A 1,153,433-nucleotide genomic window follows, 5' to 3' on the forward strand; every position below is an offset into this window, starting at 1 on the left:
AATGAATACAATGTCTATGAATTTGCCTATTAATAAGTGTAAAGGTATATTAGAAACAAATTGATAATTCTTGATTTGCTTCTTTTTTAACTCCAAAATTTTTTTCTGATGTAATGATTTCTTTTTTAAAATAAATACTTAATTTTAGAGTACTTTTAGGTTTATGGAAATATGGAGAAAATGGTGAAGAGTTTCTTTTTCTTCACAATTATTAACATTTTGTTTTAGTATTATACATTGGTTATAATTTATTAATCAATACTAATATATGACTCTATTATAACTAAAGGTCATTGTTTACATTAGAGTTCACTTTTCATGTTGTACTCTTTTATGGATTTTTACAAATGTGTATTATTATGTATTCACTATTACATTATGATACAACATAGTTTAACTGTACTAAAAATCCCCTGTGCTCTTTCTGTTTATCCTTTCTCCTCTTCTTTTTCCTGGCAACCACTGATCTTTTCATTGTCTCTGTAGATGTGCCTTTTCCAAAATGTCACATAGTTGAAAGCATATAGTATGTAGCATTTCATACTGGCTTCTTTCACTTAGCAATACACATTTAAGTTTCTTCAATGTCTTCTGTGGCTTGATGGCTCATTTTTATTTTTAATCATGGAGTAATATTCTATTGGATGAATGTACTACAGTATGTTTATCTATCTATTAAAGGATGTCTTGGTTGTTCTAAACTTTGGGAATCATAAATAAAGCTACTATAACCACTTATATACAAGATTTTGGGTAGATGTGTTTTTCACTTATTTAATTACCTAGAAGTGCAATTGCCTGATTTCATGGTAAGTCTGTCTAACTTTATAAGAAACTACTTAATTGTCTTTCTAAGTGCCTGTATCGTTTCACATTCCCACGAACAATGAATGAGAATTCCATTTGCCCCACATCTTTGCCAGGGTTGGGTGCTGTCAGTTTTTGGTGTTTTAGACCTTCTCATAGATGTATAAAGGTTATTTCACTTATTGTTTTAATTTACAATTTCCTAATGACAGAGATGTTGAACATATTTTCAAACCCTTGTTTACCATCTATATGTTTTTTTGGGGGAAGCTATCTGTTCAGATCTTTTGCGCATTCTTAACTGCATTGTTGGTTTTCTTACTGTTAAAATTTGAGTTCTTTGTTTTGGATACAAGTCCTTTATCAGATGGATACATGCTTTGCAAATATTTTCTCTGAGTCTACGTCTTGTCTTTTCATTCTCATATTGTCTTTTGTAGCCCAGAAGATTTTAATTTGAATGAAGTTTAACATCAATATTTTTCTTTCATGAATCATGCTTTTGTTACTCATTGCCAAATCCAAGATAATATTGATTTTCTTATATGTTATCTCCAGAAGTTTTATAATTTTGCATTTAACAGATCATAGGTCTATGATCTGTTTTTAGTTAATTTTTATAAATGTGTAGGGTCAGTGTATAGATTTATTACCTTTGTCCTTTTCCAAAGATCTGCTGCCTACATTTTTTAAGTCTATTTCTAAGTTTTTTATTCTTTTCCATTTTGGCACATTTGTCTATCATTTTACTAATATTAAATTTCAATTGTATAAGACACTGTTATAAACTATAGCCAATATGTCATATATTAAGTCAGCTGAAAGGTTTTTCCTTTTTATAATCCTCTGCCCATTTCCCATATTTTCACACCACACAGTTCCTGGCAGCCACCATTCTACTCTCTGTTTTTATGAGTTTGATTTTTTTTTTTTTTTTTTTTTAGTTTCCACATATAAATGATACCATGCAGTATGTGTTTTCTTCTATCTGGCTTATTTCACTTAACATAATATCCTTCAGGTTCATCCCTGTTATCCAAATATACGGTAGATTTTCTTCTTTTTAAGGTTGAATAATATCCTATTGTATTATAGGTTGTTTCCCTATCTTGGCTATTGTGAATATTGCTGTAATAAACATGGGAATACAGATGTCCCTTTAAGATAATAATTTTGTTTCTTTTGGATATATATCTAGTAATTAGATTGTTGGACCATATGGTAGTTCTATTTTTTATTTTTCCAGGAACGTCCATATCATTTTTCATAGTGGCTATGCCTGTTTACATTTCTACCAATAGTGCACTAGGGTTCCCTTTTATCTTCACCCTTGCTAGCATTTGTTATCTTTGTGTCTTAATAGTAGATATCCTAATGGATATGAGATAATTTTAATTTGGATTTCCCCGATAATTAGTGATATTGAGCATTTCTTCATGTACCCATTGGTCATTTGAATGTCTTCTTTGAAAAAGTGTCTATTCAGTTTCTCAGGCCATTTTTAAAATTAGGTTATTTATTATTATTACTTTTTTTTGCTATTGAACTATATGGCTTCCTCATATATTTTGGATATTAATTCCCTATTAAATGTGTGATTTGTAAGTATTTTCTCCCATCCCATAGGTTCCCTTTTCATTATGTTGATGGTTTTTTTTGCTATGTAGAAACTTTTTAGTTTGATGTAGTTCCAACTATTTCTTTTTGCTTTTATTGCCTTTGCTTGAAGTGTCAAATCCAAAAAAATGGTTTCTAAAGAACATGTTAAGGAGTCTAGCCTTTATGTTTTCTTCTAGGAATTTTACAGTCCAGGTCTCACACTCATGTCTTTAATTCAATTTGAGTTGAATTTAGGGTATAGTGTAAGGTAGGGGTCCATTTGTATTCTTTTGCAAGTGGCTATTAAGTTTTTCCTATACTATTTATTGTAGAGACTATCTTTCCCATATTGTGTATTTTTGGTGCCTTATTAAAAATTAATTGACCATAGATTTATTTCTGCTCTCCCTTATCTGGTTCCCTTGATCTATGTTTCTTTTATAAAGTCAATATCATACTCTTAATTATTGCACCTTTGTAATATAGTTTGAAATCAGAAAGTACGATGTCTTCAGCTTCGTTCTTTCTCAAGATAGCTTTGGCTATTTGAGGATTTTTGTGGTTTCATACAAATTTCAGAGACTTTTTTTTCTATTGCAGTGAAATATGCCATTGGTTTTTAATAGGAATTGTATTGACTCTGTACATCACTTTGGGTAGTATGAACATTTTAACAATATTAATTCTTCTAATTCATTAACATGGAATAATATTTTTCCACTTTATTTGCGTATTCTTCATTTTCTTTCACCAATGTCTTATAGTTTTCAGAGTACATATATTTCATCTCTTTGGTGATGCAATTGTAAATGAGATTGTTTTCTTAACTTCTCTTTCTGGTAGTTTATTACTAGTGCATAAAAATGCAACTTATTTTTGCGTATTAATTTTGTATCTTACCACTTTACTGAATTAATTTATTACTTCTAACAGTTTTTAGTAGTGCTTTTAGGGTTTTCTATATATAAAATTATGGCATTTGCAAATAGAGACAATTTTACTTCTTTCCAATTTGGATTCCTTCAGTTTATTTTTTAGTGTTATAGATTATCATATAATATGTGTCAATATATTATATATGCCATATTTTATATTTACATATATATTCATTTAACTCTTTATAATATATCTCTTTAACTATGTCCTATATCCCATTCTTTTCTTGAGGTTCATTTACTCTTCAGGTTGTTAAGCCATGGCTGTACACAGGGTGAGGACAAAATATTTTGGTGACCTTTTGCATTTGTACATAGCTTTGTGAATCTGCTGACTTTGGCAGTGTACTCTTATGTAGGGGATTAAAATCAATAGTAGGTATGCTGATAATGTTTAGCTCCCTCCATACTGTGGTTCAAACATCTTTTCTCTCTAAAAAAATATATTTATATTACATTTATATTTATATCTCATTCTCATACTATCAACCAACATTCTTCTTCCTTGATATGTTTACTTATAATACAGTTTTGCTAAATCAGTACTTGGTGTTCATATTATTTATACTGTATTTTTATAACTGAGCTACAAAGTATGTTGGGAGTACATTGTCTTTCTTGAACAGTTCCTTTTTCTGCACCAAAACTTAATAAATTTCTAGGCTATAACTTTCCAAAATAACAACAATAAAAAAGCAAAACAAAACAAAAATCTAAAACATTTTGTTATGATCAAACACACCAGGTCCTTTATATTCATCCCTAACCTACTCCATATTCACAGATATCATTCCTAGAGTCTTTCTTATGTCTACTTTAAAATAATTAATGTCTGTAATAGAAATTTGGCCTCATCTAAAGAGAAGTCTAGATTTGTCCCAGCTCCTGGGAGTAGGGGACAAATCCTTAAAATTTGCTAAGTAAATAAGAATGTCTTTGTAATTCATGGCGGGCTCCCGTGGACCACACCTGATAGTCTATGATAATAAAGTAATTTGGAATGGGCTAGACACATTGATAGTCCGGGGGAGGTGGGGAAGGAGATGATCATGCCAGAAAGACCAAACATGTGATTAGAGGTTTGAGACATGAGTCATAAAATATCAGTCTGATCTCCAGAGACAGAAGGGAGCTAGAACTCAAGTTCAACCACATATGTAATGATTCAGTCAATCATGACTAGGTAATAAGACCCTAAGAAAAATGATGAACAAGGTGACCCAGATGAAGTTCTCTGATTGGCTTGACAATACTCTTTCCATATTGCCACACATTGACACCGAGAGAGTAAGACATTCATGACAATGTTGGAAGTTCACATTTAGAACCCTCTCAGAATCCATTTTGTGCATCTCTTCCTTTGGCTGGTTCTAATTTGTATCCTTTCTGCTGTAATAAACTGTAATGGTTAAATATAGCACTTTTCTGAGCTCTGCGAGTCATTCTAACAAATTATGGAAACTGAGGGAATCTATGGGGACCACTAAATTTGTAGCCAGTTGGTCCAAAGTAAGAATGTCCCTGGGAACCTAATTTGTAGGTGGTGTGTGAAGTGAGGGCAGTCTTTTGAGGACTATTCCCTTCGACTAATCAGTTTTGCCAAACTTATTGTATTTGGAGTCAGGCAGTTTGGGCAGACTTGGCAGTATGAACAATCATGCCTTTCACTCGGTAGTATCTAAGTTGTAGTACTAAGTTTTCCAATGGCATCCTGATAATTTTCTTTCCTTCTTTACTATGTAAATGTCCTCTCTGTGGACACCATGTTTTTATTTCCAATTTATTTTCAGAGAAAGAGTAAATGGGATGTATATATTTTGAGATCTTGAATGTCTGAAAATTACTTAATTCTGTTCACATGTAATGGCTATTTTAGTTCATACCAACATCTAAATTAGAAAGTATTTTTTCTCATAATTCTAAAAGGGTTGCTTGCTCTATTGACTTCTTGCTACAGCTGTCCCATGGTATGCTGTTTCCTCCTCTTCAGAAACTTTTAGTTAACTGTATTTTGGGTGTTTTGAAAATTTTACTATTATGTTTTTAAGTAGGATCTTTTTTCATTAAATGTATAAGGTCACAGGTGAGTCTTTCGATCTAGAAACTCATGTTCTTCAATTACAGCAAAGTTTCCAGCACTTCATTTTTCGATAATTTTTTCCCTCAGTCTTCTCTATTCTCTCCTTTTGGAACAACTATTAATCAAATATCATCATCCAATATTTGTCATCTAACTTTTTTATGTTGTATTTCTTTGTCTTTCTGTACTTTTTTCTGAAATAGTTATTGGTTTGTGAAATTGTTTTCTGTTGGTATGTATGTTTTTCTCCCCTGTATTTAACTAGAAATACTGAGTCATTGTTTTGTTTTGACTTTTTTTGTTGTTTCGTTGTAATTTTTTACTTTATGTTTTGGGAATTTTAATCCATTTTACTTGTGATAACTGGGATAATATTTAAAATATTTAACAAATAATACAAGACAGAAATCAACTTTTCAGAATGGACCTTAGGGATGTATTATACTTTGAGTACTGGCTGAATATTAAGCATGGAATTGTGTTATTCTATGAGTTTTCTCACTTTATGTTTTTTACTTATTTTTTACTTATTTTACTTTTAAAAACATAGATATTTCAATTATTATTTTTATTTCAATTGTGCTGGCTCTAAGCTTCTACATTAAAAGTAAAAAAGTAAAATATACATATTTCTGAAATTATTAACATCTATTTAAAATAATATTTATTGACTTGGTTATATTTAAAATAAAGAATGAGCTCAATTTAAATTTTTTTTCTGAATTTTTTTTATAGCTCTATGAGTTTTGTTAGTATGATAATGTGTGAAAATGATGATTTTGTTTTCCCATTTTATATGATTATTTAAAAACATATCTTTAATATTTCAAAATTAAGAACATTGATTTATAAATATATTTTAAATAATTGTTAGGCTTAGTTTTAATTTTTGTGTGGAATTAAAGTAAATGAGTCTGAAGTATATTTGTGTCCTGCAATAATTTATTTTCAAAATTATGTTTATCTTCTACCTCCTGAGAGTTATATTTATTTATCTTTATCTTATGAATATTTTTATGTATGTTTCTCTCATCTATGAACTATGAGATTCCTTTCCACATTTTTTATTTGTCCCTAAAATTTACATATTTCATTCTTAAATGATTTTTGCACTCTCCACTTTGATGTGACTAGAACCATTGGAACTTAAGCTGTGTGGCTGATAAACATTTACTAAAGCAAACTGATGGGCAACATGTCCAGGAAGACAAACAATTCCATTTTATATTGCCTTCTCTGTATGGTTTCTTTTTTGTTCTTGATGACACCATCTTGCTTTGCTCAGGACTGTGTGCTTAAAATTAGAATTTTGGAACATGGAATTTATAATTAGGTAGATGTGGAGATTTTTTGAAACCCAGAAATTCATCTTCAATCATATTCCAATTGTATAAAAGCTTCACTTCAATCAAATTCACTTTTCTTATAAATAAAATCAAGATAATGATACAAATTTACAGGTTGATTGGATTGAAATGAGACACCACACACATATAAACATCTCTATCAACATATTTACTAAATCTATATTATAGCTATAACTATTTCTCTATGTCTCCATCTCTTATTCTTTTTATCTATATTTATATCTATTCCCAGTATCTTGTCATGCAATAAATAGGTGATATCTCAGTAAATAATGCAACTATAAAAAGCAGAAAAAAGGAAAAAGTATCTTCCTATCTTTTGAGGTTTAGCAACCTAGACCCAGAACAGAATTGAAAGAACTCATGGCAGACTACATTTGGTATAAGGGAATGCAAAACTTCTATAACTGATCACTTTTGTGTGTATTACATGCCACCGAGTGAGCTCCAATGACTGGCGACTTTGTAAATGAACCATGTCCAAAATGTCCTGTTCTCAACATCCCTGCTCAGCTCCTGTAGGCTCAGTGCCTTTGACTTCCGTTATAAAGTCAATCCATCTCCTATTTGGTCTTCCCCTTTCACTGTTGCCTTCTATTTTTCCCAGTTCTTTGTTTTTTTCCAAAGAACCTTGCCTTCTCATGATGTGCTTGAAGTAGGAGAACTTTAGTTTTGTCATTTTTGCCTCCAGTGATATTTCAGGATTAATTTACTCTGGGAGCCACTTGGTCATTTTCTGAAAATCCAAGGTATCTATACGACTCTACTTAAATACCACTTACCAAAGAATCATTTTTACCCCCTGTCCAACTTTTGCATCTGCACATAGTAATTGGGAATAGGAAGGGTGTGCATGATTATAGCCTTGGTCTCTAGTGACACATCTTTGCTCTTTGTGATCCTTCCTAATTCTTCCATTGCTGCTCTTCTCAGTACCAGCCTTTTCTTGATTTTTTGGCTGCAATCTTTACTTGAACTGATGACTGAGCCAAGGTAAGCGCAAATTTTAACAATTGCAATGTCTTCATTGTCAATATTTAGGTATTCCATTTTTTGCTGTACCCTTTCCAGTTGACCTTGGTTCATGCTGGGAAACCTGGGAGTCTTGTCTTTCCACACTATCTCACCGTTCAGTTTGGCCTGTCTCATTATAAGGTTTTCAAGGTAAAAGAAAAAAAAAAAAAGATAATAAGAACAGAAAATGAAGCAGTGGTGTATTTGAGTCCAAACCACATGTGTTTGGGTTAAGTGGTATTGCAACTACCAAATGTCTATAAAATGTAAGTACCCCTATAGGTGACCATCTTTAACTACCCTCAAAATAGAAAATGATTCCCAAGGTTATGAAGAGAGACAACATCAAAGATATGAGGAAAATCTGAGTCCTTCAAAGGAGTCCTTGAATCCTGCTTCCTGGGTCAAGCCCTGTGGAGATGGCAAGGCTAAGTTGATGAAAATAGAACACAGAGGGAATCTAGGCTTCTATCTCAGGTTGATTACTAATCAGCATCTTAGCCAAGTCTGCTATAATAAAATACCATAGACCTAGTGGCTTAAACAAAAGACATTTATTTTTTCACACTCTAGACACCAGAAATCTAAGATCAGAGTGACAGCATGGCTGATTTCTGGACGGAACTTGCTTCCTGGCTTACAGATGGCTACCTTCTTGCTATTTCTTCAGTTGGTGAAGATGAAGCAAGCACTCTGGTGTATTTTATAAGAGCACTAATCTCATCATGAAGGCCCTTGCCCTCAGGAACTCATCTAAAATAAATTACCAACCAGAGTCCCCATCTCCAAATAAAATCACAATCGTAGTTAGGATTTCAATATTTGAATTGGGGATGAGAGCACAATTTAGTTCATAAAAGAATAAAGTCCCCAGAAAATAAATAATTTTATCAAGTGGTCATAGAAGAGAGGGTTTTAAAGAGTTTAATAATATTGTATGGTACAGGAGCAACAGACTGAACTTTATGTGTCTAACAATGGCACAGAATTTATAGTAATTGTACCTGAAGCTGAATTGTAGACCAGAGTATATGGGAAATTCTGTGATTGACCTGTGTGCGTCTAAACAAAATATTGGAGTTGGGAGGGGGCCACCTATGCCAATAGATGCCAATTGGAATGTGACATCAAAAATCTGATGACCCTACCCTCAATAGTTTGGCTTTATCCCAGCACCTCAATTTGTGGGCATTATATAAAACTCTGTGGGAATTTGACTTAATATTGGAAAGAAGGAGGAGGCAGGACAAACTGGCTTAAACGAAGTCTTTGTCATCTCTTAAAAATAGATATTTGAAATTAGGTTAAATCTGACATAAACAAGCAAGTGAAATAAAAATCTCTGCATATTTGAGTTTGCAGACTGTTTTAAATTAAAGTTTCATTAATGATTGTTAATCAGATGCTATATTGAATCATTTCTGATTGTTAACACTTTCGATACATTTGCCTTCTATTTTTAAAATAATATACTTTCATGGAACTGTCCCATTGATTCCTTTATCAATTACAAACAAAAAGAAAGCAAAAAAAAAAAAAAAAAAAAGTGTGCCATGTTTTACAGTCAATGTATTTTTAAACCACCTTCAAATAGGGGGTGGTAATATATGCTTTAAAGGCAACTTTCCTCCCTCTTTTTATTATATTAGTATCATTTTCTTTATTGAATATTTCATAGAGGAGTTCTATTGTAGCAGCCACTCCTGTTTGTCAGTTAGTGCTATCAAAGGTGTTGTAGGAGTAGTGTAATTACCAAGTAGTTCTAGCCTGGTGAAGTGGATAATGAGAAGTGCAGTAAATGTAGATGTGTGTGCGTGTGTGTGCGCATGTGTGCCTACGCGCATGCTTGTGAATCGGCATTTCAATTCTCTTTTATTATTTTTATGTTTCACACATGAGTGTATACTTTTAAGGGTACTGCAGAACAAAGCTCTGATTTTAACTCAGTGGAGAGGAGGATTCTGCCTGAACTGAATAGTGTGAGAGCCTCTCAAAATAAGTATAAGTCATGTAGATATTAAATAGGTTTTAAAAATCAATTTTATCAAGTACCTAAGGGATAGTCGCTATTTTTTTTACATCATAAGGACATTGGATTTCAAATCTTTGCACCCCAACAGAGAGTTCTAATTCTAAAAGAGAAACCTGATTCTGTATTTTACATATGCACTTCTGGTAAAATCAATTTCATTTTGTCTGTTATCAATTTATACCTTTCGGCAGAAGAAATAAAAGCGAAAAAGCACAGAATCTTGTTTAACTGAATGACATAAATAATGTGTTACATTGTCTCCTCTGGGTCATGTAAAAGTTCTAAGTATTTAACAAATTGAGAAGTTGAAATATTCCAAAAGGATTTGAGAGAATTCATTCACACTAGCTTGCCTTATTGATAATAGTTTTTAGCTACTTATTTGGAATAGTTAAACTTTATTTTATATAGAATGATGAGATTATTGAAAAGTTTACCTGATCAGTGACCCATCTCTACATTTCCCAATTCAGAGGTGAAAATCGGGTTTTACAGAAAACCCTGAAAATGATGGTGAGTGTTAGTTGGGATAAGCTGGGATGAGTAAACTGCTCATCCCATCACACACGCAGGATAAGCCTTCTCATACAGCAAATATGTGCCTATGATACTTCTAGTTCCGTGAATTTGATACCCATCCATAAAGATCGCATGTCGTAGGTGGCTGAGCTTTCTTATGCCTAAGGTTCTTTTATACTGTTCAGTCACACTGCCCCAATTTGGTAATTGGAAAAATTGACAGCAGGACGTGCATACTATAGATGTCGGTAACTAGAAACACAACCAATGTACTTTGACATCTATAAATTCTCTTTCCTCTATTTAGAATTATCCAAGAAGTTTGAATATACATTTCCTGACAATATTTAAAGATTTTAAATGGCTTTTTTTCAGTGTACGTTGTATCTCTGAATTTTATATACAAATGTTTCTTGTGACTGTGAGTTCTAAGGAAGGGTGAGGGGAACTTCCTTTAAGCCAAATAGAAATAGGAAATAAAAAAAATGTGCCAAAAGAAGGTGGAAATGATTAACAGTGGCAAGATAGCAGAAAAGGCTAACAATGTTTTACAAAGATGTATTAACTAAGGTTTCTTAAAAGACAGCTAAATTCCACAGCTCAATTGCATGTCTCCAAGGAGATGAAGCCTCTGATGGGCTCCACTAATTGTAATTAAATCACAATAAAAGATAATGAAGTTAATAGTAATCTGAGGTAGCATAAGATGCAATCAAGACTCTACTGTAAACACGGTTAAGATTGAATTTATGCTTTTTGCTGAACGTAGTTCTAATGTCTTGATGTGAATCAACTCAAAACCTCACACCAACCATTTACATGAGTGCTTTCATAATATTTATTTCACAGATGCTATAACCAAGTCAGAAAATGATTGTCCGAAGTTATGTAACAAATAAGGGGTGAAGAAGGGATTGGAACTCAGATATCTTTTCCCAGAGTCTATCACTCATAACCTATACAAGGTAAAAATTGTTACTTCTGTGTGACTCTATCCTGATATCAGGAAGAATACAGGCTGATTTATAAGCCATAGTCTTAGAGTTGAACACCATTTGGTGCTAGTCAATAAGGGCCTTTATAGAGGATACACTACTTGACTCTGGATCACCAACCTGGATGAAAATCAGGACCAAGTTAACAACATCTTTCTTTCAGTAGTAAATCAAACTCAAATAGATCCACTCCAATTTCAGGCTCCTTATATATTTTTAACAACTAAATTCTGGCTAACGTATATAACTGACCTCTCTCCTATAGTCTAGCTTTTGTATTGAACAGTGAATTATGAACCAATCTAAAATACAATGTGTATTTTTCAGTATGTGCTGCTATTAGGTGTTATTTTTTCCTTCATCTAGGAATAGATTATATTTATCCCCCCAAGACACTATCTTGTTAGAATCAGCATGAGCTTATTCAAGAGTATGTGCAGATGTCCACACATACACACAGTAGTGGGAGAAGGATGGAGATATTGGTCTGCTTCGTTTACAGAGATACATTGAAAATTCAAGCAGGGACTACTTAGCACTCCAGTTGTCAGAGGTCTTATAACACTAGATAGTCTATATCAGTTTTTCACATTTTTGATTATAGATAAGGCTGAATTTAAGGCAGTTTACCAGACCCAAGTTTGAGCCAGAATATTACCTTAGCATTGTAATCTCTATAGTCCTCAAACTTCTCAATTAAGGCAAACAAACAAAAAAATTATCCTGAAGTTAATGAAACATGTCTCAAGTTTCCTCACTCACAAGGCTCCTTTCAGTATCCTTTACTGGGTAGACTAAATCTGTTCAAATGCTCTTTTCCACTCGGACTTTTCCTACATAATATACCCTCTCTTGTCATATAGTACAGAGCGGTGTAGAAAGTTTGGGGATCAGGCTAATAGGAAATTGACTTAGAGGTACATGTCTAATGGGGAAGTTTATTATTGGTTTATTAGGACATATTTATATGGTCTGCATATGCAGTTAAGTCATCACTCATTGTCTTTACACAAGAATGGTTTTCAGGAATACTCATATTACCCTCAGGACCAACTCTTCTTCAATATGTGACATGAGGAAAGCAGTGACAGATTGGTAATGAAGACAGTCAATTCAAAGAGTGTTTAAGTTTAGTCACTCATAGATTTAAAAAAAACCTCGATAGAGTTTTTCTAAATTTGACAGCAATTCTAAAATTTGCATTGTATTAGCACAATGAGTATGAAGCTGAAATAAACATTTTTATATTATTAGATTTTGATCAATCACGTTAGAAGACTTATTTCTTTCTATTCTCTTCATTAAAAAAATGTGAAATTATTGTCATATGGAAAGGTAGATGATGATGATAGACCAAGAAGCCAAAAAAAGTAAGAAAAAATTATAGAAATAAAATTACCTTTATTTGGGGGGGGGAGAGTGTGGTGAATTTGATGAGGTTTGTCATATTTTTACACATTTATTATCTTTCTTTTTCCCTCATTCTAAATAAATAACCACTTAGGCACCCAACATTTTATTTATATACTTGTACTTTTTTTCTTAAATGAGGTGCCCTCAAAAAATATATACATATATATTTGAGTAAGTCTAGGCCACAAAAACTTGGATCTATTTCTACACACAGCATATGACCAAACCAAATTCAGAAAAAAATGGAATAATAAAATTAACAATATGTCAGGATAATAAAAAGTACACAAAACATGCATTTCAAAGTCGTGCTTTGTCAAAACACAATAAAAGACAAATGTGAGTAGTCTTACGTGTATTTTGATTTATTTATTTTGTACTAAAATAAATTATATTTTATCATCATTTCTGTTGATTTTATCTTTCCTTCTCCCTGCAAAACCTGAATGTCAATAATTTAATTGAAATAATCAGCCGCAGATATCCCACTGCTGGGGCAACAGATACGGCGTTATCCTGAACAAACAAAGCAGTATTTTGAGCACAACAGGAATTTATCAGATTAGGTTTTCAGGCAAGGTGAAATGAGGTGCCTTGCTCGAAGTAAAAAAAGATAATTTTTGTCTTCTCTTGTCCTATTTTTAAACAGCATTGCTTTATGTGGTGAATCAGATAGTGTTGTACATATTACAGCTTTTATTTTTATCAAGTCATTAGAATAAATCAAAAGCCTCGAGCAGCAAAGATTCTATTTTCATGCAAATCTTCTTAGTAATAAACAATGAGCAAAGAGAAATTTTTTAAAAAAATTGTATCCGTAAGGAGTTACCTCCAAATTAAATAGCATTTAAACAATTCTCATCAACTCTAAAATCTCTTTTGCATTTGTTCTTAATTGTTCAAAACAAGGAATTTTCTGAAATACATGTGGGTGCTCTTTCTTTCAGCTGTTTTTCCTCTTTTTGGGTCTTATATCATATCTGAAGTCAAAGAAATATATTAAAATTGCACACAAAGTTGTTTTTTAATTAGGATGTTGGCAATTAGCTCACTCATTTATGTCTCATTTCCTATTTTCCCTAACTTTAAGTTGTGTATGTCTTTAAGTTACTTTTCTAAGTAAAAAATTGCATCCTTTCCTACTCCATTACACTATTATCTCTCACATAATTATGTTAGTGCAGTGGAATAATTTTAATTATAATTAAAAAGAAATCTTAGTCATATCACAGAAGGAGAACTCAATTTTTAGTTGTGAAGATCACTGAATAAATCATTACCAAAGACTGGTTTTATGTGCTCAATTGGCAAAAATTAATATTTACTTCTGCTTCTATTTGTCAGAGTACTAGAACATTGTAATGGTTACTTTAACCTCCTATTATGAGAAAAGTACAGTATAGCAACTTGATTATTTAAATTAGGTAATTTTATAGAGAATAAAATTATACTTTTAAAAAGAAATATCTTTTCTAGTTCAGTCACCAAGTAGCCTAGTAATAGGAGCAGTAGCAGCATGCCATTTGCTCACCAGGATCTCCCAGGGTCCTGCTACTGGTGTCTGACACCTCTCTATAGAGAGTAGCTAGCTCCAGGTCCTTCCATAAGAGACTATCAGAGTAAACTTGGAATATCTTGATAATGTAAGCAAAAATAATTATGAGATTTGGGGCGGGGTGTCAGTGCCAAGGAATGAAGGATCAGGTTGGCCTCATGGCCATGTTCTGACAATTGTAGCAAAAATATGAGCAAACAATTTAAATCCCTGAAAGACCTTAATGATACTCCAAAAAGAGGAGTTAAAATAAAATATATAAAACATTAAATTATATTGCTGTAGCATTCCCCACCTACACTCTCATCAAGTATTTCTTCCAAACATGTACAATGTTCAACCACAAAGGTGTCTGTTTGGGGTTTTTCCTGTGCTTGCTGATCACACTTCCAGGGATATTTTGCTTCCCTGGACTCATTTCAACAATCTTATAGAAAGGCTGCCCAGACAACTGTCTTATTAGCTTTATCTTCTTTTCTATTCTGCTTCTCAAATTATATATTACATTAAAGAAATATTATTAGATGAAACATATATCGAGGCACAGCCATACAACATGCACCTTAAACTTGAATCACTGCCCATGTCATCACATCAGGTAACATGCAAAAATGTCCCTCAGTTTCATCATTTTCATGGTATAGTTTCCAAAACATTTCTACATGTATCACAGGGTCTGATTTTACAAGAATCTGGAAAAGAGATTAGAAATTATAGTCTAATTTTCCCTACTTTAGCTAAGTAAAATAAAAATCAGTGGGTTTAAACATTAAATCTCAGGAGGTTATATAATTCAAGAATGTTAAAACAGAGATTTAAATTTAGATATATGGATGCCAAAAGCCTCTTCCCACTACACAAATGGAACATACTAAATGATTTTCTCACAAGACCTTTTTTTTTTTTTTTTTTTTTTGTGTGTGTGTCATTGAGAGACTTGAGATTAAAAACAGTCAGGATTCCTGAATCCTGAAGAAACTGTCAGCATGGTTTTCTAAACAACAACCTGGTACCAAATGATTGCTAAACCTTGAGCTAATCTGTTTAACCTCTCCTTTTTTGTCTCTACTAGCCTATTATATGGGTAAAACCAGTTACATGGATGTGAATATCCAATTCTAAAACAAATTCTATCTCTCGAAGTAATTTGTGTACCAGACCAGTGATTCTCAAGGCCATTCATTCTATGCCACATAGAACAGTGATGAGACTAGCTAGGGAAATGGAACAAGGAAGTATAGAATGAGCTCTTCATAAAATGAGGGCAGGTGTGGAGCTGAAGACATTCCAACAGGCCCAAAAATATGAGCGTATCTTTAAAAAGGTCACCTCCATCCTCTCCCCTCCAAATAGACCATAACTCTCATGTCTATGCTAACCCCTGCCCCTACATATAAAAGTAAAATTTTTCAGCAGGGATTTAAGGAACCCTAAGGCAACAATGTGGAATTTTGTATTTAAATTTAAATTTTGAATTTAAACTTCGTGTTTAAATAAAATTGGCTGGGGAGTTGTTGGCAAGCAAACATGCAAACCTGTAATGTGGAGATTTTGAAGTTGACGGTCGTGATAGGGGAAGCAATTCTAAAACAGCATAACATGAACCCAAGGTAGAAAATACTTGTCTCAGTCCATCCTTGTAGAAACAATTCTGAGAAGCTCAATGTACGTTTTTCAAAAGGTTCTAGGAGGGGTCATGCTCCAATTGCCCTTGTTCTTCTAAAATGTACTCTGAATTGGCTTTTTCTCTTCATACCCTCCCATGTCCTGCACTCCTGTTTTCTTAAACTATTCTCAATTATAGTATCTTTGTACATATTCTTATATTAACCTCTCATTTTAGGAGGTAACTCAAGCTAACTCAGTCTGGCCCTGACTTTGTAGGCTAGCTATAAAAATTTGTACTTCGGATCTATTCACAAGACCATACCTAGCATGACTTTATGAAATAGAACTCTTAGTCCCTATGAACCATCTCCTATGAATTAACAAGTTCTTTATTTCTCAGACTCTCTAAGGCTGGATTTGCTCTAATAATCTATTTTCCAAAGAATAGATTTCTTACTCTAAACTCCAGCATTTTGGCTGAAGTCCTGCTGGCCACTGCTTGTAGGTCTACATTATCTTGAATTTAGCCTAATTCTGGATTTCCTGTGACTGTATCAGATTGGAACAGATCTACCACTTCGGGTTAGACTATTTGTCTCAGACTGTTGCTTGAGTCAAACTACTGCCCTAGATCAAGTTGCTACCCAGCATGAAGTTCTTCTAAGTACCTTTTAAACTAAACTCCTTGTGCCTCCTCCGCCACAGTAAATAGGTATAGTTCCAAGTTTTAGCCTTTCCTGTTATAGTTCATCCCAGAGGAGTGACAGTGAAAATATAACCCTACCTGGCTGCATACTAAATTTGGATATAGGCAGAGGTGAATAATCCTTTCAACAACTATAAAGCCACTGCCTCCAAATTTCATCCTTTAAGATTTTTTTCTTTTTTTAGCTTCTTTAGACAGGAAAAAATAGGATGTATGTTCTGTAGTATTGGAAAATCCTTTATTTGGCATAAGTTTTATTGACTTATAGGATTACTGACATTTTTGTCTAGCATTATACCTTCACTGGACAAATTGTGTCTCAAACTTTAAGATATTTCTCGGCAGACTTGAGGCAGTATACCTTCAGGAGGCCTGCACTTTCTTAGATTCGGGGTCATTTTTGAAGGTGGGTCTGGAGATGTAAATACGTAATATCATAATCTACTTCATTTCTTATCTAGAAAGCCAAATAAGGATCACTTGGAAGCATAAAAATGCATCTTGACTATTGCACTAATTGAAAAATAGTTTAGCCACCAACGATCTCAACTGCCTCCCCTGACCCCACCAGTTTATGGAGAATAATAAACTCTTTCTCTTCTACACTCTAAACTTGATAGGAGTGGCTCTCTTTACAAGGGTTACCTTAACATGGAAACATAAGGTTAATGGGCTTCTGGGAAATATAGTACTAGACTTCTCTGCCGTGATTGAGAAGAGAATTCAAGTGGAGACAGGAATGATACCGAGTTGAAAACAAATAATCTAGCATATGTGTATTTTTGAAAGCATCTAGAATTTTTCTTTAGGTTCACTTGGATTAGTGCCAAATTTCCTCTATATAGTACAAAATATTGACCCTCTCTAATTCGGTCATGGTGTAATTTCTTTTATCGTTTCTTCTGATGTGTTTGGCTGCAAACATTACTACAGAATCTTTGCTGTAAGGAGGGAGTTGTGAGAATCTTTTCTGATGTTACAGGGATGCAAAAATCATATTGTCCACCTCCAGTACACCACTGATTTTTCCTTATTGATCCAAAAGGGCACTGGCACTCTTTCAGTTATCTAACTACTTATTGGCTTTTTAATTTTTCCTATAGTGTATAAAACATATTCCATATATTTAATAAGACATGATCACATAAAACACGATGCAGTAACACTTTCACAAAATGAAAGCTCTGCAAACCTGTTTGGAACATAAATCACCTATCAGACGAGAAATGCTCTTGCCCAAAATGATTCATTCTCTGATGAATCCAGACAACAGAGGATGCTTGTATGATTAAATTATTTACAGAAGGAAATAATTAAGAATTCAATAGATATGTGGCCCATATTCAGAAAGTTCTTTTGTCTGTGAAGTGAGGGTGAGTTACTAAATAATAACACCCAAGGTCACTGTCTACAATGTGAAGCCTATGACTCCAATAAACATATATCTACTATTGTTGTGTCCTATTTTTAAAATAAAAATAAATGATATTGGCTCATGCCCACATACCATTCATTAATCACTTAGCTACTGGATTATATTCCTCATCTTCTTCTTGTTTTATATTATCATCTTAATTTTATACATGCGGTGTTTAAGGCAAAAGGGGAACTTAGGGAAATTACTCTGGGTCCACAATTAACACAGTGCTAACAAGTTCAAAATTGTGTCTGCGTCGACATATGTGGTTTCTGCTGCACTAACTTTTTCTTCTGAGGGAGTCAAAACATCTTCTTATCTCCCATCTCTACCTTCACTTTGCTCTCAAGGTTGGGATAGAGCCAGTTGAAAGATAAATAATGGACTTTTACTTGTGATTTTCTTTTTATTATTCACTCATAAAGGTGATATGTCAAAAGTGGATGAAGGTTTCTGTGTGCCTGAGCATCACTTCACCACAGGAAGGCTCTAAGGGGGTGCTGCAGTCCATCTATGCTCTGAGCTTTGTAAGAGATTTTTTTCTTTTGTTGCTTTCAGATTCACCTTTTCTTATCAATGACAAAATCTAGAGCTATGCTGCTCAATATGGTAGCTACTGGTCGCATGTGGCTACTAAGCATTTTCAGTTGGCCCCTCCAAATTGATATGTCCTTTAAGTCTAACATGCATACCAGTTTTAAAGAAATATGTAAAGTAAATATATTGAATATATTGGGTTACATAAATATAATTTTATATATTTCTTTTTTTTAGTGACTATAAAAACATTTTAAATTATACACACACACATATATACATATATGTATATATATGTGTATGCATGTGTGTATATACACACATATATAATTGGCATTATATTTCTATTATGCAGGCCTAATCCAAAAGCATGACATTAAGGTACTGTCTTAGAAGAAAAGAGGCAGGGTGCAGTTAAGTCTGCTTTTATTTTTGGCACCAGGCCCACTAGTAGTAGCCTATAAAACACATTGACATTCTATAGTATACCAGCTTATCTAAACGAAAGACTAACTTAAGGTTGTGGAGTAAAACTGTAGGATAACACAAGATAACATGGCCCTGAAGAATCCCATCAATAACTATCCCTCATGAGCAACAAAAAAATCTGAACAGCAGAGTCCGTAATTTACTCAGAGAATTACAGTCCTGGGTAGATTGTAGGAAGTCTCTGATGACATTTCATAGGAAACCATGAACTGCTGGTTGGGCAGCAAATTTTTATAGGCCAGCATCAAGTGTTGAGGGTGTAGCTTTTCTCTGAGTCAGCAGATTGGGAGGAAGTGAATCCATCACTATAAGCAGGACACCATTGTGTTGAGTATTTTGGCTCTTAGTATGAGTTCTCTTTTCTTCTTTACCCTATATCATACATAAGGCTGAAAGATTGGTAAGGGGCTGCATATTTATAACAGTCATGAATTTGGAAAATGTAGAACCTTGTTTTAACGACAGTGGGTTTTTGAACAGAAAAATAAATAGAAATAAAACCACCTCTTTTTCAGTGCAATGGTGGAGAAATGAGCTTTCTCTTCTTGGATTGCATAAGAAATAAATCTCAATGCAAGTGAAGCATTCCAAGACTAAGAAAAAACCATTTGGAAACATTCAGGTGTTAGGAATTATGGAATATCTGGGTAAGAAACAGCGAAACAATTATAATAAAAAGTTAAGAAAGTTTCTCAATTAGGCATGTTATTACAATTTTTCCTTTGGTTTTACATATCAGAAACACAAAGATAAATAAAGTTGGAGGAAGATGGATTTCAATGCTAAAATTCAAACAAGATTCGCGAGACATAGGAAAAGAGAAGAAACAATTAAATTGAGCAAAGGGAATAGCTTATATATTGTAGGAAAGCAATGGGATCGATTTGAAAAAGTTTGAAAGAAATTGGGGACATTAAAGAGAAATGAAAATAGACCCCAATAAAATGAGGGGCAGAAAGAGAGAGCCTTTCATGGCCTTAGGAATTCAAAATTTGTTGAAAGATGCAGTTTAGGAAAGAAGCACATGACTCATGATACAGTACTTTTTAGGAGCTCCTTGAGGATGCAATTCCCACTAGTACCAGAAATTCCTATCTGGTCACGTATTGAGAGAGATTTTCTAAAAGGAATAATTCAGAGAATAAGGTGACAATCTGCCTAGAGGCAGGATTCTCAGACTGAGGGAATTTCAGAGTAGAAAGCAAAAGCAGTAGCCTCCAAGGCTGAAACATGGCAGTGCAAGGCTCAGAAAATCTTAGAATATTTTGGGGATTGGAAAAACATCAAGAAAGGGCAAAAAACAGGGACTGTAGGACATTTAATATCATGACTTTTTTTTTTTTTTTTTTGAGAATTGCCTATCATTAACATGAATAACCCTGTATGCATAGAGATTAAATATTGTATCTCTAGTCAAGGTTCATTACAAACTATTAAGGTACAAGAAACACAGGAGTCAATTAAAATATTAAAAGGAAATGGAAGTTTTAAATGTTTGGAACAGACACTGAAAGGAAGTAGGTAATCTCCATAAAGATTTAAGAAATGACCAAGAAAGCCATTTTAATTTTTAAATTTTACCAAAAACAAAATGCTGGTGTTTTTGACATGTTCTCTTAGAAAAAACATTCTAAGTGGTGTGGTTTTTTTCATTAGAATTTTGAAAGAACATTTTGATAGAACATTTCTCCCAATCGAGTGTAAAATTCTTAGGTATCAATTTCTGTCTAAACCATTTGGTCAAATAAAAAATTTGTTTAATAAACAATTTTTTTTCTGTCCCTCATGTTTTTGCTGTCTACCATCTGAGTCTCCAAGAACACCATCTACATTAGTCTTTAATCTTAGTGTACCTCTAGATTTTACAATTTTTTATCTTGGGAGCATAAATGGTGTTTAGGGAACAGAGGAAAAATGGTGTTCCAGAGCTAGATACTTGGAATGCTTTCTGTTAGTACTCTGGAACTTTAGAAAACTGGAATGACTCTTAAAGATATACATCAGCTGTGAAGAGGGAAGCCCTGGAGAGCAGTTCACATCCCCTGTGATCTGAGTAAGATTCCTATAAGTGGGACTAAGTCTAATTAGAAAATGATGAAGAAATGAGATGGTTTGTCAATATTCCATTTCTAAATTTATTTCTGGGGAGAAAAGAGAACAGTTCATTTTGTTTTGAATTTAATTCTTTGAGAGAACTGTGTTGATGGGAAAAATTTTATTGTACATTTTCAGCACTTTTTTTTTAAATCAAGGTTTTTACTCTTAGCTGGTACAATGTGTATAACCCTGTCTTCAGAGCTTGATTGGATAGCAAAGCTGTTATAATTTGGGCAGGGCTCTCTCTGTGGAATAGAGTATGTGCTTTTGGTAAACCTAATAATGTATCGTGATAAATGTCAGAGGATTTGTGTGCAAAACAACAACAACAAAAAAGATATTCATAAAAAGTTCTAAAGGATCTGGGAGTTTATATCTTTTTTCTATGTTCTTAGAGCAAATGAAAATGGCCACAAAAATTTAACTTTTTTTACACTTTGCTGATGTTCTCCATAGATGGTAAGACCTATACCACCAAGTGACTAATATACCTATACTTCTGCTTCATTGTTCCAAGGGATGTTCAATGTTTCTTTACCTCATCCACCACCCCATGGGTAAGTCTGGATAGAGAATGGTGATATCTAGTTAGCTAAAATGATAGAAAGTGATGTTTGGTATTCATTCAGTCTTTGTTTATTCCCCCAGTTCTTTTTGGCAGGAAGTATAGCCATGTGTGTCCATAGTTGCTTCTTACTTAGGAGTTAAGATGTAGAGTTTCATTTTGCTTTACTCTATAGATTTGACAGACTTAACTAATAAACATACTGAACACAGATAAAGCAGATGTATTTTTTCTTATTCCTCCATTAAGTACAACTAGATTATATATCACATATTAAACAAACATAAAAATATGCCGAAAGAGAGAAGAAGGGATCTTGGGCACCAAAGGATGGCATAATGATGCCATAATGATGAATTCCCTGATATTATTTTTGTTTCATATATTTCAGCTTATAGCTGAAGAAGATGGCAACCTGGAATTGCTGATGGGTTCAGACGAAAAAAAAATCCCCAACAAAAACCTGCAATCTTAAGCTAAATGAGCAGAGAAATGAAAATCTAGCAAGACAGAAAGCTTTTAGACAATATGGCTCCACTTGAGTCAAACACCACAGAAAACACTGTGCCCCATACCAGCAAAGGCTGAGTAGGGAAACTAGACTTTCATCCTCATGAGGTTGTAATGAAGCATCCTAACATTTCCATTAGAGTGGTGTCAGAGAAGGCAAGTAGGGATTCAGGACTGTCCTTCTTGCCATCTTTGAGGAGGCTTCCCAGTTGTGTGGTGTCAGTGAAGATCACGTGGGGATCCTAGACTCCGACCTCCACAGGATAATAACAAGATGTCCATTCCACTCCCTGCTAGTGCAGTGTCAAAGGAAGCCTAGTGGACAGTCAAAGTTTTCACCGTTTCCAAGGAGTAATAAGGCCCCTTTCTTATGGTGTTACATTGTTGTCAAAGGAGACCACACAGGGGGCTGGAACTCTTATCCTTGCTCAGCATCAGTGCACTACTATCCAGCAGTCATGAGGAAGCATTAAATTGTGGTATCAAAGGATGTCAAGTCTGGAAGCTTGACTTCTACCTCCACTTGGAAATGCATAGAAAATGTCAAGGAATTTACAAAAACAAAACAAAACAAAACAAAAACAAAAAACCTCTCACTATTCCTGAATTTAGCAACATTACTGGATAGAATATAAAGATAAAAAAATAAATTATAGATCTATATGCTAGTAATAAACATGTGAACAGTAAAATTAAAAATAATACAATCATTCACCATTTGACTATCTTCATTCAATTCTTCCACCCTCACCTCTGGTAACCACAAATCCACACTCTTTTACTCTTTTTCTTAGTTTTTTTTTTGTTGTTGTTGCATTTTACATACAAGTGAGATAATACAGTATTTGTCTTTCTCTGTGTGGCTTATTTTGCATAGCACAACGTTTTCAAGGTCCACCCATATGGTAACAAATAGCAGGATTTCCTTCATTTTTATGGTCGAATAGTATTATTTAAAAAAAATTTTTTTAATTAAATTCGTTGGGGTGACATTGGTTAATAACATTATATGAGTTTCAAGTGTACAATTCCATAATACATCATCTGTATATTGTGTTGTATGCCAACCATCCAAAGTCTAGTCTCCTTTTATTACCATGTATTTGACTCCTTATACCGTCTTCAACTTCTCCTCACTCTCGTATTTTCTGACAATCACCCTACTGTTATCTGTGTCTATGAGTTTGTTTTGTTTGTCCTTTTGTTGCTTTCTGTTTTATATCCTACATATGAGTAAAATCATTATATAGTTCTTGTTCTTTTCCATCTGACTTATTTTGCTTAGCATGATACTCTCAAGATCCATCTATGTTGTTGCAAATGGCAGTATTTCATGCTTTCTTATAGCTGAGTAATATTCCATTGGACATATGTACCACATCTTTTTTATTCAATTGTCCATTGAAGGACACTTAGGTTGCTTCCATGTCTTGACCACCATGAATAATGCTGCAATGAACATCGGGATGCATATATCTTTATGAATACATGTGTTCTATTTTATGAAGCAGTGGATACCCAGAAGAAGGATTGCTGGGTCATAAAATAGCTCTGTTCTTAATTTTTTGAGGAATCTCCATACTGTTTTCCATAGCGGCTATACCAGATTACACACCCATCAGCAGTGTATGAGGGTTCCTTTTTCTACATATCTACACAAGAAATAACACGTGTTATTTCTTGTCTTATTGATAATAGTCATTTTACAGGTGTGAGGTGGTATCTCATTGAAGTTTTGATTTGCATTTTTCTTATAGCTAGTAAAGCTGAATATCTTTTCTTATATCTGTTGGCCATTTGTATGTCCTCTGCCCATTTTTTAATTGGGTCATTTTTGTTGTTGTTGTTCAGTTGTAGGAGTTCTTTATATATTTTGGATATTAGCTCTGTATCAGAGGTATTGTTTGCAAATGCCTTTTTTTTATTCAGTGATTACCTTTTTGTTTTGTTGATGGTTTATTCTGCTGTGCAGAAACTTTTTAGTTTGAAGTAGTTCTTTCCATTCATTTATTTTTGCTTTTACTTTCCTTGCCTTTGGGGTCAAGTTCATAAAAGCCTCTCTGAGTCCAAGGTCAATAAATTTAGTACTTATGTATTCTTCTATGTGTTTTATTGTTTGAGGTCTTATATTTAAGTATTTAATCCATTTTTAGTTAATTTCTGTGTATAGTGTCAAATAGCAGTTTGGTTTGAAATACAATATTTCTTTATCAATTCATCTGTCGATAGACATTGCAGTTGTTTCCATGTCTTGGCCATTGCAAATGATACTGCAATGGAAATGGCGATAAATATATATCTTTGACATAATGACTTTCTTTCCTTCAGATATACACCCAGAAATGGAATTACTGGATATTATGGTAGTTTTATTTTTAATTCTTTGAAGAACTTTCATACTGTTTTCCATAGTGGCTATATGAATTTACATTCACACTAAGAGTTCACAAAGTTTCCTTTTCTCTACATCCTTGCCAACATTTTTTATTTTTTGTATTTTTTTTTAGAATACATGTCTTAACAGGTGTGAAGTGATAACTCATCATGGTTTTGACTTGCAGTTCCCTTATGATTAATGATGTTGAACATTTTTTCACGTACTCACTGGACCTTTGAATATCTATTTGGAAAAATGTCTATTCAGGTCCTTTGCCCATTTTTTAATTTGATTATTTAAGTGTTTTTGTTTGTTTGTTTTTGCTATTAAATTATATGATTTTTAAATATATTTTGTATATCAACTCCTTATCAGATATATGGTTTGCAAATATTTCTATTCCATTTCAATGGTTGCCATTTAATTTTGTTGATTGCTTCTTTTGCTGTGCAGAAGCTTCTATTATATGATCTATCTATTCCACTTCTGAGCATATATTTGAGGAAAACAGAATCGCTATGTTCAAAAAATATCTACACTTCCATGTTTACTATAGCATTATTTATAATAGCCAAGACATGAAAACAACCTGAGTGTCTATCAACAGATACATGGAATAATGAGAAAGAAGGCAAAACTCAAATCATGATAGCTCACATGATAGAAATGATTCAGAGAGTTTTTCTCATTAAAGGCCATAAGACTTGACTGTCTTCCATTTGCCTGCCCATCCCTTTTAGGAGAAATTTGGCCTCAACTCACATCCAATGATTATGGTATTGTTCCATTCCCAATGGTCCACTGGCTTAACAAGATGACAGTTATATTAAGACACCCTAGGAATTAGACTTCCTAGTAGTGTAAGGCCACACATCCCAACCAAAAATTTGGTCATCGATGTATCCTTCCTATTAATTTATGACCAAAAGTGTGGAAATTGTGAATAAAAAATGGATGCAGTAATAAATCATAAATTCCTAAATGAACAGGTCATGGTGGGTAGCCATGTCCGAGGCCTATAATATTTTTAGTGAAAGGTTTTTAAGCCAGCCCTCTCTATTATTCTTATGCATCTAAGTTAACACACCTTTGAAACACCAGAAGTAATACCCCTTAAAGGCATAATCACCCTCAATACAGCACATCATCTTAACTATCTCCATCTTGCTTTCTCTCACCTTCATATAAACTTATATTCCCTCCTCAATTTCAAATGCATAAAAAATCCTGCAAAATTGTCATTCTCTGAACAATTTGAGATCTTGCTTCCTGGCAATTGTCATCAGTTTTAACTCAAATAAGCTCTTATAAAAGTTTTTTTTTATGGTTTTGACTTTCTTATGTTGACAAGTATATCTCTGGTTAAAAAATGTAGTGGGGAATGCCATGAAGAAATAGGAAAGCTTTTTGAGAGGTGTGATACAAAAATTGAGAAACACTGTTCTATAGGAATAAACAAAATGAATTAACTCTTTTTCATATTTCCCTCTGAATATGTTTAAGCAATAGGTGGTTGCTTAAGGATTTGTAAATGCAATATATAGACCTAATAAAATTTCATACAATCTTAGATAACAACTCCCCTAATATTTGAAAAAAAATTGTACAGTGAATGACGACTAACATGGGACCAAATAACGTTTCCAAATCCATGGTCATAGTGATAAACTTCACGATTATAATAGGTCTTAGGGTCTTAGATAAGAAGACGGGAGGTAGAAAGGGAGGTAGAGAATGGAAAAAAGAGAGAACGTTGAGAGAGAGAGAAGAGAAGAGAAGAGAAGAGAAGAGGAGAGGAGAGGAGAGGAGAGGAGAGGAGAGGAGAGGAGAGGAGAGGAGAGGAGAGGAGAGGAGAGAAGTGAAGAGAAGAGAAGAGAAGTGAAGTGAAAGAAAGTAGATTGAAAGGCAAGGAGAAAATTTATTACTTTTCCAAATTTGGAAATCTAAATATTTACATGGATACAGAACTATAAGGGAAACTTTCAGATTTTAATACCCAGTCAACCAGTAAAAAGACTGTTCTGTGCCTTTGCTTAAATCACATATACAGAAACCAGAAACCAAAAGTCTTTGTGAATGGAGTATAGAAAAGCAGACAACCCACATAAAAAACTACTTTTGTGTGTGTGTGTGTGTGTGTGTGTGTGTGTGTGTGTGTGTGGAGGGGAAGTAAAGGAGGAAATGATATCATGTAATTTTCTTTAATGTTCAATATTTTTTCTCCACCACACATTTAATAATAGTCCTTCCTTAGAAAGCACTGTTTGTTTTTGTTAGATTTTGTTGTTATTCTATTATCAGAATTCTGTTTTAATAGATAATTCCAAACAGATAAGAGGAGTCTGAGATAAAAACTCAGTGGCAAGCTCAGTAGGAAGGCACACTCTTTAATGAAGGGAGCAAACTAACAATGTCAAGTAGACGAGCACTCTGGATTATACAGGTGAGGTACCTGAACCACAGTGGATGTCACTGACTAATGATTGATGATAATTATGGAATCGTACTACATTTTTCCTCTTGGCAAGCTCTTAAGGAATACTTATGTAACTCATTATTAGAATACTAACATCGCAGAATTTAATTGCTTTAATACTAACTTTAAAAAAAGTGAAAAAGTCCTAATCTCAATATAAATGGGCATGAATACTATAGAATGCAAATGACTGTATTTTCATGTAAGAAACACTAAGTATGCCATCTAAATAATCTGTAACTCATTACAAGTGGTAGCATATTTCACACAGAAAGTATTTATATACCAGGCTATTAGGCAATCAAGGCTTTGAGAGAAATAGATATCAATGTGCAATGGAACAAATTCAAGAAACCCTAATTATATTTACATTAAACAATCAAGTAAAACAAATCCCAGCAGAGTTGCAAAAACACAGGGACAGCCTCACAGACATACCATATGCATAATAAATTATTTCAAAAAGTAAAGGAGGCTCTCAAAATGGCCTCTGATTACATTTTTGATATTGTGATTTATAATAAAAAATATATATATTTAGTCTTTGTCTTCTTCCTGGCACAGAACTCCTAAAACCACTGGAGTTTCCTAAATGATAAAACCAACATAGATGTCTTATTATTCATAACAAGCCCTTTTTGACCACGCCTGAGTTTATGTTAATAAAGAGAATTTTGAAAAGCTTCTAGATAACCACAAAGTCAGTGCTGGTTGCCAGGAAAACTACAGTGTGATTAGAATCTTGGACCTTTCAGCTCCAAATATTAGGGACTGGAGGTTGACTTAATCACCAATAGCCAACAATTTAATCAATTCTGCTTAACATAAGGAAGCTTCATAAAAATTTCTAAGACACAGGTTTGGAGAACTTCCTGGTTGGTCAGCAGGGGAGATGCTGAGAGGAGAGGAGGCATCTGAAAGTGAAAAAAAAAAAAAAAAAAGATGCAAAGGAAAGGGCCTGCAGAAATAACCAACTCGGCTGGTTAAAACTGGTTTCTCTTACCCCATTCTGCCCTATGCTCTTCAGTTAACATGTTTTTCACAGCTATATCCCCCACTCAAGGATTCTCCAGCCCCTTTCCTATCTTCGTAGCTGTGTATGAATGTCAAGACTGTGTGGAAATGATTGTTCTGTTACAGTGAGAGCTCGGCCTTTGGATAAGGAAGCTGCTGAGCGGGCACGACATCAATGAGTGCTACTCCCTGTCTGTAAGCTAGGAGTCCTGTCTCTCTGTTCAAGAATCCGATAATAGTGCTAATAAGCCCAAGGTCTCAGACTCTGCAAAACAAATGATCTGTAAGACCTAGGGTCTAGAAATTCCTTCCCTGCAGCCCTCCCACCTGAAGCTCCCCCTACCCACTCTAAGTAAGGAGGGACATGTAAAACCTCAAACAAAGGAATCACGCACCCTTTGTATGGACACTGTGAGGGTATATAAACTGTTAGAAATCTAACCAAGGAGAGATTGTGCTTTGGGCCTGTTGACTGCCCCACACTCTCCGCCAGCAAGAAATTCTCCTTTCTCCAAACAAAGTTGTCTAAGGATCTGAATTCCTCTGTCAGGTGTCGCTTCCTGCAACAATGCCAGGAGGGTGGCACATCCAGAGGTAGCATAGAGGCCACATACCACTTCCTGCATACCTTGTTCTATGCATCTCCTCAATCTAGCTGTTCCTAAGTTATAGCCTTTATAATAAATCAGTAATCTAGAAAGTAAACTTGTCCTCAGTTTTCTGAGTCATTCTAGTAAATGTTAGAACCCAAGAGGGAATCCTGGAAATCTTAGATTTATAGTCAATTAGTCAGAAATCCAGGTGACAATCTGGATTTGCAATTAGTTTCTGAAATAGCACAGTTTTGTGGGACTGAGCCCTTAACTTGTGATATCTGAAGCTATCTCCAGTTACATAGTCTCAGAGTTGAGTTAAATCGTAGGACACTCAGCTGGTGTCAGAGAACTGCTTAATGTGAAAACCCTTCCGCAGATCTGGCGTCAAATGTAAAGTGTTGAGAGTAGAGGAGAAACAAGTTTTTCGTTTCGGTGTTGAACTTAAAAGGACTGTAAATTGTGCAGGCTTTGAAGAAGACAAATAGATATCAAAACATGGTATACTAGTCACAGGGAGTAATTATAACCTAGATTTCAAAAGTGGAATGAAAGACTAGCAGGAAAAATAGCCTGATGCAAAATCACTGAATGTTCAACCAGAGTTTAATTTAACAAATATTTTTGACTGCCAGACTTTAGGAACTTACTCTACAGACAGTGAAAAGTATGACATGTGACATAATGCAATGTAATAATAGCACAAAGTTTTGGTTAATGATCAAGGACCTGTACCTTGTAGTCAAAATAGCCTGCATTCAGAGCCCAGTATAACTACTTATAAGCTTTGTGGTCTAAGGAAAGGTGTGCAAACTTTTACTATAAAGAACTAGATGGTAAATATTTTAGGCTTTGTAAACCACATATGCCCTCTGATGCAAATTCTTTGTGTGTGTGTATGTGTATATTTTCAATCCTTTAAATTCATCAACTATATAACAATAGGTTGTGTGGTATTTTAGATCTATGACAGTTGCTTTCCAATCCCTGATCTAGGACAAGTTCTTATCCTTACTATGTCTCAGTTTTCTCATTTTATATTGGAATAATACCTCTATTGCAAAATTGCATTAAATATTAAATAAGAAATTGCTGGCAGAGGCATTTAAAATGTGGTATCTGCTCAATGAATGGTAGTAGCTGAAGTTATTATTCTAGTTGTCATAACTGAGTAGTTTAGTTTCTACATCATCATCGTCATCATCATCATCATTATTATTATAAGGCTGCTATTACCTTTATTTTTAAAAAACATTATTTTACAATAAAATTATAAAATTTCTATTATTTTATTCTCCAGAGTTCTGTGATTGTTCCTATGTCCATTTTGGGGGAGAGAAAAGTCTATGAGAAGAAAATGCTTCACTCCTTCTCAGAGGCATAATAAGTAGCCACACAAAGAGAAGTAGCAGATGTAACAGCAAGAGCAAAGCATGAGTTCAGTCCATAAAGTGCTTAGGAAAGGTGCAGTATGTTATTTCTAGCATACACATTGAGTGTGAGATTACATGTTATTTGACACTCTAAGTGCACACACTCAATAAAATGTGACAGAGTCTTTCCTTGACCAAACTTTAGTCAGGGTCTTCTGAATCCTCTTCCCAATCAGGCCTTGACTTTTGTAGTTCCGTGTCCTATAGTGCATGATCTAATTTTAGCAAGCATCCTACCAGGCTGACTTAGGCGCAGTCCCCAACCTCCATATCTGATTAGGTTTCCCATCTTCTTCCACCCCCTAGGTGATGTCTTATCAGCTTGGTAGGCCTTCAGCAAAAATTCCATTAGATCAGTTCAGCCCAAATCTCTCCTTACCTCTCTTGTTTCTCTGAGTAATTTTCTATGCACCGACCTTCTCGCTACCCTCTTCCATCTCTCATTCTCTGCTCCTTGGCTATGAATCGCCGCTTTTCCTTGTTGTATTTAGAATTGAGCCCGGTCTCTCTCTCCCGCTGCAAAACCCCATTATAGTAGGCCCCCTGAATAAAGTCTGCCTTCTTGTTCTTTAACAAATGTCATGAACGAATTTTTCCTTAACTAGTATCACATGTAGGGATAGGTAGGACTAGGTCGCAGAGCAATTTTTCAACATAATGGAGCAGAGGGTGTTATCCTTTACGGAAAGACTAAATAAGATTGGACAAAGGATTTGGAGTATGGGAGTTACTTGGGCCTGAATCTTTTAATATTGGGCAAATAGACAAGCACATCATTTAATGAAGATTAAAAGGTCACTGGCTGGAAAGCAGAGAATAAGTTAAACAATTTTAGACTAAAACCAGTGAAATCAGTTAGGAACTATTCAGATCGAATATTATGAGTGTATGAAATGAAAAGAGGTATGGAGGGTATAGAACTGTGAATAAGATTTTAAAATATTTTAAAGAAATAGTGCTCGTTTTTACCTAGTACATGCTAGAGAGGTAGTTAAGATGTCGAGAGTTTATGGCTCAGGTGCTACGTGGATGGAAGTACATCAATAGGAATTTCGATGATAGGTAAGTAGCAGATTGGGCAGAGAAGATACACTCAGTCCCCCTCCAAAAAATGACTAATTTTGCAGTTGTGGTTGACATAACCTATGCTAGGGGGGGAAAATGGTTGGAAAATAAAGAATAATGTTGAAATTGACAGATTAACCTGTTAAAAGTTCCTGAAAATATTGCAATTTTAAAAAATCAATATATTGCATAATTTCCCAAAACGCAGTTTCGACATGCATTAAAGTTAATTCGGTACAAGTCTTGTACTTATAACTCATATAAAAACATGACCCAAGAGAAAATTAGACAGCTTAGTATGGCAGGTGCAATTTCTATTCTGTGAGGTGGTAAGTAAGGCTGTCCTTTCTTTATCTACTCATTATCTCACATTGTTTAAACAATTAGGCCAAATAAATGCAGACCTTTCTGCTAAAGCAAATGCAGATCTTTCTGCTTCCTGTTTTTTTACTGATTACATGAGCTTACCAGTCTTTAAACTGACAAGGAAAAATGAGGCTTTGGGATCAATATCAATTACATCAGAATCAGAAAGGCTGCATTCACCATTAGAAACTGGTTCTTCTTAAATAATCTACATAGTAGGACAGTACGGTCAAAATGATATTCTATAAACCAAAGGCAGCTTTTTCAATATACACAGAAGCTGTCTTCACATTCCTTTATTTCTTTAATTCTTATAACAATTCTATGGTTTAGATAAGATTATTATTAGCACTTCTGAAGATGAGGCTATATAGAAAGTGTAAGTAATTGGCCCAAATACTTGTCCAATATCAAACAGCTAATAAATAGCAAGGGTGGGTTTTATATGTAGGCGGCATGTTTCTATAGTCTGTGGTTTTAAACACTGCCTTTCACTCCAACATAAAAACTTCCCAAAAGTATAGAATCAGGGGCTGGGAACACCAGACTTCAAATATAGCAGACGCAGAAGAATTTGTTAGACCAGCAAGGATTAGGTTAGAACATTACAAGATCTTCATCGACCTGAGGAAAGGAATTAGCTTCCTCATCTTTTTTGGGGGGGTAGGGCGGGGTGGTATTCATAATCAAGAAAATGGAGACAATTCACTTAATTCTTGCCTTTGGATAAGGAGGCAAAATTCATTGGAATAATGAAATTTCAATCATGGCCATCTCAAAAGCCTCTGAATAATGCTGATGGGCATTTTGGGGCAGATGAGCTTAGCAATTATATGTCTCAGAACTATAAGGAAAATCATGTAATCTTTAAGTAGTAATACTTCCAGTTTTCCATAACTTTCTCTAGGCTAAAAACAAGTATTATAAGTTGCCAATTTATCTAGAGACGTGGAACTTAGTGATTGTTTATGCACATGTGGAAATAAATGAAACCCATGTAAATAAGTACAAACAGAAGCTGTTTTATTCAGAGATAACAAGGGAGTCAGCCATCAACGCTTGCATTTGGCAGAGACTCAGAAGCACGCAGGAGTGGGGAAGCTTTATAGTGGAAATAAAGGAAGATATCAGCAGTTATGATTAAGCTCTGATTGGAAGTTGTTGACATGAGGAAGCTGGAACCCTGTTAACTAGAAGTAGAACTTCATATCATTGGTTTAGAAAACATATTTGCCTTTCTCTGGTTGATTCTGAGTTGGGAACTGGATGTTATGGGCTGATTCTTTCAGAAGTTGTGAGTCAGAGTTCTATTAACATATTTGGTCTTGCCATTGTTTGGACATTCAGTCTCACAAATAAACTTAAGCAAAAATAGGACAATTTTCAGAATTGTGCAGAAAAATTCTTCAGAGGTAAGAATGGCTACAGTGAAGATATAATGTGTGTATGAAAAAAAAAGATATGGAAGTCAGGGCCTGCATGGAGCTGCCATGTCACCTGCTGCCACCAAATCTCCCTTCTTGGGGCACTGATAGGAATGTCACCTACATATAAAAACCACCTTTGCTATTTACTAGTCATTTGATATTGGGCAAATATTTGGACCAATTACTTATACTTTCCATACATCCTCATTTTCAGAAATGGTAATAATAATCTTATCTAAACCATAGGATTGTTGTGAGAATTAAATGAGTAAATTCATGTGAAAACTAGAGAAGACTACTTACCATAATTAAATTTTCACTAGTGCTTATGGTAATGATGGTGATGTTTTTCATCAACAACAATTCCTGATTGTTCTAAACAGTATTATTTTATTCCCTTCTATGTGAGGTATATCATGCATATAAGTTTATTCAGAGGAGGATTTAAAGGATGATAATACAGTACAATGGTAGGAATGACACTTAACAGAATTTCTATGAAACCAAAGATTAAATTGGGATTGAAAAAGTTGAAGGTGCACTGATTAGTAAAAAAAAAAAAAAAAAAAAAAAAAAAAAAAAAAAAAAAAAAAAAAAAAAAAAAAAAAAAGGATGCTAAGCAAGCAAAAGTGGTGGTTTGGGGCGGATTTGTGTTGGGTGGTAGTAGACTTGACAGTTAGGGGCTCAGAAAACTATAATAAGCCAAGTAGATGGTAGATAGTAAGGAATTTTGGAGAAAATGGCTAGGGTTCCCATTAGCTCTTTAAGAACCCATAGATTTCCCTTGCATATAAATGAGAAGGACATTTAAAGGAGCAAAAAAACAGTATCACTTGTTGATAAATATAAAGGTATTGTTATAATTATTTTCAACAGACCGTTATGAAAACCCCAGGCAAAGACAGTCACATAGTTATTATCTTTTTCTTCTAAGAAGCTGGGGAGCTATACATTTGTGCTTATTGAATGTATAATAAATAATAAGAACACTGATCATTCACTCAACCACATTCACCAGTAAAGTAAGATACTAATAGTATCTACTTCATAGGGTTGTTGTGACCTTTCAATAAATTATTAATGTGAATTTCTGAAAAATGTCTAACAGAAAAAAATGCTGTAAAAGTACTTGCTATTATTATTATTGTTGCTACTATTCAACAGTTTTGAGAACTATACAAAAGACAAAAAAAAAAAAAAAAAAAGACAAATAACACATAGGCCCAACCAAAGAAGTTCAAAACTGAGAAAGGGAATAAGAGTTGTATCAAATAATTACAATACAAACTAAGTGCCATGATTAAGATTACACACAATGCACCATACAAACAGAGAGGAGACAGAACTGAAATACTAACCCTAGAGCTGGGATTCCAGATTGGTACAATTCCATTAACACTAAAATCACAAGGTTGCTTTCTGTTATAATATAAGCATCCCAGATGGCAACTGATTAAACTTGACCTGCATGAACTTTCTAAAGGATTAATTCTAATATAAGAGATGAGTGAAGGGTTTGCCTTTTAAATTTCTAATTTAGAAGCTCTTTAATTTCACACTAATTTAAGTCAAACTACTTTAAATTGAGACATGTCTCAGTAGGGCTAGCCTGTATTAATTGAGTATTTGCATTTGTAGTTCACATTTGCTGCCAAGAGTTTAAAGTTATTTATCTCAGTTATTGCTCCTGGAGATGAAGTGAAGGAAAGACAAAATGTTACTACTATTTAATAAACACAAACATAACATTTTACCCTCAAAATACTCGTATCGTAAAGGTATTAGTAATTCAGTTTAATTAAAGAAGACATTTTGTATCAAGGGGTTGAGTAACTGTCCCAAAAATGTTTGACAATAATTTATGTCAACTCAGGTATATCTAACTTTGAGGACAAAAATTTTGCATTGTTCTTAAAATCCATACTGCTTCCTATGACATAACCGTGAGTAATTATTGTCTAATTTAATACAAATGAATAATGATCAGGTTCTTATATATGGTCTTTAGTCATAGTTTCATGATACAGATTATATCTCCAAGTTAACAAATATTTAAGAAAATATATTCAAAACCATAATCGATATTATTACATCACTGATTTGAGGGAAAAAAACACATTGTTACTTTTGCTTTAAATGGATTAAAGTTACCTGTCTGCAAGCATCTCTTACTTTTGTTAACCAAAATATTGGCAAAACAAATATACCATTAGATTAAAAATACAAGGTATCATGACTACATTGAGTGAATGCAAGAGAGGATGGTAATATCAGAAATCTTCATACCAAAGAAGAAAAACAAAATTGATTATCTTAATGATGTAGAAAAATACTTTTTGATAAAACAAAATGCTAATTCTTGATAAAAATATAAACGACTAAGAATAGAACAGAACTCAGGCAGACCCTGAGAACAGGCAGGTGCCGCAGGCTTCGTGGCCTGCCAGCGGTGGCCTCCTCGTGCCTCCATCCAGTGCTCCACCTTGCACCCCTCACCCTGCACCTGCATCTGACAGCATGAGGGAGGTGTCTCTCATTTCAGTGCGAGGTTTGTGCCAGGTAAAGAAGATGACAGTGTCAGGAAGGTATAGCATCTGCCCACCTGGCAACATGGCTGTATCTGGGTGCTAGGCGGGTCAGGAGTGCTGTGCCGGGTGGGCTCTTGTGCCTGTCATTGCCTCTCCTGTCACAAGACTGTGATGCTGGACTTTGAGGATCGGAGCTTTGTAAATGTGGCACCATGGCGCCTGCAGCTGTGGACAGCTCCGGCGCTCCGAGTTCTGGGGCATTCTCTCACAAGTGTCAGGATCATTTCCCTGGGCATCAGCAAACCCTGGGCCATGAAGGGCCCTTTCACAGTGTGGTTCCTCCACTGCCCTAGTAATCTGCATAGCCTTAAGTCAGCTCCACTCACAGTCCTCCTGGGACAGCAAGGTAGCAGGTGCACCACAAACATGATGGCGCCACCAACTTCCCCACAGGCTGTCAGGAGGGTTTAATGAGATATTGTGTGGTAAGTGCCTCAGATGGTGCCTGGCCCACAGGGCGTGCTCCACTGTCATTTCCATACCCTTACCCTGTGGCCTTACCTTCTGCCCCTGTGATGCAATTCCTCATCCACACAGTACTTCAGCAAACCTGAGAATCATCCTGAGTCTGTTACCTGGGGAATTGTCCTGGAAGCAACTGGGCAGCTGTGTGTCCTACCGTGTTGCTCCAAGTTCTCTCAGTCTCATCCCTGCAAAGGGGTTCTGGACCTTTACTGGGCAGCCGCATCACTAAGCACCTTCCCTCTGGCTTCTGTAGCTCCTTCAAAGACTCAGGTACCCATACCTGGCCAGCACTAAATTCAGAGTACCAGAGCTGGACCCCTGTGGGTCCCAGCATGCCATACCCATGTTCTCCACTCATCTGGAGGGTGAACCCTGCGCTTGAGCTAGGGGTGGTGGGCCTGGCCCCTCTGCATGGGGTCTCTGATCCTGCCAAATGGGTCCTTTCTGCCCTGGGGAGTTGGAAGGGCCCACCTCTGGGCCAAGTAATGAAATGACACCACATTCATGTACTTTAATGAGCTTCAAAAATATGATGATGTGTAAAAGAAGAAGTCGCAGAAGGATATACACACACACACACACACACACACACACATACATACACACACATACATACACATACACATATATATGTTATAATTTCACTTACATTAAGTTCAAATTGTCAATGTAGTATTAAGGATGATACACACATAGTACAACTATGGGAAAAGCAGAGAAATATAAACAAAAATTCAGGACTTCTTTGGTTTCTCTTCTGGAGGAGAATGGAGATGCGTCATGAGATATGCAATCAAAGAAGGAAACTCAGAGAATTTCAGTTTTGTTAATAATGGTCAATTTCTTAGGCTGCATAATAGATCTGAGGTATTTATTTTATTAATCTTTGTATCTTTATAATGTGTCTTTTTTTTCTTTTAATGAATTAAATATTTTATAATAAATGAGGAAATTCTTTAAGCATTTATAGGAAATGCTCTCAGAGGTATGATAAGTGCAAAATTAAGACAAAAACAGAAACAAGTTAAGGCCAGATATATAAAATTCTATCATTTTAATGACATATGAAACTATATAGGCATATTTCTTCATATATTAAAGTAAATTAGCTCTAGAAGTAATAGGCAAAAATGTATTCCTGTGTCTCTTGAGATTATCAAATGCATGAGAGATTTAGAACTAGAAAAGTGAAAAATATTTTCTCAGTCACAAAGCAGTGGCAGAGCCAGGCCCAGATTCATTCTTTCCTTTAGCAAATAATTACTGAGCACCAGCTATATGTCAGGAAATGGTCAGGGATTTTGGAAGGACCAAAGAAGAAAATGAAGAACTTTGCTTTCATAGACTAAAATTCTAGCTGGGGGAAGTAAGATTAAAAAATAAACATTATAGATTGATAAACACATCCTATATCATGTTAGAATGTGATAAACACTTAGGATATGATGACAGGCTAGAACAGGGTTGGGGTAGCGAAGACTGGCAGGGTCAGGTTGCAGGGTTAAATAGAATAGTCAGGGATGGCTTTATTAAGAGGGTGAGGATTGAGCAAAGGCTCAATGAAGGAGAAGAATGAGTGAGTCAAGCATGTATCTAGAGAAAGGTAGCTAAAGCAGATCCTGAGAAGCAAGGGCAACATTCAGGTTGGAAAAGTCAAGTCTACTGATTTAGTTTCGTTACTGTCATCACCACACTCCACCATTTACTCCATCTGAGAATGTTGCTGTCTCACACCCTAGGATGGACTGTTAGATGCAAATTGTGTGCACAGAAACAATTTTTTTCCTTTTACCTATATCAATTAATTTGTAATTTAGTATTTTATATCAGTTGTGTTTGGTCCTAAAATAAGGTTAAATTGAGATCGCATTGTCAACCTAAAGAAATGCCATGAAAGACACGAACAAGGATGACATGAAGAGTTTGAAGCCTTTCCCATCTTTCCAGTCATTCACATCTTTAATGTAGTCTAAGTTCATGGGACACATATGAAATTCATTTGTTTCCAAAGATTGAATGCATTTATTTCATAATAAAAGAAATAGAAAAAAAATCTCTTGCTTAAATCTTTTTTTCCTAGCATATTTTTAAAACAATGGCAGAAAGCTTTCTCTGACGTCTTCTCTTTCAAGGAGAGTTGCTCAAAGAAAAGCATGATTTCTGGTTTAAAAAAAAAATGTAATGGCATACGCAGAGAAAATAAGGCCATCAATATTAAAAATGTAAGTTGATGTTAAAGAAGAAAAATCAACCCACAATCTACCTGGGAGGATCTGTAGAGGAAAAAAGGAAAAAAGAACACTTACAGCTTTTATCCTCACAAATTATGCTGCTGTAAGGTCTTAAATTGTTTTAATCTTCTCTCTACATAATGCTGGTTTTCTTGACCTTGCAAAAGTTATTCGGTATCTGTTCATATATCTGTGAAAACAAGGGCAATGATCTCTTCTCTCTTCTCTCTCTGTGGATCCTTTGGGATAATTTAGTGACTTTAATATCTAATTCCAGCTACTATTATGTCCATTGCCTTTGTTCTCAAAACTCACACCACTGACCTAATAATGGACAAAATGACAGCCATGTCTATAGCCACTAACAAAAGACTCTCCATAGCCTCATATTGCAATATAATGAAGAGAAATTACAAGTGGGTAGTCAGCAGCAACTACCCAGAGAGAATTTGAGAATGGAATAAAAGGAACAGTCTTGACGATGTCCTCATAAATGTGCTACTGACCTGATGGGAGAGAAAGCATGCTTCCTAGTTAATTTTCTATATTAGTATAATGAGAAGAAATAGACAAACTGCCAGTGGGTTCATTTGGCTAATGTTTCAGCCAGCAGACACGGCACAGCTCCCACTAAAAGGGGTTAAAGGTGGACAAAAATATATATAATTCTAAGCTGCTTCTTTTGGCCTTACAAAATAACAGCATAGGGTCACTATAGATAGTGATTTGAGGATGGAACCAATAATTTATAGTTCATTTCTTCTACCGGATTCTGATTTTTGCAAAATATTTTATTTTAATAAACCTCTGCTGGCTGAATTATATTGAAAGCATCAAGTCTAGCCTTATATTTTCTATTGTTATGAATAGCTCCCCGGGTAGTCGAATAAATATTTGTTTTTGTGGATGCTCATTCTGCCCGTTTTCAAAATGTAATATTGAGTATTCATTGTTCAAACTAAATGGCAACTATTCAACCTAAAGACCAACTTCTCTTAAAATTTTGACAAGGAACAAGTGAATATAATATAAATATGTAGTGAATATATGACTTTGCTTATAGACTGGAAAAGCTGCTGACTCCTAGCACAAACACCCCACATCATAGCTGTAGAATGACTGATTAAAGGACTGTACTTATTAGGTCTAACATTATAGATCCACTGGGAATACAAGAATGGTTGTAAAGTATTTATATGGCATATTTTTCTAAAATGCTCTGCAATCAGCTGTTCCTATGAAAATTGTGAGGTGGGTTACTATCTACTCAGAGTGCTATATTGAGAAGTCAGATATGGAAAATATCTGTCAGGAGATTACCCGGGGTGATCATTTATGGTAGGAATTGGACTAAGATAAAGATATACTCTTACTATATCACGGTCAATTTATTGACTGAGCTCCCCATTTGAGAATAAACTTATTGCTTCTTGCTCTTTTTGTTCCTTTAAACCACTGAAATCCCAATACTATTTCAGGCAACTCTCTTTGTATAATAATTATAAACATTTAAAGATATCGATTATCTATAAATTGGTTTTCTTTAACTGATTCTCCAGAATGACCATGAGTAATAAGCATGTAAAGGACATGATTGGAGTCAAGCCTAGTTCTTACATTAATACAGAGATTTGGGCAAGTAACTCCACTTCTTAGTGCTCATCTGAAAATAAAGAGACTTTGAACAACTGATTTATCTTGTGTTTTCCAGCCTAAAAAGTCAGTACTTTTATTTCCTTCATGTTTATATAATGGCAAATTCAATAATTACACCTTTTTTTTCTCCTTGATTATCTTCTGGAAAAAAGTTTTAGATTATCTAATACTTAAATCTACATTCCAGTGACTGCTTTTCTGGCAACATGATCATGTGTAGGCTGATAAAGTTGCTATGTCACCAGGTTACTAAAACAAATTCGTATCAATGGGAGAGAAAAAGATGGAGATACAGGGAACTGACAAGGAACTCTGAGTAAATTTATGATGCATTGTGCATGTTATTTAAATCTATCAAATATATCTTCAGTGGAAGATAACTAAAGAAATGCTCTTATACTAATCATATTTCAAAACCATATGTTAAATAGTCCAAAATTGTTTTCAGTTCACTTCATAAATTATTAAAATGGGGTCACACTTAAACATCCTATTTCCTGAGATAGCTAACAACCTTGAAATAATTCACACTAATTTGATGCTGTGGGCTTGTTGCTAAGCTTTCAGCAAGATAGGGTAAAATCCTTGACCAAGATATTAGAAGTTTTAGTTGGTCATTAACACTTGAGCGAAAACTAATTTCTGTGACTTATTAATCCAACTGTAAAAAAAAAAAATGAGACATAAACATGACAATGTTGGGGACAATATAATAAGAGATTTATATCTACAGCCTCATTTTTGTAGAGCAGGTATGAATAACAAGCAAGAACAGGTGCTGCTAGTGAGAAAGTAATTCTAGCATCTTAGGATTGATGCCAAAGGAAGAAAGAAGCGAAGAAAAATAGAGTAACACTCAATATCCTAAAATACTTTTTGATATTATCTCTAGTTGATCTTGGCCTCATCAAATGTTCTGTGGGGAATTGAATTATTGGTAACAATTAATTTAAAATGGATCAAAGACCTAAATATGTAAGACATGAAACAATAAATTACATAGAAGAAAATTTAAGCAGTAAACTTATTAGAGAATCATTTATGAATTTGGCCTCAAACGCAAGAGAAGTTAAAACAAAAAATGAATGGGATTATATCAAACTAAAAAAGATACATAGCAAAAGAAACCATCTACAAAACAAAGAAGCAACTAAATGGGAGGAGATATTTGTAAACAATGCCTCTATAAGGGGCTAATATCCAAATATATATAAAGAAGTCATACAACTCAACAATGACAATGACAAAAACAATCCAATTAAAAAATGTGCAGAGGACTTGAACAGACCCTTCTTCCAAGAAGACATACAAATGGTCAATAGACATGTAAAAGGATGCTCAACTTCACTAGCTATTAGGGGAACTTAAATCAAAACCACAATGAGATATTACCTTACATCTGTTAGAAGGGCTATCATCAAAAAGACAAGTAATAACAAGTGTTGCAGAGGTCGTGGGTACACTGCTGGTGAGTATGTAAATCAGTACAGCCACTATGGAAAATAGTATGGAGTTTCCTCAAAAAATTAGGAACAGAATTACCATATGACCTAACAATTCCGTTTCTGGGTATCTACCCAAAATGTGTGAAAATATTTAACCTCCTAGTTATACACTGATGGAAATAATGCTAATTGTGAAGAGCACCATTTTTTGAAGTGTTACTATGTGTCAAGGAGTGTGATGAGCGTTCTATACAAATTATTTCATTTAATTATTATAGCAACACTTCAAATTGGCTCTATTAATATTCCCATTTTACAGTTGAGAAGGTTTAGGCAAAATTCTATTTTTTAAAATTTGTCAGGCCACATTGAAGCAAAAATATTCTGGTGTCTGCTATCAACATATGTAAAATAATGGTCTATTGAAAAACAGCTAATTTTCATAAATGACTGCTGCTTTATGTAAAGACCACCATTAAATAAGGTGGTCACCACTGACACTATGTTAAAGACTTTCCAAATATCTGTCAACACATCTAATAAGTAGAGCCTCTGCCACATTTTTCCTTGTTTGTTAATGATTGATGGTGTTAAATGGAACAGCATTAAAATCTTAACATCAAAATATATTTAATCTATTGCTTCTCTCTGATCTCCTAAAATACTCTGACATATATGGAAATCAGATTAATCTGACATGATTCATTCCTTATATATCCTTGTTTATAACTCCCCAGTACAAGGTACCTGGTGTTCATCTAGCTGTCGTCAATTGATTTTTGATGATAAATTCTATCTTTCTTTTTTTTTTTGCACTGAAATTTAGATAAAATATATCATTACTTTGAGGGTCGAGAAAAGATATAAATATATTTAATCATGTAGATCTGTTTTATTAAAAATATTCAAATTTAATTTCTTGATTCTCTAAGTTTAGAAACTTAAAAATTGATATATATTATGATTCAGTTAATATCTTCATTATCGGAGAGTGTTAGTCACCAGGAACAGAATATTTGAACAGTAAAATTCAATTCAAATTTTTAACTCATTTAAATTTACCATCTTCTATTTTGCCACAAGTGTAGCAATTTCTTTCCCTTTCTTTCCTTTTCCTTTCCTTTCCTTTTTTGTTCCAAGATTACTATTGGAACGGTAAACATAAAAATGAAGACAAAAATAACTTATTAAAAATTTTGCATTTTGAATATTCTTGCTATGCATAAATACTTCATTTTGATAATTTAGCCAACTATTTAAGATTCCTCTTTGAGAATTTACCACATTGTTCTTTGACCTATAGTTTTGGGGATGGAAGCAAGAAAATGCATAATGTATTATCTCTGCAGAGTTTACAATATTATTAGTCAAAATTAACCAAGTAATTAAAGGATAGATTGTTACATAATTAAACAGTATAAGGTTATCAAAGGTACATAGGTCTGAAAACTTTGCTGGAAAGCTTAGTTCCTCTGGTGCCCCATGTTCTTGTCTTCTTATTTGACAGACAGGGACCCAGCCAATTCTAAGGAGTGGCAGAATAGGTGTCGAATTCTTGCGAACTTTTAAAATCTGATCATTTAAAAAGCGTGAATAAAACAAAGAATGTTGCTGCTTAGGGCAGGGTCCTGACATTTATGGCCGGCCCTAGTAGTCATTCCTTTACCTTACTATTAATTGGTTGGATTTCTAGCCACTTGGTCAACAGTGTACATCATCTTTTCCATGCAGCCATTTTCATGATATCACTTATATTTCATAGGAGAAGTCTCCTAACCAGGCTTTCAAAATTTCAAAGGTCAAGCATTCTTGGGAAGAAGAGAAAATTAACTAAGATATAGTAAAACAACATTTAGGTATTCAAAAACAAGAAAGCAGACCAGAGGATAACCGTGTCTCAGAAGAGTAGACTAGGGATTTGGGAAAGGGATATGAGCATGAACAGAGAGGCACCCAAAGGTTCTGCCATCCTTCCCGCAACCTTCCAGAAATGCACAAGCAGAATTTTGTTTCCCAGTTGCTTCTAGATGATCCCTATTAATCTGTTCTGCAGGCAGCATCCTTTCAGTCAGTACTTTCAGTTTCACATTTCCCAATTTGGCAGCACATAAAAAAGTATTAAATTAAATGAAGTCGAAAGTGTTTGGCATAATATTTGTTGAATGTAAATATAGTATTTCTCACTTTATTTCAAAAAAATTCTCTCATTCCTTGTTTATAATTTCTGATTGTATCCTAGTGTAGATATTTTTTTCATTCTTTCATCTTTTTAGGAAAAAAAAGCCCTTTTGTGTCTGTTTAGTTATACACTACTTCCTACACGTCCTATGTTTCTATTTCTAAGAGCTGGAATGTTTTCTCATCCAGCAAGTGGTAGTTTTTAAAGGTTGTCCTAGAATCTTTGAAACTTAAACTATAATTCCATAGACCATCTCCTGTGATCTCCATTAGCTTCTGAAATTCACTTTCTACCACAGCATATTGAAAATGTCTAATAGTCTGAAAAGTGCACAGAATGATATCAAGTTAAGCAGCAGAAAGAGAAGCTCCACAATGAAAAACCCTGCTTCAAGGGTTCAAAGCCCTTTTATGCATTCAGCTGACTATTAATAGAGATCCTTTCTTCTACTAGGGTGTTGGAAGCAGATTCTGAAGAATGTGCAGAGGTAGTCTCATTATATCTAGCAAAAGGAGCTAGGCACATTGAAAACATACACAAAGTGTTTTTATTACATGTTACATTTTGTGCTCCACAATATTAACTATTGAAGAAAACATATATCAAAATCTTTGAGATTAGTGAAATCTTGATGGTTAAAAAGATGAGATACATACAACTATACAAATATCCTGAATATTTTCTTTTTTGTCACTGTGAAAGTAGCTTAGAGATATTAAATTTATTTTCTAACACACACACACGAAAGGACACTTCAAAAATACCACTGATATGTACGGTTTTTGAGAAAAAGAGAACAATCTTTCCTATTAATTTTTCTAGATCTTACAGCTGTTATATTTGCTACTTAAACTTGTTTCCTGTATTTTCAGTAATTTGTATGTTTATTGTTATAATATCTCTTTATTGGAATTATTATAATTTTAATCAATTTTATATTTCATTTTTCTGGATTTCTTAGTGATAATCAGCAATTTAACTTGCATGAAATTTCAAGAGTTTGAGCCTAGTGAGCTCTAACCAAGCTAATATTAAATTTAATTACATATTTCTATTTATGTCTCATTCAATTTTTTTTAATCAGAGTCATACAATTTTCAGTGTACAGGTCTTCACCTTTTTGGTTAAGCTTATTGGTAGGTATTTTATTCATTTTGATGCAATTATAAATGTGATTATTTTCTGAATTTCTCTTTCTACCAGTTCATTGATGGTATATACAATACACAAGATTTTTGTATATTGATTTTGTACCCTGCAAATTTACTTGATTTGTTTATTAGTTGTAACAGATTTTGTGTGTGTGTGTTGTCTTTAGGGTTTTCCGTATATAAAATTATGACATCTGCAAATAGTGACAATTTTACTTCTTTTTTTCCATTTTGAGTTTTTTAAAATTCTTTTTCCCATCTAATTGCTCTGAATAAAATTCCAATTCTATGTTGAATAAAAGTGGTATGATTGAACACCCTTGTCTTATTCCTGATCTTAAGGGAAAAGCTTTCGGATTTTCATTGTTGAGTATGACGTTAGCTGTGGGCTTGTCATATATGGCCTTTACTATGTTGAAATACATTCTATCTGTACTCATTTTGTAAATTTTCATCATAAATGAGTGTTGAATTTTGTCAGATGTTTTTCCTACATCTATTGAGATGATTATATATTTTTTTATTCTTTATTTCGTTAGCGTGGTATATATCATATTGATTGTTTTGCAGATGTGGAACCATCCTTGAATCCCTGGAATAAGTCCCACTTGATCGTGGTGTATGATTCTTTTAATATAGTGTTGAATTCAGTCTCCTAATTTTTTGAAGCTTTTTGCATTCGCGTTCATCAGGAAGGTTTTTTAAAGTATGATTTTCATAGTTTTAGGGCTTTACTTTGTCATTTAAGTGATTCATTTTCACTTTTTCTGTCCTCCATTGCAGCTTTTATAATTTGGTATCTGAATCTGTCACACACAAAAAATTCTCAATAAGTACTTTATTTCCCCTTTTCCTTCCTATCAATAAAACAAAGTGATTTATTTCATTACAGATTACCTTTCTTTTCTTCTATTTTTTAAGCTAAGCATTACTTTTCCGATGATTTCTCTCTGAGTCAGTACTACAGATTAAAAAGATTGTTGTTGGCATTTGTATCTCTCCAAATATATTGTGATGAATCAGTATAATTCTTTTTTCTTTGTGTCACATGCAGGATTTGGATGCACAACAAAAGCACAAATCATTACTATATATTTGTTACTCATCTAAAATGCTTTCCAAAGGGAGGGGGAGAAGAATCTAAATTGAGGTGATTTAAAAGAGAGTTCGCTTCCCAGGCAACATACCAGAAAGATTATTTCACTACAGCATAAAAATAACTGATAGTCTTACAGGAATATATGATCTAAACTATTTTCATCTTTGCAAGATCCATATTAATATGATTAGTAAACATTTGGAATTTATATTATGTTTGATAAACTAAAGCATCATAAAAATAAAAAAAAAACATTGCTGATTTTCATTTTGGAAATGAATAAAAGTAATAAAATAATGAAATATAGAAGATTCTAGATGACATATTCTTGCATAGTTTAGAATAATTTAATTTCAGAGCAATAATTTTGCAAGAGGAATTTCATCTACAGAGAAGGGACACTCCTTTTAATAATTATTATACCTCTCAATTACTATTTTAGTAACATCAATAATAAGAAAGACTAGAAACATATATTTTTATTGCTTTCATCTTTTAAGAGCACACAGACTTCAAATAATTGTGATTTTACCAAGTGTGATGTTGTTCTTTGCAATAACTGCACAAAGCAGTAAGTGGTAGGAATTAGAATCATAATGATCTCAATTTTATTTTTTCAAAAAGACCAAATATAAACTTCCAGAATAATTTATGACATATTCTAAGATTGTTATTTCTAGTTCAAGATGCAGAAGCATAGGGAAGAAGCAAATTAAAAATAAAACTCATAGGAAAATGAAAGCTAAAACACACTTATACACACATACTTGCAGTCATGCACACCAAGGGTGTTTTAGGTTTTCATCTATAACTAGAAATATTATGTATATATTTTCCTAATATTTCTTAATTTAAGTATGTCTAGCATAATACTAACAAGTACATCACAATATATTTTACATATTAAAACTATCAAACAGTCTTAGACATAAAGATATTTAGCAATAATTATACTACTCTGTTACAAACTATTAACTGCTCATTCTTGGAAAATTTTAGTATTTTTGATTCTTTCAAAATTTTTGACATTCTACATTTCCGCTATTATTTTTATAAATGTCGTTTTCTGATACTTCCCTTTGTGAAAAAAGATATGATATTACCTAAATTTACAATGATAGCCACATTTGTTTTATTAAATGCTTAGCATTCTTTGTGCATTCATGAAATGAAAAAAAATGTATGCATATAGAAATAGTTTATAACTAAATAATAAATTATATTGAAGAAGTCTGTGAAAAATATGTTTAAAATTTCAATTATGATTATATAACTATGTTTAGGTTGGAAACTTGAAAACCCCTACTTTGGATATTTTCTGAACAAATACGACTTTTCTGGCTTTTAAAACAGAAGAAATAATATAATGATATGTTTATCTTTTAGAAAATAAACTGGTAGAAAATATATTCTTTTCTAAGATAATTTCATGCTTGTTAGCTTAATATAAATATTAAAATCTTTGAATCCCTAGTATTGCCAAAACTTGCCTCTCTATATCTAAGTCAGTGAGCCAAGCCTCTCCCTGGTCAAACTGGATATTAGGAGAAATAGTTATTCAATAAAAAATAAATAAATAAATAAATAAATAAATAAATAAATAAAAACCTCCAGGGAAGGGGAAGATGGAGGACTAGGTAAAAGTAGGGTACGTCTCCTCCCAGGACCGCACTCAAATTACAACCAAATTAAAAAATAATCAACGTGGAGAATCACAGGAAGTCCAGCTGATCATAACACCTACATCTGATAATATAAAGGAGCAACATCGAAGCAAGCAACCAGTGCTGTGAGCCATACTTCATCGGTTGGGAAAGGCAGATCACTGCTGCATCGTGAACTTGGGCAGATATCGAGGGCCTGTGGGCCAGTCTCAGACAGCAGCTAGTCCTGCTGTGACCTGGGTCTTCTGCAGGAACTCACAACAGTTACCAAATTAGCAAGCAAGAATGAGGCTGTATTGATCTGACTGCCACTGTCTCTCTGAGATCCCGCTGCACCCAACCTGCAGACTGCTCGGGGCACTGTTATGGGCTTGCTGCCAAGCTCAGCTCTGAGTGATTCAGGACCAAGTGTTCACAGCTGGGCGGTCATCATGAGTGGCCTTTCCAATGGCAGCAAAAGCGACTAGCCCTGTAAGCTACATTTCAATTCCCAGCGGGTAACCAGTGCTATGAACCATATTTCAAAACATGGCGGAGTGAGAAATGTCCCCAGATCTCTCCCCTTGAAACAACAATAAGCTAAACATCTAAAACTCAACAAAAAACACCCAAACTGCACGCCAGCATGTCTTAGCGTGAGATCTGCACATAAGAGCTACCACAGGTACTTTAAGGCATTATATAAAGCAGGGAACCAAGAGGCTTAGATGCCACCTACTGAAAACCAAAAGAAAAGTGCCTTCTTTGCAACAGACTACAGTCAGACCTTTATATAATAAACCTTCTTCCTGGAACACAGCATAATACACTTCTATTAATGTCCAGGTGGAGAAATAGTCCATTAAACACCACAAACAAGCAAGGTGACAAGGCATCTCAGAAAAAAAAAGAGAAAAACCTTCAGAAAATAAGCTGACAGACGTAGAAATATGCAACTTAAATGACAGAAAATTTAGGATGGTACTTCTGAAAAAACTCAATGAGATCGAAAACAAATCATATCGACAATTCAGGAACTGAAAAAAAAAAAACAACTAGGTGAGCAGAGCAAGGATATTGAAACCCTCAAAAAAACCCCAAATAGAACTTCTAGAGATGAATAACACACTGCAAGGGTCGAAAAATGAAATAGCAAGCTTGGGAAATAGAGTTGGCCAAATGGAGGAAAGGATCAGTGATATCGAAGACAGAAATCTAGAAATGCATCAGAAAGAAGAATAAAGAAATCAAAGAATGAAAAATAATGAAAGAGAAATACAAGAACTAGCTGATACCATTAGAAGAGGAAACATAAGAATAATAGACATTATTGAAGGTGAGGACAAGGAGCTTGGACTAGAAAGCATTTTCAGACAAATAGTGAACAAGAATTTCCCAAATCTAAAAAATGAGCTGGAGCTTGGAATTCAAGAAGTCAACAGAACACCTAATTATTTCAACCCATAAAGGTCTTCACGTTGTATTAATGACAAAGATAGAATTCTCAAAGCAGCCAGTAACCACTCACCAAAGATTCAGAGCTAAACTATATAACATAAAACAATTAGAACCAGAGGCAAAACCCACAAAAGCCACCAAAATAAAGAAAACAGAAACAGAAGGACAAGGGAACAATGGAAACACCGAGCTACCAGGAAGCAAAAGATAAAATGGCTATAAGAAGACCTCATAGTTCAATAATCATCCTAAATGTAAATGGACTGAACTCACCAATAAAAAGCACAGAATTGCAGAATGGATCAAAAAACAAAACCCAACTATACGCTGCCTCCAGGAGACACATCTCAGCTCCAAAGACAAATATAGACTCAAAGTGAAAGGGTCGAAAGCGATGTTTCAAGAAAATGGCATTCAGAGAAAAGCGGGAGTAGCGGTACTAATATCGGATGAAATAGACTTCAAAATAAAAAAAGGTAAAGAAAGATACTGAGGGACACTTCACAATGATTAAAGTAATCATGCACCAAGAAGACATAACAATTATTAATATCTATGCTCCAAATCAGGGAGCCCTGAAATATGTAAAGCAATTACTAACAGAAATAAAGGGAGAAACAGACCAAAACACTATCGTAGTAGGAGATCTAAATGCTTCATTGTCAGATATGGACAAATCATCCAAACAGAAAATCAAAAAGGAAATAACATTCTCAAATGACACATTAGACCAACTGAACATAAGTGACATTTACAGAGCCGACTATCCCAAAACAGCTGCTCATATATTCTTCTCTAATGCACATGAAACATTCTAAAGAATTGACCACATACTGGGACACAGAGATAGCCTCAACAAATATAAGAGGGTTGAAATCATACCAATCATATTCTCCGATCATAATGCTTTGAAACTAGAGATCAACTGCAGAAAGAAAGCAGGAAGAACCACAAATACATGGAGATTAAACAACATGCTACTGAAGAATAACTGGGTCAGAGAAGAAATACAAAGAGAGATCAAGAGAAACATAGAAACGAATGATAATGATAGTACAACATATCAAAACTTTTGGGACGTGGCAAAAGCAGTCATAAGAGGAAAGTTCATATCATTACGGACCTATCTCCAAAAACAAGAACAAGCCTAAATAAACAACCTAATGCTTCATCTTAAAAAACTAGAAAAGGAAGAACAAATGAAGCCCAAAGTTAGCAGAAGGAAAGAAATAATCAAAACTAGAGCAGAAATAAATGAAATTGAAAACAAACAAACAAACAAAAACAATAAAAAAAAATAAATGCAACAAAGAGCTGGTTCTTTGAGAAGGTTAATAAAATTGACAAACCCCTGGCTAGACTCACTAAAGAAAAGAGAAAGGACACAAATAAACACAATCAGGGATCAAAGAGGAGAAATGACGACTGATATCACAGAAATACAAAGGATAATACAAGAATACTATAAAAAAGTATATAACACCAAATATAATAACCTAGAAGAAATGGACCAGTACTTAGAAAAATACAACCTTCTTAGACTGAATCAAGAAGAACTGGAAAATTAAATGGACCAATAAGCAGTATGGAAATTGAAACAATCATCAGAAACCTACCAAAAAATAAAAGTCCAGGACCAGATGGCTTCACCAGTGAATTCTTCCAAACATTCAAAGAAGATTTAATACCTAATACCTATTCTCCTCAAGCACTGCCAAATAGTCAAAGAGGAGGAAATACTTCCCAACTTATTTTATAAGGCCAATATTACTCCGGTACCGAAACCTGGTAAAGATAACACAAAAAAAGAAAACCACAGACCAATATCTCTCATGAATGCAGATGCAAAAATCATAAATAAGATACTAACGAACTGAAAACAGCAACATATTAAAAAGATTATATACCATGATCAAGTGGGCTTCATCCCAGAAGCACAGGGATGGTTCAACATATGCAAATCAATTTATTTGATACAGCACATAAACAAATTAAAAAATAAGAATCACATGATCATATCAATAGATGCAGAAAAAGCCTTCAACAAGATACAACATCCATTTATGATCCAAACAATTCACAAAATTGGTATAGAAGGAAAGTACCTTAACATAATAAAGGCTATCTATGCCAAACCCTCAGCCAGCATTATACTTAATGGTGAAAAACTGAAAACCTTCCCTCTAAGATCAGGAACAAGACAAGGCTGTCCACTATCGCCGCTGTTATTCAATATAACATTGGAGGTCCTAGTGAGTGCAATTAGACAAGAGAACAATATAAAAGGCATCCAAATAGGAAACAAAGAAGTCACTATTTGAGGATGACATGATTCTCTAGATAGAAAACCCTAAAGACTCCACAAGAACACTACTAGAAACAATAAGCAAATATAATAAAGTTTCTGGTTACGAAATCAACATTCAAAAATTCATAGCGTTCCTATACTCTAACAATGAAGTGTTAGAAAAAGAAGTGCAAAAAATAATTCTTTTTACAACTGCAACAAAAAGAATAAAAAACCTAGGAATAAATTTAATGAAACATGTGAAAGACCTGTATAATGAAAACTACAAGACCTTATTAAAAGAAATTGAAGCAGATACAAAGAAATGGAAATATATTTCGTGTTCTTGGACTGGAAGAATCAACATAGTTAAAATGACCATATTACCTAAAGCATTTTACAGATTGAATGCAATCCCCATCAAAATCCCATTGCCATTTTTTAAAGAAATAGAACAAAAAATCATCAGATATGTATGGAAGCACAAAAGACCCCAAATTGCCAAAGCCATCCTGGGAAAAAAGAACAAGGCTGGAGGCATCACTCTGCCTAACTTCAAATTATATTACAAAGTGACAGTAATCAAAACGGCATGGTATTGGCAGCAAAGCAAACATACAGACCGGTGGAACAGTATCGAGAGTCCAGAAGTAAACCCGAATTTATATGGGCAAATAATATTTGTCAAAAAAAGCAAAAAAAAACATACAGTGGAGAAAGGAGATCCTCTTCAATAAATGATGCTGGGAAAACTGGAAAGCCTCCTGCAAAAGAATGAAACTAGACTGTTGTCTATCACCACATACCGAAATTAACTCAAAATGGATTAAGGACCTGAATATAAACCTGAAACAATAAAATGCATAGAAGAACACATAGAAATGAAACTCAAGGATTTTGAACTTAAAGAGGATTTTCTGAATTTGACCTCAAAGACAAAGGAAGTAAAAGCAAAAATAAATGAATGGGACTACATCAAACTAAAAAGCTTCTGTTCTTTACCTGTAAAGAGACAACCATCAGAGACAACCATCAGAATGGAAAAGAGACATCCATCAGAATGGAAAAATATATTTGCAAGCAATGCCTCCAATAAGGGCCTAATATCCAAAATATACAAAGAAATCATATGACTCAATAACAACAAAAAACAAACGATCCAATCAAAAAATGTGCAGAGGATCTGAACAGACACTTCTCCTCAGAGGACATGCAAATGGCCAACAAACATATGAAAAGATACTCAACATCGCTAGCTTTTAGAGAAATGCAAACCAAAACCACAATGAGATACCATCTCACGTCTTTTAGAATTGTTATAATCAAGAGGACAAGTAATAACAAATGCTGGAGAGGATGTGGAGAAAAAGGGACCTTCATACACTGCTGGTGGGACTGCAAATTGGTACAGTCACTATAGAGAACAGTATCGAGTTTCCTCAAAAAAATAAAAGAATCGATCTACCATATGATCCAGCAATCCCTCTACTGGGTATTTACCCCAAAGACTTGAAAATCTATGTCCGAAAAGATATTTTCAAACTGATGTTCATAGCAGAATTATTCACAGTGGCCAGGACATGGAAGCAACCAAAGTGTCCTACGACAGATGATTGGCTAAAGAAGCTGTGGTACAATGAAATATTACTCAGCCATAAGAAGAGATGAAATACAGGGATTTGCGACAACATGGATGGACCTTGAGAGAATCATGCTAAGAAATAAGCCAGACAGAAAAAGTTGAAAACTACACGATGTCATTTATGTGTGGGCTATAAACCTAAAAAGCAACAAAGGAACAGGACAAACAACACAGAGACTCATGGACATGGACTATAGACTAGTAGTTGCCAGAGAGTAGGGAGTCAGGGAGGAGGAAAGAGGTAGATGGGGTAAAGAGGATCAAATATAGGGGAGTAGGGGGAGGGCGAGTGGGTAAAAGGGATCAAATATATGGTAGCTGAAGGAAACTGGACTTTGGGTGGTAAACACACAATAGAATATACAGATGTTAAATTAAAATGTACACCTGAAAATTATATAATTAATTGTAATAACCAATGTTACCCCCAATAAACTTAAATTAAAAAAACAAAACAAACAAACAAAAAAACCATTTGTAATGTGATAGCCTTGAGTCTAAGCGCAGGGAGTTCTGACAGAAGCTACTGTCCGTCACAGGCTGGTAATGCTATAGAGCACATTTCCTTCTGTGAAAGACGGTTTGAAACCACCAGGAATCCTTGGCATTTTCCTCACAAAAATAGGCCAAGTAACAAACAGTGGAAGCCCAGAATAGTCAAGGCCATAGAATTGTCACTTATTTGTGACGGAGAAAGAACATCTAATTTATGAGACTCTTTAACTTTGATTAATTGTGTGAGTAATTAGTGCCACTTTTATTATTTCATTTTCCCCTCATAGTTCCTATAAAATGCCTATTTTGTTTTGTTTGTTTGTTTGTTTGTTTGTTTGTTTGTTTGTTTTAAAGAGATGTATATATCATAAACTGTGAGGTGAGTGTTGTTAAATTAAGCTCACCTAGAAATCATTCTTTAATCAAGACCACATTCAGGAGTTATCAGTTACAAATATCAACATATCGTTTTGAGTAGGCAGCAGTCCTTTGTTTGAAATATAAAATGTCTGAAATGCACTAATAAGATTTCAAATGTACTTGTATTAACCAATGTATCTGTAAGTTCCAACAAACAATTAACCTTGATATTACAATTATAACCAATTTGATCTTACTTGCTGCAAATATAAACTAACATTTTATCTTTGGCCATCAAATGTAGACATTAGGGTGAATTCCCTGTGAGTGTTTACATGTCAAGAAAACATACTGAAGACAGTTTTTCTTATTTCATACCATTTTACTTTTCTTATCCAAACACTTGATTTTGCAGTCTCTTCCCCCTGTGTTTTCAAAGCACCTTATAAAACATTGTGGTTTCCATTTTTCTATTCTAGCTATATGCTTTAATGCTTGATTTTACATTATTGCCCCAGTTCCTAGAGTCCTGGCTTTCTTTGTTTGTTTGCTTTTTTCTTATTCATTGTCAAATGAATCTCTGAAGCTTCTATAATACATAGCTAATATTGGCTTTCAAACATATTTGAGGAATAGATAAATTAATTAGTCTACCAAGATCATGAAATGTCTAGCTCATACTTAAATAAGGCACGTTCAAGCCAACATTGACAAGCAAAAAACGTACTTAACTAATTACTGAAGTTGGGGCATAGGACTAATTTATGTACCTTCAGTGATTTTTCTTTAGCAACAGTTATAAAAATCATTTTCTATGTCATTTTTCTGAGATTCCGTCAAATATAAATCTCTGAAATAGAGGAATAGGCATAAAGATGCAACACACAGATGAACATTTGTTAGAGCTTCAGACTAGTAAACATGCTTGCTCATAATTAATACATCCATTTTATATTTTATCTTACCGGTCTCTCCAAAATCCAAGACTCAAATTTTTGTTTTGCTTTTATAAAATATCTTCTAAAGGGAGGGGATCATATCTTATTTTTGTACTTTTTTTTTTCTTACATAACAAAGTTACATGTGATTATTGGCATGATTTTTCCCCCCCAAGGTGAATAATTGAAAATGGTAAAAACATGTTAGACCAGGAAGCAGGTGCAGTTTTTCAGTAGTGTTCTTTATATCTGTCCGAGTTTTTGAGTTCAGCTTGACAGGAATTAAATACACTTTACTTCTCATGAGGAATAAGGTTCTCCTGACAATCATCCCCAACCAGAGGAAGAAACACAACTAATGAAAGTCAGGATTTTACTTTCAATTTCTCTGGAAATCTTGTTTCCCGAAGGGTGAAACACATTTCTCAGGAAACATCAAGGAGAATAATGTTTTACTTGGTGCCATGAACTCAAAGTAGATGTATGTTGATTTTCAGTATTTGTTTACACATACCGTCTTTAAATATAAGGAGAAATATAGACTCTCTCTGTTCTAAAATATTTCACTGCCTGCCAAGAGGAAATTTACTTAGATTTATTACTGCCAAAAGTTAAATATTTTCAAGAGGTTGTTATTTTGATTTGGCATTTAATTTTTTCTATCTATGAAATGGGTTAATAATACTTCCCACATAAAATATTCATGTAGGCTAGATGAGGTAATAAATATCAATTGAATGTGATATCTAGATTTAGAAATGCCTAGAACAGTTCTTCAAAATAAGAAATTGGCCCACAAATATCAATCTCATTTTGTCATTTTTCAATTTTAATTTAATTCGTCTTCATTTTTAATTTTTATTTTATTTTTTTTTTAATTTTGTTTTTGTTTTTTTCTATCTTCCCTTCAGAAAATGAAGAAAATGACAGTCCTCATCTATAAATAAGAAAGATGGGGAAATGAAAACACCTACTAGTGTTGAGCTACCAGGTGACCAGGTGGGCACTTAAGACGGTAAACCAAACTGAAAGTAACAAAGCCTTTCTTCACTTACTGTGGTAGTGTAATCAAGAGGCAAACTAAGTTCCAGCTCCCTCATGTTTTCTTTTCCTCATGAAGCAGCACGCAGTGCAGGTGCAGAAAAATCATCCCACTCCTCAGATGCATTAAACAAAAGTGTCCTATCTTTTTATGGGCCCAGGGTACCAGGAGTGGGGAAGAGAGGCAAGGGAAAGAGCAGGAATGGAAAAGTCATAGTGGCCTAAAGTGCTTCGGCCGAGGATCCCAGATAAGGAGGTCTAGGGCTTGAACTAGGAATGCAGAGCTGCCTGAGAGCATGAAGGTGGGGTTAGGGGCTGGGCCCTCAACCGCAACACCCTCTAGGAGGGTTTAACGCACAGGCTGTGCACCAAGTCTGATATGGAGAGAGTGGCTTTTTCTATGAGATCTGCCAGTCAAAACTGTGTAACGACCTATGGGCAGGCCTGAAAAATCACACATAGGCTTTTTGCCTGGAGTCAGAAACTCCATAGTTACTCTGGCAGATGTAAAATTAGAAAGCAAATCACTCACATTAGAGAGAAAATTATATACTAGAGAAAAGGTCCTGGCAATTCTAAATTACAAACTAGACATAAATGACATCAGGGAAAAATGAACGTGTCCAGTGTTGGAGCAATAACTAAACAGACTATAGTCTACATGATGATATATTAGGTAGCAGCTGTAAATTGTGTTTTCAAGAAATAGTTTATGGTGTGAGAAAATATTTGCAGTATAACTTGAAAAGAATGTGGAGAACCACACTTTATATAAGTGAGGGACCCCAATTTATAGCTTTATCTATTCGTGTGTTTGTGTGTGACCTTGAGAAAGCATATCCAATATTAGAAGTAGAATTCCTACATAATTGGATTATGAAAAAGAACTTTGTACCTTTATAGGAGTTAACAAATTATAATTATTAAATATATAGTCGCACAGGCAGGTAAAAAAAACTTTGAAGATATGCTGTCTGAGCAAAGGCGAAGGAGCTGTGAGAAGCCTGCTCAGGTGCACCTGTCACTCCTCTCAGCATCAGAAGATGCTGCGGATGAAAGGAAACGAGATCCCAGAGGGGAAAGAAAAATTCACTGGAAACTGCCTCTCTGTGAAACTTAAATTTGCTTCTTTGTTTGGCTTCTAGCTTGCTGGTCTTTTGTGTGTGTGAAAAAAATCATGCATATGAATAGTAATTTAGTAAATCTAGCATTAATTAATGGATACCAAACAAGCAGTGATGTTTGTAAGGACCTGGGAGGAAAAACACATTTTTTGAAATAAGAAGTGGGTTATGACCATTAGTGAGAAACCACTTCATTACCTCCTTCTCACTTTCTCCTGGGTCCCCACACTACCTTTATTTTTCAGCTGTGAATGCCCAGCTGAGTATCGTCTTGTTTCTCTGGATGCACACCTGAGGTGCTTGCTCACATTGTCTCTCTGCAAATGTCACCTCTGCCATTTCAGTTGTGATACATGCTATTGACTAGCTGCACTTTTTCTATTTTACATCATCTTGACAACTTAAAACTTCCCCAAACAGCACAATCTTTTCAGAATTCTCAGTTACTCTTTTGATTTTATAAGGATTTGTTTTAGAGGATTAAGGGCTCTTCACCTTGACTTCACCTCTTCCTAATCACTGGTCTTAATCCTTACCTCCAAACTTTATTTTCCCTGAGAAATTCAAAGGCTAAATTACTGCCATTTAGCAAAGTAAGAGAAGCAAACCCCAAAATAACAGAGGAGGACACAGCAGATTGTCCCTGAAATATTGATGTAGAACTGATGCCATTAATCATTTCTTTCCAGAATGATTCTTTGTATCAGGACTGTTTTCTTCCTGTTCAAAATAATCCAAAACAGAAGTCAATTTCAGGCTTAGTAGAAAGCTCAGCCTGTAATCACAAAGCAAGTGAATCAAGAGAACACATTTATATCAATATAGATATGAATTTTTAACAATTTTTTTGTGTAATGAATATAGACAACTATGTACTCATTGACAAAGGCCAGAAAGTTGAATATTTTATTTTCTTATTTTTTAAATTGCCTTTAACCTTACTAGCCATTGTTTTCTTATTTCACAAGGTACACAATGGATACACAGCAATGGAACTTTTAATATTTTAATTGCTCTGATGACATGTCTTATTTCACTCAGCCAAGGGGAGAAATTGATGCCTACCTCCAAGGTATTTTAAAGAATAAGCCAAGCCATCTCATAGATATGAAGAATTAGGTGGAGTCTCAGGATGCGAAGATAGGTATAAGTGGAGTGTAATGTTTTCAGTGAAAGGAATAAAGTGTTTATGCACAAATGAAATAAGCAATCTGTGTTTCTTTGTTTCTCTGATTTATCTCAAACCACATTACCTCCTGTAGGCTGTGGTGGGTCTTATTTGGAACACTCCTCTACTATGGTTGAGGTACCCCTGTCTTTGGAAGGCCCACAGGAGCCAGGTTGGAGACTGATGGAGAAAAGAATCTGCCTATCTGTCCCAACTCTAAGCCAAGAGGGAAGAGCATTTCTTTGACCCTTTGGTATGTGAGTAAGCCACTTTACTTAGAAGATTAAGTGGAATCTAGATGGCAAACGCCACCTATCAAATGACCAATTTCTTATTTTTCTAACTCATTTTAGCTAGAGGATGAATGAGTTCACATCCTGGCTCTGTCACTCAATAGTGATGTGATGTGGGTAAGTTTTTAAACACTCTGGTCATCAGTGTACTCACCTGTAAAATGAGGCTGCTACTTTGGATTTCTCTCTCCTAGGGGTGTTGAGAAGATTAAATGAGTTGTTGCCTGCAAAGTGGGGCCTGACACACACTGAACACTAGATATGTGTTTTTCTTTTATAATTCCCTTTGTCTCCTTAGTTGGTTAAATAATCTGAGTTCTGACCATTTTTTTTAAATAGGAGAAATGATAAATAATTTCAAAATACTTAGCTAATTGTATCATCCAAATCACTGCTAATTTCTACTAAACTTGGACTTAGAAATGATATGATATCATGGACATACTGTGGCTTTATCAAAATGCAGAGCAGCAGTTTCTTCTCTAATCTCCCACAGATCAAATTTAAAACAAATAAGCCTTACAGCAGATTGGTTAATTTAAAAACTTTTACTTTTATTATATGATTTTTTTTATCCCATTAATGTTATTTTTATTATTTTTAATAATATTATTTCGATACAGTTTATCTCAGGTATACAAAGGCGCTTAGTTCATGGTGCACTGGTAGTGTTGGTTTCCATAAGGCTTATCTCTCATTTTATTATTTATTATTGCAGCCTCCACGTCATCTTCTTTGTTTCCCTCTCCTATAGAGGTCCTGTGCGAATTAAGTGCCGGTGGGCCCTCAAATCCAACTGATTTGCTTCTCCCCATGCCCTTTCCTGATTTGCTTCTCCCCATGCCCTTTTCTGATTTGCTTTTAATGCATCCTCCATAAAATAAATGTCTGTGCTCTTACTCCCCAACATCAGTTAGGCTGGGTCAATAGGAGGTACTCATGGGAGAATGGAAGAAAGGAAGGGAGGGAAAAAGCCAGATGATTCTCCTTTTGTTTCTTCACTTTCAGTACAGCGTTGGCTGTGGCTCCAAGCTCCTGCTAAGCCCATCTTCCATGGTGTTAGCTCCCAACAGGTACCCTCATTTTCTCCAGCGGCTCAGCTTGGGCCAGCTTTGTGGGCTCAAGACCTGTTCATTTGTACAGGGCCTTGCACATAGAAGGGACCGTGTTCTATTTAATGCCTTCTTTGCTATCTTGAAATTCTTAATTTTTAACAAGGGGCCACATATTTTCTTTTTGCACCTAACCCTGTAAGTTATAGCCAGTCTGGGTTCCATCATCACCAGAGGAATACCCTCCACATTTAGAGCTCCCAGCTCCATGGGCTTTAGGAGAATGCCTTTGAGTGCCTCTTCTCAAGTTCCAGCTTTCCGGTGGCCTGCCTCCTTGGCTCTGTAACACCAGTATCTGCCATCTTAGGAGCAGCATTAGCTTTTGCAGTCATTACATTTTCTGTAATTTTTAGTCCCTTCCACTGATCATTATATTACTAATTTTTTGTATATTTCCTGTATTAAATTACCTTACATGGATTCCATTTTCTCATCTGGAGTCTGGCTTTACAGATACCAAACCTAGAATATTTAAAATACATTCTAAGTTATGCATGTATTTTTGAAAAGTATATTTGTGTTTTTTAAAATTCATATTTATGGTGTTTTAGAACTTTGTCAGTTGTGTACTTTAAACTTATTGCTGTTTTTAAAATCTAATCATGGTGCTGAATAAATTGTACTTCTTTACTTTTGACTTCTTTATAGTATTCTGTCCTATATGAAGACAAAATTTATATTATCTTATTTGCTAGTAACAGATACTTAAGTTTTCTTCAACTCCCAGCTACTCTCATCCTGATAGCAGAAAATTTCCTGTTCCTCATTGTAAGATAATGCATCAAAAGTTTTGCTAATAATTTTCGTAGTTGGGACTGGCTTTTGCTTTTTCAGAAAAGGATGTTCCCTTTTTCTCCTTATTTTCTGGGATTGGTAGAAGAGATTAGTACTGAATTTATCAGATGCATTTTTGGAATCTATTAAAATAATCATGCTGTTGGATAATCAGTCGTCAGGGTTTGGATGACAAGATTTGATCTGAAAAGTTTTCTACATGTACTCATCTCTTGAGCTAGAATATGGCGAATATGGGTAGCATGAGTTTGGAGAGTAAAATATACCTCGTTTTATTTAGAGTTTTCACATTTATCCATAAATAACAAGGCATATAATTTTATATTCTGCTACTATAACATTAGTCTATTAATTTGACAAAATGAGATGAACAGCTATCTTTCCTTTTCTATTTTCTTAAGCAATTTATATAAAAAAGAATGATATGTTCCTTGAAAAGGCATAGGTAAAATAACATTTAACTATAATACTCTCTGGCTTTGAATTGGATTTTTAGGGAGTGAATTAGGGAAGAGTGTTTCTGATTGCTATTTTAATTTGTTTAAGGGTTATTGATTTTATTTTTTGATTTTTTCTTCTGTCACTTCTAGCATTTTATATTTTTCAAAAAAAATGCCCATCTTTTCAAAATTTTCAAAGCCATTTGTGTTTATATTCTTTTTCCTTCATATTATAATAATATATCAGAATTTTCTTATTTTATTCTTTTAACCTGTATTTTAAATAAATATTCAGTTATAATAAATATTTTCACTTTTCATTCTATATTGTGCATTTCTATAAACCTTTCTAAAAATCTGTTTTGCTAGAATTCTTTTTACTTTTATTAGCATTTATTTGATGCTAAATTTACTCCTGGGCTATAAATTTTCATTTCTTCAATTTCTTCTGGGCCATCTTTTTCTGGTCTAGGAGCAATCTGCTCTTCTTTAGTGAGGATCATCTCAGTGCAGCAGGGGGAGCTCAGGTAGGGTTAATCTACCCACAAGCTCTGTACAACATCTTGGGAGCTTTATTCACCTGGATGTGCTCAAGGCCCTGAGAATCTACATCTAAACCCTTAAGTTCAGCACTACTCACCACATATTTAAGTATGTGCAGCAAAAATTTAGCCCTCTTTTTGGGCCACCGACCCTATGCCCAACCCCACTGTTTGGTCTGGACACACCTACCAACTCCACCATTGTAACGAAGGAATAGCATACTTTGCTTCCATAAAATGACTACATACTTCGGATACTTGCTGGCTTTTCAGATATGCATTGGCCTGGACAGTTTCATGAGTTCTTAAAATGAACACGAAGATTTGAACCTCTTGTTTTGAATGATTTTGTCTGGTTTTCTGGGTCATGTGAATAGCGAACAATTTTGGAGGTCACCTCAGGCCGCTTATGGGAAGTGCTTTGCTAGAAATTTAAAAAAGGACTTAGTTTTCTCATATAAACACCTTTATTGTCACTTCCATTTTTCTTTAAATCTTGATTTTCTACTCTTGCCCTTATTAATTGTTCCTTGTTATTTCTATACTTCTTGATTCTTTGCACTTAATTTTGTTGCTCTACTACCTTCGTAAGTTACACAGGTATTTTTCTCAAACCCTTAGCTGTATACTACACTTAAAAAATTACTTCATTTTATTCATTATTTCATTAAATATTTCTTCTTCAATAAAGAATTATTTAATATAATTTACACTATGTGGAATTTTTTGGCTACATATTTTCATTTTATATTTGATAATTTATAACATTACTGCATTATGGTAAATATATACATCTAGACTATATGTGATATATTTTGAGGTCCTGAACAGATTCAATTTTTGAAAATGTTCTACCTTGATTTTATATCTTATATAGTTTCCTTAATTTTTATTTTATATATATATAAGCTTCCAGGTATTGAGGGTATTAAAATCTCTGAAATTTAACAAATATTGATTTATTTATGATTTTATTGTTAGGTTTACATGCATTCAGATTTTTGATAAACTCTTTGCTATTATTTCTTTACTCAGCATAACACTTCTTTCATTTTGTTTTGATACTTATCACCTAAAATTACATGTATTTTTTAATATAAAAATTGTCATAGCACAGGCTGCTCGTATATGCTTTATACAATCGGAGGCTATACCTTTATATTTCATAGTTTAACTCTTACATTTATTATAATTACTGTTACTTTAGAACTTACTTCCACCTTTGTCTATAAGGTTTCCTATATATTTATATCAGCCTCTCTAGTCACTACATGTTCTTTCTTCTTTCCTAACTATATTGAATAAGTTAAATTTTCTTCCTCTAATTTAAAACTTTGTTCATTTTATTTTTACTCTTGGTGATTCATACACATCTATTTTTATGTATAAGTATGCATATTTTTCCCATTTCTTTCTTAAGGACATCAACGTCCATTTCTTTCTTCTTTCTGTTCTCTGTCTGCTGATTCACTAACCCCACCAATATTCTTCCTTGCTCTTTTCTCACTTTGGTGACATTGTTTATCTAGACCACTATAAAGCTTTGCCAAACTGTTTATTCCATCTTATCTCCTCTACCTTGTTTGTTTCTAAATTCATTTTTATCTGAGCACTTTCTCTAAGAGTATTTTCAAGTGAAATTTTGCAGAGAAAATTTTATGAAGTCTCATACGCCTGAGAATAATATTTTGCCCTTACATGTAAATGATAGCTTTACTGGATAAAAAAAAAAAATGTTAAAATTTCTCTTCTGTCAACACATAAATATAATTCCATTACTTTCTGGCATGTAGTGTAGATGTTGAAAAACCTGGTTTTAATCTGACACTTGTACTTTTGTAGGCTAATTTCATTTTTCTTCTTGGAAGCTTTTAGAATGTTTTCTGTATTGAGTAATCTCAAATATTATAATAATACATACAGGTGTGGGCTCTTACCTTTCTGTTCAATACTATGTGTGCATTTTTCATCTTTTAAAGACTTTTTAATTGTAGTTTCTAATATTTCTTTAGATATATTTATTTATAGATATTTCTCTCTGTTTAATGCATGCTGCTATGGGTCATAATACTTCTATTTTTATATTCTATATCTCCATGGTTATCCCTTATTTTGCCACCTTTTTAGTCCTTTTGTGTGCCTTCTGTAAAATATTACTTGACCTCATCCTTGTTATTTATATTTTTCTTTGTTCTATTTTTAGTTCTTACTTTTATATTATCTACACCAGTATCTCAAATTGATTCCTTTTTATATAGCGTATGTATTTGCTACCAATTCTATCCCTTACCTGTAATAATATTCATGCTGTACCTGGTTTAAGTTCAAACTTTGTGTGGTCCATTATTATTTTCTTTTTTCTGACAAATTGTTCATTCTCTTATTTTCTTTTATAGTTCTCAAGCTCCCAAATGTCTTGACATTTTCCCCTGTGATTTCTTAATCTCTTGGGGTGTCAACTATATCAACTTTATTATAAACCTATAGAAAGAGTTAAAGCCACAGTCCCGCACTATGTTCATCCAGGTAAATTTAAGAGTCTTTGGGATAAGACCAAAAAGTCAAGTACTTCTTATGTTTTCATGGGGTCTCAATGCCATTTCTGTCAGGTGTCTTGCCTGTCAAAGAACAGAAGAATCATAGTCAGATTTCCCAAGTGCTTCCTTAGGTTGACATCATGTGACTCTGGAGGATAAGCTATGGTGGAGGCAGGAACACCGTGAGCTGTGTGCCTTGTTCTCTCATCCCAGCTCGACTGAATTAGTTTATACTGTCATTTCCAGTTTGTGTTCAGTTGGTGTTGATGTTTTTCTGCCACACAGGCCACAGGTAAACAAGTATCCACTCTGCTTGTATAGAAGAAAGAGACAGTGGGCACACAAGAAAGCTCTTCCACAGCCCATTCTCTCACCTGGCTTTTGTCCCTCCTCCGTCTTGGGTCACCGTTTTCTTCCCTCATAAGGGCTCTAGCACTTCTAGTTCCCCTCAGGTCTTACACAGTTTTGTCTTATGTCCTAGATTTGGTCAACTGACTTCTATCTTCTGTGGCAGATTCATTTGCAGTTTAACAAAGCTGTGATCTTTTTTCCTAATTTATTTAAAGATGCAAAAATTGTGTCCAAGGCACGTATTGATAATACTTGGTAAGGTGCCACATTTGCTCCTTAGCAAACAGAACATGTATTAATGCAAATCAGAGCTCTGAAATTTAAGTGACAACCAATTTGTTTTTATACGAGACCCAGATTTGTATCTAATGCTGAATGATTCTGCGATATCATTCAATGTTTCTCTCTGTTTTCTTTCTCCTCCTCCTCCTCCTGCTCCTTCTCCTCCTCTTCTTCTCCTCCTCCTCCTCCTCCTCCTCCTCCTCCTCCTCCTCCTCCTCCTCCTCCTCCTCCTCTCTCTCCCTCTCTCTCATTCTGAATGTCCTATAATTTGGAAGCTATTCAGGTGACACTTAAGAGCTGTGTTGAATTATTGTTAGTAACTTATTAATAATAGTTCAGTGGTTGTTCCTGGTAGCAGATAATACACTAAGATACTCTGACATCCTAAAAATAACTAATATTTGTTTAGCATTTTGTAAAACATTATTTTAGTAGCTGATAAAACAAAACCGTAAAACAAGCCTTTTTGTAATTCTCATTTTATGGATAAGGAAACTAAGGTTAAGAAAGACTCTGACTTTTTCAAAATCACTCGACTAATGAAAGTTGAATAAATATATAAAGAATATTACAAATCTTATGATGCTCCAAATGCAGGAATAAGCAGGTAAAAATATCAACTATTCCAGCAGAAAGCCAAGCCAGCAGAAAGGAGACATATGAAGAATAAATGTCTACTTATGGACAGAAAACCTGAAATAACTAATGTCATCTGGTTCCAGAATTTAGCCCCTGCTATATTTCTATTAAATATAAGAAAAATAACTAGGAAATGTAAGACAAAAGAACAAATGCTTAGTTTAAAATTGTCTTAACAGTGGTTTATCAGGTGGCCAGAGGGAGTGGGGAACAGTTCAGGTGCTTTCCCCACAACTTTCTAGAGAGAAAAATGTTTTTGTTACTACACTTATAAAACAATTATGTCACAATTGGATATTTGTATTCATTTGACATTTCTGTTTTTATTTCCAATATATAAATATTTGATTACTTTCTAAATATCATTTAATATCTTGGAGATTCCTTGAAAGAAAGTGATGAAAGTGAGAATCTTAGTCTTCTCCCTGAATTTAATGAAACTGGTATTTAATAGTTCTTCTGGGTTCATATAAATAAATAACTAAAAATTAGGCATTGCCTTTCTAGCTTTATCTTAATGTCTTTTGAATTTTATTTTGCTTTTAAATCAGAAACAAATGTTTAAAATGATAAAAAAAATTCTTATCTTTAAGATAACCATCTTTTTAAAAAATTTAATCCTCAGCATAGTAAGTGATGATAAACAATTGTTTCATTCTTGAAACAGATAATATTTGAAAGTATCATATTTAAAAGTTTAGCTTCTATGTTTATAATTTAGATTGACCTATGGATTTTTTTAATGTGGACTACTTGTTCCGATTTGATTTTAGGTTTTCTTTAGCTTTCAGAAATAAGTTGAGAATTTTTTTTTATTTTCTGTTTTCCTTTACTTTGTTTCTAACACCAGTACTATTTCTTTCTTGAAGTTTTGGTAAAACTCATCTGCAAACTCTCTAGAACTAACGTCCATTTTAAACATAATTCTTTTATGTATTTTTTTTAATTCTATGATTATTATTTAGGTATTTTATTTTCCTTGGATTTTAATCACTTTGTTAATGTGTATTATCTAAAAATATTAATTTAATTGAAATTTAGTGGCATAATTTTGCCTATGGCAATCTCTTATTTCCTATAACTATTTTAATTTTTTAACTACAATATTCTGTTTCTGTACTTATACCTTTTTTCCTTATTTCCAATTTTGTTGTTGTTTGTTTGTTATAGTTGTCTTCCATTTTTCTTCATCATATTTCCTCAAGGTTTATCTATTCTATTGATCTTATAAAATAACTTTGTGTTAACCAAATTAACGTTTTTTCTGTTATATTGTTTTTTGTTTTTATAATTATTATTGTCTTCCTATTTTAAAATTTATTTTGCTTTTGCCTAACTTCTTATTTCAGACTTCGGTTGATTTATTTTCAAACTTTCTTGTTTTTTATTATTTATATATAAATGTATATATATATAAATACGTATAAAAATATAAATGTGTGTTTATATATGTATGCATATATATGTGTGTATATATAATGTGTATGTATGTATGGTGTGTGTGTGTGTGTGTGTGTGTATACACATCTTTTCATTGTATTACAACAATTTTTTTTCAGCCTAGAGAGACTTATCATTACTATGTATCTTGATAAATTGAAATTTTAGTGAACACTAAGTAATATCTAACATTTATCGAGCTTCCTAGACAGATGCAATGTCTAAGTACTTTTCATCTCTACTAGGTCAATAATATCATTGTTGCTATTATTATTCCAATTTTACAGAAGAGACACTTGAAATAAAGAATGAATACCTAAAGTTACTCTAGGTTAGCAAATATAGAAACTGCCTTGGACCCCAAACCTTCAAAGTCAGGCTTGCTAACTACCACACTTTGTGACTCATTAAAATCATTCAGTGAGAACTTCATCAAAGAGATAGAAAACACTAAAATGGAGATAGAAAACATAAAGAAGAACCATTCAGAAATTAAAAATACAATAACTGAAATAGAAAATACATTAGAGGGAATCAACAATAGATTAAATGAAGCACAGAAATGAATCAGCAATTTATAAGATAAAGTATCAGAAAACACCTGATCAGAACAGAAAAAAAAAAAAAAAGGATAATTTAAGGGGCATTTGGGACATAATCAAGCATACCAAAATTTACAGTATGGGGTATAAGAAGGAGGAAAGAGAGAGCAAGGCATTGAAAACTTACTTGAGGAAATAATGACAGGAAACTTTCATAATCTGACAAAGAAAATAAACATACAAGCCGTGGAAGTACAGAATCCCAAATAAGATGAACCCAAAGAGCTCTGCACTGAGAAACATTATAATTAAAATGCCAAATTTTAAAAACAAAGAGAGAATCTTAAAGCAGCAAGAGAAAAGTAGTTAGTTACCTACGAGGGAGCTCCCATAAGACTATCAGCTGATTTCTAACAGAAACTTTGCAGGCCAGAAGGGTTTAGCATTAAATACTCAAAGTGGTGAAAAGCAGGGACCTACACTCAAGATTACTTTACCCAGCAAAGCTACTATTTAGAATCAAAGGACAGATAAAGAGCTTCCCAGACAAGAAAAAGCTAAAGGAGTTTATCATCACCAAGCCAGTATTATAAGAAATGTTAAAGAGCCTTCTTTAAGAAGAATAAAAAGAAGCAAGAAGACTAAAAATATGAATAATAAAATGGCAATAACTACATATTTATAAATAATTACTTTAAATGTAAATGATTAAATGTTCCAATCAAAGGACATAAGTTGGCTGAATGGATAAGAAAACAAGACCCTTACATATGTTGCCTACAAGAGATTCACTTCAGATCAAAAGACACACACAGACTGAAAATAAAGGGATAAAAATATATATTTCATAAAACTGGAAATAAAAAAAAACCTGAGATATCAATACTTATACCAGACAGAACAAACTTTAAAATAAAAGCTGTAACAAGAGACAAAGAAGGACCCAGTAATCTAACTTCTAGATATTTTTTTCAAAGAAACCCAAAACACAAATTCCAAAAGACATATGCATTCATGTGTTCATTGCAGAATTATTTACTATAGCCAAGATATGTAAAAAATCTACATGTTCATCAGTGAATTAATGGACAAAGAAGAGGTAATACATATGCGATGAAATATTACTTAGACATAAAAAAAAATGAAATCTTGCCATCTGCAACAACAAGGATGGACCTAGAGGGTATTGTGCTGAGTGGAGTAAATCAGACAGAGAAAGATAAATACCATATGATTTCACTTACATGTGGAATATAGAGAACAAAACAAACAAACAAACAAACAAAACAGAAACAAACTCGTAGATACAGAGAACATTTTGATGATTGCCAGATGAGAAGGGCATTGGGAGAATGGATAAAAAAGGGGTAAGGGGTTAAAAAGTATAGATTGATAGTTATAAAATGTTCATGGGGTTGTAAAGTATAGTATAAGAAATATAGTCAGTAATATTTTAATAACTATGTATAGTGTCAGATGGGTTTTAAATTTATCAGAGTGATCACTTCATAAATTATATAAATGTCTAATCACTATGTTGTACACCTGAAACATATAATATTGTCAGCTGTAATTGGCAATAAAATAATTATTAAAAATATTTATAAAGACTACAATGTCCAATATAATAACTTCTTCAGAAAGATAAAATTTATTCTCGTCATTTGTTTGATTAATCTTTCTTTTCTATCTGTTCTGTTCTGGGATTTCTATTACAGAAATACCAGATTTTTTTAGTTAGTTGTCTAAGTCTCTCATATTAAGACATTTATTTTCTTTTTCTTATTGAATTCTTTTTTATTGAGTTGATCATATAATATCTACATGCCAAATTGTTTCTTACTTTCTCCATGGCACTTTTAATTTGTCTTTAATCTTCAAACAATCCATTTGTTGTTTCATGGCTTATGGCTCTAGATCATAGATGAATCTTTTTTATATTATAGAGACCTTCTAAATTTGCATTTCTATTCTTTGAATAAGTCTTATTTTAAGGGAATCATTCTTCCAAGGAACTTCTTCTAACGATATATTTTTTATATGTTCAGTGGGTTATTTTTTGCTTGCTTTCATTTTATATTTTCTTCTATATATTGTGTGTACATATATGTGTATATATATATATATATATAAAATTTTGTGATTATGAAGACTGAGTTGACTCTTCTAGGTAGTGTGAGCTTTTGATTCTTTCATGTCCAGATCACACACATGTTCTGAAAAAGCGAGATCCTTTGTTGATGACTGAGAATGTGAGCTGAAGAATGATGAGAAAGGGAAAGAATTCTAAAGTACTCTGCATATAATGAGAAGATGCTGTTTTGCACTCCAGGAAAATGGTGGTAATGTCTAGAAACATTTTGGTTGCCACAGCTGGGGTGAGCTACTGGCCAGAGATGCTGCTAAACCATCTGCAACACCTAAAACAGATCTTCACGCAAAGAATTATTTAGTCTAAAATGTAAATAGTGTGGAACTTGAGAAACTCTGCTTCATAGAAATGAAAAGGAACTCATGGTTGAGGAAAGGCAAGTAACCATGTCATCTAAGAAGCATCGATTAAAGGAAACAGAAGGAAGATCATTACCACAAGAATAATATTGGGAATAACAGGTACAGGCTATTTTAAAATTCTCCAATATAAAGTAAATTATGTTCCTCTTTTCTTCTCCCCAAGAACATTTAGCAAAAAAAAATCTGTGTGACTCAACTTACTTGGAGTGTTGCATTTCTGATATCTGAGTATTTGGTTTTTCAACAACGTGCTAAGAATAATTTCCCAGCAGGTGAAGCAGAAACTATCAAGGAGGCCCTATAGTATCATCACTACATTTAGGATTACTTTAGTTTAAGTCACATCAGAAGTTCCTAGTTTCTGAGAAATAGCTGGGAAGCAACAGCTAGATGATATGGCAAATGAACTAAATTTCTCTGTCTTAACACAAATAAGTTAATTTTTATCTATGGCTAATACGAGTGTTACTGGGCAGCAAGAGGCTTTCCTTCCATGATAATTTAGGAGATTGGGATCCATTTATTTTTGGTCAGGCCAGCCAGAGTCTTCTGCATCTAATGAGAAGATGGAAGATGGAAGAATGAAAAAACAAACAGACCTTTCTCAAATACTTTCATGCAAAAAAAAAAATACATTATTTTGCATTTCGCTGGAGTGTAACAGTCATATGATTCCACCTGGATATAATAAACATGGAGACATAATTCTTGGCTGGGAAGCCTCTTACCAGCAAAACACTCTACATACTAAATAAAGAGCATGCATTTTGGTGAAAAATTAGCTATCTTTGATATACATCATAAAGAGATTTTTCTGTCTTTGAGTTGATTTTCTTCATTTTTTTAAAAATTTATTTATTTATTTTAATTAGTCTCAAATATACAGTACATTGGTTAGACATTTACAAGTTATAAAATGATCCCCCTAATTGCTCCTTCCCTCCTCTGGTTTTCCATTTAGCCAATAAATTAATGATAACTGCATTCCCTATGCCATGCTTTTCTTTCCCGTGACCATCTATCAACTACTAATTTGTACTTCTTTAATCTTTCACTTCATTCTCCCAGCTCCCCATTTCTCCCACTCCTTTATCTATCACCAAATCATCCACTATATTTATGAGTCTGTTTTTTATTAGTCTGTTCTTTTTGTTCCTTAGATTCCACATATAAGTGAAATCATATGGTATTTATCTTTCTCTGTCTTACTTATTTCACTTAGCATAATAAACTCTTGGTTTATCCATGTCATTGCAAATGATAAGATTTCACTAAAACAATAATTCATAAAGATCTATGCACCCCAATATTCATGACAGCACAATTTACAATAGCCAAGATATGGAAGCAACTTAAATGCACATCAACAGATGATTTGATAAAGAAGTTATGGTTCACATATATAATGGAATATTACTCAGCCATTAAAAAAAATGAAATCCTACTATTTGTAACAGGGATGGACCTAGAGTTGATTTTTTTTAATTAGCAGTGATAGTTGTAAACTTAACTGGAAAAATTCAGTTGTTCTCTTATTGACATAATCTTTCCTGATTAGGAGAAAAATATGTCAATATTTTTTTCTTAACATTCTTTATTCCTGTCAATAAGAGTTTGGTCCAGGTGCTGAAAAGGCGTATCTCTTGTATCGGTCCTGTTTTGCCAAGTTCCCCTCTGAGTGCAGGAAGCCTGAGAATTTCTGCTTTTAGAGGAATTGTTTTTATTCACTGTACAAGTACGCAATATATTTATATGTGTGTAAGTTGTGAGATTTTGGATCCCTGACTCAATTTTTTCTTGTTTACATTATAATATGTAGAAACTGGAACATATTTGGAATAGGTTTCATTTTTCCCTGGTTTCCATAAAATATAAACTTAAAAAAATATATTTGTTATTTTAATGAGGATTTGGAGGAAAGTAGCGTAAATGAATGCACTCAAAGTGTGTATTGATCACTAAGAATACCACCTCCTCCAGTGCCCAACTCTTGTCAGCCTTGAAGATGAAAATACTTAAAGTGTCAGCCATTACTGCATGTGTAAATATGCAGTAATTATAAAGTAAAACCTGGAAAGTTCTTAATCACATTAAGATATGTGTTGATTTCCTCACAGTTTCTACTGGAAATAGAGTAAATTTAGTTGTAACATTTATGAAAGGTCATGTTCAATTGTGGGCATCAGTTTTAAGTTGTGAGAATAGCAGTAGTGGTTTGTGATGAGCAAAATATTTAATGCAATCTGATTGTTTTGTAATTGCTGCTGTATGCATTCCAATAAAAGTGTTTTGCATAGAAAGAGCATGAAAAAAATATGTGTACATGGCACTTTCACAAAGAAGAATTGCCCAGTCTTTTTAGAAAAGTAGAGCATTCTTTTGAATTAAAAGCATTTTATTTAGAAATCATTAGATCATGCAGAAAACTGTAAGAAAAGTGCTTCAGATTTCACGAATAGTATTTTACATCTATCTACCAGGCATCACATCAAATCACAGAGCATGAAGGGCCTAGGGCTGCTCAGGCCTAGAAGTCCAGCTAAGCACAATTCTGGGGTTTTACTGGTCTTAACAAATATGTGTTAGGTTTAAGGTAAGTAACAGAAATAGAAGAATAAGTAAAAGTGTAATTTTAGGGAGGGCACAGTCTGAGAGATCACAAAGTTGGGAAACATCATGTTAAGCAAAATTGACCCATTGAATACAGTGAGGTTTCCTCTGGGTTATATTCTCTTCTATCTTTGACTGCTTTGGGCTCAAAGGTAATGACTACAGATAAACAGAATTTAGAGTAACCTTACCCATGGTTAAGTTAAGGAAAAATATATCAATTTGATTTCACATGAACAAATATTAATAAAATCATAAGATTTAATGAGGAGATTGGATTTAGATTCTATTCATAGAAAGTATGTTCATTCAACACCTTTTATGATCAAGACCATGGAAAGGAAACAAAAATCTATAAGACTATGCAAATGTTCAGAAATGTATAGACTAGAGCACATATGACATCTATCCCAATAACTATGCTTTAAGGTGAAAATGAATGCCTACCACAATATAATGTGAAGACAAATACTTTTAGAAATTCAGAAAGCAAGATACAGCTTGCATATGTTGTGGGGGTATCAAAAGCATCATGGAAAAGGGCATATTTGAAGAAATCTTTACATAAGGGTAGGATGTAGACATGTTGTGGTTGTATAAGGACATTTTAGGTAGTGTTTTTTTTAATAAGATATGATAATTGGAAAGTATACAGATATCTTTGTATTTAGAGTAAGTAAAGGAAAAATAAGTTTGGAGGACTATACTCAGGGTATATTAATAGAGACTTACACATCAGACTAATGTTCTAAGAAGAGGAGTATGGAGATCTGCATTAGGGAGGTGCATTTAACATCACTATAATATAACTAGAAGAAAAGAGACAGAAATTGTGAAGGGGTGTTAGTAGGCTATTCTAGTAGTTATGGTGGTGGCTACAGTAGCTGTGGGAGAACGGATACAAGAAGTGAGTGGTAATGATGTACCAGACACTCAGCAGAATGTGCTCATCATCGTGGGTGAGTACCAGAGAATGATAGCTCTGTTTCAAATCTAGTTCCCTAGAAGGATGGGAATATCTTTAATCTGAAAAAGGAATATACAAAAAATATGATTAGAAGCCAGTTTAAATACTAAATAAGCACTGTCAATATTAAACACTTACTTTGATATTTTCACAAAAAATAAATAAAGTGTTGAACAACTTTCTAAGCATTAAAACAATATAGCAATGACCAACTCATATTTCCAAAGGAAAATAAAGACTGACTGATTGATAAAACTTCAAATTTATCCATTATCTATTTCAGCACCTGCTAATGTGTAGATTAATCATTCCTTGCTCTGTTCTGCATTTTACTTGATTGGGAAGACTTCTCCTTAAGGTCAAAGGACTCTAGTTATGTGAATATTAATGGCTAAGTTGGCTTGTTAAATTATTTTTTCAACATTACCTTTGGCTTTTACTAACCATTAACAGTATAAAACAATGGTCACGCACTTTGCAGATTATATATAGAGATTTTTGTGACTTTCTCCTGGGGAATAAGAAAAAAAATGAACTGAGAGAAAACTAGTATATATAATTAGAAGAACTGGAGTACAAAGGAAGGAAGTCATATTTTCTATATCAGTTTAAGAACTTATGTAGAAAATATTCATTTTAGGATACGGTTCCATAGTGTAGCGGTTAGCACATCTGCTTTACATGCAGAAGTCCTGGATCTGTGCCCCAGTGGGGGCACAGTCTGTGGTCTATGGCTATGTTATTCTGAACAAGCCTGATGTCTGAACTTGAAGCTAAGCAGGGTCAGGCCTGGTTAGTACTTGGATGGGAGACAACCTAGGAAGACCAGGGTCTGTAGGCATAAATAATAAGAAATAATTTTTTTTTTAAATCCAGTTTAGAATGCATGTCTATTTCAGTGAGGTTTAACCTCTACTTCATTGAATTCAACCTGGAACCAGATAGCTGGCTAGTTTGCCCAGTGCTGTACCAGGAATAGCTGGTTTCTACTGTTGACATATTCAGTATTTAGCGGTAGTTTTAGCAAGGTCATCCTTGGTGAGGAGAAGACTCTGTTGTTGAGCTGATTGCATAGATTCTAACCTTGTCAGTAGGGCCACTTTATGGATCCATTGGGCAAACAGTGAGGTGACTAGGGAATAAGTTGATTAATACGTACAGAGGGTAAATGTCATTTTTTTCTACCTGACTAGTAAGAGTATCTTATGCAGTGGATGCCCTTTGATGGGCATTCACATGGGATACAAATATCCTCACAGTCCATGACATTCTGAGAGGTCCATGCATATGCCTCTTTGCCAAACTTCATTGAGGCACACTGGTATTTTGAGATTTTGGTTATTAGCATCAATTCAAAGCCAATAATGCTGGAAAAGTCTGGGTATTTCGTTTTTCCCAATATACAGTCATTCTAGTACATAGACTTTTTTAGAAAAAGTTTGGAGGAAGATTTATTATGGTGGATACGTTGGGCAATAATTCCTCAAAGGTCTCCAACCTTCAATAAAGGGTCTGTGAATTGACTTTGCACAGGAAAATGGATGAGAGACTGGGACTCTCCGTTGTGATTACTCAAGTCAGCTTTTTGGCTACTAGACTTACAGCTTCTCCTGTTATATTGATCAAGCAATACTCCAGTGGGCTGCCCAAATATTTTATAGCTAGAGACTTTGTGATCAAATAGCCACTGCCAAATATCTCTGCAGGTCAATTCTTTCTGATTACTGGTATACCTCTTCTGCCTTTTTCAGCTGATGTCCTCTTTCTATCTTTGGTTAAGTGCTGCCAGGTGGCCTCTGCTCCACTGATATTTCATCATCCTATTTGAAATCATGGAGCCCACCTCAATGGTGGGACCCTATGATCCTACCTGAACTGCTAGAAATTCAGTTTAAGGTGCCTGGTAAGCTGTCGGCCACTGGACACTTCCAGCTAGAGTACATTGCAAGAGTCTAGCCACAGAAGCAAATGGCACCTGGAAAAAAGTCTCCTTCCTCTAATGTCCCTCTAGTGCCTTCTACTGACTCAGTTCTAACATTGTGCAGAATAACAGGGAAGAAATATTTACAGAATCCAAATCCTTTATCACAGAAGAGTGAATTTAAATCTAAGGGACAATACATTGAAAATAGCACACCTTCTACTGTAACGGTTCAAGAATGAGAATTTGGGGGTTGATCTGTAAGCTCCACAGTTAGAAAATAAGAATCTCTCTTTTGTTTTGCCCTCCAACTTGTTAAAGATATCTTAAGACCATACCCAAATACCAGGAAGCAAGATGGAGGAAGAAAACAAAAAGTGCCCTTTTTAAAAAGCAGTGATTTGGAACTTGCACACATCACTTCCACATGCATACCAATGTCCAGAACTTAGTTACAGGGACGCAAGCAATTACAAGGTAGGCTGTACTATGCAGTCTTTAGCTGGGCAGCCTGTAGCCAGATAAAATTCAAGAGTTCAATTCTTATAGGAAGAAAAGAGAAAGAATATTGTAAGCTAACTCCTTTACTACCATTTAGAGGAGGTCATCTAGAGGGCTTGACTGCTAGTTAACCTGTGAGCTAGACCTAGAAAATCAGGGGCTCTTTATTCCCTTCCTTGTCCTTAGAATGTATGTTCTGACCCTTGTTCTCATATTAGGTGCCCTTTCAAGAATATAACCTTGAGGGAGAAAGGTGTTATTAAGACTATCTGGACTAAATGTGTGACTGAACCCAGTTAAGGCCTTTATGTAAACTTTTAAGATACTGGCAGATGGGTGTGGAGATCTGCTCATCTTGTGTCACTCAAGATAAGCCTTACACATAAGTCCACTTGTTTATTAAAACTGCCGCCTGTCAATCTAGAGTGGTCTGTCTCTTTTCTTGGTCCCTCCTTGCCCTCTATGTACAGGTGTCAGTTTCAGATTTTATCCTGGCAACTCTCAAGGTTATAAACATTGCCTCAGTTACATTAAAATTTGAAAGCCTGTTAGACTTTCAAATATCTGCCTCATGTACCATCTCTGACCTGAAATCACATAGTACCTGTTTTGTAATCTAATTTTCCCACTTAAAGTGTGTCATCATATTTTCATAGAAATCAGCATTTTACTACATCCTGAGATCTAATGTTACATCATGTTTTGTGTTATTAAAACTCTATAATGCACTTGATCTGTCTCTTAATTCTAGACATTTTTGCTACTTAACAATCAATTCTCAATAGTAAAAATAAATCTCCATGTAGATAAGACCCTGAAAGCATTTTTTTTTAGCTTAAAATGCACTCTATGAGGCTCTATTATGCAGTCAATAACTACATGAATTTTTTTTTTAATTTTATGTGTTTACAAACTACTCTTTGCAGGAATATAAACCACCCAAAATGGTGTATGAGAATGCCCATTTCGACTCACCCTCATGACACTATTTTTATTTTGTTTTTATTACTTGTCCATTTGTTTTAGTCGTTTGTAATTTTATTTATATCTTCTTAAAGTACTTAATAAAATATATTCTGGTGTATCTTGGTCAAAGATTTAGAGATATAATTATAGTAGGTCTCCATTATAATTTTGAATAGGCTACTTCAGTATATGGAATATACTGATTTTTATAAATTCGCTTTTTTTCTAGATAAATTATTTTCCTGGTTATAATTCTCTTTGATTTTCCAGTTATAAACTCATATCGACTAAATATAATAATAATCAAATTGCAATCACGGACATACTTTAATCGCTTTTTTCTCTTTCCTCAGCTAAAACTTCTAAAACACAATTAATGGAAGTAGCGATACCACTTTATTTTCTCTAGTTTCCCAATTTAATTAGAATGCCCATATTATTTCACCACTAAGCATGATAATGTTATTGGTTAAAACTGTTACTGTACATCATAGTTGAGAAGCATCTTTTTATTACTAATCTTTCAAAATTCTACTGGCCAAACTTATATGTAGTTACGCCTAATCAGAGCAGTGGTGTAAGCAGTGCTCTAGTTGATTATGCTGCATATATAATAAAGTTTCTATTAATGGTGAGTGGAAGAATTACAAGTAATTCATTATCTGGCTATTTGTTCTTTTCAGGTTAGAATCATTGACCTGCCACAGACATAACCTGAACTGATAGGGCTGCTGACAAGAAAAAAAGTAGCTGGGAATTAAAAGTTCAAAGAAAGCCAATTGCAATCGCATGAACAATTCAAGAAACTTAACTTTCCATAATCCTAATATATGTTCTTACACATCTATTTTAACTCATATCTAAATGAGAGTTTTGCATGTAGTAGAGACTCGATACACTTGGCTGACTAAATTTGGAGATTATGTTCTATAATATACAGCACAAAACTCATTTGCAACATTTATTAGGGAGTTGAGGCAAAGAATCCTTCTTAGATTAAGCACCGTTAGTAAAAAAATCAAGTCTTCAAAACTAACACAGAATAGAAATAAAGAGCAAAACACTCAAGAAAAAAAAAAAAACTCAAGAGAACACTTTAGAGCCTGTTTATTTTTTTCTGACTTAGCTCTTTGACCCTTTAATTTTTGTTGTGGTGACTAAATCTCTGAATGCTTTTCTATGCCATAATTTCACCTTTTTTTTTTTTTTTTTTTTTTTTTTTTTTACGAATTAGAATGTTTTATCTTCAGCAACTTTGGAGAAGGTAAAATTCATATTTCTTAATAAATGTCTCTGAAACATGAGTGGTGTTCTCTATTTCAAAGCCATAAGTGCTGACACTTACAAGTAAGTGACCTGACCCATTTCATGGCAGTAATTCAGATATAATGTTAAAAAATATATATTGTCTACCTTGAAGCTTTCAGCAGTCCCCTGCCTGACAGAGTAGTCTCCTGTGAAAGACAGCCTTTTTGAGCATTGATTTAAAATATTCAGTGTATCACAGGCATTTTGCTATCCCCACAATGTGGCACCGCACAGAAAGTCTATGTCCTCTAATAATCTTCTGACATTAATGACTATAACTAAAGAGAAACAGACTTCATACGCAAGCCACATATTAACTGAGCTTAAATTAGCTGAGCTAAGTTTAGGCACCTTAACATAAACCTGATGGACCCAGTAAGCGATAATAAGTGGCTTCTGTGGCGCTGGGTGAGCAGATGAAGCTTGATGTCTGAACTACACTTGTATAAATTTCAGATACTATAAAAGTGTAAATGATTTCAGCTGTGATCATGATCCAGAACACAGTATGAGAGTAACCCAGAGAATATTAACACTGATTATATATATATATATATATATATATATATATATATATATATATATAAAATATTCAGCAAGAGAAACTTTTCTGGCAATATTGTGAATTATTTCTTTTATAAAAAGTATATAAAAATGAATTCCTGTTATATTATTACTAGCCTCAAATTTAAGTAGCTTATAACTTTATTTTATTTGAATAGTACATGGGTTTCAATATGAATGGTAAAAAAAAGAAAACAACCAGGAAAAATGATTAATAGTATTTATGGAAGACAATGAATTAATATTCTTGTCACACAGAATAAATTTTCAAATAAAAAAAAAAGAACATCACAATAGGAAATAAAGACAAGTCTGGAATGTTGACTCACACAAAAAAAGAAATATAAATGGTTAAAGGCTATTTGGGAGATATAAAACTTAAACAGAAGAAATGAAGTTTTTAAGATACCATTTTATTTCAACTTTTATAATAGCAGATTTTTTTAAAAAATGATGACCTTTAATGAACTGAGAACTCTCATACAATGCAGATAATTGAAATAATATTCTGGAAGACAATTAAGATACATATTCATTTCAATATTTAGCATAGTAATTTTCTTTCCAAAATTAACAATAAGTTATATATATATATATATATCTCACTATCTAGAAAGATAACCATAGAAGTTTTGAGTTATCATTAAATTGAAAATATCATATGTAAATGCCTAATAATAGAAAAATAATTTATTCAGTTTATTTATTTATTTAACAGATATTTAATTTGACAATATATCCAGACAATGTGTTGGAATTCTGAGAAAGTATTTAGTAATTATTCTATGCTCCAGATGTGCTGAGTTATATATATTTTTATATTTCTCTTTTCTTCTTTAATTCTCACCAAATGATATGTGTTAGATACTATTGTTTTGATTTTACTGATAAGAAAACTAAGATATAAGAATTTAAGTAACTTGTCCAAAAGTTTATAACAAGTACATGGACGAATCTGGAAGTGAGTCTAAGAGCTCAAGTTCATGCATTTAAGCTACAAACTTTCATAACAGTAACAAAGTTAGTATGCCTTGCTATATGCCAACACTCTTCTGAGACCTTTACACATATCATTTTATTTATGGCAATAGCTTAATAAGATAGATACTGGCATTATGCTAATTTATCAGATGAGGAAAAAGCAGTACTGAATGATAAGGTAACTCACCCAAGTTCTTTACCTAGAAGATGAAAACCAGGATTACAAATAGATAGTCTGATTCCAAAATATAAACACTTAAGTTCAGAAGCAATGCTTAATTAAAATAGCATTCTTGAAAATGATTTAAAACTTTATTCAATTATTTCCAATTGATGAATTGTATTATTCAAAATATGTGATCGATGACATAATATAGTCTTTTATCACCAAATTACATACACCAAATAATTACACAAACTGTTATAAAAAATACAGAAAATACAAAGGAGAAATAATGAAATAAATATGTTAAAAGACAGCTTCTTTGGAAAATTCAGTTCTTTAACTTTAAACAGCCCCTCAAATACTCAATAAAATTAATTAAAAGATACATTGACCTAGATAAAATGTAAAATATAAGTAACACACAAATATAAAAAATATATATTCAAGTTTTATTTTCCCAAATACTAAATGTTGAAAGACATTTTAGCATAAAAAATTTAGTATAAATTTATACTCAAATCATAGTCCATGTGTAAACTTTACAGAAAGATATTATGAGTTATTTGTTGAATCAAAAAGTTGGCTACAAAATAAACTACCTTTTCTGAAGTGTAAATTGTTGAGGAAATATTTCACCTAATGAAGAAATTAGAACACACACACAAACAAAAAATAAAAAAGATGTGATATAAAATTAAGAGCTGAGACAAATGAAAATAATAAAGATTTACATCTAAGAATTACTAATAACTTTTTACTAAACAATTAAATATATAGAAGTTTTCAAAATAGTATATATATCATGCTGTATAAAACAATAAGTTGGGTCTGAAATTATAGGTTATTTTATTGGATTCAGAGTTCAGGATTGATGAGGAAAATTGAACACTTTCTAAATTTCTTAACGAACTTAGAGAGATTTTAGAGAACCTTTGTATCTTTCATATTAATAGAGAATCGTATTCTCTTAAAATTCAACAGGATAAAAAGTAAAAAATAAAAATTCATGAAAATAAAGACAAATTTATTTTTCAAAGTAACAAGAATTTGCAACATTTAGAAAGCATAACACAGAAAAACAGTTTTAAATGGATAGAGACATATTCATAAACAAATTAATTGGAAATATAGAGGAAGTAAAGATATTAGACAAAATGTATTTTAAAAGAAATAATATCTAATTATGACTATTATAATATACTTATTTGTCATATATTTATGTATTTATAAATATTTATATCAAATATATAATATTTATAGACTATTTATATTCATAAAATATAAAACTCACAATAAAGTTATAAAACTCGTGAATAAATATGTAAATGTATATTTTAATATTGGTCTACAAAACATTGAAATAAAACAAAACAGTTGCAATTCAAAAGACCATTTGATATGCCATTGCATCAATGGGGGATATAAGCATATATTTAAAGGCTTTGGCCACCGATCCAAGCAAACACACACAAACACACACACACACATATACACACACTTACACACAGGTACAGACTGATAGATACATATCTATTGACTTCTTGGAAATTTTTTTCAGATAATCAAAAGATTTAATGACATTCACAAATAATATACAAAGACATTTATTATTTCTATCACATGTATAACCCTATTTAGAGCAAACATTTTCTCTAAAAATAATGAATATGCTTTTGCTTTACATATGTTGGAAGAAGACTAAACCTTTATAATATATTAAGCACTTAGAAAATTGTAGAACAGTCTCAATTTGGAAATTCTATCAACTATATTCTCCCATCAGTAAAAGTTTACCTTACCTGCAATAATTATTTATTAAGCATATATTATCTTCAAAGCAATGCAGTTACACAGAAACTGGTAGACTTTTTCAATATAAAATAAGTGAGTAAGAGAAGTTTTGAAGTTAATAAAATATGTCTTCTTGGATCGAAGAATTAATCAAACTGCAAAGTACATTTCAAAATAATTACCGGTTATTATCAATGAGAATAACGTTTAGCAAAACTAACGAGATATTGGTATATAGCTCTACTGACAGAAATATCTAATAGACTTAAATTTTTAAATAAGAATTAAAAGAAGTAAGTACAATAAGATAAACAGAATAGACGAAAGTGAAAGTAATTAATAATCATGATAAGTTAAAATCAGCATATAATTTATTTAATAACAGAAAAACAGAATCGACAAAGCAAAGACCTAATTTCGATAAATTACATCAATAAAATAGGCAAATTCAGATAAGATCAATCATGAAAGAATGAAGGAAAAATTTCAATGTATTATTTATGAGAAAAAGAATATATTAACACTAGTATGGAAGTGATTTTAAAATATAATCATAAAATGCTAATTTAAAATTATAATTATATAAACTATTTTAAAGAAATTTATAACTTAAAAATATTCAATATCAAATGGAATTACTTAATAATTAATAATAATAGCTAAATAATGTGAAAACTGTAAGAGCTATCAAAAAACTAAGCAGAAAAGAGGTGTAAATGATTTTATACTAGGTTTCATGAAAATTCATTTCTCTTCTAATTGTTCAGGGCATTTAAAAAATCTTGTGAAAAAGAACATACACATCTGTTAGTCCTATAAAGTTTAATATTCTTCAAAGTCGATATTGCCAAAATAGTTATGCAAATTTATCCTTCTTCTGGAAAAGTGTTATAGCTCTGTTATTCCTACCAATACTTAGTTTCCCATCCTGAAAGTTGTGTAATGTCTCACATTTACATTGTATCTCCCTGTGTTGAAATAATTTATGTAGACCAAAATGGAGCTGGTCCTGCCAGGGTGACATGTCAGCAAACAAACTTACATAACTTTTGTGTCCCTGTAAATGTTCTGCTTGACCAGAAACACAGTATATCCTGTCAGCCAATCCCAAACACCAAGCCAAGTCTTAGCTCTATACTTACTTCTTGGTTCCTTATTCATTTTTTATTTTTCTCTTCCTTGTTCCTTATGCTTTATCCTACAAAACCGTCTGCCTTCTGCCCCATTTTGCAGTTCTCTGAACCCTTGAACAGAAACTGCCAGCTTTGTGAAGTGTTAAATAAAATTTATTTATGTTATTGAATGCCAATATTTGAGTTCATCCCCTTGCATTCACAGTCAGAGAGAAATCCATGAGCAAGAATTTTGAGTAAAGAAAGGAAGTAGTTTATTATAAATAGGCCAATAGGAGAATGGCAAGCTCACGATCTGAAAGACCTGACCTTCAATAGTGTGTAACTTACAGATCGTATAGGGCAAAGTCACAAGACCCTGTGGATTAGGGGTTCAGGGTCATATTATGAGCTGATTGTTCATAAGAGAGGTCAGGTTAGTAAATCATTTTTTCAGGTCTTGATGACAGACGACAGCTCTGAGGTCTGCTCTGGGTGTCCTTCTGTCTGTTTTCATGGAAAAGGAGCCAGAGTGTCCTTCCCCCTTACTGTTCAGGAGCTAAAACATAACTTAGGTCAAGATGTTATCTTTAGCCTACCAGTAGTTCAGACCTTTTGACTATTAGTCAGCTCAGGGCTATTGCCTTTTGCCTCAAGGTTAATGGGTTTGGGGGGTTGGGGGATGGGGTGTTGGTTGTATGTAGAAGGAGAGAGGAAGAAATGATTTCTAAAACTATAGTCACAAATCAAATGAAAATCATGAGAACTCTTGACTTCATTTATACCACCTGAATTAACTCCTTTAGTCATTTTTAACACCTGAGATGATTTCTAGACAGCAAAACACACTCATTTTGAACATACTGTTTAATGAGTTTTGACAATCATAGTAGACAAGTGTTTGTTATTCCATAAAATTCCCTGTATCACTTCTCCCCACCTCCAGGCTATTACTGTAGGTTTATATCTGACAACTTTTGGTCCTTGTAGCTAATTTCTTTTTTCTATAGTTGCTTTTATGCTTATTCTTTATAGAAATGGTTATGTATTATGTTGGGATACATTTTAAATTACTCTGCTTAAAAATTATTTTTCTTGAAACTTTCACTGAATTCAGAGAATTTTGTCATTATCAATTCTGTTGTGTTCTTTCTCCAACATTTTAATTATCTTTTCCTCTAAATCCTATCATTCACATGTAGTAGCTTCTCACTATATTCTTATATCTTATATTTTATAGAATGTTTACCACTTCATTCTATATAATTTACTCAGAACTAGCTTGGAATTGATTAGTTTTATATCTGCATTGCTCCAACCTATTACATAATCTATTCATAGGGTTTTAAAATTCATTTATAATATATATTTTTTAATTAGACATTCTGTTTAGCTTTTTCAAATCCTTTTTGTGAATTGTGATTTAATAATTTAGATAATTAATCATAGTGTGAAAAACAATTGATATTCTCTTTCTGATAATTTTCTCATTATTTAAAATTCATGCTTTCTAGTATTGCTATTATTTCTATCTATATTTGCTATTATTGGTACTTATATTTACTCTGTTTATTATTTCCTTGTGCATCTTGTAATTTCTGCTAGTTAATTTGTATTTGCCTTCCATTTCTTTTCAAATGCTTTATGCCTTGTGTTGTCAAAGTGTCATTCCAAAATGATTTTTATGGGCTTCCACCAGGAACAACTTGCATATAATTGGCACAATATCACCATCCATATTAATTTTTCAGATTGAAAATTCTAGGGTCTACAGCCACGTTACCCTGAACAAGCCCGATTTCTCTGATCTGGATTCCTCTGATCTCGGAAGCTAAGCAGGGTCCGACCTGGTTAGTACTTGGACGGGAGACCACCTAAGAAGACCAGGTACCTTAGGCATAAAAAATAAAGGATTGTAAATTGACAAGGTCCTTGCAATCTGAGAGGTCAACTAAGTGTTGCCTTGCCTAAAAAATTTTAAGAATAATAAATAAATAAACGACTGGGACTGCTCAGGAAGCATAAACTGAAATACAAACTTGTACAAATTGTATACTAGTGGTTTTAAATTCTTAGAGCATACTTTTCCATTTCCTGACCTCAAGCAAATATACACAACATTTTTGTCATCTCTGATGAGTTTTAATATTGATATTTAATTATGAAAATGAACAGAATTCATGAATCAAGGCAAATTATCATTATTACAGAAGTAGCATCAGTTTCCCTTTTCTTTTGTTATTCTTCCTTCTGAAGGTAGACAGTATAGGAGTAGGACATTGAAGCAGGATTTTGGGAGTTTTTATATAACAGCTTGCAAAGGAGCTTCTTTTCCCCTCTTACACACAGGGAAATAATACTTTGTTTTAAGTGTAAACAGATCCTTTGTAATGTAAATGATAGCCCCAGATATAATCCTTCTTTGAAATGTAAACACATACCTCACAGGAGGTGAATTTCTGCTCCAGAGAGAACTAAATCATTTTTCACTTCCAAGACCTGTCCTTTAATCCAGATTTCAGGTTTCTTTGTTTAGAAAGCCCAAACTATGCAGAAACATCAAAAATACTTTCTCAACTGTCCCACAGTTAGGGAGGGTAAGTGAATGTTTTGAATATTGCTTTTTCACAAAAGGCACATGCAAACTTTTGAGTAGCTCTGACCAAATATGAGGCCTTCATTCTGTTAGGTAGTTAGGTAGACAGGAGCAACTGAGGAATTAAAAGCCCACCCAAAGACCTCCCTTAGGACCTCCCTGAGATACCCATTTTATGGTTAGAAATTACCTTTATATCCTAAGGCACAAAGGAGTAAAAAGTCATAAAACAGCTGCTGGTTTGGTCCAGCCACAAGCTCTTGCTCAGTTAGTACTGCACTAACCTTCCCATAACCTTAACCTTATTATACCATCATTATGCTATTATGCATATGCCCAGAAGTTAATGAATCTGATTAGGCTGAATTCTGGGTAACTGCATGTTCCGTAAGCAAAGGGTTGTATCACAGCCAAATGTCAATTAAAATGACCTCACATGCCAATCATCTAGCACCATTCCACTCCTGTAAACACACATCCAGAAGTCAATATAAGACTCAAACTCCAAGTTCCACAATGCGGCAGACTTTTTTGGCATAGTTCATTTCTGTTTTGAAACTTTCAATAAGTCTTATTTTTCCTAAATCTCGCTGATCTGTATGTTTTTATTGTGTTGGCAGAAATAACCAAAGACTCCTCAGTGCCACCAGGGCTACGACGAATATTAGATAACCTCGATGGTAATAATTCTAACTCCACAACTTACTCAGTATGAAGGCGTCATTTGCTGTACCTACATGGGCAGTAAAATTCAGGCCTTATGTTGCCAAAATGAATAATCCCCTTAAATTCTACTCTAATATAATTATAGTAATTTTTAATTCGTTATTTGTAGCATCTGAGGATTTTTGTTTCTTGCAAGTTCTATGCATTATTTATTTAAAAATATCTCACACAGTATTTCTAAGTGTTTCTATCTGAAAGATATTCAGGCTATATTTTGTCACATTGTTGGAAATGAGCAACTGATGATTGTATTTTGTAATCATAATAGTAACAGGTCAATGAGGTGTCTGGATAAAACATAAATTCAACAGATGTTCTATATACCCGCAAAAATTAGATAAACAATAGTGTGATGAAATCTCATTGAAATAGTAGAAAACATATGCCTGAGTTTATCCAGTGTTTTATAGGAAAAGAAAAAGAAAGTGGGGAAAGAAGCATTCCTGATAGGAAAGCAAATTTGGCATGTCCTTTTAGCAATTTGCCAATGGTCATTACATATTCTGGCTATCTTTATACTTTCTGCTTTATTAATTCATACTCTAGAAATTTACTCAAAAAATTATGAAGGATGTGTGCCAAGATGTCTGTGAAAAGATGTTCATAAAAATGTTTCAAATAGATAAATACATATGATTGAGGAAGTGGAAAAAATCTAAATGCTGAACAATAAGATACTAGATAAATTATAGTATGTAATATTTAGTAATATGCAGGATTTAAAATGATATTGTAAAGAATATTAATATAATATTCATAATATCTATTTAAAAAGCAAGGCGCTGAAGTGTACGTAGAGTTCAACATGATTTTTGATAAAATGTATACGAATGCTGAGAAAATTTAGTGCATACACGTACAAAAATGTTAAGTAGTATTTATCTCTGGGTGATGGATTCCTACTGAATATTTTACATTTATAAGTATTTTTTCTTTTATTCTGATGTTATTTTTATAGTTAAACATTAATTTTAATAGCCCAATAATTCAGCTTTTAAGAATATATCAAAACAATATTTGTAATAGTAAATCATCACCAACTACCTACATGTCCAACTCTTATCATGTGGTTAAATAAATTATGATCCCTCCAGTAATGAAATAATGTGGAACCATTAACAGAACGTTATTACTGCATAAAGATTTGAGAAAAATGCAAACAGCAAACAGCATAGGGTTAGATTAAAAAAAATACATGATTGAAGATCATAATATAATATTAATTTATGTTTATTTTCTTAGATGAAAGTCTATAAGTAGTCTTTAAGATATTAAATAATAGCTTAGGTTATTGTAAAATATACTTCTCGTTGTATAAAATACTTATGTATATTCCGTGATATTTCATAGGACTATAATATCCTAGAAGCAATCACTGTAATCTTATGGTTCTTTAGAAGCTATTTAGGCTGCTTGATGAACATACTCTTGTAAGTCTTTGAAATTTAATCACCTGGTCAACTGCATAGCTCAAGCTATAAATATTGTTATCACTAGCCACGTGTGGCTGTTTAAGTTAATTAAAATTAAATAAAATTAAAATTTATGTTTCTTAGTCATACTAGCCACATTTCAAGTGGACAATAGCCACATGTGACTAATGGTTATAATAATAGCAGTCAGCATATATACAGTTATAGAATATTTCTATCATCACAGCAAGTCTGAGTGCAGAGTATTACATAGAGTTCTTAAGAATAATTCCCAAATTTTTAGCAAAATATACAAAACAATTTGTGCTTTACATCTAAGGTAGCAAAATTGTTTTCTATGTTTGTTTTTTACAATACTGGTTATACACTGACTCAATTAGAAAAGGAGAACACAAACCACCCTAGACATTTCAGTGAGAAGAGGTTTCAAACAAGAAATTGGCAGATAGACGTTAAAAGTTTAAATGAACAAAAAAGGAACCAGATACTCATTATTGCAAGCAGATATTATCCATTAGACTATGGTCACCCAGGTAATAGGAAATGAGGAAGCCGATGGGTGGAAGAGATAACATTACCTGAACTTAGTAGCTCCCAGGAAGGGTTCCTGATTGCTCCCTTTTGGACTTCTGAGAGATACACTGCATGATTGGTACATGGATCTCTGAGCGAAGCATGGGCTGCTGGAGCTGGTATTTCTTGGCCTGGAAGTACCATAATGAGAGGAAGGATAAAATGCAACTGTCATCAGAAGCTGAAGTGATACTGACATGAGCAGTTACCAGAGGAAATTATTCTTCCTTGACTCTGCTTTTGTATCTTCCTCTAACAAAACTTCTAATAAAGCTAAGGGAACCTCAGTGGTAAAAGGACTGAAAATTGTAGTTTACAGATTTCTATGAGCATCTTAGAGGCATGTATGGAAAAGAAGACTTGGAACTGAAATATAATAGGTAAACTGCCTGTACACACACAAAAATAAACCTAAAATCACTTCGTTAGGTGTGGTCTTCCAAAGATAATAACTACACTTAAATAAAATACACATATGCATAGCTATAAGTATTTATCTGTATATAATATACAATTATATATATACACATGTATACTATATATCTCATTATAGTATATATACACTATGTATAATATATTGACAATATTTAGAATTTTTAATTTCTATATAACATTTAGAATTTTATATTTAAATAAAGTGTTAAAAACAATAAAAGTAGCTATTAATTATTAATAGTCACATCTATGTGCCAGGTACTCTTTACATGCATTATCATATTCAATTGTGACAAAATCCTATAGTATATTATTTTACTTATTTAATACATGTGAAACTTGGTAACATGCCCAAGTTCTCATATTCAAAGAGTCGAAGGCTGACACAATACAAAGCAATTAGCCTCCAGTGGACACCTGGAAACAAGGGAATAATCTATGGAATACATGTTTCTGTCACTCTTTTCATATATGTTATTTTGACTAAGTATTGCTTAATAAATAAAATCAAACAATAAATATAATCATTAAAGTAGTAGCACAGTTTTCCCATAGTCCTTTGAACAGAAATTCATTTAATGACATACTAATGTTAACTTTTTTACATAAGTCCTTAGAACATTTTAGGTTACTCTAGTCGATCTTTGAATATTGCACTTAAAGTATTTCCCTTGTCATTTTTATTTCTCATGATTTACCTTTCATTTTATTTATTTATAATTTATCCATAATGTTAGAGCCTTCCCATGAGTCATTCAAGGAAATCATCATTTTGGAGATCATTAAATGATTCTCTGTTATTTTTATTCTGGCTAGAGATTATGCATGTGTCATCAAGGATAAAGGAGCATGTATTAAAACATAAAACAAGTTTTATACTATCATTGCATCTAGAAATGTACATATTTTAGGACCATGAATTTACATGTAGAAGTTCAGAATCTAAAAGACAGAAAAAGGAATTACATTTTACTGCATTATAACTCTCTGCCAAATGTTCTGAGTACGTGTTTTCAATTAATCATCAAAGTAAGCCTTTGAAAAAATGCTATTTTATCTTTGGTGAAAAAACTGAGGTTCAGAAGGTGGGGTGGGTCCTTCTGACGAAGATAAGCCAGCTATTCAGGCCAGTCTGGTCCAAGGAACAGTGTGCAGTCCTCAAGATTGGGTAGGATAGTGTCTATTCATCTGGTGCACTCATTCACCCATTGAACACAGTTTTAAGAACCTAATATATTTGCTAGTCACTCTACCAGTAACTAGAAATGCTGAAAGTTTTGAGACAGTGTCCTCAACAGAGAAGAGCTCTGAGCCAGAGGACAGAGACCAGACATGCAATCAGACATTCGCATCCTAGTGAGATAATTACTGACAAGAGGATGTCCTGAGTCCCTTAGAAGAAATGGGGGAAGCCTAACTTTGCTTCACATTTCCGAAGGCTTTCTTAAGGAGACGGTAGAGATTTAAAGCATAACAGAAAGTTGACTACTGGTAGATGTGGAAGGAAGGCTTCCTGCCTGGTAGGTTACTAACAGCAGTTGCAAATTCTAACCATACTCCTCTTAGCAGGCTCTTTTAAGGCTCAGGGATTCCCACATGGGAATAATGCAAACTGAAAGTATTTTATTTGATTTTCAGAATCTCAATCTCCCCAAAAGATTTCACAATTATTATTATTGTTGGTAATATCCAAGATTTGGAGAAATAGAAAATATGATCAGAATCAAAACCCTGTTAATAACACTCTTGTTTTGCCTTGATTCTTTTTTCAATACTCAAAAATTAAAAACTAGATAAGCACTGATGTAAATGTATATGTGTTACAGTTTTCACTTAGGTGCTAAGGAAGAAAATATGAAAGTAGAACACTTCTCAAATGTCTTTTTAAGCTTTTTAGAATATCCTAGAATAAGCTAATTTATAGCATAATCAGCTTGTGTATGTTATTTAATCTCAAATACATGTTTCCAAATAAGACCTGTTTTTTACATCCAAACTCATATATATACAAAATCAAATTAACTGTGCTATATGCATCAACATGTACTCAAGCTGTAAACATGAAGGACTGCTAGATACCTTCCTCTACCACAGCCAACGGATCACCTCATCCAGTCAATTGTACTTCTTCCTCTGCATTCCTATAGTCATTACCATCATTTGAGTCCTCATTATTTATTTATATGTACTCACTAATGAGTCACTAAGATTAATTCTGTCAGTATCTTAGCTTAAGTCCTCATCATTTCCCATCTAAATTATTATTACTCCACAGTCGGGGTCCAAGTTTAATCCTACCTTGTTACAAATGTAAATCTAATTACATGATTTATCCACCAAAATGGCCTTATATATGGTCCTTATTTATAAAATTGGTTATGTTACTTTGTACAAGTTCCCTGTAATTTTTCCCATTTCCAACCTTTCCCAATACATTTTCATTTCATGAACATCATCCTCGTGCTTCCAAATTCCAACCCGTATTGAATCTCTCATTTCTGAATGAGCCCTCCTCTCTTAGGTCTCTATGTCTTTTCCTTGTCACCTACAATTTCTCTGCTGGGAATTCTCTTCCCAGTTCTTAACTCTTTAGCACTTCAAATGTTATCCACAGTGTTTTCTTCTCTGGTCAAAGCCTTCTACTTCCCCAGGTAAAATAACGTATTTCTTATTTTTTGAGGTGAGCTTTCTGTACTTACTTGTTTGTGTGATTGCCAATTAATTTTTTTCCAACAGCTCAACATTTTAAAGAGCCACATTAACAACGGTGCCTACTATTTTTTGTTGTTGTTGTTTTCAACTTCTATTTCAGGAACTTCATCCTATTCTGATCTCTTATTATTTTGGTTTTCTTTGTTATGTCATATTGGCCTTGAGAAATAAAGCTGTTCAGCTAAAATATACTTAAAAGGTAACAAACTTTTATGACTTGTGTGATTTATTGAGATTAATAGCAGAGGCAAGATTATTTTCAGCCATTCCTTCTATTTTTACACAGCTAGATCCACTGATGATTTTCATTCCAGGTTAGTACTACCTCAGTTTCCAAGTCTTTACCCAAGTGGCTAGCATGAAAACACATGGAGGGGAGCTTAACAATAAACTCGCCAACCAGATGGGGCTTTAGATTTCCTAGTATGAATGTCACATTCTTTCATTGCTTCCAAGCGCTCCCTTGCTTTATAGTTAAACTTTAGATACTGTGTACCCAGGAAAATCTTCAGGCCCACAGTCATTAAAGGAATATCTATGGATATTCCTTTAAATAAAGACACGATCTACAACTATGGATCTACAAGTTGTAGGTTTCCTTTTTCCCAATTTAATCTTTTTTGTTGCAAGTATAAGCCAGTAAATGCTCGTTAAAATATAAATTAAGAATATATCGATCTGTTTGGGATGAGTAGGCTGTCTAGTCACATCAATTAGATTAGCTTCAGATTAGCTTCACTTTTCTGACTTTTCATCTATGACCAACTTGCCTGATGCCCAGGTTTTTATCTTCTCTTGTCACCTGTTCTCAGCTGTGTTCTATACTCAGATTCCTGGCATCTCTCATTAACTTCTGGATAATTAAACTTGAGGACTATCAACCTCTACTTCCAGAATCACAAACTGAACCCATCATCTTCTTGCTATCAGCTGATACTGAGCATTAACCTTCCTTTAATTTTCACTCTCAGCCTTTTGACTGTATTTCAAATTACAGTAAACTTGGAGATAGATGAGTACTGATAAGGAAGTCCTAAATAGATTGTTTTGTTAGTGGCAGACATGGTTTGCCATCACAAAAGAATAGAGAGTTTATAGTTCATCTATCCTAATCTTAATTCATTACAACCAAACTATTCAACCCTGTTTTTGAAACTGCCTAGAAGTTATGAAATTCAGAGTGGAAAAAAAAAAAAGAAAAACAACATATTAAAGCTAACTTTTAGTTTATTTTTATTAGTATATTTATTTATATTATAAAGCATTTTTTAGTTTAGTTTTAGTATTTTTGATTCATACATAAAGGCAAATGTTTATTTCATTAAAAAAAATAATTTGGTACCTCATATAATTAAGAACCTGTAAACCTAAATACAGTTTAGAAATTATCTCTCTACTGATATCTAGTAGTTTACATATTGCCATATATTCATATTATGATATATAATGTTTCATGTTTGCAGTTAATGAAAATTAGCACTATATTCAAAATACAGTTGACCTTTTAACAACACAGGTTTAAAATATGTAGGTCCATTTAAATGCAGATTCTTTCAATAAATACTATAAATGAATTTTCTCTTTCTTATGACTTTCTTAATAACATTTTCTTATCTCTAGCTTACTCAATTGTAAGACTACAGTATATAATACATGTAGCAAACAAAATGTATTAGTTGACTGTTTATGTTATCAGTAAGACTTCAGGTCAACAGTTGGCTATTAGTAGTTAAGTTTTTGAGAATGCAAAAGTTATATGCATATTTCCAACTGTGTGGGGGGTCTGTACCCCTAACCCCTAAGTTGCTCAAGGATCAACTGTGTATATGGAAATTAAACTCCACATGCAGAGAAATTTCTTAAAATTGGTCATTACTCTCAGATCACTTCCCTTGTAAGCCACCAATTTGACATTCAGATCCTGGGATATCTCAAGAGAGATATCTCAAGTGACCTCAAAAGAGCTTGAAATACTACTGAAGACACTAAATGTACTTTTTAGAACAACATGGTTTTCTTTCGTTTTTGGAAGACCTATAGATATAAATTTCCAGCAAAAAGCAAACTACTTGTCTTAATACTAAATATTCCCTTTAGCACAAGATTTTTTTTCTTTTTTCTTTAACTAGTCTCCTGAAAGAGATTTTTACTTTAAGAGTGAACTATAGCATCTAAAGCAAAGCCAGAAAAAATATTTCACTTAGCTATTGCCATTGCTACTTGGCTCTCTTGTCAGCTACTTATTTTAAATATGGGGATTTTATCAGTTAACTACCCAGTCTATCTCTATTTATCAAGCTGTGCTTGGTAAGATGTGAGAGAAGCTTGTCAGTTCATCAAATTTCCATGACATATTTAATGCCTAATAGTTACATTAAATTAAAACTAATTATTTGATGGCTTACAAAACATCTGATAAGATATAAATAGGTTGATTTGATTTTACTAACACATGATCTTTAATTCAATTTCCAAGTTTACTTGTATACTAAACATATATTTTAGATTTACTAGAGATCTGCAAAATTAATTTCAAATTTGACTCTTGTGCATCAAACCAAGGGAATTTTGGATTTTCACACTGCACTATGTTTTATTAGACACAGAAACATGATTGTATCAAAAAGTCATAATCATTTCCTTTCAAAGTGTTATTAGAATAAAGAATACAGAAAAGAGTGTCTTTATTAGCTAATTTTTTCATTTAGAATCTGTAAAAATTTATTTCAGTTACTGTATTCTTTATTTCTGATTGTTCTTCTTTTTATTTTTATTTGTTCATGTTTCCTATCCCTTGTTGAAATTCTCACTGAGATCATTGAGCATCTTATAACCAGTATTTTGAACTCGGTATCTGGTAGATTGCTTGTCTCCATTTTATCTGGTTCTTTTTCTGAAGCTTTAATCTGTTTCTTTATTTAAGACATGTTTGGTTCCCCATTTTGGCTGCCTCCTTCTGTTTCTTTCTGTGGATTAAGTTTTAATGTTTCCTGATCTTAGTAGAGTGGCCTTATGTAGTAGGTGTCTCGTAGGGCCCAGTGATGCAGTCTCTTTGGTCACCTGAACTGGGTGCTCCAACTGTGTCCCTTGTGTAGGTTGTGTGTACCCTCCTGTTGTAGTTAAGCCTTGGTTACTATTTGCATATCAGTGGGAGTGATTGACCCACAGGCTGATTGGCTGTGAGGACTGGCCATGACTACAGTGGAGGAGCTGTTGTGCAGGGACTGAACCTATAGAACAGGATTTGCATTAGCAGAACTCTTGTGCCTGCCCAGTTTGCCCTTTGGATATGCTGTTTGTAGAAGTGGTCGAGTGGTGCTCTGACATAATCTGAAGCTGCCTACTGGGTGTGTTGGTTTTGAAGCCTCTTGGGAGGGACTCTGGTATAAACTAAGGACAGCCACTGTCTACACCCTTCCCAGGGCCATTTGGTATGAGCTATAAAACAATCTGCAGATGGTTGCTACTTGTGCTGGGCTTGGAAGTAACTGGGAAAGGCTAAGCTGTGAACTGAGGCCAGTTGCCATTAGTTCCAGCTGGGGGATATTTAGCAAGAAGTATGTGACATGTGGCGGTCCAGTGCTGCTTATTTGGGGTTTGTGAACCCTTGAGAGATTTTTAGGAATGTCCACAGCATTAGCCAAGACAGGCCCTTTGTGTGGAAAAAACTCTGGAAGTAGCTTAGGTAGGCCCACAATTTGAGTAGGGTAGGATCTCAGGGAATCATTATGGCAGAACAAATAGTATTAGCCAGGATGGAGACTTAGTGGCACCCTCCTGCAAGTGCAGGCCGGGGTGAGGGGAGGGCTCAACGAAGAAATAAGGGATTCTGTCAGCACTTCTGTCCAGAAGAGAGCTGACCCTCCAGCCCTTGCCCTGAAGCCAGACCATTTAGTTCCTTTCTGTATATCCCTGACCCCCCTGGAGCTGCTCACCCAGTGCTGGAGCTCAGAGTTAGTGAGTCCACCAGCGAGTTAAGTCCATGTGCAGACTCTTAAAGAGAATAGCTTGTTATTTCAGAGGCCCTCCATTGCACTCAGACACAGTCAGTCTCTATTTGTTTTCACAGGAGAAGTTATGGCGTCTTCTCTCCCTGGAACTAGAACCCTGGGCTGGGGAGCTTTGTGTGAGGCTGGGACCCCTCACTCCTCAGGCGGGACATCTGCCACTGAAATAACCCTCATAATTTGTAACCACTTTATGTGTGTGTAAGACCATCTTGTTCTGTATCTCAGCATCTCCTACAAGGCTCAACGTGTTTTGTTTTTGTTTTTGTTTTTTTTCTGTGTATCCTTAGTCATATGACATCTGTTCAGCTAGACTTCAGGCATTTTTAATAATGGTTGTTCTATAGTTTCATTGTAATTTTGATATGGTCATGAGTGAAGGCAAGCACAGAGTTTACCTACTCTGCACTCTTGACCAGAAGCCTCTCAACATTGTTGATGATCGAGAGGAAGTATAAGGTATGACCCTTGTCCTCAGTGAGCTCCACATCTAAATAAAAATAAAAACCAAGTCTTGAAAACTTAATAAGTAGTTGAAGCTGTGGACTAAATTAAGGTGGAAGGGTGTTGGCAAGTGAAATTTTTAGAAATACAGATTAGAGAGAGGTAATACGTCAAGGGAAGTTTTCTTGGAAATTTTAGAACTTAAAGAAAGCTATGAAGAACAAATGAAAAGGAAAGCTTATTCAATGGCAACACCGTAGGTGATTCCTATTCTTAAAGTCGAACAGGCTCTCAGAACTTCTCAAGTCTTCGTTATATCATTATTATGTCAGTTCAATGCACTGTGCTATGTATTCAACTATGAGAGAATTGAACTCTCATTATTGCTACCTGTATGAACATGTGTCTTTACTAGAGTTTTAATAATGTAAATAAAAATATTTGTTTTTATATGTGACTTTTTATTACACAAAACACACACATATATATAATTTAAAAATATATACCCTTATCATTCCCTTTCATTTTCTGTCATTTGCTATTCAGATTTTATTTCTTTGATTATTGTATAAAGTTATTTGATTAGGGAGGCTCCAGGAGTAATCCGGTTACAGATGCGTTTTCTTTGTCCATTGATGTTTTTAGATATTAGGTTTAATCCCTGTAGATAGAACATCCTCTCTGTAGTTAGCAAAGTCTCTAGTAGATCCTATTATTTTACAGCAGCCACTTTGTCTGCTGAAGACTTTATTCTCTTGATACAAGTATTTTTCAATTCCAACAAAAAATTAATTTTAAGGGTTTAAAATATCATGGGCTTTATATTATCTAATTTGAAAATTAAGAATGAAATAATCATTTAGCAAATCATTCCTCTGATAGATGACTAAACAAAATGTTTTCATCCCATTCCCCTAATCTCTACCTGTAGGCTTTTTTTTTTTTTTATAACACTGAATCTTTGACCTAATGTATTGTTAACTTTTTACATAAAATATGTTGCAGGCATAAGTATATGCATTCCCTAACATCCATATTTATAAGTGATTTAGTCTACACTAGATTTAAGAATTTAGTGCCCAACTTTTCTTTTAATGGATCATTTACTTTTCTTTAGTCTACTGGTTAAGCAGATGTGTAGTTGTTTACTTCTGTTTCTGTTGCCATTGTCTCTTCTTAAGAATCACCATCTTCAAAATATTTAATGTCCATTGTTCATTCCTCTTGTCTATAGTATTTTGATGGTCCTTTTTTTCTTTACTTTTTTTCCTTTTCCACTATCTCTTGGTAGAGAGTCTATAATTTGTTCTCCCTGTTCCTGATTCAGTTTGGTTGTTATTGTTGTTGTTGTTGTTGTTAGTTACATTTACTGCTTCAAATTAAAAAAAAAAGCTTGATTTTTTTAAACTTAGCTTTAGTTCACTTAAAATATTTTTTTACTACACACAGTTTTATCTTTCTCCCCTACTTTTTCTTTATTGCTTTTATCTTATCATGTTTATCCATCTTTTATCTCACATTTTTTCTATTGTTTCATAGACTATATGTTTTATTAAATTTTATTGTGAGTAAAAAAAATTTTTTTCTCTCTCTCTCTCAGGTGTTATATTTACTTTTCTTTTGGTTTGGGTGGCAAAATATTTCATAGGCTTGGGTTTTGGTTTGTTTTTAGGTTCCAGAGATTTTATTCTTCTTAGGAGGGAGATCAATAATGGCTTGTTTTGTGCTATAAAAGAGAATACAGTGTATTCTCCTTGATTTGTCCAGGTGATAATAGAACTCTCCCTATATATACTTAACCAGAGGGATGGTCCATAGATCAATTGAGAATAAGAAAAATAAAATATTTTATTTGACTCTCATTTATTTTTTTTTATAATGCTCTCCCTTTCTTTACATAGATTTGAGTTCTTGACTTTCATCATTTTCCTTCTCTATAAAAAATTTATTTTAACATTTCTTGCAAAGTAGGTCTAGTGGTGACAAATTCCCTCAAATGTTTTTCCAAGCAAGATTTTATTTCTTCTTTGCTTTTTAAGGGCAATTTTATTTGATACAGAATTGCTGGGGTTTTTTCTCTCAACATTTAAAATATTTCAATTCCCTCTTCTTGATTGCAGTTTCTGAAAAGAATTCTTAATGTAATTTTTATCTATGCTGCTTCTCTATAGGTAACTTTTTCTTCTCTAACTTCTTTGAAAAATTCTTTGTCTTTTATTTTCTGCAGTTTGAATATGATATGCCCAGATTTAGATTTTTTTTTCATATTTATCATATTTAGTATTTTCTGAGCTTCCTGAATTTGTTTGTTTTTTGAAATATATCATTAAATTTAGGAAATTCTCAGCTATTACTGCTTAAATGCTTATGCTCTTTTCTTTTTCTTCCTTGTGACATTCTCATTATTTATATGTTAGATGTTTAGTAGCTCTCCCATAGTTCTTGGATACTTTGGAGTTTTTTTAGTCTTTTTTTCTCAGTATTTTTCAGTTTTTAAAGTTTCTATTGACATAAGCACACTGATTTTTTTCAGCTGTATCCAATCTATTAATTAGCCCAGCCAAGACATTTTTTTTGTTTGTTTCTATTACTGTGTTTTTGATTTCTCGTATTTCCTTTAGATTCTTTCTAGAGTTTCCATCTGTCTGCTTATATTATCCATTTCTTCTTGCATGCTATCCACTTTTTCCATTAGAGCCATTAGCATATAGTTGTTTTAAATTTCTGTTCTGATAATTTCAACATCTCTGCCATATCTTTGTCAGGTCCTGATGCTTGCCTTGCCTCTTCAAACTGAGTTTGTTTGTTCGTTTGTTTGTTTTTCAATTTGCTTCGACAATTTTTTGGTAAAAGATGGACATGATGTACATGTACTATATAAAAGGATCTGAGGTAAGTAGACCTTTAGCAAGAGGTTTTATGTTTATTTGGCTAAAGATTTACCTGTGTTTACTATTGTTATGGCTGTAGGTATCAAAGTTTAAATTTCCTCTAGCGACTTTGTTCAACTAATTTTCTCAGTGCATTCTGGGGACTCCTAGTCTGCTATTTAATGCTGTGGAAAAATTTCCTCTTGTGACTCCCCTGTTGTCATTGGGGTTTCATAGAGACTTATTCTTAAATAAAGTCTTATATGTGTAGTTTTTTCAGTTGTATTCCGCCGTTATTATATAGGAGCCTTATTGATGGGTAGTAAGCAGAAGGAAGGACCTCATTATATAGTCCTATGAATAATTTCAGTCTTTTAGTGAGCCTGAACCCTTGGACATGACTTTTACAAGTTTTTGTCATCTCTCCATCCTCCAGTTGTGGCATGAAGACTAAAGGGGACTGGACTGGAGTTGGGTATTTCACTACCCCCACATGAAAGGCTAATGAGAGCTGGAGATGGTTATTTTTCTTTCTCCATATTCAAGACTAGAGCAGGATATAGGTGAGTTATTTCCCTTACCCTAGGCTGGAGAGGCTTGGGTAAAATCCTGACCATTTAGGATCTAATAAATAAATAAATGACAAGGATTTATAAAACAAAATATGTGTGTGTGTGTGTACACACACACACACACACACACACACACACACACACACACACATATAGTATACCTTGTTAAGAAGAACAAAATTTTGTCCTTTGCCAGAAGCAGGAAAAAATCTTTTCTTTCTTTTTTCTTTCTTTCTTTCTTTTTTTTCTTTTTTTAAATCTTCACTGTGAAAATCTGGTAGGCTTCCTGGAGATAAAACTCGTAAAAGCATGAGGACCTCCCTAAGAATGCTCATCCCTCCCCTTGGAGTTTTAAACTTTTAAAGTTGTTCACATTTAACCTCCAGCAATTTTCCAAGTACAATTCAAGTTTTCTTACCTTGGTACTGGTTCCTGTGGGGGCATCTGCACCTGTTAGGTATCATTACTGTATCTACCTATCTGTCTACAATATTTGAGGTAGCAGTTGGACCTGTGACTTCAATTAAAAATTATATCAGGGAAAACCATCCCAGTGGAGCCATTTTTGTTTATTGGTATTCTTTTGCATGTCTTTTAGCATCTTAGGTCATCTGTTTCTGAATAATATTTAATTTCAGCCAACCTGGTGATAAATTGGGTACTCCCTTTGTGTTCCCTTGGGCAACAATCTAAAGTGTATGAGTAGTATTCTACCAGGATTTTCTCTAATTATTTTCTTTAATTCTGTACAGTTATCTTGATTAGAGATTTGTAAATCAACTTTCATATTCCCTCAATATCACCATACTACATGTCAGTAAAACTATTTTATTTTTGCCATCCAATTCTTTCTGAGTTGCCATTGCTATGAAAAACTCAGCTTATCAATATGAACTATAAACACAAATATGTATAAGTATATTAATATCTGCATATACATAGGTATACACATATGCATATATATATTTCCATACATTTCAGTTATTTAATGAAAAGAAGGAATGCCAGGGTAAACACCTGTGCTCAAGCCAGCATTTTTCCTAGATGTCCTCAAGTCTTTTCTACAGAATTAAGTATCAGACTGAGAGTCCCCAGAATACCCTCAGAAAATTAGTTGTACAAAATAGAACTCCCAATTTGGCAGCATTTACTAGAAACAGCCTAGTCCCATTGGGTCATGCCTTAGGGAAATTCAGAGAATGATGCACATTTAGAGTTATGATGCCTCTACCAAGATATAGGACAAAAAGCACTGTCAAACAGATTTTTTGTGAGTCACCTAAGGGCACTTGTCCATAGCACAATATGGCACATATTGGTAAAAATTATTGTGGTAAATATTGACATGGGCAGAAATTAGTATGGTAAGTTGTGTTATTTTTACTGATATAAAGGAAGCATTGTTCAGAGCCAAGTAGTTTTAAATAATAATTTCATATATAAAAGAAAAAAATATGTAATGTTTCCTTGGGATGTGATGGTAACCAGTAAGCTCAAACCCAAGAATAAAAGAAAAATCACACAGACTCTAAATGTAGGCCTGTAATCACTTTTATTACCATAATCTCCCAAGAGACTCAAAACTAAAATAACAGGTTACAAACAGATTCTTTTCATCTGTCGTGAACATAGGCCCGTAATCATAAATGGTGTAACACTTTTTCAAACAGGTTGAAATAAGGCTTAACAGACATTCATTAGCAGCTCAAACTCCTAAACAATGAAAAAAAAATATAGAGAATTATGGGCAATACTCTCAGTGAGCACTTGAGTCTGTGTTGCATTTATTAGACTGCTCCTGAAGACTTTAGCTGTGCACATTTGGTTGATTACATAAATACTTGCTGCTATTCTGAGTAAAACCAGATTTAATGTTTATAAGTCTTTATTAAATATTATGGTCATTGGGTCTGGTGAAACAATAGGTGGTGGTATATGGTTCTAACACTTACTGACCCATCGGAATGAAGAAATGTATGGGTTAAGTTCTACAATGAGATACATATTCTTACTAATTATTTGAACCAAGTAGTTAAGATATAAGGAATTTGTTAGAAATTAAAAAAAAAAAAAGTTAGTCTGAGAGAGAAGTTCTGTAACTCTACTTCAACCTCTAATTATAAAACTCTAGTTAGTTGGGTCTCAAGTTTCCATTTGAAAGTAAGAAGTTGTGTTTTATAGCCAGTTCAAAATATTTTTCATTGATATCTCATAAAAATATATACCAAGCTTTTGATGAATCTAGGGATATTTAGTTCCCATCTAGAGAAACAGAAACAGACTATTTACCCAGTAATTAATTATTTCATGTGTGTGCGTATATATATTTTTTCCCTCATTTTCTTTCTTTAATTTTCCTTTTCTTTTTATTCTGTAAGTGATTCTCATGCATGATCAACATTTAGACCCTCTCCTGTAAGTGCACTCTAAGTCCTAAATGGATTAATATCCAATAGGGCATTAGAACTCACTGAGTTTCCTAGCCATATGACACATCTTAAGAAAATAAAAACTAATAGAAAAAAACTTGAAGCAACTACCCAGGGCAAACAAAGATGGTGGCAAAGAGCAACAATGAAAACTTCAGTAGGAGAATGGGTGTGGAAAATTTAAGGCAATTTCAGATATCCTAAATGCCCTATAGCATTTAGGGCATTTAGGGTGCATGCTAGAGTGTTGAATTAGGTCTCTTCAAGGTCTGATGCAATCCAAGTAATAAATCAAGATAATTAATTTATGGAAGACAATGGCATGTATAGAACTCTGGAAGAGAGCTGGAAGGTCCTAAAATATAAGACAGGTTCTAATGAGATGGCTGATTGACCAGGTTTTACGTTCCTGAACAGTAGATAGTAACGCTCATTCCTGAACAGTAGGTAGTAAGGCTCCATTAGAGTTTCTCCACAATGAAACCATTGTAGTTGGAAAACTGTGTTAGGGGGAGGGCGGTGAGGAGGAGGAAGTGTTACATTTAGGAAAACATTGTTTAAATTAATTCTAAAATGCCAGAGGGAGGACCTTAATTAGGTTTTAGCGTTTCAGCCACAGAGAAAGAAAGTTTCTAAATTCTATTACTTAACACAACAACAATTCATTTCTTTTTAACTGCGCATATGAAGAAATCTAGTTAACTATTTCCCAATTATCTTCTATCATCTCAAATCTTTAGTTGCTCTCCAGTTCAAATCCTTGTTATGTAAAGCCTGAATCATTTTTCCAGTTTTTACTGGGTCCCCTCTGTCCATCTCTACTTGCAGTCCAGTTCATTTTCCATACTCATTAGGGTATATTTTTAATTCAAATATGAGATATGGCTTGAAACTTTCATTATCTACCTGTCACTGACAAGACAAACATCCTCTGCAATGTGTGGCTGGACCTTCATCATGTGCCTGCTTCTTAAGACTTGCCTGCATACTTTATAATGGCTCAGTTCCAATCAGGCACATCCACTTGACTATTTCCTCTGAACAATCCATGTTGACATGGCAAATGGAAGCTGAAAAAAAGATAATTCCCCAAATTAGAATGAGGAAAACAAGTCTTCCGGGAATTAAAAATAGAGATGCTAGGAGTAATTGCGTCAGCCATTCCCTTCAGTCACAGAAGGCCCACCCCAGTTATTCATGACTCCCTTCAGGCCTGAGAAGCCAGTTGCCTTTCAGGGTCCTGTTTGGTTGGGTGTTAATGAATAAGTGATTCAGAGGGGGTATTGTTGAGTTTACCAAGACTAGTAGGGATATGAGATAAAAGAGAAGTAAAAATTAACTCCATTTTTGTGTGTGTGTGAGATGCTCAAAATATGTAGTTTACATTAAGTGAATGGAGAATAATGTAGGTAGAAAAATTTTGTAAAAGATGATTAGAATTTTAGGCTTATGCGTGTTCTGTTAGAATTAATTTGGGAAATCTAATATTAAGTAGTCAATTGTCTATGTAAACTTAGAGTTTATAGGAGAGGTCCAAGTGGAAAATACGTTTAAGGGTCATATGTGCTTTGGTTTTTTTTTTCTCTGAAGAACTTTCTCTGCTCTTCCATTCAAAGATGGTACTAGGCACTTTTTCTACTTAAAAGGCAGCCTAGACAGCATAAAATTATTTTGTCCCAATTCCAAGTTTTTTAAGAGAAACCTGATTGGCCCTGTGTCAATCAGGAGTCTGCTGAATGGAATTGTGAGACAGAAATATGGCCTAGCCCCGCAAGAGTGATAAGTTTTTGGACAAGAGTTAAATAGGTGACTCTTTAGGTGATCATAATATACAACCAAAAGTTGTTTATAGGCGGGAACTTAATATATTTCCGTGGTAGAAGAAACTTGAATGCAACCAACTTTGACATGGTAGAGAGGAATATCTATTAAAGGACTCTAAAGAGTACAGACATGTATATTGATACTTAATATAAAATAAATCAAGAAATGCAAGAAAAATTATAGAGAAAATTTAATCAACCGTCACTAATAATGACACAGGAAAACAGTATTCTGATAGAAGATGCTTTGTTGTATTCAAATTTGACAACCAAATTCAAATTCAGATTTGATCTAGTGAAAATATTGAGACTCATAAATAGCTTCTATATACAAATTTAATAGTTGAATAATGAGTTTCAATATTATTACCAGATCACTAAATTCTCATTAAATTTTATTTATGATCAATATCTGGTATACTCATTATAATAAATTATATTTTTCCCTTACTTCTCCCATACTCTGTACTTTTTTCTTGATTTCATTTGTGATTTATAGAAAAAATGCAGTTAACATTCTTAAAATTTTAAAATCAATTACTGTGTGAAAAATTATTAAAATACTTTATTTCCTTATTAAAAGGACAAATATTCACTCCATGTTAATGATGACCGAGGCTATTATTGACATGAACCCAACAACTATTTAAGACAGACCATCGGAGAGCTGGTGCCATAATTGATTAATAAAACTGCCGAATGGTGTTGGTAATCATCAAAGATCTAGTTGGTTTAATGATAAGATTTAAGCTAAAGCTACTATGAATATAAAGATAATGTACTTTATTGGAACAAACAGTACAATGTGTTGTTATTAATACCCCCATCCTTTTTCAAAAATTATTGCAAATATTTCTCTATAACATCTTTTCTCATAGTGGGACCCCATCGATATACATGTACTAGAAGTGCACATTTCTTTGTCTCACCCCAGATCTCTGAAGTGAGGCTTGGCTAGAAATTTGTATTTTTAATAAGCTCCCCAAGGTGACTTTTATGTGTACCATAGTTTAAAAGTCATTTGTTGAGAGTCAATATAACTGAATTTATTTACAAGTTCAGTATAAGCCAAAAAAATAAATAAATAAAGGAGAATGAGTTGATAGGTTGTGTTTCACAAACTTAAATGTTAGTGGGGAAGGAAGGACACACATTATAATAGAAGTGGGCAAAAAGCCATGCTCATTAAAATTCTGACTGGCTCCCTGCCTGATTTTCCAGTGACCTGGTCATATTTTAAGCAATTCATCAATCAAGAATAAATATTTAGTGAGAATGTACGGCATGCTCAAGGTGTGGTGTGATTTCTTCTGGTCCCTGGACATATGGACATATGTTATATTTGCATGATTGATTATGCACAATCGCTCAGTATTGCTCCACTCCTTTGGCAGGGCAAAACCACTGCTACACCCAAATTACCCTCAACAGGCTACTTAAGAAGGAAGGAAAAAAAGCAAATTAAATAAATGAGTCGGTTTACATATTAGGCAAATCCAACAGGACTATATTGAATGTGGCTGAGATTTCAAATCATTGCTGCGATGAACACAGAAAGCCTGGACTTTGTCAACATTATCTGAGTATTTTTATCACATTGATTAAACTATCTATTAGAAACTATACTGATTTTTAAAATATTTACTATATAAGCCAGTTGAAACTTAAAAAGCTAAGGATTTAGAATCCAATTATCTGGGTTCAAGTTTGACTGAGCTTTCCTAACATGTCTTCTTTATTATGTAGATAATAATGGATTCCTTTTAGGATAATAAAGAATTAATGTGTTATTGTATCAAATATTGAAAATATCTTGACACTGTAAAGGGCTATACAGATATTATTTGAAAAAATCAAATTTCAGGTAGACCCTTTAAAGCTTGTCACTTGGTCTAGGGTTTCAATAACATGCCATGTGAAAACCATGGGAAGTCAGAAATTGGCAGGCTTTTTGGCTCAATGTGTAGGAATTTTCTGAAGTGAGGATAGGACTGAGATTTAATTGAGGTAGAAAACACCCCACAAACAACAGGCGAGTGTGATGCCAGAAATAACTTGTGGAGTTTCACCATCCTTGGCTGAAATATGTCCGTGATCATTTATTATAGTGATTTCATTTGTCATTCGTGAGGTATTCTCTTGATTTCTTTGAATGATATTTTATTCACCACCAGGTACTACTGTGCTGAGTGATATACCAGTAATAGCTTATTAATCATTATAGCACTGACATGAGAAAAACACTAAACTGGCCTTATTTTCATTTGTGAAGAAAGTAAACTCCAATAACAAGAAGCACCTTGCCCATATTACACAGAAAGGAAAAAATAAAACTTAAATTTAAAATAAGACCATCTTTTCTCTAGAACTCACACTATGGAGTACTTCATTATAATTCTTCCCAGGGTTTTAAATTCTTTTAAATGACATATTAAATGACATATTAATTATGACCTTTGTTTACACTTTTATAATTGTCATGTATTTAAACTTTTTTCTAATGAAATACTATTAACAATTTTAATCAGATTCCTTACATATTGAGTTATAAGCCCTAAATTTGGTTCTCAGGAATAATTTATTTTGTCTTTAATATAAAATAAATGAATAATACAGTTTATATTTAATAATATTGATATTTTTAACATTTTTAAAATGTTAATAATATGTTTTCATCTACTTCGTGGTTAAAGATTCCAGCGGTAACCCTCCCTCTGAGCCTTACTCCCGAAATAGCCATATATAAGGGATAAAGTTGCAAAAAGTTTGCTAATCTGGCAAGTCAAAGGACACTAGTGATCCAAGGTGAGAAAATAACCAGGCAGAGAGGGACAAGGAAACAACTAGTGAGCCCTATTTATCACAACTGTATAGACTCCAAGGATTAGTAGGCCAGAGGTAGGCCCAGTCTCTTAGAAGTAATCATGCATGCTCAGCCACTCCCTTACTGCAAGTGGATAGGATGGCCAAATATGAGCCAATGTGTTGGGGAAGAAATGATGTAATTGTCTAAATAAATCACAGATTATGTTCTAAATATTCTTTTTGTAGTATGACTTAAGTCCTGGTTCTATCATTTACTTATTAAATGATCTTAAGAAAAATACTTAAATTATCTATACCTAAGTTTCTTCAGGAGTAAAATGCAGGATCATAATAATGCCTACCTCATTAGGTTATTGAGAAGAGCAAATGAGTTAATACATGCAAGATACATAAATAAACAGAACGATTCCTGGTCCATAGCAAGCACTTGGTAATTGTTAGCTGTTGTTTTTATTACCTATTTTTGTCTATTACAGTACAGAACATATTGCAGGGAAAAATGAACTTAGCACAATGCTTGGCACAAAGATGGTGCTCAGCAAATGTCATTGAATTAAATAATTTATTTAAATTTGTGAAATTATTTAACTACTCATAAAAATATTAAATTATTTATATTATAAGAAATTCATATACACTTAAATAGAATTCACGTATAATCCCATCCTTATTGGATACTGCTAGAAATGTTTCTTTTGTTAAAGTCAAAGCTAAAGCTATTATATTTTTTCAGGAAACTACCACATCTGATGGTCTTCAAGATCTATGAATCTTTAGATTTTCAATAAAAGAGCTTGATGAAAAGGAGAGATTTGGCTCCGAACTGCTCTCTTCTAAAAGAATTCTGAGCTACTTGTCTGACAAGTCATTACTAAAGAAGTGCTTGGCTAAGACATGATTTGTTGTCAATAATAGGACTGTCTTTCAAAGAGGGTCTTATAGATTTTAAACCACCAAATCAAACTCTAGAAAAACTTTATGCCTAATTATACTCTCTCTCTCTCTCTCTCAATCATATAAATTATATCTTCCTACATTATTGTATCAAAGAGACACAAAACAAAATCTTTAAGAATTAAGAGTATAAGCAACCTCGGTCTCATAATATCCATTCCATTTTTTTTTTTTTTTCGGACATTTAGCCCAAAGTGATAAGTTTGGAGTAGTCCCTATCTCACACTCCAAACCTTGATAAAGGACACCCAGCACTCTTTTTGTTATATAAATATCCTCCCCCTCTACCTGAAAGAGACAGCTTGAGTTTACTTGAATCCATCAGCTCTTCTCCAAGTGATAAGGAACAGTGCAAAGCTTGCATATGCTCAGTGCCATTCACTAGAGCTGCGAACACTGACAACCTTCCCAACCCCCTCCTCCTCCTCAGTTGCCAGCAGAGTTGCTGCTGCCAGTGTCTGTTGCTGTTTCACAAGTCTTCCTTATGCTTGTTCTTTTTCCAGAAAGACATTACATTTCATTAAAAAAAGCCTGGTCTGGCAGCAAGGAACAAGAAAGTAGAAGAAAATACAGTATTCCCTCTTTATTAGAAATAAACTAATAAGAGCAGATGTGCAACAGTTTTGGTGGAAGCGTTCCCTAGTCCAGGACTGAATTATGCAACTTCCTCTGCTATCAAATTTACAGTCCTGTGGGCAAAGGAGAGACCTCATCTATTAGTTAGGATATTCAATTAGGTGACTCCATAGGTCTTTGTTTTCATTCAAAATAATGCTAATTTAGAAATTAAGCCAAACATTGGTGTTTTCAGCAAGAAAAGGAGTCTGATATGTCCATAGGTCTACATGAAATTTACTATACTAGCATATGAACAATTTAGTCAAATAATTTTGTTTTACTAAGAATAAAACTAAAATCCAAAAAAGTTAAGTGGAATAGACTCAAGATTAGAATTTGTATTATCTAATTTCCAATCTAGTGTTCTTTTTATAAAACATTATCTAAATTTCAGTGGACTATATTTAGGCACCATCTGGTAGCTTGTGGATGGGGTAATTTAATATTTTTTTGTTAAAAAAAAAAAAAGACCTTTTAGAAGTCACTGAAATCAGTTTATATTGACTTCTTCTTTGTGAAACTCATTATGTATTCAGGTCTTAAAACACCCAGTTGGTGTAGCCTTTTATACAGCTGGCTTATTCTACCCTACATGGGAATGTTTATATGAGAAGGAGTAGAGCGGAGAGGTCCAATCCCATAGGTTACAAGTTTATAATGCGCCAGTTAAGATAAAGTCTGGGTAAATTTTACTTCTGGATAGTATTTTAAGTAAATGTAATCAGATGAGAATTATATTTTGAAACTTCTCTTGTCATTTTGCCTCTAAATTTTTAAGAACCTGTTCAAGATATTTATTCTACGTGATTTTATTCCACATTCTATTCACTTATACAGCTTTAACTCTCAGAGATTTTTCTCTAGTGTCTCAAATTTAGTAAATGTAGAATGAAAGTTTCTTTCCAAATTTCTATTCTAGGCATCTACACTGAAATATAATCCCTGATATAAATGAAATCATTGGAGATAATCATTGTAGTGTCTCAGAGAAGTCGAGATATCCTTGTCCAAGTTTTTCCATGTGTAGATCATTAAGTTTAGATAGAGAGTCAGTCTTTATGAATTGTACACAGTTTAAAGCACGAGATCATTAATAGGCAGGGTATTTTATTCTTAGCTGTGCATATATGCAGGATGATATGAGATACATAATTAAAATAAGTGGGATCGAGAGTAGTGAAATATCAGGTGAAAAGGAGATAAGGCCAAACAAAATTTTTAAAAATTTTCAAAGAAAGGCTAATACTCAAACTCGGCTTTATTCTCCCAGAATGGGGTAAATCATTGTCTGAGCCTAACTTTCTTTGGCAATTTAGTTTAAGTTACAGTGCTGTAACAAAAACAAATAAACAAAAACAAACAAACAAAACAAAACAAAACAAAAAAACCTACCCAAATCTCAGAGACTCATAACAGAGATGTTGCCTTCTTCCTTCTCTGATATTATGTATCTATCATGAGTTGCCTCTGATTCTGTTTTGTGTTGTCTTACTCTAGTATTCAAGCTTACAGAGAAATCCTTATCAAAGCTATTACCAATCTCATGTAGAAAATGTAGGTTGGAGCTAATACAGAAAGAATTTGCAAGAAATCAGAGTCAACATTTTCTCTTAAGTCTCATTAGTAATTGATAGGCCAAAATAAGCTTTGCATTTATATTTGAGGCCAAGAGAGCTGGAATTATACTCCAAAAGGAAGGCCACCACAAAGAGGGACATTCAAGAAGCAACAAGTATGTTGGGTCATAATTTGAATTAGCACACTGATCTATATGTCAGAAGAGGGATGACTTAGATTTGAAAATGTCACGCAGCCTCATTTTCTCTCCCAACAACAACAACAACAACAACTGTGAAAGTAACCCTCCCCCCCTCCCAACACACACACCACCAAATAAATCAAAACTGACTGTCAACTGAATTCCAAACTTTTAATTGATGGAGATAGATTGAGAAAATAGATAACTAACTAACAGTTCATGTGTAGCATGACCATTTGTCCCGGTTTGCCACAGAAAATCTTTTACTTTCAAAAGTGTCCTGAGGTTGAATGTTTACTTTTTTTTTTTTTTTTTAATTATTAGATGTTAGCCAAAAATGTCTTTCAGATTTATGGTAAATTATATGGTCACTCCTAGGGCTATGTAATGCCTCTCTCTCTACACGTTGATGTCTCAGAAATATAGGTTCTAAAACCATTAGACGTTAGAGCCACCAGCTTACCCTTGGGTGATATCTATGAGGGTCTGAAAGAGCTCTTTCCCTGCACATCCATGCTCTAGTATCTTCTGCATTTGTGTGGAAACAACTAAACAGAACTGACCTGTCATTGTTAAACCAAGTGGAAGTTGGAGAGAAGTGGTCTAAAATGATATTGTAAGTCTGAGTGAATACAGAAAGAATCTGTGGAAATTGTCATTTTTTTTTATGTCCTCCCTCAAGTGTGAGTACAACAGAGCAGAAAATAAGACCTTTCCACAAAAGATGAGGAAAGTGGAGCAACCCTTCAAAGCAGAATTTGTAGGTATTAATTCAAATTCTAAGCAATGTACATATATTTATTTCAGCAATTTTTCTTTTAGAAACGTGCTCAGGAAATAATCAAGCTATAAACCAAGACATATTGAGACTATTACTTTCTATACCAATTTTAGAACACTTAACACGCACTAAACACAGTACTAAGCACTTTGCATACATTTTTTATTTAATATTGACAACAATGTTAAGGAGTCTGAATGATCATCCCCTTTTTTCAGAAAAAAAAGACTGTAGTTTAAATAGTTTTAGTAACTTATCCCATAAGAAGTGGGAGAGTAAACATTTCCATCTGGTTAAGTCAATCTGAATACATTAGAATACCTTCCTTATGCTGTTCTCAAAAAATTAGATACTACTTAAATAGGGAAAAATAACCATCCAGTAACTACATTATAGTTCGAATATTCTGCAGATAATTGCGGTTATTAAAAAAGAATATTTTAGAAGAGGATATTGGCAAAAATGTCAGAGTAAGTAGCTCTAAGATTCACATCCATCCACAGGAACAATAAAAAATCCATTTGAATTGACTGTGTCAGAACCCTTGAAAAATAGCCAAAGGTTTATAGCAATCAAGTCAACACTGAATCAAGAAAAGAGTAACTTGAAAACAGCAGAGAAACCTTGTGGCGTTTTTGCTTGCCTTTGCCCCAACCCCATCTTGGTTTGATTGCAGTCTTGAAGTTGGCAGCCTGTGTCCCAGCATGGAATCCTTGTCTCACAGAATAGACATTATTCTCAAAGAACTGTTTTTATCTGTTCTAACATGCCTGGGGGCTACCAAAAGACCAACTTAAGATGCTTGCTTCCATTTTACCCAACATAGAATTTACACTGTGTGGAAAAGTGGTAGGCATTCCAAAAAAAAAAAAAGGGGGGGGGGGTAGATGAACAACTTAGGCTTCTGTGGCTGAAGATTACAGTTATGGAAAACAAAATATTCAAATCCTAGGAGTAAAAGGTAGAGAAAGTTTTGTTTTGTTTTGTTTTTTAATTATAAAGTGCCCATGTATACTAGAAAATGTAGAAAGTTCTGTGTTTTCCCAGGGCAGGGCACATGCACATGAAAAACTTGAGCTTTCACATTTCACTGATTAGAGGTGAGACAGTGTGAATACAGATTTTACAACAATATTGTAGAAGAGTCACTAAATATACAAGAAAAGTAACAACAGAGTATGGCCTATTCACAGAATTATTGGAAGCTACCCCTGAAAAAACATAGGCATTGCATTTACTAGGGAAAAGCTTTAAATCACGTGTCTTAAATATGCTCAAAGAATTTAAAGAGTACAATAAAACAACTATATCTAATAGACACATGCAGAATAATCCGCCCCAAACAACAGCGTACACATGCTTCTCAAATGCACATAGTATATTTCCCAGGAGAGACTATAGTAGGTAAGGCCACAAATTAAGTCTCTACAGATTTTTTTTTTAAATGTATATTATGAAAGCATCTTCTCTGACCATAACAGGTTAAAGTGGAAAAATCAATAACAGAAATATAACTGGAAAATTTGCAAAACTGTGAAATTAAAAAATATATATATTCTTAAATAACCAATGGATCAAAAATAAATTGCAAAAGAAATTAGAAAATACTTAGAAATAAGTGAAAATAATACAGCATACCAAAACTATGGGATGCAGCAAACACAGTGTACTAAAACAAGGATGATCTCAAATTAGCAACCTAATTTTACAATTTAAAGAACCTGAGAAAAAGAAAAATCTAAAACCCAAATCTAGTAGAAGGAAAGAAATAAAGATTAGAGAAGAAATTAACAAAATAGGAAAATAATAGAGAAAATCAATAAAACTAAAAGTTGGTCCTTTGCAGAGATGACAGAACTGTCAAACAAGCCTGACAATCTAAGAAACAAAAAAAAAAAAAAAAAGAGGGAAGAATTAAATTACTAAAATCAGAAATGAAAGTGAGGACATTACCAATTCTACAGAAATAAAAAGGATTATTAAAAAGTACTATCGATAATTTTATGGCAACAAATTGAAAACCTAAATGAAATGGGCAAATTCTTAGAACAAGAAAATCAAACAAGACAAAATGACAAAAAAATCTGAATGCACCTAATTTAGTAAGAAGATTGAATCAGTAATCAAAAATCTCCCAACAGAGAAAAACCTATGACCTAATGGTTTTACTGATGAATTCTACCAAACATTTTACAAAGAACTAACACTAATGCTTGTCAAATTTTTCCAAAAAACTGAAGAAAAATAAACGTGTGCTAATTCATTCTATTAGGCCAGTATTACTATGATAGCAAAGCAATATATAGATGCGAAGTGGTACATGCAGAAATCTTCAACCAAATACTAGTAAACCAAATTCAGAAGCATATTAAAAGGATTATACACCATGGTCAAGTGACATTTATTTCTTCAATACAAGGATGTTTCAACATATAAATATCAATCAATATAATACACCACGTTGACAGAATGAAGAAAAAAAACGATCATCTCAGTTGATGACAAAATTTGACAGCATTTAACAATAAAAATACTTGACAAGTTAGAAATAAGAGAAAACTACCTCAACATAATAAAATACATATACAAAAAAAGACTTACAATGAACATCATACTCAATGATGAAAGACCGAAAACTTTTCCTCAAAGCAAGGATGCCCTCTTTCATCACTTTATTCAACATAGTAATAGAAATTCTAGCCAGAATGTTTAGGCAACAAACAAACAAATAAATAAATAATGAATAAACAAATAAATAAAACCCAAATTAGAATGGAAGACGTAATATTATTTGTTTTCAGATTATATGATCTTATATATAGAAAGCCTTATAGATTCCAGAAAAAAAAAACCCTGTAGAACTAATTAAAACATTTCAGCAAAATAGCAGGATATAGTCAACACACACTCAAAATTTTAGCTATATTCTAAAAATGAACACTCTGAAAAGGAAATTATGGAAATAATTTCATTTACAATCGTATAAAAAATACAAATAAATACTTAGGATTAACCTAACCAAGAAAGTGAAATACTTGTACAATGACAGCTATAAAACATTGCTGAGAAAAATTGGACATAAATAAATGGGAATATATCACATGTTCATGTGTTGTAAGACAATATTATTAACATGTTAATATTACACAGCAATTTATAGATTCAATGCAATCGCTATCAAAATCTTAACAACGTTTTTTTTTTTTAAATAGAAAATCTATTCTAAAATCCATGTGGAATCTTAAAGGATCTTGAACAGCCAAAACAATCTTAAAATGAAAGAACAAAGCCTGAGAACTCACTTTCTGATTTCAAAACTTACTACAAAGATGTCCTTAATAAGATGAACAGTCAATTTCTCATCATAAGTCATTGACACAAGGAGAAAATGAAATGGCAGCTTTAAATTGCTGAAAGAATAAACTGTTAACCAAGATTTCTATATGCAGCAAAACTCAGAAACAAAGGAGATGATAAGACTTTGAAAGACAAATGAGAATAAAGTTGGATTCCTGTCTTACACCATATACAAAAATTTCTTTTCAAGTGGGTCAGATACCTCAATAGAAGAGCTGAAACTAAAAAAATTATTAAAAGAGAACATAGGGGTAAATCTTCATGTGCTTGGATCTGGAAATGAATTCTTAGATACCACACTCAAAACATGAACAACAACAAAATAAGTAAATTGGACTTCATTGAAATTAAAAATTTTTATGCACCAAAAGATATTATCTAGAGAGTAAAAATTCAACCTATAGAATAGGAGGAAATATTTACAAATCACATATATGATAAGTGTTTAGTATCTGGAATATATAAAGAACTCATAACTCAACAACAGGAAACACGCAACTCAAATAATGGACGAAGGACTTAAATAGTCATTTTCCCAAAGACGATATACAAACAGCCAGTAGCAAATGAAAAAATATTTAATGTTAGTCAATATGGGAATGCAAAGCAAAACCATAATGAGGTATTGCTTTCTGTCCACTATATTTGTACATAATAAGTGTTCACAAAAATACAGAGAAATTAAAACCTTAGTATATTGCTTGTAGGTATGTAAAATAGTGCAGCCACTAACAAGAAGTTCGGTAGTTCCTCAAAAAGTTAAGTATGGAATTACTATATGACCCAGCAATTCTACTCTTAGATATCCCTGAAGATTTAGAATAGATACTCAGACAATTACTTGCACATGAATGTTTATAGCAGCATTATATTCACAATAACTAAAAGGTGGAAACAAACCAAATTTCCATCATTTGTTGAATATATAAACAAAATGTGATATGATATATGTATACAATGGAATATTTTCAGCCATAAAAAGAATGAAGTAATAATATATGTAATACATGGATATACCTCAAAAAACATTATATTAAGTGAAAAATAAGTCAGACACAAAATTTCATATATTATATAATTCCATTTATATAAAATATAAATATTAAGAAATAGAGCCAGAAAACAGATTGGTGTTATCCAGGGGCAAAAGGGTGGGAGAATAGGAAGTGATTGCTTAACTAATATGAGTGATTTTTTTTTTTTTGAGATGAAAAAGATTTGAAACTAGATAGCGATGATGGTTGTAAAACAATGTAAATGTACCAAGTCAAACTAAATTGTACACTTTTGAATGGCTGATTTTATGCTACTTGTATTTCACTTCATTGTTTTAACACAATATTTAAAAAATTTTATGACACAACAATGCTTAACATGCACGTTTTTAAGATGTTGTGCGTGTGTATATTTGTGTCTCTGGGTCTCATTTAGATTATATATCCTATATATAAAATATCTGTTTTGTTCACTACTATATTACCAGAGTTTTAAAATATCTGTTTTGTTCACTACTATATTACCAGAACCTGAACTTGGCATTAGTAACCTTCCCCCAAATATTATTTATTGTATGAATGAATAAATCTATGAATAAATGCAGAATAGAGAGACAAACTGTATAGGTAAACACCATAATGTTACCTCTTGCTGTCACTCAGAGAATTACAGATGATTTTTATTTGCTTATTTACAATTTTCTAAGATTTAGCTCTTTTAGATAAACATGTAATTTTGTAATGAAAAATAATGACAACAAAAGTCCTTTAAAATAAGTGAGATGGTTTTTAAATTAGGGATCCACAAAATTGACCCCTTTCTTATTTCAGTTAAAAAAAAAAAAACCCAGCAGATTCTAGATCAATATCAGAGCATGGTACTAAACCAGCCACTAAGTCTTTGAGGAAAGACATTGAAAATAAATATCTTAGTGCTTCAAATATGAAGCAGTCATTTATTTTTAGAAAAATGGGGGAAAATATCTAGTAATGAATAGCAAACATTTTCTAGCAAAGATGTCTCTAATATGAAGATGATAATGGAATCTGATGACCACGTCATCATTGTGGGTGCAAATTGGTAAAAATATATGAGAGGAAAAGCAAGGTCAATAGAAATTAACATATAATTTTCAGAGCCTTAAGAAGGCAGATTAATGGGATACTAAATAAAGTGAAAGCCTTTGAAGGTGGCTCTTTAACGAACAATTATAGCACCTTAGATGCTAGAGAAAGAGTTGAAGACAGAATAGTATTTTGGAACTCATATGACTCTGGATGTAATGAAATCTCCTTTAATAATGAGACAACAATAAACCTGAAACATGAATCTCTGAAGCAGTGATGAGTTAATCCTTAAAAATCATTGTGAGATCTAGTTAAGGGAAAGAAATGAAAACTAGGAGTCTTTAATCTCATTAATCGAAAACTTTCACTGCACACACTGAAAATCAGATTCATTATAACTAGAGGCCTCAACTATATAGAAATAAAGATTGCTTTCACCAGGATATTATCTGAAACAAAATTAGGGAATTTAAATTAAGGGGGAAAGAACCTTAAATGTTTTGTGGCCACTGGGAAAAATATAAAATAAAGCAACAGTCTGGACTGGTTTCTTTCTATCAGAATTGACTTTTCAACTTTAGCTAGAGGCGGACATATTTCTCTAGAGAATTCATTAATGATGTATTTGGAGTTCCAATAAAAATTCCAAGTGAGAAATGACAGGAGCGCCCTCTCCGTAATGAAAATCAGTCTCTATGGACTTAATATGGCATCATCTTGCCAGATTTGTGCTGAAATAATCAAATATAATATGAACATCCATCCCATGCACGCATCATCTAAAGTTTTTAATGCAAGCAATTGAAAAGCCAGGGATCTACTGAAGGGTTATTAAGTCATCAGAGAATCACCAAGTATTCTTGAGATTTTATGTGGAAAACAGAATCAAAGACAACTATCCAAGCTAGAACTGGATCCTCTAGCTTATTCCATAGATGCTGGTATACAGAATATAGGATGTCACTACATATACTGCTATATGAGGAGACTTGATATTGCTGCCACCACCATCACCATCATCAAAATTGCATCTACAGTGTTTTGATTTCTCTGTATCACTAAGTTTCAATTCAAGGTCAGACTGTGTGTCTAAATACTAAGGCTTAAACCCTTTGCCTGCCCTTTGCTGCAAAGGAAGCTGTTCCCTGAGTATGGAACCTGAGTATGACTGTTCCCATACTCAGGGAACAGAAGATTCTGGTGCTGACGAAGACTTAAACACAGAGGAATTTTCCAAACATACAAGGATATTCCAATGATAAACCGGCATAATTGATTAATATTACCTTCAACCTCAAACTTTGGGTGTTCGGCATTAATACATACATAGTTCTTACACTTCAAAACATTGGTCTTGCTTACCACAATGAAACTATTCCATCTTGCAAGAAAAATATCTCACCTTGTCACCAAAAGGAAACATACAAAGTCACGTTATGTACCGTGTCCTCATGATCTATGGGTATCAATACTCCTTTACTTCTGCCTAGATACCAACTCCATACAAACTACTAAGTCATTAAGTTAGCAAAACCATTATAGTCAACAATTGGTACAATAAGAGAAAATAAAAAGAAACATTCTCTCTGTCCCCTAATATACACATACACGTTTATATGTTCATACACACATGCCTGGTAAGGAAGAAAATACATATATATAGTTTATTAATTCTGAGACTAGTAACTAATGATTACTTTATATAAAAGGTTACTTTTATCTTAACCCAGAACCTCAGCTGGTCAGTGATCTGTCCATAGAGGGATGGTTCAGCTTCCAGTCCTAATACATCTGAATTCTTACTGGTTCTGCCTGTTGGAGATTGCCATAGTCTTATATTGCTTGCCCCTTGATATTTAAGATCTATTATCTGGACAACATTATATCATTTTTTTGGGTGGTGGGGGAGGAGCTTATTAACTGACATTAGAAGAACTAAGTATCCTGGTAACAGACATACTCAGGTTCCGATTCAGGAAAAATCATGCTTGGCCCTTAGTGGAAATATTTCTCTAGTAAGCACTAAAATCTTTAAACAGAGTTCAGAATGGAAGCAAATATTTTGTCACTAGACATTGAGGGCTAATCATGAAATGTTCTACCCTGTAGATATCAGCCTTCCCTACCCCTTCCTAAATCCAATAGATTTCAGGGTGACAAAAATATTTTGTTTTTTCTTTTATCTCAAATGAAAAATATATATATATATACATTGTACCAAAGGTATCCGCATAACTTTTAACACCAGAAAACCACAAAGCCACAGTTGAGAACACAAGCATTCAAATTAGACATTCCTGAGTTCATTTTAGACATGTCAGTTACTGGCAGTGTGATCTTAGGCAAATCACTTACTGTTCTCATAGCTTCCATTTCCCCATCTTTCAAATAAAGATAACACCAACTATACAAGGCCATTGATTTTTTTCCTTGTGATAAGTTAATGTAGTTAAAGTATTTAGTACATTGCCTACTAATGTTAGTGTTTGATTCATAGAAGCAAGAATGATATTTAAAATATTTTGCAACTAGCACATCTTAGTTGCTGATAAGTCAGAGCAGATTCAGGCTTTGATGTTAAAGCAATGTATTGGGAGCTGGGCATCAGACCTTGTGAGGTCTGATATCGAGGAGGTTCAGAGGAGGGGCTGGGGCATCAGGAGCCAAGTGGAGGAGCTTCAGGACAGCCATATTGTACCATGTGAGAGTATTTTGTGGTACAACAACTAGCATAGCTAGGGTGTAGTAACTGATTACCAACTCATCACAGAAACAAGCAGTAGTAGTGGGGATGGTGAGGGTCCTGAGGGAGTTGCGATAAAACATTCCCTTGGTAAGGATAATCAGAAAGAGGCAAATCATTCAACATATGAAAAGACTTATGCTATGAAAATTTTTTTTTTAAATCTCAGTTCATAGTGAGAGTAGGGTTAAAAAAAAGAAAAGTCATAAATTGAATGCAAATGATGATCCTGAAATTTCAAAACACTAGAGCTGTTCAATTGCTTTTAATGGAATAAAAATGTGACTCATTATTCTTGGAAATAGGAACTCTCCATAATGTTTGGGTTTTCCTTTATAAAACAATTAACTTTTAAGGGAAATTTAATTTTGTTTGTCACTGTTTTCTTCTAACCAAATGGAAAATTCTTATCGAGAGTTAATTATATTTCATTTTCTAGAATTTGTGAGAAAAGAAAAGAAAAAAAAAAGTCAGCTTCTGAGCCATATGTTTTACTACTCAAGAGAAAATAATACTTGTAATTGGCTTCCATTTTTAGTTTTTGTATGCTGATATTTTAAAACAATAGATATAATTAAAGATGAATTCTCTTCTAGAGAGACTATATTTATTTCAAGTCACGATTATTGAGCATTTACTACCTATTAGGTAGAAATAGAATATTGTGATTGATAGAGCATGGTACTTGTCAGGAAAATCCAACATTTAAGCTTAATGCTATTTTATGTAATAGACAAGACCCTGGCTATCTCTCTGAGCTCATGTCAGTTCCTCCCTGTTCACTATGCTCCAGAAAAACAAGTTTCTTTTCCACTCCTTGGAGGAGGCCAAGCTTAGGTCTGCCTTAGGTTCTTCTCATTTGTTTATGCTGTCCTCTTTCTGGAATACTCTTGGCATGACTCTTCTTCTCAACATTTACCCTAAAAGCCACCTTCTCAGAAAGGTCTCTCATGACAATCTGAGATAAAGTAGCAACAAGGCCCTACCCATCACTTTCTAACTCATTACCTTGTTTTATTCTTTTAGAGACACGTCATTATCCAAAATATTTTTATATTTATATACTTATGATCAACTCTCCAAATATAAACTCCTCTAGGCCAAGGTTTTGGGGTGATCAGCACAATTTTCTTAGTAATGTGAACAGTTCTTAGCTCATAGAAAAGACTCAAAAATAATTTTATAAGTAGTGACCCACTACTTTATAAGTAGTGACACAAAGCAAAACTAAAGCACTTGATTTTTGAAATTACTAGAATTTTACATAACATTTAAAAAAGGCTTACTGTTACTGTATATATCACATATGTGAAAAAACAGACAAACATGAAGCTGTCCGTGGAATGGTCTGTCGGGCCTATTCTATATGAGTTCTCTGACTACAGTATTATATGTCAGTAGCAGACAGGGCTTCTATGAATACAATAAAATTTAAGTCTCAATTATGTTTCTTAAAATTTTTAACATTTCAGACTCTTATTCCAGAGGCCTTGAACTAATTTATACTCATCTATTAAATATGGTGTTAGTCCATCCAGTCTCATGCTGTGAGGTTGTGCTAATAATGGTTTATCTAATTTTTAAATCCAGTGTTCAAAGAGAAAACGAGAATATTTTCTCTGGCTCCTTGTGGAGACATAAAATGGCTCTAGGGATGAAAGAATAATAGATCAAATGTGAAACCACACATCTAAAGCTAGAGGAAAATGGCAGAAAAGGAGATAGACGATACTGACTTTTAAGGGAAAAGATGTTCATATCGGAGAAAGATTAAAAAAAGAAAAGAAGGATAAATTGTTCTGCTATGTAAACTTTTCCAGAGCTTATAAAAAATATGAAAAATATACTCATTTTGATATTTGGCTAGCACGTCCTGATATAATTTAAAGGATCACGCACACAACAAAACATTTACATAATAGATAAACTGATAGAAGGTAAATATTCCAAGCACAACAAGAAATTTAAAACACATAAATGTAAAAGACATGAGGTATATATGAAAAGAATAACTACCTTATTAATTTTAATATATTAGATGGATATTGTTTAATTTTACTATCGAATAGAAAAATTAAGTGATACTATTTAAAAATAATTAGCAAATTAGTTGAGATTAGTCCAATTGAAGTCAAAAATCCTAATTATGCATTTTTAAGAAAATTTTACAAAATTATTCTAAAATTCCTCCAAATTCAATATAAAAATATAGGTCAATTCTTTCTCAAATATTATTTATGTAATATTATTTCATAAAAAAATTCATGCTTGAATTTGAAAAAAAATAATTAAAAAGTTTAAAATGGGAGAGAAATATAAATACAATGAGGTTAATGTTAAAAAGTTAAAATTATTTTTACAGTCAAGATAATTTAAATAATATGATACTGTTCACTGATTGGACAAATAGATGAGCAAATCAAACAGAATTCAAAGAAATAAACCAGAGAACGTATCTGTTTAGTATATGAGTAAGATAACATTTTATTAAATAGCATTAAATACTCAAGTTACTCTAAAAATGGTGTTAAAATAATTGACCAACTCTTTGGAGGAAAGAAAAAAGATGCTTACCTTCCTTTATGTATCAAAATACATGCCAAAATGATTAAATAATTAATAATAGTAAAACATGATACCAAAATATTACTAGAATATAAATGTTAATACAGTATTTAGACTGGAGAAATCCTTTATATACATGACACCAAATGTAGAAATTACAAAGGAATGTATTGCTAAATTAAAATTTTTCATCATCATAAATATAACTAACAAATAAAAATAATTAGGAAAACTTTTATTAAAAATTATTTAACCTTTATTATCTTATAGAACTCACTATAAAATAGGCTCACTATAAAATATTATTAAAGGCTCACTATAAAATACTAAAACAGTTCATAAATGTATAAAGAATTAAATAAAAATGACCCTAAACTCTCTGTACAGATTATTATATAGCTAGTGTTTTGATGAATTTCTTTGCAAATATTTTCTTTGCATTGATACACATAAAATTGCAAGAATATAATTTTACTTTTTGTATGTGTTGCCCCTATAACCTTCTTTTCTCCAAACAATATATTTTGGCAATGTTCTTATTACAAAAATGATAGGTGTACATTGTGTATATAATAATAACTATATAATATACAATAATTTTATGTTATTCTATGAGATACCAAAATTCAGTTAATCAGTCTCTTTTTTCTATTAGCAATTGTATAATAATGTGTTCAGTTATTTGTGTGTGTGTGTGTATGTGTAACATTTTTCTCTCTTGCTATGTAGTGAGCGCTTTGACAGCAGAGATGGTCTCTGCCATTTTTCCTGCAGGGATCCCAGCACTCAGCTTGGGACCTAGTTATTGCTGTGTTCTCCACAACTCATTACTAGGTAAAAGCCATAGGTGGACTTGATGCTTAATGATATCTAATTATGATAACAAAATGGGGACTATATATAGCTTGTGGGTCCTGGGTCCAGTAGAAAGATTTGAAATGTTAACAATCTGAGTGGTAAAGATAATAGGGGATACAGAAATGATGAGAACTGGTTCTCATTAAATCATGTGACCATGAACCCAACATCATTACACCCTTGATGAAACTAAGAGCCGCCTAAGATTTGTGAATTACTATTATTATAAGAGAAATTACATGTTGGTTTTTCAACTGGCATCAACTATGTAAGTTAGAAAACTTACACAAAAATTTCCACATTTTTGATAGATTAGTCTTCTTTTTGAATTCCTCAGAATGGAACTACTTAGGAAGAAGGGGCTCACATCGAAGTCATTGGTTGACCCAAATACCCTTTGTCTACAGACATTTCAAGTCACCACAACATTAATGTATAAATATTATAGAATAGAGTTACTAAAAGTAGAAAAATGAAGGACAAATCCTCCATGAATAGTGATAAAGGAATGGTTAAAACAAATCTGTGATCAATCAAGTATGTCAAATGAGAGGAGGAAGTAGTGACTCAAGTTCCATCTCTAGACTAGGTCTTCCTTAAATTATGGTGGAAAGATTTGTTTTTAATTTCCAATCTGCTTCAGACTGATATTTTATAAAATATAATAAAATTTTTTCAGCAATTTCAAATTGCGGTAAATTTTCTAAGCACATCCCTTGATTTTCTCTACTTATCTCTTGTGGACCAATTAAAAACAGTACAGAAACTGGCATCAGCCCATGGGCCATACTTTGTGCAGCATAGTTTTGTACTTTGGTACACAGTCTCATTAATTCAAAATTGAAATGTCTTTAAAAGACTTAAAATCCCAAATGTACCAAATATTCTTCTCAAAGTAAAATGTCTATGTGAATACTGACTTCACTGCAGAATATGGGAGTTATTTGTCATCAAGTGCTTTTGTGCCACAAATATTAGAATTGGACATGTTGTTGTTACTCTGGATTTTATACAGTAAAAGCTCAATTGATAACACACTTCATAATATACCAACTACTCTTCTGCAGATGAAATATCTTGACTTTAACTACTTTTATCTGACCATTTCTCCTCTATAAACAAAACTATCATTCAAGTTCATTCTTGGAAGATGTTAGCTAGCGTTCATGTATATCAGGAAACAAATAACTAATAATCCCAGCCAGGAATCCTTTCCAAAGAGCTAATTAGCTCCAAGAATTTGAAGCCGACAGAATTTCCCACCCTCACCCTAGAGAGGGCAAACAGGCCTTATTTCCCTGTAAAACACTCACAGGCTCTGCTAATAGTTAAAGTCTGGCGGTAGAAACCCAGAGGTTGAGTTTTTAGTGCTGTTAGATTGTTCCAGTGCAGCATCAATTTCTGGCAGTGATAAGACATGCAATGGCTTTCCGGCAGGACACGGCCACCGGGTTCCTGGCAGAGCCACCGAGCAAGGTTTTGTAAGCAGATCCATATCATTTTTGACAGGACTAACATATGGCTTTGAATTTCTGGCCAAAATCTCTTTCGTGGTTCCTATCAGAAGAGACCCTACACGCTCTCTGGCAACACTGCCATGTGATGTAAAGGATTTAATTCCTGGAAGTACATTGCCACAATGATTTGCTACAGAACAAATTTCAAAGTTGGTTTCCAGCCAACATAAAATTCTATAGGTCATGTCAAGGCCAACACTGCAGTGAGTTTTCAGCCAGAAGATATCGAACTGATCTTTTAATAGCCTTTATACTTACACTTTGCCATATTGTTAAGTGTTTCCATGTACACTGAGTATGAATGAAATATTTTCTACTTAAAGGAATACTGCAGTCATGTCATGTGTTTTGTGCATGTGCATATACAATCATTTTCCAATACCTCTCACTTGCCTAATGAACTGCAATTATTTTAAAATTTCACTTTAATTTATAAGAGTCATTAAATGTCCCTGCTATCATTAAGGATGAAAAGAACAATAATATCTCACTGTTCAAATTGCAATTTAATTCTTTCTTTTTCTTTTCCTTTTTTTTTTTTTTTATTCTGATCACAGACGAATGCAGTATTTAACTAAGTGCAAATATCTGAAGAAAAGAAGCCCTGGCCTTGAAAGGTGATTAAAGTTCAGTATTTTGGACAGAAAGTAGCAATATATCTTTCAGTGTGGGTGACGCATCATTGCATTTTCCTAAAACAGCACTATGCACAGTGCATATATTTAAAATATTATTCTAATACTACTCTTGTGACACTGAAAATGACAATGTCACATCACATTTTCTTAATACTTCCATCACAAGTGGGGTCATCCTACCCAGGATTAACTCGGTAAGAACTGATTCAGATAAGAGATCTCTAAATTAAAGATCTCAGAATCACTACATTTTATTTGATTTATGTAAAATATTAAACCCATAAGAGAAAACAAGCATCCTTCAGCTCAAAATAAAACAAAATGTTTTTTAAAATGGTTATTATTCAACAGAAGCAAACAAAAATTATTGTAGGTCACTTATTGTCTGTTTTATGGTGCCCCTGGGATCTGATTATAACAATTTATTCAGTAAAGCTTCTTAAATTTGTTTATTGTTATCCTTATAAAAACACTGTCCCCAGACTGAAGCTATTCACACTTAAGTAACCCTTGAGATATATGCAAATTAACTGTAATGTGTAAAATGATTTGGGGAAAACGTCTAAATAAAATGCAAAGCCACAAAACTTACTGGAAACTAAAAATTATATGTGTGAGAATTGTTTCTTTGTTGTTTATGTTAGTATGCCTAAGAAAAAGTAAAATAAAGGTTAGAAACAGTAAGTAAGAACATGTTCCAAATTCCCCCTTGAGATTAGAGCCCTATATTGATGGGTGTACTATTTTTATAATTTCAAATCGGCTTTTACCTCACTAGAGTCCCTTCTCCAAAGCCTGAAAAGGAGCCTTAAGCTGATTTCTGTACTTTTTTTTTTTTAGCAGCCACAAAGTCATCCTGAACTAGTAGAACTCTAGTTGTTCTTCCATAACCATTGCAATAATTTTGAAATTGTTTTACTATATCTAATGCAAAGTTTAAGACATGATTGTCACAGACCTCTAATACATTCATTTATTTGTCCAATCAAATAATAGTAATTGAGTAGCAAATATGTGCCAGGTACCTAGATGTAGTGTTTGAGTATGGAGCATCCTTAAACAGTTTGAAAACCCTCAATCTCATTTTACAGTTCAATGAAGCTGAAAGATTTCAAAAATTTTTAGTTAATAATGGTTTAATTTGAAAAACAGCATGTCATACTATTCTACTAAATGCATATATAATGTAATTTAGAACAAATAAGATACAAGAATATAGCACCAGGAAAAAAACAATAACTTACAGTTTAACTAACCAACACTGTTTCACAGTTTTGTGTTAATGTAGAACCATCTCCCACTAACTTACTAAGAGCCAACATTTCGAGCCAAAGAGTTTGGGAATCATTGATCTGGCTGATCCAGACAACCAATGGCTCAAACCAAAGAGACAGCTAAAATGCAGAGAAGAAATAATCCTGGTTTGGTAGAATCCCTGAGAATGACACCCCCTCTCAGATGATAGGAAAATACTCCTGGTTCTTGGCTTTCCTTTGACTTTGTATACTGTATTTTGGGATGCCTAGCTTTCTTGTTGGGTGAATATAGTAGAAATAGGTCAATACAGGAAGGATATCAACAGAGAAGTCAGGCTTTCTTCCAATTTAGGGCAACAACAGGAAGAGACCACCAAGTAAATTGATCAGAGTTAAGTAAACTAACTACTCCAAGAATGATGAATATGTTTCTAAACAAGAGCAACGAAAGAGCTTTGAAGTATCAAATGGAAATATACCTTCTTTTCCCCTGAGAAAAGGCAGTCACTACAATTTTCAAAGCATATTAGGCACTAGACACACTTTTCTCATAATATTGTTATCCTATCAAAGAACAAGAAAATGGTCCATAGAAGTTAAGAAAATAGCTCAAGAATGCAGAGCCAACACCAGGCAGAGGCAGGGCAGGCTGGTCTCCCCTACAGTCAGCTGCACACCAGGCTGGTCTCCCCTACAGTCAGCTGCATACCGATGCCCACCCACGAGACTCTCCCTGAGCCAGTGATTCCTTTTACCACTTGGAATAAATGACAAAGGCATCATTTTCACTCATTTTAGAGCACAGATTTTGCTAACTACATCTCTCATTTCCACTCTCACAAAGCACCCGTCTTAATATAAGAACAGAAATATCAGATTTCAATCTGAAGTAAATTCCGGGTTCTTAAACCCATGAAAATTTTCTCCTTTTTGCATAATTTAAAAAAAAATGGTCATTGGAGAAAAAAAATATTAGCAAGTTCATAATTAGGGCATTTTTCCTCCCTAGAAAAATAATTTTAGATCAACTGTTCAGCCTTCATTAAAGCCATTAGCATTCTATAGAATAGAAAATATATTTGAGCTTCCCATTACTGTGTTTACAGTTGAATTGTCTCCTACTTCACATTTTATCAACCTATGGTATAATCAAGGTACTGGTTAAGGTAACATATTATTAAGCTTTAAAGAGAAGTGTAAATAAGCCCTGACATAAATTGGCTAATTATTTTTTTGTGCTACATCATTAGCTATAGAAAGTCTTCAGATTTCAATGTATTATTGATTAAAAAAAATTCAAGCCTACCATTTATGAAAAGCACAATAACATTATTCAAGGACATGTCATAGCTGAGCCATGAAAAAAAATTTCCTCAACTCCTTATTTTATTATTTTCTGATTATAAATGTAATTACTGTTCATTGTAGAAAATTTAGGGTGATGTAAAAAAGAACACAATGGAAAAAAATTGTCTGAATCCCACGACCAAGAGATAAATATTATTAACATATCTAGTCTTTAAACATAAACAAATGTGCAAATATATTTATATGTTCACAATATTGGGACAGTAGGGTATGTATTTATAGCCTAATATTTTTCCAATTCACAATAAAGCAAGAGTAGATCTTTGTTATTAAAATATTTTATATACTTATATGTATATATATGAATATAGAATTCATAATGTACCAATATTTATTTAGTCAATACTCTATTATCATTTTTTGTTGTTGTTATTTCAAGTTTTTAAACTATTGTAAACAATCTCAGCAGGAATATACTTACAGAAAAAATGATATCAATTTCTATTATGATTTCTGAAGAATAAATAAATGAAAAGAGTGAAAGAACACGTATTTTAAATGATCTTTCCTAAAATGTTATACCAATTAATACCTACCAGTAGTGAGATAAAATTGTTTATGACTTTATGATTGCTAAGAGCGGCTATTATGAAGACTTTTAAACACATACCTATTTAATAAAGATTTTATCTCATTTTTATTTAACTAAAAGTCTTTAATTATTACTTAAGTGGAAAAATATTTATATACCTATTGGTCATTTGTAATGAGTTATAATTTACTTTGCTTGTATTTATTTATTCATTCAACCATTCTTTTATTTATTAAGTATTTACTGTGCCACAGGCAAATTCTTTGAAATCACTGGAAATACATTAGTGAAGAAGACAAACTTCTGCTGTCATGTGGTACACATGCTCTTGAAAGGAGACAGATAATAAGAACATCAAGAATAAACAAGTTCATTTCAGATCATGTGTGTTAATTTATTAGGTCTGCTGTAACAAATTACTGCAAATTGGGTGGCACAAACCATAGAAATTTACTCTGTCACAGTTCTGAAAGGTAGAAGTTTGAAATCAAGGCATCAATAGGGCCATGCTCTCTCTAAGGTTCTAGGGGAGAAACTTTCCTTGCCTCTTTCACTTTTAGTGGCCCCAGATATTTCCTGACTTGTGGCCTTATCACTTCAATCTCTATCTCCATCTTCTCTCTATATGTGTCTTCTATGTCTCTGTGCCCAAATCTCTCTCCTCTTTCTCTTATAAACACATTAGTTATTGGATTTAGAGCCCACCCTAGTCCAGTATGACCCTACCTTAACTTGATTACATTGGCAAAGACCCTATTTTCAAATAAAGTTACATTCACAGGTACTAGAGTTTAGGACCTGAACATATCTTCCCCCAACCCACTCCCTGCAGTGTGGTGGGGGCCATGCACAATTCAACCCACCACACTGTGAAAACTATAGGAGGAAAATGAAGACTACTCATGAAGAGTCTCAGGGTGGAGTGTTACAGGGTAGATAGTGGCTGGGTAGTATAGGACTTTATAGTCCATAGTAAAGAGATTATAATTAATCAGATTATAAAATAATCTTTTAAAATAACTATTATTGGATGATTACTATATACCAGAAATGACCACCCTCATGACCTTATCTAAAACTAATTACCTCCCCAAAGTCCTCATCTCTAAATGGCATCATAATGAGGATTAGGGTTTCAACATAGGAATTTGGAGGAGGGGTGCAAACATTCATTCCGCAGCAAATCTCTAGTTCCTGATTTTCCAAATCACAGAGCATTAATGTGACTTTGTAATAATCTCTACTAGCTTCCTGCCATACTGTAATATTTTCCCAGAAGGAAAGTTATGAGTCACTTTTTCATATTCCCTTCTGTTTATATTTTGTCCCAAGATTATCCTATGTATCATGTTTACTTTAAATCAAATTATTTTTTGCCTGGATTCCAAAAGTGATTCAGGCCCTTTTTCTTTATTCGTTTGGTCATTTCAATAAGATTCAAGAAGAGGAGAGGGGAAGTTACATTCTTGTACTGATTTTGTTAGATGATTAAAATTTTAAAATATTTCAATACTTGAGAATACATAAAACATAGTTTCTAAGGTACTTCTGATTTTCATTACAATAATAATTTCACAGAATTTTCACAGTTAAACTTTTACCGTGGATGCCACTGGCTTTAATAAAGTGTCTTGTTTTCCAACGCAGTCATCCACTACAGGTCTACAACTGTCAGATCAGATCTTTTTGTCGTTAGTTCTTGGTTATATTTCTAGACCTTCTAACAGAATCAAATACCAGATAACATTAGAGAGAATGACCAGTAGCTTAATTGGTTTGGTGGTTGATTTGGCAAAAATCAAACATCTAGATGCTATAAATTATATTAAATTATCTGATGATATGTAAATTGTTCATGGAAAATGGTAAAACACATAATAGTGGGTCAATGAGAATATTAAGAAGCACAGAACTTTAAAACAGAAAAAGGCATGTTCTTTTCAGATAACTTATTCTTAGTCACATATATGTGACAAAGCAGCTATATCTCAGTTTGGTAGATTTCAAGCACTGTATCAACTCCAGTCCCAAAAGAAAAAAGGAAGATGTGATTATTGGTATGAAACTCAATATGAAATTATACATAGAAACAAGAAATCCTACCAATTTTCTCACAGTGAAGCAACTCTATTTAAGCAGTTACAACAGATCCATTTATATAATTGTAAAATATGGATGGTTCACTTTAAGTTAGAGATTATGAAAACTATGCTCAGAATTTTATAAGATCTCAATTATTTATTTTATGCTGTTGTGATTCTATTTTTTCTTTAAATAGTAACCACACATACAAACATGATAAATAACATGATAAATAAAATTAGAACCACCCTATTTATTCAAGATGTAAACAAAGAGGTTAAATGATTTGTTCTTGTGTGGGTTATTCCTATTCTTTTTCTCGATTAGACTACTTTAGAAGCTAGAACTGTTTTTTTTTTTCTTTTTTCTTTTTTTCCCCTTCTTCTATGCCATCTGGGTAGGCAAACCCAATTAGTACATGTTGAAAGCTAGCAACACCTTTCCAACATTTCAAAGTTTTGGCAAGCTTTAAAAGTTACTGTGTCATATAAAAGCTCATTTGGCACATTACAAGGCTTTGCAGTATGAATTTATCATATGGAATGATCATTTTCCAAGTGCACTGAGAACATATAGCACAATTAGATTTGGAAAGATCAGTTGAAATAAACTTCATCATTGTGGTTCTAGGATCCATCCACTCAATTTCTTTAATGCAGTCCTTCCCCTTCCTTACCTATAAGAAAGAGAAAAGACTATGGTCCAGAAAAGCCCTGGCCTAGATGTGAGACAGTCTTACTTCTGGCAGTACATCAACTCACCAAAGGAATCTTAGAAAGGATGGAGATGAAAGCTCCAAGTTTATACTACAGTTTTTATAAAACTCCCCCAACTCTATGTCTTTCTCATTATGTTAATGCTTTCCAAGGCTGCACAAAGCTCAGTAATCATTGCTTTCTTCAATAATTACATACCTGAAAGTGGCTGCCAAATGCCCAACAGTCTTCTCCCTTCTACTTCAGTAACATGCATCACAGAAATTCTCTGGTATATTATGCTCATCTTTTGTGGTGTATGTGCTATATTGTCTTGTTCATCATTTGTTCCAAACTCCTTAAGGGTGTTTTTTTTTTTGTTTTTTTTTTTTAATACAAGAGACTAGACAACAAACTATCACATTTCCCAGACTCCTTTTCACCTAGAATTCCAGACATAATTTAGGACCCACCATTTAGATACAGTTGCCTGAGTGTTGAGTGTAATTAAGTTAACTTGGGAGACAGGCAATAACCCTTAAAACATTCATTTCACCATTGCACATCAAGCAGTCATAACAGGGCCCAGAGCCAACAGTTCTGACAGCAGCTCTCTATCCCCAGATCAGGACTCAAGCAGCTGAGTCAGCACTACCTCATTTTCAAGATTCTGTATTGTGGCAGAATAGGCACTTCTTTTGGTGGGCCAGTTCTACGGACTTTTATGTGGCATCATTCTATGACTGCCAGCCCAGACCTTGCTCCACCAGCCTTTGTGGTGACTTCTACTTCTCAGGATTAAATACCTTCATTTTCAAAAGTATTTGTTTTCATCTGAATTGAATTCTGACTCATTCAATGAGACTGTACTACAATGAAATTACTATGTCCTTGATATCAAACTACATTTATCAAATTACTTAAGCTATACCATATTCTCTTTTATCTCCTTGCTCGCAGAGATAAGAATATGAGGAATTATTTTGGAATTAAAAATATCACAATAGTTCAAGAAGACAGTTTATCTAAAACTCTTGGAATCAGAGCAGATCGATCTAAAACTATTATAAAGAACTATATTAACAGCATGCAACACAACTCCATATACACATGCCCGCATTTTAACTGCCCAATACATCCATCTGCTTGAATGCTCCATTGTAAATGAAAACAAAATTAACACTTGAAAATAGTACCATTAGTCTAGTTATGGTCATATATTATTCTTATATCTAAATAGACTCTGTCATATCTATTCTTCTATCACAACCATATTTCATCAAGGGAAGCACAATGCAGTGGGGAAAAAAAACCAAACAAGTCCTACTCTGCCACATTCTAGCTCTCTGTGACTTCTCTCATTGTCCTTGGTTTCCTCCTTAAAAGTGTGCACAGTAATATCTACTCTATGATGTTGGTAGGTAATTAAATGAGAACATATATTTATGAGTGGTGACTGGCATAGTAGATGCTCAATAAATTGTTGCTTCCTGTCTACCATTATTCTCATTCCAGCTACTGTTATTTCATACCCGTGGATTGTAATGACTTCTGAATGTTTCTGGCTGGGGCAGAAGATATTTAGATTGAGACCATCATATAAGTTGCTGAAGACCAAGATGTCTTACAGGATACATTTAATCATAGATATTCTCCATAATCTCCTCCTATGATGGCATCAAAGCAGTTTTAAGCCTTTACTGATAAGACAGCCATTGGCAATTTCTTCCTCTATCAAATATTTATAATATTTAACTCTATGCAATTTCTATACTTTACATTTATTTTTTTCTAATTACATTATAAGATGTGCCTAGGGTTTATGCCAGGGCCCCAGAGCTTATTCTCTATCCATTGCTATTTATCACACCATAGGTACCTAAAAAAGTTTTGGGTAGGCGTAACTTCATATCTAGAGTTTTAAAATAAATCGCATTCTTAAATTACTATAATGTTTTAAAATTCCAAAGTAATTCTTCATATCCATATATCTGTCTCTCTATCTTATTTTATTTTTCAGTACATTCAAAATATGACTTTTTTTAAAGACAAATTACAAATACGTAACTTGTTACTCTGACCTTTTGGTACCAGAATTAAAATCTGTCTAGTCTTACAAAAATAGTTATTTCTAAAATTATACTCAGTCTTAGAAATTCTGATATATTGGTGCTAAAAAGCCACTCAAACTTATCACCTTGTCAGAGGTGACCCAAAGCCATACCAAATGGAATCAACTTATTATGAGCACATATCAGACTGTCCCAAAATGATCTTTTAAGGGGCTGACACATCTAAAGTGTTGTAATAACATTTAAAATAAATAAATAAATAAATGAGATGAAGATCCTTAAAAGCATAGTGTTTGCGTTAGAGAAAAATGTATGTTCTTTAAAAATAGATTAGAACTAATGATGGTTCAATATTTGTTAAGCGAATATCATTTCTCATAATTTTAGTGAGTTATCTTAAAAGGTTATTCATAAATATTATTATTTACTATTAGAGCTTAATAAAATACTATAGGTTCACATTTTCTACATTGCTCTGAAATGGCACATATGTAGGCAATTCTGATATATAAAAGTTGAATTAACGAGTGATTTGCTGAAATGACAAATTACCAGCTCACACTAGTGGCCTGAGTAGTTTAGCATGTCAACAAGTCTATTGTCTTAAAAAGAATTCATATTTTCTTACACATCTCATAAATACTTTTGTAACGTAGACCCTGTTCAAAAGGCTCCTTCCTACAGGATAAAGAAGAAAGCCAAAATTTGAGTTCCTAAACTAAACGAAAATGTGTTCATTCCTCCCACTTTGTGGAGGTGTCAAAAAAGACTGTCAGATTCAAAATTATGCCTCCTGAGCAGATGGGCGGTAAGACATTCTGTGACATTTGAGAAGAAAATAATTTTAAAACCCTAAAAATAATAATAAAGGAACTTCTAAATAAAGCGATGCTCCAACACACAAGTAAAATATCTTAAAATAGTAATGGGGTTTTTAAAACTACTAGAGACCCATTTGTTAGCCAGACCTTTCTATGTTTACAGTACACACACCATCAGGTTTTACAGCAGGTCATAATAAAAGACAACCCTGCTGAATGTTTGGGAATAGCTACAGGAGTTTAGAGCAGATGAATTTATGTAGTATGAATCCACAGTTTGCTCCTGCTTTGATTCATCCATGGGAAATGGAAATAGCTGATGCAGTGAAGAAGGTTAAAATTACAATATGAAGTGGGGCTTGGGGGAGGGGTGGTTTAATTCTCAGTTTTTGTTCCATTCATTCGTTCAAAAAGAGCAAGTAAAACAACACAGAGAGAAAACTCACAGCTCAAATCCTATCATAACCTGAACTCTACCTGGCTCTATGAACTGCCAGACTATTTATAGAAGATGAAGATTTCCACTCTCTGAATCATCATACCCTTTCTGAACGCTGTGTTTTCCTGACAGTGTTTCTCTTGGTCCACTGGGTAGATAAACAATTGCAGCGTTAGATATGAAGAGGTTATCTGAAAAAGCGTGAAAAAAAATATTGACATGTCATTTGTTCTTTCTGTCTCTTGTGTCAGATTCAGAAATCAAGGAAGATAGAAAAAAGAAAAAAGAAAGAACGAAAAAACAAAAACCCCCAAAAGCCAACAAGATTTCAAAGCCCACATCAAATTTTGGTTGAGTTAGCAACGCTGCCACATGGGGCCTGCAACTACCAGGGCTGTTCAAATAAGCATATGGCCCTCAATTTTTAGTGCATGCTTATTGAAGAACAAATAGAAAATAAAGATAAGCAAAAAATAATAATAATATTAAAAATTATCCATAATTCCACTACCTATAGGTTAGTGCTATAAATATCAGGCGCTCGTTCTACCTGGTATTTTTCTATACACCCATAACTATATTTGCAAAAATGACATCATGTTTTACTTAACTCTTTTATAGGCTGCTTTCCATATATATTTGTTGACAACTTTCAGTGTCATTAGACTCCTGAAATTTTAATGGCTGCATATTGCTTATATGCATATATAACGTAAAGACAGATATAGGTATAGATAGCTCCTACTACATTATGTATACCTATAATAAGTGTTCTTACTACTTTCCAGATAGCATTAGGTATTTTACTTGGGTTCCTTCTAATGTTTTGATATAAACACTTCTGTGATAAATTTTCTGATATATATAATTTTTTAAATAAATTTTCTGAATAGTGAACTTGTTTCCTTAGAATTCTTAGAGGTAGAGTTGTTTGATCAAAGAGAATATATAGTTACATTTTTTAAAGATTTTGATATATATTACCAGTTTTCTTGCAGAAAAGCAATGCCAATTTAAGCTACCCCTAGCAATTGTTAGAATGCTCAGTTCTCTATACCTCGTCAAACCTGAACTTTATCTTTTCTAACCTGTCCTAATAATATAGAGAAAATGTCATTCATCAGTTTTCTTCTAATTTACACTATTTGGTTACCAGTGAGGCCATACAACTAATAATAATTTTCTTGGCAAGTTCTATTGCTTATTTCATAAATCCTTGTCCATGACTTTCTTAATTAGGATTAAGTTGCATATAGCAAGAACCACTATAGCTCTTTCAAGTGGTTAAAATATAATACAGGTTATTACATGCTTATAAAATCATTGGAAGATCTCGAAACACAGACTAGAAGTGGAACACATACATGAGAGTAAATGGTGTTGTTGACCCACCATATACTTCTTTCCAGCCAGGGCACCATGCCACACTTGCACTGTGTGTTGGCTCACAGCTCCCCATTTCTCTCTAGGATTTTCTTTGGCTGAATGGGAACCACCTCACCCTGGAAGTTAGGCCACCCTCCTTCCCAGAAGAAGCTGGTAGCCAGTAGCTGACTGACAGAAATTACAAAAGGTCAGGTGCCTTGCCTTAAGGTGGTGCATTTAATGTCCCAGAGTTCTCTCCAAAGCTAAAGTTGCACACGGGCACAGGCTGCTACCCTGCTGAATCTCTCCTTGCCTCATCATGCTTCCCTAAGTTCCTTTTTTTCCTAAAAGTATTCCATCAATAAATCACTCACTAAAAAATTCCCATCTTGGCTCTGCTTCTAGGGATCCTAACTAAACACGATGACTGTGAGAACAGTATTATAGCAAAACTGACCCTCCATGGAATTTGGTGGACCTATCTGAAAGCTTGGGTGTTAAGAAGTCTGCTTCCCCAGTGCTACTAAAGTTCCAATACATATGCATGTAACAGACACCCCGAATACTGCATCTTAATGTCTATAAAGCTTTGAGCGTCCACTGGGGCCATCACTACTATTGCAGCCATAAAACCAGTCACCTCCACAACTGAACTTGCCCTGCAGATCAACAAGAACAGCAAAAACCTGACTTCTACCTTACTGGTCTCTTTTACTTTTTGTACTATTCTGTCTTCTTCATGGGAACTTGGACTCCAAGCACTAAGGGAATCTGACAAAGGTGGTCTCTGACTTCCCAGCCCCTATCGAGCTTTAAGGCTAGCTGCAAGGTGTTAAAATATTTGAGTGGTACATATGCCTTATTTATCACAAGGACCTTTGCTTATTTTCTGTGATGGATTTCTCCCTTACCCCCCACCTGCTCCCCATAATTCTCAGCTTGCCATTTTTGTCTTAATATTGCTTATGATGATGTTTAGCATTCAGAATACATATATTAAAACCTGACTTCTTGTAGTTTGCCTCCAATATTATGCTTAGAATGGCTATCCCCAGGAAGGTTAGTAATAATAATATTTCCTGTATTCTATTCTAGTGGTTTCATGGTTTTATTATGTACATTTCAACACACTTTGAAATTAGATTGGCATATGAGGTGAGGTAAAGATTCTATTTGATATTTTTTCCAATGTACGCAGCTAAATATATGAGCATAGATTATGCACCCAGGTTCATTGCTTGCCCATCTGTCTGGTGGTACCAATGCTGCTTGGTTTAGAATGCTGTCCCTACAGATTGCATTGGAATAGCTTGTAGATAGTATAAACAGCCTCGATTACTCTTTTTTCAAAGTTTATTACAGTATTCCTCAAGATGAACTCAAGAACCGCTTTATCAAGTCCTACAACAAATCATTTGGGCATTTTAAGTGCAATTGCACTAAATTTATACATTAAATAGAAGTAACACACTTATGATATTGGATCTTGCTATTCAAGATGATTGTATATCTCTTCAGTTGGTTTTTGTTGTTGTTTTCCCAGTGCAGTGGTTAGCTTTTGAATTTTTTTTCACATAGGTGCAAACCCTTTTTGGTTTTTATAAACTTTTGCAGAATAAATTGTGTGTTTTTTTTTTTTTTTTTGGTCATTCTTTAGGATAGAATATTTAGTTCCCCATTTATTTTAGTAAACAGATATTCTGGAAATGGAGAAAAGCTTTCAAATTTTACATATCTGTCTATCATGTTTTTTAGTCTATCAAAGATCTAGAAATCTATATTTAGAACTTTCTGTCCGTTTTCCATGCACGGTTCTTGAAAGCTTTGCTTTTATATTTCAGCAGGTGTTTTTCTTTTTTAGTTAAGCTTTATGTTAGTTCTGTCACATGTAGATTATAAATCGTATAAGAGAGTTTGCTTTTTTCTTTCAAATATTGATTTTAAACTTCAATTCTATTTTTATTTTAATATTTTACTTGCTTCTTTGACTATGCTTGCATATGCCTTTTGGCTTTTTAAAGTTTTTTTTTTTTAACATTTTATTGAGATATGATTGTATATACTCAATGTATACAACTCATGAGTTTGCAGATAAGATTACATTCATGAAACCATGACCACAATCTATGGCACAAGCATATCCATCACCTCCAAAATTTTTGTATTTTGGTACAGCCTTTCATTCTTTGATTTTTAACCTTTGTCAGTTACATCATTTAAAATGATAGCATAAAGGGTTTTTTTTTTAAAACATAATCTGAGATGCATAGAAAAGTGCTAGTGCAGTCAAGTAACACGAACAAATGAAAAAGGAGGGAGGAACAAGGAGAGAAATGTTTGATAGCTGTGGGACAAAATCCTCATTTTCCATAGGAGGAAGTCCATAGATGGATTGTGACTAAAGTTACAGCATTAATGACAGTATAGAATCACAAAATCTAGAAACTCAGTAATGGATTACCAGAAAAATCAGGTAAACTATTTTAAAGTTTTGAAAGTGAGTACCTCTGGAATAAACAAGGACAGTATACTGATGCTTTTCATTATAAACTATGTAAATAATTTGACTTGAAGTATGTAAATGCATTACTTTGATAAAAATAAGTATAAAATAAACAAAAAATAAATTGATTAAAAGATTAATAATAAAGTTATCATATTATGTAAGATCATAATGGAGACTTGAAGACTGAAAGACACAAATTATTAACGGTGCTTGCCTCTGAGAAAAGACGTTAGGAGAGGGGGCAGAAAATTTTGTATTTTACAACTTCTTCAATTATTTGATTTTTTTACACTATGCACACACATTCCTTCCAAAGCAAAGATGTTAGATATTTGGTTTTTAACCATTTAAAAAAATACAGGCTATATTTGCAAATAGAATAAAAGAATTTTATTGAACTAGAGTAAATAAGCCTATTAGTGTTGTACTTCAGTTTATGTTGTGAATGTATGACTAAAATTTGTTCAGGAATTGAAGTTAAGCAAATTAAGAGAGCTAAATACTTTTAAAAAATCCTATGATAAAATCAAATAGAAAATACATATTTTCTAATTTGTATGATAAACTGCGACTAGACTTATGAATGAAAACTGTATTAGCTGTATATATGCATACATACACATATACAATACACATATATAATTCATCCTAGTATAAAGAGATCTAAATCTTAATGCTAGTTGAGACATTATTTCTCTTTCCTTGGAATCTTGGGCTGGGGACACCTGGATAATCCAGGTAAACCTCTTTGTATTGAGACCCCTGAATTATTGCATCTGCAAAATCCCTTTTGTCATGTAAACTAATATATACACAGGTTTCAGGGATTAGGATGTTGACAAGCATAAAATTCTGCAAATAACTTCAAAGGAAGAACACATATCTCTTGATCAATCTGTCATTAGACCTTAGTATGAATGGATTTCAGATTACTTTGAGACAAAGTTTTAACTTGGAGTTCATGGAATGTCATCATCACCCCAGCAGGAGAGGGTGAGGCCTTTGGTCATTGATAACTTGTTGCCCAGGAAGCCTATAGTAATATTCTAGGGTCATTTTGTAAGTAATTCTGCTTCTTGACAAAGCCCTCCAAATTTATCGATGTTTAAAGTTGATGTGAGAAACACTGATATTTAGAATTCCACATCAGTGTTCGCTCCATCATACAACATAAGACCTCGGCCACATCGTGTGGACTCTGCTGGGATGGAGCATGGCATGGTTCTCCAGACTTACTCTCTTAGGCAAAGGAAGCCTGGGAGCTTTGCCAGCTCCCGTGTTGAATGCAGTGCTTTCTACACATATGATGATCAACTGACTGTCGTCTGCTCTCGTGTTTCAGCCACTGTGTTTCAGCTACGCAGGAGCCTTTACATTTGGTAACCAGATGGAGAGTTCTTCCTATATTAAAGTGCCCTCTGAAAGATTAACCCTTCTTCAATTCCTCCCTCCAAAGCTCTGGGGAACTCTGTAGGAAGCACATGCCCCCCAAGCCCTTCCTTATTATGCCTTTATCTTCTTGGCTGCTCCCTTCCGGAAACCTCACTGCACATGCTGAACCAAGGGCAGATGTGCTCATTCTGCTGCCTGCTTATTTTCCTGAAGTGGTTTGCACATCAGATGTTCCAGTAAGTGTTTTCTCCTTCATCTCTTTACAATTCACCTACAAAATAGGAACTGTACGTGTGCTATTGCCCTTCAGATTCTCAAAGAGAAAAAATCTTCACAGCCCGCTTTCTACCTCAGTGGAAACTGCCTCCTCCCACCCTCGCCACCTCTCCCCGACAACTTTGCACAGATGTAATTTATTAGGAGAGTGTGTCCCATTGTTCTTTCTCCATCAGCTTCTTTCTCCACTTCCAGGTGCCTATCTTTACAGCCTGATTACTGCAGTTCTTTTTTTAATTTCAGATTTTTCTGCTGCTTCTAACCCATCAGCATGGCTAACAGAACAGTCTTATCATACCTGTCCTTTGCATCCCACTACTGTTCTTAGTCCTAGAAGCTTATCACCCAGCTTTTGAAAGTGGTATTACAAGGTCAGATATCATGGGAAAAGAAAAGCTCATTACATTAAGTGAACATCCCTGTTAATTATATTATAGTAATATCTGCAATAATTGTGGTTTAAATGATTATGCATGTGCATTTTATAAACCTAATGCATTATTTTAGTAGTATCGAATCCATTAAATGTGAAGTTATTGGAATGCATTTACTCATCCATTTTACCAATATTTCATGAACACCTAATACATGCCAATTTCACGCTAGGCGTGGAGGGCAGGAGCCATCCACCAAGTCATATGCATCTTGTCTTCACAGAATTTAATACCCTGTCCAGCATACAAACAACTTTCGTTAAAGGGTATGGAATATTCTTAGATGACCAAAGCAGCAGCTAAGTATCATAGCTCTTCTTTTCACTGAAGGGCAAAACGCTGCAGCGGTGTACATCATGGTTCCTGATTTCAGACAAAACCGAAATCACATCGAAACTCTAACACTTAATGGCTTGCTGCATGCCCAAGGGGGAAATTATTTAACATTTCCAAGCCTTGGTTTACTCATCTATCAGTTTTTGTAAGGTCAAATGAGACAATATCAAATGCCTGGCATATATGTTCTACATCTCAAGCTGCTAGTTTTGATAGCCATGTGATAGGCACCGGTCTAGAGTGCCGTGGGCCAGCAGAGGCAGGTTGCTTAGCACAGGGAAGGAATAATTACTCAAGCTTTGCATAATGAAAATTCAGAAAACAACCCTCAGAAAATTCAGAAAATGATCCTTTCTTACAAAAAGTGGGTAAAGTTCTCAAAATGAAGACTCAGAGAAAGCTGAACGTGTAATGTTTTCATCAAGCGTGGTTCATATTGTTACTGTCAAGTGGGGTCCTCTCTTGACACGTTGTCCAGGTTCTTGATGTCTCGAACAAATAACTGAGCAAGACACCAAAATACAGTAGGAAAGAAATGTTTGATTTGAAAGGAAAGTACACTTCCACACGTGGAAGTGGGCCTGAGGAAGAGAAGCGTGGCTCAAAAGGCCTGGTAACAAAGCCTTTAGGGTTTTTATCCCTTTTTCGCTGTGGGTGGTTACTTTTCTTAGAAAAGTGGGCATCCTTGATTGACAACTAAGATTGACAGGACTCAGTGATTCATCATTTCGCTTTCTGTGCATGTTTGTTCCCAGAATTCGGTCTATTATAATGATATTAATGAACTTTCGTACATATGCATCATATTATAATGATGGTATAATGAGGCTCCAATGAGTTGAATCTTTGGGGTCTTCATTGCACAGGTATGAGTGACTGGCTTAAACTGGTACCTAAATCTCTACCTACTGGTTTCTTTGTGTGAGTTCAAAAAGAAATGCCTTCTGGCTTGCTTAATTGTGAGAGGATTAGGGTGGATTCCTTCTAAGATAAAATGACCTCAGTGTCTTTGCAGGCAGACCCAAAACCCCCTAACTAACTTTCCTGCCTACCTCTTTTCTAAGAGTCATGAACCCCCTTATTATTAGTATAGATGTTGAGGGTTCTGTATCTGCTTCCTGCTGAGAATGGCCATAGTCCCTGCTTACAGGGGTTTCATGGAGCTCTTTCCCTTTCTGCCTCAGTCAGGGTGAGGTCTTGGATTTCCTGCTGAAATGCCACCTCAGTCCCTAGACAAGAAAAAGATACAAACTCGTTATTTAAATCATACATCTATTAATGTCTATTTGATTTGTTTATTAAGTGAGTAAAGGGAAATAGGCTTGGTTAATATATTTCTCAAAGAGTAAAAAGAAAGACCTTTGCCTTAAAGCTCCCTTCCCCCGCCTCCTCACCCGGACTCTAAGGGCCCTGCCTTGCTTAACACCATTTCTGCTTAACAATGGGCTGATGACCCTTATCTATTGAGGATCTGAGTCCCCAGGGCAATTATCAAGATTTGAGGGGGAGGGCCTTTTTTCCAAAGAAAGGGGGAAAGAAAACTTAACTAGGTTTACTAAAAAGATTAACTCTGCAAGAGATGTCCCATTTCACTTCCTGCTAAAAGATTAAGAATTTACAAGTGATGTCCTGTCTCAATATTAGAGGTAGGCAGAGCTGTATATTAAAGTTATGTAAGACATTGAGGTCAATCAGCCAATGGAACAAACGAAGGAAGCCTTTGCTATTATGTCTGTTCTTTTGTGTAGCACCATCTGTCTTTTGGGGAGATGGTTTATGGAAACTTCTGTGGCTGGGTTGCTGTGTTCAGGGTCAGGGCTGGTTTGGATGCTGGGTACCACCAATACTTTTAATTAAACTTCTTTTGACTCATAAGGTTTTTAAATAGAGAAAATCAGCAATTACTTTAATCTAACGTTAGTGGTAACTCACTTACTGAGCTGGACATATCAGACTCTTTTTCTCAAATGCTGTCTTTTCATACATAGAGGTGAGGCTTGTCCCATAAAATACAGGACTTGGGTAAATTTGTATTTTATTTAAATAGTAAATAATGTTTTAATAGTTCCAAATTTATCTCAAATATTGCATAGAACACATTTATTGTTTATCTGAAATTAAAATGTAATTGGATATCTAATTTTTTGTTTTGTAACCCTAAATGAGGGGTATTTTTCTTTGGTTATTTGCTTCTCACCACTGTAAAAGGCATTAGAGAAATCCCTTTTAAACCATGCCCACTAACAGAAAGCAAGGATCTGGATCAGTATGGCCTTTAAAATGCCTCATGAAAACCATTTGGTTCATCTGTAAGTTTTAAAAAGAAAATTCCAGAAGTGATTCTCGTGCCCACAAACTTTGGAAAATTATTTTTCATATTAATGAGTTAATATTTTAAAATGCATTATCTCTGTTAAATAAACTTGTTATTCCCACTTGACAAATGAGAAAATTGAGGTGGAGATATTTCAAATCACTTGATTTCCTGAGAACTGGGATTCAAGCCCAGGTTTTACTAATTGGAGTATATACTCATAAACACCATGTAATTCTGTCTTTAATTAATATAACTTAAGATAAACTATTCAAAATTAATTCAAAGACAGAAAATCACACCTCCTTCCCTGATCTCAAAAAATACTGGCCTAAATTATCTAAGCTCATCAACCAATATGAGCCAGATGACGTGATAATCCCAAATATTATAATAAACGCACTAGAAAATGCTCCAAATTGGCCTTTATTTTGTCCATCAAATCTTTTGTTTCCATAGATAAATTAAGGATAATACATGTCCAGATTAACTCTCTACCCTCATTCCTTCTCATATTACCAATTCCCATGCAGGGAGACCTACACTCAGTCTTCTTTGGGCTGAGCAACCATTGTTGCTCCTTCAGTAATGAGCGATCACTCTAATACAAAATTATTCCTGTTGCTTTTACATTTCTGAAGTTCCAGTGAACCAACTGGACACATATTATGTACAAATATCAGAGCATCAGCCCTGTGCTCATAGGAATTCTAAAATACCATCAAATTTCAGATTAGTTTCCTAACGACTCTCTGGAGAATCTATCATTCATTATCCTTATTTATCCTTATTCATCTCTCTTATTTAAAAGCTTTTATTTCCCCTTGAGTTCTTTCTTTCTGGCATTTCGGTGCTGGATTGATGTGGGCTCTGTACAAAGGAAACAGTCTCAACTCTTTTATTATCAGAGATCCCAATAATTTGACTAGACAACCTCTCTGCCCTCATATTCTATCCTGAAATGGTCCTTAAGACTTTTGTATCCCAGGGCTGTTTATGATAGTTTTTCCTCAAGTTCTGCCCTTTAACCAAGTGCTTTTCTAAAAACCATGCTTATCCTTGGCTTTTGAAATTTGCTATGCCAAAAACAGTGCAAGTATATTATTACTATTTCATTTTTCTACTGTAGCATATCTACCTTTTTTTTTTTTTTTTCTGGATTAATCTGCCAGTCATTCATTTCAAGGAGAAAAGAAAACTTTGAATTCTAACCACAGTGCCATCCACTGGTGCCTGAACTCTCTAAGCCAGATCTATACAGTGAAGTTCTGCAGGGAACACATCTCTGTTCCAGGAAATAAAGCCCTAGCTCTATCAAGGCTTTCTCTCCATGGAGTACTCCGACTAAATGAGTTCAGCTGCCTTGCAATTTGAGACCCTATGTAAGTCTGTCTCAAATCCTAAAATTAATTTTCTTTCCACCCAGTCTAGATTCTATCTTCTAATTTTTTGCAATCTATATAAGATTGTGTCAGCAAGAAATACAGTTAGTTGCAGTAGCAGTTTGAATTCTAGGAGAAACTTTCCCAGCTTCAAAGTGAATATCTCATCCTCACCAAAGTAAGATCCTCTTAGAAACGTATAGGAGGACATTTCCCTAGGGAAATGCTATATCAGCAAATAGAGATGTTATTACCACTCGTTCAGGTAGGATTTAGCCCCCCGCCCATTCATTGCATGTATTCTTAATCTGAGGAGCCATGCAAGAGATAATTGTATTACAAGTGAAGCTGAAAATACAATTACTGATAATATTATAGCCAATTATATTTTAATACTATTAATATTCCATTATGGAATGGGGACTTTATGAAAATTATTATGAACTTATGAAGAATTTTTATACTTGTTTATAAAATAATAGGTAAAACACTAATATTAACTTTGAGTTTTTCCCTGAATCCCCACATAATGTCAATAAAGGGATTTTTTTTTTTTAAGACATGATGTCACAAAGGAAAAGGAAATGAATTAGCAGCAACATTTGGGAAGTTAAAAACAGTGAGTATCTGACTTAGCATATATAGCCAAAGTGGAAAAAGCTTAGAAATCACCAAAAAACCTCAGAAATCGTTAGCGACACGTTCTCTAAAATTTAGATACTGCCTCATATCTGTTAGAATAGCTATAATCAATGAGAAAAGTAATAACAAATGCTGGAGAGGATGCAGAGAAATAGGAACCCTCATACACTGCTGGTGGACTGCAAATTGGTACAGCCACTATGGAAAACAGTATGGAGGTTCCTCAGAATTAAGAATTGATCTACCATATGATCCAGCAATCCTTCTACTGGATTGCTGGATCATATGGTAGACTTGAAAACCCATATCTGAAAAGATATAAAAAGATATACACACCGATGTTCATAGCAGCATTATTCACAGTGGCCAGGCCATGGAAGCAACCGAAGTGTCCTATGATACATGATTGGATAAGGAAGCTGTAGTACATATATATAATGGAAAATTACTCAGCCACAAGAAAGGATGAAATACTGCCATTTGCGACATGGATGGACCTTGAGATAATCATGCTAAGTGAAGTAACTCAGACAGAAAAAGTTGCAAATCACATGACATCACTTATATGTGGAATATAAACCTAAAAGCTACAAATGAAGAGAACAAACAGAGACTCAAGGACATAGACAATAGACTAGTGATTACCAGAACGGGGTCAAATATGTGGTGACAGAAAGAAATCTAATTATGGGAGATGAACACACAATGTAAATATATATATATATATATATATATATATATATATATATATATATATATTTACACACCTTACTGTTAAAGCTTACAGCTGAAACTTATTGGATTTCGTTAACCAATGTCATCATAAACAATTAATCAGTTAATTAATTATTTTTAAAAAAAGAGTGAAGATGGGGCTAAAAGCAGAAAGCTCCTAATCTGAACCACAACTGGAAAAAAAAAAACCCCAAGATATTAGTGCAGATAACAGACGTGGATATTATAAACATGGGGTGCTGTGACAATAAGATTCCCGGCCCATCTCTGTGCAGCTGGGGGACTGCCCCCTTGTCATTCAGGCAGAATATGGTACACTGGAGCATGGTTACAGAAGGCATGACTGACAGTAGGTTCACATACATAAAAGAAAGGAAGTAAATGAGTAAATACCCAATGGTGAAACCACAGGCCCTCTTCTCCCTCTTACGTTCACAGGATTCTCAGCCAGGTGACACCCTTCTATGAGGATATTGTAGGATCCTCTCTGAAGTATCTGACTAGCCCCAGAGACCTAAGGCAACTGATGTCTGAAAGGCCTCAGCAAAACAGTTCAGAGAGATAATCTTTCAAAGAACTTTGTATCTCAATCCATATTTATAGCACCTCAATGAGCTTTCTAGATAGAAACATAGCAACCAAGGATCAAAAAGCATATGAAAAAATCTCTAACCTGAAATTTGGAGGCCAAAATGGTCAAAAAGGAAATAATAAATTCATATCGATATTCCTGTATATCTAGTATAACTATATAAAACTAAATGTGTGAAATGTTTTCATAAAAGAAGAAAGATTGGCGAATGCACGGAGGAGGCAAGAGAAATAAATCAAGCTACATTCAGAGACAGCAATATGCTGATCAGCCTTGCAGCCAAGCTAAGAGGACACCTGCAGAACAAAGGAAGATCTCTGCTGGGGTTGCTAACAAGTCATTTCCCACACTTGTGAAGGGGAAACAGGAAAACAGTCTTTAAATGGCTGCCCTACACAAAAATAAAATCACTCATTCCCTATGGCTAAAACCATAGGGAATCCATGGATCAAAGTCTGGGAACTGCCAGCAGGCCTTTCACACTCCATATTCTTGCCTCTTCACCCTACATACTCTTCCCCTTCCTCACTGTATGACCATATCAAAGGATATGGGTAAACAAGGACTTTAAATTGTAAATCACAGGAACTAAAGAATGATGTAAAAACTAAATTCCCCACACCAGGTCCCTCTCACTGCCTTTACTCTCAGTGTCTTTACTCTGTCTCTCTCTTGTCCTCATCTCCATTGTCTCTGTCCCTGTTAGGCTCTCTCACTCTGCACCTCTGAGAGGAGACCACATTTTGCTATGTGGTTACCCCTTTTCTAATAAACTTTGGTGTGTTTATTGAATTCTTTCTACACTCTCTGCCAAAGAATCTTCTCTCAGTGCAGGGCTTCATCTCCCCCAACTTGGATGAATTTGCCCTGTCCTGAGTCAAGTAGAAAATCACTATATAGAACTCAAATTCAGAGTTTAAGACTATTACAGGGCCTTTTTACAAGCATGCAGTTCGACTTCCTTCTCTTAATAGTTGTTTGAAATTGGGAAAGTTAATTTATTCCTTTAGGTTCCTCATTTGTAACATAGTGATAATGGAATACATCTCTTTTCATTGTTTTGTAAATTAGTTTAGAAATAAATATAAAGTTCTGAGTATAGCTTTCATTATTTATGAGGTATTCATTATTTGTAGCTATTATTATTAGTAGTAGTAATATTACCATTTCCTATGTAAAACAAAAGTAAAATTAATCTACTTATCATTACCAGCATAAAAATCCATGCCGTTTACACATACATGTATATTTCTGACCTCAAATGAAAAATCATCGACTCTCTTAGGATAGAGGTGCGTGCCTTCTATCCGAGACTACCAGAGGTCATAGTCACTGCCAACTCTCCATTGCTCAATGAATGGTGTTGGACTGAATTCATAAATCTTCAAAGCAGGAGAGACTGGAGAACATAAAGAATATAAGTGCAAGGTCTAAACCCCCATAGAGAATGTAGGAGGACTCAGTCACACTGCAGAGTGCCCCAGTTTGTCCTCACTGACCTGGCTTTTACTCTACACTCATCTTCAGAGCACAGTGGACTTATGAAAGTGTGCGTTCACAGGATATTCAGATTCTACTGGAATCTATTCCACCAAGCCTTTCTCCAGTGCTTTGAGGCACAGTCACAGGTATACCTAATGAGATGATACAAATAAAGCACAACAGATCTCATCAGTATTGCATATAAAAACAAAACACACAAACAAAAAATAAAACTCAAGGGAAACATCCCTATGCAGCAGAATCAGAAATTACTACCTAAAGCACAGCTATAGCTATAGCCAAGTGAATTCTCCTTGAGTTGAGATGTTTTTTTCTTTTTTTCCTGCTGGTATTGTTATCAGGTTTGGCTGACCCTGCGCTTATCCCATGCTGTTTGGTGCATTAGCCTGCTGCTACTGTCTCCTACATACCAGAGGTAGCAGATTTTGAAAAGTAAAACTACTTGACACAATTTGATAATACAGAGCAAACTGTTCCCTTTCTTAATGTTTCGGGATGTGAATCCAGGCATTTTTTAAACAGGCTGGTCTGTTCTTCTCTTTTCTACTCTTTCTTTCCATATTGCAAAAGATCGATGTATACATCACTCGAATGTTTCCAGAAGTACACTCATATCAATAAAAATATACATTTATATCTATTCAAACACAGGAAAGCATCCTTGTTAAAGAATAGTTAAAATAGATGCAAGTTCTCAAGTTCTGTTGCAAAGAAAGAAATAGAATTAGGAGGTGGGTGTTTAACATTTCAAACATAAGCAAGAGGTTTTTTTTTTTTTTTTTTTTCTTTTCTTTTCTCAAATAGATGTGTCCACAATAAGATCCGTTTTTTGTTAAATGACAAGCTTTCATCACTGTTGGTAAAGACAGAGCTATTATAGAGGAAAAAAGTGAGTCAGAAGAGTTTAGACACTATATTGTTTTTTCAATACTAAGATCCTTGTTCTGTAAAGAAGCCCCAATTTGAGAAATAAAAGGTACATTGTAATTTTAAATATAATTGATATTCATGTTAGGAAACCATCCACAGTACTTTTATAATTTGTTCTCAAGGTGAATTATATTTTAAGCTTACATAATTCCATCTTCCACTGCTCTGAGTAGAAATGTAATTCTACATTCTGAATTCCAAAGAAGAAAAAACACTGGACTTTATTCCCTCTAGATTGCCACTTCATTCTTCCCAAGGCATTGATTTGATCTTGTTCTCAGAATTAAAATAATAGTTCCAAGCTCTTTAGCCACGGGTACTTTCGACTACCTGTTCATGTCTTCTCATCCACACACGTCTGCCCCTCTTTCCACTCCCATACACTGTCTCTTTATTTTGTCTTGTCTCTGTATGTTTTAACCATCGACCGACATATTTTACAAAAATTATTATAATACAAAGTCTTACAAAGTACACATTAAATTTCAACTCAGGTATTTCCAAATTTTTGTATGTATTATAGTTTGCCTCTCTTATAATTCACAATTTGTAAGATATCCTGACAATTTTATATTTTCTACTTTTAAGTGGTTAGCACATAGGGTAGGGATATTAAAAATAAAAAAAAATTATAGAAAATCATAGTCATTGTAGTAATTGGAAACATTTAATACAATAGATGTTCATACAGAAAATAAAGAAGAAAATGCACAAAATAATTTAAAGACTATTAGTAATCTGGTCCCAGATGACATCACCTACAGTCACATGGCAGCCCCTAATGATAAAGATTTTTAAAAGTTCTTCGTTAGGCATTTATATGTCACACAACATCCCAGAACCAAGGCAGTCAAAGTTTTATATTAATGGACAAGTGCAATTCAGAGTTAAGATAAAGTTAGAGCTGTTGAAGCTAATGGAGTATTTTCAGGAATAAACCTGTAAAAGCCTTGGTCATACATCTTTGCATTGCTCCAGGGTCTGCACAGAGAGATAGAAAAACAACCGGGCTGCAGGCCCAGACGCATTCTACAGTTATGCCCATTAACTCTTGGAGAGAATACAGACGTGCCACCTAATGATAGCAATTTCCAGTCAATCTAGCAAAAGACATGACCTGTTCTGGGTTTCCTGGAGGTTATAAGAACACTGACTAATTTACTGAGCCACTATAATAAGATAACCAGATGGAGAAGCTAATGGGCTGAGACAATGACAGTTAAACATTATTTGCTAACACTAGTATAGTGGAGAGTGGAGTATATTATAGGCCAGTACCTACCTTTTAATTAAAATAATACTGTTTTCAGCATTATTTTAATATAGCAGTTAGGTTGCTTTGATTCAGACTACCAGCCTTATTACATTATTATTATTATTATCATTATTATTAGCTTCTTTTGGGATGACTACTTGAGCAAAATCAGAAAGCTTGAATATCACAGTATTTTGATCCAGATGTTTACAGGCTATTTGATTGCTTGTTTGACCCTACCAAGCTAATATTTAAAACAATACAAAACAGAATAGCAGTAGTCACAAAAATTAAAACACAAACACAGAATTGAAAAGAAAATCTTTAAGGATCATTCAGTACAATCTCTATACTTGGTCTTTAAATACCTTCTGAGGGTTATTCTATAGATCATTAAAATTTAAAATATCCTCTCCAAGTTTCTGTTTTAAGTTATTTTAAGTTGTTTATTATAGGAAAACATGAAGACAATGCCTGAACAAATCCATTTCAGTAGTCAACACTCTTCTATGCCTAATTCTATGGTGAATATTAAAAATAATCTTGAATAAAATGTCCTTATCATCTTACATCCAGAGTCTGATCAAATATCACCAACCATATGTGTCTTTGGAATTTTCCTGTTCCACAAAGCCTTGAGGGTATCTGTGTATCTCTCCTCTTTATACAGCTTTTCTTTCATCTTTACTTATGATCTGGTTTCAAACTTTTAATTTTAAAATGAAAGACAGATTTTCCAAATTTTCCTTTTGCTCACTTATTCTAGCCACCATTAATTTTCCTCTGTGTACTCCCTTCATACTTATTTTAACTCATTTTGTCTCTCTGCCCCTACTTTGACCACTTTCTCCTTTCTACGCCTCAATTATCCCTTTATTTCTCTCGTCTTATCTTTTTCTCTTTTATTTTTTTTTTCCTTTCAATCTTCTGTATTTACAGTTTGCTCACTCTTATTTTAGTACTTCTGCATGTTTCGAGTCATAATATTGATTTTATTTTTACTTTTCTGGCTTTAAGCTTTAAGAGACATAAATACGTACTAGCAAACCTGTGGCGATAAACATATACACGCAAACACATACACACATAAATACGTAAAATTTTTTTTATAAAAACATTTCTCCTTCCTACTCTTCTTCACAAAAGTATATAGAAAGTGGTGAAAACTAGACTGAATTAACTAAAAGTTTGGCTCGCCAAATAGTATTTGTAAGAATAAAATTATATTTGAAGAAAAGTGCTTTTAGAAATTTTTTTAATGAACTATTTTCTTTGTTTATTCTGCCAATGTGGGAGATAATATTCCACTACAGGTAGTTTAAGTAATAAAGCTATATTCACTTCTTGTCTGTGGTCTCTGCCCATTTGTTAGAATATATGATAAGACTATGTTTAGCTTTGTTAGAAACTGTGAAATTGTCTTGCAAAGTACCTGTACCATTTTGCATTTCCACCAGCAATTATCTGTATTCTTGACAAAATTGGTATTTATCAGGTTTTGGATTTTAGCCACTCTAGTAAGTGTGTAGTGGTATCTTGTTTTAGTTTTTCAATTCCCTGATATATATAATGGTAAGCATGTTTTTTATATGCCTATTTGCCATCAGTATTTGTTTGATAGGATGTCTGTGGTGATAGGGTGTCTTTTGATCATTTATTAGTTAGATAATTCATTTTTTAATTGTTCAGTTTTAAGAGTTCTTTGGATATTTTAGATATAAATTGTTTATCAGATGTATGTCTTGAAAATATTTTCTCCCACTGTGTTACTTATCTATTTATCCTCTTAAATGTCTTTTACAGAAAGGAAGTTTTTAATTTTAATGAAATTCAATTAATCAATTTTTTTATGGGTCACGTTTGGTGTTTTATGTAAAACTCATTGCTAAACCAGTTACTTAGATTTTCTTCTACAATTTCTTTTAGAATTTTTATAGTTTTACATGTTACATTTAGGTATATGATTCATTTTAGTTAATTTTTATAAAAGGTGTAAGATCAGCATCTAGGTTTCTGTTTGTTTGTTTATACAGACATTACGTTTTTCTGGCACCATTTATGAAAAAGATAATTCTTTTTACATTGTCAGAGATCAACTGACTATATTATTTGAGTCTATTCTGGGCATTTTATTTTGTCTCATGATTCTGGTCTGTATGTCTATTATTTGCCAATACTACTCTGTCTTAACTATTGTATCTTTCTAGTAAGTTGGGAAATTGGGGAGCATATGTGCTCCGGCTTTGTTCTTATTCAGTATTATGTTGGCTATTCTAGGTTGTTTGACTTTTTAAATAAACTTTAGAATCAATTTGTCAATATCTAAAAAAAAATAATAATTTATTAAGATCGAATTATATTAAGTCTATAGATTCAGTTGTGAAGAATTGACATTTTAATAAGATCTCTCCTTTTATTTAGATTCCTTTTGAATTCTTTCACTATTTATAATAGATCCTGTACATATTTTTCTATATTTATATCTAAATATATAATTTATGTGTTAACATAAATGATACTGTTTTTAATCTCAAATTCCAATTGTTCATTGTTGGCATGTAATAAAGCAATTGAATTTTTTATATTAACCTGTATCCTGCAATCTTGCTATACTAGCTTATCAATTCTAGAAGTTATTTGTTGATTCTCTGAGATCATCTACATAGCAACCATATCTTCTATGAATCAAAGCATTATAGCAGCTTATTAATTAGTTTGTTTTAAAATACCAATGTACTACTGTCCCAATGGGTGAAACAGCTATAATTTCTGTGTTCTTTATTTTATTTCAAGTTTCTTCTTGCACTGAAAAGACTTTGCACTTTTTGTTTTTAAAAACTAAAAGAGATTAACAAGAATTTTGAAAAAAGATTAAGTAAATCAAAGCCATTGAAATGAGAACAAACTATTTCTCTGTCTATAAGGGGTTTAACATTTGCATAAATAAATAAATAAGACTTTTATTAACAAACCTTTATTTGTCAAGTTTTTGGTTGCTCTTAATAATTGTTTAGAATGTAGGAATAAAACTGCCTTTTGCTGTAGAAGAGTCAGACTTGAGCCCTTCCATTTAAAGTGGTATCTAACCTGGACTCTTCCTGCTTACGCTCCCAACCTTCTCATTAAATTACCCATAGGCAAAGGAGTCCGGGCAGCAACAACACCAAGAACTAAGACTAGCAGGCATTCCAATTTTAACTTCTGAGAAGAAAGTAGCAATGATTATAAAACTGATAAATTTGCATTGCTATTATATTTACCGGAATGACATATACTGAATCTTTTCATGAAACACAGAGACAGGCATTTGTCATCTTCCTCACCATCCGCTGTCAGTCTCAGAGATACAGAGTTTCTAACATGCAAAAAAACCCAGACAGTTGTCTCTCTGCTTGATTTTTTAAAAATTCTTTTGCTCAGATGTTTTGTGATGAAGAAGTCAGAATGTTATTTCTACATACAGAGTCTTAATCCTGCTTCTTTTTATCTATCCATAAACCAGCAGGAACATAAAATTCCAGAAAACATTGATAGGACATTGGATAATGCAAGGGTGGAGTTAAGACTGTAGTCTGTAAGATAAAGTATTATAGACTGGATAGCAATAAAAGTATCTGCTTTAGCAATGCATCCTAGTATTAAGATTGTTAAGATATAAATTCATTTAGGATATTAAACAATAAGGCAGTATATAGAAAGAATATTTGATCAGTGTGCAGAAAATATATATAGTGAGGGCTGAATGTGTTAGAAACCAGAATTTGAAAGCAAAATTATGAATCCCCTATCATAAATTCCATCAATGAGACAAAGAAACATATACTGATTTTATCTGTAAATTCAGAAGAAAAGTTCAAGTAAGCAATGTCCTCAAAAGAATTTAAGAATTAATGTTCTTCAAATTAAAAAAAAAGAAATATGATTAGCTTTTCTTGAAACATGGCAAATATAATTATAAAATTTATTTTGAAGAATAGTGATTCCCAGAATAGTATTATTAGCATCACTGGTACCTGTTAGAAATGAAAATTCTCTGCTTATGGCTGAATAATAAGAAGAGAGTTTACATTTTTAACACTGCCATTTGCAACAACATGGATGGATCCTGAGATTATCATGCTAAATGAAATAGGTCAGACAGAAAAAGGTGAGAATCGTATCATTTCACTCATACGTGGAATATAATACTGAAAGCAACAAAGGAAAAGACAAACAAAAACTCACAGACGGATGGCAGTTTAGTAGTTACCAGAAGGAAAGGGGAGGTGGAAAAGTAGAAGAGGGTAAAGGAGGTCAAATATATGGTGAAAGAAGGAGATTTGACTTTGCGTGGTGAATACACAATGCAATATATAGATGATATATTATTGAATTGTATGCTTGAAGCCTATGTATTTTATTAACCAATGTCACCCCAATAAATTTAATAAAAAATAAAATAAAAAGTAAATAAAGAAGACCAAAAAAACCTGTAAATTCTCAGGCCCCATACCAGACTTACTGAATCAAAAACTTGGAGGTTGAAGTCCAGCATTATTCACTACCGTCACCAAGAAAACATTATTTATCATATGGTATAAAAAATTTTACTCCCTGCTTGTTTGAATAAAGTAATATCTCCAATTTGATCTCATTTCATAATAAATTTTAGATGTATTCAAGAGTAAAAGGTGAAAAAAGGTGAAACTTTAAGTGCTAGCAGAAAATTTTATGAATATTTGTATAATATTTGAGTAAGGTAGATTTTTAAAAACCTAATAATAAAAGAACCTACAAAGCAAAACAAAGCAAAACAATGTCTGACTAAACAAATAACATTAAAAAAAATTAGGAAAAGATAAGTGCCCTCTCCCTGGGAGTCCAGTAGCTCTGTGTGGACTCTCCTTCAGGATGCTAAGGTACCAGCCCTTCATCTGCAGTGACCCTCCTAGAAATTAGACTCCCAATTCCATGGAATACCTTCTCTAACCTTCTAGGATCTGATAACCCCAAGGTCTTCCTTTCGTTCCCCCCTGCCCAATGGGCAGGAGCTACTTCCTGCAATTATTAGCTCTATTAATTTACTATCCCTTCTCTCTCTTTCTTGCTTTTTTTTTTTTTATTTCTCCAAAATCTGCCTTACCAACTCCTTATATTATCTGTTAAAATACTCGATGAGTTTTTATTTTACTTCATGGATACGCATCTGAAATATTTTTTTTATATTTATAAAGCTCTTTATAATAATTGTGTATTATAAATTAAATAGTAAAATGATGTCTATTAAAATTTAAATCTACGTGAAAGGAAGAAAATATTTGATATGCAAGAAAAATCCTTTTGTAATTGTCATCTCTTGTGCACTAAGACTTGGGACAATTTCCACAAATCATATGGAGTGAGTTAAGAAGCAAACGTTGTTCAAAAATCTTATAAATTTGGGGTTAACAAGAAGAGAAGGCAATAGTTCCACAAAGCCTCCATTTTCTACAGAGGGAAGCATGCCAGGACTAGAACATTCTGTGGGACATGCACAATGGGTTTGAATTTCCCTATTCCTTTCCCTTTTTAAGACAAACGTGAAAACACTTCTCCAAAAAAGACATACAAACAGCCAACAGACATATAAAAAAGATGCTTAACTTCATTAGCTGTTAGGAAAATACAAATCAAAACCACAATGAGATACCATCTCACACATGTTAGAATGATGATCAACAGGACAAGTAATAACAAGTGTTGGAGAGGTTGTGGGGAAAAAGAAATCCTTATACACTGTTGGTGGAAATGTTAAATGCTACGGCTACTATGGAAAACAATATGATGTTTCTCAAAATTATCATATGATCCAGCAATCTTTCTTCTGGGTATCTACCCCTAAAATTTGAAAACATTTATCTGTAAAGATATGTGTACCACGATGTTCATTGAAGCACTATTCATAGTGGCCAAGACATAGAAACAACTGAAATGCCCTTTGAGACATGATTGAATAAAGAAGACGTGGTATGTATATACACAATGGAATATTACTCAGCCATAAGAAAAGGTGAAATTCTGCTATTTGTGACCACATGTTTGGATGGGGAGATCATCATGCTAAGTAAAATAAGTCAGGCAGAAAAAACTGTGAACTGTATGATTTCGCTCATATGTGGGATATAAAACTGAAAGCAACAAACCAACCAGACTACTGAACAAAACTCCTAGACACGGATAACAGTTTAGTGGTTACCAGAGGGAAAGAAGGGAGCAGGGAGGTAGATAAGGGTGTCACATATACGGTGATGGAAGGAGATTTAACTTTGGGTGGTAAACACATAATGCAATATACAGATAATATACTATTGAACTGTGTACGTGAAACCTATATAATTTTATCAACCAATGTCATCCCAATAGGTTTAATCAAAAATAAATACACACAAAAAGAAAACGATTGAGTCATCGGGGCATATGCCAATTACTGGGTTGTCAGGCAGACATATCTAGAAGTCTGCTTTACAGAAGTTGTCTGATAAAGCCAGTTTCCCAGCACCTGTAGACTTCGAGAACTTTGGGATTTGTAGACCCTCCTCTGAGAAAAGAAGGGCCTCTGAGAAGCTGGATTTAGTTACAGTCATTCCTGCAGGAAGAATAGGAAGAGTCTAGTCCAAGCTGCCCTGTTGTCCAGGCAGCCCAGAATAAGTTTATTTGTCACTCCAGAATCCCTTATTCTTTTCTACATTTCTTTTTTGGTTTTCTCATAGATTTGTTTTTCCTGTTAATATACTTTATAATTTGCTTACTTATTATGTCTTTTGTTTTCTGTTGCTTTGCATTAGAATGTAAAGTACATGAAGTCACACTTTTGGTTTGTTTAGTGGTATTTTCAAGTGTTTAGATCCAGTTTGCATCCTAGCAGATAGTCAATAGACATTTGTTGAATGAATGAATAAACAAAAGCTGGAGTTTCTTTCTTCCAAGTCTAGCTGCTTTTGTCATTTTCCTCTCCTGCTCACTGTCTTATCTAGACCATGAGCCCCAAACCTCAGTTCTGTGAAGCATTTTCAAGATCTACTCTCTAAATCACGGTTCAGCGTTTTATATCGAGCACCATCATCTTTTCAATGTTCCTCTCCACTAGTTTCTCTTTTAAATTTATTTAAAGAGGAGTGAGTCAAATAAAAATAAATAAAATGGCAAGTAGCAGTATAAAGAAAAGTTTAAATATATAATTAGAATGATCCAAGTGTTTATAAAAACAATAAAATGAAAATAAAAGGGAACAGAAAAGAATGGTATTCTCAATGAGTCTCAAAGCACAAACTGGAGAGAGCAAGGAAGTTAGAAATCTGGTAAATTGGGAAATAGTATTCAGAATTATAGGTTCAAATAAGAAAGTTTTGAAAAGGACAGAAAACCAAAAGATGACAAAATTTATGCTGATTCCATAGGTGTGGGGCTACAGTGAGGAGAAGATAAAAGTTTCTGTGGGAAAAATAAAAGTTTCTGAGGATCTCCGAGGCCAGCGTGTTGAATAGGCCACAAACTCATAGGTTTAAGTCGCAAATATGATCTTAAAGGGGAAGGTTGTAGCTAACAGCTCAGAATAATAACTAAGCAGTATTAAAAGAGAAGTCATTTTCACTCTTTTCTTTCTTTCCTTTCTTGAGTGGGGGGAGGGGGGGAGGGAGGCCGGACAGGAAGGAAGAAGAAGGACTAACGTCTTCCTTACTTCTTCCTTCCTTCTTCGTCATTTTCTTTCTTTCTTTTCTTTCTTTCTTCTTTCTTTTTCTTTCTTTCTTTCTTTCTTCTTTTCTTAATTAAAGTTTAAAGACAGCTGTAGAGAAGCTGCAGAGAGAAGCCAAGAGTGAGCTTTCTCCTTTCTCATGTCTCTGAGAGAGAAAAGAAAAACGTTTCGGCCAGGGAAATCAAGGAGACCATACCAACCCAATTCTATTAATAGAAACTTCAGGAAAAATCTGAGGTAGAGGAAGTGTCTGTCCACCTGCTCCTCATGGTCAATGCTTCATTAATTTTAGAATTCATTGTGTGCCACAGACAAATCGAGTTGTTTCTATAGCTCAGGATTTGGCTCAAAATAAGATTTTGAGGGGTGCTGTTTGAATATAATGTCCATTTATAGATATTTCATTTGTGTAATGAGAAACATATCCTCACAAAGGAGATAATATCTATAAACACATCAGTACAGTGCTCAATCCTTAGGATGCCTTTGTCAATTTAGGCAAAATTTGAAGTTGAATGTCACTATGCTTCCCATTTTAATTTTCTTACTGAATCTTGATACGCTTGTTTTCAAAATTCAGAATCAAACTAATTTTATTAATTATTTGACCTAATTATTTTGTCACAGTCATGTTTTACCTGCAACGTATTAAAATATTTTCTACATTTCTTTTGTCTATTAATTGGCCATAACTTTTAAACTTAGGAAATGTCGAGGTTAAGTCCCTCACCTAGATATAGAAATAAAATAAAAAAGTATGACAGCAGGAATTGTATATGATATGCCCTTCTACTCAATCATGTGTAGCATGTCACTTCTCGTCCAACTTATCATGAGAGCCATTGAATGTATCTGACAGGACATATATTTGACTGCTGGAATGATGGACGTCTCTGAATGTGTAGACCCAGCTTGATGGGAGAAGATTATGAATGTGTGGCATTGAGGGCAGGTTCCCAGCAGTGAAAACTAAATTTTTACCTGATGCTGCATCAAGGTTCTGGGATATTTGCCCTATTATGATGGCTGACAGTTTGCATGTGTTTTAACTCTGGCAATCAGTCAACCTGCTCTTGATGGGTAATTGCCAGCAGGAACCTTATTTTTCCACATCAACTGTCACACATGTCTCTAATATTCTTACTCACCATTAACTAGACTGATGATGTTGTTTCAGACAAGAATGGGAGAAGGAAGGAAAAGTTTTGTTTTATTCCTAGAAAGACACAACAGTTTAGCTAGATTATATAAGAAAAAGCTAATAAATCTTCGGAGCATATACTTAAGATTAAAATAAATGACAATTTGAAATTTCATATTCATGCATCGGTCAGTATAAAATTGCTAGTAACATATTACATTGCTGTACAGGAAGTAAGCCAAGTATTTTAGTTTATGGAAGAGAGAGACATCAACGCATTTTGAAAGTGGAAATTTCAGTAACCACTTGAGCTTTATTTAAATTTTAAATACATTTTAAACTAAAATAAATTACTTATTTTCATAATTATAAAAGTAATATTTAAGTAATTTTAAAAAATTGGAAACAAGATGAAAAGTGTATAATAAAAAATATAATACAATTAATTCTATCACAAAATAGCAAATTTTGATATATACATTTTCAGATATATACATACACATATATATTATTATGTTAGCACTCTAATAGATGTTTAATAGTCATTTAAATAATTCTCTATTGAACATTTGTTTTTTGTGATTTTTAACTTTTATAAATTATATTTGATAAAACATGATTATTGGGCAGTTTTATTTCTTGTGCATGTATTTGTGTGTAAATGTGCATATAAATTTTTTTTACTGAATCTTGACCATTTTCCTCATATTTTTCTATGTAATCTACTTTTTAATGTTTTTATTTTGAGATAGTTATAGGTTCATGGGAACTTGCAAAACAATGTAGCTTTCTTATATAAACTTCACCTTCTTTTCCCAATATTTACATCTTGCATAACTATAACACAAAATCACAATCAAGATATTGACATTGATATAATGTGTGTTTATATTTATGTGCCATTTTCATCATTTTGTATAACTATCATTAAAATCAAGGTACAGAACTATTTTATCACCACCAAGATTTCTCTTGTGCTTTCCGCTTATAATCGTAGTCCACCTCTCTCTTCCGAACATTACTGACCCCTATACTCTATCAATCTTTTCTCTATCCCTATAATTTTGCCATTTCAATAACGTTACAAAAATAGAATCACTAATTTATCTTTTTAGTATTCTTTGTATATTAAAGATATTATACACTTGGAATTGATTCTTTATGTTGCAAATTCTTTTAAAAGAATTTTTTTACTTTCAATTTTGTATGAGATATTCTTTTTATAGAGTTTTATAGTTTACTTTTTAAATATATCATTTTTAATTGTTCCTGCCTTTAGTGTTTTCCTAATGTCATCCATTTAGTCTATATTATTTTCGTACATTTAATGTTTATTTTTTTACATTTTAAATTATTTCAAATTTTACATGTAAATATGTTCACTTTGGTTTTATTTTGAGGCATGTTGTAAAGTAAAACCTTATCTTTTTGTTATTGTTAAAGCAATTTCCCAATATAAGTAGTTGAAATATGTATCTATATTTTTCCAATTTGAAAAAGCCAACTTTATAGAATTTTAAATTATGCACATACACACATGTACACTTATATATACTTATATTCTGGTAGGTTTGTTTCTGGAACTTTAAATTTTATGTGAACTGTTTTTGTTGTATTCTATCAACAATGTAGTCTTTTCTGAACTATTGTTGCTTAATTATATTTTTAATTCCTGAAGATGTAATTTTTCCTTCATTATGCCTTTTCTCAATATTATTGTTATGTTCAGAATTTTGCATCCTTATGTGATGTTAAAAAATTGCAAAGCTCCATTGGGGTTGTACAGACAATTATATTAAATTTACAACCTGGCTTGGGGAGAATTGACACCAACACAGTATTAATTCCTCTCACTTACTAACCTCCAATCCTTCTCTTTTTATTCATTCTCCTGTTTGGCAAGATATGCATGGACTAGTGTTTGTACAAGTCTTACCAGGTAGTTCCACTTGAAGGTTCCCTGATCACTTGCACTAAATCATTTCTGACTCCGAAGAGTATCTCCCAGTCATCCCTTGAGGGTATCAGACGGCTGTCCCCAGGCAGCAAGTATTAGAGGAACTCACAGAGCTCCTCTTGCTGCCCCTGTAGGGCTCCAGGCTTTCAGGGAACTTTACCAGGAGTAAGTTGGCAAGGACAATGGTACAGTGGGAAATTTGGCTCTTAGACTACCCAGGAGTGCTGTCCCCTGCTTCTGCTGTCACTGTCTAGCGATTGGATGGTGCTTCTCTAAGGAGGCCTTGATCCAAACTGTTCACGATGACTATTTATAACCTGCATCTCTATTCTCAAACCTCCCAACTTGAAAATTCCACTCTCACTTTCAGCAAATGACCTGTTAACTACTTCACATGCACAAAAAGAGCAACTCATTTATCCTCAACTCCCTCAACCTCCTACCTCCTCATCTACCACCTGCCAACCTATCTGAATCTGTACCCACTGACTTTTTCTTTCTGTTATAATGCAAATGTTGTCTATCTTTCTTACAGCTTATTTTTCTACCTGTGCTTCTGCCTTTTCGGAGACTTTGCCCTACTAATTTCCCTTCTTGTATTTCTTCAATACATTTCTACCTACTGCCCCCTTTCCCTCAAATTTCAATCTTCTACCATCTTTAAAAAAAATTAATTTTCACATTATCTCAGATTGCAGTTTTCTTTGGTTATATAACATTTCTAATTATTCATTAATGTTATCTGACTAGCATTGTCAGAAGATTGTCTATTATTTCAATCTTTTCAAATAACCAGTGCCAGTGTTCCTTCAACTCTTACATTGTTATATTTCCCAATTTATTAATTTGTTTTTGTTTTTCTTCCTATTTTAAAAATGTTTTTCTTCACTCTTTAGGAATATAGATCTTATTGTTTTTTTCTTCTTACTCATTTAATAGAATGCGCAATTCGTTAGTTATTGCTTCTTTTTTCATAATGAAAGTATTTGTTTTTACTATTATTCATCTGATTTTACCTTTAATTACATTTCATATGCTTTGATATATAGTCTTGTCATTTTCATTTTTTTCTTTGAAGCCTATAATTGGAGTTTTGATTTCTCTTTGACCTAAAGTCATTAAGGATAGTGCTTTTGGTTTCCAAGTAGTTTGATTATTTTTGGTTTATTTAATTATTACTTTCTGGAATCATCCAGTGGAAGCCAAATAGTATGATCTCTGTAAGTTATTTTTTGTTACCTTACTTTTTAAAAACATTCATGGACATTTAAAAACAATATGTATTCTCTGTAGGGTACAACATTTAATATGAAATTGTTAAAATAACATTATTATTAAAGATAATATGTTACCCCTGGTTTTTCATATTTACTATTTCTCTTTTTAATTTGTTAAGTCCAGCAGAGCTAAGTCAAAAATTTCCATAGAAAAATTGGGTTTGGGCAATATTTTCATGTTATGTAACTAATTATATAAATGCTTACGGCAAAACATCTTCACTCTGGAGTGAAATTTTAATCAATATAATATAATCCTTTTTATCTAATTTCTTCACCTGGATTACTACCTTGTCCATTAATATTGATTTGCTAATATGGTTTTCCTGATATGATTTTGTTAATCTCTTTATGATTATTTTTTATGGATTTTCTTATAATTACCATACAGATGCATTGTGTATTCTGACCATTTTTCTGAGAATTGTGTTTTAACAAAAATTTACTTACATATGTATTTATTAAATAGCTAACCCTTTGGGAATGTTGCAAAATTCAAAAGGTACACAATGGTATGTCTGAGAAAATAAATCTGTCTTTCTCCCCTGTATCCCAGGTACCCATTTACTGTTCTTGGTGGTGACAATTACCTCATAACTATGTGTCAGATCTGAAATGGTTTACGCATTTATACACATTGTTGTTGCCAATGTGTTTTGCCAAATTGTAGCATAATTTCACACTTTTTTTTTTGCCTGATGTATTTTAATAATTGTATGACTATATATAATCCCTGTCCATTCCTATACAACTAGGCCATTCTTTTCAGTGATGACAAAATATACCATCGGTTTCCTGAGTCGTAATATCTTCTAGTCTTTTCTTTTAGTGCACACATCTAGCTTCCACTAAAATTCTTCTTTTTCACTGTAGATGAATTTTGGTATGATTCATAAATCTGAAGATAATAATTAAAATTAGTCTAAAACTGACATGTGCACAGGAATAATCCAAATGTATTTTTAAATTGCTACTCTGTTGTATTGAGCTATATAATTATGTAATTAGATTACTCTTGTTGCAGAAGCAAGACCGACGAGAAACCAAATACCAGCCAGAGAGTTGGAGAACTCAGGTTTATTACCACGGCAATCCCAGAAGAGCTAGTGCTCTGAAGATCTGAGCTTCAAGTTCAGGGTGTAACCTTACTTTTATAGGACTTAACAAGCAAAGGTAATACATCTGTTATCTAGACAACAATCAAAGGGGAGGGTGAGACTTTAGTTGATTTCGAGATCACTCTGCCCTTCGGCTTATGCAGCAAGCATATCCATAGAAGTAGAACAAAAAGCTGATTACATGGTAGCCATTTGAGTGGAAAATTTCTTTTCACTCTTATACTACACACATTCACTGTATTGAGTTATTGGTGAATGAGCATACAGATTTCTCACAGCAACGTGTTTCTTCAGGCTCTTCTGCTACACACGTGGAACCCTAGCATTCATCAGATCAAGATGCGTGAGAGATGTAATTTAACACTATTTACATACAAAAACATTCATCTCCACACTTAAACACACTCACTATTTCTATTACTGCTATACAATTGTGCTCCATAGATTAAAAAAAAAAATTGTAATCAATTTTATTTTGGTTAATTCCCATACAGGAGAAATGAAAGTTTATCTACAATTGTAGATACTGCATTTTCAAGTACATTCTGATGGAAGAAAACTTCTGTTTTAATTATGTTCCATGAGATCTGAATCCTGATGATTTGAAGAATTTTGCATAGATTAGCATCTGTTTCCATATATTTCAAAACTTAATTCTCCACTACTACCCATATGTTTCTAACACTTGTTCACTTTGTGATTTGACCGCTGGCTACACCTTCATCAGTGAATGAGTCAGCAGATGAGTGGGTGGCAGGTGTTTTCCTGAAAATAATTCCTATTTTGAGGCAAGGCGTTATAACTCAGTTATACACGGATGTGACTGATAAATACATACATATCCCTCTAAACCTAAACTGTGAGTATTCAAAATTTTCACTTTGCTTAAAAATTCTTAACCTTTTTGACAATCCGAATTAGTGGACCTCTCAGAATAATGTGCATAAGATAATCTAATAATATTATTAAATAAATGAATTATATTAAAACATATATAAAATAATAAAGTTGTAATATGTTAATATGTGTGTTTATTGTTACATTAAATAATACGATCTAACGCCTATGGTTTCAAAATAGTGAAAAAAAATGATATCTGAGTCAGCTATTATAATTTTATAATGATATAAAATATATGTAATGTCAATTAGGGAAAAATAATTACAGATATTTTTAATTTACTATGGTTTAATGCCTCGATTCATAAGTAAAGGAAATGCCAAGTCATTGAACATAAATGTTTATTTTAATCACCCAAGTTCACATACACACATCCTGAGTTCTGTTCATTGAACTGTATATTAAGACCCTACAACAGATCCAAACTGCCCATGCCACTCCAATGTCACTGGCAGGCAAGAGAAGGTAATATTTCATTAAACGTTCATCAAGTGAAAACAACATATAACCATCAACAGTGATGAAAGCTCTGAGATTTTATTCTACTTGCAAGCTAATGATTTTAACCTGGTACTGTTTTAGAGACGAAGGCTCAATGAGACTCTTGCGTCAGAGAAAAACAAATTATTACTCACAGCCTTGGCAAGCAGTATAAGCATGTCAGTTCACTTTGGCCTCCAGTCTCATGGAAATGACGTGGAGGAGATTGGTTCTTAGAGCACATGTATGGGAACCTTGAGTTAGGGAGCTCAAATCTTTAATAATGGATTGAAACAAACCTGCACTACCTTTGCCCTGGTGGGAGAAATTTCCTTTAGTATAAAAGACAGTAAACAAGCCCTTTGTTTACTTCAGAGGGAATATTATCTCTATTTTCCTCGGTTATTCACTATACAAACTTCTCTAAAAATAGTCCATCCAGAGCGAAGTGCAGAGGAACTGCTGCTCATGAGATGTTCATAAATATGAGAGAACCATGGAAAATTGTCTCTCAAAAGAACCCTGTATTGAAAACTGCACTGAACTTACATAGCATGAGCTAGAAATAAACTTTTAGTGTCGGAAATCACTGTGATTTGGGCTACTCATCCCCTTTACTGGAAATTGTATGACTTCTTACTCTTGGTCCATTTAGCAAATTGTCACCAGCTAACTAATTCCCACAAATTTATGATCCTTCTATGTCCCAAATTTATAACAGTTGCACTGTCTTCAACAGGAAAATGAAAGAAGATCTTTAAAGGGGATTCCCTCATACTCTTTTAAGATATATTTGTATCGAGCTGTAAAACTTCATCTGCCTGGATGACAACGAACTTATAAATCACTTACCAATTACTTGAAGTAATGAATAGACTAATTAATATTAGTGCAACTGATACATTGTAAATATTTTACAAAGGATTTATTTGTTACCTATCATAATTTTACGTATTCTGTTACATGATAAATCAGTTCAATACATTAGTGTGCCTTGTGAATAGTTTTTTAAATATTTGCAAACAATTTATCTCATATAATGACCTATAAATAATTTGTGATTTATACATTACCACATATTTATAATGTTTTATTTACCATAAGTATTTGAATTTCTGAAAATTTATTTAAAGATACTGAGCTTTAAAATGATCTGTTATAGTTTGCTGTGGGGTTTTCTTTGTTTTCCTTTTAGCAATCCTATACATATTTATGCCACCAAGTAAATAGATGATGTGATTATTAATGGTGAGATACTTAATTTTTGACAGTAATGAATAGTTTACCAACCTAAATAAATATGTTTTCAAAATGTTTTTGGAGACCTACATACATTATCAAAAATTTTCCTGTTTTAAAAATCGCTTCTGAAATCTCTTTTGGAATTGTCTTCTTCATGAACTTGAACTTTTCCTGGATTTAGTCTATAAACTACAGTTTATTTATAAACAGAAAGCAAAAATTTCTCTAATTTTCTCTCCATGTGTTATCCCCTTCTCTTTCAACTTTGTTATTACAATATTTGTTGTTAAACCCACTAAGACCTGTGTTTCCTTTCAGTCTTCCATCAGAAACAGTTCTCTTTAATGATAGCAAGATTCCATATGTGCGTTATTCGTGATTAGAGAAGTAACACAGATTCTCTATAGAATTTTTAAACAGTACAGAAAAAAAAATAAGCAAATATTGCCATCGGAAATGTGTACCATTATTATTTAGATGGGCAGCCTATGTTCTTATAGTTTTTCTGCTTTTTCTAATCATAAATATATATTCTTTAAAAAATTTGCCGATGGCATCAAATTTTATATTTACTTACATGCTATAAACACTAGGTCTTTGACTGAGGACAAATATTGATTTATAAACTGGGATGCTGAGGAAACTAATAAATCTCTAACTGTGTTTTTAAGCATTTTTAGCTGTGATCCATATTAAGAAATATATTTTTATTGTTATCAATTATATAAGCATATTTTTTGAAGTCTCATAAAACAATTCCCATAGTATGACATCATTTTTAATATTGTCTACTCTTTACTATTTTATTTATTTATTTTTTTAGTGTGACAAATGGGTTCCTTAGTGGGTCACAGACAATAGGTCATGATCTCAAGTTTGGAAAACCATGATCTATGAAGTGCCTTTATTGCCAGATCTGATAACAGATCCCTAAAATCTAATTCGGTTATCTCTGAGAGCTCAAGGCTTCCTTCAGTTTATTTGCTATAAGAGTTGCCAGACCTCTCTGGCCACCTGGAGTGAATTACCACTGATTCAATCTCTGTCCCAGAGCAGAGTTCCTCAGTATTTGTTTCAGTTTTAATCAGTTTATGTACTGACCTCGCTAATCCATGGGTGTTTGATCGAATCAAAACACTATATATTAAAGTTTCTCAATAGTGGCACTACTGACACTTTGAGGGGAATAATTCTCTGTTATGGAGGGCTGTCCTGTGCAGTGTAAAATGTCTAGCAGAATCCTTGACCTCTACTTACTAGAAGTCTGTAATAACCCTCTATGTAGATCATGTACGACAATAAAAAATGTTCCCTAGTGGAGTACAGGACAAAATCATTCCAGCCTGAGAACCACATTTTTATATGATTAGGCATTTAATTTGAAAAAACGTATAGGGAGACAAAAAATGAAATTCAATATGACCCATAGAAGGTCATTCTGTCATCCCACCCACTGTAAACCCTACTGCCTATTGCTGAGGTCACCAGTGCCAAGAAATAATATGGCCACCATGGTCTATATCATATACTTCTAATATAGAAGAAAATAAAAATAATTTGCAGTTATTCTGTACAGCTCCTACTCTAAGTGCTTTAGATCAGTGGTCCCCAACCTTTTTTGGCACGAAGGACCAGTGCTCTGATGAGAATCTAATGCCTGCTGATCTGAGGTGAAGCTGAGGCCCTGGGGAGCAGTTGCAAATACAGAGGAAGGTTCGCTTGCTTCCCCGCCACTCACCTCCTGCTGTGCTGCCAGGTTCCTAACAAGCCATGGACTGGTACCAATTTGCAACCCTGGGAACTGGGGAGCCCTGCTTTAGATAACAACCCCATCTGTGGCTTGGAAAGGTAGAAAACAGTTAAATGTTTGCTTGGTAAAGCCACAGAATTCTATTAAGAAATGAAGCCTCAATTTGAACATGAGTGTGGATGAAGAGTTCACACATTTAGCCAATTTTCCATAATTATTCTCAAGAATGAAAACCTTTAATTTGACATTTAACAGACTGTTTCCCATACATCTATTCTCTCAAAGCAACAATCTCTGCTGAAGAAGACTCCTGCAGAAGGGAGACACAATTCTTCCAGTATTATCTGCTACATGCTGGATTGTTTCTTTACCACAATTCTTTAAGCCTTAGGGAGTAGTTAATTTAAGGCATTCTACCTATACTTAAGACTGCCTTTAGAGGACCTGGTTCTCCAAAGAATATGTGCAATGTTAAATTAGGCCCTGGGATGGAATTTACTTTGCTTGTCATCAGTATGGGCTCATATTCAAATCACTGATTGTTTGTGATCTGTGATCTTAAGAGAAATGTCAGATGGATTCTTGGCTAATGAGTGAACTGGTTCATCTAGGGTGATGGTATTTTATGTTTTATCAATTAAGCCTGGGGTGGGGGACAGGTTGGTGTGAGAGGGTTCAAATGAACTGTAATACATCTTGTCCAACGTCTCTGAGCAAGGCAGTTATATTGAAAAGAACTGGAGCTGTTTGGAAAATTGATTGTCATGTGCAATTCAGACATCCATCCCTTTTGCCCCAGTGTCCGTATTTTCTGTGCTTCCTTCTGAATTACATTAAGATCTAATCTCTTGGATCTAAGTTAATTTCTTTAGCCTTAGAGAAAAATATAGTCATAGTTTGGCTAGAAGGCAAACATGTTTGAGCATCTATGCTGCAATCTATTCCGTTTCCCTTGACTCTAGGACATATTCAAACTGCTTTCACCTTCACAGACATGTCTCTTACCTATAGAACTGCACTTTTCTTTTTCTCAGTGTAATGAGTATACAACTCTATTTTAGAGTCTTTTATTTTACAGGTATTCCAAAAACAGACCTATCCTCAAGCATTGAGAATTTCTTATATTTTAGATTTGTACATATCTTATAGTATAGTTTTCAAAAAGATAAATTGTGACTGTAAAGTAAACATCAAATAAATGAAAATATGTTACTTAACTCATTAATGAGGAAGCCAGCAAGATGTTATAGCCAGTTTGAAAAGCAGGTTATTTATAATCAACTTGACAAAGTGTCAAATTAACCTGCAAGTTAATAGGTAACTTTATTAAGTCAGGGCCTTTAATCACGAATAAACAATGGGATGAACTAGATCTATTTCCCTCAGTCAATTTTCAGTGACCTTTTCTCCCATATAGTATTGACAGATTGTGTCAACCACATTATCCACCTTATTTCCAATATTTGGATAATTTTTGATAATGTGAAAGTCTTCTCTATCATGAAATTTCCTGTTGAATTCCAAACTTTTAGAAATAAAGTGCAAACACTTCAAGATTCCATTCTAAGATACAGAAACAAAGAGCTGATTATAATTCATTTCCCTTCTTCTCATTTGCCCTTTGCAACACTTATAAGAATTCTTTCATGAAGTGTGTATTTTCCCTTAAGCATATGCCTTGCCTTTGAGTGTGTTACCGGTCTCATCATCGTTTCCCTTATCACAACCAGTCTCTGAAATGCCATTTTTATTTAATATTTTGTCCAGAAAAAAGACCCAAAAGCAAATTGTACATGACAATTATTAAAGTTAGACCTGATACCGCAAGGGAATATTTGGAGTGTTTGTGAGTGTGTGTGTATGTGTGTGGTGTGTGTGTTTGAATTACTTAATCACTGGAAGAAAATATCAGATAAAGTTGAAGTGCGGTATGTAACACTGCATCCTTTAATCCTGGGTCAGAGAGTTTTACATCGCATTAGAAGCTGATGCCAAAAGGATATGAGGCTGTTAAGGATTCAATGGATAGCCAGGTCTTGGCCATTTCATTTGTATTGGCAGAGATGATCAAAAGACCACTTGTAACTAATTCTTCTGTAGTAGCATGTCTATAAATGTACACGCTACAAAATTGGAAATATGGTTAAATGTGAGTTTCAGGGCCAAAAGCAGTAAATCTGCCGTAACACTTCATTTTGAGAGTCATGATGCCACGCTGATGAATGTGTGATAAACAAGACTTGGAAGCATAATACTATATTGAGTTTCTGTAGACACTTATACATGTTGAACAGAAGGTTGCTTAGAGCTGTACTCCAAGAAGAAAGGCAGGCACGTTATTTGCTCCAAGAGCTCTATTCACAGGGAGAGCTGCTATTTCATACTTAGGACTCTCTTGATCACCTTCTTTTCAAGGGAGTTACTGAAGAGTTTGGATTTTAGTTTTGGCAAACAAACTACACCAGAGATGGTGTTTGCTCCCATACCATGGATCTTACTTATTTTCTAAGGATTAGCCCCCTGCCAGCCATCAATGAGCATGTAGCATAAATAAGAAAGAAATCTGTGCTATTTTAAGTGGTTGATATTTGAGGATTATTTGTTATTATAGCATAATCTAGCCTCTCCTAAGATAATATAAGCTGACTTTAATATTAAGTGTGATGGTGAATGAATAAATATGTAGAAAATATCCCAAACAAACAGAAATATAGCCTAAAGCTTTGCTTCTTATGCCCGAGCAAGTATCAGAATCACCCGGAGGGCTTGTCAAATCAGATTGCTAGGTCCCACTCCCAGAATATCTGATTCAGCAGGTTTGAAGGATGAGACTCAGTCATTTGTCTTCCCAGCACATTCCCAGGTGATGCTGATATTGCTGATATGGGAAACACACTCTGAGGACCTCCAGCCTGAAAAATGTTTCAAAAAATTTTTAATGATGGTGGGAATGCACATATTTTATCATATAATAAAACTGCAATAATTCAAGTAGGCTGGTTCTATGATTCTAATGAAGACATAATTTAATGAAATTAACTACAAGGGCTAGGAGCAGATATAGTAATATATATATAGATATAGATATAGATATAGATATAGATAGATATAGATATAGATATGTTTTCCTATGGCAGTTTAAACACGAAATGATTTCAATTTTCCCAAACTGCTAACAACTGTAATCATGCTTCCTCTTGAGCAATTGACTCTTTTACTGATATTTTGGTCTTTTTGCATAATTACATAATAATTATTAAAAGAAAGTCCAGTTCATTAAAAAAAATAATTTCACATATAATTCACATTTTCCCTCTTCCTTACAACCTTCTCATCCCCAAACTCATGCTGAACATGGGGAAGGAGATCAGGAAAGTAGTACCATCTCCTCCATCGGCAGTCACCAGCCTGCTTCCTGGTGTCTACTTCCCAAGAGTTAGATGGGGTGGGAAAATGGGGTACATTTTTTGTGATTGCTGAGAGTGTCTACTAACCCCTTCAAGATGGTTATCTGTAAGGCTTTATGTTTTGAATATTGGTGGGGGGCCCACGAGCGGTGATTATTGATGCGGGATTTAATTCCACGCTGCTCAGCTGCCATTTGTGGCCGTTGTAGAATTCAGGCATGTTCAGGTTCACACAATCGTTCCTTTGAAGTGCGCTCCTCTTCGTCCATGCTGTGCTTACAAGCCCACAAGGCCTGCAGGGCCAGTTTCCACTGCACTGTGCTTTCTCAGCTGATAGCAAGGTAACTTTGGGGGTCCACTTTGATGTTTTCTTAGGGTCCAAGTGAAGAGAAGTCTTATGAAATAACGTAGGAAAAAGCAGCAATTTTGTCCTGATTGGTACTCCAGGGAGACACTCCATGGAGCTTTGTGCCTTCAGAAATACTCAGACCAGAAAAAAGCACTAACTTCTATGTTTAAATCTAGCCAACACTCAGTGAATGTACATTCAACATAGATGTTTATCACTCTGATTTGGAGAGGAGTGGGGTTCTGTGAAGGGGAAAAAAGCTACACTCTGTATGAAACTTCTAGGCTTGTAGAATGTTCTTCCTGGTTTTGCCCTTTTTTCTCAATGTCTCCCTTTGACTTTCCCTAAGGCCTTGTACTAAGCTTAAGATGTTCGGGAGTCATTTGCCAAGAATAAGACATACTTTGAACTCGGCCTTAGAAAATTTGATAATTTTAATTTTCAACAGGCTGATTTTCTCTAGAATGAGCCCTATTGTATTTTGTAAACTCCCTAGGCAAGAAAGAATTTAGTCAGTACTTTATACTACCATGTTGCATAACTGTGCATTACATGGTAAATATGGTACTTTTAATCAGTGAGGAAATAATCACTCATTTCTTATTGGGTCCTAGGATAATCGATTAATACTTTGGGGGGAAAAATATATATATATATGTATATATAGCATAGCTAATGTTTTTCGAATGTTTATTCAGCTCTGTGCTAAATCTATACCTTCAATATCTCATTTATTCCTCATGGTAACTCTAAGAGGTGACTCATAATCATCCCTGCTTTGTAAATGGGGAAAATGAGGTTTGTAGAGGCTAAGAGAATAATCAAACTTCTAGCTCTCTCTCTGATTGCAGAGGCAGAGTTTTTAAATAGGTAGTTATAAGTCAAAGAAAGTTCTAGATGAATTTTAGTCATAAAAAATGAAACCCTAATAAACACAGATGTAATTATATACAAAGATGGTCATATTGTTTAGATAGATAAACCATAAACCATGCCAAATTAACTACATAAAAATTAAACATTAACAGAAAACAAGAGCATTACTGCATTTCTGTTTTGGCTTAGATCTGGCTACATCTGAAATATATGATAAGCCGCTACTCCTCAACAAACAAACTTTTTTTGATTTCAGGTTTTTATCAGCATCTGTGGAGCTATGAAATGGTCATTCATGACATGTGGGCTTTAAAACAGTGATCAGAATGGTGAGGTATGAAATCTCCCTGTGATGACCTGTAACTATAAAAGAACATTATGGATGATTATTCTTGACATTGTAAAACATTAATAATATATTAGAAATAAGCCAAAGTCAGTATGCAGCAATGGAGAATTGAAAACCAATTTGTATTATACTATTTATATTTATATTTATATTTACATATAGTAGTTGTTTTTAGTAGTAGTTGTTTTTTGGACTTTCAATATTATAATAATTTTTTTCTTCATATTTTCTTTTTTACTCAAGTATTCTACATATCAATTATATAGTAATTAGAAAAAGTGTTTTATTTTATTATGTTTTTTAAGATTACTTTTTTAAAAGCCTACAGCACCTGGTATTCCTAGTGGTCTCCCATCCAAGTACTAACCAGGCCCAACTCTGCTTAACGTCCGAGATGAGATGAGATTGGGCATGTTCAGGGTGGCATTGCCATTGACTCGAAAAAGTATTTTAAAACATTGGACTTCAATTGCTCCACAGTGTGCTATTTAACCTTTGGTAGGGGGAGTCTTAAACGATAATGTGGCTAGAAATTATGATACGTGTGAGGGGGAAGATATGAGGATGATAGATCATGCACTGCATACTTCCTATGCTTCTGCTTTTCTGACACTAATTCTTGGGCACCAACTGGGTTTCCTACCATTCAATTCAATTCAATTCAATTTAATTCTGACACTAACTTCCTGGAGTTAGTACAGACCCCAAAGGTTAAGGGCTAAGTTCTCCTAATTTAGATGCTAGCCACAAGATGGGGGAGTCCCCAGGTTACTTATGCTTCTGTATGACTCAGTTACTATTTGGAGGATTCCCACAACTCCTCTCAGGTTAAATAATTCATTAGAATGACTCATAAAACTCAGAAAAGCACTATAGTTACCATTATAGCTTTATTATAAAGTACACAACTCACAAATAGCCAGATGGAAGAGGTATATAGGACAAAGTATAGGGAGCATAGGGATGATACGAAGCTTCCATTCCTTTTCCGAGTGCTCTGACCCCCAGGAGCACTGAGGTGTTCTTCAAATGAGATGCTCCCTGAACAACATCGTTCAAGGGTTTTTTATAGAGGCTTTATTGTGCAGGTATAGTTGATTAAATGATTGCCTTTGGTGATTGAACTCGACCTCTAGCCCCTCTCCTCAGCTCAGAGGTCATCAGGAAGTAGGACTGAAAGTCATTGGCTTTTATGACAACCAGCCCCCATCCTGAAGCTATTTAGCTCCACTCGACATACACATGCACTGGCCAGGAGTCACTATAAGTGTATACTACACTTATAGTTAAAATCTGTTAAGTATTTGGTTAAAAAAACAAAAAAACAAAAAAAAACATCTAGTCATTTCTAGAAGAAAACAAGAAAACTCTTGATAAGTAAAAAAAAAAAAAATCAAAGTCTGTTACTTGAAAGGCAATGAAATTTATGTTATCTCAGATGTGAAATTTGTAAAGCTGTTCTTCCTAAATGCTAATCAACCAGTCAATCACTTGTAGGACAAAAAGAACAACTTCGTCATAGGTACCATGGAAAATTGTGTTTTTCTCATTAAGATATTTACCATTTTACCAGCCAACTGATAGTTAATGGACCATTGCAGGTTACTGATCCTCTTTTCTCAGACTCTGTGAACCAAAGATATAGGATAAGATAGCCTACTCGCTTCTGTGGACAGGTTCTCCTGAAATAATTTCTATCTCAGCCATCTCAGCCTGCTTCTGCATTTACAAAAATTCTTAAAACCCATTAAATAAATTGATGTTTAAATATTTAGATATTTTTTGCATCATTGAAATAAGAGATAGCTTTAAATGCTGCCATTATTGTCTGCCTTTGTCCAATAAATTCTAAGATTTTAGATAATATTTTTGGCATCACAACTTAACTGTGATCAATATGTATGTGGGCATGTGGGTATGTACATTCAGGGTGCTCCATACATACTGGGTGCAAGCATTTATTTAGGTTTGTAAAACTATATAAAGTAGAGGAATATTACTAACTATATATTTTATGAGATAATTTTTAGGGACATTTTGCTATGCAACATGGTCTATATGGTATAGCATTCCTGTTCTCTAAGAGTTTAAACTTTAGGAAATCAAGAGTCACTAATTAATAATGATAAATAACAATATAGAATTAATAAAAATCTAAGATGATAATAAAAAGACCTATAATTGTTTTTTGATTAAGTATCAAATAAACAGTAAAAATAAATAGCAGAAGTTTAGAAGAAAAGATCATTTAATATACATTTATTTTTGTACTCAGAATCTCAGCTTAAAGTATAAAGTTGATCAACAGAAAGACTATAACTAATTTGTGATTCAATCTAAAAAGTATAGAAGTCATATGGTTAAAAATTACTTCCAGATATTCAATATCCAAATGTATCTGTTTCAACAAATACCAAAATTTATAAATCATTCATAATTCTAGTGTCTAAAAGGTAATGATTTACAATCAAATTAAAGACGATTTAAACAACTACCATGTATAACTTAACAGAACATTATATATTTCATTATTTGCTCGTTCATACCTTGAAGAAGTCACATTAATATTTGGTTGCTATTTCAAATTTTTTGATGTATTTGTATAGTTCTCTGTTAAAAAAAAGACTGAAATTTGAGGGTTATAAAAGCCTAACAACGTATTTTAAAAAATAAAAGAAAAATTACTTCACCTATGCAGCAGCTAGTCAATAATTCCCAAATTTCTACACAGAAACTAAGATAGAGCCACAGTTAGTGGGTAAGAGTATTTTAAATCCTGAGGGATCTGACAGCACTGACTGTAAGAAGTAATGATTTCCAAATAGCTAGTTCATTAGCATACATGCAGGCAATTTACCTTGCTCTTTGAAATAAGTAATAAGATCTTGAGAATAGACATATACAAATTAAAGACATACTCCAGGCAAAGTAATTTATCTTGCTTTTGAGGATACATTATTAAACAAGTTCTGTGATTGCTCTGGGGACAATTTCTAATGCCATGACAAAGGTACCAGTGTCCTGCCCCTTTTGATGTATTCACATTAAGAAAGTAGGTTCCAAAAGGCAAGGTTTTCTTTGAAAAGATAACTTGGAAGATAAATCAAAAAAGCAAAGAATTTTAAAAGAACTGGAAAATTGAGAAAAATAAGTGTGACTTTGGGATAGATGAGAGTAATCAAGAGATTTGAAGGTAGAAAATCAAAAAGGATTGCTTTAAAAAAGTTTTAAAATATTACACTAGTATATGCAAAGAATTAGGATCTTGCCTCATTTGATACTGAAGGAATTGTCTAAAGACATTTTAGAGTCATAGTGACATCTTTGTATTTACTTGAAAAAGAATTGTTGTTTATGGATATTTTGGTATTGTATAAGTCATAATAAGCTAAACTGCAGCAGTCACAGAACCTATGAAACTTCAGTGGCTTCACACAAAATTACCAGCATTATTAGTCTTGTTTAGAACCTTTTTGGTAAAGGTAACTCAGAGAGCCAGGATCTTTTCACCAGGTACATGATCGGGAAAGAAAGAGGATAGAGAATTCCCATCTGTTCTTAATTGACTCAGGCTGCAAGTAACAGATCACTTCCACTCACTTTTATACTGACCAGAAGCCAGTCATTGGGTCACATTTAACCATCAGGAGTATGGGTAACTGCAGTCTTTCAGGATTCTGTAGGAAATGAAAATGATATAGGGAACATATGATATAGTCTCTACCACAGTACTTTGGGGAACATATGAAGAGCTAGATGAGTGACCAAGGGATTTTAATAAAGTATACTTGAAAAGAAAAATTTTTTTATCTATGAAGCAGCTAGTCAACATTTCACAAATTTCTATACCGAGAATAGAATATTTTGTTTGGTTAGTTGATAGACTTGATAGAACAGAAAGTGAACTCTAGGATGCGTTTATTTTTTTTAATCTCAAGTACTGAAAGTCATCACACAGTTTTGGGCTCTGGGAACATACAGCATTTTACCTATTATAGGAAAATGTTTACATTTTTTTCATAAGATTCGATAGTTAGTATGAACCACGGTACCATACAGTTAAAGCCCCCAACTAGCGCAAACCACTTTGTACACATTGCAGATTTGCAAAGTCGGGCTTCTTTGGTCCACGTATATGTCTATTAATTTCTTTTACCTACCAGGAAAAAAGAGAACTTGATCATATTAGTTGAGGTACAGAAGTATACTAATGAGGAATCAAGTGGGAGAGGCAGATAAGAATCATTCTTCTGAAAGAAGAAAAATATTGATTATATAATATGCTGTAAAAAAAGGGCATGACCATTATTGTTGTCATAAAAATGTCTGCTGTTGTCATAGAAATTTGCGATAAATATTAGTCAGATAATGCATGGGCCCCAGGAGGGTCCCAGAAGTCTTAGTAATCTACAGACAGTGCTCATTCTGTTTGGATTTTTGCTTTGCTTGGACATTGAGACCGATGACACTTCACATGCAACACGAGGGTCTAAAAATGTGTATTACATGATAAAGCTTTCTGGAGAGAATAGGGCAGGGCTCCCAAGTTGGTTAAAATATGATCTCGAGAGCTGGGAAAGGGAACTAGCTTGAGGTTTATGGTAGTTGGGGCTAGAGTGTGGGTTCCTGTGCAAGGCTGAGACTTATAGAGTTTAAACTTCCTATTAGTTCCCAGGTGGGAAGTACTCAGGCGTTCTTATCAGCCCTCTCAGAGGTGTGGTACAGAAGGGGAAAGGTGAGTAATGGGACTTCAGTCATTAACGGTCAAACATCAGAATGAAGTCAGTCTTTATGATAGTTTTTCTGAAGCTGTTATAGATTGTTTCAGTCTCATTATGTAAACAACACAGTTCATCTTATTCTTTCTCAACATGTTAAAGTGTATGTGTATGAGAGGAGGGAGATTGTGAATATTAATAAGTTAATGGACAATTTAATTTCTATGACCTGAGAAGTCTCTTTAAGCAAGCTTTAGAACTTGTTAGACACATACGTATTTAATATTAAAAGGTAAAAATTATGAGGCTACTCAAAAAATAATTTTCTAGCAAGGTCCTTGATTTTCTTTGGGATAAAAACTTTCCATGGAATAAATATTAATATGTATTGTGCACCTAGAAACATTTTTAAAAATCTATATTCAGAAACAGTATTCTCACACTAGTTTTAAACATTTACAAAAGTAAACCATGAATTTGTTTCATTCATTCATTTTTTTTAAAAAAATAAATGTTAATTATTTACCTATCTTATATATGCCAAACTCCAGAATCTTGGCAAGTTTGAAAACATTCTAGTGTTTTAAATTCATAGACAATTTAAAATAAGTACTATTAGAGTTCTCCAGTAATTCAGTATTCAATTTAGAGATTGAAAAGTTTGGCAAATAATATTTGTTTTATTATATCTATCCCACCTACTATACCTGCACACAAAATTAAAAATTAGTAGAAATGGAAAAAGAGAAAATGAACTCCAGAATATGTTTTTCATCTCAAGTTCTGAAAGTCATCACACAATGTGAGGCTCTGGAAATGTATATCATTTCACCTATAATGGAAAAATGTATAGATAGAATCATAAGATCTTAAAGTTAGAAGGAATCGAGATGTCATCTATTTCAAACTTCTAACCAATACAAACCAGTTTGATGACCCTGAAGTTGGACATCAAATATTCATGTTAATACTTCCAGTAACAAGTTTCCAACATTTGCCAAGACAGGCCTTTCTGTTGCTTGTCAAAGTTGGAAAATTCTCTCTTCCTTAGATTCAATGAAATCTGTAATTCTTGTTTTCCTGATAATTTTGGGGTAATCCTTTTGATTCTCCATGGATGTTACTTTTTCTATTCAAGGGTTCTGATATGTGCTCCCTTCCCTTCTCAATCTGTACGCAGTCCATGATTAATTTCTTTAATTCCCATGAATTTGACATCAAATTCTAATTACACAGTCCTATTAGTATTCTTAATTTTGTATATACTTATATCATTGGCCTCTAAATGACACCGTTTGAAGTTCTCAAAAGTTCATGTGTCCATAAAAGAATTCATGATTTTCTACCACATAACACGTTATCCCTCTTGTGGCTGCTATCTTGTATAATAATAGCAACAAGGTCTCTCTTTTGATCAAATGAAAAATATGGGCACTATCCTCAGTACCTTCCATTTCCTCAATCCTTTCCTGCTTCCAGTTGCATAGTCCTGCTGCTTTTACATTTCACATAGCTCTCACATGAAGTCTTAAGATGACATAGAGCATAGGTTCAAAGAGATCACCTCTCTTGAGAAGTCTCCCTGGCTTTGAATCATGGTTCTATGACTTATAAGACCTCTTCATTTCTTGCATTGCCATCTGAACAATGAAGCTATCAACTTTATGTGTACTTACTTCAAGGATTGTTGTGGGTTATCAAATATAAAATTATTGGAACCATGCATGGTACATAATAAGCACCTATAAATCTCAACTATCCTTTTAATTATGTTTTACTATTAATTCCATTGGTATTTTTCTAGATAAGCCCTACATCATTTCTTGAGTGTTATATTGTAGTAGACTCCTAATTGATCTCCAGGATTCTGATCTGTCTCCCTTCACACAGTCTTCATGACAACGCCAAATGATATGTTTAGTACTTTTATTAACATTTCATCTATGACCCCCTAGTTGTTGGAAGTATAAATTCTAAACTCTTTTAAGTTAAAGCCTAAACTCAGTGTAGCTGCCTTCAGATTGTATGGTCTGGCCTCTGACTACCTCTCCACTAAACTTTATACCATCTCTTTCCTTAATTGCTGTATTCTGGTTTCTTGAACCATTCATGTTCTTTTTATGTTTGGGTTGATTTTTGCACTCCTTGGAATACTCTGCTCATCTTACTGACCCTCAGTGCAGTACTTCCACTCTTGCCAATTATATCACTCAAGTATGTGCTTCAATTCTACGCAGTTTTTCCTTGTAACACTTTTGGCATAGAATACAGCAGTTAATCTTGTCTGAAAAATAGTCTTTGAGATACTATAGATTTCTAATGGAGCAACATGATTGGCTGCAGCATAATAATGTACGTTAAATACTTATTAAATGAATGAATTTAACTAAAAGCTGTCATCTTGTACTACATATCTTAATTTTTTTTTTTTTTTTTGCATCTGGAAAAGGGAGTTAGTACCCTCCCACTTTTTATGTTATAATTGTCTCAATCATTGAATACAGAAGTATTTTGTCCTACCTGAATCTCTTCTTTATTCTAAAGTTATTTAGTTTATTCCCCAATTTTGTTATGATTTCTAACTTTTCAATACTCTATTCATCACACTCTTGGTGAATTTTAAAGTGTAAGTGAATACAGTATCCTAGTTTTGTTCAAGTCATGATAACATTGAGAACCGAGATACTCAGTTTATGTAATAACTGGTGCTCTTTACTTTTATAAAAAGTAAATATTTAGAACTTTTAATCAAATTAATTGTTTTTTATAAAAAAGTAAATACATTATTAGAGTGGAATATCACCCAGAAAGTAACATTTATAGGTATTAGAACTCTACAACCACACTAAACATTTCTATTTCTCTTCCCTAGATGACCTCTTCATCAGATATTCTTTCCTTAGACGTACAATGTGTTCCTAAATGTATTCTGTGAAAAACTAACTTAGTTGCTGTGATTTCAATAAAGAATATCCCATAATTCAATAACATTGAAAAATGCTGAATTCAAACAGCTTCTTTACTACAGGACTTTGGAAAGCTTTTAATATATTAATGAGCACTGAGACTATCTGAAAGGGTAGATAAAATATTCAGCTTTCCCTTAGGATTACTTGACCTTGGAACCCTTTTGTGCAAAAGGCGAAATGTTTTTTTCTAAGTAATAGGTCTCCTTAAAAACACTAAAATGATGTATAAAACTTATTTAATTAACTTCCTCGATGACCTTATTAAGAGATGGTTTAAAGTGACTCGAGTGACTAAAAAATGGTAAACCATGTCATCTCTGTTTATAAATTTTTAGAGTTTAGCCACACTCAGAATCCAAACTAATCTGTCTTTCCCTCAAGCATTTTCTGCTAGAATAAACTGGCTCTTTCCTTACGTTTTTGTTTGTTTGTTTGTTAGTGTGTGTGTTTCTATAAAATCAGTTGGGTCACTCTAGCAGGTATCCTGCAACTGTTTTGTTTGTTTGTTTGTTTTGTTTTCTGTCTCTTACAGACTCAGTTGTGGTTCCCCAAAATTCGGTGAACCCTTAACCCCCAGTGCAACTGTATTTGAAGGCTGGGCCTATAAAGAGGTAATTAAGACTAAATGAGATCATAAGGGTGGGGCCCCGATTACATAGGATCAGTGTCTTTATAAGAGGAGATGCTGAAAAGCCCATTCTCTCTCTTTCTCTGGTATGTGAGAATATAGAGAGATGGCCATCTTCAAGCCAGAAAGAGAGCTCTCACCAGAAACCAAACAAACCCTGCTAGAACCGAGATCTTGAACTTTGCAACCTCCAGAACTGTGAGAAAAAAAATTTCTGTTGTTTAAACCACCCACTTTATGGTGAGCCAAGGTCCATATTTGGTCCTTGTATCCTGTCCTTCCCACTGGCTTTTTTATTACCTGGCTGAGGGGAACCTCGGGCCCAGAAAATATAAAAGAATGAATGACGTCACCTGAGGCCAGTCACTGATCAGGAACTTGTCAACTCAGATTATAAAGGCTGTCCATATTTCTGTGTTCTTTGATGACTTATGATTTTTGCAGTGCCCTATGCAGTAGAAACAATGAGTCTAATCTTCTTCAAGAGATAAGAAATGTCATATGTGGAGAGATCTCTTTTCTATTCTTGATATCAGGTTGTTATCACTTTAATTATTCATTCTCATTTAATTCAGACAAATTTGACGTTTGCTTTATTATTAGAAAGATTAAAATATATTAAGTCCTCGATTTTAAAAAAAAGTTTCCATGCATCTCAGAAGTAAGAGTACATTATGTTATTTTGCCATTTTGCAAAAGCAGATGCTTTTCTTGATAGTCAAACAAAGAGTATTCTTGAAATCAACATTTCCCAAGTTCTATAGGATATGAGTTCTGTAGGAGTTTGTTAGATATTAAACTGAGGAAGAGTATTATGTGTGAATATATTTAGAAAACCTAAGGTTAATTGGGTTTCTTGACTACAATATTTCTGATACCCTTTAAATGTTAAAGTATCCTGTAAATTTCCAAAAGGAACATGTCTTATGCAACATTTTGCAAATTAATTAGATCATAGAAACTTCTTTTGTTGTTGTTGTTGGGGCTGGTGTTTATGTTTTGCTTCTTTTCTTTCATAGAAAGTAGCTTCTGTTATTATTATGAAGAACATTTTAGAAAATATTCTTTACATAAAGTCGTGAGCCTCTCATGTTGCATGATTGTATAATGCTGCTTGTCTTTAATCAATTATTATTTTAAAGCTTTGTTTAACATTAAATCCTAAGTCAATATGAAATACAAACTGAGTTCCCATTGCAAGGTCATCAACCCACAAGGATATAAATAACTATACTTTATGACAATGTTTCTCAAAATGTGGTCCACATAGCAGCAGCGGCAGTATCTGGGGACCTATTAGAATTGAATATTCTCAGACCCCAGCCCAAATCTGAGACATCTAGGAGTGGCCCCCACACGTAGTTTTAAAAAGTCTTTCAGGTAAGTGTCATACATGCTAACATTTGAGAGCTGAAGAACCAAAGCACTGATCTTGTGTATTAGAATTATAATGGAAATTCAGATCTTACTGCGTGTGTAGAACAGGCACTTTTTTGAAACTGGATTGCATTCCTGGAGTAATGTGAGCTCAATAATAGAAGATAGGAAGATGTGTGCCTAGCTAGCAGAACAACATATCAAGAGAACAGAGCACAAAAGGTACTATAAGTAAAATCAAGGCTGACCTAGCAGGGCACACTGGGCATTTGAGGAGTAGAGGTCATTTAGAGATAAGCACAGCATGTTTGTTAACAACTGACTGGGCTTCATGCAAAGAAATCAGGTGCTTGGCAAAAGAAAGATGGTGTTCAGCCTTGGAGAAACCAGGATCCTAGAGATGCATTGAGGCTGGAAGAACTCAGATGTCCAGGGAACAAAACAGGAGGTGCTTACAGAATTTTGTTATAGGAACAATGCCAAACTATGTCACTACGGGTGTACACTTGGACTGAGTAAAATTAAAACTTAGTTTCAGTGATAGATAACCTGAGTTTCTGAACTTGGGCTGGTTATGATCTTCAGAATAAAAGGCAATTAAAGGTTACATATCATGGAGTATGGCAAATATGCCCTTATGAGGCCATGAGGCTTCAGAAATCAGAAAGGCACAGCGATGAGGAGCTTGGCAAGAACCTAGACAGATTATTGCCACATGAGCCTTGAAATCCTCAGTTGAATAATCAATTACCAACACTGTGTGGCTGTCATAGGCCTGTAGAGCAGAGTGACTCTGTTTCTCTTCCCTGATTTATTATCTGTAATGGCTTAATAGCTTCACTCAATAAATGATCTAGACTTCAATTCTTCATTAAACAAAGATATATGCCACTGTCTGATTAACTTTTAATACTCTGGTTGCTATTCTTATAGGTGTCCCCTTGTAGGTGTGACACTGCTACTGAATTCCAGGTGTGTTTTGACCAGTGAAGTTTAGATTCTAACAATAACATTCTTTATTTCGGACATTTCTATGTATATATATCTTTTTCTTTGGCGGTCTTGTTATATTATTGTGTAATGATAAACTGTCAACTAAAATTCCCTAATTTAATTCACATGTACTGATTGCTCATGAAATGAAAAGGTTTACAGATTGAGACATTACATTTTCTCCTCTTTCTCAGTTTCATGACATGGATCATTTTGTACTGTACCTCTGCCATATCTGTACTCAGGCTACCCAATAAAATGTGGATTGAAGGCTAATAACATGCCAGGGGCATCCTGCTAGAGCCCTCCTTCCCCTCACACTATTTTGTTATTGAGTAAAATTATTTGAAATATAACTTAGTTTACTTTTGATTTTAGAAAGTACTTGGATTTTTGGCATTCTGTAAGTGGTGATATTATTTATATCCTAAATCTCAGATGGTCATACATGAAATGTTGTAAGTAGAGCTACAATAGGATGAAAATTTAAAGCAGTTACATTTATATATGTAGCAATCTTTATTTCATGATACAATAAGTAAAAGCAAACTCAGCATTACTAAGAATATTTATGAAAAAAATTAATAAGTATGTTTGGATAATTGACTGTTTTGAAGAAGGGCCTGGTTGGGATTCCCATAGTTGAGGTCTCACAGTGTCCCAGGCCTCCCCTTTCCTTGTCTTATAGCCTAACAATGGATTGTTTCCTGCAGCTTGATCCAGAGCTTGGAACGTCCCCTGCCATACAAAGTTGCTCTGAAATTTAGGATTAATGCCCTTATGCTTGCTGATCATATACTTTATGGTCTAGAATTATTTCCGGACTACTTCTATCTTTGTTTCTGGGTCACTAATGCCACTGGAGGACCATGTGGCCAGAGGGAAGGCTCCATGAAGCACAGCAGAATCCCTACGCCTGGAACCATCATGCAGCCTTTGAAATAGTGTCCAGATTTTCCCTTAAATACTATAAACTGAACTGAGAAAGGAAGGCAGGTTTTGAAGGTGTTAACCTGCTGTCGTCTCAGATCATTGGTGCTTCGACAATAAATGCTTATTCTAAATATCCCAACTCCTGTGTGGGTCTACTGGCTGAATGGCACAGGTAGCAAAAGTCTTGGACTCGGTTGCCCTCTGGTTTCAGTTCCAATCTGTGTTTCACATTCACAGTTCCTTTTAGGCATACTTTTAATGTCCTTGCTCTATAAATACTCCATGATACTCCTCAACCCACAGAGCCTTCAGAAGTTCAATAAATATTATGGTATAAAGTCAAATTACTAATTAGGATAGTCTTGGAATGAAGCATAACTTTCTTTGAGAGGACTCATTAACATTTCAACATAAAAAATAAGTAGGATCAAATTAATTCCTGACTTTTAGAAGACAGTGAAAAATATTTATCTTAGACCCAGAGTAAACAAAAATTCAAAATGCATGTAGAGGTGTAACATACTCTTCCCCCTGCACACAGAGACAATACCATGCCTGCCATTTGCCTCACTAGATAGCACATTCTAATAATGTCACAATTCAAAATTACAAACACTCTTTCTAGTGGAGGGACTGAAGGAGGAGGGGAAGAGGACACTAGGTAATCATTTTGCATAGCAAAAGCACTTTAATTACTCAGAAAAGGTGAAGCAAATGACTTGCATGAACAAATTTACACATTAGCTCCCTATTGTTGAGGAGCCCCAGACAATAATTTAGCCTGGGGACGACTAACAGAAGTCTTGTATTCTTGGTTATACCAGGCTGTCAGCATAGATGTGATTGACTTTTGGGTGCAAGTGATCAATAATCCAATATTTGGTTCTTAAGTCCTCTCTTGAAATATCACTATCTTTTTTTCAAGACACTATTTTCTCTAAAAACCCACCTGACTCCTTGCACAATATCAAGCCTGAATTTTCCAATTAAGGGCTTTTCCAAGCCTAATCAAGCAATGTTGTTTGGGGAGTTTTGTTTGTTTTATTTTTTGTTTAATCATCAATAGCTTTCCAAAGATCAATGTAAATTCCTTCTGGCATATGCAAATGATACCTTTTTAAAAAACTCTTTGAAAGTTTTCATATTCAGAGGGCATAGCATTTTCATAATGTTGCCTGTTTTGCCAGCAGTTCATTATGTCTCCTTAGATTTGAGGTGACTGTTGGCTAAATACAGCAGTTTTAAATAACATGAAGAACATTGTTGATTTAGGACTCTTTCGCTTATAAGAAACAGAAATAAACAAAATAAATAGTTGACTTAAGCCAATTTTCATCAAGCGTTTTCAGGTATGGCTTCTAGTGCAGAGGTAGGGTGGTGGGTGAAATACATGGATGATGCCGGATAGATGCAGAAGGTAGGATAGGTTAAGAGAAGAATCCTTATAATTTGGGAAGACACTCAAAAATGTTCTGCTACAACTGTATTAAATAGTTTTTAAAAGAAAAATCACAATGACAAGAAATTAACTTTTAAATTCATAGTCAATTCGTTCTACTTAAATGGTTAGGAGACATAGCCAGGTATAATAATCTAGTTTGTAAATGTTAATAGGAAAGTTACCAGAGTTTGATAGCAGTAGCTCTGTGTTCAAATGTGAAAAACTCCCTACGATAGAATTTTCCTTATTATGACATAGTATTTTTGTCAAGATAGAATTCAACTTCAAGTATAATTTAAAATTGTAATAAAATTTTGAGAGAAAAATAAACATGCTCAGTACTCTATGCTAGTTTACTTTGATGCAAAAATATACGCAAGTCTCTTTTATTACTATTTTAGTGGAATTTGGAATTAAATGGAGGGCAGCTATCAACTTATTTCTGTAAAAAATCCACTGACACCACTATATGCTAGCACCTTTCAGAATGCAAAAACTGACCTAACAAAGGACGATATAATTCTATAATTTTATTTTGTTTTAAAACTAGAACTAGGCAAATCAGACCAGTGGCTAGGTTAAGATAATATCCATAGCGAAACGAAGAATTATTGAGACATTGCTAAAGAAGCACTAAGGAAGTCAAGCGAAAATGACTCAGCCTATGTGCGCAGATTTATATCTTTGGTTAAAAATGTGGGCGATCACTATGGTTCTTTCAGATAATAATCAATTTCCACACAGTTCTTTCTCTCCTAAATTTTCATACAACTTCCAACTTCCACGGATACTTACTTTTATTTTTTTTAATATTGTTATATAATTTTGAGTTACATCATATATCTTAAAAATAATTGTGAAATGAGTTAATGCATGAGATACATCTCATACTTCTTTCTAGGCCTTCTAAGACCTCTCTACCTGATGGTAAAACACACAGGCAATTGATAGATATCGACTGATTCTTATTGAATTGCCCTGATATAGACTAGAAGGATTTTACAATATGAAGATAAAGCACTCAACATTAGATGGGTTGTGGTTTACCAACCACAAAATAATATATTTATTTTTCAAACATTTTTTTCTTTTATTGATAAAAACTACACAAAAACTAGTTGATAATTGAAAAGCAATGTTACACATAATCTTGTGTTTAGAAATGTGTCAGCTTGGTAGTTTCATTCATTGACCACAATACCACCGTTCTTCCTATACTCCTAGTCCAGGTAAGAGTGTTTCTGTTGGTCATTTCAAATGCGGGTCTTCACAGGTCCCTTTTCCAGACTTCTTACACTGTGAAAAGGAGCAGCTAGGACTGCCTATAGGAGAAAATCAAAATTCTTCACATTGTATACATCGTGTGTCTGGAAGGATCATTTATCCAGATCTTATTGGATTTTCATTCCAGTAGTTCTTTTGTGGTCAACTCTGTTTCTTTGCAGTCTTGTCGTAAAGCAAATTTTCTTTTGGTACAATATAAACTCGAATGCCCATGTTTAGAACTGGAAATGGAATCACTTGACCAAGAAAAAGATAAAAATAAAACAAAACAAACCAGGAGAGACAGCATTTTAAAAGGAAAAATGAAATAAAGCAACTGAAGTAAAGTCTGAGAGTTACACACATCTAACAAGGAAAACCATACCATTTCCCCAACTTCCCACCCACCCCAGGTTTTTTCCCCCCGCGCTCTGGTTCTCCAGCCCAGCAACCATGCAGTGTAGAAAAAGCAAATATACAAACAAACCTATGTATAGCTAGGGTGAAATCTATTTTTATAAGAACTCAACACTTTTACTATGTACATCCAGGAGCAATTTTTGTTTGTTCGTTGTATGTTTTAAAGCCAAGAAAGGTCTGTAGTCCTCCCGTTTATGCTGCAGGTGCGCCTACCCTCTTTACGCAGTTCTGGTTTTCTTTCCTCTGTGTCATAAATGTTTTGACAGGAACGATGAACCGGCTCGATTGAGCGATGTTGGACACCCATTCTCCTTTAAGACGAAAGCCCGCCGGTCCCCCACATCGAGACTCCAGTGAGGAGTTGCTTTCTCATTAGTTTGTTAATCTCTCAAGGTAAATGGCCGGTGCTGCTGACCTGGCAATGGTGGCGATGAAACTGTGGTCACGCCCGAGCTCCAGGCTGGGGGCTTCGTCCTGCTCTGGGGACACTGCTTCGTAGCCCTTGTTGACATGGAGCGGCTGGTGAGCCTGGCAGTACCCGATCACCGGCTGGTCGTAGCTGTAATATGGCAAGGGCTTCACGTGGTGTGGTATCTGGATATGATAAAGAGAAGGACCGATTATAAAAATACTTTGGAAAGATAAGAGGATGATACTCAGATTGTATTTTGTTCCCTTTCCTGCAGTTTTAAGTCATCAACTGCTGATTCACTCTTAATAAGTATTAAACAAAATAACAATTGTTAGTATTTAACTGATAGTTTTATGTCTATATATCTATCCATCTTTAGATGTGTATATATACACTTTGCATATAAAAATCATTTATAAAGATTTTCAATGTTCCTTCTATCTATCATTATCTATCTATCTATCTATCTATCATCTATCTATCATCTATCATCTATCTTTCACAACAGAGTTATAAAAACCCTAAATTACTATCAACAAGGAAATTTAAAACATATTATGTACATTCATACCTTTGGATACAGATAATATAAAGCTTGGGGAGTAGTAATCTGTTGTAATGTGTCAAGATACATTAAGTGAAAAAAAGATGGTGAAAGAATGTGTAGTATGATCTATTTTGTGTAAATACACGTGTAAACATATATAGTTTTTCACTTAGAAAGATCTTTATATACGATTGAAATCTTTATGGGCATATATAACTTTTATTTAAAATTTTAAGAATGAGTCACGATTTCCTATAGATTATTTCTATCAATTCTACAAAATCTGGCCCAAAGAACTCTATAATCATGAAAGTGGGTACATCTATATGTTCATAATATGTAATAGTACTGATTTTAAGCAAAAAGCCAAATACATGTCTAGTTTTAGAATTATAGCCCTGAATAATGGTTTACAGAAATCCATTAATAGGAAAAGCTGAAAGTATTCAAATTACAGTATACTTGATTCTCTTTTGCAGCTTTTGATTAAATCATAAATTCTGATAAAAAATAGTGTCTCCCAAGCTTAGAAAAAGGAAAATGATGACTGCTTAATTCTTGATATCATGCTAGAGCATTTCTCATAACCCATTAGATCCAATCTGATACTCTCAATTGACAGTCCGCAGATGATAAATTGGCAAACATTTCACTGTCCTGTAAGGTTAGAGGCTGTGACAGTTTAAACTGTTGTCTCTAGGCTCCAACCCCACTTCTCTAGCTGGCTTTATGATGCTAGGCTGGGGCTTTGCAAATTCCATTTCTGTTTGATCTGCTGCTCCTTGTTAGACTTTGCCTGTGGGGACCACTGGAAGGAGATGCAAGGCTACAAGAGATAGAGGAAACTGCTCCCATGGTGGGCTTCCTCTCTGCTTCTTCTGCTCTCAATAACGCTTCGGTCTGGCTGTAGCAGGTCCTCCCATAATAGCAGGCACTTCCAGTTTGTGGTCTTTCCAACGTGTGCAGTGTTTTCAGCATTTTATCTCATCCTGTCTTCCTCAGAGACTCCAGAACGAGGTAAGTCAGGTTTATCTCCACAAAGCTCCTTCTCTAAACTTTTGAGTTTAATGATTCCAATATATTTATTTAGTCCCTTAGTCCTACAGATGTAGGGGTGATAGTTATTTCCTGAAGCTGCTGTCTCTGTTATACTATGGCTCTATATTTTAGCCTTTGCATGAATTTAATAACCATATTTAGTTAGTACTTCTTTATATAGTTATTTAAAAATAACTAATAGACTATCTGTCTTTTGAGTGGGCTAGATCTAACTCTTCCTCTAGGTTAAACTGTGGGAATTGATAAATTGTTTTAATTTTATAATTTGGTAGAGAAGTTAACCTGGAAAGCCTTATGGCTTAATTGGTCTGTAGGAAGTAAACCCATCTTATATTTAACTTACAAACTTATTTGCAGAATACATTCCTCCTATTACTATATACATACATCCATGAAATGCTCTTCAAACTAGGTCTAGTGTTTTATTCCTGGTAACTTTATTAATATGTGAAATAAAATCGTGACACAAATTCACTATCTGTTTGTATGAGAATTATATTTTTAACACCTCCATACTTTCTATGATAAAAGTTACCTCCTCACATTTTAAAAGGTATAGATTAAAGAAATATTTTCTATGGCAGATCACAACTCATTAGCAGGTCATAAAATTAATTTAGTGAATCCAGATAAACATGTTTGAAATTAAATTAATTAGAATAGAAAGTATCAGAGTATATCATATGGTTAAGTTGTTTCATAAAAATTTTGTTTCAAATGTGTGTATGTGTGCATATGAGTGTGTGTCTACTGAGTCATACTGTGATTTTTTTTAAACTAGGAATCACCGTACAGATGCTTTAAAAAAATACTCAATCCAAGCACATATTCAGATTACAGTTTATTTTCATGAGATCAGCAATAGCCTGGATAAATTCTCATCTTGCTTTTACTATTCTTTTTTCTTAACTCATATTTCACTGTTTTTCTTAATGAATGAGAAATTTAAATATATATTGCTCTGTGTTTAGGAAGAGGCACATTGACTTCTAATGAAATTCAAACACTATTTTCAGTAAATCTTTATGAAATAATAAAAAAAGTTAATTCCTTATCAAACATAATGTTGTTATAACCTCGCCTATATAATTCTGTTCTCAAAAAAATCTGAAAAAAACACATACTAAGTCAAAATTGTGATTGATACAGAGATGTTTTACACATTAGACACTAGTTTCTGTGCTGACAATGAGAGCAAGGCACTAATTATAAGACAATGTGGCTGAATTAACAAATACCAAATTTCCAGTCAGGTCAACCTCAAATAGTTGTTTTTTTTTCTTACCCATATAGATCTCTTTCTGTAAATCAGTATAGGTCAAGACATGAAATATTTGTCAGCAAGTACTATTTTAGGAAACCTCATAGGATTTTGCAGTGTGTCAGATAGGTAGAGGTATCTGTGATTAGTGTCATAAGTCACCAAAACTCTGAAAAAGCATAGAAATGAGACCGCTTAGTTCTGATAGTTCGACAGAATTTTATGAAGACCTTCCTAAGAGTTACAAATTCCACTCTTTCTTTACTTACAGGTATAACTCAAAAATATAAAAGAAATCACCAAATTACTTCCAATAATAGCAATATTCACTGTGTATAGAACATCTGTTAAACACTTTCATTTAAGAGAATGACTCATTGTCTCCAAATTAATCAAATAATAAAAAGACATCAAAGTAACCATTAAGCATGGGTTCTGTTTCTGTCCAGCCTCTCACAGTACCATGGATAGTCTTTCACCAGTCACTGCAATAAGCAAATAATTGAATCTATAGACATATGTGAACAGTGAATACAAGAGTGAGATGGGTCTTACAGACGGTTCAGCCCAAACTGGTTAATCTACAGATGAAAAACAGTAGCTAATTTGGGAATATGATTGAATTGTCAATGTAAAATAAAGTCCTTAAAGTGGAACTATAATGGGAATGAACAATTTCATATTTCAAAAAACATGATATTTGTCTTCAGATTAAGTTGATTCAAATGTCAAAGGCCCTGCACTAACTGCAGAGCTTTAGTTTTATATATTACATCATTTCTGAACTCAGAGAATTTACTTTGCTATTACAGTTGGACCAGTTTACTTTTTGTTTTAATGAACAAGGGCCCCTGCTCTTTTCTCCATTGTATTTGAGATGGCCTTAGTACCTATAGCGGAGTTAAAACAAATGTAAAGTTTCCTCCTGCACAATAGCCCAATAACAAGAATTCAAAAACCAAGTGAATTGGCAAGCTCTGAAAGCATATCTGATATGTTTGCTCATTTACTGTTAAAACCTATTCCACAGGGCACTATGTAATCAACTGACTTTGTGGTTTTTGAGGACCTAGGAGACTGAGGTCTTGTACTTTATAGTAATAATATACAGTACATTAACCACCTGGGTCCCTGTGTGTATCATTGTTTCCTTTCCAAGAGTCAAAACAAAGTATCCTTAAGTTCCACTTAATGTGGATTTGGTATTTTTGTAAATGCATTCTTAAGAGCTTTCGCAAATGGTCCCTGGATTCCATCAGCTCTCTGATGGACTTCGTTCTGTAACACAGCACAACAACAGTACTTAAAGATGGCTTCATTCACATGCTTGACTGTTCACTGATTGCCTTGGAAGCTGAACTTTACTTACAGGTAATGGACATGGTACAAGGAATGAAGGGATCTCATTGGGAGAATACATCATACTGTATTAAAATTCTGACATTTGCTTCACATAGGAATATAAACATTTTAACTCAAATTGAAATTTTTATAGAGGCATATAAAGTTCTACAGAGGCATATTTCATAACCCAATCTAAGGTAGGATACAAAGGAATAAACCATTATTGTCCCTAATTATAGTCATTTTAATTCTTCTGAGCTTCCTGTGAATCCTCTGAATATAGGGATAATAATGACATTTCATTTACCTCTATAAACTTCAGATAACTCTGAAAGTACTCCCTGGTTTTCAAGAAAGAAGGAATATACCGAAAAGACATATTCACACTCTAGTTTACTCAACATTGAGTTTCTTCTCTGGAAATGTGCTCTGTCTTTTGTCTTATAGTTTCCATTCAGAAACGCAAGGACATAAAGGGTCACAGAGTGGCTCATTATCCAAAGCTTCAGTCCTACTTTGTGCACCCAGAAGTTTAAAAACTTTGGTGTATGTTCTGATTTTCTGAAAACATCATTTGCCTTTTGACTGGAATATGTTTTTCTTCCAACATGCTGGAGGGAGTATAAAAGGACATACTCCTTTTAATTTCAGTGGCTTGTAGTGTTAGGGATTCAAAGAGGAAGCACATAGAGAAATAGAGAAATATGTGGAGTTTGAAAGTCTGCAAATCGATTCAGATCCCATAATTTTACACCCATAATAATTACATTTAAAATGAGAAATGTGTCTATATAGTAAATGTGAGAGCAATGCAAAATGGGCTCTTGATATATGAGATCATGAAAGGCTTTTGAAGTTTAGGGTTTTTTTTTTTTTTTTTTATGAGCATGAAATTCTAATATTGTTACCTTCTTTCCTCAAAGGTATTAGCATTAGTTATAAGTAGCTTAATAGCCTGATCATTCTAAAATTACCATGCACTATCATTAGTCTTATTTATTAACTTTTCATGAACATTGTTCACATTTCAGTATGAGTTCTTTCAATTGATGTCATAAAAAGTTGATTTTCAATTTCCTAAATGACATTTGGTCTCTAATTTTCCAAATTAAAGGATAGTGTCAGACTACTCGGACCACTTAAAAAAATATCATCCTACAAATCCGTATGAGGTATTTAATATAGTTAAATTGCTTAATGAAGATGGACACTTGGTTTATTGGAAATAAAATTGATTAAAAAATGAAGGGCAATAGCTAAATGAATATGTAACTTAGGCTTTATTCTACTCACTGTATTAATAGGTGACAACAATGGATAGGGAATAAGAAAATGTAAATGAGTTTGAATAAAGATTTTTTTTCAGAAGTTTTGATTAAAGTTGATGGAACCTCAGATCATTTATGTTAATTGATTAAGAGGGAGACTTAATTGACTCACAGACACAAGAAAGGATTTAATAGCTAGCTACACTGGGGAAGAACAATGATACCACTGGGTCTTAGGAACAAGTGAAACCAGGAACTGGGTCCTCTCAATCAATTATGCTGATGATCTCTGCAAGTTATTTTCATTTCCTGATAGCCATACAGCTCCTTCCACCTGATTCGATGCATGACTGCGACAGCGCCAAAGTTTTACATGGTCCAGCCATAGCAGATTGCATAAGTGACCACGAGTCTTTCCAGGTCCTCTCATCAAGAAGTAGAGTCTATTTCTCCTTGCTTGAATACTAGCTGACCTTGTAACTGTCTCTAGCCAATAGAACACAGTGTCAGTGACATTTCTTGAGTTCCAAAGCTCTTAGGATTCTGTCCAGGCTAGCCCGCTGGGGGATGGAAGACCTGGTGGAGCCACTGAGGCATCTTAGACCAGCCAGCACTCCCTAGGACCCACAGAGGCTCATCATTGGCACATGAGCCTCAGAGCAAAAACTCTACTCAACTGGCTCCAGAGAAGCAGAATAACTCAGCCACTTCATCTCCTTTCAAAAAGCATTGAGACATTGGACTGAGCTGCAAAACTGACAGTTCTTACAAACCTGATTTCATTCCTCACTCCTCAATTGAGATAATTAAAATAACAATTGCTTTTCATAAATTTTGCCTTCCTGAGTTTTGAATATCTGAAGGCATTTATAATATAAAAAAGATACAAAAGTTAAGTAATGAATCTAAATCAATTTATCCAATTATATTATTTAATCCCATTCTACAATGAAACATTCTTTTTTTTTTTTTTTGGTACAGGCTTTCTTCTTAAAGAAACACAATTATCTAAGCCTTAGTTTCTGTTAATTAAAAAGTAAAACTTTCAACATCACGTGACATTATCTATAAAACATTTGTTATAAAGCTAATTTTAAAACACAATTTTGAAAAAGTACCTTGAACTCAAAGTTAATAACTGCTCTTCTGTATCAAGATGGAAATTTGAGCCCTGATTATTACCTTTTCAATCCTCCATTCAAATGAATTGTTTTTTTTTTTTTTAAAAAAGAGATTTCGCTTGTTTGTTTTTCTATCATCAAATTAAAAAAAAAAAAAACGAAACCTCTTAGAAATTCCTACAATATACATTAAAGAAGAGAACAAATTAAAAAAATATATGTATTTGTATATAATTCAATGTAACTGAAGAAAAAGCTGGTTTAGGCTGAGTAAATGTCTTTTGCAGAACTATGAAACACTCACTAGCTTTGAGTTTCCAGGATTGGTTGAGGTAAAAAGAAAAAGCAGGGTTTTTCTTTTACTGGCCATGAGTAAAATCAGGGAGCGTGTCAGAAGTGGAAGAGGAAGAGAATAAGCCTCACTTCCAGGGTGCATGCACATTGTAGGACACTAAATAAACCAGAAAACTCACCTTCTAGTTAAGAAAATAGTGAGTTCTTCAAGCAACATAAGTGAAATAAACTTTTCTCCCTATGATTTTATTTCTTCTTCTTCAGTGGCCTTCACCAGTGGCTGCTCTCTTTCTCCATAACCACCACTGTTACCTGGTTTCTTAAATAAAAAAAAATCTATATCTTTCAAAAAAAAAAAAAAGAGCCCCATGCAATCTCTGACATTCTCACACTTTATACAGACACAAAAACCTTCCTCCCTAAGTAGTAACTGTAATAGAGAAGTAGCTCCAGAAAAAAAGAAAAATACAAAAATTCAAGAAAAGATGATAAATTCAAAGGACTAGAGCAAAGGACAAGATTTATGAAAAATGAATAAGAAATAAGATAATTTAAAATGCATTCTCATTGATCCTCATCCTCTAGACATTGCTTGAGTACATAATAAGTATTCACATATTTGTTGATTGAAAGAACAATAAAAATCTTATCTTTCCTCCAGTTTGTTTTGAAAATCAAATGAATAATAAATGTAAAAAATATAAAATAATCTATTAAGGTTTGTTAAATACACTCATTAAATCTATTGACCTTTGTTTTAGAAAATCTTTAAAGGAAAACAAGAAGATAATGTTGTACACTGATAACTGTCCCACTTACGATTTTTTTTTTTATGGGCTAAAGTATGGACAGAGATCCAGCATGCAAAATGAACAATACTAAATGAACTAGATGTTGTCTTTCTATTGACTAACTTGTTCAAACGGTTTTAAACTGAAGTTCTTATAAAAACTGCACAGTAGCACTTGTTTTTCTTGTTCTGTTCTTATTTAAAGGTGGCAGTGTGTACTATTTGTGCACTCATGGTTGTCCAAATTTTAACTTTTAAGTCACTGATGGGATAAGAGAACAGAACACCCACTTAAATCTTTATTGCTCTCCTACCAGGACGCCTTGTCTGTGAGATGTCTAGAGAGTTGATTAAGTTAATGAATGAGGTACTAGCCATTCTTTGAAGTTAGCTTTGACTCCATTAACTGGGAAGTTTATTACATTAGCAGCACTCTTAGCATTCAGTGAGATTTTGGGCTAATGAGCTGGATTAATTAGTGAGTATTAACTTCCAAAGACTTTCCTTCCATGGCTTTGGTCCCTAACTTTGAAGAGTAAGGTCTCCCTAATAGTGCATTGCAAGCAAACACCCTATTTAAGAAAAGTCTACATAAATTTGCTTCCAAAATACTTAACAAATAGAGACACAAAAATTTCAGAACCCATATCTTTTCTCTCTAAAAAATATTGTGGAAGTTTCAATGATATATAATGATCCATAGAAGACAAGTCTTTTCTGAAAAAGAAGACAATGATTATTACTTGACCCCCGATTCGGAAACTTAAAAACAAAACCATTCAGAAGAAAACAAATAACCAAACCCCAAACTTCTTAGCACATGTAATAGATTAAATTAAGATTTATTTTATCATCTCTCCTCAGAAATTTGGAAACGGAAATAGATAGAAAGCAGCAGGAATGCCAATAGGGCGACAGGCATCACAGACCTTTTCCTTCCAGGTTCACTTTTGATTTCTCCACAGTGTTCACAGTAGCTTATTTCTAGTTTCCACATTCGTCTGTGGAGCATTCTGTATAGCTTAGTGTTAAATAGTCCATAGTGTTCATGATGTGTTTTACGCAAGAGCATGCATCTTGTCTAATCCAAATGTAACTAATTTGTTCAGTTTTCTGAAGATGTACTCACTTTGTAATCTCTCAAATCATCCAATTCTACAGTGCAGTGGTCATCAGTAAAAACTAGATTTTTAAAAATGTAAATGTGAAAGTCACATATAAGGAAAGCTATTAAGTTTCTTACATTCCTGTACCTTTTTAAAGTTGAATTGCAAATCCCAGGGTAAAAAAAGTTTAGGACCAAATGAAAAACATAGAAGTAAAACACACACACACACACAGAAAGACATATATATAAATGCTTGATAGAATGAGATTTGCAACCTGATTCTAAATAAAACTTCTTGGTGGACTGGCTGATACTAATGAAAAGAAGCATGATGGTATATATTTAATTACAAAAATAGAAGCACATTTAGAAAGCACAATTAAAGTTTTTATTTTGATTGACTAGATTTTAGAACAGCATGGCAGAGTAATGCATAAATAGTATTGGTCTTGTATTTTTAACAAAATATGCTAAGATCTAGGTTATTGCCTGGATCTCTGCCATGAAGTGTAAACTATTAACAAGTGATTATGTAAAAATAAATTTACCATAATAGTTCATTTGTTTGGGCATTCATTCACATGGAAAATATTTATCACAGAGGTCGACAAACTTTTTTCATAAAGGACCAGTAGTAAATATTTTAGGCTTGCAGCCATAAAATCTCTGTCCCAACTAGTGAACTCAATTCTGCATTAAAGTGTAAAAGTAGGCTTAGAAAAAAAATGTAAATGAGTGGGATGAGTGTGGCTTTGTTTCAAAAAGAATTGATTTTGAATGCTACAGTTTGAATTTCATGTAATTTTCAGGTGTCAAAATATTTATCATCTTTTGATTTTTTTGAACTGTTACAAATAAAATTATTTAGCTTGAGGCTAATTTACTGTGAGTTAGGTATTGTGGTAGGTGCTAGGTATATGAAGAAAAATAAAATAAAGCTTCTTTACTCCAGGGGCTTCCTCGGAACTGATAGAAGGGCAGACATCTGATTGTAATTCCCTGTATTAAAATAGTTCGAACAATTTTGTCAATACAAAGACAATATCTAATGCGTTTAGTATTGTGCATTTTGCACGCTAGATCTACTGTCTACCTTTTAGCCCATGAAAAAATGGAATAATCAAGTCGGTAAAGCAGAGGGAGAAAAGTGCTCTCAGCCGGTGTGCATTGCATGTTGCCTTGTGAAGATCCAGGTCTTCCATTCTAGCATAAAGCTCTCAGACAAAGAGCTGGACTCACATGACCTCAGAACTTAGAAGTCAGACTTAAACCTTCAAGTGGGAGTTCTGAAGTCTGAAGTTCAGGTCATTTAGCTCAAACAAGCTCTCACAGAATAAACGCCCAATGACCTTTTAGTGAAGATCTGAAGCAACGTTCAGGCCAGTGAACATGCCCCTGAGAGCATGGCGGTGGCCAACACAAAGCTTGCAGAACTTTGGCGATGTTGTAAAAGAGGTTAGGTTCACAGGCCATCTAATCATAAATAGGTTTGGTTTTGTTTTGTTTTGTGGAGAAGTTAAAAAGTCTTCTTTCTATTTTTCAGTCTCACCAAGGCTCTTCCCATATCTGAGCCTTTGAACTTGAATTCCCTTTGTCTGGGATATTCTTTTTCCAACTCTTCTCAGTGGGGGTTATGGTGATCTTTAGAGTCATAACTTAAATATCATGTTTTCCTAATCATCTTGTCTAAAATACCACCCTATGCTTATACACATATGCAAGCCATTTCCTGTTTCAATTCTTGGTTTATTTTCCTCACAGCATCTATCAAAATGTTAAACATTCGTGATTATGTATATCTTTGCTCCATTACTGTCTGTTTTCCCTCAGTGTAAGCTCTATGCTGTCAGAGAGCTTTTCTGGCTGTCTGGCTAGAATATTTAATAAATGTATTCTAAAAGAATGTGTGAATTTATGAGATATTTGTTAGAGAATTGGGTTTTATTTGGAAGTTTGCCTCAAAAACTGTGAACATCTCCCTTTGCTTTGTCTTTTTCTATGTCTCTCATCCATTCTCAGCTTTGAATTTAAACAGGGGATCTAGGATGGCACACGTCTTCTACAGATATTTGCATGCCTGGTATTGTTTTGAGAGCTAAAGATATTAGAATGACTAAAGATGTGCATGACCTTAAGGAACCCATAGCCTAAAATGAAACACAAATGTGAGCATATTTTTACAAGGTGACATTATTTATGGTATAATGCAATACTGGAGATGTATGAAAAATTACAAGAAAGGAAGAAGAGGGAGTAAGCTTACCACGTGGTTTTTGATCCAAAGAATGATACTTATAACTTATAAAGTCACCAAGAGAAATCTTGGTGCCACATGCAGCTTCTATATATAGTCAACATGTCTGCTACTATAGCCATGGCACATGGCTTCCTATGAACTTATTTATTTCTTTATTTACTTACTTACATATTTTATTTATTTATTTATTTATTTATTTATTTATTTATTTATTTATTTATTCTCTTTGATCCCACCCCCCTGACCTAGGGATATAGCCATCTCCCTTTAAGAACTGGATCTTTGAAGGCGGACATCTCCCCTGATGCGCTCGCAGCGTGCATCAGGGCCTGGTCCACCTGGGGTGGGAACCCAAGGCTTTCCGCATGTAAAACAGACGTACTAACCATTACATTATGGAGCCACCTCCTCCTATGGATTCTTTTTAAAATTTTAACAATCTACCCAATTCATCCACAACTTTCCCATGTAAAGAATGGATTCTGCACCCCGATTTTTTCGGTTGTTATCCTCGCCTCTCAGCCCAGACCTCGGCCTTAGTCTCTCACAAATAAAGCATCCTAAAGTTATGATAAGCCATGGAGACTGACCGTACTTCCCAGATATGGAGGGGTGAGGATACTGCTACAGCTACTTTCTCAGTTTCTGCTGAGAAACAAAACAATCAAGCCATGCCGTCCTTAATGGAGGCCAAGAAATGGAGTGCCTCGTGTCTTTTCACGTGTCATTTGAGATTTCATCAACCACACAAATTGCCCTGAAAGCAGTGGTTCTCAGGCCCAGCTGTCACTTTGACACATCTGAGGTGATTTTTAAAATACTTATGTTGGGTCCCTATCCAAGATCATTTAAATCAGAATTTCTGGGGTATGGCCCAGGCCACATTATTTTAAAATAGGACCCCAGGTGATTCAAATGTGCGACCAAAGCTGAGAACACTGATCCTTGTTAAATTTAGATTGCTTTCCCTTAAAGATATAGGCACCACAGGGAGTACGCAGTATAATTTACCTAATTCCCTGCACCTGCCTGGAGACTGCCTGGCTCAAAACAGAGCCCATTACTTCCCAGTCAGAAGTCACCAAACATGGTGCACATATGTGCGTTTTTTACTCTCCGATTAAATTGTCCTTTCTCTTAAGTTCAGTTCATTACTCCTAATTATTCTGTCTCACCAGTCTGATCTTCTTCGGTTGGCCCCATTCATATTCTTGTCAGTGATTATTCTGCTGTCTTTTTTAGTTATCATCAATTTGATTATGTATGCATTCTACTCTTTTGTCTAAAGTTAGGTGTAATTCAGTTGGGTAAGTTTAACAACTGTCATTATACACATGTTTTTTAAATAGCTACTTGTAGGTGGATTTACCTTGCCTTGATGGCGAAGTGCCCATAAACATTCAGTCAGCTGGAGAACTCCTTTGGCTAAACATTTTCGCAATCTATTTCTTTTATTTATTTATTTTTTAAGTAATTTAATTTACTGGGATGGTAGTAATAGCCCATTCCATTTTGCACTGTGGGGAAGAAAGGATATTTTTATCTACTTAAAAGCTAATAAAGACTCCTACTGTTGAAAAATATTCGAACCTCCCAATTATTTTCATCAAGTGATAAATTTAAAAGGAAAAAAAAAAAAGAATTAAACCCCCAAGTGTTAGCAAGTACACAATAATGACTAGGAGAAACTTAGGGAAGGGTCATTAAATTCATCTCTGCTTTAAAGCAACTGGCACACATATACACAGGGTGCTGTAAAGGGGTGTCTGTCCTCTGCCACCGGGGAAGTAAGAGTTGACAAATAATTCATGAAATCGGCCATTTGTGGAAGTAAATCATAGGAGGAAATTATCTCTGTGTGAGAGACTACAGAGAACAGCTTAAAGGAGCTATGTGCCCACCTTCCACCCATCACCCTGAATTTCAGCTGCCACACACCCCAAAGATCACAGGGCTTACTTACTTCTCTCTTGCTACCATGCTCCACCACGGGCCACAATGTCTACATGCTTATAGTTCCCCAGCACTGCAAGTATCAACTTTACATTGGCCCCCAATTCAGAATGAAGCTAAATTAAGCAGCCAGATTAGTTGACATACTCCAGGGGAGCTGGGTCAATCCACCATGCTGTGCTTCATTGTTTCCTTTGGCCAATACCCAAAACCTAAGGTCTTCTCAATAACTACTCTCTCTACACTGTTTCTTTAATATTGTGTTTCTTTTTCCCTGCCCAAATTTCTTCTCTCTATTTTCTATCAAAAATTCCACCTTGCCCTCTTGTATTCTAATTCCATCATTACCTACCGTTTATGCCAAATCACTTCAATGAATTCACATTGCTTCTTCGGCTATGTAAATTTATTATGATTCAGAGACTCTTTCTTTCTATCTAAGCAGGTCACTTCTAATCTACTGCTATGTTTCAGTTGTACATGATTCCCTTAGATCCTGACCTTTCTGAGTTCTTGACCCTAATCATGGTATTTAGCCTAGATTCTTAATTTCGCACTTCTGTTACCAGTTTGATTTGGAAGTTCTTATTTCTGACCTGCATCTTAATGCAGAAAAACCATTACCTTTTAGCAAGAAGGCTGACACTTATTGAATATTACCAGGAATGCTCAATGAAATGACTAATTTTTTTTTACAATTCCAAATGAATCGTGGTTTGCTGGTTTATCACTAGAAAGAAAATCCAACTTATTCTTTATAATAGTAAGTTATAAATAAGTTTATTATTTCATCATGAACTTATACCCTCGGGGAAGTCCTAGATTCTTGGAATTGAGTCTAGTATTGAGGAATATGATAGAAAAAGGGCCCAATAGTCTTTGGCTAGATTGAATTTTATGTGGCTCCCACATGGCCACTGAGAGCACCATTTTCTAGGATGGCAGGTAATTTGTATTCGACTAAGTGAAAACATAAAAAGGACTTATTAACTTTTTAGCTAACCTAAGGTCAACATGCTGCTAGTATATATATATAGGTGATACAGTTTCCCACCTCTACCTCTGCTATAGAGTAGGAAGCCTGTGTAATGACTGATGGTAGAGGGAGAACTTGTGTAAGCAGGGATTGGGAAAATTGAGAAGAGTAAAAGAGAAAATTGGACAACATCCCATTTCTGTCCATTGCCTAGGGTCAATAGGTGGTGGAAGTCAGAAGTTGATGAAAAGCTTCATGAAAGATTTTGTGACACACTGAATACTAAAGAAGGCATATACTAATGTTCTGGACTCAATGTTTGTGTCCTCCCCACCCTGCCCCAACACATTCAAATTTATCTGCTGAAGCCTTAACCCCCAGTGTGGCTACCTTTGGAGATGGAGCTTCGAAGGACATAACTAAAGTCAAGTGAGGCCGTAAAGTTGGGGTCTTGCTTCCACAGGATCAGTGTCCTTATGAGAAGAAACAGCAGAAAATTTCCTCTCTCTCTCCATGTGCCTATAAAGAAGAGGCTGTGGGAGGACCAGTAAGATGGTGCCACCTACAAACCAAGGGAAGGAGCCTGAGCATAAAACCTACCATACCAGCACGTTGATCTTGGACTTATGAGCCTCCAGAATTGTTGTTTATGTCACCCAGCCTGTGGCAACCATCACTGTGAGATTTTGCATGGGTGGATGTTGTCACATGATGGAAGGCATGTGGTTGTAGCTTATACTTTTGAGAAAGTACTGTTGATTCTTCTATAAACCTCTACAAATAATTTCCTGAGAGACATGGGTGAAATTGTGGTATTTCATAGCAGAATCTATGGACTTTAGTGGTATTTATCTATAACAATATTGGACTGAGGGAAAGATTGCAAGGATCAGTACACTGGCTGTCACAAGATGCCAAGATCTCCCTCCTGGGAAACTATCCCCGAGTTTATGGAAAAGTTTACAGGAGCATGATCATTTACACTCTTCTTTCTTGAACATCTTCTTGTACCCTCCATTATATAATGTTAATCTTTATACTATGTAAATAAGGCTAGAGCTGAGAGGGGGTTATACACGAGGGTATTTTTTCCCTTCTTTGTGCTTTATTTTAATGACCATTTGAAAGCCAAGCTGAAGACATTTATAGCTCTCATGGTGTCCAACTGGGGTCCAATGCATTAACGCAGTTTCTTAACATGCTAGGGTATTTGTTTTTTTGTTACCCCAGAAGATTGTAACAACCAAAAAGGGGTCCAGGTAACTCTAACTTACTGCATGTTTTCGGAAGGCATATTGGTCTTTTGTCCCCTCAGCCCCTTTCCCACCCTTTTATGTCCTGCCTTCTGCCCAAGACAGCTCATCCTATGAGTAGATTCCTTTACCAAGCTCCCTTGCTATGTGGCTTTGATTAATTTCAGTAATGAGAGGTACCCAGTGGTGGTAGGAGAGGGAGGTCAGAGCATTTATTCTTTGCTACGCCTTCTGGCCTGGCTACAGTTCTAGAGTGGCTGCTTCTTCCACAGCAGTTGTTCTTTTGACTCCCAGGGAACATTTAGCAATATCCAGAGGCAATTCTATTGTCAAGACTGAGTTTGTCAAGAAAAGAGGTTGTCAAGACTGAGATATTCCTGGAAACTAGTGGGTAGAGGACAAGGATGCTAATAAACATCTTACAATGCTCAAGACATACAACAACAACAACAACAACAAAGAATTATCTGATCTAAATTTGTCAAAGTGCCACTGTGAAGCAAGCCTCTGCTACGGTCATAGTTCCTTTTAGACGTGCCCTATTTCACAACAACTGGTCCTACTTGGATCTGATAACACTATCTTCCCTCTTCCCCTTCAGGCCAAGGGAGTGCGTGTGTGTGTATGTATGTGTGTTTTTGTGTGTGTTTGGGGGGGGGGTGGGTCACTGTGCCCTGATTGTCCTATTTGAATTATTCACCATCCTTGGTATGTCTCAGCTTTCCTGTCTATAAAATTTCCTCCATTAAACTCTCTTTGATTAAAATTTTTGATTGTATGTCTCTTTCTAGGACTCTAACATGTTTTAGGCTCACATATAGCAACTTGTACAGGCATTTAACATCATATTCATTTTGTTTAAATTAAATGTAGAATAATAAATTTTCACCGGTACTAATTGCTAACATTTATTGAGTGACGTCTCTGTGTCGCCATCTTTATAAGCGTTTTATGTGAAAAACTCATGCATTGGTCACAAGAATCCTACGAGTTAGTTGCTAATATAATTCTCATATAAAATATGGTAAAACTGAGGCACATGGGTCAGGTAATGAAAATGGCTCTTGAGCCTCATTGCCTAACTACTGCCTCAAGCAAACACGCTGCCTTTGGAAATAAACTACTTCATAATATCTGCAACTCAAAAAGTCAGAGCTGGCTCTAGTGAATCATTTAAAAGTAAATAAAAAAGGAATTTTCAGAGTGACATCCAAGCCAACTTTTTTCTTGCCTTTATTTATTTATTTATTTATTTATTTAGGAAATAGGACCAATCAATTTTATTAATCAACGCAAGGAACAGTTAAAGGACTCAGTTACTGGAGCTGGAACATCATCTGGAGACATAAAGATTCAGCCAGCTGCCTTTTTGCAATCTGTGTGCTCCACTGGTCCTCAGTGACAGGAATTGGAGGTACACTAACATGGTCTGGCCTTCTAGGTAGCAGTTACATGTTTTGCTGCTCTTGGGAACTTGATGGGTACTCTCATCAAGGCTCCCCAAGGGACCTCTTAATGTCATTCTACACTCTCACTCTTCATGTATTTTTAAAAACTCTTTCCTTTACTTCTCTGTCCTCACTGTCTTTTTTGTTCCTGTCTCTCTTTTCTTTTTCTTTTTGTTCCTCTTTTCCTTTTATTCTTCCATGCTTCTTTACTTCCACTCTTATCTTTCTTTGCCTTGCCTACTTTTGCAAAACTTAGGTCTACTTCTGGCACCTTAATGTTAAAATAAACCAGGTTTAGTTTTGAGTCAAAATGGCGTTAAAAACCATCAGGAACAGAAAGAATGTATGAAATGTTGGTTAAATCTATTCCTGAGATTTAATAAAAAGTTAAGCACAAAATCATTTAAGTGTTAGTTTTTCAAGTGCCAGTCTTGAAACAATATAGACAATTTCATAAGGATTTGTGATATATAACCAATTAAATCTTAAAATCTATACTTTAGAAACACAGAAAAAGTGGGTTTTAATTTATATGCATATTATATAGCGATATGAAGCTTTTTAAAAGACAAAGCTCATTTATGTAAGGGCTTTGGTTTAACAATATGAAATGCTGATATTTGAAAGCAATAGTTTCCCTGAAAATACTTTTCAAAATTGGGCAAATTTGTTCATTCCCTAAAGAATTAGGACTGTAAGGGAAAAAAGTATAATTGCTTTTTTACATGCAAAAATTTTAAGGATGGTAACTTCTTCTATCAATTTTTCACAACAAATATGTATAATACTTAATATCAAAAGCTGAGTCTGCCTGACACTATGATGAATGGATGCATTGGTGAATGAGTGAAATAAGACTTTTGTCTTAGAGAAAATATTGGCTTTTCATTAGGTCAGCTGAAATTTATAGCTCACAAAAGCACTACCTAAGAATCAATGGTTTCTTTCACTCTTTCTAAAAGCATACAAGTTATCTTTTCCTAGGGAAAAAGTCATTTTTAATTTCTATGACTAATTGAGAGCAATGCACAGTATCCTCATCTTAAACTTGTATATGAAGAAACTTAAGACTGGAAGTTTATGCTTGTCAATTCAAAGTGCTTTTCTATTGTGTTCTCTAATGGACAAAAGTAAATCCTCAGCAAATAAGAAAACAAAAACTCTCTGTTTTTCATGGTAGATTTATTCTATAAATATCCCTTTCACAGGGCAAGAACAAAGCCATTCTCTTGGCATTTCGGAAATTTTACTGAAATCAGGAAAACTGTTTATGATAACTGAAGGATTGGGAGATATCAATTGTCTTGTTCATTGTAGGGAATAGAAAGTGCTGAGGACACACTCTATTGAAATCTACATGAAACTGACACCCGGAATTGTCTTCTTTTGATGTGTACATCACTCTAATTCGTATTATGAAGAGGTTTGAACAAAGACACCAAATGCAGCATCTTGTGGCACTGCTTAAGAAATGACTCATGTTTCTTTGAGGGCCTGCTCCTAATTACCAACTAGGTTCAGGAAGAGTGGGGCTATAAAGTAGGTGTTTCATTTCATAGCTATGGAAAGAGGCAGATGAAAGCCACTGACATCTTCATAGGACTAGAAGGATCATTCTGCTACCTAGGTTTCATAAACTGCCACTGCTACTTAATAAACTTCAATTTTTTTAGACTTAAGCTGTCTTGAAAAGTACAAAAAAAAAGAGGTCTTAAATGACTATACCATGTTCTTTTTATTCCCAATCATATGTAGGACTAGAAAAATGTCTTGGTAAGCAAAATGAAGGAATTCATTTGGAGGATATTTAAGGTACACTTTGCTTTATTGTGTGTGTTTCTGTGAATAAAAAGGTCTTTTTCTATTGGGAATAGTTGACAGTCATAAGATAACTGAAAATGTGAAATTAATTAGGAAAGTTTGGGATATGAGGTGTCCCCAATACAAGCTCATGTGCAACTAAAAATCACTAAGATAGTTATTACGGTGCTATGCCCAATGTTCTTTAGCACGTTGCTCCTCCTAATGCATTCTGCATCACCTAGGAGCTTGTCAGCAACGCAAAGTCCCTGCCTGGTCTCACCCCAGACTTACTGAATCTGAATCAGCATTTTAACAAGGCCTCTAGGTGATTCACATGCATATTAAAGTTTGTGATACATAGTTTTAACAAATCAGTTGTTTTAGAGTAATCATCTACCAGCATGAGGATAGTATTCACACTGGAACAGCCCTCTGTTTCCACCATGCTAAGGTTGAAAATGAATTAAAGAAAAAGTAATTCTTTTAGAACCCATTGAAGTGGTCTTCTAGACCAGCAGCAACGGCATCACCTGACAACTTGTTAGAAATGGAAATGATCATACCCCACTCCAGACCTATTGAATCACACTTCTGTGTTTATGGCCCTGGAGTCTCTGTTCGAATAGTTTAGACAGATGATTCTGATATACAGTGTGATTTTAAGAGTGAGAGTTGAAGAGTCAGCAGGTGTAGGTAATTAGGCTGAGAGGCAATGACAGGAATTACCAAGAAGGAAACAAAAATTCCAAAAAAAGAGTCTTAGAAGGAAAATAAGTATATTCCCATAAACAAAGCCATGTTTTTAAAGGGTTACTAACATAATATATGCAGACTGGACTATGGTTATATTTTCTCCAACTCCATAAATACTTGCCCTTCAAAACTCATGAAATGCCGGCTCCCTCAGATAACCCATTCCCCAACAAGAAAAACTTTGCTGTTTTGAATTCCCATCTCATTATCTGTATTGACCATGTGGTGGTTGTCACTTTCCAATAATTGTCACCAGAGCACCACTAAGGGATTACTTTATATAGAAAGTGTCCAGAGGGTAGAGATAGGTTGCTGTTAATCAAATATACACACACACACACACACGCGTGCGCGCGCGCGCACACACACACACACACACATACATATATGTTATTTTTCATATCTTTCTTAATGTTACTGTTTGGGGGATGAAAAGATCTATTTGTTTCCTGGTTTGAGGTCATTCTATTTTTTTAAAGATGAATAACTACCTGTAAAATATTGAGATCTTCTGATTAAAATAAGCTATGTTAAGAACATAGCCTTTTATACATGAAGCATTAAAAAATCTGCCAACAAAGTCATAGAAGGTCTTTTACCCCCCAGTAGTACAATTGAAACATTTGACATAACATAAAATATGTCTCCATTTTCATGCATTTAAATTTCTAATTGTTCTCAGTCCCTTGGAGAGATTTTCTAGGTCAACTAAGTACTCACATTGTGCGACATGTTCCAAGAGTCCGAGTTAGTCTCATCCCTGTAATCCTTGAAAAATAGAATGCTAGCAAATGCCCCTCATTTATACAATAGCTAGAAAAGATCTAAATTGAAAATTGACTCTTCGTCAAATACAAGCCTTTGCAGCTGTTAGATTCCTGTTTCACAATGTTATTGCTAAGCTCCTTAATATTTCCCCTTCTCTCAGGTTAGCTTCTATACAGGTTTAATCCTGAGAAATGAAATGAAACAAAAATCAACAACAACCAAAAAATAAATGGCAAAACATTGTTGAAAATATAGTGATGTGATCATCTCATCTCACTTTCTACTCAAAGAAATGGTTAAAGGATGAAAAGATGGTGTGTGTGTGTGTGTGTGTGTGTGTGTGTGTGTGTGTGCACACGCACAGTGGTTGGAATTGCTGTATCAGCTATTTGGAAACAGCATAAAAGATCATCTATTTGTCATGACCTTAGAATTTTGTGGGATTTAATGCAGCAGGAACCAGATAGAAGAAAGACAACAGTGGCTGACTCAGAACTACTCAATCTGATTTAGATGCAATTCAGACAAAATTCCACTAAAGCGGCTTTATGTGTATGAATAGGGAATGGAGGTGAAATGGGACAGCAGCGATGGCTCCACACAGAATCTCCGTAACAACTGTGCTTCCTAAGCGGTCCTAAATAGCCGCTTGGGAGATCTGAGGCCCAGTGCCATAGTTTCTGACAGCTTTGCTTAGAACAGTTCCCTGAAACATCAAGAAGGCTGTGTGTTGCCTCTCCAGTCATTGCTGACTGACTGAACTGAAAAAACAGTTCAGTGTAAGGCAGGCCTGGAATGCACCTCCTGACAAATGCAGATTGGTGAGCCCAATCCAGTGTCTAATGCTGTAGGATCCTGAATTCAGGGTCTGTTTTCACCAACAACCCCTTCAACCTAATATCCCAAAGGACTCTAATGTTCTCCATGTGAGCAATGAGGGAACTGTGGAAAAGCACACAGGTAATGTTGAGGGAAGTTACAATTCAGGGTTCCCCTTGTCTCCGCAAAGAAAGAGAAAAGAAGAGCAAAATAAACATCAATACATAGAGGCCAGATATGAGAGGCATGCAAACATTTACAGAAAATTACTTAAGAGAAAGAAGTTGTGGATAAAGAGAATAGGACACTCAGTAATGTCTAAATAAATGTTGATAGTGTTAAATACCAAAATAATGGAAAATAATTATTTAAAAAAAACAAATATTTCAAAGAAACAATAAACTAGCCATAAAACTGATCAAGACAGCCTCTGCTTTCTCTGCAGCTGGACTAAACTTCAGATAAGTTTCTTCATGACAACATGCCGCAGACATCCATTTATTAAAGAATTTAATTTAGAAAACTTGCAATTAAAAGTATTTTTCTGCTCCCGTGAGAGCTAAATCTTCTTCCATCCTCTTGCTAGTTTTACAACTCAAGAATGTCTTTCTTAAGGACCTGAGAACCATCCCTTTGAAATGTAATCATCAAAAAAAGATAGTACTCCTATCTCTCAGTCTCTGTAGGGTGGTAGTAGCATAACTTTAATAAGTACCAACTAGTGAACACATGGCCTAATCATATAAATCAACTTGTCCCCTAACAACCTCCAGAACTTTCCACTAGCTCATTCCAGGGTTTAAAAACTGGCCATTTGTTTCAGCATAGTTCAGTTCAATCTCTATTTCTAATTGTAATAGTTTAAAATAAAATCTTTCTTGCCTATTTAACTCTGTCTAGTGCACTTTTTCTTTGACAAAACCCATATTATTTCAATAAAATCTGATATATAATATAGAACATCTGCAAACCAGTAAAATGGTCATTTTTGCATCATTTCATACAGAGCTGTAATTTCATTCTAGAAGTTGAATTGAGGCAAAAAATGTTAATTCCAAAGTGGAGTCAAAGCAAAGAAACAACTAAATGTGAAAAAGAAAATGTTAAAGTAAAGCTCCCAAACATGTAATCTTTACATAGACTGACAAGTCAAAGAAATATGTAAACCAAAAAATATTTTAGGAAAATAGAAATCCAAAGAGAAATTGAACAATATCAGTTTTTGACATACCAGGTGGACAGATTAATAGTGATATAGGGATATAGGGTTATAGAAGGTTTAATCTTAGAGTTAAGTTTTATTTACTAGGCATAACATATTTTCAGAATTTTAAAATTCCATCAATGCCAAAGACATCTTAAATTTAATATAACGATATCTTTTTTGTAAGAAAAATTAATATAATAAATGTAACCACATTGCACTGATATTAAATTATTTACCGATTTCAAAAACTTTAAATTGTTGTCAGGAAAACAATTTAAATTGCGAGAGGAGTGTATCTTAGAATTAAAGACATACCAAATATATAACAATTGTTTAAGCCTTTATTAGAATGTTATAGATTCCTTTAAAATACCTTTTAATTTTTAATCTTTTTTATTCTTTAAATATATATGATTTATTTATATGTGTATATACATATCTTTATATATAGCATAGAGATATGCATGCTTAGATGTGGGAAGTTACAAGTATGGTCAGAGAAGCATTGTTTACAAAATAAAGTACTAATATTGAGAAGAAATCTCACCAATATAAAATTAATAAATAAACTGCATTTTTTTATTTAGAGGAAAATGTAGAACCTTATTTTTTTGTATTAAAAAGAAACTAAAACAATTGAAAAAATATAATGAAGTACATCTGTGGCAGAGAAGGATGTCTCAAGAAGGATTTTAACAAATTACTGAACAAAATGAAAGAAAAAATATTAGCCATATTTTTAACTAAATGATTTAACATTTTCTTTAAAAATAGCTTTACGATATGACAGATTTTTTTTCTTTCAACCTATATATTTTATTTTTCTTCGTAGACTACATATTATTTATCAAATATTTAATTGCACTTGACACTAAGTCAGACCCTGTGGGATAATCATACAGTAGACAAATCCAACCAGTTCCCTGCCTTAGCTCATGGTCTGTTGGAGAAAAAGGACAGACATAATTACACTAGGAAGTGATAGAGAAAGTGATGAGAAGGCAGACAGAATACTCTTTACCCTAGATTTGTAATGTCACATATCGAAGTAAAAAGGTTGGGTCGGCGAGGATGACAATTTTGGCAGCGTCCAAGCTGTGTGTGAGTGCGCGCGCGCGCGCGTGTGTGCACGCGCACACGTACGCCTGTGTCATGCATTTTAACTGCAATGTTCAATTATGAGTATTTTAAGATGAGATGGGAGAAGAATTTGTACAAGCTTACACTGTAGAGGACTCATAACCACGATGCTTAGTTAATGTCTAGATTATTCAGTAGGAAAAATGCAGAACTGGAGAGTTAACAAAATGTCTGAATTTTAAACAGAGTTGCTATTTGCATATTTTTTATTTTATTGTGAAAGTGAGAAAATGTGAAAAATTATTTTCAGATATTAATTTTCAAATAAACATTTATATTTCAAACTAAAATATCCCCAAAGTTCATGATATATACATATTTATCTGATTTAATGTTCAGTTACGGTTATAGGTGTATCACACAAAAAGATGCATAGGAACCACTAGATTAATGTATCCTAGTTTCTTCAGTTGATACATTATTTAGATATATAATTTATGCCACATTAACGCATACGTTGTAATCTTGTGAAAACTGAAAATTATTATGGAAAATGAATGTCATAAAAAACTTCATATATATGGTTAAATGGCAAATGTAGATCAGAAATTATTATACTTTTATTAAAATAAATCTAACACATATACACATATATATTTATATAAGTGCTGTGTTTTTCACTGGGTGAAGAGATTAATATGAATAAATGTCATATTTTAAAAATTAGGTATTCTATGTAATTTTATTCATTTAAATTGTATTTATTATTGAGCATCACTTATTCTGAAATGAAGAATGTAATAGTCTCTTTACTTCATGCATGAATAGCTTCTTATAATATTATTATCATTATTCTACATTTGATCAGCTTTTTAAAATACTAGTAGCTGTGTTGGCTAGTAGTTTGGTCAAGAATGAATTTCTTTTTGTGTGATTTATTTATTTATTTATTTATTTTTACAAAAACAATATACCAAAAGGTTTATAAATATTCTTTAAAGAAAACTGTTCAGCTCAGCATGTAGTGAAATGCTTTAATTGTAAAATCAGTTATTTTGTAGAAAGCTAATTTAATTCAAATAGAGGTTCGCAATAACTAAGTGGCAGACTACACTCTGGGATGCACTGTAGCAATTTGGGACTTTACATTTTATTGTATCCTATTCTGATATCCTATAGGCAACATTCTCTAGTTGTCATTTTTATAATATGGCTATATAAACATTCGATTTATTCTGCAGTAGGAAATAAACTATTTAAAATATCAATTCTCCAAAGATATCTTGCTACATGCATTTTTAAAGAAGGAAGTAGAAAGTAATAATTAAAAATTCTGATCTTGTGTTACACTGGCATTTATGTTTTGAACATCTTGCATAAAATTTAGGAATGAGAACTTTAATAATTGATTTGTAGTATCTGTAATGAGAGGAATCTTTTCTCACATGTGAGACTGTAATTTTCCTTCTGAGGTTAAGCATGAAGAATAAGTGGTCTGATAAAATAAATATTTAGAAAAATGAAGCAAAATAGACCACCAATTTATAGTGATGTACTTTATAATGTCAATAGTATATTTATTAAGGTGGCTCAGGTTAACTTCCAATAAAGATATATTTCATGAGAGTGAACATTGGTTGTGAAATCAAATAGTTCATATCGTATTTTAGAAGATCATTACTAATCTCCTTTTGTGTGGTAATCCAGGAAGAATCCTTTTCTATTTAATTTAGAATGTGTTTCTAGCATTTATATTTTCTACCAATAATTTAATTTGAACACATATTAGTAATGGACTTCTTCATAAAAGGCCAAAAGTAGGGGAAATGATAAGATGTTACATATTAAGATATCGAGTAAGAAAATAATTGTTTACCCTTCTCGTATTTATATTATTGAGATGTCGCAAATACCTAGTGGAAAATTAAATTGATTTTGATGTACCAGAAGAGTAACAAATCCATATTTAAACTGATAGGATAGCTTTCATTCATTATATTCTTGAATTTATTTATAAGGATAAGTATTAAAAGACAGAGAAACAACCAGGTAGAATTTACATACTTGCCCAAGGAAGCAAAAGCCTTGCTTATGGGTCAACCAGAAATAAATGAAACATGAGCAGAAATATCTGCAGCAAAAGTTAATCAGTGACAGTGCACTTGACTGATTTCAGAACAATATGTACTTTAGCTGAGTGATACCTAGCTGCTTCTATCTTTTTAATAGTTTGTGAGTCCAGAAAACATAAGCCTTATGAATATCTTGGCAAGCTACACCTTCAACCCTCACCTCAAATTCAACTTCATCTGGGAAACCTGCCATAATTGATTGGAAAAGAAATACAATATTTTTTCCTATTCATAGAGTAATAAAAAACGTTTCTACCCTATCTTCCCAAAAGAACCATGAACTATTAAAAAAAAAAAATACTTAAGACAATCTTTTCCAAGTGATCGATATCCCTTAGATTAAAAGTTTGAAAATGGCAGAGATTGCATTGGATGAGAATATTTATAAGCTATGAAAAAATGTCAAGAAAATACAAATGATAAATTAGTAAATTGATTGTTTGGTTCACTAACATTTCTATCCCTTGTTTAGTTGTATTTGCATAATATGCCCAATTCTGTCATGGATTTATTGTTATAATTTTTTAAAATAAAGTAGTTAAATTAAAGTGAATGAAAACTTTGAAAATTTGTTGTGTAGTTATTTTAGTCCTTAAGGGAGTTGTCTAATTCAATTTCCCTTTATCATTTCTCCACTTTAAACTACAGCGGAACAAAATAGCAGGAGAGCTAAGAGCAGAGAAGTAATTGATTGTAAAAATATCTGGGGGAGGTGCAGAATTCAGAGTTTCTCCCACTTCTTTGAGTCTTGTTCTCTAAGTGGCCTCTCTTTCAATTTCTTTATCTCATGTCAACAGGCTATACAATTTCTGCAAAGAAATACATTATTTTCTTGGCTGACAAACTAAAAATAGTTTGCATAAAGAATGCAGAGGGAACAGGATTTTCATACTGCTTCCCATGCTGTTTCTTTTCTTCATGCCGATGGCATCAAAGTCAAACCCATTTCAGTCAGCAAATTCCTGAGCCCCTGATTGGCTGAACACAATGAAAACTTGTTGGGGAGCTAATTTAACTATTGCTTTTGTCTTTCTGCTTCCGTCCATGACCAGGTGACTTGGTGAACCCAAAGGCATATCTAAAGTAAGTTCATAGGCATGCTCTGGGAAAAATTTCCACCTTGTTAACCATAGCTGGAAAAAGACAATATATGGCAAGAGAAATGGAATGGCAGTATCCATGTTATCAAGGAAGCAGTAATCTGTCAGACAGCAAAAGATATCTCTAATAGAAATGAGATAAAGAATGTAAAAAAATAATAATTTGGGATACATGATGGTTGGGTGGAGAAAAAATCACTCCAGAGATAAAAGAATGAACAATTGATAGAAGAGATTTGAATGTGCACAAAAATTATAAGTAATTTCCAGACTATAGTGATCTTTGTTTTTCCTTTTTTCTGTTGATAGATACAACCTGTTCTGCATATTCTCATATATTACTTTCCATCATTTTATACATTTCCTGAGTTCAAAATTAATAGGTAAGAAGTCCATTGTCTATTGAAGTCAATACAAAATCTTTAATGATTTGGCGTTGAATTGAAAATGGAGAGTTGGAGTTAAAAACAGAAGAAAGAAAAGTAAGCTTCTATGGAGTTAATAAGAAAATTTAATGCTTTGGTTAAATTTAATGAATATTGCTTATTTTGTGAGTATTTAAAGAATTCTAGGAAAAACTCTGTGTTTCAGTGGAAAACTATGCATTTTCTAGGGCACACTTTTTGAGGTTATCTGATTCTGACCCCATGAGCATTATTTGACAGCAATATGAAGTAATTCGTATCTATAGATAACAAATATATTCTGTCATATGGAGGTTCCTTCCTCTCCATGGTAAAAGCCAGTTTCTGTCTATTTGAAAAATTCATTTCACCAGTTCTTTATATAAATTTGAGCTTTTTTGACTTCTTCTTTGAATGAGTTATAACATCCGCCTGGTACCTTCATTATGAATTAACTAAAATCTTTGACATAGTTATTTATGTCTGAAGATTTGTGATATTATCACTTTTTAAATTGTCTTTTTAACAGAGGTAACATGTATAAAAATAACTAGAGCTTTTCCTGTAATGAGGAGAGATGAATGAATGTTAAGTTGTTGTTATTCTTATGAGCCAACATTCTTGATTCTGAGTGGTAGAACACATTCATGATTAAAACCGAAGGCGGTCAGAGTGTAGTGGGAGTATTAAGTAAATAAATAGTTCCAGTACACTGTGGTAAGAAATCTAATTGAGGTAAGTACAAGGTCCTATAGAAATGTGGGTAGAGCAACAACTGACTCTGTTTGAGTCAAGAGAAAAATGGATGGGTGGAGGGAGGGCAACCTTTGAGATTCAGATTAGAAAAGGAATTAGCCGATCACATTATTGTCTCTCCCTATTCCTGATGAATAACTGTAATCAGACATTGTAATAATAAAAACAGAATCAGGACCAAGGCAATGAGTGAATCAGCTTTCTTTTACTAAATCAGAACCAAAATGAGCTTGAACACAAGGTCACATTTACTAGCACTAGGAAGTCAGAAAAGATACAAAGTGTAATGTTCTTTACTTAACCTATGTAGATTTAGAGTGGCGGAGATTAATGATAGCCAGAAAAAAGGAAAAAAAAAAAAGATAGTGTCAAAATAAGTGAAAGGAAGCTAATAAAACAAAGTTAAGTTTAAATAAAAATTTAATGCTATCTTTTTTAAGGTAATCACATGGGAGGAATATCATATAAGAAGGAAAAGTAATAACACAAATTTGGAGCGTCGTGTCTCTGTTCAGGGTCCTTTAATATCCATTCTATCAATATAATCTCAGAAGACGCTATAAATTTGTTCCAGGAAAAGAATATTAACACTGTTTCACAGTTAAGCATTCTTAAACATAGAGTTGTTTTTTTCTTTTTAATTAAGATCTGTGTTAATAATGATAAATGCTTTTATGTCTGTAGAGTTTATAATTGCAAAAATAATTTCTTTATACAGCATTTCCTTTAATGCCCTAACCACTATTGAAAATTAAGTTTTATTTTTCACACTATACAGATGAGAAAGCTGAGTCAGAGAAATAAATTTTCTTATGCCAGGTTGAACCCTTAATACATAGCACTCTGGTTTCTGGTTCTGTATCACATGTTTTTTTTCTCCACGAAAAGGTGCTTCTCAGAAAAATGCCACCTTATGCTTTAAAAATGCTAGGGGTCATAGAGTTCAGGGGTGAAGACCAATTATACCTAAGGATAGAATTTGAGATTAGAATCAGGTGCTGGAGCTCCGTCTCTAATCTCCTGTATTTTTAATGCCAAAAGAATGTGGAGAGATGGCAGAAGAGCCATTTAGGCCACCCCCTACTTCCTGTCCCACCTTCATACTGTGATATGTAGAGATAATGAAGAAGAATGTTATAATAGTTTATATGTTATCATAGTTTACCCCAGTACTGTCATACTTAGTTCTGAAAAATAAATGCACCTTAACTTTTAGAAAATGACATAAAATTTTTATTTAGATTACAGAAAACATATAGAGATCAAGGAAAGTCCTAACAATCCCCACACAACCATATTAGTTTCAATAACGTTATATTAAACAAAGAAACCCATGTAGTATAAGCCTAGATAAATCTTTCCTGTTTATCTTCATTCTGAGGACTCAGAATTCCAATTTATTCTTGAATTCATTGCTAATAAATGAAGTGACTTTTTTTGTAGGCCATTGTTATATGTTGTATGCCCAGAGTATTGACTAATTTATCAATAATTGCAAAACTGATACTTAGAGTTTGTCAGGTTCTGCCTTTCAGAAGTTGCCCAGCCAAATGAAGGAGGAAGCTCAATTCCAGCCCACATTTCACTCACACTTTCTTTCTCAAGAGGAGCACCTGAAATCAGGCTGCAGTCATCTGGAGGAGATGTTCAGCCTTTTAAAAATCACACCAATGCACTGTGTGTGCTAGTAGAGATAGTGATGAAAGTGAACACAAACAGCAGGAAGGATACTGAAAAAGGTAGGCAAGTAGATAAGGTTCACCTTTCGAAACCTCCACTTTTGTTTTCTATACCCTTTCTGTTGCTCAGCAGCCACTTATCCTCAGCACTCACCTCCATTTTAATCCTCTCTCCCTCTTCCAAGAAAATTCATCTTTAAAGGGTAACTGGAAGGGCTTTTACCTTGCTATGCTAACACGAAATAGGAAAAAAAAAAAAAAAGTTTCCTGGTTAGTAGGTAACTGGGACTCGTTTGCTTTAGAGTAAGTCCAAACTTTTTTTTTTTTTTTTTTTTTTTTTTTTATCTTTAGGCTTTCATCTATTTCACTTACAGATGATTTGGTTCTTCCTCACAGCTTCCAGGACCAAGGGCTTCTTCCATAGATAAGTAGTCTAAGGTGGGTGATCTAGAACCACCCTGCTGGGGAAAGTTGGATATATGCTCTCTCTCGCTTGTTCATTCTCCTAGACTTCCTTCATCATATTACTCCTGCGTGAGAGATTTCCTTGCATCAGAGACTCTAGTTTACTCTTAGAAGTACCAAAGCAGTACTACTAATTCTACACTTAGTGAAGGAGACACCACAAAGTTGATTTGGGCAATAATGTTTTCTGATTACCAATAACCCAAAGAGGATCGTGTTAATCAATGAATACTGAGCAGCTACATGTTTCCGTATCTTACTTTAAATATGGAAAAACACACACTTCACTTGTCTCTTCTCAGCTGCTTGATAAGCCAATTTGATGTTAAAATGACAAACAGATCATTAACTGGGGGCATAACTTATTGGTTGTTACTCTGTTGGCCTCACAGAACCCAGAATTAATATTCCCTTAAATTTCCCAAGTTCCCTGATGTGTTTAAGGGTTACTTCTTTTTAAGTCAAAATTGGAACCAGAAAATGATAGAATCACGGTTTATTAGAGCTACAAGTGACCTAAAGAGGTAGCTTGCTGAAACCCTGACACAACTAAAGGACAAGGAGAGAGCCTCACAGAGTGCCTTCCCAACCACTGCTGTGGTCATTTCTGGGAGACGATTTCGGGAAGCATCATCTATTTGAAGAAATTAAGTTCCTTGATTATCTATCTACTGGTGTTCATTAGTAGCTTTGAAACCCAACAGAAGCATTTTAACTACAAAATTGGAATATAATAGCTAATTATTAGGTAATTTATCAGATAATTTAGAATAAAGTAAACGAGGATATCACATGGATACCAAGATACCATAAGGAAGACACAGGGTTCGGGGACCTAGGGCCTCTACTTCAGCATAAATATTCATAGAGCATTAAATTCTATCCCGACAGATATAGTGTAGGAAACATAATAGGACAAGAGAAAAACACAGTGGATGCTTCTGGACTGTGTACAAAGATTTCTTAAACTCTGAGGACAAGGTAAAGATACAATTTCAATGCCTATTAGGTTCTCATATGGAGAAATGCCATAATGCAAATTGGTGACAGAATCAACTATGTAGAGTACACATTCCACAGATACACAGCAGATAGGCACTGAAAGTTTCAGAGCTTTACTTATTTTGCCAACAATATTTGTCATAGGAAATCAAGTCAAAAAATTGTAATAAGCTAGTTTCCAATATGAAATAGACTTTAAAACCCCAGAGAATTCTTAGAGAGAAGCAAAAAAGAAAAACCAAACAAAAAAATCTTAACTAGCTTAGCCTATCAACCACTCATGTTTCTGTATCAGATCTGGGTCATAAATTTCATTACATTCCAGTTTCCTCTATTATTCTGTTCTATTTCAAAAAGAAAGTCAGCTCTTGTTTATCTAAGCACACAAACCTGAAGGCAGGCAGAATACTTAAAAAACAAATACCCATAGTTAGAAAAATGGAGGTTTTTTACTTATTAAGAAAAGAGCTTTCAGAGTAAGAAAAGATTATGTGTATGGCTTTTGGCACAATACTTACCTATAGTATTATTAAGACCCAGCATTAAATTAAGATAAGTTAAATCAGTTTTGAAACAAATAAACAAATAAAAATAATAACAATGCCCTCTCATTGTGCAAGAAGAAAGAGATAGAAGACTATCATTTTACACATTAAATTAAATACTAACTCCCAGAGATCAGGAATATGGAGAAATTGGTCCAAGTTGTAATAGAATGCTAATGTTCAACTCTAGGAAACATTCATTTGGCATATGCTCTGTACAAAACACTGCTAGGAACTAAGGATGATTCAAAGGTGGAAAGACGTGTATCCATCCTTTAAGAGCTTATAGGATACGTGCGCGTGTGCGTGTGCACTATAGAGGGAGAGGGAAGAAAGAGAGAGAGAAAGAGAGAAAGATTCAATCATATATCTAAATTGTGCTCTGTGTCTTCTAGTAGCTATCAGAGAGCACATTCTAAGCAAGAGAAACTGCTTTACGGTAGCAATGCTGTTGCTTGCTTACTCCTTTGCTGAATTCTTGATGGAGATCCTCTACAGATCTCTGGAATTCTCTTTGTGTTCCTCTCTCTAGTACTTTTTTTTCTTTAAATGTTAGCAGCTAAGGACTCAGTTCTGTTGCTGCTCAACTCAGGGAGTCAGCTGGGTCTGCTTGGGTTCTCCCTTGCACTGTGGCCTGGAAACTCATTTAAGGTAGTAAGCTGGAGCGATTATAGGGTCCACTGTATTTGTTTCCTGTCTCTCCGGGATCACTGTCCTGCACAGCTTGATATCCAGTGTCTCAACCTATCTCTGTTATTCCATTTTGATAAAAAGTGGAAGTCTTTATTGATTCTTTACTATTTTTAGAAGAAATTATTATTTGCTAGTGAAGAAACTGAGGCTTTAACAGTATTAAGTAACTTTCTGAATTTCAAACAGAATATAGACATATGAGTTAGTATCCACAGTCCAGTTTTTAGACAAGTGGGCTCCACGGGCCCCTGGAATCAGGTGAATGGCTATACCATTTATATTAGGTTTTAGGAAATTCACTCTCCCATTGATATACTTCATATTTGTCCATCTTTCCTTGGCCCTTCTCACTATCAGAGTGATTAGATATAAACAATGTTTTGTTTTAAACATCTGATTTCTTCCAGAGAAGGTGCTTACATAACCAGCTCCCAGTAAGAAGCACGGACATTGAGTCTCTAATGAGCATTTCTCCTAGACAACATTTCACATGTGTTGTCACAACTCATTGCTTGAGGAAATAAGCATGTCCTATGTGACTCCACTGGGAGGGGAGACTTAGAAGCTTGCATTTGGTTACCTGGACTTCCTCATTTTTTTTTTTTTTCATTTTCTGATTTTACTTTGTATAATTTTGTTTAATAAATTATAGCTGGGAGAAACAGTACACACTGAGTCCTCAAAGTCCTCTTAGGGAGACTGGAGGTAGTCTTAGGCACTCCTGACACAGAGTGATAATACCTTTTAGTGATGATATTATGTAGAGCCAGGAACCCTATTGTGAGAATTTTAATTGGTTCATTATTTCTGGAAAATCATTTGGAAACATGTAACAAAATTTATTATGTGTATACCCTTTGATTTATGGTTTGCATTATTTGAAATTTTACCTAAGAAAAAGAACACGAGAGCATACACACGCACACAACCACATGACTAATATTATTTATAAATTTGAAATGGAGACTATTTATGAATATAGGATGAGCTAAATAAATTGTGACATATGAGTGTATTTAGCAATGCTCTGTTTCTATTTGTGAGGAATCTATTCTGATTGGTTAAAGCATTTTTTGATGTCTTGTTAAATTATTTGATTATTTCCACTGCATATATCAATATAAGACTATATCAAATGTTTAGATAGACAAGCACTTCCAAAACTGCTCATAAACTGGTGTTTTAAAACAGACTTTTAAGCTACCCCCAGGTAATCCGGGCAATTGCAGAAAATCAATTCACCAAGGAGTAGAACTTTGATAATTTCCTAAATATTTGCATGGCCTGTCATTTATATTAACAAAAGTGAATAAGCACTGATTGTCATAGGGAAGGGTTTACCATGACTTTTTTTTCGCCCCCCTGACAAAGCCTGTCCTCAAAACTTCCCTAAAGAACTAGGTAGCTTTAAAGAAGATAAGGAATTAAGTCCTCAGGCCTTTCCTTTTGAGGTTCAATGCTTTGCAATCTTGCTGGATAGAGATTATCTTCACCAAATTCTACTGGTGAAAAAGAGGCCTAAGAAGACTAATTAAAATTACCACTCAATTAGACATAGGTTTTGTTTCCATTGGTAGAGAAGGAGCTTAATGAATTTTAATTAGTTTGATTTACATAATCTATGTCTTAAACTTATGATCTTACTAAATCTTTTTGCTACTTAGAGTAAATCTTCAATATGTTTAAATACATGCTATCTGAGTCCTTGCATATTTTAGAACATCTTTTGTCACCTTTAAGAGCTTATGTGTGTAAAATGCTTTTCTTTAAAAGCCAAAGGTTTTATTCCATTATCTTTTATTCCCTCTGGTTGTGGCAGAGAAATTAAAGCCAACATGATTTTGGTTTCATCCTAAGTAAATTTATCTTTCCTCTGTCCCTCTCCATCCGAATGTTTGTAGGCATTTTTCATTACATCTGCAACTCAAAAATTGATTCTAGGATCTATAGAAAGGAAGGGTATATCTTTCAATTTTACATAAAGCATAATGTGGCCTTTTGGCATTAATCTGTAGGTCTTTTCCAGTTTGAAAACATTTTCTATTATTATATTTTAAATACTGGTGTTGTTTTTGTTTTTGTTTTTAATTCTGGTTCTTACTTCATTTATGTTGATCATCCACATGAATATTCCCAGATCTCTTTTCTATATTTACATTCTTTTCATGTATTTTTGGTTCACCATCTACACAACTGAGTTGCATTTCTATTGTATCAATTTTTGTTGCCTCCAAATGAATTTATTGTAGGAAAATAGAAAGTTGGTTATCAAAAAGCTCAAAACTCATACTAGCCCTTTCTGTGGCTATAGCATTCTTCTTTTCTGCTAGTTTCCAAATAGAGTGGGATAGAAAACTGCCTAAACCAAAAGTAATTCTTTGGCCTGTTTCTATGTATATTATCAATAAAAACTATTTTAAAATATTAGAATAAATTCAACAAGAAATATTAACTAAATCAATAAAAAGAAAGAAAAATGCAATTTCAACTAAGAACAGATAATAAGACTTGCATAAAGTGGAAATTCCTGAATAGGAAAAATATTTTAATATTCCTATGATCCCTATGAATTAATAAGTTATTCCAAATGTTTAATACAGCTTATTAAAAATACCACAAGTACTCTTCCCCCCCTAGAATTTAATAAATTATTATCAAGATTTTCTAGAAAAATATATTATGAGTCGTCGCTGGCCATACAGTAGACACTCAACAAATGGTTATGGAAAAAATAAGAATGGTTATGAAAATTAACAAAACAAGTCCCAAATGGGTCTTGAATTATTGGATAATTAATTATATAACAGTGCTTCGGTGTTAGTTTCCTGTGGCTACTGTAACAAATCACCAAAAATTTGACTTAAAACAACAAAAATGTTTTTTTTTTGTTTTTTGTTTTTGTTTTTTTACAGTTTTGGAGGCTGGAAGTTCAAAATCAGTATCACTGGGCCAAATCAAGGTGTCTACAGTACAATGCACTTATGGATACCTTAGGGGAGATTTTTTTTCTTCGTTTCCTCCAGCTTTTTGTGGCTGTCAATATTTCTCAATTTATGGCCACATCACTCCTATCTTCTAGGTGGGTATCTTCAAATCTCTGTGCTCTGCCTTCACATTACCTTCTCCTGTGTGCATGTCTAATCTTCCTCTGCCTCCCTCATAAGGACACTTGCAATTGCATGTAGGGCCCACCCAGAAAATCCAGGATAATATCTTCATCTTAAGATCCTCAATTTAATCCCATATGCAAAGGCTATTTTTACATATAAGATGCTATTTACAGATTATAAGGAGAGAAATCTGATATCTTTGTGGGTCATTATTTCACTTATGGGTCACTGCAGCTACAATAAATGAAGCTGAGATGCTGGGTACAAGACACAGCAGACTGCAAAAAATGGGATACAAAGTCTTAAAACAAATTTAAATATATTTAAGAATATAGCATTCAATGAGTAGGAAAAGGCATCATTCAATAGCTCAACCGGATAGGTACTTGGAGAAAAAAAAAAAAAAGTAGAAACTACCTCAAATTATAAAAGAAGGAGAAAAAAGCCTTACTTTAAACATCTTATACTAGGTGCATATGTGAAAAATGAAACCATATTAAAAGACACCATCATTGAACGTTTGGATAAATCTTGAAGAAAGAAGAATTTCCTAAAGTGACTCTAAAGAGAGAGGATAGAAAGTAGAATATGTGAATAAATTTTGAAATAGAAATTTTTGGATGGTGATAAAATACTAAAAGAATTCAAAGGAAAAAAATAACTTAGCAATCTGCTAACATATTTGTATTATTTTGATGTATAACATATTTATAACTTTAAGATATAATAGTCTTTAGAAAAAATAAAAATTTTAATAGAAAAATGAGCAAAGAACCTAAAAATGCATTTTACAAATTAAGAAATGCAAATAGTTTAAAACATGACACTATACAAATTCACTGGTATGTAGAGAAATGTAAATCTAAAAATATAATGGGACCAGAAATTATCAATGGAGAAATGTTTTTGAATATATTAATAAAATTCATTATAAATGAAGTATGGACAAACATATTGCTTCTATACTTGTGGGAGTGTAGTGTGCAAACTTTCTTGCAATATCTTTCTACGTGGTCCTTTAGCAATTCTACTTTTAGGAATTGACCCAAAGGAAATAATCGGCACTGCTTGGTTATAGAAATACTCACTGATATGTTACTTATTATAATAAACAATAAATTTTCAACTATAAGGACAGTTAAATGAATTGTTTTATACCCATCTGGTTTAATATTGTGCACATATTAAACATTTTAGAGTTAAAGAATAGACAATTATGGGTAAATATGTTTCCAGAATATTTGTTATGAACTTTTTTATAGGCCTATATATATACCAAACTATAAAATAAAAACTTGATCATGGTGGATTTCTTCTGTGTGTCATAACGTTGATTTTCTAAATATTTATATTTTTATTTGTATATTTGTCTTTGTTTTTTTCTTTTATACTTTTCTCGATTATCTTTAATTCTCATTTACTGTATTTTTACAGTAAAATATTTTTTGACTATATCAATTATATATATATATACACATATGTATACACATTATTTATATGTATGTGTGTGTGTGTATACATATATACACACACATTATTCTTGGGAAAAAAAATATGTAAACTCATAGAGAGAAAAGAATGACCTAAAATCCAATCTCCCTGAAACAAACATCATTACCATTTTGTGGGGTGTCCTATCCTTTATCTCTTGATGCCTACATATAATTTATGCTATTTTTACATTTGAAAAATTACTACTGACATTGTTTTGGCATACTTTTTTCATTTTCCTGGGAAGTAAAACCAATATTCTGAAGGCCATTTCAAATTTCCTGGAATTGGTGCAGAATGATTTTGGAATATGCCATCACATGTCCCAGTGATGAAGAATGTTGCATGGCCAATATACTTTTTTGCAACACATTTTGTCAGGAAACTCAAAAATTCTATGGATTGCTGAGAATTTTCTGTTAGGATTCTTTTTCTTAGTTCAACTTAGAAAAAAGATGACAATCTTATTTTAAAGGGACGTTTTCCTCCATTTCTTTCCCATTTTAGCGAAGACAGTAAAGAATTCAAATTATATAATATCTCTGTTTTCCATGCCAGCTGTGTTTTGTGTTTGTCAGATGCTTCAAGTGATTTTCAAACAGCTGGGCTTTCTCAACCATATTTTACCCCAATTATCTTTCTCCATGATCTTCAAAGCTATTTCAAATGATTTTTCTCCTGATTCAATACACATGTTTATAGTAAAAAAAAAAAAAAAAAAAAAAAAAAATTGTAAATAGAGAATGAAATGATGAAGAAAATCAGAATCAGCTGTAATCGCGCTAACCAGTGATAGTGTTCACATCTTTTTATTATTAGTCATTTTTCTACATATACACAATAGTCCTATTGTACATATAGTTTTGTACTATTTATAACTCATAGCTTTAAAAGTTTCTGATTGTATTAAATATTCTTCTCAAAGATGAATGTTTTCAATTCACTAATACTATCTCACCACCACCTGCTCCTTCCGTGTCCCTCAGTCAGCTATGCTAATTCCATTCTCGATTGTTCAGGCCCGAGACCATAGATTTCTCCGTAACTCTTTATTTCATGACTCATATCAAATCATCAACAAATTCTAGCAACTTTACTTCAAAAACAAACAAACAAACAAACAAACAAACATAATCTGCAGACTTCCCACCCTTCCACTGCCAACTCCTCAGCCGAGCAAACATTTTCTTTCTTCTAGTTTACAACAGAAGTCTCCTGTCTTCCACTTCGCTATCTCTACCATTGATTAATGTAAGTCAGACTCTGTACTCCTCTGCTTAGAACTCACCAATACCCTCCCATCACACTGAAAATAAAATGGTGACCTACAAGAGCCACTGGCTTGTGGCTGCCTCTTTGACCTGTTCTTTGTCCTTCGCCTCTCTCTTTCGCTTGACTCCAACCATAGTTGCTCCTTAATGATCCTTGAACCTGCCATGCTTGCTTCTGAAAGTCTTTGAACTTTCTTTTTGCTCTGGATGTAAAACATTTTCCCAGACACAGTCATGGCTCCTTCTCTTGCTTCATACAGTTCCTATTTAAATGTCACCACCTCAGAGTCTCCCTCTCTGACCAAGCCAAAATAAAAATCACCAATGACCTGCTTTATATTTCTTTATATATTTCATCACCAGCTGAGATTATATTACATATTTATGTACTCATTTTACTTATTTTTGGTCTTGCCCACTAAGTCGTATACTGAATGAAAATAGGGACATTGTCAGTTTTTATTAATTACTGTATTACCACAGTGAGTGACATATAATAGTCATTTAATTGATTAACTCTTTTCCTTTAACTAGATAGGCTTTATTTTCTCCTATGAAGAATGATTCTCCTCCTTGATAATAACTTGAGTAAATTCTAAGTAGCAAATAATATCATTTAAAAGAAGTAATTCTGCAAAATGATTCTCAGTAACAATTATGCTTCTATTAACAGTATTAGAAGATCTATTTCCTATACTCTTATGAATACTAAGTTATATACTTATTTTTCTCTTACATTTTCCATTTACTTGTGAGGTAAGGTGCTTGTTTTCACATTTTAGATACTACCAATAAACCTTTGAGATCATTTATGTAAACAGCCTGCTACATAGTGAGCTATCAACACAGGTTAGTAATTTTTAAAAAGAGCAACGTGTTGTTTTTCTAGGTTTTATAATCTATAGACAATATAAAAGACTGGTTTTTATCCTGCTGTAGCTTAATTTACTTATTGGATTTCTTCACTAAAATATTCAAGTCCCTGCATCAGTAAGATTCTTGGTCTCTTAATGAAAATGATGCTTTGACATCAGTGGATATACCACATTACAAAAGCATGCTGATTAGACATGAATGTGTTTTCTCAATGAAATAAAATTCAGAAGGTTTAGTTCTAGGTATTATTCAATATTACAAATTGCCTTTTACTATTAACACATATTTTGGGCTATTTTGAGAAAACCACACTATTCATGAGTGTGGTGATATTGTAAGTATTGATAAAAAATATTAGAAACTAAATCCACTAAAAACAAATCAGGAGACATTTGTAGGTGACTCATTTGAAAGGAATATAGAAATGGGAAGTCCTTCCTATCTGGACAAACTTCGTCATCACCCCATCCCCACCTTAGCTCCATCCTTATCTATGTTAAGGGAAGGCAGCAGTCCACCTGAATGCTCAGAGGATGCATTCAAGCCATTGACTCCCTCTACATTGTGAGTTTACCTCAGATCTTCCATCTGAGGAGAAAACCCATTCCTTTTTGGATATCATTGTAGTTAGGGTTGCCTGTCTTTGTTTCCGCAATGGTTATATCTAGTAGGTAAGTGTGTCTGGGTTATATGTTTATGCAAAAGTCATAAGAAAACTATGAACGCTAACAGGACTGACTTTATGTGTGCCTCACCCATGCATTCCACCCTTAAAAGAACACCACGCTTGCTCTTCTAAATAATTTTTCAGCAAAGGCCTCACATTTTCAGTTTAACTGTCCTGAACACCAAGGAGGTAGCTAATTAGAATCTAATTGTTCAATGGTTGAAAGTCAGCCTTCAGTGGTTTGGAAAGTAATAAGTTTCAGGGATGCAATGTGTGAAACCACATATCTCTCTTCCTTGGTCTCATTCACTGTTTTTATTATATAACTTTATACATTTACTTTTCTTATGTTAATCTATCATTTTCCTTACTCCCATTTATACTAAATAAGTTTGTTAAGAATCATATTTCAAATCCAGAGCATTTTTTTTTCTGTAGCAATAAAACATTAAACTAACTTATACTCTTTTTAATACATAGAGTTATTTGAACTTCATACAGCACTAAGAAAAAAATTATAGTGTAACTGAATAATAAACACAGCTCACGGAAGACTTTGAGGTCTGGAAGAAGGAACAAAACAACATGTGCTTCCTCCCGTGTCATATATCTAATCCAATTGTCAGTTCTTGGATCCCTTCTAGTCACTTAAACACCATATAAACTTCTTTGACATTAAATTATATTATGTATATGCTCTATACTATAGAAGAACTGCCAGAATGGAAACGTCATTGAGTGTTTTCCTGGCTGCTAACCAATGAAATGTTCTGTGAGAAAGGATAGTGGTTAACAAATGCTTGGCCTAGTGCTACATTCTGCAGTCTTAAGAGACTATTAGGAAAGCCTGAGAGTGGCAGCTTGCTAAACTGTGGTCTAAATTGATTGGGGATACTTGTTAGGATTGAAATGAGATTTAATAGGCTCAGCACAAGCTTCATAAGAGCCTGCATCACCAAGAGACACTTAATTCAGTGTAATTATTGGCTTTTGATAATAGATGGGTCTCCTCCTGCCCCAATGCTTTCCTGTGGAAGAGACTGTCACGAAGAAGCTGTTTTGAAAGAAGGCAGCCATTTTCTGTATTAAAACAGGCTTTCTCTAATGTCAGACTTAGAGAAGGTTTGCATATGTTTCTGCTAAACGACAACAACAATAACAACAAACTACAGACCCACTAAAGGGGGAATACGTACACATATTTCATCTGGAAAGGTGTGCTCAGGAAATCATCCCTTGAGGAATTGTTTGTAGAAATTATTTTTCTTTACTTAAATCGTCATGAGAGGTATAATCCTGCTTCCATCAGACAGGGACCATCTCATTGAATACTCATTGAATATTTCATCAGATATCTTTCATCAACCCTGGTCTTTCTTGACTTTGTCTTATGTCAGAGAAATACAAAAGCCCTGGATCTATAGTCTCGAGATAAGAAATTCCCAAGATGCAGAGTATGAAAATATTTATAACTACCTTTTCTTTGTAATGTCTCATATTTTTCCATTTAAATATATGTATTTATGTAAGTACATATATATGTATTTCACATATCTTAGATGTAAACTACTCATTTATGTCAGCATTGCAAGAAATAATCCCAGGCAGCAAGAAATAAGTGGTCCAAATTAGCTGTTGGCACATATGGTGCATTTGGTACATTTCTTCCCTTGTGAAGCTTAGATTGAGGCTTGTTGAATAAGCTTTAGATTTTATTATGTCTACAGACGTGGGATGGGGCAGATGAGGAGAACAGAAGGGGTGTTATTTTTTTAATAAACATTTTTTTTAGAATAGTTGTAGGTTTATGAAAAAAAATTAGAAGAGTTTTTGCCAAAAAGATAACACAGAAGGTTCCCATATACTGTAAACTCAGTTTCCCCTATGCTTACCTTCTTACATTAGTAAACATTAGTATTACATTGTCACAATTAATGTACCAAATTGACACACTGTTATTAACTAAAGTCCATTGAGATTTCCTTAATTTTACTTACTGTCCTTTTTCTGTCCAAGATCCTGCATTACATGCAGTCTTCATGTTTCCTTAGCCAACTAGCCAATAACAATGTCTTAGACTTGGCTTAATTTCAGTGACCTTGATAATTTTGAGCAGTCATGGTCAGGTATTTTGTAGCATGCCATAATTTGGAATTTGTCTGATGTTTTACTCATAATTAGACTGGGATTTATATGTTTTGGGAAGGAAGATCGCAGAGGGAAAGTACCATTCTCATCAAATTTATCAAGGATACATACTATTGACATAATTTGTCACTGATAACATTGCCCCTGATCACCTGTTTGAGGCGATATTTGTCAGATTTATCCATCGTAAAGTTACTCTTTGATCCCACCCTTCTCCATATTGTACTCTTTGGAAGGCAATCACGTGTATGGCCAACACTTAAGAAATAGGGAGTTAGGATTCTTCTTCTTAAGGAGAAATATTTATGTAAATAGTTTAAATACTTTGCTGGACATTTTTCTATTCTCCTTCCTTTCTTTATCCAATCATGTATTAATATTAATGTGACTCACAGATATTTATTCTATACTTCGGGTTATAATCTATATTTAATTTGTTGTTCATATTGTTCCACCTTTGGCCATTCTGAGCTTTTCATTTGGTTTTTGCATCCTTTTGACATGAATATCTATTTTGTAACAGAATTACAATAATATATTAATAATAAATTTAGAAATACTGAAAAGCTTTTAAAGTACAAATAAATGCAACTCTATCAGTCCTCTGGTCAAAAGTCAAGCAGGAGTTTTGGTGAATAGGATCGGTCTCAAGTCCTACTTGCTCTTTACATTAATTGTCCTAAAATTATATCCAAGTAATGATCAAAGTAGGTAACACCTCCACTTAGTACCCAATTATTTCATATATGTTTCTCCATAGCTAATAAAAATACTGTGAGAGAATATGCTCTCATCAGAGAGAATACTAACAAATTCCAGTAACTATTCATAGGTCGCAGATTGAAAAAAAAAAAAAGTACAGCAGTTCTCCATTATATTCATGGAATATGTTCCAAGATTCCCAGTGGGTGCCTGAAACTGAAGATACTGTCAAACTCCATATATATTATGTTTTTTATTATGGTGTATACCTACGATAAAGTTTAATTCCTAAATTAGGTACAATAAGAAATTAAGAACAATGACTAATAATACAATAGAACAATTAAGTTGAAAGCTCTCACCTTTTTACATAAAGGAAGCACATTAAGGCTTTTTGTTGGCATGTTTGAACTGCCAGCATCACTACTCTTATGCTTTGGGGCCTTTGTTAAGTAACAAAAGGGTTAATTGAACACAAGCACTGAGCTAGTCAATCTAATCACCAAGATGTCTACTAAAAAAAAAAAAGAGCTAATGGGAGAAAAGAGTAGACAATGTGAATACACTGAATGAAGTGATGATTCATGTCTTGGACAAGAGGGAACAGGACAGTGAGAGATTTCATCACACTACTCAGAACAGCATATAATCTAAAACTCATGAATTGTTTATTTCTGGAATTTTTTATTTAATATTTCTGAACCAAGTTAACCACAAAAAACTGAAACCATGGAAAATAAAACCATGGGTAAGGGGGCACTACTGTATTTACCATGTGAAAAAGAAAGCACAGATGAGAAATAAGCCATCCCTACAATGTACACTGCCTCTGAGTCAGATGTAGAAAACTTCTGGCCTTGACATCACCAGGTGGATTTTATGGCATGAGTTAGTGGCAGTTAGAATTGCAAAGAGGATCAAGGATATCTTTGTAGGCACCTTTTCCCTCTTTTTCTTTACTATTTATTTCTCCTATTTCAGCAGAATTCTCACCCCAGGGCACTGGATGATTTCTGGCTGCCGATTTGACCCTACCTATTATAGAGAAAAGCATCTCATAAACCAAATAACAGAGCACACAGTAAATCACCTACTTAATGCAATTCCATTTGCCAAGCATTTATGCAGTAGCAATTCTATGCTAACACAGGCATTGTGCAAACAAGCACAGTCTAGAAGGTAAGGCAGAGACATACATAATTACTATTCATTGTGATTAGAGAAGCATTGTAGATATGGGATATATACGTATACGTGTATACATATCTCTATACACATACATACATATATATAATATATATATACATACACTGATACAAAAAGAAAAATGCTTATTTCAAATGAATCATTAATTATATTTTTAGTCATTAGTTAGAAGGTACGATGATATGAAGTTAAAAAAGAGCTTTCCCTTTATTACACGAATGAAACCTAGAAAACCGATCACAGGTATTGTTTTAGTTCCATAGGGTTAACATTTTAACAGCCTCTTCACATTGTCACATGTACATACATATTTGCCATTGTGTGCCTGATACTCATCACAGGACCTAATAATATAGCATGTGCACAATAAATATTTCTTGTTCATATACCTTATTTTATTTTATTTTTCAATAAAAAATAGATGTTCTTTTTAGGGCAATGTTAAATTCACAGTAAATTCAAGTGAAAAGTGCAGAGATTCCCCCTACATGCCCCATATATGCATAGATAGCCCCTATATATGCACAGCTATTCCCGCTATCAAAATTCATATACCTTTTCACTCAGTAATTTTGCTTTTAGGAATCAACATTCTATAGAAATATTAATAGTGTAGAAATATGATCATGTGCAAAATAACAAATATATAGGATTTTTCACTGTAGCAATTTTTATATTAGCAAAAGATTTGAAACAAAATAAATATTCATAAGAGGAGTTGGGCTAAGTAAATTATGATACATCTATAAAATGGATTAAAATAAAGAAATTTATTAAACTAGGAAGCTACCAACTAATAAGAAAAAATATTCATGATATAATGCTAAGTGAAAAAAAATCAAAACGAGGTGCAAATGGATGGGTTCATTTTGCTGCTTTTGTATAAGAAAATTGGAAAAATAAAAATGTATACATTTAGATTATATATATAAATATATATATATATATGAACATATACTTTTGGTAGAGTTCCTACCCAGGACAGAGGAAACGGTGGAGGGGTGAGGACTTGGGGGAAAGAGGACATAAATAAAAAAGAACCTCACTGTGTGTCTTTCTTTTTTACTTTCTGCTTTTTAAAGCATTTGACAATATTATCTATTTTTAAAAAATGTAATAAATAAAATTAGTTAGAAAATCCTTTTTTGAATGAATAGATGACTCTGCATACAGAAATACTACAGCTGATATGCCTGACGGAAATTTAAAGTCGGACTAATTCTGTGAATTAGATTGACATGTCTTGCTTACAAGTGACAGAAAACTAACTAGAAGATCTTAAGTAATAGGACGACAGTGTTGCTCATTTATAGAGAGGGGCTTGGCTCTAGGTCTGCCATAAGCAAGGGTTTCAAGTTGAATTAAAATGCCCTGCCTCAGTCTCTCAGCTACGCTGCTCTTTGCAAGTCCACATGGCTAGAAATACAACTGATGCCAGATGAAAGAGATGATTAAATTATTTAATATTTATCAATTTAAATGATTTAAAGCAGGATCTGGCAAATAGTACTATGTAAATTTAGTTTTCATAATAGAAAGAGTAGAAGTAATTATAGTAGCAATAATAATAATAGCTATTATTTGTAATGGATATGTATAACTGGATTCTTTTGAAAAATTACAAAAATTGGGGAATCCAGATTAGAATTGGGCAAAATCACAGACTGCTACTGAATCTAAGCATTAGAGGTAGCAGGGAAAACTGATTTTGTAGGTACAAGTAAAGTAAATATGCATCAGAGATGAAAGGGAATGATGTGGAAGGAAGCATAATAGAATAGAATGTAGAGGAATAAATTCCTTTATTTTGGATATTTTAGCAGACACTAACAACTGGTGGCTGTCTTCTGCAAACTGTTACATCCCTGTCATTGTTTTCCCCTGCATTTGCTCTAATAATTTATTTTCCAGTTTTTATTTTTGTTTCTTGCTTATTATCATAATCACTATTATTTTATGAATTTTGAAGTGGGGGTTAGAATTCCTTAGACCGTTTATGTTTAATCCTTCCAGAATAACAGATACAATGTAAAGAGGATCAAGGTGACAAATCTGCACTGTTTCCTTCCTGCTTTCCTCTGTCTGCCTGGAGAAAGTGACCTTGCTGGTATCAGACAGAATCTGATACAAAAGAAGATTGTTTATCAAAGGACACTTTGGTTGTTTCCATGTCTTGGCCTCCGTGAATAATACTGTGATGAACATAGGGGTGCGTATATCTTTATGGATAAATGATTTCAAATTAAGGATGAACAAGACAAACAAACAAAAACTCATAGACACAGACAACAGTTTAGTGGTTACCAGAGGGAAAGGAGGAGGCAGACAGATAGAAAAGGGTAAAGGTTGTCAAATCTATAGAGATGGAAGATTTGATTTGGGTGGTGAACACACAATGCAATATACAGATGATGTATTACAGAATTTTATACTTGAAATCTTTATGATCTTATTAACCAATGTCACCCCAATACATTTAATAAAAAGAAAAAGAGATTGTTTGTATGCAAAGGGGTTAGTTAGACTTGGTGACAGGAGCTATTCTTGCATGGATTGTTAGCAGATAGTCCCCCACAAGGTGCAGGCAGCCTTCAGAATTGTCGTCACCAAGTGTTTACTGGCTGCTTTGACTATGGACCCCACAGAGATCAGTGTAACACTTGACTCTTTCCCCGGAACACAGTGTTCTTGAGCTGGTTGCTCATCAAAAGTATGTGAGCATTTAAAGAAAGCAGATTCCTAAATCTATTATGATGAATTCTAATCAGTAGAAGTGGAGCCCAGGAATCTGTAATATTTTAAAAAAGACTCCAATATAATTTTTATGATCATCCATTGTTGTATACTTTCTTAATAATTAGCTACCAGCTAACTCTATGTTTCATAAACTAGACCAACCCTATTAGGTCTTGTAAATTTCAGCTGGTGACATTGATCAGAAAGGCCCTGGAGTTCACCTTATTTATTTCCTCTTCCTTCCCCTTCCTTGTCACCTGCCTCAGATTTGCAGGGAGTTATCTGAACATCGTTTTTTTGTTTTTTTTTTTTTTTTTTTTTTTTTTTACTTGAGGTGAAGTTTGCTGGTGCTCGAGGACCATTGATGCTCTTATAAAAACCAAATAAGAAACAGAAATAGCTTTGCATGTTTGGGGGAAGGGCACTACAGTAAGTCGCAGTGAACAGAAGCAAGGACACAGTCCTGTAAATTGCCCTGTGTGTCCAGGTTAAGCCAGATAGCTCTATGAAATCTGGAAAATGGTATTAACAATAGATGAATTTGCAGGGGTCAGAGGAATCTTAAAAATGAAGTGAGACTTACTCTCAAGAATGCTTGGATTCGAACTGTGAAGAGGAGAAAGGAAGAAAATTTCAGAGGACAGCAACAGCCTGCAAGCAATGGTGGGTGCCACGAGTGTCATGGTCGTTTCTAGTATCATTGAGCAAGCAGTTTCGATGGCTTGATAGTTCATTGTGATGTATAGCAGGCAATGATACTTCATAGATAGCATGAGATTAGACTGAAAATTCAGTTGAAGTTGTTGCTGAGTCTAAGATTTTACTGTTGTACTACCGTTGACGTAATTACTATAGAGAAGTAAAAACCAAGAGGATTGAGGCTATCCAGAATGAAGTAAAGGTTGGGATGTAAGAAATAGAGCCATTAACTAACATTAATCAATTATGCTGGAAATGGAATGAGTATACCTTGTTTAATCCTCACAGCGATATTAGTTACTTTTAAATGACAAAGAATGTCCTCCAAAAGGTTAAGGAACTTATCCAAGGTTACACAGCTAGTCAGTTAGTGAGATCACATTCTGTTACTTCATTCTTGGCAGTAGAAGTTCTGGGGCACAGTCAGAATTGCATCCAGAGAGTAAGGCTACACCTATAACATATCTGCTGAAGCCCTCTGCAATAGCCTTAGAAAACCTCCTTTAGTATCATTTTAAGTGAAAAGTGCTTTAAAATATGCTTAAATTCTCTTCAAACAAGAGATATTTTTAATGATCTTATCAAATTTATCATAACGAATCTGGGCTGCTGAGTGACATCATCTTGCTTCAGATAGGCCAGATTTAAATGTTTCATGTGAAAAAGCTGGCTTTCCTCTCCAGGGAACAGGAGCTGTGGTATTTAGCATAGAGTATATTACCACTCATATAAAGTAACCATGTTGGACGCAACATTGAGCGGCTTCATACTCAAACTCTGAATGAATGAAAATACAGAGAAATTTTGTTCAAAAGCCAATGAGGATACAGATAGCACTAGAAGCATGGAAATTGTAGTTTTGTAGCCTTTGGTCAAAAAAAGTGGGGATAAAAGCTTCAATCCATTATTCTTCGTAAGTGTATTTAAGATGGTGATAAATTTCATCTCCCCTAAAGGACTATTTTTTATTTAAAAAATAACAAGATAAAGAGTAAATTAAACTTCATTAACTTAAATGTTTTCTTTAAGTTTATTTTAAAAACATAATGTTTTATTGGTTTGTGTTGTGTTCCTTTACTTGTAGGACATGTCTCTCAAAATATCAAATTTCTACTTTAAGAAATTGAAAAAAAAACCATGGAAACTATGCTTTCCTCACAGTTATGACTCATTGCATTACTGAACATGCAGTCTAAACTCTAACAGTCTCTCAAACTCAGCTAGAGCGAGTAAATGTTATGATGAAAAAGTATTATAAAGTGAAAAGAATGTGGTAACTGGTCTTCCCTTTCTCAATTCTTCAGAAAGAAAATACTGATGCTTTCTAAATTCTCACTCTATGTATCCAAACCAGTTAATATTTAAAGTCATTAGGGAGACAGCCCTGAACATGAAAATTCACCCATATATCACACCTGTACATGCAGACACCCAAGTACATAGATATAAAATTGTCCACATGTTTCTTGAGAATATTGTTTAAAAAAAAAAACAGGTTAGTCTTAAAAAAAAAAAAAGACAAAGTAAAAATGTCACATATACCATTTAAAATAAAAGGGCAAGAAGTCATGGAAGAATTATTAAATATTAAATATTAGTGAAATTAATAAAATAATGTTCTAAGTAATTGTTGACATGATTATGAAACAAAGCAAATGCCAGAACAATTCTTGAAATTCAAATAATGTAATAAATAACATTCTGTGACTAAAATCTCATATTATTTTACTAAAAACTGATAAAATAAAATGACTAAAATAAAACTAAACATATCTATAATTTGGAGATAAGGTAAAAGTAAACAATAACAATAGCTTATTATTGTTTCTTATGTGTGCATTGCATTATTTAATTTTCTTTCAAAAAAGTGTCTGAAGTAGATACTAAAATTTTCTTTTTTTATACAAATAAGGAAACTTAATCACAGAAAAGTTATCTTATTTGCTTAAGGTCATAACAATAGTATGCATACCTCTTAAATCAAAAGACATAAATAGGAAGCCAATTGTGATTAATGTAGCGAAACAATGCAAAAGAATATAAGAAAGAACAACGAAGCGTTCTGTATTTAAAACAACTGAGACTGACCGGTTGGTCCTGGAAAACAAACCAATAAACAAATGGTATTTTATCATTCTGTTGCTAGGTGAGGTACTTAATCATTGATAGATTTCATTTTATAACATTAAAAAAATTCTATTTCAAGAAAGTTATAAACCAAATTGGAAATCACAGACTTTGCCTAACCAACTTTTTTTCCAGTCTTAAAACTGTGATTCTTCTGTTAGATTGTTACTTCCAGCCAACCACTATGATCAAACTTTCAATTGAAAAAATAGATAATATCAGTTGGAATTTGCTCAAATTCCAACTATTCTACCTAAAATTCAACTTTCATGTACCACCATCTTTCCTTTCTTCCTCTAATTTTAATAACCTTCCTGCAAAAGGCCCTTTTACCTACTTTAAGCTTTTTCAGGAATGCCAACCTATCAATATACCCACTCAGGGATCTAAATTTTCATCTTCAATATCTCCTTGGCATGCTGTAATGTCCTAGTAGTGCTCAATGTAGCAAAATGGTGGGAAAAAAAACAAGAAAACTTTCTGGATTCCACTTGTTTCTCCAGATGTCCATCTTCCAGCTCTCTTATCCTTTAGTAAAATTCCTTAAGCAGAAGACAAAATAAACAAAATATACTATTTCTTTAATTCTCTTTTTGACATGGGTTTTTGCTCATGCTACAATGAGAAGCTATTTAAGTGTTATTCAATTTAATTGATGCCTCTAAAATTCTCATTTTATATGGCCTCTCTGTCTGTGTTTGACAGTCCATCTCCTGCGTGGCCTCTTGATACCAGCATTCCTCAGGTCTCCATCTTGGACTTGCTTTCTTCTCCTATAACGTTCTGCCCCTATGCTCTCTAACTTCCTGCTGTATCAAATTAGAAAAGACGAAACAAAGCCAGATTAGGGCCAGGGCTATAGTAATATCAGTGGTACTGGAGAAGAACAGAGAATTTAAAATTGCTCCAGGCTGCCAGGCGAGTAAGAGTGAAGACAAAATAGGAATCTAGACTAAATCATGGCTTTGTTTTAACCTTAATCTCTGAGATGCAGAATCACAAGAAGAAATTTACCATAAAAATAATGGACTCTGTTTTAGATATGTTAATCTTGAAGAAATTAGATATCACTACCCAACTATATATGATTTTTAGTAGTTTTTGCCTGTAGAAAATTACTTGTACTATATCATCAATTACCACAAAATTAGTCAAGAGACTAAAAGTCTCTATTAAAAGTAATAATAAAAAAGTAAGTTTAAGTATCAAGTTGGTAATACTGATAATGTACATTTATAATTTAATATTATATGAAACTGTGAATGCTGCTATAACACTAATAAAATCGAAAATCATTGAGGCAAAAAAGAGCTGGAAGCAATTGTAATATCTGAACTCTTCATTACATATATTGTCTGGAGACTGAAAATTAGGACATATAGGTAAGACACCACCTAACACACCTGACATCTATTTTTTGAACTAAAAATTAGGTGATTAGATATACATTTTGATCTAAAATCATGGATTATGTCAGCATACTGAGCAAGGCATTCTATCTCTCTCAGATTATGAATATAAAAAATAAATAGGAGATGTTGATAACTATAAGAAATAAATGGGAGACTGATTTTGAGCAGTCTGTGCTAAGAAAAAATGAGTTGCTCCCACAGCATAATGCGTCATGTAATTGCGTAGAAAAATAAAGCCAAATATTTATGGAATCACACATTTAAGAAGGGATGATTGTACTTTGTTTAAATATATTCCAAAAACAACTTGAAAAAATTGTAAAAAAGTGAGTAAGATAATTTAGATGCCTGGGCCCCTCTGCTCCAGGTGAAATTAAATTAAAATGGAAGAAAGATTGAGCTCATCCAAGGGTATTATGTATAAATGAGGATAAAATTCTATCTCTATTCCGAAGTTTTAATATAATTGCTATATTTTTTTTAAAAAAGAGAAAAGCCTTCATTTCTGAAATATCTTGGAAAATTTAAAGATATTCTTCAATGTATAAAACTTACAGAACCAGATTGAAAGAGACCCAGGGACCAATCCATTTTGAAGGAAACAGGGAAGTAGGTAAAATAAAAACAACTAATGGGTATTGACACTGTTTTGCATTCCTGGCATGGCTCATTTCTTTTGATTTCTCAGGCCTTTTGGTATTAACTGCTTTGAAAAGAGATACACTAGGAGATGATGTGCCAACACATCCAGCAAATGCCCACCCCAGTAGAGAAGATTAGAGAGGTGGGCTTTCTCTCTGAAATGGCAACATTTTACCTTATTAAAGTGGTCTATGAAGAAAATAGTAAACTTTTACCAGACATGAGGGCAAAAAAGAAAAAATGTACCAGAGAGTTCACTCCTTGGTCATCCTCATAGTACATCACCCACTGTGTTTTGGAGCAGAATCTAATAACTTTTTGAGATAATCCCAAGCAAATTAATATATCCTGATTTTAGAAAATAGTAGAACTGGATAAACCCTTAAAACTGAACGAGTAAAAATAGAAAACCAAATTTGTTTTTCTATTTCATGAAAATATTCAGTAAAATTTTGATAGCAGGAAAGTATAATATTCTAGAGTCAAACAAAACCATATTTTCAAAAAAAAATGCTCTAGAGAATTTAAATAGCATGTGCTTGGTGTTCTCAAAAACAATTGCAATATAACATAAACTTTATGAAATTAGAGCTGAAAATAAAAGTTTCTAAAACCTGAAAAATAATAGGAAAAATGAGTTTTCTAAGAAAAAGGCAGAAATAAAGAGAGCTATGTAAAAGAGGAATATAAGTATATTAAAATGTTACATAGAATTAAAAATGACATTAGGATACTGAAAATAGAAATTATCAAAAATAGAATATAGTTACTTGAAAATATATGTATGTATTACTGTATATTACATACTGCTGCATGTAAACTAATTAATAATTCATTAGCCACCAAAAAGAGAACAAGGGCTTAAAATGGATAAAATTATGTTTCTTAAAGAAGAACTTAATAATATAATAGTAGATCCCAATAAAAGAAATACTTAAAAACAAACAAGAGATAAACAAATTTAACTTAGATGAAGAAAACTTTGAACCTTCGGAAGCAAACAGTTCATTATATTCCAAGTGAGTTAAATCAACAAGTAAAGAAAAACTACCATCAATCAAAGAATAAAAAATAAAATAGCACTAACCATAACTGGCTTCACAAATATAGAAAATCATAGTTAAAGGAGAAATTAGTCAATACTTTGCAGAAAACATGAGCAAGTCCCTCTGAAGTGAAAAACAAATAACAGGTATTAAGCATGAAGGGAGAATGTGCCCCTAAGTCATGAATAACTTTAGAGATTAAGTTCTAACAAATGCACACCTGCTCATTGGCTTAAGGGGATTTGAAAGAAAATGTTCAATACCACTGACTTTTTATCTAGCTAAGATTTCACTCATATGAAAATAATAAAATTCTTTCAGTTACTCATGAAGCAATGAAAAACAAAACCCACAAAGCCTTTTAAAGTATTGGAAAGAGTGCATATCTTAAAAATAATTTAAAAATAAATAAATTAAGCCAAAAAGCTACAAGTGAAATTAACAAAATGGAGTAATAGAAAGGCGGAAATGGGACAAAATAAAAATAATTAAGTTCATTATTTTACATTGAATAGAATGAAAGATTACATATCAATTTTAATGCAATGATTACAAAATAATACTATTAGGTAAAAAAGCAAAGGTTACTGTGGTAGAATTATAAATAGATTGCAAAACATACAAATCATAAAAGAAAATCAAAGAAGTATACCTTGTCCTTATGGCAAAAGATGGGAGAAAAACACATCCAAATAGAAGAGAACAAAGAAATGAATAAACCAGAAACAATTAAGATGAAAAAGACCAATCTTTAATTAAATGGGTTAATGGAAACAAAAAACTTTCAAATTTTGTAAGTGTGGTAGTTTCAAGATGTATTCACAGATTCTCTGATGCTCCTCTCTTCAAAAGGTGAAGTTTAATTTCTCTCCTCTTACGATTTGGCTAGACTTTATATCTATCTTCTAATAGAATTTGTCTGGATTAAAATGTGTGACTTCAAACACTAAGTCATAAAAAGTACTACTACTTCCTTATTATTTGCATTCTCTTGGAAGATTAGGAAAATTGATGGCCCTGATATGAAAATATTAGAGCAGTCTTGGAGAGGCTCACAAAGCAAAAACTAAGTCTGTCAACAGCCATGTGAACAAGCCATTTAAGAAGTGAATCCTCCAGCCCCAGTTAAGCTTTTAGACAACTGCCACCCCTCATGACACTCTGACCATACCGTATAAGAAACCATGAGCCAGAACTACCCAGCTTAGCAGCTACTGAATTCCTAACCCAGAAAAACTGAGATAATAGATGTTTGTTGTTGTAAAGCACTAAATCTTGGAATAATTTGTTATGCAGCAGTATGTAACAAATACAGTAAAATATACATACATACATTTTGAAGTAATTATATTCTATTTTTGATAAACCAGCTTAATACAAAGGAAAAGAGTGAAATTCAACATAAGAACTTTGGCAAATGCTAGCATAAGGATGTAGTCATATAAATCAAGCAGGTGTTAAAATTCAACTTCATTTTGCATTAAAATTGAAGATTACCTTCTTACTATTACAAAGAATAAAAAAATAAAGGTGTACCTTATATCCTAGTATTATTTTAAAAAATTCTTAAAAACAAATTTGTATGGAAAATAAACAGCTATGAATATATAATCAAATAGAAATCATGAAAACATGCAATGATGAGGCAAATTTTTGTTGCTCATTATTCATACTTAGTACACACAAATGCACAAATACCCTAAAACGGTGAGCTATTCCTATAAGTATGTATGCAATGTTTCATGTTTATTAATGTAGCAAGGATAAACTAAGTAACATGTTGGAAAGTATATAGTTAGCTATTAAGAAAATATATAACTAGATCTCTACATCATTTTTTATATCAAAATAACTTCCAAGTGAATTGCAGCATCATATGTAATAAAACTTTTAAAATTAACAAACTAAAATATTTGTAAATGTTCTGTTCATTGAGAATGGAAGTCAAGTGCTTTGAAAACGTAATAACACACACAATAAAAGCATACAAAGGAGATTAATTGATTTAATTAACTGAATTAAATTAGATTAATTAATACAGATTAAAACTTCTAGATATCAAAAACAAACAAAACTAAAAATCAAAGAGAATACTGGAAAATATTTGCAATATGTGTCCAGGAATGTTAAATTTAAATAAAATAGTACTTAGAAAAGTAAACAAAACATATGAACATATATGTTTTACTTTCTAATTATAAGGTGATACATGATACATTTCTTGTTGCTTTAATAAATATGTTATAAACTATTCACTTTTCATCCACTTAATCTTTACAGAAAGGCCTGAGTTCAATAAGAGAGAAAAATGTATGCTTCAGTGGAAAGCTATGAATTGTCTACAGGACATTCTCTTGGGTTACCTGATTCTTATCTTTCCTTGTCTTTGAGCTATTTTACAACTCTGTGAGTTAGAGATATAGTACAGTAATAAAAAAATTAATTTTCATCTGTAGACATGCAAATTCTGTCTTGTCTGATAGAGATTCAATTGCCTTTCTGAATGTCTCCAATGAAAAACCAGTTTTGTTTCTACTTGCACACTCGAAATTCCTGATCTATAAATGTGTGTGTTCTTTGCATTCTCTTTTGACAGTTATAACCTGCCTGATTCCCTCATAAGTTAATGAGTAGAAAAAATTAGAATGGGTCTATTTTACATCTATGCTATTGCTATAATTTTATAATTTTGAATTTTTTAACAATATCATTTATTTCAGAAAAAAAAGCCATTTGCTTTTAATTGATATTCATAGATTACATATAAAAATCATGTCTTCAGGTTCTTTTGACATATCTTCATGTTCAATCAATAAATTATAAACCATTTGATAAATTCTTATTCCAAGTAGTATCAGTACACTCACTTTGTTAAATTAATTATCAGACTGCTTTAAACTGAGTATATCTTATGTTTCTAACATTAATGTAAAAGTAGACAGACACAAACAAGACATAATTCTTGTCCATGGAGAATTAGAATATAATGGGAGACTTACATATTAATTTTTATTTGTATATATTAGTTTGTCAACATTTGCTGAATGAATGAGCGGTTAATAATGATTCAAAAAGTATCAAAGGAGAGTTAACATTGTTTTCGGGCATTTCAGAGGCAGATAAAGGTGATTGGTCACAGGAAGATTCTAACAACAAGGCAGATGTTTGTGATTGGATTTTTTGGACTGTTAAGAACTGATAGAGTTTGAATGGATGGAGAGGGTGATGGTGAGTTTTCTAAATAGGGAAACAATGTGAACAAAGAAATTGGGAAGATTTCACAGACAATATCTAGTGTACATCACATGACACTTTAAATACATCTAATTCTTTGATTAAGAGTATTATTTATTCATTTGTTTAGTTACTTTATGTAGAAATATTTGCTAAGCATTATATTGTTCTAGGTAACTAGAACTAGACATGCCACAACTCTCATCCTTTAAGTTGTAGTAAGACAGCTAAAGAGTAAACTTTAAAAATAAATGTATCAGATATTTTTAGAATGGTATGTGTTATTATTTTTTTTTAAATATAGTAATAACGCAGAGAAAGACTAGAGGCTATGATTATATTAGATGTCCAGGAAGTTTTAGAAGTTTTCTAAAAAAGTGGGCATTTTACTTGAGACTTGAATAATGAACAATAATCAAGAATGATTAGAAACTGAACAGTCAAAGACTCAATGGGGGATGAGCATGACCAGAATATAAACAAAGGAGTGTTGTTAGTACATTTGAGCAATATGAAGGAATGCAAAATTGAGTGGGGGAAATCCTTATCACAGAGAAGAAAGTAAGGATTTGTAAGGAGTCTGAATAATGGACCCCCAAAGAGGTCCCCATCCTAATCCCTGAACCTCTGAATATGTTACCTTAAATGGCAAAAGAGATTTTGAAAATGTGATTAAAGGGAGGATTATGAGAACTAGAGATTATCCTGGATTATATGGGTGGGCCCAGTGCAATCATAAGTGTTCTTATAAAAGGCAGGCAAGAGGTCAGGCAGGATTTGATAATTTACAATCTTTGAGACATGGATAAAAATCGTGCTTTTAATATTAAATGTGATAAAAAAGAGAATGTAAGAAAATGGAGAGGATGAAGGAGGAAAAAAACATGATCTGCTTTACTTTTTAAAAGGTAATTCTCAATGTTGGGTGGAGAATTGGATTGAAGGGGCTAAGTGTTAAAGAAAAGAGAATAGTTAAGAGGCTATTATAACAGCCTAAACTACAGCTAATGGCTGGTCGAGCTATTCTGACAGTAATAGGGATATAGAGAAACAAGTGGGTAACAATAGAAATACAGAGAAATGATTTGATTCAGGGTATGTAGAGTGAATTGATATATCAAAGCATTGGATGTGATGGAGAGAGGTATTACTGATGACTTCTAGCTTTTTGAAGCAGTGTGATAACATTTAATGGGACGGAAAAGACTAAAAGAGACACGGGAGTGAAGTTTTTGGAGTGATGGCTATGAAAGCAAGTTAAAAAGTCCATTTTGTACATATTAAGTATAAAATGAAGGATAGACCTCAGTTATTGAATACACTGTCTGGTGTACTGGGGAGAAGTCTGAGCTTGAAGGACCAATGTGTGCAATTCAATGGTGTATGAGTTCATGAGGCTAAATGAGGTTACCTAGGGGAAGAGTATAGAAGTTGAGATAAAGATGGCCTGAAACTGAGCCTGGACCATTAAAACATTAAGAGGTTAAGTCAAAGAGAAAATGCCCCAAAATGAGAATGAGAAAATGTAGGAAGTAAAATGTGAGGAAAAAAGAAATTATGGAGTTGTAGTCTCCAAAAGCAGAAATTATTTTATGAAAGAAGCATTTACTTTTTATGACTATGTTAAAACAAATCAGAGACGTGAATGCTGGCTTTGCTAACATAGAGTAATTGATGACCTTGATAAAAGTAAGTTTTATTGGAGTTGAATAGATAGACGGTTGTTCACTGAGACAGTTGAGGAGACAATGAAAAAGAGAAAAAAGTGGTTGCATATGAACAGGTGTTATTCATAAGTTTGCTATGGAAAGGACCAGAGAAATGCTGTGATATATATACTGAAACATTTTTTTTTCTTAATATTGAAGATGCTAGGCCATTATCAAATGCAATTGTTAATGACACAAAGAACTTGGAAAATCTAACAGAAAAAGATTACAAGAAAACCACCAAGTAGTTTAATATAGTGACAAAGAATTTAGAATTATAAGGGAGAAAAGGCTGGTTTTGAATCTAATTATTATTACACACCACATATGTAATTTTAAACAAGTAAGTAAACTCTTTTAAATATTATCTAATCATTCATAAAATGGAAAATAATAAAGTTGACAATATTAAGGACTATACAATATACTCTTTAAGAATTAGGTAGATATAAAAATGGATTACCTTTGAAACATAAACTGCTACATAGAAAAAATAAATACATTTTTATGTGTAATTTATATATTATATAAATAATGGATTATATATACAATGGATTTTTAAATTCACCTGTAGGAGATAGAATAGCTACAAAGCCAAAAGATTTAGCAATACTTCAAACGAACTGCATTAAACTCCTTAAAAAATCTTGTCATTCAGAAGAAAGATTTGGCCAGCCACAAAAGTAGAGATAAAAGGAAAGTCACCAGGGAAGATGTTCATCACACTAATTGAAGTACAATGTAGCAACAAGTGTGCATTAACCATCCTCTGAAAACATCTCTGTCTTCTATGGAAAATCCATCTCTAGGATAGAAATTACTGTAAAGTTCTGTAGCCAAGGGGATGTGTATTTCCATTCTTGAAGGGAAACTCATCACAATCATGAGAGTGGCTTCTAGGTTCTCAAGTACTTTAAGCTTTGATTCGTTCAGCTACTTTGTTTTGTTTCCATGTTCACCAAGCCATCAGCAGACTCTTGTGGACATTTATCTCATGGAGAGAATGTGCCGATGCAATGGACTTTTGAGTATTTCTCTTTTCAGACAATAAGTTCTTTTGGTAAATCAATAAAGCTGTCTCTGATTTTGATTTGCCTTCCTCCAATGTTGGATGGCAGAGGAGAAAATGTACTGATTACACTGACATTAAGTATTTCCGGGCCCTGTGACATTATTTTCCATTGTAAAAATAGTAAACCCAAAAGTTGGTGCATGTTTTAACCCTAGGCATTTTAAATAGCCTAGAGACTAATCTCAGGACTTGATTATTCTCAAGCGCTTGAAGGGAAAGTTCTGGGAGCTTAACTGAGAATCATCAAATTCCAGCGCTCCGCCCTTATGATTCTTCTGCCGTAATGGTTATTAATAGTGAGTCTCCATTAAAACAAAAACACATACTTCTGCACTGTTTCCTCTGAATGCTGCTTTTAAATAGTTTAAGATCATGGTGATGCTAGAAACCACACAGTGTGATGACTTTATCTTGATGGATTGGCATGTGTTTGACAGTGTTAAGAAATTTTCTCATTTGATTCTGAAAATGTGTTACTTAAATTGACCACTTTTCAGATTCATGTACAAAAAGTTATATATGTGAAGATAATGATATCAGCCAATTTATTAATTAGACTGTATATTTAAGATCAATATATTGAGTATTGATAAAATTACAAATATATTGCTTTAGTTTGAGGTGACATCAATGTCTCTTGAGATACCACATGCTTATGATTATTTTTTCTCTCCCCTCATGTGTGTTTTTTAAGCTATTACTTCATGAGAACTCAATAGTTATAATAATATTACTGTTATTAGTCCTCCCCCCACCCCCTCGGGAATCAGAATTTCCATTTTCCACCATTACTGATCCTAAATATAACAGTCTAGTTTGGGAACACAAGAGAACAAATAAAATGCTATTTTCAGAGTACACAGGAAAATGCCATTTGCTTCTACTCTTGGAAAATACTAAGAGAATAAAAGATTTGTTATCCTTTCTATTTAGGAAAGTCTTGCTTAAGCTTAACTGTTTACATACTAATTTTGGATTTAATGAAAAGAAAAATCATTTCTTTTATCATTTCTTTATTACCACCAATTTTTGGAATGGAATAATCTTTTACGAATTTCTCTTTGGAATAGAATTATCTCCTGTGAGTTTCTTTTTAACATTGAATGATCTGATGGTGATTGCCTGATTGCCTAAGCATGTCATTTAGGACACTACTGAGTTCTAAAGAGTTGCTGCTCCCTCACAAATTGCAAGAAAGTAGGAAAGCTCTTAAAACTTCAAGAGGCAAAGGCCATCTCCATTTTAACTCTTCCATAATTGCCTCTTATTTGGACTCAAATGCTATATGCGTAGTGTTTAAAATTGGAGCAGTGATATGAAGTGGAAGTGATATCATTATAATGCACATTTCAAAGAGACTTAGTGCTAGTTCTCTTGACTTCGTATGCTTTGAAGTGCTCAGAGAATGAAATGATGACACAAAGAATCTGAAAAATTTCTTCTCAAGTGTTACTGTAATGCTGCCCTTTGAAAGAGAACAGGAGAAGAGTGTATAGATCCATTAGAGAGTTAACAACTTCTCACTACAGCTATTAAGTTGTAGGTGACATAAATGCTAGGTTCAACTGAATTTTCCTTTGCATTTTCAAAAATAGTTAGAACTTTGCTTCTTTATTTGCAAGAGATAACTTAACCAATTTAAGCTCGCATAAACACAGTAGCTAGGGCCTCCTTATAGGAACTAAAAGCAAATTCATCTTCCAGTGCCCATCTTCTCCTCATTTTGTAGTTGCAGAAGAATGGAATGAATTTAATATACCTAGCACTAAACTACCCCAATGCACCTTTGGAGTCTTCCTTAGTTATTCTCACCTTCAATTCTACCTCTTGCTTTATAATCTCAAATTTGCTGTAAATTTCTCTTTAACCCCTGGTGTCTAATATCTAATCAGTCATTAGGCTTTGAGGTTCTTTTGTAATTCCTTACCACAAAATATACTTATCATATTTTATCCTAGATCCTTTGCTCTGAAAAATCTATCTGTCTTTATTCCAGCTGTGACCCTCCGCATGTGACTGAGACCTATGGAGCCAAGGGAATGAACCCATTTAAAACCTTCAAGTACTGTCGTTCAAGTCCACAGTTTTAGAACCTAGATCTTTAATATTTTGCTCAAATTACCCCAAAGCCCACTGGAGATTGGTCACGCAGACCTAAAGTATAGTCAAAGAGTCACTGTTGGCTGGGTATTGAGATAGTTACAGAAAGAACTTCAATCTGAGGTTGAGGTGTCCATACACATGTGTATGAAACTCCTCGGGTTCAGAAAGACCTAGAGGTAGGAAAAGAAAAGGAATAGGATGTAAGCTAGGTGTGTCTATTTGTGTTCTTTCTCCAGTCTCACATATATTAGGGGCTTTCCCACGTTTAATCCTACTGTTACCTACCTTCACTGATTACTTTGTTTTATAAAAAAGCTGCTCACCTATGACCTCATGTAATCTGTGTCACAATCTGGTCCTTGGCCATAGACTAACATCTAATTGTTTTCTGATGAGTTAAGGCCTCCTCTCACCCCTGTAATAATATGTTAACTGGATTTTTTTTCTTTTTACTCCTTAATACTAGTTCAATGTTATGCATAAATTAATTACTCAGTTCATTTTTGTTATAGACGTGTATAAGAAGAACAATTATATTTCAATTAATCCGATTCCGTCTTCCATTTTTCTTTGGGTTGTTGATGTTATTGATGTATCCTCAGAAAGTATAAACAATGTATTCTAGTGTTTTAGTAGCTACTTGTCGTTGACTCCCTTACAGTATCTGACCTCTGTCTTACAGTTTAACATATTAAGATTATAGGCTTCATGGCTTTCATTTATACATTTTGACCAAACTTATTTTTAGAACAATAGAATTATGGAATTTTTTTAAAAAAACAACAACTTGGAATGGTCATTTAGTTTAATCTGCCTGCTTTGGCTGGAATCTACAATATCCTTGACAAATGACCAAAGACTAATTGCCCATCCAATTAATCTTAGACTACTAAGAACATGAATTGTAGGACTCTGAGCAGTTTTAATTTGACCAATGTAAAATAAAAACCTCCCACAATAGAAACAAATTTTATTATTTTACATCTCAGATGTCAGTGCCGAGCTGACTGAGAAGGGAAAGTTCGATGGTGAGACGTCCAGTTGAAAGAGTGCTTAAGAGGCAGAATGAGAATGAGACAGTAGGCACCAACTTTATTGCGAGGAGCTCACTTCTGTTGGGAAGTGCTGTCTATTGTGGGGAGGAGCATGGTATTGCGTGCACTTCTTCTGCTTCCCTTCTTGTGCTCCCCTTCTGTTCTCCAGGGGACCTCATGGCTCCACACATAGCAGAGTACAATACTAGAATTCAGCCAGACATGCGTGATGCAATAAGCTGAAGTATGTTTACATATTTTAAGCACAGGTGTGCTACTACGCTAATGTAGCATTCTAAATCCAGGGTCCTAGTCCTACCCATGAGCCTGGATCACAGCCAAATCTTGGATTCAGCTAAGCCTGACATCCACATCAGAAGTAATAATAACTTAATTATTGTTTCATGGAGGAATTTTAGAGACCCAAAATTCTTCCATACCTACTCTGCAAGACAGTACATTGTCTTTACCATCATCGAAGTGTTCAAATTTCTATAAACTTATATTAGCTTACATTTAAACCAGCTTGTCTAGTCTACTTTTATGCTTAGTAGCTGTATGCCTTTTGTTTTGTTTTATTTTAATCTACATCTTTTCTTTTCAGTTATTAGCAACAATAGAACATTTTTTAACTTTTAACTTCCACCTTCTGGGATTTTATTTTTTAATTCTTGCAAGGTAATAGGAAAGAAAAAGCAAGACCGAACAAAGATTTTAGCCCTGCTTGCCTTTTTATTGCCTATCTTTTAAAGTAAGTTTTCTACATGTAGTTGTGTCTGCTTTTGAGAGAAGAGAAGACAGAGAGAGGCGAAGAGAAAGAGACAGAAAGAAAGACAGAAAGTTTGTTCATACATGTACATACAAGTATACTAGTGTTCCAGACAGAGACAAAGTTTGTTCATATGTGTGTATACAAATGTACAAGTGTTCCAGACAGAAAGTTTATTTTTACATGCGTGTACAACATAGTACTGGAATGGAATGAAAATATTTGTATCTTTTGAATTCTGTAATTGTTTTAAGGTTTTGTGCTCATAAAATTAGAAACCTGTCTCAAAACTTCAAATTAATCTTTACATTATCCAAATGTCTTTAAAATGTTATGAACTAGCATTACAAAAATACTAGAGATGTGCTTTTATAAAGGTAAACAATTTGTATTAAACAATTTATATTTAAGAAAAAGCAAGTGAGACAAATTTATTGAAATATACTCAATGTTAATTCCAGTTTGTCTGATTTTTATATCACAAATATAGCTGCTACTATTAATCTCTGATCCAATAGATAAAATAAAAAAATATAAACAATGACATAGTTCTAATTATGGTCATCTTTAAAAATAAAGTCTAATGTGGTTATAATTTAGCATAATTAGACTTGAATTACTAGCCAATTACTTTTAAGAATTTCATTTGCTTTTATAAAGTTGGCAATATTCCACCTCCCATCTTGTTTAAAGGTGATTTTACTAGTGGAGATTTTTTTCTTTTAATTCTAGTTTGTAATTGCAAAAAACTAAGTCATAGTTTTCAACAAATAAATTTTGTGAGCCTCTCTATTAATACATATATAAAATATATAATGAATATATATATATATATAATGAACACACATATAACACATATATAATCAATATATATTGAGAATTTCTGGTGATTTGCAACTACTGAATATATTTGCAAATTTGATAATTCTGCCTATGTGCTTTCATTGTTTTGTGAGTTTGTATGTGTATGTATGTGTATATGCTTGTGTGTGAGTGTGCGAATATCCTGTAAAAATACCCTCTCTCCATTGTCTCTGCATCTCTGCACTATGGTACTACACAAACCCAGGAACACTTTAACCTTTCTTTGGCACCCACTTTAATGGCTCTCTCTAACCAATTTCCTGTTTACAAGAAATTTGCTGTTGACCCTCATCTATTCAAATCCTTCTATAGCATATACAATCCCAAACACATGATTTTGCAGCTAATAAAAAGGTGTATTTCTTGATCTGATCATTCAGTACCTCAGCCTTTGCTATAATGAATGGCAAAATTGTTTAACCCAAATCCATGAATCAAATTGTAACACTGCTTTAATGAACATGTTCATACCTTGGTGAAGATGTTGACCTCTGAGAGAAAGAATATTAGAATGCTAACATCTCAGTCCAACCCTGCTTATGAGATCTCATTGTTGTCACTAACTATTTCCTTATCCTTCCTGAGAATTTAGCCCTTGAGGGCCCCCGGTGCTGCATCTGCGAAGCACGTTCAGACGTTATCAACCTGGGTGCAATTCAGATATCATCTTCAGTATCTTTATTGTGTTTCTACTATTTTTTTTTTTTAGAATTTTATATGGTGGTTTGTGTTTCCCTATTTTCAGTGCAGAAATAAAATGCAAACTATATCTGACAAAGGATATAAATATATTTGTATTCCATCTATAAACAATTTGGGGGGGGGGTTTAAAATTAAGTAATTTGATAACTGGTATCTTTAAACCATTCAATTATGCAGAAATACTCAGTGGATTGTAATATTGGTGGTTAAAAACACTTTAGCAATTTACAGGAAGATGTTTGCGAGTTTGGATACACTAGCAACCCATTCTTTTACCTGAGTTTAAAATAAGGTAACATAGGCTCCCACTTTCTGAAAATTTGTTCTACAACACATCAGCAGACACAAATTAGGTTTTTATATTTAAAGATGTCTGTATTCTACTTTGTCTTATTTGCTTTTATTTAGCTTGTCTGAGTTCCCTAACACCAATTTGACTGTAAACCATTTGGAAGTTTGCCTTAGCCTTTTTTGCATCTGTAGTGAGCCTAAAATATGCTGAATGTAAAGCAGATATTTTACTTGCATTCAGATTAATTAAAGCTACACACACACACACACACACACACACACACACAACACACACACACAGTGTTTTCATGACCATCACCTGGACTGCATATCTCACAACTTCCTGTAGTCCATTTCTTAATATGTTCTTTTAGTGTGTCTTTAAAATAATTCTCTTCTCTATGCTGATTAATAGTGTGGAGAAGACCAGAAATCTCTTAAGTTCTGGATAAAACTTGGTTGAAAGGTTAATGAATATTTTTACCTTTTTTAAAAATTTTTTGAGGTTTCAATTTTCTCAGTGTATATCCATTTTATTGTAACAAAGATATGTTAGAATGAGTTCATTTCAATATGTCCAGACTGAATTTAAATAACGACATTCTAATTTCCAAGTCTTGCTATTTTAAGTTAACTATAGCTCCTGAATGGGGCAGTGAGATTGATTAAAAGCCAGCTATATGTCCAAGACAAAGAGAGCTGCCAGTCTCTAGTTATATGATGAAGGCTAGATGAGAGTGCAAGTGGTTGTGGTAAAAAGCTATGGAGGGTTAAAAAAAGAGTCAATAGAGCTCACTGATTGATCTAACCCAAGAGCTAAAGGGCCCAGAAGAATTCAGACACTAACAAGTTGTTAATACTGAGAGAATGGGGAGGGGATGGTACACTAGGCACATTTTAATGCTATTAGCAAAATTGGAAAGTTAGAAAATAGAACAGTTTATTGGGTGAAGAGAGTTATGGCAGGTTATTTTGAGTTTGCAGTGACTGTTAGAAATCTAAGTGGAAATGCGTATGAAATATGAATTAAGAACTGGGGTGAGTGATCATGGTTGGAAATACAGATTTGGGAGTTGTTTGACATGGAAATAATGGTTGAAACTATAAAAGTAAATGAGCTCTGCAAGGGAGTGATCATAAAGGGTGAGGAGTTTTATTTTAAAGCTCCTATTTTCCTTTAAAAGAATCCTCTGTGACTTACCCATCCATATCTGTGCAGCAAACTCTGATTGTAAATATGCCATTTGTTCTCCAACTTTGTATGGATGTTCTAAGTGGGTCAGAGTAGTTGGATCCATAAATTTATCTATACCCAACATATTTTATCTCAGCACTAGAGAGAATAAATTTTTAAAAAAGAAAAAAAAATTAAAAAAAAATCTCAGCTGTCCTTATATATGATGCACTTTTCAAATATATGATAGTTTAATGATTATAAAACCCAGTAAAAGAAGGCTCGTGGCTGATTTTCTCAGTTTAACTAAATATGTAGTGTTGGAATATTCATTTATAAATTCTTTTTAGTAAATACAATATCAATAAATATAACATGTGATTGAGAGTCTTTATAGTTATTTAACTTTATCACACTTACTTTTCTAAAGTAAGTGTTATGACTATAAAATATTAAACATGTTAACCATAAAACATTTCAAAAATAGATGCAATTTTCAATTATAAAAATTTAAATATTTTTTCTTAGAAAAAACAGAAAAATAATATTTCAATATTTCTTTGCCATGATATATACCATAGTATTGAAACATAAATAACAAACACATTTTCACACTTTTCTATCTTTTTTTTCTCTTTTCTCCAATGCTATTAAATATTCTTTAGATAAGTAATTTTTAAAGAATGTGTATTTCTCCATTGAATAGACAACCCTGATTTAGTTGAATGAGTCTTTATTTTTGGAATTAAAAGTAATTTCCAAATATCTGTTATATAGATAATTCAATGAGAAACTATGCATAAAATTCGATTAGTCTTCTTTTTGTATATGTTCCTAAAATTAAAATAGTGAATCAAGGTTTTCAGGTGAACTTGAGGCTCTTGGTCTACATTATTGAAATCATGTAAGATAATTCCATGTTCTAGAAATGTTTGTAAAATCGTTACACATCATTTTTTAAATCATGGCCTTAAAAAGCAGACTACTTTAATACCTGTAAAAAGTAGATTTAAGATCTAATACAATTAAGAGTGTTTTCATACTATTTCTATTTCTGCTTGCTTTTTTTGAGCAATATATCATCCTATCATAATTATATTCATCATCTTTCAGATAATAACTCATTTGGGATGGGTATGCTTTCTCCATGTTCAGTGGCTTAAATTTCTATTCAAAGATTAACTCTGAGCAAGGATTTGTGAGGATATCAAAATATTTAGCATGTTAGCTTATACTCTATTTAGATAGCTGATACATGTATTAAATTATAATAAATACATAGCTCCCTTTGGAAAGATGATTCACATAAAATTCACTAAATAAAAATAGAAGAAACATTATACATTATATTAGAAGGCAGTAATTGGTAAATGACAAATGAGTGATTTCGGAGAAGGCTGAGGTCACTGTGCTTGTAGACCATGACCAATAAAAGCTTTTTTTGAAAAAGCCACAAACCTCTGATCTTTCCTTCATATGCATAAAAGTTAATAATAGGAAGAAGATACATTAGATAAGTGACTAGGAATGATATTGTGAATTAAAAGAAATGTATTATCAGTCATTCAGAAGACCACAGTTCCTGGCTCACAGCTCCCAAACTCGGGATTTCCCGATGGATAAGAGCAATGGGAGCATCTTTTGTCATAATATTTGGTTCTCAGATCCTGAAATTGCTTCAGACCCCTAAAGTTTGTCAAAAGTTCAACAATAACAAAAATCACTGAAATAATAGCAAAAATTTAATGTGTACACACTAAAAGGACAGTTTGCAAACTGAGAGATCTCAAATGAAACAGGGAATGAGGCTCAGGGGTATATAAAGCAGCTTATATTGTGAGAAAGCAGTGACTTTTTATTCTTCACAGTGGTTGGTTATAATATTAGAATTTTCATGGTTATCTCATATTAACCTTGGAACAGTTCAACTTTTGCTTATGATTTCCAGAGGTATAAGCAGGAAATGACCCAAGTCAAACTAGTCTTGCAAAATAAGCTTTGTTTTTATGACTAAACAGTTTTCGTCTGCTCAAGGAATTTTTAAGGCAGGTCTCCCTTTGTTTTTGTTTTAAACAAGATGAAATGGAGTGTCCTGTTATTCATAACAAGCTCCTTTCTATCATAACTGGGTTTCTTTAATGAGGAAATTTTTGGAAAGCACCAAAAGATAAGGGCTGGTTTCCAGGGTACCAATCAGGACTAAGTGGCTGGAACTTTTAGTCTTACCTCCTAACCTTCTGGGAAGGGAGAGGAGCCAGAAATTGAGTTCAATCACCAAGGGCCACTGATTTAATTGATCATGTTTTTGTAATGAAGCCTCAATAAAAACTCAAAAGGTCAGGATTTAGAGTTTCCAGGTTGGTGAACATATGAGGGTCCCAGGAGAGTGGCAAACTCAGAGATCATGGAAGCTCCATCTGCACCCTTTCTCCATACCTTGTCTCCTCCATCTTTTTTATTTGGTTATTCCTGAGTTCTATCTTTTTATAATAAACCAATAATCTAGTAAGTAAAATGTTTCTCTGAGTTCTGCGAATTGCTCTAGCAAATTAATTAAATGCAAAGAGGGGGTCATTCGGAACCTCCAATCTTTGAGTCAGATTCCAGTTTTATGGAATTTGACACTACCTCCATGTAGAAAGTGTCAGATTTGAGTTGACTCATAAGAATCCCAGCTGGAGCATTGCTTGTCCATGTGAGGAGAAATCTCTGGCCCCACATTGAAATTGGGTGACCAGAAATTTCACCTACTTATTCCCATAGTTAGTAAACTAGATGGTTTTCGGGAGCCAATAACATTAGGATCCTTAGAGCCTAGCTCTGGTCTCAAGATAAATCATTCCCTTGGTAATATCATGAGCAGGATGTAAGAGAACAATAATGCTCTAATTTAGCTTAAAGGAATCATTCGTTTCTCATTTATTCTTTGTCCATGGTAATATATTTTCAAATACAGAACTTTATGTGTATTGGACAAATCACCTAAGTTCCTAGACTAATTTTATTCTTTAAAATATAATGAAACAAGTGATCACATTGCACATTTTAAATATGTATGTGCCAGTTATACTCAATAAAGTTGGAAAAAATAGCCCCAAGAAGAAAAACAATGAAAAAAAAAAATGTGGATGGTTACATGTCTCCTAGCATGGGCATAGATTTATGAAGTGAGAAATGCTATGCCTCTGTTAAAAAAGAAAAAAAAAAACTTTAGATTATCTTAAATTCTAAATTCAATGATAAATCATCATACACACAGAATATGACTTAAATTGCAAAAATATTTAATTTCTTTATGATCACATAAAAAAGTTGGGAAGAAGCTGAGAAATAAGTCAAAGAGCCCTCTACTTTGCTCAAGTTTTGCAGTTTTAAATGGAAAAGAGGAAAATTATTAGAGGAATGAAGTTGTTAGATGGCATATTTTGAGGAAGTTTTTCCAGCCTTGAGATACAGTGAATGATGTGTGGTAAAATGAAAAAAAAAAAAAAAAAAAACCAAACAAATAAAATAAAACTATTTGAATATTAATTCTTTCTTATTGGTAACATATAAGACTTTGGTCCTACTGCACAACTTTTCTGAGCTTCAATTTCATTCTAAACTGAAAGATATTGTAATACTTATGATGTAAGTTTGAAATGATTTAAAAGTATGTTTCAAAGGCTCTTGGCATATTGTCATTACTCAATTAATAATAGCTTCCTTCTTTCTTATTTTCTAATGTCTGAGATTATGCCCATGCCAACATTTGTTTAGCGTCTATTCCAGGGCATTCTCTGTACCTTCCTGTCTTCTTTCTCATCTTCATTTTCTTCCACACATCTTTCTATCAGCTTGTCCTCATCTTGTCTTTTTGTTACATCTTGAGTTGTAAAGACAAAGATGATGATATTGAGAGATAATAATTAGTATTCACTAGCTACTGTTCCAAAAGCTTTGTATGCATGCCACTTAATTCTGATAACAATCCCATATGGTAAGGTTTATCGTTCCCTAAGCTTGTATATGTTAAGTATTTTCTCCAAGGTCAAGTGAGCAGCATAAGTGGGAATCAAATCTATGTGTTTAGAATCCAAGATCTTGCTCAATTCAGTATGCAATGTATTTCCCAACGTCTAAGAAGACTGAAAGAAGATTGGAAATAGGGGCTGAGGTTTATGTTTGATCATGAGCTGTTAACACTGATCTGAGAGAAATTGTTTTAATTTGTTTTTTACTTTCTGTTCCAAGAACATTTTAATGTAAGTTCTGTTACTATAGTTAATCAAAATAGTTTACAATATTATGGAATCAGAGGGTTTTTCCCATGTTGTGTGGAAGAGATGAAATGGTAAGACAGGATCATTCTGTCACTTTCCAAAATTAAGCATTTGTAAGAATGGAGGCAGAAGCAATAATTTAGGAATGTTCAAATTATTTTAACAGTTTTTAATTTAGAGTCTCAAAAGTGTCACAAAAGTCAACTAATTAATATACAAGAGATGCCTATTCACATTTGTCAATTAATTTATACCACTGTAAGAAACAGTTTTTGCTGAGTTATCCAAAAGCATATTTTCAATTTGTTTACTCTGCATAATATTAATAGTAGTAGTTTTCCAACTTCTGAGATTATAATTAGTTTATATAAGAAGGTTTTCTGTAATAGTTAATGTATACCCCTAAATCAAGAAGGATAATTAATTGAGTAAGAAAAAATAATATAAAAAAATTCAGGTCCTACCCTACTATTCTTTATGACAGTGTAAAAGAATTTTGGCTAATTATAATTTTGTTACCTTAATTGTACTTGCAAATTAGTTTTGGAATCCATTGCTCATTCTTCTACTCAACCTCTATTGAAAAGTAAACTGCCACTCTCTCTTTGAAGCTGCTATTAACACATATTGAGTTTTGAAGTGTTACAGTTTCTTCTCTGTATCAAACCTGGAATAATATCCAGAAATATATAAAAATAAATTTTTAAGAAATTGATGTTATTGAATGAAATGATATTCTTAAATTTGTCAATAACATGAGTGCTGTTAATCAGAGCTCATCAATAGACTTAAAGAGACATATAATCCAAATACCATTTTTGAAGTGGATATGGGGAAATATCAGTAATTTATTCTGAATTTTATAATCAATTATTTCAGGATAATTTTTTTGTTGCTGTTTTTTTTAGAAAACAGGTCCACTTATTAAATTTGTTTTAGTTTACATAATTATTTTGTTTATGGACAACAATACTTGCAATGAAATGCATAACATCTATTCTTCAATAAAAAGAAAGGGAATTTGGATACCATTATGGGAGTCAGATTACCTCAAGTCTTCTATAATGTAAATATTTTGCACTGAAATGTTTTCGTAGCATTTTTCTCAAGGATATTTACCACAATATAGTGTTAATTATAAAACTGTTAAAAAAAGAAAAAAGAAATTAAGAGACAGTGTGAAGAAAATAAGAAATGTTCTCGAATGACTGTTGACAACAGATGGGGAGTCGATGAAGTAGAGAGATACAGACATTTTATCCTCAAATGACAACAATTTCTGAAAGAGAAGTTCTCAAAGCACAAATATAAGATTTCATTAACAGTTCTAGTCAGGTGTCAGAGAAGACAAGACTCACAGAAGAAAGGAAAAAATGCTCAATTAAATTTTATATAACTGAACTGAAAACATTACTGCCCCTAAATCCTCAATTGGTAATCTTAAAATAATAAGACATCAGTGGACTATTTTTACTATACAATCACTTGATAATTTACAAACAATATCCATTTTCTTTATAATTAAGTAATTATATTTTCAAATCTATTAGCCTCAATTGCATATCAAGCCATCCCAATAGATCATTTTGATCCTGTCATTTCTAATTAATCTTTCTTGTTTTCCAGAGATGGTAATTCTGGAAAACTGTCATGAAAATATTATTTTAATAAAACATTCCACACAGCGGAATAGTTTATCTTATTTGAAAGCATATATTTGCATGTATTGTATGACTAAATTATTTAATAATACTTTGTCTATGCTTATACACATCTTTGAATATTTTAAGTAATCTCTAAATACAATTTTATTTTTGCAAATGTTGAATATTATAAATGTGCACAAAGGAGGTATTTGTTCCTCAGATATGAGGAGTAATCTCAATGTCAGTGTTACATTAGGAAATATTTTCTTTATCCAATGACTCTGGAATGATGAAATCTTTTATTCATTTATTCAGTGAGAATTATTGAGTGTCACCATATGCCAGCCACTGAGGTTGGCCATGAGGGTAGAAATCATAAGTAAGGGAGACTCACCTGCTGTCCAAATATTGCTTTTTTTCTGGAAGGACCTTTTATCTTTGTTTTTGGGGTTCTGATCATTGTATTCTTTTGAATATCATCAAGAGTGACAAAGCATTGTTTCCCCTTTGAAAACAATTTTTTTAGTAAGAGTATATGGAGTGAAGACAAGGTACATTAATAGGCATTTGTTATTTTTAATTAAGTTTAGTGAAATGCATAATGTTCAACTTGTCATAATTATTCCTTCTTTCAACATCATTGTTTAAAGAAAATATAATGGAGCACAAACAGATTCTGAAGATAATTGCAAAAGTAACTCCAAAATTGTTTGGGCAAAGGCATCCTCAAGCAGTTGTCATCTAGAAACCCATACTTTTGAGGATAATGACAGAGTTTTTCCTTCTCATTTATTCTATCTCCCAGAACTCAGTTCTAGTCATCCAGGAAGTGCTTAACTGTACTTGATGAAATGCTCTTCATCACCATACAAGGTCACACAGTCATGTCAGTGAATATCAAACCTTACCTGATAGCCCTCACATATAAAATTCATGATCATAAAACAAACAAATAACGACAATAACAACAAAAAGAAAACAAAAACAAAAACAAAACAAAAACCTAACTGATTGTGTTTTCACAGATGCCCTGATTGGATGTAATTTTCTATTTCTTATGAAAACAGTTAAGATTCTTGTTTCTGATCATAAATTTGTCATCTCTCTGACCATATATCAGTAGAATGTTACTTTCAATTTACTGTCTTCAAAAGGCCTTTGAAACACTGAGGTGGGATGGGAATTTATTACTATAAAATACTTTGAAACCCTCAACTTTTAAATGCCATGCGATTCCAGTGATTATTAGTATTCAAGACATACCATGCCAGTTAAAAGTATAGGTAGTTCAGAGTCAGTTTGGCAACCTGGAAAAAGGGAAGATAAAAACTGTGCTGTGTACATATGATAAAAATATTCAATATGGAAAAGACAAATGCTCCACTAGAAACATGTAAGAAATATGTAAGCAGTCACAAAAGACACATGAAAATAGCCAATAAAAAGTCACATCTTAAACCATACTAGAAACCAATGAAGTGCAATTTAAAACAAAGAGATATTTTTCATACAGCAAATGGGCAAAAAATTAAAAAATATGTTAGTGAGACTGTGGAAAAATGAGCTCACACATACACTGCTCAAGGGAGGCAAAATTTTGATATTTGTTATTAGCAATCAAGCATTATTTATCATTAAAAACACATTTGGACTTTAGCTTCAATTTAGTAATTTATGTCAATAGTTTTAACACTTTCCCTCGCATATTTCATTTCAAATAATATCAAAATAAGAGAAATTTTGCTTTAATGACAAATTAAAATAGGAGAAAGAAATACCCTTTTTACATGAGGGACAAGTGGTTAAGATAAATCTTAATGAGATCTGTCTACATCAGGGGAAACTCACTACTTTTTATAAATACATGGAGTTGGCTTTTCCTTCTATGGATTTAGACACACAGATACATTTCTGCTGCTTAAAAATTTCTCAAAGTTATGTTTTAAAATAAACGAGAACTTTTACACATTGTTACCCTTTTTTTTCTTTTCCATATTAACTTCAACATCATAATGTGGTTGTGCTTGTTACTATTTCCAAGTCACAAACAGGTAATAGAGCACAAATAGGTAAATTCGAGTGAGAAAGGAGTAAGAGCAATAGGTCTGGTTGGAACCACACTTGAAAAAAGCAGAAACACAATTTACAGAAGCCAGAGAAGGGAGAAGAAAAGAAACCAGGGAGGAATAGGAAGATGGTCAATTTTTTTAGACTAGACCTTGAAAACATTTTGATGACTTAAATTTAAAATATATTCCAAAAATATCTAAAATTTTATTATAAAAATATCTTTTAAATATATTGAGTGAGTTGTAAGACCTACACTCATTTTTATATATCATCTCATTTAATTCTCATAATACACCTTTTAGGTGGAAATTTTAGCTTCGTTTTACAGATAAGGAGAGTGAGGCCATACAAAAGTAAGTGGAAAAGTAGAGACTAAAACCCAGTTCTTATTAATGAACAAGTGGAACTAGCAATGCTGACTAGATATTTAATGATAATAATAATAGTAATTATTATTATTTATTTTTAAATTTTATATCTGATAGAAATAATTGGTTGTTAGTAAAATGAATTCTTATTTGTACTATTACATACAGAAATATTAACAGATGAAATTATATGATTTCTGAGATACGGTCAAATCATTTGGAAGAGGAAGTTTGAATGCGGGTGAGGCTGGGCTGGGATTGGCCATGATTGATTATAGCTGAGTTCGGATGGAAGGTACAAGGGAGTTTATCATACACCACTACTTATGTGTATATTCCAATTCCCCATTATAAAAAGTTAAAACAACATCAATACAAAATCTTTCTCCAAAGTCCATGATTTAAAACACTCAGGTCATTCCTTTCATAATATTTACTTGAAAAACAGTGACTATTTTTGTTTTGTGGGAGCTGAATCATGTCTTGTTCTTTTATTGTTCCTATGTCTATGTCAGGTAAAGTGAAACTAAACCCATTTCCTTCATTTCCTATTATATAATTTAGTTTGAACTGAAGTTCAATAAACAAGCAAAAAAGCAAACAATATACCATTTCTAATAACGTGGCTTAGAACCACTGAGTCCCAGGCTTTCTGTTGACAAGGAGAGTTATAATATTTTAGAAAAAAATGACTATTTGATTATAATGTCTTTTAATCCCCACTTTTAGAGTCATTGAACATCTAATTTAGTGATGGATTAGTGGTTAATAGAAGTTTTAATGAAGAAAGGTGGTTCAATGCTGCCAGACCTACACATATTGTGTAGTTAGATTTTCGCTTAGAGGTTGATTTGTCAATTTTAAACATTTGCCAATTTTGGAACATATCCAAAAATGGATATGTTCACTTTCATTTGAGAAATGACAATGGGATTATTTTGTTACCAATTGGGAGGTCATGGTAAAGTGAAGAGAAAGGCATGTTGGCAGGGCTGGTTTTAGGCAGAGGTATGGCATGGTTGCAAACATTAATTCATTTAATGATACGAGTGAATCCCACTGCTAAAATCTAAAGCTTCCTTTACCCCATTTCAGTCTGCTTTGATGATAGAATTAATGTTTTGTGATTTATTAAAAAAAAAAAAAGCGTGAACGTGGAAAAACTTGACTACAATCTAGGTAACAAAACCAATGCATATAACACAATTGAAAAAATAACAATAAATAAACTCAAAGTATAAGGAACAAACTAAAAACGGGGCAGGGTCTGGTGTGGACTGCAGTACGAGTGGCAGCTCCCTGTCGACATCTGAGGAAGAATGTCCCCAGGAGGCTGGCTTCGGCTGGAGGCTGCAGATGAACAGAAAGGTGGGCATGCAAGCAAGGCTCCTTGGTGGAGGGGAAGTATTAGGACACTAAAAATATATGCCTTAGTATTCAGGTATTTTTCTCTGAACTGCAAGTACTACCTGGGGAGCTAATATCAAATGTTTTTCAGTCTTCTTTTATCTAAAAAATAAAATTGCTATTTATAAAATAGTCTATGTGACAGAGTTTTCCCTATCACTTAGGTACAGGGACAACTGGAGCTTTGATAGGGAAATAGGAGAGAGCAGCTCCTAAATATGATTGAGGTTTAGAGCTATAGTGAAAGGGGACATCTCAGAAGTTAGGCATCAAGGGAAGAGACTGGTAGTCTGGAGGAAAAGTGAAAAAAAGGCGAGATAGATCCAAAAAGGACAGTTGCAGAGATAAGGTGATGTGAATGAAGCACCTACAGGGCACAATTTAAGGTGACACTCTCAGGTGCTGACCCAACTGGATGAGACCTTCTTAAAATGTGTGTCCTAGGCAACTTATTCCCTTCTGCTTATCCTGGTTTAGATACCATTATAAAACAAGCAAACAAACAACAACAACGAAACCTCAACTAAAGTAACATTTTGCTATGTATTTTGGATAATTGCAAATGTAAAATTTGTTCAGTTAATATTCTTTCTTCTCTCTCTCTCTCTCTTTCTCTCTCTCATACACACACACACACACACGAAGAGAAACACGTTTAGTTACAAATATTTCTGTATTATTAGAAATTTGACTAGTTTGCTTGCCTTATATTATCAGATACAAATATAAATATTCACATGTTTTTCCTATTCTATATTAAGAACATATTTGTATTTTGAAAATATAAAGTTCATTCTCTCTAGAAACTTTTTTTTAATGTAAATGTAACCTCAAATGTAACCATCTGGTGAGTGAAAGTTAAAAATGTGCACAAATAATTGTAAATAAAATTAAAAACTAAAAATTTCCCATGTAAAATACAAATAATGAGTTATTAGAGTCTCACAATTTAAAAAAAAATCTTCCAACTGAGCAGTATAGGGAAGATTTTGTGAATAAAATAGAATTTTAGCTAGGTTTTGAAAGACGAATGGGCAACGGCTTATTAGATGAATGCTCTCCAGATAGACCAAATTTCAAAAACCAACTAAGGTTGTTCCATTTTAAGTGGAGTTCTTCAAAAAGTATAAAGAAATAAATATGTATTTTCATGTCAGGAGTCAAGGAAAGAATATAAGTTTTGTAAAATAATATGTTTTAGTTATCCATCCTTCTATCACCATATCTCTAATATATTCTCTTCACAACACAAATATATCATATTGAAAAGTCTACTGCACTTAATATGCTTTACTAGGAATAGGCTGTCTAACAAAAAATGTTGTTTTCTGTAACAATGGTCACAGATTTAATATTAGTAAGATTTTGAAAAAAGTTTTAAAAATTCCCAAATAAATCCTGTTTTCATTTTTCTATTGAGATATAATTGGTATATAACATTATATTAACTTCAGGTATACAACATAATGAAAAGATATTGTATAAATTGCCAAATAATCATCAGAAGTCTAGTTAACATCCCTCTCTACACATAGTTACAATTTCTTTTCTTGTGATGAGACTTTTAAAATTTACTCTTTCAGCAACTTTCAAATATATAATACAGTATTAACTATAGTCACCATGCTGTACCTTACATCCCCAGGACTTAGTTTATAATTGGAAGTTTGCATTTATCATTTGTACATGGGCAACTAACTTTTCTGTTCATTATCTCTTTCCCATTCCCCTGCCCATTTTTAATATAGATGTGTTCCATTTGTTTACCAAAGTATTTTTCTGTGTTTATGAAAGGCATGCTGCCAGTAGGATATACTGAGTTCATTTAAAGACATATAATTTTACAGTACAATTAAGATTTTTATTAAAACCTTATAAAGACATTCACCTATCGAGTTGCACATCCATTTAATAAATATTTTTTGAATGCTCCCTATGGAGCACTCAATGCAAGGACATGGTGATTCAATAATTAATGAGTTGGTTGCCAGTCTCAAATAGCTCATGAAGAGACAGACATGTAAATAAGTAATAACGATAAACAGTGCCTCATAAGTACAATATGGCTGTGTAACAGGTATGCTATAGTGGTGGTCCTGGATATTAAAAATGCTATTTGATTGGGCTGTGAAGATTTTATGTGGTAGAATATGATTGAATTTATGAGCGAGGCCGATTCTTGGAGGCTGGGGTCAAGGGTGAACCCAGTGGGTGATAAAGCATGAAGAAGGAATCTCCATTGCTAAATCACAAATTCATGAAATAACATGTAGCATTCAGGGATGTGGTCAGAGATTACGGTACAAGTATGCCATTCTGGATAATAAGGTTAGAAAGGGAAACAACAATCTATTCATGGAGAATTTTTATAAAATTTTTGGATAATATAAGGATCACTCTGGTAACACATGGATGTTCTATAACCTGTGAAAAAGCGTAGCAAGAATCAAGGTATAGCTGAATCTTGGTAATTTTTAGGAAAAATTAATTTTGTCAGTTTTCCATAGAATTCATTCACATTTTTCCAAAGAGTTTTTCTTTTGATTCTTTTTCTTTGTCATTTTCTTTTTGAGAAGATATGTGTGTGACTTTTTCTCCGACTGTATTTGACTTCTTATTACTGTATATGATGTTTTATGAGTATAATACTTATTTATACCTTTTTTACCGTTTTTTGCTATGCTTCTGAATTCTGATATTAATTCTAATAATTTTCTCAAGTTAAATTTCTTGAATTATTATAAAAACATGAATAATGTCTAGAAACAATAACTTTATCTAACATTTATTTACAAATAATGCTATCTTTTACTTATTTCTGGTTCCTTCTTTTTTTCTTTTTTCTCTTCTGTTTTTTTCATTTATTTTTCCGCATTGCCTAAATACCCCAGAATTATAGATTTTTCACAAATTTTAATTCCTCTATCTACTAACCTTTTTAAGCCAATTGCCATTTTAGAAACTATTCTGACAATTAATTTTATTCTATTTAAAATACATGAAGTATTTATTTATAATTTATGCTGAGGATTTCTAAACTGTGTTCTAACGTGAAAGTTAATAAGTAATTACAGAAAAGAAAAAAAAATACCAGAGCAACACGTTTAGGGAACACATGTTTATACCAAGTGTACATGTTCATTTCCTATAGAATAGTTGGAATAATAGAGAATTTACATATTAATAGGTAGTATTTTTATTGTAGGAGTTAGAAAGTGTATGCAAAATTTGTATTTCATCAGAAACTTATTTCATGAAAACACCTTCCTTGATGGCCATACTTTATGCCAAACATTTTGAGGAATCCTAATTACTCAATGTCCACTTGTAACAGGTCACACAAACCAGAATTATATTCTCTGTCATACCAGAGCTCGCTATTTGTTTTCCAGGTACTATTCTTTACCAAAGCGTTCCTTCAAACAGAATGGAAATAAGATTTTTTATTTTTCTTGAGTTAAATTAGTTTTAAATAAGAGGTGAAATTTTCCATGGTTTGTGAAAATTGTGTAAGGATAAGTAGGTTGAATCAAGGAAAAGCAATCAGATGAAGGACCATTTGTCTTCTAACAAGTTTCTGGCCTTTGTGCTCAATACATGCTTTATAAATATGATTCTCCTCTACCTCTTTTTGGGACATCATGATTCTTCTTAGAAGAATAAAAATTTCTCTGCTGTGATGTAATATATTTATAGAAGTACACAGAGCTGAAATATTACCCAGGAGTATTGTGAAAAAATATATAACATGTTCCCACAGAACAAATTGTACAAAATAAATTCTATGGATTTCCAAGAATAATAATAGGAACAGACTTTACAAAATGAATATATTGCTAACTATATTTCTATAGAAGAAGACTTTTTAAAAGGAATCATTTGTATAAATAAAAGCATCCATGTTGGTCAGTGATCTCTATTAAATTCTTTAGCAAATAAGTTCCAAAATAAAAACTTGCTTACTTAATTTTAACATCAACCCAAAATGCCTTATTAATAAATGCTTGCAACTAGATTATAATCTCCTTGTATTTGAGTCTGTATTTTATAATTTTGGTTCTTTCACTGCACCCAAACTAATGTTCAGCAATCCCTTAGGAGTTCAAAGCAATTTTCCCAAAAGAAAAAAAAAATTAAAATGTTAATAATATGTTCTTTTCATTAGAAGAACTGATTTAAATTCTATGTATCCTTATCTACATGAAGAGGGAGGCGATTGGCAGTTCATTGGTGGAAGATAGTGAAAGGAGTTGACTCTTGGACCACAGCTGCAAATCACAGCGGAAAGAATGTGCCCTCACACTCACAGCGGCAATCTTTTGATACTAATGAATAATTATTAGTTCTTGAACTCAAAACTTTCTAGCATTTTAGATATTTCTCAATATAATTTCAATTTTCTAATTTTCTGACTCACAAGGCTTTAAGTTTAACATATTATTTTGGCCAAATATTATTATTTTTTGTTTTGGTGCATGTGCCACTCACTTTTTGTTCATTTGCACTTTCATGTGATATCTTTTTTCTCCTTTACAGTCATTCATATCTTATACATCTTTCAAAACTTATCCAAAGTTTAATATGCTCCATAAAAAGATGCATGTACTAGAAACTTCGTGAAAACCAAGAGGTTGTACAGTAGACACACAGATCAGAACATGACATTATAGATAAACCATAGATTAGAACTAAGAAGAGTAGATACTAATCGTGGTTACATTAATAATTCAGTGATGGTAAGCAAACTAATGAATAGTTCTAATCCCTAATTTTGTCATTTGATAGTCAAGGATGAAAATAACTGAGATTCGCAATTACTGCAATGATTAAATCTCACGTTTAAGCAAGAAATTTAAGAGAGTAGGAAATAGTAGTTATTCATATTTCTCTATTGTATGCTAAGTACTCTGCATACAGTAGCCCCTTAACAAGTGTCACTCTCTTCTCCCCACCTCTACTCATCTGAAGAGCAGGGGACATGTCATTGAATACGTGTGTGTGTGTGTGTGTGTGTGTGTGTGTGTGTGTGTGTATGCATGCACCCATGCTTTGTAGCACCTAGTCCAGTATTATATGCATAATTTTCTCAATAAATATTCTGTTAATGTTTGACTGCTTCTAAAAATTACATTTTTCAATCCTTAATAGTAATAGGAAAAATGGAAAAACCAGAGATAGCTGGAAATGGATCAAATATCACAACCAAGGTATATGGCATATCAATTTATGTCCCCACATGTCTTCTTGTAGACTTAGAACATCTAAAAGATTGACACTGTTTCTAAATATATTTGATTCCCAAAGCTCCGACTGATTTTGACTATAGAGAAACAGCCAGTTTGGGTAAATTTGGAACCCCACTTAGGCTGAGGGCACAGTTGTGCTAACAGTGTACATTCAGGGAACACTGTGAGCAATTTTATTTATCAAAGAGTTTAGCCTCGTGCTTGGGTTTGCAGGTGCAGCTGTAAATTTCAGGTGATTTACAGAGTGGGAAGCACACCAAATCTGAAATTATAATGGAGCTCAAGGCTCACAGCACCTTTTGTTAGATGCTCTGGTTTTATGATTTTGGGTGGGTGCCACTACATATTTCTTCCAAAAGCAATAAAAAAAATGATGCCATTCAAGCTGAAAAGCTTAACAACCACTTTACCTTTATTGAATCTGTAGCTAATGTACTGAAATAGCAAGGGTTTGCTGCAAATGTAATTTGAGTTTTTGTCTGGGCATCTCTTCATGTCTTATAAATGGATTTGCATTGAGCACAAAGGAATTACTTAAAGGATCTAAAGATAAAGATGCAGAGCCCTATTTTACTATCGTTGACAGATGCCCACCTAGGCACAATGATAAGGACTTACTGGTTTCGAGATCATGGAGATCACGAAGCCATGTTCTAGAAGCTTTCTTGCTAGCATGACCATGGCCTTAGGTTGCTGCTTATACTCCCTGGAACTCAATTATTTTTATCAACAATTTAACAGAGTTGAGGTTGATGACCTTTTGATCCCTTCAAAGTCCAGAAATGTACTCTTCTAAGGAAACTTTCATACTTAATTGTTTTCTTTATTTGATTGTTTGACAATTTGTATTTTCCTGAGTCTTTCTCCAAAGTGATGCTATCCTCCTGGAACATGGTAAATTAAACATGGAGTTTTGATTATGTTTTATCCTATAATTTTGACTTTATTTGCTAATCACATAGGAAATAATCTCTATGATTACAAGCAGAGGAGAGAAAGAAAAGGCCTACTTTTATAATTGTAAAGTTTTAATATAACTCATGCTTACCTAAGGTTGAATTATACTGTATGTGCATTAAAGTTTCAAAGAAACTTTATTTCCTCTAATCCTATTCACATTTATCTGTTTGGAACCCTTACTATTTACCAAAAATTATGCTAGAGAATTTCACTTGCATTATTGAATGTTATCATTCCGACAACCTTACTGAAAGTCACACATGAGTAAGCAGGACTTGGATTCAAACTTCAATCTGCTAATTCTAAACTTAGCAGCCTTTCATAAACTCATTCTATTAAATCATGCTACTTATTACAACTCAGCACAAACTGAAGACACCAGTCAACTTAACGCTCACCATAATCACAGACAGCTTCATTACTTCCTCAAAGTCATCCTTGCTTTTTGGCATTGTTTGTGGTCCTTTCATTCTAGGCTATGTTAAGGTCCAAATGATGTCCCAACCCTCATCAAAACTCTTAATAATAATTACATCAGATTTTATATATACTCTTTTCTAAATATTTTTCATGAATTTTGTTTGTATGATACGTATATGTAATTTTGTGTTCTGTTATGTTTTTATTTGTTAAATTAATATTTGCTTATAAGCTCCATTTTGAAAATAAAAGGATATTTTCTGGTCATGCAGAAGAATAATAATTATTGTTTAATCCAACTTTCTTTGCCCTAAAACATGAAAATATGATAAAGTACTCTTAAACCTTTGAAAATTCAAAGAGTGAGATGGGGACTACAGCATCCAAACAAATTTTAAAAAATAAGCAATACAATTCATGATTAAACTTGCCTTAAGTTTTGTTATAAGAACCTATGTGATAAAAAGCTTTGTGGAAGGGATAGGTTTGAGAACATATCAATGAGTAAATTAGTGAAAAATGTGTGTGTATTTTTTTCCCGACAGGAGAGAATTTTCATGTTAGAGGAAATGGTATATGCAAAAGCAAGCACAAGTGTGGTTTATTCTTAAAAAAAGATGACATTCTGTATACTAGAGCAAGTTGAATAGTGAGAGATGACACAGGGTTCATAAATTGGTACCTGTGTTTTGAAAGCTTTATGTTGCGTTGAAAAATCTAGGCTTTATCTTGGGAGACACTAAAGATTTTTCAGTTTTGTTTTGTGTTTAGCGGAGCTTTGCTGTGATAAGATTTGGTGCTGGAGAAATAAGGCTGACTACAATGTGGAGGATAGACTGGGGAGGGGCCATTGCCACTAATATAGTTGTGGTGAAGGAGAGGTAAAAAATTGATTCAAGAGATGTTCAAGAAATATAATCAACAGAACTGATTGAATTGAAATAGGCTCTCAGTCCCTCTAGATTGTATTTTTTTTTTTTAATATAAGTCTGCCTTTATTTCAACATCCAAATTGTTGAGAGCACCTGTCACCATCTAAATAGAACTCAATTGCTTTCTGGCTGATATTTTTTTCTAGCATAAACCAAACACTGGTCCTTGCCCTTTGGATGTTAAAGCTGTCTTTAAATGGAAACACTGTTCAGTTGTGGATTATTTGTCTAAGAAATGCTACCCAGAACGTGTACTTAAACATGACCTCTCTATAGTACTACTTAAAATAAGGTGTCAAATACTTCTTCACACAGAAAAATAAATTGTTAATTCTAAAGATCTTGAAATTAGTACTTTAAACTCTTTTCTACAGTGACTATCAGACATATAATACATCAAAAAAGTATTAAAATAAATCAAAGATCAAGTCATTTTCCAAAAGGCAAATAATTACAGAAGAATTGGTATTCTTTGAGGACAAATGAAATTGCAGTACTGCAGCTGATCCTACATGATACTAACCTACTATATGGGGTATCTAAGGAAATGTATTTTCTCAATGCCACATATCAGTCGCCTTTCTCTCTTAGTTGTGAATATTGTTGAAAATTCATATACATCTACATCTACTTCCTCTCAAAATTCCAAGTGCTCATTTGTATACTTCTTAAAGAATTCAATACTCATTATTATTATTATTTTTCATTATGGTCTGCATTTACTAGTAACCACGCTGAGTTGTCAGTCTTATAGCCTTCATACTCCACTTCTTTCCTAGCAATTAATTCTTGATTTTGTTTAGGGATGAAAGCACATTCCCAGTAGGCAAGTTATGATTACTCTAAGACAATACAATATTTCTCATTGCTGGTCATTTATGCAAGTAACAAATGGTCTTGTGATAAATATGGGCCAAAGAGAGGTTAGCACTAATTCTTTAGGAAGCTTCTAAGAGAACTTTGGTTATCTGATAAAAAAGCTAGTCATGCTGTGAATTTGTTTTCACTTTCCCTCAACAAACACATAAATATTTAAAATGAGTCAAGATACCACTGAAGTGACAGTCATCTTTCAATCATGAATTAAGAAGCCCAAAGACCAAAATCCAAATCAATGAGGTCTGGTAGAATTAAAGGAATGAAAGACCTGGGTCCAGAGGTGTGCTGATAACCCATTCTCTGAGGGAAAAAAGAAAAGTTCTGATTTATATTGTTTGCCAATTTTAATGGTATAAATATTCCCACTATATCTGAATAAAACTAGCAATCAATGAACATCCAGCATGCCACTACCTGGTATTTGATAACAAAAATTGAACTGCTGAGCCTATTCTAGACTATTTACCTTAAGATCTCTTTCTTGATTTAAAAATGTTTTTATTGAGCACCTACTATTTTCCAGGAGCTATTCAAAAAATTTGAGGTACAGCAGCATGCAAAATAGAGAAAAAGATCTCTGTCTTGATGGAATATTCTAGAAAAAAGAAAAAAAATATGATCAACAAAAAATATAACATGTAACTGATTTGTATAATATTTTATAACTTGATCAGTAGTATAAAACAGAAAGAAAGAAATAGCACAGGGTAAGAAAGACAGGAGTCTGTTGGTCAGAGGAAGCAAATTATAGCAATAGATAAGATGGTCCAGATAGGATGCATTAGATGGTGACATATGACCAAACTGTTGAACAAAAAGAGAGATTTAGCCAAGTAGATATCTGGAAGAAGAGCATTCCAGGCAAAGAGAATTGTTAGAGCAAAGACCGTTCATTGGTCAGGAACCTAGAAGGGCTAATGGAGGAGACTTCAGGAGCAAAGTGAATAAGGGGGGAAGAGGTAACAAGCATAGAATCAGAGATCCCTTATAGGTCATTCATTGTTAAGGCAGTCAACATCATTGCTGAAGTCACTGAAAAAACTAACTGATGCCTATCTAGGACAATGATAGTTATTTATGAATGCCTTATCTCATAGTTTTTGACAATCCTTTAATGCTAACTTCTGCTCTAAGAGATCAGTTTCCCCTTAGGACTTCATATATTCCACAAGAAAACATTCTCTTCTTTGAATGACAGTTACAGCTAAATCTATTAAATTTTTATAAATTTTCCACTTTATTATGAAAGGAAATATACACTTGAAATTTTTCTCGTTTGACAAATGGTAGAATCCCACCAAATACTTTATAAGGTTTCCTTTAAAATCAAACAAAATTACAAAACACATTCTTGGAACAGATTATTGTTAGGGAAAATATATTTCACTTATGTCAGCCTCTTTTGCCCTCTACATTCTGTTTAAAGAAACCACCAGAAACATATGTCAGATGATTTTTAATCACATTAAAATAAAAACTAGCAAATAACATTAGCGTGCTGAAATGTAAACAGCATTTTCTTAAAAAGGTGTAATGCAAATGAATCTAAATAGTGAATCTAAGGGTATCAACTTGGAGGAAGAGAAATCATCTTCATGTTGCCACATTTGGGTTCTATGATCTTGATCACATGCCTCCCAATAGGGATGCAGAGATTGAAGAGAAAGTGCAAATAAACTTACTGTTGAAGGGTGAGAAACAATAGTGTAACTCCAATACCACCTAGTCTGGAAATTTTTAAAGTGAGAAATTGAAATAAACAATTCATGAAAGATCTATGACCATGCTACACTGAACAAGCTCAATCTCGTCTGATTTCGGAAGCTAAGCAGGGTCAGGCCTGGTTAGTACTTGGATGGGAGACCACCTAGGAAGACAGATTCTGTAGGTGTAAACGATAAAAAAAAAATAAGGGATTGTAAGCAGACAGGTCTGTGAGGTCAACCAAGGGTTGCCTCGCCTAAAAAAAAAAAGAAAAACAATTCACGAAAGAACTATAAATGCTCGCTCTGGTAATCATTCAATCAATGCTATAGGATATAATTTCTAATATGGTTGAAGTGCAATTTAAGAGGTATATGTAAATGTAAATATTGAAATAGACACATGTTACTAAAAAATATTAGGCCATGTGCATCAAAAACATCAATATTTCTACACTTTATCTCAGAAATTTGATTTCTAGGACTTTCTATTAAAGGGTTCATCTTACTGTGTATAATTTGTCCATGAGTGTTTTTTTAATATGAAAAAAACTGAAAATAAGCTGTTTAATATAATTTTTAAATTATTGCTTATTTATCAGTAAAATATTACACACCATTACAAATAATATATATCAAATTATTTGGAAATATATTCCTGCATATCATTAAGCTAAATGTGTGTTATAAACTTACACTGTTTGATAAAATTTGTATTAAATATATAAAATAAAATATTAAATATATATGGCTAAAAACAAATACATAAAATGATTCAACAAAGTTTAGAATTGGCTATTGCTTGATTTTTGCTTATTTGCTTTCTTGCTTCTCTATTTCTCCTCCCAAGTTTTCAAAAATAATATACATTTTTTCTATTATAAAAAAATTGTTAAAACAAAAGAAAAATAAATTTTAAGCAAAGAATTTTCAAATTTTTAACAAAATAAATTTCTCTTACTCTTCTGGTGGATAAATATTTTCATAACCATTTTTGTTTGAAACTTATCTATTTAACAATATTATCAATATATGTTTAAATGTAAACATATTATATATTCATATTCATATATACATAGCAAAATATTTGTATCTAGTAAGCAGCTTTTGAGAATTCAAAAACTCCAGGCAAAAGCTTAGAATTATCAGTTTTCAATGGCAGAAAACATGACATCTACACATACAATTATGCATATTGTCCATTTCCATATAACTTTTTATTGTCTATATATTTTGTGCTTAATTGCACATTGTCATATATTAGGGAAATGCTAAGGATAATGGCACAGGACTCAAAAGAGAGTGACCTAAATCCAAATTTGCCACTAATCATGTCTTTTGTGTTTTTTTGCACATTATTTGAACTTCCCTGTGATCATGTTTCCATTTGAAAGCAATACTGTTAATATAAATAACAGTTAACAATTACCGAGTGTATAATACATACTGGACAGTAATTAATATGTTTAACAGATGTTATATATTGCTCAAAACAACCCTATGAGTAGGTGGTAACATTATTTCTATTTTATAACAGGAGAATTTAAGGAAGAGAGAATAACTAACATTAAGAAAAAACCTTAATAAGTATAAAGCTGGGATTCAGGCTCAGTCTTTTGACTCCAGTGTCCTTGCATTCAATCCATATCTTTATTCCCTTATTAAGTTAAAGATGATACTTTTCAGTCGTTCTTGCTTTCTGTTTTTATCAAGTATAACTAAGATGATACTATGGAAATCACTTTAGAAAATATAAACGCTGTGTTTTAAATACAAATTCACTAGCAGTTACTTTTCTTTGTGTTGGTTTTGAAAGACCCTCATAATGCGGTCTTTTGCCAGAAAAGGGCTTCAGATTGGCTCTTAAGACACCTGTATGAAGACAGTTTCTTGGTGAATGCACATGAGTTTTGAAGTTCCAGAAATAGAAACTATTCAGTGTCCTAGGGATTTGGAGACTTAAAATATCAGCTCATAAATTAAATGACAAAAATTTTAAGGTCTAAACAAGTCAAGAAATATTTATAAAATTCCAATAATCAATCATCTTTAAGGCGGTAGACATCTATATTTTCTGAATAGTACAATTTCCCTATACTTTGAAATTTCCAAGAAAAACCAGTTGACAGTCTATAGTTTACAAAGCAAAATGTTACTATATAACTTGATACTTATCACTAAAGGAATAATCGGACTACAATAATTATGCTGTTTTACCTAATAAAGACTAATACAGAACCCTTCAGAATCATAAGGACGTCAGTTGGCCACTTACTTTTTCATTCAGATGAGTCGTTATTATTCTTTTGGTGGTTATGTAAAAGGTGTACTTGATAACAATTTAGGACATGATAATTGTGCCAAGAATTATCTGAGGCTGCACTCTGGTGCCTTGTTAGAGGAAACTTCCCAATTGCTCATTGACATTTTGTACATTCATGCTTTTATTCTGAAAAGTCATCTGTTTCTTCACTATTGGGACATTTGGTTAGTTTGTTTTTGTAATGCCTAAAATGTATGTTTATTTGGATATTAAATATTAATATAATATTGTTGAATTTAATGGAATCGATTAAAACATTTGTTTTCATAAAAGCCAAAGAAAGAGGTAGAACTACTGATATGAAAATTTGTTATGAAAAACAGTTAGCTTTCATATTAATATAGAGCAGAACATATGAATATATGAAGGTCGGTCCATCATAAACATGTGTCCTACAGGTTTTAATGAGAACTCCTTTTTTATTAAAAAAAGAAAAAAAACCTTTTTCAAATTTAAGCTACCTGTGATTTTGATCTGGACTTCTTTGCTTTTATTGGGCATGCATATTACAGTATTATATAGTGTTTATCTCTGAATATAAATTAATATTTGGTCTCCTCATTTGTAAATTGGCTGGCAAGTGTAAGTTGTTAAAGATGTTCAATTCTATAACAAAGTCATAGACCCTAGAATGCAAATATGTGGCATAATAAGTGTTCTTTCCACGATGAGATATCCATTATAATCCACAGAACTTTCCTTTTAGCACAGAAGAGCCTGAAAATCCATTTTGACCCAATGCTTTAAGAAGATAAACCTGGCAAATAGAAGAATGTCCAAGAGTTGAAAAGTATTTGCCCATGTATACTATATTCTAATGATACACAAAGATATAATACTCTGAGACTTATCTTGAAATAGTCGGCTGGCCTAAACTATCATCTTGCTACAGGTCTCATGATGTAGGGAGGACTGCAAGGACTTTACTTAGGTTTACTTTCAGAAGATATTTAGAGTTTTGTTGGGCAGCCAGGAGCAGTCATAGGAGTCTAAGCTGTTCACCTGATAAAAAATAATATCTAAGGGTCACCAAAGAGCACAAATTTGTGAGTTCACATGTGGGGCAGATCCAGATAGTTGGAAGCAAATCCAGATAGTACCATGAAACAGTGAAGATTACTTTAGAAAATATCCCTCTGGGCTAGTTATAGACACCATGATATTTCACTCTTTGTACCATAAGTTAAATTAAAGCGAGCCCTTCATTTAAAGAATATCTGTGTGTACGTATATATATGTGTGCATATGTGTAAATGTATGTGAGCATGTGTATATGTCTATAGTAATGCTTAGAAAGCCTCTATGAGAGTAGAACTTAGCTCTAGATTTCAATTCTATTCTATTTGTCCTTCCCAATTTTTATAAAAAAGAAACCAGGTTGTATTGATAAAAGAGAGATTTAAAACCTCTTTTTATAAGCTCCTGAAACATAAACACTTTTCCTCAGATTTAAAATATTGTGATTAAAAAAAAAATGAATTAGAGACCAGCAGGAAAGAAATATCAAGTTGCTAATGAATGTAGATCAAATACGAGATTTATATAAAATGTAATAAGATTAAGAAAAGAAAGCAGGTTATAAGAGAAAAGCCTCATTACAATATCACTTAGTATAGAAATACTAAGATGAAGTGAAAGAAAAATAAATCAAAGCATTTTCTCTTTGCTTGTTTTTGAGAGTTCTGACTCAGTATTTAAATGATAGATAGTTTGTAGCAAATCGTTTTGTCTCTTTAGGTACCGATTTCCATGTCTTATTCAGACAAGTTGTATTATTTGGTGAGTAAGGTCGATTACAATGCAACCATACCATCATTAATAATTAAATGATTTGATCAAATTTGTGACCTGTATTGTCTCAGTCTAAAATTTCAAGAATGTAGGAGACTATGAGGTACGTGAAGCATCAGCCTAAAATCGCACTTTTAAAAAAGGTTTTAAGGTCACTCAAACCTTTCCGTATACTAACTACTGATTTGCTTTCCCTGCTCCTTCCGCCCCTCCCCTGTCCCTCACCCCCGCCCCCTTTTCTACCCTATACATCACTTACCTCCAAAGGGCCTGGAGCTACAATTCACTTCTCCATCAAAGTTGTCTGGTTCATTTACAGTTTCATTTTCTTCCTGACGGTCTATTGGGGGTAGTACTTTGCTTTCTCGGCTCGAGTGTCAACATAATCTTTTCAAAAACCACAATCCCTGTCCTTTCCTAGGAAATTTGTGTTGATTTTGCGGCTCCTTAATTCTGATTTAGACATTGAAATCTGCCAGGCAGATAGAGTACTTACTTGCTTATTTGAGAAAAGTATTTTCTTACTTTCACTTCCCTCTTCTTAAGAATCATAATATAATACAATGATCCAGATTAATCGGTGCTAATAAAGACATTTAGTGTTTATAATTTCAAACTAGTACATGGGATGAGGATTAAAGAAGTATTATGCTAGCTTTGAATTTCTTATGAGACAAAAGAAAGTCTGCTCTATCCTTAAATATATAGTGACATTTATCTGAAGTAATACTGACAGATATGAAATAACATCAACAAATCCTGTGATCTTGCTATGGTTGGTCTAAAGCAGCTAAAGTGATGTGTGTCAAATAAGGCATTCTTCAGTTGGAATATTCTTTGTGAAAATTCTCAGGCTGTTTCTATGCTTAATATAAGCACATTCATAGTGAGCTACAGATACAGATACTTGCTCACTTGGGCAACACATACAGACATTGTATGTAATAACTTGTACTTGGCCCATTATTTCAACTAAGTTAAGATTTTTTTAAAAAACTGGGACTACAGCGTCCAAATCTCTGCACATTGGTACCATTTGGTGCCTCCACTTATGGGGCTGGTAAGGCCCAGTGGTAGCGGGTGTTTGTACTTCTGAAGCAAAGTCTTTCTCAGGTGAGAGTATGTCTTTGGGAGATGAGGAAGCTTGGCTTAAATGGCAGTTCACAGCCGTGCTTATAAAATGCTTTCTTCGGGATCTAACAGTCTCTTGTTATTTGTTGTTTCTATCTGAAATTGCTGTGAAGCTTGTTCTTTATTCAGGGAAGTGCATGGAAAGGGTGATAAAGCCAACTGTCACTTCTCAGGTGAGAAACAAATGCTGAGAAATGCTATTGTCCTGAAAAGATTATCCTGAAGGTTACTGCTCTGGACCAGACACAGTAACAATAGATAGTAGCAGCATGACCTTCCTGGCTGAAAGAAATAGAAGATTGAACTTGGAGGAGAGGGGAGGGAAAGTATTATTTTATAAATTATATATATGTGTGTGTGTGTGTGTGTTTATGTATTTTATAAAAAATATATAAAAGCAATGATAACATCAAAGGATTCTCTATAAGTGCACTTTCTCTGTTACACTGAATTCTGTTGACTTCTCTTTGAACAATCTGAGAACTGAAAATGAGATTCTTACTCACATATATTTGTTGACTTAGAAGGTGAATTGGAGCTAAGACAGAGAGATATAACTTTAATAAATAAAGACTCCTAGCTGGCAACATGAATTATATTTGCAGAAAATCTCTTTGTTAATGATGCTATCATCTGTATATTTATTTTTGGTATGTGAGGCATACCCCACTTCCAGAAGATTTCTCTACCCTCCAATTATCTACTTTAGCCAGTGAATACTTTAAAGTCATATATCAGTACTCAAAATTAGAAGCATTTAGCTGGTGACTTTAACACATCCAACTCTAGCCACTTCTACCTCCCAAGTACCCACCACTTTCACTCAAACCCTTCTATTATTTGTAGACCAGTCTCCCCAAAGCTATTAAAACTTCTATGGAGAGAGAAAATCTAACTTCCAAGAGCCAGATTCTTACATATAATAACAATTCAATCCTCACAATGTCTTGTCAAGGCAGATGTGTGTGTTACCGTGTGCATGTTCCTATGTCAGAGTATCAACATTCAGGGTTAGTGATGTCCTCTAGGTCACACAGCAAGTGTAGCAAATATGGAACTGCCTGGTACTAAATTTAACATTGTTCTCACTATTTTTTGCAGGTAGAAGGGCTTTATATTTATTTATTTATCTTTGATCCCTCCCTTTTCTTGCCTAAAGTCTACATGTTTCAAACAATTATGTTCAACAAATGTTAGTTAGATACAAATAACTGAAATGTTCCTCAATAAATTTATAGAAAGCAGAGGGAATGAGAAAGTCATTTTTCTTTTATATATATATATAACCAGTTTGATTTTTAATAATTCTTCTGATGATGTAGAAGATCAATTAATCACATTACACAAATTATGAACACTCAGGGACCTGGAATACACTGAGAAACTAAGTGAGATCCAAAAGTTCCCCCCTAGTTAAAATATCAGGTAACACTTAATTAGATAAAATTCAATAATAATAAGTGTTAAATTCTGCACTCTTATTTTAAAAAATTTGCAAGCCAAAATGATTTCAACATTAACTAGCTCACCACATTTTACTGTGGAAAACCAAATGAATTATATCCAACTTAAAAAATGATGATCATGATGATTAAATAGATTAAAAATATTCCATCAAAGGAATTTTGCTGAAAATAAAAGTCTTGGGGAAAGTATAAAACCCTCCTTGCAGTATTTAAATATGGTCATATGGAATAAAAATTGAATAATTACTATTTATTTTTAAAGTGGTAGAATTCAGATCAAAAAGCAAAATATGGAACAGAAAAATTTACTTTCATTATGTAACCAAGTTGGCCAAAGATGGAATAAAATACCCAGAAGGTATTTTTGAGTAGTTGCATATGTAGAGATTTAAAAAACATTAGTTGAGGATTTTTAAGAAGTGATTTTGGTATCAGATGATGATTAAAATCTCATATAAATCTTGATTCTTACTTACTTATGTTTTTATATTCTTATGGGAGAAAATTGTTACCGAGATTCTGACAACACTCTCCATCCTCATTCTTGGTTAGATTAGGTTGCCCTATCACATTCTCCCATAGTTCAAGGGAGTTTTTTTTTTTTTTAATTATTTAGTATTTTATGCTTAACTCTTTTCTTTTTTCTTTGTACTGTAAACCCCATGAGTACAGGAGTTGTATCTATCTTGATATCCATGGTCTATCCAACTTCATAGGAGAAGGAGCCAATAAATATTAATTGATTAAATAATCACACACTAGGAACCTCTTTTCAGAAGCCATCTTTGGATCTTCTCAGATAGTAAGAGTAAAAGGCCAATATAAAATTGACGTTAGCAACACTATGGGACCTAGAGGATGGGCATGGCTCACCTAGCTCAATAGTCATTTTGCATATCATTTATAAAATTAAAGTAAGTCCTTCCGATACATTTTATATTTCTTATCCAGTTTTTGTTCATCCTCATCATTTTATTAAAGAAGGACTTACCCTTTCATCAAACTCTTATAGGAATATTTTGAAGACATTTGTTTGCATAGGTTTTTCCCTAACTGTTCATTGAACATCTGGACGCACATAATTTTGAGCTCTCTTCCATAATCACAAAAAGTCAAATTTTAAATGATATTTTAGACTCCAGGGAATTTCTAATATACTTCATATCTCAAAGGAATAAATCAGACAGAAATACATATGTTTAGAACATTGATATTGACTAAAAAAGACAAAGACTATACATATAAACAAAAAGAGTTATTATCATCTGATGATCCTGTGTAATATATAAAATAAAGATGTATTGACTGTCACAATACATATTCCTGGAGAGTAAGAAACTATAGCATATTAATTTCTAGATCTCTGAAGATTAAGGAGAGTCTGAAAAACTACTTCTTATCATGACAAATGTTTTGTATCTCAAAATTCTCGTGTTTAAATCATTTAAATTATTCTGAAGAAGACACATGTTACTATCAGGGTGATCAATAAAAACTCCGCATGTGATTTCACTTAGTAACTGAAGTGAAAGAAGCAGATGGAGAGGGGTCTTGGTTCTACTCTGCATCCCATCCCTGAATGTAAATGAAATAGAGTAGCTTGGTTCTATTCCTTCCAGAGCAGATGATACTCTTGCCAAAGAAGAATCCCAATTACCTACCTCCTTGCAAAATCTAACCTAAGTTAAAGTATTAAATCCGTTTGAGGGCCACTGAACATTTCTGAAGTAATTTAAACCTATTTGTATGCACTTTCATTGAGGTACAATCACAGTTCCTACCACCCTTCTCTTTGAAGTCTTGATGAGCTCACCAACATGAAAAGATTATGACGCAGTGATCTCATTCAGAACATTTTCCTCAGGGTTTCCATCAGCTTTTCTGGTTACCTTTCTTTCCTTAGAGCCTTTTCAATTTCTTTATGACTCAGCAAGCAGCATTTGGATCGATACTATTTTTTTCTCTTTTAGTTTTGAATTAGCCCTTCCTCTTTTTTTTCTAAGACAAATTTAAAACCTTTTTCTTCCAAAAGACAAAACTTTTAAAGCTAAACCGTATCCTTTTTCAAACAATCCTTGATTGATGTGTCTTGTGGTGTCACATCACTTTAGGTAACTCTCGTATCCTTGTACTGTACCAGTCAATGAGTGAGTGAGAATGATGGATTCTGAACTGAACAAGACAGATACTGTGTGTTGCTTATTCAATAGGTTTCTTCAAGCCTTTACAACAAATTCTGTCAATGAATACAAATATGAAAGCCTTTATATCACGTCTGAAAATCAAATTGGACACAGACAAATCAAAGTATAAAAGATTTAAAGATAAAATACCTGGGATGTGGCCAAAACCCTGGAAATGCCTCTGTAATTGATTTCCTCTGGGTATCTTTGGTGTGGATGCTAAGTGTGTTTGTTTAAACTTTTCATTAGTTTCATTTTGTGAATATTATAGCATTAGCTGCTATATTAAATCTTTCAGAATTTTTTTAAAAATGGAAGAGATATTAGCCATTAGCTTAATGCGCAACTGATGATACAGTGATCCTGAAACCACAAACAATATACTCCAATCACTGCTCATAGAGTTCCCCTTTTTGATGATGCCACTTTAATAGGTAATCACTGGCATAAATTTGTGAAAAAGGTTGCCCTTTAAAAAAAAAAAAAACAGGCTCAGTTCACATTATTTTTCTTGTATAAAATTATGTGATGGCCACAGCTGGAGCCTGGGTTGCTCTTATTGACATAGTTTTTAGCACTAAGAAGCATATGTTGTCTGGAATAGAATATATTTTTTATCAGGCATATCTATGCCCTATAATACACCGATCTACATATATACCTTCTTATTCCAATTAGAAATAGAAATTCTACTTAAGTCCCAGGATAGACAGGATTGAGGTTTTATTGGCTTAAATGGCTTTTAGAATTTTCTGGAAATACCAACTCCTTGAAAACTTCTTATTGATTCTACCAAGTTAACTGAAAAAGCCCTACTGAATCAATTCAGTCACGAGACATTTCCTATGTTCTGTCTTATGTGGGGTTTTAGGATTCTGGCTAATGTATCATAGGCTGTCAAGAAAAATATATCAAGTCATCTCATGAAGTTAAGGATTTTTAAAAATCACCTGAACTTAGTCAATCTATAGTAAGATTTTAGAAGGAGATACTTATCCAAAAATCTCAAAACAAAAACAGATTTTTCCGACACTATTTTTGCCAAGTTGTTTAATTTATAGCTCATAGAGGTCTTAGATTTAGGACCTGGTCTATACTCCTACACGAATCTGAATCATAGTCATTAAAATGTTAATCTCTTCTATCTATAGACATGCCATGGTCAGTTTTCAACATTTTTTTTTTCTGAGTTTGAACAGAATAAGAAAAAATATCCCTCATTTATATAGCACTTTTCAATCAGAATGTTCTTTGTACACTGTACATGGTTAATTTTTCCCTTTAAATACACATGTTAAACTCCCACGAGTCCATCCAAAATTTCTTGGGCCTATTTTAGGATTATATTAGAGAAAGGCTTTAGGAGAATAAAAAAGCCTGGTGTACCCTTCACTCAATTTAAGAAAGTTCAAGTTATTTTTATATTGTCTGGTTCTATGAGGAAATGTTACTAAGAATATAATAAGAATATCCAGTGGATTTGCAATAGGTGTGTAAGAGGGAGCCTGGTCACTTAAATATAGAGAAGTGTAAAAACTTAAACTGAATCAGATCCAAATGAAAGAGGATGGAGTAGATCTCTGATCATTCTAGGGACTTTTCTAAGCATCTTTTTTTGCTCCTATTAAATTACATTTTGTCTTTTCCTATTCTCAAGTTTCTGTATTCTCATTAAAACTTCCTTGCCACCCTATTAAAACTGCTTCCAGAAAAAAGAAATTTACTTAACCCTATAGCATGCCTAATGGTTAACAGTTTTATTTCAGCTTTCTGGGGTTCTATATTTCAAATGCTAATAAAATCTTAAAGTAGGGAAAACAATTTCAAGTAGCAGGTTGAAGAGAATCAGCCTCCTGTTTTTCAGATTGCTTAATAGAATGGTCACTGGTTTTATATATTTTCTATATCAGGCTTATCTGAAACTTAGAAATGCAGACTGGCAAAGCTAAGAAATCTCATGGAATACTGTTTGGCTTCTTGGGGATCGATTTAAAAAGTAAATGAATGATGGGAAAGAGTACTTGATTTTTTTAGAAAGGTCAGACCTTTTGGAGAATTTTTAAAAAATGTTTGCCAATTCCAGATATACTTAAAACGTGGCTCTTACTAGGTGTGATATAAGTAAACTTATGCTACTAAACTAAAATACTATATAACCAAAGGTAAAATGAATTCATTTAATTTAGGAAATGGGACTGAGTTATTATAAGATTCGAAGAATAGTTAAACAAAGCCACAAACTAAGACAATATCCCCAAACAACAAAATACTCTAGGAGAGAATTACACATAAATTAGTGATAGTAGTAATACGGATAATATAGTATTACAAACTTTATTTGAACAATTTAGACACAAATTTGCATTTGCTTTCTTATAATATGCCCTTATAGGTGTTGAAAGAGTAATCCATTAAGGACAGAAAGTTAGATGCTTTCAATATAAATGATAAGGGAAAGAGATTTAGGGAGGGGTAAAACAATTACCTGAGTTGAAATATCTTCAGAACACATAGCTTAACGATCTTATCTTGGGAGAAGTGTCCTGGGGATCTTAAGTGCTCACTAGTAGCGAGAATCTTTCTTTTGATTCTCACCGGAAAGATATGATCATTTGCCCTGCTGGAGTCCTTCAGTATTTCCTGCTTACTCAGCATTTTTGTATACCAATGCCTTTTACTGCCTTCTCCAGGAAGAATATATAGTTTGCATTTGGATCTATGGAGTTGCTGAGTATTCTGTCAAGGTCTTTTGAAAAAGATCATGTGCCGTGTCTTAGAATAAAAAACACTATAACCCTCCCTGGAATTTCTTGCCAAGTTCTGTATTGGTGAATAATGATTAAATAAGCATGGTCAGAACACCCCTGACTCCATTCTTTGGGTCTCCCCCCCCCCCAAATAACTATAATCTTTTGGATAAAACATTTTTTTTTGGGGGGGGAAGAGGAACTATTACACAGCAAACTCAGGTACACAGCTGGCTGAATACATTTTTTTCTGGTATCTGATTCTATTAGAGTTTTTATTTTTCTCTATTTGAGCACATATCAAACTTACAAAAATTAAACCTCTCTCTTTTCTTTCTTCAGCAGAAAAAATTAAGAGAATTTTTTGGCAACAGAGTGGGTCAACATGTCTTGCAATGCCAAGAAAACTGCATCTTGTGGCAGGACGCTATGTTGAGTATATAAATGTGATCACCGTACACAAGGGTTATGTGAAAGCAGATAGTTAAATAGTGAGATCTCGGCAAACCACTCATGGAAATGCCTTAACTCAGCTGATCTCCAGTAATAATACACAATTTAATCATCCCACTTTTTCACTGAACTTTGTTTTCTAAATGAATCCAGGGACACTGCTCCTGATTATGTTTGCACAGTTCTACATCTTATAGACTACACAATTAGGTTGCAACACAATGTAGATTGCAAATCAATACAGTTTCAGTATGGTCACCCATATTTTAAAATGGCACATTCTGTACAGTAGAGAACAAACCCAACTTTCATATCATATAGACTTGCTAAAGTAGAAAAAAAAAAAAAAGTTCCACTTAAATAAAATATATTTTAAAAAACTTTTTTGTTAGACTTACCTTAAAACTTCAAATTACTGAGTGTAATTCACAGAACTAAAATATTAACATTAAAATTATTTCTAGTCCAATCTCTAGATATTATAGATAATTGAAGCAGGTATTAGTGGAGTTGAATATTATATAGTAATTAGTGGAGCATCTAGAGTTTATCATCTAGGTCAATTAGAAACTAACAATCTAGTTTTACCACATGTAGCCAAGGATATCTTTAGTAATCACATGTATTAAATTTAAAGTCCCGCATTTCTGTGCCTTCACTTATACATATAAAACATGTCAATTTGTGTGGTAGGAAGGTTTTGAGGTGACTCCCCCTTCAATAATCTCTGCCTCCTGGTACTCATGACCTTGTATAATTCCTTCCCAATGAATGGGCAGGAACTGTGACTTGCTTCTAATTAATAGAATACAGAAATTGATGGTATATCACTTCCATGATTACATTACATATAATTACAAATTTTGGTTTGGTAACAGACCAGTTCCCTTTCTGGCTTCAATAAAGTTAGCTGCCATGTTATGAGCTGCCTCACAGGAAGCCTGGGCGGCAAGCGACTGAAGGTTACCTGTGACTGCTAGCAAGGAATTTAGTCACTCAGTCACACAGCCCACAAGGAATTTAATCCTGTCATCAGCAATGCAAGTAAACTTGCAAGAGTTTTCTTTCTCAGTCAGATTTTCGGATGAGACCACTGCATAGGCCAACACCTTGGTTGAAACCTTGTGAGAGACCCTAAAGCAGAGGACCCAGCCAAGCCAAGCCTGGACTCCAGACTCACAGAAACTCAGGCAATAAATATGTGATGTTTTAAGTTGCTAAGTTTGAGATTATTTGTTGTGCAGCAATAGATAACTAATACAATTTGCTTCTGAATAAAATAGCAATATATAATATTTAAAGGATATATACTTTGTCTACAATTAAAGAAATATAACTGTGATGTAAAAATCAGTTTTTTTTGATCTTCAGGATAGATTAAAATCAGAGTCATGAAACCTCCATTATAATAAAACACTTGTGCAACCATGAACCAGTAAGAGCAATCATGAAAGTAGAATTAATAACAGAAGATTACAATTACTTCCCAAAATATCTTTATTCACAGCAAAATGGTTCTCTGAATGTACAACGGAGAACAATGTCATTTTTCCTTGCCTATATTTTCCCTTTCTGAAGTGCTCAAGTGACACCTCCAGGAATCTCGCTCTGACTTCCTGGGCCCATTCTGTCTTACTAATAGACTATTCCCATCCTGGCTTGGATGAAGCATGTTTTGAGCTTCCAGGGTGGCAAAGAACTGAGGGCTGCTGCTCTTAAATGAATTTTGCCCTCCCTAAGAACTTACCGTTTGTGTGACTTAATGTGGCACTTACAATATATTGTAGATCCTGCTGGTGGATGCAATGGCATTTCTTGTCAGGAAATGCCATTGCACCCACCAGGCCCTTCTAAGTGAGTAAAACTTCCCAAGGGCAGAAAAAATGCCTTTTATTCCTCTAATACCAGCATATTTCATCATAATTTATGACAGAGAAGACATTAAAAAGTCTATCCTTGTAGATGATGATTCTGATGTGGACAATAGGAATAATTCATGATTTTTCTATTTATGGAGAAATTTCAAATATCAGAAGTTTTAAAAACACAAGGAAACCCATTTGAGTCATAGTGGTAGAAAATTAGATAGTTTGGTTACTACTTTCAGACCCAGAGACCTCCTTGAAACAGGTACACTTCCCATCACCACAGTCATCTATATATGCACAGCTTAGTTGTGAAACTAGTTCAAACAAAAAAAAAAGAAAAGAAAAAAATCTAGATCCTCTGAGTAATTATTGATTTTTCTTATGGTATTAGGGTAGGTAATTATACAAATACTTTGCTCCTGTCTTTAAGTTATGTGATAGACTTGTGACCCTGGTATATGTGAGATAAATATGTGTTGCTGAGTAATATTTTACCATATGACCTTATTGTTAAAAAAGAAGATATACTGCTTGAAGTTCCAAATTTTAATAGGTGAAGCATGTGAAATGGGTTGATAGATTGATATCCTGATCCTGATGTTAAAGTATTTAAACATGGGAGACCTCTTGACGAGTGTGCAGAATAAATTCAAGTATTGATTATTTCTTTTGAAGTTCAGGCTCTTCTAACCATTTAAATCTCTTGAAAATTTATGATTATTTTTTCCTAGTTTAATAGCAAACCATGTTTATGGCAAATAAGATCTAATAAAAAGTTTAAATTGAGGAAAAATTGTAGCTATCAACCCAAACTCTACCTCCTGCAGAGCTCATTCTTGGTATATTAAAGTACTTCACAAAAATTATATCATACTTTACAGGAAATACTTGTTTTTTTTTTCCTTTGCATATTGGCATACAAATTTTCTTTGGCCTGAAAAATTCTTCCAAACATTCTTTATCTGCATAAATCCTGTTCATCCTTCTTGTCTCATCATAGATAGCAATTAAGGAAGTCTCAACAAGTCAAAGTTGACTGACTCAACACACTTTGCTTTGCCAAATTTTTCTTATGTTTTCCTAGTACTTTGCTCTTCTATCTCAACACACATACACCCAGTATCACCTACAAATTGTCTGATTCTTTGTTTAATTCCATAGCTAGACTCTAATCCTCATGAGGGCAAGGACAAGGTCTTGTACACCACTATGCTTCTCAAATAGACACAGAGCTATCTATACAGTAAAATAGCCATAAATGTTTGGTAAATGAATGACTAGATGAATAAATGGCCTCAGTTAATACACAAATTAAATTACAAATATATTTTATTATAACCAAATATTGAGAATAAAATTCTAAATAGCTGGATAATATTTCATAGCATAAATGGACCATCATTTATTTAGAAAGTTATTTTATTTTTGATTTTTGGTCATTGATGTTATTTATAATGCTTTGCTATTTTAGATAATAATTCAGTAGTTAACTTTACAATGGAATTCTAACCTCTATCTCTGATTATTTCTTTAAAATAAATTCCTAGAAGTAGTTTTTGTTTTCGAGATACTGATAGATTGCTTTTTAAAAATATTAATAACTAATAATATTAGCAGTAGATATAGTTTATTTTTTTAAATTTACTTATTTTATGGATGAGAGCCTCAATTCTCATGTTATTGTAATGTGATGGTCAATGATTCTGTTCCTGTATTTATCATATATCTATTATAATTCATATCTCTTTGTTATAATTATTTTCATTCCTCATGTATAGATTGTTTTCCAATATCCCTGGTACATTTTTTTATTGGAGTGATATTTGATTTGTGGAATCATTTTTATATCCATATAGTCTGCTGTACAATGGCAGAAACTGTAAGATTCTATATGAGCCCAATAGCATATAGGTAAAAATAGTCACATGTTCATTTAATGATACAAGTTTGTTTGTTTGTTTGTTTTAATGATACACAGATGTATGCATATAGGGCAGTATTTGCCTGAAATAAGGTAGATAACAAATCCTATGGTAAAACTTAAGAGATAGTAAAAGATATATCTTCTGTAGTTACCAGCTAATATCCATCACATTCCGACTTCCTCCAGGACCTTTAAGAGAAATAATACTCCCTTTTTAATACTTCTCAGTGATTTCTCCTTCCTTAATATTTCTGTATGATTTACATATACTTCTTATATTCACTCATCATATTACTTTTAAACTGTACTGTAATTTATTTTTAGGCCTCTAAATGTCCTGAGGCCACTTTTGCTGTCTCATGTCTGGCCCATATATGACACATTTTGTCAGAATACATTGTTGAAAATGAATGAATTACAAGTAAATGAGTGAATCAATAAATCAGTTAAGTAATTAAGACACATTTTTATCTATTTTTTCATTGCAGAGAGTTGGGATATAAGGAAATAGGAGAGTTAAATTTTGATGAGTAACAAATGTTAGGGAAAAAAATAATCTGGCTTTTGCCTGTTTCTCTATATTTACTAAAACTATTCTTTAACCTAATTAACCCTTGCTATCAAGTAATCATTCATAATATGGAAAAGTTTGATATGTTTATATAGGCTAAAATTTTTTCCTTCTGTGACCTGCCAGTTCTTGCTGGTCACTATCTACAGTCAATTCAAACTATTCTTCCAAAGGCGACAGTACATTTTGAGACATTCTGTGGGGATTCTAGGCAATTGCCACAGCAAACTCTTACTTCAGCTGAATTTGTCATAGTGCGTGATTAAAAATGAGTGTTTCATTAAAGGAGTGCCAACATGGGAACACACACAGTGAGAATGTTTACTGACTCAGAATACCAGTTATAGGAAAAAACTCATCTTTTATCTTGTTGCCATTTTTATAATTAAATTTAATGAGCTTTTCTATAGCTATCTCCGAGGAATCTACTCTCTAATCGAGTCTAATTGGTATTTTTCCTTAAGGTAAGAATTATACACACACTGTAAAGAACATAGTATACCTAAAGATTTTAGAGTATAAAGGAGATATTTTATTCAAGAAATGAGTAAGATTCAGATTGATATAAGTTAAATCCTGATATACTTACAATTTGTTTTAAAATAATGTTTATTTATAACATCTCTTAATTCAAAAGACATTTATAAAAGCTAATGAAGTTTCAGAAGTAATGCTGGGATCCAGTGGCATAAACTTCCTCAGACTTTGGATTGTTGCATTAAGATAAAAATTGTTACATAATTTTTGCTAGTTTAAAGGCATGGGAAATGTATTGGAATTAATATTTACTTTACTAAATATCTCTGCTAGGTATTATACTATAAGAAAATTTTAATTTTTATTCTTAGATAAAAATATAAAAATAAATAATATAATGAATATTTATATATCTGATAGTCAAAATTAATATATAATGTCCATTATTTTCATATTTCCCTCAGGTTTTTTTGTTAAATTCTTACACATAAAATTGAACATCATTCTTCATGCTCTTTCTCTCTTTCTCTGTTCCTCCTATTCTACTATCCTCTTTTATAAGATGCACTTTATCATGAATGTTTTGTATATTTGGATTATGCTTTTATATATTAAATACTTATTGTGACTCTAAAAACAATATATAGTATTTTTATTTGTCCACTTTAACTCTGATCTATCTTTCTATCTGTATATATATATACATATATATTTTTTTTTCCCTTAGAAATAGGAAAATCACTCTGGAAGTTGGTGAACAATAACAGATTGGCAGTTGCCAGAGGCAGGAACTGGAGGAAAGTAAAATGGGTGAAGGTAGTCAAAAAATACAGCTGTCCAGTTATAAAATAGATAAGTTAGGAGGATGTAAGGTACAGCATGGTTACTGTAGTTAATAATATTGCATCATATATTTGAAAGTTACTAAGAGAGTAGATCTTAAAAGTTCTCATCACAAGAGAAAAACATAATTATGTGTGGTGAACAATGTTAACTTAGCTATTGTGATCATTTCACCATACATATATGTATAAATACTATGTTGTATATCTAAAACTAATATAACATTATATGTCAATATCTCTATAAAATAAAAAATGACAAATATAAACTAATAAGCCATGCAATAGAAAAGAGACAATGGTGCAGGGAGGGTCACTTGATAAACTGATTAAAATAAAATCTTTAAATAAAATGTTTAGGTTTCCAAATGTTAAAATTATCAGTGTCTCATAATTTGTACACTGTAGAGTGTACTTTAAATTTGAATGATTTTATGAATTTGGAAATTTTTGATCTAGAATTTATCATAGCTTTTGGTAAATATAGAATGGTCTTGCAATATTTAGCACTTTAACACTTTTAAAAGAGCTGCAAGTAAATTTCATTTTAGTTTGAGTCTATCTGCTCTGCTTCTTTAGTCAGGTTTTTCTCATTATTTCATTTATTTCTTTCAATTTTAAGTGAATAATATCCTGAAGACAAGTTGGTTGGAAAATGATTTTTATTAGCTAATGTATCTATAATTTTTGTACAATTTTAAAATGGAAGAGTTTATACACTTTTAAAACTATTAGTCCTCTTTCAAATTTCTTCACTGCTTAAAATTCTAAAAGTTTTTGTTCAGAAATTAATGACTATTTTTCTTTTCTAAACAATTGAACAATGGTTAATCAACTAAAGAATCAGAACTTCGTTATTAAATGTTATTTAGTGTTACTTAGGGTGAAGTGCAAGATAATACTTATGATTACTGAAATTTTTAAATCAAAGTAAAAAGGTCAAATTAAAAATGTCTTTCCTCTATGTTTTATGTTCTAATATTAAATTAGGTTTCATTATTTTTATTCATTTTAGGAATATAAATCCAGAAAATTCCCTATTATTTTATTTCCTTTAGCAATTTTATTTTCTTCATAATAAAATGTTTATCAAAGTCACTTAAATATAAATTGAATATAAGGTATAAGTAATAAAAAGGAAATAGTTGAGGTTTGAGAGTTGAAGTCAAGAACACTTTCCATAATGTAGAGCCATACAGGGATAGAAAAGACAAGAGAAAACCATTAAAATACATGAAGAATCAGTGAAGCAACCACAATATCTGTTTAGAGGTATTCTAGAAAGAGAGCCTCCACCTAGAAAAGGAAAGGAAATAACCCCAAAAATGTCAAAAGAAAACTATTTGGGGCCATATGAAGACAAATGGCTTCAAGCTGATTAAAATCTTGGGATCTGGAGACTGGTGAATGAACACAAGCCTATGACTAGAGATAATCGAATTAATATTTCCCAGAGTAAAACAATGGTCAAGAGCACAGCTACCACAATGCTAGTAGCCATAGCCTGCTAAAAAGTGAACGAGTTCCCAGTTGCTATTTAAATTTTTATTGGTGACCATTAAGACATAAAGACCATTTTTATCATCCTTAAAAGAACCAGTTTGAAACCAAAATTTTGTAGTCTAATTAGAAATCAAATGTGAGGGCAAAAATAAAACATTTTCAAACATGTCCCAATTCAGAGAATTTACTATTCACAAATCGTCTATAAAGTTATCTTTCTTTTAGTAGTAGGGCATTGTTTTCACTTGTGTGTATAATGACAATATATGTTTGGTATTACTGTTATTATCTGAGGTTATTATTTTTGAGGTAAAAGTTTTGCTTTGTTTTTTTCTTTTAAATGTATCCTTTCTGTCTCTTTTTTTAATGTTTCCTTTTTTATTGCCATTGATATTGAATTTACGTTAATTTTATAGTTTTAGTAATCTGAAGAGTCTATTTTAAATTCTACTAGTGTTACCTTTTTGGGAAAAAATAGAACTAATTTTTTTCTAATGATCATCATCAATGTCTTAAATTCTGTCATCTAAAACAAACAAACAAAAAGATAGTCAATATTTCCATTTTTTTACCACCCTTTTCCCTGTTTGGCCTCTGATTTTTTGTTTCAATATACAGTGCTAAATTATATTTGTCATGTTCTGACATCTTTAAAATATTATAATATTTGAATTATATACTCTTTTCTATTCTAATACTGCTATTTACATGCAATTCCAATTGCAAATATTTGAAAGGCTTACCAATTGTACTTTCATACTAAAAGGATGTTGCAAATCCTTTTATTAATACCCTAGTTGGTGAAAATGGTCTTCTGTTAAATTCATATTTACTCATTGTTTATCTTTGATACATTACTCATAAACAGCAACTTAGTTTAAAATTGTATTTCTAGTGAAAAATTTTTTCTCCACAACACTTAACACATGATGCTTTGCCTCCACTGTGCATTGTAATTATTTTGTGCTACGACTTCCAAACTTGGTTGTGAATACCTGGAAATGAGAGGCTGAGTCCTAATTATATTTGCATCCCTACTATTTGGCAATGTATCTAGCAAAGAGTGAGTATCCCATAAATATTTATTGGCCAAATGATACATTAATTGGGTATCTGGTGCAATCTTTCATCTTCAGCATACTCTCAATCCATAAGCCCTCCTTCAGACCCCAGAGAAATTTCTCCCAGCACATTTCTACCACATTGCAACATCCTGAAATACCAAGGAGGCCTAGCCCTGCAATGCAGCGTTGACACATTTTAGTAGCAACCCTATACATTAATTTAAAAGAAAGAAATGTGTTGCTAAATTTCCAAGAGAATTTTTGTAGCCAGACCAAGCTTTAGTTTGAGGGTCAGATTCATATAATCCCAATCAAAATATTGATCAATCAACTCCAACAGGATGCGCATGTTTGGGACAGGGAAACTGTGATAAGAGGAGATCCCTATTAGAAAAAAAAAAAATTAAAACCTTCTCAGTATACCCCATTCTTCCCTCTGTGCATCCCAGGTGTGGCTGTGATCCAGGCTTACAGCTATGAATAAGACCCTAGATTTAGAAAGTTACATTAGTGTAGCATGTGCCTGCACCTAAAATATGTAAACATAATTCAGCTTATTGTAGCACACATGTATGGCTGAATGCCACGATTGTACTCTGAAATGTGTGGAGCCATGTGGTCCCCTGGGAAGCAGAAGGTTGCAGAAGAGGAGCACAAGAAAGGAGAACAGAAGAAGAGCAGAAGCAGAAATCCGCTCCCTGAAATAGACTGCACTTCCTGTGACAGATGTGCATTCCCCACAATAAAGTTGATGCCGCCATTTCATTCTCATGTCAGTCTCTTATGCATTCTTCCAACTGGGTATCTCACCACGGAAACCTTCCCTTCTCAATCAGCTTGGTGCTCACCCCTCAATTCCACTTTTCCTCACACATCTTTACCTCAGGAATTGAGTGACTTTGATCACAGTTTCTAAAATTTTTGCTCAAAATTATATGTCAGCTATTTTAGCTTCAGGAATTTAGGAGCTCTGAAGTTGAGCACAGCAGACAGAATCTAAATGAGTATGAGTTAACCAGAAGTGTCATTTATACTGATCTTAACCTAATCAAGATTTAGGTGTTTTATTGGTAACTAATTTAAACTTAGCAAGCCAACTAAAGAACACATGATGGTAAAAAAAAACTTCGAATCTTATTTTTTTGTTGAGCACTCAATTTTGTGACAGGCACTTTGCTAGACTCATTGTTATATTATTCACTAAATTATAACAACAATCTTATGAAGCAGATATTTTGAAAACTATAAGCTTTTTTTAGGGAAGAATAAAAAAGCTTCAAGAAGTAAAGTAACTTGCTCAAGGCATAAGTTAATTAGAAGTGAGGGAGAATTTAAAGCCAGCTTTCAAAAATCAGATCATAAGGTCTGTTTGAATACACAAAAATTACATTATGCATAATGTTGGATATTGGAAAAACACTAAATTCCAACGACAGACAAATATTTAAGCAAACAATAATTATATCCAAAAGTTATTATGTGCCTATTAAAAGATTTACATATAATGTGAAATAGTACATTAAAAAGTTTTTGCTAAGCCAAAGAAGTAGAATGTAAAATTATATATAAATACAATTACAAATACATATGTATGTGCATATATATATATACACATGTGTGTGTGTGTGTGTGTGTATAATCTCAGACTTTAAAAAGAATCAAAAACCAAACAAAATCTGGGCATGAGAGTGAGAGGAAAAGAACAAAAACAGTACCACTTTTCTATTCTTTGGCAATATGTACTAAAAGCTTGAAATAAGTTGAGACTTTTAACCCAGTAATCCTATTTCTTATTAAAGAAGTATTCTCAAAAGTAAATAAATACTTATGAATAAAGATGTTCATGAAAGTAGAAAAAGGTAAACAACTGGAATGTCCAAGTGGGCACTTTTAAGAAAATTATTATGTACATGTAACATATAATTTTATGTAGCCATTATGCTTTTAAAACCTTTTTAATGGCAAGGTAAAACGCTTGCATTATAATTGTAAGCAGAATTACAGTATACAAAGTTGTATGTATGGTATGATCATAAAATATAACACAGATAAGACTGTAAAAAAAATGCCAAAATGCTAAAATGTCTGGATAGTAGGATTATGATTGATTTTCTTCTTTATAACTTTCTGTAATTTATAATTTTTTCCACGATCAGCATATATTTTATTTTTATTTAAAGTAAAAGTCACTGTAACTTCCTAACTCTTTCTATTAAGTATGAATATTTTTAAAAAGAAATAAACACATTTATAAGAGATTAAATGGTGACTTGTAAGATCCTTCTGTATTAGACTATAAAACTGTAAAAGGCAGCAACATTATCTTAATCATATGTAAATCTCCTTTGCCTATCACTATGTGCTCAATAACTGCTAATTGAATCAACAACAAAAGGTATGGATGATTGGAGCTGACCAATAAACAGGAAAGAGCTTTTGATCAGGGAAAAAAACAAACAAACAAACAAACAAAAAACAAAAAAAAAAAAAAAAGAAAAGAGAAAAAAGAAAAGAAAAAGTACTAGATTTTGGCAGTTTTATGGAAATTACAAATGAACTTTCACTAATGAAGAATAATTTTGTCTATAAACTTTTCCATGAGATAGAAATCTTATCAGTTTATTTGGAAAAGCTAGCAACAGGTTAGATGAATAAATCTAATAAAAATAGTTTCCTCCAAAAAAAGTAAAAGATAGAGTACATTATAATGAATAGGATCTACTTCTAAATCTAAAATTGTTCAACATAATTTATCAAACCACTTAAAGGTATTTGAGAAAAGTCAATATCCTGAGGTAAAAAATCAAAGCAAAGTAAAACAAAACTAAAAGTAAGAGAAAAAGTATTAGGAAATAAAAAAAAATCATAATATGTTTCCTTTACTGTGTTAAAAGATACTTATCTTAAACAAACAGTAATATTTCATTTATTAATGAGCAATAGTCTGAACATTTGAGTTAAATATTTTTGAGACTTCAGCATTCATGATAATTAGACAACCTAAGTTTGCACACATTTTTATGTAGTATCTGGGGATACATGGATTAGCTTAAATCTCCATTGAATGTGGGTTAGACATAGAATAATTATACTTCATACATATATATGCATATAATGTATAAAGATAATATATATCTTATACCTGTGCACACACACACATCTGAAAGGGTATATTTCAAAGTTTAACAATTATTCTCCAGGAATGGCAAGATTTATATTTTTAATGTGCATATACATATCTTTCAGAATTAATAAAAATACCTTGAAGCTAAAAAATAGCTTAACTTACTTCAAGCAAGGAAATTAAGAAAATCACTCTAATATGTTGAGATGATAGATGCTTTGTAATTATCCTTATTAATTAGAATTTATCACCTCACTTACAAATTCTATTCAAATTTCTATGTTCATTTTACTTATACAATAGTTTTTTCTAAATTTTCATTTGGATTACTGCTTTCCTCGTTTTTTGTGTTTTTCTTTTACAATATTTATTTTGTTTGGCACTTTTGCTTCTTTGGAGAAATTATGTTCAATTTTTTTTTTTCATCTAGCTCCTTATTATCATGTTCAAAGAATTATTTTTCTTTATGATTTCTTCATGAAGTCGTTAGTAGTTATAAAATATTTGAGGCTTAGTTGCCTTATTTGATACATTCTACTTTCTCCTTTTTAAGAAAAAGAATGTGAGACTAAATTCTTCCATTGAGACATATCAAGAACCTAACATTTCAAAAATATTTTTTCTTAATGAAGTCTATGTATTTATATATCTTATGATATTTCATTTTTAACTCTGAATTAGAATGACAATATCACATATGCAAAAATATTTTTATCAACACACAATGCAATATGTATATACATAAGTCTTACTGATGAATTATATATCTGAAACTTACTGGATTTCATTAACCAATGTCACTATAATAAAAATAAATAAGTAGGTGAGTAAATAAATAAATAAACAAATTTGAATTTGAAATAGCCTTTTGATTTATTTACTTATATATTTGTTTATTTAATTTTTTATTTATCTTTTTTGTGAGAGAAAAGTAGGAATATTAATAGAAAATTAATAATGTCTTCATAACCTTAATTATCACTTTATTCATCTGTTCATGAACTAAAGTTTTGATTTCAGTTTTGAAAACGCTTTACCACAAACGTCTTATAGGCAACTTAGATTGAGAGACCAGATATCGATTATGAGAAATAAATATTTTTATACAGACTTTTAAAGCATTGCTTTTTGTATGTATAATCTTATAGAAAAGAAATGAGAAATTAATATAAAAAAAAAGAAGAACCTTTACTTGAAATATATCTTTCATAACCAATGGAATTTAAGTGAAAAATCAGCTATCATTTCCTTCAATAATTTTCATGAAATTTAAATATTCTTAATGATTATTATTCTATTTACATGAATTTAGAAAAAAGAAGGTGATGAAGATAGGCTGGAAGCCTGGCAACAAATACATAAAAATAAACGATCCAAAGACACTGAATGGAAGGTCAAGTTAACTGATGATCCAATTAGCAAGGTGGCAGGCAGGGAAAGGATTGTACTTCAATTTGAACAGAACCTCCTACCACATTCCCAGTGGATGTTTAAATAATATAGCAGAAAAAAATATATTCTTCTTTTTCTCTTCATGTAGATGAGAAAAAAAGACAATTAAGAGAGTGAAGGGTGAGAGAAGCGATACAGAGGGGAAAGAGATTGAGATAGAAAGATTGCAAAGGAGAGCAATCAAGAAAACGAAAGCTAAGGCCACAGGTATTGAACCATTCTTTACCTCAGGGCTTTCTGTTTTGTGACCTACCCTTAGATGGGTGAATACAAGGATATTCAGGGAGAACAGTCATTTTTCAGGGGAAAAAAAATCCGAGGTCATTTTCAGGTGAAGGTTGCATACCAAATAAATGAAAAGAAATAACTATAGATAGAATCTTAGAGCTTGATTTATCTTGAAGTTAGATTTCATTGTCCTACCACACTAATCCAATAATTTTATGTTGAGAGAGCTATGGCTCATGATTTTGAAGGCCAAACTGCTAGTTGTCTATCCCTGAATGATTATTACAGTCTAAGTCTCATGTTGTCAGATTCAATAGTGTCTTTAGTTCCTAGTATTACTCCTGCAAATTAAAATTTTAAATGGATATGAGTCAAAGCATCACAAATGAAGCGAGAACAAAAAAATAATCTTAATATTCTACTCCACAAGTTTTAGCATCATAGTTAAGCATGGATTATGTAATTACCAAAATTTTCTTCAGAGGCCAAAGGTGGGCATAGAATCTTGTCAATGTTGATTACATTTTCTTTAAAATGATTCATGTCCATATTTTCTCAAACTCAATAAATATTTTTAATATTTTCATGCACATGGAAAATGTATACCTTAACAAAATAAACATTGGAGAAAAATAGAGAAAAAGCTTAAAATTATATATAATTATGAAAAGAACTGTATCAATAGTAGTAGAGAATGATCATGTTTCAGTAGGACAATGACCTCCTGAAAGCAAATTTTCCAAAAACACACATATCAACAAAATTAGCAAGTACAACTAACCATAACCCATTCCTAAAATGGTAAGTAGATCATGCTACAAAGTAGAATCTATATACAATTATCGGGACAAATACCTAAAACAGAGCCAAGTCTTACTTGTACACCAGAAAAAAAAAAGTTAGGAAGAGACTGGAAAAAAAATAAAAGAGGTCTGCAGAGGCCTAAAAGTGGCAGAACACAGGTCAAATCAGTCCTAGAAAGAGAGAAGCACATCCTAATGGAAAAGACTAAGAACAGATCTGAGGCTGATGGCTCAGAGGAATGACGACAGAGAAGACAGCAAGAAATCTTGAAATTTCAAGGGAACATAAATGGAGATTTTAAGTAAGAATGATGTAAAAGAAGGAGGCATCGTTTGAAGCCCTGTTGGTGAAGGAAAGAAGCAAATCAAAGATTCTATAGAAACAGAAAAGAATCGTGAAGTTTGAAGACATGCCAGCAACCTTCCTTCATCAAGAAATTTGCTGAATAAATCAATGCAACTACTTAAATATATTTCCACAGGGTATACAACCAAGACCCCTGGTGGTGCCTGAAACTATGGATACTACTGAACCCTGTGTATACTAGGTTTTTTCCTATACATACATACATGTGGTAAAGTTTAATTTATAAATTAGACACAGTAAAAGATTAACAACAATAGCTAATAATAAAATTGAAAATTTTTAACAATATATTGTAATAAAAGTTGAACAAATGTGGTCTTTCTCAAAATCGTATTGTATTACACTCATATTTTTACTTAAGGGGAGCACTTTATGGTTTCTCTTTGGAGTATCTGAATTGTGCATTATTATTGTTGAGCTTTGGGTTATTATTAAGTAAAATAAGGGTGTCTTGAACACAAGCACCATGATATTGGGACAGTCAGTCTGATAACCTAGAAGGCTGCTAAGTGAATAATTGGCAAATAGTGTATATAGTGTGAAGACTGCCCAAAAGGATGATTGACATCCCAGGCAGAGTAACAGGAGATTTCATCATGCTTCTCAGAAGAGAATACATGTTAAAATTTATGAATTGTTTATTTTTGTAATTTTCCACTTAATATTTTTGGACCACAGTTGGCCATAGTTAGCAAACTATAGAAAGCAAAACTGCAAATAAGGGGAAATTACCGTAATAGCAGAAGAGGCTCTTAAAGAAATGTAGTAAACCAACTCAACTACTCACGTGTGCCTAAAAAGAAATACCTGTTATTGCTGGTCTAGGAAATTAGAAGACATCTCAAAGTAAACAAAATCCTTACAAGGGAAATCCTCAAATCTTTTAAGGGAAAAAAATCAAAGTATTTTAACTCCTTCATGCAAACACTTGCTAGTCTCAGAAGGTTTTACAAAAAACACTATGGAATATTAAAAAGTCATAATCACAATGTTATTTTACATTTTCTCAGAGCATAAAAAAATAGAATATCCAGATTATTTACAAGAAGTAAAGTTAATTTTAATGCCTAAATTTATAAGTACGTACATAGTCATATACACAAAGCTACTAATCAATCTCACTTATGCACATTGGTGCAAAATTACTAAAAATAAATAGCAAAAAAAATTCAAGCACATTAAAAATAATGTTTTGTGATCAAGTGGAATTTATTCTAAGAATGTAAGAATAGTTTAATATTCAGAAATCCTTTGATATAATTTACCACATTAATGGGTCTAAGTAGAAAAAAATATGATTACCTCTATAGATATTGAAAATGTTTTTTTAATAAAATGTAATACCTCTGGTAAAAAACCCTTCATAAAATAAGAATTAAGGAATACTTGATTTACATAATAAAAAGGTTATGCTTTTATCCTAAAGTTAAGCATTTTATTTATTCAGGAAACATCAGGGTCTTTCCTATTAAAGATATATAAAAGGCAAAGATGCCCAATATTTCCACCAATGCTGCATTGGAAGTGTAATGAACACATTCAGACAAAAGAGAAAACAACATAGAACACAACACAACACAACAAAAACTATTTGAGTTGTAGTAATTCGACAAAAAATAAAAGCATCTTTCTCTAGATGTCATAATACTATTATTGGCAACACTAGAGCAGGTGTCAGCAATACAACTCATGGGCTGGCCATCTGCTTTGTAAATAAATTTTATTGGTGCATAGCTATGTTCATTGATTTATGTATTGTCTATAGCTTCTTTTGCATTACAGCAATAGAGTTGAGTAGTTATGACTGAGACTGTATTGCCAACGAAGCCTGAAATATATATCTGACTGTTTAAGAAAAAATTTTCTGACCCTTGCTCTACATAATCTGTGATAAGATTAACAGAGTAACATTTCATTAAGGTGACAGGATATTAAATGAGCAGGTTAAAGTCGATAATCTTTTTCTATGAATAAGATCTGGTTAGAACACTGGAAGTGAAAACCCAATTTATAATAGCAATCCAAAAACAAAATAATAAGTGTTTAAAATTGATAGTAGGAAAACTAAATACAAATACAAATGGATATTTAATATATAATAAAGATGGCATTTCAAACCAATGGAGGAAATACAGACTCTTTATATAGATGGTAGAGGCAGTTAAAGAGTCATATGAAAAAAAGATGAAATTGGATGTATGCTGCATATCAGATAAACTCCAAATGAATAAGATATCTAAATATAACAAATAAAGCCACATAAGTACAAGAAAAAAACATAGATGAATTAATTTAAAACTGATAACAAAGAAAACTTTTCTAATTATGTCTCAAATTCCAGATGCAAAAAAGGAAAATATGAACTAATTTGACAAAAATTTTATGAAAAATCACAATAATAAAGGCAAAAGGTAATCAAAGAGAAAATATTTGCAGCATAGGTCACAAATGAAAAATTAATGCCCCTAAATATATAAAGAACTATAATGTAAGAAGGGGAAATTAAATAAATAAATACAGAATAACCTGTATTTGATATACTGTGTAGAAAACAAGAAACTTAGTACTATTGATTTACTGAAATTACCATAAGACATTTTTGTAAACACTAGAAAAAATTTTGAAGTTTAAATTCCATCACAGTAAATATATGAAGACTTTATGTAATAATGTCTTAAAATAAATGCTTTAAAACTTTTCTAGGACAGTTAAATTATAACTGGTATCTCTTACTGCTCAGTTTTCAATACTAAGAAGCTGTGTCCATTAGAATAGAGATGTTTTTGCAAGGTATTTAGATATTTGGTTATTTGAGAGAGAACTTAGATATCCTTAAACTCTTGGAATACTACTAATAATATGAACAATAATTGCTCTTTTTTTAGAATGCCTAATATGTGCCTAATATGTTTATGTGCTTTTGTGTATTATCTTCTTTAAGGTAACAAGAAACAATGAAGTAATTACTTCATCGTATACATGAGGCAACAGAAGCAGAGTTGTTGAGTAACTTCACCAACTTTCTCAGCTGGCAGTGGAAATGCTGGGACTCACCCTGACAACAGCATTGTAACTGATGTCCAGACCAAGAGAAAAAAAACGCTTCCACCAGATAGTTGCACCTTCTCATACATATTTTAATACACTCAATAGAGAAAGGGAATGGAGACTGGGGAGCCATCAGAAAATAAAATTATCAAGCAATAACTTCGTCTTTTAACCATTGACCCCAACTCATACTCCATTCTCTAGTTTCCTTTCCAGTTGGGAAACTGTTGACTTGGTTATCTTGGAGGTGTAATGAACACTTTCAGACAAAAGGGGAAACAACATAAAACACAATGTGACAAAATGAAAAATATTAGAATTGTAGTAATTTGACAAAAAATAAAAGCATCTTTCTCTAGATGTCATAATACTATTATTTGGCAACCCTAGAGTAGGTGTCTGTCTCACCTTGTCCTTTCATATGCAGTAATGAGCTGGTTTTATATTTTTATTACCAAATATATGTTTTGATCATTTTGTCTTCCAGTTTTAGACCTTGAACAATATAGTCCCTAGTTTTCTAGCTACAGTTAGTAGCACAGATGTCCCGTGCCAAAAGCCCTAGCTATTTTATTTTGCTACCAAAGTTGCCGCCAGGTCCATGATATAAATGTTATAATGCTCATACTGTTTTATTGCTTCTAGAGTAGATATTACAAAGTTAGGGAGAACTAATAGGCCCTTAGGAATAGTTTCTCCCATTTTAGGCCTTTTGAAAACTGATTTAAGTGTAAATTGCAATTTTTTTTGGCAAACCTAAAAGTAGTGATACATAGCAGGAACTCTCAAAACATGTTCCAAAGAACCACAGAACATCAACAGGTTTAATTTTAAGAGAAAAAAAAAAATCAGTGGGGCAAATGGAGTTTCAAAGTGAAATACAGTTAGGAAAAGCTGGGTGATTTTGCATCTTTTAAATTTAGAAAGCAAAAGCATTTTAAATACATATTATGGCCCTCCAAGAGAGGAACAAAGTATGTTGCATTTCCCATGTATATTCATTCCCTTAGTCAATTTCCAAGGACCATCTTAAAGAACTAGTAATCTCCCCAAATGTATTTGGGAAGTACTGACTACGGTAAGACACATTGAAAATGACACTGCAGTAGCATGGTTTGGGGATTGTAAGGAATCTTTTAGATTTATATATTCAAAGTTCTCCTAAATGTGTGAAAAGATGTTGGAAATCATAATTAGAGAACTAATACTTAAGTCGAACTGCAAAGAAACAATGATATATAGCAGGAATTCTCAAGGTATAATTGTTTTCAGTAAAAAGATAAGTAAAAAAGTCAATATGCAAAATAAAGAAAGACTGATCATAGAGTTTGAATTAATAAGCCAAATATCAAGATTAAGGAGGTAAAGTTATCTATTATTTAGTTGCAAAACATTAATGTTACATTTTGCATTTTAAAAAAGCTTTACAAGAATTTACATTTCTTAACGTCCAAATTTAAAAAGCATAATTTTCCAAGAAAGGGCAACTTTTTTAAAAAAGCTATTATTGACATCAGTAGAGGTAGAACATCTCTAATAAACTTTGATGACTTCTGATAACATTAATTTTTAAATTAAAAAATAATCAAATGGCTTTGTTAATAGATAATTTTTGGTATTATTTAAAACTTTCAAAGAACCTACAATTTCTAGGTTTTTTGGTCTACTTCAAATGAGGAAAAGGATGTTAACAACCACAGAGTGTTGCTTCCAGGTGGGTTAACCACACATATTCTAAGAAAAGCAATGCAAATAAATTTCAGACCAACATATTATTAGAGTTCACTGTGTATGTTTGGTTATCAAAATTGTGCTGATTAACATATGTATGCACAAAGGGAGGAAAATTTTAGTGGAATTCCATAGGGATCTTGACTCATCTTCATTCTATTTTGATGTGTGTGATGTGTGTGCGTGTGTGTGTGTGTGAATACCTACAAATCAACTTTAGTCTAAATTGAATTCTCTGCTCAATTAAGGCATGGGTTCTCCAGGAGTCTATTTGTTTTAAGCACTTGGAAATTTTTTGAAAGAGAACTCATCCTAAGGAAATAGCCATATTTCCTAATAGGCTTGACCCAACAATTAAATCTCAGGGTCAGAGGTAGAGAAGATTCTAGTTGTGTCAATGCATTTTGTCTCATTTGTTCTATTAAAAAAAATTACAGATATCCTTGGGTCTCAAGGATAAAAATACAAAACTCTGTAAGTGTTGTTTTGTTCTAAATTTTGCACATATTTAGGATGCACTGTATTTGAACATCTTAATGTTTAACATTAGAAGAGGAGAAAGACAATTTTCATTATTTAGTCACAAATGACTGTGCAGCAAACAACTTTTTTCCCCTCAGATATTAGTAGATTTGTCATATTAAGAGAACTTACAGCATAGTTGGCTCAATCAACTATAAGTAATTCTCCCAATTAGATAAATTCAAATGTGCATATTATATTGAGACATATTAGTTAATTAATTACATTTAGACATAATCTTTATCAGTGTCTGTTGTTAGAAATATACAAAGATGACCAATGGATGGAATTTATAGGAAGATATACTTTGGCTATTTAAAACTGGTATTCCAAAATTACATGGTATTTATAAAGAAGTGGGTTTCCTCAGGAGGCAGTGGGCCTTCCTCCACATGCTAGAAAAATGCGTAATAATATTGCATTAATAAGAATTCAAGCACTGTTAGGTGATTGGATTATGGTGGACTATTAAGTCCCATTGGACCTGGGCTTCTAGGAGGGTATATATCTTGTTTGTAAAAAATACTCAGTCTAACCACCTATATCTAGATAGAAACCTTGTCTACTTATGATTCCCAAACTGACTGTTTTTGAGAGTATGTTCAATTCATTTTATTAACTTAGTTGTAATCATTTGGAACTTTTAGACTGTTAGGTTGCTATAACTGATAAAAACAGCAGAATAGTTGATGTTCAATAAGGTGCTTTGAACCAAATGACATTTTGTGGGAAAGCTATGCTAATGTTCTTATTTACAAAATGGGAAAAGCATTAACTCTTTTGTAAGGCTCTGAATTTTATTTGATGAAGGCATTATTAAAAAATAATCACTATTACAAATCTTTTGGAAATAGCTTGAGTGGTCTTTTGTATTCTTTTAATAAACTAACTATTCAACTCAGCAAACAGTTTTAACTATTGATTGTAAGCTTGTTTACCAGATATCTGTATGTAAATATCTGTGTGTGTGGCATACACATATCTTATATATTACGTATGTGTGTATATATGTTTACATGTATGTGTGTATGTATATAAAGGTTTATATATAATACACATTGTTAACAATATGTGTGCACAAATACACATAGCTATACTAGATAGTTAAAAATCATATAATTTAGCAACAACTTGATTTGTACCTTATGTTATCGCGACAATAAATTGTAATCTTTGCATCTTTTGCTTCTTTAGAAGATTTACTTACCAAATATTAGAGAAAGACCATTTTATTTTAAAATTTTTATTTTAATCACCAAAGAAAATTACTCTGGCAAACAGTTCAATTGTTTTAAAAAAAAAAATAAAGAGCCAGGCTTCATACAACAATCCGAGGTAGATATTTTTCCATTATAAAATTTATCACTTCATTTGCATTTCTATTTGTACCTTATCTACTTTTTAGAACATTCTGTGTTAATTTTCAAGTCTATTTATATACAACTAACAGAAGATGGTACGCTGCTTTGTTACAGATAAAAATACCTCTTATTTAAATAAGCTTTATAAATTAGATTACCTATAAGTTCTTTACTAGTGAGCCTATTCTCAAATTGCTGTACTATTTATTTGTCAAAAATAAAGAATGGTCATAATAAAAACAATGACATGCAGTATTTGTGTGGCTGGTACAATTTATAAATCAAAGTCACATATATTATCCCATTTGGATATAAATTCTCAGAACAAAGACAGACTTGGGTGACATATCAAGCAAAATTTCATTCATCCTCTGAGCCAATGGACATAACATTAAAAATATAGCCTTTAGAATCGCTCTTCTCTCTCAGTCATGGTTTCTGACAAAGAGAAGCAGATTGTTAAAGATTTAAATATTTCTCTATGTTCACCTTGAACTCTGTCCATTGTATGTTCATAAATTCAACACACTCTACAATTAAGATAACAGTCTGTGCTTTCATCACTCCATCTGAATGGAATATGAAAAGCCACAGGGGCAAACACACTGCAAAGCATATATTGATGGTATCGAGCCCAATTCTGTTTTTTATAAATAATTAAGAAAATGGCTAACTTCCATACAGACTAGGGAGGGTGACAACATAACCTCAATTACTTACAATGACAACAGAATTAATCTTCTTCTTTTCTTTTTCTCTTTTCAATAACATATGGGCTCCACTCAGCTGTGGAACATGGTGGAACCTCACTGGGATCACATCTGTCAGGTTTCCAGGGTGAATAAAAGCACTCAGCAGGTTTGTGAGCTACTGTGTGTGTGAATATGGGGATGAATTAGTGCCAAGTTGATGTCCTTGGAAAAACACTTTACCTTGTCCCAAAGATGTTAAAGATTATCACCTATTATCTAGGTGAACCCCACAAAATATTCTTTATGGAAAAATTTCAAAAAGAAAATGTAATTATATAAAACACTTTACACTATGTTAGCATTTCTTTGCAACTCACACACAGTTTAGACTCTTAATTATTTTTCCCATGGTGTGTTTAAAAAAAAACTACATGAATAATAATTTAGATAGTCAACACCATCACCTATGCTGTCAGAGTTAATAAAAATAAAATAAGGTGAAAAAGTGTGTGGTTTCAGATACAAAAATGATAGTTTTCATCAGATATGGACATATTTTAACTTCTACCTGACCCCTGCCAGGGTCCTGCTAAAAATTACTCTCTGTTCTGTGAAAGAAAAAATTATCAAGCTTGAACAATTGATGCAGTTTATCTCACATGTAATTTCCATGAGATGGCAAGGATTCAAAAAGTTAGCCATGTTATAATTGGCAAAAGTTTATCTGGTTCAAAATTTCAAGCCACATATCAGTTGTTTAGAGTCTGATCACTTTATATTTTCATTTTGTTAATTAAAGTGTCATCTCATCAAATCTTTAAAAGTCAATCTGACTTCCAAATTCTTTAATTTAAAGTTAGGAAGCCTTTATTGAACACATCATAATAGCTTCCCCTTAGGGACTGTGATTGCTGTATGCGATTTATATGACATATTCCTTGTATCAGGAACATTTAATTTGGCAATGTTAATACATAAAATATAGAGTTAGATGATTAAATATAAAGTGACATCTACCAAACTAATTGAAATTGTACAAAAAGTTTGGGTTGTGCATTTGTCAAACAGGGACTTTAAAGAAATCTGGAGTCTGCACTTTTAATTATTCTGAATTTTGGAAAGAGAATATTCTGATGAGAATGCCTACTATACTTAACTAAGATTAATATTCTTTGGTTAAGTTTCAGAAGGAGGTGATTGCAAGTCTTCCATCATTGCTTTAATGAGTCTGAAATAGCCCAAGTTCTCTGAAAACTTAAGATGAGGTAACACATTTTGAGCTAATTTTAGTTGTTTCTCCAGTGCAAAGAAGTGTGTGTGTGTGTGTGTGTGTGTGTGTGTGTGTGTGTGGAGTGTCTGATACTGTAATTAATCACCTTCCATGCAATATTTAGAAAAAAATTAGCTCTCTGGAATGTAAACTCATGAGTGGATGGGGGGGGGGGACGTGATCATATAACACCTGTGACATCTCAAATTTCATCCTTATATCTACAATAAAAGTAGAAACTTGTATAACCAATACATGCTTTTCTTACTAAGTCTATTGGATATAAATGAAACTAAAATTTGGCAATTTGAAGTTTCTAAATTTTCTCATGAATTTTTAAAATTATAATATTCTCTATATAGTTTATAACATTGTGATAAAATTGCCTGTTATTAATCTCTGGTAAATAAACATAATATTAAATGTAATGAATGAAAAGAGAATAGTAAGATGGAGTTTCAAATTCTAATATTAGCCTAATTAAAGATAACCATTGTAGTTGTCAGTGTACCTCAATCAATTTTTACCTGTAATTAATACAAGTTGGTGGTAATATGATATAGAAAAAGACTATTTTTTAATCACTAGCTGAACTATGGCCCCCCAAACAGTATTTTCTTCAGTGATCTGAGTTTGGCCATATGTTAATTTCCATATTTAGACTAGTCATTTACTCTGTGGACCCTTATCCTAGAGTCTCACTCTATTCCTGTCTGGTCATGAATAACAATGCCATTTATTCCAAGAAAGAGAAAGAACAAGAATTAAGTCATCAAAAGGGAAGATAATCTAAATAAGGAAGACTTTATATAGAAAGAATATTTTACTTTTCATTCTTTCGAACAGAAACTCCAGTCCCTAACAAGATGGCCTAAATTTGCTACTTTGTCTGGTCTTCCTTCAGAGTTTTTCGGAATGAAGATGAGGGCACAAGTGAAGGAAGGATTAAATCCTCTCTGGTGTCAGAAAATGTAGCCAAAAGAAATGTGACAGCTTCATACAGACTCTCTTTTCTTATAAATGAATTTTCCTAAATATTCTAAAGAATGTATACTGAGACTGACATGCATCTTGTTATAACTCTTGGTTGTTTCTGTTTCTTAATCCTATATAAATATAAAATATATACTCATTAGATAGTGACTCTGTATTTGCTTTCAATGAATGCCTCAGCAAAATCAGTTTCTTACTATCCTAAATTTAAAAATTTTACATGGAATGCTTTCTAATAATTTTTTTTTTTGTTTTGGAAATCAGCAGGTTATATAGCTGCATTGCACATGATATGACAAACAACTGAAATAATTTCCTTTTGTATGTTGCAAGTCAAAATTTCGCTTCTGTAGAAAGGGTAATTTCAAAACATTCATTAGTATTAGTACAGTAATGGATGGTGGTACAAGACAATTTAATTAATGTGTTCTATTCAAATATGTGTTGTTTTTTATTGTTCACATCTATAGTGTATCCTGAGCAAATAGCTATGGAGATATGCAATCATTTACAAGATGTCTACTAGATCTACAGAACTAATATATGTTATTGAAGGCATAGGATATATATATATATAGATTTACTTGTAATTTTTATACTTATTGTAGACCAATTATTGATTTCTACTTTTCATTCTATTTCTCATTTAGCATTCAAAATGTTCGAAACATTAGTTTTCCCAAAAAATACAACCTAGTTTTCATGAGTATGTACTTTTTGGTTACGTTGCATTTACAAATCTGCAATGAAAGGAAGGTTTATAAGCAAATGACGTTGCAAAATTGGTTAATGGCACATTTGAAGAAATATGGGGCTTTCACATAACTCCTTACACACAAAAATAACTGATTAAGAAGTAAAACTAAAAATTAAAATGAAATCTAAGTGAGTGTTTACACATCTCAAAGTAGGAAAGAACAATAATTTATTTAATAAGAGGTGCTGAGAATACAGAGGTGAGCAAAACTACACAAACACCTGCCCTCACGGAGCTTACTGTTTAGTGGAGGGGAGAAAAACAAACAAACAACATATCTATCTCTGTATACTGTATTTTAATAATAGTAGATACTAAATACTATTGAGAGGTAAGACAGAATATGTAGAGGATGGATGGTTTAAGAATTGTAAATAAACTGGCTATGGTAGGCCTCATGAAGGTGATATTTGAACAAAGACTTGAAGGAGATAAGGAATTAACCCTAAAGATTCCTGCTAAAAGATTTTCCAGGTGAAGGAAAGAGCTAATGTAAAGTACCCAAGGTAAGTTCATGCCTGGAATGTGAAACAAAAAAGGTAATATAGGTAGAAGGGAGAGAAGGAAGGAGAGAATAATATGAAAATTATTAAAACTATAAATGGATTACCAAAAATGTTCATAGATTTAATATTATATGCCTTTATAACTTCTGAACACTAAATACAATTATAAATAAATAAGGAGACAAAAGATAATCTAGTAGAAAATATTGGGAATGAATATATAAAGGGCAATCCACTAGAGGGCAAGACCTATGAAAAGCTAGAACATTTTTTTGTTCGCCGCAGATTCCCCTAAATTTGGAAGTGTCCTTTTTATGATGCCTGTACATCATCAACATGATCTTAAATGTTAATAACTTAATATATGCCAGTAGAAGTATAGTGTAGCATGCTCACATTTTTGTAGATGTAATATATGAACTTCTTTAAAGTATTTGGTAGTTAGAAATACATATACAAGTCTCAAACTTTCATGCTATAACATTTAATTATAATCTCTAGTCCCTCATCCTATTTAATTATTTTCAAAGCAATAGCCATTTATAATAGTATGTTTTATATTTATTTTGTTATAACATATCTATTGAGGCAACAGTTCTGTTTTGTTCTTTTCTCTATGCTAAATCGTAGACTAGTTCTTGGTACATCACAATTTTTATAAATATTTCTTGAATAAATGAATGAATAATTACACTTCTAGCAAACAATCTAATTGAACTAAGAAATAAAGTATACGACTTTTGTATAAGGATGTTAATTTCAGCTCAATTTAAAAATAAAAATTAGAACACCTATTGACAAAATCAAGGTAATGGTTAAAAATTGTGACATATCTTTTTGGTGGAATATCATATAGGAATTAATCTTCTTCGCATAAGAACATTTAATATTACAGGAAAATGCTTGCAATATGTTACACAAAAACAGCACAATACTAAGTCCTGTGAGATTTAATTAACACTTGTTGAATCGAATCCCATATTAGGAGATGTTGTTTAGAACTGATTCTAGAATTGTAAGAGACTGAAAATACACCAAATGCAAGGATTTTCTAATTTTTCTTTCTCTTTTGTAAATCAATTATCTAATTTAAAAAAAATTTAATCAGAGGCCTAATGACAAAAATCACATTTTAAGTGGTGCCATTGTGATTTTGAGACGGGGAAGAGGGAGGACGGTGTGGGAGAGGTCCAATGTCCTAATTTCTGAACCCCTGTCCTCTCATCCAATTTTGCTGTTCATGGAAGGCTCAGAGACAATGCTTTAGGACTCTTACTCTGCCTCTGAGCATAGTGAGGTGGGGAAGAGTTCTAGTTTAACTGTGATCAAGAGAAGATATCCAGGCCCAGAATGTCAAATTACTATCTGTGGTTATATGTCCAGATAGAAGAAATTCAGGACTGGAAAACAACTCCTTTGATTGTATTTAAGTACTTTCTTACTATCCCTCTTCTGTGTTGATTGAAGGTTCCAGAATCACCAACACATTCATTTCTCTGCACACTTATATTGCTTCTGACAGGAAATTAGCTGATAGGAGTGGGCACCATACGCATAGAAGAAAGAGTACCTTGTGAAATTAAAATATTATTTTGTGTTGTTGTGCTAACAAATCATGAATTCGGCAGTTTAAAACAACACACATTGATTATCTTATAAACGGACCAGGACTGATTTAAATTTCTCCTCCTTATATCAACCTTTAAAGTTAAAAGCTTTTATTATTATTATGAATTAATTGGTCTGATGCTGTCTTGTTAGATTTCAGAAGTTGTCCACATCAATGCCTTACAAGAATTTATGTACCAGATCATCTTTCATTAACCAAAGTCTCTTGGAGAAAACAATGACAACAACAACAACAAAACATGAGGCATGTGGATTTTGATGTCTAAGAGAAGTCTGAAATGTTTAGAATTTGGGTAAAGATGGAAGATAATAGCCACAAATGGGGGCCTTACAGGACTGAGGACTATAATGGGAGACCTAGAATAATATTCGGAGACAGCTGCTAGGTGAGATTTGGGTCAGTTAGTAAACTTTGCCTTTTTTAAGTTTTACCCGAGCTTGCACTCTGTATTAAATTCTGTTTTGTACCATTTTATTTTTCATTGAACACATCTATATTCAAACTGCCTCTTTTGAAATATTCTATTGAGTTATACATCAGCTAGCCCAAATTGGTAGGTTTCCCTAGTGTATTTGAAAGGAGCTTTTAAAGATATTATCATGTTTATTGAGTTCCGACCATTTCTTGGTGTCTCTTAATTAGTTCTATGTTCAGGGACTTAGTGTGACTTTTTCTAAATAAACTAATAAATTGGGTGGGTCAAAGTTAATGTAATTTTAAAGTGTCAATCAAATTCCACAGTTTCTCAACTCATTAATGTATGTTGAACTGTTTCACTTATCTTTCGGCCCAATTTTATTAAAACTACAAAAGCTTATTTTATCTAAGCTTAGTAATATTTGTTGGTGACATTGTTGTCTAGAGAAATTAGGATTCAGAGCAGCACTCAATAACATAATATTCTTGCAACTGAGATATATCAAAAGGAGAAACACCCCTAAAGCATTTTCTTTACACATAATTGATAGATTTGGTATTTTCCTGGGTGGCAAATATTTATAGATCCAGTTACTAATAAACCAATCATTGAAAAGTTCCATCCTAAAAAGGTGATCAGCTGGTTTTCTTAATTATATAATTTTTAAAAATTATAATGGAAGTCCTTAGTGGATGAATTATTCTATTCTATCCATTCACTAATGAAACAAATGTTGTAAGATTTAAAGAAAATCCCTTAAATATTTCAGCATCAAGAAGCTATTCTTCAAATGCATGAAATAAATTTAATAAAAGTGTGAAAGCCAGTACCTCTCACATTCAGTACCTCATTTAATCATTACAGCAATACTGGGTGAAAGGTCTTATTCTCATCTACTTTTAAGGATCTAAAATAGAGAGGAGGTAAGTTACTTCTCAGATTTGCACAGGATGGTAGTGTTAGGATTCAGACACAGCACTCCTGGTTCAGTGCTCATCCCTCATTAATGCCATTGTCCTTGGAGCAGAGCAGCATTGTAACTTAAATTTATAGGATGTTTATTATATGATTGGAATATGCTTAGTAAATCCTCCTATCTTCCAATGAAGCTATATCAAGCTAATTGCCTAATGGATTTTACCTATGTATTGAGAATAAAAATAGCCTTCTTGGAGAAAGCATCTGGGGGAAAATTTTGAGAGAGGAAGAGGTATTTGCTTATAGGTAAGATGGAATGAATGTTTTACAAAAAAATAACAAATAAAAATGACAAATGGGTTGACTTGGTATCATCTGGCATACTACGTTTATTAAAAGAGAAGTGAAAGTAAGAGAAGATATTAACTTTTATTTTATACCAACAAATGCCAAGCATTTTTTTTGCATTTTATATCCTTATTATTATACTATAAGGTTGTTTTTATAATCCTATGTACATATGGAAACTACATAAGGCTCACAATTTAAAATGTTAGGCTAAATTCATTATGTAAGAACAAATAAAATTGAGATGAACAGAGGCCTACTCTCTAGGATTATACATGTCAACTGATTAACATTTAGTATTCTGTTAAACAATATTTCGGTATGAGTTATCAAATAAAAATAAATAAATTATTATCCTTTCTCAAAACCATAGTGATGATGTTGTTGTAATAGAAACATTGAATACATGTTTACAACTTTTGGGAATTGTAAATAAACATATAGATAAGGCATAGGGTGATGATGATGATGATGATGATGATGATGATGATGTGGTTATTAGAAACATTTGAGGATTAAATTAATGGATATATGACTTTAAATACATCTCTATATAACATTAATGAAAATATGCAGTTAGGAATTTATTAACATGACTCTAGAATTAAGTGTAAAGTAAGACAGTGGTGAGTTATGCCTAGCAGATCTGACTCCCAATACAATAATAATAAAGTTGGAGATTTAAAAATACCCTAAAAAGTGTCGTCAAAAACAAAGTTCTTTTACATGAAAAAAGACTTAAGTTTCTGGGTTGGATTTATAAAGAATTGTTTTTATTTTGTTTTGTTTTCAGTTCAGTAGTAGGCAGGATTTGCCAGCAATGAAAGCTGTACAAAAATGAAATGACCTACCTAATGAAGTTAATGAGCTAATCATTGCTGAAACTTTTAATGTTAGGCTACGTAGGCATTTGTTTGATATGTTATACACAGGATTCAATCAGATAAAAAAAGAAACGACTTGATTCTTCTAAGTCTCTTCCAACTTTGATTGTTTATGATTTTATTACACTATAGGGAACATCAATATATAAATACTTATTTATTTAAAAATTATACAGTGAAGATCAGTGCCTCAGTTACCAAATGTTTTTCTATATTTTTTTACCACTTTGTGCATATCAAAATGAGAGAAGTAATAAAATTTCTATTACATAGCTAGCTAAATTAGAAGAAGAATATAACCTGATTTCTTGAGTAGCCATATTTTTTGTTTGTTTGTTTTGTTTTGTTTTGTTTTGTTTTTAAGAATATAAAACCTACAAACCCACTGATCACAACAGATTTGATTCAGAGATTGTTTCTCAAGGAAAAAATAGTCACAGATAGAATGGCCATAGATCTCTCCCAACTCAATGGGCCTAACATGTACACCTGATATTGGCTTTATGTTTTATATTTACATGCATTATAATGCAATACAATTTTCATAATAGAAAATTATCTGTGTTCTTTGCATACAAACTTGAGAGATATCACTTGCTGAAATATTATATATCTCTCAGCAGTGTTGATGTAAATTTTTGTAACAGTATAGACAATTATAAGTGCCCTAAAAGAACTCATTTTTATATATCGGAGCAGACAGGAATCTACATCAGTGTCTTAGAAAGCTATTGGCTCAGTGGAAAAACAATTGTCTTGGAAGTTAGAAAACTCATACTCAAACTTCATCCACTATTAACGAGTTTTGTGACCTGAGGCAACATCAAATGCAACATGTGTTTAAAGAAATCAAAATTGGTAAAATGTATAAAACTAGTCATCATGAAATGTTATAGTAAAAAGAAAAAAATGAGCCACATACTTGTCAAAAGTGCTTTGAAGTGATTCATTCTTAAAGCCTGTTATCAAGCATAAATATTGTTTAGTTCCTCCTTATTCACAAATTGATGGAACCCCTATAAACAATGTGTGTCTACCCAAGGATAGAGCTTGAATCAAATTATTAATACTCTAAATAATAACTTTGTGTTTCTGAAAAGGCCTTTGCAATGAAATGTCCACAAAGATGCTGAAGTGTTATTCAATTCACAAGAACACTCTGTTACATGAACACGACTATGGTGTGAAATGTTAATCGATCTCATATCATTTTTCTCTTTCCAGCATATATTGATTTTCTTCTAACATAGAAACATATTTCTATTCTTCCACTAGACATTATCTATCTTTTTTGGCCATTCTTGTGCACTCTCCACAGTGTCTAGACTAAATAACAAGATAGGATGCTGATGAGCTTGATGGTGTTGAGTAACAAATTGTCTACATAAAATGCTTTATATTCAGTGAAAGAATCTAAAACAGTCTTTACAGAAAATATGGAATTTATATTTTATCTATAATATTTGTGTATTATACTTAGGAAGTAAGGTGAAAAAGAAATGTCTCAAAAGGTGTTCTTTAGTTAACAATGATTCATTTAGGAAGAATAATTTATCTTAAAGGCAGAGAACGTAGGTCAATCAGATAATGAGTATTAGATGGATGTGCTGCAAACCCAATGTAGCAATGAGAATAATAATTGTATTATACCATCTGTTAATATAATAACGATTATTAGGATTTTCACAATTATTAAGAATTTAATTGTGAATTTTTAAAGTCCACTAAGGATTTTTTAAAAATAAAAATGAAAATGTCCTTGACAGGCAAGAATAAATGCATAGTCCTACTCAAGAACTGGTTACACATACAACTATGGTATAAATCTTTCTATTTGCAGTAATTCTATCAAATGTTTCAAAAACCTTAAACCTAATACTTGAGAGTTATAATTTTTCCTATGGTTCATGGTTCATAAGTTAGTGTTTCTATGGTTAATGATAGTGAAAGGTGAGCCACTTGGTTATTGAATGTATGATTATGGGACTCTGATATGCTCATTCAAGAGGAGAAATTGAATACAGGGGAAAGGCAAAAGAAAGACAAAGAAAGGAGGAATAATGAGGAAGAAAGAGAGGGAAATATGGGAAGGGAAAGAAAGGAAGGGAGACAGAGAAATAACAATAAAAATGAAATAGGCTAATTATTTTTTCTGATGAGATGTAATTTATACACAAGGCAGAATAGAAAAAAAAAATAAAAACGTTGATATATAACATTGTGTTAGTTTAAGGTGTATAGTGTGTTGATTTGATACTTTTATATATTGAAAAATAATGCTGGAAAAAATTAATGGTACATCACTTTGATGAAGTTACATGCAACAATTAGAAGTCAGATTTTCCAATTAAATAAAAAAGAAAACTTTGTAATTTGTGTTCTTGTTTGTGTGTAGTTTACAATTGCCAATAACCCCACCACCATGAACTAGAAATAGTGCATTATAATATGCACTTTTCTAATTATGTGAGTATAATAAAAAGAACTACATTATGTAATATTTTATAAACATTTTTAATTTATTATATCACAACTGTTTTTATAGCAATAAACATATTACTGAAAAATAATGTAATACTGCATTTTAAAGATATGTCTTAGTTTGCTACTTTTTTCAATTTAGATTGCTTCTAATGTTTTAGTGAGCATAAATAGTGCTATGATTAATCTGTTGTGGATATAAAAATGTTTCCATCCTTAATTACTTTCTTAAGATATATTCTTAGAAACAAAAGTGTAGGTAATATATAAACAAAACTATAAGACTATTGTGACATTAGAGATAACATCATTCAGAAAGCTCATGATAACTTATATCCAAGCAAAAAAAAAAGAAATCTTTGGTAACACAGAGTCTGATTATCTTACCATAGAGAAAACTGGTTATCATCACATAGTTTCATCTTTGCGAATTAAAAATCTTATCATTTATTTTGTAGCATGATTGCTATTCATATCGAACACATCTTCACATCTATGTTTTTTTCTACCTTGCTTATTTATGACCTTGACTCATTTTCCTTAGGATTATTTGTTATATTTATTGGTTTGTATGACATCTATATCAGTTGGAAACATTAGACTTTAACAACTTTGCTTTGTCTATATCTTGTATGTTTCAGGTGAATTTTATTACTGGGTATATTATATATTTTTTCTAATGTAAATGGTATATTTTTTATGATGATCTTTCAGATTATTACTTACAAAGGATATTGATGTCTTTTATTTATTTAATTAAGTATATTACTGAGTTAACTTGAAATCTTTAGGTTAAAAATGGTTTATTTCAAGGAGATGATTTTAACATCAATAAATAAGGATAATTTTTGTCATGTATTTTTCGATATTCATAGTTTCTATTTCAATTATTACCTGTATATATGAAATAGATGTATTAAACTATATTAAATAATAATGATGATAGAAGACTTGTGTCTTTTTCAATTTATAACTTATTGTAGAATTTTACCATTATATTGGAATATGGTTTAGAAATGCATGTTTCTTTAGTATTAAAAACATGGACTTCTTTCACAGTCACTTTAACATTTTCATGAGATTAATGTTGAAACGAAATGTGATTATTGCATATATAAAATTTGTATTTTTGTTTTTGACATTAAAATATGTATACTAATATACTTAATGCTACTGAATTACTCATTTAAATCACTCATTCTCAGAATAAAACTCACTTAATTATGACATTTTATTTTCTAACTGTGAAGTTAAAACTGTTGCAATCAGGTTTTGTTTATTGTACTTTTATTTATACTTCTAACTGATGAATAGTATACAGTTAGTCTGTAGTTTTAATTTTTGTATGCTATCTTTAAAATATTTTGATATAAGGATTATGATAAAGTGTTATGAAAAAATATGAAGCTTCCAGTTTTTACTTTTAGCTAAGGGTATTTATAGAGTAAAGTTTGCAAACATTGATAAAATCATCTTTCAGTGGGGGTATTTTTATACAGCATTAAATCTGTTTGCCAGCTTTATTTTATTCGTTTCATTTTATTTTTGTCTTTTTAAAATTTTTTTAAAACACCATCCAATATATCATAATTTATATATATTAACATAATTGTATATATAATTATGTAATGCCTTTAACTTCCCTTATATCAATTACTATGCCATTTTTTAATTCATTTCATTTGCAAGAGATATTTTTCTTTGCTTCTTTAGTCTTTTTATTTTTCTTTTCTGTTTGCATTGTGAATAAAGAACATAGACTATATTACCATTAGTTTTATATATATATATATATGAGTTATTTTCAGTTTTGCTTATGATCTGGAGTATAATTATTTTTCTAAAGTTACAATGATCATTCAAAAAAGTGCATACTTTCTATTCCTATAGTAAAATTATTTTTATTGCATTATGATTATTAAGTATAGTATTAAAAATCTTATATAACATTTACATCCACTTTAAAAAACTGAGCATTACGTTTGAAGGGAAATTAGAGAATTGCACACTTTAATAGTGTTCATTATTTTTTGTATGACCCAACAAACTTTTATTTACTTGTAAAACAATGTTAAGTTGAAAATTTTAATTAACATGTGTTTTATTTTATATAATATTCTTTCTAGATTTCTTTTAGCTAAACAAATATTTGTTGAACTTACTTTCTGCAAAATCTTTTGCCAAGTGTTCCTTCTGTTCTTTGATTTCTTTTTTTCTCTTTTTAAAAATGTATTATTTAATTATAGTTGACATATAATATTATATTAGTTTCAGGTTAACAACATAGTGATTAGACACTTATATACCTTATAAAGTGATTACTCCGATAAGTTTAGTACCTATCTGACACCATACATACTTGTTATAACATTATTGACTATATTCTCCAAACTGTACTTTTCATCCTTGTGATTATTTTTATAACTGGTGATTAGTACTTATTAATTGACTTTTTCACCCATCTCCCATCTATCAGTGTGTTCCCTGTATCTATTTTAGAATTTTTAACTTAAATTTTAACTTGGTTAATATCAAAATTTGGATTCATTTCTAAGTTTAACAATTTTGTTGGTCATCATAATTATTTCTTTATTCTATTTTGGCGATAGTTATGTTAATTAACAATAAGATAATAAATTATAAAAACCTTAATTTACTAGGAGTAGAAAGTAAATTTCAGGTATCTTATGCATATGAAATAAAACTTAATAATACCCTTTTTCATTGCTGTTGAAAGCCTCTGTGCACACAGGCTACTATAGAAGCTGGGGAAATCCACCTTCCAAATACCCAATTAAATATAACAAGAAATAAGAACTGTGCTGGACCTGGGAAAGAATCTTATCCAGATGTCAAAACATTTTAGGAATCTCAAGAATTTTAAAATGGGACCTAATGGAAAGAAAAGACAACTAATTGGTGATTTTCATGTGCAAGTAAACATTTTCCTTGGAAATAAGGAGTGGATCCTGGGAGTGAACTGGGTGAAGTCATCCTGATTGGAGTGAATAGCCAGAGAAAAGAACCAATGGACTAATGTGTGGAGTGTGAGGGAGAGTCTCTTTTCTGAGTCCTCATGGAAAAATCCATCAGGTAGTGAAAATGATATCAAAATGGGATTCAGGTTTAACAATTATAATAGACTATGCCTTGAGGACTGTTCTAGTTAAAGTCGAGTCTCTGTTAATAGGAGACACTGTCCCAAATAAATTTGTAAGATTTGCTTTCAGTAGAAAGGCAAAGATTATTTTCTCCATTTACCTAAAGTTCTACTATCGTTCTTTTGCTCCCAAAATTCAGACCTCTGACATTTTAGTACAGATAATCATTAAAATGAAGGTAGCTGGATACATTAACCTCCTTCACTCAACTGAATTTGATTTTCTTTTTATTCTTCCGTATTCAGAACATAAAGACACCTCATGTCATGTCTGATGAAAACCATCTCAACTAACTCCACTTGTCAAGGTATAAGTAGATAAGAAAAATATTTTCTATGAGTGGCTCAGTAAAAAGAAAAAATATTAAAATATAAAAGAAAAGTTCAAACAAAGGAATCACTCTGTGAATTTGTCTTTTCATTAAAAAGTTATAAAAACTGAAGAATAATGTAAAATAGTTCTGTATTCTCAGTATTCAATAGCATACTTTTCCTATGAAAGTAGAACGATTATTAAATAATGAGAAATAAAGTTTACTGAGTAAATGTTCATTGGAAAATAAAAAAGTAATCTTTTTAAAGGTAACCTGATAGTAAGCCACAAATAAGTAACTGTAAAAAAACAAACTAGTGCATTTGGGGATAGATATTTATGAGCAATTAGAAGCAAAAAATAAAGAGATGAAAGTGATAAGAGAAAAAAAGTGACATGTATAGAACAGATACTAGAGGTATAAAACATGAAGACTATAAATTCCTAGAGAAATATAAAATAGAGGAATTATGATAATTTAACCAAAGTAGTGATAGTATAATACGATCATGTGTTAAAAAAATACTTATGGTTAATCGAAATAAATACAAAATTACTAGCATCTGATTGTACCTAAGTTCTAAAAAATATACATAATTTCTTAAGTTAAAATGCAAGAAACACTTGGAAGGTACTAATGTTGGTGATGGGGGCAATTAGGCAAATTAAGATGTTAAAAGTCACTGTGCCCTCACTAATTTTAGACCCATGATGTTTTGAGGTAAAATATTGTGACCTGTAAATCTAGGTCCACAAAGCTCAGATGTGCAAAAACACAACTATATTTCTAAAACTAACTTTAATATCTGACTTGGAACCCCAATTTTATTCTTAGTAGTCATATTTATCTAGTTATTCCCCAGTAAATTAAGTCAAGCTAATTCTTGCTAAGATGATATTTATAAATCTGTTCCATTTCAAATAAAATCCCATATTTGAGTCCCCTGGCTCTCTTCCTCAGGCTGCCTCTGACTGTACAAGTAATTTATAGTTTATGAGAGACTGTGCTCATATTTTTATTGTAGTGTGTCATATTTGTTTATATATATATATATATATATATATATATATATATATATATATAGACTAGGGGTTGGCCAACTTTACTATAAAAGACCACAGTAAATATTTTGGATTTTGTAGGCCATATGGTCTTGTTGCAACAATTCACCTCTGCCATTGTAGCATAAAAGTGACCACAGATGATACTTAAATAAATAAACATGGCTATATTCCATTAAATCTTTATTTACCAAATCAGGAGGCAGGCTTGATTGATGAATACTGAAAATTATAACATCATACCAATGTTTAAAAAATCATTTTCATAAAAAATGCCTGTTCTTCTAACCCCTTTATAGAATGTCTTGAAGTTTCTGGATTAGTATTAAAATCACAAAGCAGCAACTTGCAGCAAATAAATATCATTTTGAAATTTTATTTAATGTTCAGGGTTTTTCAGTTGAGGTGCAATCAAATGATAATATTGTACTTTCTGTCAGTTCATATTTAGAGTAAATCTATCTACAACTGTATGCCAAACTGGGGTAAATTCCTCATATAATTCAGACTTTCACCTTTATGCTTCTTTAGACCACTAATTTTAATTTTTGCCTTGGAATTAAACAAATCCAAATATGTATGGCTTACATGTGTGGGGAATGGAGACTTGTCCTTATCCAAAAACGTAAATGGAAAAAAGCATTTAGAATAAATGGCACTGGCCAAAAATTGAAGAAAAGGGTGTAAAAATATAGAAGAACCTGAAATCATTATGTCATCATTCTTGATGACCTAGTTAACAGCCATTTCCTTAATAACACCCTACCTTATATGATAGAGGCTAAAACTGCCACCTTCTCAATTAGCCTCAGTTAGAGGTAGGAATGGCCCTGTGATATGATTCTGCCCAAAGGAAATTAAACTATCTTTAGGAGGAATTCTGGGATAGATTTCCTTATGTGGTAAGAAGAGACATGAATGAGAATGATGTCCTCATTGCCTCACACTTTGGACACCAACTTTTAGCTTAAATGGCCTCAAGACCATACTCAAGCTTAATCATTAGCTACAAGGACTTACAGGACTCAGAAAAACTGTTAACTCAGAGCTACGATTTGTTACAGCAAAAGGGTATAGATAAAAATCAGCAAAGAGAAGATGCATAGTGAAATTTAGAAGAAACCAGGTACAAGCTTTTAGGCATCCTTTCCCAGGAGAGTCACACTGACAGGCTTAATTCTCTCAGCAATAATGCGTAGTACACACGTAAAGTGTTGCCAACCAGGGCAGCTCGACAAGCCTTTAATATCCAGGTTTATTTTGAGAGAATGAGAGGGCAGTGGCATTACTCACATAAGCAGTGACTGATCTTAGCCATTCATACTCCACCCCTCCGTCCCACCCCACCCGCCCGCGCAAAAGGCAGGCAATCATTAAGGCCTAGATATCATCATTCATTGCAGGCTTTGAGTGATCCAGGCCTTCTGAGTTAGTCCTTTCTGCACACTTTGAGGTCAGCTGTGTGAGGACATGATGTTTGGAGCTGTAGTCTCCACCCTATGACTCAAGAGAAAAGTTGAGAGAACGACAGAAGTTGATCAAAGCCATGACATTTTTGAACTTCGGATTCACCACCTTCGAACCACTTTCTTGCAAATGTCTTGTCATGTGAAATATGTTCTTAAACACTGTTCTAAAGCTATTTTATTTGACTATTCTCTTTGGTTCAGCTAAATGGGTCTTAACTGATTTAACATCCAATGCATATTACAGCATATAGTAAAGTTTGAAGTACGTATGTAGAATTGGGCCTTAGAATGAATGTTAATATGAAGGAAAGTCTGTTTTGTCTTTTTCTGGTCCTCTTTCCAGTGCTAAATAGATGCAATAACTACAATATCACCCTGGCTACAATTCTAAGGAATTCTCATAATATTTTAGTTATTTATATTTTCTTGAAATGTTATTTACTTCCACTAACCTAAGCCAGCATTTTGTATAATGAACTCTCAATAAATTTATTTAATGTTCAATTTGACTTTCAATTAGATATTTTCCAATCAGATTTGGCCACATAACTCTTTCAAAAGAACAATTCGGGATCATTTTCTGGCACCTATAGATAATAAAAATCACTTTGCAGGATATATTTATGGCATTGTAGACATAATAGAATGGTTGCTTTGTAGCCATTCCACATTTTCTATCTTCTTCTTTTTCCTTTTATAGAGAAATAAAAATGTTTTTCTCCAAAAGAATAAACTTTGATGTAACCCCCTGTTAGTTTCAGATAAGCTACTTTAAATCCTAGCTTTTCATAAATTCCATTAACAATACTAGGAGTTCTTCAGCACAATTTTAGATTATAGACACCTCTTTTATAATCTCTAGGCTTGAATGTGTGGTTTTGAATAAAGGTTTAGTTTCCCACAGAATTCTAGAGGTTTTGCACTTGTGTGAAAGAATGACAGTGAGGTTTTAGTAAATTGTTTTAGAACCTAGAGAGGACTTCATTTTTATACCTGTCACACTAGGTGATATGTAGGCCTTAATGACATTCAAAGGTTGTCAATTTGATTTATTTGTAATTTGAGAGACTCTGCTGGTAGCTATTTGGAGGTGGTTTGTTGGTGTAGAGGTATTGTGTGTCTAAATATAGAGTGATGCAAAAACAACAGAAAATATGGTATGTAAAATGAAGCACATCCTCTAGTCCGTGGTAGAATCTCAATAAATGGGTTTCATCGTTCACTTCATTTGTCAAAACACTAATATTCTGGTAATATATCTACTACATTTTAATTAATTTATATATTTGAAACATTTTATTCCTATTCCCTCTTTGTTTTCAATTTAAGTAATTATTTTCTTTTTCTAAAATATATATTTTAGAATGGTTTTAATTTATGGAAGAAGTTGCAAAGATAGTACAGAGTTCCTATATACTCTTCACCCCATTTCTCCCATTTTAACCACTGTTTATCAGCGTGCTATATTTTATCAAAGCTAAGAAGTCAGACTTGGTATATTATATTAACTAAACTCTATACTTCCCTCAACTTTCACTAATTTTCACCTAATGTTCTTTTTCTGTTACAGGATCCTATACAAAATACCACATTAAATTGTGTCATCATGTCTCCTTAGCTTCTTTGCTCTGACAGTTTCTCAGACTTTGCTTATTTTTGGTGACTTGACTGTTTTGAGGAGCACTGATCAGACATTTTGTATAATATTGCTGAATTTGTATTTATCTTTTGTTTTTCTTATGGTTAGACTGGGGCCATGGGTTTCTGAAAGAACGACCACAAAAGTGAAGTTGTCTTCTCATTACATCATATCAACTGTACACACAATTAAGATGACTTATCACTAATGACATTAATCTTGATCACCTTCACCTGGCAAAAATAATGTTTACCAGATGTAGTTATTTTTCCCCCTTTTTTCATGTTCTGTTCTGTGAAAGTATGTCATTAAGCACAGTCCATACTCGAGTGTTGGGGAATTAACCTCCATCTCCTACAAGTAGGTAATATCTATATAAATGATTTGGAATTCTTTTGTATGAGAGATTTGCCTTATTTATTTATTTGTTTGTTTATTTATTTATTTATTTATTTATTTATTTATTTAGTCTTAGATTCATATCATTTGGATACTATAGGTTATATTACTCACATTTTGTTACTAAAATTGTTCCAGCTTTGGCAATGGGCTTTTAAATTTTTTTTTTTTTTAATTTTTAATGTTGGCTTCTATGTCCCTTTAACATGTCCTTATTGGTTTTGAGCACTTTCCTACTTTCTGGCACTACGAAATGTTCCGTATTCATCTTTATATTTTTGCCCCAGCCCTGGAATCAGCTATTTCTCCAAGGAGACTTGGATATTTTTATTGATAATGAAATTAGAAACTAAGATCTGGGTGCTCCCTGCACTCATAGCTACTGGGCTCATCTTTATTTTTGTTCTGCACAATTTCAAACATATATATAAGTGCAAAAATTATTTACTCTCTCAAAGCCTTCACACAGTTATCGACATAGGCAAATCTTGTTTCCTCTAATCCTCTACTCACTTCTTCCATGTGCTCCCCATACTCCATTATAATTATATCTAAAGTCTCTAAAAGAGTTTTTAAAAACTTTGTTTTCATTGTTTAACATAACCGCAATGGCATCATTAAACAAATAAACAAAAAAAGATTCCGTAATATCATCCAAACTCCAGTTACCATTTAAATTTTGGTGATTATCTCACATTTTTAAAGTTTATTTGTTACCTCCTAAGTTTATTTAAAATCTTAAAACATCCAGGAATTTTATAGTAGCCTCAGTCACAAGTAGGTAGAGGATTACACTGCCTGTCAGTTGCTTAAATTATCCAACCACCAGTTTACCATTTCAGTGATTGTCAATCAAATTTTGTAATTTCTAGGTCAAGACATTAGCAGAGGTTAATTACAGTTGCTTCGTCTAGAGAGCAGCGGAATGCTTACGCTACATAACTCCATGACTAGTAAAACAGAAACACTGGATGCCTAGGATTATTTAGGAAAGACAGAAGTGATAAAACCTGTCCACCAGATCACTAGATAGGACCTGGCTGAGGGGAAGGTAAGACCACAGTGTTTTGTTTAGAACGGATAGTTCTGACAGCACCACACTTCACTATATAGGCACTATGTAAATATTTGTTGAATGATCATAAATGCTTTTCACTGTCTTATCATTCGATGGCATTTTCTTTTAGATGTATTTCTTGCAAATGGCATTTAGTTATTTGTTTTTTAAACAGTTTGGGAGTCACTGACTTCCATTATGATTTTTTTAAAACAAATTTACCTTCATTTTAATAACTGATAAGCATGATCTTATTTTTGTGTTTATTCTTAAATTAGTTAGCCACTGCATTGCTTTTTTTCTCTTTTTTTTTTCTAATTAGCACAAAGTTTTTCTTCTCAACCCTGCGTGTACCCCATGTATTCTAGAAAGCTTTTACTGTGTTTATTAAATTACAGTTTGTTTGACACTTTCATCAAATCTCACTGCACTAGAATTCACCACACAATTCTCACATTTGTCTTGTTTTGATGCCAGCCCCTTTCTGTATTTCACAAAGATAAGAATACTCTTATTTTACATATTTTTAGTTATTTCAGTGTTAATTTGGGTGCTAAATTAAATTAAGTATTTGGTTTCTAGTCATTATGTTCAAAGAAGAATGACTTCTTGCTGTCTTTCTCACATCCCTAAATTAGACTATGTGATCTGCACATGAGGCATCCTTAGTATCATTGCATGGATTTACAACATTTAGACACAGCTTGTTTTTATATTTTACCTGTTTGTGTTTAGGTTCCTGGTCATCTTTCTTTGGAGGAAGCACGACTGGGGAAATGTGTTGAAATTTCTTAACCATGGTGAAGCCTTGATTACCTGGGCAACATTTTACAAAATACCTCAAAAGGGAAATGGAGACAAACCCATTTATGTCTTTCTGAAAGTTTCTGTTATAAGCACGCATTTACTTTGATAAACTCACTTGTCCCAAACACATATTTTAAAACCAAGGCAAAATGCACATAATGGAGATCATCATGGTAATCTTAAATTAGAACTCAGGTATCTGAACTGCACCATTCTGCCTTTATACTATATTTTTCTGAACTCTTCTCATTAGTTCCCAATGAGCTCTATATGATTATGTAGATAAACTACATATTCATCCTGTTTCTCTTTCTCATTGGTTCCTGGGGGCCATAAACACAACTTAGTGAAGAGTTGATGGCTTAAACTAAAGCCCATATGTGTATCTACCCCAAATTCTAAAGTCTATTTCAATCCTATTCAATTTAAAGAGTATGACTAAACTTCTACTATATGCCAACAGTTTTAACTATTGAAGGCTATAGAAAGATAAATATATATAGTTCATGCTGCTATAATGTTTATTTTAAAAATGTACATTAGTCCCAACACAAATGACATGTTAAAGGACAATTTGAGCATGATACAAATTCCTCATTTGCTTATTAATGATTCCATTTGGGAGAAACACTAGCTAGCTGAATGCAGAAAACTGCACACAGCTAAACTGAGCCACCATGAAGGAATTCACAAAACACACACATATACACACCTCAAACACCTACCAGCTACCTCAGTTCACTGAATGTGTTATGAGCCTATTGATCTACATCTGTGTTAAAACTTTCCATCTGGTTTCTACCACTCCACAATAACTCACAAGTTGCAACAGTTCTGTTTTAGGCAGAATTCAAAGATGATTTTCAATGACTCGTATCCTTATATTATTCCCCACTTTTGAGTGTAATTTGTTTCTAATCAATGAAACGTGGTGGAGGAGACAGATTATCTTTTCCATGATTACAAAACATTATATAGTAAAGATGAAGGAAATTTATAGTTATAATTAAGCTCCCCAATAAGTTAGCTTTAAGTTAATCAAAGGTAAGTTATTCCAGGTGAACTTTATCTAATCGTGTGAACTCTTTAGAAGAGGGCCCTTTTCAAAGAGGGTCAAAGATAAAAGAAGTCAGAGATGCTATCCTGTTGGCTGTGAAGAAGCAAACAGCCATGTAGTAAACAGCCATGAAGCAAACAGCACATAGCCATGTGCTGCCTATGGAAAGGGTGGCCTCTGGGAGCTGAGGGCAGAAATCCTAAAATCGCAAAATATTCTACTAACAACTTGAATGAGCTTGGAAGAAAATCAGAGATTCAACAGAGATTGAAGCATCGGCTGACACCTTGATTTCAGCCTGTGAAACCCTGAGCCAAAGAGCCTGTTATGCTGTGCCTAGATTTCTGGCCTATGGACCTTCAAGATAAAAAATGGGTGCTGTTTCAAAGCACGAAGTTTGTGGTGATTTGTTATGCAACCAATAGAAAACTAGTATATTTTCTTATGTCCACATCTACAAACTTCAGGCCATTTTTAGGGTAAAGTGCCATTTGGGGGCAATATTCATGTATTTTATAACCATTTACTATGTACAAAAGTGTGCTACTGTTTTTACTAGGTTTCTATCTTTCCTTGAATGTGGCACTAACAATGTTCTTGAGTGTTGTGACCCAATCCCACCTTTCCCATAAGCCCTATGGTTTTTATGGTGCAATTTTACACAGAAGAGGGATTTTTAGGACTATACATGTCATACTATATTAGAACTGTCTATTCTTACAATATATTTGGGGAAAAAAAAACCCTGTCACAAGTATTTATAATGCACTAACCTATACAGAGTAAAACATTTTTCTAGTCATATTCAATGTAGTTGTCATATTTATCCTCGAAGTACCTTTAATAAATAGTTTGCGAGGCCTTTAGAGATAAAATCGAGTTATCGCAAGATTGTTTTTCCCAACCTCTATATTTATAAACAACTCTAGGTGAGTCTGAGATTTTATTTGGGATAAAGAAGTCTATGCCACTGCCAATCAACAATAGTACTCATTTATTCTATATTAAATCCAATAAATTTTATACATAACACATGCATTCTCTGGTTTACCTCTTCTAATGAAAGCCATCATTGTCTAAATTGTTGAAGTAAAAGAGAATTGATTTACAGTTGATGTTTTCATGAATTGTTACAACTACCATGATAAAAGTACTTTCATCAAGAAAAGAGAAATTACCTCTAAACTGCATTAACATACTATTATCTTAAAATTATCTTAAAATTCTCCAAAACCTACATCAGAAAAGTTCATGTACATATGAAACTTCCTCTTAGTTTTACTCAGACCAAAGCAAAAGCATATGAAAATGTGTCAAAATGATGAATGAAGACATAATATATTACATCTGCTTAATTTGTTTCTGATTCAAATTGCAAATTACCAACTATTCATAGTGATTTTACTTATGACATTTGCATTTATGGTCATTTGCAGTACTTACATTTCATATGTCTGTAGTGAATCTCGATAGAGGCCTCTATCAGTGGTTATTTTATACTTCTCCTGGAAACTGTCCCTTTGTCATATCTATGTGACCACCTGAGGCACTATCATATCTATGTACACAGTTGAATTGCTTTGGGGTATGAACCTGTCCCGAATTGAACCAATCAAGTTCCTTCCCTGAAATTTTAGAACTTGAGGGAATTGAAAAATCTGTAAAGTTTTTTCCAATATAAATATTTGAAGATATAAAACTTTTTTCTTCTTGATAACTCTGATTCTAAAAGGTCAGGCATGAGAGATAATGAAGTAAATGCTGGAGCTAAACAGAGCAAAAGATGAAATGAAAAAGGCTACGTGGAAGAGCTGGACTCCTGGAAATACCACCTTTCCCATGGTTTGGTTTCCCAAAAGTCATGTATTTTAAGAGTTGATATATTTATTTGTTTTCCATCACTAGTTTACTTAGGGTTTCATTATGTGGGACCAATAAAGTCCTAATTAATATACTGTTAGAGAGATAGCAAATAAATGAACATATGTCATTTAGTTTCCTAATTTATACCTTATGTTTCCTCGGTTTACAGATTTAGTCTAATGTTTTGGTCTCTTTCTTGAGATTTTTTTTTTTTTTTTTTTTTTTTCGTTTCAAAGCACTGATTTCTCTCTGTCGTGTTCTGAACAGTTTGGACAGGAGACAGTGATGCTTAGCAGGTAAAAGGGGGTAACTATCCTCTAACCTAAGCAGTAGTATTCCTTTAGCTATATGATTTATTACTTCTGAGGTGTTATTCTTAAAAAACAATTACAAGAATTTATTCATATAAGCCGACTAATTTTATAAAACACATACCCTAATTGCCTTTCTAAATTTGAGGCTCCTGGAAGGCAGAGAATATGCCTTTCCAATTTTCTTCATCTTTACATCAGACATGTAATAGTCACATAATAAATGTTTGTTGAATCCAATAGAAGGACAGGAGCCATGTGGATGTGGAAATTTGAGTTTGTGACAAAAGTCACACTTTAGAATCACACCTCATATCTGAAGCTTAAAATCCTTTAAAATATTGATAAAATAAAAATTCAGTGTTAATTGGAATTCTCTATTTTGACTGTCAGTTCTCTCATTTAAAACATTAGAAGTTGTATTATGTATAATTTACTGAATAACAGCAAAAGCCATTTCGAAGTGTTATGAATATGTTTAAACTAGTGCAGGACTAGAGGCTGAGATGTAAAGACTTTCAATTTTGTGGTTTTAAGATCAAATTCTGCAGTGTGCCTGTGGGCCTGACCACGATTTATGGAGGAGCTTTGAGAATTTTTGATGATTTTGAACAATCAGTGGTGAAAGATCAAAGACTGGAACATCGAGGGCAAATATGGGTCCATGCATTTTAAAGACAGTCATGCTTTAAATAATTTCAACACATAGAGTCAATCTGCTGGTGCTGGTGAGATAGGTATTCAAGGAAGTCAACTGACCTTCTCTACAAAGGAATAGGAAAAGGAAACTATAGCCCAGAATATTGACTTATTCTCTATTTTTTTCAAGCTAATTAAATGATCTTTAATCAGTTCAATAAATAAAAATGCCTGTCAAGATCCCCACTTAATTTGTGATAATTTCCCTTTAGTTTTTCACTTAACACCATGAAGAAATTAAACAAGGACTATAAAAAAGCAAGAATGTGGTGTGTTTTTTTACCATTAACATAAAATCATTTTAAATATATTTCCTACGATTAGTTCTATGTTACTGTATTTAATTTTATATAAACTTTAAAAAGTTTGTTTTTGCAAATGTGGGTAGATGATTAAATCACAGGCCAGGTTATTAATGAGGGAGAACTTCCTTAGGAGACTATACACTACACATTTTAGCCTAAAGCTCAAGCCTACAAGCTCAACCTCATAGGAGTAGCTCTGAATGTTTCAGTGAAATAAAAACAAATTAGGCCACAGAGTTAAGGGTCAAAGAAATCAATGAAAGGAAGACGGAGGCTGTGTTTATTTTGTTTTTCTTTGTGAAGTGTTCTTATTTGTTAACAGTCTCTCCCTTGCTATTCTCGCAGTTCCTTCCTAGACAGGTGACCTTGACCCCACTCATGCTAGGAGGAGCAGCCCACTTATTAAAGATATGCACAGTAAACATACTAGGGCCCACAGGCCACATCCAGTCTGCTCTACCACCAATCTGGCCATGCCCATTTGTTTTTGAATTGTCTGTGGCTGCTTTCATGCTACAGTGGCAAAGCTGAATGGTTGCAAGAGAGGTTTTACAGCCTACAAAGGTGGATTTGCATTTACTAGCTGAATATTTACAGAAAATATTTATTGACTCACCCTATTTGGGTTTAGGCAGAAGAAGTATAAACTGAGAATTTTAGGTTTGCTCTGCTCTAGTTCTTAATTTTTTCTACTTTACTTCCTTTACTATAGAAGTGAGAAAGTCTAAATGTCCTGTAGACTTAAGGCAAAGTGAGAGAGTAGGCATGCTTCTAGGCTTATCCTTAAGTTAAATAACTGAGTAATGTCAGGCTACATGTAGTCCAGCATAATTCACCTGGGCACAGACACAGAGATTAAAACAAAACCCTTCTCACACTTATAATAAAGTAAACATTTGCCTGGCATTCTCTCCATGTAAATTCCTCATGGATATAGTATAGGTCAGGATTCAAAGTCCAGCCACATGCTCTAGCTTCGGTAACCTAACAAAACACACTGTTTAAAAGTAAAACTCAAAGGGACTTCACATATCCTATCTTTTTTTTAACTTGTTTTCATTACAAAAAAAAATAATTGAATGTTCTTTGTAGTAAAGCTCAAAATACATGTTAACTGCAATTAGATTTTTTTTTTTTTAATTTGGTCTATAGCATGTTTTCTTAGAATAGAATCAGTTTAAGTTAGAGAATTATCTGTGTGCTTTTACTTTTTTGTTTGTTTGTTTTTTTATTTGTTTGTTTTGTTTTCATTTCATTTATTATCTCTGCAGAGAGAAAAGAGATCAAGACTATTTTGACTTCAGGCTCTGTGTACTAATGGTGCAATTTCTAACAGCTAATCCACAACAAACACATAAAACTTGTCTTAATGGGATTTTGCCTTGAGCACCATCTGTAATTAGGTAGGGGGTTACCACTGAAACTCCATTACTGTGATTTCTAGGTGTGTCTCTTGGGGTCCCTTTGGCCTCTGGGCTTCCAAGCTTTACAGCATTCACTGAACATTAGGTAAGTCTTCGCTAATGCTTAGACATGGGCACGTGTGCGTACACACACATACACACACACATCACACAGTATGGTTAATATCCATCAGCAGTTCTATAATTAGTAAATGTGCCTGTGCTGAAAGTTTTGTTCTTATTTTATTATTTTCTCTCTTTCTGCACATATTGGTTCTTTTGATGTAAGTACAATCCAACGTAGAGGCACAGAAGTAACCACAGATGCCACACCAGAAGTATGCTGTTGACACCATCTGCTTTCTGCAATTCTCTCTTGGTCATTGATTTCTTTGGGAGATTTTCTTCAAAATAGTTGGACAATCTTATGGCATGTTGTGTGACATATGGAGTACTTTTTCACTAGTGACTTCAGCATGTTGCAGTAGAGAGAGCAAGGGATATGAAATCGGAGGGCCAGGTTTAGAAGTCTGGGTTGCCTTCCTCACTGGACAAAGTCATTTTCCTTTCTGTCCTTAGTCTCCTAGTGTGGAAAATAATGGGCAATGTAGCTACCTAAGAGGTGCTGTAATGAATTGATGAGAAAACATTAAAAATTCTTAATAATGTTTTATGTAAACATAAATAAAAATTTTATTTTTCTTACAATTTTCTTAACAGCAGACAACTTATTTAAAATATACAAAAGGAACCTTTCAACCCATCCCTAGGGATATTTATACTACTTCTTTCAGCTTTGTTTGAAGTTCATAGATGCTGTTTGACTTTTCTTTGAAAAATATGCCTAAATGTTTTTTATGGATGTATCTTATCTATATAACCCAAAGGCTATAGAATTATGGAACAAAAGTAATGAGGGGGAAAGAGAAAGGCAGGGAGGGAGGAAGAGAAAGAATTAAGAGAAAAAGTTCCTTTGTAAATAAAAATTAATTAAAAAACATACTGAACTCCTTTATTAATTAAAATGGAATGGGCAAAACCATTTTCTTTCTATCCCCATAATTCCTTGCCTGGCCTTTTGTTCTGCTGCTCTTGATATTCCCACCAATGCCTTCTTTGATTCACGAATGTAGGACAAGGTTCACTGGGGTGCCCATAACTTGTATGCCTCTCAGTTGTTCTTCCATTGATCAGGAAAATTCCTTTCTGTTCTCAGAGTTGGATGGACAAAACCTAATTGTCTTGTTAGATACATATGTTCTGTAAAGATCCACCTATCACAGCAGATAGATCATTATGTCTTGATTTAAAGGAGGAAAGTATAAAAACTCCATTTGGAACTTAGACCAAATGCACTTTCTTCAGTCTAGATTTACCATCCATAAAGCTGATATTTTGATACCTCTCTTACTCTTATGGTAGTTTTCAAATAATTCAGAACCATTAAGTGAGGGAATTATGATTAAGTAACACACTTCAAATTCTAACAATTTCAGTATCAAGATAATTTCCAATAGGTTGAGAGAAAGAAGGATGGACAGAGCAGAGAAGCTAATGGGTAAAAAAATAATGGTTTAAGACTCAAAAATATGTCTCCACAAGATTCTTGGCTCTAGTTTCTTTAACCATAATAATGCTTACAGTGTTATTTCCATTTTCTCCTTGTTTAAAATGAATTTTATTATGTTATTCCTGTGGTTCTTTAATACTGTAAATTGACTGAGACAGAAACAGGTATCTTGAGCCATGGGGCATCATCACATCTAGATGTGACCTCATTCCAAGTGGCTGGATTTTGAGCTGAAAACATGAATTGACTCCAACCTTGAGGTTAGTTCCTTAGGTAAGGGACAGATATGTGTATGTATGTGAAGACCGCCATTATTTGGGTAGCCAAAACACCAACTGTTGAGAAATAGTTGTCATCCCTCACCAATAACTCTTATCCACTTCTTTTCCTTAGTAATAGAATCTTTAACTTATATCTGGTTCCATAGTTACACTATAATAACTAGGTTTTACCACTGCACTAAATTATGGCAAAAAAATGTGAGTGGAAGTAATGTGCATAAGGGTAGTCTTACAAGGAGGAGAAATCCATTCTTCTTTTATATTCAGTCTGTATTCTGGACCTCAGTTTTCTCCTTTTTAAATAAAAAGATATTTTCTAGATTATTATCAAAGTTCTCTACCAGGTCTGAAAAGCCTATCATTCTTTGATATAATCATCTAAAATCTACATCAGACAGATATATCCAGAACATGCCAAATTTTAAAACACATGATGCTTATTTTTAAGTCCACAATGTCCTTCTTCTGGCTTTTTTTTCTTTTTGTGAAATGTCACTTCCTTTATCAAAGGAAGCTATAAGTTTTTTTCTGAGACTGGTGGTGGTGAAGGAAGCAAGCTAATTCATACTAGTATGTTAGTGGCTCACTATATTAATTTCCTGGAGTGTCTGCCTTTTGAGAAAAAGAAACATACACATATATATGCTATATATACATATACATATAGCTTCATTTTCTATACACATATATATATACACATATGTGTTTGTTTATGCACATACATAGAGAAAAATATTTACCTTAATTAAATTAATTTCATAATAGGACTTCACACAATCTGTTGAAGTCCATATAGAAAAATATTTTGAGGTATGCGTATATTCTTCAACTTCTCAAATCTCAATTTTTTGGATATAAAATTTTGCTAATAAGATAAATAACATTGAATACAACAGTAAATCAACTTATGGTAAGTGACAAATATATCCAAATAGCATATTTTGAAAATCCATGAACTATCATCAATTCCTTTCATCTGAATCTCATAACAAAGTAATCAGTGAGTGATCAATGAGATATGTTTTCTTAAACAATAAAGTTGTATATTATTCCATTAAATGGCTGTATAACCTGTGCAAATTAGTGCATATTAAAACTGTTTTTCTATGTCCAAAAATAGGCATTCTTTTTATCCTTCTATTGTCATACAAGTAGCTATCTATGTTATTAGGCCAATCACTTTTCTAGTACTGCGGTGAGAATCAAATTTTACATATTTAACTATTTGGTTTAAACAAAGGAAGATAAATAGAACTTAAGTATGTAAAAGGAGAGATGTATTTATTATTTTTTAGAATTTATAACTAAAATTATCCTCTGGTATTAATCATTGCATTCCTTCTAGGATATCACACTTTAAAATAATCATATGCAGGGTTTAATCCATTGATGTACTAGGAGTATCCATTATATTGATTGAAAGCTGCCAGATAAATCTCTCTTCAGTTACAAGGTGTTGACTGAATCAGAGATTGATGATTTAAATAAATAAAGGGGGAGAAACTTCTGAGCACAGCATTAGTGTCAGAATCAATGAATTATCCTTTCTGGGTATTTATTAGTTCACCCAGGAATACTAGTTTTAGAGGCAATCATGACATTTCTGGGAAAGTTGATGAAAAATGTAACCCTTCACTCCAAATTTACATGCTTCCATTCCCTACTCTTCTTGAATATTAAAGGTAAAAATTTTAAACATATTGGCAATATTCCGCCCTATACAGGTACTTACTTCTATACTGAGACATAATATCCTCAAGTCAGTGGTCGAGATGTTGATAACATTCACATTGATTTACCAGTGTTCACTTTGCATCAGGAGGTCAGTTTTCCAAGCTACAGTCTACATTACATGGAAATAGAGAACTCTACTTAAAAAAAAAAAAAAAATCTTATGAAAATAAACTTGGATTTCTGTCCTTCAGAAATGTCAATACAATTTAATTATTTTAAATATAATAATAAGATACCCACACGCACTTATATAACTTTATCATTGAGATAAACAATATTGGAAGAGTTATTTTTTTTTTTAACTTATACAGAGTAATAACTGTGGTAAAGGATGAAAAAGTAATTGACTTTGAGTCTGAAAATCTGCATTTCAACCCAATTACATACATGACAGTTGGGACTAGGGGCAAGCCAACTATAATTTTGGAATCTTACATGTCTCATCTGTAAAATTCGAATTAGTACACCTTTCTCAGATAGTTATTGCAAGACATTCATTTAGTGGTGTGTTGGTAAATGTTTGACAACTGGTTCTCCAGGCCAGAAAAAAAAAAAAGAAAAAAAGAAAAAAAGAAACCCTGACTGTAGTGGTTACCAGGTTGTGGAGAGTAAATGTTCCCACCACAGACAGTTTTAAGAAATCAACACATCATTGAGCATGGAGTTAGAAAGGGATGCACAGAATCAGATCTCCTGTGCTTATATGAGCAAGTTCTAGCACACACTGCTCTCACTGGCAGACAGGTCATCTATAGTGTGTCTTACAAAAAGCAGATGCTGGCTAAATTTTTGTTGAGTGACTGTGTGAATGGTTGAATTCTATGATCATTTACTTAGAAGGTAGAAACAAATAATGTATTAAATTGTTGATTAGCTTAATCTTACAAGACTGAAAAGCTGCATGTATGATTTTATAATCAAAATTAAGTTATGGAAAGTAGTTGGATATTTCCCTTATCAATACCATAATCTTAAGAAAAAAAAATAAAAATGTGACCCTAGATATAATTTTATTTAAATATATTGATTACCAAACTTTCTAAATTCAATATCGTTTCACCAAAAATAGAAAAGAATATGAAAGAACAACATAAGCAATGTGAATGGTCTCAGTGCATACTTACTAGCATTCAAGACCTGAAAAGACAAGTTAAAATGGCATTGAGTAGTTAGTAACCCAAATCTAAGTAATGGGAAGCTGTTTCTTTCAGACCAGGTTGCACTTAGTGTATGACAAAACTTTGCAGTCACAGACACTCTTTTCCTGGAAAATTTCCCATTCAAAGGCACAATTGAGTGCATATGAAAATATAATACATAATATCAGTAGATCCATGGCATTAATGACAAAACAAAGTCATAAAAAGACCTTAATAAGCATAGTCTAAGAGCTGAACAGAAGATTTATAGAAGCACTGTTGTTATTTTCACTGCATTGCTCAACTATGAGGAGATAATTCTACATAGAACACAATGTGAAAGATGCTCCTGGTTTATAGACCAAACATTAACTTAAAAGCCTTTAGCCACAAATATGGTACACAAAGCAAACATATTTATGGAAGTGACCATCTGATGCATGTCAAAATCTCAGTCATTTAGCAATAATAAGACAAGGACTGGGATGGAGTTTCTACAATGTTCTAGTGAAAGACACAGTATAAAACGTTGATAATACTTTCCTAATATTGGTATGATGAGAAAAAGGGCACCAGAATCAGTGTGGTGGTCATTGATTTCTGATCATTGGATGGAACTCTCATTTTTATTAACCTGAATTTGCTGATGCATCAAATAATTCTTTTTATTTCAATTTAGGCATCATGCAAGATGACAGTTTGATTTTATTGATTTTTATCAAATCACTTAATATTTTTTAAAAAACGTAACTCTAATACCACTTGAATTGTAAAGCGTTGAATTAAGTTATCACTTAAAGGCAATAAAGGAGTAAGGAAAACATGTTGATTTTGTTTAACATTTGGGAGCTTTTAATTGGCTTTACTTCATTAATATTCTCGTGAGTATCTTTTCCTCCTCAGTATTAAAAAAAAAAATCCAATAACGAGCCTTTCCTCTCAATTTGTATTACTTTATAAAATTATTTCTGGTAAAGAAAATTTCTGTTGATTGATGGCTACATGTTTCAGTTCATTTCAACGGCTTTGATTTTTTTCCCCTAACATTCTTCAGTTCTAACTCCATCTATTTGGCAACCCCAGAGAGAATTTGAAGATTAATCTTGATGTTTTACACTAATCAAAAATACTCCATTTGGCCTCAACTGTCTGGCAAAGTTAAGCATTTGTCAGAGTATTATACTGATAATATTTTTAAAAGTTGTGATAAAATTATTATGACATTTCTTAATTTCAAAAACAAAATAATATAAATTATTATAAAAACTTTATCACAAATTATAGTGACTCTTTTAAAACAATTTTACTAATTTATGGGTTACATAATTTTATTATAAAAATCTTCCTCATAACTCTTTTTTTTGTAGTTACATTTGGGAGATGTGATTTGACACATTATATGTTTGCATATGTGAATTAATGAGCTAGATTATAATAAGCTTCGCTGAATAAAATGTACTACATTTTGAGTGACAGAATTTTTCTCATTTTTCCTGATTTTAAAATTAAGCAAATTTAGATTTAAAATCTAAGCATTTAATTTTTTTATTTTTTTTTTTGCAGAAAGAGATCTTAGAATGGTGTTTATAATTGTTTGATCACGGTCATATGCAAATGAGATTGCTATTATGAAAACATTTTTGAAAGACATTAGTCTCTTTTATAATATATCAAAAATAAATTTACTAGAAAAAGCAAATGGCAAAAATGTTTTAGATTATTCATATTTTATTTATCTATATCATAAAAGGTCACATTTTTATCATGTGTTCCTTTTATTTTCTTTTTTAAGTTTGTATATACTGCCCTAAACTACTCTTACAATATTAAGAATCTGGTCTATATCACAGAGGGTCCCAGCAAGGACACGCCTGAGGGAGGAGAAAGAGCAACAGTGGATTTAGCATTTAATAGTTTGTTATTCTATGGAGCAGATATTTGATATTTATAGAGCTTTTAAGTGTGTCTATGGAGTAGGTTTAGGAGTTCTGCTGGCATAAACTGTTTAAGAATAATGAATAACATTGGTATTTTTGCTCTATAGAATTATTTGTGCCACAGGTACTATGAAGATAATACAGTTCTAGTTTGCTAGTAATAGAAGGAAAAGATTATCATAATGAAAACTTAGAATCAATCTAAATGTCCTTTAACAAGGGAAAAGATGAATAACATTTCTGTTTCCATCTATTCCCATTGCCCCCTTTCTGTGTTTACTCCCAGTAGGAATAGATTCTTTAAGCAAAATAATGCATTAAAATTAAGCCACCAAGTTAACAAAAGAAAAATCTTTTTTTTTTTTTTGGCCTGAGATATACACCTAGGATAAAGAACGTAGAGTCAGGATAAAATGACATTTGCGATTTGGATGGACCAAGGATTTGAGACAGAACTTGAAGTTCAAGGAATGACAATAGGAAATAGGATAAGATTAATAGTGGATGAGAAGATGAAGCTAAGTATTGGACTGGGTAATATATGCTCACAAGGGCGAAGGAAATTTAAGTGTCATCTTTAGCTAAGTCAGCTAAGAACAAAAAGCAACCATAGAGGAACAGTGAAGAAATTTTTATATTACCTCTGGGACTACAAGTATATTGTTAATAGTCGAGGAATATCATAGGGTTCTTTCTGATGAACACTGTCATCTAGTCTATTCAAGTATTTCAGGAACATCCATACAATAGTTGCTTTATGTCAGGATAGAACTAATATGTAAATTCTGAGATGAAGAAATTCACAAAGTAAAAAAAAAGAAAAATTCTAAGTTAAATTTACTTAACAAAACAATATTAATAAAGATATAATTTGTGCTTTTACAAAAATGACTATGTCTAAAACTATACTTTTGGTATAACAAAAATAAAATTTAGTTGCAGTAGACCCCTCATATAATGGAGGTTACACTTTCTACTGTTGTCATTGAATAGGTGGGTTATATACCATCTCTATTTTGCGTTTATGTGTGGTCAAAAAAATACTTGGAAGTGTGGTGATCTTTTGTCTTTTTATATATTTATGACATTATGAATATAGTTATCTTTTTGTCATCAGTTTATTTATTTATAAATCATGAAGTATACAAGATGTAAGGTCATTTCCGTATGTAAATTTCATGCCTTTTTGGATTCCCCAAAGGTCTCCTTATGAATTTATTTCACTTTGCATTAACATTGAGTTCAAATAATTAGCCAATTATAATTTAGATTTTATATATTTATGGGACAAACTATTAAATGTGTTTAAATTTTCTTAACATGTAAATATATCTATGCAAATGTTTCATATGTTTATACATAGAAAATTAAGAATATAAATAATATTCTTACTTTTTTGTGTTAAAAATTTTGGCATTCTACTCATTTAGACATAAACCCAGAGGAAATGTAAGGTATGAAAACTCTTCTAAATGATAAAGGTCAAATTATTCACAAATTTATATATTTTAAGCATTGGGCATAGAGCACATCTGGCTTTAATTTGCACATGTGGTTTACTGGAAATAATTTATTCGTAACCTTAAGTATAGTGTCTAGTGCATAATGAGAGCACAAAAGGTATGTATAATATTATTGATCATTACAATAACAATGATAATGATAATTATAAATTTACTATTATTTTATCATTACTATCTTGTTGACATCTATGAAGAGCTTGGGGCTTTTTTTACTGCTTATTTCATTTTCTGATCTCCCTCTACTCTAAAGTAGAAATATTGATAACATTGAATTTTGATTAAGGATTTTGATTATATTCTAATTTTAGGTAGAGAGCTTTTAATTTTAAGATCTAATACAGATCTAGCATATTTAAGCCCTTTGCTTCATGGTCATTTTCTCTCTCCTTGCTGGAATCTGGGGATGATCAAAGGGCCTGGGGATTCCGGCTTTCTGAGATATGCCTCTTAAGGCCTATGACAGATAATTTAGACCACCTCCGTACTGAATATTAAGGAAAAATATATCTTTCCCTCCTTTTTTTAACTTAGACTTCTTCTTTGCCATCAAAATGGTAAGACAGTCTTATAGATATAATACGAGAAAAGAGAACCATGTCTATTAGAGCATAGACGTGGGGCCTGTTTTCTCAAAACAAATTTTTTTATTTATTCTGGAGTCCAACTCTGTTTAGTAACCTCTAAGATTTAGGCCCACATGAAAACAACAAATAAAATGTTTCTTTTTTAGTGACCTCTGTGTCTACATCTCTCTGAAGAAATTTGTATTGCAATAACTGTTAGGATAGATTTCAGGAAATGGCAGGTATGTGATCTTCTCTAATAACCTTTCCCTCAGGCCCATGGATTACAGAACTCTGTAGATAAGTTATATCTCTTTACTTACTTGAATCTATTAATGAGGAAGCTATTTGTAGGTAATCAAAAGAAGAACAGGAACAAAAAGCAAACAAAAAACAAATATTTGACATGGTAAGTGACAACAGAGGAGTGACATGCCACTAAGAAAAGAGCAGGAAAATCTAAATCAGAGTAAGCTATTGGTCTATTAAGAGTTATTTCTGAGGTTTGTGACAGTAAAACATAAACATTCTAGAAAATCTAGAAACTCCCCATATATCCCACTTACTAGATGAATATTCAAATTCTGAAAACTTCCACATTTATTAGAACAGAGAGTTCTACCTTTTAGCAATGTTTTAACTGATAATTTGCTACTCGGGAAATTCTGAGGATTGTACTTTTAGGGTAATTTTTGCAGCTTAAATTTTAGATTATTTAACACAATAGAAGTTTCTCCCTCAGATAACATTTCAGTGCAGGTTTTCCTGGAGACTGTGCACTGCATGAAGATTCATGAACCCAGATCGCTTTTGTCTTGTAGCTCTACTACTTCCAATGGCCTTGGAATCCACTATATTCAACATCAAATAAGGGAAAGAAAACTTAGTTAAGACATACCTATACTTTAAAAATGAGGAAAATTTCATGCATCACTTCTGATCACATTTTACCAGTGAAAAAATAGTCATGTTGTCTTGGCAGAATGGAAGAGAAGCATGGAAATGCATTTCCAGGCTGTATAGCTCCCTCTCAGTAATATATCCATGTTATGGAATGTAAAGTAAGTGATACCCTTTTAGTAAATCTATAACAATCAATGGTATCAATCAAGTATATTTGGGAAAATTTCCTTAAATAATATACTTGATTGATACCATTGATTGTTATAGTCAGATGAACATGTTACAGAATTCTTATTTCAAGGTCAAGAGAGGGTTGGTTCTTCAAATTTTCTGGTTTTCTTTTCTTTTTCTTTTTTTTTTTTTTTTCAGATGTGCAGATCTGAGATTATATTTGCTGACTATATTTCAGGAACAAGTTCCTGAAGTAGGTATGTAGATCAGGTCTCCATTCACCCTCATCATACTGTGCTTACTTGGATATCCTTCTATGCTGCAATTTAAAACAATATCCTCGTTCTAGCAAAAATCTGAATCTTTTTTCTTTCTCTCTTCTCCTACAAGGCTAATAAGTCAAGCTTCATACAGCATTTCAGTACCTATTGACTTCTTACCACTTTTGTTTTTGTTTTCTTCAGAATTGAGATTGATTTTCAGAGCCGTTTTTCAGCAACTCAAATGTTTATTTTCCCCCTCAGTTTTTGTGGCTGCAATTTTATTTGTCATTCAATGGAATTTAAGAAATAAATGAAAAATAAAGTAAGACACAACACAGGAGAAGATAAAATAAAAAGCACGGAAAATATTATTTCAGGAATGAGACCAAAAAGGAAAGAAAGAAAAAGAAGAAAAAGTTATATGATGGGCAGCATTCACTAACAGAATGCCTGGACACTAGATCTTTCATACATTGAATTATATTTGATTAATTTTTAGGCAAAAAAAAAAAAAAGTCTATTTCTATTAAGCACATTCCAAATGCATTCAAGTAAGAGTCAGATGATAGAGTACTAAGATTTAGAGATAATTGGTGTTTTGCCCCCTGAGGAGAATAGATTAAAGATTACATATTTCTCATGCTTAAACCTCTGTGCTAACTCTTCTTTGCAATGAAAACATTCTTAAATAGAGGGATTTAGGCAGATAAAAAAGAAATGTATAAATTTGTACTACAAAAATAATATGCCCAATAGGGTCAACTTAGTTTTTAATATATTTAGAATGGAAATGGTCAAGGAAGCAATCTCTAGGACCTAGAGATTTTTATTTTTATCAATTTTTATCAATAGAGATTTTTATTTTTAATTTTCTTGCTGTATTTATATGAAAGTCTTAGTAAGAGCATGGGAAATACTAAGTACTACGTGTGTGTGTGTGTGTGTGTGTGTGTGTGTGTGTGAATTTTTGTCTTATGGCTTCTAGTTCCAAGATGAATGTATTCATAAAACAATATGATATTTTGTAAAGTTGGGGAATTAATATTTCCAGTGATTAAGACTACATGTTGCATAAGTAGTTCTAAATCACATATTATTTAGTTATAAAAGATAGATGGACTGGTCCTTTCCCTTTCACTGAAAAAGAAATTAGGTGATACAATTTTGAAATTGTAAATATAGAGACATGAAATACCATAAAATGATTATCAGTAGATCAACTCTAGATCAGTAGTTTTTAGCTCTCTCTACATATAGAATTCCTGGAAAGCTGGTACAACTATCCCTAGATCCCCAAAATATCAAATCGCCAAATTCAGATTTACTTTATCTGTAATGAGACCAGAACATCAATATTTGTAAAAGCTTCGTTGATGATGAATATGCAGCCAGGTTTGAACATCACCTGTCAAAGATTACTTGAAAACAATAATCATGCCATAAAGAGGTATTTATATTTATGATCTATACTGTATCATTATAATTTATTCCTCTACCCATAATGACCGGATTCTGCTTTAATATTCTTGTGAGTTCCAGACTTCTACATTCCACTGCCTTTTAGATGACTTTAATTAATTGTATGACCTCCAGAAACCTAATCCCCAAACACCGCAATATGAATGCATTACTTTTATCTCAAATCTACTCCTCCTCTATCATGTATTTCAGTGAAAAGCATTGTAATCCATTCATTTGCTTAAGCTTTAAAGTCTTTCTTGTCTTGTTCCTTTACATGGAAGCCCACACACCAAATACCTGACAGCTTCTCTCTTAAGCATCTTCTTGATCTATCCATGTCTTTTTATACTTATGGGCCATTAATTTAGTGCCATTATTCTATTTAGCCTGGATTATTCCTATAGCTTTATCATTGGTCCTCCTGATTTCTTTCCTATCAATAATTTAAATTCTATATTGAGCCACCTAAAGTAGATATTATCACATTACTCACCAGCCTAAACTGTCTGTGTGGTCTCTGATGCCTTCATGACAGGCCCTCACTTGCCTCTTAGTTCTCATTTCTTTTCACCCTGTACATTCCAGTAATACTGACCTTTATTCTATTTCATGCATGCTCCTACCTCCTTGTACATGCTTACACCACTCACATTTTCCTAGCTCCTCTTTCTTCTACTACTGGCTCATACTTCCCTGCCACCTCCTTCAGGCAGCCTTCCCTGACACTGAAAGCTGCATGAAATTTCTTCTTAGGTGCTCTTATAGCACTATACTTCTCTCCTCATAGTGCTTACAACATTGTATTTAATTTTTACCTACTTGTTTATTTGTTCAAAAATACTGAAAGCTGTCTGATGAGACATAACTGCTTTGTCTTGAGTTGTGTCTACAGTGATTACCCAGTGCCTGAGAAGTAATAATAACCTAGCAGATATTTGATAAATAAAAAAGCGGAGGCAAATACATTGTTTATGAGAATCAAATAGTACACCTTATCACAAAGCAAGTGTGGGTAGTTTCACCTACAGATAGGAATTAGTGGGAGGCAAATAAAGCTGAAAGAAGCTTAATGTTATTGTTTTCAAATTGTTCTCAATGTACAGTCATATTTATCTACCAAAAATATGATTATGATTATAGAGTATTCAGTTAATAAACAGAAAAGTACTCTTCTAGGTGTTCCTAGAGTTTAGAAGAATAGGCAGAAAATTTATCAAAGGCAAGTAAAAGGATCTTCATGGTGAAGGAAGAGATAATCAACATCATGTATTTGTAAGGGTGCAAATCTATTACTTGGGGTCTTTCATGAATGTTCTTCAGCTCAGGAATTAGACAGGAGGTTACAAATGATTGGGTTTCTATGGAGCTTACTTGAGAGGTTGTCATAGTAATCTAGGACTGCTACGAGAGGCCACGCAGCCTACAGAATGTAGATATCATCCAGTGGAGCCATTACCCAGATTTGAGGATTTCAAAACCTTTATTTACGTGTAGGACAGGTGTGGGGTTTGTCGCAGGCCATAGTAAATAGCAGGATATTAGGATGCATAGGTTATTACAAATAAAATATAATTAATTAAAGATGATCTTACCCAGTGTAATCCCTAATGGTTTTCCTTTTTTTTTGTAAAAAGAAGATAGAATATGCAAGTAACTTCAACTCCAAGGAAATTGTTCATAAGATAAAGCAACTAGTATATCTAAATGACACTTTTTATGTTTTCCCGGGGAGAGTAAGATTCACTTTAATATATATTTATTGGTCTCTGAGTAACAACTTTTTTAGTGCAGAAACATTTGTTGTGAAAATGCCACCACCATAAAATGTATCATGTTTTATTTTAGCAGATTGAAAATGGCCCTATAAGGCATGGGGCAATATTGGTGAAAATGAAGAGTAAACTGCCATGGCAAATGTGCAATGTGGTTGCTGGCAGAAAGAGAATTTATGTTGTAATACAGAATATTAAGTAGCTTTCCATTGAATGAGAGGTAGGATTGTGATTACAAAGACATTTTAACCTAAATATCTATTAGACAATGAAAAAAGATCTGCGTATCTGTAATGCAATCCTTTTTAAAATTTTTTATAATGAACCTCAAGAGCAAAGAAAACAGGAAAACAATAAAACATTGACTAGTGTAAGTGAGTGGAAAACAATTTGGAGTAAAAAATGAAATATGTCAAGCAATCATATTTTGAGTGATGATAAAGAAAATATATGTTTTTTTGCTTTTTGTTTTTTCTCGAAAAGCACTACAGGACAATGGGTATTTTAAATCAAAAAAGCAAAACTGGTCTTTGACTTTGAATTCATTCAAGTATGCAACCATAGTAATATCTACAATTGAAAAATTGTGATAAGAAATCCATATATTCCTTTTCATGCTTACCATCCAATCAGTTTCTCTTTAAAACTAAGGGTTCCTCTTAAAAATAATGCTAGTTTAACTTTTAAAACTTCTACCTGAAATCTCAAAGTTGTCTTATTAAAGTAGAGTATTTTGTCATATTTCATAAGCGTAGGCACACTGTATCTTGTCTCCATGGAAAAACATACCTTAGAAGTCAGATTTTTCTTAGACTTATATATTTTTCTAAAAGATGGTAAAAGCTTTCCAAGGAGTAAATATTTTAAAGAAACCAATCTTAAATCGTCTTAAATGAGACTGATATATGTTTACAAATTAAGACACTTTTTGTAACTTTTGCATTATCATTATAACTTATTATAGAATGAGTGCTTGTGTCCCCCAAAACTCATATGTTGAAACTTGTGTGATGGAATTTGGATGTGGGGGTCTTTGCGAGGTGATTAGGTCATAAGAGCGGATCTCTCATGAATGGGATCAGTGCCCTCATAAAAGCCACCCAGACAGCTCTACCTCTTTCCACCATGTGAGAACACAGTGAGAAAAATGGTGGGTGGTATCTGAACAGAGAAGTGACTTCTCTCAAGACTGAATCTTCTGGTGCCTTTATCTTAGACTTTCTAGCTTCCAAACTGTGAGCAATAATTTTTTTTTCTTTATAAACTAACAATTCATGGTATTTTTGTTACGGTAGCCTGAACGGACTAAGACATAAGTGTAAAAACAAATTCAAATGACAACAAATATATCAGAAATAGAAAAACTATTTTTCCTTGCTTTGAAAGAAGATGTCCAGTATTTTTGTATGTTTTTGGAAATAAGGCTATAGACTAGATATAAAGGCAAATTAAGACTTTAGTTTTTGAAGACATCCATCTTAGCGCTAACGTAGTAAAAACATACGCTAAAGAGTCATACACATGGGTAGCAGTCACTTTCTAATATTGAATGAACTTAGCAAGTTATTATTTCTGAAATAAATTTCTTTATCTTTAAAATTAGAATAATAATGTTTGTTAAGTTAGCTTCATTGAAGGAATAAATAAAACAGAATACATTAAGCCTGGCCAGTTTCAGCAACACAGTAGGCATATAACAAATGTTAAATGCTTTGCTAACTTAAAGTAAGAATTTCATCCATAATCATCAAAATTACACAACATGAAAAAGAGGTTAGTTTTTCCTATAAAGTTTTATTATTATTTTTAAATCACTTGAACCAGTATTTAATATACATGAATTTATTTATGTACCATTATTTAAAATGTGTCCTTTTATGTGCAGATGAAGTACACCTGTCATACACAAATGGAGAAGAGAACAAAAGACCAAGTTCTTCTCTTGGAAAAGATTACAATTTAACCAGGAAGGCCTGAAAGGAAAGAACAATTATAGACTCGCATATCAAGAAGTATAAAATGGTTAAATGATAAATAAAACTGAGTTTATAAATGGGATGCGATCGCCAGTTTAGGATGAGTGGAAGAAGGATTTTGAACTTTTTGTTTACGATCTGTGAATTTCAAAACAAATGTTAAGATTTGAGATAGAAAAATTGAAACTCAAAATATTAAGTGTACTTGTCAAATAAAATCAATCAGAAGGAATAAAAGAGAGTGATATGTTAACAATAATATTTATTGAAGCATTCAGTGATCCCCAGGCTACAGTAAACTGCTATCTATGTAACTAATAGTCTCCCGGTTAGAGATGAGAAAGTTAAAAACTGAATTAGATCGTATCCACAACTTGCCTAGAATAACAAATCCTATAAAGCTTGGATTTGAAGCCAGAATTCGTTTAAAGAATTGTCTTTTTAAGCTAGGTACAATATTTATGAAAATAATGATGTGTTTCATAGAGCTCTAATTTATCAATATCATACCAAAAATACCCAAACCTTACTTGGTGTCTAACCCTATCTTATCTACTTCATGTTTGTATGTTCAGGAAATCAACTTACAGATAAAACTGAGAAATGAGACTTCTTTACACAGACACATAGACAATGCATAGATATTTGCACACACTCATGCATGCAAGCATACAGACACACATACTACACACATATAAACAGCATTCTAATTTTGATAACTTTCTTTAAAGGGCAGCTGCTTATTAGAAAAGGATGGCAGTATAATTAATAAAATACATCCACTAATCAGTACCATTCATGCCTGATTTTGAAAGTGTTTTTTATTCTTAGGTTAGAGAAAATAGTTACATTTTTACTAGAGTCTTATCAAAGACCTAACCAAAAGAAAAAAGGGAATTTAAAGGTGACTCTTCAAGGGTATCTGGGAAACATATACATTCCTCCCTCATGCCCTGGACTGGAGCATCTTTTTAAATTAAGTACCACAAGTTGGCTTTTGTAGTTTTCTCATTTTGTAGATTCTCAATCTATTTTATTCACAGCAGGATAGAGAAGAGGGAAGCTTTGACTTGAGACAGAGTCCTCAAACACTGTGAGAGCTACAGGTTGCACAGCACCAGCAAGTAACCCACATCGCAGGGTAGAAAATCCATTCAATGACAAGAGGGACAGGATGATCCTTTGTTTCTTCCTACCCTCATTACTTGCTGTTATTATAAGCAGGAAACTACAGATAAAGGTGATGACAAATATACCTTGGGGTTACATTCCTATTGTACCCATAAAACCTTTTTATCACTTAATTAGACTAGAGATGTGTGTAATCTACATGACTGGACTCTCTTGGGTTTTGTCAGGTGAAGATGAATGTCTTTGCATTTTAATCTTTTCTCATTGACGCTGTTGGAACTATTTGCAAAAGAAATTTAATAATCCTACACTTTTTAGAAATAGTTTATTTTAGAATGTCTCATCTTTTTTCATTTATCTGATTTTAATTTCCAGTAGAACTGGCCATGGTAATTTCATTTGGAATCAAATCCCTGGTCTGATTATGATTCTGCAGGTGTTATATAGTAACTTAATAATAGTTCTTAGGCAGTTAAGTCACTAGAGCTAATTTATAGTGGAGATGCATATGGAATAATAAATTGCTGCTCCCCTGAATTTCAAAGGAATTCATTATGATTAATAATATTACAATAGCAATTGAAGGAAGTAATAATGATTTGCCACAAGTTATAAGGAGTCATTGAATAGTTTTAATCTTACTGTATTTAAACATTGAACTGCAAGTAAATTCAGAAATACTCAGTAATGAGATTTGGGATTCATAATAATGCCATTAATCATAACTAGATTTAATACATTTTATGGTAAAGGATACATGATATTTGGTGGATGTAAAATATTTTACTGGTTTTAAATTAAGCTATCTGTATAAAATTTGAAGCTTGTGGTGACTAAGTATTTACAAAAGCCATATTTGCTTTAAGTGATTGATGAGCTCAGTTCTCTATAGTGAATATTTCATATTTACACAGATTTAGCCATTTCATACAATTAAGAGAAATGGGGTGATCTGGGAGGAAATAAACAGTGCTTTAGCTAATAAAAATGCATTAACCACTACTTCTCTGCTTCTTAGGCATCCTCGGCTATTGGATACAACATTGAATCTGGATGCAATTTTAAAAAATGAATTCAAGTAAATAAATAGTTATTAAGTTTCTGTCTCTGTGTTAAACACTTAGGATACAGGTATCAAGAAGTCAGGCTCATTCTTATGGAATTACCAATAAATTAGATGCAGAGCTATATACAGCTAAATATAATATAATGTGAATACCTACTCTACTAGGAGCTGAAACAAAGTAACCCAAGGAAAAAACAATTTTTTCTGCTTGAATAGTTCACTGACCATTTCATAGAAGAGATAACATTTTCAGTCAGACTTGATGGATGAAAAGAATCTTAGCTGTTGGGAGTGGTCTGGAAAACGTGCTAAAAATATTAGTAGAAAAATACTGATACTCAGTGACCAAAGAATGTGGAGAGATCCCAGACCTTCTCCTTATACATAGTCTCTTTGTGTTTCAGTGAATTTATCTGTAAAATGTGTTATTTCCCTGCCACTGTGATCATTTGTTCATATTTAACAGAATTGTCATCATTGTTGAGATAGATGAAATCGCCTTGTGATATTATAGATATGCTATTTTTGATATAGAATCTTTAACATGACAATATTAGAAAAACATAGAAAATATAACTGTTTCAACAGAAAAGAGGTAAGTATCATCATCATTGACTGGTCAAGATTGTAGACTAAGTCCCATTATGGCCCAAATTATGAGCCATGGTAAAAGAAATAAAAAAAAAAATAAAAATAAGATAGAAAGATGTAAAATTAACCAGCAATAAGAAGTCAGCAGTAAGAGGCATCAGCTTGACAAGAATTAGTGAAAGTGGAGGCCATAATGCAAGTAAAGAGAAGTAGACTCTCAAATGATGAATAGAGTAGTAATAATGGCAATCCATGGGAAAAGGATTAAGCAAGCCCTCCCAAATTTCTAAGCATATCCATGAGTGCTCAGTAATTCTTAAAACAGCTTTGCCAAAACTATACTCTCTCTATATATATAAATATATATATATTTTTATATATATATATAGTATGTGTGTGCGTGTATATATATACGTGTGTGTGTGTGTGTGTGTGTGTATATGTGTATATATATATATATATATATATATATATAAAACAAACAGAGTAATAGCAACCTATAGTTCTGAAGAATAGTCAAGAAGCATATCATAAAATGTCACCTTGAAGGCCTTTATGGTAGCACAGCATTTCAGTTCATGTATACCTGAAGGCATATCCACCAGGGCTCTTCACTTCAGATATTGAGAAGGAAGAGGTCACAAATACAACATAACTTCATGCTTAAGAAGCTCAATTGAACAAAGCACATGGCAGAAAATCATCCCTGCTTATAGCTTCCAAACTCTGTCTAATTCAAAGTAAAGGGAATTATTTAAGGAAATTCTATTAACCTCTAAAACTGAAAACATGAATATTGTATCTGAATTGAAAAGGTTAGAGAATAAAAATGAATTCTTTGATGGATCAAGGCAGTACTATTCATTTGCTTGATATAATATCTGTTTGACCAGAACAGATGGCTGTCCAAATCTTGAACTAATAGCTTTTACGAAAAGTTAAAACGAAACACTATATTCTGTGTAGAGTTAACTCTGTTCTCCCAGAAAAGTATTTTAATGTAAAAAACAGGAAATATTGAGGTTTGACTCAATTCTTAAGAAAAATTAAATTATAAGAGCAGTTGCCATTGACTGTGTTTTCAAAGAGGGACTCTGCCATATTTGTACTTTAAACCACATGATGTTGGGAATATTGTTTTGCTATTCTTTCATTCATTGTCAATATATCTGTGCTGGTTAAATTAATAGAAGTGTAAGTAAAACATTATGAAAATAATCATGTGTGAAAAAATAACCTTCAGAATAAGTGAAACTATTTCAAAGAAAGACATTTCTAAACATTCTCCCCTTTCAAAATATTAATAAAAACTCTTTTTATACTAATATACCTAGGTTTGGCCATAACTGGTGCCTTAAAATCAGTTGTCCTTATATTAAAGCAAATATAAGACAAGCTGATGATTTTCTGTGCCAATGTTGCGGTCCCTTATAAAATAAACCTTCAATGATAAAACGATTTCCATACCACTGAAAACTATAGAACATTAATTCATTACTTCCTGAGTTTATGTTTATTTTTGAATAAGAAATCACAAACATTCCCTAATCAGTTGAGTCATATGTTTATATCTTTACTAATATATTCAGAATATAGTTCAGCTCTTCTATTTCTGGATAATTATAAAGCTTATCACAAGGATAAGCAATAAAAGTCTCTTGAAAATATAAGATTTGGATTATTTAATAAAGTCCTCTACATTCTTAATGGTTTATTGATTGGGAATTAATGAAATGCTATCTGGAAGTATATTCGTCTATGTGAATGGAAGTAATTCAGACTCAAGCAATTACTAGGGCTGGCATACTTAGAGGCATATTCTCTTGCCTTCCTGGAAAGAGCTTTGTTATCACCATTAATATATAGCATAACTGAGTTATTCAGGGGCTGTTTTGCCCAACATCTAAATGTGCATCATTAATGAAGCTAAAATGAACTCGAGTTTCCCAGATGTCAGGAAAACCTCATTGTTTTCCTGACAATGTGCCTCCAAATAGACCAGACAGATGCATTCATATGCAGCCTGTTCTACTTCATCTCAACACTTTGGAGGAAGAATACACATCAATGTGATTTGAGAATAGATCTGCATATTAGCATTTTTCCATATTAATAAATAAAATATAATAAGTATGCCACATGTAATTTAATGATGATTTTAGGCCTAGAGTGTTAATACAAAAATCAAATGATAGATCAGTTGCTCTTTGAATAGTATCTGGAAAAAATATTACTAACTGAAAAAGCACATAAATAAATTTTTTTCACCCGTTTCAAATTTTAACAGTAAACTTATAAGCATTAAGTAATGATAAAACTGGAATGGAGTGATGAATGTTAACTAGACTTGTGGTGATCATTTTGCAATATATACAAATATTGAATCCTTATGTTGTACACTCAAAACTAACAATATGTAATATCAATTATACCTCAATTTATAAATAAATAATAAATTCTGGAGCAATTAACAGACTAGAAGTGTGCTCTGTGATTCTGCTGATCAATATGCAGACAATCTGAATGATAAATGTGTAACCACAACAATTAGGAGAGTAAAGCAGATTTGAATCTTATTTTCCGCTTGTCTTAAGGGCGGCTTCTTTTCCACTTACTTCGAAAGACTTCCCACTTTATCCACAAACACAATTTCTTTTTCAACTGTACTTTCCAGAATGTGAAAATATTTCCTTGGTTTATTATAGGAAAACAGTCACTGGACAGCATCTTCTTGCTATTACAAATAATATTTCTGGGCCTTTGTTCTCACGGTAGGGGAGACATAATTTAAGAATTTTAAGGTAAATAATATTTTACTATCTTAAATAACAAGGAAATATATTCAATTTAATAGAAATTCTACTCAAATTTTAAATCTAACTTTAATAATATTAAGAGGATTCTTTGTTTTCAACTCCATAATTTATGCTTTAATCTTGGACAAACTTGGATTATCACATTTGACTGCCCTTTCCTGACAATTTTAGTTGATTTAACAGCATTTTAGGGTCCACTATTGGTAAGTGAACTCAATGAGAAAATTTTCATAAATTTAACCCACTTCCTATTAACAGGATGCATAGCCTTGAATATGAGAATTAACAATCTACATTTTTCACAATAGCACACAGTCATATGGTTTTGGAAACACTTATGACATGAATTTCCTAATTCTGCCATTAAGACCATCTTTCTCATGAAAAATATACACTTTTATTTTAATTAGGCTTATATCTTCTATGTCATTGGTTCATGTTTCAGCTATTGTCAACTATAAGCCTTGGGCATCTTTGAGATATTAAGATCAGCTTTAACACCTGATATGACCCGTGAGGTGGCAGAGATGTCTTATTAACTAAAAAATTCCGTGGGATAAAACATTCCTCTGTCCTTTCCTTTATTATTACATGGAATATTTATAGATAAACTAACTACTTGCATCCAGTGGCAAGAAAGAGGGCCCGTGCCATAAACATAATGCCAAATTTCTTACAAAATCTCTTCCCAGGAATGCAGAATGCAAACCAGGAAAAATTTTGACATAATCTTTTAACTGGTGAAAATTTTGAGGTTGATTCTGTGGCTTCCTGGCATTATGTGCTTATATATTTTTCCAACTCAAAGGGGCCAACTGAGCCCTGTAATCATCCAAAAGGGCAAACCTGTAATGTACCCACCCCTAACCGGAGGAGAGAAACTTATAGTGAGAAAATTGAATGTTCTAATTAGAACCGATTGAAAGTCCTACTTCACCTGGATTTGTAGCTGTTTAAATATTAAACACCATGAAAGATAAACTTAGCATCCATTCCTATGCAAGATCTTTTTGGTTTACAATGAGATTCTAAAGTCTCGACCTGCTTCCCATGTCCAGTCTACAGAACCCTTGAATCTCACCTATGTTATTTGTTTTATTTGAACCAAACAAACAGATCTTCAATAGTTTTTTCTGTTTCACTAAATATTAGATAAAACTATCTCTTTAAACTGATACTACACTCAGTACGAAATTAGCCTAGACCTGAGATTGGTAAGATTTTGCCATGAAGGGCCAGATAGTAAGTATTTTAGGCTTTGCTGGCCAGATGGTCTTTGTTGAAACTACTTAACTCTGCAATAACAGCATGGAAAGAGACATTAACAATAAGTAAATGAAAGGGCATGGCTATATTCTAATAAAAAATATTTACAAAAACAGACTGTGGGCTGTATTTGGCCTGTGGGACAGAGTTTTCTGACTGAGACCTAAACTGAAACCTGAAAAAGCCTGGTGTTACTTTTTTGATCAGCTAATAAGATATGAGGAAATCTTAGCACTCAACCAGCTGTTACAGTTCCTTTCTGCTTTTTCTTTCTTGGTTTCAGAGCTCAAAACTTGAGGGTCTCAGAATGCCTTCCCTATCGAGTCTCTATAGCTGTCACACTTGGAACTTAACTACAACTTCTGAATCCGGCAGTTCATATTCATGAAGCAGAAGGAGATGGAAGTATAAGAAGATTGTACTCAGGTGGAGAACTTCAAAATATATGTGAGAATCTAGTTAAAAAATAAGCACTATTTGGTTATTCAGGTCAGTGGTTCTGAAACCGTAGGAAGTATAAGACTTCCCAAGGTGCTGCTAAAACTGTCCTTGCACTGATCCCATTCTCTAGATATGGCAATTCTATAGGTAAAGGAACCTTACTTTTTATCAAGTCACCCAGGCAATTTGGATATGAATGAGCCACAGATTATACTTTGGATATTACCACTCGATCACTCAAACCGACTGAATATATAGACTGTCAGACATTATGTCACATGTTTTGGGGCTATACAAAGATTCTAACTTCACGAAACCATATCACGTGTTGGTCATAATATAAATTGAAAAAATAAATGTCATGATGGAAAAAAACATAACTTGAACATAGAGATCTAGGAGCCCCTTGCTAGAAAAATATTAAAATGAAGAAAGCACCATGAATATAAGAAAAAAAAAATCCTACATCGCTATTAGAGGACCTAAAGTGGCTCTCTGATATCTAATATCACAAACATCAAAACATTCCTGGGAAAAAAGAAAACAAGATAAAGACATAAGAAAAATTATCCATCTCTTAAAAATGAACTTAGTTTTTTTAGAAATGCATATAAGAGAACAAGCCTACATCTCTTAAGTTGAATAAGAAAGGGATACAAGAGAGGGTCATACCTGGGACAGATAAAGTATAATGCCTACTGGGAGAAATTTAAGCAGTATGTGTAGACATGAAAAATAACCTGTCTTAAGTATTTGATGTTGGGTACGCAGAATTTAAAGACAGTGTGTTATGCAACTCTTTTGTCTTGGTAGGCTGCAGGGTATGATTATAATGGTAAGAAGTGGCATGTCAAAGGGTATGTGTGTGGGGGGTCCACATTCAGGCACGAAAGACTACTGCATCACTTAATTTGTTTTAGATGTCAGTGCATGGTGATTTTTTTAAAGGCGAACTCATTTTGTTTTATTATTATTTTAAAATTCTCTACAGACAATGTATCCTATTATTGCTTATACTTGGAGCAGACCGCTTCCATCATTACCAACTTCACAGCTACTGACTGTGTGTTAGAAATGAAAATATGGCCAAATGAAAAAAACTGCTATTAGAAATTGTCTGATGCCACAGTGACTTCCAAAGACTACACACAGAACAAAACACAAAAAGCAAGCTGTCTCACTAGGACTGCCCATACCACATCTTCTTCTCCATCCTCTTTATTACAAAACTGTAAGAAACTAATCAAATGCTAACATATTTAAAGAGGGTACTATGTATCATATTGAAAAAAGTTGTCGAAGATAATTTCATATTATAGATAAATGTTCTAAATATGTTAGATAAAACAATGTTGCAATGGAGAATTTATAGGATGTTCATCAATTTGTTAAAAAAATACATATTGGTGATTATACTGTAAGTTCTCCATTATAAATATAATGTTATATATAATATATATATATTAGATATTGCATACAAATATATAAATTTACAAAACATGAGTAGTGGAATTATATGAGATTTTTATTTTTTATTGCATAAATTTCTATTTTTGAACTTTTAAAAATAAGCATTTTTGTTATTAAAAAGATTGAGTTAAAATTTAAAAAATATATTATATAAGCATTACGAACTTGCACAATCTCTTTATTGATGATTTCTAGTCTCAAAAATTATATCATAAAAATATAGCCAGCAATATATAGTAATGTCATCACATGCTTACATTAGCATGCGCACTCACACATACACACACTCGCAGGAGTACCTAACATCCTTTTCAGGATCAGTCATTTAACAATAATTTTCTGAGGGTCAAGATAGTATATAGATTAAGAGGACTCTAGACTCACATAGTAGCAGTTTTAAATCCTACTGCATTTCTTGGTGGTATAACCCTATGCACATTTTCTTTTCTTTTAAAATAAAATCTCTGTAAATTTATATCTAGTCTCTTAAATATCTGAACTTACACAGTTCCTACATGGTTTAAATTGAGAAATACATTTAAAGTGCTTAGCAGAATGTTTGGCATGCTGTAAACACTCAATAAATGCTCATGATTTTGATTAAGTAATGACTATACATAATATACTGTGCTAGGATTGTGGGGGAAATAAATGTGATGTCACAAGATGATTTATTTTTCCGGTGTAATTTTTGGAATCAATACTTGTGAAAGATTAGAGAGAATGTGAAATCTTATTTTCAGTTTGCCTATCAGCACCCATGGCATGAATCTATTAACTCCTTACATAATTTCATTTTTTTATCACAATAACAGTATGAAAACATTTCTCTTTATTGGATGATAAAATATACTGATTTTTCTGATCAAATAACAATATAGAGAGTCGTGTTTATTTTCAAGTAGCATATATGAATGAATATTTATTTGGTGTAATTGGAAATCTCTGGGCAGTTAGAGGAAATAATGCCCAAACATAAAAGATTTGTCCATATGATCACTTTCTGCATCTCAAAACTTCTAACTACCACAGTAAGGCTAATTAGGGGTGGAATTTCACAAATAAGTTAGCTTTCTAACATTTTTATATATCAGAATGACCCATTATTATAATTCCACACCTTTGTTTCTGCCAATGAGAAAAAATTAATCAAGGAATAGCAGAATCTAAATATATATGTATAAATATATAAAAATATATTTATAAGTATATAAATATACTTATATATATTTATATATGTATTTTTTTTAGAGAGAGAGAGAGAGAGAGGAGTGTAGTTGCATGGTGATCAGGAAGTAGGGCTTGATCATGTCCTTAGTTGGGAATTTTGCCTTGTTCTGGAACTCCTATGTAATTTTGTTCTTTCTTGATTCATCTGTCCTGTGTCTTGATTGCAGTCAAAAATATTATCAAGTATTTATGAAAAATAAATAGTATATGTTTTATAAGATGTTGAAGGCAAGTAAGAGAGATTAAAGAATGGCTTGACATATATTATATATACAATACATATTATATATATATATATTTACACACACATATATAAACATACATATGGATGTTCAATGAAATTTGGTCACCTAATTTGAAAGATCAATATTACACAAATAAAATTCTACTTTGTATGCCTCTGTTACATAAAATTTATGAGTTTTATAGATTTTCTTGCTTTCTTTTTAATAACATTTTAGTTTCTTATCACATAAAATATTTTGAACAGCTGTCATTATCTTGAAATCTGTGCAAATACCTGAGTTTCAGAGATCAGTTTGAGTAGATTGCAATCATTTTGTTTTAAATTTAGGCAAAGTTATCATTCTTAAGACTCCCATTCTCCATCACCTCTCAATAAGGAAATGTTTTTTGTTTGGAAATCCTCATATGAATTGATAATTTTAATTAACAGAAAAGTAAAAGACTATGCCAAAACATGTGTAAAAACAAAACTAAATACAGGAGTATGAATCAAAATGTTTCCCTAATGTTTTGCAGTACAGACTTTTACTTAACAACAATAGTTATTTTCATTCCATAATAGCTTGAAACAATGAGCTGTATTAACAAACTTTGAGGGATATAAAATTGATATTGTGTCTCACTGGAAAAAATCACCTCCAAGTCCTACTGCATTATTATTAAAGGTAACCATTTTTAAGTTCACCTAAGGATTATTTAGTTGATGAATTGTTTAACTTAAGTTATATTCTATTGAAATGAAAGAATCAGTGTTCATATAAACACAGGATAATATGTTCTATAGAAATTATTATAGAAATAATTCCCATTAATTACTATTTATCATTACATTTATCCTGTAAGGTATATTGAGAAATAAAGATTTTTAAACAGTTTGGTACTGGAGGAAATGCTCTCAACTTTCAAATTCAAATTGGAATTACTACTATAAAATCTTGACATTTGTAAGTTTGGATACTAAAAATACTTTATTTTTAAATGTGTGAAATTGTTTCTACTAAATTGACCTTATATTTATTAAAAAACAACCATGCTCACATTATAAAGGTGCTACCAATTCAGAAATAAACATTAAACGTTTGAAAATATTTACCTCCAAAGTAGAAACCCTTAGTTAAACATGGGGAATGGAAAAAACTAAAATATAGAAAGTACTTGTTTAAAGAGAAAAATGCAACAATTTTGCACTTTTTTTCTCTCCAAGAGTTACAATAATACTATGTCCTTATCTGTTCTGTGCAAAAATAACAAAGAATGTTAGTTTCTCATTACAGGAACAAAACAAAACCAAATAACAAAGCTATGTCTTTTATAATTAACAGAAATGGATTCTGTGTGTGAGGAAAGGGAACACTTTTGCCTAGATCACTTGTTCCACCTTTTGGTAGTTTTGAGCTGGCTGAATGGAAAATCACAGTTTCCAGTTTATACTGGTGACCTCGGTGTGTAGGTAACCCTAGTCTGATTTGTGACTGTTCCTTTTTTTCCCCCAGCAATGCCATTTACCAGGGAAAAATCTCCTTGCTACTTAGTGACCTAGATATTCCCAGTCCTTCTAAAATCTCCATAGATAGTTAAAGCAGTACCATGGGAGCAAGGAGTGGTGGGCGTTGGGGTGGGATGGAGCAAGGTTTTTTTCTGGCAGTTGGCTATGTTCCAGGTCTGGCACATCGTCGTCGTCGTCGTCGTCGTCGTCATCATCATCATCATCATCATCATCATCATCATCATCATAATAGGAGGAGGACAGGGGCCTTTGCAGCCTGCTGATCTTCTGTCTGTGAGTTTTTCCCCATAAAACTTTTTAAAACACATTCTATTCATATATTTTCCAGTATATGTGTGCCTGGAAGGGTAAAAGGGGTGCCCATAGTCCTTGAACATCACTATGACAATCAGTATAGACATAAAAATTCCTAGACTGTTATCATGTTAAGAAATAGAAAGGCCTATACATGTCAATAAAGAGGATTGTTTTAGAATAATAGAGAATAATTTGTGGTGTTTTCTTCTTCAATTAACATTCAACTTTGAAATGTGAAACATTTTGCTACTCATTTTCCACAAGTTCTTATCACATTCTATCTAAGGGACATGATTATTTGATCACTGGTGGCCAGATTTGGCTGCTATCACTAGAAAACATTAATATAATATATTTTCTTCACTCTACCTCTAGCCAAAGTAGTTGGAAAAAGAAGCATGGTGGGTCATCTAAGGAGCTGAACAGACACCTTTGTGAAATGGAATCCATATTGCCCCAACTCTTAAGACACTGTTTTATAGTTCATATTAGCAGAGTCCCTTCTGATTCCTAAATGGCATTTCTTCATTTCTAAAATAAAGATTGGTCACTAAATAAGGACAAAAGTCAATTTTGGCTCTCAGACTCTGGGTTACAAGTGATATACATATAATGCATATCTAATTTTCAACAAATTTTAGTTCAATGATATACTTCTGTTCATAGGGAGAAAGGCTGGATATGAAATGTTGAACTTGTGAGACAAAATGACTTGTACGCTTCACATTTTTAAACCAATGCCTGTGTTAACTTTTTAAAATAAAATTAAGCGAAATAAATCTCTGAATGCATAATAATATAATTAAATGCATAATAATATAATTAAAATTTTTGGTGAAATGAATGGTTTTATAGTATAACATAAAATATTATTACTAGGTAATCAGAAAAACTAAGAAATGAACATTATAACAGAAGAAATCCAAGAAGATATCAAAGGTTAGCTCACACAGTTCTTCAAGACACTGATCATTCTAATGCTATTTGAATATTTCCAGAGTATTCAAAAATATTTTAAAATTTTCAATTTATGTTTAAATGTCCTCATAATTATGAAACAACCAAAAAATGAGTGTATCTCACACATACACACCCTCTGATCACTCCTAATCACAGATATGAATAAAAAATACAATTTAGGATTCTAACAAGATTCTAGTAGTATATTAAAATGTGATACATATAAGCAATTTTCCTTTTTTTCTAGTAATGCAAAGACACTTCAGTTTAAGTATTACTTAATAGACAAGAGAATAAAGAATTTCAAAATTACCTTACTCAATATAAAAAGTATATTTAAAGATTCAATCATCATTCTTGAAAGAACTATCATTACTAAACTTGGATTTTTAAAACAATTAATATAAAAATTATGTATTTTACAAACACTAAATTATGTGGTAAAACCCTAGATGCTTTCTTTTATGTCAAGGGTATGTTGGCCTTTAGTATTAGTCGTCATTGCTCTGAAAGTCATGTTCCATGCAAAATAGCATGATAAAAACAGGAGTATACATTTTGTAAGAGATATGTACACCCACACATATACACCTGCACTTGTAACCATCAAAAATGGTAAGAGAAAATAATTTCTAAAATTATAAATAAAGTGATTAATCAAAAAATATTATCATTAGAAAATATGCAAATGTCATGATCAGATAATACATAAACAGAAATGGCCCAGAAAACTTAGAAAAAAACATTTAGACTCAGCAATAATTCAAGAAATTTAAAAAAATACGGTTTATTTTTCTTATTAAATTAGAAAGTATGCTTTAAGTATTGACTAAGCTATAAAATAAAAACTCATGTTTCTAGTAAAAGTGTCATATTATTATTATTTATTCATTTATTTTTGATGAGGAAGTGAAGGAATTTATCTTTATATTTCTAAAGCCTAAGATTTTGCATATGACTTGATAGAGCTTTTTTATATTTTAGACATATTACAAGGAAATATTAATAAATATTGATAAAATTCATTGCTGTGTTGTTTATAATGTGATAAAAAGTAAACATTGTAAACATCCAAAAAATTCAGAGATTTGCGAAATAGGCTAATGGAAGATAAATATTTAACGAAGCACTTGTAGCCAGTGCATGTTACCAAGGTAATGTTAATTTTTTTTTTGTTATAGTTAGAGTTTTAAATTTCTGAAAGCAAGTTACAAAATATGTATTTTTCTAATATTTCAATAATTAATATATTTTATTACCTATCATATTATAAATTATGTTATTTGGTTAAATTTATTTTTTATAGTACAATCAAAAATATATTACAAATATGAATGCTATAGCATTTGGGATAAAATAAATAATTTTAGATAATAGATATTAGGTAAAATTTCATGGAAGTAGTAAAAATTGATCTAGAACTATAAAAGAAAACTATTTAAGTCACAAAACATGAATGCCTATAGCTGTGACCAGAATAGCAATTCATTTTATTTGGAGGTGGAGGGGGATAGTAACATTTTAAGCAAATAACAATCCAACCAGAGAGATAGTTAGAATTTATTAGTTGCTCTCTAATGTCTGTTTCCTTGACTATAACATGAAATATTTGGAGAAAATAATTTTATAAATTCCAGGTCTACGATATGAACTATTTCTATAACATTAAAAGTCAGAACAAGTGAAATTTTCTTCTGATCCTTCTGTACCATGCTCCAAGAGTGTCGAAACTTAATGTTTTTTTCCTGTGCCTAAATCAAACTCAGTAATGATATAGGCATCTATCCTATCTGTCATATATTTAAATTGTTTCATATACTGAAAATCGAAATGTGATTATGCTCTTAGAATGGTCTGAGTAATGTATATATTAGAAAAGAAAATCTAAAATTAGAAGTTAAGTTTTTAACTTAGGAAGGTAATAAAAGAAAAACATAAGATTAATTAAGCAAAGAAAAATAAATAATAAAATTTAGAACAGAAATTCAAAAAATTAAAAACAGGAAACAATAGAGAAAATTGATGAAACTGAAAGGTAGATCTTTGAGAAGATCCATAAAATTGACAAACCTCTAGTGAAGCTAAACAAAACCAAACAAAAAAATAGGGATCCTCACTACTTATTTCCTGGTCATTCAAAGAATAATAAAGAAATACTATGAACAGCTCTATACCTACAAGTTTCATACTTTAAATGAAATGGACAAAATCCTTGAGAGGTACAAATTAAAACATAAAATGAGGAGAACTAGATCTCCTGAATAGGCCTAACTCACTTAAAAACAGAATCTAAAATTAATAAACTTGCATTAAGCCCAGATGGTTTTATTTGGTGAACTCTACTAAACATTTAAGGAAAAAATTGTACCAATTCTCCACAATCTAGTCCAGAAAAATAGAAGCGAAGAAGACAATTCTTGTCATTTTATGATAGCATTATTAGCCTACCACCAAACCAAATCAAGGTAGTATAATAAAGGAAAAGAAAACCATCTACTAATATCTCTGAAGAACATAGATGAACAAAAATATCAACAAAATATTAACAAATCGAATTCAACTGTGGTAAAAAAGAATTATACCCCATGACCAAATGGGATTAATTTCAGCTATGAAAGCCTGGTAAACCACTTGAATATCAATTAATGCTATCTACCACATCAACAGGATAAAAAGGAAAAAATATGTGATCATATCAATTTATGTATGATCTGAGTGAAAATATTTTTTAATTTCTAAGCACCTACATTGAGGTAATGTAAGAAAAAATATTTCCATGTTTTAGGACCAGAAGTAAATACATTTTGCATACTTAACTCCTAGAATGTTATCAAAATTTGTAAATCAAAAATAATTATTCAAAACTGATTTGACTCTTTCGTATTTAAATTCACATTTGAATAAAACTTGATCCTACTATTTACATTTTTATTAAGCATTTAAATAAATACTGTAATATGTTATAATTGTAAAACACATAGTGTCACTGTTGGAGGTGATCTGAGTCCCTCTTTGCCCCTGTGGCTCGGGGGGCCTCAGTCTTCCTGCCAATGCAGTAAAGAATACAGATCAGCAAAGATTAGGACGAGTAAGATTTATTGAAGCTGGTTTCAATAAAGAAACAGACTACACTGGAGAGGACTGTAGCCTTGCAGAGGTGGAGAGGTCTGTCTTATATTTGGGCCATGATGAGTGGTTACAAGGGTAGTGCTAGCTGATTGATGTGTGAGGTCATTTTGATTGACAGTTGGCTGTGATATAACCTATTGTTAACTACACATATTCTTTCCCAGAATTCAGTCTGTTACAATTAGATTCATTACTTTCGGGATTATGCATGACATTATAATGATGGTATAATGAAGCTGAGGTGAAAAGGTCAGAGTACTCCTTACTGTACATGCATTTCTTACTGTTCTAAAGTGGTTGCCATGCTATGGTCATTTATTTCCTTGTACTCCAGTATGTAGGGGTATTGTTATTTGAAAAGTGAGTTTTTCTCTGGGAGGACCAAGAGGCAGCTATGAGTATTGGCTATGAGTATTGTCATCTGTGGTTACAAAGCTAGGCCTTCGCTCCTGTCACTCATGGTTACCTAACTATCTAACAACAGTACTAAAAACAAATTTATATAAGCAAAAATATTTTATAAAACATTGTCATCATTACATGAATTATTCTTGCTCATTTAGGACAATAATACACTATCTATGCAAATACAAGTACAAATTATCATCCCTATATATACAACAATAAAGTAGAAGCAGAGTCTCTAAAATTACTTTTATTCGAGATGGTTGAAGTCAGATACCCACGGTCCAGGTTCAAAATCAAACTGCGAAGTGATTTCCTAGCAGCTATTTGGGTGGCAAGAGTAGGCTCAAATTGTTATGGCTATGTGCATGTCAACTGTTTTAGGAAAGGTGAAATTTATACTCAGATTGACAAGAAATTCTAAAGAATAGGCAATCATTCCAAAACCAAGATCTCATGATAGATTTTATAGTCAATGACAAGAAATAAAACTGAACTTCAAACAAAAAGGAAAGAGAAGAAGAAAGGGGAAAGAGGAGAAATAGGAGCAGCAGGTGAAAGAGAAGAAGGAGCAGGTAGAGGAGAACTTGGGGAGAGAGACAGAAGAGAAAGAGGAGAAAGGAGATCAAAGGAACTGGATTGGGAGTAACACGTTATGGCACGTAACTCTGTGTCTGTAGTGTGTTTTTACTACAAATGCTGTCCTTACATTTATGCTTCACTTGGTAAAACAGGAAAAAATGATCTCAGATCCTGATCCACTATAGTTGTTTACCAAATATGAAGACAAATTAATTTTGAATGAACGCTAGTATGTCATTGTCATCTATTTATTTGATTAAAGAGGCAATAGGGATGATTAAAAAATTAAAGATGTAAGTAAGCAAAATGAGGAAACTCAAACATCAACTACGCCATTCATCTGTCTGTCATTAACATTTTGGCTCATACTCAGGCATTCATTTATTCAAACCTTACAAAAGAAAAAAATGTAGCTCACAAGACATATGTAAAAACTGTTTAATTAACTAATGATAGTCAAATAACTGTAAATTAAAACGACATTGGAAATCTTTTTTAAAAGGAGAATCAATCTGCCAATGAATCAAAAATCTAATAATACATTGGATTGGTAAAATGTAAATTAAAACGTTGATAAAATATATAACATTTAAATAATCAATTTTTCTCTTTTGCATTCTCTTCATCTCTCTCCCCTTTCTATATTTATCTATCATCTATCTATCACCTCTCACTTGATACATGTATCTTCAGATTAAACTTTAAGAAATCTTATGCTTCCACAGCAATCATAGTCTTCCTTGATAGCTTTTCTTTATTCCTTGGTTCATTTTGTCTTAGCTAATTCTTCTCTCTTGAGTTGGGCAGAGTGGGAAAGGGGTAACACGCACAGTGAGGGGAAAACAGAAACAGGTAAGGAGAAAAAGAAAAATGATATATACAGGATGCCTGGTAAGTTGACACTGTCAGATAAGGATCCTTTCCCTGTGAAACTATGCCTCTCTCAGTCAAGACTTCTGCCCAGTCTTTCAGAGTTCAAAGGCTTTTGCTCACAAAGCATTTAATGTAGATCCCACTCATTGATTTGTGGCTACTTTATAAACACCTCACAATCCCAGAGTTTTGTTGTCAAGGTAGTAAATGAAAACCTAGCTCCTCCTGCCAGTGCCTGGGGAGCTGTCAATTACCTTGCAGTTATTTAGCCTTGGCTAATTGCAAAATAAAGTGACTGCCGCCCTTTGGCGCCCTGATTACCCTCCCAAATGGCTTTCCTCTCCTCTATACAGTAAATTCAAAGATTTGTTATTATCTGTTTTACTTTTTAAAGTTGAAGGAATCTGAAGTTCTAGAACTTAGAAAAATGTTTAAGAAAGAGCTTTTGGTCCCCTTAAAGATATCCTTCTTTATGTCAGTGCTTCACTAAACAGAATTAGTCTATTGTGAGGATGGTCGGCATGCCAAAGGAGTGATACCTCAGACATTGCTTCTGGACCATCCTACAAATTAAATCTTATTCTACTTTGATGAAGTTCTGATAGCTTTTCCATACAGTTCATTGTTTTTCATTTTTTTTTATTTCCTTTTTCTAGCTGGTGCCAGATATGGAGATACAAAAATGCAAGATAAGCAATGGTTTTACTACTTGCTTCAATCCAGAAGTAGATAGATGTCTCAGAATTTCTCCAAAAAACACAATTTTAGAAAAGTTGCAAGTTCAGCTCTAACAATAGAGAAATTTTAAGCCATTCAGATAGATAACCAGATAACTAAAAACTGATTACTTGCTGAAAAAAAGCTTTGAAGTTTTCATACAATAACAAAACTTTCTAATAGTAATAAAGTACCATAACAACAAAATAAAAATAATACAAATAATAATATAGTAATGATGATAAAAGTAATGATGATATTGGACTCCTTGCATTCTCAAAATATATTACGAGCCGTTTTGCCACTTGTGTTTGTTTAGGTATGTTGTCTTCATTAAACCTTGCAACAACCAAAGAGTTGAAATTTCTATCTCTATCTCTATTTTATTTTTTTAAAGACAAGAAATTGATGACTAGAGTCAATTAGTAGTTGACTCAAGTATCTCTCCTAGTCTGTGCCTTCTTCGAAATATCTCTGTTCTACTGGGACTTCTGATAACTGTCAGGTAATTTCAACCCAGAAACCATTTTAGAGATCATGCAGTCCCACTCACTCATTTTCAGGGAAGGAAATTGAAATTCAGCTAGTTAAGCAATGTGCCCATACTCAGTCAACAGGGGAATTTAAAAGCAGGCTTCAAAATGTAATTCCCTGATGCACAGTGCAGTCTTTCTTCCATGACATTTAAAATGGCTCCAAAAAATTGAGACTCGTAATTTGATCATTGTGAATAAGTGTACAAAGCGAAAGTGATAGAATATTGAAAATCTCTAAGCCAATGTATACATCCAATAAATACATCACGCTGCCTATTTAGTTCGCAGACAAAAGTGATGTATTTCACATTGTTCTATTGTGAAAGTCCTTTCTTTTCCTCACACTCATGACAACTGATAGTATTGTAAATAGTGAGAAAATCATTTTTTGTTTTATTGCAAATTCTCAAACACCTCTTTCCTATTAAAACAATAAGCACATTGGTTTGCGTCTTTACAATTGTATTATTGATTCATGAGCAGTTACACAAATTCAGCAATATTCATGGCATATCCTGTGAATATTATAAATGTTATAGAATAACTATTATCCTTAGCTCAATAACTCCTGAAAAGGAATTGGTTTGCATTATGAAACCTGTAATTTTTCACAAAAGGGAAATGCCCCGAGGCAATTTCACACCATCTTCACATATGTTCTGCCAAAAGTTATATAAAGCCAAATCTCCCAGCCTGGAGCAATGCAATGTAATTAGATTTCTATTTTACAGCTGAATATGCTGATTTCTTTGGAAGGTGTTTAACGATATATTTTTCTTATTATGCCAAAATGTCATGGTTAGAGGTTGAGAAGTTGAGTTACAATTAATTACACAGTTTCAGGGAATGGCTTTGAAACAAGAGCCGTATGGAGTTGCCATTGAGATGTAAATGAGGCCCACTTAAGTCTCAGGATCATTGATTTATTTGCTCTTTAGAACCAACCCCTCTGCTCAAAGTATCTCCAGGGTTTACAGAACCAAAAACACGATGAGAGTACAAAGCAGCATTGAGGCCCTGCAGGTGATTTGATAGTCCAAACATTCCAAGATTCTTGAGATGGAGGTAAGAGTAATGCCCTGTTTTGTGGGGCTGATGCCAGAGGAGCAAGCAGCAATCTATGGATAGCATCTTTCCAGACAGAGAAAACAGATTCCCAGCAGCAACTTTCTCAAAGTGTTGTGAGAATCATCTGTACTCACAGTAGCCTGCATGTTTGTTAAAAATACACGTTGTCAGCCCAACCTACCAAATCAGAGTGGCTTCAGCTGGACTACTGGAATGTGCACCTCCGATAAGCAACCAAGGCAATTCTTAATGCACACTGAAGTCTGACAATCATTGGTCCCCAGAAGTTAGTGAGAGGCAAGCTGATGATTAACAGGTGACAAATCTCACAAGGGGTATCAGCTTAGTTTCATTGGAAAGGCCAATCACTGCCTCATGGGAACTGGGAGAAATTCACAGGAATCTATCAGAACAGTAGCAGGGCTCCAATATCAAGTTCAGGTAGAGTTCGGATCTCAAGGAAGAAATAGTTATCAGTGCAGCCCCCTATTTGAGGAATGTTGGTACAAGGCTGGAGAGTAAACAGAAAATACCTACCTCCTCCAAAAAATGCATACATAAAACAGAAACTGAAAGATCAATAAGATTAAAATGGTAATAGAAACATTTAATGGTTATTTAGTTTTCTATAAAATGAGGAGTGATGAGCACAGTGATAATGTCATATTTCATCCCACAAATGATGCTATTTCATTGCTCTGCAGGGGAATAGAAGCCTCTATTGTGGAGGCTGCCATCATTCTTCTTTACGGCCTCCATTTAAAATGCAACACAGAACCTGGTTGTTATTCTAGCACTTTCCCAGAAGTTAGCCACTCTAGTAAAAACTCAGCCATTCTCAAATGATGGTTTTCAGAAAAAATTGTCTTAGTGAAAAAGAGGGGCTCAAAACTACTTCTCTAAACACTCTGGTCAAATTTGCTCATTAGATGAGAGAGAGCTACAGAGGATAAGGCTATGAGAGGAAGGAAGTAAAAGGGCGTGTCAGTGTGGCTAACATCCATTGCGAGCAACTCAGCAGAGAGAAAATCTCTTCCTCCTCCTAGTAGATGCCAGCTCCTAAATAGTAGCACTTTGAAGTCACTTATCATTGTCTTCCTCATATATATTGCGGGTAATTCATTCGTTCACTGAAAACTATTTTTTAATCTCCTTCTGCGTGCCATATGGTAGTCCCAGCACATCCATAATTAAGACTGCTGATGTCCCTAACCATGGCATTCAGAGTCCCTGATAGCAAGCTTTGTGTCTGATTTATCATGTTATATGTCATGAAAATTATTTGCTCGATGAAATCATGGAATACGTATAATGAAAAAGTTTGCTAGAGTTAATTCAGGTTTCCTTTTCTTACATTCTCTTTAAAAGGTAAGCTAAAATATAATGTAAAGATGTTTTTCTACCAATGTTTGACAAGTTTGTCCTATTTGGACCAGATCAAAATGAGATTGCTTTCAATGACATTAATATAAATGAAAGCAGGTTTTGACCCTCTGAGGAGGATAGAAAATATATCTACTGAGATATAGACTAATTTTATTACATAAAAGTGGTATATTTGATGGCTGTTGGAATGAAACTCTGACAGTTGACAAAGAGAAGGTTAGACTAGTGGCATTGAATTAGGATGTAATTTTTGTGATTTTGAAATCATAGATTAAATGTCTTAAAAGTAGTGCTTACAAAGTAGCCCATGTCATGCACATTGTTTTTCATTTTATTATGTTTGTAAAATAGGAGATTACTAGTTGTTCCTGTTTCCAATTAAATGAAATTGCTGAGTGTTCACTGATTTTAAAAATATTCTTAAGTGGAAGAAATATTTCTCAGAAGTTTTAGCTTTCCAGTGCCTAGTACAGAATATACATATTACATTTGACATTCATTCTCTCCTGAAGGTAGACATGCTATTTACTTTTTCCATTGTGTAGAGTTTTCAGATGGAAAGAACTCTTCATCAGTATTTGAAACTCTCTGCCCAAGAAAATACTGTCTCTCCTGTGAGATGAAGGGTATTATAGACCATATCAATTCTGATGAGCTCTAATATATACTTTAAGTGGTAATGTTCATTTTTATTCTATCAGTGCTAATATAACCGAATAACCCATTTATGTAATTTTCCAGCCTTTTACAAGATGGATGAGAAAGCATGCTGTATAAAGGATGACAAAATGAAATATTAGAAGTCTGGACAAAACAGAATAACCAAGGTAGCACATACAATTACTAGCACCTGTCAATCCTTCCTCATAATTTGTCATTCATATTGTTACTAATTCTCATAGTTGAAATTATATGTCATAGTATAAATGTAATGGGAAGTTGCTTTTCAGCTTTTTCAAAGTAAAGGATCAATGAAACATACATTTAGAAAAAATACAACTGGTATTACTTGTCATTTTCACATTTCCAAAATAGAGGAAAATGTATTCTCCATTTTTTTTATTGGGAAAAAAATACCCCTGTTAAGAACACAGTATGTAAGAAAAATAATTTCTAGTCCCTTAGGAAAAGGTTTTGATAAATGCCCAGTTTCTAATGCTGACTCATATGATTATTAATACATTTGCTCTAATATATGTATTTTTATTCTGACATAACAAAGTATTAATAATGATTTAAAAGATTTTTAAACATATCTTGAGATTGTTACTCTTAAAATTTACTTAAGAATAGGCTTTTGTGTTAGTAACATTTATCTTGAGAATACTAGAAAATTTTAAAATACCAAATGTTTCTATTAGTATTACAACATATGGTGTATTTTACAATATTAACTGAACTCTCACTATGTCTATAAAGTCATAATGGGTAAAACAGTGTGAGATTCTCATTGCGATACACATACACACATAATGGAAATGAAGAGAAAGCTCAGAGAATGCTTCATGTATACATCTAAATTACTTTCTAATAAAAGCGAAATTTTACATGAGTATAAACGATAAATTTTCTGTAAATTGTGTTATAAATTTGGTTATAGTTTAGAGAATAAATGCAGTAGGCATTCTTATATACTAATATTAGAAATGTAATCTTTCAAAATTACTTGTGGAATATATTCAACGATGTACTATAAAAGTTCTAAAAATTTATATTCTTTTTATCTTTTTAAACCATTATACCATTTTTTAATCTAAGGAAATCCTGAGGAGAATGCAGAAATATTTATGCACAATAATAATCATTTTGACATGTACTTCTAAAATAGTTTTTCTTTTACATTTCTGTATTTTCTACCTTCCTCGGCATCCAAAATTGATAAATTAAGTGGCAATTTGGAGAGTAGTTAGTTATTTATAAATATCACAGGACCATAGACAGTGGTATGCTGATAAATGTTTAGCAAAAACAAAGAAACTACAACAAAAAGTCTAACTGCTAGCATTGGATGATTACTGTGTTGTAAATATTCCCATAGTGGTGGGTTTCAAGCTACCAACATGACATCATTGAAGGTGGAAGTGGAAAGACATGCACCATTGGCGCTGTCAGCTGGTTCTAGCACAAAAAAAATAAATAGCATCACAGGCTAGAAGAATGCATGATTTGTTTTTGTTAACTGAATCTCTCTTCTTCATAGTGATTTCCTAGGTAGAACCCCTCTTTGCCATGCATGTGGTAAAAAACAGACCACTCTGCTGCTTAATGCCTAGTTTAGGTAAGGAGGGTACAGCCTCATTTACTCACTAGGAATTCAAGGACAAATTTAACAAGAATGTTTTAAAACTGCATTTTCCTGCCCGAATCCTCTGATTTTCCAAGGAAAATCTGAGAGTAAAGGAAGGCTTTTTTCAGTAAGTCCTAATAATAGTATAGAGCAGGAGTACCCAATTCCCATGGACAGGTAGTGGTCTGTGGCCTGTTGGGAACTGGGCCACGCAGCAGGAGGTGAGCAGCAGGCAAGCCAGTGAAATTTCATCTATATTTGCAGCCACTCCCAACGCTAGTATCACTGCCTCAGCACCACTTTAGATCATCAGTTATTAGATTCTCATAGGAGCACCGGTCCCTGGTACCAAAAATGGTGACCTCTGGCGTAGAGGACACCATGACCCAGCCATATTCTTTCTATTCCTTATTTTCTTTAACATTCTGGGCATTTTATTTAACATCACTGCATCTCAGTTTTCACATTTCAAAAATAAAATAAGATAATTAGATCTTCATTAACAATTAAAAGATGATCATGAGGTGAATGTTAGGAATTAATTGTGGAAGTACTCGGCTAAGCAGAAAACACTGGACAGATGTGAAGAGGATTTATTATTGGACACTTTTGGCAGAGTCCTTTATAAAAGGCCCTGAGGTGATTTTATGATGCCAAAATAACTGGCCAAATTTATAGAAAGCAAGGAATCAAATCTCTCTCTTATTTATTTTTTGTTTTTTGTTTTGTAGCTAATTAAGTACTTTAGAAACAATTACATATATAAATTCTGAAAACATGTCATAATAAATTTTTGAAAAGAGTTAACTTTGTTTTTTTTTTTTCTCACCTAATTTAATAAGTAGATTGATTTGTTGGTCATTCATGTCACATACTTAAATATTCTTCTTTTCTTAACTCTAATTCTAGTCTCTCTTTTTAGGTTTCCTTGATATTTCTACCTTCTTGATAAACCTCTGAATGTTGGTGTGTCCAGGCTCAGATAAGATTTTTCTCTACTTACACACATCATTATCTCATCTCATTTATTTATTTCTATGGAAATCGTGTGTATTTGTGTGTGTGTGTGTGTGTGTGTGTGTGTGTGTGTGTATGTGTAAATGCGTGTGCATGTGTGGATAGTTGTTACTCAGTGGAAACCTTCCCTTTAAGTTACAGCAACTTGGTCCTATCCCTTGGGTGTCATTAGTCCCACCTCAATACTAATAAGTCCAAAACTAAACCCTTGATTCTATGTTCCCTGGCATTCTTAATGACACCAACAAGTATCCTTATTATTATTATTATTTTTACAGAACACCAAGGTGTTATGACAATTTTCTGTACTCACTTGCCAATTTTGTTTTTGCATATTTGAAATCTTTTGGTAAGGTTTTCTCTTGGAAATAATAGGCGATTCTTAATTTTTGATCAATTTAAGTACAAACACCCATAATTTTACCCACCTGGAGGCAATAACAGTTCTTGCATAGAGTATACACAACGTGAAGACATTTTTATTACTAGCTAACTCAGAAAAATTGCAAGTATTGACTTATTCTCAATATGAAACTAAAATTTCAGAAGGTGGGTTGAACATTAACCCTCTGCAGTCGTTCACACTTGAACCAGCAGCCTGTTGATTTCCAAAATAGCTAAGGCTGCCTTTCAATGCCCAAGGCATAAATACAATAACCATCACAAACTGTTATTGGATTCCTAGGTCCTCGCGGATTTAACTCACTATAAAAAATGTATTTCTTTTAGAATATCGATAACATTGAGACAAAAGATATGTGACATTTTATCTTTTTTGGTATAATAGTTGTCAATTAGTGATTCTTTCTTATATTTCAGTCATAAAGGAACAATCTAAAGCATAGGAAATATGTTTATCTTTCAAAAATCTATTAGAAGAAAACAAATAAGGATTAGGGTATAAACTTTTTTTTCCATCCAAATGTAGTGAAAACAGTGGGATGGTCTTTTATGCTAACTATCTCTGGGAAAGAATTGAAAGGCTTGCTGAGCCAGAAACATAAATGACTTTGATAGCACTGGAGTTGAAAACCTTTATTTACATTCACTCAGTGTGAATGTGAGCTTCCATATGGTCAAAACCATGGCTTATGAGTCTTTGGGGAAGGTTAATATGTTATCTGGCTCTTTTCACACAAATTATATTTTGATGGCAACCATTAGCCCTCTCATAGTTTTCTTTCTTTTATGAGCCTTCCCAAACTCTTCTCCCCCTTGACCTACAAGCAAACTCCCTCCTCCACCAGAGAGTTCAGCTTGACTGACTATGAAGGCAGGTCTACAGAAAAGCAATGATTTGCTAAGGCATTTCCTTCAGAAGCATTTAGCTGTTAGAAATTTAGATATAGGAAAAAAGAATCAAGGCACATGCTTGGCTTAAGTTAGAGAATTTTATCACTTAGTTAACATTGGTGAAGATGCATGGTAATGGCTGTCGACATTTTTTTCTTATAGAAGATGAAAATATAGTTTTTCGATGTTTTGCTTTCACATTTATTTTCTGCAATCCAAATGCTCACTCACTCACATAGCCTCCAGCTTAATACGGTTTGCATTCTAAACAATGGATGAGATAGACATAGAATTAAAATGAAACCAGTGAGATACCACAGTACACTTAATCATTCCTTTATTAACTCTGTCACTTATTCAATCAACACATATTTCCAGAGGTTATGCCTATAAGGTATAGTACTTTGAACAGAAATTGAAACTTAAACTTGTTTGAGAGTGCCTGATGAGCTGGTAAAAAGATCTCTAAGTAGTTGGCTTGCATGAAAACTTAATTATTTTGGTAGCAGATCAAAGAAGAGATTTTTTGATCTTGAGACCCGGTAACTGAGACCAGGATATGGGTTGTACAGAAAAATTCAGTGTCCTTCCTTACCTTGCAGCATGGATTAGGTCTGAGGAAACAGAGATAAAGGAGAAGTTGCAAAAGCTCTTTCTATGTTGCCTGATATTTGACATTGAGAGACCGTTTGAAATCCTTATATCTCCAGAGAATAAAAAAATGTAGGAGTGAGGGGGAGGGGCTTTGTTCTCTCTTCCACACATGATATGGCATTAAGGTTGTTGTATCACGAGGACTTCCATAGTGATTCTCAGTGGTCAGAAAAGAGCCACAGAGACCAGGAGCTCCATGGTCAATGAGGATGCCTGGCCCCCACTTAGTACTCTGCAGTTGCTCATTTAAGTAATAGCAAATTCCAGTGTTATCAGACATACATATGACTACATATTAGACATACCTGGGGTACTCCCAGAAATGTTTACAGGATGCATTCAAGTCATTGAGATCCTTCACAAAAAGATGCAGGTGAGAACAAGTGGAGTTTTCTGTTACTACTGCTAATTTAACCTCACCTCTATCTACAGATTGCCAAAGCCTAGAGAAGACAAGTCTCACTTTCTAGGAGTAATTTAGATTTTAGGTACTGAGCATATAAAGGAGGTACTTGCATGACGTGAGGCCAAAGTCTTCATATGCTAGGGGAGGAGCTGGACAAATAAAATAATAAGTACAATTTTGTGTGAGAGGCTGTGATAATTCAAAGCATGATGTGGGATCATGAAGGATAGATATATAATTCAGACTGGAAATATTGAGTTTTGAAAGATACAGAGAAAAAAAATAGAAGCACATATAGTACTATAGCAAAGGGATTAGCAAGACATTCTAAATTATATGCATGGACTTGCAAGAGCTTGATTGTGTTTAAAGCATGGCTTTCAACTAAGGTATAGACAATAGGTGACTACAGAGATGATAGGTGATAGATTAGATAGATGATAGGTAGATAGACAGGTAGGTAGGTAGATAGATAGATAGATAGATAGATAGATAGATAGATAGATAAAGATAAATAATTGATAGAAAGATAGTGAGAAAGAAGAATATGTAGACAGATAAATATGAGTGTATAAGACAAGTAGGGCCCACGTCATGAATACCATGTGTCCTTCCCTGGTGCAAGGTCCTTATAAGGCTGGAGAATATATCTGTCCTGTTCACTGCTGCACCTCAAACAACAGCACAGTGTCTGGTAAGCAGAAGAAATTCAAAAAGTAGTTGTTGATTGAATAGATTAATGCATAGCAATATGGCCCAAGTTTATCCTATACCCAGTGGAGGTTACTGGATAATAGGAGCAGAGAAGTTTTGTGAAGGGAAGAAAAAATATAGGATTATGGTTAAAGAGAGGCATAAATTTGGTTTTTATTGTATTTTTTTTTTAAGGTGATAGAGTTGAGCATATTTATTTACTGAAGAGAAAGCTAACAGGGAGAGAGAGGATGAGTATTCAAGAAAGGAGACAATTATTGGAATAATTCCCTTATGAGGAATGAAGAAATGGGTCCTAAGTGATAAGAGGAATGTGTCCTGGACAGGTGGCAACACACCTCATCCAATGAGAGTAAAAGAAAGTAGGTGAAGATGAGCAGAGAGGTTATACGATAGGGGAGAAGAGGTTGAGGGTAGACAGGAGGCTAAGAAAGAACCTTCCTGATATCCTCTATTTTCTCTATGAAGAAGAGGAATAGTCTTCTCAGAAGTGCAGGAAGAGCTAAACAAACAAACAAACAAACAAACAAACAAACAAACAAATAAAAGTCAGAAGACCAACCTGATCGAAAGCAGCTTGGTGGATGAGAGCAGATGCTGAATTTTGGGGGCTAAAGCTGGAAATAGGATTAGTGTCAGCAAACCTGGATATACTATTTCTCTTCCAACAACTTTATTCATACAAAAGTAAACAAAAAGGAAGTGGGTCAAGGTACAGCAAGCATACATAAGAAAGAGAACAATCTTTTTATTCTGTGTAGGTTTATATAAGACAATGGATGTAATAAAAGTATAAAGAAGTATCTGTCATGACGTTGTACATGAGTGTGAATTTCAGCTCCCCAAGTTAACTCTTTCAGATCTAAAAATATTCTCAGTTAGGTTTTTTTCTTTTTTACTTATTTATTTATTTATTTTTGGCGGGGGAGAGAGTAAGTGTGTAAAACTAATGATGATGAGACTGCAAGGCATTAGGACGTGTCTTATGGTATCTGCTATGCCTCTCTGTCAAAGGCTGAATCAAGGTGGCTGCATTTGGTATCATGTGATGCTGTCCCCAGCTGATTGGATGAGAAGCAGGCACTGAACCCAAGAGTGACCATCTAATGGCCACTTGGACACTTGTGACTTATTATCTGGCTTTGAATTACGAGCAGGTTCACTCATATTCTAAAATTCATCTTTTATAACCTGGACTACTGATAGAAAGCATAAGTTAAGTTTAGGAACTGATGCTCAGAAGATTCCTTAAGAAAAGTTGTAAAGGATCACCAGTTTCATGATGGGTCAAGCACAAATTTAACATAAAAGAGAAAAGAAAATATGAGTAAGGAAAATAATTCAGGCAGAAGATAAAATAGAATGAGACGCTAGTATGAACCACAGAGAATGTTAATATGAACACATGCAGCCTATGAAAAATATGAAGCAAATCTCTAGAATATAAGTATACGGCATTTTATTGCACTTTGAAGGTACTATGTTTTTTACAATTTGAAGATTAGATCCTCTACCAACGAAAAGAGTATGGTTTTCTGAAGGTTCAGAGAAATTTTTTTAGCAATAAAGTATTTTTAATTAAGATCTGCACATTGATTTTTAATACACAATGCTACTGTACACTTCATAGACCACTGTATAGTGTAAACATGGATTTTATATGTACTGGGAAACCAAAAAATTCGTGTGACTCGCTTTATTGTGATATCGCTTTGTTGCGATGCCTGAAACTGAACTGGTGGTATCTCTGAGGTATGCCTGTATGTCCCTGCTAGCATCTTATTTCTGTATTTATGAATATCAGAAAGGTCAAAGGCACAGACTTTGGAAACAAGCTGCTTGGGTTTAAATCAAATCTGTACTATTCGCTAAACACGTGATCACTGGAAAGTTAAAATTTCTGGCCTCTGTGTCATTATCCATAAGATGGGACAGTAATATTATGAAGACTGAATTAATTAATAGAAAACACTCTTAAGAACGTCTCTCATACAATATTCTTGTTACTATTATTTTAATATTCCTTAGGTAATTAGTTTTCTAATTAATCAAAGCTTCCATTTCCTACCTTGCCAATTATTTTATCAAACCAAGTCACAATTTTAAGACACTAAAAAAGTTAAACTATATTTGTCTGCTTAAAGTGTCTTTGAAACTTCTAGAAATAGAAAAGGGTGAGAAGTTCCTGAAGATGTGACTCTTGAAGACACTTAAGTTCACACCAACATGACAATATATGAAAATAATGTATCAACTGGAGCAGAGTCTAGATTCCTATATAACTGTCTATTACCACACTAATGGTAACTTTCTTCCCTCATCACTCTTCTTCTGGGCATAATCCCTCTGATCCATGGATCCCACACTATAGCTAGATGTTCACTTTCAGAACCTGGACACAGGTGCTTGGTCCATGACGGCAGGGGAGGAGTGCTTACCCAAGCTCAGACAATTACGACCTTCTCTGGATTTTAGATAGTGGAAAGTGGGATTAGACTTTCTTTGGGTAACTATGATTATAATGTGTCAACTCAGATAGTGTAGAAAACCATGTGCTGCTGCTGTGCAGGCTGAAGAGAACAGAAAGCCAACCTTTAGCAAGACAGAAGAACATCACTGATTCCCAGAGAGAAGCAACCATGAGAAAGGGAGAAAATGTGCTGATCACAATTAAGTTCCTAAGTAGATCTGTGCTGTAGTCTAAATGTTTGTGTCCCTGCAAATTCACGTGTTTTAACCCTAATGCTCAGTGTGATAGTGTTTGGAGGGGAGGTTTGTGGAAGGTGATTAGATCATAATGGTAGAGCCCTCATAGTCAGGATTAATGCTCTTATAAGAGATTCCCACAAAGCTCCTGAGCCCTTTTTCCTACATGAGGACACAATGAGAGGTCTGCAGCCCAGTAGGGCGCCTCACCCAACCACACTCACCACCCTGATCTCTACTTTCAGTCTTCAGAATTGTGAAAAATTAATTTCTGTTATTTTTAAGATATGTACTATATGGTATTTTCTTCTAACAATCCAAAGAGATTAAGACAAGTTATATATTTGTTCAAACTAATTTGTGTTTAGCTTTATGTATTTTCCAATGGGGGAAAAAATGGCTCTCAACAATCAATCTAGGTTGTTTATTATTTTTTTTCAAATATATGAACTTTTAAAAGAAAATTAAAGATGACAGGAAAAACAGATGGGTTATCTCTGTATTCTGTGTTTCTTGCTGAAAAGTTCAACAAAAGAGAAGACAAATAGTTATGGCGAGAAGCCGCTCTCTTAAAAGACAAGTTCTTGGCACTGATTATTAAGATAGATAAACTCTAGCCTGGTATGTTAGCAAACTAATAAAAAACAGAGGCACTTTTTAAGTAACCAATGGGGGTGTGGTGGGGATTTTTACCCTTGTGTTTCCAGTTCCAAAGCAGTGCCTTCTGAAGTGAGGATAGCCAACCTTCAGTGACCAATGGAAAATATTTCTAGTGTTCAACCTTAGATCCCAATGAATGCCAGGTAGTAACTGGGTACAAAGCACTATAAAGGATTAAGAATAAATGGAGGAACTGTCATTTTACATTTTTTCAATTATATTTTATTTCTTATAAATTTTAAAAATGTTCATGGAAACCTGAGAATTAAGTTTCCTGTGGTTATACACTGATATTTAAGTGTTCTTATCTGCCTAGTTAACAAAATAGGCCAGTGTTCTTTTAACACTGGCCTCCAATTTCTTTGGGGCAAAATCGTAACGAGATGATTAATGTAGTTATCAGATGCTGTTTCGCTCAATTACAAGTGCTTGCCACCACAGTAAATGCTATAAAATATTCATGTTCAGTGAATAAATATAATCATTATTTATCTTGTTACATTAAACAAGTGATAGTGTTCATTCATTCCCTATTCAACATTTATTGACCTTGTTTTAGGAAACACATACTGGCTATGTGTCTGAAATACAGAAATGTGACTATGAAAATCATAATTTCTGCCTTAAAGAGAAACTCAGATTGTAGTAAGACATAGAAAGAAAACTATCTCTCAAATATCCCTCACTCAAAACTTCACAGCTGGGAACAGCAACTAGGCACCATTGACAGAAATTTTTATTCACTTCAGGGCATCTACTCCTACTGCATACACTCTGCCAAAGCAGAGCCAGCTGGGCTTTGCAAATCCAAAGGTGTTTTAAATATAGAAATTTAATATTAGTACTATTTGGAAATATATTATGAGCATAATTTTAAAAATCTATTAAGTGGAAGCCTAGGCTTCTAAGTACAGTAATAGAACATATAATGTGAGTTTTGTTATAAACATTGGACAGAGGGTAAACAAAAATTAGATCAGTTTTCTTAACTTGATCAGTCTTTGAATAAGTGAAATTAAACTTAGAGGAGACTTCTCGGCCTTTGATAAAAGATCGGTTCCTAAAAATCTTGGAAGCATATTTGCAACAAAGGGATTATGCTCAGTAAGTTTCTGATTTTTTTAGGTTATCAGTCCGAGGTCCTATTCTACTACATATGCTCATGAATACTGTTATGGTCTGCCATTTGCCATATTTCCTCTACTTCTCTAATTATTTCACCTTGGAAAGAAAATCAGCTATCAACCTCCACTGATTCACTCAAAGTGTTGTTGCATTTGAATACAAATAACTAAGAAACCCTACTGAGTAGGAAAATCATCAAAATACTATAAATCCCTAGATCATTTCTAACATTTATATAATTTCACTCTAAAAATTCAAGTGATGAAGAATGGAAAATATATTTTAATCATGTAAAGATTTTACTTTCAAGCAATCAGGGCTTTTGTTGGATTTAAATTAAATGGTGAGGAGAGAAGAATCTGAACTCCATTATCTTCACTTCAAGGATAAGAAAAATGTAAATTTGTGTAGTTATTTACAGTTTTCAAAGGGTCTTGGCACTCAGTGGGTGACACTGGATGCGGGAAGAGTTTGTGACCAGCTGGGGGAAACTGGGCTGAATAATGAGACGCGACCTATCCCAGATGCTGCAGCATGTGGGGGTCAAGAGCCGATCCGGAGAGACGGGAGAGGCCTGGGTGAAATCCAGAGCTGTACAAGGAGAGCATGAAATTCTGAGATGAAACAGAATCAGGTAGAAACTCAAAATCAGGGTAAATTGTGAGACCCAGACTTGCAAAGATAGCATACACTTGCAAATTAAGTGAAATGAAGGTGGAGACTTGCAAGTTTTAATTAATTTTTTAAATTCTAGTCTCATAGCTCTGGCTGGTTAGCCACAAGTAGGAAAACATTTCTTGAAAAATTTTTCTTACATCTAAGTGCAGATGAGTAAATTGAGGCTCTAGCAGTTAAATGATTTACTCAAGGTCACACATAAAATTAAATACCCTTAGATCCTCTGACTACAAATATTGTGTTCTTTATACTATAGTACTTTTATCCTCAAAAAGTTTATAAGAAGTTCATTTTGTTCCAGCATAATATTAAAATGATAAACACTCCTTTCTGCCAGTAGAGAAAAGATGTACAATTCAGAAATGTCTTAATAAACCTAAATATGCAAGATGATAATAGAAGAGCCCAAGTTGACTTTAAGTTCCTAACCCTTTTTTTAGACTCTAAACTGGACATTATTGAACATTATTTATTTTTTGGTTTGATCCTTTACATTGCACTCTTCAAATTTATACATAAAGCTGAAAATGAAATAACCTGCGGATTGTTTTGCATGATATTCACATAATCCAATACTGCAAATTGTTTCACAAAGACAAAAAATGATCAGGGTATAAAATATTTAAAAATTCATCTGCCTTCATAATGACCTAGTTTATAAACAAAATACAATCAAAACAGTCATACTGAGGCCACGAAGAAGTCGTGCTCTCAAATAGTGTGCACCTATTTCTTTCTATACATTTTAAGATGGGAAGTGTCAAGAATTGAACAGACACCCATTTGAAAACAGGCAGAGAGATTCCAAGTATGACTGCTAGACACCTGCTGTTTGTGATCATTATCTGAATTAAGATTCACCACATGGTTACCTAAACAACTATGAATTATTTAGTTTTAATGAAATTTACCTTGTTAAAATGTTAGTAATCTCATTTAGAAAATAGACACATGCAACACAAAGGCATCCTCAGACTGAGAATTAACACACTGTGATTCATGTAAGACATCTTTTCTCAGCTTGAAGATGCATTATTGATTTAATAACAGCTGCTTTTTGAGTGTAAAATATATCTGATATTAGCACACAATGACTAACAGTTGTTTCTTAGATTCAGAAATGTTCCACTATAAAAAACCGTGTAGAATTTTTTCTTGTAGAATTATAGGACAATGGGGTATCAGGTGGTTTTTACATGTTTATCTTAGAAAATAAGGAACAGAGGCTTGTAGCAGACATTGTTCCATAGTTTTAGCTGTTCTACATCCACAGTTCACTTTCCTGACCTGCCCGATATGTATAGTAGACATGTGATGTCATTTTGGCCCACGAGACTGAAGGAGAATTCTGCATGGGACATAGTCAGCCAGAAGGCCCTCTGTGCCACGTTCTTCTTCTTGCTCTAAACTGGGATGTGATGCTGAAGTTGGAGAAATCTTGCAGTCCGAGGACATGGACCAACATGTTAAAGTTGGTAGACCAGAAAAGCAGCAGAAGCCTGAGATATCGGGATATCATCGAGCCACTGAATTAGCACAAAATTGTTTTCGGATTTCTTTATATAGGAGGATAAACTCCTACTTGTTTAAGCTGGTGTTAACTGGCTTTGCTTTCACTACCAGTCATTCCTAACTGTACTATTCACTGTCAATTTATCATAACTAACAAACTGAAACAGGGACAACACATTTAGATTTGCTTAAGACGATATGGAAGCGGAGATTTGGCAAAATAAGAATTAAGTTTAAAAACAATATAAGGATCTTTTTCTGGATTTTGGAGGAAGTCAGAGGAGAAAAGTTTCAATATTATAACATTGTAGACATTTAAAGTAAAGCACACTTGACCCTTGAACAGCAAAGATTTGAACTACACAGGTACACTTAACAGCAAATTTCTTTTTTTTCTTTCTTTCTTTCTTTCTTTTTTTTTTTTTTTTGATAAATACCTGTACTGTTTTAATCTATAATTGGGACTCCACTGATGTAGAAGGCCAACCACATGCATTGACCTACATCGTTTTACACAGGGAACTAGAGCATCCTTGGATTTTGATATCAACAGGGGGTCCTGGAACTAATCCCCTGCCCATATCAAGAGACCACTTAAGTTTTCGGGGAGTCAAAGTTATACATGGATTTCCAACTGCATAAGGGTGTCAGCACTCTCAACCTCCACATTACTTAAGGGTCAACTGTATTTTAAATTTAGAATAAATTTTATGAGACTAGATCTTCGAAAATCCCGTAATTCTAAGCAGTCCTTCTTATACTTTTCCTCCAAAAATCTTTACCTTGTGTCAAAATGTGGAGATTCTTCAGGAAACTCTGAATTCTTGTTTAACATTATTTTGTAAAGATCGATACATATCTAATTAGAAAATTTGGCGAGAGGGTTTGTATTAGAAACATGTGAAAGTTGTGTATATTTAAACAGGTTCCCAGCTGTGAATTAATCGGGGGGATAATGTTTCCTTAAGAGTAAATTGAGAAATTGCCTCTTCTGTATTAGAAAGAATGCTTTCCAGAGATTTGCTTTTGGCTTTGAGACCCAGTGGGATAATGGTTTCTTTCTTTTTTTCTTTTTTTCCATCTGCCAACACCACAGAAAAGGGACAGAAGAATGAAAAGGAATAGGATGGCCCTTCCAGAGACCTTGAGTGGCAGTAAGGCAAACAAGGGTCATTGCTTTAATTATCTTTAATAACCTAAAGCAGGGTGAGAGACCCCCTCCTGAGACAAAAGTTGCCAGCTGCTGAAAGGATGTTAGTGAAAATTCTGTTATGTCAAAAGTCTTGCCGCATGATTTGAAGTTTTTATTAAGAAAGCCAGGAAGTTAGAAGCTTCTGAATAACATGTGAGAGGCAATCAAAAAGGAAATGAAACCTAATGCCTTTTTTTTCCAGCTAAAAACTGGCTTTTTTAATGGCATAGTCTTAGTATATTCTGATAGCTTTATTAATGTACCATACATTCACCACTTTTAATGATAAAAGAGAATACTGAAAGAGAATATAAACTATTAATGAATGTTCAGGAAAGCATGAATATGCTTTGCGTCACCCTATTCACTTACTTCCCTATTGGTTTCAAAGACCTGCAAACAAATAATTCACCTTCTGAACCTCTTAAATTCTCAATTCACAGTCTGTCACTTGACTGGTTCTAATAAAGGGTGGAATCCTTGATCCTCCATGCACCTTGTACCTTTGAATTTTATCATTTGCTTTACCATCCAGAAACAAGACTGCTTAACCTAGTTTTTTCTGAAACAATGTTATCTTTAGATTTTCATGGGGCTCTGGTCCTTTGCATTTTAGCAATGCTACATGTTCTAAGATGTCCCTTCTGCATATTGATTTGCATTTTCATTATTTGACTTGACCTCTTAAAGAGTATACATTTAAAAATCTTTGTGAAGCTAAATATGATTATCCTCTCTTGAATGTCACTTAATAAATATGGGTTGCAAGAGATTCAGCATTACAGGAGATTCTCATAGTCTTCAACTGTAAAAAAATAGTGGATGGATTATTTTTTGGAGTGATCATGGGTATGTGGACTGCAAAACCTGTATCAGAGGTCATCCCTGCATATGGCAGATTCTGTCCATTTCTAGGCTACCTGTGTCTTTTCCTTTCAGAAGTTTTCCTCCCTGCAAAGAAAGTAATCATTTGTGCTTCTAGTTGATAGGAATATGCAGCCAATCTGAATATTTTTGGTGGGTGATAATATGAAAGATCTCTTGCTACTAAAATCTCAAGAGTTGAAGACAATGAAGCCAGAACAACCTGGCACAACTACTCTGGTACTTAGAATATATTTGCTTGAGAATGAAATCAACAGAGAGGAAAACTGAGGAAAGAAATGGAGGAAAAGAGATAGATCTCTGATGATATTTTCTCTCCTGAATCTAGCCATAATTGGAACAAGTTTTACTCCTTGGAATTTGCAATTCTATAGGCCAATACAGTTCTTCCTTTGCTTTAGCTAATTTGAATTTGGTTTCTATCAAATGCAAACAAAATAGCATTATAAATGCATTGCCCTGCCTCCAATCTGTAAGATACTTGCTAGAGAAAATTTCACACAACTAGGTAGCATGAACTGTTTGATGCTGTATTTATCTGAAAGTCAATAGCCAGTGGTGGGAAGAAACTGCCTCCAATAAAATATCCCTCTATCGATTCTGTACAAAGCAATAGAAAAGATCATATTTATATTATTTGGGAAGAGTGATATGGGTTAATAACAATGAATTCAATTTTCTTTATATGGTTAGTACTTCTTTGTAAATGCTATGTAAGAATTGTCTTTAACTATAATATTTATTTTTAAAGGTTGTATTTTTTTCTATTATTGAGAAGTGCTATATCTTTTTATAACCGAAGGATGCATAACAATTCATTTTACTGAGAAGCTAGAGTTTATAACATGTAAGGAAGGTACCCACACTTCATCTAGTGACAAAGTGCAAACTCTTCAGTATTACATAATGTGACACACACTTACCCTTTTACAATTCGAACTCTAAAGAAGTTGTTTCACAATTGACCTTTCATGTCTATCTATTCTATGGTGACATCAGGTGATTTCTAAAGCACTAATTTCTGAATGAGAACCAATATATCCTAGGGAATGTTCAGAATTATAAACTGAGGTACAGAAAGAAAATGCAGTTGACCCTTAAACAACACAGGTTTAAACTGCGTAGGTCTACTTATACACAGCTTTCTTTTTTTTCTTTTTTTCTCAGTAAATATACAGTTATCCCTCCATATTCTTGGGTTTCACATCTGCAGATTCAACCAACTGTGGATGAAAAATAGTATTTTTGACTCATGTTTGGGAATCTGCAGAAACACAGGACTGACTATATGTACTGCTCTATACCTTTTTACATAAGTGACTCGAGAATCAGAAATTTTGATGTCCACCAGGTCCTGGAACCAGTCGCCTAAAGATGCCAAGGATCTGCTATAATTTAGTTTTGGGGAAGTCAAACGTTATACGTGGATTTTCAACTATGCTGGGGTTGAGGCACTTAATTTCCTCATTGTTCAAGGGTCAATTTTATATGAGTTTGTATATGTTCTTTTTGTATTCATCCTTTTAAAGATATATTTATATATATATATACTTCAGGTATACTTAGATATATATATATATTTAAGATATATATATATCTTAAAAGGCTATCTTGTAATATATCTTGTAATATCATGTAAAAATATCTTATTTAAGATAACCTAAGTCATGATGTGATAACAAATGACTCCGAAATCTCAATTAATTAACAACATAAAATATTTTTATCTCTCATGCTCTATGTCCAAAATAGGCTGGCTAAAGGCTTTGCTCCACAGTTACTCAGAGACTCAGTTGACAGTTTCCATTTTCCTGCAGATGCGCCAATGTGAACACGTGGCTTCCTCTAATGTTGAGGCCCATAGAGCATCAGGAAAATTCTGTAGGGATTTTTACTGATTCAGTGACTTCACTGATAAGAGGACAAAACATATGATTGCTCGTATGCCACTCGAAATAAAGAAAAACTGAACATTGGTGGGAACAAGTAATGCTTGGTACAGAATATATTTATTATATATATGATACATTTGTAGAATGATATGTGTATATAATTTTTAAAAGATAAATATTTGGGAAATGTTCAAAAATTTTACTAGTATTATGTGTGATAAAAATATTTGGAGATCGTTAAGCCTCTCTTCATACTTTCTTAGTAAACCACCTTTAGTTTTTTTTTCCTTTTGTCAACTTCCTTTACTTCTGTGATTGCTTCCAATCATTAGTTTTCTATGTTTTCTAGCCTACAGCCAATATAATTTCTCTTAATTATTCCTCTTCCCACCTTCTGTCATTGTTATTGATAACTTGAACATATGAACCAATAATTTTGTAGCAAGTCTTCTTAAGCACAAAGCAAAAGCGAAGTATAAAGAATATTTTATGTGTTCATGCTATATGAGCATTATCTATCAAAACCTGGTCAAGATACTACTGAAACCTAGATTGGGGGCATCAAGGCAGTTGATGATAATAGTACCTTAACACAAGTATAAATTCAGAGGAATTTATTTTCTATAAATATGTTGATGGAATGATCTAATCTACATGAGAGTCTGATTTTTTTTTTTTATTGTACCACAGACATTGACTGATTCTATCCTAATTCTATTCTATTCTATTGAAATCATGGGTTTCAATAGTCACCTGTTCAAATTTCTCAAAAAGGAAAAACAAAAACTTTCAAGAGCCAAAATTTTTCTACTAAATATTCTGAAGAAGATATAAATGTAATGATTACATTGACATGTTATGGTAAAATTACTTCAAAAAGTCTCATTAGATATTTCTATGTGCCAAGTCCTCTCCTTGATTCCACAGGTGGTATTATGTCCCAGTCCTCCCCTCCTGCATGAAGTATACCGGGTCCTAACCAGATCCTGTCACTTGCCTATCAGAGTTGCCACCAGAAAATTCAAATTCCTTTCTGGGGGAAAACAGCAAAACATAACACAATCTAGCTTGTAAGAGAATGAGAAGACAAGCCACAGAATGCAAGAAAGTATTTGCACTAAAACACATGTGATAAAGAACTGATATCTAAAATATACAAAGAAGTCTTAAAACTCAAAACAATCAAACAATCTGATTTAAAAATGACCAGACACCTGAACAGACACCTCATCAAAGGAAATATATAAATGGTAAATAAGCCCATGTAAAGATTCTCCACATTGTATATTATCAGGGAAATGCAAATTAAAACAACAAGGAGATACTCCTACACACCAATTAGCATGGTCAAAATCTAGAACAGTGACACCACCAAATGCTGGAGAGGGTGTGGCACTATAGGAACTCTCATACATTGCTGGTGGAAATGCAAAATGATATAGCCATTTTGGAAGACTGGCAATTTCTTACAAAACAAAATATACCTATATGATTCAGCAATTGTGCCCTTTGGTATTTACCCAAAGGAGTTGAAAATTCATGTCTACACAGAAATCTTCACATGGATTTTTATAGCAGCTTGATTTATAATTGACAAAATTTGTAAGCAACCAAGACACCCTTTAAGAGACGAATGAATAAATAAACTCATACATCCAGACAAGGAAATATTATTCAGTACTATAAAGTAAAGGGCTATTAAACCTGAAAAGACATAGTGGAAACTTAAATGCACATTACTAAGTGAAATAAACAAACCCGAACAGGCTACGTATTGTATGATTCCAACTATGACATTCTGGAAAAGGCAAAATAATAAAGACAGTAACAAGATCATTGGTTGCCAGGAGATGGGATGGGGAGAGATGAATAGGCAGAGCACAGAGGATCTTTAATGAAGTAAAACTATTCATATACTTTAATAATTTATATATATCATTATACATTTGTTCAAACTCATAAACTGTATAACACCAATAGTGAGATCTAATTTAATCTATGAACTTTGGTGATTATGATGTGTCAATGTAGGTTCGTCAGTTGTAATAAATGAACCACTTTTGTGGTCAATGCTGTTAATGAAGCAGGGTATACATACATGTGTGGGAAAACAAGGAATATAGGAAATCTCTATACCTTCCTCTTAATTTTGTTGTGAACTTAAAACTACGCTAAGAAAAATAAAGACTTAAAAAAAAAACATAAAACAGTTCTGCTACTAGCCCTAAATTGATAAAATAATGGCTTAGTAAAACAAATGATCCCTCAGGCATACCTAATTAGAAAATAGTTTAATCATCACCAATTGTTACAAAAGTAAATGTGTTTTTTATTGTTAACTTCCACTTCAAACATCTTACTAAAACATTTTTCCCAACAATTTTAAAGCTTCCTCAATAAGTAGTATAAGAAATTAAATTTCTATATATCATTTTATCTACATATCTATACATCTATATCTATATCATCTATATTGTCTATATCTATATCTACTGTGTATCTACATCTATATCTATATCCATATCTAAATCTATCTATATCTATATTTGTATCTATATATTAAATTCTTAGTGTAATGTCTCCCTTTATTTCTGGAATGCTTTAGATATTGTCAATCTTGGTCATAGACTTCTATCCCCAGGAGAAAAGAAGTGACTAAATGGTAAAGTGGAAGACCAAATTGAAATATCGTGATTTATTTAATATGTACAGTACCCAAAATGATCAGTCTAGCTTTCATTCTTTTTCACATTGCTCCTAGTTTCCCACAAAAGCAAGCGATTATAATAGTTGGTGATGGACCCTAGAATAAAGACTTTTTTAAATTAATCATCTCATGAGTTAAAGTGAGTAGTTCACTTGTGCTCCAGTATAATAAAAAGTTTTGAAGCTGCAACCATATGAAAATAGCATAAACATGTTGGCTGTAGTAGAAGAAAAGGGTATGTTCAATAATATTAAGCTACAATTATTTCTAGAAGACAATCCAACAAATAGATTAAACGTACATATTCTAGAGTTGTTCTTGTCTTTGAAATTACTCCAAGCTTGGGCAATTTGCTTAACCTCCCTAAGTCTCAGTATTCTGAACTAGAAAATGGGAATAATAAGCCTCAGTGTGTTATTGTAATGATCAGGTTAAAAATTATATATGGCATATAAGAGCTTATTATTAGGATTATCATAGTTATTTTATCATTATTTTATAAATGTCATTTCTAAGGTTTCTCCAATCTTCCTTTTTTTTTTTTTCTTTTGCCTATACTGGCTTTGGGCAAGTGACTTAAAATACCTAAGACTTAATTTTTTTTATCTCAAAATGGGGTGATTAAAAGTAATTTATTACAATATTATTGACTATATTCCCTATGCTATACTTTGCATCCTCATAACTATTTCATAACTACCAATCTGTACTTCTTAATCCCTTCACCATTTTTACCCAGTCCCCGAGCCTCTCATCCCTCTGGCAACCACTATGCTACACAACTGAAACTAAGATAATATTGAATGTCAACTGTAAATAAAAAATTAAAAAGTCATTTTTTAAAAAAAGAAAAAAGTACAAGTTAGAAAATGATAGAAGCTAATCGATGTAAAGTTGGTAAGGCACCTAACACAAGTTAGTAAATGTTGGGCCTTCTTTATTCTTGTTAATAGTATTATTCTTTAAATATCTAATAAGTATTATACAGTAACTCTTGCTTGGTTTGGAGAGCAGCAATTCTCCACGAACCCAGAACTTCTCTGCATATTCTTGCTGAGTAAGCTGAGAATGCAACACCCTCATTATTCTTTACCAGGGCAATTTCAGATTTATATTTTTAGGACAACCTTGGTAGATTAGGTAACACCTCTCCTCAGCTTTCTTATACCTCCCTTCCCCATATGTCTCCACTCAGACAAAGAAGTCATGTTTCTGCCTTCTATAATAACTCAGCGTTCCTCTCCTGTATCATAATCAGTTTTATATGCAAGCATTCATTATAAGCTCTTTGAATTTCCTCAGTAGGATCTAGTGGGGCATAGAGAATTGATACAAGTAAATATAAAACTCTGGCTTATATCATTGTCATGAGTAATAAAATTCTATGTTTCTGACCCAGGAGCCTCATCACTTCCCCCCATATTTTTTAATTGCGGCAGGCTAACATATTAGCTTATATGTTGGGTAAAATATCAGACAAGACACTGCACAGTTCTTGACATACGTTAACTCCAAAAGACATTATAAAACATTAGTTTCCCAAGAAAATCACGATGAAGAAATTATTTAAATAATTTATCATTGATACCCTGAAAACGTAATTCATTATTATATGAACATGGCATGTAGAGTAAAGGAAAATCAATTAAAAACATTACATAATAATACATTATTTGTTATTAGTGATAAAAATGTAAAATTGATTTCTCTATACTATTAATAGAAATACACAGAAAGTTTTATTCAGAAAAAGTTAAGAAACTATAATATGTGGCATTCCTTTCAAGTTAATGAATACTCTACCTAAAAAAGTAAATGTTTTGGTTGAATCCCCTCATGACATTTTGAACTAAATCAAGAGGAAAGTTCCAAGGGTAGAACTCAGAGTTGAATCTGATAAGTGACAAGTCAGTCTTATTTTAAGACGTGATTGTAAGGAGAAATATAACCTGGGAAACTGAACTTTTAAATTTTAGAGTTTTTTTAATATGGAAGTAAAGTTCAAAAAAGACATAAAAGAGATAGAAAGGAAAATAAAAAATAATGTTGAATTAAAATTAAAAAATCTACCTAGATAATTCCTTGTTTTAATGTTTCTTCTGACTTCGGTTTACATGTAAATGAAAAGCAGAGTATTCAAGAACAATGTATTGAATTTACTATTTCTTTGCCTTTGAATTCATGTTCAAAAGATATTTGAGTGTAGAATGTTTATCCTTGTGAATTCTTGTCAGGATATTGCTGTGACTGAATCTGGAATTCTCCCTACCTTGAATCCCAACTTGAAGGGTGGAAACCACTAGACATGAATGGGTGAGGATGGGCAGTAGAAAATAAATGTTTGCACACACTCTCACAAACACTTATTCAAGATGAATTGGTATATCAAGACCTAAAGTACAAAGAAAAACTAATCGTTTTTAAAAGTATTTATACACATAACATATTATTGAATTACACACTTAAATCCTATATAATTTTATTAGCCAATGTCACCCCAATAAATTTAATAAAAAATAGACTTAAAGAACTCAACAAATAAGAGAATTCACTTAGGATGATATGCAGATAATGTAACAATTTTCTGAAAAAGACTATCAAATGAATCTCCTTAAACTGTTCAGGGAGATAAAGGAAGAAATAACATTTACGAATCACTAATAGGAAATTATGAAATAAAACACAACTAGATAAATTAGGAATGAAATGAGATACAAAAGTACCAATTAGAGACCCTAAAAATTTTAAAAGTTATCAATAAAGAAAATAGATGTAATACATTTTGGATAAGTCACAGTAGTAGAGAAAATTATTGAGCTATAAAGTAATAATGAGAAAATGGACAAAATGAAATATAGAAAAAAGAAGAGATTGAAGATGATTTTAGATTCCTCAAGACATAAAGAATTACCAAAAGAAAAAAAAAATGGCCGAGAGGTGATGTTTAAAGAAATATGGCAGTTATTTCTGAATCAATAAAATACATGAATCTTCAGACATAAAACCAAAGATTATTAATTAGGATAAATTAAAATAAACACACACTTAAACATATTGTAAAATTATTAAATGTAGATAAAAATAATTCTTAAAAGCTATCAGGGAGAAAAATCAGAATGTCTACACAGGAATCATGAAGTCCTTTCAATGGTATCGAGAACTGCCTAAAGATCTCAGAGTATTGCTTTCAGAGGTCTAAAAGAAAATCACAGTCTTGAATTTTTTACTCAACTAAACTTTCATTTATAAGAGTGCACTAAAACAAAAATCAAATTTCAAACACTGAAGTTATTTGTCATAAACAAATGCTCACAAAATTAATTATCAAGATATGCAATGAAATGTGAATCCAGAAGGACCATGATATTAAAAGCAAAAGAGACTTAAATTATTGAAAAGATAATTTACATATTTTTAAATGATAGATTCAAAATTCCAAATAACAATAACATAGAATATGGATAGGGGAGTCTAGAAAATAACCTATGAAGAGGCAATTTCTAATTCAGGAGAAAGGTGGATAATGTAAATAACCTTATAATTTGATGGAAAAGTAGAAAATTAAGCATATATAAAAAGATATTGAGTAGAAATTGGTTAATTCACTTATTCAATACATGTCTATTTAGTGCTTAATATGTACCAGGCAGGGTCCTAAGGAATTTCAGCCAATATTTTTAGTTGATGAAAAAGTGTACAGTGTCAAATACTCTTAAGATAATCAAATAACTTTTAGCATATTAATATTTCCTTAATATTTTGATATTCTTAAGATAGCCATGGAGGCATAGCATTACCCATCAAGGCTTAAGGCCTTACTTTGACCTGATTCAACTTCTACATGCCTAGTCAATATAAAAAGAAGTGAAAAACTTGGGGGAATTCTTAGTAGTACAGTGATCATGGGAAATATTCTATTCCTTCATTAAGCAAAGTGAGAGGGTTTCTGAAAGAAGCATTTGCAAAGAGTTGGGATCTTTTCCATCTTTTCACCTGCCAGTGCTTTTACAGCTACAGAACGTCTACAGCACCCAGGTGCTGATACTAAGTGACCTATGAGAGTTATTGTGGAGAATTCTGAGTCTTATGAAGGTTAAAAAAAAAAATAGGGCTAATACTTGATATGTACTTCTGAGGTTTCAGTTATATTTAAATAGGAGTCTGGTAACTACTTCTAGTATAGAGGCTTCTATAGAGACTTTTGGAAGAACTCGTCCTAAAATGACTTTAAAGAAACATGGTGCAGCGTACTTAGGAAGAAGAGGGGGGATTTCTTTGCAAATCAAAGTGGATCCTTTGCTCTATATAAGAGAATATAGCCATGGGCCTGGCAGGTAAGCACTTAGAAATCATGAATCTTGTTTACCTTCTAAGATACGATTATTCTTAGTTGTGATATTACATTTGTTTTCATTTCCAATAAAAGCCCCATTGGTATAATATAATATATATTGTATTGTATAAATAACTCTCTTGTTTAACTAGCATTGTGATTCAAAATTAAGATCATATTTAGTTTACCATGAAAAGTTTTAGAGAAGTGTGAGGTTGAAGAGAGGTCAAGTACCAGAACATGAGAATTTCACAGTTAGATGAGGACATGTTATAAACATTGTTACTTTACTAAAAGTTGACTCAATGTCTTCTGGTCTATTGCATACTACAAACCCTTCAAGGTTTACCTCATTGTTCCTGACAAAATGCAGATCAAGAAGCTAAACTTTTCCTTAATATAAAAATTCTATATTTTTTTTCACACCAACCAACCAGCCAACAAAATGGATAACTTAGGTCAATTTCATTTGTTTAGATGAATATGGTTTAAAAAGCTGATGGAGGTAAACCAAACTTTGCCAAAACTTTGTTGCACAATCATTAAAGAAATAAAACTATGAAAAAGTGCTCAACATCACCAATCATCAGGGAAATATAAATCAAAATCACAATGAGATATCACCTTACATCTTTTAGAATGGCTGCCATCAAAAAGACAAGGTGAGGATGTGGAGAAAAGGGAATTCTTGTGCACTGTTGATGCAATCACTATGGAAAACAGTTTGGAGTTTCTTCAAAAAACTAAAAAGAGAACTACCATATGATCCAGCAGCCCTATTTCTGGGTATTTATCCAAAAGGAGATGAAAACAGGACATCAAGGAGATATCTGCATCCTCATGTTTACTGCTGCATTTTCACAACAGTCAAGACCTGGAAACAACCTAAGTGTCCATCAATGCGCGCATGGATAAAGAAGATATGTCATGAGAATGAACAATATCCTGCCATTTAAGAAATCCTGCCATTTGTAGGGGGGAGCAAGGAAAGTCACATGCACAAAAGCAGAGAGTAGAGAAAGAAAAGTAGTTGCTTGGGGCTATGAAGTAGAAATGGCTGCTTTAACATAAATAAGATCTGAATAGTTGCTGTACATCATGGTGACTATAGTAATAACACTGTACTATAGAGTTTAAATTTGCTAATATAGCAGAACTCTCAAACATTTAAAAAATAAAAATAAGATGTGAAGTGATGAATTCAATTAACTAGAGGGGGGGAATTCTTTCACAATGTATATGTATATCGAATCACCAATAAAAATATCTTACAATTTTATTTGTCAATTATATTTAGATAAAGCTGAAATGTAATAAAAATTTAATTTAATTTAAAAAGAAATAACACTAATCATGAGATTCTATTAATGAAAGCTGCATTAACTTGTATAATTTTGCTTAATGTCCTATAAAATGTTGTATTGCCAACTTACCAAAACAGAGAAAGAGTATTTCAGAGGAAAATATATGAAGTGAGATGATTCCTTTAAAGAATTGTGGGAGAAGATAACTCTTAATGCTTGCATATGCATGGTAAAGTAAAATTTTGCTAAATAATATATATCATTAAAAATTAACAGGAAAAAAAGAGTGGCTATAAAGCTGTATTAATAACTAAATACAATCCTAATACAAATGATCTCTGGCCTGGAAAACAAAATTATGTGTACTTATAGAAAACAAATCTGAGTATTTTGTATAACTGAGTATTGGCCCGAGATTTATACCTAACACAATTATTTCTTAGTGATCCACTCCTGCAGATGCTTTGCAGAAACTTTTCAGTGTTTTTCTATATCCAAAAAGCAATCAAAAGTACATGTCAAGTCAGGCAAAAGCAGTCTGAGAGGGACATTTTGGTTCTGGTCAAGGCAAAAGGAGCCAGAGCCATAGGACTAGGTATTGTCAGGTTATTTTAAGTATTTGTGCAAACTAAAGCTTTTCTAATATGGATTTTTTCAGAAGGCATTATTCCAAAGCCAGTAAAATTTTAATTAATCTAATATCTCTTGTTTTGATTCCGGGCTCCCTAAACAACCACCAACTTATGAAGCTCAATCAAATGGGCTTCAAATATTTATGATCTGTCTGACAGTAGTGATTTCTAAAAGTGAATTATTACCCTGTGTCCGTTTTTGTTTTTGTTTTTGTTTTTGTTTTTGTTTTTGTTCCTGTGTAGTTAGAATATAGTGACAGTTTGTTGATTGAAAATATGTTGGTGTACTTGTCAGGGTAAATGTTTTATTTTTCACTCTACTTTTGGTGATTTAGCAATCTGCTGTTTAGTTTTTTGGATATTTTATTTAGCATGACACAGTTCTCTGGCTCAGGCCTCATTACCCATTCACTGATAAAATAAGCATCTGGGATCTTAAAATGATGTTACCAAATGGAAGTACTATCTCATGAGATTTAACACAGCTCAACCAGTTCCTTGAGACCATACTCCTCTCAGTTCCTAATTAACTCTACTAATTTATACAATTCCTGTTTCACAAAGGAAAAAACCCACGAAGTCGCATTTGAGATAATACAGCAAAAGGACATGCAACTAACATTTTATGGTGTATCTACTATATGCCATAGACTGTAGCCCATATCTTATATAGATTGCTCTATTTAATCCTTACTTTTCCCTATATAGGTTTAGAGAATTATATCATGGGTCCCACTAGAGAACAGAAAGATCATACCCACAGCTGGCACAAGTGTCTTCCCAGGGCACCTCTGAATGGAATGAATAGTGAAGTGTGGCTAATTTATTTTCTATAACAGAATCTACTTGAGTGCTGATCAAACATACATGTCCTTTCCCCATGCGTACAACCCCCCACCACACACACACTAGTTCTTCCTTATCCCTCAAAACAACAATGATAACGACAATAACAAAAACAACAAAATCGTAGAGTCAAAATCTCCAGGCTGAGACTCTGGAGCCTGCATGACTAACAGTAACCCCAGGTGAATTTTATACACCTTGAAATCTGACATCCATTGTTATATCGGCTATCCCTTCAAAGAAAGAACCCATGTGAAAAAGAATTATTGCCACTATGTTCAGTTACCCTTTTCTAAATTTTTCCTTTTCTTTCTTTTTTTATTTTTTCCTCTGTTTTCTTTTCTTAGCATCAGGCATAAGTTAAAGTTTCTTTTAGTGAATCCGGACATATAATCCCTTTGTGGTTAAGACTTATTTCCAATTCTTTCAAACCGAACTGCAGCAAAATCAATAAATCAATGTAATTAAATCATGATCATAAAGAATATTGCTCAACAGTATAAGAACTGTAACTACTTGCCTTAACATGTGTTTCTTTTTGTTTCCTTTCCTGGGAGTTGATAGAACTCTCAAGTGAACAGTTTCAGAAAATATCTTGATAGAATCTCAAGATGTACTTGAGCAACAGTGCACACTGATGATGGTTGTAACTTGAGGCTCTCTGGGGGCCAATCACATGGCCTTAAAAATTGCTTAAATCCAAGAAAGAAAACACAAAAGGAAGCAAAAACCAGCTCATGAAGAGTCTGCAAATAATAATGTGAAGTACAGAAAGTTTCTCTCAATTCTATAAAATCAGTGTGTATTTAGCTCTGGTAGGTTAAATCAGAGCTACACTTTTTGAGTCATGAGAGAAACAGAAGAGCATTTGAAGTTTCTCTATCTTTTCTCAACTTTCACATGTTAAAACTTGAAATACTGAAGCTGTTAATACAATGCAAACAATCTGCATATATCTGGTGCATTGAATTTTCTTCACCAGATAATACTGAATTCAATTTTGTCTTCCACAGCACACCATTTAGAGTTTTCATAGCTGTAGCAATTGTTCATTTGTCTCAGGAATCTCAAATAAGAAAGTGCATTGAACAATTATAAAATACGGATTCCAAACTTTTACAAAATTGCTTCAAAATGCCATTTTCAGATGGTTTCTATTGTACCTTAAAACTAAGTCGTTATAATTTAAAAGTGTACAAGGGCAGTATGACAGTTCTATATACTACAGAAAGAATTAAATGGACGATGATAATAGCTTCTTTAGACCAGGAAACTGTACAATAGATGGTTCTTTTAACACATTACAGAAGGTAGACTGAAGAATATAGCCCACATTTTTTTTTTTTTTTTGGTTTTTCAGCCTCATTTAACTTGATGAATTGATACAAGCCTCAGACAGTTGCTGAGATGGAAAAAGACTGGGGAAGTGTGTCCACAAGTAGAAAAGTATGACCCTAAATAAAACTATGCGTGAGCTTGTGGGGGCACTGAGGCACAGGGGAGTCCTTTGCCCTCATTCAGGAGCAATTTCTTCTCCAGGACTGAGCACACAGTCTACCTGCTACTCAGCCTTAAAGGATTTCTAGGGAAAATAAAGTCTTAGTAATTGCATTTTTTTGGTAACACAGATGCTGACCTATCATATTCCAAAGGCTATAATAACTAATAGCTTGGGAAACAATATGACAGATTGAGTATGGAGACTTGCTAGTAGCAGGGTAGAGCATGGCTATGCTCTTAGTTTTAGTGATTGTATCTATGACATGTGAAGGATAGACAGGTCACCTAAAACTTATAACTTAATGTTGTTAAGTGTCCTCGAAAAGGGGAGACTACAAAGGTGAAGCATTGCCTGTTCGTAGAAATGAACGCCATTACTAAGAGTAGGTGGGAGGTGTCACTTCACTGTTCCATCTTATTATGTAGTTTATGTGATTTGGAGCAAAAGGGTACATATCTTTGGATGTCCAAGAAACTTGCAGACCTTAAAAAATAATAGAATAACTATTGACCATTCCTTCATCATTTTGAAACTTTCATTTTTTTTTTTTTTTAATTACCAAATTCAATCAATTTCCCTCCATGGTGGTGGAAGCCGGGATGGAGTGCGCATGGGAAAGCCACAATTCTTACTCTCTGGGAACCACTTTGTCCTCAAGAAGGAACTATCTCACTTTAATACTTTGTTCTAAGAGAAGCCACTCACTGACCATACTGCAGAGAGCAGTCTGAGACATCTAAACAACAATGACAACAACATTTAAGCTACAAAAACAAAACAGCCTTCCAAATCCCAGGGGATAACAAAAAAGAATATATGTGCATATACTTAAGCTAACTAATAAATGTTATCCCGCCTTGTTCTCTGAGGCTATAGGCCTAGCTCTACAAAGTATAGATTCACAGGTGTCACCTTAGCAGCAACTTCAGAGAAGCTTATATGTGTCCTTCTTGAAATCCACTTTCAAAGAGTAAGTCTCTAAGACAGAAGGCAGCTCTTCACAGCCTACCTTGGGCTTATCTTGTGAGTTCTAGTTTTCTGTTTTAGGATCACACTTTTTCTTTGAATAATTGGTAAGGGATTGGGAATGATTAGCATGTTCAATAAAGAGCACGAATCCCTGCTCCCAGGAATGTGATCTACTCAACCGTCTATCAGAATGCAGTGCAACATCCCTAAGTCAAGTTTGCATATGTGATAGGAGGTTCAGCGGGTGAGAAGCATAGCTGCAGATCAAATATTCCCTTCATGTGCGTGAGAGAATTTCTCATTAATACCTCTTTGGGGACAAGAGGTCAGAATAGAATCAGTGTAGAGCCAAACGAAAACAACAAAGACAACAAATAACAAAGCATAATTCATGAGCTCTCTTTCCTTTACCCTCATAGCCATTTATCTCCATCTATACTTACTTACTCAAAATTAATGTCTCCAGATCTAATAACTGCCATGTAAGTTATTCCAACAATTAAAACTCAATGTGAGAGACACTGAAGGATGGAGAATTTCTGGCAGTGCTTCATGTCACCTTGTCCTGGCTACGGTTCTCCCACCGCCTCTTGTACATGACCTCTGCTCTAAATGATACTCCCCCACACTCCTCCTGAATGATCCATATTGCATAAACAATAGCTAGTTATCTGCACAAATAATTTTTCTAGCAAGAACCACCCTTGAACCATTATTCCTGAAACCAGCCAAATTGTAACTCACTCCACCTATTAAACCCCCTTAAAACATTCTACCATTCTGCCACAAGTCAGAATGTTTCTGTAGAGCCTTCTCAAGTCTGCAATTTTCAAATAAAGGTTTATGTTAATGGTGCTTGATGGATTTTCTTCATAAAATATATGCTTGATATTTTACACCCTTGGAATCAAATCATTATGCTTTGCAGATCTTTAACGCCACAATCTATGTTATTCTGAATTAATATCAGTAATTCTCTATATTTTAAAATGTATATTGGGCTTCTTTTCAAATATATATGTTAGTTTGTTTTTTGAATAGCCTTTGAAAGTCTACTTGCTAGAGACCCAAAAGGTACTCTGAGAAAGAATGCAAGTTGAGATCTTACCCATGTATGCAGATCCTCAGCAAATACTAAAAACCATATTTCAAAATTCCTAGTATGTGGTCCTTTTCCCCCAAAATCACCACTGCTGACTTTGTCCCAGCTGAAACCATCACTCATTTTGAACTAAAACTATTGCCTCCTACACGGCATTCCTGCTTCCATACTAGCCCTTGTAATTTATTCATTTCACAGCAGTCAGGTTATTCTTTTTAAAAACATATAACAAAAATATGTCACTTCTTTGCTTAAATCTCCAGGGCTTCACACTACAGTGCCCTTTGAGTTTCCTGGAAGCAAAGAGATTATTTTCTCTTTGACCTTGATGCACCCTGGGCATCCTTACTCTCTCATCTTCCCAAGAATAACTTCTTTCCTTCTTGTGATTCAGGTTTTGTTTAAAAGACCCTTCATCAGAGGTATTCCCTGGAATATCAGCTCTAACCATTACCTTTCCTTTCAGTCACTCTTTATCACATTTAAGTTGTCTTATTTATTTAATTAAATTTTTGGAGTAGCTATCAATATTTTATTCATTTTTACTTGTTCAATAGCTATCTCACAATAAGAAGTAATGCTACCTAGGGCCAAAAATATGTTTGTCTTGTCTAGAGTGCTTAGAACAGACAATTGTGGTCCTGAGTTAAATTTTCATAATTTTTATAATTTAAAAAATTTGTTATTATATGTCTAATCTTTTGCTTTTGTAATAAGAATATATCTGATTTATTTTCTCTCCATTAGTCTGCAACTTCAGTTTTCTATGTTCTTATTTATGTTATTTTTTTTTCTTGTTGATGGATTTCTATGTTTTTTATAAATAAACATTTTTATTTTGTGATAATTGTAGATTTATTTAATTTACTTATTAATATTATTAACATTGGTGTTATTATTATTATTAACATTTTTACAGTGCTTGTAAGATGCCAGGAATTATTCTAAGAACTTTACAAACATTAGCCCATTTACTGACATCTTTGTGTGATTACATATGATTATATATCTCATTATCCTTATTTTACATACACAGAGAGCGAGGTAAAGAGGGTGATTAATGTTCATTATCACAGAAGTAGTAAATAGAAGAACCAGGATTTAAATCCAAATCCAGGTAATTTGCCTCCAGAGTCCAAGCTCTTAAATGAATAAGTAGATCAAAACACAGAGAGGACATATATTTAAAATATTTTTTCATATATGTTCATATCTTTTCAGTCCTGCTCAGAATTCATAATTCTTAACCAAAGAGCATCAGTTTCTTCAGGTGAGGGAGAAAGTGACCTGAAATGAGAGAGTTACTAATCGTTTTTGAATCTCAAACCTAACATTTTGGGAATCCTAGTAATTACAATAATTTTAAACTCAGGTACTGCTAAGAAATTTTTTTTTCTAAATTCTAAAAGCTCATGTTTACTTAGATTAGATATCAAAGAGATGTTCAGAGAGCAATGGTACAAAAAAAAAAAAAAAGGTCGAGCATTATTACCTAAAGATATTCCCTTCCAAAAGTAAAGTCTTCAGAAAATTTTATGCTGGGAGATGAGGGTAAGGAAAAGTGATAAGAATCTTAACATTAGAAACAAAAATCACTGCTCTTAACAAAGTTCTGTAGTCGACCTGGTGTTCTGAGGGGTAGACAGATAAAAGCTATAGGAGGTAGGTTGCTGGGTTGGACAGCAGTCCCTCAGAGCCTGCAACACAAGACCTTGAAACAAAGAGAGGAGCCTGAGTAGAACTGTACCCTACAAAAATCAGTAAGCCCAAAAGACAGTAGTTGGACCAAATGTGTCTCTAGCCAACCACATTTGTACAAACTTCCTTTTATATCCAGATAAAGAGAGGCAAAGGGTAAACTTTTAGGGAGAAAAATACTCCATCATAATTTTACATGTTGATTGTTTTATTCTTTCAATAACCTTTTTTTTTTTTAGGAAGAGTTTGAGTTTATCCAAAAAATCCAATTTAAAGTTGGGAGTTCTGGGAGACTTTGGGAGAAAATGAAAAACAAAACAAAACAAAACAAACAAACAAATGAACAAACAAACAAACAAACCCAAGAGAATTAGAGCTCTTTCTGATAAGAAATAAAGAGAAATATTGTGTTTTTTTGGTGCACAGAAGATGTAGTGTATGCACATATGCAGTTCTATTCTGAGGAGTAAGATGAAGAATTCACAGAGGAGATGTGAGTGAAAAGAGGAGGTGAACATCCCAGTTCCCTTGTGTCTTATATTAAAAACGCACACACACAAAACATTGAGTGCCTTTAGACACAGTATAAAATATTACAGCAATTTAAAAAGATCAATATGAAGATAGCAGTCATGCATGTAAAATCTGATGAGCTATATTGGCGAAATGATCAGATTCCATTCCCATGTGAAAGAATATATTTGGAAAGCAATAAAAATCTATAAATAGAAATAGACACTTCCATTCATAGTAGGGCCAAGGAAAAAATGATTCCAAGGTTTGAGACAGTGTTTATCTGCTGTAGTTCTTTTCCTGCCTAATAAAATGGCAACGTGAATGTTCTCATAAATTGGCTGGCATATTAGTGAATATTTTTTACAACTAAATTTCATCATTTGGGTCTCTTTTAACAAAACAGAATAGAGCAAGGTGTTTACAGGGTTCTTGTAATGAGTCAGTGGAAAAGAAAGGCCGCATATCTTTTATGCTGCTTCAAAGAGGATTCCATGAATAGAAATTGGCTCTTTTCCCAATTACTCTTCTGTAATCATCTGCTTAGTGCCACTCTATAACCTATACGATCCTACAAAAGACACAGCAGAGGTTAAGTGATTTTGTCCTACATCCAAGATAGCTTTCATATAGCTTCATTGTTCTTTCAATGAATTGAGTCATTCGCTGCAAATATACACTTTTACTGTATCCCAGATATATTATCTGAAGTATTAACTCCATTGCACCAAGTAGAAATGTGGAAGAAAAATGTAAACTACACCGATGTGAACAATTGTAGAGTTCTGTTGTTTAGCCAACCCTTTATTATGTTTGGCCAGATGCATTGATAAAGGATACAATGAAAAAAGAAAATAAATAAAACCCTCGAATGTGGTATGGCATTAAATTAATGTCATTCCCAATGGTTTTCTTTACATTTAAGTCAAAATGACTAAAAGAAAATCTACTTGAATTAGTGGTACACACATTTTTATTTATTCCAGCACACTAAGTGAAAGCTGGTCCTTAAAACTTCTAATCTTAGTTTGTCTTATAACATGATCTAACCTATACTACATTTTTCTTATACTCAGTCATCCCCAAAAAGCTTAATCACGGAGATATCATAGAACACATGGGTTAAATTCTTCAACATGTTCAAAATAATGTAGCTGTACTCAAAAGCTGGCGTAACTGTGGGAAGTTTGACTTTACCATGGATACGATATTGATTAAGCTTTCTGAAGAAAGTGGCTGCTGTTGTCACCAGAAAACTAATGATGTAAAAGCTGAGGCAATTAAATAAATGTTGGCAACACAGTACCTAACAGCTGTACATTTGAACAGCATCTGTGTTCCAAACTAAACTCTTGTCTTTCTTGTTGAGGTGTGTTTGCCATATAGCTCATGCTTACATCAGTAGTCAAATCATGCACATTAAGTCAGTCAATTTATTGCTTCTGCCTGGGACATGGTGATTTCCAATGTACCATTTTTATAATTGTTTTCTAGGCCCGAAGGCATGGCTAAATATCGGCAATGTCTTTCTGATAGCTTATTGTTTTTTCCTTGTAGGATTCACTGTTTTTGACCAGGTTAGCACTTTCTGTCTAACACTTTACTGGTATTCAGTATGCCAAGTCTCAAGCCACATTGGAACTAAGAAAGAAAAAAAAAAAAGATAAAATGCAGCTAAACCATTTTGATGGCATCTTCCTTTCTCATTTCATTCACATACTGTGAACCCCTGGAGTTTTACAACCATTTGAAATTCAAAGGTAAATCCTGAGAGCACACCCTCATGAGAACTGGCACCAATGAAAAAGTTTGTCAAAATTGCTTTGGCACTGAACCACTGAACGTTTTCAGCACAAGTAGAAAGCTGACACCATTCATAGACAACTCACAGGCCAACACAAAGGAAAGATGTCAGATCCAGAGAATTTGTTTCTTTGCAATTACTCTGTGATTTCCACATTGATTTTTATAAGAAATACCATTTTTCTCTGAAGTATGTTCTGTAGCATCATTTACTTTATCACAAGAGGTTCGTCCTCTAATATCTTTCTTAAAACTTGAACATCCATTGTGGAAGCCTGCTAGTGATTTAGAATTTCAAGAGCTATAACAAACACGATTCATGTACAATGACTCATCCTTCTTAAATGCACTAATTGTATAAACTATATCCTTCAAAGCATCCTACAGACACATTAAATATTAATAAACACATTTAAAAGCCCCATGCGGCATGAATCCTTTACGCTTGCTGATAAAATTGTAACTGATCCTCTACTTTATATCTACGATGCAAAATAAATCTAAGAATCTAGTATACCTTGAATTTTTAACCTTAAACCATTTTCACTAACTATCTAGATCATATTATTCTTTTAGTTTCAGGATACTCTTCAAACTCTCAAATCATCCTTTTGGTTATTTTATTATCTGTCTCCCCTCACTACTCTATAAGTTCCATCAGGGCAGAACACTTTGGTAACATGTTTAAAGCTGTGCTTAGGAGGTGTTTAGAGAATATTTGTTGAATATATGCATAAATGAATGAATTCATGGTTCAGATTGAGGTTAGTCAACTAAAGTCTTATCCACAGGTGACTTTCTAAATTCAGACTAATTGTTTTTCAGCCTTGGAAGAGAATGTTACTTCTCCACTGTGAAAACAGAATTGATCAAGCTACACATCAGATACGATTTTGGAGATTTTCTCTAATATGACTCATCCATACAGGGAATTGGGGATATTAAAATTAATAAATTAGTTTTCTATGAGAGAATCGGAAATGCTATGAGTAATCCAGAATAGCCTTAGAAATATGCGAGTCACATGTGTAATTTAAGATATTCTAGTGGACGCATTAAAAAAAAAAAAAGATGTTATGGACTAAATAATTGTGTTCCACAAAATTCATATACTGAAACCCTAGCCCTCAATATATGGTATTAGGAGGTGGGGCCTTTGGAAGGTAATTTGGTCATTAGGGTGAAGCTCTTACATGGGATTAGTTTCCTTATATGAAAAGGAAGAGACTAGAGCTCTTTGTCTCTCCAAGTAAGGACACAGCAAGAAGGAGGACACTCTGCAAACAAGAAAGAGGGCCATCATCAGACATTGAATCTGCCAACACCTTGATTTTGAGCTCCCTAGCCTCCAGGACTGTGAAAACTAAATGTTTTTGTTTAAATCAGTCTTGTTATTGCATCCAGAATTGACTAAGACACTAATAATGGCATGAATAAATATTTTAATAAACATTTATCTAACGATATTTTAAAAATATAATTTCAACATAAAAATCACAGAAAATAATTATCGATGAGATAACTTGCATTATATTGTATACTGTCTTCAAAATCCAGTGTATAGTTTATACTTATAGCACATTTCAATTCATTCTAGTTATAATTTAAATGCTTAATAGCCACACCGATTAGGCCATCATATAGGACAGAACTGAGCTAGAATAAGGATTTATTATTAGGGTTACATAATGATGAAAACTGATGGAGGAGTCTATGCAAGATTTAATTTCTATATTTAATGTTAAGTCAGATGTCTCTAAAGTCTAGCCCAACTGACAACTAAAAAGGACACTTTTTCTACCTCCACTTTAGATGCCATTGGAGATTTGTAGGACAGGATGCTGCTATTCAGCATGGATCTACCCACTCATGTGGTCAAAAACTCAGAGTGGCTGAAGAAAGAGAACTGGTGGGAAATAGGGTGGTTACAGGTTCAGATGCTGTCCCACACCTATAAGGTGAGATAATCAACCAATGACAACATGTGCCAGCTGCCACAGTATTTGCAGCCTTGGATAAAACTTTAAAATATAGACCTTTTTAATTAAGATGGCAGAGTATGTAAATCTACGCTAGTCTCCTCTCATGACCACTTCAAAATTACAGCTAAACTACAGAACAACCATCATTGAGAATTGATTGAAGTATAGCTACAACTAAGGACATATAGGAGAAGTCAAAATGAGACTGGTAGGAGGGACAGAGACATGGAATAGGCTGGTCCCACACACATGCGGTGGTTAAAATCAGAATGAATATCTTGGCTGTGGAGGTGCCACTGGAGGAGTGAGGGGCCTTATCCCAACACAAGGCTCTGTAGTCCAGAGTTCCAGTACCAGGGAGAGAGGTCTCCACAACTTCTGGCCGTGAAAACCAGTGGAAATTGTGGCTAAGGGATACAGAGGGCTGCTAGGGTTCCGGACATTTTTCTTAAAGAATCTGTACATGAACTTACAAGCTGATGCACTCATTTGCTCTGAGCTCTACCACTGGGGCAGCAGCTTGAAAAGTACCAGGGACATACAGGGAGGAACTGAATTGTCTGGTTATAGGATAAGGATTGAAGGGTTAGTTTTCTCCCAGCAAGAAGAACTGAGCAAGTCTATTGTTTCTTTGTAGAGCCTTTGTCCCTCCTGGCATGCAGATGCAGTTGGCCACCATCTCTGAGTCTCCAACAACCTGTATAATACCACCGCTCACATGCTGTGGTGATTCCCTGAAACCCTGCCCCACCCATCTTGGGGCCCATGTAAACTGTCTCCAGTGGCTTTTCCGTACAGATGGCCAGTGCTAGCTTATACTGTGAACTTCTCTAAAATCTCTCTCAAAGGTTCATAGAACCCAAACAATCAGCTTTGTGCCTCCACATGCCCTGTATCCCTTGTCGAGAAGCCCCAAATCCAGCACTAGTGACAGCTGGCCTTAGTTTATGGCTTGGCCTCTTGAGGCACCTCCAAGCCTATCTGTGATTGCTGGTGGTTCATGTCAGGTGGTGGCAGGCAGGGCATAATCTTTGGCTGACTTGGCCTGTGGTAGGGCCCTTCCCAGGAACCCCTAATCCAGCATGCCCAGTGGCAGGCATCAGACAGAGCCATAGTACCACTCAGGGCTGCATCTGAGGACAACACACCCAAAGGGAAGATTGAGCAGGAGCCAGAGCACACCTAAAATAAATCATGCTCCATAGGGTCGGTGCCTGCAGAACAGCTCCTCCATTATAGTCATTAGCCAGTCTTACAACCAATCAGCCCATGGGGTAAATCCCTCCCATTGATGTGCAAATAGCAACCAAAGTTCAGCTACAACAAGTGGGCACACACAATCCATACAAGGTACATACCTGGAACTCCCAGCTCAAGTGACCAGTGAGACTGTCCACTGAGCCCCACAGCATACACCTACCACATAAGCCTACTCTACTAAGACAGGGGGACATAGCAGCCCTACTTAATACATAAAAACAGAAACAGAGAGGCAGCCAAAATGGAGAGATAAAGAAACATGTCTCAAATGAAAGACTAGAACAAAGCTGCAGAAAAATAACTAAACAAAATGGAGACAAGCAATCTACCAGATGCAGAGCTCAAAACACTGGTTATAAGGACGGTCATTGAAATGAGGGGAAATACAGAATAACTCAGTGAGAACTTTAACAAAGAGATAGAAAACATAAAAATGGAGATAGAAAGAAAAAAGAACCAGTTAGAAATGAAGACTACAATAAGTGAAATTAAAAATATATTAGAGGGAATCAACAGATTAGATGAAGCAGAGGATAAAATCAGTGATTTAGAAGATAAGGTAGCAGAAAACATCTAAAAGGAACATCAATGAGGAAAAAAAAATCCAAAAAATTGAGGATAGTTTAAGGTACCTCTGGGACAGCATCAGGCTTAACAACATTCATGTCACAGGTGGACCAGAAGGAGAAGAGAAAGATCAAGGAATTAAAAACCTATTTGAAGAAATAGGAAACTTCCTAACCTGGTGAAAAAAGCAGACATACAAGCTCAGGAAGCACAGAGAGTAACAGACAAGATGAACCCAAAGGGGCCCACGCTAAGATACATCATAATTAAAATGCCAAAGGTTAAAGACAAAGAGAGAATCTTAAAAGCAGTAGGAGGGTTGGGGGATGAGTGAAAAGGGGGAAGGCATTGAGAAGTACAAATTGGTAGTTATGAAATAGTCATGAGAATGTAAAGAATAGTATACAGAATGTAGTCAATAATATTGTAATAACTATGTATGGTGTCAGATGCATTCTAGATTTGTTGGGGTGCTCACTTCATAAGTAACACAAATGTCTAATCCCTATGTTGTACACCTGAAATGAATATAATATTGTATGCCAAATATAATTGAAAAATTTTAAAAATGCATATTAAAAAATCTAAACATAAAAATATGGCAATTACTTTACTTCTGCCTTTTAATTCTGATGCAAAATGTCTTTTATGGCCAGTGAAAACCTCAAACCATGCAGGGAATGAATGATGAGAATTGTAGCAGCTTAAATAAATTGACACAGTATAGATGCACCACAGGCAGGTAGAATAGCTTACCCCAGTGTTTCAAAGTCCTATCCCAATTGGAAATTATTCTTTGGAAATATCACTTCAATAATATTACAATATAGGGGTTTGAAACAGATGTTCTGATGAAACTTCCCGTAGTGAAGAAACAGTTTTTACACTGAGAGATTAACACCTATAGAGTTTGCATGAGTATATGTCTTTCGTTTTCTGCTTTTTCTTTTTCTTTTTTAAAATCTAAAACTACACACACCAACAAAAAATTATTTAACTGCAGAGGGCCTGAAGGGGATAAAGAGTCAACTATAGAGCCCAGATAGGCTTGGTGAGTGCTAATTGCACTTGAAGTCAAAGTTCTAATGAAATTTTTAAATTAAAAGTATCATAAGAACTAGAATTGGTTTTTGAAGTGATCAGATGCAATTTCCAGATAAGGAACTGGAGATTCAGAAACATGAATTGAATAACTTCAAATCATTTGATTATGCAGCAATTCTACAAAAACTAAGACTATTTTCCAAAGATCTAATATACTATAACTGAAATAAAATGAGAAAAGCAAATAAGGTTATTCAGTCAAATAAAGATTGCTTTTCTGGTGAAGTCTAACTTAATACAGTTACAAAATACCTATTTATAATTACTACCCATTATACCGTTAATAACATCAATATAATGGGTGCAGGATATTTTAAGTGACAAGTAATCTAAGGCACATTCCACTAAGAAAAAGATAAGTGTTCCAGAGGGACAGTCATAATTGCAACAGAATATAGCATGACTGATTAAGAATAGATACCTCTCCCTACTTTCCATCATTATGGCTTTCTTTTCGTGTGTGTGTGTGTGTGTGTGTGTGTGTGTGTGTGTATTTTTTCCCTCAGATTTTCCACTGGGAGAGATCATCACAAAAAAGCCTGCACTTCCCTAACTTTGGGGTGAATCTCAAGGGGAAGAGGTGAAACTATTCAGAACACTTGAGATAGAAGCAGAGAGTGGAAGGATGTGTGTGCCATGATTCCAGTTTGTTCTTGTTTGTTTGGGGTTTTTTTTGCTCCAATGAGTTGGCTGCAAAGAGCAGACGTGACCTTGTCTCATGTTTTGGCAAAGTCAGAGCCTGAGGAAAATGCCTGCCATTTTCCCTCAGCTCCCAGGAAGTACAGAAGAGATCTTCCTGTTGAGCAAGCTTGGCTTTGAGGTCACCACTGTGAGGGGGAAATAGCCTGTAATGAACATTGCTGGGCAACCCAGACATCTAATAGAAGTCACAGTCAGGCCTGAGAGGATCTAAGGCACTATGAAAAACTGAAATAACTAAGATTATCAACATCAATAGAGACCCACTCTTTCTAAACAATCTCCTCAACAGCCTGTGCTGAGGGAACAGACTATGAGTTATAGTAGCCTCTGGCTTCTCTTCATGGTGGCCACAGGGACTCACATCAATGCAACCACAAAGCCAATAGTGATGACAGTCTTTTCCACAAAGTTGACATTATTTTGGACATAAGAAGGGTAAGAAAAACTCCATATAATGGGAGAAATAATTTAGGTGAGAAAGTTGAATTTTGAAATAGGTATATATTTACTGTAACGAGATCATGTTGAGAATAAAGAGCTCTAAAGTTGGGGAGGTTATTTAACTTCTCAATATCTAGGTTTCCTGTGGGTAAGATGAGGATCATTGTACCCACTTTGCAGGGAGTTTGAAGGTAGATTAGATTTAGATATGGAAAATGAGCTTAATTTTTTTTCTTACTTCCCTCACGTGAGAGTCAAAGTGAGTAAATTTTCAACCTTGTGTTATGAGTATAATAAGGGAATATGATGAATACGATCAAGTTTGCATAGTGCATATGAATATGAACAGTTTTTGTTTATTTCCTAACAAGATATGGATTAGTAGGGCTTGTCGGAGAGAAAAGGTTGAGAGGTGTGCAAGAACAAATAAGATTGAGAAGGCAAAATTTGGAAGAAACAAAGAGAACTAGGTAAAAGCAGATGGCCAAGGGAGAGGCCAAGTGTGAGCATAAATATGTTTAGAATTCAGAATTATATATAAGTATACATTCTACTTATAAATTAAATATTAATTTATTATAAAAAATATCTGCTCACTTAAACATTACACATTTACAGAACACAAATAAGACAATTCCATCCTATAATATGACTCATTTCTTGTTTCTCTTCCAAGAACTTCTATGTAGTTATTAAAAGCTGTTTATAGGATTGACTATCCCTTTTCTGATAACATTACAAAAGAAACATTTATGCCATCTCATAAACTTTTTAGAAACACTACTTTTAATGTCCATCCAGTAATGAGTGTATAACATCCAATAAGATAGTTGTCCTATGATAGACATTTCTTTCAAAGAGACCATGATAGTCTTTTGATATGTCAACTTAGTTAGGCTGCCGTCTCCAGTTATTCGCTACATACTAACCTAGATGATGCTGTGAAAATATTTTGTAGATGTGATTAAAGTCCATAATCAGTTGGCAGACAGAAAAAATATCTTAGATAATCAGGATTGGGGCTGATTTAATCAGTCTTAAAAATGGAGTTGAGACAACACAGTAGCTTTGCCTGTGCCCAAAGTTCCAGCCTGTCATTCCTGTCTTTCCTACAGACTTCAGACTTGCCAATTCAGCCCTGGCAACTGCAGTTGTGTAAGCCAGCTCCTTGTATTGCACAAGAAGCATTTCTGCCAACTTGCATATGTCTCCTACTTGTTCTCCTCTTCTGGTTGAACTGTACTGGTATAAAGAGGAAATTTTACTTTTTAGACAAAATAGTGCCACAGAATGTATTTTGAAGTAGGAAATAAATGACCAAGAGAAGCTCATAAGCTTAGTGAATACAGGAAGTGCACAGGGATAGGAAAACAACAACAACAACAAACAGGAAGTTGGGAATCTCAGAAATATCTATAAGTACAAGATCTAAAATGTCAAAGAAACTGAAATGCCAAGGTGATGGCTAACCATGCTAACCTAGCCGTATTTTGTAGATGATAAGGAGGAGTGAGGAAGAAAGGGAAATGGAAACACATTCGAATTAATGGCTATGAACACATTTATAACCAAATTTATATAGAGTGTAACCAAGAGCTGAGATTTGCCTCCTGGCACCATAAAGCCTGCAAAGTATTGCAGCCATGCTGATGTGCTAAATCATCTGTAAAATGTTTCCACATCCATTGCAACTGGATCACATAGATTGCCTCTCTCATGCTTGGTTCCTATTTCCAATGAAAAGCAAAAAGAATATTTTGCCCCTGAAAATGCAAATAAGCTTACCCCCACAGAGGTGCTCGCTTGCAAATGATAAATGGAGGCCTTGAAGTATTTCCCCTAGTGAATTCCGTATTAGAATTACACTTTCTATTTCTGGGAACTTTGCATTCTCACCTATTGCCTTGTTCACCATTTGCTGCTTCTTGCTGCAGAAACTGATTAGGAAGCAAGGGCAATTGGAGATTTGAAATGATGTTGTATTGACTTTTTTTTTCTTCCTTTTTTTTAACTTAATTTTATTTTTAATAAGGGACATATAGTCAGTAGAGAAATACGTAGTAACACTTTCTTTTTTATTGTAGCTAGAATCATATCTTGTTTTCTCTATTTCATAATAACAAAATATGAATACTCTATGCTTCCTTCTCAATTACACTCAGCTGAATATATTGGGTGTCACCCATTTTAAAGAGCTGAGGGAGGAGAAGCAACACTAGCCTGTAGGCACTTTACCTTTTGTTTGATACCCCTTAAATGCCATTTCAAAAAATTCTCCAGGACTGATATTATTATAGTTGAGGACACTGATGCTGCAGAAATTAAGTGTATATCTCAGGCAGAAATGGGATTTTAACAAGGTCTACTCTCTTTCTGCTCTGCCATGCTGCCACTTTAAGTATTACATGTATTCTCTAAAACTCACATTTAAATTAAACCCCATTTTGGTAAATATACTTGTGAACTATCTACTAAAAATAGTCATCTACTGGAATCTCCTTTTGTAGAACAGATATCATCCTTATTGGCCTTACTTATACCCATTTCCATTTATTTTTCCTTTTAATTTTGAGAAATCCATAACAAAATTTTTTCCCTAACATCTCCTCTCCATTAGCTGTACCTCCTAGGATTTGGTAAATCAGCTAAAGAGATCATTTGTGAAGTTTACTGAAAGTAGTGGCCACAGCTCTCATGAACTGTGTGCTGTCTCCGGAGAAGCAGTTTCCTACCATTAAGAACACTGATCAGACCGAGCACAGTCGTGGACTACTTATACCAAATGCACTATTCATGAAAATAATTTCTCTCTTCCTGCTTCTGTCTGCACAATGCAGAGTAATCATAAAAATGTCTTAAAAGAAAAATAAATGGTAGATATAAAGACAATTTTAAGAATGATTATGAGAATAGCCTTATCTCTTTATTTGACTAATTTAACTTTTGTAAGTTTGCAGAATATGAGAATCCCATCCACTTATATTTAGCAAGTTTGCATAAAAATGAAAAAGTATATATCATACAATGTATTTAAAATAGGAAGTGTTAACTCAATAGAAATAAGATTTGATCACGTAATCATAATGAAATGTTGGTGTGTAAATATATTTTGTATATAATTAATACAAATCAAAATATCTGGCTCATCTGCATGTATAATTAAGTCAATATGTATTTGACTTCTTATTTTTATATATGGTATAAAAATATTTTAGTTTAAGAAACAACTGAAAGAACTGTTTTATTTTGATCTTTTCAAAATTTAGTTTCTATTTCAAACATTTAATTCCTGTTATGTGATAAAAAATAGTTTCCCTAGAGAAAAATGCATTTGCTTTCTTTGTTCAAACATGCATTTTGCTTAGCCATAAAGTTCTAAGCTCTCAATTGCTTTCATTTTTTGTTTTGCTCTTTTACTGACTGTGAGCACATAAAGAGAGAACAGGAGTGTAAAAGCCCTCTTTGATACCTGAAGGATTCATAGGGGTTCTTTTATTTGTTGATGGTTAGAATTTTCTCATTTACATCCTTTCAGAAAACAAACTATGTAGCTGCTGTATTATATCTGTGTCTGGATAACCTTTTGTGCTAGACTGCTGTGTATGGATTAACTCATGATGATTATTGACTTGGACTTCTTAAAGCCTTCCTTTTAGCAGAAGGCAGAAACTAACCTCTCTCATGCCTTATCATAACAACAGCATCTTGGCCAATTTCTAGAATCATTAGATTTCGATTTTGCAACATGTACATTTCTCTTACCTGAAGCCAAATTTTGAATTGCTAATAGTTCAGAAGTTAGGCTGAACCTTAGAAATCTTTTCTAAATAGAAAAATAAAATGGTTAAAGTTTAAAGCCCTTTAAAAGATTTGTCTTCTCAAGCAGTATGAAAAGTATAATTCACATGTAAACAATTTGTATGACGATTAGAATTATTTTCCTTTCATGAAAGCAAATTAAGGATTTCTAAGGGGTAGCAATATTTTAGTTTAATTTTAAGATTCATTTGTGTTTGAATTTAGAAAGGATAATTTATTTAAACATTGTTAATTATGATCTTTCGTTTAGTACCCCCATCGCAGTTTCTAAAGGAAAAAGGAGGATAACCTTGTCACAGAAATATAGTGAATTTGCAACTCCAATCTGGAATCTCACACCTTGGAATGCCCCAATCTGTTGTTCATTTCACAGTTTAATGTGAAGAATGTCTTGAATGAAATATGGAAATTCAATTTTTAGACTTGTTATGGAGAGTCAGAATATAGTTCCTCTAACAAATGGAAGACACTGAGTTTTACAAAATGGGATTTATTCAAAAATGTACTACTAGATGCTAAGCTTGTTCCTGTTTTACAAATAAAGAAGGCATGGTATATCGACTCAGATTATTGATATTCTTTGTGATAATTAAGTCCAAAAAGATCTTAATGTTAGATGTGCAACCCTTTAGACAACATTGTGTAGTGTTTTAGGGTGTTGTCTCTACAGTCGGGATAATAAGATTTGAACCCCGAATTTATTACTTTTTATGTGATCTCAAGAAGTTTACAAACTTTTCGTAAGCCTTGGTTATAACATCAGGAAGATTATACTGTGACTCTCCTAGAAAGAACTGAGATGAGAAACATGAATTTAAATCTTTAGCACAATGCCTGGCACACAGTAATTGCTTAAAAGGGGTAGCATATATTAAGACTGTTAACCTAGTGATACAAATTAAATCAGTTGCAGATAAAGCCAATTTCTTGTTTCTAACACATGCAAGTAAATTTTAAGAGAAACAAACTTGATTACAAGTATAGATTATTACATTAATGGCACTCATTGATATACAGCAATAGATAACTGACCAGAAAATTTTATCAGAAGTAGGGTTCTAATATAATAGAAATTTAAAAAATGTAGTAGTGGCTTTGGTACTAAGTAGTGATTGCATAAAGACTAGATAAATGATAAAAAGGCTATTGTTGGGGGAATGGCAGAATGTTAGTTGAAAGTAGGAAGAAACTGAAGAAATTGTTATCGAAGGCTAAAAAAATTGTGATATGTCTTTTTTATCCTTAAGCCATTGGCAAAGCCAGATTCTATGGTTACTTGGAAAACAGAAAATGTGCTCATTAAGATTTCCAGGCTGGATATTGTAAATTTGCTTTTTTTTTTTTCTTATTTCTTTTTTCCTTTTTATTTTCTTTTGTTTTTTTTTTTTTTTTTTTTTTTTTTAGCTGTATGCATTAAGGTACAGAAAGAGAAAGTTGAACAAAGGTAGAAATTTTCAGTTTACAAGTAGTATTAACAGAAAATGCAGAGGGCACAAGACATGCTTAGTTAAAAAAAAAAAAAAAAAACGAAAACAAAACAAAGCAAAACAAAAAAACAAAACAAAACAAAAAAACTGCATTCTCTTCCACTAGTAAAAGATTCTCAAAATAAGAAACGGCTTCACACTATGGATTAAGTTTAGTGTAGCTTTAAGATCCTCTGTTAATACTTTGGAAACGTTTATGGAGTTATAAAGTAGACTCTGTCAGCTACACAAAATGGTTTCTAATTATCTTAAAGGCTTTATCATCCTAACATTTTATCTAAAATGTAAAGAGGTCTATTTCAGAGATAATTATAGACATGGCTTTTGAGGCATGGTATAAACAACTGTTACATGCATATGAACTCACAACATTTTTAAGGGAGTAGTATCAGATTGAACTAAAAAGGGCAGAAGCAGTTTCAGATGAAAAGATACATATGCTCACAATTTTATTTGATCATAAAGCAGCTTGAGAATATATTCGACCTCAAGAATTGGTCATTTCTTACAGAAAAAGAAGTATATCTCATGGGGTAGGGAAAAGAGTTACCAAGAACAAAGGAATTGAGAATCACATTTCCAGGGAATAGAAACAGATCCTAATAAAGGAACATTCCCTGTCCTTGAAGTAAGAAATCCTGAGAACAGACACCCAGCTATTTACAGAATCGTTATGGACCAGAGACTCCCATTTCTCAACTTTTTGAAATGAAGTGTCAATTACAGTTATTATATACTGGGCATTGGTTGCAAAGATTTTAGAATAAAACGAATAAGACATTCCAAGTCATTTAAAAAAGAAAAAATATCAGAAAGAAAAGAATAAAGAAAATAATATATTTATTTGTTACTAATTAGCCATATAGCTATAGCTTCTGCTGCTGCTGCTGCTGCTGCTGCTGCTGCTGCTGCTGCTGCTGCTGCTGCTGCTGCTGCTGCTGCTTCTTCTTCTTCTTCTTCTTCTTCTTCTTCTTCTTCTTCTTCTTCTTCTTCTTCTTCTTTTTTATTTTTACTTTTTAGATCACATTTCTCATCTAGGGAGTAATACAATTTAACTCATTTCATTTTTCTTTTCTATTTGAGGATTAAATGAGATAATATATGTGAACCACTCCAAAAAATATATTACCTAGATTTACGATGCTTATGAAGGTAGATAGCAAGAATTACACTATAGGAAATATATTTTAAAAACTGATACTAGAACATTGTTCTCTAAGGCTGTCTGGAAAACCAGTTAGGATTATAGCTTGTTTAGAATGTGCTGACCTTCTGTTCTGATAATGCAAAAAGATAATGTTTTTGAATTTTCACCAACAGTCATCAATTTGAGGAACTGTATATTTATACAATTTGTATATCTTTCAAATATAATGAGACTTGATGTAAATTTTTGAAATTCTAAGACTTTCAGCAACTCAAAGAATGTATATTTTTACATTTTGAAATATGATAAGGAAATCAGTCCTTCTATAATTAACTGACATTTATGTCACATTCTAAAAGTTAAAAAACTCAACAAAGAAATCTGTAAATGCCTTATTTCTGTGGCTAAACCCATCATCCCTTAGCAGATCACAATTATGTTCTTGGAAAAATATTGAGTTCTTTCAAATGTATGCTATCAATTTTTTTTTTTTAATAATTCCATGAAGCAGGTTGATTTATATCCACAAGATCCACTTCCCTTCTTCTGCTGTTTATCGCAATATCTAATCTTTCCAACTTGAATATTACTAGGCATTCCTACCCCTAAGGAGCAGGAAAAATCTTGGAGATCTTGTGTATGTTTGGTTTTAAGAAAAATCTGGTCCCACTCCCTGATTGGGTGAGCTTTCTCTTTATTTTTTTTGCAGTGCAGTTCTTAGACATGGCAGATTGTTCTTTCTCTTTCCCCTTTCTCTCCCTCCCCTTCTCTCTCCCCCCTTTTTCCTCATCCAGTCCTTTTCTTCTTTCCCTTCCTTGCCCTCTCCATCTCCTCTTTCCTCTTCCTCCTGCCCTTTCTCTACTCCCTCCTCCTGCCTCTCTTCTTTATAATGTTCTGAATCTGTGTTTCTTTTTCCCTCAGCAATCAAAATGCAAGTAAATTACAGCATCATTTTAATGGATCGTATATTTCACACTTTGAGCAGTATCAGGTGCTAAAAAAGACTGGGATCAGTTCCTTTCTCTCTACTGTAGAACAACTTAATGACTAAAGAGTGGAGGCAGTTATGACAAGTAGATAGAATAAATATGAAGCCATTGAAGAATTTTGGCCTAGAGAGTAACATAATGTGAACCTATAACCAATTCCACTGTATATACATGGTTCATGATTCTTCCTTCTTTTATTTCCTATTTTAGATGCCATTCCATCAACAACCATTTCCACACATACTTGGCATATGACCTAGCTAGGCCAGTATTACAGAGACTGAAGCCATTTACCACTTTAGACAAATATTGATCATTTATCTTGCTAAATAAACAAATTATTACTACACTTGTCTCCTATTTAAGACAAAATATAACATGTAATTAGGGAACAACAAATGCACAGCTTTAAAATTAAGTCATGCATTTTAAACATTGAGTAAAACAAAATTTTATTTTATTTTATTTTTTTACCTTGGGTAAATAATTTTACTAGGGATTAAATGACACTGGAACATATTCTGTGGAGTGCTCTTTATTAATTAGCACAAAAGAAAGAATCTTTTGATTTATTACAACAAGAATAATAATAGCTAACATTTATGTTCTAGGAGCTACATGAACCACTTTACATGCTTCATCTCATCCAATTCTCATGAAAATCCTAGGAGATAGATATTATATTTTCCAGATTTTCCAGATAAGGAAATAAAGCCCAGAGAAATTAAAATTTTAGTGCAACTTGAAAGGTGGAGCTGAGAATCAACTGTATGCCAAATTATAAATGCTTGTTTTTTAAACAAATTAATAATTATGGTGGTGGTTGCTGTCCATCTTATGCATTTGCAAAAAATTTAATATGTAATTTTTGCCACCTTTTAAATTATACTGCAAACTTTTCAACCAAAGTAATGATAAGTAACTAAACCAGTTTTTTAAAAAAATGATATCATAAAAAAATTATTATACCATATATATGTAAGTCTATAGTACTTGAAAAGATGTTTATTGTCATATAAAAATTAAAATTCTGAATGAAGAAAGTTTTATTTGCATTTTTAGTTACATATTATACAAATCATACATATATTAAACCATGTATTGTTTTAAAATTTTTTATCTGAACTACAATTATTTTTTTGGGGGGAAATTCACAATATAATATTAAACTATAGGGATAGAAAGTATCAAAAGAGGATTTCAATATAAACACAATATAAACAAGTCTTATATTTGCTGTGAATATTTAGTAAAATGTTCTGGAAAATGTTATTTGAAGGAAAATATACAGCATAACTTAATAAAAAGATAAACAAAGGGAACACTCTCTCTTATGACTTATAATTCTGGAACAAAATTGGAGTTGTCTCATCCACCACCTTGATTTTCTGGTATTTTCCATATTATTAGAACCTATCAAAATTACACTAATTCTTCTAGTGCCCATATCTCTCACCTCCTCCAGGCCATTCTTTCCTTGCCTTCCCCCCTGCATTATTTATGGACTGTTTCCACAAATAACTGTAAAGCTCTTTTTCTGACACAGATAGTATAAGGTCATTATTCCCATGTCTCTTCCTTCATATTGAAGAAAGTGCTATGTAACAGCAAGGTACAATTTTAATGGGAAAATAGACGCTTTAATCTGAGGATTTTTTTAAGGTTATAAAATTGAAAAAGATGAATTAAATATCAAAAGGAAATAATAAATGCTTTTAAAAATAGCTTATGTAATAGATTGAGTAATCACAGCCTGCCAAAATTAATTTGCAGTATATACATGCACCAGTGATTAAAAGGTTTTAGGAGCACTGAGTACTCCTAATCTTAATGGCCAGGTGGCAGGGGCAGGATGGATGAGGAGACACTCAGGAAGCTTTTGGTAAAAGCAATTTACCAAACAGTATAGAACCAGTTTAATATTTTAACAAATGGCATGATTGTACCAATTCTACCAGTGGAATATCAGCTCTGAGTGTGTGATGTGCATTTCGAATCATTAAGAGCCTTCTAAATTATTTTAGTTAGAAGTGGATTGTCTAAAAGATCATTTAATCTAGAGTTTAATCTTTTACTGACTGTCTTTTAAAATAACATGTAAGGGAAATACTACAACTATCAAGACGACTGAATTACAATGTGCATTGCATTCATTTTAGCATGTTTGCCCAATTTATACCATATGGATTTTAATGTAATCTATTTGCAACATCCAAAGGATATGTTCACTGAAGTTCTATTTGAGAAACAGTGATACTGCTCAAAAGCAGAATAAAAATTATCGATAGAATTAATGGTGCATTATTTTTTAACTACTTCCTATACCTTTTCTTTTTTTTTTTTAGTAACTGTCACCAAATTTTAAAGAACAGAAACTCACTACAATGTAAAAAATTATAAAATGAACTCATAATTTTTCACTTCATACCCATATCAGCTTTCAGAGGTTTTACTCAAAATAAAAAAGCAATTATTTATGGTGCTACCTTTATTAAGCTCTGAGTGGGTAAAAAGTGTTAGTTCAAAGAGTTTAGCTTTCAGCTAGGAAAATAAAAGGCAAATATATGTTGGGGTCCGGGGGGGAGCACACCCAAATAGCCCACAATAGCATATTGAATACTTCAAATTAAAAGCACTTGAGAGGCAAAAGGAGAAAGAGCTTTCTCTCTCTCCTGTGTCTCTCTAAAAGCAGGAAATAAATCTCTGTGTGAAAGGTGACCCCCTGCTATAAGGGAGCTAACAAGCAATCAGACTAAGGAAGACAATCTTACCACCATAGAGGATCCAGAGCTGAGAAGACTATATAAACAAACTCTTGTTAATTTTTTTTTTTTTTTGCCTTAAGCATTCATTCTATGTAAATTTCTTACATACCTCCAAAACTATGCTTCTTGTCTTGTGAAATCTTGACAAATTTATTGTTTCTTTATGTAAAGTATATATAAACAGGCTGCTCCACTTTTCTCACAATTATTCTTTTAATTCTCCCATGCACACATAATAAAATTTGGTATTGTCCCCTGCTAGATCTATCTTGTGGCAATTTTATTAGTAGCCTAGCCACAAGAACTCACAAAGGGTGGAAGGGAGAAAATTCACTGTCCCTGACACACAGTTAAATTTAAAGTCCAAAGCAAGATTTTAAAAGGAAGGGATATTACAAGGTAACATATGACTTACTGAGAAATGAAAAGTACTGGATTAAAAAAGTTGTCGCGCGTTCAATGATATAGAAGTAGAACGTCAGAAGCCAAAAGCATGAACAGAAATCAGGTGTCAGAAACCACTTAAAAACATTAATCAAAGGATTTCCAGGAAAATGTTGAGTTGAGATCAACTTTCTAACCTTGTCCCACTTCATTTAAAGACTTCTGGAAAAGCCCAAGGAAATATAAATGAAAAGAAATCATCCACATGACTAAATCTTCAAAAATTTTGCTTAGATATTAGATTCTATGAGAAAACATTAGAAGAAGACATGGGGAACTGCGCTCAAGTCATTATCTTTGTAATTTCAACAAGTATATGGAAAACAAATTCTGAAAACAAGGAAAAATATCAAAGATGAAATGAAACAACTATGTTGTTTTAGAGATAGCAGACTGAAAAAAAAAAACAATAAAAAGTGGATGGTGATATAAGGAAAGATGAAAACATAAGAAGAAAATCACAGAGAATTAAAATATTCCATATCAATTAAACAAGAGCCATCCATGCAGACAGTAGAATCTATGTGTACAAGTTTGATAATCCCAGTATTAGTATTCAGAGGTAAATGTCAGAGATGAAAAGTTAAAAAGAGATCATTTGAAAAGGAAGATAGAAAACGGAAATCTAATATATGGTGATTAGAGTTCCTGAAGAAGAGAACAAATAAATTGCAAACACACAATAACAAAAAATATAATAACACAAAACATTCTTAAGCAGAGACAAGATTTGTCTCTAAATCAAGGAATCACCATCTACCTTGAAACATTAGAAAAGGAGGCCAAGGGTAGTGAAACAATGTTTATTAGGTAGGACAAGTCACCTCTGAAGGTGACCAGGAAACTGAGACTCAGGGGACAGATAAAAAAACAACACATTTAACAAAATGAGAGGATTTAAATTAATAACAGGAGAGTTGTTTAACATTACAGTATAAAATGTCTGAGTGCTGCAATAACTTGTACGTAGAATTTACTTCGAGGTTTTGTATGTCCATAAACAATTCCAAATTTGAATTTTATTTTTATCTAAAAATTAATTATATTTCATTAAAAAATTTTAAGGAGAAACTGAATATCATATACATCAAATATCACAGATTTAACACATCAATTTAAACAGAAATATTTGCTGAAGTAAGATTTTTATTACTATGTTTAGAATTTAATTTTATAAAATCTCAAAGATAATTAATATAAATATTTAAAACAGGATGTATACTTTCCAACTGATAGAGGATGAGGGAAAATAAATATACCTAAGTCTATGTATCAAACTATTTTTAAAAAGGAAACAAATTATAACTAAAAAGCATAAATCCTTGATAATGAAAAATATAATGTTATGAAAATAAATTTAGATGAGTAAAATGCCACTATTAAAAAAAAACTCACTATTTCTTTGGAATGAAGTCTCGCAAGATGTTTTCTAGGCCAAAAATTTGGGGGAATCTTTAAAATTTTTGTCAGTAATACCAAAATATCTGTCTAACAAAAAAACATTTTTGTAGCAATACTATAAAGAGACTTTTATTCTCATCCTGCCAAAGTTCAAATACTATCCATGTTCTCATATTGCCACTTTCGCAGGTGGCATCTCTCTTAAATAGCAATTTGTTAATAGGCATTGATGTTAATATACTGAGAAATTTATTAGACAATAGTATTTATTATTTTTTTGTAAATAAACTATTAATGTTCTTTAACCATATAGCAATTGGTACATTTTTCCTTCAGATTTGTAAGTGTAATTTATAACTAATATTTATATATAATATATAAATATTGCTTTTTTTGTTATTTATATTGCAAAGTAGATATTTCTAAATTTGCCATTTACTTTTAATTTTATGGTGTTCATTGACTTGCCTTTATTTTTTCCTTTTTTGTTGTTGTAGCTAAAACTACTATTCCATTAGTTTATCATTTCTTCCATGAAAAATAGACTTTTAACTGTTTTCACCACTTTAAAATCAAATAAATATGTTCTCATAGCTCTCACATAGTTTTATATCTTTAATTATTCATTCTACACAAAATTTATTTTGCTGTCCTATCTGATAAAGGGATTTAACAACCTTTTCTAAGTAGATTACAATTATTCTAAGACCATTTATTAGTTACACTCTAATTTTTCCACATAATTAAAGCTAGACATTGTACAAGCTAAAGGCATTGGGAAAATTATGAATTATTATAAATCATGAATTATTCATGAAGCAGGACATATTGGAGAGCCCCAAGGTTTAGTTCTCAGACCTCTTTTAAACATATATTTGTGTTAGTGATCCCATGCAGTCTCATGATTTTAAATATCTGATATGACTGATGACCCCCAAGTAAATGTCTCCAAACAATACTGGGCAACTTCTCATTCCTAACTCTCTCTCTCTCCCTCCCTTTCTTCCTTTCCTCTTCCTCTCTCCCTTCCTCCTTCTCCCCTGCTGCTCCTCCCTCCTCCTCCCTCAATTCCTTCTCCTCCTCCCCACAGCATGTCCTATCTTATTCAACATGAGCCATCCCTCCTTAGCCTCATCAGCCATTATTCCAGCTGCCTTGGCCTCATTAAGTGCTGCAGGGCCTTAACTATCATTTTTTCTTTTTGAAAGTTTTCCCTTCTTCATTTACTTCAAGTCCTTACTCAGTTTCTACCATATCAGAGAGACTGACCTAATCATTCCATATAAAATAGCACCTACTCCCCAAATCTGTCCCATTTCTCTGTTAATTTTCATCAGACTCCTTCGAGCGTTTGCTACTGGGCTATTAGCTATTTATTTTATTGTTCATTTCTCTCTCCTTCCACTAAATCGTAAGATCCATGATGACACAAATTTAGTTTTCTTTATGTTGCCATATACTATAGCAGAGATTGGCACACAATAGGAGTTCAACATATTTATAAATGAATAAATGATTGAATAAATAAGAGAAAGTGTGACTCAGTATGATCTGTTTGATTCTATTTTCTTCCATTTCTTTTCTAAGAGGTGTTCAGTTCAAGAGAAAATTTATTATTAATACATATTTTATAGTCTCCTATACTCATGTTATTCTTTATTATATACTGAAGGGCTACATCAGAACCTTCTTAAGTCTTACCTGTTTAATTACTTCTATATTTCTCTAATTTATGAATAGTATTTGTAGTAATTATATTTCAATAATGATATTTGGAAATATTTATTTTATCACCAGCTTTGTCTATTGATTTGTTGGGAATTTTTATAATATAAGGTTTTTATATTCTTGCTTGGATTTCACTGCCAATTATGCCATAGAATATGTTTCTACTAATTGTACTAATAGAGATTTATCTATAATACATTTTATGCTTAATAATATGTTCAAAGTCCCAACAGAACAGCATGGTGTAGATGAAAAGGAAGAAGGAGTTTTTGAGACAATCAAAATCTATGGTTATCTAGTGTTTTTAGTTGAAAAGTAACTGAGAAGCTACAACAGAAATGATGTCTCGAGTAACAGGCCTTTAAATTTCAGTTACAATGAAAGAAAAATAATTCCAAGAAAGCAACATAGATTGTAATCTATTCAGTATTTAAAGCTCATATTTTCTAAACAAGATCATTGTCACATGCACTTATAATTTTAAATGGGCTCTCTCAAGAAAGCTTTGAATTCATATTTATAGACATTTATTGCACACTAAATGCCAATTAAAGATTATAAAAAATATCTTTATTGAAGTCTAATAGCAATAAAAGATATTTTCCATTAGTAGTATAATTAACTCATAATTATGTAAGCAATAAATGCATAATTAGTTTTTTATTCTTAATATATGAATATTGTATACAATATTGGCTATGGAGCTGTAAATAATATTGACAAATGAAATCACCATTTTCCTGCGTACTGCATATCAATTTAATTGAAGGAACACATATTTCAATCACATGGAAAAGTTTCAGGATTCTTGCACCATGATCTCCCAAGAACTTGTCTCTTTGTAGATCTGAGGATAGATTATACTTTCCCACATTTAGCAGGTAACATGAGGGAGATAATAATCTCGGCTATGCAAAAATCACCACTAGAAGTAGGACTCACCCTTTTCACTTACTCTTCAGTTCATTTTTAATATTATAGGGTTCTTTGGTTTTCTATTATAAAGTCAGATTCTTATTCATCTCTCAAAATATAATAATGTCTCATTAAGTGGATTAATACCATCCCCCCAAAAATCAATCTATAAAGCATGGAATGGCTTACTTAAATATTAAATAAAGACTTACACTGGAAATGTTCAGGTAATCACAGTTTTATATTCTCCTTACTTTGGTGGCAACAAGCAAAGAACCGGTATGCTTGAGGCTGAAACTATAATATGGTGAATATTTCAAGATCTTTTTATAAAATAGAAAGCAAGCTTACTGTACCTTTATTCATAATAATTAAAAACTGAAAAGAACACAAATGCCCTATTATAGAAAATTGTTATAGAAGTATTATATATCTAACAATGATATACTATCAAAATGTAAAAGGATTTCAAAGCATTTTTAGTATATGGGAAAATTTTGACTATAGAAGTCTAATTAAAAAATAAAACAAAAAATACATGCAGAGCTTAATGGAATATTATAAAGTGAGTATCCTTGTAATTATAACCCAAATCAGGAAACGGAACTTTGCTTGTCCCCTTGAAAGCTTGTCCAAGAGTCCTAATTTAATCACCACTCCTCACTTGCCTGCAAAACGAAGTGCTCCTTCTAGTCATAGCTGTTGCCGTCTTGTTTTTAGCTTTTTTAGTTTTACTATCAAAGTGTACTTCCTTAAATACTGTAGTTTAATCTTGTTCAGTTTTTAAATACTGTTTTTAAGTTGCTATTCAATCTGCAGATTCTCACTCCATCTTACTGTTTATGATAGAAAATTCTGAGACATCCTACAATCTAGATTTTGCCGATTTCACAATCATGGTGTCATTCAATATTCCTTTGTCTCCTGTATTTTCTGAAAATAGGAAACTGACTCCAGAGGCTTGATTAGACTCAGTTTTGTCATTTTGTCAAGGCTACAGATAATTTTTTTCTTTTTTTCTATTCAGGAAGTGTATTACGTCTGCTTACTTGATGATGTTAATGATCACTGATATTGAATGCCTGGAATCATTAATTCTTTAAGATTGCAAAATGATAATATTATTACCATAAATTTAATTTTTATTTATTAGTTGAAATGACTCAATAAAGAGAAGCTTTCATTTATCAACTATTAGTGTATTTAGAGTTATGGTTAATATAGGAAAGGCGGGATAAAGGTGAGGTTTTTTCCCCTTCCATTGTTTACTTCTTTTCAAGAAAATGAGTTGGTTGCCTGTCATCCTCCAAAGGTCACTAACTAGGCTTTTTCTTTCTTTTTTCTTTAAAAGACATTATTTTGAAATAAATTTAGATTCAAACACAGTTTTAAGAAACAATAGCAACAAATCCCAGGAGCCCTTTACTCAGTTTCCGCCAATAAGAACATCTTGCAAAACCATAGAGCAATATTACAACCAGACTATTGATATCCAAAGGGCCAAGATACAGAACATTTTCATCACCACAAGTCTTTCTTGTTTCACTTTTAAAGACACAGCCACTTCTGTCATACTCCCAGACTCTCCATAAGCTCAGACAATGACTAATCTGTTCACTATTTCTATAATTTTGTCATTTATAGAATTTTATAATAATAAAATTATACAATAAGTAACTATTTTGCATTTAATTTTTCCATTAGGCATAAGTATCTGGATATCTAGGTTGTGTGAGTTAACAGTCCAGTCCTTTATTTCTGAGAAGGATTCCATATTAAGTACTACGGTTTAACAATTCACCTTTTAAGAACATCTGAATAATTCCAGTTTTTAGCTATGATAAACAAAGCTGTTATTTAAAAAAAAAATGTTCTCCAACTACTAAATATGTATAAGTTAGTTTTGTAACATCAAAGTGCATTTTCATTAATTTCTATAGCATTTCAGAATTGTAATATCTCATATTAAAAATCAAAGGCTGTTGGTGAAACAACAATATACTATAAATATTTTTTAAATTAAAGTTCTTATTTTGAGATCATTGTATATTCATATGCAGTAATAACAAATAATACAGAGATCCAGTGTACTATTTTATCAGCTCCCTCCAATAGTTTTATAAGAATAAGGGAGTGAAAAGACTGTATATTGTTTTATGTGAACATACATCATTTTTCTGAACAAATTCCTAGGAGTACAATTGGCGGATTAGTATTTGGGGAAATTTTCACTATAAAATCTTTTGTTAGGTATTTAATTTAAAACATAAGCTTAACAAAATATTATAAAGTCAGCAGCCTTGTAACCATGTACGTTTTCAGAAAACTGTTTTCCAGAATGATTGTGCCATTTTACATTCCCATCAGTAATGTATGAGTGATCGGGTTCTCTATATCCTCACTGAGCATTTTATGTTGTCACCAATTTTAATTACAGCCATTCTCATAGATATGAAGACACCTCATTGGGGTTTTAATTTGAATTTCTCTAGTGGCTAATGATTCTGAACATCTTTTTGTGTGCTTATTTGCAATCTGTGTATCTTCTGTGGTAAAATGTCTCTTTGTATTTTGCCCATGGTCTAATTGTGTTGTTACTATTTTACTGTAGAATTTTGAGTTCTTTATATATTCTAGGTACTAGTCCTTTGTCAGGTATACGGCTAGTGAATATTTTCTCTTACTCTGTAGCTTGCTCTTGCATCTTCTTAACAAGACCTTTCACAAGTCAATTTTTTTTTATTTTAATAAGGTCCAATATCATTTTTTTTTTCTTTTTATGAATCATTTTTTTGGTCACGTCTGAGGACTCTTTATCCAGAGTTTTTTTCAAAGAACCATTTCCCTGTTTCACTGAGTTTCTTCATTACTTTCCTGTCTTCCACTTTATTGATTTTTTTTTCTTTTTGGTAGAAAAGGGCACAGCTTATTGCATAGAAATTATTCTTCAATAAAGGTGATAAAAATAAATAAAGTACAAAAGAAGTTACTATTACTTCTACCCCTTGATTGCCAGAACTGCATAATCTGGCTATAAAGAGAAGAGCAATATTGATTATAGGTTCAAAATATATATTAGTTCCTATGAGAAATGACTCCAACATTTCTCTATTGTCTCTGTATGCTGCAACTAAATCTGTAGTAGGTCATTACGTTGTACCATCAGGAAAGTTGAATCCATTGACAAAAGTCCAATACTGGCCTTCTTTCAGTATAAAATGCATTACTTTTTTGTAAACATCTGCTATAACTGATAAACTTACATTCATTACATTGACAAATAATAACCACTCAAAGTCCATAGTCTAAATTAAGCTTTACTTGGTTTTGTATACTCTATGAGTTTGGATAAATGTAGAATGACATCCATCTATTATTACAGTTGCCAGAGCCAGCCAACTAAAGTTGGGGGTGGTCGGGGGGCGGGGTGAAGCCTAAGGAAAAAAAGAAAAGACAGGAAAGTTCTTCGGGAGGGCATACAGTCAATGCTGCAGCCTCGAGTTCATTTAACCCAGCCTATTTATATTAAAGCACAGAGTACATTACCATAGGAATGCTGACATTTACATAAGTTCTTACATACTCTTCCCTCAGGGTACAAACATTCTTGCTTTCTGGTCTGTAAAACATTCCACCATCTTAAAAGGATTTTCTTTAGGAGGCAATTGCCTCCCCAGGGTCAGTAATGTTTAACTTAAAACCCTGCTTAATCTCCTCACCAGCGTCAGTAATGATTAACTTAAAACCCTGCTTCCTAAAACCATTGTTTAAGCAGATTTAGCAGCTGCTTCAGTGCCTCGTAATGGCTCCCGACATATAGTATCATAGAGAGTATTTTTGCTATCCTAAAAATTCTCTATGCTCTGACTTTTCATTGTTCCCCCCACCCATCTCAGCAACCAGCAATCATTTTACTGTCTCCATAGTTTTGCTTTTTCCAGAATGTTGCAAGCATACAAACATGTACCCTATTCAGGTCGACTTCTTTCAGTTAGTAATATGCACTTAAGTTTCCTTCATATCTTTTCATGGCTTGATGGCACATTTCTTTTTAACCCTGAATAATATTCCATTGTCTAGATGTATCACAGTTTATCCATTCACCTACTGAAGGATGTCTTAGTGCTCCAGTTTTGCCAATTATGAATCGAGCTGCTATAAATATCCCTGTATGGATTTTTATGTGAACATTAGTTTTCAGCTCTTTTGAGTGAATACCAGAGAGCAATTGATGGATCATATTGTAACAGTATATTTAGTTTTGTAAGAAATTGCCAATGAGCTTCATGCCAGCTATCATATACTGGCAATATATGAGAGTTCCTGTTGTTCTATATATTCACCAGCCTTTAGTGTATCAGTGTTCTAGCTTTTGGCTATTGTAATAGGTGTGTAGTTGTATTTCATTGTTTTAGTTTCCATTTACCTGATGACATATGATGTGGAGCATTTTTTCATATGCTTATATATCATCTCTATATCTTTTTCGGTGAAACGTCTACTAAGTTCTTTGGCCCATTTATAAATCAGATCATTTTTTTTTCTTATTGCTGAGTTTTAATAGTTTTTGTATATTTTGGGAGAGCCCTTTATAATACTTAGTTTTTGCAAATATTTCTCCTTGTCTGGGACTTGTCTTCTAATTCTCTTAACATTGGCTTTAGAGAGCAGAGGTATTAATTTTAATAAAGTGCATCTTACGATTATTTCTTTCATAATCATGTCTTTGGTGTCCTGTCTAAAAGTCATTATCTTGGGAACCAAGGTCATCTAGATTTTCTCCTATGTTAGCGTCTCGAAGTTTTATGGTGATGCATTTTACATTTAAGTCTACAATCTATTTTAAGCTTTTGTAAAGGATTTACGGTCTATGCCTAGATTATTATTTTTTTTTTCAAGTGGCTATCCAATGGTCCTAGCACCATTTGTTGAAGATACTATCTTTATTTCATTATACCACCTTTGCTCTTCTATCAAAGACAGTTGACTATGTGTGTATGGGCCTATTTCTTAGCTGGCTCTCTAGTCTGTTCCGTTGATCTATTTGTTTATTCTTTACCAATATCATGCTGTTGCTATTGCTGTAGCTGCATCAGTTCTTCAATTTTGTTTTTTCTTTTTGATACAGTGTTGGATATTCTGGATCTTTTGCCTCTTCTTATAAACTTTAGAATCAGTTTGTCAATATTCACAGAATAACTTGCTGGGATTTTGATTTTGTTTATATTAAATCTATAAAGAAAGTTGGGAAGGATGACATCTTGACAATATTGAGTCTTTCTATCTATGAACTTGAGATATCTCTCCATTATTTATTCTTTGACTTCATTTATCAGAGTTTTGTAGTTTTCCTCATAAAGATCTTTTATATACTTGTTTTTGTTCATTTTTCTCCTTACTTTGGAATTATTTTGTCCCTTTTTCTAGGTTCTTGAGGTGGAAGATAATATACTTGAGAATTTTCTTTATTTCTAATGTAGACAATTAGCGCGATAAAATTACTTCTTAGCACTGCTTTTTCCATGTTCAACAAATACAGATAAGTTTTTATTTTGATTCAGTTTAATATGATATATGATTTTCCTTCAGAGTTCCTCTTCTGCTCATGAATTTTTCAAATGTGTATGTTTGGTTTCCCAGTTTTGGGGGATTTTTCTGTTGTCATTTTGATATTGATTTTTAGTTTGATTCCATGGTGTTAAAGAACACACTATATTTGATTTCAATATTTTAAATTTGTTGAGAATTTTTTAATGATTTTTCTTTGTAGATATTCAGTGGGCTCTTAAAAAGTGTGTATTATACTGTTGTTGGTAAAATATTTTATAAATATCAATTAGATCCCATTGGTTAATGATGTGGTCGAGTTCTTATATATTCTAGCTAATTTTCTATCAGCTGTTTCATCATTTCTTGAGAGGAGGGTGCCGAAAGTCTGACTACATTTGTGGATTTGTCTATTTTTTTGTTCAGCTCTATATATTTTGCATTGTATATTTTGTATCTCTGTTGTTTATTGCATACATTTTTAGGATCGTGATGTCTTTTTGGTAGATTAAGTATTTTACCAATGTTAATTTCTATTTCTCCATCTGGTGCCTTTTTAATATCTGAAGTCTACTTTCTTTATATTAATATATCCACTCCTGCTTTACTTTCACAAATATTTGCATAATATAACTTTTATTCTATTATTCTACTTTCAACTTTTTTAATTGGTGTATTTAGACCACTTACATTTAGTGTAATTATTGATACATTAGTGATTAAATCTGCCATTTTATTTTTTTATTTTCTCTGTGTTTCTCTACTTTCTGTTTATGCTCTCCCATGGGTTACTTGAATAATTTTTGTTATTACACCTTAGTTTATTTATAGTGATTTTAAAAATTTTCTATTATATAGTTTTCTTAGTGGTAGCTCTAGATGTTACATTGTGTATATACACACATATGTATATGTACATATATATACATATATATGTGTATATACATATGTACACACACACAAAAAAAACTTATCACAGTTTGCTAGTGTCATTATTTTACCAATTTGAGTGACATAGGAAATTCTACCTACCTTTACACACTTTTATGCTTTCCCATTTATAATACAATCAGTTAAAATATTTACTTTACATATACTTAGAACCACATCAGACTATGTTATAATATTTTTCTTTGAACATCAAACCTAATTTTGAAAACTCAAGAGAAGACGGAAAGCCTATTGTGTTTGTCCATATTTTTTCTTGCAAGGTTCTTTTTTGATGTTCCAAGCTTTCTTCTTTTATTGTTTACTTTCTGTTTAGATAATTTCCTTTAGTCATTCATTTAGAATAGGTTTACTGGCAACAAATTTCTCTAGTTTTTCTTCATCTGTTACTATCTTGATTTCTTCTTTATCCCTGAAGGATATTTTCACTCAGTGCAAGGTTCTGTGTTAGCAGGTTCTTTTTTCCTCCCCCTCCTCCCTGCCAGCAGTTAATTAAAATATATTATATAACTTTCTCTGATAAAAAATTACTATCATTTAATTTTTCCTGGCAGTAACTATTCATTTTCTTCTGGTTGCTTTTAAGAGTTTCTCTTTTTCTTCAGATTTATGAAATTGGATCATAATTGTTAGTGCTGTTTCCTTGGATTTATCTTGTTTATTTATCTTCTTGAATCTATAGTTTTACAGCCAGATTTGGAAAATCTTCATCCATTATTTTTTGAAGTACTTTTCAACCCTTATCTTTCTCTCCTTTTCTTCCAGAATTTTGATGACATAAACATTCAAGCATTTGTAATAGTCCTATAGATTCCTGAAATTTTATTCATTTTGATCTTCAGCTTATTTTATCTGTGCTGTTCAGATTGATTAATTTATATTTATCCATCCAGTTCATTGATTCCTTCATCCTCTACATTAGGTACAGAACCACCCACTATGCTTTTTTATCTGTTTATTGTTTACTTCTAAATTTTTTATTTTAAAATATATCTTCTATTTCTTTGTGAAGCTTTTTTTTAATTTTTAAAATTTGTTTGGAGTACATCCATTACTGCTCAGTGAAGCATATTTTATCGTGGCTGTTTCAAAATATTTTCCCAATAACTCCAATGTCTTTGTAATCTCAATGATAATATCTATTGTGTTTTTCATTCATTTTGCTATTTTCTTGGGTCTTGATAGGATAATTGACTTTCAATTGATGCATGAACATTTATTATGTTCTAATTGTCTTGTTCTAATACCATTTCGGCAAAGGAATAGGGGGATGCTACTTCATTCCAGAAGATGAAGAAGTCTACATTCTCTCATTGGTTTCCACTGGCTCCTATAGGGTGTGGCTCCTCATCACTGCTGGGTAGAGGAAACTTCTGGATCCCATGTGGTCTCTACTGACACCCAGTCAGTACTTCTGTGTGGTGGGGAAAGTTCTAACTCTCCATTGGTTTCTTCTGATACCATCCCAGCAGGGAAGGAGAAGGGGATCTAATTATTGTTGGGTGAGGGTGTAAGTCCACATTACCCAGATGGTGTCTATTGTTCCAGTGGTATCGAGGGTCTTGTTACCAGCTGACAGTGAACTCCTAGCTACATACTCTATTTTTTTTTTTTTTTGATACTACCCCGCTAGGGATGTTAAAGTGCCTCCTTATAGCCTCAAAAGAATAGAAATTAAACCTCCCACTCAGCTGTCGCTAGAAAGGGTAGGGGCGGGGTTGTGTATGTTTGTGCGCGCGCGCGCGTGTGTGTGTGTGTCCGGATGCTATAAAGCATTTATCTTGCAAAATATTTTTATTTTGCAAAACTGTCACATTCTTGGTTCCGTGGCTAGAAAGAGCTGACTTTGCCAGGGCACTGCTTGTCTGTGCACATTGACATTTCAAGGTTACCAGCTTCTTCACTTTCAAGTCCGGGGTATAAGAAGCAAAAAGAAAACCCAAAGAACTCATCATCATGTTTTTTTCTTGAGTCCCAAATCCCTAGCTAGTGTGCCTTCTTCTTGTCAAATTTTAAAGTCTACTTATGTTTGTTTTATATGTAATGTTTATGGTTTGTTGTTTGTTTGTTTTGGTAGTAATTAGTGGAAATAAAAGGGCAAAATAGGTCTACTTCATATTTTTTTTGAAAAAAGTCTTTAATAAAAATTATAATTGATTTAATTCTATTTGATAGATTTCAAAACAATTGCATTTTTTTAAATTAATAATAAAGTTTAAATTATTTTACTTTCAATTATCTGAAGCCTTAAGTTGTATACTGACTTATTTTGACAAGACTTTAAAAGTCTTGGGTAGATCTGGTGCCATTTGGTATAATTATACTCTCTCCCTCTTTTTGTCTACGATAGTTCATGTTCACTTCCAGTTTTATGTCGATTTTTCTCTAGTAATTTTGGTCATCTGATGTTTAATCTCTAATGTATTTTTTAGGAAGGACTCATGAGAATAATATTTTCTGAGTCATTGCAAATTGATATAATTTGACCATGTTCTTTATATTTGCAAACTGGGTAGGCATGAAACTCTTGGCTCACATTTTCTTCTCTTTATTTTTTCAATTATGTATAGCTTTTCTTATGGAATGAACCATTGATTTTGAAAATTTTAATGATAATCAATTTTCCCTTAAGTTCATTTTAATTTTTTCTACATTCACCAGTGATTTTCTTCTTTTGTTCTTAAAGACTAGTAATCTTACTTTAATTCCTTTGATATTTGTTGTTTTGTGCTCTTAACCTCAGGTACATAATGTGCTCTTTTATTTCGTATACTATTATTCATATTTTAATTTATCTGTTTCTCTCTTCCATACTTCTTACTTGGCTATACAGCTTTTCATCTTTTCTTGAAATTTAAACATTTTTAAATTTATTTTTATCATGTACTTCTCTTGAGGTATTATTTGTTGAGTGTATTTGCTTCTGCATGACTTCTAATTTCATCTTTATTTTTGAAATAATGTTTGTTTTGAATTTTAATGCATCTCTGAGCTTATCTAATGTCTTAAAGTTTTTCTAACTTTGATTTACATTGTTCTTTTATGTTGTATATTTTGATCTTTTTTTTTTTTGAGCTCATATTAGTTGTAATCTTGTGTGGTCTGTGGAGTGATCTGGTTTGTGGACATTCGGAAATATCCTTCATTTATTAGAACGGAAGAGTTGTCAGGATACTTTCCCTCTCTCATCTTCTGTTTTCTTTTGTAGCATTCAAAAATATGGTAGCTCACTTTTTGAACTTTCCTGGTTCTCTTCTTCCCTCACTTTGATCTGGAATTTGCTTTTCTTTATTTCTATTGTTCTGGCTCTGCTAAATTTTTATGCCACTGTAAAAAGGGTTTTTTGTTTGTTTGTTTTTTGTTTTTCCCCAATGAAGAACCTGGTTAGTGTAGAGAGTTCACAAGTCCTATACTCTACCAGTACCTGTAGACCTGAGTCCAGACCATTTGCACTTACTCACCTTTGAGTTAAATGAAATGTTTTTTCAGTTTCACCCCTGAAGTCTCAAAGTAGTCCATCAGTGCTTTCCAATAAATATTTATTGGATATTTTGGGGTTTTCCTGTTCTTGGCTCCATCAAATGCCTTATTTTATTTTTATTTTCCCTGCTAAAGCCAATAGGTCTCGTGTTTCTACCCTCTTGTATTTAGGAGTTTATGGGGATTTCCTTGTCACCTAGTTTTGTAGTAAATACTATTCATGAGTTTTCAATTAGGTATCTTATTTTTCTATATATTTTTATGTGGGATGTGGGGAAATTTAAATACTATGCACATTCACAACCACATTTCCTTGCAAAAATCAAGATAATTGACATATATATATATATTTTTTTTTACTGTTCATAAATTTCCCTATAATCCCAAGGAAGATATGTCATCTTCAGTTTTTATCCCTCTCTCTGACTCAGGCTATTTCACCAAAGGAACAAAAAAGAAAATAAGACTAAATTGTCATCTTGGCAGGTCTTTTCCTGAGAGAGGAGTCACCTGTGAGATGAGGGAAAAGAAGAAGTAGGATATGAGTGGGACAGTGATGATATTTTAAAACAAAATATGAAAAAAAAATTATCAGAATGAGTATGCTACTCTATACATTTGTGGGAATAAAAAATAATCTTAAATAAGAATATTTTTCAAAATAATTTAAATATATGTTAATATATCAAAATTCAAGGCTTTGGGAAACAAACAAAAATGCACTAAAGTATGAACTAAGAAGGGCTAATGAGACTGTCTGGACTCTCTTGCAGGAAACCTATAGAAATAGAACTATTATTTCTTCAATTTTTTACAATGAAAGTGAAAGGCATTATATATATTATGTACAGTTCAGGGTTATAATAAACTAAAGTTAAGTAAAGGGACTTTTATCTAGGAGCAAGAGAGAAATAGAATAAGAACTACTTTATAGTGAATATGAGCTGACATTAACAAAAGGCAGAGACTGGTCTAAAAATTTCAACTCCCTTTGCCTATGTTTTTTTCCAGAATAGAAAATTGTTTGTAATTTTGAAAGAATGAAAGTACCAAGCTAAAAAGAGATTCATAGCTAATGTACAAAAAGGTAGTAAGTTGGCACCTAAAGGGTTCATGAGTTAGTCATATGTATCTCTCTCTCTCTCTCTCTCTCTCTCTCTCTCATTCTCTCTCTCTCATTCTCTCTCTCTCTGTCTCTCTCTCTCTGTCTCTCTCTCTCTCTCTCTCTCTCTCTCTCTCACACACACACACACACACACACACTACAATTTTAAAGGAATTTTCTGATTCTTTTTGAAAATTCCTTTTCAGAAATTTAAAAGTGAGTAAAATGTTAGAAAACTGGACATGAATAAATTTTAAACAATTAAATATAGTTTCTGGAATTAAGCAGCATATCTAGTTCTAGCAAAAGTTTAAATTGAATTATAAAGCTGAGAGTTTCACAACCTAATAAAAATGCAAAGATTGAATAAGGAGGTATACATTCGGTTAACATAAAACATGTCAATCTAAATAATTTACTTTTCTGTTGAGATTTTACTAGATTGACAAACCTCATCGAAAGTGCCTAATTCAGTGTGTCTTGATTTTATCCAATGGCAATGTCTGACATGCTAATTTTGTGAAAATATGTGTACATCTTGTGGGGGATGACAGTGAGATTATGGAGAGTCGTGACTGGTTCAATATTATATCTAAATGAAGTTGATTAAGAATTTCTTTAGAGGAAGGTGTCAGGTATCTCTTTATTAAAGATTTCAAGGAAATTATAGAAGTTAAGTTCACCAGATTTTTAGATGGTAGAGGATAAACTAATAGGATAGCTCAAAAATTAACAAATAAGGAATAGGAACTATCTAGCAGCCAACAGAGGTTTTAGTTAAGCAGGAACTTGATAAGAATTAATATTATGATCCAGATTTTAAAATATTGATTATTGATAGTGTCCAGTAATGAAAAAGAAGCTGTACTATAGACTTCATCAGTAGATATGTTCTGGGACATTATGTTCAAACAAGGGGTCTTTCTAAAGAGGGGCTACAAAAACTCATCCATGCCTAAAGAAAAACAACCAAAATAATAAGGTTCTGAACAACATGTAGGATAAGAAAAGGGTGACAGGAGTAGCTTTGTGCTATTTAACCTATCTCTGTAGAGCAGTTGATATGTGTCATGGTCTAGAATATAGGTTGGCAAACACGCTCATCTGTTTTTGTAAAGTTTTTCTGAAATACAGTCACTCTTATTTGTTTATATATTGTCTATGGCTGCTATTGCACTACATTGGTAGAGTTCAGTAGTTACTACTGGGACCATATGGACCACAAAGCTTAAAATATTTATTATCTAGCTCTTCACAGAAAATTATCTGACAACTCTTTGGCTAGAAAAAAGTCTATGGGACACATGACTGCTGTATTCATATGTGCCTGTTTGAGAACCTTCCTTATATGTGAAAATGTACTCATTTATTTTAAAATCCATATAAAGTGGAAGCCTATTGGTATCAGACACAATCAATGCTGTGATTATTCTGAGGTCTATAAAAGAGTCAGGATCTGTTTGCTTCTCTTTGCACCTAGCAGATTGTTTTACAGATGGCAGGTGTTCAGTGAATATTTATTTTGTGAATAAATGATGAATGAGCTAGATAGACACCGCTTTCATAGAGCATACATTCAGATGAGGGACACTCGTTATTAACAATATAATTTTATAATCAAGCACATTTTTGGCAAGTTCTATTAAAGAGAAATAGAAAGTGCTAAAAAAGCATTCACATCATTTTATTTATTTGAAGATACCTTTTCCCCCACATTTTTAACATCTCCAAAATAGAAATATGTGTTTCAGTCAATGATGTCGCTTTACGAAAATGATATATGTTATAATTGGTAGAGTTGTAGATTGGTTGGAAGCTGAAAAATAGAAGTTTTTCTATCTGTAAAAGTGATGTTTAAACTAAACAAATTTATTTTTCTTCATTCAGGAGGCCAAATCAAGATGAAAATGGATTAGGTAAAGTTAGAATTAGCTGAGAATTGTATCAAAACGATGATGATTAATGGGTTAGTTTATATTTGCCTTCTTCATTGTGTGTTGACACTCAAAAAGGAAATTTCAAGGCAGTACTGCCTAAAATTATTAACTTTGCCTATTACAGGACCAAACTTTCATAAAAATTATAATTATGCATATAAAGGATGTAATCAATTGTCAGAATTAAATTAATATTAGCTATTAATTTTAAGTGGACATTTATTTTACATAAATAAGTAATAAACCTAAAAAATAAAGTATTAATGATATTTAACCCTTACATAGTAATTACTATGTCAAGAACTGTTACAAGTGCTTAAGAAACAATTTTTTTTTTAACATCATTGGGGTTAAGTGGCTTGCTCATGGTCACTTGGAGCTTAATGTTGGGATTGAGTTGTAAATCTAGGCTGGTTTAAAAAATTGTGTTCTTAAATGCTATGCTGCACTGCTTGTCAAACTGGAACTATTCAAAATAAAATGGGCTAGTCCCAGGGCCCATTACACTTAACCACTTATTATAGCATGGGATTTATCTCCTAGAATAATTGCAGGCAAAATTTGTTTATTGAGAAGTTAAATTTCATGAGCAATGGTGATAGACTCTAAGTCAATGTGGTTCAGTAAGGAGTGGTCCTTTTTTATGTCACAAAATACGTACTATGACTAGTAAACATACATCCTCTTACTTGTTACAGCTGCACTTCTTTTCTTTCTCTGACGTGCTTTAGTTTTTGGTAGCATCTTAAATCAATCTGATCTATTTTTAAAGCAAACAGATTCTACATAGCACTTAGAAAAATGATGGATCATCCCAAGTTTTCGCGTCATATTCTATGAATTATCATAAAGAGGGATAAATAATCTTACGGTTCCGCTGTCGTTTTTATTTTGAATTGTTTGTTTGGTATTTAAATAGTTCTGCCAAATTTTAAATTTCTTCTAGGTTTCTAAAATTATGTTTGAGAGTTTAAGAGTATCCAGGTACTCTCCTCAGAGTTCCTTATAATTATTTTTGAAAGTTTAAGAGTACCCAGGTACTATTACTGGTAAAAAGAAAATATAAAATATATGCCAAGTATATTAACCTTTTACATTTCCTAAGCAAATGTGATATTAAGTACTAAAGAGCAAGAAACCAAGGATCTATACATATCTCAGGAACAACTGCAAAGATTTCTATGTACATATATACTTGTATATATAGGAATGTATGTGTGTGCGTGTGTGTGTGCGTGTGTGTGTGATTGTGTCTCTTGCCATTGAGGAGAAGCAGAAAAGGAAGTGGAAAGTCTGTCACTTTATTAATGCTGTAAATTCTCAGTATTTTTCACATTTAAACATAAGTGCCAGGGTATTTCTCAAAATTAATTTTGGAATTACTTACCTTTCAAAATTTTACATGTTACTACTCCCTTTTATTATAATAGATAATTGAGAGTTGACTGTACTAGAAAAAGGCCATGTTTTGGTTAGTGCTTTAGGTTCTTTTTTTTTAGTAAGATAGAACCAGTCCTCCCTTATTAATCTGAACTAGTCTGAAAACAAATCATCACTAGAGATTTTAATGTTGAGCTTCTATATTATTGAATTCATATACATTTTTAAGGCTGCTCATGTCCTGAAATATTCACTTACAATATTATTAAAAAAAAAAAAAAGCCTACCTATTTTAAAGTTTGAGGCAATGCTGACCCTTCTAAAATTTCTAAAAATTATATTCTGTTTTCCTACAAACAGCTCAGCTTTCCTTTATAGATAATGTAGAAAAATCTTGTAAAATAGACGTGCTATTTTTAGCACCAGCAAAAGCAAAAGAACAAAAACATGCTACAGTCATAAACATCTGAGCTAATCCCATCCCATCCCTCTCATGAGTCTTACAATCATACTGAAATGTCTAAAATACTGTTAAATTAATAAAATGCATGATAATTCTGACTATATCATCTCTTACTCAAAAAATAGAAATATTTACAAGTACTCTATCGTATTTATGAAGGTAATAAATAGATACAAATTGATGTATTAGGTTAATGTTAGAAATATCTTTCATTTATAATTTAAAAACATAAAAAAATGTACACTAATTAAATTAACATCAGAATTATGACTTTTTGATTACAAAAATAATTTAAAATAGTGCCTACAAAAAATACAAGACATGTAAATGGTATATTATCAAGGTGAAACTGAAGGTATAAATTAAAAATGATTTTGACAAAACCATCTACTGACCTGAGGAATTGTCCTTAATTCATTTTTGGCAATAAAATAAACAGTACACATATCATGGAACCTTAATATTTAAGAAAAAATAAATAAATATGAACACATAGAGGAAATATTCAAAAATTTTCTAAATTTTCAATGTATTCTTTGTCCTTTAGTGTCTTTCTGCATTGTGTATGTGTATACATACATATATATGATGAATGAATAAATATATGCATATAGTCTATGTAAACTCTAATCACATTTGAGAAAAACATAAACAGTGTTATTAGTATTTTATCCCAACAGTTTTTCTTTAAATGTGATTCTTAAAAAATTAACAATTTTTGAAATAGTTATTGTGACAGAAAACCTACTCTATTTGAAAGAAGGTAAATAATGTCAAAACAGCAGCTAATAAAAAGGTGTGATTACAATATACAAAATGTTCTTGGAGACTTTTCACAGAACATTAGGCTAATTGTTATATTGTCCAGCCTCTGATTTGATGACAAACACTAATTAGTTTATGTGTATACTGCATCAGTCAGTGGAGATTCACTCCCTCACAAAGAATACTGTTTGCAAGTATTTACTTTGTACATCACATATAGGCTAAAATCTGATCTGTTTTATTTACTATTTTATTTACAAAATCCTGTTCTATGCCTGGCACATAATGGGCTTTCAATAAATAAATATTTAATTAAATAAATTAATAAGAAGTTGTTAGTCATTAAGAGAGTAAGTACATGATCAAGGCATAACTGGTACGTTAATAAATTATCCGATATTTTAAAATTAGCTTAAATAAGAAATTATAGGTAAGAAGGAGAAAAGCAGGACCAAATCCTGAGAACTCCTCTCTCTTTCCACAAATTAGAGGTAGATTAAGAGCAGAAGTGATAGCAAAAGAAAATGAGAATTGATTTTCAGGGCACAAAAGGAAATCCAGGACATTGTGGTGTCCTGAATTCTATCAGAGAAGAATGCTTTAAGGAGGGCAATGTCAGCTCTGTTGAAGGCTACTGAGAAGTAGGGTAAAGTCAGGACAGAGAAATGTCAATTTAGCCCCATGGAGATTATTGATGACCTTGGAAGAGCACATTTTGTGAGGTGGGAGGAGATTATTTTAAATTTATTTTATTAGTGATAAAGGCCATTTTAATCTTTAGATATGGTGACCTCATATTTTTGGAAGCCAGACTTGGAGTAGGTTAAAGAGTGATTGAGAGATTTGAAATGTTTTTTAAAATAAAATTACCTGGATATTTCTAACTTTAAACTTTTCAAGTTACCTCACTTACTGAAACTCATCTAATCCTCAAGAAATCCTTTTAAACTGAATGCTCAGATAATAATTTTTATTTCATAAAAATGACACATATCCTATAATGTAGCACAAAAAAGACCAAATTCTACTTTTTCTGATTTATGACCTACTGTTCTTTTCACAACAAAATACAATACAGTACTCTCTGAAATATGCCTTAACTATAAGATAACATAAGCATTTAATACTTTATAAAAATTTGGACTACTGTTAGCAGTTAAATCTAATCAAAATGGCATCTTCTAACTATTACCTGGGGCTTTCGGAAAGTCTTTCTGCTTTTAATTTGATAGGATTAAGCTCTGAGGAACAGCCTAATGGTTTTGAGATTCCAGACTTATACTGTACTTCTCTCTGGTCTTGCAACGTCTTACTCTCAAAGAATGAGTTTGGACCTTTAATTAAAAAATATTATTCCCATAGTGATGTAGATGTTGCTATATAAAAGTTAAAGAGTACAAACTGATATTTTATTCATATGCACAACTGAAAATGGATCACTTGCTTAAAATAATGAAGACCATTACACAGAACCATCAGAGGAAAGCATTATGTTGATAGAAGAAACCAAAGTGAGAGAAAATACTAAAGAGAAAATTGGGATATGGGCAAAGATAGAAAATAAAATAATTGTAAAATAAATGTCATTTCATTAGAAGTAGAATTTCTAGCATTATTCATAATTCCATATAAAGATTACTTATTTTCATGGACTAAACTATTTTTATCTTAATATAAATTACTTTGTTCAGGCTGATTTTTAACTCTTGAAACATTAATTTTTTCAGCAAATAAAAATCTGTCTCATAAAAATTCTACTTAAAGGATATCTCATTCTCACCTGAGTCATTTCTGACTACCCTAGCTAATGCAGATCTCTTTACCAAGGCATGTGGGCCTGTAATCCTTACCATCTATTGATTTCTTGATACTCTGTAAATGTTGCATTTATCTTTTCACACAAATTTAACTTATGTCTTTAAAATATCGTGTATACTGTGAGCATTGACACAATTTCTTTGTAATCCCCAAGCACTCAGTGTAAAGGCTTTCAAATACAGGATATACTGGACCTGATAAGTTTGGCTTTGGGCTAATAAACATAGATATTGCTGAATCTCTGTAAGAAAAAAAAGAGTCTTTTCTAGTTAACTCAACAATAGTGACTGACAAAGAAAGACAGTGAGAGATGTTTTATCTATATCCCACTTCAACTAGGAATTTCTTAAATAAACATTTAGTTGATTCATGCAAACATAGAAACCTTTTACTAAACTAAGGTCCTGAGTGGATGATCTAAATATTTCTAGAAGTGATTGAGGAGAAACTGGTGATTACTTACCTGCTTAGAATTCTAAGGGATCACCCATACCCAATCAATTGGTTGGCATTTCTCTGGGTGGCCTATCAATGAGATGGAACCATGAGAGTTAATTTCTCTATTTTCCTCTCCCCAAAATCAGATCTCTGAGACAATAAGATGGGATTGCTCTGCTAGCTTGTGATCATCAAGGCCAGGGGTATAAATTGACTTTTATATTCTTCACTAAAGAAGGAGAGAATATGAATTTCAAAGATCCTGGCTTCATCCAATTCAGTGAGTGCTAAAATAACTTATACAAACTGTATTAGAGATAAAATTCATATTTGTCATCAAACAATATGGTCTCCTGATATCTTTTTAAGAGTCTGGAATTTATAGGGAATTTAGTCACAAATCTCTGTAGGTTATAATATTTCCCTTTATAACTATTATTTAATCCTGCCTTGCAGGCAATTTCAAGTAATACATAGCAACTAAATGTTCAGTTTGCCTCTCAATGCTTGAAGCATTGCTTGCAGATATAACCTTGTCAGTGACTTCTTTCACAGTTGTTTTCTTTATTCCTAGACTAACCAAAGAAAAGCCTCAGATTCATTTAACACAACATGTCTCCTGCACACAGAAAACACAAATCTTCATTTAAAATAAGTGTAAAGACTCAAATCATGAGAAGGGATACTTTAATTGTGTCTTAAGCATGCAATTTAGTTTTTACTGTGTAATCCCCAGTAGAGACATTCTGTTTGTTTTGTTTAGAACATTTACAACTGGAGTTTATTTTTGCCTGCAATTAAATCGTTAGAGATTTTAAATGCTCTCACAATTTTAACTTCACAAGTTAAAATGGTTTTATACTAATGGACTTGGTGGGAAGTACACATTTATCTGACCCACTCTCTAAAGGACTTTAGGAAAGAAGTGTGTGCCTGGAGGAGGCCAGTGGCCATGGAAACTGTCAGAATTCAGAGGCAATTGTTTCTTCTGAAGTCCAACTGAGATTAGCGATCTTCAAAGTATTGTATTATATTATTACAATAAGTGTATTTTCTCCCCAATGTAGTATCCATCTGTTTCTTTTTTAGATCACTTATATTTCTATTTAAATATTTATTTATTAATATATAACTATATTTGCAAGGAAATTATGAACTTTTGAGTAGAAAAATTGTGAGGACTAATTCATAGTGTTACTACAGTTTTTAATAATTCTTTACAAATCCTTTTAAAAAGAGACAAATGAAGACTGTAGTTTAATCACCATATTGCATTAAAAATTCATCATTTTAAATTTGCCTAATAGATTGCTATTTGCCGTGCACAGTCAGGCACAGCTTTGTTATTAAAATTTACTTGACCTTAAACATGTTAACTGCAATCCTAAAATATCATCTACTTTGTTTTGTTTTGGTTTGGTTTGGTTTTTATAAGTTATCATTTATATTCTGATAGCTAAACTTTGATTTTAAAAAATTATAATGTATATATTTATGCATTATAAGTATATTATATACAGACTCTATGAAGTCACATTTCAAAATTGTCTATGTCACATTTCAAATGCTGGTTACGCAAAATTCTGGGCTCCCTTCAATATCATTTCTGCCACTGTCCCCATTAGTATCTGTATGATGTTCATATAACTTTTGCTACCGATAGAACTGAGCTGTTAGCAAAGCTGTCTTTTACCCCTCCACTCAACAGTTTTATTGTTCTCCTGTCTTTGGCAAAGACAATCCTCAAGAAATCATTCTGAAAATACAATTAATTAAGGATACTCTCTCTGACTCAATTTATCATGAAATACAATGTTATTAGGAGAGTCAGTTGGAGAGTTTCTCTCTCTCTCATCCTACAATTCATAACACTACTCACTTCATATTGCATTGTACTCCTTTGCACAATTTATAGACTATCAGACTAAACAACAATTGAGTTTAGGGTTATATTACATGGGACATTGCTCATATCATATATAGTAAGCATTTTAAAAAATTATAAAAAAATCAAGATAGCATTTGCAATACTAGAATTCTGCTGAAGGTCAACAGATTTCTAAAAATCCCATTTAGTTCATAAGAAATTTGAATTAGGCTATGTATTTGCAATATAGAAATTAATGCAACTAATGAAAAAATCAATCAAAATCTTTCTTTGCTCAAGTAGAACAAGAGAAGTAGCTAACTTATAAAATGGTAAGGAAAACAAAGATATGAGTTATTTAGGACTTAAGATCTGTCATCTTAGAACAAGGACATCATGAAATAGTTTCCAAGTATAAAGACACTAATAGCAGATAACTTCTCATATATTGAGGTTTTAAGTTCAAGCCAGGGCACATCTGGTGAGATGAGTACAAAATATCTTTCAATCAATTTTTAAAAAATTATAATTATTATTATTTCTATGAAGCAAAGCTATAGGATAATATGAATTGAGGTTCAGGTATATTTATTTTACTCGATTTTTTTTTATCATAAGTGTCAGTTCCTTCAGTGTCAATAACATATTTGTGTATATTTTCATATTCATTACTAATACTATCATTCAATTTGAGAAGATGTATGAGGACTAGCAGCCAGAGACAATTTTGAGGTTAAATTATGTTTGAGCTTCCATAAAACAAGTCCCCTGCCCCTCACCACCACCACACACAAACATACACATACACATACAAATTTGCCTTTAAATTTTTTTTAGAAATTATCTTATTTTAAAATAATAGGAGACAATGTGCTTTTTATACCATAGTATGTATTATTAATTTAATGCCATCTTATGTTTATTTACACAGAGATTGAATTTTTAGTATCAGAATTATTCTTTTTCATGTTATTCATTCCCAAGAAACATTGTTTGATTTTTTTTTTAATCACCGTACTCTTTATATAAAGCCAAAAACTAGTGGAAAACCCACAAGAACAACACTGAGCTCACAAAAGAGAAGACTATATTTACATTATTTTAACAGAATAATTTTTGCAGAAGGAACAAAACTCGACCTAGTAATTTTCTCATTAGACAATGTTAATTGATTATTTTAAAATAATTACTTAGTTTTTAATTACTTGAAATTACTTAACACTCTCTTTATAAACAAGAGTATACGGATTTTTTGTGTGTCTTTGCCAAATTAAGTTAGCTTAAAACTTAAGTTGGCATTACTGTATTGATAGGCAGGCCAGCAGAAACAGAATGTTCTGACTAATGCCATCACAGATTTCATTGTGGTCCAATCCCATGATGCCTTATACAACTCCAAAGAATTTTCCATGCTTTCCTCCACATTTGATAGAGTACTAGTTAAAATATAATCACTCCTCTCTTAAACATTATATCTTGAACCCTCTTTGTGGTCTATGCATTATATATAATTGTTAGGTATCAAAATTGCAAATCTTTAGTTGCTAATTGCTTGCAGAGATTTTGACAAATGATACACATGTAATAACTAAAAATAAACAGGCCTTGTTTAATCTACTGAAACTCTAAATGAAGCTTGAATAAGGTCATATCATATGAAGCCGAAAGAGATTGTCAAATTGATAAATTTCAACTACACCTCAGTACGTTCAGTAAAAATAAAAAATAAAAAATAAATCATCAAGCTTATGATTTGGCAGCCCTACTTAGAAGCACTATTAAATGGGCTTCTCAGATCAAAATACACTGGAATTCTGGCACATGGAAATTGCAGAGGTTAAATACTCAAATGTAAAACCATACATATTTTTCTACTATAAGGTGGGAGAGGTGACATGGTATATTGGACTAAGAATGGGATTAAGAAGCCACTAACCCAGTTAATAATTATCTTTGTAGTCCTAGAAAAGACAAACTGTGTGAGTTTGCTTTCTTATCTGTACATTGAGAGTGAGAAAATGTTCCAAATTAAAAAAAAGACCAATGTGACATAACGACTGAATGAAATGTGTGGCATAGGATTTTTTTCAATAGGAACAATTTGAATAATTGGAAAATTCTGAATAAAATCTAATAGAATTGTATTGGCCTTATTTTCTTGCTCTTGACAGTTATGCTATGCATATATAAATAAACATCTTTGTTTTCTGAAAATACACACTGGAATATTTAGAGGCAAACAGTTATTATATCTTCTATCCACTCTCAAATAGTTTAAAAAAAAAACAGAAAGAAAATAATAATATGACAAAATGTCACACATGGGGAATAAGGATGAAAGACATATGGAAATTCTTTCTTATACTTTTTCTGTAAATCTCAAATTACATCAAAATAAAAAGTTAAAATTTAAAAAAGTTATGAATGAGAATATCTCTCCCTATTACAAAATTAAAAGTGAGGTATGAGATATAGTAGTTACTTAATGTCTGTTATTATGCATACTCAACAAAATCAGAATCATAGCAAGACTGCAATTTATGTGTATAATGGAGTCTAGAATAAGATATGAGGTATTTTTATTATACAGGAAATATTTTTTAAAATAAAATCTAATTTTATATAATTTTCTGATCATGTATAAATAAATGATTTATGTGAATATCATTAATTTAATGTTACTAATCGAGCATTTATAAACTTATATGCATCAAGAACAAATCCAATGATGGAACTTGTAAAGGTATAAAAATAACACTTGCAGCCTCAGGGACATTAGGCTCCTCCCCTTTCTTCTCCTCCTCTCCTCAGACTACCCCCACTCTCTCTGAGCAAAGCCTCTGAAATGTACTATAGGACTGAAGTATGAGGCCTTTTCTGTGCCAGGCAAAGGAACTAAAGCCAAATTTGGTGTTGTGAACAGGGGAATCTTCTTTGGACTTTTTTTTTTTTTATCAAGATGCCCTGGTTTTCTTGGGGGATACTTAGGCCTAAGTATCTTAGGAAAGTTTGTGTGAGGTTTTGTTAGGCCAGCTCTTTCTTTGGTTTTTTTAAACCTTGAGTTTTTCATTCCTGGCCGCTTTGCTTCTTGCAGTACTCACCTCCCATTGATACTGTGTGTTAAGTGATTGTGGTTCTGGGAGAAAAGAGCCTACTTTGTCTATTTTGGTAATAGGTCAGAGGCTGCCTCTAGTCTAGGCATTCAGATTTGGGGTTAATTTTTTAACTGACAACTGACTTGTATGCTTCAGTTTTTTCAGTATCTGTCAGAAGTGTTTTTTTATAGGAGGAGAAAGAATGAGGATTCAGACATCCTGGCTTCTCAACAAAAATTATCCTTCAATTCTAACATAACATACAACCTTGCAACAAGAAGCACTTCTGAGAAATTTCTAATTCCCTGACGGGTCTTTCTGTAATGCTTGCTTGCACAAAGGTTTTTAAGATGCCTAAATGACTGCTGCTGTGTTCAATTTATGTAGTCTACAGAAATCAAAATCAAGCTGTAATCAACAGTCACATAGCATGGGAGAAGAGAGATAAAGAGTTAAGCAAGTGCTGTCTTATTCAGAGGTATAATATGGAAACACTTAATCATAACTAGAATATTTTTATATAAATGTGAAGATTACAGCCAAACTTTATGAAGGATGATGAATCAGGACCAGTCTAATGATCCTATAATCTGGCAGAGTTCCTCTTGCAAACATCCCTCATCTTAAAGTGCCGAAGGATTTCTACTGGAATAATAACTAATGAATGTTCAGCTCTTTCTATCGGGTAAAAAAAGAAATAAATTATTATTTATTTTCAATTAAAGTGGCAAAAAAAGTACATTCTGTAGCCCACAAACAAGAAAAAACAATTTTCAGTTCACATCCTGGGCAGATTAGTGAGCATCCCAGCTAAGGAGACACCTGCACTCTTATTCTAAGATGCACAATGCTTCAATCAGGAGTATTCCTCATTTTTTCCTTCATGTCTGTTTATTTTCTTCTATATGATCTTCCTAGATAAATAATAATAATAATAATACAAAATAAAATAACCAAGACAGAAATCATAAATGCATTAAACTTTCTAGGAAAGTGCTGTAGGTATTTTAATGGCTGCTGTAAGAAACAGGATATCTTCTTAATCCTCACAATATGGAAATAGGTACCTAAAAGACATATTGTCCTTTACACTTCAGTACGCTGAACCTATTTGAATATATAAAGTGCATGAAATATGTAAAGGCAATATTATTTTAATAAAATTAAACACATACTACTTAAATAAAAAATAATTCAACTAAAGATTATCTGTAAAATATGGTGCTTAAAATACTTATTTGAAGCTCTGCCAATTATATCAAATGGTTTAAATATTACTTTGTATAGAAAGACTAAAATGTTAGTTTTGATCCTGTTCTCTTATAAAATCATACAGATGTTAATGTTGTCATTAAAAAGTCTTTTTTTTTTGATACTGTATTTTTCTAAAAAATACAGATATTAGTTAAGGGTGTGTGTGTGTGTGTGTGTGTGTGCGCGCGTGCATGTGTGTGTGTGTGTGTCTGAGAGGGAGTCAGTGAGAGAGAAAGGGAGAGAGCGTGAAAACTGATTTATTTGATGTTCTTTTTACAATTAATATTTTTTTGGCCTTACACACACACATACATACATACACACAGAGTCTAACACAGATGAGGCATATACCTGAAAAAATATTTCAGTAGTGAAAACCACATGAATATAATTATCATTACCGAGTACTAAATATGTATGTACCTACCTTCTAAATATGTTGTCATAAATTGTTTTTACATGAAAAGTTAACATGGCATTTTTTAAACAGAATATGAGATTGATGGTTGAAAAGTTAACTGAGCACAAAGCTAACAATCTGGAGGGAAAAGTAAAATATAAACTCAGAATTGTAGAAATGTAAAAGTTGGTATTCTTATATTTTGTATGCTTACTATAAAAAAAATTGAAACTTCACAGAATAATAGATATAATTCATAAATTAACTCTCAAATGTCCATCACTGTTTCAACAACTATCAAGACTTTTGCTTCATTTGTTTTATCTATCATTTATTTTTATCATATCTTTCTTTTCAATGAAGTACTCTAAAGCTAATCCCAGGCATCATGACATTTAACTTGCAAATTACATCTGTATTCATCTTTTAAAAATGATGGGCGTGTTTTACATAAGAATAAGCCCATTTTTATAACTAGAGGAAAATTAGCAATATTTTTTCTATCATCGACTATCCAGTTCATAATCAGATTTCTCCGATAGCTTTGGAGTATTTTTAAACTGGTTTGAATCAAGATCCAATTCACACATTGCATTTGGTTGCTATGTCTCTTAAGTTTAACGCAGAACAGCTTGCTCCCTATTTCTTTTATACTACTGACTTGATAGAAACACCAAATTAGTTGTCCTATTGAATGCCCCACACTCTGGATCTCAGTGTTTGATTCCTTTTACTGTCATTTCGGTTGCTTCTTTACTTTCTCTTATTGCCTGTAAATCTACCTAAATCTAGTGTCTTGATTTGATGGTGGGTCAACTATTTAGGGAAACATATGTCATAGATGGTCTTATGTGCTATACATTGCATTAGAGCCAGCCCTATAAGCCAAGAAGGAAAGGCATCCAATTCTAAAATGATGCCCTTTCCAATACAGCACATTACCTTCCTTTACACTAGTCTGTGAACTTTACCTCTGAGGATGGCTATTAACACAAAAGACCAACCAAAGTCCAAGATGTGCAATGGACAGATTTCTTTTCCCTTCTGAGAAAATAGTTACAAATGTTTTGTAAATGAAAGATTAAGGTTGGTTTATATATCCTATCACTGTACCACAAATGATCTGCACTCAAAAATAATCCAATATTCAATTGCCACAGAGTTCTAGCAGGCAGTCTAAATTGTAAAGTCCCTGAGGACTACAGTAGATTCTGTTCAGCAGAGAGGCATCCATATGTCTGACACACGAACTCTTGGGATTGCAGTATGGAATTATACATTTTCTTCCCAGAAAGCAGTGGCCTTATTCATACCGTGAAAAATAGTAGAGGGATACAATAAAAAAAAAATGAAGCATTGGGATGAAGGCAGATATATATATGTATACCTGTACCCCTATAGCAACACAGAGTTTCTGTCATCCAAAAAAGACAGGATGCCTTTGAAGTTTGAGGTATTTACATTGAAATTTTCATTAAACCAAATGAGGTGACTCTGGCTAGATCAATGAAAGGGAATAAGAAGGGTAAAATTCAGAAGGGCATTCATAAGACAGAGATTTATAGAAAGAGGAAAGGGCTTAAAGTCTATTCTTCAATAGTTCTGTACTTTGATTGCCAACTTTGTCTACTCGAAGATATCCTGCTATGGTTTCAAAGCAAGCGGCCAAGGATCAAGACACATTTTGTTGCAATTCAGAAGTTAAAATGTATTTAGAGGTTCAGAAATATGTTACATCTCAGCCTGGGAGAAACCTTTACAAGACAAAATCCTGTTCTTGGCACCCTTACTGATTCTTGGCACACTGTTAGAAAAATATTTATTGTCATTGTTTTGGTTTTATATACAACATTGATGTAAGGTAGGCGAGCTCATTGCTAAATGAACTGAGCTTTAGTCACTCATTCCAGGCTCAGCTTAGTGTTATTATTATTTTTCACAGCTGTTTCTGAGCAGAATCTTTAAGTAAACTTCATAGTAACAGAGAAGTTAAAAGCGCACTGTATTGGCTTGCTAGCGCTGCCATAACAAAGTACCAGAAACCAAGTGGCTTCAACGACATATATTAATTGTCCCAGATTTCTAGAGGCCAGAATCAGAGATCGAGATATCGGCAGGGTTGGTTTCTTCTAAGGCCTGTGAGGAAGAATCCATTCCATGAATGTCCCCTACCTTCCGGTAGTTCGTTGGAAATCTTTGGTGTTCCTTGGGTTGTAGAAGCATCACCCTGATCTCTGCTTTCATCTTCATATGCTGTCCTCCTGTGTGTGCTTCGGGGTCCAAATATCCCTTTTATAAGGACACCAGTCATTGGATTACAGTCCCATCATGCTCCAATGTCACTTCACTTTAACTAATTACACCTGTAGAAACTTATTTTCCAATGTCCATATTCTAAAGTCCTGGGATTAGGACTTAAACATGAATTTTGGAATGGGTTGAAATGTATTTAAACACCTGACAGACCAGTTGTACTTAGATGATAAAACTTGAGTTCTTATCCTCTGTACTACTGACTTTCTGGACTCACAGATTCTTCGTAGAGGTGGGGGTATGGGCTGCCCTGTGCATTACTGGATGTCTGTAGCAGCAACCCTGTCCTCTATTTACTGAGTCCCCAGAAAAGATATTCAAAAATATCTACAGACATAACCAAATGTCTCCTGGAGGGAGGGAATAGCCCCAGTTGAGAACCATTGAATAATTAGACAACTTTTAAGTTATTTCTGTGTACCCCTAGAAACTTAAAAATGATCATTAAAATAGAAACAAGTTGACCATCAGCAGGAGCAACAAAATAAGAGTTAACTTTTTTTTCAGAGTGGTACATTTGTGTGTGTGTGTTTTTTAAAAAAGATAATTATTTTTATATATGAAGACAAAAATATTTTGATATAAAACATTATTGTCTCATCTTGTACCTCTGCATTTTTATTTTGATCTTTTTTTAAAGACCTTTTTAAATAAAAATTAATTGGAAATGTGGTCAGGTGCAGGCAATGGAAAGTTCTGTGTTAACAGGGAAAATAAAGCAGCATATATTTCTACACAAAACAATCAGGATTTAAAATAGAAAAATGTATGTGTATGTGTAATTCTGTATGTGTGTGTGTGTGTGCATGTGTATGTGTGTGTGCGTGCGTGCGTGTGTGTGTGTGTGTGTGTGTGTGTATCTGTAGGGGTATACACAGATGGACCAGCCAAAGCATTGGCATGAAAATTTTATTTTTATGGTCAAGTGAGTCAAGGTAGGTGGAATCATACATGTATTTGAGTGTCATAACCCTGTTTTAGCATGAATTATTTTATTAACTAAATTAACATGAACAGCCATCACAGATAATTTTTTTAGAGATAGAGAATAACATTCATTTGTGTTAAAGCTTCTTATTATAACCGTCTGAAAACTGGAAGTTCGACTGAAAATTTTTTGTATGAATATGATTAAAACTTTGTTTCAAAAAGCAGATCTAAATAAATTCCATTGAGGTAAAAGAACTAAATTTCCTGCTCTTTGCGCATTTGCTTTTGAAGCCATTTTTAGGATGTCTCAGTGAATTTTGATGACAGGAGTATAAGATCACTTGCTTGCCTTAAAAAGATAAGAAGAAAGAAGAAATGTAGATATCGTTTTGCCAAATAGTATCAAAATTTCTTAAATGATTTTTGACAAGAAATATAACAAATTTAGATTAGTTAAGTAAATATTTTAATTCTTTGGGTTTCTTTTCTGTAAAATAGACATAATATTCTCTAAGTTGGCAAAATTATTCATGAACATTTAATGAGACAGTTTAAAAAGTGCTTCATAGACTTGTATTTCTTTTAGAAATGGTTAAAAAAGCTGTGAAATGACCACAAATCAATACTGCTCTAACTTAAAAACACTTATTTGGAGTAGAGGTCAAAAACAGCATCTAACGGACTATACTTGTCTACAACTATGTTTTATTGGACCAACTTCTTCCTCATTTATTTTATTTAAATTCATTATAAGCAATCATATATACATACACACACATATATCAATTATAAGCAAATCTATATAATATATGTGAGATTTCTGCTTTTGCTGAGAAATCAACAGCTTTGGGATCCCTGACTGCCCCTCCCCCACCCCCACCCCCACCCCCACTATCTTGCATGGCAACCATGCAAGCTGTAGCCTCTTTGACTGGGTATATTCTTCAGTGGGCCACTGGCTCCATCATTGCCAGTTTTCTCCCCTGAGGCCTGATGCTAGATGTTATTTATGTTTGTGTCTGTATTTGTTTGTTTTAACTTAGCCCCATTACATCAATTTTATTGCCCTGTAGATAGCATATGGGTTTATTATCTCAACTTCAAAATTGAATCTATGGAAACCAACTAAGTTTTAAAAATAGGTGTCAGAATACTTCTGTAAGATATAGGGCAAAAAGCAAGACATAATTATAAAGGCCAAGTTCTTAAACCCATAAAGCTTTCTGCATTTATATATTCAACACAAGTTATTGCCACTAACCACTTCTCGTTGTTAGAAAAAATAAGGTCTCAGGTCTAAACTGATATCTTGATTATTACAAATTGATCTCTTATCTACATTTTTTTTTTTGCTAGCTACATGACCTTGACATTACCTAACCTGTGTAAACCTCACTTTCAACTTCCATAAAATGGGGAAAAAAGTAATTGTATTTTATAAGTTGGAATATTTAAAAAGTTAATATTCTTTAACAACTTAAAGTTATATTTGCCAGAATAATCACTCATTAAATGTTACCTATTATTATTATTCTATAATTATTTTGATAAGCCACTCACCCATTCTCTATGTAGTCATCATATCAATGTCTTATATTCTCATATAACTCAAAATGGTAATTAACTTTACTTGTGTGTATCCTGGTCAACCAGACTCCAAAAAAAAAAAAAAAGTTAATAGGCAACATTAAATATTAGAGCAATGGTTCTTAGCTCTGGGTGATTTTGCCCTCCAATGAGACATTTAGTAACATCTGCAGACAGTTTTAATTATTAAGGCTGAGAGTGTGTGATATTGTCTCTGGAGGGTGGAAGCCAAGGATGCTGCTAAATGTCCTCCAGTGCACAGGACAATAGCAACCCCCCCCCCCCCCCACACACACACACCCCAAAGAAATATCTGGTCCAAAATATTAGTAGTGTGGGAAACACTACACTGGAGATATTTAGTAATAAAAAATGAAGAATTACTGTTATGAAAAAGAAAAAAAGATGATCAGAAAAGGAGGATATATCTAGAGAAAAGCCAAAACAGTCAAGAACTGTTTCAATTTGCATCAGAAACTGCTCAAAGAAATTTTTACTGTCAAATGAATTAAGAACTTTTCTCTGGACTACGGAAGTCTGACTTTCAAAAGAAAGCTTTTAGGATGAGGATAAATCTATCATTTTAATGCCCAGGACTAAGCAATGAAGCCAAAATAAATGAAATCCCCCAGTGGATCACTAGCCATGTGTGAGAGTCTGCTCCTAAAATTAATACATGTAATGTCATGGCTTGAAACTACTTTCCATACTTTTTCTTGGGGATAGATAATATACTAAACTTTTCAAGGTCCCTAGACATCTATAAAACCAGTTTTTGTGTAAGGCTGTCATCTGTTAGCATTAACTATTTACATAAAGACTGAATTGATTATCAAATGTGCCATCTGAGCACCTGGATTAAGACTTTACTCCTTTTTTTTTTTTTTTTTTTTTTCGCTCGGTCTCACCTTGTCAAATAGGAAACTAAAAGCAGTGGGTGTTTTCCATGACAGTAGAAGAAGCATCTATGAAAACCAGCCAACCGTTTCTCTCCAGTATGCTACTGTTTTTAGGAAACGTAATTTTTCCTCAAGTCTTAAATGCTTTCATTTCCATTTTTCTTCAGTTATTTATATGTATATTTTAAATGCATTTTATTTGTAAATGGGAGGTAGGTTATGTTTGGAGGCTTTCTTAACCCTTAATCACAAGAGAAATCAATAAAAAAAGCAACATCCCTTACAACCTGGGAAAAGGAATACAAAGGAAATAGGATTACATCTTCTTTTGTTCGCAAAAGAGACTCATGCTTTTAAAGGTGATCATTTATGTCTATATTACTCATATAATAAGTTATAAAGTTTCCTTGTCTTTTTCCTCTTTTATTTTTTTTTTACTGAACTGGATGAAGAAGCTTCATTTACCAGATTTTATAATGATACTGTGTTCAGAAGCTAAAGAATAGGTTTTATTCCAATATTTTATAAGTATTGCATTTACTTCTCTACAATAGGAGATTTGTGTGTGTGTGTGAGTGAATGTGTGTGTAACTATCCTGTGAAAGGATCTATTAATCTTCTATTTTAATTTCGATTATTATTATTACTTTTTTTTACAATACCAAGGATGTTGACACTGAAATTCAAAACAAAAGTGAAAAATGTGCTTGATGTAAAGCTTAGGCTCATTGATTTTCTTTAAGGCATATACAATAGAATAGTTTTCTATTTGAATTCACGAATATAATAAGGTTTCAAGCCTCATTCAGTAATTTTTGAAAAGGTAGGAACTCCAGGATAGAAGGCAAAAAAAAAAAAAAAAAAAAAAGACAAAAAAAGTTAATTGAAGATAAAAGGATATTTTATTACAATAGCTTAGGAGAAACAGAAAGCCGAGTGAATTTGAGAGATAAAGAAGAGAGTCCTTGATTACAACTACAACCTCAAAGATACCATGACTAGAAGACAAAATGCAAAGTTATCACTAAGACAAAATTTAGATAGTGCAGAAATTTTATGTTTATAGGAAATTCTACTTTCATTTGTAGATACATGACAACTCTGTCTTCTAAGTTCAGTGGCTGATCATTGAAAACACTTAAGTCCAAATAAGATATTCATACTTAAAAATGTGAAGAAAATGAACAAAATTTAATACTTCAGTAAGACAGGGATAGTAAATGAGAAAAAAAGCAGACAGGAATTAGAGCTCGATATGAAACTTACTGGGTCGAACTTTTTAACAATCAATATATATAATATCAGAAACCAGTGATAACGGAGCTGTGAAAATGGGTAACTGAAAGAAAACTGTAGGCATATGACTCTCAGTTTTAAAATAATACACTTAAAGTTTGTTTTGTGTTTTCTGCAGATTTATCCCAGGCCTAAAAATGATTGCTTACAGCTGACAGCTTGCTAGTCTCCTAGTGATTTCAATAATTATCTCTATTGAGTTAGGGTATTGATCTGTAGCTGCTAGTCATTTCAAAATTCTCCTTTTATCCTGCTAGAGATAATAGAATTAATGAGTCTTTTTGCCAAACATAGCAGGAACACTGGGTACACAATTAGGTCACAATATGAAATCTAAAAAAACATGAAGAAAAATTAAATGAAAATTTTGAGCTCAAATAAATTTATATAAGATAATTTGTTTCTGTTTGTTTGTTACACATAGATATGATACTAAAACAATAGCAAAAGAAAATCAGATACATCGACAGTGCATCTTCAAAGTATCCCATGCTAATATGAGTGATACAACAGTTGGTTCAAATATAAGTGATTTTGAGTTAGCAATGTACCTTTTTCCATGGCATCTGTTGTATGGCAGTTTCCAAGTTCCAACTCAGAGTTAGCATGTCTCAAATTGAATCTGGGTTTACCCACTTTCTAGCTGTGAGACTTTGCCTCAATTTCTTTGTCTGTAGAATAGGGATAGTCTAGCAGCCACTTCAGGGGGTTATTTCGAGGAGCTACAAGAAAGTAGGCCATGGAAGAAGATGCCTATGTTGATTCTACAAGTTCCCATCCAAATAAACAGGTGGTTAGAAACCACAAGGAATGACTCCAAGTGAACTCTATAAAAAAATTGGTTGACAAAATATATTGTATATTATTCAAAATTATGAATTAATAGAATGTAAACTGTCCAAAATAGAATGTAAACTGTTCAAAAATGTTTTAAAACATTTTTCCAGAGGCATACGCTTTTGCTTTGCAAATAATTAGACAAATTAGGAGATGCAGACTACCCCACAGGATGATCAATGAGGCGGATGCTAGATGAATATTTTCCACAGACAAAAAGTTCACATTTATTTGCTTCTCTAGGTATTTTAGTTTCTTCAGAAGAAATACTTGTTTTTTAAATAAAGCTATTTAATTATAAAAGGACTAAAAACTATGTGGAATAAATGGAGTAAACATGACTGAACAGTTAAAATAGATACTACTCAGGAAAAAATTTACAAACTAGGTATTTCTTATTAATATGACATCATATCTAATGAATATAGATATGATTATAACATTTGCCTTAAATGTATTCATTTACAATTAACGAAAGCTGTATACTCAGATTATAGAATCATGGTTTGTAAGCATAGCAAGGTAGTTACCACTGGCTGACCACTGTTTTTAAAAGTACAAACAATCAGACTGCTATTTCTTTAGTTTGAGTAATTGCTGTTTTTAAAAGTAAAACAGGCATCAGTGACTGGAAAAATTGCAAAATCAGTGACTGGAAAAATTCATTTTTGACCAATTTATCATTTCAACAAGTTTGTTTTTGACTTATTCATTTGTAACCTTTTTTCCCCCAAAACGATTTATTTGCAAGTTGATCGCCTACTTTTCACACAGAAAAAAATGAGCAGCTGCATTTATTCTTGCTCCAATGGCAAGGCTAGGTCAAGAACAGAGGCTCTGTGATAGCTGGCTCTCAACAAATGACCAGTGCTGGCAGAGAGAGACACTAACTGCCCCCTAGCTTAGAGCTTCCATGACAAACACAGGAAAGGAACTGTCCAAAACAGGTGGGCCCTTTGCCATGACTACCTTTTGCTTTGCGTTCCCCCGCTCCCTACTACCTTCTTCAGACACTTAGATATCTGGAGAAGCAAAATACAATGATACATCTAAATTGTTCCTTTTCTCTGTGACTGGGCTGGAGATCCTTGAACACACCCAGCTGCTAATAGAAATCAGCTGTGCTCTTTTCTCTGGGCATGTATCTTATCTGTAAAACCAACTTGAGAAATCATGTGGTATACAAAAAGATAAGGCAGTCTTAAGGAAGGAAAACTAGCCAAAGCATTTGAGAAGGTTTCTTCCTATTAAATCTACTTGCTTTAAAAAGTGAGTTTATTTGGAAAAAAATTCTCAAACTTACATTTTACACAGATTCAAAAGTATAGCACCTTATACATGAAGAACTAGTAACAGTGAAATGATCATAATCTGAGATCAAAGACAACTGCAAGAATAATATGAACAAATTTAATGTATAGGCTAGGCAATATAGAGCAGGCCAGCTGTAACAGAAAACAATAAATGACTTAAGCAAAAGGTCAAGACCAATGGCAAATGATAAAAAGATTAAAGAACCGATAAATATGTGAAAAGATTGTCATTGGTTATTATACATAAAATAAAAATGCAGTAAAAGATAAAGAAGAGCCATTCACTGAAGAAATATTTAAGATTTCACATTACTGTGTACCAGGCAAAACTGTATATACCTGAGTGTACTACTGGCTGTTTCTGAATACTAATGATGTAAGAAAAAAAATCAGATTTTCCTCCCTCCAAAATTAATTGCCAATTTTGGGTGAAAATTTTTGTTAGTTATCTATTTTTCCTTCACACCATAAATATCTAAAGACAAGGTCTGGCATATATAGAGCTTTGAATGATAATGATCATAGCACAAGAATTATTTATACAGCCAAACTATAGTTGTACAATATGGGTTTGGCAAAGTACATACAGCCTATGTGCCAAATCTGGTCCACTACTTGTTTTAGCAAATAAAGTTTTAGTGAAACATAGCCACATCCATTAGCTTACATGTTGCATATGGATGCTTTCAAACTACAATGACAAAATAACTACAATAGAGACTGTATAGTCCACAAAGTCTTACATCTTTACCATCTGGATTTTTACAGAAAAACTTTGTCAACCCTTGATATAAAATTTGTTAATCTTTGGTCAAAGAATATATAATGATTCAGAAAGATTACCACACATGTATGTGTCCTCTAAGGTATATAAAATTAATTTGGGGAAAAATCCTATAAAAGGTGAGGTAAAGTGTAGGTAGTTGTGGTATTATGAAAGCTATTATATGTAAAAATGTTGTGGAACAGAGTAGGCTAACAATATGATATATATTTACCATTGAAAGCAATTGGGATAATGTGTGTAAAAATACTTTGAAATCTGGAACAAGCTAAACAAATTAATTGGATTATCATTAATCATAAGAAGACTATTAGAGCAACATGCAATTTGGTTGTTAAATCACAGTGCAGGAGTGGTTAATTTTACCTTTTTATACTTACATTAATATGAATTTCAGTATAGCTATTTTAATTTTAAGGAATTATGAACCAACCAAACTAGTCCAGTGGTGCCCACTCTGTCTATACATTAGAGGAACCTAGGGAGCTTTCTAACAAAATATCAGTGCCCTTCCCACACCCAAGACCTATTAAGTCAGAACCTCTTGGTAATTTTTAAAAGCTCCCAGGTACTTCAAATGTGCTGCCAGATTCAAGAAGCATGAGCTATTTTAACTCATTAATTAAAGGAATCTGTATTCAGAATGCTTATGGAGTAGAGGGGTGAATTTCATGGAAAACTAGAATAAGATCCACACTAGCCCAGGGATTCATGAACCTAGAGCTGAGAAAGTTCCCACAAGTGTGTATACACACATAAATGTGGCTCAGTCCCATTTCTTGTGTCAGCTTTTCCATAGCCATCACCAACTGACTTCTGCAGGTTTCTGGTCTTCCATTCAGTTTTGGTCAATAGTTTGGATTTTTCGTGGGCCTCTGGAATTAATTCCACCCTATGGAAATATTTCCTAGTAATGTTTTTATTTTTCCATCTCTAATTCCTTCAGTTTTTTAACTCACACTAACCACAAACATTCTCAAGAAAGAGTCTGAACCTGTTCACATATTATGGTAAAGTGTAAGCCATAGAACAAAGGTCTTCCATTTCTAAGAATTATTTTTAATGGTCTGTCTTTGTTTATGTAGCATGTATTTCTGGCTGAAGGGGAATAAATTAAAAAGTGCTAGCATCAGCTAATAGGTACATAAAAAGGTGCTCAATATCACTAACCATCAGGGAAATGCAAATCAAAACCACAATGAAGTATCACCTTACTCTCCTTAGAATGGCTGCCATCAAATGGATGAAAAATAGAGTGTTGGTGAGGATGTGGCGGAAAGGGAACACTTGTGCATGGTTGGTGGAAATGTTTTTTCACTGTGGAAAACAGAATGAAGTTTCCTCAAAAAATGAAAAATAGAACTACCATATAATCCAGCAATTCTACATCCAGTATTTACTTGAAGGAAAGGAAAACACTAACTCAAAAAGATATGCAAACTCCCATGTTTACTGAAGAATTATTTACGATAACTAGGGAATGGATAAAGAAAATATGAAACACACACATATGCACACAGGAATATCATTCAGCCATAAAAAGTAGGAAATCTTGCTGTTTGCAACAACATATGTGGACCTTGAGGTCATTATGCTAAGTGAAATAAGTCAGACAGAGAAAGACAGCAGCATAATCTTATCTGGGGTCTCATGAAACAACACAAAAACTGAATTCCTAAATACAGAGAAAAGATTGGTGGTTGCCAGAGGCAAGGAGTGAGGGTGGGTAAAATGGGTGAAGATGATCAAAAGGTACAAACTTTCAGTTACAAAATAAATTATGATTCTTAGGATGTAATTTACAGCATGGTGTCCATAATTAATAATATCGTATTGTATATTTGAAAGTTTCTAGGAGAATACATCTTAAAAGTTCATACACACAAAAAAATGTAACTAGGTGTAGATGTTAACTATACTTATTGTAGTGAGCATTTTGCAAGGTATAAATGTTTCGAATTATTTTATTGTACATTTGAAGCTAATATAATGGTATATCTTAATTATATCTCAATAAAATATAAAAGTACCTGGGCCAGAGTGAAGCCAATTAATGTCAGCAATAGCTAGTGCCCACCACGGCCAAGTCTATAGAATGTCAGCTTTCCTTAGGAGAAGATGAGGCAAGACAGCCTCATTACATTGTTAGTGCAACATGAATCTTTAGCATCTTAGGTAGCTACAATACTCCTCTTTTCCTTTTGCTCATCCATCTTTCATTACCTGCTTCTTTTCTCATTCAGTATTTTCTCTTTCCTACTTCTATCTCTTCTTCCATTTATGTTTTTCTCTTTAAACAAAGTAAAAAACTTTGTAACCATCTTTATATATCTATTTCATGTATAATCAGAATATTTACTTTTCTTGATTAAATCTCATTAATCAAAGAATTTTAAATAGTTAAAATATACTAGCATTAAAGAAAATTATTATAAAATGTCTAGCAAAGACAGTTTTATTTTTGTTGTTTTCTACATTAGGCATACAACCTAAACAATCTTATTTAGATCATTATTTTAAATAGGATTCTTGTACCAATTCAATATTATGGACAATAGTGGACGGTTCTTTCGATCTTAAGAAAATAAGCCCTGGTTTTAACTATACAATTTTTTTTCTTTGAATACCTATAAATATATTTAGGAATGTGAATTTTCTGATTCAGGGAATATTAAAATAACTATTTTCTAAGCAACTTTTACAAATCTCTTCATTACTTAAATCAGTCAAAAGCTGTTATTTTAAAAACAAAGTCTTTTTCTTCTCCCAGTACGCTTTGTCAGATGATCTTTTCCTTCTTTTTTAATCTGTTAAACTTGGCAATGTTTTTCAGACTATGCAGCTAAATTTAATCCTTTATACATAGTTATTTAGCAGTCTTGAATCAAGAAAGACTATCATCTTAAAACAATGTACTTCAAAATAAATATATTGTGCTTGTCTCCATTTTTATTTCCTGACAAGTGCCTTGGAATTTGGAAGGTCATTTGTCTTTCAGTAATAAACCATTATCTTGTCACAGTGGATAATTCCTGCGGGAGAGTAGTCTAAATATTCCCAAGCCTTTTTCCTTTACATTTTTGCCCCCACTTGGTAGCTTCAACATTTAAATGGTAAAATGAAAAAGCAAGAAACTATTGAAATTATTAAACAGTACATGAGAAGAGTTCAGATTAAATGTCTTCAGAGAAAATGGAATACCATATTTGGGAAATGCATTTAGGTAAATATGATTTTGGAATTTAGAAAATGCTACTTTCAGGAAATTTAGCTGTATATTTCCATATTTGTATCAAAATTAATTGAAATCTTTTGGGAAGACCAAGTATGAAAATATCGGCTTACACTAGATAATTTAACAATTACTATTTTAAATTTATGGTAAAAATAGAAAGTCTACTATTAAGAAAAGGGAATATGGATATATGGTATACCCACTATTATAGATGCTAAACAGCTCTGGTCTGGAGTTTATGATTCAATTCTGGCTTCTGCCATTTTACAATCTTACCTTGGGTAAGTGCAATCTATCTAAGATGCTATTTACTTCTTTTTCCCCCAAATGTCAGAAAATATAGAATTTTCTTAATAGAGGCATTTTTGAGGGTAAAGTAGGATAATTCATGGAAAGATTTTAGCACAATGCCTGGCATGTAAATGTTTAATTATTGCTCAGCACAATTTGTATAACTTAATTCTTTCTATGTGTATGTCTGTTTTTCAATATAAATATAAAACAGCAACAACATCAAATCATAGAATTATATTATTAAGAAGCAAACGACAGTTTACTAGAAAACTGTAAGAAGCTTGTCATTTAGAATAAAAAAAAATCAACTCAAGTCCTAGCTTTGCCACTTCCTTGATTCAACTTTGGAGATACCATTAGATATTTTTAAAGCTTAATTTTTTTTAATCTATAAAATGAGTTTATATTAGTTGTTCTTCTTATATCACAATGTCATAATGAGAAGCAAATTAGATAATGTAAAATCCTTCAGATTATAAATAGTAGTAGTGATTTTAATTATCATGATTAAACTTGGCAAATCTTAAAAGTTCATATGTCTAATGTCAGTAATTCAAATGTTAAGTCCAGGGTTTTACAGCTGCCCTCATCTGTTTCTTAATTTACTCTGGTCTAACAGAATCTGGAAAAAATTGTCTTCAAAATGAAAATAATAAACCTGCTGAGATACTGAGAGACAAGACTTTAATTGCTTCTTCGCTTAATGTGATGCAGAAGCTTTCAAAGTGATATCAGTTCTGCTTTAGGCTGGTCTGCTGCTTTAGTCTGAGGGTTTTTGACAAACATTCTAATCCCTCCAGGAAGGGAGTTCAGCATGGAGCCACATGAGTATGATTTACCCTGCTTTGTTTGCAGCATTGTTAGTTCTCAGATTAGTATAAAATATGATGTTCTTATATATCAAAGTTACTCCTAAATATGATATTCCATTTTCCACCATTCTGAATGATCTACCACACAACTTTTATCTATTAAATTTTATCTATTAAATCATAGTGAAACTATGATTCATTATTGTGAACACTCATGAGTAATTGAACTAGCTTTCTCTCTTTATATATATTTAAACTAGTCACTCTGTGTTATCATTATTGCCCGATGAATAGATTGAATCTGAGATGACTTTCAGAGTCATCTACCCAGTATTTAATAGTCAATAGCTGTTAATGAGCCATTTAAACAAAATATGTTATGCAAGCTCCTCGAGAATGTGTAAAGCACAAGTGACCTTACAAAGCACGGTACAAGGAAAATAGTGTTGAGGGATATACCTGTAAAAGATGTGTGAAGGGAATAGAGAAGCAAGAGGGGTCCAACATTTTGTCCCATTGGTTTGAATTAACCCTTGGAAAAGGTCCACTTTCTCTTTTCTTGTATTACATTGTGTATATTTACATTGTTGGACAAGTATCCAATCTGGTAAATTCCTGCTTGCACTAGGCAATAACTTCAAGATCTAAACAAAATGGAAACTTCAGTATTTGCAGGGTTTTTTTTGAAAAGTTTCTAAACTAGGTTAATCAAAGAGCACATGACAGGGAGAAAAGCAGATAAGAATTTCTCCATTTCAAATACTAGAGCTCTACATAACAGTAGAATTTCAGTCTTCACAGAAAAGTGATAAAACTCAAGATTTGAGAAGAGGAACTAATACTTGCAATTTAGTGCAATCAATTTAAAGCTACTAATAATTTTAATCAGTGTTTAATCTGATGAGTAATCTTATCTGGTAATTATGGCAAGTTTTCCAACTTGACAAAGCCCTATCTGAAAAATGTCCCTGATACAGAATGATTATGCTTATACTTTAAAAACCCGTCTCTCTGTCTTCTTACTTCTGACTTATCTCCCTCTCCCCCCCAAATGGCATAGTCTTGGTCCTTCATGGTGTCTTGCCTCCAGTAAAGTGCAGCAAGGGCAGGTGGCTTAAGGACCTCCAAAACTTAATCACTTTTCAGTATTCGATGATGTTGGCACAAGATCCAATGTTCCAGAGTACAGATGTAGGAAGGTAGAGGTGGGCCTTAATTGTTGTCAGTGTGAATTTTAGGACTCAAACTTCTGATAAATTTTTTTCTGTGTTTGGTTTCCCTTGTCCTTTTTATGGTAGCATAACCTGCTGGTCATTGTTGTGTTCACATTTTAAATCACAGTAAGACCTCCAAAGATTTGTTTTACATCTGTTGAGTCATTCTATTTAGAATACTGTAATGCTACCTCCTTAGCCTTATGTATTTGCTGATTACAAAGCCATTATATCATATGCTTCTATATTTCCACCAAGTTACATACGATATTACTTTTTTGGAAAGAAAGTGTATAAAACAGAAAAATAGGGCCTTTTAGGGTGATAATTGTTCTCTTAACAAGTCTGTGTGTAGTCTTTTCCAAATTATATTTTTTCTCCAGAAACCTTTAAGAGAAGCTATCGAACATAAATGACAAAGGTCATTCAAGTTCAAAAATAAACCAACACATTTTATGATATCCAAACTTCAATAACATTAAAAATTGTTCATTATTTTTACTAAAAATTAAGTTGAGCAGTTTTAAAATATTCCTTTTCAAATACTGCCCCCGAGGTCAATTGCCTATTATAATAAACTAAAACTTCTGTATTTGTTTCATGCTTAATCCTTCATCTCTCTGTTCTCCCCAATTCAATCAACTCCATTCTACAGTTACTACCAGTCTAGCATATGTTACTAAAATAAAGATTATTAATGGCCTGTATTATTTTTTTCTGAAGGAGATTAAGGCTATTTGGGAAATAGATTCAAAAGTAAAAGTGTGAGTGGAAGAAATATTAGGTCCATGTGTGTGTTTGTGTGTGTGTGTGTGGTGTGGTGTATGCATACTACTGTATGACTTAAGAATTTTATGTTGTACTCATGAAATGTGGAAAAATAACTTAAAAAAATACATTGGAAAAAGTTAACATTTTTATCTTAAAATGAATTCAGCTTTATTTTTAAAGGTTTGGGGGACTCTAATTTTATCAAGTACTCTAGATAATATTGCATAAGCTTAAGAGAGTAATAACTAGAAAATGATGTGTTGCAACAGTATGATTATATTATTTAAAATAGGCCATCAGTGGGAAACCTGATAAATTGCCCTATTTGCTGCAGTATATATAGTAAAGATAAAGCACTGAGGGCTACAAAGGAAGCTAAGAACGTGTATCTTAATAACTTAATTTAAAAGTAGATTTCAAAGTTGACATTTTCTCCCTATTGAGAGTTTCAGGCAAATTGTGACAGAAGACAGAGATATAGATCCTTTGAAAGGCGCCTGTTAAAAATAATTTCACAGAGTAGTTCTCAGCTACATTCTGCAGGCCAGTGAAGTAAGCTCCTGCCTTAGTGGGCCCATCTCATCTTCAAGCAAGGTTACGCTTGATCACTGAGCCAGAAGTGTATCGTTCAGTACATTTCTCTCACAAGATGAATGGCATCTTAGATTTGCTTTATGCCTTTTCTTCACATTCTCTAAGGCATATATTTCCCTAAAATTATCCAACATCTTGGGGGAACATTATGTGTCACAGACAGAGGACACTTGAACATTCTATTTGGACCCTGATATTTTTGTACGTTCTTCCTCCTGCCTTTTCTGATTGACAGATTTAACCCACTCTAAAGGAATTTACCTAAAATATCACCTACATTCTGAAGCTTGCCCATTCAAGGGCAACTATCCCTCAATATTCTATAAGTTGATAAAACTTTATAATAATATTGATTAATGTTATAAGATCTATTGCAGTCTATTGTAGTTGATTCAACACATTGATTTAACACTTGTAATAATAATTAGTAATATTAATGTTTTATTGAAAAACTATTATGTGTAAAGTGTTAGTGTGGGCAATTTTTAAGCATTATTTCTTTTAATTATCTTCAAAAGCTTTTCAAGTATTACTGTTCAACAGGGAACTTAACTATTATTTGCTTCCTGTTTATTAGGGGTCAGAACTGCTTTTCCCCATAGATCTGCTGGACATGGAGTCACACAATTTTTCCCATCTTTTTATTAATTCTCAGTGATGGGCCCAGAAATTACAGAGATGAAAGACCAGTCCTTGTCCACAGAGAACCTATATGATAATAATGGAGATTAATTATGAAAAATATATTGAAAATACAATCTAAAATCAATGTATGTCCTCTTTTAGTTGACCTGTTTTTGTTGGGTTTTATTTTCAGCATCTCAACTTTCCTATAGAGGATGCTAAATACATTGTTGAATGAGTGAATAAATACTACTATATGCTACTAAATCACATTTTGTCATAACAGAGTCTGACAGAATAACATTCTAGATTACAAGAAACGAAACTGCAAGTGATACTGGGAAAAGCCTGGGGCTGTGATTCAGGAGACACATACTCAATATGAAGAAGGGGAATATAACACAGGAACAAAACATTTGGCTAAAGCTCAATCAATTCCTGGTCCAAAGCCAGGAGCCTCTGCTAATCTTATCATTTGATTCTCTTTCCCTTTGATAACAGAACAGTTTATTCCCAATTCACCAGCAACCACTGGCATGGATGACATAAACTCAGCCTCCATTTTTATAATGGTAAGAATCAAAATGATGTCAGTCTTATGTATATCATATAAATAAAATCGTATGTGTAAAATACTTACTACAGCTCCAGGAACATAGTTAGTGCTTAATAAATGTTTATGTGTAATAGGATCTAATGGATCTTTTCTATACAGCTTAATAATTTCTACAAAACAGTTTTAGGATGGTGTAAAAAAAGCTACAGCTTTCTAAAGCAGAAGAAAAATGTACTGAAGCTTTCTTTCTTGGATTCAGCAGTGCTATTAGAGACAGCTTGCATTAAGGAAAGGCAGACTAGAACATTCATTAAGAACTTAGATGCTGAGTTAGATTGCATTGTTTCAAATCCTGGCTCTATCAATTATTGTTTTGTCATCTTCGATACACTATTTAAGTTTTTACTTGTTTCAGTTTCTCTACCTATAAAAGGGGGTTAGTAATTGTACTGGAACTGGCAGGTCTGTTGTAATAAATGGATAAAATAGGAAGTGACTTACACTGGTTTTTAGCCAATACCTTAAAAACTGGAAACTAATGAGTATCTTTGTGATCATAGATTTATGCTTTGAAGTTCACGTTCTCCAACTCGGCTCATTTTAAAGTTCAACCTGTGGCAAAAGAGTCATAAGGCACAAAGCGAGTATATTAATGGAAGAGACTTCAGGAGCTTAATGTGAAAGCTCAGCAGTTTTCCTTTACTTGAACATCTACAGTGATTAAATGCTGACATAAAAAAATAAAAGGCTCTTCTTGTCATAGAGGAGCTTGATATATGGACAAGTATATAATTCAATATATATTAATACTAATATATTAATATGCCAATATTTTAATATTATTTTGATATATTAAATAAATAATATGAGACCACCGAAGATGGGCATTTTGTAAAAAATAAATTAAAGAAGATATAAAATTTAGGTTGAGTCCTGAAGAAATGCAAAGAGTTTACTGTGTATTATACTGTGTGTATTATATTCAGCACAAATACCTGGTTGACAGTCATGAGGGCTCAATTCCAGTCGATAACTGATTTGATCACAAACCTAGGAATCTTGCCTGAATTATCACGGAAAGAGTGCCAAACTCCAAGTTTGCTCTAAGGCAGTGGTGGAGTGTTTCTGATACCCCATTATAGTTGAAATTTGGCATTAATTAGAAATGGAAATAAGTGCTATTCTGGGTGCCTTACACTGCCTATTTCTAGCACAATACTTGGAAACAAGCAAAGTGAATGTCTGTCCGAAGACAATCTGAATTGAACAATACTTTTTCCCAATTCCCATTGAAATGATGAAAGGAAGAAAATAATAGAGGACGTACAAATCACTTAGAAAACAATAAAAAGATCCTGAAAATGAAAAGAACTTCTAAAAGATGAGACGAGATGGCGGAAAGGGCTGAGCACATCGCTGTTTATTGCAAATTGGAGAAAAAATTCTCTACGTAACAAAACCTGGCACAAAGATAAGCCAACAATAATTTCTAATTAGGATCAGTAGCCTAACAAAAAGAAGGACCTCAAAGTAGGCAGTGGGGAACTGGAGTAAGGAGTTAACATCTTTATACAATTAACTAAAGTTTTAAACTATTTCTTAAAGATCAAATGGAATACTGTAAGAAAAAAAAGATCAATAAATTAGAAGATAAGAACAAGCATTTTTCCAGAATTCAGGGAAAAAATGAGATAAATAGTTTGAGAAAGCCATAAGAGAAGAGCTAGGATGGGTGACTTTCGAAGGCACATATACATGAAATAGGATTTTCAGAAAGAATGAAAAAAAAAAAACACAGAAATTGAGGGAGCAAGAATCTAATACATAATAAGAGATATTATCTCTGAGCCTAAAGATAGTCTTACTTTAGAGAAAAAATCTTTTATTAAATGCAATCGAAATTAATGAAAACAAATATACAACTAGAAATATAAATATATACAAATCTTGTGTACCAAAAATAGAAAGGGAATGATGATAGAAATTCATTATATTTTTAAAGTATCATAAAATAAATTAAAAATAAAATGACAAATCTGTAGGGAAGGTGAATACATTTATAAAGAGTTCTTACAAATTGACAACTTTTATTAATAATAAATAATTGTATATACACATACTAGAAGCGAAATACGGGTAAAAAATACATAGGGGCTTTCTTTTTTAGAAATATAAACACTGGTATATTTTTATATAATCTGATGTGGAAATAGCAAAAATTTCAAATTTTGATATAAACCTCTTGTTTCCTAAAAAATTCTGCCTATAAGATAAAAAAAAGAAAGAAAAGAAAAAACAAAAAACAAAAGAAAGAAAAGAAATATCTGCCAGCCAGAAACTGGGTGATCATTTCGCTTTGGTTCTTAATGTTTCAGTTTTTTGTTTGTTTGTTTTTAATTGAGATATAATTCGCATATCATAAAAGTCACCCTTTTAAAGTGTACTATTCAGCAGTTTTCAGTATATTCATAGTCAAGTAATCACCACTGTCTAGTATCAAAACATCCTCACCACAAACCTGTCAACATTCTCCTTCTCTCCCAGCCCCTGGCAACCACTAATCTACTTTCTATCTACATAAACTTGCCTATTCTGGACATTTTTGCGGCTATATATTTCCTTCTGAAAACTGCTTTTGCCACATCAGATAATGTTTGTGTGTTAATTTTTTATTTTCATTCATTTCAAAGTATTTTCTAATTTTACTAGCAATTTCTTCTGATATTTTTTAAATTAATAGTTTGTGTTTCCTTTTTGCATATTCATGAATTCCATCAATTTTTTTAGTTTATTTATTTCTACTTTCATTCCCTGTGCTGAGAGATCATACTGTATCAGGTTTCAGTCTTTTAAAATTTATCGATACTTGTTTTTTGGCTTATAGGAAGGCTATCTGGGAGAATGTCCTATGTCCACTCAAGAAGAGTGCGTATTCTACCATTGTTGGGTTGAGCATTCTGTAGATGTTTGCTAGGTTTTGTCAGTTTATACTGTCAAGTTTTCTATGTTCTTATTGATTGTCTATGTAGATTTTTTTTTTTTATTGTCGAAGGTGGGTTAATGAAGTGTCTGTCTATTATTAACTGTTTATTTCTCACATCAATCCGTTAACTTTTGCTTCAGGAATTTTGAGGGCTTGTGACCTCAAAGGTAAATATGCATTTATAATTACTGTATCTTCTTAATAAAACATGGTTTGTTGTTGTTGCTGCTTGTCATAGTTGTTTGTTTAGTGACTTTTCTGCCTTAATTCTACAAAGTATTTTTTGTCATATGTGGCCACTATTGTTTCTACTCAATGAACTGGTTGGCTAATAAATGGACAGAAATTTTTTTAAACACCTTGAAACTAAATTGTCACAATCTTTGCCAGTGGTTGCTTGCCTTCAACACTCAGCCAGCTGGTTTACAACTCTTCCACAGCCTTCACTTTCTGGTTGTGCTCAGCCAGCCATGAGAGCTTAGAGCCTTCTTAAGTCTTTCTTGAGAATGTTCACAATCCTACTCTTATTGGTGGTTTTTAGATCTCCAGGAATATGTAATAATTTGTCAAAGCCCTTCTAAGCATTGCATTCCTTGGCTTCTTCTTTTGAGTTTTTTTGTTGTTTCTTTTTACCCCCTTTTTCTAATTTGTTATGGAATAAATTTGACATGTAACATTGTATAAGTTTTAAGTATATAGCATGCTACTTGATGCATTTATATATTGTAATATGATTGCCCAATGCAATGCTATTATCATATTATATAATTATAGTATGTTATTTACTATAATTATATAATATGATAATAGCATTACTATAAAACCTGTACAGCATAAGAAGCAATTAACAAAATGAAAAGATAATCTTAAGAATGGGAGATTCTTAAGATTATCTTTTCATTTTGTTAATTGTTTCTTATGCTGTACAGGTTTTATAGTCCTGTTTATTAATTTTTGCTTTTTGTAGTTTGTGCTTCTGATGTCATATTCAAAAAAATCATTGCCAAGACCGATATTGATGAATTTTTCCCTTCTACAAGTTTATGGTTTCAGGTCTTATATTTAAGTCTTTGATCCATTTTGAGTTGATTTTTGAGAGTGATGTGAGACAGAGATCAGGTTTCTTTGTTCTCCCATTTCCCCAGCACCATTTGTTGAAGGGATTATTCTTTTTCGATTGGAGTTCTTTCCTCTCTTGCCGAATATTAGCTGACAATATACACTGAGATTTAATTCTAGGCTTTCTATTCTGTTCCAATGGTTAACTTGTCTATTTTTGTGCTAGTACAATACTGTTGCTATTACTATGGCTTTGTTGCATAGTTTGAAATCCAGAAGTGTGATAAATCCAGTTTTGTTCTTTTTTCTCAGGATTGCTTTTGCTCTTCAGGATCTTTTGTGATTCCACACAAATTTTAGGATTGTTTCTTATATTTTTGCTAAGAATGTCTTTTTGGTTAGTCTATTCTTTCTCCCAACCATATACCATTTCCTCAAGCAGATGCAAAGTTTTAAACAATTGCCTGTAAATATTTTTGAATACACTTCCTGGGGGAAGCTCTTAGCCTTGGCAAACTGGAATCAAGTAAAACAAAGATAAACTCTTTGAGTAGAGACTTCTAGGTAACCACTGGACATATCAAATAATAATGATTCTTTGGGAATGAGGTTTTGAAAGAACTCCTGTTATTTTCTGATCCTTCTGGCTTGTGGAATGAATGTTGTTTTATTTTTATCAAGATGACTGCCTAGTTTAAGAACAGGGGATGAGACTGGGATAAAATACAATGCCACAAATCTTTCTATTACTACTGAGAATCAGCCTTTTGTTTTTTTCGAACAAATGTTCAATGGGTTGCTGCAAACCTTTGGTTAATTTCAAGAGTCATGAAAACATTTTTTTGAACATTTTTTGCCAGTTTCAAAGTTAATTTTATAAAAGGACAAATTTTCTGAATTCTTTGTTATTTTCTTTGATGTTACTCTGTATAGAATATTTTAAAGATAAAGTGTTAATGACTAAACTACATATTAAAAATATTCGACCTTTCTATTAGACAAAAAAAGCAAACTAAACAAATAATATTATTTAATACTAAAAAATTAGCAAAATGTTTTTATTTACTCATCTTCCTGTTTTTACTTTCTAATTTTTATGCAAAATTATACAACAGTATCTTTTTAAAAATTAATAAAACATAATTTTTTTAAAGAACAGTTTTAAAAATTCAGTGACTATATTCCTTTAGAATCTAGGGATTATTTTCTAGGCATGCCTAATATTTTATTCTTCTCTTTAACTCTAGAGGTTATATATTCTTTGGGAATAGTATACATAGATAAATACAAGAACATAAAGAATATTGTATAAAAAGTCTTGAGACCATAACTTCAAGATTAAACAGTCAGGATCCTCACAAAGAATGTAAAGGTGACATGAGATCCCACTGTGAACATTAGATCTACACAATAGTTGCAAAACTTGAACTTTGATTGGGGGACCAGAATGCTGCAACAACAAAATTGCCTCAACCTAAACCATTATTAACATATTTATATATTGCAATAGTTTCTGGAGACCTATATTGCTTATTAAATTTCTGATCTATATTAATATATTCAATAAAAGTTGAAACTATGAAGATAGCTGTCTAGTATTTAAAATATTCATTTAACTATTATACCTCAACTCTAAATATTTTAAGGGTTATGGAGTTTCCTGTACTAGAATGTTTCTTCTAAATCCTCTTCATCACAAGGAAGATGAGAAATATGCAATCAGTTATAATTATTTCTTACAGTGGCCCAAACAGACAAGCAGAGATTTATTCTACAACAGGAGTCCAAAAAGAACTTTGTTAAAAATCTCAGGTTCTAAACACAAAAACTATGATCAGGTAAAACAAATCCAAAATCGTTTCATATCGTTTAATAAACATTTGCTGAAGAATCTGTTCTCATTTATCAGTAAGCATGCTATAGACTATTACAAATAGTAAAATTCAAAAACATCATACACCAGTTGTAGTTTCATAAAGAAAAATCCTCAGACAGAATCCAAAATCTAGCATTTGTAAAAGAAAACTGAGGAAACTGTCAAAACTTTCTTTATATATCACCTAAACTATAACCTAGGCAGTATTAGTCTGGTTGGTAGTACAGAGTATGAGAACCATCAGCCACCTGAAATTTTGACTTAATGGAAATTTCTCATTTAAGTTCATAGCACTGAACTATCCAATTATTTTTACTCTCCTTAACCCCTCAAAAATTGTCACTTAATTTTGGGTAATGGGACAATATACATTAATATTACATATAATAATATATAAATAATATCATACATGACATATTTCAAAATAATATATATTACAAAGCCTGTATATAAATCATTATACACACACACACACACACACACACACACACACACACACATAACCTTCTATATGGAAATTTCAGAATTGTAAAAATGTTGTTAAAGGGTTAAATCTTTGCATTCCATCTGTCAGTTTAAAAACTTCAGATTGGGAACTAATGGCTCCTGTCAACCGCATAACAATAAAAGACAATTCAATCAACTAATTACAATGCTGATTATATTAAAAAATTATAGGTTGATCTTTTTTAACTGGGTGGCCTTTAGCTAAATACCCAGATGACTCATATTACCATAGTTATAAACTAATTATTTAACAAAGTATTTTTATTATAATTGAGACACTATTTTCTGAAAAAAAATTAATGGTCTAAACAAAAATAAACATATGTTTGATTTCAAAATAGATACATCCAAAGATTAGGAGTATATAATTTTTAAGATTTAAACATCCCACATGGCTCACCCAAGGCTGCCTTACCCATCCCTTTCACAATCTCCAAAGTTTACATGATTTTATCAGCTATCCAACTATTTGTGTCTGTCAGATCACAACAGAAGGCTTTGGAAGATGACAGTTTGTTAGGACAGAAACGGTTTTGCCAGTTTGCACTCAAGATTATAATGGAGGGAAAAGAAAATGGAAAATAAATATTCTGGCCTAAATTTCATCATGTAATCATATTTGATAACAATAAATTGATCACAAACATGGAATTTGCATATAAAGTTAATATCTAAAATATATGTATATAAGTATAACTTATTTATTGCTGAAATTTTTGAAAATACAGAAAAGCACGAGGAAGCAGAAACATTAATCTTAAGCAGACCACATTGATTCTTGCTCCCTGAAGTGTGACGCTCTGATCAGTTACAACAGCATCACCTGGAAGATTGTTAGACATACAGAATGTCACTCTATATCCCAGATAGCAAAATCAGAATCCATTTTTAAACAAGCTACCCTGGTGATTCATGGTTTGAGAAACACTGATATAGAGGCAACCACTATTGAAATTCTGGTGCCCCAGTGTTTTCTCTTCCAATATATTACAGTTCACATATTCATATAATTTTATGATACTGTATTATAAATATTTTATTCCATTAAAAGTTATCAATACTATTCTCTAATTTTATTTTTAAATATGGCATAGTTATTGCAAAAAACATTAGAAAAATAAGGCAGAAATTGAAAACTACCTAATTTTATCACCTGTTGTATATTTCTGGTGCATGTTATTCTAGTTTTGTAAATATATTTATTAACATATTATTACATGTCATCAAGAATATGGAACTATATAGTATATAAAGTTTTGTAACATGCTTATTTTAATAGTACTTTTCTTGCTATCATTTAATATCTTCTATTAATGTATTTCCTATATTATTTCATAACTCATTAGCAATTTTTTATTATGTTCTTAAGATTGAATCCTATGGTATGAGTATCACTCTTTTATTATACCAAAAATTATCCATTATTAATTCTTAATTTTGATTCTCTTTTGTATAAATCTTCAAATATATTGGAAAAAAAGTGTCTAAAGAGTGAATATATATAACTATGAAAAATATAATATTGAATCAGGTTTCACATTATAAAGGAAAACTTTGGTTGTTTTTCCTTGAAAGATAATTTGTTTTTGTTTTTTTTTTTTGCCTGAATATCTATCTACATATATATATATTTTTTCTTTTTTCAATAATTAAAAATTAGCCTTGGCTAAATACATGACCTTTGCAAAGATTTTTTTTCTAGGAATTTTGTAAATACTTTTACTTATATATTTCTATTTTTTTTTAGATGGGAGTCTTTATTAAATGTATATAATTTTACCAACCATATTTTTGAGAAATACATTCTCAATTCACTTCACATTACTTTTCTTATGACTATCTTATCATTGTGTTCATTTAACTTTTCTTCTGTAATCCTTTATGTTTGCCCTTCTATATTGAGCAGTGTCTATTTTTTCATCTTCCATGTAGTATTAAATATTTTAATGAATATTTTAATTGTCCCAAGTTAATCTTTATCTATGTCTACTTTAATCTTATTCTGTTGTCTTATTATCTCATCTTTTATACTGTCTCATATGTAAACTATTTCTAACCTTTTTTTAACAAGATGGGCATGTGGATTGCATTTCTCTGTTTGTCTGTACAACCTGTGTTCTTGGTTCTGATTAATCAGCATCCTCAAATTTGCAGCTGGAAAATGCATTTTTCATCCACAGTCTCTTAAACACTTCCCACTGTTGACATTGACTTTATCATATGGGGAATTAACAATAATAAAATGGCATGTTCTCTTTCCTCTACTGCTTGGATTTATAGAAACGTAAGTCTAAATATTCAGCCTCCTCAGCTTCGTTATTCTAGTTATTAAGCCTACAGCAATCTTTTTTTGGTGGCTGAATTTTCAAGATTGCCCATCCCTGAACTTATCCTACGCAGTTGATATCTATCATCTATCTATCTATCTATCTATCTATCTATCTATCTATCTATCTATCTATGTATGTCTGGATGGATGGATGGATGGATGGATGGATGGATATTATGGCTGTGGATTACAGTTGCCAACTGAAAGTGAAAAGAAACGTTCTGATTTGGAATAGGGGGAAGGAGGACTGTTTTAGAAATCCACCCTAAACATTAGAATGACAGCAGGTCATTTGTTACATATCTGCACTTTCTAAACGAAGTGGCGAAAAAGTTGAGAATAGATTTTTCTATAATTCCTGGTTGGCATTGCAAAAGTATGCCAGCCTTTGAGTTAATGAAATAAATTCCATCAGTTATGGCTTAAAGGAAAACCAGATATATCAGCAGGAGTTGCTTAAGTTCAACATTTTTCCCTAATAAATTTGCTGTTTTCTATTAAGTATTTAAGTGGAAATGTGAATGACAACATCCTAGACTACTAGCTAGTTGTCAATTTAAACCAGAAACCATCTCTGGATCATAGAAACCAAATTAATATTCTTACATCAAAATTAAAGATTTATTTCATATTAATTAAAGTGATGCTTTCTTACAGAATAGTGAGATGTGTTTTCTACTATGTGATAAATCTGAAGTTGAGACAGACTAAAATAAAATGTAGATAGTATATCCTCCCAAAACTTATTCAGAGATTAAGATAAAGGAATGATGTTTTCAGAAAAGGTATATTATTTAATTATTTTTTTTCCACTTGTAAAAGCTAGGCTTAATCACAAATAAGCTGGGTTTTCTGTCAGTTTGTTCATTAGTGTTGGAGAAGAAATCAGCAGTTGAATTGTTTTAAATTTCTTCTAAGTAGAGCCTTCGGTTTATATTTAGCTTTTATTTCACACAAAAAAAATATGTGACATGCTTCACAGAGATTATAAGGATATAGCTAAGGTGGCAGTAACACTAAATGTTACTTAAAATCCCTTTATAAACTTGTCATCAAAATAAGTTGCATATTGTTCTTTCATACATGCAAATAGTTTTAAAATGTGTTAAGAATCACAATTTAAAACCAATTTTCGACTTTGATTTAAATGAAGTAGGATAAGGAGTCAAGCTAGTTTTTCACAGGGTCGTTCTAAAGTTGGATGCTGATTCCTTTCCAAGAATGATTTCCATTTATTGCAGAAATTTTTTCTAGCACTACGTTGATCAGTGAGGCTTCTGACATTTACATGAAGCAAAAAGGCATTTTCATTCTCTGAGCAATTCTTCGAAGAGAAAGATCCTTCAGCTAGGGAAAACATTAATTAGAAGCACATCTAACATAAATGGCTTGTCACCGTGTTACAATACTTAGCAGAACTCATACTGTCCTTAGAAAAGTTCCTTCAGTGCTTGGATTTAACTTCAGGAGTTAACTACTTTAATTTGTAGTGATACATTCTATGCCCTGGCTGCAATGTATTTACATATTTTAAATACTTTAAAGAATATCTCACCAAAGGAATCCCTAATGGAATGTAATTTAATTCACAAGCTGAAAAATGGGATAATGGCTTCAGCCCCCGTCACTCTCCTAATGTTTGAAGTATTGCTGGAGAATAAAACGAGCGGTGCATAAAAAACAGATATTATAGTAACAACTGTCCATGATAATGAGAAGGATACACTAGTGTTTTGCTTATTTATAACAAATGAGCATGAATATCTTCTCGTATTTCTTCAAGGAACAGTATTAATTCTTTTTGCTACATTGAAACGAAGCATGGGTAATGCCATTGAATGGGTGTCTAAAATGTTACATTCATAAAAATGAAAGGATAAATGTTATGCAAATTAATGTAATGTTTATGTTATCCATATTCTCTAGTTTTAAATTGTGTGATTTTGAGATAATTCTTTCATTGTCCAAGTTATTCTTGAAGGGCCACTTTATTTATTAAAGTAGTCTTTGAGAAAACTGAGACCATGAACATTTTCTTATTTCTATACCTATGCCTGATTTGAAAGTACTGAAGTTTTCATCAGTTTATCTTTTATTAAGAAATACTTTTTTTCTGTCCTCTCTATTTATCTTATAATAATGAAGTTCAACAACAACAAAAATAAAGCAACTCTAACTTAGATACTGAAAATATTGCAATCAGTTATCCTATCCAATAAATTATTTGTTGAGTAGTACCTAGATCATCTGAAAAGCATGCTGCATTTTCCTGTGCATTAGTATGTAAATAGAGTATGTCATAGTATGAAAAATTACATAGAAAAAAAAGAGGTGGCAACTCTATATTGATTTACATGTATGATATAAGGCAAGTAGCCTTATCACTTATAACAAAAACATCAATAAATTGTACAACAAATTTCACTAAGGGACCTTCTTGAACAATTATAATTAACTTGACAATGTGAGATGAAAAAACCTGATCAGTACCTCTAGTTTATTCTCAGTCTAGGAACATAATAAGCATTACTATATCTTAAGAGATACTTCAGATGAGACATGTCAGAGATATTTTTCAGTTCTTCCAGGAACCATTTGGAATTAGGTCAGAAACTTTGAAAAATTCTGGTATACATTAGACATACCAGAACTGCCTGTGGACCAGAGTAGAAAACCTAACTATCTAGGGCTATAGAAGATGATTTTTCACAGGTACTATCCAATCACAGCCCATGAATTTGGAATTTACTTAGACCACTCTACTGTGCAAGATACAGAAGGACCGCTAGTAACATAAACATGGTTCCTGTGAGATTATAAAGATGGGAGTGATTAGCCCAGTAAAAATCCAGGGTACAGCTTGGGGGAATAAAAAACAAAAGTTTCTTTGTCTTTATCTGTGTATATAAATGTACTCGGTAGCCTCTAAGAACAGTACATTACCAAGATTGAAAGAGCTTGCATTTTGATTAATGAGAAAGTTACATGGAGCACATTCATAGTACTTAATATATGTTAAATAATTAATCTTCACAGCTCTCTGTAACAAAAGGAGCATTGCATTTTTAAGCGAAGACAGAGAGGCACCAAGAAGTTAAATGATGTGCTTCCTTCTGTTTCCATCAAGAGGTATTCTAATCTCATTTTCCCCATATTTATAGTCTGTGAACTCCAGATTTCACTTCCTCTCTGAAGTAGAGCTACTCTCTCAGTCTCTGCCTTAAGACTTGAGATATTCTTTGTGATTGTATGTGTTTACCTTTTGCTCTAAGGCAATACGCAACATTGAGATTAACTTTTTGTTGTTGTTATATACTTCCATTAACCATCTGAGATTTCTTCAAGAATTCTGTCATTTTATATCTCTATCTCTGTTACAACCTACTACAATAGGGACTGACAATGTTGAATTGTTTCTGTTAGCCTCTTTTGTCAGTATTTTCATTTCATATTCAGTTTCTTCAAAACCAACAAAAAGAAATGCCCATATATGGGTATTCCTTAGTAAAGAAATACATACATACATACATACATACATACATAAAACAACAAAAAGAAATACCCATATATATGGGTATTTCTTAGTAAAGAAATACATACATACATACATACATACATACATATATATCATATATAAAATACATAGAAATGTATATATTGAATAATATATTATTGATATATGCATATAATATAGTCTAGTTCACTGTTCTGTGGTCCCACAGATGGCAAATGACAGAAGAATTAGCAATAAAGTACAATAATATAACAACATTGCATGAGTTGGCCTTGTTCTTCATTTATTATAAACTATATTTTTTCTAATCAATATTTTATTAACTTGGAAAGTCAGAAAGTCTTTTGTATAGATGAGCTGTCATAATATATGGTAGAACAACTGCCATTATTTTAGAAACTACTTATCTTTAGGGATTTGGCAATAACTGGATTATCTGTGGCAAACCTAGTACCACAAGCGAAAGGCTATGTAAAATACAAACTTCTCTTAAAATTGCCTCTGATTAAAGATAAAAGCTGCGTTATATAAGTGTGATTGGCATACAAAAAGCTGTAGATATTAGAAATATTCAATTTGATGCATTTGTAGATACGTATACACTTATGAAACCATCATCACTATCAATGTCATCAACTTATCCCTTAGCTCCAAAAGTGTTCTCCCACCTCCTCCTGACTTAGTATAAGATTTCATTCAGCAAATTTTTAAGCATACAGTACAGTATTGTTAATTATAGGCCCTATGTTATACAATAGATTTCCAGAACTTATTTATTTTGTATCACTGAAACTTCCTATCCTTCCACCAGCCCCTCTCCATTTCCTCCTCACTCAAGTGCCTGGCAACTACCATTCTCTACTAGTATGTGTTTGACAAATTTAGAATCTATATATAAGTGAGATTACAAAGTATGTGTCTTTCTGAGTTAGGCTTATTTCACTTAACATAATGTCTTCCAGGTCCATCCATGTTGTCACAAATGGCAGATTTTCTTCCTTTTTAAAGCTAAATAATATTCCAGTGTACGGATATAATTTTATCTGCTCATCTATCAATGGACAGTTAGGTTGTTTCCATATCTTGTTTATTGTCAATAATTCTGCAATGATCATGGAAATGCAAATATGTCTTTGAGATCCAGATTTCAATTTTTTTGATTATATACCTAGAAGTAGAATTTCTGGCTTAAATGGTAAGTCTATTTTTCATTTTTTTGAATACCCTCCATATTGTTTTCCTTAGTAGCTATACCAATTTCATTTCTGCTAACAGTATACAAGGATTACTTTTTCTCTGGATCATCACCAAACTTGCTGTCTAGGGAAATTCTTTAAAGTACATTGTAAATAAAGAGAAATACCCTGACCACACAAAAACTGTCTTTTCTGTCTAATGGATTTGAACTTTACAAATATCAAACATTTTATCTTTTTATGTAGTTAAAGCTAGGGGCTGGAATCTTAAATGCCATGATAACTTTGCACAGAGACTGGCAGGGCTCATTGTCCACTTCTGTAAATACAGTTTTATCGGAACACAGCTTTACTTATTGATTTACATATTGTTTGTAGCTGCCATTATCATACAACTATAGAACTGAGTAGTTAGGGAAGAAACTGTATGACCTACAATACTTACTATAATCTCTTTCACAGAAGTAAGGCTTGTTTATTGAATGATAGAACAATGATGGTTTTAAATTTCCATTCTATTTTATTCTTTTTAGTTTTCTGCATATTCTAAGTTTTTGAAATGTTTGAATATAATTTCTATAATGGAAACACATTTAAAATGTTATTTTATTTTAAATATTCATTTATATATTTAAATTTGCAAATACGCATTTACACTTACATACATAGACATGTTTGTCTTCACACCAGAAGAATTCAGGTTTTCTTCATTTATAAACATTTTACTGTAGAGAACTAGATTCCTTCCCAATAAATGCTAGGTATATTTTAAAATTTAGAATTCTATATATTTTTCTCAAATCTTACATTAGTAGCAGTTTATCAGTTTGGGAATGCACTCTAGATAGGTTTTTTAAATGTTCTAGACCTAATTTTCTGATAATGCTGCACTATGTAAAACTGCGCAACTTTCTTGCCACGGGCGATTGCTGAGTCAACTAAATATCCTCCTAGACCAATCAGACATATTCATCTCTGGAAGCAATATTTTTATAGTGACGGCAGCAAAATCTCTTAGGAGATATAAAGACACATTTATTCAGTATTTTGGTTTTTATTTTCAAATAATCAAATAAATGGAAATAGTTCTCCAAATTCTATCCTAACAAAATTACTGATTTACAATCCACACATATTTTCTGAAAGATTTAAGTTTAGCAATCTTAGTTACATCTATGTTTGACCTTGGTTTTCTATTTCTATTTTATTGTTTATTTACTCCTTGCTATCTTTTGAGAAGAGGAGTAGATCCCAGAAGAGTACTTCTTTTGTTGACCCTTTTTCATTAACTTTTATGCCCTAATTTTCACTTACTTTTATGCTTCATGTAAAATTTCAGTAATATTGATATACATTTTTGGATTTTGATTGTTTTTCCCAGTTGCTTGTGTTGATTTCATTTTATTTTTTACTACATTTTTATTTATTGAACACCTATCACATGACTAATTTTGAACTAAAGGTTAGAGGGAGTCAGATCCCAAAACTTACTATCTTGTTTTATTTCCTTCTTTTCGTGAGTTTTTTCATAGAAACAGTTATTAACTTCAGACACATTTAAAAATTAATGATTACTGTGAGTTTTTACATCTTCTACTGCTAAAGCCAAGTGCACAACTTTACTTAAAAATTACCTCTGTATGATCCAGCAATTCCACTACTGGGCATATATTCAAAGGAAACTAAAACACTAATTCAAAAAGATATCTGCACACCCATGTTCACAGCAGCATTATTTAAATAGTCAAGACATGGAACAATGCACACAGGGAAATATTCTTCACCTACAAAAAAACAAGGAAATCTCAAAATTTGCAACAACGTGGATGGAATTTGAAAGGCATTATGCTAAGTGAAATAAGTCAGACAAAGACAAATAATGAATGATATTACTTATGTCTGGAATTAAAAAAAATTCATAGAAAAAGAGATATGACTTGTGGTTACCAAAGGCAGAGAGGGTGGGAATGTGGAAAGGAATTAGAGAAAAGTGGTCTAAAAGTATAACCTTCCAGTTAAAAGATAAATAAATACTGACGATGTAATGTACAACACGATGGCTAGATACATCACTGCTGTAAGATATTCAGAAATGTTACAGAGAGTAAATTCTAAAAGTTCTCATCACAAGAATATTTTTCTCTTTTTTTTTCTTTCTTTTCTTTTTACTGTATCTATGTGAGAAATGAACGTTAGCTGAACTTTCTGTGGTTAGTATTTCACAATATATGTAAATCAAACCATCATGCTGTATACCAAAATGTATACTTATACAGGGATATATGTCAATTATTTCTCAATAAAATAAAAACAAGACAACTTTACTTAAGAAATCTATTCAAAAGTGTACAATATATATGTGCATATATGTGTATGTACATATATATATACACACACACACATATATATGTATATATATGCATATATATATATTAGTCTAGAAAATTGTTGTTGGTTTAATAAACTGAGAACTGGTAAAGATAAATCAGTTGTGAACTTAGGTACATATATATATTTATACTTCTCACCTTATTTCAAAGAAACCTATATAGATAATTATATAATTATATCCACAACTTTCATTCTAACATTAATATCAGACAAAAAAATCTTTATATTTTGAACATTTCCATTACATCTTTATTACATTTTACAATATGTTGCATATTTGTTCTTAAAGGAGAAACACAAATGCCCTGTTGCAAATACTATATATACAATATAAGTGATATTTCATCATTTTTTTATGTCTTATTATTTTAGGAGACTAGATTGTTATGCATCTGATATTTGGAATAATTTCAAGCCTTTATACATCCTCAAGAAGAGAAAAATAATTCAATAATGTGTTGAACTTTTGAGGGTTATTGTTTTATAAATGTATAGCTTAAAATACGCCAATACACTCATCTGATTGATATAAAAATGCTATATTTCTACATATGTACTTTTGATAAATATAATACATTCAGAAGTGTTTATTATATTCTCTATGTGAATGCTGTGAAATTCTAAGCTTTTTAAATTTTCCATAAAATAAAAATCGGTAACACAATGGTTATTTCATGGTGCATAAAAGGACACAAAATGTAGTAGAAATATAGTTCAGCTCCCCAGATCCCCAATTAACCATCCTGTGGGACAAAGAATCTCATCAAGTAGAGGCTGTGGGGTGAGCTACATGCTATGGGTCCAGAGGAGTGCTTGTGCTTCCTTGAGATCTCAAATCTTAAGAGACTCTGTAGGGTTTATCCACATAGTTTCCAAAATAACCTAAGATGTGCCTGAGACTTGAGTTGAAAGTTCTGGCCAATAGAAAATCTAGCACATTTTCACTAATAATTTATTTCCACATTGAAAGCCAGTAGGACAACTCAAAATATGATGAAATCAGCTATATTGCATTGGACGCTAGTCCTGGCAAATATTAGATTGTCAAGCAATGTAAGTTCCTATTCTCTTTCTAATTATTAATAAATATGTAGTAAAGAACTACAATACTCCCTAATTCACTCTGGTATTGAGTGCTGACTGTATTCCAGTAGCTAGTCTCCCTTTCTTTGTTTCATAGTAATAGAACTTCCTAATTTTTAACTAGGCACGAGAATTATTTTTTTCTTTACTAAAGAGTATGACAAATCTCTCACCAATGGTATATAAACAGAAGTGTACCTAGGAGAACTTCCAACGAATACTACTTCGAAGAAAATTGACTTTGTCTTTTGTCCATTTTCAACTAGTTTTATATTCTGATGATTGTAACATGGGATTTAACAGCTAAATGCCCCGATCATCTTGAGCCCCAAAGATGAAAACCATATAGTAGGATTGAAGGGTGGCAAGCTGAAGTGACCCTGGGTCCTGAGGACTTTGAGAACAGAATTTCCCTAGCAGGCTCCAGAATATTATATGAGAAAATCATGTTTAATCTGATTCTCTTTCATAGTAAACAATTCTAACTATTGTGCTTACTATTTTCAAATTTACCTTGACATGATTTATGGTGAAACACCTCATTTATTTATTTTGTTTGGTTTAATGCATGTGTCATCAATTGTCTACATTCTCTATATATCTAGAAGTAACAGTTAAGAGCTTAGTCTCTGGAGCTTGATTGACTAGACATGTTACATTTTTTTTTTACTAAAAATGTTATATTTTCAAGTTATTTAAGATCTCTAAGTCTCAGCTGGTTTAATAATAATAAGAAGAATAGTACGTACTATTCGTACTATATAATATTATCATGAGAAATAATTTAAATACTGTATATACAGGTCTATTTTAGTTGAAAACACATATGAAGTACTCAAAATTGATATTACAGATATATACTTATATGTAAAATTACAGTTATATGTCTTTTGAATTATGAGCTATAGGACAAGTTACTGGACAATTACTGTAGGCTGTAGTGATAATGTTATACGCACACACATATATAATAAAATTTAAATTTCAAAATACTTCTTGCAAAATTCAATGCTGTTATCTTTTCTAAAATAAATATTTATAATACCTGCTATGTAATTATAAATGTGTATATATCAACTAAAGCTGATCTGATTGTTGCAATACAATTTCAAGAGCAAATCTCTCTATTGCTAGACATTTTTATGTGTTAGATGAGCTAGATTTAAGAATTTTAGATATATCTAAGCTTGTAAGAAATATTTTTGAGGTGACTTTTTTCTTTAATATTACATTTATTATTTATATACATTTATTAACTATAAAGATATAGTTAAAATCACATAAGATTTTTTTAGTAATATACAAATAGTACTTTCATAGTCAACTTTTTATTTTTGGACATTACCTACACCCATGTTATACTAACAATAGCTTAAGAATCATTGTTCAAAGAGTTGAAAGAAAAATACACACACACACACACACACACACTTTTTTTTCTATTTTAAGGATATTATTTGTAAATATTTGGAGGCTTTTGAGGCTTACCTAATTCTCTTAAGAAATGTTAGATTTAAATTAAGATTTAGATTAAATTAAAAATAGATTAAACTTAAACTAAAAATTATTAAAGATTTATATAATTTTCTATTCTTTTCAAAACAGAATCATGTATTAAGAAAGAATACTGCTCTATCTTTGTATTCTTACAAAAAACTACTTCCCAATGTGCCATTTGTTAGTTTTCTACAAATGCTATATGAAACACAATTTTCTGTCTGACACATTCCTTTAATTTTTATTTAAAAAAAATGTGTTCAACTAAAGAGGACAATCAAATCATTTTCTTTTTCAAATTGATATCATACTATTTTTGTCTATTTTCACCATTTTGTGCATCAGATAATGATTTTCTGCTTGTTTAAATATAGCTTCTTATCCCAAAGTGATTAGTCAATGTAAAATATATGAGGCTAAAGTGGCTTCTAAATGCTCTCAGTTCCTAAATCTCTTAACTCTCTCATTTGCCGGAATATTCCTATATGCTCACAAAACTTACGTGGACAGTGAAGAGCCATAAGGAACAAACTCTTTATGCTGTTGTTATTGCATTATAATGTAAGCCAATTTTTTAAAAAGGGGAAAATCATGTGACTGTAATTCATGTTTAAAAAATTCTGTAAAATACTGCCTTGACCATGCTGATTAAGTAATTAAGAATTACACTGAAAGTGGACAGTTTAAAGCAGAGTTTTCATTGAGCATTTGAAAGTTCCAGCTACTGTTCTTTACTTTGCCAAAACTAATTTCTTTAATCACCACAGCCATCCAAAGAAGTAAATACTGTTATTTGTGTGTCCATTTTGTAGATAAGAAAAGTGAGTCACCAAGAATGACAACAGGCCCAAGGCCTAATGGTACAGAAGCAGTGGAGCCAAAAGTCAAGAACAGGCTGTGTGTCTCCAGTTTATGGTTTTCACTAATATATTTTATTGCCTCTTCGATGTTGCATTTCTTCTAACTTTTGAAGTATTTTTTTATGTTTTTTTTTTTTGCTTTTAAAAAAGTAAGATTAGAAGCTATTTATAATAATTTTTTTAAAAATTTTGGTGCAAGGCTATTAAGCCCTAGCACAATGATTTAACAACATAATTCAATGTCAGAGAACAGACTTCTGTTTCTAGCAGCTAAATTATCTAAATAACCTGGAGAAACAACTAATAAAGCCCACTTATTATTTCTGGGGAAAATATAAAAATACAACCTTTAAACTGAGCTAACAATATAGTAGTATAAATTACCAGAGGCCCCCAAGAAGAGGGAATTAAAAATGAGAATGCTTAAATTACTACTAAAACTAAAGCAACCAATGTATAACTGCTGATCTTATCAAGCAAGAAGCTTGTTTGCCGGCAGCTTGGGTTATAATAATGGCTTTGTAGACAGAAAACAAGACCTTGGGCTAAACGGCATCCAGGAGGTGGGCACACTCACACACACAGTTAAGTTAAACTCTCAATGGCTTATATCTTAAGTAAATTGGTGGGCTAGATAAATTCTTCCTGCTGGCAAAGGCAAAATCAGAAGCCAAAATGCATATCTTGGCCTAGGATTTGGTAGGAAAAAACCTCTCCCATAAAAATTCACGATCACAGCTTGCTCTCAGCAGTTAAGATTTTGATTTTACAGTTTCTGCATGGTCCAGGAAAAAATGCCAGTCGAGTTCACTTAAATTTTTCCCAGATTAATAGTAGCCTAGAATCCCTGGCTAAATTAACCCAAAATACTCTCTTGATATACAGAAGCTAAACCAACTTTCACAGAATTCTCAGAAACTAAATCTTGGGAAATGTGAGCTCATTATTTACATTTATAAAATACTTAAAGACACAAACTACAGTGAATGGGAACCAACAGGAACGTTCATAAACATAAATCAAACACTAACATCATAGGGTAGAGATAATAAAAATAATTGAATGAAGGCTATAAAGTATTTTACAGACAGAATTGAGAACAATAGAAAGGCACATAGTGTTATTAAAAAAGAGAGTGGCTATGAAAAAATTTAGAAAAGAAAATTATAATCACTTAAAAAATATCTCAATAGATGTGCTAAATTAAATAAGGAGATAAAATTAAAGAACAGATAGACGTATATACAGAAAATAATAGAAACATGAAAATGTGTAAATAATGTCTTTGCCCAGGTTCCCTTTCCCTGAGCCAAAATATCACATGCTAACACTATTGTGAGTGCAATTCCAGGGAAGTAAAAATTTATGAAAAAAGTAAGTGAAGGAAGAAAGAAAACGATAAGTATAACCAAGTGTGTTAAGTGTGTTTCTGAGCTCTTCACAACTTCATGGTGAGTTGAATGACTGGTCTTGTCTGCAGTAAAGGTGGAAGAGATGAGAGTTGTTCTTGACCACTGAATTTCTTCCACCACCTGAGGGTTAATTCCACATACATTCTGGTTGCACATATGCAGATATCAAATAGATCTTATAGTGCCTCATATTTCAGAAACCACTGGAAAGCTCTGAGATGAAGGTAAGAGTCACATGGTTCAGGAATGATATTTGTACCAATTAGCACTGTGGATTAAATCATTTAATGGCAGTAGGGTCTAGGAGCCATAGCCTCAGAAAATCCCTCAGACTGTAGTGACAGTGGTCATAGTGATGTGGCACTAAGACAGAGAAGCAGCACAAATCATCTTTAAAGACTTCGGACCAAACAGTGAGACAAAAAAACACTAAATCTAGCTGTCTCCAAACAGCCCCTTACTTTTATTCACAAATATGCCCTGTGTTGGAGGACAAGGAATGTCAATTATTCATCTAATTGATGTCTAAAGTAGATATAAAATAGAGAATGTAAAAGAGGTAGTGGTAAAGAAGATAATGATTAAATATTTTTAGAATTCAGGAATGATATAAAATTAGAAAATCAAAAGGTTTCTCAATAGCAATAACAAATAGGGAAGTCATAAAATAATGCCCTCAAAATGCCAAACAAAAACTCTCAAATTAGAATGAAAATATGTACATGTATCATATAGTTATAAAGGGGAAAATAATACTTTTAAAGAAATCTTACCAATAAGAGAATTTTAGAAAAGAAGCTCTAAAAGGAAGTTCTTCAGTAATAATAATAATAAAAAAATTTTTTATAAGAAAAGATTGAAATGTAAGAAAAAACAGTGAGAAAAGAAATTGATTAACCCATAAATAATATAAACAAAAATAAAGTGTACAAAAGAATAATAAAAATGTCTCTAATTAGATAGGGAGTAAAAGACAAAATGAAAGTTAAACACCTGATTACAACATCATATAAAATGAAAGAGAGTGATAAAAGCTAAAACACTATTTTCTGAATTATTTTTAGGGTGGGGTAGAGATAACAGAGACATTACCAATCAAGTATGAATGTTAGCATGTTAAGAGTAACTACACAATTTATTTTACCAGAAAAAGAAGTTAAATTCTTTTTAAATCTATCTAATAGGAAGGAGGATTTAAAATATAAAATAAAGCTTAGAAAATCAGAGTAAACAGAAAGCCCATATTAAGTGACATAAATAATTCCAAATATATCAGTTCTCAACTTACAAGAATTGGACTAAACTCCATCAGTTAAAAATAGTAATTTAAGTCTTTGTTTACAATATAAAATTTATATGCCAATATACTTACATATACACATTATTATAGTATTTATAAAGAAAAGAGTAAAAAATGTTATAGAGCATTTAAAGCATAGGTGAAAATACATGGCAGGTGAATGCTAATCAATAACAAGCTGGTAGGGCTAGAGTAATATAAAAAAATACTTTAAGGTTAAAAACATATTAGACATAAAGATAATTTTTATATAATAATAAAAGGGATAACTGACCTGGAAAATACTAAAATTCTCATGTGTTATGCCTTTTTAACATTGGCACATTATTTACAAGGTAAAACTATCTGAATTATAATGAAATATTGACCATTCCACCATTATTTGGGAATTTCAATGTTAAGGAGATTTAATTGTGAAAAAAATGAATAATCTGATTATCACAGTTTATATATGATTACTTTGCATCTATTAATTAAACAATACACATTCTTCTTCACTTGGAATTGAGCTTATGTAAAACCATAAAGCAATGTTTAACAAATTTCAAAATTTTATGTCATACAGATCGACCATGATGTAATAAATAGAAATAAATAGAAAAGGATAACTAGAATTATCAGAAAATTTCAAAATATGTTTCTAAATTACTCATGCTTTAAATGAGAATGCATATTAGAAATTAGAAAATAGAACTAAAATAATAATAAAAACATATAACATCAAATTAAGCTAATATGGTATATTGCAAGGAAATTCTCTAGCTCTAATGTTTATGTTTGGAGGAAATAAAGTGTGAAAATTAATTATATATGCATTTAAGTTAAAGAATTTAAAAAGAATACTGGTATACTAGAATTTTTAAAATAATAATGAAGATAAAAAATTAAAGCAGGAAACAAAGACTCAATACCAAGAATCAGTAAAGACAAAAATCATTGTTTAAAAAGTTAAAAAAATAGCAAATCTTCAAGTTCTAGAGACGGCATTCGTGGTCAACAAAGAAGACATGAATAAAAATGTTAAGAGTAAAAAAGTGAAAAAATTAAGGACATTAGAAATTTAAAGCTTAATTGTGATTTAAAATGATTCTAGACCTAGAATTTGATTCTACAATTTATGTGGAAGATAGGGCCACAATTAAATAAGTTATATTTGAAGAAAAACATCTTGAAAGAACTTACCCTATCGAATATCATTATGGCAACATGATAATTATATATGTGGTATTGATATAGGGGTAGACAATTAGACTAAAGGGGCAGACAATTAGACCCATATATGTATGGGAACTTAGAATGTAACATAGATAACATTAAAAATCAGTTAAGAGAAAAATGGCTATTCAAGATTAATGCCTGGGAAAAGGTTATTCTCACAGGAAAAAAATAAAACTAGATATTGACCTTGTTCCATAAATCAAAAGTTTTATAGTTGCAGATCTATATTTTAAAAAAGTTAGAAATATAAAAATGTATTTATAAGACCTCTTGGTAAGAAAATATGACTTTGACTAGATAATAAGGCTATAACAACAAATAAAAATATTGATAAAATTGATCACATTCAAGTTATGAACTTAAGTGATGCAAACAGTTCTACAAATGTGAAAGTACAATTAATTGACTAGGAAATACAATCTGTATAAACATGTATTACCCACAAAATATTAGTTTCTAGAATGTGTCAAGCCTATGTACAAATCAATAGAAGAAAGACAATAAATAAGAAAATAAGCAAAATATATGAAGAGACAATTCCCAAAGAGGATACAGGAAGAGCCGATAAAATAGGAAAATTATTAAACCCCACTAATAAGCAGGGAAAATAATATTAGAACTATGACAAAATACCATTTCACTCTTACTAGTTTGAAAATAATATAAAATTGTCAAATGATGGTGAGTCAGGTGGAACGATGAAAACTCATACAAATTCTGGTGGTAATTTAAATTGATTAAGAGCCTTTGAGGGAGCAATTTGGAATAATCTAGTAAATGTGTCAACTGCTAGTTACAATCTAGAGAAGCTTTTGCACAAGTGAAGATAGATATTCATAATAACAGTTATTTCTCATAGCAGAATAATGATTTACAAAATACTGTCCCGCTATAGAATAGAAAAATAGAAAAATAAATCGTGATGTTTTCTTGATTAACTACTGTATAACAGTGAATATGAATGAAATAGTCCTATACATGTCAAAATAAATGAATATCATAAATATATTGTAATGCACAAAAGTTGGAACATAATGCATAAATTCTGATTTTATTTACATTTGTGTTAAAATAGACATGTTAAGTGTGTGTGTGTGTGTGTGTGTGTATAACTTAAAAACCATGTGTGATATGACATGCACACTGTGCATATGGTTATCCCTAGAGGAAAGAGAATGGAATGCAATTGGGAGGGGTACACAGGAGACTACAATAGAACCTGTAAAGTTTTAGTTTATTAGGTGTATTTGGACATATGAATGATGTTCTTTATGCTTTTTGTGTTACAGAAACATTTTATAATCAATGTTAAATAATAGGGAGAAGAGTCAGACCAACATGTGTAAATATCTGCTTAAGAAGTGGGAGAAACAGTTGCTTGGACTGATTATTATGATTGACTGAAAGCTATGGAATCTAGATTATATTCAAAGATTTTTAAAATAATAAAATGTGATTACATTTTAATATTAACCTGAACATAATTTTAAAGTAAATGAAATACTTTATTTGCTGTCGCTTATGTGTTTTTCACGAATGTAGAGTGCAAAAGTTCAGATGGATAACTTCTTGGAGATCGTAACATAGATATTTTGTTTTATGACTTGCTGCATCATTGTTTTCCAAAAATTATTCTTTTCTTTCCCTAAACTACTCATCGATTGTTTTTTTTTTCTCATTTTTTAGTGTCTTCTTGGTCCTCTAACATACAATGAATTTCCTGTCATTTCTGCATCATTTACACTTTAACCTCCTTGTCAGCCTCATCACATTCTTTTGACATATTTTCATTAATAATGGTGACTGTGACAGAAGAGGAAGTATTCATCATTTTTCAAGAATTTATGCTAACTTGTGTTAAGAATTTGTTTTCTACTATTAAGCACATAATCAGATGACACTCACAATACCTTACCATGTTTTTCTAAAAACAACTTCATGCTGGTTATCTCCCAATTCTGGGTCACAAGCATTATAAAATTTTATATGATGCAGTAGGAAAGGTCCAACAGTACCCACAACGTGTTCTTGCTGCAGAAGTATTGCAGCTAAGTTGAGTCACACCTTTCGCTTTAACAGTAGTTTACAGGAAATAGTAGTGATAAAAGGGCAAGTTAAATCTCACCACAAGGAAGCAATCAACAAAAACTAGAATGTGGAACATTCTACAGGGCATGTAGCCTGGCTTCTCCAACAATAAGTATCATAAAAAATAAAAGGCAGAATTTAGCAAAACCTTTTAAAAAATGGAATATTAAAATGACACGGGCAACTATATTTGGTTTGGTTTATAATTAGCAAAACGTTGGGGAAAAATCACTGAGGAAATAAGGGAAAGGAGAATATGGACAGGGTATTAGATACTATGGAGATTTTTTGTTGTTGTTTATATTGTTAAATGAATAATGGCATGGTAGTTGTTAAAATACTGTTATTACTAAGAGGTTATACTAAAATATATACACATTGAGACTTTTTTAAAGTTTTTATTAAATTAGTTGTGATTCACATACTTTTATCATCCTGAAATTTTATTATTTCATTGTAAGTTTAATGATATTATTTTAGATTCCCTTAGTATTTAGCACAGTGCTATATCCTAGAAGACATTGAAAATATTTTTAAAAATAAATGACAGAAACAATATTGACTACTGGTAAATAAAGTACTTGCTTTTTAGGCAGTGAGCATATATATACATATACATAAATAATACATAGTAATTATAATATATATAATATATGTGAGATATAATGGCGATCATCTCTATGCCTATTGCTTAAAATACACATATATACTATAATATATATAATATATAAATATATATATTATAATAATATATATTATACATAGTTTATATATGTATACAAATATATGCATATAAATTTATATGTAAATATATATATATGTAACCTTAAAAGCCTATGAAGAATGACATTCTCAATACCAGAAGTGCTGCTTAATAAAACTTGGTTTTATCTAAAAACGTATTTTGCACACAAAATAGAGGGTAAAGATTAGGAAAGTACTGTCAAAACTGAGTAACGCTGTTAGCCTAATAGTAAAGTTTCTAGTTTTTTGTATATATTCTGATAAGCAATATTTCTAAATATGACAAGTATTTTATGCCTTTACCCCACACCCAATCATGGTAATCAGCCTATTAAAACCTTAAGGGAAAGATATCTAAATCCGGTTTGTGCTGGCTATTTACTTATGTCCTATAGCCCAAAGCCCATCTTCATTTCAGAACCTCCGATTTATGTGATTCTGCAAACTACATTTCCCACATTGCCTTAGTCAATTGGCATTCTGTTAGATAATGTTAATGGCAGGAACCAGGTAGGGATTGTATCATATGCAAAGAGGGACTTCCTTCCTGCTTTCTAGTTACTATCTATGTTGTTCCAGCAGCACAAGACAACTGACTCAAGCTTACAGCTTCTTTCTGTCCTCAAACCCCAGCTTTGCCACATCTTCTTGGGAATTACTGCACCAAGCACATTGTCAGCTCCCACGTACCAGCCATGCACCTGCTGTGGGTTCTAATACCAGTCAGGCCTTGGTCTCTCCCAGAAACCCAAGTACCTCTTAACTGTTGCTTCCCACCACTACCATGCCCCATCAAAGCACTGTATTAGTGGATAACCATTTTCCTGCACCTAGATTTAATTAATTTCTTCTGTTTCCACTTTCATCAGCCCTAGAGATGATTGCCACTTTCTGCAGTTATGAATTTCTAGGTTACTTCAGAGTTCTTTTTCTGTTCGTTCAAACTTTCAACATGAGGTAAACAGATTTCCTTTGTTTGAAGCATTTAATATGCTTTCCTAGAAACCAGACCTCAATGAGACATATTCCAAGATGGGGGTCTTGGCACATATTTAAATATTTTATATCTATTTTTTTCCCCAAATGATTAAAGGAGTAATACAGTCATAGGGTGGATGGCAAAGGCTATTAGCCTCAAATCAAAAACTATTCTATAACATCTTGAGTGCAGAAAATGACTGAAGAATGGGCCAAAAGCAGCTTGAAATTCTGGATTTGTTGTTCTGACTCAGGAAACTGAATGCCAAGGAAATGCTTTCCAGAGGAATCTCTGTGATATCACATAATAGGGGTCAACAAACTATGACTAGTGTGGCTGTTGTCTGCTTTTGTAAATAAGGTTGTATAGAAGAAACATAGTTGCACTTATTCATTTATATATTTTCTGTGGCTGGTTTTATTCTATAACAGTTAAGGTAAATAATTGAGAAAGATAGCATATGGCATGAAAAGTCTAAAATATTTACTATTTAGCCCTTTAGGGGAAAAAATTGCCAAAATAGCAGACAGTCGATCCAAAGGGAAATAAGGTGCCATTTGTATTGAATAAATTTTAACCCCAACAATATTTTCAAATATTAGACCAGGTGCAAGAATTCCTGCTGATAAGACATTGCATCATTCAAATTATTATGGTTTTTACTCAAGGCTGCAGGGAAATAGTTGAACATCAAATATAGAGGCCACAGCCACAGGTTGCTGTTAATGAGGGATGTCAAGACATTTGGAGAAGGGATATGTCACTAAAAATTAAAAAATAAAAATAAAGTTTAAAATTGGGTTATCATAGAAAATAAAAGAAACATTTTGGACTTCAGAGATACCACAGATATGAGAGATTGCACAGACAATTGAAGATTTAAATTGGCAAATTGAATCTAAACTTTTCATCTCTCTTGTCATGAAAGATTTAAACAACTCAATTCAATCATCAAGAGAATTCCCAATAGTGTAAAAAATAGCCATCCATCTGTAACAATGAGAAAATATTTGTTCACTGGGCATATGAATAGATTTAGAAGTTGAAAAAAGGGAACCAGTCTTTGAACTCTATACTAATATACTCCTAGAAATATATCTATAATGTGAAAGGCTAAAATAACATGGTGTTTTTAATTGGCACTCTCAGTATAATTCAAGAGGGCTTTGTGTGTATGTGTGTGTGTGTGTGTGTGTGCGCGCACGCACGTGCATGTGTGTGTATGTACACATACACACATACTAAATAGACAGTTATAAAAGCAATATTCTAAGTGAGGGAAAATCGAGTCATAGGAAAATTTGCCCTATTCAAAAATACAATGGAGGCAGTAAACAGTATATCACAAATTGTAAGAAACTCAATTATTAATTAAAGGAATTCTCTTAAATTTATATAAAAGGATTAAAGGAAAAGAAAGAAGGACAAATGAGGTGAATCTCTGTCTTTAACTGAACCTGGAATTCTATACTTGAACATTCAATTACTTATTTGACAATTCCACTTGAATATTTAAGTCATCTAAAGTTAGCAAGATCAAAAGAAAAATTATTTCCACTGCTCAAACTTTTTCATTTTGCAACCTTCCTTATCTTAGTTAATGTCCCCTTCCTATGGTTGCTCAAAGCCAATATCTAAAAGTCACTAATTCCTCTCCTTCAATGAGGAAATCTATCAGCCCAATTAGGAATCTATCAGCCCATTAGACTTACATTGATCTCTAAATCTCAATTATCTTTTCTCTATGCCCTGGGCCTCTGTCTTGCTATCTAGGTGAACATTACCTCTCATCTGAACTTCTATGAAGGCCAACTTGTAGGCCTTTCTGCTTCCATTCCTGCCCTCATCAATCCATTCTCCACATGGAAATGAGTGATCTTTTAAAAAATATGAATCTGATCATGCCACTTTTGTACCAAAATCCTCAAATTACTCCCTTTGTAAGAATAAATTATAGGAATTTGAAAGCTATGGTGGGGAAGTTTTAAATTTTTATGGGTACTCCCTTAAAATCAGATGGGACAACTAGGATAGCAAAACCTCAAATCCACACACACGTACAAGAAATTAAATGATATCACACCCAGCAACCTCAACATATAATCAGGTGGTGAAAACCACTAAGAGATAAAGACCTGGATTTTTAGCATTTGTGCAGAAGGAAACATAGGAACAAACAAATCTGAAAAAAAGAGATTCCGCAAACAGTCAAGAAATCCTCACTGGAAAGCTTGGCAGGGCCAATTTAATGACAGTAGCTGAAACAGAGGTGGGTTTAATCTAGTCCAATTCAGAGGCTAGTGTCAGGGCTCCAATGGGAAGGTCTCGGCCAGCCATTGTTCCCTTTAGATAATTGGAATATCAAATAAAGAAAATAATCTAAGCATGTATAAAAATGTCAAAAACAGGAAAAAACTGAAAACACAAGAGCACAAAAGAGGCCAAGAAAATTTAAAAAATACATCTACAACTTTTTTTTATTGGAAAAATATAACTTAAATTAAAAACAAATATCTGTTTTAAGGAGCTGAAAACAGAGTTAATACATGGAAAGGCAAATGTAAAGAAATTGTTCATGTTACAGTGCAAGTTGCCAAAGAGATTTTAAAAAATACATAAAAGAAAGAGAAACTATAGGATAGAAAAAGTGAACTCCCCATGTAATCAACATTGGAGTAAATCTCCATACACTAAAAAAATTGAGTAAAACTGATCAGTGGGAAACAACTAAGTACTTTAATGAAAAGACAACTTGATTAACTCTTTAAAATATTGCGAGAAAACAGTTGGCAATTTAGAATTTATACTCAGGTAAAGCATCATATGAAAACAATAGAATAATCAAATAAAATTAAAATAACATCTTTGGAAAATTCAAAATGAAAATCCATCACCAGCATTTTTCTGAAGTAGCTCCATTAAGATATTATTTATGGAGAATAAAACTGAACCCAATAAGCATTGTTACTGGAAGTTTAAATTGATACAAATATATTGCTATTGCATATTAAAATTTTTAAAATGTTTGCACCCTTTGCACCAGGAATTCCTTATGTATAAGTTTTACCCTATTAATTTTGTTATGGATTGCACAAATACTTGTTCATAAAAACATTTCAATTTTTTTCATAATATTGAAATCAGAAATATGTTTCATAATATTGAAATCAGAAATCTCCCTTTCTACTTTTGAAGAAAACAAGGTTTTTCTATATCATATAATTCGCCCATTTCAAGTAAAACATGTAGATTCAAGGATGTTTTAGTTGTGTAACCATCACTATGAATCACTTTTAGCACATTTTTATTATATCCATAAGACCCCTCATGCACATATTCTGTTAACACACACGCACACACACACAGACACACACACACATACACTCATATCTGTCCCAGATAACTGTTTTCACCATTATCTGCCTTTTCTGGACATATCATATAATTGTAATTAATAATATGTGGTTTGTTATTTATAGCTTGTTTTACAGAGCACTGTATAATGTTTTTGAGTTTCATTCATGTTGTAGTGTGTATCCATAGTTTGTTCCTTTTAATTGCTAAATAGTATTTCAGTATATGGATATGAGTCATTTTATCTATCCGTTTATCGGCTGATAGACATTGAATTTTTTTCTGTTATGAATAATGCTCCTACGAACATTCAGTGGCAGTCTTCATCTTGACATATGTTTTCAAATATCTTTGTAATTTTAAGGAATTGAAACTAGGATTAAAAAATCCTGGGATGCATACAATTTTATAATAACTCAATAGAAAAAAAATGTCACACTCTCTTCATTGTTTACATATTATTTCTTCCTTGTTTTAATAATATATGCATTTATTTTATTCATGGGAATTGAGTAAATTATATACTATATTTAATACTCTATTATAAATTTCTATATTTACTTTTCCTGACATATTGTCCTTCCCTTTATTACCATAAATCATTTGCTCCATATAGGAACAGCAAGTACATGAGAAGTAACATTTTCTCTGTATTAGCAATGACCAAAAAAATAAACAATATTTCCAAATCATACTTATTTATGTAGTTAGATTGGTGCATAAAATAAAATCAGCTGATCCAATTTAGAAAAAAAGTGTTTTAATCATATGGGAATTACACAAATTGTATGCACGCACATAAATACACATTTTTAACGTATTTTTAAAGACCTCATAGTAGGTTAATATATTCCAACACTCTAAAAACAATTGTGGAATTCACACCTATTCTAGGTGCTGGAGAATGTCTTGGGATTAAGAATTCAAGAGTTAATTGGGTCTAAACTGTCTGTGTAGTTAAGGAGATATGATTCCAACTCTGCAGAAAACCTTTTTCTCCATCTGTAAAACTCCAGTATTGTGAAGTTCAAAACTTCTTCATTGCGCACAGAGAATGTATTGCCAAAATCTATAGTTTATTTCACAAATAAATTGTTATTTTCCACATTTATTGAATTTAAGAAATTTATATTATAACGAAAAGTAAATTTGTCTTCAGAAAATGTTCTTTCTCATCACACTGACCTCATTTATAGGTATATGCACAGAACTTCTATCAAATGTAGTCACTCCTAGATATTGGTAGACATTTAGAGATACTGCCACTGAAGTGTCAATTCATGTCACCTTGAGATTTGGAGGTTATATGTAAATTTTGGTTATCCTTATTAATATGTGAGCCTTCTTCAGACACATTAAGTCCTAGAACAACTACCCCATAATATCATATTAGGGAAAAATAATTGATAAAATATTCTTAAAAATAAAGTGATAGTCTAATATCCAAATATTTTTAAATTATACCTTAGCTTAGGAGCATTGAACACTAATATTTATGTAATACCTAAAAAAAAAAACTATAACCTTAAAGTCAAAAGCACATTGACTTTCTTCATGAAGAAAAGTTATATACTTATTATTAACATCAGTGCAGCTGATAAGTAACTGCCTAAATCAATTTTTACTTTTTTATGTGGTTTATGAGTTGGCAGGGACACATAGTTTCTTTCAATCCTGCTTGCTCGTTATTAATGCTCAAAATTATTGCTGATACTCTTCAGCTTTTGATAAAGTATAATTTTAGAATCTATTAAAATTATCAATCAAGGTGAATGTTCATTCCTGAATGCAATGGGCATGTTTTTGGAAAGTGAAAAGTAGACTAAAACATGCACTATGGAGCCATACTACCTGACTTGTTATTTATTAATCATATGAGAGCTAAGGACAAGTTATGCAAATTTTTAGGCCTTAATTTTCTCTCCTCTCAAATAGGAAAAATAATGGCATAAAGATACTTTCTGGACCAAATGAGAAAATCTTATAAGGCTAGGTGGACCATAGAAGTTTTTGATCTAATCAGTACACTGAAAAAGGGGGACTACTAATCATTATGCTGAAATAACACACATAAATAAGATTTCCCGAGCAAGCTGGGCATATGATTATTCCTTGTAAAGCACATTTAGCACAGTGTTTGACACCTAGTTAGTGTTCAATTCATGTTGGCAAAGAATAATGTTTAAATTTTTATCTATTTACCTGGTGTTTAAAGATCAAATCTCCTTTTAAAATATTTTGATCTAACAGCTAGCAAGATCAAAATTCGACCCAAACTTTGTCCTAGGAAAATAACTCATAGGCATAGATATCAAGTAATGATTCATTCATGTAAGCCACGTGTTCCTTTGTCTATTCCAAGTACTAGGGCAGATACCATTGCTCTATCTATGAGCAATGACAAAATATCTCTTGCTACTTGGAGCTTATTTCCTAAAAATAAAGTCAAAAGGACAACAAAATTGTTTAGATAACCTTAAAAAAGGAGGTAACCAATGGCGTAAGTCTGCCTTTATAACAGAATTTCCAGATGAAGCTTAGCTTAGATCTCCAGAATTTTAAATATCACTATAACTTATCCCTCTTCTATGCTTTTTCCTACTCTTTAGATCAAGACTAGAACTAAAGTATAAAGATATTCTAGGGTGGTTGGGCTAGGACCTACTGTGTCTGAAGAGCTAGGACTCGCATATTAATAAAGATAAGCTAAATTTATATATAATCTGCAAATCTTAATGCCTTCACAAATAAATACATTTAACTCATGGAAATTTTGCTGCTCTCTCGGCATATTTCTTGAACAGCTTCCAAAAGATGACTCAGTGATCCAAGATATTTCTATCTTGTGAACATACCATTTCTACATTGGCCTCCACTGCTATTGCCAAAAAGGAAGAGATGTGCTAGAAGATTGAAAATTGGCATTAGTCAAGACTGGTTTTACATAACTTTGCTAATATCCCATTGGCAATAGGTAGTTTGGAGAGGGCTGGAATATATAGAGGAACATATATTTGTTCAACAAGCAGCATATAAAGCATCATGTGATTTTACAAGTTTCTAAAATGACCTCAAAAGTGACTTAAGAAATTATCACATGGAGCGTAGGCTAACAAGGAGACACACTCTAGCATTTGAGCAGAAATTGAGGCGAAGGATGGTGACGAGAATTTCAAAAGAGTGTTTCATTAAAAAGTGAAGAAATATTTTAGAAACTTATAAAAACTACTTAAATCAGAGCTCTTCTCCAATATTAGTTCGTTAATATACAATGGAATATTAAAATGGGTTATTTAAAAAGATTCGAAAACTTGGGGTACATAAGATTTTGAGATACTTCCCTAATTTTCTAGGTCAATAATATAATTTCATGCTGCTGATGCTTTATTTTCAAAACTAAATTGAAGTAACTCTCCTTTGTAAGCTCACTTTCTTAGATATAAGTCCACTGAGAAATGCTTAACAGTGCCAGAAAATATAATGTTTTTGCATGAAGGACAATATTTATCTTGGTAAGAAAACGAAATCTGCACATTCAAAGAATGAATGTCTTTGGCATCTCCAATCGAGCCAAACATTGCTCTCACTTCACTGATGCATGGTATTAGTGTCAATGGAGGAAAACTTTCTTTTTATCAACATTTCTTGTTCTCTGACAATCTGAGAACATATAATTTAATTTGGCTCTCTAGCAACAGTCTTCAGCTCTTAAGTGCAGAACCTTATGTATTCAGAACAATTTTGAAGCCAAACTCAAAAAAGAAACACAGGAGATGTATGTATATGTGTGGGTTGTGTGGGTGTGTGCGCACACATGTGTGTAGGTGTAGGTGTACTATTTGGAAGATAATGACAAGAGAGATAAATAAGACAAGAGACAGAGTTGTAATGTCAAACCTTCAAGTCTAGGTGAAAGAATTTGTATTTTGGAAAATAGGGTAGGGAAGAACATTAAAAAGCAAATTAAAATTCGCAATTTTATTTTATGCTTCCAACAGCTGTATGTTATACGGCAATGTACAATTTAGTTTGCCGTAACTCTTGGCGACCCTATGAATAAATGATGTCCCTAATGTCCTGTCCTCAACAGCCCTGCTCAGTTCCTATAGACTTCTGTCTATGGCTTCTTTTTTTTTGGAGTCAATCATCTCATCTTTGGTCTTTCTCTTTTCCTGCTGCCTTTATTTTTCCCAGCATTATTGTCTTTCCCAAAGAACCCTGCCTTCTCATGATGTGCCTGAAATAGGACAGCTTCAGTTTTGTCATTTTTATCACTCTAAATTTTGCTTTACAATAGAGTAAATGTCTGAATTTTAAAGACTAAACTATATGTAATGATTTTTTTCACCTCTGTTTATTAATAATATAATCATATTTTAAATGAAAATGAACTGCACTTAAACAAAAACATAGCACAATAAATTGCCTCTCCGATACAGAGGATAAATGATATTGTGTTTCTTCAACTTAAGGCAAAAACTAAATGTTAAGAAAATATATATTTATTTTGATGCTTCACATTTAAAAAACAGTATCTAAAACTTTAAAACCAAGTTGCTTGCTTTGAAAAATTCCATAAAGTTTAAATTAACAAGATGTACAAAAATAATTTAAAAATAAAGAAGATATTTATGATCCAGAAATTAAAAAAACAAAAGATAAAATAGTTCAAAAGATGATTGAAGTTTCTAGTGCCAATCAATGCCCATAGCAAACATCAAGACTATTGCCATACAACCAGGAATTCATAGCTACAGATGGTCCCTAATTTACAAAGGTTCTACTTACAATTTTTCAATTTTACAATGGTGAGAGAGCAATACATATTCAATAAAAACCATACTTTGAATTTTGACTTTCGATCATTTGCCATGCTAGTGATATGTGGACGTATGGTGCCTGGCAGCTGCCAAGAGCAGCAGCCCCTGCTCACCTACTAGATCACGAGGTTAATAGCAGATACTCTATATAGTGTGTTCGGTTGCCAGCATTTTTTGGATATTGAATTCCAATGTCTAAAATGCCCATTTGTGTGCCAGTGTGCTTTCAGTTGGGTACATTAATAGTGAGTACCCACACAACCATTCTGTTTTTCACTTTCAGTACAGTATTTAATAAATTACGTGAGATAGTCAACACTTTATTATAAGATAGATTTTATCTTAGGTGATTTTGCTCAACTGTAGGTTAATGTACTTGTTCAGAGCATTTTTTCAGGTAGGCTAGGCTAAGCTACAATGTTCAGTAGATTATGTGTACTAAATGCATTTTTAATTTTTTTTTACAATATTTTAAACTTCTGTTGTGTTTATCAGGACGTAACTTTATTCTAAGTCAAGGAGCATCCACATATAGATTTATTCTTCAATTTGCAGCTTGATTTTAGTCCAATTTCCCTGGGTAGATGACATTAGCCAACCACTTTTTTATCATTTGCAATAATTAAGTGAGATAATGTTTAAGGTTACTATCTTTTGGGGGAAGACAGAGGTAGCAATACTCTAAGCCACTCTGTGAGGAGCTCCCACTATGACATGAGTAAAACTTATTATAAATGTAAAACATTATAAATCTTTTTAAAATATAGGTTTTTAAAAAAATTTCTGCTTTTGAAATAATACAGAAGACTGAAGATTATCATGCAATTTTGTAAATATTTACAATATAATTACCAGTAATTACTTAATATTTTGAAACTACTATTATTGTTTTAGAAAATATAGACAACATTTGTATGTTTATGTATAAATGTGTATATTGTAAGTATATATTACTTTATAAACAATTAAATATAAAATGTATTTAACAAGGTTTGTATTAAAAGCTAGCAATCTTAAAGAACTGTTCTAAAAAGGCACCTGTCAATACTTCCTGAGTGAAATGATTGTGTTCAATGGGAAATATTTATATCTGATACTATACATGAATCAAATTATGGGCCTTAGTGCAATAGCAAGTATGTTAAAAACATTTTTGTAGTCTAAAACTAAGTGTAATGCGTTCTAATGATATTTTTTGTCTTTGATTTCCATTTTAAATATCTTACTTTACAGTTTTCATGATGTAGAATTCACTATATATATTTAAAAGGACATTTTGGACAGGTATATAACATTCTAGCAATTTGCACATGTATCGCTCAGAAAGTCTGATATTGGGCAATTGGATATTAATATTCTATTCAAAAGCTCTGCCATCCACCATCCATAAATGTACTTTTCCCCATGAGAGTCTGCTCACCAACTTAACTGAATAAATGATAGAAAATCATCCAAGTAAAAAAAGCTTCTCTCAAGTAATAAGGGACAATAAGTTCAAGGAGAGGTGAAACTCAGAAAACACAGCAATCTATAATGAGTGAAAAATAATTAATTTTGAAAATATGATTTGTGTGATTTTATCATTCTAAGTGACTCAGCAGTCCCTGAGATTTCCTCAAGGCTTTTATTTATTTAGGATATGTCAAATATTATATGTATCCACTCTGAGTCAGAAAATGAACAGATTCTGTAATAAAACTTACAAGCGTGGCTCAGTGAGTTAAAAACAGACAAAAAGAATTAGATCAATTCAAATACATGAAAAATGTTTTTATTCTCTAATAATGAATATCCAAATTAATTTTCATAATGGAAACCAGTCATGGGATCAAATGGATCAATTGAGGAAAAAAAATAACTAAAGCAAAAACCTAAAAAAAAAAAAACAATGCCCCTCTCTTATTTAGAACCCCAATCCCATAAAGAGAGAAGAGGGTGAGAAAGAAGAAGAGAGAAACCTAATTCATAATTCTGTCTTTTTATTTGCTGTTTTGGCACACTTTTCATACTTTTACACTAAAGTAAATTAATTTTCCTGTTGAACTTCATTTAATTAAAGTTTTTTTTTTTCTATTTTCTGGCTTATAGCCTCAAGTAGATAAAAAGAGAAGAAAACCTCAACTGAGCTAAGTAGAAACCTAACTGGCAATGCTAGAGCATTTCTCCCATGTTCATTAATTTCTATGCGTTTTTTGTGGGGATGGGGACTTTGCAAAGAACAGTGATATTAAGAACGTATTCCAATGGCATAAGTTCATGAATCCAGCATCTAATCCTTGACCTTAATTATCATATTCAATACACATATAAATGAAGAAAAAACAATTTTAAAATGAAATTTGCATAAGTTCTATTTTAGAAATTCATAATTGCATCACATTTTATTTTCTGCATTCTAAAGGAACAATGATGGAAATCATTCTCCAGTTAACAGAAAATATAATTTTTAAGGCTTGTTTTCACATCAAGGGTTATTTGCTATATTAATGCATGTTGCATAACCATGGAAACCACAAATGATTTCTATAGCATGCATACCAGTATCTCAATTAAAACACTTACATGAGACTTCACCTGTTACCTTCTCTGCCTTGTCAGTAACAGTAATCTAAATGCATCTTCCTGGGAGTTGTGGAGATAATGAGGAAATATCACATTTTACATGGCATTGCAAGCCATTAGTACTGTGGACATAAGGGCGATCTAGAAATTGGCGAGTAAAGAGAAACTTTCCGCCATGGTCTAATGTAAAAGATCAGAGGCCAAGGGTACCATAACAATGTAGTTATTGTTTAGACTTAGCCTCAGGAATGTCTGCTGTGAAAGAAAACAAAACCATAGGTATTAGAGTTCAAGGGCAGAACTTTAATCATAAAAGAAATGATAAGTTAGAATCAGAGTCCTATACTTGGAAGAACTGGGGTAAAAGATGAAGAGAACTAAAACATGAGGACAAAGAAGAAAAAAAAGGAGCAATGTGTGACACAATGTGGAAAGGGCCTGGAGCTCTTACAGAGTAACTGGAGGAGCCAAGTGAAAAACATACAGGATGCTGTCAAAGTGGGTAGAATCAAAATAACAGGACTCCCTCTATGCTGTGAGTTTTAAGATATAGAAAGAGTCATGTTTCAAGTCCCTCTACTTTAACACAAAACTAGCCCTAAATTTTGGCACAAAACAGAGTGATTCAGAAGACTAACACCAAAACAGTGTCGAAGAGCCAATTTTTGTAGTAGAAGAAAGCTTTCAACCAGGTAGGATGGAGATTGCTTTCCTACCCAAGTCACACACCTCCCAGATGACCCACACTACCTCTGTAGCTCCTGGTCAGCCTTTGATTAAATTGACAACATTGGGGTCACTCTCCATGCTTCCTGTTACCTTAAGAGAATGCTAACATTTTTGATTTAGTATTGTACTCCTCAAACTATTAGCACAGATTTATGTAGCATGTTTTCCAGACAATGGAACATGGCAATGAGATATTCTGCTGTCTATACTGTTTTTTGCTGTGATATAGTGCATGACATCCATCTTCTTCAGGTCAATACATAACATGGTGCTGACTTATCAAAAACATTTATATTGCCTTGCATGTCTCACAGATGTGTCTTCAGGGAATAGGAATCAGCAATCAGAAATGTGTGGCTTTCATAGCATTCCAGGCCTGGTCGAGCAGGATATGTTTTGACTAAGCATCTTGGGTGTATCAGTTACTCCTTTATTGATTTTCCTAATCAGAGCCCCTCAAAATCCATAAAAATAAATGACTAGTCTAATTGAGATGAGAATTGAATTAAAATGCTTCCAAAATGATTTCCAATACCATCATGGATAGACCTTAGTAGGATTTCCTTCTAAAATTTTTAGCCACGCATAAAAATTTTGCTGGAGTTCTTACTATCTTACTGTATTATAAGTTTTTTCCCTCATAAATGAAAGTCATATTTTAGTTATCATTTGTGAAACAGATGTCCTTGGTCCTACGATGATGATTAAAGATTCTGTAAACATCCTTTCTATAATTTTGTGACATCTGATATGAAGGTGAAGAAAAAGACATTCTAGAAAGCTTTCCATCAGAGATAAAGACTAAAGCGAAGACAATCAAGGCCAGTTTTCTTTTCTCTATCACAGAAGCATGTGGAGGCTGGCACAAATTTCATAGAGCAGGCTTTGCTCTCAGTCTTCTACCCTTTTTCATCAATTCAAACCTCCTTTATCATTGGAGTTGAGGTTATTAATAATAATAGAGGCAACATAAGGAAACCAGAACTGTCCTGTTAATGGCTTTACCATAATTAAAATGATTTCCTGGATGTTCTTTCTTTGACATTTAATACTATTTCTTGTTTACATACCAAAATAAATGAAACTATATACATTTTTTGCATGTCCATAATATGTATATATGTGTATATATATATGTGTGTGTGTAAATTTTAAGACAGATATAAAGACATGAATATTTTAAACCTCTATACTGAAAATATAAGGGAATCATTTTTAGTTTATATGATTAATAAAATCATTGTGCATAATGTAAACTTCATTTGAAGCTATTAACAGAACTCTGACTCCAGTGACTTAAACAAGTAAAAGGTTGCTCACAAAAACACACAAATATGTATATAGGTGTGTATATATATGTATACACACACCTGGATAATATATAGACATGTATGCTCTAGGTTATATACATTTATGTATGTGCATATATATGGGGTAAAATCAAACTAATCTACCATAGGGAACTAAAATAACTAAGTCTCTAGAGATACAAGTCAATTATATTTATGGAATCCTTAGTTGTTTACCTCCTTTTCAAAAAACTCAATGTTGTAAAGCTAATTTGCCTCGATTGTTTATTTCAAAGAGACTTAACCTAATAAAGAATGCATTAATAAATAATATTCTTAGAAATAAACTGAAAATTGGGGAGATAAACATTGTATTTAAATATCATTACAATGATAAGTTAACGAGGGGATATAGAAATTTCATATTGGTACTTTGAAATACATAATGTAGAGAAGCAAAGAAAAGGTTTGGGAAGTGGAGACAGATTATTTTCTAGAGTTCTGTATCATTTATGGCATTGTTCCCTTCTCCCTGGTGTGGTATATTTCTCCTTGTGCAATGAAAGCAAAAGGTTCTGCATCCAGTGTCCCAAAGGTAAGTAAAATGTGATTCCATTACAGGTAAGAAAGATAGATTTCCTTCATGAGAAATCAATTCTCTAAACTCACTTTATATGGATTCCTCTTATCCTACAAGTGAAATGTGGGATGTAAAGAGAAATATAAAATGACATAGGGGTCTTGTCAAGTCATTCCTGGTAAAGTTTGAAGCTATTAATGGAATCTTTTGGGAGTTGACTTATTATTCCCTAAAAGTGGAAGAGCAAAGTAAATGAAGGTTATCAGGTGATAAAAGGGAAATCAGGCATTTATTCTCAGCAAGCTGTTTGCATCACTGGCTTATTCCAGGAGAGATTGGCATTCCTTAAAATTCAAGGAGATTTATACACTTTTTTTCTATTTCTTATAGGGCATCTGAAAATTATAATATGCAAAGTTAAGGATTAATGAGATATCCTAGAATTTATTTTTATTCTGCTACTGGTTTTCTATCTATCTCTCTCTCTCTTTTCCACACTTAATATTTTATTGTTCTCTAAGTATACTGAAAAATTTAAATAATATGCAGTTTCTTACCTTCCCAACATTTTTATTTGACTCCTCTCCTCTTCAATTACATGCCACTTAGAAGTTTGTCTTCCATGGCCACCCAAGCCCCAGTGCTCTCTAAGAATCCTGAGCCTGACTTGATCTTAAATAGAAGAAAATATAAAGTGTCCTCCACAGATAGCATAATCTTAGCTACGCAAAGCTTCCAAGAAATCTCTACATAAACTGGATTGGCAGCTCCATGGTACCTTGTATATGTCAAGTAAATAACTGTCAGCCTGGTGCGACCATAAGGGCTTTCACAGAATTGTCACTCTCTATTATTAAGGAAAAATTGATGGGTTCTCCTTTGGGGTAATTTGGGCATTGTAGAAGAAGGTAACTATTAGTATCCCACAGTAGTCATCAGTGATCTCCAACATCATAAAATATTAAAGTTAGAATTCAAATCACAACAGCATACATAATCACAGAGATATATCTATCATAGAGTCATCTTCTGAAAGAGTTCTAATATCCCATTTTGGAGATTCTTATTCCTTAGAGTAAGTCTTGCTTTATACTCTTATCATAGGTTTTCTGAATCTACTAATCGCTTTGCCTCCAAAAAAGGCAGTTATCAGAATATTTATAATATGTCTCATTTTATCCTCACCAGTGGTTTTGAGTATCACATATATTGTATATATGAGAAAATGCACAATATTTTCTAATTTAATTGATACTTGCCTCTAGCTAACAAATGAAATGATAAAAGAGAAACAAGACTCAGATACTTAAATGTTTTGATCCAGAAGTTTTCACTTTGTGTTTGTTTTGAAAATGAGTCCGGGAGTCTTTCTACTTCCCCTATGTTTCAGACCCAGATGGTGTGCTCACAATTAAATGCTCCTTAAAACACTCTCTGGTCTCCCTATATATGCCTATGTCATTATTCCTTAATTTGTCCCTCTACCATGAAAAGTATAACTTTAGAAGAAATACAAATAACTGGATGTTAGAAAAAATGAGAGAGACATTTGCTTCATATTCTAGAGTGTGTGTGTGTGTGTGTGTGTGTGTGAGAGAGAGAAAGAGAGAGACATAAAACTATCAATAAAAACAAATTTCTTCTTCTTTTTCTTTTCTTTTCTTTTCTTTTTTTTTTTTTTTGCGTAACTTGTATCCTAGCTCTGAAAATATTGTTCAAAGCAGCTTGCAGTTTGTGATGTACTAAATTTTATACATGTTTACTATCCAAAGAAAACAGAAGTTGGAAGTGTGGCTCAGAGCCAAGAACATGAGTAATTTATCATAGCTGTTTTTAATGTGTATCAGTGCTTTCTAATGGATTTATTAGTAAGAAAAATAGTTAGAGGGGAAGGCATTGAATTTCACAAAAACATGAGTATAATTTAATGTATTATTCACTTGGTATATATCCAAATTTATTAACGAGTAGGTATTATTCAATTGTTCAGGTTTTTCAGAGGTCAATATACTTCCTTCAAGGCCGATAAAAAGTTACTAGACTTCCATGTCATTATTTGGATTCTTTAAGGCAGAGGACTCAAATAGACGTTTCCCCAAAGAGGACATACAGACAGCCAACAGATGAATAAAATGAAGCTCATATCACTGCTCATCAGGGAAATTCAAATTAAAACCACAATGATATATCACTTCACATTTGTCAGAATGGTGATCAAAAAAAAAAAAATCAACCCTTAGTGCTAGAGAGCCTCAAAAAATTAAAATAAAGCTTTCATAATACCCAGAAATCCAACTTCTGAATATTTATTTAAAAAAAAAATAATTCAAAAAGATATATGTACCCCTACCTATGTCCATTGCAACACTACTTCTAAGACATGGAAGCGACCTAGGTGTCTTAGATGAATGAACAAACAAGTGGTACATATATGCAATAAAATATTATTCAGCAATAAAAATAATGAAATCTTCTCATTTGTGACAATATGGAGGGATCTAGAGAGTATTGTGTGGAGTAAAATGAGTCAGACAAAGACAAATACCTCATGATTTCACTTATACATGGATTCTAAAAAAAGAAAAGCAAAACAGAAATAGACCCTTAGATGTAGAAAACAAGATGACTGTTGCCAAATGGTAGGATGTGTGGGGATGAGTAAAATTTAAAAAAAAAAAATGTTTTTAGTTTTTTATGTCATTATTTGGATTACTTAAGGCTACGGAAGACTAAGTTTTATTTTCTTTTTGATTATTATTTGTAAAATGTGAAAAGTGTTATATTTCCAGTATAAAAATAATGGTTATTATTTTGGGTTCAAGGCACTATGTTATATCATTATTATTTTATTATTTTATTTCTATGTGTCACACAAAGAGGGGAAGCCTGATGTGTGAATATGCACTAAACAAAGCTCTAAGTAAACATTTTATAGGCATTTAATCATTATAGCCACCTGTGGGAGTAGGTATTAGTGTTATTTCCATTTTACTGACAAAGAAACTGAGATTCAGGGAGATTAAACTAAAAAAAGGCTGCTTGCCTCATTAGTGTTAAAACTGGAATGAAACATGAGCTCTTTTGAAGTCCCAGCTCTCTTAACACCAGTGTCTCCATCATTAGCCTTGATCATCCGGTCTGTTAAACACATAAAACTGAGCTGGTGGAGTTAGCTTGTCTTTTGCTCGGTATTATAAACACCTGGGTTAAGGGTCATAATTGAATAGAAATTGTGGTTAACAATATGCTGTGTGTTATCAGAATATAATTTACTTGAAAAGAGTGGTATATTTCAAAGGAAGGTAAAAAATAGCCAAATATAAATTTCTCTGTTAGATCATTTTGTCAAAGATCAGCCTTATCTGAGATGGACACTTTGGAAAAAATGTCAATAAGAACATTGGGGAGGAATTTAAAATAACGGTTTCAAAGGTAAAATCTAACACTCTTCTCCCCCAAACCCCTCCCCCCACCCCGCTTTATCAATAAACTTTAGGTGAATGTATCTGACTGGTAAATACTTAGAAAGAAACATCCTTTAAAAATTCAGAAGTAGAATCTTGAGAAAAAGAGGAGAGAGGAAGGGAAAAGGGAAATAAGAAAGAGGAGATAAGAGAAGTGGAGAAGCAAGAGAAGGAGGAAGAAGAGGATAAAAAGCAGCTAAGTGTAGACATGAAACCACTACTACCTGATATTTATTTGCCTTGAGCAAGCCTAGCAGCTTCACAGAAAATCTAGTTATTTACCATAGCCAATGGCCAAAATAAGCATTTTGAGTATAAATTATGTCTTTATCCGGTTTTATTTGTTTAGAAATAGGACTAAGTTAGTATTGGCAGCTTTGCAAATATCTAAGACAGAGAGAGGCCAGCTCAGCAGTAACTGAGATAAATATTGAGAACAGTTAGTAGGACATGACACAGCTTATGCTTCTTTTTCTTCATTTTTCTCAGTTTACTCTATTTTCTTTCTTTTTTTTTCTGGGGGGGAAAAAAAAAACACTTAATGCCTTTGCTGCCTATGCTTAAATCTGCTAGGAACATCCACAGATCATGGTTTATACTTGCCAAAGCACTATGAGACAAAAATTTGTCTAATCAAATTAAGAACATAAAAATGAGCTACTGCAAGGGTCAGTTCCATATCAAGGTGAATTAACTTTTACTAAGAGATAATTGGGAAAGATGCCATCGAGCTTCATCAACTGGTAGGCTAATGATCCAAGGATTTTGTGTTTTTAAAGTCACATGCTTCAGTTCTGCCATATAATTAAGGCATACTAATTCATATTTAGATGTTGGGTGACATAAACTATTTCTCTGCATGGATGTGTATGCAACCTGTTCCTTTAGGTACCATGAAAAAAATAGCACAATGACAATTGTCTCCACACTATATGACTACTATGTCATTAAATGTCACTCTGACTCTTGAGGTTTGTATTACCATAGACAGTTAGAATAAAATTATGTGACTGTACTTTGTTTCATTTTATTTTCTATTTAGATATATGGGGAATTATAAACCACTGTTATTTGAACTACTAAGAAGATATTTTAAAAAATGACATATCTGCCAAATCCAAAAATCAATGTTGATATACTTCACCTTTATAGCTAACATTAAAAATAGTAAAGATTAAAAGCCACTAGAAAAATTCTATTAAATACAAATATAAAGTACACTATACCTATCTAATAATTATTATATTTCATGATATATAATCAAAAGCTATAATATATAAATATATAAAATATGCATGATATATAATATATATTATAGCTCAAATATATAACTTGAGTGAAAATCCATAAATGTCAAGAATCAAGAGATCATAGAGATAAAATTTAACACTTTCTTTTAAGATAAGGTGCTAGCACTTCATATTAAATTTATGTAAAATTTAGATTTTATAGTATCATGGCTTGTTAATGAGAAAGTGGAAAAGGTTTCTTAGCAGGTGGCTTACAGATGCAGGCACCTTGCCCAGTTTGAGGTGATTGTTTTTAGATTGATGACGTCCAATATTTTTATGTACACCTTTTTTTTCCATTAGGTAGATCAGCTTTCTATTAACTGCAGGAAGTTCAAGGTTTGGGAGATATTTGTTACTTAAAAAATATGTTAAATATATTTATGGTATTCATGGATTTCATTTTCTTATTAAAGGACACCAAAAATTAGGCATTTTAATATTCACATGATTAAATTTCTTGTAACTCATAAATATAGTTATTTTTTCTTTCATTCTCAATTTTTTACTTTTTACAATTTTAGTTATTACTTTCATATCATCTTCATTAACTTGAAAATATTATTTCTAAAAAAAAATGTACTGAAATCTTATTATAACAAAGCCCCGATAAGGTCAAATGCTATAGATCTTTTACGTAAAGAAAACTCATGAGAATATAATTTTCATCATGTAAGTAATCAATCACAAAATGAACTAAATGAACATAAATAATTTATTTACCACATCTATGCTCAAGTTTCAATGTAAAGGGTGAATATGCCCATTTTAAGACAAGACCACATAACAGTAAATAGCAAGTTGAGTTCTACAGAAAGGAAGCAAGACCCTTAAGGGCATTTGAAACTTTCAGAGGCATTAAGGACACTTATTTAGAAGGCACTGCAAATACAAATACTGAAATGACTTTGACTAAACATTATAGGTGAAATGACAACAAATAAAAATGGATTGGTAAATACTTCCAATCTAAAACTTGCAACCCAAGATCAGCGGTTCCCCATCTCCTACAGAATCAGTGCCTCAGAACGCACTGGCCAGCATGTGCGGCTTACATTACTAACCATAGTCTTGATAGTGTTCAAAGACACCAGAGCTTTCTCTGCATGAGGCAGGCCCATGACTCCTTTTTCAGAGAGAGAGAGTGTTCTTCTTTTGAGGGACATTTATTATGTCCAATGGTACATGACTTTTCACTTACATCATCATAGCCAGAGTACAGTCATCAACAAGGAGTTCTCTACCCTAGTGAGAACAAACTCTAATTTAGTTTTCAGTCTTCTGAGCTTATGAAAGCCCTACAATGTATGGATTAGACATCGATATGGTCAGTGACAGTATCACATATATACAATAAAATGAGTTATGGAAGAACTTAATCCAGAGTGTAAATGCCACATTTTCTATTACAATAACTCATTTTGATTACCATACATCACTTCATTTCACAAATTCATAAATCTGCCATGGAAAAGGAAACCATTAAAAATGTGAACAGATATTACCAAGATGGAGTCATTTATGTTAGGAAAACTAAAATGGAGCTGGGAGGTTGTGAAGAAGTTTGTCTTATACACGTTTCATTTAGCACATTTCTCCATGAACTTTTGAACTCAGCCATGCCTGGACCTTACCTCTTCCTTATCATGCCAAACAGGTAATCTACATTCTTCATTGTAAAAGAAGCCAACCCATTTTGCCAACCAGCATCTTTCCTTTGCATGTTAAACTCAACCAATCCCAATTAACCTATAGAATCCTTCATTTACATAAAGAGGGACAGAATGAGAATGACATACATAACCTGAGCCTCTAAAAGCCCTGCCTTTCATGATTCTCTTCGAACACGTCTGACTGCTAACTGAATCTGTGTTTCACAGTTGCAATCTCTGACACTCAATTAAATACTTTTTACTTCTCTTTTAGCTGAAGCTTCTTAGTTTATAACACTTTCTGAAAATTCTATAAACAATTGATTATGGGGAAGTTTACTGTTGTGAATGTTCTTTATTTTTTTTGCAGTATTATTTTTGAAGATATAGATATAGTATTTATATTATATTAATAGATATAGTATTTTATATATCTATATTTTGTATATTTTATATTTTATATGTATATATATAAAAAATTTGGAAGCTAGTCCTTTGAAAGTAACCACTACAAATATGAGAACTAGAAAGAAATATATAGTGAAATGAATAAATAAAATTATATTTTTTAAAGTGGGTTGCCAAACTCACTTGAAATTTGTTTGTGGTTATTAATGTTATTTTATATATATATAAATATTATATTATATTATATTATATTATATTATATTATATTATATTATATTATATTATATTATTATATACTTCAACTATTAGTGGATATTATGGCACAATACCCCTAAGAATACAAGTCTCACAAATCAACAGCTGAAACTGAAACTCAATGAGATTTCATTGCAAAGAGGTAATAAGAAGATATAAGCCCAGGGCTTCAACTCCAAAGTCTCGCATTAATTGTAATTCTGTTTTGGCTTATTACATTCATCTCTAGAATTCATCTTTACTGTCTATGCTAGAGCCAGTGCTGAAATAGACTGAAAAATCTGCAGTCATCAACACACCGAAGTATGGCAGTCCCTCCTTACATGCTGTTTTGCTTTCTGTGGTTTCAGTTACTCTAGGTCAACTGTAGTTCAAAAAATATTAAGTGGAAAATTCCAGAAATAAATAATTCATAAACTTTAAATCGTGCACTATTCTAAGTGTGATGAAATCTCAAGCCATCCAGCTTCATCCTGCCCTGGACATGAATCAGACCTTAGACCAGCATATTCACACCCTATATGCTCCATGCCCATTGGTTATTTAGTAACCACCTTCGTCATCAGATTGACTGTTAGGTGTGGCAGTGCTTATGTTCCAGTAATCCTTATTTTATTTAATGTCTCATTCATCTCACTTCATCTCATCAGGTAGGCATCTTATCCTCTCACATCATTGCAAGAAGGGTGAGTAAAGTATAATAGAACATTTTGAGAGAGAAGAGAGACCACATTCACATAACTTTTATCATAGTACTTTAGTGACGTTGTTCTATAATCAGATCAATTAATTATTCTAACTATAAAACAATTATTCTGTATTTTTACTGTTGTTAATCTCTTAGTGTTTCTAATTTATAAATTAAATTTAGTCATAGATATTTATGCATAGAAAAAAACATAGTCTGTGTAGTGTTCGATACTCTCCAGAGTTTCAGGTATTCATTGGGGGTCTTGGAACATATCCCTGTATAGATGAGAGTACAAATAATAAGTGTACCTCACATTAAAGATTGTAGGGTTGTAGGTTTTATAGTTTAGCAATAGGACTGCCAGTTCTAGAAAATGATTTCTAGAAGTCTTCAGTAATCCCAACATTTAGAATTAATACCTTTGAAAATGTATGTGGAAATTTACATCAACTCATTTTATATTTTTTTACCACAATTTTTTGAGATTTTTTAGCAGGCTGAAAATCTTCTATGACATACCCTGTGACTGAGTGCTTGTTCTTGTTTCCATGGTTTCCTGAGATGTTTAGTCCATGGATTAGAATTAATCAAAAACCTAATGAGCCATTCTCCTTTCAGTTGTTGCTTGTAGCCATCTCTCTCTCTCTCTCTCTCTCTCTCTCTCTCTCTCCCTCTTCCTCTCCCTCTTTATCTCTCCCTAAGCTTCAGTAATTAAAGAAAAATATAATAGTTGTATTGATAAGTATATATGATGATATTCATTTTTAATTAAATATCCTAAGTGTATTAATAATTAATTCTCAAATTCAAAGGTTAGGTACTATTACATTCTAGATGTTTGCCCCCAGTGAATAAGTCAAGTGAATCAGTTATAGTACAATAACAAGACTGTCTTGATCTTTGGAACCCAAGGTGAGAAACTTATATAAACTTCAGGAAAGGATATCCATAAACATGAATTAAAGAAGAGAATAATGGTATGACATCTTATATGTTTATAAAACTAAAGTGTTTCAAGATGGTTTTATATATATATCATCCAATCTGATTCTCATAACATATAGTCTCCAACACTGTAAGATACCAGTTTTATTTTTTTCTTTTTCTTTTGTTTTTGCACTTATAGAAGAGAAAACTGAATGACAGTAATGTTAAATAATTTTTCAAGGTCCTACTTCTTTTGTGACAAAGTCATAGTATGAATCTAAGTTTTTCAGTTCAGGGAATTATGTTGTATCAAATAATAACATTTTCCTTATACCTGGGTTCTCTGTCCTCACACTGAAACACAATTAACTCCAATACAGCCAATAATAAGGCAAATATATGAAAGATGCAAAACTGAAATACAGATTAGATAATTTTTAAATTTATGCTCCTAATTTCCATTGTAACTACTCTGAGTAAAGTATCCTCAAACAGAAAATTTTGGCAGTTCTTCTCTTATTTAAATCAGCCAACCTTTATAATCAAAGAGATTTTAAGATAATTATATCTTCATTTGCCCTTCAAATATTATCAGTTTGTATAGGAAAAAAACACGGTGATACATGTTCACTTTTGTTTAATAAATTTCAGTGCTCTATTTTACTTTCCCTCTTTGTGATGGTAAAAGACATATTAATTTTGGTATCAAGAATATGTCAGGGACATCTTCTTTGAGAGGTGATTGAGCTCATGCTTATAAATTTTCCTTTCTCTCCAAAACCTCAGTGAAAATAATCAATGATGTATAAAAACAGAGAAAGGATGCAACGAAAGTGTGAAAATCAAGGACAAATGTATTATCCACAAACCAGGAGCTTTTCAGAACTTCTGCAAAAGAGAGGCTAGGTTGAGAGGAGGGCCAATCAATTCATTGTTGACAATATGTAAAGTAGAGTCCAGAGGAAAAATAAAGGCAAACCAGTTGAGGATTTTTCATGTCGATTGCCAATTGCTAGCTTAGAGGCAAGGGGTAAGATCTAGATACTTTGAGTCTTTTGTAAAGTCACTAAGTTAATGAGTTCACACACAGCTAAAAACCCAGAGATCATTCCACAACTTACTGTTCCATGGTAGGTTCCTCTGCAAGCAGATTCAGGGATAGAGTTTAATGTTTAGGATAATTTATCAGGAAATGCCCATCAAGGCAATAACCATGAAAATGAGGGGAAGGAAAACACATTAAGCAGCATGAGAAGTTGAGCTGTGGGTAAAGGTCTGATTATGGGTTTAACTAACCCAGTCAGGGGCTATGGAGCTAGAATGGTACTTCCTAGTTGTTCCAAAGCGAGCCAAGATGGCCAGGCTGTTATGACTCCACACCAAAAAGTCGCTGAATGTGGATCTTCATAAAAAGTGTTGTGGCCTTGGACAGAGTAGCTTTATGTAATTAAAGTAATTCCTGAAGGAGCTGTTAACAAAAGGCTGCCTGCTGACAGCACCCCCAAAGACTAGGCTACAGATCTCTCCTTGAAAGTGGACCAGGGCAGCATATCAAAGTGTTCACCACATTTATTCCAGGTATGATGAGACTATTATATTAAGTGGGAACAAAAATAATACCATTTTTTGACAATAGTCATGCTGGATAGCGAAGGGAACCTAAAGCCAGCTATGGATAACATGGAAGAGAAATTCACAGGTCTGCAAATATCTGCCACAGATGCCTCCATCTATAGCTCTACTAGACTGCTGATAGAAGCAACAGGGATTCAGTATTAGGAAAATAAAACTCCACAAGAGCTAAGGTTTTCCTTCTCTTTTTATGTGACTGAAACTGGAAGAGATAGTCATAAATATGATAAAATTCCTCTGAGCTCTCAAACTGTGTGATAGCCTATGGACTATAATATGGAAAGAAATTGAGGAGAAAAAAATAACACAAGTCATGAAACAAAATCCAGTAATTCTAAAAAAAAAAAACTATCTGAGGAACAGGAGAAAATACATTTGTGATGAAGTCGTTGAAAGGATCACTAAAAATTCTTTCTCTGAAAGAGTTTGAGAGGATGTTGAGTTTATGAACTAGGGAAAGACAGAAATTGGAAATGTATGCACTGATATGAAAAAAGGTTTGGAGAAAAATTTTTAAAAGGCAATAATGCAAATAATGTGCAGCAAAATAAAATATGTACAAAACTAATGTACGAACTTGAAAACAATGTCCAAACATATCCATTCCAGAATAAAAGAATGACATGAATAGGAAGGGATAAAGATGATAGGAACGGAATAAAAAGCTAAGAAAGATACCAAATTCGTGAAACAGAAACACTGAAAATAAAGAGCAGAATAACTAACAGAGAAATATAAATTAAAATATAGTTTTAAAAAGTCAGAAAACCTTGTCTGCTTTTTTCCTCTTATCTACATTTTATAATATTGATATGGTACATATGTGTTAATTTCATGACAAAATCAGTAAATGATATAAAGAAGATAATTTTAAGGAATTGAAACCTTGTCAGAGTTTTTCTCATAAAGTTTGGCACATACGCAAGTAAGAAAGGCAATCCCTGGGAGCGTTGCTTATACATTCTTGCTATTGTGTTTCAAAGGTTATCCTTCTGCCAAGAAAATTTAAGATCAAATTTTTTCAAATTCCATTATTGCTACAGCCCACTCTATATGCTACCATTAATCCACAGTCCTTCATCTACTTGAAGCCGTGCATACAGTATTAAAAATATGATCTTTTAAAATCTATATTCAGAACTCCTTAGTTGATGGTATATATTTACCTTTTGTTCTATATATATATATTTTTTCTTTTAAACCCGTAGTTTTAGAAATAGGCTTCAAATACTGTATCATTGAACACTTTTGTCCCTAGAGAAATAATATCCTGTTCTCCATATTATTCCACGATTGCAAATCTAAGAACTAAGCCACTTAGTTATAATAGTGAAGGGTTTCATGTCTAATTTTAAGGAGAATGTTTACAAAATTGTTCTAAACTTTTTTTTCCTTCAATAATTTTCATTTAACCCCAAGTTTATAAACTTTCTCAAGTTCAGTTTCTCTGCTCACCTTTTGGTTATGGGGGAAACACAGCATTTTAGTTACTTGGAAAATATATTTTGATGGACCTAGCACTGTATCTTAACCTTTAGAATTGCGAAGTTAAACTAAGCTGAGACACTGAATTATAAGGAAATCTATGAAACAAAAGACCCTGTTTCAACTGAGGGTTGTTGAAAATTAGAAAAAGGAAAATGGAAGTTTCAGAAGTCATAGAAATAAAATTTGCTTTTTCCATTGTTGACATAATCCCCGTTAGTTATTTAAAAAGCCAGAGATGTCTATGAGGTAGAATCCAGAGATTCCAGAAAACAAAACATATATTTCACTAATATTTTGTTATTTCACTCTAATGAATACTTTTTAGAGTGTTGGAATCAATTCAAATCTCCAAGCAGTCAAATCAATCTTAAGTAAGTTTCTTTACTCAGTTAAGCAGCTTATTCAGACAGTGTAAAGGATTTAAGATCTTTCGTCTTTCCCTCATTTTCTCCTTTTCTTATCAAAAATTACTTAAGCATTTGATTAAATATATTGAAACAATGAAAAAATTACTTGAGCAGTACATTTTTCCAAACAAACAAATTTAAAGGAACTAGTTTATCTGAAAAATTAATTGAAATTAATTTAATAATAAAAGCAGTAGTAATTAGCTGGCAACTTCTGATTTTGTAATAATTAACAAAATTTTGAATTATAAAAGCTATGCAACTTTCTTAAAGGAAAATAAGAATACTCTATAAATGGATTTAAGCTAAATGTTTTTTGTTGTTGTTGTTGTTGCTGTTGTTTTGTTTTGTTTTTTGCTACACATGTATTTATTTTCCACTAAATCCATAAGCACACTGAGTTCAAAGGCATGGCTTCAACATTATTAGTTTTTATACTTACACCTGCTGTTCATTGCCAATACAATTGGATACTCAGGTGCTCTCTACTCAGAGAAGTCACTGATACAGTTATAAGCCTCCAAGAGGGATTTCCCATCCCAGATGACAGGAATCACAAGTATATCAAATCTAACGGCACAGCTCAGACAATAAAACATATGTTCCAAGAGCACATTTAATTAGGACAGGGACTGTTAGTGTGCAGGAGAGCAGAGCAGAATTAATGGCACAATGCTTCTCTGTGGGCTCCGAGGTTGGTTTTCAAGTGATTAGAAAAGATCTGTCATGTACATTATGCCATCACCATTCTATCCTGTTACCAGGACTCTTTAATTTGGGTTTGCATTTTCATTCAGACAAGATTTTCTCCCCTGACTCCAGTGCTTTCCCGCCTACCATGGAAGTTTTTATTTTTTCCAAATTCTATCTAGTTATTCTGTTGCAGTGCTGCAAACAATACTTAGAAGAAAAGTGAGTTATTTGCAAGCTATGGCAGCTTCAGTTAAAGCTCCTTCTTACACTCAATTGAGAAAATTCAAAAATATAAACTAAGGAAAGGGAGTATTGATATACATTGGGGTGATATGTAAAGAGATATATACTACAAATTATACCAAGTATGGAGATGAAATGAATTATTTTATCTCCTTGTAGATAAAACAGAGTTTTTACCTTTATTATTTTTTAAACATTGATGGCTTCCAAATATTTGCTCAAATACAGCTTATATCATGCAGATTTGGTGCTGTGAAACATTGTTAAATATATTATTAATAATGAAGTGAAAATTGCAACTATTGTTATGATGGAAGATTCCTGCAGTTTATATAACCTAAGCACACTTTGCACTTAATATGTAATTTTTTTTCTTCTTTCTTTAAAGTTTATACATTTGGTCATGTATCTCGATTGCTGGGTAAGTTTTAGTTGAATGCTGGACATACTGTTTGAAAGTTTATAGGAATATTTTGAGAAAATAGACATGTTTTGTTTTGCTTCAGAGGATTTTCTTTCTGGCTGGTTTTTAGGATTGGAACATCTTAGATCAGTCCAGTTTGAAATTGAGCTGATTTGAAGGAGGACTTCAGATTTTGTTAGGGAAGATCTGTTTCTAGCTACCCCAAATGTTTTAAATGAAAAGCAAGAGTTTTATAAGGTCTCCTCCTTTATGACTCTATAAGTGATTTTTCTAAGCCCTTTTTACAATAGTCGACATGCCTTGGCAGCCAATTTGATGGCTCCATCTCTTGGCACACAACCACTTACTTTATAGTGTCTAACTTCCATTGTAACTTATACTTCATAAACATTACAATTTTCTTTCCCTTGGGTTGCTATTGACTTCAGCCTGGAAAACGTATTGTGAAAATGGCTTGGATGTCTTGCAAAATGAAAATTATTTGGCACCCCTTGAAATGATGGTGGAAAACGAATAGGGAGATAAGTATGAGAACTAGTGTGAAACAAAAGAGAGCTTGGACTTTTATTTAAACTGCCATGCAAAAGATGCATGGAATTTAGCCTCTCCGCAGCTCATCATTTGTCTTCCTTTTTTTTTTTTTTTCCTAAAAACTAGATATACAACTAGTTGGCATTGCCCAAAATACAACTCCTCACGTTAGTTAATTTGCTTTTGTAAATGGTCATTCTGTTTCATTTGATTCGAATAATGGAAATGAGAGAAAAGTCAACTAGCTGCACCTGTTGTAACAGGAATCAGACATAGAAACGTCGTCAGGAGAGGTAGGAAGGGCTGATTTGGAATTAGCAAAAAGGGTAAATAGAAAACATCTGCAACTGATAATTCACGAAGCAGTTTTGTTGTGTAGTTAGCAATTTTCTATGTTCATATTCAACGAGGAAACAAAAGGTGGGAAGAATAGCAGTCTTATAACAGAGATTCCTACCATTGTCATTCGCCCTTAGTTTATATACAGTTGGGAAGAATTTTATCATATGCCTCCTCAAAGATATTTCTGCGGTTCCTGAAAGAAATAGCTTTTCAAAGGAACATTTAATTATGTGAACAGAAAACCTTAATTCAGGGCTCCACCTGAAAATTTATGCAAAATGTTGTTTGTATATATTCACATCACATTTTTCTGAGCCTAGAATCAAGAGCTGTGTTAGTAAATATTATAGCCACTGTGACTAGTGAGAATTTCAAATATGAGCAGTCTGAACTGAGATGTGGTATAAGTGAAAAAATACACACTGGTGTTCAAAAACTTGATATGAAATAATATAAAATCTTTAAAAATCTTTTGTCAAATATGTACTGAAAAAATAATTTAAATATAGTAGGTTAAGTAAAATATATCTTTTTTTTTTTTTTTTAAGGTGGGCAATCCTTGGTTGACCTCACAGATTGCAAGGACCATGTCACCTTACAATCTCTTATCTTTTATTTTTTTATGTTGACAGCACCTGGTCTTCCTAGATGGTCTCCCATCCAAATACTAACCAGGCCTGACCCTGCTTAGATTCTGAGATCAGACGGGATTGGACTTGTTTAGGGTGGCCTGACCATAGACAAAATATATCTAATTTTTATTTTTTTTTTTTATTTGTTCAATGTGGCTATTAGAAAATGTAAAATTCCATATGTGACTCACATGTATGTTTTCCATTACATTTCTATTGAATAGCATTTATCTAAATCTTTCATTAATTTCACAGATTCCTTGGTCTATTAAAGAAGAACCAGAGTCTCACAGGGTCTCTACATGTAAAGAAAGGGTTTGTCATCCTGGTTGCAGAATAAGTATTTGCTAAATGTATCTTATCTGTGGAAAATGTGAAAATCATTTTGTCAGGGGCATACAAAACCTGTTTGAGTTTTTATTAAGGAGATTTAGTTACTGACATATCAAGCTTTTCTGAGAGATTTTAGGCTACTAAAGAAAGATTTCTGTGTGCAGAAAGAATCATGTGAGAACTTCTGAATGTGACTTGGTGCAGACCCACATTCATTAGCGGCTTTATGCCTCATTGGTGAGCAGTTCCTCATCGAACTTGGACTCCCAGGTGGCCACCCCAATCATTTTCTGCCTCACTCCCCCTCCGGACTTGACGGAGCTCTCTCCTTGGCTCTGCCCACGGGTCCACATAGCTTCACTTACATACACTATTGACTTGATGAAGGCAATCAACGTGCTTTTTTTCTCTAAGCAAGTGAAAATTTGTTTTTATATCTGGTTAATTTGTACACATTAATACTTTTCATAGCTGCTTTTGGATCACATCTATTTAGGAGAAAGGAAAAAAGAGCAACTACTTTGCTGCAGAATTTGAACCTTAAGTAATGGAGCTGAGCTCAGGTGTTATGTAAGCTTGTGCGAAACTGGAAAGAAAATTCTCCTGAAAAAGATTATTTAGGCTAATAGAGATAATAAGATACCCAAATTCTCTTTTTTTAAAAATAGAGTACAAAGGCTCAGCCTATCACAATGTCACCAGGCTATAGCTTCAGCATTTTATTATTTCTCTTTTTCCACCCCTTTTTTAAAAATAAGAATTGTTGTATAACAAAGTGAAGATTTCAATATCCTTCTAATAAAACACTGCCTTTACAATTCTGTAAGCCTGCTACATGGTGGAGGCTAAATCACTGAGGGACCGACAGACTGACTAACTGCATTTATAAGAATGATCTAGAGACCCCCGGTCATTTTAATTTCTCTTTTTTCTTTTTTTGTAAACTATGTTTGTTTTCAAGTAGCATTACATTTTGCATTTACATAATCACACATACAGATATTACATATATAAATAATATACACATATATATCTTATATATAATGTTTATAGATATATATGTATATGTATGTTTATATCTACATACATACATATATTTATATATGATGTTCCTACATAATTGAAGAATATGCAAGAAACTAATAATAGTTGTCTGTTAAAAGATCAGCCTGAAAGGCTGAGGAACACAGGTGGCTGGATATCATTTTCACTTTTTAAATTGTATGCCATGTGCATTTATTATTCAAAAAATATATTTTTAAGTGAAATAACTGTGTCATATTTTCCTTATAACCACTACCCCTCAAATTCCATATCCTCTTCCATTGCCTTAATCTTTTTTCATTGTATTAAAATTATTGGGGTGATATTGGTTAATACAATTATATAGCTTTCAGGTATACAATTCTGTAGTGTATCATCTGTATAATACATTGTGTGTTCACCAAAGTCAAGTTTCCTTCCATCAATGTATATTTGATCCCCTTTATCCTTTCCTACCTCTCCCTCTCCCCCTTTCCATCCAGAAACCACCATACTGTTGTCTGTCTATGAGTTTTTGTTTGCCTGTTTTATTTGTTGCTTTCTGTTTCATATCCCACATATTAGTGAAATCATGTGGTTCTTGACTTTCCATCTGACTGATTCTGCTTAGCATGATATTCTCAAGATCCATCTATATTGTTATGAATGGCACAGCCTCTATGGAAAACAGTATGAAAATTCCCCAAAAAATTAAGAATAGGTTACCATATGACCCCCCAAATTTGAAAATACTTATTGGTAAAGATATATGTACCCTATGTTCATTGCAACATTATTTATGGTGGTCAAGACACGGAAACAACTGAAGTGGCCTGCAGTGGATGATTGGGTAAAGAGGTGCTACATAATACTGTTCAGCCACAGAAAAGATGAAATACTGCCATCTGTGTCCTAATCCTTTTTTATTGGAGTCTTTCTCCATTATGTCTTAAAATTATTTTCCTCTTTGTCTCACCTTTTATTTATTAAACGAGTTAAATACATTTACGCCTTTTAAAAACATATAAGGGAAAAGCAGATTGGAATTCACTTAGGCATTGTATGTAAGTTTAGAAACGAAGAAGTTTTATTTTCTTTTTTGACTATTACCCAGATCAAACAATTTTTTAATAAAGGCTTACTAACTCACTCACTATATTCTTATATTGATGTTCATCAGAACACACACATGTTAATTTTTTCAAACATGAAAAAATTCATCATTGTAATGCTTTTCATGGAATTTTTCTCAACTGAGCAGTTTAAAAGGATAAGCATGTAGAAAAGATGGATGGAATTTAACCCGAATTTGGAAAATGCAAAGAAAATTAGAAATTAAATGTAACTCAGAGTTTCCTACTGAAATTCCTTAATGGATGCCCTGAATCATGAATGACATGATTCATCTTCATGGTACCTCATTCAACAACCTCCTTTGAGGAATTCCCAAAGGAATTCATGGCTGTCTAATGGGGGCCTATAAAGAAGAAATGGTGTCCTTGTGGACACCATGTGGGACTGCCATTTGAACAGACCAGAGGGCAGAAAATATGGCATTAAGAGGGTTTATTCTGGAACCTCATTACCAAGGTTCAGACACTTAACATGGAATCTTGGATATACATCTTTATTTTTGTGTCTTTGTTCATAAAATAGAGATAGTAATTGTACCTCAAGGACTTGCTGTGTGAACAAAATGAGCTAATACATGAAAGGCATATATAATAATGACCGAGTAATTATCCAATAGGTGCTAATTATCCATTATTCTTCTCCTATTAAACCTCCATCCTTTTTTGATACTTAGTATAAGATCTTCCCAGTCTTCCCAAGGTGACTCATTATTACTTTTAATGTTCACAGAGGATCTCCTCATTAGAACCAATACTGGGACATCTGGAGAAAGAGGTGCTAAGTAGTTTCAGATAAAATTGTGCTCTTCGCAGTCATCAGTGTGCTCTGTGTTATCTGGAGATGTTGGAGAATGCTTCCTGTCCATCTTTACTGTAGTAGTTTGTTAAGACTATTAAAAGTAGGCCTGCCTTGCTTGCTAAGTACATAGTCTTCAGTAAAGTTAGCTTTCTGAAAACTTTGTGCAGCCTCCAGATTTAAAAATCTAAAAAAAAAAAAGGAAAGAAAGAAAGAAAGAAAGAAAGAAAGAAAGAAAGAAAGAAAGAAAGAAAAGAAAAGAAAGAAAACTAACTCATGTAAATTTAATGCAAAAAAAAATTAATTTAACTTCTCTCTCTTTAAAAGTCAGGATAAATACAGATTTTACCATGAAAAAGGATGCAGATTTTCTGTATTTTATTATGTCTTGAATTAGAGTGCCACATGCTTGTTTTGAAAAGCTAAATATTTACTTCATGATGAGACATATTTTTATATCACTTTTCCAGGTGGAATATTCTTTTGAGAAAAAAAAAAGGCATTTTTTTAGGGTTAACGGGCTCTGTTCTCATAATGCTAAAACTTGCAAAACACTTAAATTTTACCTAGGGGAAAACACAGCAAATGCAAACTGTCAACTCATATATATTCATCCTAAAATCTCAATCAAGCACAGTGAAGTCTTGTCAGGAAAAATAATTATCCTCTTGATTTAAAGAATGTACTTATTTTTGTCCCTGGTGAAAAAGGAAGCATTTCATTATTAAAAGCTTATAGCAGTTCACAGTTGACACCTAATTTATTTCATCACAGCAAATCTGTTGTAAGATACTATGTTCTACATAGATCCTAAAACTTTCAGAATTGTTTCACAAGAGGTTAGAATAAATTACTATTGTTCTCAATATTTTTCAATTACGAACTGTTTAATTGCTAAAAACAAACAAACAAACAAAAACCTGACCAATATCTATCAACAACAAATGCAGAGGAATTGTAAGACAATGGAAAGTGTCCTGAATTGGCTTTGTGAAGACATGGGTTCCAATCCCAACACTGCCAGGAAAGTCGTGCCATTACCAAAGCCATTTAACTTCCTGTCTTATTATTTTCCTAACAACTATAGACTTTGACTAAGTATGCTTCATACTGCATTCTAGAGACAAACTATTTAAAGTGTTCTTCCTTTAGTCAAACTTCTGTAATTTGATCTCTCAATACAAAGAATTTTACAAATTACAATTAAACAATTGAACGAATGGTCAACCTAATCAATAATTAAATAATTTAAATGAAAATGCATTTCATAACTTGCAGTTTTTGATAATGCAATTGATGACTAGCAAAGAAAAAAAATGCCGATCATAACTCATAATGTCATGAACCATAGAAAAACAGGTACTTTCTTAAACTGCTCAAACAAGTGTATATATTAGTAAAAATTTGATAAATGATAATTTTCCAAATGCATTAAAAGCTATAAAAATATAGTTATTTAATCCAACACTCCCCCTTCTAAGAATTTATACTGAGACAATAGGTACATTTACAAAGGCGATTTACATTTAGGCTTAAGAATATTTACATTTAATTATTATGAAATTGCAAAAAAATATTAATTATGAAAACCTGCATATTAAAGAATAGGAGTTTAGTTACATGGATGTTGATGGGACTTTGCCCAGGGTAATAACAGTTAGACACACGGGCTTTGAAATCAGGCAGTTTGTTCTATTTCAGGACTCTGAAAATTTCTAATAATATTTTTTTGTGTGTGAATATTCCTTAACCACTATAAAACTCTCTTTGTGACCTTTTAAAATGAGCATGATTACGGTATCTCCATCAGAGTAGTTATGAGAACTATATAAGATATAATTTGTCTTAGGCCTTAGATTATTTAACTCTCAATTTTAAGAGAAATCTATGAGAAGGGTTTTTCTTGAACATGATGGGAATCCATTAATAGTGATAATGCAAAACAATGTCAACTGACATGAGAGGTAATGCCTAATTACTTGCTGACTTAAAAAAAATTAACAGTTGCATGGCAGAATAGTATTAAAGTAAAATCCCATTTATGTATAAACAAGGGGAGGGAATGAAAAGGTCCTGCATATAAACTCTTTATTTATATTCTAGCTTTTATGTAATATTCACACACTATCATTTAATTTTTATAGATATAATTTCTCTTTGCTAAATTGCATATAATCCAAAAGTTGAGTAAAACACTGATACTCATTGGATTTAAAAGAAAATTAGAAATTTTAATTATACTTAACTACACTAAAATGGCTAAAAGATAAAGTACACATTTCCTAATCTGAATTTGATTTATACAGTTTGACAAATCACCAGGGATAGAATCAAACAAATGATAAAACACTTTTAAAATATTTGGACAACATGGGGACTGTGATAAATCAAAGTAATCCCAAATCTGTCTATAAACACATAAAAATTTTAAATAATATTAAATATATATTTCAATACACAGCTGATGGGGGGGGGGGGGGAGAGGGAGAGTGCCAGAAATGAAGAAAAAACACAAAAGTAGCACCAAAGTGGAATCTGACACCAGACTGTATTTTACATGTCGGCCCTGTGGGTTGTGGATGATAACTTCTGCATGGAAGTTATTTCAGGTTTGCCAGTTAATGGAGCTGGAATCAGGCTCTGTATAAAGCACACTTTTGAAAGGCTACTCCATCTTTGAAGAGAAGACTAGAAAACAGTTCTTTTCATTAGCTATAGGAACCTTGTCTTCTAAAGCAATAAACCTCAGGCCGCCTCAATATTGCATGGAGAACTCCTAGACGTGTACCCGTGCGTCAGTAGGCTAAAATAATTCTAATTTATTACAACATGAAAAAATGTTCATGAGAGAGCAAGTTTTGTAAATAGAAAACACAACTTGGACATTGTAGACAAAAGACTATGAAATAAGAATTTTAATGTAATTTAAAAAATATAGGTAGGGATAGCAACTATGAAGAAAAGAAACAACATTTAAAAAAAGAATCAGAAAGATTTGAAAAATGAATTTCTAAAAATAGAAATGAAAGTTTTTGAAATTAATATCCATGCATAGGAGAAGAGCAAAATAATTTATATTACAGTTGACCTCGAACAACATAGTTTTGAACTGCTCGAGTCAACTTACATGTGGATTTTTTTTCAATAAATGTATACTTTTGGTTCTTCTTACCCTGGGCTTCACATACTCAGATTCAGCCAACTGCTGATATGGAGGGCTGATTATATATATATATACAATGTCCCATGTCATTTCATACAAAGGACTTGAGCATTCATAGATTTGGGTATCTGCAGAAGTATTAGAACCAGTCCCCTGTGGATACCAATGGCCAGCTTAAGTTTTTGGAAAGTCAAACGTGCATATGCAGGTTTTCAACTGTGCACAGGGTTAGCAACCCTAATTCTCATGCCATTCAAAGTTCAATAGTATATTCAAGCAATGAAAATTTGGTAAGAAATAAAAAAGAATTAAGCCAAGCTTTACATATATAAAGAAACGCTAGGTTAAAAAAATGATACAGAGGATGTATCCAGTATGGTGTCAATAATATGATTAAAAAATTCTCTAAATTTTATATACTATTTAGAAATACATGTATGGAATCAGTGCCAACAAATATATTTAAACATGAAATCCGAGATGACATAGAAAAATGAGAATTGAAAAGGGACACAATGGGGCCTTCGGCTGCTTACTTAAGCTTTTTACTGTCCTCTCCAGGTCACCATTGGGCATACTAATCTATTTACATTTTATATTTCTGAAATGTTTTTCAATAATCTTTGTTTGGTATTATAAAGAGTTCAATAAAAACTAAACACTTTAAAAAGCTAATTCATGAATTAATAGATATATCCAAGAGAGGATTAGTTAACATTAAAAAAATCTATATATGATATTAATCGGTGTTCCATAACAAGTTCTAAACTACACATTTTTGTGGAAGGGAGAATGAAAAGGAAGAACATAATAATGAAAGAGTGGGGTATATTAATAAGATGTTAAGAACTGTGTAAAGAGTTATATTAATTAGTATAAACTCAATAGAATATGGATATCATCAAGAGGTCAAGAAGATAAAATCTTAAAACCAAAAACACGAACGCCTGTAAATTTGATGCCATAGAAATCATGGTAATGGGCTTATTTCTTGCTCTTGAATTTAAAGTTAATATTTCTATTTCATTATTGCATATATTAGATACATTTTTTAAAGTTAACTTTTTTCCAAATGTATAGGTATGCTTATTCTTTTGATACTGATATTTAAATTGATATATTTGTGATCTGACAGTGGAATATTCTACTTCTGACTAGAGACAAGCATGTGATGTAAAGTTTTGGTTATCTTACTGAATTTTTTTTATCTGCTTCCTCTATCTATTATTAAGAGATTAATGTCTGAATCTCCCACTAGAACAGTAGATTTTTCAATTTCTCCTCACAGATGTATCAAATTTACATTACCCATTTTAAAACTATGTTATTAAGTACACAGTGAAAAATTCCAGGAACCCACATATAATGATGGATGATTTGTAGATATTAATACAGTAGTCACAATGAAACTTAAGAGTCTCACACTGCTGCTAACCTCAGCAAACGATTTTCAAAAACATGATATCTTCCTAGATATCTGCCTGCAACCCCATGAATCTCTCTCCTTCCCATACATGTTACTAGAAAATAATATATGCTGTTCCCTCTTTTACATTTTCTAAATTTTGCAGATACCCTTCACTGATAAGCTCTCATCCAGATCCATGAAAAATAAGAGAATCCTGAAAAATGTAGATTCAGGCCCCCAAGAAAGATTGCATGTGGGGGTAGTATTCATGCAATGTTTACAATAGATAATTCAGCACAGATTACTCCTTTGTTTACTCAGCACCCATAGATATCCTTCCACGTTCATTTAAATATCAAAACTGCAATATAAAAACAACAGCATTGTTTCTTTTTTTTTTTTTTTTACCTAACTTGTTGTAACTACCCATCGTAGTGAAAATTTGCTTACCCTCTCCCTGAAAATGTGTCAACAGAAATTTTCAGAAGTGATATCTGCATGATAAATATCTATTTATTCCTACAGTAGCCCAGTCATGATCTTCTTGTGATGTATCAGTGAAAATAGGTAGGGTTATGGTCAGTAACACATAAACCCCAAATATTAGTAACTTAAAATAGAAAGATTTATTCTAAGACATGGTATATTTTTATGCTTATTGATGAAGCTTTCTGCCCCCATGTCTTTTTCACACTGGGAGTCAGGCTAACAAAAATTATCTTATCTAGAATGTTTATAGCCAAGATAGCAAGGAGAAGAGAAAATGAAGAATTGTGCACCAGTCGTAAATGCTCAATTCAACAAGTCACAATTGTCCGTATTTCATCAGTCAGATCGAGACTCACGGCCATTCTTAATTCTAAGAAAGAGAAAGTCTAATCCTACTGCAATCCCAAATATAGAAGGGAACTAGATATCTGTAAATGGTAGTCACGTTTAGCACAGTAATCTGTGATAGAAAATAGGATTTATCAAGTATCAATAAAACTAAAGATACCTTCAATATCCGTAGATACCGCCTCTCTCAAATACTTTGCTTTACCATATGTTATTTCATCATGTTTAAACATCATAAAATTTATTTTAAACTATTATTTATCTTTTTATTCACTCAAGATTAGACACTGCTATAAAAAAAATGCTATACATGGTCAGCTTTTTCTCCTTCTCTTCTTCCTGCTCATCATTTGATTTTTTTTTTTTAATTTCTATTTCCTCAATATCATTACATAGACCTGGAAACATTACCACTTCAGCTACGTCATTAACCTATTGTGGAGGGTAAGTTGTATCTTAAAATATTTCCTACTTCTCAAGGAAAATAGAAATTAGACAAATTGAACAGTTATTCTATTTCATATTGGCCCCTTACAAGACTTTAACTGAGATTAATGATTTAAAAATGTCTAATTTTATGAAAGAATTTAGTAAGAATATAAAAAAACTTTAAGGATATGTTTGAACATTTAAATAAAGTTTAATCATTTAAGCCAAAAAAGAATAAAAAATATTTAAAAAGTGGCAAAATAGTAATAGAGAACTAGAGAGCTGTCATCTAGGGTCAAGAGGTATGGGAATATTCAATGTATGGTCAGAAACATATTCCACAAACTTTTTGTATGTGCAACATGAAATCATGAGAATATTCTTGAAAACAATGATACTCTAATGTGTTTTTAAGCAAAATAGCAATATTCTTCAGAAAACGAAGGTGTTTTTTGAAATACTTTTTTTATTCATGATTCATGTTTTCTACTATTTCACTGTCTTTGACCTCCTCTCCTCATTCATGTTCCTCCTTCTCCATTATACAGTGTATATCTCCAATTATCTAAGAAAAGAATATTTGGATAAGAATCTTGAACAAAATTTATTTCTGAAGATGTGACATATCTCACATATGGATTGAGCTATAGGAACAGAGACCGAAGACCTTTGGATGAAAAGTGAAATTAGAATGTACAATAATATAATCTCATCTTTTTAAATTTGTATTTCTTAAAGTATAGATTGCTTATTTAATAGACTTTTTATTGAAAGAGTAGAAAGAAATATGATAGGTAGAAGGGGAGGTATGATCAAGTAGAATCCTTTTCATTATAGATGAGGAAAGTTGAATATGTTAAAGGAAAAGATAAATATTGTAAAGGCAGAGATATATCAAATAGAAGGAAATTAGTATAAATTTTGGTTAAGATTTCTTAAGTACTGGGAAGAGGTGATAAGAAGAGATGACAGCTTGAAAGAGGGCAATCATTTCTTCTAAAATTGAAAGAAAGTTGAAAAAATGAGGTAAAGAAATAAATATGTTGAGATAAAAAGAACAAATATGAGATTTCTTGCTAGATAAGATATCTCAAAAATTGAAAAAGTAAGGAATGATATGACCCATTGGGATTGATGGACAACTTGTTAAATACGGGGCAGTATTACAAAAAGAAATACACAATCCTAATGGTTAGATGAAGAGTTTGTCATGGCAATAATCAGAAATAAATCCAGGAATCAATAGGCAACAATAGAGTCTCAACTAAACTTATAAGATCTAAAACTGAACTTGGTCATGATTTAATTTCCTTCTTTCATATCATAAAGAATGTGAATTAATCTTATTGAATAAATAATGAGTAAAATGCCATTCCAAGAAAATAGTCAGTTTAAATTTGAAGAAGCTTCCACTTTACTTTCCTCTTCTTGATCTCCTCATGGAATTGTAGAATGTCGGAGTTAGGCAAGATCTCAGGATCTAGCTAACTCTCAGTTCTAGTATTTTCTATACAATGCCCCTGACATATATTTAATTTATGCTTTGGAATCTCATGTTAATGGTAGGTAGTTACTTAACTTGAGCCCTGAAGCTTGGGGGTAGTGAGTGGCCAGCAGGTTGGGAGTTCTGAACCGTCTTCATTATTTTAAGCCAAAAATCAGGGGCACTGTTTTTCCACAGCTCTCTGCTATAGTGACGAAGTGCTTCCTCTCTCTTTGATATGAAATTTCCTCAGATGTTTAAAGTCAGTCATTCGGTGAATGTTTCCAGGCTTGTGAGGCTACTTGCCAGTTTGTCAATGCCTCTTCCCATTATCTATCACTCTAGATAGAAATCTCTATCTGTGTTAAGGTATTTATACAGATCATACAATTAAGATAAAGCCCTGCATTGTCTGAGACAAAGGGGACTCATACAATACCTGATTTTCAGTACTAAAACTAGGTGAGGCTGATGAACATCAGGATGATTTGGTCACCCCTTAACATACACATTGCTCGGGTCATTCTGAACTATCACAGGAAAACAAATACTCTTGATCTGGTTTCGATTTTTTTCTGTTTTCTTGAGAATTCCACTGGAAAGAAGCTAATGACCAAATCGAGAGTCAGGCAGCAGGGGGGTGATGGCATGAGGAACAATTTAAAACATTTCCAGTTGAACCATCAGGATCAAAGTGATAAACAAAATAATAGACTCTTTTATGCACTATGTAGTGCATTGAGGTGATTAGGAGGTTTAGTTGATCTATTGGTTTTATGATATTTCAGGCATTATACTGCTTCAATCATTCCCACAAACCATAACCATCATCACCTGCATTACATTAATGATGCACAATAACATATTAATTCATGTCTCTTGGATTTGTCTCTTAGAAATATATTTAGGAAATGAAATCATTCTCTATTGAAAATTTGAGTGGGGAATCCATGAAAATTCTTCACCAGCTGTCACTTCTTCCCACTATATTTTGTTCCTAAGTGTTGTCTACCTTCCAAATACTTTAAATTTTTGTCTAATCTCTGAAAATCTCAGGGTGCAGAAATCTCTTTTTTAACAGAAGCATTCTTGTTCTGAAACTCTGCCTATTCCCATGAAATGGAGCTCCTTGAAGATGAACCAGCCAAGTCAGATTGTTTTCTTATGACTTCCACTCTGTAAAGAACTTTTGTAATTAAACTCCGCATGTTCAAATAATTGCAAGAAGCCCCAGGCCTTAGGTGCTAGTGGAACCAGGTTTGATTCTTTTCAGTAAAAGTTTTAGCTAGAACCCCATGAATCTCTCTCCTTCCCATACATGAAGATAGCTGACTCCACTGACACTCCTGACCCCTCTCAGTCCTTTCTGTGTCACTTTCATTTTAGTTTCTTCTATTCAGATGTCTCCAAGACTCAAGCAGATTTAGAATCAATTATCATTAACAACATTTCTTTTGGGAGATTTTTATTACAGTAAGAGACCCAAAGGAGAAATGTTCTTTTATATCCTTAGCAATATCAACAAAAAGCTTATTCATACTACATAAATTAATAGTATAAAGCACTTAAAAGAATGTCTGGCATATAGCACATACTCAAAAAATATCAGCTACAACTTAACACTTAAATTAATAAATGAATATTTTCTTAATATATAAATGATTAGACTATGTTAAAATGTAGAAATTGCGTGTAAGAGAATATGGAAATTATCTGGAATTATTCTGCTCAGAGAATTGTTTTATTTGGAGATAATATTTGTATATTTGAAATTATACATATATTTTAAAGCTCTACTTTTACTATTTTAAGATTTTATATAATCATGTAATGACTACATAGTCTTTTCTCATGTAACTAACTGTAAAATGGCATAAGTAATGAATTCCTTAATAATAAACATAAATTTTCCCTAAAGTTTTATTATTCTGAACAAATTTGGTGTTAATAACCTTTTATCTAAACTTTTTCAGCAAAGTATTAATTATTTCCTTAAGATCAAATTCTAGAAGAGAATCTTTGGGCCAAAAGGTACAATTTTAAAACATGTAATTCATAATTTAAAATTACTCTCAAGGAAAGTGTGGCTAATTTTTATTCACATAAGTTGTGCCAAATACTCTATATCCTCTCAAATCCAATGTATGTAAATACATACATATATGCATACATATATATATAGATTTATGTCTATTGATTTATTCTGTCAAAAATTGTATTTTAGATTTTACAATTGGTACTTTAAAAATTATTTTTAAGGCCATTATAAAATAATTTAAAATATATTTATAATTCTATGGATAATATGGATAATTAAGGCACAGAAGTACTATGGCAATTTTATGAATGAATAGCCCAATCAGCAAATGGTAAAGAAGCAAAACCTAGGCCTTTGAGTGCCAATTCTAGAATTCTTTTCTATGGAAGCAGAATGAACACATCGGCAAGCAAATTTCCTGAAATACAGTGGTAGCGGCTCGACCATTTCCTCTATTTTAGGAAATCTAGTTTGGTATTATACCTACAGTAAGTCAGAGAAGTCGATGAACAAAGTCAGAATAAATGTACTTACAGGTGCCATGAGTCAGTGGTCTTAGGGTTTCACTGAATAATATAATATGAAATTTAATAACTGTTCAGTTGATTGATCAGCTTTACCTTGAGTAAGTAATTACCTGTCCTTCACCAGTATTTCAAGAAGACTGTGTGGTTAAGTTGAGAGTAAGTCACTTAAGGTTTAGGGATTTAATGTTCGATTTTCCATTGATTTATGTCAGGTTTTACTCTATTAAAAAATTAGACTATAAAAGCATCCTAATAAGGATGATTCCAGCTTCAGCTAGACAAAAAAATGAGAATAAGAGCCAACTCATTTTATTATTAAGACAAGACTGATTGCCCACCACCATAATCACCTCACATCCAGGATGCAGGCAAAACTGAAAAGTGTCCTGGTCACAGACATAAAACTATAATTCTTTTAAATAATTAGTTCCTCCAATCTTTAGAAAAAAAATAATTTTAAATTTACCAACAAACAAAATTGTTGATCAGAAGTCTCTAAATTTGTTTTATTATATAAAGGTATAACAAATTAAATATCTTTTTTAAGCAATGAAAGCTTATATTGAAGAGTTAAATAGAAATTACTATGAGAAAATAGTCAAAAACAAGACAATTTATTAGAACTGCTTAAGAGATTAGTTATGATCTTGGATATCAAAGAATAAGAAGTTAGCATCTGAAAACCCATCAGAAGAAATGTAAGAATACAGGAGCATTTGCTGAGTTCTCACAGGCCTGTTATAGTCTCTCACATACAATAGAAATTAGAACTTTAATAGTACCAGGCAGAAATGGCAATACCCTGATTCCGAGCCCCAGCACATACTTCTGGAAAGATAGTCTATCTTTCAAAAGATGTAGAATATTAGTTCATTGCAAAATGAGACCCTAAGTCATGCCTGCTGGCCTGCCTAATCTCTGTCCCTGTCTCTGTCTCTCTGCCTCTATCTCTCTCCTACCCTTGTCTCTATTTATATTTTATATAAACAGAAGCAAATATCGTGATATTAATATCTTTAACAGTATGGAGTCTAATGGCATAGCTTTAAATCTGACTTTTCCACTAATTAGTTGCTGGGCCTTTATTAGTAGTTTAAATTCTCTTTACCTCATTTCCTCTATCTCATAGACTTGTAGAGAAATTCACATAATATATTCATCCTAATAAAACAAAATTTCATATATTTTTTTTTTCTTCAGGAAGTTTGTGAAAGCTCATGAAAATTAGTGTTTAATGTCATGATGATAAATATATGCCAATTTCACTTTCATTTGTATTTGGTAGGAAGTTCTAATTTTCTGATTTATGCCACTATACTGTCAATTGATGATATCCATTTGTCATAAAAGCTATGTCAAAGGATATAACAAAAGCTAGTTGGAAAAAATAGTGAATCTAGAGGTTATGGAACTATTCCAATCTCTGCAGACACAGTGTACATATTTTCAGAATCGGGCATGAGTAAGAAACATTGAATTATATGAAATTTCAGTACACTTACATTTACTATCTCAATTTCTACATTTATATTTTATGTCTAACTCTGATACAGTTTTCTAATCTTTTTTCTTTAAAAGATTTAGAAGAATAAACAGACATGATGAATGGAGACTATGGTTGAGCATATGGATTAATATGTCCATTCTTAATCTCAAATGATTTTACCAAAGAAATATAATAATGGGTACAAATTGAATCTACCACAGGGTGACTTACATCAGAAAGATGTTTTGAGAAATATCTGTAAACTACACTGCAGGTTATACTGTGCTGAGGGCAGGACCTGTAATTCACTGCTTGAAGGAAAATCTCACATGGATATATTAATGGGAAGGATGTTCAAAAGACCCATGTACAAACCTAACTTGGGCCAGCAACTTGATGTCTGACAGTGGAGGAGATGCGGAAAAAGGAATGGAAGAGAGATGAACAAATTACTAAAGACTTAGAGAAGTGACTCAGATAACAGAGGCAGCACATAGCATTCTCATTCCAGTGCCAAGGATTTGCATTTGACTGAATGGCTGGTGAAGAAAAATAGTCAATGACTTAAAATGGATTCAAGAGAAAGGCAATGGCGCCAGTTGGGAAAGAATTAACTAGCATTCTGCTGACACAGAAAAAAAGGCATACAAACTTTTAGGTACAAAGATAAAATTTTCTATAAAAATAGCAAACAACAACCACCAAAATGATAAATTGCCCAGGCATATATTTTTCAAAAAAATAAGCTAGAGCATGAATAGTAATTTAAATCCTCCCAAATAACACAGAATAAGAACAGATGAACAGTTAGCTAATACTGTTATATAAGATGTTAATTCTCCCTATATTAACTAATAAGTTTAATGGGATTTCAATAAAAACAGCAACGGGGGTTTTCATTGGGGGAAGGGGATGTGAGTGATAACTTAACAGAATTATTTTGAAGTACACATAGAAAAAATAACCAAAAAATAACTAACAAAGTTTGGAAAAATAAGAAAATAAGGCAGCAGCCCTGCAACATAATACAATGAAAAAAATCTCAACAATTAAAGTGAAGTACCAGTACAGAAATAGACAAAAACATTTATCAATAACATCTGCAAACAATAAAAATCACAAAGTTCATAAAAGAATATTTATCAGTTTGATATCAAATCATAACAAAATGTGATATGAAAGAAAATGAGCAATGAAACCAGTCACATATACATTTAATATCTAAATAATTACTAGTGATATGGCTATAAAACACAACAGAAACACTCTGAAGTAAAAGACACACTATATTTAAAAAGTATATTATCTAGAGTTAAAATCCATGGTTCCTAAGAAAAATAACTATGAGATATTTAAATGAGGAGAGATGCTTAATGGCCATAAAAGTAAAAATATGCTAAAAATTTTCATTTCATAGGAAAAGCGAAACATTTAGTTTTACCTATGAACTCAGTAGAAGTAATTAGAGTTGGCATTTCATTTTTACTAAAACATAACAATTACTCTAATGCTCTTAGGATATATATCTTTCAAATCACTAGGGGGGGACAATAAAAAAGAGAGAAAACAAAATCTTTGCTTAACTCCAAAATTCTAATATTGGTCTAGTATTAGGAAATGTGATAATAAAAATTCATCATATTAAAAGTTTTAAAGTGAAAGAACTTCTAATCTGGAACAATAGTCTCCTGCCCTTTTCCTCCAAGTTCAACATATGTTGATGGCTTTTAACAAAATACAACACCTCTACTAAATAGAAACCAAAGGATAAGTTAATAGCATAATAAATGTTGATTATAACAAAGAGTAGCTAAAATCTTACATAATAGAGGTGCTTTCATTAAAATGAGGAAAAGACAAAGACATTTGACTTCACTATTATGAGAGGACTACCAAGGTAATTGAATAAAAAAATGTTTCTAAAAAAGAGTGAAAACATTAGACTAAAAGTTAAAGTAATAATGATAGTTGACTTTGAAACAGTAGAGAAAACAATTACAAAAAGATTTGAATTGTACTAAGGGTGGTATGGGTTACCAAAAATATAAATGGCTGCATATAGCTATATATGTATGTGTGTGTGTGTGTATAATTAAAATTTATATATGTGTATATATATATATGTGTGTGTGTGTGTATATAAATTTTAATTAACATTATTATTTAAATATATTAAAATAAATTATATATCTAAATAAGAGTCATTCCCATAGTATGCAGACTAATGAAACACTAAAATTACATTAATGCCCAAAACTTTCAATATTTTCCTTAAACGTCTACAAGTATTATTAATATATTGTACTTTATTCCACTTAAATTACTTATATGAAAACATTGGTCTATTCTTCCTCGGTGTTAGGAAATCATGAACTAGAATTCTTCAATGTGACTTTATTGGAAGTTTACCTTTTTCAAATTCGTTTTATCCACATCCTCTCTCTTGCCCTGTCCCCTGTCCCCTGTCTCCTGTCCCCTGCCCCCTCTCCTTTCTCCTCTCTCTCCCTCTCTCTCTCTGACACACATAGACACACACATACACACTATTAGAGCAAGCATTAAATTTACTTATTTAAAATTCACAATAACTTTCCATAGTATGAATTATCTACTTTTTTTAAAATAGGAAAAATAGCCATACACAGGATAATTCTGACCTGCCCTAGGATTCATGGAAGGAAGTGGCAGCATTGAGACACATCCATTATCTCTCACAAAGTACCCACAGAGAGAAATAATTGAAAACCAATGTGTAATAATTCAATATAAAAAATATGTTCTGGTGATATCTTTGTGCAATTGATTTATATATTTTTAAAAATCACCACAAAGAAAGTGAAATTATTGTTTCTGTCTTGGCCTCTTGCCCAAACATTACTGGTATCTAGACAATGCCAACAAGAGTGTTTAGACTATTAGAATTATATATAAAAAATCTATCCCAAAATTTCCATTTAAAAGTTTGTTCTTTGAATGGTTCTGGGTCATCTTTCACTTCACTCTGGTTCCCTCTCATTCCAGCCATAATAAAATAAACAAATGGCAGATACTAATTTATTTGTAAATGTTAAATTTGTACCTCCTTATGTAAAAGTATAACCTTTGTTAGACTATTTTGTATAATTGAAATTTATAAAGATACTCTGTAATCTTATATCTTGCAAGTCAATGTCTTTGGGAAATTAGATATCATCCATTTAGGGGGACATTCACTTTCCATGGTCTTTATTTTTCATATGGAGGAATTGCTAGTGCCTGAGACTCATTCCAGATTGATTAAAGAAATGTTTTGTGGGTAAGTTTTTCGTAATGCATAATATAGCCAGGGATGAAAACCATGGACCTAAACTAACATGGAAATTGAAGTCAAATAGGCCTAATTTTAATTCCTATTTAGCCATTTACAAGCACTGTGACTTTAGGCAACTGACTAAAGCTCTCTGAACTTTCATTGGCAGAATGAGAGCTCGCCTTAATGAAGATTATGTGAGATAATAATTGTAAAACCTTTGATACAGTATTTAGCATCTAGTAATAAATAGATTTTAGCTATTATTATCATTCCTTTGTAAATGAAGACCTGACACCCAGAGAAAAACAGGCAATGTGTTTAAAATCACAAGGCTACAAAATGGCAAAATGGAGCTAATATCCATTGTTTTTAATAATCTTAAACATCACACCTACCTTTATTTCCATTAACTTTAATCAAACTAGCTCTCAGGAACTGAAACTGAGATTTTTGTGCCTTGCTTCCCTTACATATTCTTTTCTGTGTTTGAGATAGCTATGCCTAATAGAAGTGCTATTTATCAGTTTGAATGTAGTGCAGTAAGATATTATCTCCTCCATGAGACTCTCACAGATCATGAGGAGGTGTTTGCTCATTTAGTAGTAAATATACCCTGTGCCTCTCATGTGGCACTAATCAGAAATTTCCTTGAGTTTAAATGAATTATGAGTATCTCTCAGTTTACCCTGCTGGATTTTATGTTCCCATGCAACAGGATTTATCTTATTTCTTTGTTTAGTGTATTACCTTATATTGAATAGGCACTTATAAAGTGTGTGCCAAGTGAAAAATAAATCAGAGAACCTGCCAATATTCACTTAGAAAACACTGCATATCTCAAAAATTTTGAAGTCATGAGGTTGTAAAAACAATGATAAAGTTAAATCCAATTAAAATACCATAGGTCTCATATAAGAAATAATTTTCTACAATGAAAAATTAATTGGTAGAAAGTAACTTTACAGCCAAGTGGTGTTTCTAATATATTTGGATATCAATTATATAATTATTCAACTGTTTTATAGAGATTTATACAGTCCTCCATTGCTTAATGACAGGGATATGTACTGAAAAAAATGATCATTAGGTGATTTCATCATTGTGCAAACATCGCAGAGTGCACTTACACAAACCTAGAAGGTATAGTTTCCAATACACCTAGACTATATGGTATTGCCCATTTCTCCTGGGCTATAAACCTGTATAGCATGTTACTGTAAAAAACAACATGAGATTAAATCAAGCAGAAGAAACAGCAATGCAACCCAGTGATGAAGTCAAAATGAAATGTACGAGGCTGTTTTATAGCAAATCTACTTTTTATAAGTAGAAAGAATATATTTTTTATAAGTAGAAAGAAATAACAATAAAACGTTTAGTATAGTAAATATATAAACCAGTAACACAGTAATTTATTATCATTATCAAGTACTATGTATTGTACATAATTATATGCACTATACTTTTATATGATTGGCAGTTCCATAAGTTTTCACCAGCATCATCACAAACACCTGAGAAATACATTGTACTACTACCACATTATAACTTTTATGATGTCACTAAGGGATAGGAATTTTTCAGCTCCATTATAAGCTTATGGGACCAGCATCATATCTGTGGTCTGTTACTGATAAAAACATTGATTGTTATGTGGGGCACAATTATATTGGGCAATTAATACTTGATGTCTGGCTATGCATTGAGGGAAACTTGACTTTCCCATATTATTGCTAACTTCCACAACAAAACTCCAATGTCTACTAATACATTCTGGAGCCATTACATGAGCTACTTTTAAAAAAGTATTACATTGTAAAAAAGATGGAAAATAGAATAAGATATTGACCTATTGGCAACAGGTTGATAGATCTGCCTTTTAAAAGCTTATGTTCCTTATTCCCTATACTACTTTCTAAATATCATATCAGTATTGACAGTGGTTTATATAATGATATAATGATCCAAAGATCATTATATTCATGATATATAAATTTAATTCACATTGAGAATAACATCACTATAAATCGTAAAATTTAATTCATTAAATAAATGAATAAAAAAGTTAAGGCTAGGGTTACTACATCAGATTTTAGAAGGTTTAGCAAAGATACTTGATTCACACTTCTTTGCAAGGATGCCCTTAATCTTGGGATTTATATGATATTTTTATCTTTTTAGCTTTATTTAATTTTCTAGACTAAGATCTAAATTTGATGCCACCATTCTGCATGGAGGATGGCTAATTATTAACATAATTATTTTCATAGAGGACATTATGTTCTCCTGAGTAGAGATAGGACTAGTGCAAGGTGAGTGAGGCACTCATTATTAAATCTTTTTTTTTTTTTTTTGGTGGGGGGGGGGGTAAACCATGCCAAATAACTGTAGATTTACACAAGTTCAAAATTAATTTGATTTTCTGTCATAGATCAGAAAATTCTTCTAGTACATCTTGTGTCTTATATGTATTAAACCAAATTGTTTTTACAGAATTTAGATGGCATTACCACTGTGTGTCCAAATTTGATTTCTAGGTCAAATTTTGTGTGAGCCTCCTAAAATATTTTATCATTGGGCAGATTTAGAAAACATCATATGTAATATTTCATTTTTTCATAGAATATCATTGCAATTACCTCAGTAACATATAGTAGACTATACATAAAAACAAAGCTTCTGATTTTTGGCAAAAAAAAATCTAATGTACATTCACTCCTCCATTCTTCAAAATATCTAAATGTTTCAAATAAAACTAAAATTTTAATTTAATTTTTCAAAATAAATTTAGTGTCAAATAATTTTTGTGAAATAAAATAATTCACAATTCTTGTATTTAAGAATCCATCTAGTAGCCAATATAAAAGTTGATATCGTGCCTTAATCATACTTTTTGTAGAATTACATATATACAAATTTGATGGAAATACATATTTTCAATATCACAGAGTATTTTTGACTCATCACATGCCACTATTGCACACTGATAGGATAAACTAGCTAACATACATATGAGGAACACATAGTGAAGCAAGAAAATGGAAACTTGTTCCTTCTGGGAAATGATCATCCCAGATGGGATTCATGTAGTCTAAGAGAAAGGTTTTAGCAAATTAATTTGTTTTCTTTAATCTAAGTATCTAAGTTGACTAAAATCTCTCTTCTGAGATGAACAGTGGCGTAGCTCACACAATTTCCAGGAATTCACCCATGGTTACTTTTTGTTTGGAGGAATAGGGTGAAGATAAGAGAATTGTTTCACAAGTGTTGACGGGTGGTTGCGTTATAGAGTCCCCTGTGAATAGGTCTTGGAGTGGTACTGAGGAAAGGAGCCAATCTAAGAAATAAGGCCATTATCAAAATGGCTTTGAATGAAATAAGGAAAATTGTGTCTTTGATAATGTCACTAAGCCCTGAAATAATCAGCCTTAAAACACACTACCTACAGAATTCTTATGTGAGAAAATAAGTTAATTGATTTGTCACTTTTGGTGTATCAGTCAGGATTTGAAGAGCAAAGCAGAAATCACTCTATGTATTTCAGCTATGAAGAATTTAATGTAGGACTTGTGAAAGCATTTGCGTATGTAGGGGAATGGAAGTCAAGAAAGCCATCACTGATCATCTCAACCCTAAAAGCTGAAATGCGAGGTTCTCAGCATTCACACTGAAGCTGCCACAATTCTCAAGAATCTGTAGAAATGTCCATCAGTATACCCAAATAACATCAGCAGATTGAGATGGTCTCAATAGCATACTGATAAATTAAGGTAAATCTCCTGTCCACCTATTCATCTGGCTACAACTGCCTTCAGAGAACAAAGGCCGTTCTCTTTAACCTTCTAAATTTGGCACAGTGGCCTCTCATTAGAAAAATCTGACCCTTAACCTACAGGGAAGGGGACCGTAGTAACTAGTTATGGATGCTACTTATTGGCATTCACTGAGGACAGTATAAATGGCGACTGCTATGGTTCCAAGCGGACTGCAGACCATTCAACATGTTTGGGTTCTTTTTCATTTACAACAAAAAGTTCTCACACCAGAGAACTAGACACATTTAAATTAAGTAGAGAGAAAAATAAGACAATTTATTTTTTTTAAAGAATGTATTATAACAACTATAAAATCAAAATATTTAAATTTTGTAGTGTTTTCCTTACATACAATATGTTGAAGCTGTCAAATATTTGAGAGTCCATGATGCAAAAGTTCCCTTGATATATAGCATTAATTAAATTAAATAATATTTTATTTTGTTTTCATATGTTTACTATGTATTTATCTGCATTTTAAAAATTAATAAGAATAAATATATACTATATTTTAAGAAGTCTATTAAGTAGAAAGTATTCATTTTTTTTTATTCTACTTGCTTTTGCTAAAATGACATGCCTCAGAAAATACAGTAGGGCTAATTTATACCTTGAAAATGCTTAATAAATTATTAACATTATCAATATTTATAAATATTTTCTTCAGCACTGTGCCATAGAAATATACAACAGGTTAATGCTGGAGATATGAGTTATAAAGAATTTTAAAAATTAGGCATTCATAGCTTAAACAAGACCATCATACACATATTTAATAACCTTTAAAAAAGCAAATGGAAAAAATTAGCACTTACTATAAAGAACTATATCTAAAACTAAGGTCATTCATTTATTCAGAATGTATCAAATAGTTGCTAGCTGCATTTTAATCACTGTATAAAAGTAAAATTGTAAATATAATGTCAAATTTCTGTCTTTGACCTATAGTTTTCCCACTAAGTAATGGGAATCAATTAAAACATCCTAAAATACATGTGTTCCAAGGAAATAACTTTTACAAAGACATATATCTAATAATGGTATATTATTATATAATATATGTAAGATAAAACTGACAGTCTAATTTCCAAATTTAACAAATTTCAAAATATAAGCATAACTAATATAATAGAATCAAAATAAAGATTAATTTTAATTCTAAGTTTTCAATTTCCAGGGTTGATAGATGACCATATAACTGGGTAGTAAACTGTTAAGAGAGAACAGTGGGTTCTGTTAATTACAAAGAGTCTCCAAGTTCAAACATTTATTAATATATTAGAAATAATAAATGTATTTAACTATTGTCATTTTCAAAATGTAAGCAGCAATGAAGAGACATTTATATTTTTAATAAGAGTATAACATAGCTAGAATTATGGTGAGAGCCTAGATAGTAAAAGGGGAACATAAAAATCTTGGACACACATAGGACATCAAAATAAGATAGGGGAGGAAATAAAAGACAAATTGCTATTTAATATCTTGGTCTCCTCCTATGGAATTCATTCAGTTATTTAAATCTGTTGGTAAATTTGGCAAAATTTTTCTCTCTTGATATTGATAGTCTATCTTTTTTAAATTAAGGCATCCTAAATTTGTTCCTTTAGTACAATGTTGAATAGGAGTGGAAATAGTGGCCATTCTTTTCTTGTTCCTAATGTTAGTGGAAACATTTCTATACTTTCCCATTTAGCAATGGGAATAAATTAAAACATCTCAAAATACATGTATTCCAAGGAAATAATTTTTAAGAATATTGAGATCATGCAAGAAAATAGGAACATGAACCTGACACATTGTTTATTCTTTATAATCTACACATACTACAAAGTAAAACAGAATGGTAAAGTTTAATTAGTTTTTCCATATATCTGCATTATTTAAAATGAGGACCAGCATCAATTACTATTATTTCGGATTGCTGATTTTAGAGATTATTAGACTTAGAAAAAATACGCAACTTCCTATTCAAGAACATTAATATAACTTTAATATAATGCTATTATTTGAAATAATTGAGGTCAATCTATTATACCTCTAAAATACTGTTCTGTTAATCTTTATACAATCACATATTGAAAATGTAAATGAGTTGGGAAGCAGCACTTGGAATAAGGCCTCAGTGAGGCATATTTTATGATTTTACAACTGTATTTTTATAAAACCTGGGGAAATTCATTAGAGCAGAACTTTAGTTATTCCATCTGTACAGTATCTCTTGTGCCATCCGTGCTTATTCTCCCATCCATTTACCTAATAGATCATTATCATAGGTTAATTATTATTACTTATTTTTACTTATTGAAAACTTGGTATCTTCCAAAGGCAGGGAGAAAATTCTAGTTCTTTTGCTTTGCATGCATTATATCAATCAGAGGAAATACTGTGTTAAATTCTGTTTTCATTTAAGTTTACTTTTCCACTCTTAAAAGAAAAAGAAATATGCACACACATATAAACATGATTTTATGTTGACAAATATGAGTTGCAATTAGGCCAGGATATATCATGTTGTAATATAGCAAAACTCTCAAATTCTCAACATTTTACACAACAAATTTTTATTTCTTCCTCATGTAACCTGCATATTGAGGGTTGCTTTGCTCATTGCACATTCTCTAGGACCAAGGACAACTGAGACCTCATTTTGACAGCCTTCTTGTTTGTGGGAAGGGGCCTCTGGAGGGTCTTGCAAAAAAAAAAAAAATCTGATAGTCTGATCTGGTAGAGACATGCCCTGAACCACTCACTGGCCAGAATAGTGCCCCATCTCACCACACAGGACCCAGAAGATTCAGCTTTCCTCATGCCAACTTGTGGTCAGAAGAAGATGTGAACGTTGGGAAGCAGCTGTGAAACCTCACATTAGGTAATGCCAGATACCGTAGTTCAGATACCATAAATATGTTTGTCAACATTAATTTCATATGCAACAAGGTCAAGCTGGTTGAGTGATTCTAGTCTACTAGTAATCATGGGAGAGGCTATTAAAATGAAGACCAGTTGTTCAATTAAATTCAACTGGAAATTTATTATTTGGAAGCAAGTAGGGGTGAAAGTTCAAAGAGCATTAAAAAATAATAACAACAATGACAAAAATGTAGATCTATCTGGCACAGAACTTATAAACCAGATTTTAAAAAAAGAATCATATAGATGTAAAAATCAATTAGTTTAGTTATTTGATTTTAATCAGTGACATTTACCAAGATATTGGATCATCTTCCTTCTTAAAATGAAGCACAAATTGTCCTTCTCTATGAAGTTTTTTTTAGTAGATATAAGGTAGTTACTCAGCTAGTTATAAGTTGGTTACTCAGTCAAACATCGACCCAGAGGAATCGTTCTCTAAATAGCCTGCCTACAATCTTCTTAGTGTTCATCATGTTTTCCATGTACTTTTTTCTTTTTCTTCTGACTTGTGGTCACCACTCTGCCCATACTTCAAATGCTACATGGTCAGGAAGTCCATCTGCCTTGTTAGCCCATGTATTTTATAGCCTACAACACAGTGCCCTCTCCAACTTCTGAATTTCTATGTCTTTGGTGTCTATAGCTCTGTTTTTGGCACTTTAGACCTTCAATCACAAACTTTTCAATGTCCTTTTGATAGTATTTATTGAGGGCTAATTCATTAAATATTATTAAATATCCCTTATGGGGACACTAAATTAATTGTTTTGAAAGACACTTAGCTAGAAATCAGACTTGTGTCTTAATAATAATAATAGCAAATACATTAATGTAGCAGATAATAAAGTTTTCCATATTTTAGCTCACTTGGCCTCAAACTACCACTTTTAAAGCAGGTACTATTTATATCCTCATTTTAAATATGAGGAAATTAAAAACACACAAGGTGAGCAATTGGTTCAAGATCAAATGGCTAAAAAGTAGGAGATCCATGACTTGATGTTAGAGAGTCTGGTTCCAGAGCCTATATTCTCACTCATTAAACTAAAATGATCCCTAAAAGGTGGAGTTTATCAATATAATTTCTAACTTTAGAGTAGTATTTATCCTGTTTTATTTATTTCCTTTCTTTAAAAAAAAAAAAAAAGATTGCAATGAAATGATCAAATGTTCCCCAGATCCCACTTTCCACACTTTCCATTTCATGAGTCTCTGAGTAAGGTGAAAGAAATGATATTAAGTTACAAATCTTTAGATACAAGATTCTACACAATATCTATCAGATATAACTGACAGATGTGACACAAATCTTGCTTATAAAGTCTTATGCTGTCATGTTGTTATACTTCAAAGACAAGGAATAATTATAGCTGTTCAAATAAAGATGGCTTACTTATTATAATTAATTAATAGTAAACATAAATCAGTTTCAAGAATGTCATGCCCAAGATAAGTGGAGTGTCACATGTTATAATCAAGAGAAAGTTAGGAATAAAAGTCATTTGAAGCAACTAGTCATAAATACATCAAATTTCTCTGAAAAGTTAAAATTTTCTTTCTTTCTTTTTTTTTAGCACTTTAATGTCTCCAAGAAGTAGTTAGATATAGAATCTTAATTTCATAGTCAAACATGTCTGGGAAATGCTAGATTAAGCTAAGTTAAGCAAAGTTCTTGGAACCTTTACTATGATGATAAAATCATACAATTCCTTTAGCAGGAACAGCCTTTCTCAACTTACTTGACTATGAAATCCTCATTTCTTTCATGAAGCATCTTATGTGATTAATGATCTCCGAAACAACCTTTAGGAAATACTGATTTTGGAGTTAAGAAACAGTAAATAAAAAATAGTGAGTCTATTTTAAATGCCCCATGAAGTTGAAAGGAACAATATAATTTAGCTCTGTTAGTATTCTACATTTCTGAGTTTAATTTCTCAGTGGCCTGATTATTTATACACACACACACATATGCACACACACATGTGTGTGTGTGCATATGTGTGTGTTGTGTGTGTGTGTGTGTGTGTGTGTGTATATATATATAGAGAGAGAGAGATGCTTACAAGAATTATTAAATCTGTGTATATATGCATTTCTCTCTATATATAAATATATAACTATAATCACATATAAAAACAAACCTCCTCAACTTAGTCTTGAACAAAGAAATAAATTAGCATCCTAAAAGTCTTATAAACAACATGAATATCCATACCAGAAAACTCTCTTTAATGAATGTACCCATGTTCTCAAAAGAATAATTTAAAGGGGTGGAGATTGGTAAGAATCACTTTAACTAAGGCAAAAATGTTCAGTGACATATAATCTTCACTCATTTTCTCCCCAAGCTACAACTCGCTGCTCACAAAGGTCAGCAGTTATAGTCCTCAGCAGATTCTTAGAATGTAGAATAAGGGAGTTTGAAATGATTTGTTCTGGCACCTGTTCCCAAAAAAACTGACATAATTTAATATGATGACTGTTCTCCTTTACCTCATTAAACTGGTAAAGGAGAGCTGGATAGAATCTTAATTTATTTATGACTTACTACTTGTAAAATACGAGTTTGGGATTTTAAACTCTACTTGCTACACTGCCTTTCTACTCCCACCCACTAGCCAAAATAATCTTTTTGTATATAACAGAAATCCTAGGTCAAAATTTCTTCTATATCAGCCAAAGCAAGTGTAAATAAGCATAGACAGTGTAAATATGAATGCCCCACCACTTTTGTTTTTTAGCAAAACAATGATTTGAGGAGGGTTATCCTTTATACTGTCATGACTTAGAATCAATAGGTTGCAAAAGAAAAAAAATAAAAGAGGAAACACTCCAAGTATGAAAAAGAAATAGTAAAAGAAAAAGAAAGATAAATTAAAAATTCTTCAAATAGAACTTCAATGTAATGGCAGCTATCCTGCATGCTTAGAGGTTAACCATACATGTAGCAAGAGGGGTGTGCCAAGTGTATTTTAGTGTTTTGGGAACCAAGATGGAAGTCATCTATCATAAGAGTGCCCAGGAAAAATAACTTACATTTCCTTGATTTTGCATAGAATTACTTAAGCCCATGTGCTATCTTTCATTCTGTAATGCTATCTCTGGACATCAAAAGTTATAAATAAATAAATAGATAGATAGATAGATAGATAGATAAATAAATAGATAAGGCAGGCAGGAAGGAAGGAAATAAAATTATTCGAGTTTTGGGAAAAATGAATAATTATTACTTAAAAAGTATAGCTTAGTTTAACAAATTTTTTAAGAAGCTGTGGCCAAAAATGAGATTTAAAATACATTATTATATACATAGGTAATATCGTTCAACTTTGAAAACAGAATGCTGAAAAAGAAAAGGCAATTTTTCAGTAGATAAGACTATACTCAGAAAAAAAATTCTGTGGCCTTCCAAGCTTCTTACTGGAATAAATGACACAGATGTAAGATCAAAAATCTAATACATGCCAAGAAGGAGCAAATTTTCATAGCATTTCTGGTAAATATTTTTGTAACATTCAATATCAAAGCTTTCTAGCCCTTTATTACAAATAAATGAAATAAATTATAGTTAGCCATGAGCCTAACTTCCTTCAGTATGTAAAGTACTAACTAAATTTCTAAATATGATTTTTCATGATACCTCTTTGCAGAGGTACTACTAAGGAAGAATGTCATGGATGCTATTTCAGATCTGTCATATATAATCTTCTAATCTGCCAACTTTTTGTGACTAAAAGATGAGCTCATATACAAGCTGACAAGAGCTAGTGATGAGTCTAGGCTTTCTTGAAAGTTGTTAGAAGTCTAAGTCCCCCCATTGTGCAGATGCTTTCTGAATTGGCTTGGCAATTTTTTAAATGACAGCTGCTGTCAGGTGAGAGGGTACATTATTCAGTTCAACTGGGAATGTTGTCAGTAATAGTAAAAGGGTGCTAGAAATACAAGTGGTCCCAGATAGTGGAGAGAATGACTTGTGTAAACTCATCAGATCTCTCTGGGAATCTTAGATGTTTCATTTCCCCCAGGTGTGCTTTAAAATCATCACTTCTGCTGACGGTTACACTTTTTTTTTTTTTTACATGGAAAATGAAGTGAAAAACTTAATCAGATTAGATGAAAAATGAAAAAAAATGCACATTGGTTTGGAGATTTTGGTCTTGACATCCCAAGTATGACAGCTCCTTATAAATAATATTTGAATCAATCACTTTTATTAGTAGCAGCAGTACCAATACAACTATGTGCGTACCACATACTTCAATGTACATATTTATAAATGTCTACAACATTAATGATATTTCCAGAAATTGTCAACCAAAATATGTTATCATTTTATGATAGAATTTGGATAATTGCTTTCACCAAGCAAGACTGGGTCTAAGACATAGGGGAGATTACTCAAGAACACATAGCTGACCACGGTGTTCCAAATGCAGAGAACTGGGATTACATCAGCTTCTGGTGAAAGCTGAAAACTGAGAGCAGTTACAGAGTGTTGTTATAGTTGTTTTGTTTTATTTTGTTTCATTTTATTTTTGTCTTTTCAGTAGTTCTTTCTAAACTTTATGGATTAGTTTTCAATTTTTATCAAATTAGAGATTTCGCATAACATACAAATTCTCATTTTCTAAGGGAAAGCGGACTACAAGGGACTGTAAGGATCATTGTCAAGCCTGGTAAGGGGGAGCTATAAATGAATAACTGCAGCTCCTTGGAAAAGTCCTTGGGTCACCATAGTTCCCACCTACTGGTGTCACACATTTAGGTTATCTATCTGGTCTGTAGAAGCATCTGAGATTGAGAACTTTGCAATAGACAATGAAGAGATCCAAGCAGCCATAAGTTCTTACAGGTTAGTAGAGAAAAATAAAAATAGGTACTACCTAACGAATACAACAAATTATCCAAAAGTTACTTAGGCTCTGAGCAGTCTGGCAATTTGAAACCACACCTGTAGCAATGATTTTTACCCAGTTGTCTTTAAGATCCCTAGAGAGTAAGTGAAAAGCAAAACCAGGTCTCTATTATCAGGAAGGAAATGGATGGGTCACTCAAAAGCAACAAGAACAAGACAAATGCTAAATTATACAATGTGAGGCTCTTGGCAATGGACAAAAAAAGATAAACAATGAAAATAAGAAAGGATTTCAAGAACTAGGTCACAGTACCATTGTTGAAAGAGTAGCACATTGAGTCCCAGTAGACATGTTTTGCTTACTACCCCCTGCCTTAGGTCAAGGTTAATGTTGAAATCTGGCACTGAGGCCTAGCTTACCAGTAGGGCTCCAGGACCCCACTGATGCTGTGAAGATGTGACTGGATATAGAGACTCAGATCTGAGCTATACTAGTTGTATATTTCTGAAGTGGAGCTCAAGAGTGTTGGCTTAGTAAAACAAAACTGATGACTTTATCCTGATGACAAAAACTTTTTAAACTGTGGGGATATAGAAGAGAGAGTGAAAAACAGAAGTTCTGGTCACAGGCAATGGATACGCCTCACAGGAGATGCATGCTGTTGGCACAGCCAGAGCAGGGTACATCCAGGGACTTTATGCTCAAAATGTTTTACTTTAAGGTAAATTCTGAAACACGCCATTCTGCGAGATATCTTAAAACTCAAGGCAGCACACATGTTGAGTCTAGCAACCTGCGGTAGAGGACACTTTCCCTCTTTCTAAGTCATAGAGTATGCCCCTATAGCAACTACAGGCTTGAACTGAAGCTACATGATAAGTGTCGGTGTCATTATCTGAAATGTCCTGGAATTCACGAGGTTAGGGTCAGATATAAAGACCTGAGGATTAAAACATGACCTTTGTCTTCACCGACATTTGACCAATGTTATCAACTGAAGAGGGCATCTCCTTAGCAACCGAGTCCAATGTGGATATCACAGGGTACAACAGAGAACAGAACTGCATAATACTGACTGGCTGAATAAACTGGGATAAAATATTGGGAGCTTCACTTTTTTGTGTGTAAAGTAAATATAATGTTAAGTGTCTATTGCCAGGGTTGTTATGAAGATTACTCAAAAAACTATTAAAGTGTTTAGATATAACACTTAACTGAATAAATACTGATGATGATGATGATAATATTATTGTTGATGGCAGTAACCAGGTGGACTACATCTAGGAGAAAACCAAATGTAACACTGCCTAGAATAGAATGAAGCATTTTGAAGATTGGATTCCAGCAATTACTATAGCTGTAGATTAGGCCAGGTGAATACATGGCTTCTCCTAACTCTCGTTTATGCAGCTAGTCTCAGGTTTGATGCCACTTCTTCTCTGTTGAGTTAGGTGCTTCGGCTTTGTGTGCCCATGATACTCTGCCATTCTCATTCCACTTTTTATAGTTCATTGTGAAGAACTATTAAATTGCCTGGTTCCTGTCTTAGTAAACTATAAACTCCAAGAAATTTGGGACCATTATAATATATGATCTACACAAAACACAACACTAATCAGAAAATGCGTGCTCAAGAAATATCTGTTAATATATGAATAAATTAATCTATTAATTGCCATAGTATACTACTCTCCCACCCAACTCAGTTCCAAGTTCTACAAGTAAAGCCATCAGATGTAAAACCAGTAGAATCCAGAACTGGACTGATAATTTTCAATTTATATCTAATATGAAAAATTATTATAAAGTGTAAGGCTGCTGGCATTATATAGTCCAGAAGTAATTGAAAGATTTATAACTTCTTATGTTTGGGAATCAAAAGGATGGTCATTTAGGTACTGGAAAGGCTATGTACATTTTCCAGTCCTGGAATAAGGCAATGTTTATGTGCAGTATATTACAGCACTTAATCATTCATTCACATGGCAACTATTCGAGTAGCTCTTATCCTAGATTTGGGAGATACAATAGTGAACATGATAAATACGATTCTTTGTTTCCATGGAGATTATACTCAAGAGAGGAAGAGAGAAAACAAAGAAACAAGAAACCAAGCAAATGAGATAATATTGAATATTGAAAGGTGTCATAGAAGAAAATAATATTGGGTAATGGGAGACAGAGGACTGGGAGGAAATGAATGGGCTATTTTAGATTAGATAGTCATGGACAGCCTCTCTGAGAAAAAAACTTCTTATTTCAAAGATGAACAACTAGAAGTTATTGGCACTGAAAAGATCTGGGGACCCCATTTCAGGCAAAAGAAACAACATGGGTAAAGTATCTCTAAAGGGAGTGTACATCACGTGAGCAAAGGACCAGGAGTGAAAGAAGCCTAGAACGTAAAGAAAAAGAGGGAGAGTAGAGTGAGATGAGGTCAGAGAATGAGGAGGGTCTAGATCCTTTAGGTTTTGTGCAGCATAGCAATTGGGATGTTATTCTAATTCCAGTGGAAATCCATGGTGTTTTTTCAGCATCAGTTATGTTATAAAAAACCATCATGGCTATTATAAGGAGAATGAACCCATTCTGTTATGAATGCTGAATGAACACATTATATATAAACCTCAGACATCATTAATAATGATGTTGCTAGAGATTTTGCCTTTTTTTCAATGCTACATAATGATTTCAAAAATCCTTCTGGCTGAACATTACAGTCCAATTGTTCTCTATTATCCAACATCCCCAAAATAATTTTGTTGACAGATCAACAAAAACAGCCTTAATTAAGGCAGTGTGGGTCACATTTCACATCAAAGACAGATAATTTAAATTGGGACCTAAAATTAAAAACTATAGCAAAGTCTCCGTATATAACTCTAGTTTATGTAGCACTACCACTCTAATCAGCCCACAGAGGCGGCAAGGTTATTCACGGACAGTTTCTCAAGATGAACCTCCAGAGCCTGAATCATTCCATGCAAAATGCGACTTGCCATTTTTTTTTCTTTTGTTTGCAATCAATTGAAATTCAGATTGAAGAAATTTAAATTATGTTTTTCCTGATTTCATTTTATTTTCTCACCAGAAAACTTTTGGGAGACACTAACATGTTACCTTCCCTTCTCCTTGTAACGTGTTGTCAGGGTGAAGTTATAATTGATGCTGACTCTCAAGCTGGCTGTGACTTATTGTCCTCTGCAGTGTTGAGCTCACAGCATTTGGCCATTTGTTATAAATTCATACAAAGTTTCACAAGTAGTATCCTTGATGTCTCCTTATGCTATTACCTTTAACCGCCTATAACAATCACTGAAAATTCTGGGTGATGTGGAGGTTTTAGCAAGCCTCTAGGTTATTCTTATTATGTCAAGCTCATAAATAAACTATGTATTATATGTTCCATCAGTTATTTCAAAATAAATCATCCTCTATTTTTTCCTCTATGTTCTGTGCTAGGAACTGGTTGGTGAAGGTTGGATAAGGCATGATTGCTTATTTTAAGGGGTATAGAATATAGTGGGGAAGACAATAATTTAATCTACAACTACACATTATATATGGGGACCAGATGCTCTAAGGGACTTTACCCTCTTCTGTTTTCTCCCTCTCCCAGACAGCAGCAGAATCTATATCATCGAAGGCCCCACCTCATGAGGTGAAATCAAATTAATTATATGAAGAAGAAATGCCTTCCACGCATGGGGAGGCAGGCAGGCATGGGGATCCAGAGTAAATGTGAAGATTATAGGAGGAAGACTACTCTCACTTACTGAGTCAGAAGAGAAGGATTTATTATATGTAAAGAGACGGGATATTGGCTATTTGCTGGAGGAGTTGAGGTAGTCAACTTATCTCAGAAAGTATGAGGTTAGATTATCTGTGTGGAGAGATGGAGTTGGGTTAGGGAGCATAGGGAGAAGAGAGATTATTCGTATGACCAGCATGGAAAACAGACTGGAGGTTTAGACTGGAAAATGAAGCCATAGCAAGTTAATAGTTTGTCAGAAAATGCCAAAGTTAGGGGCCTGGAAGTTTTGATGGAAAAGTAGTTATATTTATATCATATACTAAAAAAAATATATTTGGGGATGAATTAACATAGTTGGCTGTTTATACCATATGAATAAAATATAATTTTTTAAATTCCATGTTTAAAAATGTTAGTGATTCTGTAATTCAATGCTAACAGTTTACAAATATGCATTTTTTCCACATGAGATTTCCACATCTAACCTCCACTCTGATTGCTCCTTTCACTACGCCTCCCCTACCTCTCTCATTTCTGGAATACCCAACTGCCCTGTCACTAGCTCTTTGTCCTAACATAGCTCCCCCCATTCCAACTTCCTATAGGACTTAAGACTGTGAATGGTTATCTAATTATCAAGGTAATAAACTCATTATAGGAGGAAAATCTTGCCTTACTTTTATTTTTCCTTTTTTGTTTTCCTTTTTTGTTCCTTTATTCTATGGGAGAACTCAACCCAGCTCCATACTGAAACATACTTTTGCCTTGTCTCTACACCTAAACACTAAATCAGAATTCCCCAGAAGTGGAGACTGGGGATCTGTGTTTTGGGAAAGATCTCCAGGTGATTTTAATGTGCAGTTGTAGCAACCAAGTTGGCACCCAGAGAAAAGTTGTATGTTTGGGAAGCTTTTTCTACATAAGAAGAAAACTAGCCAATTTAATGCAGTCAAACTGCAAAAGCACAAACATCACAATTCTTACCCTTCAAATGGAAGGGTCAATGTCCTTGAAATCAAAGATGATGTTTTAGAGGTAGGTATTATCAACAACGGTGCAATTTAGATAGAGGTTATTTGCTGGAACACTCAAACATGTTGTCAATCTGACCGCTACATGCATCTAATTTATTAAAAAGAAAAGAAAAGGCAAGGGTTCTAGTGAACCGTAATCTTCTCATGCCATTTTCTAAAAGGAATAAAAGGCAACAAAAAACAATTACATTGAAACAATGCTCTGACCTCAATAATCACACATTGAAAATACTTTTATCTGGAAAAGCCATTAGGAGAAACTGAACAAGGTGAAAACAGCTTTTGTGTGTTTTGGATAACAGTAACTCAGCAGGACTACAAAAGTAAAGCCCTATTAAATCTACTTCACATTCTACAGTTCTTGCTTCTTTACAGAGTAACTCTTTGACTCCTGGTTTCAAAACTTTCTGTTTTCAACCCAGAATACAATAACATAGCTACCCACCCCATTTTCATAAGCATTGTACTTTTCACTAGGATGTGTTAGATACTGTATGAACCCAGTACAAGTGCACCAAATTATATTTCATTTATAGAAATAATAACTAATTGTGTTACTGATCTTGACATTTAAAGGAGAGACCAAGTACAAAATGGCTTAGCTTGTCTCTTATCACCTTTGGGCCTCATGCTGCCTTTTTTTCCCTCCCCCTTTAGTAATAGCATCCCTGCTTCTTATCTCATGATAACACAAAACTCATTCAGTCCAGCCTTTTCTGGAATGCTGTGGTTCTGGAAGTTCTCTCTTTCTCTGTATTTCCTTTCCTGTCATGTCATAAAGCATCCCTTTAGCTAGCTAACATCATGAAAGATAGAATACTTTAAAATAAATTAATATTCCTGGGGGAAAAAATCAAAAATGACATCATGTATAATTTAGGGGGAAAAAACATGGAAAATTTCATATAAATTTACCATTCTGATAAAGCATGCATCACCAGTTTGTTTTGATTTTGTCTTTGTATCATAATATGAATAATTTTACATATCTTTTCAATAGAGTCTCCTTTTTAACAATCTTTACCTGGTTCTCTCCCTATAACCCAAGTCGTACAGCTGGTTAATGATGAAAATACAATTTTAATCAACTTCAGTTTGACTCCTAGTCTTCCATGTTCACCCTCTGACCCTGAATTTTCAGTGTTTGATGATGTTTTTGAAGTTACAACAGAAATTGAGAGTTTGTTTAGAGGTCCGACCTGATGACATTCAGCTAATCATTTCCTATGTTGAAGAATTATCTTTCCTATTTGAAAGTTTATCCTATTCCCCAAATATGTAGCCATAGGAGGGACACATATGGGTCATGAAGAGATCTGCTGTCTCTGCTGTCTGGTCAGTACAGGTGACTCTGCTAAGCAAGGGGTATAACAGATGTAAAAGCCCACTCACAGCCTGGAAAGTGCAATGGTATAAAAGTACAGTCACCTTATGCTAATGACTCCATCAGAAAAAAGAGTCCTTTTGAATTTCTTTAGTACTCACAGTCCATTGAGGAAATGTGAGCCCAGGTACTTCCATAAAATAATTCAATATGCTGAACTAGACATAGGTGTATTGAAAACAGTGAATACAGGAAGGTGGATCTATCCAAGAAGAAATAGCTACAGAAAGTATCCTTGGCTCTACAGCTACAAAGACAAAGAAAGGATATTGCTACCAGAAACTAAGTGTTAGGCCCATTATGCAAGAACGGAAAAGATAGAGAGGGAACACTCAGTAGGTACTAGAATTATGAAAGAGAAAGCAGATACTGCCCAAATCAACACCAAAGCAGGCTTTGTCCTACTCAGGTTTCTCCTACCTTCAGTCTCCTGACAGTGCCTCTGTTAGTTGAAAGTAATAGGAAACTGAAAGAAACACATGAACAAGACAAACAAACAAAAACTCATAGACACAGACAACAATTTAGTGGTCACCAGAGGGAAAGGGGGTGGAAAAAAGGTAGATAAAGGTAAAAGGGGTCAAATATATGGCGATGGAAGGAAAGTTAACTTTGGATGGTGAACACACCATGCAATATACATATAATAATTTTATTAACTAATGTTACCCCAATAAATTTAATAAAAAATTAAAGTAATGGAAAAACACTAGGTGAAGGAACAGAAAGAGAGAAGAAATGGGCGATGATTGAACCTCCAATACACTTATGATTTAAGTCTGAAAATTTAAAGAATATCAAATACTTATTATTTTTATTCAATAATATCCAAAGTTATAAATTTCTTGTTGGTTCTAATAATTATCACTGTGATCATTTTAACTTGACTACTAGTATTTTCCACAAAGTTTGACTGGTATACAAATTCACTTTGACTGACCATAGTCAGTTAAATGGCAGTGGGGCCATCAAAAGTTTCCATTCACATAGCCACATCTCTTGATACTTTAAAATCTACTGAAGAAAATATCTATGATAAATCTCTGTGAGGTGTTCTCTAGATAACTAAAATACGTCACCAATCTTTATCTTATATTAAATGTAATATGAATAAAATTTAATTCTTACATTGCTATATGGAACTATATTCCCAAATTTGCTCATTCAATTAAAATTTTTTTGTGTGCTATCATGTTCATTAATTCTTTATACTCTCTTCCCAACTTAGTAAAAAACTCTTTGTGGATCGAAACAATAAGTAATATGTCTGTTAGTATCAAAGGTACCTGATGCAGTACTATGCATGTAGTGATGAATTTTAGGATTAATAAAATATACCTTCCTTTTTTCTTTATCATAGATTACACCAAAATTCATAGGGCATATGGGAGATTATCTGAGTGCAAAGAAAAAGGACACCATAAAGCATTACTGGAATGAAAAAATTATGTTAGCTTTAGATTTAGAATGTTTGGGGCAAAATATTTATTCTAGGTTGGTTATTTAGCAAAATATTAATAGTTATAATCATAACTATAATAATATAGTTATAGTAACATATTATTTTGAAGCATGTCTGTGAAAATATAAATCCACTTTTGAATTTGTGAAACTATTATTAAATGAATATTAAATTGTTTATGTAACCCTGATAAATAATTTGTGTGATAACTACATGCATTTATGTTTTACAGATGAGAAAATGGAGATACGAAAATTTAAGCAAATTTCCTTATATCAAATAATTGGCAAATTAACTATTCATTTGAGAACTTCAATCTGTTTATTTGAAAGTATCCGCTCATCACTGTATATCATCCTGTGACTAATACAAAAATTAAGTTGGTTAGTATATATATATGAGGTGTAATTTACTTTAACAGAATTGTTTATACAATCTTTTCTTTGGATTTTTTTAAAAAAAGGTTTTGTATTTATTTCATGCTCTTAGTCATTGAGAATAAAGAAAAATAAAATATTTTAGAATTGAGCTGTAGTTTCCACACAAGCAATTTTATTTCTTTGTATCCAACTGATGACTTCATAAACTTCACTGTACTTCACGAAAAACAAAATATATATACTATTTAAAGATTCTTTTTTGTTCAAAATTACAAATTAATTTAGTGATCAAATTTGTTTTGAGTTAGCGGAACGGCAACTCTTAATACCAGTTAACACGTGCAAATGATAAAAACACTGGCAGGTCATTCTGTCAAGAATAAAATCTGTAAATATAGGTTTTATTTTGTTTTTTAAATTCTGTCAACTTCAATCTATCCTGTGAAGTAAGGACATGCTACCTTGGCAAACACCTATGAAACACTGCCAATCTGATTTCTAGGAGGTGGGCAGTGCAGGCAAATGGTTAAAAGTGGGAACACCTGTGCTAGATAGATTGGCTCTGAATCTCAGTCAGCTTCTTAACTCATTTTGTCACCTGGTCATATCTGCTAACCTCTCTCAGCCTCAGTTTCCTCATCTACGAAATGGACATAGTGATAATTGCACCTATATCATAGGGTTGTCATTTAAGAACAAATAAATTAATGTTAGTTGATATCAATACAGTGTTCAAGAATTTAAAACCACACCCTACATTATCTTCTAACAGCAAAATATAAGAAAGACATCATCATGGGCTGTCCTTTCCCAGTGTATGCTGAGGTCTACAACACCCAACATCAGGACTCTCACAACCCATATGGGACTAATGAGATAGGTTGAGCTATCTGTTCCCTTACTTGCCAGCTAGCTTCAGTTCAGATATGCTAGAGAGTCTTGAGATTGTTGGGAAGGTGTAATTGATTCTTTGTTTAACAGTACTGAGGCAAAGAGAAAAGTGATTTACTTCATCTGTCCTAGTAGCAGGGAAGATATGGAAGAGATATGGAATGAAAACATCAATCAGCCATTTCAGCTCCTGCACTAAAAGGCTATATCCTGACTCCTAGAGGAAACTGAAGTGTAGAGATGTGGTACAGCATTGTGCCTACAGTTACAGCACTGTGCTGTGCACTTTAAAAACTGTTGAGAGTAGATCTCATATGATGTGTTCTTACCACAATACCCTTATTATGTATAAGGTAGGATGACCCAAACTTCTCTTTGAGTTTATAGACTGAGTCAAAGTGGAGACCTGACTTTGTTCTAGAATTAAAGAATCCATTAAGTTTAGCCTTTACTTTAGAGTTAATGATCTGATATAAAGACAATACCGCAGTATTATTTTAACATGCAAGTAAGGTAATGGAAACAGAGACTCATAAAAAGGATGCATGGGACAAAGTTATAACTTGAGAATTAAAGAGACTTGTATCTATATCCTAATTTTGCTTATTACTTATTGTCTTCAGCTGTCATTTAGATTTTCTTTACTTTTAGAGTAGGGATAATGATATTTCCTTGCATAAGTATTACTATTATTAAATGATATACTGTATGGACTTCCCAGTTCCAAGCCAGATTCACAGTAGGTTCAAACATGAAGCTCTTGTTACTTCATTAATTTTTATACTTAGTGCAATGACAATTATTATGTGCAGTGAAAGAACTTTAACTGAGGTCCTTAAATTGGCTCCAAAATGGTAAATTACTGTTCCATTTTCAACAGAAAAATAGAGCTATGGAAGATTTAACTTACTGAGTTGTAATTATTCATGTTGAATGCAACACTTATATTAGTAAACCTTTCTTAAGTACAATATAAAAAAGAGGTAAGTAGCAAACTTTCTAATTTTTATAGAATAGAACGCTTTTTTAACCACTGCTATACATTTAATCACTGATATGTATGTGCATCTCTACTAATCTGTTAACTTTATTATTTTTTGGCAAAAACAGTTATTTATAATTTTCTCAGAATGTAATCCTTTTTTTTTTTTTAATTAAACAAATATGGTATTTAGTATCCTAAAGTGGCAGTCTCTCATCTTTATTCCAGGATAACATAGTTTTCTGTAACATACCTTCATAATCCGTTCTTTTACTAAATAATCTAGAATCTGCCTTCTTTGAATTATATAAAAACAAAGTTCCTATATAATTTAATTGGTTTATGTTATGCCTAGTAACTTTCCGAAGGTCTCTTTTCAGCAAATTGATAAGGAATATCCATACATTAGAGATGTGACCAATGTAGTCAATTTTGAGTGGCTACTACTTTATCAGTTAACATAAGCAAGGTTTTATTTTAAAAACAAGATTCCTTTATTTAACAGTTATGAGCCTTAGAATTTTAACTACAATTAATTACGTACCAAAAGATATATTTTAAGATGAAAAAATGTTGGAAAAGAGAAAAGAAAGAAGAAACAATTGCAGAAGAAGGTTTTGAGGGAAATGAGGTCAGGAAAAAAGCAATCACTCTCCAAATTTGTGGCCTTTCCAAGTAAAAAGGTGTTTTAAATGCTTCATTAGTGAGAAGAGTTCTTGCCCCAAAATACACTTCAAAGTTACGTGGTACAATCAGACACTTCTATGCCCAGATGCATCACTTGCCTTTAAGAAAATGTCACGGGCTAATTAGGAAGTAGTCTAACAGTATATCTTTAACAAGGTAAAATTATGATCTTTTTTTTTTTTTCTTTTTCTTTAACTATTCTTGGCATCTCATCATTAAAAACAAATTGGCTTATGGTATCAGACTTAGAGCAAGAATGAATTGAAGCCTTACTTTTGGGGTAAAACTTTGACACTGAGCTCCTATCATTTTCATTTGATATGGCTCTAAGGAGCATTTTATTCATCACAGTAGAGAATGGCTTCAAAACTGGCTAAACATCCAGACTTTCCTTTCTTTTACAGTTCAATTGAACTTCGGTCAGTCTAGTTTCTTTGGAATGACTGATTTTAATTGCCACTGCTGAACAATGGCAATTATAGTAAAACCTCGTAGATTTTTAACTGCTCATGCAATCTTAATTAGTGGAAAGTTTAAAATAATGTATAATTATATATTTTTTTCTTTAGTATTACTATTGCTAATGGCAACATCAGCAAATTATTGGTCAACTATATGATCCCCTCCCCAGATGCATCATTTGATCTCTGGTCCTATTTCTTGCTATGTTGCTGGTATTAAAATAAAGGAAGGAATTTTTCTATTCATCGTAGAAACATTAAAGATTATGATCCTTTGAAAAGCCCTCCCACAGCAAAACAGCTAGGACTTGTATAAACAAGAAAGCATGATCAGCAAAGCATTTCAAAAAGATAGTGGAAGTCTTTGTGGACCAGCAGTGAGGTAAAATATCCTCAATAGCATTGCCAGAATATGAACTAAAACACTCAGGTGTAACTGGTTCCAAAGGAATCACAGGAATCAGAACACAATTATTTTTTTTTCATAGCGTAAGTTGAAGGCAAGGCTAGTAAAGTGTATCTTAGAAGAAATAATGGGCTTACTTTAAGAAGTATATATTTGTAAATAGCAGGATTTACTTAAAATGTCTCCCTTGAAGGCAGCTTTTTACCTAAGCAGGTAAAACTGAGCCCCTGAGATTTGAGTTTTCTATATAAGAGAGTCATAAGTGACATAAGCACGGAAATCATCCTACTAAGGCAGACATGTTTCAGATGGTTTCAAACTTCCACACACAACAAAATTATCTGAATAAACTTTTGAAAAACTGGGAATGCATATCTAAGGCCAACGAATCAAGATTTCCAAGGATAGCTCAGGGTTGATATCCAGGCACTGATTGCTCCTTTTTCAAAAAAACAAACAAACAAACAAAACAAACAAACAAACTCTTCAGGTGACTTTGATACACAGTTACTGTTACCAACCATTTTTATCCTTCAGTTGTTTTTCTAATTTGCTTATTCTAAGTACCTGAATTTTGAGGTTGGCCTGCTAGAAATGTTAATATTTAATAGTATCTATCTGGTTTATATATAGTCACTCAGTTTATATTAATTGAGTATGATTTGGGTAACATCACAGAATGAACTACATATATTTATTAAGCCTCTAGTTTAAAAGTAATGTGCAAATAATATAATAAATTGTGTTTCTAGAATTGAATTCAAATTACTCTTCACTTTATCTAGAGCTAGAAGTGTCAAGGCCAACATGACTGTGTTTTTTGGGCCATGTTGGTTCTGCTCCATTTACTGCTCTGATGTATGTTCCATGTCCTATCACATCTATTTTGAGATGGTTCTTTTCTTTCTAAGTGCTTTTATACTAGTAACAGATATATTATAAGACTTCTTATCTGCAGTAACTAAAAATTAATACTTGTAGCATAGTCTTCCCCAATCCCATTTTCATATAGCAATCTACGTTACCCTTGATTGCTAATAACAGCAAGGAACATACTTATTTTAGACAATTGATTCCCAAATAAATACAGTTAAATTGTTACTACATTAGAAGTTATGCTATTGGCTACTATACCCACGGCACAGCACCTAACACATGATAGAGGTTCAATAAATGTTAATTACATACAACTGAGCTCTATTTTTTTTTCTAAAACTCTTTCTCAGATTTGAGTTAATTTGAATATGTATTCAGATCTTTTATCTTCAATGGGAAAGGACAAAAAAGAGTGTGTGTATGGGGCGATGGCTGTCTCTTAGTAGTTCCGCAGAAATTTCATCTCTTTTAATTCTCTATATCATTGCTCTGTATTCTCCTGCCTTATCTGTTTTATTTTTTGATTGGCCCTGTGATATTGGGAATTGTTTTAAGATCTGTCCAATATTTAATGAAGGGCAAACAGATTCTAAGCAGAAAAAGACTGAGATATTTCATATATTTCCCCCAAATATCTGAAACCACTGGGTCCATTATATTTCCACTAACATTTCCATTGAATATCTTTCCTAGTTGTACCCACCTAAGCATTTAATTAATGATAGATAACCAGTTTCACATGAACAACGATTTCAGTAAGCTTGGATAAGGTGGCATTTGCAATGCTACTTGTGTTAAAATTTGTGATGTCTTCATTGGCCAAATAGTGCCAGAAAACCAGACAAAGCATTATTGATATTGAGATTAAAAAAGAAGATTCAAGGGGCTTAAAAGAAAGTGGAGCAGATGAAATGTAAACAAATAAAACATAATGCATATGCTAAATGCTAGGAATTGCCAGAGATACCACAGACTGGTAGTATGTCAAAATTTCTATGAATAATGTCAAAATTAGTTTTTACCACAGATCTCCTGATAAATAATTAGACATGGTGAATATTGATGCCTCCCTGACGAAATGTCATAAAAAAAAGCAAGAGGAATCATAATTTTTACCCTGACACTTCATTGAATGCTTTGAATAGAGAGGAGTGTCCGCTGTATTTATCTCAATGTGCAGGGATTTAGGAGACCTGATTTTGCAGTGAGAGCAATAGCAAAACCATAGAAAAGCAGAGTTTACATCACCGGGTCTCTTTGTATTTACTTTGTGTATATGTATAACAGCAGAAACAAACTTGAGGATTTGAGCCACACCTTTGCCACCCAGCAGCTGTGTGATTCCAGGGAAGTCACCTTGAGGACAATAATAACAGCTAATGTTCCTAAATTACCTATGGTGAGTCCGGCACTCCTCTAAGTGTCCACACATATTAATTCAATTTCCCTTTCCTTTGTCACTCAGCAAGTATTTATTGAGTATTTGTTAGAACTGTATGTGGGGCAGTGTTCATCTCACAATTATTCATGAATGTTTATTGAGCTAATTAATAATATTTCTACACATTTTAATTATACACTGTAGATAAATATGTAATTACTATTTGCCTAGACCTATGTATGTTATGGTGAAAATAGATGAAATACATATTACGGCCACACCCTAGAATAGCTTATATTTATCTAGAAGAAACATTAAAATGTATGTAAAAACTGATTTGAGTTTCCTAAATCATTTGTCTTTGCTTTTGGTATAAATTAGCACATTAAAATATATTTTACAGGGAAAACAGAGACAGATATGCTTATTTTTCTGCAGAGATGACATTGAACATCTGTCAATGGAAATAAATAGTAAATAGCTCTTACATTTGATAAGCAATTTATTCTTACTGCATGGCAGTAAAGATAAAAAATATGAAAAAGGTATTACACTTTACATGTTTCACTTAATATTTTTAAATGTATTTTATAAAATGTATAAAGTTATAAATTTCATAATTATTATTTTTATTTTAAAGTATTTTTATTTTCTAAACATAAACATATTTGTTTATTCCAGATAATTTAGGCAACTCTCAAAATCATAGAGAACAAAATTTTAAGACCAACTGCATTTCTTCAATCCAATGGTTTTTAAAAAATATTTTAAACAAGGCAATACCTTTAACCTATATCTGTCAGAGAATTCTTTCCTTCTACTCCTTCTCCTAATTTGGGTAAAATAAGAATAGGTAAGATCTCTAATTGCAAAGTAAAAACAAAAATGAGAAATGATCAGAACTAGCTTCTATCCCTTCTTAATTATCACAATAGTTCAATGTCTGTCACTAGAGCATGGAAATACATAAAGGTCACCTTATGTTCCATATTCCCAATTATAATAAATAAGCACACAGTTATGCTCTTGTTAGTTTTCTATATTCTAATATTTCTACTAATATATTTATTACAGATAAAATGATTTATGCCTTGCAAGTGCCTAAAAAATTACTTATACTAAATGGTTCTTTAAGAAAGTTTGCCAGAAGATGTAATATTATGTCAAATATTAAATAAATAAATAAAATTCATTTGTTGAGCTGAATAAGTGAAACACTTGTTCTCAGGTATCAGTTTTCCTTCTCAAGGCAAATACACATTCCATAAATGTGTCTTTTGACATACTTTGAATCGCTAAGTAGGAGTACAGTTGGGTAGACTATTATTCTGAAAATAGATTGTCTGCATAGGCACAAGGGAGAATGTACTAATACCTGAGTGACTTTAGGAAGATGATGAATTTTAGACAGTGTACATACATGATACCTCTAAGACTTGAACTAAATCCTCCCATTCAATATCTAATACCTCTTTTTCTGTGCCCCAGGTTATATTTTTAATGTGTTGCCTTACACTCTACTGGATGGAAAATTAATGAAATGTGTTCTCCATTGACAGTTATTTCTAGCCATATCTAGGAACAAACTGAGACTGGGTTAACAGCACTGCCACCTGGTTTTCTAGTTCTCAGTGTTAGTTGTTGCTAATACCTGCCTTCTGAGAGTAATGCCTACATCACTCTTCCTGTCCTCAAACCCAGTTTTATGAGTGTTAGTAGCAATCTGCTTTAAGAATTTAATGTATAGCCCTCGAGAAACAAAAAGAAAGAAAATTGCACTTTTATGAATTTTAAAATTGCCATAGCTCACACTCAATGTTTATTTTATTTTAACATTACTGCCAATGAGTTTTGCTGAGTGAAATCAATTTAGCACTAATGAGCATATTTTGAAAGTTTAAAAACACAATTTGATAAATGATTCAAAGTAATCTCTACAAAAATGATTCTAAGAGGCCAAGAAGTCATAGCAGGATGTGAACCATGAGGAGACAATGGAACGACAACAAAAAAATGGGTGAAAGCAATTATGATTTTTACATTAGCAATTAATCAAGGAATCTTGTTAAAGACAAAATTGTGCAATGATAAAACTGGGTCAAATTCATTATAACATGCCCTGGACTAATTATTTCATTAAATCAATTTAAGAGTTGCCTAGGCACATAGTAGGGCTTACACATGTTTATTCCTTCTAATCTTTGCTTCTCTCTTGTTTAACAACATTTTAAGTAAATATCATATACTGTGGTTTTGCAACTAAATTTCACAATTAAATTTATGAATGAGTTTACCCAATAATTACTGTTTTTTAAAATATAATTATTATTTTACAATAAGAATTGTTTAAAGGAACATACTTTCTATACTTTAAAATATTGTTGTACTTTACAGTCTTTGACTTATGTATATACGTACATTATTATTTTTTCCTTACAAATTGCAATATTGTAGAACTATTTTGTTTCTCTTATTATTACCATTTAAATAGTAATTAATATATCAACCTCACATAGGACTTTTCAGGTGAAAGAAAATACAGGTCGCAGAGACATTATTATTAAATCTAATGCCAACTTAGTTTTAAAATAGTACAAGATTATACATTCTTATAGCACAATGCCAGCCTGGGCAGAGAGAAAACCTCAGGAAACTGAGAATGAAAGAGATTCAATTTTTTTGTCCATAGGGAAACAGATCTAAGATTTTAATAATAGTGGATGCTGCCCAAATCTGTGATCTTTCTAGCAAACTTTTTTCCACATAATAAAATTTTCTATTTACATTGTTAATATCTATATACTTTAATTCCACTTCCTGACTTTCCTTCTCTCTTTAACCCATTTTAATCTGTTTTTATCCCCTTTTGAGAATAGTTAACCTGTCCCAGATTGATCTGCAGATGGGTCATTCAGTAAAGGGGTAGGCATTGTGCAAAACTCCACGAAAATTGAATAGAGCCCAGTGAACAAGGGATTCAATCCAGAACAACCTCAAAAATAATATTCAATTTACCTGATCATGACAGATGATGGTCTGATGCTTTTCAAACCATTCATCCTTACGTGGGGAATCTTGCTGGTAGCTTTTTACATTACAGCTGAGTTAGTAGATTTGGGTTGTAGCCAAGTTTCTGCCAAGATGTATTCTCGTGTCCAGCCTGTATTCATATCAGAAGAGCTAGAGCTTCCTTAAGCCAACAATCAAGCTCCCTCACTTGGAATCCGATTTCCTTTCTTGCTGGATAACTAGAGGTTACCTTAAAATAAATGTGCATCAAAGATCCATGTACCTGCTACTATTCCTGTCTCTAAATGTTTTCTTCCACTAAACCAGGGGAGTAGTAGATGTGCTCTTTGACTATGTAACCTTTCCCCTTTTATAGTAAAAATCTCTAACTATCCAGTAATAGTGCTGGGTCATCTCCATATTTCCAAGTCAAGCAATCATTCCTCTGTCCTTACATTACACAATCTGGCAGCAGAATCTGACAGCACTGATTATGACCCCTCTCTCCTTTGAAGCCCTTTCTTAATTAGTTTCTGAAATGCCACACTCTTGCTTTTATTCCTACCTTACTAATGATTCCTCCCTATTCTCCTTTGCTGGATTGTACTTGAATTCATAAATTGTAAAATTAGAGTGTCCTAGTGTTTTTTTTTCCTTCTCTATGCTAAATCCCTTGAACAGCCTCATCTTGTTCCATAACTTTGATTATGATCTGCAATCAATGTGTAACAACTTTATATTTCGAGCCCAAACCTCTTCTCTAAACCATATTACTTTATCCAACTGACTTTTCAACTTTGTAAAAAATTCATAAGCAAATGAGTTCTAACTTTGTTTGGTCTATAAGGAAATATTTACCTAGATTACTAATTAGTACCTCAAATTTAATAAATTCAAGTTTTTCCGGTCCTAAACTTGCTATATCTCTAGTCTTTCCATGATAATTAAATGATACCGTATTTTTCTAGATAATTAGACTACTCAACACCCTTCTTGACCCCTCTCTTTCTCTAATACTTCACATCTAAGCCATCAGCAAATTGTTAACAATTGTGCTGAAATATACCCTGAATCTACTTTCTGCTCCCTACATTTATTGCCACTTCCACAATCCAAGGTACCATCATCTCCTGCCTGGTTATTATCTGGCTTCCTAAACTCCTAGCTTCCTAATCTCCTAACTTCCTAGTTATTTGTACTTCCAGTCTGGCCTTTCTAGTAAATAGTCTACAAATAGCAGCAGCAGAGTGAATGTTTTAAGTACAGGATTGATGCCACCTTGCTGCCTAAGTGTCATTAATCTGATTGCTCTCCCTCACATATCCCACATGCACATCTTCTCAGGGTTTTTGTACTACATGTTTCTTCTGCCTAGGTGCTATTTTCTTAAATAGCTGAATCTTTGCTTTCTTATTTTCTTCAAATCTCCTCTCATATATCACCTTATTCCCTGTTTTAAAATTTATTGTATAAAATATCACAACCCCCACAATAATTTTTTTCCCCTAATCTTGCTTTATATTTCTTCACTACATTTACCACCACTGGAAATATTATTATATCTGTTTGTCTTCTTCAGAAAAAAATATACACTATAGGCGAGCAGGACTATTTTATTCTTGTCATCCCTCTAATTTTTCAGTGTCTAGATCCCTGTTTGCCAGCTTATAAAAGTCATTTATTTTGGAGTTTTCAGTATCTTGCTGTAAATTTGTTTCAAAACAAAAAATTTTAATGCAAAAGAGTCACACCCTTTGCATTCATTCAACACATATGCTAGGTTATCTGATCATTAATTATAAATCTATAACTAGTAATTATTCAATGCTAATAAATGATTCACTATATATTTTTAAAATCATGTAAGAGAATGTACTGAACACCCTTGGAGATAAACATATAATAAACCATTGTTCTTCTTAAAAAGAACTGTATAGATTGAAAAACATCATTAAAAAAATATAAAGATAACAATCTAGGAATGCTTCAGAAAAATAAATGATTTCTAGATGGGCAAAGGACAGTAATAGAAAGCTTTGTCCCATAGCTAGCAATTGGATTGGATCTTGGTATAATTTAAACATAAAACAATATAAAGAAGAAATAGCAATTCCATCACTTGCTAATAATAAAATTATTTTTTCTTAAACTTATATTGATATTACTTTTAACTAGCAGATGTTTAGTTTCCTCATTTATATAATGATGAGTTCCTGCATATTAAATGATGATAATGTTTGTAAAGCACATAACCTAGTGCTTGGCACATAATAAGTTCTCAATTATTATAGTACCAAGAATAATATAGACTTAATAAACAACATGAATAATATAGCTAAAGAATGACAAGACTTATTTTTTATTTTTTAAATTACTATTACTTTAATAATAAGCAAAATAACACAAGGTATTATAAAAAATTAGTCAAAATAATTTTTATTTTGTAATGGTTATTTTTGTATCTTAATAACTTATGTACTAGATTTTTGCTGTTTTTCACAAGATTTCTAATTAATACAGGTAGAATTGCAGATTTACTAAATAATTTAAAAAAACAGTTCTCAGTTAAATTTGAATTTCAGATAAACAAAAGATAATCTTCAATATAAATATGTCTCAAATATTACATTGGACATACACTTAAAAAAAGAAAAAAATTAACTGAACTTCAAATTTAATTGGGATGCCTGAGTTTAATCTAGCAACCCTAAATATAATCCCTGTTTTATTTTTTCACTGAAACAGGTATGTTGACCAATAAGCTCATCAAATGTATACACACACATACACACACACTCATGTGCACATATACAAAGGCCATATATGCTGTTTACTGTTTCATCTATTGAGCTGGTAAAGACCAGCTCTAATACATGACTGATAAAAACTCAGAAAACTAGGAAGGATCTTAGAAATCAAATTAAGATTCATTTACTTTTTGTATACCTTTTGCTTTTCTTCAGATTATTCCTTTATTCAGGGTTTTCAGAAAGTCTAACAATAAAATATTATTACTTAAAAAAATAAAGGGCAGGGATTGGCAAACTATGGCTTGTGGGCTAAATTTTATCTAAAACCCTTTTTTGGTACAACTTTTAAATTAAGAATAGCTTTATATTGCATATTTTAATTTACAAACAAATAATAATTTGCAAAGAGAACTTACATAGACCACAAAGGTTAAAATATTTATTTTCTGTCCCTTTATAGAAAAAGTTTGTCAACTCGTGAATAGAGAAACTCATTTATCATTCATTCATTCAGTGAATAATTGAGAGCACACTCTACTGCATGAATCTTGCTAGGTCCTCTTATGGAGCTTACCTATAGTGTATTATTAAGAAAAAAAGAAAAGAAGGAAAGAAGAAGAGAGAAGAAAAGAAAAGAAAGAGAGAGAAAAGGAAAGAAAGAAAGAAAAAGAGAGAGAGAGAGAGAGAGAGAGAGAGAGAGAGAGAGAGAGAAAGAAAGAAAGAAAGAAAGAAAGAAAGAAAGAAAGAAAGAAAGAGAAAATTAAAAGAAAGAAAGGAAAGAATAAGAAAGACATTAAATTAAATAGGCATTGAAAAAATCTGAGCACTTAAATAAATCATGTATGAAAGTATAAAGCATTATGCAAAAAGGCGATTCTAAAGCTAGGTATTTTTACTTTTTTTATACTGCAAGCTAAAAATTTAGCTCTGATGAGAATGGAAACCTATTTTCTAATTTATTTTTTTTTTATGTTGAATAAGCTATCACTTTAAATAGTTAATTCAAATATTTACTTTTTGCATACCTCTTGCTTTCTTGAGGTTATTTCTTCAATCAGTTTTCAGAGATTCTAGCAAGGCAATAGCAGTGCACATGTACTAACCATAAAATGATCCTCTTTATCTTCTAGGTCAACCTATTTTATTTGAAATGCAAGTTCTAGCAGGGCATATATTGAATAGTAAATATAAATGAGAATAAAAAACACTCAGACAGGCAGACCTACAAATCTATTCTGCTTGCAAGTGTGATGGGAAACATCATGGCCCAGTAGACATCAGATCTGAACTTCATCTTTACTCATGCCTAACACATTATCCCAAGCCATAGTCATCTACTCCTTTTAACATTCTCTTTAAAGTTTAATATTAAAGGGTAATGATTTGTTACTTATGTAACATTAATACTTCTGCTAAAGAACAGAATGTGAATGCTTAAATTCTGCTTAATACATATTTTTCCATGTCATTAATGAAGGCTGTGCCCTCTACAGAGCAACTCCAGAGAGGTTTTTCAAAGACTAATCCCAAACATGCCTTGTTTACCTGAATGGGCCTTCTTATGAGCCTCATGGTTTTCTCTTGCATCTTTAGAACAAAGTGTAAGTCTTCATTCCCTAAGTACATAAGCTTAATCATGTAGCCACAGAGGATCTTATATGTCTGCTTTCATCTGACTTCTTACTCTACAACTCTGGATTGAATATAAGAAAGGAAATCTCTAAACTTTCTCTGTTAGATTGCCAAGATCAGAAATGTGACATGATTTTAAAGTTTTGTAAAAGGCAACATAAATATTTTATCACAAATATTCAATAATTACATGTTAGGGTCCTTTCCACTGCTAAATTGGAAGGTTAGTAGGAAAAGTAAAAAGTGATTAATATAAATAATTCTTCAAGTCATGGGATATATTTCTATTTTAAAATCATATTATTTCTCATTAATATGTTTGCAGTTGAGTGAAAGTGTTTCTTTAAATTCTGAGATGAATTTTCCGATATGATGAACTCAATTCCTTGGCTTTAAAAATCGATATAATTATAACAAGAAAAAATCTTTAAAAGACAATTAAATATGTGCAAAGAGAGATAGAAAGATAGATAGATGGTAGGAGAGATTGCATTGCTTGAAATTTATCTATCTTTCTTGGGTAAATCATGAATAAGGAGTCTATCTTGGAGGTCACAAATCTTATGACAAATTAATATCTTAAACTTGCTACTTTTAAAGAAAGAATGGAGTTTATGAACTTTTAGAGGTTTGGGTCTTGCTAAAAGTTTTAAAAAGTTACAGCCTGTCAATTTGCTCTTCTTTCTGCCCAGTCTTTAATCTTTCTAGGCATCATCCTTACTGGAGACTGGTTTGACAGCTGCTTTTAAAAACCGCTCATAGATAAACCTCAGGGAGGTTCCTTACTCTTGTGCTTTAACAGAAAAGTGAAAATATCAAAGTAATCTCTATAAAACCAGAGGTGACATTTCTTTTTTCTTTAATAATAAAAGTTCTGGAGTATCTTGGAATTACACGTGTACCTATGCTTATGTATTCTTTTGATGCTTCTATTTATATTTATAATGTGATATTTTGTTACTTTAATTTTCTGTATCTCAAATTCTATATTTCAAGTTTTTTTTTTTTATTCTTGGTGTCATCCAGATGCTAAATACTCTCTCAAACTAAAGCCTACAATTTGTAGGAAAGATTTTGTATCTCAAATTCTCTATAGTTTGCAAAATTTTAATGTTTTTAAATTATTTATTTATTTTAATTAGTTTCAAGTATATAGTACATTGGTTAGACATTTATATAGTTTATAAAACAATCCCTCTAATTGCTCCTTCTCTTCTCTGGTTTTCCATGAAAATCTTAATTTTTTAGCTCACTAATAAATACATACACCATTTGAAGACTTAATCATTAAGAACATTTTATTAAAAGAGTTGTTTTGTAAAACCAAAACCTCAGAGGATATTTCTTGTTAATGATACTTGTCTGGTAACTATCTGACTTGCTTATTTTTTGTGTATAGTATTCTTTTCTAAGTAGCAAGTATGTGCCAGCCATATAGTACCTGACGATATATCGATAGATCATACAAAGGAGATACATGTCCTTGTTATTTTCACCCCTTTTATATTTCTAACATTCTTTGCAGTCCATTCAAAGGAACCTCAGTCGAAAGCTTACCTAAACATGGAGATAGAAGAGCCCAAGGAGACTAATTTAACTCCTTGGAAAAGGCAATTCATAGCTCACAAAACCAAATCATTGTAATGATTTCAAATAATCTGTGACTACGTTTGGATGTGGCCTCAGGTAGAATATATGTGTACAAGTGTAAAATATGTGACCTTGGTTGGTTTCATGGTAGAAGGAGAAATTAAAAAGTAAGTATCTTCAAATAACTTTGTGATTATGATAGATTTAAGAATTCATGGTTGATATGCTGTAACTTGTTGTCTCACAAAGTTATTTGGCTATTTAGAATTATTAGAACAATGATATTAACCTTGATTGTACATTAGAATCATGTAGGTAAATTTAATAAATACCCAGGCCAATTAATTAGAATCTTTAGAGGTGGGGACTTGGGTAGCAATATTTTTTGAAATGTCTCCTAGTGATTTAACCAGAATCCAGGATTTAAGACTATTGCATTAGAGAGCATTCATGGTGCTCAGTTTTCTGGAGTTCTCAACCGTAGTAGTATGTTAGATATACTTAAGAAGATTTTGAGGTTGCTTTGTTCTTACTTGGTACTGTTGTAGTAGTTTTGCTTCTATCAAAGTTACAGATATCTATAAAAACCTTAACTCCGAATTTAACAACACGAACAATCTCATCAACTACAAAAATTTAACTTTTCTTAAACCAAGATTACTGAGGTCCCAAGACCATGATCTAGCCTGAAATCTGAGAACTACCTCACCTCTGACCAACGAAAATGGCTTGCAAGCCCTGGCTAAATTATTGCAGAGCATGAGAGACAGAGACATATAGTGTTCTACTAGCAGGTAAGAAGAATTCATCCCATAATTTTAATGAATTTCTGGATGTGTGACCTGCTGTGAATAAGAGCCACAATAAGAATACAGAATCACTGGGAGTAGTACACATAGAGGAGTTCACATCCACTCTGGGGCTCTTCTCCATGAACCACAAGACTGGATACAAAATGGGAGGCTGGAGAAAGCCTCACTCAGTGAGGCAAATCTAGAAGAGGGCACTGCTGCTATGACAGGAAACGCACGGAGCTTCAACAAGACCCTTTTTCTCTACTTTATAAAAGCTCTAGACTGCCTGGGAAGGGGAGACACATTCTATTGACACAGATAAGAACAATTGTGACTGAATGAAGAGAAAAAAAATTACTCCTACCTCTTGGAGTGGTGCAGATTCTGAGTCCAGAAGATATAGCACTACCACTGACAGTCTTCTAAATTTGAAGGAGAGCAGGGCATTCTCCTTCAAAAGTACCAAAGAAACATGACAGAATTTGTCTGCTATGTGAAAGAGACATAGCAAAAGAAAGCATCACTACAAAAACATAGGCATACAGGGACTGCCCCGCATTCCAAAATCATGCTAGCAAGCACTGAATCTGGAGCATGGAAACAGAGGTCTGTCCTTCTTCTCCTGTCCCTCCCTGCCCCGCCCCGCATTCCAAAATCATGCTAGCAAGCATGGACTAGCAAACAATAGCAATCAATCTACTGCTGGAAGACGGTAAAGAATATGCAGAGAGATCCAAGCAGAATAAATAACCAAAGCAAAACAAAAATAAAACACTACTAGACATGTTATATTCAAACTACTTTAACCAAATATAAAGAGTCAATCTTGTAAGTAGCCACTAAAAAAAATAAATAAAAAAGGAAAAGAAATAACATATACTGACTGAGGATCAAAAGCAAGAATTAGAGCAGACTTCTGCTCAGAAACTATCTAAATCAGAAGACAAAAAAGCTGCATCATTAAAGTACTTAAACAAACAAATACATGAAAAAGTTAAACCAGGATATTGTATCCAGAAAAATCATTTTTTAAATAAAAATAAATGTTATTTTAGACGAAGCAATGCTAAGAAAATTTATTACCAGTACACTCACACTTTAAGAAAAGTTAAAAAAATCTTTGGACAGAAAGAATATAATATCAGAGATAAACTTGAAATAAATAATTCTAGAAATAAAAATAGGATATTTCTATTCTTATTTTAGTCTTATTTTTAATCACTAAATACAATTGAATATGCAAGTAAAATAATAACCAACCATACACTATATATTTATTGCATATATAAAACTAAAATATATGGCAACAATAATACAAAAGAAGAGATGGAGAAAATGCAAGTATACTGCTCTGTATACTTGTGTATACTATATGAAGCTGTATAATATTATTTGAATGTCTATTGTGATAAAGAAATAAATAAGAAGCTAAGAGTGTAGTTAAAATGGAACAATAGAAAATATATCCAATCATTCTAAAAGCAGGCAGTAAAAGACAGAAATTAAAATAAAGAACAGATAAAACAAATAATAAACTACTATCAATCCGCTGGATTTTAAACCAACCATATAAATAGTATTAAATGTTAATCGTCTAAACCCAAGAATTAGGAAAAAGATTGTTAGACTTGATAAAAAGCAAGACCCAACTATATGCTGTCCACATTTCACTGAGACTGTCAAGCAGCATTTAGATTGCTACTTTATTTATTTGTTTATTTTTAAATACATATATATATACATATATATATTTTTTCAATTATAGTTAAAATATAATATTAAATTAGTTTTAGGTATACAACATGATAATTAGACATTTATATATCTTATGAAGCGATCATCCCAATAAATCTAGTATCCATCTGATACCATACATAGTTATTACATTATTATTGACTATATTTTTATGCTGTGCTTTAACAAGACGCAAAGAACAACCCAATAATCCAACTTCTGGATATTATGCGCTACAAACCCAAAATGCTACTTCAAAGCCATACAGGAATCCATATGTTCACTGCAGCATTATTTACAGTAGCCAAGATATGGAGGCAACTTGGGTGTCCGTATCAATAGATGAATGGATAAAGAAGTAATAGTACATATATACAATGAAATATTTTTCAGCTGTAAAAAATAATGAAACCTTGCCATCTGCAACAACATGAATGGGCCTAGATGGCATTGTGCTGAGTGGAGTAAATCAGAAAAAGATAAATGCCATGTGGAATATAAAGAACAAAATAAATGAACAAAGTAAACGGGACTGCCACCTTAAATATGTAGATGGAGTAAAAGTAAAAGAATGTGAAATAAAGTATACCTCACAAACACTAATTTAAGAAAGCTTGAGTAGTAATATTAATAATATAAGAACATTGCCATGGATAATTAAGGTCATTCCAGAATACCAAAGTGATCAATCTATCCAGAAAATTTTGGGTGTCTTATGCAAAGTGCCTCTGGAAGAGATTAGTATTTAAATCAGTAGACTAAGGAACTCCCTCATCACTACATCATGATTGGCATCATCCAATCTGTTGAGAGACAAAACAGAAAGGAAAAGGAAGGGTGAATTTGTTCTTTCTGTTTGAGCTATAACAACCATTTCTCCTGACCTTGGACATAAGCACTCCTGGTTCACAAGATTTCAGATTCACACCAGGACTTACACCATTAGTCCTTGATTGACCATACATACAAGTGTTTACTTCTGGGCTCTCTATTTTATTCCCGTCTTATTCTCATTTTCTCTCACAGTCTCTTTTAGTCTCAGCCTCTCTCTATCTCTTCCTGCCTCTTCTTGCTCACTCCAATGACGCAAGTTGTGAAGTTTTTAATTGCTCTATGAAAATACCCACAGGTAAAATTTTAAGGATATCTCTGGCCAGTAGCCAGCAAAAATATTAAATACCTCACACCCAAAGTCCACAAAGAAACAAATCCTGTTAATGTCCACATGAGTACCCTCGGAAGTAGACCCCTTCTCAGTAGAGTCTTGGTAGGAGTCTTGCCTTGGCCAACATCTTGACTGAACTCTTATGAAAGGTCTCAAAACCCAGAGGACTCAGTCAAGACAGATTCCTGACCCACCTAAATTATGTTTTTTCAAGGTACTAAAGTTTAGGATGTTTTATTATACTAAAATAGGTAATTACTATATGACAAATGCCATTGAGTAATACATTTAAAAAGTTGCTAAGGGATTATGAGAAAAGTCAAAGACAATGATCTCCAAGCATAGGGAGCCAAGCAGAAATGATTCCCTTAACGGTAGAACTCAGAATATTCTTAAAGTTAAAAATTATTGATGTACAAAATTATATTTTGGAAGGAAAACAAAAATAAACTTCATTTACTTTAAAAACATTTTTGTGATATCTTCTAGAGTCACCACGAACCAGTCTAAACTATTTCTTTCTCAGAGAAAGCTAGCTCTTAATTTAGTTTATGAGATTATTTTTTACTTCTACTTATAACATGTATATTTGGGGTTTTGAAGCTTTGGAGTCGTAAAGAATAAACTGAAACAACTTTCCCAATTATTTGCAGAGATATTCGTTTTTATTTTCTGAGTGGACACTGGGGTAATGAAGCAACATTTGGACTGCATGAATTTTCTCCCTGGAATCTCACAAGTGAAAATCCAATCCTTGCTAATTTGTCAGGAATCTACACTGCTCAACCATATAACATGATGGGCCAGTTTCATTAATCTTAAATGCCACTAAATTCTCTATAAATCCTTAATTGAATTATTTATCTCCTCTGAGTTTTTTCCAATGCTGGGTTTGACTAGCCAACTTTAGTGATGAGTACGCAAAGCTTCCTTTATTATGAAATTCTAGACATAGATATTTGCAAGTGACAAATTATTTCACTGGATTCAATGGCTGATCAACAGTTTATATTCTATAATCTAATTGCTTCACAATTAGAAGGCAGCTCCATTGGAATATGCTCTCTAGTCTCTGCTTCCCCATGAATGGGAAATTAGGTCAGTTACTTCGCCAACTCCATAATGTGGTCAGCATGATGGAATGACTCAGAAGGCACACGTTCAAATCTAGTGTCATTTCTTACACACACACACACACACACTACAAAGGTAAATAAATATTCAGCTATAAATGCACAACATTGTATACATGTGCTAGTCAAAATTGCCACTTGTGACTATTAAAATTAAATTAAATTAAATGATTTCATCCCTCCATCACACTAAACATATTTTAAATGCTCAAATAGCAATATGAGTTCAGTGGCTACTGAATTGAACGGCACCAGTATAAAACATTTCCATCACCACAGAGAGTTCTATCTTACAAAACTTCTTTAAATATCTCCTTCTTTAATTTCTTCATCTTTAAAATGAAGATGAAAATTTCTGCTGACCTCACAATATAGATAGAATAATCAAATGTGATGATGGGTAATAAAAGCTCTTTATATATGCCATGGGATGTTTTCCTCACTATTGTTTTTATTGTTTTGACTTTTTTTTTTATCAAAGAAAATATGACACCCTTCAATGAATTTATACGACTATTCTCAGAGGTGATGATGCCAGTTTATATAAAAGTATTTGCAAAATGTGTCTTTTTTAACTTATATTCATAAATTACTATTTAAAAAATATTTTAAAATCCCATTTCCACCATTGTAATCAGAGGAATTTTCGCCTTTTCTAATAGGGCAAGATTTTTAAAAATTGTATTATAATTGGTGTCTATGTAACATTTTGCTTAACAAAAGTGCAAAATTCTGTCGTACATTGTTTTTAATAATAATCACTTGAAAATATATTTTAAATTAATGTCTTTTAAAATTAATGAAATATTAATGGTAACAGCAATAAAAACAAAATAACTTCACGAAGTTATTGTTTCCCACTGTATATGCAATATACAAAGTTGAGTGAATGCCTGCAACTTCTATTCACTTAAAATTTGATGTAGGTGAATTGAATGATTGTAAAATCACACCAGTATATGACTTATGGAAATATTTTCTCTTTCCTTTTATTTGGAAACTTGAAAAATCTTCTCTCTTTTTTCTAGTTTCTAGCAATGATATCTTTTAGATAGGTATTTTAAGAATAATAGGTCTGTTTGTTCTTCATATACGGCACTCAGAACAAAACTACTTTGCAGAATTCATTGCTGTTTTGAAGACACTGTGCCTAAAAATTATAAACCTCCTAAAAACTCTAAGTAGGCTTTTATTTTTCATAACAAGTGCTCACCACACCTTCTAGAGCTTTTGTTACTCTGCCAACACTTTGTGAATGTTAATACAGACAAAAAATTTTGAGCTACACAAAATGTCAGAATGAGGTACTCTTCAAATAATATGTACATGAGTAATATTTAAAACACTATTGTCTACATCTATAATTAAAAATGTTGCACACAAACATTGAGATTAATTAATATTTTAAATTTATGTTTTTATGTTTAATATTTCTTATAAAAGCAGTTGGTCATTTTACTATGGTAATATTTATATTGATTATAAGTTAATGTAATTTAAATTACCATAAATTAAATGATTATTTTAACTTTGGAGACTTTTTTCTTTTGAAATTTGATAATTTAGGGTACTAGAAACAATTATCATTAGATATTCGAATATAATTTTTGAAAATTGCTGAAATATTTTATATAAAGGAAATATATTTTTATTTATAGATAAATTTATACATAAATTTTAAATGTTTTTATAAATATATAAAAATATACACATATAAACTCATTTGAAAAATACCTCGTGGACATAAAGTAAGTGTGTGTATGTGTATATATGTATTTATTCATTTGAAAATTAAAATATGGATATAAAAACTATATATTTATATAGTTGCAAAGTAAATCATGGAAGTAAAAAATTGATACCAAGTAAAGATAATTATTATAGACACCTATCCAATTGAAACAAGAATAATTAATTTTATGTCACCAAAACCAAACTTCAGACAAAATTAGTTCTAAGCATCATTGGAGCCTAAAAGCTGTGAAGTAAGCTAGAATGTCAAACTTTATGCAACTCTAATTGTATAAGCACTATTAATTGAAATCTACAAGCAATATGAAATTATAGATACATTTAACAGTGAATGAGTAAATCCAATATGAAAAGCTTGATATATTTTGTTGATTTGTTGATCTATTTCCACATAGGTGGTAGCCAAAGGAACATGATCCCTTTTTAATAATCTATGACTATAATTTTGTTAATATTACCTTAATGTACATATAATAAACACAAGTTATGTATAATTCTGAAGAAATTATAAATTCTGTAGGACTCCAGTTAGCAATAAATAAATAAATAAATACTATGAAAGCTTAAGCATATAAATTTAAATTCTGGTTCTTTCCAACATTCCCACTGAAATGATAAAAAGTATAGATTATGTGTAGCAGGATAATATTTGATAATATTTGCATGTTTTCCTTGTGTATTTATTTTTCTACTTTCCTTGTGTATTTACCCTTCTCCTATTCACAGAATGCAGCTGGGCTTAGCATGTGTGTGTGTGTGTGTGTGTGTGTGTGTGTGTGTGTGTGTGTGTGTGTGTGCACCACAGATTTTAGATAACTAAGAAAAAGCTAGAAGTGTTCTCTTTCTTTTTTGCAATTTTTAAGCTCAGCAGAGAGGATTTTCAAGCTTTCCAAGAAAATGGAAAAGAAGGGAGAATGAAGAAACAGCTAGATGGAAAGGACTGAGATTGAGAAGGGAGCTGAGGAATATAGATCCTTGGGAATCCACAGCACACAGAGAGAAAGGAAGACTTCTGGGGAACACAATTTTCAACTATGTCTAGTTCTCACTGTGTGTGGGGCACTTTTCCGAGAACTTTAACTACATTTTTTATAGTGAATTCTCACAAAAATCGTGTGAGATCAAGTATTAGAATTTACATTTCACAGAGGAAAAATTAAGGTAAAGAGAAGCATGTAATATGCAATGCCATACAACTAATAGTAGAAAATGTGTTTGACTCAGAACTGTTTGGCACCACTGCATTTGCACTTACCCACTGTACTCTTTCATTGCTTACGGCTTCATGGGGTTCTAGGCTTCATCTACATAGTATCTTGTTGGTAAATTCTTCGCTGTCATGACACTAAATAAAGCCCCAGGAGAGTTTGTCTCTTTAAGGGTGATGATATTTGAATATGTGATAATTGTTAGAGTATGAGAATTTCTGAGATTGAATTTTCTACCAGCCTGGTAGGATGGGGGCTCAGAGGCATAATTAAGTTAATTAAAACAACATTTTAAAATGTCAACATTTCCACACGCTTTCAGACAGATAATAGTATGCAAGAAACCTTGAGGACTTCAGGCAAGATATTATACAGGAAGGACTAAATCTGATAGGTTAACAAACCCACCATTCACGAAATTCAAGACATCCCTTGAATTCAAATATGTAGAGCAAATTCCAGTTGTTCTATACTCCTATTTCAGAATGCCTGATATCAGAGATAGGGAATCTGTTGGAGGAGATGCAAGGTATAAATCTCCATCCAAAACTCCAGCCTTAGGGAAGGCCACAAATGCCTCAGATGACACAGAGTAGGGATCCTATATTGGCATAAATTGCTCCATACTTATAGTTGGGACAGCCAAACTGACTAGGTAAACAGGTTTTTGTTCATTCGTTTTTTGATTTTCGTGTTTTTTTTTTCCTAACAAAAAAGGTCAAATGAACTTCTTAGAGAAAGGGAGCCACGCCCTAACCAACTTTTGGTGGCACAACCCAACAAGAGACAAAAGAACTGTGCCATGCTTCCTGCTGACTTCATGGTTGTCTAGCTCCCTCCTTAACTCTTCATATTTGAATTGGAATAGAAAATTAAAATGGATATAAGTGTTTTGCTTCCTACCTCATTTGGGTGCAATCCATTCAAACCAACAGAAACCTAGTCTCTGAGATGACCCTTCCAAAATTTTCATGAAGAACAAACACACTAGGTTTAGCAAGGAAAAAAAAAAGATGCTGACACTAAAAATAGACATTGACAGGCAATCATAGTGGGAGAAAAGAATTGAGAACAAGGAAAAAAAATTATGTGTATCTTAAATAGAAATGTCCTTGGCTTTTTTCTTCTTGTGTGGGTGTGAGGGTGGGGAGGGAGGAGGATCACTTAAAGAGAAATAAATTTTCTCATAATTTTGGATATTAGAAATCAAAAGTCAAAGTATTGGCAGGATTGTTTCTTCTGAGATCTGTCTCCTAGGTTTGTAGATGATTGTTTCTCTCTTTGTCTTCACATGGTTTCACTCTGCAGTTCCATCTCTAGCTTTTAAACCTTTGTAAAATTATCTCGAATTTCTTTTGTGCATTCTCCTTCTCACCAATTGCATAGCTTTTGAAAGTCCAAGGAATTCCTAAGTATCTATGCTAGTGCTCAAAAGATTATATTCTGCTCGCTCTCTCTGCTTCTAGAATTATTTACTGGCCCTAACGTATTGACTCTAACATAAAACATGACACTTAGTGTTTCCATTTTCAAACAAATAAACAAAAATTAATAAAATTGATTAATCACATACTCATTTGCTGAAAATATGCCGGAGCCTCACCAGGAGCATCATGATAAGTGTCTCAAAATTTTCCATAACCTTCTTGATTCTGTCCACCTCTCTTCTCACACATTACAATCCAGCAATCATTCCTTGTTTCCTGACCATTTATTCAGTTTCTCAACCACAAGTAAAATATTTGTCCAATAGAATTTTTTTTTTTCTCTAAGAGAAATTCTTGTGCCAGGTGTTCAGAGAAACCAGAGAAACAAACATTTCACCTCAGATGAAAAATAAAATAACTGATGTAAAAACTATAATGGAAGGAGCATATAGAATATTGGATATTATAAAAACTCAGATGACTAAATTAGATGTGAATTTTAAGATAACTTTTACAAATTACCTAAGAAAAAAGGAAGAGAGAACATAAATTATGAGAGCAAGGAAGGTACAGAAAAAGTACCCTGAAATATAATTAGTAATCCAGATTGCAGTCAAGAACACAATGAAAATCAATGATCAAGAAGTAATGAAATAAATCTTCCTAAGATGAAGGTACACTTGAGTCTGGAGACAAGATGCTTAAAAACTACCATGCAAAATAAATACATAGAGAGCCTCAACTTTGTACTTATCCTTGTCTTAAATGTCAAAGATAAGGAAACTAAATTGTCTAAGTATTTTCAAAGAAACAAACATGAATCCAGTTCTTAGTAAAAAGCATTCTGTGTTGGTGGCAGACTTTTCTTCTGCATCAGTAATACCAAAGAACCATGAAACAATTGGATCAACACGGTTTAAGGGACAAGGGCATACATATACATATTCATATGCTTATATACCCATTCCTATGTGTTTAATCCTTTAAGCTATATACATAAATCATGGCGCAAAAAGAACATTGCCAGAAATGTAAGAGTTTCAAAATGCAATGTAATCTTCAAAAGTAAAACCTCTTAAAGATGTACTCCAAATGACTAAGAAATTAATTACATAAAACAGTAATGATAAAGTTAAAATAAACAAGCAAAGGCTTCTATATCCTAAAAGATAAAGTAGAAAGAATTCTTTTTTTCCTGCTAACTACAATGAAAAAATGAAAAATATTGGTGAGAAGAAGACAGCCTGGCAAGGGACCTTGGCATTCAGGGAATGACACAGCAGTGAGTTCTCTAGGTTTTCTTTTCTTTCTTTCTCCCCCCACCCCCGCCCCGCCCCCACAATCCCCATATCTTGTGGATTTAGTGCTGCAAAAGCCAGCTATCTGTAAACACCAGTGGACGCAGACAAAAGAAGCCCTAACAAAAGTCTCTAGTAACAGGACCAGAAAAGAGGCAGTCTAGCAAAATAGAAAACTTTCAGAAAAGAGCTACTTTACTCTATCCAAACATCACAGAAAAAAAATAATAAATTGTGGCCCCACCTCTACCCACACCATCAAATGCCTAGGATGGAATTGAGATTTCTACCCTCTACTGTTTATAAAAAGTATCCAAACACTCCTCTCAATGAGGGTGGATAAAAGAAGTCTGGGTGGTGAACTGAGACCTTTATCCTTGCAGAGTGAGTGGTGACTAGGCTGTCTTCCTTGTTGATGTCAATGGAGAACATGTGGGATTCAACACTTTCCTTCCCACCTGAGGGCGACAGTACTCCTCCTTGTCCTTGACTGAGATGTTGTCAGAGTGAGCCTAGTACTAGTAGAGAGTCAGGACTTTATCATTACTCAGTAGTAGTAGTAGTAGTAGTAAGTAGTAGTAGTAGTAGAAGTCCATCCTCTATTCCAGTGTCAAAGGAGGCTGAGTGGGGAATCTGAATCTCCACTTTAACCTAGCAGTAATGAATAGTACTCCCCCTTCCCCTTCCAGAGCAGTGTCAGAGAAGACCATCTAAGACAAGATTTAAATGAGATCTAGAGTTTCATACATAGTCTTCAAAGGACCCAGAATTTAATTTAAAAATCTCTTGATATACCAAAAACCAGAAATATCTCAACTTGAATAAGGAAAAATAACCAAAAGATGCTAATACCTGGATGATATCTATGTTAGAAATATCTACCTAACCAGAATTTTAAATCACCCATTATAATAATGGCTCTATGAGCTACTATAAACATGCTTGCTATAATTTTTTAAAAACTCTCAGTAAAACAATACAAGATATAAAAAAGAACCACGAAGAGAGAACAATAGAAATCATGCAATTTGAGCAGAAAGGAAATAATCTGGAAAAAAATAACACAAAAACAGAGCCTTAGGAATCTGTAGAACTATTATAAAAGATCTAACACTCATATTATTAGAGTCTCTGGTGGAGAAGAAATGGGCAGAGTTGGAAAAGTATTCAAAGAAATAAAAAGATTTTCAAAGAATAAAATTGGCAAAAGACATAAGCTTACAGATTCAAGAAATTGAGCAAATCCAAAACATGATAAACTCAAATAAATATGTGCCAAGACATATAATAGTAAACTTTTAAAAACTAAAGAAAATTAAGTCTTTGAAAGCAGAGTAATAACATCTTACCTATAGGAGAGGACTGTCTAATAGCAGTTAATGTCTCATCAGAATTCATGGAGGCCAAAAGGAAATGATACATTTTTAACATACTTAAGAAAAAGAACTCACATTCCAGAATCTATATTTTAAAAAATATCCTTCAGGAATAATGAGAAAATCAAGACAGTCTTAGATGATGAAAAATAGAACAAAAGAAACAAAAGAGAAACAAAAACGAATGAGGGTTATTGCCAGAAAACTTACCCTAAAAGAATGGCTTAAGGAAGTTTTCTAATCAGAGATGATTAAAGCACACATTTTGTAATATAGAGAAGGAAGGAATAACAACAATGCAAAACTATGGGTAAACACAATAGATTTTCTTACTCCTATTGAATTTTCTAAATTATATCTGATGATTGAAACAAAAATTATAACACTGTCTATTGTAGCTCTCAATGAATGTACAGGAAATATTTAAGACATTATATTTATAATTGAGGGAAGGTAGAGTGATATAAAGGGAGAAAAGTTTTCTGCATTTAACTCAAATTGCTAAGATGCTAACACCAGTAGACTGTAATACATGTATAATGTAATACCAAGAACCAATATTTAAAAAATTCTGCACAAATACATTTAAAGATATTGAAGATAAATTAAAATAGAATTATAAACAATGCTAAAATGTCTCATATGAAGAGAAAGGAGAAATTAAAAAGAGAGAAACAGCAAAAAACAAAAAATAAAATGGCTGTCATAATTCCTGACATGATATGATAGATAAATGATATGATAGATGAAAATAATGTAAATAGTCCTGTAACTATTAAAAATTTGAATTATTTTCAAAAATCCTAAACAATAAATCTCCAGTCTCAAATAGTTTCATGAAAAATTATTTCAAACATTAGAAGAATGAACAATTTTAAATAAGGTTATATAAAAAATAGAAAGGGAGTAAAGATTTCCCAATTGATTTTATGAGGCTAATATTACCCTGATACAAAATGCAGATACTAAAGACCATAGAAAAATGGGAGAGAGAGAGGAAGGGAGGGAGGAAGGATGGAAGGAAGGAAGAAAGGAAAGAAGAAAGAAAGAAAATTATAGATTAAAATCATTCATAAATATAAACACGAAAATCATTATCAAAATATTAGCAAATAGAATTCAGAAATATAGAAAAGATATATACTCAATAACCAATTAGAGTTTATTCCAGGGATGAAAGACTGGGTCAATATTTCAAAATCAAGAAATATAACCACTGTATTAATAAGCTAAGAAAGAAAAATACATGGCCTTGACAATTGATGAAGCAAAACCATTTGGTAAATTTCAAAACACCTCATGACAAAAAAAAAAAAAAAAAAAAATCAAAAAAACAAAACTCAGAAAACTAGGCATAGAGGAATGTCTCCAAATTGGTAAAGATAAATTACAACAACAACAACAACAAACTAACATTATACTTAATATTGCAAGACTAAATGCTTTTTCCATAAACTAAGAATAAGACAAGTCTATGCAGTCTCTCCATTACTATTCAACACAGAATTAGAAGTTCTAGCCAACAGGATATAGTAAGAAAAAAGAAGAAAAAAAAAGTGTACATATTGGAAAGGAATAAATAATTTCTATTTGCAGACAAGTTGATTGTCTATGTAAAAAATTCTCCAAAAAATAATGGAAAAATTTCTGGAATTTATGAGTTTAGAAATGTTTACTGAGTACAAAATAAATATTAAACAAATCAATTGTAATTTTATATGCTAGCAATGAACACAGGAAATAAAAATTGAAAATATAATACCAATTTTAACACTTCAAAAAAGTGAAATACTTAGGTATATATCTAATAAAATATGTACAGTTCTTGTATGTTTAAAATTACAAAATGCTGATGAAATTTTTAAAAAAGATCTAAATAAATAGAAAAAGGTCTTGAATTGAAAGACAACATATGATAGACACCACTTCTCTTAAATTGACATACACATTTAACATAATTTCTATCGAAATCATAACAAGATATTTTTGTAGGCATATACGAGATTTTTCTAAAATTTACTTGGAAAGAAAAGGAAAATAAAACATTTCTGAAATATAACAAAATAGTAGGAATAATCAGTCTGCCTGAATTTAAGACTCATTATAAAACCACAGTAATCAGGACTGTGTGGTGTTAGCAAAGAAAGAGACACATAGATCAACAGAATAGAATAGAGAATCCAGAAACAAACCCATAGATGAACAGCTAACCAAATTTTGACAAAAGGACAAAGCAATTCAACAGAGGAAAAATAGTCTTTTCAACAAATTGTGCTGGAACAGTATGATACCCATAAGCTAAAAAATGGATCTCCACCTAACCCTCAAAACTTGTACGAAATTTAACCCAAAATAGACTGTAGGTTTAAATAAACGTATAAACTATAAAATATTTGAAAACATAGATATCTTTGAGACTTCAGTCTTGGTGAATAGATCTTAAACGTGACATTAAAAGACCATAAAAAAAAGATAAATTAGATTTTGTCAAAATTAAAAACTTTTGCTTTCTGAAAAACCCTGTAAACAGAATTTTAAAATATAAGTTATAGTAGAGGAGAACCACAATATTTGATAAAGGACTAAGATAGAGAATTTATAACAAACTCACAAAACTCAACAGGAAAGGACACTTAAGTAAAAAATGGGCAAAAGACTTCACTAAAGAAGATACATAAATGGAATATAAGCATGTGAGAAGATGTCTACTATCAGTTGCCATTAGGAAATACAAATTAAGGCCATAATTATATATCAGTAAACATCTATTATTACAGCTAAAATAAAAAATAGTGAAAACACCAAATGCTGGTGAGGATGTGAATAAACTCAGTGTCTCACATACTGTTGGTAGGAATATAAAATGTCAGAGTAACTGTGAAAAACAGCTGATCAGTTTCTTAAAAACTTAAACCATACATTACTATACAGGAGATCAATCGCACTTCTCGGATTGTATCCCAGAGAAATAACAACACACCTACACAAAAACTTGTACATGATTTTCCCAGCAATTGTATTTGTAGTATCCTAATACTAGAAGCAGTGAAAATGTTACTTAATACATGAACAGCTAAACAAAGTGCAGTATCTCCATGTCATGGAATACACACACACACACACACACACACACACACACACACACACAGAAGCAGATACCTCTCAAGGGCATTGTGCTGAATTAAAGAAAAACAATCTCTAAGAGTCACAGTATGATTCTAGTTATATAACATTCTCAAAATGACAAAGATGTAGAGATGAAGAACTGATTAATACTTACAAGCGTTTAGGGATAGTGAAGAGTAAGGGGTATGGGCGTGACCACAAAGATATAAAATTGGTGAGGATCTCTATGATGAGGAAGTAATTCTGTACCTTAATTGTGTATTGCAGTGGTGGTTTCATGGTTTCATGATATATATACTCACAAAATGGATATATATATATATATATATATATATATTACACACACATATATGATAAAATGACACAGAACTATAACTATATTCACATGTTATAGTACTATTGGTTTCATATTTTGCTATGAAACTATATTTATATGAGATATAATCTGTGGAGGAAACTAAGTGAATGGTACCTGAAAACTCATAGCACTGTACTACTGTGCTATTTTTGCAATTTCTTGTGACTCTATAATTACTTTGAAATAAGAAGTCAGAAACAACAGAGACAAAAAAAAAAAAAGTAAATAAAATAATACAGGTAATTGCAATAGTAAACAAGTTACTATTTGTGTTACTATTAAGTAATCGTTTATGTTGTACTGAGGAAAATTATCAAAAACTTGAATATAAGACAAATGGATAGTTGCATGTCTACACTATTCCTGTTTTTATATATTTATAAATTCTGTAACTCAAATAAATATTTTAGTGGGACTTTTATTGCAGAGAGACCAAATTCTTATAAGCTTTACCTAGAAGAACAATATGGGCAATACTTTCAAGAAGATAAGGCAGAAATTAAAACAAAAATATTGAAGATATATGACAGTAAAGATCTGGAGGAGGCCTAGAAGAGCAGAGAAGGTGGAATTGTACTAGAAGCCATTGAAATATGTAATGAAATTACTATATTAAATTTGTACATTATTGACCAGAAATTACCTTGGAGATATTTGGTACTAATTTGATATTCCAAAAACAAACAAAAATTTAAAATATAATTCAGTGTTCTGTACTGTACTATTAGTGACAGAATATGCCAAGAGTTAAGAATATGGGTTTAGGAATCAAGTATACTTAGATGTGAATCCTGGCTTTTACATTAAGTGCCTGTGTAAATAATTGAGCAAATTATTTAACTTCTCAAAAACATCCCTCACTTTTGAAGTAGAAACAATAATACTGCTGCACTTAAAAAGAGTTATGAGTATTGAAATGCACATGATACACTGAGGGCCTGACATAGCAAAAGTTCGATACATATTTGCCCTCATAATCAAAATTACTTAATTTTTGAATTCATTTAACAGCAATTTTTGAGGACTATCCATATTTCACATATTATATGTTGGATTAGTGAAGCAACAATAATCAAGATACCTATTCTATCTTGTAAGGAATATCTTAGAAGGGTATAGACAAATGAACAAGAAGTTATGATACAGTGAGATATTCCTATGCAGAATGTATGGGGAATATAGAGGTCAATAGTTAAGAAACTAGACCCAGGGTTAAAAAGTGAGAGTACCTTTTCTGAAAGAAGTGATCTCTAAGGTTATGTATGAAAGATGAGTAAGAGTGGTCTGGGTGAAGTGGATTAAGACTATAAGCATGATTTAATATAGAGGGAACATCATTTGCAAGATAGAGAAAAAATAATTTATTTACTGTTGATATAATCAGCTGGTTTTTCATCCCTTTCATGCATAGCACCTACACATTTGATGAGCAAAAAGGTTCAACTGAACAGCTCAAATCAAGAGCCTTGTGTGTCAAAACAGAGTCATAACACTTCAGTTAATTATTGTGAATGGAGAGAGAAACAGAAAGGAAAAGAGAGGGTATTCTATTTGCAGAGTAGTGAAGCATACAAAAGCGGTGTCAGGAGGTTTAAGGTATGAATTAAAAGAAGATTGGCCTAATAGATCATAGGATTCTTTTGGGGACAAACAGGAGAAAATTGTGTGTGAAGAGATTACAGAAAGTCTCTGTTAGCTTTTAAACAGAAAGGTAATATTTCTAGAATTTATACAATATCCAGCTTTATAAATGTATGGGTCACAGCTCAAGTTACAGAGATAAATAATATACTCATCTGAAATTTCATAGAAGAGGTCAAAGAAATCAGAAACATGAATAGAGCACACATGTATGTGGAAGTCCCCTCCAGGGACTGCCAAGAAATTATGTGTCCACATGTGTATTTAGTTAAATGGTTACTTTCGATATTCAAGTGTAGTGTAATCTCTATATGGGGGTCAGAATATAGTCTACAAAAATGAATTTTAATGATTGGTTGTTATTCATAACACAACACTACAACAAATTGGTAGCAGCATTTAGATATCAAAATACTTCTTGACAAAATTTGCTACTGTGTTTTTCTAATGGCCATTAAATACCACAGTACTAAGAAAGATGTTCTACTTTGTCATCATTTAGTTCTTGACATTATTAAGAAAGGTAAATATAAACTGAGACTGTACCAGGATGCAAAAGCTAATTGAACTATATTCACAGGCACCAATAAATGCATGTCAAAACATAGCATTTTCATAGGCAATTGGGCATTTACATTTCTGAGTCAGTTTTAAGAATTATAATTATCCAGTTTAGAAGGAAAGAGGACAATTTCTTTATGAAATTAAGGCCTCACTGAGCCTGATCAAAATGTAGATGAGGACCTTATACTAATTTATGACACTGGAATTGGAGACAATCTTAAACTAGTGATTTCAGGAGATGAACCATAGAGTAACTTGCACTTTTCCCCATCACTAAGCAATAACTTTAAAATAATCATCTCCTATATTCACACATATACTCATTTCATATTTCTTATTAGTTCTATTAATAAGTCTTGGAAAGGCACAAATTGCAGAAAGCATGGTTGTGTTTGGGCTACAGGAGATGGTAGAAAATTGGAATCTGTTTGGGATCCACAGTTCCTGGAGAGAAGGGATTCGGAGCATTGTGATTATCAAAAAAATTAAGCAGTGTTTGGTTCTGGGACAAAGTAGCAAAGATGATAGAGGCTTTGTTTATCCCTCTTGTGACCAAATCAAAGTTGTGACAGAAACATGGAGCAAACAGTAAACAAAGTCACCAGGAATCTAGATAAATGGAAGCATTACAACTAGAAAGAGAAATAATTAATCACCCTGCATTGATAGAAGGTAAAAGGGGCAAAGACTCGAGGCTGACTGGTCCCTAGCAGCTGAGTGAGACAGAGGCTAAGGCAGCTGGTAGCTGTAGTCGCCTATTAAAGGGGCCGCGCCCCCAAGCAAACTTTCACAGTGACTAACCTGCTTGCTCTGAGCACCAGCAATGGGTTGGCTGCCCTGGGGGCACCAAAGACATACAGGAGAACATTGAGTTGTCAGAGAGAGGGCCAGAGGCAAAAATCTCTCCTGTGCAGAGTGCGGGCAGTATGCATTGTTCTTCTGTTGAGCCCTCCCACCTCCCAGGGAAACAGGGGTCCCTCTGCTGAGGATTCCCTGAAACTTGGCCTCCCCCTACTTGTGGCTCCACCCAAGCCATGTCCAGTTGTGTTCTCGGCAAACCTGGTGCACCTTGCTAAGCAGAGCCAAGATTCACACTGGGAGAAGCTAGCCTCGGCTTCTGGCACGGCCTCTTGAAAAAACTATAAGCACAGTATCTGTAGATTGCTTACTGAATCTTAACAGGCGGCCCTGGAGGGGCACAGCCTGGGGCTAAACTTGGCCTGAAACTGAACCCCTCTCAGGACTGTGCCGTTGGACACCAACTTCACAAATCCACACTAATAAGACTGGAAGACTTAGGAGCTTTGCTTAGGATATAGAAACAGACACAGAAAATGGGGAAACTGAGGACATTCAATCAGAATGGCAAGAAAAAAGAAGCCAAGACTATAATAATAACTTAAGGAGCATATGAGACACAATTAATTATAAAAATATCCATGTTATAGATGTACCTAAAAGAAAACAAGAAGTTGAAGAGTTATTTGAAGAAATAACGATGGAAAACTTCCCTAACCTGGTGAAGAAAATAGACTCCAGGAAGCTCAATTAATCCTAAAAAAGATAAACCAAAGAAGATCATGCCAAAGCACATTATAATTAAAATGCGAAAGGTTAAATACAAAGAAAAAATCTTAAAAGCAGCAAGAGAAAAGCAATTAGTTACCTACAAAGAAGCACCCATTAAGACTGGCATCTGATTTCTCACAAGAAACCATGCAGGGCAGAAGGGCTTGGCATATAATATTCAATGTGATGAAAACCCAAGATCTATAACCAAGAATACTTTATTAAGCGCAGTTATCATTTAGGGTCAAAGGACAGATAAAGAGGTTCCCAGACAAAAATTAGCTAAAAAATTTATCAATACCAAGCCAGTGTTACAGGAAATGTCTTCTTTAAGAAGAAAAAACACGTATCAAAAACAGGAATAAAGAATGGTAATAACTACATTCCTATCGACAAGTACCTCAAATGGAAAAGAATTAAGTGTTCCAACCAAAAGATAGAGTAGCCAAATGGATAAGAAAACAAGACCCCTATATATGCTGCTTATAAGAAACTCACTTCAGATTAAAAGATACAAACAGACAAAAAGGAAGGGGATGGAAAAAGATATTGCCATGGTGGATGTAGAAGGTATTGCATTGAATGAAATAAATCAGATAGAGAAAGAGAAATATCACATGATTTCATGCACATGTGAAATCTGAAGAACAAAATAAACAACAAAAACAGAAATAAACCCATAGATACAGAGAATATTTTGAGGGGTACTAGATAAGAGAGGTTTGGAGGTATGGTGAAAAGGGTAAAGGGATTAAGAAGTACAAATGGATAGTTATGAAATAGACATGGAGATATAAAGTACAGCATGAGGAAAATAGTGATGTTGTAATAAACATGTAAAGGGGGAGAGGAGCGTTACATTTATTGGAGTTATAGAGATCTCTAATCACTATGTTGCACAACTGAAATGAATATATTATTGATACCAACTATAATTGAACAAAAACTCATTGAATTGTACATTATAAATATAAGCAAGTAATTGTTTATTATATTTTAATAAAGCCAGGAAAAAATAAGTAGTGTTCATAAAAGGAAAGTTCTCAAATATTTTGGAAGTAATTAAAATATAGATAAAAGTAAGCCAAGGAGGCTCTCATAAAAAGTAAGGAAATAAGAATTGGTGGTAAATTTACTGTTCACCAAATTTTCCATTTGTTTACTACATTTTCCAGTCATCTTGCTGCTGGCAATTGTCCTATGCCATCTGTCATTTCTGAATCCTAGGCAGTGAAAGATTTATATGTGATATATCTGAATAATATAAAAATATATATCCAGGATATCTTTTCTCATTCTGATGAATCTGGAAACCTTGTTGAAGTTAGTGATATTATATGAAGCTCCCATTAGTCTCTATCCCTGAGTAAACAGATCCCTTTGGTGACTCAAACAGGAAATGGAATATGAGAAAAAATAAAACTGGATTACTTTGTCAATTAAAAAAAAGTCTAAGCACAGTCTCTCCTGACATATATACATGGTACCTAGCAACAAGTTCCTAAGATACAACATGGATTAGTGAATCTGTGAAGGATTTTCTAAGAGTTTAGCACTCTACTGACCCTTGTCGGAGGGTGCTCTTTCATGGTCTATGAGTCTTGTTGACGCTGGGTACAAACGAATAAAAAAAAAAAAATAGCATGCCTTGCATACACAGTTTTAAAACTTTATTTTCAACTGCTTTTGGAGTTACTGACAAATTAATGTAAGATATTGTTAATATCTTACATTAATATGATTGTTAATATCTTACATTATTAATAATCTTACATTATTAATATCTTAATATGATTGTTAATATCTATTGTTAATATCTTACATTAATATGATACATTTGTCTAACTAATGAACCATTACTGATACATTGCTATTAATTAAAGTTCATACTTTATTTGCATTTCTTTAGTTTTTAACCTAATACCCTTTCCTTTGTTCCAGGATTCCATCCAGAATACCATATCAATTATTTTTCATGTCTCCTTAGACTCTACTAGACTGTAACAGTTTTTCACACTTCTCTGGTTTTTAGTGACCTTTGTAATTTTGAGGAGTAATGGTTAGATATTTTGTAGACTATTTTTAAATTTGGGTATGTCTATTCTTTCCCCCCTAATTAGATGGTCGTTATGAATCTGGGACAGGAATATCACATCATATCAAGAGTACACAGTATTAAAAAGACGTATCACTGATGATGGTCTCCTTAACTGCCTGAGGAAGTGTTAGGTTTCCCCTATGTAGAGTTACTCCTCACTCCACCTTTTAATGCGATATTCTACAGAAGGAAGCCACTTGCATACATATTTTTATAGCTACCTAATTTTACCTAGAATCTCATTCTCCACTTGAGATTTGAATATTGAATGTTCCAATATTTCTTGGTACCTTGTTCTAATGATAGTTATATAAAAGAAGATCTTCAGGTAATAAAGGTTCTAATTTGTAGAAAGATAGGTTAAGCTCATGCCTCTTCAGTATTCCTATGGAATTTCATTCAATACTTACATACCTACTCTTACCTCAACTTAGAATATTAGCATTTCAGAACTGCACATAGGAAGGTGTATTAATCTGCTCAGGTTGCCATAAATATACACAGATTGGGTGGCTTACACAAGAGAAATTCATTTTCTCACAGTTTTGGAAACTGGAAGTCTGACATCAGGATGCCAGTATGATTGTTTTTTGGTGATGACTCTCCTCCTGGCTTGTAGATCACAGCCTTCTCCATCTCCCATGGCCTCCCATGGTCTTACCATGTGGATATAGAAAGAGCAAGTGAGCTCTCTTGTGTCTTTTCTTATAAGGTCATTAACCCTATTCAATCAGGCCCCAACCTGATGATCTCATTTAACCTTAATTATTTCCTTAGAGGCCCATCTCTAAATACAGCCACAATGGGAGTTAAGGTTTCAATACATGAATTTTTTAGGAGACAGAAACATTTAGTCCTTAACTGCAGGTAAAGAACTAAAAGCAAAGCCAAGTAATTAATAGAAAATAGGTGAAATCTAATTTCCCACTCACCCAAAGCAAATAAAATGACAGCAAATTACTGGAAGAAAAAAATGTTTTGTATATATTGAGACTATTTGTCTTTGGGAAAGTAGTAATATTTACCTTTCGAATGTGCACCAGGTGTCAAGACATTATTGGATATAAATCTATTCAAACCAACCCTAAAATAAGGCCCCTTATATAAACACACAGCACAATTAGAATGAAACGGTCATTTCAATAGTTCTCTGTTAATGAGAATTGGCTCTATGAAATGACTATATTCATTTAATTAAAAAGCCTATTATGAATCTCATTCAAAATGTTGTTCACTGAACTCTTCAAAATAAATCTAATTTGTTTTAGCGGAGTGTTTAGAAGTGTAATTTTTGTCTTCAAAGATGTTAAAACAACAGGGTCTTAGAAATTATAATGAGCTATTCACTGGAAGAAGTCACAGTGAATGGCTTTTATAAATTGAAAAAGCTTTAAAATCCAAAGGGAAATCACGTCGTCATAATATACTAAGAAAAGAATGAAGAGGCAGTTCTGCTTAATATAAGAGAAAAAAAACACAATGATATAAAATATAAAGCTTTCTTCTATTTTCTACTTGTTCGGCATATTTATAAAGTTGGATTTTAATTACTCAATAATATTAGAGAAAGAAACAGTGCAGTAATATCTATTATTTTAGTAACATATTTGAAAAATGTACTATGTAGTTTCACATATAATTTTCTTTCATCTAATACATATGAAACCTTAAGAATAGACTTTTTTCAAACCTGCGGAATTATATAAAAGTCTATAATACAGTGAGAACCACTAATCGTTGAGAAAATATTGGCTAGTTACTACATATACTGTATAGGAACTGTTGATTATTTTGGTAAAAAAAATGAAGTAAGATTCTTAACTAATATTATATTTCAAAATAAATTTCAAATTGAATAAATTTTTTTTTAAGTTCGGTATTGTTGGTATACAATATTACGTTAGTTATATTGGTTTCAGGTATACAATATGGTGATTTGACACTTGTGTACCTTACAATGTGATCATCCCATTAATTCCAGTAATCATCTGTCACCATGTAAACTTATCACAATATTATTGACTATAATCTCCTTCCCTTTTTCAGCCATCTCACACACCCTCCTTTCTGGTAACCATTTATTTGATCTCTTTTTCTATAAGTCTGTTTGGTTTTGTTTTATCTGTTTATTTTTTAAAATTCCACATATAAGTGAAACTATATGGTGTTTGTCTTTCTCTGCCTTATTTCATATAGCATTATACCCTCTAGATCTATTCATGTTGTCACAAATAGCAAGATTACATTCTTTTTTATTGCTGTGCAATATCCCTTTGTGTGTGTATATATACCATATCTTTTTTATCCATTCATCTATTGATGGACACCTAGGTTGCTTCTATATCTTCCTTATTGTAAATAATGCTGCAATGAACATAGGGGTGAATATATCTTTTAAGTAGGATTTAAATGTAAGTAGACATCAGGACCAAAACAATATTTCAATTGAATTTTGGAAAACATAGATGATAAAGGATTTGTAAGTGATTTAGTAGAATGGAGGAAATTGCATTTCAAGTGTCTACTGAGAGAATTCTGATAAGAAAAGGGTCTATTTGTCCCAACAATATTCTGAGAGGGTCCAGAAAAAGTAATAGCAGATAGTGGGAGACTGGTGGTAAAATATGTTTAAAAGGTCTGCTTCTTTTGACTGCAGAAAGGAGGGGAAGAATTCTGCAGATCAGCGGAGCTGCAGAGACTCTGAATGTGAAGGACACCAAGCTCAGTACAATGCAAGGACAGGCAAGGCATCAGGCTGAAATAGGGGGTAGGTGAAAGTTGACATGCTACACTCAGAGTCCTCTCCCTACTCTCCCAACCTGCTCCTTGAAAATAGGTCAGAGTCTGGAAGATGGCTGAATATACTGTACTATCCAGAGGAAACAAACAAAAACATTGAAAAACTGATATTTGGTGGAGGAAGGATCCCAGCCCCACAAAAATAATTTCCTAAGCTGCTATCCTCCTGATCTCTGTACAGTAAAGTCAACAGGAAACAGAACTCCTCATATAAGCCTTCCAATGAGCTTTCTAGTGCTTCGATTATTATTAAATACATCCCCCAAAAGTAGAAAATTTAAAACATTAATTCTGAAGACCCAACATATGACTAATGTAGAGAGACAATATATTCCAGTTTGCCCTGGTCAGTCTTGCTGAGAACTGTTTTTCCGGCATATTTATTGATAATGCCACTTTCAAGTTAAAAAATATCCTAGTTTGGACTATGAATTACAAGACCACACTATTAGATAATTAGAATTTCCAAAAAGAGAAAAACAAATTTTAAGGTGAGAAAAAGTTTCAATGCTGATAAAACATTATAACATGGACATTAAATAAAGGATTCTAAACATCTTCGGAAATGGGAAAATAACACTATATAAATATAAATATGAAAATTATATCTCTGAATGATAATTTATATATTTTTTCCTGCTAAATCTCTGGCTGTTAACTCTCGGTTTCCTTAATCAGCTCACATTCATTTCTGTCTAGTTCTATTTTGTTTTTTTCTTCCTCAAACTCGGTTTTAGGCCTTTTCATGTTCTCATTCTATAGTTTAATCTTAGGTAATCTGATCCATACACAAAATTTTGTGTTTCATCATAAGTCTGTGACTTTTAAATCTGTATTTTTGGCATATACTTTTCATCTGAGTTTCAGGTCCAAATATATCCAAATGCCCATTCGACAGAACAAAACAAAACTTCAATATACTTCTTCCACATGCTAATTTCCTCTTCTTTTCATTATCTCCACCTCCAACCTGACCCTCTTCCAGGAATTTTCTTCCCTGCATGGTACCTCAAGTATAATTTAGATATAAGAAGGTAATATCATTGAAGTCATCCTTTCCTCTTCCCTCTCCAATACTCTTATTAAACTTATGACAAAGTCTTTTTAATTTTTCCACCTGAAAATCCCTTGTATCTCTTGAAATCTTTGCATTGCCGACCTTCACATTTCTATTACTCTCCTCTGAACTCCTGGAATAATCCTCTAACTGATGTCCACCATGTGTTCTTACTTCCCTTCCAATTTAGTCTGCACACTATATACCTACAAATCTTTGTAAAAAGACAGATGCAATCATATCGGTTCCTTGCTTAAAATCCAATAAAGTCTTCCAATTGTTCTTAAAACTGTGAAAAAACTATTTTTAGGGCTTAATTTGTCTCCTCTCTACATTTATCTTCTCTATCACTTGTTCCATAGGCACAATGGACTAGTCATAATAACCTTTTCTCAATTTTTCTAGTTGACTAGTTCTCAAAGTAAGTTCTCCAGACCAGCAACAGCAGCATCACCTGAGAATTAGAAAAGCAACTTATACAAACTCTTAGACCCTACTCCAAGCCTGCTGAATCATAAGTTCTAGAGTGGGGCTCACATATGTGTGTTTTAACAAGCCCTCCAGATAATTCTGATGCTTCAAAACCATTGAATGTTTGCACACACCGCTTCCTTCACTTGCAGTGGTTTCCCACCTCCCTTTTTCTTACTTTCTACTTGTTTTCTGTATTTCAGTTCAAATTTTATTTATTCTAGGCATCTGTCTAGATGATCTAGTTTAGATTTTCTTGTTACAAATATCACATCTTTCTGCATTTTTGAATTCAGATCAACTATGTGTGATTATACATTTGTGTGATCATTCAAGTAAATGTCTATCTCCCTAACTAGATTTTGCAAAACAGGAGGTCCTGGACCTGGTTAGATTGACTAGTAACTTATTAAGAATGTAACTTATCAAGAGACTCAACAAACATTACGTGGTTGCTGTGAATATGTTAAACATAGGGATGGAATGGTAGTGAAACAAGGTAAAGGAAGCCAATAGCACACTGTAATGGTAATGAAAAGCATTCACTGATTTAAGTAAGACAGTAGATTACATGTTATTATATAAAACTTACTGAACCAAAGTGTCTGCCAGTTATTCTAAGCCAGTACCATTTGCTAATATAAATGAAATTTGAATATGCCCATTGCTGATAGTCACTTATAACCTTAATGAAAGAAAAAATGGCTTAGTTATACAGAACATGATTATACAGAGCTCCCTTGTAAACAAGGACCTTTGTTAAGTTTGTATCTTAATTTTTTTCAGAGCACAAGGATCTTTGTTAAAAATGTGCTTTTCCTGCATATGTTTTATATTAAAACTTAGTATAATGTTTGACAAAAATCAAATATGAAAAAGACTGAATAGCTAGGTGTTTTATCTTTGGGAACAGCCGTTTATTGGAAAGAGCTTAAACTAAGCTGTTGGAGCCCTGGTTCCTTATATTCTGAATTATGTTGCCTGGTTACTAAGCAACGTGGGTGCCGTGGGGAGGTACCTATTTAGCTGCATCTTTCTTACCTGTGATTGCTGAGGGACATAGAAGTTGGGGTTATCTGACCACAGGCATGAGCTAAAGTCAAAAGATGATCACTCCAGATCTGAATTGCAGCAAATGTCTGGATTGATGGATAGGCAGCACTTCTTCATCTGTACCCCTCTGCAGAGGCTTGGGCAGAAGCAAAAACCTCTACCTTAATAAGTTATGTATTTGGGTCATCGGTTTTATGAAAGAGAAGGACAGCTTAGAAAAGAGACCTAGAAAATAGAAAACTTGGGGTTTAATTGGAAGAAAAAAATAAAAGTAATACGCCTTGTTCTTGGTTTACCAAGGAAGGTTGTGACATTGTGTCCTTTTGTTCTTTCTTTATGACCATGAAAAGGAGATTATTTAGACCCAGGTCTCTCCATGAAGACTGGTGTGAAAATAAGGTCACCCTTGTTTGGATCTCCTTCAAATGCCGTTTTCTGTGAAAAAGATAATTTTAATTTGGTGTTGTAATAAGTGTATAGTAAAAGACTCTGTGGAATTAAAATCTATCATGGCACTTTCTGGAAGAAACCTCTGCTCCTTTTAAGGAACCTGACTCTCAAGGATTCTCATTTCATAACCCATGTTATTCTTCTTCCTCAATGTTACTGACCATTTACTTTTCTTCTAACCATGCTTTCCATTTCTTAGTCCATGCTTCATTAGCTACCTAGAGTCTAGGCCACGAAAGAGACTAGGCCATGAAACAGCTTCCTAAAAGATCTTCCTGGCTTCTGCTGCCTGTCCTCTAATTCATCTGCCAGACTACTATACAGGCCAAAGTTTCTATCACATCAATCTAATTACGTCATTTGTCCATCCTTCCATCGTTTGCTACCATGTACTGGTAATGGCCAAATTCCTGAGTGTAAGATTAAAAGTGTTCTGTGACCCAGAAACAATTTATTTTCTTATTCTTATCTCCCACAAAAACATACCTCCACCACCAGCCCTATGTATACTTATTTCAGAAACAAAGATAGTGCAAGCATAAGATATTATTTAAATGTCTTTGACTATATAAAATTTTTAACACCTCCATGTCATTATACTTATGGGGTTTGTTTGCCAAGAATGTTCAACCCCTTCTCTAGAATTTTCTGTCTGATTAAACCTTGGTTCTCCTTCATGACGTTTCATGTTCCACCTCTCTGTTGAAAACTTCCCAAACCATCCCTCTTCTCTTCTCAATAAGCATAAGTATCATTCTCTCTGTAACACTCTTTTTTTCACTCCATGCATTTGTCAACCATATTACATAAATTTTGTGGGGTTTTAAATTAATTTTTTGTCTTCTTCCACTAGCTAGCTCCTTAAAGACAGTAATGTCTGACTACTTTATGGCCAGTGCCCTGAATAGTGAAGACTCTCAGTAAGCATGCTATGAAGTAATAATTTTACATTTATTACAATATAATAAATTATATTTGTAGTTTATTATTACATTAGATTGAACTGGGATTCAGTTATATTTATCTTTATATTTCTAGTGCATATACAAGGCTAGGCAGATTATAAGCATTCAATAAAGTAGTTTGAATAGATGAATCAGGAAAAAAAAAAGATAAGTTTAATTGCTGAACTAGATATAAACAATATTTTAAAAAAAGTAGTTTGTCTTTGGCCCCCACTCACCTTCCTTTTCACTAGCCCACCTTATAAAATCCCCTCTTCCCTGCCCCACGTCCCATACGGTGCCCATTCTCATTGATCTTTGCTTCTTCTTCCCTGTACCCAAGCTGGATCACCCTTGACACTATGATTTTTATTGAGCTTTTAGTTAGTTGATGACTCAGGCCTGTGGGCACTTAATAGGAGTGTCTTTAAAAAAGGATTTTAAGGTCCAAAAGAATAAATCATGAAAAAGAAATCTCGAGTAATTTAATGAACATAATAATAGCTATTTGTGAAGGTTTGGAAGGCAGAGAGAGTAAGAGGGAAGGGAAAGGGGCAGCAATTCGCTGTGCCTGAGATGCTACACTTTCCACGAAACAAGGACATTAAACAAGTGCGTTGGTCACCATGTCCAATTTCTTGACCATCAGGAAGTGAGCCTTGTAAATATCAAGTTTTTTTATAAGATTCATATTTATTCAGAATTGTATAGAAATCTATATATTTACCTAAAATTCTATGATTTGACAGTTTTAAAGTCATATATTTTAGAGTACAAAGAGCTTTCTATGGCACTAATTTTTAGTGAATTCCATCTTAATATTTTCATTCTATGTGGCATAACAAATTATAATGAGACCACTTTTAATCAACTTGTTTTTTCATCCTGTTAATTTCCATGTCTATTTGGGACATCCATTAAAGTCAATATCTTTAATTTAATGGAAGATTTCCTTTTGAAGTTGTTACATTTTTTTTTCCTGTCTAAATTAACACTGAGGATATGTAATGGATGTGTTAAATAGATAAAGCTATTAATGGGAAAACTACATAAATTAAATACAAACCCAATAATTTTCAGAGCATCTGTTTTATTTTCAATAGTTTAGACTCTCTTATACAGTGAATAAGCATTCTGAGGAAAACAGGCTTCTACTCTATGTTAACTATTACTCTAAATTTATAATCATTATGGCAAAAATTTTAGTTACTAAATCTTATTTTTATTTTGATATGAATTTAGCAGAAAGAAGAGTATAATCTAATGTTCAGTCTCATATGGACAATACCTTCACAGAAAAAATAAATAACCTAGGATTTTGGTTAGATTTTGTGTGGAAATTATTATTTTAGAAAACGATAAGATAAATAGTGAGAAATTTCAGGAAATTAGGTTTAAAGTTTAAAAATGTTTAAATGGAAAAAACAAACAAAATGCTCTTTTCTAATTTTATACTTCCTCTTTAGAAACAAAATAGCAAGACCAATATAAAAAGAGGCAGTAGAGTTTTGTGGTTTTCTATTTTGCTTTTGATATTTGAAGGCGTTTAGAAATAAATACAACTTGTGATATTCTTAAACAGTTGATTATATATTTATCACGTATTGATTTTACAAAATATATGTTGCTATATATCCTAATGTTCTATAACCAACATTTTTTTCCCCCTTACTGTATGGTAAATGCAAGATGCCTATGCCTTACTTATTTCAGTAACGAGAGAATTCTTAGGAAACGATCCTCACAAAATGCTTTTTGAGTCATCGCTAAAAATAGAGGCTAACAATGTTAGAGTTATTAATTTGATTACTCTGGCAGCATTTATGTTCACTCTAGAAAAATAATACTAAATTTTATATCTCCAAAGCCCTCAAATTCTTGTTCTCTTTCTCTCCTATATGTGAACACATGCTAAAGGCGTGCTTGCACGTGCGCGCACACACACAATGTTAAGCTTTTTGTCGATCAAGCAGGAGAGTTTTTTCTTGTCCATTTATTATTAAGAGACAAACAATCTATCATAAAAAGGTTAATGAGCATCTAGGTGAAATAGGACCCAATGGGTTTAACGTTCATTTGGTGATTTTAAATGTGGCCCTTGCTTCCAATTGTATTTGTACCTGTGGAAAAATATCCCAAACTGCAGAGGAGCATGGAAAAACCATAAGTGCAATAAAGGTCACAGTGTTTGGATGATAAATGGTGCTTAGTTATACAGGGCTTCCTTGTAAATGAGGCCCTTTGTTAGATTTTTTTTTCTTAATTTTTTTTTTTCATAGCACAAGTTGCTTTGCTCGATCTATGCTTGTCTTGCATATGTCTTATATTGAAATTTTTTCTAAAGTTTAACAAAAATCAAATAATAAAAGAGATTGGGTACTCCATATTATTTTATGAATATAATTTTTTCTTAAGAAACAACAAAAATGTTTCCAATTTGGCATTTGAAAATATTTCATGCTTTGGTGGTTTTTTTCCCTTAGTGTACTTAAAGATTAAAATTTAGGTACTCAATTAGTAATATTTCCAAGAAACATTAATAAACCCAAATTACAATGTGTCAAAGGTTTTGGCAAAAAATAAACTATTAAACTAAATTTAAGATCTTAGATACCTTTGACTATATTTTTGTCATGAACAGCTTTTAGAGTTTAAATATCATCATGGCCCATTCACAACATCTGCTAAAGCCCTGAGTATCTCATGATTAAAATGAATATAAATGGAGCCAAAAACAATTCAACAAAATATAACTATGTTTAAGCCCTTCCTTCTTTACTAAAATTTTTAAAACCTAAATATCTTGATAGATATTTCACATTAACCTAGAAAGTCCATGAACTTTTTAATGCCTGCATTTAGTAGCAGTTTACAAGCTAGTACCTCAGGTTGAGTAAAGGTGAGCACAGGTGAGGTCCAGCACAGGGAGAAGTGCATTTATAGATGCCTAGGGACCTATCTCCTCCTGCAGATATGCTAGAAAGAAATATTACACTGTAAAAATATGTAACATGATAAAAACTAAAGGAAAGGAAAGGTAAGGAATAAGAACAGGAAAGGACAAGGAACACACAGGAAAGAGTAAGAAAAAAGGAAAGAAAGGAAAGGAACAGGTAAATGACGTACACAGGAACTTAACCCCCTTCCCTTCCCTTCCTAAATTACCTCCCTTCTTCTATTTCTTAGGCAGTAGACCCCCAGGCATTGGAGAGAAGGAAGGAATCTTGTCATAGGAAGTATATGCAGACAAAATGACTGCTGGAGTGACTTATAAAAGGAAAAGGCTCAGAAGCAAGAAGGAATATGAGAGATTGCAAGAACCCCTGTCTTCAAGGAATGAGGATATAGGAGAGCTCTCTCTGATAAAGGATAAGGAGGAACTCAACAGTGTCAAACAAAAATAATAAGAGGCCATATTTATAGTTCAGGATAAGAGGGCTAGGTGTGAGTAAGCATCTTAGTAGCCTAATTTTGCTTTGTCCTTGAGATAATGGCGTTATATCCTCCATCAGTATACTGTGCTCTTTTATGTTCATTCTTTAAAATAGAATAGGAAAGACCAGCAACTTACAACTACAGAGCACATGTCAAGATAGAAAGAACATGATTTTATATAATATTGAATACACCTTATTTTCCATCTTTCATTTTTTGGAAAAAGTTACATTTAAAACCAATTATAGACAGCATCAATGGTACATACAGTATATTTTCTGAGAAAGTAAATTTTACAATTTTCAGCTTTGAGTACTCCTGTATAGCAGTGAAAAAGACTTTCTTTTTCTGATATAGCTACATATATCACAAAGAAAATAACTTTTGCTAATAGCATACTAACTCAGAAAACTAGAACATGCGTATTATAAAAATTTATAGTTTGGAGACATAAAATATAAAAGAGTTTTAAGAGAAAAGATACCCATCTGTTTTTTATTCAGATACTCTTTAAAATACATGAAATATTAAGGTTATATAAACACGTATTGTTCAGATCTTCCTTTCCTTTATCAGCATTTATCAAGAGAGGCATAAATAGGGAACATCTTCATGGTTAGATTATTTGAACTCAAATCAATATCGATTTGGACATTTTCTGGTTTAGACTGAGTTTAATGCACTGTTAAATTTCTTCCTTCATATGTAAAAGTAGATGATCTCATTTTCTTAAGTGATAAATGGATTATGTGCTGTATTGCTCATTCGTAGTGAACTTTACAAATGACTCATACCATATATGACTTGTGTAATTACATTTACATTTGCTTGTCATATTTACTCTAAAATGTCACTGAGTACTTTTTAAAGTTGCTCTATATGGCAAATTTGAGATGAGAAAATGTAGCTATTCATTTCAGATTAATTCCAACCCTGATTAGGTCTATAAAAACAATAATAAATCAAATTTATTTGGTAGGGTTAACTGAAGTGTTTCGCTTGGGATCTCTCTCTCTCTCTTTCTCTCACCCCCTCCTCTTTCTCTTTCTCTCTCTCTCTCTCTCTCTCTCATCTCCCTGAAAATAATCACTGTCTCAAAGTCACACTGAAAGCTAATTACTATGTTGGAAAACTGTGGCATTTTACTTAGAAATGTCACAAGGCATAGTGAAAAGAACACTGAACTTATAATTAGAAGTCCAAGGTTCAAAGCCTAGTTCTGCTCCTCTCTCTGTGGGATAGTAGTAGCACCTAGAGCCCTGTTGACCTCAAAACAACAATGTTACCCTGCACAAAGATATTGGATCTCAGTTCTAGCATGACCTCTTTTTTGCCAGTTTGTATAATGATCAAAAAAGATTTTACCTGCAAAACATTTAGAAAAATATTTAATTTATACACACATGAGGGGTTTAAATACTAATAAGCAAAAAACATTTTGTGTGCAATGCTGCCATATGATAGCTAGAAAGAAATTAAAAATTCACCATATGTATGCCTGCACATACTTGATTGGCATCTCTGAGATATGTTTTTCATTTGTCAAGCACCTCTTAGCAATAGATAAGAAACTAAGATTACCTGGAAAATCATGGTGGTAGGGTATATGTCACTTGAAAAAAGATATTCTCCAAACTGCATAAAGATGTATGGAAAGAGTTGGTAAGAAAAGTAAAGAGTCAAAAATATGAGTTTCAGGGAATGTCTATAAGGAAACAAAAGGAGCAGTTATCCCAATATAGCTGAGGAGGAAAGACCCAGATATGTGTGGGAAATGTAAATATCCTACCCTTAATATCTTACTTCACCATGTTAGGCAGGTTGGGTTAGGAAGTAGTGCATGCCAGATGGACTCCACCAATTTCTGGCTCAAGTTTTGTCTTTTCCTTTTATAATCATCCTCAGGGCTTTGGTATTTCATTACCTACAGCAGTAAATCTCACTGCCGTTGGTCAAGTAAGATGCATAATGTGCCCTTTGGTAAGTTGTCTCGAAGCAATGAGACTTCACTTGATTTGTCCAAATGCTTTAGGGTTATTATAATAGGTAATGATGATTCTGTAAAATTGAGAAATTATGTAAAATGTGATGCACGGTTTGGATACCATTGCTAACTAAAGGTGTCAAAGTTTCATTCATTAACAAATTCTAATTCTAGGTTAGAAGAAACTACAAACATTTTAAGTCCAACAAACTATTGCTTGGTTCCTATTCATGGGGTCATCTAACATATTATAATTCAAGACAGCTCTTTCACCTTCGGATAACTCAAATTATTATAGACACCAAATACTCCTTCCATGAACCTACTAAATAGTGTCTTTTTCAGGAACCAAAAAATAAAATAATATAAACCCATTTCTTTTTTACCATGATGATTCTATATGTACTTGATAATATCTTTTGAGTATTTTTGGTTCATTGAGCTAAATATTATTTCTTCAACCAAGTTTATGAGGAGTGCTCTTCACACATCATTTTTAATCATTCTCCTATGAATGTTAGTTTATCTATATTTTTTCCATTGTAGTACTCAAAAAAGGCTGTCATAAACCAATTGTTGTTTAACCATTTTAGTACTCTAGAACATCTTCTCTTGTTCTATATATCACAATTCTATTATTTTAATGTTTATTGTAGTAGCTTTTAGATCATTTTCATGATATGCCTATTACATAATCTAGTAAAACTCCTAAATCTATTTTTATTACTGAAAATTTTAAATATATACAAAAGTAAACTAATATAATAAATGTATCCATCCATATATCTTATTATATTCATAACCCAGCTTCTACAATTTTCAATGTCCAAACTATTATGGGTTTAATAAACCATGAAGCTGGATGAATATTATCTATGAGGTAATGAACAGAGAACACAGGTTATAAGTAGGACATATGAAACTAGAAATTGTACTAGGAAGCTCATGGAAGTGCTTATGGGAGGAAAAAAAATGATGCTTATCAAATGACAAGCCCAGATCTATGCCTTAGAAACTTCGCTATACTATAACATAGAGAAATTTGTTAAGCTGACCTTAAAACAGAGGCTATCCTAGATTATTTAGGTAAACACAATAGAATAATCACAAATGTGTAATAAGGGAATAGAAAAATATAAAATATAGTCAGAGGCAAATGTAAATATGAGAGGCACAAAAAGATGCAATGTTGGCTTTGGAGATGAAATGGGACCAAAGCCAAAGAATGCTGTCAGTCTATAGAAGCTTGAAAAGTCAAGAAAACAGATTCTCTCCTAGCGTTGCCAGTAGTAATGTAGGCTTGCTGGTATCTTCATTTTAGTCTATTGAGACCACGTTGAATTTCAAGCTACAGAATTATAAAATAATTAATTTGTGGTGTTTTAAGCCATTAAGTTTGTGAGAATTTATACAGTAGCCATAGAAAACTAATTCAAGAAGGCAAACTTTAATGCTATTTCATCTAGAATATTTCCCATGATTTCAGATATTGGTTATGCCTCAACATACGACAGTGTCCTTTATGTCTTCATTGCCGTAATTAATTAAATTGCATAAAGGTACAGAACAAGTCAAGTGGTGCATCACATAGTGGTTAAGAATATGCTTTTGAAGTCTCATTACTAGGTTAAAATTATGGCTTTGTCAGTTACTATGTACTTGATCTTAGACAAAGTATAACTTTTCTTTGCCTCAGTTTTTTAATGTGAAGAATGCCTATAACGTTTCAAAAATTATAAGGGTTAAGAATGTTAGAACGGGTATATAAAGCTCATTGCAGTGTCTTGTACCTACAATTATAAATAAGTAATTATCATTAGTTTAATATTTTTAAATTATTTACACATTACCATAACTTTTCTTCAAGCAGAAATTGCTTCTAAATACAGCTCATTTTAATTATCTTATCAACAAGGAAAACATCTGAAGACTTACTTGTCAGATACCTGGCTGAAATCCAGACCCTGTCTGCAATGTCTCTAATATCCCCTAATCTATTAAGCTACTAACCCTATTAGAAGAAGAAATTGAATTAGTCTGACATGACCTAGTGTGTGTGAACCTATATTGAAGCTGAAATGGTATGTGTTTCTTCTTTCAGGTACTTACTAATAATTTTATTTATAATTGGTTCAAGAATTTGATCTGAAATCAATGTCAATCTCATTTGGCTAATGTTTGCCCGTTGTCCCAGTCTTCTCTATGTTGTTTCATTCCAGAAACTCATGCCTAGTGCTTCCTGTGATATCAGATATCACTAAAGCAGCTCACTCTCTAACAAAGGTCATCCTCAGTGTTCTAGAACCTTGTTTTATCCAGGATTTCTAGAGATCAAAACAGTGTTTCCAGAGTTTATAATTTATAGATTTTCTTTAAAGTTTAAATATTTCCATGGAAATGATTTTCAGTGAGAAAGTTAACAACTAGCAGAGCTTCTGTACCTAAGGTCTACCATTTTTTTCAGCCCTCTCTTCAAAGTTCTAAAGCTCTGAATCAGAATTGGGACCAGCTTCTGAAACACATAATAACTTACTTTCCTTTATTTCTCAAGTTTTTTTTTTTTTCATGTGCTGATAAAAACCACATAATGTGAAACGTGCAATCCACCCTCTTCAATTTTTTGAATCTACATCACAGTATTGTTATAGGTGTGGGCATTATTATACTGTAGAATGGATCACTAAAATTTTCTCTTCTTTCATGCCTGAAGCTCTATACCCATTGGACAGGAACTCTCCACTCCTTTCCCCCAAGTCCCTGGAGGTCACTGTTCTTTTTTCTTTTTCTTAAGTTTGACTACTTTATATACATTATGTAAGAGGAATCATGCAATACTTATCTTTCTGTTATTGACTTATTTCACTTAGCATAATGTCCTCAAGATTCATCCATGTTGCATAATATGAGAAAACTTTCTTTTTTATATAGATTAATATTTTATTATGTGTATGTGCCAAATTTTATTTTTTAATTTAGTTTTATTTTTCCAGCTTTGTTGAAATATAATTGTGTAAAATTTAAGGTGTACACTGTGATGATGTGATACCCATATATTGTGAAATGATTACCACAATAAGGTTAATGCATCCTTCTACTTACATATTGCCATTTTATTTTATTATTGTTGTTATGGTGAGGACATTTAAAATTTACTCTCTCAGCAACTTTCAAGCATACAATACAGTATTGTTAACCATGCTGTACATTACAGCTCCAGAACTTATTTCTCTTACAACTGGAAGTTTATATCCTTAGACCAACATATCCTGCCCTACCCCAGGCCTCTGACAACTAATAATCTACTCTCTGTTTTTATGAGTTGGCTTTTTTAGATTGTACATATAAATGAGATCATAGTATTCTTTTTTCCTCTGTCAGACTTACTCTATTTAACATAATACTCTCAAGATTCAGCCATGTTTTTGCAAATGGCACATTTTCTTTATCCATCCATCCATGGATGGCACTTAGGTTGTTTTCACCTTTTAGCTATTGTGAATAGAGGTTCAAAACACATAGGAGTACAAATATCTAGCCAAGATTCTCCTTCTAATTCTTTTGGATAAAGATTCAGAAATGGAATTGCTGAATCATATGGTAGTTCTATTTTTAATTTTTTGAGTATTCTTCATACCATTTTCCATTATGTCTGTACCATTTTACATTCTAGATTTGTTTCTTAACTGGAGCTTTCATCTATTAACATTTGGGCAATACTGGTGCTTTCTCATGCTGTAGAGACATCATGACTAAAATATAAATTTCCTTCTTAAACATATGATAAAAGTAAATTTAAGATTATTAGGGGTAAAAGAAGAAACTTCATATGTGATCATCTTAAGTAGCTCAGTTTTGATCATTTAAAAAAAGGGCTGACCTGCTTTATGATTTAGGTAATCAAGCTCTCAATTTGCAGCTGTTTCAACTGCTAAATTCTCAGTAGAAAAAAAGGGGAGCGATATGAGAGAAATGATATGAATTGCATTCAGACAGCTTTATCATTCCAATTGTACACAGGTACATGCAATTGGGTGAGATAGAAGCCCAGATTTAAGTAAATGTGGTAAGAAAAACACGCAAAAAAAAAAAAAGTAACAAAAACAGCCAAGCATAGAAAGAGTTCACAAAGAGAAAACTTGAGCTCTTAGACTTTGTCAGTTCTCTGGCTTCTGTCATGCTTCATAAAGTAATTAAAAATAAAATGCACGTGACATATGCAACAATTTTTGTTCATTTAGATTTTTTTTTTAATAGAGTACCTTGTCCCTGTATTGTCTCCTGCATATATAAAAATAGTATCCTGCAATTCCTTAGGTGAATTTTGAAATTGTATTGCTGTTTCTTCTTTATTCAACAAGCAAAGCTCACTCCTTATTTAGGAGTTAATAGATAACAGGTACTAATTGTCCAAGTCTCTCCAAGGGATGTGTTTTACATTGGTATTGTACTGCATATATCGAAGGTGAACATAGTGCTCTGTTAATGATATTTCTCATAGTGTACTCATTGTTCTAGAGAATAAGATTCTATTAATATTAAAGTCAGATAACAACACATACTAGAAATCCAAGCTTATCTAAACTGGTAGATAATTGCATTTTATTTCAAATCTAAAATATTTTTCTCTTTCAATCTAGTCTTTCTCTTAAACATAGAAAGTAGTTTAAAAAAGACAACTATATCTAAAATTTCACATAGACAGTGACATATATTTTCTTATTAAATGATAACAAATCTGAAAAGATGATTAGACACATAGTAGGTATTAGCTACATTCTTAAATAATCTCAATATTCCAAGTCAGATGGTTTCTAGTGCTAGTGATTCTGCAGGTGATTAATTTTTCTAAAGATCTTATTAGAAGTTGATGATGGAGTTAGGATTGGGATTTATTTTCTAAGTCCTTCTTGTGTTCCTTCCACCTTAATGCGGTGCTTGCTTATATAATTTCACAGTAGTGAGAAAGAGATGAATTTTAAAGAAATTAGAAAATGATGAAATCAAAGGAAACTGAATGTTGGTAATCTCAACAATCCTTGAAGTCTGCTTATCTACTACTAAACAGGCAATTCACTCAGAAACTGAGGAAACCTTAAAACACTCACCAAAGCCCTCTTTGCAATTACAGAGGTATTAAAGAGAGTGTCCAACAGTGAGAGGTGAATCTTAAGTAGTATAAAGATTGAATTTAGATGATGAAGATAACAGCAATAAAACTAAATGCTACTATAGAGCCTTTATTCCTAGAGGCTTAGAGTATTTAACTAAAGGTCAAATGATATAAACCTCTGATAGCTGCCAAACTGGGCTGAAAAATTTTATCTATTCTAATAATGCTTTGTGTTTTTCCCTGTCTTTTTATTTTCCTGCAGTGGGAGCAAACTCAATACTTATCTGTGAACATTTGCACAAAGTCTCTTTAAAAAGCAATGGGAATATTTTCAACGTGCAGTAAAAACTTAATGCTAAGCTTAAATAATTTTTTAAAATAATTGTATCCATGTAAATTTAATTCTATCCAAACACGAAATTTGTACAAAAAATTTTTAGTCCCTAGAAATACTACAAAATATAGTATTATGAGTAACTATAAGCAAATATTATAGAAATCCTGGGAGGAGAAAAAATATTAAAAAATAAATCCTGATAGCCTACAATAGAAGAAGACAAGCAATAAACTTTAGGTATTCTATGTCTTCAAAATTTTTCCCATTAGATAAATTTTTATCTTCACAATATAGGATAAGCCATATTGTACAACAGCAGTATAAAATGAATATAAACCTAAGCTTAAAAAAGTAATACAGTCTGCACTGCTAGACAAACTGATAAAATATTTTTCTTAAATATAAATGTTTTTCTATATGTAATTATGCATATCTATATTTATATTTCATGGAGTGTTAAAACTACATTATATGAGGCTGATGGGAAGGTTATAATTAATAAACCTTGGGAAGGTTATAGTCTTGTATATGGCAAATTTGTTTCCTGCTATTTAAAGAGATGAAAGAATGCTGTAGATGGAGTGATTTGAGGAATTGCTTCAGTCTTATAAATTCAACTGGGATTTGCGGACTGAAATTTAGATTTTTCAAGAGATTAAGACTCTCTTTCTTATACTTACTTTAGTCAATAATTCAGTAAAATGTGTTTTTAAATACATAAAATACAAGGTAATCAAAGTTTATATTAATAAATTATTCTAAGCCATTTTATAATATTGATTTTAAAAATACTAGTTAAGAATTTTTAACAGTAATCACACTCTTTTAATCTAATTCAAAAGTTATTTAAAATTATAAAACCAATCTCATTGATTAAAAACATACTAAATGTTAACAACACTTTGGCCTTTAAGCATCTGCTATTTTAGCATTATAAAATGCAAATGATTTTTTCACTCGATTGGCAGTTTTCCTTCACTATAAATTACCACCAAAAAAAAATATATATATATACATATCTATCTATCTATCTATCTATCTATCTATATATATATATATATATATATATAGAGAGAGAGAGAGAGAGAGAGAGAGAGAATAAAAATTCTAACAACAAAAAAAAAGTCAGATCGTAGACACCACACAGTAATATTTAAGACAAACAGTAAGACCTAAGAACAGGGTTTCTATTTTAAATTGGTATCTTGATAACAGTCCCTATTTTTGCCTAGACCAGGTTTCATAAGAATACTCATTAAGATAATAAAAAAACATTATAACCAAAGCTATATCTCAGAATTACAATTTTTTAGGGGAAAAGTATCATACTAATTGAAGCTATGGGCTACCCAAATGAAAACCTATTCAAATTAATTGTATTAATTTTTCTGCTTAATCCTATCTCAAACATCTTTGCACAAACAGGGACAGTAGAGAAAGAAAATCAAGGATAATGTGTATATACTGTCCCCAAAACAAAGCAGTACTGGACCACTAGATGAGAGTCACTGCTTTATGCAATGCAGCATCTCTGCACAGGTAAGCTGGTGGAGGTTACCTGGGAGACATGAAGAAAGGGGATGGTATTAAGTATAATCAGGAAGTTAACTGTATTTTTTTTTTTTTTTAAAAAACTTATCTCACATATTACACTTCAGAATGTAGAGAACCAAGCAGTGCATGGAAGAGACTGACACCACCCCAGAACAAAAGAGAGATTATATAAATATCTATTATAAACAGGGTCCTCTTCATAGTTGCTTATCCTTTACCTAGTTACCGTGCGTGTGTGTGTGTGTGTGTGTGTGTGTGTGTGTGTGTGTACTTGAGTTTACAAAAAAGGCTAATCCGTGCAGCTCCAAACATTGGACAGAACTGTTGTCTGGACATTCTTTAAGGATGAGTGAAAACAAATCAAAGATGCTAACACACATTGGCCCTATGCTTAGAAAAAGAGGAAAATAAAAACTTCTTTAGTCTTTTAATATAACCCAATAGAAAATACAGAAGAAAAACACAGAAAACTGACATACCAAATACACAATAATAGAGCATTGTGCCTACGAATCAGAAGCAAAGCATAAAGCAGAGAGATTAGACAAATTAAAAATTAGAAAAAAGGGAAACACACAAGAATAGTAAAGAGAGTTTAAAATAGTAAAGAAAGTTTAAAAATGGAATTATAATACAATTTGGAGCAAATAACAAATATAATGTTGCAGAGCAATGGTATAGAAAACAAACTTGCTTTTAAAAGATAAAATAGATTAATGAGAGTATAAGATAAATATGCTCAAGAGAACTGTATATGACAACCTGATGCTTTCAAAGGAAAGATGAAAAAGAAAAGAAGAAAGCAGTTTCATATGAGAAGTTAATATTCACAAATTGTAAAAAATATACATACTGGTTTTAAAAACTCATTATCTCCCAGGGTAATGTGTCCAATTCATTGACGTACCACTGCAATGTTTTTGAACCATAAAGCACACAAGCAGGGTGAAAAAATACCTAAAAGGAAATATAGAATTGTCTGTCTTCAAATTTTATACTTGAAACATTAATTTTTTGAAGAAAATGGATCAGTATGTAGTTTTTTTAGAAATAAATACTATGATTTGTTCAAACTCATCTTAAGTATCCTGTTTCCAATTTTCCTAGACTTCTTACAGCTAGGAGTGTTTGTATGTAATTTTTCTGCTCAATGGTTGCTTACAGGAAGCATCTGGGGTGGAGACACAAAAATAAAGTTATAAGGTATTACTATATTATTTATCTTTAGTGGGAAAGAAAAGCAATGAGACAATTGGTCAACTAATTTACTGCTCATCCATATAATGAAAAATTGTTTGCCATTTAAAATATTTTGACAATGAAGTTGTTTTCTGATAAACAATGATGTTTATATTATCAGAGGTCTTTTTAAAAATAGTTACTCTTTATGTATAGTTATAACCTTTTATTAAACGCAACACTGTATGGATGAATTAGACCTTGTCCAACATCACCAAGTCCAACATTGCCAAGATGTTGTAAAAAGGGGTTTACACAGCGTGGTAGCATTATGCATATTTATTCTTTCCTTTCTTAATTCATTTTTTTCTTGCCACAATAGCATCTTAATTTTGACACTAATACAAAACAGGTGTTTTTATTTTCAAAAAGAAAATTTGAAAGTGGGTTTATAGCCCAGACATTCCTAAACTGTGAATATTTGGACACAGTTTGTTAAATGATTGTACCCTTCATTAACTACATATTTACACTTGAATTGAAACATCCATGCTTGCATTATATGCTACATGATTACCATAATCCCTGGAGCTACTATCATAACCCTGATTAACATTTATATTAACCACAGGCTTAATAATGCACACTTGACGAAGAAACCTGTTATTTTATCTCATGCCAAAAACAATATATGCAGGATCAGGGAAGGTATGTTTCCAGTTTTAGAAATTGCTAGAGGACAAGCCGTGTTACCACCATCAACTTGGACTCTGGGGCTTGTACTCAGGCAGGCCTATTTCTATCTCCAGAGTAGGTACATTGACTGAATTTTACACTCAATGAATAGACAATAAGATTTTTGTCTATTCAATTCTGTTTTTTTTTTTTTTTTAATCTTACTGTTTAAAAACTCTGAGGTGAACCTGTTTAATATGAAGAATCATACTTTATTTAACTATCTTGCCATTTTCCATATTTCTCAACATAGTATTCTTTCATCTTGTCTGTTGGTCACTTACTCTCAGTTAATTTATCTCTTAATCCCACAGGGAAAACTCTTGAAAAACATCTAGAACAAATTACTGTCTGATCATAATATTAAAAAAGGTTTTACTGCTTGTTAGTTTACTTTGCTTGCTTAATTTTTTAGTGTTTTGTAAGCAAACAAATATTTTGTGAATTAAAACAGGGTGAAAACTAATGAAAACATTTAAGACTAGAAGGAGAATCTTAAACTGTGTGATTCATTAAACACGCTGGAACAGATAAAAATCTCTGTCTACTCAAGTGCGGACGCTAATATCACAGGTAACAGCAACTAGGAGATGATACCTTTCTCAGTCATCACATGCTATTTATTCAAGAGAGGTTAACATACATTTGACAATTTTCTGTGCATGCTTGAGCTCATCTCCAGTGGTGACCCTTTCAGAGTCCAAACTCCAGGATTATCATCTAAACCCCTTCACAATATGGCCCTACCTATAATTCTAGCATCTTTTTCTTCTTGTCTTCTCTGCAGTTTAAAATTTTTTTAAACGTCCCAGCAACAATCCATTATTATAGTTCTTGGAATTTGTGTTCTTCCATGCTGTATCTGCTCCTTAAATTGTCTATGACTTCTGAGTTCTCGGCTCAGGCATCTTTCTATCTCAGTTTGAGACAAACTTCATATGGGAAGACATTACTGCTGAGCAACATGCCCACTTTTCTGCTCATAGATAACTCCTCATTTTATCCTATTCAATGAGGTAGGCACAGTGCTCTATTCAGGATTGTGCTCCCAGCAGATGCTACTGAGTAGATGTCATAGATTTCATTACTCCTAGGAAAATTCTTTGTGGTTTTATTACACAGGCAGGAGGTGGAAGTAAAACTGTAGTTGTGTTAGTGAAGATAGGCTTTATTATACCTTCCTGGTAAGCATATCGGGGTTAACTAAAATTGTGGCACAACCCCAACTACTCTGGTACAAAATGTTGAGTTTCGTGAGTAAAAAAATAAATTGTTGTCAAATAAACAATGTTAAAAGAATTGGAAAATGAAAAGTCAACAAAGAGCTTAGTGTTAATTTATAATATTCATTCCTCAAATTTTACCTCATGTATTTTGATACGTTCTTAATTCAAAAATCAGTTCAAATTTTAAGAAAGCACAAAATTATAATTACGTTTGTATTTACATAGTTGTGTCTAATTTCTTGCCAATGATAATGATTGCCAGTAAGACCAAAGCTTAAAAGTAAAATTTTCCCCTTATTTCAAATAAGGGCAAAATTTTGGAGAAGAGGAAAATAAACAGACAAACCAGTATGGTGATGACCACTGTATTTTAGCACATGGTCTATATTTTTCTATTTAATAACTCTTAGCCAAACCTATTATTATCCCTCTTTTTTTTCTTGGATTGTGAAATAAATATTGAGCTCCATTAGATTATTTCTCTAAAACACATCACTGATTAGTAGCAGATTGCAAACTAAAACTAGATTATGTGACTTTAAGTCTACTATGTTTTTTAAATACACCATATTGTATCAGAGGAAAATTTTGAGTTTTATATCAAGACACTGCATTGAGCTTGAATGCTTGATTCTTTTCCTTTTCAAGTTCTTGCAGAAAACTATAGGAAAATGTGACACTTTGTGAAAGTAGAACCAAAATTTAAAATCAAAAGAAAAACAATGTTATCAAATAAGAAATTGAGGAATTTTCACAAGGTGTAGTAAAAATGGAACCCAAATGAAAAAAGTGTTCATTATAATCAATAAGAGCTAACATTTCTTGAGAACTCAGCATATGCCAAATGAAAACATATACAAGACAGGAGGGAGAACTTTAATCTGTATGATTCATTAGACATACCAACCACTGCGACTGAGACATGTTTCAACCCATTAAAAGAGAAAACCAGAGAAAGTGGTAAGTGAATAAAGTGGATAATTTTTCTAGAAACCCATAAGGTGGAAAATCAGGGAGTTATGAAAATAATAATATAGGTATCTATTAATACAAAATATTAATATTATTATGACACACTCTACTGACCAATATGTAAACAAAGCTAAAGGTTAAGTTTACTATAAAATAATGTGTCACTTAAATACAGGGAAACTTTTTGAGAAATATGTCCTTAGGTGATTTCATCATTGTAGGAACATCACAGGGTATATTTAAAGAAACCTAGATGGTGTAGCCTCCTACACACCTAGGCTATATGGTATAGTCTATTGTTCCTATGCTACAAGCCTATACAGCATGTCACTGTACTGAATACCCTAGGCAGGTATAACACAATGGTACATACAGTATATGCATCTAAACATATACTAACATAGAAAGGTCACAGCAAAGTTACAGTACAAAAGATAAAAAAAAAAGGTACACCTGGAAGATCAGAGCAAGATGGTGGAGTAGATAAATGCTATGCTTGACTCCTCCCATGACCAATTTAAATTACAACTAAATTATAGAGCAATCAACCTGGAGAATCATCTGAACAGAAGTCCTATAAGTAAGGATGTAAAGAAGAAGGGTGGAAGTGTGAAACTGGCTGGCCCCACGCCCACTTATGACAGTTGAGCAACGAGAGATTTCTTGGCTGTGGAGGCTCCACTAGAGGACCAAGGTGTCCCAGCCCTAAACAGGGACTCTCTAGTCCAGAGTGCCAGTTCCAGGAAGAGGAGTCCCCACAAACTCTGGGAGTTAAATCAGTGGGCATTTCAGCTATAAGAGTGATACAGAGGCAGCTGGAAATCCAGACATCCCCTTAAAGGGCCCATGCACAGAATCAGTTGCTTGCAGGCATTCATTCTGGGCTCTGGCAAAAGAATAGTGACATACAGGGAGACATTGAGTTGCGTGGCTTTAGGGTGAGAACCAAGAGACAGTTGCTATTGTCCCTGTGTAGAGCTTTCATCTTGTGCAAACTGTGCAGAAGTCCTTTTGCCTGTGTTGAGCCCTCCCGCAACATGGCCAAATAAGAATCTGCGTTAGCCTGGTGAGTTCCATTCGCTTCACCTTCATGACTCATTGGGAGTAAGAAATAAAACTTTGTATTTTCTACACATTGAAATCTGGTTTTGTTATGTATCACAGCCTAGAGTAGGAAAGTAATATATGTGTATATACCACATATAGTTTTGTCAGATATGTGCATTTATGTGTATGAGAGTATCAAAAACATTAGTTTTTTTTTTCCTTATTTCTGGATGGTAGGCATTTATGTTATTTTATCATCATTCTCTGTTTTCTGTTTTTGGGGAGGAGTTGGTACATTTTCTATTTCAAATGGCTTGTGCAATATGTGGAATAATTTAATTATTCAATTAGTAAATAGTTTCTGACTTTTGGAGAAAAAATAAAGAGGGAAATGGCTCTTGAATATTTATTTTCAACTTACATCATGAACCATAATTAAAATCTGTTTATCAAGGATAGATATCTTTGATTCCCTGTTACAATAAAAACTAACATTTAGTTAATTTTCAGAGATATTAAGAATACATGCATTTAGTAAAAAGCATATATTCATATAAACTACGTATTTTAATTTATCATTTAGAAGAATGATATTAGAAAAGAGAAGGGTTAATAAATGTTACCTTTCTGTTTTGGAGTAACAACAGCAGACATAAAGTTTAAAGAGTGTCTTATGTATGTGTGTAGACTCTAACTACATGGAATTTATCTTTTGAGTGGGCAGGAGAGTGCACATTAATGGATATCAGTGAGACACTTTTCTTGCCCTACTTGTAACAGGACTCAAGTGTGACCTGAATGGCTCCCTAGTGCTTGGATTTATATTCTTCTCAGAGGCATGGAGTATTGTATTTTACAACAAAGAGCTAAAAACATTGCAATCATTATTTATAAATCTTTTAGAAAAATGCATTTTCTTAGCTGCAACTATGGCAACAAGGAACTTGAAATGACACTGGAAAAGAATAGAGCTCAGTTGCAATGCATAATGCACCCGGGCAGGATTTATATTTTACCACTGTCTATATTTTAAAACTGGAAAAATCAAAATAAACATTTACTGGATACAATTACTTTTTATATTCAACCCATGTGTTCCATTTAAGTAACATTTAAATGTTGAAATATACAGTACATTTATTTAATAGTCACGAAACATTTATAAACATAATATGCCTCCATTTTATTTCTAGGGTACAGCCAACTTTACATAGTTGCAATAATACTAGCATTCTAGCCACAATGCTTATATGACTGCCACTCATAAATTTAATAAAGTATTTCTAGAATTGAAGATATGGTCATTCTTTTTAAGTATTTAATTTAAAGCAAATATTTTTTTTCTTTTACATGTTACAGTACCTTCTTATATTACATTAGATACAAAAGTAATCTATTTCTTAGCAACTGTTTTATATTAAGGGACCTTTTCTAATCAGAAAAGTATTTGCTACTTATAATTTTTGTAAGATATATTTATATACTTAAAATTACAATATATATATTATATATGTAACATATATAATATATATATGTAACATATATATATTATATATATGTTACACACACACACACACACACACACACACACACATATATATATATAAAATTTAAATTTAAAGCCTACATTATTTAAAGAGTTAGGTAGGAGCTCTTAGATTGATTAGCACTTCCAGGCCCATGTTAGCAGATACAGGTAAATTCTGGCTTCGAGAATGATATTGACAACTTAACAATAGATTCTAGGCCTCTTTTGGTTTCATAAAATGAAACCTGGAAATCAGCACAGAAGAGAGGGTTCTCTGTCACCCACCCCCAGTCCTCATCACAGCTATATCAGGTAACGAATGGAGATTCCTCTACTACTGGTTGTTTTTTAGTTTGTTCTTAAGCCATGTATTTCTTTTGCATCTATAGGGAGACAGTCTTCAAATATTTTAGAGGTCACCAAGGGGCCACAGAAGCTCCTCTCTATCTTTAACCATTAGAAAGATTCTCTTTTATATGAGTTTTACATGATAGTAAATAAAAAGAATAGACAGTTTGACCTATTTGGTTCTATAAAATGCTTGCTAAAATGTAAGGAGACTGATTATTTGACTTATAGAGACTACACACCTGATGGGGTTAACACCTTCCATTTAGGGGTTTTATCTATAAAGTAAGAGTTGGGAGAAAGAGAAAACTACAGACAGACTTTAGAAAGTTGATCTTAGGGATCCTTCTTCTACAAGAAGTAGCCACCATTTTCTTTTTCTACAACTTGGGACCCAGGAATGAAGTAAGCATGGTTTGTTCTTTGGTCTACATATACTCAAGGCTTTTTTCCCTACCAAACCTGGCTACGATCTTTTCGGAAGCCTATAGATGCTGTCCACGAAGGAAATCATACTAAAGATCCTTAGATGTTTTTTCTCTTAATAATAGAAGCAAAAAATAGAACTTTAAAATAAATTAATAATCATGTAATGAGAGCAGTTTTCCACTTCAGTGTTCCCCCTACTCTTAGTTCATCAATTTTAAGTTCTCCAGTATATCTAAGCTGACAACACCTTGTGTTTAAAATGTTGCTTTAGAAATGACACAAGATTATGTGGTCAAAGGCTTACCTACCCCAAAATAAAATGAGCTGCTGCTTCTCCTTTAAAAAAAAAATCTTATATTATTCTACAAAACAGATAATATGGTTTATATTTCTAATTATACACAGAACCTTTGCAAATTAAGATGGTTGAGCATGTGATATATAAGAAACTCAGATGAGAGTAAATTATGCCATCCAATAGTACATGATCAAGACACAAGTGAAGTGCATTAATTGGTAATTAGGAGTAATACCAACTAGTGTTCTGTGTGGACCTGCTACAAATGAAGACAATCTACTTAAGATAGACAAGTGGTTCTAAAACTGCTAAAGAAAGTTTTTAAAATAATTCATAGATTTTGTTTCGGACTTAACAAATCACCACCTCAAATGTTTGAATCTAAGAGTAGATATTTTCTAAAAATTCTAGAAGTGATTTTTATGCAAAGCCAGAATCAAAAACCACTATAATAGTTGATAAACCAAAATCATAAACTAAGAATGCATTGGCCAATCCTCTCTACAATTTAATCTCACAAAATTTACAATTGACTAATTAATTGTGCATTCATCAGAAAGTATCCTGCTGCTACCATTAGAGGAAAAATAACTCAAATAAAAACAATGCCATTGTTGTATTCATTTTCCAAAAACAAAAAAAGAAATTTTGTTGGAACTTTAAAATATTATCTTGCCTTACTACTAAATTGTAATTCTGATTTAATAGTGAACAACATTTGTTGTTGATTAAGGTCTATGAGAAATAACAGGATTAGCACTTAAAATATTATAAAAACTATTCATACGATGTATAAAAACGTTCTTTTAATAAAATAAAGAGAGATTTTCAATCTGGCTAAACTATAAATTCAGAAAACAAATATAGGAATAGCAATTAAATTTTAAAATCACATTCTACATGGTTGTTTGCAGCAATGCAGACCACCTTTGTTAAGGAAGAATGCACGATAGTTCTTGCTTGCCATGACATATATACCACCATATATATATGACACATATACCACCACACACACACACACACACACACACACACACACACACACACATTCTTAAAATTACGTTTACTTCATTACTACATTATGAGTGGTGAAAGATAATCAGTTTCAACTTTAAGACAATTCACAGAAGATTCCTAAAGTAAACAATGAATTTCAAAATTCGATCTCATGACCAGAAAACTGGGAGATTGTTTCTTTTTCATTTATTAGTAAAATATTTGCTACTTTTAGCTATCTATTTCTAAAATCAAGTTCAGGGAAAATAAAAGTCTCCTTAAGTAAAACCATCACATTATTAATTGTAAGACATTCTCAGAATTTTAAAAGGGGAAAGGAATCTAAAAGGGTTTATCCATTATTACTTATTGAAAAGAAAGGTTTTTAAACTTTCAAAGAAAACATGTTGACAGATATATGGAAACATAACAATACATTGTCATCAAATGTGAGGACATGCTGTGAGATGATGATGATTTTTGAAAGTTTATCTGAAGCCCAAATAGTTTAATAGGGTACAAAGTGATGTGTTCTAGAAAATATGGGTTATTTTATATTTAATTTATAGAAATGATTATTCATAAGTAATTTTCTTTCATTAGAACTGCTGCCACAGCTACAAGACTGTACCTATCTTTTGGTGTTGCTATTTAGGTGAACAAATATACATATATTAAAATGTGGTCTGATTCCTAAGGTATTTTTTGTATAAAAGGCAGGGCACAAAATTGTCAAGTGTTAAGACAATTTAGTATTACAACCTAGGATGTGGCTGAGTTCTGTCAAAGATAAGATGAGTAATTTTGGTCTAATTTCCTTAATATGTGACTCAATTCTTCATTTGTAAAGTAAAGTTTATAATAAATAGCACATAGGGTTGTAGTGAAGGATAAATTACAACTATGTATACCATTTAATACAGTGTCTAACACAAAGGCAGCTCTCAATAATTGGTAGCTACTGCCGATGTGTGCAAATCAGATAGAAACAACATGTATGCATATCATCATTTGATTAATTACTACTTCTTATAAAAAGATTTGAGGCTTGTATTTAACATACACATTCATATGTTCATTTCATGCTTATTATAATTATCTTCATTTATATGCTTAGGATATCAACTTGCATTTGGAGGTAACCTGTGCTCTCTATTTCTTCATTGTTAAAAATAGCAATATAAACTAAGTTAAAAGAATGAAAATCCAGTTGAAGTAAATGGAAAAGCACTTTAAATCATGCGAGGTAGATGAATTTTTCCTTCTTTAAAAATAAAAAAACAAAAACAAGAACAAAAACAAAAAAACAGGACACAAAGCCATACAGTGTCTCTTTTAAAGCTACTTGTACTTTACAGTTTGTCTAGGATTAATAGCACAAATATAAACTTGTCACTGAAAATCATGCTTCACACATTTTCAATATACTCTGAAACAGACACTTCATAAAAATTTTAAGATTGCTTTTCTATTTAACTTTACAATTTAAACAGTTTGTCAGAAAATGGATAATTTTTATGCTTCTGAATTTTGTAACCATTGAGTGTTGAGAATTTCTAATTTCGACTTTATATAATAAAATACCTAAATTTGAAAAACACTATACCATAGCTAAATAAATCAATTATTTCTTGCTAAAAATAATTTAAGTATACAATACCAACATAAAATATTATATTTTATACAAATATTATTTAATAAATAAGAATGACATTTCATGAGGTTTTACCCTAGAAAGGTGTATATCCCAGAAAGATTTTTTATTTCATTATGTCATATAAATTATATTAAGCAGTAATTACTTCTAAAAAAATGTAACATTACACAAATTACCAGAGCCATTCATTTTATTAACACAACTTTATAAAAAATAAGAAAGCTATTGCTAAAACTATCACATTAAAATCCCTCTGAGATTTGAAATATAATTGCAGTCACTTTTATTCTGCTCCAGGAGACATAACAGGAATGCAGGAGGCAGCTGGCTATTCACTCATGTAATTATATTTCTCCCTATGTTTAAATTGTTAGGCAGAATTTTTTCTGAAAGAACTGAAAATGAATAGTATCCTATCTCCTTCATATTAAACTTGGTTATTCTTGAGCCATAGAGAGATTAAAACACAGGATAGAAATGGCATATTGTGTGCCTGTGACCTCTACTCATGCTTATCTGTAACATAGAGAAGCTAAGGTATCACAAGAAATAAAAAAAAAAAAGTTAAGATATTGCTTGGCAACCCCTCAAAAAATGAAAGCTATTGAAGGCTCACCAGAAATGAGAATAGGTGAAATCATTTAAAAACTATTTCAGACATAGTTTCTCCATTTCTAAGTCTTCTAGGTAGAAAAAGAGCTAAGCAAAAATGGGCTTATTTCCATGCATCAAAGGAATATATATAGAAATAACTACATACTTTTCTAGTCATCACTGCAAACTCACGTCAGGGCAGTAAAATTTCCATCAGAAATAATCAAAAATGAATTCTAAATTTAAAGCATAAAATAGAAATCCAATACAAAAATAAAGAAATGTGTCAAATACTATTTAGTTTTGATTCGACGGGGCATCATAAGATCATTTCTAGCTTTTTAATTATTTCATGAAATAGTAAATAAATACAGTACTTCTTTTAAAATTTAAATAGTTTTGCTATGTTAAATATATTTAGTTTTAATCACTGAACATGATCATTCAGATGTTGATTTCTTTGCAAATGGCTCTCAAAAGCATTAATAGCAGGATTCAAGATTTTCTCTAAACCAGCTGTGATATAATGCAAAAAAAAAAAAAAGCACTAGATTTGAAGTTAGAATATGCTTATTGGTGTTTTGAGAGGATTAAATGAAACAGGTAAATAGGTAACAGTATCTATCACAGTCCCTATTTTATGAGAGAGGGGTGGTGTTTTCAATAATTATTTGTTAGCTCTTACTGTCATTTGTAATATTCCATGGGAACTCCTTCAATAGGAGAGGGAATTTGTGTTAGTAATAGTAGGTGGAGATGCTATAAACTACTTCAACATCCTTAATAAGATTTCTGCAGTAGTTTTGAGTGAAATGTCTGAACATTCACCCCTTTCTAGGTCTGTGGAATGTGTTCGGGGAAATTGCTACTAGAGAAATATTAGGAAAGGGAGGGGCCAGGGCCTCTTATGGTGGAGATTTTGTTTGGGTAATACAGTCTGTCTTAATATAATTTAGCTTTTGTATGGCAGAGATGGAATATAAAAGGGGAAAACAACTCAGAAAAGTACGCTGAAGTTTCTAGGTACTAAGCAGGCAGGGTAGGGTATGTATGCTAAACTCTGTCACTGTTCAGGTCCTAGGAATCGTTTTATTTTCCTAGATGATTGCAATGCTATATATCCACCCTGCCCCCACTATAATTTTACCAGGGAAATCATAAAGCTGCAAGTTTGTAACCTGTTTAAAATCTCCGTGTCTTTTTTTAATCTAGAATAAAGTATAATTGTCTCAGGTCAATAGGTATGTGTTTTCAAAGTTTGACTGAAGCTGTCAAATTTTAGCAGAGGGCGGATATAATTTACATTTCAAAGAAGACAAAGGTTTCTATATACTTCTTTTGATAGGGAAGAAGGAAAAGTGAAAATTAGAACAAATGTGCCACACCGAGTGCTGAGACCCTAAAGGGGTCCGACAGTGGCTCTGATTTTATCACCCACGGAAATGTGCCCTGAAGCCACTCTAACTTCAACACTTACCACAGGGCTAATCACACAGTAAACACTCAACACAAATTTATTAAATGAGTGAAAGAAGTTCTGATTTCTAAGTTCCTCAATCCAAAAGGAAGAAGTGTAGGGTTTAGTGGTTCAGCATCTAGGCTACTTTAATGGAAGTACTTTTGTCCATAAAATGATGAAGAATATTTTTTTTAAAAAAGTAGTCAAATGGCACAAAAAAAAAAGTTTGAGTGTTAGTGTGACTGACTAGAAGTCAGACAGAAAAACTAGAGGAGGATAGCTCTTTACTCTCTGGTTTATTACAATAGTTAAAAGACTATGTGTACTAATGCCACATTAACTAGTAATCATGGTTATGTAATAACAACCATGTACTGAGCAACAAGAATGTGACCAGGCATTACACTCAGAAACTGAGGCTTAGATGTGATTCACTACTTTACTGTAGATCACACAGTTAATACATAGTGTGTTCTACAGTGTGCAGCTCCGGGATACAAATGAATGCCCTTCTGACTTCAAATCTTCTTAAGATGATATATTAAATTTCATTAAAACGATGTCTCTTAAGGTCCCTTTATAACATACAAAGAATAAGTAATCTAAATTAACCAATTGTTTCATTTATTCATTATGGATTAATTCTTCATATTAGGAATATCACATTATGTATATATATGAAAGGATTAATGCACATCAGCCTTTGAGAACATTAGACCATATAAACTAATATTGAAAAGATAAAACTCAATACTTTGTGATTATTATTTAATTATTGGTTTTTAAAAAAATTTTATGGTGATAACACTGATTAATAACACTATATATATTTCAGGCATACAACATTATAATTTGATATTTATATCCAATGTAGCATGCTCAGCACTAAAAGTCTAGTTTCTGTCAACTCTTCTTCTGGGTGTTTATCAGAAGAATGTAAAAATACTAATTCTAAAAGGTATATGTACCCATATGTTTATTGCAGCATTATTTACAAATAGCCAAGATATGGAAACAATCTCAGTGTCTATTGACGAATGAATGGACAAAGATATATATGCACAGTGGAATAATACTCAGCTATAAAAAAAAGATTAAATATTACTATTTGTAACAACATGGATATGGAAGTTAAGGGTGTTAATTATTCTTTTTAAACAATAAGCTTCAAAATTAGTTAAATCAACACCAATGTAACATCAATTGTCTAGTTTTCCTTGTTAACTTACACATAAATTAGGCTATTTTGTTCATTTCTTATCAATTTTCTTATATTTTATGTTATAAATGCAAACTATGTATACTACATAAAAATAGAATTACAAACGCTTTTGAGATTCTTGAGAACATTTAAAAGTGCACTGCAACTTAATTTAAATGTTTAAAACATTCAAATACCTGGTCCGATGCACAACCTTCTTTCTAATTTTTTTATAATTTACACATTTTAGAGACAAAGTTTCAATACAGATAGTAGTTAAAATAACTGACTGTAAAACAACAATTTTTGTAGTAAACTTCCTTCTCAATCTTTCTATTCATTTATTAAAACTAGCACCTGAAAACAGTTCCAAAGTTTATGTACATTATAATGAATGAAGTGCCCTAAGCACTAGCAATTTCATGTTTAATATTCAACAGGCATCATCCTAAAAGTAAATGCATATTTTAAATTTTTCATTACATATCCATGTCTTATTGCTGAGCTTAATCACTGCTTTGTTATGGTACTAAAAGTTAGCAAGTTTTTTTATACATTTAAAGTATAAAAAAAGTGATTGTTATGTTATCTGAAATTGTGCAGTTACATGCTTAAATAGCCTGTACGTTTTAAGCTTCTAAAAATGCATCCATAAAATCATTACTATTGATTCAATATAGATTATTCTGAAAATATAAATAAGTCAAAATAAGAGTATGTACATATGTTTGTGCATATAAGATGAATCACATAATTTTGAAATCCATGTTTTTCTTAAATTTAACCAAATGTTATGACCATGTGTCCACAACTATATCTTCTTAATGGCTGCATATTACCCATTATGTGGATGCATCCTAATCCATTTATTCAATCTCAGATATTTGGACATACATTCAATTAGGTTCAATTAGTCCATATTGTCATCAATTCCATAATTTTCTGATTATACATACACATAAGTTAAATTACTATAAGTGAAATTGCCAAGTCAAAGGTATGATTTTTAAAAAAAATTTAGTATATATTGCCTTTGTGATATATTAACTAATAAGAGAAATCAAATTTTTTGCCCATTTACAACCTGCAACATCTAACAATGACAAGCTACAGAGACAAGTGCTCATATCATGGTAGTGTGTAACCTCCTTGCAATAGTTCTATAGAACATTACCATGGCTTTCATCAATTGCAGAATGCCCTTGTGTTGCAAAATCTTAAATTTGATGGTTCCCATTAAGTTGCACCTGAGGCATTGGGAGCAGACTTATCCCAAAATGGTATGCATATGTGACATCACTAGTATTCAAATGACTATCAGCATTTATAGCTGACAAATCCTTAATATCTCTTAACTTCTCCCCTCCCCATAGAAGTTATGCCAATTAGGGATAAATTTAATGCAGTTTTCTCTGATGCGGCTACCTTTCCAAATTGAGAAATAACTATATTTGAAGAGTTCAATACACGTGACCCTAATTTTGAAATAGTTTTTTTTTTTTTAATTCCTCATTTAGGTTATAAAGTAATGAAATAGAAAAGAAAAAGTTAAATGCCAAGCAGTGAACTGCAATTGATGAAATTCCATCTTTAATGTTCTTAATAATTTAAAAAGTAAACTTAAAAACAGTCTCATTTCAAATACTTTTTATAATAGAAGCTATATGGTGCTTGTATATATTTTGGTGGTCTACTTTAGTGGTCTACAGAAGCAAATATAAATGAGTTAGAGACCAACCTGAAATTTGCTCTGAAATATGAATTACTAATTACTTTTAGCTTCTTAGCTCTACTTTTTCTTATTATATTTATCCTTCCCATATCCTAGATTCAATCTATTAACAAATGTGAAATAGACTTTTTTATGTCTGAACAAAATGTTTATAATTTGTGTTTGCTTTTAAAATTTAATAATTCAATTTATATATTATATACATATGTGTATATACACACACATACATATGAACTTCTAGTACACACTCATATGTGATTTCGGCATTTAATTTGCCCCTGTATGGGAGAAGTTTAAAAAGAAAGAATGATTATAATAAAATACTTGATGTTAAATAGGAAGTTTATTTTATTAATAAAATACATTACCAATTCATGTTTAAAAGATCCAAATGGTAAAGAATAATACTAAATGAAAACTGACACTAGTATATTCCTTTCTCATTTTTAGTTCATCGATGAGAACAATTTCAACTCTATTTTGATGATTACATTGGTTACTGCTATCATTCTTAAAAATAGGCTAATATCTCAACTTCTTAATTTTTAACTTCAAACAGTATCAACTTACTACCCACTTTTAATTGGAGGAATTTAGTTCATATTCTCAAACTAACCCCCTTTCCTCTTGTGAGTTTTATAGATAAGCATTCCTTTATTTATCATTTTAAATGACAAACATAACCTCTATTTATTGTTCTGTTATTACGAAACTCTGTCTCTTAATCTACATTGTGTAAGAGAGGAGATAAATGCCATTACATTTTCCTACCTTTTTTTCCATCATCCCCATACTTATCACTATAGCAATGTATATACATTGATGAGGTTTCACACAAAACAAATCTAATCTATTTTAGGTCAAACTATATTATTTTGTAGTAGTCTCTATAAAATTACACTATTTGGGGGCATTTGAGGTATTGATTAGCATGTCCTAAATCTTTGTACAACACACAAACTTTAACTCAAAAAAAAAAAAAAACCTAACTGTAAACTCAAAAAAGAGTCTAACTTCAAATTTAGAATCTCTTGGTGTAGATAATACAAATTGCAAAAATAAACAAGAATAAACATGAAAGAGAAGAAAACAAAACCTAAATATTTCTATTAACAAATTTTTAAAAATGATATTATGAGTTAGAAATAAGAAGGTAGAAATAATATCACTTAATGATAATTCTTTGTTTATCACGCCCATTGTAGAAAGGCAGAAGCCATAGTACACATTTTAAATAATGCACTTTTAAGTGAAATTAGAACAGCAACATAATCTGAACAATCAAACAGATAGGTCTTGCAGGAAATGTAAAAAGACAAATGTCTGAATCTCTCTTTCTCACTTTCTTGGGTCTTAGAAAATGTGGAAACATAAGAAATAAGCTTTATTGATCATCCAAGTTATATAAAAGAACCATCCAAATGCTAAAACATTTGCAGAATGCCTGCAAAATGAGGTTCCAATACAACCATAATAAAAGAGCACGCCCATCAAATGCTTTCTTATAATTAACTTCTGTGAATAAATGGAGCACACTTGAGGCAACATAGCGGAGGAATTCCAAGGTCCACAGGGGCCCTCTGACTAAGAAGGAAGCCTGGAAGTCCAGTGGGGCTGGAAGAACTTTTAATTGATAGAAAACCTAGCTCCCAGGGATACTAAGCCACTGCACTCCATGGAATGCTTAGCAGTGCAGGAGTTTTTATAATAATAAAAGGCTGAAAGCATGTAGAATACACCATAGTGGAAAAAAGCTTAAATAATAATTAATAAACTTAAATCATGGAAATTGATACCAATATTAAAATAATACTGTAGATCAGGGATGGGTAATTGTTACTAACAGGTCAATTCTGGTATACATTTTGTTTTTATAAATAAAGTTTTTTTGGGACACAGCCACACTCATTTAACTATGGCCTATGGTTGCTTTTAGCTATAATGGGAAGGTTGAATAGTTGTGACAGAGACTATTTGGCAAGCAAAGTCTAAAGTGTTTGTTATCTTGCCCTCTATAGAAAAATTTTATTCTTTTTTTTTTTTTAAGTGTATTTATTAATGAGAAGGAGCAGAATTGTCACCCCAAAATATGTCTTTTTTGGGAGAGTGAATATTTTAAGCTGGTTCTTTTTAATAAACACAAGACTCAGGAGGAAGCTTCAACCTTCCCCCTAACTGCCTAAAATAATTTAGAGGACCTGCTCTGGGGAGGAGTTATCATCATAATTATGGATTAATATGAACAATGTGTGATAAGGAGGAACCTAGCAAGGCACATTTGTTTAAAGTCCTGTGTCACATTGTTAAAAATGTCCCAGAAAACATTTGTTCACCAAATATTTGCTTTTCTATCTCTGTGTGAATTGCCTTCCTGTCTTACGAAGTCCCAAACCAATAACCCCCTTTTTCCTTAGCACAAGGTGGCAGACAAGCCTCAAATACCTGATTTGTCCTGGGGCCCCATATTCTTAGGGAACCCTCATATGTAATAGGTTATTAAATTGGGTTATTTTCTCCTGTTAATCTGTCTTGTGTCAATTTGATTATTAGACCAGCCAGAAGAATTAAGAGGAAAGAGGAAAACATTCTCTCCCCCACATAGACAAGGAAACATTTTTGGGAGATAATATTAAGCGAAAAAGGAAGTTATAAAACTGTATGCTAAACTTATATTTTTGTTTTTTCTAAAAATTGCGCCTGTGTGTATGTATGTGTGTGTGAATGCATACGTATGCACTTGTGAGTATAGCAGAAAGATAAACATTATAATGTTAGGAATGCTTCTCTCTATCAGGATCATTAATGACTTCTATTTTGTCATTATTATCCATTTTTAAAAGTATCTATAAAGAAAACATACTACTTATAAAACAACAAAAAAATATATTTTAAAATAGGAAATGAGCAAAATCACTGAGGTAAGTTTTATCATCAGTGATTCTAACAGCAAAATTTTCAGAAGAGGAAAATGAACCTGTCCTGCGTTTTAGCAGTGTGAAGCTTGCAAGTCTCAAGGAATATATGGGCCTCATTCTGGTGCAGGGCAGACTGCAAATTATTTCAAGGTTCTATGAGTTTGATAGCAGTTGTCTGGAAGGGGGACAACTGCTCATTTTCAGCTGTGGTCTCACAAGCATGGAGAGACTGTTATTTTCATCTGTGCTCTTTCAATTGAACACAGAACATCTGTCACAAGACTATTGTCTGATGTGGCAGCAGACTTCTCCTGATCTAAGAGCCCAGCAGCTGCTACAGGAAAGGAGATCAGACAACTACAACCAATATGTTGACGCTTGTACCAAACTGCTACAATTACTTAATTTTTTAATAAGAGTAAGCATTATAGCAATAGACATAACAATCATGTGTGTGTATATATATATTTAAATGGTTTGTGTTTGGAATGTGATTTGAACTAAAAATAAACTCTTATTCTTGAAGAAAAAAATGTGGTAATATATTTAAAAGATTTAAATCTCTCTCATAATTCACGCGTTCTCATCTTTAGTAAGCCATAGACTAAAAATTTGCTTCTCATTGCCTAAGTAGTAAACTTGTAAATATTGCTGCAGAATATCCCCAAATTATTTGAGGGTAATGAATATGTGTTTGGAAAATTGAGTTGAATTCAAGTGTACCCGTAAAACAGGGTCCTAGATTAAAAAATTAGCATGCAAAGTAGAAATCTGATGGACTTTAAAAGACTGAGCCTTTAAAAAAATATTTTGTATATAATTTTTTTTAAAGCCTACAGCATCTAGTCTTCCTAGGTGGTCTTCAATTCAAGTACTAACCAGGCCTGACCCTGCTTAACTTCCAAGATCAGCCAAGATCAAACATGTGTATCATTTTTATATGTATTAAAAGTCTCCCATTCTCTGTTAGTTTCAAAGAGGAAGATAGGTAAAATCTGGAGCTCAGAAGATTAATTTAGGGCATGTATATGGTAGGTGTTGATGTGGAAGAAAACAGAGTATCCAGGTTAAGAGTATAATTTCTGCAGTTGGAATAATTGGGATTTCATCTTATTTACTGGCTATGGGAAATTGAGCAAGTTTCAAGTCCTCAGTTTGCTCATTGTTAAAATGTGGATAGTTACACTATTACCTGTCTCTTTCATAGGTTGTTTTGGCAATTACATAGATTAATACTTATAAAGTGTTTAGCACAGTAGATGGCATATATCAGATGTAAGTATTATGTATTGGTTAAGTAAATGGTAGCAGGTATGATGCTTATTTGAAAGACCATAATGGGTCACCAATGTAAAGTCATTAGGAAGAATGAGAATGAATAAAGAAGCATTTAGAAGTAAAGACAAGTTTGGTTGTAAACTCAAGGTATAGGCCAGACACAAACTTAAAAAAAAAAAAAAATCCAAGAGGGACAAAACTGTTGAGAATTCCAGTTTTGTTAGAAAATGAGGATGGTCTAAAACTTGAGAGTCTACCAAAATACTGAGTTGTCAGAAAAAATATAAGTAAATTTTGATTTATTCTTACTCTGACCATTTCAAATGGATATAAGGCAATCCATATAGAGGGTATTGGACTCTGATATTTTTCTATTTACTAATCTGCAAATGACAAGAAGGCACAGTACATTCTACAATTTAATTATCTCTCAATATTAGACTGTTGGCGAGTTCCTGTAACCTCCACTAATAACCTTAACTCCCTCCTTGGATGCCCAAGCTATTGAAACATACAATCCTTCTTTTAAATGTTTGACTTCAATCCATTTTAATGTCCACATGTTTCTGTTATTAATATGAACTTCTATTTATTTCTCAATAATATATTGTACAAAAGTATATACTTCTTCAGTGTTAATTATATTTCACTTAAATCTTCCTAATGATATACAACTGACCTGCTTATTCAGGTTGTATTTCAAACTCTTTTGGACTGTGATTGTTATAATCAATGAAGAATGCTTTTATTGAATCCCATTCAGTTACATCAACAAGGTTTCAACATGATTATGTAAATGCAATTTTATTTTGCTGATATTACTCGGTAATTTTAGATCAGTACGCAAAGCTTCAATTATCCACTTTGAACCTCAACTTAAAAATTTAAAGTTTGAATATAAAAATATTTCTCAATTTAAATAGTTTTCATTAGATAATATAAAAATATTCTCTTATTTCACTATGGTTTATAAAACCTATTCTTTAATTTTTTCAGCTCTTCATAATCACCTATGTAGTTCCTAAAACACACACACACACACACACACACACACACACACACATGTCTATAACGTGGCTTCAATATTAAGTCCTTTCTAAAATCTTAAGTAAATGAAAATCCATCATCTAATAAGCCTAACTTACTCTGAAAAAAAAAAAGTAGAACATAAACAAATATCAATTCGAATAACTCTAAAGCAAAAATAGAGATTTGATATAGCCCTTCTAGAATCATACAATGTTAAGGGGGATTATTGAGTAGATGTTGAAGTTGTGTGAATGAGTTAGTACCAACAACTTTTCTTTGCTCAGAGTTATGCAGATGAAGGAAGAAGCTCTTGAAAAAGACAATAGTATATTCCTAAAATTAAAGTAAATAAATTTATAGAAAAAGTAGCTATAATGGCTATATTACATCTTTCCATCATTAGGAAAACTTAGCCCAGCCTATAACATAGAGGTAGATTTCAAGAGTGTTTAAATAAAAACCCACCTTCAATAATAAAACAGCCTCCTAGGAACTATTGCTATGACATCCCCATCTACTTTTTTCCTTCATCCTGGAATCCATGAACATCCTTCCTAAAAATTTTTTGGCCCATATGCTATCTCTTTAAAGACCTACCACATACTATCCCTCTCGTTTAACTATTGCTATCCTATAATCTGTGCGTTATTTTTGCCCCCAATTTATCCTCCACTTTGATTCATCCCACATAGTATTGACAGACTGTTCTTCCTGAAACAAATAATGCCAAGGTACTTCTTTTTGAATAATTAAAAAAAACAACACTGACCTAAACTTCAATGGTACTCCAAAAGTTATCCAATGATATTCAAATTCCATGAGAAACCAATTCCACTCAGAAACAATGCATTATTATAAGACTTTTGAACTAAAATATGCTATTTTTTTACTACAAAGTTAATGATAAAATGAAAAAAAAAAAACATTACGATGGGAATTGCTAGCCACAATTTTGAAGTAAAAGTCTCCTTGCTATCTCTAAATCATTAATAATGTAACTTAAAATATCCTCTGTAGCTAAGCAGGTCATTTTTTGGAAGCTATCTACATCTCAGATGATTGTAGAAAACAAATTTTCACAGATGTTTTAAGTCAAGATTATTTAGGATAGTCGAAGCATCTAAATATTTACTTTAGTTTTCTTAAATGTTCAAATAAAGAAAAGAGAGTAATAGAGGGTCTCTGTAATTAGAGTGTTTATTTTGTTAGTTTGTTTTCTATATTACTGTGCTTTAATGTTCAGTGAATGAAAGTTCATTAATCATAACAAAAAATATGATATAATAATATAAATGAAATCTATGTTCAAATATTTATTAACAAAAATAAAAAAAAATTCATCCTATCAAATAGAGGTAAACATTGTTCAGTTCTTGGTTTCTACTCTTTTATATATTTATGCATATGTCTGTATCTGTTTTCTAAGAATAGAATCATAACATATTTATTGCTTTTCTATCAATTTTCATCACTTAACATTATATGCTCTATGCATGGCAGGCTTACAAATTAAAAGTTATTCTGCAAGATCATTTATTATCTGTGTGACTCTAGGGGAGCAATGATATTTCTGTGATTAAATGTCTTTTCTGAAATATAGAAATAAAAAGAGCATCTTCCTCTTAAGGCTCTTGAGAGGAGTAAATGCAAAGTACCTAGAAATATAGTATACACTATAAAATAATGATAATAAAAGAATGCTACTGTTATTATGCAAAAATAATTTTTTTTCTGGACTAGTATATGGCATGTATGCATTTTTATTATTAGGTTGAAAACAATCTACATAAAATAGTAGGCTCTGCTTAAATTATAAAACACTGATAAGGTATCAAGTGGAAATTTAGAATGATATGGTAGAGTACTGTTATTTACAAAGAACAATGTTTAAAATACATCATTGCAAAAAAAGTAGGTAGCTCATTTACATAACATGTAAATTATTGCTCTAAATAAAAGTTTCCTGCCATCAGTTGTTTCTCATTTTTCTATAATATAGATTGCTAGTGCTATAAAGTATACTAAATTATAAAGTGAAATATAATTGTTGAAAATTATTTGCCATAATTATGACTAAAAAAGAATTAATTTCTTTGAATATCAGTTGTGCCTGACCAAGAAGGCCTTAAATTTCTTAGCTTGACTAAACTTTTGACAGGCTTCTTCCTGACTCTAGGCCCTTAACTTTCCTTTCCTTAGAGCAATTTAATCATGAGGGCAGTGTAAATGAATTGCAAATCCTTTCTTTACTCAAAGCCTCTTTCTACTGTTAATAGCCAAAACTGTCTTTCTGAGGAATCTGAGAACAATCTCCATGAAATGTAATCATCAAAGAAGATAACTCTGCTCCATCCCTTGCCACTCCTCTCCATCTGATAGTTTCTCACATAACTTTAGTAAAATACTTACTCCAGATTAGAAATAAAATCAACTTTGCCTATTCATCTTGTCTAGTGAGATTTCTTTACTTTTTAATTTTTTTTCTTTTTTTCTTTTTTAAAAGAGGCATAGTGATTCTGGATTCTTACTGCTTGTTCTATAATTTTGGCCAAGTTACATGGTTAAACTTCAGTTTTCGATTCATAAATAGGAATTTAAGCATCTCTCAGAGTGGTTGTCAGGATCAAAGGAGATAATGTATGTAAAGTGTTTTACAGAATGATGCACAAGAAATGCTCAGTAAAGTTTAGAAATAAGATAGTCGAAAGGTTTAAATAGGCAATTACAAGAATAATCTGTAAACTAACACCTGTTCCATGTCAACTGTAATTTCTTTTGATGCAAGTTGAAACAGTGAAATGTTAGTTTCCAGCAATCAAAGTGGCATATATTTTTTAAATGTCTCAACAGAGTCAAATGTTTGGCAAAGCAAATATTCTCATATACTGGGTGGAAATTGAAATTCCTCTCACCTTTCTAGAGGGCAATATAAAAATAAATATCAAAAATCTTTCAACATCACTAAATATTAATCAACACTGATGTTTACCCCAACTCTATGTCTAAAATGAGAAATTAGAACCAATCTAAAAAAATATATATGAGATAAATAAATCATTATGTAACTATTCTCTTTTATATTTATATTTATATACATTTAGTATCTCATTTAAAAACCTCTTATAGTTTGAAAATTTTTCATGATAGAATTTGAAGCAAAAAAAGAAAAACAATTTATATATTGTAATCTGTACATTCTGTATCAGGGAGCTAGTTAGTGGTATAAAATATATGATATACACATTAACTGTGATTATCATCTTTGTAGTTATTTGCTATTTCATAACTAATCACAAAATATATAAAAATAATCAAAGTTATCAGCTTTGTATTCATTCTTTAGTTAAAAAGCAGGATGTTAGCCCATTATTTTTCTCTTGGGAATTGAAATAAATATTTCTATATTGTTTAAATTCTTCTTTTTAGGCATTCCTTACTGCATTAACTGTTTTCGGCTTTATTCTTATAAATTCTCATTAACTCCTTTATATTTTATATTTGAGAGACTATCCCTAAATAGATATTTAATTGTCCTTATGTATTTTCTTTATTTAAGTGTTGGGTGGTACTCATAAAATTAGATAATGTTATTTAATTCTCCCATAGAATCAACAATATACCAGTCAATTCTGCCAGTACACTGCTGAGGTTGGGGCTAGTGAGAACCCGAAAGGCAACTTCTTTGTTTGATTCTTTTAATAAATACTTGTTATTTATTGATTTATTTGTTTTCTCTACATGGATAAAGCTTAAAACCACTGACTATATATTGTATTTTTTTTTTTAAAGCCTCTCATCTAAGAACTGTCAAAATAACGAGGGCTCATTCCTAGTTGGTTATGTTAATAAAGAGTCGTATGGAGAATTTTCTTTGCTTAGAAGATATGAAAACTAGTGTATTATTGTTTTCCTTTCCAAACTAACATTTTTCTTTAAATTCTTAACACTCAATTTTATTTAAAGCATGTCTATGTGATAAGTCAGTTGGCTTAAATGGCATATCATTAAATTGTTACATGTGACTCACACAGAGACATACAGGAAGCTAAACTAGATATTTATGGACTTAAAAGTACCATGGGAAAATAAGCTCAAACTCGAAATTTCCATAGAACTCCTGCAGATCACATTACTTTTGGCTGAAAATTAGAATGACACCTGAAAAATATAACTATCTTTTTCAAGGGACAGAACACAAATCAAATCAACTCCTTACTTAGTATCATTTAGGCTTGAAATAGGATAGTTTATCTAATTTGGGTAAAGGAACAGGCAGTATCAATTCATTTATGCTACATATATAGTGTTTTCTTTCATACTATAATGATAATTATAATTTTAGAATGGGTAATTTCTTAAAAATAACTCATCTTTTCACAGACTCTTTTTTATAAACCCACCTTCTACTTGAGTCTGTTTAACCATCTCTCCCTCTGCCTTTTCAAACGGAGCTGGGTCCTTCCTACTAAGGTGGCTGGAACAGTGACTCAGAGACCAAAAAGAGTTCTTGAATGCTTTCTTTCAACTTGTCCTTGTATCCCTTTCTACTATGTCTTGTAGAAATAAGGCTAAAGTGGTTGGGGATTATAGAAGATTAAACATGTCTGATTTTGTAGTGATGAATCCTTGAACACGAGCGTAAACTGAACAAGTGGCACGCTTCCAGTACAATTCACAATAAACACAACAGCTTTTGGCTTTAAAACTAAGGACACCCACATTTTGAAGTAATCGTAATATGCAGATTTAGGTTATACTAAGTCAAGATTTGTCCATGAAAGGTGGACTATATGCCCCCAAAGGTATGCCTTTAAATCAAGGATTCAAAATTTAGACTGATCTACTTTGCTGACTTTATGAAAACCATCAGAGTATTTTCTCTAGCATTGCCCATTTAGAAGGCAAATATCTTTTTCATTTACTTTTAATGAGATGTGAAAAGTGAAAGGTAATAAATCTCCAACCTGCTGGTTTTTTCAGGGGAAAGGGTCCCTGCAGTTGTAGGCCCACCGTTCACCCTTCGTCTTTCCTGCTTTGCTATTTTCTGAGCTTTCCCTGAGTGTCTCTGCCCTCCTTTTTTCTTTATTAATGTCAGATCGGTTGAGTCCATTTATGCTCAAGTCAAAAATGAGAGATGAAATTATCGATATACATAAGCTTAACAGACTTTAACCCAGATGAAAGCATAAAAACAATGATGACAGAAAGAAATCTAACTATGGGTAGTGAACATACAGTAAAGCATACATATACATATGTATATGTATGCTTTACTGTATGCTTTACTGTATGTATATATATGTATATGTATGCTTTACTGTTGAAATTATACACTTGCAACTTAATGTTGTCATAACAAAAAAATCTTTTTAAAGTAATTGTAGTTTCCTGAATTTCAGGCAGTAAAAGAGTTGTAGGAGAGTCTCACTGACACCCTTAACTTCCCGTCTAGTAGACAATGGCCATGAAAGGAGAATAAAACTTTTCATGTCATTAAAACGACATTTAGTCTTCACATTGTGATGACCTCAAATATACTCTGCACAATTCTTCCACATAAATGAAATTAATATGTTTTCCTCATTAATAACTTCAAACAATATGTGAAATTACTATTGTGCTATTAAACACCATATTAATATGTTGTTTTCAACTAGTGTTATTAACTAGTGCAATTAACTATTTATTTAAAATCAATTTCTGTCTAAAAAGAATTCAAGGTGAAGAACTAGAAGAGCATAATACAATTGATATAAAAGAAATGGGGGTCAGAACCAAAGAGAGAGACCAAATAAAACATGCCAAGAGCAAATGCTAGTATAGTTGTTGTTATTAGAGAGCAATAATCCTCTCTTCATGGTAATTTTACTCATATTAGTCATTTAAAACTTTTAATTTTTAATATTTAAAAATTTTATTCATTCAAAGCAAATGTGCTACCAAAACAGCACAAGTAAAAACAATACATGTGAGTTTATCTGTAATTGGAATTATAGTTAAATTACTTCAACTACATAAATATACAGCATTTAATTAAATCATTGGGTTACAATACCTATATTAATTTCAGCTTCTTTGATATTTTCTCTCATTATGTGAAAGATAATTGATAGGGGTATTGAAAAAACTGTGCCAAACTTTTGAAGTATAAATGTTATTTACAATAAAAATACAGACTTTGCTTCATGTCACAGCAAGATATACCTTGCCTCATTTCTGATAAGGTTTTTTTAAAAAGAGAGAAAAAATAATTTCAGAGAAAATACATTAAGTAACCTCTTATAAACTTATTACTAAAAGCACCATCTGCTGGTTAGTAGAAACTGATGCATTTCAATCTGTCTTTATAGATCTTTTGATAAAATGATAAAAAAATATTTTTCTTTTGCATGCCTGCACAGATTCCCCTCTTCATATCGAAGTTACTAGCCTAGAAAAAAAGAAAGTAGATTTTATTGGTAAAATGTTTTAGTCTATGTGTGTCTGCTTGCAATGAAAATCAATTTTTCAGCTTGCCTTTTATTGGAAACTCCAGGTATATAAATGAAAGTATTTTCTCCTTTAAATTAGTATTACATACCCAAAAGCAATTGTAGTTCAGTAAGCACAGAAGTCTCCCGCACAAGAGACATTACAAAATCAAAACTAAAGTGCTTTAACTCAGCCTGAGACCTGATTCTAACACACAGTAGGTTCTAAATAAGTATTGGCTGAATGAAAAGAGAAAAAATAAATTCATTATTATGACTTGGTGTGAGCTAAGACCAACTGAGGGGGAAAACCCTCACATTTTAGATTCATTAGACAGATATTTTTAACCATGCCAAAATTTGATGTGTGAATTTAACATTAGCAAGTAAGGAGTGATGCTTTTTATTTTTTAAAAAAAATTGTCATGCAAAGAATAAATTTAGAATTTTTAGAGATTTCAAATATGTGGCGAGGTATTAATAACTGGGAAGTTGAAAAGACTTTTAGAATGAGCATGTGACCTAATGGATTCTAAACAGAGGACAAAAAATTTTGTTGCATAGCTTTGTTGTAAATTCAACAGAACTCATTTTCTACATTCTCTTGAGAGGAATTAATTTGATTATTTCCAATTGAAATGTAAGATATAAAATCCTGACTGTAGGATAAAAACATTTTTTTGTTGTGTTTTTGTTTGTTTATTTGTTTAATTAATTTCTCTCCATTATAGATAGAGAAATTGTTTTAAGGGTAATGAAAGTAAAGTCAAGCCACACAGGTAGAATTGGTGGAGCTGACATTTTAATCTGAGCTCTTTGTTTACAAAATTATTGTTTTTCAAATTTATGAGGATGCCTCTCAATTACACCAATACATTTTTCTGGGAGGGGTTAGGTTGATGATGGTGAATACAACTTCTCCTAATTATTGGTGACCTCCTCCAAGCTTCACTATGATATTACTTTATCACTCTTCTGATATGATGCAAATATACCTCTTTAATTTAAAAAAAAAAAAATTAAATAAAAGCAAAAGTAAAACACACTGGAAAAAATATATACCTAAGTAAAATATACTGACATTAAGAACATGTATTATGCATCTGGCTCCTCTAACCACTTTAAGAATAAACTCTCTGTATTTAAAGATGTGATCTCATACCTCAGTTGAACTAAAAATGACTCTGTTTTCACTAAATGATAGGGCAAATTTAACAATTCATTGGACAGATACTTTCTTAAGTGTCGGAACAGTTCTGAATTGAATGGAGAGAAAAAAAAGTTATTTATACAAACTCTGTAGGTGATGATAAAAATAAATGTTTGTCATGGCTTCAGGAGGAAATTGCTTCTGCCAGGAATACTTACCTAGTTCTTAGGGTAAGAAGAAAAGAACAAGCAAGCAGACAGACAAACAAACAAACAAACAAATAAACAAAAAATGCCCCTCAGAGATCCCAATATCAATAGAGATCTTAATCAAACAGGTTTCAAAATTAGTTTTAAAAAGTAAAATATCTAGAGTCCACATGTAACCAGACCAATCTTCACTTCTTTAATTACTTTTTCTTTTCTTTTCTCTTTTACCTTGATTCAAACTGTCCTTGGACTCACTTCCTACTTTTCTTTCCTTATCTTTCTACCTCCGGCTGACCACTCCCTTAATCCTAAACCCTTGGATCAGCATCCAAAGATGTTAGGAACAAAGCCTCAGGTCTGTCAAACAGAGAAAAGAGTTTCAGTCAGACTAAAGGTAACATCTGGTAGCTCCACACCCATGAAGGTAGAAGGAGGCTACCAGCATCCCCTTGAAAACGGACAGAAAGACTCCAGTACTGACATCAGGACCTGATGTAATGATCAACTCCCTCCTACCTTTGTCAACCAGTCAGTAGAGCCCACAATACCAAATCCCTTAGCTACTAATGAGTTTTCCCCATATAACCTATTCCTGAGACGCCATCTGATAGCTAGGTCTTTAAGCGCTAGCTTGTGCCTCCGGGCTTGTCACCATTTCCTTAAATAAACCTCTACTTTTTTGCTATAAACTCTTTGAGAATTGATGCATGCAGTCAAAATTAACTCTTTAAGTTCAGTAACACACATGCACACAATTTAAAAAAATCTGATTTTGGAATATATATGCCAGAGAAGTTCCAAGACTAAGTTGAGATTTTATGATTTGGGACTATATAACCTGTCTCTCTTTATCTCTATTTCTATTTCTATCTCTATCTCATGATTTGTTTGTTACATATAACCAATTGTGCAATAGAAATGTCAGCATCCAGTATCTGTTACATAGATATTTATATTCATAATAAAAACACTATGATGGTAATAACTTTTAGTAAAAATGCATTAATTGTCATCTAGCATCTATTGTTTCTCAATAATATCCAGGAGTTCTTTGGAAGAACCACCCTTTTTCCATTGTGTGGAAGACAGGAGGTTTAGGTGGTCTTGGTTTCTGGGGTGTGCTCTGATTATTACACACCAGTTTCTGTTCCTTTTTTATCCCTCTTGCCTCAATAAGCCCAGATCCTTGAAACTGTATCATGGCAACCACTTGTCTACTTTGCTTCCTGGCCAAAATTATACCAAACAGAGTAAATCCCAGAACTTCCTTCCCCAGAATTTGTTTGGTGGTTAGAGGAAAAACACTCACTCTAAACAAAAGGAGTTGAGCACCCTCATTGCCACTATCATGAGATCATAAAGGGATCTAGCCTTTAGATAAAGTTACTAAGACAGAAGGAGTTGGAAAAATCCTGAGTCCTAGGGAACATTGTTCTAACCCTTGCCTGAAGTCCTTCTTGCATTGAACTTTTCAGTTGTATGAGTCGACCATTTCCCATTATAAATTATGGCAGTTTAATCTAGTCTCTGCTACTTGCAATGACAGTAGTTATTGTTATTTAAGTATTTCTTAATTAAAAGGCATTGTGTTAAATGGTGCCCTGGGGGGCAGATGCATTTACTGCCTCCACTTCAGTGATAAGAAAACAGATTTGAAGAGGTTAAAGGATTTCCTTAAGATCATACACTAATAAATTATCAGAGCTACAAATCAACTGGCATATTTCTGATTATAAACTCCACACTCTCAGACCTTACATTGTAAGTACCCTGGATGAGAAGATGGTAAGAAAAGTCATCCTGGGTTTGAATATTGGCTTCATCATTATTAGTTGTGTGAGCTTGGGCACATTATTTAACCTCAATGGTTCTCAATTTCTTCCAGCATAAATTTGGAAAAATAATAGTCCCTAACTTATATGAGGATTATAGGAATTAATATATATAAAATGCTCAGAAAAGCACCTATATAAGAGTAATCACTCAAAAATATTAGCTTTTATATAATTACTAGTGATAAAGTCAATCTGTACATGAGGACCCACAATGTGGAGGCTGCCCCAGTGGCCCAACCCGCATCACAAACCTAAACCTAAGTCAACCTGATTTTTTGAGAAACACAGTCAAGGAAACCTAAAGACACTGATAGCAATCCTCCAACTCTGCTTTAGTTAACTTACTTTACCCTAGATTATAGAACCTGTTAGCCAAACATGCCATTTTCACATTGCCACTTAAAAAGGCTCTATAAAACTTGCTCTTACCCCAAATAACCCAGGAAGATTATTCTCACCCATGGATTCTTTTCCCTCAAATAAAATACAGCGAACTTGTTACTAAACTGTTTTAATTGTCAGTTGATACTGTGCTTACATTTAATAGTTTCCATGAAAAAGTGTTCAGATTAGGTTTCTTAATGTAATGCAGATTCTTTGGGCATTTCATCACTGCCTATAAATAGCTCTGAGTCAATTTTGGCTGGAACATGGGGTTTTCATAGAGCTTAGATAAGAATGGCTGCAATATTTCTGGTTTTATATTCTATCCCACATGTATTTGACTTCATTAACTTGTTTTCCTCAACATATGTTTATTGAGAGTTTAGCTTATGTTAAGGAGTTTTGGAGAAGGGGAACAGAGTAGTAAACATAAAACAGATAAGGTTTTTACTTCCATGAAGTTAAACAGTCCCGTGGGATATAGGAGATAGATGCTTCAATAGGTAAACTCATACTCACAAAATCATATTTCTGACAAAAGTGCTACAAAACTGAGAGTAGATTAATGGAGGCTCAGATCTAGTCCAGGAAGCAAAGAGAGGGTCCTCTGAAGATGAGATCTTTACCTCGAATTAGCTTTATCTGGAGAAAAGTGTTTAGGAAATAAAACAATAGACTACACAACAGCCACTAGGTAGGAGGCAACTTCATGCTTTCAGGGCACTCTTATATCCTCTTTTAGCTAAAGTAGAGTGAGGTAGGAGATATATCATTAGGGAAATGGCTGGAGAGATTGACTCAAAATAGATCACACTGAATTCTGTAGGTTATTTATAGATTTGTGAATTCATCCCAAACTCTTAAATAAGACAGTGTTGTGGTTTAATTTTTTTTTTTTTCAGCAAAGCCACTGACTGTCTTCTGAGGATAAATGAGAGAGGCATACAAGTGGATGTGTGAAGGATAATTAGGAGGACATAGTACAGGTCTTGAAGACCAAATCTATTGCCTTAAACAAGAGTGATAGTAGAGTGACAGAGGAAAGTAACTGAATCAATAATTATTTAAAAATTTGAATTATTAAGAGCATGAAGAACTAGATATACTTGGTGGAAAAGATGCTGTGCTTCCCCAACCAAATCCCCTCTATGGGACCAGTTGTCCTTTAAGTCAGCTGCTAGACTCACAGCTAATCCCTTCTACAGGGAAATCTGAGAAACTGCTTGGAAGTTAGATACCACTCCCCATTCTTCATACCCATTCCCAAAGCCAGGTGACTGGCAGTCTCTATAGTACTGTCCCCTTGATACAGAATACCTTCTGTTCTATGGCCATGCCATCCTGAACAAGCCCGATCCCATCTGATCTTGGAAACTGAGCAGGGTTGGGCCTGGTTAGTACTTGGATGGGAGACCACCTAGAAAGACCAAGTGCTGTAGGTGTAAAAAATTAAAAATTAAGGGATTTGTAAGCTGACAAGGTCCTTGCAATCTGTGAGGTCAACCAAGGATTGCCTCACCTTAAAAAAAAATGAAGAAGAAGAAGGAGGAGGAGGAGGAGGAGGAGGAGGAAGAGGAAGAAGAAGAAGGAGGAGGAGGAGGAGGAGGAAGAAGAAGAGGAAGAAGACGACGACGACGATGAGGAGGAGGAGGAGGAGGAAAGGAGGAGGAAGAGGAAGAAGGAGGAGAAGGAGGAGGAGGAAGAGGAAGAGGAAGAAGACGACGACGACGATGAGGAGGAGGAGGAGGAGGAGGAAGAGGAAGAGGAAGAAGACGACGACGACGATGAGGAGGAGGAGGAGGAGGAAAGGAGGAGGAAGAGGAAGAAGGAGGAGAAGGAGGAGGAGGAGGAGGAGGAGGAGGAGGAGGGAAAAGAATATCTTCTGTATCTAAACCCCTATCCAAACCCCTTAGTCTCTGCTTCTAGGGAATCTGAAATAAGACAGCTAGCAAAGGAAAAAATATTTCCAGGATGATTCTCATTCTTCTGACTAATGCAACTTTTTCTTGCACTGAAGATAGAGCTAGTTATGGAGATTACAGACGTGAGTTCATTTTGGATCATATTAGGATCAAGACCCATATGAGCCAACCGCATAGAGATGTCAAGTTGTTACTCCATAGATGGCTCTGGACCTCAGGAACAAGGATAAAATTAGATTGTATTGATGTAATAAAAAGTAAATGAGCATGGGGATAAGAGAAAGAATAGCATCAGAATAGGGTGTTAAAGAGGAAACCACAGGTTCAGAATGGAGTCACTTGTGCTAAAGCCCATAATACTAAACCTATACTTAATACCTGACCATTTAAGGCTTCTCCAGGAATGTAATCTTAATTGACTAGCCTGGAATTTTCTGGTCAATACCAGAAAGGTAATCTGTCATGTGGGCCCTATACATCACCCAAAAGAGTCTGAGACAATCTGCCTTATAAGACCCCAGCCTTCCCCTAAGATAAATCACCTGGCATAAAAAAATCCTTTTTTATTTTTATTTTTTAATTTTGCTGATAGCTTTATTGTTCTGCACAGTTTCTGCCTATAAAAGCTTTCTATACTGTATAGCTTCTCCGAGCATCTCTACCTACTAGATGGAATGCTGCTGATTCATGGATGCTTGATAAATCTAGTTAGGTCTTCAAATTTACCCTATTCGATTTTTGCTTTTTAATAAGGGTCAAGGTCCCCCTCAACAATTTGGAATTACCAATGGTCCATTTGCTTCACTTCTCTGAAGGCACTTTTCCTGTTGAGGTTCGAAAATTTTACCCTTTTGGTTTGTTGTGGTGAGGACATTCTTTTTAAGGCGATGTCAACTATTTGTGGAGGTTTCAGCTCTTTGTTCTGGTAAAATTAGTGCAAAAGGATTTTTTTCCTAAGCAATGAATCAGCTTTATCTGGGGTTGATTCTGGTAGTAGAATTATTGTGGGTTATGTTTAAACTGCTTATCGTTTACCTTTTAATCATCAAAACAGTTCACTCCTCTTCCCATCTCTCCTATGAATTAGATCTACAGAATTCAACCTTATTTCCAGCCAATGGAATAAAGGATACTATATTTTATCCTTCTGGACTAGTTACTCTTTCTGGGTTACCATCTTGTCACAAAAATATCATGCTTACTACATGTAAGTTTGAGACTATCATTTGACAAATTTTTTTTTCACTGATTTTGCTTATGAGCTTCTATTTCTCTCCCATATCTGTTTTAATTTCAGAATATAAAATGTTTCCTAAACTTGGGTCTGAGATATCTCTGGGGCAAGACATGCTTTTGGCAAAAACAAGGTTTGTTTCATTTTTTTAATCTGCAGTTTTCTCCTCTAAGGTGAACACAGTAAGGGAGTAGCGGAAAGATTTTCTCCCTAAATTTAATGTAGGCTCTCCCATCATTTGGATGTAAGGATAGCAAGCAAGCTAATTATATATATTAAACTATTATATATATATTGTAACACTAAAAGGTAACACTGTGTGAACCAAATAACAGGATTAATCATAATGTACAAAATATAAAAATCATAAAAGATTAAAAAATGATGGAGTAATCTGAGAATGTGATACAAATTGTTTATATATATAATTTCAAGACTCAACTCCTACAGCTCCCAATATTGCACACCACTTAGGTGAGTGTAGATTTTTGTTTTTGTTTTTTTCCCCAGGACAATTAGTAACACATCAGTAACAATGATGAGCTATTTGCCGATGTATAATAAAGACAGTTATGTAAAACTGTTCCTTAGTCATGGTACATTTTGTATTTGAAAAAAGTAATTTAAATTCTCTATAGGTAAAGGAAAGAAAGGAAGAATTATAGGTTTTAAATTAGGTGGTTAATAGGAATAAAGGAGAGAAGAGTTGAGGGATCCCTTATTCTCCTATGTAATTACAACATTTTGGACTGATGTCATCTTTTGACTTCTATTTTTCCCCTGTCTAATTATAGGCAGAACTAGCTTCTCTATAATGTATTTTTTAGGGAAATAGAGGGAGCCCAGTAATATTCATGTGGTTATCCCCTTCAAAAATTATTTCAAAGATGATGTGTAGATGGAAAAGTTGAAGCAAAATGCAAGTGAATATTAGTAAAAAGGGGAAAAATGAAATAAAGAAAAATAAGAATGCAACTAGAATGAAAACAGTAAAGGAAAGGAGGAAGTGGTAAGGAGATAAAAGTAGAGGGGATTTTAAAAGGGAGGAGGAAGGCTGGGCAATCACAGGAAAGACATAAAGAAGAGGGAAGAAAGGAAACAAAGAAGACAGGTGAAAAAATACAAGGAAAGAAAACATACCTGGTGGATTTCTCATTGCATAGATTTATATCCAGAATTTGCCTTTTATCAAAATACATGCATTAAGAGACATGACATTGCATTTCTTATTATATATTGTGCTAAAGCCTTGGTGACCTCTTAAATTTGGTAATAAAAGTTAGTTTCAGCAAATAAGTTTTATCCATTAACTCCACAGCCTGCTTGAAATGACCAGAGATTAAGTTAAATTTACAGTCCAAGTGAGCTCAAAGGTGTAGGTGAAGGCTGATGCTATTAGGTCTGAATACTGGCTCTCTGCAAACTCCTGTCACATATGCTGCAGCAGTCATAGCAACCTCGTCTGTCTCAGATGTGACTGTTGCCAGAGAGTTCACCGATTTTTCCACGGAGAATCCTGAAGCTTGCTGTTTGGGTTGACATTTTTATAACTGTATAGTTGAAAAGGGAAATTTCCAGCAATGGGAGTGTCATCTTTCTCTTCTCTCTTTCCTTCTTCCCTTTTCTCCCTCATTCTCGCACCCTCTTTTTTTTCACTGATCACAACTATTCCATGAGAACATCTTCAGCCACAGTTTGAGGATGTAAGAATTGGAGCTTTACAATGACAGTTTCTAAAACTATAACTTCTCAAATATATTATTCATTCATAAGCGAAATGTGAAGCCCTGGGGGAGAGTGCAGCGAGCTATGATCTACGGTTTACAAGGGCTGTCGTTGGGAGAAGTTACACAGGACTCTCCACAGAACTCAGCAGGTGATTTATTCCTACTTAGAGATTTCAGGCTGCACGATAGGCACATAAATTGAAATAAGCTGACAAATGACTTCTATACCTCAGCCCTGATATCTCAAAAGGCCCTGCACATGCTCTAGATAGAGAATCGCTTGAAGCAGAGATCTCTTGAGGGCCGAGATGGTAAAAAGTCAAATGGTCTGATGCTACCTGAGAATCTTGACCTGGTTCTTTCAATGTTTCTGAAATGAGTTTCTTCACTTGAAAAATTTAGAGAATAACCAGGATTTTGTGAACCTCAGATGAGATGGGCTACTAAAGGTTGACACCGACAGTATATTTTCCACTGGGTTTAGCATGGCTAAGAAGCTTGTACCCGGATAAGACTAACCTTAGGATAGCCACCGCTCATCAAGAAGCATCCGTGGTGTGCTACTGACTGGTTATAATACATTCAGTTTTGTGTAACTTTACAGAATTCAGCCCACCTAACCAAAACATTGCTCATATAAATTGTACCTTTATTTCTGGGCCCTCTGACTTTCTAATCAAATATAGCTTTTTATTCAATAGTTATTTGAGTGAGTACTTAATATGAGCTGGGCTGGGAATTCTCCTAGGTAGGGAATGCTGGTGTGAACACAATGAAAACAAAATTTTATCTTCAGGGAGTTTACATTTGATAAGGAGTGACTAGCAATTAAAAAAAAAAGTACCAGTAAAAACTGTACTATGTTTAACAATGCTATGTGCTAAGGAAAAAAATGAAGCCAGGGAGGGCTCCCTGTGCTGTGTTTGCACTGAAGTTCCAAAACTGCAGAAATCACCACCCCTCTGCTGAGGGTGCTCAGGTTAGTGAGGGTGTCAGACATTCCAACAAATGTGGTGCATGGACCATAGGTGTCCTCACAGTAGGATGCACAGAAATATGTGGGAGGGAAGTGGAGAGAATATCTCTTATTGTAATGTGAGGTGGAGAACAAATAAGTTTCACTGAAGGGGTATGCATTTGTTTTGGGTCTTGAGGAACATATAGGACTTTACCAGGTGGCTTGATCAGGTGGGGTGAAGGTGTTAGAAGAGTAGGAAATAATTGAATTTTTATAAGAATAAACTGAATAATCCTATTTAGCCAAAAATTGTGGATTTATTTAGGCAAGGAATAGTCGGGAACCTGGAGAATGGAGCCAGTGTGACCTGGGCTTTACTGCAGTCTGAGAGGAGAGACAAGAGGTGCAAAGAAGGCAGAGTTAGATTATACAATCACTTCGTCCCCTCTAGGCAACAAGACTTGATTTGGTTGAACCCTTGAATGATAGGGTGACTGGCTCAGATCTCTATTTTAGACATGTCACTTGGTAAATGTCACTTGGAGGAGGATGATCTGAAGGGGTAGGGCTGTAGGTGGGGAGACTACTTGCTAGGTATAAACTAGGCATTTAGTGCAAGTTTGGGAGCTGTTGTTATTTAATAAGTAACCAAGTTTTCTTAAACTTGTGCCCACATGGTTCAAATGACTTGCAAACTACCCACAGAATGAGCTGACATGTATCTAATTAATAGTGCTTTATTCAATAGTGCTGATTGCAATCAGAATAATGATATTTAAAATATTATTTGTTGTTTATATTTTGTTAAGTGGGAAAAGAAGTGACCCTTCAAAAAGTTTCATCCTGTGCTAAATGAAGAAAAATAAGTGATAAGCTGCCAAAACCATGTTTACAGAGATTTTAACAATGTAAGAAAATTCCTTCAGCATGCGAAGTAAAATTAAAATTTAAAAATACATATTTATAATCTGGTTTCTATTTTATATGTACATGTATGTATATTGTATATATATTTGTGAATGAATTATGACAACATTTTATAGATGTTATCTTTAGGCAAATGTATAATGGATGTTTTCTTTTTCTTCTTCTTCTTTTATACTCATCTATGCTATTGACAAATTCCTGTTCTGAACTTTCTCTGAGTAAAACTTATTTGAAAAAATAAAATATAGGAAGTTTCAGGTGTTTAATTCTTTTCAATTGTAGAATCGATTTCAAAGCCCAGCATTTCATAATGCTTTTTATATTATAGGAAATAGAAATGATTAAATTGTCAAAATATCAAAATGGTACTTTATCCATTATAGAAATAAAGCAGTGTGACTCAATTCAATGTTTCTCTATATGTTCATATTTATTAAGACTCTCTGGAAAGTGGTGATAATCCATTTTTAAAACAATAGTTTATGTTATTTGAAAGGCAAAATACAATTGGTGGATGAATCGAAAGATGCAAAGACAACTAGAGATCTAACTCAGGACTCTAGCAATACTTTTATCTTGTTTCCTCTTATTCTCTCTCTCAGTGGTTCTCTTTCTACTTTGCCTTCTTCATGTAGAGATTATTCTTTCTTACTTCACACATGTATTCTTTCCTTTATACAGGTTTAGAAGCCTCGGCAGGGAAATAAAAAATCCATCTCCCAGGGTTTACATGCCAATTCCAGGGGAGATTTTTTGGCCCTATTTGGTTTACATGTCTTTCAGTGGACAATCTCTATGACTGGGGCAGTGGGATAAGGGACAATAATAGTACAGGCCTACTCTTAAAGTTTGGAACTATAGAATCTCTGCCAAAACTACTCTGTTCTGCTGATGTAGCACAATAGCAGCTTTAGACAATACATAAATGAATGGGTGTGGCTGAGTTCCAATAAAATTTTACTTAAAAAAAAAAAAAAACAGGCAGAGGGATGTATTTGTTCTGCTAGTAGTAATTTGCTGACCCTACTCTAGTGATTTTGCTGTGCTTTTGTAAAATTATTTCCAAAAAGGAAAAAAAAATGCACTCTCTCATCATATCCTTTGAGAACCTTGGTCCTTCAATAGTTAGCTCATAAATAAGTTTTATCAAAACTGTAACATTTTCTAAAATTTCTTTTAAGATATATTGGCATACTTTCAAGAGTACCTTCGAATTACTTTCCGCAAAATATTTTAAAGATTACTTTTATGTAATTATCTTTCCTAAAATTAATAGTTTTAGAATATGTGTTCTTGTTTTGTTTTCTTTTTTTGTCATCAGTGTATTAGAAGTCATTAAAGTCAGTCATTCTTAAACCTTGCTACAGCCAAGGATCTCTCATAATAAGTCACTGCCTGCAGCTGTTACCAAGGCTATGTACATTCACCCTCTTTGCTTTAAAACTTAAACTAGTTTTCAAGCTATTTGTCTAGACTAAATAAATCCTCTTACAAAAACTTTACTTTTACATCTAGGTCAAAAAAAAAAAACAACTGCCATGTGTCAACGTAGTCATAATTGAAGTTCAAAGAATTTGAATTTAGTCTAATTTTTTAAGTCACTCATCTTAAGGGAAAGATATAGAAAACTTCTGTGACTGCAAGGATATTGTACATATGCATTTCATATTCCTAATAGGGTATAGCCACTTAAGGGATAATTAACATCTAACTAATAATCACTGCCTTGAAATGGCTTTGTGAAATAATATGGCATGCCAAAATTTATTTATGCCATCAACTTACAAGAACTCAATTATTTTCATACTCAAAGAGATATCATATAAGTACCACAACTATTTAAAGGCATAAGAGAGCCTAGTGCACATGACTGGATGAACTAGATGTTTCTGACGGGTATTGCTCATCCTATCATTGTTCTCTGCCTTACCTATCTCATTATTCAAGACACTGGCCTGTTTCCATCCTCTGAGACCCACACTCTGAATAAATTTGAAGAGAATTAAATTAACATGATCAAAAATTAACATAGCACTTCACAACTCAGAAAGCTGTGTCTCGTTCCATCATTTCATTTGTCTCATTTAAATGTCAACTCCTCAGAAAAATCTTCTTTGTCAGTCCTATCTAAAGTATCCTCTTACCTCTCTATCCTTCTCTTTTTTTATTCCTGGCTTATGGAATAAGCCCGATATGATGTTATACATTTATTTATTTGTTTAGTATCTTTCTTCCCCATGTAATTCCATAAGGCTAGCATGGCCATGTAGCAGGTGCTCGATAAATATTTGTTAAGAGGAAAACTAAATAAGCCTTGTCTATTGGCAATATATGTATTAGTGCCCTGAATTAAAAATGAGGAAAACACAACTCGAGAATAAATGTAGTAGTCAGGACCACATATCTAATTATTAAGGTTTCCAGACACTTACTCCTTAAAAACTCCCACTGAATTATGTTGCTTCCACCTCTCCAAAGTAATGGGTCAGGGACAGATATATAGAGACTGGATGGAAGAGAAGGACAGAGCAACATCTCATCTCTCAGAGGCTGAGGATAGTGCCACAAGTGAAGGAAAAGAGTAGGCTCATAAGCAGGGGAAAAGCTGTCACAGAAAGCTTGGGTATTCGTAACCATCACTTGCTTTTATTTTCTCCAATGAATATTATTTCATTCCCTAACTAGAATAATACATATTGATAACTGTGACCAAAATGAGCAAACTCTTAAAGGCTATAAATCTATATTCTGAATATAAATTTACACGGATTGAAAGGAAGGTTAGTATAAACCAGATTCCATATGAAATGTGATGTGCCACATTTTGATAAATTTTTAAGAAATTGATAACACATTATTAGTGCACATTCAAAAAGAAAGATGCCAGGGAGTACCTCTATTTTGTTTCACTAAAATATCTATTCACTAGATATACATTTTAAATACACCCTTAGCCATGCACTGCTAGAGGAGGTAGCATAGAAGTGGTTAAGACCGTGACTTTGGAGTCAGAGGGTATAAAAATTAATTATTTACATTATTCACAGATCTTGGGGAAAAGAACCATTCTAAATTAGTATCTTTTTATTATGAAATTAGGATCATAAAAAAATCTACCATATAAGACTACTATAAAAATTATATGAATTAATACATCTAATGAGTTTAGTACAGTACGTGGAACATTGTCAAGTCCTTACTGAAAGTTTTGTATTCACATTCAAGGAATGAAACATATATTTAACTTCTGAAATAACACTAAATTAATCACAATAAAACTCTACATAGATTGTTGACATTTTAAACACTTTCACTGTCATATATAGAAAATGAGTGCTTATTTATACTTGAGAAAAAAAATCGTAAAGATAAAAGTACGAGACAGAAATACAAGTTATTGTAGGAATAAAAGAATTTATAGTGCCACTATGTTTGTATTCTCTTGATTTATCATTTATTGAGCATCAGAAGTTATTTTAAGTTGGCCTCTATAACTCATGATTTCATATTTTTTCAGGCATTTGACACTACAAGTTGCTTAATAGAATAAAAATATGGACCTTGCTCAGGGAGCATGATTTACATTTCAAAGTAAGATTTAAAAATAAAAAGTTACTTGGTACTTGGTAACTGTGTAGAGAGGAAATTTAGCAGTGCATATCATACAACCTCATAAAATACCTCTGAGTCAGAGAACATTTAAGTAGTGTAAAACCCTGATATAAAGCATTTTGCAATTCCAATTTTAGGTGTTCTGCCAGTGAAATGAAATCCTCCATGGGCACAGTGGTGTACAGTGTATATCTCTTACTATCCCGTGGATTATCAGGAATATAAGGGTCCATTTACTCAAAAATATTTCTTGAGTGATAACATGAGTCAGGCATTCTCCTAGTCACAGGGGCAGACGTGAAGATAAGGACATAATCCTTAATATCTAGCTTAACATAACCAGGTAGAGAAAATATATCCCCACCTGTACTAGATTCCTCTTATGCTGAAAATATATGATTAGGTCCTCCTAGGTTTTTTGTTGTTGTAGTAGCTCCAACAATGAAATATGTTCCTTTTTGCCTCTGAGCCTTTGTTTACATTTTCATTCTGTCCAGGATGCTTCTCTTCATCTCCACCCCTTGTTTTCTGTTGGACTCTGTTTAGCTTTGAATTTTTGACTGAGATGCTGCTTCTCTATGTAAGACTTTATTTTATCATAGATTTTTTTCAGCTGCTATGATTATATAGAACAATCCATAATTCCTCTAGATCAATGTTTATCACATTTTTGTTGATGATTACATTTTAACTTTTTCTCCTCTACCACCCTATGAGGATAAGAACCACATAGGCTGTTGTTCAACACAAGAGAAGATACTCAATAAATATCTGCTGAATAAACATAAAAAGATGAATGCCACTTGATAATTTGGGTTAAATGCTGAGAGGCCGCTAAGATAAAATTGTTTGTAGGGAAGTCTAAGGAGTTAATATTGAGTAATGACTCTTTTAGATGCCTTTTAGACATGAATAGAAGTTTACCAGGCAGGGTAAAGGAGAAGGACATTTATGGAAAGAGAAAAAAGTTTGTATAGACAAGAGGAACTTTTCCAAGTTTGAGTTGGAAAAGTTCCTTATAGAGAATAATAGTTTGTGAAAGGTTGTAAAGAGCTTAATAGAATATGCAAAAGAACTGTTATCACGATGGATAAAATATCACAAACGTTCTATGTCAGTTAATGGCTGTTTCAGAATGAAGACAATATTTAAGTTAAATAAAATTTGGACAGGTTTTATGACTGCAGGTTTCCTCAGCACAGTTTGCTATTCCAACGTACTACACAATGTACTTTACCATGAAGTTATAGAATATATAGAGCTTTTTAAATATGTTTTTGTTTATGGAGAAAAGAAGAGTTTCTTTTCCATGGAACATCATAAAGGATTTATGTGCAGATGAAACATTTTGGGAATGAGTTGTGTGGTGCAATGGTTCTCAACAGGGATATTTTTTTTTTTTTAATTTTTAATTTTACCAGAGGTCTTTTGGAAATGTCTGGAGATATTTTGGGCTGTCACAACTGTGTAGTCAGGAATTGCTGCTGGTGGAGAGAGGCCAGGGATGCTGCTGAACATCCTACAAAGCTCAAGATAGTTTTCCCAACAGAGACTGATCCCTCACAGAATGTCAGTAGTGCCAAATCTGAGAAACCCTAGTGTCGTGGAAAGTGCAGTAGTTATGAATTCAGATAGAAATTCAAATCTCTATTTTGTTGCTTATAACTGTTGGATTTTCAACAAGTTATTTAATCTGATTATGTCAGATGCTTCATTGGGAAGAAATGAAAGTAATTTGAAAGATAAAGGTTATTTTGAGAAATAATGTATATAAAATTGTATAATGGAATATCTGTTGCAGAACAGTAACTTAATAAATGAAAACATAACAGTCACTTACCTAGCGTTATTTGATTGTTTTCCACACCCACTGATTCTATTCTCTCTGCTTCTGTTAACAAGCTTTTCTCTGTGGACACACATGTAGCATATGCCCCAGGCTGATTCAAACTTGGCATCCTATGCCAATAGCCACAATTAGAATCTTAAGAATGGGCAGATGATTCAAACTGGGTCATTAGTACCTTTTCCAAACTCGATTAAAAATAACACTCCTGCTCCCTTGTTAAGAAACTGATACAGTTGTACTGGATATGACTAAAACTCTTTTATAGTAAGAGAGTTTGAAGCTGGTATTGAGAGGAAAACAAATATGAGAGATGTAGAAAGAAAGACTGAATTTGAGCCTTGTATCCATCCAGTCATTGCTGAAGCCAGTTCTTCTTGCCATTATTTGAAGTAACAAAAGTCAATACATCTTTTATTTTTCTTTGGCTAGATCATTGTGTTTCTGTCACTCAGAAATAGAAGTTTTAGAACTAAAAATACCTGAGTAGGCTTTATTTTAAAAAATTGGAATTATACAGGAAAATATAAGGAAACAAAGTTATATTAACAGAAATTAATTATCCAATCTGAATGATAAGGAGAAAAAAGATTGAGGAAAAAAGTAAATACAGAGCCTTAGAGACTTATGGGACAATACCAAAAGTTTAAAATTTGTGTTTTTGTGGTACCAGAAGAAAAGTTGAGAATGGTGCAGAAAAAAAATAAATTTAAACATACGAACTGCATGAAAGTGATGAATTCATAAACTTAAGAGGCTCAGATGATACTAAATAGGGTTAAGTCAAAGAAATCCTTGCCAAGGAATAACACAATAAAACTGCTAATTAAAGACAGAACACTCTAGAGGTAATATTAAAAAAAATATATATATATATATAACATATATATATACAATTAAAACACTAAAAAAAACCTAAAATGAAATAAAAATACATAAATGACTTTAAAAAAGAAAAAAACTGAAAAACAAAAACAACAAAAAGAGAAAATAAAAATAAACTTCACACATATCACTGACCACAGTAAATATAAATTGTGTAATCATACGGTTAAAATGGAAGACAGAGAATATAAAAATATATATTTAAAATGGCAAACTGATACTTATTAAAGTTATTTTTTCTTATAAAGTGGTAGGAATAAACAAAGAAAAGGCAAAATATTTCAAATATACATCCAAAAAGGGCTTGTATCCAAAATATACAAAGAACTCTTAAAACTCAACAGTAAGAAAAAACATCCTAGTAGGCAAAAAAAAAAAAAAAAAAAAAAAAAAGGCGGGGGGGGGTTATTAAACACCTCATCAAAGAAGATATCCAGTTGGCTGATAAGCACATTGAAAGATGTTCAACTTCCTAGGGTTATGAAAATTAAAATATAATGAGATACCACTATACAAACACTAGAATGAAACAAGAACAGCAACAACAAAACTCTGAGTACCATTTGCTGGTGAGGCTATACAGCAATTGAAGTGCTCTAACATTGCTGGTGAGGATGCCAAATGATGGTTACTCAGGAAAAGAATTTGGCAGTTTCTTTTAATGTTAAATATACATTTGCCATATGAATTCGCGATCTCATTTCTAGGTATTTTCTCTAAAGGAATGAAATCTTACAGTCACACAAAACTTGTACTTAAGTTTATAGAGATTCCATTAATAATTATAAAACCTGAAAAGAATTCAGGATGAGTGTATAAACAAACTGTGCTACTTTTGTACAATAAAATACTATCCACCAATAAAAAGCAATGAACCATAGTTACACATAACCTGTATGAATTGGAAAGGTATTATGCCATTTACAAAATGTTACATAATATATCAATCTTTTATATGATATTCTGGAAATGGCAAACTCTAAGGAACAGAGAAGAGATCAGTGATTGCTAGGGGTTAGGCATAGGAGAGAGTTTGAGTATAAAGGAGTAGTCCTAGGTGAGGTGATGGACCTGTTCTATATCCCAAATATGGTGCTCATTACATGGATTTAACTATGTGTTAAAATTCTTAGAGTGGTAAACCAAAAACAAGTCAGTTTTACTGAAAATAAATGAAAAAAAATTAAATAATTTGAGAAAATTTGTTTAGTTATATGTTTTTCAAGATAATGCAAGGGCAGAAATTATATTAGAAAATACGGATTTTAAAAAATTAAAGCATTTGTGATAAATCAATGCAAAAAACAGATGCAGATTATCCCTGAGGGAAAATTTTACAATGCACATAATTATATAAAAGGTTTTAATTAACACTAATTTATGAAGAGCTTTTGACAATTAATTTTTAGAAATTAATACCCAAGTAAAAAATGGGTAAAACCATATTAATACAATTCATAAATTCATAAGGAACTATTATACAAATGGCTAGTGACATGAAGTTGTTTTATTTTGCTATGAAATATAAAGAAGCATGAGAAAGTATATGTGCCCAACAAAATGACAGATAAAAGTAAAATCTGTGCAAATGCACTAATGCAAATGTGTGTGTGGGAAGGAGTCTATGTACTTTCAGGTGAACATAGGTAACTGGGATGTGGAAAATAGACACTCCTATATACTGTTGGTAGAAACTTTAAATTTGTACAATATTCTTTGGAATAATTATAATAAGACTTAAAATTTCTCAGAAAACTAGAGGATCTACTTGTGAAAATCACATTAAATAATCATTGATGTAGACAAAAATATGGCTGTGGGGTTTTCAATTAAAGCATTCCTTATAACATTGAGAAATTCAATCGAATGTAAATAATTAATAATAGTTTCGATTAAATAATAATATAAATGGTCGATGAAATAATGATGAAAAATATATTTATTTAAAAGGAAATAATCACTATAAAAGATTTTGAAAAATTAGTTGCAGAATGTAAGGACAACTTGACAATATTTTCTAAATAATATTTATGTGGTATTTCTTAATTTGTACACTACTTTAAATAATACAAATCATGTATATTAGGCTATGTATACCTTACTCTTGACTCTCTTCCCCCTATGCTGGGACTACATCAATAGGCTTCCTTGCACTCTGGCTTCCAGTTGGTTTGGCCAGTATAAGGCACTGACAGAGGTGGAAAGGCAGGAGGAGACTGAAAATGTTTATCCTTCGGGTTTCTCCTTGTGGGCTGTGATTTGATAGTGGTTATGTGCCTTGACCAGAGGCCATAACTTACGGCAAGTGTTTAAACTCTAAAGCTATAGTTTCACAGATTTTCATTAACCAGTATCTCCCATTCAGATCGGAAAAAAAAAAAATGATAGCCTTTATAAGTCTTCTATTTGTTAAATTCTCTCTTTAATCACCTCGTTTTAATTACCAGGTATTTTCTCCCAGGATCCTGAACAACGTTTTTATCAAAATATTAATAGAAGTTATTTTTGGCTATGGGACACAATTGATTTATTTATATTACTTTTATGTAAATTTACTTTTATGTGTTTTTTTGTTATTTATTTTAATGTGGTATTCTATAACTATGAAAGGAAAAATATGTAATTTACTAAAATAATGTTTCTCAGACTATCTGTGGTGAAAGATTAGTGTATTTTTTAATCAGTCATGAATACCATTTTATAAAATATAATGAATTGCAAAAAATTAAATTTAAAAAATATATATATAAGCCCTCCTTTATATTAAAATTCAACAGACATTAAATTATTCCATTATATTGCTATAAACACTTTTAAATGCTTATCTCAATTATGTTGTGTTTGTGAACTACGTCATTTTGAAAAACACATCATTTTGGTAGCATTGGTCTGAAATATGATCAAGTCATCATATAAGATTATATCTATATCTACACATAATTACATCTATTTACTTCTACATCTATTTATGCATAGTGAATGATGCTTAAACAGTGTCTTTTATCTAATACTTAATAAATATTTGTTAAATATATGAATGAATAAATTTAAAAAATAAGACAGGTAACAAAATGCAGAATACACACAAACACATGTATAACCTCTTTTACTGCTAGAGTTATAAATAATAGGGCTCTCTCATATACTACCTGGGGTCTGAAAATAGACACAACCTATCTAAGTGTTCAAATGAACATACTTTTTGACCTGGAAATTAAGTTTAACAGTATTATACATGAGAAAAATTGAAAAAATACAAATAAATTCCAATAAAAAGGAAGAGCTTAAAAACTTTCATAAAATCATAGTGAAACCCAATGCAGATCCTAAAATAAAATTGTAGAAACATATATAATGTTAAGTGAAATATAACTAAAAGTTATCAAAGCAAAATGTCAAATTTTAAAGAATATATATATTGGAAAATAAAAAAACAACATTTTAAAAGTTGTTATTTCTGTTCGTGAGATTATAATTTGTTTGATTCTTTTGCTTATATACATCTTAAAATAAATTCAACAAAACTATACTTTGAAATAAACACAGATAAACTATAGGTCAAATAAAATTTAAGAACATAGTTACAAAAACTATACAAAAATAATAACAAATGGAAGACATTAATATAGAAAAGATTATGTTTAAGTAGAACTCATTACATGAATGCAGAGGTAGTTAGATAATAAAAAAAAACTATCAATATAATCTTACATCCACAAATTAATGAGAAAATTAAATGAAAAGGCATTTGATAAAGTACAGCAGCCACTTAAAATAAAAACTCTAAAGGAAACAAAAAGAGAAGACTATTAAAACTGACAGCAAATACAATTATAAATGTCAAACCACTAAAAGCATTTCCAGTAATATGAGAAGGTGGACAGGGATACTGGATAGCTTTATATTTTAAATCAACAGTACTTTTGAGGATCTAGTAAATGCAATGGAAAAGAAAATAACATCAGAAAAGTAGAGATAATGCCCTGGTTGCACTGATATTAGAGTCTAGAGAAAAGCTATTAAAATTAATGATAGAATTTTGTATGTTGGTTGTAAACAAGGCAAATACACTAAAAAATATATATACATATATATGTATGTGTGTGTGTGTGTGTGTGTGTGTGTGTGTGTATATTCCTAGCTCTTCTCTATTCCAGCAATATTTACCTGTGAAAGCAGATGAAAATTTAAAAGATTATTTTAAAAAATCTTCCATTCACAACTACAAAAACACCTAGAAAGTACTTATGAATAAATTTTATAAAAATAGCCAAAAGAAATGGTGAAAAAACTTCTAATTCCCTTTCTGAAGTATATAAATAGAATGTAAAGAAATGGAAAGTGATACTATATTCTTAACCAAAGGCTTATTTCCCCCAAATTTACCATACATTTAAAATAATTATGAAAGCAACCACATGTGACACTTGTTATTACTGACGTTTTTGTTATTGCCGTGGTGGGACAATGGGAGTAGAAATAAGATACGATGACTTCAAGGTTTATAAGAAAGAATAAATACATTAAAAAAGATATTTTTGCTAAAGAAAATGCAAAGAGGGGATATCTTCACCAGATATTATAAAATCTATAAATTTCAACAATAAAATCTCTACGGAAATTGAAAAACATTGCAGTAGAATAAGAAATTAATAAAATTAAAATTTCAATACATACAGGAACATAAGTTTCAAAAGTTGTGTTATCACAACTCAGTAAATGAATAACAGATTATAAATTAATTATTGTTATAATGACAGACAACAAACTGTCTAGAAGAATGTATAATTACATTCATTTACACCACATGAAGTAATAAATTCCAATTATTTCCCTAGAAGAGTTCATACTCTTCAACAATATGAATCTTAATTTAACTCCAAGAACTAAAATTTTTCCCATAGCGAACTTGATTATGTCAAGATGTCAGAGATTAAATTTAGAAGAATTTGAAAAAAGATAATAAATTGAAGTAAATAAATATTTCAATGTTTTTAAAAATTTCTTTGAGTTCTTTGAAATTATATGTAGAATCCATCACTAAGTAAAAAAAATCTGAAATTTAAAATTATGAAAGAAATAAAGATATATTTGAGTATAAAGATAATTTAAAATTTTGTAGAAATACTATACACAAGTTAAAGGTATAAATAATAGAGTTGAACAAGCTTATTTCCACCAGTAAGCAGAGAATTAATAATTATAAAATATTCAAAAAATATAAAAGTTGTTCAGACTCACCAGTACTCAGGAATATGGTGTTTATAAAATTACTTCACCATAGTGAAATAGCACTTTAAGCATAATACTGAATAAAATTTAAAAGGTAAACAACCAAACAAAACCTTTACTGGTAAAAATATATGTTGTTACAGTGCATTCTGAAATCAAGTAGCTCAAATCCATAAAATTCAGAAATACACATCTTCTTTGATAAGATATTTCTAAGTAAATAACAATATTTAATGATATAAATAGGACTATTGAACTATGTTTTACAGTATAATGGTAAAAAACATGAACAAATTGAATTCCCATAGTAGCAGGATGGCTAATGACATTATTATGGTACCTCCGTACCATAGAACATTAAAAAATAAACAGAAGTAAACAAATGATTTGGAAGCATTTCTCTGAGATACATTTGAATGATAAGAACAAGATGTAAAAAATAGTACACTTTTGTGAAAGAGTGACAAACCTTGATATGTATATGTTTATGTGTAATCAATAGCTACTTGGTGGTTCACCTATGTCATGAGGATGCAGGAATCAAGCAAATTAGGAGCAAAAAGATCACACTACCATTAAACGGCAACAGTAAGAAAAAAACATGGAAAATATGTATATAGAACTAAGGAATTCTTTCATGATTGTGCATGTGTGTGGGTGTGTGTAATTTGTTTGTATAAATATTTTTAAAACAAAATACTGTCATGTATCACATAACGGGATACGTTCTGGGGTATATGTCATTACACAGTTTTGTCATGTGGACATCACAGAGTGCACTTACACAAATCTAGATGTTACAGCCTGCTACACACCGAAGCTATATGTATAGCCTGTTGCTCCTCGGCTACGTGCCTGGAGAGCATGTTACTGTATAAAACAACAATTAAATCAAGCATAGGAGAAAACGATGCAATCAAGTGACTGTAAACATCAGATATGTGAGGCTGCTGCTGGTGTTACAGGGAACACTATCTTGTGGTAAACTTTTTAAAAAATATATTTACATATAGGTGGTATACTCTAAAGAGTATACTTTAAAATAACAATAAAAATATAGTAAATACATAAACCAATAATATAGTCCTTTATTATCATTATCAAGTGTATTGTACTACACATAAAATTTGTGCTGTACTTTTACATGACTTGGGAGAGCAGGTTTGTCACACCAGCTTTGCCACAAACACACGTGTAAAACATCTCATTATGATATTAAGACAGCTACATCACTACCTGATGGGACTTCTTCAGTTCCATTATAAGCTTATGGGAACTTCAGAAGGTCTATGACCAAAAAGTTGTTAAAAGCCTCCTGACTGCAATGATTACTAAAAAATGCTTTGAGGAACAGTTGATATTTCTTGTCTGCATTTCTCTGAGTAAACTCCTTGCTTCATTTTGTATGATTTTATTAATGAAGTCATCTTCATCGCATGTTTGAAATACATGACATTATAAGTTAAAATGAGAAATGAAGGATCGAGGTGCATAAGCATGTCATAATTCCTACTGAATCACATTGGCATCAATCGGTGACAAGGGAAGATTCTATTATTACAAGGCAAACTTTTCTTTCCCTCCATTTAGCATTCATGAGAAGCCGTTCACTCTTCTCTTGGTGCTGAGCTTGACATCAGCTTCCATTTTATGGAATAACAGTTTAAGCTATTTGTTTAGTTCTCTCTACCAATGTTTGAATAATAATTGGATTTTAGGAGTAAAGTCATATTACTGATTTGATGTAAAGTCACCAGATGGCCAGAGAAAAATGTATTAGTTGGCTACATTTGACTGTAATGAAGAATAAATCCAAGCTCTCCCCCAGTGATTTAACACATTGAAAGCAGATTACTCTGGCAATTATTAAGTGATCTTCAGCACCCTTGGATCATTTTGTCAACTCCAGGAATTGCAATTAATTCTAGGCATGACCCACTTAATTCAACATACTGACTATCCCAGGAAATTGTTTGGAATGAAGTTATAATCAGATGTTCTCGTTGTTCTAGGTGTTTACATTTGAGGACAGACAGGTTTGTTCTTGATAGATAGAGCTATATTTTACATGAGTTTCTGATTTAAATGTGACAGTATAGGATCCCTTAAGCCTCACAATAATTCTATCTTCCAAACAAAAGTAAGATTTTATTGCAAATTGGCTTGGAAACTCAAGGGTGTTAAGAAGAAAAGAGTTGTTTTTTTTATTGTTCTTTAGTGCAAGTTATTATAAATTCCTTTTCAGTGAAAGTTGACTGATAGAAAAACAAACAGGACCATACAGACTAGGAGACTAATTGCAAGATTTTTAGCAAGAAACCTAATTGGTAACATTAAACCAATCAAAACAAGTAGATCTAATTAATTTTACACATATGTTCTTATGAATAGTTTTAAGTAATTAAAATGTATAACTAATTTTATTCCATGAATTTAAATTGTACAACAGTTAAGCAATGTTAAATGTAGATTAAAAAAATTTTAAATACCAGTACAACACACATGTAAAACAATGGAATTTGAACACTTTTCTTTTAAAAATACTTTTATTTATGTCTCAATATATAGGTTTTGTCATTAGAAAATGCAAAAATTAAAACTAAAGGGCTTAAAGATCACTACATTTTGGCACCTTGAGTTAATAGATGTCAATTTCTAATGCATATTTTTCAAGGCATTATTTTCTTTATTTGCTGCAAAATATAAGATGTATATATTCTTTGCTCTTCAGAGTATATTTTAAACATTTTTTTCATGTTTATAAACTCTACAATGCCATGCTAAAAACTAGTTTTCAGTTTTATGGCTAAATCATAACATATAGAGCCCATTCCTTTTTTTTAGTTATTCGGATAGTTTTGACATTTTCTTTATTTAATACAAACTACAGTGAACATCTTTATACATGTATTTTTTTCTGAATTGTATGTATAGAGATAATAATAACATGATGAAAGAATATAAATATTTATATTTTATTCTATTATATAATTTTACTATTTCTTTTTATCTTTTGAAGTTTGTTTTGGTCTAAGAATAAAGTTTAATTTTTAAACCAAATTTGTTTACCTATTCTAATATAATATTGAAAAATTAACTCCTACTGATAGTAAGTATAATTTTATCATTTATTACTTATACATTTATGTGTACACTTTGTGTACCTGTATTTATGCAAATATATTTGTATATTTAGGCAACATACATGTAAACTTGCATGTGTGCATATACACATATGCACATATATGTAGATAGATAATCCATTGAACAATCCATCCACTTTGGTATTCTGGTTTCCAGTTTGATTTTCTTAACTTATTATAGACTTAAAGTATATTAGTTATGAGACAGAGCAAATTACCCCTCAAACTAAAAAAAAAAAAAAAAGAAAGAGAAAGATTCTAGCCTATATATTCTGCCAAATGTGGTTTATACTCACTTTTCCTAGATTTAAAAATCTTTTTGAAGTTTTAATATAAGTTCTTTAACGCTATAAATAAATTTTTAAAGGATACACAAAGGAATCTGGGAGAAACATGGTGGAGTGAGAGATGTACCAAGATCACTCTCTTTAAAACAACAATAAGCTGAACATCTAAAACTTAACAACAAATACCCAAACTATACACCAACACATCTGAGCGTGGGATCTGTGCATAAGAGCTACCACAGGTCAGAACCCCAGGTGTCGGGCACTAGACCGGGAGAAAGAAAGAAGCTACCCCTTGCAGCTGTTGGAGCTCTCTGTAGGAGGAAAGGGAGAGGAGAAGGCAGGTGATTTCCTTGAACAGCCCTGTCTGGGAAAGTTGTGAATTACACGCAGCCAGCAGCAGGGCCTAGTCATCAGGGCAAAAAGTAGAGAAGTGGGACGACAGAAAAACAAAGTTAATTTTTACTACCGGCAGTTGCAAAACTGAGGCTGATCTTCAGCTCTCAACCCCTAACCCAGAAGGCCCTTCCCCCCATACCCTCCGAGATTGATCACTGCAGAGCCCCAGGGGAATCTGAGCAAACACTGCCAAGACTGTTGTGAACATTGATATGAACTGAAACTGAGGGTAGCGAGCATGATTAAATATCTATCAGAATATCAAAAGACATTTTTAAGGCTTTATATAAAGCAGGGATCCAAGAGGCTTAGACGCTACCTACTGGAAACCAAAAGAAAAGTGCCTTCTTTGCAGGAAGCTAAATAGAGACCTTTATATAATAAATCTTCTTTCTGGAAAAAAAGCAGAATATATTTCCATTAATGCTCAGGGAGAGAAATAATCCAATAAACACCATGAATAAGCAAGATGAAAAGACATCTCAGAAAGAAAGGGAAAAATCTCCAGAAAATAAGCTTACAGATATAGAAATATGCAACTTAAATGACAGAGAATTCAGGATGGTACTTCTGAAAAAACTCAGTGAGTTCCGAAATGAGTCACATCAACAATTTCAGGAACCGAAAAAAACACCTACATGAGCAAAGTAAGGAGAATGAAACCCTCAAAAAGAACAGAATAGATCTTATGGAGATAAACACACTGCAAGAGGTAAAAAAAGAAATAGCAAGCTTGGAAAATAGAGTCTACCAAATGAAGGAAAGGATCAGTCATATTGAAGGCAGAAATCTAGAAATAAGTCAGAAGGAAGGAGAGAGAAATGGAAGAATGAAAAATAATGAAAGAGAAATACAAGAACTAATTGATACCATCAGGAGAAGAAACATAAGAATAATGGGCATTATTGAAGGTGAGGAAAAGGAACAGGGACTAGAAAGCATTTTCAAACAAATAATGGACAAGAATTTCCCAAATTTAAATAATGAGCTGGAGCTTGGAATTCAGGAAGTCAACAGAACACCCAATTATTTCAACCCAAAAAGGCCTTCATCAAACACAGTGTATTAAAGTTATCAAAAATCAACAACAAAGACAGAATTCTCAAGGCAGCCAGGAAGAAGAAAATGGTAATTTATAAAGGAAAACCCATTAGATTATCCTCGAACTTCTCAGTGCAAACCTTACAAGCCAGAAAGGAATGGAATCAAATATTTAAACTATTAAGTGAAAGGAACTACCAGCCTAGAATAGTGCATCCAGCTAAGCTCTCCTTTAGATATGAAGGAGAAATTCAGACCTTTCTAGGCATACAAAAATTGAGGAAATTCTCCACTACGAGGCCTGCACTACGGAAAACACTAAAAGGGATCAGCTCACTTGAAACAAAATGAGAAAAGGAAAGAAAAAAAAAATCACATAGAAGAAAACATAGAAATGAAACTCAAGAATCTTGAACTTAAAGAGGATTTTATGACTTTCACCTCAAAAGTAAGGGAAGTAAAAACAAAAATAAATGAATAGGACTACATCAAACTAAAAAGCTTCTGTTCAACAAAATAAAGCATCAAGGTACAGAGACAACCATCTGAATGGGAAAATATATTTGTAAGCAATGCTTCCAATAAGGGCCTAATATCCAAAGTATACAAAGAACTCATATGACTCAATAACAACTACAAAAAGAAATGATTCAATCAAAAAATGGGCAGATGACCTGAACAGACTCTTCTCCCTAGAGGACATACAAATGGCCAACAAATATTTTTAAAAATGTTCAGCATCATTAACTATTAGAGAAATGCAAATCAATACCAGAATGAGATACCATCTCACACCTGTTAGAATAGCTATAATCAACAGGACAAGTAATAACAAATGTTGGAGAGGATGCAGAGAAAAAGGAACCCTCATACACTCCTGATGGAACTGCAAATTGGTACAGCCACTATGGAAAAAAATATGGAGGTTCCTCAAAAAACAGAATTGACCTACCATATGATCCAGCAATCCGTCTGCTGAGTATTTACCCCAAAGACTTGAAAACCCATATCCAAAAAGATATTTGCACACCAATGTTCATAGCAGCATTATTCACAGAGGCCAGGATGTGGAAGTAACCAAAATGTCCTATGATAGATGATTGGCTAAAGAAGCTGTGGTACATATATACAATGGACTATTACTCAGCCATAAGAAGAAATAAAATACTGCCATTTGCAACAACATGAATGGCCCTTGAGATAATCATGCTAAGTTAAATAAGTTAGAAAAAGTTGAAAATCACATGATATCACTTATATGTGCGATATAAATCTAAAAGCAACAAATGAACAGGCCACACAGAGACCCATGGACATGGACTATAGACTAGTGGTTACCAGAGGGTAAGGAGAGGGAGAGGAGGGGGATTTAGGTTGGGTAAAGGGGGTCAAATATATGGTAGCTGAAGGAAACTGAACTTTGGGTGGTAAACACACAATAAAATATACAAATGTCAAATGATAATGTACACCTGAAAATTATATAATTGTATTAACAAATGCTCTCTCAATAAACTTAATTTTTAAAAAGTTAAAAAATTAAATAAAATAAAGTATACATAAATTGGTCATGTCTGAAGTTTTCTTTCTAGAAATATACAGGCCAGTAGAAATTTGCATAAAAGTAAACAATTTGGGATTTATTTACTCCCTCACAACTTGAGCATTTTCTTTTGTAAATGAGTATGATAATAGTTCCTATGACATCAGGTTACTGCAAGAATTGATGAGATAATTCCTGTGTTATAGGATTGTATCTAGCACATAGCAAGTTTGTAAGATACTATACCTATTGTATGTGAATGCCAAATAACTAAATATGATCAATCTAATACTAATTACCAGTAACTTTATTTATTCATCATTGGGTAAAACAATGTTTTTCATAAAATTGTTATGACGAAATAATTTTAGAAGATGACTTCATTTCTTTCTATACCTCATTTGAATTGTTTTGATTTTTAAAGAAAAAAAGAGAATAACTAGTAAGTAATTGGCACTTGTGCTCTAAACTATTCATCATTTGTTTAGTAATACAGGGATGGAATTTTTGATCATTCTTCTTTCCTCTTCATGAAGGTAAGAAAACTTTTTGAGGTTATCGGCAAGCCTATGATATGGGTAGAGGAAAAGGGAAATACATACAGAGAGCTTTATTTACTTATTTGCCTTGCTAGCTAGAAAATGATAAATTATAAATGACAGATGCTATAGAGATAGATGGATGAATGGGAGGAAAGGAGGAAAGGGGGAAGGGAGGCAAAAAAAATGAGAGAAAGATAGACATAAGACACTAGGAGGAGAGACACAATAATGTTAACGAAATTTAGATTAGGAGTTAGGAAATACATTGACAAGTGGTTCTTAAAGATGTATAAAAATCATTGGAAAAATTTCTTAAGGCACAAATTTCTTGCATATATATCCTAGATATTTTATTCATTGGGTCTGGGGTATAGTCACAGAATTTGCATTTTACTGACCTCCAAGGTGCCGCTGCTACCTTGGTTCAAGGACTACATCTGAGTGTCCTGTTCCAAACTTGTCTCTCACTAATCAACTACATGACTAGGTGAGTTTCCTAGAAGCAAATCTTAAAGCTAGTAGTCATGGGTGAATGAGTGTTTTATTAAAGGAAGTGTTCCCCAGAGACACTGGAAAGGGAATGAAGGAAACAAAATCAGAAATTGGGGGAAAGGACAAGCAATGGTGTGATTTCAAGCAGTCTCAAGTTTTAGCCAATACCACAGGGGTCTTCAAGATATAAATGATCTCTGAAAGAGCTCCAACTTTCTCTTGGTTCTAGGCAAAGGAGCTGCTCTTTCATACTTCTGCACTAGTCAGCCACAAGCTAAAGGTCTCTTAGAAATAGAGATGGATGTATTCCCAGCACTCCATCTTTCTTCGCCAAGCGTCAGTGCCTAGAACATAATCACAGATCCACAGAGAGCAGGATGGTGCATAGATAACAACCACTCTTCTGTCTTCTTTATTGGCCAAGGGCCGTTAAATAGCGTATATTGGTTTTAAGTATACTTGAAGATGAAAATAGAATGAATAAAAACAGTGTGAACAACTGCATACTCTCTCCTAACACTACAGAATGCCCTGCTTCATTGAAATGTACTATTGAATATGAGAAAAAATGATCATCTCAAGAATGGGTTCTGTAGTACAAATACCCAAATAAATACCTAATAACTTGCTTCTAATGTTCTAATGTTCACTATGCTATAGTCTAAGAAATAAAATGAAACTGCCATTTATTATACCATATGTATTTATAGGTAAACGATGTAGGATAGCATCTTTGAGAAATCTTCCCCAACTAAGTCTAGTTCATATCAAAATAGTCACAATTGTGATAATGTTTCTGAAACTAATCATGAAAATTATAATATCAATCTTTCCTTCTTTCATAATTTACACAGGACAATAGAGTAAATGTTGAATGTTTTGATTTCTGTTTCCAGACTCCCTTGGAAGGTTTCTTTGAGAATTACCAAAGTATCAGTGTTGAAAGTTACCTGCTTCACCAAAAGGATTCATTCAGTTGTTTTTAATTCCTTGCACAACCACAGATTTTTATATTAATAAGACTCTCATTTTATATGACACATATTCAAAAAAGGACAAAAAATCATACATTGTTTTTCTCATTATCAAAGTGATCAACCAAGAGGCATAAACATGTATGTATGTATGTATGTATGTATATATGTATGTATATACCAGTAAAGATACAGAACCTATATATTAAAGATTTTATTCAGAGCAACAGAACCATAGCCGCATTTTAATAATATTTAGTAGATGCTAGCTAGCTTTCATTGTGGTTTGAAAGATATTATAAAGGACATTAGACAAGTTCTGGAAGTTCCCAAATTATTCTAGGCTTGAGGGTGCAAAAATCTCTACTTTAGTGTGATGGCAGCAGGATTTCAACAAAAGGCATAAACAATTCAAAGGAAAATAATAACTGAAATCATAGGATGAAACTAAGTGGAGAGAGCTTCAAAGATCACTGATGTTCTGAACCTTAGACACTGGGAGAAATTATTTCTATAAATTAGAGTAGCATAAAAAATCACATAAAAGGTGAAACAATTAAAAGACAGTGTCATCACAGCAAACTTGGAAACTTGACCAAAATTTACATAAATTGAAGATAAAGACGACATGATTTATTGTTTTAAAGAGCACTGCCCCTTAAAAAAAATCTCAATTTTTAATGAGTATAACATTAATACACACACATACACACACACCATTTTAAAAGTAATGAATGTTCATTATAGGAACTTAAACAAGGATAGGGTGAAAAATAAAAGGGCACCACACGGAGGAACTGTTATTATTTTAACGTACTTCCTCTCTAGATTTTTTCTATGCTAATGAATTGTGTGCTTGAATATATAATATTTTAGACAAAATTAGAAATGTACTTTATATACTGATTTAGAATCATGTTTCCCCACTTAATATGTGTTGAAATAATTTCCTTAACCTTTCCCTTAAAACATGTTTTATGTCAGGAAAAATTTCTATGCTGTGGTTGTTTATAGTTTTTAATAGTATTCGTTTCTATATATAATTTTTCTACATCTTTGAATATTTTTAAATGAGATTATTACAATGTTAAATAATGTGAAGTTATAATAATGTACATTGGCAAACCTCATTTCTGAGAGATTTTTCTTACATATAAACCCAACAATGAGATTATCATTTACCTTATGGATTTAGTAACATTTTAAAACTATTTTGCGAATTTTGCCAATTTTCTTTAAAAATGTCTTTCATTATTATAAGGATACAAAATTTAATACATACTTTGCCTAATAAATAATCTATTTTGTATGTGTGAATTATCTCTCTTGATATTTTGTTTCTTCTTTTAGGTAGTTCAACATTTTCTTAATGATAATGAAAGCATTTTATATCTTATATAATAAATTTCATATCTTGTATAATAAATGTATCAAATTTTTTATTGTTTTGTGTTTGAACTTGGTCATAAATCCTTCACAGCCTAAAATCAGATAATTATACAACTTGGTTTCTAATTATTTTATATTCTTGTTTCTGAACTTTGACCTTTTAATTTAATTAAATCATTTTGTCTATGGTGAGGCAGAGTTCTTGTATTTTTTCCCCCTCCTAATCTAGTAAAATTATTAAATAAAATACTTGATATAATCTAGCATCTCCTAGCTTATATAAAATTACATATATAAAATTCTTGCAAATTTTAGGGTCTCTTTTCAGTTTTCCTTTATATTTTTTATCAATACCACATTATGTTAACCATTACAATAAAAAAGCACCTCATATTCCTCTAATTACCCTTCTCTAATTCTTTTAATTAGAAAAAGTGTGAAGATTTTTACCACATACTATGCTTAGTTCTTAAAAAAATATATTGCCGTAAATTATATTTTCATTAAGAAGGTTTTTCAATTTCTCTGCAAACTAATAGCAACATGGTAGTGGAAAACAGATTTTGCATCACACATCTTTCACAGACTGAAGTTTAAATCCTGAATGTACCACTCTAGATAACTGCAGTAAGCCTTATTTTTCAACTATAAAATAGGAGCAGTCATACTTCCCTCAAATGATGGCTGTGCAAATTAAGAGACAGAGAGATGAGATGGGCAAAGTATCTGGTACATAATATTAGCTTTATACATTCCCTTGTTCTTCTACTCTTCAGAGTAAACTAACTTGAAATATATCATGGCCAATTTAAGTTAATTAAAGAAGACATTACTGAGAGTGAAATGTTTTATAAGCGCTTAGGTGCTATAATAGAACCTGAATTATTCTCTGCATTTTTATTTATTTTATTTTTTAATTTTTATTATGGTGACATTGGTTAATTAAATCCAGTAAGTTTCAGGTGAAAATTCAACAGTAAGGCGTACACACACACACACACACACACACATCCATTGCATTGTGTGTGTTCACTGCCCATAGTTAGGTTTTTTTCTGTCACCACATATTTGACCCCTTTTATCTCATCTACCTTCCTCCTCTCCACTTCTGGTAACCACTAGTTCATGGGTCTCTGCTAGTTTGTCCTGTTCGTTTGTTATATCCTACATCCTCTGCATCTTAAAAAATAAAAATAAAAAAAAGCAAGATACATGTTTTCATATGTGACATATCTGAGATGGAAATGAAGTGATGTATAATGGTGTTATAACAACATAAAATTTATCCTTAAATGCCAATTATTCTATTTACTAATTTACTTACCTGATATAAATTAAGTACCAAAAATAAATAGTGCTGTAATTACTGGATTAATAAACTACGCCAGCAAAGTTAAATGACTTCTCCAACATTTCTTTGCTAAGAATAGCAGAATAGAACTAAGAATTTAAATTTAATCTCTATAATAGTTCAAAGCATTGTGATATAACTGAATAGAATTGAGTGAAATTCAGCAAATAAATTGGACTGTTAACTTCTACAGTCAATAGTCATTAATCTCTGCAGGATACTCTTGTTCTATTACCTATTTTTTAAAGTTGTATCAAAGTTTCTTATACTAATATTCTCCCAATCTATTAATTATCTTACATCAATATGTAAGAATCCATCACATGTGCCACCATTTTCATCATAATGTCACATTTGGGCTTAACTTTCTTGTTTAGTTACCCATCTTTTGTCCCATGTTGGGGTAAATCAAACCATTTAGTGTCTTCATTTCTCTGGTCTTGGACTACTGACTGAACGTACAAGAAAAAATCTCACAGTTTTGTGACATTCTCATGAAATATCCAACTTCATCCAGATTCTAAACTCTGCCAGATCCTCCTCAATATGCTCTTGGTTAGTTCTTTATGAACTCCTTCAGGAACTCTTCTAAATATTGATGTCTTTTCTCAAAGCCCATATGGCTCACTCCCTCCCTACTCTCAGCAAATGGTCTTTCTTCCTTCAATGAAAAAAATTTAAAAACGTAATCAGGTAAGAACTTTGTAAACCTCCTGTTGCCACCGGCAAATGGATCAAGCTCCATGCGTTATTCCATCCTTCTATCCCATTTCAGTCAAAGAAGTTTCCTCTTTAAAGTAAAATTCACCCCTTTCTCTTTTCCTGTTACTCTGAGACATGGTGCTATTTTAATTATCTTTATTTTCTCAATTCTCACTCTTTTCCTTTTCTTATTTCTTTACAGAGAGAGAAATCATAATGCTCAATTTATCTCATCTTAAAAGAAAATATTCCCTCAAATCTACTTCTTCTTCTAACTATAGTTTTATATACTCTCTTCACAGCTAAACCACTTGAAAGAATAGAAGACATATCATTTATCTTTTCAGCAAACTAATTATGCCTGATATATCTTTAAACTATCCATTAAACTAACTATAAAAGATGAACACAAACAAACAAAATTGAGATTCACTGTGTAAACTTAAGATTGGTCACAGAAGTCAAAATCTGGCTGTCATTTTAGGATCACTCCACTCCAACATTGAATATTTTACCTTTTTAATATTTCTTAAACCCACTCCCTTTCTCAATTTCTATTGCTATAGCCATTGGTATTTTACAGATAAGAAAAATGAGGCCCAGAAAGTTACTTAAATTGCTAAAAGTAGCATTTTCTGGATTTCATTCTAGGCAGTCCATAATCTGGCCCCGCAGTCCATAGTCTTAGCCATCATGTCCATCTGCCTCTTACCTACGCTCAGCATTTCCTAGTGAGAAGAAGGTGTAGTATATTAGATTGGTCTTCCTATGTAAAGTAAGTATACACAGAATTTAGATTCATACTACTCTGAGAACACATAAACCTATTAGAGACCAAACCAACATTTCTAATATAACTTTGAGGGAGAAACTAGTTGGTTTGAAATATAAGAGCTAGAGACAGACTATTAAAGAAGGTGTAGCTCTGATAAAAGATTGATATTATTATGGTCCAAGTTACTTCAATCTGTCTAGATGCCATCCTAAAAGTGAACTGATTCCTCCTCCTTCCCCATGAAAAGTAATATGGGGACTTGCCTAATTCCTCTGTCATTCTAGAAATAAGAAGGATAATATAACTGGTTCTGCTTTGCTTTCAGAGTCATAAGAAAAATATTATTACTACTGCTTACTTTATAAAAAAACATTTTGTTCAAAACAACTAAATAAATGAGTCTTGTTTTTTAAAGGTCTAATTTACAGGTTTCTTAAGATGAAACAGGCCAGTAAGATAAGGAGAACTAAAACAGTCAGTCTGTAAACAACTCAAGCTGGCCCACAGTCAATATTAGCATTTTAAAAATGTAAATGATAATGTGTTTTAATTTAATTTTAATGTATAGTTGTTTGTATTCAACAAAGGATCTTTATAAGAATTCATATGGATTCTATTATCGCCCACCATTTTACAGATGCAAAAATTGAGGTACTAGGTCACTAACTTGTCCAAGGTCAACAAGTAGTAAGTGGCAAAGAAGAGTTATGAAGCCAGGCAGATTGTCCTGAGATTTCAGGTTCTTAAACACAATTCTATTTTGTCCTTTTAGAATTTATACTACATTCATAATTAAAATTCACAGTAAACTTTGCCATAGTTTATAATAAAAAATTACATTATTCCTCCAAAATTTTACATTATGTATTTGTCATGGGCTATCCACATATTTATAGTCCCCATGATTGAATATTAAATATAAGCAAATGGGAGTCAAGGAAGAAAAGGAATGAAAATGAAAAGTGTAGGAAAGCAGAAGAAAATGAAAAATGTGGCTCTAAGAACAGAGCTTATTACCCTGAACTGACATAGACTCTATCCAACATTGTCTCAAATGACAGAAGCAAGACGGAATCGAACAAAGCCAAGTATTATGACTGTCATCTCACTGAGCAGAAGTAGGGGTGGTAATTTCCCTTTTGCCCTTTAAGCAATCAGAGCCATGTACAATTTCATGAATTTCATGTCTTGCCATCTTGATATGATTTGCTGAGCTTTGCATTCAAACCTAAATTTCATTCTGATTCAGAATTGTGACATAAATAGTACATGACTAATGAATATGCTTTTCAAAATGCTGTCTCATTAACATTGTCCTCCATAAAAGTATGTGTGTGGGGGAATTCACCATAAATAATCGCAAAGCCTATGTGTAGACCACAGCTCTAACTGAACACAGAATACATATATAAAATTAATCCCCTCTTTTCAAGAAGGTATTAAGAGGAAAGCTTTTGAATTAAAATACACACACACATGTGTGTGTGTGCGTGTGTGTGTATAATTCTTTTAAATTCTCAAATGAAAAGAACCCCTTTAAAATAATTGAACTATAGTATTTCTTGGTATAATGGAAAGCCTCAATTACAAGTGATGAATAATTCCACATAAGATTGACATATTTACCACGATTACAAAATTACTAAAGATAAAGTTACATATGTTTCCTTTAAACACATATAAATTTCAGTTTCAAAAGGGAATTTCAGTTGATAAAGTCTCTCTCATAAACCAAACATTTAAAAGCAGAGAATGCCATGGACAAAAAAAAAGAAAAAAAGAAAAAAAAGAAAAAGTTTTTTTTTTTTATTTATTTTTTTACCAATATGTTTTCACAAACATTTGCATTCAACTTTAGCATACCGCCACATTGTAGCAGAATGAGTGGCTTCTATTCATCACACATTTTGTTTAAAATTCCTCTAAAAACTGAGTCTTCAAACTCACTGCTTTGTATAGGGGCTGTATTTGGAGAAAGCTGCAAAATTGATTCCATTTTAAAGGACTTGGAGAATTATAGAAAATTGTAGATTTAGGTTCAAACAAGAAATGAGTTATGAGCAGAGGACTAAATGTTCACTTACAGACAAAACCTCTGCCTAGATATATTTTAAAGAGACATCTCTCTTAACAGTCTAGCAAATGTAATGAAATCAGAGACACCTCTCTCTGAATTTATAGATTCATCTGAATTCCTATTGTGCCTCTGTAATTCCCATCATGCCCTTTCACTCCCTCCTTTTGCTATATCCTCCATCTCCCGGCAGTTTTCATCAACCTCAGTGAGTCAATAGCCTCTAATGCAGCATCTACCCCCAGAAGAAAGACAGCAGTTGAACTAAATCCATTCCAATAAATAACTGTCTTAACAGTAAGGCAGGCATACAAAATGAGCTTAGAGATCATAGAATCACCATTATAACCAAAATCACTTCTATTATTCCTGTTATTATCATTGTTGTAGTAATTTCTGTGTGGGAAAATCACTGCTTTTAGATTCACCAGAGTAGAACAAATTCTCAATAATCACATAATCCTACCTCTTAGCAGATAAACAAACAACATTTATTTAAATCACACTTTTAAACTAACACTGATGTTTTCAGTGAAAGGGATTTCACTTTCATGTATTTTACCCAGTTTTTCAGAGACTAAAACTCTACCTCTATTTTCAGATTAAAAGGTGAATATCAACGAGGTGTTAAATGAATGAATGAATAAATGAATGACATCTTCTCTTTCTACAGGTAGACTCTATATCTATATTTTCACTCTTACACATTAAAAATAAGTGGAATTTACCAAGAACATGTTTACTGAATATTAATGTTCTCAGAGAAAAGCTAGAGTCAATAAAAAAAAAAAGTCTTGTTACCACATAATTATTCTTCATTTACCACAAACTTCAGGCCCATCTCCAGAATATAATGCTTAATTATATTCCTATAAGTCTGTGGTCCAGCTCTGTGAAACATCTAGCATTTTTTAATTACATAAAATAAATTATGAATAAATTAAGGAATTATTCAGTAATCAAACAACTGAAGAAAATCCATGATTTTCTCTTGGCACAGATTTTTTTTTTTTCATAAAGTTTAGTAATTCAAGTTTTGGAAAGTCTCTAAAAATATTGTAAGACCTCCATCTAAACAGAGGGAAGGTAAATTATATGAATGTGCTTGATTTACTTATTCATATAAATATCACCTATTAATAGATATGCATAAAACGTGTTAGAATGTTGGGATTCTGGATGTTTTTATTTACATCTTTTTTTCTCTACATAATAATTTTTAAAATCTAAACAATAAATCCCTACTTATTGATGAAACAACCTAAATACATATTCATATACATGAAATAAAAAGTGCTAGATTGATTGATATATCTCTTTGAAAATTAAGTCAAAAATAAATATGATTTTCCTCTTCATAGCCAATTTTACTAAAAGTATCATTCATAATTCCTACCTCCCCCTCACACAGTCACCCAATCCAATCTGGCTTCTTAAACTGTCCTCTGCCACACTTCTCAGCAATGTCACCAGGTCTAATGGTCATTTCATGGTATTCAGCTTATTTAAATTCTTAGTTGAATTCATCTCAGTTGACCATTTCTGCTTCCTTGAAATGTGCTTTTCCATGGCTTCCAAGACATATCCTGTCCTTCTCTTTCTCTAGTTATTCTTTCTCTGCTTTTGCAGCTATTTTACCTTCTTTCCAGTCATCAACTATTCAGGTTTCTCAAGGCTCATTTTCAGTTGCCTTCCTTTATATTCTCACCCTGAATTATCTCATTTCTATTTCAAATTTCGTTTTCCACTATATGCAGATGACTCTCAAACAGATATCTCTAGCCCTGACCAATTCTAAAGACTCCAAGAAATTACATTAACTTTCTATCTCACATATCTACTTGAGTTTCTCAAAGGCCAAAAATTAATCTATAATTCCTCTTACCTCTCTCAAACCCTGTCCACTTCCAGTGTCCCTTATCTCAGTGAAAAGTACCACCATCCATGCAGCTGTATGAGACACAGAAACATCATTAATGTTAATCTCATACTCTTCTACAATAACCAATATCCTCTCCAGACTCAAGAATTGTCATCACCAGTAACATTTTTGTACATCAATATCTATCTCCATCAACATCCTAGGTCAAGTTACTATTATCTCTGCTCCAGATACTGCATTAGCCACTTAACTTCCTCCCCCTCCCATCTGTCTTTCCCAACTACAATCAAAACAACCTTTTAAAAATCACAAATCAAGTCACATTACTATCTCTTTCTCTTCCTCATCATTAATAAATTCTAATTGCTCTTATTTGAAGATAAAATTATTTTTCAACTCTCAGCTAAAGAGGTACTTCTGCAGAGAAGCCTTCCTATACTCCTGAAGTAGGTCAACGGCCCTCTCTACTCCCGCATAGGTTTCCACGGCACTCCCACTTGTTGGTGTCATTCTGTGATTTTTTTTGTGTCACCTACTAGACCATAAGCTACATCAAAACGGGAGCTTGTCTATTGTTGCTCATGATTACAACTCCAGCCACTACCATGAGAATGCATGTATAAGACAAAGATTAATTATGAATAAATATTTTGTTTCATACTTGGGTTAGTAATTTGTTTTAAATTGAATAACTTGCCTAAAAGACTTCTGAACAGAGCACATCTCATGTGAAATTGTGGAGTAAGCAGAGATTGTTAATACATCTGCTCTTTCCCATCCAATTTGGGCAATTCCCTCACCTTTGGAAACTCAGTGATTTCCAGTACAGTGTTCAGACAGGTCTACTCCTGAGCAAAGGATATTTCTATTTCCAGGTTTCTAAAGAAGAGGGGCAATTACAGAAAATATAAAACTGCAGGATTGAATAATATAAGATGATAGGTAAGAGAGCTGTTACTTTACAGGTCTAGTTTATGTGAAGTTCATTTACACATTCAATAAACAATTATAGATTACCTCATACTAACAGTTTCCATTTGTTGAATGTAAGATTTTATAGCTGCAGTGTCCGACATAGTAGCCACTAACCACAAATGGTTATTAACATCTAAATTAATTGATATCAAATATTATTTCCTTGGTTGCAATAGCTACACTTTAGATGATCTTTTCTATTACCCACTGTACAATATTGTTCTATCACCTGTGTTTTAATTCATAAGCTCTGTAGATAGAAAACATCTGCCTTAACCTAGACTTGTCTCCTGATATATGTGCTACCGGTGTTGGTTTAGAAAAACAAGTTTTCTATTGTATGATCCTGCCACTATTTACTATCTCCTTTACCAAGGAACGAGCATGGGTATGTGCCCAATCTAAGGAAACTTGTCTTTTCTTAAAGAATTTGGATAGAAGGAAAGAAGGATTATTTTCCCTCTAAGTAACTCATTTATCTCTACCATGTGTTTTGGAGAATAAGAGAAACTGCATTCCAAAAAAAAAAAAAAAAAAAATGGCAGATGTGCTATCAACCAGTTATAAGAAGGAAAATGAAAATCATGGTAGTATTCACGTACAGTCTTGTTTTGAGTCCTTTATTTACCCTTGCCTTTAGAATACTATGACCTACCCTTGAATCCTTAAACATAAGCTACCTTTTAAATATATATATATATATATTAGCTTGAATAGCTTTTATTTAATCCTCATAATAAATCATGAGCTGTATTTTAGTATTTCTATTTACAGATGAGATGTTGGTTCAATGAGTTCAATAAAAGTAATAGAGCCCAAATTCAAATCGATATGGGTTATGTGAATTGAAAACATGTCATTTCTATTATGCTATAATATTTTCAAGGTACAAGTCTCTGTGATAGAAGCTAAGGATAAATAAATAAGTCATCGCCCTAGGTTAATTACATTTTTATTACATGTGGCTCAAGGTATAGGAAAAGGAAAGAGATTAAAAATATTGAGGTAGGGCTATGTGCTTCTTATAAGGAAATCCCAGAAAAAGACTAGGCTGAGGTCATCCCCATACTTTTTTTTTTAATTTAACATTTAAAAATTTTTAATTACAGTGGACATTCAATATTATATTAGTCTCAAGTGTACAACATAGTGTTTAGGCATTTACATAACTTACAAAATGATCACCCCAATAAGTCTAGTACTCATCTGACACCATACACAGTTAATTGCAATATCATTAACTATTTTCCTTATGTTGGACTATACGTCCCGATGATTGTTTTCATAAATGGTAATTTACATTTCTTAATCTCCAAACTTTTCTGATCAATGCAAGCAAGTTGTCAGGAGAGTTGAGCAGATTGAAATTGAGGAATCCACAGAGACTGTGATCAGATATGAGGTTCAATAATTACTTAAAAATAGTTAATGTACATGGCATTTCCAGAAAAATATTTTCCCCACTAATGCTAATCTAAACTCAGGCCTAAGTTTGGCTTGAGAAAGTAAGGGGGATATCAGAAAATGGAAACAAATCCTGATATAAGATTGTAGGTTTATAACTCATCAAGTTACTAAGACTAAGTATAACAACTACTGCCGCTAGATATGCTACTTCCTGAAACATCAAACTTTTGTAAGGTTGATTTGACAGTAATCTTTATGCTACTAATTTTTGGGAAAATAGCATTGTTTTTTTCTCCAGTGCTTCATTTTCAAACTATACATGAGAGGATGTTTATGTGGCTGCTGAACAAAAATGGAAAATAAAAACTGGTTTGATTTGTTTTTGAAGTTTAGAAATATGACTATGAATGACTAGCCAAAGATGGCAGAATTTAGATATGATGAGATGGATTGATGTAGCTCTTTGCCAAACAGCGTGATTAAAACCATTCAGACCCTGAAAATGAAGCAGAGAACATTGGCTTTATTTCTGTAAACTAAACTGTCACCATCAGACTTAAGTGCTCTTGTCTTGTCAGAGGATTTATTATTATTAAGAATTTCTCTGACATGCATTTGCCAAGTGCTTCATTGAAGTTCTCCATCACTCACAGCTACATGGTGACATGGTCTGGCTAGACTTAAAAAAAAAAAAAAAAAAAAAAAATCCCTGAAGCATTCCTGCTGATTAGCTCCAGTTTCATGCCCAAGGCCTCTCATTAATACAAGGTGGGTTTAATCTGTAACGTGATTAGTTGTATGGTAGAGGACTGTTATCATATAGGAAAAAGGTATTAGAACATGTTTGCCAGTTTCAACTTTTACTGGAGTATCAAAGGCTAATTCCTCTGTTTAAATGGATGTTCATCATCCAACATCTCAATGGTCAGCTATATCTGTGGATGTACAATTAGCTAGGACCTGGGATAGGCATGTCACTTTAATCCCTAGATAATCAGTAATGGATATTATTCTTTGTCCTTAGCAAGAAAGTGAAACTCCTAAAACGGGCCTTATCGCCTATTTCAGAGCAACTTGATTCTACCAGAGACCATTATATAACAGTATGAATTAAAATCTCTACAAATTTATATTTTCTGAACTCTGCTAGGCCCTCAGCATCACCTGTCAATCCTATTACCTATCTTTAGTCATCCACTTCTATTCTCATACTGACAATTTCAGAACTATCCCTTTTCCTCAAAATTTCTCTGTACTCAGTTCCCAATCCATCTCCTCATAGCAGATAGCCTGACTACCTAGAAAAATATAGCTACTGTCTGATTTCCCTCAACTTTTCACTTCTTTACCCATTCAACTTTTTAATGTCACAGTCATCTTTTATTTCTTTTCCCCAACCATGCAAGATGAAGTGGATTCCTCTTGCTATCTGCCACACTTTACTCTTGTGCCTCAGAAGTTCTCCTTTCAGTTCTGCTCTAGGACTTGACTTCATCAGTCATGTCTCCTTTACATATCTTCCACTTCTCCTTTTCTGCTGCCTCCTCCCACTGAACTTCATCCTCCAAATCCTAAAGACCTTCCTTTGGCCTCAGGGTCTCCCTACCTACTCACAAAGTTAAATGGGCTCCAGCTTAAATGGTTGCATCAAGAACATTAAAGGAAATGGAATTTTACTCTACTTGAAGGCTAGCAAGTTAGTCTGCCAGAGTTTTATACATTTGGCAGGAGACAGAAAACTCATGGGTAAGAAACAACAGCTTTTATTATTCATGGTACAGCAAGAAGAATAGGTTTTATGTTTGCTTTGATTCCCTGTTCCCCCAGTTTCACAGCGGTGATGTGTATGGCCAAGGGGATGTTGTATACATACAGTGGATTTATGTTATAGCTAAGGAACCACCAATACTTAGAAAAACCCCAATGTTATAAAAGGCTGCAGGCACCCTTATCCAACTTTGTGAAGGAGGAGGACATTATCTTTGTTTTTGTGGTCAGGAACAAATCTGCCCTCCTTCCTGGAAGAAGAATCTATCCTGATTTTCCAAGGTTTTATGTTATACAAACATCCTTAGAAACAATCTGGTACAAAAGCTATCCCAAAACATATAGAAATGTCATAGAGAATTGCTTCTCAACAGGAGCCTTTCATTTATTTATATTCTTATTAATTAAAAAAAAAAAAAGTCCAAAGGTCCTCTATATGCTAACCACTTTGCTAGGCAGGGAGTTACAGATATGCTGAACACAATACCAGATTTGAAAAATCTTATGGAATTCTTAATAGATACAATGAACCTCATTGCACATTGTATAAATAATGGTGATTTTTAAAAGCCCTTAATTACAAATCATATATCATACACAGTCTTTCATTATAAACTGTGGAAGGTTACTAGTCATTGAGGTCTGGTAAAAATCTCCACATGTATTAGTATTGATCCAATAAAGAAGAAGAAATTGCAAATAATATTTCAGTATTAACAGTGCTTTCTTCGCTCTATAAGACTCACAAATGGCACTTCATGGAAAACACACCGTTGTAGGTGCTGTAGCCTCTGTTTCATTGTAAGCCAACAGTCAAAATCGCATTACATTAAATAACTGTATGTGCTTGGTCTTTTGGAGAAGGGTTGAGAAAACACATTTTGCCAAGTTTAGCCATTGTGATTTCAGAGTTCAGAAGCAAATTCAATTCTTTCTGGAAATGAGTGCAATAGAACAGCTGGTCAAATACAATTTACTTGCTCACAGAAATAAACATAATGATTTCTGGCGGGCGGGGTCGGGGGGAGGCTTACTAAAAAGGGTCATAAGAAATATCAACCAGAGTGGGGACACTTTTGGCTTAAAATGGCATCTGTTTATGGGTCCTTATGCAACTTTTCTCAGTTCTCAAAAACAAACAGAAACAAATAAAGTAATAAGACAAAACAAAATTGAATTTTAAAAAGCCAAAATAAGAGGATAGAGAATAAAAATGAACAGTCATTTAAAATATCTAAAACTTAGACTGATAGACAACTTATAATGAGGCTCTTTGAAGATATTTCAATAATTATGAGAAAAATAAAGAGATTGTGGAAGCAGTAAACAAATAATATGTTGAATATTTACATTATAGTGAGTCAGGATTCACTTTTTATAAATAAATAAAAAAAAAAAAGGGAAGCTTCCCTTCTACATATTTTGAGTTATAGGACATTAACTGCCTCACATCTCTTCCTTTTTTTTATTTTGAAAAAATTAGATTTCTAAGAGGTTATAAAAATAGTACAGAGAGTTCCGCAGTACCTGCATCAAGTGATCAAGAAAAAAAAATTATATAAATACATATCATCAAAACCAGGAATTGAACACTGGTACCATACTATGAACTAATCTACAGACATTATTTGGATTTCATCATTTTCCCTACCCTCTCCTTCAATTTTAAAGCTATATTCAGATATACAACTAATAGAAAAGAATTGGCCAGGAAATGGAGTGGGAGTTTAAATAGGGTGGCCTTTGCAGAGGACATTTCTGTTAATATAGAGTCAGACAAGTCTAAGCAGGAGCTGGAAACAGCCTTGGTCATTGCACAATGAAATATATAACTAACTAACTAACTAACTAAATAAATAAATAAATTAGACATACACTCATATACATATACACATACACATATATAAATTTTTAAATATCCCCACTGTTGACAGTACCACAAAACGATGTACTGGAAAATGAAGACAATCCTGCTCAGTTATTTTCAAAAAAGACAAAGTCTTTCAAGAAGTGAGAAAAATGGACAGGTAACTTTCCACATGCACTCTTCCACTTGCTAACGGGTAAGCTCATGTCAACATCTTGCCTATCTACAGTTTCTACTGCTGAATAAAGATATAAAATGTTAAGAAGGTTGTCACACTCAAAAGATTACCTGAAGATGTATGGGTAGAGGAAATTGCTGCAGGAAAGAGAAGACTGAAATTAAAAGTAAACGAGTTGCAATGAAATGTGAGATCAAGGAGCTATGAAAAAATTCCAAAGCAAATGGAAATACATATATTGAACACAGAGGAGATAACTGACTTGTCAGAAATTGGGTAGTGAATTTCTCTCTCCATAATTCACAAAAATATTAAATAAAATTAGTCCAGGTACTAAAACCTAGTACTCATTTTCCTATGGCTTCCATGTTAGACAGACATGTTTTTTTCTGATGAACAAACATACAAACAAAAAAACACTTTCTCTTCTCAAAAAGATTTGTTTAAATGTGATATCAATATTTTTACACAGATTTTACCATCTTTCTAATATGGAAGTGAAGCACACTAGATGGCAATTCTATAGTTTATACAGACTTTTCTTTTGGATGAGAGTCAACTCACTCTCTAGGCTAGGATGATCCTAACAACGTGACTCCTCTCAATGGCTGTTGCTTTTACTGATGGAACTTTAATGCCAGTCTTAATTGCCTTCAAACTGTTGACGAAAGACCATTTTGTCTCAAAGATTTATCTATATTTAGTTTATAAATACAATATCAAACATTCTGTGGTTGTAGCACTACTCGATCTAGATGCTATAAATTTTAAGTTCCAAAGTCATTTTAGAAGGAAAAAAGAAATACTTCCTAGTCTCTTTCAGTAAAAGAGAATATAATTATTATTATTTTTTCTACTGTGAACCTTTAATTTTTGAGATGATCTCTTCCAGAGATTATTGGATTATTTTACTAATTTCTATGTCAGTTTCCTCAATTTCTTCAAATCTTATAAATTTCCTAGGTTTCTTCTTTTCTAAATTTCTCATGGACCTAATCCGAACCATTTTTTTAAAATGAACTTCACAAATTGTACATTTATTGACTCTTTTCTTCTTTCCACCCTGTCTTTTCTCTTTCGTTGTGAACCTCACTACTCAATGAGAACTTAAATTATAAAAAATTTAAATTGCCACCTTTTCAAACTTAGAAGAAATCTTTTGATTTATTTTTTTTGATTGTTTATATTATTAGAGAATCAAAGTTTTTATATTTTGTACTGTTGCCTTCATCTGTCTTTGGAAGAACACACACATACACAAAATAAGGAAAAACAACTAAACAAGGAAAGAAACAAAGAGCACATTGTATCTATAGCTAAGTCTTTCCCTCTAAGCCTTCTTTCTCCAACCCCAGATATAAGCATATCCTGAAGTAGGCATGATTATTCCAATCAATGCTTAAAAATGAATGAACACTAGAGGGAGACTGCTTAAATTGGAATCTATACTCCACTGTTTACTAGCTCTGTCATCTTGGGTAAGTAACTGACTTTTGATTCTATGCCTTGGTTTCTTTCTCTGAGAAAACATGGCTTTTGCTTTACGGAGTGTTTGCAAGAGGAACAACAATTCTAAACAAGTCAAGTCCTTAAAACATTGCCTGACAGTAAGCGATAATTTGTTGGACACCATTATCATTATTATAAACTTTTTCTGAAAGGGCTAAATATTAGATATTTTAAACTTTGTACTCCCTCACCTCTCCTTCCCTCTCTCTCACTCTCCTTCCTTCCCCTCCCTCTCCCCTCTCTCTTCTTTTATGCCCCCCCCCAAAAAATATGAAAATAAAAATGTGAAATCCTAAAAATGTTAAAATAAGCAAACAAACAAAAACCTCTTAGTTTCTGGGACAATACAAAAACAGGCCACAAACTAGATTTGGCCTCTGGGTCATAACTTTCTGAGCCTTCATATAGATTAATTTGAGGATAGTTGAAAGTTTACAATATTGATGTTTTTTTCCCATTAAAATGATAAATACCTTTATTATTTAGGACTTCAGGTAGTTCAAAAATCATTTTAAAGAGAACTATACCTCTTTATTATATTTGTTCTTAGGTATCTTATAGGGGTTTTTTTTGTTTGTTTTGTGAGCAATTTCACCCTTTCAAAAATTAAATAACCTGTTTTTGTATTAGAATAGTTTTAGGTTTACAGAAAAGTTGTGAAGGCAGTACAGAGTTCCCGTATACCACTCACTTAGTTTCCCCTATTTATATCTTCTTACATTATTATGTTACATCTGTCACAAGTAAGAAAACAACACTGCTGTTATATTAAGTAAATTTCAGTTTATTTAGATTTCACTAGTTTTTCTCTAATTTCCATAATCCCATCCTGAATACCACATTACACTGAGCCATCACGTTTCTGTAGTCTCCCCAGTCTATAATAGTTTCTTAGACTCAAATTTAATTTTAGTGACTTTGGTAGATTTGAGAAGAATTGGTCAGTTATTTTTTTAACGTTCCTCTATTAAATTCTATCTTATATTTTCCTCATGATTACACTGAAGTTAATCGTTTTGAAGACCACAGAAGTAAAATATTAGTCTCATGATTATCAAACTAGCATGATTATCACTGATGATGTCAGCCTTGGCTGCCTGGCTGAAGTAGAGTTTTTGAAGTCTCTGCTGTCAAGTTACTTTTTCTCCCCTTCTCATACTCTCTTTTTTAGAAAGTAATTCATTAAGCACATTTCATACACAATGAGTGAGGAATTAAGATTCCTTTCTCAGGGTGAAGGAAATAACAATATTTAAAATTCTTTGGAGATTTGTCTCTTCTCCCATACATTTATATTTGTTTATACTATTAATTATTTGTATCCTTATAGATTAATTCATTTTATACTTTGGGTAATATTAAATACATTATGTGATTGTTTTAATTGTTTCTTGCTTTCTGGCATTAAAAGGAGATCCAGGCTTATTTTGTATATTTCCTTTCCTATTTCTCAAAGGGCCTCTAGTTCTTGTTCCTGGAAATGATATTAGAAACCAAGATCTGGGCACTGGGTAGGAAATTTTTTTAAATTATGATTTTTAATTATTTACAGTATACAACATAGCTATTAATTTTTATACATTGATCATATAACTATTAATTTTAGATATAAATGTTGTATGAAATATTATTTTGCAGGTAATCATTGGATTTTTGATACAAATAACCATATTGTCTTTGGCAATTCTATCTCTCCTTTCTAATTCTTATACATTTACTTTATTTTTAGTCTTAATATTTTTTGTATGGCATCTCTAGGACATTGTTAAGCTGTAGAATCTTTGCCATGTATCTGATTTTAAATGAATGTTATACTGCTTCCTCTAAAGTGTGATGTTTTCTACAAACCTTTGATAACATTACTTATCAGGTTAAATAAGTAATCTTCTATCTACAAACTGCTAAGAAAAATAAGTAAATCTTCTAAGGGAACTGAATATTATCACAAGCTTTTTCAAAACCCTAGAGAAAATCACATGATTTTAATCGTCTTAATCAGTTTACATGATAAATTACATGAATAGATTTTTTTTTAATACTAAGTCATCCTTGTATATCTGAGATGAACTCTCTTTAGTCAGATTTTTTTCATGGAATTATAGAAAATGCTAATATTTCATTATGTGATTTTGCATCTATTTTCTTAAAGTAAAATTAATCTATTAATCTTTAGAAAACTGACTTAATCTCTTAAATGTATGCATTTCTTTTAAAATTTTTACATCTTTTACAAATATTTTGATAATTTAGATTGTTTTATAAAAGTCCATTTTGCTTATCTTTTCTGATGTAATGGTTTATACTTATTCGCAGTATCCATTTATAATTTTAAAAACTGTATATGTATCTGTTACCAGCTTTCAAGTTTTTTTACTCTCATTGTAATCTTGCCTTTTATTTGCCTACTTTATTTTTTAAATGAAAACTTTTGATGGTATTATTCTCTGTATTTCAATTCATTTTCCACTGTATTTAATCTGTTTTTATTGTTTTTGTTTTGTTTTTCCCCTACCTTGGGGGTTATCTCTCCTTGTCTTTTGTGATAAATAAAATTAACTGATTTTCTATCTTTTTTCTAATATATTTAAGGTTATGATTTTTTTTTTATTTCAAAGGCTGATCTCAATTCATTCCACATTTTTAGATATGTGGTATTTTAAATTATTTCTGTTACAGTTTCTTAGAGCAATTTTTTATCTAAAATGTGTGTGTGTGTGTGTGTGTGTGTGTGTGTGTGTGTGTGTAAGATAATCTCTATATAGTATGTTTTGGCAGCTATCATATATTTTTCTGGATAATTAACTGAATGCATTGACGACATGTTGTGTTTTTTTCAACTATTAGGTATTTCTGAGATCTTTGTATCCTGGAACCAGATCAGGTATTGCTAAAAGTTCCTCATCTGCTTGGATCCAATCTGCATTCTTTCAGATATGAGGTAAAGTCTCTTGCTGTGACCATGGTAGCTTCTCTCTATGATCTGCACCAGTCTAGGATTTGCAGCCAGGCTTACTGGGTGCACATCTGGCTTCCTCTATGGCTAGTTGTGTGAGCACAGACCAAGCACTTAAACTTTCACCTGTGCTCACGTGTACAATAGACCCTCCTGTCTGATTGTTATAAGTATTGAGCAAGTTAATGTGTGTGAAGCACTGGAGGCTTGCCTGAAATGTGTTAGGTGACATAGCATCAGACATTACTCATTTCAAGGGCTCAGAAATATATCTCTTTGATCAAGTGTTCCCTTTGTCATTAAGCATAATGATGCTCTTTATTACTACAAAATGATTTTTTCTCATTTTATGCAAAGTTGATCTTATTTGTAAGTAACTGCTTAATATATTTTCCCTTTGTTTTTAAGCTTAGACTTTAATCTCTGAGTTCAAAGGCATCTGATTTAAATACATATTTTTAAAAATATATATGTATGTCCATTGAATATGGATTTCTATCCTTTAAGAGTAGATTTTATTTGCCCTCTGCTATATTCTGTGGTTTTACTGTCAGTGTGTATTCTCCCTCCCTGCCCCCTTTCTTGATATCCATTCATTGATGTAATTTTCTTTACTTTTTCCTCTCTTTCTCCTCACTAGTTTGGAAGTAATACCTCATATGTATGTGATTTTAATGTTTATGTATATATATTTAATACGATGTGTGTATGTTTAACATGAATAATTGACATGGTAATATTTAAAGAAAATATTTCATTCTCCTTTCCAGTAACATCTGATATTTAGATTAACTCAAGTAGCTTTCTCACACATGGCATGTTATTGTTGTCCTTTATATTACCTCCACTTTGAACTTTGTTGCCTCTATTAGTTTCTGTTATTAATATTGGTGTTTACGGTTAATTATATATAGATTTCCCTACATGGCTATTAATTTCTTTGTTCACTATTGTTATTTTCCTGTACTTCTTATTGGATGAATTTTTTCTTCTTCAATTATAACTTTGTGGTAGTTCCTTAGGAAAATACTTATGAATAAACTCTTTTGTTTTATCTTTTATTTTGCAATCTACAATGCTAGTTAATCTGGGTAGTTAATCTGGCTGGCAGCTATGTTTCTCAACAAGTTAACAATTTGTCATTTTTTTTTTCTGATCTTCATGTTGACATTGGGAAGCCTGCTCTCAGTCTCACAATTGATCTATCTTTTATTTATGGTTGCTTTAAAATTTTTAATATAGTATTTAGTAATGTACAGTCTCATAATAGTGTGTTTACATGCAGATAACAAGCAACTAAAGGGCATATGTGGCTCACATTTCATTAGGTAACATTTCTTAAGCCAGTAGGCTATGAACTTATAATTCTTAGCAATTATCTCAAACAGTGTAGACCTTTATACCTATGGCTGATTAGGTGATATTTTTAAGAAACAACAAGAGTAAATATTCCATAGAAGCGTATAGTTAGGTTAAAACACATACTTTGTACATTAAATTTTTAAATATTTTTACTTTAAGAAACACTTTAAGATTGACGTTATAAAACACTATCAAATGTTGGCGAAGCTTTTGTTAAATGAAAAACCTCATCCACAACTCAGGAGATAGCAGTCAGTAAATCGTCTCTTTCAGGCAACTGAGTAACATATAGAAAAAGCTAAAAATATATTCGTATAAATTGAATTCAACTTTCAAGAATTTTTCACAATGATGATTTAATTCAGAGGAGTATGAAAAAAATATCTTCAACACAAGTTTTGACAAAATAGAAAATTTTAAGTAGAATAAGCATGCTTAAAATTAATGGCATGTCTATATAATAAAGTGTTTATATAGCTATTAATGTTTCCAAGGAACTTCAAATGAGATAAGATATTATATTCAAAAAAATAAGTTTATTAAACAGTACATATGATGAAGTAAAAATATGGTCAAATTAATTAACACAATATGTAAATAAAACATAAGAGAAAGTAAAAAACATACACCAACTAATGGCAGTTTTAGCATTTGGGTAATATTATAAATAATTTTTCTGAATTTTCTAAAATTTCCAAGCTTTTTACATAAATTATTTTTATGACCAGATAAAATGATTTTTTTTGGATGAGAGGAACACAAGAAACTTAGTAAAAGTAGATGTAAGCTAGATGTTTGTAATATAGAGTATAAATAATAATTATTGTGAATTTATTGAGAGCACCAAGGAGATTTCTAAGTTAGTAATTTTGGCCTTAGAAAAGTACACAAAGACTTAGTAAGCAGGTAACATACACCAAAGGCAGAAAAGAAAATAATAATTTGATTACATAACATTTTAAATCTCTTGTATGGATAATATAATAAACCAAGCTGGAGGACAAATAAGAAATAAAAAAGAAAGAAAGAAATTGGCAACCATATGACTGCTAGGGGGCAAATTGTTTTAACATAAAATGTCTTTAGAAATCAACACAAGAAAGTCAAACAGGCCAGTAGTAGAAATGGCCAATAAGTATATAAGTATCTAATAAACATGCAAATCTTCATCCTCAGTCATAATAAAAGCAAATTATAATAAACACATATAATTGCTATCCATATGCCAGGCAAAGATGAAAATGTTTATTAAAAGCTAAAGTGGATAAAAATTTGAAAAATGAATTGATTCATTTAAGGTTTTGATGGATGTGCAAGTTGTTATACCTTTAGGTAGATGACTTAGTGGTATTTTGAAAAATAATATCAGTAAACTCACTTCTAGATATTTACTCCAGAGTAACACATTTTTACACAGCAAAAGAATGTTTCAGACAACGCTCATTTCTTATGACAGAATGACAGACTTTTTAGAAAGAAGAAACTTTCATACAATTTATAATCCAACATGTAATATGTAATGAAGATATAGGGCATTTCGGTTTCTCAGTTGGTACAGTATTTAACAAGCTATAGGATATACCTTCTTCTGTATTGTTATCATGTGATATGTGTTATCTATTAAGATATTTTCAGAATGAGAATATTTATGAGAACATTTTTTTAGAAACTTTTTACTGTTTTTTAAGTCATAATCAATACTCAACTATGCAAGCTTAATATATATTCTGAACATTTTTCTGCGTTGAATCTGTGGCATATGTGAAAATATGGCAGCAGTTTTCAAGCTAAATATAAAATAAAATATTTATTAATATGTGTTTTATTTTCTCAGCAGATATTTTATCACTGATTGGCATGCTTAGTTTATTTGCATATTTCCTAACCCAAAGAAAAAAAAATGTAATTTAATTTTAGCCATATGATTTCTGCCAGGAAGCTCGTCAACAGGATAGCTATAAGTGCCAGAGAAAGTGCCTGTGGAATCTCTAAAACAATTGGTTCATGAGCTAATGTCTAGAAATTGAGTCAGTGGTCCTGAGTGATGCCCAGAGACCTAAATTCTTCACGATTATCCTGTGCTATTCTGGGGCAGACACTCGCGGACTACACTCAGAAATACTGGAAGTACCTGTCCTTTGTATAAGTCTTGGCAATGTTAATCCATTTTTATTACCCTGTCGCTTGCCTCCTGAGGTATGAAAAAATAATCAGGAACATTCTCATAACAGCAGTTACAGAATGACCTTTTATCTAACACTGTTTAAATTAGAAATCATGCCACAGCTATATTTTCTCCTCTTTTCGTTTTAGATTAGAATAGTATGACCTTGTTAAAACAGAAAAAAATATATATCTTATTTAAATTGAAATCTAAATATACAAGGGTCTAATCTGTAAATAGGCCAAATGGTAGGCTGTCATGCCAAAAAAGCAGATCTTTCATATTTTTAGATATTCTAATACTTAGTTAGACACCTAATGTTTAAACACCTGATTTGAATAGTATCCTGATATAATACATCAGCTGAAAAAAAATACACATTCTCTATTTGAAGTAATAAATTATTAAATTCTCCCAGTTTGTTTTTATTGCTCACATGTTCACAAGAAATAGGGAGAATATTTGACATATTTTTGTACTTCAAATTAAGTGTTGTAAATTATACCAATTTCGAGTGACATGATTAAGAAAACGATGGATCATGTTAACTACCACAAAGTAGTGACAATTTTATGCTTAAAAATTCATCTTGAAATTTGTATATTTCAAATCGGGTCCTGTGTATAATTTTGTATAATTTTCCTCACTTGGGATACTCTGTGTTCTTTGTAGAATCATTTTGGGTCATGGAACAGCTGTTTGGATCTTTTGCCTCATCTGCTACCTCACTAAATCCACACAAAAATTCTAATGCCCATTTTATATAGATGAAGAAGGTGGAGTTAGTTATCACTTGCACACGTTGGCACAGTTTTTCAGTGATGTAGTTGGGGTTGTAGTTCCACCCTTCTCATTCTAGAATCACTAACTAATGATTCTCGAAAAGTGGTTCTTGGACAGCACCATCAATATCATCCAAGAATTTGTTAGAAATGTGAAAGATTGGATCTACCCCAGATCTGTTGAATCAGAACCTTTAAGAATAGATTCTAGAAACCTGTGCTTTGATAAGCTTTCCATGAGATTCTGGTGCAAGCTCTTATATGAGAATCAGTATAGGAACCAAGCTGTGTTGTTTTAAGGCTTAAATTAACATAAACCTGAATGAAAATGAATGACAGAGATATGTTGAAAGAAATAAGGCTGATGTTGGTGATTCTATTATTACTCTTAATATTTGTATTTTATTAAAGAATCTGTTTACAATACACGATGTCAGTTGTTTAATTACTGACTTAATATTCATTAAGGCCTTTCAGAGTACAAGAAATTAGTCTCTATGAGGAAGCAAGAAATGTATAAGACATTATCATTTTCCTCAAAGAGCTTATAATATAATTAAGAAAATAAGAAAGGTTAAAAAACAAAGATCTCTAAAAACACTATATTGAATTTGATGGTTTAGTTTAGAATGTGACATTTGAGATTGGAAAAGCTGGGTTTGAATATCTATTCCAACACTGATTTGTTGTGTGACTTTATCCAAGTTATTTGACTCTTCAAACATTCAGTTTCTCGATCTTCTTTAAAAGAACTTAACATATTAGGTTATCATGAGAACTGAGAAAGCATGTGTTTTGTACAATGTCTAGCATATATTAAGCTTCTGATAAGTGTTAATTACATGTAACTCCTTCTCTTGTTACTTATTAAAAGTTGATGAAACTGAAAGATCACTGAAGACTGGTGAGTTCGAGAAAAAGTTTAAAGAAAAGACAGAACCTAAATTGAGCAGCATCTGCTTTACCTCATAGTAAAAAAGAAAAAAAAAAAGTTAGACAAAAGGAATTTGAAAGAATATTTCTGGGAAAGTGAATAAACTAGTTTGACAATGCAAAATATTTGCGAAGGAAAGTAGGTGAAGATGGATCAAGTTCAGATATAAAAAATAATATATGTGGACTTTATCTTGCTACAAAGTAAAATTTATCCCTACTAAAGACAAATTTTATGTTATATACATAATATATGCTATAGCAAAACTATGAAAATTACAGCACTCAAGTAGTAGGCATCTACAAAGATCTAATAATCTCCTAGCTAAACTGGACTTCTTTTAATCCTCTCCATGCCATGCCAAGTGAAAAATGCACAGAAAGAAAACATGAAGAATGAAAACACTGTTAGAAAGATAAAAAAAATAAAAATAAAAATAGCATTGTTGGGCAATGTATTTTAAGAGGTAACAATCACAGTAGGATCTCTGTAGGATAAAATTTGAGCCTGAGAAACAGATGAAGGGATAATGGAAAATAGAATTCTTCAAAAGGGATCAGGGTAGATTGCACTCTAATAACCCATTTGATTTTACAAATTCCATTAATAAGTCTAGCTGCACAATTCTCAACCTTTTATCCTTAGAGCTTAGCCAAAATTGTCAACTAACAACAGCATTAACAATAGGCAAGAGAATAGAATTGTGTTTACTGTGGTTCCAGAGAGATTTCCAAAGTAGATACACTGGTAAAAAAAACAAATTCTCTTTGCTATTTTTGGCTTCAAAAATGTCTGTATAGTATAATTCTTTGCTCCTAGATTAACCCACTCATTGACCACTTGGGCAGTTGTCCTACAGCAATTGTGAGCTTTAAAATAGGAGTAGTTTTCTCAGAAAACCTCGGATTGAATAAGCACAATTTATGATATTCTTAAAATGATCAAAAAATTATTTTAAAATATGCTTTGTAAATATATAAATCTCAGCTTTTCTCACTCTATTAATAATACCACAGATGCACTAAGCTAATAAGTAGACTTTATTCTTTTCTTTCTCTTTTTCTCTTTTAAAATAAAGATCTAGAATACACTTAGAATGTTACATGGTACAATTTTAGAAGTTGTGATGTAGAAGATAAACATTATTTCTAAGAGAAAGTATTTTAAGATATAGAGCCTAGCTCCTTATCCAATTCTAAAATTACTACATTGGAAGAACTGAAAGAACAAAAGAGAGAAAATGTAATGTTGGATATGTTAAAAAAATGTTAGATCAATAAACTTTCTAAAATAAATGAGTGCCTAATTTCATAAGTCTATAAATCTATTTGATTCTATATTAGTACATATATATATAACACACATTACTACCTCTTAATAAGGCGATTACATAACTTTGGTGCATCTGCTAAGAAAATAAAACAGAATTTGGGGGATTAAAAGTTGGTTATTACTTTCACTCCATTTTAAGACCAACAAATTATTTCTCAATGTACTGTACTGGATTTAAATCCAAGTGCAGCTCTGGAATGGGTTTATAAACATGAGGCGATTCTTTGTACAAACATTAATTTCCCCACTTATGTAACTGAGGATAATACTCCTCCTAGAGATGTTCCTCCTATCTGCTGCTTCTTTAGGAAAGAGAACACACTAATTTTTATAAGCATGTTGATTTCTATATAAAGGTGAATATTACAAGTTTTTTGTTTTTGATTTTTGTTTGTTTAGGAGGAATATCAGGAGAGAATTCTCCATGGACTTCACATATTTCTGCATGTCTTCTAAGCGAAGGGTAGGTTTCTTTGCTGTCCAGTATGTCCGCATTGGGGGCAACATTGGTCAGGTTTGCTAGAAGTTCTCTTCAAAAAATTGGGGTTTCCTAAGCTCAAGGTTTTTCAGATGTCACAAACAGATCCGCACGTTCACCATCAAGCTAGATGACTCTGTATCACCCCACAGAGCTAGGGAAGCAAGAGGATCCATGTGAATATGTATCTTATGCTGTCTGCTGTGCATTAAATCCTCATACATCTTCTGCCAGCTTCTATGAAAGTACAGCAGCCTAACTTGCTAGCTGGCAAGCAAGGCAACATTTCAGCCCTTCATAGTTATTGACAAGGACTAGCTTATCTAAAGGAAAGTCATTCCACTTGATGAAAAAAATCTGTAAAAACTACGGACATGGTAACAATTTCAAAATCATAAGGCTAAGAGTTAATAAAATTACTTCACTGTGTTATTTTTTAAATAGATATTATAATATTAAAATGTCCTCAACATTTTATTACACACCATTTTAGTGACATTGAAATAAAAATAAGATAAAGGATATTTAAATTGGTTCTCTATATTTTCACAGAACCTGGGGTAAGATCAGGTCCTTGTTCTTTTTCTGCTCATGTCACTCTTTTGATGTAGACTTTTTGTCCCTGACTAGATGAACGCCTTTGTTATAGCTGCATGGTAAATTGATTTACCTGAGACATGACCATCTTCAGAAAAGGAAACATCAGATAAGGACCTTCAGTCAATTCAAAAATAAAGTAAGGGTTTCTGAAAGTGAACAGTCATTCAGGTCCTGTGTGTTGAGAAGTGAATGAAATGAATCTTCACAGAAAATATTAGATTAGATATAGAATGTTAAAGCTGGATCAGACCATAAATATCATCTAGTCCAAGTCTAAAGAGAGATTCGGTCACTTGTCCAAGGTCACACCATGCAAATGGTGGCACACAGATCTCATAACTCTAAGGCCAGCACAATATTTCTCTGTATCAGACTTTCAAAACTGTAATAGTAATACAGGAGTATTTTGGGATAAAATAAATCTGAGAGAGTTCCTCTTTCATTCATTGTCTATTTCCTTCACTTTAGTAGGTCCATTAGTTTTCTTGCATGTAAATATGTTACAGTTATAGTTGTAATTATGAGCATTTTTGAGATTTATAGGTATTATTTCTCACTTAGGCTAATTTATAAATTTCTATTTCCATTACAGCCATTTATATATCAAAATTTATAGCAAATGAGAAAGAACACTATTTATGAAATAGTAGTGAGTTGGTTTTGTGTCAATTGTATTTCAAAGGTTGAATTTAGTTGAATGTTTGCTATAAGTCTTTTTGTCAAAATCTCCCAAGGCATGTGCATTGGTGAATATGTTTTATGTCATTAATTTAGTGGGTCATGTATTCATTTCATTGAATACAATAAATATATATGAATATACTGAATATTAAATATATTGAATATGTATTGTTTGAATTTACATGTTTAAATGAAAAGGTGCTAAAATAGTAATTTGGGTGACACAAAAACCAATTAATGCAATTTTTATATTCTTCTAGAAGTTAGAATATATTGAGAAATAAAAGAGTTAGATGGAAAATGTCCTGTAATATCTACAAGTTTTGTATATTCACAAGTATTTTTAAATTTATAGAAAAAATAAATGTTACAGCATAAAAATACCAGATAAAACTTTTACAATCTTCCTTTATATATGCTTAAATAAATGCCAATAATATGGTCATTCCAAACCAAATTAACTATATTTTTTTAACTATACTTTATTATACTTAGAGAGGAACAAAGCTAAGAATTAAAAGGGTTGAAACCTGCTTGGCTTTTTTCCAAAAAAATGTGGAAAATCTGAGGGACTGAATTAAATATCAAACTGTACCTGCAGTAAAGGTACTGAAGCTTTTTCTAGAGCCAGGGATAATGATAGAGCTAAATTAGGGTTGTAATAAGGTAGAACCATTCAAATGTATCAGAAAGACAAAAGTAGGTAATTTCAAACAGATGATTATCAGGTGATATATATGACGATTTAGACATAATATGTGTAAAGCATGATCCTTGTTCCTAACATCATCGACTAGAATGTTCTTTATTGTCTAGAAAGCTAAAATTGCAAAGTTTTATTACTATAAAAATGTTATAATTTTGACTTCAGTTTTCAAAAAGCTAAATACAATTATCTTCATATCAACACTTAAAATTCTGATTTACACTAATTAAAATTAAGAAGCAAAACAAATTATGACTGAATAATTTAGAAGAGAATATATCGTTTTAAAAAGTTTATATTCTGATTTTATTTTAATCTATATTTTTATTAAAATATATCCAATTCTATATACTTCATAAATCGTATTTTAATTTTTAATCCTTTAGAGCTTTGAGAATGAATACAAAAATTGTTAGAGAAATAGGAAATTTGAAAATGCAACACAGAGAAGATAAAAACTGAAAACAAAAGGAAATGTATAATCTTCAGAGAGGCTATCTGCTTAAATATTTAAAAACTTGAGACAATTATATGGAGCAAATTTTTGTGGGACATGACCCACTTAAAATTTGTGATCAGAACATTACAAATGCTGTATTAATGAATATTTAATTACTTAATTACTGATCAAAACAGTGAAACCAAGCAAAAAATATATATATATATTCTCATGAAATCCATTGCTTGAATAAGCCAGATGAAAGCTTTATAACTTTATATTCATTACTAGTTGAAGATTTAATTATCCATAGAAACAATGGGGATCTATGTATGCTTCTATTTACATATACTTGCTGTGTATGCATAAAATGTCTCTGGAAGGGCACATGGTGGGACTCTGTTGTTATCTCTAGAAGGGAAGTAGGTGACTGGGTGAGTGGGTGGAGTGGGGCTTTTTGAATATTGAGTATATGTTACCTATTAAAAAGCAAGTTGTGTTTAAACCAAATATTTTTTTTAAAGACTTTGGTTAAAAGTAAGGAAATTCTATCTCAGCTCATGTTAGTCAGTTCACTTCTGTCTTTAATACATATAAAAATAAGACACTACAGCCATAATTGTTTACAGTATTTAAACAAATAATTAGATGTCATTTACCTAGCATGCCAGGAACTGTGCCACCAAAGAATAAACAGAGATGGGCAAAAACATAAGACCTGAGAGCTTTGCTTTAGCTTGGCTGCTACAGCTTTTCAAAAATATTCTAATTTCATCTTACCTGCTGCCCTGATACATTATTAAACTAAAGATCTCTTCATTCAACATGCTTTAAAAATGTGTTGAACAATGTGTATTAAAAATAAAAAAAGACATCATCCCTTCCTTCCCAGAGCACAGAGTCTATCAGGGGACTATAAAGTGAAAAAGGCAATTATAGTATTATTCGACAATTGTTAGAAAGTGCTAAAACTAAAACATTATGATGTGACTTAAGAGAAAGGCACATAGCTCAAACTGGTGAGCAGGAGTTATCAAGAGTAGGAAGTAGGAAATGTTTGAGATCCTTCCAGGCAGAGGAATCAAGACAGAATGAGGCTGGAGTTTATTTACAATGGATAAACTGGAGAGGAAAGTAGGTCCTAGATCACCTAAGACTTGACTTTACAGTATTTACTAAAGTGTTTAGATTGTATTTAGAGGGCTCTGGGGAACCACTGACAAGTTTTTAGAAGACAAGTTACTCTGATCAGATCTGTTTTAGAACAACCGCTTTGCTACAGGGTGGAGAATAGATTGGAGAAGGCAGAGAATAAAGCTAGAGACAATTGAGAGGCAGTTGGAACCATTAGGGTCGGAATAATTAAGGTCTAAACAAAGGAGGTGGCAGCAGGGGCTGAGATGAATGTACAGAATTACTTGAATGATTTGGTTTTGGGCTGACACATGGGATTAGTGGGTTTCCTGCAGTCCTGGGTTGTCAGATTTATCAAATAAAATACAGGATGCCCATATAAATGTGCATTTTAGATAAATGGGCAATAATTTATTAAAATAAATATGTCCCATGTAAATTTTGGACATTATGCTAAAAAATTATTTCTCATTTACCTGAAATTCAAATTTAACTATGTGCCTTATATTTAATCTGACAGTTATACTGCGGTGAAGTAGTAAATATAGTACCTGCATTTTTGCAACATTCAGGAATTCCTCTGATACATAGCTTTATGTTTTACTTAATACAACTCATAATTTTAAATCAGAAATACAAGAAAAGGTAAATTTCAAGCCAGAAGAAAACTAGAAGAAAAGCTAGTTATGTAAAAATAAAATAGATTTAAATTTTTAAAAAATCAAGAACTGTATTTTATTATGTTATAATACCACTGGCTTTCATCCAGATTTTCAAGCAGAAAAGAATTATGATATTTGCAATGACTTTCCCCTATCAGTATTTTCTCCCTCTTGTCCTTGCCGCCAGTTGTTTTTTTTTTTTTTTATTTTTTATTTTGTGGGGAAGAGTCAGTTGCTGAGAGTTAATACCTGAGAAAATACTAGTCTTAAACTTCACATATACAAACTCATTTAATTTCTGAAACAGTGAGGTATGTATTAATGGTACTCTAGCTTTAAGATAGCTAAGGTCACAGAAAGGTTAAAACTTTTCAAGAAGTCATATAGCTAATTCTGAAAGTAGCTAGTGCTTGAATTTAGATAGTTTTGACTATGCCACGATATCAGTTTCGTTGAAAAAACCACCTCTTCTACAATTTCTCTAAAGCCTCTTTTGTTAACTTAGAGAATTTTATAAGTTGAAAATTCTTAATAAGTTGCTCTCCAGCTTTCTTCATATTTAGTCTGTCCTCTCTGGAAATTCATAAAATCTAACTTAAGCTTATCTTATATAATTAAAATGTATTCGTTTTTTTGTCTATGCACGGAAACAAATGAGACTAGTTAGCCAGTGCTGTTTTCAAAACTTAATTTCTTTCCTTCAAGTTCATTAGGCTAAGTCCTTATTTTAAATAATTTAAAACATGAAAGTTTTGTTGCTTTAGCATTTACTTACATACATATCAGTATAATGCCAGTTGCTCTCCTTAGATTTTTTTTTCTTAAAATGATCTAGCTTCCTAATTATTGTCACTTTTTAAACACTTACATACTTTTCCTTATATTTCTATGACATTTTCCAAGACACAAGAATTTAATTTTACTCATTATAAATGATGTTATATATTTTATGCTTTGTAACTGATATTTGTACTGAAACGTTGCTTTAGATATCATTAAAACCAGGACCATATTTTCAATCATTTAGATTCTATCTCTAGAATATGTTTAGTTTTGTTGGCTTATTTATTAAAACTATCAAAATGATTTTTTTTTTATTTTAAAAACTGGTCGACATTTTAAACACATAAAAAATCCCCACAAATATGCATGTGTGCACATACATATATATGACTATGTGTATATATTCCACTTTTAACTTTAGCAGGAAAGTAATCTCCACAGCTGCAAAACTCAATAGACTTTGTTTTATTTTTTAAATATTTTCTTCTATTACAATTGACATAAAATATTATAATAGCTTCAGATGTACAACAAACCGATCTGACATTTATACAACTTGCAAACTGATCACCCTGATAAACCTAGACTCATCTGACACCAGAAATAGTTATTACAATACTATTGACTATATTCCTTATGCTGTACTTTACACCCCAATGACTATTTTGTAACTACCAATTTGTACCTCTTTATCTCTTTCCCCTTCACCCATTCTCCCAATGCTTCTCCCATCTGGTAACTATCAACATATTCTCTATATGAGTTTGTTCCTGTTTTTATTTGTCCATTTATTTTAAGATCCCACATGTAACTGAAATTATAGGGCATTTGTCTTTCTCTGTCTGATTTATATCAATTAGCATAATGCTTTCTAGGTCCATCCATGTTGTTCAGATGAAAGATTTCATTTCTTAAGGCTGAGTAAGATTCCACTGAATATGTATAACACACTTTTATCCATTTATACATTGATGGACACAGATTTCTTCCATATCTTGGCTATTGTAAGTAATGCTGCAGTGAACATACGGGTGCATATGTCTTTTTGAATGAGTGTTTGGGGTTTTTTCAGATAAATTCTCAGAAGTGGAATTGCTGGGTCCTTCTTTGTGTCTTGAAATAGCCTTTATTTTAAAGTCTATTTTGTCTGGTATAAGTATTGTTACCTCAATTTTTTTTTATTTCCATTTTCCTGAAATATTTTTCATATCTTTACTTTCAGTGTGTGTCTTTCCATCTGAATGCTTCCCTTATGGCATTCATCATTTTTGAGCTTGTATTCAAGCTATTTATGTAGATTTCTAGTCTCCCCTAAGACTTTTACAGATAGGAACTTTGTTTAATTCATCTTTATATCTCCCGCAGTGCCTACACACAGCTTTGCATACTGTGGGTACTTGTTAAATGTTTATTAAATGAATGACAGAAAAAAGTAAATTTAGTTTATTTGACCCTTCAGACTAGATTTTTTTTTTTATTAAAATGAAGTAAATCTAGGCCCTATAAAAGCTTTTTCCAATACCTTTATTTCTTGCTGATGTATTTTATTTCCCGAATCTTAAATTACCTTTTTAAATCAATAAAGTACCATCTTCTATTATAGATGTGAGGTTAAAAAGGAATTAAAGATGAAAATAGGAAATACTTGAGATTTATTATCTTGCCTTCTCATTATAAAATCCTTCTATATTGTTAGTGAAGCATAACAATATCAGTTCTTTATATAGTAACTTAACCAGACAGTCTAAGAATGACAAAAATCAGAAGTTTAGTCCATAGAGAGACTTTAGAAAACAGCAATGGTTTCAGAGTAGGCAACCAAAACCCCCCTTCCTTTAATATTATGAGTTGACTGAAATGAACAAAGGTGTATAAAAATAGAGAACATTTGCATTGGTGCCATTAATAGGGAAGGAAGACATCCACATTTTGAAATTCTCAAGCAATCTCTGCTTAATTCAATTGAAACAGAACCTAATTGAAGGTAGGTCATGTACTTTCTGAAAAAAACAATGCAAACTGCTGCTAAGTAGGGAAAAAAGTCAAAAGGACCCCACAAACATGCCTTCATTTAGAAATGTGAGAACTGAAAAGAAAGAGTAGAACTATTCTGTTTAGTAATCTCTTTGAACATCCTGAATAAAATATATTTCCAAGTCAGCTGATTTGGAGCAAGGCTCCAGAACAAGTTTAAGTATCCCCACACTAAAATGAGATCAGTGAAATTTTTATTTGATAAGGGTTACCCTGCTGCTGTAGACTCCCCTTGTCACTAGCAGTGACAGAGAAGGAGGCAGGACACACCACTCCTTGTTTGTGGATTACAGAGAAGTAGAACAGAAAAGCTGGTCTCTAGAAGGACAGATTTAAACAAAAGAGAAGAAAGTCAAATTTTAAAGTACACCTACAGGGATCGCCCATGGTAAACCTTACTCTTTGGTTTCTAGATAACCGATTCAAACAAATAAATGTAAATTAGTTATCTTTCCACATCTAATTCTCCAAAAGGGGTATTCCAGCAATAGATGTGCTAAGAGTGGAGAGATTTAAATAGTTCACTTAAATTATTTTGAGGGGAAAATAAAATCATAAAGGCCATTTCCCTTCTACAATAATAAACAAATAAAACCGGGAATTATCTTTAATAAAGCAAATCAAGACAACACTCTGAAATAAAAGCATGGTATACAATATAGAAATACACTACAGAACCAGATAATTGTAAAAGCTGATTTTCATTAAAATTATTTTTAAATGTGGCCTGTATGCACAGAGGAAAGAAGAGTTTTATACAAAACACTGTGGCACACAAAAGCATAAACAATTTTTTTTTTTTTCTAACTGTGCTGAATCTAGAAGGAAAAAGCCCAGGGAATTTTTTAAATTGATATTCTTATCTTTAATTAACAATCTTGGTTAAATTATGCTTGTGTCAAAGTTGTTATTAAACATGGAAACTATTGTATTTTCTTACCAGACAGAATATAGCGTGATTACTGTCAAAAATCATAGAAAATAGGGTCACTGGACTACAAGGTTGGGATCAACTTTGACCAAAATGACCTTTAAATACCTGGGAGTTCAAAAGTGTTAAGGCACATTTTGTCCTGACTATAACAGAGAAAAAGCTACTTTGATGTCCTGGGCAAAAATGTCCTTAGGTAGTAACTTAAAACATTGTTCCTTAAAGGGAAAGCATGAAACAAAGAACGGCCCTTTTCTGGCCAGTAAGAATGTAAAACTCCTATATTTTTATGCCATTTAAATATTACTAAATTATTAACAGACAAGGAAATTCTGTCAATCAGATTATCTGTGTGACAACACTCAACTTTTTGAAACATTCGACAAAAAAACAAATTAGTTACTTAAATTAAATGTGTGTTATTTTTCCTGTTTTTCTAAAATATATTATAAACAGCAAATGACTGCCAAAATTACTAGTCTCATTTCTAGAAATCAAGGCATTTCAAGCCCAGTTTTAGTATGCAGACACACTGGAAAATTAAAAGTAGTATGGCAAAGCCTCTGTTCAGAGACACTTAACATCCTTAAAGCTGCCCGGGAGATATGGTCTCTTGTAGTAGGGAAATTCTATTCCTTTCAGCCACTTAATCAGATTAAAATATGATAATCTCTTTCAAACTTGTATAGATAAATTAACTTCCTACTTTTCTCAAAACACATCTTTCCTAGCAAGAATGGGACAATTTTAGTGCAGATAACATTGATCTCTACTGATTAAAAAGTGTTCAAATGTCAGAACCTATTAATGACAGTACATGTTTTGAATAGCAAGAAAATTACTTTGGAGTTGCACATATGTAAGTTTCTGAGCTAATTAACAGTTTCATTTTTCTTCTGGATCTCAATCAACTGACCAGAGTTTGAACCTTGAGTCATTGACTGGCTGTGTGATCTTGATCAAGTTATTGCAACTGTATCTCATTTCCTCTTCTGATAAACAGGCATATTTATAATACCTACTGGACAAGTTTATTTCAAGCATTAAGTAAAATTATGTAAATCATAATTAGTGTTTTTTCTATTGTTTTATCATTTAATACTGAATGCATTTATTTCTTTTTCCTTAATGTGGACACATTAAGGACAATAGTCATTAAATATAATCTACCTATTGATGAAAAAAAAATATTTTGTAAGTCAACATAAATAAGAAATAACATAGAATATACTGAGCAACTACTATATACTGAGGTCTTTACACATATTAATTTTAATTGGTTTTACATTTGGTCTTTTTAAATATTAACTTCCTCTTTCCTTTAACACTTTATTCCTCGGTGTTCACCTCAACCTATTTTATAATAGACCTAATGTTTCGGAGATCCTCACTTATTCATTATTCACTCAACTCACTAGTACAGTGATTTTTATGTAGTATCTACAGTGAGTGATCTTTTGAAATATTCTAGATGAAAAGGTATACCAAGTCCATATTCACACCTGGTTACTCACACCTCAGTCTCCAGGTCTCCATGGTCACCCATAGCACCAGTCCCCAACCTTTTTGGCACCAGGCACTGGTGCTCCTATGAGAATCTAATGCCTGATGATCTGAGGTAGAGCCTGAGGTGGTGATGCTAGCGCTGGGGAGTGGCTGCAAATAAAGATGAAGCTTTGCTCACTCACCCACCACTCATCTCCTGCTGTGTGGTCCAGTACTGGTCTATCGCTAGGGTGGTGGGGTGGCGGGGAAGGGGCGGGGGGTGTTGAGAAAGTGGGGGTAGGGGTGATTGAGGAATCCTGATCTACAGGATCCTGATCACCACAGTTGTTGCCATTCACTCTTAGTTTCAGTTGATCATGGGAAAAGTACTCGACAGAGAACATCAAGGTAAGGTTCTTTATTTAGAAGATAATTCTCCATATTTCTTAAAAATCTGTGTAGTATGTCTCCTCTTGCCTACTATACCATGTCTGAATGTCTGAGTCTAATTTTCTAGGCTCTACAAAGCATAATTTATTAGAAATAGAAGAATATACAGAAAAATAAAGAGGGAAGAGGGACAAAAATTGGGCTTACAACTTTCTCTAGGGTATACATTTTGTGAAAGTTTCTCTGAATAAATCACATGGAGCACATACATATAATATGGTCATTCACTAGGAAATAAAGAACAACCTCAAATTCCTTTAAAATCTAAAATAAATTACAGATTTTTTTGTCATGTTAGACCAAAACAATGCATATGATTATAAAAGTTTAAGGAAAAACTGTCAGAGGTTTATGTTCTGCGACATGGCTGACAATGAGTAAGTTATTTACCAGTGAGATCAAGCAACCTGCACACAAGTTGTTTCCTGAGCAACGCACAGAACAGTAAATTGATTAAGTGACATTGTTGTTGCTTGAGTGTTAAGCAACAAGGTCAATTGAGATCAATGTCTGAATATATGTTTCTTAAGAGAAGGCTATTTATACACAGAAGACAGTACATTGCTACTGTCTTCTCTTATTGCTATTCTTCATTTTATCCGTGGATAAGTTATGCACAGCAGCAACCTCAGACTGCGGCTTCCAATACAGCAAGATATAATGATTAACAGATGAATTGACTCTTTGATTTGCTTACTTATCAAAAAATGTTTACTAAATGTAGAGAGTGTGCAATATATACTGAGAGCTAAATGCAATTTAAATAGGCTTTTGTATTTCTCAAGTTTTTGTTTTTGTTTTTGTTTGTTTGTTTTTTACACATGCTGTCTGATTATCAAAATAGGAATGTAAGACTATCCTAAAATATTTTCATTTGCACAGTTAATGTGTATCAGGCACGGTAAGAGCTCCCATCTTAAGATAAGTTATAAAATTGAGACTGGAACTCAGGTACTCCGATTCCACATTTTGTGGTCATGGTTTATAGTTTCAATTCTCCCTTTTCGCAGAGCGCTAACCCTCAGTATCTTAAAAACAGGAGGTGGAGGGTAGACTTGTAAGACTGATTTCTGCTAATTAAATGATTAAATGTAGACATCAGCAGAAAAGAAAAGGTATTTTAAAGAGACTTGATGGCGCACAGGCCAGCAGGATGTGATTATAACCTGATCAAATTATTCATCGTCTCTAAAAAAACAATGCATCTCTCTGAGAGGTAAAACGGTTTGCAGGGCATAGAAGACAATGGAGACTAATACCAAAAAACCTCTGCAATGCTTATTCCAGAGCTGTGCTGAGCTGTGAATTGCCCTGATCCATTTGTCTCTTTGTCTCTATGAAGATTCTCTGTATGAAACTAGTCTCAGATTCTTTCATGCATCTGCTACTAAACATTTAAACTCACACTATTAGCCTCTTTTATGCTGATTCTATGCTAAATGAACAAAGCTATACAAGTCATTGTCTTCCCATGTGCTGGACAGAATATGCTATCCTCTTATCAGTAAATTTTTAAATGGACATCTTGAGTATAGTTTCACTCTCTATATGCCTTTCCTATTTAGGTCTCTTCACCAGGAATATCTGATTTCATTGGCAGTGATCGTTCCCATTGGAAATCACCAGGCTGGCATCATAGCTTTCACCACAGTCTCATGAGTTTCATTTAGGTGAGTCAAAGTCCAGGTGACATATCCATTCTCGAGAAAGTGCTGACAGATTTCTAAGGCTGCAAGGCAGCTTAGAGTCAGACTCAGGAATGCAGCAAATTCCTGTGTGTCATACTACTCATCAGGCTTCCAGGGAGCCAGCTGGCTGACTTGACCCAGAAGCAGCTAATTCATTGTGCCCTACTTTGAACTTCCAAATCTTCTATTTCTGCATACATTTTCAAATATTTTTACCAATGTAAATCATGTTCTTCTAATTGTATTATGACTAAAGAAATATTTTTCTTGCACAGAAACTAGCCATTTTATATAATCACATCAATTCAGAACATATTCTGGTAAGGGGAAATGGATAATGATGATAAAACAGGCCTAGAAAATTTTCATTGAAACCTATGGAACCAGATACAATTAGGATTTCAATATATTTCAGATTTTATTCTGTATATTGCATATTATATTTCAGAGGTATCGATAATATACCCTATAAACAAATGCATTAATATTTTTTCACATAAATGTAAGAACATCTAGAGTAAATGGAAGAATTAAAAGTAAAAAAGAATACTATGTAAGTTTAAGTCAAGTTTTGATGTCAAATGAATTACAAAATAACTTTTACTTTCAGAAAAGTGTGGATTTCAGTATTATAAAGGATTGTCAATTAATAATAACCAGGAGCACTTAATGAGTTCTAATTATATTTTCACAGTAATCTAACAAATGAAGTGGTTCCTTACAATCTCCATATAAATAAGGAGAAATCAAATATTCAAAAATATTTCAAAGATTTGCCCAAAGTCACGCAATTAGTAAGTTTCTGAGAACATAATAAAAATCAATGGCCTTGTCCTTAAACATGACATTACACTAACTCCAAAAGGAAAATTTGAAAAGATGTGCAAATTAAATCTATTAGCTTTCTTCTCACTTTGTCTACTTAGATGTAACTGAAAGTAGAGACCATGAAGTCAGACAACTTGGATTGAAAGCAGTCTCAAAAAACTTGGAAAAAGGCACTTCGAACTCCCTAATGCTAATTTATGAAATGGCAGACTAACGGTCCTTATAATGGTATTCTTAAGACGACTAAATGAAATAATGTCACATGGCCTGGCACAGAATGTTATCACGAGTGACCCTCAGCTGCCTAGTCACTGCCCTTGCAGGATTTAAAAAAACCCACAAGGCTCAGACTGCTCCTTGTCCCTACCCCAGGCCATATCTCTTACCCCAAAAGACTGCATATAGAACCACAAAACTCTGCTTTCTCCCAGAGAACCACTCTTTCTCAATATTTCCATGTCATCACCTATGACACCACCAAGTCTCAAGAAAATGCAATAGTTTGAACTTGGACGCATATCCCCATTATGTGCTCTACACAGGCTAATTTGGGCCCCTCTCTCAGACCTTTTCTCTGAGTCTCAAACTACACCCTCATCAATAGACTTCCTCAATTTTTTCTCCAAATATCTTCATGAAATCAGACTGCCCATGAATAAAATAGATTCCTAAGAAATCCTTTAAAGCAGCAGCCATCTTTATTTATTTTTCACTCCAATTTATACAAGACCTGGAGCTATGTAGAGCTTTTCCTTGTTCTTTCCAGATCACAAAACATAGAATTAATCAGAAAAGACCATGTACATCCTCCCCCCACTTTTACGATATCTTTGTTTGCTTATATTACTCTTATTTTCTCTTGTTCTATGATGACAATCCTCCAACTATGAACAGGACACTGCCTCTCTAAGAAATTCAAAAATCTAAATCAGGGATTTTTCTCAATCTCTTTCCCTTCTCCAAGTTTCCCTTTCATTGGACAATTCATATCAGAATATATGCATGCTGTAATTTTCCCAATATTTTCCAAAACAAGGGTGAGAATAGGCGCTTGTTTTTATATCTTTCCAGCACTTCCCCAGTCTTCGTTCCTCATTTCAGCAAAACTTTCCTGGAACAATCTATAAACAATGCCTCTACTTTTTTCCCAATTCTCTCTTAAATCTCATCCACAATTTCACAATTTAGCACCACAATTCCATAGAATATGTCAATGTTACGCCTGTGGCAAATTTTTTATCTTTCCCTTTCCTCCTACTAACTGACCATGTTGATCCCATTCTTCTTGAAATATTTTCTAATGTGGTGGTATGATGCCACTTTCTCCATTTTTCTCTCCATCATAACTATCCATCCACCTTTTCACAATATTATTTTACTCTATTACCTTCACCTGAGTAATTTACCCTAAATTTGCTTTAATGCCTTCAGCTGAGGAATTGGTTCTAAAATTGGTTCTAAGGTCTACACCTGGGGAATTTACTTTGACTCCAAGACCGAAATCTTTAGAACTATCATTGATTTTTTAAATTTCTTTTTCATTCTATGGTTCATCCATCAGAACACATAAGTGGTTTCTAGCTAAACAAACAAACAAACAAACAAGCAAAAATATTTTCTACTACCTGTAAATCATTGCTTGAGTTCAGGCCTGAAAGAGACGTCTAATGTTCATCAGATTGTGCCATTTCTCTGCTGAAAATCCCCATAAATTATTTACTCTTTAGGATGCTATCTGTGAAGGGCCTATATGGCCTTACAAAGATGCCTACAAATATTTATTGAATATCTACCACCTTCAGGGTTCTGTATCATGATGGTAGCTGAGAAAAATCCAATCCTTTTGTTCATAAAGAGTTTACACAACTTTCTACTTCCTGTAGGTACTATCCTAAATGATGTCTATGTTAATTTTTAGATTTCTATAAGAACATTTTTTTATATTTTACTCCCTTTAAGCCATTCCCCACTCTGAACCATGAAAATCCTTCTCAAATACAAATCTGATCATACCATTTTTGTACTGAAAACCTTCTAATAATGACACCTTGCTAACCTCAAGTAAGATTTAAAGTGCCAAACCTGATTAGGAAAAACTGTTAATAAGTTCGACTTTCTATCCTGACCTTTTTAATACTATTCCTCCATGGCATAGTATTTGGAGGGCCCCTGCCCCTCCAAAAAACAAAAACCCTCCAACCACCATTAGGGTTCTAATCCTATTGAACTAATCTCAACCCTTTGACTATTATTTCTGTTTTTATAAGTGTGTGTCTATGTGTGTGCGATTCTATCAAAAACATCTCTTATCTCTTGTGAAAACAAACAAAATGGCTTTAAGAAGCCATGAAGGAAGATCCCTCATGGTCTGTTACTCACCGCAGCTCGCAGACCCCGGCAGGAAGAAAGAGGATTTCCTTCTGACTCAGCAACAAGTTGCCTACCACTTCTAGCCAATGGAAAATTGCCACAGCTTTCCCCAATTTCCTCCTAAAATCTAATGAAGGCGGAACTTCCTTTTGTCTCTAGGACCTTGATAGGTCCTAGATAATTCTAATTGACAGGTCTTAGATAATTGGGGTAGGTCTTAGATAATTCCTCTCTTTCAATCTTGTTCTCTGTCTGCTCTCAGATTTATGTGTCACATTTTGCCACTATCATCTTGAAACTTAATCCTGACTCTATCATACAATGGCAAACACTAAATAAGTAATTGTGGTTGCTGTTGTTGTTTAAATAGGTCAGTTTGTCCCCCGCCCCCCCCCCCCACACATATATGTGAAACAGACTCATATTTTAGAAAATAAAATTTGGGTGAAGGGTTTTCTTTTTCCTCACTAAGAGGAAGAAAACTGTTTATTATACTTTTTAAAATATTTTATAGAATGCCTTATAGATAAATAAAATATAATGCAATTGCTGCAGTTTCAAAAGATTCATCTTGGTGTTCAACACAAGTGATTAGAATCATAAGTTCCCTTGCATAGATAAATAAGACAATTTATATCTACTCTAATTTATTGTTTTATTCAGGAAAATAATCCCTATGTCAGTTTTTATTACAAGAACATTACATGATGAATTTCTGGTTTCTGATTTAGCAAGTCATTCTACTTTAAAATGTGGTCAAATAACTAATTTATAGAAATGAAAGGCACGTTTGACATGATTGTAATTGTGTGCTGGGGAAGATGCATGTTCTTTAGTTGTCACTATCTCTAATTTCCCCATCATCTTTTTTCAGATGACTGTTACTTCATATAGGCAGAGTTTTATTGAATTTGATGTGCTATTATTTTAAAGTAGAAATATTATAATTATTTTTTTTTAATTAGGACCTTCTTGGGTATTACATTTTAGAAAACAACACATTTAAAAATTTTAAACACAAGAATAACATTGCTTTTAAGCTAACTTAAAGATGCAAAAGAAACTCTTAGGAGAGAAAATGCAGGGAGTACATGGTAGCTGAATATACTACTCGACATGTATATCACAATAATAGTTTGACCTCTGATTGTCTCAGCTTAGCAAATTATCAAATGGACTGAAGAGATTTGAGGTTTTCTTTCAACACCATCAAAAACTCCAAATTCTATAAAATGTAGTTAAGCCATAGCTAGATTCATCTAACTCAACACACTATGCTATCTGCCTATTTCACAGGAGTGGTGGGAAAGCTAATTAAAGTGGCCACAGGGAACTTCTAAATAGGTAGCTGCATGAAATAAAAGTAAAAAATAGCATTTTTAGTTAAGCAACAGGAATTATTCGGTATCTTGAATTTAATATTTCTAATGTTTTTATGAACCCCTCCTTCCTTACTTTTTAAATCACTGAACTTTCACATTATTGGTAAATGTGATGCCATTTTTTAAGCTAAATTTATAAACTTATTAAATACTCTACAATCAGCGTTACTAAATAGCAGGTGTAAGCCATGATTTAAATTACTCTTATAATGTGATTTTAAAAGTCTAGTATACAAATTCAGCTTCCACAGATGTTTGAGTTGAAAGCTTCCACTTATCAGTCTCACTCTAATTGCAACCAAATTAATACAATTTACTTTGATTTATGGGCAAAATGCTAATTTTGATTTGGCTGCCCTTCTGGGAATTATATAAGTTTTAGTTTAATTCTTTACCATTAGAAATTGTGGTAAAGGAATTGTGATTAGGGTAAAGGAAACTCCTAATATATGGTAGAGACAGGTGATATCAATGAAGCAGGCTACCTTTTACCATCCTAAAGCCATAAAGGCTTGTTTCTATTCTACTGAGTAACATGCATTTACCTAAATGTGATATCTCTTGGACTTTGAACGTAGTTTTATTTCCCCATTGTACATAGTCCCTTTACATCATTATGCCACTCATTGCCAATGTCTCTTCCTTCACTCCCCTTTCAAACATGACCGGGATAATATCTATTTGTATTGAATATTTGATTCAAAGTTATACCCCTTCAGGAATTCTCTTCCAATTACCTGAAATTAATTTAGCGACAGAGCTGCTCCTGAAAAAAAAAAAAAAAGAAAAGAAAAAAAAGGAAGTGTTGGCAGCTATAGCTGGTAAGTGGTCTTAAAAATGGAGGGGAATTTGAAAGCCAAGAATTAGGACTTCCAACCGTCATGCATCTACTTAGAGCCTTCTTGCATTGAATCCTTTGAATGAACTCTTTTACTGTACTGAGAACAGAGTCAGTTTCTTTATTTTCTCTTCAGTCTAATAAGTCTCCTCCATCGGCTCCCACAGATTTTATTTTTTTCTACCATCTTTGCGTGTTCACATGTCTGACCCTCACACTAGTCAACGAGCTTCTTAAAAGCAAAACTAATTTCCTTCTGTTTATTCCTATAATTCCTATAGACTACCACAGAACCTAACCAATAGATATTAAAAATAGAAATAAAAGAATAAATTAATAACAAATTATGGCAAAACGATAGCATCCTGAATGTTTTCATAGACGAATATTTGCCAAAGTAATATATCTTCCTTCAGTGGTTGGAGAATGGGGGCTAAAGAAAGAAAGAAAAATAAAAGGTAAACCTGGAAATGGCTCACTAGAGTTTGGATCAAAACCTCAAATTGAGACAATTTACTAATCAACTGCTAACCTAAGCAACCAATTAATACATACTGAGCTTTGTAATGGAACTTTTGCATACATCATCTCCTTTGCTAATATTAGTTTATGTTAATAGTAAGAAAATCATTTTTATATTAAAACAATAATATAGTTGTTACTATAGAATCGATGGCCATTAGACCACTTTGCACAGTGTGAGGATTGAGCTCAGGTATCTTCTGTCAGTGTAGTAAGAGACTGTTTCCATTTCATATAAAGAAATACAGAAGAAAATGTTTTGTTCTAAATCCACAAATAACAAGAAAACACTGGCATGCAGTAATCTTGTATCTTAAAAATTATGATCATCAAAAAATAAGTCTTTCCATTCTAATGGGAAATAACTGGGAAAATATATTGCTCAATGCCCAGGAAGAAATAAATTCTTCAGCAGGCTGCTGATGCATATCCTACAAAGTTAACTACTGTAAAGTTGATCAATAAAACTAATCTTTTAAATAGGTAATTTCTGGATTATTGAGTCATTTGCAATTAAAAGTAAATCTTACCAAGAAAATCTCACAAAGACTTGGTATCTACTTGTTTGCTTTGTGGTATTCATCAGGGCAGAGGAATGCATATATGGATGCAATTTTCTATGCTCCTGAATGAGAGCAATTTGAGACAGGGACAAAGAAAATAATATTTGGTTAGGAGAAAATAGAATTTGTATAAACCGAGTAAACTTACTTTTATATTATGTTTAGAAGGCACATTGAAATATTGTTTAGTATGTGTAAAATATAATCTTTGCCTTAAAATCTTGAGAGGTGATTTTTATCACTGTATGTTAGTTTCATACTACCAAATATGCTGGAAAGGGAAAGCTTTGTTTTGGACAAAAGCGCATCTACTTTTGAGTGTATGTTTTGTTTCAAATTTTAGTTCGTCAAATAACCTGGCAACACGAGGGGGGAAAAAATCACAATTGCCTAACTATTTCTTCTTTTGGTCCAAACCTGTAGCCTGCCCTATTAACCCCTAGTAAATTTCAGATAGGAATTTGTAAATAGAGTAGGCACACACATACAAGAATCTCTATTTTGACAAACATTAAAAAATGTATCAACCCTTGTTAGAAAATATATATTCCCATAAGTATTTCCCATTTTAAAAATCAGTTTTCTGCACTGTTTTCTATTCTTATTATTTATTCTTGTTTCCTAATGAAAATATTTTTTTTTCCTTTCCACATTTATTTTTTAAAGATATGGCCTCTAACTTGCACATAATATCCTTTCATGATGGTTTCTAATCTCATGGAATTCGGATATTTGCTCTCATATCTGCTACTGTAATTTATCTTCCAGTGATTATTAGTAGCTCAGTATTTATCATTGCTTGAAATATTTATCCAGACATAATTTTTTATGGACCATATTGTATCAGATCATAAATCCTAATTTGAAATAAGTCATTAAAAGATGCTATTACTAATTAGGACTTTCATCTATCTGTTAAGTTTAAAATTTAAAACCCTAAGAATTATAATATAAAATCAATACTTAATTTGCTGAAATTCGGTTCACAAATAATTCTATTGTATGCTTTCTCATAAAAAATAAGTAATTGCTACAACTGAGCCTCTGACTGCTATGTTTATTCGAATTACCACGAGCCCTTCTTGTCTCCAGAAACCTCCCAAGCCTCTTGTCAGTGTCAGGTGTTCCTCCTCTGTCAAACTCTGATTTCCCTTTGTGGTCCTTGTCTCTGTATTATAATTGCTTTTTTACTTCTTTCTATCCCCCAATAGATGGAAGCTCTTAAGAAGAAGAAATTATGCCCGTGTTAAATCCCTAGTGTCTAATGCAGGTGTTTTGGTTTCTGTTTAATAAGAATGTTTGCATGAAAAAATTAATATCAATTAAACAATCAATTAAGAAAATAATTAATGAAACATATGTGCATTCTCTGCGGCTACTGGTAGTAATTATTTGCACTTTTTGAGAAAATATTATAACTGAGTCAACTTCTATCAGGAAAAATATAGCTATTTTCATCTAATCATACAAGTAACATTCTTCCTTCACTGAAAGGTTTTTATTATTATTATTATTGAATATTGAATCCTGCTATGTGTGATTTTTATCAGGATAGTGAATGGCAGAAAATAAAAGCAAAGAAAATGATATTTTCTCTCCACAGATAAGTATACAAATTAAACATAATAAATATGTAAAGTAAGTATCTGATATATCATATCATTTAACTAATTGGAAGTCTTTGCCTATTTGTCTTTTAAGTTGTATAGTTTGTGTATTTGCTCGTGTGTGAGCATGTACATCTGTATTTTTATTTATTTCAGGAGGTTTTTTAAAAAATTGAGTAAAAGACAAATTACTGACAAGAAATACCTCTTTTTAAAAAAGAAGAAGCTATTTTTAAGTAAAAGAATCCTATCTTCAGTTTTATCTTATCTGCCCTAAGCTGATATTAAGCCTGATTGAAAAAGTTTAAGGAGCGATGATAATCAAACTCTGAGCAGAAAAGAGAGGCATTTACAAGCCTCTGGTGCAGCAACTGTTTTCTGGTGGCAATGCTGTTCCTTCTTATCCCACGTAACATTATGATCAGGAAAGTAGAAAATGTTTTCCAACTAGAAAATCTTGATTTGGCTCCTGAAAGGAAAGAGCTTGGATTAATTAACCTGTCACCGCTAAATTATTTCTTGAAGATTCTGGAAGAATAACTTGTTTACATATATATGTGTATATATGTATATGTGTGTGCGTGTATATATCTATATATCTATATATACACACATATAATATATATATTTATATTTATAGTCAGAAATCTCATATGTTTTAGAAGATATTATAAAAAAAGGACAGTCTATACATAAATGAAAAAAAAACATTTTTTTTCTAACAACAGGACTTTATTATTTAGTAGAAAATAATTGCCAGAACCTTTTTCATGTGAGCTACAACTGGGGTCTGATAATTGAGAAATGAGACCAACCATATGAGTAGGGAGTCAGTTTTGTTGTGATTTTTAAGGTCTATTTTAAAGACCTGCCTGCTCTGAAATAGCTCCCATGCTGGTACTTGAAACCCCTATTAGATATTTTAAGCCCTAAAGATTTTGGTCCTCACATTTCCCTATTAAATTGAAATTGCCTTACAGGATGTAACACCATAGGAAGCATCAGCTAACACCTGATCAGGGATTGCTTTCCAATCTGGCAGACAGCTAATTAAGTGAGATAGTTCCTATGGGAAAGTACTTTGAAGATGGGGTGTCCATAAAGAGGCGAAGGATACTGACTGAGAAGGAGAATGTTAAAGAAATTTTGGTCAAATTGAAATTTATCCTAGGGATTCTGTATTAGAACTTGAAATCAACACCAATTTCTTTTCCACTTACTAAAGTTGTGATTAACCAGGGATGTATGCCAGAATTGTTGGGTGGTGCAGGGGGTAGGGATGGGTGATTATTAAAACCATGTCTTAAGCCCCCAAATTAACTGTATGTATCAGAATCTGGTGGCTAGACCCAGTCTGCATATTTAAAATCTCTCCAGATGATTCACCATTGCCATAAAAGGCTAGCAAGTTAATTACATTGTGCTCAATTTCATTCAACCAACATTCATTGGAAACTATATAGAAGGAATCATGTTGAGGTAATGTACATGCAACAGATGGACTAAATGTGAATCTTATTTTCAAGAAGGCTATAGTTTACTAAGAATAATAACATCGTGAGCTTTGGAAATGCAAAGTATGAACTACCAAATATCACAAAAATGCTACAAATAAAATGTAGAGTAGATTACTTCTAAAGGGAAGGCTGAGGAAAGGCTTTCTGGATCATAATTCAGGCCCTTCCTCATTTCCCCCATCTCTCCCTAGTCTCTCACAAAGGACTCTGTTGCCAGTCTATACCACAGGCTTTGTGTTCTTTGTGTTCCTAATCCATGGTAAAACCACAAATAGCCTCAGCCCAATATGAGGGGTTGGTGGAACCTTAGATTCTAGTAATTATCCCCTACACCTTGCCCCAGAATAAGCTATCTAAGTGCTCGACCTTAGGACCTTGGGTTTCTACTACAGTTCCACTCCACTACCACACCAATATATTTACTTAGCCATACACACAAGATTCACTACCATGTAAAAGCAGTATGCTTGGTTCTGAAAGACAGGAATGAATAAAACCCCAACTTTATCCTTGAGGAACACATAAACTTCTGATAATGGGGTCTTGGTTTTGATTCTGAGGCCATGCTGTTCCTCTGTTTCCCTCACTTTATTTTAGGAAAGAACTTCTGTACTGACCATCTGTTTCTGAATTCCACAGGTTGAAGATTTGTCTCTCTTTGCAATAATTCATAGAGAACTCCGAGTACTCCCCCAAAATATATACCTCCTCAGAGTGAGGAATGAGAGATAGATCAGTGGAGTGAATAAGGACAATAGGCATAGGTAGAGAATCTCAAGATAACATTTTAGTTTGAGATACAGGCTAAATTCTAGTAAGATATCATTTGAAATAAGTTAATTTATTCCTGAACAAAGACTAACAGACAATGAAAGAAAAGTATCCTCTCTTAATATGTTCCACTCCTGTTTCCTTCAGCATACAATTGCATCTGTTCAGCCACCTAGCAAATATTCCATATTTGCAAGTATTTTGCAAGCAGCTACCAGTGTTTAATCTTGAAATAATGCTTTCTTTAATGTGGTAACCCCAAGAGTATTTCAAACAGCCTAAATGTGAATTACTGGTTGTAAAAAGAAAATTCGACTGCTTCAAATCATGTCTGTAACTGAAGACAAGACAACATTGAAATATAAGGCCATATCTGTGCCATCAAGCCCACAAGGGTAGTTCCGATGGAAAGAATATCAAAGAAGACATGTATAATATTTAAGGAGAAATGGCCATCATTAATAAAATATAATTTTAAAAATTATTTTACATTTTATCAGGAGCATAGGGTGGCAGAGAGAAACTTGGATAAAAAGATGAAATATCTTAATTTCAAATATCTAGTTTTTGTACCTCACTTTCATTAACAGTAAAAAGGAGAAGGATGATGTTCATCCTTTAATACCCCTTTACATTTATTTACTTATTAATGTACTACTTAAAAAATATTTTCACATACATTGTGCTGATTGAGACACACAATAGTATATAGAAGTAGCTGAGAATGATTCTTCTTCTTACCACCTTCTTCTTCTTCTTCTTCTTCTTCTTCTTCTTCTTCTTCTTCTTCTTCTTCTTCTTCTTCTTCTTCTTCTTCTTCTTCTTCTTCTCTTCTTCTACTTCTATTTTGTAATCAGTTTTCTCAACCATGGAGTCAACTTGCTTCTAAGTGAAGTTGGTTAGTAGCAAGATTGTTGGCTAGAATACTGGTGTTATAATTCCTAGTTTACTACCTGCAGCATTAAAAATTCTTTTATTCGTAATTGGAAGAAATCCTGTCCCACACTATAGTAAATTAAAAAGGAATTTCTCAGTTCATAGATCTGAAAAGATTATGGGTAAGTTTGGCTGTTCTTGCAGTTAAAGCTTAAACCAGGTCATCTATATCTCAAGTCCCTGTCTCCCATATCTTTATCAAGGTGCCTCCCTTCATGATAACCAATTGACTTCAGCTATCTCAGTCTCTCAAACTCACAGTCCACAGACAATGAAAGGATTTCCTTTTCAGAAGTTCCAGAAAATGCTTCCTTTGATCAATTTTTTTTTCCAAATGTGCTACCTGCCCTCCTCTGAAACCAATTACTGTTGCATAACCATATGGATAGTCTAACTGGTTTAAGCCAACACAGCTGGTGCTGGAGAAAATTCTACCCAAACATGATAAGTAGAGAGATGGTTTCTCATTAAAAAAAAAAAGAAAGAAAAGAAAAAAAAAGAAAAGGAAAGAAAAGAAAAAGAAAGAGAAAGAAAGAAAAGAGAAAAAGAGAAGAAAAGAGAAGAAAAGAAAAGAAAAGAAAAGAAAAGAAAAGAAAAGAAAAGAAAAGAAAAGAAAAGAAAAGAAAAGAAAAGAAAAGAAAAGAAAAGAAAAGAAAAGAAAAAAGAATTTCCAGGAGGAGGAAGAATTGATATTGAGAAGCAAAATACAAATGCCTACTACTAGGGCTCACCTGCATTTAAGCCTCCACCCACAGAATATGTACACTATCACTTGCTAATTTAGTTGCACACAGTGTTGTATTAATTCCCTCAGATATATTCCCAATTGTATGAATGGCTGGGGTCTTTGACCTTAGTTTGACAGGCAACTTGTTCACTAAAAGTCAGTGAGACTCTCCTCCAAGTAGAGATTATCACAAATCTGTTTCATTATACCAGATAAATAAGAAAATATTTGCAATACCCTGACTGGCAAGGTTCTACAGGATTGAAAGACTAGACTGCTTCCTGAAATAAAAAATGCTCCTAATCCCGCTTGATGTTCAGGCTCTTTCTTTCACTTCCTTTCTTTCCAACATTTCTCCTTTTTATACTGCTTTCCTGCCTTCCTTTCATTCAATAAACAGATATTGAAAGCTTCCTTTGTGCAAGGCACTGTGCTAATAGCTGAGAAAACAGAGATAAGGTCAGATTCTTGCCTTTAAGAGGAGATGGACAAGCACAGGGATAATTATAATTCAGTCAGATAAATTATATTAAGGAGAGAGATGTTGAGTGTTATATGGACAGCTTATCTGCTAGCTTCAATAGTCTTCCTATGAAGGCTTCCCTTGCTTATCCCCAAACCCTGTCTGATTAGTGACCTCCCTCTGTGTTCCCAAAGAGCCCATACTTCTACTTATCGCAGTGTGTTTTAATTGTCTCTATTTCTTTGCCAGCCATAGCCGCTATCAACATTAAAACCAATTAGAGACCATAAACTCCGTAAGGACAGGTTTTAAGTATAATTTTCCATCAGTAAAAGATGTATTTTTTTTATTAATTTCTCATAATAATTAGGGATTGTTCTGATACAATCATACTTCCTTAGAAAGACAAAGACAATTAGGGGAGGAACGAGAGTGAAGTCAGCAGTCCATTGATCGTATAAGAATTATGCTTAATAATCTATATGATCTATGAACAAATCCCCCAGTCCTCTCTGAACACAATTTTCGCCCTTTTCCCCTCATACATACCAAGCACCACCGATGCACTCCTGATACATGAGCTCTCTGGCGGGGAAATCAAACATCAAAACATCAAAACTAAAATCAAAGATTGACAATTTGCCAAGAGAGTAGATTTCCAGTGTTTTCACTAGAAAACAGAACAAAAATTTAATTATACATATGAGGTGATGGATATGTTAATTAGCATGATTGTGGCAACCATTTCACAATGTCTACATATATTAAAACATCATATCATGCACCCTAAATATCTATAATTTTTATTTTTTAGTTTTACTTTTATAAAGTTGAGAGGAAAAAAGATGGAGCTTGACTGTTTCCAATGGCTTTTTTTTTTCACATACAATATGAAGAAGTTAGACAAGATAATCTCTAAAGTCTTAACTGAAATTCAATCATTCTATAACAGGTTTAGAAAGGTTTAATGGTGATGATTTAGGAAGAAGTGAATATTAATTATGGTTCTAAACTATACTAAAGTGTTTGCATTCTAGTGTATCAAAAATAAAATTTACTGTAAAATCATCAAAGGAAACATAAATAAGTTTGCCCACTCTACCCAAATATTTGACACACGTTTCCTTTCTGTAGGAATACTTTTAGGAAAATTATACTTCTGTATACAATACTTATAATGGATGAATGACTATCTCTTAACTATATGTAACAGACTGCTTAGAGAAACTTATTTCTTCATTTTAATATTCACTTGTACTACATTAAATACTACCCTCTATAATATACCTGCCAGTTGAAATCAATTTTTCTTTCCTCATGGCACAAGAGCATATTAGTGCCCCCAAATTCATTCTTTTTTAGTTTTGTAGCCATCAAGGTTTCTTGGTGAATTTGAGATGTATCCACATGGCTTTCTTAAATATCATGTTTCAACCAATTTGAACTACATATACTTATTGAAAAATACCTTGTTCTTTTAACTTTCTAAGAGAATCTTTGTGTATATTGTTCTGTCTGTATAAAACATTCTATCTTCCCACCCATTTGCCTATTTAATTTATTTTCAACATATAGCTTTATCATATATACTACTTTTTCTAGGTATCTGCTGTAGAATCCCTTTCACAATTATCTCTTTGAAATTTCTATACCACCTTGCTATTTTCTCAACATTTTGGATTATGCTTGCTTATTTATTTGTGCATACCCTACTGACCTTAAATCCATGAGGTAAAACACAGTTTCTGTGTTACAAACTTTGGCACAGTGCTTGATACTTCATAGGTACTCCCTAGATATCTGTCACATGTGTAAATAAATAAAAAGAAATGAATGTCATTGATTAAATACTAGTTAACTAACCAAATCTAAATGATTGATTTATTCTTGATGACTAGATTATGACTGAAATCCTCTATAGAAAATCAGTATAATTGGCTAATGGTTCCATTAATTTATACTTTAGGATCAAAGTGTAATATGAGAATATACAAATATTTTCTTTACGCCATCCATGTAATATCTCTTTTTCTTTAAAATAAAATATAGTTTGTACTTTTCTCTTTGTGTGGTGAGTCCATTTTCCCAAGGTGCTTCATTATAGATAGAATAATGTTTTCTTTATTGTGTTTTCTAAATTTTTTGGACTTTCAAATCATGACTGCAAAATTAATGACAAATAGCAACTAATAAATATTTACCTTAATAAGGTAAATTTATGTCCATATGGGACTACAAATGAGCAAGCCGGATGTTATTACACTTTTGGGCCTTTAGTAATAAATATTATTCTATGGTCACTAATAGATTATGCAATTCATCTGGAATTTTTTTTTAATGAAGTAAATACCGTTGCCACTTTAACAGCGTGGGGTTATTAGTGCCAACCTCATGTAGATGAAAATTTAGGTATAACTTTTGACTCCCCCAAAACTCCATTATCCATAGGGGCCTGGTTCTAGGATTCCCACAATACCAAAATCTGCACATACTGAAATCCCTCACATAAAATGGTATAGAACAATGCATACAGTTGGCTCTCTGCATCTGTAGATTCCTAATCAGGAATGGAAAATACTGTTTTTGATCTGTGGTTGGTTGAATCTGTGGATTTGAAGCCCAGAGATATAGAAAACCAAGTGTAGAGATAATAAAATAAAATTTAAAAAATCACCATATAAGTAGAACTTCATAGCTCAAACCTATGCTGTTCAAAAGTCAACTGTATACAATTCATGATGTGATATTCTTGGTCATTTGTTCATTCAATGAATATATTGTGAGTACTTCCTTGGTGCCAAACACGGCTTTAAGTGCTAGAGGTAGATCAGGAAGCAAAAATGACAAACCTGCCACACCTACTTATTCCTTTAAGTACTGACTTTAGCAATCAAAGGACATTTTCAGTGCATGCATTTTCTTATATTTTTTACATTAAAAATAGCTTTAAAAAAGTGAAAAATCTGTAACATTTATTTTGAGAAAAGCTAACACATTATAAATATAGTACGTATTATAATAAACAAGCAATATTAATATAAATGCAATGAAAGTAGATTCTTGCTTATTTTAATGCTAGGGTAATGTTTTGTGAAGACAAGTGGGTCAGTCCATACTATATTATTATATTTCTGTGATCTTAACAATATAATGCAGAGCTTTCAAGGAAGCATGGCAATAACTAACATCATATGTATTTTCTCTTGCCCTCCAAAATTATATTAAATGTTTAAAAATAAAAGCTTTCCCTGACCTAGATGATTTATATTTCTGAAAAGGTAGAATAAAAAATATTTTCTAAAATCAATGCAAATTTATTTTTAAATTTCTAATATTTCATGAAATTTTGTTTTTGCCTAGGAAAGTATTATTAAATTTCATTTTGTAAATAACCCGCTAATTTGCCATAATTCCCTAAAATGTCTCTATGAACAGATGTCTCCAAAGCAGTAGGCAAGGAGTTTGAAAACATGATAAGAAGTTAACCATTTAAAAAATTTACATAGTAGTAACTAGTCCTGTAAGAAGCATTTTAATTTATATCATTTTTTTCATTTTAAACATTGGAGTGAATAAACTATGTCCTGTTATTCATTTGTTTAACTGGAAAATAAACATTGCAAAATAATTTCTTAAATTTACAATTTAGAGTAAAACCCTCAAATAATCTGACTCAAGGTTTTCTGAGTCAGTAGTAGGGAGGATTATGAGAAAGCAATCTTTTCATTTGGTTCTTTCCTAGTCATAACTCACTGGAGAAAGGCATCAACAGCTCACATATATTAGACCAAACTAATTTCCATAAGATCCCACTAAAATTCTTGACTGCTGCTCTTTCAAACTATACCTTTTACATCAATTCTCTGTTTTAGATTCAATGATTCTCAATAAGATTCAATGATTCATTGCTAGGGAAACCCTTCCTCCCCAAAACTCATTGAATTTTATCCGAAGTTGAGCCAGAAGAGAAATATATTTTTTTTATTTTTGTACTGTTTCTATGCTGACAACTAGTGAAATCAGAGTTTAAGACATGGATATACTCTCTTTTCATATAATACAACTAATCACATTGTAGAAACCTGATAATTACCATTGTTTAGCACTTACGAAGTAAGCTTGGAATTCATTGAGTTATAAAAATTTTGCTTACTATGTGAAAAAAATTATATGCTAAAGCATATTTAACAGTATTTAAAAGCATACCAACTAAGCTATATCTGAACTTCGCTTAGCTGAAAATTTTGTATTCATCCTTGCATTTTCATTTATTCTCATATTAGCTTATTCTTGACATAGGCTAGATATTAATTCCTATCCACTCACATCCTTGACTTCCTTTAAAACTGCTTCGAGACATCATCTCTAATAAATCTAGTGAACTCTAGATTCATTCTGACCATTACTATCTTGTGTTTCCATAGGTCTCTATTTCACAGCCAGCAAGAGGTTATCGCAAGCTTATTTTAATTATCTCTGTTTATTCAATTATATCTGAACTTCTAACTATGTAATAAACTTGCGAAGGTCAAGAAGTCTTTTTCAATTTCATCATATATCCAATTATACGCAGTATAGAATTGTATGAGCACCAACAGGACAGCAAATGACTGCTAAATGAACATTAAATTGTTAAACTTTCTCTTTTTAAGAGAATAAAATGAAGACACGAAATGTATGAAACATTTTTCTTTAAATGAGATGGATTCTGACCTCTCTAACAAAATGAGGAAAGAAAAGATAAAGTCAAAGAGGTGTTGGGGGCTCTGACTTATGCAGAGCACAACAGGCTTACAAGGATGTTGTCTCTGGTCTGCTATATCCTTCTGGACTGACTCAACTAACATCATAACACACACCATAGGAAAGGATGGAGGAGTCAGGGGAGTGTGGTCTGCTGGGATACCACACATGTAAATTCTTGGTATTGAGGCTTCTTTGCAGTATGAGTTAGTGGAGTGTACCTGCTGGGCACAAAATGACCCTAGGTGTCCTTCCAACATTAGGAAATGAATTGCTTTGGCCCACATCTTATGCTAACATATGGGGAAATATTGCTGAATTTACTCTCCTGGCTGCCTTTAGGGGCTCTGCTCAAAAAGTAGACTTACTTTTTTATGACACAACTGAAAGAGACCTACTCCTTGTCAAAGACTGAGAACCAAGAGCCTCCCTCTGCTGTCCAAGAAGAGACTTGGCTCCAAAGGTCGTTTATTGTCAGCCCATGGGAAAAGAATGGTTTCTGTTTACTGCCTGATGAATGACAATTTCCTAGTCCTTGCATTCAGAAGCTCATAATAAATACCCACTCGTGTGAGGGTTGATCTAGTTTGAATGGATTAATCTAAATAGGCAATGAGAATTTACTGTTTATTTAAGGTATTTAGTGATTTTAAGAATAGTGATCAAACTGACAAATTACAATATGTGTTTTCTCTAAGAAGATTAAATAGGAGGGGATTTTAGGACAAAAAAATATATATATTTTAAATTCTTAAAAGAAATCCAAAATCTATTATAAATAAATTAACTTGGAGATTTTATGTATACACACACACGCACACACACACAGACATATATATGTGTGTGTATAAAATCATACATATATACATATATAAAATATATGTATTTATATTATACATGTATGTATGTATGTATAAACATATATATACCACATATACACATATGTATATACAAACTTTAAAAAACCAAGAAAATGTGATAATTAAATAGATACGTGTTTAAATAAAATTATGGTGTGGAATACTAAAAAGGATCATTATTTAACAATATCGCAAACCTCCTCCCCCCGCCCGCCCCACTGCCATTCATGTATTGATGCTCTAATTCCCAATATGACTATATTTGGAGGTAGGGTTTATTGGAGATAGGAAGTATTAAGGTCAAATGAGGTCATAAAGTTGGGGTCATAATCCAAAAAGATAGTCTTACAAGAAGAGGAAGACAGATAAATCTTTCTTGTATTCTCCCAGACGCTTCAAGAATATAAAGGAAAAAAAAATGATTAATCGATATAGAAAAATTATGGTCAGTAAACATAATGTAGTGGTTTGTATTATTGCCCCACATCTTCCAAGAGGGCAATTGGTAATGTCTAGAGATATTTCTGGTTGTCGCAACTGAGGGGAAGGTGTTATTGGCATCTCGTGGAGAGTAAGGAATCTGCCAAACATCATATGATGCACAGTGCAAGGAAGGCAAAATTACATGGACGGAAATTTTATTAGGGCCAAGACTAAGAAACTCTGGAATGATAGAAGAATGAAGGTAGTACCATAGTTAAAGGACAATAGCTCAAAAAAATCTTATAGTAGAGCTCAAACCAGTAATTTTTGCGCCAGCATCAAGCATCAACAAAGATACTTTCAAATTCACTGGGTCATTGAGGGAGGATTCATTGTGATGTCAGGGATGTATGGTGACTATATATAGTCACTCACTTATGAGTTCCTCCTTCTTGAATTTGGGTTTCTGGCATTTCTCATTCCACTTTTTTGGTTTATAAAAGTATTTGCCAGAGGTGGGTTTGCTTCAGATTTTGTTTAATCTTTAAAGTACTTTTTTAATTTTTACTTTCCACATTGTGTGCCTAAGTGTAAAGGTATAGACTCCCTACTTTCAGTTAAGGGTTAATTTAAAAAACGATACAAGCAGGTTACATCATTCTGCAACTCCTTCTTCTTGACGATTGATACGTCTGACCCCTTTTTATATATAAGTTCTCAGACAAAGTTGCTCGTAACAAATTTTCTTTTACTCACCATCAATATCTAGGGATAAGGGCTGAAATTATTACCATGGAAATAGAAGTAGTGCTAGGGCTTGTCCAGAGATAACATTCAGCATTTAAAGATTTCTAAACTGTAGAATAGTTCTTTCACTTTCAATTTATGAATGCTACACAGAAAATCACAAACTTTCTGTATTTATTTTTTTTAAAAAAAAAACACGTATTTTCAGTATAAATTGAATGATAACTAACCAAGTATATCAGAATTCTAAGACTTTCATCTTTGACTATGTCTTTTAATATTCACATTTAAACATATTGAGAGTTGGTTAATTTTAGTTATGAACAACACATGTGACAGGTCATCACCCTGTTTTTATCACAATTTGCTCTTAGCCAGAAATTGAAGCTCCCCTGACTTGAACTTCAGGTCCAATCATTCTGCTGTTCTTCTCTCTTACATGATCGGTATTAATCTAATTTTTCAGAATTTTGTATGTTCAGTGATTTTATTTATAAATATGTTACAGCATCAAAATAAAATATAGTAAAACAATAAAAGTGTCTTTGACAATAATAAAAATAGAAAAACTACTAGTTGGCTTAATAAAAGAAAGAAAAAAGTTTGAATATAATTTAGGGAAGAAGACTCAAATAGATAAACTTTTTTTTTTTGATGACGAAAATAAAGTACATATTGGACCAGATAAAAAAAATTAAAGAAATAACTTTGGAAACCTAGACAAAATACATAATTTTCTATAAAACTTATAAACTTATCCCCAGTAAAGACAGAGCACAAATCCAAATCAAACAAAAATCTAGATCCAACTTATTCTATAGGAGAATTTTCTTTATAAAATAAGAATCGTTGGATACTTCATCCCCAAAACTACATCTTTCTCAATGGGGAATGATAGTCTTTCTTGATAGTGCCACAAGTAAAACAAAGATACCTACTATTTCCACTATTACTTAGATTTTATTAGAGGTATTATCCAATTCAATTAGAAAAGAGAAAGCAATTAGAAGCATAAAAATTGGAAAGAAAATATAAATTTTTTTTTCAGGTGACACTATTATAGATTCAGAAAACCCAAGAATCATTGGGAAATGTACTATAAACAACAAGGTAATTAAGCAGAGTAGAAAATTATAAAATCAACAGAAAAATCAATAGCCTTTACAATAAAAACAAGTTGTTACAAGATGTAATGGAAGAGAAAACTACACTTAGAATACATGACAAACAGAAGAGACTCAGGCAGACTCAAAAAGAAAAGCCTAAAACCTATACTCTGAGAGACACATAACTAGACTTGGAACAAAACTAGGCCAAAATTTGGTACAAATGGAAAGGTATTCCTCATTCTTGAATATGAAAAATGAATATAATAATTAATGTGCTCCCCATTCCATCTATTTAAAGTAAGCTTAATTAAATTACCATATATCAAAAAGAAAATTACAACAAAACAAAAAGCTAATATCTAAGAAATTCCTACTGAATGGAGGGTTTAGCCTTTTGGATATCAAGAGATATATTTTCTATAATTAAATTAGTGTTGTTTAGACACATGCTCAGACCAAAGTTAAAGAATAATAAAAAAAAAATCCATTAAAACAATGTGTGTTTTAAAAATTAAACTTGAATTTATCATATAATTCAGCAATTTCACTCCTACATATATTCCTAAGAGAAATAAAATATCTATTATTGTCTACACCAATACATGTGTATGAATGTTCATAGCAGCACTCTTCACAGTAGCCAAAAAGAAGAAACAATCCAAATGTTCATAAACTAATTAGCAGACAAAAAAATTGTAGTATGTCCATACAGTGGACTATATTTGACAATAAAAATGTACTGATTAAAGCTACAAAATGAATGAACCTGCAAAATAGTATCCTTAGTGAAAGAAGTCAGACACAAAGTACTAAATATTGTGTGAGTCCATTTATATAAAATTTCCACAAGTGGCAAATCTATAAAGACAGAAAGTTGATTAGTGGTTTCCTGGAGCTGGAGGTGGTAAAGAAGAGTGATGGCAAATGGTAATAAGAGATCTTTTTAGAGTGATTCTACTTTAATAATGATTATAAAACTCTGTACACTTACTCAAAGTCATTTAATTTTAGCCTAAAACAAGTAAATTTCAAAGCATGTAAATTATACCTCGATAAAAGTGTTTAAAAACCAAAATTTAAAAATCTAAATAGACCCAATATATTTGGAAATATAAAGGAATAATCTCAAATCAATGATGAAAAGATGAATTTTTTTAAATTGGCAATGTTGGGATAAATGGATAACCACATTGAAAAAGATAATATTAAAATTCCATATACACATCAGAATAAATATGAAATGATTTAGAAACCACGCAATTGCTAGGGGAAAACTAAATTCTCCCCTGTTTTGGGCATTGAGAGAATTTCTAACTAACTACTACTCAAAATTCAGATGTAATTTAAAAAAAATGATGTTTTTTGAAAAGAATAATTTAAAAGTGTTTATATTGTAAACGAGTAAAAAGACATGGATATCTTAGGAAATATTTTCTATTTACATTACAAATGGTTATTAAATCTAATATGTAATGATCTCATAAGTTAAAATGAGAACAAAATAACTGATAGTAAGCAACAGATATGAAAAGACCAAGATATCTATCAGTAAGCAGCTGGTAAAATAAAAAAAGGACTATGTGCATTATGATATACACACACAAATGACTATTATGTAGCTGTAAAAAAAAAAAAATGAAATGTAGTATATTTGATATCTAAGACAGTGGTTTTCAAAAGGGATTGATATTGTTCCCCAGTAGATCTCTGGCAATATTCGAAGATGTATTTTGTTGTCATCACTGGATGGGGAGGTGCTATTGGCATATATTTGTCAGAAAGGAGGGATACTGCTAGACATCCTACAATACAGTATAACCCCCTTACAACAAAGAATTATCCAGCCAAAAATATTAACAGTGTATAAATTAAGAAATCCCGAACTAAGATATATTGTCAAATAAGTAAAATCAAGGGAAGAAGAATGTATATATATAGTATATGACCATTACCTAATATCACTAACAGAGGAGGTACAAACGTATTGATTATATTTTTGAAAATAAAAGTTAAACATGGGGAGGTCGATAATGCAATGGAGGAAATAGAACTAGAAAATAAAATTTTACGAATTTTCCTTGCTTGTGGATTTAACATTAGAACTATGAAAACTATGTACTTTGGTAATTATAAAACAAAATTAAATTTTTAATAATGAAAAACAAAATAAGATAATGAACCTTTTTTGGTATTGTGGTATTGACCTAGTGGCATAATCACCAGATGGGGATTATATTAAGTGGTTTTAAAACACAATAATTTGATTTCCATCCATCTTTAGTAATCTATATATTATTAAGAATAACAAATGACCAAAAAATTTAAACTTTTTAAAATTAAAATCATTGGTAGTAATGGTTGTGTGTATGTATGTATATATACACACACACATATCCGATTTATATATAATGTGTGTATATATACATATATACATAATTTCTTATAAGATTAGTTTTTGCATGTATTGCGGTATTGTATTATCTATTGCTTTACTCAAAATTTAGCAGCTTAAAACAACAAATATTTATTATCTTACAGTTTTTGAGAGCCAGGGATCTATGTATAACTTAACTGGATATCTGCATCTCATGTCCCTCGAAAGGCTGCAATCCAGATACAATCTGGGGCTATAGTCATTAGGATAAACAAGGATCAACTGTGAAAGACCTATTTTAGCTCACTCACGTGGTTGTTGGAAGAATTTGATTTCTCCTGGTAGACAGAGAGTCTCAGTTCCTCTCTAGGTGTGGGTAAGAGGTTTTCCTCAGTTTCTTGCCACATGGGCCTCACCAGAGAGCAGCTCATGACAGACAAAATGAATTCCTTCAGAACAAACCAGCAAGAGAACTAAAGAAAGCCAGCAAGAGAGAAATTATATTCTTTGTAACCTAATCTGGGAAGTGACATCCCATCACTTTTGCTAAGTTTTACTCATCAAAAGTGAGTCACTAGGTTCAATTCACCTTCAGGAGAATGGGATGACACTAGGGCATGACTACAGGAGGTGGAGATTTAAGGATGACATTTGAGTCTGTTGTCTACAGTTATAAAGTAAATGAGTTACTTACTATGTTGATATCATTGGTAATTGAGATTTTCAGCAGTGTAGAAAAGAGATATAGACGTAATATTAAAGATTAAGCGAAAATCTTGTAGTCCTTAATTTGAATGAAAGTATGAATTCAAATTCGCACACACACACACACACACAAATATAAATATGTGCGTGTTTGTGTATAAATGTCCTATTTTTGTCCACAGAAGAGGCCTAAGAACTAATGAGTGCCTCAAGCATCCAGATTGTACTCTCTGAATTCTACTTCCTACAAAAAGAAGCCTCCGTGAAGAAACAGTGGATTCCAGGCCTGGGCAAGAAATCTACAAAATTAGCTTGGAAAAACTTGTTGCAGCAGAACACACACAGGTCAATAGATGCATTAAGTGAATTTAGTCAACAATTTGAAGAAGCTTAAACAGAACAACAACAACAAATTAGCATAAATCAGAATAGTAACTACATTGATTTCAAAGACAAAATACATTTAAAATCATGAGTTCATAATGATATTAGAAAAATGTATCTATCTCTTCTATAAGGAAAACATGAGAGCTAACTCATCATTTTGAAAACTGGTTTTAAAAAAAAGGAAAGAAATCAAGTATATGCCCTGCTTTTCATGAATGAACTTTAGGATAGCAGTGGTTCTCAATTGAGAATGATTTTGTTCCCAAGGGTCATTTGGCAATGTCTGGACATATTTTTAGTTCTCATGACTGAAGGAGGGATGCTACAGCCATCTCGAAGGAAGGGGCCAGTATACTTACTGAATATCCTACAATGCAAGAGAACAACCTTGCAAAACAAAGGATTATCCAATATAAAATTATCAATAGTACCTGGTTTGAGAAACCTTCAGATAACCAAATAGTTAAAGAGATAAAAATTTTCACTTTAGAAGTATTCCAGTAAATAAACAAAGTAGTAATGTTTAAAGGAAAATGCCACCTTTTTGCGATCTCTAATAAAAGGTGGATTTTGGCATTGATTACCAATGGCTATTAATAAACAAAACCATAAAAAAGTACAATCCACATGGTGCCACTGTCAAATAGAATTCATGTCTGATGAAGAAATATAATAAATGGCAACTGTCAAATGCAATTTGCTAAATTCATACTTTGAGAAATTTTACTGAGAAGATATCTGATTCTTCAATAAGTAAACTGAAAAAAAAAAAAAGAAACACATCAACTAATTGCAATAGTTAAAGTGTATTTGGATGCAACTTTTAAGATCATCAGAGAAATTTGAAAAAAATATTTGATTAAAATAATAGGAATTAGGTAAATCCTAGGTGTGATAATGATATGGCAGTCCTATTTTTAAAAAGCATTCCTATATTTTTAAGATATAGATTGAAATTGTTACAGAAAAATGATACAATGTTGGTAGTTGCTTTAAAACAATCTAGAATGGAAAAAGAGGATATGTGTAGAAATATAGATGAAATAATTTGAAGCTATTAATTCATGATACTATTCTCCTACTTCTGTATGTTTTGAAATTTTATAAGAAAATTTAAAAAGTTGAATTTATTCATTACTATATTCATATTAAGGGAAAACAAAGATTAAAATAGCAATAATATATTCAATAATATCTATCAACTCAAAATAAAATTTAGCATTATATTTGTTTAATATAGCATTTGAACTATACTATGTATAATTTTGAATATTCATTTTTAACTTTTATTTATATTGATAAGTTTTCTTTTAGTATTACTAATTTTCAAGAGTCATTTTACTGTTAGATAATGGTCCATTAAATAAATATCACTTGTTTAATTTACTTTTCAACCCCTATTTAACATTTAATTTTCTTCTACTTTTAAGTATTCTAAATAGTGCTGAAATAAACACTTTTGCATATAATATACTATCTTATCCAAACTCATTCATTTTAGGGCTTGTAGGTCTGGTATAAATCCACCTACTTGGAATAATTCCCAGAACTTAAATAACTGAGTATAAGGGCTCATCATTTTAAAGATTATTGAGACATAAAGACAAATTACTCTCTGCAGAGATTAAGAAAGCCTTTGGCTGCAGAGAATCAAACATCGTATAACAATTACTTAAACAAGAACAATTTTGTTTATCTCACATTATAAGAAGTTCATAATACACTGGCACCATGGTGTTGTCAATGACACAAATTATTTCTATTCTTCTATTCTGCCATCTTTAGTGTTGCCTCATGGTTGTAATTCATTGCTCTAGCACCATATCTAAGGGCCAGACTGGTAGAGGATGAAAAGGGCAAAAGCTTCTTTTCAAGGTTTTGTCTTATATGTAGATAAGTAAGATAAGTAAGCAATTCTTTACACTTCTCATCAATGAGAACTGTGTTGTAAATGTACGCCTGTCTAGAAGTTGTGTGGGAAAATAGGTATTTAGTTGTCTAGCTGCCATAAAAGATATAAGGTAGTTATGAATGGATGCTGAGTGGGCCAATTCATGGTACATAAGCCCCACATGGTTCAAGAATATGGAAGTGCTAAATGACAACTGATCTTTGTTAGAATCATTCACGTTTCATTTAATAATTACATATGAAATGCTGTTTTGCTTTTAAGTTGCACTTATTGGGGTGTTAATAAGATTAAGTTTGTTCTACTCCTTGGTCTTCTGAAGTTTTTCATATTTGTCTCATTATATAAAGATCTGATATTGGCTCACTGGCACTTTAGATAGGATCATATAAACTCTTTAGTAATAAAGCATCAATAACAGACATAAGATAATTCATCATTTTTCTATATAATATTTTAATTTTAACCAAAACTAGTTTCTATCCCAATGGGATCCATATTTCCCATTGTGTGATTTTCCTGTTAGCAACTTTCTGATTGATGAAATATTTTAGCAAAGGAAGATTTCTGAAACCCATCAAATAATAACAGAGATGATTGTGTAAATTGCCATGCCTGTTGGTATGAATTACCTGAGATTATTCAACTAAAAAATGCATCAGAATAAATAAATATTTTGTACATGTGCTATAAACTTGAGGAAATTCCAGTCTTAATCACATACACACTTTTGTGAAAATAATACTATATTTGGTTATAGATCCAGTGATGTCTATAGATGACAACGGCAAGTGTTAATGAGTCCATTATTAGTGTTAGCTGTTTTTATTAAAATATCTCAAAGCTCCAGGAGGTAAAGTAATATATATATTTAATTTTAGATGCTTGATATTTTAAATGGAATGTGAAACATCTTTGAATCACCGTGGCACATTCTTGAGGATGATTAAGCATGGTATCTATTAAAAACCTATGTGAATTACAAAAGAACCTGTGCTAAATAAAACTGCACTCATACAGTGAAAACTTTAGCATTTAATAATCTTTGAACATTTTCATTTATAATTGTTAATTTTTCTTCTCCTTGTTTTTATTTGTTCAATATTACACAGTCTCTGAAAAGCAGGGCCTAAAATAGAGATCTTCTGGTTTCATAGACAAACTTCTTGTAAGAGGTGTCTATATGCATGATGTCCATTTTCTACCCTTTTATACAGTTCTCAGCTTAGTCATTAGTTTAGTCCATCACTCTACTTTAAAATCATTCATGATGGTCAATCCATCAAACCCATTTTACTAAATCCATAGGTTATTTTACAACTGTCAGATTATTTGACCTCTAAGCAGCATCCACTTTTGTTGACATATTTTATCTTGGCTTCTCTTTTGTGTTTTTTCTCTTATGTCAGGCTATCCATTCTGTATCTCCGTTTGAGCTGCTCTTTATCTACTGATTGGTGTTTCTCAAGACACGGTCTAAAGTTTCTCTTCTTTTCACTTCTGTGCTATTCCCCTAGGTAATCACAGTAACCACATACATGTCAATTGACACCTACAAGCAGAGACAAAGCAAACTTCTAGCTTTAAGCCAGATCTTACTCTTAACTGTACATACTTGTATTCACTGTCTCCTTGACAGTTTTTCTTGGATATCTCTAAAGGATTGTGATCTCTACATGGTCTATGCCTGTGTCTCCTTTTACACCTTGGCTTTTCATGAAATAGAACCCCTATGCATCTAGTTTCACAAGTCAGTTAATAAGAGGCAACCATTACATCCATTTCCTTATTTTTTCTATCCAATTCATCAAAAATCCTCTAAAATATATCTATTAGATACTATTTAAGCTCACTTCCTTCTGGACATCTTTATTATTAATGTAATTTTCTTAATCCAAGCTATCATTATCTCTGTCCTTAAGGAGACCTAAATATCACCTACCCACCTACTGCATCCCTCTGGCTCCCTTACAGTCTATTCTCTACATTCAGTCAGAATAATACTTTCATCACATTACTATGATAATGTTATTCAAATAAAACACCTTTAAACTTTCTTTTTCTCCTAGGAATATTGAGTTATCGCTACCAAACTTTCATTGCGGCTGTCAACTAGCCCTTCACATTAATCTTTTTTCCTGAAGTCTCAGGGCCTTCACTTCCTTCTACGGTTTCAATTTGCTCTTGTTAATTTCTACTTATTCTTCAGATATGAGATGTATATATATATATATACAGATATATATATATATTTTCAAAGTTATACATTTCTATTTCCTAGTAAGAATATGAATGCCTGCATCTCCCATTATTCCTTAAGTTCCGTAAAGGCAGGAAGTATGGCTAGTTTTATTTATTCTTAACACCTAGGAACATGCTTGAGATCTTGTTAACATTTAAGAAATATTTGTTGCTAAAATGCCTTCAGATCATCTAACCCTATCTTAATTCTATCTTCACGTATATTGTATTTTTTTTTTTTAATTAAGGCACTTAGCAATTAAATAATTTCCCCTGGGAAGATTATTGCAAAAGTGAAAAGATGTGCACATTTTCATGCATAAATAAACACACGCAACAATGATTAGACCATCAATATGGAATACAGAGAAAAGTCTCCTTTATTGTTTGTTTGAGGTTTAAATTCTTAGGGAATTATGAGATGATTAAGATAATGTGTTTTGGAGATGAATGGTTCATGTAAAGCAGTATGTGGCTGACCCATGGAATTAACAAAGATTTTCACCTTAGATTCTACGATATGGCTGTCAGCCTGCCATGGGGAGATAACAGCGGGGAGAATGCTATAGTTTTTGGATATGTAATTTTTACTTAGATCCAGATACCAAAATTCACCAAAGTAGATGAAATTCTTTGCTTATTAGCATATAAATTAATTTTATTATTATTTAGAATTTTACAAACTACATAACGTTTAAAAAGTGGGGAACATAGGCATATATTTACCAGCTTTTTTTGTCAGTGATGGATATTAAAAAGGCTTATATTACCTGTTTAATAACCATATCGTCAGCAAAGGAAGGATTTATATTAATACCAAAAAAGAAAAAATCGAAAGAACATAAGAGTAAGACTTTCAATTAAGTGAGAAGAACTCTTAATCCACAGTAAAATATTTCCTTTTCCCATTCTTAATATTTAAAAAACATTTTCTATTTTTCAGGAATAGATTCAAATAACTTCAGCATCGATCAGATAAATGTTTAAAACTGAGAAGGAAAGTTGAAGTTGGCCTGTGTATCTTAAATAGGAAATGCAGGTTAAGCCTTTTATTAATGGAAGAATCAGAACAGTAAATGTTGAACATAACCAACACATGCTCTTAGACAAATTTTAATCATTAACAGTGTTAAAAAAGTAAATAAAATTTAATTTTCTTGTGATTATGTAGGATCCCTTTAATGTCTCCAAACTCATCAATATACCCCAAGACTCTAGTTACTTTTAAGCACACAGTGAGCTACTTAACAAATACGTATGGATTATCATGAGTAAAGAGTGCACACAAATAGGAGAAAAAGAACAGAGCTAAATTAATTCTCTACTGGGTGGGAAAGTTTAACAATGTCATTCCCTGGGTTTGACAGTAATTTTATTTAAAGATTTTTATAAATAACCTCAAAGTGGGAGTACACAGTAAATTACTCAAGCTCTTCTAAGCAAAGGAATGCTGAGTCAGTGGGAGTAAAGAGCAGAGAGAATGCATGAAGTTGTGTGGGATAAGATAAATGGCAACTGAATCCCATCGTGGGCAAGTGTGAAGTAAAGCATTAAAGAACAATTCTAGATATGAAATAATAGCTTATGAGAAATCATTTATGATTCATAAAAATGATCTAAGAATTAAAATATGCTTTTCATTCAAAAAGTTTTTTCCAAAACTTCATTCACCATGGACCCCTTAAATGTTGGTAGATCACAAGATTATGTCTTATCCTTTCACATACTATATCCAAGTTAACCTGCTTCTGAACCTATTGGTTTTAATTGCCATACCTAATGGATATTTCTCACTTTTTTTCCCCCTTTTAATTCGTTATTTTGCCTGACCAGAATTCCATTCTCCTTCTTTGGATACATATTCCAATTTTCCCTGGGGTTGAGGGAGTAGAAAGCTATCACCTTCTCTGCTCTTGGCTCAAGTGTGTTCAGATGAATTTGATGTTACTTGCATCTCCAAAGAGGCAAACAGCAGACCCTGTACCCTGCCCATGGTTACTGGTTCAGGGAAGAGCAGGTACCCCCACCCTGAATAAAGGAGATGTGAAATGTTTGGTAGAGGTTTCAGAGAAGAAAAACATTCTTTCATATCTAGGTTTTGGTGATATAAAAATATGGGTTCTAAACAGTAGACATTGTTGAGAGAAGCCTAAGGCCGATGACAGCCTTCAAATGTTCTCTGAAACTGGAGCTAACCCAGAGAAAAAAACTGAGATATAGCATTTTGGAATCCTAAATATTTTGGTACCTGGAAGTAGCCCTATATATTATATGAGATGAAAATTCTTCTTTTCTACATTAGTATGAATTGGGTTTCTGTCATTTATAGTGAAAATAAATGCTAGCCAATATATACTGATGTATATACATCAGCACATGTACTGATGTATAATCATGAGTTATTCGAAATACAAACCTCTCTTCTGACATTCAGCCATATTTCCCATTAAATGGTTACCTCCATCTGTGCATTCCTTAGTAATGTCACAAATTATGCCTTCAAAACTGAGCTCACTGCTTTGTACCCCAAAGCATGTCATTTTTCTTATATTCTGTATTTTAATGAGTAACATTAACATAATCTTATACCTAATCACCAAAGCCATAGGAGTCATTTTAGCTTCCTTCTCATTTAATCTAACATTTACTGAATTATTAAGTTGTAAGACTACTTTAACAATTACAATTTATACTTTTTATCTCTTCCCACTGTCATTACTTTAGTTCAGCTAGTATTATTTATGTCTCCCAACAGGTCTTTTTTTTTTTTCTTTTTTCTTTTTCCATAATGCAGACCCATCCCTCTCATACTAATTAGTGTAATTTTGACAAAATTAAAAAAAATTCATATATATATATATTATCACTTCCTTACTTGAAATATATCAATGATTTTCCAGAATATTTGAAATTAGTTTAAGTGTTCTGCTTAACACCTGGGAAACTCTATCCTCAACTCCTCCCTAATTCTGTCCAAATCTTGCACCACATATCCGTATAGCCTACTACTCCCTGGGCATAAACTGCTTAGAGTTTCTCGAGCAAATTAAACTTTCTTATACAATGCACTTGTGAATTTAATATTTCTATTTTGTCTACTTGGAATATTCCCCAACATCCCCACTTCTGGCAAATACCTCTTCATCACACAATACTTATTTTTACTGAATATTTCGTATAGATTCCTTCCCTGGATCTCTAATGCTATTAGATGCTCCTCTTCCAGAGTTCTATAATATTCTATAAAATTACCTTGTACTTCTAGGACACTGTTTCGTAATGTTTGCGTTTCTTATATAATTTCAGCAATACATGTAGTGTACTTCATTATTTTTAGAGTACACTACCATAGACAGAGTGCTCCCTGGCATCAGATAAACCCATCATACATGAATGAATGAATAAACAGGCTTTGCCTTTATTCTGTCTTATTACTTTTATACTTAACATCTCGACTAAACATTTTATTTCAATTTAAAATACAGGATCAAAGAGGGGGGGGGAGCCTAAATCTGGGTCCAGAATCCTTGTTTTATTTCTGCTATATCTATCTTTTTCTGAAAATAGGGGTGATGAAGACAAATGAAACCTTGTTGAAATCCTAGAAGCAGGAAGGAAATATTATTAAATAGTCATTAAATTTGTATTTGGTGCAGATAAGGGAACATTCATTTTATTAAAGAGTAAATGTACTTACTAGTTTATAAGTATTCAAAGCAGTTCCAATGTTTTCAAATATTTGGTTAATGTTCTGCTTTTTCCTAGTTCATATCCCCCATTTATTCTCTACCTATCTGGCTATGTTTTTAATTTTAAACCAAACATGTTGGGAATTATATTTAAAAAATCGAAGCTTTAATTATTACTCTAAAATACTCATTTCTATTAAAACATGTTCTGCCCATATTACTCTTTATACATATTTCTCCAAAATATCACTGCAAGATTTCACATTGAGATAAACTTTTCAATGTGCATGTGAAAATTTTTAAAAATACTCAGTGAAAAGACATCAATTTAGGGGAAGACTTTCTGTGTAATTTGTTAAAAGGTAAGATCAGTCTGAAGTTTGTCATATTAAGAATGGCTTATTTTTTCTGTCTGGAAAAATCTTACCTTGAAATAAGCCAGAAAGAAAAAGTTGAAAATCGCATGATGTCACTTATACGTGGGATATAAACCTAAAAGCAGCAAACGAACAGGACAAACAAACAGACTCATGGACATGAACAATAGACTAGTGGTTACCAGAGGGTAGGGGAGGAGGGAGAGGGGAGATTGATGAGTTAAAAGTGGTCAAATATGTGGTGACAGAAAGACATCTAAGTGAACATACAATGTAAATATATAAATGCCTTACTGTTAAAATGTTCAACTGAAACCAGATTTCGTTAACCAATGCCAACATTAAAAATAATAATAATAATTAATTAATTTTAAAAAATATGGAGATGGGGAAAGGTAAGTTTATTTAGTGAATAGTAAATATTTCTGTCACACTTGGCTAGTAGGCGGGAATCAAAATGGTGATATGTATGCCTATATGCTCCAAGGCTAAATTTGCCATGTAAAATACAGGTTTCCCAGTTAAATTTGAATTCCAAATGAATGAATATTTTATGAATGAGTATTAGAAAAAAAAATAATGGCTCACAGAAAACTACTGTAACTGTTGCCAATTTATTTCAGAGATATTTTAGAACTTTTTAAAAGTGTTGGCCTTCAAAAATTTTAGTCATATGTCCCATATAGAAATTTGAAAAGTATGTAATAAACTCTTGCGCTTTTTAAGTTGACATCTAAGATTATTGTATTTTCAAATCTTTTGGTAAATTGTACATAATACATCTATATGTATATATATATATATATAATTTAAGATTTATCTTATTCAATTAAGGAAAATGTCTGTATTGGTAAAAAACAGTTCTCTTTGTCAAATCATTCATCCAAATTGGACAAGTTTCTCTTAGAGAAAGTAAAACTACTTCTTTTAATGAAAATAACACATGGCTTATGTTCTTGCCATAACCTTCTCTCTGTGAATTCTAATTCTTCCATAGGTAGAGAAATAAAGAGATTAAGAGATAAATACACATTTGGCATACATATATGTATGTGTGTCTGTATACATAGACACATATGTTGTTAAGAAGAATTGAAAGAACCAGAGTCTTAGTTCATTCTAAACACAAGTAGGAAGTATATAACTAGGATGAACTAAGGCTCTGTCCTTCTCAGTACTATTAATACTTTCTTTGCTTTGTACGGGGGACCATCTTCAGAAACAAAACATTCTTCAGTTGTCCCTTTGTTTAGTGCCAGGTTTTTGTAGCTCTTGTCAGTGAAAAGATGGTAACCGAGTGAAAGTTTCATCTTTCTTCTGTAAAAAGGGTGATGGCCAATTGTGAAGGACAAGGTGGGAAAAGAAAATCTGTAGATCTCAGGTCAGTTTTAGGAAAATAAGAAATCCCTTAAATCTATCAGTGCTCTGAGAACCCCTGGGCCCTCTTCCTGTATGACAGGGAAAGGCATTTAGTTATTTGAAGACGCTACCTTGTAGAAGGATTCAGACAGGCCTCCTCAAGTATTTTCTTAAGAATAAGAATAGGAGATAATACATCGACAGAAAGTTATAAGTGAAATACAAGGAAAAAAGGATATATTGAAAGCTATAATATTTTGTGTGAGGAAATAAGAACTGAGAAAGAATCAACAATGCTATCCTGAAATCAAAACAGGTTGCTGAGCTAAGAGGAGGATGACCTCCCATCTCGACCTTGAGCCATACACATTTGGCATACATATATGTATTTGTGTCTATATACATAGACACATATGTTGTTAAGAAGAATTGAAAGAACCAGAGTCTTAGTGCATTCTAAACACAAGTAGAAAGTATATAACTAGGATGAACTAAGGCTAAACAAATCCAAGAATGCCTAAACTTCTAAAAGCCAAACACTATACCTAGAAAGAAATCTAATTATGAATTTGAATATCTTCAAAATAAAAGGAAATTATACACTAATTAGGTAATACTTTGGTAAGTTCTCCTATTCAATTTTAACTCTGTATTGTTGACCTTTGGCTATACGACCATCAATTAAGGGAAGCTATAGCAGATATTAAAAAACAAAAAGACTTCCCTGGCTTTTGGATTTTCAAAAGATGGAGTCTCAGCACAAACAAGAGAGATGGAAGGAAAATTTCCAAGCCTCTGTGATGCTGCAGAATGAGTAGATAAGCCTCTCTACCCACATTTGAGCTGAGACATGAGGAGCATCAGAAAGAAGAACAAAAGAAACACGGTCGACTTTGGAAAATCTCCCAGAGAAATGGTTTTCTGCCTTGCAATTGCAACTTTGTCTGAGCTTCATGGGAAAGAGAATGATAGATAATCCCTAGATAAGTTATGAGATTCTAGAGTGAGGGATTACATTAGCTTGGTTTCACGGGCCTGCATGAGCATCAGGTTCTAGATTTCTGGGCATATGAACATGACACCACAGCAGTAAAGTTACACATAATTGACTACTGCATCTAGATGTGAGATCACCCTTCTGAGCTTCCCACGGAGCCAAAGTAGTATATGATGACTTTCAAATATTCTCTATGAAGAATGTAGAACTGCAGAAAGAGACATAGGATCAGGATATAGAACAGGCAGAACAAAGTGTGTAGACATTATCAGGTCCCAGACTGGAAAAGTGTCTTCCATATGCCAGAGAGATGCATATAGCTGTTGCTAAAAGGGGATGGGAAAAATAAAGAAGCTTCACTTCAAAAGATATCAAAATGGGCCAATAGTGACTAAAAGCCCAGCCATTTTACATAGGCTTTGATGTGCATGAGTAATGTACATGCAACTCTGGTAATAGCCCTTAATATGTTAAGACACTGATGAATTAACTAAGTTTATCACCATTTAACTAACTGTGTTTTAACACCACACTTGATATATCTTCATAACATTTGGTGCACAAAATTAACATAATAGCTGCCATTTACTGAGCACTTACTCTCCAGGTTAGGTAATCAGTCCTTTGCCTGCATTATTTTTCTTCAAAACAACTCCATAGCATAGAAATTGTTACTATAGCATTCCTGTTTTAAAGGTAGAATTTAAGTAATTTACCAAAGTTAACTAAGCCAATAGATGGTAAAATCGGGAATGAAACCCAAGTATACTCATAACAATTCCACTTCTAAAAATCACAGCATATCATTTCATAAAGTCAAATATGTTGCAAAGTGATAGAGTTACAATATGTACTATGACATAGAGCCTGGTCTCAAGGCAATGTTAATAATTCGAGTCTAATAATGACTACAGTCCGAAAACTAAGAATACCATTTGTCTTTGAAGATCAATGCTAAGGTAGTTAGCTGATTATATAAAATAAATTACATTAGTTTATATATACATAGTCTCATGGTATTATATACTTAATATAATTGATTTTTATAATTATATAATGCCATAAAAAGTGAAATTAAAATTAGGAGTCACACTTTGATGATAGAAACAAGTAATTTTAAGATCAAGAAAAGGAAGGTTAATTTATTGTAGAAATCATTACCTTCAGAATTGACATATACTTAAACAAACAAACAAAGAAGATTCTAGAATGCTTTATATAGATTAAATAAGTCACAATACACAACCTTTAGATGATGACTATAATAAAAGAGAAGTATAAACATAGTACAATTATTCTTACCAAAGCTTTATTTACTGTAATCAACCTTTGGTAAGTAACACTTAATCATTTTCTATATGTAACATATTAGTTATATAGGTAATATTTTATTTATATAGAAAAACCATTTGTCAACCTTTTCTCTAAATTCTTAAAATAACAAAGAAACAAAGTTTAAGGACATATATTTAATATAACTTGCAATCAGTTCTTGGTACAACTACAATAAAGAATTTTTTATTAAATTTATTGAGGTTACATTGGTTATTAAATTATATGTTTCAAGTGTACCGTTCTATAGTATATCATCTGTATATTGCACTGTGTGTTCACCATCCAGTCTAATGGCCTTCTGTCACCATATATTTGACTCCCTTTACCCTTTTCTAACGCCCTCCATCCTCACTTTCCCTCTGGTAACCATTATACTGTTGTCTGTGTCTATGAATTTTTGTTTGTCTTGTTCATTTTTTGCTGTCAGTTTTATATCCCACATATGAGTTTAATCATATGGTACTCAACTTTTTCCAACTGGTTTATTTTACTTAGCATGATATTCTCAAGATCCATCTATGTTGTTGCAAATGGCAATATTTCATCTTCTCTTATGACTGGATGTTCCACTCTATATATGTACCACATCTCCTTTATCCAATCAATCAAAGGATACTTGTTTCCATGTCTTGGCCACATAGGGCTGCAATGAACATGGGGGTACATATAGCTTTACTAAAAAATGTTTTCAAATGTTGAGGATAGATACCCAGAAGAGGGAATATGAGTCATACAGTAACTCTATTAATTTTTAAAGGAAAATCCATGCTGTTTTCTGTAGTGGCTATACTAGTTTAAATTCCCACCAACAGTGAATGATGGTTCCTTTTCCCCACAACCTCTCCAACACTTGTTATTACTTGTCCTGTTGATGATAGCCATTCTTACAGGTGTGAGGTTGTATCTTACTGTGGTTTTGATTTGTATTTCCCTAATAGCTAATGAAGTTGAACATCTTTTCATATATCTATTTGCCATTTGTATGTCTTCTGGGAGAAGTTTCTGTTTAGGTTCTCTGCCTAGTTTTTAATTGAATTGTTTGTTTTTTTGTTGTTGAGTTGTATGAGTTTTTTATGTATTTTGGATACTAACCCCTTATTAGAGGTGTTGTCTGCAAATATATTCTCTCATTAGGTTGGTTGCCTCTTTTTTTGTTGACAGTTTCTTTTGCTGTGCAAAGTTTTAGTTTGATATGGTCCCATTTATTTACTTTTGCTTCAAGAGTATTTTTTTCCAGCTGAGAATCCACACCAAGTATAGCAACTTATATGCTAATATAAATAATCAATCTGTACTAATAATTCTGATTTATAGGATTAGAAAGAAAAATTATAATTATTTGTTTTGGTAGTTATCTGATTAGAAAGAACTCTGTGTACAATAATTTGCTGAGTATTTCTATTAATTAAGATGACCTTTCAATAATACTGGCCTGTTATATTCCAGTTGGCTAAATATTATCACTTTTATAAATTTTTGATCAAGCAAGATGTTTAGAATAGTTAAAGAAATCAGGAATATCAATGATATTTTTAAACATGAAAAGTTAAAGTTATTAAAATATGCTCTTCTGAACAGGCAAGCACAAGATATTTTAAATATACTTTGCCTTTCACCACAGCTTCTTATTATACAGAAATTCAACCCTCTAATGAACTCTATTTGTTGACTCATGCAAGAAAACAAGGTAATTGTATTATCTCAACCCCAGTGACATTTTTAAGCCATGGTTTTACAGCTGTTACACCCAATCTTTAAAAAAGCACATATATTTAAAAATAATCAAGTTGCTTTGAGAAAATTGGGGCATAACCTTTTCATATAAAAAATGAAAACTCATTGAATTGGAAAAAAGTATACTTTTAATAGCGACATTTAACTCACTAGATAAATGTAAAACATTAACATTGCTCTTGTAAAGTTTTCACAGTGATTAAAAAGAACATAAAAAGTACATTTCTAAAATTAATTAAATCACATTTGATAGAATACATAAGGCCAGAATACTTAATGAATGTCTGCTTTACATGTTTATTTTTGTTTGTTTCTATGGACCATTTAATATTATCTCAGTCCCTTTTTGAATATTTTTCTCTCCTGAATATAACAATAAATAAATAAGCACTTATCACTAAATATAAAATTTTTCTTTTAATTTCCTCAAATGGGAGGAGAGGAAAAACTATGTAAAGATTATTAAACAAATTATAATTAACAGTATTCTGTAAGTATAGCTATTCTATATGTATAGCATGATTATTGTCAATTTGTTGTAGGGATTTACACTTTTGTAATTGAGACCAGTTATTGTATAAATAGCAACTTTTACTAAATTTCTTAAAATTTAAAGGAGATAGAACACAATATTTTAATGAATATATTATTATTTAAGAGCCTGTGAAATATAATTTACAAAGTTTATATAAAATACATGCAAACTATATTGCCAAACTATGAAAATGTTCATGTTTCAGTACAATGGTAAATATTGTTATAATATTGAATAAAAATATCAAAAATAATTGACATAGATTACATAATACAGAAATTAACAAGTAGTAATATGAATTTAAACAGAATTTAAAAATGTTTCTTTTGTAGATAAGGCAGAAATAAAATATACATTGGAATCGAAGAGCTGCTTTTTCTACCTTTATAATGATCCTTAAAAATATATACATTAAAACTATTTTAAAAAATAAAGGTTGTTAGCATTATAAAAGAAAAAATACATTAATTTGTGAACCTTTTATATAAATAAGAAACATTTCTTCATTCCAGGAAGCATGAAACATTTTACAAATGCAAGTATCATTTATAGCAAGGACATAATCCCAAAACTTTCTAAAAAGCATAAAATATATGGACTCTGTTATGTAGGCATAATGCAATAGAACTAGGAGTTAATAATAAAAGTAAACCATGTTATTCTGCCAATTAAAGAAGTTAAAGAATAGTCCTGCAAATTATTTGAGGCAGAATAGCTCAAACTGCACTTATAAGTTCTGTAAAGAATAAGAAGATAAGAACAGTGTTAAGTTCATAATCATCATATTCAGGCTGAAGCTATGTGAAGCCGAATTTACTTGACCTTTTAAGCTTAAGATGGTGTAGTTATAAAAGAGCAATAAAACCAGGACCAAACTGAGGAATATTGAAAAAATTAGAGATAATTCACCAGTTAAAGGTACCAGCAGTCCTATGTTAAAGGATTTACAATGCTAAACTCATATTTTCCTTTATCTTCCCTTTTATCTCTTTCTTCTTCTACCATGTTTGCATGTTACAGAATAAAGCCAAATATAGAAATGATCACAGCTTTATTTTTTTTCTTTTATTGACCAAAAAAACTTGACAATCTTCACTGAATTCAGAAGCTTAGTGAAAAAATAGCCCTTTGAGGAAGAAATTAGCAATCAATCAATCAATTAATCAATCTACTGAATGAGAAGACATAATATATTAAAAATTAATATTTCCAAAAATTAGTTTCTAAATTCAAGGTAATAGCAACCAGAATCCAAATAGGATTATGTTTGGAAGTGAAGAGTAGATGTTAAAAAAGATATGAGCTTCCTTAAAATAGCATAAGTAATAATAACAACAACATTACTATACTATGCACTATGTAAAGGCTAGTACTGTGGTATTTTACATGAATTATCTCATTTAATCTTCAGAAAAAAAACTACGTGGCAAGCAATATCATTATTGCCATCTTACAGATAAAGCAATTGAGATAGGGAACATTTGAATATTATTTTGAATGTCACAGTACAAAATAAACCAAGCTGAAAGATCCGAAAGACTGTGTTCTTAAAAGTTATACTGTACATCTAAATATAGAAAGTAATATCTGCCTTATCAAATAATAAGTTGTTCTTCAGTATGGTAATTAGAATAACCTGACACTATCAGAGGAGAGAGGGATGGAACTGAATATTCTACAAATATACCTGAGAATGTACAAAAAATCATGTGCGAGAGATAACACTGCATGGGAGCATGGTGTCCAATAGGGACAAAAATCAGGAATAAATTTTTCTTCTATCGTTTACCAAGAAATTAAATATTTGCTGTGAAAATAATTTTATTTCGGACACCGACGCTCAGAATGTTAATGCCGAATAAACTAAAACTCAGCCGCTCCTGTCTTTAAGCTTGCAAATCAGTACCAATTCAGCGGTGATGAATTAATTAACTGATACTGAATTAATTCTTACAAAGGCAGTGCAAACATAATTTATTTCTAATAGATGTAATGTCTTAGATTGCATATTATTTTCAAAACACCAAACTATGCTTAGGAAAAATTTTATTTTAGATAAGTATAGTCTTAAATAGCTTAGGAATATTTAGATACGTTTTCCTCCTTAGCTGCATAAACTTCAATTTGCAGGACTGAGTGTAATATTTTAATGGAACAGTCTTGATTGGCCATTTCATATATAAATTAAGAGGCGCTCGCCTCAATGAAGAGGTTTTGTCATTGTACAATTGTACATGTGAGAACTGCTGACATTATTTACTCTTACTGAAACAATTCTCACAATGAACAAAATCTGCTGAAACATTCTACCTGAGAAATCTTTGTTAATAAATTCATATAAATAATATAAATTAATAAATTCATAGAAATTTTGTTTAATGTCTAAACATCTCTTTCACCTTTAACAGATTATCTGGTATAATTTATTTAAACAAAATTCTTAGAATTCAAAAGAAAAATCTTTGTTAACAACCATTAGGATAAATGTTTAGGAGAGCAAGGGCTAAGATTTTTAAATTATTATTATTATGTTTTAAATTATACCCAATGCCTAGAACAGTAACCTGTCCCATATGGATGTTCAAAAAATATTTTTTGAGCAAATTAATGATATAAATAGTTCATATGTATTAGGTAGGTATTTCCTATTTTCAGGTATTGTGCTAAGCTCTTGAAGTAGATTACCTCATTTAATGCTACAATCACCTAGTTAATAATTTTTCTATTCCACATTTACAAATGAGGATTTACATGCCCACTTTTTACTAGTTATTTTATTTTGGGCAAGTCAATAAATATCTCTCCTGAGCCTCTTTCTCCTTATCTGTAAAATGAAAATTATAATAACTTATTTGCTCTGAGTTGTGAGAAATGATGACTAAAAGAATATTTATCACAGTACTAGTCACATAGTTGATTGTACATAATCACTAAATATATTTCAATGAGTCTCCGAAGCACACTTTCTTCATATCTTATAAGGACCATCAACTAAATAGAAGTTGGACATAGTTTTCCTTGCTTGACTAAATATAAACTTATTATTTCATGTTGCATAGCTAGATAACTGTAACTATTCATTGTATAAGTCAATAAACTATTTCAGGGTCATTCGAGGTAGGAATATGAGTCATGACTATTATTTAGAAGTTTTCTTTTGGTTAAAAACAAGAAAATAACATCAAGATAGCTTTAGACTAGAAGTCATTATCTTGGAAAATGAGACAAGAAAACAAGCAAATGAAACAGAGACAATGGCGAAGTCTTATTTTCAGAAAATCTGCACTACCATGGTCCTCAGTGTTCTATAGACAATGTAATATAAAAAGACTGGGAGCAGAGGCCTCTGGGTTCAAATCTGATACAGAAGAGTAGAGCACCATATAAGAAGAGGTTTTAGGCATATCATAACCTATTTATTTCACATATATTTTCTTTTTTATCAGTGCACATTTCATTGTTTAAATAGCCTAAAATCATTATTTTGATAAGTAAAAAATATGATTATAACTGACAAGAAACCATCATGTAGTATTTTCATTTTCTTTCTAAGAAGTATATAAAATAATAGTGTCTTATAATTAATGGTTTTTAGATTCCTAAAACTCTGTAGTTCATATATTTGAATGAAGTAAAAAGAAATTTTATATACAACTCAAAACTGTTCTTCCTTCCAGAAACAAAAGTTATGACTAATTGATACTACAACAATAGGATGGTGATAATATTAGCACCTTCCTTAGGACTTTTCCCAAAACTGCATGTGTGACAAGATCTGTTATTAGCTTTGCCTAAAGACCTGAAAATGTTTGAGTATCTATGAAAGTTCTCTAAACCCTCCATATACAGTATGCATTATTGATAGTGCAAATATTTGTCAATGCTATGTTCCAGGCCCTATTAGAAACTAAGAATTCAATAGTGAGCAATAAAAGATATTTCCCTCTCTCATTACACATGGTACTAAAAGCTATGTGGAGAATACTGTATTCTGAGGTATATTTTAGGTAGATTTAACCAAGTCAAATAGGTCAAAGAAGCTATTCCTAAAGATACGACCATTGAGTGGCAACCTCATTGAGCCAAAGGTTTTAACTCCATGGGGAAAGGGTCTGGGAGCTCATTCTATGTGTTCATGTCATACTCACAAGGCCATTGTGAGGATTGAATTATATAATACGTGTATAGTGTTTTGGTCGGCTCTTCTAACATAGTAAAGGCTCACTCAGTACATGTTAGATATTTGCATTCTCCACCTACCTTCTTCTAATTACTATTATTAGCGGAAATAACAACATGCTCGAAAGTCCTGTGTCATGAGAGACTTTGTCTAATAAAAGGGTCTCAAAGAAAGGCAGTTTGGTTCCAGAGGAAAAAGAAAATGGGTAGACTGGGGAGATAGGCTGGAGTCAATCCAGCCAGGGTTTTGTATGCTGTGCTGTTTTTCCTCTAATTCTAAAGAGGTTTCAAAAGGGAGAGTGAAAATGAACTGATCATATTTGAGCTTATACAAGATGACTCCCACTCAAATGAGTCACAGAGATTGGAAGGGGCTCAAAACTGGATTCAGATCCATCAATTATATGTCTTGGTAGTTGTCCAGGAAAAAAAAAATGGTGCCACAGAAGATATATCAATAAACATTGTATTACTTTTGCATACTTTGCAAATATAGATGAGTGAGTAGATGCATATAGCATTTTTATTAAAGTGAGTATTAGTCTTTGTCTTAATAAAAAATAAAAAGAGTAGTAAGTAGGTGGAAAGAAGGAAGCTTGAATGAAGACACATGGACAAGAACAGGCAGATCAGATCTTAGTCCCACCATAAGAGTTTTGTTTATAGCAAGTAAGTTAAGGGATGCCTATCTTATCCATTTAAATAGGTAAATGAAAGCTAATTGGATATTTTTAAATTAAAGTTAGCATAACAAAATTCAGGGGGCTTAATAAGGTGATAATTAAGAATTAAATTGATTTTTTATTCATATAAGATCCAATCACTTGGACAACATTTATGCTGTAGCTAGGTACTCACGGATAGACATTTAACATATTGTCCACCTATAAGAGATGTGGCTCATGTGGATACACACACAGCAAGTCATACAGTCATGAAGTTTTCAGGAGACAATTTATTCAAGAAAAGTAACTTTTATATTTCTAGGAAAAATTAATAATTTCTGAACTTAACTATTTCTTGTAGTGATATAATTTCTTACTCTTAAGTCTATAGATGTTTCTTTTTATGTTGTTATTTTTAATAAAGAACCATGTGGTAGGTCAGACTCCAGGCTGACAAATTGATTATTTAAGGGATGGGAGCAGATATGAAGAGATATAACAAAGGCATGTGATATTTTACATAAATAACTCTTTGTATTTATTGTTTCACTTCATACCATAATCATATATTGCTGTTGCAATTTGCAAAACATCAAGTTTAAAAGTAAAGGTTAAAAATGTAACAATCTTTTAATATTGATTTCAGTCAAACATGATAGTCATTAGGCTGAAAATAAGAGTCTCTATTCACTGATTATTGACAACTTACTTCAATAAGTTACTTTAACCTCTGGCTTTCTACCTGTCTCTCTCTCTCTCTCTCTCTCTCTCTCTCTCTCTCTCTCTCTCTCTCTCTCTCTCTCTCTATCTCACACACACACACACACACACACACACACACACACACACAAGCACACACATGCACATTGATGATCAGCAAAAAATAGGTCAATTTCTAACTGATTTATGCTTAGAAATGTCCAGGTTATTCAAGAATTGATTTTTCTTGTTTTAAATCTCAAGTGTTTTCTTTAAGGAAATTGAGTATGATTAAAACCATTGATACTAGCGTCTTAGTGCCCAGATTCAAGTGCTGTCTTGGTTGTTTACCATCTGTATGGCCTGGACAAGCTATTCAACCTTTTTATGCCCCAGTTTTCTCATCTCTCACATGGTTGTAACAGGCAGACTTACCTCACAGGGTTCATATGAGAATAATGCAAGTTGACACAACACACTTAGAAGAGTGCTAGATGTCTAGCGGGTCTCAGTTTTTATCATTTCCTCTGCCTCTGGGAAACTTTCTTATATCCTTGAAGTTGTCATAACTCTATCACTCAGACATCAAATTTCTAGCACATTTTTAACTCCATCTCCTTTCTCTTTTCCCATCTTTTCTCATCCTCTTATCCATGGCTTCTGTGTAATCTTCAAATGATTCCCAAATTGCTATGTAAAATGGAGGCGAGTATAGTAGAGCAGTTTACTGCTTTCCTAAGCATCAACAGAGCACATCTGGAAGTAACCTTAACATGCTCAGAATATTAATGTACAAGTTTACACTCCAAACAAAATACCATTTGGCCCAGATACAATAAATTTTGGGTCCCTGGATTTCAAATTTATCAAAATGTTTTCTGTAAATAAACCATCTCCATTCCCCACTTCCTGGTTCTACTACTGCAAGCTGCAAGAGTCAGGTATTTAACCTCTCAGTTTTCTCACCTGTAAACCAGTTAGGTAAATAGTAAGTACCCCATAGACTTGGAGAATTAAATGAAACAAGATATGCAATATATTTAAAATATCTGGCACTTAGTAAGCAGTCAGCAAAGGTTAATTATTGATACTATCAGTATTTCTATTAATTTTATGTTGCCAAATGAGATGTTATTATCAAGCAAAAAATGAGTGACATGTTTTGAGTTCCTGTGGGATGGGGTTAGGGACTGATATGTAATATAATGCAAGCACTTTCAAAAAAGCAGCATTATATAATTTTTAAAAGCAGCATAGATCAATGCTTTAGTAAATGTAACATTCAGTATGTAATAATCAATCTATTCATGTATTTACTTAAAAATATATATATTGTTTCCTCTAGAAAGTGATTCACAAACTTGGTATTACTGATGACCCTCCCATTACTATATAGTAACACATAAGCTCTAATAATTTTAAAGTTCACTTCCATAATCAAATTTTAGATATTTTTCGAGATTACATGCCATATTTATTGTACCATTTCTATATTTCTTAATCATTCAACACATACAAAATTGTGCCACATTTTTAATTAGGTTCCTATGATTATTTTTTAACATGTCACTGACTAAATTTTGGAATGTTGCAACCCATCTGCATTTTCCCACAAACCCTGGAAATTTCATTGTACAATTTTGCATATCACAGTGTTTTTAGGGACACATATATCAATAGTAGACCTAACTAGTTTAATGATATTGGTGGATCTTTCTACTGTTGTTGGATTTAGCTGTTTCTGCACGAAGTTTTTTAACTAATGTTAAATATGGACACTTTAGTATTGAATTAGTACAATTTATTTCTTAGAAATTTCCCATTTTACATAAGAAGCAGAGGAGGCATTGTTTATTTAAAGAGCAGATTAGATAAGAGGACCATAAAGAGAACAGTTGAAAAGTAAAAATGAGAAATCAAATTATGAAAACATCCCCTTTTCTTAATCATTCTATAATTAATTTCTTATTCACTCTCAAGGGGCTAGAAAGTGGGACATGTGCCATATAACACAGAAGGTGGCATTAGCTCCTTTGTCACTGTCAGTAAAATTTTGCATTAAGAATCAGCTGTTGTGGTGTAGGTGGCTCAGCGTGTTCTGACCTCCTGTTCCACGTGGTGGTTCCACTACAGACATGCTCAGATGATTGGCATTGCCTGAGCACACCTGGCATCTGGTATAGGTCAGCCCTTTGCTCCAATGATGAAACTGTTATTCATAATCCACACAGGATCATCAATAGTCTCATCTTTAAATTATTATTTTGCCTACACCAACAGTAACCAGATCCCGGCGGGGGGGGGGGGGACGGGGAGGGGGTTACAGTTTGCATGTGTATCATTCTAATTGTGCTATCAAGCAGATAAAAATATTTTTAAGTAACTGTATTTATCTTTTCAGCTTAGATTTTAAAGTTACTGATGTGTTCTGTTGAACAAAGGACTAAAAAAGGAGTCCATACACATAATTCTTATTCTCTTTCTTCTGTAGGTCCTTTTTATCATAAAAAAAAGGAAATAAAATATTTTCTTACACACAGACACACTACAAAATAGGTGTGTTAAATCGGATGTTATTACTAGTTGCACTGCCTTTATGTTAATAATAGAAAAACACAGTGATTAAATCGATGGTACTACAGGTGTGGGGAGAGCCTACATGCTTTTCTAGTGATCTGCCAGGTTCTTTTTTCATCCTCCTTCTGTCTCTTCATGGACAGAAAAAAAAAAAAAATGCAATATTTGTTAATTCAATGTAGAGCTAAGAGTTACAAATGTTAGAATATGCTAGACACAGTTTTAAGCACCTCACAAATATTGGGTCATTATATTCTTACTACAGTATTATCCTTGTTTTATAGGTGAAAGAGCAGAAACACAAAGTGGCTGAGTGATGTGCTAAAGAGACCCACTCCTTTCCATTTGATATGCTGCCATTCTAAGTCATACCAAAGTGGAGTTACGCTGAGATTCTTAAAATCACAATTGCTTACTTTGATTTTTGGAGGAAACTATATACAAAAGAGGAAAAGGATATTTCTTGCCTGGATTTTATACATTTTGGAGTTATTGGATTTTGTAGGACTCCAATGGTCTTGAATGTAATGCATGCTTAATTGTCAGTTTGAATCATGCTCTCATGTAGGCCTCATTATATAAACTTTAGAGAGTCAGATTCTGACTATGTATAATTTGAGATGAGACTACGTTGGAGTAAAATTTTGACTTGGAAGATTTGGGGGCACAATCCTGGCTTTTTTAGACATTTCAGAAGACAATATAAAAACTTGCTAACTATTTGAATAACACCCCCACATAGAAGAAAGCCAGAATCCCCCTGCAGCTTCTATTATCCTCCTTAGTAGGGGAGAGCCTCATTTCTCTTGTCTGTAGCCTTGAACACTGAGTCCAAAGAGTAAAGAGAAAATGAAAATTGAAGGAAGAAGAGGAAGTGGTCACTTCTTTCTTTTCCTAGTTACACGTTGCCAAAAGAGTAATTTCGCCAAGATATGGAAGTAACCTAGATGTCCATTGATAGATAAATAGATAAAAAAGATGTGACATATACATGTGTACACACACACACACACACACACACACAGAGGAATACAAGAATGTTACTCAGCAATAAAAAAGAATGAAATCTTGCCAGCCGCAACAAAATGAACTGACCTAGAGGATATTATGCTAAGTGAAATAGGTCAGACAGAGAAAGACAAATACCATATAATTTTACTTATATCTGGAATCTAAAAAAAAAAAAAGTAAATAAAACAAAACAAACAGAGACTCACGGATGCAAAGAACAAATTGATGGTTGCTGAGAAGGTGGTGGGTTGATGGGTGAAAAGAGAGAAACAAGAAGTACAAACTTCCATTTTTTTAAAAAAAAGTCAAAGCAATACAATTTAACAGCACAGGGAAACAAATCATAAAAACTTTGAGTGGTGACAGATGATTACTAGACTTATTATGGTGATCACATCATAAGGAATATAAATGTTGAGCCACTATGTTGTATATCTGACACAAATATAATATTGCATGTCAACTAAACTTTATTAAAAATAAATAAATACAAACAAAATGTTGGCTGTTCAATGTATTAATTAGAACTTCGGCATGCCAGTTAGTTAATATTTTTTAAATTAAAATAATACCAGAGTGACTGAAATTAGGTAAAGTACAGGGACTGGATATTTACCATTTTTATTTCTTGTTTTCCTTTTCGGAATTTTGAACCAGCTTTTCCTTTTTAGGACTATCCCATCTTGTGAGGCAAAGCAGTCTTGCATCTATAGAAACTAAAAGTTCAAGGCTCATTTCCCAGACTCTCTTATTAGTAAAGTGCAATCATTTGACCTGGACTCTGACAATTAGCTGTAACCTTCACAGAACTGAATCATAAGCCAGGGATATAAAGCAGCAGGGACTACACAGAATCCATTGTGAAGAGGTAGCCACTGACAGTAGCTACATCAAATTCCCAGAAGCCACAGCTCCATGGTTGACTGTGCTGGGCCGGTGGGGTCATCACTGCCAACTGCAGTGTCTGGTACTGGGTGGGTGTGACTACAGTAATACCCTCACTGGATTATTTCACTTGGCATAAATTTGGACACTGTTGCTATCTATGTCACCTCAAATCCAGTTCTTCAGCCCCACTGTTTATGAACTCTGCTCTTACTTAAATCAACTGGTTTCTCTTGTTTTTGTCAATAGACTCTAACCAATACAGTATGTCAAATACTTAAGCAGTACCAGGCCTGTAAGAATAATGAATATAAGCTTCAAGAAGTTAAGAATTATGTTTAACTTGTTCAATGTTACATTTCTACCACTTAATTCAGGTTTAGCAGGTAGTGGGCACTAAATAAATATTTATTGGATGACTGTTTGCTATTATTAGCTCAGAAATAACTGCCAAATAAAATTTTAATCCTTGAAATGTTAAAAGGATTATTTAAGATTTTTAAGTTATTTTGATAATACCTGATGCTACTTGATAGCTTCATATTTGCTTCAGAAAAACATTATTTGACAGTTTTGGAAGTTAAATAATACTTGCCACCACCACTATCCCATCTCTGCCACCCTGTAACACACCCTGCACCATAAGGTACAAAGTTTTGGTTACATAATAAAAATTATCCTGTTCCATTTTCATTAACCAAAAAATATACTTTCCAACTGAAGTTTATTAGTCTAGAACTTAAATCTAAATTTTAACTTAAACAAATAACATAAAAGGAAAGGGCTTTATACAATCTTTGATTCTGTTTTTAACAAAATACTTTCTGGTAATAAAGTTAAATGAAGAAGATAGACAAGTGTATTTATTCTTCACCTAAGTGCCAGTAACCATAAGTGTAACTGAACTAGATTTTTAGAAACTGGAAAAAAAAATACATGTCTATATAAGCAGAAATCAAGTTTAATAGGAGTCTCCATTTACTATTCTTACTTCTCTTCATCTCCATATTACAAAGAGTTGAAACAATATCGAAGAATTTAATTCTTCTTCTTCTCGAAGCAACGACACCTGGTCACATACTAAACACTTGACATTTTTTATCTACCAAGTTCAATTTTTACTGTAGAAATTCTAGCTGAAGCACTTATTACCTTATAGCGACAATTATAACATTCTGACTTTTATTCCCAGCTCCAGTAGATTGATACTAGCCCAACCTATTTTATAAATTTCTACAGATTAAATCCTAACATACTATGTCTCCAATAATATTCCCCTGACAAAAGGCTTTATGAATTTTGATTACCTATATTTTAATTTTTAAATGCACTTAGTATTCAAGGACTACACATTCTAAACAAACATAACACTTTAATTTATTTTCCACAGGTTCTATATGTAAACTTTTGGAGTAACCAAAATAGTTCATATACTATCCCATAAAATTCCTTGGAAGAGGATCATACACACATTTGCAAGTCCTGTTCTTCAATCCCAGTCAAGCCCAGTTCATTTTTTAAAGACTTATCTGAAGATTTAGCTGTTCCTAAAGTCATCCCCGTCATCTGAGTCTCAGTCCGTTTTATGAATTTCTTTAACTTTTTGAATATAGCCCAGGTATTGTATTGTTAGACAGCATTTAATCCCCTCTAATGTCATACAAACATTGCATGTTATATTTTTTAATTTCCCACACCACCTAATCCTGCTCAATGCCATAAGAGGCAATCAATAAGTACTGTTGATTGATTTTTAGATGCAACCTGAGCATCAATACTATTCTTCCTGATGAACTGGAAAATGAAACATGGAGGTTCAGTGACTTGATTAGAGATGAGACTCAGCATATAAAATCAGATGTGGTGCACTTTTGTCTTATTTTGGATGCAAGAAAAACACTTCTGTCTGCTTGCACTTTTTTTTATTGTTAATTCTAATTTTCTTACAGGAGTTAAAGAATCGGGTCTGTACTATTTCTACTTGTAATTATTCACTTAAAAACTTTAGTCTCCCAAATTCTAGCCAGGTGCTGTTCCAGCACTGATAATACACCAAGGAACAAGCTATTCTCATAGATTTGGCTTTGCAATAGATGGAAAAAAAGTAACCAACTAAATAAATCAGGTGATTTTATTTAGCGATAATTATTGTGAATACAATTCTCAAGGTGGTGGGTAAGAAGGTAGAGACCACTTAAGGTTCAAAGGTCTGGGATGTGATAGCTGAACTGAGGCAAGAATGATAAAAAGAGCTCACCATGAGCTCTGAAAAGCTCTCCAGGCAAAGGGATCTGTAAAAGTTCGAAGGCCTTCAGTTATGAATGAGTTTGGGGTGTTTAAAGGTAAACTTCCTGGTGTTTCTGGTAAACTTCTATATACAGGATATAGGAAAGAGTAAGAGTTGATGAGGTAGAGAGGGCGAGATGTGTGGATTATCCAAGATATGTGGTTAACCATTGAGAGTTCAGATCTCATTTTACATGTAGTGAAGACCACCAGAAGATTTTAATCGGAGGAGTCTCATGATTTGTTTTAAAAGTTACTTTTACAGTTATGATGAGAATGGCTTACTAAAGATAAAAACTGATAAAGGAAGAGCATTTAGAAAGTTATTATAGTGATCCGTGTAGCATAGAGTAGGATGACAGGAGTGGAGATATTGATAAATTCAGGATATATGTGGGTGGTAGAACTGACAGGACCTGCTGCTGATGGATTGAATGTGGGAGTAAAGAAAAAAAAAAAAAAAAAACGAAATCAAGATAAACAGAGGTCCGATTACTTAGTATGAACTTTTAATTTTATTCTAAGAGATATAAGAACATTTGGAGAGTTTTCAGAATAAATGTTACAAACTCATTTTAATGACCTTTCTAATAAACAGATTTGTTAAATGCAAGGGGAAGTACAAGATAGCATGGGTTAAATTGCAATAGCAAAATTAGCGTAAACTTATTTTGATGCATTATGTTACGAGGCAGAGGAATGTGCCATCAAGGGAGACCAGATGGGCAGCCTGTTATTGACACAGGGCCCCCAACTCCGAATGGCACTGTGGTTGGTTTAACATTCTGCTGTCATTGCCCTGATGTTCTTAATCATATTTTAACAATGGAGCCCTATGTTTTTATTTTATTTCATTTCAGCTTATGTAGTTTTTCTTGCTAGGGAGTCATACTCAAGAATAGAAAGTGATACTGGGGAAGAGTTAACAGTAACTAAAATGATGACTTTTTATACCATAGTTATTGGAAGAGTTAAGGTTTGTTTATATTTTCACTTTTCCAAATCTTTATTCAGTGTACTTTTTAAGAGGTCTAACTGCTTCTCTTTGCCTCAGCTAAATCCATTGATGGTATGAATATTGTAAATGGTATTTTATACAAATGTTCTATGCCTTTCTCCCCTATATTTTAATATAGGGGAGAAAGGCTAATATAGAATTAACTAATCCAAAGTTATTACTACAACTATTTAAGTCAAACACTCAAATTTTTGTGAATTTTTGCTATGTCAAATATACATATATATTAATATATCTCACTATAATTTTGATTTTTTCGGTTTATTCTTAAAGTTTTATTTTATTTACAAACATTCATTCTAAAATATTATTTTCTTAAGATTGTGGTCTGCCTCAACTGTAGATTACACATTGGATCTTTGTAAAATAATGATCAGTGCTCTTCAATAATTACTTTTATACTTGATTTCTATTTTTCTTGACGTGAATCTTCTTATCTACAGTGATACTATCTTTGGCATTTCTTTGGTTTGTCAATAGTACTTTATGTTTTTGTTTTTGACATTTCTGTGTTTTCTTTTGGATATATTTATTGCAAAAGTCATATTATTGAATTATCTTCCTATACATTCTTTAATCCTCTCACATATATTTTGATAGCATTTCAATTATATTTTTATAATTTTACTTATGTTTTGCTTTCCCTTGTTTTTTTTCCTCCTACCTTCTGGTCTACTGACCAACTTTCGTCAACATTTCTGCTCTCCAGAGTAATTTGCCCCCTGGTTCATCTAGTTATCATCTGCTTAGTTTTCAGATCTCAACTCAAAGTTACTTTAAATACTCCATAAAACAAATATCTTTCTCTGTTCTCTCATAACACTTATTCTTTTTTAAAAGCCCCTGTTATAGTTTGCAATTACGTATTTGTGTGACTGTAATATTGGTCAATTATTCTAAAAAATCTATTAAAGCAGGAATTAATAGGACACAAGCAAATCTTTTAAAATTTTTAAATCAATTTTTAAATGTTAATGTAAGATCTATAAATGTAGTTTCATTTACCTTCTGATAGTGGTCCACTTTTTATTTTTTTTAAAGTGAACCAAAGACATATATACTAGACAGGGAATTTGGAAGCAGAATGTTTTTTATTATTTTTCCCAATCATTTAGAATTGTGTTACCCATAGCTAATTCTATATAACAATGGTTTTCAGTGATTTTTCCTTTCATTTCTGAAATCATTCAAGTTAGTTTTCAGGAAACAAACAGTTTATCTCAAAGTTTATCTAATATTTCATCAAATTATACCATTACAAAACAAACACAACGTAGAAACAAGTTTGGGAATAAACCCAACAGACTTTAGTTGAGCAGAAAATTTGACTGGTTGCAGCAGAAATTCTTGGTATATTCTGAAAACCAAATAACTGCAACTGCTCAGCATGCTATGGACATCATCCAGTTAGTGTCACATATATAAGTGGTTTCTGTTTTTATATTTGTTTTTTAATCTTACTAATGATTTAAATAGAGAAAAGTTAGGGAAGCTAGACTAGTAATTAAGTCAAGTCAGAAAGCATATTCGTTTTGCTCAATAATGTATTGTCAGCATCTAGGTTAATATCAGACACAGAAATAATGCTTCATAAATATTTGTTGAATACATGATGTTTTCTTCTTTCTATTTTATTCTAAAAGTCTATGCATTTTTTCATAAACAACCTAGTTTTATTCAATCCTAGTTTTATAGAGACAACAGAGACCATCATATTAGATTATCAAAAGGGTATATCAATATTCAAATGTTTATATACACACACATTTTTCTGGAATAATTTTTATATTAATTTTAAAAGTTTCTCAAATTCTATTTTAAATTTAAAATATGAGGAGATCGAACTCAAGGTTAGCCATCAGCAATTTTCTTATATATTCAACCTTTCCCTCTGTGTTAACCTGTTGCTTCACCTGAAACCTGACTAGCCCTGAACCACACTACATTGCAGACTTCTTTGAAAGAGGCTTTCCTCCAACGTATCACCTACTTCCAGCTTGAAGCTGGAGCGTATCTACCTCTCACTCCCCATGTCACTATCATACTCTTTCCAAACTTGAGTCTTTTCTTCCTCTCTCCTTCCCACTCCACCTCATCTACCATTATCTCAGAGCTTCTAGTCACTGTCTCACGTACTTACTAAACAATCATCATGGTGTTCTCTTCATTGATTTGTTCGATACCCTACCTTAGTTCTTGCATGTTTTACAACTAATATTCTTTTTTTTTTTAACCATCTCCCATGAGCCAGCAACACATAAAACAATGTTTTACATTTCATCAGAAGTTACACTTCCAATAAAATCTGTTACAAACAGTCCACTGTCCAATATCATTCTCCACCATTCCAGGACACTTACTACTATGGCCTCACTCCAATATTTTTGTTCGTAATCCACTGATTTTTATCAATTTTTTTATCCATGATCTCCTTCATGATCTCACTTCCCTCTTTATATAACTTAGTGTAAACTCCCTATGACTAGTGCATGCTACTTGTCAACATGCCTAAATCCCCTTACTTCTGCCTTGTATTCTTTTGTCAAAATATCAAAACCAGTTATAACCAATCAGCCAAACATTGCTACAGAAAATTACAAATTATTACTGGTTGAATTCACTTTACACTTGTGCTCACAAGTCTCAAGTGGGCACTTAGTCAATCCAGAAAATCTTAGTGCAATCAACCATTTACTATTTGCTATGTCACCCCGAAACATCTCTGACATCTTCAATATTTTCTCCCAAATCAAATGCTCAACTACTGATATTGCCCAATACTTCAGAGAGAAATGGATAAAATAAGAAGCTACTTATTTTCTGTCTTATCAGATAAAATAGGAAAATACTTGGCTACATCTTTTTACAAATGCTCTTCATTCTCAAACTAAATTAACTATTTGTGCTCATAAGTAAGTCAGTTTGTCCCTTTACATCTACTTTCTATTGTGTCTCACTCAACCATTGATTTTACCCCTGAAATTGTCCCCTTTCTCTCCAGCATTTTCAATCTCCCACTTCTTATTAGTTTATTCCCATCTACCCACAATCATATTTTAATATAATTTACATCAAATAGAAACCTCTTTTCTCCTATGTCCTACATCTGCAATGACCTGCTTTTTCCAACTTCATACAGTAAAACTTACACCACTTCACTATTGAAAAGGTTCTTGCTAAAGTAAACAATGACCTCCATCTGTCAGACCCATGATTTATATGCTGACTTTTCTTAGTCTGTCTCTCTTAGCATTTATCACAGTTATTTAAACTCTCTAATTTTCTGTAATATCTTTCATTCTCAACTCCACTCATATTTGCTGACTCTTCATTCTCTGAAAGACTCTAATTTTTCTCCTGGACATTCTGGCATGCTTTCTTTGCTTTTCTTCCCATGATAATTTATTTTTCTAGTTGATTTAAATATTATCTATATGCCAATTAATTTTAAACTATATCCCAACTCTGATCATTCCCCAGAGTTGGATATTTCAACACCCAAGTATCTGATACTTTAAATTTAAAGACATATTAGTATATTTTATCCACCTCCCTCACTGCAAGATGTTTCTCCCTTAGATTTTCACATCTCAGTAAGTGGGAGTTGGTTAGGTTAAAACTCATTCTTGATTTCTTTCTTTTCCACATCACCCCATCTCTCAACACACAAACCTAAAAACTCTTCAAGTTCTATTATATCTCAGCATATAATCCATCTCTCTCTTTACAACTCTAATCCAATCACCTTCCCTTCTCAGATGGACTGCAGCAAGAGCTTCCACACCAGACTCCCTGCTTTGGTTTATTTTCTATACAGAACCCAGAATGATATTTTAAAATACAAATCATGCAGATATCTCTAATACTTAAATACACTTAAACAGCATCCTATTTCCCTTAAAAATACTTAACACTGTATCATGTATCACAAGAACTCCTATGTTCTGTTCTTCTTACTAGCCATTTCCTAATGCTCGGATATCGTCTTTCATCTTTCTCTTCTTCTATAAGTGCACTAAGGCCATCGACCTGCTTTTGTCCCTCCATAAAGCCCATTTTATTCCTGGATTAATGCCTTGACCTTTTGGTTCTTCTATCTAGAACAGTTTTCCCAAATATTACCTGGCACTTTCCTCTCTTCATCATGCCTCAAAGGTCACTTTCTAAGAGATGCCTTCCTGATCACTCTGCACTCCCGACACTGTTTTACTTTAGAGATCACTCTGGCTGCAGTGCAGATATGAATATAGAGAAGGAAGTCAGGCTAGAAGCAGGAAGCCCAACTGGATGATAGTTTAAATTATCCAAGTGAGTGAAATGCCAAATCTGTCTCATAGATGGCATTAGTTTACAACCTTAGATTAACTTGCTTTTTAAAACCTAGTCCTTGTATATATCCAATATACATTACCACCTTTACAGAGTGTAGACAGTCAATAATTCTTTTTTAGATCTGGGATTTGAGATGGGAACCATCAGAAAGTATGTTGATCTCTGTTCATATATTTCTGAACTGGGCAAAGGAATAAAGGGAAAATTTAGAGTTGCTCTATTTTCGACTACCAGTGTGGAATAACAAGGGAGCTATAGCCAGAAAGAGCAGAGACGTAGTGCTTCACCTTTCTGCCAAATCGTTTCTTTTTGTATTTCGCAGAGCAGCAGACATTAGCTGGGTCAGTGGCACTCTTTAGAGCTGGCAGCAGTCCCTTCATTTAGAGCCAGTTGTAGCGCTGCTCTGCCTTACTTAAAAAGCCATACATGCCAAATGTCCCTGGAGGCAGCACCCTGTAGAGTTATCCCATGAAACTGACTCCAGTGTTTGGTAGAAATCTGAGAAAATAATGAGATCAATTTGTACTTCCTATCAACTGCCCAAAGCTGCCCTTGGCACCAGCTTTCACCCATGCAAACTAACGCATTTTAGTAGGATTCTCTGGTGCAGTGCCTATCCCTTATATTCAAGTGGTTTCCCATCCTTTCCATCCCTAGATGACTGTCTTATTATGATGTTCATTGCTACAATTGATTTTATAGAAATTCTTAATATTTTCCACATTTAAGTGGCTTCTTAGATTTCAATATTGATATTTTCACTTTCATGACATTATTTTTATCTTAGTGGAAATTCAAAAATGATGCATAAAGTTTAAATGTGTGAGCTCTGATTGCTATCTAAAATGCAGTGAACAGACCAGTGAATGTAGAAGTACTATACCTGTGGTTTCATGACATCATGCTCTTTGGGTTTTTCCCCCAATTCTATGTGGATTTTTTTTTAAGCTTATAATGTGAACTATATGGAAATTTTTATTTTTAATATTCTAAAATCTATCACAATATATTGTTTATATTTATTCAAATAGTTCAGATAGTCATTTCAACTATTCATATCCATAATTACAATAAATAACTAGAGTAATAAACTTTCCATAACATAAAATTTCTGAAGGAACTATTATTTATCTCCTCGAAAAATATGGATCATTTGAAAGGAGTAAAAGTAGAGCATACTTTTGATCCCTTAAGATGACACAAAAAGGTGATTATTTCAGATGAATCTAAAACAAAGCATATTAAATTTGGAATGCTTTTTCTATGTTTATACACACATGCATGTGTGCACGCACACATACACAGTGTGTTCTATGAAACATTTTTAAAGCTCTTCTCAACAAAACACAAATTCAGTTTATTTTTAAATTATAATTCAACCCTTGATTATTCCTTGCACAGGAGCCACTATAGAGTAATTCTGTGAAATATGGGTCCCTTGCAAACATCATATAGTGGCACCAATGACATTTATATAAATAGTACATATTAAAAATATTTAATGTCAGGGCTAGCTGAGGCTTCAGTAAAATACATTTCAGTGAAATACATTTCATTAAAACAAGAGACAGAGAAGTGAATTATTTTTCATGACACATTAAAAAGCTTTATATTCTTAGTTTATAAATTGATTTTGGTTAAAAAAAGAATAGCTTTCCAACAAACTGTGTGGCTCTTGAATAATCATTTATGCTGATGGAATTGCAAATGCTCATGAGTTAATCTTGCCTTTTAGCAATGGGCTTCTGCTTTATATTATGCTTGGACAGATCATTCTTATTACAATGGCCATCTCATCAAGTTCCAATAGTACAATCATGATGAAAAATTATAATCTTCAAATTACTACACTTCTCTCTTCATTTGAGTGACCTAATTGAAAGAATTTTACAACTGCATTCTCCATGAAACAGGGGAATACAGGAAAACATATGGAGAACTGTCTAAATATCTAAATATCTGTATAGCTGTTGAACAACATACATTTTCTACACATTTAATATACTAACTTCCTGATACACCCCATAATCAAGCTAATCTAGGTTGCTGCTTATATCAGAGACAAGCTTTATTTTTTTTTTTCTTTTAAAAACATACCATTAACCAAATTGTAATGCATGTAGTGAAAGCAGTATGGTTACTGGATTAAGACGAAGCTGAATGTATACCTTTGTTAAGCTTCTGTGACTTTGGTCAAGTTACTTAACTACTCGGAGCTCTCTGTTAACAGTAAGAGAGAAGTTGTAACTACTAGACTGAAGATGATGATAACAAATCTCTTTTGTGTGTTCATTTGTTCCAGGCAAGAAAAAAATTTTTCCCCAAGTGCTTTATTTCTTGTTGTTATTTTGGTAAGTCTTGACAATTATAAAAAAAAAAAAAAAAAAGAGTTTAAATTGATGATGTGTATAGTTCATTGACCAAAATAATAATTCACATGTAATAAGATAATTGATCATCAAAGAACTTTCTTTTTGAAACGATGTCATCATTATCTTAAAGGTAAGTTGTTCGGAAAGATAAAAAATATTTTGAGTATCTGACTTTGTAGTTAGAGAATGCATTTTGCATTTCTTAGAGCAATTGACTCCTTCCCTATGTTTAGAGCATCAGAAAAGAGCATCACTATAAGAGTGGCTAAGGATGTAGCTCCTTTGGCCTCACCCTGTTGGGGCAGTAACTTCCAACAAAGTAGTTGCATTCTAGTAATCTGTTGTGACATTGGGAATTTCAACTCATTTTCCCAATTCTAAAGTCATACATTTTTTAAAACAATGTATGTTCTCATTTAATATTAAAATGGAATATAAACTAAATTTTAAATTTTGAAAATTAGAAAGAAGTCATTGGAAAAAAATTTTTTTAACCCAGAGTCAATCATTCTTAATTAACCCTTTGGTGCACTTCAATTTTCTTTCTTTTTTAAACATCATATATTTTACGTACATACATACATACATACATACATGCACACACATACCAGAGTTATATTTGCTGATTTTGAAGGAGCTTTTTTAACTCTTATTTAAAATATATACTTAATAAAACACAGAAATATATGAGAATAGATTATAAAACACACAGAGGTATCCACTGTTACCATGAATTTTATTTTCTTGTTATTGTACACATGCACAAATGCAGATAAATTTATTCAGACTCAGTACTTGCCAGCAGCCCTGGTATTTGGATTTTCTTGGCTCTGTTCATTTGAGTGCTGGTTAAATATCTTCTCAGATTTGTAACAGAATGTACATACCTTCCTGCCATGATAGGGATTTAAAACTTCAGAGGCCATATGGACTAAAAATGTAAAAATAGCCCATCCCTCACCTCTGTGCAATGAAAAATAAGTATCGAACAAAGATTTAAATCCACCATAAAGAATACCATTTTACTAAGGACTACTTTTATGATTATTTCTAAATAACAAATATCAATTTTTTTTTTCAAAAATTTGTTTTCATATGTATTGTCCTCTCTCTAGGGACCTAAGCTACTTCTTTTCAGTTAATCAAATTCGTTCTAGAATTTGGGAACATTAGAGCCTTTTCACTCAGCGTTCCCTGTTCTGTGACTGATTTTGGTCTCCCACTCTGGGAATACTGAATTATATTACATAACCGATGGAATGATTTTTTCAGTCAATTGCCTCAAATGGCTGACTGAACTGCTATTCCTTTCTCAGATTATTTGTTTTATTTGTCCGCTTGCCTTTAGCAAAAACTTATTGGTTGTTTTTGTCTTTCTGTATATATTAATTAACACCAGTCAGGCCATAACCCTTGAATATTAAAATAAAATGGTATCTTAAATTTATTCCTCTCTGAAAATAAACTGATAGCAACTAAGAACATGCTTTCTCTTTTTCCCCTAGTTACCTGTTCACTTAACTCAACAGCTCAACTCACACTTTCTTTGGGAAGACTGATTTAAATACCCCATGCATAACTCTACTAAAGCACTTATTACACCCTATTGCAAAGGTCAGTTTACTTGCTGCCTTCCTCACAGTACTGTGAAAGCCATGATGTTCGCTCTGTAATATTCGCCACTGCATCCTCGGTATACGGCAGAATATTTGACAGAAGTTATTACAAAAATAAAACCAGTTTTCTCAAAGGAATAATTATTGTTGCAAAAGGAAAGCAATCAGCAATCAGTCCAGACATTTAGAAAGTCTTCCTTTGCAGAGGAATTACTGTGGCATAGCATTCTTTCCTGGTAGAGATCTGTATAAACTCAGTGGAGAACAACTGCAAAGATGATTTAGAGCACAACCTCCTCCTTATATCTCCTGACTTGACCTTACCCCGACTGCTGACCACCACCAATCAGTTAGTAAACTCCCTGCCTTGACATGAGGAAACCTCACAAGGGAATAGTCTAGCATATGGAAATGCACAACTGGCTCACCAGGAAAAAAAATTAAACAGGTGGCAGAAAGATCTATCAACAGCTCTCATATTCACGCTGTTGCTGGGTTCACAGATGATAAAAATTTAAAAGTGAAGACTTTTAGGTGGAGACAAAGCAGGTTTTACATCCACCCCTAATTAACAATTAGTATAAGAAAAAATTAAATCGTAGATTGCCTACCAGTGCAGAAATCATTGCATGTATGATTTTTAAGATTTTTGAGACTAATACAATCCTTATTTTAAGAAAGCCTTCTAAAAGGGTTCATTGTGTGTGTGTGTGCACGTGCGCGTGCATGTGTGTCTGTGTATGTTAAGCTGAGGAGCTAGAGAGCAACCTAAATTAACAGAGGAGATTCTGATATTACAAAAGTCTCAAAGAAGAAATGACCAGGGATTCAGAGAGAAGAACTATTTTGATAATGCTGGATGTAATTATATTTGATTACATCATCTTAATAAATAAATAGCAAGCCCTTATTTTTTTTTATGTTAAAGTATTTTCATGAAAAACCGGTACATTCCCAATGTTGAACATTATGCATGAATATACTCTCTATAACCAATAAATCAAAATCTTTCACATGTTCATAGTTACTAAATTTACAATAGCTTATAGATACCTATATTTCAACACAAACCTGGAAAATATTTATCGTTTCTAAGTCCATTTTTTATTATCGTGATTATCTCCCAAGATAACTCACTAAAGACTAGCAATCATAATTTGCACAAATGAAAGTTCACTATATATTTTACAATTCCGACAATAAATCTAAGATTGTATTTTCTCATTTACGGACCTCATTATATATGACTAGTTGAATTTTTTTTTAATAAGTGAAATGATGAATGATGAAGTAAAGATACATATTTTATCAGAATTGCAATGCAGCATCATCTCTAGTGATGCATTTCATAGTATTAGTGAAGTCAGTGATTGCATATCTCCTCTGTACACCACATCACTGGTTGATCTACAGTACACAATGATAAGAAACATTCCCATTGTATCATTTCAATCATTTCTGAGTGAATCAATGAATTGATGAATACAGAGTCACACACTAAATGTGCTAAGTAAATGGGAATATTTCTTAGAGAGGATGGGATCTGAACTTGGCTTGATAGAATAGTAGGATTACAAAATAGTAGAGATGGATTCTTGTTTAGAAGGATGGATGGAGCAAATGACCTGGATGCAGGCAAAAACAGAACATAGAAAACAAAGACAGCACATGGGTCAGATGTGGCTAATGAATGGGCTAAGACCAGAGAAATGTCAGAAAGACCAGTATATGCAGAGTAACATGACCCTGAGAAGTAAGTTTAGGATAGCAACACAATTGTTTCCCATAGATTTTTAAATAAATAAGAATTCATAATTGGTCTAAGCACAGTCCACTGGAATGATAATGTAAGCCACATACGTAGTTTTAAATTTTCTATTAGCTTCATTAAAATGTTTTAAAAGGTACAATTAACTTTAAAACACATATTATTTAATCCACTATATCCAACATATTGTCATTTCAGTATGTAATGAATATAAAAATTATTAATTCACTATGTTACATTGTATCATTTTCAAAAGCCAGTGGGTATTTTGTGCTTTCAGCCCATCTCATTTTGACCCATTCATATTTCAAGGGCTTAAAAGTCACATGCATTGAGCAAGGCAGCTCTCAGATACGAATTGGTGTTAGGCACTTTTTTCTTCAGCCCCTCACTGGGGGCACTGATATCTCAGTGAATAACCAATGTTAATTATTTATATTGGGAGGCAATTGTTTCTCAAAGGTTACCAATGGACCACTTGCATCAGAATCACCTCAAGTGCTTATTAAAATAATCCTTTACCAAGGTTTGTTAAATTAAACCCTCTGATTTAGGCAGTAAGAATCAGCAGTTTTAAACAAACTAACCAAGTATTTTTTACATAGATTAAAAAATACTTTCCAGGTAAACAAATAACATGAGGAGAGATACTACATGGAATCACTAATATTTTCATGTCAAATCAATTCTAATCATCCTTTACTTTGAGAGGAAGCATGGTGGAGGAAAACAATGCAACCCATAATTGCGATATTCTCAGAAGCTCAGATCCCTAATTTTTGATCACAGCATGTATTACTGCCTTACACTGTAATATAGCACATTGACTGTCTTTCTGCTACCACTAGCATGTAATCTGCACGATTTTTGGTACTGATGTATAGTATCCATATAATATATAGTATATATCTATTAAAATGGTGCCTGGCAAAATAGTAGGTGTTCAATCTTGATTAAAGAATAAATGGAATTTTTACCTCTTTTAGCCAGTTACTTAACTGTGAAGTAAATATCGCATTCAAGATAATATGCATATTGAAGAATTACATGAAATGAAAATTGGTTATATGTACCAGGTCTTCATTTAACACACCTTTCCCCCACTGCTTGTCATTTTTCCTGTAAGGGAGAAGAGTGAATTCATAAAATCTCAGTTAATAATAATTAGTTATATTCTGCCTCCCAAGGACATTATATTTTAAAAGTAAGTGTCTGAAGAGATTCTCTTTAATCCATAAGGAGTATCTCTAATAGTTGTTATTCTGTCTTGGGGCCAATAATGGGAAACAAAGGAAGTTCTCTATGATTTAATTATAGAGAGAGACATCTAAGATTCTCCCACCCTTTTAAACCTGGTAGAACCTAACAATTATTGGTAGAAAATACATTTGTTTCTGCCAAAGATTTTACTTACAGATTGTCCAAGAAAGCATTTTCTTTCAGAATATAACAGTTTCAATGTTATGATTTCTGTTTAGATATGTTGTTTTTAGTAAAATTTCTCTGGTTTTTATGGATATAGTGTTCCTGGTCTCTGCATTGATTAGACTGGCATTACAGAACAATATATACAGGCAGCTGGGACCTAAGGTAATGATAAAACAGCGGGGCTTCTCAAATGATTTTTTCTTTTGTATCTCTCTTTTGCTTAGTGATTATGATTCATTCATAGAAAATAAAACTTGTCTAACTCAGGTCCTAAGCAACCATGCCTCTTTCTATGTAAGGAGGCAGTCTTTGTTTTAGAGAAAAACAACAAGACTTTAACTATGGGATACATTTCTTAGAAACAATAGAATTAAATTCAGATCAGCTCTCCACAGAGTTTCAATTCTGAACAAAGCTTATCAGAAAGGGGCATATGGGGACAGTAAAGGCTTGTGAATTTAATTGGATAGAAATAAAAAAAGAATCCTGCTTCTGCGGAATTCTGATTTTTAAAAGACCCCAAATTAATTACTTCAGAGGAATTGGAATTAAACTGGTCTCGGTTACCACTGAGCAAGAAAAAAAAAAAAAAAAGGAGAAGGATATCTGGCAGCCGAGTGTAAGTATTTCAAGTTTTATAACCTCAATAGTGGATTAATGGTCTGGAAGAGATATCTTAATGCAAGGAAGTGAAGGCTGATGATGCAATTGACTGTAGTCACCAACTGAAAAATCCATCTGTCACCTCTGTCCTGTCTCAAATATCTCTTCATTTTATATTGTTATTTAGTTAAATGATAACATCATGCTTCTTAATCACTGTTTTTCTTTGTCAATAATCAACAAAGTTAAACCTGTAAGACACCAACAAAACGAAGTTCCCTTTCCAATCCTTTGTTTCTGAACTAATCCACCTCCAATAAAATGTTTAGTGCCACAAGAAAAGCTCCCGAACTACAGCAGCTTTCACTTTCTGTTTGATAACTCATGATTATTAGTGAAACCAAACATCATATTTCACATGCTAACATTTTATATAAAACAATGCTGTTTTTCTTTTGGTTGTTCTGTTTTCTTGGGTGGAGAGAGGGAGCAGAGTTTGTGTGGTTGAGATCTGACTCCAGTGTCTTCTAATGCCTGGTGGTCAGCACATTAGGTTTCTCTCTTTACTTACATATTTTCAGTTTGGAATGGCCACCCTGACACCTAACTGTGAACACAGTCCCCTCCACAAACAAGTTCAGAAGGGCTTCTTCATCTTATCAATATCCAGAAAGAACAAAAATTACACTTCTAATGCTCTAGATTCTTATCCACCAGTGACTACACTTAAGCCACTTAGTTATTTTACATATCCCTTAAGGAAACTTGTTGGCTGGATAAAATTCCACTTCAGGTGGCCCAAAAATATATACACATTTATTTAAACATTTATAATTACATATGTTTATGTGTTGGCTTGTAAATTTTCATTCTTGACCACCAAGATGGTAAGGGGAATCTTTAAAACATATTTTAAGAATGACAAATGTCAAGGAAATTAGGCCCAAGCACAGTAATTTGGTTATTAGTTGGGCTGAGACCTAATATATAATAATAAAATAGTGGTTTTAGACACAACTTAAATTGACGTTTACTTTGAAAACAATACATTTTTAAGGGAAAAAAGTAACAAAGTGATCTTAGTTTAGTTGGTAGGGAAAATGACAAGACCTTTAGAAAAGAAACACATTTTGTGTGCTATAAAATCAATGGGTGTCAATCTTAAAAAAAATATTCTAAATAAATGGCAGAGGTTATTTATTAATTGGTCTGTTTCCCTCCCCTACTGTTTACTTTTGAGTTGTAATCAGATGCACTTATATAGTTCTCTATGTCAGCCAAGGGGTGAAAAACGTCATGTCATATGAGTTCTTGTTTATTTATTTAGTTTTGTGTTTTGCTTTTATTTCATTTCATTAGTATTTCCCTTTTATCTCCAAATGTCTATGATATCTTGCCAGTGATTATGGTATTTGTTTAATACTCCTCCTCTGCTTCTTCTCCAGAGAATAGACCAAAGGATTAGATAGGAGCAAAGGAAAAATGTAATCAAAACCACATTACGTAGCTATATCTTTGTCTATCATTGATTTTTATTTTTTAATAATTTTTTCTATTTATGTCTTCTTCTGACAAATATTTAATTCTTACTATGAGTACAGTACTATGTTAATACTCTTGGGAAGCATATGAACTAAGAATCATTAATTAAGAATGCAAAGATGCTTAATATATACTCCCTGTCCACAGGAAGTCCAGTGTCAAGCAACTTGATCGTTCTGTTTCAATGTGCTATAAAACTGAGGTATGCTGAAAGAATTTTTGAACCAGTCTTTATTTAGTTTTCAAATTAGAAAAGCTGTTATAGTCTGGATAGCAAGTCCTCACTGGGTTTAGAGTCTGTGGGGAAGACAAACATGCCAAGTGGCAATTGCCATGCAGCATGGTGAGTGCCAGGAGAGGGCTGCTTGCAGAGTGCCCTGGGGCCGGGCCATCGCTGGTATTCTTTACCAACGCGAGGACAATAATTCTGACTGGAGGAGTCTGAAAATCTTTACATACACTCTGGATCTCTTCCTGCTTTTCTCCTGGTGCCTGCATCCTGTTTCAAAGGATCTCTGCATGCCCAAGTTTCCATGACATGATGTCCACACCACAGAGGTCATACCCTTAAGTTCCAAATTGTTCTCCCTTCACTCATGGAACTAGCATAAACCTCTATTCTCAGTAGCTGAGGACATGACAGAAAACATCTGCTAAATGGGCCCACCCTGGGATTTTAATGCTGATGTTGCCTTGGTTGGTTACAGAGCACAGAAACTGTCTTTTGGCTTCCAACTTCGGCTACTGTTTTAAAAGGAAGGACTGAGGAAGGGAGTGAGAAGAGGAATGCAAGAGGGGAAGACGTTAGCTTGGTGCTTTCCTAAGCACCTACATTTGGGGAAAGTAGACTACAATGGTGATCTCTAAAAACTACACAATCGGTCTAGGCAAAGGAAGCAGCAGGGTTTGCCTCTGAAAGCAGGGGCAGTGGGGAAACCACAGCCCACACAGAAGCGTCTTTATTTCACAGAAAGCCACTAATAAACTACCTCGAACAGAAGCCTATTTGATGGAGAAAGAGAGAATGTGTCAGGGGGCAGGAAAAAATCCTACAAAGAATTCAAACTGAATTTAGTAATAGAAAGTTAATGTACTGAAAAAAAAAATAAGCTTGCTCCTAACAGTAAAGACACTGCCAAGAAATACATGGGAATTAGTGCCAGGTTAACACATAAATCAAAATTTGGCAATTATGCAAATGAGAAAGCCAGAGTCTTTATTTCATTTCCATCTGATTTCAGAATAAAGGCCCTAATTTTGATGAATATATAAAAAGATTTTGAGAAACTGAGATGATGAATTGCGGCAAACTAAAGATATCAATCTCACTCTGAAAAAGGATGATTAAAATTTTTATACATATATATCATATATATTTAAAACAGGCATATGAATGCATATATTGCTATAAATATATACAGTATTTAATTTATACACATTCAAGGACAACTTTCTTTTTCTATAGTATTTTATACTTTTTCTGATATTTTTATAGCTCTTGAGAGTATATATGGCTAATATAATTATCTCCATTTATGAGATAATTAGTTTAACAGCATAATTGTGTAAAACAAATGTTACTTATTTATAAAAGTGCAGTTAATCTCAATAAATTTCTATTCCTGGAAATGTAAGATTACACACTTCTTTGAAAGGCAGGGGTAAGGCAGATACGGTAAGATGTGAGTGACTCAGAATCAATTTGTATTAGCTCTATTAGCCACAGATTGTTAGAACTGACATAGAACTGCTACAGACAAGAAGGGGCATATGCTTTGGCTGTAAGCAAACACATTTGAAAAATGCATAACATTAGGCAAGCACGTTGTATGTTTCATTCATGATCACATATCATATAGCAAGGTAGAATATTTCATTCTAAGAAGTCCAACTATTTCCTTAAGAACTAACAATTAAGAGCCATTCATTCTGGTTTTTGGCATATGGACAAGCAGATGGGTGGATGTAAAAATTTTGGAAGGCACACCAAGTTGATGCCAAATATGTTGAAAATTACATAAAACAGAGACCAAATGACACTAGGCAAGTGTTTGAAAGTATGAGATACTTTGGAAAAAGAAGACATAAAAATGTATTTTTTAAATAACTACAATACTAATCCACTAAAAGGCATTTGGTTTGCTATTCAGTGAAGCTATGTAGAGGAGAACAGAAGGGTGAGTTAGTAGAGCAAGTGTTAGATCCAAAGACAGTTGCGTCAGGCAAGATAAGAATATTTACGGTGTAATCATAACCTTTGTTGTTGACAATCCGTAAAAAAAGCACCTCAGCATCATAGGATGAACCCTCGTCAGAATTGACAATTCATTTGGTATTTTATGATATTTTTGTCTTAAAGTTTTGCTTTTGCATTTAGAGAACATAGAATTGCACTCTAGTATCTTTAAGATAGAATCCAATATTTTTAAAATGGCAATGGTTTCAGATATCATGGGGAATTTTCTGGGACTCAATCAGTACCAATAAAATGGGCATAAACACTTATTAAGACCACGAATCATCTAGCAATTTAATGTGCAAGATTCAGTCTTAGCACTTCTCCTCTTCTGGATACTTCGTGCTCAGTGATCCCCTCTAATCTATTGATTTTAAATACTCTCCATATGTTGCTGACCCCTGATATAAATCTTTAGTCCAGAACTTTCCCCTAAACTTCAAATTTATACAACAGGTATAGACTTGAGATTTCTACTTGCATTTCAAATCTACATCTGAAATGTGGCATGCACAAAACCAGGTTCCTTTCCCACAAACCACCCTTCATTCAGTTTCCCCCCTCTTGAAAGCAATTCTACTATTCCAGTTGCTCAGAAAGTCAACATGGAGTTACCATAGATGCCTCTTTTCCTATACATTATGAGTAAGCAAATCCTATCAAGTTTTCTTCAGATATATCCAAACTGTAACTATTCCTTACCTTCCCAGTTCAAAGTATCATCATCTCTCAATATTACGAAATATTGTAATAATCTTTGGAACTGTAGTAGTTTCCTAAATGGATCCTTGGCTTCCTCCCATCTTCCCTCCACAAAAGCCAGAACGATACATTTTAAATATGTCTGATTATGTTACTCCTCTTCTTAAATCCCCCTTAACTTCCCCTAGACCTCTCTAGTACCTCATGTAACTTATGTCCTTGCAAATACTCAAACCCCATCTACTCTATAATCCTTGCCTCTCTCCTCTTCTGCTCTCAGGTCTTTTTGCTGAGTCTCAAATGGTGTTGCCTCATGTCATTGTCTTTACTGTTCTTTGCCTGGAAAACATTTCTAATAGATATCCACACGGAATCTTCCCTAACTTTCCTAAGACTTTGGTCAGCTTGTCATAGAGGTCTTTGAAAACTCATTACTATGAATAGAAGCAATCTCTAGCCCTTTTAAAAATCATCTGATATGTTTTAGAAACACACACACACACACACACACACACGGTCTTTCCACACTATTTGCAAATTCTGTATTTGGAAATTTGCCTACTAACTAAAATTTATTTGTAACCTCAAATCAAATATGTATGGTGTTTTTAGGATCGTTCACAGGCATGTGCAGAGCTGTGAAAAAATTTTCACCCTGGGGGCACGTTATCACTGAGGTGGAACTCTACCTTCTTGTTTCAGCTTTCATACTATAAACAGGTGTCCTTATTATAGTCTATTTTTTGGCATGTTTTTCACATTTTTTGTAGTTTTTGTTGATGATTTTTCAGTTTAAAACGGCCCCAAGTGTAGTGCTAAAGTGCTGTCTAGTGTTCCTTAGATGCAAGAAAGCTATGATGAGCCTTACAGAGAAAATGTGTGTGTTACATGAGCTTTGTTCAGGGATGAGTTATAGTGCTGCTGAACGTGAGTTCAATGTCAGTGAATCAACAACATATATTGAATGAAGTGTCTTTAAGCAGAAACACACATAAAACAAGGTGATGTATTGATTGGCTGACAAAAAAATGTGACCAGAGGCTCACAGGAACCTACCCTGTATTTCCTCTAGGAGCAATGAACACACTAATTCGGTGTTCATGGTGACTTTATAAAACATAACTACTGTGAATAATGAAATTGTATTTATTTTTGTATTGTCAAATTCTTCCCTAGAATGTAGGGAATTCTGTAAAAGCAGGCTCTCCTTTATCTTCCTCCCTAATGTTTCTCTATGCTCAAACCTATGCCTGGAATACAGCTGGTGCTCGGGAGTTATAACATACTGTTACATTATTTAATCCTCCCAAAAAATAAATGTTGTAGAAATTATTGCACCTGTTTAACACAGAAGAAGATTTATGACAAGGAGGTCAGTCATTGCTTAAGGTTATTCAATGGTAATCATCAGTGCTAAGATATGAAACTGGAAGTGTAGTTGGGTTCCTAACCATCTCAGTATTGCTCAAGATGAAGTTGGTGGTTATCTGTGTGACTGATGAATGAAATAAAGGAAAGAATGCATGAAGGAATTAAACAAGTGAATTTCAGGTATACCTAACTCTAAACTGAATTTATCAGCCTTTGGTGACAATCAAGCCCATAGCACTTGTTATTAAACTAGTTGTAATATAAAGATTTATTATTACTCCTAAATTAAAATACTAAAAAAAAGCCACGATTAATATAAACTTGAAAATAACCTAGAGTAGATAACAGATCAAAGATACAAAGTCAGAAAATATGAACTCTACTTCTGTATCAGGCTACTACCTATCTCTATATGTCACACACACACATACAGTCTATCCTCATTGTCAGTCACTAAGATTTTGAGACTCGGTTTTGCATCATTATATAAATATAAGCACATCCTTCCTGCTTGCTTTTCTGGATTGTTGAAGGAATCAGGGAAGATAATGAATGTAAAAGCAATCTGATAATAATGGCTAAATATTATGAAATATTTTTAAAATAATGAATAACTATTATGTAACAATAATCATTTTTCTAATTATTTGAAACAAATATTTATTAAGGAATTCATAAGGAGGTAATTTTAAGATAAGTATGCTTATTGTTATGATAAGAAAGTGTGTAAATCAAAGGCAGACAAAGAAATTAACATCACTCAGACAGAGTTTTGCTTTCCCTTCAGGTTAATGGGATTGATTTTATGCACAGAGCTCACCTGATAGCTCTATTAGCCCTTTTCTTTTCTTTCTAGAAATGAATGAGACTAATGTACAAGTAAAATCAAATAAAGAGAGGCCCTGTGACCCAACTGCAGCTCAATGACTGTGACACAGAACACCTTCCGTTCGCAGACCTCAGGCTTTGGTTTTGGCCTCATGAGGTTTTTCTGAGCTGTCAGTTTGACTTAATTGTTTCTTTAGGGAGTAAGAACTGATAGTTGACCATGATTTGTGTTGATTTTCAATAAAGTTGCTGCCAGGGGTATTTAAGCAGAAACATCTGTCTGACAGCTTTATTGGCACCAGTGTATGTGTCACTAACAAATAAATGAAAGAAAAAATTCTATTGTGCATTTTTCCACTTTCTTTAGCAGGTGGAATTCTAAGCACTGCAACAGTCTAGATGAGCCCGCTTATTATGTCATCTTTACAAACAATGAACATTTACTTAATTAGTCCTGGCAATTTAGAAAGGGTTCATTGTCACTTCCCTAGCTTAGAATATGAGTCCAGTGGATTTTATGTGTTTTGTTCTTGTTTTGTTATCATCTCTCATTAGTATTACACTAAAACACAAATAAAGTTTTTTGTTAGTGATGGATCAGTGATACAGAAATAAAAAAATCAACCACTAGATTCACACTTAAATTGTTGTGAGTTTTTTTTTTTTTTTTTAGTGTGTGTGTGTGTGTAATTTTCAGGGGAAAAATATTTTTAAAATTTCAAAAATTAACATGTGAAGAGATAGGTAAACAGAGGGTGAGAGGAAAAAGGAACGAAGAAGAGAATGTAAATGAGGAAGGCTGCAGCTGAGAAACACAAACATAAGGCATCGAGTAGATTTTGAGGAATCTTTCTGGGATGGGTTTTGGGAAGAGGTATAAGAACTACACAAATTGACTAAATATTAAACCAGGTTGTATCCAGAGCTTGCTACTGCTGCCAAGATAAGGGAATCTGGCTGATCAGCCCTACGGCCAGACAACAGGAAACCTACAAGAAGCTTCCTGCTGAGATCACCAACAGCTACTTCCCGGTGCCCTTAACACTGCAGACTCACACAATGGAAAGGAAAACAGATTTAAACAGAATTCCTTGGACACTCTTTGGCTCTCTCATGCTCTGTCTCTGTGGAGCATTATTTCATCTCTCATGAACTTTCCTTTTGTCTCTAACCCTGGCGTGGTCCTGAATTCTTTCCTGAGCACAAAGACCCTCTCTCTTGGTGTAGGACTTATGTCCCCATTCTGGGGTATTCGCCCATACTGCATCAGGGTTGCCTCTATTTGTTTACATACGTAAGGTTTTATAAATTGTCAGTTCCATTTCTTGCTTTGTTGACAGCCATATTTATGGCTTTCCGACAGAGCCAAATTACCAATTTTTATAGACTTCATTGTATATAAAATAGTCACAAAAGCACATTTCAGTGGAAATGTCTCAGTGTGGCTACAATAGCAAGACTAAGGTTTAAACCAATATATATCAAAATTAAATCAAGATAACGTTGAAAAATCAAATGCATTGTATAGAATTCTAGGACCAAATTGTTAAAAGAAAATTATAAACCCCTGCTTATCCTTTAGTTTTCTTCATTTTATTTTGCAATTGACCCATATGGACATATTTAAATCAAAAATGTATGATTAAGGGTCAAAATAAGTTGTGTTTTACAGGTGTAGCAATGATTACCTTTGATTCAATTATTCCTTCTGTAACAATCAGTGATCCTTTCTTATTGCACTCCTTATAAAATAATAAAGGCACAGTACGATAACATTTTCAAATAATCGACACATTGCCTTGTAACATGAATAGAGTTAAAGCTTTTACAACATAGTTGTTGACTGCCAGGCAGCATTATAGCATGCCATGATAAAGTGGTATTTGATTTACAACTCAGTTCATCCATATGCAACCAATTTAGCTTAATTTGGGAGGTGCATTAATTCTATCAGGAAAAAAAAATTCAAACTTTCAAACTTGTATAGATAACCTGCATCATTTTTATAGTTAATTGTATATTGCTAGATATCACAGATTACTATCATAATGAGCAACGCCTAAACTACTTTTCACAAATATGTCATCTATTTTAAATGAGCATATAGTATTTTATTCTATACCGCCATCTCACGGAGAACTTTTCCCTTTTTGTAGATTTTTTTTTTTTCCTGCAGATAAGGCAAAGATGAATGAATGTGAATTTCTTTAGGCCAGTTTCAGATGTATGTATATTTTAGGTTAAATTATACACATGTATTAAAGTCTTTTGAAAAAATTTCTAAATTGTGTTCTAGAAAGGTTTATCCATTTTCCACCTACTCTTGAGTTTGATACTTTTTGAGTATTTACTAATCTGACAAGGGAAGTAAAATAATTAATTTTTAGTGTAATTTGCATGTCTTTTTTTTTTCTATGTGACTTTGGGCATTTCTTCATATATTAGCACATTTTCTTTCTTATTTCTCAGATAGCCTGTTTATATTCTTTGTCCTTTTTTTTTCATTTCAGGACTATAATATTTTATCTTCGATTGACTTGTATGTAGGTCTACTTTTTCTATTTAATAAAACATTTTCCGTCATAGCATTCTATGTATTATCTCCTGACTTCTAATTTTAAGGTTTTATGACACACACGCACACACAAAACTTTTATATTTCCTTATTGATCAATGCTGACCTTTTCTAACACAGACACATTGAAAAATTAAAGCAATAGAATCTTTTCTCAGGGGAAAAAAGTGCTCAAAAAACTTTGCTTACAGATTCAAAAATAAGTTTCATGAACTACCTGAACTCATTCACAGAGTTTGCATGCAAAAAAATAATTCCCTTTCATGTTATCTCTTCTGTACCATGTCTAAAATACTCTTCTCTCAGTCATGCTTACATAAACATCCACCTTTCTAGTCTCTGATTATTTAATTATTTAATTTATTACTTTATGTTCATTTCCAATGTTACATATGATATAAATAAATTTCTCTTTTTTTTTCCCCTAAAATAGTTAACCAGTTATACCAGCTCCAATAAGCTAATATTTCATTTTCTCACTGAGAAGAAACAATTGATGAATATGTGTGAAACTCATAAATTTGCTTTCATATAACTTAAATTTTCTGCTTTTGGGAATCAAATTTTAATATATCTTTCTAAGTCCTTGACATGGCAAACTTGTAGAAATATAAATGAAATGATCAAGAAATAGGATAATGTGAATGTTAGGTTTTATTTAGAGCTATGTATTGAAAAACCTACAATACAAAGAGTACGTCTTTCTTATGTGCTCATAGAACATTTACAAAACATAACCATAATGTAAATGAAAATTCAAAACAAAAAATTCCAAACCATAAATATATAGGTCAAATAATCTTACCACAATGCAACAAAAGTTACAGATTAATTTTGGTAGTAAAAATACTTAGAATTTTAAAAGTAAGCACGAGTATTTTCTTTATTAACTCTTACATCAATACAGCATTATTTAGAAAATTCTTAGAATGCAATGAAAAGAGTATAAACTGCACATTGTAGTTAATGCTATAAGTATAAACTGCAAATTGTAGTTAATGCTATAAGCAAAGCCAAATTTAAGAAAATCTTTATGATGGTAAACAATGCAATCAATCTATCTAAAATGTTGCAATAAAATAATTAATGATATTGAATGACTGACATGCTAAACAGTTACAAATGTTATTTACATATAAAATTCAATTTTTGCAAATTAACAGTCTAAGTGAATAATTTACTGTAGTATATTTTACCAGAAAAATAAATCCATGATGGTTTTAAATGGTAAAATTAAATATGATTCTCTTTTCCCTTAGGAATATGTTATTAATTTCTCTTACAAACATGGTACTTCAAAAAATTATTATAAATGCAGTATATAAGGAATAATTAATTCTGAATATATGCATGTGTATGTGTGAGTGTGTGTATGTGTGTGGTTTACATCCCATAAATGTGATTAAAGAATTATAATTGTTAACCTCTGTAGGGCTGTCCAGTGAGCGTCCTTCTCCAGAGACATTGGAGCAGAGCGGGCCGACAAGCACAAGAAGACAAGAAAGGGAAGAAGAAAAAGATATCATGTAGACCACATGATGTGATCTTTAGCATCAGGAACAACTCAAGAAGACCTACTAAGGATTTACGGAAACAGTTTTTAGAAGATCAAGATCCACCATAGAACATAAAAGTATTTAGTGAAATACCTCTAAAATATTCTAGGTGATATAATGGATGGGCACTTCCATGGCAAAAATGATGAATTTCTGAGTAAGGACTACTCTCCTCCCAACTAAAAGAAGTCTTACTAGAAGACTTGGCAAAGTAATGGGCTTATTCTGTAGAGCTGAAACTTTATTTCAAACTCTTCCATAAGTACAAATGAAAAAATTATCTTGCTTTGTCTTCCTTTAAAAAGAACGATTTATTTTGAGATGCATATTTGCACCACATAGTATTTGAAATGTATTAATTTTTATTACAACAACCACATGAGGCCAGTGTTGCTAATTACATCTTAAGAATAGGGATTACTATTCACAAGTGTTCAGTATCTTATTCAAGGTTACATAAATTATAAATTGCAAGATTAATTAAGTTAAAATTCAGTTTCTATAGTCTTGAAAAAACACTGCTTTCCTTGCTATTACTTGCTCCCTCCTGACTATATTTCCTTTCTATCTCACACACTGATCAAAAGTGATCAGGATTTGTGTAGAGGTAATGGAAACACACAACTTCAAACTCTACTCATGGAGAGTAAAATTTTTTCATTCTTAATACAAAATGTGATTTAATGTAAAATGTTTAGTGCAAACATGTCCTTATACCCACACAAATGTCATTCAAGATACAGCTCAGCTTTCAAAATTTTCAGATGAAGTGCCATAACCAATACTAAACCTTCCTCCCCAGTGTCTATAAATTAGTGGGGTTCATGTTGGTTATTTAGATAACTCTATGTATCTAAATATACAGTGCCCTACATCAGCAGTTGGTTTAATTTTTTTTTTTTTTTTCTAGATTCTTTAAGAAGAGAAACAAGCTCTTAGTTCAGTACTGGGCAACTGTCATGCTTTTAACAAAAACTCATTGACTGAGAGGTAGTTGTGACAGCACGTACACTGGCATATACACACTAACTCTTTTCCTGAAAAACTATCTGGGTTTCCAAGATATTCAATTAGAGAAAATGAACTTCTATTTGTTTATGTCATTTCAAAGGCACTTACTTCTAAAGACCTGAAAGTAGTTTCTGATGTGAAGATGATATCTGCTATAATTGTCACATATTAGTTTACAATTTTTATCTTTTCTAAAAAGGAAAAAAAAAAAAGGATAGTCTTGATTGGTTTCCCACAGAGAAGGATTTTTATGTAATTCAGTACTTATTTTTATATAAGGACTTTTCTGTCTCCTAAGCAATTTAATTTCCTTGTTGACCTTTTCATTAATGTCAATGTCTGTTTTTTTTTAAATATGAAATTGAATGTGAAAATATTTTAATGGGCTAATACCCATCATAAAAATGTATAGAAAGGGAGATACTCCGGAAATGAATTTTCTGTTATATCTGGTGGTTTCAAAAAGCAAGTCCTCAGAATTTACTGGAGAATGTGCACCTTAGCAGGATACTAATCTCTGCAGACTCCTAAACAAAGGTAACTAACAGGCAGGTAACTTTGATTGACTTTGATTGGAAAAGTGATGTTACCTACAGGGAATACACAGTACATTACTGTACTGCTCTGTAGGTAATCCAGAGCCACAATGGGTCTAAGGATTAGAGGAAGCATTCTGCCATTCCCTGTCATTTCCTGATCCCCCCCCCCCGTCTCTGTCTCTGTCTCTGTCCGTCTCTCTCTCTCTCCGTGTCTCTCTCTCTCTCTCTCTCTCTCTCTCATGCCTATGGCTCCCCAGACCCATTGAGAACAATTGCACACTTTGTCTTCTCACAAAGGCTGCAAATCACCTGATATTCAAATAATATAGAAAATAGGATAAGGCTAATTTTGTTTAGGGAACAAAATTAAAAAATTCGAATGATATTTTACATATGATGCAAGGTTATCCCATGTAGGATCTTAGGTCACCCTGACTGCCCAGCTTAATTTGGCATACGATGATGATGCCACGGTTTCCAGGTGAAGAAAGTGAACCTTCCAGAACCAGAGCACTCAGCCAACTGGGATCATTCTGAAACTTGTAAGAGAGATACAGGATCTGCTTCAGCCCATGTTCTTTTCTTTGAACTACAATGCCTGTGGTTATCAGTCTCAGCAAATCCCGCCTATCAGTGAGGTTGATGTTTGTTGATTTTTACTTTAAAGAGGAAATAAGTATAAGGAACTACAGCGGAGAGGAGAGTCAGAGCCCTTGCAAAATCTTTAGCATTACTGCCTGGTAGCAGATTATTTTCAGATGTTTCAGAAGGTGTTCATTCTTCTTAAAGATGTTTTGTGCTAATCTTGTCCTACTTTCCCAAGATAATTGCATCTTCCTGATATTTCAATACATTAGCAAATGCAAATACAGAGAAAGAAAGCACAGCCCATGGAAAACTGGCATCTGGTTCCCCATGACTAATGTCTGGCTGCTCACTGGACACTTGTTCAATTCACCATTGTGAAGGCAAGTGGGATCAAGCAAATCTAGTAATGTATCACTTCGATTCCTAGATAAATCTCTTTTTGCCTACTCCATACTGCCACAACTAATAGAGCAGGAAAATTAAGCACTGCCAGCATCAGGGGGCAAAGAGAAAGTGGTAAAAAGGAATCAAAGCTCACAAAGTACAAGGGAATAACCCATCTGAATTATGTGGCAGCACTCTCCAACACTTAAACACTCTAATTTTGCTATATATCGCTGTTTCAGGAGTGTGTATGTTTATGTGTATAGGTGTACATGTGAAAGAAAAAGATGATAGATGATGATAGATGATAGATGAGAGAAAGAGATGATAGATGATGATGATGATAGATGACAGATAGATAGAGATAGATGATAGATGATAGATAGATAGATGATAGATAGATAGATAGATAGATAGATAGATAGATAGATAGATAGATAGAAAGATAGAAAGATAGATAATAGCTACAGATAGGTAGCCAACAACAGAGAGTGACAAAGACAGAGAGACAAAGATAGGTTGCAAAAGCTCTTGTGCAGTTTCCTCTCTCCCTTTCTTTCTATTTCTCTCTTTTCTTCGCAATTGAACTCTACATCCAAATACAACAAAGAGTCACATAATCACCCATTACATCCAAAACTGCCACATCAGACAGGGCCTGGAATGGATGCAAGATTTATAAGATATGACCTATACAACATTCACCACCTCTCTATGCACTCTCTACCTAGAGAATCCCACCCAACTCTTCCACTGAGAGTATTCATCCATTCTCTACTTATTGGCACCTTTCAGGAAAAAGCAACCTGAATATCAGCTAATATTACTGAGCACATTCCCTGTGACTAAGTCCTGTTCTAAACTGATATGTATGTTGGCTCATTTAAGTCTCTTTCTAACTCTGTGAAGCATGATCTATTATTATCTCCATTTTACAGACAAGAGCATAGAGGCTCAAAGAAATAAAGTAACCTGCCTCGGGTCACATATCTAGGATACAACAAAGTTGAAATTTAAATGCAGAAATCTGGTCCCAAACGATATCTGCCTTTAACAAGGCAATCCGTTCCCCACTCCTTTTTGCACATCACAGTACTAAGTGAACTAGAGTAGTTGGACTCTACTTTTGCCTAGATGACAAATATAGAGGCTTGATAAAATTAAAATAGTACAAGAATAGTGGTCCTCTAGCTATTGGAATCTGCTCATCCTTCCAGGTGAAGAAGCTAGGGAAAGAAGCGATCCCACCATCCCAGGACTTCTCATGAGCAAGGAACCACCCTCTCTTCTCCTTGCATGTTCTTTGCTACTCGATTTGAGATTGTGAGATTTTGGGGAGGCTGAGGGGAGGAAATGTTTGGTATTTGTCTCAGGCATTCCTTGTCAGTTCTTTCTGTGAATAAATAAAATAGAAAGCCCCTTTTCTGAAGAGTATGATTATCCAAAGGATGAGGCTAACTGCCCCAGGTTAACTTATTTCACATGGCTACAGATTAATTTAAGAAGTTGGAGGTTACTTTTTCCTTCCAGTTATTTTGGGACTTGACACTAAGCGTGAAGTGTATCACTTCTCTCAGCAGTCCCCGATTGCTTTAAAGATCTGTGGCAGCTTTTTGTGACCTGAAGCTGATGTACAACTCTAATTTCTAACCAGCTATATAAAGATAATAAAATATGTTCTAAAATTTCAATTCAAATGTTATGTTTCAGGTCAATGGATAGCTAGACTTTTCCTGAGTTTGAATTAGTAACTTCAATAACAAGAAGACGATGGATGGGAGAAGCATATTATGAACACCTCTAGATGATTCTCACTAATTTGAAGTTGCTAGTGCTTTTTTTCCAGTATGATTGGGCCAATCTTCATTCTAACTGTGACAGAACAAGAAGAATTCTTTATTTCTCATTTGATTTCCTACAAGGCATTGGATTATAAATTGAATACTCTACATGACATTTTTGAGACTTCAGAAAGTAATTGAAAAGGCAAAAAAAATTAAATATAAACCACCATAAAACCCTGCATTTTTTAACAGAGAAACAGTTATAGAAATATTTTTTAAAAGGCACATTAGGATATATGATCAACGTTCCATTTGAGTCCTTTAGAATATAAAATTTGACACTAATTCCAGAGCAGTCTTGATTCAGAGAGCAGAATGATAAATTTAAAAGAAGTTTATAATTATTACATAACATATCAACTGACATATTTTTAGACATAAGATAACATGGCAAAATACATTATATTCTTCTGTAATTTTAATACAAATAACTATAGTATCACTTTCAAAATCAGGTTTTTAAAATTTATTCTCTCATTTATTTATTTAGAATGTTTTTCATTCAATATGGAAACCAATTAGTATTAATTGACAAATAATAAAGCTCATTTGTCCTCTCTCACAAATATTTATCTACCAATCTATAATTTCAAGTTATTGAGTTAAATGTCATGAACCTCTGAGTAAAAATGCATATATGTCTTCTAGCATTCTATGTATAATAAGTGAGTCTTTGTTTTAGAAGAACATCTAGGCGACTGCATAGAAATGTTTTTTTTTTTTTTTTTTTTTAATTTACATGGACATTAGATAAGAATGGAACTGAGGATGACAAAGTCCCGGGAAGGAGTGGATTTTCCTCTTTGCAGAAAACCTCTATGCAGCTAGAGAATAAAAATGACTTTGAGTGTAAATTGAAATCTGAATGAATGGGGATTACAAAAACCTCATGGAATTGGTATGAAAAAACAAATGTATCTACCTAATAAATTTTACTAACATTATTTTTGGTTACTGTAGCAAGTTGATCATCTAAGTATAGCTGGAATGTTATCTTTAATAACAGCTTGAATTTATTGACTGTCTATTACATGTAGATTCTATTTATCTTATATAAAAATTTTAACTCAATACTTCAAAGTAGGTATTTTGTTTTTATTTCTACATTATTGTTAATTCAGTTTTAGGTCACCTAATACAAATTATATGTGTTATTGTGTTACCATTAGACCATAACATAGTGAAGTACAGTTGAGCTGCATTTATTTGACTGGTTTGAACTTAACCAAGGGGTGCCTAGACATACAAAGGTTAAGAAACAATTGGTGTCATTTGTGAGCAGGCAGTGGGTATTGTTTGAGATATTAAGCCAGGGTTTTTCATCACTGGGGATCCAAGCACTTCAATTAGTAGTAGCTAATTTCTTGGGCAGTTTACTTGAGTTATTTTTATAGCCCAATGCTAATATTTCTGATAATTTCATTATATTCTTTTTGTTTTTCTCTAATACGCTTAGAAGTGTCCTGCCCCTTCATGATGACTTGTACCATACTGGATCATGGAATGATTCATATATTTTGCAAGGTTAGTTGTCTGTATATGACAGAATGTCTCTATCTTCAAGCCTAACATGAGATGCAAAGGGGGTGCCAATGGATTCAAGATTAGTCTAAAGTACAAGGACTTTCTTAAAAAAAAAAAAAAAATTCCAAGGGAATTCCAGTCAAGATGGCAGAGTAGGTAAATGCTGTCTGTGCTTGCCTTCTCTCACAACCACATCAAAATTACAACCAGACTGTGGAAAACCATCATTGAAGGTTGCTTGAAATCTAGCTGAACAGAAGTCTTACAACTGGGCCATACAGAAGAAGCCATGTCAAGAGTGAAAGGAAGGGCAAAGATGTAGAATCAGCTAGTTCCGCACCCATATGTCTCCACCCATGTGTCTAAAAATAGGGAGGGATATCTTGGCTGCAGAGGTCACTCCAGAGGAGCAAAGGATCTCAGCCCCACACCAGGCTTCCCAGCCCAGGGTTCTTCCAGGAAGAGAAGTCCCTATAATTTCTTGCTAGAAAGCGAGCAGAGATGGTAGTTGAGAGAGATGGAAAACAGCTGGAAACCCAGATGTTTCTCTTAAAAAGCCAATGCACAAATTTACCAGCTGATGGACTCACTTGCTTTGAGCTCCAGTGCTGCAGCAGTAGCTTGAAAGGTGCCAAGAACATACAAAGAGGAACTAAATAGTTTAGCTTCCCAAGTCCCAGGGAGAGGGCTGGAGGGGCAGCTTTCTCCCAGACAGAAGTACTGGAAGAATCCATTGTTACTTTGTTGAGCCCTCTCCTTACCAAGCCTGCACATGCAGGTGGCTGCCATACCCGTCTCTATCAACCTGGCTAACACCATTCTCCCTGCACTGCTGATTCCCTGAGACCCTGACTCACCCAACTTTTGGGCCCATCCAAGCCACTTTCAGTGATTTTTTCATACAAGCACCCTGTCTTGGTTCATGCTACAGATGTTCTTAAAATCACTCAAAGATTCACAAACCCCAAACGAACAGCATCTGGCCTTGGCATGACCTGTACCTCTTGCTAAGGAGCCCTATGCCCAGCACTAGCAGCAGCTGGCATCAGTTCATAGTTTAGCCTTTCCTAGGCACCTCCAAACCCAGCATGGGTGGCAAAGATCTGCAGATCACTTTGTAGCTCATAGCAAGTGGTCTCAGGCAGGGTGTAGGCAGCAGCTGATTTTAGCTGCAAGAGAGCCCCTCCTAAGAGGCCCCAGAACCAACACACTTGGTGGCTGCTTCAGATCACACCAGAGTTCCACCCAACCACTTCCACAAAAAAAGACATACCCAAAGGGCATACTGGATAATCATCAGACCCTTGCTAAAGAGGATCCTGCTGTGTAGGGTCATACCCTGCACAATAGCTTTTCCATGGTAGTCATGGCCAGTTTTCACAATCAGCCTGAGGGTTAATCCCTCCCATTGATCTGAGAATAGAAACCAAGGCTCAACTATAATAGAAGGGCACATACGACCTACAGAAGAGACACCCAACTCGGGTCACCAGAGAGACTGCTCCATTGAGCCCCACAAGAAACTTATTACATAAGGCCACTCTACCAAGCTGGGAGACATAGCAGCTCTGCCTAATATATAGAAACAAACATAGGGAGGAAACCAAAATGGGGAGGCAAAAAAATATGGCCCAAATGAAAGAACAGAACAAAGCTCCTGAAAAAGAACTAAACAAAATGGAGAAAAGCAATTTACCAGGTGCAGAGTTTAAAACACTAGTTATAAGAATGCTCAGTGATATCAGTGAGAACTTCAACAAGAAGTAGTATACATAAAAATGGAGATAGAAACCATAAAAAGAAATGAAGACTTTGATAACTAAAATGAAAAATAGATTAGAAGGAATCAACAGTACATTACATGAAGCAGAGAACCGAATCAGTGATTTGGAAAATAAGATAGTAGAAAACACTCTAACAGAACAGCAACAAGAAAAAAAAATCCAAAAAAAATGAGGATAGTTTGAGGGGTATCTGGGACAACATCAAGCACAACAACATTCTTACCATAAGGATACCAGAATGAGAAGAGAGAACACAAGGGATTGAAAACCTATTTGAAGAAACAACGATGGAAAACTCCCCCAACCTAGCAAAGGAAGTAGACATATAAGCTTAAGAAATGTAGAGCCCAAAGATGATGAATCCAAACAATATGAACTCCCAAGATGAATGCCAAGACACATCATAATTAAAATGCCAAAAGTTAAAGACAAAGAGAGAATCTTGAAAGCAGTTAGAGAAATGCAGTTAGTTACCCCAAGGGAGCTCCCATACGACTATCACCCTATTACTCAACAGAAACTTTGCAGGCCAGAAGGAATTGGCACTAAACATTCAAAATGATGAATAGCAGGGGCCTAAAACCAAAATCACTCTATTCAGCAAAGCTATCATTTAGAATTGAAGCACAGATAAAGAGTTTTCCAGACAAAAAATAGCTAAAGGAGTTTATCATCACAAAACCAGTATTGCAAGAAATGTTAAAGGTACTTCTTTAAGATGAACAAGAAAAAAAGATTAAAAATATAAATAATAAAATGGCAATAACTACATATGTATCAGCAATTACTTTAAGTGTAAATGAATTAAATCCCTCAATCAAAAGATATGACGTGGCTCAATGGATAAGAAAACAAGACCCTTACATATGCTGCCTACAAGAGACTCACTTCAGATCAAAAGACACAGACAGATTCAAAGTAAAGGGATAAAAAAGATATTCCGTGAAAATGCATTTTAAAAGCTGGGGTAGCAATACTCATACTAGACAAAATTTACTTCAAAACAAAGGCAGTAATAAGAGACAAAGAACCCAGTAATTCCACATCTGGGTATTTATCCAAAGAAACTCAAAACACTACCTTGAGGGGACATGTGCATTTATAGTTCATTCTAGCATTATTTACAATAGTCAAGATACGAAGTCAACCTGGGCGACCATCAATGAGTAAATGGATCAAGAAAAGGTGTTACATATTACTCAGCCACAAAATAGAATGAAACCTTGCCTTCGGCAACAACATGGATGAAACTAGAGGGTTATATGCTGAGTAGAGAAAGTCAGACAGAGAAAAACAAATGCTGTATGATTTCACTTATATGTGGAATCTAAAAAATAGAATAAATAAACAAACAAAACAGAAATGAGCTTGTAGGTCCAGAGAGCATTTTGATGGCTGCTGGATTGTGGGGTGGAGGATGGGTGAAGTGGAGAGGGGTTTAAGAGAGATAAATTTGTGGTTACAAATTCATGGTGATGAAGAGTATAGCATGAACAATACAGTCAGTAGTACTGTAATAACTATGAATGTTGTTAGATGGGTACTGGATCTATGGGGGTGATCACTTCGTAGTTATATAAATGTCTAATCACTGTGTTGTACACCTGAGCCTAATGTACTATTGTATGCCAACTGTAATTGAAAAATTAAAAATTAAAAAATAAGAAATAATAAATTAAAAAAATAAAGTAATATAAAATATACAGAAATAAAAAGAGCCTTTCTTCTTTAAGAAACAATTGGCCAGAATAAGCTGTAAAATTGTTGGACTCAAAAATAGGTAATTCACAAGAAAACAACTTCTTAAAAATAAAGTGCAGACAAGGATTTGAGATTAAAACACAAAAGAAAAACAGAAAAGCAAAATTCTATAGTCGATCTTTTAAGAATCTCTTTCTCAAGGTTAAGGATACTGCCCAGAGTAATTATATTAGTAATTATAATAACATTTACTTATATTTTATAATCATTAATATATTAAGTAGAAACACATATTTTAGACAACCGCAAAATGAGTTTGATACCAGTAAGTATAACTCTAATTTTAAATTATTTTTATTTGATTAAATAGAAATGCTTGAAAGTTAAAAAGCAAATTTCCAGGGTTTTCTTTATACCGATAAATTTAGATTCACTTTCCCTGTATTTTTTAACAGCTAATAAAGAACAATCTTGCAATCACATGATTTAATTACTATAACTCAAGTTTACTCAAGCATAAACAGAAGTTAATGACATGTGCAGTCATAGAGAATACCAAGGGATATTTAGGCATAGAATCTTTGCAAATACGCTAGAAAAACACAGTTTAAAAATGAAAATGTTCAATGAATGAGGATCTCAAGTAGAATTATAAGTTAAAGAATTTGTTTCTATTCAGTAGGATACTTGCAATCTTTAATGTTCTTCAGACTGTGTTTATTTTTACATTTTACTCCTAGATATAAAAGAAAAACAATATAGGTTTTTACTCCAAAGACCTCGAATTCAAATGTGGAGAATAGTATCTCATGTAACATAAATGAGACAGAGAGAGCTTACAAATCTTGGGAATACAGAGAAGGTGCCACTAATCACCTGAAGTATTAAACATGAGAATGGAAATGAATCAGAAATAAAGCTGATTGTCTAAGTAGATAAAATAGGGCAAATTATAATCTACATGGACAGGAAACTAAGAACGAACACCAAGTAATTGAAGAAAACTGTTATGTTCTTACACAGTGATAGAATTGGATCTTATTGCAAAAAAAAAAAAAAAGTGCAATCAGGATTTACAAAATTTTAACCCAGAAAGAATGTTTGAAATCAGATTATAAAGATTATAAAGAGGGTAGAAATCTGGATGTTATCAGGAAGAGAAAGGAAACTATCTCATGTCAGGAGTGTGATGTGAGATTGCTCTTTAAGAAGCTGGCTCTGGAGGCACTCAACAAAAGTGAAAATTATCAGCTTTGCCCATATATTTCCTCAAAGGAGAGACTCCATTAAAAAAAAATACATTTAAAACCTTTATCATGTCTTATAGAGACACCCTCGATAAATATTCAGTAATTATTACACATCTATGTTTCTACAATTAAATCATGAAGAATATTTTAATAGAAGCTATGGTACATATGCACAATGGAATATTAAACAGCTATAAGAAGAGATAAAACATTGCCACTTGTGACAACACGGATGGATCTTGAGATCATGCTAAGCGAAATAAGCCAGACAGAAAAAGTTGAAAACCGTATATCACTTTTATATGGGATATAAATTTAAAAGCAACAGCAAACATGACAGAGACTCATGGACGTGGACAGTGGACTGACTAGTGGTTACCAGAGGGAAGGGGGGAAGGTGGGAGGTAGATGGAGTAAAAAGGGGTCAAATACGTGGTGACAGAAATAATTCTATGGGTTGTAAACACATAATGCTGAATTGTACACTTGAAACTTATTGGATTTTGTTCATCAATGTCACCATAACAAATTTTAAAAAATAGGCTATTGCTTCACCCTATTTAGAATATCTACTTCCACCAACCTCAATAGAGCAGTTTCATCAGAAATAAACAAGGATGGCAGCTATTCTCATGGAAGTTAATAACATATTAACTAATGAATTTTGGAAGCAAATTAAAAAATTAAATACACTGTCCTTTCTCTTCTTTCTCAAAAAAAAAAAAAAAAAAAAGGGTGAGGGGGTGGAGGGAATGTTGCTTTCCATGCTTTCCATTCTCATAGACCTGCCTGTCTTGGAGAAAATAATAAATCCTTTTCCTCACTCATTCTATCAAGTAGGATTTTGTATAAGAAACTTTAATGTATTTATTCTCTGACCATTTTAAGGATTTTGTATAAGAAACTTAAATGTATTTATTCTGTGATCATTTTAAGGAAAGACAGCATAATTACAGATTACAATGATGGATGAATTATAATGGCATATTTTTTAATTTACAAGAACGACATTATTAAGTTACTTGGAAACTATTATTTTTTTAAATTTTACACAGGGGATGTGATCGATCAGTGGCCTATGTATGCTTTTAAATAAGTACAACAAAATGAAAAATTAATACACAAAGAAATATGCCATGTGGTATTTCACAAGAATAATAATGTCCATTTCCAACACTTGGGATAAACATCAAAAATTGATAGATCTGTATTAGGACTATGCTATCCTTTGGATGGAAAAAGACCATCGGAGATAACATAGCATGCAGAAAGCATGTGAAATTAAATAGCTAAACATTTCTAGTAGCACAAATATTTTACAGAACATTGAAGGATAGTGTTTTACTTCCACTCGCATACAATTTAAATAATAAAAATTTAAAAATTAAATGGAAAGAGCAACATGTTGAAACTTCAATGGAAATTTTGAAATGACGTATTTTCAGATATATCAAGGAAAATAACAAGCTGTTCTCTTGTACGACTACAAACAAATATGAATAAATTTCTAATACTATGATCTAATCGATTGCAGAATTTAATAAACTGGTTTCATTCTCTTTTCTTACCACTCACTTACAGTCTTTGCCATGTTGAATCTGCTACTAGAATGAGTCTTACACAAGGCACTGAACTTTTTACTAATGGGTAAGGGGCTTTAATAATTCATATCTACTTGTGACGTCGTAAAATGTTACAAAACCATTACCCAAAGTCTATCATCCTATCTAACAAGCACATGTCTTTGTAATACATAATGATGGTGAAATGGTCTCTATATATCTTGATTTTTCAGTGCTATTCTAAGATCTTTACTTCCGATCTCTTCAAATTGCCTCTTCCAGAAGCCTATAATCTGTCTGAACCTGTGTAACTATTATCCTTTGGTAGCAGAGAACACATGAGTTATATCCACAGGTGGTTGTTCAGGTTCATATTTACACAGAACTGCAATTTACCTATCATTTATTGGTCTTTCTTAGAAGTCTACTTTTACTATGATTTGGAATTTAACTATTCAAAATATTCAAACAACCATATCTAACATTGGCTCTGATTTATGGTTTCACAAATCAACAAGGCAAATAACCAAGTATAGCTTGTTCACAAAAATAAACTACTTTATTTTAAATAACCCTGCTGTAGAAAACCTATCAAACACTTAGAACAACATGCATCTTTAAGAGTTTTATTTATTTAAAAAAAAATATAGACTGCAGTGCCTGAGGAATAATCATCAGAGTTAGCTTTGGAGTATGCCTAAATAATTTATTATTTCCAAAAAATATATTCTCTTACAATATGCAAGAATTGTAACTGGATGGACTAAGGTGACAAAACCTATATGACCAGATTTCCAGTCCTCATCTTCCTTAGTATTCTTTGTATGATATTTAAAGATTTAGAGTATGATAGGAGATAAAAGTGTATACAATGGAGGTAACCAGACATGATGAAATTGTGTCTATTTTGAGTTTTAGGTGTTTTCATATTTTGTAAGATGTGACTGAAATTATTCAACTGTTATCTAAAGCTAAAGATATTATATTATAAAATACATTATAACTATTATAGTGGATCTATTCAATCAGTTTATTTCAAAATTGGGTATGACATGCCTACCTAATTTAAAGAAACTAACAACAGTTGACTCTGATATGATACCCAAACATATAAAAATCATATGCATGGGATTTTTGTAAATATAAAATGGTATATATCTAGAAGATTCAAATGTATATTCTCTCAATTCATTGTCATATATAAATAAAAATGATGAAAATTTAAAATAAGATTAAAAGCTAAAACAGAAAGATAATCTTGTTTACAGGGACTGGATGATCTTCCAAACCATTAGACAAACAGAGCCTGACTGAAACAGTTTTACATGGAATATATATTAAGTAGTGTCATTAAGTAGTGGTTCCTGAAAATAGTCAAACATTTAATCTCTTCTTTACTCTCCAACATTGTTTCAAACACCCAAAAATGCACTACAAAGAAAGCTTGGCATCCATCATTCATTCATGGTTTTCAAATATGTTATGTGAGATAAAAAAAAATTAATATAAAATTCTATAGAACTCAGGTGAAAAGCATTTTTCTAAACAAAACCTATTCTAATTTGTTCTACTCCCAAAGTACATAAAAGCTTCTGAAACTTTATGTGTGAAATAATCTAGAGTAACAGTGTATATACACAAACCTATCCATATTGAAAACAGAAAGGGCAAAGATATAAGAATCCATGATAAAATTAAAGATTGAGGTATAGAAAACCATAAACATCTCAATTTTGAGATATCAAATAAGCAAAAAGCAAGCAAGAAAATACAACTCAATATTATTAAGAGGTAGACAATTTGATATCTTTTGGCATGCTTATACACCATGAAACCATCAACATAATCAAGACTGTGAACATATCCACACTTCTGGAAGTTTCCTCATCCCCCTTTGTGGTCTTCTAACCAACAATCCCCTCCATCTGCAGGAAAGCACTGATCTTTTCTCTGTCTCTATAGATTAGTTTCTATTTTCTATAGTTTTATACAAATGGAATGATACAGAATGTGCTCTTTTCGTCTTCTTCCACCTGACAAAAATGTTGAGATTCATCTATGCTGTACTATCATTTGTATATTCCTTTTATTTTTCATGTGTGGCCCATTCTATGGATAAGCCACAATTTGTTTATCTGTTAATCTGTTGATGGACATTTGGATTGTTTCCAGGTGTTGCATATAATAAATAAAGCTCCTTTGTTCATTCATGCACAGGTCTTTGTTATGTGAGCATATGCTTTTATATCTTCTGGTTAAAAACCTAGTAGTAGAATCGCTAGGTCACATAGCTAAGTGCATGTTTCCCTTTTTAAGAACCTGCCAAATAATTTAGCAAAGTGATTTTACCATTTTACATTCCCACCAGAAATTGTACAAAAGTTCTAATCTTTCCATATCTTTGCCAACCCCCTAGGTTAAACTATCGTTTGCATTTTAGTTATTTCTCTCAGTCTGTGGCTTATATTTTCACTCCTTTAACAGTGTTTTTCCAAGAATAGAGTTTTTACTTTTGATTAAATCTAATTTAATACTTTGTTCTTTTATGGATCATGCTTTTGTTATCATATCTAAGAAACCACAGATTTTTTTGCTATGTTTTATTCTAGAAGTTCGATACTTTTAGGTTTTACATATAGGTCTATGATCCATAGAATTAAATTTGTATAAAGTAGGAAGTGTTTCATTAATTAATATTTTATGTATAGATATCAAGCACCATTTATTGAGGTGAATGATTTCTCCCTTGAACTGTTTTTTGTATCTTTGTTGAAGATCAGTTGTCATATTTGAGTTTACTGCTGGATTCTATTTTCATTGACTATTTGTTTCTTTTTGTCAGTTTCACACTGTATTGAATACTAATGCTTTGTAAGTCTTGAAACAGGTAATCATGTTGAATCTATAGATTAATCTGAGGAAAATTGACATCATAATAATAATAGGTCTTCTGACCCATAACAAGGTGTGCCTTACCCATCATTTATGTATTAATTTTGTTCTTTAATTTTTAATTATTTAATTTTAATATTCTGTACTTTTCAGAGTAGATAAGGTCTTGGATATTTTTGTCAGATTTACACCTAAATAATTCACATTTTTGATGTTATCATAAACAGCCTTGGTTTTTATTTGTTTGTTGTTAATATAGAAATACAATTGATTTACTGTATAATGATATCCTACCCCATAATTGATTTACTGTATAATGATATTGTACCCCATAATTTTGAAATTCACTTATTCTGGGAGTTGTTTTAGTTGCTGTTTTGTAGGTGCCATTAGTTTCTTCATAGATGGTCATGCAATCTGCAAATAAAAAATAGTTTTAAATTCTTTCAATATAGATGCCTTTAATTTCTTATTCTTGCCTTATGCACTGGTTAGAACTTTCACAGTGTTGAATAGAAGGCGAGTACAGATGCCTTTGTCTTGTTCCCGACCTTAGAGAGAAAGCATTCATTTGTCATCTTATGTATGATGTTAACAATTGGTTTTTCATGGATGTCGTTTATCAAGTTGAAGAAGTTCCCTTCTATTCTCGGTTTGCTGAATTTTTACTAAAAATGTGTTAGATTTTGTCAAATACTTTATCTGCATGTACTGAGACAATTATGTGTTAATTATATAATAAATTACATTGTTTTTCAGATTATATACCAACCACGCATATAATAAATTATTATATAATAAATTACATTGTTTTTCAGATTATATACCAACCACGCATTCCTGAGATAAACTTTTGGTTATGATTTGCTAAAACGTGTATAGAATTTTTTTCATGTATTGATTAGATGTACTTGCCCATTGTTTTCTTGTAATTTATTTCTCTGCTCCTCATGTCAGTGTAGTGAAGGCCTTATAGAATGAGTTGAAAATTATTTCCTCCTTTTTTACTTTCTCCTAAACCTCTTCAATTGGTATAGAATTTGCATTATTTTTCCTTCAATACATGGTAGAATTTACTAGTGATGACACTTCATTACTAAATAAAATTTAATTTGTGGGAAGGTTTTCTTGAAGTGCATATTGAATACCCCTATGTCTTTCTTTAAAAGACATAGGGGTATTCAGGTTATCTATTTCTTCTTCGGTAAACTTTGGTAGCAAGGAATTTGTAAATTATGCATAATTTGTCAAATTAATTTGCAAAAATATATGTATAATAGTCTCAATATGCTTTTAATACCTTTAGAATCTGGAATGATCTCACCTCTCTCATCCTGATACTGATATTAGTGTACTTTTTTTTTTTTTTTGGCTGATCAGTCTGACCAATGTTTAATCAATTGTATTGCTTGTCTCAAAGAATCACCTTCAATTTTATTGTCTTTATAATATTTTTCCTTTTTAATTAATTGATTTAAACATCTATCTTTATTAATTATAATCTGCTTATTCTGTGTTTCATTTACTCTTTTTTCCAGTTTATTAAAGTACAAAATGAGGTCATTGATTTGAACCTTTCTTTTTTTGCAATATAAGTGTTTAGTGCTACAAATTTCTCATAAGCTCCGGTTTCAGTTTTGAATTTTTTTTCAGAGCCTATAGTCAGGATATTCTTCCATGTCTCCCTCATCATACTTTTCTATAGTATCAAGAAGTTAAGAAGACAAATATTTTAAGTCCAGGTCTATATTCACATTCACACACACACACACACACACACACACACACAGAGTCTTTTTCTCTCATATATATATATGTATATACATATATACACACACACACATATGTGTGTACATATATATATATATAGTCACTTGCCATAGACATACACACACATATAGGTAGGCAGATAGATAGATAGATAGATAGATAGATAGATAGATAGATAGATTTATATGGAAATTTACATATGTAGACCAAGAATTATAATACTTTATATCTTATATGATGGCATATTATAAAATAACATCACATATTTTGTTCTATGCTTAAATGCCTGGTAACAGGAATAGATATAACTAAAACTAGTGATATCTGGATAAAGAGGTAGGATATTACAAGAATAACAATATCACAATAATAGCTACCATTGTAAAGAGTCGTCATTCTGTGCCAAAGACCACTTTATGTCCTTTACTACATGATGCCTTCATATTGACCTATAAAGTATAGATAGTATTATCGTTTTATAGGTGAGAATACAGGTTGACATAACTACACAGTCTGCCCATGATTCCAGAGCTAAACATGGCAGGAATAATGTTTTAAAATAGATCTTTTTTACTCCAAAGTGTTTTCAAAGAGAGAAGAAAATGTTGTATACATATAAATTCTTTTTAATTTCAGCCTCTTCATGGTACCAGTCAGTCTGTGGCATTTGTGCAGATTTCATTAGATGTGAGCCTCAAACTCAATTGGAAGAAATCTTTCATCAAGAGTTTAACCATCTCTCTCCTTTATAATAGGGGAAAAGTCTACCATCCGTGAAAATTGGTTCCTCCAACAGAGCAAGTCATCTGAAAAAGTATCTTCTTAGAGATTGTAGAAAATTACAGAAATGTTTTGGCCTTCCCAACTTTTTTCTGAGGCTAATTCCCTCCAATATGTTTTCATTTGGTGTGTTTGAAACCTTTTATTTGTGTTGCAGTTTTCCCCTTGATACCTGCTTTGCAGGTCTTCCAATATTGAACTGAGTTTAGAAACTCTCTTATTAGGGTTTCTCCCCTTTATTTACACACACACACACACACACACACACACACACACACAATCAGGCACAAAGTCATAGTCTTCAATTCACTGATTTCTAATATTTAAGCATTAAATATTCTTAGGCCTGATCTGTTGTGTCCCAAACCCAGTTTCTCAGGAGGCTTTTGGAAAGATATGTTTTGTCTACCACGTACTTACTTCTTCTAACACCGCCTCTCTTCATGCAAAATTCTCTAGACCTACAGTACTACTACGGTAGAAACAAAACCATTCGTTTCTTATTATTCTTTCCTGGAACAGGACTACTATTGTTTTCCCTGCAGAAACCTGTTAGTTCTTTAACCATGGCTAACAGTCACAATAAAGCAAAGCATATCATTCATGTCATTAACAAAATTCTGATACCACTTTGTTAAAAGCCTGCACACAGAAATTCATCAATTTTGAAGTAAGCTTGAGTTTACTATAGAAATGTCTACCAATCTCTGCATAGATTATCCTTTGTTCTCTACATATGATATCTAAGAAATGTTTTGATCACTAGTGAGCCTTAAACAGAAAAGTATACTTACCTAAGACCGGATTCTATGTGCTACATCAGTGGTTCTTAAAGGGGTCATTTCACTATATCTGGAGACAGTCAGTTGTCACAACTGGAGAGTAGGTGTTGCTGCTGGTTTCTAATGCATATAGCCCAGGCACGTTTCCTACAATGCTCAGGTCAGACCTCCATTTTCCCCATTGCCAAATATCTGGCACCTAATGTCATTAGCGCTGAGGTTGAGAAACCCTGCACTAGATTATTTCCTACTCTAGGAGTTTTATTTTTTTTACATGGAAATGAGTCCATAAGAAGTTGGACTACCTCAGCATTTATGTTTCTGAGGCAACTCTTACGGTTCTAGTTCTCTACACACTTACCTGACCCTGTCCAGCTATGTCAGAAGTGAATTGTGTCTCATTATCTTATAGATAACAAAACAGATTGAAATAAGCTAGATCATGTGCTCAGAATTCATTGTATTTGACATAGGCTACAAAGTCTGCCATGTTACTTTACGTTTCTATAGTCCACTAATTTCCAATCTTTATTTATTTTTACAGGCTGTTTCATATACCAGCTATGTTACTTACCTCTCTTTCCCTTGAAGGCATCTCAGTCTAGGTGTCATTAAATGCAACCCATGAGCAAATTTAAAAAGAGCACTTTTCTAATATTCGCCCCAATCTCACATGCTTATTTTTGCTTCTTTAGTATCTGCACACAAGATTATATGGGTTACAGAAAGCTTAATAAAAGATCCTAAAGAAAGTGATAGAGCTCTGAGCAACTTATCTATGTCACCAAGGTATTAACATTCTCATTTGAGGATTGCTGCTAGGTCACCTTACTGCATTGTCTTCCTGGAGAAGTCTTATTAACAGCTGTAAACATTCCTCCATTACTTTGAACATTCCATGTTTTTGGCCCAAGTCTTCCACAGTAATGATTTTTCTCCAAAGAACTACTGTGGAAGTGAGAAGTGGGGAAGTTGTTGAGCTTCCTGCTTGGTCAATATCATTTCAGAAACCTGACTAATAAAATGTGCAAATAGATCAATAAAGTACACCCTGTTTATTAAGCCGATGAAAATATATTGAAACGCAATTGGAATTAATATTAGAATATTGTTTATGGTTATAATAGGCACATTAAAAATATACCATTTTTCCCATATACACATACAAATTTGCATTACACAGATGATAGCAAAAACAAGTAGAAAAATAACAAAAAGAATATTCATCATGTTCATATTAAGAAAAAATATTATAATATATGTAAAAATAAATTTTCTTATACAGAATATTTTAGTGTCTTGCTATACATTTAACTCACAAGTAGAAATTAACAGAAGTAGAGATTTTCATATCCTAAGATAAAAAATTTGGAGTTTACAAGATATTAATTCATTCCAGATTATTCTTTAAAAATAACACAATTCCAATAAGTGCATCAAATAAATTTTATTAGGGTATTGACATAATAATTCTAAAATTTATCTACATATCCTCGAATATTTCATTTGTCTACCACTAGAGAACAATTTCAATAAACTAAAAACAAAAAAATAGATCTTTATTTGCTATCACTAAGGAATGTCCAAGATATATTTATTACATGAAACAAAAAAAAATCCAAAAGCATACACACAGAATTTAGGTCACTACAGCTTGTATAATATGATTGCAGAACAACATATTCTTTTATATATACACAGAAAATATCCAGAAAAATACAGAGCAAAGTGTTAACAATGATTTATTTCTAAAATACAGTTACGGAGAGCATAAAAGGCAATAGAAAATAGGAGAGTGGGAAGAACCACTTATACGTGTATATAAAACATAAGACTTTTATAATTAAATGTAAACACAGAATGAAAATGACAGCCAAAAATATTTTTAATATATGAATAATGAAATGTAATTTAACACTATGTTAATTAAACAGTATAAAATGTATTAGGAAAATAAAACTTTTAATAGAAGAGCAAGTGTATTCATATATACTTATATATATATGAAAACATACACACGAATACATAATCCATACACATAAGACATAAATATATATGAATAAAACTTTACTATATGAATCTTATAAGTATTTAAAGCTTTGTAAGTTAACAAATAAAACATTTCATTGCTGTGAGTAAATGACAAATGATTTTGAGGAACTAGGTAAAATTTTGACAACAAAGTGAGTTGAATTAATGATCTCCATGCAAAAAAAAACAATGAAACTATTAAAGAAATTAAAATTAATATTTATTTAATATTTTCTAAGAGAACATTTGTACCATACAAAAAAAGAATTAATAAAATATAGAATAACTGAGATATATGCAATTAATTTTCTAATTATACAATAAAAATTCCACCTAAAATAATTAAAAGACAAATGACAAGCTCTGAGAAAAATATCTTTGACGTTTATAGATGCTAAAGGATTAAAAAGTTAATTCAAAACTTATTATTAGTCAAAATAAATTATGAATTGGCAAAAAAAGGTAAATGCATAATACACAAAATGAAATATACAAAGGTGAAACAAATATAAGAAATTATATATATATCATTAGTGATCGAAGTGGTAAAAATTTTTTTAAAATACCTTACTTACATCTATATTGGAATAGATTACCACCAATTTTTTTAAATGTTAGAGAAGATAAATTGAGATATCATTGTATAATTTTAATCATTAATTATATTTAGAAAAATATAAGTCACAGTGGTCATCTTAAGTTTGATTATTCCAAAAATGTTAAAGCCACCACCTAAACAAAACTGGAACCCATGTACAGTAAAGTAATATACAATGTTATCCACTAACTAAAATTATGTTGTAGATGAATGCTTACTGATGTATAAATATACTCAAAAAGTAAAAATGGCAAATTATAAACAATTTGTTTCTACTAATTTTGTGTAACAAAAATACACAAATATGCCAGAAAAATGGTAATCGAAGTTATATAAAGGTATTTTTTTCTTTTAGTCTTTACGTAGTTTGCCATCTCGAACCTAAATTATATTAATGAAAAAAGTGAGAAAAATGCATATTAAAAAACAAGCCTATACTCAAATCTATACCTTAAAGTTATAGTTTTACTTCAAACAATAAATAAACTTACTGATTTTTCAAGACAGAAATTAAAAAAAGAAAACTTTTCAAAGAAGAGAGTCTATTTTTTAAAAGCAGAAAATAAACAGAAGTAAAATTTGGAAATGCAATCACTTAGTCTTTCATTCAACATTTATGAAGTTCCTATGCTATAGACAACATGGAATGAAGCACTGGAGATACATTGTCAAACAAAAGTAGTCATTTATTATTTCTTCTTAGATAGATTGGAATCAAATACAATTGCAAGACATTGATCAAATCATTATTAAAAACAAAACAAAACAAACAAACAAACAAAAATGTGGTGGTGAGCAAGAATAAAACAATGCTGGTTTGACAATATAAGGGTTTCCTCAGTGGCTTCCTGAGGAGCTGATGAATGAGAATTAACCAAGTGGAGTGAACAGCATTCTAGGGCTGGGCTTATAAAATGATGATGTCAAGGGAGAGAGCATGCCACATAAAAGGGAAAGGAGGCCAGTGTAGGAAGCATGGACGCTTCGTTGCATGAATATTTGAGAGCCAAGAGGTAGGATTTGAGAAGAATCTGTGAAGGCAGAGTCAGATTAACAGGATTTTTAAAGTCATGTTAAGCGTTTTAGTTTTTATCCTAAAAACAACATTGCTTTAAATAAAGGAGGAAAGTAATATGAGCAGCTTTCATTTTGAAAGAAGCACCTTGTGAGTAGTACAGAAAATAAATCCAATTGAGCAAGACCTGTGTAATGGAGACTAAATAGGACAAAATGGTGGTACTAGTAAAGTTAGAAATGGATGGATTTAACAGATACTTCAGAGGTAAAATCAGCAAGACTTCATAATGGATTGGTTATGAAGGTTGAGGATGGGTTCAAAGAGGAGTCCTATGAATCTGACTTACAGAAATAGTTTCATTCATGAGATAAGGACCACCAAATGAAAAAAAAAAAAAAAGCTTGTCAAGAAAGGCCACGGTTTGATTTGGAAATGGAAATGAGTTTAAGGTGTCTCTTAGATATGTTAATTCAAATGTCAAACACAAATGATATACATGTAGGAAACTCAGAGGTTGAGAACAGAGAAATAAATAATTTATTGTTAGTATTTAAATACATAGTGGTATAAGAGAAGGTACAGGATGGTGCTGAAAAGAAATGGAAAAGGATTTATAAGAAAAACAGGTAGAGGAATTTGAGCTTAAAAATGATATGGAAAAGGAAGATGCTAAAATGAAAAAAGGATGATCGAGATGAGAATTCCAGGAAGGAAAACAATAGAAAAAGAAGAGAAGACTAAGTGTTGAATGTTACTGAGATATCAGAGTAAGGCGAATAATTAAAAAAGGGCATCAAATTTAGCGATAATAAGGTGGGTAGAAAACCACCCTAGCAAGAGCCGTTTTGATTGCTTGATAGGTCTGAAGACAGATTGTAGTGGGTTGAGGAATGTAGTGATTGATGAGAAAATGCAGACTGGTGAAGAATTTTTTGGAAAGATTTCCTATGAAAGAGGAAATTAGATAAATCACTAATAGAGGAAGGTGTCAGGTAAGGAGAAAATTCTGTTGTTTATTTTTGAAGGATAAGACTCCGGCATGTACAAAGCTCATGAAAATGATCTAGGTTAGGAATCAGCAAACTGTAAGACATGAGACAAAGCCAGGCTGCTGCCTTCTTTTTGTAAATAACCTTTTATTTGGACACAGATGTGCCCTTCCTTTACATATTTTCTATGCTTGCTTTTATGCTACAATGGCAGATTTAAGTGGTTGTGACAGAGACCATATGGCTCACAAAGTCTAAAATATATACTACCTGGTATTTACAGAAACATTTTGCCAACCTTTGATCTTGATTAAATAAATAATTTTGCTATAAGAGAAAGTAAAAGGTAAGATAAGAATGATAAGGTAAAATTACTTAGGGTGTATGAGAGTACTGGTGGAGGAATTTTTTCAGGTATAGGTGATGTTATATCTTGGGAAGTAGAATGTTGATATAATTCCCTAAAATTTGATGGTAATTCTCCTCAAATTCTATTAAAAATCAATGTCTGAAAAGCTTTAGCAGTTCTGAACAAGAACTGACACTACTAAAATACAAAAAGACTAAAGGAATTTTACATATTTAAGAACTTACTATCTTAAGTAAAAGGTGCATCTAATGATCTAATGATTTAATTCTAAATTATAAAAGTAGGGACCTAAGAAAATCACCTGCCTCACTTATAGCTTCTAGTATACTAGTCCATAGTGATTTAATGAACAAATATATGTCTAGAGAAGATGTTTAAGAATAATTTTACATAAGGTAAATCATATATGCTAAATTTTCATTAAATGATTATTTTTCTAGGAAACTCTAATTTAACATTCTGATTCAAAGACACAAAAAAGGCAAACAAATCTGGATACAATTTATGTTTTCTCAGTATTATATCCAAAAAGGGCATTACAAAGACTGTGTAGTTGGTTTTTTTTTTTTAATTTAAATAAAAAGATAATTCCTATATAATTTTAACTATTTCAGAGTTAGGAAAAAAGATCAATTGTTATATATAACAACTGATAAAGAGAGCATAATATTGAGTCCCTTTATTGAGACAGATTTAAAAACCATAAACAAAAGTAAATTCAATAATCTAGAAAAGAATATTATGAAAAAAACAATTTATTACACTTAACATTAGTAAATAAAAATATGTATATAATTAATAACATCAATAACTAAAAAGTGGAGAAAGACGTGGCTCACAAAAAAAGAAAAACAAAATGTCAAAAAGTCATTCAGTAAATCTTTGTGTCATCATGTCCATCCCGGTGTGTATTTTACAATGAGAATATAAGTATGATAAATGTGATAAATTTTTACCTAATATGAGATATTTTATCCATTATCATACATATAGCACTGAGCCCAGTGTTAATACCTAGTAGTTACACAATACATTTTTGTTGAATAAATGAGTGAGTGAATACATAGAATGACAAAATGGATGAAAATAACAGGAGGCAGTCTGTGTTAAAATAGGAAAAAAATGTTGCTTCAAATAATGAGATTTCATATTTTTCTAGGAGAGCTAGTCAATATGATACAGGAAAATAAATTTTAAAAATGATTAGAAAGTTAATATATTTTATATTTTACAAAATTACTTTTAACTAGAAACTTTTAAAAAATAACCTACTGAAATTGGTTAGGTCAAAATATTAATAATATTTATATATGTATACACACATACACATATACGTTCTTATATATGGATTATAATTTTAAAATAAAGCAAATCAACTCATCTTTATTCAAGACGTAAGAAATGGCTAATATAAACAGGGATCTATGCCATTTTTATGCCATCCATTACATTTCCTTTTGACAACTCTAGAGAGTTAAATTATTCCCTTATGGATTCATAGATCCACATAATCCCAGACAAAATCGTGCATGTATGTGTGTGTTTGTGTGTGTGTGTGTGTGTGTGTATGTTTTCAGTAAAAAAAGTCAAAATTTTATTTTAAATAAAAATAGCAAAGAATAACCAAAATGGTTTTATTTAAATATGTGGAATTTAGTTGTATGAATACACATTTATAAAAATTAAAATATATTTTAAAACTATAATATTTTAAAAATATGATTCTAATACAGGTATAGAGAGTGAACCCATGGGAAGAATATAGAAAGAAAAAATTAATGGAGTTATATGAAAATTGTACATTAATACTAGGTAAAACACATTGAAAAAGTATAATTTTTTAGTGAGAAAAAAACAACTAGGACTATGTTTCACATGACATACTAAGGAATATTTTAGGCAGATTAAATAAATAAATAAATAAATAAATATGAACCTACAGAAGAAATGATAAAAATGTTACTGTTTACTCATATACAGGATGGGAAAGGCCTTTTTAAAAATAAAAGCAATGAAAGAAAACACAATACAAACTATATTATTGTAGACTTCAAAGACTATTCATATACCATATTTCAAAGAAATTCGATAACAACATATACAAAAAATACTACTATACTCTTGCTGAAGATGTAAGTATTAAATGCTAAAGATAAAATGTGTCAATTTGTTAAATAAAAGTTAATAAATAATGGTGTATATGTGAGAAAATGATAACTCTTGTACAATGAATGTGGTAATATAAATATATTTTTTAGAGACTGGTTTGGCAATATAACTTTAAAGTTTTTATTCTTTGATGATGAATTTTATCTTCTAATAATCTATCAAGATGGGGAAGTCACTGGAGAAATATTTATAACACTGAAACAAAGCATCATAAATGTCCAACAAAAGGAAGGTATAAGTAAAACATGACACATTTTAGGAATTAATTCAAAAATATTTTTAAAATGATTCTATTCATCATATTTGAACTTCAATGTGTATATATATAAATCTATATGTACATTTTTCAGTGCTAAATTAATTTTTAGATATCTATATTTACCTACATGTGCATATGATAGAATCTAAATATAGCAGAATTTTTAAAGTATCACTGAATAATAAAATTTTTAATAATTGTTTATTTTTGTAAATAACCTCATGTTTTCAACATTTTCTGTAATTCATTTATAATTAGAAAATAATAAAAAATAAAATCTGTCCAGTTAATTCACAAAATTATATTTGTTCATATTTCAGAATAATATTTAGCTGTTTAGTATCAATAGAAAAGGGATATTCTAATAACACTAATAAAATAGTTTATTTGCTTTTGTGATTAATTACTATGTTTCAGTAAATTTTCAGTAAGAAATGCAATGAGAGAGAATGGATTTCATCTTCTTTCTACAAGAATGATCCTTGCCAATCCTCATGTTTTGGTGGAGAATGGAATACACATTCTCAAGAAAGCTGTTATGCCAAAATTAAAGGGACAAAAAGTTGATATATTGATTTAAAATCATCTCTTATTCTCCAATCATTTAGAGAATGATTGGAGACAGACCATGAGTAGATAGACAGCCAGTGGAATTACGACTTGCTAAAGGTTAGAAATTTATATTTACATTTTACATTCTCTTGTCTTCCAAGTTTCAAGATTGGAGTCTAAGCAGTGATTCTCAAAAAACAATATTTTAAATATAATAAGAATACTACAGATGTAAATGTAAAAAAAATTGACAACCTGGCAACTGGAGAGGGAAAAGAGACTGGGAAAGTAAAGTCCCTCTTTGCTGGACGTCAGAAACAGTGGGAAATGCTTCCACTGGATTGGCATCCCTGAATGCAATGGGAAAAATGAGATCGCCAGTGGCACGGGCCTAGTGACAGCACTTAATGGCCAATGAGAACATAGGCAGGTTTACCATAAGGAACAGCAAAGTCAAAGTAGTAATAAAAGTAATTTGATTCAAAGTAACCTATGATGTTGTGTATTTCATCACAGTATCCTTAGAAAAAAGCACATGAGCAGTCTATTAAATTCTTACTTGATCTATATATACATGGACGAGTGCTAGGCCAAGTAAACAGAAGTCTAACTTGAAACACACACACACACACACACACACACACACACACACACACACACACACACACACACACACACACACACAGCATCACAGCCCCATAAGTCATTCCCAGACTTGAGTCAGTTTACAAATCCAGAACTCTTTGAATAAAAGGCAGGTCAGATGCACAGGAGGAAAGACTCTGCTAAACTTTTAGTCAAACATGTGTACTCTTAATCTTTTTCCTGGCCTTCCCCAAAGGGACAGACAACTATTTACCACGGTGTTTGCACACTGGGGAAAGTGAAATCATCAGATCACTTTGCGAGATTACTGGACACCGCCCCTGAAGTGAGATCCAAAACATCATGGTGGTCTCATAGTCAGAGTTAGGGTTCATGGCCATTAATGAATTCTTAGTTCACTTCCATTTCACAGTGGGTCCAGTGAGTCTGTGGTTATTTTCCTGGCTCCAGGATACATAATTGGAAGAGAAATATTCAACTACTGGTAAACTCTTAAAATTTGGAATGATTCTGCCTTTCTAGTCACAAAGAACACATGGTCTTCTCCAGCAAAGATAAAATTTTTCTTTTGCATGTAGGGTGTTTGTTTTTGTTAAGGACCTATACTTGGCGGTGTTCTCTATTTCATAGCATACGACAGTGTCACAGGATCTATTCTATGGAGAAACTTAAAAAGAAATGTATTTCACTTTTAAATAGATTACAAGTATTGGGACAATAGGAATCATATAATAATATACTTATGTAAAAATCAGAGCTCATATTCAACCAAATATGCATGCTAGAGAAATATCGGGTCTTAAATCACGTATTAACTCCTTATTAATAAGTAATATCATATACACTGTTTGAAAATTCCCATTCATGATGAATAAAAGTTTAAAGGAAATTAAAACTGCCACCACTGGTTAAGAAAATGAACTGAAGGGCAAAACTTGATCAGATTGGAAATTTATAAGTTGTTTCTATAACCTATTTCTTTTTTAGCGTTAATATCAGTAAAAGAATTGTAAATGTTGCTTTTTTTGAAATCTGAATAAAATGTTCGGCAAAGGGATATTTTACAAATCCTGGGTTATTATTTAAATATTAGTGTGTCTGGTAACCAAACTAAATTACAGCTCAGACAAGGGACTGAAAGGTCAGGTTTATTATTCACTTTAGTAAAAATGTAACCACAACACTTGTTTCTACATCAGGGAGTATTATAACCATCATTATAATAATAATAACAATGAAAATAATACAGCCACATTATATTTTGCATTTTTTCAGTAGACAGTAGGGCTTATGGCTAATAATCGTTTATATTTACACTGAAGCTTTTTATGAAGGAGTTCAGAGTAGTTTTCGAATAGCAGCTCATTAATCATTTCAACAAGTTAGTTGGAAAGTTATTATCCCAGTTCAATAGATGGAAAAATTATATCACAGAAAGGTCAGATATATATTTACTTGTCCAATATTACACAAGTAAAGTAAGTCAGTTTCAAATCTCTGAGACCTCTTTTTTCACCCCTTGATCTAACCACTGGACCAATGCAATTTTGGTCCATATTGTGGTCTGACCATCACCCCAAAATACTTTAAAGCTGACCTCTCTGCTGTTACTTTCACAGAGCTATAAACACAGAAGAAAATAACAATTTTTCATCTATGGAACCCATACTAAAAGAAAACTCAGGCATAATTAATTTCTATTTCTATTTTTTCTTTTAAGTCTTGTTAGAAACATTTAACAATAGTCGGTGTCAATTTAAAATTATAAATATCAAATTGATATAAAATTATAAATATCAAATACTTAATAGTAAAACTCATCATGATCAAATGTATGCTAAAATAAACAAGTGATTTTTTCAGGGCTTCAATATGAACATACATGTATTTAATAGGCGTCAGATGAATGAAATAAAAAGTCAACTTTCAATAATCTCCAGCACCATAAATAATTAGATCTCTGGGAGAAAATTAAAGAACCAATGTTTCAGTAGAGAGACTTGATGAAGGAGAAAGCAATTGAAAAGCAAGCATAGAATTCATAACCAAAGACTGTTGCTCCTTTTTTTTTTCTTTTTTTTCTTTTGCTTAAACAGTTTTAATAAAATTATAATCTCAATGTTCTTTTTGATGATAATTTTAAAAGAAGACAGCAAAATAAAAATTGTTATACTCTAAAATCTAAATATACAATGAATATAAATTAAATGCATTGATTTCCCAAAATCAAACAATTTCAGTCTTTTCCCCTCTTTGTATCATTTGTTATTCCAAAATTAGTTTCTATATAGTTTTGCTTTAACCTTAAAAATGACCCCGAAATGGAAGCAATTCATGACTCTACATATTCCTATTTGGACATATACATTGGCTTACTAAGATCTTAAGACCGAGTGAGTTTTTTTAAATAAACTCATCAACATTCATTTTACTTTTTGGCTTTGAATTCAAATATACTGTAAAAATTAATACTTTTAGTTTTTAAATTCAATGATTTGAAGATTTTGACCACTGAAATATTAGATTAAAATGATAACTATGAGTTGGTGTAGAAAGTTTCATTTTGATGTTAAAGTTAATTTATCTTAAAATTTTATTTTAAAACCAAAGTGATAAAAATGTTTACTGCACCTTATTTTCTTCTACTACCACAATTTATATTTTTTAAAAAATAAAAGAAAAAACGATGAACCTTCTTACTGTGTTTAATGATTACATCTTTACCTCTAACTCTGAGGTTTGAGAATTCAGTTAGTACAAAAAAGACAGAAGTAAAGGAGAGAAAGAACCTTCCAACGGACAGTGGTATGAATGCCCGCAAATTCAGAAAATAAGCATAATAAATCGAGGGAATGACAACAGAAACGAACTTATTCTGATGTCTCTAAATTTTGTTTAACGTTTCCCCCAAATATTTACTTTTGAGGCAATTCATGCGAACTGGACAAGTTAGTAAAGAACAGAGTTTATTCAAAAGTATAATCTACTGTGTGTATGCAGTAGTTTTTAAGAAATAATTATGTGAGATATATGGGTGTTTAATTTTACATGGTTGTTTAAATACAACTATATTTCAAAGTTACTTTGATATTATTTTAAGAATACCATGTATATATTATTAAAATATAAAGTATCTCATTTTCATGTACAAACAATAATGTCAGATGTCGTAATCTTATTTGGTTGTGCATGTGTTTATTATTTATCTGATAGCCAAGATTTAGCTTTTGTTCAACATTTTCCTTTTAGTCTAACTTATTCACATTTTTTAGAAAAGATTTTCAAAAATATTTTTATATTCTCACCATTACTTTTTTGTTACTGTGTATCAGCTTTGCTATCATTTCATTCCCAAATCTTATATTTACAAGTATTTATTAATATGTAAGATTTGACTTAAAGTCAAATATCTGTCTTTTAAAGGGCTAATTTCCCATATCCACATTTGTTTTGACTTTAATTTCTCTTGACAGTGAAAGCATTGTTTTTTAAACTATTTAGCAAGAGTATAAATCATAGTCTTGGCACATATCGAGCAGTTTCAAGCATATTAAAGCAGTTTATTAAAAAGCCAGCGATTTTGATACTATAAGAAATACTGTGCTTTTTCTCAACCTTCCTTAATTCACAGTTAAAATTTTAATGGCATGAGTCCATGAGAAAAATACCTTCATAATATCTTTTTCATTTAAAAAATACTGAGATTTTATTAAACTGACCCAATGAATGATAGTTTTTTCATTACTATAAAAAGCAATTTTAAGTTTTAAAACATATTCAACATCATTTTCATGCTTTTCACTGATCAAAAGACATAATAATCTTTCAAAACTCACAGTACCTGGTGATATACAGACTACCACTCTTTTACTTTGATTTAATGATTCATGAAACACCAGAGACATGAAAATTCTGATGAGTCACCGTCCCCAATGCTGAAATTACCAAGTAACTTCCAAAGCATAAACTATCCATAAATGTAGTTCCTGAGAACTAGAAAGACTAGATTCTATTGAATACAGAAAAGTTTCAAAAAGAAAAATTCTGGAATCATGTAAAGATTAGTGAGGTGTGTCGAAAGCTATACATATTCCAGATATCTCAACTTGGGATGTCAGAGAGAAACAATTTATTAACACCTTGTCCATAAGATGTGAATATGAGTCTAATTCTAGAAAAAAGAATTGACCCTTTATCATCAGTTTAAAATCTTTCCTAAATTAGCATGTCAGGCCTTCTTGGCAGCTGTCACTTGTTACCACTACCACTTGGGGATTCTAATGAAAATACTATTCACAAATAGATTTTAATTGGAGCAAATTCAGACTATCAATTAAAAAAATCGTATTTTAAATGGTTTCAAAATAACTAGTTACTTGCAGGATTTAAAAGATATATAAATTCCAGAGTGTGTCTTCTCATGTGTGCATGTGTGCGTGTGTGTGTGTGTGTGTGTGTTATGTACTTTCCTCTCAAGCCTAAAGGAATTGTATGACTGTTCACCTAAGCAGGCCTCTCTCTCTTTTTTTTTTTTTTTATTAACTCAAGGAGTTCCTTCTTTTCTCATTGACGATGAATATAAATAGCTCAATTTTGTTTTTTTAAGTGCATATCTCACCTTCCTATTGTGGTCCTGGGAATAATCAGAAAAATAATACAAAGTTTACTAATCTGAGGGATGCTTTGATTTGAAATATATTGTGCTAGTTGAATACCCTCATTTAGAGAGGGGTCACAGATAAATGAAATGATGAGTCCAAAGCCAGATCAAAAATGACAATATGTAGTTTAAATCTTTTTTCTTTTTTTTAATATTAGACTATCTAGACATAAAATACTTATAATTTTAGAGCTGATTAAATATTTATCTTATATTCCTGACTAACAGATGCTGGTAATTTTAACCAATTTTTTCAGTAATATTTCAAGTCTTCAAACTGGACAAAAATTTTTATGGAGATATATTCTCTCTGTATATGAACACATACACATACATATAAATACACACATATATATACACACGAATATAATTTATGTGAATATACAAAGTATAGTTTCAATTATAACATTTTAACATGATACACTAGTAGTCAGTCAACAAAATAAAGTTTATTTTCTATAGCTTTATATTGGTAAAGTCTAAATTAAACTCAGTGATACTGGCCCTGCTTCCCTTAGAATCCTTTTTGAACATATTACACTTTTGAGTTCTTTGAATTCATTCGGTATATTTCAAAATGTCAATTTTAAAGTGTAGAAAGACGTTAATAACCCCCTTAAATCAATAGTTTGGACCTGACCTCATACATTCAATAGATATAAATATAAACTCTTAGAAATGGTCTGCAACACCCACTGCACAGCAGTGAAAGAAATAATATACATCCCAAAATAACCAATATATTTATATTTTACTTGATTTTGAAGAGTATAACCAAAATATCAAGTATTTAGAAAACATATATCTAACGTAACCTATACTCCCACTTTCCTAACACCAGCACTGTTAGTATTTCATAAGATCATTAAACTTTACATTTCAATTACTTAACTTTTAAAAACCTAGGATAGAGAATTTCTTTAGAGACCACTTTCATTCATTTTAAGGTTTTACCAATTTCATTTTTTTAATTTAAAAGACAAACAAAATATTATCTCTTGTCCTATATTCGCAATGACTAATTTTATAAAGGTTCTTATTTTCAGCTGATAAACATATCCTAGAAGAACCAGATATTCAAATATTTCTTCTATATAATTTTAAAGTAAAATTTGGTATAAGAAATGAAGTAACTTCATAATTCTTATTATATTTTCTAATGATATAAAGTTATGCAAAGTTCACAAGCTATTTTCAAAATTATTAGCAATTTCCTCTTTTAATTACACCTTACTAAGTTTTAGGAAAAGTGTACTCTTTTGGTTTTAAGTTCTCTTTACTGAGCACATATTGAGCCAGACAAATTAAATGATTCAGTTCAACCAAACACATTGATCCACTCAAAGTATGATGATTGACATGTACTATCTATTAGAGTTGTGCCATATATCATATTAATTATTCATAACTGTCTATTCTATTTCTCTTTCATAGGTATAAGAGATTTTTACTACCCAAATTATAATATTCTTTTTCAATTTATTAGTGTAGAATGTGCACATGGACTTTTCAAAATTAAAACATATAAAGAATATAACCAAACTTATTTACTTTGTAAACTGTATGCTATATTTGTGTGAAGGCTCACAGACACCATTTTAATCATAAATCTTAAAATTTTTGTTTAGACAAAATGAATAAACTATATTTAGATCATGATAACTGAATATAACACTATATAAGTGGAATTTTCAATTTAGTGTGATTTTTTTCAAGGCACTATCTTAGAAAATTAGCATACAGTGCTAAGTTTTCTAGTTAAATATTTATGGCTTTACTGGGTAGAGTTTGACATTTTAAATTAAAAACTACTTAAAAGTTATATTAAAATATATTAATGGTTGTCTATTTTTCTAAGCTATTGATATGATATTTATGAAGACAACATCAGACTAAAACTCAACATACCTCTAGTATTCTAAAAATTCATAATCTTGGACAAATCATTCCTCTCTTTTAGCTTCATTTTATAGAGAACTTTACTCAACAGGAGACATCTTACTCTGACATGACAAAGAAGCAAGAGGAAATTATGGTTTTCAAATGAATTTCTAAGAATTTGCTTTTTCTCATTTCTTATATCCACCTATAACTGTAATACACTGAACATTCTGTCACAAAAAGGGAGTGGCGGTTGCAATATTTGTTTTTGTGTGTTTGTGTTTCAAAACAATTAGTTAGTTAAATGTAACTGTATTGGACTCCTCACATAAAACTGGTCTTAAAAACATAGACTACCATTTTCCACTTTTTAGGGCACAGAGAGTTTGATCTACTTCAGTAGGATTGCCATTTTGACTCAATAGCTTCATTATAATATTTAGTTTAATTCTTCATTACTTAATGTCTTAATACCACATTCGTCACCAACACTGCCACTACAATTTCATGGTCATAAACTCCACTCTACATAACATATATAGTTCCTAAATATGTTTTAAAACACTCATGTTCTTACAAAATAAAATAGGTTTTTATGTTGTTCCTATTATGGTAATGCTTGCAGTGTCCAAAGGAATAATCTCGGAAATTTAAGATCTCTGAAAAGGTTTTAGACCCACTGTTCTCAATCCAAGTTCTTTAAGAATTTTTCTTCTTCTTCTTCTTCTTCTTTTTTTTTTTTGTGATGCTTATAAATAAAAGTCATCTTTCTACTATAAAAGTCAAAAGAAAATGAATGAATCGTCCTAGACTTTTCCTTTTATATAATTAGCCTTTAAAAGGATCTCAAACTATAAGATTTTAGCATAAAACAGTTCAATTTGTTTTACTAATATCCACATATATTGTATAAATGTCACCCTGCAATAAAAGTAATAAGCCTTGTTGGACTTTTATATGAAATCTTTTGTTCTTTAATATTTAAGGGCAATTGCATATACAGGTTTCTTTTAGGGATTTATTATCTAGGATTACTTTTCTCATTTTGAATCACTGACAAAAAAAAGAGAAAATGAACTCTGAAGAATAGCTCCATATTCCAAATTATACTGAGTTGGAGATTATTTCAAACTTAGTACTTTGTCTGAAAACATTTTTTTTAGTGTCCGCATTTAGACTATGGAAAGATTTGGGTATATATTCTCAAAGACCAAATTATATTTTCCAACTGTTATAACGAATGTTAAGAAAGGCAAGTGTTTACATACTCATTAAAACTTCCTTTTAAAAAGGTAATCATCTAAAATTGGATATTAAGATGAAACAGGACCAGAACTTAATCTCTCTTCACTAGTTTATTCCAGCAACACTGTCCTGGCAGTGACAGTCTTTGCACTTTTTGACCAACTTTACCAATAAAAGAATAATTTGCATCTAGTATTACTTATTGACAAGTTGAAATCTGTGACTATTTTTCTATTCATAAACATGTTCCTATAAGTGATTTTTAAGTTAAATAATCAGAAACTGGGTCCATACTTATTCTCATGAAAATGAAAATAGTATAACATGAAATGTCTTAATTTGTGGCTAATATTACAGAAAGGGAAAATACCCAGAAGTCAAATCTCTCTTTTTATTTGAGTAATTGCATCACTTAGTTTTGGATAAGTTTAACAAGAATACACATTATTTCTTTTGGATGACAGCAACACTGACAGTCCCTGCTATGCCTGTCGTTATGTTATTGCTAAATCATCCACAACATCATGACCTGATTTTAATTTCCAGGGACAGAGCCAAAATATGGAATTTAAGTTTCATCCTGATTACATACAAATAGCTAGCACTTAAGAAAACCTTTGAGAAAAGTGATTATGTTCAGTAATTTCAAAAAAAGAAAAAAGGAAAATAAGAATAAGAAAAAGGAAGGAAGGAAGAAAAGAAAGAAGGAAGGAAGGAAGGGAGGGAGGGAAGGAGGGAGGGGAAGAAGAAATGGATAGGAGGGAGGGAGGAAGACAGACATCTTAAAAGCCTAATACAATTACACAGTAGGCCCCTGACATTCTCTGTGCTGGTATGATAACTAAATGGCAAGTAACACAAAAAAACAGTTATCCCTGTGAGATCCCTGTTGCATGCCTTAATTAAAAATTAAACATGTACAACAAATCAACCCTTGGGTAAATTGCTCTTTGGTTTAAATCTTCGTTACTTCCTGGAATTTTGGTAAAATCTCTCTGTTTATAAATTAAGTTAGCCCCTCCTTCTTTACTCCATTACAAAAGTCAAATGAGAAAGAGACATCAATTTTAAAATGAAAGAGTTTTGTTTGTGTGTGTGGTTAAGTCCAATCCCTGTATACAAACTGTAAGAAAAAAAAAAAGTATGTTGTAACAGAGTGCTTTATTCCAACTTAATCTCATCCTTCAACGAACTTCCTTCAAATTTCAACCATAAAAAAAAAGAGCAGTCAACTTCCTGGTGGTTGTAATTTAATTAAGTAACCTTTCATACCGAGCAAAACCCAAAAGCAAAAGGGTCATTAATCTTTCTAGTGATTAGAGACACCTCTAGCGCTTCAAACATTTACCTCTCCTTCCCCGCAGTAGAAATGCTTTTAGGAGGATCATGGTTCATACCTCGCACTCCCTGGAGCCAGAGATGGTGTATGTGCAGGGCCCAGATCCATTAACGGATATATCCATGGTCTCAGAGTTTGTAGGTTTGTAGTCCACGTAATACTCCTGTAAAGGGGAATTCATTTGTCTTTCAGACTCTCTGGTCTTTTTCCGCCGCCTCTTCATAAGAGAGTGCTGCTGAAGTTGTTTCATGCTTGCTGGGTAGCGTTTCCAAGACACATAGATAACCAAGAGGATCATGGCCACTGAGAGAAAGAGAGCCACGCTCCCTGCAATAATTTTGTGAAATGAAACGTGTTCATACTCTTGCTCTGTGCCAGGAATCTGAAACCCTGGGGAGGGGCTTGGTATTTCAAGGGTGGTCTGGGTGGGGTCATATTTGGAAATTGTTGGTTTAGGGATAATCAGAGGCTTCTGGGGAGTTTGGGGCACCAGGTGGGATTTTTCTGTGTTAACCACTGGGACTTCAGAGCAGATATTATATGTTTCTACTGCATCACTAACCTTTTCACCCTGGATATGCTTAGGTCCTGCACATATCATGGTGCTTTCCTTATTTCCTTTGAAATTCTTAAGCCAATAAAATAGAGGACAAATGCTCCGACTGCATTCCCACATATTTCCAGACAAAGTGATGGATATTAAAGATATCCATGCATTGACAGTTTCCTGTGAGATGTTGGTAAGCTTGTTGGAATCCAAATTCAATTTTTGCAAATTGGGCAGACATTTAAATGTGCCCGGCTCAATTCCTTGGATGTCATTCCCTGATAAATCCAAGTTGTGTAAGGAACTCCAAGTCCATGTCAAGCCTTGGCTAATGGAGCGAATCCTGTTCCACTGTAAGTATATCGAGCGGAGGTTGAAAAGACGTGGAAAATGAGCAAAATTGATCTTGGAAAACTGATTGTGCTCCAGGTGGAGCTCCTTTAACTTTAAAAGACCGGCAAAAGCATTTCGGGACAAGCTTCGAAGACGATTGTAACCCAAATCCAGGAAGTCAAGATTTCGACAGTCTTGAAAAACTCTTATTGGCACAGTCTTTAATGAGTTGGATCTCAAGTGCAAAATGATGAGTTTCCGAAGGCCTTTAAATTGTTCTGATTGCAATGTCTGAAGCTTGTTGTAGGAGAGGTCCAGATTGCGGAGATTGGGAACTGGGTGAAAGGTTTTATTGTGCAGATAGGTAATTTTGTTGGAGCTTAGAATTAATTCTTTCAGTCTACGGATGCCCTGAAATGCATCTTCATCCACTGAGCTAATGTAATTATGGTCAAGATAAAGCCATATAAGCTGGTTAAGGCCGGCAAACTGATTGGATTTGAGTTTCTGAATGCTGTTGAACCTCAATGATAAGCCTTGTGATCCTCCAGAAATGTTTTCTGGGATATCTGCGAAAGCATGAGACTCACAGTACACAATTTTGCCATCACATCTGCAGTTCTTTGGGCAAGCTCTCTGAGCCCCCGTAAGCATAACAAGCAGCAGTGTAGAAAGTAGCACTAGCACCACACGCATGCCTCTCAGCTGCGTAATTAAACGGAAACCTACAATGTTAAAAAAAAGACAAATGCACATTGTAAAGCTATTAATGTAAATCATCACCAGCTTACCAATATCAGGGGCATTTCATCTACTGTGGTAATGGGACAGTTGATTTAAGGACAACATGTTTAACATTTAAAGCATCGTTGTCTTCAGTGTTGCGTGTTTGCCATTTAGGTTTCATTCTTTCTTCCCTGATTTTCAAATCACCACTGTGTTGTAAACCAGGAAAAGCTTCCCCGAGTTTCAGGAGTTCATGTGCACATCAACACTGAAAAGCACAAAGCCTGTCTTATCACTTAATGCCGACATTTTAATAACAATAACATCCACATCTGGCTAGTCACTCAGTTGAACACCAGTACCAAAAGGAGGAAGACTAATTCTTCTGGTAATGGCAAAAATTTGACTTCCTAAACCCCATACTTGTACGTTTTTCCTAGTTGAGCAAACAGGCTGGGGTTTGGCAAAGGAGCTTCAGTAAGCTGTCAAGGTAACCCAAGTTTGCCCTGCCTGAAATTGTATCTTTATTGCATAACGGAAAAACAATATATGAGCTCTGAAAAAACAGCATTAGGACTGGCATGGACAGCCAATGAAGCATGGTATTAAGACTAATAATGGTGCAAGGAACTCTCGATGTGTTAATAAGGCTATATGCTCTCAATATTCAGGAAGAGCTACCTTCTGTGCCTCTCCTGCCCAGTGATACCCGGACTCAGAGTCCTGACTACTGATAACACAGAACAGTCCAAAGTTAAGATCATCAAATTTTTATTACATATTTGCATAAAATGCAAAATAATCTTGTGTGATATTAGTTTTAGTGTGATTTTTAAACCAGTTGCTTTTGCAAATTTGTTGGATAAACAAGTAGAGAAACAGCAAACTATCGTTCCCCTCCCCCACCTCAACCTGCTGAAATTTCTCACTGACTTTTTTCCTCCCTTACCTCCATTAACTTCCGAAAACCTGCAAAGTTACAATCTATTGGTACTTATGCTGCATTTCTAAGTCATTATATCTAAAGGGATTTCTTTCTTCCGTTAACAGATTTATTATTCTTAGTGATAGAAAAACAGAAACAAAAACTACTGTGTGCTGCAGTTTATTTCTCTTAAATATTCATAATTGTAACCAGGAGGCAATCAGCAAAACCCTTAACAACAACAACAGCAACAACAACAACAACAACAACAAAACTCTCCTTTTACTCAACTGGTTATTTATTTATTTTTTTATTTTTTCTGTTTGAAACCTGATCTTGCTCTCTGTCCTCTTGCCAGATACAGACTCATTGAAATACATTCCAGCTCTCCCAGACAGAAGAAGGGGGGGCGGGGGGGGGAGCCAGTCACACTTGAAAAAATAAGACTGGCAAATGACTGCTTGAAATTTGGAAGCTGTGTTCAGGATACAGCTTCAAAGATAAAACAAGCCCTTGTGTGACCTCTGATAAAAGTGATGACCCCACCCCTACATACACGCAGTAAAGTGTTAATAACAATCTTCCTGACAGAGACCAGAAATACAAGCATGGTTAACATTATCAAAAAATAAAAGCAAACACAATATTTATCTCATGCTCAATTCCCAAGCTATGAATACACATGCAGAAGAGACAGTCTTAAAGATATTTCTCTTGAGTCTAAGTCCGTGTTATACATTTACGAATGAAAAAAAAAAAAAACTACGAAAAGGAAAATGATCTAAAAATATAATAGCAACTATAGTGAGTCAACTGACAAACTCAGAGGCTGCTGCTTTTTGCCGGTTTCCCTGTCTTTTATCAGCGAATGCCACGACTAAGGATAGGAAGCCAAGAGGATCAGCTTTGCTAAGGAGGAAACAACAAAAGTTCACTTACCCATCCTTTGTCATCCAAAAACGGTTCCCCCTTCTCTCAGTTTTCTTCTTATTTGGTCTCACGGTCTGAAACCACCACCACCTTCATGACACAGTGCGGCTATCGTTCACACCATTCTGATCCAGCATGTGAGCTAGGAGCCCCATACAAACTTCTCCGGAGAGGACAGGCAAAAAAATACATATACATATATGAAAAAAACAGCATGGGGTGGGATGGGGGGCAGGGAGAAGGAAGTGTTGGGGGGCGAGGGAGGGCCTCTAGGCTCTGAGGACCATTGTGTAATTCACAAGAGACCCATCAGTAGGAACTGGCAATCTCTGCAAAAGAGCTATAGCCCATCTTGAAGGTAACCAACTTCTCTGTAAAAAGAGAGGAAAAAAAAAATCTTCAGAATACCTGGCATTCCTTATTGTTCTGGCTTTTGCCATTCCCAGATAAAGCAATTCATCCTCTAGGTTTTCAGTTCTTGAAGCAAGTAGGCCTCCTGTGCTGTATGAGACCCCAGTTTAAAAGCTATGCAGGCTGGGTTTATCCATTTAGCTGGTCAGGTTTAAAGTGTTTTGTAGCTGTGCTGAGAGGCAGCCCTTGTCTAATTCAGAAGGCTTTCCAGAGACTGATGATGCTCAGAGCTTGTTGGTGCTAATGCTTGAGTTTGTGATACACTGAGTGCCCTCCGCTGGAGAAAACAGATTGCACATTAAAGACGGGAACAAGTGAGCCTGTCAGCGGTGTGCAGCCTTCCCTCTCTCAGAAAGGGAAATTAAAGGCGCAGGATCACTTTTTTTCTCCCCAATAATAAATATTATGAACGGTTTATGTAAAGGAGTAGCATAAAGTGATATCTTATAGTAAGTAAAACACTGTTTCTCTAAATATTAAACAATTAGTAATTTTTTTAAGTTGTCTTGACTTGAATTTTTTTTTGCTGCACATGTACAGATCACAAGGAATTTGTCTCTTTCAACAGAAATAATTTTTTGTTGTTGTTGCTGTAGGTTTAATTTATTTAAAAATTTTCAACAAACCACACAGAGAAGCAATCTTATTCAAAGGGGAAAAATGTAATTAGATCCTTTTTAAAGATGTAATTAGGTCACTTTTAAATTTATTTTAAAAATTTACATTGAAAATATTTAGGCCTAATCTTTAAATTCCCAACTTTTGATAATAAAATAAATTTTGCAATTTTGTGCATTGTATTGAATGTCTTAGATCATTACTTTCTAAAAGTGCAATTTTAGTCTGAAAGCGGTTGTCTTTAATACAATAATACCGATTGTGCAGGTAACTGAAACTAAATGTTAGATAAGAGCAGAATTCCAGCTTGACATCACTAGTGTAGTCACATTTTCTTAAACCTGTTGACATTTATAATGAAATTTTTTTCTCAAGCAAATCACTTGTCATAATATTCATTTCTGGAAAAACAAAAGCATGTAAGTTCTACATCACTGTTCTATTTCTCAAAATGTACAGAATAGCCTCAATATTAGGAAGGATGAAAGGATAAAATATCTGATATGTACTTTTGTATTTATGTGTATTTTGTATTGAGATATGAGATATATATTTTTTACAAAAAAATACACTTTTTTGAACCTGTACTTGAACTTTGAAAAAAAAATAATATTATACTTCCATTTTTTTTCTCTTGTTTATTTTATAATCCTCTGGCAAATCATTTTTTTTTTTGACAATTCAGAAGAATGAACCAATGTAATACAGAGAAAGACTACTAGATAAGATTGCTAAACTAATTTAGCAAGTATGAGAAGTTTAAATGAATTTTACATAAGCATCAATTGCTCTGTATGACTGAAAATGAATATTTTTAAAAATATTCTTAGTTTTAGTCTATCTGCCAAATATTTATAAGTAAGAAAGCCTTATCATACAAGCAACGTATAGATATTTGCCTCAGATTTATGAGTAGGAAATTGTATAATTACTTAAATTTCTTAAGGAACAGAAAGGGATAATATATTCCCCCAAATATATCCTTTTCCCATTAACTGATATCCAAATGTCTATTTTTTTGAATATTTACTTTTAGCTTAAGGCTAATACCTATTAAAATGCAAATGAAACCAAAAGAGGAACTATCATTTGGTTAATGAAAGGGATATACCTTTCTAAGAAAATAAACATAAATGATACACATATAATTTGTTCATAATAGTGTAGTTTACACAGAGACAAAAAACCCATCCAAATATTCAATGATATAGGATTAGTTCAGGAAAAGTTAATACATCCATGAACTAAAATACATGCTGCCATTAAAATTAAACTGGTTTGCACTTGTTGACAGGGAAGGAATACCACAATTCGTAAAGTAAGGAGGACAGGTACAGAGAACACAGTTATGAAAGAAAGTCTATTTTTGTATATATTTTTATTGAATCTGCCAAAATAAAATATATAGGGCAAATTTTCCTGGGAGATGAATTTTGGATGTATTTAATTTCATCTTTTATGATTTTTTATCTATTTACATTTTGTAATTTTTATATGATGAATACATAGTACATGCATGTACCAAATACGCACATATGTGCATATGTACAAAGTTTATTTGAATACAAGATATGAGAACAGATTTTGATAGTAGATTGAAAAATCTTATGATTTTACCCATATTTATGGTGTAGTAACCTGCAAAAATGGAAGTTTTGTTTCAAGTACAAAAATCTAATAGATGCTCTATTACAAAGTAATTATTAGATTATATGCAGAATTTACAAAGGATGTTGCCAAAAAATCAGTTTCAGATCTCCTGAATGCACTGTGAGGACATAAGGGGGTCAAGAGATTTGAGAGCAACAAAGGATGTTGTGTGGAAGATCTCTTCAGAGAGAGTTGTCCTGGTATTATTAAACACACACAAACACACACGTGCACACACACACACGCACACACACGCACACACACACACACACGCACACACGGAAAGTATCAGCTCCTAGGCTTAATTGTAGTAAAAGGGACTCCTACAGACTACTTGAACTTGGTATGTGTTTCTAGCAGCAAGCCCAGCAAGCTGGAATGGCATCTGGTTCCTATCTGGCAAACCCAGAAAATAAGAGGAGATGGGTTTCTCAGAACAAAGGAAGGTTAAAGTTGTGTTGGGATTAGTTTTTTTATTTCATTTTCAGAGTCTGTCCGGATAAAAATATGTACAAGTATTTTCCATGATGGAGAGGAGGGAGAGAGGGTCAGCTTGGAACATTTTTAAATCCTGGGGTGACCCCCAACAGACAAAGTCTCTGTAAGTACACTGCACAGACAAATTAACAAAAAACAAATAGGAACCAATCATGGACTAAGGATAAATAGGATTTTTTGTTATCTCAAAGAGCATTTAGAGACCTCACCTTGAAAACTTAAAATTAACCATGGTAGGAATATTTTACACCATGAAAACTAAAAATTAAGGTGTGATTTATTGTTTTGTTGAGTGTCTAGCAATATAGATTAAACTTAATAGTGTACTGCATCTGTAGTTGTTTGGCTATAAACAGCACAGAAATTGAGAAACATGTTTTCAATATTTGAAAACTGTTATCTGATTGAGTAAAGAAGTCACTCATGTCATTAACAATAAGCAAAATTCTAATGTATGTCTGTTATATCACTTTTGCCTTACTAATGTAAACAAAAATATCAGATAATATTCATGTTTGAGTAATAGTCAGAGAGCCAGTTGATAAATGTTCACCAGCACTATACTTCACTATACCTAAGGGTCTCTATATCTATTGCTCCAAAAGTAAACTAGTTTGAACACTTAAATGCTACTGAAGACCTGGTTTCAATCAATAATCAAGTAATCGATCATTATTTTTACAATCATTTTCACTTTTAATACCTCCAATACCTTCTTCTTTTCCTAAAATATTAGTTTTCCCCATTGAAAAATTGAAATGATATAAGCTGGTTAAAACATATAAAGTTACAAGTGAAAAAAAATCAACAAAAAGTGAAACGGAAAATTATTTTAGTTCATGCAAATGAACATTCCATACTCAGATATAACTTGATTCAGAAATTAAAAGAATTGCTGGTATCTAGTTTACTTTGCTATGTTTCTCAGCCCTTAATTCTTTATTTCCATCTTAATTCTGGTTTTAATATAACTCCAGTAGCTCCAGCTCCATGTATGTTATGATTCAAGAACCAGTAATTACTTTGTTGCATGCGGTGGCTATAGTGGAGCCACTAGTATAAATTTTCTAGTCCAGAGGACTGGGACCACCTGAGTGGTTTACATATAGACCATGTGCCACATCCCTGCAGTGGGACTGGGAATAGCTTCTAAAAGACCATGTACTAAAAGGGGGAGTAAAAAATATGTGTGCATCTCTTCCAAAGTATATTATCATCATTAAAAGTGGTTATCTTGTCAGGATACAACATGCATCCGGGAAGGGACCATGCAACTAACCCTCATCATTAGCTATAAGCAGAATCAATATGTACCAATTCTGGGTCAAAGTGGGCAAGAAAGAGGGTCTCTTTCTCCTTTCTATGAGTAGAACCCAGGACTCTATAATAAAGTCCTGTTAACGTACTGGATGACGGGATTATTTATGTTAGCAGTATGAGTGGGATAAAGGGGAATGATGGACACTGGGAGCAAAAAATATACACCATGCAAATACACAAACCAAACAAACATATAAACAAAAATAACAAGTAAAAGGAAAACTAGAACACAACAATAACTTTCTTCTGCCTTTTCTCTATCCTGGTATCAGGACATCATGGTTCTCATGCTCTCTCTATTCTCCAATATGTAAAGCTCTTCCTACTCTGATTTACCAAATATCCCTGAACCTCTTAATTTTACCATTTAATGATAAGAGAAAAATTAATTTTGTCTCTGCTCTCTCTTGCATACACACTCATGCACACACATATACACAGAAACAAACATCATACATGTACATGCTTAAATATAATTCACTCTTCAAGACACATTTTAATTATGTACATAATTTAGTTTCGACATGGAGAAAACCTCAAATCACATTTTCAAAATAAATGACCTTTTATTCTTCTCTAGTTTACCCATAATGATTTAACAGTACTGGCAGTGATAATTATTTAATTTATTGAAAAATTAAAGAAAAGTAACATTTTATTATGTGATTGCAGCTGAGTTTAGAAATCTTGATGTCCATATTCAAAGTCCTTTTTTTAAATTTATTTTTCATTTATTTATTTAAATTAGTTTCAAGTATATAGTACATTCATTAGACATCTATATAGTTCATAAAACAATCCCCCCCAATTGGTCCCTCCCTCCCCTGGCCTTCCACCTAGCCATTATATTAATGCTACATACACTCCCTCTGCCATGCTCAAAATCTTTAGTCCCAATGTGTGTATTAATTAAGATAATGTTCATATTAACATAGTCACAGTAAAGGTTGTGCTGAAATACAAACACATAAAAATGGACACTTTCTGTGTCGGATTATATTAACCAGTGAACTAACTTATCAAATAAAAATAATAAATGGATAATCTATGATAGGATATGAATAAGTAGATAATGATAGTGTAAATGAAAAAAAAAGATGTTGTGAAACAGAAAAATTTGCACTGGAGAATTGGGAATCTTTAAAACTAACCTTTGAATGGGCTTTCAGGTATAACGATCTCATACATTTGGGGAATTAATAAATTACCAAATTGGTGAGACTAAAAGGATGAGTCAAAATGAACTTGGTAAAAATGAGAAACAAGGATGAATATAGCACAAAAAAAATAATAGTTTGGGGAGAGGTGAATGCTTAGCTTAGTTGAATAAATAATGGGAAAAAAACAAACACTAGAAACAGACTCACTGATGATCAATATTAAAGACACAGACTTAAAAATAACTGTGGTTATTATCTTAAAAAAACAGATCACCAGATAATAGAATTTATAAACAATAATCAAAATTATAAACTTAAAACAGAATAATTGAAAATAAATTAAAATGTCTATAAAAAGATTTAAATAGAAATTGGGCAGAACTGAATGGAAAATTATTTAGTGAGCTAGATAAAACAATAAAATGTTACATTTTGTTTAGGGGCCTTCATATATACATATAAATTTTTTTTCACCTTAAAACATACAAAAGAATTCATTTTATTGAACTGAAAATACCTTTAATAAAGCAATACTTACTCTGATGTGTTTAAGTTTATTTAATTTTACTTAATAATGTGCCAGTAGGGTATTTCACTGACTTCTCGGTGTATATAATTTGAAAGACACTGATATAAATGTACAGATATGGAAACTGAAATTTAAAAAGTTTGATAATGTTTTGAAATCTCCCAAATAGTTACTATTACAGCTATGCATAGAACTCAATGCATGTGCAATGGCATCATGTTACTAACGTAAGATTTTGTCTGCCATAGCCAATAGTGGCAACAACCATTGGAAACAAATATTTATAAATAGTTGCTTGTCTTCAATGTCTGTTGTTTTCACAAACTTAGAGGTGATATAAGAAATCATACAAAAAAAGGATGGACAAACTCTTATATATAAAAATGCACGACTTTGGTTTAGTAAAAATTTTAAAAAGAAAATGAGAGTAATAGATCAAGGACTGTTTCCATGTAATATTTTTAAATGCTTGTAATATAAGTAGGGGTAATAAATTAACAGAATTTCAGAAAGTCAGACTGGAAATAAAGTAAAATATATATTCCTGCTAAGAAAAGAAATAGAAATTAAAAACCACATGCTGACTATATTATCAGATATTATATTTTCAATTGTATTGCATGTTTTTATGCTGCTATAAAAGGATGGTAACAATGATTTGAACAGCAGAAATATTGTGAGTTAAGTAAATAATAATACAAAAGCAAATAAAGGCTTATTAGTGCTACTATATACTATTGCCAGTAAGATTCATTTTTATATAGATTTTACATATAATTTTTAACAATAAAAATACATTTAGAAGTACCAGTTATTTCTGCATACTATCCTGACATATCTAACAATTATATTTTGGTAATCGTCATCAGATTGTTGTTCATTGGTTTTGGCCTCCTGCAAAGTGTGGTTTATAATATCTTCCATAAACAAAAGTTTTATAATAAAAACTAGATAATTATATTCATTACCATTATATGATAGTGTCTATTTGTGTATGGTCCTCTGTGAAGTACTATACAAAATGGTTTTGACTGAAATAGCCCAAACAAGTTTTCCATATCAACTAACGCATGAAGCCTTAAAAGACACCATCAGCAAATATTCTCTCTTCTGTCAAACAGTACATTTTTTCGAGTAAAAACAAAACAGTATATTAGAATAAACATGAATATCGAAGTAAAAAGGAAATAGGTTTGCATTTTATGAGGCACTATTAACTGTTTTTCGTTTAACAAATACTTATTGAGCAGAAAAGATCTCTGCTCCTGTGGAGCCGGATATAAAAAAAGTAAGTTAGGAGTCCTAACTCAAGTTCCTTATAGTAAAATGGAAATGAAAAAATTATGGTATATAATTCCTAAGGTGGTTTTGAGTATTAAATATATATAATCTTTATATAAATACCTCATATCGAGATCGATATATTAATAAGAATTTTAAAAAACATTCGTATTTAATTATTTTCTTTGACAGATTTAATGATATTCATCCAAGCCTCTCTGTCTGTATATATTTTTGTATTTTCCACTATCAATCAACTTTCTTCCTGAAAATAAAAACAAGCTTCATACTTTTTTTTTTTTTTTTAATTGACTACTACTGTCAATACCTTACCAGGCCTACTCAAATCTTCAGGTATACCTGTCTCTTTGCATTGGCACCACTGATACAGGACAGAGCAAATTCCCGCAAGCTGGGGATGGGGGGCAGGCAGGAAACTCCAGCCCTGTATTGAATGAGAGAGAGAGAGAGAGAGAGAGAGAGAGAGAGAGAGAGAGAGAGAATCTTGACTGCCAGAAAGAATTCAAGTGCTTGCCAGAGATAATGTCAAAAAGGAAAGTTTATTAGGGAATAGTTAATGCTCCATAGACAGAGCATGGTCTCCTCTCTTTTCAGAGACAAAGAGTGAGAGAGCCTGAGAGAGACTCAGCGGGACAGAGACAGTGACAGAGACAATTAGAGGGACCCTGAGGGTTCAGGGAATTCAGTATATGTCATTCTTAGTTTCTATGAATTACAGTTTAAAGACTTTGCTTATCTATTTTCCTTTGATGGTATGCACATACAATGTGAAAAGTAATAGTATATAACCTGAAAAGCTTGCTGGCAATTTTCAGTCTTTAATCCACAGGTTCCCCTACGGGTTTAGCCATAGGGAATGAATGATTCTGTTTATTTTGTGTAGGGTAAGACTTAAAGACAGTTTTCCTGTTTTCCCTTAAAGATATGGATAAATGGTTTGTTAGCAGTCCCAGCAGAAATCTTCCATTGTTCTGCAGGTTTTCTTGTGGTCTGGCTGTAGAGTTGATTGGCACATTTTTCTCTATGAATATAGCTTGATTTAAGATTTAGTTCTCCTTCCCCCTCACTACATTACCTAGAGAACCTGTGTATGGTCCGCGTTCAACTATAAATTAGCAAAATGGCCTTAGTAATATCATATTTTCACTAAACATGTTTTTCCCATCATCTCTAAATAAGGACATAAGCTTGTTTTAGGCGCTAACAGTCTCTGATTAATTGCATACAAACCGAATTATAGAAAACAAATAATAGGTTTTAAATATTAGGAAAGTTCAAGGGAATATCGTCATATACTACAAAGGTGTTACAGTCAACAATGGGCCATAGCTACAATGATGGGCTCATAGAGTTATAATGGAGCTGAAAATTTTCGATTGCCTAGTAAAGTCTTGGCCATCATAAGGTTGTAGCACAATGCATTACTGTTTTATGCTGGTTTCAGCCTACTGATACTAATTCTCAGCTAGAAGTGCCTGGGGTATTCACCTGGGCCTCAGTGAGAGTCCCACAGATATCCCCTATCCAAACCAACATCACAACTGGACCCTTATTATAATTGTAAGACACTCTTCAGTAACAGCTATTAGGAAACTTTGAGGAAAAAAAAAAGTTTATCATTTACAGGCCCTGGAACATATAATAAGGCATGCAAGCAGACACACAGAGAGGAAAAGGAGGAGGAGGAGGAGGAGGAGGAGGAGGAGGAGGAGGAGGAGGAGGAGGAGAAGGAGGAGGAGGAAGAGAAGGAGAGGAACAGGGGGTTGTGGGGGGGGGGAGAGGGAGAGAGAGGGGGAGAGAGAGAGAGAGAGAGAGAGAGAGAGAGAGAGAGAGAGAGAGAGAGAGAGAGAGAGAGAGAGAGAGAGAGAGAATATGCAAGAGTGAGCACACACACAGGCCTGAGTTCTGCTTTTATTGAGGTTGAGGGTTGGTGTCTAAGCTCTCCCTGGCTCACTCTATACTGATGAGTTCAAAACATAAGAGAGAGAATTCAAAGAACAGGAGGGAAAACAAAAATCAAAAATGAAAAACAAGTAGCCCAAATAGTTATCTAAATCAATAAATCTAAAACAAAGTAGCATCAGCTGGGAGATGCCGCCTGTCTCTTTACTTAGTCACATGGCTGGCAATAGTGTTTGAAATGGCTTTCCTTGAAGTGGATATCTCAGAACTGGATGTCTTTTTGAAATGGATGTTTCTACAATCAAAGCTTTAAGTCAGGCACTTCTATTACAAAAAGAAAAGCCAACTGTCAAGGTTTACACTAAAATTACTCATGTGTCCGTGGTGATGCTGATGTAAACAAACCTACTGTCCTGCCAGTCCTGTAAAGTACAGTACATACAGTTATAGTAGTAGGCTACCCCACCTAGGTTTGTGTAGGTGCACTCTGTGATGTTCTAACAACTACAAAATTATCTAAGGATGACAAATTTCTCAGAACGTATCCCAGTCATTAAGTGGTGCATGATTATATTTGGTCATCCTGCTTTCTTATAAACCTTGACAAAATCAGATCTAGTATGGACTATTCCACCAGCCACTAAAAATCCCTCCATTCATCTCATATATTATAAAATAACAACTGCTTGAAAATATCATTTTAATAAATTAGATGAGAAAACATTACACTCCCATCTGCCCAGATTAAAGTCTTGCATGAATCAATTCATGACTTCACAGTTAATCCTTTATTTCTAAACAAAACAAAATAATTTCTCTTCTGTTCTCAAGTTCTATAGTCCTCTCCAGTGGCATATTTTACAAATGATGAACTGGAAAAGGCAAGTGTATGTATTCCATGCTGAACCATTTACTGAATGTCTACTATCTGCCATCAGAGCAGAGAGTACAAACAAATATGACATATCCAATTTCAAAGTATTTTGTGTCTTTCTAAAGGAAGTAATAGATATCTTTTAAAAGATAAAGTAATGCTTAAAAACCTACAATAGTTAAAGTAATTAAATGAGCGGGCCATTAGACAGAGAGCCTCTGATGACAAGGAAGCCAAAGTAAGCAAACTGAATCCCAAATCAGAATCAATGTGATTGAATCCAAGGCAAGGAAATTTGAGAACAATCAATCACAACCAAAAAACCAGGCTTTCTCAAATAAGGAAACTTCAAACTCTAGGCAAGTAAATAATTTTCTTGTGTTGTTTCCATATCTTCTCCATAAAAACCTCTCCCCTAGTTCCTGTCTATGGAGTGCTGCTAACCATTTTTGGTTTGGTGCTGGCTGTTTGAATTGATTGAAATTGAAATAAACTCTTGAAAAATCTTAATGTGCTTCAGTTTTAACACAATGGATGACAAAGGACTGTGATAAAATTAAGCACTGAAAGTGCAGAATATGAATGTGGTGAATTACTCCTGTGGCCCATGCAACTTTTGACAGAGAACAAACCTCTAAGTCTGAAAGCCATTTGTCTGTCAATAGAAGTATTAGCAAAATTCTTATAAGTCAAGTCTTTTTAGGCTGCATAGCAATTAAATCCTTACTTACACTATCCTTTTAGGACAAATTGTGAGTTCATTGCACTATGAAGAATATGTCTGAGCTTTAATTCGTTAAATCCTTATTCGATATTAACTTTTAATCTGTGTCATAAGGTTTTTGCTTCATGCTGAACTTTATATCAATATAGACACATAATTATGACTAGATATTATATGATGTATGTAGAAATGTATATTATAACTCTGCAAAAAGGTGATCTTATTTAAATAAGCATATCATATCATGCACTGAGCACTTCAAAAACCCACATGGATGAGAAAATTGGTGAGTTAAAAAATATTTGATATCGTAATGCTATCACTGTTTTTAGTGGACATAACCTATATGTAAACTCATAAATTTCAGAGTAAAAGAGGTCTACAGTAATAAAGAAACACAGTGTTCACTATTTCCATTACATAACAAAATTGTATATTATCAGTTTCCGATTTTTATTTTTTATACCTGTACACATGAGACAGTGTTTCTTCTTTCATGGTTTAGCAAATTGTTCCTTGGAGAAAATGTTGGAGCTAATGAAGTTTATTTTATTATTTATTTGAGACTTGTGGTTGATTGACTCGTTAACTTAATAAGTGACTTGACTAAATGCAAAACTTAAACACTCTTTCTTGAAATAGCCTTCGTCAATGATGTTAAAAGTGTGAGAGCTGCTTTAAGAAGAAATGCTAGATTCAGTTTTAAAGGATATGTTTTTTGTGTGGAGACTAATATTTTTGTGCAGGGTTTCTGAAGGTCAGCACTATTGGCATTTTTGACCAGCTAATTCTTTTTCTGAGAACTGTTCTGCGCATTGTAGGTTATTCAGCAACATCCTTGGTTTTTATCCAACAGATAGTAATAATAACTCCCCACTTCACTTATGACGATTTAAAATATCTTCAGATATTGTCCAATGTCTCCTTGGTTCTAGATACACTCCCTCCCCATCTCTGCAGGTAGAGGAGGGGAGAGATGAAGGGAATTCAGAGATCACAGATCAAGGGCAGAATCTAACTACACACAGGTATTTTTCTGGGAAGGCCTTGAGGCACAGAAAACAGCATTTAATGTAAATTAAATTGAAGAATTAAAGTCAATATGTTCATTATGTTAAAATTACTAAAGATAAAATGATTACTAATATACATTTTTTTTCAAAAGTCAAACAGCTTCAAGAACAAAATAATTTCTTTACCCATCCATTTAAGATTGTCTGAATTTCCAAATTAAGAAAATGAAATATTTGAAGGCATTGTTATTCTTGAGAGCTTGTTTGAAGGTTCTAGCAGGGAAGCCCAGCTACTCATACATCCTTGACCAAAGAACAGTCCTGTCCTCCATCGGGGAAGGTCACCCTCTTCCACCAAGCATGTAGCTTCTGAAGGGACACACATGGGGTGGCAAGAGGAAGGGGACACCAGCCTAGGCAGCCAGATCAGCCAAATCAACCCTGGTAGCCAATGGGGTGACAGATGTCATAGCCAGGTTGCCCTCACATCTGAGGCACCACTATTCTTGACGAGTGATTTTGCTCTGAAAGTACTGGGCTCTGAAAGTCTACCTTTAGAATTTTAAAATGGAAGATTGGAATAATTTTGTTTCTGAAAATGCCATTTCAGAATGAGGTATTTGTCACATCATCTTATCAACGATGACATTCTCCAATTATTAATAATTTTAAACCAAAGACACTGAGAAAAATTTATCATGAATAAGATATATTATTTGACTATCCCAAAACATATGTGAATATTATTTAAAAGATGGGTGGACATTAAATTAGTTGCTCAAGTAGCCTAATCACCCTTTTTTTTTTTTAATTCAGCAAACACACCACTATGTCAAAGAAATTAGAAACATGCTTTTACTAATATAACATTTAATTAACATTATCCTTAAATAAAAATGGTATTAAAGAAGACATGCCTTTACAAGCACCAGCTCCAATTCTTTCCTTAGACAGTAGAAATTATCATTTATATTAAAGATCAGCCTAGAGTTAGTTAATTTTGGCTTGAGTGCCATAAAAATAATTCAAACTTGGCAATTCTTAATAAATTTATACTCTATAATTTGTGTCAGCCTTAGAACAATTCAACAGACTAAGAAGTCACTTGTCCTTATTCTTAATGTTATTAAGAAGAAAGTGTATGAGATATGCAATATTAGATTACTACATTAACATGTGCTCGTTTATACTCTGGAGTAGAAAATTAAACTCCTGGCATTCCTGCAAGCCAAAATGTATCAATTCTTAAATCAAGACAAGATTTACTAATTATTTCTATAATGTATCATAGACCCTCTTACAAGCTTCACACTGTTCTCCCATGGTGAGGCCTTTATTTTTATAAATAGAACTGTTTTAAAAAATAATATAATACTGTAACTACATCAAGCAATTCAAAGGATCTCACAGACAAAATATCCATCCCCACACTGCCAGTGCGTTTCTGTCTGTGGGGCACTGACAAATATCGGATGGCACCATCCATTCGCTGTGTGAAGCTAACCCTAAGGCTGCCTGGAGAGACATATTCGAAATGAGTCTAGCAGGTGGGGAAGTAATAAATACATTATGTGGGCTAGATTTTTACAGAAAAACATTGCTGGCTAAAACTTTTTTTTTTTTTTCAATTCTCAGAGGCTTTTAAGTCTTTGAGAGCTTTATTTTAGGCTTTTATATAAGAGTAAATGTAAGTTAAAACCCAGTTGTCTAGAAAAATGGGAAATTTCCATGTGATTAACTGTTGCTCTTGTTGAGACTGTAGGAGGCACTTCATTGTGAAGGTTATCATCAGCAGTTATGGCCCTAACGTATTTATACGTTTCTTTCACCAATACTGGATTTAAACTGAGCTTCTGAAAATTATTCTGTGTTGTGGGAAGATCTGTCACCAGAGGGGAACTAATCCAGAGCCCAGAGAAGGAGGGGATGGATATCTTGATTTCACACTGGTAGAAAAACTCCAAAGGTGAGGATGCTGAGAGAGCCAAAGACCAGCCTAGATTATTTTGCTGACCACCTCCAGGCATCACTCAGACTTAGTAACTGAGTGTTTGGACCTGGACTAGCAGGAATTGTATTCTGGCATTGTCCTGAACATCCGAGGCTGGAAGCCATCAGTATCCTCACGGAATTAACACAGTTGCAGAGATTGGAATGAAAAGAAAAGGACTCTAGGGAGAGGTGGCTGGACTCAGAGAGTAGACAACTGATAGTGATGGAAGTCACTCTCAGTTACTGAGGTGAGCTGGTCTGTGTACAGCGCCAGCTCCATGGAATAAGAAGAGAACAGAGGCGACACAGGTGGTAACCACATCTGGATCAATACCTTTTTGGTTTTCACAGGCCTTCCATGTACTTTGTCTAAGGGTAAAAATTAGTTTCTACTATTACTGTTAAAGATTAGGGCAAGGTTTACAACCATGTTTTCCATAAGGTAGAGCTGAATCATGATAGTGACAGTAGATCACCAACCAAGGCAGATTTATTAATTTGTGGAATATCGAAAGAGCATGTGGCACTCTCTGAAATTATTAAATAATACTTGGAAAGAAGAACCTGGTTTGAAAACAAAAAGAGAAGTAGAAAAAAATGGAGGGAAAATAAAATTTAAATTCAGAGAGATTATGAAAGGATTATAAATTTGAGTAAAATAGCATATTCTGTCATGTACTTACAGAATGCCACATGCAAAAGTAATCCATGGAATTAGATGTTCTATAGTATACCTTTTATTTTAATCATAGCTGCTGAAGCAAAATTCCTACTAAATAAAAAATAATCCTATGTTTAAAAGCTCATATACTGTTTTGTCGGTATCATATATTAAATCAGATACCTTTCTCCATAGTGATCATGAATTCTCTTAGTATTGTTTAATAATTTTGCTTCTTTTATTTTTATAGCATTTAGCTTTTCATTTCAAGTAATAGATACTCAATGGGTACAACTTGAAAATTTAAAAAATATTTTAGATAATATTTTCCCCTAAAGATTACAACCAATAGTGTTCAGTATAAACTTAGAAATTATATTATGATTAAACGTATGCAGATACAAATCTACATAATATACAAAAATGCTAAACTAAACTGTCTTTTTGAATGGCATGTTTTAATAAGAAATATATATATGCACACACATATATATTCATGTCAAGATTTTTTGCAATGTTTCTTTAATAAAATTTATCTAAATGATTCTGTTTTTAAATTTTAATTAATTTTTAGGTAAGCAGTCTGCTTTTCAATAGCTTATTCTACTTTTGATATTTTTATTTTAATAATCAAAAATAACAGAACAATGATGAACAGTTATGAGTGAGCATTCAAAAACTGTCTTTATGCTTCTGCATTAAGTTTGATATTGGTTAGTAGAATTAGCTTTAAAATATAATATTTACTGATTATACTATTTAAAGATTGCTAAGAAATTTCCAAGAAACCTTTTATTATCTTTTGCTTTAATAGAGATAGTCAAATGAATTTTTTTTACATGAACTACTAATGTGGTGAATTATATCTATAGGTACCAAACATTTATTTATATTTGAAATGATGAAACAAAACTTATATTTGAATATATTAGTATATATTATTATCTATTAATTAATATATTGTGAAATTAATTTTGGCATATTATATTAATAATCTCTTATCTGTAATCTCTTTTTATATTTTATTAGGTTTTTTCATCTATGTTATTCTCAGTTATTTAAAATAAATTAAGAAATATTCCATCATTTCTAAACTCTAAACAAATCTAAAAGTGCTTTATATTCTAAAAAAAGTTTGAAAAAATAAATATCTCCATTTCCATGTCAGTAATGACTATTGTTTTATCATATTTTTATTTGTAATATTTCTGTAATAACTTTATCAATTAAATATAATGAAGATTCTTATTGGCCTTTTCAAATAAACATGCTTTTATTTATGAAATGATATCTGTTATTTTGTTGAAAAAAATCATTACACTGACTTTGCCCATTATATTTCTTATTGCTGCTGTTTAATTCTGTTTTATGTGAATACTTTTTATATTCTTTAAAAATTAAAGTTTAAAAAATTGATATTCCTTATAATATAGTCTTAAAGTAGCCTAAATATTTTAAATAAAATACATAATTTCTATTTTTAATTTTCAATTACATTAATATAGTTTTGTTTCCTCGATAATGTATTATTTGTGAAATTTGAATTTATCTCAAGAGATTTATGTTTTATCTTTTTATTATTTAGTTTTCTTAAATTATGATTAAAAAATTATCTATACTTTTGATTTTAGGAAAGATTTTAGAAGTTTCTTTAGAATTTAATACATAAAATTGAATGCTATAAATATATATCACATTAAAATTTACCATACTTTGTCTTTTATCATAGATACACAAATATAGCAATGTTACTATTCCTCTAATGGCCTGCTATTTTTTTCTTTTTTTAACCATCAAATATGATAGTGAAAGTCTCTTACTATTATCATTTTAGTTTCTTATATTTACATGTTTTGTTTAGCTTTAATAATGTTAATAATACTTGTAAGTTTATCTTAAATTATACAACATTCTATATAATGTGAGATGGAGAAAAGCAACTTTTGATTGTTCCAACATTGAGAGTTTGATCATCTTCCTTTATGTTTCCCATGCTTATCCTTTCTTTTTTTCACTACACACACACTTCCAATCTTTACTTGGATTAAAATGATTTAGAAATTATAGATTTTTTTGCCTGCCATTCTTGAAATATGTGGTAACTTATGGAATGTATTTAAATAGATACTTAAATAGTTACAATAATCTGATTTACTTCACATTCAGATTACTCTACTTTCTGTGAAATGTTTAATCGCCTGTCACAACTTTAATTTTTTCTGTTCCCTAATTTCTAATTAGACAACACCATGCTTTACTAGCACCACTGCTTATTGTCTTCTTTTTTATCACTCTTGTCGTTTTTATTATTTAATTTCACATCCATATGTAATATTTCCAGGATCGATGTGTGGGTGGCATACTAAATGAATCTTTGCATGTCAGAAAACCTGTGAGGCGCCTGTAGAAGAATGATGGTTTAGATGATTTGAATTTCTTCAGTCACAATGTTTTAACCTCAAATTTTACATCCATCTTTTATTGCCTTCCTACATGCAGAGAAATTTGAATTCAACTAGATTTTTTTTTTTTTACCTCTTATAGATAGCATGGCTTTTTTTGCATTGGGTGCTTGTGTAATTTCTTTCTCATCAATAATCTTCATGAATATTTCTTAAAAGAACATTTTAAGCACATGTTCTACATCCCAAAACAATAGAAACACTTACAATGTAATAATATTAACATATAATAGTTAGGCTCTACATATACAAACAGCCAAAAGGGGAAGAATATAATCAATTGATAAATCAAAAGTTTGATAGTTAATATCCAGTGATAATAAGAGTTTAGAAAAAATAAACTTATATCCTAATAATGTAATTATTTCCAAATATCTGGACATAGGTATAAACATATATGATTTTTTACCCAGTAATTCCACTTCTAGGAATTTATTCCAAGTAAATAATTGAAAAAATACAACAAAATTACATAGACTCTATGGTTTTAAAATTTCAAATCATAATTATCAAGAAATTTTGCCATACATTTCTATAGAAATTATGCTATTGCATCAATGTAATAAATATTGAATACAGAAATAAAACTGTCCAAATCAGAAAGAGGCAAAATTATCTTTATTTGCAGATGACATGATCTTATATATAGAAAACTCTAAAGACTATTAAAAAACTGTTAGACTAATAAATCAATTTAGTACGAAATCAGTGTGCAAAATTATTTGTGTTTCTATGCACTAACAACCATGGGAAAGAACTATTAAGAAAGTAATCCCATTTAAAATAGCATCAAAACCAATAAAACATTTAGGAATAAATTTAAGTCAGTGAAAGGCCTGCACACAAAAAACTATGACAGTTAAAAGAAATTGAAGAAGACACAACTCCCAAAAGCAATTCAAAATGGATTAAAACTTTAAGACTAGAAACCTTAAAACTTCTAAAAGAAAACGTAGAGAAAAAAATCCTTGACATTGGTATCGGCAATAATTTCTTGGGTAAGACACCAAGAACAGGAAACAAAAGCTAAAATAAACATGTGGGACTACATCAAAATGAAGAGATTCATACAGCAAAAGAAACAATCAACAATTTGAAAAAGCAACCTAAAGAATGGGAAAAATATATGCAAACCATATATCTGATAAGGGGATACTATATGAAATATATAAAGAACTCACAAGTCAAAATAGTAAAAAAGTAAATAATCCAATTTAAAAATGGGCAAAGGAGAGAGACATTTTTTCAAAGAAGACATATAAATGGCCAATAGGCCAATATCATATGAAAAGTGCTCAACATCACTAATCACCAGGGAAACGTACATCAAAACTACAATAAGATATCAACTCTTGCTTGTTAGGATGGCTATTATGAAGACAAAATATCCATGTTGGTGAGGAAGTGCAGAAAGAGAATCATTGTACACAGTTGGTGGGAATGTAAATTGGTACAGCCATCAGAGAAAACAGCATGGTAGTTCCCCCAAAATGAAACATAGAACTAATAATTAAAGGCATAAAATATCTTTAACGTTAAAAACTGAAAATGACAAAGATTCACGTATCTATTAAGCCACAAACAGGTCTTAATTTGTGCACCAGTGGTTGCCAGGTTCTGAAACTTGAGTATGAATGAGAATCACCTCAAGTACTTGTTAAAAACCAGATTGCTGGGTTCTGCCCAGAGTTTCAAATTTAGTAGGTTTAAGGTAAAGCCCTAGAATTTGTATTTCTAAAAGTTCCCATGTGATGCTGTTGGTGCTGGTTGGAGCCGCACTTTCAAAATTACTAATGTATACTGATTTCATAATGCACACTCTCTCTATCATTACTTTCAGGGAAAAAAAAAAAGCCTAATTCCATTCAAATTCTGCTACTATCTGCTGACCCAAAAACTCTGTAGCAGCCTCTTGGGTATCCTACATATGAAATTTGCTTCACTGATAGCCATGAAATTTGATCTCCTCTGATGAAATAGGTCAATATAAGCTGCTGCAAATTATTGTTTTTAAAGAGAGGATTATAGATTTTACCCTTAGCTCTGTCATTTCCATGGTCTGGGGTTATATACAGTTTTCATTGAATAGATGAAGTCCTAAAAATTTGTACATGCAAATTTCATATCATAAATAACATTAAATCTTAGATGGACATAAAGTAAAAGTAAGCATTCGAAGTATAAAAAAATTGGCTCAAAAAGAAAGTTTATCATAGTGTTTAAAAAATAGAATTTATTAGTTGTGTAGATGAAAACAAAATTAAAGAAATTATGACTCAATTGACTATGTATAATTAAAAGTAATTCTCTGTAATAAAAATATAATTAAAATGGAAAAGAGACACATCAAATATTTAAAATAATTCTTAAGTGGTGAATGCAATCAGGAATTCTGAAAACATGAATAGACCTTTTGTGGTAAAACAAATGCAAATTAAACAAAAAAGAGATAGTGCATTTAAGAAGTAATAAAAACATAATAAATGTTAATTTTCGTAGAATAATTATTTCCGGTGGGCTACATAAATTAACATAATAATTAGAAATCAATTTCATAAAACATCAATAACCATATGCATATGTATTTATGTATGTACATATGTATATATATTTATTTCCTTTGATTTGGTACCTTTTCTTTTTGAAATTGATATGATGGCAGAAATCTCCAAAAAATGAAAGACATTCATCATAACATCACCTATTTTAAAATCAGACCTAATTTTATCTGTACTTAGGTTAAGTAAATTGTTTCAATTTCACAATAAATCATATAATTTTTAGCATTTATGACACTCTGTAGCAATAAGGGGATATGATTTTAGGTAAGTAAAGAATAGGTCAAATGTATATGTATATCATTATATGGTAATAAATATATAAAATTATATCTATGGTGAATGGAAGAAAAGATAATTCTTTACTTAAGAGTGATAAGCATTATAGGTATCTTTCTTGTCTTAATTATTGTTTTTTAAATTGCCAATAAACATTTTATTATGAAAAACAGACACACACACACCACTCTTCTCTGTATGGAAGAATAACAGGTAGGCTTTTGCTCCTTCCTTTACTTAAACGAGGCTGTTACTAGACATCACGGTTTGGCAAACTCTGGCCCTTGTGCCAAATCCATCTAGCTGGTTGCTTTTTGTATCACCTAAGAGCTAAAAAAGGTTTTCAAATTTCTGAATGATAATTTCCCTTAATGTTATTTTCAGGCATTAGGAAAAACCAGTTCCTTAAAGTGGTTATTTTGGAGTACTGATTTAGTTGCCATAATTTATGAAATAATAAAACAAGAAATAAAAATTCAGTGAGAGGATTAGCAACATGTTAAATATTTTTCATTTATGTATTTTAATTTCCTGGTACAATATAAAGATACTTAAGTCTTTCCTCTGCTTAAAAACCCATATTCTCCTTTCACTTTTTTATTTTTTGATGGCACAAGTAGAAATATGAAATGCTGCTATATTCTCTTTCCTCTCTATTAATTTATTAATTGCAAAAGCAATGTCTTTGTGCATTTTAAGCCAAGATAATGGGATGATCTTGACTAGACAACAGCTGCACGGGGTGTGTAAAGAACACTGAGAGGGCTACCCTGTCAAGAGCAACCAGTCTGCGCTCTGTCACGGTTAACTGCCTTGAAATGAATCTACCCACACACAACTCCAGGAAAGGCAAAAGTCTGAGGAAAAGCATAGTGAAGTAAGTCCACCTAAACACAGAGAAAAATGTGAAGGTGTCAAGTCAGGTAGAGAACATTATGATTCCTTTTAAAATTGCTGTTACTTTATGTAATGCTGCACTGAAAATGAACTTAAAACAAATTGGTTGTCTACTGACATTATTATTATTTCTGACATGTAACTCAAGCAAGCATGCAATTCGAACATGCCTTATTGTGTGAAAATTGTCTTCTTTTTTCTAAAAATAAAGTAGCACAGACAGTAAAAATATTTTAAGAGTACTGTAATTACTAAAACAAAACAAAACAAAACACAAACAAAAAAACCCAAAAACTTGAGTTACCTTGTACACTTTAACCTCTATTCCTTCTGTCAAAGAATAAATACAACTTAGTAAATATGACTTTGTTTTTTTATTTTTTCTTTGTTCTTTTTTGAAAACAAATATCTATTTGGATCTGTAGATATGCATCTTATATCCACTTAAAAACACAAAAATAACTATACTCTTGATGATTTCATCTCCTCGCTCTAATGAATTGAATATATTTTAAAACTCTATTTATAATAGCTTTAAAAATTACAGTTGACCCTTGAAAACATGGGAGTTAGGAGCACCGATCCCCCATGGAACTGAAAATCCATGTATGACTTTTGACTCCCACAAAACTTAACTACTATTAGCCTACTGGTGGCCGTAAGCCTTAATAAGCCTTACTGATAATAGTGCATTAACATATTTTTGTATTTTATGTGTAGTATATACTTTATTCTTACCATAAAAGCTAAAGGAAATGTTATTAAGAAATACATAAGGAAAAGAAAATACATTGACATTATTTATTGAAAAAAAAATCCATGTATCAGTAGACCCTCATAGTTCAAACATGGATTATTTAGAAGTGAATGGTTCACCAGAGGTTGCAGGAATCTATGCTAGCTACCAATATCTGTGGTCCCTGTGATTTCTTAATTGATCACATGTTTTGAACACCCAAATGACATTTACTAACAATTAGTGTAATTTTGAATAATCAAATACTTTTATAACTCATTTAAAAACATCACTATGAGAGTCATCTATCCTCTTCAAGATACACCTTTTGACAGTATCATTAGCTAGTCACTGAGTTAGAACCTATTCTAGGAAAGCAAAAGTCACTCAAGCATATACAAGCAAATATGGACAAGAGATCTGCCCTCTGTATAGATAGTGGTCTTTGTTGGTACAGCATCCAGAGTTCACCAAGGCTCTGCTGTAGACATGAGTTTGGCCTTCTTCATATCTTACAAATCCATGTGAATTTAAAAGAGAATTACTTATATTTATTGCATTTTTCTTTATTTAGAGGTATACAGAGTGAAGATTCACAGAATGAAGAAATCTGACGCAGCTTAATAGATGTTATACATAGAAGCTCTTTTTTGAGGGGGTGGAGCAAAGACAAAACCGTAGGGGTATAAACTTCTAAGCAACTTAATCTTGTTAGTACAGATATTTCTTGGGAAATCAGAAATCAGATTTGCTTTGGGTAAAGCCTATGATATAAATTATTCCCTAGAGACTTTATTTTCTATTTATTTGCTTAAAACCTATTAAAATTTGGGGAGGATAGAGAACATAATTATTTCAGTAGGTCTATATTGGTGTTTGTTTCTCTAGCTTTGGATTAGAGAGTTAAAAACATGCTTAGGGTGGTGTATTTTGTAAAGCCAAATACTTGCAAATAAAAATGTTAAGCCCTGAAATAGCAGTCTAATTACACCATAAACAAAAGTAAAAGAGGAATGACAAGTTGTCACAATATTGGCAAAATATACTAAAGTGAAAGAGTTAATTTCCTTATGAAGAATATTATACTCCTAATTAAGTTAAAGGCTTCATTAAAAAGATCAAGACCTTAAAAGTAAGAAAAGTGAAGATATAAATGACAACACGCACATGTGCACACACATGCAGATACAGAGAGACACTGAACAACAAATACAAAAAAAAGAAAACTGTGATAAATAATGAAATAAGTAAAAATTAAATTAAAAAAAAAAGAAGAGCCTTCTCAACTACCTCCACCACAGGCCCTATCCATCAACAATTCTTTCAAGATAAAATGAGACTCTGTCCCCTGTGGCCTCTGTAGTCTAAGGCACTGTCATCACTCACCTGAACTATTCCAAGAAACCACTGCAATTCCACTCTTGCTTTTCTCGAATCCATCCTACACTAATCAGCCACAATTATATTTTAAAAATATAAATAAACCATGCCATTCCCATGCTCAATGCTCTTCTCAGGGCTGCTGCTTCTAGAAGGGGCAGCACAGCACAAGCTATACCCTTGTCAGATGTGTGAGAGAACCTAGCCAACATGCTCGCAGGTTGCTACTTCTTAGGTGTTTAGAAGTGTGCAGTGAGTTGGGACATGTATCTGCTTCTCAAAGGAGCATACCCTAACTTAAAGACACTTATAGCCGGGGTGTATTATGTTACTAAGAAGACAAACCAAAACAAAGCAAATTGGAAACACTTTTTCTCTGTGCCTGCAATAAAATGTATAATCAAGGATAGCTTAATTTGAATAAAAATTGTTTCTCCCAAACTCTAGCACAAGCATCCCATCCCCTCTTTCCCCTAATTTATACTTCTATCTGGTACTCTAATGCAGTCGCTATCAGGACAGTTTATGGAATCTTTTTTGCTTATAATTCTGTACATCTTGAGTTAGTATGCCCTTCTCTCAACCAGCCTGTAATATCTTGGAAAATTTTCTCAAAGTGTTCTTCAGGCAGACAACATTTGTTAAAATTACTACTGCTGTGTAACAAATTTATCAAAATTAGCAGTTTAAAATACCTAATTTGTTATCTCACTGTTTCTGGGGACAGAAATTTGGACAGGAAACAGGAGGGTGCATTTTCTGTACTCCACAGTGTCTGGGGTCTCAGCTGGAAAGATGAAAAGGATGGGAATATCCCTCAACACTCATTCACCCCTATGGCTGGCACAGGAGCTTGAATGATTGGAACACTAAGGCTGCTGACTAGCGTTAACGTGTGGCTTCTCTTTATCTCTTAGCTTCCTCACTGCATAATGGACTCAGCCTGGTCTTACTGGCTCAGTGTCTAATCACAAATGTTAGAACTAAACAAGGCAGAATTTACATCAGCCTCAGGAGCCAAACACCATCATTTAATCCATGATGGTCCAGGTAGTCACAAACCTGACTGAATTTCATTGAGATTGCCAAAAGAAAGGGAGTGTGTCAAATAATTAGGAGGTAATACTTTAAAACCTCCCAAGCACTGTTTCTTGTACTGATACTGTTATCCCTCTACAATTTTATATTCTTTATTATTGTTGTTCTGTTCATTTTAAATAATTAAGGTGTGGAGGTGGCTATCAAGGAAGAGTCGGGTTCATTTGAAAAGCTCATTTGCCCTACTCCATTTGTAAAAAAAAGTAGAAATGGCCATTGTATGAAAACATTTTTTTAAATTAATTAATTACTTTTTTTATGGTGACATCAGTTAATGAAATCTGGTAATTTTCAGCTGTACAGTTTAACATTAAGGTGCATATATATATTATATATAAAATATAAAATATATATATATATTTTTTTTTACATTGTATGTTTACTTCCCATAGTTAGATTTCTGTCACCACATATTTGACCTTGACCCCTTTTACCCCAGAAAACAAATTTGATCACTCTGTTAGAGCTTTATTGATGATGAAAGTGATGTTTATGTTTTACTTGTTAAAGTTCTGGGATAGTTTTAACTTACTTGGAACTTACAAATATAAAAGTCATTATAAAGACAAAGATACACACAGACCTTTCAAAAAAGTCAGGTCAAGAATTTACGAGAAATTTAATACAGCATGAAAGCTGAATTTCTTTGCATGTTTTCTTTGCTATCACGTGAAGTAGTAAAAAACTGTGTGTATTAAGTATATGTTTGTGTATGTATTGTATTTTTGTTTGATATTAAATATTTTTACTAAAGGTTACCATAGAGCAAAACAGTTAGTATAGAAGATATGGGAAGAAAGCAGAGGGTTTACAGTGTAAGTGTAAGTAACAACCCACAATTAATGTTTTTTAAAAATGAAATGTATGTGTGTATGTGTGTGTGAGAGAGAGAAAGAAGAAGGGAGGGAGGGAGGAAGGATAAGAGGAAGGGAGTGGGAGGGAGAGGAGGGATAATGGGAGAGGGAGAAGGAATGAGAGAGAGAGAGAGAGAGAAAGAGAGAAAGAGAGAGAGAGAGAGTCTGGTCAAATGTAGTTATATATCAAGTATTCATAAATTTATAGAGCTAGGTCTTCAGTGAAATAGCTTTGATATGAATGCTGTAAAATATTTGGTATTTTTTGTTTAAATATATATAAGTAGGTTTAGTTAGTAATTAAAATTGTGCTAAATGTATTTTATTGCTTTTTATTTTTATGGTATCTTAAAACATTCATTTCTGGATTATCATTTTAACCATTAGCTCCTTAAAGACAGGCTTTTCAAAAATATCAATTATGAAAGAATTCTGGGTAATGAAATAATAACTTTTTAGGATTTGCTCTATATACCTTTCTTAGAATTAAGACATTTTCATAGTAGAAATACTCTGGTGCTAACACACAAATGTCCTTTAAAAACAGATGGAATTTTTATACTCAAGAGTTCAATTAGTGCTTCTCAGTGAATTCTTATCCTAGTTTCTGTTTGAGGATTGGGGAATATTATCCCTTAAAGAAACATATTTGTAAAATATTAGTGATGCAAATGTCTCTTAGCCTCAAGTGGAAATGCTAAAAATGATCATGTAAAATTATTAAATATTATAACTATATCATATCCTTTTCTTTCTCAAAGGAGCTCTTTTAATATTTAAGTTATCTTTGAAATCCCTCTGAATTTCAAAATTTACTCCATGATTTCAATCACAAGCAAATTAAAAATGTCAAATTTGTACATCCCAGTGCTATATTAAAAAACAAACATACATTCTATAAATTTTCATACAGTAATAATATGAGGTAAAATATTAGGTTTTATCATAGATCCTGTCTTCCTTTTACAGCAAGGAGGGGAGTGAAAATAGATGGTAGACAGATAAATTTTCTGTATAATACCCTTGATAATACTTTATCGAAAACTGTTTGGCTATCATAAGCCATCTATTCTTTAATAAACAATTTTGAATAATTTCACATGACAGAAAAAGAGATTAATTTTCAGTAACATGACTACAGGAAAAGTAAAACATACTTGAGTTTCCAGAAAACAATAATATAGTTCCATAGGCTAAGGAACCCCAGTCTCTTAAATTTCCACAGGAATTATCAAAGGAATTTAAGAAGATGAAAACATGCTTCTAGGAACTTTTACAATTTTTCTTCAAGGGAACAGATTGAATGTTCGACCAAACTGATTGTATGAGAATTACCACCCCACGCTTGTTTTTGGTGATAAGGGACATGAAAACGAATGCCTAACATTAGATAACTGAAGTCACAGCAATTGGATCTAAATATAGGTAGCATTAAGTGTCAATGGGGGACAGAAATTGATCTTTGGCACCTGACTCTTCTTTGACAGACAGTGCCTGTGGACCAATTTTACATTCTGAGAATGATAAAGAGAAAATTTAACAAACCAAAAGCAAACATAGAGCAAATTGAATCAAAGCTGTAAAAAAAAATCTTGTAAAATCTTTCGGGTTTCAAAAAAATAAATACGATTAGAAAATATTTTTAAAATGATAAGCATTATCTGAAAACATGATTTAAAAAGAATACAAATTTTACTAATATTACTAATATTTATTTTACAATGCATTCAGGAAAAGGTAAAACTATAGAGAAAGTAAACAAATCAGTGTTTGCTGGGCATTTGGGCAAGGGAAAGTGTTGAATAGGTAAACACAGTGGACTTTTAAGGTCATTAAACTATTCTGTATAATATTATAATGAGTTGACACATGACATTATGCATTTGTCAAAACAAAAAGAAGACAGAAATAGTGAACATTAATGTATGCAAATTTTTTTTAAATCGTTTATGATGTCATGGGATTCCAGAAAGGAATACAAATTGTGGCAAAAGGAACTCACTGTTTTACAAATAACCTACCTCATTACGGCAGACAGGAGAAAAGGTACTGAGCTCAATTACTCCTTTGGAAATAAGAAGAGACTATATGACTGGAGGCAAAAGGAACTATACAGAAACATTATACTCTAGTTCACAACAATTTTTTTTTCCCCCATGAGGATATGAGTTAACAGTTTTGAAATCACTATACATGCAAACAGTAATTTAAAAAACTAAGTAAAATGATAATGGATGGTGGGAACCAGATTTCTCACTGTTGGAGGTGACTGGCAAGAAAGAGAAGGCTAGAATGATAAAGTGGTAATGGATTAGAGTTGGAGACTTCAGTATGAAGTCATTTAGCATGATATTGATGATAATGGATTAATTTATAGATATCTATATATACATAGGTTAGTATACATTTTCATGCTCTGTCACCTGAGAGGACATAGAATATTGACACCCTAGGAGTAACAAGATATCTAACACTCAAATGTTTGGTTATTGATGCCATTGGCTCCATGAAAAATGGTAGATCCTAGGGATGTAGTAGAGAATATACAGACAAACCATGAGCATCTTTTAGTGCTAGAAATTAAGGAAGTACTTAATAAAAAACAATAACAACCATGTGGGTATGTGAAAGTGACACAGGAACTAACTGAAAGAGCTCTTACTAGCCAAATCTGGAACAATTTCAGCAATAGAATAAATAAAATATTATTGAATGATAACCCAAAATATAAGATAAATAACTAAGTCCATAGTGGTATAAATAACTGAATAAGGAAGTAAAATGAAGGATAAGAAATACATTTCCCAGGCAGAACAATTTCAGATAATTTATGTAGTAATACCACCCCCGAAGAGGGGCAGCACAACTCTCCACTTTTAAAGTATAGGCTGCACATACTGACTTCTTTCATAAAAGTAGAATATGTGGAGAGAGAAAAAAAAAAGAATAATTTATAATAGATATATTGCAAACGCTACTTACAGCCACATAATCAAGGTATTAACAGTCATTAGTTTTATTGATATTCTGTACTCCGGATATTATATACTCAAAATGGCAATTTACCACTGTTGGCTTCCTCTCCAAAACAAATTTTCCCAGTCTAATCATGAGAAAAACAGAAAAATCTCAATTACAAGACATTGTTCAAAATATCTGGCCAACAATCCTCAAAACCAGCCACATAGTCAAAAATAAGAAAAGTTTGAAACTCACAGCCAAGATGAATGATCCTATGGAGAAATGACTGATAAATGTAATGTGTCCTGGATAGGATCTGGGAGCAAAAAAAACAAAGATATTATAAACTGAGAAAATCTAAATAGTATATAGACTTTAGTTAATAATAACATATCAATGTGAATTTATTAATTGTGATAAATCTATAATATTAATATAAAATGTTAACAGCAGGAGAAATTGGATGTGGGACATAATAGATCTCTTTGTACTATCTTTAGAACTTTTCTGTATATCTAAAACTTCTCTAAAATGAAACATTTATTTTTAAAAATTCTTGTAGGCATTTATTAAAAATTTTTAATGTCACCTGAAATTACCATCCATCCTATAGAATAGTTCAAACATTTTTTAAAAAGAGTAGGTAGCATAATACGATAAAATACTTGTAACTATAGATATAAGTTAATTGTCAACTTGAAAACACGAAGACTTGATCGAAGTTGAGTCACCCAAACTAAAAAGCAACAACTTAGGCTAAAATGAATAACACATTAGGAAAAGAAACAGCAGTTGTAGTCAAATGAAAATACAGCTTGTGCCCGATAGCAATTATTGTAATATGTGTAGCTAAATAAGATAAAGAATGTCATTTTAAAACAAAATAATCTCCTTCAACACTGTCACAAACAGATTACTCAGTATTTCACATGGCCATCTTATCCAGAAGTTCAGAACATTTCCCAAAGTTTACTCACTTCTGATTTTTCCAAGCTTCTCATGTTGTTTCCTGCTAAATAATGAAGCTGTGTATCAAAGATGCTTTTCTAAAGCTGAAAAATACCACTAACATTTATGAGGATGATTGTTATGGAACAAGTGCCCCTACTCTTGCTGCTCCTGTCCAAGTTGGAGCACTGGGGACCCTCCCTGAACCTGGTCCATTCAAACACAGTCTCTGCTCTTTGTCACAGCTGACTCTGTGTGATCTCTCATTCCCTGCCCTTTTCCACATCTCTGCCCTTGTCATATCCATTTTAAAACCAATGACAATAAGTCTCATAAACATTTCATAGAAATGTCATAGAAAACATGCAATAAATGATTAAAAGTGATGGATATGAATATCTATGATATTTTATAGCAACTAGAAATACCATAAAAATTGAAAGTAAAATGAAGAAACCTGAAGTATATATAAAAATAAAAAAAGATCTTACAAATAACAAGAGAATTATAAAAATTGCTATAGGAGTGTATATAAAATGTGAATGTGATACATTTAAATGTTAATAAGTAAATGAAAGAACATTCAGTTTTACTCACAATTGACATTTTTGACTGGGCATTTGTCAGTGTTAAAAAATAACCAAGTAAGACTACAGTTGCAATGAAATGGACACTCAAATATATCTGGAGGAGTGTACATATATCATCGCAAACTTTCAGGAGGAATTTATGCTAAGGAAATAATCTGAAATAGATGCAAAGATGCTGGTATGACAATATGCGTTGCCAGGATGTTTACAATTAGGAGAGGTCATTCTCTATACATTAATAAAAAGCTAGTTAATCTAAGAATTTATACAATGCAATATTATATAATCATTTTATTAACTTCATAGATAATATATGAGATAGGAGGCTGTTCATAATATTTATACAATAAATACTACTTATAACAAATAGTGCATTGTTACAAGTAGTACATAGGTAAGATATTACTTTTAAAAATGTATACATGCACTTGAAATTACTAGACTAATATCCAACAAAAAGGTGATACTTATTTCTAAATAGTGGAATATCATGTTATTATCAACTTTATTTTGTGTGTAATGACTGTTTTGGGGAAATGAATAGTTACTAATGCAGTTAAATGCTGTTATTTTCATCAATTATGATGAAATAATAAACAATTTATTAAAAGTTTGCCCTTAACTATATTACAAATTAAATTACCTACAGAAATAAAATTCATTTAATAATAGTAATTTTCACACTGAGAGTATGAGTTTGCTATTCAACTGATGTAAAATAAAAACATATTTAATTATGAACATAGGCAGTGCTGAAACAGACTAATTTCAGACTTTCACGTGCCCTTTCACAAACCATGAAACACAATAATTCAGTTTTGGCATTAAAACTTATAACATCTTGACAAAATGACAATGATAATCTGATGGATAACAATGCTTGAAACTTTGGTAATGAGTTTTCCCAAAACATTAAGTTACTAACTAGTCATTCTCTATGTCTTTCTTTTTAGTTTATTTTGGTACTAAAAAATAATAACAAAATAAAAACAAAAGTTTACCAACCTGCTTTTTCATCTATTTTCTCCCTATTATCTATTATATGGATATAAAGAGATATCTTTAATTTTGTTCACACTTTTTATGGTAGTAGAACAGTCAAGAATTATAAACTAATTAATATGGACAGATAGACATCCACTCATCCACTCATCAATGCGTTCTTAAAACAGAATTACTTCCTTGGTTTCATATCACTGTTTGCATACAATGATCTACTAGATATTTTCCCCTAGATATATGTACCTATTGACCAACATGCATTTGAAATTGGCCATTTAATAAAGTGATGATACACTGACAGATTAATCATTTCACTGGAGTTGCATATATGTAATTTTCCACTTCATGATCTTCTATAGGTCAAATTAAACTAACCTTTAAATCACATATGATTTTCTTTTCTTTAAGTAATATCAATAATTAAAATAATAGTTAACATTTATTGAGTGTTTACAATGTGTTTAATGTGGTTCTAGAGGTTTAAGTGAATTTGGTTAATGTTAATAACTAAAAAGATAAATAAGTTAGGTTGGGTTGCCCAGAAGCAAGGCCTGAGAACAGTTATAAATGTGTGCTTTATTGAGGCAGTATTTTCTGTGTAACCTGTAAGGGCATAAGAAAAGCAAGATAGGGAAGAGAAAGGAGTTATGTTTAAGCTAGAATGAAGCTGCAGGAGGGGTCTAATTGAACCTCATCTCAGGAGGCACTCTGGATGGTAATCCAATAATTGCCTGTGATCCCAGAGTAGGGAATTTTAAGGTGGGAGGAAGAGAAAGGAGGCCAAGTTTAATACCCAGGCATCTCATGCTAGGTAGCCTCAATTTTCTGAGGCTATTCCTTAGGAGGATGTTCAAGTGTATGCCATTTAGGAAAGTATTCAAGCACTCCAGCAAATAGGAGAAAGGCATATCCACGAAACTAAGAAATGCACTCCAGGAGAGGTAGGCAGGAGGACATCATGGGCATTCGATGAGACAGCTCTATCATTTCTCTCATTTTAGAACTCAGGATACCAAGGACCAGAAAAATCATGTGATGTACCTTAAGGCCCGTGGGTAGCAAAATTACAGTATTGAGATTCAGGTCTTATTCTGGCTCTAGAACCAGAATTCTTATCTCCACATATAAAACTGACCCAAGTTTTCAAATTAGCAATGTATTTGCTGAGATTTTTTTAAAGATTGTTCTGATAATTACTTATGAATTCATATATACTGCCTGAAGCATTAAATAAAATAAGAAGTACTATAGATATTAGAAAACTCATCAGAAAATTTTAACTCAGGGACTTATTTCTTTAATCAACTTCTTTTTGAAACATGAACTTCTAGCACAATTGTTTTGCATTTCTTTCTATACGAAGGTTCCTTAAAATAGTTTTAACAGTTTTACCTTCTCAGGGTATGCTTCATATTTTGTTTTATTTCTGAGTATTTTTCAAAGAGATCAAAATTTATAAAGATTAGATTTTCCCCATTTGAAAACCAAGGGTTTGCAAAGAAAAATTATTTCAAAAAGAATACAAAATTAATATGTAATTAAGAATACTCACATGCAAGACTAAAAAATTACCATAGTGGTAAATATACAATGGAAAATAAACACTTTAAGCTAAGTGAGATATGGTTCTGCCAACAGTAAATAGAATGTGACAAGCTGCGGACCCAGATATTACACTGACTACAATAATAAACATTCAAGAATATAGTATAATGAACACACAATTATGAGTTTTAATAAGGATATGGTACAGCTAAAGTTGGAAATACTTTTGGGGGTAATGGACCTACATAATTTAAAGATAGGCAGTAAACTGCAGACAGTAAAATTCAATTACACTGACTGTGAGATGCATTCAAACGTGCTCCCATGAAGCATACGATTCCCAGCATCATTTTGCTGATGTTTCCTACAGTAATGGCTGGGCACACTTTTATTCTGATCATTTAATTTATGAACAGAATAGGGGAACTGAATGGTTAGGTTGGGATTTGGAAAACTGTATCTTCTGAAAAGTATACTTAGATTTTACACAATCACACAGTTTAACAAAAGGGAGTAGTTGTTAGCCAGGGTCCCAAATCCATTAGGAAATGAGAAGGTCACATATCAGTGGGAGAAGTAATGTTTAAGGTGGGAAGCTGGAAGAAACATGAATATGGACAATGCTAGTTATCACGTCATTCTGAGAATGATAATGTATTTATACAGTCGGGACTATTCGTTTTCAAGGTCATCAGATAAATTCAAGAGAGAGGGGATAACTTCTTGTAAGTATTTTAAAAGAGTAGATAGCAACTTAGTGGGATTTCATTACTTCAATAAATGTATCTATATTATGTTTCTTAGAATCATTGTTTCCTATAGGATTGCTTTAAACTTCTATATCATAAAATGCTAGTATAACATATTTTTTACAGAGTCATTGTGTTTAAGAACACTTCTTCTACAAGGAAAATAAAATCATACACGATATATGCAGACTGCATGGAAACTGTTGATCTGAATGAAATATTCATACCCTTAACTGGCAGATTATTAGATAGTAACAAGAGAATATATGGCATTACATTTAGCAAATTTACAAGCCATAAAAGAAAAGTATATATTAAAAGTTGTTTATATCATAGCATTGCGAGGTATTGAAGTTACATGTTAAGCTGATCTACTTAATTTCCTCAGCAAGCACTACCTAACTGAGCGTAGATATTTTTTGATTGTGTACCACTATCAATGTCCTATTTTTTAAAAAATTAGTGATTACATAGAAAATGCAGTGAAATGTTAATCTTATGTTTTTCTTCGTTATATATCCCACTTACACTCATTAAAATGATAAAATCACATATAAATACATTTGTTAGAATCATCTTCCTAGTAGCAGTGACTTCGGTCGTGAAAATGGTAAAAAGCTAAAGATAAGGCTTTTATAATCTTGGAAAATGTACTTAACTATTATCTTTATACATTCTTATAATTACATTTTTCTAATATTTTGTAGATATCTTCACGACAATGAGGAAGTTAAAAGGTAAATGAAAAGATCAGATAAGGCCTTAGGGCCTTAAGGCTCTTTGGGAATCCTGCTTGATTACTTTCTCATCTCTTGGATTTTTTATAATATGCACTTCTTTCAAGCTTTAATAGAATGCATTTTTAGAGTGGTTTTAAGTTTACAGAGAAATTTTGCATAAAGTACAGAGAATTCTCATATACCTTCTCTACCTCATACCCCAATGTACAACTTTCCTTATTATTAGGATTGTGCACTAATTACTGTGGTACATTTTGTGTAATCGAAGAACCAATATTGATGCATTATTATTAACTAAAGCCCATGGTTTGCATTAGGGTTCACTCTTTCTGTTGTGCAGACCTATGGACTTTGATAAATGCATAACATCATGAAATTTCCATTATAATATAAAAGAGAATAATTTCACTACCCTAAAATTCTCCTATGTTCCACATATTTAACCCACCCTTTCTTCATCTATTTAAATATTTGGCAGGCAGCCAATAATATTTTTACTATCGTATAATTTTTCCTTTTTCAGAATATCATATACTTTAAATCACATAATAGATAGCCTTTTCAGATTGGCTTATTTAACTTATCAACTGCATTTAAACTTCCTCTATACCTTTTTTAGTGTGAATTTTTCATTAAAGTACATATTAGATTTTTGAATAAAAATTAATGATATATAAATTTTGAAATTAAACAGTAAATTTTAAAGCCTGTGTTCTAATTACTTTCATTATGTTTTGTTTTCCAGATTTACTGAGCTATCCTATAACTGACAAAAATTGTATGTACTTAAACTGTAAAATGTGATGGTTTGATAAATGTAAACATTGTGAAATGACTACCATGACCAAGTTAATTAACACATCCTTCACCTTGCATTAGTTAAAGCGTGTGAGTGTGTGTGGTGAGAACACTTAAAATTTACTCTCTCTGCAAATTTCAAGTATACTATATTATTAATTTCACTCATTAAATAGCCACAATATTATTCATTTTATAACTGAAGGTTTGTAGCCTTTGATGAACATCTCCCCCTTTTGCTGACTCCACAGTTCTAAGCAAACACCATTCTATTCTCTGAGTTTGATGTTTTTTATTTTTCACAGAAGTGAAATTATATGGTTTTGTGTGTGTGGCTCGCTTATTTCATTTAGAATAATGTCCTCCAAGTCCATTTATGTTCTCACAAATCACAGAATTTCTTTTATATGGCTGAATAGTATTCCTCTGTGTGTGTGTGTGTGTGTGTGTGTGTGTGCGTGTGTGTGTAATATATTCTTGATCTACTCATTTATTAAAGCTTAGGTTGTTTCCATATCTTGACTATTGTGAATAATGATGCAATGAATATTGTAGTACAGATATCTCTTTGAGATACTCATTTCATTTTCTTTGGATATAGACCCAGAAGTGAGACTGCTGGATGGTACAGTAGTTCTATTTTTAATTTTTTGAGGAAACTTCACATTTTTTTCAATAACGAATGTACCAATTTACATTCCCACGAACAGCGTACAATGGTTCATCAGACATGAGGTGATATCACATTTTGGTTTTGATCTTCAATTCCCTGATGATTACTGATGCTGAGCACCTGTTCATACACCTGTTGATCATCTTTATTTCTGCTTTTGAAAATGTCTATTCAGGTCCTTTGCTATTGTTTTAATTCTGACTGGTGTGTGTGTGTCTGTGTGTGTGTGTGTGTGTGTGTGTGCGCGCGCGCGCGCGCGCGCACGTATTTTGCTATAGGGTTGTATGAGTTTCTCATTTATTTTGGATATTAACTTCCTATCAGATACATAGTTTGCAATTATTTTCTCCCATTGTGTAGGTTGCCTCTACAATTTGTTGTCTGTTTCCTTTGTTGTGCAGAGATTTAAGTTCGATGTGGCCCCACGCATTTATTTTTGCTTTTGTTGCCTGCACTTTTGATTTCACATTCAAAAAATCAAAGCCAAGGCTCACGTCAAAGAGCTTTTCCCCTGTTTTCTCTCAGTACTTTTACAGTTTCAGATCTTACATTTAAGTCTTTAACCCTGTTCAGGTTAATTTTTATGTATGGTGTAAGATAAGGGTCTAATTTCATTTTTTGCATGTGTATATCCAGTTTTCTCAATGTCATCTATGGAACAGACTGTCCTTTTCCCATTGTGTGTCATGGCACTTGACAAAGTAGTTGACAATAGATGTGTAGGATTCTATCCGGGCTAAGTATTCTGTTCCAATGATTCGCGTGTCTGTTTTTCTGCCAGTATCATACCGTTATTACTATAACTTCATAACATAGCTTGAAATCAGGAAGTGTGATGCTTCTAGCTTTGTTCTTCCTCAGGGTTGCCTTGGCTATTCAGGATCTTTGAGATTCCATACAAATTTTAGAATTGTGTTTTCTATTTCTGTGACAAATGCACTGAACTTTGATAGGGATTATACTGAATAAATACATCTCTTTGTGTTATTTGGGTATTTTAACAATATTAATTCTTTCAATCCATGAACATATAATATCTTTCCACTTATTTGTATTTTCTTAGATTTCTTTCAAGAATATCTTATAATTTTCAGTATACATATCTTTCACCTCTTTGAATATATTTCTTCCTAAGTATTGTATTCTTTTTTTTAAGCTTTATTGAGGTATAACTAACAAATACTAAGATATTTAAAATGTATATTATGATTATTTGATACACATATACATTGTAAAAGGGTTCCTTCTATCTAGTAAGTTAACATATTCATCACCTTGAATTTAAATAATTTTTGAGAACACTTACTTTCTCCTTTCTCATCAATTGTACAAATTTCAATTGTACAGTACAGTGCTATCAACTATAGTCACCATGTTATATACTGGATCCTCATATCTTATTTTTCCTATGGGTGAAGTTTATATCTTTTTACCAATCTCTTCCTATTCCCCAACTCCAAACCCTGGCAATTACTGTTTGACTCTCTATATCTACAATTTGTCAATTTGACCTTTTCCTTCTTTTTTTGGTTCCACACATAAGTGATATCATGCAGTATCTGTCTTTATTTCATGTAGCATAATGCCCTTAAATTATATACCCATTGCTTCAAATGACAGAATTTTCTTCTTTCTCATGGCTAAATAATATTTCATTTTGCACATGTGTGTATGTATGTATGTGTGTCCATATATATATATATATATATGTATGTATATATGCCATATCTTCTTCATCCATAGCAACCATTGATTGAAACAGCTCATTTGCATAATTTGGCTATCATGGAAAAAGCTACAGGACTGTAAATATCTCTTCGACATCCTGTTTCGATTTCCTTTGGATATATACTCAAAGTAGGATTGCTAGAGCATGTGGTACTTGGAGCCTAATATCTTAAAAATCCACTGAAAAATTATTTTTAAATATTTTAAAAACTGGAAAGATCTCAATGACATAACAATAAAAAAAATTCAAGAAAAGCTACTAAAATCCCATAAGAACCATAGTGGTATGTAGTATATGAACTGAGATTTGCTTCCTCCCTATTCTCTTCAACTCAATGAGATGGAAACTCAAGTCTAGACCAGAACACAGGGCTCTCTCTGCTTCTAGATCCCAGTTGAAGGGTTATAGTCTCAAGTGGGGCATTATGTTAGCATTTCTCATCTTCTTCCAAATTATCTCTTCTGAGACTAATGTCTAGGTAAGTGTAACCAAAATGTAAGATCTTTCCCCTCTGCCTAGCCACCACTAATGGGACAGAGGCTATACCTTGCATGTAACGTTGCTGAAAATAATGAGGCTCCAATGCTTTGCTCCAGCTTATAAGCCAGTGGTTCCATTATAGGAGAGGTAAATCAAGACTTGAACCTACTCCCCCACTCTACCAAAAGCTTAGTTCTAAAGCACATGTGTCTCCCAGAGACAAGTATGCCATCAGCTCCATACTCAGCTACAGAGAAGTGGTTCATAGATTTCACCTTTTGAAAAAGTAGACTGTTAAACAAATAGCCACAAATCTCACCTCAAATAAACTGACTGTACTTCCAACAGAGTGTGGAAAATTCAACCCTAAGAGTACTTTTAAAACCACTTGAGTTTGTGGTGAAAAATAATTAGGAAGTGATTGGCAAATTTATTAGACATATAGATCAAACTGCAGGCATGCTGGTTTTCCCTAGAGACTCAGGAAAGGAGAAAGCAAAGAGAAACCTGCTTATAGTCAAAATAACTCTCAGTGACTAACCTCAGAACTGTCACTTCAAAGGGGCCAAAACTGCATTGGTTTAGTCTGCAGAACAATTTATACTTCAAAGCTTTGTTAAAACCAATAGGTCAATCAACCCACCATGTGTAGAGCTTAAATGTTGATTACATTTTCCAGATGTAAACAAATGACCAAAATCAACATAAGAAGTAGATAGTCTGAAGAGAACCACAGTGCAGAGTTTGAATCAGCTATCAAGAAGCTACCTGCAAAGGAAAGCACCACTCAATGATGTCACCAATAATTTCACCAAAATTTAAAGAATAGCAGTTACTCACAGACTCTTCTGCAAAATAGGAGAGCACAACTCCCAACTCATTTTATGAGGCCAAAAGCAAAGACATTATCACACACAAAAAATTATAACAACATTTCTTATGAATATGGAAACTTAAGTCTCCATTGTAATATTAGAAAAAAAAATTCAGCGACAGAACTATATACCATGGCCAATGGGGTTTACCCCAGCAATGCAAGATTGGTTTGTGATGCAAAAATCAATTAATGTAATATGTTGTGTCAGTAGAAGAAAATACAAAAAAAGTTAACAGTACATGATCATCTCTATAGATGCAGAAAAAACATTATAGAAAATACACTAAATCTAATAAAAGCCCACAGCTAACATCATACTTAATGATGTGAGACTAGATGCTTTCCCTTTAGATCAGGAACAAGACAAGAAAGTCTGCTCTTGCCACTTCTGTTCAGTATTGGACTGCAGGTTCTATCCAGAGTAATTAGGCAAGAAAATGAAATAAAAGACATCCAGAATGATAGAAAGAAAAGTATCTCTATTTGCAGATAACATGAACTTTTGTACTAAAAAAAAAAAACATGAAAGAAATAAAGAATAAAAAATAGATTCCATAAAAGAAACCATTTGTCTATAGCCAATGAACTTTCAACAAGGGTGCCAAGATAATTAAATTGAAAAGAACAGTCTTTCAATAATGGTTCTGGGACAACTGGATAGTCGCATGCAAAGTAATGAAGTTAGACCCTTGCCTCACACCATATATAAAAATTAACTACAAATAAATCAAACATAAAAGGTAAAATAATAAAACGATTAAAAGAAAACAGAGAAGCAAATATTCGTGACCTTGGATTTGGCAATGGATTCTTAAATTTGACACCAAAAGCTGAAGAAACAAAAGAAAAATTAGATACATTGGCCTTCATCAAAATTACAAACTTTTGTGCTTCAAAAGATATTATAAGAAAATGCAAATACAACCCACAGGATGAAAGAAAATATTTCCATATCATATTTTCTGATAAGGGACTTGCACCAATAACTATTATAAGTAAATTTTTTAAATGATCAAAATATTCGAGTAGACATTCCTTCAAGAACAATATACAAAAAACCAATAAGTACATAAAGTGATGTTCTACATAGATGGCCACTAAAAATGTAAATCAAAACCACATAACCAAAATAACTGTCAAAAAAAGAATCATTGCCAAATAAGAACAAACTGACTACTCCAAGTACCAGCTACTTGATTACTACTTGGTAATCAATTATGGCATGTGCATACTATAGTGGCAACCCTTAGTGATGCTATTATGAGAACAGAGCCAAACTAGACTAACCCTAATAAAATTGTATTTAAAATATTATCATTTATAAAACATGTGAATGAAAATAATCAATTTTCTATTGTAATTTAATTTCCCCATGATGTAAAAGTAGTCTATAATATACCACAATTTATTCCACATAATATCTCAAGAACTGGTCTCATTTTTAAAATTCCATTACATAAATAATTTGAAATATATTTTGATGCCTTCTTAAAATTAAATCATAGTAAAATAGTTCTGCACAAGAACTTCCACAAATTTAGCAAAAGGTTAACCAAAGGCCATGTGTTCTTTCCAGTGTGTATATTATGTTTGTGAAACAAGGACTTTGAATAGGCTTGTTGTTATTAATTGGGTTTTTCAAGTTTTGCAATTGAGATTCAGAAAACTCTGATTTAACAACGCTACGTAAATTAGATAAGTAATATAGTGATAAATTTAGCCTTTGCCCTAAATCTGAGATTTTAAAAAACCTTAAATTAATAAAATACCCCAAGTTATAGCCTTTCCAGTTCTTTTGAGTGACACATAACTTCATTGCATAAATTTTTATATTTATGTAAGTTGATATTAAAATGCTTCTAAATTTTCACATGCATAATTTTTACATAAACTTATGATACTCTAAACTACTATTTTTAAAACTGCTCTAAGTTATCCAATAAAGTGGAACATATAGTTTGAAGTAATTTCATTTACTTCTTCCTTTCCTGTCAAAAATACTATTCTAAGGTTTAGGGGGACAAAATGTATATGGATTCCATCTACTCACATTGTCTCTGTGGCTGAAGTAGCAGCACAATTAAGAAAAATATATAGTTCTGTAAATAATCAGGTGTTCTCTGCAAGCAATTTTTATTTAGCCAACATCATTAAATAATGTATTAAAAAATTTCCCTCAATTACTTCCACTCTCAGAAAATACGACTGGTTACTATCATTCCATCTTCTTGTTGGTTTTCCATTTCTTGGATCTGCTCTCAGCAGAAATCCAGAAGCAAGACAGGTCCCTCATTCACAGATAAATAATAACTTACATTAATGCACACTAAAAGAAATTGATAAAAATTTATCAACGTTTACTAAATTAATTTATATTCGCACTAATCCTCTGAGTGTCTTTTTAGTTTATGGCATGGACCAAGTTACAGAGAGAAATTCATATTATATATAACTTTGTATGTCATAACCACGATGAAAATAGAGCAGTGGGAGCTATTTTCAAGTTTAAAGGCGAGTGACATGGTAATATGTAGATTTAAATAACAGTGGTATGACTGAAGTATGACAGTGGTAAAAGACTGAAGTTAAGAGAATTAGAAGTTTGGCCATTGTAATGGTCTAGGTGAGCAGTAGCAGTGGCCTGAAATAGAGCCTGGGAAATGCACAGAGGTAAAATGAGTCTGGACTTCTATTTGGAGGCAGAACCAGCAGGACTTGCTGATAAATTAATATGAAAGGAAAGAGAAAGAATATATTTAGTATTGGGGCTTAAGCAACAGGGAAAATCACACTTAACAGAGTTGGGAGACACTGAGAGAATAAAATTCAAAAGGAAAAAAGAGCTCTATTTTGGACACACTATGTTTCAAATGATTAGAACTATGCTGCTCGGTATAGTAGCCACAAACCATATAGCAAGGGAGCACTCAAAATATGCACAGTTAAAATTAAGACAATAGTAATAAAAAAATAAACGCAGGGCCATAAAAACATAAAATAAAAAATGTGAAATATCTCATTAATTTTTTAGTGATTACAGTTTGATATAATATTTTGGATTTTTCCAATTGAGGAAAGCATAAAACCAATTACTAATGAACTACTAGAAATTTAAAATGTGAACTCCATTTTTCATATCATATGTCTATTAGAAGGTACCATATTAGACCAAGTGCCAGCCAACTATGACCTCTTTTCATATGGTCTGAGAGCTAAATAAGGTTGATGGCTCAAAAATCAATTAAATTATTGTTTTTATTTTATTATACTTACAAATAACATTGTTGTATCTTGAATCTTTACATGTGCCTATACACACTTACATAGACTGAGGACACCCACCTCTGCTACGCCTGTAACATTTACTTCTTGTAGAAACATTTTCCAAGTTATAAAATATATTGTTAGCATTTTGGAATAATTAATATCTTCACATGAAATCCAGAGCATGATGATATTTTCTCATTCAAAAAAATTAATAAGGTAAAATTTCTCCATTAAGGTACTTTTAAAAATAATTATGTTCTTAAAACTTTTGTTTTGTTATTTAAATTAATTTTTTTTTCTAATTTCCCTTACTTTGGCTATGATTTTTTAGTAATTAAAGTTTAATGTATAGGGTAAAACTATATATGTTATATAATTATGCACTTAGAATACTACTTGAAATATGGAAATATTATGTGCACGTGCATACAAATGATACTAAGTGTCTAAAGAGAACAAGCAGTCTTGGAGAAGAAAATATTTGTGATTTTTTTCTAAGATAATATCTGTGGACAGTGACTGTCAAAATGTGTATGCTGGTGACATTTAAACAATACAGACATATCTGATTTTTTTGCTTCCTATTTTGTAGAAAAGACATAGCAGATATAATCCAGAAATAAATAAAGGCTAACTTGAATAAAATTTGAAGGAAACTGAGTTGGGAGACCTCAGTTCTAACTCTGGTTCAGTTATGGCAATCCCAAGAGACACTGGGTAAACCATTTCTTTCTTTCTTGTTTTTCTCTTACAAAATAAGTCATTGGCATAGATGATGTCTTAGCTTCTTTCTCACTCTGTTACACATTTCATGGTAAAATAATTCTACAATATAGTCAACAAGTCTACAACCATAGTTAGCATGTGGGTATGTGGCATACAGCACGTCCATACTGAGCTTTAACAATTCTAAAATATATTCACTAATTCAAATAGCTATTTGATCTTTGCCTTGCTATTCTCTATCCTCTGATGATATGTAAGCAAATTAAATACATTTTTGCTTGGAAAGGCATTTATCATTTTTGAAGTACAAGGAATTTAGTGGTTATACAGAAAACTAAAACAGTAGCCTTTCTCCCCAACTTCAATTTTTCCTATTTTATCACTGTGAGCAAAGATGCAAAACACAGAACTGCTCATGTTTCATATGTGGACTCTGCCACCAAGTTTATTGCTTCCTTTGATCAGTAGTGGTTTTTAAACTTTTCTAAAGGTGAGGCAGATGTATAAGTCACAGCAAAGAAGAAATATAAGTATGCCTTCAACAAAAATTATTTTCTAATTTTTTGAACTTCACAAAGTAATTTCAAAAGAGGGGCAAAAAAATTCACTTGTATATGTTTATCAAAACATATATTCATGCTCATGGGACTGGAAAACTGGAAAATCTTTGCACAGGTGTGCCTATAGCTGTGCAAAGTGAACCCTTGGAAAAAATCCTCGAGAAATCAGCACTGTTACAAATACAGAACTAAAAGTAGAGACAAATGAGCTAGAGAAAAATCCAATATTACTTTTAAATCAAGAGCAGAAAAAATTTTTATGTGCTGAGTTCGGAGTAACTCATCTGAATTTTGTTTTTACATTTCTTTCTACAAAAGCATAAAAGCATTGTAAGCCCACTGATGCTGATTGCTTTGCTCTAAACTGAACCAACTACTAAACAGAATGCCATGAATTTCAAACATGATTAATATTGCCTTCATAAAATTGTATCAACATAGTTCACCACATGGTATGTTTAAACTCTTGTGATCCAAATTGCTTTTTTTATATAACACTATCAAGATGAGGCCAGCTTTGAAAAAATAATAACTTAATTCTTTTTAGCCACAGTTTATGACAGAAACGAAAGGAAATAGAAGCATTGATCATGTTTTAATTGGTTGGCACATTTCCTTTGATCACCATTTCTCAACGTGATGAAAATGCCCTTTCATTTTTGCTGATCTGTCAATATACTTTTTGAACACTGTAAATTGTTCAAAGGAATTTGACATATAAGAAGATGATGAAATATTATCTTTCATGTAACTGTAATGTTCTTACAATTTTAAAGAACCGAGTGTTTAAAAAGTGTATTTAAATGTCTCAGTTTTGAATCTCCATTATAGCTTCCTCCAAGACATAAAAATTCCTTTCTGGGCAAGATGGCCAACAAAATTCTAGTCTTTTTATCTTCTGTTTTTGGTTGTATTTTTATTTTCCTTCCCTTCCCTTCCCTTCCCTTCCACACTCTTCAGATGAGTTACCATTTTAAGAATAAATTGTCTTAGTTAAAACCAGTTATAATAAAATGTGTTTTCTTCACCAGCATACCCATTTCCTTACTTCAGGAGAAGACCTGTGTTTTCAGCTGGCTTGGTAATTTGGATATATAAAAACAGAAAGTACATTTTGTCTATCTGCTACACAACATGTATAATTTAGGATTTTGATTTATGGATTCTGGATAGCTTGGGAAGATATATAGGCTTGGCACATGCTCAAGTGTCAAAATATTAGAAGCTGGACATATCTGGAACTTGAATAGGTGCTGTGTCATTGATTACAAACTATCAAAACCTCACTGAAGAGATAAGGGTCCAAATGCGACTCCCAAGGACAAAGTCTTAAAGCAACAATCTGTGCGTATGCTTGTTTCTTTCGTCTCACCGGAGGGGCATCCGCTCTCCTCTTCTCTTGTTTGGAGTGACTACTCAGTCCTTCTTGGAATTTTTGTGAGCCACAACCCCAGTAGTTCTTACTGTGTGCTTTACTCGTAGGCCTGAGCCTCCAAGTGAGCTATGCCCTCTAGGGAGTCTGTTTTGAGATAGTAACTAGGTTAGTCCTCTAATATACAAATTGGTATGCCTAAAGTAACTATGTCTCACTTGTGATCCATTCGCCAACTTTAGAAGCTAGGAGGTAGGGAGACCTTTGCAGGAATCCATGTGAAAGATGACAGCTGGAGACATGTGACAGATGAGTAGTAGATGGCAAGGGAGGAATCCGATTTCCCTTATCCTGGCTTGCACTATGTTTAAGTAAAAAAAAAAAAAAAAAAAAGCAAGAGCCATCTTCAGAGAATGAGGATGGAAGAGGAGATGCTGGGCTTGAAAGACAGAGAAAAAGGGTGAAAAACAGTAGTCAGCTAAAGGGGAACAGAGCATAAAAATGCTAGTGGCCTAGGGATTTAAAATGTAGCTGCCTGGAGGCATTGAGGGGAACTCATGTTTATAATCGTCCACTTGAACTGGGTTTAATAATTGTGGTTGCAAGTTTTTCCTCAGTCACTTCAGCCTCAGAAGATTAAATTATGTGTAATGAGAAAAACAGTGTTTGTGAGTGTGGGTGTGTTTTTTTTTTTATAAGGAAAAGGATGGGTAAAATAAAATAAGGAGACAATTTAAAATTATTCTCTATCTTTTCATCATAGTTCCATAATTTTCCTCTAGCATTAATAATTTGTTCCTTTTGTCTAAGGCATACATTTTATAACTATTTATTTTGTAGTTAGTTAATTTATGTGCTTTTATAATTAAAGTAGCAATTATATAAGCTATTTGGAAGGCATCCTCACTATAAAAATTAGTGTATTTAAAAATACAGTAAAAAATTCAGAAAGCATAAAAGTTGGCCTATGAACATATAAGAAAAACAGTGTTGCAGAGTTATTGTCTTCTCAATGAGTTTTAGTTAAATAATATCATGAACATGATTAAAAGAAAAAAAAATGCCAAGAGCTCCTTAAAGAAAGTATCTAGTAGTTGTTAGGGTGATAAAGATATCCTTGGATTGACTCCATATGTTTTACCCTCTAAAGCTGACCAGCGCTTCGAACTCCAAGAAAGGAGGAGCCTGCAGTTTCCTGGATGTAGAGTAACAGGATGGATGGGCAGCCATGCTGCAGAAATGCCTGAGAGAGCACTCCATAAGCAAAGGCAAAGATATTAAGAGAAATTACCCAACTAAAGTCTCATAAAAGGAAAGTCAACCTCATCTTAAAACAACATAGCAAAGACACTAAATGTTCTAACAAGTTCAACTATACTTCTGAAAGTAAGAAAGCAGTATATTAAAGAATAATACACTATATAGAGTTTAAACTAAACAAAAAAGAAAAAAATGGCTCTATTATCAGTATGGTTATTCCCATTATTGTTGAGAAATCTACAAACACAATTTATTACATCAATATGTAAAAAAATTAGTAAATTTATATAATCATCTTAACATGTGAAATAGGTATTTGATTCAATAAAAAAAGCTACTAGTATTTTTTGTACAAAAGTGATAGAGAAAAATTTCTTTGCTGTAATGCTATTTTAAAAATAGTAACTAATGACCTGAAGAATAAAATACTATATATTTCACTTCTGTTAAAAACGCATATATTACACCCAATATTGTTCCAGAGGACATAGTCTACCCAATAAGAGAAAAAATACCATAACTAATAAACTTGATAGGCCAAAGAACCTACAAGGATATTTAGACAGGCTTAACTACTTAAGAAATTTTATATATTATATATAATTAAAATTTATATTATATAGATCAGAAAGTCATAATACTCAGAAATTTTAATAAAGCCAATGTTCTTAAATTTTGGTTCATTTTTGTGATGCTTCCATTTTGGATCTATAATGATGTGGACCAAGGTTTTTCATATTAATACAATGCTTTGCTCCATGAATTAGATTCTGCTTGGTCTTACAAAATTGAAACTCTAAGATACTGTTTCATTCTCTTAAATATTACTTAATATTTTTGCATGTTAATTTACAAGAAAGATTGTTCTTCACTACCTTTTGTCACAGTTATCTTCTGTTATAAACATAATTATGGTTCAGAATATGCCCTAGTTTGCACTATATAAATTTTAGATAATATGTGCAATTTTGTTCAATTTAATTAATTTTAATTAAAATTAAACTTTATTTATTATTATTTTTTTAGGTGAGGCAACCGTTGGTTGACCTCAGAGATTGCAAGGACCTTGTCAGCTTACAATCCCTTTTTATTTTTATTTTTTGTATGCCTATACCACCTTCTTCCTAGGTGGTCTCCTATCCAAGTACTAACCAGGCCTGACCCTTCTTAGCTTCCAAGAACAGATAGGATTGGGCTTGTTCAGGGTAGCATGGCTATAGACCCTAAAATTAAACTTTAAAAAATCACTGTAACTACACAAATGACAAACAACAACTGTGAACATTTGGGTGTGCAGAAAATCTCACATGTCTTATCATTTTTCATTTGTATATTCTTTTGTCTTTGTACTTTATTTTCCTTCCTTTCCATTTCTCTCTTTTTCCCTCCTGGCTTTCTAGAACACTTTTACAGAGTTGATCTCACTTTGCACCTAGACAGTCTATCAATTACACGAGACTTCTGGAAATTGTGATGGATCATTTTAAACTATTTGTTCTGTCTTTTTGATACTGATCATCTCCCCACCCCAGTTTCTATGGTACTTTAACATGCCACCTTTTAATGCCTGTTTTCTCATATTTCAGTAAGGTAAAATAAATCTAGGTTAAGCAGTGCCAAAAGAGGTGTCTGATTTAAACTTTAAATTGTTTCTGTCCATATGAGTGACAGTCTTGTTATAACCGGAAGACACTGTCTTTTATGGAGGTAAAGTAATTTGTGAAAATCAGTTTCCCGATTTGGCAGAATGATAAAATTACCAAACCATTGCTTTGTAAACAACTTGTTTCTATTACCCATTATGAAATTAATAAAACTTTGTATTCAAGAAGATAAAATATTTTAAGTAGATTGTCTTCATATTATAATCCAGATAGTTTCACCTTTCACACTTCTGCCAAAGACTTGCTTTATCAAGAGGTTAAGGGAGAGGCTGTGACATAGCACTGGGATTGTGCATGTGTGTGTGAGGGTTTACACCCTTGTCTTACCAATGCATGTACATACAAATGTGTTTATTTAGCACAGGCTACGAAGGCATAGACGTGTGTCTTTGGCCCTAAGAAGAGCTCTCTAGCATTTAGAAAGAGATGGTTAGACTGACTTTTATTTATTTCTTTAGCATAAGTAAAACTATATTTCCACATAGTCAAGTCTCTCTCACTAGAGAACTTTACTAAGCCTAAGTTCAAAGTTGCCTGGTTACTTATTCCATTGTGTACCACTGTCTCCTGTGTGTCTCTTCCTCAGATACCTGAAAGGAAGGGGTCACTGGAGGAGAACATAAGAACACATCAAGATATTTTAGTCCAAGTTTTACTATTATTTCTATATAAATCCCTCATCACATGACTTGCATTTCCAAAGATTTTGATGCACTCAGGCAAGAATGATTAGCAAGCATTGTTTGAAATGCAAAAACAGAGCAAGACTTTTATTAAATAACCAATTTAATCAAATTTGTTAAATATTGCAAAAGAATGCTATATGGCTATTAAAACTGATCTTTATTTTTTGACTAGCATTCCAGGTGTTAGTTAGTTATTGAAGGGAATAAAGATGTGGGAGACCGTTTTTCGTATTTTTTTAAATGTGTGCATAGTTGATGAAATTAACATGTCTTCATTCCCCAACCCTTTTTATTAAGGTTGTCATGGACAAATAAATGCTACAAATTAGCCCATTCTTCTTCATCCTTCATTCCAAAGAACATAACGTAAAATTACCTTAACTTTTTATATTTATTATATATAATTAATACATGTATTCATATATTATATCATGATAACATATTAAAATTATATTTCATATATATTGCATTGAATAAATGTATGAAAATTAATTCCATCTATTACTTTTACTTTTAAATGTGGTCACTAGGAAATATAAATTGCATATCCACCTTTTACTTGTGGCTCACATTATATTTTTATTGGATATTTCTGTTCCAGATATGTAGATGATAGAGTAGATAGATAAAAATTTAGGTATGGATATACACATAGATATATGCAATATATATTTACATACATTTGCATAGGACAAAGAATTCTGCACAAACATACCTCCCAAACAATAACTATCTCTGAGTGATAGAATTTTTATGATAGTTTTAACATATATGGAGATCTCTACATGGTTTTCTCTATTTTGTCTCTTTCTTTGACAACTTTCTTCTAAGAGGAAAGAGCACTGGTCTTTGCTCCTTATGAAACTGTCTTCTTCATTCTCCCATGCTATATTTTAACATCTTTCCACCTAGACCTCAATAAAACTAACTCCATTCTTCTTATTCTGAGTGTGAATTGTTTGTGAGGTTTCTTACATTCCCCAGATGCCCTGACTTCCATTCCAGGTTTGCTCCACAATATGAAATCTTAATCTCTCACACTGGCTTTAGTGTACTCTTTTACAGGTCCCTAAATCATGAGAGGCAAACCCTTTCTGAATCTGCAAGATACTCAGAATCTTAACTCATGAACAAGAATTATATCTTAGGATATGTAAAACTGTATTTTCAAAGAAAATTCATTGTAATAAAAGTATACATAACTATTTTAAAGACAAAATTTCTGTGTACCTGGATGAAACATTTCTTCTCCAATAATTAAAATTATATAATAAATGTGAAATATGTTTTCTTCATAATACCTGGGCTCTCCATCATAAAAATGCTTTACTTATTACCTTATAAATATTCTCTCTGTATCGCAGAGGTCTTAGTTTAAGGAAGACAACTTCTTTTAGCAATATTAAGATATTGACTCTAGAATCAGTCAGGGAATGAAAAATGAAGTTATGCATATTTAATCTACTCAGTGAGGATTTGGGGCTGCCTCTGAGAATAAGAGAGAAAATTAATAACTCCCCACCCAACTTCACAAGGATATTTATGAGGACAAATTATATCAAAATGTATGGGAAAGCACTTCAAAATATAACATGATATAAAATGTAGGAAATTTCATTATTGCTTTTACAATTGATAATTATATTATTTAAATATTAGAAGAAATATTTATTTGACTTTTGTCAGTTAAACATTTTCTTTAAGCCCTAAGGGCCAATTCCTTTTACTTCATTTTTTTTCACCTCAATAACAGAATGTATATATTCTTATATCTTTTTAACCATCCAAGAATTCTATTTTATGTAGAACCGTGTTTAGCCTTGACGAAATTTTCTAAACTGTCTATGCTAACGGGACTCTAACATGCTGTTTAACATGCTATTCCTCTCAGCAAAATAAATAACATATAGAACACAGGTTTTTCATAGGTATGAAAAAAAATGGGGGTGGGGAGGGGAGAAAGAGATTGATTTTCATTTTTTCTTATTTCCTAGTATATATAACCTTTAAAATATTATACTCTATTTATTAAGTTATTTATTTATATCCAAAGTCTTTAAAAACGATTGTTATTTTTCAAACTAAGCTGTATATACACTAAAAGAAAAAGGAAAGAAAGCAAGAGGGAGGGAGGGAGAAAGAGAAATGGAATAAAGATAAAAGAGGAAGAAAATTAAGTAGGAAGAAAGGAAGGAGAAAAAGAAATGAATTAGAGATAAAGAGGGCAGAAAAGACAGAGGAAGTTAGGAAAGAAGGAAGAAGGGTAGGCAGGCAGGAAGGAAGGAGAGAGGAAAGTGGGGGGAGTGGGATTTAGGCCCTCGATTAAATAAGGACCCAGTAAGACCTAAATTCTTAACTATACTTTCAACTATAAAATTGAGTGCTATAGTGTTAAAAGACTTTCTAGTTTCCAGACTGGCAACTGGAACTCATTTGGGGGAAACATTCTCATTTTATTCTGGATGAACCTTTTAAGTCATGAGGTCTACCCATTGTTGCCCTTATAGCAGCTTTAAATAGTGAGGTAACCTAGGTACTTCAGGCTAAAAAGCTACCCTTATTTCTAATAAGAACATTTCCTAATTGGGCGGAATACTGCGTTCTCTGCGAATATATTTTTCCCTGTAAATCTGTCAAATGGGTAAAAATTATTTTTTATTTTGTTTGTTACTCTGTATGTGAAATGTAAGGATTAAAGTGCTCAGGAAGGGGTGATAAGCTCAGACCAGAGCTGTCGTCTCTTAGAGAAACTACTTTCCATGACCATGGTCATCTGGCCTCTGTATTGTATTTATTTTGTGCAAAGACATTCAGCAAGATCTTAATTGGATTATGGTACTGTTTTTGTCACCAATCTACAACAACAATGCCCAGTTGAGTGACGACAGCACCAAGGTCCTCTCTAGCAGAGGCTAACCAAAAAGAAGGCCAAAAAAGAACTGTCTAAAGCAGCAGTCTCCAACCTTTTGGGCACTAGGAACATATTTCGTGGAAGATAATTTTTCCATGGACCAGGGGGCAAGGGAATTGTTTTGGGATGATTTAAATGCATTATGTTTATTGTGCACTTTACTTATATTATTATTACATTGTAATATATAATGAAATAATTATACAATTCGCCATAACACACAATCAGATGCCACCAGATACAGCTATACTACTGAAGTACATCTACTCACTTGCCACTATAATGCCTGTCACCAGATTCAGCTTAATTGTCACATGCCACTCACTGATAGGGTTTTGATATGAGTCTGCAAGCAGTTGATTTATTATGGTCTTTGTGTAGTCAAACCTGTCTGCTAATGTTAATCTGTATTTGCAGCTGCTCCCCAGTGCTAACATTATGGCCTCAGCTCCACCTCAGATCATCAGGCATTAGATTATCATAGGAGTGTGAACCCTATTGTGAACTGAGAGGGATCTAGTTTACACGCTCCTTATGAGAATCTCCTGCCTGATGATCTCAGGTGGAGCTGAGGCCATAATATTAGTGTTTGGGAGTTGCTGCAAAGACAGATGAAGGAGCTTCGCTCGCTCACCTGCCACTCACCGCCTGCTGTGTGGCTGGGTTCCTAAGAGGCCTCAGACTGCTACAGGTCTGTGGCCCAGGTGTTGGCGGTCCCTGGTCTAAAGAACCAGTTCTTAAGTATGTATAATGTGATCATTAATTTACCCACACAACAATTAAAGGAGTAAAAATACAATATAACTTTTTTCTCATTTTCCTATCATTTTTTTGAACCTCTATCCTGTTGGGTAACAATAACTCATTTACTTCTAGTTTTAACAGTCTTATTTTAGTTTAAATATTAATTTAAATATTAATTCTATCCAAAGTCTATCATGTCATGACTGATTAAATACCCTTTTGATGACTTTGGTCTACATGTTATTCAGAGTTGAGTTCTCTCTTCTGGCTGCCCATCCTCCTTCCCGTCCTCTTTTGAATAATGGCTTGTGTGGGTGATGGTATTACTGTGTTTTCACTCTATTGGTAAAAAGAAATAGTGAGCTGGGACTAGAGATTACCTGCATATGACAGCCTGTCTCTGTAGTGGGGAGCAGATCTAAACTATTCCCTGGACTAGTGACTGCTTAAGTGCAGGTGACTAATTTGGCCATTGAGTGTAAAGTTCTGGCATCTGCCACTGGAATCCATTTTGCCGCACTAAGATTTATGGTAGGCCTAACAACTAGGCCTTATTGGGACAGAAAGATCCCAGGAATGTCTACCATTGTTTTTCTCAATCCAGCCTGCTATATTTGCTAAAGAATAGCTTTAGTTTGCTTAAGAACAACTGGCTATGTTGGCTGCTAAACTGAAAATGGGGGTTGGAGTAACTATTCCCAGGGCAAGATACTCTTTACTCTTTGTTCAGGTATTTATTTATTTTTGTATTTGTTTAATTTCTGCCATTCTGCTCCAATCCTGACCTATTTCCCTCCCTGCTTTAAACACACACAAACACACACACACACACACACACACACACACACACACACACCCCACCCCACCCCACCCATGACAGCAAGGGCTTATTTTATTCATGACAGTATTTCTACACTTAGAAAATTACCTGATATATAGTGAGGAGTTAATAAATGTGTGCACACATGCATACATGAATCTTCATTTATACCAGCCAGAAAACTCAGTGAGAAATGGTCTAATTGATTAATAAACATATATGGCCTTCATACTCAAAATATAGCATGTGAGCTAGCAGTAGCCAAATCACTTGACAGGTTGTTAAAAATGCATGATCCTGTGTCCCACCTCAGATCTTAGAAAATAGAATATGCATTTCATTAAGTTCCTCAGGTGCTTCATATTGAACATGACAGTTTGAAATGCCCAATCTTTGTTAAGCAACTATACATATTGCCGTGCCCTCACCTACACCTACAGCAGGAGTCATTAATTAATCAAGACAACTTTTTCCACTGAACTTCACTCAATCAAGACTCAAAAACCCTCTCACTGTCCAATTCCACATAGCTTTGACTGAACAACTGAAGTGGACATATGGAGGGCTATAGATTTGTGCACGTTTATTTAATAAAGTTAGTTTCCTCCTTCTTATCTTTTCCATCTGAGTAAAACTTTGGCAGTTAAAAAACGTAGACACAACTATCAATTAATAGAGTACTTATAGAACGACAAACAAATAATTACCTCTGAATTAAGCTTTTGAGAAGATAAAAATTTACTAAGTGACCTCTTAATGAACTTATAATTTCATAAATAAGCCAAAAAGGGAAAACATTAAATATAAATGCAAGGATTCAAAACCAAATAATTCCAAATACTAATTAATAAGTTTGGAAATTTATATGTCTAAGTCCAAAAGTATAACTGGAATCTTAGAAGCTAATATAAATACACAAAGCATATTAAAGAAATAATATTCTAACTTTAAAGATAATAAAACTCATCCCCAAAGAAAATAAGTCACTTAGCCAAGACACTAGGAGATAAATGCTGTTCTGAACAATCTGTCACTTGCCTCCTCATAGAGGGCAATAAAAGTATTCAAATAAATATAAAAGTAAAAAAATAATGGGATAATCCAAGGAAGAGAAAAAACAACTCTTATATTTGCTGCTCAGCATCCCTTCCTTCAGGAAACTGTCGACTTTACTCCATCTGGCCCATCTTTTTTTTTTCCTTGACACCAACTTAAGGAAAAGAGGGGTGAAAGCATGGCTAAAGTTAGGTCAAATAGACTATCTTATCTGTGCATTTGAATCTTAGGGCAAGGCTCACAGACTAAAGGCTGCATCGTTTGTTAGTAGACTCTAATGAAGTTTCATGAATTCATGTTTCAGAAATCTCCAGATGGGTGTAAGCACAGCCTGATATTTTAACTTGATCTTTGACAACAGTGAGACACTCAGTATACTTTCAATAGCATCCTTTATTTTTCTTCAGTTAACAAGATTTGGTTTCTATTGCTTACAAAGAAATCAATTTCATAAAAGAACTGATAATAAGAGAGGGATGTAAGCACAATACTCTAGGTGAAATGTTGAAGTATTTGCAATTAATTGTTAGAAACAAATGGAGTAAAATATAGCAAGTTTCGTTCGTGTATGTGTGTGTGTGTTTGTTTGAGTGTGATAGCATTATATAGAGTGCATCGGAAAGCCAGAAATTCAAATAATTAACAATATATTATGAATGAAACATGGGGATAATGGGTCAGTATGGAAATAGGTTAATTTAAAGATGATGAACAATGTCACTGTGATAAAATAACTTTTTGCTCCCCTTATTTCTATTTTGCTATTATTCCTTTTAAAATGAAAGCTGCAAGATTTTTCTGGTATATGGCCACCAGTCAAAGACTGCATATGCCTGCTTACCTGCAGTTAGGTATGGCAACGATCCTATGAAATTTCTGGGTTATGCCATTAAACTGAAGGAGCACACTCTTCACATCTTTTTCCAACCTTTCTACTGGCTAGAAAACAGTCTCGGTGAAGGGAGTTGGAAACAGCAATTTTAGGCCACAACGTAGAATCCATGAGCTTAGGATGTCAGAGCTGCACTTGAAACATGCACAGAGCCCTGGGCTACTTATATTTGGACTACACTGCGAAAGAACATTAAAATTCTATCTTGTTAAGCCACTGCTATTTTGGCTTTTGTTGGGAAACTTGATCATTATCCTCCCTACTACACCAACGAGGTTGCTCATAGCAACATTAAAAGAGAGAGCTACAAGCACAAACTTTAAATTCTTGCCTCAAGGTATGGAAGAAAATGCAAGGTTTTTAAAGCACCGAGGTTTAGTGCTTCAACCTGTATAGAGAACTTTAATACCTATTAAACTTGGCAACTGATTTCACGCAATTGGGAATATATAACAACAGCTGAATACATAATCTTTCAAGGTGCTTTTTGTAAAGCCTAGGATATTAATAAAGATCAAGATCTTAACAGCGGGTACAGTAATATCTCTGAAAATTCAGAGATACTGGATAATCTTAAACTCCAAAAACTTATAGAGAAATCTCCCTACCGAATCTCTTTTGCCTGAGGAAGCTTTCCTTAAAAAAAAAAAAAAAAAAATCTAGAAAAAGTGATTTTGAACTCAAAATGCACTAGAGGTAAAAATACAAAGACTAGTCAAGAGATATAGTATACCCTCTACTTATGAAGAAAAAATATAAGAATTCTGGAATTATTTGTGGGAATAGAAAGAGAAGGGGCATGATGAAGGGTATATTAAAATTTTTTCATGTAGCTCAGTTTATTGACATGACTGCATCTGCACACAACACTGTATCCTGGCTAATTTTTTTCTTACTGTGTGAATATTTACTGTATAACATCGAATGCACAAAACTTTCTCTAATGTAAAAACAAAACACTAGAACAAACAAAAAATATTCTACTATCATGATGATCGGTAACCCTGAGTTAGGTTTTTTAGGGGTCTAGTGGTGTTATAGGCCTTTCTTGGTGTTCAGTTCTGCTTGTAGACTTAATTCCCTAACTAATAATTCTGATTTGGATATACAATAGGCTTTGAAAATTAGTAAGTTCAAAATGGAATTATTAATTTCCACAGCAGCCTTTTAACCACAAATTTCCTTCCCTAGGTTCTCCCATTTCTGTCATTGGTACCAGTTTTCATTAAGCTGTCGATGGACAAAACCGTGCAGTCATGAGATTGTCATTTATTTCTGTACTTCTCTTATAGTCACAAGCAATCTTTCACCAAACAGGCTAAAACTTCAAAATATGTTCAGAGTCTGACCACATGTTACTTCTACTCTGATTTCTCTAATCCAAGCCACTTTCATTTATTGGCTAGAAGATCTCTATAGCCTTCTATCTTATATCATGTTTTTCCTTTATGCCTCTCATGCAAAATTTCAACACAGGAAATGTAAATTGTAGTACTTATCAAGAGATTTTCCTGAGCAAGAAAAAAGAAGTAAAAGAAATAAAATAATGACCATTTATATCAAATGAAAAAAAAATAAAGCAAAATAGGCAGGCGAAATTGACTTCTGGATCATTATAAACTGTTTGAGATATAATCAACATTTTTTTTTTAACTTAATCAACTGTACATAAGAAAGAAAACATAATAAATGCCTTTCCTAACTCCAGGTAACCTACTGCATTTTTAATACTCGACCATCAAAGTAATTTTTAGTGGTTAATTATAAGAAGCTTGATGTTGTTCCCACCAATTCTATCGCCAACATTCTCTGAACAGCTCTATGATCTCTATAGACTGTAAGTCAGACTCTCTTATCTTCAGATTCTAGTGGAATTTTGTCAAAGAGAGCCTTTAACACAATATTAAGCAGTGATAGAAAAGAGAGGAAAAGGAAAGAGAGGTAATAGAAAAGAGAGGTTTCTTTAGTTGAAAGAAAGAACATTGGTGTGAGACTATTTACTAACATAAAATATCTGGTGCTATTAGTTTTCCAATAAACAGGACTACATCCACAGCTCACACATTTGTATATGTTGTGTTTCTGTTTTAATTCAAGTATTTTCAAAGCTTACTGTAATTTCCTATTTGATTCATGAGAGCTGAAGATTATATTGTTTGACATGTAAATATCTGGGAAGTATCTCTTGTTATTTTTCATTTCTTTCCTAGAGAACATGCTTTTATTTTTTGCTGTGATAGTTTTTCTGTGGTCCAGAATATGGTCTAATTTGTTCCTTGTTCCATATGTATGTGAAAAGAATAGGTAGTCTTATGTTGCTCGATGGGGTGTACATAAATATAAATAAAGTTATGTTGGTTATTTTTTAAAGTTTTTTATACCTTTTACTGATTTCATCTCTATTTGTCTTATTTATTAAGAGAAGATTATTGAAGTCTCCAACTATAATTTAGATTTATCTATTTCCATCAATTTTTGCTTTAGGTATTTTGAAGCTATGGGAAATTGACAACTTTATATATATATATATTTTATCTCTGATATTTTTTGAAATATATTTTATTTCATAATAATGTATAATAATATAAGCATTCACCTTTCTTTTAATCAGGGATGGCATGACATATAGTTTTCTAAATTTTCACTTCATTTTTATCGTGTTCCTATTAAAAGCATTTTTTTTAAATATATAGTTGGACCTTGCTAGTTTATACAATTTGTCAATTTCTGCATTTTAATTGGGGTGTTTAGAAAATTCACTTTAATGCAGCAATCTACATAAGAATATTTGAATTAGTCATAATGTTAGTCATTTTTTATTTGTTCCTTATTCTATTTGTTCCTTCTTTTTTTCTGTTTGCTGTATGACTGAGTTCTATTCTTATTCCATTTTATCACTTCTATTAGCTCATTGTTATAATCCATTTCATAATTTTTCAGTGTTGCCCTACAGTTCATAATTTATGTCTTTATCACAATCTGTTTTTAAATAATATTGGACTAGTTCAAATATAGTACAAAACCTGTAACTAACTTTTATGTCTGTGATAGACCCACAAAATTTTACTATTTTGGCTTATGCAGTAAATTACCCTTTAAAGATATTAAAATAATTAAAAATATATTTGTTATTTTTACCATGTTCATAGGTCTTCATTTATTTGTACAGACCCAACTTATTTCATTGACATCAATTTCTTTGCATTAAGAATGTTCTTTATAATTTCTTATAGTACGAGTTTGCTGGAACTATCTAAATTTTTGCTATTTAAAAGTGTTCCTATTCAACTACATTTTTGAAAAGAATTTTTACTGTACATAAAATTCTGAGTTGACAGGGTTTTGTTTTTCTTTCAGTACTTTAAAGATATAAAACTACTGTCTTCTAACTTTCAGAGCTTTCTGACAAGAAGTATGCTATAATCTTTATTACTGTCCCTCTATAGATAATGTGTCCTTTTTTTCTGGCTTCCTTTAAGAATTTCCTTTATTTTTCACTTATCGTATTTTAACTATGATGTGCCTAAGTATACTTTATTTGTTATTTATGCTGCTTGAAGTGATCTAAGATTCCTGGATATGTGGTTTGATCTCTTTTATTATTTGGGAGTAAACCCTTGGCAATTATCTCCTCACATAATTCTTTTGGATCTTCTCTATCCTTCCCTGGGGTCCAACTGAATGTATATAAACCATTTGATATTGCCCTACAGCTCTCAAATGTTTCATTTTCCCCTACTACTTTTTATTTTGGTGATGTAATTTATGTTATTGCCATTGACCTCTCTCTGAATTCATTGATTCTTTTCTCTGTGTATTTGAGGTTATTGATGGGTCCTTTGAGGAATTCCTTGCCTCTGATATTATTTTAAAAATATATTTCTAGAATTTCCTTCTAATTCTTTCTTATATTTTACATCATTTGCTGAATTTATCTTTTCATGCATATTGTATACCTCTACTATTATATCACTGACCATATTAATCATAATAATTTAAAGTCCTCGTGTAATTGTTCCCACATGTGAGACATTTGAGTTAGTGTATTTTGGTTGTTTTATTCATTCAATTGAATCTTTTTCTTGCTACTGAATGTATTTCATAATTGATGAATGAATGCTAGACACCATGTATGTAACAACGGAGACTAAGGAAAGTAGTATGTACATTTGACAATAGGCATGCCTCTTTTGTCATTTCTCTAATACAGCCATGTGTCACTTAACAACAAGGATATGTTCTTAGAAATGTGCCATTAGGTGATTTTGTCCTTGTGTAAATATCACAGAGTGCACTTAACACAAACCTAGATGGTGTAGCCTACCACATACAAGGCATAGCCCATTGCTCCTGGGCTACAAACCTGAGCAGCATGTTACTGTACAAACCAACAAGAAATTAAATCAAACACAAGAGAAAATGATGTAATCAAGTGACACCCTAAATATGAGTTATGTAAGGTTGCTGCAGACATAACACATCTTAGTGTTTCACGACATTTTTTATAAGTAAAAAAAGTATAAGCTAAAGATAAAAATATAGTAAACACATAAACTGGTAACATATTATCATCGAGCATTATGTAGTATACCTGATTATACATAATTATATATCATATACTTTTAAAGGACTGGCAGCACAATAGATTTGGTTTGTTTACATCAGCATCACCACGAATACATAAGTAATGTGTTGTGCTACAATGTCACAAGGTGATAGGAATTTTTCAGCTCTGTTATGATTTTATAGGACTACCATCATACATGGGGTCCATCATGGACAGAAAGTCATTATATAGTACATCAAAGATTAGAATCAAAGTATCCTAGTTCTTATTCATTATAAATATCTTCTATTGTAGCTATAATACTTAATTTTATAAAACTTTTTGTTAATCTAAAATTTAATAGATTGCAAGGTCTACCAAAATTAATTGTCATTTCCTCCTTCCCCTTCCTCCTTCCCCTCCATAGCAGTTGAGCTACTCTAATCAGGAGTTGGGTTTGAATTTGCTTTGCTATAGTTAACCTAATTTGTGCCTCAATATTCAAATATGTGTATTGATACCTTGTTCTTACAGTGAGAACTGAAATATTGGAGGGTTTTCCCCCAGCTGACCTCTCAGCCCGAGACTCAGAAAAGACCACACTCCATGTTCTTGTCCCTCCATTGAGTATCTGTCGTTGCTTGTTATTTTGTGTTTGTTGTGTGGAAGTGGAGGGCAGGAGGTGATTTCTATTATCCTGATTCAGCCTCAGCTTTATGTCAGCCATGTGCTCCTGGGCCTTATGTATGTTTTTCATCATTCCTGCAGACAAATTTTGCCTCATAGGTAGGCACGTCTTGGATGGGAGAGAGGTTTGTGCTCCCGGACAGAAGTAGAAAGTTCTAATGGTATTAGGCCTAGAATTCTTTTCTGATTCTCTTGTAGAAATTGAGTGTTGTTTTTGTTTTTGTTTTTGTTTTTTCCTATCCCTCCCTCAAAAATAAATTGTTTGTCCCTATGCCTTGCTGCTGGCAGGATTTGCAGCTTTCTCTTCCACAGTATAAAGGATTTCCTCTGTCTGAAATAAATAGACAACAGAACAGGGATTTTTGCCTTTTTTGGAGTGGTGTCTGATCTCTACCATTTTTATACTACCAACATTGTTCTCTCCCCAGTCAGTTCTTTATCCACAAAAGAAACAACAAGAACCAAAAAAACCCTGCCCATGATTGGGTAAGAAATTCTTTTATATCTATAGCTGCAGGAGTTCTTTAGTCTAAATTCATTAAATTTATCATTAATTTTTTTTCACTTTTTTGCAGCCATATTTTCTTCCCGTGCTTTGCCTCTGTATGCATTTCTCGTTCTTCCTTAGAGGGAATCATCCATCCTTAAATATTAGACTACTAGTTGCTCTATAATATCTTTGGAGTTAAAAATATCATTATATAATTTATGCAAGTTATTTATCATTATTAAGTAGGAAGGACACTCTTTCTCAGCCTTTCAAACCCAAATCATAAGGAGAAATCTTAATTTAGGTTTTAAAATGGATTCAACAAAATAGTTTGTAGAGGAATCCTGGTGAAAACTGAAGACCGAATGAGGTTATTGCAGTAGTTCAGGGGAAAGGGGATGATTACTTGGCTGGGATAGAAGTAGTGTGAATGATTTGAAATAATCATATTTTGAATTTTTTTAAAGGAAATTTTGATAGGGTTCACTGATGGGTTAGGTGTAGTGTATGAAAAATTAGAGATAAGAATTACTTTACTATTTTTGACCAAAGATATTTAAAGAATGAAGTTGTCATTTGCAAAAACGAGGAAGAACAATATAAAACCTCTGAGGTGGGGTTCAGGAAATAAAAATTTAGTTTCAGAGAAATTAATTTTAAGATATCGGACCACTGAGTGTAGATGTTGCATAGTCATTCTAATATATAACTCATCTTCTTCAAGGAGACAGATGATGTTTTTAAATTGTATTACATTTAATCCATGCATTTTTTTCTTAAAGAACCTATGTATTCAACTTCAAATACAACTAACATTTAGAGAGCACCAACTATGCACAAGGCATACGAGGAAATATGATAAGGTTCCTGTTGTCCAGGAGTTCATAATCTAGTGTGTGCGTGTGGGGAGGGAGGAACACAAAGATACAGGTGGAGCTCAAATAAAAACAAGCATCCTCTTTTCTTATAATTTTTCATTACATGCCTTTAAAATGTGTGGCTATTGATTTCACCTACAGTTTTAATCAAATATGAATTAAAGGGTCTAGAGATTATTATAATTTATTACTATATAAATAAGTGAAGAAATGGTGGCAGTAAAGTATTTAAACTAGAGGAATAAAAATTGAAAACTAATGATTGGGACTGAAGTCATCATTTTTATTGAGGGAAAATAGTCATTTGTGAATGAATAGCTGAATTGGACAAGAAAAAATAGTTCTTAGAAATGACAAAAAATAAGTGGCCATATTCAATAATTTAACATACTATAATCACCAAGAAAAACAGAGGTTTAGACAAGGGTAAAATATTAAATGAAGCAGTGGGAGAGAGACAGCTTGAAAGACAATAAGCCAGGAAGAGTAAAAGTAGCCTAGGCAAATAATGTGTGCAACAAAGGTATACATACACACACAGACACACATATACATGTATATATTTATATATCTAGATATATTACTTTGCTGCACCCATATATATTTACATATATGTGATTATATTTATGTAATAAATTAATTAGAAGTAATAAGTTATATATATATAAACGTAAATATACACACACATTTTTCCCCCAGGAGGAGTTGTAGTAGTGGTTTGGAATGAAAGAGTAAAAAAAATGTTTTTCTCATAATAAATATGAGAGAAAAGAGATGAAATAATTCTAGGATTACTATAGAAAAACACCAAGATTATGTTTTCTGTTTCTTATCCACATTAGTTGAAATAAAACAAAATGCATAATCAAATATTTAAACTAAATCTACTTCCTGGGAAGAAAAAAATACCCCATATTTTAGAAAGCAGCACCTATCAGAATGGACAAAATCCAGAACACTGACAACACAAAATGCTGGTGAGGATATGGAGCACCAGGAACTCTCATTCATTGCTAGAGCGAATACAAAATAAATCAGGTACTGTGAAAGATAGTTTGGCAGTTTCTCACAAAACTAAGCATGTTCTTACATTGGATTCCAGCAATTGCACTCCTTGGTATTAACCCAAAGGAGTTACACAAAACCTGCTCACAGATGTTCATAACAGCTTTATTCATAATTGCCAAAACCTAGAGTCCACTAAGATGTCCTTTCAGAGGTGAATGAATAAGTAAACTATGGCACATCCAGACAATAAAATACTATTTAGCACTAAAACTAAAAGTGCTATCAAGCCATGAAAAGACATGGAGAAAATTTAAATGCACATTAATTACTAAGATACCAATCTGAAAAAACTATATACTATATATATAATGTACACACACACACACACACACACACACACACACACACACTATATGATTCCAACTATGCATTATTCTGGAAAAGGCAAAACTATAAGAAAAGTAAAAAGAGCAGTGGTTGCCAGAGGTTAAGTTGGAGTGAGGGATGAATAAAATGAGCACAGAAGAATTTTAGGACAGTGACACTACTCCTCATGTGATACTACTCATGGAGGACACATATCATTATACATTTGTTCTAAGTTGTAGAATTACACCAAGAGTGAACCCTAATGTAAACTATGGATGTATCAGTGTAGATTTATCAATTGTAACAAATGTACAGTTAGGGATACTGATAATGGTAGAAACTATGCATGAGTGGAGATAAGGAAGATATAGGAAATCTCTGTACCATCCACTTAGTTTTGCTGTAAACCTAAAACTGTTTTCATAAAGTCAACTTGATACAAACAAGAAAACCCCATATTATTAGGTAGACTATGGCCATATAGTCTTTTAACAGATAATATATAAAGCTAAAATGCAAAAAACAATTATAATTTTTGTTTTAATAATAAATAGAAATTGCTAGTACAGAACAGCAGTAAGAAGTGGCTTTTTTGTTGAATGTTTACTCTTTGCCAAAAACTCTTTAAAGAAGTTTTCATGTGTTAATACATTAAATTCACACATGAAAACTAATACACACATTTGCATTATTTCCTGATTATTTAGATAGGTAACTGAGGCCTATAGAATTTAAGATATTTTTCTAGTGTTGCACAGCTCCTGACTTAGATCCCAGATTCAAATTCAAGCATTATAGCTGCTAAGTTATTAACACTATCTATTTACTACTATGCATATATGTAGTTATCACTTAAATCGTTCTTGTGATGGTATTATGATTCCACATTACTGCATCTGAACAAATAGAATACTGTAGTGTGAATACCAAGTATCAAAATTTATTTGTCTAACTAAAGTAATGTTGAAAATCATTCAGGAAGATTCATTTCTTTCATCCCTGCAGGTAAGAATGAATGCCTTCTCGTTCCCATCAGGTTTTCCCATAAAGGCTATATAAGGTTTTTGCACTTTGATTTCTAGAGAGAGGAAATTATTGACACTTTATTCTTTATCTTTTTGGGATAGGCTGCTTGAGTTGGTAGTTTTTCAAACCAGATGATGTAGAACCCCTATTTTTTATTTCTAACCTGGACTCAATAGAAAACAATATTTTAAGAGATATTAAAGTTTATTTTAAGAGATGTCTGGTTGACTATTTTGGAAAATCTCTGTGTAGGCAAGATTAAATAAACAATTCTTTTTTTTCCTCTAATATTTAACCTAATGATAAGGGGGATCAAAGCATGAGGTATTTTTCAAACTTAACACCTCATTACAAATCTTGGGGGGTGTGTGTGTGTGTGTATTTTAGGATTACTGTTTAAAATTCTGCTGCCCTTGTAAAAGCTAATGATGTAACCGAGGTAGCTATGCTTATAATAACTTAACTCCAAAGAAAAAGCATGGTAGTAAAATTTTCAATGAAATAAAGCTAATAGTTAATATTTCAGTGTTATTAAATGGAATAATGTAAGCTTCTCCATACAGTGTAAATTACATTACTCATCAGCACCTGAGACTAAAAGTATAAATAGATTCAATTTACAAACATATTTATTTCTCCCCTAAATAATGATTATTTTTTTAGTTTGTAGAAATTGAAAATAGATCCATGTACCTATAGAAATTTATTGAGGGGGGAAAAAAGAAGAATCTTTACCTCATATTACATAAAAAAAATACATTAAATGGCATATGGAAGTATTTTATAGTACCAAATAAATTATTTTCATAAATATATTTATAATCTTGAGTAGAAGGCCATATTAAGCAGTAAACCAAGAAGCTAGAAATTATAATAATACCACAAATACTTAGCAGTTACTTTCTATCAAACACTATCCACATTCTTTATTTGAATTCTCTAATCAGTCTTTACAATCACCCTAGAACCAGCCAAGAGAGGTTTTTTGTCTAATATTGTAATTGCTTAGTTTTACAGCTAGTAACTGGAAGAATCAGAATTTAAACCAATTTAGTTTAGCTTCAGACATGCAAGAACAAAAATAACATTTTTTATCATCATAATTTCTTAAATTTTATATTGCTCAGTGATATCAACTACAAGGAGAGGTTATTCTCTTCTAGTGGAGTAACTACTACACTTTGATATATATTTTTGAAGATATTTTGGCACTAAAATTTAATTTTTGAAATATGTCTATCCCTCGATTTAACCTTTGTATTTTTAAGTATTTATCTAATTAATCCCGTTACACTTTTTTTTTTCTTTTTTTCGCTACACACGAAAGAAATGTGAGTGCAATTTTTTGGTCTCTAACAGAGTTTTTAGAAAACATAATTTAAAAACTATGAAACAAGGGCTAGAATTGAGTGCAGGAATTGCTTAGTCTATCCTTCTATCTGACAGTTACCAAAACTGAGACATGAAGAGGTTAAATATTTATTTTTACATAGCTAATTATTATGGAGGTAGGAGTAGAATATAATATTCTGTTGTCTATTCCAGTAATGGAGCTTTCTATCCAACATTTTGTTACTTGCGTTATTCCGCAGACATCATTTATTTTATTCTGCAGACATTTTCATGTTCTTCTACAGATGTTTTCTTATTCATGGAAAATAATCATGCAATTTGTAACACGGTTTAAGAAATTTTTAATTCTCTCAAAATCCTAGCTTTCAAAATACATACATGATAAGTTATTCTACGACAATGAACATAAAGAGATAAAGACTTTGCCTCAGGCAGCTTATTTATTTATAGAAACAAATAAATATCCTTTATAACGTACCAGTGCATATTAATCCTCAAAATAAGCTATGTCATATTGTTGAGTAATAGCAAAATCCACAAAGAAAGATTTTTGATAATATTTTTGAAAATATTACTATTATTATTGCTAAAATGTTTAAATAGCATAAAAGTTAAAATGCTAAGTTCCCCAACCTATTCAAGTTGGCATAGTATCCTCCTAGATAGTTCTCTATGTACTACATACTTATAAGTTTTTTCTGATTTTTGATTTTATATAAATGAAAGTATATTTTGGAAATCATTCTTCTTTAAAAATAGATGTATCATTTTTCTTTTATGTACAGCAGAATATTCTCTAAAATTTTCCCTATAATGGACAGTATTCTGTCCCAAATTTTCTCCATTATATAAAATGTTGTAATGGATGTTCTCTAACATATAAGTTTGTAATCAGGTGCCAATAGTTCTAATAAATAGAAGAAATATAATTGGCGAGTCAAATAGTATCCTTTTTTCTTTTCTTTTCTTTTTTTTTTTACTCCTACAAAACCTGGTCTTCCTAGGTGGTCTTCCAACCAAGTAGAGCCTGCTTAGCTTCCAAGATCAGACGGGATCAAGCTATTCAGGATGCCATAACCATAGACTGGTACATATTTTATATTTGTTAACCAAATCACCCAAAGGAAGTTCTAATTTAAACTTCCAACAACTGTGTATGAATGCGTGCTTCCCCATAATCCTGATTATTAATATTATGTACATTTTAAATTTGGTTTATATTAATGGTACTCCACAAGTATTTTAATTTTTATAGATTATTTGACATATTTGACACCTTTAATGTGCTCGTTTAGTTTATGGGTCACCTGCATTAGTTTTCATATTAACTGACTCATACTCATAGTAATGATATTTCATAACCTTTGTTGCCTTTTTTAATCCCTTTGGAACAGATTTCTTTGAAAGAACTATTTATATAATTTTGTTCTAACTTATTAACTGTAATAACTAACAGCATATATATATATTGCTGCAAATAAATTTGTCAAGTTTCATTTTTCAGAAAGTTGTATTGTTCAGAATGTCCATATTGTCTTTGCTACCTGAAAATTGATTTAATTTTCATAAGGTCAAATCCACCAGTCTTTTCCTTTACAGTTTCTTGATGGTTCATCTTCTTGTTCATCAATTCCAAAATATTATTCGAAAATCTATATCTATATTTACCTTTTTATCTTTACCTATAAATGCACATGTCCTATACATTTATGTGTGTGTGTGCATGTACATGTACTCTTCTGTCACAATCTTTCACTCATATGGGATTTTTTTGTGTGTGAACAAAGAAAAAATAGTTTATTTTTTCACAAATTGATGATCACCATTGCAATATCATTTAAAATACTGTCCAATAATCACCTGTAATATATGAAAATACCATAAACACATGGAATTTCTATTCGGTCTACTTTTTGGCTTATTTCATGATGAGAATTGAAAGCCAAAATAAAAGCTCCACCCTAAAAGCCTGCATGGGTTTTATAACCTGCTTCCTACAGGTTTAGGTTTTGGGGGTTCAGAGTGTAGGTTAAATTATTACAAATATTCTTAGGCCAGAATTATAGACCATTTGACAGTAAATTTTCTGCTAAAACTTAGAAGGGATCCAGTTGATTCGCTTTCAGTTAGTTCCACGGGAAAATAAGCAAAGCCAAAAACATCAGATCATAGTGTTTAATCCTGAATTTTCATTATTTAAAGGGCTCTGTTCTTGGCCTTTTCCCCCTTCCTCTCCTTGAAGCCATCTGAGATTACAGCCTTGGAAGAGAAGACAAAATAAAACTTGAAGGGAAAAAAAACATAAAATGGTCAAAAGCATAATTTGATCTTTGTCTCTCTGCTTTCACCTATTTTATGGCCAAGAATACTTCCTTAGATGTTCTTGCAAAAGGTTCTAAGACAGAATCTTTTCTGTCTCTTTAAGTTTTGTTTTTTTTTTCTCATTTCTTTTTGTTTTTGCTTTTATCAGTTATATTTTGCAAAGGATTGGACTCTTTCTTTTTTTAGGTACCTACAGTGAAATGTCAACAATTTTTATTTTTTCCCAATTTTACTGAGATATAATTAACATGTAACATTGTATAAGTTTAAGGTGTACAACATAGTGATTAGAGATATAATCCACATGAAAAGAGAGTTACTGTTTGCACAACTGTATACCTTTCATTTTTCAGCAATTAGCTAATTCTTCCCTGATATTCTCAATCTTTTGCTAAGATCAGTGGGATGTAGCCACCATATCTCAAAATTCTGTTTGGTTAGATAACTTCATCAAGAGCTATGGTTCAAATGTCATTTAGTTAGAGTTCCATACCATGACAGATTTTGCCAAGGCATGACAAGAGCTTTTACTGTTCAGCGTGAGTAACTCTTTCTGTCACTGTTATATAGTTAAGCGGATACTAAATGCTTTGTTGATGCTTTTAAAACTAAGTTTATAAAATAACACTATAAAAACATCCTCTTGTCATTTTATTAGACTGGTAAGGTAAACAAACATATATTATTGTCAAACTGGTATATATGCATGGAAATAATTATGTCATTGAGAAAGATAACATCATATCTTTACTGGTTAATAAAATTGCATAGTTTTAGACTAGAAAGTTCTTTAATATGATTGCTTCCAAACCCTTTATTTTAAATATGATGATACTGAAACCTTGGGATATTAGTAATCCTTAATCATATAGCAATCATGGCACAACTGGACTAATATCAGGTCTTTGTATCCTTAAGGAAGTCCATGTTTCATATCATGTTTTCTGCCTTACACTTTCAAATTCATTTCAAACAGGCAGTTAGTCTGAGTTTTGAGATTTAATATCTTCTGTCCAGCCCAATGACAGAAGCAAAACCCAAAAATAAACCCAAAATCCCAAAACAATATGTAGAAAATACACAATACTGTTTATAATCAGATAAACTATTCTCTTACCAGGAGTCACATCTCTGAGGACACTATGCTCTTTTCAGGATAGAAATATTGGTTCTTAATTGTAGAGAACTACTCTCAGCTTGTTGTCCATGACCATGCCAACACCCAAATCCACTTGATGTTAAATCAATTGTGAAAAAATTAAATACCACAAAGAAAAATAAAGATTATAATTCTCCAAAAGAATGGGGAAAAAAGACAAGTACTGTTGCATTTGAGAAGTATTTTGAAGTTGCTTTTCAAAGAAAAGATTAGTCACAGAATGTTACAATCTGCAGCATAAAGGAAAGTCTTTGGTATCACACATTTAAATTATTTTTTTCCTTTGCAATTCAAGTTGGATTACACCCTGTCATAATGTTCTTTTGAAAAATTTAAAAAGAATTTGTATAACGGGGAAAAAAAGATTTTAATTACTATCTCTCAGATGAGAGATTTCTACTCTGTTAAAACAGATAATTTGGGGTCAAAATATATAATATAGCTTGTTTTAGTTCTATTTCTATAAATAGCATTATTCTAATATTTCACTGAATTATCCATGGAAAAATTTCTTCCTTTTTAGAGTGAGCTACTCATAGGTAAAAGGCAGAGAGAGAGAGAGAGAGAGAGAGAGAGAGAGAGAGAGAGAGAGAGAGAATGAGCACATGCACAAGCACACTTACATTCTAATTTGGGATCTTTTAGTATTTTCAAACACAAGTATTGCATGTTCTCTCAATGGAAAAATCACAATTTCAATCTCATTTAAATATCACTCGTAATTGGTTTACTTATAGCTATGATAACATAATCAATTAGGAAACAAATTTAAAATATATTATGTTGACATTTTTCTTAACATTACTAATTAAAATGCAGAATGAAAATTAAAATAGAAACATTATTTCACATTTGACAAATAAAAATGTAAGCAAGTAGTTAAAAGATGTTAGTAAATGTTGCAATAAGCATCCCTTTCCATCAAATTTGTACCTATGAAATGCATTTTTAACGAATTAAGAAATGAACTCAACACTAAAATACTTGTCTAGTTTTTCAGACTAAAAATTTTTAGGCATTAAAGAATTGCAGCTGAAATTGTAGTATTTAGGTCTGGTTGTGTAAGGTTCAGAAAATATCCATATCTTTATAGAAATACAATGCACTCCTTCAAACACCACCAGTGCATGGTTCACGTGTCAATCAACTGGAGTCAAAGATAAAGAGTGAATTTATAAAGGCCCCATTGAACACTGCTGGCAGCCACAAACACATAACTAAAAAGAGCATTAGAAACCATTCTGTTTACAGCAATTAACTGGCCCCAAAGCCCTGTCAGCAGTTCTGGTAGTGTGGTCTTTCTTTGTGTCTGGCCTTTAATATTCAAAACTTGTTCAAATAGTGTGAAAAATTAAATATATCCCTCTGCTGCAACTGATACATATGATCAACTCAGGAGCTAAAGCTACAATGATGCATCCTAATGAACCCAGGAACTATCACCAAATGAAATGTGTGACAATAAGCAGTGGCTTTGTGGAGGTTTTGTGCTAGCAGATTTTTTTTTTCCAGGTTAAAACACAAATTTTAATTAAAATCCTAAAATAAGCAACTAAGTGTCCATTCATCTGGCAGCATTTAACAAAGCCGAACTCATTCTCATTAACAGAAAGGACCCTGGCTCAAAAGCTTTAACCTTAAAGAGTCATACGACTGAGAACACATTTTTTTTTTTAAGTAAGTGACAACATCAGAGAGCAGGGTGGACATTATTTATGTGCCACAAAATTGGCAGAGCACTCACTCCAGTGCTACCTCCTAGTAGTGTGAATTGGTGGACTTTCATCTCTGTGTTCTTTGGTGCCTTTTAATAAGAGAACTAGAAAAATAAATATATGTAATCTGTCTTCCAAATTAAGATATTGTAATTCTGACCTCTCATTACATCATGAGTTTTCATGTACCATTAAGACTTTCTACTTAACAGGCATTTCAGAATACAAACTCTAATAATAACCTCAAAGAAAGTAGTAGAAAATGAACTCACAAGTCCTCATAATATCAAAAGAGTACAGTTATGTTGTTAGAGAAACTAAACAAAATTTGAGCTTTCTATATATCAAAGCATTTACATAAATAAATATTAGGAAGAAAATCCCAGTCGCATAACAAGCTTATGCGAGGCACAGCACAAGCAAAGTCCTAACATAATAGAATAGATACCACTGTGTTAAACCACCCCTATTCTACATACAGGAATCTCTATAGAAATTCGAAGATTATTGTACATTGAGGGCAAACAGAGCAATGACAAACTGAATACTTCCTTAGTCTCTTATCTTTCACCTCGCTGTATTCTTCTGATTTGTAAATTGCATTTTCTTAGTTTGGTGGTGAAATGTGGTTTGCTATTGTGATTAAAGATAAGCCCTAATTAGGCAAAGTTTTCTGAGTGTCAGTGAGTATGGACTTTTTGGTTCTGCCTCTCCCCTTCTATAGCTCTGGATTCAGCACTTACTCCTACACCTGTTCTCCCCTCTTGGTTCTCTTCTCCCAGCTTCAGAGTCTACCAGTCTCTTCCAGCAGTTGCTTTGGTCTGTTCCTTCTCCACCTGCCTCAATGGACATGAGTTAAGTACATGTGCACTCTGCTATCAAACCCCCTTATAAAATTGTATGTATATCAAAGACTTTGTGTCCTTAAAAAATAAGAGAGTGATAAAGAGAAAAGCAATGATTATTGCTTTTTCCCCATAGATAAATTTTTGTTCCACAGGAAGACATAGGAATGAAGGATCCAGATGGAGTTTCTTGCCTCTCCTGCACAACTGCTATTCTCCTCCATAAAAAACACTTCTTGGGGTTCTTCTACAATCTTTTACAAACCATGCTGGTACCTTGTACATTTACAATATTAGAAGATAGATAAACAGAAAATTTGGTAGTGTAAACTTTAGATAAATTCCAGAAGGGAATAGACCTTGTTATATAAATTTGATTTTGGAAGGAAGTAATGTAAATACTAACGGAAACATATGCACCTAACTCTGTATCAAGGTTAATGCACACACATACACACACACACACATTCATTGGCTACTCCTTTAACAATGAAAATATGTTTATGTGGAGAACAGCTAAGAATATAAAGTAGATGAATTATGGAGGAACACTTGTTCTTTATTTAAATATATTATTATGCTTTAATAATCAAAACTTTCTGATACTCAGATTGAAAGTGAAATTTATGAAAGAGAAAAAAAATTCAAGAATAAGGAGACAGGAAATCATCCAAATGAAGACTGAAAATGTTAAAGTTTTAAAATAGGTAGTAAGTATAGATTACTCAGCAAGTAGTGTTACTTCAACTATCTTACCATTTGCAAAAGTGAGTGCTACACACCTTCCACACACAATTTCAAAATTGATAAAATGTGTAGATGGGAAATAAAAATTGATAACTAATTGTTTGATGTTGCCTTTATGGGTATTTTTAAGTAATATTTTTATTTTCTAAATTTTTATCGAAAGCTTAAATTACTGTTAAATTATTATTTTTTAATTTAACAGTAATAAACCTCACAAACAACATAGAAGTAATGCAAAACTCTGGTGCTGAATCTGTTAGAACTGCACTTAACAATTGAATTGTCTATTCAGGAAGGATAAATTAAACTTAGTAAGAAAATTAATATGTAAGCATTTTAAATGCTATAAAGCTCTGTACAAATGTTGGTTATTAGTTACATTAGCATATTAATGGGTTAGATGGAAACAACTAGAAGAAGCTAGTTGAGTTCATAAAGGTATTAGATCAATCCAGGTGAATACAAACCAAGTATGAGATAGAGTAGTTTCAACGGCACTGAGAAATATCAGGGAGACTCATTTATATTTGGCCCAGATACATAACTGCCATGGAAAGTAATATTGAACAATCCATCTATATCATATTTCTATCCCCATATTGCCTTCTCTTATACTCCATATCCCCATGCTCATTCACTTCTGATGCATCCAAAGTCTGATGTGCCTAAGCTATGCCTGGATTTCCGGGTAACCCTGAGTGAAAACAATCTAATTATAATTCTGGCTGTTAATCCAGACTCATAGAAGTTCACATAATCATTACCATCATCGCCAGACATATGTCTAAGCACTTCACAGGTCCTTATTTCACTTCTAAAACAACTTTGGAAAAATATTTTTCTCTGTTGTATAGATAATAGGAGGAAGGTATAGAAGATTTATGTAAATTACTCAAGAAAACATAGCTATTAGTGACAGGTGACAGAGTCAGTCAGGCCAGCTCTAGAATCAGCCTCTTTATGACTGGACTACTGCTCCTGGGGAAGTTAACACACTCACTGTATGAGGCATACTTCCCCCACCCTGACATCTCCCAAATTGGAGATGAACCAATACCCAGGTTTCCTCCAAATTCCATTATACTCAGACTTAATAATTTTCCTGTTTCTTTTCTTCTTTTCTCCCTCTTAAATAATCCTGTTTTGCAGTGTGTGTTCTTAAATGGTGAACACTGGCATTTGAGATTTTTCTTGAATATCTAAGTAAATAAATGATTTCTTAAAATGTTCTTTTTCCTGTCTCAAAAACTCAGAAGGCTAGAAAAGAAAAACATGACTAAAGCATCCTTGGAATATCAAAGCCAAGATAAACTGGATCAAGACTATCATGATCCAGAATTAGTTGTTAAAATATCTAATGGATAAATCTATTATGAAGTTTGTAAAAATCATGTAAAACTCACCTCAACCCAGACTAATGCTCAGCATTATAAATGCCATCCTCTATTTTCTCCATTAAATGCCATGACTACTTAGAGCAAAAGCCAACATATGCCCAGCTCACCCTACTGACTTAAACTCTTATAGATGTGATATCTAGTCACCCACAATAAATGTCTTCTGCTCCAAGGTGAGATGGAAAGATGACTGTGCCAGTGTGTAGTAATAATAGTTTTGTAAAATATGTCAATAAGTAAGTGAATAGAAACTTAAAGCATAAGATATTTTATATTTAGGTCTATTTCAATGCTAATAATAGTCCACTTGAAATGGATTGGCAAGCAAGTAGGAAGAAATATGAAATATGGAAGGAAAATTAGTAGATGAAGCATGTCATACTATTATTTTACAACTGATAAAACTGTGCCTGAGGGCCTATGTCATTAATGTATAATACATTTTCTCCTGAAATTACTCTTCCCATGATTTTAGTTTTATACATTCTCAAATTATTTTTTAAACAAGATAAATTATTTTATTGCTAATATCTTAAAAATTATCATTAAATGTGAACACTATGAGTCATAAACCATTTGAAGAGGGCATTCAAATCTCTTCTGAATTTTAATATAAAAATACAGAAGTGAGCTTTTACAATATAGGACAAGGAGACTCTAAACTAAAACACAGAAAATTACCAAGGTAGAAAACATTTTCATTTGAATAATCAAAAACAAAACCAAAACAAAAACCTATATTATAAACATGTTAAAGCTTAAACATCATTTCAATGGATTTGTCATACTTATAGTTAATTTAAATATGTGAAAATATAAACATTTTATTACGGAATGAGGATTCTAACATTTAAGTAGATGTATATGAAGAACACATAAATGTAATCTTTTAAAACATTTATAATTTTCTCACTAATATATTTTGTAACAATAATAACAACTGCAATACTTGAGTTTGATAACCAAAACTAATTCCCCAAATTTATACATGTGTACATATATTTCGTGTGAATGTTAATGCTCTTTTTTTGTGAAGAGAAGTCTCTGTTTTATGTCTTGAATGTTCCCTTATATTTAGCTTTCTTTAGCACACAGCTAAAAAAATCACTTCACAAGTAGCTGAAATCATGTTAAGCAAGGTAATATGCAAATAAAGGTACTTTGTTAAAGCCAGGATTCATCTTCTGGACAAACAGAAATTATTTTGCCATACACTGAATTGTGAAAAAAAATGTCAAAGCAGAGAAATAAATATTACTAATTTCATAAATTCATAGGAAGAGTGGATGACTTGACTTTCCCTGGGCCAGTGCCTGCTCTAATAATTTCTCCTTATAATTAGTTTATGCTTATTAGGTTGAGAAGAGAAACCTGCATTCTTACTGACATTGAAAAATATGGTTAATTAGCTAATTTCTTAATTGCAAAATTAGCATCTTACTTGAAGAAAATAACTCATTTCAAAGTAAAGTAATTCATTTAAAGACAAAAAAAAAATTACCCATGGAAAATCTCAGAGGAATAACTGATATATGATATTTTATTTCTATTTGCACATACCTCCATGTTAAAATTAATTCTTAAGGGAACTTTCCTTCGAAGAAATATATCAACATGGAGAGTTTGTCAACAAGAACTGTCTTTGGTTTTAGGAGAAATAGTTCCCAGCTCATTTTGACAGTCTTTTCTCTATTTTTGTCAGTTGTTTTCATAAGGCTTTTATATATATACATATATATACATACATATATATGTGTGTATACACACACACACACACACACACATTATTCACAGCTGGAACAATCATGTCAACATACTTTTGTAAAAATACACTGTCAAATGTGCTCACAGCATGGGATCACCCCATGTGCTATCCACGTAGTTAAGCTTATGCTTTAGATTAATAATTTCTAGGCCCTTCTTCACCATTTCTATAAATTAATAAAGAAACTTTTCCAGCTTTATTTGCAAGTAACTTTCCTATCAGCATGCTTCTCTGCAGAATCACCATCCAAACCAAAATACAAATTACCACCATTTTGATTAGTTTGCCGCAATCAATAACATTTCATATACTATCTTCTACTCCCTCCTCCAATCTTTCCTTCATATTGTGGCTGAAGCTATCCTTTCAAAATTCCAATCTGATAATGTCATCCTTTCCTTTTCTATGTGCCACACTAAAGACCTGATAAGCATGGCGGCTGCACTTGTTAAAAGATCAATTCACATTCAGCACTCACACTGCTCCGGATCCAAGCCTTAAAAACATGCCAAATGGATAAAATTAACTTACGAGAATGAACCACTGTTGCAAGAAAATCTGAGTGAAGATGAACATTTAATTGGCTCTATCTAGTTAAGTTGGACTCATATTTACATCTAAGTCCATTTTTAAAATAAAAACAATTTTTCAAAATGGCCTCACATAATGTGTGTACCTGGAGTTCACAACTTGGTTGTCCCATTTTCCTTAAGTAAGCCTCCAAACACCACCACTTCCACCATAAACAACAATATTCCTTCTAGTATATTACTACTACGCAATGATAATCCTCTCGGTGCCTTTGGAAAAGTGGTGGAACTAAAGGTCTCCCGAGCTGCATCATCCCTCTCAAAGTTTGAGACATCGAGTGTTGCTCACTCCCTTATCAGCTGACAATATTAACTTGATATTCTGTAATTTAGGAAGTACATTGTAATTTTAACTATGACCTACAATGCTTAAATAAAATTATGGAAAAATAAGAGAGAAAATATTTAAAATGTACATATATAATAATAAAAATATAGAACCACAGGTAGATTATTTTAATATATGTATGTAAATTAAGTTATGTTTATATATGTTATAAACATACATTTACATATGTATATATGTTTTCATTATACATATGATAGAGAAAAATCATACAGGTAGATCCTCCAGTCTTTGTTTCTGCAAATGGTCATGAAGCCATTATTGGTCAGTAAGAGTTGCTTCCTCTGCTACCCGTTTTATATTTTCCTCTCATTCAGGGAATTCTTTACCTAGGGATAATGAAACTATCATTCTTGGGAGATCTGCATACTTGGTGAAGCTATTTTACTACAGACTTCCAATAACTTTTAGTACTAGATATGGTAATGTTAGGGGGTGTTCCAAGGACTCCTCAATTATCCTCTCCACCCTGTTTATGAGGGAGTGATAACTTTTATTCCCTTTAATAGTGAAAATCCAAATATTCCAGGTAGCTTAGTATATTCTTTTGTTGCCTGTTCTATCAGTGGCAATAGGACATTGAAGTGATCGGGCGTAGTTTCAACTTCCAATTTATTCGAAGTAATGTAGTATTCCTGGTCAATTCAAAATTTACCAACATTTTTTTGTTGTTGTTTCATTATGTTACCACGGTTTCAGTTGATCTTTCTCTGGGTTTCTTATATTCTACCTATTTTCCATTCTTCCATAAAAATAGATGTTCCAAGAAAGAATAATAAAAATATTCAACACTGATTTAGCAATGACTATGTGCTGGGTACTTTTCTAAGCATCAAACATTAGCTCATTTTAGCTTCTAAATGATTCTGTAAGATAGGTAGTATTATTTCTCTAATTTTACAATGAACAAAGGTTATTACCTGCCATAAATTAATAAATTGTAGTGGTAGACTGAGATTAGAATCCAGGCAGAATCATAATGTTGTGCCTTGAGTTTAATCATAAAAATACTTCTGATTTTGACTGTTCAGTGGTGCTCTATTTCTTTCTTGATAATATCAAAACACCATAATATGACTTACAAAGATGCTTCTCCAGTCATATATCTCGGTATTCTCCACATACTTCGCTACAGACACATTGAAACATTTTTATTTTCATGAAATTGCCAAGAGTCTTGTTTAGATTTTGAGTCTTTAATAGCTGTTTCTCACTTCCTAGGATTAATTCCTTTATATCTTAGCTAAGTGGCTTTCTTGAAGAAGTAACCAGCTTCAGATATATGATTTAAACTGTAAGTTGTTAAAATATCTGATGTATCTCCCACTGTAGTACTCACCAATCTCTACTATGATCATATGTTTGTCTCTTCATAAGGCTGTATGGATTGTGAATGTAGGTACTATATATGTCATATTTTATTCCCACAATTTAGTAAAATTTTGTCATACAGTATTCAATAGATATTAATTGATCCATATACAAATAGATAAGTGGATAAAAGGAAGAATTTATCCAATTTATTTACTATTATATTATATATACAACATTACATATACAATATAACATATTTATAGTATATTTATAGTATATTTTTCCAAAAATATACATAGTAACATTTGTAACTGTAACTTGTTTACAACAGTAATTATATCAGAAGTTATAAAGTAAGCTAAATTCAGTGGGTGGCACCGTTAATGAAAAAACCTAGTTTTAAATTCAACTAATATATGTTTTGGTATTTTGATTTATGAAAATTTTATTAGCTTCGTATGTATATAGAATTGTGCTAGGTGTGATGAATTGAAAATATAAATCACAGTCTTTATTTTTTAAGGATTTGCCTGGCAAGCCATGATTCAATGAAAATACAAAATATAGAGTAGAATGAATTGTATCTAATAAAGATTACAGAAGATAAATGCAAGTAAATTTCTGAGAACTCATAGAAAGACCTGCAGAGAACATAAAAGCCTTCACGGAGAGATGAATTTGGGGGAAACTGGGGAATGGAAAAAATGTATATGGGTAAGGAAGCAGCATGACAAGCAAAGCATGAAAAATGTGAACTCTATCAAGATTTCTAAATATTCCGTAGAAGATTTAGTATCTGTACACCAGGAACAAATACAGGTACACATGATATAGACTGCACAGAAAAAGGAAAGGTAAACTGTGTGGAGATGAATTCATTCACTCAAAAGTTTTCTGATTTTCTCACTACAAAGAACACTGGAGCATCCTCCAGTAAACTAGGTCAATCAAATTATTCCACTTGCACCACATTTGTAATTATTAATTGGAAACAGCCACAAAGTCAATTGAACAAGTCAGCTAAAATATCTTTCCTAATGGATCATGGCTGCTTTTGACCTTTCTATCTATCACAGGTAAGCAGAGGGCTGACTGAGAAAATTCTTTCAAATCTTTATGACACTATTGCATTAAAAGGAACAATTGAGTACAGTTGACCTTTGAACAATGCCAGGGTTAGGGACACCAAATTCTATGCATTCAAAAATCTGTGTGTAACTTTTGACTTCCAAAAACTTAATTATTAATAAATAGCCTACTTTTGACTGGTAGCCTTACCAGTCAACATAAAGTTGATTAACATATTTTGTATATTATGTGTATTATATACATTCTTACAATAATTGAAGCTAAAAAATATTATTAAGAAAAATATAAGAAAAAATACATTTATAGTATTTATTGAAAAAGATCTGCATATAAGTGGATCTGTACAGTTCGAATATGTGTTGTTAAGAACCAACTGTATTATGTCTACAAAGGTCAATTTTCATGTGCGTGAGTATTAATTAATTAAACCATTTGCCATTTCTAACTTATGAAGATCCACAGCAGCTCTGGGCTAAAACCCAACTTTGATCAACTGCACTATCTTCTGGTAAACTCTAGTGTCTTTCTTCTCATAAGCTCATAAAATGGAATAATGAATTGTCTGGAGGCTTTTAGTGAGCATGATCTATTTTTACATCCTTTGCAAGCACTGATCAGCTAATTCCCTTTATTCTCTCTCCTCTTCAGACTCTCTTTTCCAAAAAGTGTTTAAATTACATAAAACAAGTGGAGGGATTTGAGACATCTGCTTAATGGAAACCATTCTCTATCCCTATGAATGAATAATAAAAGTTTCTTAGGAATTTTTAAAAATAAATTTAATTAATTTGCTATACAAATATGGAATTAAAAATAAAAATGTTTTTGATTTTTTGGTGAATTATATTAAGCTTTTCCAGATAAACCTTTGCCTCCCTTGGAAAAAATACATTTTCATATTTTATAATCATTCTTGATATTACCTGCTAGAAAGAATAATTTTAAATCAGATTATTTGTTAGCTTTTATATCTCAAAAATTACATGAATTGAATCAATACTAGTAAAAGAAATAAAATGCAAAACACAATATTTTTTTATATAGTAACTAATCATGATCCTGCTTGCTACTCCAAACACATATACCCAAACAAAAATAAATTAAATTTGCTGGCCTTACTTTCCTACCAAAAAGAGTTTCACAGCAGAATCCCTAATGCAAAATACAAATTAAACACACTTAGTGGCTTTTAATTCAAGGTAAAGAGCTAAACACATGCCCCAACTCCTTTTGATGACTATATTTAATTTTCTGAAAGGAATACAAAGGGAAGTAACTCACAGGAGCAAGAAACAGTGAAAGTGAGCAATAATGAAAAAGAGCTTTCAGTGCATTTCTAGGAAAGAGCTGGCAGATGACAGAATGTTAAATTTCACAGAATGGAGGAAGCTCCAGGCTGCAGTTGGGGTGAAAACTCCTCCATAATCTAGGAGGAAACCAAGTAACAATGATAGAGTTTAGTGGAAGGCAGAAAACAAGTTATATAGATGGATGGGAAAACTCAATATTATAATCATAAACATTTCTTTATGCTTAGTTTATAAACATAAAAATATTCCATTCATTATCCCAAATTTGATCACCTCTGGAATTTGACTATAAGAACCATGCAAGGCTAACTATAAAATTTGAAAAGAATAATCAGTGGTGAATTTGCATTGACCAATGTCACACTATGCTAAAGCTATAATAATTAAATCAGTTTGATACTCTCAAAAGTTGTCAGATCAATCATTGGAACAAGATATAAAGCAAGAATCAGTCTCAAGTAAGTAAAGTGCTGTAATATATGCTAAAGATGTTAATTCATTTCAGACAGATTCGATCACAAAATTCTAAAAACATCTAAATATGTCCACATATGCTTATACCTTTCTTAATTTCTGTAGATAATCCGACTTTATTTTGTTGATTTTAACTGCCTGTTTCTGACCATTAAGCTCATCTATTGTCTTTTAATATCTAACAGTTTCATCATTATGACTTAATGTTAACAATCCAGGGTACATAGAGGTTTTGTTGTTAATTTGTTGGATTGTACCTCTAACTTATTAAAATGCCATTGTTGTTTTAGTTAATATAATTATGTGCAATTTTGCTTTTTTATATTAATATTGTAGGTCCTGCTCTTTTGATGTTAAAATTTGCCTAAAATATCCTTTATTAAAATCTCCCTTAGCCATTTTTCATTTCTGTTTATAAATTTCAGGAGGAAAAAAGAAAACATTCATTTGCTCAAACATTATGATTTTTCTATTTTTGAAATTCTTAACAGTTGCTTTCAATTTTCCAACTAAACTATCTGCAATTTTTATACCTATTTTATCTATTTATTTATTTACTTACTTATTTATTTTTTTATTTACTTCCCATCTCTTACATCTACATCTTCTCTTAATTTTTTTTTTTAGAAAGGTTATATGATATATGTAGTTTATTTCCTTCCATGTCAAGAATATATTTGTTTTCCCTAATTCTTGATCAAAAGTTTGGCCAACTATGGGATACTAAGTTAAAATATTTATAGATAGTATAAGATAAACGCGTGACACGCAGAGAGAAGTTTTAAAAGCAAGCCTTTATTGGGAGAGTGCTCCCAGGCAATGTTCACTGGTCCTGAGAGGAGAGGGGCCAGAGAAGTTGCATCCTGGAATGGGAGGGCATAGTTTTTATAGGGTTATGTGGTGGGTAGGGTATAGAATGGGGAATGTCAATTGAGCATCCGGATTAGAGTGGTGGCAGATTAGGGTAGTGGTACCAGGACTTTAGGGTGGGCCCTTGTCTGGATTCTGATGTCAAGCTGGGAAGCCTCCAGGCAGGCCCCCACTGACCTAACAGATAGTGCTCCGTTGTTTTCAGAATCATGCGTTTCAAATAAATGGTCTGAAAGCAGCCACCATGACCTGATTCCTTTGTAAATATATTCCCTGTTCTCACCAAATTGTAGGCCAGCTAGTACTTCTTTAGAGAATATTTCTTTTGTACATATTAAAATGTTTGTTTCACATTAATAACTCTGACAGAAACTTTAGTCACTTTCAATGACTTTTTTCCATAAGTTTTGCATTATTTTCTTCAATAATGATTTTGTATTTGTGCATGTCTGGTGTCTCTTCTCTCTCCCTTTGGATTTCTTATAATAAATGGATATGGTTATTAGAAACACTGGATCAATTGCTAACCTCTCAAATTCTCCTTCAGAGTTTTTATCTTTTCTTTCTTTCTTTCTTTCTTTTTGTATCAAACTATTCTACGGGAGAATGCCTCAGTATTTTCATATAATTGTTATGCTATTATTATTATCATTATTATTATTATATTTTATCAATCCCTATCCTAAATACTATTACTAATTATCTAATGAGCTTACTATTTCAGAGAGTTCTTCCTCCTTTGTCTTTCTCTCTCACAGACAGACAAACACACACACACACAACTGGTTCCTTTGTTTCAAATATTCAGAAACCTTTTTTCCCCCTAAAGTTAATAATTCAAAGTTGATTTTTTCTTTAAAAATTTTATTTTCTCATTCCTGCTTCAATTAGCATTCTCAATACAGTTGATCATTAAATGCTTTGCAATTCTTGTTTCTTAGATACTCATATGTATACACACATAACTGGATTATGACTTTTCCTTTGCGAAATGAAACTCATGAATTGTTGATCCTAGCTAACTGTAGGAGCCCTGGCTATCCTAATGAGTAAAAGATGTGAAGTCAGGCCTTTTTAAATTGGCAGGAAGAAGAAAGCCCGCCCCTTTCCTTAAAGAGGATTCGTGTCAGGTTGGTTTTTTTTTTTTTTTTATGTCTTCTTGTTTCTATCATAAAATAAGACACCTATACAGAAAAAGTGCACAAACCAAATTGTACAGCTCAATTTTTACAACATGAGTATCTATGTAGCTATTGTGCAGGTTAAGAAAGAGAACACTGTAAACAGCCCCAGAAACTGCCCCCTTCTTCCCCCTCTCTAAAACTCACTCCACTCTATCCAATCAAAGATAATTACTATCTGGATATCACATTAACTCATATATATGAGTATATATAAAATTATATTAATTTTAAAGAACGAACCTTAATGTTGGCCTCAGGGATAGTAGCGTCCAGGATAGGGAGCCAAGAACAGAATGGCTATTCAGCTTTCTGTGGCCTTGGACCTTGGAAGATGTCGGACTGCAGTTCAGGGTTTGGAGTTAAAAGCAATCCATACCCCTTCCTTTCCGACTACTGGAAGTCTGTAGGTTTGCGGCGGTGCATGCGCAGTTCACTCCCCGTGCTGGCTTCCGCTTCTCTCTCCAGGGCACAAAATTTGGGCCGGAGCGTATTTTTGCACCAGGAGATGGAGGGACTCCGGGGCGAGGCGTCCTTGCTCTATGACTCTGATTGTTGGGAGAGGGGGATCAAGTAGTCTACAAGCACTGGAGACTGCACCACAGATGGAGTGAGCCAGACTCCTTACACTCCGAGCCTGGGAGGATCTAGCCTTCGGTGCCAGGCACCCAGGAGTTTCTCATCTCGAATTAAAAACAAAACAAACAAACAAACAAAAAACAAAAATAAAAACAACTCTAGACATTCAAATACCATCATTGAAGTTTGTTCTTTGCTGTCAGTATAAATGAAAACATGCGGTGTGCATTATTGTATGTTTGCGATCATTCACTCAATAGTATGTTTATGAAACTTATCTATGTTTTTACGTTGCATCATTGCATCATTTAGTTTATTTGCATTACTGCATAATAATCTATTTAATGAATATACCACTATGTATTTTTGTCTATTTTTACTTCGGGGGCACTAATGGACTATACACATATAAACATTATTGCATATGTCTCCAGAAAAAAATTTGCAACCATTTTTGAAGCTGAAAATCACCTGCAGGTATTGACAAGTTTTTTTTTTTTTTTTCTCATCTAAATGGCCAGCAATGTAAGTTTCTGACGGTTTAGCACCATTATAAAAACTGAAAATTCTCTGTGTTTTATCTGGGGTCAAATATCACTAGCTGTGAGAGTAGGAGGTAATTTTCCCAGATTATGTAATTAATTACCCTTCTGGCTCTTCCATAGCCTTCCCTCACTCTCTCATTCTTCTGACGCAGAGAAACTGAACTAGTAATTTGGATTATTATGTTGAGAAAACTTACTGCGATGAATGCTGTATGAGATTGCAGTTTTATCTGCAGTTAACTTAATGTTACTTATTTTATAACAAGAAATTTCTCAAATATCTTTATTCAATAGCATTCTTACAACTGTTGCAATGGTTATATGGACTTACTTTTGTTTCAGCAATCATTTATTAGACAATAGAAGAGGTAAATAAACTAACTCTTACTGTCATTTTGAAACACAATTAAGGAACTTAATAAGTGAAGAGACAAGGGAAAGAAAGTAAAAATAGCAACCACAATAGTAATAGAAATTTTCTTGAACTGCTAATAATCTATATGTTCAAATGTAAAGAGCTCATTAAGTTGAGGTAAAAATTAATGCGATCATATGCTCACTTAGAAATATCCAGAATGAGGTATGTGATTGAATGGTTCAACATCTGTTCCAACCCCCTCTCAGTGTTCATCTGTACTGAGGAAGCAAGGCAGAAAAAAATGCATTTTTTCTAACAATCTTACAGCGAGGATTTTGGATGTGATTTAAGGAGAAGGCTTTGCCTCTTCTACTTCTCATGCTTCTCTTCCTCAACATAGAAAAGGAAGAACTAGGTTTTCCTGGGTGTCAAAAGTAAGGCACAAATATCTTCCCTGGATCTAAGTAGTGGTTCAGCCTCTATTGATAGTAGCAGATTGCTGATATCCAGATCAGAGATAAAATTATCTGTTCTGGGGTCGGTATTTCCAAAAGTAGCTACTTTATTTCTCATCTGTGTAACTGAACAGAGGTAATACCTTTCTTGTCAGCCAGATTTGTAATATTAATCTGAAAGTCATTCCTAGAGTTTCCATTTACAGAGTATTTATCTAACTCTTCTAAAGATTCTGTAAAACTTAATGTTCTGTATGAAATCACTTTCTGCTTTAAAATACTAGGTTTGCTTCTGCTTTCTCTAACTTAACCCTAACTTAAAAATTATTTGATACAAGAAATGGTTTCAGACAGCCAAACCCTCAAGAAGCCATGATTAGCTGTTTCACCTGATAGGATTTGTAAACAGTGAGTAGTTAAAATATTTCCTCTAATGACATAGAATAAAGTACCTTTTTAAAATAAGGCAATGACAAAGAAAAATACATTCATGGAGGTGTGACTTAGTTATCTCTGTCTATGCAGCACAGACTAAACAAATAAAATCGAAATATCATAACTTAGATCTATATGTGATTAGAAGACCAAGGAGCTTCATAACTTCCTCAAAAAAAAAAAAAAAAAAAACACTTTTTATAATTTATCTTAGGACTGAAGTGTCCAAATACAAAGTTAGAGTATGTCAGTTGTTGAATTATTATCATAAAATTATAGCCATTTTAGATAGACCATATTAAGTCATTACTTAGGAATGACTAAGAACCTAAAAACTGGAATAACGGCACTCGGAAGCATTTATATCATTTTAAGTATACTTGAATCCAAAATTCCAAGAGTCTTTTTCTCCTCCACTATCTGGTGAAGATTACTCCTCTCTTTTTAGAGAAAATGATAAAATCTGAGGAGAGGGATACCTATTTTCTCTTATGCCCTCTGTTCCTACCACTTCTCTTGTCATCAGACCTATAAAAACAAATTAAATGACTCACTAATTAACTACAATGTTTAACCAAGAAAAAGAATTCTTATAAGCTTAACGGATTATATCGTTTCAATAAATTTTTTCAGGAGTATACAAAGTAGTACATGTATTCAAACATTCTAGAGTAGAGCCGAAGAAACAAAATTTTGAATCAGGACAAATTTGTTGACATGGTATATTGATTAGATATACTGCATTTTGTGCACTAGCTCAATTAGCTAGGAATGATTCTATTTGTTTGCTCAGTTGGGAAAGTACAAACTAGACTTAACAGTAGTCAACATTAAAATAAGTTGAGATGACAGAAATCAAAGTCTAATGTTGAAGAAGGAGTGAAAAATCTTAAAGAGATAGACAAATTTGCTTGATCTATCTTTTAGACTCTTAACTCAATCTCAACTAAGCCTCATAAAGCTCATGGAGAGCAATTCATTCATGAAGCTTTGTCAACTGGGATGGAATGGAAGATATCCACCCACGGAGGATGTGATCCTAGAGTTTCAGGGATTAAGAGCCAAGACTTTACCAGTTATCCAAGGCGTCAGGTTTTTGAGTCAGACTGAGTTGATTCAAGCAATTACAAGGATAGAAAATATATGGAGGAATGTTAAGGTCTAATTTCAATGCTATAATTGGTAACAACAACAACAACTACTACTACAGCGGTGATAACAACAACAAACTAGGCCTGGTGGTATGGTCCTAACTGATTGGCAAAAAGATACATTCATAATCTTTTATTTAGTTCCCAGCATGATTCAGTTCATAAGCCTACATACTCTCAAATAGAAGAAGAATTAATAGCAATAAAGAAGGGCTATCCAACACTCTATAAGTATTTACTGTAAATTTTCCTAGTATGCTTCAGTGTGAGAAGAGATTATTTATGAGGTAACTGGATTCAACAATCATATAAACAAAACCACAATACTTCCCATGTGCATATATACATACTTATCTATTTATACATAACTAAAAGTGTATATGTATATATGTATACATATATATACTATATATGTATACGTATATACGTATATATATGTATACATATATACATATACGTATATATACATATATACATATACATACATATATACATATACGTATATATGTATATATATACATATATACGTATATGTATACATGGGAAGTATTGTGGTTTTGTTTATATGATTGTTGAATAGTTTTGGAAAAAATAATTAGTAGTTGGCCATAGACTTCTTGGGATCACTGTAAGATGAATCCAAACTAAAACTTATTTATTATTCAACCCATATAACTTTGTACTTTAACTGATGGACTAAAGAGATGTCCTAAGTCTCTTAAGAATAGTATTGACACAGATCTGGTGTCCAGTAATTCTAAGATCAGGAAATTTTATTTTCCCCTAGAATCCAGTTACCTCATAAATAAGTGTATATGTATATATGTGTATATATACTATATATATGTATACGTATATACGTATATATATGTATACATATATACATATACGTATATATACATATATACATATACATACATATATACATATACGTATATATGTATATATACGTATATGTATACATATATATGTATACATATACGTATATATATACACATATATACATATACACTTTTAGTTATGTATAAATAGATAAGTATGTATATATGCACATGGGAAGTATTGTGGTTTTGTTTATATGATTGTTGAATAGTTGAATATATATAGTATATATATGTATACATATATACATATACACATATATATACTATATATATATTTAATTTAGTAACATCATATTGCATCCTCTCTTGTGAAGCATAGTTAGATTCATTCAGTGAGTCCTTGCTTAAATAAAATTCAATATTCCTACCTCCTTAAATCTTTAGATTCCTTCTTCTATGATGTATATGAGAATTTCTGACATTTCAACTTAATTTAATGTTGGCCACCCGACTCCCTCAGAGAATACTCATAATAGAGCCTTTTCTTCTATAGTAAGAGTCATTACGGTAGGCAGTGCCAATTTGAGCATTAGGAACTGATCCCCTCTCATAGCTAATTCAAAGCAATATCAGAGCCCAAAGGGAATTACAGTATCTAATAAAAATCTTCAAAATTTTAAAAGATGAAAGAGGGATAATTCCTATCATAGCTCTCTTTAATGCTACTGTTTGGACTCTGGAAAAAAAAAAAACTTTTCGGATAATGATTTAGGTCATTGAAATCTTACTTAAGTGGAGATTCCAAGTTCCTTATAAAAGTGCACCAGTTCAGAGGAAACACTCTGGAAGTATATGGCGCCAAACCCAGAATACAGTGTCAAAGACTATTATAGGATGCTCTGTCTCCAATAAGATTATGGCCCGAAATACCATCCTTCCAATGGCAGATATGGATTTTGTGATTTCTATCTCCACAACTATAGGCTCTACAAGACTAATACCCCTAACCCTAAGAGTAAAATGGAGAAAGGCTGAATGCTTTCCCTTAGAATTGGGAAAAGGACAAAGAAGTCTAGATGATTTCTCTCAAAACTTTTGTTCACTAAAATGCTGGACACTCTAGACAGTGCAAAAGGACAAAACATAATATTAAAATATAGAGATCAGAAAGAAAAAAGGAAAAATGATATTTGCTCATAAATGGCATCATCATCTATGTACAAATTTGTCAGAAATGTACCAAAAAATATACTAGAACTAATCAGTTTAGAAAGTTGGCAGATTACAAGTTGTTTTTTTTTTTAAATACCCTTTGTAGAGTTAGATGCAAAGATGACAAAGTTGGTAAACACTGTGCTTGCCTCCTCTCATGACCATATCAAATTTAAAGTAAACATGCATCACTGAGAATAACCTAAAGGATAGCTGAATAGAAGCCCTATAACTAAGGACATAAAGAAGAAGCCACTTTGAGTCTGGAGGGAGGGCTGGAGATGTGGAAAGAGTTGGTCCCACACCTGCAGAGGTTAAAAATTATGATATATCAGTTACAGAGGTTCTCCTGAGGAGTGAGGGGTTCCAGCCTCAAATCAGGATCCCCAGCTCAGGATTCCAGTGCTGAGAAGAGAAGTCCCCACAACTTCTGGCTATGAAAACCAGCAGAGATTGTGACTGAGTGAGACAGAGAGTGGCTGGAGTCCCAGGCATTCCTCTTAAAGGGCCCTCTCATGGACTTACTCATTGACAGATTTACTCACTCTGAGCTCTAGTGCTGGGAAAGCAGCTCGGGGGGCACCAGGGAAATGCATTTTTAATTAGTTATTCAACACATTTATTGAGTCACTGTTATCTGAATCATCTTCATTTGTTTTGAGAAAATGCGAGGAACTTAATGCTTTCCTGACTAAAAAACTAAACCAAATAATTTTAACATGCAAAAAGTTGTATTAGTCCTTGAGTATCATTTATTTTTGTAATGCATGCCACAATTCTTTTCTAATATGCCCTCTGGTGATTGTTTAACAACAATAACTTAATTATAATTCATTGTTCATGATATTTAGCAAAACAATTATCCATTTAATTGTCGATGACATTATTGGTCTAGAACTCCTTTCAAGTGTTTTCATTGAAGAATTTCTGAAGTAAGATGAAGATAAAAATGTCCTGGCATTGTTTAGGAGCAAAAGGCAAAGTAGAAAGCATGAGTATAAAATATATTTGAAAACCCACATTTAATTTTCTAATCAGTGTATTATTTACTTTGTGATCTACAAAATGTGTTGTTTCTTGTAATGTTTGTGCCCTTTCACTCTTTGCAAAAAGATACATAAAACATTTATTGGGATTTTTCTGACTTGAAAAAAAAAAACCTCGGCTCGGCTAAGTTTGACTGACATTTCTTGATCATCCCCCAATTAACAAACAAAATTAAAATAGATATTGTTTATGAACTCAGATTGTACTCTTATGAATCACAATTTTTAAATCACCTGTTTTTATGATTTTGCTTTATTATAGATTTAAATCACTTGAGATCTCTGTTGACTCAAACAGTGCTTTCATAATTCAATTTAAATGAAAGTGTCACTCACAATCTTGACAATTAACCCAGTTAACCTGCTTTTGGAAAAAGTTAGCATCAGCCTTAACCTCATGTACTGAACTGTTTCTCACTATGTCAGACATGTATTTCATTTCTGAGAAAGCCATATTTTTGTTTTTTGTAATTAGAATTTGTAATTAATTATACAATGTGGACAAGCTGTAAGCATTTTAATTACGAAATGTTTTATTGTGGAACATATGAAACCTAGAATGCAGAATTTAACAATCAAGCCATATAACAAATACTTCTATCCCCTAGTTATAAAAGCTGTAGTAGTTCCTGACATCTAAATGTAAAAGTCAGTGGATTCATTACATAACAGTGAGATTATTTGTATCTTATCTCTTCTTCAAAGCCAAATTTCATTTCCTCTTCTTTTGGAAAGCCTTTCTGCACATATATGTTATATTATTGTAATTTTTATCTCTTTTTCATAGGAAAAAAAATTCTCTTTTCCAAATGCCCACCCTGATCATTTTGTCTTTTTCATTACACTAAACTTTAAAAATCTTAGTCATTATAATTGCTTTATGTCTTATCTTCCTTGTGAATATTCTGCAAGACGTGACAATATTATTCCTGATAGCTCACACACTGAGAATCACAATGTTTTTCACATGGTTAGTACTTGATTCTCATATTTAAAGAAAAGTATGAAAAATGCTGATGGAATTATCTGACACTATTCTTTTGGTAGCATTTATTCTTCGTAGTATTAATAAAATGTCCAGTGGGCATCGCATGGGAAATCAATTCATTAAAATGGTTAATTATGCCATTAAAAGATAAATTTGGTTAGAATAATATAAAGGTTTCGGAAGAAAGATTAAGAGACTAAGAGAGAGATGATGATATATAGGAGAACACATGATATGTGACAGAAGAGTTCTGGGTTTCAGATCTATTGGAGACACTAAATGTATGCCCTGTCAAAGTTGAAAAATTACATATCTGTAAAATAATAACTACATACCTGTTGTATAACTTACATGAAATTTTGGAAATTGATGACTATACAAATATACTTTTCGATATCTGATATTTCCTTTTATCCAAGTAATGTGGTTTGCTCTATGGAAGTTATTTTAAAATGACCCTTATCTAATGTTTTCTAACGTTCCAATGTTTTTAATGTTCTAATAATTCTAGTCAATTGTTGTTCTGTTGTGCAATTTGCAAATACTCTTTTCCAATTCCTTCAAATCACAAAAATAGTATTCAAATCATGGGTGAATATACTTAGACATGCTGCTTATAGAAAATCTGAATATAGCAATAACTAAACTTCAATATTCACTAAGTAATAATGTACTTTTATTTTCTATTCAATTATATATTTTGTTAATCTATAAAAATATATTTAAGAAAACTACATTCTAAGAACTTCAACTGATTTTTCTGCATTACATTAAGCCATATCTTGATTTATTATATACCTAGATTTTTTTTCTATTGTCAAATATATCTAAGTTATGACATTAGAAGAGATAAACTCCAACAACAACAAAGTGATCTCCTCTTAGAGATTACAGTGACATTTTTTCCACAGAAATCTTGATAGATCGAGTTGTTTATTCATATTAAAATGGAAGACCAGATCAATTTATAACGCTTTGAAGTAACTATTAACCTCAATTAACCAGTGAATATAGTTGATTTATAAAATAACTTTTGATGTTTGATGGTAAAACAAGTAACATTTTCTATGCTCAGCATAGACAAAATATACAAACATATTAAAATTATTTTAATAGTTTACATAAGATCTTCAAGGACTTCTAAACTTAAACTTGAGATTTATTAAAAAGATAAACTTTTATAGGATCTATGATGACATATTTGTTTTTCATTGTTCTTTAGAAAATAAAAATAATTAAAAAGTGAAAAATAATTATTTGTTTTTCAACAGAGATCATCACTTTTATTAATTTGATTTGTACTCTTCCAGAAGTAACAATATATAAAAATATCATACATATTTTTTGATGGTTTCACTCTCCTAAAGAATGCGTTCTGCTCATCTAGTTGTTTTTTCAATTCCTGAAATTGTTGACACGATTTATTTTGGATCTCACTGAGTTTTTTCAGAAGTACCACCCTGAAGTCTTTGTCATTTAAGTCTCATATTTCTATGTCAGCTTATTTTCTGGAGATTTTTCTCTTTCTTTCTGAGATACCTTGTCACCTTGGTTGTTCATGGTTGTTTAATGGGTTATTTCTCCACCTGGGCATTAATGGAAGCGTATTCTGTTCCCCGCCCCTCGGAAAGAGGATTTATTACATAATGGTCCCTAGCTTGTTGCAAAGTTGTTGTTTTTCTTTCGTTTTCCAGTAGGTGGCGTCTAAGCTTCTTGGATCCCTACTTTATATAAAGTCTTAATAATGTTTTTTTCCCTTATAGATGTTTAATCATTCTCACTACACTCAGTCTCAGTTTCTGTCAGCGTTACCGACAGTTTTCGTAATGTTAGCTCAGATTCCCCTGGAGCTTTACGGTGATGGGTCTGGGAGGTATGGGGAGAGGAGCCCTCTTTGTTGGGAGATGGGGACTGCAGCTCAGCCTCGGTTTTGCAACCACGACTGGTAAAAATCAACTGTTGTTTCTCTGCCATTCCCATTTCTCTGTCTTTTGCCCTGATGACGGCATTGCTGCCGGTTTTGTGGAGCTCATAGCTTTCCCAGGCAGGGCTGGTCACTCCTTCTTCTCTCCCCCTCCTCCTACAGGGAGCTCACTGTTGGCTATGAGAGGCAGCTTCTTTATTTCTCCCAGTCTACCACCCGACACCTGGAAATCTGACCTGTGATAGCTCTTGTGTGCAGATCCCATGCTCAGATGTGCTGGTGTACAGTTTGGGTGTTTTGGGGTTGAGTTTTAAATATTCGGCTTATTGTTGTTTCAAGGGAAGAGATCTGGGGACATCTCTCACTCTGCCATGTTTAATCCAATCCAATAAGTTTTTATGTCAACAAACATTCATGTACATTTTCACCATTATATCCATGTATGAATGTGCTATATTTGATTTATCTAGTTGAGATATTTGGAGATTCATGTTTAGAATTTATCTTACTGTAAATAACATTGTGATGAACATTGTTAAAGATGACTTTAAGTAAGTAAAGACTGAAAGGAAATGTTTTTTGGTTTAGAGTGTATAAGATTCAAACAAGTCCTAGAGGGTTTATACCAATCCCAAGAGCCTATTGACAGATCATTTAGGAGCGTAGAAAGGATTCAGAAAACCTTCCTGCACATGAGATTATTGACATACCAGATCGAACAATTTCTGAACTTATCGATATTTTTAATGTCATAAATGTTATGAGTTTACAATGCATTAATTTGCTTGAAATCAGATTCAAGATACATGACATTCTCTCCTTAGATGTTATACTTAGATGGAAAATAACTCAAGATCTGTCAAGATTCCTTATGGAAGCTCATGCCATCTTAGCGCCCTAAACAAATGAAGCATTTTTAGCATCAAGCCTGATAGAACAATCTTATTATATTTGGTTGTATGGTTGAAAAAACTCATACCAACTATAAATACTCTTAATTAACTTTTCTATTATGGCTTAGATTCTAGATTATCAAAATGAGTTCTATGCATCTAATGCATTGACTTGGAGAATTAGGAAGGTCAGATGTTTTAGACATCATAAATTTATATACTAATAGATTTGAGTGCACACATTTCTATTAACTAATATATACCAACTGCTTTTATCAAAAAGCTTACCCGATTGGCCCAAAAATATACGTGGTCCTTGCAATTTATAATCCAGGAAATGGAGGCACAAATAAAGAGATGTCTAGCTAGCATTAGTGCTATAATGCAAATAAGTTCTGACACTCAAAGACATGAATCTTCTACTTTTCCAAACAGCTCTATAACAAGTATTGGCTAAATATGGCTCTTTAAAATAACATTTAAATAGATAGAATTATATACAACATGTGTATTTCATACATAGATTTTTACAAATTTATAGTGATAAAGACATGAAAATGTAATATAACTCACATTCATTTAAAATAGTTGATTTATAAACTAACTTTTGATATTTGACGTTAAAACAAGTAAAAATAAATTATCTGCTAAGATGACGATGAAAATGGATTAGAATGCTGCTTCTCAAACTTATACCAATCACATGAATATCTTGTTAAAGTGCAGATTTTATTTCTGCAGGTCAAGATTGGGGCCTAAAACATGAAATTTCTAACAAGCTTCTAGGTGTTGTTGGTAGTCATTTATGAACTACATTTTGAGTAGTAATGAATTATAGAACTAGTCATTTACAATTTAAAAAATTAAGCTTCTTTTTTAGGAGGATGTATTAAAATATAGATAAATCTACATAAATATTTTTAAACAATATTAAAAATAGTAAGTATTAAATACACTTTTTCTATATGACTTCTTAATCTTCATTGATTAGATTGGTTAACACTGGAACAAAGTCCACAGTATCTGTTATATCCATACATCTACTTAAAATGTAGATGAAGCTTCTCTCTCGGCAGGTATGATCTCATTAGAACCTGTGATTTAAAAAGCTTGAATTTCTCCCAGTGAGATGTGGTTCTATTAATATGTGTTATATTTCTATAGATCTCATTTTATGATATTATTATGTGCAACCAAATGTATGGTTATTACCCTAGGACCTGTTCACTTTATAAATATTGACTGCTGAAGGTGTGAATCTTTCTAGATTCCTTTGCTTAACTATATGAGAGTAAACATTAAACAAAAATGACTTAAGAATAAATGAAAATAACCTGACTTAAATGACAAATAAGATGACAAGAGTAACAAAATAAGAGTTGTGGAAAGATTCTGTTTGCTAGTTGCTAGTAAATATGAACATTATTATTTTAAAAGAAATTAATACATAGCCATCTTACTACCTCTTTCAGGAGAGTTGTGAATTATTTACTGAATATATTTTCTGCAATGTTTTTGTTTTTTCTTAGAACTGTGGTGTGGAGATAAATGTTTAACAACTAGCTTTCTGTAATAAAAAGTTAGATTTGCAACATTTTCAGAATTCTACAAGGTAAAAAATTATCATGGTTGATTTCAAGCAATCAATAGGACATTCTTAAGCACAGAGAAAAAGATGCACTATATACTCTTGCAAGCCAGTAGAAGTCATTTCTAATCTACCAATAACAGCAAAGCTGAGTACCACTTTGCTTTAACAATGCTATATCATAATAATTGTCAATGAACATTCTTTATGTAATATGTGTTTTCAATTATCAACTGGAAAATGCAAGCAAAATAAAAACAAAATTAGCAATAAATCTAACATTTAAAGAATGATCATTAAATATTTGTATATACATTTGAGAATTTCTATTAAAATATTTATGTACATATCTGTTATGAAATTTGTTTTCACTTGTGTGCTCTACCCATTGGATTGATAATATATCAGAATTTTCAGCAATTATTACTTATTTCTTAAAAATATATGATGCCTAAATGAAAATATATTCTTTCAATATACTAGAATAAATCGAATCTATCGTCGATAGTTAAATCAAGTGTATGTTTAGACTGATTCCACAATTATAACATAGTAGGTCAATGAATATTCTCTTACAGAAATCCTTGTATTCATTATTTCTGTTTCCTTAGCCTAAATTAATAAAATGGAAATTATTGAGTCGAATGTACAATTACATTTAAAGACTTCTCAGACGTGTTCCTAAATGACATTCAGGAAAGTTTATATCAGTTTCAACTCTTAAGAGTGCCTGGGATGCCCTTTTTCTGCAGATTCATACAAGCAATTTTAACTAGAAGAAACAACATAAACATCTCTGAAGATCAATTGAATCACATGATAACTCATTGAATTTTTAAAATCTTTAATTTTTTATTGGCCATTTTTTTAAAATTTTGAATTGCCTTTTTTTTTTTTTAATTATTTATGCCTATAGCACCTGGTCTTCCTAGATGGTCTCCTATTCAAGTACTAACCAGGCTACACCCTGCTTAGTTTCCAAGATCAGATATCATCCTTGTTCAGGGTGACATGGCCATAGACCATGGACTGTGGCTCCACTGGGTTCCGAGCCCGGGACCTTCTGCATGTAAAGCAGACATGCTAACCACTACACTATGGAACCATGTCCTGAATTGCCTGTTAACATAGCTGGCCAGCTTCTTTTTTCTTTCAATTTGTATGAGATTATTTATTTAGTAATAACATTATTCAGTTTTTATATCTGCCAAATTTAGCTCTTATTTTATAATTTGTCTTTATCATTTTGTTTATAATATTCCTTGACATTAACATGTACAAATTTTAAACTTTTATTAATGATAATGGTATGTAGTGTAGGGCACATAATTATAAATATTATATCAAACTCATAGTGTTTTCTGCCCTCAATCTCTAATTCTTCCTCCTTGATAAAGTCAAATAATATTATCTCTGGCCCCCACACTTAAAAAACAAAACAAAACAAAACAAACAAAAAACACTTATTTAAACAAATAATAAAAATTAAGTGATATAATGATATACCAGAGTGGTTATTATTCATTTTTCCATAGAGATACCTTCTCCAACCTTCTTGTCTGCTCTTTCCCAAGAGAACCTGACCTCTGTTGTCTTGATTATTTAGACTTATAATTTTGGCCATAGTTGCCTTCCTCAACCAATGTTAACAAATTCTTCAGGGTGTCTTATCTACCTCAGCTACCATTCTCCTTTGGTTGTCATTTTACCACTTCATCTTTTTTTTTCACTTTTGGAATAGGATGTGAACAGCTTCACATTTTTTCCTGATTCTTTCTGCTTTACTGTCTTTTGTTAAAGCTTCCTTTAAGCTTGTTCAAACCATTGGAAATAGTCGAGACGTCATTGGTATTATCATTGACACTGATACCTCTTTTTGTAATGCTGTGAATGCTAGCCCCAAAAGTACAATGTTAAAGAAATATCACTTTCTCCTTTATATCACCTGGTTCTACAATTTTCCACCCCTATAGGCAAGTGGGAAATTTATCCTGGTTGCTATCTAGTGAGTAAAGGGCCTGGACAATGCTAAAAGCACACTATAGTAGACATCCCCCAATAATGCTTAACTCTTATTATTTATATCCTCAGATAACCCTCCCTTCTTATTAAGAGTGGAGTGGAGTTATTGACTTCTAAAGAATTCTAAAGGAAGATTTCACTTTTGAAAATTAATTTGTAAAAGGGCTGGTGTCTCTATTGGGTATTCTTTTTTCTCACACTCTCTCTTTAATGGCTTACTCTGGGAGAAGCCAGCTTCCATGATGTAAAGTAGATCCACGGGCCTCCAAAAACTACATGACTGAGCTAGAAGTTCCCACCATCACCTTTTTCAGCCAAGCCTTCATATATACCATAGCCACAGCTGACTTAAATTCAGAAGAGATCTTGACTCGAAGATATTTAGCTAAGCTACAACTAACTAAATTCCTGCCCCACGGAAACTGCGAGATAATTAATGTTTATTGCTCTAAGGTACAAAGATTTGGGATACTCTGTTATGTGGTAGCAAATAACTAACACAGACTTCTCTTTCTTGGTATATCAGGTTTTTACCCAGACTTTCTTTGCTCAAGCCCAAGCCCCAACTTGCCCTCTGGTGCATCACTTTCCTGTATCTTTTCTGAGGCCAGTTCCTAAATGTATTCACTTCATTAGGCATGTGAGTCATCTATTCCTTCTTAAATCTGTCCACTTTTCAGGGGGTATTGCTAGTGAACAGAGTGAATGTCCTCCCACCACACTTTGTTCTTAAGTCACGTAGACCTTTCTGCCTATTCCAAACAAAGGAAATCTTTCTTTAAATTATTAAAAACTTCTACCTGACTTTTGTGCTTTAGGGCACATCACATGATCTCAATATGCTCAAGAGTTCACAAAAAAGCTTTACCTCCCATCGTTTCCATTTTCACATCTTCTATAGTATCTGAGGAAAAGAGTCACAGAACCTACCTTTTTCTCATTTTATGTGGGTTGAAGAAAAGGAAGATCATATAAATATATGCATATATATTAATAATTTCATTTTTACCTCTAAACATTTTTTTCTTATACCAAACTCAATGGAATTTTCCAATCACGTTACAAAATTCTCTCCAGGAGATGGCTTTGCGGTTCTAATCTATACATTCTTCATTTAAGACTGAAATGATTTATTATTAAAATCTTCAATGTTGTGATTTCTCTCTTTTAATGAATTATTCATTATGATCCATCTCCTAGTAGAATGGATTTTTCTTTGTAATTGTTCGTATATGTGTGTATATATATACATATGTATATACACACACATATATGTGTGTATACACACACACACACACACATATAGTTTTATTTTATAATTTAGAAAGATATAATGTTTCCTTCCTTTGGCATAGCTGAGAAAAAAACAATTTACTGCATTTACACTTGGACCACAATATAACAAGTATCAAATACTTTGATTTTGTGATCAAATGTACCTTTCTTTGTACAACTCCATCATCTTACAGCATTTCATGTTTTAAAAGTGATGTTTGAGGCAAACTAATATATATATATATATTTTTTTTTTTTTTTTGGAGATAAACTAATCCCAGGGACTAATGAAAAAATACATTTCAGTCAACTTGGTATCTTCAAAATACCTTCTGCTGGGTTTGGTATTAACTTTGTAGCTTAGTCTTTCCATCATACATACAAAGCCTTCACTATTCTTGTCCTCATATGACAACAATTCTGTGAAAAAGTGGGCTGATCTTTATCTGTTTTATAGTCAGCTCTTAACTTTCCAGCTCACATTGCTGTTTGCTACATATTAGTCTTTACTGTGTTCTTAGGAAAATGAATTACAATAGAACCTACATTTTTCCTTTTATTTTGTCCCTATAGGCCTTGATTTATACTAATTATGCTTAAGAAGGATGAAGCTAAATTACATTTTTATAATTTTTTATTTACTTTATGACATTATCTTAGTCCATTCGGCTGCTATATAACAGAATATCATAGACTACATAGATTATAAACAACAGAAATTTATTTTTCACAGTTCTGGAGACTGGAAAGTCCAAAACCATGGAACTAGCATATTTGATGCTGGTAAGAAACTGCTTTTTGGTTTATAGATGGCTATTTTGCTGTGCCCTCAGTAGTGGATAGGGCATGGGAACTCTCCCCGGTCTCTTTTATAGGAGCGATAACTCCATTCATGAAGGTTTACCTTCTTATGACCCAACCACCTACAAAGACTACACTTACAAATACATTAGGGATTAGGTTTCAACATATAAATGTTGGACGGATATAAACATTCAGTCTATTGCATATACACACTGCAGACTTCGTGCACACACTTTACCCTTCACATCACATTACAGTTAAACTTTAGAAACAGGTCTTTATTAATTATGGAGAGATTTAAACTTCAATAATCACAATTGGAGTCGAGTCATTCAAATACCTAAGAGTAAAAGATGAAGAAAAAATGCTCGAAATGTTCTTTACCAATAGGTGGCTAAAGAGCTTTATGAAACCTAATATGGAACTGAGGATGGAGACTATTGCCTGAGACTAACAGTGAAAATATTTCTCTCATTGAGATCGAATCTTCCTATATCAGAGTTTATTGCTATTCTTACCTAGTAACTAATGTGAACATAATTTAAAAGAATTACTGCCTCATAATTTGAAAATAAGAGGTTATTCGATCAAATTAATAGCAAGTAAATTTAAGACCAATAAAATATTTTAAATAACAGGTAGTCTATTTTTAGCAACTGTTACCAAAAATTTCATAAATAAATAATGTTTATATTTGGTTGACTTTCAACCAATTATATATAATGACCATTGACACCTAAAATATATTCATAAGATGATGTTTAGACCTCTGCAGGTCATAAGAGCTACATGATCAATAAGGTAATGAGTTTTATTTTCACTATAGGCCAACAAAAAACACATCTTGCAACTCTCGTAGGGAATTCATGTCTCAAGATTCCATGCATTCATGACTAAATTATAAACATTATTTTTGAAGTATTCTTGGTTATATGTGACATTGTTCAACTGATCATGCGGCATTTTTTCATTTGCTCATTTATTCACTCATTTATTCATTTGATAATCCACCTATTCATCTAGAATTATTATTGTGGTAGAAAGCCTCTAAATGATCTCAAAATAATCCCTACATCTTGGTATTCATGCCCTTGAGGAATTACATTCTCTCGAGTGTGGGCTAGACCAAACGACTCACTCTCAATGAATAAAATATGACAAAAGCATTGTTACTTTGGAGATTAATTAGAAAAAGATTATGACTCACTCTTTTTTTCTCTCTTGGAGTTCTCATTCTGGGGCATGCAGGATAGCTATATGGAGAAATTTAGGTGCCAAGAAGCTGATGTTTCTGGCCAACTACCAGTGAATCTGAGAGTAGCCAACAGTCAAATGATTGACCTTGCAAATGGATCCTCCCAATTAGATCCCTGAGATAATCACAACCTTGACCAAGAACTTCATTGTAGCTTCTTGAAAGATCCTGAATCACAGGCATCTCTAACTGGTACCTGGATTCCTGACGCAGATAGACTGAAATAATAAATATTGTTGATTCAAACTGCTAAATTTAGGATTAATTCATTACACAATAGATAAATAACACAGTTAAATACATGGACTCTCAAGTAAAATTACCTGTAATGAATTCCCAGCTTCATAATTATTTATTTCTTTACCTTGGGGAATTTAAAATTCTCTGTATCACTGTGTTCATTTTTTAAATGGAGATAATTGTAATAGTACCTCGCACATGAAGTTATGTTGAGTTAAAACTGAAATACATATACCAATAGCTTAGAGCAATGACTGATTAACAGTAGGCACTTTTATCCTAGCTGTTAATGCTCATTTATTTGAACAATAATATCAAGACTATAAGAACCTACTAATTAACTATAAAATTAAGCAAGTGATATAATAAATTCAGGTCTCAATATTTTTTATCCATTAAACAAATATTTATTAAATAACAATTCTGTATTAGCCAGTTTCATAGGCTGTGTAGTGAACAAACGAAGAAAAACAAACAAACAAACAAAAAAAACCCTGCATTCAAGAATATTACTTTTAAGGGCAAATGATAGGCAATAAAAAATAAACACAAAGTTTATGATATATTAGACAATGATCAATACTATAGGGAAAACATTAGAAGACAAAATAAGAGAAAGAAAAGGGTTAAAATGTGTGAAGGAATTTGAAATTTTAGTTATGGTGAATTCAGAAAGACTCATTGATAAGGCGACTATTGAGTAAAAACTGGTAAGAAGTGAGGGAGTTAGTCATATAGCAGGAATGATATACAAAATTGAACAACCTGTATTGCTCATGACAGGGGCCAAAGTTGACCCAAGTATCCGGGCAAAGTAAAAAGCAGAGGTTCTAAGTCAGAAAATGGACTGCTAATGTGGTTGAAGTAAATTAAAAAGGGAGAAATGTAGATGAGTTTGAACAATTAACAGAGCCCCAGATCATGTAGGACCACATAGGTTATAATGAAGATGAAGGCATTTCCTGTAAGTGAGATGGTAAAACTTTAGAGAGTTTTGAGTAGGGGTTTCACACAATCTGATTGATAACTTGACAGGATCACTGTATTTGATGTGTTAAGAATTGTCTGGAAGGATCCAAAACAGAATCAGGGAGACTAATAAAAGTAAAGATAATACTTTGGGGCTAGAATGTGAGGGTGGCAGTAGGATTCATGAGAATTTGTTGAATTCTGGGAATATTGTGAAGTTAGAGACAACAGAATTTGTTAACGGGATGTGGAAAGAGAAAGAGAAAGGTCTTATTTCAAGATCATATATGATTTATATATATACACATATATGTATGTATAAATAATATAAAATAGCAAATATAATACATACTATTATAGGTATAATTGAACTATATATCCATATACAAATGAAGAACAGAAGTAGTGTGGTACCACTAAGTGAAAAGAGAAAGACTGCAAGAGAATTAGTTTTGATGGAGAATATGAGGAGCAGTCAAATGCCAGGGATAGAATAGTAGCCTCCAATCCTCCAGGTAATACAAGGAGCACTGGTTCTCAAACACATGAGCACCTGACGCAGAACCCAGAATAGTCGCTGTAATCACTGTGGAATTTTAATTAGTGTACAAACTTGCAATTAGCACATTTTTCTTACATAGTTTTAATAAATGTATTTTACATAGAAATTAATTAGTGGAAATTTCAGTTACAGTGTCAGTCTCAAAGCCAGAGACTCAATTATACATATTTGTTTCAAGGTTAAATTTGCAATGGTATAGAATTTATCCCTACACATTTTATGTGTTTAAATGGTTTAAAACAGTATTTTTTAAATTGCAGTTTCTAATTATCATACTATGTAAATAAAATTATATTTCCTCTATATTAACCTAAGATACATAAATTAATGTATATATCTAAATTGAGATATGCATGTCATATATATATATGAACTTGTTAAACTCCCTTATTAGTTCTAAATGTGAAGGGTATATTAGGATTTTTCACATAAACAATCATCATTTGTGAACAATTGCTCTTCTTGATTTTCAATCACCGTTTTTTTTCTTTTTCTTTCTTTTTGTCTAATTACACTAGCTAAGATCTCTAGTATAATATTGAGGACAGATGCATATTTTTTCCCAAAACTAGAAAGAAAGTAATCAATTTTTCACCATTAAACATGATATTAGCCATAGGGCTTTTCTTTATCCAATTATTTATATTCTTCTGAACATATTCACCATGATTAAAAGTTTAATATTCCCAAAACTTTTTCTTCATCTCTTGAGATGATTATAAGACTTTTTCTTTGTTATAGTAATAAGGAGAATTACATTGATTTATTCTTGATGTTAAATCAAGACTGCATTCCTGGGACAAATTCTTTTGTATATTGATAGATTTGATTCGTTAGTCTTCTGTGAAGAATTATTGCATTCATGTTTAACAGGGATAGTCATCTGAAATTTTCAATGTTCTTTATGGACTTGGAATTATGAAGATCTCATAAAATGAATTAGAAACTATTTCCTCTTCTACATTTTTAAAAGATTTTGTGGAAAATTGTTATTTATTTTTGAAATATTTTATACGATTCACCAGTAAAGAAAACGGCTTTTCCTTTGTGAAGAGATTATTAATTATGAATTCAATTTCTCAAGCACAGGATTACTCTGATTTTATATTTTTTCAGTAATATTGACCCTAAAACAATATGAAGTTTAGGAGCACCAACCTCCTGTGAAAAGTTTTGGCAATATTAAACTTTTAATCATGGTGAATATTTTCAGAAGAATATAAATAATTGGATAAAGAAAACCAATGAATAATTTTTGCCTCCCCCAAAACTTAGGTTGTCACTTGGCATCTGTGGGGGATTAGTTCCAAGACCCCAGGGATACTCAAATTCGCAGATACTCAAGTATGCCATATAATAAGATGACTTTGATCAATACTTACAGTTGTCCATCTACATCCATGGATTCCCAGCCGTGGATCAAACAGAGTACAGATATTTATTAGAAAATAATCCATATATAAGTGAACCTGCTCAGTTCAAATGTACATTATTCAAGGACCAACTGTATATTGCTAATTTCTGTTTTTCAAAGAATTCCATATGGGTTGTCAAATTTATTGACAAAATTGCTAATATTCCCTTATTATGCTTTTAATATTTATCACATTTATTACAGTCTCTGACACAACTACTCGACTTTTTTGTAATGTGAAAGTTATAGAAAATATATAAACAAATGGATCTGTTTGTGTATCACTAAAATGTATTAACAAAATTTTATTCCCAGGATGCAGGCAGATCTTACTCTTCAGGATTTAGTTTGCCTATCCTTGATTTAGTGATATCTACATTAAAGATAGCATCTAGAATGTTATGTTATTCTATTACAAATATTCTGTTTGTGTCCATTTCTTCTCCTCTCAGATTATCGAATGGTTTGCCCTTTTTATTTATATTTGTAACAAGCAAATTTTGGTTTGACGTGCTTTCTCTATGCATTGCTTTTCAATTTACTTATGTTCTTATTTTATTATTTCTTTTACTTTTTTTGGATATAATCAGCTTTTCTAGACTTTAGAGTGACTAAGTAATGTATTGTATAATGTTCTTCTTTTTTAATATAGGGACTTAAAGTGATAATATTTCTTCTCATTACATAAAATATATACAACACATTTTAATGTGACATTTAAAAATCTCATTTAGTTTGAAATATTTTCCAAATGTTCTTGTGATTTTTCTCCTGACTAATAAATTATTTAAAAGAGTTACTTAATTTGCAAATGAGAAATTTTCCAGATTTTTTAAAATTAATTCTAATTTAAATTCCTTATCATCAAAAACCATATTTTGCATAATTTCAAATCTTTGAATTTTATTGAGACTTTTAAAAATAAATCAGCATATGGTCTATTTTATTGAATAATCTATGTACAATTTAAAAAATGTTTGTCTTATCCTTTTTTTGAGTATACTGACTTATAAATGTCTGTTAGGTTATACTGTTTTGCATCTTTATTAAATCTGTTATATCTGAGAAATGGAGGTTAAAACTGCTAAATATGTAAATTTATCAGTTTCTGCATCATACATTTTGGATATAATTATTAGGTTCACCCACCCACATTAATATCATTCGGCCTTTTAAATAAATTTATTATTTTATTTTTATGAAGCAGTACTCTTTATCTTTGGTAATACTCATCATAAATTATATTTTCTGATACTAATATAGACACATTAGCTTTCTGTAAGTGGTGTTTGTTTTCCATGATGCATTCTATTTTTTCACTTTTAACCATATTTAGAGTGCGTCTCACATAAACAGCATATTATTGGGTAATGCTTTTGTTTACAATCTGATAATTCCCTTATTTGGATTGTTTGGTCCATTTATATTTGGTGTAATTTTTGATGTTTGTGATTATGCCCATTATCTTGCTATATATTTCAATATTTTATGTTCTATATTATTACTAATGTAAAGTTAGTAGTAATTTATAATATTATATGCTTTATTTATTGCAACTTGAATATTTATAAATTTATGTCTCCAACAAAGTTGGAAATTCTTACCCATTAATTCTTTAAACACTTTATCATGCCCAAAATATCTACTCCCCCTCTAGAACCTTAGTTACATTATAGTAGACTTTTTGCTATTTTCTACTGAGATATTCTAATTTTTATTCATTATAAATATATTCTATTGTAGCTATAGTACTTAATTTTATAAACCTTTCTGTTAATCTAAAATTTAATCCATTTCAAGTCTATCAAAATTAATTGTCATTTCCTACCTTTCCTCCTCCTCTTTCTTTTTCTTTTTCCACTTCTTTGTCTTAGCTTTCATCTTCTTCTAGAATTCGTTCTTCTTTTACCATTTTGTTCTATTCAGGCCTTCTGCAGATTGAGTGATGCCTGCATAGATTGGTGAGAATAAATCTCTTTACTCAGTCTATTGAATCAAATGTTAATATCTTTCAGAAATACCCTCATAAACACATCCAGAAATAATTTTTTACCAACTACTTGGCCATTCTTTAGCCCAGGCAAGTTGATGCATAAAGTTAACCATCATAATATACATATTTTACATGCATTGTTGATTCCAGTTTGCAGTTTTTTTTTATACGTTTAGGAGAGAGATTGACCTATCATTTTCTTTATATTGTTCTGATTTTGGTAGCAAGTTTCTTATATGTAAATTAGGGAATAGTGCTTGTGTTTATTTCTTAGAAGAGTTTTACAAAATTACAATTTTATTAATTTTTCTTTTTGGGAAAATCATTAACAACTAATTTAAATTTTTAGTGATTAAAAAATTATTTGGGATTTTTATGTCTTCATGAGTAACATGGTAAATTGCTTTTTTCTAGGAATTTGTCAATTTTATGTCTTAGAGCTTATAGGCTAAGGTTATCTTTTTAATTTTCTTCTGTATTTGTAAAATGATACAAATTTTTACCATTGTATATTTGTGTCTTCATTCTTTCTTACTTGATTAGGTTTTTCTTTCTTTTCTGTATGAGTTATATTTTCTTTTCTCTCCTCTCATGTCTCATAATTTAAAATTTTAGTGTAAACATTGTGAATGATACATGGTAGCAACTCTGGATTTTGTTGTACTCTTCTGAAGTTCCTTGTTTTTATGTTTGTTTGTTTTGATGGGTAGTTAACAAGCTTAAATGTGAACTAAAATATCTGTCTCTCCAATGACGGAAAGCAGCAGCAATTTTTCTTGGTTCTTCTAGCCTTAATTTTACTGCTTGGAGTTTTCTCTGAGCATATGTACTTCACAAATAAGACACAAACAACTAGATCAAGTTTGTAAGTAAAAAATAAATAGATTTTGATTGCTCTCTTTTCACTTCCTAAACTCCGATGGTCATCTTCATCCTGATTTATATACACAGGTTATTCACATTAGTAAGAAAAAGACTTTCTTATTACAATTTAGCCACCCATGTGGGACTAGCTGGGGTCCTTTTCTAGACAAAAATCCATATAAATTGGAAAGTCATCCAATATTCATTGCTTTTCCTGCTTTTGTATTAATTGATTATTCCTGTAGTAGCTGATCGTATTATTAATTTTATCTCATTAATTGGCTTTTTACATATATCTTTTTTTTTAGTTATTCTTAGGTTTCCTATACATACTTAACTTATACTATCCACAATGAAATAATATCATATTGCTTCACATATAATGTAAGGGTCTTATAAAAATGTACTTATTTTATCTCTTTCCCTTACATTGAGATTGCATTGTAATAGATTTCATTTCTCCATGTATTTTATATCTCATAATTTATCATTATTATTATCATCTTGCTTTAAACAATTATCTTTAAAAGAAATATGATTTAAAAAAATTATTTGCCCACACACTTAGTATTTTTATTGCTTATTTTTCCTTCATTTACATGGGGTTTTTGTCTAGTATTATTTTCTTTTTCCCGATGAACTTCTTTCTATAGTTCTGAGTTACGTGCCGTAAACTTCTATACTGAAATGAAGGTTATATCTCCTAGATTACCATTCCAGCAAGTATGGATATATAAGCAATATCTAGTCAACATGCAATTTCCAGCTGTGCCCTTAATGTGATGGGTTATATCCAGCTCTTGTCTTTTTCTCTTTCCAAGTATTTGAAATGGTAGCAAGGCCTGAAATAGTCATGATGTTTCATGAAATAGAAGCCACATGTCAAAAATAGAAAAGCAACACGTTAGAAAGAGTTTAGGATCACGATGAAATCCAATATAGAAATCCAACTTAAAAACTTCATGTCTATATAAACATATATAAACGTCTAATTTATTTATGTCATTGTTAGTTTTGAGTCTCTACTAACTAAAATAATAACCTAACGAATATAGAATTTAATACCTAGAAATGGGATTCTGACATAGCAAAACTTAAAATATGTGACAAGCCTTAGAGTGGAAAAATGAGCAACGAAGACACAATCTGGAGAGCTGATGATTGCTAGAGAACCTGTGATATCTTCTAAGATAAACCACTTGCCAATAAAGACTATAAATCTAGGGAAAATGATTAGTGAAAACTAAGGATATTAGTGCATGTGGCTGGGGTTTTTTTTTTCTGTTTTTACAAAAAGTCCTATAAAATTGGGGTAAATTTGATCTAAACCTAGGCAGTAGTATGAAAGCTATTGTACAAAGAACTCTGGTAAAGATACTTTTTTCTCTGTAACATGAACTCCAACATGACCAAAGTCGATAAGGATTAAAAAAAAAAAAAACCCTAGCTCCACCTGAAGTTGATATAAAAGATGGCTCTCAAGAAATAAGATTATGCCCTTAAGTCTTTCTGACACATTTCAGTAATTGTTTTCTATGAGGATATGGGAGTCAGCCAAAGAGAATACATGAAATAATGGTCCTTTCCCCCACTCAATCAAAACTTTTTCTTTCAACTTAATCTCACATAATTTAGGGCTATTTAAAATTAGAGTCTCAAAGGCAGAATAAAAACCTAGCAAATGAAAGACCAGAGATTTTAGACTTTGGAACTATTTTTGAATACCTAGAATTACCCAGAATCCAATAGACAGAAACCTTATAAAATTTTGAAGTAATGGTATCACTATATACCAGATATCACTAGTTTTGCTTGAGAAGGCCTGTGATTTTTAGATCCCTGAAACACTTTAAGGGAACCTCCAAAACTGACTTTTAAAAAGTAAGTTGAGGAAATTGTTCAGTCCCATAGTCTTCAATGCCCACTTCAGATGAGCCGAAGAAAATAATAGACAAAGAGAAATCTTACATTTGGTTAAATTGGAAACCACAGAAGAAAGTTTTTGAGGACCTATTGCACAGAGAGCATAATCAATGGTAGCCAGATGAGCTAACCAAGAAATTTATTCTACTCTGGGGTAGATGTTTTCAGCAGGATTTGGTCATATCATTTAATTGTGAGAATCATGTTGCTCATTTTCTTATTTTAGTATAAATTGCACTTACTCTATTCCCACTTGCTCATTGTATGTTGTGTGTGTATTTAACTTATAGACATACCTACCAACAGGGAATCATATATGTATCTAAGAATTGTAAATAACTCAGAGATCCAAGACTTTGGGTTGTAAGTAATAACTTTTTGGTACTTTGAGATTATCTATGTTAGGGTAGGGTTAAATGTATTCTATGCATGGAAACAAATACACATCCAGAAGTGCTGGCTAAGAAATTCTCATCTTATACAGAGATAGAAATTTATCTGGGTTGTAGCTACCCAGAAAGTCAAACTACACTGCTCAGTCTTCTTTGTATTAAAGTGTTGCCATCTGCACATTTTATTGAAATACTGAATATACAAATGGACAATGACCAGACCATATATGACAATGAAACTCTAAATTACAAAATCTACAGCAATCATTCTAAGAAGCCAAATCATAAAGTCTGCAGCAATTTGTCTAGAACAGTCAGAACTTGGTCAACAATTGCTGGCTTATATACTTTCCTCCCATATCCAACTCAAGACTGAAGAAAAACCAAATATATAGTGCAAACAAATCACATAAGACACTTACTTCTAGTTAGCTTGCCTCCAACTTCACAAAGGTTAAGATCCAATCAGAGCATACCTGAATTATTTCCTTTTTCTCATTCTAAGCTTTCTCATACCCTTTTTGTCTTTGATTCTCTACCATATGCAAGTGTTAATGGTTGACTTCCTTGTAAGAATATATTTTTTCTCATTTAGCTTATTTTTGTTTATTTCCATATTCTGTTTTTCCCCCCATTTAGCTTATTTGTATTTATTGCCACATTCTAGTTAATAGCCAACATCAAGTACAATTCTGATTGCTTCCTCAAAAGAAATATACTTTTCTCCTCTCTTCTTGTTCTTTCCCCTTTGCTACTGGTTGAACTGAAGCATGATATAGTATGCTTACAGTAGTTAGAGTAGCCATATTTACCACATGATGTTGAGGGGGACAAATAGAACTACCTTTGCTGCCTTTCTGGAGTAGAGACACATCAACACAAACTTTACAAGAAACAGAATCAACTTCTATTTTGTTTAAGATATTGAATACTTGGGAATTTTCCTTACAATATCCGAAATGACATGATAAATAATATAGAATTTTACAAACATCACTTACTTCAAAGTGAGATATAATTAACATAATGCAATTAGTGTTTTTTTATAATACCAGTTTAACAAATATTGACACATGTGTATGGTTATATAAAAATCACAAAAATCAAAACTGAAAACACTGTAATTATCCCAAATATTTTCACAACAGCTCTTTGAAGTTACTCACCTGCCAATTCCCAGTGAATATCAAGCACCAATCTGTTTTCAAGCTCTAGTATTGTTTTCCCTTTCCTGAAATGTCATATCAAGGGAGTCATAAAATAGTTAGTCTTTTGTGCCTGAATTCATTCACTTAGCAGATTCATTCATGTTATTGCATACAAAAGTGTGAAAATGAAGGGAAAATGATGGATATCAATAAATAGTGGATCTGACTCCAGAGAAGTGAATGTGTGTCCTATGATCATAGTTGCTTTACAGACCATAGAAGTCTCCGGAGTGTAAAAAAAGACATTTGATAGAATAAATAATAAAGACTCTCATATTAGGTAAATAATAGGTAATAAATTAAGATAACACATTAATGAAAGTATTATAAACTATTATTTAGAGACATAAGTTTAATCATGAGTATCAGTAAAAGTGGAAATACTTGTCAATATCTTTGTGGAGGAAAACTGAGGTGGCAGAGTTTGGATAACAGGATTTCTACTTTTTATTATAATACTTTGTATGTGTGTTTTTACTCTACTAAGGCAATAGATATTATAAGAAAACTAAATTTGACAAGGAATCATACATAGAGGATGATATACCAAATGAGGAGCTAAGAAAATGAAAAAATAAAGATAAAGAATAAAAGCCCAGGAAATTAGAAAAAAAGCACATGATGATGTTGTCTCAATTCAGATCTAAGCTTGACTCAAGGGAGACCAATAAGCAAATTCTAAGAAATAAGTAGCTTTGATTAAAGGTGAAGAAAAATCTGTGCCTATTGTCTCTGGAATTAGGCCACCAGCTCTTCGATCCCTAACAGTTCTTAACACTGGTTCCATCACAAAAGGTAATAAGATTATCCTTGTCTCTATTATCACTGTGCCTCTCAGTACCTTTACTCTCTCACTCTCTGCCTCTGAGAGGAGACCATACTCTGTGGAGTGTTAGCCCTTTTTCTAATAAACTTTCCTTTGGACTCTAAAAAAAAGGTAATAAAATTGAAATCTTATTTTTAAAAAGAAAAGCAAAATTTCACCACCTCTCAGGTACTCATTTCATCAGATGGAGTCACACCAGCTCTGAAATCAGACCGAGTGACTGAAGAGAGGCTTTATTAAGTATGTGAGGGGAAGAAAAAGACATTTCTAACAGTAGGTCAATAGACAGAAATCAGTAGCAGGACCAGCTCCATGCTGGGGCAAACATCAAGAACCATAAGGAGTGAATTATATTCATGGCTTAGCTTCAAAGCAGGGGACAATAATAAAGGTATTTATTGCTTCCAGATCAGGTCTTGGGAAACTAGCTGATTGTAAAACAAAAAGTATTAATTGTAAGGACTCAGGAGAGAAATTATCAAAAAAGAAATTGCCTTTGCTGATCAAATCCAACTTGTTGATCCCGTTGGACTTATTGATCCCAAACTTGTCAATCAAGTCCCGATCCTCTTCCTACTAGCTTAACAATCTTGGGCAAATCACTTCTTGTGCTTTTATTTCCTTTTAGGTTGCTTAGATAATAGTGGACAAATTAGCAAAATTAACAACAATAATAATATTTAAAGACATGTCCATTTACCATATGATAAGCACTATTCACATTTTAATTTATTTATAAATCTAGGTAGTTTTAAGGGCTTTGCCATTCTTTAATTCTGATTTTATGAAGTGGAAATAAAGATTCAAAAAGTGGTAGTATCAAGGGGTGACTTTGGGGTTTATCAATTTTGAGCCAAGTATACTAATTCAATTGTCTCATATAGATATACTATATTTGCCAGATTCAAAAATCTTCAGGATCCAAGGAAATAATAAAAATTTGTAGGGTGAGTGCATACAGGACTATAGGGATTTAGGAAATAGAACCTGGCTATGCCTAGTCTACAAGCATTCTTATTCAAACAAATTTAAATTAATGCAGTAATTGGGAACAATAAATCTGCACATTATAATTATACTTTAGGCATCAAGTTTTTTTATTTGATGTAAATCTGTGTGTCTATCTCTCATTTATGTAAGTCTATTAGTTAATTTCCTTGTATATCTATTTAATGAATTCTCTTGGTAATCTATTCAGACCCCCTTTCCATCAATGGTACATGTATACTGTTGGAGTAGGCTGCTAATGGCTCACAGTAGCCCCTTATTTCAAAGAAATATCCTCAGGCAAACAAGAACTATAGTGCACAGCCAGTGATTGAATGGTTAACTTGGAAGTATAAAAGAATGACTGACCCTATTTGACTCAACGAAAGGACTAACTCTGTGAGTGTAAGTCATGTTCCAGAGCTTCTTTAACCATCAGGGTGAGGTAAGCCTCCAGCTGAGAGCTACATACTTGCTTAGCTTTTTATCCTTGCCTTAAACCAGTCCCATCACTCACCTGGTCGTGGCAGCACCCCATCAACAACTTTAATAGAATCCACATCTCAGCTTCTTCTAAGTTAACAAATTTAAGACAACCTCATATTTTTTTTTCAAAGAACATACCTTACCTTTCTATGATAGAGACTAAACACTTACAATAAATACATGTAAAAGTAAAGCAAATTAAGCTAAAACAAATTATCTGCATACTCACTAAAAAATAGTCTTTATAATAGGTTATGCTAAAATTGGAAGGATATCCTCATATTCCCTTCCCACCTCAAAAATAAGTTCCAAATGTCATGAGATTGTTAAATGTTATCTTGGTCTGAACTTGAACTTGAGATTCTTGCAAAACTTTAGTGTTTAATTAATCTTTCTACAAAATGAAGTGATTCATAATCAATAATCATAAAAGAGACTGTGGCAGAATCAAAATGCATGCAAATAGGAAGATGAAGAATAAAAAGGTTTCCAGATGAACACTGTGTTTATAAAAAATTTGAATCTCATAATTGAAGAACAAAGACTTCTAATTGACCTGTAATTCCCTCCAGAGTGCTTCACCTAATTTAATTCTAAATAAACATAAATATTTTACTGAAAATTCCTGCTTCTGAAGCAAGTGCCACAGTCCCTGTCATATTTTGAATAATGTTTTATCATTATAACATACAGAGACAAAATCAGATGGTAAATTGATTTCTCAGTGCACTTGATAAAATTTTAAATTCACTGTTAGTGTTATATATGACAGTAGAGTGTGACCAAAATAATCTGGTTTTATAGAGACCGAGTTTATAAATCATTTGGCATGTACTATCTTGAAAAGTAATCTCTAATTTTTAACTATCTATATAATAGGACAACTTTGTGCCCAACTCTCCTAAAAGAAAAAACACTAATGCATATAAATTTAATATATAATCATACATAATTTGTTTTTTAGAAATGTTGCCATGTTGAAACATTGAAAACAAGACAATCCATGAAATTTGAATCTATCTATTTGCAAACAGTGAAATATTGCTTCATACAGCATGCTTTGGAGTTAATAGGTGTGAGATATGTAAATTTATCATGTCAACAAATCGTATACTGTTCATAGTAAAAATATGCTAGCTAAAGGATTAGTACACTGAAATTTTTAAAAAGTGCAATGATTCTTTAAATATTCAATAACATAAAATGAGAAGGCAAGAAGAGAATCTATAGTGTATGATCTCCCTCCATATCCAAGTGTTCTGCCGGTAAATTTTATACTAGTTTGGGTTATTGTTTATGTGATTTTGTCAAAAATAGAGTCAGATACTTAGCTGAAGCATTAAAACAAAATTTAACCTGAGGATCATAAGTTATCTATGTATCTGTCTTAACTTTCTAATAGGAAGAAAACAGTACTGAACTGAATAAGGAAAAAATATAAATTTTACCTTCTAGATTAAAAAAAATGGGATGAGGATTTGGAAGTGTTGAGGAAGATGATAAAAGCTGAAATGGTGACAATTAACAAAATTTTAACCTTATTGGGGCCTTTTAAGCTAAAAAAAAAAAAAAAAAAAAAAAAAAGGAAACTCCAGTGTGATTTGATTAGTTTCTCCATAAGCAGAAGGTTTATTAAACAGTGGTTATTACTTGTTCACCATTTCTATAGAGAAGTTTTAAATTAATGAGAAGACATTTACATTAGGTACATTTATGAAGTTCTTAACTGCTTGCCTTTATGGTAGAAATATCATGATAGCGTTTCCTGAATGAAAATAGACTATGTACCCTAATAGAAAACAAACAAAGAAACAAAAATGTCTATCTACCAGTAAACAGTAGTTGAACAAGATAGATTTTCCAATTTCTTTTCCCTCATGGTTATGTAATTTTTTTCCTCACAGAAATTATAACAGAATAAACTGCATTAAGAGCCATATCCACAGAGGACGCAGCAGGACACAGCATGTGGCTCTTATTTTACAGCTATAACAGTCATTTTCTTTTTTTGGCCCTCTAGTTTTGGGGGGAAAAAAAGAAAAAGAAAAAAATTTTTCATCGTATCTCAGTAATGCACAGTTTTACGTCCATCTAAGTAGAAAGTAGAGGTTAGATTTAAGAAAGAAATCATGGCATAAAAATCAAACTCTTAATTTTTTTTCTTCTTTTATATTTGTATAGGAAAGTAATGATCAGAAAAGTAAAATAAAATATAGTAAGTGCTAATGTTTGAACCCAGGGATTCCTGATTCTGAACCTCATCTTATCACCAATTCTTCTTAATTTAGTTCTGCATTAAATCTCGAAATTAAATGATCACTGGACCTAGGAGTCTAACTACACTTTCTTGAAATGTTAGTCCCCAAATACTCCTCTGGTTCAAGGATCCAAATCAAATCTTAAACAAAGAAATTGCAATTACTTTCAAGGGAGAAACATTGTGAGAGATTAATATTATAAAATAATGATAATAGTAAATAAAATAAATTAATGAAAATAAATTCATTGACAAAAAATCAAGCATTTTAACACTTATTCACAATAATTTTTCTATTACTTTATTATACAATTCAATCTAAATTATACAAATTAGATATTGAAACATGGCCTAAGACAGTAATTTTCAAAAGTTTTAGGGCATCGCCCATAGCAGAAAATACACTTTATGTCATGACAAATTACATACTCACATACACACGCACTAAAAAAATTAAGTTTTACAAAGCAACACTTATCTTTTGTAGGCGAAATTTTACTTTTATAATATTTTATCTATTCTATTTTTTTCACTTGCCAATACTTTTTGACTCATTAAATTGGTTTCATGCCTACTAATAGAATACAATCATAATTTATGTAAGGTATGTGACACTCAATATTTTTGGTAAGATTTTCCACCCCATCTTTTTAATTGATCTAAAATAAATGAGTTTGCATCTTTAGTTGTGTCATTTCACAAAATCAAAGCAAGATGAAAAATTATACAAGTTATTTAGTCTTAGTTCTCTATCTGTTGCTTCATTTACATCCAAATATAATATTTGTTTATAGACTTCCTAAGCAATCTACCAAATTCATAATTTTGATAGTTTGTATTGATGTGCAGTTATACCATTTATTGAGCAGAAATGTTACTCTCTGAAAGTTTCACTCTTTCATTCTTGATCTGAACTCTGGGGTCCCCTAGAACTCTGCTTTTATTTCCCCACAGGAGAGCTTCTCAAATATTTGAAAAAGTCTTTTCTGTGCCATATTTTTTTCCCATCTTATTTTTCCCAGAGCATAACCACTCCAGTTGTGGAGTATCCTGCATATGGCACCATCTTGAGGATCTTCATTCTCCTGGTCACTCTTGGAATTTACTCTAACTCATTTATGTTCCAGTTAAAGCAGTGTGCACAAACAACATAATTTCTAAGGGTTGTTTCACTAACTCACTCTAATGCTAAAATCTCCTAATGTCTAAAACATTTATTCACAGATTTTTTTTCATATCTTCTTTATCTAGCTCCCTTTTCACATGTGAAAAAAATCACAACTCAATCAAACATTTAGAATTAGTCTTTGCGGTTATTTTCAAGTATTACATACAGAAGAGAATCCTTAGGTGCTCAAAGTTGATGTGTCATGTCAGACAACACTCCATCTTTCTCCAAAACACATGCTTCATGATGATCTTTTATAGGCTTACTTAGTTATTTCAGTGTTTTTAATGTTGAAAACTAAAACTAAAACTGTAAACAAGAATAATTAATTAATTAATTGAACTTTATATTATAATCTAAAATAGTGTTCTTCAATTTTCTTCTCTCCTTAAAAGAAATGATCTCAAACTTCTATTTACTTAATGACTCTAGGGGGAAAAGGGTTTGGACAAAACAAATTTATCACGGTTGGATGGTACTGTGTATTGAGTTGAACTGATAGATAGTTGTAAGAATTTAGAAAATGAGATTAGTTTAGAAAGATTAATCCATATTTAGTTAGAGCGATAAGTAAATCTGAATTGTATCACCTTTTTTTTCTTTCATTTAAAATGTATTTTTTGAGTACCTAATTGTGTTTTGTGGTTTCTTGTTGGTTTTCATCTCAATCCAAAGTCTTTGTATTGGAACTTGCTTACTACTGGATAGCACCATTTTCAGGTAACTGTGTGTTGTTATAAAGCCCTTATTTTATGAATATATACTGACTTGAGGTAGCCATCATGTTTTTCTTTGTCTAGAAAGTAAAATTTAACCTGGAATAGCTTAAAACATAGTTTCTTCTTTCTTCTGACCAAAATTAACTATCGGATTGCATCATTCCAATGCCTTTTATAAACTCCGTTTTTTTTTTTTCAACTATCAGTTTCACATGACATAATTTAAAAGCCACTGGATCTAAACAAAACAATAGTTATTTTTGTAGAGAGAACTGGATTATGGTATAGTTATAGATACACAGAGAACACCATTGGTAAACAAAGAGCTAGCTTTCCCTAATGAATGAAGATTCCATGAGCATCTCACAAGTTTCTGGGGAAGGAGAGCATGGTTGGGGGGAAAAATGAAGATTATATGTGCAAGAAAAAAAAGTGTCAGTTTCTATGTTTTCTATCTCTTTGTTAAAGTTCTCACTGAGTTCCTCTACTCTTCCCCTAAGTTCATTGAGCATCCTAATAAGAAGTGTTTTGAACTCTGTACCTGGAAGATTGAATGTCTCCATTCTGTGTGTGTGTGTGTTCGTTTGTTTGTTTGTTTGTTTGTTTTTATTTTTCTAGAGCTTTGTTCTGTTCTTTCATTTGTGCTATGTTTCTTTCTCTCCCCATTTTGGTTGCCTTCTTGTGTTTGGTTTTATATACTAGGTAGAGTTGCTCCATCTCCCAGTCTTAGTAGAATGGCCTTATGTAGTAGGTGTCCTGTAGGACCCACTGATACAGTGTCTCTTGTCACCTGAACCAAGTGCTCTAGGTGTGTCCCTTTTATGAATTATGTGTGCCTGTTGTAGTTGAGCCTTGGTTGCTGTTTGCGCCAAGGGAGGGATTGGTTGACTGAGAGGACTGGCCTATGACTACAGTGGAGAAGCTGTTGTGTACGGGCTGACCCTACAGAATAGGATTTGCTTTGGCAGGGCTCTGGTACCTGCCCAGTCTGCCCTTTGGGTGTGTCATCCTTGGATGTGACCTCAGGTGGTGCTCTGGCTTCATTCTGTCTGAAGCTGGCCACCAGACGTGCTAGTGGGTACTTCCTGAGAGAAGCCCCACTGCAAGCCAAGTTCAGCACAGCCTGTATCCTGCCATAAGCCACCTGGCATGAGCCACTAAGCAATCTGCAGATGGCTGCCACCTGTGCTGTGTTTAGAAGTGCCTCAAGGGGCCGAACTGCAAACTGAGGCGGGTTGCCACTAATACTGGGCTTGGGGCTGCTCAGCAAAAGGTACAGGACATGCCGAGGCTAGATATTGCTTGTTTAGGTTTTGTGATCCTTTAGAGATTTTAGGGGTGTTAACAGCATGAGCCAAGACAGGCCATTTGTATGGAAAAGCCACTGGAAGCAGCTTAATTGAGCCTGCAACTTGGGTGGGGCGGATCTTTTGGCCAAACCAGACTTTAGCTATATGGTTATCTCCCAAAAATGTAGACTCTGGGATTGAGCATAAAATAGTCTCTCTGCTTATAAGACATATGAAATGTACTTTAACCAAGCAAAATTGATAGATTACTCAAAACATACTTTAAAAACTCCTTGTACATAAAACCAATTGTAGCCAGTGGATACTTATTATACAAGGCACCATGGTTCTTAGATTATACATAATAATCTATACTTTTGTGTGCTTATTTGTTCATGTGCATTTTCTGTACTTCCTCCATTCTTTCCCACATCCTCATAAACTTCATTTACTTGTACCTTTGTGTATTCTTTTACATAAGATTCAAAAAATGAGAACTGTCAAGAAACTGAATGATGGGTATTTTATGCCCTCGCTCTTGTCCATTTTGAGCTGAGTCTCTGGCATTGTCTATGTTTCGATTATAGTTTGAATCCCCCATAAACACACTTTCCTTCCATGGACACAGCTCCCTTTGGAAGCTCCCACCATTTTTTCAACTCTTTCCAAGTGACCTGAGATTTTAAGCTCTGGTAATAAATATCCTTGCCTCTTGTCTTTCCATTTCCAGACAGGTAGGAACTACTATTGTTAATATCGAATCTTTTTTTTTTTTTTTTTAATATTGATCTCATAAGATTTTTACTTACTGGTTTGTTTATTCCATTTGTTGAACTAATTGAAATGGGATTTTTTTTTTTTCACCTGACGTAGACTAACATGTATTGAAGGGGATCTGTACACTTGAGTGGATCTGTGTGAGCTGCTGGATTTCAACTTCAATTAGTGTCCCTGGGAAGTTAATTCCGGAATGTTAGGAAGAAGGATCTTTCTCCACTCTATTTCTGCTCTCCTAGCTGGAACTACACAAACTTCCATTTATCTAAATAAGTGGAAGAACTTATACCAGAATCTATTCTGTTGACAGCTAAATGCAGACTCGTAAAATAACTATCAGAGGTGAGCTCATAAGGTCCTACCCATCCTTGAGTAAAATGTGCCTGACTTGATGACTGATTTATCTGTAGTCTAGCTTTATGTTATTCGGCAGACAGTTTGTCCTCTCTGTGTCTATTTTCCTAAGAAGTCAGAAAAATGTCTATTAAAAACTGTTTCAATTAAGAGGGGCTAATTAATTAATTACATTCCTTAAAAATAAGAAAGTATTAAAAATTGAAGTTAGCTATATGATTAAATGCAAATAAGAAAAGAAAGTTCTTAATGTGATAATTATCCTTATTCTGCTTAATTCTTCTAAAAAAAGGAAAATAAGCAGTTTTGTAGTTCACAGAGAAAATTTTCACATAATATTATTAAAAAGACATCTTTGGCAAACCCAATGAGGGGAAGTCAGTTCTCCTCTAAGAACAATTTCATTGACCAGGACAGAAAAATTCTCCACCAGAATTTATTATATGAAGTAAATCTAACACATTGTACTTGGTATAGTACTTGCCACTGAGTAGATATCTCAAATAAATATTAAGATATTATGCAGAAATTTTTTATTCAAATTAATAATTCAAAGGTACATATGTAAACCTCTGATAAAATGGTCTTCTTAACTCTTGTACCAGCTAAGCAGACACATATATTAAAAAGTGTGGACCTTCTGAATATCCCCAGTTACATCAACTACTAAGAAAATGATCCTCACTATGTCCTGGTCAATTCAAATGTACTGTAGTGAAATTCAACTGAAGCACCTCTGCCCCTTATCTGGGAAATCCTTGATCCTGTACTGTATCTCTGGATCAAAAAGTTACAGTTTCTGGACAATTTTTGTTTCACCTCAGTGTCTATGTAAGGTAAACAAAGTAGCAACAATTTGGGGGTGGAAAGACTATTTAATCGAGGACATCGATGATATTTGAGGCTTACAGGAAACTTCATTTTTCTTCCTTTGCTTTAATATCTTTCTAGCCAGATAGCTAAAGAAAGGCATAAAAGGCTTCTTAGACTTCTTAATATCCCATTTCCTAGAGGTTTGTGACCCTTATTGTTTTTTACCATTATATACCCTCCATCCTGACACTTGTGTACCGGAACATTATGTATAACTACCCGACTGCCTTGATGCTGTGGCCACCTTATGCAAACCATTTTGGACCTGGAAGTGGCAATCTGCATTGTGCTGTGCCCATTTCTCCAGCCACAGTCGAGTTTTGCTATCATTAAGACTATATATATATATATATATATATATATATATATATATATATATGTATTTGAGTTACTATATATATATATATAGTCTTAATGATAGCAAATGATATATATATAGTAACTCAAATACACTAAGCCTTTAAGTGAGATTTAGGCTTGTATTAAAATTTTAAGTAAAATCATATAAAATTTACATTATTATTAACAAATAGATGAAATACACAGCCCAACTATAACCAATGTTACCACTGCAGATCTTGCTTAGAAAAGCAATTCCTACTTAAACAAATGAATTCGCTACAGTTTCCAAGCAGCAGATGAGTAGGTTTGGATCTAATTTTCTGCTACTGCTGAGTTTAATCTCATGACATCCTAATTTACCTCTTCATTCTTTTTTTTTTTCATAGTCCCTTTCAGATTCACCATGACAACTGCATTTCTCTTCACTTCTAGTTTCATCTGTCTCATAATTTAGAATCCCCTTGACTTTGCCTAATAATGTTCTCACCCTCAGAGGAAAGGTTATATATTTAACCTTATGTATCTCTTTGATTCCTAGAAGTGCCACTAGAACTTTATTTTCCAGAAAATATCAATGATTTTTTTTAAGTTCTTGGATGTTAGAAACAAAAAACTATTTGTTCACTTCTCTAGGATGCCTTAGAGAGGAGCTAAATGTAAGAGATCAAATACAGCCAAGTTAAATGGCCTCAAATTCATTGCTTCTCTCCCACTGATAGGTGAGGTCTAATTCTCCTTGCCTTAAATCTGGGTTGACCTCAGACACTTGCTCGACCAGTATAATATGACACACATGTTACTCTGAGACTTCTGAGACTGAGATATAAAAGTGCATACAGAGCCTACCTCAGTTTCTGGGAACACTTGTTCTTAGAGCCCTCAGATAATATGCAGGAAGTCTAGCTACCCTGTTCTATAGACCATATGAGAGGCCCTGAGACTATATGAAAGAAACAAATGTCCCAGCTGTGCCAAGGTCTTTGAACCATCTCTGCTAAAGTGCCAGACATGTGATTGAAGCCATCTTGAACTGTCTAGACCACAAGCTAAATACCACTCACTGACTCCTTCCAATGCAATGTTGAAGTAAAAAGATCCCCTTGCAGAACTTTTTCCATTATTACACCACAAAACAATAAGATATAATAATATGATTGCTATTTTAGGTCACAGAGTTTTGAGGATAGTTTGTTATGAAGCCATGGATAATTAATTGGAACACAGTCAACATCAAATGCATTTGCTGGGCTCATTGGTCAGATGGCCAATGACAACAGCAAAATTGCCATCAGAACATTTATTACCTATAACCGTGATACAGGTTATATTTGGCATGCAATCATTCAAAATATTATAGAATCTGGGACAAATTACCTTGAAGCATCCAAATTACTTAAAAATTTAACTTATAAGCCATCTTATATTAATTTCATTCAATTTTATAACATTATTACTTTAAAAATCTTTTGGAATCAATTAAATGTAGTAGATTAGGAATGAGGAACAACTATATTTAAAATAAAAGTAATATCATTTGAAAACTTAAACTTTCATTTAAAATCTACTTAAGAAACAAATACAGACGTTATGTATATGTGTGTGTTTCTATGTGTGTGTGATGTATGTCTGTATTTATTTATTATGAATTTGCTAGTGAGTTAAAACCAAAACACTATCTCAGTCTCACTAGGTCTTAAGTCCTCCGCAAATACAAAACTTTTTACATTCTCCTATTTTTAATTTTTATGTCTGCGTTTGCTAGTTAAACAGAATCTGCTGGCATAAACTGTGAGTCTCTGACTGTTAAGCGGTAGAAATGATGACAGAACAGTAATGGATGCCAGGCAACCCTCTCACATCCTTAGGTCAGCACCGATGCTTTGTTTTTTGTTGTTTTGTTTTGAATACACATACACCTACAGAAACATGGGCTGTCATTGTGGTCTACTGTTAAGAAAGACTTCGTTCAGTAGTCAAAACTTTCATGGAAGTCAGAAAAGGAAAATTTTAAAAAGCTTATTTATGCTAAATGTGTTTGGTACAAATCAAAATTGAATTGTAAATGAGGCTAACAGCAACCTAGCTAAGAAGCATAATGCTCTTTCTTTCTACCATCTATATTTTTACTTTCCCTTTTCTGCTATTTTTAAAACCTATACTCTTGAACATAACCAACCAAACAAATCTTGTTTTGCAAATGAGCACTGCGGCACTAATTTTAGATATTTTCTTTTTACTTTATAAAATAAAAATTTTAAAGAAGCAAAACATAAAAATATATTATTTTTACCTTCAGAATTGAATACTTTCTAACAGTAATTTCTGTGAAATTATCAAACATCTCTAATATCTAAATACCCCACTAAAATTTATTTAGTCCTTTTATATTATTAATATTTTTCCAAGACAATAAGTTTGGCTTCTGGATATGAGAAATGTATGAACTTTTAAAACATGGGCCACTAAAAATTAAAATACTATTATAATAGAAGAGATATTTAAAGGTTATAAGTTGAAATAAAAACAGGTCTATAGATTCTAATCCCCAGATGAAGCAACTAAGTAGAATAGGCATATTTGCACAAAAATATGCAATCTTGACTTCTTTAAAAGGAGAATCTGAACAGTTTCCATGGTTTAGTCACTCCTAAATTCCATCGAAAACACCAGGAAGGTATTAGAAACGTAAAATAACATTCCTAACTCTCACCAGATTCGACAGCTCAAGATCTTGAAATTTCAAATTCACAATATGCTAATTAATAAAACCTATCGTTATCATTTCATAAAACAGATCACTTACAAAAGTAAAAAGGGTTACTTATATCTCCCATGCTGCCTGCACACATACCGAAGATTCCAGGCAGCCTGTTACAACACCATCCAGGAAATAGAACTTCTGTGTCTCTGTCATAGGAGTCAGAATTTGGTTTCCTTCCTGTTACAACACCATCCAGGAAATAGAACTTCTGTGTCTCTGTCATAGGAGTCAGAATTTGGTTTCCTTCCATTTGTCCCATGTTTAAATCCCTTTATCTCACCTATAATATGGTCTCTTGCTTTTAGAAATAATGCTGCCCTCAAACCTACCGATATAAAGGACCCCAAAGTACTATTTTGTATGTTTTTTGGGAGAAGCACATAGTAAGGTATATGGTTTTGATGTTTGAAAAAAAAAATTGTATTAAAACAAAAATAAGAACAACAGAAAAATAGAGAGAGAGAGAGAGAGAGAGAGAGAGAGAGAGAGAAAGAAGTGGAGATGAAAGAAGTTTCCCTATCTGGAGATCTGGAGGATAGAGTATCAATAGGAAAAAAAACAATTTAAAAACTGGAAATTGAACTGAGGGTTGTAATCATCAACTTACTGCTTTGCAATGTGAGACCAAAGTAGCAATGAGAGATTAATCTAAATTATTACAATAATAAACATAACAATTTAGAACCATGTGGGAATAAACACTATAGAACCAGAAAGAAAAACTCTTCTGTGAGGTTTCAGAAGAAGAATATGTCTCAGAAAATTATCTTCTGGAAGATGCCATGTAAACATCACAAACAGAGGCAATGCGATAATAGAAGAAAAATGCAAAAAATCGACATAATGGTTAACTAGAGGGTATCTCTTACAATAAAGAACAAATATTTTTTTAAAAAAAGGATTGATTTAGAAGATATGAAAGTTATAAGTGAGCCATGACTGAAGAAAATAGTTTGGTTAATAGAAAGGGAGAAATAAAAATAATATTTAAGAACAGTTCTCGAAGTGATTGATTAGAAAAAAAAGATAAATAAAAGAAAAATAAATAATAGAATAAAGCTCTCAACATAACAAAGATTATCAAATTCAAAAGTTTGCCAGGTATACTAACATAAAAAAAGATTTGTATCATGATAGAATTATGAACTTATACAATAAAGAGAAAAACATATAATTCATACAGAAAGAAGAGCTTATATTTAAAAGAAAAAAATCAGCATAGGAACCAATTTCTCATTCACAATACTAAAATCTAGATGATGATGGAATTTACAGACCTCAAAAAAAAAAAAAAAGACTATATATTCTAAAAACTTTTCCAGCAACAGGACACTTGAAAATGCTGAATAAAATAACAGCAATCTTTCTCTTTCTGAGCTGAAAGTTATGCTACCTTTCTTAGTAGTATCTAGATAAATCATTTGTAATTCTTCTCTAGGGAAGATTTTTGGTTTCTCCCATTTATTAATCTACTCATCATTTATTTACATTAGTGTTGACACATTAATATTCATTTTATACTTTGGGATATAGTTTATAGAACATTATCTTTTGCTCAAATTTTTTCAGCTTTGACCATTAACAATTTTCTCAAGTTGCTTCCTGTGATATACTCTTATTTATTTATTTATTTATTTTGGCACTTCGCTTTTTGGATCTACAAGAAGTTCCAAGATTATCTTGTATATCTCCCACCCTAGTCTAATAATCAGACATTTCTCCAATGTGCCCTAATTCTATTTACCAAAAAATGGTATTAAAAAACCTAGATCTGAGTGCTAAGTGAGCTCTTGCTACTGGGTTGTATTTCTTTTAGATCCTCAAAGCCGATAGCATAAAGAAATACATGTGAGTACACTAAACATTGTATATACCCCTACTTATAAACATTTTTATTTGTAATTTTTTATATCTGTATCAAACTACATGTGAGTTCATAATGACACCTACAATTATAATTCATTATTTTATGGATTATTTAACTCCCTCTCCTTGCTTATCTGCACATTCCCACCTACAATGATGACAAACCTGCCATTTATTTTCTTAATTGTTTCATTGCAGTGTTCATATGCAGCAATATCAGAATTATTAACTTATACTCCATGGGCAATAAACATTGTAACTAGAGTATACTGCTTATTTGTAGTTTCTTGTGTCTTTAGTCTTTAAAGAATTTCACTTATTTCCAAAGTTGCTTAGGTTAGCATCCTTTCCTTCATGCCCTTCAGCAAGATTGTTCCATATATTTGTAAAACAATAAGAGTCTTTTGAAATTACCTACATTTCTTCCTGGAATCTCCCAATCTCCTAAGGAATATTTTTAAATTTTTATATATTAAGGTTCACTTATATATGCTGTAAATTTCTATGGGTTTTGACAAATTCATAATGACATGTATCCATCACTAGAATTGAATACAGGTAGATTCACTGCACTAAATATCATCTGGCTTCACTTACTCACTCTTCTACTCTTCGCTGCAATTCTGGAAACTAATCTTTTTACCTTTTTTATAGTTGTACCTCATCCAGCATATCCTAAAGAGGATCACATAGCATGAATTCTTGTCAGACTTCCTTCTATCACGCAGCAATACACATTTAAGGTTTTTCTATGTTTTTTAGGGCTTGGTAGATTGTTTCTTTTAATCACTAAATAATATTCAATTGTATGAATATACCACAGGTTTTTTGTTTTGTTTTGTTTTATTGTTTAATCTAGTCACCTATTCAAGAACATCTTGGCTGCTTCCAGGTTTTGGAGATTATGGATAAAGCTTCTATAAACACTTACATGTAGGTATATTATATACAAGGTTTCATATTAATTGGGTTAATACCTAGGTGTGGAATTGCTGGATGGGACAGTAAAACTATATTTTACTTTGCGTTCTCACCAGCAGTAAGTGAGAGCTCCTATTGCTCTGTATCCTTGTCAGCATTTAATATTGTCATATTTTGTTTTAATTTTTGCAACTTTAATTGGCAATTCTAATTCTAATTTTTATTTAATTTACAATTATCTAGTGACAAGTTATGTTGAACACTTTTTCATATGCTTGTCTGTCATCTGTTTTTATCTCATAGTTTTTAATTATTATTATGTATTTTTACAATATAAATTCCTTTGTATTTATGTAATACCCTATTAACCCCTAAAAATTTTCCTCATCTTGAAGTCTGCCTTGTCTATAAGTAAAATAGCTAGTTTAGCTTTCTTTTGCTTAGTGTTAGCATGGTATACCTTTCTTCATTTCTTTACTTTTACTCTATCTGTGTCATATTTAAAGTCATTTTTTTTTGTAGCCAATATAATTTGTATTTTTAGTCACTCTGACAATCCATTTTCTTTAAAGTGGTGTAGTAAAATCATTCACATTTAAAGTGGTTATTAAAATGTTTTTTTAATATCTACCAAATTTCTAAGAATTTTTATTTTTATACTTTTCTTTGTATTTATCAATTTTTCTATTCTTTTTCTTCCTTTTCTAGTTTTATTTGAGCATTTTATATGATTTCATTTTCTTTCTCTCTTTTCATATTTGTTATCCTTTTTAAAAAAACATTTTTTACTGATTGCTCCTAGGAATACTTTTGATGCAAATTATAGTTTGAGTTAACCAGAAAACAGCCTCTAAGACAGAGATCAGATGTATAAGGTGTTGTCAGGAATAGTATCTTCAAGGAATGAAATGAAAGTAGCTAGATGGGTAAAGGCAACATTTACCTATGGTTTCTTAGCAATGGAAGCATTAACTCTGCTTGTCGGTTATTCTAGAGCTGAGATGATACTTCAGAGCTGTCTCAAAACAAGACTAGGGAGCTATAACTATGTATCTGCCTGTTGGCGGGTCACTGGTTGAAATATGTTCATGTAAGGGACAAAAACTTGAGAGAGTCAGCTTACACAGGACATATGCAATTCGCACACAGAATTCAGGTCTGAGCTCTCAACAGCAAATATTCTCAGTTGCTAAAGTAATGAGTACATTGGTTCTGGACAATACACCACATCATTCACTTCTAGTAATATACAATTCTATATACAAAAATTTAAAAATTTGACCCACAACATATATTTTAAAATGCATTATTATTAAGTTAGATTTACCCCAGATATTTAAAGAGTGAATATTAATAAGAATATTATTGATTCTTAACATTTTTGTTAAAGAAAACAAATGTCCAAATAGTCATATATTCACTGCATTATTTATAATAGCCAAGATATGGAAGCAACTTAAGTACCCATCAATAGATGAATGGAAAAAGAAGATATGGCACATATAGACAATGAAATATTACTCAGCCATAAAAAAATATATATTGTCATCATCAAAAACATGAATGGACATAGAAGGCATTAAGCTTAGTGAAATAAGTCAGACAGAGAAAGACAAATACAATATGATTTCACTTATATGTAGAATCTAAAACAAACAAACAAATAAAACAGAAACAAACTCATAAATACAGAGAATAAGTTGATGGTTGCAGGAGTTAAGGGACAGGGGTTAAGGGAATGAATGAAAAATTAAAGAGATTAGGAAGTGCAAATTACCAGTTATAAAAATGGTCACGGGGATGTAGATTACAGCATAAGGAATATAATCATTAATATTGTAATTATTATGTATGGTGTCAGATGAGTACTACTACACTTATTAGGGTGATTATGTCATAGTTATATAAGTGTCTAATCGCTATGTTGTAAACCTGAAACTAATACAATATTATGTGTCAACTATAATTTAAAAATTAAAAATATTAAAAAAGAAACAAAAATTTATAAATTGCAATATATGCAGAAAATATTTTTGTTACAAATGCTAATTCTATTTTTAATAAAACTTCTTAGCAAGCCAGAAATGCATGTTAACTATCTATTATTATAGCTACAAAAAGTTTCATAAAAATCTCACTATTTTTGAAATATTAGAGTAATACTTTTAAATTTCAGTACTAACATAAGGTTTCTTGATAATATTATTCATATTAAAAAGTAGTTTAGTGAAGTTATTAGCCAGTGCAGTAGGACATGAATAATAAATATTGTATGTAAAGATTAGAAAGGAAGTAATAAACATCTCATATGTTTTAAATGATATTATTACCTGCATATAAAAAATAAGAATGAATACAATATAAAAGGCAACATGAAATAAAAAAATCAAAACAAAAAATACAACAGAACATAGGAAAGAGAGTAGTAGTGGTGATATCATCTGGATAATAGGAATCTATTAAAGCTAGATTGGTCAATTCAAACCAAAAAAAAAAAAAATAGAGAGAGAGAGGTTTAGGTAACCTCAATGGGGGTCTTATCTTAGGAGTGCCAGAGGAGAAAGAACCCAGAAGCAGGAGACGCTGTTTATCACCCAGCACTGAAGAAATCATATGAGGAACTTACACTGACTCTTGGCTCCCTTGGTTGTTATCTAGGGCAGGGGTCACCAATCCCTGACCTCAGATATGCTGGTCTGCGGCCTGTTAGGAGCTGGCTGCACGGCAGGCGTTGAGCAGTGGATAGATGAGTGAGCAAAGCTTCTTCATCTGTATTTGCACCTGCTCCTTAGTGCCAGCTACAAGGCCTCAGCTCCATCTCAGGTCATCAGCTGTTAGATTCTCATAGAAGCACTGGTCCCTGGTGCTAAACTGATTGGGGACCGCTGTTCTCCAGCATGCACTTGAGGGACTGGCTAGGGACACAAAATGGATGCTGAAGCAGCAACATTAAGCAGTGGTTTATCTAAACTTTCAACATGGGAATTGGGGGAAGGCATGAAGTAATTTTCAATGACCTTGATCCATGTATGTTGTCTGAAAGACTATATCACCAACAAGCTTTGGGGTAGTCTACCCCTCATTGTGGCTGAAAATTACTGGTGAGGCACTCTCCTTAATTTCTCATTGATTTCAATTCTAGATCACTCTAACCTTTCTTATGTGACTCTTATCTTAATTCTTTGACTCACGTGTAATTCTCTCAATATTCTGGCCTCTCGTTTCCTTAAGTCTCCTTCAATGGTCTTATCCATCATCCAGTTTTTACTGTACATTCCATGATCATACCCTATAATATTTATTTTCCAGTAACCGCAATCCTTCCATAAATTTCATTTGGCTCATCTCACTCATGACCACAAATCTATATATATATATACACACACACATATATATACACACACATACAATCTCCTCAGCCTCTCTACTACCTAAAAAATGCAATTTTTTGCTCATAATTTTAATCTAATTATACTTTCATCATCTCGACCCTTCTCTACTTACTCAGCTTAAATTCCACAAACATCATAATCATCACTTCCTTGCAATTTTCTTCAGTTTTCGCACTCTTAGATTTACTCCTGCATCATCATCCTCACTTACTAAAATCGCAACCATGAGTATAATTTAGCTTACTCCACATCCATGCAACTGAATGTGTCTGTAGGATTAAAAAAAAAAAAAAAACTCCATTTTTTAATCCTGACCATGATCATGAATGGTATCTAAATGCTGCACAGCAATTACATTGTATTTTTCTAACCACATGTGCCAACATTTCCCTAGATATCTATTTTACTTTTTACCTGAAACCAACAACACATCTTGCCTCATGCTTAATCTCAGCTGATGAAATTTTTCTATTTCCCTGAGAAAAATTAAGCAATCAGAAGCAAATTCCACAAGTTCCTGCAACTCCATTCCTCATCCCTCCATCATCTGTACCTTTACTATCTACCTTCCACCTGGTACTGTAGTGAACCATCTGTGCTCTATATGAAGCCAATATTTCCGCTTATATACTGTACTAGAACTCATCCCACTCAGTTACTTGAGGAAGTGGTGCCACCAATTTCCCCCTTTCTTGCTTTGTTAAATTTTCCTCTTTACCATTTCTTTCACATAGAAACATGCTGTTTTCTCTCCAAAATTATTTTAAAAAATAATAGGACATTATTTCTTCACTTTTCTACCATGTTGTATCCCACTTCTCTGCACCCCTCTACAACAAAATTCTTTAAAAGAAATATCTTAACTCATTGTCTCTATCTCTAATTTCTGTATTCTTGCAAATTCATTCAAATCATATTTTTGCTTCCACTATTCTATTGTTCATGCCAAGGTCATCAATAACTTCATAATTGCTACATCAATATAGCATGGTTAATTTCAAGTACTATATTATTTGAAACATTTGACACAGTTTATCATTTGTTCCTTCCCATCCTTGATTTCTAAAGTACCGTAGTCACCTGGTTGTGTTCCTTTTCATTCGTCATTCCCTCTCAGTGAAATTTTCTTATCTTTTTCTCTTAAAGCCCTTAATATTGAAGTTGCCCATGATTCACTAGTTGGTCTTTTCTGCTTTAACTGTACTAACTTCCTTTGTGATATTTTAAAAAACTACACAAATTCTAGTGACTCACAAATTTGTATTTATAGCTCAGATTTATTCCCCTGAATCTAGATGTATATGCAACTCTCTCCTCAACATCTTCACTTGGAGTTTTAATAAATATCAACATTCGTATTTAAATCAAACTTTTTTTCTCCTCTCAAACACATTTCATAGATAATCTACCCCTCCGAGCTAATGAAAATTTATAATCTAATTGCTCAAGCTTAATAGCTCATCATTTTTCTCTAACACACTAAATATAATATTCCAGGAAATTCTACTTATCCACCTTCGCAATATATCTAGAATCATATTACTTATTAGAGATTCATAATTAATAGCTGAGTGCTTTCTACTCATTATCTCTTTGGTAGTTTTTTACGATAACGTCCTATTTCTCCAGCTCCAACATTGCCCTCTTCAGTTTGTAGATAAAAGAACAGTGATCCTTTTAACATATAATACTTTTTCTCCCTTCCTTTTAAGCCATCTGATGGTTTTGCATCTTACTCAAGATATAACCCAAAATCTATACAATAACACAAAGAGAACTGTGCAGAAAACCTGCCCATTATTTCTCTGAGTTCACCATCTACTAGTCTGTCCCTCACATCCTCTGCTGCAACCACATGTTTCTCTTTGCTTTTCCTCAAACATATTTTGCACCCTCTTCCTTTATACTTTAGTACTGGGTAATTCCCCTGTCTAGTACAATTTTACTTCATATCTTCATGGAAAATATCTTTACCACTTCAAATCTTTGCTAGAAATTTACCTTTTCAATGAGCTTACCTTGACGAACCCATTTAAAATGGCAATTTAAATTCTAATACTCTGTGGTCCTTTATTTTTTCCACAGCACTTATCATTTCCTAACATTTTATGATTCAGTATTTAGTAACAATTTTTGTGTGTGTCTATTTTATTTGCTGACATATCTTAAACAGAAAATTTTGTAGGCTCTCAACAAATATTTATTGAATTAATAGATAAAAAATTAAAAATTAGGGAGGAAAAATATGCCAGCTAAAAAAGAGCTGGAGTTAAACCCAAGGTTATCACAAAGGAGAAAAAGGAATATTATAAATTGTTAAGATAAAAAATAGAACAAGAAGATTAAAAATAATACACATTCATCTAAAATAATTTATTGACTATTAATTTGAGGTGCAAATATTTTTATGATACAGAATTATCATTCTACTTCTATTTTTCGAATGCTTTTGTATTTAAAACAGATATATCATTTTCCAATTCTTTTCAGTATCTATCATGTTTTCTAAAATTGGAACTATCATATTCATATTTTTATTCTCATAAAATCTAGTAATGTGAATAATTCTAATCCCTCTTATCTTTGCTGTTTTTTGAAAGCACTTATCTTCTAACTTATTTTATATTAATTATTGTGCTTTGTATTATTTTCTTTCTCTTTATTCAAAATTTTGGTCTCATTAAGGCATGTAAGTTTATAATTGTTATATCCCAAGACCATTGAATTGTGCTTGGTGCATAATAGTTGCTCAGTAAAAATATATGAATAGTCTATGGCCATGCCACCCTGAACAAGTCCCATCCTGTCTGATCTCAGAAGCTTAAGCAGAGTCAGGCCTGGTTAGTACTTGGATGGGAGACCACCTAGGAAGACCAGGTTATGTAGAAGTTAAAAAAAAAAAAAAGAGGGATTATAAACTGAAAAGATCCTTGCAATCTGTGAGGTCAACCAAGTGTTGCTTCACCTAAAAAAGAAAAATATATATATATATACACACATATATATGTATATATGCTGAATAAATGAATTAATTATTATATTTTCTATTACTGAACCAGTCTTAAATTTTTAGGATATTTTATTTTTGGAATATGTTGTTAATCTATTACTATATTGCTCAGCAAAGTTTACTTAAAATATATTGATATTTTAAAATTTATTCTTATAAATTATGGGCCTATAGATTTCTTTATTGCACTATCATCACAGTTTTCTATCATAGTTATTAGTATTAAAAAATAATTTTAAAACATTTTTTCTTATGCTCTGCTTCATTTTTAAGACTGGAATCTTGTTTTTATGAATAAAACTCTTAGTAGTTTAATAACTATAATTGAAGATATCTTATTACTAACATGCTAGTACTAATAAATTTTTCAATGGCCTTGTAACATGAAACCTAGAAAATGTTATTTTCATTGGTTTAATAATATCTAAACTTAATTATCAAATTTTATTCAGCTGATTATATAAATATAAAGTTAAAATATTTATGTTAACAAACACTATTTTTGTGAGATCAAGCAGTAAATAAGTGTATTAGGTATATAATACTAATTTCCTACTTGTTGAATAATTTATCTGTAAATTTCTTAATAACCTTTTTTAATGAAGAAGAAACAATATAGTTAATAATTTAATTTTATTGCAAAATGTTGTATGAGAACCTGGAGTTATTAAATCTAAAGTGTTTATGTATATTTGTGTATATGTGTGTATGTCAACATATGCAAAAATTTAAAAGCTGTAAGAAGATCTTTATAATTTGTTTTAGTATAGTACTGACATTAGATTAAGAGACAGAGTAGAGTGTAAAGTTATCTGCTATATCATGTGTAATAATTTGGGCCTGATGATGAGAATGAACTTGCCATGTTGAAAGAAAATTTAAAAAAGTAAGTTTAGGGTAGGATGAGTTAATGTGACAATTGTATAAGATAAGATGTTAGAGGTAGGTTGGAACCAGATCACTTAGGGCCTCATAGACCAGAGGAAAGCTTTCTGAGGTTTCTCCAAACATTATTTTTCATTTCAATTAAAAACCATTTTTTTCATGTAATTAACATACAAAATAATCATATAGGAATTCTTGTTATTTAAAATGTGTAGACACCATTATTTTTACCTTGAAATATCTTAGGTAAGTATAAGTACTTACTGACATTATAAAATATATTGATTTATAATATTTCTTTTATATCAAAGGAAAACCAAATAATTTTCTACAACTTCATTTTATTCATACAGTATGCTTATTTGGTACATACCAAATAATTCACAAAAAGGAATCATTTTTATTAGAAGATATTTCAAATCAAAGTTTCTATTCTAAAAATTCTATACGTTTTATAATTTCAGATAAGTTCTAAGCATTTAAACTCCAGGTAATGTGAGAATTATCTTTGTCTCAATTTTTCTTACAGTAAATCAGATATAAAAGTAAAATTTATCGTGTTACATAATTTGTGTTGCTTAGTCTGTTTTAAAACTTGCATTGCTTAAAAAAAAGGCTTAGGGAAAATGTTGAATACAGAAGAAATGTAGATGTATTTGGATCTATGATCCAGGAAGAGCAACTAAATGTCAATATTAAAGTATTCAATATTTACATGTGTCAAAATGTATTGCTCCAGAACATTTTAATTAATTAAAAAATAAAATTTATATATATGCCCTGGGTAAGGATGCAAAGTAAAAACTGAAATCTTTTGAACTTTTTATTTTTTCAAAACATGCAGGAAAAGAAATTTATATGTCACTTCTGGCATGGTAAAGACAGAAATTTATAATATCAGAAAGATGAGACAAGATTCAATTCCTTCTCTCAAGCTGTCTATAGACTAACATGGAATCAAACAACACAGATAATTATAAAAATAAAAATAATATGTCACTTTGTTATTTTACACTTCAAAATTGAATATACTCAAGAAGTCACATTCTTTAAAAAATCAAAATAATGACATCTTTAATGTTTTTCAAATGAAACATCTTTTTGTCCAGACACATTTTTTAAGGGGTTTTGTAAGTATCTCCTTCTGCTTCAATAAAATTGTGTAGCGTTGCCTCTTTTAATATACCAGTAAAGAATCTTTTTGAGAACAAGCAATATTTATTCCATTTCATGTACCTCAGAACTTCAAATAAAAATACTGCTCCTGTATCTAGCAAGAAAAAAAGGAAGAGAAAAAACATTTCATCTCTATAAGAAAACACATTGGATAAAATTTGTAATATCTTATGGTACATAATAAGGAACAAAGTTCAAGTGTTCACGTGCTGTTTCTTTCTTAATTCTTTTTTTTTTTTTTAGCTACAATAGCAATGATGTAAATAGATTCCATTAACTCATTTTTAAAATAAACAACACTTAAATGTCCTGAGGTAAATGAGAATCTAATTTACTGTTAACAACAGTCAGAAATTCTGAGCGATTTCACGGTCGATATGACATTTTAGAATCAACCGTCACTGTTATAGATTTAAAATCTAATCTAGTTCTATAGCTCCACTTTCAAACAAGACATCTCCACTTGGATATCTCATCATAATAATAAAACTTGACATGTCAAGTTTTATTTATTCCAAGCTTACCTGTTCTTAACAGTATGGGAAGTATGACCACAGACTCAAGATTCAAAATTTTCTATTGATATTTTTAAAGATCTTTTTAAAAGTCTACATTATAGGAAGAAGGAAGAAAAAAAAAAAAAACTACCTACAACACAGGCCCTGGGGTTACCGCACATCCTAAGCCAAAATTACATGAATGTTGTGTCCAGAACGCTACCTAGAACCCTTTCTGAGAAAGGCTTTGTGAGTGTCAGGGAAGAAGGCTCCACGTTATTCAGGATGGCTGGAATTCGTGGCACGCAAGGGTGAGAGGAAGACTCTTTGGCTTTCAGGCAGGCTAAATGTGTTGTGACACCCTGTAGAGAAGATGACTTTTTAGGAATAAGTTAAGAAACTTCAAAAAAGCTCTTTGAAAGGAAGGCGGATAACAAACATTTGGTAAGGGTTTCAGTGTTTCTACGTGATAAAACCTTCAGAAAATATTTCTTCTCATAAAAGGGTTGATTTGTTCAACACCCCTGCTTCGTATCAGGAACCCAGTTTTAAACCAGTACAATTGTTCCTAAGGCTACTCATCTGATCTTTCTTTTTTTTTTTTTTTTTCACTTTTCATAACCAAACTCTTGGTTTTGTCCTTAATCACACCATACAGAGATGAAAATATGTTTACTCTCCTCTTATCTCTCCATCTTCAATCAACCAGGAATAAGCTTTTAACAGCACGATTTTGTCTTGCTAAGTTTCTTCGTAAAAATATATGAACACTTTAATCTCTGAAAGGAAAAATCCAATTATGTAGTCTTCTAAATTCTGCATAAACAAAATTACTGAATTTGAATTGAAATGTATGTGACATTTAATGTTTAATGCTTTGAGCATATTACATTAATATATTTGTTAATTTTATAAAAATCTTACCTTCCTGTCATTTGCTAAAGCTTAAAATCTAAGTAAGGTAATTATGTTGTGTGTTGAGAGCAAAAAGTTCTCAGCTAATCCCATTTAGAAAACACCCTCATAATCATCAACACACAGCAAAACAACACCATATGTGTTAAACATTTATCTCTCTTTTATTTGTTGTTGTTGTTTTTAGAGAGAGAGTAAAAATAGGAAGAAGTAATATGGCTTTTAAAAAATAAAAAGTAAAGTATGTGAATCACATTTTAAAAATATGTTGTCTATATGGATTTTCCAACCCATCTTGTATGTTTCTATAAGCTCATGTATATATAATATCCCATGGTTGCATATTCATTCCATCATATGGCTTTATAATAATCATTAACATAATAAAGATTATTAATAGCTTTTGCTAATTCCCTGGTTCTTGTCCTGTTTGTTCTCTGAACCATTCCAACTCTGATCTCCTTTGTACCTCAGAAGACAGCCACTTGTCACTTTGAGAGTGAGGGATGTCTGCTAGGATAACTGTCTTCTAGCTAGTTTGACCAATGGGAAAGCAGAAGAAGAGAGAGTATTTCTTCCCCTTTTGTCTTTTCCTTGGGTGAACTTCTAGCAATGGTTTCAACTTTCTTGTGGCTCCAGTACCCACTGGAAAGGCTTGCCATAGTCCTAGCTCTTACCAGGTGATCTTGGTCTCTGGGTCCTGGTAACCTTTTTCCTTTGTCTCTCCAGCCTAGAGTGGTGAAGACTTCCTGCTCTTTGATCTTCTATTACCTATGTAGCCACTTTTCTATATTAGATTCTCTCTATTCACTTATTGGGACTGACTGATTATAAGGAACATCCCTATTTATAAATTTTGGCATATCTCGATGTTATTTTGTGTATAAAGACCTCCACATTAATTGTTTGATTGAAGTTGTGTTTTGATATATATTGCCAAACTATTATCCAGAAGTTTGGGATTCAAAAATAATTTTAAGAGTATGATTTAAAAATTCCTACACTTTCACCAATGCTGAAATTTGCATTAAAAAATAAACATCATTATAATTTAATAGCTTAACATGTGACTTCATAGTTTGCTTTATTTCTATTTCTTTGATTACAACAGTGATTGCAAGAAACATCTGATACATTTTTACTGGATAATTTAGAGTTTTAAATAAATTATGACACATATAATAACCTCAAATTAAAGGTGGCCATATGTATCATAATTGCATTATGTTTTTCTCTTATTTTGTTAATTATATTAGTACACTACTACTCAGGGGTGGCAAAGATGCTTCAAAACTCTGATCAGCTCCCCTTCACATTAATAAATAGATGTTTGAAGCATAAAACCTCATGAAATATAATATATTTAATTAAGAATAGAAAAAGCAATAATCTGAGAGAGTACTCCAATGGATGGATGAAGGTAAATGGGAGTATCAATTGCATTTCTTATCACAGAAGTAACACTTGACTATTCTTTTTTCTTTAGAAAACACAGAGAAACAAACCAAATGAGCCACAGTTCTCTTCTAAATAGGAGAAATCCATTGTTAACATTGTTGTCATTTCAGTGACATTTCAAGGTGTCATTTCCACCCATTATATATACATATACACACACACATAAAACATGTATAAATATGCTAAAATGTGTATTATATGGATGATGTTTTATATGGAATTTTTTTTGACCAGTGGAATAAATGATCTATTAACTTTTTTTACACATTCTAACATTTATCCCTGCTTCAAATTTGGGTAGCAGAGATCTGGGCTCCCATTCAGAAAATTATTTTATTAAAAATAAATAAATAAAAGACGTGCTATTTGTTGTGTGACATAATCAGCTTATATGAAATGCTAATTTATAAGCATCATAAATTAATAATTTCTTTTATTATAATGATTTGTTTTTTTTTCCTAGTTATCACAAGAATTAGATGGAGGAGGCTCAGAGCCCTTTTTATGTGACTTTCTGAAGAAATACCTGCTTAGCTTTTTAGTATTTAGGGATATTTGTTCTTCTTCTGTGCAATGGATCTATGTTGTTTGTGAACAATGAACTCTGAGACTGAGCAAACTTCTCTTTCCATGTTGTCTTTGAGAAATCTTAATCAACTCTGTGGGCCAATCTATAAGAATTTTGTAGGTTATGAATAAAATACTTAACATTTTCCCTAGTTCTATTTCATCTCTCCACCTTTGTTAGTTTTATGTATATTTGGTGTAGTTTTGAGTGTTACAAATCTGTATAATTCACTTGTTGAAAGATGATGCCTTTACATTGCTGAATGACATATTTTGTAACTATACAATCAAATTATATACAAACTAAATAAAGGTCCAACAACTTTCATCATAAACAACGTGGATGTAAGATATTAAATTTCTGCGATTACTCACATAAGTTATCTTTAGATGTCCTCTTGTTTTGTACTTAAAAAAAAAATAAGTAACTCAAATATGCATATAATTTCTCTAGTTCTGGAATCCCATCTGTTTTTTATTCATAAAAGGCTTCAGAAGAAAGACCAGAAAACGAAAGTATCATAACAGACAGACACAGAGCTTATTTAAGTGTAAATTGTAATAAAAATATTTTTAACTAAATACAAATTACTGTTGAAATAGCTTACTAAAATATAGCAGGACTTAAAATTTTGCATCTGTTGACATATTCTTCCACCTGTGAATTTAAACTGACTGTATAACAACTTACTCCTAGGAAACATCTTTATTCCTTATAAAAGTAAGATTATATTTTTAAGGAAGTATTGGCATAGAAATTGTTCTCTGTGTGATGCTACATATGGTGAGTTGGAAAAAATGTTGCTATAAATCAGGGTTCACAAACTTTTTTCTGTAAAGGGCCAGATAATAAATATTTTAAGATTTTCTGGCTATGCTCTTTAACAACTACTCAAATTTGTTATTATAGTATGAAAGCAGCAATAGACAGTAAGCAAATTACATAAATGAGCATACCAGTGTTTTAATAAAACTTTATTTAAAAAAATAAAATATATTGGCCCATATTTGGATCCTGGGCCATAGTTTGTTGCATGTAAAATTAAAAATCTGTACTAATTTCTTATTAAATCTTTGTTTTGATTTATTGGAAGAATTTGGGGAATACGAAAATCACAAAATAAAAACATGAAGATCACAAACCTAAGAAACAGCTAATGGTTATTTCTTGATGTTTTTAGTTTAGGTTCTTTGTTTTTCTAACATGTACAGACATAATAATGTAATGAATATGTATTATATATGTTAATAAAAATCCTATTGTTTATATATGCAGTATATGTCATTTTTAAATTAAAAATATGTTAATATTTTAAAAATGCCTACCCTGTGGTAACTTCACCCATGGTAGGTTCTTATAGGGTCCTATTCCTTGACTTCATTTTAATTATTATCATCATAACCATAACGAAATTGCTTACTAATAAGTTTATGCTATCATACAGGCTGCACAACAATTTATGAGTATGGAGTTTTAATAAGGCAACAGATAAACTACCAGCCAAGAGGTGTTAAAGAGCCATAATAAATACCTATGAAACAATCTACTTCTGTAATTCCAGATTATCAAAAGTATAGGACTTAAAATTCATGATGCTTGGCTATTACGAAAATGATAAATATAGTATCTTCAATGACTTCCACAGTTACCAGAAATATTTTAAATGCTACTTATAATCCTCTTACCTCCATACTCTCTATCTCTATAGAAGTTATGAAATTGCTGTATATTAGTAATGAGATTTTTAAGGTTTTATTTGTCCTACATTCCTCTAGATAGAAGAGTATGGGGGTGAAGGATGGCGCCTATGTTTTTGCTGTGTACAAACATAGCCAAATTTTCTATGCTCAAAGGACCTGCATAAATGACAATTATTGGGGGGTGTTGATAATGAGAATAGTCTGAAAATTTAATGTAGGTTGTGTTTTCATGGATTTCCATGGAAGCTGTAATAAAGACTTGATAATTTTTAAGATTCATAAACTAATTAAGATATGGTCAACAATGATAAAATTTGAAAGTAAATGCAAATATATAATTATATCAGAGAGATATCTTCGGGTGCCAGAAATAAAAAAAGGCTTGAGGAGATTCTGTAAATTTTCTTGAATTTTCCATTAAAAGAGGAAATTATATTGCATTCCCTCATCAGCATTTGGGCATGCCTTTCATAATGCCCACCAAAAGGAGAGTTATGACTCTTATCTGTGTTGTTCTGTCAAATGAAAAGTAAAAACAATCTGGGGAAAAAATAACCACAAAACTTTTCATCTAAAGATTTAAAGATGATTAATCATGGATATCTGGGAGGAGGGAACCACTACGGCAACCACATGGTCTCAAAAGTAAAAGAAAATAACACTATACAGCAATGTTCTTGTCACCTAAATAACAGAACGGCCATAGCTTAGTGGCAAAATCTCCTGACTTTGATGGTATCTGAAGAACACTCAATATCTTTCAACTCTCAGTCAGAAATTTTGCCCTAGATCTAATACATTCGACCTTATACTAATAATTTAAGCTTAAGAGTTTCCTTGGCTGAGTTATAAATTTTTTAAATAGCCTTTCTAAAAGGCTCATTATAGAATATTACTCTAAATCATTTTTATTTTCTTCAGTTCAAAATGTTAATTGTTCCTGCTGTAAACATGGTAAACTTTGTGGAGGATTAGATGTAAATGTAGACCCTACCACAATGCAAAGAGAGGACAGATAAAACTATAACCCTAATATAAGGTAGAGAGTGCAGAGAGATCTAGAGACTTGGAAAGAGATTATACTTGGCAAAGTGGATCAGAAACAGACATGACTGGGGATGGCCATGAAGAATGGCCATGACATTAACATGGCGGGAGTTATATTGAGCAAAGTTGCTCAGATAAGAAAGTCTAGGCTATATCGGACTGGAGTTAACTGAATCTTATGATGGGTGAAGGAGAATAGGGTAAAAATTGTGGGAAGGTAGACTTTAAAAAAAGTGTTAAAGAACAGAAGAATAACCTGCTTTACTGATTTTTAACCAAGTTACTGCTTTCATACTAATTTCATCAGCATTTTGGGTGAAAGTGAAAGCATTTATTTATTTATTTATTTATTTATGTATTTATTTATTTATTATTTTTGTGAAATAGAGATATAGAAAAGCTAAATCAATGATAGAGTGGGATCCCAGAATGAGATAACATAAAAAATGCAGGAAATATCTCTATTTATCAAAAATATTACATTATTATAAAAGTAGGCAGCATATTTCATCAGTATTTTTTGTGCTTTAAGAAATACAAAGCTGTATCATAAGCACTATTGTATTTAGTTCCCAGCTACACCCTAAGGTAGAAAGGAGATATACAACTACATTACAGATAAGAAAACGAGCATCAAAATACGGGAAATGGGGTTAGACAGAGGAATAATATTATCTAAGAAGTCTACCTTTTCTAAAGAAAGATGAATAATAAAACAACAGTATTTACTGGCAATAAGAAACAAGTTGCAATTATTATGGGCTAGTACTGCAAAGTGAAATTCTATTGGAACTTAGATAAACAATTAAGAATAAGACTATTTGTTACTAAGAAATTATTTGTTTTGAATTAGGAAAAGTAGTTTAGTTGAGGGACATTGGATAGAGGTAAGCAGTGAGGGTTAATGCGGTTTATTCTGACCAGAGACAGAAACTAGAAACCAGTAAAAATCAAACCAATGTAGCATTTGTAATGAAGAAAAAGCCACTGTGACCACACTTAATTTCCCTTGTGTAGCAAGTGAGAGATCTGTCATGTAGGGTCATCTAAAGCATATGACAAGTGCAAAGCAATTTACCAGACTGACAGTGGTAGAAACCAACTAAACATTTAATAATGGAATACATTCGTACTCTCTGCCATCCCAATGTTCCCTTTTGTGGAAAGATAATATTGTAGTGGACTCTTGTCTGATTTCTGCATTTGGGATGAAGACTGCACTGGCAGGACAAGAATGTTGTAGTTATTTAGAGAGACTTCTGAGGAATAAAAGAAATAAAGATCATTTAGATAGTCCCCTGAGAGGCTCAAGGTTACCTTACAACTTTTACCTACATCTACAATACCACCTGCATCCACAATCCAACTCTTATTGTTGGAGTTCAAGTCAAATATCTGTTTAACCGATGTAAATGATTTTTTTTAAATTTCTTTCATAAAAATTATTTCCACGGACTGCCATAATATATTCACTTTATATTAGCCATAACCTAATACATTTATAGACAAAACCATTCCAATGGTTACTTCAACCTAACTTTGTCTCAATCATTTAAATGTTTCTCATTGTTCTCTTTCTTGAATCTATTCTCCTTAAATTCAAGGAGGCTATTTTCATTGTCAATTACAGAGAATAATCATTAAAATACTGTAAAGAGGTCTGAAGCTTACTCCCACAATGTGTTTCTCAGGAAATTGCTGAAGATGACTTTTGCATCCTTTTGAGTAAACCTGCTAGGTGGTTGCAACATGATAAATTATTTACAGCACTCTTTTAGTCAAAATGCTGGCCTTTTATCTCTTGTGACATAATTAATGGTATTTTAAATTTCATTTGTTAGGAGAAAACACTAAAATATTTAATCTGAACTTGATGTTTGTGTTAGTAACAAATTATATTAGCCTAATATAGAATTCTTGAGTTTACATCCTTAGGTTCGGTTGCATGTACCATCAAAAGCCTTACCTTCACTGGGGACTTTATTCTAGATGAAGATCAAATAACCATTTTTATTATGTGAAAAAAAAAAAATCTAGTTCAGGTTAATCTGTGCAAAAGGAAAAAATACACATACACGCACACACACACACACACATATATATGTATACACACATACATATGTAATTTTATATCTTTCCCACTGTCCAAGTTGCCATTACCCATTTACTGCCATGTCATTGGGCCCTTCTGTCTGTCATATCAGCAGCAAATGATTTCTGACCAGCATTCTCATGGGGTAAGGTGATATAAAATCTTACCCACACTGACTTTTACAGAAATAGGCAACATTCTATCCCTGGCTTATTTTCTAATTTTATTTCCCCAAGAAGAAGAGATTGGAAAATGATAAATGTCTATTTATGTTTATGTAACCCTCTTTAAAAGCTATTTAGTAATTAAACATCTCTTTTCACAGATGCCACCAAAATTTGCTCTCACCAATAAATAGCAATGAAACAGTAAAAGTAGATGGTAGAAAAATTAAAGAAATTCATGGGTTGTATTTTAAACTTATTAAGAAGGTGAACTTTTGCATCAGCAGAATCTTTATTTTAAAGCCAATTCCTCAATTGTATGGCTGTGTGGTATTAAACCATAATTTAATTATCCTTAGTCTTAGTGCTCTTACCTAATCTAGTAAAGGTAACGTGTTTGGTAAAATGGGTTTAATTTGGGGTACTTCTTGATTGAGTTTGCTGTAGTCCACTTTTTAAAAATTTTTTTAACTGAATCCAGCTTTTTACAGGAGTAAAAAAAAATCACATGTGGAAGGAAGAAAAAAATGGCGTAGATGACAGAGGCTCTGTTCATCCTTCTGGTGACCAAAGTTGTAATGGTACCAAGGAGTAAACAGCAAGGAAAGATTGTCTGGGATCTCGATGAACAACCATACAACTAGGGAGAAATCCAAGAAATCACCCTGCAATGGCAGAAAATAGGACAGGAAGAGGACGCGGGGCTGCCTAGTCTCAAGCGGCCAAGTGAGGCAGAGGCTGCGGCAGCGGCAGAAGCCTCTTAAAGGGGCCATGTCTGCAAGCGGATTTTCCCAGTGGTGAGTTCTGAGCTCCAGTGCCAATTTGGCTGTGCACAGGAGGCACCAGGGACTTACAAGAAGTCACTGTCAGAGTGAGGGCTGAGGTAAAACTTGCTCTGTACAGAAGTGCCCACAGTTCCATTGTTCCCAGTTGAACCCTCCCCACTACCAGTGCTCTGGACATAGTGCCGCCATAGCCGTGACATCATCAAACTGGATAACAGAGATAGCTTTTCCCATAGGATTCCCTGAAAACTCACCTCCCTCAACTCATGGCCGCACTTAAGCTACATCCAGGTATATCCTCAGTGGGTCAGGCGCTCCTTGCTGAAAATCACACAGGTGGAGGCAGCTGGCCTCGGTTTCTGTTGTAGCCTTTGAAGCAACTATAAGCACAGCATCTGTGGACTGTTTGTTAAATCTTAACAAGTGGCCCTGGAGGGGTAGAGGCTTGGGCTAAATTTGACCTGCAGCTGAACCTCTCTTAGTACTGTGCCATTGGACAGACATCTACTTCACAAATCCACACTAATAAGACTGGAGACTTAGGAGTTTTGCTTAGTACATAGAAACAGACACGGAAAGAGCCAAAATGGAAGACAAAGAAGCAGAAACCATATGAGAGAAGAGAACAGAGATCCAGATATAATGGAGTCAAGTAATCTAACAGATGCAGAGTTCAAAACACTGGTTATAAAGATGCTCACTGAACTTTTAGGAAGTGTAGACAAATTCAGTAAGAACTTCAACAAAGAGATAAAAATCATAAAAATAGGGATGGAAATTATAAAAGGGAACCAGTGTGAAATGAAGAACACATTATCTGAGATGGAAAGTATATTAAATTGATTAAACAAAGAATAAACAAAGTTAATAAAGAAAAGGATCAAATGCCCTATCTAGAAGACCAGAAAGCCAAGGACATGCAATCAGAATGGCAGGAGATGAGATGCCAAGACTATAAAATAATTTAAGGAGCATGTGGGACACTATTAAATGTGAAAATGTCTCTCTGATCAGCGTAACTGAAGAAAATTAAGATGTTGAACAGATATTTAAAGAAATAATGATGGAAAGTTTCCCTAACCTGGTGAACATAAAATCCCAGGAAACAGAGAATTCCAAAAATCAGGAATCCAAAGAGGCCCACACCAAGACACATCATAATTAAAATGCCAGAGGTTAAATATGAAAAATATATATATATATTAAAAGCAGCAAGAAAGAAATAGATAGTTACCTATAAGGGAACACCCATAAGACTGAAGAAATTATGCAGGACAAAAGGGCTCGGCAAAAAATATTTGACAGGACGAAGACCCGGGATCCACAACCAAGAATACTTTATCCAGCAAAACTATCATTTAGAGTTGAATGACAGATAAAGATCTTCCCAGACAAAAATAACTAAAGGAATTTATCACCACCCAGCCAGTGTTATAGGAAATGTTGGAGGGACTTATTTAAGAAGAAAACTATGTGTATCAAAAACAGGAATAAAGAATGGTAACAACTACTTTTCTATCAATAAGTACCTTAAATGGAAAAGGATTAAGTGTTCCAACCAAAAGATAGAGTGGCTGAAAGGATAAGAAAACAAGACTTCTATATATGCTGCCTAGAAAAGACTCAATTCAGATTAAAGTACACACACAGACTAAAAGAAAGGGGATAGAAAAAGATATTGGTTTGCTAGACCTAGAAGGTATTTAAGTCAGACAGAGAAAGATAAACACTATTTGATTTCACTTATATGCAGAATCTAAGGAATAAAAAGAACAAACTAATCAAAAATAGACTCACAAATATAGTGGACAATTTGGTGATGGACAGAGGGGAGGGAGTTTGGGGGACTAGAAGAATGGAGTAAAGTGTTAGAGAAGAACAAATTAGTAGCTGATGGATGGTCACAGGGATGGGGAGCACAGCACAGCGAATGCAGTGAGCATTAATATGTTGGCTGGGTGGAGGGTCTGGGGAGTTAGGGAGCAATTGGGGGGATCATTGTACAAACTATATAGATGTCTAACCAATGTACTGTATACTTGAAACTAACTAAAATAAATAAATAAAAAATTCACATGTGGTGCAGACCATAGCCCCTATGTTGTTTGCGTCTTTAAAAATGTCACTCTTCTCTATCATTTCTCCCATATATACTGTTGATTCCAATATACTATCTGTTGATTCCAATATACTTAAGATAAGAAGGGCATCATCATGAAAAAGGATTCTATCTGGTTTTCCTCACTGTGGCCGTTCGCACAGGTCAAGAAGTCAAAGTGATTGTTGTGTCAGCTACCAAGTATTCAATTCCAAGTATAACATTCAAGACTTAGGAAATTATCCCCGGTGGGTCTGTGGACCCAGTGAACCCAGCATTAACTACACCTTGGCAGAATTTCATTTGTCACCTGGCTCATACATTCCTACACTATTAAGGAACTTAATGGCACTTTAGGTTCTCAAGTATAAATGTCAACGTATATCCTGTACTTAACATTTTTCTAAATGTTGGAGTAGTTCCCTTTCCCTAATATGTGGTTACCTGAGTAAGACTATTTAAAGAAAGGCTCATGGAATCATTACTATGTACTATGTGGTAGTGTTGCAGGGAAATCCCATCTCGCCTTCTCTTGGGGTCCTGTTCTCTACTTTAGTCAGTGGTTTTGGAGTATGAGATTTAGCTCAAGACAGGGATTTTAATTTATTTTTAAGTGGTGCGGTTGATAGCAATCAGCCTCCTGAACACCCATTTTTACTTTTTTTTTAATTATATAGGATAAGGAACACTCTTCTTGGTTACCCATCAAGAAAGCATGAGTGGTCAAAGGAAAAAAATTGGATTGTGATACAGGAACAATACAGGCCTCAGCCAGTCCCATAGGAGATCTAGGACTAGAATGGCACTACCATATTGTTCTCATGTAGACAAAAGGCCATGTATTTCTACATTTTACACTGACCAGTCATAGTACATAATATGTCTCTAGGGAAGAGAAGAAAGCTTTGTAGGTGCCTCTCTTTAGTCTGATGACAAATGCCAAGCACTGGTGCTTATATAGGCACTATGACCAGTGGCATTATAAACTGCACATATAATAAAACCATATATGTGCATATTCTATGACTCAGAAATGTCAATTTTGCTAATCTATTTTTTTAGAAACTGGTGTATTATCTACACAAAATTTTTATAACAGTAATACATATAAGAACAAATGTGTGGGAAAAACTCTAAATTGTAGAATTTTCACACAAGATATCACTAAAAATGAAGGAACTGTAGTGACACATAATCTTGCATAAACTTATTAATAAACAATAATGCAATAATAAGTAAATAATAAAATATGGATATATATTTATATGTATAATAAAATTAAATATATAAATAAATCATAAAAAGATTCCATTTTAGCATACATTCAGCTAAGTTTATTTAAATTTTCAAAGAATAAAAAATTATAAATTAGTACATAGTTTTAAAAAATGTACATATTACGTGACTGCTCAAGAGAAAAAACAAGAATGATAAATAATTTCAGGTAGGAATACTTTTGGCATGAGTGTAGGGTTGGACTTCTAGGATTAAACCCTTGATTTGTAATTATTATTATTTACCCTGAAATTCACTGATGTTATAAATATTCTTTTTAGCAATTCAACTTCTAATAAAACTATTTTTAAAGGTAAATGAGCATCTATGCCTAAGTTAGCTCTCGATGATTTTATAGCTAGATTTTATTGAACTTTTAAGGAAGATATAATTTGTGTGGTATATAAATTACTATAAAGTAGATAGAAGGGGACACAGCTCCTTTAATTTTTTTTTTTTTTTTTGCCTTTTCTCTTATATAAAAGTTTCAGTATGTAGGCTGTTAACAGGACGATACTGATTCATCAGGTTATCCAAGGGACTCTGGTTTCTTTTTTCCTTACTCTCCTGTTTCTTAAATTTCCTTGAACCCATGATCAATAATGAGTCTATACAAACATCATACCAAAGTTCCAAACTAAGAGAATCAAAAATAAAATCATGGAGATTTAATTGCTTCCTTTAAAAAGACAAGACTTGCAAGTTATAGACACCTCTTCTCATTCATCATTAACTAAAACATAGTCTCATGGTCTATGTTAGTTACATAGAAGGCAAGAGACATATTCTTCAGTCATGTGCCAAGTCCTCAGCTAAAATATTCAGTTTATTACTAAACAGAATAATGAAAAAATGAATATTAAATTTAAAATACCACTCTCTTTTACTCAATAGAGTTAAGCATACAAAATAAACATTAGCATATTTAGTCTAGGTAAGTAGAAGAAAACATCGTGACCAATTAAGGTTTCTTCCAGAAATAGAAATATTATTTAACATTTGGAAATTTACCAATGAAATTTATTACTTTAATCCATTAAAAGGAAAAAAATAAATGATATTTAGATGGATAACAAGTTTGGTAACTGTTGATATGCATTTATGATAAACATCAACCTAAAATTAATAATAAAAAGGAATTTCCTTAAACTAACATAAATAATGGGCTTGTATACTAAAGCACATACTTTCAGGTGAACATTGATGCCTGTAGGCTAATTTCTCAGGCACTCTGCCTCTTTTTTTTTTTTTTTGAATCTTGAATGCATAATTTTCCCCTAATTTTAGTGCCTTCGATAGGACATACAGAACTTTTCTTAATTAGCTCCCATACAGCATTTCTAGTTATAATCGATGTCCACCCAAACTTATTAAATCTCTGTTCCTTCAGCATACATACAACTTTATAATTTACATCTTTGCACACATTATTCACTTTGCCTGAAATGAATTAAAACCTTCATTAGTGTGCTCACAGTGCATTTCATGATTCACACTACATTTCTCTAATGGAGCTTCGGCTCAAGAATTTGCTTCTACGTACCCAAACGTTCTTGTACCTTGTATATCATTCTTTGCTGAGAGATAGACTTTTTTAGATAAACTATACTATACAGGATCGCCCATCTTAAATCCACAGGACCTGATACACAGTGTAAATAACAGTACACACTCTTCTGTTTCATATACTATCCCTGTTTTAAGATCTCTAAAATTTTCATAACACATGTCCAGAAAATTCAATAGGCTCAGTGCACTGCCCCTTTGCCATCTACACCACTACATTCCACCTTAAATATTTATATATAAGTGGTGCTGCATTTTGATATATTTACAGAACTGCAGGGTATGAGGTCATCCTATAAACCTAAATTCGCTTTGACAATTAATTCCTAGAAAGGTCCATTACTATAACATTTAGGAAGACAAGATTTATGAAGATATTCAAAAGTCCATAATGGTTTGGGTGTACACATCATATACTGTGTTTACATAGGATTTAACACATTTTTTTGTTTACTCTTCTCTGCTATATCCCCACATCCCCACACTTTGCTCTTATTACTATCATTGTACATTTATATTTTCCTTTATAATTTCATCTTGTTTTTAAACTTTCTGAATGAGAGGTTGTGGGTGGCTTGGCACCAAACCACAACTTATAGTGAATGTTATATTAATATTAAAGGCCTTTTACATACACCGTGATTCATACCTCTAATCATATTGTCGACATTTTTGGAAGTTGATCCACCACAAAAAAATGTGTATTCATGCATGTGGGTATATATGTTTGTGAATTATGTACTTGTGTGATAAATCATAAGTGTGGAAGAGTAACTTTTGATTATCATCTAAATTAAAAATATGAAGAACTGAAAATAAAAGAACAGTGATTTAAGATGTTGGCCAAGAAGGAGGAACAACAATCAGCCAGAGAGAATGAAGAAAGAGTAGTGTTTGCCTCTCATTTATAATTTTTCTATGATAAATGCTCCAATTAAATAAATTAATTTCCTTTACATGACAAAGAAAGCTAGTATTGTCTCCTAAGTGCTTTATCTAAAACAATGAAGAAGGGCCTCTTGTCTTTCAACTTAAAAGAAAAAAACTTTCAAGATAATCTTGAATCTCTTCTCTGCAAATTGGCAGGGTCATGGGGAGCTCATTTATAGATCTTGCTAAGGTATAAAGCTTAAAATTTATATTTCAATTGACACATCTACAAAGTGTAGAATGAGTTTACTTTTCTTCTGACTTAATACCATGTTTGCATAATTTAAGGGTACATTCACATTTATTATTTACTTGAATATTTATTCCTGTGTTATCTGAGTCCCAAAGATAGTTAATAATAAACTCCGGGATGTATCAAGTCTGTCTGAGTTGAGGAAAGTATATATGAAATATGGTCATTGATAGGTATGATTGTTAGGTTTGGATTTATTTATTTATTTGTCTAACTTTTATTTATTTATTTATTTTTGTAGCCCAAAATAAACTTTATTGTCACTTGTATAAAACAGAGATTATCAACTTATCTCTCAGTCTATGCAAAGCATGAGACTTAAGACCACTTAGGCTGTCCCTACTTCTTTCATAATGCCCAAACCAGGGCACGGACATAAATAGGAGAGGGCCACCCAAGTGGAATATGTTTGGATTTTAAATAGATACAAAATTAGAAATAAACATGATGAATTTTAGTTACCCATTAGTGATAGAGTATCATACATAGTGCCATGATCAATATGCATTATTGTATGAATGAGCTGAAGATTTTACTGATTTAACTACCCTCTTTTTGAGACATTTCAGGGTATGATTGATGTAAATGTTGCATAATTTTATAGATTTTATAATTCACTAAAAATTTTAGATTACTCTACAACTCAAGAAACAAACTTTATTGATGTAATGTAATTGTGTATCTTTCCCAATTCATGATTGAGGTGTATGCTTCACTGATTGAACCGAATATTTCATAGACTAAGATTTTACAGTTTTTATCAATGAAACATAAATTTCATATTTTGATTTTTCTGGTAGAGAAATCAGAGTATTCAAAATCCTCTTTGGAAGACAAGCTTTATTGTTAATATACTTATCATTTAATTACTATTATTATTTTTTCCCCCTTAAGGAGTCTTCTAGTGTATTAAACATTCTCATCAGTGTAGTTCTTAAACAACAAAAGCAGTAAAAGAATTTACATTTAAACTTTAGGTAGTTAGAATTTAGACTCCTTTTTTTTTTTTTTTTTGACACCGTTGCCTCTTTTCACTATATATGAGTGAGACAGGTTGTTTCCGAAGCATGCATTTTCTTAATTAGAATTATCTTTTTAAAAGTTTTTTAAAGGTAATAAAAATGGTAATCATTATCTTTAAATAAACACCAACATGCTTATGTTAGACTGCTGTTTCTTTGTCTTAAGATTTTTGGAACATCTAGCAGAGCTTCAGATTTGTAGAAAGAGACCAGAGATATATTTGGCAAGACTAATTTAAGTTCTTAATTTATACAGCAAATCTGATAAAAACTTAGCTGAAGCTCTTCGGCAAGATGGAGAAAGAACTAAATCTAACATTTAAAAACTTTCTCTACTTTTGACAAGTTTTAGATTTTTAAGTCTCAAGATGATGACAGAGATCTCTTATATATCCTTGCATCCAGGATCCCTATTTTTCATATCTCAGATCACCTACAGCTCAAAATCTCACAGAATAAAAGATATAAGGAAAGATATGCAGTTCATAAAGGAAGAAACCCAAAAGACCAACAATCAAAGAAATAAATGTTAAACCTTACTGCTCATCATTAACAAGTATACTATAACAGGAAATTAACATTTTTTCACTAAATAAATTAACAAGAAAATCAATGTCTAAGGTTTGGAAAACATACAGGGAAAGAGAATTTTATATATTTTGGAAATTATAAAATTAATAATTATATGCCAAAGTAATTTGAAATTACCAAGAAGAAAAGGAATATAACCTACAGCACATAGATTTTACTTTAAGTACCTACCCTAAATAACCTCTCATGTTTTCAAAAGGAGACATATAAGAAAGCTTATTGTATCTCTATTTTTAAGAATTTAGAAATGTGAACATCTTAAATGTCTCTCAAGGTGAGTACATTAATTAAATTTTAGTTTATTCTAATCGTGGAATAATATATAGTAGTAATTAAAATGAACTGTCTACATATATTCTTGAATAAATGTCAAAGACATAAGTTCAAATTTAAAAAGATAGCTGCCAAAGCATAAAACACTATGAGAATGGGATAATTATACAAATATTAAAACATTCAGAAAAATTCCACATTTATTTATTTACACATTTATCTAAAGTAAAAAAAGCAAAACTTTTGCTTCAAAATAATTCACTCTTACATCATGTTAGGTGTTGCCTCTTAGGAGACAGGGGAGGGAAAAAATGAAGTAGAGTAGAGAATTAGCAGTATATATATTTTTTAACAGCAAGTAATCTGATGCAAATCTTAACATTGCTTTAATTCCAGTGAAAGATGTTTACATATAAGCTGTTTTCTCTTCTTGATTATATGTTCAAAGTGATACATACTAACTTAAAAAAATATATAACTCATAAATCCAAATAAACAGTGACATCTCTTGACTTTGGAAGCCACCACAGATGTCTCCCTATCTCTTACCACTTCTAAATAGGCAAGATTCTGAGTAAAGCTGAAATATTTCTGTCGTCCTATCGTTCTCCACCATGATCGTACTGTGGCATACCTACTCTCCCTACACCATGCAAAATGTCTTCACACTAAATTGCTAGTGAGCTTATTATTAAGTTTAATGGACATGAGTGACCTTAATAGCATTTAATTTGTTAATACTGCCTTGATTTTTATATTTTTGTCTACATTTTCTCAATCTCTGTTGACAACTAAGTTAATATTCCAGAGATTCTCCCCTGTGCTTTGTTGCTCTCCCCTTTCTCTGTACACAATCTCATTTTTTCTCAAATTTTTACATCGAGCCTAGATCTTTCTTCTAAACTGCATATATTCAACTACCTTATTGACATCTCCCTATGTATGTTCAATATTTCTCTCAAACTTAGAAAATCCATAGTTAACTTTTATTCTCTCATCACAAAAATTTCTTCCTCAGTGTTACCCCTGCACAGTAAATGTTACTTCTTACACATAGTAACAATTTCAACACATCATTTTCCTTTACCCTGCTACATCAAAATCCACATCCAAAATACATTCTGCATCCCACCTCTTCTCTTCATCTGTTCAATCCACTTAATGCATGTCAGTGTTGTCTCTAAACTTCTGCTAACCAACTAGTTTTTGCTTCCTGCTTTGGATCTTCCTAGTTCATTCTGTGCATAGCAACCAGAATACTATTTTATTGAATGTAGTTCCTCATGTGACACAGCTTCAAACTCTGCAGTCATATTTTATCACACTTTGGATCATAGCTAAATTTGAGTCCAACAAGGATGAGCTGGAAGAGATCCCTTCTTACTTTCAGTACTCATTTTAAACTCATTTTTCTTTTCTCATTATTCTTCAACCACCCAAATACTCTCTCAGTTTCCTGCGAACATCATGTTCCATCCTTCACAGAGGTTTCCTCACATGGTCTCTCTTATTAGAATTCTTGCCCTTGGTGATATTGTCCACTGAAAGATTAACTGGCCCTTATTATATTTCATCATATCACTTTATTTTTCCCTTTATAACACTTGTTACTGTTTATAACCAAGCTTTATTTTCAATATATCATAACTTTTATTACTATTTTAGTGTCATAGGATGACACCAGTGTCATTAATGTTATAAAAACAGACTGTAAGGAGAATTTACAGTTCTTTGACTGTATTGACTATATAATGGACATATAACATCATATAAATTTAAGGTGTACAACATATTGATTTGAAACATTTATATATTGCAAAATGACTAACATACTGTTATCTAATACATGCATTATGGACACATTATTATCATTTGTGTGTCTGTGTGTAGTGAGAACATTTAAGATCTCTCTTAGTAGCTTTCAATTATAAAATTGGCTATAGCTTAAGTGGTTGCCTTATTTGAGAAAGCCTAGTTGGATGTGATTGTTTGTTCTTGAGTTTCATTTTCTATGGTTCAAGTGCATTGACTGTGGTTTTGGTTTTGGTTTGCTTACTGGGCTACCAAGGTATTTAGAGTCACCCTAGTGTAAAGGTCTCCTTGTCTAATTACTTTAAAAAAGGCTATTATGTTACTCTAAAGATGATTTTTGAAGTGCTGCATTTTAGAGATAAACAGGATTTTTAAACACAAGAAATGTTTTGTGTTTTGGGTTTTTGCAAAGAAAGATAATTTTGGAAAAACTAAATTTTTTTCTTTTGTGTATTTTTTTGTTGTTATTGTTAAGATTGTCTTGTGTCATCAAATTGATTCAAATTCAATTAGTATTTGTCATTCACATTAATAAGAATAATTAAGATCTCTGACATAAACATAATTCAAGTTAATTTAAAAATTTTTATAAGTTATATTTTCCCTTCAATTTCAGATTGTAATTTTTTTTTAATCTTGCAAATTTCTCAGCACTTAACAACAGTAGCAACAACACCAAAACTCCTCCAGGTATACAAATTGTTTTAATATTCAAAAGCAGTTCCATTTACATTCAGAGCTAACATAAACCATCAATTTCACAGATGCTAATAAAAGTTATTATAGTAAAAATAGACATTCATTTTAATTATAGTTAGAATTAAAATTAGGTCTTTTTGAAAACCTCTAAAACTTAAATCCCAACTGTGATAACAAAAAGCTTATGGCAATTAACCGTTTCAAATATTCATCTTATAATATCAAAATATATCGCAAGAATGGAGCTAGGAAGCTCTATAATCTATATTGACATACTTTGCTTGGATTTTATGGTTTCACTGTTTACAATGTCAATTAAGTCTTATGCTTTAGTTATATTTTAACCACCATTTTTTTTATTTCAAAGTTATTTTTACTGGTAGTAACATTTGATTTTATGTTAAAACTTATTATTGAAATAGCTGTTAATAATGGATGACCATTTATGCCATAAATCCAAGCTAAGAGCATCTACTTGAAGACAATGTAAACTTATTTCTGTTTCCCTCAGTCATACAAAATTATAGTTATTTTAGTTTTTGTGTAATAGGCTCGTATGTTTTGAAAGACTTCCAAAAAATTCACATTGCCATTAAATATTTATTCAAGAAGTCTTGTCTATATTTTAAATGCTATATAACATATAAGAAATTAGCAAAGATTAAAAACTGGGAAAATGCACATGCATGAAGTGTCAAGTTCTTTTCAGGCACCAAGATGGTTGTTTTGTGTGCATGTATTTGTTTTGGCTCAAAGCTAAAAGGGCAGGGCCTAAATTTTTCTAATAAATCACCAATATAGAATATACTCTAAATTCTTAATTTATCATATTAATCATTCATGAAATAACATGGTAGAGATTTCAGGAATCAGTTTGGAGAAAACCCAGCAATCTACAAATTTAATCTTTATGAATTTAGCAAATGCTGCATTGATTTGTCCACGATGTTAATCATCACATGCTGATTTAGCATTATGTAAATATTCCTGAAAAATAGTGAAAAACTTAATGAATTCTGTTTTTTTAGTTGATTTAGAAATAATCATTCAAATTCATAAGATCGTTTTTCAATTATAGGTTAATATTTTCCTAGTATTAAAGGGAAATTTAAAAAATGTAAGTAAGTTTTAATTACTTGACTTCTTTCAAATCATTAAATTGTCATTTTCATTGCCTCCTCCAAGCAATTACAATCCACAGGCTATTACAACCCTGCCAAGATAGAAAAACAGGATAGATTTACTCTACTGCCTGAAATAACTGAAAACCAACACAATTTATGAAATAGTGGCTTTTAAGACACATCAGGCAATGAAGGTTAGTGATCCCTAAGAACTGGAAAAAAACAAGGTGAACTTATGTTGACCTAACTAGAAAGAAAGTTTCTAGGCTGGGGAATAAGCATCCAGGTGGAGACCAATAGACTCCCTGAATTAAAGAGCTAGACTTGAAAATCCAAAAAATCTAAGAGGTTAGAATTCATAGGACATAGTGCTGGTTAGAATAGAGGTATACAGAGAGAGAGAGCTCCAGAGATTTACAGATAGTATCCTTTGCATATTTAGCTAACTACCAATCAATGCAAGTAAAAGCGAAAATTATTCAAGGCAGAAAAAAGAATAGCCAGAATAGATTAGAACTAATTGTGCCCAGTACTCATATAGGCCTAAGAATATCTCACAATAGATATGAAACCTCATGATTCACAGGACATGTATAGAATGCATGGATTGATTTTGCTTCAATAGTGAGATATTATGCCCTAGATTAACACTGGCTCTGAGACTAACGAATCTTAAAGCCAAAACCCAAAGAATCAAATTCTTTTCAAGTAACTTAGTAGCATATCAGAACAAATTCCAAGAAGAGAAATATAAGACTATCATAAGGAAGATGAGTACTTATCCAGAGAACCGCATCATATATAATGATAAAAGAAGTCTTTAAAATAAATGGAAAATGACAACAGGTAAAAATATCGATCTACACAAATAATGAACAGTAGTGGAAGTGTTAGTTAGCTAAGAAAATATGTAAAAATGTTCTTATCATTTAAATATATGTAAAAATAATTGGTTCTTTAAACAAAATAAACAAAATATAATATGGAATTTATAACATATAAGTGAAGTTTGAATTATAAATAACTATAAAACAAGTTAGAGCAAAAGACAGGAGAGGGAAAATAGTATATTATTATAAGGTTCCTATACTATATGTGAAGTGGCATGATACCACATGAGGGTAGAATCTAAAAAGTTGCAATTCTATATTATATATTTCCCAATTATTTCATAACTTATTAAATCACATTGATTTTTTAAAAATTTTAGATCAACCTTCAATATCCAAAATAAACCCAAATTGGTCATCTTTAGTCCTTTGTATAAAAAGATAGATAATTTCAGATAAAATTGCAAAATAGTTTCTTATTGATGTTCATGATTAAGATTCAACTGTAATTTCTCTTTTGATATTATTCTTGTTATGATTGGATATCAAGTTGGCTTACAGAATGTCAGTCCCTTTGTAAGCTCTGGAAGTGCTCAAGTTAGATTAGATCTGTGTTAGATAAAATTCAGTCTACATACTGAGATCTTCTTTGTGTGAAATCTTTACAATTTAATCTCTTTTGTATGTCTAGGGTTATTCAGAATTCCTATTCGTTATTGTGTTAGTATTGGTAAATTGTATTTTTCTAAAATATTGCCATTCCCTTTATATTTTTAATTACATTAACATAAAATATTTTCCTAATATGTTTTCCATCTCATTAATATACATAGGAAGTGGGTATATATATCTTTTCATTGATTAGTTGTGCTTTTTTTGTGACCATTCTAGCCTCTTCTTTTACTAATTTGTAGATTTTCTGAAACTAATTTTAGCTTTGTTAATCCTCAGTTGTATCCTTGTTTTATAGTTTATTAATTACATCCTATCACTTTTTTTCTTTTTTTCTTCAAACTTTTGAGCAGTTTTCCTGGCTTTTTTTTTTAAATGTTGCGAGGCTATGACATATATTTTGTGTGTGTCCTTAGAACAATTTCCAGACTTTCATATACAACTTTCAGAAGTTATGGTTTGTCATTAGGGGGCATGTCCACAGAGCTCATCACACTGTTATTAATGAAGCTACTTCCCTACTTCTTCTTTCCTTTCATTTATACTTTTATATTTTCACTGCACTGTTTGTTCTTCCCCCCAAAAAATAGTTTAAAGCAGAGCTTATTCAACTACTTCCCATAAACCAAATCTATCCCTCTTCCTGATTTTGTAAATAAACTTTTCTTGAAATACAGTCAATACCCATTTGTTCATGCCTGCTTTTGTTGCCTTTGTGTTACAATGGCAGCGATGAGTAGTTGTGACAAAGATCATATGGCTTAAAATATTTGCTAGCCTGCACTTTACAGAAGAACATATGACTATTTTATTTTAGTGCATTCTTGTTCTCCCTTCTTCCCTCTTTTTTTTTTTTTTCCCAACTATTGGGTTTAGGCAACACACTTTAGAACTTTTACATGTAAGTATATGTAAAAATTTCATATATATGTGACATTTGTTAAAAATGTTATATCTAATATTTAAAAGTATGTTTCCTATTTGCTTTTCCCATATTACTCTTCCTTGATCATTCTCCTTAATCTTGAATTCAAAAATTTCCCTATTGATAATCATTAATATTGATATTTTTTAGTTTTTACTTTTTTTATATTAACCTTTTCTAAAACTGATGGAAGCCTTCTGCTCTGCGGTCAATTTATTATTTATGTAATTAACATTTTTCTCTATTAATTGAATCAAACTATAGTTCTTTATTTTTTAATGAAAGGCATATGTCTCATGTTGTAGCTCATGTATATGTTCACCAAGTTACTTATGTTTCCACTCATATTTTTGGCTTTTTCCATTTTTGTTATAAATTTTAAGATTTTTTTTTACTTAAAATTATAGAAGATTTAGCTGGTTCTTAATTGTGACCATCTTCTACTTTGTTTACTAAATTTACAAATTCAAAATCCTTGATTATAGTGCCTGATGATATTTTATCAATAATTTATTCCCCTTAAGAGCTCAATTTTTGATTTGTATTTAAATTTTTTGTGTGGATTTTCCATGAGTTCTACTTCAGAGGAAACTACCTATTTTTTATATTTAGTCATTTTCTACTCAGTGACCTGAAGTCACCTGCATAGAATGGTACAGAAGGACCTCAAATAACATCATTTCATTCAAAATTAGTTTCTTAAAATCTTGATGAGATGTGGTAGGAAAACTTTTGTTTGTATCAGTTAGCCTATGGTGAACTTGGTTTTGTTATACATAGTTTCACTTAAAGTTGCAACCTATCAACAACATTTAGTGAGGACTTACTGTACTCAACTTTGGCTGCATGTTGGAATCATCTGTGAAGCTCTGGAAACTACCATTGACTGGTTCCCCATATGTTCTTATCAAATTGCCTTAGGGAGATCCCAGGTAATTTTATTGGTCAGTCAAAGCTGAATTCTACTACTCGACTAGGTTATTTTGGTTGGTTATGGCTTAGTCTACCTCTCTCCTCATCATCTGTTAGGTGAAAAACAATTATGATAGTAGAAACTGATTTTGGATCAAATGTTAGCAGATCGACACTGAGAAACTACAGAGCTGCAAATGGAAAGAACTAAGACGCTAAAACATCATTCCCTCTGGATCATGTAACTGAAAAAATAAATTTTTAATAAAAAATAAACATGCAATTTACATAATCCAAAGCAATTTTATAGCCGCCCTACCAACATTTTAAGTAATTTAAGTACGTAATAGCTGATAAGCTCTATAACAATTATTGGTAGGGGAGAAGAAAGACAAATACAATTTTCTCTTTTAACATGCCCTCCAAATTTTCTTATGTAAGAACTACTTTAACTCTACTTATATGCTTCTTTGCTGTGTACATTATCATTTACCATGATTCAAATACTGTCTTAACCACAAATCTGAACATTTTAAGATTAAGAAACTAGGTATTAAAATAAATTGCTAATATTAATTTCTCTCTTTAAATACTTGTATTTGTAGCATGAATAACTTCTGCTTTAATGTACTCTACTGCTTTAGTTGGGTTATACAAAAAGAATTTCTCTATTAAATACACCTCGTTTAATTGTTTACCTATTTTATCTTACTCTGAACTTGTGGTTTATTGAACTAAAGCAGAAGACTAATTCTGACAATTATTCACATGCTTTCCTGTGTAATTATGTGGTTTAAGTCTATGTATCTTGTCTTGATAATACAAGTTACATGAAGTTAGAATCAGCATCTTATTTCCTTAATAACTCCTTTGATTACTGGCATCATTCTGGGCAAATGACATATATTCGATAAGTATGACATAATCCATTTTTAATCATTAAATAAGATCTATGCATTTAGTGTAAGAAAATAGAAACATTACAGAGGCATAAAATTTAGAAAACCCATTCTTCAGAGTAATCATCTATGAACAGTTAAATATATTATTTTTACAGAGTTTTCCCTTGGTGTGCTATCATATATTGTTTTTATGGTTTACTTTACTTTTCAGAAATGAGGTCATTCTATAAAGATTATTCAGCAACTTACTGTTTTCCATTAAGAATATATCTTACCCCTTTTGGATGTTAGTATACAATTTTTCTAAGTAATTTATTTTAAGAGTTAAATAATTACATTAATATTTCTGACCAAATGGAAATACCCCATATTACGAGCTTTAAGTGAAATGCTTAGTTTTACATACAAAATTAGGGATTTTAATGCCATGCATTTTATATTGAAAAAAGTGCAGTGCCTTCTTTTAGGGTTAAAAATGGTAGAGTAGAAAAACTTTTCTTTATGAATACTAAATTTTACTTTCCCCTCCTCCTTATAACCTTTCTCGTCCTCTCCAAACCTGAACTGATAAAAAGGAGTTGCGTCTGCCTTTTTATTGAAATATACCCCTCCCATGCTACACAGGATTAAGTGGGCCGACAAGATGGTTCCTAGGACATTCTATATGCTTGGCTTAGATTTAAGCTTAAAAGTTGAAAATGATTTTTTTATATTCCTAGACTGATTAGCCCAAATCTAGAGAGAATTAAAACATTTCAGAAATTTCAGGAATAAACAGGACAAAAAAAAATCAACAGCTCAGACATCTATATATCTTCTCTATCACCCTAAAACTTTAATTAGGAAGAAATTGAATGAAATATTGGAGGTTGACCATACATATATTTTTTCACAATAATAAAAATTTAAAAAGACTACTTGCCAAAGACAAAGAGAACTGGAGAAAAAGCAAGAGTAGATATGATATTTTAACAAAATTTGAAGACAAGAAGGAAAGTGGAGGTAGAATCACTGGTTTAGGAAGCAAATTTAATACCTGAGTGCCTGCAACATCAAATATCAATGAGTTAAAAGACACTGTGCTCCACAGAACCCGTAAAGTCTCATTAAGTGAAGGAACCAAGAACTGCAGAAGGCTAGGATTGGAAATAAAGACTTGTCAAAAAACTAAGTACAGAACAATCAAATCTCCAGGTCCTCTTTCTCATTGAAAGCCATCCGGCAACAACCCGTTCCCACACTCATAGTGCACATGACATTTATTCTGTGGGTAAATTGAGTGCAATATAGTCCAAGCACAGAGCACAAGCCAATTCAGAAGCTAGTTCAAGTCACCTATTGAAAACCGAAGAATTAACTAAAAACCTGCGTATTAACTGTGACACATACACTCCTTCTTGGGTCCAGCTTCTGCAGAACAAGTGGGCAGATTCATACCTTGTGAAAAGAGAGAGACAAAAGGAATTCCCAGTTCACAGCTGCACACCAGCTCAATTTTAAGTCAACGCTTGAGGACTGAGCACTGTGAGATCTCTGTGGATGGCTGAAAGAGAGCAATAAGAAAGATTGAACAGCTGGGTGTTTAGTGGGTGTAACTTTGGAAAAAGTTTTCATAGGTATATGACAGATCTATTTGAACATTTGGAATAAAATAGCAAAGGAAAGGTTTAGAAAAAAAATGAAGAGGAAGTAACTGTAGGAAGAAATAACTAAACTATATAGAAGGACAACTCTGAGAATTGGGAGTTAGGGAAGAAATAGGGTGATGGACATGTCATTTTTCATTATAAATATTCTTAGGCTTTATTGATAAATAATAAGAGTACTTTGAAAATAAGTAACATTTAAGGATTCAAAAATATACTATGGGATAGAAAAGAAAAGCACTAGGTAATTTTCTAGTTGTTCCCTTTATTGATAGCTAGTCTTTATTGATCATCCATAAAACCATACATATAGCACATATACCTAACTATATGAGTGAATATATTATTTGAATAAAACATATTATTGGGTAAATATTAAACTCTTTTTTATAGAGTTTACATAAAAAGACTTTGGAGTGAAAGACAAAAAAATCAAAGATAAAGCACCAATAAGGTAAAATGCTTTTGGTAGAAGTAAAAACAATTAAAAGGAAATAAGTAAGATAAGGTTGCTTTTTAAAAAGTGGGCATCAATTAAAGAGCAGAGGCAGAATAAAGCAGAGCAAAGAAAGGAAAAAACTTTAAATCAAGCATGAATAATTTAAACATTTAGGTTTTGAAATGAATTATAATATGCTTCATAGCTAAATTTAAATTCATAACACACAAGAAAATACTAATATGTGTTATTGAAGACATTTCCCAGGGAGCATAACTTTTCTTTTACCCTATAACGGAGAGAGGGAGGGTATTCGCCAAGATTGCTAGAATACTTTTACTAACCTATCATAGATTTGTGGAAGAGGGAACTCTATAACCAAGTTTTAGGCAACAAAAGTGATCAGAAGCAACGTGCATCATTTCCAAGTCTGTCCATAAAATGTTCCATATATTTTTCATCGAATTCTTTCCCGTTTCCCTAACTTCTTGATGATGAACACTGAGACCTTGGAAGCCCCCTGTTGAAGATGACAGAGTCCCAGTAAGGAGCAGGCCCAGGTACATCTGCAACTTTCACTGGGGAAACATCAGTCAGAAACATCCATTTAAACTCTACTTGAGTGGAAAACAACAACAACAACAACAACAACAACAACAACTTCTGTCACATATAAGCCATTATACAGTTTTGACCTATGTGCTACATCAACTTATGTTTCCTATTACATTTCCCATATAAAATAAGTGAGAAGAAGCGTGGGGCAGGATAGTGATGTCAAATAGGCAAATAACTTTCTATCACTGAGATCTTCAACAAGAAAGCATGCAACAACACTGGAGAAGAGGAGACGGTGTTATCAAGTTGCCAAAAATAATCCAATAAATCATTCAGAGAAATTACTAGAAAAAAGATATCTTGCTTAATATGATGTATTTAAAAAAACACACACAATTACAAATAATACTCAAGAAATGTAGCACGTAATATTTCTACATAGAGTTATAATATTATGTGATTGGGCTTTTCTCCTTTTAACTTTGCCAGTTCTTTCTCAGTTCTTTCTTTTACCTTTTTCTCACAGATACATGGTGATGTTTTATGTAGTAAAGGATTTTATTTATAAATGTGATATACCTTAATTGTTTATAAATATTTTCCTAGTGTGTCAATTAAACTTTTATTACTAGTAGTCATTAATATTATTAATAAAGCAATACATTTTTGCTTTAGAAAATTTATAATTCATGATAATAAAATATTCATTAAAAGAAAGCCTAAGCCAACATAGCTTTAGTGGTGAATTGTACCAAATATTTAAATACTTAATCATTAATTAAATTTCTCCCTTTTTAAAAATGAGATACAATTGACATACAACATTGTATAAGTTTAAGGTGCACAATGTGTTGATTTGATGCATTTATATATTGAAAAATATAATTATTACGGTAGCCTTAGGCAACACATCTATCATGTCACATAATTATCATTTATTTTCATGATGAGAACATTAAGATTTAGTCTCTTAGAAATTATATGATACAGTATTGCTGACTATAAACACTATGTTATGTATTAGATCTCTAGAACTTATTCATCTTCTAATTGCAGGTTTGTACCCTTTAATCACATATCCCCAATTTCCCCAACCTCCAGCGCATGATAACTACCATTCAACTCTGTTTCTATGAGTTAGACTTTTAAGATTTCACATATAAGTGATATTATACAATATTTGTGTTTCTCTTTCTAGGTTATCTTACTAAGCATAATGCCCTCAAGGTTTATTCACATTGTCACAAATGTCAGGATTTCTTTCTTTCTTATGGCTAAATAATTTTGCTCTGTGTGTGTGTGTGTGTGTGTGTGTGTGTTACATTTTTTTTATCCATTCACCCATCAAAAGACACTTGGACTATTGTGAATAAAGCTGAAATAAACAGGGGAGTACATATATCTCTTCAATATCCTGTTTTATGTTTTTTATTTGGATCTCTACCCAGAAGTGGGATTGCCAGATCATATGGTAGTTCTATTTTATTTTTTGAGGAACCACTATACTGTTCCATAGTGGCTACACCAATTTATATTTCACCAACAGTGCGAAAAGGGTTTCCTTTTTCCAACATTTGGTATCTTTTTCTTCTTGATGAGGCCAAACAGGTGGAAGTGACATTTCACTGTGGTTTTGATTTACATGTCCCTGATGATTAGTAATTTCGAGGCTCTCTTCATGTACTCGGCCATTTGGATGACTTCTTTGTCTATTTAGTACTTCTAATCATTCTTTTCTTCAGATTGTATTTTGTTATTGAATTGTATGAGTTCTTTATATATTTTGGATATCGACCCATTTTGAGATATACTACTATTTGCAAGTATTTTCTCCTAGTCCATGTTTCCTTTTCATAATGGATCATTTTACTCTTTGCTAAAAAATATTGTTTTTACTTTTTCATGTTACTGGTTATTATTTTTACAGAATTTGCCTTGAGAATAGAATTATAAAAATTACACCTTAGTCATATTTTTCATAAATATCAGTGACACACTGTAGGAAAATGTTTATTTATTCATTCAGAAATAGTTTATTACCTACTAAGCAATAATTGATCAGGTATTAGTGTCGCAATTGTGAACAAAAAGTGAGAATTCCTGTCCTCATGGAACCTACAGATTTAAAAGAATTATGATAAAAATCACTTGAAGGCATTTTGCTAGACATTATGAAACAGTTAGAAGTTAGATTGTGTGTGTGTGTGTGTGTGTGTGTGTGTGTGTGTGTGTGTATAAAATGAGACCTGATCATGTTTAGAATCCTAAGAAATTATTTCCCAAACATGTACTGGTTGAATTGAGATTTGATTTTTATAAATAATTCTCTTATAAGAAGATTCAGGAGGATGGAGGGCAGTGATCTTAGATAAGAAGAAGTAGGTGAGAGTCCCCTGTAATGGCTGCATCATATTATGTACACAGAAACAAGGGGATGTCAAGTTAGAATGAGGACACATAACAAGGGTCCCAATAGCAGGCAACACATTTAGAGAAGTTAGAAAAAGGCAGAGGGAGTGTGTAGGCCATACAGTTAGAAGAGCTCTTTAAAGAGCAATGGAAAAGTGTTGAAGAGTTTTATGGAGAAAATGTATGTGACCAGATTTGCTCTTTGTGTGTTACTTGAATACGATGCAGCGAATGGATAAATTTGACTGATAAATGGAGGCGATTGGACTGTGGGGCTGTCAGTCATGACTTCAGTTATTGACAGGATGAATTTTAAATACTTTAAAGATATCTAAAGAAAGCAAAGGTAGGCAGTTAGATTCCTAAAGGCAACATTTGGTCTAAAATTATAAATTGTGAACACACCAGTGTATAAATGATAATTCAGTAAATTGAATGAGATTCTGTACATTCAGCAAAATGTATACTGTCAGAAAAAAGAGTGTTCAGAATTGGATTTTAAAGAACTCTATCTATACTTAAGGATAGAGAATGGAGGAGAAATTTGAAAATGAGGCTAAGAAGAAACCAAGAGAATAGAAAAAATTTCAGAAGAGTAAAATGATAAGATGTTAAAGAAATACAGTTTATCAAAAAGACAGAAATTGTCAAAGTATGGAATGCCTTATCAATTATGATGAATACTAAAATATGTTAGATTTCAATGTGTGACTAAATATGTAATTAAGACACAAATTCATTTATCAAATTACTAACTGTATTAAGTATTGCATACGTAATTGTATTTTAAGCATAATTTGTACAATCTAATTTTTGATGGTCAAGTCCAGCCTTTATAGCAACCCCAGTATGTTTTACTGAGATGGACTCTAACGTTTTTGCTGTGTACAAACTTCACTATCATCAGAGGTCCAGCCCTGTCCCTGGGTCACTAAAGCAACAGATACCACCCTCCAAACTGAATAGAGAAGTCATGCTGTAGAATTTTTTAAAATATGTAATTGAGCTAGTTAACAAAACTCTTAAATCCTCACTCTCAAGACTATAATGTGTTGAAAGTTATTGGAAACTAAAGAGAATATTTTAATATTTTCAAATTTGTTGTTTCCTTTTTACTCTAAGTGAACCTCCTTTCACTTGGAAAACTTCATGAACAATTTCTACAGTTTGGAGGGAATAATAATGTGTTTACTTTCGTCTTGCAAATCTAAAAGATAAGAGTTGATCAGTCTGGTTGCTTTGATATGATTCAGAAAAAGAGAGAGTAATTTTCATGACCTAGATGAGGGTTGCAGTGGAGAGAGTTCCAGAAAGTGACTGTCTCCTGGAGTAGAAGAAATATCTCAGCAAAATGAAAGTGGAGGCACCTTTAATGTGTAGGGGCTTAAGCAACTGAGTAATTAACAAGTACTGAAATAGTATTTCTCCTTACTTTTCACAGGAACTTTAAGCTTCAGAGCTCCAGATAACAGGTTGTTTATGTTAAGTTCCCATGAAGGGTCCCATAAAGAAGAAATTACTATTAAATACTAATTTAATATAGACAAAGAATGCGATGCTACCTAATGAGAACTTTAGTCAAATAGAAACACTTTTCTCACTTCTCTCTCCTTTGAGCACACCTAAATGGCTTAAAAATTATGATGAGTAAAATGGGTGAGAAATAAATTTGGCAATTCTCCAACCCTTTATCAACACTGAACTCAATCTGCTTTCAGGACAGGTAGGTGGCTACAACTATGAGTGAAGTATGAAGACTTTCTGATTATGCCAGATTGAACTAAACATATTATTTATTATGGGACTATTATCTTTCCTGACAGTGATGCAAAAAAATCATGAAGCACACTCTCATTTTCAACAAGTAGCAAACCATCATTCACACAGAACAAATGTAAAGTAATAGTAAAACATAAAACTGCTCTGAGTATAACCCTTGAGTTCTGTTACATTTATATCTATTATGAATAAATAAATATATCTATTTGTGCATATCTTACATATATTGTAAATTATATCAACACTTTAATGTTTTTATTTTAATACAAATTAATATTGGTTGCATATTTTAAAAGCCTATTATAAATTTTTTCTCAAAGCTTGATCTAAACTACAACTTGTAGATAAAACCTAGGTCTCCATCTTTTTGTAAATAGTTTTATAGGAAACCATATTTGTTTGTTTAGACATTCTTTACAGCTACTTTTGACTATAACAGCAGAGTTGAGCAGTTGCAAGAGAAACTGTGGCCAGTAAAATCTAAGGTATTTACTATACAGAAAATGTTTCCCAGCCTCTGATCTAGAGCACTGTTTCATGTAACCTTCAGAATCAGATACAAGAGCTACTTCATTATATTGCAAGATTTTTCACTCGACAGCTGATTTTCAAGTTGATAGTAACAGATTGATTTTAAAGGAAAACAAAACATGTTAATGTGTTTATGTGTATAGGTTGCTTTCATAAAATCATAAAAATTGTCAAAGTATGCATCATGCTTACAAATATTAATGTTAATTTCTTTCAACTGTTTGTTGCAAAGTTATGCCAGTGTAATTCCACTACTAAATTTTACTCTTGTTTAGAATGGAAGGGCTGTTGTGTGAGATAATACATCGGGAAGCTGCAATAATATAATATACATGTAATGAACAGGATCTGGAAAATATTTTTTAAAATTCTTAGTACTCATTCTATATAATATTAACTGAAGTGGATTTTATTTGAGGTAAAGAGAAAAAAATAAGAATATAAACATTGAGACAAATTTATTAACTATTAATCTGACAAGTGATATCATGATAAATATTTATCATATAAAACAGCAACAACATTAACCTTGCAACCATTCAGTGACACATATAGAAACATCTGACAGAAATGCAAAGTTTCAAAAACATTGAAAACAATATATTATATAAATAATGCCTCTAGAAAAAAGAATAAAAATGAACATATAAAGTATTTTAAGTATGAGGTAAAAATCACGTGTGAAGACGTGCTTTCTTTGTTGCTGGAAAGTACTCACAAATAAAAATATTAGTATTATAATTGCCCAAATTAAAGGACATAAAAAGCCCTGAAGTTAAAAGATATGATGGGAGAGAAAGTGGGAGAGTATAGCAGAGGACACTAATCCAGTGTATTCTGTGACATGAAATTATCTCATTACATGTAGCAAGGACCAAATTAAGGACTGGCAAACTGGTCGGTTGCCCAGGACACTTAAATAAAAAAAAAAATTTTAAAGTTAAAATATAGTATTTCCAAAATGGAGTGATTTGTAAATGCATGAATTGCTTTTGTTTTCATTTAGTGGATTGCCTAACAGAAGTCAAACACATACACAAATAATCAAATAACAAAACTAAAAAATATAGAACTTATATCCAGTCATAGATATATATCTCTCAATGTATTATGATATGAATATATAGTCATAAACTAGAGAAAATTAATAATCTCAAGCAAAAGAAGTTTGATAACAAAATCAGTCATGATATGTTATTGAGTAGAAATCAACACTGTTTTTAATTACCTAAATGATAAAAACTTTAACACACCGCTAGAAATTTCTGATTTGGAAAATGGCAAAAGAAAACTGAGTTTGAGTAAATACAGATACATAGAAATTTTTCGTAGATTATTTTCTTTAGAAACTCGACCCAAGAAAGTGAATTATTCAGAAATTGATTTTAATTTGCAACTTTTAATTAATAATAACTAGTACTTCTCACCCGTGCAAAATCACATTTAACATAAAATTAACAAATGTCAGATTAAAGCAAGGAATTAAATTTTAGCCAGTACAAAAATGTCTATATATTTTTCTATTTGTATATCTTTTGAGCCAACGAGTTCTCATCTACTAATTTATTTTCAAGAGAAATAATATGGAAGAAATAACAAATGTATCTACTAAATATGTTCGACTTAATATTTCTCATGATAATGGATATTTCTCATAGCTGTGTTTGTAACTGATTAAACCTTGGGTTTTCAATAAAAATAGAGTGAAATTGTTGCTGCCATTCCTAGGACTGAGTTCTGGAAGAGCATGATCTAGGTAGTTATCATAAGTTGCATCTACCTGGAAAAGGAGAATATTCAAGCCCGGTATCATTTACACTTGGAGTAGGAGAAGCTGAAGCAGAAGGAGAAGCAGAAGAAGGAGAAAATAAAGATGGATGAAGGTAGATGGGGAGAGGAGAAGAAGTGGAAGAAGCAGGAAGTATTAAAGCTATTTCTTATTAAGTAGTTTACAATAAACTAAATTCACTGCTAATATGAGGAGTGTCTATATTAAAGATTTGTCAGTCTGAGAGTTTGGTATTTACTTGTTTGTCTCAATGAGTTGAAGATTATGGGTAGAGGGACAAACATACCTTATTATCAGAAATGAGCCAAGTCCTCTAGCATTCTGTTTGGAATCTGCAATGTCTCTAATATTTCTATTCCCAATAATGGCATAGTATTTCAAAAGCTGAAAATAATCCATGGTTTAGATGGGAGGCCCAGAGCACTAGATAAGAGTAGCAGCATTCTGTCTGGTGGACAGAATGTTTGTGCACAGGGAGACAAGAAAAACAAAATGACCCCTCTTCCTAAAAAAAAAAAAAAAACTATCACTACCACCAAAACAACAAAGAAAATTACATACAAAACTTCCAAAAACCATGAGACAATTAATGCTAATACACAACTAATAAAATAATCAAATCGAGAATGTTTCACACAAAAAACAATGTCAGAAGACATTAAAATAAATGTTTTTATGAGAATAAAAAAATCAAAGGCATAATTTTATTTAAATCATAAATTAAATCACAAAAATGGTGACATAAAAATGGTGAAATAAAGAAGCTTGCCATGTGGATTCTAGGAAAAATTTACAGAGAGTTGATTTTCAAATGTTCTCTAATAAATATAAGCTCTTTGTAGATCCTAAATAGAAACTATACTTCTTCAAGAAATAATTGAATATTATTGACTTCCAAAAGATTCATTTAATATATTTGTTCCTCTACTTTCTCTTAAAGAATCTCATTCATTTTCTTCAAAAGTGAAACAGTAATTATGAGTTTGCTTTTGATTTCTTTTTTCTCAGTGGCACTGAGAAATGAGGAAATTTTAGGCCTTTCCTTTTATCTTTATTTTTTAATAAATATCTTTTATTGTAGACTAATTATTGAGTTTGAATAAATTGAAGAGGGCATGATTTAATTTGCCAGTTATGTGCTAATTATGCATTGATTATATTTCTGATGGATTTTTCACTCAAGCAGTTAAGTCTAGTAAAGTAAAATGTAATTTTGTAATTCAATTCAAATGTATGAGTTTCTGAAAATTTTCTCATATGTGTTTCCTTGAAGAATTGTTGCTTTATAAAGTATTCTGTAGTATTTCTATTTTTGTGAATATATATGTGTTGTGAGGAAGAGAACACAAAATGTATAAGATGAGCTTGAATTTCATCTCTTTATTGAAATAGCCCAATTTTTTCGGTGTGAAAAAAGATTCTATGTTAATATCTACCTTCCATGCTAAAAATAAATGAAATAATGATTGCAAATGTGTTTTTATAGAGAACCATTATATAATTGATTTCATTGCTTAATATTTAGCCCATTATAATGCTAAAATAGATACAGCACTAAATAAATAAAAATAAAACTTTTCAATGTAAATGTTCATCACCAGAAAGTGAATCATAAAAGAGCTGAATGCTACTTATCCAAGGCCAGCTGGCAGAAAGTCTATGTTCAGCTAGTGCTTCAATTTCATTATGGGTATTTAAAGAGCACACACATTTATACACTCACTCACCTGGGCCCCACTTTGCAAATTCTATTATGCCAATTGCAGCCCTGGCATAGTTTCTTAAGTAGAGAAACTATCAAAAGGTCACTTTTACGTATTCCTTTAGGACCATTAAAGAATAAGCATCAATTAAATATCTTACCTAGGCTATTAGAAAGGTCAAAAGTTATAAAAAGTCATATATTTAACTTAAAAATGTGATTACGCTTCCTGAAAATTACAACTATTACGTTCACCTAAAAAAATAACAATATTTTTTTCTCAAAGGGCAAGCACTGCAAAAACCACAAAATCATTTTTATACTTTCATGTTTTTTAGCTGATATACAAATAATCCATGGTGCTGGGGAATAGTGTGAGGCAAAGAGAATAAAACAATTATTTAATTTTAAAAGATTTAAGTTATTTTTATGATAAAAGTGATACATGTTTATTGTAAAAATTAGGAAAAATATAAACCTATTGCTTTGTTTTCATTCACTTTGAAATTTTTATAGAATTGATCAAAATAATTAAAGTAGAGAAAATAATATTTGACTTATTTCTAAAATGTGGAGAAGGATGTCATCATAGGCTCACATTACAGTGTATTTTATAATTATTTACTACAGAAAGTTTGCACCTTAGAGGGGAACACTTATAATTCTTGATTGGAAAGATGTAAATAACAGGATCATCTCGAATATAACCTGGGGAATTAGCCACCAGATACTTCAAATTCTCAAATGCAGACTGAAGGAAGAGATGCTGGTCACTCCAATCTACTTACCAATGGAGTTGTATTTGTAACAAACATCTTGATACTAAAGCTGCAGGGACTAAATGCAATGGTGGCCCAAACAGTCTACATGAGAAAGATATTTGCCAACAGACTAAATAGCTCATCGAACCATCGACCACTCTTTTCCTTTTCTTTGCAGATTTATTTGGTACACAAACTAAATAAAGTAAGGGGATAATTGCAGTAGGTTACTAACCAGGCTCATCCCAAAATACAAGAAAAATAAATCTCTAAGCACAGAAAGGGGATTCTCTGTTACTAGAATACCTCTCATTGATTTCCTCCCTGTCAAAGTCGATCAGAATCACAGCATCTGCAAATAATATGAGAGAAAATATAACCTTAGCTCTTTTCACTTTCATGACTAAAGATTTTCTCAGGGACAAGCAGTCTCTGATAGGACTGACAGTGGATCATTCTGGTGGCAAAAGAGTTGTCTCCTTCTATACAGATTAATAAATAAAGAATAATCCCTGGGTATATGGAAGCATGCAGAGATGAAGATATACTAGAAATTATGGACAGAGACTATGTTGTGCTAAAAGCAGACTAGAAAACAAATAAACACATACCATACTTTTGTTTCTCCTCCCTAACTGTCGATGGCAATGAGGAACCAGAAACCTTGTGATGGCTACCACCTACTAGAATTCATTCAGCTCCAGCATCAACTAGAAACATCAGCTTTTTTTGGCTTATTTCCAGGGGTACCAGTGAACAGTGAGCTCAACATGAGGCTTTTTGTCTCCTTCAGTAGCCCTCATCTAGAGGCAGTCTTGGCTGGCATCCTATACCTGGGGAATGGGAGGCATCCCTGTATCCTGAGGCCTCTGGTGGAGCAGACAGGGCCCTAGGAGTGGCAGGGGCAGGTCTGATTTTAAGGCTTTCCACAGGTCCTTCAAGCAGCACTGGGTTGCCACTGTATGTTTTCAGGTGGGGTCTGGGCAGCAAAGAGGTCAAACCACATTTACTTCTGGGTTACTTTTACCTGAACTTTATATCCGACTAGAATGGCCTTTTGGCTTTTCAAGCTCCCTCTCTATTTTGGGTCTTTCCCATAACCCATACTTGGTTCCTGGGATCTGTCAGTGTCCTCCAGATCAGGAACGGATTTCTCAATGTCATAAAAGTCTTAGCCCACAACTGAGTTCACCGTGGATATCAGCACCCCATACCAGGTTCCAGGGGCAGACTGGAGAAGCTTGGCATTCATTCCTGAAGTGAATGTGATCCAATAGAGGCCTTCGAATTCAAGAACATTGGCAGCCTGTATTATTCCCAAATTCTGAAGAACCCATTGTACCTCCTTTAAAGGTTTACAGGGTTCCATTTGCTCAGGGAGAGCTCCCTCATTAGTTCAAGTCTCTCTGCAAACAAGAATAATCCAGTCTATGAGGAAGTGAGTACTTTGAATCCCCGAGCACCTTACAGACGCTGCCAAAGGGCAGAGTGTGTGATGATGATGCTCATTTTCTCTGCTTCCTGTCTGGTCAGAGAACTGTGACTGCCCCTGTATCCCAGAGCCACACTAACCATGCCTGGAGACTTTCTCTAGTCTCGTACTGGAACTTGTCATTTATATCAGTAAGTTCAGTGGGAGTATATTTTTTCATCATGAATGATTCCTAAATTGGGGGCTGCCCTTCTGGCTGAAGTTGTTGTTGCTGTGCTTCTGCTCCTTTGTATTAAGGGTCAGATGGCACGAGGGGTTTCATTCATTTCATTTTCAATCACCACATCCTCCTCTTTGCTCTTCTCATTTTCTCAAGGATTCCTCCTCTTTGTCACAAGTGCTTAATCGTAAATGTTTGAAACTTAATCGATGGTAGCTTATGCCCTCCTAGCTTTGCAAAATGACACACTAATTTCTCCAACTTATTATCCCCCTCCTTGTCCAACAGATAGCAGAGCAGTGGACAAACATATATTCTCTTCTAACCTTAGCTCTTCTTTCAACTTTCTAAATTCGAGCTTCAGTCTCTTTTTGAGCATCATTGGCCAGACAAACTGCCCACAGAAGAGGCCAGCCATTTTGGCAGGTTTTCCTCCTTTCTTGACCACAGTGCACTCAGTGCAGCTCCTCAAACAAGTGCATTAGACCTGCCGATATTTTGGGGGCACCCCTGTACTCACACAGCAGTCCACAGCATCTAACTTATGGGCCATCTTCACTCACATTGAGGTCCATGGCCAATTACGGATTTCCCCCTACAGATGCCTTTTTCCCAATCCTTATTTCTTCAGTCTACAGGCAAATTCTCCAATTGTTAGTCTGAAAACTCTGGAGCTTCTTAGGTGGAATCTGAAATTGGTTCCTGTACATGAAGGTCAAGGAGAGACTGAAAAAGAAAGCAGACCACTCCAGATTGGTAGGTAGTGAGCTTAATAGGAAAGGAAATTTATATACAAATCTTGTCTTGAGCAGCTGTAAGATGAATAGATCTTTGCATCTACTTACCAGAATCTTAAAAGTTTATTTGGAGGCCTTTACTAAATTTGATCATGTATTCAGTCCAGATGGTCTCAACAACCCCTTACTCTCTCAAGGCTATATCCTTGAAACTGCTCCCAGTATGGAAATAGTTGGAGGGACATACTTTTCAAAGACAGAGGAATAAGGAGACACTTATGGCCCTGGTCCAGCTTTCAGGAATGGAATCTACTTCAGTGAACATGCTGTGAAAATTGTCAAATTACAGTAAAGGATTTAGAATATTTCATAAACTTAGTTGATAAAGTAGTGGCAGGGCTTAAGAGGACTGACTCCAATTTTGAAAGGCCTTCTACTGTAGGTCAAATTCTATCAAACAGCATTGTGTACTACAGAGAGGTCATTCATGAAAACAAGGTCAATTGATGCAGCAAACTTCATTGCTGTCTTATTTATAGAAATTGTCACAGCCACCTCACCCTTCAGCATCTGCCACTCTGCTCAGTCAGCAGCCAACAACGTTGAGGCAAGACCCACAACAAGCAAAAAGATTACAACTCACTGAATGCTCAAATGACGATTAGCATTTTTTAGCAATAAAGTATTTTTTAATTAAGGCATGTACATTTTTTAGACATAATATTATTATTGCACACTTAATAGACTAAAGTATAGTATAAAATAATTTTTATATGCACTGGAAAACCAAAAAAACTTGTGTGACTTACTTCATCATGATATTTGATTTATTGTAATGGTTTGAAAATGAACCCTCAATATCTCCAAGGTGTGCCTAGAACTATTTTTTTTTTTACTTAGAGATAAATATCAGTTTGTCCCAAATTACCACAAATAATACAAAATATCCAAAATTATCCTGCCTGTTGGATTTTTAAAATTAGTTTTACTTTTCCTGAATTATTTTATTATTTTCAATCTCAAAAATAATTATAGCAAACAGAGGAAATCAAATATAAAAAAAAAGATAAATTACAGGTTAATATCTAGATTTTACATATGTCATTTTAGGATTTTTAAAACAAATAATTTATGTAAAATGTCATAAATACTCTTAAGAAATGTGTTTTTAATATATTTAACATTATTTTCCATGTACTTATTTGTTCTCTGGGTGTATCATCATTTTTAGTGTTTGAATATTATTCTACTAGATAACTGTATTTATTCTTTATTATTGAAAATGTATTTCCAGTTTTTCAGTATTATAAAAAAATCCTTTCTCTTATGTAGTTGTGGGTTTTCCTGAATATAGCCTTAGTAATAAGTGACAGCTACAGAATGAATGAATCAATGAATAAAAACAATTACAGGTATTTTGGTCCACATTCAAATTTCCTCCATTTACTTGTACAAATTTGTCTAGATATAATGTAAGAACTTTTAGTAGCAAATCTTTTTTATCCCATTGCCTATTGAGTTTTGAATTCACACACACACAAAAACAAGGATTTAGATACTTTACTTTCAGAATCATTTTTACTATTGAATTTCAAAATCAGATATTTTCAGGCTTCTCCTCAATATTGTATTGTATGACAAGTGAACAAAACATATGTAATTTTGAACCCAAACTTTGTCAACTGTGAATTCTACGTCCAGAAAAAGTGCCTTTGATCTGTTCAGGCTGTCATTTTCACATTTCCAGGACGCCAGGATTCAGGAGATAAAATTATTATATCCAGGTTTGATTTATTCATTAATTCATTCATTTTTGTAAGAGAATATTATTGTTTAAGAAGATTGCATACTTTTATCTAACATTACTTAGATACTTTCTATGTGCTTGTTAAGTTTAAATGTATTACCTTATTTAATTTTTTCTCATTTAATTTTCACATCAGTTCTATCAGGTAAGTATGGTATTATTATATTTTGTAGATTAAATATAACACCTTGTCCAAGATCTCATTTTATGAACAAATTTTTAATCAATATGTCATAACTTTTAGCTTGTACTGCACCATCAGCTATTATACTTTTGTCCTATCATTTTCTGAAATATATGAGATGAAAGAAGGTTACATCTGAAAGCCTACTCTCCAATTAGTGAGACAAAGAAAAATATAAGTCTCATACTCTTCTAGCCACAGTTAGAAATGGGGTAACTATAGAATATCTTCCTCCTCCCCTTGCTCCACCCCAATAATCTCTGTTAGGCTTTTGAATATGTTTTGTTTTGCTTTTTTAATTTAGTGCTGTATGCCTTTTAGTGAATGAAGACTTTAAAACTGCAGATCGCATTCTCCCCTAGTCTAGTTTGTTTTTGTTGTTGTTGTTGTCGTTGTTTGTTTGTTTGTTTCCATAATTTCTGGCTCTCTATAGACATTTTAGTTTGCAGTTAGGATAGAATGCATTAGCTAATTTCCAGTTGCTCTTTTTTGGCCAAAATTTACTCTGATGTTTTAAGTGCTCTCTGTGTTCATTAAATATAAAAGCAAGGAAACCCAATGATTATTTTTTTCTTTTATCTAAATTTAGATAAGTTTATTCAAAGGGCAGGCCATGCCAGGGCTCTGAACAACTCCAAGGATACCATCATTTTAATAACAGTAGTGGATTATTTCCTTTAATGAGTAATTAAAGTTTGATGTCTATTTGTCCATTTCATAAATTCATGAAAACCTGTGTTCCAACAGAAAATACATATATTGAATCTTTTTTGAATTGCCAAGGGAAACAAGTTACCTTTAATGTTCACAAAAACATACTGAAAAGCTATTTTAATTCTTTTTCTACAGGAGAGGGCTGAAATTTATATTAATGAGACATTTCTATTATAGGTTGCTGGTTAATGACAAAATTATATTTTGCAACCAGATCTGTTTGACTAAGAAAATATTCTATTTTTATTAAAACTATCAATACCTCTCTCTCTCTCTATCCCACCCATGTACTAGAACTCCAAGGTGAATATAACAGGGGGAAAAAAGGGAATGAAGATTTTACACTGAGACACATTATGCATTGTTTGTCACTACATAATTTACAAATTTAATTATGCAAATAAATTTCTACAAGACATTAGGAAAGTTTTCATCCATTCATGAGCTTTTTATAAAAGCACAGGTCTCAAATGATCACCACTTAAACTCTAAAAATCTGCATGGAAATTTTACTGATTTTTATGGCTTGAATAGAGGAAGAATTAGAGAGCTGCATTTAAAGACAAAATATTCTCTAAGTCTTAGTTGATGTTTTACTTCCTCCCAGCTGTGTGCTATTTGGACAAATCACTTTGCTTCCTAAATTGGGTTGTCTCTATCAGTACAAAAGTCTGGCCAATGATATTGACCCTTCAAGCAACTGGAAGATGTACATAATAGCTAAAAAGACAACTAAGCATTTACTGCATATTTGCTACATTCCAGGCATGATTCTAAGAACAATATATGTATTTATTTATTTTATTTTCACATGGCCTCATGAGCTAGATCACATCATCACTGATGTTTTTAAAAAGTGCAGAGTTAAGTATTTACTAAATGTATCCAAGGCAATCAGACTCCAGGACCTGTGCTGTTTGTTAATCTCTGTGCTCAGCTGCTTTTCATCAGATGAAAGCATGATGTGAAGGTACTTTTTAAGTTAATATTCAACTGTTAGTTTTCATTAATTATTTGTAATATTATTTTATTTCATTATAAATGCCTTAGGATATGTGCACATATTAAATGTTATTTAATATAAGCTGTCATTTACTATTGATCTATTAAAAGCTTTTATATTATAATTATTTTTTAAAAGTTCAGAGTAAGGCATAAAAACGTGTCCTATATATTCTCACAGTCCAAATGAGTGATCTTGCTTTACACTATTTCTTTTATAGTAATTGATTACATTGAACATTTTCTTTAATTTGAAGACATTAACAAAAGGATACAAATATAAAATTAGGTGTCTCTAAACACAAGCCTTCCTGACCATTTCGATAACTTTCCTTTCTTATACAGAGCTCATATGAACATTAAATGTGATAATTCACAGATCATACTTGTGTCTGATATCATCTTGCTCATCAGATATTCCATACTCCCTTCATTTATCATGAGAAATGGTAGAGTGATATATAGCCAATTGCCTGAGAACAGAAGTAACATCTTTTCCTCTTTCATGTGTTGAGCTTCCAACACTGCAGAACTGTAGCCGCTCACCACAGAGCAGCTAGCTGCATGAAGGTCAGCTGCTTCCTAGATTTGTCAGGTTACACAAAAGATTTTGTGTAAGCAACAATAAACTGTGTGTATGTCTGTGTTTAACTAATTCAACATAAATCCATTTCATCTTGACTTAGAAAGCATTTTATATAAGATCTGGACCATTTAAACCATAAATGGATATCAGTTATTGCTATTATTATCATTTTTTAAATTATCATTGCTAATGCTGTCATCATCACTGAGAATAAACAGTGACATTCTGTAACCTCATTTTGCTGCCCTATTGTGTAACTGGATTGACTTAGTAAAAACTGGAATCATTCACCTTTTTCGAAAGGTCTACATTGGGGCTGCGTGATCATATTTATTGATAGACAATATCAAGAATTTCACCAGGAATTTTAACCATTTTTCTTGTCACCAAGATTTTGGAAGCTTCCTGACTCCCAAAATAGTTTTGAATATTAATAATTCAAAAAGTATTAGTAAAATACAGAAACTAAATGCTGAATCACAGATGACTTGGACTTGAAGCAGTAAATCTTGCTAAGTGCTTTCACTCTAAATGTTAGTGTTTATATTTCATCTTGATATAAAACTTGTTTATTTGTATCTTGTGAAAGAATAATCAAAATAGTGACTGATTTTCAATGGATGACATATCTATGTGCTTATCAAATTTCTAATAAGCACATATATGTTATTATTTACATTTCATCTGAAAAACTGGTTGAAGGACATTCACCCTTCATGCTCCCATAGTTTTTATGCTGATAACTCACCTTAATAATCATTTATATGAGATCACTGAGTATCAGTACCTCTACACTGGCATAAAGGTGGCCTTTCAGACTTGTATTTGACATTTATGATTACAAGTGAGGTAATTGTAGATTATATTGCAACGTGAAGATAAATTTAACCCATAAAGAAAGAACATGAAAGTTCCCTTCTCTAAGTGTGGTAGAAGCACAGGGCAGCTTAATCTTTGCCTTTAATATGCTATGTCACTGATATTTGGAAGGCTACTACTATGATGTTTGTGGGTATCAAATTAAAAAGTTTTAGAAATTTTACAATTAACCTACACTCTCAGAAAATTTGCTTGAAGTTATTCTAGCAAAATAAGCATCACTACATGAAGGACTTCATATGAGATAAAAAATGATAAGCAAAACATATTACATTAATGGAATATTTAAATTGTATTCTCTCAGACCCATCTCATTTTTTTCCAAAACCCTAGTATATATCAATATCAATTAAGATTTTTAAATCATAACTTTCATTAAAGTTTTCTATATTTTGTAAAAGCTATCTTCTTTTAAATATTTTACATTTTGTGTTTAATTTATAAATTACTTCAAGTCTGGAAACTGACAAAATGCCTCACATAGTAATCAGTCTACAGATACTTATTGAATAAATTAAGTACCAAAACAGTAACACTTATCACTACCCAGAGTAAATGACATTATTAACTCCTTTAGTCTTTCTGAGTTCAATTTTACAGATTTTATCAAAATTTTTAAAATGTATTTATTTTCCCATTATAATTTCAGAGCTATGAATTTAGCCTATAAAAATAGCTTCAATAAATCCAAAAAGTATATGTATAAACATAGATATTACGAAATTGGTATAAAGAAAATTTGTTTGGTATTGCACATTTATGTATATTTACTTATGTGATATATGCATTTTATAATTTATACTTTTTAAATCTCAATATATATTAAACGTATATTGATTAATCAATCATAATGCACTCATAGTTTTAATACTATGTAACCATTTAAGAGTATGGTAAATATTTATGTACTAAATGAAAAGATGTATAATATATAATTAAGAAAAAAATGAGTGTAAACATTTCCTCTAACGTAAAAAGACAGAACAATTCTATGTATATACCCATGAATATTCTCTCTCTATGTAAAAATAATTATGAAAAACATATTCAGTAGGAGGAGTTGCCCACTGATAGAATGTGAAAAGGGGTTTCATTTACTTTTTTCTTTTGTAGCTGAATGCATATAATTTTTTTTAAAAAGGTATTATATTGACATTATTTTATGGGTAAGATATTGTGAGAAGTAAAGGGAAAGAATATGGCAATGCTGAAATGGCAAATAAAATCATAATCATAGTAGAAAACAATATACACACATATATTATTTTAGGTAACAATGTGTTAATTATGCCAGGTAATCTGTTTTCAGCTTTGTGTTGAAAAAATTAATTCAATTTTTTAAAAAAATTTTTGCTTCTAATTATAAATAACTCATAAGCCAGTGTGGAATGTTCACATGCATAACTCTTATTCCCTTACTGCATTTTCTCAAAGTTTCGAAGCTGCCAAAACTTTAAAGATTTTGGAAAATGCTCTATTTAGAAAAGTTCTGATTAATTCAGTATATACTTTTAAAATGTCTCTTTCTTCCAGACAGTTTTGCATGATAATAGTGTATTTATTTTTTAACATTTCAAATTCTTAAGCTTTTTCATCATTTTACACCAAAAGTCATAATTATTTCCGTAGCAACTGTGCTCGTTGTCTGAGGTAGAAATTTTGACTTCTATTGGGTATTTTATAAAGAGTAAAAGAACATTTAAACAACAAAAGGTACTATTTTTTGAAATCTGTCAAGAATTGAGAGAAAAAACCTATTAGATGTTTCCTTTAATAACTTATGCTAACTTATAATCATTGTAAGTTATTGCCAAAACTCAGCACTATTATTTCTTTAGTAATCTTGTTATAATTACTATCTTTTTTTGCAGTCGTAATTTCTTTCTGTACCGAGACAAGTCTTAACATATATAAAATGAAGAATAAATATTTTCACATTTTCAGTTATAGAATCTGCTCCAAATATCTGATTTTCTGACCATGTTTTTTTTTTTAATTTGAAGACAGTTGGCATAAAATATTATATTACTTCGAGGTGTACAACATTACGATTTGACATTTATATACCTTATAATGTGATAAGTAAAGAATTATTTTTCTGTTAAGCCCCCCTCTAAAATATTATGAGTATCTTATTTATTTAGTGTACTATCATACAACACAGTTTAGAAACTAAAAAAATTAATTTTGTTATGCTGTTTTATAAGCAAGAGATAATAAGTTTTCTTATAATACTTTCCTGAATACAAGAATGATGAACAACATAGAAACGTATTTTTCTTTCAGCTTCTATTGCTTGAAGTTACTGTTTCACACCACTGGATGGAGATACTGAGATAGCAAAGTAGAGGGGAGTAGGTTTTGTTTTATCACGTTTATATATTTGATAACAGAAGGCAGGTAATTTTAGCTGGATCTTCTTGAAAATTTTTATCACCACTACCAACAGAACATATTTTATAAGGAGAAAAATGGGATACAAACCATCAGACCTATCATGCCCAATGGAACAAAAGGAATTGGCCGTAGATCTCAAGTTACTGGTTTCCATTCTTCTGGTTTACTGTTTAGTGAATCAGCAAGTAAAACAAGACCAAAAAAAAAAAAAAAAAGTCAAGCTGATTAAGTGTTTAGTTAGCAAAATGTTAAATACAAATACTTTATTTGCATCATCGTATGTTTGTTGATGAAATTCTAAACCTTAAAAAAAATTGTCAAGGCAGCAGAAACATGGCAGAGTGAGAGATATCCCCAGATCTCTCCTCTTGAAACAACAATAAGCTGGAAATCTAAAACTCAACAAAAAACACCTAACCTGCACACAAGCATGTCTGAGAGTGGGATCTGTGCATAAGAGCTACCACAGGAATTGAAAAAAAAAAACAAAAAACTAGATGAGCAAAATGAGTTTTTGAGCAATGAGATTGAAACTCTCAAAAAGAACTAAATAGAACTTCAGGAGATGAAGAGCACACTGAAAGAGATGAAAAATGAAATAGCAAGCTTGGGAAATAGAGTCAACAAAATAGAGGAAAGAATCAATAATATCAAAGACAGAAATCAAGGAATAAATCAGAAGAAATAAGGGAGAAATCAAAGAATGAAAAATAATGAAACAGAAATACAAGAACTAGCTGATACCATCAGAAATAAAACATAAGAATAACAGGCATTCTCTAAGGGGAGGAAAAGGATCAGGGATTAAAAAGCATTTTCTGAAAAATAGTTAATAAGAATTTTCTAAATCTAAGGAATTAACTGGAGCTTGCAAATCAAGAAGTCAACAGAACATCCAATTACTTCAAACCCAAAAGGCCATCTCCAAGACACATTGTATTAAAATTATCAAAAATTAATGACAAAGAATTCTCAGGGCAGGCAGGGAAAAGAAGATGGTAACGTATAAAGTAAAACCCATTAGATTATTGTTGGACTTCTCAGCACAAATCTTATAAGCCATAAAGGAGTGGAATCAAATATTCAAACTATTAAATAAAAGAAACTACCAGCCAAGAATAATGTATACAGTAAGCTCTCTAGATATGAAGGGGAAATAAAGACCTTTCCAGACATACAAAAATTGAGGGAATTCTCCACTATGAAGCTTGCATTACAGGAAATACTGAAAGGGGTCAGCTGACCTAAAACAAAATGACCAAAATATATGTGTATATATATGTGTGTGTGTACATATATATATATATATATGTATATATGTATATATATGTGTATATATATTTTGGTATATATATATATACATATATATACATATATATATATACACATATATATACACATATATATATACACATATATTATTAAAAACAGGACATTATAAGCTTAAAAAATAAGAAGAGATTTGCTACTACAAGATAGTAATGAACATTCGGTATTCATAGGGACAAATTGAGATAACAATGACTGAAAGGAGAGGATTTAAAGATCCAAATTCACAAAGGGGAATAGAGATCAAGCATACACAGAAGAAAAACAGACTAATTATATATATATATAACTATCCTCTACATATTTGTAATGGGAACCATATGCCAAAGATTCAGAACCTAAGTATATAACATAAAACAAGAAGGACCAGAGGAAAAATGCACAAAATCCAACCAAAACAACAACAACAACAAACAAACAAAAAGCCAGACATACTAGGTCAAGACATGGAAACACAGAGCTACCAGAAAGCAAAACATATAATGGTTATAGGAAAACCTCATATTTCAATAATCACCGTAAATGTAAATGGACTGAACTCATCAATAAAAAGGCACAGAGTTGCAGAATGGATCAAAACCGAAAACCAACCATGTGCTACCTCCAGGAGATACTTCTTAGTAACAAAGACATATATAAACTCAAAGTGAAAGGTTGGAAAATGACATTTCAAGCAAATGGCATTCAGAGAAAAACAGGAGTAGTGGTACTAATATCAGACAAAATAGACTTCAAAATAAAAAAGGTAAAAATAGATACTGAGATACACTTTATAATGATAAAGGGAATCATGCATCAAGAAGACATAACACTTATTAATATCTATGTTCCCAATCAGGGAGCCTCGAAATATGTAAAGCAATTACTAACAGCACTAAAGAAAGAAACAGACCAAAACACTATTGTAATAAGAGACCTAAATAACCCACTGTCAGATATGGACAGGTCATTCAAACAGAAAATCAATAAGGAAATAACATCCTTAAATGACACATTAGACCAACTGGACATAATCGACATGTACAGAGCCTTTCATTCCAAAACATCTGCTTATACATTCTTTTCTAGTGCACATGGAACATTCTCAAGGACTGACCACATACTGGGACACAGAGATAGCCTCAACAAATATAAGAGGATTGAAATCATACCATCATATTCTCTGATCATAATGCTTTGAAACTAGAGATCAACTGCAGAACGAAATAAGAAAGAACCACAAATACATGCAGATTAAACAACATGCTACTGAAGAAAAACTGAAGAAAAGTGACAAATTATGAAAAGTTAGGAAAAGTACTAAACATGGGCAAAGCCTTAAACCAACACTCTCGAGTTTCCAAGTTAAAATATGAGAATTAATTTGTGTAGCACATTGCAAAATCCCTTTTAAGAGCAGAGTGCTTACATGAAAATAATCGCGACTGAGGACGAATTTGAGCTTCCTCTGAGTTTTATTAAGGTCCCATATTTCAACTAATTATGCAACTCTCTTTAGCAGTCCAGTTGGCAGTATCTTGATTTTCAAATCTCTGTGGCCATATTAAAACATTTTCTTTTTTATTTCTGTTTCATCTACCCCACCATATGTGAGTCTCTCCAAGACAGGAATCCTGCAGAGTTTTCCTTTGAATCTCAGGCCAATATTTGGCGAACAATACAAATTCGGTATGTATTTTAAACTGTATTAATAAGAGTTAATGGACAAATCAATGAATTCGAAAATGCCACATTTGGCCTGAGCCTCAACTATCCCCTTGAAATTCTCTAACTTTGTATGCTATTATATTTACACTGAAATAGTAAGTTTTGCAACGGAATGTTGTATAGCTTTGGGCAGTTTACAAAGCAGTTTAGCATATTAAATAGTGTTATTTTATCTTTAGGTTGATATTAAGGAATATTCCAATGATGTTTTAGGGAAATCTACTACATGTCACATACTATATAGCCACTACTTTTATTTTTCCAGACAAAGTAACCAAGCTTTAAATTGTTGAATTGCTTGCTTAAAATTAAGGGAGTAATAACAGGCAATACTTGAGGTCAAAGACAAAAACTTCAAATTTCTCTTTTCTCAGTCCAGGGATTTCATTCATTCTCTATCACTACAGTATATTCCAGAAGGAGCCTAAACTTTTTAGAAACCTGAAACACTAAGCCATAATTAGCCATTTACACTTCAGAGAAAAAAAATCTTAAAAGATCTTTATTTTTTGCTTGTTTATTTATTTTAATAGAGCTGTTACCATGAGTAATATAACATAGAAAAGTTAAATTTTGATTGAGTGAAAAAGGATTAAAAGTTACAAAATCATAATACTGTAGGCACAACCTCCCTAAATTTTTAAAATAAATAAATTTTATATTTTTTTAACTATAAGGTAATTATATTCACTGAAGTTAAACAAAAAAGTAAGAAGATATTAAATTGATCCTAGTAATCGACATTATAGTTATATATTTCTATATAGTATACAGTATATGAATAATTATGATCTGATAATTTTATTCTTTGCTAATTTATATTATAACACTTTTTCTACTAGAAACAAAGATGGCTAGCAATTGGTAGTCCAGAATTTTTTAAATGCTCAAGAACCAAAACAACAAAAAAAAGTCAACCCCAAATTCTATAGCCAATGAAAATATTCCTCAAGAATACTAAGTAAAGGCATTTTCAGATTTAAAAAATCAGAAAATTTGATATTACTTGTCAATACAAAATAAATATTAAGGGAAATTTTTCAGAATTAAGAGAAGTAATGTCAAAATGAAATCAAACTTTCAGGAAAGAATAAAAAATGTTAGAAATGCTACTTATGTGGATAAATATAAAAACTAACTTTTTCTCTTAATTTTCTTAATACACATATGACTGCTTATAGCAACATTACGAGACTGATGAAATCCACATGATATGCCGTCTTCTCCATAAAGTTCTTCTGTGGAGTAGAGTCTTGATATCTGATAGCATTTTGTCCACATGTGTTTTTCAAATATTGCCTTATTTTATAGTTAATTGTTCATATTTTAGATATTCCTAATATATTTCAATCTTCTTGATAATAACACTTGTACCTTTTTCATTACAAAAGAGCTTCATATATATAATGAGTACTTAGTGTTTGTCCCAACAAATAAACTATTATTAAAAAAATAAAATATGTTAATAAAAGATGCTTTGAAATTTCAATAATTTTTAAAAATATTTGTTCTATCAATAATATCTAGAAAAAAATGTCATTATTTCTACCTAGTTGTAACCATTACTCTTTCAAAATTTCAATCCATGTCCTAGAACGAAAGATGAGTTTAAATCAGATTGAATACTGTGGCGAAGCGAGCTGCTGTAACGCTAACCCCTGGAGGTGAGGAAACTAACTGCTCAGGAATTCTTCCTGGGCAATAACAAGGATTTTTCTATCAATATGCAATGCTTCCTGTTTGAGGTTGAATGAAGATGATGTTAGAAAGTTAAGAAAGATACTGTAGAAGCTGTGTAATTATTTTTTGTTAGGGACATTTAAATGCAAAAGCACATCCTGCAGTGTTCACAAAGGTGAATGTGTGTGTAACCTTTTACTATAGATGATAGAGATAGATAGATAGAGATAGATAGAGATAGAGATAGATAGAGATAGAGATAGAGATAGAGATAGAGATAGAGATAGAGATAGATAGAGACAGATACAGAGATAGATGATATAGATATAGATATAGATGATAGATATAGATAGATATGTCCCAAAATAGAGAAACTTTTATATTAGATATCTTATATAAATATACTATGTGTGCGTGAGCATTTATGTGTGATAAAATGTGGTATGAACTGTTAATCTCTTGTTTCAACAAGTCTGTTTACATTGAAAGTGGAACCCACAGATTTGTGTTCCAAGTACAGAATTTTGTAATTGCTCATGGAAAAGCTCCAACCTTTTCTGCTTCCCATGGCCACCTCCTTTTACCTAAGTTTCTGTATCCTTAACTAAACAACTTGAGAAAGTAATAATAGTTAATACATTATTTGAAGGAACAATTTTAGATTTTCTTGGGGTAACCATCTTTTTTTGTTGTTTGTTTTTGAAACTTTAATGGGTGCTTTTTCTTTCGTGCATTTGTGTAGATATTGGATTCTTGTTTTTTATCACAAGGAGATGGAAGAGTACAGATTCTTCTTACTAAGAATATGCAAGTGACTCTTAAATACTGACTTATATAATGCAGGTGAGATTTGTGGACCAGATAAGTCCTCTCTTTTTATCCTTTCATATTTATTTTTAATTCTTTAAATAGCTTTTATTATTCTATGGTCTACCTCTAAGATATAATTTAAAATAATTAATATTAACATTTGTTTGGACTGAAACAACTAATTTCAAGTAATATTAAAGAAAATATATTGTTGAGAAATATATCTTCATTTATACCTGTGGGAATGTACATGTTTAAAGGACAATTTGACAATAAATAGTAAAACCTTAAAATGTACATATTGTTGAACAGAGTAATTCTTCTTAGAGAGATACAAAATATGTCATTACAATTGTGTTTAGATTTAACCTCAAGATTGCGTATTGCACATATATATATATATATATATATAATAGCTAAAAATTTATAATGATGTAAAAAATCAAAAATATGTGCTTGAATATAGTAGCCCTTTGAAATTGATCACTGTGCTGTAATTGCAAGTAACTTCAGAGAAAAATATTTAACAAGAGGAAGAATATTCATGATATGCATATAAATGGAAAAAGCAACTTTCAGTGTACCTAATGTATGTAAAAGAGATAAACATACACATACACATAAGCATGGTTATCTGTAGAGAAAAAATACTGAAAGCACAATTTCAAAAATATTAATAGTTCTTATCCCTAGATGATTTTCATTTCTGTCCATTTTCCAAATTATTTCAAAAAATATATACATAACTTTTACATTAAGAGATATCAGTACTTTTTGAAAAGAATAAATTTAAGGAGTAAGAACTCTACTGAGAAGCATACCCTGAAATGACTAATATACTATTTTGACTTATTGCTTTGAAGCACACGTCAAGTATCTGCTTTGTGCCAAGAATTGTGCTAAGTTAGGAACTCATGACTAAGTTCAGAGAGAGGAGAATAAATACAGCAATAATTAGAAAGAAATTAGTGTTATCACAGATGTTTGAAGAAAACCCAAATGAAATCCGAATAAAAGTTTAACTTTTTCTAAATGTTTCTTTTTATTATAATAATTAGTCTTGGATTTGATGATTTTAACATTCGAATTCTTGTAAGAGTTGTTCTCCAGTGCTCTTGATTCATTTAGCAGTTTTAAAATTAACCCCAGACCTTAGTAATGCATTTTTCACCACAGGGTTGCAAAAGTGATGCATATTTCACTACTTTTCTTCTCATCTCCTTCTTTCTTTTTTAACTCTTTTTTGTGGAGAATTAATTTAAACAATGGTTTCTTTGGCAACAAGTTAACATTATTTTTGATACAGCTTCCACCTGTTGTAGGGCCAAAAGATTCATTTTAGAAACTGCTAGGTTAAGTGAGTATGTTTGTACTTCTGCAATGCAGAGACAACCTCAGTATATTTATCCAAGATATGTCGTGTCTATCCTAATTTTGCCATTTCTTATTTTTTTTTAAAAAAAAAGAGAGAAAGTAATCAAAAATGAAATATTTATCCAAACCTATGGGAACCCAGAATTGTACCATAAGGATGTAGAAACTGTGTAATCTAAAGGATTACTGAAATAGCATGTTTAATTTATTTACTGTCCACATGATTAATCTAAATTAAGCAAAATTTTATAAAAAGATGGGGGAAAATGTTTAATAGAAAGCCATAGTTAGCGGTCACTTTAGACAAGAGCATATCAAAACAATATTTTCTCATTCATATCATGTCCCAGGGTAGGCCATCCTTTTGTTCTGGATATTTTTTCTCCTCCTGATACATATAACAATTAGTACTATATTTATGAGAAAGTCTGGAATATATTTCATCTGAGACCTTCTTCAATTTTCCTTTCTAGGAAAGTTATATTGGTAAGGTTGCACTACAGGGTCTCATCTAAACACGAAGAATACAGCATAGCAACTAGCTATCCATTTTCTGTCCATCAGCAGAAGGCAAGCCTCTTTTTTGATTAAAAAAAAAAAATTGGAGAACTAATTTAGTGGAGAATTTCCTTAATAGCATGTTACGGTATTGAATACTGTAGGCAATTATAACATAGTAATAAATACTTGAGATTCTCAACATACATAAACATCAAAAAGTTAAACTATGGTATAAAAGATAAAAAATGTTACATCTCTATAGGGAACTTACCATGAATGGAGGGTGCAGTACTAGATGTTGTTCTGAGTGAGATACTGAAAATGAGTGGTAAGGGGAGTATGAAGGCCTAGGGCATTACTGTACACTGCTGTAGACTTTATAAATGTTGTCCCACAGCCTCACCCCTGCTTTCTTACAACAGAGTAAGAAATAGAACGTTGAAGCTGTCAATGCTGCTCCATGAACAGGAATGTGGGCTTGACTGATTGGAATAGGAAAAACTGGTCGGGAAAAGCGTAAATCACCGTAATAGAGACTGTCAGGAGGGAGTGAAAGGTGGCCTGCGGATTGGTCACTGACTGAAATGTCATTAACTGGTGCATGACTATATTAAAAACCATGAGTTTATAATGATAAATTGATTCCAATTTAATACTATTAGGTTCATTTTAGCAAATCCTCTTTCCTTTTGTAATTTTTTTCTCCAACAGTTATTTGGTTCTAAATCTGGATTTTTATTCCATTTTGCTATTCTATTACCGTGCTCTTTTAATTATAGAGGTTTTATTGTGAGTTTTAATGTCTGGAAGGACTAGTCATCCTTTGTATTTTCTCTTTTAGTAACTTCTTGGCTATTCTTATATATTTTTTTTCTTCTATTTAATCTTTTGTGTAAACTTGGCTAGCCATACAAAATAGTTTGTTAGTATTGAGATCAAACTTCATTTATAAAATAGTTTATGGATAACAACAATTGCCACGATATTATGTCTTCCTAAGTATAACCTTGTCTTTCAATTTTTTTCAAATGTGTTTTGTGTCTTTCAGAAGTATTTTAAAATTTCCCAAATACCTGTTTTGCATTCTTCTCATATAATTTATTATTAAGTATTTAATATTATTCATTGGTATAAATAGGATTTTATTTACCATTGTTTTCTGTTTGTGTTTGTATATATGAATGCCATTGAGTTTTATGCTAATTTTATATCCTTCTACTTCACTACATAACTTTGTTGTTTGAATTATTTTTATCATTCATTTTCTGAGTATACTCTATTAGTTTTCTAGATATACTGTCAAATACCCTGCAATCAAAGACAGTTTTGCTTCTTCTTTACCCTTTCTTATGCTTCTATTTGATCTCTCTTGTCAAATTGCATTGGCAAATGCCTTTAGTACAATGTTGAATTTTACTATAATTGAATGAAAAGATAGTGGAAATCAAGGCTGTGTTCCTGATCTCATTGGACATTCCTATAGCTTCTCCTCATTAGATAAAACACTAACGTTAAGACTAAGATAAATTTATCTACCATGTTAAAAATGTAATACTCAGTTTCTATTTTCTTGAGTATTTTTATAGAGAATGGATATTGAAATTTGTTGTAAGGTTTCTCAATATGTATGAAGATAATGATATTTTTCCTTAGATATATTAATATTGAGTGTGTTAAGGGAATTTTTAATATGGAAGCAACTTTGCATTCCTGATATAAATCCCACTTGTTCATCCTGTATTAATTTCTTAATATGGTGTTGAATTCTGTTTCTAATATGTTTAGGATTTCTGCATAAATGCATATTAGTGAAATTCATCTATGGTTTTCTTTCTTTGTATTGTATTTATCCTTGTGTAATTCAAATAATGAGAAAGGTTCCTTTCCTTCTCATTGGCCTATAATAAATAATAGAGCACTGGAACTAGTGGTCTTTGAACAATTAATAGAATTACTATGTTAAGGTATCAGAGCCTGGTGCTTTTTTGTGAGATACTTCTTAGTATCTTTATTTCTTCTATGAAAATTGTTATGGTTAAACACTTTAACTTCAATAGAGTCAATTTTGATAGCCTGAATTTTCCTCAGAAATTATTCATTTCTTTTAGATTCTCAAATATAATTGCACGAAGTCCTACCAAGTATTTTTTTGTTTTTTTAATTAAATGGTATTCCTTACTATGTATATTCTTGTTCTTTCTTTTTATTCTTGATAACATTAGTTGGTGGTGTGTCTATTTTCTTAAGTATTTTTTAAAAACCAGGAATTTTATGTATTAGATTATTTTTCTACTCTTTTCTTCACCAATTTCTGCTTCTTTAATATTTCTTTCCTTATATTCTCTTTTGGTTTACTTTGTTGTTATTTTCTAGTGTTTAAAAACTAATATTTAATAATTTTAATTTTAATATTTTATTTTTATTAATATAAATGATTAGTACAGTAAATTTGCTTTCCACATTGCTTTACAGGCATCCTTCTGTTCAGTTTTATAATGCTTTCTTTTTTTCTTTTTTTAATCTGCAATTTTAGTTTGTAAGGCCTTTTTCAATTAAAAGTAGATTAGTAGAATTTTTTTTCCTTGTTTTCATGTGAATAAATCTTTCTGTTTTGGTTTCGGTTTTTTTTTGTTTTGTTTTTTTTTTTTTTTTACCTTTATCCTATGATCAGAAGTTTTTGTTTTTGTTTTTGATTTTGTTTTTTGGTAATAGCATTTTTGTGTGTGTGAAACTGATATCTTCTTTGTGATTTAAATTAATAAATGAACATTTTTTGAAAATGTGTATGAATACTTAGAAAAAGGTGTATTCCTTACTATCAGAGTGTGGATATTAATAGATACATGTAAGACATACTCCATTTATTATGTTATTTAAATTTTTTATTCCTCTACTTATTTTTTCACTTATTCTACCTGGTACTTAAAGTAATGTCATAAATTCTTCAATTATTTGTATATTACTATATACGTCTACTAGCATTTGCTATGTTTTCTTTTGTTTGTTTGTTTCTTTGTTTTGAAAAGATGGTTGCTGTGTTATTTGATGCATACATATTCAATAATCTTCTACCTTTATTGTTAATATTGGCTTTTAGTATTTAAAAGTGTCCTGTGCTTTGGGAATTATACCTTAATTGCCTTTTATCAAGATTGCTATGGCTTCCCTCTTTTGCTTACCATTTGCCTGGTGTATATTTATCCATTTACATATTGTTCAGTCTCTGTATAATTTTGTTTTAGGCATATTTATTATAAGTGACAAATACTTCAATTTTGTGTAGGAAAATTGAAAATTCTTTTCATTTAGTAGGTAAGTTAATTCTATTCATATTTATTACTATAACTATGCTTGGTCTCAAATCAAACATAATACTTTATATTATGTACACCTTAATTTGCTGTATGGCTTTCTTTATAAGATGCCATTTTTTACTTTTCTTTGGTTTTATAGTTTTATTTTTGTCAACAACTTTGCATTTATGCCCTTTTTAAGACCCCTAATTAACTGTATTTAAATGTGACCATTTTTTATCTCATTTATTGGGAATTCTTGGGTTTTCCGTTTTTCTTTATTTTTCCTACTCCTCCCATTTTTAGTTGCATTATATTTACTTAATCACAATATATAAATTTGAAAAATAGTAGTCTTCTATTCTCATCATTAACTTTCCTTTAGTCTAATATGTATATTTATATATTTAAAGAATACTTGCTATCATTTTTTAAGACTAGTCGTTTTGATGTAATAACAAGTCATTATTTGATTTGCTAAAGTTCATCCTCTTGTGCTGGGTTAAGAATCTATGACCTATAGACCAACTTTGGCTCTCTTACTGTCTTAGTAAATAAAACTTTATTGGAACACAAGCACAATTATTTGGTCATATATTATCCATGGCTTCCTTTGCACTACAATGATAAAGTTGAGAAGTTTTAAAACAGACTCACCTAAACTATTTATTATCCAACATTTGCAAAAAAAAAAAAAAAATTTGCTGATTCTTGGCTTAGTGTATTCCTCAAGAAGGGTTGGTGGATGTAGAATTCTTTAAGTTCTTACATGTTGAAAACTGGCCTTGATATTTAAAGGACAACTTAGATAGATATAGACTCTTTGGTCTATATCTTTGACTTTTTGGAAAGCATTGTGCTAGTCTATATTTTCTCCATAGTCAATTATTTGATATTTTTGCTTCAAGTTCTTGAATTTATCTTTATCTTTGAAATCTAATAGATTTGTCATAGAGTTTATGCTTCTTGGTAATTTTTCCAAGTATCATGTGAGCCCTTTAATTTTATGTACTGGTCACTTTCAATATATGGCATGTTTTCTTGGGATAGAATTTTAAACATTACCTCTGTTCCATTTTTCTCCTTTTCTTCATAAAGGATTCCAATCCTACTGATATTATTTCTCCTTTGCCTTCGATTTCCACTATGTTTTCTGTTGATACTATCTTTCTTTCTTTCCTATGGTATTTTTTATTCTATTGGTTGTTTCACTGTCTTCCATGCTCATTATTAAAATTTTATTTCAGTATATTCTCTCTTGGGAAACTTATAATATATTCTTCAATCCTGAGACAATTTTGTCTTTTATCATACATTTTATTACCGAGTTCAAATAGCTCCTTTATCTCCAGTATTTTTGAGTTTTTGTTTTGTTTTTGAATTTCTGTTTTAAGGTCATTCTCATATTGTAAAATATCTGAGTGTATTTAATTCTGTTTGAAATGTAGATTATTATTGTTTTCTTCTGCTTCATGGTTATTTTCCTTGTTTTAATTAAGTTTCCCTGCTTTTCCGCAATAGTTCTTTGTGGTCTTTATTTCTGTTAACTTTTATTATATTGAGGTGTTTTACATGATTCCTAGTTTAAGAACACTTTTTTGTCAGTTTAGCAAATTCCAGGTACCTTACCACCATTTGTTCACTTTTTCCTTTGGCGGTGGATGTTGTAGTTTTATTTTAGCTTGTAGTATCCTAAATCTCCCTATTCTTCCTTTTTTTTTTTTTTTACCACCTAATTACCAACAGGCATTTATTTTTCCCTTTTGGCTTTTTTCTCTTCTCCAGAATTTATGGCTTAGTACTGTTCCCTTAAATTGGGCTTGTCCTTTTAAATCAGAGTGCTTCATTAAATAGAGCCTGTTCCTTTAAATCACAATTACATGCCTGGCAATTTTTATGTTTGTCCTTTTAAGAAATGAATACTTTCACTCCTTTCTGTATAGTTCACAGTCTGATATTCTTGGTTACTTTTTTTTTTTTCCTAGTTTTCATATTTAGGATGGAATTATTCTTTCTAGTTTCACTTCACTTTAATACCTCATCCCTAGTGTCCCAACACTACGTATTTCTCATTGTTTTCTTGTTCTGCCACTAAGCTCTGTGGCAGAGTGAGGGATGGTTGGAAGCATGTGAGAACTTGGCACTGTCATTCTTTTCTCTCTTTCTCTCTCTCTCTTATTCCTCATGATTATTTTATAGTTTTGACATTCTCTGTCTTCAGGTAATCCAGAAGATATGGCATCATGTAGAATTTTCACTAATGTAAGGTCATTTAATATCACTTGGGGAAAAGATTTGAAAAGAAACTTTATTATGTTTCCATTGTCTAAAGAGGGAAGCGTCTTAATGAACATCTTCCACTATGTGTTTATATCGGCATTGGGAGCTATCTTTCACTAGCTTGTAATCTCTTAATGTCACTGAAAGAATTAGAAGCTTAATTGCTCTTTCCTCAATGGCTTTTTCTAAAACATCAGAGTTTAAAACATAACTGGGCTTTTAAATATCACTGTGAATTTAATGCTGAGCAGTACAAGGCTAGCTGATTTACATTAAAATGAAACCTTTTCGAAATGTTGTTTACTTATATTTTCAAGGAGAAGTAATCATAATAGTATTCTTTCAAAAATTTCCCATTCACAGGCTGACACTTGCTCTTCTTTTCTTATCTTTCAAAGGTGACATAAATAAAGTTTTCAAAATCACTAAAGAAACTGTAATTTAGTGTTATAAAATAATAAAGAATTCCATAAAAACCTTGAACTTCTCATCAAGTGGCTGAGAGAAGAAAATAGGTTTCCCAGGAAACAGATCCTAAAGCACATTTTCAAACTACTTTTTTAGGAGGTGCAATTCCAGGGAGGACAGACAGAGGGAGAAAGGAAAATGGTGGACAGTTAAGGAGGGTGAAGAAGGTAAATAAACATAAGGAGGTACCTTATAGATCAGGTGCAGTTCTTAAAAAGAGATGATATAGTTCACGTAAAATATCTCCAATAGAGCCCTTGCTTCTCAAAATGGTCAATAGGAATTTCAAGGTATTTATCGGTTGGGTCCTTCCTGTCTCCCGCTTTTCATTGGTACTTCTGTTTGTTACCCAAACCCTCTGATAGCCTTGCAGAAGCTAGAGCTTTGGTAATTCTCATTTCATTGAACCCGAGTTCAAGACCTATTTTTCTTGCTTCTTCTCTTCTTTTTCAGATGAATGGCATGGCCTGCTCACTAATGACACCCTCATTCTAAGTCACGCCTGCAGAAGCCAGTTCTTTAAGACCTTGAGAATGACCTGAGCCATAACTGAGGCAGCTGCAGACCAAAACCAAGGTAAATAGGATAGATCCAGAAAAAAAAAGTGAAGGTGAGTTCGCCTGAGATAATGCATCATGCAGCCCTGTTAATAGTTCCTAATATAAGACCTACATATGCCAATTTGTATATGTTAACCTATAATTTAATGAAAAACTTAATATATGACATTCGTGTTTTAATACTCTTATTACTTTGGACTTTATAATGTACAATTGATGTTGTTTTCCAGTAAAGTGTCAAATGCAATTCTTTCTTAATCAGACGTGGGGAAGGACTATGAAACAATAATTGGATTTTCTTTTCCTACAGTATACTAGTTAGGAAAACAAAGATAACAAAATAATGCTGTTCTGTTTTTATGGACCAAGACTGAGGTTTATTTTTTAAATCTTTTATTACAATTTAAAGAATATATTGATTATTTTATTTCAATGCGTGAGGAAAGAATAATTTCCATTTTATTTTAATGATAATTTTCTTTCGAAAGACAGAACAAGATGCTGAGCAGATTATTTCCCTTTATAGAGCTGTGGAGCAATTTTACTTAGTGTCTTCTTCAATAGGAAACACATTAACTTGATGCTCATGATAATCATGGAGCTGTTTTGTTTTCTTTTATTCTCATATTTATCTTTAGACTTTTCATAGACTGACCTTTTCCCCTGCATAACATAGAGTATTATCAAATTAAAATTGGGCACTAGTTTAATGAAATGAATTTTACGACCATGCTTTTCTGATCCCAAGTAATTCCATCCACACAGTACTCCAGATACTGTGGAAATTAAAAGTATCCCTTTCGACAAGCTCTCAATAGTGAGACTGAACCATATTCTAACCTTAAGTGGCACTGATTAGTGAATAAGAGATAAATGTGACATTATTTGTTCAGGAGGCTAAGAAAGTAGGAGCAAATTCTTTGTAGTTTAGTTTATATAATAGAAATAAAGGTTGAGCATTTAGGATGTATATAAATTTCAATGGAAATAATGACAGTATAATTCTAAGTACAATGGAGATCAATAAGCTTAGAAGAAGATGAAGCTCAAGAGACTTTTAAAATATAGAAAAATGGAAGAAAATTTACCACTAAGTATTTCAAGAAATATGAATGGAAAATATAGAAATAATGGTCATAAACTAATTATTAGAACTACCTTTATTTTTATATACTTTATGATTATGTACTTTGAGACAATCAGAGAGCACAGTAAGTGCTCATTCATACACTAGATGGATTTTCATGAATGAATAAATAAAATGAATTATTCAAGTTCTCTAAGTCTCTTACTCTCCTGAGCAGTAGAGGTGAAGAAAGAAATATAAAAAAGGTTAGATTCTGGACCTACAGTTTAAAAGCATATGCAGCTTCTTTTTAGTAATATTTTACCATTTTCAGTTTTCCTCATGTAGTCTATAGCAGCTAAAATTATAAGTTTTACCTTTGCTAAATTTAGTTTATATGTCTCTTGTCAGTAACATAAGTGGATAGTAAGTTCACATGAGTTTATACTGGAAAAATTACTTTTACATAGGTTGGTCAGAAACCCTTTAGCTCTAACAGCCTGTAAGTTTTTTGTTTTGTTTTTTTTTTTCATTATCACAATGTTTTATTAGGACCTAATTTTTATTAGTCATTGCAGACATTGTATGGCTCTCAGCAGCAATTTCTGTTTTAGATAACTCCACCTTCCCCCCGCCACCTCCAGTTTCTGGGGCTATTGTTATTACTTTAAGACCTGAAGACTACACTTCATAGTAAAATCTCTGAATTATGTGAGTGGAATGATCCCCAGTGACAATTTATTAAGAGTGAGTCTAAATAACATCTTTTCTGCCTGTTTCTGCTTTCAACAGGTCCCTTCAGAAGTGCAATTCTCATTTCTTCATAGAAAGTGTATCCTCTTTTGTCAGAATAAGTGGTAAGAAAAAACCCTCCCAATGATCCTTTGCCTCTCTTAATTTCTGAATTTTCTGAACTTTTTGTCTATGTTTCCTCAAGATTTTGACTCTGGTTTTAAAAGCATTATTAACGCTAAATTAAAAAAAAGTGAGCAAAGGAATGACTTTTCCATCATTATTGCTTTTCTTTTCAATATTAAATATTGCTGTCTTTGAAGCATCTCAACAGTTTTCTCCAAGTATCATTCAATAGCCTCTTCTCTACTTATAATAGGAGGTATCTATGCCCATGCTTCTAAGTCCACCTTTCTTAAACTCCCTCAAGTTTATCACTGAAAAGAGCACAGATATATATAAATATTTTTTTAAAAAGTGTCAATCATTGAAACGAAAAAAAGTAACATCCATTAAAAAGAAATTTTATGTGCTTGCTAGACATAATGCAGACAAGAGAACTGTAGCTATATTTTGAACTTTCATACGAAATTATTTATTATAAAACTGTGGAAAAGGAATCATAAGACTTCATCGTAAAATTATTTCTATTTTCAGATGCCTTTGCTCTGACTCTAGAAAACAGACCATTTCCTGGGTGAAGATGGGTTTGTGGGAGAATAGACAATAAAAGAAGAAGAAGAAAAAAAACTAGAAACTACTAGCTTCTTCTGAGATGTAACTTGCTCTGTATAACTCATCCAGACCCACAAATAATTTCTATCATTTAGATTCTATTTCCAAATTTGTTCCTAAGATAGAATTGAGGATTTCTATCTAAATATTTTACCTACAAAAGTGTAGCTATAAATAAAGTTACTTTTTAAGGTTGATTTGATTTGTCTCTCAGATATCTTGTCTCATTGCTTAATCTAAAGTCAATATGTTGAACTATATTATTTATTTACTCTGATAGTGAGATGAGGCAAACGATGACAAATCTAAGAGAGGAAGAGAGAGACAAATAAAAAGAAAAAAAACTTTATTATTAAGGAACACAGAGAAGCTAACCTAAATTGCTAATCCCTAGAAATTCTCAATAGAGAAATTTAGCCAAATCTACTTTACCACATCCTGCAATTGAGAAGAACCATTACTCAGAATGAGAGTTAAGCTGATGCCATTGAGAGATAAAGAAACATAGAACACAAAGCTATTAGAGAAGTCCACTTTTTGATCCACAAAATCATTTTCTTAGACTTGTCTGAATCAGATGCTTTTCTCCCTTGGGGTACTCTAAGATAGAGACAACCTCCTTTTATATTCATAGATGTAGACAACAGTAGAGAAGAGGACCAATATACATTAACTGAGGCAATCAGAAATGAATTGTTAATTTTTGCAAGAGATGTACAAAGTAAAAGTTCTTAAAATTTAAAGTCATCTATTTATTTATTTATTTATTTATTTACTTACTTACTTACTTACTTTACTTACTTATTTACTTACTTATTTACTTACTTATTTACTTATTTTCAATGAAAAGTTTACTTTTTCACCATTTTCTCACATATAACTTTGCCCCCTTCAAAGTTCAAAGGATACAGTTTTCTGAAGCCCATAAAATGTTTTTTTCTCTCTCTACCCCTTACCTTTATACTCAGTCCTGCATTTTTTTTATTTACTATAAGGCCCTGATAACCTTTTATTTGTGTTAGAGATATTTTATATATATATATATGTATTTAAATGTCATATATATCATTTCATATGCCATATGTATTATTATATATTATTAACATATAATAAAATAAGATTATAATTATATATGTAATATATTATATTTATAAATATTAATTACATATGTCATATCTCTCATATTACAGTTCAAGTAGAGAGACCGAGACATCAATCCCATTTCCTGTTCAGTTAGAATGGTGCACAAATTTGAAGAGTGCCTGAAAATGTGAAGAACGTTTCTTTTCCAGGATAGTGAAACTAGGTATTGCAAAGCCAGGACTGACCATCCCTTCACATTAACTGTCAAGATGCCTTGTGCATAAGGGACTTTCAAAATATTTTTTCAATACATGTTCAACACTAAAAATTCATTTCAAAAATATGTCATTAAGAAAAATGAAATAGTACACAGTTTAAATTTTGAACTCCACTAACCCAGCCATATCTCTGTATACTGCAGTAAGAAGATTTTTAAAACTGCAAATCGTTTCCCTACAGGAATTTGCAGTCACTAGACAATTTTATTTTATATTTTGTTGTAAAATAGCATTTGGTTTTCTGAGATCATTTAGTAGTTATTCTTTAATGTTTTTATAGTCTATTAGTAAATCTCTCCCCCTTCCCACATCTCAAAGATGATATATGTAATTTTCCTGTACATCTATCTTTTATCCCCTCTTAAAGACAAAACTCCTGGGCTTGAATATTAATGCCAAGTCATGTAGTAGGATAAACAGGCCATTAACATAAAAAAATACACACCTCTTTTTTATTGAAAAATTCATTTTATGACAGAAGAAAGCTAAAATTTGCATTTAAATAGAGACTATTCAAATAAGATATTTCACTAGAGTTTTAAAGTATATAATTTTAATAAGGTTGATAAACTCAGTCACTATCACAGATTTTTTAGAAAGAATTCAAGAAGTGAAAGATTATTTTCCATATTAGCAACCTTAAACATGGATAATTTCTTTGCTCAGGAATTTGTATTATGTTTTACATAAATAATTGAGTCACTTTTCAATATTGAAAGTGTTTAAAGGTTTAAAACATTAAAGGGATGGTTAGATTCTTCTTTGTGCAAAAACTGGTTAAATCCTAGGTGTGACTAACCTGAATTAAAATCATTTATTGAGCAGTCACTCCTGGGGTATACAACTTTGGGAATTTCTCTTTTAGTGAGCTGTGTTACTCTGCAGTATCTGAAAGATAAAGTTTCTATTACAAACTGTGTCTTGGGCAAAACCATCACTATCCAATTAATGCCAATTAAAAATGCAGCCCATGACAGTAATTTTAAAATTTTACGAAGCTTAAAAATTGTATGTGAGCTTACAAAAAAATAAATAAATAAACTTACAAAAAAAAAAAATCTAAATCCAGAGATTTTGATTCTAATTTGAATGGAGCATTGACAGACCACCTCAGTAATTATGATGCCTATTTTCTGCAGAAATAGGTATGCTGGGTGGTGATGGCTGATGCTAAATAACAAACATACTATATTAGTCTTGTGTCGACATAGAGATTTAAATTGTTAAAACAGGCTCAGGTAATGATAATTCTTACCTGACACCAAACTTGATTAATAATTTAAAGGATTGAAACAAGAACCAAACTCAAATGTAGGATTTTCTTTTGGAGACACTAGCAACAATTACACATGGTTCCCAAGAAATTTCTTTCTCTTGCATTAGATCCTTGTTTTATATTAAATTAAAAAAAATTGGAATGACTTATGCAAAAAAACATAGTTTACAAAAGAAGCTGTTTGAATTTGGGCTTTCCAATTTTTTACTCTTTTAGTTATATGAATAAAACTGTTTATTTTTGGCTATGTCCCATTCTCCAGACATTCATGCTATGAAAATCTATAATTCTAAGGTTATTTATAATAAACAATCAGACCAAATATATCCTGCTAAAATTATTTACTTAAAAAAAATAAAAACCAGGGACACTGTTCTTTACATTAGCATATGGACGAGAGATTTGGTCCAGTTTATAAGCGTGTTTATGAGAAATTCTACTGGAGGCCAAGTTATTCCTATTTAATTTTCTCAAAGAAAAATTTCATCTCCAAGAAGAGAATGGGCTTGTTATTAAATCTTTTCTTCCCACCTCTTCCCTTGAACTGATAATAAAGCACCTCATTTTAGTAAGAAAAAAATTCTATTTTATCTCTGTAACTATCTATATTACATCCATATTTACTTCTTAAAGTCTTGAAAGAATAATTCACATTACATGTTTTTATATAGACTACTTTTTCCCTGATTACATATACACACACACATATCCTTTTCCTTAAAGTAACTACTATTACTTGCTAGTAGAAACTTACATGAATATGAATTTGCACCCCTTTCATTATACCTGAACACACTTTATCCTTTGACAATATGAGCACTAATACATTTTTCAAGTCAAAGTGTCTTTGAATAAGAAAGAACCTGACTTTAATTAACCTTGTACAGTATTTCCTATAAAATGTTCTAATAAGATCTATCTTAACAAATCCATGGGATAAATATTTAGCAAAGTGGACCTACCCTAATATGCTCAATGAACTTGAAGCATTTCTCCTATCACCATCGCCTTCTGCAGAGCGAATGATATCCAATGAAATACATAGGATAACAGAAGGAGAAAAACGGTCCTGGGAATTTCATAGTTTAATGACAAATTTCTGAATAAGCGAAAGAGAAAGAAATTAAAAGAAACTTTTCAATTGCACTTCAAAGTTTACCAAGTTTCTGAACTTATACATTCATTTAATTCTTACTATAAGCCTATAATATATTATCAACTTTATTTTAGAGAAACTGAATCTTCAGAAATTTCATTAACTTCTGAAAGCTCGTACAGCAAATAATAGAAGCAGAATTGATTTGGGGTTCTCTTAATGCCTAAACCAGCCCTCTTTTGCAATGTGTGCCTTGTGGAACATTATTATTGTCAGGGGAAGGGACAGGTTGCCTGGTAAATGAAGTCTGAAAAAATGTCAAAATAAACAAACTCCCCTATATTTCTTAAATACAAAACTCATAACTTGCAATGTACTGTTCCATAAATTAAATCTTGCAAAGGGGTAATATAGATTCTAATATTTACCAACTTAATTTAACCTTGGGTTTTCTTTATGGCAGATGGAATCCTGCGACTAGGGTTCCTCATAATTCTGTCTGAGAAATGCTGCTTTCTGTTTCTGTGCTCTGTATTTAGGTTCTAAGTATCAGAAAAGGAACAATATAACTGACTGCACTGGAATGCTGGCTAGGAAAAACACCTCTACTTAGGAGAATCATCTGGAACCCATGATGAATAAATTTTTTAAATTAATTTTAGCTCTAAGAGGAAACTGGGAATCAATGCGGTAATAATGCTACTGCCCTTCTGCCTTTTGCCGATGCAAATGAAAATGTAAAATATTTGTGAAAATAATGCGAGCGACACTGAAATAACCGGAATCTTTAGACTGAATACTGAGAACCCAAAATACCAAAGTTTAGGGTGAGCATAGCTAGAGCTCCAGTGCTGAACAGATAGAGCAATTATTGTCCAAGTTAGTTTCGCTATCGTTGATATAGGATTTTTAAAAATGGAACACTCTTTTATCTCAGACTGAGGTCATTTTCTTGAGCTACCCAAAGTCCTCTTTTTTATCTTTTTTCTTTTTTTAATTCAAAAAGAAAACAGTCACTGCAGTGTATTGTGCTAAATTACATCTAAAAATCCAAACCGTTCTGTAGCAAATTCTATTTAGCTGTCTTAATATCCTGTTTTAATAAGGGTTTCATCAGCGAGATAAAAAATTAAATGTTTGCCAGAGTGATACATTAATAACTCAAAACCTTTAATTATAGCAGTGCCCAATTTAATTAAAACCCTATACTACGAACTGTCTGCCTTCATATCACGGACCCCTGTGTTGAATGGTTTGTAGCTTAGGTAGTAAAAAAAAAAAAAAAGGCATGTTATCCCATGTTTCAGAATATGATACAAGTTCTCCACTTATGAGAGAATGATCTTTGTTATCAATTGAGAGAATAAAAGCACCAAATATAAACTCAATACTGACAATAAAGGCACAATTTTTAATTTATTAAAGCTAATTCTGTACAATTTCCTGAAGGTTACTACTAATGTAAATTTTAAGGAATTATTTTAGAAATGAAGCAAATCGAAAATAAAAATGAAAGATGAATGAGGTGTCCCCTGTGAATTTCCTTTGACACAAAGGTGGAGAACTGAACTCGTTTAAGAAGCAAATGAATAGGCATCTGCATATTCAAATACTACTGTATTATTACTCCTCAGAAAAGGCTCCTAAATTCTTCTCTTTTCCCCCTCTTATTCCATGACTAATAAGGGTTTCGAAAGAGCTTACTAAAAACATTGTTGGGTCTAGAATTTCTGATTCAATAAGTCTAGGCGAGGCTCAATAATCTGAATTTCTAAAATGTTTCCAAGTGGTGCTGCCACCACCGCCACTGCCGCTGCCGCCTCCGCGGCTGCTGCACCACGGACCTCACTCTGAGAACCATTGGTGTAGAACAAATAGATTAGACTCCCTTATAGGATATTAATGGAAACATAAATGGGCATATATGGAGAAAAAGCAGAGAGACAGAGACAATAAGAAAAGGACAGAAATAAAAAAAAAAATGTCCTTGCCTTTGTCCTGGGTTCCTAGAAAGTAACTTCTAAAACACTTGTGATTTCTGAGTAATAGGAGTTTCTCTTTTATTCATGGTGGGTGGGCTCCTCTAAACAAAACTAATAGTTTATGCTAATGAGATGATGCAGTAGGCACAGCAGGTCTTAGGTGGGCTGGCCATGCCAGAAAGACTAATCATGTGATTTAGGGTAAGGCATCAGATCAGAGGTTTCACTTGACATAGAGATTGCATCTGACCCTAATTTCTTGCAGTTGGTGGTCAAACTCTTGGACAGAGTTGGTATTCTGGAGGACTATGCCTTAAACCTCAAAGTTTAGCTAACTTTGGGGAAGACCGAGAAACACTGACTATAACATGCCAGGTGAAGCCATGAATGTCCCAATTTTACATATATCTCAAACAAGAACAATTTCACTAACAATACTATCTTTTCTCCATATATTGTTAATCGCCCTATCAACATGACTACTCTGCCTAAGCGATGAAAGAAAACGTAAGTGTGGACTTTAGGCTTACCATTTTCAATATGTTAATTTAACCTCTTTTCTAGATTTCTGCATATCTCAAAAGCTACCACTCTATGCCATGTAAATTCAGATATATATGCTTTAAACTTCTCATGGTTTGAGAACATTTAAGGTTTTGTAGGGATCAGTAACACAACATCAAAAATCTTAGCATCCGTTTCACATATTAAAAGGTAAATATTCTGCTCCCTCGTGTTTTAATCCTAAAAGCCTTCGCCAGCTGCAAACAAGGTATGAAAACGCCAGCAGAATGTTTTTTCTTTGAGATCAGACAGGCCTTTTTATAAGAAAAAAGAAAAACCTGTTTAATTCTCTTCGGTTCTTTACAGGCTATGGTGGAAGATGGTGATGGGGAGAAGACCCTCTCACCTGAGGAATTAATAGAGAAAAAAGTGATAAATTTCTTCTCTCCCCTCAGTAGAGTTCATTATAATATTGCTTAATCTTTAAGTACCTGAAAAAGTATAATCATGACTGTAGCAGTTTCTCTTTAGCATGGTAATAACATATTTAATTAAAATTTCCCCATATACTTGGGACTCAAAAATATTGTTTTTCTGCTTGAACTATTATGCCTCCAAAATGAAAAAGCCAAAGTCCAACAAATAATTGTCATTGATGGCAATTGTTTTGCAATTTAAAGTATTAATGATTTGTAACATGTGTGTTTGTTTTCTCCCCCTAAGTACTTTATATATCCATCATCATTTACTTACTTTGAATTGTAATTTTTTTTCTTTAACTACAGTTTTTTAAACTGGATTAAGAATTCTATATATAAATTCAACAAAGAATTCTGCACTCTATATGCAGGGCTTTGTGCCAGGCTTTGGGGATAAAAATATGAAGAACAAATGACAAAAGAGTTCTGCACTGGAAAAGTATAATCATGACTGTAGCAGTTTCTCTTTAGCATGGTAATAACATATTTAATTAAAATTTCCCCATATACTTGGCACTCAAAAATATTGTTTTTCTGCTTGAACTTTCTAAAGTTTTAAAGCTTATAAAAATATGAATGTATTTCTAAGCATCTTATTCAGGTAGAATATTTTCAATGAGAATGTACAAGAGAGAGCTTATACCTTCTAAAAATAACTTATCTAGGGAAATTCCTCTGCAATTTAAATATACAATATTATTTCATTTCATAAAATTAGAAAACAAGAATATATGCACTTCTTTCTAAAGGAAAAATGAATATCAGTAGAGAGCTCATACACATAAATAAATAAATATCTTTTATTATCTTGCATATTCTGAAACTTTATTTGGTCACGATACTCTTTTCCACCAAAATTCATTCTATTATTTTTGTGTTATATATATATTTGATAATTTAAATCACATCAGTAACATTTGCTGAGATTTTTTATATTAAATCTGCTTTTATATATACATTTTCAAACTCTTACTAGAATTATTGGATTAAAGCAGGATTTCATAGCTATATTTGACTAACTATGAATTTTTCAGCAGTCTTAATTTGCAATATAATTTGAATGCCCCAACATTAAAGCTGTTTAGCTTTTCACTGTATTACTCTTCACTTTTCTTTTGTTGTCTCACTTTTGTCTCTTCTACCACCAGTTGATAAGGGACTCTTCATGCCACTATACATACAGTGTCTTTAAATAATTTCTCCTTCTTCTATCAAATGGCCTTTTTATACCTAGTGGATTTTTACCCTATTGGAGCTGTGGATGTAGCAATTTCCATGAGAATAGGTTGAGGACTAGATTCAGTATCTCATGATTACTCAGAACCTCATTAATTTTGCTTTTGAATTAAAAATAATTTTGAGAAAACAAAGTCTTGAATACCATGCTATCTCACTTATTCAAAATTTTTATTAACTTTAATAAAATTTAATAATTTTTCTATAATTTATTATGTTTATTCTCATATTTTCTTAGGTATTTAACATTTTTATGCTATTTTGAACATTGATTAATGTTCAATTATATTTTCTAACCAATTATAGTTGGTGTAAAGAAAAACTGGTGCTTTAAAATTAGCCATCAGATGGAAATTTCCCTTGAGTATTTCATGTTTTAGTTGTTATTTTAAATAATTTTGGTTGTTGTTTAAAATAAGTATTCTCTATTATGTAAAGAAAGTATATTTGCAATTCTAATTGAGTTTAAATTTATATGAGAAAAGAATGTTGTATTTTTTCAGAAGAAATCTTTTTTGTTTGTTGTTAATGGCATTTTTTTCTCCTTTTACATTTATGTCATTGATTATATAAATTAATTTACTACAATTTGATAAACTTTATTATAGGTTTCTATTATAGGCTTCTTTCAATAATCATCTGTTATTATTCAGGTGCTATATAAAATTATTTTTTTAAATAATAATGAGAAAACTTTATTATGTGCCAGACATATTCAAGACTTTGAACTATCTACATAAGTAAAGCAATATTATTATGCTCAATTTAAAAACATAAACTGATGCTATGAAAGGTTTACCTAGCTAACACATTAAATCAAGTTGTCTCTGACTTTAAAATCTCTATCACTTTTCCTAATCAAACTTCACTGCTTTCTTTATATATGATGCTGCCTCTTAAATATTCTTCAATGAAGCCAAAAGCCCACATAACTTATGAGAAAAAGTCGAGATAAGTCCCATGGTATTTAAATATCTCTGCACTAAGAGAAAAGGAGTGTCGTTTTTAACTATAGTCTGTACTTATAGCAAACACTGTATACCAGTATAAATGTTAAACAAATATGATACAAATACAGATCAATTTTACTTATGAATGTGGATATAGAAATATTAAGCAACTACATCAAATCAATCTAAACCTTTTGATGTATATAGGATAACATTTCTTTATAAATAAATACATATAATTGTTTTAAAATTACTATCCTAATGTCTTTAATTACAAACTTGGTAGAAGGAGTCTAACATTTACATGTAGAAATAAGTTGGAATTCTGGGGGGAAAAATTAGGTGTAGCAAAGGAGGCTTTCTAGTTATAACTTTTAAAAATTATTATAGCAGACATATGGATAAATGGAATATAATAAAAAATAAATCTATACAAAAGACTAGATTAATTTTTATAAAAGGTAAATTAGATTACTACCTTCTAGTTTATACAGAAACACTTTTAAGCAGATTAAATATTTAATGTGAGAAACTAGAACATCAAAAAACATTGAAATAGACTGATCATAAAAAAACTATGTTGAAACAAAAATCTCATAAATTATGAAGGAAGTGATGATATCAGGAAACTTTACAACTATGTCAGCAGGAATATTTCTCTCATTTTAAAAATAAAGCTTAAAAGTGAATTAATAAATTACATAAGCTATAATTTTAAAATGTTCAATATCTTAAAGATATTAGTTTTAAAGAATATATCCCAAAGCATATGCAATGTTAAAATTTATTATTAATGAAATAAAATGAAATAATTATATTTTATTATAAATTGGCAAACATAGAAACAATGATAATATTCAGTGTTTTTAAGACCTTTGGGAAATAGTCAACTGGCCCATGGGTACACATAGCACTCTGTATATCTCATCACACATGCCCCTACCCCATGGCTAGCTCCTTGTGTGCATTCCCAAAGGTGGCAATAATTAGCTTTGACAGACCACTAGTGAGCAGACACAGAAAGCCAGCATGAACATAAAAGCCAGGGAGAGACCACAAATTTGAGTTTTATCACTGCCCTTGTGTAAGCAAAAAGAAGGCCGTCAGGTGCACTGCAAGGTTCAGGGAAGTCATACAAGCTTAAGAATTCTGCCACATGGACCAGATAGATCTTACGGACATACACAGAAAAGTCAACCTAATGGCATCAGAATACATATTCTTCTTATGTACAAATGGAACACTATTTAGTATATAATCCATACTATATACTTGTTTTGGGACAGAACACAAAACAAGTCCTAGTGAATTTAAGAAAATAAAAATCATACCAATATTTTTTTGGCGACAATGTTATAAAAGCCAAAATAAGGGAAAAATATTTGGACATTTAAACATACATACACACACACACACACACGCATACACACACAAATTTTGAACAAATAAAAGGTAAAAGAAGCCAACAGACACACTAAAAAATATCTTAAAAGAAATAAAAATGGAAATACAGCATATCAGTTCTAAGGGTGAAGTTTATAGTGATAAATATCAACATTAAAAAATAAAAACTCAAATAAATATTCTAACTTTATGCATTAAGGGAATAGAGAAAGAAGAACAAATTAAGCCCAAAGTTAGCAGAAGGAAGGAAATAAGATAAACCAGAGTGTAAGTTAGTAAAATAAAGACCAGAATATCAATATAAAATATTAATGAAACTAAGAAGTGGTTTTTGGAAAGATAAAATTTAAAAACTTTTAGCGAGACTAAGGAAAAAAACAAAACTCAAGTAAATAAAATCAGAAATGAAATATGAGACATTACAACTGGTACCACAGGAATAAAAGGTATTATAAGAGAATATTATTAACAACTGTACTAACAAATTATATAACCTAGTAGGAAAGTATGAATTCCTAAAAACATATAACCTATCAAGACTGATTTATGAAGATATGGAAGATCTAAATAGACTAGTAAGAACTAAGGAAATCAAATCAGTGTTTAAAACCTCCCAACAAAGAATAGTCTAGGAGCATATGGTTTCCCTGATGAATGCTACCAAACATTTAAATAAGAATTAATGCTGGTCTTTCTCAATCACTTCTAAAAAACTGAAGAAGAGGAAATAACTCCAAATTCATTTTATGAGGCCAGGATTATCCAGGTTCTAAGCCAGATGAGGACACTACGGGAAAAAAAAAAATGACATGCAAATAACTCTAATAAATATAGATGGAAAAATTATCAACCAAATATTAGCAAACTGAATTCAACAATCTATTTAAAGGATCATACATCATGATCAAGTGGGAGTTATCCCTGACACGCAAAAAAGGTTCAATATATACAAAGCAAAAAAATGTGATACATCACATTAATAGAATGAAAGAAAATCACATGATCATCTCAATAGATGCAGAAAAAGCATTTGACAAAATACAATATTCATTCATGATAAAAACTCTTGACTAATTGGGTTTAGAAGAAACATACCTCAAAATGTTAAGGCCATATGTGACAAGTCAGCAGCTAATATTGTACTCAATGGTCACAGGGTAAAATTGGGAAGATGGTGGTTAAAGTATGCAAATTGCCAGGTATAAGATGTATAAATTCTGGAAATCTGTATTACACACTTAAAAGTTATTTTAAAAAATAGATCTTAAATGCTCTTACCACCAAAAAAAAAATGGTTATTATATGATATAGGTTACCCATTACAGTAATCATTTTGCAGTATCTCACGTTACATACATTAAATTTACACAATGTAATATGCCAATTATATATCAATAAGGCTGAAAAGAAAAACAAAGAAAATAAAGTTTTTAAATTACAAGAAGAAAAAAAAGACAAAAGACAAATTATGGCACATTAATAAAATAGCTACTCAACTAGTATTTTCTAAAGGAGATAAATAATAATGTTGATGTAATCGTTAATAACAGAAAATCCACTTAATAGTTTACTTTTGCCTTAAAGATACTTGAGACTTTTTTTGTTTTAATAACTTTCAACTTTTAATCAAAATGTAATGTATGTTAATTATAGATATTTTAAAAATCACAGGTCAGCCTAAAAAAAATTAAAATCGATCAACAAAAAAATCACTGTAAAATATAATACACATATTTGAATATACATAGAAATACATATAGTCAAAATGTACAGAAATAGAAATTGGTAAGAGTTCAAGTAAAATAAACTAGAATAAAGGTTCAGTTAAAAAGCATATTTTCTTGTGTTCAACTAGTCAACCACTTCTTTTACACAAAAATATCAAGCTCTGTTGCACTTTATAAATAAGAAAAATTTATGTTTAAAGTCATCGTAAAGCTATAATTTGTGGTTTCACCCAAAATTAGTGTAATATTTGGAACAGGGGACCAGAAACCTTTACCCTGACATTTTAGACGATTAAAAAAAGCATAAACTCCAGGTATTTGAAATAGTTCTAATCTTATATAATTATATGTCAATATGATTGCCACCTTTTTTTTTTTTTAGAAAACCAAACTTTTAAGGTAGATTTATTGAGGGATAGTAACACAACGACAACAAAAAATCCTACTTAGAAATACACACACACACACACACACACACAAACACACACACACACACACACACACACACACACATTCGCTCCCCCATTCTTGCTGCATACCAGACCATTTCATACTTGACCATTTTTATTTCTGTAGGAAAACAGAATTATGTATGGTCAAGTATGAAATGATCTGGTATGCAGCAGGAGTAGGGGAAAGACCACCTAGAACTAAGAGTCAGGGCCTCTAAGGGTGTGTCTATGTGTTCTGTGAACTAATAGTGCAATTCCAGGCAATCATATCTTCTTTTCTCATTTCTATTTCTCATGTGCAGCATTGGCATATTATATTAGACACTCTTTGATATAATCTCTTTTCCTATAGTTCTACAATTTAATCCTATCTTCCAGGTTTATCAAACAGTTTAACTCATTCTGTTTGTTCTCATACATATAAAATATCATTTTAAGTTGTTGAAAAATTGCAAAGTAATATTTACTGTATGATCTAAATTTCTAAATATTAAATTATGTATATGCATACACAAAAATATTATCAATTACTTTCTGATTGTATAATTTAAAATTTTTTCTTCTTTGGATTTATCTATTTTTCTCTAAAAATCTTAACATATATGTAGTGCTGGATAAAAAAACATTTGTATGATAAACGTGTATGCAAAGCTTAAGTAAAATGTTAGATGAATATGGTCAATTTAAAATAAAAAGTTAGTGAGATTAGAAAATGTAATTATTAAATTCACACTCTATACTACATTTACTTAAAATGTTAAAAAATACCAGGATATCAATATTCTTTATATTTTACTTTTTTACATCAAAAATTGTATATGTATATTGATCTGAAATTTGTAAGAATGCAGATTGGACACTTTTACTCTTTTGCAACTATTTTCAGTTCTAAAGAAATGAGCTTTTTTTTATTTAGAAAGGTCAGTCTTGTCAGGAGAAAAATAATTAGATTGTATTGCATTATCGAAAATGCTAGTTGCTTTGTAAAACGTTTCCTTGCAAAAGCTTCTATACAAAAATGGGATTTCTCCCCCTCAGGTTATATTTCACAAGAATTAAAAGTATTAGATGTCTTTTGATACCTGCCATGAAAGTACTGCCCGGATTAAACAGGTCAAACCGGCTAATCTCCTTGGCTATTTCTAATAGCCACTATGCACAAGAATGATAAGTGAGAGGTGTGGCCCAAGCCTTCCCACTGGGAAGAGACTCCATCATCATCTGTCTAACATTGATGTAACTTCTTAAATGAAGGATTCAATACTGAGCTCATTTTGGAAATATGTCAAAACCTTCTTTGCTTACTAAACCCTGTTGGCAGTTGAAATGCTATGGTGGAAATGTTGCAAAAGTGACTCTAATAAGAGAAATTCATATACTTTACCTGAAGTTTAGGATGGTTAATTTTCTACACCTTTCTCTCATTTAATATATCTTCTTAGAAGACTAATGACTGGTTTGTATATACATAATTTTAATGTCTATTTATCAGCAAATTAATGATCAATTACTGTTTACTTTCAATTTATTAGGGTATAAATTTATATTAAGAATAAGACATGCATCATAAATCAGATGAGCCAATGTAGCACATTGAAATATGATTAGCAATAAACAATCTTACAGATTACCACACGCTAAATCCAACTAAAAATAGAATCAGTGACAACATTAAAATTCTAAAGAGTAAATATAGGAAAATATTAGTTGATGCAAACTTCATTAAGACTAATTTGACCATATATATCAAGGGCTGAAATCAATATAATTCCCTGTTTCTGTACTGGCCAGTACTAGACCATTTCCCTGTCCTTATCTTAAAATGCTAAGGATAAGCAAATATCTGGTTTTAGAAGATATCACAGTAAACTACCTAAAACAGCTTTCTTATTAAGACTAATAGCAAGTTTAAAACTTAATTTAAGACCCTTGCCTCACTTTGCAAACCAAGCCAAAACCAGATTATCATAAACTTTAATCTCAACCAGTTCCACACATATCGTATGACTAAGGTACTCGAACTCTATATTCTCACTTCCACCTTCTGAAACACTACTGATACTTTGTCAAATTGGTGGTCCCTCTTATTGCAGTCAAGTCTAATAAATTTAGTTTTGCTTAATGAACAGCTTTTTCTGTTTGTCGGTCTTTTGGAAGGGCAACAGTCAATAATATCGAAGCATTTGAGACATTACATAGAAGATTTTATTTCCACAAATTTATTTTGAGAAAAAGATCCTGAGTTTAGTCCATATATATATATATATATATATATATATATATATATATATATATTATAAGAATGTTAACTGTAATGCTGTTTACAATAGAGAAACAAATATTTCTCAATAGAGGGATGTTAATTTTAATTAGCATATTCATGGAGTGGAATATCATAACATCATTAAGAAGCAAGTATTAAAAATAAGGTATATTGTGTTATGCTCAAAGAGTAAAAAAAATTATACTCAAAATAATTCTTGCCTTCCACATCACCCAAATCAGTTTCTCTCCAATTTTGTCCATTTCTGTAAAGCTCATCAACATATACCTTGTTGATGCAGTAAAAAAACTGGATAATTTTGTTTTTTTCTACATCTTGTAGAAAACTTTATTCTGTGTTTTAATGAAGAAATATATCTAGCCACTTATTTTCTGTATTCGTATTTCTTATTCTTTACATCTCTTTCCGAGGTTACTGCAACACTAACTGGTCTTGTATTCTTAACTCTTAAATTAATTCTCAACACAACAACTGGTTTGATCATTTGCGAATGCAAATTAGACATTGCCTGAACTATTTCAACATCGTTTCATTGAAACAGAAAATCTAAGCTCCTGATTATAGTATAATATTCTTACCTACTATAGGTTGATATAACTCTCTCCTCTCCAACTTCATCTCTTATTCTCTAGTCCACACCAATCAACTTTATTGAGTTAGTTTTGCAACTATATCATGCTCTTTTCCTACGTTAGAGCTTTACATGTGCTATTCCATTGGAATGCAATGCTCCCATATTTTCTTATCTTTTTGGATATTGGCGAAAAATTTTTTTAAAAAAGAAAAATTTCTCACAGTTCAGAAATTGTATCCACAATGGTAATAGAGAAAGAGAATATTTTATTATCAAATAAGCATTAACAAAAAGAGATACATATCAAAAGCAACCCTCTCAGAGATTGCAAAGACAAGAAAGTAATCTTACTCTTTTAAATAGGCAAGCAGACAGAATTCATGTATGTAATGGTAAACAGTAACTAGTACTCAAGTAAGAGAAATTAACAGCACCCTTGGCCACATATAATTCACGCTAAGTTTATCTTGTAATTGGGGCAACAATCCATGTAAATTAAATCAATTTACCTACAAAAAAATACTCGCGTCTTTATGAGTGGAGGTAATTTTACAATTTAAAGCAAGGCACTCACTAAAATTAGGTTCCTATCATCCCACAGAAACTGAGATAGATATTTACACTTTGAAAAGATCACTCCCAGGTCCTTGAGGAAGCTATTCCAAGGTCCCGAAGTTAAAAAGGGCTTATTTACTTTCTAAAAGATACATTTCAAAGAGATAGAAAAGGTACGTAGTGTGAAAAATAATATTTCAAAGTTGCTTCAGAATGGAGTCGGAGCTGCTATCCCAGAGGACTTACTTTGTAAGTCTTATTCCTCAAACCTTTGTAATGTTTAAATTGGGCAAAATAGCCTTTGGACTGGGCAAGACCAACACTATTTCAAAAAACTTTTTGCAAAGCTAGCAGGAAAGCGGACATCCTGACTACTGGATTGAAAATTAAAGACATCTTTAGAATTAGCACCTCCATGTGTAGCTAAAAAGTAACTTACAGAAATTCTTTCCTTGACTTATTAACATCTGTAGAAGTTCCTTCATGTAATTATCTCCCTTCCATTTCTCATAAAAACCTCGCCTTCACCTCCTAATCAGAACACTATTTGGGTTTATGCATGAACCAGTGCTTCCCCAATAGCTCTTCTTGTGAATCTCAAATTAATGTTTTTCGCTTCTCACTTTGGCCTTTTATTTTTAGGTTAACATTACATTTACATGTTTTCTATGGTAACTGTTCTGACAAAAGTGGAGGGAAACTCTTCTCTTATTTTCAACAGCAGGGCATATGTCCCTTATTTTTAATTTGCTTTTGTCCTTAACAATATCTTCTTGGTTGCATGGTTATTTCTAAGTACAGGTACTATCTCAAATGGCCTTTTTTTCTCTCTGTTTCCCCATTTCCCTTTATAAATGTCTAATTATCTTTTTCTTAACTTGTTTATTATTTATAGTTCCCAAAAGAATAAATTCCATTGTCTTCCTAGATGTTCAAGTACCTATGCATCAAAAAACAGAAAGTACATAAAGATAAATCTGAGAAAGAATAAGAAAGATCTAAAAATTGAAAACTAAAAAAAAAAATTAAGGTAGCAATTCTTTCCGGAATGATCTATAGATCATTTGTTTTGTGTTTTTTACCTTCTGGGCTTCATTTAAATTCATGTTTTGTAAAATCAGTATTCTATTTCCTAATCTTTGATTATGTCTTTCAAAGATTATTTCTGCATAGTCCACTAAAAAAGGGGGGGGGGCAATTTTACTTACATTGAAGAACTAACTTTATTTAATCTCCACATAAAAGGCATCTCAGTTCTTATTGCATATAGCTGAATATGTAGTCTTTCTTCTTTCCTATTGATTTTCTATGAATCTCTAAGCAACTATTTCAAAATGGTCTATATTCAATATTATATAATTTTTTTTATGATGAATGTATTAGAAAATTTTTACAATTTATATTGTTTTTAAAATATACTCCTGCTCATCTAATTTAAATATAATTAAGAGTCAATCATTACATTGTGAAACACTCAATAGTTGTTGGTTTGTATATTTTAGTAACAAGACCATTTATCCATCATCAAAAGAAAATCAGTCTCTGTCTCTGTCTCTGTCTGTCTGTCTGTCTGTCTGTCTCTGTCTCTGTCTCTGTCTCTCTCTCTCTCTTTCTCTCTCTCTCTCTCTCTCTCTCATACACACACACACACACACACACACACACACACACACGCACACACGCACACACAGAACCATCCACAAATTGTTCAGGTCAGGGAGGAGGAGACAATGCCACTTTCTCTTTACTGACAACTATTCAGAAGAGAAAAGATCTCTTTAACATTGACTAGTATGAGTTTGATCTCTCTTTTAAAGTTCTTGAGAGTACTATTGCTACCTCACAAAGAAGGGCTGATCTTTTGTGCTGTGTTGAAAAGGAAGAGAATACTTAAATCATAGATAGTACAATGCCTGAAAAAAAACTCTATTCACAGCACAGTTAAGCTGTGGGCCGTGTGTTCTAACACAGTGCAGCCAAAGTTACTGCAAAGCTTTCCAGACAGGATCAGGACAGGACACACCTTGGAAACTGACCCCCTTTCTGTGCGTTGCTTTTACATTGTACTTCCTCTAGGAACACTTCCCTATTGCCTTCCCACTTCACTTTTTCTGTATTCTGATTTTTCTTTTCTGAACCACATAGTATAATATTATGTGCCACTTTCTCCTACTTTTCATAGATAATATGTGCATGGTTGGGAGGTTCATTATACACAGAAAAAATACCTTAAATTCTTAAAGATCTTTTCAATCTTCTTAGTATCTCACCATACTTCTCTATTGGCTGAGAATGTCTGAAATGCTTATTAAATTAATTTTTTAAATACTCTATAAACTTCTATTTTCCCTTATGATATCTTTGCAGAGAATTGAAGGCCTATATTATATTGAATATTAGTGTTTATAAGAAATCTTAGCTCTGTCTACCTAGAGACATTTTATTAAGCAAAGAGCCTAAAGATGTCTCTTTAAGCTGTGAGAAACTTCTCCCAGACTATTTCACAATGGGGATCTCCATGGGTTAGCCCTATTTACATATTATTTAGCAGGCTTTGAGTCAATTATATATTTGCTTTTCTCTTAGATCTTCTTGTGCCAGAACAAGTAGATTTCATAATGGAAATGAAATTTGGTCCTAAATATTTTTTAATGCTTTATTTTGCTGTTGAATATGTATTTAAGCATTTACTCAAAATTAAATTTTCTATTTGTATTGGAAAACAAGTTTTACATTGAGATAACTATTTAACAAGTTGATATTTCAAGAAAAAGCATCTGTTTGCATGAACTAGATGACTGATTCTCAATGAGCCACTTAAGGTTCAGAGAACACGCCTTCAGGTTTTCTAGACACCATCTGTGAGCAGGATTCTACACCTTATACCCACTTCCAGAGAGTAACTCTGTCTTTGTTTTTCACTGTAGTGTTTTGTGCAGTGGGTGGGCTAAAACACTGGGTCCTTATTAATAAGATATTTATAAAATATTTTTTGTACATGTATTTCTTTGGACTGAGAAAATTGATTTTTGGTTAATAGAAAAAATATGTATTTACTTCTTTATTCTCTGAAAAAAAGCTTTATTCTATATCCTAAAGATAAGTGTTTCTTTTTATGAAATAATTTTTGAATACTATTTTAATTAAACTTAGTTATTATTTGTTATTCACATTTTTAAATGTTAAACAAGTAAAATAATTAAGTAAATAAAAATAAGTACTGGATTAGGTTTAAAATATATTTCACGTATTTTTTTTCAGACTGTTAAGACATGTTACATTTTCCTTTTTCTCTTGATGGGTTCTCTATAATGTTTAGTTCTCCATTTCTTTTTTCTGTGATTCTTTCAAAGTACATGAAATTGAGCCAATGAAGTAAATCTTTAAATTCCCAATTAATACTACTGTAGCATGTGCTTTCTGAATTGAGATATTCAGTTTTACTACTACATCTGAATTCAGATTACAGTCAATTGACTATCCTCAAGTTTGATAATATTTACTATAGTTGTATTTGCTCTTGCAAAGGTACTTAAGAGAGATATATATTTACTAGTGATAAGTGTTTTCTTTTAATTTCTAACAGAGGGTCTCTATTCCACTCAGATGGACTAGGACTCAGTAAGTGGTTCCTTTGGGGAAACTTCATTTTCCAAGTTTTTTGGTTACCATGTAGAACAGTTGTGACACTATCCTATCACTTGGTAAAGATCTCTTCAGAATGTAAATAAAATTATTATTTGAATGCAATCTGCATTAGCTTTACTTATGTGGTTTCTTCATTCTATTTATTTTGCATATATATAATAACTTTCTGTGAAACTTTAGTTATTAACTTTAAAAATTAAAACAATATAAACACTTATATGGTCAGTAACATTCAGAAAATAAAATTTTGTTATTTAGTGTGTTAAACAAAACAAATTAAATAACTTCAGAGCAAAAGACTATCCTTTAAATGTAATTAGTCTAACTTTACGAACATTTCATTACTTATTTTTATTCATCTTATTTCACTACATATCATTGTAAATTTTATCACGAACAGAGCATTTATTTCGGAAACAGGATATTAAAGATCACTGATCTAGAGTAATGATCTCTGAAGTCTTGTGTAAGTCAACCAAATGATGTGCATGGAAATGCATCAGTGTGTTAGGAAATATATTAGAACTTGAATTTATATTTAGTTTTTAAACTTAAAACTTTGAATGTTTTGATTCAAAGAATTGTATATTATATACAGTATAAAGTACACAAAGATAGTAGTACATGAATGTAATTTATAAATAAATAAGTAGAAATATATTGGAAATAAGACTTGCTTTTTATTTTAACAAATAAGATACACAATTAAATTGTGGTCTATTAATATTGTGGATTAGTCTTCACGATACTCATGTTCTAGTCCAGTGATTTTATACTATGCTGATAGGAAATCCAAAGACATTAAATAACTCTTTGAAAGAAGACACAAAAGAAGGAGGAAAATCTTTCAGTTCCTCTTCATGTCTACTTAGTTTTGTACTCTAAATAATATGTCTGTTTTATAGAATGTGCTTTAGTATTATAATTTATGTTAGGAAAACATTCCAACAATAATTTTAAAATATCATTATAGGCCACTGTTATGAGGTAATCTGACATTGTCATTTTGAGCCAGTAGAAACCATGTTAGCTACAATGATAGGGGAAAAAAAGATACAGGCCCTGCAAATAGTGCCTTACTCCTGGTTACTATATGTGTCAGAGGTATCTCTAGTAGTAAATAAAAATTAACAATTTAATGGGGAAAATATATTCTAGAGTATGCCGGATGGTGCTGTAAAACGGAGCAGTTAGCAAAAGTTTTTGAAATGTTTGGACAATACATGGACCTTTAAGAGAGTATAAGATTAGGACAAGTGGAACATGCATAGAATGAACAGCCAGTTTTATTGTCAGGATAAAGGTGGTTAAATAAGGACTCAAAGGTTTTTGATTCCAAAAATTGTTTTTTTTTTTTTGTTAAAATATTTTGCTTCTCTATCACCACTTCAAAACAAACATATACATAAAATAAAGTAATATAAAATCAGAAAAATGAAAGGAATAATAACTACCAAACCAGTGGATAGTATTTTATTGTTTCCTAAGATTTGTACATAATTGCATATAGTAAATGTTGCAGATTTAAAAAGTTGAATAATCAAGTTTGTCAAAGCTGCAGGCTGTCGAACTTTTCTAAAGCTTCAAAATATGGTTTCCAATTAAAGAGAATAATAACATTATTGAATAAATGAAATAAATTCACATAGTTAAAATAATGAAATAGATGAAAAAAATGAAATAATGGAATAAAACAAAGCATTTTGATTTTGAAAAATATTGCTAGCATGCTCTCACACTCTATAATTTTAAGCTAAACATGAGTTCATACCAATGTCTAAAACTATAATCTATTATCACCTGGATTATTCTAGGACCCACCCCTTTTTAAAACCAAGAAAACACACACTACCATAATGTTAAATGGAAATTAAAGATTCACTTTTTTGGCTAAATTTAAAATACTTGAAATGACAATAGAAAAAAGAAATGGAGAACTAAAAATTGTGAACTCATGATTATAAAAATTTTATATTTTAAATTAAAAATCATAATTTCATATTTATATGTGAACACAACCATTATTATCATTTTTATTTTTTCTCTTTCTAAAGCACCTTTACATTGTTGCCATGTTTTCAAAGGCTGCATCATATTCTATCAAGTGGACACATCATGAATTATTTTTAAAAATCCCAATTGGCAGAATATACTCTCCTTCCAAATGTTCAACAATTATCTGTATTATATTTTATGAACATTATTTTTAGAAAAAATGTAGTTTAGATATACAAAGAATAAATGTATTCAAATTTTAGATTTGAAAAAAAGGTAAAAATTTTAAGCAAGTAATGCCTGAGCGAAGAGCTGAGGACCCAGCAGAAGTAAAATAAGACAGTAAGAAGACAAATTATACAAAAATAAGTTATTTATTTTAAAACAGTGTTAGATTAGCAGTATTATTGCAAAGATAATGCAGAAATTCTTCCAATTTCTCCTATTATTAAAATTATATTAGTATCAGTTTTGTATTGCTGCTTTAACAACAAACCTAGTTGCTTGAAGAACATAAATTTATTGTCTTACAGTTGCGTAAGTCAGAAATTCTAAAATCAAGGATCTGGCAGAGCTGTGTTTATTCTGGAGGCTCTAGAGGAGAATCAGTTTCCCTAATTTTGCCAGCTCGTAGAGGCTAGCTCCGTTCCTTAGCTTCACCATGGTCTCCTTCTTCCACCTTCAAGGTCAATAGAATAACATTTTAAAATCTCTCTCCCCACCTCTCCCTTTCTCTCTCTCCCTGTCATACACACGTACTCTAATTTCATCACCACATCTTCTCTAACTCTGACCCTCTAGCCTCCCTATTATAATGACTTTTGTGATTACTAAATCTTCTTCTAAACTCACATCTGTAGAACTTCTGCTTCCATGTAAGATATTTACATATTCTAGAGACAGGATGTGGACATTTTGGAAGATCATTCTTCTGTCTACCATGAGCATCTTATATGGATATGTTTTACAGTAGACCCTTGAACAATGCTGAAGTTAGGGGCACCGAGCTCCTGTACAGTCAAAAATCCAAGCATAACTTAAGTCAGCCCTCTACATATGTAGGTTCTCAAAGTCAGTTGACCTTTGAACTACATGGATTTGAACTATAAGGGTCACTTGAACTGAGTGGGTCATTTGAATTGGGCTGGTCAATTGAACTGTTCTGGTCAACTGATCTGAGTTGGTCAATTGAAAAATCCATGTGTAAGTGTACCCATGTGGTTCAAACTCACATGGTTCAAGCATCAACTATATCTGCTACAATTAGTAAGCCAATATTGATAATTATAAATAAGAGTTCATATATGATTTAGATTTTCCTTAACTTTCTGTTCCAGTATCCCACTTATGATAACATTACATAGTCTGTATTTCCCTAATGGCTATGCAATTTCTCAGATTTTCCTTGTTCTTGGTGACTTTGATGGTTTGGAAAATGACTGGATCAGGTATTCTGTAGAATGTTCTTTAATTGGGATGACTTTATGTGTTCTCCTGATTAGATAGGAATTATGGGTGTTGGGAAGGAAGACCACATGTATTTATACCTTGAATATTTATTTTATACTTTGGGTTATAATTCAATATGAATTTATTCTGTTGCTGAAATCTCGTCCTATGTCCCTTTGACACATGCCCATCATTGTGTGTGTGTGTGTGTGTGTACATTTGTTTGTGTGTGTTTTGAGTACTTTTTTACTTTATTATACTATAAACACAAGATCTTCCAGGTTCACCATGTATATTTCCTTTTTTAGCCCCAGAATGAGCCATTCACCCAGGACGGCCTGGTTTCTTTTATTGCAGAATGGTATTAGAAATCAAAACATGGATGCAAGGTGTTCTTCTTGCTATTGGAATGTTTTTGCCTTTAGGTCCTTGCAGCTGATACAGCAAAGAAATATATGTGTATATACTAACCTGTATATATAAACATCTATAAATATTGCTATATGCAATCATATCTATAGATGTTAAACTAAGCATGTGTTCATACTGATGCTTCCAACTATAATTCATTATCACATGGATTATTCTAGGTTCCACTTTTTATTTCCCTGTAACCTATCTGAATTGTAAGAAACATGGCTCCCACCATCTGATATATATTGGCTTGATTGTTTGATCCCAATATACATGTAGAGTGGTTTCAGAATTTTTAACCCATACCTCATGAGACACAACTTTTTAACTAGATAGAAGGCTTATATATAATTCTTTTGCTTTAGTCTTAAAGACTTAACCTATTTCCAAAGTTATTTATATCAGCACCTTGTTCCCCCTACTCCTTTATTGATGTTCCTTAATATATTTATAATACATTCAGATTCTTTGGTCACATTCTGCCTTTCATCCCAGGATCCCCCAAAACCCTATTCTATTTATATATATATATATTAAGATTACACTCAGTGTAGTAATATTCTCTTGGTTTTTGAAAAATACTTAATTACACTATTATACAAAATAGGTTCAATACCCTAAAACATCTCCTGTGCTTTACTTGCTCAAAACCACTCCCATTCTTAACTACTAGCCAGTAATCTGCATACCACCTTTTTATTTCAGGATTAAAAACTCTTCATCAAATCCAAGGCAATGTAGATTTCATACTGTGTTGCCTTCAAGAAGCTTTACATTTTTGTATTTTATATTTAGGTCTACTATTAAATTTGTGTTAATTTTTTGTAAAATGTAAGGTTTTTGTCTAGGTTTATTTTCTTTTTTATCCACAGTCAGTCAATCATCATTTTTTTTTCAGTTGGATGGCTTCATAGTCATACTTTTACCAAGAATTTCAAAGTTATATTTTTAGGCCAGCTCTTTCTCCATAACTTCAGGTGCCTTTGTATAACTGTGTACTTACATCTCCACTAAGATATTTAATAGATACTCCAAATGCACACAAACACGCCTACACAACGCGATCTTCTTCACTTCAACTAATGGGAACATCCTCTTTTTAATGGCTTAGGATAAAATGTTTGAATCATCTTTGACTCTTGTGCTTCTCTTGCATCATATCTAAGCTGTCAAGAATTTCTGTTGGATTTACTTTAAAAATACATTATGACCCAACCATTATCTACATTAATACAACTTTGATCAAAGACATTCTTGTCTCTGGTATCAAATTATACAATAGCCACCGAATTCATCTCTCAGTTTTCATACTTGCCAACATGTATTATCAGAACAGAAGTTATCCATTTTAACATATAAGTCAGACCACATTGCTTTGCTATTCAAATTATTCAATGATCTCACTTTTTATTAAAAATAGAAGTGAAAGTCTTAAAGTAGCCCAGGAGGTTCTAAATTATTTCACCCTTACTACCTCTCTGACCTAATTCCCTTCTATCTTGCTGATGCAGTTTCTGCCATAATGACCTCCCTATTTTCCTCAAACACGTAAGTCATATCCCATTTTAGGCATTGTGCAGTATTTTTTTTTTTCCCTTGTCTGTCTGCTCTTTCCCCCAATGTTTGCATGTGTACCATCTGATTAGTAAGACCTGCCCCAAAAGCCTTATGTAAAATCGCAGCCTACTTTTTACTCCCACACTACTGATATCCTTCAATCTACTGTACTTTTTCCATAACATTTATCACAGTCTAACACAACATTAAATTTAATTGTTTCTTGTTTACTTTGTTATTTTTATTTATTTTTTACCCTTCTTCCATTCTACCCTACTTCACCCATTTTAACATAAAGCACGTATTTAGCTAGAGTTATAATTTGTTTTATTTACTGCTACATTTCAGAGATTGAAAATTCTGCCCAGCACATAATATAAACTCAATGTGTAATTGATGAATTGATGAATAAATTATTCTATTTAATAAGAAAAAATATAATGTTTGGTATAAGCATAACTAATTTTTTCTATATTAATTTAGAAGATAGAGAGGTTGTCAATCTAATGTTTCCCAGTTTGATAACCCAAAGCAAGAATGAAATAAAGGGAAAACATTACCTCTATAAAAAAGAAAAATACCTCGAATTTTTTTAAAAAGTTTTAACTATAAATGTGTGAGTGTACTCCTATATTCCACAAAATGACATAATAAAATGATAGCCCAATGAAATCCAACCAAAATTTAACTTCTATATCCACAGAAAATTAACTAAGACATGCAAGAAATGGATTTAGGCATATTGGTGAAGGACAAAAATAAGGGATGGCAAATTGTCTCTCTTAAGAACTGAATATGCAGAAATATTTTAATAGGAAAAAAACTTGTAGAGTTTTAAAGAAGTGAAAAAATTAATGATTTCTCTGACATTTTAATTCCACATATTTATGAGGCACAGGGCCTACAGACTATTTAAATCCAGCAATTGCAAAACAATTCTTCATAATGGTATGCTTGACAAAGTAAAAAGGAAAAACGAACTATCTGGAAGAAAAGACAGAATAAATTGAAAAATTCCTGGAAAAAAATAACAGAGGCTTTCAATGCATCACTTAGAATTAAAAAAAAAAAAAAACAGATAGAAAAGAGACACACACACATGTACAGCCACAACTTAACTATAATAAAGAGCATTTTATGTGATTGGTGTAACACCTAACTTCTTCAGACTTTCAGAAGCCATCAAGATAATGCACACACACCTAGAATAAGATCGCTCCCTACTGCAACAGGGAGTCAGAGTGAACTGACACATTGGGTCTAAGATCATTTTTGCTAGTTATCTACACACGCATTGTGATAGAGAGAGCTCTAGACACATCTACTTCTCCCAACGCCTTGACCAAACACTACAACCTGCCTTGAACATACAAAAATTAATACTTGTATATTTTATTCAGTGGTTTTAGTCTCAAAAAGCTCTCTTACTTCTAGGTAATATCTTATCCTTCTCACTAATCCTATGTCTTTGTTCATATCTACTGTTCTGTCTCCTTTTCATCCTTCTTCAAATCTTAAAACCATTCCCATACGTCCTCTGAAATTTATGGCCCATTATCAGCTATATACTTTATACTTTCATCATATACTCTAAATATTTCCTTCAGATATTTCTGTAATGGAAATCTGAAACTCCCCCTAAGGATCTTGGTTAACTACTTACCACGATCTCATTCCATTGGATCTGAAGGTGGTACTAGCATTCAACTTGTTTGACATTGCTATGTTCAAATTATTCTTCCTTCATTCATCAATAATAAAGAAGGAAGAGGAGAGGGAAAGGGGAAGAGAAAAAGAAGAATCAGAACTGCCTTTTCTTCCTGAGATTATATCACACTGTATTCTTCATTGTTGCTGTTATGTGCTGTTCTCAAATTAAAATTTGAGTTAATATGAACATATCTTTTATCTGTCCTTTGGGGGAATTATGAGGAAAACCAAGATGTGTTATTTTTAAAGATAATTTGTATACTCTCATAACTTGCTTTACTTATTTAATAAAATATCATAGTAATGTTTTTATATCATGAATTTTAATGATTACATGTCATTCTATTACATAAAATTACTCAACAATTTTTGTTGTTTTTTGTTTTTATTATTGAAATAATGCTGCTAAAGTTTTTATAAATAAACATATTACAGTTATATTCTTTGATTTCAGAGAATTTTATAAGTACATGTTAAATGGTACTTTACAACTTGTCCTTTTAATCCCCATGGCTTATTTAAAAAAATAAATAATTATACTTTAGACCACAGAAATAACCTCAATGAATTTTTAAAAGAATATGATTCAGAGGCTACATTCCATGGTTACTATACAGCCAAAATAAAATGTGATTTAAAAAAGAGTGTAAAGGAGAAAAATAGCCACATCAAAGTAAAAAATATTCAATTAAATAATACTTGGGTCTAAGTGTTAATAAAAACCACAATTATAGGAGACTAAGAAAACAATAAATATGAGAATGTTGTATATCAACACCTATAATATTGAACAAGAGTCAAGAAAAAAGAAAATTATAAGCTAGGCATTTTGTTCAAGGAGTTAAAAAGAAAAGCATAAAATAAACACGGAAAGCTGGAATTTCCCAGGAGTATAAAGATCTAGACTTCAGACCTACCTGAGCTCTGCATTTTGTAATTTATAATTAAAATAAAATAAAAAGGATTTTTCCTTTGAAAATCACTTGGCCTGTTTGGGGGCTTTGATAATCATCACTCTTCTCATAACCTCTGCCAAATAGCACACATAGACCACCACAATTTTAAACCACAAAGCCCTACATGTTATAAGAAACATGATGCAGAATTTTACTATGTCAAAATAATATTTCTATACAGCAAGGCTTTAGAATAACTTGTAAATGAGTAAATAAGTATCATATATAAGACAAATTGAACGTCCAACGAAGTATTTTGCAGCACCTTGTGAACTATAATCATCTTATCGCTCTTGGACTTTGCCTCAGTTTGGTGATTTGGAAGCAAGATGGAAGTAAGTAGAGTGTTTACTATGAGAGAGGGTGCCTATGCAGCACACAAGGAGAATTGTAAACTTAGCCTTACGATCCTTTCATTAGTCTTTTTAATGATTCTGAGCCACAACCTCTCTGAGATAACATCTTTTTTCTTTCTATCCTTGAGCTTTGAGAAGCCTAGTGAAATCTTGATTTTTTTTTTTTTAGCCTTTTATTAAACTTAAGCCTAGAATAAAGGGCAGCTAAAGGAAAAGGATTAGAGAGGTTTATTCAACACTGACAAAAAAAAAAAAATACATACCTTACTGCCAGATATATTAAACCTCTGATCTCACAATTGCATAAAATTATCATTGGCATTATATCTATATCAATTAAACCTGGCACTGGAGAAAATTATTTAATCAAGCTCCCTTTTTCAATGTCATTCAAGAACTCTAATTAGTTTGAGAGGTGTGTTTTTTCCTAAGTAGTTCTGTAGTAATATAGGTGTTATTCAAGTACACCATAAAATCTCACTAATATGAGACTATTTCAGAGGCATTTATGAGTTTTGAGGGTACTGTCCAGATGCGTATTTGTGAAAAATATTTTGAATTAAAAATGTATGATGTTTTCCATCATCAAAATTTTTTTCAGTGTAATAAACAGATTGATAATATTTCTGCTTATAGTACAAAGGTCAACATTTTTATAATACATTTTTACATTACTAATTTTTTATTAAATAATAAATTTATGAATAAAAGCAATTTTATCCAAAACCCTTTTGTTTGTAAGGAGAAAAAAAAAGGCACAAAAGTTTAACTAATTTTCTCAAATTTGTATAACTCACTTTCTTCTCTTCTGCTTCTCTCTTCTATTTTACTGTTGGTCCTGATTATAAATAAATTGTTTTGAAACTAATAGATTTGTAAACCTAGTAATGCATTGTGAATTATAGTTTGGAAAGCATTGCTTTGAGCCTCACATTTTTTATCCATTCTTTCTAGATTATTGCAAAAGCTCATTGACTCACCTTTCCATTGAGCTCCAATTGGCTTTTGGATAGTTTATATTAATTTGTAGTATAAGCATGCCTTATTAAATAAATTACTCTCAACCTGAGGCTAAGGAACTGATATTTATTTCCAAGTCTTCCCAATTCAGTACTGGACACACAGTTATAAATCTTTTACTACTTGTTGATTAACCATTTAAATTTCTAAATAGGACAACTAAAAGTTAATAAAAAAAATAAACTTTGTTTACATATTGTACTAGTTAGATGCATATGTAAGTTATTTTAATGTGTTCATATAACCAGAACTTAACACATGAATTCTATATGGTAGGTATAGTACCAAGTGACAGATGCAGAGAGAAGTATGATGTAAGCAAAGACTTCAAAGGGCCCTGTATGTGGTGGGGGAGAGGAATAAGTATGATAATAATTATAAAACACAACAGGTGCCAAAACTATGGAAAACGTAGAGTTATCTAGAAATTTAGATGAACATTTCTTAGCCAAAGATATGAAACTTGAGGACAAGGTTGTGGGGTTGGGGAGAACAGGGCGTGTTTCCCATGAAAGAAGATGCAAACCTAAATCTTAAAGAATGGGAAAAACATGGCCAAAAAGAAAATTTGAGGAAGGGTATGCTAGGCAAAGAGAACGAGATTTGTTAAATCAGATAAGGATGGGGTTAGATAAGGAGCTGAAGGTAATTTTATATTCTTAACAGAACATGTATAAGAAAATTGAGAAATGAGATTGAAAAGATAGTAAGCAAATTATTAATAACTAAAACAACATTAAAAAACTTAACAATTTACTAAAGGCAGGAAAAGGAATACATAGAAATAAGACAGAATAAATAAATTAACACAACTATTAAATGACATGCTTGAGTCATAACATAACAACAATCACCTTAAGTGTAAAAAGTATAAAAATAGCAACTAAAGCCAAACATTGGCAAACTTTGGAATAATCACAACACAATTCTATGTTGTTACAAGTAGCCTAATTCATAGTTAACATTAATGTGTAATTTGAAAGTAAAAATAAAAATATACATCATGCAAACATTAATTTAAAAGAAAAGGCAGTAGTGAGTATTTTAATCTCAGATAAAATACAGAATAAATAAAATTACTGAAACAAAGAGAGATACTACATAACAAAAACTGATTCATCTACTAGGAAGTCATAACAATTCTAAATATGTAAGATCAAAACAGCAGAGTCTCAAAATAACTTTAAAAAAATTGATAGAGCTAAAAAGAAAAATAGACAAATCCACAATAATAGTTCGTGACTTCAACAACTCTTTCTTGGCAACTGACAGAACTATGACAAAAGATGGACAAAGACCACAGTCAGGTTCTAATTGATATTTGTAGAACACGCTACTCAACAACATTAAAATACATATTTTCTTTCAAGCACTATGGAATAATCACAAAGATAGACCATATCCTAGGCAATAGAATGATCATTAACAAATGTTAAATAACTGAAATCATTCAGTATATATTCTCTAACGATAAGAAAATCAAAATAGAAATAATAACAAAAGAGAAGTAAATTAAAAATACTTAGAATAAAATGAAAATGACAAATATAGCATATCGAAATATGTAATATGCAGTGGAATCAGTGCTGAGTTGGAAAACGTCAGCATTAAATATTTACACTAAAAAAAAAAAAAAAGTTTTCAAATTAGCCATCTAGGTTCCAAGCTGAAGTCTCTGGAAAAGGACTAGCTGTTTTATTTGATTTTAATTTTAACCAAAGGAAAGCAGGAGAAAGAAAATAGTAAAAATAAAACCATGTCAAAGAAATTGAAAACAGGAAATTGATGGAGTAAACAATGACACAAAGCTGATTCTTAAAAACAACAACAACAAAAAAAAAAAATCTATGCAATTTATAATTCTCTAATAAGGCAGAGAAAGATCAAAAGCAAGAAGTTACAAACCACCAGTATCAGAAGTAAACAGGACTATCACTGTAAATCCTGCACCACTGTAAGAAAAATAAAGTATACTACAAAAGACATTACACTCCTAAATTTGACAACTTAGGAAAAATGGACAACTTAGAAGAAAGGAGAAATTATTTACCAACTAATTTTATCAGGTTAATATGACCAAAACCCCAAAACTGGACAGTAAAAAACAAATACAAAGCAAATAAACAAACAAACAAACCCAAATTATACACCAATATCGCTCATGAATCTATAAAGAGTATTATACACTTGACTGAGATTTATTCTAAGTATACAAAGCTGGTTCTACTTTTGAAAATTAACCAATGTCATTCAACATAACAATAGTTAAGAAGACAAATTATATGAAAATATCAATTGATGGAAGAAAAGCATTAAAAAAATCCAGAATCTATTCATAAAAAAAATAAAATTCTTAGCAAGTTATCAATAGAGAACTACCTCAACTTGATAAAGATATGTAAAAGAAAACTAGAGCTAACAGCATCCTTAATTCTGAAATATTTAATATTTTCACTCTAAAAGAGGAATATAGCAAAAAATGACCATTATCATTCAATATAGAAGAGACATTCTAGCCACAGTAATAAAGCAACAAAAAGAAATAAAAGGCATTAAGACTGAAAGGGAAGAAACAAAACTGTCCCTTTTAATTTTCTACATAATTAAATATGTAGAAAATCCAGAGGAATCTACAAAAAAAAAAAACAGCTTGAGAACTACTAAGAGTTCAGTCAGGTTCCAGCACATAAGAAAGCAGACACACACACACGCGCGCGCGCGCGCGCGTGCACACACGTTTACACATATGCACATAGGCATATATCATATTTCTGTATATTAACAATGAACATATTGAAACTATAATTAAAAATGTTATATCATTTATAACTGCTTTAAGTAAATGAATACTTAGGCATAGATTTTAAAAAACATATAGTGTCTATATACCAAAAATTACAAAATCCTGATGAAAGAAATAAAAGAAATCCCAAATAAACTGTAAAGGCATATTGTCTTCATAGATAGAAAGACTAACATAGTAAAGAAGTCATTTCTATCCAAAATATTTATAGTACGATGAAATTCTTATTAAAATCCCCAAAAATATGCTTTTTTTTCACCTTCAGATAAACTCATTGTAAAATTTATATAGAAAGGTAGAGACACTAGAATATCTAAAATAATTTTGGAAAAAAATAATGTAAGAGGAATCTCTTTACCCAATATCAAGATTTATTATAGTTGTGATAATCAAGAGAGTGTGGTATTGGTTGAGGGGTGGGTGATAGATCAACGAAATAGAATAGAGAGAATCCAGTGATAGACCCTCATAAATATACTCAATTGATTATTTTTTTAAAGCACAATAACTAATGTGGAAGGCACAGCCTTTAAAACAAATTATGTTGTTGTAAAACCAGACATTTATAGGCAAAAAAGAAAAAGAAAAATGGAAAAGAAAAATGAATAAATGATTTAACTTCACACATTCAAAATTAACACAAAATACATCTTGTACTTAAATATAAAATATAAAACTATAAAAAATTTTGCCTAAATAGAATAACATTGTTGGAACTGAGGTCAAACAGAGACTTCTTAGACTTGACATCAAAAACACAGCTCATTAAAATAAAAAATAACGTAGTCTACAACCATGCCACCTTGAACAAGCAGGATCCCGGCTGGTCTCGGAAGCTAAGCAGGGTCGAGCCTGGTCAGTACTTGGATGGGAGACCACCTAAGAAGACAAGGTGCTGCATGTGTAAAAAATAAAAAGTAAGGGATTGTAAGCTGACAAGGTCTTTGCAATCTGTGAGGTCAGCCAAGGGTTGCCACACCTTCATATTTTATAAGGGAAAGAACAACTGAACAGTATATTCAAAGTTCATATCCATTGATAAACTGGTTTCACTTCTATAAAATGAAACCTATATAAATGTTTAATCTTAAAGAAATAATTTTAGAATACAAGAATAGACTATTATAAATACATGAAAATAAATGTACTTATTAATATGTATATCTATTCAAAATAAGTTGTTAAAAAATATATATACAGCTTTACCTTTGTTGCCTGTAGATGAAAATATATTGATTTTATTAGTCAAAGTCAAGTTTGTGTTCATTCAAAAATACAGTGACTAGCTGCTAATTCAAACTTCTCCAACTCTATTTAATATATAATGATATAATAGTATTATCCTGTAAGAAATAAATCAACTTTGAAATTGGCTTATTCCACATTTGAACACATTTGTTAAACTACATACGGTCTTTAGTCTGATTTTGTCCCATCTTTTTAATTACATTCTCTACAACTTATGCACACTGACTTTTCTAGCATTATGTTTATTCCCTGGGTTCTTTTAGAAATATTTTCAAGTGTTATAGATTAATATATCATTTAGTTCTGTGCTGTATTTTTTAATTTTATTTTTTCAATTAGAGTTGACATTCAAAATTATTTTATATTAGTTTCAGGTATACAGCATAGTTATTAGACATTTATATAATTTATAAAGTGATCTCTCCTAACAGTTTAGTACCTACCTGGCACTCTGCATAGTTATAATAATATTATTGACTACATTGCCTATGCTGTACTTTGCATCTCTGTAACTATTTTGTAACTACCAATTTGTACTTTTTAATCTCTTTACTTTTTTCACCCAACCTTCCATTTCCAATCCAGCAATCGCCACCTTGTTCCCTGTATTTATGAGTCTGTTTTCATTTTGTTTGTTTATTTATTTTGTTTCTTAGATCCCACATATAAATGAAATCTTAGGGTTTCTTTCTTTGTCTGACTTATTTATCATAATACCCTCTAAATCTATCCACATATTGCAAATGTGAAAATTTCATTTTTTATGCCTGAATAATATTCCACTGTATATGCGTACCACTTCTTTATCCAATTGTCTATCGATGGGCATTTAGCTTGCTTCTATATCTTGGCTGTTGCAAATAATGGTGCAATGAACATAGGGATGCATATGTCTTTTCAAATTAGTGTTGTGGGGTTTTTTTTGTTTTCTTTTTTTTTGGGGGGGGGGGGGGATAAATACCCAGAAGTGGAATGGCTGGGTCATAAGGTAGTTCTATTTTTAATTTTTTTGAGTAATCTCCGAACTGTGTTCCACAGTGGCTGTACTAATTTATAATCTCACCAACAGGGAACAAGGGTTTTCTTTCCTCCCATCCTTGCCAACACTTGCTGTTTTTTTTTCTGTTTTGTTTTTTTGATTTGTTGATCATAGCTATTCTGACAGGTAATATCTCATTGTTATTTTAATTTGCATTTCTCTGATGATTAGTGACCTTGAGCATCTTTTCATTATCTATTGGCCACTTGTATATCCTTTTTGGAGAAATGTCTATTCAGAGCTTTTGCCCATTTTTCAATTGTGTCGTTTGTGTGTTTGGTGTTGAGTAGTATGAATTCTTTATAAATTTGAATATTGACCTCTTATTAGATGTATCATTGACAAATATCTCCTTCCATTAAATAGGGGTTTTATTGTTGATGGTTTCCTTTGCTGTGCACAAACTTTTTAGTTTGATGTAGTCCCATTTGTTTATTTTTTATTTTATTTCTGTTGCTGGAAAAGATATTCAGAAAAAGTATTAATAAGAACAATGTAAGATACTTTGCTGCCTGTGTTTTCTTCTAGGAGTTTAATGTTTTCAGGTCTTGCATTTAAGCCTTTACTTGATTTTGAGTTTATTTTTGTATATGGTGTAAGAAGGTGACCTAGTTTCATTTTCTTTTTCTTTTTCTATTTTTTTTTTTTTTGGCATGTATCAGTCCAGTTTTCTCAATGTTTATTGAAGAAACTCTCTTCACCCATTATATATTCGTACCTCCTTTGTCATAGGTTAATTGACTTATAGGTGTGGACTTATTTCTGGGCTCTATATTCTGTTCCATTCATCTATGTGTTCATTTTTATGCCAGTATCATTCTGTTTTGATTACTACAGCTTCATAGTATAGTTTGATATCAAGTAGCATGATACATCCAACTTTGTTCCTTTTTCTCAAGATTGCCATGGCTACTTGTTTGTTTGTTTGTTTGTAATGGTTCCATATAAATTTTAGGATTATTTATTCTAGTTCTGCAAACAATGTCATTGGATAGGGATTGCATTGAATCCACAGATGGCTTTGGGTATTATGACCGTTTTAAAGATGTTAATTCTTCCTATCCATGAGTATGGTGCTTGTGTCTATTTATTTGTATCTTTTTCTATTTTTTTCTTTAATGAATCATACTTTTTTGAGTACAGATCTTTTACCACTTTTGTTAAATTTATTCCTCAGTATATTTTTTGATGCAATTGTTTTCTTAATTTCTATTTTTGATAGTTCGATATTAGTATAGAAATTCAATTGATTTATGAATATTAACTTTGTATCCTGCTACTTTACTGGATTCACTTATCAGTTATAACAGTTTTGGGTGGAATCTTTAGGGTTCTCTATATGTAGTATCATGTCATCCGCAAATATGAAGTTTGCTATTTTCCAAGTCCTTGCTATATATGAAAGGCTGGAGGTTTCCCTCTGTCACTTGTTCCTTCCTTTCCTTCCTTTTCTCTCTCTTTCTCTCCCTCCCTCCCACTCTACCTTTCTCGCTTTTTTTTTCCTTTGCCAATGCCAATTGGAACATGGTTTACATTTTAAATTGCCATTTCCTTGACTCTTCTTCAAAATAAATATATTTTTACAAGATATTTGTTTATTCATATCCTTTCATTTTTTTATTTCTTAATAACTATGTTTATTTTCTTTTTTTATCTTTACCCACACATTTTTGTTATTATAACATTAACCCTTTATGTATATTTCAGAAAGGTCCCAAGAGAAATCTCCAGGTGAAATTCAGAGGGTCTTTTAAGACTTAAGCTACTATTGTCACTTGTGCTGATAATGTAAGGTCTGTGATTGTTGATACAGTTGTGGAGGAAGTGAGGTGCTCACACTTGAACAAATACACCTTGACACTTTCTCAGGGAAAATCAATCAGAAATTTATTTTTTTATGATTTTATAGTACTATGTTTATGTTATAACATTCACTCTTTATCATAGAAATTATGATTATGGACTGTATGCTACATTATTAAAATTTAATTCCAATCCAGCACATCATTATATTACGACATTGGAAAACTTACTCTTTTAGTCTCAGCTTCCTCATATATAGTAATAAGAGCTACATCATAACATTATTGTATTGAAAGTGTTGAAATATAAAAAAATTTTCAGAACAAGATTAGAACATAAGTGAGCACAAACTAAATGAAGTAACTTAATTTAATTAAGCACATTTCCTTTTATTAGACCTGTGTGCGAGTGCCAGGTCTCCACTACTATACAGTAAGTTCTTAGAGGAAAAGAGACTTTTTTTTTGGTAATTTTGTAACTCCAGAGTAAATAATATATATTTGATGCTCCACAGATACCTGCTTCCATGCATAAAATATAGATTTTTCCAAGCACAGTATCTGATAAGTAGACCACAGCTCAACTGTTTCTTCTTCAGAAAGTTCCTCACTAAAGTAAATATTTTCTTATATTACTCCATATTTTTACTGTATATATCACAATTTTATTCATGTATTTATTAGCTTTGTTCATTCTATGAGATATGGACTTTGATGTTTCCTAGCATTTGGCACACAGTAGGTAAATGTTCATTGAATAAGTGAACATGAGATTAATTGATTTGTACCTTTGCTATTTCAGAAGCATGTATTTTTCAGGATATGTTGTTATTTTTGCTAGTCTATTAATAAGTCATTTGTCTATCCCAATAAATCTACTTAAATATGCTCAATGTAGATTTTGATATTTAATTTATTTGTAAATGAAATATCTATAATTATTATATTCCATATTATAAGGGCTATTTTTAGTTGATTTCTCCTATGCATTGTTATTTAGTACAGATGATGATAATGGCTGAAAAGTTAACCACTTTTAGATACCAATTTTCAAAATTTTGGGGGATTTGGAAAATTTTAATAGAAAATTGTGTGATAAAATATTTTAATAAAAATTTTTTGTGATAAAATATATTAGGTTTGCAATAAACCTTGTTGTATCACACTAAAATTAAACATAAGTGCTATAATAATGGTATTTTTCAAAACACCTTAAAATTACTCTGTGAATTCTTTTACACATGCATACAGACTGTTAACTGTTCATATCCACAAGTTTTATATGTTGTTTGTATCATGTCACTTTATTTTATAATTATTTTGATCAAATGTAGGCTCTGAATACTATGGAACAAATATAACTGAAGGGAAAAGGGACTTTTCTCTGCAGAATGAGATAAGTTATCTCACTGGAAAGCCATTCTGCTTTTAGGAAGTTTGCTCTAAGAGAAGCTGCCACTTACTATTGGTCATATAAAGAAGAGAAAAAAATACATGAGATTTATGGCAAAATACTAGAAATACACAGAACATCCCGAGGATGTCTGTGAACTATGTTGGCTATTAAGATGAGGTGGTTATTAGCACCTCAATGAGCAACCCCCTGCTCATTGAGGTCCTGACAGGTGTGCTTATCAACACAGGGGGGATGGAGCCAAACTTGGTTAGTTCTGGCACAGAAGATCCTCTTTGGACTATATTCTAGCTCTTTTTAAATCTGTACTGAAAGAATTATGTGTTTGCCTCTATATCATGACGGGAGGAATAGATAATACATGGAATGGAATATAGTGAGATAGTGGGACTGAAATGCCTTCTGTAGGACATAAAAAACACAGTTTAGTGTCCTCATGAGATCTTTGAGTGGGAAACTTTCAAAACAAACTGCGTTTCAATGTAATTTTTGCATGGTGAACTTGTAGATGATTAGACTTCATGGTGGAAACAAAATATGAGTTTATTAATTTAGTCTGAGGCAAATACGGTTTGTATATATGTTTTGCTTCTCTGTTTTCTTCATGTATTAAACCTTACCTTCCTTGCCAGAGATGTCTGAAGAACAATATTGTTTTGCTGCATCGTCTTTGATAAGTTTATAATTTCTGATTAGCACCATATTAGACATTGATTAAAATAACCTCAGAACCAAATTATTAAAGAAATTATAAAAGAGAATTCTCTCTTTCTAATCATACAACCAGCTGAATAGGATTAGACAAGGCAATTATTACTTACAATACCTATCAATTCAATCATTCAAGAATCATCAATTGAACGCCTCTTCTGTGTCAGCCACTGTGCTAAGAACCAGAAACAGAGCGGTTGACATGAGGACTAAGCTAAAAGTGTATCTACCATAATACAAATTTTTATATAATAAAATTATCAGTAGCAATATATTATTTAATTACTTTTGAGTGTGATCTTAGTATATCTACCATATATTCTATTTGTTTTGTGTGTTACCTACAGAATTTATAATAAAGTTGAACAATCCTGCTGTTTATTATATTAAAAAATATTAAAAGTCTTAAACTAAAAAAAACTAACTAATATGAAGATGAAACAAGAAACTTGAAGGAATAACTCATGGATCATTTTAGTTTGGTTTAATAAAAAAAAATTAAAAATAGGAAATTCTTTCTTTTTTTCTTCCTTTACAGGCTAACTACCTAAATCCTCTTCTGCTTACTGCAGACCGGCATGAGGTATCTATGAAAATCATGCATGTTCTTTCATTCAAATATTAGAGTGGAAGTCTGTGCACATGTACATTCGCAGATTTGTTTTACTCTACCTTGCAATCAGAGAAATATCCAGCTCCTATTCAAGTGAATCTCAGAATCTAAAGAGGGAGAGCCATAAAAAAAAGATTTCTTAAAATAGTTATATGAGGTAAATTCAAGGGTAAAGAAAGGAAAAATAAAACAAAGAGAAAAATGGGTCCTTAATAGCCTGGCAGATAATGAGGTTTGGCAAGCACAAAGGGCAGATTTCTAGTACTAAAAGCAGAACAGGAATCTCTAACTCAGCCTGTCTTTGAAATCTAAACTCGTTTGCATAAAAATGTACAAAATAGAAATGAAAACAATAATCCCAATTTTAATTGGGGAAAATTTATAATAACTATGAGGCATTTCTAGTTCAATTTGAGCAAACTGTCCTTTTTTTCTTTTTCTTTAGCTTTTACTCATTTAAACCACATCAACTTTAAAAGCAAGAGGATATACCTCTTCTATTCTGCTGCTTGTGTCTAAACTCAGAAAGATGAGGCTCTGCTCCATCAAACTGTTTCTGTCCCTGCAATCAGTTCACTGAAGTATTTGGCTCACCTTTCTATAGTCCCTGAAAGTCATCAACTCACAGGAATGATACTAGTTTAACTCATGCTGAGCTATATCGTATGCTAGGTATTATTTGTACCATTTTGCACAGTTTGTTCATTTGCTCTTAAAAGCAAACCTATGGGGAAGTAGTATAAAACGCTAATTTTACATGCATAAAATGTAAGATTGAAAGAGGTTAAGCGAGTAGTGAAATAACTTGCCTAAGACACATGGTTAAGAGGTAGTACAGCCTAGGTACTACGCTTCCACTACAATAAAACTGCATCACAGAATGCCAGCAAAGAACGAATAAGGACAAAGACCAGGATGGAAAGTAGCGCATGCGCATGCTCATGCGTACACGTGCACACACGCGCACACACGTGTTGCTGTCGGAGATAGAGTTAATAAAAAGCAAAATTTTCAGAATGAAAGGGAAAAGATGAGAATTTCAGGTATATAAAATCACTTGAATAGAGGAAGGTGCTAGGTCCATTTAACACTTAAAAGTAGCTCAAGGTATGGATCATTAAATTTAACTAGATGAAATTACTTTGCAACGGAGGAAAGAAAACAAAGCCAGAAACGAAGAGTAAGTCTACAGTAGGGTAATGCACATTAGATACTAGTAACTGGATAAGAACATCAACTTGGATTTTAGAAATAGATTTAGTCCCACCCCCTCCACACAGGTACTCCCTAGAGAAATGCTGGTCTTACATCTAACTAAATTTGTAACATATTTTACTGTATTTAAGCAGCCAATGGAGACAAGTTGGAAAGGGTCAAGTAAACTTTTATTTTCAAGACTGAGAAACATGATATACCAATAAAATTTATTTCCTGCAAATTCAAGGTGAAAAATTCTCAAGAAAAACACTTAATACCCTTAAGAGAAGGTAAAACTCCAGAAGAATGACTCCATAAAGGAGAGAAAGGCTGTAGCAGAGAACAAGAGAGGTAGAGATAAACAGATGTCCAGGGATAAAAACACACCAAAAGGAGATAAGAGTGAGACTCATGAGACAAGGAAGCATTTTCAAGAAAAGAAAACACAATAGCAAAACTGTGAACACTGGGGACAGTAAATAAATGTTGTTCCCCCAAATCAAATCTAGATGGGAAAACAAACATGAGACTCTTTATAGAATATAAAAACAGAGGGATCACAACAACAAAAAGAAGTCGATACATGTAGAGAGTCAAGGACTCAGAACCACCACTGACAGGAACAGTTTTTTTTAAAGAACAGAAGAACATAGAAAGAAATCAACTCAAGGAAGAAGTATAAATATTTTCTAAGTTGAAGTAAGCTTATGTATATCCATTGCAAGTATTTATAATATTTCAGAGAAATTGTTTAAAAGACATCCTTCCCAAGAGACATAGTGATTTTTTTTTTTGCGTGTGTTGTTATTGTTGATCATTGTGGTAAACAGAATAAATTAAGATCTTAAATGAACTGAGACACTTAAAAAGAAAGGTTAAATTCTACACGTAACTCAGATTAAATTAACAGTTTTTTTCCAACAGTAAAAGTCAAGAGACAATGAAGAAATCTTTGGGGAGAGAACATGTGTGGAGAACCTTACACCAAAGCAAATTAAATTGTCGCTCAAATGGATGCAAACCAGATAACATTCTCAAATAAGGAATGACTCATAAATAGCATTCATGAACCTTTTTGAATAGAACCACTGGAGGATATAGAGATAGCTAAAAGATAAGTAAAAATCATTTGTTCACATTGACAATGTCACGCTGTGAGCAAGTATGGCAGAGAATTCTGGAAATAGTTAAAATAGTGATAAAACTAAATTTATATAACACTGTAAAATACAAATATTGTTATGGACTGAATATTTGTGTTCTACTGTACCTCTGTATTCATATGTTGAAGACCTAATCCCTAATGCATGGCATTTGGAGATAAGGCCTTTGGGATGTAATTAAGGTTAGCTGAGGCTATGAGGGTGGAGCCCTCATGATAGGATTAGTGTCCTGATAAGAAGAGATACCAGAGAGTCCTCTCCCTCTCTCTCTCTCCCTGCCATGTGAGGACTTAAGTGAAAAGATAGCCGTCTACAAGACTGGAAGAGAGCTTTCACTAGTAATCAAATCGGCCAGCAAATTAGTCTTAGATTTTCAGTCTCTGGAACTATGAAAAAAATGAATTTCTATGGTATTTTGTTATGGCAGCCCAAGCTGAATAAGAAAAATATAAATATAATTATTTATAGAAAAATCATATTTTGTAAATCATTTGAATAACAATGATTTGAAAATAAAAGAACCATGTCTTTTGGAATTTACAAACAAGTTGATAGGAAATGGAAGACAAGACAGAATTAAATGCATGAAAATAAAGGGTGGGCAATAAGGGCTTAATAGGCAGTATTGACATATATGTCATTTAGCAATGAACTTGAGAGCAGTCATGTCTCATTTTCAAAAGGAACTGATTAATGTTGAATTATGTATTCAACTTACGAGGCAATATGAAAATCAAATCTAAATATTAAATAATTCTTAATATTTAAATAGTTACAAAGCTTTGTAACTAAATACAGTTAATTAACAAAAACAGTTAATTAACAAACTTGACCTATAGATCAAAATTATTTTATATGCAGAGGAACTGTGAGGGAAGATCAGACCTATTGAAATTGTGATAGAAGTGTGAAAATGTGAGAGTGGAAGCCTATTTTCTCATCAGATTTAGTGGCTTGTGTATTGAGGTAGGACTACTAGTATCAGTTGCTTTCTCACATATTAAAATAAACCATGGAAAAATAGCTTTGAAAATGTGTTCAATGTGCCTTGATGATCAATGAGTATTTACCTGTTCATTGTACTATTGGACTCAAAACTCTTCACAACTGCTATGAAGCCTCGAAACATTGCAGTGCTTCTTATTTGTTTCATTATTTGTTCTCCCTATATTAAAGAATTGGTGACATCCCTATGTCAGGGGCACCCTTTCTCTCTTTCCATATTTGTGGGAATTTTAACAATATCGCCTATTGCATTAGGGGTTTACATGTAAAATCTCATAATCAATGTATCTGATGACATAGCATTTACATCCTGCAAGGTAAGTTCAGTTTATATATTGTGTACAACTGTGCATTATCGAGGTTTAAAGACATGATAGATATCAAGCAGTAAGCATGTTCATTAACCAAGTGGGTTGTGTCCCTAAGGAGTGCTCAGTATGCAGGATGCTGTAATAGCAGCATGAGCCAAGTGTTAAGTATGTGGGGGAAAATGATGGCTAAGTGCATATGTGTGCTTTTGATGGTCGAGGAAGGCGGATGAGGAAAACTTGGGCTAAGTGGCATTTCTTTAGAATGATGGTAGTGGAAGAAGTAAGAAGAGCAGAACTGGCAAAGGAAATAATGGAGAGTAAGAGCCTAATCAGATAGTTCTCTTACCTAAATAAACACTGTGTGGAAAACTATTTGTCCTTTTGAACTAAACCAGAATGATTAAATTAAACTCCAAGAGAAAATAAGTAAATATAATCAATGGTATCTGGCTAAGTTCAAACTAAAGGGTCATTATCTAAGTGAGCTGTAGAGGTCTGAAAAGATTATGGAAATTAAGCAGGATCTCAATCAAGGTTTAACGTGTCAAAAGCACACATTTTTTGTTTAGAAGCACAGACAACTATGGATTTGGGTGGTGCCTATAGAATGCGAATAAGAAGTTGGATACAGTTAGCTTTTCAGAGAAGCAAATCGTTGAAATGTCATTCTGTACTCTATCAATGTCCTGTCCCTTTTACATGTCCCTATGAAATGACATGGCATATACTTAGAAGATTACTCTTTTGCTATTTACTTTTCTCTTTAGAAACCAGAAGAGAGCTACAACAAAGGTGTTGCTATCTGGAGAGTTAACTTTTTAAAGTTTTCTCTACAAATTACCCTTTATTCCCATCAGTTCTGATTTGGGCCTTTACTTCACCCTAAATTTCTAACAGTCAGCTTCTATTTTTACTTCTCTGGTAATGGCAGCAATGGCAACTGTTAGAAGCAGCTTTGGGATAAATGCTGGCCCCCAAATAGGATAAATGAAAAACAATTTTGCTGCTTTCTTTTCCTGGATTAAGTTTTGAGGGGAAACATTTCTGGCAAACTGTGTGTGGAATATTATTTACATGTTTTAATACAGAAAAACATTTTTCTACTTTATAATCTATGAAGAAAAACACTTGCTATTTGATTCAAATTGATCATAAGGATTCAAAGTCTCCAACATATTAAAACCGATATCTTGAGTATATATTTATAAACCTATAAGTAATAGAACAGACCTCTTCTTTCTGATCCATAATTTCTATCTGACTGATTGAAGTATTTCTACAGCTTCTTTTAGCATCGAACTGATGATAACTAATTTTTCTACTTGTCATTTACTTGCGGAATTTCAATTCCTTACAGAATATTTCCACTTACATATTTCACAGATAACTCAAACATTTTTTTTTTCAATCCACACATGGCACACAGCTTAGACCTTATAAAATCTCCATGACCCCATTATCTAAGTTCATTGCCTGGCAGTACTGCATTGTGAGGGAAGCTATCTAGCTATAACACTGACACCAAAGCTACGGACTCAAAATTATCTCTCACTTTTTTCTCTCTGACCTCCACTTCACATCCATTTCTGCACCTGCCTTCATTAACTGTATTGCAAAAATGTCTCCAAAATCTTGCCTTTCTAGACTCTTTCTGAGCTGGGTGTAGGCCTTCATCAGCTTTAATTCCCTGCCACCAGCCTCCTCTCCTCCATGTCCTCCTGATCAACTCGATAAATGAAGTCAACTCTATCACTCTTCTGCTAAAATTCTGCTAATTGTCACAGAAAAAGTCTAGAGTTCATTAAGTTGCCCACTTCAGACTCACTCATGGTGCCCACCATACTGACCATTTGGGATTGGGAACAGAAGTGGTCACTTATTCATACCTCCATGACTTTGCAAACCCTGCTTCCTAAACCTCCACCCCTCTCCATCTCTTTTCTTGCTACTTCTCATAATTCCATCTATAAATATAGATACATTTCAAAGTGCCACATGTATTTGCAAGAATTTGTTTCTCTGTCTCACTCTCACAAATGTATGTGTACCCCAGAAGAACTGGTAGTACTATCCTTTTCTCTTGAAGGGTTTTTAAAAACAGTAGACATTTACTAATTGTTCATAGAGTTGACCTCAGAGAAATAGAATTCACAAAATTCCATGCTTCTTTTACAACTCAGAAAACTCTTTGTAAAGCATCTATTTCCTCAAGCATAGGTTCAATTATCTAGTTTTCGTGCTTAAGTTTAATTCTGTTTATGTGTCTATAACATTATTTGAGCTTTGTATTTTTACTTATGTATGTATATATTTGTTTTCCCAATTAGATTATGAACAAAGAGGTATTTTGTATACATAGACTTGTAGCATGACACTTTTTTCAAGCAACGCCACATCCTAGGGAGGCATGGAATAAAATTTTGGGCATCACTTGATTTGTACCCTAAAGTTTGTTAATGAAGAGGGGATGCTGTAAAGTAAGCTCAAATATCTGAAATTTTGGAATCCATCTCTAAAGCCCTTATGCTGATTCTGCTATCCTGACTTTTTTTGCCATTACTTTATGTATGGCATTACCTAATCTACCTGTTTTGCAAATTGCAAGTGTTGATGAAGCATAACCATTTTAATTGAACTGTTAACCCAAGGAAAATTTCACTTACTCTCTCTTAATGGCATTTATGTTTTTAGATTATTCAGTGGCTTTAATTATTTGGAAGAACCTCTTATGATTTATCTAGTAAAATGATATGATTAATGTTGTATATTATACTTTTTTAGTATGATTTTACAAGTGGAAAGAAACATCTGGATTTAATCACAAAATTATACTGAACATCAGTGGCACATGTAAAGCAGCACAGACTAGTGCCGGGTATATCATTTCTTCTGTGAATATAGACATCTATTGGCTATTCCAATTTTATAAAAACTGTTACCTTTTTAACCAATATGCAGAAATGAACACAGGTAGGAATAAACACAATTAAAAATAGTTCAAGAGATCAGGGACCTCTTGTGTCTGCATTTTTTTGTTTATTTGTTTTAATTTTAATTATTGTTGACATACAATCCAGTTTTATTAGCAATGAACTTCTGTGCAACTTTCTTAGAAAAGGGAAATCCATGGTCATTCTCTTATTTCACCATAATGCTAGCTACTCTCTCCCTCTTCCTACTTCCATTTTCGTTATCCATGGCCATTTTAGTTTTGGTTTTCTATATGTTTACCTCATTTTCTATTTAAAGATATATATGACTATTGATGGAAATGCCTGAAAAAACATTTCCAAACCCATGCTAGGCTAAAAAAAACCCAGCTAATTAAACCAATTATTGCACAGATAAGAAGGTTTTAGAGTCAGATTTACATGTAGTCATTTACTATATATTAGTCGTGAGATCATGAGTAAATTATTTAAACTTCCTTAGCTTCAGTTTTTCCTCAGAAAAAATTAGCAAAATTATATACACCTTACATGACTGTTGTGGTGGTTAAATGTGATATTCACAGGTGCATTTCACATCATGGATGGCAAATATTAAGTGATTCAAACTATTAGCTTTATTATAATTAATGAGGAAAGTTACTTTGTTTCCATTCTGGTAATCTTTCTACTGAAAAAACAGTAATTTAAATAAAAATAATAAATAATTTAACTTAAAAATTTAAAACCATTTTGATAAAAAATGAAAAAGCAAATGTATTTATATTTCTTCCTATATAAATTCTATGGACTTAAAACAAAATCCATTTAGTGGGATAAACAAACAATAATTTCAAAAACCCAGATAACTGGGACTGGAGACATTAATACTTCACATATTTAGATATATTTCTGTAATTGAAAATGTAAGCTATCATTCTAATGTATAAAATCAATGAGACAACTCAATTTAGAGTTTACCAAGAGAAGGAGGAGCAATATTGGGAGCTAGTCTTCACAAAGGCATCCCTGTAGTTGACAATTGTAGAAAGCAGAAACCTTAAGTGGGCTAAAGGTAAAAGATATAAGCTAAGAGTTGTCTGTGAAAAGAATGTTTCCACCTTCAATTCTGCTTGCATAGAATTTGCTTTGTACCACAAGTTAAGGCATATCATAAACCCTTTAAAGAAATTGAGCGGCATGCTTGGGAAGGACAACAAATCTCACAATGTGAATTGCACACCAAGTGGGAACTCCTTACTTTTGCACTGAACAGATCACCACAGCCCTTTCCCCTTTTATGCAAGTAAAGCCTGCCAACATATATGTCACTCTTTCCTATAGAAGCATTGAAGATGATAAAACAAGCTGCTATAAGAAATGGGGATCAAGAAAATAGGAAGGAATTAAATACATACATATATATATATATATATATATATATATATATGAAAGATAAAACAGTCAGTAGAAGTGATTAAAGAGAAAGTTCAGGAAATTTCCAGATTACATATCAAAGGAATTTACATATACATATATATATATATATAAAAGGATCTATGAAAATGATTTATCTACAAAGAGTTGCAAAGATAAAATATAAAGAGAATAGTATTAAAGAAATAAAAAGAGAAAGAAAAATAGAAAATTTCTCAGGTTAAAGAAAGACCGAAAACATTTAGAGCCGGAGGGTCAATTGAATGATTTGTTTTTTAAAACATCCTTCCCTAGGCATGACCTTTCAGAATGACAATGCAAAGAAAATTTTGTGATATTCTAGATGGATATTAATCTATTTTTATTTGTTTTCTGTTTATACCATTTCCAAGTCTATAACCTTTTTTCCCTCAGTTTTTTATTATAGCTTTTTGTAAACAATATTATGTGAATTACTTTTTATTGAATTTTTCAATAATTTCTTTTACATGCTTTTAAATTTTGTCTATACAGGAAAAATTTTATTAAACATATTATAAAAATATAGTCTTATTTTTTATAAACATTTATTTATATTTATCTCATTTTAGGCTGTTTATAGAATATAATTTTTTCCATATGAAAATAAGTGTTACTAATACTGGCCATTTTTCTCTCTTAAATTAAATAAAAAGTCTTATGCTGTGTTATCTTTGTTGAATATTAATTTATAAATAAATTTTGAGTTCCTGTCTTTTCATTTATAAACATGAAATATCTCTCAATTTATTAGGACATCTCAATTTTCTGAAATATTTTATACTTTTCTCTATGAAAGCCTTATGTATATTTTAATTTACTCATAAACACATTTTTTTTTATTTCTATGTATGGGATCTTTAAAAGAGATATACTGTTTTTGTACTGTTTATAGCTAATACATATAGCTAATGTAATTGATATCTCAAAATTGATGTTATACCCAAAACCTTGCTAAACTATTTTATTAAGTATAATTATTTGTAGATTCCTATTATATCTTTCTTGATTATAGTTATACTATCACTGAAGTGACTATTTGATTTCATTCTTTCTAACTCATGTATCTTAAAATATTTTGTCATACTTCATTAGTGATTATTATCAGTACAAGAAACATCCTTATTATTTTCCTATATTTAAATGATTTTTTAATAACATTTTATCTGATAAATATACTTATGTGTTTATTTACTCTAGTTAAGGATGTCCCTTTCTATACCTAGATAACTAAAACTATTTTTTAAATTATGACTATCTGATAGTCAATATTTATAATATGTATAATATCTATAACAACAGTACATTTAATGAAATTAGTTTTACACCTCTTGATATATTTTTCTTTTAGTTTATTAATGTAGTGTATTTTATCAATTGACATTCTAATATATAAAATGTCTTAGTGTCCTGAGAAAAGCATGTCTTCCTCCTGAGTTTAAATTTTGCATATATGTGATTTATTTTGTTTGACTTTTTTCTCTTTAAGGTGCTTCTGTTCCATATGCCCTGAAAGATTTGGGTTTTTGAAAAATACCCTAGCCATAACAGAGTTGGGTACATTGCCTCTAGAACTAATCTCTGGAACATTAATGGAAGATATAATATATTTCTATTCCTCGTGTGTGTGTGATTTACCTCCAAACTGTCTTATCACAGATGATTTTATGTATACAGATTTTTTAAATGATTCAACTATTTTAACAATTACACACTCACATTTTTACAATATTTTAGTTTATATTTGTAAGAAACTAAATCTTTTTAAGTTTTTAATATACATTGGGCACAGTTTCTTTTAAAGCTTTACTTATAATTTAGAAAATATTATATCTTTAGGTGCCTTCTTATTTCCATAATATTATCTATTGAATCCTTCATCCTTATTTGTCAGATGTTTGGCTATTTTTTTTCAAATTAAACAACATTTTGTCGTGTTATCGTCTTCAAAGTTCTTTGTTTTCAAATTACTTAATTTCTTCCCATATTATTTATTATTTTCTTTGTTCTATTTTTTGATTTAACTTGTTTATTTTGAAATAATTATAATTTAGAGGATGTTATAAAAATAGTGTAAAATATTGTGCAGCCTTTCTAAACTTTCCCTAATGGTTACGTTTATGTGATAATAATATAATATCAAAACCAGGAATATGAGAATTAGTTTCCCCAAATTCTTGCAGTATTTAGTGTTTTATTTTCCCTTCTTTCCTTCCTTCCTTCCTTTCTTCCTTTCTTTTTTTTCACTTTCACCATTCTGATAGGTGTGTAACAATATTTCATTTGTTTCATTTCATTTCATTTAACTTACAATTCTCTAAAAGCTAATAATATTCAATATATTTTCATATGTTTGACATTCATATCTAATCTTTAGTGAAGTCTCTTTAACTTTTGCCCATTTTTTTTGTTAAATGTTGAGATTTTTTATATTTGTTCTAGTTATAAATCCTTTGTCAGCTATATGATTTGCATATCTTTATCTTTATATTTTCAGAGCTTTTCATAGAAAAACTTTTTTATTTTAATGAAGTCTAGTTTATTCAGTGTTTTCTTTTATAGATCATGCTTTTTTATGCCATGTCTGAGAGTCTTTATCTAGCCCCAGTTCCCTAGCATTTTCTTTTATGGTTGCTTCTAAAAGTTTTATAATTTTACATTTAAATCTATAATTCATTTTCAGTTAATTTGTATAAGGTGTGAAGTTTAATTTGAGAGTTTCTTTTTTGTATTCTTGTTTGCTTTTTTTTATATACGGATGTCCAATTGCTCCATTGCTACTTGAAGATTACTCTTCCTTCAGTGAATTGCTTGTACAATAATAAGGAAGCTTTTTCCTATCAAATATAAATACAGAAACTTACGCTCTGTGTTAGCATGCTAAACTGCATAATATGTGTTTTCTATTTTTACTTTTCAAATTGTGTTTACTATTTTGGAATTACTTTCATAATGAGGAACAAGAGTATATTAAAAATAAAAGGCAGTGTTCAGGAGATGCTATGAAGACACTATCCATTATCCATTAACTAATTTCTAGCCCTTTAGAAATGCTTCAATCACTGATTGCTGTAATTTCAATTCTGAAATTTAGATGAACAATAATGCTTTACTGTTCAAGCTATTTTGATTATTTTTAGACAGAGCGTTTTTAGACAGAGCGTTTTTAAAAGATAATAATGATTCTCCTCACTATTTATAAATTTATAAGATTTTTATTAAAGCGTGTTTTTTAAAAGCTCCCTAACAAATACTCTAAACTTAAACTCATATGGTTTCATTGGTGAAAAGGAAGCAATTTCTAAATTTTTGAGATTAATGTCTGAAACCTAAACAGGAACCTGAGCTAGACAAAACGCATGTAAAGATTAAGAAACAAATGTAATATTAAGATGCTGGTAGAAATAAGAAAGTAAAAAAAATAGGCGAAGCTACATCTTCTGTTATTTCTTTCCTCTTAATGAGAAATACTTAGATTTGCATTACCCTTATAGACTCCAATTAATCCAACACAAAAGCCTCTCCCAAAATACCCATGTGAATTTTTTCTTATATGTGTTCTTCAATTCCACAAATAACAACTAATTATGTGAAACTTCAAATGAATAAAGGGAGGCTATTATCTTACAAATACTTTTTGCTAATTTGCTTCTCAAATTAACATTAAAGCACTGCTAACGTTTGTTTCCATTACCCCTAAATGACCCTACTTACCTTAAAATCATTTATGGAACCAGATTTTCTGGTTATATTTGCATGCTATGGGGGTCTGAGATCTGTTAATATGATCATTTGAATGAATTATTACTTATTGAGATTCACTACATTTTATATACTACATACTAGGTAATATTTAAGAAGTAATTTAATATTGACATATTTAATAACTAAAATGGTAACATGTACTCGTCTGAACTCTAGTGAGGGTGAAAAGCTTACATATGTTTATTTAATATTCAGTAAAGTTGGGTTACTAAAATTTTTCAAGAATAATATGAGTTCAACATTGTATAAATAAGAAACTGAAACAAAGGATATTTGTGGATTGTCCAATGCTAAAAACAATCAGTATGTATACCAGAATGTGATGCTGAAAAGGAAGGCTAACTGGATTCAGGAATTTAAAATGTGTCAGCTCTTTGGTTCGATTGTTTCAATCTGTTGTATTATCCTCACCGTATTAGACTAAGGCAAATTAGATTGTTTTAAAAGATAGTATCCTAGGAAAGGAAGTTCATTTCTGACATTTTGAAGACTACATTACACTCTGAATTCCTAAAATTGGCCCAGTTTCCTCTTCTTCCTCCCACTGCTTCTCTTTTCCACATTATAAGACCTCTTGCCTCCTGATGTCTCCATTTTTTCCTTTGAATATTTTTTTTTATTCACCCACCCCGTTTAGTCCCCCCCCTCCAACTTCCAACCCTGACCTGTGGATGTCGCTGTCTCCCTTTAAGAACTGGATCTCTGAAGGCAGGGCGTCTTCTCCCACACACTTGCTGTGTGCACCTGGGGCCCAGTGCACTTGGAGTATGATCTGTGTCTCCACCTGGGGCGCGAACCCAGAACCTTCTGTGTGTAAAGCAGGTGTGCTAACCACTATACTATGGAGCCATCTCACCTTCCGAATATTTCTGTGATGGATTTATTATTTTCCTACTTACTCCAAAGCCCTATGACCTCTACTTGTTCTCCAAAGCACTGCTCTAATAATGGAGCCTATTTTATCTTCTCTTAATATACATCTAATACAGCTTCCCTTCAGTCACTATTTAAAAATTCAATTCTTTTAGGTTTGCCCTTCAAGTCTCTCTTCAGTTTTAATTCTAAGCATTTCCTCAGGTTCTTCTAACTCACACAAATTGTTTCGCTTGCCACTGGCCATTTGAAGAATAGTAGAATCAACATTTTTACTACTAAATGTTCTCTTGAGTTTTGATATATATATATATAGCTGGTTACCTGTTACACATTTTAATAAATATGATTGACTCCTTAGCATACCATATTCAGGGTAGAACAAATGAGAACTGAACTTACCTCCTTCTTACCATCCTTGTCCTGGAAAGTGAACAATCAGACAAACAGCTCCTTCTCCTCTTACATTCCATATTCAAGGAGGGGCATTAACTTTAATCTAGTCCATAAAGCATAAGTCAAGGCTCATACTCGATTTGTCATTTCTTTTTTTCTCTCCACATTCTATCAGCAAATCCAATTTGCTCAATAGTTAAATAACTCATATTTTTTTCACACTCATTGTCTAAATGCTCCAGATAAATTCACCATATATGTATTTTCAAAATTTGAAATATTACCATAATATTTATTTATGATCTATTCTTCTAGCTCTTCAAACCATTCTCTACTATGTGCAAGAATATCACTTTTACTAAAGAACAAGTATGATCATACCATACTCCTGCTTTATATTTAGAAATGATTTTCATTTATTTATGGATAAAATTTCAAATGTTTTATTAGAAATTAAGTGTTTCTTATTAATTGGTCTTTATCTACAACTCAGATTAAGATCTTAACCTTTAGCATAATCTATCCAATTTTATCACCATGTAAAATATCAATTTTTCTTTAAATGTGTTATACATTTTCATCCATTAGCATATAACGTTATTTTTCAAGTACAAATGCCATTGTCAATAACTTTGTTCAATTGTTTGATTTTGCCCACCTCCTACCTTTAGCATGAGGTGCACCTTCTCAGGAAGCCCTCCAGGACCATTCTAAGCCACATGTTTTCTCTCTATATATTATATCATCTAATATTCTTTATATAATACTTTGCTTTTTCTGTCTATCACTTTCAGAAAGACTGTGAAGTATTTAAAGACAGGGCCCATGTTCTGTTCATCTTTGAATGCCTCGTGCACAGCACAGGGCCTCAATTATTTTAAGCACTCAAAAATTCATTGATTGACTAACTGAGTAGATAAAGCTTTTGACCTAAAATAGATTGAGCTTTTTTATGGCAAGAATTCTTATATCTGCCAGACAATGAAGTATGAAAAAAGATCAGTTTCTGATTTTGGGATCCTTTAGTTAGGATTTCAAATGGCTCATTTTTTTGACACAATAATTCCTCAAATATATTTGCAACATTGCATGACTTTTATATTCATTTACTTTTCTGCAATTTTGCCTTGGATTTATTGAGTTCTAGAAGATCTTTCTCTTTCTTTAAAACTGGTAAATATTTGTGGATTTTTGATTATTATGGCTCTCAGTTGATGACATTATTTTTTAAATTCTGATGGCCTTTATGTGCTAAGTATAGCAAGTAAATGAAAGAAAGGAAGGATTTTAAATGCGGTTTCTGAATTGCAATCAATTCACCTGCACATTTGGAACATTACAAATTCACTCAAAGTACTTATGCTACTCAACATGTAGCATCTTTACACCCTATAACTGAATAATCACTTTCATTGTCCTCTCTTACCTGGAGAGTTGTAGTAACTTGCTAATTAATGATCTCATAATGTCCTCCAATGTGAACAGTCACTTAAATTTGCAGTCTATTCAGATTTATAGTCCTTTTTCGAGCTTGTTTAAATAGTCTCCTTTTGATGATTCAGTCTTTTCCAGTTGAGTGCTCAGATTCCCTCTACTGCCTGCTCATCTCCTGGATGACTTTCTGAGTGCTTGGTATAGTGAAGAAAGTTTCAGAATCCCGGCTGCAAAGTGATTTTTCTTATCTGTGCTGGCTCATGCCAATCTGGTTGCTCGATTTATGACCTTTAATTTGTAATCTGTTCAATCTAGTCTTTGGGGACATTGCAACAGTACACACTGCCATAGTCTATGGCCTCAGAAGCATGCACTGGAATAAAAGTATCAACACTCTTGTTTGTTCTACTACAGCCTGCTTTCTCCTGTCAATCCCCTCTCAGCCCTTCCCTGTCCCTTCACTGTGATTTTCAGAAATATTTGAAATGCATGCATTCCCTGTATAGACCTTGCTGAGTCAATAATCCTCCAAAAGGCCATCAATTAGGCCACATATCAAATTATATACTATCTCTCCCAGGACATGTTGGATATGGCTTAGAGGCTTAGAATCTTCCAAGTTATGCTTCCCAACCTGTGTGGCATTCCTCATTCTTGGCTGCCTGATTTACTGCGACTTTATAACATTTTCTCTCTCATTGAAGTTCCATGGTAAGAGAGAAATGGAGGAAAAATGCTCAAAGATGGGCATGTCTGCCTCTCGCCTTAACGGTAGCTCTCTGTCATGAAAATACTCTGCTGTCTCCAATTTTCCTCTTTACTAAGATGTCCATGCCATGAAACACTGAGGTGAAGCCCTGCAGTCCCAGCTCCTGGTGTGTCGCTGGTATGCTAAACAAATTAGAAATTTCTCTATTCTCTCAATAGATTTTTAAAATAGTATTGTTATGATCATATGAAAGTGTTTGAGATTTGTAGATAACTAATCACATTTTAGTTCTGGGTGCCATCATGTATCTGTGATACAGTCAGTATAGAATTATAAGGCAAAAAGTCATACAGAATTGTAGAATAAGTCAACATTAAAAAATATGCCTTATGACTACACACATTTTAATGACTTTTATATCCTTAGAGTAGACACAGTGGTGTCCTTTAAAACAAGGGTACTCATTCTTCCCAGCTGTCAGGAACATTGCCTGTTAATGGTGCAAATCTGAGTCCCTCTACTGTAGGGAGGAGGCAAGAGAATTAAAATGTTAATCAAGCTACATTCAGAGACTGCAATATGCTGATCAGCCCTGCAGCCAGGCCAGGAGGACACCTGCAGAACAAAGAAAGATTTCTGCTGGGATTTTTAAGGACTCATTTCCCCACACTTGTGGAAAGGGGAAACAAAAACAACATAGTCTTTAAGTGGCACCCTACACAAATAAAATCATGCATTCTCTAAAGCTAAAACCATGGGGAACTTATGGATTAAAGGTTGGAAACAGCCAGCGGGCCTTTCAGGCTACAGACTCTTTCCTTGCTCCTTCCTCACTGTTTGTCCATATCAGAGGAAGTGGAAACAAAAAAAAATGATATATAAACTGAATTCCATGAACATTTGGGGTCCCTCTCACTCTCTGTCTCTGAGAGAAGACCACACTCTGTTCTTGTGGAGTGTTACCCCTTTTCTAATAATATTTTCTTTTGACTCTAACTTTGGCATGTGTGTTGAATTCTTTCTACACTCTCCGCCAAAAGACCCTCTTTTTCTCTCGGTACATGGCTTGGTCTTCCCCCAGTTTGGGGAAATTTTCTCTATTCTGCATCACCTCTGCATTAACTGATCATACCTGAAGAGAATGGTCTCACCCTAGGTTATGACTCCCTCTTTTAGGAAGACTAAAACGATTCCAATACCAGTGATCAAAGTGCATTTTGTTTGTTTGTGTCTGCACCACCAGGAAATTCTCAGATACCTGCTGAGAGTCTTACAATTCAATTCAATTCTGACACTAGCCATCTGGAAAAAGTGTCAGATCCCACTAGTTATGAGTTCAGTCTCATAAGACTGCCCCGATCTTAACTTTAGATGCTAGTCACAAATCTAGATTGTTACCTGTGCCTTTGATCAACAGACTATTAATCAAAGAGTCCAAACCTTCTTTGAGTTTGATTAATGTGCTAGAGTGGCTCACAGAACTCAGAGAAACAGTTTACTTACTAAATTACTGGTTTATTACAGAAGAATATAACTCAGCAGCAGCCTGATGAAAGACATGCACAGGGCAAGGTATAGGGAAAAGGCAGAGAGCTTCCATGCCCTCTCCCAGCATGCCACTCTCCCAGAATTTCCATGTGTTCAAGAATATGAAAGCTCTCTGAACGCTGTCCTTTTGGGTTTTTATGAAGGCTTCATTACATAGGCATGGTTGATTAAATCATCGGCTATTGGCAACCGATTGAATTTCCAGCCCTTCTTCCCTCCTGTAGGTCAGGAGGTGTGACTGACCTACAGGAGGGAACCTCAGGCGTGTTTGATAGAGGGTTGTTAGAAATATTAAGACACCTTTATCACTATTATCACTTAGGAAATTCCAAGAGTTTTAGGAGCTCTGTGCCAGAAAAAGGGACAAAACCTATATTTTTAATGACAATATCACAGAGCTCATATTTAATAACTGGTTGATGCAAGAGTCAAAGATCCACTCTTTCCACCTTTGTTCAGAACAATGGTGAATGGCTATCCCATCTGTAGCTGCCCATAATTTACTGAAGCTTCTAAGGCAATGTACCTTGATTCAACCTCTGCCTTTGGGAAACCCCACTTCTCCCATTTTGTACAGGTGTTGCTCCCGATAGCTCTTCTCAATAAACTACCTGTAAGTGAATCTCCATCTCAAAGTCTGTTTCCCAGAAGACCTGACTTGTGACAGTTGGAAGAGATTTTAGGGACAGAGCGATTCTCTATTCTGTGACAACTAAATCATAATACAATATTTCCTCTAACATAATGCTTCCCTCATTGTCTCACACACATTTTTCCTCAAAGCTCTCTCCATATTTACCTGATGCCTAGAAATCTGCTTCAGTGTCTGTTTCCTATGGAAATCCCCCCTACAACAATCCAGATGCTATCCTTGTTTCAAAGCATAGTAAAAGAAACAAAAGATTGTAAGATAAAAAAAAATGAATAAAATGACTTCTTAAAGTTTCGTGTATTTTTATATTTTTGTAAGCAAACTGATATTATAATTTCTGATTTGATCTGAGTACAATTGTAGGAAGAGACAGAAAGACATTAAAAGAAAACAGGGGCAGCATTTGCTAAAGATTGGTCTTGACTTGGATTTCTACATATAAACCTTTACTTCCTCTGTTGATCTAAGAAATATTTTGATCTTACTAATAAAATAAATCATAAATAAGACCAATTGCAATTTAATTTTCTTATTTCTTGTGAATATACATCTGGCAATGTTGGAAACATTGCAAATAACAAAGTGAATATTTTTGAAAGTATGTGATATGACATTCAGGATAAAAAGTTTTATATCCTATAGAATATAAGAATATAGAGCTTCTGTAAATTAGTAACAAAAAGTCAAAGGAGATAGTATGAGAAAGGAATAGTCAATTAGAAAAAATGAAGTAAATATGCATGAAATGAAATATGTAAAAATGTAAACCAAATTCACACAATCTACATAAGCAATAGTAAAAAATTGATTTAATACTGCAAAAAAAAAAAAAGCCCATAAGTTGCCAAACCAAAAAAAGCCCAGAAGTTGGAAAACAAACGCAAGGAGATTTACCAGCATTACATTTTTTAATGAAAAAAATGTGAAAATAACAGATATGAAGGAAAAATTAAAGAATTAATACAAAGATTATTTGTGATCCTGAGTATCCAGAACAAAGGCACAAAATATAATGAATAATGTTTATTTATTTATTTATTTATTTTTTATTTTACTAAGGACAGTTTTTATATAGATATTGACATGAGTCTTTCCTGGAAAAGTCAAATCACATAATAATTTTTTCTTAAAAAAACAGGTTTTTTTTGCTATGTTCAATGGAGAAAAAAGAAAATTATTATTTTTTATTTAAATTTATTGAAGTGACATTGGTTAATTAAACTATATGAATTTCAAGTGTACATTATATAATACATCATCTGTATATTGCATTGTGTGTTCACTATCCAAAATCAAATCTCCTTTCATCACTATATATTTGACCCCCTTTACCCTTTTCTATTTCCCTCCTTCCTTTTTCCTTCTGGTAACCACTATACAGCTGTCTGTGTCTATCAATTTTTGTTTGTTTGTCTTGTTTGTTTATTGCTTTCAGTTTTCTATCCTGCATGTGAATGAAATCATATAGTCTCAACTTTTTCTATCTGACTTACTTTACTTAGCATGATATTTTTAAGATCAATCCATTTTGTTCTAATGGCAGTATTCATCTTTTTTTATGGCCAAGTAATATTTTGTTGTATATATGTACCACATCTTCTTTATGCAAATATCTATTGAAGGATATTTTAGCTGTTTCCATGTCTTGGCCACAGTAAATAGTATGGCCATGAATATAGGACTATATACATTCCTATGCATAAATGTTTTCTAACTTTTTATGTAGACACCCAGAAAATGAATCTCTGGGTCATAACGGTAATTGTATTAGTTTTTTGAAGAAACTCCATACTGTTTTCCATAGTGGCTGTACCAGTTTACATTCCCACCAGCAGTATATGAGGATTCCTTTTTCTCCACAGCCTCTCCAACACTTGTTACTGCTTGTCTTGTTAATGATGGCCATTCTAACAGGTGTGAGGTAGAATCTCATTGTGGTTTTGATATGCATTTTCCTAATAGCTTGTGAAGTTGAGCATCTTTTATATGTCTGTTGGCCATTTTGCATGTCTTCTCGGGGGAAGTATCTGTTCAGATCCTCTGCACATTTTTTAATTGGATTGCTTGCTTTTTGTTATTGAGTTGTGTGAGTTCTTTATATATTTTGGATATTAGCTCCTTATCAGAGGCCAATTTTGTCTGAAAATATCTTCTTCCATTCATTTGGTTGCTTCTCTGTTCTGTCGACAATTTCTTTTGCTATGCGGAAGATTTTAGTTTGATTTAGTCCATTCGTTTCTTTTTGTTTTTACTTCCCTTGCCTTTGAGGTCAAATTTATAAAATCCTAAAGCTAAGGTCCATAAATTTAGTACCCACATTTTCTTTAATGCATTTTATTCACCAACATAATAAAGATCTTATGTGACAAACGCTCAGCTAATATCTTAATGGTGAAAAACTGAAAGCTTTTTCTCTAAGATCAGAAACAAGACAAGGATGCCCACTATCACCACTGTGATACATATATACAATGGAATAGTATTGGAAGTCCTAGCCAGAGCAATCAAACAAGAAAAGAATGAAAGGTATCTCAGTTGGAAATGAAGAAGTTAAATTATCACTTTTTGCAGATGATGTGATTCATTACATAGAAAATCCTAAAAACTCCACTAAAAACCTATTAGAAATAATATAGTAAAATTGCAGAATAAAATATCAATGTAAAAAAATTTATTGTGTCCTATATACTGACAATGAAATTTCAGAAAAAGAAAGAAAACTTTTTAATTGTAATTGCTACAAAAAGAAAAAAAAATACCTAGGAATAAACTTAACAAAAAATGTGAAGGACCTAGCCACTGAAAACTACAAGACATCATTAAAAGAAATTTAAGAAGACACAAAGAAAAAAACAAACAAACAAAAAAAACATTTCTGTTTATGGAGTGGAAGAATCAACATATTTAAAATGGCCATCTTACTCAAAGTAATATACAGATTTAATGAAATCATCATCAAAATAAAAATTATCAGATTTTTATGAAACCACAAAAACAGCCAAATCAATCCTGAGAACAAAGAACAAGGCCAGAGATATCATAACCCTGATTTCAAATTATACTACAAAGCAACACTAATCAGAATAGCATGGTACTGGCAGAAAAACAGACACATAGACAAATGGAATAGAATTGAGAATCCAAAAGTAAACCCACATATATATGGGCAAATAATTTTCAGCAAAGGAGTCAAAAACATACAGTGGATAAAAGAAAGTCTTTTCAATAAATGATTCTTGGAAAATTGAAAGCCACATGCAAAAGAATGAAACTAGCCTGATATTTGTCATCACACGCAAAACTAACTCAAAAGGGGTCAAAGAACTAAATATAAGATATGAAACTTTAGATTTCTTGATACAACACTGTTGTTCCCTGAGTGATCTTCAAAACATTTACCCAAACCAGTTGTTTTTATTTGCAAAGATATTCCTATATATGTTGGGTTTTGAAAACAAAACAAAACAAAACAAAACAAAATGACTCTTTAAGCTTATTCAAAAAGGTTTATTTTACTGTATGTTCCTCTTGGCAATTAGAAAACTTAACTATAGAAGGAAAACATAAAAGCTAGTGGTACATAAATGTAATAAATACTAAGATATGTCTAAATAATTCCTTTGAATCAAGTTATTAAAATAAAACCAAATGTTTAAATGTACTTTGAAAAAAATGATGTATCCTGCCAAAAAAAGTCATATTGAGCAATATGCAATAATAATCCACAAAAATTCTTTATTGGCTGCCTATGCTGTACAGACATAAGTTATATACATCTCATATAACATTCAGAATAATATCACCAAATGCTTATGTACATACCTGTTATATAGATTAGTAAAGAAAGCTGACAAAGATAAAGTTTTCTCCTAATGATCACAAGTTAAAGAATAGGAAAACATGTTTTACATCATGGTTGCCTGACAATCAATCCTACAAATATTCTATTTCATTCTACTGCTTCATGGAATGTATGCTAACATCCACAGAGATATCTTTTCTAAAAGAATAATATTGATCATAATTGAACAATTAAACAGTCTCTCAACATTTGTTAGATGCAGTTTCAGATTAGTTATTATTAATATCCACATTGTCTCTAATTTTTCTAGTAAAACAGTCTCACGCCATCCTGGATGTAATTTATTCTAATTCCTTTCTTTCTAGAGTTTTCCTTTTACTCCTCCTATTTTCTTTTTTCTAATAATGACCAATGAGATTCTTTTCTAAAGTCCACTGGCTTATTCTTAACCAATTAAAATAAAGCCTCTGCTTACTCTGTCTCTACTTCTGTGCATCTATGAACAAATGATATAATCAAATTTTCTAAGCACAATATTCAACTATCACTCTGTCTTATATTCTACAGTCCCCCTTACTTGGCCTCCAAGGCCACGATCTATTGCTTTTCCAGACCAGTGTATCAATTATACTTGTTAGATCTAAACCTGAAAGTAGTGATATATAATGGAAAGTGCACTCACTTCAAAGGTGCACAAGCTAGAGGTAAAATTCAGAGCTCACTATTTACCAGCTGTGTGACATCGAGAAAGTTATTTTGAAGTGATTTGAATGATTTCACATTAAGAAATTATATTTTTAAAAATAAATATAGTACTTACATTGCAATTTTTTTTGGAATGACTAAATTGTATACCTATCTGAAATTTTTTATCTTACTGTGAGGACTCAATAAATGCTTATGAACTTCCAAACTGAATGCATTTTTCAGTTGTGAAATATTTGCTATTAAAATACTAGTATATGTGTGTGTGTATGTGTGTGTGTGTGTTCATTCTCAACTCAGGTAATTGGAGTCTAAAGTATCTCAGAAATAGTAAGCCACATATCAGAAAGGTTTATTAAATTACTGCTATTGTATTAATACCTTGTGTTAATTTATAATAGTAACGTATTCGACATATAATGTATGGTTTCTGTTGTTCTATCTTGTCACTTTTATCTAAGCTGCATATGTGTTTCTAAATAGACAAATAAATAAATATTAGAATAGAATATTCTCTGTACTTTTGTTGTTTTTGCTTTGGCTTTTGACTTTGTCACTATTAAAAAGAAAAACAAGCATTTAAACCACTTGAGGTAACATGTTTATAAGAAGCAACAGTTAAACTGATATAATATTTTTGAAATCTATGGGTCAGAGTATAATTTTAAATTCTCACTAAGAATATTTAAATTTCATAGTATTATTTACTATTTAAAAATAATTCTTATTATTATTCACTACTGATATGTTGTAAGATAATAAGATTTTAAAATTCTGAACTTTAAATAAATATGAGAACATTTTCCTTTATGAATGAGATGCTAAACACGGTTCCCACTGTTTCTTTATGAGAACAATGGGTACTGAAACCAACTTTTTAATAGCTTTCTCCCCCACTGTACTTTAAACAAATTAGAAACAGAAATTTTTATTATACTAATTAATAACACATCCAGGCAAATCAATATGTTTGTACAAATAAATATACACATGGAAATACTCAGTATGTACTTATTTGCAGAGCTCCATATGGTATAGACATATAGGTAGCTGGACAGGTCAGGAGATAGATCCTGGTAGATAGTTGGCTAATATTACTAGTAATATTACTGATTTCCCTATTGTTTATCATCAGGATCTTTGTTTTTCAATAAGTAGAATTTCTAATTCTTACTCTGGGAAGAAACAACAAGAGGCCAACTCTTCTAAACTAATTGAATCCACTGACAAGACCGCATTTGAAAAATCTTATGTATTATTTAAAGCCTACTTCATTTTTTAAAATCTCTATACTATTAAGATGAGATATGGAAATGTTCAAAATCAAGAAAATAGAAAACAGAAAAAAAAATTATGATATTTTTATCAAAAACAAAATTATTTAAAAATGTGTATAATTTTTAGGGGGCTGGCAGTTAAGAAAATAAACTATAAAATAATAATAAAAAGAATGTCACTTATTCTGAGGGAGAAATTGATTATTTGGAGGTGTTAATAGATTTCAATACAAAGCTTTAGCTCCTCTAAAGCAGCTTTTTCGCTAATAAATCAAAAGTAGTATTTTAATTATGGGAAGTCATGTTAATTTCAGCATTCCAATTAGAACAAGTCATTAGGCAGCTTTCTTTAGTCAAAGATTGTATATACAGAGATGAAGACTTATACTGTGACCTCAAGGATCTCTCAATTATTTGATACAGTTGTAACAAAATCCAACATTTCAAATGCCCTCAGAACTTTTAACAGTCATCATATATCAGACAATAAAGCTTTAATAAATTTATAAAAATAGAGATAGCATAAGGCATTCTCTTATGAAAATTCAATAAAATTATAAATGAATAATAAAATATGACAAATAACCTTTATACCTAGTTAAACTAAAATTTCATAACGTAGAAAATAAAATACATATTGAAAGCTATGATATTGACTATAGAAAAGTTCTAAAGTAAATATATGTTTTCAAATTTTTGTAGTATTTGATAAGAAAGAATTATAACTAAATGAAACAGAATCTACTACTAGCTATGATGACTTTACTTGACTCAGACCAATTCTTCTCCTGAGAGCAACTATAAAACCAGATAATATACCGAGAGTAAAAATTCCAACTGCTTAAAGGCATAAGAAAGCATGCAATGAATCCAAGACTTGAAGGGAAGAGAAGGAAGCCTTCTTTCCTGTTTCTTTTTTCTCTTCATGTTATTTGTTGATTTCTGATAGAAAATTTTGCAGCTCAGCAAAAAGTAGTAACTTAGAGGTTTCTCAAAAGTATGAAATGTCCAGGGGAAAGAAAATGGGAATCCAGGTCAATTAAATTTGCTAAAACTTGGGACAAGGATTAGAAAAGTGGACATTAGGACCAGAGAAAAGGAAACAACAGACATAATAAGTCTGACTTTTATGTAAAGTTAGATCATAATTTATTGCCAAATTCTGAGAGCAAGAGACATAACATAGCAACCAGCCATAAATCTCGCTTACATATCTAAGAAGGAAAAACAGTAAGTTCAAACAGAATGTTATCTTCGAAGTGGTGAAAAAGATACTGTCTACTTAGATTTTGATACATGGTAAGAGTATTCCTCCATTTAAAACACTAAATCTAAAGTTTTTGCCTAATGGAACTATATTACCAAATTCCTACTAATGAATTTTTTTATGTCCCTATCAATTTATGTCTATGCATATTCCCCAGCTTTATGTTTATACAAATTTGAAAAAGTATATAATTCTTTTGGAGCTTATCTCTGCTTCTCATGGGTCACTGTTTGCACCTCACCTTTTGAGATCTACTGGGACATCAGTCTAGTTAGAGGTCTAGAAACAAAAAGAGTAAATGATATGATTAAATATGTAAAGAAATTACAAAATACATTATAGATGATTTATCATGTGTAAGATATATATATTCTTGCACATATTTACACTTTGCAAAATGTATTTCAATGTAATGATGATGACTGCCTTGGTGTATAAATGTTCAGATAGATGTATTATTTAATTATGACTTACCTTCATTTCATATTTGCCAACAATAAAATAACTTATGTAAAAAAACTCAAAACTAAAATGTCATATAGATGTACTATTTATGCAATAACGATGAATTTAACAGATAGTATAAACGTCTGTCATAGATTCTATTTTATCACATAGAGGGAGACCTAGGGACAGACTGTAAGTTTCTAGAGACATGGGACATAAGGAATTGAATATATATATAAATTCATATATATATGAATTTCAGTTGTCCCAGAATGGAAGGCACAGCTTAGAGAAAGTGTTTATCACTAAAGAGTATTGAAATAAAGACCGACATACTTCTTGCTATAAAAGTCAATGGGTAAATCATCATCGACCTAGCTGAAGAAATTTACCAAAAAAAATAGGCTTTTTTGTTTGTTTGTTTTGCTTTGTTTTAGTTTTACTAAGTTAAGTAAAACCATAACTCCTACAATTGTAAGGCTGCAGAGAACACAGGACCTATGCGGAAAGCATAGCACACACTCATATAAAACAAATCATTCAATAAAATATTGAATTCAATCTTGACAAGGGAGACAGGATAATGTAAAAGTTTTTTTATAGACTTAATAAGCAGTTTTTTTACATTAAAATTTACCACTTGAATTTATTATATTATTATTTTTTATATTAGTTTCAGGTATACAGTAAAATGGTTAGACAGTTATATAATTTATGAAATGATCCCCCCAATTACTCTAGCAGCCATCTGGCACTACACACAGCCATTACAATGATATTCATTATAAGCCTTATGTTATACTGTAAAGTAGTTTTTATTAAGGAGAGGACAAAGGAAAATGAGTTTAAATTAAATTAAGCCTGATCATAATAGGCAAAAAATCTATTTTAATATTATTATTAAATCTAGAATTAATTTTGCTAACTTGCCACACATGGGTTTATAAACTGGAGATAGTAACGCAATATAGTTTAATAGCATTTTTGTGTATTTTGTGTAAAATTACAACTTGAGATCATGGTAGAGAGATTAACATATGCCTTTATAACAGTTCACTTAATGTTTTGTACAAGTTCAATTACAGGAAATGCTATATCTCTGCAGATAAATTTTTATATTTTCTACAGTTATGAAAAATACAAAAAAATGCAAAAGCTGAAACAATATTTTTTTGGAATAGAAAGGGGACATATATGAGATATGTTATAAAAATATAATGTATAGTTTTCACCTTTTCTATGATCAGTACAAAAAAAGAGATTTATTATTCTATTTCCTAGTCTTTTGAAACCCCAATAACAAACATCAGTAGGCATATTTTTATCTACTCAAATAATTTATTTGTGTACAATCTTACTGCTTCTTTATCCTCCATTTCAGTGAAGTTAGGAGTGAAGCCACCATAGACAATGATGCCATGTGTTATAGGGAATGTTGGTGCTATTCAATAGTAAGTGTTCACACAGCTCTCTTTGATGGTGAAAATATCTGGGAGAATATAGCTTTGGAACACTTTACAACATTCCAAATAAATAACAACTTGAGACTTTGCCTTAGAAAAAAAAAGCACACCTCAGGAAAAGAGTTATACGTGTCAGTTTTTGCACTTTACTATTACTGTGCATCACATTTATGAAGACATAATAAATAGTCGTAATAGAAAAAGGGTAGTTAGAATAAAATAAAGTGGTCTATCAAGCACTCAGGCCAAGTTTATTACTGCAATGGACTTGGGTTATAATTACTAGCAGAGGAAAGAATAACTATAAGTTATTTTTATGTAAAAAGCATAGTATACTAAGCCAACACCATAATACAGTTTTTATGAACCACAATAATTACACTGAAGAAACACAAGTACATTTTCTGAAAAGGTGTGTTGATAAGATACTATAGAATTTTATTTTTGTAATGAACAAAAATAATTGTCATAGCAAAATAATAAAAGTGCATTAACTTTTGTGGCAATATTTGAAAGAAATTAAATAATAAAATTTTTAAAATGCTAAATCATCAAAAAGTTTCACATCATGTTTAATGTCTTTATTTTGAAATAACATTTTTAATAAAAATTCTCTGTATATGCAATGTTTATTATCTTTCATTAGTGGAATATATGAGATTGTTTCTGTTGCTAAGAATGCTTTTCTATAACACCTCAGTAAATGAATTAATATAGGATAAAATCCCTTTAAGGTGAGTGAAAATTTAAATATTGACTTCATAAAACTCTAAGATTTGATCTCAAGCTACTGTGATTTTATTACTATATTTGATTTTACATTTGGAAGCTTATAGAAAAGTCAAATGTTATCACGGTTATTTAATGTCTGATAACTAATTAAAGTATATTATGTTAATTCACATTTGAAGGAAAATGACAGACTACTGATAAAGAACACAGTCAGGAGCAAGCCATAATATAAATACAATACAGAGAGAGATGTTTTTGTGGGAAGGCTATTTATACAGATTCCAGGGTATACATTGATGGGCTGTAATGATCATGAAGACAACCACTGAATTTAAGTAGTTCAATATATTAAGTAATAAACAGGGACTTTTATAAACATAAGTAGGAACACAAATTTTTCTATTTAAATTTAACAACCAGCGAAACTTTTTACTAAGGCAGATAGATAATTGAAGACGCAGGTATGATAACTAGATTAAAAAAAAAAAAAACTGCACTATTTAGACACTCTGGAAACCACCAAATGGAGGGAAGTCCTAGGACTGAATTTTGAAAGATGTGTAAAATATCTAGAATTTCACAGAGGAGGACTGAGGGGAATGCATGGACTTTGCCAGTGCGCGAACACCTGGGTGAAGCACTTGTCTGTTTTAACAGAAAGAATAACAGCATGTAGAGCAACTCTTCCTGGCATATGATATAATGTATTCTGCTGGCTTTCAGGAGTTGGGTTTTGTCTGTATTTGTACTTAGAAGCTAACATTTATGGAAGTTGGCTACTTGATTGTACCTCTGTCTGGTCCTTGCCTCTATGAAGACACCCTCTCCAAAAAGGTGAAGGATGAGGGCAGCAACTATAGCTCAGGTGTCCAGTCTAATCAAAGCTGAAACATACCCTGACAATACAAATTTCCCATTTTAAGATTTTTTTCGTATATTTAAAATATAATTAACATGAGGAAATATATCATCTTATATTTTTACTGACTTAATTATTCTCAATTCCCCACATCACTAGACTAATGGTAATAGTAACATTCTAGAAATCACACACTAGTAAAATAGGGAAATAAGTACACCATCACACTCTGTTTTGGTATCCATTTATCATCTACTGCCTGTATGTCTCGTAAAGTCATCCAAAAGTGAAAGGGCAACAAATAGCTATTGAAATGGAAATGGTTACAAGAAGTAAATATTTTTTAAACCATGTCTATACCACAACAAAATAATCGATGAGTTAGTGAGAGAGAAAATATAGGAACTACCAATGTGCATTTAATTCAGATAGCGTCTTAAAAATAATCACTTCATTGTTTTCCACATTTAAGAAATAGAAGTTAATTAATTCTCTGTACATAGTTCATCTACATTCTCCTACATGAATTCTTTTATTCTGATTATATGTTTACTTTTCCTTTTTTTCCTATTTTCTTGTTTCAGATTTATTAAAGATTTAAATATATGAGCCAACATTGATTTTCACAGCATTTTTAAACTGGAAATTCTTTGGAAAAAACACAATATTATTTCATCCAGTACTGCTTTGCTTTGCCTTTTCTAACAAGAAAACAACTTCCCTGGGGCAGCTGGGTCTGAGTTTTAAAAAAAAAAATGTCCTTGAATGAAAGAAAGACTAAGAAGATTTGATCATATGATTATGTGGATAGAGCAGAGACTATTTCCTTAACCACAATCAGGATTATAAATAAGTATCACAGTTTGATGTTATGAACTATTTAAACATATTTTAAATGCATTTTTCCTGAAACTTTTCCTCCTACCATTTTTCCTATTTGTACAAATAAATCATTTTTATATTAGTGCCTCAATATCATATTTTGTGACATTTGCTGTAGATGCTTTTTAATTTTATCAGAAAAAATTTATTCAAAGATACAATGAACTTTTTAAAATAAATTTATTTATTTAAATTAGGTTCAAGTATACAGTACATAAGTTAGACATCTATATTGTTCATAAAATAATTCTTCCAATTGCTCCCTCCCTCCACTTAGCCATCATATTAATGATAATTGCATTCCCTTTACCATGCTCCCTATCCTCTTGCCCAACTATCAACTACTAATTTGTACTTTTTTAATCCTTCACCCCATTCTCCTAGCCCCCACAGCCCTCTCCCCTCTGTCTGCCACCAAATCGTCCACTATTTTTGTGAATCTGTTTTTGATTAGTTTGTTTTTCTTTGCTCCTTAGATTTCACATATAAGTGAAATCATATGGCATTTATCTTTCTCTGTCTGACTTATTTCACTCAGCATAATAACCTCTAGGTCCATCCATGTCATTGCAAATGGTAGGATTTCATCTTTTTTTAATGGCTGAGTAATATTCCATTGTATATATGAACCATAATTTCTTTATCCAATCATCTGTTAATGGGCATTTATGTTGCTTCCATATCTTGGTTATTATAAATTATGCTGCCATGAATATTGGAGTGTATAGATCTTTATAAATTATTGTTTTGGTTTTCTTTGGAGAAATACCCAGAAGTGCAATTGCTGGGTCAAAAGTATATCCATTTTTAATTGTTTGAAGATTCTCCATATTGTTTTCCATAGCAGTGGTACCAATTTGTAATCCCACCAACAATGTATGAGGGGTCCCTTTCTCTGCATCCTCACCAACACTTGGTGTTTTTTGATTTATTGATGATAGCCATTCTGACAGGTGTGAGGTGATATCTCATTGTGGTTTTAATTTGCATTTCTCTAATAATAAGTGACTGAGCATTTTTTCATATGTCTGTTAGCTATCTGTATTTCCTCTTTGGATAAGTATCTGTTCAGATCTTCTGCTTATTTTTTTTAATTGGATTGTTTGTTTTTTGCTGTTGAGTTGTATAAGTTCTTTATAAATTTTGGATATTAACCCCTTATCAGATGTATCATTAGCAAATACCTTCTCCCAAACAGTCAATTGTCTTTTTGTTTTGTTGATGGTTTCTTTTGCTGTACCAAACTTTTTTAGTTTGATGTAGTCCCATTCGTTTATTTTTTCTTTTGTTTCCCTTGCCCAAGGAGATATGTCTGAAAAGAAATTCCTGTTAGTAGTATCAGAGAGTTTACTGTTTATGTTTTCTTCTAAAAGTTTTATGGTTTTAGGTCTTACATTTAAGTCTTTAATACATTTTGAGTCTCTTCTTGTAAGAAGATGGTCCAGCTTCTTTTTTTTTTTTTTTTTTTGCATGTATCTGTCCAATTTTCCCAACACCATTTATTGAAGGGACTGTCTTTACTCCATTGTGTATTCTTACCTCCTTTGTCATATGTTAAGTGAGGGTATAGGCATGTATTTATTTCTAGACTCTCTATTCTGTTCCATTGATCAATGTATCTGTTTTTATGTCAGTACCATACTGTTTTGATTACTATAAACTTATAGTATAGTTTGATATCAGGTAGTGTGATACCTCTAACTTTGTCCTTCTTTCTCAAGATTGCCATGGCTATTCAGGGTTTTTTATGGCTCCATATAAATTTTAGGATTATTTATTGTACCTCTCTGAAAAATGCCATTGATATTTTGATAGGGATTTAATTGAATCTATAGATTGCTTTGGGTAGTATGGCCATTTTAATAATGTTGATTCTTCTTGCCCATGAACAGAATATATGCTTCCATTTATTTATATCTTCTTCACTTTCTTTTTTCCATGTCTTATCATTTTATGAAAACAGGTCTACCTTTTTGGTTAATTTGATTCCCAGGTATTTTATAGTTTTCGATGCAATTGTAAATGGGATTGTTTTCTTAATTTCTCTTTCTGAAAGTTCATCATTGGTCCATAAAAAATGTCACTGACTTCTAAATATTTATTTTGTAACCTGCTACCTTACTACATTCATTGATCAGTTCTAACAGTTTTTTGGTGAAATCTTTAGGATTCTCTCTATATAGTATCATGTCATTGGCAAATAATGCGAGTTTTACCTTTTCCTTTCTGATTTGAATGTATTTTATTTCTTTTTCTTGTATTGTTGCTATTGCTAAGACTTCTGATACAATGTTGAAGAGGAGTGATGAAAGTAGGCATCCTTGTCTTGTTCCTAATCTAAAGGAAAATGCTTTTAGTCTTTCCCTCTTGAGTGTGATGTTAACTGTAGATTAGTCATATATGACCTTTATTGTGTTAACGTATGTTTCCTCTATTCCCACTTTGCTGAGAGTTTTTATCATAAATGGATACTGGATTTTGTCAAATGCTTTTTCTGCATCTATTAATATTATAATTTGTTTTTTATCTTTTGATTTGTTAATGCGATGTATCACATTAATTGATTTGTGGCTATTGAACCAACCTTGCATCCCAGGAATAAATCTATAATGTATTGCTGAATTTGGTTTGCTAATATTTTATTGAAGATTTTTATATCAATATTCATAAGAGATATTGGCCTATAGTTTTCTTTTTTTGTAATGTCTTTGCCTAGTTTTGGAATCAAGGTAATGGTGGTCTCATAAAAGGAGTTAGGGGGCCTTCCCTCTTCTTGAATTTTTTGGAATAGTTAGAGAAGAATAGGTGAGCTATGGTGAATTTTTAAAAAATATATTTACATCCATCAGTTTATCATTTTTACACAGCAGGGTATGAAAACTGAGGTTTTTCATTTCATGTCACTATAGACAAGAATTGCCTCTTCATTCCCATTATGTCTGGCTACATATCTAAAATGAAAGAAATGTTTTGTAATTGAAAACAATATATTATTCATTATTTCAACAAATGCTTATTGAGGATCTACATTTGCCAGCACTTTGTTAAGTTCTGAAATAGCACTAAATGAAATGGGCGTGGGCAGACATCACTGCTTGCAATGAATGACAAAGAAGTTAGATAAATTTTTGGAGAAAATGAAATCTTTAGTTTTAGAAAAAAATAAATTTTAAAAAGTACCATGAATTTTGGAAAAAAAAAAAGAGTGTGGGTCCAAATTTTAACAAATATTTGAAAATTCTGAGAAAACTGACCAAGAGTACAAATGACCCTTGAAAAACATGGATTTTAACTGTGTGGGTTCACCTATATGGAAATTTTTTTCAATAAGTATATTAATTTCCTTACTACAGTGAAGCAATCATACTGATTACACTAGGCTACCATAAAGTAATCTTTTTCTTTTTTCTTAATCAATTATTATTCCTGTAAATAAATATGAACTTCTTTTTCACATCATCTTTATATTTTTGATGTTTAATGCTAGTAATACATATAATATGTACATTGTTTTATATCCTATAAGACAATATTGATATAGGTACTGACAGCTTGTAAATAGACAATATAAACTTATGGTATCAATAAATATAGTACATTACTACAAAGGTGTTTTCTCTTCTGTGTGATTTTATTACTAATATTATTTCCTCTAGTTTATTGTAAGAATACAGTATATAATACATATAACACAAAATATATGTTAATTGTTCATGTTACTGATGAAACTTCTGGTCAATAGTAATCTATTAGTAGTTAAGTTTTAGGGAAGTCAAAAGTTATATGTGGATTTCTTTTTACTGTATGAGGTTCTATGCCCCAACATTGTTCAAAGGTCACCTGTATATCTGTGGCTGAGCAGCCAGGCAGAAGGGACTATAAATATGGGAATAGTAAGAAGGCTAGTATAGCTGGAGAAGAGTACATGAGGGAGAGAGGAGTAAGTTATGAGGTCAGAAGGATAACAGGGCTTTTAAAATATAATTAAATGGAGTGTTATTAGAGGCTTTAAGAAAAAAAAATCAGAATCAAATTACATTTACTTAGAATCACTCTTTTTTTTAGTGAGAAGGAAGAGTTAGGGTTGATGGTGGGACGGGATGAGGAGAGACCCAGTTAAGACTCTATTACAATAATCTAGTGAAATAAAAAGATGGATTATACTCTGCTGATGGCAACAAGCTGGTAAGAAGTAGCCAAAGTATAATTATATTTTAAATTTCCCACTAAAGAAATAAGGTTGAAGAACAACCTGAATTCTTGAGCAAAATTTATGTAATGGGAACTTCAGTAAATATAAAGATTATGTGACTGGAATAGAAAAATCACACTTAGGCTTTGAAAAAAAAAATGCATCTCCAGCTTTCTCACAAAATATCTTGTAAAGAAATACCTTGTAAAGAGGGGCTGGGAAAATTTCTATCACAATGTCACTGCCATTCTCATAATCAAATACAAAACCGTTAAGCGATAACTTATACATCACCACTGATGGAGACATCAACCCAACTATTGAAGTGCCTTCTTTTTCCTATATTTTATTTGACTTAAACTTTTTTAAATAAAGCATGGCAAACATTTAAAAAATTAATAAACATATTTACAGTTCAACAATTTTTTACGAATAAAGGCACTATGTGACCATCCCCAGACCAAGAAATAGAAAAATAACCATTCTCAAGTATTTGTGCCCTTTTCTAGGCATTTTCACTTCCAAATTAATTACCTTTCATTACAGCATATTAATTTCATCTGTTTTCATACATTATATACAAGCATAAATATGCACGTACTCTTCTGTTTCTGTTGTTTTTGCTCGACATACAGCTGTGAGTTTTGTCCACTCTGAGGTATAATATAATTTGTATATTTTTACTAGTGAATAATATTGTAGGAATATATCACAATCAATTTACTACTGTTACTGTTGACATTTAAGTTGACTACAGTGGATTATAGTCTGAAAATGGAGAATGATATTAAATACATAAACATTCATCAGTATTGACTCTTAATTTTAAACATATTAGAGTATATACTAAAAGTACACTAAATGAATATCGGGTAACAAAAAATTGAGAAAAATATTTGTGGCATAATCAGAGTCCAAGATGTTAATGTAATTAATAGGTGATTATGTTGTGTCGAGTGAAAAATGTAAATATTACTTCCCATAGCTGACAACAGAGTAGAGCTCTGCCAAGCTTCATGAAAAGGTAAAGTGATTCAACAAAAAATGCAGGTGAGACAAAAAAATAAGTCAATTTCTATTGCTACCATGATATACTCAGATAGTATATGAAGCAATGTCTTTTCTTTTTACCCTGTATAAGTTTCCTAACATCTCAAGTTCTAGAGACAAGTTGATAGACAAGGCAGAAATTTTTCTCAAACCTCCAAATGGGTTATAAAGCATTTGGGAGTGGGCAAATAACTCAGTCAAATATAACTCGAAACTAGTTTTGACAAATTTCTCCTTCTTCTAGGTGGTTATTTGAAGATTTTGAGACAACTGGCTTTTTGATGCAAGAGTAGAAAGGAAAATGAGATAGTATTAAAAGAGCTGAATATTGATCTAGTCAGTATATACCTGGTCCCCAATTCAACAAACCAGATATTCACTTAGAAATATATCTGATAGAAAGAAATCTTGAAATGTATTAATTATTTGAAAAATTAAAATGGAAAAAATTATCTTGATTACCGATATTTAGTAGACCCTTGGGGAAAAATAGGAAAAGTAGATTCCTTCTTTCTTTTTATCTCTCTTTGTAAATACATTGGCATTGCAGCTCAGGTTTTGCTCGAAAACACTTGGTAAAAGACACAAAGATATCTGAGTTCTATTCTCACTGAATTCATTAAATGAACGATTTTATTAGGCAATGGAAAAATATGACTAAAAGAAAAATTTCAGAGTACCTAATGTAAAACATGGTAATTATAGTTGATAACACTGTACAATATAATTGAAATTTGCTGAGAGTAGAATAAAAATATTCTTGCAAAAAAGATAAATATGTGAAGTGATGGATGTGGTAATTAATTAGATGGTGAGAATCTTTTCACAATGTATACATATGTCAAATCACCACAATTTACACTTTAAATATTTTACAATTTCATTTGTCAATTATACCTCACTAAAACTGAAAAAAAAAAAATTCAGCAAGGGAGGTAGGGGTTTTAAACAATGCTACACAATGCCTTTAAATATTTCTTATTAGTACTTCCTTAAAATATCAAGGAAAGCAATTCTGTAGGAAAAAATAAGTGTTATAATTATGCACTCAATAAGATGTTTCTACCAATAAATTCTGAAATCTCCTAGGGGGAAACCATCATGAAATCTCAGATCCTTGCATTTGGGGACACGGTTTGTTGTCTAACATAGAGTTAGCTAGTAATAATTTTGAGCACAGACACAATACACTCACACAAACACATACCCATACGAAGGAAGAAGTAAATAATACATTCTTCCTGGACTAATAACTTATTGACTGTTCAGAGTCAAGGGGCAGGTCGATGTAAGAAACAGACAGGAATTCCTTTGGTTTTGTCCACAAATAAATCATGGTGTGAGAACAGATACCCTGTAGAAAGCACAGTAAGAACAAATATATTTATCAGGCAATCAGACCATAAATTTACTTGCCTTTTTAATGAAACTAAATAGCCTACTAAACTAACTTAAAGAAGGTGAATAAAATGAAAAAGAATCTTCTCTTTAGGATAAAAACTACATGATGCATTTTTACTATCTAGGATGATAATGTAAATGAAGGATAACAAGATATCATAACTATACCTTCTAATGTTTTCAGCACTCACGGCAACATCATCACCAAAATAGTTATTTTTTCTGGCTTTCTTGTTGCCCGGATTGATTATTTGTTGCTCAGAAGCTGCAGCTCAGAATCTGGAATCATTTAAACAACCATAGAAAATACAATACTAAGAAACGAACCTATACTTCAATGTGTACTTCTATTAAGGTAGTCTAAGACTCCCAGGACTCCTTGTTTGTGACAATATCTGACTTTCCTTGTTTTTATCTATATCATTAATGATTATGGATATTTATTTTATACTGCAGAAATGATCAAATAAAACTTTATTTTCTCTTGCACAAATTTCCCCCCATAATTTTTTTTTTGTGTGTATGTGCTCACATATGTGCCTCATTCATTTATGACATTAAAAGTTTCTCCAGGCTTATCTTGTTTATCTTCTACCCTAGTCTTAGCATCAGCCATTTTTATAGGGAGTCCTGGTTCTTTTTAATTCTTATTTATTTATCATACAGTTAAATATGCCTATATTGTATGATGTCACTATTAATAAGATGTCACTTAACGATAGAATAGATTAAGAAGATTAAACTTCAGAGAAACACATAAATTAATATTTCAGAAGTATTTTCACTTTATAAATAAATGTCCATCTACGTAAAGACTTTTTTTTCTTTATTCTTATCTTAGGAGTATACTAAAGGAGAGAAATCTAAGACTCGGCCCTTTTTTTGCTTGCAAAGATTATAAAATCATATTTTTATATCCCCTAGCATTATTATAGTTTACATGTTCAATTTATTGAGAAGTTTTATATATTTTGGTGTCTATGCAGAGCCAATAAAAAATCATATAATTGAAATATCTAACTAGATCATAAACATCTAATTATCTGCTTAAATTACTCTTTTTGCATTAAAATATAAATAATTAATGTAAATTAGATAAATTAAGATAGCAGCTAGATATTTTTTCAATATAATATATAAACTTATGAGAGGATGCAAAATAATTGAGGCAATAATCATTCTAGAATATTGTGATCAGGTAAACATTTTAAACAAGAGAGGTATTTTTTTTTTTTACCTTTTTTTTTTTTGTCACAGAAAATTCCTATATCCCCAGAGCATAAGTAAAAATCAGTGGGAGTTTTTCTCTTGAGGAAGTGATAGTTTAGAAACAGACAAAAATTAGAGAAACACAAGCATTGCAAAAATCCAAATTATTATTTTATTGTATTTAAAAATTCAATATAGGAGACATGTTCTTTCACTGAGGAGAATAAGAAATCATATTGTCTACATTTGCAAGACATAAATAATCAGGTATTATAAATTTGTAGTATTAATTATACTTTTTTGACACAGGTTAACAGGTACAATGTAACATATTATTTGTTCTTTTTAATAATTGTCTCGTGTTTTAAAAATAATATTGAGAATGCAAAGCAATTTTCAGATAAAGACTTCTATTGATATGCTGGTGTGAATAAAATATTTTCTTTATTTAGACTAATTAAAATTATTTGTTTCTGTGTGTGCATTTTTTTCTGTGTGTGGACGGTTCAGAAGGAGGGAAAAAGGAGAGAAAGATAGAAATATATGCATTGAATATTTTGTACATTATATATCCTTTTAACAATGATTACTATAGTAATTTACCATATATATTTAGCATAATGAATATAGAAACAGCAACTTTCCTTCAGTTTATGACATAAAAATCATTCAAGTATAATGTGAAAATATTGCTATTATTATCTTGGTTTAAGGATTTTTTAAAATTATCTATTTATTTCTATTGTTTCGGGGAAACATTAATTGGCTTTCTGTGAATAAGATCCACAGATGCTAATTTCTTTAAAACACAGTCACCTTTGTCAGTTACCCTCTGTTGCAGATGCCAAACCTAGTTTTAGAGAATGCAGCTGCTGTAAATCTTCACGGTTTAGATAAAGCAGAATTCTCTCATCTGTTTTTTTAATTATATCTTTTTCATCCACTTGGCCTTTCAATCTAAAGATGAAACTACAGTACTGGTTATTAAAATTAGTCATTTTATTCCAGAACCAAGTTTTAAAAGTATCAAGTGACAATGACTATTACCAATATTAACTCTGACTACTGTGACTATCATTTATTAGGCAACCTCAAGTGTCTAAAACTATTGTGAGTTCTGTTTCTTCTTCTTTTTTTTTGTATTAGTTGTAGTCTTCTCAACAATTGTCACTAAAGATATATTAGGTGGCGATGCAATAAAATTACCAAAATATAAGAGGTTTAAGAAACAAAGGCTTATTTTTTACTTGTTCTATATGTCATTCAGGGGCTGCTGGATTGTCCCCTCACTGTGACAAAGCCACTCTCTGGACTAGCTGCTATGTATAACATTACTTATCATTATCACACAACTTCTGCATCTGTTACTAGCAATTAAATTTTCTAGCCCAAGGAGATAGGTAGAACTCAAGTTATAACTTCTAGGCCAGCACTAGTTACCTGGCCCCACCCAACCAGCCACATAAAGACATGCAATGATATAAGGAAATAGATGTTCGGAAAAGTTTTGTTCAAGACTCACATATAATAAATGCCAGAATCAAAGTAAACTCAGCTTTACCTCTCTCCAAATTAGGTTTATTCACAGTAAACCATGTTACCTTATGCAATTCTAATAAAAACAGGTGGAAGTGACGTAGACTCTAATACAAATTTACCTAGAAAATAAAACAATCTGCTCCTTAATCAGCATTCTGAATTGATATTTCAAAACTACCTGTGTTCAGTTTATTCTGAGTCGGTTAACGGTTTATAAATGAGCATAAATATTTAATAGTTATGAGAAAACTGCTTAATATAAATGAAATAAAACTCTGTGATTTAATCAGCTCATTTAAAATCTCTAAAGGGAAAAGCAAGTATTGTAGTATTAGAATTTTTAGCCAGACATATGTGTTTCTTTCATTAGTTCTCAGACCTACTCTTGTTTTTCATAAATATCATGAAATGCCACTTGATTATAATGTGTTTTTGAATATATATTAGAATCTATTATAATTATACATGTCTATATAAGTTACATATATAAATATAGCTAGATCATGTTCTCATTGAATAATGGTACATTTTCAAAAACATAGATTATCTCTATTTTCAGAATTCCAGCTCAGGATAAAACCCCAGTTTCTGCATTTTGACTATACAAAGAATTGAAGAGATTAAATCTCTGAAGATAAATGAGCCAGAAATATCCATTCTAGCCCACACTACCGTTATATCCCTTGGGGCCCAAACATTATATGTTTAGAATGAGTTATTCAGTTATAAAAATAGATAATACGGGTAAAATGTTAGGCTTCCTCTTCAGATAAATTATTGATGCCATTATTTGATGTCTTTTTATAGAGTCGACTAGATCCTGATGTGTCGATACTAAGTGTTTCTATTTCTCAGGAGTAACAAATCAGGAATGTTTGGGGAAACAAGTTAAGAATCTTACTTCTGGTGACATGACAAAATCAAGCTCAATTTTTTCACATGACAAGAAGTCTGGAGAGGAGCTGCTGCTGAATCTGGCAAGGCTGCTCGACGATATTAGAGATGCTATGGTTTGGGTGATTATAGCTTGGCTCCCGTGGCTCCAACCATCCACTGTTGAAATCAAGGAGGATGAGGGAAGGACATGACCAGTTCTTCCCCTCGCTTCTAAAGTTTTCTCAGAAAAGTAAAATCTTCTCAAAACCACTCCAATGTTCTTTCATTTATGTACCTATGGGAAAACAGTTTAAAATGGAGCAAAGAGTGGTAAAGATTATTTTAGATCAGCCATCACACTTTAACTGGGTCTGGACACAAATACCATCCTGTTAGCCCACAAAATACAAATGTGGATTTGACAGACTACTGTCAGATACAACTTAAATGACAATTGTCATGTCACAGATTTATGCAGAAAATACTAACGTATTTTATTCGAAATAAAATAAAATCTGAAATAAAAATAGGCAGATAATTCCTTCTGTCATATTCTACTTCTTAGAAATGAGTCGATAAATCCAGTTCACATTTTATGGGAGGGAGTTAGACAAATCCAAGAATACTTGGAAGCAGGGATTATCTGAAGTGAACTTGCTGGTTGCTTACAACACTAGCATATAACATCTTAAAAAAAGCATAAACTTAATCTAAACAGTATATGAAGATTTGTTACCTTTAAGTAGGGTAATTATATATATTCTTATTTCAAGTAACTTTTATTTATTGTGTGTTTATTGAGTTTTCCTGCCTATTCATATTATAATAATTAGAAATAATACAGCATTTATATTACAGTGCCAAAGAAAATATATCTTCCCTTTTCCATCTTCCCATTCTATTGCCTCATCATCAAATCAGAATTTGATTCGAATCATCTGATAATTTTGTACCTAATTATTCTTTTATTATCAAACTTTGACATTATCTTCTATTTAGAAATTATTTCCTTACAAGAATAGCAAACTTTATAGTCACACTTTCAACAATTATTATATAATCTAAGATAAATCTAATACATGGAGTTCACTAAATTAATACCTACTCATCCATAAAATCTCAAATTTAAATCTCTCAGGAAAAACTTTTCTTCTCAAAAAGCAAAGTTAGTTCTATCTTTTATAAATCCTAGAGCACTATGTACTTTCCCCTTATAAAATTGATATCATTTATAGTTATAGATGCATTTTATAAATGATTAATTTGGTTATTTCCACTGGACTGTACATTTCATAAAGGTAAAAATTATGCCTTTCCCCCACATTTATGCCTTTAATACCTATAATACTGTCTGATAGTAAAAAAAAAAGATAATTACAAACATCTTTGAATAAATAAATACATTTTGATTTTTAAAAAGGGAAAATTAAACCATTTTACATGTACATTTGGAAAAAAGGGTGGGAAGGGAAGAATATCCCTCTGATGTTCAGACTTTTTCAGGAAGCTTCCTTTGGAACAGATTCCTGTCTTATCTCACCTGGAGCTAGATTTCACTGAAATAGTTTGAATGCCTAGAGGCTGCTGAGAACCAACGGCAGCAATGGGCGGTTTATTATGGCCAGCAAGGCTTGTGCTTGGAAATAGGTGCACACCTGAGGCTTCTCTCTTGGAATGAAGGAAAGGAGAGGGATAGGACAGGCATCTAACATTTCACTTCTTCAAAGAGATGCTCAAAAGATTGGTTTCTGCTTCATTTCATTCAGATTGTTAGAACCAGCATGAATTGGATGTTTGGAGGGTGGCTAAGGACAAAGAAGAATGTCAGATACCTTGATGCGGCCTTCATGGCTGGGTGAAATTGGGAGAAAAAACACAGTTTGAGGCTTTTCTACCTAGAAGGAAGAAAAAGAGTGGAGCATTCGTCCGGCATTCTGGATTTTTGGAGAGTTACCTGAGGGACTGGTGTCTGCCCAATTTGGAGTGCTGATGGGAAGCCAAAGAGAGCTAGACGTTGCTGGAAGACTTGTTGCTTCAGAATAGAGAACTGACAGTGCACAGGCAAGTACCAGAGAGAGAAAGAGAATATAAGATCCTGAAAAACAACTGGGAAAATATTTTATTTGATAAATTACATGCACAGGGCCAGAGAAATCACATCACTCCAAGATGATTTCTACTTAGTTCCTTGTGTAGACAGATGGTAGGATAGGGTCACATTCAGCTATTGTCCATGACTTCTATCACTTTCTATTTAGTTAAAATCCCTTTTGTTTTTATTTTTGGAAAGCATCCATTGCTTGCTGTATACCAGCAAAGTCCTTTGGTTTGCCAAACATTAAGACCTTGGCTCCTCTGTCATCACAGGACCTTTGAAGCACCTTGTACTTTTTAAACCACATTTATATGACATGATTACTCATTCTTCAATCATGTTTTAAAATTTTAAAAATCTATTAAAATTTTAATCTATTATAATCTATTATAATTATCATAATTCAATTTTGCAATTGCATTTAAACATTTAATATCTATTATAATTGTGTGTGTAGCACACACAAATGCAAGACAGACAGAGAACAAGCAGTTAAAGCTTCTATGGAGACAGACTATTATGATTGGTACAGAGTTATTTGAAAGCTAGACAAACATCAATACTGAGAATACTTTGTGGTTCAGCTGTCTATTCATTTAGGTACAAAATAGTTAGTGGGTCCCTACGATGAAAGAGAAGCTTTTTCTCCTTAGGTTGTAGATGAGTTTTTATACCCATATTATTTTTAAAGAAACATTGTAACAGGAAAACTGCTATTTTAATGAACTATGTGAATCTAGCTTCCAAAGATGCAAGAGAAAAGCGAACTAAAGCCAAGAGCTATAATTAAGTATGTGCTTATTTGCTAAAATAAATGTGCAATTCTCACTTCTATCCATGAATGGAGTCACTGGGACTACTATCATTAGACTGCCATTATAGTCCTATCATTATAGAAATAATAAGAAACAAGCTCTGGAATCTGTTCTACTCTTCAATTTAGGTGTAATTTGGTGATAAAATCAGAAACAGAAGTTATTTTTAGATGTACTTCATAATTCTTATATAGCGATACCTACATACATTTGTAAATAAACATGAGATCTGGTCATTTTGAATAGTGGCTTAAGGTTAAATAATAATTTGCATGTGATTAACATACTTTATCAGAGCTTGTAACTTAATTTGATTCCAAATCCAATTATGATGCAGTAGAAAAGGGTTTGCTGTTTCTGTTTTTATAATTTACTAATTTTTCTGTAATTGTGAACATTGAATATTCAGAGTATTTCTTACAGCCTAAGCTGATTCTTTTACAGGGCACCATTTTTGCATCCTGCTAGTTCCCAGGCCTCTTTCCTTTGCCTTTCTTGATTCTGATTCTGATTTTAAAAGGTTTTGTCTTCCCTCTTGTGAAACTATCAGTTACGTGTTTTACAGGGCTAAAACCACATTACCAGACTGGCTTTTCTGCTGTAGAGAGGTGTGTTCATTACAGAAGGAATGCAATTTAGTGAGTATATGGAGAGTTTAATCTTAAACAGGATTTAGATGATGTCATCGTAAGAGAAAGAAATACTGTGGGTATGAGTTTAGAAAAGAGAATTTTTAGAAGATTCTATGTAAGAAGATAAAGATAAAGAAGGGAATGAAGAAATAAATGAGTAATAGTCTATAAAAAAAAAAGGTGGATGGATTGGAAGTTACAGTGGGGATGACACTAATTAATGGAGTTACTAAAGGAAGGTAGAAGGTAGTGATCAGGAAGCAGATGAGATTTTAGAAGTGCTCCCACATTAGAAATTCTTAGGTCAAGAGAACATGTAGCCACAGTATGGGCAGATCATTAAAGATGAGTACAGGAAACTTAGGTGTGAGGCTGATGATGGACCATGCAAAAAAGATTGATGGGAAAAAGATGTGATAGATTATTTTTATCATAAATTACAAATTGAAATATTTTGGGAATCATAAGAAGTTAGAGATTGAGCCAAATGATCAACTGTAAAAAGCCATAGATAAAAAGAGTTTGGATGATCTAGTAGAAGACAGCATTGTTTTTCTTGAGGAGCTTAACAAGATCTGAAATGTTCTTTGTGATGGAATTAGTCTGGACAGTTTCCTGAAGGAAATACGTAATTAATGAGCTTACTGATTTTTGTCAGCTTATAGTGATAATGTTGGCAGTGTGGATAGGAGTGGCATTTGCTTTTATTTTTTACTCACCTCTGCCTCAAATATTAAGATGTTACCTGCCTCCTTATGTTGAAATGAGGAAGGAGAGTTAGAAAGCAATACCTTCATTTGTAACCTGGCTTCTTAGTGTTCTCTGAGTTAAAAGTTTTAACAGGACACTGTCTTTGGTTCTATGGAGACTCTGCCACCCTTTGTCAGCTATCATTCTATAATCCTCTTGAGCTGATTTAATGCACTTTATCATATTGGAGACTAACTTCCCACCTGACAGTCAATACAGCTCTTTGAACATCACAATTTGAGATATTCCCATGTTCACTCCCTCTCACTTAAAGACTATTCACACATTTTTTGCTCAATAAATTTTAAGAGCACAACTTAACCTTAACACAGTAGCCACTTGCTCTCTATCTTATTGCTAAAGCAGAGAGTTCAATTCTCATCATCTAATTTTGCCACACAGGAATAACATATGAGTTTATTGCCTTTCCCACTTTCAGTAAACGCATTTGATTATCCCTAAATTTGAAGTCCTCTCACTGGGCTTTTGTGGGAAGCTAGAACCCTGTCCCACATACATATATTTTCTTCTTGAAGACAGTAAAATTCATAATACAATAGCAACTTTCTACAAAGAAATTATCTTCAAACATCTTTATTTTCCAGCAGCTTGATCCGTTTATATACTCAGGGTTGCTAGTGGATTCTAGAGTCACATAACACATGAAAGAACAAAACAAAACACAAAGAAACAAAAACATTTTTGAACTCTGCCTATGATCTAAAGGTGATGCCTATTATATTGCCATGACTTGGCCAAACTTTAAATTTAGTTTATTCTAGCTCCTTCCTGTTTCATTCTTAAAGTAATAATTGTAACAGCAACACTTTATGGAAATTATAAATCTGTCATTCAGAACAGCATTTGCCAACCTTTTTGGCACCGGGAACGGGTGCTCCTATGAGAATCGGATGCCTATGGATCTGAGGTAGAGCTGAAGCAGTGATGCTAGGGCTGGGGAGTGGCTGCACAGACAGAAGAGGCTTCTGTCACTTGCCTGCCGTTTACCTCTGGCTGGGAGCCCAGTTCCTAATAGGTTGAGAACTGGTCAGGGTTTTGGGGATCCCTGATGTAGAATGTAGCCCTGTGACAGGTTTTCAGGCCCAAACGAGGCAAGATAAGAATCGAGTAAATTAAAGATGTAAAAACTAATTCAAAAATAGTGATGGATTGGTATCAGAATAAAGAAGGTGAGATTTATAGGTCGTAGATCTCAGAAATGTCTCATACGTTTCTACTTTTGAGGTATTGGCTCACTTTGAAATATTAGAGTCACAGAAATAACATTCTCTCTTGCTCAAATTCTAACTGCTGCCCGTTCTTTGTATTAATTTGAGTACTTTTATAAAAACAGCTTTGGAAAATTTTTATTTCTCTACTAATTTTCAGAATTTAACATTTTTTAGTTTTAATACTTGCACCTAATTTTCTGTATATTTTACTTATTTATTTTAAACTTTTCATCTATGGAAAAATTTATATTTTACATGTGTAACTAATACTTTTTATTAATTTTATTTCTGGATATACATCATTTATTTTAAATTGATTTCACTTATCTCATTGTTTAACTCTTATCTTTCACCTTTATTTATATTTTACTTTCCTTAATTTCTAAATTTAGATATTAAGATTTAGAATGATATAGATAGTAATCTTATATTTAGACATTGCTTTCTAAATTATTATTATCTTTTTAACTTTCTCACTTTTTTTAATTTATTTTTTTTTATGGTGACATCAACTATCTTATTTCTTCATGCTTGCTTCCAAAGAGACAGAGATTGTGTTGTAATGAAGTCTTATGTTATTTAAGATTCAGTAAGTTTCAGGTGTACAATTTAACAATAAGGCATGTATATATTGCATTGTGCGTTCCCCTCTCATAGTTAGATTTCTTTCTTATATTTAACATTCCATTAAATATTTTTTATATATCTAAAAATTTAAAAGGTTTTTTCTTTGGATCTTGTTTAAATCCTGGTGCAGATAAGCTCTAAATGTCTCTATTATGTATAATGTCAAGAAAAAATGTAGATCCTTTATTTTCTGGTAAAAATGGTAAGTTATACAAAAACAGAAATCCTCATGGGCTAATAGATAGTCAGTCATTATGTAATTTACCTGAAAGCAATAATAGCATCTACCGTTTATCTGTACTTATTTCAAGGATTAATTTATGAAGTTTAAGGAAAACTTCATGGAACAGGGGAATCTTGGGACTATATACTATATAACATTAGAAATAACTAATTTAATACAAAATTATAATGAGTTATTAAGCTTGAGAGATGTCCTTTTTCAAAAAATAGTTCTTTGAATCTACATTTGCAAATTTAAAAATGAATCTGTTTTTAAATGTATGAAATATTATCTTGACATTTTAATCTCATTTTTTCCCAGTGTAATTTGGTCAGGAGAAGGTATAATGCGATAATATCAATTTAGAAATATTTTTGATAGATAAGAGGTTTTGGATAGATCATATTCCTTAATGATCTACATCTAACAGAAAATGTATTGACAAACCAGGATAACCCCATCAAATTCTGTTCTTTTTTCTCAGATCTGTCAATAATCCTCATCTTTGCTGTCCTTGAAGATTTGTTTTTGGTTTCCACAATGTCTGTGTCTATACTTTTCCCAAGGACAATCTCTTAACAGCACCCTAAACTCAATTGTTGTCTATTACTTCATTACACTGTTCTGATAGCAAGCAATCCAATCGTAGATAAACTCAACTATCTTATTTCTTCACGCTTGCTTCCAAAGAGACAGAGATTATATTGTAATGAAGTATTATGTTATTTAAAATGGTTTATTTATTTATTTTATGATCAGCATTATGTGGACACAGAATAACACCATGGCATGACATGTAAAGGAAAAAGACATTTATTATATTGATAAGTCCTAGAAGTGTAAGATATAGCATACCACACAGGGAGCTACCTGTGAGGAACATCAAAAGAGTAGGCTAACCCAAGCAGGTGGGGAGCAGATTGAAACTGAGGTCTCATGAGGGTTGGGATGGAGTACACATGCAAAAGGCATAAGAAAATTTTAATGATGGGTTCGAATGTCATTAAGTCACAGTCAGAAAAAGACAGAAGGGAGAACTTGTAGCAGGGACCAGCCTTAGCACATCAGTGCACCTGTGAGCAGGGTACTTACAGCCTGTTTGTGGGAATGTTGAGGTATTAGAAAATTATAAAGTTTCAAAAATCTATAATACAAAGATGCAAATTTCTACAGAAATTCACAAGAATGATGAACTAGTTCAGCTTCAAATCCATGATTAAAATTTCTAGACCTAGCAATCCAGTGAGTTTTCTGGCCGCCTTGCTCTTACTTTACACAATGGTCATTTTGTCCTTTCAAATCTTTCTTCTGCTCTATTTAGCTTTTTATCTTCATCTCCTTTTAAAATAAAAGAACCATTCTCTGTCTAAGAGTAATCATTTCACCATGCTTTGAGATATGGATCATGTAATCTCTTGTTTGTTTTTCCTACTTCTCAATATGGCCAGTAACAGTGGTTTTAAAACAATTCTTATTTAAACAAAACAACTTTATTCCACTGATTATCTCCATAAAGTTATATAACTATTTCTCTTAGACACACTGTATAAAAAGATCCTCTCAATATTATATTTTTATTTATTTTATTTACTCACTTTTTGGCCCACTATAATCCATGACCCATCACTTTATTGAATGAGATTTTTCTAAAGTCACCAATTATCAGGACTGGTCTTTCAGAATGAATTACTACTATGTTTGTAAGTTGTTAAAATAACAAAGTACTTCTGCCTTGACATACCTCTCCATCTAATCTTCTCCCCCTCTTGTCCTTCAGCACCCTCTTCACCTTATGCACCGTTTTGTCAAACTCTCCAAAAACCTTCAACTGAAAGACTGCTTGTCATAACAGGGGTCCTTAGGGCCTTGCTTTAGCTTCACGAACAGTATTTAATCAGTCATTGTTCATATTTTATCATTCTTAATTATTTGGAGTATCTTTTCTGCCAGTGACTTTCATTTCATAAATATAAAATATTTTTTCAACTCATAAGTTCTTTTGATTTACAGTAAAATAGTCCTCATGGCTTCTCTTCTTGAAAATATATTTTTCCTTGAATATCATGACTCAGCATGTTCCTAATTTTCCACTTTAGATTTTTGGCTTTTCTCTTTTTACTTTGAGAATTTGACTTTTTTCAAAAAAACCCAGCATACACAAAGTTAGGCTACTTTTTAATTTTTGGCTTTCTAGGCAAATGCGCGCATGCGCGCGCACGTGCGAACACACACACACACACACACACACACACACACACACAGGATGGGGGGAGAGAGAGAGAGAGAGGATGGCTCAAAAATCTACATTTTTAGTCCAGCAATTTTGTTTGCATTTCAGACCCGTTTTTTTCAATTGCTTTTTAAATTCTCCACTTGGTTGTCTTGAAAGGAACACAAATTCAACTTGTTCAAAACAGAGATCATGATTTCTACTTCTCACCAAAACCTGCTCCAATTTTCCATAGTAAATTATTCTTCAACTTATTAAAATATATTGATTTATTTTTTGTTATTTTCCTTCTACCCATATCTTGAATCTACTCACTATTTTTAAAACATCTATACTCTCTATCTTAATCTATTTTGTTCTCTGGTATAGAAAACTACTTGTATAGTTTTCCTACTGGTCTACTTATTCTACCTCCCACTACTTGCACAGAGCATCGAATTCCAAAATCAGCAAAATCTGATCACATTAACTTCATAAAGGCTTCTTATTGTTCTTACAATAAGGACGACATCATGATATACCAACACTTACATATTTGACTCTCCTCTTTTCACTATCCTCGAACCCTTCCTTGCTCACTTTTATGATCACCATAGGCACACTTTTCTGTAACCTCGTACTCAGTGTGTTCCCTTATGCAATGAAGCCATTACATATGTTTTTCTCAATTCTGAAAATGATCTTTTACACAATTATCCCAAACTTTACTCAAGTTACTTTCTTAGTTAATTTCCATTCACCTGTCAAGCCTCGGTTAAGTGATCTGTATGCATAGAGATAAATGTCAATAGCTAAACTCACAGTATGACATAATAAGAAGTACAAGTACTGTTTATTTCTAAAAATGGAAAGGGATATTATCCTGTAATTAAATCCAGCAGTAATTTTGCACATAAATATATAAACATTCATTTTAAGTTGGATGAGTAAATAATATATATATTTTCTTCAGATAAGATTTGCTAAAAATAGCTTTTAGAGCCAAAATTAAAATAAATAAGTAAATAAAGAAGGAAAAAAGGAAGTTTGAGGGATGTTAAAATTCTTGATATTGAGATATAGTAAATAGATTTAAATGTGTATATTTACAAATTGCAATTTATTATTTTCTTTAACTGATACGAAAACATAAAGAGGACTGAACATTGCATGTAAAATTTTTTACAATCCAGTTTTGAGGTCAATTTATATCTGTAGTTGATTTGAATTTTTCATTATAATCTAATCCTGTACTATTCCTTTGCTATAATGTAATAAAATAAAGTGGAAAATTATATATGATATATAAATTCTGTCGCCATTTATAAGAACTCTTAAAGTACTTTTATAATGGAATATTTTTTATTTAATGTTCTTATCAGAAGGTTTAGAGTCTTTTAATGGAATTAATTTTAATTTATCTTATTCTTTTTTTGTCCATGATAAATCATATTTTATATGATTTAGATTTACTCTTTTACTAGATTTTAGTCTCTTGAAATAAGTTTATTTATAGAAAGTGATTAAAGAGTTAAAAATTTCTTAATTGAAGTTCCATCTTTCACAGAAAAATAGAAAGTTAATTACTATAAAAGTAGGAGGCAGTCAAATATTGTTTTTAGTAAAAACATCATTCTAGAGGTCATGTTAGTTAAAGCAGACTGTAGTTAAACTTTTCATAAATTCTTATGAAATTCTGAATTTTAAAATATCATTCCTATTGCTTACAAATGTATAAAACACAATGACGTACATCCAGAAGAGTGCTATGTTACTGTATGACAAAGTTTAATTAAAGGAAAATAGCATTCTGAAAAAGTTTAAATTGATTCTAGAAACAGGAATTTTATGTTTATTTATTTGGTGATTTATAACAACAAATGCGTGTGTGAATGTGTGTGTGCAGCCTTCATTTCTATATCAGTTCAAATAAGATTTTGCCAACAAATGATGTTGAGAGTCAAATTATCAATCAAGGAGAAGAAAGGAAAGAAAGAAGAAAAGAAACTGTTGTTATATAAAGAAATTCGATCATCATTTAGAGAACAAATCTATATGGACTAAATATTTGAATTTTGACCCCCAAATTCTATTCAACATTTGCCTTTAGCCTATAAATATAAGCTTTGTTTGGCAAGTACAAGAAACAATAGAAAAATGTTTTTAAAATTAGCACCTCACAAGAACGAAATAACATTAGAAATTTAAAGTCATTTATAACAATTGCAATTTGAAAAGACAACAAAAATAATTTATATATTTAATTCAAGTAAGTCCTCGATAGAACATAGAAATTATAAACAGCAAATAGTTCAATAAATTTGGAAGGAAAAATTTGTAATTACAAAGTTTTTTGGATTAAAAAAATGACTGCTAAACTAGTGCATTCAGCAGAGCAGTTACAGAAGAAAATTGACTTAAAGACAGAGAATTCTTTCAAAAATAAAAGTAAAAGATTAAATTAATGAATGTGAAGAGACTATACAAGATAATCAATGCACTTAACATAAGGATTCCAGAAGGAGAGAACAAAGCCTGTAATGGAAAGTGATTGAAGGAATAATAGTAGACAAATCTCATCTGAGTGGGAAATGGAGGCTCATCATATATTAGGAAAAAGTAATGAAATGGAAACAAGAAAGTCAATTAATCTAAAAACATATAATTTACACAGGAAAAAAAAGTTAAAGTATGAAACATACATAGACCCCATCAACGTCTGACAAGTAAGGAGCTTAGAAAACACGTATAAGGTCATTCGGCATTTCTCAGAAAGGACAAGAAATTAAAAAAAAAAAAAAAGCAAGATCTCATGATTATACTGCCTTACAACCAAGAAAATTATATAATAATGATAATAAATCTCTTTTTTATAGAACATTTCTTCACTAAGTGCAGACTGTCACTACGAAAATTATTTGTTCACTTATTGTCATTATTGTAGGAGAAAGTCATTACTTCCACCACTATTATCAATTGAGAAGAAAGGTCAAGTGAATTATTAAAAGACTGACAGTGACACTGAAAATAAAAGCAAAGGTTTTTAAAACTAAATTTTAATTATTGTGCTTAAAATGAAAAATAAAACTCTGAATGAGACAACTTTAATTTTTATTCTGAAGCAATTCATTGAGGGGTCTTGGAATGGTCTAGTCAATAATTAAAGTTTATCCGAAAGCTATTTTTTAAACAAAGGACCTAAAAGAATAAATTAAATTTTTATAAAAGTTTGAACTCTGTAAAATAAAATATATATGCTATAGTCATAGTGATACGATCTCCAAAATTTCCAGTTGAATTGCATTACTTCCCTAATCTGGATTCAAATGAAATAGCTGGCAATCCTAGTCTAGACTCAGTTTAGTCTTTGTTACTATTAGATCTCTCTGTGGCAATTAAAGGCTTTTGACAGATTTAGTTCCTTTTATCTTCAACTACCATAGATCTAATAAAAGTAACAATCCCTGTTTTATATATTGAAAGCACCCTCATTTTTAACTTTTATATTGTAAAAATTTTCTTTTAATTGCTTATAATAATGAAAATAATAACAAATTTTAACAAAACACAAGCAAGGAGTTACACTTCTCTATATGCTCAGATGAGATTGTAAATACAAAATATAAGAATCTCTTAATCATTGTTTTTAGATATTACATGTGACAATTGTTTAAGAGGCTACTCACATATAAGCAGGCATTTACAAAAAAAAAGACTTGTATCTTCAAAATCTTTTGTCTTACTTTATTCTATTATAATTTAAAATAGTTTTTAAATGTCAAACCAAAATTATACGTTAGAAATAATTATCGAAATTTAATGTTTTCCTTCACAGTGCAGTAGCTAAAGCATGGACATGACCTGACATAGTCATTGGAGAACAACCAAAAAGAGCTGTTAGATACCCTGATTTTCTTAAAGGCAAGGAAAGATGACTATAAGAACATACTACTAATATAATGTAATTAAATCCTAATATAATATAAAATTAATGTAAATCTACATATCTGTATCAATATATCAAAATATTACATTTAGTAAAAGCTGACAAGCAACCAGAAAAGCAAATATATATATATAGAAAAGGGATAATTTTATAGAAAAAAACAAATCATGAGCTAGTCTTCTTCCATAAAGCACTGACTAGCCAAAAATATATTAAGGAAATGGCTACAAAGCTTTGACAGAAAAATGTCATTCTATAATTTTATTACTATAGAAGTTCCAATATGTGAAGTTAAACCAAAGTAATGCTAAGGCACTCAAAGAATGGAAGATATGGTAACTATTTATCAGGAAAAATAAGTGCTAAAAAATAAATCAAAATAAAATGAAAGAAATAAGATATTAATATATGAAATAAATGATAGTGAACACTGAATGCAAAGATAGGCAAATAAGTAAGGCTCGATCTGTTTCGAATATTTCAAAGCAAATACTAATGATAAAAATAGTTATGGTAGGTAGATCAATTTTTCATTGTTATTGATTTGCTTTTATAAATATATTACTGCATTTTAATTAATATATGCTGATATTATTTATATTGTTAGTAAAACGATACATACATAAAATGAATAAAAATAATCATACAGTGTGAAAATAACTTCTAATTTTTTATCTTCACATAGAATATATTTGATAGCGTATTTTATTATGAATTATGTTTTTAAACTTTCAGTTAAAACATAAAATTATAATGGGACAGAAGAAAATAACAAAATAAATGTTCAAGGAAATACAGTTTGCATGGAAAAATTGTGAAGTAAAGTTTCAGTCTCCTACAGATTATCTAGAAAAGAATAAATAAGGATAATTAGGAATTAAATAAAATATATAAAATTCATTACAAAGTGAAATAGTAAGTTGTCATTTAAGAAATGAATGCTAGAGTAGGCAAAAACAACATAAATAAAACTTCTAAATTCAGAACCAGAATAATGCAACAATAGAGAAACAAAACTAAAATCTGTATAGGAACATGCTCCTAAATCAAAAGAAATCCTATACCTATATTTTAAATTTGCTCAATATATTTATGTCATAATTGGTAAAAAGATACTATCACTTGGATAATTTAAACTTGATAAAAATTAAGCCACCACAGTAATAAATGTGTGTAAGGAGGGGCATTTCAAAATGATAAAGGGAAAATAAATCACTCTAAATTTATAATTATTTGTCTGTCCAAAATAGCAGCCATGAGAGTGATAACTAAATATGCTTCTTGAAATAAAAAGAACCAGGAAATTTACACCCAGACATTTATATGAATAGCTCAAGGATATATTTTAACCATGTCTGCTTGTTGGTTCGCAGACTGGCCCTGTACGTAGAGGACAAGGAGAGACTGAAGAAAGGGGCAGACCACTCCAGATTGGTAGCTCTTAATAATAAGCATGGGAATTTACATGCTAGTTTTGTCTTGAGCATCCCCAAGACAAGTAAATCTTTCCTCCAACCCCAGAATCTTAAAACTTTAGAGAGATGCCTTAACTGAGTTCCGTTACATATAATGTCCAAATGGTCTCAACAACACATAACTATCTTAAGACTGTGTCCTTGGAGCAATAAAACATCGTTCAATCATTTGTACTGGGAGGGCAAGCTATATATAAAGTATTTCAGGACAGAAGGTGAGGATAAGCCTCCAATTGCCCAGGTGGAGGGCCAACGAGAGCTCACATCTTCTGGATCACCTCCTCCAACACCACTCCACATCAGGTACAGGTGGTGAGAAGCAAGTAGGAAAGGAAAACAAAGAACTACTTTTTGGTTATTTAAAATCGTCTTAAAAATCGTGTGCAGTGTGATTATATTTTCAGTATATTTTTACTGATACATTTCTGAAAGTCTCTAAACCAAAGATTTGATTATAAGTTTCTGAGTAATTTTTCTTGTATTTAAATTTAATATTCTATTTTATTTACTAAAAATTTTTAAAAGTTTAATTGCAAAGTTAAAATTGCTTTAAATGTATAGATAGAATGATTATTTTAATGAAAAGAAGTCAGTATAAAATATTAAAAACTGTGCAAAGTCTTCAATATAGTTAGGCAATTGTATTACTTATGGTTTTCACAAATAAGAATGGTACTTTGTTATTAATATTTATATATAAAGTTTTTTAAATTGATAAGAAATATATATGTCTAAAGTCCATAGGGCAAAATTGTGTGCATAATTTGATTCTAAAACAAAAGTACACACACACACACACACACACACACACACACACATATACACACACACACATATAACTAATACTTGGAAATTAAGTACATGAAAATGTTTATGTTTATTTTTTAAATTAGTTACACTATAGTGAGATTTGACTACATTTTTATCATACTTCTAAATAACTAATATGAAATTATTCATGTGTATGATTATAAAATGTATATCCATTAGCCCACCAGAAAACAAAAGAGATAGAATATGACACTTCCAATATATTTACTCTTGCTTTTTCTTGTTACTTAAAAACAAAATTGAAAGAACTAATTTTTTATAGTAATAGATATTTCTATCTGGTATTTCTTTCACCATGTTTTTATTTTCAATCTTTTTTTGTAATATTTTTAAGTATTTCTCTTGCAAATACTAGAGTTATTTTCTCACAAAATATCTGAGAATGTATTCAATTACGAAATTCACTCAATTTAAGTTTTTACATAAGTATTTTAAAATTCTTTATTTTATGACTTTTTTGTATCCATATATAACTGAGCATCTTCATTTTTCTCAGTGACTTTCTTTTGTTTTTTTTTTTCAGATGTTATAAAGTTGTTAAAATTCCTCAATCCTTATACCAGTTAAATAATTTCATATTTTTTCATACTTGAATATTTTGACTGTGGAGAATTTAGAATTAAATATAATTTTCCTACAAAACATGAAATTTTGCTGTTATCTTTATAGTTTTGTTAATGTGTTATCTAATAAATATCACTTATCGTTGGTCTGTTTTTCTTTTTTAATAAATCATCTATTTACATTTTGCATTATATATATATATTATATAGCTTCCCACTATGTATTAAGAAAATATTTTTTTTCCTGCTTTTCAGTACAAGTATGTGTATTTTGTTCCATCTCTGGAAATGTTTTTCTCCATTATTTCATAGATCATCCAGCCCCTCTTTTGACTTTATTTGTTTCTCTGAAATCATTAGCAGACAAATCTCAGAACTCCTGAATAATTTAATGTTAAGAAAGTTTGAAAAAGAGACTATAAATCTGCTTTAATCTAAATCTCAGATTTCAAAATATATAACGGGTCAACAAATGGTGCTGGATCAACTAGACACCTACATGTAAAAAGATGAATATAGAAACAGGATTTACATGTTTCATAAACATTAACTCAAAATAGATCATAGATCTAAGTATAAAATATAAGCTATACAAATATTAGAAGGCAATTTAGGGGAAAATCTAGATGACCTTGAGTATGGTGATGACTTTAGATAGGAAACCAAAAGCATGATCAACGAAAGAAATAATTCATAGGCTGAATTTCATTAAAATTTAAATATTTTCTCTACATAAGACATTGTCAAGAGAATGAGAAGATGAGCCATAGAATGGGAGAATATACTTATAAAAGACATATCTCTTAATGGGCTGTTATCTAAAATATACAAAGAATTCCTAAAACTTAACAGTAAGAAAATGTAAAATCTGATTTTTTTAAAAAAAGGCAAAAAACTTGTACAGCCACCTCACCAAAGAAGACAGCAGATGGCAAGCAAGCATATGAAAATAATGTTCAACATCATGTCATTAGGAAATTGTAAAGTAAAACAACAATTAGATACCACTATGCAAGTATTAGAATGATCTCAATCTAAAATACGAACAACACCAAATGCCATCAAGGATGTGGAGCAATAGAAACTTTATTCATTGCTGGTGGGAAAGCAGAATAGAAGAGAGTTTGGCAGTTTTTTATAAAACTAAACATACTCTTACCATTAGATCTTATAATCATGCTTCTTGAAATTTACCCAAAGTAGTTGAAGACTTATGTACATAAAAAAACTTGCTTATGGATGTTTAGAGCAGTGTTATTCATGATTATCAAAGCTTGGAAGCAACCAAGATGTTCTTCAGTATTAGAATGGATATGTAAAATGTGATATATCCAAGCAATAGAATATTATTGAGTGTTAAAAAGAAATGAGCTACCAAGGTATGAAAATATATGATTGATTCTTAAATATAAATTGTTAAGTAAAAGAAGTCAATCTGAAAAGGCTACATATTGTATGATTCTAAATATATGACATTTCAGAAAAGACAAACTGGAGACAAAAAAAGTAAATAAATAAATCAGTGGTTGCTAGAGACTATGGAGGAGGGATGGCTAGCTAAATAGGTAAAGCACAGAAAATTATTATGGCAGTGAAATTATTGTGCATGATAGTATAACGGTGGATATGTGTCATTTTACATTTGTCCAAAGCCATGAAATATAAAACTTCAAAATGAACCCTGATGTAAACAACGGTCTTGGGAGATCATCATGTATCGATGTAAGTTCATTGATTGCAACAAATGTACCATTACAGTGGAGGAGGCAGTTCTCTGTACTTCTTGCTCAATTTTGCTACTAACGTAAAATTCCTCTAAAATAAAAGACTAATACAAATGAATATCTGGAGATTGAAAACCTCACCATTGAATTGAGAGGATTCAACAACAACAAAAAAAGCAAAATTTCAAAACTTTTCAGATGGGTTGGGCAAAAAATAAGAAAAAATACACAGGATTTTCTAACTGAATTTACAGCCTTTGTCTGACAATGTATACCCCTCACAGAATATACATTTTTTAAAGACACATATAACAATTACAAAAATTAACTATGTAGTAAGACACAAAACAAATCTTCACAAATTTCACAATGTAGAATTTGTAATATCCTTATTAAGCTAAATAAAAAAGATATGAATAATAAAAATGAGAAATTCCTAAGCTAATTAAAATTTGTAAGTATCCTTTTTAAAAGTAAATATAACATTTCCAATATTATTAAAGCCCATAATATTCTTTTATTCTGATTCTATTCAGCTTTTCCTCCTCACTAAAGAGATACCCTGAAATTTTAAAATTTATTCCTCTACTTTTTCGGTACTTTCCTGAGTACATACATAGATCGATAAAACTGTTGTTTACTTTTAGTTGTTATTTATATGTATAAATGTTATTTCTGTATAATTTTATCTGAAACTTCCTTTTTATTATAATCTTTTGATTTAAGAATTATTGTTTGTAAAAACATATATTTTTAGTATGCAATTTAAAAAATATTCTATTTACTTGTTTTTCAATGTACATTTGAGTTATTTATAATATTTGACTATTATAAACAATAATGTTATGAACATATTTGTATATGAATCTGGTACATACAGAATGCAGACAAGATAAAGTCAAAAGTACCCTAGGGTAGAAATTGCTAGGGTGTAGTGTTAACACACCTTTAATTTACGAAAACATGATCATTTTTTCTCAAATTAATTCATTCAACTTATACTTCAAAAGATGAGTTTTCACTTTTATATTCTTCAATTATTTAAAAATTTAAACTTAAAATTTTGCCATTTTAGTGGTATAAAATAAGTTTTTTTGTGTGTGTGATTTAATTTATATTAACCTGATTTCCAATGTTGTCAGGTAAATTTTCGCTAACATCATTTCACATGTTAATTCATCATTGGTAGTTTGTATTTTCTTAAATGCCTATTTTTGTATTTTGCCTATATTTCTCTTAGGTTGCATTATTTTTTATTTGCAGATTATATGTATGTATGTATGTAGGTATAGCTTTGCATTTTTAAAGTAATAATACTTCAGTGATTACCTGTGCGGCAGATATCGATTCCCAGTGTCATAACTTTTTTGTCTCCTAATTGTATCTTTGAATAAACATTATCATGTAGTCCAATGTATTTTTTATTACATTTAACCTATTTTGTGTCTAACTTAAAAAAAATTTTTCTATCCTTAATATTTTTCTGTATTTTCTTGTAAACAATTATTATTTTTTTGGTTGGAATCATTTTGTGTATGATGTGAAACATGAATAACTTTTAAAAAATGTTTTTGTACATTGAGCACTTATTACAGTTAATTGGTAATGTGATAAGACAATGCACATGTGGCCTAAATATTGGTCATAATCACAACAAGGCTTAATCCAGCCCAGTAGGTACAAATGAAAGTATAAACTGTGAAGACATATAGAAGTATGTATAAAAGCGACATGGAAACCGCTTTAAAAAATACAGGGCCCATTAATGCCACTTTATTTCATTCACCTCTCACTTTTATCTGAAAGATGGTGTCCATTTTTATTTTTATAAGATTTCTGATAACTAGGCAGTGCCATAGAAGGGCAGGAAGCTTCCCTCAAGTTTATAGCATTTCTAAGTAGAGAGAACCGATAGTGGAGAGCAGAACAAATTTGGTTGTATCAAGCATCCCAAAAGGAATATTTGTGGTTTAAATGGATTAGACAGCACTTGGTGAAAGGAGGAATACAATTTAGTTAGACGCTGTCGTGAAGAACTCCTGGTAAATCAACATTTCCATTTGATTTGGGAGCATCCAAAACAATCCATCTAACTGACTAAATGATTATGGGCATGAAAAATTTTATTTTAGGAGTCAAATGTTCTTTGACCTTAAAAATAACATGCTCACGATTATGAAGCAATCATTGTTCCTTGTCTCAGGCTTGGAATGCCTAAGAAATTATTTTTAGTGTAAAAGAGCATAATTCCAATTTAGTAATATGCATATTCCCTTTAAGGTATGTATTTCCAGTAAGGGTCTTTGGTATAATTTTTTTTTTTAAGTTTCATCCGTTAAATTTTCATTCATTTGATATGTGATATGCCAATCCCCTTTTATTCTCATATATACTGAAGTGCACTAGTCTTTGATGTCTTAAGTTTCAAAGACAGTAATTAATAAATGTATATTTCCTGATTGTCTCATTTTCTTATACCTACATAAGCAGATTAAAACAGATCTATAAACCTTAAAATATCCAGATACCTTTCTTTTCCTCCATAATTTTAATTCATATTTAAGTCCTTTAAGTTTCCAATTAACCAAAGTTCCCTTAAAAAAGAAATTGTGTAGACCTGAATGAAGCCACTTAGCAAAACAGTAATACTGACAAAAGGTCATCTTACACCATTAGCCACCATGGATATGAAGGCAGTGATCATCTACAAATGCCACAAACGCCGTCAACAAGGAAGAAACGTGATGTCAGTATAACTTCTGCAAAAACCCTACATGGAGTGTCTGCTTCCTCCTGCAGTAGTAGATGGGCCTGCTCAGTTGCTGTATGGACATTTTTTTCTCAGCTGTTTCCTGAACTTCCCCTCTCAAAAGAAACTCATCCAAAATAAAATAAGCCTTCTCAAACTTAAAGATGATATCAAGTTCACACACACTGCCAAAGTACTTGTCAATTGAAGTAACAATGAGTAATTTCCAGGGTAATCAGTTCATTATCCTGATCCTCAATAGCACAGCAATTTAATCCAAACTATTTAAATTGTGCTACAAATAAATCACATTTAATAAATCTGAGTGAAAAGAGACATGGCAAATAAATGCCTACTATAAATCTGTAGCAATGTAAACAATTGGTCTTCGATTTACCTATTCTATACAATTGGATATTTAAATACAGACTAATATATCTCTGCAGACCTCACCACTCAAGAAAGCTGCACTTTTTAGATTTCCGTGCTAAAATGGTTTAAACAAGTTCTCTTGTGGTCTTTTTCTTCTCTTTGTCTGATAGTGGGACATACCATTTCTGCAGTCAAAGCTTTCCCTGACAACTAAAAAGTAGCATAACCTGCATGGCTGTAGAGGGCTGCGACTGCAGCGGAGGCAGAGGCTGAGGTTGGGCCTGAGGCGGAGGCTGAGGTTGGGCCTGAGGCGGAGGCTGAGGTTGGGCCTGAGGTGGAGGCTAAGGTTGGGCCTGAGGCAGAGGCTGAGGCTAAGGCTGAGGTAGGGGCGGCTGTAGGGGCTGAGGCGGAGCAGAAGCCCCTGTCCTTGAGCAGAGACAGAGAAGCCATGTTGCTTGTGGGGAAGGGATCTGGTTAGCCTACATTCTATATATATGCAAAATAAATTATATCATAAGTATATTGTTTATTTATTTTCTCCCTTCCTGCCGTATTACCTGTGATTTCTTAATTTCCAATTTTCTGTGAGTGCTCTATTAGGCTCAGAGTGCCACTGGCCAATAAATAGATCAACGGTAGAAATTTCACATGATCTTTTTCAAGAGTGCCTTAACTATTAGTGGCCCTGTCTTCTTCCACATAAATTTTAGAATAAGTTTGTTACACTCCATTCACACCTCTACCAGAATTTATAATAGTGTTGCAGGATTCTCCAACCGAGAGACTGGACACGGAGGCTATAAGCAGGTGATGTTAGCCAGAGAGTCCTTGGAAGAGGGAGCAGTCAGGAATGAACTTGTTGGAGCAAGAAATGGCCAGGCAGGGTCAGCCTGCCACAATAGAGCATTAAATTTGTGGATCGATTGAACGAGACTTTTACATTGTTAAAATATTAATTTTCCATATTCATGAAGAAGTTATATTTCTCCATTTGTTTTCTATATTAAATTTATGTAATTTTTCTTTATAAGAATAAATTTTTTATTTGGTAAAATTCTTGTTTTTTTTATTTTTGCATGGCCAAAATTTTATATTTTTATTTCCTTTTCCAAAACACTTTGTTTCTAAGCATATATATATATACTGGTATTTGAATATTAGCATACTGCTCTTTTTAGCCCTATCTTCCTACCTCATTAACTTTAACGGTTTAGTTTATTTCCTCCCAACTCTTGTAGTTATCACATTTAATTTTCTTTCTTACTAAGTTCTGTAGGCCCTCCCTTACAGTGATTAATGGAAGAGGTCACAGTGAATACCTTTATCTTTTCTCTGATTTTAAAGGTAAATGTTTTTACATTTCTGTATTGATTAAGATAATGCTTACTTGGAAATTTTTTTTTTTCAGATCTTCTTTATCAGGATAAGGAAGTTCTTTACTATTCATTGTCTGCCAAGATCTTTTATCAGAAATAGTGTTGATTTTGTCACACACATTACTTGCATCTTCTGGAATGATCAATTGCTTTTTCTCCTGTAGCTTTGTAATCTATTAATGTGCTGTACTACATTGATTTATTTTATACTGGCAAACTAACTTGCATTCTTAGAATAACTCATTGATGCAAGGTAGTGTGCATTTATTTATTTATTTATTATATTTGTGTTTGATTCAGTGTGCTAATATTTTGTTTAGAATTTTAAAAATTACTTTTGCAAGTCAATTTTGCCTACAGTTTTACATTCTTCTACTGTATCTACTTAGTTTTGTTTTCTTTTTATTTATATGTTAGTAAAACTGAGATAACACTTGAAGAATTGAATCTGTGGTGGTGACTAACTTTTTTCGTAAGGGGGTACATAAGCCCAAACTAATTAAATTGTGTTACAAACAAATCACATTTAATAACTCTGGGTGAATAGAGTCATGACAAATGGATGCTTACTATAAATCTGTTGCAACGTAAACAATTGGTCCTTGATTTACCTATTCTGTACAATTGGATATTTAAATTTGTTTTTCTTACAGAAGAGCATATCCTTTTGAAAATTTTGTATCTATATACAGCCTTCTAAAAGAAGTATCTACCTGTCAGGTATTTTCACATTAACAATAATTTATATCTTAATTTAAAAGCCATGTTAAAGTTAACCAAATAAATACTTTCAAAGATTTGGTATATGACTATAATCATTGAAAATGTACAGTTAATTTCTACCAAAGGGTAGTTTGCTATATTAACTTATATTTGCATGTAAAAGGGTTGTTCTTCATATTGAATCATTCTTAAGCTGGATATTTTTAATGTGGTGACCATTAAGACACATAATTTTGAAATTTTACCCAAAGCAGTCCAGCATGAGACACATTCTATTTGTGTTCCTTTTTATTTGTTTGTTTGTTTGTTTGTTTGTTTTTGACAATTTACCAGGTACTTTTGTATCATAAGAAGAATGACAAAGACTGCTCTATGTTACCAAACCCTGTCTCTGTTTCCTCCTGGTCAAAAAGCTAGTTTATATTTTCCAGACACCTTTGTATTTAGGATAATAATATCCCAATGTTATATAGGCAAAAATGATGGACCCCTAGCCCATAATAACATTTTTCGTGCACGCCTCCACACTTCTCAGGTTGCCTCCATTCTTTTTCCCCACCACACACTTTTCCCACATTCTCTATTTTATGGGGAAATTTTTATTCAAAATGCAGTCACATATGTTATTTATTTTAGGAGTTTTATCATTCAGTGTTGTGTAAGCAATGTCATTCTATTCCTGAACTCAATATAATCTGGTAGGTATTCCCATTTATAAAGTAAAATGTTCATCTACATTCTTGCATGGTGTTGTACCTGTAAACTTGCTGTTTACCAGGAATAAATGATAAATAGGCAAGGTGTTTTGTTTTTCAGTTACATCCTACATTCTTCTACAAATCTTATCAAAATAAACAAATTTTTCTGTAACTATAGGTGATAAAAATATACTTGTAGAGACAACTGTGTGATAAAATCATTCTTGTCTTTACAGTTTTGGATGCTAGGTTTTTTTTAATCAGCGAAGTAGAGTTTTACAACATTATAACACGTACCAGATACACATCGTTTTTAGTGTTATTCAGTCACTAAATATTATAATTATATTATACCATCTTCTTATTTGAAGCCTGAATCTGAAAATGACTATGGAATTATGTTTATTTAAGAACCTTACTGCATTAAACATATATGAATCAACTTTTACATTATTTCAAAAATATTCTTTCTGTATATTTAAATAATTAACACTTATATCTTATAATTATCAATATATGCAAGATGTTTGGGGATATGAGACCTATTCTGCTTACTCTTATTATCCTTCAGGTTGATTGATTAAGGTCATGCAGCTCATTAGTCTGCAAAGTCTTCTCACACACCCATCTATTTATCATTCTTATCCCTACATTTTTGTTGTTGTTGAAATGATCTCTTTGCCTTATTTGTTTAACCAAAAGTTACTCAATAGTCCAGTATAATGAATATATATTAAATATCATGTTTCTTGAAATACTACTACACTAATTCTTGTTGAAATTACAGATTTATGTTATATAATTTCTGCCATTTATATATTGTAAACATCGTGATATATATGACATTCACTTTTATAATGTACTGATCTTATTTTTTTCATTTCCCTCCTTGCAGATGAAGGGATACTTTTCATTTATTCTAGATTGCTTATAACTCTTGTTGAGGAGCTAAGAGCATAAGAAAATTAAAAAAAAACTACATTAATTAATTGATTTATTTTTTGAAATTACAATACAGATGAGAACATTCAACTTACCATAGTGATTATTGATCATGAAAAAAATCAACTTTAATTCTGGTTACTAACATTACATTAAATTAGGTATGAAAAGCACATTTTATCCACAACAAATTTTCTCATTTAAAAATGAGAATTCTGAGACAATTCCATCAAGAAATGTTATTTAAATCAAAACTAATTGTTAACTTGCTTACCCAGATTTATTTTTCTTTGTTATTGCTGGATTGCAGATTTCTTCCGTGCAATAGACCCATCTGTGTCAGATCAAGTGCATCAGTAATAGATCAGGTGAGGCTATGTGGATTCACAAGATTTTCACCATTGACAGAGACTGTACTTTGTAAACTGGAAATTCATCATGACTTTAGGACCTAAGAAACATCTAGACAAGCTCAATGAAAAGTTTTTATGTCTAAGAAAATCCATCACAATTCTCATTTATCTCAGCCTTTATGTACAGTCAGTCATGCACCGCATAATAACATTTCAGTCAACAATAGATGGCATGTATGACTGTGGTCTCATAAGATTATAATGAAGCTGAAAGATTCCTATCACCTAGTGATGTTGTAGCCTTCATAGTGTTATTGCATAATGCGTTCTTCACATGTTTATAGTATTGCTGGTGTAAACATGACTATTGCACTGCTAGTTGTATAAAAAAGTAGAGCATGTGCAATCCAAATAGTAGGCAATACCACCTAGGTTTGTGCAAGTACACTCCATGACGTTCTCATAATGATGAAGTCTGAGAAGTTTAGGAAGGATGAAACATAATGTGTATGTTAGTAGTATCTGGGCCCCATGTCACGCACGTGTGTGTATGTGTGTGTTGGGGGGGCAGTTGCAGGACTAAATCGTTGATTATGAATTCAAGGGATTTAAACTTTATTGTAAAGAATGGGTGAACTAATCATCAATTCTGGTACAGTAATTTTATTTGTAAATGTGTTTTTTTAGAGAGTCATAATATAAAGGTTACATAGACTGACATAACATTTCTGTATAATAGTTATTCAATTTAAGATTTATCATGATTGTTTATATTTCTGATGTTAATTGGTTTTATTTACTAACATCCTTAACTGCATTTGGGATATTTTGGAGAAACCCTCAATCTGTGTTAATATAGAAATAGTTGAATGCTATTGAGAAATTGCAGTTCAATTAAGAAAAATTATTAGGGACCACAATGTTTTGAAGGGTCCATAGGGATTAATCCTCATAATTCTGTTTGTGATGTATAATACTGGATAAATTACAGTCTCACAAAAAAAAGTACTTAAGGCACTATCTTGGTCTTTTTAATTTTTATTTATGGAATCTTTTTATTCATTAATAAAATACAGGTTATATTCATAGGTTTATGGTTTTATAGTCCAATTTTTTTTTTTTTTTAATTTAAATGTACAGGTTAAGAGATACTTTTGTGTTGATCATTACACTCTGGCCAGATAAAATTTCTTTTTAACTATTTTTGCAAAATATTGTCTCTCTAAAGCAATGTAGTTTAGCAAAAAATATATTCTGTCATTTCTTTGGTAGAATATTTGAAATACATTAGACGATGAAACATAAACACTAATTTCTACTGGTCCCTGATTGTTATCTCTAAACTTCAACATCTCCGCACCTCAGGCACCTTCTAATACAACAACACTATTTAGTAACATTAGTATCCCCAATTTAGTAACATTAAAATAGAAGTACCAGGTGAGATGAGGATACTGTATAAGGAGCCTTGGATATTCAGATTATGCCTTGAGACTGCACCAGAATCTTCAACAAAAACCCTATATATTTTTTTTAATTGGGTCTCAGTTTATAAGATTTGGAGTATCACCAAGTGTTATTACCTTTTTCTTTAATTCAACATGCCCAAGAAAAAGTAACAGGGGTTTTTCTTTTTATTTTCTTTCTCGTCCCTTTGCTCTGGGTTATTGTACATTTATTGAGTTAAATAATACAGGTAGGCTAAAATGAATTGAAATTAGTAATTTTTAAATTGTAAAATATGGAATAATCTGTGAGAAACCATCTCACAAAAAGTCTTTGTTTGCTCTTATTTTACCTAAGCTTCTTTCCCATCTTTAAATTAAGCAAAAAGAGTACAATATTGTCCTATTGATTTTGTTCACTATTTTTGGTCTTAATACTTTATAATCAAAAGAGTATCTGAAACATAGGTTCTAAGGAAAAGTCAATATTTTATGTGCAGAACTTAATGACCAATTTTTAATATCAAAGTTAAATCAGGAAGAGATAAAGTGAACAAGTTGTATCCAATTAATTTTTAATCATTTAGGAACATTTTAATATGATGATCTCACTAATAATGATAAAATAATTGATGTAGATCAGATTTGATGATTAGATGTATTTGTCAGAGTTTATAACATGATATGATTATGTTAAGTATAAACAAAAATACCTCAAAATATACAGGCTAAATTTAAGCACAGATATGAGAACATGTTAAAACCAGAGATGATGGAAAATAAACAATTGCTCAGCAGAATTATTGTAATCAGAGTGGGCAGCATAAATTCTCTTAGCTTCTTGGAAAAAAATAATAATAATTTCTATAGGGCAGCAATATATAAAGTTTTTAAAGAAACAACCGACTAATTACTTAGTCATTAAGCCTTGAAGTCTTATCTTATGCATTCTTTTCCTCTCCAGGATAGCTATGAAAGATTCAAGGTTGAGATTGGAGCTAATGACTTTAGAAAATCTAGTTTTGTAATTGTTGTCAAGTAATTTAAGCTTTCCCTGTGTAGTTTATTTTTATCCAGGTATATGTATATTTAATTCTAAATATATTAAATTCTCTCTCTCATATATGTATTTATATAATAGCTAAAATGTGTTGAGTTTATTGTATTCCAGTCACTAGCTTTACCCAATAATGCACTAAGTTAGGTACTGTTATCCTTACTCTTCCCTTAGAGAGACACACATAAGTAAGGTAATTGTGCCACGGGCATATGGCTCGTAAGGTATAAAACATGTATTCTGGTCTAGACAGGTGGACATTAGAGTTCTAGCTTTCTTTTCTAATCTTTTAAAACAGAGATATATTACATACATTAAAATGTACAAATCTTAAGTATTCAATTGAATCAATATTGACAGTTATATACACTAGTGTAATCATTACTCAAATCATGTTACAGAACATCTCTAGCATCTCGGAAGCGCCCTCTTGACTCTTTCTACAGTAAATTTCTATTTTTAAGGAAGTAACCACTGCGCTTACTTAACTTTTCCTGTTTATAATATTTATATCCTAACTTAACTTTTCCTGTTTATGATATTGATGTCAATGACAATGTAATTTTTATTATTTGGTCCTGACTTCTTTAAGTCAACATAAAATATTGAAGTTTATTTGTAATTTGTTGCCTATTCAATTGTCCATTATTATTACTTTTTTATTTTTAACAATAATTCCACTGTATAATATACTACAGATTCTTTATTCTTGTATTGACAGACATGTCGGTGGTTTCCAGGTTTTTATTTCTTTTTCTTTCTGGTTTGGGGAGGGAAGGTGGAAAGGGCCCTATTACAAATGAAGCTGTTCTAAACATTTCTGTGCAGAAATTTTTGAGGACTATTTTTTTTTTCCTTTTTCTGAGGTAAATAACTTGGAATATAACTGCTGGTTCAGAAGGTAGGTGTTAAATTTTAAGTCTTGCCAAACAGTTCTAAGTGCTTATCTCATTAACGTTCCCATTAGTTTTGATTGTTCCACATCCCCTCAACTTCTGGTGTTTTCAGACTTTTTAATTTTTGCCATTTTTAGAGATGTGAAGGAGTAACCTCATTTTCAGATATAATTCTTAAATACAGAGCTCCATGATGTTTAGAACCATTCTGATTTCTGTGAACATCTAAACCACAATCAATTCCTGAAGATGGAGTCAGGTTATAAGACATGGTAGATTTCAGCAGAATATTGAAAGTATTAACATATTCTCTGGAGAGGAACAAAAACAAAATGATAGTTATAGAGGATGAGTGACAATAGTTCAAACTGAAATTCTCTCCTTCAACCCAAATTGGAAATTTCTTTCATTTTATTATTCAATACCTGAGAGGATAGTTTAACTGAATGAAGCCCAGATCATTTTAATTGACCCCAAAAGCTAGCTTTATTTTCTTTTTTTAGGTGTTTGTCCTCAGGGCTCCTGTCAAAAATCCTGACTATGAGACTGCTAAAAGAGAAAGATATAGAGACAGATACCACAGACAGAGAGAATAACTCTAGAGGTAAATCCTCCAGGGCCCAATTACCAACTGAAAAATTGAAGAAGTCATTTCTGACCAGACATTTTATTATCAATTTATTTTGCTGTCATATCACAAATATTAGGTAAACAAATATTTTATCTACAACTTGAGTTAGAGTTTTTCCTGAAATTGATACATTATATATTAAATTATACATTCCATTTAAAAACTGTAGATAATTATAATTGTAATGCATTGCTTACTTTACCTTTTATTACTAAAAATCAGAGGCCAACACAACAAACTTTATGCTTTAAAAATAGTATAAGACTATCTGAACCAAAATTACTTTCTAAGAGAAAAAATTTTATTTAGATAAATTTTTTTTAAACAGATAACATTTTATTATTGCATATAAAGATCCAGAGATCAGTAATTTGATGGCAGTTAGATATATACTTCATAAACCCAGGCTTAGATAAACTTTTCAAAAGTTTTTCTTTTATTTAAAACTGATTCTCACCACAATTTGGTAAGAAAAACTAATGTAATCTTTTTTTTTTTTTTTTCTCTCAGAGAACATTCATTTGAAGACTTTTTTTGCTAGTTGATGAATGGACAAGTTTGTCACTGCTGTTTTATTTCTCTTCTAGACCAAGACATCGTTGAGTGATTAAAAAAGAAGAAGAAGAAGAAGAAGAAGAAGAAGAAGAAGAAGAAGAAGAAGAAGAAGAAGAAGAAGAAGAAGAAGAAGAAGAAGAAGAAGAAGAAGAAGAAGAAGAAGAAGAAGAAGAAGAAACTAAATAGGATAAGTCATTTTTTAAAATGCAAATTGTGAAGAATCTTAAGGAAGATTAATTTTCACATTACGTTGGTTAGAAACAAATTTAGTGTTTCATGTAGTATCTATTATTAAATTTTAGTGGATTTAAGAACTATGGAGAGAACACAGAATGGAATGATTTCCAAACACAAATCAAAACAGTAGACAATAAGTTGAGAGTAATGATTATATGAAATATGTGATAGCATGTATGCCTGAAAGAGATGAGGACATAGTGAAATGTTAACATTACACTACATTCAACTTGATATTGCTACTGAATATTTTAAAGCCATTTGTATATTGTCAAGCCTCATTCTATCTATGCAAAGAAAATTCTATCAATCAACCTATATTATATATCTTATTATTTGTTTGGTAAATTAAAGTTATATGCTTATGTCCACAACACAGGAAGCTTATATGTTTGCAAATGTCTTGCTATCATTACTTCAGTCCATGGACAGCATTGATGCCATCTTCCTTCCCTACCCATATTGACTTAAAACTCCTTAGCCTGGTAAAGACAATAGTTTTCTCACATATAAAAAGAGAATCATTAGACAATCATGTGTGTTAAAAATCAGTTAAAACAATTTTAAATGTCTTTGAATGTAAGTTCTTTAAAACTAATCTACAAAAGGGTTGACAACTCTATCAAAAAATAGTTGGAAAAGTGACCATGTTATCTTTGGTTGAGATAATTTACCTGAAATAATAAAGTCATGGGCTCCTATAAGTGTCAGCAGCATTTAAATACCAGGGCTTCGATATTTAGGGAAATAAAGTAATAAGAAGACATATTTATATGTGTTATTGTTGCTTATTAATATGGTAAGAACTTAACAAGTTCATTTGAAAACACACAGATTCTGAAGCTAAAATAGCTTCTTATTCTTGTAAGAGGGCATTGTTTTCTAAAAATATGCCTATACATAAGCTAGATGATACCATTCCATGTGTTGGATCTAGCCCTTTTATAAAAAGTCAAATTATGTGTAGTTTAGTCTTGAAAAACATTTTTGGATAAAACATTGATAATCTTTTGTAATTCCATTCAAAATTTGTTAAAATTGAAAAAAATTAAGAATAACTTATGCTTTTATGCCTGTCAAGGTCATGCATACCTCAATTCACATATTATTATACTCTGAGTTTCATAAGGCTCTTTGCTATTGAAAATGGGTTGGAATTAAGAAAAGAGAATGTAATTACAGTGTGTGTGTGTTTCATTTTTAAAAAATGATTTAATTTTTTATCTTAATTTCAAGTATACATTATATTGGTTAAACATTATATAGTTTATAAAATGATCCCCCTAAATGCTCCTTCTCTTCTCTGATTTTCCAACTAGCCAATATATTCATCCTAACTTCATTTCCTATGCCATGCTTCCCATCCCCGTGAGTTTGTATTTTCAACCAAATATTTTATTTTGTGTCAAAGCAAACTATATCATCTAGCTTTCACAATGGAGAGATTTTATATGTAGATGATTATATTTGGTGTTTGTATTAGTTAACTATAAAAGCCATTGAACTGTGTTTCAAAGTGGCTATATCAATGATCTATAGAAATGTTTGTTAGTCAGTAGTATGTGCTTAACCATAAAAAAAGTTAAATTTTGCCAATATGATCATAGAATATATTCAGCAGAATATAAGATAAATCGTATCATTATTTATAGAAGAAAATTAAAACTATCATTTTCCTATTTGTTTAAAAGGTTTCTGATGATATTGCCATCAAATGACCCGAATCTTCAAAAGAATTGTATTTTTTTTGTTTGTTTTTAGGACAGTCTTAAGAAAATATATAACAAAATAAATTGCAAAGTTCTGAACAAATTAATACGTGTCAAATTTAAGAAAATAAAATTTTGTGAGATTAGTGGCCTTTAAAGCAGTTTTTAAAGGCTCATAGAAAAATATTCATAAATACATAAATACATAAAAATAAAAAAACAAATAAAAAATCTTACATGTATCCCCAAAACTATGAAAAGTTAAAATATGGGGTGAATTAATAATAAATTTAATGTAGGTATTGTCAAATTAAGAAGAAAATTTCGTAAAATTTAAATACTACAAATGAACTTTTCCTAACAAGATAATAATGCCTAAGACCCACTTCCCCATCTGTGTTCTGACTTTGGGACCTCAGGATATTAGCAGCCAGGACATTAGGTATCTGTCACTTTCTGCTTTATGGATTTGTATATTAGGTCAGTAAATATTATTACATGTACAATGACCTTAGAAAAACCCTGGGTTCTAAACTAATACCATTTTGTTCAAAGACAAATAAATTGAACGAAAATGTAAAGAGGGTAATAATATTAAGCCACTGGAGGGAAAATATTGCGAACAAAGGAAAAAGGATATGAGAATTTGAGGAATAATTACATTCTTATAAGTAAAAGAGAATTGGTTAATATCTTCACATATATTTAGAAAGATAAATTGAATTTTGTGAGGTGAAAAACAACCTGATTGGGAACACTGACACCATCAAATAAATGCTGCAAAGGATGTGGAGCCACAGGAACTCTTATTCCGTTGCTGGTAAAAACACAAAATGGTATAGCCACTTTGAAACACAGTTCAATGGCTTTTATAGTTAACTAATACAAACACCAAATATCATCATCCACATATAAAATCTCTCCATTGTGAAAGCTAAAGAACAAAACAAACAAAAAAAGCAAATATTTTTTTAAAAAATAGAAAAAAGAAAATATACAGGTAGAAGAAAACACACAACAAAACCTATCATTGTTCTGAGAGATTTTACATCCAAATACAGACAATAGAATACCATTCTTAAGAATAAACTTTTAAATAGTAAAATGAAAATTTCAAACTTTTAAATATGCCAACAGATATGAAAAATTCAAACAAGTTTTTAAAGACAAACTTTCAAAATTTTCCAAGAAAATATGACCAGGTAAAGATAACAGAAAATAAGCTTAGGGAAAAAAAAAAAAAGAATATTAGAGCACTAAAGAGGTCTAGCAAATGAAACCACATCTTCAGAATTAGTAAAAACAGAAAAAAAAATGTACAGAAAAAATTATTTTTAAAATAATAATTAAAGTAAAATTTCCAGAAAGAACACAAAGGGAAAGTTTCCAAAGAATATCTAGCATAATGGTTGATTGTGTATTCACTTGTGTAATTTCACAAAATAGGTAAAACCATTCTCTTACAATGAGAAATTATAATTCATTTAAATTCCTAATTCAACACTAAACACTTAAAACAATAAAAATGCCTTTAAATTTCTGAAATAAAAGTATGTCAGACTATAATTCTTGGTCCAACAAAATTATCAATTAAGAATGAAAAATAAAGATATTTTCAGACATTAAATGGTTCAATAAATTTACTGCCCTTACTCCTTTTCTCCAGAGAATATTGGACATGTTGTTCAGTTAAATGAAGGAGTAAATCGAGAAGGAAAAAGAAAATGTCAAACAAAAGAGGGAATTCTCAGTGTTGTATACTATTCATAAACTTGAACCACCTCAGATTATAGCAAGTTATAAAATTAAGTGCCTACCAAAGTAAGCAAAATAAATAACTAAATAATTAACTAAAGTAAAGACTAAAAAAAATTTTAGATGCATAGGAAACTAAAATGTGTAAAGATAAGGTAAAAGAAATTATAGTTTATTATGTTGCTTACCTCTGAATATTATATATCATCATGATTAAGTAAACCTTTAGTATTAAGTGAAAAAAATTATTGCATAACTATAGTGATGTATAATTGCAGATGGAAAAAAATGGAAGGGAGAATAGAATGAGAAGGAAAGGAAATAGAGTAGAAATCTCATCTTCTACAATACCCCAAATTTAACAATCTTAATCACAATAATAAAGGGAATAATAATAATAAACACAAGTAACATTGAAATTAAAATAATAAGTAGAAAAAACACCTCTAAGAACAGTAATTTCTTTATTGATTTCTTCCACCTGCATAGTTTTTCTTCTATTTACTTTTTTAAATATTTGGTTTTTTGTTTTGTTTTGTTCTTTATCTTTCATGTTGGAGAGTTTTTATACATAGGTGATGATATTGGTGTTTGTATTAGTTAACTATTGTCACAATATCATTCAAAAGAAAAGAACTATGTTTTCCTACATACAAAATTAAATATTAAAAATACTTAGGTATTATACCTGGGAACTACGCAACCATGGGTAGGTTTGGGCTGGGCAAGATATATTTTAGTTATAAACTTTGTAGAAATAAATTGCTCTAGAGTATGTTCATATCTATCTTTGATAAGAAGAAAATGAGAAAAAATGAGATTACATATAAAAAAACAATAAAAACAGCTGAAAACAATTTAAAAAGGGCAGAAAAAGTAAATGAAAAAGGAGAAGTTAAATACAAATGCTTACAAGAAACTACTCAAGAAGAAATAAATTTCATACTGTAATTTATATCCTTAGATTGATATTGAGGAGAAAATAGAAACAACGTTTTCTTCTAAAAGTCAAAGAATATGAAACGATAAAAATATGATAAAGAAATCAATCTATGAAAGACACGTGACAAGAGGACAGAAAAAATACAATACGAAAATTTCAAGAGATGTATAATTGATATTTTGGATGAATTATTAACTGTAAATAGAAGATGTAATAATGATAAATATAATTTTCTTGAGTTGATGACCTTTGTGAGCATTCTGATAGTATTACAGGCTAAAAGGTCATATCAAAGAAAGTTAGGTTACCCCTAGAAAAATGCTAGTAATTTTTATGAAACCTTAAAATAAAAGTTATAAAATTCTGAGCCACAATATAAGCTACCTACAAAAGAAACAACATAGAGTCACTGACTATAATAATTACAATAAGACAAAGGAGACTGGTATTTACTGACTTTTAAGAGGAAAATAATGAAACACCTTTTGGGACATTTAAGGAAAATGTCAGTAAGTTAAAACCTTCTTTCACTTTTAAGTTAGAAAATAGTGAGGATGTCAGCCAGGGTTATTGCCGACCTGACTCAGAAGGTTCGACTGTGTAAGGCACAGTTGGAAGAATGCACAAAAGGCAGACATGAGGATGAAATGGCAGGCATCAACTTTATTGTGCAGAGTACACTTCTGTTGGGAAGTGCAGTTCTGGATGGGCCACAGAGTTTTGCGCGCGCTTCTCCTGCTGCCCTTCTTATGTTCCCCTTCTGCTCTCCCCTTCTTTTTCCTTCTCTTCTCCAGGAGACCGCATGGCTACTCATGATGCAGAGTACAAAAGTGGCATTCACCCACATATCATGATACAAAAATCTGAATTATGTTTACATATTTTCTAAGTCTGGGGTCCTATTCCTAGCTATAGGCCTGGATTACAGTCAGATCTTGGACCAGCCAGACCTTGGGTCAATCAGGCCTGGTGCCCACAGGGGAGACAGACATCTTATTCAAACAAACATATCAAAATATTAGTTTTACTATTCTAATAACCTTGAGTCAGGGGACATTACTTAGCTATGTAAGAACAATGAGTTTTTTTAAAGTGAACCTAAGAATTGTGCTCGGCCTCATTCAGGGCTGCACAGTTGCAAGCCTTTTCCAGTGGGTGCCTGACTCTACATTTTGAAAAGGAGGGACACTCAAGAAAGCATGCTATGGATAGCAGAACTCAGTCCACAGAGAAAACTAAAAGAATCTGGCTGAGCTAAGCAAGATTTATCTTAACCCAAACAATCAGAGACATCATCCACCAGCAGTGATGAAATATCACTGAAGAAATGAAAATAAGACAAGAGTGTTATATCAATGGGTATATTTCCACATGTAAACATAAAGAAATTAGAAAAAAAAAACCACAAAATTCCTCACTTCTCTTCCCAACACTCATACTCATCTGGCCAAGTTACCTCTCTGTGTGACACAGAATAGCCACCCACAGTCATTTATTTACATACAGCCCTGTGGTGAAGAACTTGGGTTTTCAAGCCTTATAATTGATGTCTGAAACCTAGCTCTCCCCCCATCTTTTGTCTCTGTGACTTTGGAAATCTATTTATCTGAGCTTCCTTGTATTACTATCTACCTCAAAGATGTAATGTGCAGATTAAGGTTGTGACTCTAAGGGTGTTATGCATTAACTCAATTAAAAATTAATTATTATCAACAATAAGGGCTCAAAAAATCAAAACTTTTAAAAAGTGTTTAAAGATATATATATATATATATATATATATAACTATATATAATTTTCAATTTCAGATACAAAGAAACTTAAAAAAGAACTCACTAAAGAGGAAGGTAGCTTCCAATAGGGGCTGAAAAATAAAACTATTTAAAAGAGCTTTTTAAAATAAGTTGGTTTTTAAACTAAAAATATTACAAGGTTTTATAAACATGATGAAAATAAAAATACTGACATCGAATTGGAAAAAATACCCCTAAAGAGAAAATATAAAATACAAGTTTAGGGTGTAGGCGAAATTTGAAAAGTATGCTTTCTGGGCAAATCTCTACTTTGATATTTTGGACAGCATTAAATTGAATTTGCAGAATATCAAAAGGCATAAAATAGTCAAAATATGTATTCTCTCCCAATCGTAAGACTAATTTTTATTCAGGTATTTCCCAGGCTTTTAACCCTTAGCTTGAAGTTGGGCTTTTGCAACCATAGAAACATCCATTTGGCCATGGAAGAGCTTATTCTGCAAGAGCAAGGGACAAAAAGACAGCCAGCCAACCAAACAAACAAACAAACAAGCAAAAAAAAAAACAAGAAAGGGCTTTTCCCATGATTTACAGCTCCACTTATATGAGCAAGCAGGACCAGAGGAGAAGAGTGAGCCTCATTTATTTTTCCTGAAGAGTAAAACTCAAGATTCATGCAAACATCTAATGAAACATTTCCCTTACTTGACATTATGATGACACTACAACGAGACACTATAATTTAAGCTTGATTCTAAAATTTTATGAAATTGTATTGTCTAGCAAGCCAGTTAGCAAGCATTAGTCTCAAACAAAAGTTAATAAGTAGCCTTTGCAAAAGTAAACCTTTGAAAAAATACTTTAGTCATTGCCTTAATTTTCCTTTTTTACTAAATATGGACAACATTTTATTGGAGTGAGCTCGGAGACTTTGTCATTTCTTAGTGATGAACATCAAAAATCTGTTCTCATTTGCTTACCATGCAGTGGGGGAAATTATCACATGTCAATGACATATATAAATATATGAACTTTTATTATACAATTAATATTAGTCTAAGTTCATTCACTATCAATTACCAACAACCTTACTTTTAGACAGACAGGTCAAAATAAGTAGACAATAAACCTTTACCTTTTCTCTATAAAAACTTATCCAGGTATAAGGAATTCACCTTGGATGGGACCTGGGACACCCTCTCTTCTGATCTCTTCTCTTCTCTCTTGAGCATAGCTGCTTCAGCTTTGAAACCAATGCTTTTCCTGCAGGGTCTATTCTTCTTCCACACTCAGCTTCATGTCCAAAGCTCCATGTATTCAGTTTCTTCTTTTTTTTATTTTTCTTCCCCATCCTTGGTGCCTGGGAATTAGGAAAGCAGACAACCGTGGAGAGTATTTAACATTATATTTATGGCCCTTCCAGTCCAGAATTATAGAAAGGCCTCTAAATGACACATGAGCATCTTCAATTTTAGTACAGAAACAACTCTCAGAGACTAAAAAGACTGGAACAGGATAAGATTATAGAAACTTTATTTATTCATTTTGTATATTACTTAATAAAGTCATGTATTTTCCATAGCAGCATTTTGCACATTTTCTCCTAAACTTAGTCTTTGGCATTTTATGAATATATTTTTCAGGAATTGATTATAATGGTTTTATAAAAAACTATTTAATTTTGTACATTATGTTTGGCAATTTCTTTTATTAATTATAAGAATAAAAATGAAATAATTACTAGTAATATTAGGTACTCATTCTTTTCCAGACAAACTATTCTAAGAGCTTCTCATATTTTCTCATTTTATACCATTCTCAAATAATAAAGTAATAATAGCTATTTTTATTTGCATTTATCATGAATTATAAATTCTGATCAGTACGTAAGATATATATCAATATTATATTAATTTTACAGAAGAAGAAACTAAAGTTCAACAAAGTTAAATAACTTCCTGAGGGTGCTAAAGTTATTTATTAAGTGTTGGATCTAGGATTGTAAGTGAAGTTTGTTGATCCCAAAGTCCCTTTAATAACACTTTCCTTATTAATAATTTTTCTAAGATTTTAAATATTGTTTCATTTTCAATGATTTTAAAGTAATTTTTAAAATAAGCATGGCCCCAGTCATATTTGTTTTTGAATTTGATAGGGATGCCAGACATCACAATTAAGTTTATTTCAAAATAATTAATTTTTCTCTTAATGCTTACTTTTTATTGAAAATCATCTTGTTGATATTAAAGCAGTATCTAGGGTTAGTTTTTGTAACTTCAGATTCCCACCTAGCATTTCCATCTATAAAGCCCTTGAATTTCCTGCCCTTGGAGCAAACAGAGAGCTGTGGGAGTTCAGATTTTTGCCAAAATGATTGCCAATCTCATTGTATATACATGAAGACCAGAAAGCAGGTGCAAGCCAGTTCCTGACCAAGAATAAGAGATTCAAAATGAGTATCTCCCCTCTATACTGCAACTCCCATCTACAAGGTGCTGCCCAGCCCACTGTTCACATGCAACACACACACTCCCCAGTTTGAGGTGCTCCTGGAACTAACTGCATATCTGCCCCACCCCATGGCCATCTTGTTTTCTAGTCATGAAGTTCCATTTTCTGGATCTATCAAAAGAAATATAGGAGCTACTGGTTGGTGAAGTTTATAAATAGCCTTTTTAACTAGACCTAATAGATGATGGAGTTAATCTGTGTTGTCAGAAACCTGTGCATCTTTACCAAGGGCTTCAGACGAATGTCTTGGCTCTTGTGATGATTTTAGTGATTGATTCCCATGATGAAGTAGAGCCCTATTAAAGCACTGCTCAATTTTAAGGACATATTGAATTATGTTAGACAATAGTTCTCATATTTAATGGCTTATCAGACTAAATAAAAAAAATAAGTTAGCATTCAGAATTCAATAAAAGGAGGTTTAAACATATAAGAAGTAATGATGAACAGTGGCAAAAAATGGATGTTAATTAAGTATAAATAGTTATTGATTATTTAATACATTTTATGAAAAATTATTTGAAAATTAGATATTATAATAAGAAAAACTATATCTGGAGATAAATTCTAGGAAGCGGACAGTGTTTATGGGTAAGAGGAAATTTTATGTTATGGTATTTGCATAGCTTATCCAGATTTTAGTGCTTGATTACGTAGTTTATTAAATATTAATATGTCTCATTCTAATCTCAGCTGGAAAATTCTTAAGAATTAAGCTGCCTGATTATTCTACCTAAGATTTCCAGTAATTTTCTGAATAAAAGTAATAATAGTGGACACTTTTATGGTGTTTCTAATCTTACTGGAACACTTTCAACATTTTGCCATTGCGTGTGATATTAGTTATGTGTCTGTCATAAATGGCCTTTATTATAATGTTGTATATCCCTTCTATACCAAATTCACTGAGGTTTTTACTTTTTTATCATGAAAGAATGTTGAATTTTGCCTGGTGCATTTTTTTCATCTGCTGAGATAATTACATTATTTTAATTTTTATTCTACTATTATGATTTATCACATTAATTGATTTGTGAATGTTGAACCATTCTTGTATCCCAGGGATAAATTCTGTCATGTAATACTTCTGCTGAGAAATTTTTGATAGTTTTTGTAGATTACGCCTTAATTTTGTCTCTTGATGCTTTTAGAATTCTCTTTTTGTCCCCATTTTTGACAATTTCATTATAATGTATCTCAGAAAAGAAGATTGCTCTGAATTAAAATAATGAAACAATTCATTCAGTTCATAAGCTTGGCTGTCGAAGTCCCTCTCCAGGTTTGAGAAGTTTTCATTATTTCTTTAAATAAGCTTTCTGCCTGCTTCTCTCTTCTCCTTATGGAGAAGAAGCTAGTGTTTCTGATATTATTAGTTTTTATTTTGTCCTATAGGTCTTGGAGTCTTTCTTGGTTCTTTTTCATTCTTTTTCCTTTATTCTCTTCTGTTTTATCTCAGAGTTCCTATCCTCTAACTCAGTGAATCTGTCTTCTGCTTACTCTATCGTCTGATGTTTTCTATTGCATTATTTATTATATTCATTGAATTTTTCATCTCAATAATATGTTTTGTTCTTTTTTATAATTTCTATCTCTGTTAAATTTCTCATTTTGTACATGTATTGTTATACAATGATTTCATTGAATTATCTTTCTGTGGTCTTGCAGCTCATAATGTTTCCTCAACTCAGTTTTTTAAAAATTCTTTATCAGATAAATTGCATATCTCCATATCTTTGAGTTTAGTTATTAAAGTGTTATTATGATCATTTTTGATGTCATATTTTCTTGATTTCTTATATTCCTTTGAATTTCGCATTTCTGTTTTCACATTTGAAATAGCAGTAACTTTCTGTAATTTTTAATAGTTGTCTTCAGGTAAGAGATTCTTTTCATTGTCTTGTTTCAATCTAGGGCTTTTCTGATCTTACATGGATACAACTGATCTGTGCTTCTTGTCCCCTCTTGTGGCAGAATTCTTAAGCTTGTATGTCTTCTCTCCACCTTACAATACATCTGGTCTGTTGTTGGTCACCTCTCTATTTCCCGAAGGGGGCACTATAGTTCAAGATGTGGTGTCTTTCATGACCACAGATCTTGATTTGATTTCTGTGTATACTCCTTGTGTACATGAGTTTGCTTTCACACTGCCTTTTGGAATGCACACAAGTAGTCAACCACAGAGTGAGGTTTGGTACCTGGGCATTGGTGGTTCCTGAGGGTGAGTTGGGGGTACCTTCAGGTGAGATTTTTCTCCCTTGTTTGTGGACAGGCTTTCTGCTGGAGTCAAGAATGCAGTCAGCAGAAACATGCCTCTTTAATACCCTTTGATATTCTTATCTGTCACTTTCCTGGTCTCCTCCCTACCCTTAGGTATGGAGCTCTCTCTTCAATATTCCAGGAGAGAAACTCTGGTTTCTTTAGAGTGGGGAAGGTGGGCACTCACTCATCACTTTTTCTATTTCTTCCTGCAGGAAAGATCCCTGACTTTCTCTTATTCTAAGTTGTGCCTCCTTGCAGGAAGAGGTGATGTCAATGAAGTTTCTCTTAACCTAATCCAGTTGACCCAAACTATTTGCTCTGAGTGCTGGAATTTCTCCTATAGAAATCTGGACTTCTAAAAAGCCTCTAGTGTCTGTAGGTGGCCCAACAGAGTGTTTTCCAGTGTCTGTCTGTCTAATACATGTTGCACAGGTGGGCAAGACCTTTCCTGGTTTCCTTGTTTTATGGTGCTGGATCCTATAGCTCCCACCGAGGCACTTTAGTGTGTGAATAGTAGTGAAATTTTAGGTTAAGAAGGGACAAGAATGAGGGCTATATTAAGCCACCTTGATGCTGATGTATCTCAGGACATCTTGTTTTTAAAAATACATAAAGTAATGATTTTTGAATTATTTAAATACATTTAAAATTGCAAAATTGGTTATAAGTCTAGAGATAGGTTGAGAGAATATTTATTCTTAATGGAACAATGTAGGGGATCTCCCTCAAAATTTGACAAGTCAAGTAAAAAATTAAGAATAAAGACAAAAAACAAGTTTAATTGAATTAAAATCTTTATAGAATTAAAAATTTATAACAGTATGATATTCTAATACTCTTTCATCTGTAATAATCTGTTTGAATACATTTTCATCCTGAGGATAGTTAGGTATTCTTCACCTCATCGTTGGTTCATAGCTCTACAATTCTAACAGGAGTTGGTTATAACCTAATAAATTATAGAATAAACTGTACAACTGTAAAAGCACTTCAGAGGTATGATTAGAATAATGGAAAGAGGGAGGGAAGAAGAAAATAAAAAATAAAAAATAAAGATTAAAAATAATTTACATGTAAACCGTATTTTATGCATATTATTGGATGTTTTCAGAAGCACCATTCAAGTATTGATTAAAAACAGTGGATAAAATGTGACAAATGCATTTTATGCAAATAAATCCATGATAGCCAACCACCTATTAACTTTTTCTGCACTTTCAGAGGTAGACCACATCTTTCCTACCTTTGACAACAATCCACACATGACTGGAAAGAAGTCTTTGTTAATATAGTTTGTGTGATTTGGCCAGCTATGTTCTAGCCTGTAGATAGTCTCAAGAATTCTTACAAAAAAAAAAAAAAAAGTTACTGGTGATTTTGAAGTCTTTCTGCTCTCCCATCTGCTCCTGGGAACTGCTCTATTTAAAGTTCTATTTTTATGTCATCGAGTTGACAGCACCAATCTGTCAAAGGATGGCTTCATAAACATTTACCTGTCAAAGTCCTTAGCAAAAGACTAAAACAAATCTCACATGTTATAATTAAGTGTGCTCAGTTTTTTATAACACTATTTAGAACATGCTCCATCATGAGTAGTCAGTAAAATATGTATAAAAGTAAATACATGCAAATTTCTTTAACATTTATTTACATAAGTATTTCCAGGGGCATTAAATCCACATTTAAATATCTAACCACCTGTCTAACCTTTCTATTCCTCTTTTGTGTCTTGATGCATGAGAACTGATAATTACTAAGTTAATTTATGTATACCTGTTTTGGTTGACTGGAAAAGTGAATGCACAACTCTGCTAATATATAAAAATGAGAGAAAACAAAAGGTTCTTAAATTGCTTAAAGCACATTTCTTTTTAGGAATAAATTATTTAAGGTTGAATATTTTAAAATTTTTAACTCCTATGCACTTTTCTGAACACTTTACTTTTCCTTTGCATTGTATTTTCCCCATATTAGTAATTTATTAGTTCTCTCTGGTACCACTTGGTAAAAAATTTAAAAGAGGAAAACCTAAGAGAAAATAAGTTTATTGTAGTTGTTTTTAGTATTTAAACCTAAGTAAAGATCCAAGGAAAAGTTTTTACCAATGCAAAGAATATATATTCTAAAAATGATTATTTGGAGTTTTTGTCATATAATACATTGATTTTATGTATCAATGCATCTTTTTACTCTGCATCTGTGCTCTTATTACTCTTTCAATGTTAATATATCCTTTCTTTAATAAAGTGATCATAACAGGGAGCAGATTTTATTTTAATTTTTTAAAGAACATACTTGAACAAACCTTACTTTTCCTGTATTGGTGCCCCATTATCCATTCTCATTTTATTTCTTCTATAGATCTCCCCTCCTATTTAGTCTTATTTTATTTTACCTGTCTTTCAGTCCAACAACACAGGACTAATTGGCTACTAGATGATAAATAGTGCATAATTGGTAAAGTTGATAATTATTTTATTCTTTGGCAGTAAATTTTTTCACTACAAAGGACTTCCACAACCTTTTAAAAAACAGACCTGAGGTTTTATATTTGTATTATCAAAACAGAAAGAAATTTTTTAAATGACATGAGTTTTTATTATATGATGTGATAATGCATATTTTGTCACATACAATGGAGGTTTATAATAGCCATGGAAGTAATTGATCACCATTAAGAATTTTAAGGTTAACTAAATTAATATGTTGACAATATAGTTGTAAAAATAATATATTGCTACATAAAATTTTACAATATTTCTTTTGTATTTTTTGGACAAATAAATTTTATTCATTGACAACTACTCTTGAGCAGGTTGATACTCCGAATCATGGTCCATTATCTAAAAATAATCCTGAAATTACAAATTACTCTAAGTCCAAAATACCTGGTAGAATGATGTAGAGGGTGCTCTTTAAAAACATGGCACTATGATACATTTAAAGTTACAGTTGCAGTTCCCCAAGTCTTGTCTTTTCTTCTTTCTTTGCTGGGGCGGGGGAGGGGTTGGGGGTGGGAAACAACTTAAAATCACTTGGGCAAGCCAACCATATTTTATGTTTAACTTTGAAGATGGATTTTTTGGTGTGATGCTCTTATGTTTCTAGCAATGAAAAATATCAAATCATATATAAGATGAATACTTGCTACTGGGACATTTCCAGGTTACACTTTTTACCTGAAGTTTCATCTAGTTTAGAATATGTCATGAATTTTTCAATATGGATCACACTTTCACACCAAGTGTATGCATTTTTTAAAAATGTTCTGTGTTTTTTAAAAAAGTTTTATACTTTTAAGTGTGACATTTCAGTCCAGAATCCTTTTAAGATATTATGTACATATTTAAAGTAGAATATATTTAAAACATTTAAGCCCTATGTTCTTCTGGACACTTTGCCTTATATATACTCTATGATATATATATATATATATATATATTGCACTAAAATATGTATTAATGTTATTATTATTATATCATACATTATATGTCATATATACCTATTGCAATGCCTAGAGCTTCCAATATTGTGTTGAGTAATTAGGTATGAGGTAAGCTGTAGATATTTGTAGATGCTCTTTATCAAGTCAATGTAGTTTTTCTTTATTATAATTTGATGAAAAAGATTTTGTTTTTACCATGAATAGGTATTGGATTTTTCTGCATCAATGGATATAATAATTTGATTTTTCTTCTGCAGCTTGTTAGTATGGTAATTGATGTTGATTGATTTTAGGATGTGGAATAGACCTTACATACCTGAAATAAGTCACATTTGTTATGGTATATAATTATTTTATACATTTTATACATTTTTGGATTAGATTTGTTAATATTTTGTTTATGGTCTGTAAGTTTTTGTTTTGTTTGTTGTGTTTGTCTGTAGTTTGTCTTTTTCTGGTTTTGGTAATCAAGGTAATACTGGTCTCATAAAATGAACTAAAAAGTGTTCCCTACTTTTTTACATTCTGGAACACCTTAATTTAAAATCAGTTTTAATTTTTATTTAAATATTTGGTAGAATTTTCCAGTGAAACCATATGGGGCTGAGGATTAATGTTTAGAAGACTTTAATTAAAAATTCAATTTAGGTAATAGTTATGGGACTATTCAAATTATCTATTTCCTTGTTGAGTTTAGGTAATATGTGTTTTTAAACTACTTGATACATTTAATCAGAGTTTCCAAATTTATGAGTGTGAAGTGTTTGTAGTATTACTTTAATAGCCTTTTAATGTTACAGGATTTGTAGGAATATTAGTATTATTCCATGTCCATTACTGATATAGGTAATCTGAGTCTTCTTTCTTTTATTTTTGTCAATCGATAGAGAGGTATTAATTTTGTTAATAATTTTTCTAATGATCAACTTTTTGTTTCATTGATTCTGTCATTTTCTCTCTTGTTTTCAATTTCATTAATTCCATTATCATCCTCACTATTTTATGACCTCTTTTTGCTTTGGGTTTATTTTGCTCTTATTTTTCTAGTTTGTTGAAGTAGAAAATTAGATTACTTATTTGATAAATTTTCTTATCCTTAACAAAAATTTAGTTCTATATACACTTTTGTACTTAATGATAAGAAACTAGATGTTTTGTTACCTAAGGTCTGTAATAACAAATGCATATTCTATCATTACTACCAGTCAATATCATACTGAAAGTCACAGCTAAAGCAGTAAAACAAGGAAAGGAAATAAAATGTACGCACATTAGGAGAGAAGAAAACTGTCTTTGTTCATAGATTACATGATTATCTCTGAGAATCAACAACAACAACAACAACAAAAAACCTGCTAGAACTCATAAGTGATTTTAGCAAAGTTACAAGGTACATACAAGGTTAACATAAAATAGCCAAATGCTTTCCTGTGTATTAGCAATGAACAATTAAAATTTGAAATTGTAATATTTACATTAGCACAAAAATTAAATATATAAATGCAAATCTAATAAAATATGTACATGATCTATATGAGGAAAAATACAAAACTAAAAAATTTATATACATATAGATAGATGATAGAGAGAGAGGGAAAGATTTCAAGTTCATAAATAAGAAGACTCAATATTGTGCCGATATCAATTCTTCCCAAATTAATCTATATTAAGCACAATCCCAATCATAATATTAACAGATCATTTTGAGGATACCGATTCTAAAATTTATATGGAATTTCAAAGACCAGAATAGCAACATTATTTGAAGAACAATTTCAGAAGACTAACGCTACTCAACTTTCCACCCTTGACCTGCCAAAACTCACGTCCTTCTTGCCTGCAAAATATATTCATCCCATTCCAACAGCCCCCAGAATCATAACTTGTTAAGCATTAGAAATTCTAAAGTCAAAGCTTCACCTAAATTAGATATCAGGAAAACTCAAGGTGCAACTTATTCTGAGGCAAAATTCCTTTCTAGTACCTGTGAAACTAGACAAATTCTGTGCTTCCAAAATACGATGGTGAGACAGATATAGGATAGATCATTCAAACAGAGAGAAATTGGAAAGAAGAAAGCAGCAATGGGTCCTAAGTGGGTTCAAAATCTATCAAGGCAAATTCCATTACAGCTTAAAAAGTGACAATAACCCTCTTTCATTTGAGACTCTACCCTCCAGGATCACCAAGATGGCAGCATCACCTCCAAGGTCTTGTGTGATCCTAATGCATGTCTCTGCCAGGGATTTCTGCACCCAAGGTTTTGGGCAGAAGCCACCTGAACTATTAAAAGCAAAGCAGTGCCCTTGATAATCTGTAAATTGTCTATGAGGTAATTTATTTCTTCTTGAAAAACAACACACTTTTGTAGCCAAATAGCAGCTCTATCAGTACATCCTATCAAATTCAAGAAATCTGACAGCTTTCATTATCTTGTCCTGTCTGACTCCTTTGGTTCAAATGGACAATGTTTTTGTTTCCATAATACCATAAACTATCAAATGATAGTTAAGCCACACATTTAATATTTCTTTAGTAACCCTTTTACTTTTTTTTTGCAATATGAATAAGCTGAGAATTCTCCATATCTTCAAGTTCTGATATGTATGTATGTATGTATGTATGTATGTATGTATGTATGCATGCATGCATTGCTTAATGATTCCCATTCGATCATCTCTTTTCTTTCACATTTTACTATAAATAGTCAGGGGAAACCAAGCCACTCTTTCAGAACTTTGTGTAGAAATATCCTCAGCCAAATATTCCATTTCATCACTCATAAGCTCTACCTTCCTCAAAACACTGGAACACAGTTCAATCCAGTTTCTTGCCAGTTTATAACAAAGATAGATTTTTGTTTCCAGTTTCTAATAACTTATCTTATATTTCCATCTGAGATCTTAGCAGCATGGTCCTTAATATCCATATTTCAAGCATGCACTTCAAAAACCTTCCAAACTCTACTCATTACCTAATTCTAGCTGCTTCCACCTTTTAGATATTTGTTACAGCAGTAGCCTGTTTGTTGGTACTAATGCCTGTATTTGTCAATTTGAACTGCTCATGGTTTTGGAGGTTGGAAATCTGAGATCAGGGTGCTAGCATGTTCAGGTTCTGTTCCTGGTTTGCAGATAGTTGCCTTTTGCTGTGTTCTCTCTGGTAGAAGTTCTGATAAAGGCTACTAAACCTGTCATGAAGGCCCTGACCTCATGACCTCTCTCGAGAAGCTCCATCTTCAAATAATATCACTAGTTCTATCCTAAGTATGGACATAATTCAGTCCATAGTAGCCACTTTAGAAGACAGTTTAACAGTTTCTTATCAGATTAAATATTTTTACCATGAAATCTAGCAATCCAGTGCCTTAGTATTTACTAAAATGAGTTAAATTTTATATTCATACAAAAACTTGCACAAGATATTTATAGCAAGTGTGCATAATTGCCAAAACTTCAGAGTAATCAAGCTGTAATCCTGTAGGTGAATGGATAAATGAAATGTGGGACAGCCAAACAATAGAATGTTATTTAGCACTAAAAGGAAATGCGCTCTTAAGACATAAAAAGACATGGAGGAAAATTAAATGCAAATTTTTAAGCAAAAGAAACCTCTCTTAAAGGACTATATATATTACAATTTCAAATATATAACATTCTGGATAAGGCAAAATTATGGAGACAGTAAAAGGTCAGTGGTTATAGGGAATAGAAGGTGAGAGGGCTATATAGGTAGAACAAAGGATTTTTCTGACAGCGATGTTACTCTGCATGATACAATAATGGTGGATGCATCACTATATATTTGTCAAAACCATAGAATGTGTAACACCAAGAGAGAGCCTTAATATAACCTGTAGACTTTGAGTGATAATGATGTGTTGAAGTAGATTCATTAATTTTACCAAATCTATTGCAATGATCATGTTGACTGAAGAGAGTTGTGAGAGTATAAGGGTTATATGGGGACTCCGTAACTTTCTGCTCAATTTTTCTGTGAACCTAAAACTTCTGCAAAAATAATGAAATCTATTTTAAAAAGTTAATTGTAGAATTTAGAAAATGAATGTTCACTATTATTATTTCAATTTTTTTTTGTTTGACAATTTTCATAATAAAACATTAAAAAAAAATCAGCCCTGGTGTTTTCCTTGTTTGTGGCTCATGGTTCTTTTTTCTCCCTCCCTTCCTCATCTCTGCATGCATTCACTTCTATATATTCACACTTTGGAACTAACTACCTTCTCTTGTATCAGGTTTTGGGTTTTTTTTCCCCTCACAATTCTTGTCTTATATTTTCAGATATTTTAATCTCCTGTTCCTTTCTGTGTTATGTCTAAGCTTCATTTCCAGAAAGGATGAAAAAAGAAGCCCAAGTTTGGAAATAAGTTTCTATATTTGGTTTATTGTTACTACTACTATAATGTATTGCTTATTACCCACTTGACACTATCAGCCACCAGATTCCTCTTGTACATTTGAACATCTTGTCCAGAACAAGATTTGCTACAGTTTTTTTTTTCTTCTATTATTTCAAATGTTTACCAACAGCAAATCTGGAAATTCTAGAGGAACAGAATTTATTTGGATTTATAAATGTTCAACTGTATTTGTTTACAACTATGTTTCCACTTTTAATGTTCTTATAGTTCATAGGATGTTATAAAATAAAATGTATCATTTGTTAATATTGCAAAATACACTTCTTAATCTTTTTTTAGTGGAATCAGTTATTGGTTCTCAAGGTTTTATTAATCACACATGAATGAATTGGATTCTTGTGTAAAAATCTGAAGATTCTGTGACTATGTTCACAACTGTTAGAAAATGTTATGAATCATCACATATCTTTCTAATAACAATACGATTCTTCTAGATTTTCCAAGGACTTAACTTTAACACTTAGATATGTAAAGTGATGACAGCAGCATCTACTTTATTGGCTATTAAGGAGATTAAAGGGGATTTTAGATATAAAGCATACAAAACTCTATGTGCAATGGCTAAAAAAATACTTATTTTTATCAGAATTTCCCATTATATTTTAAATTTGTTTTTCTTTAAATCAAATAGACCCACTTTTAAAGAGAAAAAGCATTAAAGTTCAAATGATTGTATCTTTCTATGCCTCTCTTTGTTGAGTACAAGATAAATAATCTGAATAAGACTTTGAACAAATTCTCTTTTAAAAACTGCATAGAATTTCCAGTACTTCGTGTAATTTCCTTGACTCTACTTTTAAATTATACTTAAAATTGCAGCTTTTTAATAAAAAGTTCACTGTCTTCCAGGTGAAAAACAGAAATATCAGTTAAAGCTCTAAGTGGAGTAAAAACAGGTATGGAAAAATTTTAGGCCTTTGCATATTTTAATGGCCTTTGCAATACAGTATTATTATTCTATTTTCATCATTAACAATTAAAGTTCACATGTTTTTCCAAGAATAGGTTAATCAAGGACATCAATTCAACCTGCTAATGCAAATCCTGCTAAAATATGTTATATCTGTTAAAAAAAGAAGAAATAGAAAAGAACACAGTTGTTCTTTTAAATAAAAATCAACAAATATTAGTAAAAGTTATAATAAACAAGGAAGATCAAATATGATCCTTGCCAACTCTACTAAAATCCCTCATACAAATGATCCATTGATTTCACAGAGGAATGACTGGCAAGTGGGTAAACATGATAGTTACATTTATTTTACTAATGTCAGAGTTTTAAGCCAGAGATAGGATTTGCAAAAAACAATTTAAAAAGTTGCACATTTCATTCTCTCTAAATATTTATATACATATATATGCATATATATGCATACATACATATATATTTATTTGTTTATGTAATTGTGTGTGTGTGTCTGTGTGTGTATGCTTTTTTTTTTTTTTCCTGTGGTGTTTTCTCCTGGCTAAACATTTTCCAGCCTGGTGCCCTTCTAGCATTCTCAGATCCCCTCACTGCTAAAGGCCATCGCATATGGCTGAAAGCAAAAGATTAGATCACTGGCCAAACAGATGGTGAGGAACAGTTAATTGACCCACTTGAGAAGATGATGAGTAACTCAGACTATAGATGCATCAGGGACATGAATAATAAATTACATCTGTTTTAATAAATTTGAAAATGAAAAAGCTTCTCAGTTGTTTATTTTAAATAATATAATAAATACGATGTTTATTTAAGGTACCGGTCAGTTTTCATATATCAATTCTTTAATTCTGATGACAATTTTATGGGGATATTAATACCAGTATTCTCATTTTGCAGATGAAGAATCTTAGTCACTGAATAATTAAGAAATTCACCCAGGATCACTTAAAATATAATGAGGTGAGCCAAGAATTAAAACCAGGCAAATTTTCTCTCAATTTCTGAAATAACTACCTACATTTCTGCTTGGAATCCTAGAATATTTCAAAATACATTTATTATTTCAAAGGTAAAATATGGTCACTGAACACAATTTGGAAAATATAAAAAGGTAAAAGCAAAGATAATCAACTGTTACCCTCTCATCCAAAGGAAAACTTTTAAACTGTTGGTAGATTTGACAGTGTTGTAGTCATTTTTATATATTCTGTTTTAATTTGTTTTCTTTTACTAAAAATTCTGATTTTCTTTCAATAGTATATTTCAAACATTAGGCTTCTGACTTTAGCTCACTAAATAAAGAGCTTGGTTCTTACAGCTTTACTTTTACAAGAAAAACATAAACATCAATGACATTTCTTGGTCTTACCAGAGAATTGAAGTCATAGGGCAAAACTCTACTTTGAAATCTGGAGACACAACTGAATACCTGGAATGGAATATATTAGAGCCATAAACTAATAGGAGTATGTAAGGAGCAATTTTGACAAGTGGCTGGAGGCTAAATGTGGAGTAAGATGAGAATAAGAGACCTCTGAGGGTCTCAGTCTTAGGGTTGATTGTCCCATACTTTTGCAGATTTTACCTTCAGGAGCTTCAGAAGTTTTCATGGTGAAAAGACAAAAAAACCTCCCTAATATTTTATACACAGAGAAGGAGAAAGAAACCATTTCGAAATGTGCCCAGAGCATTCTCCATAATAAAAGCCTCCTTTCCAGAAGAGACTCTACCAGACCATTACCAGACCATTACTGCACCTTGGGGAAGGGCAATTGCCCGACTCCACTTCACTTTTCTGTCTCAGCTAATGGAAAGATAGCTGAAAAACATTTGAGAAAGTCACAGCTCTGGTACACAAGACCACTAAAAGACTAAAATTTAATCATAAGCTTATATGAGACCCCTCCCCCGCTCTGCTTAAAACCACCACTTTAAAAGGGTTCCAGTATAATAACCGTGGATTGCTACTGACAGAGCTGTAAGGTTTGGACTCTTTTTAAAAAGAACTTCTTAGGAAAACACAAAGACAACAGGGGAGACAAAAATGTAGACACTAAGGAATTTGAAATTGTTTTCCCCTATAGTTATAAGCAAAAAATAAACACTGTCCAACTCAAAGCCAAATCAACATAAAACCTCACACTAAAAGCCTATTTGCATTAGTTCCTGTTGTCTGATACAATATGACAATTTTCAACAAAAAGTTGCAAGACATTTTAAAAGATAAGAAATAAGAGTCTGAAGAGACAAAACAAGCATCAAAACTTTACTCAGCTATGGTACAGAAAGTGATATTATGTCATTCAAAAAAAGTATGAGTATTAATGTGTCATGGGTAAAATTAGATGCCATTCAAGGACAAATGGTTAATGTGTCTTTAGCTCATAGGCTATATATGGGCCATTTGTTGACTCCTGTTGCTATCAGAGTTATAAGTAATAAGTGATGCAGATTATGACTACACATTTACAGAGCTCACACAGATTGCACTGGACTGAAAAGAACTTCGGAAGAATACAGGCCACTAGAAATCTATGTATAAATGATCAGGGAAGATCATTTAGTAGCATTAGACTGAGACCTAAAGTGTTGTGTAATCTGCGAGTTACCATTTTGTCCTATTGGTCTTAAATATTGCATCTCTCTGAAACCTTAATTCCCAGGAAGACAAGGTCAATGCAAATCCTCATATCACTGTCTCCAGTTTCCAGTTCAGTGCCATCAAGGCAATATAAATATTTGCTGTGTAGATGAAGATCAAAAACTAAATAAAACCAAGGTGGAAAGATAATTTGCAGTGTCCCTTTACATTTCTCATTCAGATACAAGTTGGAAAACATCTTGCTTTTTTAGTTTGTAGTGAAAAGTTTTCTGAGCTTGTGTGGGAAGTTTGATCACTACCATTTTGTTGGCAAAGGCTCTATTTCATAAGATAATGTAGGGATACAGATTAAGGTGAAGGCTGAGTGGTGATTTATCAATCAACTGTCATTGTATATTAATTGTAAAGTTCTTCTGGATTCTGACAAGATGCTACCATTCTCTTTTTCCATGAATTAATTTAAATTTTATCCATTTCTATGCCTTCTTAAGTATTTTAGAAAGACATGTGAAATCCACGACCGAACTTTGCTTGGAAATCAGAAATGAAATCACAGATTTTAAAGGTAAAAAAAATCCTTAACGTGACGTGTGGATTTCACCGGGGTTTGGCAAATTTGGAAAGCAAGTGGATACTTTACATCGAGGTGCCTCATTTTCTTTGCCTTAGTCCCTGTGGGCAACTAGGTTTCTTCTTTGGTGTCATGATGTTGTGCGTGTGCGTGTGCGTGTGCGTGTGTGTGTTTGTGTGTGTGTGTCTGCACACCCTCGTGTTTCAACCATTGATGCTCTACGTCAATAAGATCTCATTTTGCCATGACCCTAGTATGAAACCTCATGTTTGCTCACTATAACGACTGTAATGGTGTCCTGTTTTATCTCTATCTACTTTTTTGTACCATGATTTTCTCCCCATTTTGAGTTATAATTTAAGAATTCAAATGTCATCATGTCATAACTTGCTTAAAATCCTTCAGTGACTTTCCTTAGCTGAGTAGACTTTTTTTTTTTTTATCATGAGCTTTACAAAGGTAGCCATTTGAGCTAACTGCTATCTACTGGATTAGCTGCATCATAAACCAGAAACCTCTTAGCTTTTTATGTCAACTATCTGGGCCTTATTTCCATTCCAGAAATCAAATCGTTTCTTTCCACTTTAAGGTTTTCACAAATAGTGAAAGCTATACTTTCATAATCTTTCTTAAGTACTGAGTTGTTAATCCACATTTTCACTCCAAGTCCAGATGAAATGTCTTTTTCTCCCTATCCTACGGCACTGGTTAGATTACTCCACTTATTAGCTCTTCTAGAATCTTGTTGTTTGCTTTCATACTATTTGTCAGAAATATACAAATAGATAGAGCTAGAACTATGTATAGATGAGAGAAAGGAGGAAAATATTAATGATACAATCATTACAACTACACTAAAACATTAAAAACAATGTCTTCAGAGGATTGAAATTAGGAAAGGTATGAATATGTTCATATGTATGCTTATTTATGTATGCATATATTTTTACATTATTGTATTAGTAGGTTATTACATGTAATTTTTCTAATTATCATATATTGCTTTTTAGAATTAAAAAACAATGATTGTTTTTGTTTCGTCTACCAGACGGTATAATTAAAGAGGTCAGGTACTGATATTTTATTACAGAACCATATGGAATTTTAGTACAGTGTACTGTGCTAAGTTGTCATTCTATATATATTAACTATATATATATATACATATATATAGTTAATATACTAATAAGGAAGAAAATTAAGAAAAATAAATAATTTAATTAATAAGTGTGGTATCTTTGCTATTTCCCCACTGTGGCTTAATTAAATTTTATTTTTCTTCTACTTTAAACAAAAAGCATAAATTGTGATAAATTAACCCATAGTATTTTCTAAAGCTGTTTCTGCCTCAAGCAACATGCTTTTAAATACATATCTTCTGAAGACCAGGCCTTAAGAAATGGGAAACAGGGCAGTACAATATTTTGTTTGTAAAGGTAAACTTTATGACCCAGTTCACACCATATGGACAGTACCTTAGCATAGCAAAATTTGTGGCAAAAGCCAGTCTCAGATTCTTAGACTTCAAGAAGCATGACCGAGAAATGGCCCTCCACCAAAGGGATTCTAAGTCTCAAGCGCATTCCAAAAGCTGAACAAAAAATCTCAATAGAGTTTCTTTTTCTTTATAATTCTTTAATTATATTGAAGGAAAATGTGTTTAAATACATTTCTATACAGTTCTTGAAAAAATAAAACATTTCTCTTACTGGGAAGCAGTGGTTCTAGAAACTTCAATAATCTATCTGAAGCACATAGAGCAGTACCTGAATTTTTTGCAATCTATTAGCTTGGAATCCAAAATAGCTTTTTTGTTGCTATGTAATCACCACTGTGCATTTTCTTACAGCTCTCTGAGTTGCACTAAAAAATAAGTGCCAACTGTTTAAAGAAAATGGTTAGATTTAAGTTATTGTGGAGAATTAATTAATTCTCTACATCCAGGTAATTTTTTGCTGCTGCTGCTGCCTCTGTCATTATTACTGACCAATGTAGATACATACAGATATTGTATCATAAACTAAAGAGCATGCAAAACTGCAGCTTTTGAAAAAAAGATACATTTGAATTGGTGTAATGATGGTATAGTAAATGATATTTTTTATTCTTTCAGCTATAAAAAATCAAATATTGATATAAAGTGAAATGGTCATAGCATCATTTTCCTGTAAAAAAGCCAAAATTTTAATTACTATAATTTGACTAGTATAGAGTATAATCCTAATATTATGTAAAATTAAATTTTTAGAAATCAAATTTTCCTTATTGTGAGTGCATTATGCAGAGCTATGCTAAGGCAGAGAGTTTGAAAGGAAAAGAATAGTTTAATTTAATATAGATTTTTTCCTTGGTGTTTTTTTCCAAAGTTCTTAAAATGTTTATCTGTTAATGGAACAACTTGAAAATATATATATATATATATATATATATATACCAATAAAATAAAAGGTGCATGTTTATTTTATGTTTGAATTTAGCCCTATCATCTTTAAAGTTAGGGGAATCAAGGCCTTTCTGAAAAGCTGATGAAAAACATGAATGCTTGTCACAGGAAATGATGCAAATACAAATAAACATAAAACTGCACACATCTTTAACTTTCTCTGACCTTCCCTTTCACAAAACCTCCCACCCCCATCCTTCCATCTGAGCCAAGGGCTTAGGTGAACACTGCCTTAGAGTGCGAATCCCTCAGTGTCTCCAGATAAAAAAAAATCACAGATGTAGAAATCATACAGAAAATGAATAACAAATTCAAGAAATAACACATAAACAGCAAGATTAGATTAAGAATAACCAAACCTCCAACATCCTGTTACTCACAACTCTATCGTCTAAAGATAATCTTTAATCTCCATCTTAAGAATCTTTCTTTAAAACAGGGGTCCCCAACCCTGGGGGCCACGGACTGGCCAGTACCAGTCCGTGGCCTGTTAGGAACCAGGCCACACAGCAGGAGGTGAGTAGCTGGCAAGGGAGCCAAGTTTCATCTGAATATGCAGCTGCTCCTTAGCTCTAGCATCACCACCTCAGCTCCACCTCAGACCATCAGGCAGTATATTTTCATAGGAGCACCAGTCACTGGTACAAAAAGGGTTGGAAACATCTGCTTTCTTTACAAGATTAAAATCCTAAATAAATACATACAATTTCATTTTTGATTTATAATTTACAATTTAACCAAGTTGCTACTTTTCTTTTTATGTGCGGTAAAACTGGCTTACCTTTTTGGTCTTACTTACAGAAGTAGAAACAGTACACTATGATTCCTTTGGCACAGGAATGAAATCTCATTCTTTTTTTCATATTTAGCATCTTGCAATGTATCTACCACATTCAAGAAATGAAGCAAACATTCCTGGAAAATAGGACCAAAGGAGGGAAGAAAAGAAGAAAGGAAAAAACTTAAGAAGTGAAGAAGGAAAGAAGCTTCAAAGGAAAGAATGAAATAAGAAGAAAAAAAAATTTTAAAAAGGAACTTAGCCAATTTCCATTTTATTTATTAATTTTTCCTGAAGACTTCTGTCTGTCTTGCTCTGAATTCTACTGACAAAATAAAACTCATTTTTTAGTATGAATATTTGAAAACTTCACAGAGAAAATATGACCTCATGCAAAAAAGGACTTCCTCGGATTCTCTCAGGTTTCCTGTTGGACTAAGAATAGTACTGTGAGTTAGGGGTGATGCTGCGGACACTGGAAAATGCTCACATTTGTGCTTCCTTGTCTCTCCCTTTTGACACTTTCTTTCACAATTTCAATATTCAAACCCTTCACTGCAATATTCTAAAATCATTTCTTTCTGCTTTTCAGTTCATTAACTTTACTTCCTTCCCTTCACAGTTGATCCTTATTTATCATTCAAATGGACCTTATTACTCATATTACCTGTGATTGAGCCATAAAGAACTTAAAACATTTGCACTGTAAAACACTGTTAAAGGGATTTACTTCCAAAGATGAGATGAGATGCCTCTATGTGGTATGTAAAGTACTTTTTCCTCAGAAATTTTTCTTTTTCTTTTTGTAGTCTTTTCTTACTAGTCCAGAGTTCCTAAAAATCACAGTTTATTTACCTAACAGTCTATCATTTTTCCGGTTTAGTAGTCTCACTTTACATTTGGGTAAACAGTGAAAGGAAGCAGAAGCAGATGGGAAAGCTCTGAAGAATTTTGCCAGACTTTAAGGAAAACTGAGAAGGATTAATCTCTCTCGCTACAATTTCTGTGCAAGACTGTCTTGTACAACAGACTGTTACATGACATGCTATTACTTGCATCACAGATTGGTCTAATGAAAAACTAGAGTAAAGTACCAGGAAAACCCAGGTTCAAACTCTACAATTATCTCATTCACACTTGGTAGGTCCTCTAACTTTTCTGAACCCTTGAACTTTTCTGATTGGATATTAACTAGCAGCATCATTACAAAGATTTAATAAGACTGAGTGCATAAAACACGGTGCACAGTGCCACACTCACATATTTTAACTGATTGATAATTTTGAGTTTCCATCTGTCCGTTCAAACCTGCTCTCATTAGTAATGTGCTACTTGGAGAAAAAGACATTGTTTAAGTGTTAAATTTAGGTAAAGATCTCATAATACAGATTTAAATGATAACTGATAAATTATGTCAAAATTTTAGACTATATTATTAGGTTTTCTCTTTCTCATAACATTTTTAAGTATTTGTAACATCTTGAATATTATATAATGATCTAACTTTTAATAGCTATAGAGTATTTCATTTTAATGACAAACAAAATTTTCTACTCATTTTTTTATAATTTTGTTATACAAGTTTATTCCTATTATATAAAAATTAATAGGGTGAAATTAGTAATATGTGAAAATGTTATGCCCAACATAACACTGTATTACTGTAGTAGGAAGTCTTGGGTCAGTGTAAGGGAGAAAAAAAATCTCCTTGACCCTCTCAAAGTCCCTAGGTGGATCTGAAAATTAAACTGACTAAGACAGATTAAAAAATAATGTACAATTTTTATTAAATTTTTACATGTACATGAAAGTCTTCACAAGGCAATGAAGACCAAAATTAGTAGGAAGCTTTTATATCTATTAGACTAAGACACAACAATCTTGTGAATTAATAAGACAAATGTTTTTGAGCCATGGGTAGTAAATGATGAAGTATCTAGGAAGAAGCTTCTGCACAGTAAAAGAAATGAGCAACAAAATGAAAAGGCAACTTACAGAATGAGAGAAAATATTTGCAAACCACATATTCGAAAAGGTTAATAAACAAAATGTATAAGAATTCATACAACTCAATAGGGGAAAATATCTAATTAAAAAATGGGCAGAGGAACCAAATAGATATTTTCCAAAGACATCCAAATGACCAGCAGATATATGAAAAGATGCTTAACATCACCAACTATTCAGGAAAATGCAAATCAAAATCACAATCATCTGACACCTGTTAGATTAGCTATTATCAAACAGACAAGGACAAACAACTGTTGGTGAGAATATGGAGAAAAGAAAACTCTTGTACAGTGTTGCTGGGAATAAAAATTTATGCAGTGGCTATGAAAAATAATGTGACAATTCCTCAAAAAATTAAAACTGGTACTACCCTGTAATCTAGCAATTCTATTTCTGGTATTTATCTAAAGAAAATGAAAATGTTAACTCAAAATATTATGCACACCATGTTCTTTTTATCATTATTTACAATAGCCAAGATATGGGACTTGGTTCCATAA

The 1,153,433-nt window shown here is 32.4% G+C and overlaps 1 protein-coding gene and 3 pseudogenes across 2 annotated transcripts; 1 reads left to right on the forward strand and 3 right to left on the reverse strand.

The window, feature by feature from the left end:
* Positions 1-171,442: 171,442 nt before the first annotated feature.
* LOC118606301 lies at positions 171,443-171,560 on the reverse strand (annotated as a pseudogene).
* Positions 171,561-186,108: 14,548 nt separating this feature from the next.
* Positions 186,109-822,902, reverse strand: LRRTM4 (leucine rich repeat transmembrane neuronal 4). 2 transcript variants are annotated; one of them, XM_016122989.2, is made up of 4 exons: positions 822,612-822,902; positions 822,213-822,363; positions 818,801-820,347; positions 186,109-186,459 (listed from the first exon to the last, which is right to left on the reverse strand). In XM_016122989.2, exons 2-4 carry the CDS (start codon positions 822,214-822,216, stop codon positions 186,238-186,240), a joined length of 1,773 nt encoding a protein of 590 aa, XP_015978475.1. In that variant the 5' UTR covers positions 822,217-822,363; positions 822,612-822,902; the 3' UTR covers positions 186,109-186,237. The 2 variants fall into 2 exon arrangements, with proteins under 2 accessions (XP_015978475.1, XP_015978476.1); XM_016122990.2 differs by lacking the exon at positions 186,109-186,459 and adding an exon at positions 673,349-679,084 and having other exon boundaries at positions 822,213-822,902.
* Positions 645,403-645,521, forward strand: LOC118606085 (annotated as a pseudogene).
* Positions 822,903-1,115,450: 292,548 nt separating the features above from the next.
* LOC107499339 lies at positions 1,115,451-1,116,104 on the reverse strand (annotated as a pseudogene).
* Positions 1,116,105-1,153,433: the final 37,329 nt, after the last annotated feature.

This window comes from Rousettus aegyptiacus, unplaced genomic scaffold (genome assembly GCF_014176215.1).
Source record: "Rousettus aegyptiacus isolate mRouAeg1 unplaced genomic scaffold, mRouAeg1.p scaffold_m13_p_7, whole genome shotgun sequence".
NCBI classification, from domain to species: domain Eukaryota; kingdom Metazoa; phylum Chordata; class Mammalia; order Chiroptera; family Pteropodidae; genus Rousettus; species Rousettus aegyptiacus.

Coding starts and splice junctions, on each gene's coding strand:
- LRRTM4 (XM_016122989.2), bottom strand. Junction 186,460..818,800: donor CTGGCTCCAGGGAGTGCGAG/GTATGAACCATG, acceptor TATCATATCCAG/ATACCACACCACGTGAAGCC.